General features: G+C 41.6%; 7 protein-coding genes and 4 long non-coding RNA genes across 19 annotated transcripts in view; 5 read left to right on the top strand and 6 right to left on the bottom strand.

Annotated features, from left to right (window-relative positions):
• LOC311257286 overlaps positions 1-18,579 on the bottom strand; it is an 18,701-nt gene extending 122 nt beyond the window's left edge. Inside the window, exons 1-3 of the long non-coding RNA XR_014622605.1 lie at positions 18,139-18,579; positions 13,468-13,560; positions 1-679 (exon numbers count right to left, since the gene is read on the bottom strand). The exon at positions 1-679 is cut by the window's left edge and continues 122 nt beyond it. This is a non-coding gene — a long non-coding RNA (uncharacterized lncRNA). The remainder of the gene's footprint in view (positions 680-13,467; positions 13,561-18,138) is intronic.
• A 4,052-nt stretch (positions 18,580-22,631) lies between these two features.
• efl1 (elongation factor like GTPase 1) lies at positions 22,632-212,537 on the bottom strand. Of its 3 annotated transcripts, none has more exons than XM_084353472.1 (24): positions 212,448-212,537; positions 211,906-212,005; positions 210,086-210,153; positions 209,908-209,992; positions 209,102-209,235; positions 191,817-191,954; positions 189,536-189,750; positions 187,893-188,016; positions 170,704-170,783; positions 170,217-170,353; positions 169,940-170,062; positions 165,085-165,184; positions 139,161-139,318; positions 137,768-137,931; positions 135,251-135,386; positions 125,469-125,504; positions 76,752-76,883; positions 75,499-75,646; positions 55,401-55,530; positions 54,980-55,106; positions 45,543-45,747; positions 43,317-43,840; positions 34,998-35,182; positions 22,632-23,122 (listed from the first exon to the last, which is right to left on the bottom strand). In XM_084353472.1, exons 2-24 carry the CDS (start codon positions 211,994-211,996, stop codon positions 22,934-22,936), a joined length of 3,429 nt encoding a protein of 1,142 aa, XP_084209598.1. In that variant the 5' UTR covers positions 211,997-212,005; positions 212,448-212,537; the 3' UTR covers positions 22,632-22,933. The 3 variants fall into 3 exon arrangements, with proteins under 3 accessions (XP_084209598.1, XP_084209597.1, XP_084209599.1); XM_084353471.1 differs by lacking the exon at positions 212,448-212,537 and adding an exon at positions 212,229-212,426; XM_084353473.1 differs by lacking the exons at positions 125,469-125,504; positions 212,448-212,537 and adding an exon at positions 212,229-212,426.
• Positions 122,390-123,680, top strand: LOC311260668. The gene is made up of 3 exons (XR_014623045.1): positions 122,390-122,496; positions 123,260-123,378; positions 123,479-123,680. It is a non-coding gene; the product is annotated as an uncharacterized lncRNA (long non-coding RNA).
• A 2,346-nt stretch (positions 212,538-214,883) lies between the features above and the next one.
• On the bottom strand, positions 214,884-646,957 carry adamtsl3 (ADAMTS-like 3). Of its 2 annotated transcripts, XM_084353770.1 has the most exons (32): positions 646,727-646,957; positions 643,888-643,997; positions 593,581-593,700; positions 426,136-426,263; positions 413,745-413,790; positions 404,325-404,561; positions 393,665-393,800; positions 362,793-362,867; positions 348,944-349,101; positions 338,404-338,515; positions 338,090-338,228; positions 334,056-334,106; positions 331,769-331,979; positions 326,426-326,573; positions 323,704-323,788; positions 305,851-306,146; positions 305,614-305,743; positions 294,090-294,300; positions 293,795-293,974; positions 291,642-291,795; positions 266,590-267,333; positions 265,190-265,430; positions 258,730-258,857; positions 257,193-257,330; positions 252,719-252,901; positions 252,382-252,507; positions 250,818-251,072; positions 243,874-244,057; positions 238,793-238,997; positions 238,608-238,711; positions 237,539-237,753; positions 214,884-218,278 (listed from the first exon to the last, which is right to left on the bottom strand). In XM_084353770.1, exons 2-32 carry the CDS (start codon positions 643,951-643,953, stop codon positions 218,160-218,162), a joined length of 5,325 nt encoding a protein of 1,774 aa, XP_084209896.1. In that variant the 5' UTR covers positions 643,954-643,997; positions 646,727-646,957; the 3' UTR covers positions 214,884-218,159. The 2 variants fall into 2 exon arrangements, with proteins under 2 accessions (XP_084209896.1, XP_084209897.1); XM_084353771.1 differs by lacking the exon at positions 593,581-593,700.
• On the top strand, positions 234,621-235,185 carry LOC311257914. Its single transcript, XR_014622676.1, has 2 exons — positions 234,621-234,700; positions 234,912-235,185. It is a non-coding gene; the product is annotated as an uncharacterized lncRNA (long non-coding RNA).
• LOC311257907 lies at positions 433,135-442,210 on the top strand. Its single transcript, XR_014622674.1, has 4 exons — positions 433,135-433,234; positions 433,312-433,373; positions 434,197-434,334; positions 442,126-442,210. It is a non-coding gene; the product is annotated as an uncharacterized lncRNA (long non-coding RNA).
• A 7,140-nt stretch (positions 646,958-654,097) lies between the features above and the next one.
• lmnl3 (lamin L3) lies at positions 654,098-665,149 on the top strand. Of its 2 annotated transcripts, XM_084353790.1 has the most exons (12): positions 654,098-654,799; positions 655,573-655,729; positions 656,631-656,756; positions 656,915-657,085; positions 657,184-657,309; positions 659,308-659,528; positions 659,700-659,919; positions 660,264-660,371; positions 660,533-660,649; positions 660,954-661,064; positions 661,212-661,277; positions 664,768-665,149. In XM_084353790.1, the coding sequence occupies exons 1-11, from the start codon at positions 654,408-654,410 to the stop codon at positions 661,245-661,247; spliced, it is 1,785 nt and encodes a 594-aa protein (XP_084209916.1). In that variant the 5' UTR covers positions 654,098-654,407; the 3' UTR covers positions 661,248-661,277; positions 664,768-665,149. The 2 variants fall into 2 exon arrangements, with proteins under 2 accessions (XP_084209916.1, XP_084209915.1); XM_084353789.1 differs by lacking the exon at positions 661,212-661,277 and having other exon boundaries at positions 654,099-654,799.
• A 2,676-nt stretch (positions 665,150-667,825) lies between these two features.
• On the bottom strand, positions 667,826-680,822 carry LOC311257899 (E3 ubiquitin-protein ligase MARCHF3). The gene is made up of 5 exons (XM_084353858.1): positions 680,780-680,822; positions 676,625-676,833; positions 675,395-675,590; positions 669,048-669,254; positions 667,826-668,260 (listed from the first exon to the last, which is right to left on the bottom strand). The coding sequence occupies exons 2-5, from the start codon at positions 676,807-676,809 to the stop codon at positions 668,102-668,104; spliced, it is 747 nt and encodes a 248-aa protein (XP_084209984.1). The 5' UTR covers positions 676,810-676,833; positions 680,780-680,822; the 3' UTR covers positions 667,826-668,101.
• A 4,761-nt stretch (positions 680,823-685,583) lies between these two features.
• gjd6 (gap junction protein delta 6) lies at positions 685,584-686,789 on the top strand (the record flags this gene model as incomplete). Its single annotated transcript, XM_084353809.1, has 1 exon — positions 685,584-686,789. The coding sequence occupies one exon, from the start codon at positions 685,584-685,586 to the stop codon at positions 686,787-686,789; it is 1,206 nt and encodes a 401-aa protein (XP_084209935.1).
• A 1,537-nt stretch (positions 686,790-688,326) lies between these two features.
• sh3gl3a (SH3-domain GRB2-like 3a) lies at positions 688,327-767,488 on the bottom strand. Of its 4 annotated transcripts, none has more exons than XM_084353818.1 (11): positions 767,274-767,488; positions 711,793-711,861; positions 711,531-711,603; positions 711,289-711,432; positions 710,998-711,131; positions 701,319-701,477; positions 700,655-700,758; positions 698,822-698,946; positions 698,676-698,708; positions 695,853-695,918; positions 688,327-694,481 (listed from the first exon to the last, which is right to left on the bottom strand). In XM_084353818.1, exons 1-11 carry the CDS (start codon positions 767,316-767,318, stop codon positions 694,279-694,281), a joined length of 1,155 nt encoding a protein of 384 aa, XP_084209944.1. In that variant the 5' UTR covers positions 767,319-767,488; the 3' UTR covers positions 688,327-694,278. The 4 variants fall into 4 exon arrangements, with proteins under 4 accessions (XP_084209944.1, XP_084209947.1, XP_084209945.1 ...); XM_084353821.1 differs by having other exon boundaries at positions 698,649-698,708; XM_084353819.1 differs by lacking the exon at positions 698,676-698,708.
• Positions 767,489-813,632: 46,144 nt separating this feature from the next.
• On the bottom strand, positions 813,633-832,592 carry bnc1 (basonuclin zinc finger protein 1). Of its 2 annotated transcripts, none has more exons than XM_084362425.1 (5): positions 832,250-832,592; positions 822,858-822,960; positions 821,274-821,509; positions 817,331-819,423; positions 813,633-816,025 (listed from the first exon to the last, which is right to left on the bottom strand). In XM_084362425.1, the coding sequence occupies exons 1-5, from the start codon at positions 832,262-832,264 to the stop codon at positions 815,239-815,241; spliced, it is 3,234 nt and encodes a 1,077-aa protein (XP_084218551.1). In that variant the 5' UTR covers positions 832,265-832,592; the 3' UTR covers positions 813,633-815,238. The 2 variants fall into 2 exon arrangements, with proteins under 2 accessions (XP_084218551.1, XP_084218552.1); XM_084362426.1 differs by lacking the exon at positions 832,250-832,592 and adding an exon at positions 829,248-829,298.
• Positions 832,593-990,872: the final 158,280 nt, after the last annotated feature.

A 990,872-nucleotide genomic window follows, 5' to 3' on the forward strand; every position in this document is an offset into this window, starting at 1 on the left:
AATTTAAAGTCACAGATGAAAATGCTTTTTGAATTTCTTTTCACTCCCACAAACATACTTCAAGGTTCAAGGTTAAGACGGTTAGACGTCTCCCTTCACTGATGTCACTGATGCTCTGTAGATGGTACCAGTGATGTTCTGGTGGTTTTAATCACCCGCTGTAGAGCCTTCCTGTCCTGGGCCATGATGAACCATGCCAGTCAGAATGCTTTCTATTGCCCCTCTATAAAATTGACAAGAATTTGGCTCCAAAATTCACCCTTCATAAGTCCCTGTAGGAAGTAGAGCCTTTTCTGTCTTTGGTTTTGCTGACATTGAGCAGTAGATTGTTCTCTGTGCACCACTCTGTTAGACTGTTCATTTCCTCCTGATGTGAACTCTCATCGTTGTTTATAATGCTGCTGATGATGGTGGTGTCATCCTCATACATCACAGTAGAGTTCTCCTGATGTCTGGGAGTGCAGTCATGGGTGTACAGTGTGAACAGGAGGGGCCCCAGTGCACAGCCCTGGGGGCTCCGGTGTTGAGCTTGCCAACCTTCTTTTTTGGTCACAATTTTCCTGTATTTGTGTTGATTTCTGACAAACCTTCACCTTTTCTCTTTTAGTTATTACAACCTGTTTCCGGCACTGTACAGTGTGTAGTCAACTGTCCTGTTGCGCCTTGTTCTCCTTAGAATCTAAGAGACAGTGAAATGGAGAAGAGAAATAAATACTCAAAATTGCAGACGTGATGGAGAGAAGAATTCCTGTTTCTTGAGGGAAGTTTTAAAGAAATGGGGCATGTACATAGTAAAATCTGCTGTTTAGATTTTTCTGTCAATCACAGGGTTGCATCAACATCAATCACCATCAAGAGGTTGACAAACATAGAGCAGTGGCGTGCACAGTCTCTGCAAGGGGCAGAGGCAAAAAATGAATGGATTAAAAGTGTTGTATAAGATGTATTTCAGAGGTACAAAATGTTCTGTATTCCTAGTATTAAACATAAAAATGCTGTTGTAGTGTAATCATTTTGTACTGTATGCTACCATAGGCTTAAACTGACGGCCATTAGCCATGCAGCTAGCAGTCTTATTAGCTAGCTGACTCTGCACTCTGGACTAGGGGCTTGGAGCGCTGGGTGGCAAAAAACTATTAATGACTCATTCATTACTAATTACAGAATTATTAGTCTCTAACTCCCCCCTCTCATTCCATCTAACTTAGCAAAAAAAAAGACCGTACCAGAGGGAAGTGAGAAAATTTTATATATTTAAAAAAATGGATTTAACTGACCTTTAAACTTTAAAAAGCGTTGTTTGTACTGAAGATGGGAGGGAGGGAGGGAGGGAGGGGGATAAATGAAATAATGGCAGAGATAGCCCAGTTCGGCTCACAAGAAACAAAGGCAATTAATTTGAGAGCGGCAGCCTCCAGCCGGGCCTCGCCTTACCTCACCTCTCTGAAGACATGAGAGACAGACAGCTCCCCTGTGTTTTCTACACATTTCTATAGTCTTTACAACCTGCGTGGATTAGGACAGGAGTATTTTTTCTTTACTGTCTATACTTGTGCTGCACAAAAAAAACTTTAGTATCCTACGCAAGAATAAACAAAGGATGTTTTATGTTTTTTATAGCAGTACTTTTTTTTTTTTTTTTTTTAAACACATTTTATTGTTTTTCAAACATAAACAATACAAAACACAGAAACAAACCCCCCATCCCAACCCATCAGACAGCACATGTAATACAAAATTAGACAAGAAGAGAGAGAGAAAGAAAAAAAGAAAAAAAAAAGAAAAAAGTAGTTACATTTACCAGGGCTGTGATATTCATGACATTAGAATAAGTAAGTAAAATAACTAAATAAAATGAAATATATAATTAAATGATCAGAATTTTAAAAAATAAATAAATAGTGGAAAATAAATAAATAAAATACATGTAAATTAAATTAAATGAAATTAAATTTAAATGAAAAATAATTACAGTTCTGGTTTGATTCCAGTCAGTATTTAACTACGAGTTAAGAGTAAACAATCATCAGTAGCCTATTGTCCCCGCACAGGGGGAGTCCTATTCCACTCAGAAAACTGTCTGCCCATCATTAGCAGATTTTTCAGATCTGCAGGTATATAATCTAAAAAGGGTGTCCAGACTTTTAAAAATAACTCATCTTTGCCCTTCACAACAGCTTCCAACCTTTCATGAGGGAGGGTATTAAAGATCTCTCTATACCAAAAGGTGACAGTAGGTGGAAGAGGTTTGATCCAGTTTTGCAGGATACATTTTCGGGCAGCAAGAAGGAGTTTTTCAAAAAGCTTATAATGTGATGCAGTGAGATGTAGGTCCCTAGAGGGCAGGCCTAGGAGGAAAACCCCTGGATCTTTTTTAATTTTTATCTTAAATATACCACTGAGTACCTTTGAGATAAGTGACCAGAATCTGGAGATCAGTTTACATTCCCAAAAATAATGAAAATATGTTCCCCTTTCCAAGTTGCACTTGGTACATAGAGGAGAAATGGAGTGGTCAATTTTGTTTAAAATAATAGGAGTAATATGCAGCCTGTGAAGTATCTTGTACTGAGTTTCTCTTAACCGGTTACAGGTAGATGTAGACTTAATCAGGCGTATAGCTGACAGCCAGTCATCCTCTAGATATTCGTTGTTCAAGTCTTTTTCCCAACTATGAGAGATGTCTGGTAAATGGTAAGTGACAGAAGAACCCAGAAGCGAACAAAATGATGCTATAAAATGTTTTCTATTTTTGCGCTCTAGGAGAAATCTCTCGACATCACTATAAGAGATGTTGGTAGAGAAAGAGGCGGTCTGTGAGGATACAAAATGTCTAATCTGTAGATACCCAAAAAAGTGCTGCTTGGGGATATTGAATGTTTCTTGTAACTGTTGGAAAGATAGAAAAGTATCATCCCTCATTAGATCGCCGATTACGTGGATTCCCTTGTCCCTCCAAGAAAGGAATGTAGGTGAGTTAACACCTGCAGGAAAGTCAGGGTTGTGGTTTATGGGAGACAGTAAGGATTTTGCACTTCTTCTTCCCAGGTATTTGGATATATCACGCCATATCCTGATACTGTTATAGATAATAGGATTACATTTTATTTCCGGATTTATCTCATTTGCGTCGCAAGTGATTAAACTCCATAGGGAATGAGGGTGGCAGGCCCAAGAATCAATACAGGTCTCTCTCTTAATATATGAATGTAACCACAGCCAGAGGAGGCGTGCATGGCAGGCCCAATTATAAAACAGCATATTAGGCATAGAGAGACCACCTGTGTCTGTAGGTAATTGTAATATCTTAAGCCTCTGCCTAGGTTTTTTGCCTTGCCAGATACATTTGGAAAACGCCTTCTCTAAATCTAGGTTAATTTTTTTGGACAGATATAATGGGAGCATTTGTAAAGGGTATAGGAGTCGAGGGAGCACATTCATCTTAATGAGACTGATTCGACCGAACAGGGATAGGGGTAAATTCTGCCATCGCTCCAGGTCTCTTTTGACTGAGGTACATATAGGGGTAAAGTTCAGTTTTTGCAGATCTCTCAGGTCCGAGGACACCTTTATCCCTAAATAGGTGAAGCCAGATCTTGACCACCTGAAAGGAAAGTTTTCCTGAACATCTGTAATATCTAGGGTTCCCAGTGGCATAGCTTCAGATTTATTAAAATTTATTTTATAGCCAGATATATTACTAAACCTATTGAAGATATCTATAATTGTGGAAGTTGAAAGCTGAGGAGAGGATAAAAACAAAAGGATATCGTCTGCGTATAAGGCAATTTTATGTTCCTCATGTCCTATTGTTATTCCCTTTACATCAGTATGGAGTCGAATAGTTTCAGCTAATGGTTCTAATGCTAAGGCAAAGAGGAGTGGGCTGAGGGGGCACCCTTGGCGTACAACCCTTGCTATTGGGAAGGGTTCGGAACGCCGCCCGTTAGTTATAACAACAGCTGTAGGTGAGTGATATATGGTTTGGATCTATAGCAGTACTTTGATTCAGAGCACAGTCCGGTGTGACAATATCCTGGAGAGGAGACAAGACATGTGGGAGGACCAACAACAAATCTCATTTATTACTTTTAACAGCTTGGTACATAGTATGACAGCAGATCTTTTAAAGCCAATAAAATAGGGGACACACCATAGATCCAAACAGTCAAGTCCAGAAACAGACCAATACTTTAGCTTAACTTATTATTTGAATCCTACAAACCACATCTCCTGCTTTATGTAAACTGTGGCTTGTCAGACAGGACAAATTGAGTGTTGGTTGGAAGAATGCTTTTATTCAAGTATCGTTTTGTGCTCCTTGCTGTCTTTCCCATTTTCACTGGAGAATGGTGTTCGCAAAGAATGATGTGTTTTTTTAGTACGCATACTGTATTTTTGTTGATTGTCGACAATACTATTGTGGGTGTAATTTTTTTAGGATTATCTCTACAGTGTAGTTGTCTAGTTCAGACCAGAGACATTTAAATGCATAATCTAACATTTCACAACTACACCTACTTCTCAAACTATCAAAGAAACTAAGTGTGTGCTGTAGATCTAGCTGAGTGTTGCTGTGGTCCTGACAGTGTAGTAGAAGATACTGTCTGAGAGGCAACACATTAGGGCTGGATGACATCATCAAGTATCTATATAATGATGTGCTGTAATCTGCTTTTATACGGTGGCCCAGAGGTGTCAGGCCAAATACAAAAGCCACAACACAAATACAAAAGCCACAACGGAAGTGAACTACAATTACCGACTTTTGTCCTCTGGAAACTCTGCAATAAAAGGTAATATTTTGTTAGGTTTAAAAACAGATGTCTTACATAAAGACTGCATGAAGAAAATATATGGCCGAGGTTCATCTTTCCTCTTTATTTTGATGGTGTCAAAGGTACATCCACAGATGAACAGTGTATTAATTGTAGCTTTAGTTTTTACTCACTAATTATAGGGATACATGACATTAATTATATTATTTAGAATATTTCTTTACTTTGCAGTCTGTCTGCAATAGGGGTGGAGCCGAACCCGAATACGGTATTCGGAAAGGCACAAATAACGTGTTTTTTACAAATACTTATTTTGAACAAATACTTTAAAAAATATTTGTATTCGGGAACAAGAAAAACATCATATCAAAAAGCTAAGTTTCCTCATGAGTGAGTGACGTTCAGGACTCGGGGGTGGGGGCGTCAAAACACCGTTGTTCCGACTCCCCCCCCCCCCCAGCTGTCCATGGTGCTGCTGAACCAGGTGACGTTGTTTACACTCTGCGTTGTGGCTTGTCTGTGAAACGCGCGCTGCTCAGGGACTGGGCAGATCTGTCCCACTTGCTTTGTCCCTCACTCCGTTGGGAGATCTTCCACAGAGTAAAAGAAATACACATTGTTTCTCTCCCCCGCTCCGCTCGAGCGCGGCTGAACGCGGCTTGAGCCCACTTCACGGGCGCGAGGCTGCTGCAGCCGGCGACCCTGCTGACAGCAGACCGGGGGAGAAAAAAAATTCTTTGCTCGGTGCTTTGGTTGGGTTTTAGGCAATGAAGAAAGGAGTTGGTTAAGTTTAGTTAAAAGACCAGGTAGAGGCCAGAAGCATCATGACCGTTAGCTATAGGCTACTATGTCATATTATTTACAGATCAAGTTTAGTTCTTGGAATTCTGTGCATTAGAAAGAACAGTTCTTTTAAGTATTATTTGTTTTTATTCTGTCTGTTCAACGTCCTCCAACAAGGACGGGTGGTGGTGGGGTTCATAATGTTCACAATGATATTTTATTAGTTGTTGGTTTAACCATGGATGAGGTAATGGCTGTTATGTTATTTTCTTTTCAATGACATTCCTTGTTACATGTTCATTGCTGGATTTATGGAAAAACATCAACCAATATTGCATATCCATAATTATTATAATGGATAATTAAAGAATACTTACACTATAACGAAAATTAGAAGTGTAACTCAAAAAAAAAATTTTTTTTACACCTATTTTGAATTTTACTCGAATACAAATACAAATACAAATACAATTTTAAGTCCAGTATGTTTTGCATCAGGGTCCCGTGGTCAATTCGGTCGAACACCTTTGACATATCTGCCAACAGTACTCTCACCATTGTTGGTTTGGAGTCGGTTTCAGTGAGCCAGGTGTGCATTGCTCTAACTAAGGCTGTTGTGGTACTGTGCTTGGGCAGATATGCATACTGATTTTTACACACATCGAGCACTGTGGGCATAAGCTTTTTCAAAACAAACCGTTCTACTGTTTTCCCTACACAAGAGGTTAGAGAGATGGGACGCCAATCTGAGATTGAGCCGGGGTCTTGGCCTTTGGGTATGGGACAGACATTTGACTCTTTCCATATGTCTGGAACACGCCCTTGTTGGTAGGAACAGTTGGCCAGATGTGTGATGACAGGGGCCAGGTCCTCTGCCTGTTCTTTAAGCAGCCATGTTGGAATGCCGTCCGGCCCACTTGCTTTCCGGGGGTCCAGGCAAGTTAGAGCTAGCTTCATCTCATTTCGCAGTTCGCAGTGCGAACAAGAAATTACATTGGTGATAACCAAATGTGAACAAGCTAGTATTCAGCATTGTTGTTATTTCAGGCGCATGCTGATTACTCAACAACAATGGGCATGTATGAATTCAGATGATGATGATGTCATTGTTGTAGAGACGGATACACAGAAACTTTAGTACTGAAATCTGCATTTTAGAAGGTGTTTTAAAAATCTCTTCAATCTCTTGAATGACACACACATGCGCACACACATCTCGGGGCATCTTCTTTTGTGTTTCGCTTAGCTCCTCCCTACAGTGTAAAACCAACCCCAACACCTGGACTAAACTGTGACACACAAGGCCTCCATCAATACACAACACACTCCCTGTGTGTGTGTGTGTGTCTTTTGTGTTCTCATGTTACTTTTCTGCTCACATCCATACACACACTGATACTGATCTTGAGCTTTGCTTTTTTTAAGACTCAAATTGGGGAGGAATGACAAGAGGAAGAGAGTGTATATCAGAGGCAGCCTGATGTCCAGGGAAGTCCCACTGTCCTCAGGAAACTTCTGACACAGCCTGTTAAAACTGTTCCTTCTGTATTTCTGGGGGACGTTGGTCAGGTGCGAGGAAAATAACCCTGGTGCCATCTCAGTTTTGGCTTGCAGATAACAAGTTCATAATAGAAAGGTGGCATTACAAACTGGAGGTATGAGGTGTGGAGGACATTGCGTCAGTGGAAGACTGCTTTCAATACACTCAGTGGACACTAGGAGTACCTAGTAATGCCTTTGGGCCTGACTAATGCTCCCGCTGTTTTCCAGAGACTCATCAATGATGTGCTTCGAACCTGCTCAATAACTGTGTTTTTGTATCTGGATGGTATACTTATTTTCTCCAGATCCAAGTGGGAGCATGTTCAGCACATCCGCTGTGTTCTTCAAAGGCTACAGGAGAAGTCAAGGCAGAGGAGTTGCCATTCCTGAGGTTCGTGGTCAGTGCTGGGAGAATCCAGACTGACCCTGCCAAGGTCAGAGCAGTAACGGACTGGTCCGCACCTCGCATTGCAAGGACCTTTTGGGCGATTCCTGGGCTTCTCTAACTTCTACACCGGGAGCTACTAGAGGTAAACATAGCCTTGAAGGAGTGGAGATGCTGGCTGGAGGGAGCAGAGCAGCATTCGTGCTCTGGACTGATCAAAAACCTGGAGTACATCCATTCAACCAAACAACTGAACTCTGGACAAGCCAGATGGGCTCTATTTTTTTATTTCTCCCTCTCCTATCGCTCATGCTCACATAACATTAAGTCTCACGAACTTTCCCACCACTTCCAAGCTGGGAGCCCATCCCCATCTACCAAAGCTATTCTCCCTCCTCCTGTCTCACTGGGGCAGCCACCTAGGGAATTAGAGACAAGGTAAAGAGGTACCATGCTAATAATACTGCACCTCGTGCCTGTCCAGAAAACCGCTTGTTTTTCCTTTCTAACCTCCACACTCAGGTTCTCCAGTGGGTTATCCACTCAGAGGGTCAGATAGGTGTCACGTCAAGCGACAGACAGGTTATGTTTTTTTTATTTTGCGAGATGAAACCGCTGTCAAAGGCCTCGTGTGCGCGATACCAAACGAGAAGAAAAGAGGAGAAGTCCCAATATTAAGGTAACATTATGTCTTCTTTTTTTAAATGCCGTTTTGTGTGAAGACGTTTCATTTGTATTAGCTTGCTAGCTAGGTTGAAATAAAGCAACGCTGGCTTAACACGCTAGACAATGACACTGATAGCTACTAAGAAGGATAAATGAATCATGAATCAAAGTAGAGGCCAACCCGTCCGGATGGGCAATTATGCCCATGTGTCATGTGAGGATGAACTGAGGACAGGGAGGATGAACTCAGGACAGCAGCTGCTCTGTCGCCTTTTGGTGCGGCTGGAAGACAGTGTTTGTTTAACCATCATTATATTACAGTTATTACACCACAGAGAAGCAAAGCAGCTTGTGGGTTTCAAAACACCGATTTTGGAAACGGACTGAGCTAGTTGCCGACTAGTAACTAGCTGCTGAGCTAGCAGCTGAGTGAGCTAACAGCTGACTTGGCTAACGTTGACAGCGCTAAAAAATAACTAGCGCAACCGGACAATAAATGGGTCCGAAGAAGGTACCAGAGGTCAATGAAATAAAAAAAGTTGCTTGACTTCCTATCCGCTGTCAGGCTGCAGCAGAAGGGCATTTTGACGCTGGTGGAGGAGGTGAAAGCCCTTCGCATCCAGAATGAGGAGAAGGATAGGAAAATCACCTTCCTTGAGAACAGAGTTGCCGACCTGGAGTAATACACCAGGATGAAGACCAGACCCAGCAGGACTGTGCAACTCTGATAGATAAAATATTCACAAATGACATTGATGAGTAGCCCGCTTATTGTATTGTGAACAGTGACATCAGTGACCATCTGCCAGTTTTTACAGTGTAGTACAATGACTACAAGACTAATCTACCTGACAAAAAAAACTGTATACAGGAGAGTGAGAACAGAAGTATCAATAACAGCATTCAAAAATGACCTAATGGCGCAAAACTGGGATATTGTATACAATAGCAATAATAAAGTGCATATGATGAATTCTTAAAAACATTTAAAATACTATATGATAAAAACTGTCCTGTAGAAAAAATGAATGGGAAACTAAAATATGCTGATCATCCTTGGATCACAAAAGGGTTTGTAGAATGCCTGCAAAAAGAAAAATACACTGTACAGAGAATATATGAGACAGAGAACCAAGGAGGCAGAAAAAAAATATAAAAACAAGTTAACTAATATTATAAGAATAGCTAGGAAAGAATACTATAACAAACTATTAGATGATAACAAGAATAACATTAAAAGGTATATGGAACATACTGAACACTGTAATAAAAAATAGCTCTAAACAATTAAGTTGTAAAAGTTCTAAATATTTATTATCATTAACACTGAAAAGTACGATATGAATGAAGTAGTTAACAGCTTTAATAAATTCTTTGTTAGTGTTGGACCTGACCTAGCAGAACAAATCCCAGATCCAGTAACATCTGAGGAGCAGAGTGACAGTTTAATAGACCAGAATCTGAGTTCAATGTTCCTCACAGCAGTGGATGAGAAAGAAATTATAAATACTGTTACCAAATGTGCAAATAAGACATCTAAGGACTGTGATGATATTGATATGACTGTTGTGAAAAGAGTGACTGAGGGGATTTCAAAACCATTAACATACATCTGTAACCTATCATTTCAAACGGGTACATTTCCAGACAAAATGAAAATAGCAAAGATCATATCTCTGTACAAAACTGGGAACAAACACCAATTCACAAACTACAGGCCTGTGTCATTACTATCTCAATTCTCTAAAATTCTAGAAAAACTTTTCAATAACTGACTGAACAGTTTCATAAATAAACACAAATTACTCACTGAAAGTCAATATGGATTAAGATCCAACAGAGCAACATCACTGGCATTAATCGATTCAGTTGAGGAAATTACAAATTCAGTAGACCAAAAATAGTATACAGTTGGGATATTCATTGACCTAAAAAAAAGCTTTTGACACAAAAAAAACATGATATATTATTCAAGAAACTAGACCGGTATGGCATCAGGGGCAAAGCATTAGAGTGGATCAAGAGCTACTTGCAGTTTGTGAAATTGGGTGATGCTTGTTCAAAGTGTTTGGACATTACCTGTGGCGTCCCTCAGGGGTCAGTGTTGGGCCCAAAACTCTTCATACTTTATATCAATGACATATGCAAGGTATCAAAAGTTTTGAAGTTGGTTTTGTTTGCGGATGACACAAATATTTTTTGTTCTGGCAGTGATCTACAAATTTTAACACAAGTGATTAATACTGAATTGAATAAATTATAAGCATGGTTGGACAAAAATAAACTATCATTAAACCTGAGCAAAACAAGAATAATACTTTTTGGCAATCACAGAACTAATGTACAACTAGAGATGCAATTAGATGGGGTTAGTATTGAAAGAGCAAATGAAATCAAATTTTTAGGGGTGATCATAGATGACAGGATAGTTGGAAATGACAAATTAAACATGTACAAACCAAAATGTCAAGATGCATCGCAGCATTAAATAAAGCAAAACAGGCACTGAATTAAAAATCACTCCATATTCTATATAGTACATTAGTTCTTCCATACCTCATTTACTGTGTAGAAGTCTGGGGCAATAACTACATGACTACAATACATCCACTTCTAATTTTACAAAAGAAAATAATATGGATCATTCATGGGGCAGGATACAGGGATCACACAAACTCACTATTCTTACAGTCAAAACTCATAAAATTCAAAGATATTGTGGATTTTCATACAGCACTAATATTATTCAAAGCAAAAAATAATCTGCTACCAGAAAATATTCAGAAACTATTCACTGGAAGGGAAGGGGGTTATAATTTAAGGGGAAAATTTTAATTCAAAATACTGAAGGCACGCACAACAGTGTGTAGTATTTCAATTTGTGGGGTTAAATTATGGAACAGTCTGGAGGGGAAGCTCAGGGAATGTCAAAACATAAACCTGTTTTAAAAAAAACATAAGGAGATGATTTTTACAAGGTACAGAAATGAGGAGGGTGTTTGATTATCAATGGGTGTATATTGATTATATATATATACACCCATTGATAATCAAACACCCTCCTCATTTCTGTATGTATGTATGTATAGGTCTGTGTGTATGTATGTAAGTAGGTGTATGTATGTTTATATATGTATATATTGTACTCTGTGTCATCTTCAGTATGTGTGTATGTTATATATTATAATAATATAAAGAATAATATATTAACATTTTATATTTTATTAGGATAAATATTTTTGTAATAGATTTATGTTTGTTAGCTATAGAACAAAGGAAATTGACAAATGACAAATGGAAGTTATTATTACTGTTATTATTATATTGATAGAAGTCAAAGTATTTCAGTGGTATTATTTATTAAAAGGGGGTGGAATAAAATAAGTTTATACTTCTTCCCACTCCTTTTTGGATATGTAAACAGACTTTATAGTTTTCAGTTTATGTTTACTTTGTACATAATAATTTTGTTTTTTTACATGTTCGAAATAAACTATCTATCTATCTTGCATGAAGGATCTAATGAAGTTCCTTGGGAAGTGCAAGATGCAGTGTTTTGGAGCTTTGGCTGGTATACCTTGTCTGGTCACAACAGAATGTAGACCTTTTTTGACCATCTAAATGAAAAATGCTTATTAACTAAGTAGATAATATCACAATTGATTTTAAATTAAATGATGATCAGACATGGATATTTACCGTATACAAGCAGTCAAAATGATGATAGTGAATTGAATGAGGAGAATGAGAATAGTGGAGGAAATAACCTGTTCACTACAGATTCTAGTGCTAATACTGAAGGACAATGCGAAATTATTATAAATATTATTTTAATTTTTGTCATCAGCCAACTCATGAGCAGTTGAGAGGGTGGTTTATCCTACTTTAAGATGTGACCACTCAAGAGTTAAAAACTCAGAACCAAAAGCCGGAATCCTTTCACGGCGAACTCTGGGCATTATGGTCCCAGAGACGAAGTGTGGTTTGGTTAAAAGGCTCTGCGAAGTCTCTTCTTGATGGTTTGGCGTTGGAAGCAGATTAGTGTTTGAAGGCTTAGTACAGACGGGCTGTCTGTTTGGGTCTCAGCTGGTTGATGGCAAAGTATTACTTCGTTTCTACTGGCTTTATTTAAAAAAAAACCCATAAGGTTGTAAAAAATGGTAGCAAGGTTATAAAAAAACAAAGTCAGTTTGTGTTGAAACTTGGTTATCAAATAAAAAAAAATCAAAACTAGCACGCAAAACAAAAAGGAGCAAAAAAGTAACCAAGTAACAAGAGGAAAAAGAGCATAATGACGAATGAATAAAACAGTCACTCTATACTGATTTTAAAAGGTTGCTGCAAAGGAAGAAGCATTTAACGTTGAAGCGTTAAATACAATTCATTTGATGTTTATAGCCATTAGATAAACAGTTAAGGGTCTGATGAGGTCTGATTCATTCAACTGGAGAACAGACCTCAACTCCATCATGTGGTGTCAATTGTCCTTTTGGTCCTGGTGTCCCACCAGGCCCCTATTGTAAATCTGTCTGAAATGTTAAAAGCTCTTCTTCTTTAGAAGTGAGAAAACTCTCCCTTCTGGATTGCATCATACTGATAGGTTTGTGGCTGCAAAGTGGGGGGAAAAAATTGTGTTCGTTTGAATGTACCCCAGATGACCTTCCTGTGGGATGCAACAGTGCTGAGGTGGGTCTGCTACAGATGTGCCAACAATCACTACTCTGGTTTTGTCAACGAGAGTGAGGTGTGAAAAAAAAAAACTATTCAAGGAGGTCCAAAGTATATACTGCAAAAATATACCCATATATTTCTGAAGTGACAGAATGACGCTCTGAGTCTTGGTGGTATTTGACTCCACCTTACTCTGGCTAATCAAAAAATGGGCCAAAAGGTGGAGCCAGTGTGGAGCTGGCGGAATGAAGCCTGGTTACCTAAATACGCAAACTAAGCTAGCTAAGGCTAAGAAACTAGATGTGTTCACAAAGAAAAAAAGAAATGAATTTGGTTTACATCCATGGTCGTACATGAACAGACTAGCACGCAGCATCTTAGCTGTTGTGAATTAGCTTATCTCAAAACATACAATGAACCTCTAATGTCACCCAGAAGCCATTGCTGATGTAACAAATATACTGCTCACGTTCTGCAGGTACCTCTACTGACGTAAATAAAGCTACATCCAAATCACAGATCTATCTGCCCAAACAGCCAGAATACCTTACTCTAAATAAGCTGTAAACATGAGCAACACCAAGGGTGTTTGTGTCTGTGTGTTTGCGTTCAGTTTAGCCTCAGAGAAAAGTCAGCACTCACCAGAGCCTACTCATCTGTTATCCACTGGTGTCTTCTTTTTCCCATCCCATGTCCATGAGGTTGCTGCTTATTGCATGTTAGGAGTGCTGAGAGCTGGAGGTGACAACAGAATCCTCATTGTTTTGTGCTGAGTTCAGTGAGACTATGAGAACCATAAGTCATTTTTCAGGAAAACATCAGTACATATAGATACAAAAGTCAGCTTGACATTATTTTATTACTGTGTGAACAGACCTTGTTGCTAGCAGAGAGCTGATTGTGGTGGCCTTACCTCCCTGAAATGAAATTAGTAATTTCACAGTTTTCCCCATATTTGTATTTTCCAAACTAAAATGCCCTCTCCAGGGGTCTACTTAATTAAATTGAAAAAGCAGCAGTAGGGTGGTGAGGGAGGGGCTGTGGGATTCACTGGAGCCACTTGACTGAAGCAAAACCTCTTTTTGAGAAAAAAAAAAAAAAAAAAGAGCTCTTCAATTATGCATGGCTGTAGCTGACTCTGTGATGCGAAACGAGCCTGTGCCTTGCGCTGCATTAGCCAGGGTCTCACAGGAGGAGTCAGCCATTAGCAGTCAGTGGACATGCAGGGCTGGGGCTATAAACTGGCAGCAGAGGAGCATGGGCCTGACAACAGGACAAGGCTATTTGCAGGCCTTTCAAAGGCCTAACACGTGAATATATCAGACAGTGATGTGATGTTTGATTGCATTAGAAGAAAAAAAAAAAGGGAGCACTGAAAAGCACACTGTGGCCATGAAAACCATTTACCTCCCCTGAGATTTCAGCACATAGGCTATGCTGTTGCTAGAGTATCAGTCAGTATCAATATCACTCCAAAATACATTTATTTGGGTATTTACATCGTTTGAAATCCACATGAAGTTCTCATTTTCTTTTACACTCGTATTTTCAGTTCATTTGATGAAGCAATTCAGTACAAATGAGAAATGACATCAGCATCTTCTATGGTACATTACAGTGATGTGTCAAATCAGACACTTTTGATAGATACTCAACACATTACACTGAAAACCTGAATACTCAACACATTACACTGAAAACCTGAAAGTATGGATTTTTTAAAATCCATAATTACATTTTCTTTTGCTATATTCTAAATATTTTGAGGGTACAACTATTGAGAAAACTGATGTATTGTTTTTAAAATAAAGCCATGATGTGAGAAAATGTCATAATATTAATGATTTATAGGTTTTATTTTGGGAAAAGGGTATTTTAATAAAAAAATGTATTTTTACATGAAAAAGTCGCAACAAACGTGTGTTAAAATTCCATTTAGAGCCGTCTGTCAGCTTGCATGTGTAAAAGAAGTTAAAGGTTATACTCATAAGCTTCTTGTTATCACTGATCTTATGAAACTGAACAAAAATGCAAGCAAAACCCTGATTTGAGTGGTGGCTGTGGTCAAGGAGGTAAAGTGGTCTTCCACCAATTGGAGGGTTGATCCATGGCCCCTACAGTCTATATGTTGAAGTTTCCTTGGGCCCAAATTTGCTCCCAGTAGCTCCTCCATCTGTGAAAGTGTGTTTGTATGAGTTGTTAATGCTCCTGATGAGCAGGTGGCACCTTGTATGGTGTTTTGAAACATCTGCAGAGGCACAGGGGAGACTGGTTCCTCTAAACAGCAACCATTTTATTTATGGGTCAGAACAAACTTATGTCATTTGGTAAAAGTCAAAATAGGAATAATTTCTTTATCACTGTAAACTTAATTTTTTTTATTTTTCATAATTTTTTAAAAACTTTTATAAATCTTATGTTAGATTTTATACTTGCCTAGACACATTTTACATTACTACATGTTTAGCTGACCTGCTGATTAAAAAACAATATTAAGAGAAGGGCACTCACTGTTGCGTTTAGGGTTTGAAGATCCGTGTGGTCAGGACCAGCTGATCCCTGGCACGGACCAGTGGTCACAACCACCAGGGGCGCTAAAGATACTGGTCCTGACCAGCTCCTCAGTGATCTGCCCTGTGGTCCCTGTGGTCTGTGAAGCGGCTTTAGTATTTTCTCTCCTTTCCGGTCATTTTGGCAGCACTGTTAGCTGGATAAATGTCAGAGATCATAATCTTTTGTCTATAAAATACACTATCAGAATTATTATGATTAATATTGTTATTATTAATAATAATGAAGATCCGTGTGGTCAGGACCAGCTGGTCTCTGGCACAGACCAGTGGTCACTACCACTAGGGGCGCTAAAGACACTGGTCGCGACCAGTGGCACAGTGGTCATGACCAGCTGCTCTGTGATCTGTTCTGTTGTTTGGACCAGTTGAGTGATCTGTGGAGTGTTTGTATTTATTTTTAATACAACTTTTCCTTTTTCTCACTGTGTTAGCAGAATAGCCTAAATGTGAGAAGCCATAATCGTTTGTCTATCCAATGTTATTGATCACTATTATTAATAGAAATCATAATAACAATGAGTAAATTATTATCATATATATATATAGTCGTAGTTGTATGAGTAGTACATTCAATTATGCAGGTCCGTGTCTTCAATCATCAATCGATCAGGACCACTTAGCCTAACTCCTTTTTGAAGAGAATTGAAGAATTATTTTCAGTTGGTTTTTCGATCATGCATGGCTGCATGACCACTGCCTTTAAACCAATGAAATGAAGGAAACAGTTGGTGATTCGGTTCCTGGCCAATCAGGAGCAATTTCCAATTATGATGCCAGGTATGATCATATTGATCATATGCCATACGCTCATTCTAAATCCACGAAGAGCAAATATGGTCTAGGATATGTTTGGACATATGTTTTTCCAGATTTTATGCAGAGAAATATCCTTGGAACGATCATCGAGTGATTAGGTGCTGGATCAATCTTTACTTTAACTTTATTTTTATTTGTATGGCACTTTTCATACATATAGCAACACAAAGTGCCTCACAGACGATAAAAACATAAAAGAAAAACTGAGAACAACAAAGAATAACCTTAAAAACCCAAACCTCCCACCCCCACAAATAAACACATAGAAATACATAAATACATACACACAGACACACACACACTCACACCCACACTGGCTATGACTGAGGAGACATGGCTGGCAATCAAGAAAATTCGACTGTTACTTTTGTTACTGTACTGTAGGCTACTTAAGTTGAATTTTTAATTAAACCTTTACATTTTTGTATTTCCATTTGATGTTGCTTTGTCACTCAACTCTACATTTTTTCCTCTATTACATTTATTTGACATTAGTTTCTAGATCAAGATTTGATACAAAGGGTAATGTGACAAGCTTTTAAAATCCAACACGTTGGTAAAGTTTAAACCAGTCAGGAAGACATGGACCTGCATGATTGATAGTACTACTCATACAACTACGACTAATAATAATTTAATCATTGTTACTCTGCCATCAGGAGGAAGACTCCGTGTGCCAAAGTGCAAATCAAACAGACTGAAGTTATCGTTCGTCCCGATTTCTATCAAGCTGTTGAACAACAAAACTAAAATTAAGCTGCCACATTGTCAGTGTTAAAATGTATAGTGTCTTCCATATTTTGAGATGTTTTTATGTTGATTTTATAATTGTTTTTTTATGTGTGTCTGTTGTTGAGGTATGCTTGTTTCTGTGAAGCAACAAATTGTAGCACTGTGCCCAAGGCACATTTCCCCTCGGGACAATAAAGTTATTTCTGTTCTATTCTATTATGATTTCTATTAAAGCAACACTAGGTAGTTTGGACTCATTACTCCCCCCGGCTGGTTGAGAAGCGCAATTATCTGTTACTAGGGTCGTAAATACTGTCGCTGTATGAGCATCCCTGGGGAAAATGAACACACGTGAATTTGTTGACGGAGCCGGCGAATCACGAAATCGTCTGAAAAAAACACAATCGAGTGCCAACAACAAGCTAGATTCAGAGATAGCGCTTGGTAGTTTGTTAGCATGCTATAATTATTCTCATACCGAGTTGGTTGTAGTGATTGCACCGACTAAGTTACTTCCAAAACACGACGCTTGGGTGTGAATGTGTTTAGTAACGTCTGAAAATATAACTATGTTTTCGGGAGTTATTAAATACAATCGCAAGTTGTGACGTTGTGTTCGGCGTAATAACTACAACCAACTCGGTATGACAACAGTAAGTAGCATGCTAACGTTACCTCCCGATCACACTGTTCAACAATTACGTTGATTATCTGCATAAACTAAGGAATCCGCAACTTTTCAAGACATAGTGTTTTAGTAAGTTAGTCATCGTTTACAGTCGCTACATGAAAACGTGCAAGCTGACGTTGTGTTTGGTGCAATAACTACAACCAACTCGGTACGACAACAGTAGCTAAGTAGCATGCTAACGTTACCGATAACAACAATAGCCTGACGTTACCTCCCGACCACACTGTTCAACAATTATGTTGATTATCTGCATGAACTAAGGAATCTGCAACTTTACAAGACAAGACGTTCATATTGTTTTAGTAAGTTAGTCATCGTTTACAGTCACTACATGAAAACGAGCAAGCTATCGAAACGGACAGCATTAGCTTATCTCCCGGCTTTATTACGGTTATAAACTGTGGACAAATAGAGCCCCAATGAACACCACATAACAACAAATCAACTCAAAGTAAAAGTCGGTAAGATAATAAATATGTATATATGTAATATATGACTTACAAATCCAGTAGCATCAAGGGTAGGTCGCCATCAGTTCTTTCAGCTCTCACCACCGAGCGTAAGCTGGTCCAATATTTATCCCTGTCCGGCTCATGTTATATCACTTTCTCTTTTTCTTTTCTTCGCCTCCTCAGACAATACCTTCTCCGCTTTTTTAGCTGGCTTGGCCATGGCGTTGGTTTACAAAAAATACAAGTAGCTGCTGGCTAAATCCACCGATAAACGTGTCGTAAAGCAGGTCGCACTAGACTTCTTTACGTTTGGTATGTCGCTACCCGCTCTGAGAAGTTACACAGTGCGGTTTCTGCCGGCGCGACCCCCCTCAGGCTGCAGAGGCGTCACCGTTCATCCTATTAACCGTTATTCTACCACTTAACTGAGTTTAGAAATATTATTTTAAAGTTATAGTGGTAGTGACCACTGGTCTGTGCCAGAGACCATGGTCCCTGGACAGACCATGGAATCGGCTACAACTAAAGACAAACGATTATGGCTTCTCACATTTAGGCTATTCTGCTAGCACAGTGAGAAAAAGGAAAAGTTGTATTAAAAATAAATACTAACACTCCACAGATCACTCAGCTGGTCCAAACAACAGAACAGATCACAGAGCAGCTGGTCATGACCACTGTGCCACTGGTCACGACCAGTGTCTTTAGTGCCCCTAGTGGTAGTGACCACTGGTCCATGCCAGAGACCAGCTGGTCCTGACCACACGGATCTTCATTATTATTAATAATAACAATATTAATCATAATAATTCTGATAGTGTATTTCATAGACAAAAGACTATAATCTCTGACATTTATCCAGCTAACAGTGCTGCCAAAATGACCGGAAAGGGGAGAAAATACTAAAACTGCTTCACAGACCACAGGGACCACAGGGCAGATCACTGAGGAGCTGGTCAGGACCAGTATCTTTAGCGCCCCTAGTGGTTGTGACCACTGGTCCCTGCCAGAGACCAGCTGGTCGGTGCCACAGAGCACTGGTCGTGACCACTGGTCGTGACCACTGATGAGCTGGTCGCGACCAGTGTCTCTAGCACCCCTAGTGGCAGTAACCACTGGTCCGTGCCAGAGACCATGGTCCCTGGACAGACCACGGAATCGGCTACAACCCCTGCTGTGGAAAAACTAACATGAGACACACAGACAAACACAAAGTAACGACTAAAAGCTAAAACAAAGTGCAAACAAACGCAAAGTACAAATCAAAAGAGAAACCAAAAACCAAAACTAGAAACATACCAGACTGGAGACATGAGGAGACACTGGGGAGGAAGCTGGTGGAGAACACAGGGTGATCACGGGGAAACACGGACGAACACAGAGGACGACAGACCAAGACGGACACAGGCTAACTCAGGGCTACAAGCAGGGACGGACTGGCCATTGGGCAATGTGGGCAAATGCCACTGCGGCCGCCCAGTGATGCGTCCGCGAGGCGCATAATAATAAAAACTAAAGCGGAGCTGAAGGCGGCCACAAAAAAGAGGGAAAAAAGCAAACAAACAAACAAAACGGCCTGTTGACTCTGACAAATAATAGGCATACTAAACTAAATAAAAATAATGACGTTTTTTATTTTTCCTGTAAAGGACAACTCGGCGAACCGAGCCGGCGGCGCGGAGCGAGGGTGTGTCGGTCTGATGGTGTTGGTGTCTGATAACTGTACAGATCCTTCACTCAACACAATAAAGATAAATGTCCCACAAAGCAACGTTACATTACCATACAACAGTAACGTAGTAACTGGTCGTGTCTTTGGCAACTTATATGAGGAAAATAATGCCGCAGTTATTCGTGGAGAAGTGTCCGTCAGCCTGTCGGTCCGGCCGACTCTTCATCACATCTCTGCCCGAAAAACAGCGTCTGTCCCCGGCAGAAAACTTTAACTCACCAAGTGTTTGTTGTTGGCTGACGGTCAGCCCTCCCAACTGAGACTTAATGAACTTCGTGAACTCCCCGAGTGAAATGGTCAGACAGCGTCCTGTTTACTGATGGCGATTATGTAATTATGTAAATTATAGAAAAACGTAACTTTGTCACTTTCCACGATGTTTGGTGGGTCAGGAACTCAATCACAACACATTATAACAGCATCATAAGATTATAAACAGACAGCTGTTACATGTTTAGATTAATAGGAGGACACGGGGAAACACCTTGGAAAAAACACATACGTCATCATTATCACGTGTACCGTCACGCCTCCGCATCACTACAGACAATGGTGCTAACATTGTTGCTGCAATAAGGAATCTTGGCTGGCCACAACCTCCATCTTTATTTACTTTGGATATTTAAAATGTCTTCTTCACGTTCCAATGTTAAATATTCTTTAGAAATTAAGGTTTATTGATCTTTGAAAGGGTGTACTTGCATTATTATGCCATTATCATTATATTAGTTGAAAAATGGTCTCAAAGCGACAATATTATCGTTTATCGCAATAATTTCTAGGACAATTTATCGTCCAGCAAAATGTGTTATCGTGACAGGCCTAGTTGCTACTTCCTCCTCCAGCAGCTGAAGTTTTTTTCACATGCGTACCACAAAATACAGTTGGCCTACAAATTTTTGTTGACCTTGTCCTGCTCACAAGTGGCATGTGAAAGAAGCTTCTCGACACTTAAGTTCATTAAGAGTCGTCTCAGGAGCAGAATGCGAGAGGAAAATTTGGAAGCCTTCATGTTGATGGCAACAGAGAAGGAGATCCTCATGAGACTGGACTCGGATGATGTGATTGATAGAGTTGCAGAGAAAAGCAAATTATTGCGCAACCTGCTAATGTAACTACATAAAGGTAAAACATTTATTTTTCATGTTCTGGTTAAGCTATACTATTATGTTCTGTGGCAGTGTAATGTTTATGTTTCTGTTGGTTGCAGATGACCTGAGAAGACAAACGTGGCCTCTCTCTGTCAAAATTGCCAGGGCCTCATTTTGGTGCCAGTCCGCCACTGGCTACAAGTTAACACGAAGAAGGTCGGGAAGGCACGGAAACAGGAACGCGAAACAACACGGAGGGAAACAAAACGATCTGACAAAGACATGAGGGAGAACAGAGGCTACATACAAAGACACTAATGACAGGACGAGGTACAGGTGGAGTGAGGACGGACACGGACAGGTGAGGGGATTAGCGGAAAAACACAGGAGGAAGTGACAAGCAGGACGCGACACACAAGGGCACAATTTCAAAGTAAAACAGGAAACAAACCAAACAGACACTGAACCGTGACACTCGCACTCAAATGTAGTTTCTTGGAAGTCCGTTTTCCCTATGATTAGTACCAAATTACATTCCCGAAAACACTTACTAATTAATTAATTGATAATTACTAAAAATTATTTACAAATTATAGACACATAAAATAAAAAAGGCACCCAAAAGAGCACAGAGCTCAAACCACAACGGCCCAAAGTGCTTCATGTCTCTGTTGAAATGATAGTAGTCTTCGAGTCTTCAGCTCACAATATCATGACTTAGTTCTTGTAAAATGATTTCATTCTTATAACAACCCTATTCTTTCCTCAAAACAACAACTTCAAAATCTCAATTCCTCTTCCCCACAGTGGCCATAACACGTTAGGAGGAACTTGCGCACTGTGTTTGGGATTTGATGTTTCCGTCAATGAAAAATATTTTGACCTGATTGTCTTAAAAAAAAATATAGATAACATATCAATCAGTTAACACTGTAATATGTAAAGTAATGTACCTTAATTGTGATGATAATTTCAGCCATGTCCTATAAATATCTTGGGCTGTGGCTGGACAACAAGCTGGACTGGGTGAGCAACACAAAGCAGCTGTACAAGAAGGCTCAGAGCAGGATGTACTTCCTGAGGAGGCTACGATCCTTCAACATCTGCAGGAAGCTCTTGTGTATGTTCTACCAGTCCGTGGTAGCCAGTGTTCTCTCCTATGCTGTGGTGTGCTGGGGCGGCAGCACATCAAAGGCGGACCTTTCCAGGTTGGAAAAGTTGGTCAGACAGATGTATATATATATATACACAAGTGTGTGTATATAATATATATATATATATATATATATATATATATATATATATATATATACATACATATATTTATATATACAAGTGTGTGTATATAATATATATATATATATTTTTTACTTTATTCTTAGTGTTTTTTATACTTATTTATTTATATGTATACTTTATTTATATGTATACTTTTATACTGTATGTGTAACAGTGCTGTGAGTGACATGGAGCTTCAATTTCCCTGAGGGAACCTCCCAAAAGGATTAATAAAGTTTTCTGAGTCTGAGTCATGTGAGCAATAGTATATCAGTAAATCAATGACATATAATGCCCATATCCAAATTGCAACGCATTCATTTATTTTTCATTTACTATTAAATATGGCCATTTGATTGGCTAGTATTTACTGCACATTGTATCTTTATATGAGAATATATACTTGCATTAAAAACAATATGATCTATAAAAAAGACAGCAGACTTTATGATACTTTATTCTCAAAATGCATGTGTCATTTTACTAAACAAGAATCCAAATTGGTGCATTATGAAATCTATTTTGTTGCACAAGCTAATAAGCAAAGAAGTAAAGACTGTTGAATGAAAAGCCAGACTGTAGTTCTATCTATCACTCTGCAAATAATCATGAATGTCACTGATGGAAGAGCACAGTCATGGTATTCAGTATATGTCTGCAGTCCTGGATAAAGGACGTCAGCTGTGTCTCACAGCCTGACAGGAGGAGCTGCTAAAGGAGGTATCTTCTGTGTGTTTCCTTTTCTACTTGTTCTTGCTGAGTGTTCTTTGCTTCTCTGCATGCTCCACAATCTTCTCCTCCACATAGAGGCCTTTGCGGCGGCGGACAGCATTCATGTATTTGAGGGCCTGATTGGCGGAGTCAGATTTCTCCCCGAAGTGCAGGTATTCTTCCTCAGTGGTGGGAACCCAGTATGGATCACTGCTGATCACCTGGGACACAGAGAGGAGGAAAGGGATAGAAATGTGATTGTATGTAATGTTATAAGACAACATTTAACATGTATGCATGGTCCTTTTGGTTGATTGTACTAAGTTTAACCACATGTGACCCACATATTTATTTTCCCTTCTAGAGCTATAATGCAAAGCTACTATCTGTTTATATATACTGTATACACATTTTTTTTTTTGTATCATACCAAAAGTGAGCCTGGCTGACCAGAAGTTGTAAGACATTGTCTAGGCTTGTTCATTTACTGCATTATTTTATTTCATCTTTTACTGCCATTTATATTTATCTGAAAATGTAGCTGTCAACATAATTACGGCTGTCAAAATAACACATTAATTTTGATTAATTAATCATAGGAAGCTGCTCTGTAGTCTGATGGTATGGCAGCAGATACTTCTGTATTTTTGCCAGATAGCAGCAGGGTGAACGGACTGGCTGGGGTGGGTGTTGTCTTTTTGTGTCCATGCATAAAATAATATTTTATGTACCTGAGTTAATCAAATAATCAAACATGATTTGTATTTGAACGCCACCTTCAAAAAATGTCTGAGTCGAAATAAAAGCCTTGATTGACAGTCCTGGTAGAAATCAATAGTGAAAACAGAATATGCAGTGAGGGTTGAGGGATATTCTGTTGATCAACTTATTGATTAATTAATTAGTTTCATCAGCACTACTAGATACTAAACAAATGCACACACACGCCGAAAAAACACACGCACGCATGCACGTGCGCGCGCACGCACACACACACACACACACACACACACACACACACACACACACACACACACACACACACACACCAGCAAGTCGAAGAAGTCCACACATTCACACACATTAAGAACAGTTACAGTTGAGAACAGGCAGCACAGTCCTGCACCTGGCTATGGTTACACTGGGACAGATGGCAGAGAGCGAGCTCCAACAATAAGCGGATTACAGGAGACAACACACACCAACCAAACACATACACCCACCACATGTGAGCAGCATATGCTGGAGCACAATGGGATCCAGTGGGGGGTTAGGAGGGATGGGGCATCCTGCAACAGTCAAATGTTTGACTGACTGGCTGACTGAATTAATGTTGGTGGATGGCAGACACCAGTTGAATAAGTAGTTATGTAACAACCAGTGTCAGAAAGAGATGTCTAATACAAAAATGTGCAAAAATCAAAATGAGAATTACAGTGTAGTGTAGGTGATTGGTAAATGGCATATGGACTTGAATTTACAGTATATAGCCCTCGTCTGGTCTACCAGCCACTCAAAACACTTGTCACATTCACCCATTTACACACACAGTCATACACTGATTGCAAAGGCTGCCATGCAAGATGCCACCTGCTCATCAGGAGCAAAACTGTACAACACTTCCTAACTAATGTGCCCCACAATATTTCAATGCTCAGCCATTTACACACACACTGATGGAACAGCCACCTGGGTCCATTTGTTGTTCAATATCTTGCCGAAGGATACTTTGACATGCAGCTGGAGCCTGGGATTGTCCACCAACCTTCCTGATTGGCAGACGACCGGCTCTTCCTCCTGAGAAAATACTGTCCATGCTGATTTATTGCTCAGGCTCTACAAATAAGCAGGCCTACAAAATCAACAATACACAACTCACACAACATTTCTACACACACACAGACACATGGTAGCTTAACTGTCAGACAGATGCTTTGGCTGATAAATACAAGACTTATTCACATAATTCTCAGTCTGCAGCAGAACAAAAGCTCCATTCTGATGGAAATCTAGTGTAAAAGTCCCAACAGGAGCCACTAGCTCTCCAATTACACAACAATACAGCGCTCAAAATCTGCTTTCTCTGCCTCTGTGCTCATTCATATGTTAATCCAATATCCTGGCCATATCAAATCGCTGTCAGTAGGAACGTTGACATCAGCACTAAGCAGCAGGCGAGTCTTGAAGCTGAGAGGGCTTGTGGACCGTGGGGGGTTAAGGACAAACTCTTTGTGAGGAAGCGTCTGCACATAAATGGAATCAGACGGACAACTTTTAATGAGGCAATGACAATGGCTGCAAGACAATGTGAAATGGACTAAGGGTGGGGTTGGGGTGGGGGTGGGGTGTTGTGATGGTTAAAATTATGAAAAAGAAGGTGGTCATGGTACACATGCAAAGGACTGGTGCTCAACAGGCTCTATGGCAGCTACATGTTGTTTTATTGTGTTTTTGTTTTCAGTTTTAGACCAAGAACTCATTCGGAGTATGTTAAGAGTGATGATACTGATAGTCTCTCATAATTGTATTGTTACAGTGAGATTTAATAAGAAATATTGAGAAAATTCCCTGTTCAGTTTACACAAAAGGAGCCCCTAACAAATATTCTGTCATTGTGTTCCAAAAGCTGTTAACACTAAAATGTGAAGGCAACATTTTTAGACTTATATTCTCTGGACAATGTTCTCAAAATGCATTTATCTAACTATACCTGTCATCTTTAAAAATATCATGTTAAACACAAGTCATTCAGGCATTACACTAAACTTAATCCTTTGAACCCACGGCAAGGTTGTTGATGTATAGTCACTATGACTTGAAAAGTATTGCTTAAGAGGTTAAAAATAAACTTTCACGATGAACTCTATTTTATACAATATATTTTCACACCAAACAAGGACTGTGGACTCTGTCTCCTATCTCAACAAAGAAATAAAGTGAATTACAACACAGCAATACGCATTGTGATGTATTTCCATTTTATGCATGCATTCGGTAATGTAAATAGTTAAGTGTATGCATGTGCGTGTGAATGGGTGAGATGACGAAGAGGTGTATTGAATTTCCATGTTGTCAAGCGGCATTGTCATTACCTCTCACAAACGGGACAAACCGTGTTGGCCGGAGTTGTCAGTTTAAGGAGAGCGAAATTAAATAAATACAACCTAACAACAAATAGCCTAAATAATGTTATACAGTGATATTTCCGCCACTTTCCCACAACTGAAAGAGATAATCACCGGGATTTTCAAAGTAAACACACCGTGTTTGAGACAGAGACTGAGCCGCTGCTGCTGCAGTCGTAATGAAGTAAGTCGAACTTTTTTTTGTTGACCTTATCCACCAAACATCTTCAACCAAACACTGTTTAAATCTGTTGACCTGCCAGGAATGTAGTTAGCTGTTAACTTCAGAACATAGCCAATGCTAACAATGCTATTTTGCTTGCAGGTAAAGTTGCTAGCTGTAATAGCTAAACAGCTGTTGTAACGTTATATGCTAACGTTACTTGTTTGTTATTATCAGCTGTTTTGCACGTCATTTTAATATTTGTCCATCTAAGTCGTGTGAAATGCCTTCAATTATGCTAGAAGTGAGTTAACTGGACCCTGCTCAGTCATATAAGTAAGGCTTAGGGGTGTTTTGATATTAATTTTGATGTATTAAAGTGTGGTGTAGTGTTGTCTGTGTTCACAAATGAATGATCCACTACACAGAAAACTGACTGACAAACTACAAACACTGGGTCTGGGAGACCTTCTCTGCAGGTGGATTAAGGACTTCCTCACCAACAGAACCCAGTGCATCAGTATCAGCCACCACACCTCCTCCAGCATCACTTAGCATGCACCTGCCTCCCCAGGGCTGCGTCCTTAGTCCAGCAGGACACCTCGCACCCCGGACACTCCCTGTTCCACATCCTCCCCTCAGGCAATAACTATGTGCAATAACTGCTGTGTTTTTAGTCGTTTATTACTGAGTAATCTATCTATCTATCTATCTATCTATCTATCTATGTGGAAGGAGTGTCACTCACCTCAGGAGGAGTGAAGGAGTTTCAACACTGATTGATTTCTGTATTTAAACACTGTCTTTTAATTAGAAGAGATGGTTAATCGTTGTACAGTACCCACATGAAACATGTAGTATTAGTACATGAAACATTTATATAATAAATCACTGTGGTATTGTATTTGTTGTTTGTATTCATCAATGAAGGTATACACATGGTCTAATTATGTCAGTCAAAAATGCAACAATTCATGAAATAAAGTTATTTTTACTGGTGTATTGTATCCTCTCTTGCCATAGTTATAAGCCTATTAAAATGCAAAATGTCTTAAAGAAGTGGAGGGAGTTGTAAAATACCCACTAAAGGAAATGGTGTGTTGTAGGATGTGTAGATTGAGAAAATGTCAGAACAGTGCAGTTAACAAACACATCAGAGTCAGGTTCTGAGTTCTAACTTCACATTTAATTGCTGAACACAATGTGTCACAACAATATAACTTAACACATTTATAAAAACAACAACAACAACATGTTTAGAAAGTGCCTCTAATTACTTGCATGGCCTCGGACAGGCCAGCCACAGCCACCATACTCTCCTGAGATATTGGTGCCCTGCACTTAGGGCAGACATCACCCCTGGCCATGAGCAGTGTCAGGCAGCTGCCACAGCCAATAAGATGCCCCCAATGCTAACAATGCTATAAAATAGCATTGTTAGCATTGGCTATGTTCTGAAGTTAACAGCTAACTACGTTCCTGGCAGATCAACAGATTTAAACAGTGTTTGGTTGAAGATGTTTGGTGACTAAAGTCAACAAAAAAAAGTTTGACTTACTTCATTACGACTGCAGCAGCAGAGGCTCAGTCTTCGTCTCAAACACGGTGTGTTTACTTTGAAAATCCCGGTGATTATCTCTTTAAATTGTGGGAAAGTGGTGGGCATATCACTGTATAACAGTTGTCACAGTTATCACAATTGTCACAGTTATGAATCATCTAAATTATTTAGGCTATTTGTTGTTAGGTTGTATTTACTTAATTTCGCTCTCCTTAAACTGACAGCTCCGGCCAACACGCTGTAGTTTGTCCCGTTTGTCCTAGTGGTGTTGCCGTACCTTGCTGTCCAATGGCGAATTCGCTCAACCAATTATATTCGTGATACAATGGTGATTGGCATGCCCCCTAGGCCCGCCCCCTTGCTGACAAAAAACGGCTACTAAAAAAATCACTCGAGCGAGAGCAGGGGAAACTTTTCCGAGCGAGCAGAGGAGAGATTCGCGAGCGCGCAGTCTGCACTCGCGCAAGCAGGGGAAAGTATTGCGAGCGGACTCCGTGCATGCTCCAGCTGTTTTTCTCCTCGCAGGCTACAATTTTGCTCGAGGGGGCAGAGATGCAGGATACAAAATAGCTCGCGAGTGCTTTGAAAGCGCTCGGGAAAAAAAATGCGCGCGCGGATGTTTGATTTGCGCGCGCGCAAGTCTCATTGCTCGCGCGCGATTTATGTCAGTATTCTATCCCCATAAACTTGTGCTAATGACAGACTGTGTAATGAGTTGTAGCTAAATTGTTAAATGTTGGCTTGTTTACAACTTGTCTGCATTCGTTGCTCGTGTTTTTTACCCTGTCCCACCTGTTCAGTGCTCCAAATTCTCATCAGTTTGGAGTTTTGTGAGAGAATGTTATCATTACCAATTAAAACAATGGCATTATATATTTCGATAATCTGGCCCACACCAGACACGTTCATCCGGCCCACATCCTGGGTAGAATGATGGCACTTGGGTCCAGTCCACTCCTGTTTTCCAGATCTGAGCCACAAGCAGGCCATACCATGAACACATGTTAGCCAACAGCAAAGTGAATAAACCAGAACTGTCCCAACTGGCAAGATCCAGCGCACCAGAATAGAAATGAACTGTAGTCAGATTTGGCAAACAGGAGTGGACTGCCCAAGTGCCATCATTCCACGCGGTATGTGGGCCAGATGAACATGTCTGGTACAATTTTGCTCTCTGGGTGGGAGCAGAAAACACACCCTGAATGGCTTTCAGTCATAAATGCAGCAGAAGAACAACTAGTGCAACACTTGTGTGCTTATTTATGTAAATATGTGTGGTCAAACATTAGTCCAAAACAACTGATAAAAGAGATCTGTTAAATGTTTTTACAAAGGCAGAATCTACTGCAAGGCTGTTCAGACTGTACAGAGACAGTATCCTGTCATGGTGGTTTTCTCATTTCACCATCATCATTGCTGTATCAGCTTGTCTCTTTAACTATAAAGCACAAGCAGGATTTAAAATGAGAACTTAAGACATTCAAATCACAGTGAAAATATACTTGCATGTGGCTGTACAACAGTGGAGAATCTGAGAGAGGGGTTAACGTCTTGTCTGATATCTGTGATGGTGGGGGTCTGAGGCTGTTTACTGATCTGCAAGCTACTTATGATATACCAGGTACATCTTTTTTCCTCTATTTGCGCCTAAGATCTGCGATGCGAGCGTACGGTGTGCCCTGGGGTACTCCCCTACCCACTCACAAGTTACACACGTTGTTAGATGTAGGAGTAAGGTCGAGAGGCCTGGTTTCTGCTCTTTACTCTTTTTTACTAGCATCCTCTTGTGGACCTCTGGCTGTTCATCAAGTGTGGACCGGTGACCTTGATCTACCCAGTGGCGAAATATGTTGGTTGACTGTCTGGAACAATTTAGATGAAACATCAAAGAACCTTAATCATAAACTTACACACTTCAAACTCATACATGTGTGTATCTAACGCCAAGAAAGAGATACTTCATGAAGCTCATACATTCGCCTGTTTGTAATCTATGCTCTCTGGGTCGTGTGGGATCATTCTTACATATGTACTGGGAATATCCTGATGTTGCATCCTTTTGGAAATTAGTATCTTCCACTTTATCAGATCTATTGGAGGTAGACATACCGTGTTCTCCTAAAATACTGCTTCTAAATGACACCTCATCATTGAACCTGTCCTCTACTCGGACCCGCACTCTATTAGCGGGGTTGACTGCAGCTAAGAGAATGCTGGCCTTGCGCTGGAAGCCCCCCCCCATGCACTCACATGCACTCAGTGGCTACAATCATTTTTGAACATACTCTACATGGAGTTGTCTGTAGCAAGAATGCATGGAGCTAGTCAGAAAACAATCCGAACCTGGACCTCTGCGGTGGCAGTGGTTAAAGATTTACTGAGTTGAGAAAAATGTCTTTATTTGTAATTTTTGTAATTTCCTGTTTATTTCTGTGCACTTACTTTGGCCTATAGGACATTGATATGACCGATGTACTATGTGCTGTATCAGTATTTGTACTGTATGTAATGTAGAAGATTGTGTTGGGACACTGAGGGAGGGGGGTTGTCGCTATTCTGGGGGGGTATCTGGAGGGGTGGGTAGAGGGAAGTGGATACTACTTTTCGTATTACTGTCTATGAATTGTGTCATGCTCTTTTCTTTTGAAAATAAAAAATAATTGATCACAAAAAAATCAGTGAAGAATCATCTCTCTCTTTACAGACAACTTGACCCATTACCCCAACTGACACTGTCCATATGGCCCGCAGAACATTCAGAAGCGCGTGTGACTGTGTGACTGTGTGCTGCGGCTCGAGCCAGACAAGCGGCAGGTGTAACGGTCTAACGCACATATTGTCTATCACAGCTTTGATCCCTACTCCCTTGAGGGAACCATCTCATTAACCAGACAGCCCCATTGACCCACAGACCTATATATAAGTTCAGCTGTGTGTTCAATTTGTGTTCATTTAAAATAGATATAGTTATATATCTCTGAGCAAACGTTAAATAAGAAAGTAGTCCTCAATAAAAGAAACAGAAAGATTAGCAACAAAATCTCTCAGATTTATATATATAATTTCTTTCACCAATGGCTACTTTCTTATATTCTGATTTAACTGCTCAGAGGTATGTGTGTGTGTGTGTGTGTGTGTGTGTGTATATATATACATATATATATATATATATATATAAAATACATGTAATTATAATTACATTAATTACAAAGCTTGTAATTGATTACAAGCTTTGTAATTAATTATTCGAAATTAATCGCAATATTTATACGTAATATGCATAAATTATATATATTATATATATATTTATAATATAATATACAAATATTAGCTGTAAGCATTTACAAAAATCTCAATGCAAATGTATTTTCTTAAATGAGTGAATAAATGAATAAATGGACATTCTAAACTTTAAAAGGAGGTGATATTTTAAGCTTGAAGTACTACGATGGTATGAAAATTCCCTGCTGCATAAATTGCAAAACCGGTGGTCCTGTCAACAGTTCAATCTGGGCGTTTTTGAAGCCCCACTCCAATGTGTTTTGGTATATATTTATTTTCTTTGCTGACCTTTGCTCACATGACCGATTTAAGATGACGAAGAAGCCTCGCTGAGTCTCCGTTCCAACTTGTGTCGAAAGTGCAGACCTCAAACTATATACCAGTTTTTAAATGTTGTTGATAGGCCAAGTAAAAACCAAACTTATGATAAATAATTCACGGCATGCTTTTTCCTGAATATTGTCATCATGTTTGGTGCGCGTTTGGTGCAGGAAGAAACGGTAAGAAACGGGCTATTCTCAGGAAAGTGCTCGCAAGCGAAAGAGCTTGCAAGCAAAAAAAACATGGCTAAGCCTCTTTTTCCTATTGGTGGAAACATGCACCACATCAACCAATCAAAAAATGGCATTTGGTTGCTTAGGAACAGGGTAAAGTTGTTGGAGGGACGGCAGCGAAAGAGAGACAGCGATATCAAGCTGCTAGCGATAGCAAGTTTTGAGATTTTAGAGATGTGTGACATTTAGCATGTTTGGAGTGTATAGTTAGTTTGTAGTGTATTTGTTTTTTTGTTTTGCGACGACTGAAAGTGGAGCAGGCAGTGCAGCTCTTCTCTGAGCTGAGGGAGACACGGAGCCAGTCTGAGCCAGAGAGTGAGGACTTTGACGATGAAGTGGGTGATCCATCTTTTGTTTCGGTGACACCATGGAAGTGTCAGGCCTGTGATGTGCCTCTCTGTCTTGTGGTGGACAGGAACTGTTTTTTGGAGTGGCAACAATAATTTGTGGCATTTTATTGTGACACCTGGTTGTTTTGTAAATGGTTGTAAATAGTTGCACAAAAAACGCCTGAGGCATTGCCTGCATTTTAATGTAAATAGTTGTATATAACTTTGTAAATTTCAAAAACTTATGTACACATTTAGCAAACAACAATTTATATTTGCATTCTAAGTTATAAAAATGGTTTGTTAAACATGTTTGTGGTTTTCACAGTAAAAAATCAAACTTTTTCCTACTCGGATTTTATGTTTTTTGTGTGATTTTAGGTCCAGTGTGTTAATACAGTATGTCAAAATGAAAAAATAACTGAAGTCACACATGTGAGGTTGTGCTGCAAAAAATGACATCAAACAAGGCAAAGTAAACAGTGTTTAAGGTGAAATATAAAGGTAAAATCAAAAGTAGTCAAAAACGGCCAATTATACCCTGGACCTCAGAGGGTTAAACTTAAAAACAATTAAGCTGTGGCTTAAAATGGAATGGACTAGAGTAGAATGTGGGACTTTTATGTCATCCACCAACAAAGCATGGTTTCTGGTGTTATAATAAAGACTGATTTATGGATGCACATAGGCTCACAGAGCATTTATACATGCTCTTGTGTCTGCATTGCTGGCGGTGGTGAGCAGATTGCCAGCTGACTTTCCCCTTTAAACACACCAACTCCTATGGCTAACGGCTGTGTCTCTGGGCAAGAGAGAGCGGACAGGCAGAGGACAGTCTGCGGGAGGGCTGCTGCTCCATGCAATCCTGCTTGAACGACTTGGTTTTGGCAAGCTGGCGTTTCCTCCCGGGCTGCTCATTGAAGGGCAGCCTGCCCTTCAGACATTCCACCTGTCCGCTCTTTCTCACCCAGAGACACTCTGGCAGCATACAGAGGTTTCAGAGGAGGAGTATAATCCAAGTGGAGCATCAGTGGGCTGGTCAGAAGGGATTGCAACAGCCAAAGGAATCTGTGTATTTATCAGGGAAACTAAAGGTCACTATCTCCGTTTATACATATATATATATATATATATATATATATATGTGTGTGTGTGTGTGTGTGTGTGTGTGTGTGTGTAAATATATATAAATATATATGTACAGTACAGACCAAAAGTTTGGACACACCTTCTCATTCAATGAGTTTCCTTTCTTTTCATGACTATTGACATTGTAGATTCACACTGAAGGCATCAAAACTATGAATTAACACGTGGAAATATGTACTTAACAAAAAAGTGTAAAACAACTGAAAATACGCCTTATATTCTAGTTTCTTCAAAGTAGCCACCTTTTGCTCTGATTACTGCTTTGCACACACTCTGCATTCTCTTGATGAGCTTCAAGAGGTAGTCACCTGAAATGGTTTTCACTTCACAGGTGTGCCCTGTCAGGTTTAATAAGTGGGATTTCTTGCCTTATAAATGGGGTTGGGACCATCAGTTGTGTTGTGCAGAAGTCAGGTGGATACACAGCTGATAGTCCTACTGAATAGACTGTTAGAATTTGTATTATGGCAAGAAAAAAGCAGCTAAGTAAAGAAAAACGAGTGGCCATCATTACTTTAAGAAATGAAGGTCAGTCAGTCCGAAAAATTGGGAAAACTTTGAAAGTGTCCCCAAGTGCAGTCGCAAAAACCATCAAGCGCTACAAAGAAACTGGCTCACATGAGGACCGCCCCAGGAAAGGAAGACCAAGAGTCACCTCTGCTGCGGAGGATAAGTTCATCCGAGTCACCAGCCTCAGAAATCGCAGGTTAACAGCAGCTCAGATTAGAGACCAGGTCAATGCCACACAGAGTTCTAGCAGCAGACACATCTCTAGAACAACTGTTAAGAGGAGACTGTGTGAATCAGGCCTTCATGGTAGAATAGCTGCTAGGAAACCACTGCTAAGGACAGGCAACAAGCAGAAGAGACTTGTTTGGGCTAAAGAACACAAGGAATGGACATTAGACCAGTGGAAATCTGTGCTTTGGTCTGATGAGTCCAAATTTGAGATCTTTGGTTCCAACCACCGTGTCTTTGTGCGACGCAGAAAAGGTGAATGGATGGACTCTACATGCCTGGTTCCCACCGTGAAGCATGGAGGAGGAGGTGTGATGCTGTGGGGGTGCTTTGCTGGTGACACTGTTGGGGATTTATTCAAAATTGAAGGCATACTGAACCAGCATGGCTACCACAGCATCTTGCAGCGGCATGCTATTCCATCCGGTTTGCGTTTAGTTGGACCATCATTTATTTTTCAACAGGACAATGACCCCAAACACACCTCCAGGCTGTGTAAGGGCTATTTGACCAAGAAGGAGAGTGATGGGGTGCTGCGCCAGATGACCTGGCCTCCACAGTCACCGGACCTGAACCCAATCGAGATGGTTTGGGGTGAGCTGGACCGCAGAGTGAAGGCAAAAGGGCCAACAAGTGCTAAGCATCTCTGGGAACTCCTTCAAGACTGTTGGAAGACCATTTCAGGTGACTACCTCTTGAAGCTCATCAAGAGAATGCCAAGAGTGTGCGAAGCAGTAATCAAAGCAAAAGGTGGCTACTTTGAAGAACCTAGAATATAAGACATATTTTCAGTTGTTTCACACTTTTTTGTTAAGTATATAATTCCACATGTGTTAATTCATAGTTTTGATTCCTTCAGTGTGAATCTACAATTTTCATAGTCATGAAAATAAAGAAAACTCTTTGAATGAGAAGGTGTGTCCAAACTTTTGGTCTGTACTGTACATATATACATATATATGTACATACACACACACACACACACACACACACACATATATATGTATGTATATATGTATATACATATATAAAATTACATCACATTTGCAGCTTTTAAAACCAGAAAAGACAACACTTCTGTTATATCATAACAATATACAAAATATATTGTCAAGTATTTTGACGTGTGTGTACATGTGTGTTTGTGTTTGTATGTGTTTATATCCATGATTATATACATATATAAGATAATTACCTCCCAGTGGCTGAAGACCAACTGTGGACTGGCCAATCCGCTGGTCCTCTTGCGGATCTCGTCGGCAAATCCGAAGCTCTCAGCCACAGGCAGAATGGCCTTGATAATGAACATATCTGTCCCTTCCTTCATCTCTTCATGTAGGACGCGACCCTCTCGCTTCCCAATTACACCATATACACGGCCTGGTGCAGGAAGAGACACAGGGTCAGAACACACCCAGGATAATAATAATAATAATAATAACAACAATAATTTTCTTTATGTTTGAGGTTATGATATAAAAACAGGTAATGTGTTTCATTGTCTAATCTGATTTTAGATATTCCCAGAGTTTAGGGGCTCTGAAGGCAAAAGCCCAGTAGCCCTTCATCACCAGCCTTGACCTAAGAGCAACTAGCAAGGGTAGGTTGGAGGATCTTAGGTATCGATTTGGAACACTGTGAGTCAGTAGCTCCATAATATAACTAGGGGCCAGACTATGCTGGGCTTCTAAAGTTTTTATATGCAGCAGAACACACAACAGATTCCCTGGAAGACGTTTTCAAGTAATCATTTTCAAGGTGAGGACATTTTATCAAACTGGAGACTAAGTTTCAAACTATAGCCTGACTGATACTGATTCAATAAAGATTTATACGCTGACAGCGTGCTGTCTAAAATCATAAAAACATGAAATAGCTTGAAAAGAACATGGACATGGACAGCAGAGTGGACCGTAGACACAGTTCTGTACATACTACATCGGGTTTCTTCGTAAGGTTTCGTGTGCATGTGTGACTAACGCAATGTAAATCACACAAAACCTCAGCTATGGAATTGCCCTTCAATAATACTTAAGGCAACACTAGGTAGTTCTTCAACCTTAAAATAATGTTTCTAAACTCAGTTAAGTGATAGAATAACGTTTAATAGGATGAACGGTGACGCCTCTGCAGCCTGGGGGGGGTCGCGCCGGCAGAAACCGCACTGCATAACTTCCCAGAGCGGGTAGCTACATACCTCATGTAAAGAAGTCTAGTGCGACCTGCTTCACGACACGTTTATTCATCGGTGGATTTAGCCAGCAGCTACTTGGATTTTTTGTAAACCAACGCCATGGCCAAGCCAGCTAAAAAAGCCAAGAAGGTATTGTCTGAGGAGGCGAAGAAAAGAAAAAGAGAAAGTGATATAATATGAGCCGGACATGGATAAATATTAGACCAGTTTGTGGCGGTACTGACTGTAACTCCCTACAGGCCAGCCCAGCCTACATAAAAATAAACAAATATACAACTAGGGGAATAAACCCGTAAACAACAAATGCCTCTCTTTGGGGGTAAACAACAAATGCCTCTTCTAGGGATAAACAACAAATGCCTCTTCTTGGGATAAAAAAACAAATGCCTCCTTTTCAGGCTCCCCGGGAAAAGAAATAATAAAACAAGGCGCTAAGGGGCCGGGGTTTTAAAGGTTCCCGCTAAACAAAATGTTCCCTCCTAAACCTGTGGGCAGCTCAGAAACACAGTGGGGCCCTAAACGGACCAGAGATCCGGCTGGGAGTTTTAAGGACTTGGGGGTCGGTTAAATGTGAGGAGAGCTCAGTCATGGGCCAGGGGCAGATTTGGAATGAGAGGGAGAGCCGTCGGTGAGCCACTTTCCACCTCTTTTATGCCTTTGCAACAGGGTGTCGTCACACCCTGATTGGCTGGGCAGGAAAGACCTCAAGCTGCCTCCACTTCTCCAATTAGGAGTCAGTCTCCCCACCTGTGCACAGGTGCTCCAAATCCCCTGTGATTACCCATGGAGGGCAAATCAGCCCAAACAAAGAACAAAAATAGCCAGTCAAACAAATTGGACTGCTACAAGTTTACACTTGGTGGAGCGAGCTGAAAGAACTGATGGCGACCAGGCCTAGATGCTACTGGATTTGTAAGTCATATATTACATACATATTACATATTTATTATCTTACCAACTTTTACTTTGAGTTGATTTGTTGTTATGTGGTGTTCATTGGGGCTCTATGTGGCCACAGTTTATAAACGTAATAAAGCCGGGAGATAAGCTAATGCTGTCCGTTTCGATAGCTTGCACGTTTTCATGTAGTGACTGTAAACGATGACTAACTTACTAAAACACTATGAACGTCTTGTCTTGAAAAGTTGCAGATTCCTTAGTTCATGCAGATAATCAACGTAATTGTTGAACAATGTGATCGGGAGGTAACGTTAGCATGCTACTTAGCTACTGTTGTACCAAGTTGGTTGTAGTTATTACACCAAACACAACGTCAGCTTGCACGTTTTCATGTAGTGACTGTAAACGATGACTAACTTACTAAAAAATTATGAACGTCTTGTCTTGAAAAGTTGCGGATTCCTTAGTTCATGCAGATAATCAACATAATTGTTGAACAATGTGATTGGGAGGTAACGTTAGCATGCTACTTACTGTTGTCATACCGAGTTGGTTGTAGTTATTACGCCGAACACAACATCAACTTGCGATTGTATTCAGTAACTCCCGAAAAACGTAGTTATATTTTCAGACGTTACTAAACACATTCACACCTAAGCGTTGTGTTTTGGAAGTAACTTAGTCGGTGCAATCACTATAACCAACTCGGTATGAGAATAATTATAGCATGCTAATGTGCTGTGCAGCCTATATGCTAACAAACTACCAACTGCTATCTCTGAATCTAGCTTGTTGTTGGCACTCCATTGAGGTTTCATGTTTTTGATGTTTCCAAACGAGACTGCGTGATTCGTCAGCTCCGTCAACAAATTCACTTTGTATTCATTTTCCCCAGGGATGCTCATACAGCGACAGTATTTACGACACTAGTAACAGATAACTGCACTTCTCAACCAGCCGGGGGTAGTAATGAGTCCAAACTACCTAGTGTTGCTTTAACACAAGGTTTGAGAATGGGGAGAGACATAGAATTAACACATGGACATTCATTAAAAGGTCCAGTGTGTACGATTTAGTGGCTCTAGTGGTGAGGTTGTAGAATGCAACCAACTGAATACCCTTTGTTTCACCTTCCCCTATGGTGGTGGCAAAAAACGTGAAAGCCCCTCTCTACAGCCAGTGTTAATTTTGTCCATTCTGGGCTACTGTAGAAACATGGTGGTGCAACATGGCGGACTCAGTAAATGAGGACCCCCTCCCTCTGTTGATATAAAAGTCTCATTCAGAAACAAAAACACAACGATTATACATTAATGCAAACATAGATCCCCTTAAATCCTACAGGGCAAGTGTGTAACACAACACTGTAAACAGTCCGTGTGGCCAAGCAACATATAATACTACAAGACTATTTTCTGCATGAAACTACTCACATGTGATTAAAGGACCTATATTGGTAGAGTTAGAGAAATGTCTAATTACGCATCTGCAATCACATAACAATAGTTACAATAGTATCAGGTATTGTAAATAAATGCACTCAGTTGCCTCTGATGTGTGCGACTAGAGGTAAATTGATACTGATTATTGGCAAACATTAGCAGTGGCACCTGATAATTTTCCTAAAATTGAAACTTGCTCCCATGAGACATGAGGGACTTAAATCCAAAAGATCTGTGTTGGATGGACCATTTGAACAAGGATTGTCCATGAATGCAAACTAATGGCAGAAATCTACACAGCCCAGTAAAGTACTAATATAATTAGACACGGTTTAGAATCACCATTAGCAGAGGTATTGGTGCGTCTCAAACAGCCAGATAAAACCAAAAATCAGGAGATTTATTTTCCATTAACACTTCACTTAATCAGCCTGCTCTGACTTGGCTGACAAAGCAATTGTTTGTGTAGCGAGCTGCAAGTGCTACTAACAAGTCTGGAGTTATTGTTTACCAACACGTTAAATGGCATTTCAAGCCTCATTTTCATCTTAATGACTTTCAGAGGACAACAATTTAGGGAGTGTTGTGGAGCAACACTTAATGCCCCTGGTAGGGTCTCCCAAGGCAAACAGGTCCTAGGTGACAGGTCAGACTAAGAGCGGTTCAAAAGCCCCTTAAGATAGAAATTACATCGAGGAAGTGCACGTCGCCCGGAATGGCGTCACCGGGGCCCCACCCTGGAGCCAGGCCCGGGGCTGGGGCTCGCAGGCGAGCACCTGGTGGCCAGGTCTTTGCCCACGGGACCCGGCCGGGCACAGCCCGAAAGAGCGATGTGGGCCCGCCCTCCCGTAGGCCCACCACCTGCAGGAGGGATCAGAAGGGGCAGGTGCGGTGTGTTTTGGGTGGCTGTCCTGGGCGGGTGCCCCGGCGACCCAATCCCCGGACGGTGACTCTAGCCATGGGGACATGGAATGTCACCTCGCTGGGGGGGAAAGAGCCTGAGCTGGTGCGGGAGGTTGAGCGCTACCGACTAGAGATAGTCAGGCTCACCGCCACGCACAGTCTGGGCTCTGGAACCCAACTCCTTGAGAGGGGCTGGACTCTCTTCTACTCTGGAGTTGCTCGCGGTGAGAGGCGGCGAGCTGGTGTGGGCTTGCTCATAGCTCCCCAGCTCAGCCGCCATGTGTTGGAGTTTTCCCCGGTGAACGAGAGGGTCGTTTCCCTGCGGCTTCGGGTCGGGGATAGGTCTCTCACTGTTGTTTCGGCCTTCTTGGAGTCCCTGGGAGGAGTACTGGAGAGTGCTCCAACCGGGGACTCCATCGTTCTGCTAGGGGACAACGCTCACATGGGCGACAACAGTGTTACCTGGAGGGGTGTGATTGGGAGGAATGGCCTCCCGACCTGAACCTGAGCGGTGTTCTGTTGTTGGACTTCTGTGCTAGTCATAGTTTGTCCACAACGAACACCATGTTCAAGCATAAGGGTGTCCATCAGTGCACGTGGCACCAGGACACCCTAGGCCGGAGGTCAATGATCTACTTTGTGGTCGTGTCATCTGGCCTCAGGCCGTATGTCTTGGACACTCGGGTGAAGAGAGGGGCTGAGCTGTCAACTGATCACCACCTGGTGGTGAGTTGGATCCGCTGGCAGGGGAGGAAGCTTGATAGACTTGGCAGACCTAAACGTACTGTGAGGGTCTGCTGGGAACGTCTGGTGGAACCCTCTGTCGGGGAGGTCTTCAACTCCCACCTCCGGGAGAGCTTTGACCAGATCCCAAGGGAGGCTGGGGACATTGAGTCCGAATGGACCTTATTCTCCGCTTTCATTGTTGACGCGGCTGTCCGAAGCTGTGGCCGTAAGATCTCCGGTGCCTGTCGTTGCGGCAATCCCTGAACTCGGTGGTGGACACCGAAAGTAAGGGATGCTGTCAAGCTGAAGAAGGAGTCCTATTGAGCCTGGTTGGCTCAGGGGACTCCTGAGGCAGCTGACGGGTATCGGCAGGTCAGGCGTGCTGCAGCGTGGGCGGTCGCGGAAGCAAAGGTTCGGGCCTGGGAAAGGGTCAGGGAGGCCATGGAGGAGGACTACCGGTCGGCCTCGAGGAAATTCTGGCAAACCATCCAGCGCCTCAGGAAGGGGAAGCAGCCCTCCACCAACACTGTTTATGGTGGAGGTGGGGAGCTGTTGACCTCAACTGGGGATATCGTTGGGCGGTGGAAGGAATACTTCAAGGATCTCCTCAATCCCACTGACATGCCTTCCTTAGAGGAAGCAGAGGCTGGGGACTCGGAGGTTGATTCATGCATCACCCAAGCTGAAGTCACTGAGGTAGTTCGGAAGCTGCCCAGTGGCAAAGCACCGGGGGTGGATGAGATCCACCTTGCGTACCTCAAGTCTCTGGATGTTGTGGGGCTGTCTTGGCTGACACGTCTCTGCAACATCGCGTGGCAGTCGGGGACGGTGCCTCTGGACTGGCAGACCGGGGTGGTGGTCCCTCTATTCAAAAAGGGGGACCGGAGGGTGTATTCCAACTATCGGGGGATCACACTCCTCAGCCTCCTTGGTAAAGTCTATTCAAGGGTACTGGAGAGGAGAATTCGGCCGATAGTCGAACCTCGGATTCAGGAGGAACAATGCGGTTTTCGTCCTGGCCGCGGAACACTGGACCAGCTCTATACCCTCCGCAGGGTGCTCGAGGGTTCATGGGAGTTTGCCCAACCAGTCCACATGTGTTTTGTGGACTTGGAGTAGGCATTCGACCGTGTCCCCCGTGGCATTCTGTGGGAGGTGCTTCGGGAGTACGGGGTCGGCGGTCCTCTGCTAGGGGCTGTACGGTCCCTGTACGACCGGAGCAGGAGTCTGGTTCGCATTGCCGGCAGTAAGTCAGACCTGTTTCCAGTGCATGTTGGACTCCGGCAGGGCTGCCCTTTGTCACCGGTTCTGTTCATTATTTTTATGGACAGAATTTCTAGGCGCAGTCATGGGCTGGAGGGGATCTGGTTCGGGAGCCACAGGATTTCATCCCTGCTTTTTGCGGACGATGCTGTCTTGTTGGCTCCTTCGGGCCAGGACCTCCAGCATGTTCTGGGGCGGTTTGCAGCCGAGTGTGAAGCGGCTGGGATGAGAATCAGCAACTCCAAGTCTGAGGCCATGGTTCTCGACCAGAAAAAGGTGGCTTGCTCCCTCCGGGTTGGGGGAGAGATCCTGCCTCAAGTGGAGGAGTTCAAGTATCTTGGGGTCTTGTTCATGAGTGAGGGAAGGATGGAACGTGAGATTGATAGGCGGATCGGTGCGGCGGCCGCAGTAATGCGGTCGTTGTATCGGTCCGTCGTGGTGAAGAGAGAGCTGAGCTGCAAGGCGAGGCTCTCGATTTACCGGTCAATCTATGTTCCTACCCTCACCTATGGTCACGAACTTTGGGTTGTGACCGAAAGAATAAGATCCCGGATACAAGCGGCCGAAATGAGTTTCCTTCGCAGGGGAGGGGCTCGGAGTAGAGCTGCTGCTCCTCCACATCGAGAGGAGCCAGCTGAGGTGGCTCGGGCATCTGTATCGGATGCCCCCTGGACGCCTCCCTCGGGAGGTGTTCCAGGCATGCCCCACCGGGGGGAGGAGACCCCGAGGAAGAACGCCTTGGGTTCCTGTGTCCGGGGAGAGGGAAGTCTGGGTGTCCCTGCTCACGCAGCTGCCCCCGCGACCCGGCCCCGGATAAGCGGAAGAAATTGGATGGATGGATGGATAATTAAGGTTAATCGGTGGGATTCTTTCCTCAGATACAAACCGTGTCTGGATATCTTAGCTGGATAGGCAAAAAAAAAACAAGAAAAAAACTTGTTTACACAGGTATGAATGCATTTAGAACATTACTGAATTCCCATCATATCTTAGATCACATCTAGAGGTAGTCTGGCTCTCATTGCGATCAGATTTCAGTCAAGTGTGAATGACATCTGTACAGTGGGGCCACGGTCTTCAGAAAAGAAAACCCACCCGACATGTTGAAAGGTCTAAACTGCCTCTTTGGGTGCCCTGGTGCCTAGTTGGTAAGAGGCAATCCAAGTAACTGTAATTGTCCTCGGTTTGATCTCAAGCTGCCTGTCGAAAGCAAATTAAGTAGGGCCCATACAGCAGCAATGCTTTAGGAGACTCAGCAGGGACTGATCAGATGCTAGAACATGCAGTACCCGGGTTAACTGACCTAAAAATGCGAGCTTCACATTCAAAACCAAGAGATCCACAGAGGATGCCATCCCCACTGCTCTCCACTCAGTCTTCACACAACTTGAAAATAACAATGCCTATATCAACGTATTGTTTGTTGATTTCAGTTCAGCATTCAATACCAGCTCCTCACACCTTACATCTCCTCTACTTTAGTGCTTATCACCAGAGACCCCCAGGGTCTTGTGCCTGTTCATGTTGTACACCCATGACTGAACTGGGTTGTAAAGTGTATGACTTTACAACAGAGTTCTGGGAGTTCATATTTGGAGGAAATATGTTTGCAGAGTGGTGAACAGAGAACAATCTACTGCTCAATGCCAACAAAACCAAGGAGGAGGAGAAATTCAGTGGAGCTGAGGTGGAGCAAATGAACAATTTTTGGGTTCCTGGGAATCAACATCACAGATCACGCATCTCCACCCTGGTAAAGAAAGCTCAGAAACACTTTCTTTCTGTAGGACACTTAAGAAGGCTAAATTCTGGAAACAATTTCTCATCAACAGCGCCAACCCACCAGACTACGGAGCAGCTTTTTTCCTCAGACTGTGAGACTCCCTAACTCCTCAAAAAGTTTGTTTTTCTACAAGTGGAGCCTTATTATACAATCTTGTGTTGTACAAAGCCAATTAAATTAAACTTTTATTTTATTTACTTTTATTTTGATATTTTGAAGGAAACTTCTTGATAAACCAGACTATACCTGTCAATTGTCAAAGAGTTTATCTGTCTGCTTAGCTGTAGAACAATGCTCACTTACCCAGGACCTCAGCAGTGGCCATGATCTCGCAGGTATACATTGCAGCCATGAGTCTCTGGGGCTGAGCCTGGAATGCGTGACGGCAGGCCTCCTTCATGGCAGCGATCAGCTGGCCCGAGACTGGCCCGTAGCAGTCTGTAGAGGCAGCCTCTGGCCTGCGCCTGGCCTGGCTCAGCCCTGCTGCCATTCCCTCCATCTGTGCAGATGTCTTTATGCTTCTTTCCATGTTGCTGTCTACTAAAGCCTCACTGGATATGGAGTCTTCCTCCAAGGAGTCCTGATGTTGTGACAAGGCTGAGGACTGAATGTGCCACCTCTCAACAGCAAAGCCAACTCCCATCAATGGCTCCTCACACATGGGCCCTGACAGAGTTGCTAGCTGGAAACCACTGACAATGCTGTTATCAAAGTCCCGTATAGTCTGAACTCCAGACTCACCAGCTTTGTCTCCCCTAGCCAGACACTGCCACACTGAGGGCCGCTGGTAGCCCTCAACACCGTTCAGCAAAATGTTGGGACCATATCTGGAAACAAGGACAGTGACATGGTGACAACCATTTAACAAGGTACTCGAATCATTTGTGTTCATACAAAGGATAAAGGATTTTCTAAACACGACCCATAATTTTAAGTGAAAATTGGTGCGAATAATTATGTGTTTTGAGATGGGAAGAAATAATATACTTCTGCCTATACTTAAAAGTTGCATTAATTAAGAATATTTGGCCACTTGGCCAACACTTGACCTTTCTTATTTAAAGGTATAGTTGGTAATCCTGTTCAGAAACACTTTTTGTTATACTGGGTGAAATGGTCTTTCCACCCTGAGAGTAGTCCATACATAATGTGTTCAGAAAAAGGAACGAAATAAATCAGACCTCTGTGGCAGCTGCAGGCCTGTAAAAACTCTGACCAATCCCTCCCTCTCGGTCCGAGTTGAAGGAACCAATCAGATGCCTTCATGTCTCGTCCTGCCTGCACCCCCCTCTGTCCGTCCGTCCCCCCCCCCCCCCTCCTCCCTGCGCGCACTCATCACGTGTCACGTGTTGCCGGATATATTCAGCACACTCCATATGGAGTTAGCAGGAGATACACACTCCAGGTCAGAAGGTGGCGGTAATGCACACCTAACAGTTGTTTGCCAACAGCCATAAACAGCAGAAGAAGAAGAGTTAGCACAGTTAGCAAGAGACAACAATGGCAGAGGAAATGCAGCCAAAAGTAGCACTTCCAGAAGTGATGCAGAGGTTGCTGTCTTTCTGTTGGACAGGTAATTATTTGTTTTGCTTCGGGGGGATTTGTTATTTTCATGAAATATGTAACGTTAGCCAACTTAGCTACTTTTGTAGCTTGTATTAGCCCAATGCTAACGGCTCTCCTCTGCCCTGCTGACGGACTGTCTGATGCGCGTTCAAGTTTGTGGGGGCGGGGCTTTGGACGGAGCACTGACGGGAGGGGGAGAAGGGGGTGGAGCTTAGACGAGGTGCCACTTTCAAATCTTGCTAGCTCTCCAACATTACCAACTATACCTTTAAAGGTCAAGCAGACACAGAGCGATGTTAGCATTAATTCGGAGTCATGTTTGTTTCACTAGCTGCTAAATGCTCCATTTAGTTTACCAGCTAGTTTGTACTTTCTGTTTGGTGCTAGGCAGTCTGTTTATAGTGGGTGTATCGAGCCTTTTTTTTTTTTTTTTGATTGAATGCAGCTGCCTGCTGCTGGAAATTAGGTTGATGAGAGACTGAATCAAAACAGTTAACTTGTGGTCCATAAAATGGAAGCACTGAGCTGAAAGAGGCTAAAATGAGGGGAACTACAGAATTCGTGATATATCTGTGTGTGTGTGTGTGTTTGTGTTCAACGCCATGGGCAACAGCCTGCATATTAACCTTTACAATAGATCCAAGCTAATTTCTCATTTACAACCTATATATTGAGGCAGAGAACTGAATAATCATGCTTTGTTTTTTTCAGCTACTTGTTTGATTACCTACAGGGACTGTTACGATCTTACAATTGCTGAAATGGAAAACTCAGTATAATATACAAAAGTCAATCAGCAAAGGGTGGAATTACACCCCTGCAGGCTCTGGTGGGATTTATTTAATGTAGCTAAAAAAGGTCAATGTACACTGTTCTTCTTATTGTCCATATAATGTTTATTCTGAACCATGTCGATGTTACTATAAATCTATCTTAGAGGGGTATTTTCCATGTGAACCAGACCTGCGAGGCCCAAAGGACCAGATACGCTCCACAGTGTTCCTCCACTTCCTCCCTGGCAGCAGACTCTCCAGCTGGGCCTTGAGTCCAGTGATAGCTTCCAGGGTCCTAAGGCTGATGTCCAGACTCTTACCCTCCCTCAAAGACATGTTAAGCTGCTCCAGAGTCCTTATCAGCTCTGTGCTACTCTCCAACAGATCGGTCACTTCTGACAGGATAGAAACAACATTGATATGTTTTCATGGAACAGTGACATTAGGATAAAGACCCTCCACAACTCTGTACTTTCAGTGTTCATTCATTGCTCATGTAAAGAAATGTGGTTTCTCAAATCATATCTAGTATTCTGTGGATAGTTTTATTTCAGTGGTCCTGAACCTGCTCTCCCGACACAGCAAACAGGTTCTACTTCAACCTTTCTGAACCCCCGACCAGGTATAACTACTGCCGTCATCCGGGCGATCAGCCCCCTTATCACCTTGACCCAGGTCAACTGCAGTAGTACCAATTTAAATCACTTGACATTAGGTTTACTGACAGCTTGTTGCGTGTAGTCTAGTGATCACATCGGTAGGAGTTTTTTTGGAATGCTCACCTTCCAAAGGCTGCAACAAGCTGTCCCTTGGAGTGGTGGATTCGCCTTTCAGGCTTCGCCTTGGACAAGTGGACTCTTCTTCAACCTGAAGACGAACATGACCTTTGCCCCTCTTGTCTTGGCCTCAAGCATTTGAGGAAGGGCCTTTCAGAGGACCTGTTCATGAATCGCCGCTCCATGTGGAGCGTCTACTGGGTGATGCAGGCCTCCCCTTCTCAGAGCAATTGATTTCAGCCCAACATTACCAACCCAGGCATCGTGCAGTGGAGGCTACAGTTTGACAAACTGTCTTCTAAAGTGGATTGGCTAACTGCTGAGCTGGCCCAGATGAAGTCTGTCCTTGCATCCTGGTGCTGGTGCGGAGGGTGCTGGCTCGTCCTCTCCACCCATGCCTGAGCTGGTGCCAGAGGAAGACATTGTGTCATTAGCAGTGTCACCTGCTTTCTTCAATGACTGTGGTGAGGAGCGGCCCTCCCATGCCGCCGAGCCTGGTTCCCACTCCTCCTGGGTAATAAAGCCCAATTCACATTGCCTTTTCAAGGCTGGAATATTGCGCTGATATTCTGCATAGCCGTCTGTACGAAAGTTACAGAGGTGGAATGGGGGACATTTTTGTTAGGCCTGTGATCTGCCAGCGGAGGTAGTAGCAGAGCTGTGACAGAGGTGAATTGACCCCATCCCAACTAGGTTGCTGAAAGAAACTTTACCTTTAATTAGCACATCTTTACTAGAAATGATCAACCTGTCTCTATTAACAGGATACGTACCACAATCCTTTAAACTAGCTGTAATTAGACCGCTCCTTAAAAAGCCTAATCTTGATCCAGAAACTTTAGCCAACTATAGACCTATATCCAACCTCCCTTTCCTCTCCAAGATCCTTGAGAAAGCAGTCGCCAACCAGCTATGTGACTTTCTTCATAAAAATAGTTTATATGAGGATTTTCAATCAGGTTTTAGAGCACATCATAGCACAGAGACGGCACTGGTGAAAGTTACAAATGACCTCCTAATCGCTTCTGACAAAGGACTTGTCTCTGTCCTGGTCTTACTAGATCTTAGTGCTGCATTTGATACCATTGATCATCATATTCTACTACAGAGACTGGAACACTTAATTGGCATTAAAGGACCCGCATTAAACTGGTTTAAGTCCTATTTATCGGATCGATTTCAGTTTGTACATGTTAATGATGAGTCATCCCTGTATACCAAGGTTAATCATGGTGTTCCTCAAGGCTCCGTGCTTGGACCCATACTATTCACCTTATATATGCTCCCTCTAGGAAATATAATTCGGAAACACTCCATAAACTTTCATTGTTATGCAGATGATACACAGTTATACCTATCAATAAAGCCAAATGAAACTAATCAGCTTACTAAACTCCATGCATGTCTCAAGGACATTAAGACCTGGATGACCTGCAATTTTCTGCTGTTAAACTCAGATAAAACCGAAGTTATAGTACTTGGTCCTAAACACCTTAGAGATGCATTATCTAATGATATAGCGAGTTTGGATGGCATTAACTTGGCCTCCAGCACCACCGTCAGGAATCTGGGAGTTATCTTTGATCAAGATATGTCCTTCAACTCCCACATAAAACAAATTTCAAGGTCTGCATTTTTTCATCTACGTAACATTGCAAAAATCAGGCCCATCCTGTCTCAAAAAGACGCAGAAAAGCTTGTCCATGCATTTGTTACTTCCAGACTGGACTATTGTAATTCTCTATTATCAGGCTGCCCTAACAAGTCTCTAAAGAGTCTCCAGCTGGTCCAGAATGCTGCAGCACGTGTACTGACAGGAACTAAGAAAAGAGATCATATTACTCCTGTACTGGCCTCTCTGCACTGGCTCCCTGTAAAATCAAGAATAGAGTTTAAAATCCTTCTCCTCACTTACAAAGCTGTTAATGGTCAGGCACCATCATATCTCCAGGAGCTCATATTACCCTATCACCCAACTAGAGCATTACGCTCCCAGAACGCAGGATTACTTGTAGTTCCTAAAGTCTCCAAAAGTAGAATGGGAGCCAGAGCCTTCAGTTATCAAGCTCCTCTTCTGTGGAACCATCTTCCTGTTTGGGTCCGGGAGGCGGACACCCTCTCTACCTTTAAGAGTAGACTTAAGACCTTCCTCTTCGATAGAGCTTATAGTTAGGGCTGGTCCAGGACAGGCCCAGGCCTGTCCTGGACGAGCTCTTAGTTATGCTGCTATAGGCCTAGTCCGGGGGACAATGACACACTGAGCTTCTCTCTCCTCCCCTCTCCTCTCCTCTCCATCTGTATACATTATGCCTGTATACATGCCCCATCTCTGCATGTCACTGACTTGCTTCTTCCCCGGAGTCCTTGTGCTTTCTAGTCCTACAGGCTCCCTTGGATCCTGGCCGCGCCCGGGTCGTGGATCGTGGATGCGCCCACTGCTATGGCCCTGCCTGATCGTGGATGCGCCCACTGCTATGGCCCTGCCTGATCGTGGATGCGCCTACTGCTATGGCCCTGCCTGATCGTGGATGCACCTACTGCCATGACCCTGCCTGACACCCACCACTACTGTCGCTAATATTAGTCACATCTCTGTTACATACGTTCCACTACTATTATCGTACTGCATTGCTACATACCATCCTTGCCATTGATCATTACTACTGTTATCACTAGTAATCACATTTCCATGTGCATTTCATCATTATTGCTGTAATACATCTTTGTGTACTTTCACTCCTGTCAACCATCGCTTATAATTGAATACATTGTGATCTCGTTGATCTGCTCTGTACATGCGACATCTATTGCACGTCTGTCCGTCCTGGGAGAGGGATCCCTCCTCTGTGGCTCTCCCTGAGGTTTCTTCCGCATTTTTTCCCTGTTAAAAGGGCCTTTTTTGGGGCAAGTTTTTCCTCACTCGAATCGAGGGTCGAAGGACAGAGGGTGTCGTCTCTGTACAGATTGTAAAGCCCTCTGAGGCAAACTGTGATTTGTGAATTTGGGCTATACAAATAAAATTTGATTTGATTTGATTTGACATTCACTCAAAATGAAAGATGTTAAAAATAAAGGAAACCCAGTAAAGCAACATTACTAGACCAAACAACAGTAATGTGATAGCAGGCAGTGTCTTTGGCATCTTATATGAGGAAAAAATGCTGAATTTATATGTGGAAAAGTCACTGTCTGCCCAGAAAAGAACAATAAACTTTAACTCGGATGTCTTTGTCACCTTCCATTATTGTGTTGTTGTACTTACTGTCTTTTTTTGTATAGAAAATAAAATCATAAAATTTAATGTGGAAAATTCACTGCTACCCAGTCAGCCCTCCCAAACGAATCTTCACTGAACTCTCTCATGGAAAACAGCATACCTCTCCATGAGTGAAAGCCAAATAGGGTCCGCAAAAAAAACGTATCTTTTTCACTTTCCACGATGCATGATGGGTCAGAATCTCAATCACAACAATCCACATAATTATTAACAGTTTGCTGAGACATTTGTAGATGCTAAAAAAAACCCCACCGATCTCAACGTTATGATGTGTACTGTCAAGCCACTTTTGGTTCCACAATTCCAGTATGATGAATAAAATGTAGCTGATTTATGCGATTGCTGCTTAGTTCAGTGTGAACAAAAAAAGGCGGTCTAGAGGCAAACTTTCATTGCAGTGCTATAGTGGGATCTCTGTCTTTGAAGGGCTTAAGGCTCTCTCTTGCCCAGCATCCGATGCCTGAACTCTGGCGGCCATGCAGGATGTGGCAAAATTTGGCCTTGGCCGCATGCCAGCGATTGAGCCTACCATCGCTTCCCTTATCAATCAATCAATCAATCAAACTTTATTTATATAGCACTTTTCATACACGGCTGTGCAGCACAACACACACACACATGCACACACACAGACACACACACACATACATACAAACACAAACACACACACACACACACACACACACACACACACACCTGCACACTCTCACTACTGACAATAGGGAGACATGGCATGGCACTGAGGATTGAGGAAACGCCACCTTTGGGGTCGTCCACACTGGGAGGAGTCACAGGCTGTGCTACAGGGGGCACCAGTGCCCAGGCCCCCCGACCCCGACAGACAGCAACCGGCCGGGCCGAAGGGACCCAAGGACAGCACCCCCAGAAGCAGCCCAGGCACTACTCCCAGTGTGGAGGACCCCCCTGGGGAAAACACTGGAGTTAAACCTAAAAACTTAAAACATAAGATAGGATAAAAACCCTGACAAAAGATGAATAAAAAGAGTGAACAGTTAAAAAGATTAAAATATGTAAGATAATAAATAAAATAGTACCGAAGGATAAATCAAACAAATAAAATTATTTAAGATTAATATTGTCTTAAAAAACAAGATAGAAGAAACAACGTTAAATAAGATGAAACCACATAAGAACGTAAGAAGAATTTAAAATATTAGTTAAAAGCCTGATTAAAAAGGTGTGTCTTTAACCTTCCCTTAAAAATATCCACAGTCTCTGCAGACCTGAGGTTCTCCGGCAGGCTGTTCCACAGGTGGGGGCCGTAGTGGCTAAATGCCGCCTCACCGTGGGTTTTAGTTCTTGGTTTTGTTATGGATAAAAGGCCGGTGCCGGAGGACCTCAGGGTCTGTGAGGGTTGATATGGTAAAAGCAGGTCAGATAAGTAAGAGGGCGCAAGGCTATTAAGACATTTAAAAACCAGTAAAAGAACCTTAAAATCGATCCTGAAGCGGACGGGGAGCCAATGCAGGATCAGACTGATGTTTCTCTAAGATGTTATTTCTGTTTAAAAAGTCATTAACTTGGTTAAAAACCAGTTTTTCTAAAATTTTACTTAAAAACGGTAAGTTGGATACAGGGCGGTAGTTATTAAAAACGTTGGGGTCTAAATTGCTCTTCTTCAGAAGGGGCTTCACCACCGCCGTTTTGAAGGCGGTGGGAAAGACACCCGTCTGAAGAGAGCAATTCATGATGTTTCAAAACTGTTCCTCAAAGAATCCATAAAACGATTTTAAGAGTGATGTGGGAATTGGATCTAAAAGGCAGGTTGTTGGGTTTACTTGGGAGAAAACTCGACCAAGTGTCCTTGCATCAACCAGGGCAAAACTCTCCAGTGTTTCCTCAGGCAAGGACAACAGTTCAGGTGTGTTAACAGATAAAACTTGATGGGATAAGAGGCAGGATCTGATGTCCTTGATTTTGGTTCTGAAGTGGTCTGCAAAGTTCTCGCAGAGATCATCTGTGGGTGTCATAAAAACTTTATTGGATTTAGAGCCTGTTAAAATATCAAAAGTGGAGAAGAGGAACCGGGGGTTGTTTTTATGGTTGGTGATGAGTTGTGAGAAATGGGAAATTCGTGCCTTTTTGACTGCATTATTGTAGGTTTTGAGTTGTTGACGTAAAATCTCGTAATGAACTGTCAATTTACTTTTTCTCCATCTTCTCTCAGCACTCCTGCATTTTCTTTTCATTTCATTGATTTCATCGTTTTTTCTCCTTGGGGGTGTAGGTTTTCTTTTTATTGTTTTTGTTAAAAGTGGAGCTACTGAGTCCAGAGTTGACTTCAGTCTACTGTTAAAATTATCAACGATAAATTCACAGGGTGCAGGTAAAATTTCTGCAGGAGTGCTCTGTAAAATCTCCATAAAATTTGCAGCCACTTCAGAAGTTAGATAGTGCCTCCTCATTGTTCTCACTGGGGCCTCCTCTTGGTTAAAACTGGTGATGTTAAAAAATACACAGTAGTGGTCAGACACAGCCAGGTCGACAACAGAGGACACACCGATTGACAGGCCATGGGTTATGACCAGGTCCAGGGTGTGTCCTCTGTAATGAGTTGGCTGCGTGACGTGCTGCTTAAAATCAAGACAATTTAAAAGATTTAAAAACTCTCTGGATATCGGATCCGAGGTAACATCAACATGTAGATTAAAATCACCAGTTATTAAAATCCTGCTATAAGAGGTGTGAATAATTGATAAAAGTTCAGAAAATTCACTGATAAAAGAACTAGAGTGATGGGGTGGTCTATATACAGTAATGCAGAGAATCGGAGCCATGTCTCAGTTAAAAGAAGACAGTCTAACTTATTATCCAAAATCACATCATACATTAAAAAAGCTCTATTTAAAAGAGAGCGAACATTAAAAAGTGCCATGTTGATGGTGACAGGTGGCTTGTTGACTGGGGAGGTGGATTGTTCTGTGAGCAGACTAAGGTTATTAAAGTTCACAGAGTGGGTAGTGTGGCAGTGTCTGATGTGGTGATGGAGTGTAATGATTACGGGAATGGGTGAAATGTTGGTGTGAATATGAGGTCCAAGTCCGGTGTTGCGTATATGATGGTCAGAGGTGGAACTGAATGATTATGGGGGCATGGACCTGGGGACATCAATCTGTGGTGGACAGAGCAGCTGGTGCGGGTTTGGGGAGATTTGCATGCTGAACGCGGTGTGCCAGGTTGGTTGACAGCATGTGGGCACCTGCTCTGTTCAGGTGAAGCCCGTCTGACCCAAAAAGATGTTGCCTCTCCCAGAACACGTCAAAGTTATTGATGAAGCCGACATGGTGTGAGTTGCAGGCAGAGGAGAGCCAGGTGTTGAGGCTGAGCAGCCTGCTGAAGCTGCCTATCCCTTTGCCGCAGGTGGGGGTGGGGCCGGAGATAAAAACAGCCACCTGGGACTGTGAGACAGTGTTAAAAAGGTGGGAGAAGTCTCGCTTTAAAAGTTTGGACTGTTGCCTGGTGATGTCGTTTGCGCCTGCGTGGATGATAATCCTTTTTGTCTGCAGATGCGAGCTCAGGATGTCGGGTATTTTCCACGTTATGTGCGAAACGGTGGCTCCGGGGAACGACATGGTGAACGCCCCCCTCATGCGGACGTGCCTCACAATTGAGTCCCCGATGACCAGGGTTGTGGGAGCGCCCGCTCGGTCTTCAGGGGTGCAAGCCAGCTTAGCCACCCCGCCACCCACACCAGGGCCCCGGGTGTGATCCCTCGCCTGGTGGGGAGAACGGGAGGAGTGCCAGTGCACCACGTCCCTGACGAGCCGCTTGCGCTGGGATGAGGAGCAGGACGGCGGAGGCGGACGGCCCCGTGTTGGACATCCACCTGCTGGAGGGCAGCTAGCCATGAGTGGAGGGAAGGCTGTGGTGTCCGTCAACGGGGGCATGGTGTCTGTGGCCGCAGGAACAGGTGGTGTCTCCTGGTGCGGGTCCCGGCCCACCGGCTTCTCGCTCACGGACAGAGCCGTGTACTTGTTGGAGAGCTGTAGGCTCGGGGGAGAAAGAGCCCCGCCATGAATCCCGCTCGAAGCCCTCTTCCGCCCGCGGACGACCACTTCGGTCCAGGGGGTCCCCCTATTTGGAGTGGAGCAGGTGGGCCGCCGACCGGAGGAGGACGGCTCACAGAGAACTGTGTGCCCGAGTGCAGAGGTGGTGTTTTGTGGTGCTAACTCACCGACCCGTGAGGTCTCCAGCCAGCTGGTTAACGCCGGGAAACGGGACCTGAGGGTGGTCAGCAGGTAATACTTCCTCTGCAGCTCGTTCGACATCCGTTCAATGTCCTCGAGAAGGTCAGCGATCTTTTTGAATGCTTTATTCAGTGTTTGTTCCATTTCTCCAGGTGAGCCAGCAACGTCCAGTGTTGACATGGCGGCTCACCGGGCCTTTCTTAAAAAACTTAAAAACTTAAAATCCAAATGTCCGATGACTAAAAAACTTTCACCCAGTAGAAGACAAGCGTTAAAAGCAAACATTAGCCAGAGGCATAATGCTTAGAGTGATTAAAACGTTTTAAAACTGGGTAAAAAAAGTAGGCTTACGGAGCTCTGTTGTGAAGCAGCGAACACTTGCTGCTCCTGCTTCCTGCTACAGTTTCCCCAGATGAGAATCTGAGGCCTGAGGGGGGACAGCAGTTTTCAGGTTTGCGCAGGGACACGCCACCCCCTACTAGGCCTAGGGGTTCTTCATCTATGCTCCCAGCCCCCAGAGCACCCAGTCAGCCATCAGAGGCATCAGTGGTTCACAGAGAGCCTTTGAGCTTAACTGTTGCCCCCTTCAGGGCCCCCAAAGGCTGGGGGGCCAGGGACTGAGGCCTCCAGGCCAGCTGTTGTTTATTTCTCCCAGCAGCAGCTGTGTGTCCATCTTAACTCAGGGTTACAAGCTTCAATTCCAATGTCGGTCTCCAGCCTCCAGTTGGGTCAAAATGACCATCAGTAACAATCAGGAAAAAATCCTAGCCCTGACCAAGCAGTTATCTGCCCTCCTGGCCATGGGTGCAATTGAACCGGTGGGCCCACTGTCACAACCCAGATGGTTCAATTCCACCTACTTTTTTGTCAAAAAGAAAGGCAGCAGACTTCGCCCAATACTGGACCTAAGGGAACTCAATAATTTCCTGAAGGTCTTACCATTCCACATGCTGAGGACAGTAGATGTCATGCCCTGTAGCTGAGAGGGGATGGTTTCTCAGTACAGAGGGTTTCTTCGAATGGTGAAAAAACAGATGTAACCACGGTTCTATGAGCCCTGGATGACTGCCAGAGTTCTCAGTCACTTGGAATCTTGTGAGCTTCAAGAAGACTTTGTGGGAATGATAGCGTGGATGACACTGGTAGTTATACTTGGTCAGGAGTCATCTAAGGTCATTGACTGCCTGTGACTGTTCGTGTGACTCATTGTGTATTGCCCTTCGCTATGATGGCAGGACCTAGTGGTGTGGTTAGTTGGAACAGCATGCAAACGTTTACCTTTAGACATGGATGACACAACAAACAACCTTGTTTGTCTAAAGCATTCTGAGACCTTTAGCCTTTTTGATGTGTATCCACATCTTACCCTTTGGTAGCGGGATTGCCCGGACGCTCACGGTGGCCAATCTGTTAGGAGTGGTGAGGGTGACCAGACCGCTTGGGTCCACATGTAGAGTGTCAGACAAACGGCCCTGAGAGGCCTCTTCTTTCACCTTTTAAGACATACATACATAAACACAGGCTATTTTTGAGTTCATCAGTAATCCAATAAATTTTCTCCTTGCTCCACTGCTCCTTGTTAATGCCCAATTCTCCAAATGATTCTTCTCTTGCAATGTAAAACGCGTTACTTCAAAACAAAACTGTAAAGACATCATCTCCTGTCTACCATCTCTGGGCAAAGACCTAGAAGACACAAAATGCTTGCTACAGAAAACACAGAAGCTTTCAAGAACTGCTTATACATTGACATGGACTTCAGTTAAGTTACTGTGGGGTTGACTCACCTGGTGAATGATGGCTACTTTCTGCTGCTTGCCCAGGTCTTCATTCACCATGTCCACTTTTGGAGGACGTATAACTGTTTCTCTGAATGGAATGATGGGCTTGGATGCGCTGATCTCAATTTTAGCAAACCTTTAAAAAGTGAAAATCCTGTTACTTATATCAATGACAGATGATCATGTCTGCATTATTCACAATCAGCTTCATGGCATCTTTATTGTTAAGAAAATGAAACTTTGATAACTAAATCAAGCCATTTAAGGCACATAACAGCATTATTTGTACCCTTGAATGAAAAAAAGAAAAGTCTGTGCTCCTGACTCAGGGCTTTCATGCATTTCCAAAAGTGGACCTTCTCTCAGTTGACCTAATGATGAAGATTTTAAGCATCGCTTTCATCCATAAGGTCACTGTGAACGTTCATAACGGTCAAATGTGTAAGTCTCTCCTGTTTCATGGTGTTGCGCAGCCAGGTTTTCAGCCTGCGCAAGGCTGAGAAAGAGCGCTCGGATGCTGCGACAGATATTGGCAGGGCCAGACACAGCTTAATGAGCTTCTCCACCTCGGACAGCATGGAGCGGGTTTGGGGCTGCAAGGTATGCAGGATGGACACAACATCCTGGATGGTGCTAACTTCTCTTCCCCTACACACATCCCTCAGTATGTCCAGCTCAAGGCTTAGCCGCTCTCGTAGAAAGGGGGTCAGTTCCGGTGAACCCACATCCACTCGTTTCCCCTGAGCCACCTCAAGAACTGCCTGCTCTCGCCCTGCAGCTATGCGGAGTCCTGATCAAAACACTGCTCCACCTCGGAGCGCACCAGGTCCATATGCAGCCTGACTCCTATGCCAGATGCCTAGGCTACTGTATGTAGTCAGGCAGGCTGCATGTCACATCAAAAGCATAGATCTATGCATTAATTATATGAAAGAGATAAATGTAAGTCAGATTCTTTATTTTTTGAAAGCGTAATGCAGTGGGTAGGGAGGCTGATGGGGTGCGGAGGGGTGGGGGGGTGGGCGGATGGGAGGGGATGCGGCCGTTCCCCCCGCACCCCTAGTTCCGACGTCTATGTCCCTGGAAGTAAAAGCTGGAAGCTTGATATTTGGCGCAGAGAAGACAGCTGGCGAAATTCACAAGTTCACGAAAGGTTGGTATCTCGTGAACACCTGTACACAATCACACATTAAAGTTCCGTGTTCCAATCAAATGTGCAACAACAACAACAACACGACATCTTGGTGAGCCAGTGTTGAAGACTCAGTAGAATCAACAGGCAGGGTAGAGATGTTAGAAAGTACTGACAGACAAACATTCTTGGTTTTGGACTTTTCATAGGATTTCTTGACAATCATGTAATTTTAGAACATCCAACCAGCCGTATCCTCTAAATCCAAACATATTATCAACAGATATGTATTCCCCTAACAGCATTTTTACATTTTAATTGATAATAACTTGTAGAAGGAGGAACTACAAGCAAAACAACTCAGTTGTTTGTAGTCAGTGTGACTTAAGTTTATATAAAAAAGCATGTTGGCTTTCCACACAGGATGGAACAACCACAGCGATTAAGCTGTCTATCTGCATTATAGGCTTACTGAATAACACAGACACTTCGGGGCTGACCCAAGGGTCATTAGGTCATTCCAAAAAAGATGTCTGTGTTTATATTTGTGTTGGTGCAGACACAGGGCTGAGATGATGTAACTGACAAACATAGGCACAAAGACAGATAGACAGATACATGCTCAACTAATCTAGCAAGCAGAAAACAGACCAGAAGACAGGTAATCCCAGTCACTCACCACCCTTGCCACCCATATGTTTTCACCCTTTCTCAGTCAGTAAATGATGTTTTAAAATGAGTCCACGTTCCATGAAGATGCATGTAGCCCACTTTCCCTTAAAATGTGCCCTTCTATCTATACAAATGGGTCATTTCATGCCAACCCACCCAAAATCCAGAACTTTCCCCAATTCACGATATGGATTTTCTTGACAAAATTCACATTGAAACTTCTATAAAAATACTCCAAATACGTTTTAAATCATTAATTTTTAAAGTTTGTCCCTCAGAGCTAAATTTCAGCATTTTGTGGTTCTCTGTATGTGTATTCTAAACCTCACCAATCACTCATTTTTCACTGGATTGGGTTGAAATTTGTCTTGAACATCTAACACACCCTAAAGAAACTTGGCAACATGTATTCATTTAAATAGTTGTTGCTTAATGGTAATCAAATTAATACAAGTAAATCATTTTTTATCCCCCCAAAAATTGACATTTTCATAAATGTATATCTCCACTAGTATCTTACTGTCTTGCAACCACATTTTGGTTCTGTGTAGTATTAATGTAGTTCTGTCACATCCAGAAGTTATTTGGTCCTGCATAAAAAAATGAGTGCCCCAGACCTTGTTAAATATAGCTTCAGAGCTGAAAAACACACTTTTGGGGTTGTTTTAGGGCTGGTGCGACGCGTCAAGTTAATCAATTACGTAAATACATCGATTTAGGTAATGTGCGTCGAGAGGATGTAAGTTTATTTGTATCAGGGACAATGTACAAAATAACATTAGTCTCAAGATGAGAGAAGATGCTTTGTACCGGATTTAGCTTACTAGCTACTTTCCATCCATAAGCAGTAATACCGCCATGTTCGAGCACTTGAAGCGGAAGCATTCCGTGGCGGCTGGATTCACACTGGATCTGGCGGTGAGGTGAAACGCCACAGGTTGGTGCAGCGATGTGGGAGTGTCAATACACCGTCTGTCTGTGTGACGTGTTGGGGACCCCCACTGATCAGGTCGCCGAAAGACGAAGCTGCTATGTTGTTATGCTACTGGCATGCTGGTCCTACTAGTTTGTCCTCATCAACGGATTAAAAGTAACAGTAAACAACCAGGATGAGGCAGATCATTGCTGTGTTTTAAACTGGGGGACAAAACAATTTCACCAAAGTGAAAGTGAAACTTGATGCTATACAGAGAAATTCCCTCTGTAGTAACATGGCCTCCTGATCGCCAGCTTCTCTGAAATGAAGTCCTGTCTATTTTTTGTCCCCACCCAAATGTAATATATGTGTTTACAAAGATTACTAGTTAAAACTTGGTTATGTTGGGGAATAATGGCCTGCAGTGCTTACTTTGTCATATTTGTCTGTTGATGATTGAAGATGATTGAATAAAATATTGAAATATAAATTACGTATATATATATACATACACACACACTGTATTTATAATTATATATTACCAATTACACATTTTTTCCAATGGCTGTGGTCTTATCTGATCTTTCATTGGGTTCTGGAAATTTGCAAGTTACAGCTTGTAATGGCTTGATTTGTTGCACAATAGATGATGCCATCTTGTCTTGTGTGTCTGGACAAAATATTAATTTTAGTTCCTTGGCTTAACACATATACTCTTCCACAATTTCAAACTGTCTGAACTAATTTCTGACATTAACAACTCAGAAAGCAACTTCTCCATATGCTGTCTTGTGACAGTTGGCTTCTTCTTCTAGGATTTTCCAATGGAGCAGGATTCCATGATTTCACAAACTGCTTAATAATGAAATAAATTATGATAGCACATTTTAAATAATTCTGGTTATATTGCAATCCATTTTGCAGTAATCCACCTAAACCTGTTTCAGGTGGGATTTTCCAAGACTGGCTGAATGGTTCAATGCAGCTTGATTATGTCAGAAATTAGTTCAGAGAAGTTTGACATTGTGAAATAATACTGAACTAATGAACTCAGATTAATATTTGTGCAGACATGCAGAACAGGAAGACATCTAGTATGCAACAGATCAAGCTATTACAAGCTATAGAGAACCGAAGTCACGCCCATTCCAATGAGCCAACATGGGTCCTTATTTTGGAAAAAAAAAGTACTTTATGGTAGTGAATGGAGAATGATTAATCATCTTTTTGGATCCCGTTAGAGTTGTGCCATGAATTACACAAAAGATGTTTGTCAATTTCAACTTGAGAAAGTCGCAGCCAATATTCATGTTAGTGACGTGTCCAAAACCCATAACTCAAACATTATAGAGCTGGGCCTGTATATTAGCTTGCTCGCAGAACTGACAAACCACCATTTCACATAACTGCAACTGTCACTGTAGGAGCATGACCAGAAGATCAGAGGCAGTAGAAAGGGTCAGTGGCGGGGCATGCTATAAACACAGCTAAATGCTATAGGGGAAACACAATGGACATTTCTTTGTGTAGCGTTATTATTAGGGCCCGAGCAGGGAACCTGCGAGGTCCCTATTGTTTTTGTAAGGATTATTAGGGCCCGAGCAGGGAACCTGCGAGGTCCCTATTGTAATTAGGGCCCGAGCAGGGAACCTGCAAGGACCCTATTGTAATTGTAATGATTATTAGGGCCCGAGCAGAGAACCTGCAAGGACCCTATTGTTTTTGTAGTGATTATTATTTATTAGGGCCCGAGCAGGGAACCTGCAAGGACCCTATTGTAATTGTAATGATTATTATTAGGGCCGAGCACGAATCTCGTGCAAGGACCTATTGTATCTGTAAGGATTATTTATTATTATTATTAGGGCCCGAGCACGAATCTCGTGCGAGGACCTATTGTATCTGTAAGGATTATTTATTAGGGCCCGAGCACGAATCTCGTGCGAGGACCTATTGTATCTGTAAGGACTATTTATTAGGGCCCGAGCACGAATCTCGTGCGAGGACCTATTGTATCTGCTAGGATTATTTATTATTATTTATTTATTTATTTTTTCCTTCCCCGAGATCGCATATTTGGCGGCCTGAACATACCCCAAAACTCGCCACTACTGTGCCCACACCATAACACTTATGGATACGAAATTGATAGGGGTGGTATAGACCGGCCCCTGTAACTCACACACCAAAAACTTTAAGCCCCGCCTCCTACACGCACGTACATGATCAGAATTCGGTACGCTTATGTATCATGACCAGACGCACAAAAAACCCTCTTGGACCCATAACCTCAGTCCAACAGGAAGTCTGCCATATTGGTTCAAAGTTGAGATTTCGCCGCCATTGTCACCCATTTCTATGCCTCGTACATTATTTAACTTGGCCTACAGATTTAACGCCACAGGCTTCACATTCACTAAGTATTATCCTCATGCCCTGATGATGACAAGTTGTGAAAAGCTTTTGCCTACGTTATTCCTGGTGGGCGTGGCAGTGCGGTGGCCCCTTATGGCTTTTCCCATTCTGTAGGAACCCATTTCTAAGCCTCGTACATTGTTTAACTTCATGTATCTTCATGAAATACAGTCCCATTAACACTGAAGTTTTTTAATTGTGTTCCATGGCCCGATGACGGTTTGTGAAAAATTTAGTGCTAATCAGCCAATGGGTGGCGCTTTAATTGCTAAATGTCGAAAGAGCCGCTTCACTGCCTTCCCTTTTGATTGTAAATTCAGGCTTTCTTCAACAGATGGCAGTGCTGCCTTGCTAATGGATACAAACCTGTGTTTAAGAGTCTGTAACGTCACGCAGTGTTGTTGTCTCATTATTTGTTCTTCATGCGGATTGCAGGGAGTTCTTCGAACTTCAGCATACATTATTTACTACAGGCAGGAGCAGCCCACCCTAACACGGACAGTTAAGACATGTGTACACAATAATTGTACTTTAACTAACTCATCCTACAGATTTAACGCCACAGACTTCACATTCACTCAGTAGCATCCTTTTACCTTCAACAGCCTGCGTTGTGCTTGGTGGGCGTGTTGGTGCGGTCAATTTAGATCCTTCGCCATCACGCAGGAAGTCCTTATAACTTCAACATACAATTTCCCATCTGCATCAATTTGGTCACACATGTAGAGGAGCTCACCCAAAATATGCCTCTGCATCAATACTGCGTCATATCTATAGTGCCACCCACTGGACACAGGAAGTCACTGAAGGTGTCACTGTTGTGTTTTGTGTGACACAAATCCCATTTTGGTAGAACATTTACACAGGCAAGGGGCAAGCACAACATCTGGGCGCACAGGCCTCCGACAGCGCCACAGCCCAACGTACGTGGGGGGGCGAGGGCCCGTTCATCACTGCTTGCAGTTTTAATAATTTTTCCTTCCCTAAGATCGCATATTTGGCGGCCTGAACATACCCCAAAACTCACCAAACTTGGAATATAGATCAGACCTGGCGAATTTTTTTTTAATCTGTTGTCCTTGTGAATTTTCACCACTAGGTGGCGCTGTAATCAAGCAAAGTGCGTTTTGGCTCATAACTCCCACATACTTTGTTGCACATTCAAAAACCTTATATCCACGTGTTCACTGAATTGTGCTGAATCTCCTGATATAGGCCACGCCCATTTCCGGTTACCAAATTTTTTCACAAATTAGCAAAATGTCGCAAACATACTTTTGCTAACTCCTCACCGCCAATTTCTCCGATTTGCACCAAACTTTGCACACGGCATCTGTGGACCCTCCTGACAAAAACTAATTAAAAGAATTTTGTTATTCCAAAGAATACTCAAGTTATTAAATCACAACTTCCTGCACATTTCGTACCAAACAGGAAGTGTGGCATATCTCCACATTGGTCTGTCTGAATGACATGAAACTCAGGATACTCCTTCCACATGAGCCCCTGAGGCTCTGTGCAAAATTTTGGCTGATGACCACTAGGTGGCGCTCTTTAAATTAAAGTAATTTATATCTCAACATCCGTTGGTCGGATTATCATAAAATTTGGTACACTCATTGCCACTGCCCTTCTGACGATAGCTGAAAAAGGGGTTACCGATCTGCCACTAGGTGGCGCTCTGGTGGCAGTTTAATTTTATATTTGGTACTGTGCCCATACCATAACACTTATGGATATGAAATTGATAGGGGTGGTATAGACTGGCCCCTGGAACTCACACACCAAAAGTGACCAGTAGGGGGCGCTAAATGGCTCCATAACGCCCCCTGGAAAATGTCAAACTTTAAGCCCCGCCTCCTACATGCACATACATGAACAGAATTCGGTACACTCATGTATCATGACCAGACGCACAAAAAACCCTCTTGGACCCATAACCTCAGTCCAACAGGAAGTCTGCCATATTGGTTCAAAGTTGAGATTTCGCCGCCATTGTCACCCATTTCTATGCCTCGTACATTATTTAACTTGGCCTACAGATTTAACGCCACAGGCTTCACATTCACTATATATCATCTTCAGACCTTGATAATGAAAAGTTGTTAAAAGCTTTCACCTACGTTATTCCTAGTGGGCGTGGCAGTGCGTTCAATTGCGATGACCCCCTTATGGCTTTTTCCATTTTGTAGGTACCCATTTCTATGCCTCGTACTTTAATTAACTCGTCCTACAGATTTAACGCCACAGACTTCACACTCACTATATATCATCTTCAGACTTTGATAATGAAAAGTTGTAAAAAGCTTTCACCTACGTTATTTCTAGTGGACGTGGCAGTGTGTTCAACTTCGCGACCCCCCTTATGGCTGTTCCCATTCTGTAGGAACCCATGTCTAAGCCTCGTACATTGTTTAACTTGGCCTACAGATTTAACACCACAGACTTCCCAGTCACTAAGTATCATCCTCATGCCTTGATGATGAAAAGTTGTGAAAAACTTTTACCTACGTTATTCCTGGTGGGTGTGGCAGTGTGTTCAACTTCGATGACCCCCTTATGGCTGTTCCCATTCTGTAGGAATCCTTTTCTAAGCCTTGTACATTAACTAACTCATCCTACAGATTTAACACCACAGACTTCACATTCACTCAGTAGCATCCTCAGACCTTCAACAGCCTGTGTTGTGCTTGGTGGGCGTGGCGATGCGGTCAATTTCAATCCTTCGCCATCGTGCAGGAAGTCCTTATAACTTCAACATACAATTTCCCATCTACACCAAATTGGTCACAATTGTAGAGAGGTTGTCCCTGAATAGGTCTTTGCATTAATACTGTGATAAGTGAACAAATGGCTCCATAGCGCCCCCTGGAATATTTCAAACTTGAAGCCCCACCTCCTACATGCACACATATTAACGAAAGTCGCATATGTATCATGACCAGACGCACAAAAATCCCTCTTGGACACATGCCCTCAGTCCAACTGGAAGTCCGCCATTTTCCTTCAAAATCAATCCTTCGCCATCAAGCAGGAAGTCCTGATAACTTCAACATACAATTTCCCATCTGCATCACATTGCTCACACGTGTAGAGGGGCTCACCGTGAATACGTCTCAGCATCAATACTGCGTCATATCCATAGTGCCACCCACTGGACACAGGAAGTCACTGAAGATGTCACTGTTGTGTTTTGTGTGACACGTATCCCATTTACAGTAGGTAGATTTCCACAGGCAATGGGCAAGCACACATCTGTTTTTCACTGCCTGAACATACCCCAAAACTCACCAAACTTGGAATATAGATCAGACCTGGTGAAAAATTTTATAATCTGTTGTCGTTGTGAATTTTCACCACTAGGTGGCGCTATTATCAACAAAAGTGCGTTTTGCCTAATAACTCCCACGTACTTTGTCGCACATTCAAAAACCTTATATCCATGCGTTCAGTGAACCCTCCTGAATCTCTGGGTATAGGCCACGCCCATATCCCTTCTGTGATGTCCGTTTTTTTTCGCTAGGTCGCGAAATGTTGCAAACCTACTTTTTCGAACTCCTCCCAGGCAATTTCACCAATTTGCACAAAACTTTGCACACAGCATCTGTGGACCCTCCTGACAAAAAGTTATTAAAAGAATTTTGATATACCAAAAAATACTCAAGTTATTAAATTACAAATTCCTGCAGATTTCGCTCAAAACAGGAAGTTTTGCATATCTCCGCATTGGTGTGTCCGAATGACTTCAAACTCAGGATCCTACTTCCCTATGAGGCCCTAAGGCTCTGTTCAAAATTTGGGATGATGACCACCAGGTGGCGCTCTTTAAATTAAAGTAATTTATATCTCAACATCAGTTGGTCGGATTAACACAAAATTTGGTACACTCATTGCCACTGCCCTCCTAAGGATAGCTGACAAATGTGTTCCAGATCCGACACTAGGTGGCGCTCTGGTGGCCGTCTTATTTTATATTTGGCACTGTGCCCACACCATAACACTTATGGATATGAAATTGATAGGGGTGGTATACACTGGCCCCTGTAACTCACACACCAAAAATGACCAGCAGGTGGCGCTACTTCCGACACAACCGTTTTTGCCTAGTAACTCCCACATAATATGGAGCACATTGTTAAACCTTATATCTATGTGTTCCCTGCATTCAGCTGAAGTGTGTGATGTAGGCCATGCCCACTTTCGAGGTACATTTCCATTTGCACATTCCGCAATGTCACAAACCTACTTTATCGAACTCCTCCCAGGCAATTTCTCCAATTTGCGCAAAACTTTGCACACAGCATCTGTGGACCCTCCTGTGGACAAAAACTTATTCAAAGATTTATGATAGTCCAAATAACAGCCAAAATATGAAACAACAACTTCCTGCACATTGTGGTAACACAGACAATCTTCCATATCTTCATGAAATACAGTCCCATTAACACTAAAGTTTATTTACTTGTGTTCCATGGCCTGATGACGCTTTGTGAAAAATTTGGTGCAAATTGCACAATAGGGGGCGCTTTTGTTGCTAAATGATGAAACAACAGCTTGACTGCCTTCACTTTTGATTCCTCAATGGAAGTTCTTGCATGAACAAGTCCCAACAGCAGCATGTAGCGACAGAAGCACGCCGCGACAGAAGCACGCCCCGACGCGCGTGGACTGCGAAGGCCTGTTCATCGCTGCTTGCAGCTTTAATTATTATTATTTAGGGCCAGATCAGGGAACCTGCAAGGACCCTATTGTTTTTGTAGTGAGCATTTTTTCTCCCAAATGATCGCATTTTTCACTGCCCGAACATACCCCAAAACTCACCAAACTTAAAATATAGGATACTACTTCCCCATGAGCCCCTAAGGCCCTGTGCAAAATCTGTGCCAATGACCACTAGGTGCCACTCTTTAAATTGAAGTATTTTATATCTCCACATCAATTGCTCAGATTAACACCAAACTTGGTAGAATTATTGTTAATGCACCCCTGAGGATACCTGTTAATGGTTTTACTGATCCGCCACCAGGTGGCGCTCTGGTGGCAGTCTAATTTTATATTTTCCACTGTGCCCACACCATAACACTTATGGATATGAAACTGATTGGGGTGGTATAGACTGGCCACTGTAACGCACACACCAAAAATGACCAGCAGGTGGCGCTATTATCAACACAAAACCATTTTTGCCTTATAACTCCCACATAACATGGTGCACATTGTTAAACCTTATATCTCTGTGTTCCCTGCATTCAGCTGAATTTTCTGATGTAGGCCACACCCATTTTTGCGCCAGAATTCCATTCACAAATTCGCTAAATGTCGCAAACCTACTTTTTCGAACTCCTCCCACCCAATTTCTCCGATTTGCACCAAACTTTTCACACGGCATCTGTGGACCCTCCTGACAAAACCTTACTAAAATAATTGTGATTGTCCAAAGAACGGCCAATATATGAAACAACAATTTCCTGCACATTGTGGTCAGGCAGACAGTCATATCTTGATGAAATACAGTCCCATTAACACTAAAGTTATTTTTAATGTGTTCCATGGCCCTATGACGGTTTGTGAAAAATTTGGTGCAAATCAACTAATAGGGAGCGCTTTTATTGCTAAATGACAAAACAATAGCTTGACTGCCTTGATTTTTGATTCCTCAATGGAAGTTGTTGCATGAACAAGCCCCGACAGCAGCATGCCCCGACAGCAGCATGTAGGGACAGCAGCACGCCGCGACAGCAGCATGCCCCGACGCGCGTGGACTGCGAGGGCCCGTTCATCGTTGCTTGCAGCTTTAATTATTGTTGCTGTTCTAACAATGGAAGTTAGGCTTCTAGAGGAAAGGCTAGGGATGCCAGTGGAAATATGGCTCTGAGTAGAGAGTGGTGTTTCTATATAAGCAAAATAATTTTCAATATTGGTTCCTTTAGCAGTATTATCAACTTCAAGAAATGATAGAAACAACTGAACCAAATGCATATAACAGAGTGCACCATAGAGAGCACCAACAAATAAACAACAGTCTTTAGTTAATCAGAAACACAATGACTACAAAGGTTAGGAAACTAGGTCAGTAGAGCTGCTTTGGACTAAGAATCGGCACATTATATCAGTCAATTACATTACATTACTCAACATGACAGCCTCTAAGTACTTGGCACCTGACCCAGTTCTAATGACAGGGAGAGAGAGAGAGAGATAGAGAGAGAGAGAGAGATAGAGAGAGAGAGAGAGAGAGAGAGCGAGAGGGAGAGATAGATAATCTCTTCAGAGTGTGGAGCTGTGATGTCACAGTCTTGTGCTCACTCGAGAGCTGAGCAGTGCTGACCTCATTCTGAGCGTGACACACTGCAGGTCAGGCTGCTTGCCAGCGAAATCACAAAGAGCTCAGACTGCCATCAGCCAGCGAGCATCCCAACCAGACACATAACCAGCCAATGAGCCAGCCAACCAAGCTAGTCAGTCAGGCAGCCAATCAGCCAGTTTATAAACTAGTCTACAGCTAAAAACACGTCTGATAGGACATCAAGTTGTATCACAAGCAAACACGCCAACTAACCAAGCAACAAGCCAAAGTCATTCACCTGGCCACTCAGGAAGCCACTGTGTGATCTAAGTAGCCGGCAAGCAGGCCAACCCCTGTCCTCCTTTGACGTCTCTGTCCAGAGCTGTCTGGCCTGGCTCTTAACATAGTGGCTGCATTACACATGGCCTCCTTTCTGTATCTGTGGAAGCCCACAAATACAGTGCAACAGGCAGCAGAGTGGAATCCTCATCCATTTAACTAACACAGACATGACAGCCAGGGGCTTAGACAGCAAAAAGAACCAATTAATTAAAGTAAACACTGCTCATCCAATTATTAATACATTATTTTTATTGATATGCTATTTTTATCACTTATACAGTATGACCAGAAAAACAAAAAAAACAACAACTCTGGGAACCATAAGGCAATCCAATACAGCCGTCAAATTCATGGCATGGTGTCAGAGAGGTGTTGATTCAACACTATGGCCATTTTGGAGAGTGCAGTGTGTGCAGTTGTATTTGACTGCATTATTTAAGTAATTTGTCAAGATTTTGGCCCTCCTCATGTAAAAGGAAGTCAAAATATTGAAAGCATCTTTCGATTAAATTCATACGAACACAGTGTCCAGCCTCCAAATATGCAACAGAGCAGAGTGAACTGCTCCTACTCAACTAATAGCCTCATCAATTACATTATATATAATTAAATATTTGACAAAAAAGGACAAATTCATCAATAATGAAATGCTTTAAAGTCACTTATCAAGTTATTAACTAAAATGATCATGGCCAAAGACTAAGCATCCAAAAAGAGTTATTAAAACGCTCATGTTTTATATTTTTCCTTGTCATTCAGAATCAGAATCAGAATCAGAATTTCTTTATTTGTCCCGCAAATAGGGACATTTCTTAGTCACAGCAGCCAAAGGACAGTATCACACTTAAACAATAATAAAAAGTAAAAAATATACTACAATAAGATAAGCCTTTATTGTCTCCCTTAAGAGAAATCTGTCTTGGGCATTCGAGAGAACACAGGTGACACAGCAGCACACAATCTCTCCACATACACACAATGTGCATGTATACATAAACAATCAAACTCCAGTCAACTCCAGTCAACACATAGATCCATATACACACGAAAAATATTGCATGGTGCCCTGCACAGACATAATACGCAGCCAAAATATTGCACATTACACCCCCCCCGTCAGCTGTAAACAGTTCAATTTACTCATAAAGCTAACATTAGCGTAATTAGCTAGCTAGCTACTGATGATATAATCTGCTCGCAACAGCAGTCATTTCAGCAGAGAAAGTGGGCAGTCATCAGCTAGAAATGAAAAACAGCTTTTGTCTACCTCTGTCTTTGTTAAGCTTTAATTTGAAACGTTATAGGTTTAAATGTCAGTATGAGAGCACAGCCTCATAGAGTCTAACAGCAGACTTTATATAAACATGTTTATCTGTATGTGCAAAAGAACACAAACACCAGCCATATAGAGAGATGCGTTTGGCCTTTATCTGCCCACACCTGTAGGATGCAGGAACACCTTCCACAGACAAAAAATGTTTCATTGCTCTTTAGCTTTATAGGTACGTGTGCGTGTACAGTGAGGTGGGTGGTGGCTTGTGGTAAGGCGAATCACCAAATACCAGGCAGGCACATACAGTTGTGGTGAAAAGTTTACATCCACTTGTAAAGAACATGTATATCATGGCAGTCTTCAGTTCCATTGATTTCTACAGCTCTCATTTTTCTGTGATTGAATAAGAGGAACACATACTACTACATACTACATAACACAAAAATCATTCATGAAGTTTGGTTCAGTAATGAATTTATTATAGGTCTTCTGAAAATGTGATCAAATCTGCTGGAACATACATACATACAGTAATTCTAATATTTGGTTAAATGTCTTCTTGGCCATTTTCACCTCAGTTAGGTCCTTTTGATAGCCATCCACAAGCTTCTGGTCATCCTCTGGCTGAATTTTTAACCACTCCTGTTGACAGAATCAGTGAAGTTCAACTACATTTGTTAGCTTCCTGGCACAGACTTGTTTCTTCAGCACAGTCCACATGTTCTCAATGGGGTTCACAGGGTTTCCCCCAGAAAACTTGTTAAGCCCGGTGGTAGGGTGGCCCACCAGCGGCCCACCAGTGCCCAAGCGCGTTTTTTTGTGTCAGGGACCTGACCCTGTCCATTGACTGATGGCAGGGCCCTATAGGTAACAGATTCATTAATGGAGTAGTAGAATTTAGAAGGAGTGATTCCAATAAGGCTTTCAGATCAATGTTAAAAGTTGACTGGAAATTTGAAAATATTATCAGTATCATGTGTTATTATAAGACATTTATGTAACACCAGGTCTTACAGATTGCACTCTTGAAATGCTGTTCAACCAACCACAAAAATAAATAAATAATAAAAATACTATTTAGATAAATAATATCAACTGTCTGCACTAAAAACTAAAAACAACTGCCTGGTGTCTCCAGAGATTTTTACAATCTGGAGTCACGTAAACATGACCACGCGTCTTTTTCTGGTCAGTCGTCATGGAAACGTGACAATCACGGATCTACCAAAGATACTCTGTAATCTACTGTTTGGACCAGAGAAAACAAACGTGTGTAAACGCTAACCGTACGAGCTGAAAAATGAAACACTGGGTCATTTTCACATCTGGTGAAAGCACCTCGGCTCACAGAAGTCCGGAGCTCTGACGCTGCAGGGGACGACGTGCTAACAGCTAACAGCTACTAGCCGCTGCAGCAGCTGGCTGAGCCTCTATAGCTGCGGCTCGGCTCACGTTAATGGCTACGAGGTCGACGTCGACTTGGTGCGTTCCTCTCGGTCAGCTGGTGAAGCAGCGGTCTGATGAGCATGATGTCCGTGACATGTCCTGTTATGCGCGACGAAGTTGTGATGTTGTCAGGTGATGAAAAAGACACCTGATCACGTGTTGATGGAGCGCAAAAACTGATTTTAAAAAAATAAATAAACGATACTTAGCCTGGCGGGGGGGCAAGTAAGACCTGGCGGCCCGCCAGGCTTATAATACACTGGGGGAAACCCTGGGTTCAAGTCAGGACTTTGGAAGACCATTCCAAAACCTCAATTCTAGCCTGATTGATCCATTCCTTTACTACTTCTGATGTGTGTTTGGATCATTGTCCCGTTGGAACACCCAACTGCACCCAAGACCCAATCTTGTGCTGATGATTTTAGGTTTTCCTGAAGAATTTGCAGATAATCCTCCTTCTTCATTATTCCATTTACTTTCTTTAGAAAACAGCCCACAGCATAATCCTACCAGCACCATGCTTGACAGTAGGTATGGTGTTCTTGGGGTGAAAGGCCTCACCTTCTCTCCTCCAGACAGATTGTTGCTCATTGTGGTCAAACAACTCAGTTTTTGTTTCATGTGACCACAGAGTTTTCCTCCAGAAGGTTTTTTTTCTGTCCATGTGATCAGCAGCAAACTTCAGTCGAACTTTAAGGTGCCATGTGTTGAAATTCAATGGGAATATTAATTGATTATTGATTATTAATAAAGTTATTAATGTTAATTAATGAAATGTGTGTTATCACTCTTCATTAATAATCAACGGAGCACCACCCTGGAATCAGGGATCAATAATCAATTGATATGCTTTTAGTCTCAATGCCTGAATATTTATCACAAATTGTTAATATCACAGGAATATCAATAATGAGGGAAATAGAAGGCGTAAATCCGAACACTGGGCTTCTCAACCAGCTGTTATTACAATATAAAATTGTGCACAATAATCACAGGATAATGCTCAATTATAATCAACAGTATTTATTAAAGCTTGTACTCAATCCACCAACCACTCGCTTTAACAAACAATCGCTTGCTACAACTAGCACATCTATAAAGCAAAAATAAGCAAGCACAGATATAGGAAGGGATGTAGACCTGTATGTGTGTGTGCGCGTGTGTGTATGTGTGTGTGTGAGAACAATGGCCAACAGTGGGTCTTTGGAAAACTACAAAAATGGCCGAACCGGACGTCGGACTACAAATTTACGGACGTGACGTAGGTGAAGTCACGTTCGTAGGACTACAAAATGGCCGGAACGTGATTTGGGTAAATCGCGTTCATAAAACTACCAAAATGGCCGGAACGTGGTTTGGTGAAACCACGCGCGGACATGAATTCACAGGGTGATATTGATTTTGCTGAATCATATACCTGGAATTCAAAAATGGCGGACTGAAACGTCAGCTGAAGGTAGTCGCTCCAACAAGAGCGCGGGATTTTGAAACAATGGCGATGGTTACACCACCACTGGCCTTATATGCACTTTGATTGCACACGAGATGAATTTAGAGGGAAAATGACCCACTGTCCCCAGAGAGGTAGCCGCGCTACCAAGAGGCGTCCGCCTCTAAAATTATGAATGGGAATACTACGAGACACGCGTCTCTTATGCTATAGCGAGGTTACTACCCGTAGGTTTACACCACGTTATTCATGAGATCACGACACTCGGACATGTGTGTAGGTGTAGATATGTGTGTGTGTGGAGGTTAGTAAGAGGGAAAGAAGATAAGTCGGCGCTTATCAGACAACAACGAATAACAGGACAACCGTGAAATACCTATAAGGTTCGCAACCGTGAAATACCTATAAGGTTCGCTTATCGTCCACTGATCAGAGAGAAAATACGACGTACAGTGATCACACGGCGGCAAGATTACGCAGCTATCCAGCGAGTGGATCAGCGCACATAAGCTCCTTCGGGAGCGCAATAACACATACAATCAGCACAGTTATAACACAGGTAGGACTCGGCGGTCCCTTCACACAAATGTAAGCACACGCTATACTATCTGTCTCTGCCCAAACAATAGCCTCTTACTTGGGTCGCTCGTTGCGACAAGCGTGCGTCCCGTCCGACTCGAAACTCCAACTCGTTTGGATGCGAGCACGGGACCAGCTGCAGCGTCCTGGCAGCGAGTGATGGCAGCGCCGTTCTTCTGTTAGTGAAAGTGAAACAGCGGGATCGATCAAATGGAAGGACCGGACCTCGGTGGTTCCGTCTCCTTCTGAAGAAAAACGTTCTTCCTTCTGCAGGTGATGAGGAATGGCTGGGTTGCGCAGCGTTCCTCTTTGGATCCAAAAAGTAATAAAGAATATTCTAACAAAAAAAAAAAAAGAAACAGTCTCTGTCTCGTCCAGCGAGTTAAGAACTGTAGCCTAGGTCAAGCAAATTGAAACGTCTCACCAAATTTACCCTTTTGGCAACTACTGAATAAAGCCAGAGCTTCTTCACAGCATCACGTTACCTGGGAAATGGGACGGGTAGCGGGGCTCCCTGACCTTTATGCCCTGAGTGACGTCAGGGTCATCTGGCCGTACTTTTATGGCCTGCGGCAACTTTGGCCCAATCAGGAGCGGATTAAAGTTTTGGGGACGGACTGTACCTCGACGTACAGTTTGCCAGACCTTTGGGCGTTGGCGCAGTTCCTTTGTTCTTGAAAACTCATGCTGGTTTAGGAGTGCCTTGTAGTAAGGCTTCTGGGTTCCTTACAGGCCTCTCCTTTGTCTGCAATATCTGATGAAGGCCCAACACATGTCTGGAGCAAGGGCTTCTTTCTTCCACAGCAGCCTCTCAGCCCGTGTTGATGCAAAACACAATGAACACTCACACTGTCTTCTAGCAGCTTCTAATCCATTGCAGACTTGCCTTTGATGGTTTTTGATTGACTTTTGACCATCCTGACCAATTTTCCCTCAGCAGCAGGTGATAGTTTGCATTTTCTTCCTTATCGTGGCAGTGGTCATAATATACAGGTGCTACTTGAAATTCTGCAACAAACACACACAAAATAATTTGGCACACGAATTTTGACTTCTTACGTTGCAGCTGTTTCTGAATGTCGATGTAATTTAGCAATTTTTTGTTTTAGAACAACAAATTTGGAACCACACACAGATAAAGTGTTAAGATCAAGATGTACGTCGTTTTTCACTGTGTGGGCAAAACCGCAATATCCAGCAAGTGATGCAACAGTGCCCTGAAAAGTTGGGTGTAATGGTGATTAAAACATTTCTGATGCATTGCAGAGGGCATGTCAATGCCTGGTTCACAATATTGTTGAATAAAAAAGATAAAAAGATCAATTGCCTGTTGGTACGTGATTTAACAAGCAAGTCCTCATACGTAAATGACAAAATAGGTTGTTTGTCTGTGCCTTACAACACAACCCATGACTGCTACAAAAACAACTGATCCGTTTGTGGGCAACAGGATGACTACCACAGTCTCTTGTGTCAATGTCAGACACTTCTGAAGCATTATAATGACACCATTGCTCCTGAGAAAGAACTGATTTATTTTTTGTATGCTAATAAAATGTTGAACCCACCAGATTTTCAAAATGTACAAGAACATGAATTTAAATTAAAAATCTTTGGTTGCCACTTGTTGCACAGCTACATCTCTACACAAGGTGTGTGACAATCTTCCTCCTGATTAATCTACTAAATTACCAAATTGACAGTATGTCATGGTGGCATAAAGTGGATAAAAGCTATGGATATGATTGACCACGACAGTCAACAGATTAACAAACCTTTCCATCGTCCTAACTGACACAGGACAAGGGGCTTGATGCCTAGTGAATATCACTAGTACAAAAACAAGATATCTTTAAGTGTCTCTTATGCCTTTCATGAAATAAAACCAATAAGGGATCAAAGCTTCCAGTTGGCTTCCCGTGCACCGTCCTCCGTCATGTTTCATATTTCTAATTCATGCAACACAACAGGTTTCAGTTGGAATACACACACACAAGTAGAAACATACATAAATCCACAGTGCTAATGACTGGGGAGTGGCTGCTCTGATTTGCCTGATTTCTATTGACAGCTGAGATGAATGAAGACAGAGGCACATCTCCCAAAGAGACTGTCTTCATGAATAAATAGATGGCATCAATAAACTGATGAATACATGCTTTTCACATGCCAAAATCTAGCTGTCTGGGACATTAAAGAAAAGCTGATGATTCAATGTACAAGCAATCAGTGGGATAATAAGGATACTGGTTGACAACTACAAAAACATGTTAACCTCAAAGTCACTAAAGAGAGTCACGATAGTTCCATAAAAGATGGGGCATAGTACTTTGATGGATTACATAAATGACAGATGCATTGTCCTTTAATCAATACTCTGGGTTTTACAATGCTTACATATGCAGAAGAGGTTTGGATGAAGGTCAGGCTGAAAGGCAGGGGAGGTCATTGATCTCTAAGGGGAATTTACAACCACCACTCCAGCCTTTAATAGGAGAACATAGCAATGAAAGAAAAGGTAATTATTTGTCTCCAACATTGCACTGTATGCAGTAGGTACTGTTTGAATATTGGTGAAATGAAGAAGCATATATGTATATTTGGTGTATTCTGTATTCTTTGGCGTTTGGTTGATTTATCCAGGTAGCTGCAGTTTAAGGAGAAAACAAGGTGGTATAGTTGCCATCTGTCTGCATGCCTTTGTCTGGCTGATTTGTGTTGTGAACAGAACCATGGTCCAGGCTTAAAACAAAGGGGATCATGCATGTAAAAAGCTTTTTTAAAATACACAGACAAATTTGTGGTAATGTCTATTAACAGGTTTTAATAATGCTCCACAAAAGCATATTTCTTAAACTCTCAGCTGTTTTTTTAACTACTTCAAATGCAAAATTGTTCCTCTATACCAAACTTTAATTTGCAATTACTGGGTGATCTATTCTAAGTTACAGGAAGGGCTGGAGTTTTACAAAAGAAACAAGAAACGTGTCTCAAGACTTGGCCTAAGCGGAATCTCTATGGTCACATGAGAACACAGCCGTCACATGAGGATGAAACCAAATTTTACTTCGTGGAAATTTTCTGACCATCTATCTGCCTGTCAGTGAGCCTGGGATGTTCTTCTGAGGAGGCTGGCAGCACCCAGACAGAGAGAGGCAGCAGTCAATATGTAATGATAGTCAGATAATGATGGTGCTGAAATTGGAAACAGATCTGCTTCTCTCTCTCAGATCTGAGTCACTCAGTATATGAACACACACTATATTCATCCTGCACTACATAACCAGATACATGTACAGAAACATTACACAGAACCCCAGAAAAAGACAAATACAGAGAGACAATCAATCTGACTTGGACAGAAACACATATGGAGAAGTATGAATTGAAGAGTGAAAATGGACTTCAAAGAAGGCAGAAACCACATAATGCGCACAATCATTAATATTGATGCACTAAGTGAGACTTTAAAAATGAACCAGACAGGTCACAGGGCTTTACATTTTGATGACTATGCCACAGTGATAAAAGAATGCAGGCAGACACACACACACACACACAGGTGTTTGGAGACATCACACACACACACTGACCTATCTCGGAGGTCATCCAGGCAGCGCTGAAGGTGAACTTCACCAGCCGTGACCAGAACATGTTCTCCTGTTTCCTGGATCAGAACTTCGGCACAGGGATCTGCCTGATTCAACAGACGCATCCCATGCACCAGCTTTGGCATCTCACCTAAAACACAAACATATAGGGTGGAAACCACTTTATTGATTTGTCTGCACTGGCAGTTCAATGGCCATATCCACGGTGAGGAAAACTGGAACCAGTGCAACTATAATACATTGGATGGTGGCTTTTTGTGGGAAACCCTTAAAATGAACTGATCCTAATTGCCTCTGACAAAGAGGTTACGTTTTCACCCGTGTCTGTGTGTTTGTTGGTTGTTTTGACAGTTGGATCAAACAAAAGCTACTACACTGATCTTCACGAAACGTGGATGGAGGATGCATCTTGTCCCAGAATAGAACTCATCATCTTGTGTGGATCCAGATAAGGGGACGGATCCAGGAATAGTTTCTCACTTTCTTTAACATTGCGAGATGAATTAGAAATGCATGGAATAGACTTAGCAGGGAAGCCAAGTGGATGCTCTGTCCCCCCGATTGTTTCACTTTTCTAACAGACTTCATGAATGGGAGAAGGCAGCTTCAAGCAGCTTCAGGATATATTTTGTAAGCAAAAGGGTGTGACACATAAGCGAGCGAGGCTTGTCCTACTCTTTGGCACAGTCAGTTGTACTCTTACTAGCCAATTGTGCTTCCGGTTATGTTCTTGCTCATGTCAATTTGTTTTTTGTTGTCTGTTTGTTTGTTGGTTGGCTGGTTGGTTTGTCAGTCAGCAGGATTACACAAAAACTACTGAACAGATTTCCATGACACTCTCAGTGAATAATGAATGGATCTTGATTAAAAAAATCAGGCATATTTGGGTGAGTCGTATCTATAAGTGAGTATGATTTGATGCAGATCCTAAATTACAGCTAAAACAGCTCTAAATCAGCCCCATGTGTCTTATTCTTATGAAGACAATTAGTGATCATCAGATTGTCAGTATCACTGGAGTCAGCCAATGTCTACTCTCTGAGTTGCTGCTTAAAGACTTTAAGGTTGTAAATCTTCCTTCTGAAAATGCTGCAGATTTTTAGCTGCTACCACATTTGAACAGGGGTAATATTTCATATTTTCCATTAAAACAAAAAAAAAAAACGTTTGGATACAATGATTGTTAAAATGAATATTCATGAACTAACGAAGTGAGTGTGTCTTCCAAGACCTACTTGGATGTTTAGGTTCTATGGCAACCCGTACGATGGGCGTGGCCTCAAAGTTGAGCGGGGTGAAGGGTGAGCAGGCAGGGGAGGTCGACAGGGTGGCCGACTTCAAGATGTACTCCTCCAGACCTCCGATACCTTATGGAAGAGGGGAGGATAGAGACATCAACACACAACATTAAACAACCAGTGCTGGAGAGAAATTAATGAAACCAGAGGCTCAAAAAAAACTCAGATCAAACTGTAAAGCAAGGCAGTGCCGATCAAATATGAACCATAATCTTGTTCATCGTCTATTTCACCCCAAAAATGTTCAAAAACATATTTGAGTTACTGTTTAGCTGTAATACCATATTGTTTACCAGCTGGCTGCCTTACTGCTTCCTGTTTCAAAATGGACTCAGAGCCACAGCCAAGCACCGCCCAACTCGCAGTACAGCACCAATCAGTGGGGGCGTTTATTGGTCTGATGCAATTTTCCACCTTTTGAGTAAAATCATATAATAATAATAATGATAAGACCACAGACATTTTTCTCTGTTTTCTCTCGTCATGTAGCACCAATTTTGGTAGTATTTGTCTGACAGCCCAGTTTTATGCCAGGGCCATCTTTCCAGCAGTAAAATACTTCTTTAAGTGGACAATTTGAGGCAAGTGTTTTTACAAATACATGCAAATAATTCACACATAAAAACTAGCCAAAAATATAAAATAAGGCAATACAAGTAAATAGTATAAATACATATGGGGTTAGGCAGTCAAGGCTGTCAAAGAATATCCTACAATGACTTTGCAGTTGATTCTTGCAGCCAAGAGAATTTATGTATGTTTCTACTTGTGTGTGTATTAGAAACTTCTTCTTTTCATAAAATAAGTTTTGTGGGCAGTAGATACACTGCTGAGCCCTTTTTCACTTGACATGGGATCTAAAATCATTATTTTTTTTTGGCATTAAGTCATATGGTATATGGCTGAAGTCCAAAGAGGGACCTGCTCTGACTCAGTGTCACTCCCATATAGATGGACAATTTTTTTTCAAACCACAGATTGTCAGAAATGTCTTGTCTTTCAATCATTGTTTGTTTTGATTTATATAGCTAATCACTTCTGATTTTGCAACTGATGAAAAATGATGACTGTTGTTACTGAAGGATAAGCGTATGTAGTTCATATCTCTCTTGCTATAATATTCTCAGTCTAATCTTACTGCTGTACCCTTCCTTCTTTCCTGGCTTTTTGTGTTATCCAGTCTATAGTTCTTTCTTGTGTTGTGGCTTACTTTTACACTAAAGCTGGAATTTACAAGCTTAAGTAGAAAAGTCAAACTATCAATCCATCACATTGTTGAGTGTAACAACACTGATGATCTTTTGGCAATATTTGATTCCCACTAATAAGATCCTGGTTACTAGGCAGCTGCTGGGTAACAGTTATGCCAATTTTATAATTTTTTTTTTCATTTTTTTTTTTTGAGTGACCTTTCACACATTACACCCATATATATGTAGATAACAGTAAGATATAGACAGAACTAAAAAAGGGATGAAAGCCATCAACAAGACCGGGACTGAGACTTCTGTTCACAGATTTCTCTCCAGCCTTTAACACTATCCAGCGCCACACTAGTGCACATTTGCTCCTCTCACATGTCAAGCCAAATCTGAATGTTGTAGGCTGGATACTGGACTTCACCTGCTATAATCACTTTGATACAGGATCTATCCCAATTAAAAAAATAACTGGATGCGGTATAAGATGTGTAAGTGATCTTATATACCAGGGGTCGGCAACCTTTGGCACCCGTGCCACGGGTGGCACGCCGCAGCATAAACGCTGGCACGCTGGCACTTCACAGTGTTCCTCACTTTATGTGTGTCCTGATTTCATGGGTTTGAGTGACAGCTCCCGCCGAAGCGCTGTAGCTAAGGTCCCGCCCACGTTCCCAGAGACCCGCGCACATGATGTTGTCAACAATGGCAACGCCGGCTGCTAAAAAGGCCAAAACTAGTCAGCTGCTTTGATGCTATGAAGGCCTTTCTGGCTGAAAAGGGCCAAAAGTATCCAGAACTGGAGGATGAGAAGTGGATTGTGAAACTTATGTTTCTGGCGGACATTATGGGACACCTGAACGGGCTCAATCTCAGACTGCAAGGTGCAGGACAAACTGATTTGGACACGTTTGAGACATGGACGGCTTTTGTCGGTAAGCTGGCAGTATTCTCAGGTGACATTTCCCCCTCCGCTTTCCGCTACTTCCAACACCTGAGAGAGCTGTCCTCAACATCAGCACTGCTGAACTAACCAGGTAGCCTACATGCGTGAGGTGGAGGCTTCACAACTCGATTTGTGGATTTTAAAAGGTACGGACTTATGTTCTCTTTCTTGATCGACTGGATGGATACAGAGAACATGGAAATGCAGCTGATTGAGCTGAAGAGCTCAACACTAGGGGTGGGCAAAAATATCGATATGGCAATATATCGCAATACTTTGTCTTCCGATTCAATATCGATATTCAAAGTGTGAATATCAATTTTTTTCAAATAATAAATCATGTTTCAGACGGACTGTAAATCCAGTGTGACTTCCGCACCTCCACTCTGCAAGGTGTCGCTGTACCGCTACCTCACTGCAAGGCGTTTGCAGGCTTCTTCTTCTCTTTTTTTTCCCCGGCGGTTGCAGTGAGAAAGTGGAGCCGAAAGAAAAAACAAGTATGCATGGCAGGTAACGTCAAACTAGAGACGCCCTCGAACTTTAAGGCATTTGTTTGGAGGTACTTTGGATTCCAAAGGAAAGGAGAAACTAACACAAATGAGATGGACAAAGAGTACGCACTTTGTTTCGCTCCCATTAGATATTCGGGTAACACAACAAACTTGCGAACTCATTTAGCACGACACCACCCCGACATATTAGCAGAGCCATAGCCGCCGAAACCTGCCGATCCGAAGCAGACTACAGTACTGGACAGTGCCAAAGTCCTCCCATCTACTTCAACTCGAGCTCAGAGGATCACGGAGGCGATGGTGCATTTCCTTTGTAAGGATTTGCATCCCTACAACGTTGTGGAGAACATCGGCTTTAGGTGGATGGTGCATACTTTAGAGCCGCGCTATGTGATGCCGCAACGTAAGTACATGGCTATTTTAGTGTTAATAACTGTACATTAATTATTGTACATTGATCTGTTGCTCTTTTTCCCCTACTATTTTCTCTTAGACTCTGGAAGACCAGGCAGCAGAGGAGATGGAGAGGTTCAAGGAGGTTGCTCCAATGCCAATCAAAAAGGGTGCCAATCCACTGAACTGGTGGAAGGAGCATGAGACTGAATATCCTTCTTGTCAACGCTTGCAAAGAGGTATCTGTGCATCCCGGGGACGAGTGTCTCTGCTGAGAGAATCTTCTCAACCGCAGGTGACATTATAACTGCACAGAGGAGTGCACTCACCCCAGAACATGTGGATCATATTATCTTTCTTCACAAAAATCTAAAACAAAAGAAGTCAAGTAAAAGTAGACCTATTCATGTATGAGTATCTTGGTTATAAATTTTGTTTTGTTTAAATACAAATACTATGCACACTTTTTATTTTTCTCACACATTTCAGCTCAGTGTGTTCAGTAACATATAGTACTTTTGCAATATGTATGCATAGGCATATTTATTTTTACATACATTCAGTGAAGTGTTCAAACAGTGACACACAGTTCTTGTCCAGGGAGACAAGTGTGAACTTAATTTTGTCATTTAAGGTCAAAGGGAAGAAGCTGCACTTTATTTTGCATTTTCAATTTCAGTGCGTGTGACACACTGCATTTTATTTTGAGTATTTAATCTAAGTTCAGAAGAAACATGATGCGCTGAGGTTTCATTTCGGTTTCAGTGTGTGGACACTGACCCACACTGCACTTTGTGTCATTGTGCTCAGGGAGACTAAGAATAATGCACACTGCACTTTTCAATGTGTTTCAGACAGTGTGTTGTTCATGCAAATATGTTGTAACCTGCGCTTGTATAGTTACAATAAAATGGCATGGATAATTTGAATTACATAGTTTTGACTCAGTTTGTCCTGTGAATTATCCCTATCATCTGATGTATATACAACTCGGATTTTAAGATGCATAATGAATTTTACATTTTTCAGTGAACTATGTAGAATATCGCAATGTATCGCAAAATTTGGATATCGCAATATCGTATAGTATCGTGACTCAAGTATCGTGATGCGTATCGTATCGTGAGGTCCTTGGCAATACCCACCCCTATTGAGCAGATGCAGGCTTTAAGACAAGGCACTGTGGTCTCAGTTTTGGTTTGGCCTCTCTTCCCAGAGCACTATGTTTATGAAATGTTTATGTGTTTTGAGATGTGCTCTATGGATGGAATAAAATTCCAGGTATATTGGAAATGTTTTTGTATTTTGTGTCATAATTTAACTTTGCATTATTGTTGATAATGGCACACTAGATGAGAAGAAAATTGGCACTCCTGTCACAAAGGTTGCAGACCCCTGTTATATACTATAGCAAAAAAAAAGGAAAGTGCAATTAAAAAACACAAACATTACCTCAGCTCTATAGTTTACATAAACAAATAATAAAAAGACTAATCGCACCTTTACAGACATTTGCAAATTAGTTACATATTAGCTTGTTAGCTGCAACAACAATCTTAGATATACTTACAAACCCAAACTGAAAAAAGTTCAGGACGCTGTGTAAAACGTATATTAAAACAGATTGCAATGATTTCCAAAACCTTTTGTGACATGTATTTAATGTAATAAAGTACAAAGAAAACATGTTTAATGATCAAGATGATGAAATGTATTGTTTATTGTAAAAATGCATTCATTCTGGCTGCAACATAGTCAAAAAAAGTTGGAATTAAACAAATTACTGTATATGTATGTATGTATGTATGTATGTATGTGTGTGTATATATATATACATATATTAGGGCTGTCAAAGACAACGCATTAATAACACATTAACGCAAATTCCTCTTACCGCCATTAATTTTTTTGACACGCAATTAACGCATGCATGTTATGACCCTCGGCTCCATAGTTTGGGAAATCAGGAAGCGATGCAGCAGTAACGTTGTGGATGGCAAGCAAAAAAAACCTCTTCGAGCAGAAATGGATAAAGAAAAGCATCTTTTGAATGGCAAGTTCAGCTTGAAAGCTCTGCCAGATGGTTCTCTCCACAAGAACAAAGTTATTTACATTTACTGTCGATGTGAATTGAGTTACCACTGGAGTATATCAAGTCTCAGATACCACTTGCTGGCCAAGCACACAGCTGATGCAGAGAGTCCTCCTTCCCCACGCCAAAGGCAGACCACTCTGCATAGTTTGCAACAGAGACCCCTGAACAACTCTACATGAGAGAAACTTTCAACAGCGATAGCTAAATGGGTGGCTGCAGCTTGCAGGCCGGTAACATTGTTTAGTTAACCTTTACAAGTGTAAAGTTGAACACTTTAATCACACATCAGATACAAGTAAATTCTATAAAATCGTATGTGTGAAAAAGCTCTCAGGTTAATGCTGCCCTATATTCAGCACTGTTAGAGAACAGACTTTTCTACTGATTTAAAGGGGCCTGCTCTTTCACTTGCAGGTAATGAAATAATCATTGGAGTTGGTGGTGGCGTACATTAGGTCAGGCAGGATAGTAGCAGGAAGAGCCATTCCCTCAGACACAAGCAATAATGAAGTTTATGCCACTTTACAGATCAATTTGTGTGAGAGGCTAACATTGTTACACTCCTCTTTGCTCTGTGGATGACTCGGGATGCGCAACAATAAACAAAACAGGCTTCATATAAGGAAAGAGATCAAGAGAGAGGACCAAATGCATGAAGAGTGACACGAATGAAGGCAAAGCACATATAAAGGCATGCAGAGATTCCATTGCAATTGATGACAAATTCATGTGTACATGGGTAGTGTTTACAAACTAAGTCAACTAACTTCGTCAAAGAAACTGTCAAATTGTGCATTAAACTGTTTTTTGTTTTCTTATGTCTTGTTTCCGAATGAAAATATGAGAATTGAGTATTAACACAAATAAAAGCACCTTCTGGAGAAACATTGAATTAAACACAACATTATATCTCTCAGACACAGACAGACACTTAAGACAAACAGTCCCAGTTTACAGAAGAAAATTGCCTGCACACTGACAAAAAAAATAGAGGAAGTTCTTAGGAGGAAGATGAGGAGTTACAGCATAGGCAAAACCTACATTAATTAGAATAAGTATGAAGACAGTGTCTTAGCTGCCTATCTGGTGGAGTGATTTACCTTCTTTCATGTCCATGCGGGATTCAATATATTGATAAAACAAGCAGACCTGTTAAAACCAGAGTTTTGGAACACAATAGTGTCATACTTTGAAATTATATGAAGTCATCTCTTGCTAGACATTTTAGAGAAGCTGCGCACCACTCTCAACGCATGCGTTTTGTGGCATCCAGCAACTCAAAAACACACAAAGAAATGGTGACATTGATTTAAAAAACATAAAACAAAAAAAATACTTTGATTGAAATGCAGATGGTTTTTCTGGAACTTGTTGTCTGTAACGGTTGTCTATCTATTGATTTATACAGCTGTCTTCAGTTTTATGTTGCTTGATTATATACACACAAGATGTTTTTTTTTAATATTGGTTAATAATATCTTGGCTAGGTCGTGTTGCCCTTTTGAAAACATCCTCCCTAGGTTGCTGTATTCTATTCCGTTGGTCCCAGTTATCTTCCCACTTAAGGCTATCAAAACCTTAACGGCTGGTTTAGCTTGGGCTGCGTATTATATCTGACTGGGTGCAACAGAGTGAAAGCAATTCAACTCAAAATTCTACACAGGGCTCACATATCCCCTTCCCAACACCATATGTTTAATCTTGATTTTTCTCCACTATGTCATAAGTGCAAAATAGAAACAAGCAGTCTCACCTCCTGCCTGTGGTCTTGCAGGAAAATACATTGCTGTATGTTATAAGACGGGATATTGATAAGATCCTATCTGTTACCACAGAGTTTGACCAACTGTGCATGTTACTTGGGATATCAAATGCCTCTATCACTGACAAATATAAAGGGAAACTCTATAAAATGGACCTTTGGGCCAGAAAATGCATTCTTTTGAACTCGATAACTGACAGTGAAGTTCCATCCAAATCATATTGGCATAAAGATTATACTTGAATATATATCATTGGACTATTTGACATGCATGTTACATGACAGAGACAATATATTTCACAAAATATGGGAGCCTTTTTTGTCACGTATTGGTTAATATATCTCTCCTATTTTTACAAGAGGGTTTATGTAGTGTGGATCTGTGTGAATCCTGCCTTATAGGTATTTGTTACTGTTCCTTGTTGGTTGTGCAAATCCTGAGTCTCCTGCCTGCCTGTGTGAGCCGAGAGGGTCTGTTATGTTTGGTTTTGTCCTATTTTTTGTATTTATTTTTTTTAGCTTTTATTTCTATTGAATCGATTGCTTTGATGAAATCACAATGTCTTTTGTTAAATCAAAATAAATAAATAAATATATATTGGGGAAAAAATGTTGGATAATAACATGATGATGATGAAATGATAAAGGTGAAACTCAGCTATGAGGGTGTGCAGCATTGGACAATCTACAGCACACACACTGGAGTTATCTTGTAGTTCATCTTTAAAATGGTAAATAGAAAATAAATAGAAAAAATAAGATATTTACAAAAAACAAACAAGTGAGTGGAAAGTGGTTGTTCAGGTAGTGTTTGAGTTGCAAGCACGTTTTAATTTAATGATTCAATAATTAATTAATTCGTCTTTGCGAGACGAACAAGTGTATTGTGAACTTTCTATGTCATCGCTCGGATACTTTATGTTATCTGCCAGTTATGTTTCATATTGGATTTCAGAAGAGTAAGGACATCACTGAATGTTGGCACAAAGTGTACTGGAAGAAAAGGCTGAAAAGAGTGCCTCCTTTTCTAATAATTCCATCGAGACTTGGTTATGAATTAGGATTCTGAATCGAATTGTGACAGTATCAAATCGGTAGATCATCCCAGGCCTCATTTCTACGATGTCTGATAAACTACAGTAACCGTGGAGCAGCTCAGGTGGAAACATATCTGTTCGTTAAAAAGCTCATCAGCAACATCTGTTGATTAAGCCCCCATCAAAAGATATATGCCACCTTGCCGAACAATCTTTTAGGTCGAGGTGATGAAGGTCCTCAGTCATCCAGGTCATGGTAATTCTAAGTGCTGTATCGTAGGCAACTGGACTTGTTTCAGTTTCTTGAAGACATTTCACCTCTCATCCAAGAGGCCTACTCAGTTCTAACTAACTGGAGGGGAGGTGCAGGCCTTTGCAGTGGCAGCTGCTGGTCTTTCAAGGAGGGGAAGCTCATTTTTAGGCTACTGTGAAGTGTGACCGCCTGTGAGTGTGAGTAAGGATCGTGACAGGGGGAGAAGCTCCGCAGCTGCCGCTGCTCGTTGGGGAAAGAAACCGCAGAGTGACAGAACAGAGTCGCCAAACACAACGCTAGTCGTTTTTAACAAAGACACAATTGCTGGGGATCAGTGAAGTCTCCGGATCAGTTCAGAACAACAGAATGAAAAACTTGGAAAATGCTCCGGTGGATGTTTATTCTTCAGGATCGCTGATTTGCTCATTTAGCTGTCAATCAAAAAAGGATTCCGCCTCAGACAGCTCATCCAATCATCATGCAGAAGCCGAGCGTCCGGGCCAGCCCACTGCCCCATAGACCCCCAGAGACGCTGAGCGTCCGATGGGCGGGACAAAGTCCAGCATTTATCCAATGAGCGTCTAGTTTCGCTGCAGTGGAACAACCCGCTCTACGCTTCCCCATTGAAGTCAGTAGAAGCTGAGCGTCCGACTGTGTAAAGCGCTGTGGGGATGAATGGGAAGGAAGTTGCGCCGGTTACCTGTGATAAGCAGCTGATTCTGAACAAAAGATGAAGGCTTTCTAGCGCGTATTTAGTCAATGAAATGTACACACAGCAGTACATATTTCACCACTTTTTTTTTTTTTTTTTTGGGTGACATTTTAGGGGAAGCTGAGCTTCCCTTGCAGTCTTAGAGCAATCGCCTCTGGGCCTTTGTTCTTACAGAGTCGTTAGGGCCACTTGTGAGTCATTGACCCAACCGGCCTTCATGTGGGACATTAGGGCTAGGTGAGCCCAGGTGTGAATGGCTGTTAAGCTGTCTGGGGAGGGAACTCAGTACTGCATTGTAAGTGGGTGATAAGTAATGTCTTAGGCCACCTCCTCTGTACAAAGATGGTTGTTCCAATTTGACATAGATTAGATTAGATTGCTTTATTTGTACCCGCAGTTAAATTTGGCTCGCAGTGAGAGACATTCATACAAAAACAATACAATAAATAAGAAACAGTAAAAATACCTACACAGTTCGTCATTATACCCATCATCATTCTATGCTGCCTCATAAAGTGCATGAAAAGTGGCTAACCTCAAAGTGCACAGCACAGGTGCATAAGTGGCACACAACAACAAATCATCATCATCATCATCATCATCATCATCAACAACAACAACAACAACAACAACAACAACAACAACAACAACAACAACAACAACAACAACATATAGTCATCAACAACAACATATAGTTATCAACATCATCAACATCATCAACATCATCAACATCGTCATCATCATCATCATCATCAACATCACAGGATATCAACTCTTATTAAGATGTATGATGGCTGCAGGGACAAAACTAGCCCTGTGCCTTTTAGTTTTGGTCTTAGGTACAGTGTACCTGCGGCCAGATGGGAGGAGCTGGAAATCACTGTACAGGGGGTGAGACCTGTCCCCTAAGATAGAACCAGTGAGCCGCTGCAGCTGTCTAATGTACAGGGCTTCTGGGCTTGTCTGAGTCTCACCGATGGTCCTGCTAGCCCATTTGACGACCTGGCCCAGTGAGTTCCTGCTCTTTAAAGACAGGTTGCCAAACCATGCCACCATACAAAAAGAAAGGACAGACTCAATAAAAGCACAGTAGAACAGCTTCATCAATGATCTGTCAACATGGAAGTGAGACAGTTTCCAGAAAAGACGCTGGTGTCCCTTCTTACACACAGCTTCACAATTTTCATCAAAGGTGAGTTTAGTGTCTATGATTGTACCCAGATACTTGTAAGATTTTACAAGTTCTACAGTCTGACCCTTGATGTATGTTACTTCATGTGGCAGGGCTTGCTTTCTAAAGTCGATGATCATATCTTTGGTCTTTTTAGTGTTTATCTCTAGATGAGACTCCTCACACCACTCTATGAAGTGGTCCACAACCGGACCATGACCTGTCTCGTCTGCCTGTAACAGGCTGATGATGACTGTGTCGTCTGCATATTTCATAATGGTTCTCCTATCAAACCCACTCTGACACATGTTGGTATAAAGAATAAAAAATACAGGGGACAAAACACAACCCTTTGGGGAACCTGTGGAGGAGCAGACCTGGTCAGATAGGGATCCATTAACCCTCACTTTCTGTGTTCTTTTAGTCAGGAAATCAAGGGACCAACCCACAATGTTCTTACTCAGGCCAAACTGTTCTAGGAGCCTCTTTGCTAAGATGTGGGGCTGCATTGTGTTGAAGGCCGATGAAAAATCAATAAATAACAGTCTGGCGTGTGACCCAACTTGCTCCACATGTTTGACAATCAGGTTGATCAGGGTGACTGTAGCATCTTCTACCCCTCTATTTGGTCTATACGCAAACTGCATTGGATCAAGTGCCTGCCCTGCTACTTTAAGGATCTCGGTTTTGACAAGTCTCTCGAAGGATTTCATAACCACTGATGAGACAGCCACTGGTCTTAGGTCGTTTAGAACCTTGGGGCAGCTGACCTTTGGGACAGGAACTACTACCGTATCCTTCCAGATTGCAGGGACATGTTGTGACTGTAAAGACTTGTTGAAAATAAAGTGAAAAATAGGGCTCAGTTCTCTGGCACAAGATTTAAGTAAGCGTCCACATATGTCGTCTGGACCATGACTCTTATTTACTTTAAGTGAGGAAAAGGCCTTTTCCACATCTCTGTGGTCTATATTAAAATGCTGGTCCTCCATGAGTTCATGCCTCAGCTCCTGGACCTCTCTATTAAAATCATGCTTGTCATCAAAACGATTGTAAAACCCCTTAAGAGCATTTGCAAGCTCAGTGTCTGAGTTAAAGCCATCCATACTGATCTGACTACTCTTTGAGCTTTGGAGGCCTGCTATCGTTTTCATACTTGACCAAGCAGAGCCAAGGTTATTTGTAACCATCTTATTCTCTAGCTCAGATTTGTATTTCTGTTTGGCCTTTGAGATTTCTGTCCTCAGCTCTCTGTTAATCGTGTGCAAGTCAGAGGAGGATGCTCCCTCTTTAAAGGCAGTTCTTTTTTTCTGTAGACTGGCCATCACAGATTTATTAACCCATGTTTTTTTATTCGGATAGGTTTTCACCCTCTTACGAGGAATAATCATATCTCTACAGAAAACAATATAAGAGCATACAACATGAACCAAGACATCTAGGTTATCGCCACTCAACTGTTTAAACATGTCCCAGTCCGTGCAGTCGAAGCACGCTTGCAGGCGTTCCTCAGCTTCCCGTGTCCAGACCTTAATGTCCTTTGTCTGGACCTTCTCTCTCTTTAAGACAGTTTTATATATGGGCAGCAAATGCACGCAGTTATGGTCCGCTCTGCCCAGCGGGGCCAAAGGTCAAGATTTGTAGGCGTCCTTCACTGACCCATAGCATAGGTCAAATGTCCTGTCCCGCCTGGTTGGGCAGGATACATATTGATGAAAGTTCCTACGTGTCTTTTTAAGAGAAACATGGTTAAAATCACCCAAAATAAAATTGGGAGCGTCGGGCGAGATTGAGAGCAGTTTTTGCACCACCTCAAAAATAGAACCACAGGCAGAATCAGCGTTTGCTTTAGGGTGGATATACACCGTTGTGATAAATTGTTGCGGAAATTCCCGGGGGAGGTGAAAAGGACCTAACGATACAGAAAGGATTTCAACGTCTTTAGTGCAAATATGTTCTCTGACAGTCACAGAGCTGCTGCTGCAGTATCGTTTGTTAACGTAAAGACACACACCTCCCCCCTGACATTTCCCCGTCACCTCAGCCTGTCTGTCCATCCGGAATGGTGCTCCAAAGCCATCCAGGGCCAGGTCATTGTCCCGGTCGCTCTCAGTAAGCCACGATTCAGTAAATGCCAGAACCCCGCAGTCTTTGAAGTCTTTCTGATAGCGCACGTTTCCCTGGAGTTCGTCCAGTTTTCCCTTCAGAGACTGAACGTTCGCCAGCATCATGGAAGGCAGGGGAATTCGGTCGAGCCGTTGTTTCTTTAGCCGCAGCCTGACACCCGCTCGTTTGCCCCGCTTCCTCACCTTCACAGCTGTCGCTCCGCAGGTACGCTTGAAAACGTCCTCCCGGATAAAGTCTGGTAGCTCTGTGATACCTGTCACGCGAGCTGCGTGTGGCAAGTTTAGCTGCATTAGCTCATCCCTGGTGTACTGCAACCTGCTCTGGTCTGTAGCCTCGGTGAGCAGCAGCAACAGGTGAAAAAATTTTCACAAAACGACAGGGTAGAGGGTATCCATTTCCAGCACCAAGGACACTCTAAAGCGGTCGCAGCATAAAATGATGAATTAAAAACGACGGCTTAAAAGTATAAAAACATAAAACACTGACACGAGGACGCCAACTTCTCAATCAAACTCACTGCCGGTCGCTGCGTGCGCATGCGCCCTCATCAGATGGATTCTTTTACTCCTCTTTCAAACCATCTGTCTTCTCTGGCCACGATGTTTACATTGGTTTCCTCAAAGGAATGATTTTCTCCTTCAGATGTTAGTGGACAGCAGAGTCTTGACCTGAGGAGTTGGCCCTCCTGTGTTGTGCCATTCGTTTATGGAGAGGTTCTTTTGTCTCCCCAATATACAAATATGAGCAGTCCTGGCTGCATTGAACAGCATAAACTACATTACTCTGTTTATGCCTGGGTGTTTTGTGACTTAGGATGGACAGGTTTCTGCCTCAGCTTGTTGCAGGGTTGTGTGCTTCTGTTCCTTCTCTTTCCCCTCTGTCTTGGTGGGCATGGTCTCAGCCTGATGGTTTAAGGTTCTGATGACCCCCAGCTTGTACTCCAGTGGGTGATGAGAGTCGAACAGCAAGTATTGATCTGTGTGTGCAGGTTTTCTGTACACCTAAATGTTGAGGCTTCTGTCTTCTTCAATGTGTACTGCACAGTCCAGGAAGGGCAGACTGTCTCCTCTGACATCTTCCTGCGTGAACTTGATGTTATTGTCCACAGCATTTATGTTATGTGATGGCTTCCAGTTCCCTTGCTCTGATTTTGACCCAGGTGTATTCAAGAAACTGAAACAAGTCCAGTTGCCTACGATATAGCACTTTCAGGTCGCATGACCACACCCTGGTCTCTTATCTCCCTTCTCCAGATTGGTTATTGCTAGTAGTTTGATAACCTACCTCTCTAGAATAACCCAGTCTGTAAATTATGCTGACATACTTTGCGTGCAGGTATTTAACAAAGGCAGTTGTTGGCAGAGCCTAATTCCAAACTACAGCCTTTACCCAAACCAGGGACACAAATCAAAGTCTGGTCCACTGGGCCATCTGCTTTGGCACCCCCTCCTGTCTTTCCGAGGCAGAAGACAGCAAAGTGTTAATGTCATCTCTTTTGTGGACATTTAGTTTCAATTGAAACAGACACACACCCACTTTTGTGACTTTCACACAGGGTAGACAAGGAGAGGAGAAATCAATGTAATGACTTGTAATGGCTGACTTCAGATATTTCTTAATGATAAAAAAAATCAAAGTACATTTTACTCAAGGTAAATCTGACTTTTATTTCCACAACTCTTTCTTTATCTCTCCCTCATTTTAACTCACCTTTCTTCTTTTTCATCTCAGCTTCACTAATCCCTCCCTTCCTTTGCTCTCGCTGCCTCTCTGTGCTAAACTCTTAATACACAAGGGGCTGAAGGATTGATCATTATTCAACACCTGACGTACTACTTACTTCCATTTTTGTTTCACAGCTCATAGGCACACATTACCTCACACATGTGCAGAGTCTTGGTTTTGAACACAAAATCTTTGGCTTTGTGTACACAGTACGAACACACAGACACGCAAGGCTGAGAGCTGGCTGACTGCTAGAGCAGATGCAGATGCAGGACATTGTCGGCCACCTCCCATGTAACTTGACACTGTAATTACCCTAAGGTGACTGGATACCCACAGACCCTTTAAGCCAACAAAGAACAATAAAAAGGAAAGAGAAAAAACATGAACTCAGAGGACCTCAACCAGCCCAGCAACCTGCTGCAGAAAACCAGCAAGGTCAACTTGAAGGGATATGCACAGTTGCAGAGATGCAGATATGACCACTCTCAGCAGGTGATAACAAAGCATTCTCTGAATGTGTGTAATGCGAAAATAAGCATGGACACTGACCAACTTTAATCTGGCTGAAAAATCTGGCTGAAAAAATTTGTCAGAGGCATATGTGCCATAACTTTTGCATTAAAGAGATATTTCAATGAATTATTCACAAACAAAACAGGTTTGTCATGGATCAGCTCAACTTTGTTGACATCAGCAGTGACTGGCTGATTTCTAAATCTCAAGTCCAAAACACGACTGCATATTATGGGCCTCATTCACAAATGTTTTCTTATTTTTCTCTTTGTTCTGAAAAACTTTCAGCGGTATTAATAACTTATATCACTTGTATCAGTGATAATGGGTACAATCTTCTAACTATAAAGTAAGCAGTCTCTGTCTATCTGTATGTCTTCCGCATATCTCGAGAACTGAGTGACAACGAGATCGAATAGTGGCTCATGGTATGCCACTAGTGGCCCAGGAGTATGCCACTCTTGTTCCAATGACACATGCCGCTTGAAAGTGGTCACTGTCTCGATGTATATTTTGAACGGGCACTGCTCTAGTTATAGATCAAATCTGACAGCTGTCATGTCCCACACTGTGCCACTGCTAGGGTTGTCAAAAGTATCGAAATTCAAAAAAGTATCGATACTAAAATGTTGTATCCGGATACGATACTCATTTTCAAAAATATCGATACCACCCCCCCCCACCCCGGCACCCCTCCCCTCCCCGACGCCGAGCCACCGACGCTGCGTCCTTCTCCCTCTCTGCCTTCACACACAGCAGCAGGCACCCTCCCCCTCACCGTGACGTGCATAATAACAACAGAGCATGGCCAGTGCTGCTGCAGGAGGGCCAAATCAACCAGTTTTGGTTGAAAATGAAAGAGGGAAAAGTGTTGTTTGGAGCTATTTTGCCTTCGAGTCTAACGAGCACGGAAAGCCGAAGGATGTAGATAAGCCTGTGTGCAAACACTGCTACAAGGCGGTGGCGACCAAGTCAAGTAATACTTCCAACTTCGCGAAACATCTTAAGGACCGACACCCTGCCCTTTACAGTGAATTTCGACAAGTTAGTGTCTTTCTTTTCAAACGTATTACTGATGTTATCGTGGCCGGTGGCCCGCATTAATGTTGTCCGTGTTATTATTAGCCATTAGCCGCAGCTAGCGATTAAAGGCTGGCGTCACGTTAATGATTATAAACAACGTAAAAAAAAAAAAATGAATCGGGCATGCCCATATTACGTTAATAGACACAGTGTCAGTATACTAAGTTTACATAGATGTTGGTGACTGAAAAGTGTTATTTTCTCTGTTAAAGTCCCAGAATGAAGCAGAGAAAAGTCGACCTGCAACCAAACAGCAACACACACAGCCGACTCTACCATCTGTGTTTGACCAACAACGAAAATATGATGCCAAGTCCCCAGAATATTTAACGTGTGCTTCTGTTAATTGTTACATGTTGTAACAGAGGTTATTTTTGCATTTTTCTCGTTAATAAAAGTATTTCTTTTAAATTTTGGGGTCTTTTTTTTTATCCTTGTGGTATCAAAAATGGTATCGAGTATCGAATATTTTCCTGAGTATCGGTATCGAGTTGAAAATTTTAGTATCGTGACAACCCTAGCCACTGCAACACTAAAATAATATCTATTATATGATAGTATAGCTATGTGTGCATTAATAAGAGAATTGAAAAAGACAATTAAAAGTGATGCAGGTGAGATACAAGTTACTTTCTCTAGTTACTAATTACTTTTAGATGCAGTAACTGCTAAAGTAATTTAATACCATTTTAGAGAATTAATAGTACCTGAAATAATAAGTAATTGTCAATAACTCGCAATAACAGTTCTTGGTATAAGAAGTCAAAGCCTCCGGTACAGTAAGAGCAGCTGTCCTTGGAAGACACTGGACCACTGTATATCATATTTCTTCAGATTGATTTAGTCCATGTTTTTAATAGACTTTTGAAGGAACCTGGACTTTAACTGGTATCCAACTGGAAAGGCAGATAAGACTGACCCAACTTGAACAAGACTGACACACAGTGTGTCACACACACACACACGCACGCACGCACGCACGCACACTATGGCAGTAGAATCGTGTCATAATGTGTGCGCACCTATCAACTGAACGTGTCACACGCGCGTGCTTTGACGCCTGCGCAGCAAGCAGCGCCTGACGTGTAATGTAGTTTCCCCATTGACTTATAATGGTCCCCCGTTCACACGCACGTTCACGCGTATGACTGCTGCACGCCGGTAATCACACTACGCGTAGTGACTACGTGTAACATTCATGCGTTTTTATGCGAACGCACGCATTAACGCTCGCATGAAGATAATTGAACATTTTTGTCACACGCTCACATGTAGGCGGAAATGACGTGCGCAAACTATGTCACGCGTAACAAGATGCTGCGTGCGTACATGCAGCGTGCGCACGTCTGTCTGTCACTATTTGACAAATGTTGTCACGCGTTCACACACGCGTGCAGTCGCAGTTTCTGATGTGCGACCGGAAGTTGATCTGCACCGTGCGCAACACACCGCGTACGTGAACGCCTCGCGTAGTTGGCCTTTTCATTTTATTGAAGTGTCGTCAACCAGGGGAGGCAGCAGTGAGCCAGACACTGCTGCCAGAATTATAAAAGAAGAATGAGAAGGAGGAGAAGTGTTTTTTTTGTTATATATATATGTATGTATAAAAAACGCTGCTGCTCGAGTCCTCAGTGGGACCAGGACGGTGGATCATTGATAAAAGTGCGTGCTTCCCCCGCCCCTCCCAACAAAAGTCCTGGGAGTGTGTTGCAGCTGTTCAGGTGCACAAACCTAACGCACCTCTCCAGCGGTCCCAGCAGTTCTCAATGAAGTGATTACCTGCGGGGGGCGTGGTTAACTTACAAATGTTTGTCATTGATTTTGTGTCTTATGTGAGAAACAAAGTAAAAGAAACAGCAACAGAACTCTTTCTCTGTCTTCATGGAACAAATGAATCATGTCATGTAAAAGCCTGTATGTCTGTATCTCGTATTGGATCGATTGCGCCATCTACTGGATGAACATGGAACACAGAACAACTACGCGAGGCGTTCACGTACGCGGTGTGTTGCGCACGTTGCAGATCAACTTCCGGTCGCACATCAGAAACTGCGACCGCACGCGTGTGTGAACGCGTGACAACATTTGTCAAACAGTGACAGACAGACGTGCGCACGCTGCTTCGTACGCACGCAGCTTCTTGTTACGCGTGAAATACAGTCTGCACGTAACAATGCACGCACGCACGCACGCATAACAAAATTCTCATGCGTGCACACACCCGTTGCTGCGCATCTCTCTGGTTGTTTTGACATTGATATACCTTCATACACACACACACACACACACACACACACACACACACACACACTCTGGGGACCAAGCCTAGTTATGTCCAACTGCAGAGCTCAGGCTGACTCAAGCCTGAAGATATTTCCTCCAACCACAAGCACAATTGGCTGTGGCTCCGGTTATATAAAGATGATATTTTTTCCCATCCTCTTTATTCCCCTCATGCTCGTCATGCTGTCAGAGCTGCTAGCGCTTTGACAACAAACATAAACTAAGAGCAAGGTGTCACAATCTTAATTTAACTTGGAAGTGAAGGATCATCCTATCAGACCCACTATTCTTAAATAAAAGTCTGCGTTATTTTTATCCATCAGATGGAGACAAAGAGCAGTATATGCTGTATGTCTTATCTCGAAAACTAAATGCGTTGATACTACTACTTGTATTTAAGCGGTTATGGCAGAGTAATTTCGAAAAGTATTTTTAGCTGTATATCAAAGTGGCCGTGCTAGCTTTGTTATTTCCCATATATATATATTAGGGCCGGGACTCGATTAAAAAAATTAATCTAATTAATTAGAGGCTTTGTAATTTATTAATCGAAATTAATCGCATTTTTAATCGCATATAAATATTTGACCTGGAGCAGTGAGAAGCAATTTTTTTCATATAGGTTTTAGTAATCCATGGAATAATGACTGAATTAAAAAAAAGAAAGAAAAAAAAAAAGTTCCTTTGTAATATTTACATTTTTGGGGATACTGAATTTTAGGTCTTCATTGAATGTTAGCCATAATTATTACTATTAAAATAAACTGAATAAATAAAGACATGGGATGTTTCATTCGGTGTGTAATGGACACATATATAATGTATTAGTTTCACTTTTTGAATTGAATTAGTGACATAGGCCTTAATAAACTCTCCCATGACATTATAATGCACCTGTACATCAGAAACAATAGGAGTGATAGGTACAGTAGGATATGCAATAATTAACTCCTGCATACATCTTGACAGCTCTACTTTACACTGTTGATTTGTATAATCCCAACAGACATGTCCAGTGATTTTCAGTGTCTGTTTTGATGATACAAGTCAGCGGTCCTGAAATGTGTGTTTCTCTTCTATAAAACACATTCTACATTGCGGAGGCAACGTCTTTCCACTTAGGGCTTCCTTCACCTTTGAAACGGGGCAGAGCTCCGTGGGAAACACCTGCCTGACACAGCAATGTAGGGAAAAGTGCACGGGGGGGGAAAAAACGGCGTTGCCGTTGCACCGAATGCACGCGGCTACGCGCCGCTTTGGGTTGTGAACGCGCATGTCGCGTGTCTACATTGGAAGCTAATAGGTAGGCTATAATCAGTATAATCAGAGGCAACCATGAATGAGTTCGCCTCAGTTTCACGTGACTGTCACTGTCAGCCTGTTAATTTTACTGACCCGAGCTGAGACGCACCCCAAGTGTCGGCGGCTTTTTAACTCGTTAAATAATTGTGCTCCAGTATAATCCGTACGTCTGAAACTCATCCAGTGAGAAACGTTCCGCGGTGCAAATATAAGTGCGATTAAAATGCGTAAATTTTTTTAACACGTTAATTTTTGTGTAATTAATTAATCTTAATTAACGCGTTAAAGTCCCGGCCCTAATATATGTGTATGTATGTATATATATAATATATATATATATATATATATTAGGGGTGTAACAATACACAAAAATCACGGTTCGATACGTACCTCGGTTTTGAGGTCACGGTTCGGTCCATTTTCGGTACAGTACGGGAACAAAATGCAAAACATAAATTTGCTTGTTGTTTATTCGGAACTTTTGTAAACCAACAATTTATTGTAACATTATTCAAAATATGAAAATAAAATTAAAAAATAGAATACTGTTGTAAAGTGCTGCCTGGTAATAAGTTAAATAAATAATTGTCACTGTCTCTTTAAGTCCCTCTGCCAGGTTTGCACTGGTGTGTTGTTCATACGGGCTGAGTTGCTAGAGAGAGGCTGCTTGATTGCCAAAGTCAGCTGCGTTTGCACTAAGGTCATTTTTTTTTCTTGTAGCAGTGATATTCACACTTGGGTGGTGCCGTTTCAAGTGCCGCGGCACAGCGGAGAAATTCCGCCGAATTTAGCACAGAGCAGACAGGAAGTCTGACACGAAACAACAACAATACATCCGGTTGATTTTCAAAATAAAACACTCCGTGTTGATACAAGCACAAAAAACCCTAAAAAAGAGACAAATACGCTCTCTTCCTCTAATCCTTCAGTCAGGAACACTTTGTGTTATGTTTATAACACGTATAACTGCAGTCGTGTGTGATTATGTAATTATCACTGGAATTGTTTCAGTTGTGTTTCTCCAGCTGTTCGGCGGAACTGCGCCGTGCCTAACTCGTCTTTCTCCGTTGCAATATTTAACCAGGAAGCCGAAGTGTTCCCAAGCAGGAGAAGCGACAAGGGAGGGTCTTCAAGCTCTGGTTTCGCGCTAGCGTTAGCCATGATGTAAACGGGCTGCACGTGTAGCTTCAGGCAGAAAATAAACACAGCAACTTCTGTTCTGGAAATCACCCGTGCACAGCCCTGTATCGAACAGAACGTCCTGTACCGAAACAATTCAATAAGAATACATGTATTGTTACACCCCTAATATATATATATATATATATGTATATATACATACTGTGTGTATATATATACACATATATATATATATATATATATACACACACACACAGTATATGTATATATATATATATATACTGTATATATATGTATAGGTATATAACGTGAAGATTTGTTGCTTTTCTTTGTGATGAGTATTTAGGTAAATCATCAAAAAATATTGGGGTGTTTCTTTGCACTCCACAGTATCATAGCTCAGCGCATGTTTGGTAGGGAGTGCTATTACTCATATAATCTGTCTACGACTGCATTATTTTATTTCTTCATTAGTGCTTGACAGAGATTCAGGTTGGGACTGGGATAAATGAGGAAGTGGGACTGACTCTGTGCCTTCTACATGGATGTAACAGAGCAAGTAAGACCATTCTCAGGAAGCATCACAGAGCCAGTCGTATGGCATGAATTAGGTTAAACTTTTTTTTGTCATCTCACAAAAAACCTTTTTCGAGAGGCTGCAGCAGTGGAAAAACAGCAGACTGGAAAGCAATAAATACAATGTGGGGCTGGAGATTGTTAAATGTTCTGCATGGATCGTGTTTTATTAAGTACAGGGCCAGAGCCTCGGAAATCTGCTCACTTAACATCCTATGGAATTTCCCTTGCGCTGGAAAGTCCCACTTAAGCTTCAGTGAGCCATGTCTGTGTCTGTGTGCTTGTGTGTGTGTGTGTGTGTGTGTGTGTAGCCTAGATGTGAGATGTGAGATGAATGCAATGGCAGTGGAGGGGAAGCAGCACTGCTGTTCAAATGACACAGTACAGGGCGACATGGCTGCAAAACGATACCAAAATAAATTTGAATACATCATGCAAAATGTGTTTTTATCACTTCATTAATTCTCAACAATTAGTTTAACACACATTTTCACAAGAAATAACTAGTTCTGCCACATGAAATAACTTTATTAGGCCATTCATCATAAGCCCTATCATGGTCAGCACCCACCACCATCCTGGACTAAAAGAAAAGCACAGAAAAGGCTCAACTTATTAAGGAAACTTAAGAAAGTTAAGTTCTGGAGCCAGGTTATTGTCAACTTTTACAGAGAAGCAATAGAAAGCATCCTGAATGGAAACACCACAAACTGGCATGGTTCATCATGGCCCAGGACAGGAAGGCTCTACAGAGGATGATTCAAACCACCAGAACATCACTGGTACCATCTACAGAGCATCAGTGACATCAGTGAAGTGAGATGTCTGCACAGAGCCCAAAGGAGTTGGGGGAAGGACCATAGTCCACAAAACATTTCTGGAGCTTCGCAGGAAAACTGCATTGCAGCATTCTCCTAAAAAACCAGCCAGGGGGGAAAAAAAGTGGCTCCATACATCTTGTCCAGCATAATCAAAGTCCCCAAAAACCCCAAGAATCCAAACTGAATCTGAAGTTGGTGCACGAGTTCGACTGCGCACGGACGGTGTAAAACATTTTGTTTACAAATCAATTTGGGATCTTGTGGCTTCTTAGCTCTGCACTACGAAAATAAAACCTGTAGCAAAGCTTTCCTTTGATGGCCTTTTATACCTCTTTGTTTAACGCCCTATTGAGTTTTGTATCATTTCCAAAGAGAGGACTACAGAATTTTAAGAGCTGCATTATCTTAAGTGTTAAAAAAAACAAAAATGCAGCTTTGAACTACAACAGCAAAAAAGAGGTGTAATTCACCTGCACAATGACACTGAAATATCAGCACAACATTAATATATTAAATGTAGCTCAGCTTGCATCACCCAGTTTAAACTGCTGCTGGCTGTGAGGCCACCGAGGCCAGGACTGGATCAGGACTAGTTCTACTGCATGCATGTGGACTGTGTTTTCCTGACTGCATATTGTCCATACCTGCTTTTCCAATAATCAAAACTGTGTGTGTGCAGACTAGATTAAAGCTCCATGACGGCACTGTGACAGGCTCCCCCCTAACTCTCTCTGTCTGTACACCTTCCTAATGACTAAGCCAAGGCCTGCTTACATTCACTGAACATGTGTCTGTTTATGACTGTGCTGTGTGTGTGTGCAGGTGTGTGTGTCTGTGTGACAGAGTGAGATGGTAAGGAGGCTGGTGGCCCGACGAACATCAACAAAATGTGATGCATGTATGAACAATGAACAAAGCAGCCCATACATTCAAACTGCAGTAACCTTTGCTTTTTAAAAGCCGGGGATCTGATGCATGAAAACACAGACAAATAAAATGTCCCCCAATCCCCCACATTCCAGGCTCCAAATAGGCCTAATTACTGAGAGCCCTGCTTTGTAACTTGCACGCTGACAAATGACTCACCTGTAAACTAGCTGCAGTTGAGGGTAATTTCATTGTCACACTCTGAACAGAAGCCACAACCTTCTGCTCGAAGAACGACCAAGACCGTTTGTTGTGTGTAGGCGTTTTAATTTCTGCATCAACTGAGAGGCCCTTTTTTCACCTTCATTAATCTGCATCCTGGATATGACAACTAATATCACATATATCTCAGATCCAGGTGTAAATTCATACACTGAGCAATCCAGTCACTTGTACCATTTTAACACCAAAATTTGTCTGTATATGTGGGTTTTTTAAACTATAGTAAAGCTGCAAAAAAAAGGTGATTGGCTGTTTCCACTGCCAGTAGAAGATTTTACCTTTGTTTATTTTCTAGCATGTCACATAGGCGATCACAATCGCTTTTTTCTCATCTCTGTTGAGTAGGGGTGTAACAATACACAAAAATCACGGTTCGATACGTACCTCGGTTTTGAGGTCACGGTTCGGTTCATTTTCGGTACAGTACGGGAATAAAATGCAAAACATAAATTTGCTTGTTGTTTATTCGGAACTTTTGTAAACCAACAATTTATTGTAACATTATACAAAATATGAAAAATAAAATTAAAAAATAGAATACTGATGTAAAGTGCTGCCTGGTAATAAGTTAAATAAATAATTGTCACTGTCTCTTTAAGTCCCTCTGCCAGGTTTGCACTGGTGTGTTGTTCATACGGGCTGAGTTGCTAGAGAGAGGCTGCTTGATTGCCAAAGTCAGCTGCGTTTGCACTAAGGTCATTTTTTTTCTTGTAGCAGTGATATTCACACTTGGGTGGTGCCGTTTCAAGTGCCACGGCACAACGCAGAAATTCAGCCGAATTTAGCACAGAGCAGACAGGAAGTCTGACACGAAACAACAACAATACATCCGGTTGATTTTCAAAATAAAACACTCCGTGTTGATACAAGCACAAAAACCTTAAAAAAGAGACAAATACGCGCTCTTCCTCTAATCCTTCAGTCGGGAACACTTCGTGTTATGTTTATAACACGTATAACTGCAGTCGTGTGTGATTATGTAATCATCACGGGAATTGTTTCGGTTTCGTTTCTCCAGCTGTTCGGCGGAACTGCGCCGTGCCGGACTCGTCTTTCTCCGTTGCAATATTTAACCAGGAAGCTGAAGTGTTCCCAAGCAGGAGACTTAAAACCTCCTGAGACCCGAGCTTTTGTCTGGTGTGCATTTTTTATTTCTCTTTGCTATTTGGGATAAGTAGGACCTAATAAGTATAATAACTAAACTTTGTTTTTGTACAGGAAGTAGTTTTTGCAAAAAACGATGTCCTCGTATGAGGACAGTGGGCTTATCATAACCATAAGAAACATTATTTGCTGCGTGGGACCAGAAGGGCCCAATTAGTATAAATTCAAAATTTTAGCTTTATAGCATAAGTAGTTCTCTCAAAAATCAATGTCCTCATATGAGTACAATGGGTCGATCTTACTGACACAAATAGACACCATTGGTCAAAAAAAGTATACAAAAGTTTATTTTAAAATGTAAACATTAACATGTATACATAAAGTGCAAACAGCTGATTATTTAAAGCCCTAAACATGGCTATACAAAAATAAAACTACAAAGTACTGTGTAAACGGTTTATTTCAAGCCCTAAACATGGCTCACAACAGTGCAAATAATGTCAAATATTACCAAATATTATGTGCTCTTTCTTTTTGGTAACAGTCCAAAAAACAGTAGAATTCATTTTAATGCCTGAACACATCTTCAAAAAAACAGAATAAATAGCTTTTTTCTAACTAGCCTCTATCTTTCCAGAAAGCAGTCTGTCTGCCTGTCTAGGACAGCCCTACTGGCCATTATGAAATGCTGCAAAGTAGGGCTGGGCGATATGGCCTCAAATCAATATCACGATATATTGAGCAACTCACCTCGATAACAATAAATGAACGATAAGTCAAAAAAAAAAAAAAAAAAAAAAGGTACTGTTACTGTATGAACAAGAATGTCAATAAAACACTGAAAAAAACTATTGCAAATAACACTGCCATGTGACAACTTTAAACTTTTTTAAACAAATACGTTAAATAATGCCATGTGCAAAATTTCAATAGAACACTGAAGGAGCAGCAGACTTGGTATCCTGACCTGTTTACTCAGACTAGCGTTGTAGATGTGAATCTGACTCATGGCTGCATGTGATCACTCTACTCTACACACTAGTGTTTACTCCAGGTTCTTGCTAAGAAACACTAGCATGTTTACCATTTCAGGTTTCAGGCAGGATCTGAGGCATGTAACAATGTTTCCTCCAGAACTGAAAAAGCCACTTCTAAGATTCACCGTACTTTCGTTTCCAGGTCAAACTCATTTACAATGGAGGTACACAGGGCAACTTTTCTGTAGCATCAAAATCGCTATTTTTAAAACACTAAGAAGACTCGACACAACATGAAACTTTGCTCGTAGCATCACCAGGGTCTCTACACATGAACACGAGCATTGAGAACATCGTTGTGTACACAAAGTTTGCTAAAAAGAAGGTTTGGTGCTACAGAAAAGTTGCCCTGTGCACCTCCATTGTAAATGAGTTTGACCTGGAAACGAAACTACGGTGAATCTTAGAAGTGGCTTTTTCAGTTCTGGAGGAAACATTGTTCCATTACCCAGTTGCCTCCACTTTGCAAGCAGAGGTGCACATTGCATGTCATGCATCGCACACGGGATTTCCCAGTGCAAGCCTAACCCTAACCCTAACCCTGTAATGATAACATGACAAAATAAACTCCAAATCAAAATCTATACTAGAGACAGATGGCTAAAATATGATGTAGGCTAAGCTAGCTAGTATTCTAGCTAGCTTGCTGGATAGTTATCTTGCTAGCTAGTTATCTAGCTAGCTTGCTACCTACATTATTCTAAGGTTAAAATGAAAGGCTAAAGGTGTAAAGTGTTTACACCGGTAAAATAACTATTTACAACTGTAAACTCATCTAAATATTACCAAGTTTAGCTAACCACATGGTACAATCAATAAGGTAACATAGTCCCAATGTCCTCAAACGAGTACTTGACATTTACTGATGTTCTACTTTGCTACTATTACTAAAATTTGTCAAATTTTAATGTCATATGAAGCTAGAGACATTAATGTACATAAATACACTGGTTTCATTCATAAAATTTGGATATAATTATAACCTTGCTCTTTTTTCTTTCGGGAGCTGCTGTAGAAGACTTTCGCTGATATTCCCGCCATTTTGTTTTCGCTGAAATTGGTGTAATGTTGTGATATCACCACAAGATGGCGCGGGCAGTGTCCCTAAATGTGGCTAATAGGTCAAAGTTTTAAAAAATGGAGTATCATGGTGCTAAGAGGCAAAAATATAATGTCCTCATATGAGGACGCAGGGTCTCAGGAGGTTAAGCGACAAGGGAGGGTCTTCAAGCTCTGGTTTCGCGCTAGCGTTAGCCATGATGTAAACGGGCTGCACGTGTAGCTGCAGGCAGAATATAAACACAGCAACTTCTGTTCTGGAAACTCACCCGTGCACAGCCCTGTATCGAACCGAACGTCCTGTACTGAAACAATTCAATATGAATACATGTATTGTTACACCCCTACTGTTGAGTGTTTTACATGTGCAGTACTGATCAGGAAACTGACCAGGTTTGGTAACTGACATGGAGGCCAGTGACAATATAATGGTGATAACTTGGTAGATATCTTTTACTTCAGTCTATTTTTCAAACTCTGCATCGATGGAATGATGTTCGAACACTGCCTAACAGAGATGGACAAAAAAGTATTAACAAGTATCCTTAACTTTAACTCGTGTCATAGCTTAGTGCCTCACATGCATAGATATATTCTGTTGCTTGTTGTAATACGGTGGCCATGTGGTCACAACAAATTAGAGATACGCAAATGTCTGCACAGAGCAAATGTGTACAGCCTCTGATGATGAAATTTACATGAACCCAAAGAGAGTATAATTTTGGCTTCAACCAGTCTCCAACCATTTACCAGACTTAATGGCAATTTGTTAGCTAGCTACAGCTAATGAAATCTGGCTTAATAATAGCTTTAAATAAGCATCCTGGTTTTGTCTACCTCCATCTATAATCAAGGATGTCATAATTTTTGCTTTCAAATATTATTATGAATATCACCCGGCAAATCTGCAAAAGTTATCATTGTGAGTGACATATGTGCTGTGCTAGTGAGAAATGATAACAGAAGCCATTAGTTGAGTGGGACTTCAGAAAAGATGCTGTTAATGTATAAAGCACATACAGGTACAGACTGTCACCAATATATTCTCAATTATTAGTTTATGCTTATTGTGTCTACTGTCAAATAACATGAAAATGTAGAACAGAAAATACTAAAACATTATTTGTCCACTGCAGAGCACTGAAAGGTTTATTTGTACTGTAAAATATCCTGCTCAGTACATGTCTTGATCAGTATCATTTAGACCGTATTTTATCATAAATCCTTCATACTGATCATATTTTGTGTTCATGCTGAAAGACCCTGTTACCAATCAAGCTACTTTGTGGAATAAAGCATGGATCTTGATGAAGAGTATTAGGTGTATTTAGGTGGCTGGTATCTATGAGAGTACAATTTGAAGTGGATCCTAATTAAAAAAATGGATTGATTGAGTTGATTTAAATATCGGTCAGATATTGGATTAGGTTTGATTGAATTACAGGGGAATGTTGGGTCTTGCCAGAGTTTTGCGCTCTACCGGTTGCCATTTTAGTTACTTATTTTTCTGTTATCATGCTACATGGTTAACTCTCCTATTGTTTCATAACCTGACACTCCTGCAATCACCCCATTCCTCTCACCTTTTTTTCCCACCCATCTGCTCACCTGCAGCTAATTTAATCATTAGTCCCTCAGAACATCTACCAGCCTAGTTTCATTCCTTCCCCAGATTGTCTTGTGTGTTTGCCTAGGTTTGCAGCGTTGTGTATTCTGTGTTGCATGACCTGCCTGTTTGGACCTTTGCCTGCTTCCCTGGACTTATAATTCCCCGTGCCTGCTTATTGTTTGCCTGTTGGACTGATTTCCTAGTTTTGACCCTTGCCTGCCTGAGTTTAAGTAAACTGAACTTTCTTGCATCTTTCAGTGTCATGCTTCTGGGTTCAAATCTGCTTCACAGAATTACATTTCTTTGTGAATCAAGCTCTCAGTTTCCCAACTGACCAAAGCCTTTACCAACACAAAGAATACAAATAAACAATTTAAATAACAAGGATGAGCTGAATGTCATAATTAGTATAGTGGAGTATTTTCCAAATTTTGGTAAGATGGTAAGACTACGTCCATCATTGAATATGTGTGTTTAAAGGTATAGTGATTGATTCTGGGGAAAGAAACAAACAAACGCTGCAATCACATTAGAGCTCATTCAGAAACTCCGCCCCCAATTCGTGGACGGTTCTGTGAAACATAGCAACACTAAAATTACCCACCAGTCAAACACAAACACAGCAACTTCTGCATCCATTTTCAGCCCTTTCAATTCTCGAAGGTCTCTCCACCTTTGAAAAGCCCTCCTGATGTTGATACGGGTCATACGCTGATTGGCTGGAATGACCGGAATGGCTCACTCCGCGCTGTTTGACTAAGCCATATTGGTGTAAACATGGCCCAAAATGCTGAAATGGTGCCAAATAATGGCTAATTGTACAGGAAAACTTTGTAGATACAACACTTCTGTAAGTACAGCAAGTCCAACAGATTCATCATGCAAAACCCAGCATATTAATGTAGTTTGTCTGAAATATGGCAGCCACAGAATATTGATGGTATTTTGTACATTATTCCAATAGTCTTGTCTTCCTGCCAAGAATTCAGGTTTAAAAGAACACAACACAGTAAGTAGTACTCCTGAGCAAGATGACTCAATACATCAGAAATGACCAACAACAGTTTTCATTACATCTTTGAGTAAACACTCTTATTAACTGCTTTAACATGTGTGGGTCTACGAATGCAAGGTAAAGGATGGAGGTGGAGAGCCTACTGGAGAACCTCCTGTTTTCCTTATGAAGGATACATGGAGCCAGTACCTTTAATCCCGATGCTATTAAAATGGCTGTATTTTCCACTTCAGCAGAACTACAGTATCAGACTCTTGTTGATTTCCTTGCTATTATACCAAAGGGATTTGAGGCCCTGGCTATTTTAAGGCTAAGGAAAAAAAGGCACTTCACAGTGATCTTAGCTTTGTCTCATTTTACAGCCAGACTACATATTTCTTTTTCAGTCTTGGCAGGATAGATGTATGACTCACAGAATGTATTCTTAAAAGAGGACATTGAAATGTTAGGGCAGCTGCTGGCTTCAGAAAGTAAAATTCACACAAAATATTTATACCTATGTATATTTTCTCATGTACCATAGCGGTATCTGTCCAGTTAGTTTCTATTCTATGCACAGTGGTTTTGAGATATCCAATGCTGAGACTTATGCTTGCAATGGACTACAGAAGTATAGAGCTGTCACCCCATATAGAGGGCAGAAGTTATGTAATGATAACATCTGTAGGCAGGAGAATGTGCAAAAAAAGTACAACTTAAAAACAAAATGTAATAACATAAAAACATAATGAAACAGAGGTGTTTATGAACCCTCGGAAATGCATCAAACATCAAATTGGAGAAGCTAAATCAAACTGAACTCTATGGGGGTGGGTCAAATCATTGGCAGAATTTGTCTCATGCCATTCCACATGCTGTAGAAATGAATGGGAGGCAAATCTTGGTCCGACCTCTACCACTGGAGAATCTAATGATGCACATCTGTTTTTACTATCACTGATTAAGCAGATGATCAACCACATAAAATAATACATGTCAAAGTAGGGATAAAGTTCCACAACAGAATAATACATTACAAAACTACTTCACTCAGACTTCTCTTATTTGTGTAACCCAACTGATAAATTAATAGATAAATGAAAACACTGGGCTGAAATTGATGATATCTTGGATCTCTTGGATCTCTCAGACAGAGATATCTCTCTGATATCTCTGTCTGAGAGAACAATGTCATCCATCATCGATGAACTAGTGGATAATCTCCCCTCACTCCACTGCTTCTGTCACCTGACAATTGCATAGAAAAACAGGTATTGCATCTGGTAGATGCACTGTGTGTGGTACCTCTTTTGTTGGAGAATTATGCCATTGTTTTAAGCTTGTAAGTGCACCTGGTTGGTGCCATTCGGTACCACATTGGTTTTGATCGTTTTGATTTCATTAGAACACGCCTCCTTCAGATACGGCTCACCTGCTGTTTTGAAAAAGTGAATCAGGGCTGAAAAAATCCAAAACACTAGTTGTGTTTTAGGCAACTATAAAATATACTGCTGCTATGAAAAAATCAACAGATCACACACAGGGAGAGAAAAACTGTACTGTAACTGTATACAGATTTATACTATTTTTTTTATTTATGTAAACACTAGTGTTGGGCCTTCATCAGATATTGCAGACAAAGGAGAGGCCTGTAAGGAAACCCAGAAGCCTTACTACGAGGCACTCCTAAACCAGCATGAGTTTTCAAGAACAAAGGAACTGGGCCAACGCCCAAAGGTATGGCAAACTGTACTTCGAGGTACAGTCCGTCCCCAAATTTTAATCCGCTCCTGACTGGGCCAAAGTTGTTGCAGGCCATAAAAGTCCGGCCAGATGACCCTGACGTCACTCAGGGCATAAAGGTCAGGGAGCCCCGCTTCCCATGGCATTTCCCAGGTAACGTGATGCTGTGAAGAAGTACTGGCTTTATTCAGTAGCTGCCAAAAGTGTGCAAATGTGGTGAGACGTTTCAATTTGCTTGACCTGGGCTACAGTTCTTAACTCGCTGGACAAGACAGAGACTGTGTTTCTTTTTCTTTTTGTTAGAATATTCTTTATTACTTTTTTTTTGGATCCAAAGAGGAACGCTGCGCAACCCAGCCCTTCCTCACCGCCTGCAGAAGGAAGAACGTTTTTCTTCAGAAGGAGACAGAACCACCGAGGTCCAGTCCTTCCATTTGATCGATCCCGCTGTTTCACTTCCACTAACGGGAGAACGGCGCTGCCATCAGGACGCTGCAGCTGATCCCGCGCTCGCATCCAAACAACTTGGAGTTTCGAGTCGGACGAGACGCACGCTAGTCGCAACGAGTGACCCAAGTAAGAGGCTTTTGTTTGGGCAGAGAGAGATAGTATAGCGTGTGCTTACATTTTGTGTGAAGGGACCGCCAATCCTACCTATGTTATAACTGTGCTGATTGTATGTGTTATTGCGCTCTCGAAGGAGCTTATTTGCGCTGATCCACTCACTGGACAGCTGTGTAATCTTGCCGCCGTGTGATCACTGTACGTCGTACTTTCTGTCTGATCAGTGGATGATAAGTGAACCTTGGTCCGCTTGCCGACCTCCGATTTAGGGAGAAACGACTGTGTGTATTTCACGACTGTTGTGTTATTCGTTGTTGTCTGATAAGCGCCGACTTATCTTCTTTCCCTTTTACTAACCTCCACACACAGACACACACACACACACACACACACACACACACACACACACACACACACACACACACCCATATACATGTCTGAGTGTCCTGATCTTATGAGTAACGTGGTGTAAACTTACGGGTAATAACCTCGCTATAGCATAAGAGACGCGTGTCTCGTAGTATTCCCATTCATAATTTTAGAGGCGGACGCCTCTTGGTAGCACGGCTACCTTTCTTGGGACAGTGGGTCATTTTCCCAACACACACACGCACACACACAGGTCTACATCCATTCCTATATCTGTGCCTGCTTATTTTTGCTTTATAGATGTGCTAGTTGTAGTTAGTGACTGTTGTTTGTTAAAGTGAGTGGTTGGTGGATTGAGTACAAGCTTTAATAAATACTGTTGATTAGAATTGAGCATTTTCCTGTGATTATTTTGCACAATTTGATATTGTAATAACAGCTGGTTGAGAAGTCCAGTGTTCGGATTTACGCCTTCTATTTCCCTCATTATGGATATTCCTGTGATATTAACAATTTGTGATAAATTTCAGGTATTGAGACTAAAAGCATATCCATTGATTATTGATCCCTGATTCCAGGGTGGTGCTCCGGTGATTATTAATGAATAACATACATTTCATTGATTAACATTAATAACTTTATTAATAATCGATAATCGATTAATATTCCCATTGAATTTCAACACTAGAATAATCACACTAACATGTAAATGTTAAATTATGAGTGAAATGTAAGTTTTAACACTGAACAGTTCATGCAAGGCAAAAATGTAAATCAATCTAAAAAATTGGGACAGACTTATGACCAAAATTTTACTCTGAGCTTTCTACATGACAGCCCTCTAGTGGCCAAACAACAATATCACAACTCTTTTCTGAAATAGCCCTGCTATGTTTGAACATGGCTATTATGAAACATTTAAAGACCAATACTTGAATGCCGTGAAAGCATTACTTGGTATAGACATTACCGAACTAATGATTGACGCAGCCCAGAAGACGTTGCTATTACTACAGCAGCCCTACATTTCTGATATATTTTTCTATTTTTTCAACTCAATGCCCCCTTCTACTGAGGCACAATTTACCTACGATAGAGATGCAGTTATCAACATTGAAAGAGGAAGTGTGGAGTTTGGACTGAGTGCAGGAGACTTCGACGGGATCTTCACCAGCGGCATCTGGCGAGCAGCCAGCCGGATCAGCGGGACACAACGTCACCAAAAGCGCTGTGACTGCACCAGGAAGAGATTAAAGAGAAGTGGCATCAGAGCAAAGCTGACCCGAATTGGACCAAGTACTGTTCCTCTACCAAGCCTTCTGCTGGCTAATGTCCAGTCACACATGAATAAAGTGGATGAGGTGCGACTCAGGCTCACTCAGCAATGGGAAATCAGAGACTGCTGTGCGCACATCTTCACAGAGACATGGTTAACCCCTAACATCCTGGATCAAGCTATTGCACTTGATGGGGGGACCTTGTTCAGAGCCAACAGGACACAGGACTCCGGTAAGAGGAGAGGAAGAGGGTTCTGTGTCTATAAGCCTTGGTGCTCAAACGCAGTTAAAATGGATGGACAGAGTTCAACAGATGTCGAATTTCTGTTACTAAAATGCCGACCATATCATCTGCCCAGAGAATTCACCAGTGTTTTTATTGTTGCTATTTACATTTCCACAGATGCAAACTCAAAGAATGCACTGCAGGAGTTGTATGATGTCATCAGCATCAACATGATAAAACGACTGGATGTTTTTTTTTCATTGTAGCTGGTGATTTTAATCAAACAAATCTCAGAACCGTTTTACTTTAACTCTAGCAGCATGTTCAGACCATACACCATGTGTATACAAATATTCCTGGCAGCTGCAAAGCCCTCCCACGTCCTCACTTTGGCCTATCAGATCATACACTGCCCGGCCAGGAAAAAGCCACACACTATTTCGTTGGACCGCCTTTAGCTTTGATTGCGGCACGTATACGCAGTGGCATCGTTTTGATAAGCTTATGCAGTATCTCGAAATGTATTTCCATCCAGAGTTTCATACAGTTTTCGCTAAGATCTTGTATTGATGATGGGAGAGTCGGGCTGCTGCATAAAGTCTTCTCCAGCACATCCTGAAAATACTCAATGGGGTTAAGGTCTGGACTCTGTGGTTGCCAATCCATGTGTGAAAATGATGTATCATGCTTCCCGGACCACTCTTTCACAATTTGAGCCCGATGAATCGTGGCATTGACATCTTGGAATATGCTGTGCCATCATGGAAGAAAAAATCTATTGATGGAAAAAACTGGTCGTTCAGTATATTCAGGTAATCAGCTGAACTCATTTTTTTGGGCACATAACATTGCTGAACCAAGGCCTGACCAACTTAAGCAACCCCAGATCATAACACTACTCTCACAGGCTTGTATGGTAGGCACTAAGCATGATGGGTGCATCACTTCATCCGCCTCTCTTCTTACCCTGATGCGCCCATCACTCTGGTACAGGGTAAATCTGGACTCATCAGTCCACATGATCTTTTTCCATGGCTCAAGTCCAATCTTTATGCTCCCTAGCAAATTGAAGGCTTTTCAATTTGCCCCACTGATAAGTGGTTTTCTTAAGGCTACACAGCTGTTTGGTCCCAACCCCGTGAGTTCTCTTCACATTGTGTGTGTGGAAATGCTCTTACTTTAACTATTAAACATAGCCGTGAGTTCTACTGTTGATTGTTTACCATTTGATTTCACCAAACATTGAAGTGATCTCCGATCACAATCATTCAAGACATTTTGCCAACCAGAAGATGATGGTGGACAGTGTGTGGACAGATGAAGCTAAAGCAGCCCTTCACTGGCCTCATGATTCGATTACAATTCTGCTGTCATTGATCTAAATGCAAAACGATTCTCGATGCATCGCAACGAATCTCAGTGTATGGTATCATCAATGATCTATATTACTGCACATGCATACTTTTTCATTATTTAAATTCCCCTTTTATTCAAAAAGGCCTTCCAATAATCAGACTACAGTAGTCTACAAAATAAGTGCTGCATATTTTCAATACATAAAAATTACAAAAATAAAACATTGCAGTGCCTTACACGTTTGTTGTAATCTACAATAATATTGTTTTCACATGGCAGCTTTAAGATAAGGCATTTATTGACTCTACTGCACACACTGGAGATGGGTACTCGAGTTTGGGATATGGACTCGAGTTGCACTTAAGTCTCACTCTCAGTGACTTGAGACTTGACTTGAGACTTGCCTTCAAAAGACTTAAGTCTCGACTCGGACTCGAGATTTGGGACTTGTGAACAATTCTATTAATTATTTTATGGTGCATTTAGAAAATCTCTATATATAGCTATAGTGTTCTGCATTAGCTGTGTTTTTATATTGCAAACCAAAATACAGTTACCATTTTTAAAGGAAAGCTTTTATTGTGGTTTTTTTTAATATTGCATTGCAATGGCAGATGATTCAAAATGTCACGTCACCCTCTGCAAGGCCACAATGCCGGATGAGTTGAACACATTTTATGCTCACTTTGATCTCCTCAACAAAGACAGCAAAGCTGTGAAGTCTACTCCACCTCCAGAGGACCGGCCACTCTCATTAACCACAGCGGATGTGAGAAAAATCCTGCCAAGAGTGAATATAAATAAGGCTGCTGGTCCAGATAATATACCTGGCAGTGTACTAAAAACATGTCAGCTAGCTGACGTTATTACTGACATTTTTAACATCTCACTCTCACAGGAGACTGTTCCCTCCTGCCTCAAGACATCCATCATTGTCCCTGTACCTAAAATTTCTGCTGTGTTTAGTCTTAATGACTACCACCCTGTGGCTCTCACCCCCAGGGTTTCCCCCAGAAAACTTGTTAAGCCCGGTGGTAGAGTGGCCCACCAGCAGCCCCACGGTGCCCAAGCGTGTTTTTTTGTGTCAGGGGCCTGACCCTGACCATTGACTGATGGCAGGGCCCTATAGGTAACAGATTCATTAATGGAGTAGTAGAATTTAGAAGGAGTGATTCCATCAGGCCATCAGACTTTATAACACATATGTAGCCTCCAGACCTGTGCATTCTAGCTGACCATATTTTTAATGAATGATTGTTGTGTGTGTGTGAGTATTTATCTGTCTATTTTTATATTGTGTATTTTCTTTTTATTGTTGTGTGCTGCTGGGACAAACAAATTTCCCTCCTTCGGGATTAATAAAGTTAATTCAATTCAATTTAATTCAATTCAATTCAATAAGGCTTTAAGATCACTGTTAAAAGTTGACTGGAAATTTGAAAATATTATCATTATCATGTGTTATTATAAGACATTTATGTAACACCAGGTCTTACAGATTGCACTCTTGAAATGCTGTTCAACCAACCACAAAAATAAATAAATAATAAAAATACTATTTAGATAAATAATATCAACTGTCTGCACTAAAAACTAAAAACAACTGCCTGGTGTCTCCAGAGATTTTTATTTTTTTCCTCAGAGATTTTTACAATCTGGAGTCACATAAACATGACCACGCGTCTTTTTCCGGTCAGTCGTCATGGAAACATGACAATCACGGATCTACCAAAGATACTCTGTAATCTACTGTTTGGACCAGAGAAAACAAACGTGTGTAAACGCTAACCGTACGAGCTGAAAAATGAAACACTGGGTCATTTTCACATCTGGTGAAAGCACCTCGGCTCACAGAAGTCCGGAGCTCTGACGCTGCAGGGGACGACGTGCTAACAGTTAACAGCGGGGTCATCCCTATGTTCCCCGGGTCCTATGTTCCCCGCTTTGTATGGAACCGGGCAACATAGGACCCTTTTTTAAAAAAAAGGTCCTATGTTCCCCGCTGTGTATGTGACCGGGTTAGGTGAAGGGTTAGGGTTAGGGTTAGGGTTCCCGACTGGGGAACATAGGACCCGGGGAACATAGGTACGCTCCCTTAACAGCTACTAGCTGCTGCAGCAGCTGGCTGAGCCTCTAGAGCCGCGGCTCGGCTCACGTTAATGGCTACGAGGTCGACGTCGACTTGGTGCATTCCTCTCGGTCAGCTGGTGAAGCAGCGGTCTGATGAGCATGATGTCCGTGACATGTCACGTTATGCGCAACGAAGTTGTGACGTTGTCAGGTGATGAAAAAGACACCTATCACGTGTTGATGGAGCACAAAAACTGATTTAAAAAGAATAAATAAATGATGCTTAGCCTGGCGGGGGGGCAAGTAAGAAATGCCGGCCCGCCAGGCCTATAATACACTGGGGGAAACCCTGCACCCCCATCCTGTAGAAGTGCTTTGAGAAACTGGTTTTCCAGCACATCAAGGACAACATCCCTTCCAGCCTGGACCCTCACCAGTATGCTTTCAGAACCAACTGATCCACAGGGGATGTCATATCCACTGCCCTTCACTCAATCTTAACACACCTTGAGAAACAGCTACATCAGAATGCTGTTTGTTGCTTTTAGCTCAGCATTCAACACATCACCCATGAAACTGATTGGTAAAACATAACACTCTGGGCTTGAGTTCAACACTCTGCAACTGGATATTGGACTTCCTCACAAGCACACCCCAGAGAGTTCTGATTGGCAGTAACATCTCCTCTACGTTAGTGTTCAACGCCGGAGCCCCCCAGGGCTGTGTGCTCAGCCCCCTCCTGTTCACACTGCACACCCATGACTGCACTCCCAGACACCAGAACTCTATTGCGAAGTACGAGGATAACACCACCATCATCGGCCACATTATAAAGGTGCACAGAGAACAATCTACTGCTCGTCATCAACACCTTTTGTTGGTCATTAATTTCAGAAAAAAGGAGGCAAAGACACACCCACCAGTCAACATCAGTGGTGCGGAGGTGGAGCAGGTTAACAGTTATAGGTTCCTTGGAATTACCATCACTGAGAACCTATCTTGGTCACACATCACTAGTTATGGGCCGGTTACCGGTTTCAAGGTATACCACGGTATGAAAAAGTCAAGGTTTCAAAACCACTAAAATTTTCCGTCATACTGTTCCTGCGGTATGACCTTTTTTTTTTTTTAATGTGACGTCTCGTCAGAGAGAAAGTAGAGGTCCCTCACGCCGCGTGCAGCTGCAGCGTAAAGTGCCCTCCCCCCGAGCACCTGCGGTTGCTGCGAGTGACAAACAGCATGATGGCTGAAGGAGGCGAGCCCCCCGAACTTTTCCCCCGTCTAAAAGGACCAAGTCGGCTGTATGGGAATACTTCGGCTACCGTAAAAAGCCAGACGGCCACGGCTCGGAGGAAGAAGGTCGCCCGTGCAAAACGTGCTTGCGGACAGTGGCAGCCCAGGGAGGCAATACATCGAATATGATAGCGCATCTACGGGAGCAACACCCGTCGCTGTATGCTAAATTCAAGGTAAAGTGACATTAGTGAAATGAGCTTGTTACTGAGGCAAATGGTAGTTACCATATCTTATCTTTTCTATATCTCTGATAGTAACTTTTTTTTTTTTCTTACTGAGGCAGATATGCTAACTAGCATGCTAAGATAGATCCATCTTAGCATGCTAGTTACCATATCTGCCTCAGTAAAAAAAGGTTATCCATAACTTTTTTTCTTTCATCAATCTTTATTGCTAAGATGGATAACACCAGCTAGTTTCTCTAACATGAGGTGAAGAAGAGAGGCACGCGTAATGTTTTTTCCTTTTTTTGTTTTTAAATACAGACATTCAAAATACACATTTTAGAGCTGTAATCATAATACCATGAAACCTAAGGTTATCATACCGTCAGAATCTCATACCGGCCCATGCCTACACATTACCACCCTGGTTAAAAATAAATGTACAGAAAAGGCTCTTCTTCCGATGGAAACTGAGGAAGACTAAATTCCGGAGCAACATTCTGGTCAACTTTTACAGAGGATCAATTGAAAGCATCCTCACTGGAAACATCACAAACTGGTACCCATCTACAGAGCATCAGTGACCTCGGTGAAGTGAGATGTCTGCACAGAGCCCAAAGGATACTAAAAGAAGACACTCACCCCAGCCACAGACTATTCACCCTGCTGCCATCTGGCAAAAGATACAGAAGTATCCACTGCCATACCACATACTACAGAGCAGCTTCACTCCCCAGGCTGTGAGACCCCTGAACTCATCCTCAACAGCACTCAACACTCCATAAAATAGATGTAGCAAGACTCAAGCACATTATTTCGTTTTTTAAACCCTTGTTTAAAAATAAATGTACCTTATACCTTTAAATCACAACTCTGATCAACACACAAATAAAATTTAAAAAAATTTCATAAACAGAACAATTCAATGTGAATGTGGGTTTAATGCAAGTTAATAATCTAATCACATATACATAACAATTTGAAAACTTGCATATCTTACAAAACACGAAAATGTATGCAGTTACAATTTCCCTTCATTAATGTGATATAAAATATTTTCCAATGTTGTGTTGAAGTTTGTTCCCCAGTCAAATAAAGTTGCACTCCTGTTAAAAATTGTTTCCTGCAAAACAATTTTAACACAACACCAGATAAAAATAGGTCAGATAAACTCCTTTGTCTTATCAGTTCTCATTACTTTTCTGATTGTAAATATTTAATCACGATCAGTGATCAGTCTCAGCCTTTTGTGGCTCTCCTCTCATTATTGACAGTTTCAGAGGCAGACAAGTGGAGCAGCCATTCACTTCCACTCCTCACTCATGCCATCTATTGGCTGTGTTTATGCTGCCAGCATGCCTGTACCACATGGCTCAGACAAAGAATGAGGGCAGGTAGCCAGCAGTTCTCGTACTGAACAACAGAGGTTCACAAAGATGGTTATTATGGCTGACCGCTCTGAGATGTCTGTGAGATGAGGTCGACAAGGTCCTGGATCAGTGCCTCAGACCAGGTCACAGCTGTACAGAGGTGTAACAATAAAGGTGAGTAGGGAATGTAGGTGAGCTGCCAAGGAACCCCACCACCACCACACACACACACACACTCCTGGATGTTTATTTAGGCCAGTAACTTCCTAACTTTACACTGCTCAGAGCTGACCCACCTACAGCCTGCCTCTGGAGTTTTCTCCCACTGAGCAGCAGAGGGTCAACAGAGGAGCACTTTGTGACAGACAAGACTGGAGACATCTGACTCAATCCCTACCACTGCCATTATCATGTAAATGTGGCGGGGTGGGTGGGGTGTAGGGTTGGTTAAATCGGACCCGAGCCACCAACACAAAGTGTTGGTATTAGACTACCTGAGAATGACACAGAAAAATCCAAATACACAAATCTATCTTCATAATCACTTAAAACGTTTTCTTTCATTGTGTTGCTTTAATTGTCCACCTTAATGCACACACTTGGAATTAAACAGTTTGATAGCCACAGGCAGGAATGATTTCCTGTGGTGCTCTGTGGTGCATCTTGGTGGGATCAGTCTAGTGCTGAATGACTGAATTGAATAACAACAAATTTACCCCAAATAACATTTTAAAACTTGTCATTTATATTTCAATGATTTCTTTTTATTTATAACAACTTCAATCATCAACAAACAAATATGACAAACTATGCACTGCAGGGCATTATTCCCCAATAAAAAATAACCCAGTTTTAACTGGTAATCGGAGTAATCCTAATATATATTACATTTGGCTGGGGACAAAAAGTAAACAGGACTTATATTCACATTGGATCCGGCTTTGCAGTGAAAAAGGACATTTTCCCATTTACTTTATTGAGGGTAGTCCGTTTTTGCTGCGGTGGTGTGTGCTGCAGGGGGTTCTGCAAAAAAACACAGCCAGCTGTGGTGGAAAAGTTGAAGCCCACTCAACTTTTGGTAATTGCAGCCAGACGTCACATTGCAGTAGCCAATCACATAAGTGATCAGGAGGGCATGTTATTTAGCATAGATAAATACTACAGAGGGAACACAACAGACATTTCTCTATGTAGCATTAAGTTTCACTTTCACTTCGGTGAATTGTTTTGTCCCCCAGCTTTAAACACAGCAATGATCTGCTTCATCCTGGATGTTTACTGCTATTTTTAATCTGTCGATGAGGACAAATAGTCACTTGTAAGACCAGCATGCCAGTAGCATAACAACATAGCAGCTTCGTCTTTTGGCAAACTGATCAGCGGGGGTCCCCAACACGTCACACAGACGGACCGTGAAGTGACACTTCCATAACGCTTCACCAACCTGCAGCGTTTTGCTGCACAACCTGATCCAATTTCAATTCAGCCGCCCCGGATGCTTACATCCTCCATGCACATTATGTAAATTGATTACGTTGAGGCGTTGCACCAGCCCTAGCCCTGAGCCACGAAAATGTCTGTCAGCATAACTGACACATTTATGCAGTGAACAGTGAGCTGTAGTTTCCCCGTCGGTAAAAACACTTTTGTATGGCTGTCGTAGCTGCAGTGTCCTGAGCTCGTTAGGTAAAACAGACAGGGCAGGTGTCGGAGCAGCGACAACCATGCCGAAGCCAACCTGTTTGCGCCACCTAACGAGCCTAGAGACATTTTTGAGGCGAAGAGCAGCTCCGGAGGATGAGTGACCCCGACAGGAGCAGCAGAAGGCCAGGAGAGAGGCTGAAGATGTCAGTGTGTTGTTGTGAAAAGGTCGGAATGTTATACAGCTCAAACACCGCTGACCATTACCTGAGCTACTGTGTGAGTTAACGGTTTAGTGAAGCATAGTCAATGCAAACAACGAAGCCAACCGATCAGAGACGGAGTTGGGCAGTTCTTATTAGAATTTCATTTTTCATCATGATATTGCGAAATTTGGTATGTGGTTACATCCCTAAAGGTTGTCAAAGTTTTTCATGTCACACACCATTCAAAAGACAGACATACTGTAAACATTATGCCAAACTATGGGAATCATATGGGAGGAAGTACAGAGAGTTGGAACTCTGTAGGTGAAGAAATGATGTTGAGTGGCTGTAAAGGTTTTAAATGAAGCGGAATCCCTTTTCTTTTCTTTTCCTTTCCTCTCTCCACCTCCTTTTTCCTAGCTAAATTGTTGCTCAAATAGACTGGTAAATGTGAGTTTCAAAGACCTGACACTCAAATCTACGTTGGCCAGAATGAGGGAAACAGTGGAAAGGAGTTTGAGACAGAGTGAGAGGGACAGTGAAGAATAGAGTACTGAAAGAGAAAAAAGGACAGAGTAAGAGGGGACGTGAGGGAGGAGGTGGTCAATACATGTCCGAGTGGAGAGTGGAGGACTGATGAGGTGGAGAATGTTTCATGTCTGTGGGATCCCAGCAGAGCTCGGCTGGGACTGGAAACTGTGTCAAGGACAACTGAGGAAGAGACGGATGAGTCAGGAGCATCAGAAAACTACAACACACACACACACACACACACACACACACACACACACACACACACACACACACACACACACACCATGTAGCAATGGTGCAATAATTCAATATTGGTTCACATGAAAATCAATTCATCACCTCACTACAAATACACCGTTAAAAAAAATTAAGGGAACACTTAAATCATACATCAGATCTTGATGAACGAATTATTCAAGTTGAAAATCTTTACTGATGTACATTACATCTTAGACTTGAAGGCGAGAGAGAGAAACAATATATATATTTTTTTAAACAGACCTGCTGTTGTTGTAAGGAAAATGTAACAGCTGGTTTTAAATAACACAGGACGTACTTAAATAAGTACTGAAATTAAGGTTGTTTAAATATGCAGTATTCTGATTCAAAACATCCACACTGATGGAACAGCCATCAGGAGCAATTTGGGGTTCAGTACCTTGCCAAAGGACACTTAAGACAAGCAGCCAGAGTCAGGACGCGAACCACCTACCCTGCGTTTGGTGGGCGACCCACTCTACCTCCAGAGCCACAGCCACCCAGAGTGTTTATAGAACTTTACAAACACTTTTGGCAATGTGTATCTTCTTTTATTTGAAGACTGGTCAATGAAATCAAATCATCAGGACCACATCTACACACATGACATCAATATCACTTGCTTAACCTTTTAATACGAGCCAGTATGCACATCCATACACACACAGACACATCCTCACCCCGGTAACATCTTCTGTCAACTGCGGGGACATCAGTGCACCACTTCCACGTTTAACTTAGTTTTAGTTCATGGGAAGATACAGGTTCCAGGTCATTAAAATCCTGTAGCAGAAATGAGCCAAATGTATGTAAGAATGTACTCTCAAGCTCAACTTTAAGCCAACAAAGTGATCAGAATGACAGAAAGCTTGAATATCTCCAGTTACCAACAACTGACTATCACAATCAGTACTCTTTTGATGAAGTCCCTGTGACAGGGCCAACAACTGTCCAATGAGTGGACATGGGGTTGAGACTGTTTTGATTACTGCTCTTTTCAAGGTCATCAGTAGACTTTCAAGCTCAAAGTACATTTTGCTATGTCTGCAGGTGTGAGATTCAATATATAAATAATAGTTTGTTGAAGCCTGAATGTATAATGTAGAGTAGCAGTTTACCCCTGCTACAGTCTTTATGCTAAGCTAGGCTGAACATATTCGATTTCGATGGAAAAAATATTAAATTTACACTGATCTGATTGTTGGTTTGTCCATTGGTTTTTATCATGCTTATAAAATAAATAGAAATGTCTGAGTCTGAATATAAGTGAGACAGCTAAACAATTTCAAAGTTTTGTGCAACCAGGCTAAAAATGCCCCAAAGATAAACATAATGTTTTATCTTTGAATGCCACAATTCAATTTAAAGATTTAAAGCAAAACTACCATTCGCAGCGATGGAATACAGGGATGTGCTCTACAGAGACATTCTCCTGTCTTAAGTAGAACTACAAGAAATAGTGTCATTATTCATGATCTGATCTGTGCTGCACTGAGATGAACCCAGCTGGCCTCTGCCCTCACCCCTATGTGGTTGACATCAGTGTAAGCATTCAATTGGTGTGTTCTGCTAAAGATCTGGGTCGCTAGTCACCACTGGCACGCAGAAAGAGAAGCCTAATGCAAAACAAATGTTTTCATAAAGTCGTCCAGTGTTGAATCAGCATCATTCATTTCACTCAGACTCCTTTTTTCCTCCCCTGCCTCTGACTTGGATGACTCTGACTGTAGCTGCGTCTCCTCAGACAGCTGCTTCCTATTAGGCCCTGATGATGAGAGTTTGATGTTGCCCATGTCTTTAACCCCTTTGACGAACTGCTGGCCTTACTAAGCTCACCATCAAACACCACTGAGCTGGTTGTGTACTCTCCCTCAGCTGCAATCACAGATAAATCCCAATGCTGGCTGAGTGTATAGTACTAAACGAACACACTGAAGAGAATTAAACAAAGGACTTTTGTGAACGTAGTCTCGGAGTTTCCACGGTGTGTACGTCCCAATAGCCATTCTGACTTTTAGGGGGAAATATTAAACCAAACTAGATATTATATTAAAAAAAAAACTCTGGTATCTACGTACTGCTCTACTGCCCTCTATAGTGCAGTTTAAGGTGGGTTTTTACATAACAGATTGGTAATAATATGGAAATAGTGAGGTAATTGTTTGACAATTCAGCTTTACCATGTAATTACCAAAGTAATAACCAGGTGATAGCTTGGTATCAACAGTGGGTATATCTAGGTAATATTACACTGAATGATTTTTAGTAATAGTGTAGTAATACGTTGGTAACAATGTGGTAACATGCTAACAATAAAATGGTTATATCAGTGCAGTATTTGCAGTGTTTCCCACACATAGACTTTACTTGGGCAGGCCGTACAGGTATATTAACAGCCGCCAAAATACATCTGGCTTTTATTTTTTTATCCATCTGAGAGAGCAACTCTGTCTGTGATCGATTAACTAGTGGACAATCTGCCGTGCTCTACCCCTCCCATCTACTGACATTTGTACATGCTCTGCAGAGAGAGAGAGAGAGATTCTTGCTGGTAGTACACCCCTCCTGTAAACACACTGACTGTGTATGACCTCTCTGGAATATAATAGGCCTACTTATGCCGTTGTTTCCCACAAGTTTATAAGTGCACCTGGTTGTTGCAAAGTCATTCAGTACAACGTTGGCTTTGATAGGCTACACAGTTAATGACAAGTGTCCTCCACACAGCTCACCTGCTGCTCTGAAAGTGGTTTAGGGGGTGGAAAAATCAAAAATACAAGGTATGTTTTTTTGGGCAACTTTACAAAACATACTGCTGACAAAGAAAGTCAACATAGCAGACTCATACTGGGGGAGAGAAACAGAAAGACGAGACAAGCCAGTGTGAGCGCATTAAGGTGGGCAACTGAAGCACCATCTATCTTGTAGACTTTTCGAGCCATTCTCAGAAGGATAGTTGATTTTTGAGTCTCATGCAGGTCGTCAAATATGACTGTATACTTTAGCATTACACTGTTATGAGACCAGACAAACTAGTCAACTTCCAATGATCATCTAAAAGACTAGATGAATCAGTCGTAACCATATGATCATTTATGAGAGATTAAAATGAAAATTAGTGCTGGAGGCATCTCAACATGAAGACTGACCTGATGTGGTGAAGCTTTTAGAAACAAAGTCTCTCAGTCAGTCTCCTTCTGGAGCCGTTATTGTGTGATGTGATGAGAGATAGAGAAAGACAGAGATCCTTGGAGATATGAGTGAGCAGGGTCACTGAGGTAATGAGTCAGCCATGGTAAATAAGAACAGTGACAAACAGCTCAGCTGTCCAACTTAATAACATGATTACTTTGTTATGCTTATTATTCTGCATCTGTAGAGTTGTAATTCCTCTTTAACAAGTTCCTGAAGGTCAATAAAGTTTTTTTCTTTATTTCTTATTTTTTATGATGACTAGCTAACTTTTTCTCACGATATATGGAGTTGTTAAATTTCCCCAGGCTTATGCCTGAAAACCTGGCATGAGCATGTAATGATTTGAATATATTCATTACAGCAACACTTATTGGAAAATACCTTACTTTGGGACCATGTAGTATTAGTATCCATTTGTTGTTTCAAAGCTTGAGTAGTTGATTTGAGCAGCACAACAAGCTAAGAGCACAATTGTCATACATATTATCACCTTATGAGTGTCACGCTCCGGCCGAGGACCCGCCCCCCTTAGATGGTGACCTGGCGGGCCTGCATGATCCATGCCAGGTTTTTCCCTCTGCCTTTGCCTTCTGGCTGACTGACAGCTGAGGCATCTAATCACCATTGCCTGCTGCTCCACACCTGAGCCCACTCTCCTCATCAGCCTTGGCCTTAAAGCCACACCAGGACTGACAGGCTTCACCAGAGTATCTCGTCTGTGTTCCTGGAGACCCGCTCATGTGTTGCCTTTTTGGATTTCCTTACTCTGACTGCCAAGCAGTTGCCAACCCTGCTTCTGAACAATTACGTGAGTCTTGCCAAGCCCTTTTGTACTGCTGCCTGTTTTTTGACTACCGGATTTTTGCCTAAGCCCTGCCTGTGCTTTTTCCAGAGATTTTTTGGGATTTTTCTAAGTTTAACCTTTTCCTCTGTTTGAACTACCTTTGTTTGATGAACTGAAAATAAACATCCTGAACATTATTCTGCTCCTGAGTCTGCTTCTGGGTCCACAAACTTTTCCGGCCTCACCGGCCCTGACAATGAGGGTATTTTGTAAGAGTGATGTGCCTATTTACATATCCAGCAGAGGTCTGTACTACAAAGCAGGTTTTTGTGGCAAGCAAGGTAACTTCAGGGTTTAATCTGGGGTTTCAGCACTACAACAGTGGTTCACTTCTTATTGGGGTACATCACTATGGTAACTCATGCTGCACACCTAACCTGCTCTAGAGCTGTCAAAGTCTGAGATAACAGATCAACGCGTAATAAAGCACCGCATTCTGACTAATCAGTTTTCTGGAAAATAGCATTACGGTTCATAGACAGTCCCGTGGACCTAGGTACGCAGATCGTGAGAAATGTTCCTCAAGCAATGTCAAAGACATTTCATTGTTCTTTCTTAGACCGATATCATCTTACAACAGAGAAAGCCTTGTACTTGTTATAAGGTATGAAAGTACCACTTTAAATGATGTTTTAATAGCCTATTTGTTTTTTATTTGCTCCTAAGCCCATGTGATATTACTGAGGATGCAGCTGAAATTGTTACATTCTGTCACTGTCTGTGTCAGTGTTGCAGAGGTGCATGGAGAAGCTGGGCAGAGCGAGCCATTCACCGGAGCAGCTGAGACCCACACACCTGCAGCAGGTTGGAGAATCCCGCTGCCAGATGATTTCGTCTCCCGACGTGGTATATCGCTCTGGCTAGATCGAGACTGCTTAGATCGTCTAGTGTGTTTTCTTATTCTTCAGTGGAATTTAAACTGTCTTGTGTTTTTTCTCGTGTCCAGCTGTTACCGGCATCCCGACCACCTGTATTCCTGCTCCAGCCGCCCAGCTCTCTGCACCTCTCCAGCCCGCTCCACTGCTCTGTGTTCCCCGGAAGATTCAGCCCTCGTCCTCGTATACTCAGCTCCGCGACGGGGATTCAGCCCCGGACCCCCCATCACCTGCATCTGTCCTTGCCTCCTCAATAAAGCACATGATACCCCACTCCCTGCCTCCGTCAACGCTTCTGGGTTCTCCCACCTAAGACTCAGCCTAACAGAAATAATAAGACTGAAATTGTCACACACACACCGTAAGAATATATCTAAGCAACACATTAATTTAACAGAATACACAAATGTAATTGTACATTGTAAATCTACTGATGCCCCAATGATTGGCCTGTATTATTATGAGCCCATTAATTTACACATTTATGATTTTGTCAGCTGACCTTCCTGCATTTGACATCTAAAACTGTGTTGCTTTTAGCCTGGATTATGTGTTTAACTTCCTCCTATTTGTATAATATTATATTTTGCTCTTAGTTAATGAAACATACCAATCTGCTGCCAGTAGACTCCTATGTGTGTGACTGGTTACATGCTGCAAACATCCCCCCTTCTATGTGAATGAGCTCATAATTAGATGTGGAAAACCTGGGCAGACTTATAAACAAGCTGATAACCACCTGAATGTGACCGCTTGGCATGATTGTGATTGTAAGAGTGAGTGAAGCCAGATAACAGAAACATATCCTGAGTATGTTAATCTGGCTTCATAGTACAGGCCTCTGATGCCGCCAGATGGGTTGTTACACAGAATCATCTGAGAAGGCACTGCTATAAACTGTTTGCATTTTCAAAAACTACTTGGCAGGTGATTGAAGGAACCATCTGTATACCACCATGGGCTAACTTCAACCAATCAGATCAATAGTAGAGGAGTGCTACCAACAACGGAGCCAGAACATCCTTCGGTGCCGTTCTTTCTCTTCTTTCAATTAAATATATGCTGCAGCTTTGACATAACTGATGCTATAGCAGCTACGCTAACCCCATGAGAAGCCATAAGTGTTGTTTTCAAATGAACAACAATGGCTTCTCTCCCTGGTTGTCATACCTAAACCACGCCCACAGCAGCTAGGAGTGGCTCATAGAATGCTGATTGGTTCAACCAAGACATGTTCAGCCACAGGCACATAGATTGAACCCTGGCAGGATGGATGTGATCTCGTGAATCCAGCAGCCATGCAAGGTAAGACACAGAACACATTTGGTGTTGTGTTTCTAGCCTGATGAATGTAAATTCAATATTCACTCTCCTTTAAGCTCCATGTTGGTCTCCACCAACTCTTCAGCTGCTAAATTCTCCACTATGCTCACCAGGTACTGTCTTGATTTGTCTGACAGCTGTTTGGTGTTAGGCAGTAAGTGTACATGTACAGTGGCTTTAACAGAGTCTTACTGAAAACTGAATCTGCCTGCTCCTGCAGTAAACAAGGTTGATGAGAGCAGAATTGCACGCCGGGAAAACCAAAGCGACTTGCTAAAAGACGTAAAAAAGCTCAGCATCAATGTCTGGTAATCATATTGTGTGGGTTTGTCTTCATGAGTGATTCCTTTAACATTATAAAGTCATTTTATCCATTGATCCATAAAAAAAAAATTAAAATAAAAATAAAACCACTGTTTAATACTTTGGTGCTATCTGGTGGCAGTATCAATAATAACACAGTGGACTGTAGTAATGGATGTCACTATCTCAAAGATCCTTTGTGGAGCTGAAACATCATGTTTTTCATTTTCTAAAATTTAAAGCTACAGAAAGGAGTTTTGAGTCACTTATGTATATGAATACATATGCGTGAAACTCAGCTTCAACAATAACAACAACAACAAAAAAAACATCCTCACCCTTGCTGCATTAAAGATCAGTGAAGATCCTTTATTAAGTCCACCCTTACCAAACAACCAACCTGATTCCTAATGTTCATTGACACCTGGCACTCACCAGGGGTTGAAAACCTTCTCCAGTTAATGACTGAGGCTGCAGAGACACACACACAAAGACAAACATAGTGCTTTGTCATGCAGTTTGCACAGTGTGTCATCATGTGGTTAACTCAAAAATGATGTTTCCTACATCAAACGCTGCTTTGTGTGAGAAAGTTGTGTGTAGTTCTTTTCCTCTCTGATTACTTGCTCCAACCATCAGATAATAATGGGGATCTAATCAAGGCCAAGCCTGGTGGGGTTTACACACTGGTGCTCCAACTCCTTCCCTGCCCGCAGTCCACTAACAGGACAGGACTGATGGCTCCCACATGGCCCAGCAGACACACAGAGAAAGACTGGATGTGCAGAAATTGTTTACACAATGCCTGCCACTAGCTCAACTTTCTCCGTAATCATCAAACTTCTTAGTGAAATGCACTGAGGGTCCTGAGGAAACAAGCTGTGTCTTACATCATCATTACTTGCCATCACAGTTAGAAAGAGAGAAAATGAGAAATTCATTCATTCAGCAAGTGTTTCACAGAATCATTTTTTCCCATTCCAGGAATTTCTGGTAAGTTTGTGATGTATGCTGTGTAGACTGTAAAGTCCCTTGAGGCAAATGTACTATTAGTGTTACTGGGCTTTAAAAATAAAACCGACTTGACTTGAGATAATGTCAGAAATGTTAATCTTCAGCCACACTACAAGATCTGCAAGACTGAATGCTAACGTCAGCATGCTAACCTGATCACAATGAGAATGTTAAAATACAAAATACTTATGTACGAAAACACAAAGCTGGGGCTGATGGGTAATTAGTTAATTGCAGGTATTTGGTCGTAAATGAGAGACTGGACAACATCAAATTTGACCTGATGATGGTGCTTGAAGAAATCTCAGAAGATCACCAGCATTATAAGGATACATCACCTGGATATCATGAATATCTGAATATCAGATTTTGTGCCAATCTATTTAGTAGATGTTGAGATGCAGTATTCCAGTTAAAAAGGCCATATTATGCGTTTCAAGTTTTCCTTGTGTAGAGGCTCTCCATGCCTTTGTCGGAATATACGTGTGTGTGTGTGTGTATATATACATATATATATATCTACCGTATATATATATAGTATAGTATATATATCTATATCTATCTATCTATATATATATATATACTATACTATATAGCCTGTGTATGCAGACCAATTAGCGCACAAGGGGCCCTAAGTAGGAAGAAATAGTACTGAAGAAAAAGAACTGGAAGAGCACATTTTTGGTATTTAAAACTGTCACAGAGTCTGAGCATGTTATACTTAAGTCATTGATGAAGTCTATCTCTGTGCATCCAGCCAAAGAAGTCTGGGCTCCAGGCTCTGTACTGTGTGGGCCACTCCCAAAATCCATTTACAGCCCATCTGTGAGCTGACAGTCCAAACTAAATAAGAAGCAGAGGGATCCATGATGCCCACTCAAGGGCGGATCGTCTTATTGATAACTTGTGTGCTGTGCATTCTGCCCCACGCCCTTACCAAATGATGGCTGTACATCAATATCCTAATGCACTTCTCCTTTATAATTCATGACAGTCACTCTGGAGGACATCACACAGTCAGACTTTCATTCAGTGTTTGCAGCACTCTGCACAAAGTGTCCAGGTCATTAATGCAAGGTCATATCAATACTGCACAAAATAACAATTACCTCATGCCACATTTTACATATACCATGCACAATTTGCTATGTGTACACATAGCAAATTTTGGAGGTGGTGCTGGCTAATACTGGAATATTATCTGGCTAATACTGGAATATTATCATTATCGTAACTTGAGTTACTTAGAGATGAAAAAAGACACACAATTATATTTGATAAAGGATTTGAAAAGATTCAGATTTGGTTCAAGGTAATGAAGGAACAGTGTGTCATCATTGATGTGTTTTAAATGGTTTTTGATAAGGGTGCTCCGATCAGGATTTTTGGAGCCAATCACCAATTGCTGAAGCAGTATCGGCCGATACCAATCACTGATCACCAATCAAAAGGATGTTTCCTCACTTTATTGTGATCTATAGTTGTTACTAGTGGCATGGTTAAGTCTAAAATAATTATTTGAATTTTACATTGATTTAAAGAAATCAATTTAAAACAAAAATGAAATGTTTATTTTAAACTGTAAAAATAAACTTTAAAAGAAAAGTGAATAGGACACAGAATTCAGTAACACTGAGTGGATAATTCTGTGTCTCAGTCTTTGTAGTGACGTATAAAGCCAGTAATCCACCACCTGGCCACTGTTTGTATCTGGTTACTTTCATCTCTGACACAAGATGAAGATTTTTCACAAGATGAAATTTACACTGATGTCAAGTTGTCTGTAACTCAATCAATCCATCCATCGATCCATCCATCCATCCATCCATGGGTCGCAGAGGCAACAGGCTGAGACGGTTATTCCAGACATCCTGCCCCCCAGCAAAGCTTTCCTGGGTCTGCCCCAGGGTCTCCTCTCAGTTGCAAATCAGAAGCTCGAACCACCTCAGCTGGCTCCTTCCGAAGCGAAAGGGGCAGTGGCTTTACGCCGAGCTCCCCGCAGATGTCTGAACTCCTCAACCTATCTCTAAGAGTGTTCCCAGCCCCCCTATGGAGGAAACTAATTTCAGTCACTTGTGCGATCACATTCTTTCGATCAGTACTAGGGCTGGGCGAAACACTGATTTTATCGGTGTATTCAAATTTGTGGTTTAGGACAATTTTTTTTACATGAAAATTTGTTTTCTCTTTTACTTCCTCCGCCGCTGTTCCCCTTGGGCTCCCGTAGTTCATAGTAGGCTCAGTGGGCTCTGCCCTCCCCTGCATTTACTTTCCACACACAACAAGATGGCAGCAAGCAGAGAAGTGTACATTCCTCAGTGTTCGTCAGTAGTTTGGAACTGGTTCAGTTTTGCGGAGTCAGACCTTGAACAAACCACGGTCCACTGCAAAGTTTGTTTCAAGGCTGTTGCAACTAAAGGCAGCAGCACAACCAATTTATTTCAGCATCTCAATCAGAGGCATGCAGCCAAATGGTAATGTTATTCACTACAAGATGCATAAGACAAGGTGGAAAGCTATTACGGATGCAGTCGCATTGTGGCATTGCTACATTGCTACATTGCTACATGCAACAGGGCATTCCTCAAGCTAGAAGTAGTAGACAGGCTCGTCTTCCTTGCCAAAAATGTGTAAAAAGAAAAAATTTTTGATACTAAAGACAGCAAGCATGCACCTCTAGTCCTGTATATCTACCGACATGTGATGTTTACTATGCAATGCAATGCATGCAGATGCTTAATTTTGTTTACATATCTTCAGGGATACAAAATACTTTTTGTTTACAAGAGGCATCTTTTATTTATCCTTTATTTATTTCATTGACTTCAGTCAAAGTTAGGTTTGCACTATATCAATCCAAATGGGGAAATGTATCTATTTTGTAACAGCATGCAATCTGAAAAGGGACACATGTATTTTTTTACAAGGGGAGGTTCTTTTATCTATTTCTGAAGTGAGTTTGAAGGTGCACTGCATTACTGTCAGAGAAGTGAGCATTTTCTAAGGCATGTTTACATAAGAAAAACTAACTTTCCTAAAAAGAAAATTAGGTCCCTGGAAGTTGGGACATGCTACTAGAAAGTTAGTGGAAAAGTTACATTTTCACTGTTGTTTACAATGGCAGGGCCTGTCGTTTTGTTTACAAGCCTATTTCTAGCCTTGTGTTTGGTTGCACTTTAACCCCAAAAGGGAAATTCAGTTCAATTTATTAATCCCAGAAGGGAAAATCAGTTTGCCTTTGTTAATTTTATTGTTAAAATATAAGCAATATAAGCAATTTACTTAATTTCTCTGTCATTTGTAGTTTGTTTTTCAGAAGGAAAAAAAATCGATTAAAATCATAAATCGAGTTTGGTGTGAAAAAATGGGAGATTTTATTTTTAGGCCATATCGCCCAGCCCTAGTCACTACCCACCACTCGTGGCCATAGGTGAGGGTCAGAACATAGCTGGAATGGTAAATCCAGAACTTCACCTTCTGGCCCAGCTCTCTCTTCAGCGCGACAGTTTTCGCTCCTTTTCTTGGGTATTGATATTGGCAGGAGGATAGTTAGTTAGCTGTTAGCTGCCAGTGAGTAGCAGAGGTCTGTGGTGTGTGTGGCAGTGACATTTTAGCAGTGCGTAGAGAAACCGAACAATGTTAATTATCATCAATAATGATTGGTGCCCGATCAATTGGAGCACCCTTAGTTTTTAACAATGGAGCTGTAATATGATATGCAAGGTTTTACATTAGGGCTGTGCGGTATTGTACACATTTTCATCAGATAACAGCCCTGTGTTGTATGATGACAAATAAATCACCTTGAACCTTGACTCTAACATAAGACAAAAACATGAGCAAATCTACACATATGGGAAGCTAGAACCCAAAAATGTATGACATTTTAACTTTAACTCAAATACTCAGTTGTTGTTGTTTTCCTTGTTTGGGTAATTTGGGTAAATATACCCTTTAACACATACAATCCATTATCAACCAAATGAAACTGGCAAACAATGACTTATCAATCATAGTCAATAGTCAAAGACATCCCTAAAGCTTAAATCCAGTCATGACACAGTTACAACAGCCTTCAAATGGAGGGTTAACAAAAATGTAAATGTAAATTTTACTGGCACAGTAAAGTAGGAGGCCAGCAACAGAATATGTTTTACACCATATCTAGTGTGGGATTTGTGCTGAGCAGCCATAACATTTGGACTACTTTGCCAGACGATGACTCAAAGAATATATGCACATCAAATAATGTGTGTGATAGGGATGTGCACGGTTACTCGGATACTCGGGTACCCGAGTAGACAATCTGCTAATCGGTTACGAATTATTAACCGGTTAACCTAGGATTATTTCATTGTCGGCGATGCCGGGTGTATAGTCGCTCTGTTTCTCGTCTATTTCATACGGTGGCCCTGAAGTGCAAATCACAACGGCAAATCAGAAAACACAACAGCAAAACAGAAAACACAACAACAAATCAGAAAGCACAACAGCAAAACAGAAAACACAACGGCAAATCAGAAAACACAACAACAAATCAGAAAACAACGGCAAATCAGAAAACACAACAACAAATCAGAAAACACAACAGCAAATCAGAAAACACAACAGCAAAACAGAAAACACAACAACAAATCAGAAAACACAACGGCAAATCAGAAAACACAACAGCAAAACAGAAAACACAACAACAAATCAGAAAGCACAACAGCAAAACAGAAAACACAACGGCAAATCAGAAAACACAACAACAAATCAGAAAACAACGGCAAATCAGAAAACACAACAACAAATCAGAAAACACAACAGCAAATCAGAAAACACAACAGCAAAACAGAAAACACAACAACAAATCAGAAAACACAACGGCAAATCAGAAAACACAACAGCAAAACAGAAAACACAACAGCAAATCAGAAAACACAACAGCAAAACAGAAAACACAACAACAAATCAGAAAACACAACAACAAAACAGAAAACACAACGGCAAATCAGAAAACACAACAACAAAACAGAAAACACAACGGCAAATCAGAAAACACAACAAAACAGAAAACACAACAACAAATCAGAAAACACAACGGCAAATCAGAAAACACAACAACAAAACAGAAAACACAACAACAAATCAGAAAACACAACGGCAAATCAGAAAACACAACAACAAAACAGAAAACACAACGGCAAATCAGAAAACACAACAACATTAACCAAACCGGAAAAGGTAGGTACCCTCGGGCGACATGAATCGTCGCTGATTGGTCCGTCCTTTGAACCTGAAGGACAGGGTTTACATGTTTTCAAAACAAGAGCGCTGCCAGTGACGACATACACGCTGCTATTAAAGAATATTTTGATGCAGGACATGTATATGGGTCCGTGTATCATCTGATCATGCAATTATATTTAATGTGGCAAACGAAAAACGAAAATACGAGTCAATATTCCGTTTTTCTGTGTTTCTGTATGCACCAAACATTGAAAACTGGTGTTTGTTTTCCTATTTTCAGCCCAAAATGGAAAATATAATCAACAAGGAAACCGAAACGAAATAATAAATCTAATTTACATTTTCCGTTATTGTTATACCATTTCCCACGGTACATTTCTGCTGTGTGGCCACGCTTTGCACATGCGCAATGTGTAGGGACTCGCTCGGTATCCATGGTGAGGAACAACACACCGGTCTGAGCGTCCCACGGTCCAGTCCATTGACTGTGTACAGTCTATGGTCCAGTCCCAGTAGACCACTGGAGTCCCACGTTCTAATGGCCTCACTCGAGCCAACCATGTCTCTAATTAATGACATGTTTATGAATGGAGTGATGTATCATGAGATCTTAGAAAAGCTGCGAGAAATGGGTGTCCTGCTGGGAAGCTCTGAAATCACACAGAGACGCCGCATTATCGCCGCAGCGGTTCGCCAATTCTCCGCCGTTGGTTGCTCACACAGAACCAAGCAGCTCCGGCGTAGAAGACGAACCAGAGTATAGGCTGATTCACACAGAAAGCCGGCGCTGCGGCTCCAAAGGAGGCGTGACGTACACGTCATGATGATGACGTATGTGTTTTTTTCAAGGTGTTTCCCGGTGTCCTCCTGTTAATCTGAACATACCCGCTGACTGTTTATAATCATATGGATGCTGTTATAATGTGTTGTGATTGAGATCCCGACCCACCAAACATCCTGGAAAGTGACAAAGTTACGTTTTTCAGTCTAAATTACATATTACATAATCAGCATCAGTCAACAGGACGCTGTCTGACTATTTCACTAGCAGGGAGAGAAGCTGTTTTCTGGGGGGAAAGTTCACTGAGTCTCGGCCAGGAGGGCTGACCGTTGCGGTGATTTGGTCTCGTCATCAAAGCCACACTAAATAGAATTGCATGATCAGATGATACACGGACCCATATACATGTCCTGCATCAAAGTATTCATTAATAGCAGCGTGTATGTCGTCACTGGCAGCGCTCTTGTTTTGAAAACATGTAAACCCTGTCCTTCCGGTTCAAACGACGGACCAATCAGCGACGATTCATGTCGCCTGAGGGTACCTACCTTTTCCGGTTTGGTTAATGTCGTTGTGTTTTCTGTTTTGTTGTTGTGTTTTCTGATTTGTTGTTGTGTTTTCTGATTTGCTGTTGTGCTTTCTGTTTTGTTGTTGTGTTTTCTGTTTTGTTGTTGTGTTTTTTGATTTGTTGTTGTGTTTTCTGATTTGTTGTTGTGCTTTCTGTTTTGTTGTTGTGTTTTCTGATTTGTTGTTGTGTTTTCTGATTTGTTGTTGTGTTTTCTGTTTTGTAGTTGTGTTTTCTGTTTTGTTGTTGTGTTTTTTGATTTGCCGTTGTGTTTTCTGTTTTGTTGTTGTGTTTTCTGATTTGCCGTTGTGTTTTCTGATTTGTTGTTGTGTTTTCTGTTTTGTTGTTGTGTTTTCTGTTTTGCCGTTGTGTTTTCTGTTTTGTTGTTGTGTTTTCTGATTTGCCGTTGTGTTTTCTGATTTGTTGTTGTGTTTTCTGTTTTGTTGTTGTGTTTTCTGATTTGCCGTTGTGTTTTCTGTTTTGTTGTTGTGTTTTTCTGATTTGCCGTTGTGTTTTCTGTTTTGCTGTTGTGTTTTCTGATTTGCTGTTGTGTTTTTTTATTTGTTGTTGTATTTTCTGATTTGCCGTTGTGTTTTCTGTTTTGTTGTTGTGTTTTCTGATTTGCCGTTGTGTTTTCTGATTTGTTGTTGTGTTTTCTGTTTTGCTGTTGTGTTTTCTGATTTGCTGTTGTGTTTTCTGATTTGCTGTTGTGCTTTCTGATTTGCCGTTGTGTTTTGCACTTCAGGGCCACCGTAATTTCAGCCTTTACACCGACCCCACCGGTGTGTTTGTAACGTTAGCTTACCCAGAAGCCGAGCAGTCAAGCCTGTCCAATAGGGACCCGTGTGCCGTCACATGACGGGCTAAAATCCAATGGGAAAACATGATCTGCCAAAGATCGTTATTTACATCAAGATGGTTGCTCTGTTGCCGTGTGTGATTACTACTATCAGGAAATCTCCCGTAAATCCTAATAAATAATGCGTAAATTAACATGTATGCAATATTTCGGGGTCGCCTGCTATTCCGACATGTCTCTCTTTAGACATGCCGCTATTCCGACAAGTCTCCGACAATGGCAAAAAACAATGTCGAAATAGTGGGACGCTTGAAAAATAACTTTAATGCCGCTATTCCGACAATTACAGGTCACTGTCTAAATAGCGGCATGTCGGAATAGCAGCATGTAACCGCATTTGTAACCTTAAACTGGCTTACAACCACTCAACGAGTTCGATGCGAAACCACTTAAGGTTCAAGAAACACGAAAGCATAAGCACCGCTAATTACTGAAAAAGAAAAAAAAAAAAATATCCCGGGGTATAAATGCGCTCCGTCCAGAGGGGAAACTTTTTTTTTTCCAGTCATAAACTCATATGTGCATCTTAAACTCCAATCTACTCTTATTAACCACCTGATATTTTGTCTGACGACGCTGTGTGTCAGCAATGCGCTGTCTGATGGACAGAGCGCATTTATGAGTCATATATTTTATTACTCGGTTACTCGATTAGGACCAGGTTCGGGTACTCGGTTAGAAAATTACTCGAAATGCCCATCCCTAGTGTGTGACTGTCAGAGAAAGACTTCAAACGTGTATAATCATTTAGCCTGTACACATATCTGTTCAGCTGGATCAAAGGAAGAAGGTGTGGGACAAGAGACATGAGCTTTCACAGAAACTTAGAGAATAAAGATTTAGGGTCTGACTCAATTTGTAGTTCACAAGTTGTAAAAGTGAGGTATACAGAGCAGAAACTCATGTTGGACAGTGGTGGTAGTAGAAATCACTATGGGCATTAGTGTGAGACACAGTATTCACACCAAAAGCCAACAAGTAGGTCAAACTATTTTAAACAAATAAAACCTGACACCAAAAAGCAGATCGTGTTGGTCGACAGCGAAGCAGCAGAGGTCAACATATCCTGATTTAAAGCTCCAACAATGCTATTGCTATTCAAACAATGAATCCTACATTTCCTGTGATACACCTCCAGTTTGAAAATCTGATTTTATGTCATAAATCTGGAGCCCAGGTTGAGATAATCCTGGTGACATCAGCAGGGCTATTTTCCAAGACATAACACTGACTCAAGATTAGGTCATCCTTTAATACTTACTATGGACAGATGCCGATTTGTCAGTGGGCAGTGGACGCTCACATGCTTCTATACATACTACAATACAGAATGTAGTATGTAGTACAAGCACAAGTATTACCTGCTAAAGAAATACATAAATTAGCACTGGAAAAGCAAATGCAGGTTTTGTTATCTTTCGACTGTCCAAACTGAGCATCTAACACCACTGGGAGAAGAGGGGAGCGTATCGGAATAAGAGTCATTTTAATTCAGCTTGGATTTAAGGCTGCTCCTGGCTAATGTCTGCACCACATGATGTATACCTGATAAAGCCAATCATGTCAAAGACCACAGAATCGTTTGTCACACTTTGCTGAAGTTACAAGGATGCAATCAAATGTTTTCCAAGCATCCAAACTCAACCATTTTTTTTTTTCAGAAAGAGTTTCTTAAATCTCTAAACTGAGATTATGAAATCTCTCCAAAAAGCGAAAAAACAGCCACAGTAATGCAATAACCAGAAAGAATATAGAGACATATTTACCCAAGACATTTCCTGCAGGCACCTCCTCCAGCTCCTCTAGCTCTCTGCCCATCAGCAGGTATAGGCTTTCCAAGTAACAGCAGGATAGATGAGGCACCTCAGGCACATAGTGTGAAGCACTGCAATCCTCTGGCAGCTGGCAGGGATGAGAGAAGGAATGAGCTTGAGGAGCAAAGTGGCTGACAAATGTAGTATTTGCAATAATGTATTTGGGATAACAATGCATGGACAGCTACAGTCATTTTCAAAAGTTTACATCCACTTGTAAACTTACATATTACAAACCAGCCCCAACCTGCATAAAAATATATAACAAAAAATATGTACATCTACAGGGAATGCCTTACTTGAATAATCTTCAGGGTATAATGAGGAAATACAGGCTATCAAAAGCACCTTATTAGAGTGAAAATGGCCAAAATAACCAAACATTAGAATTACTGTATGTATATTTTCACATTTTCAGAAGACCTATAATAAATTCATTATTGAACTAAACTTCATGAATGTTTTTGTGACAAAGTAGTATGTGTTCCACTTATTCATCACAGAAAAATGAGAGTTGTAGAAATCATTTGAACTGAAGACTGCCATGATATACATGTTCTTCATCAGTGGATGTCAACTTTTGACCACGACTGTAAGTTTTCACTTCCCATTTAGTCGGGATGTGAAGGATGTGTCAGGTTTCCATTCACATGGAAACCTGACATTTAATGACTGGTCTAATGTCAGTGCCATAGCCAAATGATGGTTTATTGCCTTTTGACACTGAACTAAAGACCCACTAACATCTGGCTTTTGTTTTTAATGCGAATGGGTACAATCAACATTCACTCCAGTGTCAAAGACACAGTCATGGGTGTTCATCAGCTCCAGCCCCAGTCGGCTCGGCTGGAAACACCCAGGTGGACATGCTCATTTTTGCCACTTGTCACGCGTGATGCTATAACAAGCATCTAGGCCGCTGGCTCATTATTATATTTCCATCCATCTCCGTTCAAGCAAAAATGAACCACTATATTGCAACTGGCTTCCAACTCACTACCTGAGCCTTGCCAGCTGCCTGGTCGAAACTGCGCATGTGCAACAGAGATGAGAAAGAAGCACAATGTCTCACTCTTTAGCAACTTTCATCATCAGCTCCGGAAAAAACGATGTGACTAATTCAGAATATTATTGATTAAACCAAGTTTTAATGTGTTCTTGGAGTAGTCTGATGAGGTATATGATCTACCACTTTCTAGTGTTTGCTGTTTTTTCCAGCGTGTTCGTGATGACGTACATGACACACAAGCGCAAAAAAAAAAAAAGAAGCAAACTCCTGGCAATGGGAGAGGAGTTAATCGCCTATTTTTAGCATCTTAAAACACTGATTTTGGTGTAAAATGGTACATGATGATCTGCAGTGTCTGTATTATATTATATTCTGGTTGACATCTTCGATGTTTGCTGAAAATCCAAACAGTACAAGGGAAATGGAGATGTAATTGGCAGTGTGGCAGCTGCTTTGTTGGTTTTCTGTGTGAGCTTTGATGTAGCTACATTTATACTTAGTATTTTGCATCCTGAGAACATGGGTTGATTCACAAGGCTTTGAGTTTCTATTTTACTGTTTTGTCTTTCTTATTTTTGGTGGTAATCCTGAGTGGGGGCACGCTTCAGTTTATTGCAGTTGGCTATATTCCTGGTCTTCGATGATTCACAGAGTTCGGCGTTTAAAGTCGCCTCAAGCAAGACACTGTCGACTAGCTAGGTTAGCTAACCATCTGGGTAAGTAATAAGGAGGTAGGGTGTCTCGGAAACTTGTTTTGATAGTTTTGCACTTTGCACAGCAACTATTGTGAGAGGACTACTTTTTGGTAGGTTACTATGGGATTAGCTGTAGTAAATACTTTTGTGCGCATTCACTCGTGGTTTGTGACCTTTGTGTTGTGGTTACTGCACCCAACTTTTGTTGGCTCACTTGTTGGTTGCAGCTTAGGAATAAGCTGGCAACATGATCTAGCAGTTCAAATAATGTTCATAACAAAATATTTTGTGACCTCTTTGTGATACCTAAGAAGATAAATAAACACATTGGGTTCACAAAGACTGTTATAGAACGTGCTGATTTGCCTGTGGGTCCACGTAGCTGTCAGTTACAGTACTTGATAGTCTATGTGACATCATCTTTACAGCTCTTGGCTTGTTTGTAATGAGTCAGTATAAACAGGAAACACAGCAGAACTAAAATTAAACAATGGTTCGGTCCTTGGTCTTGATCAACTGAACTGAACTACAGGTATGCAACAGATCAAAGGAAATCATTAGAGACCTGCCAGATTCTGTAAAACAAGGTATTTTGGGGTAACAGGCCTCCAAATGAATACAATTTCTGGTAAACACTGGTTCATCCAACATATTAACATTTCAATGACAAAAACTTGCAGATTTAATACGAAGTTGTACATCATGCAGACAACAGAGAAGTGTGGAACAGGTACTGCAGAGGGAGATTGATAACAGGGAGTTTACCATGCTCAGGCCCTGGGCGGGGTCATACTTTGGTCCCAGTACAAATACTCTCTGTCCTTTCTTTACCACCCCGCTGTAGACTCGCGCAAACGCTATGAAGGTCTCCTTCTGGTCCTCCTCCTCATCTGGCTTTGAGTCTTTCAATGTCCAATTCTCCATCTTAGCTGGCAAAGAGAAATAAGACACACAAAAAGTGTTCCTGTGTGAGTGTGTTCTCTTTATTTGAATCTAAAACATTTAATAACTTTAGCTGTATCAACAGAATTATGAACACCTCTACCTGCTTTTTTTTTTACGCCCATGTAAATATAAGCAATCACTTTAATCTCTCTCAAAAAAAATCTGACTGTGTTCCTACTGGTTGGTTTGGACTGAGAAGTTTAATATCCCATTCACTCTTTTGAGCATGTAATAGTGTTGTCAAATATATTGACTTTATATTGATTCCATTTTTTTTTAATTTTTTTTTTACAGTTGATTGATACACAGATACCAGCTGTGCTTTCTGTCTCTCTCTTCTCTGACAGTGAGTTGACGGACACACATCATCTGTCGGTTCACACATCAATGTTTATGTGTATTGCAAGACTAGCAGCCCACAGGGCTAAAAGTGTTTCTGAAACAACTCCTTCAAACTCCTTTCAGGAATAACTCAGTACATTGTTTGAGTGCATAACGCCAGCACTCTTGGTGCTCTCAAGAGAGACAGAGAAAAAGAGATTGTGTGTGTGACAGTGAGCATGGAGTTTAGTCTTGCCATTCTATAGTCATCTTTGCAATGTCCCTGGGCATTTATTTTGGGCTAACAAGACCAGACCCCTATCTAACCAGACCCAATAACTTTTCTGGCAGAAACCCCGCACATTATTTTTTAATTCCTGATCTAAAGGGGAAAGTTTATTACAATCATTCTACTGTGTCAGTTTTTCCCTGTGGTATTGAATATCAAGATTTTTCAAGGTATTGTATTGAAGTAAGAAATTCAAATATTGTGACACTAACATGCAATACTTGCACCTCCACCCTTTTTCCACAGTTTCCTTTCAAATGTAATAATTTCACAAACTGTCACCTATTTGCAAAACCCATCAAAATACTGGCTATTCTGTGTTTTGTGTTAAAGACATATTATGCATGATTTGTTTGGCGGTGTTTGTTAACACATCATTCAAAAGAGGAGTAAGTCATTCTGGACAAGGATAGCTGGTGTTAAGTCTTAGTCACACATCATAGAATACCAAATCTATGGGTTGGCAAAAGTGTTGTTATGTGACAACCTTGGAATGAGACTGAACAATCAACTATATTTTCCAGAATCGCTAACGCCCAGAAACATCCCGAACACAACAAAAAATAAGAAAATACAGGCTGAAAAGTGGAGAGTTCAGCTTACCTGTACTCTGTTTTGCAGGTTGGGCTTCCTGTGGAGCACTCCCTGAGTGGGTGAGGTCTTCATGGCTCTCTGCTGCTTTCTGATCAGCTGCTACCCTGTCAGCATGTCTCTGTCTAGCCAGCTCCCTACGCTGGGCAATTTCTTCTTGAGTCAATGGCCTAAACACAAACACAAACACACATACACACACACACACACACACACACACACACAGAGGTCAGAATTCGATCAGACACAAAGAGGCTGTCATCTGAAACCATACAAAGAGTTGTGAAACATGTAGTGAAGTCTGTGGTTGTAACAATGAACTTGTGTCACTCCAGGTACCAGTGAGAAGATGACTGGAGCCCAAGGTGTCAGGCTAGTTAACTTTGCTAAATCCAGTATCATACTTTTAAGGTTCTGTATATGTGATTTTGAATATTGAACATACAAGGAACCTTTAACTCAGAACAAATCAGCTGTGTCCGAATGTGGCCTACTAACAACTTCATTCTGGCCCATTGATCTTTTTTTTTTTTTTTTACAACTTTATTTATCATTTTTCAATATCAAAGACATTGACATCATTGGTTACGCATTTCTTACAAAAGTTGTGAACCCCCAACCCTCATCCAGGTGGCATCCCCACAAACACACCCACACAGATACATGTATCAAACAGGCAACAGAACACCAAAAGAAGAAAACAAATAAACACAAATACAACAACAGACACAGACCAAATACAAAGAGCCAAACCAATCTATCTTGACCATTATGCTCATAACACCAACACTCTGGACCACTGGCATAAGAAAGAAAAAAAAAAAAAAAAAAGAGTCACAACAATCACACTCTAGGCATTGAGAAGACCAGGATGGCAGTTAAAGAGAAAATATAGTAGATAAAGATGGGTAAGGCAAAAGGCAAGCTCCTGATATGAGTTATGAACTGTGACCAGGTTTTGTCATATTTATCCTCCAAGCCGTGTACTGTATACCTATTTTTTTCTACAGCTAATCCCAACATCACCTCTCTAATCATAGGCAGGAGGGTTCTTCCCCTTCCAGTTTAGCAGTATCAGACGTTGGGCATGCAACGATGCATAGGCGATTACATTTTTGTGGAGGCGGGACAAGTTTAGCTCATCCCTAACTACAACGAAGATAGCTATCAAAGGGTCAGGTTGCAGTGTTTTGCAAGGTATCGCTCAGAGTGATTGGAAAATTGAAGACCACTGGCCGTTTTTTTTCCCGCAAACTCGCGAATTGTCGCAAACCTACTTTTTCAAACTCCTCCCAGGCGATTTCACCGATTTGCACAAAACTTGCACACAGCATATGTGGACACTCCTGACAAAAACTTATTAAATTGTGAAAGTCCAAAGAACACCCAAAATATAGAACAACAATTTCCTGCACATTGTGTTCAAACAGACAGTTTGAACACAATGTGCGAATGGAAATCTAGTGTAAAAGTGGCCGTTGCCTACATCACACAATTCAGCTGAATTCAGGGAACACGTAGATATAAGGTTTAAAAATGTGCGACATATTATGTGGGAGTTAACGGCCAAAAACGCTTTTGTCTCGATAACAGCGCCACCTGCTGGTCATTTTTGGTTTGTGAGTTGCAGGGGCCAGTCTATACCAGCCCAATGAATTTTGTTGACGTAATTGTTATGGTGTGGGCACAGTGCCAAATATAAAATTAGACTGCCACCAGAGCGCCACCTAGTGTCGGATCGGTAACACCTTCGTCAGCTATCCTCAGGATGGCATTGGCAATGAGTGTAAGTATGTGGGAGTTATAAAGTATGTGGGAGTTATAAGTCAAAACGCACTTTCCTTGATTATAGCTGCACCTAGTGGTGGAAATTCACAGCGACAACAGATTATAACATTTTTCACCAGGTGTGATGTATATTCCAAGTTTGGTGCCACCAGAGCGCCACCTAGTGTTGGATCGGTAACACCTTCGTCAGCTATCCTCAGGATGGCACTGGCAATGAGTGTACCAAGTTTGGAGTTAATCCGACCAAGCGATGTTGAGATATAAAATAGTTGAATTTAAAGAGCGCCACCTAGTTGTCATCTGTCAAAATTTTGTAAAGAGCCTTAGGGGCTCATGGGGAAGTAGTAACCTGAGTTTCATGTCATTGGGACACACCAATGTGGAGATATGCAACACTTCCTGTTTGGAACAAAATCTGCAGGAAGTTGTTATTTAATAACTTGAGTATTCTTTGGAATATCAAAATTCTTTTAATAACTTTTTGTCAGGAGTGTCCACAGATGCTGTGTGCAAAGTTTGGTGCAAATAGATGAAATTGCCTGGGAGGAGTTCGAAAAAGTAGGTTTGTGACATTTGGCGAATTTGCGGAAAAAAACATTAGGTGGAAATGGGCGTGGCCTATATGAGGAGATTCAGCACAATTCACTGAACGTGTGGATATCAGGTTTTTGAAGTTATAGAGTTAGAGTTATAAGCCAAAACGCACTTTCTTTGATTATAGCGCCACCTAGTGGTGGAAATTCACAACAACAACAGATTTAAAAAAAATTCGCCAGGTGTGATGTATATTCCAAGTTTGGTGAGTTTTGGGGTATGTTCAGGCAGAGAAAAATGCGATAATTTTGGCAGAAGGAAAAAAATAATCATTCGAAAAACAATAGGGACCTCGCAGGTTTCCTGCTCGGGCCCTAATACAACATCCATGCCAGCCTGGACCCTCACCAGTATGCTTTCAGAATCAACAGATCCACAGAGGATGTCATATCTACTGCCATCAACTCAGTCTTCAGACACCTGGTTTGTTGACTTCAGCTCTGCATTCAACACAATATCACCCATGAAACTGATTGGAAAACTAAACACTCTGGGCTTGAGTACAACACTGAATATTGAACTTCCTCACAAGCAGACACCAGAGAGTTTGGATTAGCAGTCACACCTCCTCTACATTAGTGTTCATCACCGGAGCCCCCAAGGGCTGTGTGCTCGGCCCCCTCCTGTTCACACTGTACACCCATGACTGCACTCCCAGACATCAGGAGAACTCTACTGTGAAGTATGAGGATGACACCACCATCGCCGGCCGCAATACAAACAATGATGACAGTTCATATCGGTAGTCAGCAACCTTGCAAAGTGATAGACAGAGACCAATCTACTGCTCAATGTCAGCAGATTGTTGATTGAAGAAGGAGGCAAAGACACACACCCCTGTGTACATCAGTGGAGCTGAGGTGGAGCAGGTGAACAGTTTTAAGTTCCTGGGAATCACCATGTCAGAGAACCTATCCTGGTCATCGCACATCGCCACCCTGGTAAGAATACTCCTACAAAAAAGGGTTTTCCTTCTTAAAGAAATTGCTTGCATAACAACTTTTACAGAGGAGCAATAGAAAGCCTCCTGATGGCCCAGGACAGGATGGCTCTACAGCTGGTGATTAAAGCCACCCAGAACATCATTGGTACCCATCCACAGAGAATCTATGATATTGACTCCTGAACTCATCCTCAATAGTACAACTGATTAAGTTGTTTTTTTCTTATGTTACATAAAAGGGGCTACAACTTTTATATCACTGGTGTAGTAAAATGACTATTAAATGTTCCTTTGAACCTTTGTATGTGACTTGATGGCTACATAATCTTGTATGCTAAAGTAGACATGATAGCTAACCAGCTCATACATTATGAATTTGTTCTTCAGTCAAACCCAGGACCTTCAAGCTCTGAGACGACAGTGCTAATCACTGAGGCTGCTGAATGTCTCATGTAACACCTTTAAAGTATGCTGTACGGCAGACCTGCTCTGGAGCAAGTTCAGATAAAAGAATCAGATTTAAACATGAATACAACCTGTTGCTTATTGTGTTTTCAAGTTCATTCCCATCTTTTTGATCACCTAGTTTTGGTTGACTGGAGTCAGATAGCTCAGACAGCCTACGTTCTACTCACTTTGTAATAAAGGCTATTAAAAACATGATTTTTTTTCTTCTCTTCTATTGTTGCACCAACAGTTACCATCTTCTGCAAATGGCTGGTTATTCATTAAAGAAACAGTGATTTCAATCATCTATCAAATATCAAAAAGGTTAACCAACTAAAATTCTAAATTGCCCTGTATGACCGAACTGATATCGGAACATATATGAACACGTTTGACATGCTTTGCAACTGCGTCAATGTATAGTACAACTGAAGTGTGGCACTTCTGTCAACACCTGAAACATTTTGCCTGCCTCTCTGACCAGAAACCATTTCTGAAACATGGACTGTTCAGTAAAGTCTTCTTGAAGTAGAAAACTTTAAATTCAACTAGATATGTATCTCGGCCAGAGCTGTAAAAACACAACACAATTATCCCCACATTAGTTTTGCTACATGACCTGTGTGCTTTTGTGCATACAGTGCTGTCTGTGTGTGGATGGGCAGCGTGGTAGGAGCATTAGCTTATGCGTGTGTGTATGTATTGCCTCTTCAAAAAGACCACAATGACTGTAGCAGCACAGCTGCTCACAATAGGCCTGAGTGACGGCAGCCGACACAGAGTTCAGCTCCATGATGACAAACCACTTAAAACAGCCCACAATTTGCCCCTGACAACAGCAGCAGCCCTGCCAACTTACTGAGACTGATTGCACCTCTCTTTGCATAAATTGGTTATAAATGGGGCCACAGCCTGAATTCAGGATTCTAACAGGAAACCACAAAAGAGCAAATGCCAGTGGATGATGGCCTGGCCTTCAGAACAAATAACTTCTGACTTATAGCTTTAAACTGCACGAGTCATCTCACTCAGTAAAGCTCACTCCTCTCACATTATTTCCTCCAAAACCAGAAAGACAAACAAACCAAAAGCAGACAGCTGTTTCAGTCAAAGTTATCAGTGTACTTATTAAAGCCTAGAACTGCTTGAACATCTAAATAAAACACAGCACTATGGGATACATACGAGGCTGTATGTTTAATGTGTGTATGTTCACTGTTATTTCCCCTAAAGAGGTCAAATCAGTTGCTCATTGGTAATAATGGGAATGCCAGGACTTGGTTTCTGGCCTCGCCTGCTGCGGTTATGAGGTAATGGCTTCCAAACAGTGGAGCCGGATGATCACAACCACAAACAGACCTTTTCACATTGTGAAAAGGGAGGAAAAAGGGTGCTGGAAAATTAAACAATATGTTGATATTAAAGCTGTCTGCAAAACACACTTCATCTCTTTTTACTGCTGAAGAATTTTGCTTGAACATGTTTTCCATTCTGGATTGAGTGTTTGAGAATGTAACTGAGCAGTGAGTGAGATGATATTCTCTCTGGCATTTGCATGTGCAGTGCATGTTGAGAAACAGTAAGTTGAAATCTAAAAATATAAAGCTCTGTGCCAGCTTTCTAACTGTCAAGATGGAAAATACTCTTCTTATAGGAGTTTTCCCGAAAAATATGCCAACACTGGATTGTCCTGCAGGTCTAGATAACAAACACCACATGTACCGTGCAATGCTTTGCAAGATATGGTGTCAATAATCTGCATCCTCAAAAAGGTCCCTACTTTCACTTTTTAATCATCATCACACTATAATGCATAATGAGGCAGAGTGAAGACAATGAGCTCTTTCTGGCTCATTATTAGCTCACAGGTGCTCCACAGGCCAGGCCATTAAACCAACACTGGGTCCAATACTTTAATGGCTCCACAACACCAATCATTACAGTCTCATGTAAGCATCTGCTTTCTATGAAAAATGACAACACTCTGCTTACTCTTACTTCACTGTAACATGTCTCCCTGACCTTTTAAAGTGAGGACTACTTTGCTATTTATCTCATTGGAGGAAGTAGCAGACCCTGTCTCCCAGCTTCAATAAAGGGTTGGAAGACAGGATCTGTGACACACAGCAGGCTTAGATTGGGCCAGACACTGACAAATGGAGCTGTGTGATGTTTAAGTGCATTCAGGCAGACCAGGCCAGGCCGACTCCATCTTTTACTGACTGTGGAGGACTTGTGGTCGACCCCTCAAATCACCTCCAAGAAGGACACACAGATGACACACAGCTACATATCCCTATTCAGGGATACAAATTAATAAAAGGCATTATTATTAGGGATTTTTTTTTGCCTCCTTTTACTTTTAAGTATCCTACTGTGATTTTAACAATCACCTCCATTAAAACAGTGTATTCCTTCCTTGTTTGTTGTTAATAGACATTGACGTTTAGTAAAACCTTAGAAATAAAACCAGGGGGTCAGGGAACCTTGTTTAGGATGCTTATTTTTTGTAATATTTAAAAAAAAAAGGAGTCAATTATATATCTGTCATTGTTGTTCACCCAAATCACAAGAAATCATATTGTTTTGTTGTGTGTTGTTTTTTATTTGTTCAGCTTGTCTCTGAGATTTCTGCCTATACTATGCAATGGAGATAAATGTTTGGGGATGTTTTGGATGCCCACAGTGATGACAAAACATCAGCAACAAGAAATTGTCCTTGAATAATTCACAGAACACACTGTTTTCATAGGAACTACACTGCCGTCCGTAAGATTGGGGCTACTTAGAAATGTTCTTATTTTGTTAACAAAAGCAGCATCGGTTTCTTTGCTTAATAGTCATCTTAAGTTGTTTACACGTTCCAGACCAATTGTGGTCAAAACACAAAACTGATGTTGGACTAGTAAAATCAGCTAACCCAATTAAAATAGGACTAAAACCAAACGTGAAATTACCATGCTGTGCACAATATCCATTAAAACCTGAAGCAGAACAAGGCATGAATAAAACCAGGGCTGAACAATTAATCGAATTTTAATCACGATCACGATTTTGTCTGCCACAATTAAATTAACCTAACCCTTTCTCAACCCAATAGTCAGCCAACCACCAGGGGGCGAACAAAAGGTTAGGGCCTCATAAAGCTGCCTAAATAGCGAGCGCACCCTGCAGCAGCCTCAAATTATATTCAACGAAGGCTGTGTCCAAATTCAGGGGCTGCAGCCATCAATGACCTAGCCTTTGCGGTCCACGAGGGCCGGGTCCTTCGGACAGGTCTTTGAAAGCCTCATCCACCGTTGTTAAATGGGACGGTCTAGCCTTCGGAGTATTTCCTGGTTCCCTCACCAGATGTTCCCGCCCCTTACCCTTACGCCACGATTGTGAATGAAGAGATGCATTAATGTCTGTTTTGGTTCAAATCTATCAAACGTGTACATTTATTTGTGTGTGTACAAAAATTAATGACAAAATGTGTCAAATCTAAATTGAATTATCAACATTACAAAATAAACATTAACCCATTGGTGAATAACAACTATATTTACCATAGCATTACCAGCGTCACGTATTTTAACTGAAAGTTAACATCTGGAAGTTTTATAGTCCCTTGAAGTTTAACCTATCTGGCGTTGGATGTTCAAATGACTAAAAACCGAGTATAAACCCATTACTTAAATTTGTCATGTCATGTCTGCGCCACTTGATGTCGCCATTTTCTCTTGCTTCCTCTTCTGTTTCGGGACTTAGCAGCGGCGCGTAAAGGATCTTGGGATATGGGAGGCCGCGAAGGATAATAGCGGTGTGTCCTCCGAAAAGAGGGAAGGCCAGGCCCGATGCATGGGTCCAAATGCATGTGGGCTGCATTTGGAGGAGCCTTTGAATTTGGACAGCCTTCCTGCAGCGTTGTGACGTAATTGGCCTTCAAATGCGCACTTCGTGGGCTGCAGCCCCTGAATTTGGACACAGCCAGTGTGAGAGTGAGAGTGAGACGCAATGTCGGAAGCAGACAGTATCAGCTGATCACAGCAATCAGTCCTTCACTTCATCCGCAGATGTCAAGATGAGCAACTGGAAAGCCGCTGAGATCCGGGAGATGCTAGCGTCTCCTCGGTCTCTGTAGCTGACAGCTAGCGGACACAACCAGACAGCTAGTAGCTGCTGTCAGCTTGTTGTGTAGCGGCAAGCTACGAACGGTCGCTACTTTTAAATTAAAAGCCCCCCGCTAAGAAACCAGTTTATAAAATCCAATGGGGTGCAATGTAAAGCTCTTATTTTGAAGACAAATTCGTTGTCACTGTTCACTGCCCAACTTCGTGCTTCACGTCACGTCACATGTTTACGCCTACCCCAGTGGCGGCTCTGACGCCAGAACATGTTGACAGGCTGGTGTTTCTCTCCAAAAATATGTAGGCATGTAGTATGTTCCTGTTCCTTGTAGTATGTGCCTTTTCTGCATAGGCTTCATTTTTTTCATTTGTTTGCACTTTATGATTGCACTCTGCAATGGCATATTTATTTTTTGCCCTTTGTCTTGGGTACATTTTATCTTATTATTTATGATTTATTATTATTTTAAGTTTCAATTTGAAGTCTTGTTCACATACGGTTTGTTTAAAAAAGAAAGTGCAATAAAAAGATATGTTTTACCTAACATAATGAATAATTGTGATTAATAATAGTGATTTCAATATTGATAAAAATAATCGTGATTATCATTTTGGCCATAATCGTGCAGCCCTAGTTGGTAGAAACACAGAGTCCATGTAGCACCCCAATATTACCAGTGCTAAAGGCAGACAAATCCAAGTATGGTCTAGTAGTGCATGACTTGCGAGATGTATTAGGGCTGCCACTAACGACTAGTCGACTAGTCGTTATAGTAGTCGATGACTAGTCGACTATCAGAATAGTCAGATTATGAATTGCACAAAAAACAATGGCTCTTATTTAGTTGGGGAAAGTGAGATGTCTCACTCTGAGCTATTTCAATTGGCTATGGTGAAACATTGTTTAGCGTGGCATTGCATGCCGTGGGATACACACACGATGACGTCACTAACGACTAGTCGACTACTAAATTAGTCATTGACTAATTTAGTAGTCGACTATTTGTCGACTAGTCGTTGCACCCCTATATTTCATTAAAGGTTTAATGAACTATCATCTTAATTGTCTTCATTTTTAGTAAGTAACACTTCAAGCTGAAAGCTAATGATTGTTATATAAGAGCAGCTGCATGCTGGTGCGATTAAACTGTATGTTATACATTCAATTTACGTATGATCCGATTAGTCGACTAATCGAAAAAAATAGTCGGTGATTAGTCGACTGTCAAAATAATCGTTTGTGGCAGCCCTAAATGAGATATTAGAAGACTGGCCAGCAGAGGTGCCAAACCCACACACATTGCTTACCAACATACCAGATAATGCTAAATTCTTCACAGCAATTGATCTGTGCTCAGCATTTTTTAGCATTCCGCTAGCTGAAGAATCCAGACATCTTTGGCATTCACTTACAGGGGACAGCAATATTACTACACGAGAATGCCCCAGGGGCTCAAACACAGTCCACATTCAATCAGATATTGAGACAAGACCTGGATGGCAATATAATGAACAGTACAGTAGGTACTACTTCAAAGTGGCCATTTCACTCGCGGGGAGCGAGATTCAAGCAACAAGTGAAATGTAAGTGACAACTGTAGCCACTAGGTGGAAGCATAGTACTGAATTGCAGCTCAAACGATTTTGGGACAATTCCACATTTGACCACAATGTAGCTGCAATGGAGAGTGGCGCTGTTTTAGGCTACAGGTAGAGTGAATGGAGAGGGGGACTGCTAAACCGTATGAGATTGATTCAGACTGATTGTTTCACAGCGGTGGGACACCTCAATTATCTGGGTGACCTTGGATAATCACTTGTGCTTTCTTTGTTTTACAGTAGAGCTAAAATATGGACATTAGTTGTTTTTTAAGGAACATTTGTTTACTGGTAAAATTGCCGGCCTGAATTATTGTCCCAGTCTGCCCCCGTGAGCCTATATCAGTTTACTGGTAAAATTGCCGACCTGAATTATTGTCCCAGTCCGCCCCTGTGAGCCTATATCACGGCCTGACTGGACTTTGCTTGAATATAAGAATAGCCAATAATAATATCTGATACCTTAAAGACATCTGAGGTTGTGATTTTGCTCGCTCGCTGCAGCCACGGCTAAGCGGAGGCAGAAACAATTACGCACAGCCTACAGAAATTCAACGTCCATACAAGCATTTAAGAAATGATTCTTATCAGTTCCATAATTCAGAGAGGATTTTTACTCAACGAAAAAATGTATAAAGATCAGTTTTTAGGTTGAAGACACGACAGCAGCAAGTATGTCCAGACGCTGATGTGTGTCAGCTGGGGCAGCGGGTCGGTGATCAATAAGACACATGAGAGCATTATGACTGATGTATAGCTCCCCTGGTAGAGCAGCTCCCTCAGTAAGCAGAATCATCCGCTAGTATGGGTTCGAATCTCAGTATAGGTTGTACCTTTAGTTAATGTGTTTTCTTTTCTCATCATCATTATGATCACATATGGCTCCAAGTTTGAGCAAATAAATGAGCAAATGAGCATTAATTCTCCGCCGGGCCGCGGCACCAGCTTTCCTGCTTGTGTACATAAAATACATTAAATTCTGACACCACAACTGTAGTGTACTGAATATCAATAGATGATAACCAGAAAAAAAAATGTTCTATTGATCTGATTCACCGGCTTCATGGACGTCGGAACTATTTTCTGAGAGGGGGGGCGGGATTTTTGTTGGGAGGGGCGGGGGAAGCACGCACTTTTATCAATGATTAAGGATTTGATTTGAAGTTATTTTATAATGGCGTGCAGTTATAAGAGAACTAGAATGGATGAACACAGCATCTTTATTGTTAAGAAAATGAAACTTTGATAACTAAATCAAGCCATTTAAGGAACATAACAGCATTATTTGTACCCTTGAATGAAAAAAAGAAAAGTCTGCGCTCCTGACTCAGGGCTTTCATGCATATCCAAAAGTGGACCTTCTCTCAGTTGACCTACTGATGAAGATTTTAAGCAGGGTCGAGACATCGCTTTCATCCATAAGGTCACTGTGAGCGTTCATAACAGTCAAATGTGTTAGTCTCTCCTGCGTCATGGTGCGCAGCCAGGTTTTCAGCCTGCGCAAGGCTGAGAAAGAGCGCTCGGATGCCGCGACAGATATTGGCAGGGCCAGACACAGCTTAATGAGCTTCTCCACCTCCAACAGCATGGTGCGGTTTTGGGGCGGCAAGGTATGCAGGATGGACACATCCTGGATGGTGCTTACTTCTCGTCCCCTACACACATTCCTCAGTATGTCCAGCTCAAGGCTTAGCCGCTCTCGTGGAAAGGGGGTCAGTTCCGAGGAACCCACATCCACTCATTTCCCCTGAGCCGCCTCAAGAACTGCCTGCTCTCGCCCTGCAGCTATGCGGAGTCCTCCCTGATCAAAACGCTGCTCCGCCTCAGAGCGCACCAGGTCCAGATGCAGCCTGACTCCTATGCCAGATGCCTAGGCTACTGTATGTAGTCAGGCAGGCTGCATGTCACATCAAAAGCATAGATCTATGCATTAATTATATGTAAGAGATAAATGTATGTCAGATTCTTTATTTTTTTAAAGCGTAATGCCGTGGGTAGGGAGGCTGATGGGGTGCGTGGGGGGGGGGGATGGGACCCCCTAGTTCCGACGTCTATGACCGGCTTTCTTTCATTCAGTTGTGGTGTCAGAATTTAACACAAATATTTATGCTTTCTATTCCTTATGTGTGATGTCTGTGGGAATAAAAAGCACTGATAATTACATTATTACATTATGTCATTTTTAGTAGTTAGTGTCACTGTTTATATAAACGATTCATCAAAATCAGTTCAATGTAAAATGTATTGTAGGCTAATTATCAGTGCTTTTTATTCCCACAGACATCACATTTACATGTCAGGATCTGGTTATTATAGATTCAATATTTATCATCACAGTAACAGAGTTACATACATTGGCAGCTGTAAACACTCAAAAACATTAGAAAAATAGGCTACATACGTGGGTTTGTTGCCTACCTGTTTACTAAACATATAAGGAGTAGTTAAAGTTTATAATCATCAGAGAACGTTACAGACATTGTTTTTGGTACGTCTGTTTACCAGATATATTCGTACGTGTGTGAATGTGTAAATGAGAGGCTTTAACTTAAAGCACTTTGTAGAAGGAGCTTTATAAGGTTCACTCCATGACTTCGACGTACGATTCAGCGCTCAGTGAAGCGTCTATGTATATAAATATGTATATCTATGGCTAGTTCCCGATATATCTAACACAGCAAGAGGGGCGGGACTTGAGGCAGAACAGCCAATCATCAGCCGGTCACACTGAAAGCCAGTGTCATGTTTGAAGCAACAACAGGAGAGGGAGGGGGAGAGGAGGCATCCACAGCGCAGACAGAGAGCGGCCAGAGAAACTGAGCGACTGTAGTAAGATTTGAGCAGGAGGGAATGCAAATGTTAAGGCATCTGGAACAAGTTCGCTTAACCCATTTAGGCGTAAAACGCCTAAAAAAAATGCCTGTAAAACCTATGGGCGATTTTGGAAAGAACCCCTAAAACCTGAGGTTTTCTGGAAAACAGCACCCTGGTGTCAACGTCTACTAAAAAGCTGATATCTCAGCCTCTGTAGGAGATAGAAACAAAATTCAAAATGTATTTGAGAGCTTACATCTGTGGCTTTGACAAGAACAATGTTTATTTTGTGCAAATCTTTATCAAAATATTTAACACATTGCACAAACTATTACAAAGTTGAAAATACAATAAAACCAATAAAATAAATGATAAATCTCTCTAGTTATTATTTCTTACCAATAAACTTTTTATTTACAAAGCACTTTCCAAGTCAAACAGATGCAAAGTGTGTAACAACAAATAAAAAAATAGAAAAAAGTTCCATTTACACCTAGGATGTAATATATGTATACTGTCATCATCAAAATTTCCTATAATTATCATAGATCATAGTAATAAAACATATATTGCACTTTACATTTTACCAGTTTCAAAGTGCAGTCAGAAAAAACATTATTATTTCAATTATTATGATTATGATTATGATTATTATTATTATTATTATTATTATTATTACCTCCAGATTGCCACGAATCTGTCCCGGGACATGTGTTTAGAGAGGCTGGTCTTGAACAGATCCTTATTTCTCCTCTAGTAGTCTCGTCTAACAGGCAGCACCATTAGCCCCATCGCTACGCAAAGTCCGATGAAACTTTTCATCTCAGTGAGTCACCGGATCCCACTTTGCCGACTTTCACAAGACGTGACCAGAGCTCCTCTGTAAAAATCTTTTCAAATACCTGCAATGGATTTGCGTCTGCACGTATGTTTATCTTCACGCCTGGTGTCCGGGTAAACAGTGGTGCGGTGACACGGTGATAGTTGTCCGTCTTCCACTCAGACACGAAGCCTTCAAAATCTTCTTCTTCGTCATCTTCTAAGAACATCTCCCTCATCCATACATCTTTCTCAATTGGCCCAGGAATTTCAAAATCTGGGTCGGCAATGCCATCATCGCCACTGCCACCGGCAATATCACTGCCCTTGCTGACATCTTTTTCTCCTCTGGTAAAGCTCTCTGTCTCCGCCATTGTTTACAATCTGCCTGAAGCACATGTAAGAATCACCCTCCTTATTATGAGATGAAATCCTTAGATGAAATGTACTGAGAACTACAACATGACGTATCCGCTTTCCCGGCCTCAAAGGTAGAAATGCGCAACAGCGCCCCCGGCTTCAAAGGTAGAAATGCGCACATGCTCTCCCGGTCTAAATGGGTTAACTGGAAAGATCACATCCATCCCCCACACTTTTGAAAAGCTTGCTACGCCAGTGCCCCCACCCCCACCCCCGCGCGCTGAGGACAGCAAAGAGGTCTGCAACAAATACATTGATCACTTGGGCAAAGTCATCAAGCAAGTGATAGCATTAACCCATTTAGACCGGGAGAGCATGTGCGCATTTCTACCTTTGAAGCCGGGGGCGCTGTTGCGCATTTTACCTGTAGGAGCCTAAATGCTATTTTAGTTGATTAGTATTTGGATAATAATTTAAGTTTACATTTAAGAAGAGGTTGTTGTTAATTATGATAAAAATGGGTTATTTACATTATTTACAGGTCAACAGTTAATATTAATAAGTTACTATTTAATTCATTTCACTTAAATGTGTGGATGTTTAGAGGTTAAAAAATCACGTATGTAACCTTTAATGCGGATTGATACGTGTGCGTGATTCACGTGAAGAAGTCAGTCAGGTCAGTCGTCATGGAGTGGAGCCACACAGTTTTTTGACCTCTGCGTTTACCTCTGCCTTTACTCAGCATTTTCTAGATATTTTGCTCTGGCCTTTTTTATTTTCATCATGCTTGATTGTATCTTGCTTTATTTTTGGAGTAAACTATGAAAAGGAACGAAAGAACGTGTGGAGTTTTTTTTTTTTACCTTTAAAGTGGACGTTACGAGGGAGGAGAGCGTCAAGCTCATGGCTTCATTGATTAGGAACCTACATTACCTTTGAGGCCAGGAAAGCAGATACGTCATGTTGTAGTTCTCAGTACAGTTCATCTAAGGATTTCATCTCATAATAAGTAGGGTGATTCTTACATGTGCTTCAGACAGATTGTAAACAATGGCGGAGACAGAGAGCTTTACCGGGAGCTGCACCTCCGGGCTGAGGCCAAAATTGCAGCGGGTTGCTCTCTGGATGTGTGGAGACACAGAGTGATCAGCCGTTGGATCTCCGCACGGGACAGCCGGTACTTTGCCTGGACAGCCCGGTCTGACAGCACGTCCAGTGGGGAGAAGTGCTGACGCACGTATGCATTTATGTAAACAGTCTGGCTTCGCGCACGGCGACGCTGTTGGTTCGCAGCGAGAGTGTGCTGTATTGCAGCCATGGTTTCTCACACGCGCGGACTTTGGCAACGCATTTATATAGAGTAGCAGGTGAAGCCTCTCTGGATGAGGTTCAGCTGAGTTCAATTAAATCTGTTCCCTTGATATCTGTGAAATGCCACAGGGTTGTTGTTTTTTATGTGTAGTACTATAAACTCATATATGCAGATGTGTGTGGAAAACTTAAACGTGTAATTCAATAAAACGTTTTTTTTCTTCTATTAACCTATGTTTCTTGCGCCTGTGGTCCGCAGCTATGAGCGCATTTCAACATTGAGCATTGTTTTATTATTTCGAAAAGTGGAGGATATAAATTCCCCTTCGGGCGCTAAGAAGGCTGTTAAGAGTGGGTCAGCTCGATCTTACATTTCCTTCTTAGTGAAAGGTCTTCTTAAGCTAAGAGCGACTCTGGGAAACACATCCTTCTTTCACAGCGTTCTTAAGAGCGCTCCTAAGAAGATCTTAGCACTTAAGAGCTTCTTAACGAATCTGGGAAACGCGGCCAATGTTTTTTCTGACTGCACTTTGAAACTGGTAAAATGTAAAGTGCAATATATGTTTTATTACTATGATCTATGATAATTATAGGAAATTTTGATGATGACAGTATACTTATTCTACATCCTAGGTGTAAATGGAACTTTTTTTTCAATTTTTTTATTTGTTGTTACACACTTTGCATCTGTTTGACTTGGAAAGTGCTTTGTAAATAAAAAAGTTTATTGATAAGAAATAATAACTAGATTTGTCATTTATTTTATTGGTTTTATTGTATTTTCAACTTTGTAATAGTTTGTGCAATGTTTTAAATATTTTGATAAAGATTTGCACAAATAAAACATTGTTCTTGTAAAAGCCACAGGTGTAAGCTCTCAAATACATTTTGAATTTTGTTTCTATCTCCTACAGAGGCTGAGATATCAGCTTTTTAGTAGACGTTGACACCAGGGTGCTGTTTTCCAGAAAACCTCAGGTTTTAGGGGTTCTTTCCAAAATCGCCCATAGGTTTTACAGGCATTTTTTTTAGGCGTTTTAGGCCTTAATGGGTTAAAGGGAGCACCAACTGGCATGTGACTGGCAGACAGTGAACATTACGGCCAAGGGATCTCCTCCTACAGGGAGACTGCTTCAGGGACTCACTCCGCTTTAAATAACCTTCTGTATATCCGACTACTGTGAAGCTGCTGATTATGTATTTTAATAAAGCTAGAGAAAACTGTCTGACATGACGTGGCGTCGTTCTTCTTTCTATAAACCTGTTGTAGAAAATATAAGGAAAAGAAAGCACAAATATCTGTGTTAAATTCTGACACCACAACTGAAAGAAAGAAAGCCGGTGAATCAGATCAATAGAACATTTTTTTTTTCTGGTTATCATCTATTGATATTCGGTACGCTACAGTTGTGGTGTCAGAATTTAACACAAATATTTGCGCTTTCTATTCTACACAAGCAGGAAAGCCGCGGCCCGGCAGAGAATTAATGCTCATTTGCTCATTTATTTGCTCAAACTTGGAGCCATATGTGATCATTATGATGATGAGAAAAGAAAACACATTAACTAAAGATACAACCTATACTGAGATTCGAACCCATACTAGCGGATGATTCTGCTTACTGAGGGAGCTGCTCTACCAGGGGAGCTATACATCAGTCATAATGCTCTCATGTGTCTTATTGATCACCGACCCGCTGCCCCAGCTGACACACATCAGCGTCTGGACATACGTGCTGCTGTCGTGTCTTCAACCTAAAAACTGATCTTTATACATTTTTTCGTTGAGTAAAAATCCTCTCTGAATTATGGAACTGATAAGAATCATTTCTTAAATGCTTGTATGGACGTTGAAACTTCTGTAGGCTGTGCGTAATTGTTTCTGCCTCCGCTCAGCCGTGGCTGCAGCGAGCGAGCAAAATCACAACCTCAGATGTCTTTAGGGTCTTTGATGTGTGCACAAAAAAAGACCACAGTTAAACATAAAAGCAAAACGAAAACAGATAAACATAAAATGGGAATATCACAGATAAATACAAAATACAAAGAATAAGACCTTAAAAGACATTTAATCACGCGTGAACTCGGCCACAACGAAGTAGTACCTACTGTACATTGTTACAATATGTTGATGACTTGTTGATCTGCGCACTAACGTTAGACGACTGCCACCGAGACTCAGTGAAACTACTTCAAAAGTTAGCTGAGGGGGGACACAAAGCTTCACAAGCTAAATTGCAGTATTGTCAACCCCAAGTTAAAGAATCTCTTGTGGAGCTATATCTGTAGCACCAGCACAACTAGAGGGGGTGGGGAAAACACCACAACCACAGACAGTTGGACAGATGATGACATTTCTAGGGATGACTGGGTTCAGTTCAGACTGGATAGAAGACTATGCAGTAAAAACAGCAGCACTGAGAGAACTCATAAAAGAGGCAGGGTCAGTGACTTTAAATGCTCGATTGCGATGGACAAACGAAGCAGTAGTAGCATTTGAAACTAACAAACAGGAAAAGCAAACAGCGCCCACATTAGCAGTACCTGACTATGCGAAGAACACGTGCAGCGGACGGAAAAAACAACCAATCGCATATTACAGCACGAAACTAGATAATGTGGTCCAAGGATGGCCACCATGTTATCAGGGGTTGGCTGCTGTACAATATGCATATGACAAAGCACCATTTACACTCATCACAAAATCACTGAGCTGGTTGATCGGGGTAAATTTGTATTGACTCAAGCAAGATGTCTGCAGTACATGTCTTTGCTAACATATCCAGACATCACGATAAAGAAATGTCCAACAATGAATCCTGCAGACTCAATTCCTTTCCGTTTTGAAGGAAAACCACACGAGTGTGTAGCAGAAGCAACAAGGTACACTAAACTAAGACCGGACTTTGAGTCTACTCCACTACTAAACGCAGATTTAACATACTTTGTAGATGGATCCTGTTTCAGGGATCATCTAGTCTAGTAAAAGCAGAAAGCTGTGCACAACCATGTTCAGGGCAACTAGCAGAGTTGAAAGCATTAACGGAAGCATGTAAACTAGCTAAAAATAAAACTGCAAATGTTTTCACTGACTCAGCGTACGCCCACGGCATGTGTCATATGTACGGGGCAATTTGGAGACAACGAGGGTTTAAGAAAACTGACGGTACTCCAATCCAACACCAAGAAAAAAATCATTGACCTAATTTCAGCAATGATGCAGCCAACAAAACTTGCCATTATCAAATGTCAAGCACACAGAAAAGGTAATGATAATGTCATACAAGGTCACAATGCAGCAGACGAGGCAGCAAAACTCGTCACAAAGAGCCAAGTGGCCGTTTTAACACCTGTTGTGTCACTAGAGCCAGTTACTACCCCAGAAGACATTATTCTAATACAGCAGAAAGCAGGATCTAGCGAACACACTATGTGGCAGCAGAGAGGGGCATCTCAGGATGAGAAGGGACTATAGCGGTCTGACAAAGGTTTGTTGGTTGCACTGGTGTCATTGTTGACTTTGTTGATATCTGACTCGCACAGTGTGGATCACTGTGCGAGGGGGGATGTGATAAAGAAAATAAAGCAACAAGGTTATTGGTCGCTATACCTGCAGTCAATGGTTGATGAGGTATTGGGACAGTGTGAAATTTGTGCTTAAAGCAATGTGAAAAAAGGAATAACCACACCAGTAGGTCATATTCCAGTACCAGAAGGACCTTTTAAACATCTTGTGATGGATTATGTTGACATGATAAAATCCGTGCAAAGGGAAAAGATACATGTTGGTAATAATCGACCGATTCAGCCGTTGGGTTGAAGCAACACCATCAAAAGACCTTGGGTCAGAAACTGTTGTGAAATTCCTAATACGAGAGATAATTCCACGTTTTGGCATACCATGTTTTCCCCCAGTGTATTATATTTTAAGCATTGTTTATTTATTCATTCAAAATAGGTTTGTATACATCAGTAACAAAGTTGAAAGCGCAATGGCGACATCTTATGGTAAACACGTGAACACATGGCGGGTCTGAGGTCAGGTGTCTTTTTCATCACCTAACACCCCACACCCCACAAACCACTGCTACTGTCACTACACGCAAACTAGGCTACTTGTGATTGAACATAACGGGATGTCACAAAGAAAAGGCCAAAAAACGCTGGACTTTTTCTTCCGAAGTCGGACGAACAAAGGCGGAGACGTTGAACCCGCTAGTTCACCTGTTAACCATGAGTGCAGCGGCACGACGTTGGCTGAGAAGGCTGCTCTGCCTCGATGAGGCAGCTAACGACGAGCTAACATCCATACGAGGCAGCTAGCTAACATACTAGCTGCATCATCGAGGCAGTGTATGCTAGCTAGCTGCCTCGTATGGATTTTAGCTTGTTGACTCGTCCGCTGCAGTGGCAGAGCAGCCTTCTCCGTGCCGTGATGGGAAACATAGAACCAGCAGATTTAATCCGGTTGGTGGACCAGAAATTCAGTGGGTGGCTGTACCTGACCTAATTTCACAGTGGATTAGTAGTAAAACGCCGCTATTAAATTCAGCGTTAGATGCTTTTATTGAAGCTCCTTGCACTACTTATAGGCAAGATGTGCTAAACGCTCATGTTGGGTCCCCACCATCTCACCAGCATCAATATGGCAGCAAGCAGAAGCAAATGTAAACAATGCCACTGCCATTCTGTCAAGTATAAATATGTCACTGAGTTGCAGTTGGAGTTAAAATATTGTCAATAAATGTCTTATAATAACATGATTACATTGATTATTACAGTCATTTTTTAAAATTTCCATTCAACTTTTAACATTGATTTAATTCAAGGCAGTATGGAACCACTCTAAATTCTACTACGTCATGAATCTGTTACCTACAGAGCACTGCAATCAGTCATTTACTGGCCCAAGTCACAAAAAAAAAAAAACATGCTTCGCTGCCGGTAGGCCGCCCTTCCAACCTACCACCAGGCTTAGCAAGTTTTCTGGGGGAAACCCTAATCAGAAATAAGCTCAAACAATGGGTCAGCCTTTGTCCAAAAAGTAGCCAAAGGAGTCTTACAACAACCAAGAATCGAACAGAGACTAGGGTGCGTCTACCATCCTCAATCGCAGGGGATGGTGAAGAGAGTAAACGGAATGTTGAATGCAAAGCTTAGCAAAATCTGTGCGAGCACAAAACTAAACTGGGTAGATGCTCTACCACTTGCACTAATGAGCTATCGCATGCAAACTAACAGAATCACACATCTAACACCGAAATGCTCACGGGTCGACCCATGCCTGCACCTCATTTGAGGGGGCCCTGCAAGGGACCCCTGCTTGAACAATTGCAAATGGAGTTAAAAGAGTACATAAAGCAATTAACTACCATACACAAAGCTATCTACCTACAGGAAAAAAACAGAGTTCCCGAGTCCAGTTCGGTGACAGAGGAGACAGTGGTGCCTGGGGACAAGGTCTACGTCAAGGTCTTCCGAAGAACGTGGCATCAACCAAGGCGAGAGGGTCCCTACACTCACTGTGGTACGGGCAATGCCAACAGCCGTGCAGGTGGAGGGAAATACAACATGGTATCATCTGAATCACTGTACTAAGGCACAATCCACAACAAAGAAAGAATCTGACCAAAATGTAAGTGTACCAGAGAAAAAAGACAAACAGGAGACTACTGGTTAATCTGCTGATGGCAGCAAGCTGCCTGACATGGGTGATGTCAGGGAGCCAACCGCAGGAGCAACATCCGATGGAGGGCAAGCCGCCTAAGGGTCAACCGCAGGAGCAACATCCGACGGAGGGCAAGCCGCCCGAGGGTCAACCACAGAAGGAACATCCAACGGAGGGCAAGCTGCCCGAGGGACAACCACAGGAGCAGTAAAGGACGGAGGGCAAGTCGCCCAAGAATCACTCACGAGAGGGCCAACCACGAGAGGAGTGGCCGCCAGAGAGTCACATGAATCAGATGAAGACGATGCAACCACAAACCGTGTTAACAGAGAAATGAGCCAAATGTCAAGTTATGGTGTAGCAGAGATAGGGGAGATAGGAAAAGTATTGAATAACGATATAAAAACCTATCTGACACCCAAAGTTAAACAAAGAAAGAGGGCAAGGGGAGAATTCTGGAAAGCCACCATGCCGAGAAATAGGATAAAAGATTTTGGGACTATAGAATACATCAATGTAATGAGATCAAACAAGGGGTTATGTGGGATTGTTTTAAAGGGAGCCCAAAGCGGGAAGGAAATATGGGGAACAGACCAATTCACAATTACAATCCACAAAAAATCGGATGCATGGAGAAGCCCAAAGATGTGACAGTTCTAGAAGTTGTTGATATCATGTTAATGCCAACAATGCCAAATACCAATGTGGATGAGAGGGTCGGGAAGGTGAGAAAATACATGCCTGGCCAAAACCTAACATGGTTTGATTCATAATGTCATTCTTCTTTAAGATGTTACAGAAACCAACGCGTGGGACAATTTGGTGTGTGACTGGAGGGAACATTATTTAGATGGAGTCTTTACAACATGGGGTACTGTTGTGATGTAAAAGTGTATGACGGAGCAGGAAAATGGATCTTTGAGGTAAACAAACTAGTTATAGATCCAAGTAAGTAATATATTCTGGAGTTTATCCACACAAGGAAAACAGGTGGAAGTAGAACAGTTGTGATGAATTGGAATTCTTTAGACAATGTGACTGATATTGACTTTGAACTTGCATTAAATACAAAAAATCTAAACAAACGTTGTTTCGTTGTCCCCCCACTCGGGAATGACATAATATGTACTTACAAACAGTCCCAAATGATAAACTAAACTGACTACTTCACTGGCTACAATGGAGCATATCGTCTTGTGTTGTTACCATAGTTAGCTCACTCCACAGTGCTGTGTCAGCGCTCGTTACAAGCACTGGCTGGCTCCTCAGCGTGAGACATGAGAAGTGTTCCGTGGTAGCCGTCCATCCATCCCCTCAGTCACATACGGCTTGCTAGCAGGACCATGCAAATATATTGTGCTGGTTAAAGCAAGAGGGCACTGGAAATCAGTATTGATATTGGTCGGAGGAGAGCTAGTAAGCTGTTGGTAGCAACTGAGCCTGGAGTATGTCAGTTTTGCTTTGGTTTATCTGACCAGCTCTTCTGATTGGGCCTTACAGAGACCACCGATTAGGCTTTTTACAATGAATGTCTGCCGATAACAATCAGTAGTACTTGTCAGTCTATTCTTCTGTTCAAACTGGCTCTAACCAGAAAAGAAAGTGAAGTGGAAGGCCCCAGTGCACAACTGAGCAAGACAAGCACATCAGAGTCTCTAGTTTGAGAAATAAACACCTCACAGGTCTTCAACTGGCAGCTTCAGTAAATGGATCCTTTTCTTATTGAGTACTTGTTTTAGTTCTTTAGTGACCCAGGGTTTATTGTTGGGGAATATTGTAATGGTTTTGGTTGGGATTATACTGTCCACACAAAAGGAGATGTATGATGTCACTGTATCCACCTGCTCATCAATGTTGCTAGAGGACAGTAAACAATTCCAGTCAGTGGTTTCAAAACAGCCCTGTAGTCTGTCAATACTGTCTGGAGTCCATCGTTTGATGTTTTTAGTTATTTTGTCTGACCTCCTGACTACGGGTAGATAAGCTGGAGCAAGCAAAATGCTATTATGGTCTGCAGAGCCTAGGGGGGGAGGGGAATACAGCTCTGTATGCATTAGGAATAGAGCCATTTGTCTAGTGTCTTCCCAAATCATGTGGTACAGTCAATATACTGATCAAACCCTTTAAGGGATTTGTCAAGTGAACAGTGGTTAAGATCACCCATAAGGAATTTGGGAGCATCTGGAGAAACTGATTCTAACCTGTTCAGAGTGTTCTTGACATGCTCAGTGGCAACAGAAGCTTTCGCTTTGGGGTGGATGTAAACCAGTATTATAAAAATGTGTGGAAATTCCCATAGTAGGTGGAATGGGCGAAGGGAAATAGCCAGTAGTTCAATATCGGAGTTACACAACTCTTCCCTAACCACGACAGCTGAGCACCAGTTTGTCATTAACATAGATGCAGACCCCCCCTCCATGATGCTTTCCAGTGAGTGCAGAGTCTCTGTCAAGCCTTATGGGAGAGCCAAAGCCATCTATGTACAGGGCGTCATTACTGTCGTTTTCATTTAACCATGTCTCAGTAAATGCTAGAATTGATGCCGTCCAATATTCATAACATGTACTTGACGTTGGCTTGCAGTTCGTCAGTCTTATTGCGAAGTGAGCGTACGTTAGCTAAAATAACTGAAGGAAGAGTCCGGAGTTTCACTTTCCCACGCTTCAGTCTAGCTCTGACTCCTGCCTTTTCTTCCCCCTCCGTGTTACCTTCTTTTTGTGTTGTGACGTGTCTGAATGTCCAGGCGTGTGTTTACGTTGTAACACCTCCAGCAGCTTCTTGGTGAAAACAACTTGGTAGGACAGCAACCACAGCTGCAGAAGCAGGTCCCTGGAATATGTGATCCACTGTGTGTCCGGAAGACTGTATCCGCTTGATAGACAGAGACAGTAGTCCATAAAGTGCAGCAGGAACACCGTAATCCACAGGATTTTAGTGTAATCCATCCTCTAGTGCTAACTAGCACTAGCCACGATAGCTTCTGTGCTTCACACAGCCTCCAACAGCACACGACAAACTTCTCACAGTCACTTACACAGGCGCAAGTTGTCCAAGATTTAAGTGACAAAAAGCCATTGACAGTACGCCAGAATAGTCTTTAGAAACAACATAAAACACATAAAAAAATTGTTTTAAAAATGCCACCGGTCACCACACAAGCAGTGCCCCAGAAGGATGTACAAAAGAACACAGACACTGGACAGAAGAAGACATGAAAAGTCTTATGGAGACACAAATCGGATTTTGAGGTGTTTTGATCACATCTGTGAGATACAGAACAAAAGAAAAGATGCTGGAGTAGTGCTTGACACATTCTGTCAGCATGGTGGATGAAATGTGATGGTCGGGGGTGCTTTGGTGCTGGTAAAGTGGGAGATTTGTTCAGGGTTAAAGGGATCTTAAAGCTCTGGTCTACGATCTGAGAAAGGTTTGAAAAAAGCATCACCCCCCACACGCACCCCTCCCCTCTGTGCTCCTTAACCCCTCCCCTCCGAGCTTGTATCGCTCTCCCCTCGGAGTCCTGCGACACACCCCCTCCGGCTACAAGCTTTTTTTTCTCTTCAACGAACTTTATACGTCCCGCAACAAGCTTTTTTTTTTTTTTCTCTTCAACGAACTTTATACGTCCCGCAACAAGCACCAAGAGCAACAAGCCGGCAGAAACCAAATACAGCCCAGCTTTGAATGCGGAGTAACGATGTCGGATTCACAGATAAAGTTATTACAATGCACGTTGAAACTCACGTAAATCTTGTAAGTCATTACAATGTCCACAGCTAACTTCCACAGCCAAGCTAGCGTAACGTCATTAGCATGCTACAGCTACGTTACCTTACAGCTACGTAATAAGTTACAACAGCTAAGTTAGCCACTTCTAAAAGTTATTGAGGGCCAAGAGACTAACAGATGCTGCCGTCAGCTTTCATCACAACGATCGCTTCCACATTGTGGCTGAAAAACAAACCTGCTTGAGTCTCAGAGCAACTGTGTGTGTCCCAGCTGCTGTCTGAGTAGCACCAGACAGCAGCTAGGACACACACAGCTGCTCCGAGACTCACACAGACCGCGACACAAACGTGTCCGTAAACCGTAATCTCTTGTTTATGACAGATAAGACACACAAATACACACATCGTAACGCGTTTATGATAATCCATCATATTGATTTAGCAAAGGCTTCGTTGAAAACAAACGGACAAGACCGGGAGGAGGGTTTGCAAAACAGTTGAGTAGTGACCGGCGAGAGGTTGTTATGGAGAAATAAATCCGGACAAATAAGATAAAAATCCGGAAATAAATCCGAAATCCCTCCGCTTCGCGTTGGGATTTCATCCATCCCTTCATTCATCTTACTTGCTGCTTCATTTAGCTGCCACGAGCAAATAAATAGGCTGATTTGGTGTAAACATGTTAGCAATGTTAGCTTGTTGTTAGCTTACAATGCTAGCATAGAGGCTAATGTCTCCGTCGAACAAGTAAACAAGTGTTGACAACACTGCAGAGACAGACACCGTCTAATAACACAGAAACAAACTAACAGCAGCTTTCACAGTCATAAGCAGCATCGGCATGAAAGTTATCTGTGTCACAACATCCACAATAGAGACGAAGATTACCTGCTCAACAGAAACGCCGCTGTATCAGCACCGGGTCCATATCTTCACGGACCTTTCGCCACCGTTCAAATGATGACCCGATGTTTATTCGGTTTGAGCCCTCTTTGTTTCACATCTCCGGTGTGTGTCTTTTCAGTGACAGACTTTATTTCTTTGACTCTTTGTCGGTGGGGCGAGCAGAGGCAGCTGAACTGCTCAGGGCAAAACAAACCTCTTGTCCGCTTGTAGTTTCAAATGCGGAAGTGGGTCGGGACCAGGCGTGAGCAGGAGCAGGAGAGTGAGCGAGGATTGGATCGGAAAATTGATCCAATAGGAGCCATCCGGGCCGGATGGTTCCTATTGGTCAATTTCTTTTCAGTTTTACAGACACTAGAGAGAATGGATTTTTTTGGTTCCTTTTACTCTCCACATTGTGTGGGTGGTACTATTGGGTCATAACCACCATCTAAATGATGTTAATAATAATAACAAATCTTTCAAATCGTAGACCATAGCTTTAAATAAGGAAGGCTATCACTCCATTTTACAACACCATGCCATACCCTGTAGACAGCATTTGATTGGAGCCAACTTAAGCCTACAACAGGATAATGACCCAAGACACAGCTCCAAACTATGCAACAAATAATTAGGGAAGAAGCAGTCAGCTGGTACTTCTGTCTATAATGGAGTCAGCATAGTCATCAGATCTCAACCTTAATGAGCTGTTGTGAGAGCAGCTTAACCGTAAGGTAGATAATAAGTGCCCATCAAGTCTGGCACAACTGAAAGTAGAGCCAGACTGATATGCACAACACACACACACACACACACACACACACACACACACACACACACACACACACAAACACAAACACCCAGTTACCTCTGTCTGTTTTGAGGCAGGGCCTTGGTGTCCACGGCAAACATCTTCGACACAAAGACAATGGCCGGAGCATCATCCTTGCTCGAACACTGGAGGAACGCTGGAAAACAGTTGAAAGAAGGAAAAAGGTCAGGTCCCAGCACTGGACAAAATTAGGCAATTAAAAAAGTTATCCAAACATTGCATTCATTTGAGATGGCATACAACACACACTCTGCCAACTTATTCAAAGTGGACAGTACAAAAATATTTTGATTTTGACATTTCACACTGGGGACAAACAGTGTTGTGTAAAATATCTTTCAACAATCCGGTTTGTCATGACACCAAAAATAAGTAAGTAAACAATAAAAAACAATACTCAATACCTCTTTCGATACCACAGCAAAAAGAAAAGAAAAGTTCTCTGCACACAAATTCGGATACGATTTTTCCCCTCTTTTTTTATATTACCAATCCGCACACAGTGTTGGTACTGAAAAACTGAACACATCAACACAATAAATGTACTATCTCTGCAGCCTTGAGTTGAAAATCTGATTGTAGGTCTGGTATTTTCTTCTAGCTTTGATACTACTATTGAATTATACAGAAATTATATAATTTTAAACATGTGGTACCTTAGAAATAGATCCAAGTAGCAACACAACTTTTTTTCTCTTTTTGCACATGAATCGGTTGTCTTGGATTATTTTCATAAATAAGGAGAAGGAGCAGGCGAGCAGAGTTCAAGCATAATAATTAGCCTATATATTTACTATGTACATATTTGGCTCTCTACTGTTCTTGAAACTTCATTATGCATCTGAGACCATTTAATACTGTGGGTCTGCACTAATATAGTCTCTTATTATTGTTTTTTCATGAGCAAGACTATCATGATTGTTTATTCAATAAATAGAGTTTAAAGAAAGCAAAAACAAAAACAAACAAAAGCCATTACAATACCTCCCTGTAGACAATCATTTATTTTTATTCTGAATTGTGAAGCACTTAATATAGTCTCTTATCAAAATTAAAGGATAACTACCGTTTTTTACAACCTGGACCTTATTTCTAGCAAAATATATGATCATTTACTCACCCAGATAACTGTGGTGTCATTTGAAGTCGTTCGGACGAAATTACATCTGCTGTAGCGCCGGTATATCCATATAATGCGAGTGACGGGGCATCGACACACAGCCTCTATATAACGCATTATCTGCCACGAAACTAGTTCATTTCACCAATATTTTGTTACGATATGCTAGTGCTATTCCCCTCTGAGTCCGGGCTCGTCTGTTATCAACATCCGGGGTCAAACTAGCAGTAGCAGCTACAGGTAAACAAGCCGGGCTGTCGCAGGTGCGCGCGCAGCTCAAAGACGACATCTTCCAGGTCAGAGGTAGTAGGTCAACCTACAGACCCCGGATGTTGATAACAGACGAGCCCGGACTCAGAGGGGAATAGCACTAGCATATCGTAACAAAATATTGGTGAAATGAACTAGTTTCGTGGCAGATAATGTGTTATATAGAGGCTGTGTGTCGATGCCCCGTCACTCGCATTATATGGATATATCGGCGCTACACTGGATCTAATTTCGTCGGAACGACGCCAAATGACACCAAAGTTATCTGGGTGAGTAAATTATCATATATTTTGCTAGAAATAAGGTCCAGGTTGTAAAAAACGGTAGTTATCCTTTAATGCTATACACATTAGTTATTTATCAGCCATCTGATGATGATTAAGATGTAAAATGCAATGATGGTTTACAGGTGCAAAGAATGTATGTTGTGGTCACTATAAAAGCCACAGCTGTGTGTAGTGGTCATGCACTAACAGCTGTTTGAATGCTAATTGAGAACCTGGCTGATGCAATGGATGCTAATAATCTACTAATAATCAGAATATTGGCCCAATCAGATTGAAAATTCTTCATGTTAACACCTCAATCAGAAGAGAATGAACTGATCCTGACCAATTTGATTGAATTTTTAAATCAGACTGAAAGCGCTGGTGAAAGTCGCATAACCATGTAAATGCTTAATCTGCGCATGGTCACCTCACGTGACACTAATGTAAGGTGATGTTGCTTCTGGGAGGACCAGAAACATTGCAGTTTTGTTGGATATCTTAAAAGATTTAAGGATTGTTAAACATCTTGATTATTGTAAGGCTCAAAACAACAGGTGGTTCAAACAAGTGTTTGAAAAGACAAAAAAATAATCCATCTGCATACAGGGGTAGACAATAAGGGAAATTTGGGAAGATCACTGGCGCAGGAATCGCTCCCCATAATAACGAAAAAGAACAATTTGATTTAATAACATTTATTTTAATACTGCAGTACTGAGGTCAAAAAGTGCAAATACATAAATCAAAAGTTGGTTGATTTTTGCGCCCCCCTCCATGTTACAGGGCATTTTACTTGACACATGCTAAAAAAATAAGATTTACAGCCTCACCCCACACCATGTTCTCTAATGCAGACATCAAGTTTACATATTTGACCAACAGTGTTTTACAGGAGGATGATCTGAACAGCTGTTCTATTCACACTTAAAATGTTTTTTGTCTTTTCAATGTAATTTTTAATCTATGAAATCAAACTGTCTTTATTTTTGCCAAGCTTCTCTCAAGTTTTACTCTTTCAAATAATCAACCATCTACAGAACTTTTCAGTACGCTATTTTTCTACTTCTTCTCATCATTATCATTCATTATTATTATTAATAATATTGTTTAAAGTGAGCCTCTTATCGTTTAACAGAAAAATACATCATATAAACAGCAACTTTTGCAGCCTTGTCAGTCTGATGGCGAGTTATCACCTTTCTGTCATCACTAACATACTGTTAATAATCAAAGAAGCTCTGAGGCTTTGTTCCATATGTTATAATAATACAAGATTTAAGCATTGAGCTACAATCAGGCAACATTCATGATTTTGTTCAGTCAAACTAACCAAAAAACTTGATCATCATTATAAAGTTTCAGGGCGTTCCTGTAACCATGGTAACTCACGGTGCCAGAGGGGAGGGAGAGACGCTGAATGAAGCCGTTTACACAGATACACTGCAGACAAAGTCCAGACTATAGTTGTTATTTCACACATGTAGCACACAACAGGAGACTCTCTGTGTCAGACGAGTTCTCACGTGCTGACTAAACTCAGTTGATAACGTAGCAGCGCAACGACTCCTTGCTAGCTAAGCAGCTAAACTTTAGCGCCGCTCCGTGTTGAGATCCCGCCCTGTGTGGGTCACTACACTGTCATTGGTCAGGCGCGCACACGCTGTTAACGATACCATTGGCTGTAGAGTGTGACAATCTGTCAATAAAAATCAGCCAACAGTTCTCCTCAGATCTACATTGATCTCACAAGTCGCCTCTGTTACTTTTGAATGACAGAAATCCGTCGTAGCGACGGAGAACTTTAATCCATGCTGGCCCCACCGGGCCAGTGCTTGGAGCGTTCTGGTGGCCCTGACGGTTTTAAAAGTACGTCCGGGCCACCGGGCCATTTATATTGTCGACCCCTGTGCATATTTCTGTCTTTGAGTGTACAAAACTCTCTACTTGTGAACTTCCCCTCTAAACTTCAGAGATTACGCTTGCTAGCTGGCTGGCCAGGAACAGTAAACTGATGCGTCAAGCATCAAGTTTTGTAAATAAGGAAAAATGCCTCCATAAAAGCTGACATGTGACATACTGTGACCAACAGAAACATATTGTGTGAAGACCTGCAGATGGTTAGAGTCTGATAGATCAGAACAGTTGGTGGGTGAGATCTGATCAATCTTCTCATAATCAGGGACCACATGAAGGATGGGGGGACCGGAGGATGCAAAGCCAGTGCAGAAGCCTGCAACTCCCCTCCAGTTCGTAAGAACTGAAGAAGCCTCTTGGATGAGAGGTGAAACGTAAATCAAATATTGGCTTATATTTAATTTTACATGCTAAATCAGAATTGCTCCAAGAAAGTCATAGCTACCACATCAACAGTAAAAATCGTGAGCAGAGATAACTTTGTATAACTGGATACGTTTTTGGCCATTCCCTAAGTTGGATAAATTAAATGCTGCTGATGGGCTGTTCCTGGATCAGTATCATCCTTCCATTTTTAACAAGGCTATGGGATCATATCCTTGTAAATAAAACAGCTTGTGGTTCCAGTAAAAGTTGATGACTGTCAACCAGTCGTGCACAGTCATGCCTCTTTTTTCAGTTAGCTCATTCATCTAATTCCACCTGGCAGTTAGAAGAGCTGCAATGATAAACTAATGAGTACTATGAATTAACTGATGAAAACCAATAAATGAATCACAAACTATTTTGTTAATTGAAAACTCGGTTTGAGGAAGATTCCACCTTCTTAAATGTGAAATATTTTCTGGTTTCTTTACTCCTCCATGACAGTAAACTGAAATATCCTTCAGTTGTGGACAATAGAGTATGTCATCTTGAGCTTTTGGAGACACTGATTAACATTTTTCACCCTTTTCTGACATTTTATAGACCAAACAATTTATCCATTAATCGAGAAAATAATTAACAAAAATCAACAATGACAACAATTGTTAATTGCAGCCCTAGCAGTTAGTAGGTTTAAATACTTACTGGTTACTTCACATTATTGCTATTTTCATGGGTGACTAGTTTAATTTTATGATGCGTAAAATGTTAGTTTGAATTTAACAAGAGCTGATGCAACCAACTCATATTGTGATTGTTAATAAAAATGTTGTTATTAAAGGGATACTCTGAAAAGCAGACTAATATTCTTCATACATAGTCAACTGACATTTATGTGTAAAAATGTTGGAGTTCTCCTTTAATTCATTACAGTATGAATGTGTATGTATACCTTTTTTAAGCTCCTGAGTCTGTTCAGGTAACGAGTCAAACTGTCGCGCTCCAACACTCATCAGTTTCTCCACCCTCTCTGCCGACATGTCTAACGGACTGGGAAGCTTCTCACACACCATCGCTACAGTCTGTGTTAAAGAAAACCAAACACTAAACGCACAATCATCCCCAGAAAATGCTCATCTGAGGAAGTCAAACAAACAAATGAAAGCAGAGCACATTCTGTTCCACAGACTTTTAGTCGATAACAGATAAGGACGCAAGACAAAGGATACAGAGGACAGCCTGGGATACAGGTAACCACTGGCTGCAGATGGCAGAAAGGAGGACTTTGGGGTCGGAGTGACGAGAGTCTCTTGCCATCACCTTTACCCCCAGTGACGTCACCACCTTCTCCACCTTCTCCTTGTCTCTAGTCACAGAAACACAGTAGACATCTTTGCAGAAAGACTGCAGAGGATGGATAGCAACACATTCTAACCTGTACCTATTCAATTACAGCTATGTCTCATGACTATACATGTGTTATCAAGGCATGATATTATCTTAGCTCAGGCACTTGTGTAGGTTTGAGAAGCTGAGGCTTAAAGGAAAATTCCAGTTTGTTTCAACCTGGCGTATTTCTTATAAAAATATGCCATGTGATTCTATGCATCATAGTAACTTAGTACTCTCCACCTCAGGTATATCTTCAAACTTAAACAACATATTACAATAGAGAATTCACTAAGAAAGTGTTTTAGGGTATTATCTTTCACCCACCTTCTAGTGACAACTGCATCATATAAACTCCAGATGTTATCCAGCACAAGCTGCACGAACAGTTGCTTCTTTCCTTTGGCCTGCAGCAAAGAGGGAAACAAAGAGACGCATCAGAATGACTGTAAAACATACAGAAAGACACAAAAGTAACTGAGCATTTGTTTTTAGTTGATCATGTAGCTAAGATTTCAGGGCCACTCCAATGCACAACTTCAGACCTAAAGAGATAACATGGTCATCCTCTTATCTCCTTTTGCTGAGACATTTTGCTCATGTTGTTGTTCATTAAAAAACATGTAATTGTAATAACATGTCGTTAGGGGTCAATGTGGGTCAATGATCCACAAAGTTGCCCTAACGACTCTGAAACTCTTGAAGCCTCTTGGATGAGAGGTGAAACGTCTTCAAGAAACTGAAACACGTCCAGTTGCCTACGATACAGCACTTTGAATGGGATATATTATTTTTCCCATATTGCCCACCAATATTGGATGACAGGATGTTTGCTCTTTTGGATGTTACTTTGTGCCTGTCTATGTTCTGCCACGTATTTTTGGCCAAGGGTTCTACCTCGAAGCTGCCAGATAACACATTGCTGTTTATTTTTTTAAATTCCATGTCTAAAATATGTGTGAAGTGTTTTCTCACACACTTTTATTCTTGGCTTGGATGGAAACAGGATTGACAAACGTTTAGATCAATGACCCACACTAAAGTGCCCAACTGAATCCCCACAAATGTAATGTACTTGAGCTTGCATTCCTTAAAGCAGCATTACAGTATGTAGAAATTGCCGTTTTGTGCAACAAAAGTGCAACACGACTGTGGTAAATACAAATGCCAGGTCTGTAACAATTTGTTATGCGTAATGTAGGTGCTAACCACAAACAAAACTCTTTACATCATAACATTGTTGTGTTGAAGTAAACATGTATGTAACACTGTGATCCGCCCCTCTCACTGAAGTTACATAGAGCAGAAACAAGTGACAGAGACACATTTCACCCTGTTACAAGACACTGTACCATCAACATGACTCTGAAGCTGTTAGTTTGGTCAAGACAGTGACTGAACCTTTCTATCAGTCAATGAAAGGGGAAACTTTGGGTGAAATTTGTGTTTGTAAGCAAATAAATAATTCACTAGCAAAAAAAAAAATGGAATGAGGGAATAAAATGTGAAAATACAATACATTTACATGGCTACTTTGGCAGACTGGACTTTTTTTGAGCTAGAAATGCAGATAACACAAGGGACTAGACATATTGGACAATATGAAATACCTAAATGTATTTCCTGTACTATGATGGCTCATATAGTAAATTCAGTATAATACACATTTCCAAAGCATTAATTCCATCCGTGCAACAACAGTCACACCATGCCACTCAGCTGCTTTGATATTCTCTTTTTAACAAAAGGGAATCAATAAATATACAAATACTGCTTTAATTCACTTATTCCAATTGCTTAAACTGTGCTGTTTTTTTTACCATTGCCAAATAACTATCTATGAAACCCAACACTTTCTGCACAGATGTTTCACATGAAGTGCCTTCAGGGAAAGAGAGGAATTATGCGCTTTGAACTAGTGGGAGGTTTCTAATGTGAAATATCTTTGCAGGAAAGAGCTGAGTCAACTGCAAAAGTGATTGAAAAAACAGCAGAGCTGTCTGGAATTAATCAGTTAGTGTTTCTTTGAAAAAAAAAAAAAGAGAATCTCAGAGGAGCAGAGTGGTGAGCATGACATGACTCAGTTGTTGTACCTGAGGAAAATAATGCTGAAGAATAGATCTTGAACTTGTCAGGGGTAAACATGGAGGAAGTGATGAGATCGCGTCAAGAGCTGATCAGAAAACTGAATGTAAAACAATATGCATTTTCTGCGACCAGGGGTCCGTAAATAAAAACAAAAGACATTTTCCCAAGTGTTGAATTTGGAGGGCTTGGTGGAACAAGGGGGGAGAGCTGCTGCTCAGCTGCTAAGAGCCAGCCTGCTCTGGAGCTGGGTGCATAGCCAAACATTCTGGAGGAATAAACATCCAGAGTCACATCGGATTCTTTACTGACAGGAGGTGAGCTCAGAGATTACTTTTTAACTTTTGGGATTAAAAAGTGGATTTATCTTCCCTCCTGTTTATCGACCTGACTTCAGCAGTGATCCAGAGGTGACCTACATTGTCAGGTGTTTATGTTCTGTAATGTTGACTGCTGACTGGAGCTGGAGGGGAAATTTACTTTACTTCATGAACATAACGTTACAGAGAGGAGAGGGGAAAAAGAAGAGAACTGGAGTCTCTGCTGAGTGCTGAGTTCAGAGAGATTAACCTGAAATCAAACACACAGACACACATACACTTGGTGCATGCCATTGCTTGCTAGTGTAATCTGGCTGTTTGGGGCAGTAAATACTCTCATAACTTTAATGTGAATAAACACAATTGATCACACTCTCAAACTCACTTTGTTGGTGGTGAACACACCATTCAACAACCACCATTGCTGATGAAAATGTATCTGATGTGACTCAGGCACGAATGTTCACAGACGAGGTAATATTTTTGCTTTATTCACATAATGTTAAGTCTCGTTCGCTGACTCCCTTCCTGACTCAGACTCTCTCCTGGAAGTTATAGTGACAGGTGACAAAATAAAACTCAACGGTACCTCGAGTAAACTTGGATTTCTTTGGGTTTCAACATTATTGGAAACATTTGGGATGAGTATACAACTCAACATATAATATATGACAAAGGACTAGTTGTTTTAATACATTTTAATGCAGAATTCTTTAATTATATATCTCTATATAAAGGTGTGGTTCTCTTTCCATCCAGTAATTCTTAAATCCTTGATGACCACCAATACTAGCAACCAAAATGACAGACGCACATACTGTATATTCTCCATACTAAGAGAACACTTTTTTTTTTCTCTGCACCAACCATGCAAACACAGTTTTAAAGGGCAAACCTGCACAGCCTTTTCCCATCCTGTGAGTGAGCTGCTCTCTAAAAAGCCTCTCCATTTCTTTCATGACCCCAAATGCGAGTGAATGGGCGAGTGAGACTGAATAAAAGGTCAATCTCTCCATCGCTCTGCTCAACAGGCATTGTTGCCTCCCCTGACAGCTACAGTGCTGGCCAGACAGAAAAGCAACAACACATTCATCATTCAATGTATGGGAGATGAGCAACAGCTGAATGAAGAGTCCAACTGATATACACACAGAGGGAGCACAGTTCATTACTTGGTCTGGTCAGTATTCGTTTAAAATCAAATAGCTTGTGAACAATCCCATGTGAAAGTAGGTATGACTGGACACCGGTCGCTGGCTAGTACCAGCCATGGGTTATCCAATAATGGATTGCAGGAAATCGTAAGATAAAGGATTTGGGTTAGTCATCATATTTCAGATTTGGTTTGAGCTTTTTTGTTCCATCAAGCTCCAGGCTTGTGTTTGTCATGTTGCTAGTGGGACATGCAGTGTAAAGCAGGTGAAGACGAAGCAAAACCTGAGTTCAACATTAGTCTGAGTAGACAAAGGCAGGAATGCATGAAATAAAGAAAAACACTTGCTAAAGGGGACTTCCTCAAAATCCCAAATGGTTGTGGGATGGTTTTCTTAATTGTAGGATCATTATAATCTTTAGGATCAGAGATTGTGTACATTATATTAGTTATGTTCTAGAATCAGTCTCAACTGTCAAGCTGAAGTTGTGAAAATAAGTTGACCTAGATATGTATTTGGGTGTGTGACGTGACATGGCAGTTTTGCCGTCTTCAGTGTCAAACATGTAGAAATAAAAAATACATTTGTCAAAAACCTCCTCAATATTGTGCAGAAAACTATGCTTTATGTGAACATACTCAACATTAAACCAGTTCATCACTCATTTTTTCAGAATTTTCAACCAAACATAGCAAAACTCATATGGTGCGACTGTCCGACACTTGTTTCTCAAAGTAAGAACTTGAATAAAGCTAAGAAAAATAAATGCAAAAATTCTCAAAACAATACAGAAAAATAATACAGATGTCTATTTGTGGGCCTACTCTTTTCAAAGTCCAAGCATAATGTTTTGAGTCAGTTCTGATCAAAAAGATTTTGTCCCACAAATCAAAATCATATGGTGTGACACTATTTTGGGATATTTCAACGGGCAACTGTTTTGACACCCTTGGGAATGAGAGGTCCTTCTTCAGCAAGGTTGTTCAGTACTATCAATACCAGACCATGACAGGTTTCTGAGGTGAGTTATCATTTTTATGTTTTCAATAAATCAGATTTTGTTGGCACTCTGACAAAAGTCCCACTTCCGGATGTCTTTTGGTGTGACACATTTTTCATAGAAATGCAAAAGAAATTTGATATTTTTTGTCAAAATTACATGTAAATCTATGTTGCTTTGTTATAGCTAGCATCTTGTCAGCAAGTTAATGTGTAGCTACAAGGCTCAAGGTTGTGCTAAGTGCAGAAAACATAATATGGTGTGACACTTCATCATATGGTGTGACATGTCTGCCTGTCACGCCATATGATTTTGATTGTCACACCATATGATACGAATTGTAATTTCCTGCAGATATAACAATAAATAACAAGTCCAATGTATGTTTTGTCCTTTTAAACATTTGTTTGCATCCATCATCACATAAAAGCTGTAATTATCCACAATAGATCGTGTTTAGTTTAGTTTAGTTTTATTCAGTGATACAGATTTCTAGTTTATCAGACAGACACAGCAGACCCCTTCACAGAAACCTTAGAATGCTGTTTAAGTCTAAACAATGTTTTGTCTTGGTCTTAAACCATACATTCCCTTTTCTTTTGTCAGCTTGAGGCAAATAATGACACCCTGCGAGGAGAGAGGAGTTGCTGAGGCAAAGAAAAGTAAACGACAACTGTGTTTCCATTCGCTGACCAATAGGAAGGTCTGAGGGAGGGTTTTAGAGGGTGCCTTCATTGTTGATTCAAAAGGCCTTGGGGCAGATTTCTTGAAGCCTGGCAATACATCATATCTAAAACATCATTGGACTAGAACACTGTAGGCAGTGCAACTAAGAGGAACGCAGTTATGAAATGCAGAGAATATGAGTGATCAGTACTCACCAATAGGTAGGTTAATACATGTTTTGCATTGACACATGGCGACATGATCATATGGTGTGACACTATATCATGTGGTGTGACATTCCAAATTGTGAAAATAACATACCTTTATTAATTATAAAACGTGAAAATGTTCATGGAATACATAGAAAATAGTATGAGCAAGAGTCACAAATATTTTTTATAATTTTATAGCAAGGTTTGTCACAATAAATAGAAAATACGTTGAAAGACTGACGACATAGGTCTCACCTTGAGCAATGATTTAGAAAATAATACACAAATTTAATTAATTTTCACAAAACTATAATGGATCACAGTTTAGTTATGATAAAGGACTTTGATAAAGTGAGTAACTTAAGAAAGGTATAATCTATTTTCATTTTATATACAATTATTTTCATGTCACACCATATGAGGATTTTAGGCACTAATACAACAAATTGTCACATAAATTCTGATTCCAATTGAAAATCTAAAAACAACATATGTTTCTATAAAGATGAGAGTTAGTAGAACAAAACTCAATCAGTTTTATGCCTGTTATTTGAAGTTTTTGAAAAAACACTTTTTTCTGGTGCATATGTCACTGACCCATTTACAGGTACATTACTTTTAGCAACTGCAGTGTTTATTCTGGTAGTTAAGGTATAGTTGGTAATGTTGGAGAGCTAGCAAGATTTGAAAGTGGCACCTCGTCTAAGCTCCACCCCCTTCTCCCCCTCCCGTCAGTGCTCCGACCAAAGCCCCGCCCCCACAAACTTAAAGGCGCATCAGACAGTCCGTCAGCAGGGCAGAGGAGAGCTGTTAGCATGGGGCTAATACAAGCTACAAAAGTAGCTAAGTTGGCTAACATTACATATTTCATGAAAATAACAAATCTCCCCTAAGCAAAACAACTAATTACCTGTCCAACAGAAAGACAGCAACCTCTGCATCACTTCTGGAAGTGCTACTTTTGGCTGCATTTTCTCTGCCATTGTTGTCTCCTGCTAACTGTGTTAACTCTTCTTCTGCTGCTGTTTTATGGCTGTTGGCAAACAACTTTTAGGCGTGCATTACCGCCACCTTCTGACCTGGAGTGTGTATCTCCTGCTAACTCCATATGCAGTGTGCTGAATATATCCGGCAACGGTGACACGTGATGAGTGCGCGCAGGGAGGAGGGGGGGACAGAGGGGGGTGCAGGCAGGACGAGACATGAAGGCATCTGATTGGTTCTTTCAACTCGGACCAAGAGGGAGGGATTGGTCAGAGTTTTTACAGGCCTGCAGCTGCCACAGAGGTCTGATTTATTTCAGTCCTTTTTCTGAACACATTATGTATGGACTACTCTCAGGGTGGAAAGACCATTTCACCCAGTATAACAAAAAGTGTTTCTGAACAGGATTACCAACTATACCTTTAAAAAGCAATGTGTATAGTGTTGTTGCCACTGAACACATAACTTAAGATATGTAGCAATGAACTTTCATAAAGTTGTGAAACTAATAAGTGACAGATAGAAAAAGAGAATGATTAAAGTTAAAGAAGTAGAGGTTGAGATATGCTGACATTTAGTCTCAGTATGGAACTAAGCTTCAGAAACACAGGATACAACAGGATACGAGAAAAAAGTCAAATATAAAAATAGGTTAGGTTTGGGTTTCAAATTTGGCACATCAAGATGAGCTCAGTGGGGTCAGTTTGAGGCAAGTACAGACCGGGTTCAACTCTTCTCTGGTGATGAGTACATCTCACGTTAGTTCTACTGAGAGGCTCGCAGTATGTTAGTATGCAGCCAGAGTCCATTAGCATCTCACAGAACTATACTCTATATTCATAGCAATTGGAAAAGAGCGACACTTAGGAGAGATACAGATTGAACATTAAAACTGCAAGCAGTGATGGACGGGCTGCTTACCCGGCCCCATTGCCCGATTATTGTGTATGAATGTCTTAACTGTCCGTGTGTTAATGGGACTGTGTTTCGTGAAGATACGCAAGCCTATCTGTTTGACCACAATGTGCAGGAAATAGTTTGTCTATATTTTGGGCGTTTTTTGGACTATCAAAATTCTTTTAATAAGTTTTTGTCATGAGTGTCCACAGATGCCACATGCAAAGTTTCATAAAGTTTAGCGCAAAAGTGGGCGTGGCCTACATCACAATTCAGCTGAATTCAGGGAACACGTAGATATAAGGTTTAAAACTGTGCGACATATTATGTGGGAGTTATTGGGCAAAAACGTTTTTGTCTTGATAATAGCGCCACCTGCTGGTCATTTTTGGTGTGTGAGTTACAAGGGCCAGTCTATACCACCCCTATGAATTTCGTTGACATAGTTGTTATGGTGTGGGCACAGTGCCAAATATAAAATTAAAACTGCAAGCAGTGATGAACGGGCCCTTGAGGTCCACGCACGTCGGGGGGTGCTGCTGTCGGGGCCTGCCACTTACCCGGCCCCATTGCCCGATTACTGTGTCTTAACTGTCCGTGTGTTAATGGGACTGTATTTTGTCAAGATATGCAAGACATTGATCAGAATGTGCAGGAAATTGTTATCTTATATTTTGGCCATTTTTTGGAGTATCACAGTTTTTGTCAGGAGGGTCCACAGATGCCACATGCAAAGTTTGGTGCAAATTGGTGACTTTGCCTGGGAGGATTTGGAAAAAGTACGTTTTTCCATTTTCCGCAATTTTGCGAATGGAAATTTACCGCGAAAATGGGCGTGGCCTACATCAAATAATTCAGCTGTATTCAGGGAACACATAGATATAAGGTTTAACAATGTGCGCCATATTATGTGGGAGTTATTAGCCAAAAGCAGATTTGTGTTGATAATAGTGCCACCTGCTGGTCATTTTTGGTGTGTGAGTCACAGGGGCCAATGTATACCACTCCTATCAATTTCGGTGTTATGGTGTGGGCACAGTGCCAAATATTAAATAAATTAGACTGCCACCAGACCGCCACTAGATCGACAAAATCTTCAACAGATATCCTCAGGAGAGCATTGACAATAGCCGTTTCTCAATACCCAGTACGCCAAGTTCGAACTTGGGAACTCCGGGAGTCTGGACTTGCGGAGTTCAGTTGGAAGAACGAACTCCCGGGGGACGGGAGGACGGGAGGACGGGAGAACGGGAGAACGGGAGGATGGTCCGCTCCGCTCCTCGGCCATTGCTATCACGAAATGCATTCTGGGATACGTAACTTCCCAAAGTCCACACAAGTCTCCACCGATGCATCCTCGATGAAATGGGCGGGGCAAGAACACATCCGGGGTATTCGACCGTACTTGGCCAAGCGCAAACTTTGAATTGGAACAGTACTTGGTCCGGCGCTGATGACGTTTCTCAAGTCCACAAGAACAGAAGTACAGAGAAGAACGCATATTGAGAAATGGCTAATAATTCTACCAAATTTCGTGTTAATCCGAGCAACCGATGTGGAGATATAAAATACTTCAATTTAAAGAGCGCCACCTAGTGGTCATCGGCTAACATTTTGCACAGAGCCTTAGAGGCTTATGGGGAAGTAGTATCCTGAGTTTCATGTCATTCGGACAAACCACTGTGGAGATATGCAACACTTCCTGTTTGGAATGAAATCTGCATTCTTTCAATAACTTTTTGTCAGGAGGGTCCACAAATGCTGTGTGCAAAGTTTGGTGCAAATTGGTGAAATTGGCTTGGAGGAGTTCGAAAAAGTAGGTTTGCGTCATTTTGCGAATTTGCGGAAAAAAAACGGTAGTTGCAAATGGGCATGGCCTATATCAGGAGATTCAGCACAATTCACTGAACGCATGGATAAAAGGTTTTTGAATGTGCGAGAAAGTATATGGGGAGTTATAACCCAAAACGCACTTTCCTTGATTATAGTGCCATGGTGGAAATTCACAACAACAGATTATAACATTTTTCAGCAGGTGTGACGTATATTCCAAGTTTGGTGAGTTTTGGGGTATGTTCAGGCAGTCAAAAATGCGATCATTTGGGCAGAAGAAAAATAACAAAAAAATAAAATAAATAATAAATAATAATCATTTGAAAAACAATAGGGACCTTGCAGGTTCCCTGCTTGGGCCATAACTAATAATAATAATTAGACTGCCGCCAGAGCGCCACCTAGTGTTGGATCGGTAACACCTTCGTCAGCTATCCTCAGGAGGGCATTGGCAATGAGTGTACCGAGTTTTGTGTTAATTCGACTAACCGATGTTGAGATATAAAATACTTGAATTTAAAGAGCGCCACCTAGTGGTCATCTGTCAAAATGTTGCACAGAGCCTAAGGGTGTCATGCGTAAGTAGTAACCTGAGTTTCATGTCATTCGGACACACCAATGTGGAGATATGCAACACGTTATTTAATAACTTGAGTATTCTTTGGAATATCAAAATCCTTTTAATAACTTTTTGTAAGGAGTGTCTTCAGATGCTGTGTGCAAAGTTGGGTGCAAATTGGTGAAATTGCCTGGAGGAGTTCGAAAAAGTAGGTTTGCGACATTTTGTGAGTTTGCGGGGAAAAAAAACGGCAGGCGGAAATGGGCGTGGCCTATATCACAAGATTCACCACAATTAAGGGAACGCATGGATGTAAGGTTTTTGAATGTGCAACAAAGTATATGGGAGTTACACTGAACAAAAATATAAACAACACTTTTGTTTTTGCTCCCGTTTTTCATGAGCTGAACTCAAAGATCTAAAATATTTTCTATATACACAAAAGACCATTTCTCTCAAATATTGTTCACAAATCTGTCTAAATCTGTGTTAGTGAGCACTTCTCCTTTGCCGAGATAATCCATCCCACCTCACAGGTGTGGCATATCAAGATGCTGATTAGACAGCATGAATATTGCACAGGTGTGCCTCAGGCTGCCCACATTAAAAGGCCACTCTGAAATGTGCAATTCTGCTTTATTGGGGAGGGGGGGTCAGAAAACCAGTCAGTATCTGGTGTTGATTTGCCTCACGCAGTGCAACACATCTCCTTCGCATAGAGTTGATCAGGTTGTTGATTGTGGCATGTGGAATGTTGATCCACTCCTCTTCAGTGGCTGTGCGAAGTTGCTGGATATTGGCAGGAACTGGAACACGCTGTCATATACGCCGATCCAGAGCATCCCAAACATGCTCAGTGGGTGACATGTCCAATGAGTATGCTGGCCATGCAAGAACTGGGATGTTTTCAGCTTCCAGGAATTGTGTACAGATCCTTGCAACACGGGGCCGTGCATTATCATGCTGCAACATGAGGTGATGGTTGTGGATGAATGGCACAACAATGGGCCTCAGGATCTCGTCACGGTATCTATGCATTCAAAATGCCTTCAATAAAATGCACCTGTGTTCGTTCTCCATAACATACGCCTGCCCATACCATAACCCCACTGCCACCATAGGCCACTCGATCCACAACGTTCACCCACACGACGCTACACATGCTGTCTGCCATCTGCCCTGAACAGTGAAAACCAGGATTCATCCGTGAAGAGAACACCTCTCCAACGTGACAGACGCCATTGAATGTGAGCATTTGCCCACTCAAGACGGTTACGACGACGAACTGCAGTCAGGTCGAGACCCCGATGAGGACGACGAGCATGCAGATGAGCTTCCCTGAGATGGTTTCTGACAGCTTGTGCAGAAAATCTTTGGTTATGCAAACCGATTGTTGCAGCAGCTGGCCGGGTGGCTGGTCTCAAACGATCTCGGAGGTGAACATGCTGGATGTGGAGGTCGTGGGCTGGTGTGGTTACACGTTGTCTGCGGTTGTGAGGCCGGTTGGATGTACTGCCAAATTGTCTGAAACGCCTTTGGAGACGGCTTATGGTAGAGAAATGAACATTCAATTTACGGGCAACAGCTCTGGTGGACATTCCTGCAGTCAGCATGCCAATTGCACACTCCCTCAAAACTTGCGACATCTGTGGCATTTTAGAGTGGCCTTTTATTGTGGCCAGCCTAAGGCACACCTGTGCAATAATCATGCTGTCTAATCAGCATCTTGATATGCCACACCTGTAAGGTGGGATGGATTATCTCGGCAAAGGAGAAGTATTCACTAACACAGATTTAGACAGATTTGTGAACAATATTTGAGAGAAATGGTCTTTTGTGTATATAGAAAATGTTTTAGATATTTGAGTTCAGCTCATGAAAAATGGGAGCAAAAACAAAAGTGTTGCATTTATATTTTTGTTCAGTGTATAAGCCAAAACGCACTTTCCTTGATTATAGTGCCACCTAGTGGTGGACGTTCACGATGACCATAGATTATAAAAATTTTCGGCAAGCCTAATGTGTTTGCCAAATAAAAATTGCATGTTGTTCAGGCAGTGAAAAATGCGATCATTTGGGAGGAAGGAAAAAAATAATAATCCTTGCAAAAACAATAGGGACCTCGCAGGTTTCCTGCTCAGGCCCTAATTACACTGCACTGAGTGGAGGATGGGAGCACAGACATAGATGTACACTGAGATTAGTTTTTGTAATGACAATGCAGCTCTGTGAGGCTGTTCATAGAAATTCACTACTGCTCTAAATAAAATGTCACATTTTCCATGAAAACTCACACTTAAATTCATCAAATGACCTGCCAGATGAATAGAAAACATAGTCAAGACATTAACTAGGTTGTAAAAATTGATTTTTACTTGAAATAATAATTTTGTCCTTCAAAATTTGCTCTCATTAAATAATCTTCCATTTTCATTAATTACAGTCTTCAATTTGTTGAGGTTATCTGAATAAATGTCACTCGTACGATCAAGCTGCTAGGGTTAAGATCTGCTGACTATGCTGGCGACTCTGTTATAGACAGAATACCAGCTGACTGCTTCCCTAAATAGTTGTTGCATAGTTTGGAGCTGTGCTTTGACTCATTGTCCTGTTGTAGGATGACAGCCTTCCTTATTCAAGATCCCTTTAACCCTGTACAAATCTCCCACTTTACCAGCACCAAAGCACCCCTGACCATCAAATTTCCTCCACCATGCTGACACAGGGTATGAACCTCCAGCATCTTTTCTTTTGTTCTACGTCTCACAAATGTTCTTCTATGAGATCCACACCTCAAAATTGGATTTGCCTCTCCATAACACTTTTTCCAGTCTTCCTCTGTCCAGTGTCTGTGTTCTTTTGTCCATGTAAATCTTTTCCTTTTATTTGCCAGTCTCAGACATGCCTTTTTCTTTTTCTACTCGGCCTAGAAAGGCCAGCATCCTGGAGTCGCCTCTTCATTGCTGACGTTGAGAGTGGTGTTGTGCGGGTAATGAAGCTGCCAGATGAGGACCTGTGAGACTGATGTACTCGTCCTCAGTGCTCAGTTTTGCAACAAGGCCTTCCACTTCTCTTTCTCTTCTGGTTATGGTCAGTGTGTGCTGTTCTTTGAAGGGAGTAGCACACATCATTGTATGAGATCTTTAGTTTCTTGGATATTATTCTTATGGTATAGCCTTTATTTCTCGTAACAAGAATAGACTGACAAGTTTCAGAGGAAAGTTTGCTTTTTCTAACACAGGGGTTTACTAATGATCAATTAGCCTTTTAACACGATATTGAATTTCAGTGTCAGTTGTCATGTAAAACATGACATTTTTTGTGTGACTGAAAAACTTTCAAGCCCAAGTGTAATATTTATTGTGTTCACCACCTTAATTGAACAAGTTAGAATGCTAAAATGGGCCTTAGCAAATTAGCACCCTTCACAAAGTACAACTGAAGCTGACGGTAATGCCAAATTCCATGGTTATCCATCTAATATTGATCAAGATACTTAGGGTGGATCAAAGTGGGAGAGTGGCTAACCATCCCAAGAGCAATGCTGCCAACATGTTCAGAGTCTGTGCGCAATATTCAGGGACAAACTGCCAATATTAAACATTTTCTGTAGTTTTTGAAATTTCAGCAGCAAAAAAACCCCCCAAAAAACAGAAACGGGCAAGTCCAGTGCAAAAGCTTTGTTATGTTTGCATCAGCCTTGAAAGCACAACATTAAAATAAAATAAAAATCGACCAACCCTACTGAGCAGGCAACGTCTGTGGACGTCCAAAACAGGTTGATATCATGTCCGTCGGGCCAGGCTATGATCTGGACGTCCATTGACAGCCAGAATTAGTCGATAAATGACGTTGAGAGAAGATGTTCAGTCAGGCCATAATCTAGATGTCCACTGACATCCAGAATTAGTTGAGAATAGACGTTCATACTGGCTATGATCTGGACGTCCACTGACATCCAGAATTAGTCGATAACGACATATAATCGTCTATACAACGTCCAGAAAAGATGTATAAAAAAACTTTCATTCTGGCTCCCCAGAGGACGTCTTTTAGAGGTCTTAGATGTCCATATACAATTTCCCATCTGAATCAAACTGCTCACACATGTAGAGGGGCTTGCCCTGAATATGTCTCAGCATCATTACTGTGTCATATCTATAGCGCCACCCACTGGACACAGGAAGTCACTGAATATGTCACTGTTGTGTTTTCAGTGACACGTATCCCATTTAGGTAGGAACCTTTCCACAGACAACGGGCGAGCAGACATCTGGGGCGCGCGGCCTCCGACGGCGCCACAGCCAGACGTACGTGGGGCGAGGGCCCGTTCATCACTGCTTGCAGTTTTAATTAGGGCCCGAGCAGGAAACCTGTGAAGGCCCTATTGTATCTGCAAGGATCATTTATTATTCTTTTTTATCATCCCAAACGATCGCATATTTGGCGGCCTGAACATACCCCAAAACTCACCAAACGCGGAACATACGTCACATTGGTGTGCCGCTATCTGAATTCAAAATGATTGGGGGTGGGTGTGGCCAGGGGACTCCATAGCGCCACCTAACGTCGTTTTGTCCCCTGCGACATTTTTCTCGAATCGTCATGAAATTCGCAGGACTCATGGGTCTCAATGATTTAGCCAGGAATTATTTTTGTGGGAATTTTTGACGTAACAGGAAGTCAGCCATCTTGAATTGTGTGCAGCGATTTTAATTATTCCGACGCTGTTTTTCAGGACTTTAGGATGATCGCAGACTCACCAAATTTGGCCCGTAGCTTCTTACCCATGAGTATGTTAATTTGATACCACAACTGCCCTTATGCGCGGCATGACAGCTCAGTAGTGCCACCTAATGCCACAGACTTCACATTCACTAAGTATCATCCTCAGACCTTGATGATGACACCGTGTCAAAAGCTTTCGTCTCTGATATACCTGGTGGGCGTGGTGGTGCGGTCAATTTCAATGCCCCCCTTATGGCTTTTCCCATTCTGTACGAACCCAATTTCTAAGCCTCGTACTTTAAAGCAACACTAGGTAGTTTTTCGACCTTAAAATAATATTTCTAAACTCAGTTAAGTGGTAGAATAACGGTTAATAGGATGAACAGTGACGCCTCTGCAGCCTGAGGGGGGTCGCGCCGGCAGAAACCGCACTGTGTAACTTCCCAGAGCGGGTAGGTACATACCTGACGTAAAGAAGTCTAGTGGGACCTGCTTTACGACATGTTTATTCATCGCCGGATTTAGCCAGCAGCTACTTGGATTTTTTGTAAACCAACGCCATGGCCAAGCCAGCTAAAAAAGCCAAGAAGGTATTGTCTGAGGAGGCGAAGAAAAGAAAAAGAGAAAGTGATATAATATGAGCCGGACAGGGATAAATATTAGGCCAGCTTACACTCGGTGGAGTGAGCTGAAAGAACTGATGGCGACCTAGCCTTGATGCTACTGGATTTGTAAGTCATATGTTACATATATACATATTTATTATCTTACCGACTTTTACTTTGAGTTGATTTGTTGTTATGTGGTGTTCATTGGGGCTCTATTTGTCCACAGTTTATAACCGTAATAAAGCCGGGAGATAATCTAATGCTGTCCGTTTCGATAGCTTGCACGTTTTCATGTAGTGACTGTAAACGATGACTAACTTACTAAAACACTATGAACGTCTTGTCTTGAAAAGTTGAAGATTCCTTAGTTCATGCAGATAATCAACATAACTGTTGAACAGTGTGGTCGGGAGGTAGCGTTAGCATGCTACTTAGCTACTGTTGTACCGAGTTGGTTGTAGTTATTACGCCAAACACAACGTCAGCTTGCACGTTTTCATGTAGTGACTGTAAACGATGACTAACTTACTAAAACACTATGAACGTCTTGTCTTGAAAAGTTGCAGATTCCTTAGTTCATGCAGATAATCAACGTAATTGTTGAACAGTGTGATCGGGAGGTAACGTTAGCATGCTCCCGAAAACATAGTTATATTTTCAGACGTTACTAAACACATTCACTCCCAAGCATCGTGTTTTGGAAGTAACTTAGTCGGTGCAATCACTATAACCAACTCGGTATGAGAATAATTCTAGCATGCTAATGTGCTGTGCAGCCTATATGCTAACAAACTACCAACTGCTATCTCTGAATCTACCTTGTTGTTGGCACTCCATTGAGGTTTCATGTTTTTGATGTTTCCAAACGAGGCTTCATGATTTGCCGGCTCCGTCAACAAATTCACGTGTATTTATTTTCCCCAGGGATGCTCATACAGTGACAGTATTTACGACACTAGTAACAGATAATTGCGCTTCTCAACCAGCCGGGGGTAGTAATGAGTCCAAATTACCTAGTGTTGTTTTAACTAACTCGTCCTACAGATTTTACACCACAGACTTCATATTTACTCAGGATCATCTTCAGAAATTGAAGATGATATGTTGTCAACAGCTTTCGCCTCCGTTACACCTGATGGGCGTGGCCAATTTCGATCCCTGCCATAAGCAGGAAGTCCTTACAACTTCAACATACAAGTTCCCATCTACACCAAATTGCTCACACATGTAGAGGATTTAACCCTCAATCCTTCTATGCCTCAATACTGCGTCATATCCATAGCGCCACCCACTGGACACAGGAAGTCACTGAAGATGTGACTGTTGTGTTTTGTGTGACACGTATCCCATTTAGGTAGGACATTTCCAAAGGCAACGGGCGCGCACACATCTGGGCGCGCGGCCTCTGATGGTGCCACAGCCCAATGTACGTGGGGGGGCAAGGGCCTGTTCATCGCTGCTTGCAGTTTTAATTACTATAATAATTACTTGTGAAGACATCTTGCAGAAAACTAAAGCAAACAAATGAAATGTTCAAGTTTGATAAACAAAAAACACAACATCCACAGCTGTCATACAGGGGTCCCGTAAAATAATTAACATGTATGCAGTGACCTGAGGCAGCTGGACTAAAATAGGCAGAATTCGGTAAAGTTCAGTTAAAATGAGTGTTCATAAAAAGGAAGAATGGTAATCATCATCATATTGTCATTAATATCATATTTAAACTCCAAACTAACTCGGATTAAAAAAAGCCTGCCAACTCCTCTCCAGTTAGTTAGAACTGAGAGGAGAAACGTCCTCAACAAACTAAAACAAATCCAGTTGCCTACAATACAGCACCTAGATTTACCATGACCTGGATGACTGAGAACCTTCATTAACTCAGATTAAGCTTTTATAGTTGTTGTGCATAGGTAATGTGGACTTATCTTATAAGTTTGCCAACATTAGTTAACTTTGGCCATTATAAGCTACTGGTTATACTGGAACGTTTGACCCGCAACTGATGGACAGGCCTGCTGCCAGAGCTGGCAATGAGACGGATGTTGGAGAGAGAACTGATTACACATTTACATTTAATTCCATTCATTTATGTTACACAAAAAGAATGTTTTTGTTGGGGTAGGTACCGAAAACACACACACACACACACACACACACACACACACACACACACACACACACATCAACAAAATAAAAAAATCATGGGAAGGAAGGTTGGATACTGTAAAAGGTTGATTGATGAATTTGTGCTCAGTCAAGGAAAGTATAATGAAGATGATTTCTTTGTTCTTTGATACAAAAGGGAAATATTAAAGATTTTAAAATATCAATATCTGTATGGGCCCAGAATTTTCAATATTGGTGCATCCTTAGTTGTAGCCTTTGGTAAACCTCAGATTTATTTCTTTAAATCTTTCTTTAACAGTTTAGGAGAAAAGAACATGTAAGTTCATGGTTACATTACCTGAGCTCCTTTGATGATCTTCTTTGCTTTTGCATTGAGGTAGAAATCTCCCCACAGGGTTTTCAGCAGCACCTCTGCCTTAATACCCATTCTCTGGCTGTAGATGTGCGCAAACTGTTGGATGCTACAAAACACAAAATCAAGCTCTTGACCTTTCACTTTTCATGCAGGTTCACTAACAACAACAAAACATGTATCCTTATTGTAAACGATGCTACAGTGTTTTGAGTTCTTTTTAAATTGAGCTTATCATCAGCTTAGAGTAAATTGGAGAAGTTGAAACTGCTTTAACTGAATCAGGATAAACATGATAGTAGTTGTCTGGATTGCAGCTTCCTCCTCCTTTGCTACAGACAGTCAGCATGAGTCCTGGGTTCAGAGGCGAAGAAGCTGTCTCTGTTGGGACTTAATTTGTTTATTTATAGCAGAGAGTTATCACAAGGACAAAGCTACACTCAGAACTAGGTCTTTATGTCCTCATCATGAACTGTCATACACCAAATTACCAGTGCAGCATGGAGACGTTATATCACTGTGTTTGAATACGGACAGAATTTTTTTTTTTAAATGAAAGCTGAAGAGCAACTATTTTACTTCATGTCCTGAACTGAACAAAAAAGCGAGGCCTTTTAAAAGGTAACAAACAGGTTGGAGGTTGTTCTGTAATCATTTTCAGGGTCATATAGTATCAAATGAACTAAATCTAAGTTGATAGCACCATCTAGAGGACACTTTGAAATGTATTTAATGATACTGAATTAGTATACAGTGAAATTTATTTTGGTATTGATTAGGTTACAGGGTTGTGACAGGACTAAGCAATTACGAGGCACTGGAGAAACAATAAACTGGGTGCCCTTATGGACCCGTTTCAGGTCAAACATTTTGACTTGTCAAAGCAAGAAAAGCACAGGTGGGACATCAATGACGGCTGCATTCCATTTAGATAAGCAGGTTCCAGGGCTCTGGTATTTTGCATGCTCATTCACTGACAGGGCTTACTGGGACACTTCATAGAACAGAGCTATTGTTCACATTATTGGTTCCACCTGTGCTTTTCCTGCTTTGAAAAGTCAAATTGTCTGCCGTGAAAAGGGATCTCCGACAAGTTTTTGTTGATTCTGGCTGACTGTTTGCACAAAAAATGGTGAAACAAATTAAACTTAAAAGCAGCTTCTTTCCCCAGGCTGTAAGACTCCTAAAGTCATCCTCAGCACCCCACCATAAAAATACTTTTCATCTGATGACTAATCCAACCCTGACATGGGTTTCTTGTTGTACATTTACAGTATACACTATTTAAGCAGCTATCATCTGAAATAATAAAGTTGTTAAAAATAAGGCAAAAGGCTCCTCTACAAGACGGCGCCACAAGATGCATGAGCCCTGTTAACGCCACTTATAAAATTTGGTGCTTATGATCAAATAAATCAGAATTTAATCAAATCAACACAAATTGACTTGCTGAGAAATGATCATGGAGCATTTAGTCATTCAGCACTTTTTTGATATCAGTGCCATCAGCCTCCAGTGAAATTGCTGTCTGTGGTTTTGAAGCCAATCTCTACAGGACCTTTTTTCCCCACTCCACACTGTGCGTACCACTGATGTCATCTTGCAGCTTAAGAAGGGACCAATCTCACCTGAAACCCCATCCATCTATGGCGCTGGCGAAGACCACATTTCCTTGGTCAGGAGAAAAGTAGAGGTGGGAGTCGTCGGTGTCCTCAAGCCCGGCGCTCCAGTCGTAAACCTGATCTCCACTCAACGTCTCACTTTCTTTCTCCTCCTCCTTCTCTTTCTCTGCTCGCTCCTCTAGCACTTTAGATGTGAACAAACTCCCTGTCACTGCGTTCACCTACAAGGAAGAACAAACACAAACACTGAGTTACGATGGTCTACAAAACATTACAAACCTTTTTCATTCTATGAGTTTATAGAAAATACACAGTCGTTACGACCCCAGAGGTCGTATATATGTTTCTTTTGTCACTGCTTAAATAACCCTCTCTGTCACCTGAGTGTGTGTGTGTGATTGGTTGCAGGTGTGTTTGAGTGATTGTAGGTTGTCCAGGGAGCTGATTGGTTCCTGCCTCGAAGCCAGGAGTTTAAAGGCCGGCTCTTCCCTGTTCCTGGGGGCTCTCCTCTCTCAGCCAGACTGCCAGCATGTCTGTTTGTGTGTGAGATGTGTTTTTACATAAAACCTTTAAAAATGCTTCTCTGCTGGTGGTGCTTGAGGGATGGGAAGAGGGGAGTCTCATTTTCATGTTGCGCCAGGGTTTTCCCTAGGCCCTGGTCGTAACAATTGATGGCTCGTCCGGGATTTGAATGCCCATGTGGTGAGGTTAATGTGGTTCAGGTTTTTTTTTGTATTAGTGGCCTTTGGTTAAGTGTAGTGGTCATCTCGTTTGTTAGATATTTTGTCATTGTTGCTGCATGTCAAGTTGTGTTTTTGACTGAGCACCCTGACTAGATAGCTGCCGGGCAAGTTCAAGGATTTGCCACTTTATTATTTTGCCTTTCTTATTTTTGGTGGTAATCCCTGAGTGGGGGCACGCTTCAGTGTGTTACAGTTGACTAGATTCCTGGTCTTCGGTGATGTACTGAGTTCAGCGTTTAAAGATGCCTCGAGCTCGGCAAGCCACTGAAGACTAGCTAGGTGAGTTAGCCATCTTGCTAGGCAGGTAAAGTTTGGGTGTCATTGCAGTTTGTTTTCCTTCGTTCTATACTTTGTACAGCAACTTGTTTTTTTGTGAGATGGCTGCTTTTGTTTTGGTTACTTTATTCACGTTGTGATGTGTGGCTGTAATTAATACTTTTGTGCAGTAACTGGTGGTTTGTGACCTTTGTGGTGGCTGTGCGCCACTTTTGTTGGGTCACTTGTGGTTGCAGCTTAGGTGTAAGCTGGCAACATTTGCGTGTAGTGGTGACTACACAGTGACGCCTTCTTGTGTGGTGGTTGTTGCAGTCCACTTTTGGTGTGGTCATGTAGGTGTTACTGCTTTAGTTTATTTAATTACAGTTGGTGTGTTTGGGATGGAGGCACTCCACAGATCAGTGGATCTTGAGTGGTGGGTGTGGCTTCCCAATTCGTCTGGTCACTTTGTTTCTTATGTTACGATCTCCATTACAGTAACATTTTGTGTCGTGGTGGTGGCAGTTCGCTTTTGGTGCGTCACTTGTGGTTGCAGCTTAGGTGTAGGCTGGCAACATTTGTGTGTGGTGGTGACTACACAGTGACCCTTTCATTTTGTGGCTGTTGCACTCCTGTGTGTCCACAGTAATTGTGTTTAGTTTTGTGTTCTCTCCTCATGGTGGTAGCCATTTTGTTAGTGGGAGTGGCACCCACTGAAGTATTGCTTTTATGAAGACTGTGGTTCAGCTCGACAGAGTGACAGACTTGTGATAGCTGAACACCCTATTGCATCTCTGAAATTGAACATTTCTTTGGGGGAGAAATGTTCAGTTTTAAGGGGGGAGGTGTTACGACCCCAGAGGTCGTATATATGTTTCTTTTGTCACTGCTTAAATAACCCTCTCTGTTACCTACGTGTGTGTGATTGATTGCAGGTGTGTTTGAGTGATTGTAGGTTGTCCAGGGAGTTGATTGGTTCCTGCCTCGAAGCCAGGAGTTTAAAGGCCGGCTCTTCCCTGTTCCTGGGGGCTCTCCTCTCTCAGCCAGACTGCCAGCATGTCTGTTTGTGTGTGAGATGTGTTGAGGTGTGTGTGTGTGTGTAAAAATGCTTCTCTGTTGGTGGTGCTTGAGGGATGGGAAGAGGGGAGTCTCATTTTCATGTTGCGCCAGGGTTTGCCCTAGGCCGTGGTTCTAACAACAGTCACTTCAGACAGTGTCTTGTATGACAGATGCCTTATAATGAAGTATGCTGAATGTGGCCAGTGTCATATGAGAGCTGGGCCTCTCACCTGCTCCAGGATCTTCTGCAGGTGGGTGTAAGCTTCCTGAGAGGTGAGCTTCAGCTCCATGATGAGTCGGTCCATCTTATTGATGACCAGAACAGGCCTGATGTTCTCCAGCCACGCCTGACGCAGCACAGCTTGTGTCTACAAACAGTAGACAAATGCAAAACAGGAAAAACCATGAAGCAACATGTAAGCCTGCATTTCCATCCACAAGGACATACATAAAACAAAATAAATACCATATTATACAGTTTTCAGAATTTATAGAATTCAAATATTGTGTGAAAAAAATAGGTAATGGTAAAATAATATAATAAAAGTATATAATAAAAGTAAATACATTTTATTAAATATTTTTTATGAAAGCATCTAAACAAAACAAATAAACATCAACAAAAGTTAAAACACCTTAAAGGAATAGTTCGCTCTAGAACGAAACTCAGTCATTATCGACTCAAAATCCATATAATGGGCGTGAATTGTGTCCGAGACGAAAAGGTCCATAAAACTACACAAAAACTCCGTAATATTCCTCCATACTGCTCGTCCGCTGCAATCCAAGTGTCCTGAATTGGCGACATCCAGAGTTTACTCGAAACGACGTCATTTAGTACATTTTTCTAGCCTAAACAGTCACTATGCTACATCTGCCAGGAGGCACGCTCCCGCGCAAGGTTTCAAATCACTAGTGCAGGCAGATCCCTCTTGTGTTTGTGTGTCGCTCAGTCGCTCACAGCTGGATGTAAATACCGGTGTGTATCTATCGCGAGTCTCGTTGATCTTGTCTGGCGCGGCTTCCGTAGTGCAAACACTGTGAGGGAGACTGTTGAGATTTAATAGTTTTCACCTTTTTAGTCATATGCTACTTCACATGTTCACTTAATGATGTCCCCATATAGAGCTGTACTTATCCTGTTGATAGATGAGGTTGACAGAAGCATTGACCCCATGTTATGAAGGGTTAAGACATTGGAGAAACAAGCCAGGATAAGAGAGAGAACACAGCTGCCTTTGTCTCTGTAACAAAGTTGCCTGCACATGATGACCTTGTAGTGAGCAGTATCTGTCTGTGGAATGATAGCAAAGTGAGCCTTAGAGGAACTCAAAGTAGTGCAGAAGCAGTGCAGGAAGAGAACAGGAAGAGGGAGGTTCTTTCCACAGGGCGATGTCTTCGCGGATTGGAGAAATCGTGTTGCCAAGAGGCTGGGACCAGCCTGTGCACCAACGAAAGGAGAGCCAAAGTCTAGACCACGGCCTCCTCACCTTTTTGACCAATGAGAAGTTATAACACCTCAACAGCAAAAATATAACTGTTATTGTAATGTGAATATCTGCATCCTTTTTCTGGGCGACGGGTTACAGAGTAACAGCAAGTCGCTGACTGTGATTTGTTTAACAGAGAAAGGTCCATGATCATGCTTGCTTAATGATACAATTCTAAATAAATAGTTAAACGGAACGTCATTGTATGTCTTCACTCAAACAAACGAACACGCTGACAAGACTCACGTGAACGCAGGAGAGTACCCCCGCGGGTCTCCAGCTGCACTTTGAGGAATAAGAAACTACACTGGACTTCTCATCAGCATGAGGGTAAGTCGATAGCTATTCCTTTAATCGAGGGTCAAAAAAATAATTATTTGAAATATAACAGTCCACTTTTGGTTTGTCATAAGAGTTAAAATATTTAGGCTTGGGAAGGACTTACAGAATCTTTCCTTAAGTATGTGAAATTCATCAACTGAAGGTGTATGATTTGTCCTGTAATTCAGAGGTTTACTATCACATTTGAATTTAGAAATAATTTATTTAGGCATAATTGTTATACAATGCCCAATTTTGTTATAAACAAAATTCTGCATGTACCAGGTGCATTGGATGTATTAAGGAAAATCCAGGTACAGTGTCAGAGGTTCAACTTCCTGAGTATAAAATTACCCAGAACTTTCGTGCAGCCCATAAAGCATGCTCGGTGGAGACTTCTCAAGGCCAAGCCGGCTAATGTCCAGTTTAGCCCTAAGCTACCTTGAATGGAGATAAAATTATATAATTGTGTAGTTCTACACTTGCAAAATGTTATCAACCGAATGGCTCAAGTTCCGATGGTGGGACAAGTCATTTGGCAGAGATTATCCACTACGGGAGTGACGAGACACTCAGCTCACAAGACCATACATGATACTGAACACAGAACAAGAAGAGATGATATTTTAACACTATTTTTAAGAAAACTTCTTAAAAGTTTCATTCGATTGAAAGTCACAAAATGCAAAACAATGCAGGCTGAAATGTTTTAACTAGTAATCATCTTGTAATGAATATCTTCAGTTCTACTTTGAATTATCATATGCAGTAAAAGACACAAACAACTCAACGGACTGGCTTCTCTCCTGTATGATTTTTCATGGGTCTCTTCAGCCTTATACAGCACCGTGCATGAACTATGCGTGAGCTTCTAACTTCGAATTGAAGCTGTGTGTGACTGTCAAACTGAACTTCTTTCCATTAATTGAAAATAAAAAATGAAAAAGTTTTTCTTTGTCTTATTTTTTCAATGCAAACAATATTCAAAGTAGGACTCTCTCTTACTTATGGACTTATTATACTTATGGAGAGACTGACCAAATATCTCTTGGCTGGCTACAACTACACTGCCCAACCTACGGTATGTAGGGTGACCAAACGTCCTGTTTTCCCAGGACATGTCCTGTTTTCACGTCCTGTCCTGGCCGTCCCGGGAGTTTTTTATAAAGTGGTGAAATGTCCTGGTTTTCATTGTTTTTCATTGGGCGATTAAAATGACACTGCATGCGATGCAATCCCCGAGAGGCTGCTACATTTACACTTAAAGCGAGCAGACAGCCACAGCACTCGTGCCTGCATCATGCCGAAACGTAAATGTACGTTTAACGATGAGCTGCAGAAGAAATTCCCCACTTACCGTCCCGGTCGGGACAAGTGGGAGGCTTCGTGCACCGTGTGCAAACCCGGTACTTATGTTTCGGTGTCCAATGGGGGTGCCAGGGACCTCAAAGCCCACATGGACACCGAAAAACATAAAAAAAGTGTCCGAGGTGAGTGTAGTTCATCAAAGTTGACAGAGTTCTTTGTGAGACCCGGGAAATCGGAGGATGCTGTGAATGCAGCGGAGGGTGCATTCTCATTTCACACAGTGAAACACCACAACAGCTACAGGTCCATCGATTGCACTAGTGCATTGTTAAAAAAGGCATTCCCAGATTCTGACACCGCCAAAAAGTTTAATAGTGCCCGCACTAAGACCGAAGCCATTGTGAATGGTGTTTTAGCGCCCCACTCTGTTGAAGTCACAAATGAAGCTCTGAAAGAAATCCAGTATTGTGGTATTTGTACAGATGGGAGTAACCACGGAGCAGTGAAAATATTCCCGATCATAATCCAGTATTTTGATTGGAAGAAGGGTGGTGTGCAAACAAAATTAATTGAGGTGAAAGACACACCTAATGAGAAAGCAGAAACCATTGCAAATTATCTCACTGAAACACTGGCAAAAAACAATTTGTCTGAAAAATGCATTGCATTTACTGGAGATAATTGCAACACCAATTTTGGTGGAATCCGGCGTGATGAAGGGGGAAACAATGTGTTTGCAAATTTGAAGAGGTTGCTGCAGAACAAGACCCTGATTGGTGTGGGTTGCCCAGCACACATATTGAATAATTGTGTTCATCATGGGGCAGACACAATAGATGTTGACCTTGAGAATATCATGTTCAAAATCTACCAGTACTTCCACATTTACACAGTGCGTACTGAGAACCTAAAAGAGTACTGTGATTTTGTTGACATTGAGTACAGGAGGATGCTTTCTCACAGCAAGACAAGGTGGCTGTCATTGTTCCCAGGCATTGAGAGGATGCTACAGATGTTCCCAGCTTTAAAGGCATTTTTTCTGTCACAGCAAAAGCCACCTATAGTGATAAAGAAGTTTCTTGAAAACAACTTCAGTGAGATCTACCTGTGGCACATGCACTCACTGATGTCTGTGTTCCACACCCACATTCAACAAATGGAAAAGGAGAACAACTCCATCATGGAGGTGAAGAAAATATTGAACAGCATTCACAACGTTCTTTTTGAACGTAAGAGCAACAATTTCATGTCCCTTAAAGTTAAGGGACTACTGGCAGAAAATCGCAGAGATGGACTGGGTGAGGGCTGTGACAAGTTCTGTGCTGATGTGCAAGGCCTGTACAGTGCATGTCTGGAGTATCTGGAGAAGTGGATGACTCCCATGGAAGAGTTCTCAACATTCATGTGGATGGATATGAGTGAGCCACCAGATTGGGATGATGTGGAGGTCTGCATCAAGCACCTTAGAGAGAAGGGGGTGCCAATTGATGATGTCAAGTGTTTTGACCAGGTTGCCAATCTGAAGAGATTCATAGAAAGGTGCAACAGTGATGAAGAGTTCATTGGCCTGCAGGTGCACCAGAAGTGGACCAAATACTTTGAGAAGGCCAAAAGCATTGAATGCTACTCAGAACTACTGAAGATTGCACAGTTTGTCTTTGCACTTCCCTCTCATAATGCAAATGTTGAGAGGGTTTTCTCATTGATGCAGAGCCAGTGGACGAAGGAGAGGAACCAGCTCTCTGTTGAGTCATTGAAAGGGATTCTCTTTGTGCAATACAACTACAAAGACATGTCTTGCAAAGACTTTCATGCTTATTTGTTAAGCAACAAAAAACTGCTGGGAAAGATCAGCTCTACAGCAAAATATAAATGGGCAAACAAGGAGGATGAGGAAGAAAAACAGGATGAAGATGAAAACAAGGATGCAGAAGAAAACTGAAGATAGATATTTTTTGTAAGTTTGTGAGAGCTATTTTGTTTAAGTTGGATTGCTAATATACAGTAGCAGAGGTATTTTTCAGTTATTTATTATTTATTTATTTTCTAATACAGAAGAGACATTATTTCTATCATTATTTCATTTGTTGTTTTTGAAACTTATATAATAAAACATGTTGAGTAACCTCTGAGAAGCAAGTCTGAATGTGTGTCTTTGGTTATAGATAGTATTTTGTTTGTAATATATCAATATTCTGTCCATACAGAGGAGGCATACTTTAAATGTCTGTTAATTTTAAGGCATCTTTGAGTAAATTTTGAGTATCGTATCTCATTGCTGGGCCGAGTGTCCTGGTTTTTGGTAATCAAAATATGGTCACCCTAACGGTATGGTCATGTTCTTTTAACAATATGAGCATGTCTATGTTTTCTGGCAGCAGTCGAGTCCTTTGGGCACTGACTATGTCTCCTGCAGTTGAAAAGACACGCTCACTTGGAACGGAGGTAGCAGGGATGCAAAGGTATGCTATCTTTGTAGAGGTTCAGGATCACTGTGTGAGTAATATGCGTGGGTGACGGGATGGTGTACTTCGGTTCCAATGTGTGGAGGAGTCACTGATTTTCCACCACGGGTGTGACGAGATCTTGTGGCACGAGATCTCGTCACACCCTTATTATCCACCGTTGTACAGCTGCTTCTTTCACAATGTAAGCTTATGGGAAAAAGTCATTTTGTGCCTGCCCGTGTACAACGTGATGTTGTAATTACTCCGTTTGGCCACTCTATCAAATTGGCTTCAGAGTACTGGACACTTCCTCAGGGGTTGTACAGTTGTCATCCTGTAACCTAAGCATGAAACTTCTGTCACTGGACAATAGGTGGTTATATACTGTATGGAGACAGACGGTAACCCCTGTCTCTATTCAAAGCTGGTCTTTGGAATCAGTGAAAGACCTCCTTGATCAGAGAGAGGAGTTGCTCACTTGGCCGATGCTACACAGTTAGGTCATGTGACAACACTAAAGACAAGGGGAAAACCAATTATCGGCCCTGGCCAAGTATGGGGCTGATATTCAGCATTTCCGAGTATCAGTATGGTGATTTTTCTGTCAGAGTGCAGATAAAATAAACTGATTTAAACATGTGCTAATATGGCTCTGATAAATCATCCTCTCATACAATGTCCTGCCCACAACACTATCTGATTGGTAAAACATTTAAAAGCCTATAAACACTGAACAATAAGGGTGCTCCGATCAGGATTGTTGGTGCCGATCACTAATCATCGAGTGCTGGAAGCAGTATGAGCCAATACCAATCGCCGATCACCAATCAAAATCTTTATTTTATTGTCACCTAAAGTTGTTACTTATTAGTGGCATAATTTAGTGGCATCAAAATGTTGAGGAAATAAATAATTATATTTAATATATTTATATATAAAGAAAAAAGTGAATATGACAAGGAATTCAGTAACACTGAGGGGATAACTCTGTGTCTCAGTCTTTGTAGTGATGTATTTGTCCCCCGAAGCCAGTACTCCACCACCTGGCCACTACCTGTATCTGGTTACTTTCATCTCTGACACAAGACTGATGAAATTTACACTGATGTCAAGTGTCTGTAACTCCAAACTCAAAGTCAACTGTTCTCAGCAAACGTAGTCTACTTCAGTATACTTAGTGAAAGTGAAAACTTGTTGTGTTGTCACATTAAACTGCAGTTCACTGTTTAACACTTAATGTTTCTCTGAACAGAAGCTCTCAGTCCTGCTGTGAGTCTTTAGCTCACTAAGCTATAAGCTGTTAGCTCAGTCAGCTGTTAGCCCTGGTTGCTGTTGGCTCAGTCAGCTGATAGCTCTGGTTGCTGTTAGCTCAATCAGCTGTTAGCTCTGGTTGCTGTTAGCTCAGTCAGTTGTTAGCTCTTGCTGCTGCTAGCTCAGTCAGCTGTTAGCTTTTGCTGCTGCTAGCTCAGTCAACTGTTATCTTTGGTTGCTGTTAGCTCAGTCAGCTGTTAGCTCAGTTAGCTGTTAGCTCAGGATGCTGTGAATTCAGTCAACTGTTAGCTCAGTCTGCTGTTAGCTCTGGTTGCTGTTATCTCAGTCTGCTGTTAGCTCTGGTTGCTGTTATCTCAGTCGGCTGTTAGCTCTGGTTTCTGTTATCTCAGTTGGCTGTTAGCTCTGGTTTCTGTTATCTCAGTCGGCTGTTAGCTCTGGTTTCTGTTAGCTCTGGTTGCTGTTAGCTCAGTCAGCTGTTAGCTCTGGTTTCTGTTAGCTCTGGTTACTGTTAGCTCAGTCAGTTGTTAGCTCTGGCTGCTGTTAGCTCAGTCAGCTGTTATCTCTGGTTGCTGTTAGCTCAGTTAGCTGTTAGCTCAGTCGGCTGTTAGCTCTGGTTGCCGTAAGGCTCGAAACAAACAGCGTTGCCTCCACGCAGGACAACAGAAAATATATTTATCACAAACAGACAATCCCAAATGATAAATTCAATGGACTACTTCTGACTCCAATGGAGCATGTCTTCTCCTGCTGTTACCATAGTTATCTAGTGCTAGTTATAATCACTGGCTGGCCACTCATTGCGAGTATGGAGGACTAAACATGACTTTAGTATAAATAAATAAATAAATAAATGCATAAATAAATGTATAAATAAATGCTGAAAAAAAAGAAATAAATACATAAATAAATAAATGTAACAAATTAATAAAGGAATAAATACATAAATGCATAAATAAATAAATGCTGAAATAAATAAATAAATACTGAAATAAATGAATAAATAAATGCTGAAATAAATGTATAAATGTATAAATAAATAAATGCTGAAAAAAAAGAAATAAATACATAAATAAATAAATAAATGTAACAAATTAATAAAGGAATAAATACATAAATGCATAAATAAATAAATGCTGAAATAAATGAATAAATAAATAAATAAATACTGAAATAAATGAATAAATAAATGCTGAAATAAATGTATAAATAAATAAATGCTGAAATAAATGTATAAATACATAAATAAAAGAATAAATAAATATATAAATGCTTTATATTTATTTCTACATTTCTGTTCACCTACATTTATTTATTTCTGTATTTCTGTGTCCATATGTTAATGAGGTAGGCGGTCCTAACCTCAGTCAACAGCATGATTGGTTACAGGAGTGTGCTCGATTCGGGTCGACTACTTCTGCCTTACTAGCGGCGCTGATGTTGTTGGCTACCAGCCCGCCCGCTCAGCTAACCCTTAGCTGCAGTTCTGGTTTAGCAATGGCATTTTTTGTACGATCATTAGCGAACGATTTAGAGAACCATGCAACCAACGACTATGTTCAGTTTCGTCTGGATAGATTGATGGATGACTTGGCTCAGCTAAACGCCGATATCGATGTGCAAACTGAGCTAGCAGTGTTAGATGGTCTGGAAGAAGTCGGCCGCCAACTTTACATCCTGTCAGAGACAGAAGAAGGGACCCTTGGACGTCCTCTATCCCACCGTGATAGCATAGACTGCGAGCTACAAGGACCAAAACCCCGGTTTTTACAAAAATAAGCCGTCCTCCAAGCTGGACGGAGAATATTGATCGCTATGCACAACCGGCAGCCGGGCGAGTGCGCAGGGACCGTCTGCAAATTGCAATACAAGAGCAAGATGCTGCAAACAAAAATCAATAACTCCACTGTTATACAGTATTGAGACTCCAAAATCACTACACACACCGAGAGTCTCCTCATGGTCATACTACAACAGCTGTTTTGGATAAATGTGCCTTTTGCATAATTTTGGTGATTTTTTATTGGTATTAATCATTAATATCTACCAATATTAATCAATAGCTTCACTGTTATACAGTATTGAGACTCCAAAATCACCACACACATCAAGGGTCTCCTCATGGTCATACTACAACAGCTGTTTTGGATAGATAGGCTTTTGCATATTTTTGGTGATTTTTTATTGGTATTAATCAGTTGCTCAGGTCATGCTCTGCTCGTGATCACTTCGTAGGTGCATGAGAACTCCCGCTCGATTCTAATCGAATTACCACAATTAATAATCAATTAATATATTATAAATAAACAAAAAAAAAAAAAAAAAAAAAAACGTATATAACCAGATCACCTGACCCTCAAGAGGACATTATGACGTGTCTTGGACATGTAGCCTATTGGTTTTGTTATTTTCATTTCTGTCTTTCTCTCTTCATTTCTCTCTAATCTTTCTCTCTCTAACATTCGCTTCTAATAATAATAATAACAACAATAATTATAATAATAATAATAATAATAATAAAAACATATGTTATCCGATTTGGACCATGGAGATATATATTTTTCCAAAACAGCTGTTGTAGTATGACCATGAGGAGACTCTTGGTGTGTGTAGTGATTTTGGAGTCTCAATACTGTATAACAGTGGAGTTATTGATTTTTGTTTGCAGCGTCTTGCTCTTGTATTGCAATTTGCAGACGGTCCCTGCGCACTCGCCCGGCTGCCGGCTGTGCATAGCGATCAATATTCTCCGTCCAGCTTGGAGGACGGCTTATTTTTGTAAAAACCGGGGTTTTGGTCCTTGTAGCTCGCAGTCTATGCTATCACGGTGGGATAGAGGACGTCCAAGGGTCCCTTCTTCTGTCTCTGACAGGATGTAAAGTTGGCGGCCGACTTCTTCCAGACTGTCTAAGACTGCTAGCTCAGTTTGCACATCCATATCGGCGTTTAGCTGAGCCAAGTCATCCATCAATCTATCCAGACGAAACTGAACATAGTCGTTGGTTGCATGGTTCTCTAAATCATTCGCTAATGATCGTACAAAAAATGCCATTACTAAACCAGAGGGGGTTAGCTGAGCGGGCGGGCTGGTAGCCAACAACATCAGCGCCGCTAGTAAGGCAGAAGTAGTCGACCCGAATCGAGCACACTCCTGTAACCAATCATGCTGTTGACTGAGGTTAGGACCGCCTAACTCATTAACATATGGACACAGAAATACAGAAATAAATAAATGTAGGTGAACAGAAATGTAGAAATAAATATAAAGCATTTATATATTTATTTATTCTTTTATTTATGTATTTATACATTTTTTCAGCATTTATTTATTTATTCATTTATTTCAGCATTTATTTATTCATGCATTTATTTATTTATACATTTATTTATTTATTTATTTATTTATGCATTTATTTATTTATTCCTGTATTTATTTATACATTTATTTATTTATTTATGTATTTATTTATTTATTTCAGCATTTATTATACATTTATTTATGCATTTATTTATCTATGTATTTATTTATACTTAAGTCATGTTTAGTCCTCCATATGCGAGACCTAACATCGCGAGAATTGTTCTGCGGTACCGGTCCATCTATCTACTCAGTCACAAACAGGTTGCAGGACCTTGCTGATATGCTGGTTAAACCAAGAGCCAACCACTGAAAATCCATATTGATTTTGGCAGGAGGGAAGTGAGCAGCAGAGTCCCGAGGTGTGTGTGGCTGTGACATTTTAGCAGCACATAGATAAACTGTGTCCTGTGTTTATCGACCGGCTCTTCTGATCGGGTTCTATAGAGACCACAGATAACATTTTTTACAACCTATATCAGCTGATAACGATCGGTGCCCAATCAATCGGAGCAGACTGAAAAGTCTGAATCTGCAAAGTAACTAGTGTGGAGAGTGGAGAGGAAGTATAAAGTAGCAGAAAATGGAAATACTCAAGTAAACTACCTGAAAATTGTACTTGAGAACAGTACTTGAGTAAATTGTACTTAATTCATCACTGGTTGTTAGTTTATTTTTTAATGCAAATCAATGTCAGTCCCAAATATCTGTTTTCAGTCTCCTTCATTTTTAATAATCAGTATCAGCTCTGAAAAGGTCATATCGGTCGACCCCTACTTGAAACAGCTTGTAGCACCACATTATGTAATAACGCCCCATTATGTAATAATGTAATACATTTACACTTCATTATGTAATAACGCCGCATTTTGTAATAATCTGCCACATTTTGTAAAAAAATTATTGAACACAATTTGTAATAAACTTTGCTGCATTATGTAATAAGTTCATACATATTGCATCAGTAATTACAAAATGCAGGTGTTGCACTTTTTTTTATCAAGAAAATTTGGTGCAATATGTAATAAACCACCAAAATGGATGGCTTAATTAGAAAAAAAACATTATACCATCAGAACGACATTGACTTTAAGCATACCAGCATGAATCATTAATATGAATTAATTTTAAAAACTAGTAGGATGTTTCATTGGTCAAATCTAAATCAAATATAACTGAATTCATAGAGAATGTGTTTGAAAGCTCATAGAGACAAAAACTGCACTAAATGAGTGTTACTGGCACAAACATTATCGGTGCACTGAAATGTTGGAAGACATACACACATGCAATCTGGATTATGTTATGCAAATATTATATGTGACAGAAAGCAGACAAAACACGAAAACAAATATGGAACAGAAAATGTAACAAATTTTGTCCTTTATCTGTAGTTATAGGATATGTAAAACACAGGCATGCAAACAGGTCAGGGCTGAAAAAGGTGAGAAGGATATTGGGGTGGGGGGGGGGGGCGACAGTGTGCGGTCCACCTCCCCGTACTGCACATCCTCCCTTTTGAAGAACTACACAGCTCAACTGTCTTCTCCCTGGACTGGAGGGTGTACTTGACCGTTTGTATGGCATTGAATGTTTAAATGTTCACGTTTCCACTTCTATGGTCAATGACCTCATTCATCAAGCTAAAAGAAGACTCGACTCTGGGTCCATGAAAGATGCTGTATACATACTGTATCCAACGTCACCATTTTAGTCGACGAAAAGTCTTGGCATTTTAGTCTAGTTTTAGTCAAAGAAAATCCAAAGTATTTTAGTAGTAGTAGTAGTAATAGTTTTAGTCAATAGTCTTTTTTTAGTCTTTGAAAGCAGATTGACAGTAATGTTAATCACAATTAATCTAGTCAAACCACTAGATTCATTTTAGTCTTTTTCTCACTCATCTCAGTTTTATCAGGCAGGAATACATTTATTGAAACACGTGAAATTACTCTGTAGCACGTTTCACCAGAGAAGCTCTGTTTGTACTCGCCGCACTTAGCACAGAGCACCGGTGTGTGTGTGCTCACTCAGGCACACGCACACGCGCGCGCGCACACACACACACCCCTGGCAGCAGCGCAGGATGAGAAAAAAACTGACGCGCATCCAGTGAAGGCTTTTTGGATTGTAATTTAAAAGTCTGTGACGAAAAAAGAGACATTGTATTAAGTTTTTATTTGATTAAGTAGATTTCGTCTCGTCTTTTTTCGTCAACAAAAAATGCATGTTAATTTCGTCACAGTCAGTGTTTAAGGGCGTCTCGTTTTCGTCATGAAAAAAACCATCGTTGACGAATATTTTTCGTCTCGTCTGACGAAATTAACACGCGTGGTGAATCGATAAGACTGAAAGAGTGCCGGGCAGGCACTCTTTCAGTCTTAGGCTATCGATTCACCACGCGAAAAGCTCCTTCTACTTCTTCTTCTTCTTCTTCTTCTTCCTCGTGTTTAACGGCGGTTGTCGTCCAGCCAAATATACTACTGATTACTACTATCCAGCCGTTTTGCCACACACACGCCTCTAGCGTTATGGCGGTGAATTGCAAGTCCGCTGCTCTACGCTCCCAGGTATAGAAATCCATATCCGCTCCCGCTCCGCTCCGCAACACCCCCCCCCCCCCCCAAAAAAAAAAAACATTTTCTCATCGGTTCTACACGATTCACGTGGATGACCTATTTTGGATTCAAAACGGCGAATTTCGCCAAAAGGTGAGAGATTTGCATGCCTGAAAACAAACCCTCATAATATATATGAGTGAAAAGTAGTCTACTGACAAGAGCTGACAACTTTTTCTCAAAATTCTAGCAAAGAAAAAAGTAACTCGCTCAATACATGTGAAATTTTTTACTGTAGTAGACTTATAAACGGAAGTACCAAAGGGTATTGCTGCCATTCCAGAAAAAAATAAATAAAAATCATATAACGTTATAATCATTATAACGTGATCAGCTGGAGGGACACCTAGGGCTCCACAGGCCCGATGTCACGCTGCGGCCTCCAATCAGACACTCGGATCGGACAAACCTCCACGGTCAGCATGAAATGTCAATGACAGTATAAATAAGTCAATGAAACTGAGACTATCCAGGTGGATTCATGGATTCACTTCCGCCCCCTCCACCCGAGACCAACTTATCACGTTATAACGTGAATCTGACGTATATTAGGGGTGGAGCCGAACCCGAATACGGTATTCGGAAAAGCACAATTAACGTCTTTTTACGAATACTTATTTTGAACAAACACTTTATATAATATTTGTATTCGGGAACAAGAAAAACATCATATCAAAAAGCTACGTTTCCTCATGAGACCGCAGTACATGCCCGGATGAGTGAGTGAGTGACGTTCAGGAGTCGGGGGTGGGGGCAGGGGGGTCGAAACACCGCTGTTCCAACCCCCCTGCCCCCGCAGCTGTCCATGGTGCTGCTGAACCAGGTGACGTTGTTTACACTCTGCGTTGTGGCTTGTCTGTGAAACGCGCGCTGCTCAGGGACTGGGCAGATCTGTCCCACTTGCTTTGTCCCTCACTCCGTTGGGAGATCTTCCACAGAGTAAAAGAAATACACATTGTTTCTCTCCCCTGCTCCGCTCGAGCGCGGCTGAAGCCCACTTCACGGGCGCGAGGCTGCTGCAGCCAGCGACCCTGCTGACAGCAGACCGGGGGAGAAAAAAAAAATCTTTGCTTGGTGCTTTGGTTGGGTTTTAGGCAATGAAGAAAGGAGTTGGTTAAGTTTAGTAAAAAGACCAGGTAGAGGCCAGAAGCATAATGACCGTTAGCTATAGGCTACTATGTCATATTATTTACAGACCAAGTTTAGTTCTTGGAGCTCTGTGCATTAGAAAGAACAGTTCTTTTAAGTATTATTTGTTTTTATTCTGTCTGCTCATCGTCCTCCAACAAGGACGGGTGGTGGTGGGGTTCATAATGTTCACAATGATATTTTATTAGTTGTTGGTTTAACCATGAATGAGGTAATGGCTGTTATGTTATTTTCTTTTCAATGACATTTCTTGTTACATGTTCATTGCTGGATTTATGGAAAACCATCAACCAATATTGCATATCCATAATTATTATAATGGATAATTAAAGAATACTTACAATATAACGACAATTAGAATTGTAACTCAAAAAGATATATATTTTTACGCCTATTTTGAATTTTACTCGAATACAAATACAAATACAAATAATTTCCCCCCCTCAACAAATACAAATACAGATACAAATATCGGCTGCTCTGCACACCCCTAATATATATATATATATTTTCTGGTATGGTAGCAATACGCTTCCGTAAATGTGTATCTATGTACCGTAAAGATTCATAATGCCACACATTCGGCGGGTGTTAGCCTACTGTAATTTAGAGCACTGGTAGAATGTATGCATGTGCTACTGCCAGCCACAAGGGGGAGATACAAACATTTTGGCTTCAGTTTAGGGGAGCAATTTCGTCCTCTATAGCTTACACTTCAGCTGGAAAATAAACAAGAGGCAACATGATGAAAGGTATTAGAGCCCGACTGATATATCGACTGGCCGATATTAGGCATTTTCCAAACTATCGGTATCGGCATTTATAATGGCCGATAAATGAATATTTAAAAAATAAAATAAAACAAAACACCCTTCAATCATGTTATGAGTGTTGGCGGTGCATAGTTTGTCCACCAGAGGACACTCTACAACGTCCCTGTTGGCAACACTCGTGTTTAGAACGCCACAAACCCTACAACCAGCTGATCCAGCCAGAGTCGGGCAGAGTGAACCAGTTATCCATGACTGAGATCATCGGTGAAGTGTGCTAATGGTAAGTTGGCAACTGTCACGAGAAATACATTGCTTGAATAACAATTAAAAGAACATCCTCATCAGTTCTCTTAACTCAAATAAGCGTGACAAAATTTGTGACTACCATGCCCAGTTTTGCTGCTGTTGTAAGCCGAGAGTGAAACTGAATTAGGTAGTAATTTTGATGTTCCTCTGTTTGGTTGTGACAATAAAACAAACAAGTTTAATTTTAAACTGCATTATCATATTATTTCAGTGAGGACTCATAAATAACTACAAATAACTAATGTTACGGAAATCTGTTTATGTTTTGTTATGCGTTTCTGGATTTCTTTTTTTTTTATATATATATATATATATATATATATATATATATATATATATATATCGGCCGATATATCGGAATATCGGATTTTTAAACCACCAAATATTTGTATCGGTATCGGCCTTAAAAATCCTTTAGCGGTTGGGCTCTAAAAGGTATGAACAAAGAACAGATTTCAGACTCTCTTTCAGAATATGTCTTTTAGAATTTTGTGTTGATTGATTTGCAACTAATATGAAATGCTAACAGATAAAAGAACAATCTTTTAAGTTAACGATCTGATTAGCAATGATAAGTTAAACTAGCAGACGCATGACGATTCACGCTGGTATGCTTAAAGTCAATGTCGTTCTGATGGTATAATGTTTTTTTCTAATTAAGAAATCCATTTTGGTGGTTTATTACATAATGCACCAAATTGTTACATTTTCTTGATAAAAAAAAGTGCAACACCTGCATTTTGTAATTACTGATGCAATATGTAAGAACTTATTACATAATGCAGCAAAGTTTATTACATATTGCGTTCAAGAATTGTATTACAAAATGTCACAGATTATTACAAAATGCGGCGTTATTACATAATGAAGTGAAAATGTATTACATTATTACATAATGGGGCGTTATTACATAATGTGGTGCTACAAGCTTCATTCACTAATGAAGGCCATGAGATGAGTAAGCTCTGACATACTAGTAAGTGGACCTTTATGCTTGGATCCTAATCTTTCATATAGTTTTGTTGCAAGTTCAGAACTAAACTACAAGGTCTATTTGAAAACTCAAGGTATCATAATAAAGGGAGCACTTTAAATATTTGTTCAGGTGTATAAGTAAAAATATATATATCACTGAGTCTGAGTAAATGAAATTGGCACACAGCATAAATGAAAGATTTTTTTTAAAATAACAATTTTAGAATGAATATCCCTAAGGAATGACGCAGCTACAGCTCCAAATCTCTAGCAAACCATAGCAAAACATCTGAACATTACCTCTTGCCTCATGCAAACTTTAATGCTAATAAAGTGAATCAGAACAAAATTAGAGAGGGTTTAGTACAGAGAACTCAGGTGGAATTTTGGAAAATTTTATAAAATTTTGGCAGCAACTAGAGCTGAGCGATATTACGATATATATCGTAGTGCGATATAAAAATGTCTACCGTAGTTTATAACCCTCTGTTGTTTATATCGTAATTTTAACGTGTAGGCTACTTGTTTAGCACTGCTGCTACACTAACGTTAACGTACACTACGGTTGTGATTTAATACGCCGTGTAAAGCACAACTCAACGTCGGAATGACCGTTGAATATCCAAAATTTGAGTTCAAAACAAGTTCATTGTATGAAGGTGATGTAACTGCAGCAACGCTACTGCTTTGTGGTAGCATTTTTACGTCACCCGCAAGGACTCGTTTACGGCACTGGTCGCTCGGGAGTAAACAGAGGCAAAGCAGTATGGCGGAGACAGAGGAGAGCGCAATGGAAGACGAAAATAACGTTAATAGTAGCGTTACATCAGACGCGAATACACAAGCAGAACCCCAAGAAGATTTGGTGCCAAAAAGGGTTTTTATAGGTCCAGCCGCGAGGCCTACTGGCTGTCCTACCCGGTAAAAGATCTTTATTTTTTTATATTTACATAAAAGCTTGGAATAGTTTTTGTTTACAAATTCTTATTTGTTGTGACAGTCCTGCAAAAAGTCACGAATAAAAGGAGAAAGTGCCATTCATTTGCCTTTCATTCACATGGTTATCAAAAATAGTGCTGAGATGTGATTGATTTGAACATATATATATATATATATAATTCTAAGAAAAAATACTATATCGGGATATATATCGTTATCGGGATATAAAATTAGCTATATCAAGATATAAAATTGTGTCCATATCGCACAGCACTAGCAGCAACTGTGCCATTTAAAATTTCTCAGGTACTAAACTATATATTTAACAAATCCAACCCAGTCGGGCTCCGCTCGTGCTTAACAGGTTAACCTTATAGTCATTGTTTAATTTCAAATATCAAATCAAATCCAATGTACTGGATTAGACACACAAAAATCCAAATAAATACTTACAGACTGCAAACTAAGACCATTCTGAGGAAAGAATGTGAATCTACAGTAAACATGATTAATCTTTATATTTATCTTTAACAGAATGAGACATTAAGTCAACAGTGATATTTACCTGTGGACACACTCCCTCCACAGCATCAACAACTACAATGGCTCCATCACACAGCCTGACAGCAGTGGAAACTTCAGAGGAGAAGTCGACGTGACCAGGAGAGTCAATCAGGTTTAGTAAATACTCCTGATCTCCTGAGGACACCAGAGACACGTGAACACTATTTAGTGTGAGTCTTCTCCTCAAAAAATCTTGTTTAGATTGCAGAGAATTCAACAGCTTTTGATTTAAAGTAATGTAAAACTCTAAAACTATTTTTATTGATTATTATTTTCTTATATAAAATTTCAATGCTATAGACAGAGTCATCAACCAAGGATCATATTGAGAGCTAGTACTGTATATACTACTATTCTTTACATAGTATTTGCTTAATTCACCATCAAACAATTGAATGTACTTGTTTGTTTGTGGTATATTATATCTCTTTTCCCCATGCATAGATGGCCTAATGAATAAGACTTGCCATCATGTTTTTTTTTCACTATTTTCGACTGAAGTTACAATAGTAAAAAAAAATGTAATACTGACATCTTGCGCTTACTGAGATGCCATGATTGCCATGTCTCTCTCCACCAAATACAGTGCACAATACAATACTGAATACACAAGACCCTGGTCCACTCTGTTCAGTCGTGATTAAATGGTGTACATTTAAAGTAAAAAAAAGGCCAAAAAACAGGAAGTTGCAGAAAATCATCATCAATTAATACTAGAATGTAATGAACAGCATGGAGTGATAGCCTCCCACAGTAAGAAATCTTTAAATGAGAATTTTACTTCAGGGCTAACCAAAATGGCCTTACCGTGTCTGTAATGCAGAGAGATGGCACTGGACTTCATGGTGATTCCTCTGATCTGTTCATCCTCCCTGCTGTCCAGGTACCTCAGCTGCTCAATTAATACATCAGAGTAACACAAATGATGACTAAACAACTGAACAACATGTACAGGTCATAGAGCTTTAAAGATAAAGTCACTTACCTTCCCAGCCAGTCGACTTGATATGATACCATTACTTGCCACTAAGCAATCAGCCAGAGTAGTTTTACCTGCAAAGATGTAGATCATTCCAAATGATTTAACTATTTTACAGCATACACCTTTACCTGAGCATTATGACTAACACCAAATCTGTTTAATTCCTTCACAAGAAAGAACAGGTCATTAATCTTCACATGTGAAAACTTGATGCTTTTCTCTGATTTATACAATTTCACACTGACTCCTTCAAGTTCTGGACTGCTGCTCGAACAAATAAGCAGAAGATGTTACCTTGAGCTATGGGAAATGATTGTCTATTTATTTTATTATTTTTATTATTTATTAAAATGATTTAGCTTCACTTTGCCCTATGCACTAAATAAGCTCTCAAAACAATAGAACCAACATACTCAGTAAGAGATAACACTGTCCAATATCTGAATGGATAAAACAAAATACAATTTTTACCAAAATATGTCACAGTTAAACCATTTTAATACTCAAGAATATACACAGTAGTTAATGTTGAGTAGAATATTTGATCAGTGGCTTCCACTCTTGGTCCAGACCAGGAGGAATTTCCCCACAATGATTAATGCCTTTTTTTCCAAAGTTCTTAAATCTTGAAGAAATTTAAAGTCAATTTTTTTGTTCCACCACAACAGTAAAAACACATTGGACTCAATGTGACAGCAATGAAATTCACTTTTTAGGCTATTGTTTATGGTAAAGTTTTAACTGATATTTTTAAACCGTTACAATTGTGTAACAAATGGCTTATAAAGCATTTCATTATTAACAGTCAAATAATTATTGACTACAGTTTAATTAACAATAAATTTGCCATTCAAAAATGATGGCTATTATAAAGTGTTACCTGATGCTGTGATTATTATATTCATATGCCACCAACCCTACATCAAATCTAATCTAATCAAATTTATTTGAGTAATAACAACTACATGTGTTGGTTTTTTGTCATACCACAGGTTTTAAAGATTTTACAGTGAACAGTAGAGGTGGGGCAAAATATGGATACAGCAATATAACATATTGCTTCCTCTTGCAATATGAATATCAATACACTAGGGATGCAACAATATTCAATATTTTATCGAACCGTTCAATACGCCCAGTTAGGTTCAATACACAAAGGCAAACAATACAATACAATACTACAATAATGTTTGCTGTTTAACTTGATTGGATACTGCATATGTTTTTTATGGAAGGCAATTAAGATAAGTGTTACATTTTTATAATAAGGTTTGTGGTTTGACTATATCTGCTTTTAATTATTTTTACATGCAATATTGCCTTTGCTAGTGTGAGTAGTTTTATATTAAGATATCGAAACCGTACCGTTACCGTGGCCCAAAAACCGTGATGCATACTGAACTGTGGGAAAACTGTACTGTTGCATCCCTACAATACACTGACGCCAAATATCAGTGTTTTTATGAAAACATGCAGGCACTCCCCTGACATTTTGACTTACCAGTGTCACTACTTCAGAACTGTTTGTGGCATTAACTTTTGTAAACTTCATTCACTCAGATTGAAAAGAATTTAGTGAGCCCTAGTTGTATCCTCTCTGATTGTATCTCCAGAACTGTTCTGCTCTCTGACAGTTTATGGCTATTTTTTAAAGTGGGATGATGACACACATGGGCAGGGACAAGTTGCAGTCAGTGTGTGTGTGTGTGTGTGTGTGTGTGTGTGTGTGTTATGTTCTTGTGCTCAGTACTTCTAAACAGGTAAATATTCAGTCGACTGCGCACAAGCAGGGCTCCAGAAGGATAAATAATGTTTCAACTCACCATGATCAACGTGGGCCAGGATGCACAGGTTTCTGGTGTTGGCAGGGCTCCTCTGCAGGGCAATAATCTTATCCAGGCTGGTGAGTCCCATGGCAAGCTCCTAAGACACATGACCACACTGAACATACAGCTGGTAGCTAGCCTAACCTGCTTTAAACAGCTCATGTATTACTCGTGATGATGTAGCACAGTGATAGATTCGTTACACAGCTAGCGTCGGCTGTGGACAACACAGTCTGAAAAGTGAGTGATTTCAAAACCTGGACTTTGTTTATTACAGTACAATGAACACAAGCAATCAAACTACAGTGGGCAAGACCTACTGTCACTGATATGACTGTGAACTGTAACAGGTGATACCCGCTAACACTGTGGCTAGCTCCATCCAAAGTACTGTCAGGAAGAGGAATGAGAACCCATCCTGTCCCTTAAGTCTCCACACAACACCACTACCACATGCTGCCCTGCTGTGTCCACTTAAATACAGCACAAATGTGAGAACAAACGCATAATTTACAGACATGTGGACACTCTCGACTCACGTTGTTGTCCCGGAAGTTGATATGGCACGTTAGCCACGCCCGTTCGCTAACATTGGTGCTGCATTCAGGCACGCGTTAAAAACGAGCGTTATCCCGGACCTTCATTTATTTGAGCTAAGATACGACTAGACAGCACCGATTCATGATTCATTCATTAAAAAGAAATAAACCAGCTATGAGGTTGTACATTTTGCTGGGATACAGCATCAATTCGATACAATATCTAAAACAACAACTGAGACTTCCTGCTAATAATACAGTATGCATTCACTGACAACCACAGAGCGTCACGTCACGCAGAAACATGCTGCATTCAGAACCACATGTTAAAATAAGCTTTTCTCAGAATCAGAAAATCAGAATCTGATTTTCTGATTCTGAGAAAAGCTTATTTTTATATGTGGTTCTGAATGCAGCATGTTTCTGCTTGACGTGACGCTCTGTGGTTGTCAGTTAACCAACGCATAGTTTTTTAAAAGATAAACAGATAGTTTAAAATCTGTGTGATGTTTGACACCGTTGTAAACATATTAATAAGTTCCATTCTCAACAGAATAGATGAGGCAGAGGTGACAGAGCCATGCTGCAAGAAAGCTGCTGCTGTTTCAGGGCCTACCTTGTGTTTTATCTATTTTATTTTATGTTAATTTATTTTATCTCCTGTAATCAATAACAACATTTTGCTGTATCAAATATAACAGGTATAGGCTAATTACAAAACGTATGGTTTCTCCAATACTAAAAGTACATTGGTACATTTTTATTTCCATTAATTTCTGTTTCACACCATAGTTCAGTTGTGAGACTCTGTAAGTCGGGTGTGTAAACCATTTAACCAATACTCCTCTCCCTTTTCATCCTTGAATTGAATTGAATTGTTATGAAGAACCTCATACTGTTCTTCTAGCAAAAGTTTCTTCAACTTGATGAGTTTGTAGTAATCACTTGATTAGGATGGGGGGGAGTGCCTTTTTATGTAGTCTGAGTATTTCTTCAGTTTACCATTTATTTATTGTTTATGACAATATGTTACCAAAAGATATTCCAGAAAATCACACCATGATTCAACTGCCAAATCCCCATACAATGACTGACAAGGGATCGCAAGTAAATGTAGTTTCTTTTAAAAAGAGTCAAAAAAAAAAAGAAGAAAAAGAAGAAAAAGAAGTTTGGATCTACTGTACTACTTCATTGTGTCCAAAAAGTGCAGCTCCACTTTTTCACCAGAGAAGTAGTAAATAGTATAATATAAAAATCCTGTGATACAGTAAAACTGCTCTGTCATTTACTTTCTACCGTCTATATTAACTTTTTCTTTCATTGTTCAGTTATCTTGGAGTGCCCGTACTGTAATATAATTACAACTGCAATAGTGATGAGCAGGCCCTCACACACAAATTAAATAATGATTGTCAGACAAGGCTTCCTTCCTGTTGGTGCAATTATTATACCTCCTAATTGGCATGTCGAAGTGTTTTTGGGCAGGACACTGATCAAAATTTAAGAATGATTGGATCATCAAGGCCTTGAGGATTTTCTGACCAAATGTGAGGTGGATTTGATCAGGAGTACATAGAAGTGATTAACCATGTTATTTCTTGTTGCCAATGGGTGGTGCTACGACTCTGAGCGAAATTTGAGATATTAATGTGTTCAGGCCTGAACTGAGTTCCAGCAGCTCCCTGAAATGTGACATTGGCAGTGATGAAGACTGTACCATAACAAACTGTTCATCATGATAAGAAAAGCATACAGTATAGCTGTTTCATAGCCTATTTTCATTTTGGTTGGTTGATATGACATGAATAAAAATGGTTTGTGTATTGTAAATGTATGTTTCGCTTCTGTGGGAGCTAGCCAAGCAGTTTCCACCTGCTTCAGTCTGTGCTCAGATATGCTTAAAATGTCCTGGACCCATCTCTCTGCTGGACACACACATTAAACTAGGCTAATAATCATCAGCTCTGAAAGGAAACAAGAAGCTTCCCCAAAATGTCAGAATTGACCCAAAAAGATCCGTCCCTGGCACATTTTAGATATGTAAAATCCCTGAAGTCATAATTTGTCAAGCATTGTTTTTCCACAAAAAAAAGTTTGAAAGCACAACTGCTCAATCTCCCTCTCTGAAAAATTGAAAATATAAAAGTTTATTGTTCTACATGACAGCAGTAGTTTGACAAAACAAATCCTAACTCAACCCACTTACTAGCTACGGTTTGAGTCCATCTGTTGAGGAAGACTATGAGATGTGGATGAAAGCTCAGGGGGAAAAAGCTAGCAAGTGGACCCTCAGTTAAGATTTTCTTTCAGAAGTTCATCCACTGGACACAAGCTATAAATTTCACTCAATGTGCACTCTGCATTTCAGCCTTTCTCATCATGCTGGAACAAAGTTTAGTTTGTCAAAATAAATACAAGCAAAAACCAGAACATTTATGAAGTGATCAAACTGTCTTTATTCCTTTGCATTGTAATCTAAAGCATGTTAATGATTTGTTGAACTATCTCATATTCCCAGTCAAACTGCAAGTCCACCAGCATTGAAATGTCACCACATCAGATATACTGTAGAGTCATCAGTAGCCAGGAAGGAACACTAAAGAATGCATGTTGCTGAGTGGCATTTCACAATGAAGCTATAAAACATTGGAGAATCCTCCTCAACACATGCAAATAAAACCAAATGAGTGGTAGCAACATACCACCCAGACAACACACATGCTTTAAAAGATCTTAAACAGGGGTTTAAAAGACACCTCAACCATGAATAAGTCAGAAAATAAAGGCTCACACAATCTACATACATTCAATATACGATATTGCACTTAGAACACAATATATACAAGCAATATGCAGCACATTGGTATGATAACCAAAGGTAATATGAATAGACCCATAAGTCAAAATGTGTGTTGTGCTGGTGCCTCTCATTTCAGAGTCAGTTTTACCTTAATGAGCCAACTGTTCTTCACTTCACTGTAATATCAAAATGATTTTACAAAAACCTCTGCACTGTCATTGGGAATCACAGAGTGGTGTTGATGAATATCTGTATATGATTTCATGCTTCCACAGATGAAGCCACTAACAGCAGCAGCTCTTTTTTCATCAGTGACATGTGACTACAATCACAACCCAGTACCTTCACACAAGTTAATGGTCTTAATGATTTTTATCCTAAATTCTGTTTTCTATAGATACATGACCTGACATTGCTATTATAAATTAAACACTAGACTCCTGTTACTTGTTTCCGTGTGAATAAGGGTTTCACCATCCCAGAATCCCGCAGGAATTCTGTTCATACTGGGTGATTCTGCGCCACACGATTTGTGTTAGTGTTCAGTTCAGGAATCATTCTGTCCTTTAATGTAGAAAAGTAAGGGTCAGGAGGTTGGGTGGTGGTTGAACATCAGGCACATCTGACTTTCATATCTATGAATCAGCCACAATGTTGAAAGGACTAAGGAAACATAATTAACATTAATCATGTAGTTACAATGCAACACTCTGCCTTGGTTGCTGGCATTTATGTTAATGCCACTTGACAGGCACCACAACCCCACACACCATTGCAGACCAAATACAAGCCCTCATGGCAATGGTACTCCTGGACGGCAGTGGCCCCCTCAGGAACATGAGTAAGAGAATCTCAAGGTGTCAACCTGGCCTCCAACTTCCTCGGACCTCAATATGATAAAGCATCCAACCAGAACAAGTCTGATCCACAGAAGCCCCACTGTGGATTGGCTTTGATCCTTTCAGGCATAGAATTTGGAACCCCAATCGATGCCTCGAGCTCTTTGTCACTTTCCTCTATCCATTCCTGAGATTTTTTTGTGGGGCCCATTGTCCTGCTGTACAAGCACTGGCATCATGGAGTGCCCCCGCCATGAGGTGCTTACTTGGCCTGCAACGTTGTTTGGGTCAGTGATTTGCGTTACCTACATGAATGCCAAGACCCAAGGTTTCCCATCAGAACATTGCGATGTAACGGCATGATCTATGTTATTCACTTCGCCCCTAACCCTAAACAACACATTGCCCCATCTTTACCATCTTTGCCTCAATGGCTAATCCTACTCTGATTATATCCCCTGACCACTGGTTTGTTCTAATATTGGACTGATATTGAATCTTTCTGGCCCCGGCTTTCAATTCCTTTACCACTTATTTGGCTGAACCCCAACAATCTGGGCTTGGATGCTCAACTTCACCCAGGCTTGCCTTTGATGCCCCACTGTCTCCTGGATTCTCATTCACTCATCTTTACTTCCCTGTCACTTTGTGGTTGAGCTTTTCCTGGATGAATGAGGGTCCACACATGGTATGCGGTCTCTTGAGTGACATGTAACAGACTTTGCCTTTGCTCTCTATTTCAAACTTTCAAGTGGATGAAGACTCTCTAACCTAACACTAACCATAACCCTGAAGTAACCCAAACTTAATTAAGTCTTTTAGCTGCCTATTCTTTAACCATACATTAACCATTGCTAATTGGCCACAAGCACTACTTTTCCCTAAAGTTGGGAAAGTTCCCATGTTGGGACTGAACATAATCCGGAGTTTTTCTGAATCACCCAACATCAGCATTCCATCTGGAAATAGGATTGGTTTTACAGATATGGAGTGATGTGTCAAGCTCTGTCAAGATCTAAAGATAGAATGAAAATTCAGTGTGTCTACCAAATCTTTAAACTCATCATAATGGAAAATCCTTCGAAATATCATCATGGGACACTTAAACACATGGAACACTGGAACCCACATTAAAGAAATTATCTTAGGGTTAGCAGCTCTTTAAAACAAGGTGACATACTGTAACTATTTGATGGAAGGACAGTGAGGGATAGATAGAGGGATAGTTTTGGTTTATTACACTTTGGGTCCTATTATTGCAGTTCTGGCCATAGTTTCTATCACTAAATATATATTAGGAACATTTTTGTGTACTTTCAGTTTTACATCCAAATAAAGTGGTTTGGACAGTGTAGCTAAACTGTTATGTCTGACTTGATCATTGACTGACTTGATCATTTATCAATGTTGCGAGATCTCAGAAATTACAACAGTGAGTAGAAATGATGGTCATAACTATGACAATTAGACCCAAGTCGTTCTAAAGCAGAATTCCCCTCTAATCATTTTAGATTAATTATTTTATAATCACACTTTGGAATAATTACACAAATAAATAAAGAAAAGTTAAAAGATAGAAAAGTACAACTGTTCTTATGTAGCTGCTGATATAATGAACCTCAATTACAGAATCCAGTGACATGATATGTCATATCTAATAAAGGCCAATACTTGCAAACCAATATCTTAATCTTGTTTACAGGAGTGCAGTGCAGTATGCCTTCTACATAAACAACATTCTTATATTCACTTCTGGCCAGGCCACCTTTCTCAAAAGTCACTGAAACTAAATGTTTAGTGTTTAAATGAAAGTCCAAAAACTCCATTTCCACATAGTGAACACTTCATTTTAGGAGGTTAGGTCCAAATCAGTAAAATAAAGCCCCTTCCATCCATTAGAGGCTCAAGTGAGTTTCTTTTTAGGAAGAGAAATTGCTTGACTGAACCTTGTCCAGTTTACTAATACACAGTTTTTGAAGTCCACACACAGATGAAGCCCTTTCAGTCGTTGTTCAGTCTCATGTGGCCCATCTGTTACAAAAACTATAGTGTGGTTATTACTGCTCATTGCCACTAGGTGGAGTCAGCGTCCTGTGAACACGACCCACAGCATCTCTGTTTGTACATATCCATGTGGCACAGGTTCAGTCTCTTCACCACGCTGCAGTAGAGGGTGGTGTCCTTGCATTCACCTGCATGGAAAAAAAACACACTATGCAATCACAAAAGAATGAAGACTACTGGTGACAGGCAGGGGTAGATTTAGGGGTTCATCCATTACCAGTCCATTGACAGTGCTATTGATATTAAGGAGGTCATTTACATATTCATTATTTTATATTATTTGTTTTTCGCTCTGCTTCCCTGACTTGACTTTCTGCTGCCTCGAGATAGCAATGTGCCAGACAACACCTCACTTTTAGACCTTCATGCAGCAGGGGTTGTAGCCGATTCCGTGGTCTGTCCAGGGACCACGGTCTCTGGCAGACTGGCACGGACCAATGGTTACTGGCACTAGGGGCGCTAGAGACACTGGTCGCGACCAGCTCATCAGTGGTCGCAACCAGTTGCTCTGTGGCACAGACCAGCTGGTCTCTGGCACGGACCAGTGGTCACAACCACTAGGGGCGCTAAAGACACTGGTCCTGACCAGCTCCTCAGTGATCTGCCCTGTGGTCCCTGTGGTCTGTGAAGCGGCTTTAGTATTTTCTCCCCTTTCCGGTCGTTTTGGCAGCACTGTTAGCTGGATAAATGTCAGAGATCATAATCTTTTGTCTATAAAATACACTATATCAGAATTATTATGATTAATATTGTTATTATTATTGATTATGAAGATCCGTGTGGTCTGGACCAGCTGGTCTCTGGCACAGACCAGTGGTCACTACCACTAGGGGCGCTAAAGATACTGGTCCTGACCAGCTCCTCAGTGATCTGCCCTGTGGTCCCTGTGGTCTGTGAAGCGGCTTTAGTATTTTCTCCCCTTTCCGGTCGTTTTGGCAGCACTGTTAGCTGGATAAATGTCAGAGATCATAATCTTTTGTCTATAAAATACACTATATATCAGAATTATTATGATTAATATTGTTATTATTATTGATTATGAAGATCCGTGTGGTCCGGACCAGCTGGTCTCTGGCACAGACCAGTGGTCACTACCACTAGGGGCGCTAAAGATACTGGTCCTGACCAGCTCCTCAGTGATCTGCCCTGTGGTCCCTGTGGTCTGTGAAGCGGCTTTAGTATTTTCTCCCCTTTCCGGTCGTTTTGGCAGCACTGTTAGCTGGATAAATGTCAGAGATCATAATCTTTTGTCTATAAAATACACTATCAGAATTATTATGATTAATATTGTTATTATTATTGATTATGAAGATCTGTGTGGTCAGGACCAGCTGGTCTCTGGCACAGACCAGTGGTCACTACCACTAGGGGAGCTAAAGACACTGGTCGCGACCAGTGGCACAGTGGTCATGACCAGCTGCTCTGTGATCTGTTCTGTTGTTTGGACCAGCTGAGTGATCTGTGGAGTGTTAGTATTTATTTTTAATACAACTTTTCCCTTTTCTCACTGTGTTAGCAGAATAGCCTAAATGTGAGAAGCCATAATCGTTTGTCTATCCAATGTTATTGATCACTATTATTAATAGAAATCATAATAACAATGATTAAGTTATTATTATTAGTTGTAGTTGTATGAGTAGTACTTTCGATTATGCAGGTCCGTGTCTTTCATCATCAATCGATCAGGACCACTCCTTTTTGAAGAGAATTGAAGATTAATTTTCAGTTTGTTTTTTTCTGATCATGCCATTGCTGCATGACCACTGCCTTTAAACCAGTGAAATGAAGGAAACGGTTGGTGATTCAGTTCCTGGCCAATCAGGAGTAATTTCCAATTTTGATGCCAGGTGTGATCATATTGATCATATGCCATATGCTCATTCTAAATCCACAAAGAGCAAATATGGTCTAGGATATATATTCGCTTGGATTCTTTGGATTCCCAGGCCCATTCCAACGATCTGTGTAAGTAATATTTGACTTTTATTGTTTTCATTGTTATTCGTCGAGATATGCTTACTTGATTAGACTCTTTTTAGATTTGAGCCATCTTGTGTGTCTTTGACTATAGCCTAACTGAAATGTCATTGAATATAAGCCCCAAATGTATAACAATAATAATAATAATAATAATAATAATATTAATAATAATATTAATAAGAAATAAATATTGTAGTAATAGTAATAGTAATGAATAGCTTATAAAGCCACGAGAGGACCTATTGCCAATCAGAAAATAGCATTTCTTTATGTATATATATATATATATATATATATATATATATATATATATATATATATAAAGAGAGAGAGAGAGCGAGAGAGAATAATGGTTTCTTTAAAGCACTTTCAGTGCCCTGAAAAGTGCCATATAATTCCAACCCATTATTTTATGTTTATATTAAGGGCACAAAATCAAGATTGTAATATGTGCAGTGCTTAATTTGTCCACGAGGAGGTCCTGTTCTGGCCAGGTCTGAGCCTATAGGTCCGGGGTCAGGATGGAGCGCAGGGCGTGGGACATAGTGCATCCATGGAGCGTGCTGGAAAACGCCTATGTGCTATAGCTGTCTGTCTTATGTGAATGACACTATATAGAAATAATGATAATTTTTTGCTTTGTAGTCGACAGGCTACTTGACAAATATGGCTGCAGGTAAACTATTTGATTTCATGTGATATACATTTTATTTAGTTTGAGCTATTCGTTATATTTTTTAAGTCAATATCAGTATACCAATAATACCAATTTGTTATTTAGTGCTCAATACAGCCTTCACAACAACAGAGGACTTTTACCATAATGAGGACAACAATTGCCCTTACTGCAATGTTGCCACAGTGGCAACCAGAGACCATCTAAGGTCCATTTGAATCCCAATGTTCACCCTACTCACTACCACTAGCCCTCACTCACTACCACTAGCCCTCACCCACTACCACTACACCCTGGAAATGAAGCAACAAGGGGTAGAGCTTTGTAATATTCCCTAGGAATTGGGACACCACTTGCTACTGTTATGTTCTAATAACGTGGTCACACCGTGATACATGGGGTTTGCTATATGTTGCTAAATAGTGGTTAAGGTACCTTTAAGAGACTGTGTGATTATTATGGGATGCTACGTTACACGGGAAGCGCACGAAAAGTAAAACAAGGAAGTGTTGATCTACACATGAGACTGAAGTAAAAGGCAGTGTTTTGTTCTGAAGTAAAACGTGTGTGCGTGTCAGTCTTTCACACACAACATTTGGCGACAAGGATGGCTGGATTTAGCCTTCCCCCACCCGAAGTGTTTCTCGCGGTGCCCGGGGAACCCGCAGTGCCATGGACACGGTGGCTGACAGGTTTTAATGCCTATGTTGATGCGCTTGGATTCTCTAACGACGAGCTTCCCGACAAGCGAAAGACCGCTATCCTCGTCCACTGTCTCGGTACCGAGGGCCAGCGTGTTCTTGGAGCGCTCGGCTCCGCAACAACTTTCGAGGCTACAGTCAAGCTGCTGACAGACCATTTCTCTGGGAAACAACGTGTCCTGATACGGCGGTACAGACTCAGAAAGCGCCACCAACGACCCGGCGAGTCTACACAGGCTTTTGTGGCTGATCTACGCGAGCTGGCACGAGCCTGTGAGTACGGAGCGTTGAATGACCAAATGATCCGAGACCAACTGATAGAAGGCACGTCGTGTGACAAGACACGAGAAAAACTGCTTATGGAACCTGATGATTTGACGCTGTCTGATGCAATCAAAATAGCGTTGCAAGTGGAATGTGCTCTGCAATGCTCTGCTCTACTGTCCAGCCCTGCTCAACACACAGCGTTAGCACAACAGCTGCAGCGCGCAGAAATGTCACAGTTTTCCCCGCCCACTGATAGCGATGACAGCCTACCTGTGCAACAAATGAATAGACAGCGCCCTACTGTGGGCCCCAGACGCAATTGCGGCAACTGTGGATCCAATTCCCATGCAACAAGAGCATCACAGTGCCCTGCCCGTGGACAGGTTTGCAGAAACTGTTCTAAATTAAACCATTTTGCTAAAGTCTGTCGTTCAGCTCCAACCAATGAGGCACAGCGGCACAGGCTTCCCCAGTCCACTTCTGGATACACAGAAATTAGTAATATCCGTTCTACACGAGTGTCATTCAAAACTTGCACAGTGCAGCTGGGGGAGGTAAGCGTGCCACTCATCCTGGATTCCGCGGCTGCAGCGTCACTCCTCAATTTGGCCACATACAAGAAATTCTTTTCCCGCATGCCACTGGGACCCCCATCCACAAGCTTGCGGGGGTATGCAAATTCTGCCATTGAGATAGTGGGCACCCTTGACCTGTCTGTCCGCTATGGTACGACGCACCTTCCCTCCTTCCCTTTTCATGTGGCACAGCGGGGAACCAACCTTCTGGGCCTGGATCTCTTCATTGCGCTGGGCTTCTCTCTGATGGACAATAGTGGAAGGGCTATAATGCAGGTCTCCCCAACAATGCACCAGCAGTGGCCAGCACTGTTCGACGGCCTGGGCCGCTTGACAGCATTCACTCATCGACCCCTGGTTGACTCTGCCGTGACACCAGTTATTCAGCCCCTCAGGCGCCTGCCACTCACCTTCCGGGAGGGCGTCACTGCAGAGCTCACCTCTCTGCTAGAAGAGGGCATCATCGAGCCAATAAATGCAGCACCTTGGATCTCAAACCTGGTGGTCGCACAGAAAAAGTCAGGGGGTCTCCGGGTCTGTGTGGATCTGCGACAGGTCAACAAAGCTGTCATTCCAGACAAATACCCTCTACCTACAGCTGAGGAGCTCACCTCTCTTTTCCATGGATCAACGGTTTTCTCAAAGTTGGATTTACGCCAGGGCTACCTGCAAGTTCCCCTTCACCCAGCCAGCCGGGACCTGACAGCATTTGTGACACACGCTGGGGTGTTCAGGTACACGCGCATGCCGTTTGGTCTTAGCTCTGCCCCCAGCTGCTTCCAAAAGGTCATGTCCACAATTCTCGCTGGGGTCCCTGGGACGGCAGTTTACCTGGATGACATTGTGGTGCATGGGCCAGACCAAGCCACCCACGATGCCCGCTTACACAGAGTGTTTGTGGTCCTCACCAAACATCACCTGACCCTGAACGGCGAGAAATGTCTCTTCTCAGTACCGACTGTGGACTTAATCGGATTTCGCCTCTCAGCCAATGGCATCGCACCTCTCTCTTCCAACGTCGATGCAATACAGCGCATTCCCGAACCAACCTCCACCACACAGGTTGCATCGTTCCTGGGAATGACGGCTTATTATTTGCGTTTCCTGCCCAACTACTCACAAACGACGGCACCCCTCCGCCAGCTCCTGAAGAAGGAGGAGCCCTGGGACTGGTCACCACAGTGCGCTGAGTCCTTTTCCATGCTGAAAACACAATTAACTTCACCTCCTGTCCTCGCCCATTTCAGCCTCTCCAGCCCAACCTTCATCACCTGCGATGCCTCCACGGAGAGGCCGATCGCCTTCGCATCTCGGGCCCTGACACCCACTGAGCAGCGGTACTCCGTGGGTGAACGTGAGGCATTGGCCTGTGTGTGGGCATGCGAACGGTGGCACATGTATGTCTATGGCCGTCATTTCACCATCAGGACGGACCACCAGGCCCTCACAACAGTGCTCTCCACGTCAGGTTCGGGACACAAGCCTCTCCGACTCCATCGTTGGGCGGAACGCCTCCGCCAGTACCATTATGACCTCATCTTCACACCAGGCAGAGAAAACGTGGTGGCAGACCTCCTTTCTCGCTCCATCACAGCCCCAAACCCTTCTGTACCATCATACGATGAAGAACCGGCTCTCATCCAAGCACTCTATACACCGTTACAGCCAGTAGTCACACTGGAGGAACTGAACACTGAATCAGGAAGAGACCCGATACTATCCAAGCTGTGCACTTACATCAGAAACGGCTGGCCATCCCACATCCCGGAAGAGCTGAAACCGTTTGCTCGGGTGAAAGATGAGCTCTCCTGCTGGGCAGACACGTGTGTCTCGAGGGGGCTCTGCACCGTCATCCCAAACACCTTGCGTGCACGTGTCCTGTCAATGGCACATGAGGGTCACCTGGGAATCGTGAAACTCAAGCAGCGGTGCCGTGAGCTGGTGTGGTGGCCGGCCATCGACCGCGATATAGAGCATCTGGTCCAGGACTGCTCAGCGTGCCTCCTCAGTGGGAAAACCGGACCCCCATCAACCCCTCCCCTACAACCGCTCCCCTGGCCTTCCCGCCCCTGGGAACATGTACAGCTGGACATCTGTGGGGAAATCCATGGCCGTGGTGTTCCCCACCACAAGCGCTTCCTGGTGGTCGTTTATGACCTCCACTCTAAGTGGCCGGAAGTTGTACCAGTGGGGACGGTGACGTCGCACGTCTTGGTCCGGATATTGGATGGCCTCTTTGCCCGCTGGGGCGTCTGCGGAGTTCTCTGACTTTCTTGCCAGCAGGGGTGTCAAACACATCGGAACCGCTTATTACCACCCACAGGCCAATGGTGGTGTAGAGCGTTTCAATGCAACACTGAAGAACGGAGTTCGTGCACACCTGGCCCAAAGCTTTGCATTCGAGGAGGCACTCAACCAGACCTTGCTGCACTACAGAGCAAGCCACCACTCCACCACTCTGGTGTCACCAGCGTTTCTGATGCTCGGACGAGAATTGGGACTGCCATTGCACAGGCTCCGAGCGCCAAATGGTGACTTCCCCACACCCTCCCTGACCCAAATCCGAGAGACTGTTGCTGCACGGCAGCGGGAGACGAGGGAAAGGGTGGACAAGAAGCGCAGGGCGAGGCCACCGTCCCTTCAGGTTTCCGACTGGGTCAGGGCTCGGTGGCCACACCGACACAACAAGATGGCCTCGTTCTGGTCCCAACCCAGACAGGTCAGTCGCCTTCTGGGCCCCGCCACATTTCTGCTCGACAACGGATCGCGGTGGCATGCTAGTAGGCTGAGGAAGGTCCCAGCACCCCTCTCTGAGCACACGGCCACGGCACGAGCCCCGTCACCTTTCCCCTACAACATGGCCACTGATCCAGGCCCAACCCCGGCCCCAGTTGCACCCTCCGCCCCTGTCCCAACCCCTGCAGCGCCATGCCAGGAGGCTGTGGTGTCGGACCTGAGGCCGGTGCGGGCCAGAGCTCGGCCTGTTGCCTTGCAGGACTATGTCACCATTTACCATGCTTAGTCCAGCAGTTTTCTTCACAGTCTTTTGCCTAGTGCATTTTGCCATCTTGATTAGACGTTCAGTTTTCTTATGAAATGTTTTGGTTGGTTGTCAGTCGGGGGGGGGTATGCTGTTTGTTCTTTTTGTGGGGGGAGGAGAAATGTTATGTTCTAATAACGTGGTCACACCGTGATACATGGGGTTTGCTATATGTTGCTAAATAGTGGTTAAGGTACCTTTAAGAGACTGTGTGATTATTATGGGATGCTACGTTACACGGGAAGCGCACGAAAAGTAAAACAAGGAAGTGTTGATCTACACATGAGACTGAAGTAAAAGGCAGTGTTTTGTTCTGAAGTAAAACGTGTGTGCGTGTCAGTCTTTCACACACAACAGCTACGTCACTGCATAGTTTACATTCGGGCACGTAAGCGACTACGTAGTCACGTTTGCACATACGTCCCACCATAACAACAAACCCGGCAGCAATGGAGTTAACGGTTGCGATCGGTGTGTGATTACTGGAAGTCATAAACGCCCTTTGCTTGCTACCATAGCGCTGTGCAACTGTTAACGACTGGGACTTTGGGAGCAGCCGGGGGGCTTCTGCTAGCTAATGTTAGCTAGCTAACGTTCGTAACAGTCGCAGTCGTAACGATCGGTACGCAGTAACATAGATAACCTTACTTGCTGCTTATTATCATACTAATGTGAAATATCCGACAAATTTGCAGGAAATATAAGAAGTAGCGAGTAACGTTAACAGGACATAAAGCATTCTGGGAAATTTCCTCTGGCCCTCCCTGGGCGAGTCAGCATCTGAAATCCCTCGTTTTGAAGGGCTAGATTCATATCCCCTACCCCTCGTTATGCCCACTACCCCTATATGCAAAGAGTAATTGGGACACCACTACCCTCACGGGAACGCACAAAATTTAGGGATAGGGCTAAAAAGTAGGGCGAGGGGGTGTATTGGGACTGACCCTTAGTCTACCATGGCTGTTCAATTTTGTTAAAGATTTTTACCAAATTCCAGTGTCATATCAATCGGTGTTCTTGGCCTAATGTGTTCATTTTCACATTTGTTTTCATCTTTCCACAGACACTTTTAATATACCATGTCACTATGAGGTGAAGCTGGCACAAAGGAGCCATTGGCACTGTCCCAAGTGCCAATCCATCATACAAAGAAAACATTCTTTTGAAAATCATCTGAAAACACATGGTAAGATCACTCAAAAAAACAGAAAAAACAGATATTGTACTCTCCGTCATCAGCATTTTCCATGAACACAGTTATTTACACAGACTGGTGTATGTAAAAGTAATTAATCACATCTATTGGCCGTACATTTTTGTGTTCCATTAATTTAAGGCTATCCTTGAATAAGTGTACCTTGGCACGATGAAGCAATGTTACTTAGTCTAATAGTGATGGCTGACTCACTGAAAACAGCTCAAGTTTGTATATCTATCCCAACATATGGTTAGGAACCTCAAGTTCTAATAATAATATTATCAAATAACTGGACAGGGTTGATTCTTCAGAGTAAGACACTCCTCCCAGGTATGTATTAACATAAGAAAAAACCTATATTTGAATTAATACAGTTGCCTCAAAGGCCCAGCGACTTTGTTTTGTATAAGTCTTAGACAACACTGCCCACTGAAGCTTATTTTATGGTAATCAATGCTATAATGACAACAATGCAGTAGATATATATTTTTTATATTTCCAGTCATCAAAGCACCTAACCAAGTATTGCAAGCAAGTGTCTGCACAGTGGATTTTATTTATATTGTTTTACTGTACTACAGTATGCCATGACATAACATGCTTAGTATTTGAGAAAAAATAATGCCACATACAGCCTGTATTATGTTTCTTCTCCTTTTCTCCAGATTTGTTATCTGTGAAAGAGAAGCCAGCGGAGTCTGACAAACAGAACTGTAAATCCTTTCAGTGTCCTGCATGTGATGCATGTTTTTCTAGTGCACCTACATTAAGAAGACACGAGTTGGACAAACACAACAAAGAAATGGAACCCATCTTCCTTGTGGATGAAGAGAGAGGGATTTTTGTTACAGCACAGGACAAGTCTGGACCACGAACCATAATTCATGTGTCCAAGTCCTTTACTAGGCAGGTCCTTGACTGCGAAGTGTCAAGCTGCAGGGAGTTTATGGCCATGGCCATGGCCATGGGCAGAGAATGCATACATTTGGACAGAGTAAAGCATTTCAAGTACCACCAGCCACCTCCTCTGCTGCAGACTACCGTAATTGAGGAGATGTTCGAAAAGGGGCTGATTTCCAGCACTACTAAACAGGAATTCACAAACCTAAATGAGACAACCACACAGGATGGGACTCCATGTGTATATCCTGTGTTTTTTGATGAACACGGATATTCAGGCAGTAAAGTAAACCTTTCCGTGTACACATCAAAACAGTTGGTGTCGCTTTAGCAGAACAAAAGTGACACTGGACACTGGAAGTAGAAAGTAGACATGTTGCTGCAAAGGCACAAAGAGAAGAATGTGTGTCCACATGTCTCGATGTGTTGGACCTTCCAGGTAAGACGACACCTCCTATGTGACAGTGACAAGGACAGGGACGTGGACTTCTACAGTGAAGATATGGAGCCAGGTCATTTTGAAAGTGAAAATCAAATTAGTTCAGAACAGATTCAAAAAATTGTAGAATACTTGTGTAACTGCAAAAGAATTTCTCCCTAACTACCAGGGGAGTTGCAAAATAACGCAGCAAACATCCCACAGAAGTTCTCACCCGAGGAAACCAAGTGTCAGTACTGTCCAGGTCCTACACCACCAGACTTGTCCGAGGAGAAATGTGTCACCAAAAACGCAACAGTTTATGGCATTCTTACTGTTCAAAAAGGTTTGTCTGCTGAAATGACTGTTTTTATATTTTTTTGAACTGACTCATAGTATACTTTTGGTCTCTGCAGGCACCCCAGTCGATAGAAGTAGGGTTCATATACACAAACAAATCCACTATATCCTGTAACAATTTATGTTTCCCTTTTAGGTGTCCATGTCTACATCTAAACGTGCCCTGTCTGCAGAACACCTGTCCGATTTCAGAATTACTTGACAGGCTTCCACAATTACAATAACAAAGTGTTTCTGACCCTTCAGTTATGCTCTTTCATGGCAAATTTACTGAGGGTAATATGGTCCTTTTTTCATTAAATTAGAAACATAAAATAGCACTAATTTGTACAGTAAGTATAGAAAAACTAATTGCTTGATCTTTTAACAGACCCACACAGCTATTGGAAGATTCATTAGTGCTATGGAGCATCAACTGAATTTGACAATCCACCACAACACCGTCCGGAGGGCATTTTTTCACTACTCTGCACTTACTGCTTATGAGTATGATTTCTTTTGCTACAAATGTGACCACCATCCCCAAATGGTAATAGCAGATGCCAACTAGAAGCTGCCTTTTGATGTGCCAGGTATGTGAGTACTTAGTAATACACACAGAGGGCTAAAAAATACATAATTTATATAAGATTTTTGAGGCTTGTAGAAATGTATTTTCTACTCATAGCTGTTACTATGGAACTCAGAGAGAGTGAGAATATCAATCTGTTTGATACTCTAAATATCAACAGAGTGGTTTCTATACATGTGTATTGTTGGGTGAAGGGTTAAACACTATAATGACCTCTTTCTTTAAAAGTAATTAGGCTAAAAATCAGTTTAGACAATTCAGCTAATTTCAAAAGTATTCCTGGAAAATTGTATGACCTGACTTTTTCATTTATTTTTAACTACTACTCTTCTTCTATAACTAGTGAGTACACTGAAGAGGCCAGCTACCAAAGATGTCAAGGATGAAGATCTTTCAGTCAACATCACCTCAAAGTGGGACCGGCTGGAAAAAGAAATTATAGCCAGTGGCATCTTCGAAGGTTTGTTATTGTACTACATTTCAAATGGCGACCTAGCAATAAAAAACAACATGACATTGAAAAAAATGGAAGTAATGACATTATTACATTATGAAACATATCTTTCCCTCTGCTTAAGAGTTGAAAACCCACAACCCGTATTCAGCGGAGTTGACACACTCCTCTTTTGTGCCGTGGATGGGACCAGCTACTAGAGTTAGGGATGTGCTACCTAAGACTGAGATCCTGAAAGGTTTCAATAGTAAGCCAACAACAGACCCCAAAACGCAGAAAGATCGACGCCTCAATGAGGATGAGCTTCTGCGGTTGATTGAATCAAAGAAGGTGATTTATATTTTTAAATCAGTGGTAATTTATTCTGCTTATTTTCTCTGTTACACATTGCTTTGTGCTGCTGCAGGTAGCATTCATATTCACCTCTGAAATTCTGTTGTGCTTCTCTTTCTGTATTATGCCACCTACAGGCAAGCAAGAGTGAGCTAATTAAAGCTTGCTCTGATTTGGGTGTTCCCACTGAGGGATCTGAGACTGATTTGATCAACCGACTTGAGGAAATGCTCCTCTACAAGGATATTTATCCAAAAATGTTCACTAAGCTACAGAAAACAGGGGGTAAGGACATAAATATATACTCATTTTTTACATCCACCAGTGTTACTTTATTTAATGGAAATGTGGTTATCACTATAACAGATTTTGATAGATATTGCATCTTTATGTACTGTCTTTTTGTGCTTTTCCTTTGACTTCACCTGAGAGTATACAGTTTAGGAACAACTGAATATGACTATGACAATGTTTTGCAAATTCAAATACTTGTTCTTCTATTGGTAACATCAGTTATCGTCATTTGCCTTCATCTAGGTGGTGTATTGCACATGGGCTGCTGTCACTCAGTTGTTTATTACAGCTCCCCACTTCTGTGGCAGGAAAGTGCGAGGGACCACGCAGATGGTCTGTTAAGCTTTGCAAAGCTACCAACCATTTACATTTCTGACATTGCTGGTCATGTTGCAAGACACACCAACAACAGGACAAAGCGGAGATTTTTTTATCCAAATGATGGAAGACTTTGCTCGCCTACAAGAGAAAACATACAGGCAGCACAAGATAAATGTCTAAAAGTAAATCTTCCTTGGATATATATATATCCATTGAGTTGCTGAGCATTTGCCTGTAATTGGCATGTGACGAATGCAAACCTACAAATGAAAACAATGTCAATAAACCCATAAATTCATTCCTTACAATGAACATAAATTATTCTTATCTTGTAGAACAAGATAATTTATCACTGCCAATCGCTGTCTATTTTCTCAGACTTTAAATATGGCTGGCTGTCCAACAGGCCTTGTTAATTTATACATCAAATGTAATGCATTTGTAATCTTAATGTGTAACAGTGATTTCTGTTTTAATCTTTGCCCCCCTCCCTCAAAAAAGGCAAAACTGCTTGAGCTGTACAAGGCACCAGCAACGGACTATGCCATTGTTCAGTTGGACCGGGCATTAGTTTATCTGGCTGACCTTTTAAGTATTTGCCCACAACCTCTCCTAGAAGATGACCTCCACACCTCATATCCATGGCTTACAGATGATGTAAGTAGACACCAAAGTTTTACATAGTGACAGCTTTACTTGTTCCTTTACAGGCAGTGAATGCGAGAGTTCTCCAGCTGGCAAGACCTCTGGAGAATGTAAGTTTTATTGTAATTTGTCTTTGTTATGGATAGTGCATACAGAAACAGTGTGCAGCTACCCAAAAGCCATTGCTCTTTTTACAGGTGTTTACTTTGCAAACATTTCATTTCACGGCTTGGTGGAGGAACTGGATCAATGGGGAATCAATCAGGTCCCGCCATTTGCATTGCATCCAGGTATGCATGTGTTTTATTTGCATATTCTTTTGCTTTATCTTAGAGAAAAAAAATATTGTCACAACTACTAATACCTTTATAATTGTGACAGTGTAACAGAAGAAAACATCATTCCTTAGTGTCGCAGCTGTAATTTGGTATTAAATATTATTTATTCAAGGGCTTAAAGCAAGACACAAAGGTTCTGTTTCCACAGGTTGTTGGCCATCAAACTCCAGAGACTGGTAATCATTTCATTCTGTGGGTGAGTACTGCTGTGAAATTGAGAGGGTTTTTTCTTAAGACTTTTCGGGGACATTGCTATCTTTTTTAAATTTTTTTTAGAGAGACAGGAAAGAAGGTGGGAAGGTCCAGGGCCAGATTAAAACCTGACATCACAATTATGCTATGCCCGTAGCCCACTGAGCCACCATGGATAACCATAAAAAGGCTTTAGTAATTTCTATTTGCCTGTAGTGGACTGCACGATACTTATACTGGGCATTGTGTTGACAGGTATCTGATTTCAAAAACAGAAATCAGAGTCTACGATTCCCTTGAAAAGTACACCTTGATTTCTCCACCTGATATGGACATTCTAAGGTATGTAAACACATTTATTCTAATAAACTGTGACATTATATGAAAAACATAACACAGAATGATACATCTGTTGTTTTTAGCCTTGCATTTCAGAACATATGGAGGCTGAAGGAATGGTCCATTTCATATTCAGACCAGTGGAGACAGAAAGATGGCGTCAACTGTGGTGTCTTTGTCTGCACGATAAGTACTGTTTTGTAAAAGGAAAAAAAAAATAATTTAGCCTACCCCTTCTTAGTATTGTCAAATTATTTAAGGAATTGCTATTGTTTTAATAGATAGTATACTTAGGTTATTACATAGATTAACTTCATGTTGTACAAACATTGGTTGTTTTTTATGTCACTCACTTCAGGCAGCTGAGCTTGATATCAAAGGGACAGACATGACGAATGAACCCTTGAACCAAGTCCAGTTGGGGCATCTCAGGATGTATCATCTGACCTTGTGCACCTGCACATAGTTTATTGGCTATATTAGACCAGGAAGAGAAATATCTTCAAATCTTAAGCTTTGTACAGTTCAACTAAATGTTGGTAGTGTAGGATCAATATAGCATCTGGATCTCAGCTGTCATGTCTTTTGAAATTGTAGGCCGTTGTATCCACATGTGCAGAAGGAGGACTGGGTGAAATGCGACACATGCGATGGCTGGCTGCACAAAGACTGTGCCTGTTATGAGCCCAGTCAGTCAGGCATTTTCACATGTGGGTGTGACCTGCCTAAACCATACGCCTTCACCAGGTTTGACCAATCTTCACCCTTCTCCTACTAATTTAATCAATTAAACACCTGAATATGCATGACAGTAACTGCTGTGGGAATTTAGCTGCAGCTTATATAAAAACTGAAGCAGGACATCATGGGGTCTTTTGTGTTTTTTTTATACTGTCAAACGGCAGTACATAAACATTCTCCTCATCTTCCTCTATCACTTAGCAATTCACAATAACATTCAAACAACATGAAATCATGTGTTTGAATTTAACCTAACGTTGCTTTTAACTGCATTTTTTAACCATCTGAACAATTCAACCATCATGAAATGTAACTTATAAATTAATAATAATGAACAGAGAATACAACAACCATTCTTTGACAAATGTGACATATTGTACTGTGCTGTATTGCTGCTTATTTGTTTTTATGTACTTTGCAGTACTTTGACCTGCCTCAAGAACAAAGGGGTTGAAGGCCTCATTTCCAAAAAAAAACATAAAGGTTTGTATTAGGGCTGCTCGATAAATTGAATTTTCATTGTCATCGCGATATGAACATGTGCGATAAACACATCGCAAAAGACTGCCTGACACGCCATGAATAAGAAAAATCATTTTGTTTACATGCAGCATGCATGCACCGTGAGCATGCTAACATTTAGCCTATCAGACGGAGCCCTGGATACAAGGGCCAATCAGATGAAGCCCCAGCTAGCCGTTAGCTACCCTGACAAAATGAATCGGCATCAGTTTGGTGGTGATTGCCGGGTTATGATGGCTGAGGGAGGAGAGAAAAGCGATGAACATGGTCGACGAAGAACAGCACTTCTGCTACATGGAGTTATTTTGGATTCAGGAGAGACGACGTTGTAACGTGGGCTGGTGAAGGGGAAGGTGATGGTCCACATTAGTGCGGCAAAGCCGGGTAGCTCCGGCTACTCAAGAGACGGCAGGCAACATTGGGGGTTTCCGCACTGCACTTTTATTCATAACACTGACCGTGCCATGCCAGGTCTCTAAGGCACTAATGTTACAGGTATCCGTGCAAACGAACACACCGAGGTTCTTCTACCGACAGTTTACAAAATAAAAACACATTAAAAGGGAAGTCTTCGCTCTGTTAGCGGTATCCTTTCTCATGAGGAGCGGAAGTACACCTGCTCTTCTTCATCGTACAGGTTACATTACCCATTAAACAAAAGGAGGCGCCATTAAATAACTCTGACTGTTACAACGTGTTACAAAGACAGGTACTGTGTGAGCACATCAGCACATCTTCAGCACATCAGGGAATGTGGTACATGTCTGAAACCTAACAAAGTTAACATGCTGGTTTTCTTGGCCAAGAACTTGTGTTAAGGGAATAACTAATAACTTGATTTAGTGGGCTGGCCTTACTCTATTTCAGTTAATTTATTTAATTATGTAAGTTGTTTCCCCCTGGATTTTTATTTATTTATTTCAACTCTGCATGGTAAGAGATGTTTTGGTTGAGTTTACAAGAAAATAGTTTAAAGGGAGCAGGGGAAATTAAACTTTAATTTCATATAATTATAATGTCTTATTTAAATTAATGTTCTGCTTAATTGGTTGGGTATTCATGCGCAGTTTGTTCGATAAAAGCATGTTCAAAATAATTTATTTCATTCTTTATTCAGTGGGCATTGGCTATTCAATGTTTCCGGTCTATGTTAGCTGTCTACATATTAACGCGGAAACACTATTATTAACTGTATAGTTTATAATATGCAAACTTCAATATTTGTTTATTTATCGCAAGTTATATCGTCATCGCAATATGGAACAGTGTTATCGCACATCGCAGATTTTCCTCATATTGTGCAGGCCTAGTTTGTATTGTTTATTCTAGTTATTCATAAACAGTAAATGTTGAACCAGTGTTCTTAACAGATGTCATTCTTAAAGGAACTGAAAGAAATGCTGGACAGTGGGGAGAGGAAATCCAACAGGATGTTCCTTTGGCAAAACCTTGGGGGAAACAGTGCCCTGAAAACAATCCTTAACAGAAAGCCAACATGTTTCAATGAGAAACAAGTAAGTAATTTTTTAAAAGTGGTAATTTTGTCAATGACCGTATGAATAAATGTTTGACCTAACTATGTCCAACAGATGAATGACCTCATTGATTTGATAAAGCCAACGTTGTCGTTGGATTACAGCCTCCTCGCAAACATTGACTTTATCATTGATGTCATGGTGCCAGAGGTATGTTCCAATTTTAGTTGAACAAAGACATAAAGGTATCCATTAATGTCACAGTTCTACCATCCTAACATAATTTAGCTTACTGTTACTTGATCATCCATAAATATAATTACATCTGTTAATTTAACATTAATAAAGCTGGTAATGTGTCCTCTTCCTTGTTTATTTTTTTCCTATGTTGTCTTGAACTAAAATGTTCTCTTTTATGCAGACCACAATTGACATCGTGGTGAGATTAGAGGGTTTTTCCAGATTTTATGCAGAGAAAATCCATGGAACGATCATCGAGCAGGACATCATGGGGTCTTTTATGTTTTTTTTTATACTGTCAAACAGCAGTACATAAACATTCTCTTCATCTTCCTTTATCACTTAGCAGTTCACACAGCTGGATCAATCAAGAAAATTCGACTGTTACTTTTGTTACTGTACTGTAGGCTACTTAAGTTGAATTTTAATTAAACTTTTACATTTTTGTATTTCCATTTGATGTTGCTTTGTCACTCAACTCTACATTTTTTCCTCCTCTACATTTATTTGACAGAAAAAAGATAATTATTTTTATTTATTTATTTTTACATTTATTCTGCACAGTGTTGCCAACACAATGAGAAAAGGGAGAAGGTGTATTAAATGTACAATAACTACTCCAAAGACCACTCAGTAAGACAACAGGCAGATGACAAGGACCACAAGACAGACCAGTGTCTTTAGCGCCCCTAGTGGTAGTGATCACTGGTCCGTGCCAGAGACCATGGTCCCTGGACAGACCACGGAATGGGCTACAACGAAAGTACTACTCATACAACTACGACTAATAATAATAATTTAATCATTTTTATTATGATTTCTATTAATAATAGTGATCAATAACATTGGATAGATTGACAAACGATTATGGCTTCTCACATTTAGGCTATTGTGCTAACACAGTGAGAAAAGGGAAAAGTGGTATTAAAAATAAATACAAACAAACAAACACTCCACAGATCACTCAACTGGTCCAAACAACAGAACAGATCACAGAGCAGCTGGTCATGACCACTGTGCCTCTGGTCGCGACCAGTGTCTTTAGCTCCCCTAGTGGTAGTGACCACTGGTCCGTGCCAGAGACCAGCTGGTCTTGACCACACGGATCTTCATAATCAATAATAATGACAAATATTAATCATAATAATTCTGATATAGTGTATTTTATAGACAAAAGATTATGATCTCTGACATTTATCCAGCTAACAGTGCTGCCAAAACGACCGGAAAGGGGAGAAAATACTAAAGCCGCTTCACAGACCACAGGGACCACAGGGCAGATCACTGAGGAGCTGGTCAGGACCAGTGTCTTTAGCGCCCCTAGTGGTAGTGACCACTGGTCTGTGCCAGAGACCAGCTGGTCCTGACCACACGGATCTTCATAATCAATAATAATAACAATATTAATCATAATAATTCTGATAGTGTATTTTATAGACAAAAGATTATGAGCTCTGACATTTATCCAGCTAACAGTGCTGCCAAAACGACCGGAAAGGGGAGAAAATACTAAAGCGTATGGAGAGAATTTTGTTCCTTTATTATTCAATCAAATAAAATGGATTTGAAACCAAAAAAGAGATTTGAGAGCAAAAGAGAGTAAGTGCAGTTGAATTCGCAAGCAAAACTTTAGAATTTGCAAGCAAAGAGGACTGATTTGCAAGCAAAGGTTTTTAACTTGAAAGCAAAGAGGACTGATTTATAAGCAAAATGGTTTTGAGTTTTGATTGAAGTTGAAGAAATATGCTCTCTCATGTTTTTTTTTCAATTGCAACCTGTTCTGTTTCGATCTCAAAAAAAAAAATTTGATTGCCACTTACTCTCTTTTGCTCTCAAATCTATTCTATTTGATTGAATAATAAAGGAACAAAATTCTCTCCATAAAAGCCGCTTCACAGACCACAGGGACCACAGGGCAGATCACTGAGGAGCTGGTCAGGACCAGTGTCTTTAGCGCCCCTAGTGGTAGTGACCACTGGTCTGTGCCAGAGACCAGCTGGTCCTGACCACACGGATCTTCATGATCAATAATAATAACAATATTAATCATAATAATTCTGATATAGTGTATTTTATAGACAAAAGATTATGATCTCTGACATTTATCCAGCTAACGGTGCTGCCAAAACGACCGGAAAGGGGAGAAAATACTAAAGCCGCTTCACAGACCACAGGGACCACAGGGCAGATCACTGAGGAGCTGGTCAGGACCAGTGTCTTTAGCGCCCCTAGTGGTTGTGACCACTGGTCCGTGCCACAGAGCAACTGGTCGTGACCACCGATGAGCTGGTTGCGACCAGTGTCTCTAGTGTCTCTCCCTAGTGCCAGTAACCACTGGTCCATGCCAGAGACCATGGTCCCTGGACAGACCACGGAATCGGCAACAAACCCCTCTCCCTTCATGCCCATGGGGGCACAGATGAGCGGAAGTACATTCGCTACCTACACACATGGTCACTGGGCGTAAATGTTACAACTGATCCGTATTCTTTTCAGTGGATGGTCAGCTGAACAAAAAACATTTTTACATTTTTTGTATATTTGTAATTATAGGCAATTAGGGGCAAGCATGCAGTTACATAAAATGGAAAATAAGCTTCCAATAATAAACTAATATTTACTTGGATTTAAATGGAGTTCAGAGATAAATCAACTATTGGTTATAAACTGGACACTATTTAGCTGCTATATAATTTCTTTAACAATAAAATAAAAGTTTCTTGATCACAAAATGTCAAATTTTAAAATTGTGGAGCCTCCAAAGGTTTCTTGATGTAGTGTCACATATACACGCGCTCAAAGACTTACTCCCACACGTGGAGGTGTTGCAGTGCTGCCAGGTGGAGGGTCGCAGGAGCCAGGCACAGTGCTGGTCAGCCAGAGTCCTGCCACTCTTGCGGTGAACACAGTCCACCTTACGGGACTGAAATCCACTCCCACAGACGACCGTGCATCCCCGCCACGCACCAGGTCGCCACTGGACATCACACAAGTCTGAGGAACAGTTGCGAACTGCTGCAGGCCTGAAAGAGAGTAGTTTTAGCTTTGTCTTTAGTGTCATGCATTCATTGCATTGGCACTTTACTTTTCACAGATCTACTTGGACATGTTTCACAAAGAAGGTTTATACTGTTATCTGGAAAACCTGGCAGAGAGCAGCCTGGAACCCCCATAAATCTGGAACATGGACTGAGTTTTACAAAAGAAGAATAGTAGGTTAACTTCGGGTTTCACTCAGGCATTCTTAAAGGATCTTAAAGATCCTAAAGCTGAAACCTTCCAGTGTTTCTCCTACCATTATATTGGGTAGGGGAAACACAACCCCGCCTATTGGACCCCACGGCCCTTTCCAAGATGAACACCATCAGTGTGACAGCTAAGGGGATGCAGAAACATCATACGCTGCCTCTGACACACAGGATTTGACCCAGCTTGACTTACTGAGAAAAAAAGACTGGCTCTATATGACTGACATTGGTAAGTTCAAGACAGGAAAGGAGGAGCAATCATTGCATACATTGAAACAAAAGCTGTAGTGACAAAATCTGATCCTTTAATAACTGGACTTTAGAGGTGCTGTTAGGTATATTTTTAACTTGAACAGAGCCAGGCTAGCTGCTTTCAGTCTTTAAGCTAATCAAAGCACTGATGTCAATCTTCTCGTCACACTCTTGGAGATAGCCATATGTTAAAGCATTCCATTAAATGAGCTAAAAAAATCACATCCAACCAGAATGCTGTCAGTGATCCACATATATATGCATGGTATTACTACCACTAGGGCAAACAGATTCAGTTAACAACCAGCACTGTGAGAATTTAGACCTGATATCCGGTAATAATATTTTCTGTGTTTGTGTTGTGAGAGTTTGTGTACCTGTCCCTGAGTGCACAGTCTGTGTACAAGGAGCCATTGGCATGTTGGCAGATGACAGATCTCTTCTGTACAGTGGTGGTGGGGCCTAAACACCTCCCTGAACACTGAAATTGAGTAACACAAAGTTCACACGTAACAATCCATTTCTACGGTGTACATATGTTCAATTCAGTGTTTGAATGTACCTTTCCCCATGGACTGGTTACCCAGGTTGGACAGTTATTGGCGGTGCACTGCTCTGTGTCTGCTGGCTGGCTCATCCTCTCACAGGCAGCTGCTGTCAGAATCCTCACTGCACCTCTGGCATCCAGCTGCTGACAGGAGACCTGCCTCTGTTTCCAGCCGCCGCCACATGAGGCTGAGCACTTTGACCACTCTGATACCACCCATCTGAAATGATGATATGAAACAAGACATATGCATACACAAGTTTCAAAATGGGATATAGCTCGATTTGTGATTTGCTTTATAAGAAAACAACAATGCCTGCTTCACATCAGACAAGTAGTTAACAAATCTCAAGGTGAGCCAAAGGCAAATGAAAGGTATACAATGAATATGACTGAATGTGTCATGCTTTAGGGTTTAGTTTAGTTATTTCCTGTTTTATTTTGTAGGAGTCACTACTTGTGTCTTGGTTGTTGTTTTCTCCATATCTTCTGTATTTTTAATGCCAGTTTTCTTTGTTACCTCTTGTTCATCCGTTAATTAGCCATTGGTTTGCGCACAGTATAGCCTTGTCTTCCCCATTTTAGTTGCCGGGACATTATTTTCATTGAGTGTATGCTTCATGCCCTGCTTCCTTGTGTTTTCAACCTTTTGCCTGTTTGCCTGGATTTTGGACTTTTGCCGTGTTTGGACTACTTGCCTTTTTGGATTTGTTTGCCATTGTGGACTGCAACTATTTTGTTACTCTGATTGCAAAATATGACTGAATGGCAAAGTTGGGACTACCCAACTTAACGTAGACATAGTCTATGTCTGTCTGTCAACTGGTACTGGGCAGGTAGGATAAAGTGAGTGGATCAGAGCTTTTTGTTGGTGGAAACAGCTGGCTGCGCCTGCAGGAAAAACCACTAGTGGAGAGGTGAGACGTGAACAATAAATTTACATGGTAAAACCAAAACTAAGTACTACACACTATACAGCCGAGCCTATAAATTAGGGTGACCATATTTTGATTACCAAAAACCAGGACACTCGGCCCAGCAATGAGATACGATACTCAAAATTTACTCAAAGATGCCTTAAAATTAACAGACATTTAAAGTATGCCTCCTCTGTATGGACAGAATATTGATATATTACAAACAAAATACTATCTATAACCAAAGACACACATTCAGACATGCTTCTCAGAGGTTACTCAACATGTTTTATTATATAAGTTTCAAAAACAACAAATGAAATAATGATAGAAATAATGTCTCTTCTGTATTAGAAAATAAATAAATAATAAATAACTGAAAAATACCTCTGCTACTGTATATTAGCAATCCAACTTAAACAAAATAGCTCTCACAAACTTACAAAAAATATCTATCTTCAGTTTTCTTCTGCATCCTTGTTTTCCTCTTCATCCTGTTTTTCTTCCTCATCCTCCTTGTTTGCCCATTTATATTTTGCTGTAGAGCTGATCTTTCCCAGCAGTTTTTTGTTGCTTAACAAATAAGCATGAAAGTCTTTGCAAGACATGTCTTTGTAGTTGTATTGCACAAAGAGAATCCCTTTCAATGACTCAACAGAGAGCTGGTTCCTCTCCTTCGTCCACTGGCTCTGCATCAATGAGAAAACCCTCTCAACATTTGCATTATGAGAGGGAAGTGCAAAGACAAACTGTGCAATCTTCAGTAGTTCTGAGTAGCATTCAATGCTTTTGGCCTTCTCAAAGTATTTGGTCCACTTCTGGTGCACCTGCAGGCCAATGAACTCTTCATCACTGTTGCACCTTTCTATGAATCTCTTCAGATTGGCAACCTGGTCAAAACACTTGACATCATCAATTGGCACCCCCTTCTCTCTAAGGTGCTTGATGCAGACCTCCACATCATCCCAATCTGGTGGCTCACTCATATCCATCCACATGAATGTTGAGAACTCTTCCATGGGAGTCATCCACTTCTCCAGATACTCCAGACATGCACTGTACAGGCCTTGCACATCAGCACAGAACTTGTCACAGCCCTCACCCAGTCCATCTCTGCGATTTTCTGCCAGTAGTCCCTTAACTTTAAGGGACATGAAATTGTTGCTCTTACGTTCAAAAAGAACGTTGTGAATGCTGTTCAATATATTCTTCACCTCCATGATGGAGTTGTTCTCCTTTTCCATTTGTTGAATGTGGGTGTGGAACACAGACATCAGTGAGTGCATGTGCCACAGGTAGATCTCACTGAAGTTGTTTTCAAGAAACTTCTTTATCACTATAGGTGGCTTTTGCTGTGACAGAAAAAATGCCTTTAAAGCTGGGAACATCTGTAGCATCCTCTCAATGCCTGGGAACAATGACAGCCACCTTGTCTTGCTGTGAGAAAGCATCCTCCTGTACTCAATGTCAACAAAATCACAGTACTCTTTTAGGTTCTCAGTACGCACTGTGTAAATGTGGAAGTACTGGTAGATTTTGAACATGATATTCTCAAGGTCAACATCTATTGTGTCTGCCCCATGATGAACACAATTATTCAATATGTGTGCTGGGCAACCCACACCAATCAGGGTCTTGTTCTGCAGCAACCTCTTCAAATTTGCAAACACATTGTTTCCCCCTTCATCACGCCGGATTCCACCAAAATTGGTGTTGCAATTATCTCCAGTAAATGCAATGCATTTTTCAGACAAATTGTTTTTTGCCAGTGTTTCAGTGAGATAATTTGCAATGGTTTCTGCTTTCTCATTAGGTGTGTCTTTCACCTCAATTAATTTTGTTTGCACACCACCCTTCTTCCAATCAAAATACTGGATTATGATCGGGAATATTTTCACTGCTCCGTGGTTACTCCCATCTGTACAAATACCACAATACTGGATTTCTTTCAGAGCTTCATTTGTGACTTCAACAGAGTGGGGCGCTAAAACACCATTCACAATGGCTTCGGTCTTAGTGCGGGCACTATTAAACTTTTTGGCGGTGTCAGAATCTGGGAATGCCTTTTTTAACAATGCACTAGTGCAATCGATGGACCTGTAGCTGTTGTGGTGTTTCACTGTGTGAAATGAGAATGCACCCTCCGCTGCATTCACAGCATCCTCCGATTTCCCGGGTCTCACAAAGAACTCTGTCAACTTTGATGAACTACACTCACCTCGGACACTTTTTTTATGTTTTTCGGTGTCCATGTGGGCTTTGAGGTCCCTGGCACCCCCATTGGACACCGAAACATAAGTACCGGGTTTGCACACGGTGCACGAAGCCTCCCACTTGTCCCGACCGGGACGGTAAGTGGGGAATTTCTTCTGCAGCTCATCGTTAAACGTACATTTACGTTTCGGCATGATGCAGGCACGAGTGCTGTGGCTGTCTGCTCGCTTTAAGTGTAAATGTAGCAGCCTCTCGGGGATTGCATCACATGCAGCGTCATTTTAATCGCCCAATGAAAAACAATGAAAACCAGGACATTTCACCACTTTATAAAAAACTCCCGGGACGGCCAGGACAGGACGTGAAAACAGGACATGTCCTGGGAAAACAGGACGTTTGGTCACCCTACTATAAATTCTTTGTTCAGTCTCTGTGTGACTGAAATGTGCCTAATGATGAAGCCTAATCCTCAGAGCGTACTTTAACTTACATTCTTGAATCACATATGAACATGCATTCCTTGTTCTGTGGTCTAAAATAAAAAGGCATGGATAAAGACATTTTTGTCTTGTCATGTCATTATAGGTCACATTATAGAAGGTATAGGTCTACTGTGTTTTATATGACTGAGCAAATTAAAAATATTTATTCCTATTTCATAATATATCAGGCTGTGATCCTTTGTCTGCCTGCTCATCCCTGTGTCTAAGACCATTCCTTTATTTAAAAAGGTCTTGGCTACTTCATTGTTCTATAGAGGTTAATTGGGCATTTTGAGAGTAACTAAAAAATAGTGTAGTAAGTAATATATTACTCTATGCACACGGTAATATTGTAACCTTATATACTACTTTAAAATAAAGGGAAATTAGTACTTGCACTTTGAAAGTAACTTGCCAAACACTGGTGCTAAATGACACTAAAAAGCTTCATAGAGCTGAGGGTGATAGTTCTCTGTACTGTAGGTTTTCCACTACAAGACTTTCTCATTACACATTTGATCTGATGGTAATTTTAAAATATGGATTAGCTTTAAAACATAGAGTATGTATAAGACTCAATAATTGCTATTAAAGGTTGGTGACTGATTCCCCATCTTATTCTTTCTCAGAGGCCAGAAATGCACCTGTTTCTGCTATAAAAAAAATTGTCACCAATAATTATGGGAGAAATCGCTATTGTACTGTGTCTTTTCTCTTGGTGGATCTGCAGAAATACTTTGGAGACAGAGGAGACCAAACCTAAGTAACTTATTACGAGTGCAAGAACATATACTATATTTACAAATGCACAAATCTAAATACATAATAAATATAACAACAAACCATTGAACTTGTGGTGGACTACTGCTGTATGTCTATTAGTGTCTAAGATCATTGAGGGAACAAAACAGTCAAATTCCTTGTATGTGTTCACATGCCTGATCAATAATGCTTATTCTGATAGAACACAAAGGAGCTACAAGTGTAAAGCTTCACATACTCACGCGACTTTCTCTGGTGCAGAGGCATAAAAATTGGTGCAATGTGACAAGAAACACGAGCAGTCAGATGAACAAACCCATGAAGTCACGAATGATTCCTTATCGTAGGGCCGGAATGAACGGCAAAAGTTGTGTATTTAACAGTAAACCAAAGATGTAATAAATTATGCTTTTCCTTTAAATATATAAAAGTCGAAGGTGTTATTTCGGAGAACCATGCAAAACACCAACAAACCACAGAAACTGCTCACTGTGCTTGTATGTATGATAACAGTTTGTCTGAACAATTGGTAACATAAGGTAGCATATAACCCACTGAGAACATGGAAGAATATTCTGCCTCCTCTTTTAAATTTTTTTTTATTGTCCTCATTTCTTACTCTCCCATACTCCCCGTGCCAGAAGCTGTCTCTGTGTCTGACCTTATATGCGGATTTGTTTGTAGACATTTGTGACATCCTGATGTCCACGTGTAAGTGTACCTGGGAGGGCACTCCTGTCTGTTGCAGGGGACTGGGGAAGTGATGGGTTTTGGCATGTGCTGACACATGGTGGACTGAATGTCATTTCCATCCAGAGAGACACACCGAATCCTCCGCAGCCAAGTCCCTCTGTTCCCACAGGAAGCACTGCAGGCGGTCCAGTCTCCAAAACGCCAGCCAAACTCTGTGGACCCAAATGTAAACCAATCACATTAATGGGATAAGGAAACAACTAACAAAAGAAGAGCAAAGAGCTTTAACCACCATACAAGGATTTATTGAACTATGTGAGTGTTCTGTATGAATTGTACAAAGGTCTGAAAATCGCTCTGAGGATTTCATTCCTGTACCTAAAAGCAGTCAGGGTACACTTGGCTATGACATGGAGGTCTGTGAAACCCTCCAAGGATATGCCTCCCCAGACCATCAATGACCCACCCATGCTGGATGATGTTACAGGCAGCACAATGTCTCCACGGCATCTCCAAACTCTTTCATGCCTGTGACAAATGCTCAGTGTGGACCTGCTCTCATCTGTGAAGAGAATGGGGTGCCAATGGCGGACCTGCCAATTCTGGTGTTCCCTCACTAATACCAATCGAGCTTCACGGTGCTGGGCTGTGAGCACAGGTCCCACTACAGGACGTCAGGACCTCATGCCACCCTCATGGAGTCTGCTTTGACAGTTTGGTCAGAAACATGCCCACCAGCAGCCTGCTGTAATTTTGTAGGGATCTGGCAGTGCTCTTCAGGGTTCCTCCTTGCACAAAGGAGCAGACACCAGTCCTGCTGCTTTGTTGATGCCCTTCTACGGCCCTGTCCAGCTCTCCATGTGTAACAGCCGGCCTCCTGTTATCTCCTCCATGCTCTTGAAACTGTTGGGAGACACAGCAAACTTTCTTGCGACCGCACATATGGATATGCCGTACTGGAGGAGCTGGACTACCTGTGTAACCTGATTGGGCTTTAGGTACCACCTCCTGCTACCAGTAGTGACAGGGGCACTAGCAGAACACAAAACTAGACAAGAATCAGTCAGGAAGTATAAGGATGTTCTGATATAATTTTTCCTCCCTGATACCAATTCTATGTCATGAATGTGTCTGAAGTTACACAAATCACTTGATCAAAACATATGTTAAGTTGTAGACAGGTGTACAGGGTCCAGTTTCTAATAAATAAACTATGTGGTATCAGATCAGTGCATAGACTCGTGTACTTGATACCGATTCCAGCATTTCCAGTACTGGTATCTGAATAACCCTACAATTTTTTTTATTTTACCATGTATGGTTAAGGTATGGAACTTGGATTCAAGATGCCAAAATGAGTACTATGAGTTGTATAACTACATGTTTAACTACCAAACTATAAGAGTATTCAACTCAAATAACTACAAGTCTTCTTTGTTCTTTATGCAATAAGATAATAAGAATGGTAATTACGTCCAAATGATGAGGGTATGCCCTGGGGGAGGTTAAACCCTGTGGGGTGCAGGTGGCAAGCATGACTTCAGATTGTGTAGGGTTTATCATACAGTACCTCGGCTCCTGAAATACAATACTGTCACAAACTGATTTCATTAATTTTAAATGGTAATCAGAAGGAATTTTGAATCTGTGGATTGACATCCCCAAATGAATTTTGCAGCAATGGTACTGATTATATTACAATGTTCTCTCTGTAGAACTGTCGATCTCTCAACCATGGGAGCTGTAGAGGTTTTCGCTATTACCCTTGATAAAGTACAGTTTACTATAGGACATGAAAACCACAAGTATTTAGGCAAGTATACACCGATCAGCCACAACATTAAAAGGACTAACAAGTGAAGTGAATTATACTGATCATCTTACAATGCAATAATCTGCTGGGAAACCCTGGGTCCTGGCTTTCATGTGGATCGACTTAACATGCACCACCCACCCAAACATTGCATGCTAGAATTAAGGACTCTTTAGCATTTTTATTGATAAATTGCATAAATGTATAAATGAACATAATATTTTGACCTGGTAATTGCACTAGAAGAATAGTAAGGGGATCACAGAAGTTATTCCAAGAATTTTATGGAAAGAATGAGTATTTGCACCAAATCTTATAGCAATCCATCCACCAGAAGTCAAGATATTTCAGTCAGCACCTAAGTGAGGGACTTACTGACCACTACTACCTGACATCCTGCTGTCCCTAAAATATGTAAAGTTCTTAAAAAACAAAACCCCAGATTGGGTAAAAAGGGCATACTGGCCCTTTTCCAAACACTGAACTTTCTAAGGAACCTTTCGTTTTGATTAGTAAATCCATGATCTAAATTTAGCTTTACATACTGTATGGAGTATGTTAAAACCAGTGGCACATTAGATGATGTATATGTGCGGTGTCTGTGTTGTTTGTATGTGTGGCTATGAGCACAGCAGGGACATGATACACATTTCTGTTCCTGTTCATTCTTCTCAAGTTTCAGATTTCACACACAGGACTCAGGCTTTAGTGTCTCAGGGAGTGCCAAACTATAAAATAAATAAAAAGTGCTTTGTTCAGTGATAAAATGCCAATGCAATGTGGATCACCCATCAAAACTTTGGTCGCTGTGCTCGTGATAGTCCTGTCTGCTGAGTTACACTAGCATACAGTAGAGGAGCCAGTAGCAGAATATTTCAATGTGTTGTTCAGTTGTTGCTGTTCAGTGACCTTGTTCTGTACTAAAGCTGGAAAAAGCAAATAGAAAAAATATGTGAAAATATAGAAATATAGCTAGATTCAAAAAGTTAAATTTTTCTGCTCCCATTCAAAGTCCAGAAAATATGCATAATAATAAAAATAATAATAATAACTATATATAAGCCAGAACAACAAAAACAGAACAAAAATACAAGAAATGTACATTCTACTAGAATATATCCATATATAGTGTAATAAATAATGCTACAGTTGAAAATATATGGGTTATTGTACATTGTTTGTCTTAATTATTGCACATTAGAAAGAAACAAAGCGTCCAGAGTCCTCCAATTGATTCAGAGTGTCTGACACTCAGAGCGAGGAGTTGAACAGTTTGATGGCCACAGGCAGGAATTATTTCCTGTGGCGCTCTGTGGTGCATCTTGGTGGGATCAGTCTATTACTGAATGTACTTCTGTTACTGACCAACACATCATGGAGTGGATGGGAGCCATTGTCCAAGATGACATGTAACTTGGACAGCGTTTACTAGGTCAAAGCACAGAGAGCAATAACAACCTATTTGGACGAATTCTTATATAACTCTGTAGCAAGTTACAACACATCCTACATTATAAAATAAAAGTGACACCTTTTACACCCTTTTGTAAGGCGAAAGCCTTCACAAGCTAAAAAATGTTAGCATGCACCCCGTCTGAAGTGGGCACAAGCTTGACCACATGTCGGGGGTGTAAATAACCTAATTTCAAATGAAATCATTTGGGATCTTGAGCCTTCCAGAGACTTGGATTACGCTGGATGAGCTGTATGGAGACATTGTGTGTACTTTTTAGGGCCCGAGCAGGGAACCTGCGAGGTCCCTATTGTAATTGTAATGATTATTATTAGTTAGGGCCCGAGCAGGGAACCTGCAAGGACCCTATTGTAATTGTAATGATTTTTTTTTTGATTTTTTTTTTTCTTTGTCCCAAATGATCGCATTTTTCACTGCCTGAACATACCCCAAAACTCATCAAACTTGGAATATATATCACACCTGGCGAAAAATGTTATAATCTGTTGTCATTGTGAATTTTCGCCACTAGGTGGCGCTATTATCAAGGAAAGTGCGTTTTGCCTAATAACTCCCCCATACTTTGTCACACATTCAAAAACCTTATATCCACGTGTTCAGTGAATTGTGCTGAATCTATTGATATAGGCCACGCCCATATCCGCCTACCGTTTTTCGCAAACCTACTTTTTCGAACTCCTCCCTGGGAATTTAACCGATTTGCACCAAAATTTGCACACAGCATCTGTGGACTCTTCTGACAAAAAGTTATTAAAAGAATTGTGATATTCCAAAGAATACTCAAGTTATTAAATTACAACTTCCTGCAGATTTCGCTACAAACAGGAAGTGTTGCATATCTCCACATTGGTTCCGCCCAGTGACATGAAACTCAGGATACTACTTCCCCATAAGCCCCTAAGGCTCTGTACAAAATTTGGGATGATGACCACTAGGTGGCGCTCTTTAAATTGGAGTAATTTATATCTCCACATCCGTTTGGCAGATTAACATTAAACTTGGCACACTCATTGCCAATACCCACCTGAGGATACCTGATGAAGGTCTGACCAATCCGACACTAGGTGGCGCTCTGGTGGCAGTTTCATTTTATATTTGGCACTGTGCCCACACCATAATACTTATGGATATGAAATTCATAGTGGTGGTATAGACTGGTGCCTGTAACTCACACACCAAAAATGACCAGCAGGTGGCGCTATTTTCAACAAAAAAAACTGTTTTTGCCTAATAACTCCCACATAATATGGAGCACATTGTTAAACCTTATATCTATGTGTTCCCTGCATTCAGCTAAATTGTGTGATGTAGGCCACGCCCACTTTCGAGGTACATTTCCATTTGCACATTCCGGAATGTCACAAACCTACCCAGGCAATTTCTCCAATTTGCACAAAACTCTGCACACAGCATCTGTGGACCCTCCTGATATAAAACATATTAAAAGACTTATGACAGTCCAAATAACGGCCAAAATATGAAACAACAACTTCCTGCACATTGTGGTAACACAGACAATCTTCCATATCTTGATGAAATACAGTCCCATTCACATTAAAGTTTTTTTTATTGTGTTCCATGGCCCGATGACGGTTTGTGCAAAATTTGGTGCAAATCGGCCAATAGGGGGCGCTTTTATTGCTAAATGACGAAATAACAGCTTGACTGCCTTGACTTTTGATTCCTCAATGGAAGGTGTTGCATGAACAAGCCCCAACAGCAGCATGGCACCGACAGCAGCATGACACCACAGCAGCAGGCAGCGACAGCAGCACGCCCCGACGCGCGTGGACTGTGAGGGCCCGTTCATCGCTGCTTGCAGCTTTAATTTAAATTATTTTTCAAGTTTTTAAAATTTTCATTGTTTTAGTGAACCATAAGTGTCAATTCCAGGCGGATAGCCTCAGCAGAATGAACACTAAATGAAGCATTGAAACACACCAATATGATATTCACATACATTATGCTGTAGATAATTTACATTGGCTGGCATTCCCTTATTCACAGTCGTTTACTATCAGTGCAACAGAAGAACTAAGAACTATAATTATTGGAAATAGTTTACACGACTCCGCCAACCAGTCAAGTTGCAGTTTACATCCATGTCTGTCCAGACTACACAATATACTGTATGTAGTGAAGAATGTATTAAAAGGTACTAAAAGCAGTTCTTGGTTAAATGGAAGTTATCACTCTATTGTCACGTAACAACATGTTTTCTCCACTTAAAGACTATTTCTACAGAGTACAGTGGACTGAAGAGAGCTTCATTACATGGTGTGACAACAATCAGCTGAAGATCAATATCAGCAAAACCAATGAGCACACACACTCACACACACACAAGATTTCCTTGAGGCGTTACTGAGATATTGCATTCACGAGAATTGGATAGACAGGTGGTAAACCTGGCAACATAATCGCTCGAGCCATGGTTGTTGCCTGCACAAAGGCACAAAAGGCTTCCAACTAAAATGCTGCAGTCAAAAGTCACCAAAAACCAAAGTAATTTTAAAATTACTTTATGCCCTTTCACAGGCTTTGTGCTTGTCTCAATACCTATCCTACTAACATGTTCACAGCTGTGAAGTTAAAATTGGCAGGCTTACTTCAAACATGGAGGAAGTTGAGGTAAAGTTGTCAAAATATTGAAATGAAAAAGCTAATTCTCCTACGATGAGCCCAGATCCCTGCGAATGAGCCACTCACTTCCGTTTTTAATGGTCGTTATAGGCACAAGCAAGCAAAACATTTTCCCTTCAAATCCTGTGTAATCTTACCCTCAGTTCAGTTCAATTCATCCTCTCTATAAATCAGATCATCAAATGTAATATTTAAAAAAAACCTATGCATAAAAAAAATTCATAAAACAGGAAATGTGATCTTATGTTCTAAATTGGTGACTAAAATCAGCATGAACTAAACTATGACACTCAGAAACCACCTAGTATTCTTTTGGAGCTGCCAGAAAATCAACCTTGGAACTTAAATATTACACTTTTATTTATTTAACTTGTTAACAATATACCATTGTGACTATGCAGGAACTATTTATTGTACTCTTTGTCATGGTGCCTGCCGTTGCAGTTGGGGTTTTTGTTTGTTTTGTTTACTCCCCTCCTTTCTCCTTCACCTGCGCTTTCCCTGTGTGTCGTCTGTGTCCATGGGTGTGGTAACTGGTTCCCGCTGCAGTAGAGAGACACACCTCAACATCCTCTGGCTATATTACCCTGATCTCTCCACTACTACGGGGCCAGATTGTTCCGTCACGTATGGTGAATATGATCGAGCTCAAGTTACTTCCTCTGTGAACTTTCTCGCTACGTGCTTCTAGTGTTTTTTTGCTATGTGTTTTTGCTACTGTGCCTTTTTGTCTGAGACTGGATCTCAAGTCATGCTTGTGCTTTTTTCCTCCTCCGTGTTCAGACTCTCCAGCGTCACTCTGCTCAGCTCTCAGTGTCTCTGGCTTGCCTGAAAACTCTCACCGTCATATCCAGACCACGCCACCCAACCTGCCTGCCCTCACGTTTCATTGTTTAACATTCGTTTGTTGGACCCTTGGACTGTTTCTCTACCTCCAGTCTCTGCATTTTGGGTCCACACAAAAACTCCAACCCTCACACTCTTGGTTCCAAATAATTCATATGCAGGTCCACACATGCATGCAGATCAACTTAATGCTCACCTTCAGTGTGAATGTATATCCAGGCAGACAGTATTTGTCTGGTACTGTTGACGAGGGTCTGGCATCGGTACCTGCCTGAGAACTTCACCTGGAGTGTGTTGACCTCAAGGACACAGCCTCCCACCAGCATTCTGTACTGTAGACCCTGACCCAGACCAGGACGCTGGGTCTGGGCTGGACCTGAAACCTCCCTCAGGCTCTGGTTGTTGTAGTCCCAGCGCACTGGTAGTTTGTGGTCAGGAACAACTGGACAACCTGTTGAAAGACCCACACTGAATGTAAAATAAAATATCTGACATTTTAATGGAGTGTTGAAAATGTTGCAGAGTACTGCTGCATGAGTGAAAAAAGTTGGAGACTTTTGTGACTCTAGATGAAGGAGTGCTAAATGTTCTATAATGATGTCACTTAAGCCATAGTCAGCTGAAGATACAAATTTGAAAAGGAACAAAATCTATGGGTGTGGAGAGAAAGAAGTTTACCAGACCTCTGTGGCCTTAGCTCGCGGTCAGCTTACATTAGCAACTATTAGCATAACACACTTGAATCTTCAACTGAACTGTTGGCGGTTGAGCCAATCAAATCAACACTATACATCTGCTCTTCTGAGCTGATTTAAATTATATTAAGGCAGCTAGCTGCAAGCTGTCTGCCAGGCTTCACCTAAGCCAATTAGATTAACAAGCGAGCTCTGGAGGAGACAGCTGTTAGCAGAGCTCAGTGCCTCTGGAGGAATAAACACCTGGAGGTGAGGAAAGCGCAGTTTAGGTACTAAACTTTTGTGATTAAAGAGTGGATCTTCACTCTCTCTTCTCAACCTGTCTGCAGCAAAAAGCTGTGCAAGTGCTAAAATCCTTTGAAATTTACTGTAATTCTCTCTTATTTGACTACTGCATGGAGGGAAATGCACTTTGCTTTATGAACATACAGAGCAGAGATGGGGGAAAAAGATAAGAAACTGCAGATTAACAGAACGATCAGAACTCTCTGATGACTGCTTCCTTGGTCAGAGACACATTGAACACAAACACAGACACACACACTCTCAGTGCCAGTTGTTGCTTGCTATGTTGTGGCTTATGTAGGTACAGAACAGAATTCTGAATATTTGGGGTCAATAAACTTGGTAGCTTCCAGCTAGATGGGTTTGTTTAACTAACTACGCTCAATTCAGCTCCACCCATACTACACCCCATTTTTGATTAGCCAATAGCTAGGTGGAGTCAGGTACTGCCAAGATGGCCCACTTTGAGCTTCATCTTGGCTTCACAAACCCATGGTTCACAGTGGTTCTGTATTTTTTTTTACAGTCAGTGTTTTAATCCCATTGTGCTTTCCATGTTAAAACATCTTGATGTTTGCCATCAAATTTATTTTGTTATTTATTGTCTTGTTCAGGTGTTTTCAAGTGTCAATCCCCCAAATCCCAAAATATATTTTCTTACTACCCTTTGGTGGGATCTCTCCATGCAAATAGTTTGAGATAAATATATTTTAGTTTCTCTGCTACTGTGTGAACAAGATGACATACAAGCTGTGTACCAATGTATGCTTGTGTGTGTACCTATACGTAGATTGTCTCCAGGTTTGATAAAGACACTTGTTCCATGGCGTGACGCCATGAGAACCCTTCTCCTGTTCAGCTCTTGTGAGACTGGAGCAACCCTGCTTCTTCCAGCAGGGTTTGGACCTGTATGTATTCAAACACACACACACACACACACACACACACACACACACACACACACACACACACACACACACACATTCACAAAAAAATAGAATACCAACCATGATCAAAATTAACAGTTTTTTGTATTATCTGAGCAGGTGTGATGATATTTGCAGTGTACGATTGTACGAGTGTACGGAAGTTATGTAGAATTTGTGTGTGAACCTACCAAGGACTTGCAGGACAGTAGAGGCAGTCGACTTTCCGATGATGTTATTTGCAGTGCAGAAGTAGATGCCTTGGTTTTTCAGAGAAACGTTTCTGATCCACAGTGAACCAGATGGTAAAAAAACAGCACCAGAATCTAATGGTCCATTTTTCCTGTACCATATCACTGTGGGCTGAGGAACACCTGACAGACAGAGAACACAGAGGGACCAATAAGAAGTCTCCTCTGACTGAGGCAGTTGTGCCTAGTGCCTTGGTCCTGACCACATTACTGTCATGTGGGTTAGGGTTATGGTTAGGGTTAAATGGTGATGGTAAAGCACACCCTTGAGTGTAATAAAGCTTAAATATGAAAGTATACAAGATGGAATGATAACTACAGCCTGCAACACTTCACTGAAGTAAATCTTATATTCTAAGGTGGCAGTGCATGCAGATGCAATGGCCAGAAGCTCCCTGTGAGTGTCATTCAAGTTCACAACAAAATATCTATGTATATATATATCTATGTATATATATATATATATATATATATATATATATATATATATATGTATACATGTAACATGTTGTATTGTATTCTGAGTTAAGTCTACGTCTTTATGATGCCTGCGGAGAAGTCCTGCCATATTTGTCGTGTTTTTTTTTTTTTAATTCTTTTATTTGGGAGGGACAATGCATGCTAATGAACATTTATTCACCAGGAATATAATGTAAGCAAGCCGGAATGTAGCCAAAGGCTAGTTTCCATCCGTTGTCCCCAAGTACATTTAAAAACAAACAAAAGAGACAGCATCGCCGCACAATAATCAAACAAACAGTAATGAGAAACAAACAAACAAGCAAACAGCAACAACAAACAGCTGGACAGCTCAGTACAAAATGTGGGACTGTGGGTGATGTGGAGGTGGACTGGAGGGTTGCAGTAATGCAGAGACCGGGTCATGACTCTTATTGGGGTATATGAGAGTGAGTATATGGGAAGTAAGACGGGGTAGAATTTATAACTCACATTACTGATGCTCACAGGTCTGGTTTTCCCTTAACCATGATTTCAACGAGGATTTGAAGGTTACCAGGCTTGGGCATTCCCTCATTGAGGGTGGGATACTATTCCATATCACACATCCTTTAACAGACAAGACATTTTGGGCAAAAGATGTCCGTCTGAAAGCGAGTTCACAGTCGCCTCTATCAGTGGCTCAGGTCATATGAGAGGTAGAGCCACGGATAGACTTTTGTGTGATAAAGGTGTTTAGTGGAGGGGGTGCCAGGCCATGCAGGACTTTGTAGATGAGACAGGCAGATTTGAAGTTCCTGTGATTGATAAAGCTTAGAAAATTATATTTGTCTAGGATATTGCAATGATGATAGGAGAGGGTTTTTTTGTCCAGGACCTTCAGGGCTTTTTTATAACAAGCTTCAATAAGTCTGATGGTGGATGCACTAGTATAGGACCAGGTGGTGATACAGTAATCAATGTGAGAAAAAATCATGGAATGTAGGAACGTGAGCGCTGCACTATCTGTCAAGGAGGATCTGATTTGTTTAAAGTTATATAGATTAAAGTTAATGGTTTTCACAGTATTTTTAACATGGCTTTTAAATGATAGTGAAGAGTCCAGGGTGACACCAAGGTATTTAAATTCCTTCACCATCAAAAGCTCCTCACCTTGGCAAACATCATGCAGACAGTTTTTTTAGTGTTCAGAGATAGGCATGAGATAGTTAACCATTCCTGTATTTTGTTTAAGGCAGTTGATAGCATTTGGGTAGCTTCTTGTGAGGTTTTAGCATAGGTTAGGATTACTGTATCATCAGCGTACATCAGGGTGTCGATGTTATTGCAGACATTGGGTAGATCGTTAACATAAAGAGAGAAAAGTAATGGACCAAGGATTGACCCTTGGGTGACCCCTACTGGGCAGAGCAGGTATGAGGATTTTTCACCTGTCACGTGGACACACTGTGTCCTGCTTGACAGGTAGGATTTAACCCAAGCAGTAGCTTGACCAGAAAAGTTAAAGGCAGAAAGTCTGGATAGCAGAATATTATGGTCAACAGTGTCGAAAGCCCTTTTAAAATCAATAAAAATAGCACCAACACATGCATACTTGTCGAGATAGAGTTTGACCTTTTCAGTGAAGACACAGACAGCTGTTTCAGTGGAATGGTGAGGGTGGAAACCAAACTGTATGGGGTGTAAAGAAGGGCCAATCTTGGTTAGGTGTTTGGTGATAGAGTTAGCAACCCATTTTTCAATTATCTTGGAGGTTATAGGGAGGATGCTTATTGGCCTATAGTTGGCAGGGTCAGTTTTGTCCCCAGATTTAAACACAGGGGTTACCGTTGCCACCTTCCAAGCTGAGGGCACAGCTGCCTTGTTGATGGATAGATTCATTAGATGAGTGATAGGCTGAGCTAAGGAGGTTTTATTGAGTTTCAGAAAGCTAGTGTCAAGACCAAAGTCATCTCTGGTTTTGGATGATTTCAGAAGTGAGATGATATTTAAAACGTCATACATTGATATTTCCTTTATCTCAAATAATCAGTCAGCAGGCAGAGGGGACAATTCACCTGCCGTGCCAGGGGCCATGGGCACGACCCTGGTGGGGCTACTGCTCAGATGCTTAATGACAGCAACTGCTGATCCAGTGGTCACAGGCGTAACAGTGTTGAAACTGTCACTAGTAAGCTGAGCAGTGTTAGAATGTAGAAAATACTGGGAAATTTCTAATATAGAGTTTAGGAAATATTCATTTAGTTTAATGGTAAGGGTGGTAGGTTCAGACACCATTATATCACCAAATTTAAGTTCCAGGCCTTTGTTAAAGTTCTGTTTCTGTAGACCCAGTAATTTGTTGACGTTTTCCCAGAGCAGTTTACTATTACCTTTTGCGTTTTCTATAGTGGTCATAAAGAGTTTGGCCTTGGCTATGCGTAGGGTCTGAATGACCTTATTTCTCGTGGAGGTAAAGTTTTGTCGATCTGTGGTTAGTCCGGACTTCAAGGATTTTTTTAAAAGCCGGTCTCTGTGTGCCATGAGATGTTTACAGTTGTCATTTATCCATGGAAGGTGGTGCCTTCTTTTCTTATGGCCTCCCTTCCTCAGGAATGGAGACATGGTGGCTTTAACAGAAGAATGGAACAGATCACAGCTTGTATTGAGGTCCTGACAGGATAAGATATTGGCCCAGTCCTGATTGTTTAAAACTATTGTTAAATTGTGCTCTTGATTTTTGGGGATGTAACTGTGACCAGCAGGTACTTTGACGTCAGAAAGTGCACGACTAGACCTATTTCTATTAGGTTTTCTGGAGAGAAAGATCGCATTATGGTCAGATAGACCAGTCAGCAGGTTATGGGTTTTGGATATTCTTTCAGGTCTATTGGAGAATACCAGATCTATTTTAGTTTTAGATCGTTGCGTTATCCTAGTTGGGTCATTTATCAGTTGAGTGAGGTTATAGTAATTGGTGATTTGTTTAAGGTTTTTTCTGTCCTTTTTGTTGTCCCAGTTTACATTTAAATCGCCTAGGATGAGTACTTATTTGTTAAAGTTGCATTGGTTAAGGAGGGCTTTAAGTTGGTCGTAAAAATCCACTTTGGCTGAAGGTTGACGGTACAGGCAGATTACAATAAAAGACATTTGCCTGTGGACGCTTATGCTACACGCGCATAGCAAGCAGATGGTGGTGCGGTGAAATGCTGCAGTCTCTCCATGGTCCGTGTGTGTGACATGTTGGGAACCCCCGCTGATCAGTTTGCCGAAGGGGGAAGCTGCTATGTTGTTCTGCTACTAGCATGCTGCACCCATACTAGTGAACGCAGGATCCAATGCGAATCCACTTGCCGCACTACGACATACTGTGTGTGTTTTTCCCTCTTGGCACACCTGTCGGACGTGACACTGGGGGCATGGCTAAATCCTCGATTCCACCTTTGATTGTTGAAGGTCGAGATTGTGACGTCATTTTGATCAATATCCGACTTACAATCAAGATTTTGACACCCCTATTTATTACTGAAGCATAGATTATTTATGACAGAAAGACAGTCATCAACTTTGGAAAAGAAGGCTCAGGGAGGGATTATGTGTAGCTGATTATTAGATGATTGCTGCCCACAACATCTTCTGACCACTGAGCAAGACCACCTGGTACAAATGTTATCAAAAGCAATGTTACCACCCCAGGAAGATGGGGAAGAGTTAACCCAGCTTGGACCTAAGGCTAATGTCAGGTAGCAGGAGATCAAATGGATGAAATAAGACTAAGGCTCACCTAGCAACGGGAAATCAGAGACTACTGTGCCCTGTGCAAATTGAATATTTGCAACTTCATTTTACTCACTAAGGCTTGACTGAAAATATGAGTGATGCCATTACACCTGATTTCATTGCTGCCAAATGCAGTCCATTCCAGTATATCAAGTAAGGAAATACGCTTTTTAGATGCTAATTATTTTTGACCTACCAGTTACGGGGCAGTCCAGCGTGAGGTTGGTGCCCGTGCCAATGCTGACTCGTCCACCAACTGTGACCCTCAAGCTGTGGCCCAACACCGTCCCATGGTCTGAAACATTCCTCCATGACACTGTAATGGCCGGTGACTCTGAAGTTTCATACACAGAGTTTATGTCACTCAGCAGTAATGAATGTGAAAATTTCATCACTTTTGCTGTGCTATTGTCATTTGTGTGAAATCTTGCTTTTGCATATATTTTAGAAAGTCACTGATGCAAATCCTCCATATATAACAGAGAACATACTTACCTGTGTACATGTTAGAAATCAGTGGAAGATATATAATGATGTGTTGTCTCATTAAATTATCTTTAGTGGTAACATTCACTCATGAGTTCAAATGTCTTTAATTGCAATGAACAGCTTTGACCTGACTGAAATATATAGAAACTTCTTGATGAACTGATATGAAATTTGGAATTGACATACATGATCACTTGAATGAATCCTAAAAACTTTGGTGATCTTCCGACTTTTCATCCAGCATAATTAACTATGTCAAAGGGTTTTTTTGTTCAATACTTTGGCCCCAGAACAAATATCTGATAAACTAATGACATTTATCAGCCACAGCTGTACTTTGTGTTTAGTACTATGATGGTGAACATGGTAAACATAAAACCTGCTTAAAATCTTAAATGTTAATCTTATGCAGTAGATGCTATTTTATATTTATTGCATATTTTTCGATACATCGCTTATGGCCAATGTTTTTATTATTATTGGTTCATTAATTTATTTCCCCATCTGCCCTCTTTACATACTCAAGGCAAGTGAAGGTGGGGGGTCGTTACTGATAACTACAGATACTATCCGGTAGATTTGTGTAATTTTGATTGTTGATGGAGACTGCCCTCACCAAGCCTAAATGATAGAATAAAATAAACTCAAAGCATTAAAAGAAAGGGTGTTCATAGTGCACAGTAGGGATGCAACAATATTCAATATTTTATCGAACAGTTCAATATGCCCTGTTAGGTTCAATACACAAAGGCAAACAATACAATACAATACAATACTACAATGATGTTTGCTGTTTAACTTGATTGGATACTGCATATGTTTTTTATGGAAGGCAATTAAGATAAGTGTTACATTTTTATAATAAGGTTTGTGGTTTGACTATATCTGCTTTTAATTATTTTTACATGCAATATTGCCTTTGCTAGTGTGAGTAGTTTTATATTAAGATATCGAAACCGTACTGTTATCGTGGCCCAAAAACCGTGATGCATACCGAACCGTGGGAAAACTGTACCGTTTCATCCCTAGTGTACAGCGACTCTCATCACACCAACATCTCCTGGAATCCGTGTGGACTAATATATGGAAGCATTTGTTTTGTTATTTGTAGTATGAATTGCTGCTATATGACTACACTAAACCTTAATATTATGTTAACTGTTTTATGTTATGTTTTATGAAATTATAGATAATGTGAATGATAATGACACTTGAGACTAGTGTATTTAAAACAAAGGACACACCTGCCACCAGTAACTCAGATGTCTCTGAGTCTGATCTGTGTGCGTTGGCAGCTGTGCATCTGTACTGGCCTCTATCAACTGCTCTGGGCTGAAGGATGTGGAGTCGTCCAGAGCTGTCCCAGGACACCCTGCACACAGACAGAGTAAACATGTTGTTGTTTGTTTTCTATGTTTTTGTCAGCTTTTCCTGACCAAATAAAGGAGAACTCTCGAGAACCACAAAGCATTAAGACACTAAGTAAGATTCTCTTTTATCCACAAAAAGTCTTGTTGGCACAGTGTGTGTCATGTGACCTGCAATTTCAACTACACCAAGCTCCCCCCACAGCACTTTTGCTGGGCAAACTGTGATGAATGTCTACATGGGACATTTTGGAATAATTTTTATTGTTAGCCTTTGTTTAATCTTCTAATTAAAGTTGGCTAATGGGTTTTGTCAACCGTTTAGAATGTCTGTTCATGTTTCTTATCCTGGAACTTTTAAGTGATGTTGCCACATCAACAGATATGAGTAATTGCATTGCTGTCCTCTAGACAGTATAGACCAAAAGACACAGAAACAATTGCGAAGAACCGACCCCATTAAGTCTTACTTCAGCTGTTGTCATGCTCAGTTCACTCTCCAGCTCGCCTTGTGGAATGTAGGAGAAATGGCGCCGCTGTGTGTTGCTGGCCGCCTGCTGCTCCTACAATGGTTAATGTTTCTGTTGTTTTTAACCCTCGGCACTACTCAGATAGAGTCTCTGCTGGTGTATGATCGCCAGTCCCTCTTGGATCTTCGACTTAATGTCGGGGATCTAGGTGCTTTTAAGCATAATGGGCAGAAAACTGTGCCCCCGCTACTGACTGGGATCCCGACTCACCTGTACCGGGCCTTGGCTGCACCTGCTCGGCGGAAGCGTCCCCGTCACCGCGGCAAACGCGGCGGCCGGCTGGTGAAACTGAAAGTCTGGCTGGCACGATCTTCGTCCATTTCCCGGACAGGACATGGATTAATCGATCCCTTCGTTGTGCCCCGGCGTTTCCTGGATCCCATCAACGCCTGCCTGGTACCCGTCGCCGGCTCGTTCGAGGGACTCCGGCCCCGCCGCCCCTGCCCTCCTCGGCTCTCTCAGCGCGGCGTGAACCCCCGGCTCCTGAAATCGCTGCCACGGGCTCCCCGATCCGCCGCACCGAAGCCCCCGGCTCCCGCCAGTTTTGGCCTGGTGAACGCCAGATCGCTGGCGAACAAAACGTTTATCCTGAGGGATTTGTTCAACTCCCGTGACCTGGATTTCCTCTGTGTGACAGAGACCTGGATCGGTGCCGGTGAGTGCAGCCCTCTGATCGAACTTCTACCTTCTGGCTGTTCTTATTTTAACTCCCCGCGGTCGTCGGGTCGTGGAGGAGGAACTGCGACTGTTTATAAAAATGATTTTAAATGTAAGCAGTACGCTGTCTCATCCTCATTTCCCAGCTTTGAAGCACATTTATTTGAGGTGCGTCGCTCCGAACCGGTGCTGTGTGCCGTCATCTACCGACCGCCCAAATACAATAAAGACTTTGTAAATGACTTCTCTGATCTTCTGGCTGAAATTATGCCTAAGTATGATCATGTTCTCATTGTTGGGGATTTTAACATTCACGTGTGTTGTCCTGATAAACCGCTGGTGAAGGACTTTTTAAGCCTTATTGACTCTTTTAATCTGGAGCAGTGCGTGTCTGGTCCCACACACGAACATGGACACACATTAGACCTCGTCCTCTGTCATGGTCTGCCTGTATCAAACATCGAAATCTGTGACAATGTGTTTTCCGATCATTTGTCTGTGTTGTTCGAAGCTACTTTCTCTAGTGCTGCAGTTAAATCTGGCGCTCCTGCTCGCAGCCGTAGGATTATTAACCCTGTCACTGCTGGTCAGTTCTCTGCTGCCTTCAACCAGCTCTGTGTTCCCTCTGACTTAACATCCGCAAACACGGAGGTGCTCAGTACTTGGTTTCACTCCTCCTGTCAAACCATACTGGACTCTGTGGCGCCATTAAAAACTGTGCAGCCTAAAGCTAAACCTGAGCCCTGGTTCAATGCGAGAACTCGCTTAGCTAGACAGGAGTGCCGCAAAGCTGAACGCAGGTGGAAGAAGGACAAGCTGCAGGTTTCTCACCAAATCCTAAAAGACTGCTGGCGCTGCTACCAGAGCACTGTTAAAGAGGCCAGAAGAGAGCACCTGTCAAACCTTATTGAGGCAAATTGTCACAACCCACGTGTGTTATTTAAAACCATTGAATCTGTTCTTGATCCCCCTCAGCCTGCGTGCACAGAGGAATCCCCTGAAATGTGCAATAGCTTCCTGCATTTCTTCATTGATAAGGTTGCTACTGCAAGGGCTCTCATCACCACTCCTGCATCTGACCCCTCTGATCCTGTTCCCTGCTCAGCTGTGTTTGAGCTGTTTGAGCATGTGTCTCTGATGGCTTTAGAAGATGTGGTTGGCCAGATTAAGCCATCAGGCTCTCCCTGTGACACTGTCCCGCCTCACTTTTTTAAAGAGGTTTTCCCTAGTATCGGGCAGTCGGTTCTGGCTATTATCAACAGCAGTCTGTCTTCTGGTGCTGTTCCCCAAAGTTTTAAACATGCTGTGGTGCAACCCTTGCTTAAGAAACCTGGCCTTGATCGTAATATTTTAGCCAATTATAGACCTGTCTCCAAGCTTCCTTTTATTTCAAAAATCCTGGAAAAAGTTGTTCATGCTCAGTTGAAGTCCTTCCTGGATGAGCATGATGTCCTGGAGGTTTTCCAGTCTGGTTTTAAAACATGGCATAGTACGGAGTCAGCTTTATTAAGAGTTTTCAATGACATCCTCCTGGCGAATGACTCTGGAGACTATGTGATCCTTGTCCTGCTAGACCTAACTGCGGCGTTTGATACTGTGGACCACAATATTTTAGTGTCTCGGTTGCAGCACCTAGTGGGCATTTGTGGTAGTGCCCTAGATTGGTTCAGATCCTATCTTGCAGGAAGAACTATGTGTGTAAGCCTCGGTGGTTCTGAATCCCGCTCTGCTCCGCTGTCATACGGGGTTCCACAGGGTTCAATTTTAGGGCCCCTGCTTTTCTCAGTATATCTGCTTCCCCTGGGTTCCATCCTGAGAAAGCATGGTATCTCCTTTCATTGTTACGCGGACGACAGTCAGATTTATGTGCCGCTGAAAAAGAAAGACGCCTTCTCCCTGAAACCACTTCTGTTATGTCTCGAAGACATTAAAGCCTGGATGTCACTGAACTTTTTAAATTTTAATGAAAAGAAAACAGAAGTGATGGTGTTTGGCCCAAGTGGCTCTTGTGAACCCCCCCCTGTTGATCTGGGCCCTTTGGCACACTATATGCAGCCAACAGTCTCAAACTTGGGTTTTAAGATGGACAGTGATTTTAAATTAGATCGGCAAATTGGCGCAGTTGTTAAGTCCAGCTTCTTTCACCTTAGGCGGCTGGCAAAGGTGAAGCCCTTTATTGCACAAAAGCACTTTGAATCAGTAATCCACGCCTTCATTACATCTCGGCTGGATTACTGCAATGCACTTTTCTTTGGAGTCAGCCAGTCCTCCCTCTCACGTCTCCAGTTAGTCCAGAACGCTGCTGCTCGCCTCTTAACCGGAGTACGTAAGAGGGAGCACATTACTCCCATTCTGGCTTCCCTCCACTGGCTGCCTGTGCATTTTAGAGTTCATTTTAAGATTCTTTTATTTGTTTTTAAATCTTTAAATGGTCTTGCCCCACCTTACCTCTCTGAGCTGCTCCATCCCTACGCTCCTGCCCGGTGCCTCAGGTCAGCTGACCAGCTGCTCCTGGAGGTACCGAGGTCTAAGCGGAAGCTCAGAGGGGATAGAGCTTTCTCTACCGCCGGTCCCAAACTTTGGAATGACCTCCCACTGCACGTACGACAAGCCCCCTCACTGTCCATTTTTAAAACTCATCTTAAAACCCATTTTTATTCTTTGGCTTTCAACCCAGCATGAGATTCTGCTCTGTTTTAGTGTTTTATCGTTTTAACTTGGTTACTGTTTTCTTGTTTTTCTTGTTTTTATATTGTTTTATGTTTTTATGTTTTACGTTCTATTTCTCATTTATGTACAGCACTTTGTCCCAGCTGTTGCTGTTTAAAGTGCTTTATAAATAAAGTTGAGTTGAGAGAGTTGAGTAGTGCAAATGTAAAACACTGTTTTTCACTTCACAGCTCATATGTCCTGTGAATGTCAATCAAGGGTCTGTCTCAATTTGGCTTTGAATTTATAGTCTGTCCGTCTCTCTAGTGGTCAGATTAAAAGAGCACTCTGACATTTTGTGAATCATGTTTGTTTTTCGTCTTACCCAGCATCAAATTAGAAGATCAATGTCAATTTCCTCTCAGTGCATCCAGAACAAATAGGTCCAGGGCTTGATTAAACGAACTGAGTGTTAAAGCAGGTGAAACTGAGGTTTGCTCCATCAATAGTGAAAAAGGACATGAACTCCAAAGATGTCTGACACACATGTGTCAGACATGACACACAATATATTAAACCCATGTAAAAATAGAAAATTAAACATTGTAGTTTAATTAGTTAGCAGTGTGGCTGTTTTTTAGGAGGCTAAGATCAATGGCTGCATACAGCATCAATAGTAAAGTCCTCTGTTAATACCGGAAGTGCCAGTGTCAAAAATCTGAACAAAACCCAGGCGAATCTTGTATTGGATATACTTTTAATTAACTTGCAAGCTAACAATATGCAGTCTTTAAATGAGAGCGTTTTTTTACTTGGCTAGAGCAAGGCTAGCAGTTTCCTTCTGCTTCCAGTCTTTGCAAAACTGCAGCTCATGAACCACATAAAACAGACATTACCAAGGTACTGTGTGAGTTAACAGTTGGAGTCAAGCATAGAGAACACAACCACCACACACACACACACACACACACACAAAACCTTGGGCCAAGTAGTGTTATTCAAGAACAGGAACACTGGGAACACTGGTTGGTCTCTGGGCCTCTGGGCCTCCAAGCGTATGATTAAGCTGTCATACATGCTGTTCTTATTGTATTTAATGTAAACTTTGAGGCTACAGGGTACATGCACAATGCACAGAGGGTGGGGGGTGGGAGCATCAATATGCAAACTTTTGCCCTCGGGGATTGAAACCGTTAAACCAAAAAATGGTTAAAGACTTTTCTCAGTTGTCAAAATGATAAAAATGTTCAAGTCCCATGTTTGATGACAAATTGAACAAAAATCTTAATTGACACTTAATTGACATAATTGACTTAGGCAAGTCAATAATTTTGGACTACTTTGAGTACTCTACAAGAAAAAATTACATTGGATTTATCTGACTTTGAAAACTGAATGGAGAGTAAGACTGTATTCCCTGTCACTGACTGATGATTGGTACACTTTAGAGTAGATCCTACACTGGCCCAGCCCCATAGCAGCGATGTGACAAACCAGGTTTGAACTTGTAACACAATGACAGAGAGTGAAATTGCCTCTTAGGGAGGGAAGACTGGAGAAATCAAGAACAGGGCTTGTTGTTAGTTGTATCAGAGCTGAAAAGCACCCTCTCTAAAGCAGCCAATCATGTGTAACTGACAGGGCCTTGTGGTGATGGCTTTTATATGTAGCTGCATGTTCTGTAATTTCCTACCTCGGAGTTGAAAAAATAAAATGTGGACATTTATTTGAACGATGGACTATGACTTTTAATTGACACGTTCCCAAAAGTGGAGTGTGTGGTCTGCTTCCTTCTCACATTAAACTCACATTAAATGTTTTTTCAAAAGGTCATCAATATTCATTGGCCCAGAGCTGCCTAATGAGACAGAAACTCAGTTCACTTGTATGCCACTGGAAATACCATACTATATATTAGATTATATCCACAGGCTGTTAAAAATGTGCATTACACCTCTGTAATATGGTGCCAGTTTATCATCTGATCTGAACAATCGTGGACAAATTCAAGGAAATTAAGCTGATGACACAGGGTACTCTATTAAAACTGGCTGTTTCACCCTGGTTTTTAATATAAACAAGTTGCACTGTTGAATGTTCTGTAAATATAAAGCTTGGTGTGTACACTTTATGCAGTGTGAATGACTCACCATTTTTTCTGATTTTACTGTGCTCAACTTGTCAGAAGAGAGAGGAATCAGTCAGGCCAAAAAGATGCTGATCTGTGAAACTGTCTACTACAGTTAGACCAATACACTGCTCTGCTGCTATATGCTGATAGCCTATATTCTCCTTTCATCAAATTTAGTCCATATGTGATTTAATGGAATCTCTCCCTGACCTCAGCAATGTGAAGTTCTCAGAACTAAAAATACCTTATTCACTTTGTTATTATATCATATTGTATTACATTCCATTTGCATTTAGGGCATGTCCCGAAAGCAATGCACAAGGTGCAAGGGGGTTGTATTTAGTCTCTTAATTAATCATAGGTAACATACCTTTCTGTTTGCTGCAACAGAGTGCCATCTTTGGACCAGCTGATTTTGGGAGGTGGGAAGCCCTCTGCAGGACAGTGTATGGTCAGTGATCGGGTGGTGTTGGTGACAAGGGCACTATTTCCAATGCTGACATTGATGTTCCTCTGAAATGTCAGTGGTGGGGTCTGCTGCTGTCTGATGATCACTGGTCTCTTCACAGCTATCTCCAAAGACACGCGCTCTGACCAGTTGGGAAGTCTGTCTGTGGGACAAATCAGATACAAACACAACAACAGGGAACAAAAGTTTTACCCTTAGAACAGAGACTTAAGGCAGATTTATGGTTGCATGTAGGCTCTACGCAAAGCCAACACTGTAACTGTAACTAACTCCAGAATGCAATGACATGTAAAATCAATTTAGTGTAGCTTGGAGCATTGGCGTTTGCTTTAGCGTACTTGTGTTGACCATTTTTGTAGCCTTACACATGTGCACTGGCATGTCTGTTGCTGGCAGCAGTGGGGGGATTGCCAGTTCTACTTTCCCCATTAAGCACACCGACTCCTTCGGCTCACAGCTGTGTATCTGGGCTAGAGACAGCAGACAGGCAGAGTGTCTGTAGGGAGGGCTGATTTTCAAAATGAACACAGAACTACTTGGTTTCGGCAAGCTGGTGTTTGTTACCAAGCTGCTTGTAATGAAAATATACTAAACACATTATATTGCTTATTGTCAGAAAATGTCTGGTCATGGTCTGGCCCCATGCAGTATCTCTGTATCTCAGTATACTGTGCCATTGTCAACCTACAGACAGTTGAGGTCATTAGACAGGACCATACTGGCTGTCAAAGATGTTTTTTTTTCTTTTAGGGGCATTGGTTCTTGGATGACCTGCCTAAAGATCTCATATTTGCAAAATCAGTTTTCTTTAAAGCACTTCTGAAAACACATTTTTTATCAATGGGCTTTTTTAAAATCGTATTGTTTATGTGTTAATGCATGGTCAGTATATATACAGTACATTATCTATTTATAAATTGTTCAAAATTGTTGGGGTCTCACGCTCATTCCTTGTGTGAATTTGTATGTGTTTTTACTTGAAATGACCTTGTGATCTGTATATCTATAGTATAGTAGAGTTTATCTAAAAATATGTGAAACGTTCTCCATCCATATTAGCCAAGCCTTTTCCAGCAAATCATGAAGCAGTAGTTTAACACTTGTTACTATCAGCCCATATAAAAAAATGCAACTGATTCAAGGTTCAAGGTTCCTTGATTACATAAACACTAATCATTCTAGAGGGTGGTGGAAGAAAGAGTATGTGTGAAGGAGAATAAGAAGAACTTCTCAAGGTATTTCATAAAGGTTTCAAAGCTAAACACGCACTTAACAGCATAGGCGGCTGAGTGTTTAATTACCTTTAGCCTGTCCTCCTCTCTCTGTTGTCCTGGTCCAGAGCTGGGCAGCAGACATGTGGGTCAACAGTGCAGAGATAAGTTCTGAGGCCTGCTGCTGCTGGATCTCTCCTTTGTCAGCCTGCAGGGTGATATTAATCAGCCTCTCCTCCACCTGAGGCTGCAATGAGGCCTCTTGGACACCAGGGGGCAGCAAAGATACACTAACTCCAGGCCAGAGCAGCCCCAGGACTGAGTAGTGCCTACTGCAACTTACCAGCATCCCCTCCCAGTTGGTACTAGGACTGGCACTAGATGGTCTATCTGATGACCTGCTGTCGGTACCTATCAGCTGGAGGGTGAAGATGTCAGAGGCAGGTCCAGCAACACACTTGTAGACCCCGATGTCCTCCACCCCCAAAAAGTGGATCTTCAAAGAGCCAGATTTAGTGACACCAAGACGTTTGGAGCTTGGCACGGGGTGTCCATCCTTGAGCCAGCGGATGTAGGCTTTAGGGAACCTTCTGACAGGACATTTGATGACTAGGGAGGTGTTGGGTAGGAGGTAGGCATGGCCGCCAACAGTCAGGTGGAGGCGTTTCTCCTTGTGGGTCTGGATGTAGATATGGTGCATACCTATGAGCAGCGGACACTGTTTAGCTCCCGCCTGATAGCCTTTGACCTTTGCTGGACGTCGCATGGACTGCTTGACTTGGTTCTTCACAAGAACCTTCTCTCTGTCTTTGGGTCTCATCTCTTTTTTGTGCTCTGTTGGAGTGAATAAACAAAGAGAGAGGGTGCTCTATCATCAATTTCTCAAGCTAATATATTTGTCTATATTTTCAATTGAGGGATAAGAAAGTCCACAAAAATGCTAATATAAAAAGACATTGTTGTTTTAACATAAAAATGTTACGCGTCCTTGACCAGTACTTGTACTTTGTTTACTTTGTTAATTATTTGTTTTAAAGTAAAACTTTTGAGTCAACTTAAGTGAGATGAAAAGTTTCAAAATTAACCAAGTAGTGCTGCCTTTCTCAAACTATGGTATGCATACCACTGGTGGTACACGGGCTACCTCTAGTAGTACGCGGAGGAATTTCCGAAATAGCCTGCTTTTTAAAAAATTAAATAAAATAAAATATAATTTAAAAACTTAACAAAATATGACAAATGGACTTCCGGTTTGCACCCAACATGGAGTAGCCGCAGGTCCAACACGCTCTGTATATTTTAACTTATTACTTTGAGTAGGACATGATATTTTCACTTTTTGGTGGCATAACTCTGCTGCGCATATATTGTAGAACCACTTGTGTGTGTTATGGCGAGTAAAACTCAGAAGAAGTCGTCAAAGGCAGCAGCGCAAAGTTTAGCTAGCCCATCACTCAAGCAAACGCTCATGGCTAATCAAATCAAATCAAATCAAATTTTATTTGTATAGCCCAAATTCACAAATCACAGTTTGCCTCAGAGGGCTTTACAATCTGTACAGAGACGACACCCTCTGTCCTTCGACCCTCGATTCGAGTGAGGAAAAACTTGCCCCCAAAAAAAGGCCCTTTTAACAGGGAAAAAAAATGCGGAAGAAACCTCAGGGAGAGCCACAGAGGAGGGATCCCTCTCCCAGGACGGACAGACGTGCAATAGATGTCGCATGTACAGAGCAGATCAACGAGATCACAATGTATTCGATTATAAGCGATGGTTGACAGGAGTGAAAGTACATAAAGATGTATTACAGCAATAATGATGAAATGCACATGGAAATGTGATTACTAGTGATAACAGTAGTAGTGATTAATGGTAAGGATGGTATGTAGTAATGCAGTACGATAATAGTAGTGTAACGTATGTAACAGAGATGTGACTAATATTAGCGACAGTAGTGGTGGGTGTTAGGCAGGGTCATGGCAGTAGGCGCATCCACGATCAGGCAGGGCCATAGCAGTAGGCGCATCCACGATCAGGCAGGGCCATAGCAGTGGGCGCATCCACGATCAGGCAGGGCCATAGCAGTGGGCGCATCCACGATCCACGACCCGGGCGCGGCCAGGATCCAAGGGAGCCTGTAGGACTAGAAAGCACAAGGACTCCGGGGAAGAAGTAAGTCAGTGACATGCAGAGATGGGGCATGTATACAGGCATAATGTATACAGATGGAGAGGAGAGGAGAGGAGAGGGGAGGAGAGAGAAGCTCAGTGTGTCATTGTCCCCCGGATTAGGCCTATAGCAGCATAACTAAGACCAGCCCTAACTATAAGCTCTATCGAAGAGGAAGGTCTTAAGTCTACTCTTAAAGGTAGAGAGGGTGTCCGCCTCCCGGACCAAAACAGGAAGATGGTTCCACAGAAGAGGAGCTTGATAGCTGAAGGCTCTGGCTCCCATTCTACTTTTGGAGACTTTAGGAACTACAAGTAATCGTGCGTTCTGGGAGCTTAGCCGCCGCAGATGGGACCTCCCATCTTCGCCACAGCAACCCGAGGAGAATGGAGAGCGTCATTTTGGAGCTAAAATGGGAGATCACGAAATTAAAGGACTGAAATGATGACCTAGAGAACAGAATCTGAAGATTATCGGGATCCCTGAGAACGCAGAAAATGGCAAACCCACTACATTCATGGCCTCATTTTTTACCGAGGTGTTGGGCGAGGATATACTGAGCCCTTTGGTGCTCGACCATGCTCACAGGACTCTGGCTGCGAAACCCAAACCTGGCAACCGCCCCAGACCCATGATTGTGTGACTACACTACTACTCGGATAAGGAAAAGATCCTGCAGTTATCCAGAAACAAGGGCGAACTAAAATTCAGAGAGGCAAGGATCCACATATTCCCGGATATGAGCGCAGAGCTTAGCCGCCGCAGAGCAGCTTTTAACCCGGTCAAGGCGAAGCTCAGACAGGCGGGCATAAAGTATGGCATGTTTCATCCAGCCGACCTGCGTCTCACCTGTGACGGCATCTCACACTCCTTCAAGGATCCCGCAGACGTGGAAGATTTCCTCGCCAGACGGAGTCATCCCTCACCGAAGACGTAAGAAAACAGTACCGGTATTTCATGTTATATGCAGATGTCTCCTACTAGAACTGTAACCTGTAATTATGTAGCTATATTTTTGCAACCTCGAACTGAATTAAGTTTTAAGTTTTTTGCTTCCCAATTACCATCATCATTATTATTATCCTTATTATTTATCTATTTCATGTCTTCTTGGACTCGAGTTATGATCAGTCCCTCATTTATTTTCTATAGACCTATTAATAACGAGGAAGGAAGAGAGACTTTTTTTTTTTTGTTTTCTTTTCTTTTTTTCTGGTATGGGACATATTTGGATAAACAATTACGTGTATCAAGAGACTGACTCCATATATTTTTCATGAGTCTTTTTGATCCTAGGCTCAGCTGAGGTACAGTACTGGTAGGTTCATATGTTTACATTTTGATACGCAGCTCACAAGCTCATATCCTCGTTGCTAGCAGACCACAATATTTTATTTGTGTGTGTATATATTTAGTTTCCTTTATTATCATAAGTGGTTCTCCATGTTTATATCTGGATATTGAAGGCAGGGATTTTAGTTTTTCTTTAATTGTGACTACTGAAACATATAACGCTCTAAGGAGCAGTGTGGTTTTTTTTTTGGTGTGTTTTTTTTTTCTCTTTGCGTATGAAAGCGCAATGGAAGAGTACCAAGTGTGTATGGGGCTTCTTACCTCTCGTTTGGGGAGAAGTAATTCCGGGAAGGGGGCTTGATGTTTTTTTTGTCTGTATGTTTATCTTATTATTTTGTATTAATGGGTCCGTGGTAGTGTCAGCGATATTCTGTGGATGCTTTAACAGCAATCAATTCCCTGTTTACCTCTGACTATGGTCAATCAGTGCTGACCAGGAGTAATGATGATATTACAGTGAACTGTATTCGTTGGAACACAAAGGGAGTTAATCACATTATCAAATGTAATAGAGTTTTATCCCAGTTGAGAAGTTTTTATATTAATATCGCTTTCCTTCAAGAAACCCATCTCACGACCTCCGACCATAACAGATTATGCAAAGGGTGGGTGGGGCAATTATATCACTCCAATTATCAATGCAAGTCTAGGGGAGCTGCAATTCTTGTTAATAAGAATACTCCTTTCATAATGTAAACTATCACTGCAGACCACCGAGGGAGATGTGTTGTGGTCACAGGTACCCTGTATAATATACCTATAATTTTGGCTAATGTATATGCGCCGAACGGGATGATGCACAATTTTGGAAGACTTTTTTGTCCTCATTACCCAATTTAAAAACACAGGCTTATTCTAGGGGGTGACTTTAATTGTGTATTACAGCCGGTATTAGACCGCTCCTCTAGCACCCCCTACAATATAACAAGATCAGCGAAGATTATTCATTCCTTCCTTCAAGTATATAATATGACTGATCCCTGGCGTTTCCTGTACCCTGATTTAAGACATTGTTACAACCCAGCTCGTAAAGGGAAAGCAGTAACATAAAACCAGATATTAACGTTGGGTTTTAAATAGTTTATTCGCCACAATTCGTAAAAGGAGGAAACACAACTGAGGACGCCCGAGCGGGGGAAAAGGCCGGTGGATGCTGTTCAAACCAACGAAATAAATATAACCAAAAGAGACTCTGACTCCAGAGTTATGTCAATATAAGCGGACAAAGAAAAGGCGATCTTTGGCAGATCAAAGAGAAAAATAAAACCCACGCTGACTTCGTCAGGCAACGGCGATACAATTGAAAATACAAAACGAACAGCACCCCTGAATCCTAGTGAAACTAACAGAAGGTACGTCTTACATACGGTCTCGATAATGAGAAGTCTAGCCCTGGCCCCGTACCCCGACACAAGCCACAGTCCACAAAACACAGAACACCATAGTTTACAAAGCGAGGCGAGCTGGCCACCGGGATCAGTCGCCACGACTGACAAGCTGACGGACCATTTGAAAACTCCCAGTCCATGATTGTCGCCCTCGGATTGGCGCACCTGCACCAGGCGGAGCCGCACCAATCCGGAGCGACACCGGCAGCAGAGACGAGGGAGGAGTCTGATCCAGGGCCGGAGAATGACTGTGGAGGAGAGGAAGAACAAGACGAGAGACAAGGCACACACACACCCACACACGCACACATGCAGGGCCATAACACTCCTCCCCTTAAGACAAAAACTAAAAGGCTTTTGGCAAAACCAGATAACCAGAGTGTGCGCTTTTATGCCCTGGACAGTGCATCAGCCAAGGCATTTTCTGACCCCTTTTTGTGTCTAATTTCTAGGTGGTAATCCTGCACAATCAGCGCCCACCGCATGAGTCGCTGATTGTGATTGTACATACGGGACAAAAAGACGAGTGGGTTATGGTCGGTGTAAACTAGGACAGGCAAAGGGCTTGATCCAACATATACCTCGAAATGCTGGAGTGATAACAACAGCGCAAGGGTCTCCTTCTCTATTGTAGAGTAGTTTAATTGGTGCTTATTGAACTTGCGCGAGAAATAACACACCGGATGATCAACTCCTTCAGCATCTTCCTGCAGCAGGACCGCCCCTGCTCCGACAGCGCTGGCATCCACCTCCAGCTTAAACGGTCTGGAGAGGTCAGGAGCAGCGAGCACAGGAGCATGGCTTAATAGGGACTTCACGCTATCGAAAGCATGTTGGCATTCTGGGGACCACCTGAACTCTGACTTGGGGCTTAACAGGCTAGTGAGCGGTTGGACGATCGTGGAAAAGTTTCTGCAAAAGCTCCTGTAGTACCCAGCCATGCCGAGGAAGCTGCGCAGGGGTTTTCTGGAGACTGGGACGGGACAGTTTGTTATGGCAACTATTTTGGCGTCCACGGGACGCACCTGACATTGGCCAACCTGTCTCCCTAAATAGGTGACGGTGGCCTTTCCAAAATCACATTTCGCCAAATTCAACGTGAGGGATGCTTCTGCGAGGCGCGTGAATACTTGCTCAAGTATTGTTCCTCCCACGTGACGGTATACACAATTAGGTCATCCAAATAGGCGTTGCAATTTGTCAGCCCCGCTAAAACGGTGTTTACCAGCCTTTGGAAAGTGGCCGGCGCGTTGCACATACCGAATGCCATGACCGTGTATTGCAAAAAGTAGTCTGGAGTCACGAAAGCTGAAATTTTGGAGGCGTGGTCGGTTAGAGGCACCTGCCAGTACCCTTTGAGTAGGTCTAGTTTGCTGACGTATACGGCTGAGCCCAAATTATCAATACAGTCCTCCATTCTAGGCAGCGGATATGAATCAGGGACTGTAACGCGTTCACCTTACGATAGTCGGTTATAAAACGGGGAGAACCATCCGACTTATTCTCTACCAGACAGGGAGAGCTCCAGGAACTGGAACTGGGCGTGGCTAAGCCGTGTTTTAACAAATACTCAGCCTCCCTTTTCATCACCTCCCGCTTCACTGGATTTACCCGGTAAGGGTGCTGCTTGATGGGCTTGGCATCCTTTACATCTATATCGTGTTTGAGGACGGTGGTTCGGGTGGGAACATCACTAAGGATGCCCGGAAAACGGTCTACCAACTCGAGTATGTCACACTGCTGCACCTCTGACAGATGTCCTAATTGGGCCGGCAGAACTTTTATCATCTCGGAGTTTGGTAAACGAGCACTATGATGAGTGGAATGACGTGACATTAACTCGTCGTCGGACGACTCAGCAGTGCTGTCTGGTACAATCAATGCACAACTGCTGGGGACTACGCGTAACGAAGCTGTTTCCGGCAGTCCCTTGGGATAATATGCTTTCAACATATTAATGTGGCATACGCGAGTTTTCCGCCTTCTCTCAGGCGTGCCAATAACATAGTCGGTGTCGCTGAGACGCTCCCGGATGTCATAAGGACCGGAGAATTTGACTGAGAGCGCCGAGCCGGGGATAGGCAGTAAAACCAAAACTTTATCACCAACTTGGAATTGACGGGGGACAGCACAGCGGTCATAATGACGCTTCATCAGCGACTGCGACGCGGACAGGGACTCCTTGGCAAGCGTGTTAGCACGATGTAAGCGCTCACAAAACTGACTGACATAATCCAGCACATTTTTCTTAACGGCGGACTCCGTCACGAGGAATTTTTCTTTCAGGGCTTTTAGCGGACCACGGGGCGTGTGCGCAAAAACGAGCTCTGCCGGACTGAATCCTAATGATTTTTTGAGTGGCCTCACGGGCCGCAAACAACACGAACGGAATTCCTTCATCCCAACTTTTCCCAGTTTCTAGGCAATACTTTCGTAGCATAGACTTTAACGTCTGGTGCCACCGCTCCAGCGCGCCTTGGGACTCCGGATGATATGCACTGGAGACTGCATGTCGCACGTCAAGAGTTTTGAGAACTTCTTTAAAGAGTTTTGACTGGAAATTAGTTCCTTGATCGGTTTGGATGGTGCGTGGGAGACCGAAGGTGGAGAAGAATTTGGTCAGGGCTTTTACAACGGAGCTGGCTGTTATTTTGCGCAGCGGGACGGCTTCCGGAAAACGGGTGGCAGTGCACATGAGGGTAAGAAGATATTCATTTCCACTTTTGGTTCTAGGCAAAGGCCCCACACAATCTACTAACACTCGCTCAAACGGTTCTCCTAACGCAGGTATCGGGTGCAGCGGGGCTGGGGATATAACCTGATTGGGCTTACCTGCCAGCTGACAAACGTGGCAACACCGACAGTATTTAACCACATCAGCTTTTAGGCCAGGCCAGAAGAAGTGTCTGAGGATGAGTTGATACGTTTTATTTACGCCTAGATGTCCTGCCCATTGACTTTCGTGAGCCACACACAGAACATGGGTACGGTACTCAGCGGGCACTACTATCTGGTAGACTGCACTCCAGTCTTTGTTAACAGTGGCAGAAGGGGACCATTTACGCACCAAAATGTTATCGTTTAGTAAATAAACCACTTTCTCACCCTTGGCTTTGTCAGCACTCACCACATTTGAAAAACACCTCTTTAATGTTGGATCCGCCCCTTGAGCAACACCCAAACATTCCCGTGTCACCGGTAAAGATACGCTCTCAGGAAGCGGCATCCCTGGGCTGGTGATTTGCACCTGCTCGGCGCCGTTTTCATGCTCTCTGAGAGTCGGAGCATTACTTTCCGTCTTGTTTTCCGCGTCAGCTTCTCCTGAAAAAACTGGCATAAGTATACTGTCAGATAGCGAAACATCATTATTCCTGCGTGCTTGTGCACGAGTGACAGCACAAGAGGGAAACAAATCAGTGTGCTTTTGTGTTACTTCGCCTGTCTCCATGCTCTGGGGAATGTCTAACACTTCCAGCTCAGGAGTCACTTTTCCGCCGGCTATGTCATTGCCCATTAAAAGTGTTATTCCTGAGATTGGCAGCGCAGGGCAAACAGCTACAGGGAAGAATCCCGTGACCAGTTTGGACTGTATGTGTACGCGATGTACTGGCCGAGGGGTATAACCCATCTCGATGCCACGCAGCACAATACCATAACCGCATGCGGACCGCTCTGAAGAGGACAACGCGCTGGAGAGTATGACCGACTGGGAGCCGCCAGTGTCGCGCAAAACACGCACCGGACTCTGGTCACCAGGCTCACCTGTCAGCGATACCATCCCGTTAAATATTAACGGTTTAAAACAGCCATCGGGGTGATTACAGTCACTGGTGGGAATGCGCGGCTCTGATTTAATTAACCCAATACCTTTTGGTTGCGACGCACTCGGCGCGGGCTGCGGCTGCTCTTTTCTTTTAAGAGTCAGACAGTTGGCGATGACATGTCCAGTTCTGTGGCAATAAAAGCACTCTCTCTCCTCTTTCTTTTGGTTGCTTGACTTAGGGGAGTTGGTCTGCACAGCCGGTGCGTAACGAGGCTTATCAGCCGAGACAGATGGAAAGATAGCCTTGTGGGTTAGCGCATATTCATCGGCTAATACAGCTGCTGAAGACAACACATTTACCTTCTGCTCGTTTAGATAGATCACCACACGGTCAGGCAAACATTTTTTAAACTCTTCCAATAAGATCAACTCCTGTAATGATGCAAAATCGTTAGCTTTGCACGTGTTACTCCACTTATCAAAAAGAATTCCTTTTTCCCTGGCGAACTCAACATAAGTTTGATTTGGGCCTTTTCTGTGATTTCTAAATTTTTGTCTGTACGCTTCAGGGACCAATTCATAAGCGCGCAGAATAGCAGATTTTACCGCATCATATTTTAAACTCTCCTCCACAGGAAGAGCGGCCACAACCTCTTGTGCTTTCCCGTGGATTTTGCACTGCAGCAAAAGAGGCCAAATTTCTGGCGGCCACTGTAACGCCGCAGCAATGCGCTCGAAAGCACCAAAATAAGAATCCACTTCAGATTCACGAAATATCGGCACCAAAGCCACATGCTTACTGACATCAAATGCACTATGGGATACAGTGGGGGCAAATGAAGCTCTCACACCGGCATCAGTAGGTGCAAGCAACACCTGCGTCTCCTTTTGAGACTCGAGCTCTAACTGACACAGCCTGATAGCTTTGTCAGCTTCAATTTCCAGCTTCCTTATTTCTAGCTGGTAATGCAACTCTGCCTGCCGGTTTTGCGCTTTCTCTTGGGCTTCCATTTGGAGACGGGCTATGCGCACTTTCAGCCGCGCCCCGTCTCTGGACCTAGAGCTGGCAGGAGAGAGAGGATCATAGCTAGGCAGGGTGAACGGCGTTTTCGACCGATCACCTATCTCACCCTCCAATCCCGAGACTGCTTGCGCACCAGGAGGTTCGTGCATTTGACTACCAGCCATTTCAAGCTGGGTGTAGTCCTTCCACGCAGCGGACTCTGACTGCGCCGGCAATGTGAGAAGCTCCATCTCCACCAATGCATCCACAACTAGAGCCTTAAGCTCTCTCTTAAGTATCGGTTTTGGATATTTCATACTGAAGTGACTTGCTATTTCGGCCAAATCATCTTTGCGGCATCTATCAATTTGGATGAGGGAAGGATTGGCTAAGAAAACCTCCAAATCAAACAGCGACATAATCACCAGTGTAGCTGACCCTTCCTCCTCCGACAAATCTTGGCTATGAACAATTTATTTAATTATTTTATAGTTATTTGTTTTATAAGGGATAAATTATCTCCCGGACGAGCCCCCATTTATGTTACAACCCAGCTCATAAAGGGAAAGCAGTAACATAAAACCAGATATTAACGTTGGGTTTTAAATAGTTTATTCGCCACAATTCGTAAAAGGAGGAAACACAACTGAGGACGCCCGAGCGGGGGAAAAGGCCGGTGGATGCTGTTCAAACCAACGAAATAAATATAACCAAAAGAGACTCTGACTCCAGAGTTATGTCAATATAAGCGGACAAAGAAAAGGCGATCTTTGGCAGATCAAAGAGAAAAATAAAACCCACGCTGACTTCGTCAGGCAACGGCGATACAACTGAAAATACAAAACGAACAGCACCCCTGAATCCTAGTGAAACTAACAGAAGGTACGTCTTACATACGGTCTCGATAATGAGAAGTCTAGCCCTGGCCCCGTACCCCGACACAAGCCACAGTCCACAAAACACAGAACACCATAGTTTACAAAGCGAGGCGAGCTGGCCACCGGGATCAGTCGCCACGACTGACAAGCTGACAGACCATTTGAAAACTCCCAGTCCATGATTGTCGCCCTCGGATTGGCGCACCTGCACCAGGCGGAGCCGCACCAATCCGGAGCGACACCGGCAGCAGAGACGAGGGAGGAGTCTGATCCAGGGCCGGAGAATGACTGTGGAGGAGAGGAAGAACAAGACGAGAGACAAGGCACACACACACCCACACACGCACACATGCAGGGCCGTAACAACATTGTTCATTTTTCTCCCCTGTGCATCATTCCTACTCGCGCATTGATTATTTTTGAATTGATAGCCAGTTGTTGACCTCAGTCAGAGATTGCAGGTACGAAGGCATTGTCATTTCTGATCATGGGCCTGTAGTTTTGCAAATATCCTTCCTTAAGAAAGTTGCTCGACGCCTGTGGCGCTTTAACAATGCTTCACTCAGTGTTGAAGGGTTCGTTAACCACATAAACACACAAATAGATTTTTTCTTGTCCACGAATGATACGCCAGATGTTAGCAAATCTATTCTTTGGGAATCGCTTAAAGCTTTTCCAAGGGGAGTAATTATTTCATACACCACCTGGGAGGGCAGGAGTAGAAAACAGCGCTTTAAAGATCTCACAGACCAAATTCATCAGCTGGACTGTAAATATTCGACTGCTCCCACCCCTGAACTTTTAAAGGAGAGGTCAGCTCTGCAAACAGAGTTCGACTTGTTGACCACTCATTATACAGAGCAGCTACTGCTTCAGTCTCGCTCTAATCTGTATGAACACTCAGATAAGGCAGGCAATTCGGTTGAATTCTTTAAGAGATTTGGAGGTTGCTGCCAATTTTACTCACTGTTTTTGAGGAATCCTTTGCCAAGGGCCAACTTCCATCCACGGTCTCTCAGGCTTCTATCTCAGTTATATTGAAAAAGGGTAGGGATCCCCTTAGTTGTGGGTCTTACCATCCGATATCACTCCAGAATGTGGACTGCAAATTGTTAGCTAAGATCTTAGCTCACCGCCTAGAAGCTACCCTACCTTCGATTATTTCTCCAGATCAAACTGGTTTTATAAAAAATTGCCCCTCTTTTTTAAAATATTTGTTGGCTTTTAAATATTATGCAGAACGCGGATTCCAATCAGCCACTACCCGAAATAATTATCTCTCTGGATGCTGAAAAAGCGTTTGATAGGGTCAAGTGTAGCTACCTTTTTCAGTGTCTAGAGAGATTTAAATTTGGTCCAAAATTCATATCATGGTTATTGTTATATAAATCCCCAATGTCGTCAGTAGGCACTAATAATATGGACTCCCAATATTTCCTGTTGCAACGTGGCACGAGGCAAGGATGCCCGATCTCACCCCTTTTATTTGCAATAGCTATTGAGCCTCTCGCAGCATCACTGCGCTCTTCACCTGAGATTCGCGGCATATTAAGGAGTGGAAAGGAACATAAGTTATCGTTATATGCTGATGATTTATTGTTATATATCACTGACCCCCAGAATACTTTACCGCATATTATGACTACATTAGATCGTTTTACCAAGCTTTCTGGGTATAAGATTAATGTCTCGAAAAGTGAACTTTTTCCTGTCAACTCTGCTGAACAATCACTCTCTTTTAACTCCTACCCTTTTAAGGTGTCTACTGATAAATTCGCGTACCTGGGTATAGTTGTAACTCGGAAAATTTCAGACCTCTTTAAACTTAATTTTGCTACTCTTTTAGAGTGCACCAAGATGGCCCTTGACAAATAGTCTACACTTCCTATCTCATTAGCTGGCAGAATTAACCTAATAAAAATGAACATATTAAATTCTTATACCTGTTCCAAACTACACCAATCTTTATCAACAAATCTCAATAAGATTATCTCTGACTTCATTTGGAATAAGAAACCACCTCGTATCCATAAAGAATTTTTACAAAGACCCAAATCTGTGGGTGGGATGACTTTACCCCATTTCCAATTATACTATTGGGCGAGTAACCTGAGAGCCTTGGCTTACTGGCTACAAACCCATGCTAACAATGAGGCCCCCGCCTGGGTCCAAATGGAGGCTGATGCAAGCCTCTCATTATCCCTCCCAGCCTTGTTGTATTCGGCAATGCCTATCACACCACGCCATGCTTCTACTGCCCCCCTAGTCTATCAATCTCTGCGTATATGGGCTCAGGTGTGAAAACACTTCGGCTGGCAGGCTGGCTCGCTTTGTGCCCCAATCGTGGCAAACCATCAGTTTCCCCCCTCACTTGAACATGACTCTTTCTTAGTCTGGCGTGAGAAAGGTATTGTCTCATTTAAAGATCTGTACATAGCAGATACTTTTGCCTCATTTGACCAGCTCAAAGCTAAATTTGATTTACCAAAATCAAATTTTTTAAGATTTCTACAGGTCCGGGATTGGATTCGTAACCAAACATGATCATATCCTGCAATCCCTGAACAACAGCCCATGGATACTTTGTTTCCAACAGCTCCATCTAACAAAGGCATAATATGCGCTATATATATGAAACTCTCATCTTTACAGTTGGCATCTCTTGATGAATTGAGAGAAGCATGGCAGGCTGATCTGAATTTACAAATTACAGATACTGAATTGTCAGACATATTTTCAACAATACACTCCCCATCAATTTGTGCCAGACATGGCCTACTTCAATTCAAAGTTGCACACAGACTGCACTTGTCTAAAGCCAGAATCGCAAAGATGTATCCAGCAATGGATAATTTGTGTAATAGATGCAATTTTTCACCTGCAGCATTAGCTCATACATTCTGGTTTTGTCCGAGACTCTCAGGTTACTGGTCCTCTATATTTGATGCCCTATCCAAGATAATTAAAAGACCAATAAACCCAAACCCTCTCACGGCCATATTTGGCATTCAATGTGAGGATGATCATCTTCCTAGGGCACAATCTGATCGCATTGCTTTTGTCACCCTCTTAGCGAGAAGAATAATTCTACTTAATTGGAAGCAGGCTGCCCAACCTCCTAACATTGGGTTAGAGATACACTACAACTCCTGAGGCTAGAAAAGATTAGACTGGCTCTACGACTTCCTAATTATAATATATAATATTACATATCTGCTCGAACAAACATGAGGTATTGTCCTATAGGTCATATTGTCTTTTACTATTACTGAGCCACATGTTTATTCTCTCACACACACCGTATGTTTTGTCTTTTTTTTTTGTTTTGTTTGTTTTGATCGCTCTTGTCATTGATACAATGTCCATTCATTTCCTCTTTTTTTTCTGCTTGTCCCCTGGGGTGGGGGGTGGGGGTGGAAAAAAGTTTGTTCTTGCATTTCTGTATATATGCTGTTACATTTTCAATTGAAAATATCTCCCTTGAGATATTGTCTAAAATTGTCTCATCCTCAAAACCAACTACCTGCATCCTGGACCCCCTCTCGGCAAAACTGTTTAAGGATCTATGGCCAGCACTGGGACATACAATGTTAAATATTGTAAACTTATCACTCATGAGAGGTGTTGTCCCTGCTAGTTTTAAGTCTGCTGTGGTTAAGCCTCTACTTAAGAAACCACACCTTGACCTAGGATCTCTGAATAATTATAGGCCAGTATCCAACCTTCCCTTCTTCTCTAAAATCTTAGAAAGAGTTGTGTCCCAGCAACTCTCAGGCTACCTACTAATAATCTCCTGGAACCTTTTCCATCAGCCTTCAGAGCCTGTCACTCCACCGAAACTGCCCTTACTAAAGTGGTAAATGACATCCTACTTACTTTAGACTCAAACTCTACCTAAGTGCTTCTGTTACTAGATCTCAGCGCTGCATTTGATACCATAGATCATGGCATATTGTTAGACCGACTTGAAAGTCAATCTGGCATCTCTGGCCTGGCTCTAGCCTGGCTGGGGGGCGACCCCCATTCCGAAGGACCACCATTCCGATGGTCCGCCGTTCCGACCGGGTTAGGGTTAGGGTTTCAGGTTTGGAATGGCGCCCTTCTTTCAAAAATAATTAAGGGCCAGCATTCCGAAACATGAAAGTGAATGTTCGGAATGGCGGCCCTTCGGAATGCCGCCCTGGAACCAGCCTGGCTAAAATCTTACCTGTCCGAAAGAACACAGTGTGTTTCTTATAATAGCACTACATCAATATTTACTGATGTGAAGTATGGAGTTCCCCAGGGCTCTGTTCTGGGCCCTTTGCTCTTCTCTTTATATATTTCACCTCTCGGCCAAATTGTTCAGAGTTATGGACTACATTTCCACTGCTATGCGGACGACACTCAGCTGTATGTGCCCATGAAAGCTGATGATAAATCTCAAATCACGAAACTGGAGCCCTGCCTCTGTGCAATGAAGAACTGGATGTCAGAAAACTTCCTGCTCCTAAATTCGGATAAAAATGAGATGCTGGTCATTACTCCCCCTCGACAGAGACACCACTTTGATCACGTGACAGTAACTCTCGACAATTGTGTTATTTCTCAAAGTTAAACTGTTAAGAATTTAGGTGTTACTTTTGACTCTAGCCTCTCTTTCGATCAGCACATAAAAGAAATTACCAAGATCGCTTTTTACCACCTGCACAATATAGCTAAAATTAGGTCCTTCCTGTCCACGGCTGACGCAGAGATCCTGATTCATGCCTTTGTTTCGTCTAGGCTGTATTACTGCAATGCCTTATTTTCGGGTCTTTCACATGGGAACACTAAAAGTCTTCAAAATGCTGCAGCTAGAGTCTTAACACGTACAAGAAAATTTGATCATATTACACCAATCCTAGCCTCATTGCATCGGCTCCCAATACATATAAGATCAGACTTTAAGGTGCTGCTGATGACATGCAAAACTGCACACGGTCTTTTGCTTCGTCGTACATGTCAGATCTTATTATACCGTATACTCCAACTTGTGCATTACGTTTTCAAAATTCAGGGCTCCTGATGGTTCCCAGGGTTAAGAAGAAGTCAGCTGGCTGCAGGGCTTTCTCCTATCGGCCCCCTTTCTCTGGAATAACCTCCCCGCTGATATCAGACAATCTGGCTCTATTGACTCCTTTAAATCTAAACTCAAAACTCACTTTTTTGACTTAGCCTTTAATTAGTCCTTGACATCGACTGCTAGCTTCCTCAGTGGGTCGGTCTCAGTCTCAATGAGTAAACTATAGTATTAGACTCCACATTGTCCTGCAGACGAGTAATAATCTGCTTATTCTGATTAACATTGCATTTCTATAACCTTGTTTTGCTTTCTGTTCCCACAAGCTGCAAGCTGTGTCACTTTCACTCTCTATAGCTTCCTCCTCCTCTTTCTCCTCCTCCTCCTCCTACTCTCTTTTCATTCAGGCTCACTTCTGATGACCTCGGGCCCCTGGGACCATCTACCTCTCCTGGCTCCTACAGCCCCACATACTGTCGGATCTGGATTGTCACACCCAGGCTCCGTTGGATCATTCCTCTCCTTGTTTCGCTACCTCCTTATAACTGTATACCTGTCAATTTTGAGGCCTCCTCACTCTGATCTCTCTATCTATAGCTAATTATCCTGTGTGGCCTGCCCTCTTCCAGGTCACCATGGTGGACAGGAGGTCGTGTGGCTCGGGCACCACCTGGCGATGCCTTGTCCTGCTCAGTCGTCTCCTGGATCCACATACTTTACATATTTAATTTGTATCAGCTTTTCTGTCAATCTAACCCGTAAACCCTGTTAAAAGGGTCTTTTTTCCATCAAGATGGCAAGTTTTTCCTCACTCGAATCGAAGGTCTAAGGACAGAGGATGTTGTTCACTGTACAGACTGTAAAGCCCATTGAGGCAATGTGATTGTGATTTTGGGCTATATAAATAAAATTTGATTTGATTTGATTTGATTTGATTTGGTTGCGAGAAGTTGTGATCAGAAGGTCGCTTGTGCTTGTCTTGGCAGCAACATAAGAGCTGACATGATGATAACACTGGCCATTCATGACAAAATGTAGGTGAAATGAGTGAGTTTCGCGGCAGATAATTCCTATGTAGAAGCTCCATTGCCGTGGCCCCCGTGCGCTGCGGTCATGATCGGCTGGATCTAAATAACGTCCGAAGGACTCCGAGCTGCACTACAATTGTCTGTGTGAGTATACGAGCATAATTACAACTATAAATAAGGTCCAGGTGTCAAATAACCGGAGTTGACGAAATACAGTCAAATTACCATAAAACTTTTGCTAATTGTGTTCCATGGCCCGATGGCGGTTTGTGCAAAATTCGGTGCAAATCGGCCAATAGCTGGCGCTTTTATTGCTAAATGACAAAATAACAGCTTGACTGCCTTCACTTTTAGATAGATAGATAGATAGATAGATAGATAGATAGATACATTTTATTACAGACTCTAAGTCCAGTTAAGAAAAGATACAAAAAGACAGAGAAGGAAAAAACAAAACAAAACAAAACAAAACAAAACAATACAAACAGCGACAAGAACAACAACAATGACAACAACAACAACAACATACAGGGTTGTCTAGCAACCCCTTATTAAAAGACACTTGTACCAGTATTTCCAGAGCAGTGACGTGTAACGTGTGGCACTAAATGCAATGGTTGTCAGTTCCAAAACAATCAGATTTTCAGACGGCTGATGAACTTAAACATGATGTTTCTTAAGACAGATTGGAGAGTGTTGACTCGAGCAGTCACAAACATTTCAGTGGCGCTGGTCCATCTGGGCCGTTTTAACAAAATTCTCTGAGAGTCATTGTATGCCATTTGCAGTCTCCGAAGGCTCGCTTTTTTATAATTTGACCACAGATGTGAAGTGTATAGCAGTGTGCAATAAGCTTTAAACAGAGTCAGCTTCACGTCATCAGAGCAACAGCCAAATTTCCGTATCAGTACATTTGCTTGCACATATAACATGCGAGACTGACGCAGAATGTCCTCATCATCAGTCAGTGTGTCTGTGATCACATGACCAAGATATTTCACCTGACTACAGGTTTTTAAAACATGACCTGACAGCTTAAAGTCAGGGAAAAACATATGTTTATCCTCATTTGTTCTGGAGATCATAATAACACTCTTTACATCATTATATTTTATGTCATGTTGCTCTCCATACAAGGAACACACATTAAGGAGCTGCTGCAGACCAGCTGAGCTCGGACTAAGTAGCACACAGTCATCCGCGTACATGAGATGGTTCACCACTGCCAAACATACAGCCAGTTTTACACATTTTTAACTCTTTTGACTATTCATATAAAAATGTAATAAAATAGGAGATAAAATGCTCCCCTGTCTGACTCCATTACTGACTTGAAAGGGAGCAGATACACAATTATCCCAATTCACCTGCATTGTTTGGTGAGCATACCAATAAGACAGGATTCTCACTATGTATTTTGGGACGCCTGCTTTGCTCAATTTTTTATATAACTTTTCATGGTTCACGCAGTCAAATGCCTTGGAAGCATCTAAAAAACACATAAACATGGATGAGTTTTTTCTTTTGTAGTTACTCAACAATTCTTTTAAAACATAGATACACATATCCGTACTGTGCTTAGGCTTGAAGCCAAATTGATTTTCTGCAGAGATAATTAATGCATTGACTCTTTCAAGAAGAATTTGTTCAACAACTTTAGACAATACACTAGCAAGAGCAATGGGTCTGTAATTGTCTGAGCTGCATACTTTTCCTGATATATCCTTGACAACAGGGACCAGCAGCACTGTCATCATAGAGTCTGGAAGACAGCCATGGACCATGAAGGCAGTGAAGCATAGAGCAAGCAGAGGAGCTAACCTTGAGCTGGCAAATTTGAGATTTTCAGCAGAGATAGAATCCATACCTGTAGATTTATTGACTGATAGGTTTCTGATCACTTGATACACCTCATGGGTCTTAATTGTACTCACACCTTCAACATTATCTACTTGATAGCTTTCAGTCGGGACACAATTAAATAGTTTAGTATAATGCTGTTGCCAAAGTGCAGCAATTGCATTTGTACCAGAGACTCCATCTACTGTACATGGTAAGGATGGCTTGCAATTATTAACACGCTTTACCTCTTTCCAGAAAGCTTTGCTGTTTTTATCTAAACGTTTCTTGGCCATGGAGTCAGCCCTCAAAGTTTGCTCGTTTTTACTGATGTAACGTATAGCATATTTATATTTTGCGTTTGTATGCTTCTTGTATTCAAAGATAGGTCCCTGTCTTGGTTTACCAGCCATTGCCCAAGATTTAGTAGTTTCACGGGCTTCCGTATAGAATTTTGCCACATACGTGTTCCAGCCAGGTCTAGCTTTCCCCTTCTTTTTTGTTTTAAGAAGAGGCTCACTGGCTTTAAGTAGAGCTGTTACAATATCAATGTACACTGCAGAGATATCCGTTTTATGTTTAATGTTAGAACAGTTAGTATTTTTACAGATGAGTGCCTCTCTTGGCAGATATATGTTGCTCAACAGTTTATCAGTGTGAGTAAAATAGGAAGCAATGTCTTCCTCTAAAAGAGAGGGCCAGTCCACATGATCTGGAATAAAACTGTTTGCACATTTTACAGTGTCAGGTATGTTATCCCGTCTAATAACCATCTTTACAGGAATGTGATCTGAGGTAGATGCGTTATATAAAATTTCCATATGTGTCAAAGAAGTGTGAGCATCAGCTGTTGAGAGACAATGATCTAACCAGGATGTGGTGTGCCATGCCTCACTTATAAATGTGCAGCTTTCAGATGGCAACAGCTCCCTGCTGGACAGTATTAGATTATTGTCTCTACAGAGATGATTCAGGTGGTTAGCAAATACTGATCTACTGTCTGAAATATCTGCATTCATGTCCCCGACAATAAAGACACTAGTAAATTGCTCATTTATTAAGAAAGAACTAATGAACGCCAGCTTATTCATATAGTCTTCTTCATTATTCTGGCATTCATATGTGGTATAGACATTTAAAATTACAAATTCCTTATCAAGCTGTGTCAAGTGTATGGCAATACACCAGTCCACACCAAGCCTAATGACATTCACCACTGAGTCCAGTGTCTTATTCCACAGAATTGCCACACCTCCTGGTACTCTGCCCCTTTTTATACCCACACTCAGTGGTGGACTCACCAGCACCATGGAAATTGTCATTAATTGAGTTTAGCCCTTTTAGATCCTGCTTAGCTAGAAAAGATTCCTGTAAGCACAGAATGTCACAGTGCTCCAACAACTGATCCACAACAATGTGGCACGCTTTATCCTCTGTGCTCTGACCCAAGCGCAGGCCACGGCAGTTGTAAGAATAATCCCTGTTTAGCATCGGCCGACTCTGTGCGCTCCTGTTGCCCTCGTTTCACTACTTGGCTCCACTTTGGAGACCCAGGTGAAGGCATCGTTACACCCGAGGCAGCTGCTGATGTAGCCCTCTCCACAGTTAGAAGCGGCAGTCCCTGTGGATCCCCTTCTTGGTGTTCATCTCTTGGTGCTTCGGTCCCCCCTGCCGAGCCGTCAGCACCGCTGGCAGCCGCTGCGCTAGTGGGTCCTGCGGCGCTAGCATTCACCGCGTCCAGACGCCTCACCGATGCAATGTGGCCGGCACAGCCGTGGTCAGCGTAGGTCTCCAGGGCACCGACCCGGCGGCTCACATCAACTGTGACAGCGCGCAGCCCTTCGCTGATTTCAGTCTGCAGGTGTAGTGCATGTTTCACGGATGAGACCTCGGTGTGTAGCTGCTCCACTTTCCGGAGTAGGCCGCATACATCCATGTTTGTGAAAGTCACTGGTGGCAACTCATCCAAATAGTGAGATACAAATCTTGGAACATTGTCCCCACACTCGTTCAGCACCTTGAGGCAGCTGTTATTGTTATTGACATCTTTCTGTGCACCTTTATGCGAGATGTTCCGCTGCGTTGTAGGACAGAGCTCAAACAGCGTTTTCTTTGAGGTTTCAATCCACTCTGAGTGGAAGCTGTTGGCAGCTAGCGCGACAATCTCGTCCTGACTTAATGTACTTATTTTCATAGCAAGGAAGTGTTATAGCACCGCTATAGCACCTGAGGAGCACGCTGCTGTGATGTCCGCCATCACGTGATATAGCTTTTGATTCCTCAATGGAAGTTGTTGCATGAACAAGCCCCGACAGCAGCATACCGCGACAGCAGCATGCCCCGACACGCGTGGACTGCGAGGGCCCGTTCATCACTGCTTGCAGTTTCAATATTTATATTATTTTTTAAGCATGATGCTGCAAGCAGATACATAATTAAGTTTCTTCCTACATTAATTAAGTAAAATTAAATACATTCTGTATACATACATTAACTAGTACATATATTAGTTTGTAATTACAGAAAAATAATGAAATTTGTCTTTTTTGTTTCTTTAAAGGTTATCAACCACTCTTACTCTTCTACATAACTCTACTAAGTAACTGTAAATACTGTAAACTGTTTTGAAGAAATCAGCAAAGTGGATGTAGATTGATGATTGAAATAAATAGAAAAAAGAAGAGTGAGCTGTTCCCGGCGTCCTTTTAGGTTGATCAGGCTGTTTTCATGTTTGGGTAGAAGCTGTAAATGTAGGCCATTATCTCTCTTGAGGTTGGGACACTTGTTTTGCACATGGTCAACAAGAGCTATGCTAGTGGCTTTGTAAAGCAGTACTTAGGCAAAGCTATTTTTTAAGTGCATGTCAGTGTCAGCATGCTAACACACTCACAACTAAAAGGCTAATGTGCTGATGCAAAGCTAAGCCACCTTGGGTGTTTACAAATCCTATCCTGTTACTTTGATATTGGTATTGCTCTAGCTAACAGGAGCTAACTGGCTAAATCTAGAAGCTGTTGCTTATGCTTCCTTGCTTAAGTGAGAGTATGAAATAAAAAGTGCATCTATGAAAAAAAAAAGACTTCTGAAAATGGTCAATTTGAAATATTGATTTCTTTAATGATACACAACTGAAATCATCCAAAACTTTTTTTTAATTTAAGGTTAAAAACCCCACAGCTGAACCACCTCCCATGTGTTCCTTATGGATTTAAACAAAGCAATAAGGTTTACAGTGAGCATTTTATTTTCTCCAATTCCAAATATGTTTAGAAATCTTTCACCTCGTACTATAACTAAAACACATGGTGCAGTATTCTGTATTTGGTGATTGGGCAGAGCAATATATTATGTCAGCATCGACATTGCAATGTGATCATGCGCAAAAGTAACTTTGAAGGCCATGCAAGAGAAATTATCTGAAGCTCTTACAGGAAGCTGCAAAAACTGTCACAGTGCCTGATCCAACATCAGAAATGTGTGGGGTAAGGAGGTTTCCAAAGATATTTGACCCTCTGACAAGCACTTTCAATAAAGGATACTAGCATCTACCTTAATCCTAATTAACTAATTATCGCATGTATGAGAATAAACAGGGAGCAGCAGATGGAGAGAACCTTTCATGAAACATATCTGGAGTCACATTTGGAGTCAGACTGAATGCTTTGCTGCGCTGTTCTACAGGGTTCCAGCCGAGGTGAGTCATAGAAACTAACGAAATTATAGAATCCAATTAATTGCTGGCTGTCTGAATGTTGGACCAACACTGTGTGCAGTAAAAAACGAATTTGTGAACAGTGGAAGAGTTTTCCCTCCTGCAGCTTGGCCAAAGACTTCATGTGAACTCATCAGCTCTCAATCTGCAGCCACTTCCTAGCTGCTTGTGTACATACTGTACAGCACGGTATGTTAGCATGAGGACTGACGATAAGCCCTGCTGGGTTTTCAAAGTAAAAGTTTTCCTTCAAATATTCATGTTCAAAGAGAGAACATGATCTGTTGATAGCTTGATAAAGTGCTGGGAAGTGTATATGTTGCTCACAGCCCCATGGGTTAGCGCTCTCCAGCTGTATACACATACTAACACTGTGTTCATGAGAATGTTAAATGGCTGTAATCTGGCCTGTCACAGCTACAGTTTTTATTATTAAGAGTTGATATCAGAAAGTACATGCAGACAACTTGCCTTTAGTTCAATCTGGGACTGGATATTGAAAATGATGTGATCTGGCACTATAAAAATCTGACATTAACTGCAACCCTATCCTCTGACAAGATATTCTGCAAAACCTATTACCTGACCACGCTCACAGACTGTATTTAACTATCAATCATAACTACAAGAATGCCTTCCTCACTGTAGCCTTACTAGAATGAACCAGAAAAGAAGACAGATCCCAGACAATTTAACAAAAGAGAACTTTCTTAAGCCACATAAATTATCCTTCCACTTCTTACAACAGCAGCAACACAGCATCTGCAGCCTACAAACACACACGTTGAAGCGAGCCTACAACATTTTTGCATACACATGTACAACACACACACGTCAAACCTCCTCCCTATTTTACCAGGGTATATGGTATTACCGTGACTAATTAAAAATTATGACTAAGGCTCAGACGCGTCACCAAACTGTTGGCTTGTGCCTACACTGTTCAGAAACTGAATACCAAACACTAATACTGAAACAATAACAACATAACATGCACAATATTATAAACTTTTACAAATAGCAGCTTATAAAAAAGTGCAAATACAACAGTCAAACAGAATTAAATTAACATAAACATCCAGAACAGTTTTCGCGCACACAAATCAATTAAATTAAATCACAGCCCAAACAACTTTTAATAACAACAAAAAGCAGCACCTTTTCCGGCTTTAACAGGGCGCGTTGTGGACTGACAACTTTGCCTGCGGTGCTGAAAACCCGCTGCGATGATGACCTTGTGGCACAGACTCACAGGTACTTTCGGGCCACTCGCCTCTGATGCACCTCCAGAGGTATCAGAGGCGCAGTATTGGCGACCTGAACCAGTGTGAACAGATAAGCTGGCGGCGCAGAGAAACTAAGCTAAACAGATCCTTCACTCAACAAAATATAGAGAAATGTCCCACAAAGCAAGCAACGTAGTAACTGATCGTGTCTTTGGTAACTTATATGAGGAAAAAAATGTGTCAGTCAGCCTGTCGGTCCGACCGACTCTTCGTCACATTTCTGGCCGAAAAACAGCGTCTGTCCCCGGCAAAAAACTTTAACTCACCAACTGTTTGTCGCGGTGATTTTTCAGTTTCCCTCTCTCCCCACGAGTGAAATAGTCAGACAGGGTCCAGTTTACTGATGGCGATTATGTAATTATGTAATTTAGAGAAAAACATAACTTTGTCACTTTCCAGGATGTTTGGTGGGTCAGGATCTCAATCACAACACATTATAACAGCATCCATATGATTATAAACTGTCAGTGTGTAGGCTACATGTTTAGATTAACAGGTAAACACCGGGGAAGCACCTTGAAAAAAAAAACACGTCACCATCAGGACGTGTACCGTCACGCCTCTGTTGGAGCCGCGGCGCCGGATTTCTGTGTGAATTATACTCCGGTTCGTCTTTTACTCCGGAGCTGCTCGGCTCTGTGTAAACAACCAACGGCGGAGAATTGGCGAACCGTGCTGCGGTGATAATGCGGCGACTCTGTGTGAAAAGGGCTTGCTGTGTTGTTGTTTCGGATATGCGTCCTTATTGCACAATTTACAAATTGCCTTGTCAGTATTTACCGCCTCTCCCTTCTCGTTAGCATTTTTTTAATGACGGTATTGAAACTGATACCGTTGCTATTTTTAAGACCCCGTGGTATACCTTATTACCCTATTACCGCCCAACCCTAAATGGTTACCTCTAAGAGTTTTCTATCACTGAAACAGAGATTTTTTAAAAATGCCTAATGTGCGGAATGTTCCAAATTCGGTTTGTGTTTTGGTGTGTACATGTAAAATGAAGCATTTGGGAAATGTGTGCATGCTCACTGGTTCTCTTTACCTTTGGTTAGGGCTGTTAGGCCATGTGCCAGAAAGATGTTCAAGGTCCAGTGTGCAGGACTTAGTGGCATCTAGTTGGAGACTACAGATTGCTACCAACTGATCACCATTTGTCTCACCCTACTCTTCCTACAGTGGCTGATAAAAACACTCTCCAGAGTCAGTGTTTAGTTCGTCCATTCCGTGCTACAGTAGAAACATGTCAGTCCAACATGACGCACTCTGTGGAGAAAAAGAGGACCTGCTCCCTCTTTAGATATAAAGGCTCATTCTATGGTAACAAAAGTGGAAGAGGGGGAAAATACCTCTTTTCTAAAATGTCTGTATACATCTAGAAAATACCTTACTGTCCTGTACCTGCCAGTTTCATCTGCCTGACCTATTCCATCCACTCACTTGCCTGCCTGACGTTCCCTCTGATTACCTCAGTAGTATTTATACAGACTGCTTCCTTGTCCACTGCCAGATTGTCTTTTGGATTCCAGCATTCATTGTTTTTTATTTTCCTGCCTCCCTGAATATGTGCCAGATCACTAGACTTTGATTCATCACCTGCACCTTAGCTGTTTAAGTGTGCCTGTTTTTTCAAATGTGAACATAAATGCATAAAGGTGTGTTTGTGCGTGTGTGTGTGTTCTTACTGGGACAGGCCATCATGCGGCAGGTTCTCACGAGTGGTGGGGAGGGCAGCCCTGAGCACAGCTCCCTCGCCAGCGTCACCTGGTGGCCCATGGCTGTCAACTGGAGACAGTGTGGCTCCCTACGCTGGATTCCCAAACCACAGGACACTGAGCACTGCAGGGGAAAACAGAAGAGGAATGTTTAATATTACAGGATTTTCATGTTGTTAATCTTTGTAGCAAAAAAGTTTTAGAAGCAACAGCTGAGCATAAGATTGAGTATGTAATGGATGTGCCACTTCTGTTAAGCTAACAACTTTAACACTTTTTGTTGTTGACACTAATCAATGAATAGTAGATAAGGCACATTTGTCAAATAAATCATCAAAGTTTAAAATTTATTTGAAACGTATTTTATCCAGAGTCATTCTGTAAAATATCTTGTCACTTCATCCTCTCAGCATATAATCCTACCATGTCTTCATTAGCTATTAGCTGACATTCTCCTTTGTTTTCATGAAATGCAATGGTATCAATATTGAAATTTAACAACGAGCCAGCACTGCAAAGCGCTCTTTCCAAGTTTTTGTATTTATGTTTGTATGTTTTGGTCATACCAGAGAGTGGCAGGGCTAGTTGGTGAACTTATCTAGTGGGAATGCTAGCTGCTAACATATCAGCAAAGAACATGCTGGAGCTAGTCGAACACAGTAGCTCTCCAATTTGGCAAGACATGTGGAATGTGGATAGTGCAAAACAGCCTGGAATGTCTGGCTCGCCTTACCTAACGTAAGCTCTTTCAAGATGATGTGCTTCTGGTTGATGCCACAGTTTTGTGGGCCAAAGTTCCTAAAGGTCTTTTTACTAAGATTTGAGTGGATTTACTTCACTCCTGCAAGGAAATCCATATTTTACTGCAATTTGAATTTTGAAGATAACTAATTTAACTTAAAAATAAGGCCGTTCAGAGGCTGCAGTACACTTCCTTGTTGTCTGTGATTTTGATTGATGGACAGGGTTGTAAAATTTCCCCATAATCTATTTTTTATGATAATGAGACATTGCCTATTTAATAGCATTTTAATTTTCAAAAACAAATCGATCACAATCACATTTAATATACAGAACAAACTACAATTATACATTTATAAGGGCATGGAGAGAAAAGATGAACAGAGACACCCACAGTGCAGTCACGTCAACACAAGCCGATAAAATGACTGCCCCCCCCCACCCACACACATAGGGAAAGCAGAAGGCTTTATTTTTATTTATTTTTATTGATTAAAACCCTTTAATGGTACAATAATGGCATAATGACATACTTGTGGAATATTAATGCTATTTACCATTTTTGCTATTAGTTTATTATTATTATTAGGCCGTTGTAGTTTAATATGACTACTGTCAACAGCACAGTCATTGTAGTTATTATCAATATTATAACATTATTCCCTCATCCCAATCTGGGAATGAGCCCTGAGGACTGGACTGGTTTGAGACAGCTTGAATTCAGAACACTGGGGGACCTAACAACAGACAAACAAAAGGGGAAAAGAGGAATTGAAGAGGGAAAAAGACGTATGTGCGTATGTTGGTCACACATGGTTGCTGGTTCAAATCCCCGCCTGCCCTAGCTTGAGTAAGATGCTGAACCCCAAATTGCTCCTGATGAGCAGTTGGCACCTTGCACGGCAACCTCTGCCATCAGTATATGAATGGGTGAAAGTGACAAGTGTTGTAAAGCACTATAGAATTGCACGTCCGACACTATTATTATGCTTAAACAGAGGAATATTAAGGTTGTAATTCAGCAGAATTAGACAACTGGAATTAAAAACCATGAACAAATTACTATTTACATGAAACTAAATTGAATTGAATTGACCCGCTGTAACCTAAACTCAAACCTTCTTCCTGGTCTGCATGGACTTAAACTGGGTGCTTTCTTAAAAGTAATCAAATGCATCAAGGCAGATTGCTGCAGAGGCGATGTTCATTTGATTTTGTGTCTTTGCCTCAGACATCACGTGGCCATTTTTATTTTATTCTAAACCCCACTCAGCTGCCTCACTGGAGACTTGTTTTATCAGCGTCACTTCAGCTAAAGTTTACATGTTAATCCTTCCAGCACTCACTTCACTGGGAGGAAATCTTTGTGTGCTTCTGCTCACCTTTCCCCATTCCCCTCCTGCCATGTAGGGCAGACAGTCAGTGCTGCTGCAGCCTCTGTTAGTGGCAGGTTTGCCATCCCAGCAGGCCTTGTCTCCCAGCCTTCTATAGGCCCCTGTGGAAAGGAGCTGCTTACAGTAGACCTTCCGTAACTCGACACCCCCACCACAGGACTGGGAGCACTGGAGGGGATAAGCAGAAGACAGAGATAGAGGTAGGAAGGGACTATTTTAGTCAGTTTTTCTTACACACAAACTATCACAGACTTAGACACACACATGCAAACAGAGTCCATACCTGCTGCCAAGGCTCAGTCTCCCAAGCTGGAGGACAGTCCACCTGGTTGCAGGGTTGCAGGATGGCAGGTTTAAATTCCCTGCACTCATCCTCTGAAACAGTCAGTATATCCTGCTGTTCTATGGACAACAGACGCATGCAAAACACACTCCTGGTCTGTATGCCGATGCCGCAGGATGCAGAGCAGCTGGTCCATGCTGTCACCTCCCATCTGCAGAGAGAGATAATGGAGCAGGTCAGATACAAAATACTGCAAGATTATTATGGTGCTAACTCTAGGAGATGGACTGCAGAAGTGCTGCTAATTTCCCATTTTCAGTATTAAATGACCCCTTTGTGGCACATTATAAATATATTGTATCATTTTTTAAATGAATAATAATATCCTTATAAAGTACAAAGGGAAAATGTTGAAAGTAAATCCTCAAATTATTCATAAACCCTGTTGCATCTCTCCCTTCTGTTTTGTCTCTTGCCACCCACACTGTGTGGGAGAGATAAAAGGATCAGAACTGATGATGGAGGAATCAGGGCAATGAAAAAACTGCTCAGTCCAGTGTCCTTTTAAGTAGCAGTTATCACTTGTAATACACAACTGTAACTGCTTGATATTCTGGGTTGTTTCATGTTTAAGAACCTGGTTTTGTAACAAAGGCCTGGTGTCATATTTACAGCATTTCTATGTGAAGTTTTAGCTTTTTAGTTATTTCCTCCAACAAAACATACATGTATGAAATTAGGAGGTAATAAATCCAACTATATAATGATAACAACTTCAAGCAAATCAACACAATCCAGTGGAATGTTGTTTAAAATGCAATAACAGTACATGTCACACATGCTTATTGGTGCTGCTTTTCATGAATTGTGACACATGGGCAGCACAGGCTATCAGCCAAACAGCTCATGGTTATCACCATGTATCTTGATACAGATCCAGGTGTAGATTGATGCATTTTTCTACATCAAAATATACATATAAAGAAATTGTGCACACTGTAGTAGCTTGATAAATTAGCCTTTACATAGATTATCTAGTTTTCCTTTCTGCTTAGGCAGCCGGGGGAACTTACTTTTCTTTCAGCTGTTTCTTAGTGGTTTGTTCAGGACTTCTGCCTATCTCATATGAATCCACTTAGGGCTGGAGTTGAAGCCCAGAGTTAACAAAGCCAGTTGACAACTAGCTTCATTACACCAGTTACCCAGGATTGCTAATGTTAAGACTAATCAAGCTAAGACAATCAAGAAAAGTAAGACAGCTGCATGGCACTGGCCATAGGGTATCAGTAAAACAAGACATTCAATGATAAACAAAACAGTGATGAATTCACACCAAATGAAAGTGACTAGAGACTCGCCCACTGCACAGTATGTTTGAACTTTTACCCTCAGATAGACTTTATAGACTAGTAATGTCTAACAGAAATACCTAAGAGAAATCTTTTCTCCCATGTGCTGGTGTTTATTTCCCCAGAAGGTCTGGTTCTGAACCTGTCTCTCTCCTTCAGAGCTGACTGACATCTTTTCTTATGTTTTCACAGAGAGACCCCAATTGGTGGATATTACATAATGTGCATTTAAGGTAATAAATGAAACTAAGACTGGATACAAGCCTTGATACACTGTGGTGCTACTGACATTTTGCTGCACAGTAAGGTAATTTTCCTAAACACTTTGGTGTTGTGAGTTGTATGAAGGCAAGTTTTTATATTACTAGAAAATAAAGATTCATTAATAGTAAAATCTGACACCAGTTAAGTCAACAGCAAGTTTCTATGCAACATTTGTGTACTCTGATGTGGCTGGTGATGGCACTGGCCCTCATACAGAGCCCTGTTTTTTTTATTGCTTTCATAAGTAGATGTAGCCAGACAAAATACAAGGCAATACAACTCCCTCAGATGAAGAATGATGTATAGCAGTTACTTTCAGAGGAGAAACATGGAGAGAGTTATAGACAGACAGAGCAGAAGAGGGAATAGGGGAGTTTATACACATCACTGTGTTCTCACTGTTGGTCTCCCAAACTCCCAGCCAACACACACACACACACACACACATGCAGAACACACCCTGTGTGTGTGTATCTGCACTCTGCAGCTGCTTCCTGTAAATGTCCATTAGAGGAGGAGAGAGTGGTAAATCACTGTGTGAATCAGACATGCTTCCAGTTTGCATGACTACTAGATGGGCAAATAGCCATCTGCTGCGTGGAAATGCAGCGACTTATAGCATACACACACACAAAAACACACAAGCACCAGCATCAGTGGGATGGTTAAATTAAGTAAAGAAAATATTTCGACAATCTTGTGACTGTTGAGTAACGGTCACTTTTGCAGAATGCTTCTACTGCGCGCCCCGACTGAATCTCAGTCGTCCTCACCTTTACTGAATGAACTTAGCACACAGTACACATCATCAGTATCAAAGTGATATGAGTAACATGAGGGCAGGATATCTAAAAGAAATGGCTAGACTGCACAGAAGAATACATTGATCTGTAAGTCAAAAATGACATGTTGTAACTACAGTAGGGTCAAAGGGTCTCACAACTAGTCAGATACTTCTCTTTCGCGTTTGCTTCAAATGTAACGCTGTTTTTTTCCCATTATAAATGGTAATAACAGCTTACAAATTTGAGTGAGAACTTTGAATCTTTGAAAAATGTCCATGAATGTCAAAATACGGGTGGCTGTGGCTCAGAGCCAGTGTCTTGTACACAAACCTATTTGTGATGTCACAGATGTCACTTGGCTTTCCCAGTCTTTAAGTGCCCCTATGAATGTTCAGTGGGGTTGACGTTCGGTGACTGTGGTGCCAACCAGCACATCAGGGGCAGTTTGGGGTTCAGTATCTTGCCCAAGGACACTTCAGCATGCAGACCAGGGGAATTGAACCAGCGACCTTCCGATAACAAGATGCTGGCTCTACCCATGAGCCACAGCCGCCCCAGTAGTTGGGTTGTCAGCCATCGCCGATGGACGATGGCGTCATTCATCAACCAACCCTACTCACAAGAAATGAATTAAATTGAAACAAATCAAATGATGATGTTCTAGCCAGGGTCAATCTCAAAATGACTGCAGTTATGTTACATTAAGCCATTCACTTGTGTGTGTTGCTTAATGTAAGAGCTGTGTATTATTAGTTGCATGGTAATCCTTTAACCATAGCAAGAGGAAAATCCAGCCCGTGTCTCCAGTAAAGCCAGAAGGAAAAGATGCCAAAATAAGTAAGTCTGCTCTCTGCTGGCTTCAAGTACGACTAGAGTGGTTTCAGGACAAATGGGGGTAAATCCAACTAAACTTAGACTTGTCATCTGTCCAAGTAATTATTTAATCATTAGGATGGTTCAGCAACTAGACTGGTACAGTGAACCCATTTCTACTCCCCCTTTAACAGTAACCATATTTTTGAATATAAGTAATTGTAGAGCTTGGGGATATATCAATTCAACGCATGTGTAAAATGTCTGACGTGAAAAGTTTATTTTCAGTCTAAAATACATTAACATAATTGATAGCTGCATGGTCTTAAGTCATGACAGTCCCATAAACTGTCACATGACTAGTTACACTATATGAACATATCTTTTATACTGTCTTTTCTCTGTTTAGTTGAAGCAACTGGTACTGACAGTCCATGCTAAGCTGTGAGTCAGCTGTAGTTTTTGAATATGCATAACATGGAGTCCTAAGAAATATTTTGAAATCATGTTTAGTCTTATTAGATTTAGTTAGTTAGATTTTTTTTTTGTACATTATGAAGGACTGTGTGATTGTTTGCCTCATAATGGCAAGGTTAATCAACTATCAAACTATCTAACTCAAAGGTGGGCAACCTTTGTTGCAAAGGAAATAATAATTTTATATGCCAAAACCTTATTATTTCTTATGCAACAACTTGAATGCATTTATACACACATTACACAGTCCAGCACTCAAATGATACAATACAGTTAAATTGCATAGGCAAACTTGTGTGTGTTTGTAGTGAAAGTTAAGTTAGCCTCAGTTACAGAAGTAAATAGGACTAGAAATCTTAAGTCTACTTTTTGAGCTCCAGTATGTGAGTGATAGTCTCTGGTAGTGAGAGGACGGCCAGCTCACGGGAACGTCAATGACATACTGTTCGAATGACATAAAACCAATTTTATTAGTAATACCTTTGAAAAGAAAACAATTGCAATTTTTTCAGTAGCTTCCACTTCATGTGATTATCACACTGGACAAATAAGACACATGCACTTTTATGGGATTTTAGTGTTTCTTCTATTTTATTTTATTCACATTTTTATTCAGCTTTTTTTCTTTAACTTCCATGTCATGTGACCCAACTGGTATCTGCTCACTGGTCACATTGGAACAATTCCCTTTATTCATCAGGCTTTCTGTGTCTGCCCTCAAGTTGTTAATCAACAGTCAATGCACAAACTATGTATTCTGTGCATGCCATGCACATTTGCAGGCCTTTACCACATTTGTCTACACACAAATCCAGGGAAAACCCTATTTGGTCACCACTTATCACCCATTAAGCATCCATCTCTTTGTTTACCACTACACCACTGGGCCTGAATTTTAAAGTCCCCCTCCAGTCAAAAACTGCAATTTTCTGTCTTGTTGCTTCAGTTGAATGTTGGAGCTTCACTGTGTATAATGACTTATGTGCAGAGTTTGACATTAGAAGGCTGTTTTCACATTCACCTCCTGAGAGTGGAAAGTTTCTTTGTGCTAATTTAAAATCAGACTTTAGGAGGCGGGCCTTTGAGCATGATTTGTGACATCACAAATAGTTTAGAAGTCAATCCTCGTCCAATATTCAATGTGCACAAGCATGATGTGGAAACTTGAAGCCTCCAGTAAACACACACTAAGAATGGACTCCAGCAGTTTAACCTGAAATTAAAAATATTTACACGACCATTACAAAAATAGTTTATGTGACTGCTTTCTAATCTGCCATTTAATGTTAAGGCAAAAAATAAAAGAAAAAACACCATTTGGTTGGGGTAAACAATGGCTCGAGCTAAACATACTACTTCGTCAAAGATTGTGTTTATGATTACAAAACAATAAAATGAGAAATGGTCTCCCTTGTCATAGTCACATGCTTTGTTAACCCATCAGTCCACCCAAACCTCCTCCTTTTATACCTTATTCCTAACCCATGAGACCATTTGCAAATTATGGGCATGCGGCTCTAGGTTAGCAACTTTATCAACTGAATACTACTAATGCTATTATTATTGCATAGCCCACTTAGTTAACGCTTCTGAAGCCTTAAAATTATGATACTTTGGTTTGGTTTATGTCGGCCTTTTTTCCAACTTATAAAACGCAAATACACTGGTAGATAGACAATAAATTAACTTAATGCTTTTCTAGCTTCAGAAAACAAATCAAATCAAACAAACAAATAAAAAATAAAACACACAAACAAATAAACAAAACAGCACCGGCAGGGTGAAGGCTGAAGCCTTAGCTTATTACACCTACCCTTTTAACATTAATTATATTTTGTCAGCTGCCTTTAAATTATACAGTGCAATAAAAGAAAATAACAGCAACTAAGAATATATACATTTTATATACAAAAATCCCAAAGTAATTTTATGTACACTCTGGTGTTCATAATTCTGTTCTATATTTGTTAATCATCTTGTGTTTAAATCATTTGTTTAATCTATTATCAGTAATCCAGGAGATCCATGTGTCGTCAACACCCACCACCTGCAGCTTCTCACCCAGTAGCAGAGGTTGAATGGTGTTGAAAGCACTGGAGAAATCAAAGGATGTGATCCTCACAGTGCCTCCTCCACCATCCAGATGCATATGGGCTTGTTGCAGCAGGTAGATGACCGTATCATCGACTCCTAAATGGGGCTGATAGGCAAATTGCAGGGGGTCCAAATACGTCCTCACCTGTGGCCTCAGCTGGGCTAAAACCAGTCTCTCCAGGGTGTGGGTGTGTGGGGGGCAGGGGGTGTCGGAGGGGTGGCAGGAGGTGAGCTAAACCTGTTAAAAAACTGGTTCAGCTGGTTTGCTCTGTCCCAGCTCCCTGATGTCTGCCTGTCTTTCCCCTTCATCCCTGTGATGTGCTTCATTCCTGTCCACACATCCCTCACACTGTTCTGTTGGAGTTTGGCCTCCAGCTTCCTCCTGTAGTTGTCCTTGCACGTCCTCAGCATCTCTCGGAGTTCATGCTGCACTCTCCTCTGCTCCTCTCTGTCTCCAGACATGAAAGCCCCCTTCTTCTTGTTCAGAAGGGCCTTCAGGTCACTGGTGATCCAGGGCTTGTTGTTGGAGAAGCAGTGCACGGTGCGGGCTGGTATGGTGGTGTCCTCACAGAATCTGATGTAATCTGTGATGCAGTCAGTCATATTGTCAATGTCTTCACCATGTGGCTCACAGAGTACATCCCAGTCTGTTGACCCGAAGCAGTCCTGCAGTGTCTCAGCGGCCTCCTTGGTCCACCTCCTCACCGTCCTGGTGTGCACGGGCTGCCGTCTAACAAGAGGGACATACCTGGGAGTCATCATGACCAAGTTGTGGTCTGATCTGCCAAGGGGGGGAAGGGCTGTGGCATCATAAGCATTCATGGCATTAGCATACAGGAGATCCAGCGTTTTACTGCCTCTGGTGGGGCATTCAACATATTGGTGGTAGTTATTTAGAGTTTTGTCCAGTGAGGCATGATTAAAATCACCTGTAATTACCATGAATGCATCTGGGTGTTCAGTCTGTAGTTCAGCAGCGGCGGAGCTGATGACGTCACAGGCCACCACTGCATCAGCTGACGGAGGGATGTAAACAGCCATAACAATGGTCGACGTGAATTCCCTCGGTAAATAATACGGACGCATTCCCACAGCCAGCAGCTCAATGTCCGGGGTACAGAGCCGTTCCTTCACAGTCACATGTCCGGGATTGCACCACCTCTCACTCACATAAAGTGCAAGCCCGCCACCCTTCTTCTTCCCACTCTTGGAACAGTCTCTGTCTCCTTGTACCAAACTGTAGCCTGGAACCTCAACGCTTTTGTACGGGATGTGCGAGTGCAGCCAAGTTTCACTGAAGCACACTCACGGTATTCCCTCTGGGTCTTCACCAGCGCTGCAAGTTCGTCCGTCTTATTCCCCAAAGACCTCACGTTTCCCATTATAATCGCCGGGACCGCTGGCTTATGTCTTCAGCCGTATTTTGCCTTGTGTTGTGTTTTTAATTTGTATTTAGGTTCTAAGCTGAGTGAGAGCTCCTGTCTCCCTGCCAAGATGATCTCCACGCAGCAGATTTCGCACCACATTGGCCTAGAGCCAGTGACGTGGCAGCTGGGGATTGGCTGGTACTAGAGCGCAGAGAGATTTAAACTGGCTCCGCCCAGAAGATGCTGAGGATCACTACCAGCGTACCTAATTCAAAATTGTGTTTGATAAATTAGTATCTTGTTGAGACCCAGAGTGTTTAGTTTAGTGAAAGAGTTCTGTGCTTGTTTTCAGAGCAAGCCTGTCTTAGTTTAGACAAGAAGCAGTAGGGGTGAGCTGCCTTTCCTTTACTCCCTGTTTTCTCCTGTTTTTGGTTAGGGAGGTAGGTTTAGTAAATGTCTTTTTGTTCCTTTTCGTTCATAGGGTTTAGGTAGATTACCAGTCAGAAGTTTAGATTGGGTTTTTGTTTGTTATTTTGGCTTGAGCTCACCCTGAACAGAGGCTTCACCACTATATATTTTCACTCACATGCTGCATAGTTGCACTTTGTTTTGTAAATAAATTATACACTTTTTTGGTCATTTGTTTAATGTCACGCTTTGGCAACCCTAAACCGAGTGTAACACTACCAATGGACATGTTTTGCTTTTCAGAAAACTGAATGAGTTGTTGTTCCAGAGAGTGTGACTCCTGCACAGGCACATCCTCACCTTTGTCTGTGTCTGACGGCAATCTTGCAGAAGTTTGGTGTTTGTTCTCCAGTCCGGTTATGATAGCATCATCCATTCTTGTGTATTGTTCCAAATCTTCTATCCTTTTTTCCAAGTCATCAATTTTCTTGTCCTTTTCCCTGATAAGCATTTTAAGATGTTTCATCTCATCCATTAGCTCCACCAGTTTTGTTTGTTTGTCAAGTGTGCTTATCTCCTCTGACATAAAGCTCAGGGATTTTCTGATCTCCTCCATTTCCTCTTCCATCACTGTTGCCAATTTGTTGCGTCTTTGGTGGCATTTTCCCCCTGTTTTTCTCCAAAGCGGCTGACACAGACACCTTGACACTTATGCGAGTTCTACCAAGCACAAGAAGTAGTACACATAATTGTGAGGGACCTCCCAAAACTTTGTAATGTCAATGTTAAATGTAAACGTAGGTCATTCTTGTGAATATGAACAAAAGACTGATGCTCTCGTCCTTCTTGGGATGCTAGTATTGGAACATCAAACCCATGACCCATTCCATCTTCATGTAGAAATAAAAATGGTATTGAACTTCCCCGGTGCATTGTCAAGGACTCGTAACATCTCTGACAAAGACATAATAATTGACTATTTCAGCGAGCGTTCAGTGAACCCATTGCCTCTCGTTCCCTGTCTGACACTCTCAACCATCCACATGAGAAATACTCTGTTTGTGCTGATGCTTAGGTAACTGTAAGAGGTACACAAAGCCCTTAAACTTTAGGACATTGAAAAAACCAGCAGGCCCAGATTGGCTGCTGATTTCACTGCACCATCTTTGACACATCGTTTTATCCTCAAACACCAAGTTGGCCTAACTAAGGGATTTGACACTGCTTTCTTATTTCCATTGCTTATTAATCTGTCAATTATCATTTTTTATTCAAATGTCAACCAGTGTTTTGCAAAGCCCAAGATGAGGACGTCTTGTTTTGTCTGCAACCCAGAGATATTCAGTTAACTGTCCACCAGAAAATATTCACATTTAAGGGTTAGTGTGGAATCAAAAGATTTTGACTTGTTTTTCTTTATTCAAACTGATTAACTGATTATCAGAGGAGCTGGCAATTATCGAGTGATCAATTAATTGTTGCAGCTTTATGTGGCAACGTCTTTATCTGCAGAGACCCTGTCCTCTGCACCCAGCCCCCTGCATTCAAGGTTTGGTTGGTCTGCGTTGCCCATCTGTACAATTAATCATTGACATGTCCTTATGTATAATTAAGTTCTTAACTTGATTCCTTCATACCTATGCAAATTTATGCACCTGGAAAATGCTAGAAGTCAACATCACCACTGTGAGACATATTCGAAGGACCTTCTCTTGCGATCTGTCCCCAACATCCATCTTGAAATGGGAATAAAGGCTTTTAGGTATGCTTCTCCAGCAGCTGGGAATTTCTTCCAGAATTATTTAATTCTGGGGGAGTTGGTCAGTCTAGGCGTTTTAAAAAATATGTAAATATCATCTTTTAAACTATTAAATCATGTACGAATTAATATCTTAGTTAACATGAATGAAATTAGGAAAGGACTACTGGACAGTTAACCATTAACAGCTAATGCTTATTAATGCTAATTAATTTACCCTCATTGTAAAGTCTAACCATGTCTTTATTTTCAGTCACAAAGTCTACTTGTGTTTCTTCCCTAGCAAATCCATAACACTTGGGCCGGTCTGACTGTCGTATTGTGTTTATTCAGTAAGGTATCTGTGTTGAATGGCCAAATACGGTTTATAAATCAGTGTACAACGAAACAGCTCTCTAACCTTCTGACTGCACTCCCAGCTATAATCCTTGTGTTTATTCAAACTAAGAAAGGCAGCGCTGTTTAGTTTACTTCACTCCATTTATGAACTTCCTTTCCAAGTTATTCTAACATGGTAAGAAAGATGATTCAAGGTTCATTCTGAGCACAACATCATCGGTCTCTGCGCATGTTGGCACATGAAGGCATGATGGTTCCATCTGAAGGAGAAAATGATAGAAAAGCTTGCTGGTAATATTGGAACCATCTGCTTAGTATGTTTCAAATTACTGGGTCTAATTCTAAAGACTGTAATAGTAATTTAGGGACTGGTGGCTGATCTTTATCTGTGGGTTTCTTGGTCTACACTTTGGACAACTGCTTTGATGGTTTGAGGCCTTTTTCCTCCATTCTCGTCTCAGATCTCATTAGAATAGAACAGAATAAAATAGAATTTAATAGATTATAAGTCTAATTGGTAATTCAAAGGATGGCCGCAGTCCTCTAAAACTGTACTGCCCAGTTTAACTATTTTGGAAAGCTTTGTCTTGCTGCACAATTGCAGCCACGGGTCACTGACAATGTCATGCCCTGGAAGCAAAAAAAAATCCGAGCCCCTGCTCCCTGCAGTGTTTGACATACACTCCCTGATTGTGACGTAGATTTCTACCCAGTTGTAGAATTGGGTTGATGTTTTGAAATTTAAAGGGCCCTAGTTGTAACATATAAAGGGAGGCACACCACGCCAAATATTAACGCCTTAATATATTGGCAATTCATATGCCGTCTCAAATGATCATTAGCAAATGCCATAATAATTAAACTTGACTTCATTATTACTGCCAGCTGTAATGCGGGTCTGCATGTGGTTTGTCCAAGTGGTATTTCCATACCCAGCAGAGGAGGTTGCTTGACTTTTGTGGGTAGGTACAATCAATGTCAAACACTGTACTGTGTCTCATTTCCATTTCATTACTTTCAAATGTATGAAAAATTGCAAAACTAATGTCATATGAGCGTTACATAGGTTATATCACTGTCGATTGTGACAGTTTTTCTGAAGTGTTATAAATATGATACCTTTATTAATGGGTCATCTCGCAATGTTATACTAAATTACTAGTAAGGATCTATTAATATTCCCATCAGGTGTGAATGGGACACTTATTTTTGTATCATAGTACCAATAATAACACTTCTTTACAGCCAGGATATGTTTGAAAAGGTAACAATCAATACATCAATACATAATTTTAAATTTTGAATTAGCCACACATTCACCTAGTGACCAACAATGATGCCTATGTGTGTTTTCAAATGACGTTATTGTTTGTGTCAGAAAGCCCACGTGAAGTCTTCCCATGTGTTAGTGACTGAGTCTTCAAAGTATGGGAAGATTTCATTTAGAAAACAAAGCAACATGGTACTCATTGTATTTATTTATGTACCTATGTTTTAAAAAGATGTCCTCCACTATCAAAATGTGCAACAGCAGCTGTGACCACCACAGGTCAAACTCTGGTTATTTATTCTGCTTTATTATTATTGCTACACACGGATGAAAAATATTAAATAATTGTGCAAAACCTCAGCATGATGAAATTAAATGGCTGATACTCAGTGGTCCTTGTGACTCACTTGAAAGCTTTGCACAATTTATCCTCTATTGCCAAATAGTAATATTCATGTGTGTTTATATGTGATCAAGCTAAACACTGTACAAGCACAAAGAGACGACAGGTGTCGAGCTGGAGGCCTCCCTGACATCAGTGTGCTTGTCCCAGCTCTGTGACTTTTCTACTTGACTTCAGTGACCTTGTGGTCTCTTACCTTGGGGGGCACGGCTCAGGGTCACAGATGCGGATCATTACTGGTGGCCTGCTGGATGATTTGCATAGAGAGTCCTCCACTTCCTCACCCTGCTTCTTGTTAACACACCTCACAATTGCTTTCTGCTTTCCTGGGCATCGGACATGGACAAGAAACAGTTGGACATGAGAGGACAATGGGTATAGACAAACGAGTCCAGAGCATTTCAACTGCCACCATCCATTTCAGAAACCTCACCAGCAGCACATGTGGCTGAGCAGGCAGTGAAGCCCCTGTAGCTCCAGCTGTACAGTTCCTCTGTCTGAATGGAAGGGGCCCCATGGTTCTCAAGGCCTAAAGAGATGCCTGGAACTTTGGCACATGGCCCCTGGTTGCAGCGTCTCTCAAGCTGGGGGCTGTCCTGGTCACACTCCTCCTCTGGCAGGTCCACCTCCGTCTTGGTGAATGAGAGCAGCACCTGGCACCTCACTTCACGAGTTTGCCAGCCAGGCCCACAGGTGGCGCTGCAGGGAGACCAGGGCCCAGGAACGAATCTGAGCACAGGTGTGGAGAACAAATATAGAAAGTGCCAAAGCATAAAAAGGGCATAGTCTGCTTTTTGGGTTTTTGCCTTTCCTTTATTGTGATATATAGCATTTTTGTTCATGTCCACACCAAAAGAGGTTACTCTCTCCCACAGAAAACACTGCTCCTGCACTGCCTGAAACACCTGGTTAGGAGTCGAGCCTTTACTTCCGTAACTTATGTGCGTCACTTTGTAACATGTTTCATATAAATATATATATTTACTATAAAATATATACACTCAGTCATCAGACATACAGTTGCTACTCCTGTAGCAGCGTTAAGATAAGATGTTCCTTTATTGATCTCCCTTGGGAAAAATTTGCAGGTAACACAGCAGTACAGAGGGAAATAATAGCAGCACAAGAGTAAGTCTTAAAAAATAGAGACAATAATGAAGAGAATATTTGAAAAATAAAATAACAATTTGAATAGAAAATATAATAAAAACTCTTAGAATAAAGATAAACATACTATACACAGTAACTGTCATTGTATGTACATAACTTCTGAATTATATGATAAGTGTGCCTGTGCACACTTATGTAGTGGAGATTACAATATTTGCCTCTGGGACGCAGTGGAGTAGAAGTATAAAGTTGGATAAAATAAAAATACTCAAATAAAGTACAAGTTCCTCATATTCGTACTTAAGTACAGTGCATTCCAGCACTGGTTACAACTCTGGAATACTTCAGTAAATGACTTGTTAACTAACCCTCAGTCTTCCAGCAGAGTCACAGCTCACTTTTATATTTTATTATTTTTTACATTCATTATTTTCAAAAATGTCTTATTTGTGTTAACATTGATATTCATTGATCTTAAGATTTAATAAAAAAAATATTCAATTTTTATTTTTTTTGCTCGTTTATACCTCATTCTCTTTCATATAGGTCTGGTTACTTGTATTCGCATGTGCGGGGCATTGTAGCACGTGGGAGAAAGTTGCCAACAAGCTCAAAGAAAAAGAGTAAATATATCAACTTAATATAGAACAGGATTATGTTAAAACGCGTCTAACTTTTGTATACAGTATGGTGGATTAAGCAGGGCACTCTATAGGGCAAAGGAAAGAAAAAAGTTGAAAACAGCTATATGAACACTATCTTGGTGGAACTCAGATCGCACCATCAGGAGTTTAAGACACTTCAATCACAGAGAGCCTCACACAAATCACACATTAATAAGGTGCACAACGCCCTCAAAAAACTTTTGGATTGTAAACTGGAGCGTCTCAAGCGACTAACCAAGCTGAAAATTGCATTAGCAGAGCCAGTCCTGGTCTTCCTGGGGCCCTAAGCAAAACTGTCTGTAACTTATAAATGCACAACTGTTCAACACTTTGGAATCATCTGACACAAAAGCCTGTACAGTCAAATAGCTGAAAGCATTATATTTTTGAATGGTCTGTCATGCTTTTAGATTGCAAAAAGAAAAAAAAATACATGGAAAACAAAATGCAGTACAACAGTGCAACCAGACTGATAAGTGCAGAAATAGACAACGTTACCTCTGAGCAACAGTTAAATGAGACCATAAGAAATCAGCAGTCACTGGTAAAAGAGAGCAAAGGCTTAGCATCAACATCTGTGCAGATTTAAATAGGAACAGGTTCCTGTTTCAGTGTCGAGTGCACAGTAATGTCTGTAAGAAGCCAGAATGAACATTCTAAATACAAATAGAAGGTTAGTCTATAGGGTTCGCACTGGAATTGGATCACAGAATATCAGATGGACATAATATGTACCATCAGATCACAGTTTAAACCTGTTCTAACCACTTACAGTAATCCTACCTGCCCAGGGACGATATGTGGAACCTGATACATTACATCTCCCCACTTTATATAAGGTTATAATGTTTTTTGTGCATCGTCCCTGTTCAGATAAAGAAATGTGAAAGTTCGTGCATAGCAGGTTTCCTGCTGGGATAAGCCATTTCCAATTTGCATTTCCCGAGAGGAACCAACCAGGCACAGCATTCTTTTTGACTTGCTGTTGTTGTTATAGATGACATAGATAAGGTTGATAAGTCACCACAGGCCTAATGTAGTCGCAGGGGTAATGTTTCTCTTTTTATGTTTCTCGAGAACCACTCATTCAAACTAATTCACACCGGACGCTCCTGTGTTCTCAGCAATACAACCACAATTGTAAGTTGGATCAGCTCAACGGTTCTCGAGACAATCGAAGGACAGACTGGCAGACAGAGATTCCTTCCTTCAGAGTTATAGACTGCATTTGATGTACATTTGGTGGGGTCTGGCGTAGGTGTGTGTGTGTATAGGTTATCTAAGGTGTGTGTGCAGGAAGTGTTTGAGAAGCATGTTCGCAAAGAGTTTGACAAGCATATGTGTGTCTGCCAAGTGTTTGAGGTGTGTGTAAGCTCCGAGAGCTGATGGATCCCGGAGAGGCTATCAGAGCTGACTGGGTTCAGAGCAGCAGCCAACAATCACATTCTTATCATCAGCAGTGGACAGAGAGGAAAAAGAGCCGGACACTGGGTGCAGGCTGCATGTGTGTGCGTATCTGTGTTTGTTTGTTTGTGTGTGTGTGTGTGTGTGTGTGTGTGTGTGTGTGTGTGTGTATGCGCACGTGCGTGTGTGTGTGTGTGTAGAGTGTAGAGCTACATGCCAGGAACAATCTTCATTAATCATGATTAAATGCTGCATAATACTTTTTAAAGTGCCAACATATAACCTCTTTGAGACATGCACGTGCATAGGTGTTACATATCAGTCTCAGGTGTGTCCCAGGTCACAGTCTTACCAGTTCAGAACTTGCAATGTTTCTGTATGACCATCAGACTAACGTAAAGGCTGCAGAAGCACAAGGTAGGTAGGTTAAACATAGGTTTAATTAATGCAATTAATCAAATGGTTATGTTCCATTTAGTGAAGTGGAGACTTTCTAGTGAGCCAACATGCACAATAGCAGCTGCTGTGAAAAAGATCCATAAATTGAATTTCCAACTACTGTAGTTTCTGAAAGGGAGGCTAATGGGCTTACTTCAGGCACACTCCCACCGAGTAGTTTCTGTCCAACTTCCCCTCAGCAGGCCACTAAATTGAATTGATTCGTTGCAGCTTAATTTCCAACTGGTTGCTGCCCAACTTCTGCAAGTGAATTCAATAACATTTTTTAACCACTGACATTTTCCCAATTTCTATCACTGCAGCAGATCAGTCCAACTTGGAAACAGTTTTCCTAAATGTATTTTTTAAAAATAGTTCGCTGCCATTAAATTACTGACATACAATCAGTGGTGGACAGTAACGAAGTAAATTTACTTAAGTACTGTACTTAAGTACAGTTTTTGAGTATCTGTACTTTACTTGAGTATTATTTTGGGGGGATACTTTTACTTTCACTCCACTACATTTGAAGGACAAATATTGTACTTTTTACTCCGCTACATTTCTATTGATGCTCTCGTTACTCGCTACTTTTGATCTTACGTCAGCTGATGATTTTTTTTTGCAAAATTCAGAGAAAATAAACTGTTTCTACTGAGTCGCGTATGGTTTGTCTTAGTCGTATTGCCGTACCTGTACTACGTCATGAGCACCCGTGGCCTTATCTCAAACCCATGTTTGAGATTTTTGTCACAAAAACTGATTCGTTTCAGTTTAAATGTTTGTTGTGCTTACCGCGGACCAATTATATCACGGACTACAAAGACTCGTCTTCCAACCGGAAAAAGCACGTCGCGGTATGTGAAGTAGCTACTAACGTTAGCTAGCTTAATGTTTGTGAAAGAGAGAGAGAGAGAGAGTGTGTGTGTGTGTGTGTGTGTGTGTGTGTGTTCGCACGCGCGTGTGTCTGTGTGTGTGTGTGTGTGAGAGAGAGAGAGTGGGTGTGCACGCGTTAGTGAGGTGCGGCTGTCTTTGATGTGGGTTATCCGGCTCATTTTTGGCTATGATGTATGATATAAGTAAAGTAAACTAGCCAATAAGTTGTTTATCTGTAAATGTCAATATAAGTTCTTGTAGTGCCTACATCTACATCTTTTTTTATGTAGAGAAAACATGGATGTCAGATGCAAAAATATACTGAACTGACCACAGCTGTCTGCAATATATTTCATGTGTTGATGAATGCAGCTGAGTCTGTGTTCTGAGGCTTCTTGCCTTTATTTGCTTATTTTTGAGCTATAAACACGTCTGTAGCAGAATCGCATCAGTGTATTGTATAATGACATTAAGCTACTTTCCTTTCCTGTATTTCCTGAGATATTTTTAAAATACTTTTACTTAAGTAATTTTTTAAACAAATACTTTAGTACTTTTACTTAAGTAATATTTTGACTAAGCTACTTTTACTTGTATTGGAGTAATATTTGACAAGGAGTATCTGTACTTTTACTCAAGTAGTGAAGTTGTGTACTCTGTCCACCTCTGCATACAATCATCACGATCAAGAATCAAGTGACTAATTTCCTACTTTTTAAGTTTAATTCCCTATTTAGGGAATAATATAATAATGTCTTTTTTTTCCTCTTTTTTATATTTTGAGTCAAAAATACATTTAAATTTGATAACAAGGAGAAAGGTTCATATTCACAATAATTTAATACCTGTGCATAATAAAAGAGAAAGAGTGAGCACCTGATTGTTGACTGATTAAGAGGCGAAAATGTATATGGTTTGAAAAATAACCAGCAGAAGTCGGGCAGAAACTAGTTGGAAATGAAGCTGCAACAACTCTCTTCAGTTTAGTGGAAGAAGTTAAGCAGAAACCACTTAAACGTTTGTAAATGTATTTAAGAAATGATCAGTTCATTATAGATAGACTTTTATTATTAGACTCCAGGTCCATTCAAAAAACACAAACAAACACATACATAAACATTTTAAAGGAGACAGTCATACCAGTGTTTCCACATGGCTGACTGGTACCTCACAGCACTGAGACCATGATTGGACAACAGCAAGACAGAATTTTGTGTGCCATTCAATCGACAGATGAATTCATACATCAATTTCCGCAACAGAGCATGAAATGTATATACTCGCACTTGACAAAATAACTCACTCGCACTGCACCACCTAGGTTTTCCCATCAAAATTTGTAGGCAATAATTATAGGCAACCTGAAGTTTGCTAATACTTGCCTTTTTGAACTTAACCCACAAGGGGGCAGTATAGAGAGGGGTACAGTAAGCCGTGAAGAGATTAATTTTAACATCATCTGAACACCAGAAGAATTTGCGTTTTAGCACATTGGCTTGTGTATATAAAATACGCCGTTGCCTATACATGTCCTCATCATCAGACAAATCATCAGTGATGATGTGTCCCAAATACTTAACATTATGACAAAAAGGTAACACTGTCCCTGACAAATTAAATAATGGGAACATCAGGTCCTTAACACCTTTAGGTCGAAAAACCATAACAGAGCTCTTTTTGGCATTATAACTAACATTAAATTCTACCCCATATTCTGAACATATGTTGAGCAGCTCCTGAAACCCAGCACTAGAAGGAGAAATGATTGCCAAATCATCAGCATACATAAGATGATTAACAATAGTATTTCCTACCACACATCCTGTTTTACATCTTCTCAGCTGGTCTGATAGATCATCCATATAAACATTAAATAGGCAAGGTGACAGTAAACCCACCCTGACGGACTCCATTACCCACCCCAAGTGGAGCAGAGACTACATTCCCCCATTTTATTTGCATGCACTGATTACCATACAGATAAACCAGAATCCTTAGGACACTGTCAGGCACACCCCTCTGACTTAATTTTAAAAACAATTTATTATGGTTTATACGATCAAATGCCTTAGATGCATCTATAAAATCAATTAAAACTGAAGAATTCTGTCTTCTATATCTATCAACAATTTCCTTTAAAGCATAAATACACAAATCAGTACCATGTTTAGCCTTAAAGCCAAACTGGTTATCAGAGGTACGTACATAAGCAGACACTCTATTTAATAAGATGCTCTCTAGCACTTTGGACAGCACACTGGCTAAAGCAATTGGTCGATAGTTGTCCATGCAGCCCACCTTGCCTGCTTTGTCCTTAATGACAGGCACCAGAGTTCCAGATAACATAGAGTCTGGTAACACTCCATGAGTCAGAAAACTAGTAAAACAGATGGCTAGAAGAGTTGCTGCTCTTGGGCTAGCATATTTAAGATGTTCTGCTGATATTTTATCTGAGCCACATGCCTTGTTATCAGCTAACTGTGCAATAGCTTGTAGTACTTCTTTGGCTGTGATTTGCACAGTATCACTGCCTCCACAGTTCAGCCATATTGTCACCACCAGAAACCCCCTCTATGGTACAAGGTAATGATGTATTGTCCTTGTTTAGAGCTTTCACCTCTTTCCAAAAAACATTTATAAACTGCTTCTCAAAAAAAAGCAGAATAGTATTATGAAATCATGTCAAGGTCATTTTTAATACATTTTGAGGTAATAATTGTGGCAACTGAAGGATAATTTCAAAGAAATTTCAAATATGTAACTTTGTAATTAACACCTACTTGCCATGAAATGTACAAACCTGTAAAATTAAGTGTTACCATTTAATACCTCAACCTTCATTTCTTATTAACCAAAAAGATAAAAATCATTCGAAAAAACCAAGGAACACTGTGAAAGAGACAGTTTTAAGCTGGTGAAGAGATTCTTTTCAAATCAGATCAATCTATGAAAAACATTTTCACTCGCAAAACTGCAAACCACCTTTATCAATCTTTTCAAGGACACTTTCAGCCGCGTACAGATACAGTGAAAATCGAAGAAAGCCATCACTTGAAATGTTGCTACATAATCTTGATGCCTTTGTTGGATTTCCCTCACTTGTGTCTTTCTTGCATCTTAGTCTCTGTTAGAAAAGATGTGAGGAAACGAAAATTTGTGTTTAGAGAAATGAGCGAAATCATCTGAAGCATCGGTCAGATTTTACAGCTCTATGGTGACTTTTGTGGGAGTTCTATTCTCTTCTGGATGTGATCGGAATAGGATCAGTTTGTGGAACTATTCTGTAAATGTAGATCTGCAGATCTATATCTACAGTGATATCATACTTGAGTGGGTTGTGCTTTGTGTCTGTTCTCTCAGCTATAAAACTGCAGTGATGCTGTTGCAGATCAGTCCGATGAGCTGCAGCATCCAGTCACTCGCCGATTTCCAACAAAGCTATATGTCAGACCAGCAAGACTTCTGGGGGTTCATGTTTTGCTGTCTTTGTGAGGGGAAACTTCAGAGTTTAAACTATTGTAACAAGGACATTTTTTGCATTGTGAGGACATTTCAAAGGACTACTTCAAAGTGTCATGGTAATTTAAAGTGCTGTATCGTAGGCAACTGGACGTGTTTCAGTTTCTTGAAGACGTTTCACCTCTCATCCAAGAGGCTTCCTCAGTTCTAACTAACTGGGGGGAGGCAGGCTTTTAAACTATGTGTGGGAGTGTCCTTACAGAGTCGTTAAGGACACATGTGAGCTCTGAGTTTCAGAGTCGTTAGGGCCACTTGTGGATCATTGACCCGACCGGCCTTCATGTGGGTTGCTAGGGCTAGGTGAGCCCAGATGTGAATGGTTGTTAAGCTGTCTGGGGAGGGAACTCAGTACTGCATTGTAGGTAACATCTTCTTTTAAAAATTAATTGTAAAATATTTACAAGATACCGGTTAGGCCTTAGGGGTGTGTTAACAAAACAACATTGCAGCCCTTACCATACCCAATATACATCTTTCTCAAGCAGTCAACCCCCAAGAATATGATCAGGTTGAACCCTGCCTAACTTTTCAGGTCTGCTTATATTGTTTGTGAGCTACTGGTTCCATGGGATAGGAAAAGAGGGCTGGGGTCAGGAAATGGGATAAGGGTGGGGTAAGTGTATGGTATAGAGGCAGAGGTGTTGTTGTGACAATGCACTGTTAAGGGGTGTGTGTATGGTTAGGAAAATTGATAGGGTATATTTTAAAGTTTAAATTTATAGTTTAAAAATGACAAGTGACCAGCAGCAGCTCAGCAACACAGCTTCCACGCAGTACACAGGCATCCTGTGTGTCCCTCCTGTAAGGCCCTGTCCACATGTACACAGATATGTCTCATTGTGTTTTGGTCTTTTGTACACACGTGAGCGGTGTTGAAGATGGACCTTTTAGAAAACTCCTTCTAGGATGAAGATATTCAGACACTCTGAACTGAGATCTTTGGGAACAATGACACGGACACACATTTATCAGTATGTGTGGCATTGTGAATTGTGAGTAAGTGTGATGATATTGGAGTATTTGAGTTTGTATGGTGATGAAATAGATGTTTTATTGTTTCTTTTTCATACACTCACACAGAAACTACATGTATGTAATCAAAATTGTATTTCTTTTAAGTCAAAAATATCAAATCAAATAAAAACTGAAGAAAGAAACAAGTGATAAATTAAAAATATAATATAAATAAGGTATTGCACAAACATATTAAAGAATATTCTATTTACATACAAAATAAAAACAGTCTGTATTCTTTGGGAGGAAACCTTTTGCAGCAGAAGCAGTGCAAGCTATCTTTTTTTTTTTGAGTACATCAGCCAGCTTCTTTTGATTTCTTCCCCACTGACTAAGACTCTGGTAAAAAAAAGTCATGTGGACACTTTCTCCCATTTTTGTTTTTGGGAAATGTGTAACTGTTCTTTATTTGAAATGGTCCTCTGTGAACTAACTCCTTTCTTACTTGGTCAGTTAAAAGAGATGGCCAGTCAACAGGGTCTATTGGTGCAGCCTTTAGTCCTGATGCTGTGTCACTCTGCTGTGCTGAGGTAGAGGACAGGAGCACCTGATGATGTGTCACTGGGGGTGGTGGTGAAATATTTTGAAAGTACATCTGAAGAGAGAAGAGAAGTATTTGTGACCACTGGATGTTACATTTTAATAAAAAACAGATGCTTGGTGTGTGCTATACATAAGACTAATATAATGAAAATACCATGAGATTCATTCAACTATATCGTCATTGCAATGCAATTCAGTCTACCAGAGTGCAAAAAGCAGTAAAGAGCAGTGAAATTTATATATATATAACAGGTTAAAATAACACCTGAACAGGCCTTACGTTAACTTTCCAAATGTCCCTGATGAATTTAAGGTGGAGTAACATTAACTTACGTCGACTCAGCTATTTACTGATTATTAAACAACGCTACTATCGTCCGAAGTAAGCTAGCAAGTTAACACTCTGCTCCAACAACGGCAACTATGATGCATTAAGCTATTAGTTTCATTCACTTCATCACATTGACGTTACTGTACCTCTTTCTTTTTCACGTGTTTCTTTCTCTTCTTTCCTTCTTTTTCTCCCTGGGCGCCGGATAGTTTCAGCCTTTTGGACATTGTGGTTCCGCTACAGTATCAATAAACCTCTCTCTTGGTCTTTGGGTCATGGTCCGGTCAGATTCAGGCAGCTCGCCTCTCGACCCCGGTCCCCCCCTCACAGAGGGCAGGTACAGTGCAATGAGCCAGCCAGGAACCCAGAAAAAGGCCTCTCCATGATTTAATAGGCTTTGCAATAAGATTATGTTGCTGTGGGCTTATATAATATTTCGAAATAATATTAGTAATAGCGCTGGTAAAAAATTTACCAGCGGCGCCCCCCATGGATGACGGCACCCTTAGCATTTGCCTATACTGCCTATGCCCTACCCCCGATCCACACTCAACCAAGTAGCCCAGGAAACCTCTCAGTCCAGCACTTCTCAGTCCAGTTCTGGGGTCACATTTATAAACCGTGCGTAGAGGAGAACGTGGTAAAACGAGCCACTGGGTAAGATGAGCCACCCCCTATATCTAGGTAACCGTAAAAAAAAAGTCATCATGTGACCACCAATTAAGGAAGTGTAGTTCACATTAGTGAAGCAATGTTGGATTCAAGCACATGGAGAGAGTGGTAAGCAAACTAGAGCAAAAAAAAAAAAATTGTGTATTTGTCATTCACTATGTCTTTAAAGTTATGAGTCTGGTATCTTAATCAAAACAGATATGTTATATTATATAAAGACGGCAAGGACTATCGAAGAAAGACAAATAGGGCCTCAGCTTCCTTGGATGATCTAAAGAGAGCAGCAAGGCAAGTGTCAGCGGGGAGGTCCATTCGGTCTGTGGCAAAGGGCTACAACATCGACAGAATGACACAGAAGAGATTTATTTATAAAACAGCTAAAAGAGAAGTTCCCAGAATAGGTTATGCCACACAAGCAAAGGCTCATCAGATTTTTTATGATAAAATGGGGTCAGGGTTAGAACTGGAACTTGCCAGCCACATCAAGAAACTTGCAGACCAGTTTCATGGACTAACTGCCTTGAAATGCAGAGAATTTGCATTTGAGTTAGCAAGCAAGAATGGCATTTTTATTCCAGAAAACTGGACAGGGCAAAAGACAGCAGGTTAGTTCTCAGTTTAATTTCTTTTTATGTTAATCAAATCAAATCAAATCAACTTTATTTATATGGCACTTTTCATACATTACTGTAACACAAAGTGCCTCACAGAGGTTAAAAACAAAACAATACAAAACACCATGAAGACCCCAAACCTCCCACCCCCACAAACATACACACAGATACACATTTACATACACACTCACGCACATACACAGACATACGGACAGACATACACACCCACACACACAAACATACACACACCCACACACATACACTAGCTGTTGCTAAGTTAAACAATTACAACCCTAGGTTATGTCTTGCAAAATCATTTCTTTGATGGGTTTTCACCTAGGTCCTGATTGGGTTGAGCTCTTCAAAAAGCGACACCATCTATCATGCCAAACCCCAGAGGCTACATCACTGGCAAGAGCCTTGCTGTAGGTGATTTTGTTGTGGTCAAATTTGCTGGTAAGGCTAAAGTATACCACTACATTGGGTTACTTGAGAACTAACAGAGGATGAGCTCGAGGCAAAATTCTTGAAGAGAGGCAGAGTGTGCCTAGTGCGCAACAAGCCAACTTTCACATTCAAATCAATGGATGAAGGAACCTTTCCAAGAGAGGATGCCATGTAGAAGTTGCCTAAACCAATTACAGTTGGTGAAACAGCTAGACAGGAAAAACTACTCGTCTTTCCATGCAGTCTTGAAAAGTGGATGGTGGAATAAGACACAGAGGCCCTAAATCTGAGCCACACCAAAAGTGGTCAGAAATCGTTCAATGCATACAGACACTGCACGAAAAACACACATTTTCTGCTTGTCATTGTTACAAGTTAATGTTGATGTTTAATTACTGTTACAAGCAGTGACGCCACCAGGATTCAATTTCAAAGTACGCAAAGTATGGCTGCTGGCACCGAGTAAGTCCCATGGTCTGCAGGGTTGTGTTCTGTGCTAACAAAGTGCCATTGTTCAGGGCTTGTGGACTTCCTGATGCGAGCCACTCTGTTGGCTACATATACATAAAATCTTCTGCTTGTGTTGTGGATGTAGCCCAATACGATCTGGCTGTCTGTGTAGAATGTGACTTTGTGGATGTCTGTGTCAAGTTCTTCTGTAATTAGGTCTGCCATTTCAACAGCCAAGACAGCAGCACAAAGTTCGAGCCGTGGAATGGTGTGTGGGGGATGAGGAGCCAGCTTCGACTTGCCCATGACGAATCCGATGTGAGTGTGTCCCTCTTTGTCTGTTGCTTTGAGATAGGCCACTGCTGATATAGCCATGTTGGAGGCGTCAGAGAAGATGCAGAGTTCCCTGCATTTTGTGGAGCACAGAGAAACGGGCACATAGGGTCTTTCAATCTGAAGATGCTCAAGCTCACAGAGTGAGTCCGTCCACATTCTCCACTGTTCCTCCTTCAGCGCTGGCAGGGGAGCATCCCATTCAGCTTGTTCGGCACACAGCTCCCTGACTAAGGCCTTTCCTTGAATTGTTACTGGTGCCACATAGCTCAGGGGGTCGTAAAGGCCATTGACTGTTGACAAGATTCCCCTTCTAGTAAATGGTTTCGTCTCTCTGGATACACGGAGGGTGAACGTGTCAGACTGCAAGTTCCAGGTGAGTCCCAAACTGCGCTGCAGTGGAAAGGGATCAGCAGTTAGCTCTAGATCCACCAGGTTTTTGGCCCTCTCTTCAGGGGGAAAGGAATCCATCACAGCACAACTGTTAGGGGCTATTTTGTGCAGGTTGATGCTTGACTCTGCTAGCATTTCCCTTGTGCTTTTCAGGATGGCGATGGCCTATTCGTTGGTGGGGAATGAGGTAAGCCCATCATCAACATAGAAGTTTCTCATGACAAGCTGTTTAGTTTCACTGCCATGTTCCTTTTCTCCGTGCAGGGCCGCTCTTCTCAGTCCATAGATGGCTACTGCGGGGGAAGGAGAGTTGCCAAAAACATGCACTTTCATGCGGTACTCAGTGATCTGTTTGTTTGGGTTGTTATCTTCAAACCACAAAAATCTCAGAAAATCACGATGCTCTTCCTGGACAATGAAGCAATAGAACATTTGCTGCACATCCTCAGTTATTGCTACAGGCTCTATGCGGAAGCGCATGAGGACCCCTAGTAGGGTATTGTTCATGTCAGGCCCATCCAAGGTCGAGTCGCTGGGCAAACGGCGCGTTGTGCGACCCATTACATTGTTCCCGTACTTTGTGCACCTGGATTAAGTCTCGCCCAAGGAGAAGACGGATGGACACGTCTGGGTCCAAGGCTTGGATTTTGTCTGCCAAGTGCTTGAGGTGAGGATGATGTTGGCTACATCTGGTGATGGTATTTCAGACCTGTCGTCTGTCAATCAGAGTAGGCAAGTGAATGTGGCCGTTGCCGTCTAATGATTCCACCATGAAGTTGCTGGCACGTCGTCCATCGGTCTCCACCACTCCTGAGCATGTCTTCAGAGTGTATCTCAATCCTGCGTCTTTAATTCCGAAATATTCAAAGAATTCTGTTCTGCCCAGGGACCTGTTTCAGTCTCTTTGCCCTGCAGGATACCCTAAGGCAAGACAGATTTTGGAGCATGATTTTGATGTGTTCTCACTCCCACAGATTTCTGTGCATTTGGATGTCACAGACGGAATGGTCTACAGCAGCTGCTGCGCCATGATCCACAGTACTCACATGGGCATCAACTTTCCAGGGGGCGGGCCCTGGATGTAGCGCTGATGGGTGTTTGTCGCTGTTACACTCCTGGCACAGCACAGGCCTGTCACAGTCCTTGGCAACATGAGTAGATGAAGCACAGCACTTGAAACAGATGTGTTTTTCTCTCAGATACGCTTTTCTTTCATCCAGCATTTTGCTTCTGAAGCTGCAGCATTTTCTCAATGGGTGAGGCTTGTTATGTAGTGGGCACTGCTTGTCAGGATCATCATGTTTCCTGACTGCTGTAGTGCTGTCACCGCCACTTGTTGAGATTTCAGTTTTTCTCACAGCAACTGATGTTCTCGTCTGATGGCTTGTCTGTCTTCGTGGCCCACCATGCTCCTGTTATGCTGGCAAAGCTGGGATTGTTGCATGTTTTTGCTTGTTCACAGACAAAGCTGACTGCAAAAGGAGGATATGGCACTCTGGGTTGTTCTTTGTAACGTGATCCTACGGTAATCTACTTTTCTTGTAGGCTGGGTGGGAGTTTCTAGACTATTGGGCTTACTCCTCGGGAGGTGCTGAGGTATGAGAGACCAGGTGAATATTCATCTGCTCTGGCTGCTTCAAGTTCCATGAGAATGTCTCCCAGTTCTCTTAGCTTGTGGTTTTCTTTGGCTGAGATTTTGGGACTGCGGGTGTATTGTGAATGTGTACTGCTCTGATCATTTTAGCTTGTTCAGATGACGAAGGCCCAAGCCATTTACATAGCAGATCAAGCTCCTCTCTGGTAGAGAGTGTTAAGTCATCAGTAGAGCTGAGAAAAGATGCCTTCCAGGCCCAGTAGTTCTCCGGCTTGTTATCAAACTTCAGCAGGCCCGAACTCACCAGCTCACGTCGCATCAGGTACTTCCCTAAGTCTGCTGTAGCCACTGCACTGGATTGGCTTGTGTTGTACATAGGGGATGACTGTGCCTGGTAAGGCTGGGGAGGCTGGAAATCATCGCTGGTTGGTTTCAGGTTGTGGGGGAGCTCTCTGTAGCTGTATGGTTTTCTCTGTGAATTTATAGTGCTGATTTCCTGATTTGGGGTCCAGGCGGCTTCTCCTCTGTGTGAGTGGTGTTGAGTCAGCTTAACAAACTCATAAACACTGATTTCACTGGACGATGCATTGCTTTCCGCTGTCCATGGTAGGCTGGCACACTGGTGATGGTGGGGTCCTCTGTGGCTTTGCATCTGATGGGGAGACTGTGACTGAATTTGCTATGTTAGCTATGTTACACTCTGATAGGACTGGTGACCTGGATGTGTAACAGGAGTCTGCATTGCATCACTTTCACTATGAATTTCGACTGGAGTCAGAGGCACTGTTCGGTTTAATTGACTGAAGTGGGTTTGACAGTTCATATTCTTCTTCAGCAGCTGCTTCTAGTATTTCAGCTTCTGCGTTTGCGGCTGCTGCAGCCCTTGCTAATTTCAGTTTGTGCAAACTGGTGTTTAGGATGGCTTGTTGTTTTATTAGCTCTGCCTCTTGTCTAGCAAATGCCAGCTCCACACGTGCGGCTTCTGCTTTAGCCCGTGCTTTCATTGCAAGGGAGCTAGCTACAGACTGTTTGCTAGTTCTTGAGTAGTTGGATATTTGTGATCTTGTCTCTAGTTCATCAAAATCCTCTTCTTTTCCCCTTTGTGTCATGGTGATTGCTTTATGTTGTTTTTCATTTACAGGTGAGATGATCATTGGCTGTTGGAAGACATGCCTTTTTACTATTCTGCCACCGCTTCTGTGTGTGTGACGTGGGCTAGCCTGCTACATTAGCTCGACAGAGAGACAACAGTTTCCCAAGAGATGAATGAAGCTTGAATTCCTTTCCAAAACTTTACTCAGGAAGTACTGTAAAACTAGACAAAGGAATACATCTCAGTATTACATTCAGTTACGGACATCTTTCAAGAGCAATACTGTTACATTGCCAGTTAAAACATATAGCGACAAATGTGCTAGCTTAATGCTAACTCATATGGTAAATTACATTACGATGCTAGCGGTTAGCATATACGATCGAAATACACATTTCAACGAACCTGGGTTCATTAACAAAGGTTTTCATCACCAGTAACTTTAGTATTAAATGACAATACAACTGTATCTACGGAGCCCCGTAAGGGACATTGGGGGGGGGGAGAGATTGATTGACAAATACAGAAATGGAGCACGCACACCCATGGAAGAGGTTTATAGAGTTTTGTTTTGAGATTGGGCTCAAATATAAAGACATTAAATCAGTGCTTGGCAGTAGACACGGTTTTCTCATAAGTGAGAGACATCTGAAGAGACTAGTTAAGGCAAGGGGACTCTTTCGTCGCAAAGCATACTCTGACCTTGTATTAGTCACGATCCCAGGCTCTGTGTTGTTACGTCAATTTATTGAATGAATTTTATGCCCACCTTGTATCTTTGCGTATGCATAGTGTCCTCTTTTGGGACCTCTCTTTGTAATATTCCATGATGTTCCATGTATGCTTTTATTCTGAAACTCCAGTACCGGAGTAGAATGTAACAAATATATCTATGGTTACTGTTGCCCAAGGAACGGAAATAAAAAGTTGCAAGATCTCGCAAAAATCTTTGCGAGATCTCGCAAAAAGGACATCTTTTTTTTTTTTTCACCCATCAATTTTTTCCCCCCCATGTCCCTTACGGGGCTCCATATGTATCAAATCATACTTACAGGCAAACATATTTTCTAGCCAAACAATATCATGTGAGATAACTTCATCATAATTCTTTCATCAACTACTGAAACACTGATGGTACAAACAAACATTTCGATGGAGTTACCACTAGATGTCGCTCCAGATAACAACACGACGTCACATCACCATCATCAGCTGGATAATATATAGAATTATGATGATAAACAATTCATATTGGGAGAAAATCGATGATCTTGTAGAGTGGTGCACAGAGAACAATCTATTGCTCAACGTCAGCAAGACTAAGGAGCTGATTGTTGATTTTAGTCAAAAGAAGGTAAAAAAAATCAATGAAGCTGACGATGTAAAACATATCAGGCCCTATTTAAGCAGTACATGGCATTTCGCCTAAAGTGCATAGGGCGTGACAAAATCAATTTTGCTAGTTAAATGGTGGATAATCTGGGTGTACAGCACAAAGGGGTTGTGTTGAGACCCTGCATTAGTCATGCGTGTGTTTTGGGCGGAACGTAAATTAAACCAATCAGGGTGTCGTCTCCTCTTCCCTTTTAAAATCCAGGTGCGCCAGGACTTGGCACATTACTATTGAACAGTTTCAGTCATTTTCGCTGAGGGACAAGGGGGTAGTCCTCAGCTGCTGGACCCTCTGCCTCTGCCATTTCACAATAATTTGTCCCATCAACATCTCTGTATGACTGCATATGAAAAAAATACACTGATATTAAACTGAGGAGGAGGAGCGCTGCTGTCCCTCTGTGTATGTGCGATTCTCAGTCCGTGGATCAGGAGGGACGGGTCATAACAATGATCATCCTGATCAATAACGGTGGGATGAGGGGGGAGTAATATGTCTTTAATGAGGAAAATAATAATGACATTACCTGCAGTGATCCTCCAGCAGCAGAAACCATATGTGTATCTCTACAACAGCTATTAAACTTGATTATTTAAAAAACTCCTGACTCGCCAACAGGTTTGGTTAGTATTTCATGTTAACTAATGTTCTGTGTTCTTCTACACATCAAAAGCTCACACACTGGACTGTGTGTGAGCTTTTGATGTGTAGAAGAACACAGAACATTAACATACAGATTCATACAGTTTGGAGTGAAGCAGCTGTCCTGATAAATCCTGAGATCCTGTCTTAACATATTTATTTAAGAAGCTAAAGGTTTAATTCTGTTTCCTCTGGAGAGTTTCCTCTTCAGCTTTTAGTTTTGCTGATCCAATGTGTCATGATACTTGTTGCAGTGACCTTACTGCGTTCATGGAAATGTTTAAAATAACTGAAAGCAGCTTTTCTCATGAAAGAAGCAGAGTGTGAGCGTGTCGTGAACCCGCCTGTGTAGGAGCATCATACTGTTTGAATAATGTGTCCTTTAAATAGCAGGAAACAGACTGCGCCTTTGACTTCAGACCAGCTTTTTGTTGGTCTATTGTGCTGTCGCTTTCTGCTGCCTCAAGATAGCAATCTACCATCAGTGCGCCTGACCACACCTCACTTAAAGACCAACATGGCCAAGGGTGCACAGGTGGGCGCAGGTACATTTACTATTTACACAACGTGGGTGCTGGGCGTGAAAATGACAACTGCGTCGGTCTGAAACAGGAAATGAGTATATTTTAAAATGGATTAGCAAATTATGATATTCTGTTTCATTGTTACACAGCATCCCAACTTTTTGGGAATCGGGTTGTAGATTGATAAATAACTGAAGCTTGTACCTTGTGAATGTGAGTTTGTGTACTCACGTGGGTTCCTCTGTAGCAGTTTGGTGTTCCTCCAGTTTGTGGGCTTGTTTTAACCAGGGCACCTTGGCCTCCACTGGAAGAGATTCTGACAGAGTGACGGAAATGTTATTTAACCCAAGTCATGCCAGTGATCAGGGCCCGAATTCATCGAGCATCTCAGAGTAGGATACTGGTTGTAACTGGACCAAAGGCATGCATATCATTCAAAATGTTTAGGTATGAAAAAGTCTAAGCATTTTATCAACTTTATTTTATAATACTTATAACCTGGGAAAGTCATTGTTTCAGGATTAAGAGACACAGGAAAAATCAGGAAAAATCTGATGTAATATGAAAGTAATGCATTTTATGGATTAAAACCTCTTGAGAACATTTTTTGTATACGTATTTGCTCCATCTACTCCAAGAACTGTAAATTCACTAACGTTTGATCCATTCACAATGATGGTGCTTATTGTTAAACCTCCGGTACCAAGCAAATAGAATTAACAGAATAGAATTGTGTGATGACACAGTATCAACATACAGTTTCTAGGTAGTTCAGGATGGATGGTCCTTGACATTGTGGGACAAATCGCATTAGTATGCACTAGGGGTGGAGCCGAACCCGAATACGGTATATGGAAAGGCACAAATAACGTGTTTTTTACAATTACTTATTTCGAACAAATACTTTAAAAAATATTTGTATTCGGGAACAAGAAAAACATCATATCAAAAAGCTACGTTTCCTCATGAGACCGCAGTACATGCCCGGCTGAGTGAGTGAGTGACGTTCAGGAGTCGGGGCCGGGGGGTCGAAACACCGCTGTTCCGGCCCCCCCGCCCCCGCAGCTGTCCATGGTGCTGCTGAACCAGGTGACGTTGTTTACACTCTGCGTTGTGGCTTGTCTGTGAAACGCGCCTTGCTCAGGGACTGGGCAGATCTGTCCCACTTGCTTTGTCCCTCACTCCGTTGGGAGATCTTCCACAGAGTAAAAGAAATACACATTGTTTCTCTCCCCCGCTCCGCTCGAGCGCGGCTGAACGCGGCTTGAGCCCACTTCACGGGCACGAGGCTGCTGCAGCCGGCGACCCTGCTGACAGCAGACCGGGGGAGAAAAAAATTCTTTGCTCGGTGCTTTGGTTGGGTTTTAGGCAATGAAGAAGCATGATGACCGTTAGCTATAGGCTACTATGTCATATTATTCACAGATCAAGTTTAGTTCTTGGAGCTCTGTGCATTAGAAAGAACAGTTCTTTTAAGTATTATTTGTTTTTATTCTGTCTGTTCAACGTCCTCCAACAAGGACGGGTGGTGGTGGGGTTCATAATGTTCACAATGATATTTTATTAGTTGTTGGTTTAACCATGGATGAGGTAATGGCTGTTATGTTATTTTCTTTTCAATGACATTCCTTGTTACATGTTCATTGCTGGATTTATGGAAAAACATCAACCAATATTGCATATCTATAATTATTATAATGGATAATTAAAGAATACTTACACTATAACTAAAATTAGAAGTGTAACTCAAAAAAATATATATTTTTACGCCTATTTTGAATTTTACTCGAATACAAATACAAATACAAATACTTTTCCACCCTCAACAAATACAAATACAGATACAAATATTGGCTGCTCTGCACACCCCTAGTATGCACGATGAACTGGAATTGCAATGTCTCAGTGAACACTGGCACTAAGTGAAAACTGTGCCTCTATAAATACGGGTGATACACAAGATTGTCAAGTCAATCACAATTAGGAACTATATGAAAATGATGAAGGTTTGGAGGGGGCTTAAGATTTAATTCGATGGTAGTAGTGGCTGTGGTATAACAGGGATAACACCCTCCAAGTCTGTACATTTCATGATTGTATAAGGTGAGGTGGAGTAGAAGTAATCATCATATTTCCTTTAATTTAACTGCAAAAAGTTGGCAGCATGTGTTGCTGAAGTTAATATTGATATAATATGTACACTTTACGTGTATTTTATCAAACTTGAATTATTAGTTCTATTAGTTGATAATGATGAGGAAGATAAAGAGACATCATCTGAGTTTGGTTTGAGTCTAACACTATGAGCTCACTTTATTATGGATTAAGCTATTTAGTGGCATTTAGAGACATACAGGTCATATGCATGCAAAGCCATGAGCTTCTTTGGAAGAGAATTAATAGCCTTTCAAAACCCAGCAGTTAAATGAGCAGGGATGCTTGTTTATGGTGATAGGCGTACCGTAAATTAAGACCACTTGATGGAAACTGATGCAAATGAAGCCTGTTGTTTTATAATGAAGATGGTGACTGTGGGTATTAAGGACTGCACACACACACAACCACAGCTAATGCGCTCAGTGTGTCTGGCAAAGAGCCCTGAGTCACAACTGCAGTGCCTTTCAGCCTGCCATATCACATACTTGAACACACATGCACACAGAACCAATGAAAAAAAGAAACATATATATATATATATACACATATATAACATAACATAAATACACATATACTAAAATTGCAGCAAAACCAGTGTGTTGCAATTATATTTTGTTGAGTGCAGTTATACAATAGTAGGACTGATGAAAGTGTATGACTATAGTGAATTAATGGCTTAAACAATAAAATATACCAAAAATAAAGACATGATACATTTGTGAGCTTTGAACGCTTGTGACTCATAGTGTTATCTTCCTTACAACCAACACAAAGCTTTCTGTAATTACTGTCCTACCTCTGGGCTTGTGGCAGGCAATAGGAACCAGACAGTCCTCTTTAACGTGAGGTTTGAGTGACGCTTCACAGCCTCCAATGTGCTGCCCACGATGGTCGATGCACAGAACCACCCGGTAACGCAGGCCGCGCCCACACGTCACTGTGCACTGAGGGGAAGGCACATAACCTCACATATTATTAATTTTACAAATGGCATCAATCAATTCAAGTGATTTCGACTGCAACCACATTAACAGTTATTTTCATTGTTGATTAATCTAGTGGTTCTCAACCTTTTTGGCTTGTGACTCTTTATGTCTGCTAAAATTTCACTTATTGTGAAAGTCTACTGGTTGTGACCTGTTAAACCACTGAGTAAATTGCTTTATTTACATTTATTTATACATTGTGTGTATATGGGGAGACTGCGTCACCTGTGTTCTCTCCAATGCCCAAGACACATTTCTCCTAAGGGAGACAATAAAGGCTTATCTTATCTTATCTTTATTTGAATACTTTTAAGAATAGCGAAGGGGTGAAATTATTCAGTAATATTCAAGAAATGGGGAGAAGGGCTGTAAAAAATAGATATAATTTTGTGACGCAGAGATATTTTATCTGCTTTGTGCACCTATTCATTTCATGACCCCTTAAATTAATTTTGTGCCCCCCTTTGAAGGTCCTGACCTCCAGGTTGCGAACCACTGGATTAACTGATTATGATTAAGTGATTAATGGATCAGTCTGAAAATGTGAGAAGTGATGTGAGAAGATAGTAGAAATTCTTATCACAGTTTCCTATAGCTCAAGGTTAATGTGCCAGTTCAGTGAAGTGAATTTTCTTTTTTTACTTTTTTTTAAGTCCACAAAACATTTCTGGAACTTCACAGTAAAACAGCATTGCAGCATTCTCCAAAACAGCTGAAGTAGCTGGAGACTTGTTCTAAAACATAACAAAAACAACCAATAAAGAAACATCAAATGGCTCCATACAGCTTGCCTGGTGTGATCTAAGTCCCCAGAAGCCCCAAGATCCCAAACTGATTTGAACAGACACTGGCCGCGTTTCCCAGATTCGATCGTTCTTAAGGACTTAAGAAGGCTCTTAAGAAGGGTTCGGCTAAGAAGGAGCGCTAAGATACGGGTGTTTCCCAGATGCGTTCTTAACTGCCTTCTTAGGAGAACCTTAAGATCAAGCCAAAGAATCTTCTGAAGAAGCTCTTAGTGGGAGCTGTCCACCGCGCTGCTGCTGTGCTGAATCAATCGATGCCAGGCAAATCGATCACCCACCTCTTTATCAGCGCATAAGTGTGTGTGTGTGTGTGTGTGTGCGCTGTCAGACCGGGCTGTCCAGGCAAAGAGATCCAACGGCCGTTGGATCTCCGCACGGGGCAGCCGGTACTTTGCCTGGACAGCCCGGTCTGACAGCACGTCCAGTGGGGAGAAGTGCTGACGCACGTATGCATTTATGTAAACCGTCTGGCTTCGCGCACGGCGACGCTGTTGGTTCGCAGGGAGGATGTGCTGTATTGCAGCCGTGGTTTCTCACACGCGCGGACTTTGGCAACGCAGAGTAGCAGGTGAAGCCTCTCTGGATGAGGTTCAGCTGAGTTTAATACATCTGTTCCCTTGATATCTGTGAAATGCCACAGGGTTGTTTTTTTTTTTATGTGTAGTAGGCTACTATAAATTCATATATGCAGATGTTGCGGAAAACTTAAACGTGTAATTCAATAAAAAGGTTTTTTTTCATCTACCATTTTCTTTTTTTTTTTTCTTGCGCCAGTGGTCCGCAGCTATGAGCGCATTTCAACACTGAGCATTGTTTTATTATTTCGCAAAGTGGAGGATATACATTTCCCTGACGCGGCTTGATCACTGAGCATTTGGTCGCTAAGAAGGCTGTTAAGAGTGGGTCAGCTCGATCTTACATTTCCTTCTTAGCGAAAGATCTTCTTAAGCTAAGAGCGACTCTGGGAAACGCATCCTTCTTTCACAGCGTTCTTAAGAGCGCTCCTAAGAAGATCTTAGCACTTAAGAGCTTCTTAACGAATCTGGGAAACGCGGCCATTATCTACACCCTTTATGAGCTGAAGTCTTTACTGTAGTTGCTAAGCTAAAAACTGCCTGAAATGGGTGAAAAAACACGACCATGCTATGAGGGTGTAAACATAGTGCAAATTAGGGGGTCATTATGTGAATGTTAGCTTACATGTTATTAAATGTTAGCGCTGTGCCCTGTGCATGTCACTCTGGTTAGCGGAGCTGTAGTAACCTGCAGGCGTGCACTGCGGTCAAGTTGTAAACAAAGCCTAAAGCGTGCTGCGTTGCCAGGTTTGACAGTTGCCCCCTTTTGGAAACAACATTAATTTGAATCGACAGGAGAAAGATAATACAGATGTTTGTGTGTTTGTAGTGTTATTTGTGTATTTATTTGTGTATTAGCGTAGCACATCATATTATATTAAACTATTATATGATATTGTTTCATTTTAATAGTCTTTCGAGTGGTGTTTTAGATAGGCTTTTGCCTTTTTGATATTAGCTTTTAAAATTGGCAACCCCTTGTAGTAGTTTTCACTCAGGTATGCAGGAGTTTAATCTACTTGGGTTGTTGAACAATTAAAATCCATGTGTACTGAAAGCTGATTAATTGTAGTAGTTATATTAGTTCAAATGTATGACTACTTTATTGAACTCAGATTAGATTTCATTTACAGAGCCAACATGAGCAAGAGGAAAGGAGGAGATATCAGGCACTATTTTGGTGCCAAAAAAAAAGTAAGTTGAAACTTAATAATGCAGCCTGTATTGTCTGTAGTTGTTATGTAGGCTTAATATTGAGCATTATAGCATGAATAATGGTGAATTTAACATGTATGTGCTGTTGTATTAAGGAGACAGAGGAAGATATTGTGAGTGAGCAGGCAGAAGGAGGACAGGAGGACAGTAAGCAAGTAGAAAGAGGACAGGAGGACAGAGAGCAGGAACTTTGTGAGCTGTTTTCTGACCTTGAAAATAGTCTAATAGAAAAATAAATCCTTATTCTACAGGATCCATATGTTTATCACTTCTGAATTAGTTGAAAAGATAAGAATCACTGAGCCTATAGATTATTGTCTCATCACTGTCATATTCTCACCAAATATAGTATTTTAAATCTTGAAAATCTAATAATGCACACAAATGTATGCCTGCTGTTTAAAATCATTCATAATGCTGCTGCTCCTCCTTTGAAAAAAATGGTTACACTCTGCTCAGAAAAAACAACAAGAGCTACACGATCAGTTACTAGGGGAGAGTGCAGTATTCCTAAACGCAGGACTTCATTTGGTAAATCATCTTTTTCTTTTGTTGCCACAAATCAATGGAACACACTTCCAACAGAGCTGATCACATGTGCAGATTTTAAAACGTTGTCATGTCACACAAAACGCTGGATGCTGTCACAGCAAACTTGTAGACATTTGTGAGCGTGTGTGTGTGTGTGTGTGTGGGTACTTGACAAATTACCCCCCTCCCCCCAACTTTTATAAACAAATATACCCCCCCGTATATTTGTTTATAAAAGTTGGGGGGAGGGGGGTAATTTGTTTTGAATTGTTTTAATTTTAGTGTTATGGGAATGTGTGTAATCATAACTTTGTAAATTCAGTAACTGTTTTTAATTTATTGTATGTTCCATCTACCTGCCCAGGGACTACGGGTGGAAAATAGCAACTTGCTAAAACCCGGTGCAATGCATCTCTCCTTGTTATATGCAGGGTTAATGTTTTATTGTGCACTGTCCCTGTTCAAATGAAAGAAATAACAATAACAATTGGGTCAGGTACAGGTCCAGACTAGCGTGTATGGTAACACATTTGCCTTCATCTTTGGCATGTTAATAGTGTGTTTGGTTCTGGTTCAGCATTGTGTGGATCTGCATTTGAGCAGTGTGTGTGTGTGTGTGTGTGTGTGTGTCTGACTTGCTGGCAGTTTGGATCTACAATACTTTGTTGGTGACTGCTGACTGCAAAAGTTGTTTGTGTGGTACATTATGTGCCCCATGAACTGTAAAATGGTGTAAAATTTGGTTTATCATCATCTACAGACTGCAGACATTTAGTTGAACAACCAATATACTGTAAGGATTGTAAGACCTCTGTTAACTGAAGCACGCGCCTGCACTGCACTGGGTTCCCTTTACACCCTGGAGAAAATGTTGACCCCCCCAATTCTCATTGTATAATTCGCACTCTGGGTGTAAATAATACCTTTTTATATCAATTTGGGATCTCTGGGGTTTGGGACACTTACTTCAGTTTTTTCGGAGAATGCTGCAACACTGTTTTGCTGTGAACTTACAGAAATGTTTTGTGGACCATGAAACTTCACCTGACTTTCCATCAGCATGGGGGTAGGAGATAATGACGTCAACTGTTCCTTTCAAGCTACTGTAAGTAATTGTAATTTTAGCTAACTTCCTGTCCATTTTGCAGAAAGCAATCCCCTTCCTCCTCTCTACATCAACACATGAACACGCAGCAGTAACCATCAGATGCACCAGCAACAGGAAGGTCCTGCTCTCTGCGCTTTCATGAGCAGACAGGACCACCTCTTTATGGAGTTCTCTTTATGGACCACCTCTTTATGGAGTTCTCTTTATGGACCACCTCTTTATGGAGGACTTGATTAGATAAAGTGGGCAGGGACACTAGAAAGTTTATTTTCTATTTTACTGCATGAGCAGGAAGAGGAGAGACATGGGTTGTTGACCAAACACTCTATAACAGTGATTACTGTTGGAATACAGAGCTATTTCACACGTATTTTAACATATCACTTACAGCAGCTTAAAGTGTACAAATTGCTTGTCCAAGATCCGAGGGAATTTAAATTTGCAATTGAATAAAATGCAGCATCCTCACATCTGAAATACCAAAACCAAACAATGTTTGGTGTTTCTGTTTGATAATTGACAGAAATGATTAGTAAATAGTGAATAACTTTATTTATATTGCATCTTTCAAGCGTATAACGTCACACAGTTGTTTCTCTTTTGTTTCTAATGTAGCATCAAGGGACTAAACATGGTTTCATTTTACCATCCTGGTGTTGTAAATTGACCGTAAAAGAACCTTTACCTTCACTTATTAGGAATAAAAAAAGATTTTTTTCAGACTCATTTTCTGTCAACTGATTGATTAATCTAATAATTTCAGCTCTACAAGTGATTATTATTTCAATTTTCATTTTTTACAGGTGATAGAGGACCTAAGAAAGATAGAAGACTATTGAAAAAATGCAAACAGAGTCCTTTGATGCTGGTAGAGTAGGGTTCAGGTGAGTAGATGTCTAATGCAACCTGACATTTACTGACCTGAGACCACTCCATGGCCACCCACTGGGGGCAGGCGAAGGTGTTGCAAATCTGCCGGGTAATAGGCCGAGGAGAGTGGGTACACTTCCACTCCTCCACCTGGGAGAACTGTCCGTGGGTGTCCTCCTCCACACACAGCACACTGCGATCCTGCCAACCGCCACCTTCACCACAGGACACTGAGCACTGGGTCCAGGGGCCCTGCTCCCAGCTGCACACACATAACAGGGTCCAAGCTCACTGAATGCTTTCTCAGCTCATGGAAATTTAAAATCTAATTTATATTTAAAATCTAATTTAAAAAAGAATGTTTTTTCATACAGCAAAACAACAAATATGGTAATATCTGTGGATACTACAGTAATAGGTTTAATTCAGTTTGGCTCCTGATTTTGCCTGCTTAACAACAAGGTCAGCGTTGGTTGCAGCAGTGACTGTAGCTCACAGCTCACAGAGACCCTTGATGTCAAAAGTCATGACACAGTCAAATCTGAACACAAAGACATGATACACATACAGTATTGAAAGATTCAGTGTGACTTTGATATTGAGGAGGTTTAATTCTTAGATGTCCATCGTGAATAAACATCCATAAATCAATTTAGAAATCAGAGAAAAAAGACACTTCTTATGTCTTCAGGACTTTCCTGAGAATAATGTTTTTAATATTTCTTCACATAATTCATGATAGTTATTTTGAATCCATAGTTGTTTGTACATTGATGGGTACATTGCAAACAGTAGCTGCTAATAGCCAATTCAGCACACCTCTAATGGTGCCAATTTGCCAGATATAATAAGGTAAAGATCTGGTGTGATAGTTTAATATAATCCGTCTGGCAGCACATCCAGCAGACACAGAGCAACATTAGTATTTAGAGTGATGTTTGTGTCCAAATAATGACTGTAAGTTCAATAGCCCCCTGCTCTACTCCCTGTACACCCATGATTGTACAGCCACACACAGCACCAACTCAATCGTGAAATTCCCGGATGACACAGTGGTTATTGGCCTGATCTCCAACAACATGGAGACGCCTTACTTGGAAGAGGTGGAGTTGGTGACATCATGGTGCAAGACCAACAACCTGGACCTGAACGTCACCAAGACCAAGGAGATGGTGGTCGATTTCAGCAGGGAGAAGCAGAGGACCCATTACGCACCACTACAGATCTACGGGACCCCAGTGGAGAAGGTGTCCAGCTATAGGTACCTTGGAGTTCATATCTCTGAGGACCTAACATGGACAACCCACATCATCTCACCGGTGACGAAGGCTACAACAAACATAAACTAACATAACACACACTCAGCACACACCATATATCACACACATGCATACACACCCTGCTACTTTGCACACAGTTCTTTCTGTATATATATTTTATTTTTATTTTTTTCTATTTAAATTCAAGTCTTTTATTTTATTTTATTTTCAGTTTTATTTTCTTATTTAAATTTAATTTTTTGGTTGCACTTTTTTTGCACAGTAAACAGAGCGGTTGCAATTTCATTTCACTGCTGCTGTACTTGTACAATTGCATGTGATGAATAAATCTTTGAATCTTGAATCTTTGATCTTGAATATTCACTCTCCTTTCAGCTCTGCTTTGGTCTCCAAACTCCTGAGAAAACATTTGGCTCTTTAGCTGCTCAACCCTCTATGTTCACCAGCTAGTTGCTCACTGTGTATACAGTTTGGTGCTGGGCAGGTAGAACATAGTGGCTTTATCAGAGCTTTTTCACTGAAACAGTCTGCTGCTGCTGAAAAAAAGGTTGATGAGATCTGAGACCAAACCAAATCAGCAAAGTTGTGGGCCGTAAAATCAAACCAAACGACTGAAAAAGTCCTGTAGAGCTGATGAGAACTGCAGAGCTGGTGGTAATTTTCTGTGGGAGCGAAATTAACTAATTAACTACATGAAAAAAATAGATGAACAGATAAAATGTTTTTTCTTCCTCTACCAAGAATAGGGAACTTTAAGGCTACGGATCTGGCAGGCTGCCATATCACTTTTTCATGAGATAAATTTCTCTTGACAAATGTCTTGTGTGGAGGATTTACAGCATGTCCTGAGAGGGATTCTCATAATTTTTGCTGTTAGTTCAGGGTACGTCAATGGATGTATTCCCACCAGTAATTGTGTCAGATTTCTGAACATTTCTTCCCACTCACTTCCTGTTACATCCCACTCAACAACCTGTCCAAACTGGAAATATGACAAACGATAGGAGAAAGACAGCAATGAACTACTATTTCTTATAATGACTGTAAAGATTACTCACCGAGGCAGAGGTTGGAAGTGATCATATGGCATCACCTCTTTAAATCCATCACTGGAGGAGACACAATATAAAACAGGAAACACTATGAATTTCTGAGACTATGATATCCAGATAGCAGCCCTAGAGGTCAACAATCCTGGGAAAGATGTAGGTGTAAGCCCACAGAGTGCTCACTAACAACAGTTTGGCCTTAAAAGGTTATAACAAAGCAGTGTGAAAGTATCAATAGAAACTGCATAGCCACTTTAGCATTTCTGCTCTTTAGCCTATTGATCAAATCCTCCATCGATCCAGCCCCTCATAAAAGAAGTACTGAGATGTGATAAGAAGTAGGGCTGACAAAGTTAATACGATAATAATGCATTAACGCAAAGACAGAGATATGACTGAGCAGTGTGCAGATCTTAGAAATGGGAGCAGATGTAGTGTTGGTAAGCTCCAATCATGTGTTCTCGGACCCTTCAGCTGGAGGCTGTTGAGACTGCTCCAATAAGGAAGGAGTGGCCGAGAAGAAACTAGGGGAAGTCCTGGACAAGGTTACAACCTGCCTAAACTAAGAGACTAGGATCGGGTAGCCACTTCGCCAGGTTATGTGATAACAGATGGGTTGGAAGAAGCATTTTGAGATTTTCTGAATTGCATATGATGTGTGAGCGACTCGTATGGGCTTAGGTGTGTGTCTAGTTTGAAGTACATTACGAGAATTTGATTGCCGGTTTAGTTGGTTTTGCTAGGTTGAGTGTATAGACCAGGCAGTCTTCTAAGATGCAGTGAAGGTCAGACACGGAGGAATGGAGATGAGGATTGAATTTAGCAGATGGTGTGGTGAACTCTGAGCACCGAAGGGAATGTCGATTCCGGAGTATGGGCTAGAGGTAGGAGGCTAGCATGTAGGGTACTGAAGCGGCGGGACGAGAAGTCGACATTGCTGAAGTGAACGGGAATGCATTTTCTTGACCATTTGTGTCTGCACAGGTGAGCAGTGATTACGATGAGGATGGATTTCTAAAACTGACGAAGATGGTTGAAGAGGTTGTTAAAAGAACTCGAGAACTTAGGTGCCCATGTGGTTTAGAACCAGACAGTTGGTTTTCATAGAAGAAGGTGATGCCGTTCCAGTTTGCAAGAAGGCGTTTCCAGTAGGGGTGTGCATCTCTCCCTTATAAGGTGATTTGATACGTATCTAGATACATGGACTACGATATGATTCAGGGAGGATTCTTTTTATTATGGAGCGATTCAATATGATTAGATTCTGATTGATTCGATTCTATCAGGTTTGGGTATGATAAGATACAATTCTATACAATTCTTTGTTTCATGTAGACATTCATTTTCTATTATATGAGGAAAAGATGTTAATGGGAAGATTTATGTGATCGGATTTCCCGGTCCTGGGATGTTGACAAGCATTGAAGTTGGATGTGGTTAATTAGTGGTAGGTTCGGTTGTGGAGACGGGCAGGTTTGAGAGTGGCCACAACCACAATAGGAGCACACATGCAGGAATCTGCACTGAGGCATGCTTCAGCCAGATCTGTTGACGTTATTGCAGATGGATCGACCTCCTAACTGCAGAACAGGTCTACCTTTTTGTCCATGGCATTACCCCTTGGGGTAAGGGTATGGAGGCGCAAAGCTTGCGGCTTTTGGAATAACGTCTGGTGATGGAATAGAGGAGGAGAGGCGAGTGAAGGTACACGTTCGGCTTGAGTTTTTTGGGGTTTTTTTTTTAGGCCGATGGTTCATGCAGTGGTGACATACAGGTGATCAACATTGCAGATGAAACTTGAAGCAGCGAAGGTGCGACAGTGCAACTGTAGTCAAGGCACCCCAAGTAATTGTCCTAAATTGTTGAAGCTGTGCTGCGTTGGAGGTGAACTGAACGTAACAGAAATGGAGGACCAGGAGGAGTCAGGTTATCATCAAACTCCTGTCCCATGCTGGGTAAGCTGGACAGAAAAAATCTCTATTTAGAGAGAAACCTCTAAGACTCTGAGCTCTTTAAAACGAGTTGGGACTACAGTGTGCCTTCATGACTGTCAATCAGTCGATGTATTTACTGGTACAGGATTTGTTGTCAAAGGTATGCCAAGACGGGAGAGAGTTGAGGAGGAGGTTTCTAGATGGATCCCTGAAGCCAAGGAAAACCAAATGATTCCTGTTGGTAATGGTATAAAAAAAAGTATGTGATTTGGAAAAAAAATGGGAAAATTTGGAAAAAAAATTGTATGCATACTGCATGCAACAGTATGTAATTTGCAAGGGCGGCTGCAGTACATACTAGAGTAATTACGAACAGTATGGTACAGGAGGTCCATGTTGGAGTGATTCATGGGTGAGTCCAAGTTTTTTATTGGCTTGAGGCTGCGATGTGGTTTTCTTACGAGTGATAGGGTTCGATGTCCCATGCACGAGAAATGAGAAAGACAGGCATGAAGTGCGGTGAGGTCTATATAGGCACATGACAGAAAGGGGAGTGATTGAGCTGTGGTCCTGCTCCCAAACTTTAGCTAAAACTTTTATCTCCATCAAGTGAAACGTTGGATAATACAATGTGTTAGCATTACTAAGGAAAGTTACATTCAGGTCATTATGCCGTCAGTATCTGTTGTTGCTCGTTGGGCTTGAATTTACCATGTAATGGTTTCAGCATTTATCATTGCCATTGACAGTATTTATCATTTTTTTGGATTGTTGCAGTAATTATAAACATACATTTGCATAAAGCAAGCATATTTGTCCACTCCCATGTTGATATATTATTATATTATTATATATTATTATATTTGAGTATTAAAAATATCCCTTTAAGGTACATTTAGAACAGATAAAAAAATTATAATTATTTTGAGATCAATAGCGAGTTAACTATGGACAATCATATGATTCATCGCAATTAAATATTTGAATCCATTGACAGCCCGACTAAGAAGATAATCAGCTATTCTATTTATGTTTTCTTACAGTTGTGAAAGTTGTATTGATTTGGCTTCGCCTAAATATTTGAGCTGCACCTGGTCAGATCCAAAGCAAAGTCCTTCCAGGAGTGCCAAAAAAGGCCTGCTGAGGTAACAACACCTGGTTTGAGCCTGATTCTAATCAGTCATGCTGTATATGCATATAGTTCTGAATTGCAGAAAACCTCTCCGATGCAAGTCCTGTCAAGGGGTCCTTGTGAAAAAAAAATGCTTTGGACTGGGAGACAGTTCAGGAGTAGCTCAACATTTTAGGAACAAGCTAATGTCTGCATGGGAGTCAGGACATAGTTAGCCTCGATTAGCCAAATGACTGGATGCGCAGGTAGACAGCTAGCCTAGCTCTGTCCTTAGCAAAAAAAATACACCTACCAACCCGCCTGAACTTCTATCAAATCTAATACATAACTTTTACTGTTTTGTTTTTTTGTCTGTGCGTTTTGCTCTTAGTATTTGCTGTCCATGCAAAGGAACAGTTGCAACATCCAGACAGATGAAAATAAAAACTTTCTTGCCAACTCTGGCACAGTTCTGGTAATGTTTATAATCATTGTCTCTTTCAAGTAACAAGAACGAAATGAAGCACTTAGTGGAGTGGAGCGCTTCAACAAAGTATCATTATGTCTGCAGATAGCCATTACTTCACACACAATCACAGTTAACATAGTACAGGATGGCTGACATGGAAAACATCATGCAATGGCTACTGCTTGGCTTGATGATGGTGCTCGGGAACGTTCAGAGTGTCACCAAATCTGTAGATTTCTTACATAATTTGTCTTTAAAGGGCGGGGGAGAAGTGCTCATACTGTTAAAATCGTTGAACAATGAAGTGACTGATGTTAGAACTGGAGAAAAGTCTCCAGTAAGCTATATCGCACCTCTTAACCAGTGCATGGTGCAATAGGCCCCAGCATCACAACAGCCTAATTTAGAGAATAGATGAATGGGCTATTAGGTAATGGTATGAAAGTGTTTCTGAAAAGTTGTTTTTTGTGACATCAACATTCATCATTCATCACCATTGTAAAATACAACTTGTATTTGTGTCCCCTACCTCTCTGGACAGGGGTCCATGTTGCACTCCTTGAGTTTTGGTGTGGGTTTGGTGTTTTCAGGATAGTTGTAACAATGGTGATCAGGCAGGGTCTGGTTGGATCGAATATCTGTGCAGTCCGCAGAGTTCAGCTGGTATCCTGGGGAGGAATGCAGACACACAGGCTGATAACAGTATGTTAACAGGTATCAACAGATGAACCTGGATATACAGTAGAACATATATTCGGATCAATTAATCTAAAACAATATCAGCTTATTATTAAAACATGGAGACTCAGGTTTACAGTTACTGTGGACTGACTGTTACCTCACCTCCTCCACAGGTGACTGAGCAGGGGAAGAAGTCAGTCTCTTTCCACTGGTACCTAATTGGCTGGTAGAAGAGAAACTGGATCACTGTGTCCTTGGAGCCTCCATACTTCATCTGTACACAAGTAGGATGAATGAATAGAGAGAAGGTTAAAACAGCATTATATCCAGCGGTATATGGTAGAGGATAAATAGAGAGCCCATAAGCGAGAGAGCAGAGCAAAGCAGAACAAAGTAAAGTGGAGGACCCAACCAAGGAAAGCAAGAAGAAGAAATGAAGATAAAGTTTTAGCTGAGGTTCAGGAGCAGGACCACACTTCAATCACTCCCCTTCCTCTCATGTGCCTATATAAGCCTCATGCCTGGCTTCCTCATTTCTTGTGCCCCACCCACCCTCCCTTCCCTTCTTCTGTCTTTCTCTCTCTCTATCTCTCTCTTTCTTATAGGGGGTCTGCCAGCCCGGGAGCTGCCATTGATCCCTAATGAAGCCTTTGTCACACCACAGCCGCTCAACACTTCATCAACATGGCACTCATACTCAGTTGCCCTTTTAAACATCATACATATTCCACCTCAATAAACTAACATGTACATATCATTGGTGGTGTGGTCCCTGCTCATGAATGATGTTATGGGGCACTGCAGAGAATCTGTCAAAGTCAATTTACAAGTTTTATTTGGCTACTACTACTACTACTATTAATAATAATAATAATAATAATAATAATAATAATAATAATAATAATAATAATACCACTACTATTGCTACTGTTTCACCTGTGAGAACAGCTGTATAATGGGATTATAGAGGGGTTTTTGTCAAATTTGAGAACAACTGGAGTGAAATCACAGAAGTAATCTCAATTTGGGATATAGTATTTATGAGGTATTTATAACAAAACACCTGAAACTGAGGGACTGGCATTTTGGGAACGTGGGTGTGTTTGGAGCTTGACCTGTACTTGTGAATCAAAATCAGGGTTTGTCTTCTGGACCACTTTGGACTGTTCTTTCTAAATCAGTCTTCTTGCAATTCATCCAACTTTTCTAAATTGCAGTACCAAATCATGGCATTTATTTGTAAAGAAATCTTTCAACATTTTGGGAAATATTCACTTTCCTGTACAAAACTGAGACAAGAAGATATCTGTGAGATGAAAAATGTCTGTGTCAAACACAGAGCTGCTGTCAAGATGTTTGTAGCCGGATTAGCTAGACTGAAGCAGGGGAAACAATTAGCCTTGCACTGTCCAAAGTGAGAAAAGTCCCAAAAATACCTCTAAATATCACCAAGTAACGATGTATTTCACATTCATTCAATGCATACAAAGAACAGAACAGAAATGCAAAAACTGCAGTTAGTAGTTTTGCTGGAACTATTTATTTGCTGCACATTTGCAGCATGTCCTGTCCTGTCTGGACCCACATATTAAGTGAAATTCAAAATGTTGCCCACTCACTATTGTAAGACTGTGTGAAGGTGGGCAAACGTTTTCACTGCGGAATGTTGAAAAGTAGGCATTGTATATATATATATATAAACATTTAAGACAATGAAGATTCTATGGGGACAGAACACTGACATAAATCGCGCGCGAGCAATGAGACTTGCGCATGCCCAAATCAAACATCCGCAAACGCATTTTTTCCCCCCCCGAGCGCTTTCAAAGCACTCGCGAGCTATTTTGTATCCTGCATCTCTGCCCCCTCGAGCAATATTGTAGCCTGCGAGGAGAAAAACAGCTTGAGCATGCGCGGAGTCCGCTCGCAATACTTTCCAAGTGTACCCGTCTGCAGCCTGCAGAAAGATTTGTGATTGGCAGGACTTCAATTGTGGGCGTGGCTAAATGTCGCCAGTGATTGACTGAAATTCGAATGTGGACGTGGCTAAAGGTCGCTTGTGATTATTCACGCCAGCCGTCAATCAAATTCAAAAGAAGAAGAAGGAGGTTTTCCGCCCGCCGTGAAAGAGAAAGAAGAAGAAATTGAAGAGATTTGCTGCTGTTGAAGTGTGTTTTGTTCATATATTTTATCTTAGTTAAATTATGGCGGTTGGACGTGCAGGCTATATCACGGTCAGTCCCTAAATGTAAACAAGCTGGTGGATGCTAATGTGCTAACATCTAGGTGACCAACGTCCCTCTTTTGTCCACTTTTTACATCCTGTCCGAGGCTCAGTCATATAAGTAAGGCTTAGGGGTGTTTTGATATTAATTTTGATGTATTAAAGTGTGGTGTAGTGTGGTCTGTGTTCACAAATGAATGTACCAGCAGAAATATTATATGACTATAATATAGTCATGTATCCCTATAGTTAGTGAGTAAAAACTAAAGCTACAATTAATACACTGTTCATCTGTGGATGTACAGTTGACACCATCAAAATAAAGAGGAAAGATGAACCTCGGCCATATATTTTCTTTATGCAGTCTTTATGTAAGACATCTGTTTTTAAACCTAACAAAATATTACCTTTTATTGCAGAGTTTCCAGAGGACCAGAGTAGAGAGCTTATGAGACCCTTGGAGAGGCAGATGTCTGAAAACTGCCACCATAACCCCTGTACCCAAAACCTCAGCCATCACAAGCCTGAATGATTACCCTCACGTCGGTGATTATGAAAATGCTTCGAGAGACTACTGCCCCACATTAAGGCATGCATCCCCCTCCTGACCTCGACCAACACCAATTTTCATACAGGACCAATAGATCCACTACACAGAAAACTGACTGACTAACTACAAACACTGGATCTGGGAGACCTTCTCTGCAGGTGGATCAAGGACTTCCTCACCAACAGAACCTAGTGCATCAGTATCAGCCACCACACCTCCTCCAGCATCACTTAACATGCACCTGCTTCCCCAGGGCTGCGTCCTTAGTCCAGCAGGACACCTCGCACCCCGGACACTCCCTGTTCCCCATCCTCCCCTCAGGCAATAACTATGTGCAATAACTGCTGTGTTTTTAGTCATTTATTACTGAGTAATATATCTATCCATCTATCTATCTATCTATCTATCTATCTATCCATCCATCCATCCATGGGGAAGGAGTGTCGCTCACCTCAGGAGGAGTGAAGGAATTTCAACACTGATTCAGTTTTGTATTTAAACACTGTCTTTTAATTAGAAGAGATGGTTAATCTTTGTACAGTACCCACATGAAACATGTAGTATTAGTACATGAAACATTTATATTATAAATCACTGTGGTATTGTATTTGTTGTTTGTATTCATCAATGAAGGTATACACATGGTCCAATTATGTCAGTAAAAAATGCAACAATTCATGAAATAAAGTTATTTTTACTGGTGTATTGTATCCTCTCTTGCCATAGTTATAAGCCTATTAAAATGCAAAATGTCTTAAAGAACTGGAGGGAGTTATAAAATACCCACTAAAGGAAATGGTGTGTTGTAGGATGTGTAGATTGAGAAAATGTCAGAACAGTGCAGTTAACAAACACATCAGAGTCAGGTTCTGAGTTCCAACTTCACATTTAATTGCTGAACACAATGTGTCACAACAATATAACTTAACACAATTATAAAAACAACAACAACAACATGTTTAGAAAGTGCGTCTAATTATTTGCATGGCCTCGGACAGGCCAGCCACAGCCACCGTACTCTCCTGAGATATTGATGCCCTGGACTTAGGGCAGACGTCATCCCTGGCCATGAGCAGTGTCAGGCAGCTGCCACAGCCAATAAGGCTGCGGCAGCACAGGGCCAACACAGGACCTTCCATTTCAGTTGTAATAACAATAACAACAAAGATGTCAAGTTTATTTCAAATTGATGAAAGAAACCATACACTAGAGCAGGGGTCTTCAACGTTTTCCAGGCCAAGGACCCCCAAACTGATGGAGAGATGGAGCGGGGACCCCCTACTTATATATATATTGTATAAAATTGTGTTTTATATTAAACCGGTCCTATAGTGCCTTGTAGAAATGTACCTTGTTGTTGTGCATTCAATACTAAGATATTCAAATAATAAACAGGTTCATATATTCATGTTTTTATTTTGAACATGCAAGGTACAGTGGTATGGGTGGCCGTGCCACTGCCATTTATAAACATACCTCAAACTGATACCTGCCAAGATTATGTCTGTCAATTGCATGTAACCATGCACAAACACTATTGAAATTGACATTTTTAAAACATGTGCATATGCATACAATACTTAACTATTAGCCTAACATTGACAGATCCATGTCTTAATTTTAAACATACATGTAGTATGGGCAGTGAATCCTGTGAAAAGTGAATCATTGAATACATACTCCCACATTAGTGAGATGTCTGACCCTGATGAGTAGCACACAACTTGTCTAACCTTGGATGGATGGAGGTTGTCAGGCAGAGAGTCATATCAGCCTCAGGCTGCAGTCTTGACCTGTATTTGTTTTTCAGGTAGGTGAGTGAGGAGAATCCACTTTCACAAAGATAGGTTGTAGCAAAGGGCAACAGGCTCATCATTGCTTTTGCTGCCAGTTGTGGAAACTCTTTCTGGCATGATTCCCAAATTTACCGTGGAGCGCCTCCAGATGGGCAAGAATCACGTGTGTTACGGGAGGCGAGAGCACAGCAGAACCTCCCAGCTCATCCACTGATGGAAACATAGAAAAGATTCCCTCCCCGACGCGCTCCCTCCATCTTCTGATTTTTTTGATGAAGCCTTCCATCCTGTCATACAGCTGAAAGGCATGTGTGTTGCGACCTTGCATGGAACTGTTAAGTTTGTTCAGCTCCGCAAAAATGTCAGCAAGATATGCAAGTTTGGTGAGCCAGACATTGTCGCTGAAAAGTGCAGCCAGCTCTGTGCGCTTTTGGAGAAGTAAAAACTCCCGAATAGACGTGCGTAATTCCAATACACGTGCCAACACTGTTCCGCGTGAAAGCCAGCGGACCTCAGAATGATACAGTAGCGCAGTGTGCTCTTCTCCTTCAGCAGCACAGAGATTAGAGAACAGTCGCGTTTGCAAAGCACTCTTCTTCACTATATTTACAACTTTCACGACCGAGTCCATGACATCAGACAGATCAGCGCTCATGTCCTTAGCAACAAGTGACTCTCTGTGCAACATGCAGTGCGTCCAAATCACCTCTGGAGCCACATCCCTGACCAGCGCGATTAGGCCACTTTTTAATCCAGCCATGGCTCTTGCGCCGTCGGTGCACAGTGCAACACATTTTGCCCATGAAACGTCATTTTCTCTGAAGAAAGCGTCAATCACTTTGAAGATTTCAGCACTTGTTGTGCGTTCAGGAAGGCGCTTACAAAACAAAAATTCCTCCTGCATTTCATTTTGATCCACAAAGCGCACAAACGCCAGAAGCTGCGCGTCTTTCGAAACATCAGTTGATTCATCCAGCTGTAAAGCAAATGCATCTGCCGATCTCAGCTTCTCTATCAGTTGCACCCTCACATCCGATGCCATCTCATCAATGCGGCGAGCAATGGTTGTGTCCGACAGTGGAATTGTTTTCAGTTTATTGATGTCAATATCATTCCCATACATTGTTTTACACATGTCAGTTGCTGAAGGCAATATTAAATCCTCTGCAAGTGTATATGGCTGTTTCTTCTGGGCAATCCGAAGAGCAACTTGATAAGAGCATTTTAAAGCTAGCTCACCAACTCCGGCTGATTTTTTCATTAATGTCTGTTGGCCTTGGAGGGATTTGAGACAAGTTTGGAAGTATTCAACAGGTTTGTCTTTTAAGTGGCTGTGGGTTGTCTCCAAGTGACGCTGCAGCTTTGACGGCTTCATAGACTCGTTTGACAGCACAGTAGAACAAATGACACACAGTGGAAATGCAATGCCATCTGTCTCTTTGAAGCTAAACCCGAACTTGAGATAATTGTCTGTATATTTTCGGGTCTTCTCTCTTTTACGCTTACCCTTTACAGCTGCGGGGCCTACAGCATCACTTTCATTTTCAACTGCGGTTTCTGAGGTGGAGGCTGTTGCTGTGCTTGTGATATCTTTTTTTTGGCGTGTTAAAAATCGATCCATTTTTTCATTTTTCTCTTCAAAACAGCTGCTAGCTACTAGCATGAATGAGCTCACGGGGAACCTGACAGAGTGTGTCACATACGGCCTCGTGAGTGGCACAGCAGCATAGATCGTTTATTTACATCAAGATGATTGACTCTGTTGCCGTTTATGATCACTACTATCAGGAAATCGCCCATAAATATATTTTATATAATAGTTAGAGCCTTGATTCTTTTCCCCATAATCCCCAAGACCTTAAAAACAGCTGTATAACATTTAAAAAGAACTTCATATAATTTTCTGTGTGTTTAAAAAAAATTGTGGAGGTGAATATAAAAAAATGTCTAATCAACCAAAATTTTCGCGACCCCCCTGCAGTACCTCCCCGGACCCCCTAGGGGTCGCGGACCCCCTGTTGAAGACCTCTGCACTAGAGAGTGTAGTGCTATGACACTCATTTAACAGTGGTATGCCTGTATGATTGAACTACCACTACAGGAGAAGATGTGAAATTAACATTAACAAATATAAACAAAGTTCAGACTTCTTATTAGTTATAAATTATCATGTAGAATAAGTGTAGCTGCTGCATCACTCTCATTTCAGAAAAAAGGATGTGTGAGGATTGTGTTTTTTAGCTATAGTTGAGCAGGCTGGTGTTGAAGAAGCTTTGTAGAGTGGTGTGCAGACTGGAAATGATTCTTGTCCAATGCTGCCTTCATGTGCTATGGTACAGATGGTATTTTCCACTTGTGATCTGGTATTTACCAGTGCGTTGTGTTCATGTGCTTTTGTTGTTGTACAGAGAAAATAAGCTCCTATTGACATCTGCTAGCATCTGCTCTGGGGAGGTAAAACCAAACCATAACGGTATTTTAAAAACTGACACCGAGTGTTAACGCATCATATTACAATTGTCAATGGAGCAACACTTTATAGGCTCCAAAAACTATCCACTAACAGTAGCAAAACACATTTAGTAGTGTACATTGCGAACCATTCACAAATCTTTCGTTGCTCGCCGCCATGTTGAAAAGGTGACAGGTTATCTCGGCAACTCGGGCATCAAAAAATTCTACGAGTTGCCCAGTGGAAAATACCACATGAGAGGGTGTTCATGTGCACTTTTCACGTCGTCTTTTGGTATTTACCATAAATACCATAGCACATGAAGGCAGCACAAGTTTAGATATAAAGTTTGAAAGAGAAATTCACTTTCTCCAAATAAACTCCAACAATCAATGTGATTACTTCATGTCATAATGCAAACTAACATGGGCTAATAGATTACAAGAGCATAATTGTAGGCATTTCACACAGACTTAGATGAACACATATTAGAATGACGTGCAAAACAGCTGATAATAACAAACAAGTAACGTTAGCTTAACGTTACAACAGCTGTTTAGCTACAACAGCTAGCAACTTTACCTGCAAACAAAATAGCATTGTTAGCATTGGCTATGTTCTGAAGTTAACAGCTAACTACGTTCCTGGCAGGTCAACAGATTTAAACAGTGTTTGGTTGAAGACGTTTGGTGGATAAGATCAACAAAAAAAAGTTCGACTTACTTCATTACGACTGCAGCAGCAGAGGCTCAGTCTTCGTCTCAAACACGGTGTGTTTACTTTGAAAATCCCGGTAATTATCTCTCTCAGTTGTGGGAAAGTGGTGGGCATATCACTGTATAACAGCTGTCACAGTTATCACAATTGTCACAGTTATGAATCATCTAAAGTATTTAGGCTATTTGTTGTTAGGTTGTATTTATTTAATTTTGCTCTCCTTAAACTGACAGCTCCGGCCAACACGCTGTGGTTTGTCCCGTTTGTCCTAGTGCTGTTGGCGTACCTTGCTGTCCAATGGCGAATTTGCTCAACCAATTATATTCGGGGATACAATGGTGATTGGCATGCCCCCCAGGCCCGCCCCCTTGCTGACAAAAACCGCCCACTAAAAGAAATCACTCGAGCGAGAGCAGGGGAAACTTTTCCGAGCGGTCTGCACTTGCGCAAGCAGGGGAAAGTATTGCGAGCGGATTCTGCGCACACTCGAGCTGTTTTTCTCCTCGCAGGCTACAATATTGCTCGAGGGGGCATAATGCAGGATACAAAATAGCTTGCGAGTCCTTTTAAAGCGCTCGGGGGGAAAAAAATGCGTGCTTGGATGTTTGATTTGCGCGCGCGGATCCAATTTGCAAGTCTCATTGCTCACGCGCGATTTATGTCAGTATTCTATCCCCATAAGATTCACATTAGTGTCAACTGCTTCTGCTCCAATATGAATGCAACAGTAGAACAGACATTGGCTCTGTCAGTATACAATACAAGCAACAAAAACACAAAGTGGTAACGGGAAATGGCACCCTGTCTTAACATAATCAATATGGGACACATTTAGTTAATTTATGTTTTCCTTCAAAAGGCAAGGAGCTGCCTTAGATACTAAAATGTGTAATTTCTTACATCCTCTCCTTTTCTTTTGATGGTGTGTAGTTGATGTGAAAATCATGCAACTTTTGCCTTGTGAACCAAACTACTGAGTGTCTTCTACACATTGACCTTTCAAATACAGAATGTAATTATCATATTGATCACCAATTAGAAATATAATATGTATGATTAGACCTTTGTGATATATTTTGTTGAGTTGTGAGTGTTAAACAACATTCAAACCCAAAGAAATCCACAACTTGTTGAGTTTCATTTGGTTACCTGTCACTCTAACTTCCAGCAGAGAGTCAGAGAGTGAGGAAGGAAGTCAGAGAACGAGACTAAACACAAAGGTTGTCCATGATCATTGTGCCTTTCATCAGCAATGGTGGTTGTTTAACGATGTGTCCTTGCGTAACTCGTGTGAATTTGACCATGGGATCATCTGTGTTTATTCACGTTACTTGTGTGTTTACTCATCCCAAACAGTCAGAATACTTTGCTGGAGATTAGCATATTAGCAATGGTGCACTTCGAGGATGTCTGTGTGTGAGGATGTTCATGAAGTAAAGTACATTCCCCTCCAGCTCCAGTCAGCATGACTGTTGCAGTCAGGTTGATAAACAGGAGTGAAGATAAATCCACTTTTCAGTCTCAAAAGTTAAGAAGTAACGTCTGAGCTCTCCTCCTGCCAGTGACCTGCTCTGGATCAGAGTAGAATCTAATGCAACTTTGGGTGTTTAGTCCACCAGAAGCTGTCCGACTCTGAACAGCTGAGCAGTGACTCTGGCACCCTGCTCCAACTGCCTCTCTCCATACAAAATTCTGCAAACAATTTTCGTTTTGTTTTGATAGAGATCCCTAGTGGAAGAAGTTACATATTGGCATTTAATATATAATACCACAATGTAACGAAAAGCACCTGATGTTGTTGAGTGACAATTACTGTTATCAACAGGATGACAGCACAGGAAAAAATAGAGTGCAAGTGAAGTCTGAATTAGCCTTAACTAGCCTCTTATGGGATCAAATTAAAAATGATAGTAAACATCCAGCCCAACAGCACAGCAGCTAGACTTTAATGTGCAGAATTTTTCCCTCCAGCATGCATAGCATAACCAGAAACTGATGTTACATATAAAATATATCCGTATCAGTCCCAAACCACGGTGGCAGCTGTGACATTAGTTTCAGCTACTTTCTTTTTGTCAATCATGTGCAGAGACAAGCTGTGTTTGAATTGTATCCAGAAGGGATGTCTGAATGTTAAATGTTTCTCTTGAGATTTGTAATCACCACTAGACAAGGGTGAAGCTGTAGCCTGAGTGGATAGTGGGAGGCAATGCTCTGCTTCCAGCAGAAACTGGATACAGTAACATCAGATAAAACTGGCGGGGAACAAGGATTTGGATCAGGCTCCTTCCTCTGTGCAGTGTCTATTACATTTTTACTCCACTAAATTTAACATACAACTTTAGCTACTAGTTACCGCTAAGATAATTTTCACACCCTTCCTGTCCAGAGATAGTTCGTGATTTTGAATATTTGTGATAAACTGGAGGGATGAAGGATGTTTCTTTATGTGCTGAAAAAATGATCCTACTTCATAAACAAAATAAGCCCTTTAAAAACAATTTTGGAAAATGCATCATTGCAAAGCTGAAAACAGGGCTGCTGACAGCATGAACATTTGATTTAGACATACGTGGTTCTCTATATTCAACATAAAAATCAACTTTGCCAAAAATAAATTATAGAATAGCATTAGACTTAGTCTTGGTTTTAGAATGTGGTCACAATGGTGAAGTGATTGCAAGACATCTGACTGTGTGGAGGCCCTGCTAAACTGAAGCAATTGTCTTGATTAGAAATGCAAGAAAAACGGTTTTGAAACAATAGAGTCTCTGTAGGAAGTGTCACTGGCAACAACCTTATAGTCTCTTCAGAAAAAATCCCGTCATTGCTAAATATTATGCAACAGACTAACTTATCTATGTTGTATCTCTAGTATCTGTAATAAAATATCGTATGTCAGAAGCTAAAAAGTCCTAAGGCTTTGCTATAAACCTGTGCCTGTCCTCCTTTCTTTGTTTCACCTTGATGATGTAATCAGCATTGAGTGGGCCATGTGTCCTGAGTGTCTGCCTGTCCATCCCTCTTTGGAAGTCCAGTGAAGTGTTTCCTATCATGTAGGAGCCTGTAGACACCAGACTGCTCTCCTCCTTCCAACCCTCAAGAGAGACCGCTTCGATAACTGAGGGAGAAACAGAGCCAGGCAGACATTTATTAATGGACAAAATGAACTTCATGTTTTAACTTAATAGTTACAAATCATTTTATCAATATGCAAGAAAAATGCATAAACCATGATGAAAACATCTGAAGATGATGTGTGTGAAATGTGTTGTACGTTCCCAAAAAAGGAAAAAGGATTTTAATTTTTTTTAAAAAAGTCAATAACCCTGGTGGAATTCGATGGCAACAACACGTTTCAAATATGTTGGAACAAGGGCAACTAAAGGAACTGTTGTGGAATGCTCTAAAGACACCTGTGTGGAACATTCCACAGGTAAACAGGCTCATTGGTAACAGGTGATAGTGTCATGCTTGCATATGAAAGAGGAATCCTCAAAAGTCGTTCATAGGCAAGGATGGGTGTGAACACTTTGAGAAACACAAGATTGTATAAAGGAGATTACTACATGGGCTCAGGAACACTTAAAGCAAGCAGTTTCCAGTAACATTTTACAAATGATTCCATTCTGTTTTCATTTTCAATTCACAATATTTTTAACCTCTATAACCTCTAACAGTAAATGCAGAAAACACTAATTCTCAAACAGAGATTCTATCAGACAAGGTACGGCAAAGCAGATAATACAGTTTTGCAAGAGCACAACTGAAGTCAAGAATCAATAAATCAAGACAAGGATGTAGACGGGAAAAAAGGCAAAGAGTAGGATGGAAAAGGGAATGTACAGTACCTGTTTTGCAAGAATATTGCATAAGTGCAGAAAAATAGCATTGTGTGTTTGAGCCACTCCATTCATCGTACTATGATCAGGTCTGTGTCATGGTGGCGTCAGGTTTAGCGATGTGCCCTGGATGTCCTTACCCCCACCGTAAAAACTCCAAAGAGAGGCTTCCAGGAAATGCATTTAGCCAGATACCCAAACCAACAGAAGTGACTCATTATGATAGGCTGGACCATTAGTTCTCTTCTGAGCTCCTTCCGAATTTCCTCTCCCTATCTCTGAAGATAAGCCAAACCACCCTGGAAATCATACTCATGTGTCTGCATGGCTGTCTGCATGTATGTATGTATGTATGAAAATGTGTATGAATAAATGTCTGTCTGTCTGTCTGTATTTATGAATGTATGTCTGTATGTACGTATGTTTGTATGTAATGGAGATAAGGTTTTAGCTGAAGTTAAGGAGCAGGACCACAGCTCAATCACTCCCCTTCCTGTCATGTGCCTACAGATGTTTCTCTTTTCATATGACCTGTATTATCGCGGCAGTAAAAGGGGGGCTGCACTTGATAACTGTAGATGCTAGGTGGCAGCAGAGTGCCTCAATCCTGATGATGACAGGATTTTACCTTCTGCCCTGTTTGACAACAATGTCCTCAGCAATGGCAGATTGGCGCTGTCCGTATTTCGGCTGGTTGACTCCATAGCAAGCGGATGTATGTAGTCTAGCGGTATGTTAAAGGTACCATATTATACTGCTTTTCATCAATTTCACACAGCTGTCAGAGGTCCAACAACACTGTATTTGAAATGTATTGCCCCAAACCCATCCGTGGTCCTGAATTTCAGCTGTCTAAAAGTCGCTCTACTGAGCTCTACTAAGAGCAGGCTGTTTCTGTGTCTGCGCCTTTAATGCTAATGAGCTCCGTCCTGCTACACGCCCCTCTCAGGGAGAGGATGCCGTTCACGCTAGCGGTAGCATGCGCTAATGTTTACGGTGGATGTATCACTATGGCTCGCGAGATGCTGTCGTTCAACCACCCCAGTTTGACCCAGAATCGGACCCAGAAGGAGAGGCTCAGAAAAATACAGACTCTGCGGCTGCAGCAGGACTCCCCAACACAACCACCCGGCTCCCATCCCCCACTGACCTGCAACAGGTAACATCTAAAAACAGCTAGCTAGTGTTCGTCTTCAACACAGTCTCCAAACTCTTGGACACTGTTCGCATAGTCTCTGTCTCCAGTCTGCACGTTTCCAGACTTTTCACTGTGACAACCAAGCTCCCTCGTAATATTATTATTATTAAACTCGCTTCAAATGCCGTTGCATAGCGGACCGAAGCGGAGCTACCTAGTTAGCCAATTTCAAGCTGACTTCACCATACTCGTGGGCAACTGTAAATACTATCAAAACATGGCGACACTTACCCGTGGCTCGGGTGCAGTTGCTGGGTCCCGTATGGTTGGGACTGATCCTTTTACGAGGGTCAGTGTCAAGCCAAAGCCAGCTTTGTACAGACCCTTGTTACTGAAGCAGTCCGATGTGAAGTGGTTAGCACACACAAACAGACTCACAAGAACCGTAGCCGGCACGTTGTCGTTAAAAATGAAACGCAACTACTGTCTCTTCTGTTCTTCTGTAGCTGGGACAGAATATAGGCACTTATGTTGATTTTTACAACCAACAACAGAGCACTTCTTGATCTTGGTGTGGACAGCCCTGTACAGTCGCTCCTCCGCAGATCCCAATCTCAGAGTTTTGATCTGCAGTTCTTCCAAATGTAGTCTACCTTATTCAGTGTCTTGTTAGAGTAGTCAGCCGTGCACACAGTTATTATTACTGTTTTTGTCTGTATTTTCACATCTCTACTGCACCTGCTCTTCAAGCTCACTACTGTAATATAATATTGAGGATGCCATACACTGAGTTGCATTGCGATGCATCGAGAATCACTTTGCATTCGAATCGTTGACAGCGAAATCGTAATCAAATTGTGAGGTCAGTGAAGATTCACACCTCTAGTTGTTGAGCAATAAAGGACAGTGACATGTTGCAACAGTTTACATTGTAAGAAATGCTCTATTTAGCTGGAGGAGGAGCATTGCGGTACGTTTCTGTGTGCGTAATGTGGTGCGTGGATCTCAGTCCTCTGATCGGACCAGACAGATTATAAGAACTATCATTCTGAATAATAGGGGATGGGGTGTGGGTGGGTGAAATAATTCATCTTTGGCATTAAGCCTCTCCCCCTTAAGAGAGACGATGCACGCATTTACACACAAGACAGAATATAGTTTAACATAATTGAAAGTTGAAATCTATCACTATTGTTTACTCTTGAGTGTATCCTCTGTACTGTCCTGTTTATAACTACAGATTTAGTTTTGCTGCTTAAATGAGCCATGATGTTTGCTACAGTGACATTTCTACGTGCATGGAAAGGAAACCTTTAAATGACTGAAAGCAGCCTCTCATGTGTTGTGAACCTGCCTATGAAGGTGCATCTTACTATATGAATACTGAGCCCTCTATAAAGCAGGTAAAACATTGCAACATTGACTTTAGATCAAGGGTCCATCTTATTACTGCAAACGCTTTCTGCTGCTCCGAGATGAGCCAGCAAAGCACCTGATCACACCTCATTTTAAGATCGTTGGTCTAAAACTAGTAACGACACTTGCGCTGCGCTGTGCGCCACTTTAGCCGGCAGAAAGATGGGCCCTGATGCTGGAGGATTGCTGCACGTTATGTTTTTTAATATTTCACCCACCCATACCCCACCCCCTATTAATCAGAATGATAGTTCTGTCCGGTCCGATCAGAGGACTGGGTTGCTCGTATCAACGGTGTCTCCAGCTGATCTATGAGAAGAGGGCAAAATCCATGTGCACAGACTGTGAATCAGAGAGCACGAATTTCTAAATCTGTTCGCACAGATTTCCACATCCAGTTTTTTTTCTACAATGTGACCCTAGAGGGACTCCGTGGATATGGACTAGGTCCATGAGGAAATAAAACAGCGTATCTGGTTCGAGAGGGAGGAGGGAGAAACTCAGGGTCCTGGTGTGTTCACTGTAGTCTGGACTGCTCACATGTGCCACCTGGTGCTTGTTGATGCACACTGCAGCTAATGCAAAATCAGCTGGATAAAATAAACCCTAACCCTAACCCCCCAGCACCTTTAACACAGCGGCAATGGCTTCCTATGAAAGTAGAAACATCTGTATATAAACCTCTAGGCTCTTCATGCCTGCCTTTCTCGTTTCTCGTGCACAAAAAATCGAACCTTATCCCTCATAAGAAAACCACATCGCAGTCTCAAGTCATTAAAAAATTTGGACTGACCCATGGATCGCTCCAACATGGACCTCCTATCCCTCAGCCCCTCCAACGAGGACCCTTTCTGCTCGGCTCCTCAATCTCAGCATGCAGCAAGGCCCGGAAGACTCCAGAAACCCAGCTCACCACATCTTCCAGCCCAGAAAACAGGACTCTCGAATACCAGCATCCAACCATACTTTCCACTCGTGGAAGACCAGCAGCCACCAGAAGAGTGAACAACAAGGCAATTCCTCCCTTTGCAACTCCTACTCACTCCCTTGCTCACATCCTGAGGCAGCTGACCCACCAGGGACATGGATGCATCTCCACACCGCACTCAGGGCAGCCAGTCACGCTCACATGCTCCAATCAGATCTCCCGATGATTCACTTCTGTCTGACTGAACGGTGGTGGGCTCCGAGAGAGGATTAAAAGAAGGATCATCCATCACCGCTCTGATAGCAAATTAAAACTCTTCCAACTCCTCCCACACTCTTCCACACAACAAAAGTCATAAATCACAGCAACCCTCACTCAGGTAGACGCTGCAGGAGTGAGCTCACATGTGACGCCATCACACTCTCCGTAGTGCCTCCCGGATTGCCAGCTCTGTTCCATACTATTCCCCATTCCCTCCAATAACTTATTCCGAGTCACACCACATCAAATGTTTGGTGTGACACATCACAGCAAAATCAATGGCACCAGTAGCCAGGTTCACACAACACGTCTAATCCTTCCAACAACCTCTCCCTCACTCTACTGGCACCGGGTTGCCAGTTCCTCTCCCCAGTACATCCTCTTTGCAACAACCTCTATCTCTCACTATTGGCACCGGGTTGCCAGTTCCTCTCCCCACTAAATCCTCTTTGCAACAACCTCTGTCTCTCACTATTGGCACTGGTTCCTCTTCCCACCTTTCTTTTTCACAATAACCTTCATGGGGGCATTCCGAATCGCATGCCTTTTGTTTTTACTCTAGTATGTACTGAAGCCACCCTTACAAGTACATACTGTTGCATGCAGTATGCATACAATTGAGACATAGGGTGTTTTCCAAGTCACATAGTTTTCTTTTAACTATCAATACATAATGCAGCAGCCGCTACAATGTACATACTGTTGCATGCAGCATGCATATAACTGGGACATACCACTTCGTCATGACATCAGTGTGCCTTGAACTTTGACCTCTTGCTCCTATATATGTCGCAGCCTTAGCATGAAATTTAGTACAAAGTACAAAGAACGTCGTAATAACACTTAATCATGCTTTCAACTGTTGTTTCAGTGTGCGTCATTCTGTCAAATGAACTATCATCCGTCAGGGAGCCGTCAAATGTTTGTGCTCTCTCAGCTTTGTTTATATTTGCATGACACACCGTGATGTATGTGACATATCTTCGGCCGTGCAGAGGAATGTGGGTCGGAATAGCTAGAAAAGCACTCTGGCTTGCATACAGCAAAATGCGACCGGATGTAGTACAACATCATAGTACTACCTCTTCGCAACAACCTCTACTAACGTCTACTGGCACCAGGTTGTCAGGTCTTCTCACCACCACCTCCTCCATAACAGCCTCTAACACCCTCTACTGGTACTGAGTTGTCAGTTCCCTTCCCCTTTATCTCTCCTCTACAGCAACCTCTTCCACTTCTGTGTGGTTCTCACACCTAGCAGCCCAGGGCTGTATCTCTCCGCAGCCCGACAGCCATCCTTGCTGCACCAGCTACAATTCCTCCATACGCACCTATACCGCCGACAAGAAACATTCAGTTTTCCTTGGCGTCAGAGATCCCTCCATCTAGCCTCCTCCTCAACCCTCTCCCATCTCGGCGTACCTTTGACAATAAATCTTCACCAGTAAATACATTGACCTAGCTGAACTACTCCTTCCCTCCCTCTACCAAACTTCTCAAACAAGACTGATTGACAGCCACAAAGGCATACTCATCATCCCAACTCATTCTAAAGAGCTCACAGTCGTAGAAGTTTCTCTCTATATAAAGATATTTTCTGTCTGGTTTACCCAGCTCGTGGACAAGAGTTTGATGATTACCTGACTCTGGTCCTTGAACTGGTCCTCCGTTTTGGAGGCACAGGTTTCTATCACATTCAGTTCACCTCCAGCTCAGCAGCACGGCTTCAACAATTTAGACACCTACTCAGGGTGCCTCAACTACAGTTGCACTGTCGCACCTTTACTGCTTTAAGTTTCATCTGCCACACATGGATCATCTGCATGTCACAACTGCACAAACCATCCCCCTCAAAAATCATGGACAAAAAGGTAGACCAGTTCTGCAGTTAGGAGGTCGATCCATCTGCAATAATGGATAATAACGGATCAGGCTGCATCATGCCTCAGTGCAGATTCCTGCATGTCTGCTCCTTCTGTGGCTGTGGCCACTCTCGACCTGCCTGTCTCCACAACCCAACCAACCACCGTGATCCCTAAAGAAGCCCTTCCCACAACACAGTCGTTGAACATCGCACTCGTTCTCCTGTCTCATATTCCACCTCAATAAACTATCATATACATCTCATAGAGGTGAAAGCTCTAAACAGGGACAATACATCATTACCTTGTACCATAGAGGGGGTTTCTGGTGGTGACAATATAGCTGAACTGTGGAGGCAGCACTACTCCTTTTTTAAACATAATATTAAAAAATCATTAAAAAAAAAAAAAAACCTTCAATAGGCCTACATGCTTGAGCATGCATACAGGAAAAATATAAGCTATTGCCTACATTAACACAATACAGACAGAATATAAATTTAAGCTGGTTATAGTTTTCTCATTTAACCTTTAACTTCAAGGTAACTGAAGCCACTGGATGTGAGAAAACAAATATTAGACAGATTGTTCAAAGCATTTATTTTCCATAAAAAAGAAAAAGCCAGGGAATTTCAACAAATCCACTTAATTTTACATTAATTTGAGTTTTCTCCCCAAAGCGTTCACAACCTGAAAAGATGAAGTATCCTATAGTCTTGCCATATCATGAAACAAGGGCCTTGTGTTACCAATGTTGTAAATATATTTAGACTTCTGGACTTGTTTCAGTTTCTTGAAGACGTTTCACCTCTCATCCAAGGGGCTTCTTCAGTTCTAACGAACTGGAGGGGAGTTGCAGGCTTTTAAACTCTGTGTGGGTGTGTCCTTACAGAGTCATTAAGGACAGGTGTGAGCTCTGAGTTTCAGAGTCGTTAGGGCCACTTGTGTGTTGTTGATCAAACCGGCCTTTATGTGGGGTGCTAGGGCTAGGTGAGCCCAGGTATGAATGGTTGTTAAGCTGTCTGGGGAGAGAACTCAGTGCAGCATTGTAGGTGGGTGAGAAGTAATGTCTTAGGCCACCTACTCTGTACAAAGACGGTCATTCCAGTTTGACATAGATGGATTCTTTTACTCCTCTTTCAAACCTCAAAGGAATGATTTTCTCCTTCAGATGTTAGTGGACAGCAGGGTCTTGACCTGAGGAGTTGGCCCTCCTGTGTTGTGCCATTCATTTATGGAGAGGTTGTTTTGTCTCCCCAATGTACAAATCTGTGCAGTCCTGGCTGCATTGAACAGCATAAACTACATTACTCTGTTTATGCCTGGGTGTTTTGTCCTTAGGATGGGCTCAACTAGCCTTAGAAACCCACATGAAGACTTCTAGTTCATGAACTTGGGAGCTGGGTTAGCTGACCTGTAAATGTATGTGTCTTTGAGTTTCTTTCTTTTATAGTGGTCTCTCTCTACCTTTAGCCCCTCTATTTAGTGTTCCCCATCCACCACACTAATCTCCTGGTAGTTGATGAATGATCTACAAAAGTAATTCTTATGTTACTACTCGATTCCGAGACATCTGAAAAGTAAATCCTACAGCTCTTCGGGGTATTACACTGTCGGAACTTGAGTAAATTAGCAGGATAAGGCTTGTGACCATGTGCTGGGTTTATCTGCATTCACTGTGTGCTCTCGCACTCCTTTAAACTGACAATGAAATAGGTCAGGAAAACCCAAATGACACAAACAAACTGAAAATGCTCTGAGGATGTAAATCACAGGGTTCATGCTGTGTAGGATGTTTCTATTTATTTACATTTTTCAGAAAGTAGAGGCTTTTTGGGAAACGTGTCCATTCTTTCTTGCTCCATTTTCTAATCCATATTATTAAGGAATATACAATCAGCCACAACATCAAAAGGATTAAGTAGATGCCTTAAACTCTTGATGATGCTCTCACTTCACCGATCAGTCCTTTCATGTTTTGGCTGATATCAGTATCATGTAATCAGTATTCCTCAATATACTCAGGTCACATTCACACCTACAGTTTTGGTACAGACCAAAGAAAAAACAATATCCAGAGTTGCCAGGTAGCTCTGGTTCATTTCATGTTCGCACTGACTTTCTACAAACAAACCAAGGGGCGTGAACAGACTGACAAACAACACATTCATTAGACATTAGACAGGAAGTAAACTTTATGCAGTTATTTCACTTCACAAGAAGTACCAAGAGCTCACAGTAGAATAATTCAGATTTGACTGTAACTTGACATTAACAGTGAGACAAGATGAGACATCTGAACTGTCATCCACTCATCACATGCTCTTCACATGAACAGACAGTGCCAGAAACCGTCAACCCCCTGCATTAATCAGAAGTTCTGTTCACCTGTCAATCACAATCAACCCATGTTTCAGTGAAAAAAATATTATGGGTCCAAGATGAGGGGGAAAACTCATCACACATCACTGCATTATTCTGGACTTTATATTATTACTCTAACTAATAATTGTCTGTTCATCTGGTTTACTCCTTTCCCCGCTTTGTTTAATTCATTAATCCAGGGAGACTGCACTGCATACAATATCGTTTCATGTGACAAGGCCCGAGTGCCTGTGATAGTTTGACGGATATATTACACCAGATAACTGTTGTTAATGCTCTTTCATGGCTGTCCCTGTAATGCCAATAAGCTCTGATACTCGTAATTATGTATATTAGTGCTGCATCGCTGTGCCGACTGTGTTATTTCTCCTTCTCCTCACCCCTGGGGTTTCTCTGCTAGCATGAAAAGATGTGAGCCTTCATAAACTGAGGGAATGCTCTTTGTGAATGTTCCCTTATGGTTATAGAGGTATATAGTACTAGAATGTATTTTCCTAATTTCTTATCTTTGCTGTGATTATTCTTGTGTAAGTGTTACATTGCTTCTCTTTTTTCTCTTATATTGGCAATGTTGATTACTCCTTCATATATACATGACTACTCTTGCATTGTGTAATTTGTGTAATTTATGCCCTATGGTTTGTTTATTATCATTGCATAATCATTATCATAAATGAGTGGCATATTAAGGAGAGTGTGTGTGTTTTTGGACTGACGTTATGAAGCCATCACATCATTCTTGTTCTAATCGGACAACCTTTGGAGAGTGCAGTCTACAGTCATAGAGCCAGCACCTAAGGGTTCATTCATTCATAATCACTTAGGACACAAATTTGGGTTTCAGTAAACCAGTACCTCTGTTACACTAACATAATACTATTATGATCAGTTCAAATGAACAGCATGGCTCAACATGGCTAACATTGCTGTTCAGGATGACGGATTTTCTCTCATACTCAACTGTGGCTCAGGTTCGATTCTCTGGGTCCCCTGGCTGCATGCATAAGTATCCCTGAGCAACATACTGAACCCCAAATTGCTCCTGATGAGGGCGCTATAGAAATGCAAGTCCCTATACCAATGTCTTTCTCGAAGAAATTCTGACACTTCTGACACAGAGTAGTTAGGGATGAAACCACCAACTAGTGGTCTGCATAGTACCATTTGGTTCAGAGGAACCAAGACCCTAGCCGGGATTCCAGTTGGACCTAGCCCCAGTCACGTAAGGTCTTGTTGTTATGCCAAGCATCTATGGATCTATCTATGCCAATATTTCTAATAACCTATATGAATAGATATGACCATACACTGTGCACATGTTACATGGGTAGCAGAGTATGTGGAGTGCATGCATAGTGCCTGGGTGCTGTGGTCAGAGCGAGAGAAACAGTGTGGCTTTGCTTAGAGCATGCAGGTGCTAACAATCGAAGCACATTAGCAGTATAACTGTAAATGCAGCAGTGGATGTACACTGTGAGTCAGTTAATAAATTCTCCAGCTACTTAAGAACCAAGATATGTTCCTGTATTTTGCTTGCCAACTGCTGAGTACAACAACTTTGGCCCAGGAGCATAAAACACAGTCTCTCCTGAAGCAGGACCTGTAAACATATGGTGGTCCATTATCATCACAGGAGAAACTATTCTAAGAAATCAATATCCTTTAATTAAAAATGTATGTTATTGAATGACAATTACTTATTACTTGTAAAAAATGAATTCACAGGCAGTAATGTTGATGTGATAGGTACGCTTCCTGTGTCTCTTAAAATTAAAAAGTAGGCAGTGAACTCACTATCCATGCATCCAGACAACGGATCACATTTTATCGCTGATAATGCTACATTGTGAACAACAACAACAAATCTGTTGGTCACCGTTTCCTACCATCTGCGCAGTGTGTCCATAGTCTGAATCATCGTGACATGATACTTTCTGCTGCTATAAGACAAATCCTGACACACATATTTCAACAATCAAAGCTACAAACTTGGTACTGGTGAATAAACTAACTGGGTCACTGTCAACAATAATCAGCTCTGATCGATTCTATATTCTCTTGTATCGATGATGACGGATGATGCTTTGCTGTTCAGGTGTTGAAACCATAGAAATCAACCACTATTTAGATTATTTGTTTATCAGGATGATGTGATAGGGTTGTACCCGTCTCAGGATTTTATCCATAGAATCATGTTGGGACCCACAGATGAAGTCATTCATTGTGGATTTCAAAATGGACTCTGAACTTTACTCAATGTCCCAGAATTCCCCATTGTTCACACCTAGGTGCAAAATTAAGCTTTGAGCTACTATTGGTCAGGGTGACAGACCCCCCTCTGATCAGATAGTCAAAACTCCAGCGCCTTCCTTGTTCTCGATCTCTTCTCCTCAAGCCTCTCGTCTCCTCAAGCCTCTCTTACTCTAACGCCTTCCACTCCTCAAGGGCTCCTCTCCATCTCCCCCCACGGGGCTGCCTGCCCTAAAGATCTCTTCTTCTGGGCCTAACAGCTGCGGAGAGGTGCAAGCTGCATTTGCAGCAGGCCCAAAGAACTTCTCCTCACTGCAGCGACACGAGGTCCTGCCAGTATTCCTGATCAGTTAGCACCAGCAGCTGCGACACAAAGCTTGCCAGCTAACTTCACAATCTGAGGAACACCAAGCAAGTTAGCACTGAGCTGCTATCCCTGCAAAGGACAGGAGCGAACCGTTTCCTCCTCTGCCAACTTTCGTCAGTCCTTGCACAGCAAGAACAGCATTCAACATTGGAATCCCAACGTTCTCCTGCAACCATCAGCACCTTTTCTTCAAAGACTGATAACGTTGAACTGGGCTTAGATAGCATAGCATAGCACGGCTAAGCACAGGACTTTAAACTCTGGTTGATGTGATGCATATGTGTTCAATTTATGTGTCCACTGTTTGAGTGTTATTGTGATCTCAGGTCAGGTTATTGGTAGTTTGCTTTCCTAGATGGCTAATTCGACATTAGTCGAATGATGCTTCACACAGACTCAGGGTCTTTGCATGCAACTAACCATCTTCTATAACCTGGCATCACGCCACACACACACACACACACACATGCACACACACATCTTTATATAGTACATGTTAGTTAGTGTGTTTTCATCTTTGTGTAAATAAAGGACTTTGAACCTTCAAGCTGTCTATTTAATATTGTACAAGAGTGAATGTTACCAACCTCTACTCTGTCAAGAGCTCCAAAATCCTTCAACCATTACTAGCTGTTATGGTAATATTGGTTGTAGTTATTAAATTAATTATTAATCAGAGTTACAAACAGTTTAGCACCTTTTCTGAGACTGATTTAGTGAATTGGCTATCTTTTCCCTTCTTCAAGGGTGGTGCCCTGAGATGAATGTAAATTGGATCTTATTATTAATCATAATTAATAATTATCCCTGATAATAATTAATTATTATTGATAGCCAAATTTAACCCAAAACTCCCTATTACTGTTGCATTAAGCACTACATAATGGTGTCTCCTGTGATGTGAGTACAACAATGAGATTTTGTTGTTCAATAAAAAGATTGAACTATTCGTCTTTTTTTCAGTTCAGACCACACTAAACATCAGTATGTTTTACCTGCAGCCGCAGATTCGTCATTTTTATAAGCTTCTATGTTTTATCCTGTCTTTGTAATGTACTCTAACTGACAACATCAGTCTCTGACTGACTGACTCATCAACTTTCAGGGGGCAGCTGTAGATGTGCCAGTGTTTTGTTTTTCAGATTTTGGGGATTTTATTTGTTTTATTTTCAGATACATACATGAACATAAGCATGATTACAACCATGTAACATCGAACACGAGTTAAACACTACACTTTGTCAGAAATCACACATTTTCTACAGAATATGTTATTGTTAGTACAGGAAGTGAAAACAGGACTTTAAGTTAGTCTTTGAGGCATTTATATTATTCACTTTTAGAATTAGTGACTATGACTTTTTGTAGGGCAATATTATTAGGCCTACTGCTCTTTTTTCACCACAGCTACTTGTAAAGTGATGATTGCAATGCTAGTGCTGGTACTGGTGTGCTTTCTCCATTTAGGCCTTTTCAGCTCAAATACATTTTGGATCGGATCTACAGGAATGTATTTAGGTCGTGTTTTGGGCAAACCTTTTGTTTGCATAGCTTTATCACAGGTCAGTTTCAGATTGTAAAGACTGCCAAAATTGAAAAAAAATAATGCTTGCTACACTCTGCCCACTTAGCTTCATAGAATATATAGCCTATAATATTGTTCCAGTGGTCCAGTTATTTAATTTGATTAACAACTTTCAGAACAAACGCACTGAACCAATCGGGCATACACACAGGATTTCTCTTAAATTGCACCAATCAGTTAAGCCGTATGTGAAAACAAACCTTTAAAAATTCATGTCTACCCTTTGTACAATGTGCTTTAGCAAAACTGACATTTCATTGCAATATTTCTCATTTGAATGTATCCAATATTAAACATATTTTTAAATATTAAAATGCCACACCTGTATACAGAATGCATCTGTCTAAAAAACACTGTGAGATGACTGCTATCTTCTAAAACAATTATAAATCGCTGTCTCTCTCTTGTGCTTGCCCTTTATGTAAAATTGAATACAAAACCAAAAAGATACATGTACATCACAAACACATAAAGACAAACACACTGATCCACTAGACCAAGAAAGAAAAGTAAATACATTAATATTTAACAAAAACTAAATAAATAAAAATAAAAATTATATTGCTGTTGAGAAGTAGCATAAATTAATTCTATAATTTTATAATGATATCTTTATTTTATGATAATACTAAAATCTTGTTGGTTATAATAGCCTCACATTAGCCCATTATATGGTTGAGGTTTTCTCATTAAGCCATTAATAGATGTGAGAGTGTGAATACTGTCTTTCAAATGCAGTGTGTGTCACATGCACTGAATCAGATACTTGTTGACTCACCTATCATATCAGGTCCTCTGGCATTGAGACGGAGAAATCGGCTTCCCGCTGGCACCTCCAGCACTGTTTTCAGAGCTGCAGGAAGACACGAAGTTGGAAAGGTTAAGTGTCAACTAAGGTACAGTACAGAGGGGAGGCAAATTAAATGAAAAAACCTGTATAACCGAGTGAAGAATTGATCTACCTACATCATCAAAACATAAAAAAAAAGTAATCAGAATTTTGACATAGCCATGTAGGTGTTGTTCCTGGAATATCATAAATAAAGTTGCTCCAGGACCACAATAGAAACCAATCAACTTCTGTAAAGTCATAGCTTAGCAACTTAAATACACACATGGGAAAAGTTAACATTGTGATAGGATCAATTTGAACCCAAACAAGTATTTTAGTTCCCTCAACCTAACCACACAAAAAACTGAAAAATAGTGATGCAGAGGAGGAGATGGATGTGAGTATGTGGCTCAAGTCCCATGACTACAACGCACGCCCAGAGCCATCAGCGCTGGGTGTGGCATGTGAGAAAATCGAAGCACAACAAAAACAGATAAACAAGCTGCAAAGGAGGCTGGAGGAGGTGTCACTGAAGCAGTCAAGCAGTTTAGAGAGATATAAGGCTTCAGATGACGACATACAATTTTACACCTGGTATGTGTCCAGCAATAAATCTGATAAAGATTCTTTCTATGAGCCTGAGTGTTGCATACACTGCAAGGGGATGGGGCATAAGACCCATTAAGATAGACACAATCATGTAAATGATTTTAGTTATTTATTTAATTTATTATTAATTTGCACAATATTATAACGAAGCTAGCAAAATAATTCAAATACATTAAACATGATCTGCAGGTGAGATTAAAACACCTGGAGAGTTTTATAGAGGAAATTTCACCTCAGTAATATTAAAACACAACATGAGACCACAGCAGTAAACATAACAGGCAAACATAGAAACATAAAATCAAGAAGCAAGAGTAATTCAAAACACAACAGCTTTTGGATTGTTCTTTTTATCAATTGTACTGAAGTCACGTATAGGCTACTGGATTATCCTTTGATAAATTACAAAGTAATAGGCCTAATTTCTATTGATGTTTCAGGTTTGCCAGCTATCGTCACCTGCTTGCTTTCTGGACTCAAATAGAACCAACCACGAGGAGACTTGTGTGTGCACAGCCAACCTCCAGCCCAACTGCAGCTTCTGCGAAGGCGGCTGATCCACACCGTCGACCGGTAGGTTCAATTTATAAATCAATTTTGTTATTATGTTATTTTGTTATTAAAAACTGCTTGCTATACTAATGCTTCTATACTGAAGATTTTTTACGTGTTATCACAGTCTTGAAAATGTCAAGGATTAGTAAAAGAAATACATTTTGAAGCATTAGTTTTTGTGTAGTATCAGATTTGAACTTTTTCACCTTAATTTTACTCTAATTACTCTTTGTGGACGTTTTTGCTACATTGACTGCCATTATAACCGTATGTTTTGATTGCACAGCCATAGCAGGATATATTGTGCATCGGTTATAATGGCAGTCAATGGGGTAAAAATGTCCATGAAGAGTAAATTAAGGTGAAAAAGTTGAAATCTGATACCTCACAAAAAGTAATGCATCAAAATTAATTTTGTTTTTACTACTCTTTGAAATATCCATTTCATGTGACACAGTGAAAGTTATGGCCAAATTATAAGTGAAAAATGCCCCCTACTAGACGAAAATGTCCCCAAGGGTACCAGAGGGTTAAAAAACCTTCTCTTGATCCAGATGTGTTAGTTAACTATAGAACTACATCCAACCTTCCCTACATCTCTAAAATCCTTGAGAAAGTTGTCCTAGAGCAGCTACATGAACATCTGCACAGTAACAATCTTTTTGAAGCTTTCCAATCTGGATTTAGGGAACACCATAGCACTGAAACAGCACTGGTCAAAGTCTCTAACGATCTTCTTATAGCTTCAGACAGAGGTCTTGTCTCTGTACTTGTACTTCTGGATCTCAGTGCTGCATTTGATACCATCGGTCACAGAATTTTGCTGCAGAGACTTTGTAGTTTGGCCTTGGTGTCTCGCACTCTCCCTGTGTTTCCACAGATCTCTCTAGAGCTCCATCCCTCTGCACCAACCGCCGTCTGCATCACCTCTTTTCCCCTGCTGTTAAACCGGCCTGCAATCCCTGTTCATGAACCAGTCTGCCAACCAGTACTCCCATTAAGCTGGTCTGCTTTTCCTGCCGTTCCTGTATATGGCCCAGCCTGCCCACCAGAAGCGGCCTTCATCAACTCTTGTTTACTGACTGATTCCATTTCCATGTTTTCCCATATCCTGTGCTGTAAACTGTTTTCTTGTCTGTACACAACATAACATCTGCCCCTCGTGGGTGAGGGATCCCTCCTCTGTGCTCACCCTGAGGTTTCTCCTGTTTTTCCTTGGGAGTTTTTCCTCAGTCGATGTGAGGCAGCCATGTCCAAACTATTCCACAAAGGGCCAATGTGGCTGCAGGTTTTCTTTTCAACCAAGCAGCAGCACACCAGACCTGACTCATTTAATCAACTGATCTCAGTCTTCAGAAAGTTGATTGGTCAAACTGTGAGCTCTTGATTGGTTGGAACAAAAACCTGCAGCCACACGGCCCTTTGTGGAATAGTTTGGACATGCCTGAAGGGCAGAGGATGTTGTAATGATGCTATGTAAAGCCCTTTGAGACAAATTGTTTGTAAAAATGGGCTATACCAATATAATTGACGCATACCCTATATTTATAATGACCAGATTTCGATTAACGCTATGAAACAAGAAGTGTATACTCTTTACTTCCTGTTTGATTGCACTTTTATTGCACTTTGTCATCTATTTCTGTTCTTGCACTTTGTGATTAAATTGTAATCATTTGTTGTAATTGCATTTTAATTATCTTTTGTAAAGAGCACTGAGTTTGCTTATGCATGTGCTTTATAAATGAAGTTTTGATTTTTTTTTGCCAATAAAACTTGTCCATTTGCCTCCTCCACCAGAGCTGATGCCTTCCTTTGATTGACGAGCTCTTCCTGTTCCTTGTGTATCTGTCTCTGGGCCTGAAGGAGAAGGATCTAGGTGATCGCTTCAACATACATCAGTCAACAGTGAGCAGAATCTTGAAAACATGGGCAAATTTCCTGTACACTCTGCTGGGTGCTGTGGGCATATGGATGTCCCCTGACACTGTTAAAGCAATGATGCCCAATGTGTTTGGGAAGTACAGTGACACACAAGTCATAATTGACTGCACTGAATTGAGATGCCAGACACCTTCATCTTTGGTGTTGCAAAGTGAACTCTTCTCGCAGTACAAATCACACACTACCCTGAAAGGTTTACTAGGTGTGTCACCACATGGTGCGGTCACATTTGTGTCATCCCTGTACTCCGGTTCAGTCAGTGACAAAGAGCTGTTTAGGCAGTCTGGCAGGATCCCTCTTCTGGACAAGGACATGGCAGTGATGGTGGACAAGGGTTTCAGGATTGATGACATTGTGCCCTGCAAAGTTTATAGGCCACCTTTCCTGAGCAAAAAATCACAGCTGTCCCATGATGAAGTGATGGAAACCCAGGAAATAGCCAGGTTAAGGGTACATGTGGAGAGAGCAATCAGAAGAATCAAAGAGAATAAGCTGTTTGAAACAGTTATTCCTCTAACAATTTCTGGCAGCATTAACCAGCTTTTTGCAGTAGCCTGCCTCTTCGCAAATTATCAGAACAAGCCGCTGGTAAAGGCTTAGGCCAAAGATCTAGTGCAGTGTTAATAAGAGTTTCTCTTCAAGTGCTGCACTAGCTGTGGAGTGAACATGGTGCATCAGTCCATGACACATGACCTCTGACACATGTTGATCTCTGAACTCCCTATATGTGACTCTGCAGCTGAAGATTGTTGAGCCCTTTTGACAGATGTGTTTGAGGTCTTTTGAGATAACCGTTCCACAGTTTCAGAAATTTTACAAACAGTTCAAAGAGGTGGCAGCTGTTATTGAGACGGTGTGATGGACTGATCCACTGATCCAGGACTCCTGAGTTTACATGTGACCACTGGAGGAGCAGATTGTTGTTGCCTGGTGTTTGTCTCTCAGCTGTTGCACAATGTTAATACAAATTACTGCAAATGTCATTTGTCAGTTTTCCACTTAGATTTTTTACTGCAGCTGTTAAAACTCCTGTTGTCGCTTTGAGTGCCAAGGTTTCAGTGTATGTTCTCATTTAACTGAAGTTTATGGATATATATGTTGGGCTGAACAATTAATCACATTATTATCAAAATCCTAATATTCATAAGTGCTATAACCAAATTGCAGGAGCTGCAAATTCAGTCGAATATCTGCAAAATTAACTGCACTCTGATTTTCCCTTTAATGTTTTGCATATTGTTCTGTCCTGGCTAATGTTCTTACTGTGCTGCATTTGTTCATTTGTTACAAACATTTGCACGGTTTACATTATATGCATTTTGTTCTGTAAATTTTGCACTGTAAATGTCCAGTGAATAGAATAGACAATAGAATAGATAAATGTTTTGATGGATAAGCCAAAAGTGTTTTTTAATGCCAAGTTTTTCTTTTACAGCTCATTCAAATCAAATCAAATCAAATCAAATCAATCTTAATTTGTATGGCACTTTTCACACAATGAGTAGCACAAAGTGCCTCACAGAGGGTAAAAACAACAAAGAAAATCAAGAAAACCCGACCCTCCCAACTCCACATAAATGCACACAGAGATACACAAATACATACACACACGTGTGCTCACATACCCACACGCACAGACCCACACACTCACACCCACACATACACTAGCTGTCACTAAAGCGACATGGCCGGGCACCGAGACCTGAGGCGAGGAAGAAGCTACCTTTGGGGGGCAATCACACTGAGAGAGGTCACGGTCCATGACCGCAGGGAGCGCTGCCACAGAGACCACCCCGACCCGGGCAGACAGGAGGCTCCACACCAAGATGCAGAGCCCCTAGCCACCCAGGCCAGAGCCGTCAATGGGACAGCACCGCCAACGGTAGACCAGAGACAACTCCCAGTCTGGCAGGCCCCCATGAGGAAACACTGGAGCTAAAAACTCAGGGACTAAAACAGTAAAATAAGATAAAGGATATAAATGCTAAGAGCTGAGGGACTAAAACAGTAGAATAAGATAAAAGGTATCAAAGCTAAGAACTGAGGGACTAAAACAGTAAATTAAGATAAAATGTATAAAATGAGGATAAAAACTTAAAGAAGGGTCAGAGCATAAAAGCATTCAAAGACAATGACAGTGCATTAACAACAAATACAATCCTATTGCACACTGTAAAACATGAACATGAACACAGTTAACATAACCTATAAGAGACTTTTTATTTACAATTATTAGGAGCAGACATGTCAGATGTAACAACTAATTTTGCAACAGGTACTTCTGCACGTAGACATGGAAGTAGTACTGGTCCACCTTCTCTCTAATGACTGCTGTCATATTCTCATCAACATGGATGCCCTGCACCAGCATATCCTCCTGTGCAAAAACCATGAAGTCACACCATTCCAGGCCAGTGATCAACAGTTGACCCTGCAGCTGCCAATAGTATGCATGGCTTTCCCGCAAAGACAAAGAGCCATATTTCATTTGCAAGTACTTGCAATCCACATAGTTCTTGCTGTTTGGACACTTAAACTCTACCAGTCCAAATGGTGGTTGGGCCGATGGGTGAAAAACCAGTCCATCTCCTATTCGGAGAACATTTTAATGAGGCTTCATGAAATGCATAATCAATACCTATTTTCCAGTTAAGACACTACTACTACTCTAACATAAGTTAAAAGTGTTAACTGTAACTGTGTTTATTTGTAAAACTGAACAGAAGGGTTAGGGTTATTTAACACACCTCTCCTCATCCTGCCGTCTGTCTCGTTCCTTTAAGGATTCTCTCTGCCAGAGACTCCGCGGAGCTCACTCCCCTCACAAAGCAGACCTCCCAAAAACATGAGGAGCTGATCCTCGGTCTGCGAAGGAGAGGCCACTCCTGGCTGCCTGCCTGATCTCTTGTGGCTGCCTCAATTTTGAGGGCCATTTCTTGTGTGACAATAATACTCTTGATGTGCAGGTCCTCCTTCTCATTACACACATGAACACACTGTCTTGGAGAGAGTCTGTAGTCCTCCCATGGCATTGCTGGATAAGGTGGCGCAGCCTTGTGAATGGTGATTATTTTGGAGGGTACCACAGGTTGCTGGTATGACAGCACACTCCCTTTCTGTGCCAGCCCAAACGCTGTTTCAACCAAGGTTTTCTCCACTGTGATGCCCATTGTTACTGCAAGAGGTTTTTCCATGACATCGAAATCTTGGTAAGTATCACCAATGTTGAGCAGAGACATCTCCAGCAGGTCACCTACCACACCCTTGTAGAGTGTGCTCCTGTGAAAGACAATAATACTGTTAGGCATCCAGTCACGTAGGAATACATAAATGCGATAGAAAACACTGCTTGCTGGCATTACTGGCTACTTTTTAAAAATTTTTATCTACCTTTATTTAACTAGGTAAATCCATTAAGATCAAATTCTTATTTACAATGGCGACCTGGCAAAAGGCAACTTTAAACTCAACATGTTTGTTTTCACTGCCAATTTCATTGTCTTCATTGTCTAAGTATGTATGTCTTACACATGGTTATGTTTTCGTTCAAAACCCGGTAAAACCATATTAGTGATAGCTATATAAAAATGACATATCGCTAAGTTACTCACCTGATCCCTCCTTCTGTCTGTCTGTTTTGCTTTTGTCTTGTTATGACCACTTTTTCTATTGGCCCTGGTTTCAGTCCCTTACAAAAGACACACAAAAGGAAGAAATCAAAAGAAATCAAAAGACACACAAACATAAAAAAAACATCTCAACAATAAGAGAAAAGACAAGAAAATTGAAATATAAAGGGAACATTAAACAAATTATCTAGAATAAATAATCACTCTTTCTAATATTCTAATTATTCTTTTTAGAGTTCATAACTCCATCCTATCACTTGTACCAAGATCACTAGGACTACAATGAGTAGTAATAATAAAACCTACTACAAGTTGAATGTGACTGACTGTTGTCCCATTGTCTACACTTAAATATCTCACATAGCAAGAATATTACACTGATTACATGTCTTAACCCTTACTGCTGTTCTGGGCTTGTGCCACTGCTGTTCTGCCTTTTACAAACATACATACTGATCTTGGTATCCAACTTTATTGGTTGTCCAAACAGATACCACCGTTTTAAGTCTAGTTAGGACACTGGGTGAAGTTCATCTATGAAGAAGTAACACTACAATATAGCATAACAGAGGGATTATCTGGGGAGGCCAGGTGTTGAATAACATGGATTTCCTGGTGGAAACATTCTACAATAAACTTAGAATTAACTACACCTAATGACCTTAATATCCTCTTCTTTTAACAAAACAGAGGAAATTCTTGCTTTTATCAGTCTTGTCTTCAGAAAAATAAGTAGGCTCTTACTTAATTTAATTATAAATTGATGTATCCCTGATATAATATCTCCCTAAATTTTTAAAAGGACAAAATGGGCAAGACATCTTACTTTGCATTTTCCTGTCCTCTGACAATAGACAAACAACAGTGAAACTGGCACAACTGTGCATGCATTTACCAAGCCTCTCAGAACTCTCGCTTTTCTGATCAAGGTGATGTCAAGGACCTGGTCATAATTACTGACTACATTACTTTTGCTCATACTCTGGCAGGCTTGATAGATAATGTCCCTAAACTGGAACAAACAGTAACTTGAACACATAGAACAGAACACCCAAACCACCCCTCTCATTACTTCCAGGGAATGTGACTTCTCACCATTCCTCATGGATCTGTGACAGGCTGCCCTAACACTAACAGCACCAGTTAGCCTGTCTTTGTTTGATACTGGTGAAAAGTGAATGACAGCATAGGCATTAAAAGTCAAAACAAATAATAAAAAAAACAATGCTATTTAAAATAAGTCTTTGACAGCTGACTTAAGCTAACTTGTTGAGGTCACTAGTAAGTTATAGTCACATCAAATGGAAATGTACGGAAAGAAAAACGTCTGTCAGCTAGGATTAGTTAACATTTTTTAACATTTGTTTGCTTTATAGTGACTTACTAAAATATTCTCTTAAATCAAAACTACACAAAAGGAGAGAGACATATTTTCGTCCCGTTTTTCAGCCGTATATTAGCTAAGCTAGCAACTTACCCTCATAGTTGGTGATAAATGACGAGGCGTACAGTTTAAATCCTTTGTCATGCCTGCTGCTGGTGGTTCTGGAGGTCTCGCAGATCCTGTGAACATCTGAAATGCTCAACCTTGGGAGCTCTTGCAACGATCGCATGTAAAATGACATGTTTGTGCCAAAATAAAACTTAAAAAACCAACACCGCTAACTTCCGCTGCTACAATGAATGGACGTGACGTCGACCGGAAATGGAGAAACCTGTTTTGCAGAACCCGGAACTTCGTTCGGCTTAACGCCTATAGTCTCAGCTAAAGGGAAGTCACTGAACGCAACTACATGATGGATTTATTAACTTGTATGTGTTGCTGCTGTATCAAATTATGGTGAACACTTCTTGCAGTGTTTTTTTTGCAGTACATTCATCTTTAACCCTGACAAGCCTGCAAAAGCCATCATCAACAAAATGCAGCTTCTCAAAATAATTGCTTGGCAAATCAAAGTCTAAAATCATACTCCTACATTTGCATTTGGATTTGTTATTGTTGATGGCTTGTAGCTGGCAGGTTGATGTCCATCACAATCTAATCTAGGTGACCTGCTTGTTGCCCACACTCCATGTAGAACATCACGGTCAGCCGACCAATTCCTCCTCAGCATACCAAAATCTAGGCTTAAAACCAGAGGTGATCGAGCCTTCGCGGCGCTGCTCCAAAACTTTGGAACAACTTGCCATTCTGCATTAGAACAGCTCCAAATTTAGAAAATTTTAAATCCCTGCTCAAAACCCACCTCTTCTCCCTGGCTTTTAACACTCCTAACTGACTGATTGTTTTATTATGACAGTTCTTATTGTTTCTTATATTTTATTTTATATTTTATTTTATTGTTTTATTGTGTTTTATTGTGCTTTTATCTGATGTATTTAATTGTAATTGTATTTGTTTTTTAATTGTAAAGCGCCTTGGCTAAAGGTGCTATTTAAACAAAGCTTGACTTGACTTGACAATGCTATTATTTTCTGCTATCATAATTAAATGAGTAAGTATGCAGATATGCCAATATATTGTGTGCAAAATTAGATGGAAAAGGAAAAATGTAAGTCATTTTAAGAAAGATAAAAGAACTGAAGATATCCAAGGACCAGAAGCATATCATTGTTCTACAGTATGCACAGTGTACAGGCCTCGGAGAGTCAACTGTTAAAGACAGCGAAGAAAGTACAGTACAGTTGATTGTATTATTGTGAAAGCAGAGTAGTCGAAACATTTAAGATTTCAGTGTGTTTTCTTTTAGTTTGCATGTATGTGTGTTTATTCTCATTAATGTATGTCTATGAGCACCATATGTTCCAACAATGACAGTTTACGACAAAGAGTGAACATTTTTTGATGTTCACCCTTTGAAAAAATGTACACATCAAATTCTGTTTCATCATCACGGAGTCTACTGAAACATGCAAACAGTTTTAAATGGCATTTAATGACTGTAGAAGGAACTGGATAGTGACTGTAACTTACCTAGTGGATGTCAATTCATTAATATAACTAATCATATCGCTTGAGAAGAGAAACCACGCCAAACTTTGACTTTAAAGTAGTGTTCATTGACTGGCTGAAATTTCAGCATTCTTTTAATGACTCAGTACATTTGGAATTTGTTTAACATTTCAGAGCACAACCAGACTAATTAGAACTATTTAGACTATTTGTCAACAATTTCACTGTCAGTATTTTGTAACAATGGCTGCTGTTCATCAAGGCCCAGTAACAAACCAAACCACTGACAGTACAGAGCTATACAGAACATATTTACTGCTATGGAAGGATTTCTGTGTTTCAGCCTGCTAAATTACTTCCTGACTTTCACACTTCAAGTGATTCTCCCTCTGTGGTGAAACAAGGAAATGTAGTAAAGAGGCAGTTCCTTAATAGACAAATGGAGTGTTAATTCTGTTTTCCACATTTTATGAGAGCTACTTTTCCTTAAAGCTATGGTCTACGATTTGAAAGATTTGTTATTATTATTAACATCATTTAGATGGTGGTTATAACCCAATAGTACCACCTACACAATGTGAAGAGTAAAAGGAACCAAATAAATCCATTCTCTTTCGCGCCTGTAAAACTGAAAAGAAATTGACCGATTTTCCGATCCAATCCACGCTCACTCTCCTGCTCCTGCTCACGTCTGGTCCCGACCCACTTTCGCATTTGAAACTACAAGCGGACAAGAGGTTTGTTTTGCCCTGAGCAGTTCAGCTGCCTCTGCTCGCCCCACCAACAAAGAGTCAAAGAAAGAAAGTCTGTCACTGAAAAGACACAAAGCAGAGATGTGAAACAAAGAGGGCTCAAACCGAATAAACATCGGGTCATCATTTGAACGGTGGCGAAAGGTCCGTGAAGATATGGACCCGATGCTGATACAGCGGCGTTTCTGTTGAGCAGGTAATCTTTCGTCCTTATTGTGGATGTTGTGACACAGATAACTTTCATGCCGATGCTGGCTTATGACTGTGAAAGCTGCCGTTAGTTTATTCTGTGTTACTTGTTCGACGGAGACGTTAGCCTCTGTGCTAGCATTGTAAGCTAACAACAAGCTAACATTGCTATCATGTTTACACCAAATCAGCCTATTTATTTGCTCGTGGCAGCTAAATGAAGCAGCAAGTAAGATGAATGAAGGGATGAATGAAACCCCAACGCGAAGCGGAGGGGTTTCGGATTTATTTCCGGATTTTTATTTTATTTGTCCGGATTTATTTCTCCATAACAACCTCTCGCCCGGTCACTACTCAGCTGTTTTGCTTACCCTCCTCCTGGTCTTGTCCATTTGTTTTCAACGAAGCCTTTGCTAAATCAATATGATGGATTATCATATAGGCGTTACGATGTGTGTATTTGTGTGTCTTATCTGTCATAAACAAGAGATTACGGTTTACGGGCACGTTTGTGTCGTGGTCTGGTGCTACTCAGACAGCAGCTGGGACACACACAGCTGGTCCGAGACTCACACAGGTTTATTTTTCAGCCACAATGTGGAAGCGATCGTTGTGATGAAAGCTGACGGCAGCATCTGTTAGTCTCTTGGCCCTCAATAACTTTTAGAAGTGGCTAACTTAGCTGTTGATAAATAGTAACTTATTACGTAGCTGTAACGTAACATAGCTGTAACATGCTAATGACGTTACGCTAGCTTGGCTGTGGAGCTTAGCTGTGGACATTGTAATGACCTACAAGATTTACGTGAGTTTCAACATGCCTTGTAATAACTTTACCTGTGAATCTGACATCGTTACTCCGCATTCAAAGCTGGGCTGTATTTGGTTTCTGCCGGCTTGTTGCTCTTGGTGCTTGTTGGAGGGGGTGTGTCGCAGGACTCCGAGGGGAGAGCGATACGAGCTCGGAGGGGAGGGGTTAAGGAGCACAGAGGGGAGGGGTGTGTGTGTGTGTGTGTGGGGGGGGGTGCTTTTTTCAAACCTTTTTCAGATCGTAGACCAGAGCTTTAAGGCAACAAATGAACGCACAGCTCAAACAACTACATCAGCTGCTCTGGCTGTGAGCCAAAGGGCTTTGCCCCACAACATAATTATGCTGCATCTGCAAAATCCTAAATGCATGGGAGCAATGGAATAAATTCAGCTGCAGCCATTTGCATTCTTGCTGAATTCTAAAATGGAGATTGAATGTAAAGACAAGTAGGGGAGACTGGGGACAGTTGCAAAAAGCCTTATTTCTCCAATCAGAAACATGCTAGAGTGATGACACTCACACTGCACATGCTCAGTTAGACCCTCTGCCCACCAAGCAGAGAGAGGCCATATTGAGCATCTGGTCCTGCTTCTATCAAGACAAAGTTGTTTTGGAGGTATGAAAGTAGCTTTTTTCATGAGCTGTATTTTTGTCATACTGTCCTGATCTTTTGTATGAATTAATCCAAACCTACCTAGTTTGAATCACTGTTTTGTTGACTATTAAATTACATGGTTTACATGTGTCAATGTCAATGTGGCTAGCTAGCACATGGTGTTTTGTCATGACTGATACCATGGGGACGGTTGCAACTATTGCAACTGTTGCAACTGTCCCCATGCTAATTAGGCTAGTCATGTCAAAACAGACCACACAACTGTATTTTTGAAGATTTCTAGTTCAAAATAGGCCGATTAATATCTTCATTGCTCATGATGAACAGAACAGGCAATCATAATGAGAAACTAATGCTAATGATAAACAAAATAATTCCCCAAATAACTTGTTGAGCAAAAATGAGCAATTAGTTATTGTTGTATGTTGTATGTGTCATATAAACTTGTCATATAGTGAATAAATCATCTAAATATAGAAATTGTATTCTGTTTGTTTTCAGTTTGCTAAGAGTGAAGAAGAGAGTCACTAACGGAGGGGTTCCCCTCAGTATTTTGGATGTTTAATAAATGTAACATGTTGAATAAATGTTTTTTGTATTGCAAATTATTCCATTCTTTTTGTCCCAAAATTAAATACTGAGTTTTTATAGCTTCGGTAACATCTGCTCATTGACTCAAGGTAGGCCTATGTTTTACACAAAACAAAACTTATTAAATACCTTGATATTGTATACTGTGCTTATTTAGACAAAAAGCAGAAGATAATTAGTGAAATGTAATGTTTTTTTGATATGTTGCAACCGTCCCTGATCCGTGTTGCAAATGTCCCCAGGTTTGGGGTCAGTTGCAACGTCTGAATTTCTCTATTCAAATAAATATTGTGATTGATATGTTATATGTAGCCATCTTTAAATGGTATGGGCATTTAGCAGACAGATGTAGGTTTAATATGTAAAGATTTGGTGAGCCTAGTCCAAATAGTCTCTGAGTAACTGAGAGTAATGTAAAAAGTGTTGCAACTGTCCCCAGTCTCTCCTATGTAAAAAAAGTTACCTTCAAAATAAATAAGGGAAATGAAACACAGATAAGCAGTTATGAACTAATTTCATGTGAGTCTGCTGGAGCCGTAGACTGAAGCTCTAGGGAATACTACTGTAGCAAATTCATTTTCCAAATGCAATGACTGATAAATAAATGGTAGAGTCATGAATAATGGATGCAGAGGAATAAAGGTGATACCCTGTGTGTCTGTGATGGTAAATAAACTCACGATCCAAGGTCAGCCTAAATAGTTATGATTGATTTACTGTATCAACTGTCCTCTATAGGGATGTTAAATCTGAGAGCAACAGAGGACACGCAAGACTGAAACTTTAAAACTGTGTGGAAAATGTACAAGTGAGTCTGAGTGGAGTCTCTCTGGACAAGGCAAAATTTGACACAGCAGGTTCCCCACTGGCAGTGTGCGAAATACCCGTCAATATTCAGGGGGGTCCCCATCTCCCGATTGTTGCGCAATACCAAAATACATTTTCTCAATATGCAGTAGGCCTATAATATTACAATATTTTATGGATGCAAGCCAAGACAATCAGTCTATAGCCTACATGACAACCAGGGGCGCCGCCAGGGATTTTGGGCCCCATGAAAAGAAATCTAATTGGGCCCTTGTATAGGCCGGCGAAAAAATTTGATGCTGTTTTATGTAGAACTATGCATTTTAATTATATTTTTGACTATCATTCCTATATTTGTGAAAAGAACAACATGACAGTTACTTGGTTACTGCTCACTGTCTCCCTTGTAGTTCCACATGCAGGTCTAATTTATCTCCACAACTGTTGATTCACAGGTGGTGGCGTTGGATTTGGGGTGAAAAAATACTAGGGCTGGGACTGTAACGTGTTAAAAAAATTTACGTATTTTAATCACACGTATTTTTGCACCGCGGAACGTTTCTCACTGGATGAGTTTCAGGCGTACCGATTATACTGGAGCACAATTATTTAATGAGTTAAAAAGCCGCCGACACTGATCACTGCCCATGGATCTATAAAGTTTTAATGTAGCCTGAACGCAGCTCAAACCGACCCGGTGCCTCAGCACTGCGACCAAGCTTTGATAAACACACCGGATCTGCGCCGGTTTACAGTATCCTCCCGTAGTTTAGCCGGTCGCTACTGGAGCTTAATTTTAAAAAAAAAAAAAAATTTAAAAAGCGCTCGTCGCAGTGGAGCTGAGAACAGCGGAGTTTCCTCTGCTGCAGCTGAACAGCTGACATGTGGTCAAGACGTAGGTAGCCTGCAGACCTGTCACTGTCTCACGGTACATAAGACTTCAACCTCAGAGCTCTCTGACTGTCCTGACCTGTCCCTGAACATCACACAGGGAAAACATAGAGCTGCCTGTGTTTTATTAATGTTTACATCAGGCTGAGTTCAACAAATCAGTTAATGCTACTGTGATTTAAGTAGTTAAATACAGTAATCATCATAGTGTAGTGGCAGGAAAGACCATTTACCAAATAACATGTTACTTAAACATTTTTCATTGTGCTGTGCTCTAAAAATAAACTAACAAACTAGTGTAGAGTCCTGTATAAGGAATGTTCAGCTTAAATTTTCCCCTTAAATTTAGGTTCTCAGGAAAATCGCATCTTATCAGGTAATCGTTAATCGATCGATAAGGTCCATCAACTAACAATTAATGAATTAATCGATAATCCCTAGTCTGTTGGTCTTGGTTAAGTACCACCTTGAAAAAAAATAAACAATGTTTTGTTGCTTAAGCTTATGTATTCAGTCTATATTCAATGGTATACTAAAACCCATATGAAAAAAATTGCTTCTCACTGTTCTCAGTTCAAATATTTATATGCGATTAAAAATGCGATTAATTTCGATTAATTAATTACAAAGCCTCTAATTAATTAGATACATTTTTTTAATCGAGTCCCGGCCCTAAAAAATACATATATGGGGCTATATGGTCGTTGCGATTTAATCTTGTGATTTCCAGAAAATATAAACATTTCTCTGATTGTATTGAGAGTTGTATTGAGTCACACAGTCTGCATGTGCATGTCTATCTCCCTGGCTGTCTCTGAAACTGAGGGTCATGTAGTTCATGATGTTAAGCTTTGCTAGGTAATATTGATAATGTTGCATGACATTGTTGCTATGATGCTGATTAATTCATGTTATGCAAAAATACATGCTCCAAGCTATCCTGGTTGACTGCCTCCAAAGCAACATACCAATATTAGTTTAAATCAGTCTTAAACAGTGTTAGCAAGCTGTGATACAGGATTGGCATAACCTCTTAGCCTGCTTATAATATAACATATATACCTTGATTATGAGACAACCCCCCTTTTTCTCTTTTTGAAACATTTTTTTGAAGACTAAATCTTATTTTTATAAAGAAAATAATTAAATCTGACTAGAATGCACCAGTAATAGTAACACACTGAAAAAAACAAGGTAACGTGATATCTTTAAATGAAATTGTCCTGTTTGAATAGGCCAGAAATTAAACTGCAGCCTAATGGTAGGGCTATTTTCCAACATAATTTAACCATCTAAATGTGAAAAACAGAACAACATGTTTATTTTAATTATACTATGCCTCATTGATCACCACGATCTTAAAGTTGGAATTAATCTCCACCTCAGTTCTTGGCTTTCTTGGCCTACTTTTAACCCTCTGAAAATGATGGTGGATCATCTGGCATTACCATTACTGTCTTCTGAAGGCTGTCGCAGGCTTAGTTTTTAAGATTTTTTTAAGCCATGAGCGTCATAAAAATCTTGAAATTGAAATGAATCCGCTGATACCAAACATGTCATGCTAGCTTACTGGGAAAGGAGCTAAATATCAATATATAATTTGAACTGTTTTTACCGCGAGGTCCACGACCTCAATGTGAAACGATTACTTGTAATAATAACTTTCAGTCACCACTTAATGAGGGATGAGATGAGGATGAGGAACCTGCTGCTGCTGAAACTGAGCTAGATACAACAAGCCAAACATCACCACAGCGGGTGCTCTCTCTAAGACCACAACCAACCACAAGGCCTACACAACCTGCGGTCTTTCCATTCGCCCACCTGCTTCGTTGTCCAACCAGCCGGGTTAATTCCTCGGGATACCAGGCTGATCTACACATGAGCAGATATTAACAACATTAAGTTTTCCTTTAAAGCCCCTAGCCTCTGTTTTCTTAGAGACCTGCAGCCAGCATAACAGCTGAGCAGCAGCTATCTGATTATAGTCAAGTGGCCCTTCCTCTGCCAGAGGACCTGGCAGGAAGTAACATGTCATCAAAGCCTCAGTGACTTCTTGGAGAGCTCCTCATTTCCAGGTTGTTTGGACTGAATTCCTCTTTCTAGATCTGAGTGTCATTGTTCAGTGTCTGTTTGTTTCTGTTTCCTGTTTTACTTAGTTTTACTTAGTTTTACCCTTGTGTGTCTCTTCTTGCTTTTCAGTTCCTCCTGTGTGTTTTTCCCTCCCAGTGCTTTTCCACTCGTTTCCTCACCTGTTCCTCTTCCCTCCTCACTCCACCTGTTCCTGATGTCCTGGTTAGTGTCTGTGTATAGAGTCTTTGGCTGTATCCCAAACCGCATACTATACTACCAGTACGTACTGATTTGGCCAAAATGTAGTATGTAGTATGCAGTATGCAAACAAAAGCAAAATCTGCAGTATGAGAAAAGTTCCCGGATGTTGTACTGATTCGGAAAATATTTCCAGTATGCATCCGACCAGACTTCTCTGCCTACTGTTTCCCACAATGCAATGCGCTGGAGCTGGGATCATGACGTCCTCGTCACGTACTCCGGAGCAGTACAGCGTTTATGTTTGTTCACACAACATAAGTACAATGCATAGGCTACTGACTATTGTGACGAAAGCTATAGGTACAATAGAAATCCAGGCTGTTATACATATGAAATGAAAAAAAGTACTCTGTTAATTAAAACTTTTTTTATTATTAATATTTGGTGATTTCGGTACATACAGAGCTCCCGAGACAGCGCTATACTGTATACTGTCCACCACAAACATGAAGCTTTCCTCTAGCGTTTAATCTTCAAAGAGCAGTGGTTAAGATAACTGGCCTGCTGTCTCCCCCGGGACGACGACGCATGTTGGCCGGCGGAACGACTCTGGAGACGGGCTGCTGCCTCTGAGACGAGCTGCTCCTTCCGGAGCTTCACTTCTCCGAAAACATCGAGGCAAGTTACTAAACAGCCGTCATTTGAGTAAACTAACCGCACATTGGGGATCTAAACGGTTACTTTCTCGCATGAAAACATATTAAAACTTAATAAAGTGACATAATAACAGCGCTACAGCAGAAAATAAAACAGCTTCGGCCTGTTTTACAACTACCGCTGCCGGTCGCCACGAAATGCATTCTGGGAAACTTGCTACTGCATACTGCGGTGTGAACGGCGTCGGTCTGCTGAAATAGCATGCTGAATCCCACATTCAGTATGCAGTATACAGTGTATCTAACACAGTATGTAGTAGGCAGTACGGTAGTATGCGGTTTCGAAAACGGCCTTTGTTCTCCCTCATGTGTTGGTCAGTTCGTTTGTCATTCCTCTACAATGTTCCCTGTTGTCTCCTGTCACTCCGTGGCTGTGTTCTTAATCGCCCCCTATCACGGATGTTGTGCACTATATAGTGTGTTCGCCATTTTGTAGTGTTGTTCGAATTCTCCGTGGCTGATTTCATCCACTATGTAGTGGATGACAAAATACCCACAATGCACCGCAAAATTGAGTGAACAAGTGATGTAAACTACATTGTGGTCCGTATCCCACAATGCAATGCTGTCGTGGTTTGTCAGAGGAGAAGAAGGAGACGAGATGGCCGCTGCACCTAACGCCGCTTTTGTCTACAAATGCAAGTAACGTTAGAATGTACACATTTCATGCGTGTAATACTTTAGTGGCGTAGTTTTTATGCCTCTTAACGGTTGCGAATTGTCAAAACGAGCCGATTTCTTGGTGGAAAAGCATCCTGTTTGTTGTTTGTATCTGCTAGCTAACGTTAACGCTAAAGCTAACGCTATGGGCAGACACCCGCTCACATCTGATCATAACGTTTGTTCTCTTTTCTCAATTGGCGGTGTGTTAGAAAAATATATGCTTTTCTGTTTCTTGTTTCAAGGGACTGATGAGGATGTGGAGAAACTGATTAAAATGCGTATGACCCACAACGAGCTGTTCTCAGGCCGACGAAACGCGGCTCTGCATGGATGGGAGTAAGCAAACAAATTTGAGTGATAGCGTCATTTTGTTCCTTACTGAATTTTACACTTTTGTGAACTTATTATAGTCTTAAACTCTGATTACCTGTATAAATCTGTGCTATATAATCTGACAAGCCTAGGCAAAATAGCAATTACGAGGCTAGACGTATTGTATAATGTAATGATAAATAATATCACATTGCACAATATTATTGTACATATTTAACAGTGTATTTGATTAGTACTGATGTAAGTCACACTTTGCTTTTATTCTGTTGGGTTGTCTTGAAGGAAATGGGCCTGGAGGGGGTCTTATCCCCAGCTAGGGTGGGGAAGAAGTGGGAAAATTAAAAAAAAACCTACAAGGTATGATTTGTCTTGGCTCTTTGTGAGAAATGTCCTGTAGTGACAATATATTTGCCTAAATGAACGCCTATAATTCAAAGGAACTCAAGAAGCCACCAACTGGCCAGGGGACTGAGTCAGGGGAGGACACTGCAGCGTCCTGGAAGTGGTACCCCCTGATGGACGATGCACTTGGCGGGAGGCCATCCATCCGGCCTCCTGTCCTTATTGCCTCGGCCTGGGGGGGAAGTTCCAGGGCTACTGCAGTGTGTTAGTCCTCCCCTGACACCCAAAGAGCACCCCCATCCCCAGCTGACAGCAGCCCAGAAGAGGCAGGGCCAGCAGAGGCAGGGCCAGCAGAAGCAGGGCCAGCAGAGGCAGGGCCAGCACAGGCTAAAAAGAGGCAGAGGGGCAGACCCTGTCCTCGAATTCCTTCAGGCAGAGACAGTGGCGGACTGGCACCAAAAAGAGGCCCTGGCAATTTTGACAGAGAGAGGCCACGTTTGTCTTCTCAGGTCATCTGCAACCAACAGAAACATAAACATTACACTGCCCCAGAACATGAAAAATAAATGTTTTACCTTTATGTAGTTACATTAGCAGGTTGCGCAATAATTTGCTTTTCTCTGCCACTCTATCAATCACATCATCCGAGTCCAGTCTCATGAGGAGACTCTTAATGAACTTAAGTGAAAAAAACTTCAGCTGCTGGAGGAGGAAGTAGCAACTAGGCCTGTCACGATAACACATTTTGCTGGACGATAAATTGTCCTAGAAATTATTGCGATAAACGATAATATTGTCGCTTTGAGACCATTTTTCAACTAATATAATGATAATGGCATAATAATGCAAGTACACCCTTTCAAAGATCAATAAACCTTAATTTCTAAAGAATATTTAACATTGGAACGTGAAGAAGACATTTTAAATATCCAAAGTAAATAAAGATGGAGCTTGTGGCCAGCCAAGATTCATAATTTGCAGCAACAATGTTAGCACCATTGTCTGTAGTGATGCGGAGGCGTGACGGTACACGTGATGATGATGACGTATGTGTTTTTTCCAAGGTGTTTCCCCGTGTCCTCCTGTTAATCTAAACATGTACCAGCTGTCTGTTTATAATCTTATGATGCTGTTATAATGTGCTGTGATTGAGATCCTGACCCACCAAACATCGTGGAAAGTGACAAAGTTTTCTATAATTTACATAATTACATAATCGCCATCAGTAAACAGGACGCTGTCTGACCATTTCACTCGGGGAGTTCACGAAGTTCATTAAGTCTCAGTCGGGAGGGCTGACCGTCAGCCAACAACAAACACTTGGTGAGTTAAAGTTTTCTGCCGGGGACAGACGCCGTTTTTCGGGCAGAGATGTGATGAAGAGTCGGCCGGACCGACAGGCTGACAGACATTTCTCCACGAATAACTGCGGTATTATTTTCCTCATATAAGTTGCCAAAGACACGACCAGTTACTACGTTACTGTTGTATGGTAATGTAACGTCGCTTTGTGGGACATTTATCTTTATTTTGTTGGGTGAAGGATCTGTACAGTTATCAGACACCAACACCATCAGACCGACACACCCTCGCTCCGCGCCGCCGGCTCGGTTCGCCGAGTTGTCCTTTACAGGAAAAATAAAAAACGTCATTATTTTTATTTAGTTTAGTATGCCTATTATTTGTCAGAGTTAACAGGCCGTTTTGTTAGTTTGTTTGCTTTTTTCCGTCTTTTTTGTGGCCGCCTTCAGCTCCGCTTTAGTTTTTATTGTAATGCGCCTCGCGGCCGCATCAACCAGGCGGCCACAGTGGCATTTGCCCACATTGCCCAATGGCCAGTCCGTCCCTGGGCAGAGAGTGCTAGGGCGGAGGAGAGGGCCAGGAGAAAAGAAGAGAGGGAGGAGAGGCTGCTGTCTCTACTTGAAAAAATAGTTGAAAGAATGTGAATGGTTAAATAAATGTAAATAAAATTTCCAGAGTAGGTGAGGTGTTTCATTGTATATTTCAAAGAAAAAGTGTCAAGGTGACTAACAAAAAACAACAATTTGACGTTATAATACATTAGATAAAAAAACAAGTGAATAAATATACAAATCAGAATAACAACAACAATAATGATTAATTAAACAACTTAACAAACTCCCCCAACAACAATTATGTCAATTTATATACTACAATGAATGAATAAATAACAAATATACAAACTTAATCATTATAATAACAACAATATGATAAATTAAACAACTTTACATACTCCTCCACAAGAATTATGTTAACTATATATTATTATGAATAAATAAATAAATGTACAAACTTAATCATTTATAATAACAATATGATTCATTAAACAATTTTCAACAATTATGTCAACTATATACCATTATGAATGAATAAATAAATAAATAAACCCTAACCCACTGCATCTAATCTTATGCTTTTAAATTTGCATATAGTTGTGGTCCTCCAGAGCCGCAACTTGACAATCGGGAGCAGAGATGGCTGCGGTCAAAAGCTCCCGAATGCGCTCCCCACTGCGCTGATCCTGGTGTTGAGGATCTCCGCCGTCATCGTCTGGCCTGATGACTTCCTCCGCTGGCTCCACAATGCGCTGATCCTGGCAAATATTGGTGTATATTGGTGAGGCAAATATTGTGGAGGATGGCACAACAGGCTATGACATCGGGTGCAAAGGTTGGCTTCACCTCCAGTGCCTTAAAAAATATTGCCCTCCATCGGGTCTTCATGCTCCCAAAGGACCTCTCAATTATCGATCTTGCCTTGGCGTGGTGGTGGTCAAAGCGCCTAGCTGTGGCAAGGTGGACTGGCTCTTTGTAAGGCGTGATAAGGGCAATGGGGGCAGACAGGCAAGGATACCCACCATCCCCAAGGATATATAAACCTTGGGGTGGATATCGCTGGGTTGTGTATATTGGGCTGTTTTTCAGGACCCTTGAATCATGGACAGAGCCTGGGTAGCCTGTGAAAATGTCCAGGTACTTGCCTTTATGGTCACAGATTGCTTGTAGCTGGATGGAGGGAAACAGCTTCCTATTAACGTAACACTGGGCATCGACAGACGGGGGTTTTACGCGAATGTGGCACCCATCAATGCTGCCTGCTGCCCTGGAGAATGCAGGGGAACCTGCAAGGTGGGCAAATCCATTGCCTATATCCTCCAGCTCAGCAGCAGATGGCAGATGGATAACCTTGTTCAAGATCTTCAGGAGCTTCCTGGACATCTTGTGGACCATATCATGGACAGTTGTGCGAGGGATGTCAAAGCTCCTTGACACGACACGATATGAGGTGGCACTCGCAAGCCAAAACACAAACACCAGCACCTCAAGGTAGTGGCCCCATCCATGGTCCTGCTGGCTACTGGTGACTGCCATCAGGTTACCGAGAGAAGCCCTGGTGAGACGGTAGTCAGGCTTCAGGTCTGCCTCTTCATCCAGGTAAAGCCTAAGGACTGGCATGGTCACATTGAGGTGGCAGTAGGTCTGGGGTTCCAGCTAAAATGAACATTATTTTAATATTTAATATGTAATCTTCACAGATTATATATCACGAACTGTAGTGTGTTGGAAGGTTAAAGGGTCTTCTTTAATCATGACCCCACTATTCAATTTATACATTTGGTTTTGATACTTTTTCATCCTCAAGCTTTATTGCACAATTTGTGAAAATTGTAACTGAATCTTATTGAACTAATGTGAGATTTTTCTCTGCCACATCAAAGTTTTCCTTACACTTGACTCATTAGTGATATACACTTAGTATAAACCATAAGTACACACATATGATATTCTGTTTCTGTTCTTCTTTAGTCTGTTTAGTGTTTCCTCCCCTCTCTCCCTTAATTTGTTTTCTCTAACCCCACCCCTGAACCCCCACTCATGCTCATGTAAAGCACCTTGGGTATTTTGAAAGGCGCTATAAAAATAAGTTATTATTGTTATTCTCACAATGGTTTTTTTGTATTTTGTTTTACAGTTACTGACATCTCCAGCTCCTTCAAGGATTCCCTTGGGCGGGGAGGACTGTTCACCTGATTCATATTTGTCATTCCTGATTGAAACATTAAATTTATCATTTTTAGTGTTTAAGGGTATAGAAATAAGGGCTGCTACAGGTATTTCCAGTTGATTAACCAGATGATTACCTATTTCATTGTTTTATGTTGTTGTTGTTGCTGCAATTACTTGAACTGATTTATCAAAAAATGACAACCTTGGTGAGTTATGTAATAACTGGTTGCACAGTAAGTCATTGAAATTAAGTTAATGTGTAAAAGTTTAATGTAAGTTTAAAGAAAACTGTTACATTTTTGCCATGATTGTCTTTCACATTGGGGTCCTCAGCAAAGCAGTGAAAAGCTCTGTTTTTTATGTGTTAATTATAATGGCAATATAAAGTTATATTACTATAATTGAGTTAAGGTAAGTGGTGTTTTTAAATGAATATCAAAGACATTTTAATTTCATTTGGTGGTCATTCACTAAATCATGGGTTAAATCATAGGGTTTCCCCATATCAGTTAGCATGTTAGCTAAGATTTCCTTTGGTAATTTACCGGTTGATGTCGGCGAATCAACAAATAGCACCGTAAACGCCTAAGACGCCGTTCCCTTCGCCTCCGTCGGTGCCTGAAAACCAGGAGTTGGGCGAGCAGCATCCAAACAATAACGTGTACCATTTTTTTTTTCTTAAGAAAGTAGCCGATACACAAGTAGCCGATAGCTACTTAGCTACGAGCTAAATAGCTACTGACCACTAACGTTAATTCGCACGCGCTAGGTATGTTACAGCTTGTGCACAACCCCGAGCATTTACAGCTCATGACGAGGATACAAAACAATAGCTGACAAAACCAAACTCACACACCATTGATATTTCAACAGTTTATTGACCAAGAAACACAACCGCCATGAAGAATCACATCTTTATACCGTCAGGTTTGTTTACATGATGCCCGGCGCGCCCACTCACGTCACATGAGTATCTGGCGCATCTGCTGACGTAACCACGTTCAGAAAATCACCCGTGTAGTGTCTGAATTCTCCTCCCATCGTACCCTACATCGTGTACATGATGTAGTGCACTATATCATATACACGATGTAGGGGATAGGGAGTGAGTGAATGAGTGGATGATTTCGAACACAGCCCGTTTTCTGTCTCTTCCTGTGTCTCCCCATTTGGTATGTTTGGATTTTGGTTCCTTGTTTTTTCATTTGATTTGTACTTTACTTTTGGTTCAACTTTGTTTAAGCTTTGTTGCAACCTTGTTTTCGTCCTGTCTCGTTTTGGGTTTGTCTACAGTAGGTACTACTTCATTGTGGCCGAGTTCACCTTTTTAGTGGAGGATCAATTGTGTTTTCATGAGAAGCGGCAATGTGCCCAAACAACCACCAGGTGGCATCTGTGAGCAGGAGGATGACAACATGCAGCAGCAGGGAGCAGTGACCACCGGGGAATGGACAGAGTTGCCTGATTTATGTTTCTGTTCGTTGTTGCTTAAATACAAGAATGTAGCTAATAATACCTCACCCACTCCACACCTCATTCCAACTCCTTCCTTCAGCCTGTCGCTACAGGGTCCCTCTAGCAAGGACAAACTTAGTGAAAAAAATCATTCATCTCATCCGCCATCAACATCATCAACAACTCATTATGAAGCCTTTTAAATGTCTTTTAAGGTCTTATTCTTTGTATTTTGTATTTATCTGTGATATTCCCATTTTATGTTTATCTGTTTTCGTTTTGCTTTTATGTTTAACTGTGGTCTTTTTTTGTGCACACGTCAAAGACCCTAAAGACATCTGAGGTTGTGATTTCGCTCGCTCGCTCGCTCGCTGCAGCCACGGCTAAGCGGAGGCGGAAACAATTACGCACAGCCTACAGAAGTTTCAACGTCCATACAAGCATTTAAGAAATATCCTTATCAGTTCCATAATTCAGAGAGGATTTTTACTCAACGAAAAAATGTATAAAGATCAGTTTTTAGGTTGAAGACACGACAGCAGCACGTATGTCCAGACGCTGATGTGTGTCAGCTGGGGCAGCGGGTCGGTGGTCAATAAGACACATGAGAGCATTATGACTGATGTATAGCTCCCCTGGTAGAGCAGCTCCCTCAGTAAGCAGAATCATCGCTAGTATGGGTTCGAATCTCAGTATAGGTTGTACCTTTAGTTAATGTGTTTTCTTTTCTCATCATCATTATGATCACATATGGCTCCAAGTTTGAGCAAATAAATGAGCAAATGAGCATTAATTCTCTGCCGGGCCGCGGCTTTCCTGCTTGTGTAGAATAGAAAGCGCAAATATTTGTGTTAAATTCTGACACCACAACTGTAGCGTACCGAATATCAATAGATGATAACCAGAAAAAAACTGGCGTAGCAAGCTTTTCAAAAGTGTGGGGGATGGATGTGGTCTTTCCAGTTAAGCGAACTTGTTCCAGATGCCTTAACATTTGCATTCCCTCCTGCTCAAATCTTACTACAGTCGCTCAGTTTCTCTGGCCGCTCTCTGTCTGCGCTGTGGATGCCTCCTCTCCCCCTCCCTCTCCCCCTCCCTCTCCTGTTGTTGCTTCAAACATGACACCGGCTTTCAGTGTGACCGGCTGATGATTGGCTGTTCTGCCTCAAGTCCCGCCTCTCTTGCTGTGTTAGATATATCGGGAACTAGCCATAGATATACATATTTATATACATAGACGCTTCACTGAGCGCTGAATCGTACGTCGAAGTCATGGAGTGAACCTTATAAAGCTCCTTCTACAAAGTGCTTTAAGTTAAAGCCTCTCATTTACACATTCACACACGTACGAATATATCTGGTAAACAGACGTACCAAAAACAATGTCTGTAACGTTCTCTGATGATTATAAACTTTAACTACTCCTTATATGTTTAGTAAACAGGTAGGCAACAAACCCACGTATGTAGCCTATTTTTCTAATGTTTTTATGAGTGTTTACAGCTGCCAATGTATGTAACTCTGTTACTGTGATGATAAATATTGAATCTATAATAACCAGATCCTGACATGTAAATGTGATGTCTGTGGGAATAAAAAGCACTGATAATTAGCCTACAATACATTTTACATTGAACTGATTTTGATTAATCGTTTTTATATCCAGTGACTTTAACTACTAAAAATGACATAATGTAATAATGTAATTATCAGTGCTTTTTATTCCCACAGACATCACATATAAGGAATAGAAAGCACAAATATTTGTGTTAAATTCTGACACCACAACTGAATGAAAGAAAGCCGGTCATAGACGTCGGAACTAGGGGTGCGGGGGTCCCATCCCCCCCCCACGCACCCCATCAGCCTCCCTACCCACGGCATTACGCTTTAAAAAAATAAAGAATCTGACATACATTTATCTCTGACATATAATTAATGCATAGATCTATGCTTTTGATGTGACATGCAGCCTGCCTGACTACATACAGTAGCCTAGGCATCTGGCATAGGAGTCAGGCTACATCTGGACCTGGTGCGCTCTGAGGCGGAGCAGCGTTTTGATCAGGAAGGACTCTGCATAGCTGCAGGGCGAGAGCAGGCAGTTCTTGAGGCGGCTCAGGGGAAACGAGTGGATGTGGGTTCCTCGGAACTGACCCCCTTTCCACGAGAGCGGCTAAGCCTTGAGCTGGACATACTGAGGAATGTGTGTAGGGGACGAGAAGTAAGCACCATCCAGGATGTGTCCATCCTGCATACCTTGCCGCCCCAAACCTGCTCCATGCTGTCGGAGGTGGAGAAGCTCATTAAGCTGTGTCTGCAGCTGCCCTGCCAATATCTGTCGCAGCATCCAAGCGCTCTTTCTCAGCCTTGCGCAGGCTGAAAACCTGGCTGCGCACCATGACGCAGGAGAGACTAACACATTTGACCGTTATGAACGTTCGCAGTGACCTTATGGATGAAAGCGATGTCTCGACCCTGCTTAAAATCTTCATCAGTAGGTCAACTGAGAGAAGGTCCACTTTTGGATATGCATGAAAGCCCTGAGTCAGGAGCGCAGACTTTTCTTTTTTTCATTCAAGGGTACAAATAATGCTGTTGTGTTCCTTAAATGGCTTGATTTAGTGATCAAAGTTTCATTTTCTTAACAATAAAGATGCCGTGTTCATCCATTCTAGTTCTCTTATAACTGCACGCCATTATAAAATAACTTCAAATCAAATCCTTAATCATTGATAAAAGTGCGTGCTTCCCCCGCCCCTCCCAACAAAAATCCCGCCCCCCCTCTCAGAAAATAGTTCCGACGTCCATGAAGCCGGTGAATCAGATCAATACAACGTTTTTTTTTCTGGTTATCATCTATTGATATTCAGTACGCTACAGTTGTGGTGTCAGAATTTAATGTATTTTATGTACACAAGCAGGAAAGCTGGTGCCGCGGCCCGGCGGAGAATTAATGCTCATTTGCTCATTTATTAGGTACAACCTATACTGAGATTCGAACCCATACTAGCGATGATTCTGCTTACTGAGGGAGCTGCTCTACCAGGGGAGCTATACATCAGTCATAATGCTCTCATGTGTCTTATTGATCACCGACCCGCTGCCCCAGCTGACACACATCAGCGTCTGGACATACGTGCTGCTGTCGTGTCTTCAACCTAAAAACTGATCTTTATACATTTTTTCATTGAGTAAAAATCCTCTCTGAATTATGGAACTGATAAGAATCATTTCTTAAATGCTTATATGGACGTTGAAACTTCTGTAGGCTGTGCGTAATTGTTTCTGCCTCCGCTTAGCCGTGGCTGCAGCGAGCGAGCAAAATCACAACCTCAGATGTCTTTAGGGTATCAGATATTATTATAGGTTATTCTTATATTTAAGCAACATCCAGTCAGGCCGTGATAAAGGCTCACGGGGCGGACTGGGACAATAATTCAGGTCGGCAATTTTACCAGTAAACAGTGATATAGGCTCACGGGGGCGGACTGGGACAATAATTCAGGTCGGCAATTTTACCAGTAAACAAATGTTCCTTAAAAAACAACTAATGTCCATATTTTAGCTCTACTGTAAAACAAAGAAAGCACAAGTGATTATCCAAGGTCACCCAGATAATTGAGGTGTCCCACCGCTGTGAAACAATCAGTCTGAATCAATCTGATACGGTTTAGCAGTCCCCCTCTCCATTCACTCTACCTGTAGCCTAAAACAGCGCCACTCTCCATTGCAGCTACATTGTGGTCAAATGTGGAATTGTCCCAAAATCGTTTGAGCTGCAATTCAGTACTATGCTTCCACCTAGTGGCTACAGTTGTCACTTACATTTCACGCGTTGCGTGAATCTCGCTCCCCACGAGTGAAATGGCCACTTTGAAGTAGTACCTACCGTATATGTCTTGTTTGGTACTTTTAGCTTCATTTAAATTAAGCTCACTTTTCGTTCCCCTTATCCTGCCTCCTGTGTGTGTGCTTGTGTGTCTGCACTTGGGTCCTCCATTTCGTTCTCCCTCTGTCTTGGTCCATGTAGCGCCATGTCCTGTCCTTTGATGTCCCGCTCCTGTTTCCGTGTCTTCCCGACCTTCTTTGTGTTAGCCTTCTTGTTAGCTCGTAGCCTGCGTTAGCCTGTATCCGTTTTCGTCCGTCATCCTCCGTCTTGGTTTGTCTTTCCCCGTGTTTGCCTCCCAGCTTCGTCCTCAGTGTTTCCTCGTGTCTCCAGTTTGGTATGTTTCTAGTTTTGGTTTTTGTTTCTTTTGATTTGTACTTCGCTTTTGTTTGTACTTCGTGTTAGCCTTTAGTTGTTACTGTGTTTGTCTTTGTGTCTCATTTAAGTTTGTCTGTATTCCTCGTTTGTTTGTAATTCAGCCTTTATTAATAAAAGCTCGCCTTTGTTTCCCCCTATACTGCCTCTTGTGTGTGCCTATGTGTGTCTGCGTTTGGGTCCTCCATTTAGTATCCCTTAAAACGTAACACCGAGCTCTCAAAAGGCTGAGCACGGTGCAGTAAAAATGCCTTCTCCTGCATACTGCAACAAGTTCCAGTGCGTCTTTATTTTCACACTTCTGAGGACTATTTTTAGACTTCGGAGCAGGGGAAATGGATTCTTGGATGAGAAAAGATGACTTAGGTGCAACTGGCAGTCACAGACAAACCCAGTGCTACAGACCAGAGCTCTCCAGCAACAATACAGAGACTCTTTCCACTGTGTAGGGCCCAAGTCTATCATATTACTTAAGTGGTACAAAGGCAGCCTTATACCAGCCATTAGGGGACATTTGTTATTAGGCTTGGGGAACTGAACAACTTATTACCTGCAGTGATATGTTTTACAGTCTGTCTTGAAGTTGTTGAAAATGGTACAACAATAAAATATAAATAAAATGATAAAGTTAACAAAAGCTTTATACTAAATTCATTGAATTTTTGTCCTATTGAGTGTGCCATTAACCGTGTGCATGCTCATAATACCACGTTGTACCGCAAGAGACAATATCTGATTGCGCCAGTTCTGTTTCAGCTGGGAGATGTAAAACCCGCGAGTCTAATAAGTAAATTAAATAAACTCAAAATGTCAAGAGAAATATTTTTAAACCTGATGAGTTTAATTTGCCTTGTTAATTCATTGTAAAAAAAAACACCTCACTCAAACTCGACATAAACAAAGTAAGACTCAAAACAGTCTTGGTTTGTCTTTCTATCACCTGGTTTTGTGAAAATAAAAATTTCCTGGCTCTACACCATTTCCTTTTTTAAAACATGTCTAAAATTTTGTTTCCGCTTTGTCATTATGGTGTACTGAGTGCAGATTAGGGGAAAAAAATAGTTTTAAATGATTTTAGCATAAAGCTGTAACATAACAAATATGAAAAAAGTGAAGGGGTCTGAATACTTTCTGAATGCACTTTAGATTTATTTGTAGGTTTATTTTTGGGTTTGTTTATTTAACAATATGCCAGTTAACTACAACAAGTAATGAATACTGATTTTATTTTATATATTTTCATACAACCTACTGAAACAGACTGAATGATCAATGCTGAACAGTTTTCAGGTTTGTTATATATGTAAGAGTCTGATTGAAGGTGTCATTTGTAAGAAATGGCCATAGTTTGGAGGTAGCACTAAAACTATAGGGGGTAGCATAAAAACTAACTGCTGCTCAATACACTTTTTACTGTAGCTATCTTTGGCTGTAGTGAATAGCTGCCATTAGCAAATAGCCTAGTTGGCCCTTGAGCTACGTAGCTGAAAGGAGTCTGCCTGGACCGAGGCCTCGGATGACAGGGGGAGTAACGGCGGGTAATGGCGGGTAACGGCGCTCAGCTTGACCGAGCTGAACATTGCTGGTCACTAGACCGGTTTAGAGTCGGCTAGCTGGTTAGTATGCTAACTTCAGTAGACATTTCTGCAGCACAGTACATAGACATCTTTGATATAACATCAACACTGTTGTTTCTTCACACTCAGTAGATAATGTTAGTTCATTTTTTTATGTTTTAAACTAAAATTCTGGTCACGTTTTACCAACCCCAACTCATGAAAAGATGATGATTGGCCAAAACACAGTTGTGAATTTAATCTCTGGGTGTTACATTTATAAATCTGTGAGAAAACAAAGCATTGATGTGTAAATGCTGTAGCTCCATCTGCTAGTGGGTGGGTTGCTGTGGCCAGATGGCATTTTAATAGTCCAGTTTTGTCACTGGAGGCAATGAGAAAAGAGCCGGCCAAAGCTGAGATAGTTCCTGGAGGTCTGCGGCCAACTCAACAAAGACTGACATGCAGCCAAGACAGGTGACAGCCCCAAATCCCAGCAGACACATCTCCAGCTTTGTTCTGTACCTCCCCATAGAGCCCGACTCAGAAGAAGGCTGCTGATGTTTTGTCTACAGTTATGAAACCAACAGAGAGATACTAGGCCTGAGCAGAGGGTGAATGCCCGACAATGACCTAGAAAGCTCATGGGATGGGTTATTTGTAGAGGGTGACAAACTTAGTAACATTTGGAGTGTTATTCAGATTTAAAGCCCAGTGTGTTAAGTAATAAGGATTAGCTTGGAGAACATGAAGCTTAGAAGTGGAACCAAAGTGAATGAAGACCTATACTGGACACAAGCGGGGACAGAAGCAATGCAAAGATGGCAGTCAGATACCTACATTGTTCCGGTGTAAGGTGGGGTAAGGCCTGCCCTCGTACCAGCCGGCATGTGGAGCCATCACCGCCACAGACGCCGCAGTTATCTTCTCTGGCACCACTGGCACCACTGGCCAGCTGGCGATCACAGCCCACCTCCTGCACACACATCATAAATATACACTCAGAAAGAGACATGGGGCTGACCAATGGATGAAGAGACGGAAATACGAGAGGGCTGAATATGCAGTACAGAAAGTAAAGTAGGATCATATGTTGCACTGGTCACAGCGAGGTCATTCATTGATTGATTAGCTGACACAAAAAAGTCGTTTTAGATAAAGTTATTTAGTTCAGCAAATCATTTATCAACATTTATCAAATAACAATAGGGTTGCAACTTACAATTATTTTCATCGTCAATAAATCTGTCTATTATTTTCTCGATTAAATGTCAAAAAACTGAAAAAAGGGGGAAATGGTGAAAGCCCAAAATGACATGCTCAAATATCTGGTTTTATCCACAACCCAAAGTTATTCAAAGCCAAAGATCACATTTAAGAAGCTGGAATCAGGGAAGTTTGACTTTTCTTTCTTAAATAATTACTCAAATCGATTAATGGATTATCAAAACAGTTGTTCAATTTAATAGTTGACAAGTAATTAATAAATTGATTAATTGTTGCAGCTCTAAATGCAGCTCATATAATTATGAAATACTGTGAATTGTTTTGGAGATATTGGCCAACAAGGCACATGTGGTGGAGGATGAAATGTTAGATTGAGTTTCTTTTCTTCAACAATTCATGGTCCACATAGGATTCCACATAGGACTTTGGCACCTGTTGACATTTCTGGTTCACAATGACATATCTAAATAAAATATTGATATAGACTGCCATGACATTTGGGACATTAACATTCTCCTCTGGAAACTGGAAGCTCACAACCATGGCCACATTAGGTTGAGAACCCAGAACTTTGTCTTTAAACTTTAAGGTTGTAATGTTAACATTCACATAAGCATTTACTATTTCCTGCCCTCCGTTTGAGTGTACGATACACCATTTAACGCAATTTTGTGGAATGAAGTGCCTCTGTTTATTCAACAGCAGTAGTGTGAGAGCATTGTGACAGCTTCTCCTGCTGAAATTTTCCTTCTTACATTGTTGCCTATGGCACTATTTGAACAGGAATATTTTATTTTATCACTTTTTGGATGTTAAAAGTAAAATATAGTTGCTGTATGTTTGTTTTGATGTGAGTTGGTGGCTTGCAGTGCTAGCACTATGACTAGCACTTTCTCTTTCTGGCAGTTGTGGCCTAACATTTGTCATTTGTTTTGTTTGTCATTTGTGCTGTTTCCTTTAACTTACTTTCGTTAACTTACCGCATGTTTTTATTGGACGACTTTACATTTTTAGCTGTCTAGTTTTTAATAGGGGCATGGCATAAACTGATCATCTTTCTCCCACAGCAGCCCTATGTTAAAATTCAACTTGCATATAAAATTAAAAAAAACACAAACAACAAAATAAAGAATGTAAATAATGTATAAACAGTTTATCGTGTATTTTTTTCATTTTAGGTTACAGGATGCTTGTACACAGTCCTGAGCGATACAAAGTAGCATCCCATCATCATTGTGTTGGCAGTGTTTCCAAAATCCCCATGAGATGAAATTGATCAATGGCAAGCTTTGTGAATGTTTCTCTTGTTGTTGCATCAACGATTATACTGACAGATCCATATGGTCATAGTTACAGTAATATTGTATGACTATGCAAAACTCTGAATTACATTCAACGACAAAATGTTTACATAATGCCAATGTTGTAACGCCCTGATAATCAAAACTTTTGCTGAGCTCCAGTGGTTAAAGGGGAATTGCCGTTTTTTACAACCTGGACCTTATTTCTAGCATAAAATACGATCATTTACTCACCCAGATAACTTTGGTGTCATTTGGAGTTGTTCGGATGAAATTAGATCCAGTGGAGTGAAACAACAAACGGCTGCGGCTAGGCTAAACGGCTAGGTCAACCTACAGACCCCGGATGTTGATAACAGGCAACCCGGACTTGCACTAGCGTATCATAACAAAATATTGGTGAAATGAACTAGTTTCGCGGCAGATAATGCGTTATATAGAGGCAGCGCTTCAGTGCCCCGATCACTCGCATTATATGGATATACGCGGCGCTCCACTGGATCTAATTTCGTCCGAACGACTCCAAATGATGATCAGTGAGTAAATGATCGTATTTTTGCTAGAAATAAGGTCCAGGTTGTAAAAAACGGCAATTCCCCTTTAACCTTCTCACCTTGCTGCAGTGATGTACACAAACTGCAGTACCCCATGACATCTCCATAAGCTGTGGTTACAGGTGCAATAAAATGTCTGCCTACACTGTGATGCTGGGGTGGTGAAACGGACAACATCTGCACATCTGGCATGAACCAGTGGTCCAGTATGGACATATAGTACAATTATACTATATACTGTATATACAATTATGAATAATGACACAATATAAAATGTAAAATAAAAATATTTGCTTCCCAGTATTGTCTCCTCTAAATTATTGTGTTGGTTAACTAATGTTGAATTGGTGGAACAATGTAGGTGTGCTACAGAAAGGACCTCAAATCTTAGGCTTTCTTTTTATATTGAATCCTTTGAATATGTTTTTAGCATTTTGTTGTACTTAAGAAATAATAATGATTAAAACTTTTCCACAAAACAATAAAGTTATTAGTTATTCATTAGTACTATGATTTCTTGTGACTGAATAGTTTCTTTGCCAAAAATAAAGTATTTTTGTAAGAAAAGGTGGCTGACCAGCGATTGATTTAATTTACCACTGCTGTCACACGCACACATACAGACACACAGCCTGATGTAGATATGCTAAGGTTTGTCATGCTGAGTTACTGTGACAGGCTAACAAACAAGGTGACATACACACATAGACATACACAACACTGGTCTCGTCTTCTTTACTCCTAGGAATTGTATGTGCTTCTCTTCTCCTTGTATACAGCTGGATTTCGTGCTGCTTTGTGCTGTTATATTAATACATACACATGCACTAGCAGAGGAATTGGCCTCATTTCGTCACTGACAAAGTTCCTGCTACACAATCACAGCAACAGCACCCCTTTCTGCACTGTTACATCCTGGACTACACCATTTCTTCCATACCATGCCCAGTGCCATCATCCATCTCCCACTGATGATGTGAAGGACCTGTGTGGGTCTGGACTGATTGTTTGTAGGGTATCAGTTTCATGATGCACCAAAAACTAAAATCTTTACTCAGGCAGATTCTGACACATTATTCAAACACTCAATCTAAGTTCAAATCAAGGGGCAGAGTGCGAGCCAAACAACCCTAGCCAAAATGGAGGGGAGTAACCTGAATAATGGATATGTGGGCACTGGCCCACAAAAAGGTTGAGAACCACTGCCCTATCAAAAGCAAGTGATGTACTCGTTCCACCCCTGCCATTTTTCAATTGACACAGACTCTGAATTATGAGTTTCTGGAAGCAGTTAGGTCATGATTTATCACAATGATCCAAGAAATATGTCATTCTTAGAGTTGTTTTTTCTATAAGTCAGTTTATAAAACTCATGTTGCTACTTTACACCAGTTGCCATTTTGGTGGCCTTTTTTCTGTCACTATTTTTTACAGATGTTGGTGGCTCTACAGCTGAATAGGACACTGGTTATCCTATTCTTAATCCTGTTTAAACAGCTTTGGTTGGTCAGTTGTTTCTTCAACTGGTGGGAACAGATGTCAATTGGCATAATACCAGATTCATATAAATCACTGAACAGATGGTCTGTAACCACCAAAAAAGCTCTGGACTAATGTTCTTGCAACACTTCTGAATATCCAAATCTGCAAGGTAATGTAGCAATAACTTTAAAGTTCTTTACACTATTAGACAAACAGGATAAACTATGCCATACTTGATCTTAAATAGTATTGCTTGATTGCTTTACTGGATTTATACTTTCCTCTTTGTTGCCTTTTCATCCTGTGCTCCTATGAAGTGAACTCTCCAGTACAGTACATGCTTCAATGATGCCACCAACTCTCTTGCTGTATCTGCATCTGCTCACCTGTCATAGCTGTTTACTCATACATTAGTGGATCATCTCAGCAGAGAACAGCGAAGTCAAACACTCTGACGCCTTAGGGTAAACAAGGCTTCATGCTTTAAGAAAACAAGCCCCAGACACACAACGAAGCAAGGAAATAGACAGTGTTACATGGTGGTGTGACATTAATACATGGGGTCAGTTTTGGTGGTTACTTAAGGAACAGCCTAGCCTAGCTTCACAGAAAGACTGTGAGGAGAAGGAAACTGCTAGCGTAAATTAGTCAAAAAGTCTTAAAATACAATTCTTAACAACTTTGTCAATGTGTCAGTAGGCTACTGTTCTCTAACCTATTTTATTTGGGTAGCCTTTGGCAAAATACATGCAGGTCAATAACATAATGAAGATGACTCAAACTCAAACATAACCAATTTCACATTTTTATAGAAACTCATAGCCAGGGGTTATCTATGCAACGTCATGTTAAAAGCATACTAGCTCATACAACGAATGGTGATCGTCGGAGAGTAAACATACTAGCAGACATGGATATATGAGGCGTCAGTCACCGACTGAGCTGACGGCTTTCTCTTTTTCTCTCTTTTTTTTCAAATGCATAGACTACAATAGACTAGTCGCTTGTTTGCTAGACTAGAATATTATCGCCTCAGTAATGTCACTGCAGCAAATCTCATGGCACATTCTGAAATAAACATGTTTAGACACCTCTGGAGTTTAGGATTTATCAGGATGATGGCTATTTTATTAACCTGGACTGTGTGTGTGACGTTTTGGATGTTTAGAGGAACATTAATTAACATTAGATTCTGACTGATCCTGTCAGCCTGTCGAGAGATTTAAAATCACTGAAGTTAAGCAGATGTACCTCATGCGTAAAAGTGCACAGCACTTACAGTTTGTGCTGCTGGAGGATTGCTGCTGGTAATGTAGGCTAATTCATATTTTTGTCATTAAAGATGTATTATTTCACCCACCAGTATCTTATCTGCTATTAATCATGTTAATTTCATGATCAAGCCATCTGCTGATTATCCTATGAATACAAGTATGAAACCCTTAAGTTATTTAACCCTGATGTAGTGAGAAGCTACTTATTTCTTAAATAACCATGTCAGAAGACACATATTGTGGTTGTGCAAAAGATGTTACTCTGTTACAGAAGGGTCAAATTATTGGCCTGCATCAAGTAAAGAAAACAACTAAAGAGATTGCTGAAACTACTCAAATTGGGTTAAGAACTGTCCAACGCATTATTAAAACCTGGAAGGATAGTGGTGAACCATCATCTTCCAGGAAGAAATATGTTCTTAAAAAAATCTTGAACGATCCTGATCGCAGATCACTTAACATTTGGTGAAATCAATGGTAAAAAAATCAACAATAGAACTCACAACTATGTGTAATAGTGAAAGTAAGAGCATTTCCACACACACAATGTGAAGAGAACTCACGGGGTTGGGACTGAACAGCTGTGTAGCCTTAAGAAAACCACTTATCAGTGGGGCTTATCGGGAAAAAAAGGCTTCAATTTGCTAGGGAGCATAAAGATTGGACTGGAGCCATGGAAAAAGATCATGTGGACTGATGAGTCCAGATTTACCCTGTACCAGAGTCAGTGGCGCAAAAAGTGGGTATGCACTATATGCGGCGCATAGGGGCGCCGCGCTAGAGGGGGCGCCAAAGCGATGGGGGGAAAAAAAATTTGAGTCGGCATTTTATGTATTTAACAGCTGTTTGTGCATGTGTAAATCAATGATATGATCAGTAACAGAGAGGCATGTCATTAGGCGCCCCTCCGCTCCCTCACCTCCCCTCCTCACGCCCCCTCCCACACACAACACACTATAGCCGTTCCAGTGCGCGCCCCCTCGAGCACGCGCTGGAGCGCGTTTTTTTTTTTTTTTTTTTCCCATTTTGAATCGTGTTGTTTACATGACAGACGGGGGGCAGAGATGGAGAGGCAGAAGAGAAAGCTCTCGGGGGCACAAAACAGAAAGAGGGAGAAGGATAAAGATTTTGAGGGAATGAAAAAAAGTTTTTCTAAGTGGTTGAAAGACAGTGGGTAAGTTATGTCAGTGTATCAAGAGGAGGCTTGTAAATATTCAGGTTAGCTAAAGCTACTACTAGTAAAACGACAGGTTACTGTTGTCTTGTTGCAACTGTGTACTGATTACAGATCATGTCAAGAAAAATAAAGGAACATGTTTGTAGTGATGCTCCTGTCAATGCTCCTATTTAGTAAAGTGTAATAAAACCTTTACCAAAACTTTATCAGTACACCTGTTCAACATGCATTAACGTGAACATGTAGAGCACGATATTTTAATCTGCTCCGTCTCCGCATTCACAGTCGCAGCACGGGGCAGAGCAGCTAACGTTAAACAAGCTAAAAAGAAAGCTGTCTGTGTGTCATCTAATCGTTAATCCTATAGTTTGTCACAAATCTAATACCTTGCAAACTCTCGTATACCGCTGCTGACTGAGACAAGCAGCCCCTCCCTCTAACGTGCAGGCTCACAGCAGGAGGACAGCAGCACGGAGACAGGAGAGGAGGAAGGATCTGATACTGAAACACGTTCTTTATTCTTTCAAAACGTTACTTAGTATTTAGATGCCAGGAATATGATTTCATTTAGTGACAGATAGAGATTTGTTTCTTATGAGATATTATTGAGTTAATTTAAAAACATTTGGAAATGTATGAAAGGTATGAATAATGATGGGAAGGAGGAGGAAGAGGAGGAGGAGGACGAGGAGGAGGAGCAGGCATCTGATTGCAAAAAAAAAATTCAGGCGAGAATAAAAACATTCTACTTCAGTGTGTTCCAACTTAGATTACTCAATGGTAGTAGCACTTACAGTGATTATTTCAGTTTGGGGAAAAACTTCAGAGTGTTACCTTTCAAAAGAGTAAGCTGAAGCTTATCAAAACATACCTTCGTTCGAGTATGAGCAATGATCGCCTGACCCAATTAGCAGTGATCTCAATTGAAAACAGTGTGGCACGGTCTATTTCATTTGATGCCATTCTTGATAAATGGGCGAGTGCAAGGGCACGCCATGTAACAATGTAGTGGTAACACTGAAACATATAAAAACTGTTGTTTAGATGCCATAATGTCATATTTGCAATACAGACCCACTGCTACATGTTATTACATTGTTTTTTGTTGTTGCTGATCACCTGCTGAAATATGAAAAATAAAAGTGTGTGAAACATTGAAGAAAATAGAAAAAAAAGGGTGGTGGGGGGGGGGGGGGGGGGGCGCCTATAATATGTCTGCATACCCCTCAGAAAGTAGGTAGTTGCGCCCCTGACCAGAGTGATGGGCGCATCAGGGTAGGAAGAGAGGCGGGTGAAGTGATGCACCCATCATGCTTAGTGCCTACCATACAAGCCTGTGAGAGTAGTGTTATGATCTGGGGTTGCTTCAGTTGGTCCGGTTTTGGTTCAGCAACATTACGTGCCTAGAAAATGAGGTCAGCTGATTATCTGAATATACTGAACGACCAGGGGTCCGTTTCACAAAGCAGGTTTAGTGAAAACTCTGAGTCTGTTAACCCTGAAATGAGGGAAACTCTGAGTTTTCCGTTTCACAAAGGGAGGTAACTCAAACCAGAGAAAGGGGGTAACTCTAGCCTGTTTCACAGAGAGAGGTAACTTAAGCTCTCGGTCAGTTACCATGGTAACATACTCTATGACTCTAACCTGGTCGGGACCAGGTTTTTCTCAACAAACCTCGAGTTTCTCTCTGTCTCCGCACTCTTTCAGCCACACACTGTATTTGATTTCCTCATTCATTCAGTCAGCAGGCGAGTTTCGGCGTAATATAGTTCTGCCGTCTGTTTTTTGAGAAAATCATTGCAAAAATCAGTCAGTAGGCCGACATTAGACGTTATATTAGGTGGCGACTATTTTCATTACCATGGCATGTCCTTTTGATAATGATCCCGTGGATGAAGGTGCAGCATTACTGCGCAGAGAATTAAATATTCGTCGGAAGATGATTATCTGACCGCGCATAGATGTTCTTGCATTTCCGATGCAGAGCACTTGAGCAAGGCAACTGTATGCAGAGCGGTCAGAAAAGTGTGCCTCGCCCTGAAACGCCCAGTGGGGTGAAAAACGTAGCCCTCCTCTTCCCCGTTGCCATGGTGACTCGTCGAATCGAGGCTCCATTGATGCTGTCTTTTTATACTTGTGGCGCACGCGCTTAACTCCAGGTGAAACTACTCCGAGTTGATCAAACTAACTCAAATCAGCTGTTCTGGATCCGAAAACTCAGAGTTTCCTATCTCAGAGTAGATCAACTCAGAGTTCAAGGTTAGACTCAGAGTTTGTTGAACCTGCTTTGTGAAACGGACCCCAGGTTTTTCCATCAATGGACTTTTTTCTGCCTTGATGGCACGGGCATATTCCAAGATGTCAATGCCACAATTCATTGGGCTCAAATTGTGAAACAGTGAGTCCTGTAGACTCGTCACAGTGTTAGCACCACTGTCATTCATCAAAATTGCGTCTACAGAACAAAACTGTGGCATTTCAGCGTTTGTTGACTGCGAATCCATTTTAAATTTGTCAGGGAGTAGTTTTATACAGTCAGTGGGAGTAATGACCAAGAAGGTGCACACAGGCTGCACAACCTCCAACTTCTCAAAGAGGTAACAACTCAACTTAACTCTACTTCCCTCATTATCAGGTTCTCTATCATGACTGGGTTTAAATCCGACATATTGCCAACAGGCGCTTTTGCTTTTCGCTTTGCAACAAATCCTTTCAAATCAAATCAAATCAAATTTTATTTGTATAGCCCAAATTCACAAATCACAGTTTGCCTCAGAGGGCTTTACAATCTGTACAGAGACGACACCCTCAACCTTCGACCCTTTGCCACCGTCTTGTCAGTCAGCTGTCTCAACTCTCTCAATGCTATAAGTTCAATGTGACTCCTGTTGTGCTGCAGCTCTGCTGCTGGCCCCACTGGTGCACGGAGCAAACACCTCCAGCAGTCTGAATTGAATAACATAAACAACATTGTAGGATTACAGGTAATGTTGGTAATGGCACATGTACAGTGGTACTGTGAGGGTGGAACCACGGAGGGATTTAAACACTGATAATTGATAATTGTATTCTTAAAATAATTTACAGTGTTGAGAAGAAACAAGCAGAGAAAAGCTTTGTGGCTTTATCATTTTACCATACCATTGTAGTCTGATACTTCAGGATGATGGAGAGGTGTAAGCCGCTTGCAACTTCTGTATTAAGATATCATTAAAGGATATTTTGCCATTTCAAGTGTCAGATTGTAAGCTGTGTTGTGAGCTGGTGCTGTGTGTTGTGCAGAGCATGTTGTTAATCGATGTGGTGAGGAGGAAACCTCATTATCTTGGCTGCTGTTGAGGAAGCAGAGAGGATATGCCCATTTCTTTGCGCACAGTCATCTCTGTTGTTTACTTCTCTACTCCCTTTTTTCAGCCAGAATTGTTCATCTTTTTTGCTCTTTTCCCATTCAATTTTTTCTGATAAATTATTTTGTTTATGTTTCCTACAAGAGTTAAACCAACTGTTTCCTCTGTGTGCAAGTCAGGGTAGTTTGGCTGTTAGCTGGAGAACTCAAAATTTGCCAAGTGTGGGTTGTTATTTTGATCTTCATACAGCATTAAATATGGTCGAACTGACAGTAACAACAAAATGAAAAACAACAAGCCGTCCAAAACTCATCAATTCTTGTTTTCCATTTTAACAAAGCTGATGATGGAAATACGTTCAAATTCACTTGACAGTTGCACGAGAACACTCAGTAGCTCATAACAGGTTTCTACTACATTGATGCTTTCTGCTGCATCACCCATGCAACAAAGTAGAGTATATACTGTATAAATAATTGTTTGGGAAATTGATCTGTCAAGTGTGATACGTGTGCTCCTCCTCCTGTCATGCAGTCACAAACAGCCTCTAATACCACAGCTAGCCCAGGAGTGGAAGCCATCCACAGTAAATCCCTCTCCCAAAACACAGCTCGACTAAATAGAGAGCCTCTGACATGATTATGACACTGCAGGGACCAAAGTTTCCACGTTCCATATCCTTTTAGTCAGGGGCGGAGTGGGGCACCCACCCCCCTACATTTCTGTAAATCAGTGGCGAACCGTGCCTATCAGAACTGGGCCTTCTGTAATTCCCCTATCCTAGATATAATTTCAAAATCCATTTTGAAATTTTAAAGATGGTACAGGTTCACCTGCAGTTAAGTTAATTTAGTCCCAAAGAAAAAATAGTCATTGTTGCTTTTTAGTTCTGGTTAAATTTCATATATGAACAGTGTTCCGCATTCCTCACAAGCACACAATATCCAATTATGAATAAAATATAAATAAAACCACATGTAAAATATGAGCTTCTGCTCCTGGAAACGGGATGTCACAGAAGTACCCCAATTTTTGCACCATTGCACCCCTTTTCACTCACACAGGTGATGGGATAAGTGATGCAGGTTTCTCATCATATCAAACGTAGATGACACTGATTTATAATACAGTCCCTTACCTGACACACTCCACTGATGCACATGTCAAAGTCATCTGCCCGGCATCGTGTCCCATCCAGCACCTTTGGGGCCAGTTCAACAGTGAGACTTCTCCCTTTAGCCTGGCACCGCAGTGCACAGGGTGCTGAGGGGTCATAAGGCACAGGGACCCACTCATAGGTGACACCCTGGTACTTGATGTCATTGTGGGCTGAACACTGCTGGGCCCGGAAATCACCTGACCCTGCTGGGCAGTCCTGAGAAGAGGAACAAGGGCAGAGCATTACACAACAATAATTCACTCTGAATCCTTTCCTTCATTTGCAATTTGACGGATGTTATGGAAGAGTATTGCTGCCACACTAGACAAAAAAAACAAAAGAGTATAATGTTATAACATGAACATTTTATTGTGGTAACGTGAAACGAATCACGTTAAAACGTGATCATTTGTGTTGTCATAACATAACAGCCTTATCGTATCATTACACAATTTGATTGAGTTCTTCTTCATGCTTGGATTGAGACATATTAAAGATGAATTATTTCACCCACCCACACCCCATCCCCTATTAATGAGAATGATAGTTCTTATGGCCTCGGACTGAGATTTGTGCATCACATCACGCACACAGAGACGCACCACAGCCAACTCCTCCAGTTAAACTAGGGAAGGTTTTTTGCTATGGGCAATGTGGGCGACCGCCCAGGGCGCAATCTATGTGAGGGCGCACGAGCGACTACCGCTAGACTACCGCTCATTTCCATGTCAAGTTAGTGGAGTGGGCGCTGGGGCGGCCTCATTGTCACGTCAACTTGCTGCTGAGAGTCATACAGGTTGTGTGTGTCAGAAGAGGCGGGGGGAGGGGGGCGGGGGATAGACTGATGATCCCAGGCCACACAACACAAACTGCCTCCAACGGGCATCTACGTGAATTTGTTTACATCACGTGACTCCGGTTGTTTGACAGGCGAACGGACAGTGTTGGCAAAAGGTAGTGATGGAACAAAGTAAAAGACCAAAGAAGCCATCAGGTGCCCAGTTCAGAAAGAGAAGAAAAGAAGAAGAGGAGAAACGGGCAACAGATAAAGGTATACAGATTTCTATGAGTGCCGTGAGTGACAGTAGCCTATAGGCTATTTATTAGCCTCTTGCTAATATGTTGCTACTTAGCCACAGAAGACGACTGTATTTGGTTTGTAGTTTTGCTGAACTAGCAACTATTAGAATTGAGGCATCATGTCATGCAACTCATTTCACCCATAGGCAACCTAGGCTACTTTGTGTTTGCAACACAACAAGTGCAAATTCACAGAGTCCTGACTGGAATTTTTAATGCTATACACTGTATGCTAACTTAAATAACATAATATACATTGACATTGACATTGACATAGGATGTTAACAAATGTTAATAAAATGTGCATTATGGTCATTTTAATTGGGTAACTGATGCATGTGTGATGTAAGTGTGACCTAACTTACATATTGTATCTTAATTGTAAATTCAGAGGCACTTCTGAAATATTTTGGAGCTGGAGCACCCACTGGCCAAAATGAGGAGTCAGATACTTCCACAGCAGCCACAGACATGGTCCTGGAGTCTGATGAGGAGCCATCTACCTCTGCAGCCACATGTTCCTTGCAGGACTCCTCAGGTGTGTGTGTGTGTGTCTGTATGTACAAAACTGGTGTGTTATCATAACTGGAACCGTTCAGATGGTATTAATAGGATGATGCAAAACAAAGGGTCAAGGGATGGTTCGCCCAGGGCGTAAATCTAGCCAGGACCGCCCCTGAGTTAAACAGAGCAATTTGCTCACATACAATGAAACAGGGTGGCTGTCATCTTTATTGATTATTAATCACTATCAAAGTCAAACTCCACGTAGAAAGATAGGACTGTCAGTAGCTCTGCTGGGTAGTTTGTATCCACAGTGCCTCCAGCTGATCAATGAGAAATGATGCTATCTCCAGAGGGAGGAGGACTGATTCTCTCCTCTGGGCAGCCCCATGCATTTCAATCAGGAGAGACTCGTCATTTTTTGAGTATACATGAAGATTTATTGCCATGTGTACAAAAGAAAATGACAGTCTTTGGCGGTTAGACTCCATCAGGATGAAGTAATATTTGGGGAGGTGATGAAGCTGTGCGTAGAATAGGAAACCTCCAAAGAATAGAAAAGAATGACGGGACAGAATTTTAGTTGATTGATGTTTTGAATATCAATAGTTTCCTTACCGCAGGGACATAAGAAGCATAACAGTATTAGGTAGAGAAATGCATTGTTGTATGTATTGCTGGGAAGAAAGATGTAAATATTATGATCTGCCTTCCCGAATAGATTGCATAGAACTTAATGCTTATGACATGAACAGCATGATTAAAAGTTGGCGAGGACCCAACTGAATAAGAGGTCATATGACCAAACAACAAAAAAGGACAATTCATGACAGGACAAGGAAAGTGGCCAGCGACTTCAACCACTGCCCTTGAAAGAACCCCCCCAAACCCCATGGATTCAGCAGAGCAGAGAGGCTTTGTGATATCATGTATGCGCTGAAGTTTTCCAGCTGGAAGGGAAGCTCTCATTTCAATGGAGTCCAGCGTGATGCAGAGAAACTCCAGGCAAGTGTCGGGATCTTTTTTTTTTTTTTGTCTGACAGGGAGACGCAGAGAGCCTGAAAACAGTGTTTCAATTAGCCAGGGACAAGCCTGAGCTGTCATGAGGGGGATCTATGAGTAGGAAATTGTCCAGCAGTTGAAGCAAGGAAGGGATCCTAACTTTGTTTAACAGAATCCAGCATATGGACGGGCTGCTCCTGACCCGAAAAGTCTGGTGCGCCGCGAAATAGTATTTTGAATCCCACTTAATGGGATGGGTTGATGTAAACGATTTGATAGCATCGGTGATGTCTGTTTTGGAAAGCCGCACAACCTGACCTGTTGGCTTTATTAATTTAATGATATTATCAACGGTGACATAGTGAGAAAGAGAAGGGCTCACATGAAATAAGGTTGTTAACGCTTGAGAAGGCCAGAGTGTGGTGTGGACATATAGAAAATTAATCTTTCTTCCCCAAGCTTTTATTTCTGGCTACACCAGTTGGGCTTGTGGGAAATACCGGGAAGGAGAAGACTGAATGAACCGATACGTACCCTTTTGGTGACCTCTTTCTCTAACAACTGACAACAGTATTGGGATCTTTCACTGCGGACTGTAGAGTTATGCTGTGTATGTAGCTGCAGGGGAGGACCATGACCCGAAATCCTTGAAAAAGGCCAGTGAGGAGATGATCAAGAAACACGGAATCAGGTGAGAAGATGCTTCTGCTGCTAGGCAGTTAACATTCATTGGTTTAGAGGGATGATTGTTTAGAATGTTTTTTGAACTGCGACAGCTCTCCTCTCGGGGGTTCTGGGGTGTAATGGTGCACCGGGGGCAGACTGACCGGGATGGGCATTTTGCAGTGGCTGCAGATGTGGAGAAAATGCAGTTGTGGTATGTGCAAACGTTACATTATAAAATTATATTACCACACAGGTTTTGGTCCAGCAACTTCTTTTTCAGTTGGACTTCCACCTTCAGACTGATTCAGCTCTCTCTTGAGGCCAGTGGTGGCCACAGGCTTATATATGCTCAGCCCCTCCCTCCAGACCAACCAACTGTTCTCAGTCAATTAACCCACATTTTAACACCAGAATTCACCATTCCTGTAATTCATGTACATTAATTTAATCCATGCCAATATACTTTACCATCACACTGAAATCTCGTGAATAAACTATGTAGTTTTAACAATAAACAATTTACCTCTCACTCAATCAAACATGGTATCTCCCACAATCATCACACCTGAGTGTGCTCCCCCCTCCCTCCTATAAAGGAAGCACTCAGCTTCAGCTCTGGTTCACACCCTGAAGCTGTGAAAGGACAAACTCAAAGATTGGTGAGATCCAAACAAACAAATTAAACAAACAAAATAATTAACTAATGTGTCAATTATTGAAATATTGTGAAATTGTAAATGGGGATTGAAACTAATTTATTGCAGTGCGTGCACTCACTACAAATACAGAGGGAAGAATGGGTGTGTGTGTGTGTGTGTGTGTGTGTTGATAACCAGGTGTGAGTGTTTTACCAGGTGCTGTCCGTTAGTGACAACATCTTTGTCACAGTTGCGTAGGCGAAAGCTGATGATTCCAGCAACACGTAGCTCTGGGACTGCATTGAAATGGGCCTGCCGCAGTATTAATCTCCTCCGGCCATGGCGGAAACTAACGTTCAGGTGCGCTCACAGACAATAGGAGATGGGAGTTTCAAACCTGGGGAGTCTGTGACAAGCAGGTGCCACCTACTGGACATTAGGGTCGGTGCACTTTCCTTTGTTTAGCAGGCTTTGTTAGTGCAAGGAGGCCACATTTAAGCATTGAGCTACACGTGGGCCAATCTGACGTCAGAACCATGAGGACGGTCCCAACATTGCATATGGCATGTTGTTGAAAAGATGCACCTGCGCCTTGCTTGTCAGAGGTAAGGTGAGGGCAGGAAAGGAGTCCTGGCAATTGTAGGCTGGATTTCGCAGGTGTTGCAGGAAATTGTAGGGTTGCTTCCAGCTATCATCACCAACAGTTTGGTGTCCAGTACGGACCAGTTTAGGCGGATGTTGGAAAGTGCGGCTTTGCTGGAGAAGGCTTTATGTACAGGTAGAATATGTTACTGGCGTGTTAAGGTTAAGGTCGCCGATGAGGGTAAAAAATGGACATCTAGTTCTTGCCTTCTGTAAAGGAAAGTGGAGCAGATGACGTCACGGTAAATGCCGGAAACAACAAGTAACTGCCCAATAGATAAGTCTCTGGATATCTGGGGAATGCAGACAAATTGCTGTGATATTTTCCCCGGTGGCAATAGCTTTATCGCACTCGGAGGAAGGCAAGATGAGACTGACTAGATTCATGTCTTTACCTTGAATTATTTATTTATTTATTTTTACCTTAGCCGGGGGAGATATGTGTTACCGGCTCACCTTCCTCTTTAAGGCGGTGGCCTGGTCAAGAGGGAAACCTGGGGCTGCGGAGATGCCGTGGTCTTGGAGTTGAGATGGGAGGAAATAGATCTGGTTTATTGGAGTGCCTCTATGCTGCCTGCTTGAGGAAATGAGTGCAATTCCCAGCAGCAATCGGTGCAGGAATCCAGATCCTCCAGAAGAGGATCATGATTGGAGTCGGACATCAGCTTTGAGGTAAAAAACGAGATGCAACACGGGGTAAGTAGAGCGTATGCCATTCCCACGAATGCCTGAAATGCTGACAGCAGACAGGAGAGCTGATTTAAGTTTGACAGCATTGATGTGATTGGCTGCTAGTGTTTGTGGCAGAGTGTGGAAACACCCATGTCGGGTGAATGGAGTGAGCATGGAAAGAGGTGAATGAAATGATAGTCTTCCTGATTGAACTTATGCTGAGCTTCATGTTATACTCCTCATTACTGTACACATACTTACAAAGCCATCCACCATGCGCAATAACTGCAATATCTCACAGTCTCAAATCAAGCATGAAGAAGAACTTAATCAAACAGTGTACATGAGATATTCTAACAATATGGTACATATTGTTATAACAATATAAATGATCACATTTTAACATGATTTTTCTCATGTTATTACAATAATGGTTTCACATGATAGTGTTTTTTGTGTGTATGTATGTAGCAGCAATATGCTTCCGTAGGATTTAATCAAGCCATATGTAAGAATATTTTTAAAAGCCTTTCATATTTAACTGTTGTCTATTTCCAAACTTTTTTCATATTCCGTTTTACTGTCAATTTGTCTCCTTCTTAAAAGTTTACATTTTCTGTTTTGTTGTCAGTGTTCAGTTTTTAACTACCAAGCATGAAATAAACAATGCAGGTTTCAGAACATTTAAAGCATCAACTTTGCAAATGTTTAAAGAATAAGGAAAATACATAGGGCACCTCTTTAATGCCTGTTGACATCAGAGGCTTTTCCAAATTTAAATGACATTTAAAACTCAGAGGACACGATTTAAAGGGATAGTTCACTCTAGAACGATATTCAGTCATTATCGACTCACCCTCATGCTGATGAGAAGTCCGGTGTTTTTTTTTAACTATTCCTTTAACAGTAAACAAGCAAATTTATCACGTCTGTAAGAGCTTTTTTCATTTAACAGCATAGTTTTTTCATGATTTTGTTTCATGATACATTTTTTTCAGGTGAGCTTATCTTTTTCAGGAAGCATTTAGTCTATATTATCATTTTCCAGGACCTCTCCATGACTGGAACTTAGAGCCTGACCCATACTGGATTTTTGAGAATGACACCGATATTGATATTTAAAATCCATTTTGAAATTTACCAATATTGATGTTTACATGGTTTGCTGATAGTTTATAAAACATAAGTTTTCAAAATAAACAATACTATAAAATAAAACAGAACTATTTAATAGATTCTATAAACCAAGGTGTGTACTTGAACAGGGATTCATCTGTGATTTTGCTTTTAAAGAATCATCTGTACCTTGTGAAAAGAAGCCTGGAGGGCCGAAACTTGTTTGGTAGTTTATTTTGACATTTCTGTACCTCTATCTGCTTACATATAAGCTGATTCTAATATAATACCACAAGCTATGATACTTTACTGTATGTATAAACCTGATTTTTCCTACTGGGTCCTACTAGAAATCTGAAAAAGATTATGCAGAATTTCCGGGATATGTGGGAAACCTGAATATGAGTGGTCAAGGTCTGCAGTCAGATATGTGACTGCCATGACGATTCAAACCACACATCTTGGTGGTTAATAAAATATCAGCTACAACACGTGTTTGTGTGATTAAGACTGGACAAAATCCAGGCTATGTGACTGTGGCAGAGGAGGTAATGCTACAGAAAAGCTGTCAACAACCAAACATCTGCTGCTTCTTTGGATTAAAACCTGTCTCAGATCAATAAGACACACTTGTTCCACTGGTGACAGACTTGTGGCAGCCAATAACTGTGTGGTCTTCTCTCTGACGGAGATCTGGACACATCTAGTCTGACACACTGAGCTTCACTCATTCACACTCACCAGGCTAGATCCTTCTGATGCCTGTATGGAGCCAAGTAAACAGAGCCCTCAGTTCAGACTGAGTTAGCCCCCATGTGTGAATGGGGGAGATGGGATAAATATTATTTTGGGAACACTTCCCACTGCATGTGATTGAAGCTCTACATTAAATCCAGATTAGTGGGTAGAGGCGAAATACGACTTGTCTTCCTCTGATTAAAAATGGTGTGGTTGTTTCAACAGGCTGGCTGTGTGTTTGTGGATTGGGAAAGTCCCATTGTAGAACTACCATCATGGGATAGCTGTGGTTGTTTGTCTTTCGTGGATCAACAACTGTTGATATGACAGGATGGACTGTCAAGGACTGGTGAAGAGACTATTCATATATAAAATTCAACTTTGTTAAAGCAAAATAATGAAGGTGTCCTTTATTCCCCAACTTTGGTCACATGCATTGCATAAAATATTTGTGATATGACCTGAATTAATCTCAATAGTTGTAGAGGGCTGAGAGCACATTTCATACCTGCTGTGTCCTCAGTTTCATATTCTTTCCTCTTTTGACCAAATCAACAGGACATAGCTTAATTATTCAGTCCCTGGAAGTTTTATAGCACACAAAAGTCTCTACAGATCACCCATAGCTCCCTGCTGAGCTCTGAATCTTTCGCAGTGAGCGGGGAGCTAAACTGAGGAATTAGGGGAGCTGTGGTCATGTCTCATAGTAACTGCTGTTTTAGGTATGAAAATCTTGGAATGATTACAGCAAGAAAAGGCTGCTGTTCATCACAACTACTTGTTTTAAGACGGATTTGAAAATTGTGAACCTAACCTTTACCGTTCAGGTATCAATCACAGCCATGGAAGAAATCACCTTGGCTCACTATAGGAAACAGGAAACAAAGCAATCTCCCATGATAAACCACCCATCCACACCAACCTTCTCCCTGTGTAGACTTGTGGACTGTAGCTCTATAATAATGTCACCCGACTCCCTCTTCTGCTCACAGTGCACTAGAGCCCTAGATTCCTACGGCAGCTAGAGGGTGTTCTCCATCAGATGCAAACACATGTTGTTTTTTGGCTACTTGCTGAAACAAGAGATCCTGTCATTTTTATTTAAATACACATCACCTTCAAAAAGGTTTAAATGTGCAAACTAGGGCCCGATTATAGCCCGTTTGAGACTAATCGGTAATCGGCCAAAACTTGCCGATTGTCTCCGATATTTTCAGAAATAAACTGCAGGGAATAAGACTTGGTTTTACTTTGAAAATGTTCCCCCATTTGAAAAGATCCCCCGACATTAGGCTATTTATCCTGTAGAGGGCGCACCGACCTCATGACAAACTCCATCCACTATCCACTAACCACTAACCACCTCACAACACAGCAGAGTGACTGATCTGGAGCAGGCAGCGGCAGGGACGCACGGAGGAGAGTGGTCCGCCTCAACGGTAAATAAACAAGTTTGTGAAATAAACAATAAGTCAACAAGTTTCAATTCAACCCACTTCACGATGTTCCCCGCTGTGTTGGTCTTGATCATGTCGAGTTAACGTTTAAGCACTATGTAATATGCAAGCTAAAGTTAGAATTAGCCATCTGCTATTAGCCTTGCTACACATATTAGCCGTGCCAGTAACGGTAGAATAAACATAACAGTACACATTACGTAATCGACTAGCTACTTCTCTCACTGAGGCAGCTGCATGTCTCCAGATAAGACCGGAGCAAAATGAGTAACGCGAGTTAAGACGGGGAGGCACCGACCGGCGGAGGGGAGGGAGGGTCGGGAGGGGGCGAGTAGTTGAAAACGCTTATCCGGTCCGAGTTTGATTCATGATAAATCCGTGGTATATTACTGAGATGATCAGTCGGTCTTCCTGTCGGCGTGAAGAGCAGTAGCTAATGGTGCCTTGTTGTAGGCCTAATGTTGGATGGTTGTCATGTTAATATGCTGCTTGACTCAGCAATAAAAAGGATTTGAAATTATTTTTCTGCCTTTAATTCTTTGTAGAAGTGCCTGAAAGGCTCAAAAGCAGCCATTTGTTAAAACAAAAAAAAAGTAAATATGTAGATATATTACTTTAATTAATAACATTTTAAAACTTTATATAAAAAAAAAAAGTAAATATGTAGATATATTACTTAAATTAATAAAATTTTAAAACTTTATAAAAAAAAAAAAAATCGGCCGATTAATCGATTATCGGATTTTTTCCCCCTGATAATCGGTATCGGCATCAGCCCCAAAAAATCCATATCGGTCGGGCCCTAGTGCAAACCCTCTCAGATGTATAAATATAAATGAATGTAACAACTAATATTAGCCATGAGTAATAAATATTCCACTCACCATGTTGCTGCAGGTTCTGTATCGGATGTTTTTGCCATCACAGCTCCTGAAAAACAAGGTAAAAGAAAATTCTAAGCACTAATGCCAACTAACGTGATGTATTAAAGGATAAGTACCGTTTTTTACAACCTGGACCTTATTTCTGGCAAAACATATGGTCATTTACTCACCCAGATAACTTTGGTGTCATTCGGCGTCGTTCGGACGAAATTAGATCCAGTGTAGCGGCGATATATCCATATAATGGGAGAGACGGGGCAGCGACACACAGCCTCTATATAACGCATTATCTGCCACGAAACTAGTTCATTTCATCAATATTTTGTTATGAAATGCTAGCGCTATTAGCCTCTGAGTCCGGGCTCGTCTATTGTCAACATCCGGGGTCTGTAGGCTGAGCTACTACCTCTGACCTGGAAGATGTCGTCTCTGAGCTGCGCGCGCACCCGCGACAGCGCGGCTTGTTTACCTGTAGCTGCTACTGCTAGTTTGACCCCGGATGTTGATAACGGACGAGCCCGGACTCAGAGGGGAATAGCGCTAGCATTTCATAACAAAATATTGATGAAATGAACTAGTTTCGTGGCAGATAATGCGTTATATAGAGGCTGTGTGTCGCTGCCCCGTCTCTCCCATTATATGGATATATCGCCGCTACACTGGATCTAATTTCGTCCGAACGACGCCGAATGACACCAAAGTTATCTGGGTGAGTAAATGACCATATGTTTTGCCAGAAATAAGGTCCAGGTTGTAAAAAACGGTACTTATCCTTTAAATAATCAAAAGCTCTGAAAACATTTAATGCAATAGATTAAGAAAGATTTTCTCATCTAACATCTGACAGAGATTATTTTTATGAATGAAAGAATTATCTAGGTGTAGTAGAGATTTTCTAAATTAAAATGTAATCATTGCATTGCACAGTTATAGAGATTTTGTCAAAGCACTAACAAATAAGATAAGAGATAACAGAAGACTTTATAGATCCCTCATTGGGGGGCACTGCCATCGGGAGTGCCCCCCTGTTATCCCCGTGTGTGTGTGTGTGTGTGTGTGCGTGTGTGTGTGTGTGTGTGTGTGTGTGTGTGTGTATGTGTGTGTATATATACATATATATATATATATATATATATATGGCAGCAAGGCAATTTTGCTGCGTGTAATGAAGACAGAGAGATGGCCGAAAAACAGCCAGAGATGAGAAGGTCAGAAGAACACTTTTTTTTTTTAAAAGGACAACGATAAGGCCTGGGCGAAGACCCATATCAACATGGGCAGGGCTTTTCAAAGGTGTAAAGACTTCCAAGAATTGAAAGGGCTGAAAATGTATGCAGAAGTTACTGTGTTTCTGCTTGACTGTCTTGACCTGTGCTGTTTGTCATGCTGCTCTCCATCTTCTAGGCCTGAATATTTCTCCTACTTTTTCACCTTGAACTTTGTTGAGCTTCTCTCTCTTTGCTCTGAAAAGGACCTGTAGGTACATTCCTAAAATGTGAAAAAACATGTTGTATGACTACACACATACACAAACTCATATTAACCCAGTGAAATACTGATGCATGTGTGCAATGTGCCATAGCAGTACGTTCTTTTCCCCATGACAGCATGGACACACTGTTAAATCTGTTCCCCCTTGTTAGTAACAATAACAACAACCCAATCTCTTGGTGTGTGTTAACTACTAAAAAGTTCTCCTGCTGGCTTACAATAACATTAGACTAAACTGGTAGCAGCTCATTTATCCCAGTGTAAAGCAAGCCTGGTCTAATTGACCATTTAGGTCAGATAGAGCGGCGAGAACAACACAACAGCCATTCAGCAGCCGGCTCCATGCTAAACCAGACACAGGAAGACATGGCTCCATAATAACGAACCAAATAATAGATTTCGCCAATTGAAATGTATCAACTCCTCAACATGGTTGGACAAACTGGTAGTGCGCGCACGCGCATTTGTGTGTGTGTGTGTGTGTGTGTGCATATGTATGTAGTATGAGTTTTCGGGGTGTGAGAATGTCTGCAGCTATGGCCATTAGTCTTCTTCTAAACTCACAGCTCTGAGATGGCCACAGAGCAGGTCTGCTGATGGCTTATTCAGGATGTGACACAACTATGCCAACCAGCACACTGTAGAAAGGAGCAACGTTGAAGAAATACTGTAAAGGCTTGTTTTGTTAATAATTGCTACAACAATATGTTAAACCTGAACTTTTTATTTCAGCGTTTCCAGACCTTTTTCGTGGACACCACCACACAACACTATTGTCAGATGAGCTCAAGTGTAGTTTAAACTGTGTTATTTAACACTGTTGATTAGGGGTGAGTATTGGCAAGAACCTCACGATACGATACGTATCACGATACTTTGGTCACGATACGATACGTATCACGATATCACGATATTGCGATATAAATAAAGATGAAAACACAAGTACCTGTATATGTACATCAGATGATATTGATCAGAGGACAAATTGAGTCAAAACTATTTCATTCAAAACAGCCTCTCCATTTTATTAATTCCCATGAAATTCACTGAAATAAATATTGAAAATAAAATGAAAAAGGATAAAGTACCCTGAGTGACAATGCACAAAATAATAAATAATAAAATAATAATAATAAATAAATAATGTTTCTCCTTTTGTGTCACTGTTTGAACACTGAACTGAAGAGGTCATATGAAAATAATGTAGAGGTATATGTGTAAACAAAATATACAATAGGAAAATAAAGTGCACATAGTCCTCTTGTAAACAAAATAAATAGTCAACCTAAACATTTGGACACATGGATAGGCCTAAAACTTGTTCCTCACTTCATTTGTTTTTAGGTTTTTGTTTAAGAAGAGAATCTGATCAAGGTGCTCTGGAGTGAGTGCACTCCTCTGTGCGGTGATAATGTCCCCCGCAGTAGAGAAAACTCTCTCAGAGGAGACACTTGTTCCAGGGATGCACAAATACCTCTTTGCCAGTTTTGACAGGAGAGGATACTCGCACTCGTGCTCCCTCCACCAGTTCAGTGGATTGGCCCCTTTTGTAATTGGCATCGGAGCAGTCTCTTTGAATCTTCCCATCTCCTCTTCTGCCTGGTTCTCTGGCGTCTTCAGCTTCTGTGCAGCCCCTGAAACAGTGATCACAAAAATTAGCGATTTCTTTAAGACCACCGAAAGTCCTTTTTTCGCTACAGTTTAATGTTAGAGATTCATGGTGCAGAATAAAGTATGTGCAGTTTGGTTACAGATCAAATCCAGACTCCTTAGAAGATTATTTGAGCATGTGTAACTTGAATATTGGACAAATATCAAACTAACACAAGTGCAATATGAAACTTTAACCACCGAGTAATGTACATTACACTTGCTCTGAGGAATCTGTTTTTTTAAATGAGAGGAAATTATATTTTGAGTGGAAAAATCTGAATAAGTCTTTTAGTGTCAAACTCTGAACAAACATTCAGCACAGTAAGGCTCAAATATTCAACTGCAGGGATAAGAACTAAAACTAACTGTTGACATTAGGGGGTCTTTCCTATACTGACCTGAAGCGTATGTTTGACCAAGAAGGTCCGCAAGGCCACAAGAATCCCTGGATCTCTTCTTAGACGTGGACAGTGGTGCGAAGCTCTCCTCTTCCTCAGGACCTTGGCTGCTCCCTTTGTCCTCCTCACCTAGAACCTCCAGCCCTGCATCCTCATCTTCCTCCTCTTCTCCATCAGCCTGAGTCTCTGGCTCACCTGTCACATCCTCTCCAGCTCCTCCATGCTGAAAAAAAGCATCACATGAAATTGAGTAAATTAAATAAGCTCAAATGAAATAAATTACAATTAAATGCTGACATAATCTGTTCATGTAATATAAATGTTTACTAACATTCACCAGTGTTTATGTATTTTAAACTTTTAGTATTTATGCAATATTTGTATTGACTCTCTATGAAAAATATTGAAAGAATATTTGAAAGCAGTCTAATAGTCTAGCTCACCTGGATCCTTGCAGCCTCTGTGGTGACTCGATCATAGATGGTCTGGCGTTCATCCTCATCCAAGAACGGCAAGGTCTTAAATCGGGGATCCAGAGCTGCACACACATGAAGAGTCTCCCTCTGCTCATCTAAGTACCTCTTCTTGAGGTCCTGGCATATGGCAGTTTTGATCTCTTTTATCATGTTAGAGTCACTTGGGCTCTCCTGGAGTTCTTGGATCAGGTGGGCATGGACTGGTGCAACTGCTGACAGTGTGGGAGTTTTCTCTTCTTCCATGACCACAGTGGCAATCTTCATGGGCTTCATAGCAGCGACTATTTGTTCTGCAGCTGTAATGTCAGCCTCACTGACAGTGCTGATATCTTTTTCATTCTTCCTCACCTCAGGTGACAGCAGGGCAGCAGTGACTGCCGGCTGCTGCTCCAGGAAGCGCTGGAGCATATCATGTGCGCTATTCCATCTGGTGACCACATCGGTCTTGAGTTTGTGCTGTTCCAGATTCAGCAACTTCTGTTTTTCTTTCAAGACTTGACTGGCAATGGCGCTGCGTCTGAAAAAGTTGGTAATCCGCCTCACTCTTCCCAGCAAGCGCTGGACGGCTGGCAACTTTAGTGCACGCTGAGAAGCCAAATTAAGAGTGTGCGCAAAGCATTTAAAATGCAGCATACCGGCTAGCTCTGCTGCGCTGGTCATGTTTTTAGCGTTGTCTGTGACAATGGCTGGGTCCTTGTCCTGTATGCCCCATTCCTCCATTGCCCTTTTCAGCAAATCAGCAATGTTACTGCCGGTGTGGCTCTCGTGCATGGCCCTCGTCTGCAAAACATGTGTAACCATTTCCCAGTCGTCGGATATGTAGTGGGATGTTATGGTCACATACGACTGGGTGGCTCTGGACGTCCATCCGTCACACGTCAAGGCAACTCTTTGTGCAGCGCTAAGAGATGTTTTCACGACTTTCTTCACCTCCTCATACTTCCTGGGCACCGCTGTGTTCACCATGTAGCCGCGTTGCGGTATCTTGTAATGCGGCTCCAAACAATGTAGCATCCACCTGAAGCCAGCATTGTCTACGACGCTGTAAGGGCGCAAATCTTTACAGATGAAATGCACCATCGACTCTGTGATACACTGAGCACGAGGTGAGGTAGAGGGTAGGAAGTTGTCCAACAGCGTAGTCTGGTTTGGCTCAGTCCGCTTTGGCGGCTGCTTCTCGGCCAATATCTCGGCGTGGTGTCTTGCCAAGTGAACTCGCAAGTTCGTTGTGTTCCCACAATATTTCACAGCGACGAGACATAGCTTACAAACGGCATTCTCTTTGTCCAGCTCGTTGTTCTTGCCATCTCTCTTAACTTTGAAGCCAAAGTGCTTCCAAACGTCAGCTTTAAATTGCGGAGGCGTTATTATTTTGACATCCATTTTGCAAAGACCTCAGCCACTCTCTCTAATACAGAAATACGCCCGCCGCACAGCAGAGTCGCTCTTCGGCGCCACCTACCGGAGTGGAGGTACGGAAGTCGTACTGCATTCACAACGCGTCTAAACATGAATCTTTTTTTTTTTTTTTTAAATCGATCTTTGGAGTTGAAAAATCGATATTGTATTGGGCGGCAAAGTATCGCGATATATTGCCGTATCGATATTTTTACCCACCCCTACTGTTGATACACATAGCAAGGTTAGTGAGAGTGATCCTGTCTATTTGTCTTTTATCTAGTTTTTCTCTTTTTTTTGTTTGATGCATTTTTAATCCCATGTGTACCGTGGCCCTGAAGTGCAAATCACAATAATTAATAGAAAAGCAAAACAAAACAACTCAACAAAACACAACAGCAAATACATTTTGTATTGTTTTTTGTTAATTTTATTTCCACACAGTTGTTGTGTTGTCCTATTTGTCATTGTGTTTTGTGATTTGTTGTTTTGTTTTCTTACTTGCCGCTGTGATATGCACTTTCGGCCACTAAACTACTAACTATATTATAAACTAACTATACCACCTGTCAAGGCATGGTCATAAGACCTCTGCAGGTTTCCTGTGTTGTCTGGCATCAAGACTTTGTAGTGGATCCTCTAGGGTTGGGGGGTGGGGGCTCCATGCATTGGACTTGTTCTAGCACATCCCATAAATGCTCGATCGGATTGGAATAGAGCATCTATGGGACGTACTAGATGCTAGGGTTGTTGTGTTCCTCAAGCCGTTCCTAAGCAGTTTTTGTGGTGTGGCAGGGTGCATTGTCCTGCAGGGGGGACACTGTCATCTGGAGTTTCTCCAATTGTGTTGCCAACTCCATAATTTGTTTTTTTCTTTTTCTTCATGGTTTTATATAGGTTCTTGGGCAAGTAAAAGGTCTTAAAAATTAAAAAGCCCTAAGTCGCCCACCGGAAACACTGCCCCTGAAGTGCCTGAAACGCCTCAGTAGTCCTGCCTTTAATTCTGTGAGATCACACTACGCAACCATGTCATACATTTGCGTAATTTATGCCGCCGCTCACTGTAGATACTACCATGAATGTGAAATGATACTAACTTGCTGATAACACAGACAAGGTGAACGGTACTGGCTCAGGCAGACCAATCAGAACAAAGTGAGTATTCCATAGGCGGGTCTCAATGAGACAGTAGCTAAAACACAATATCTCAGGGGGAGTAAACAGGCCTGTTGCACAGGCCAATACAAGAAAACTGATGTGTTTTTTTTTTTTGAGCATTGAAGCATATAAACCTTTTCTGGAAGTAACCCAAAATAAAATTATGAACTTGAAAATGAGCAGAATATGTCTCCTTCAACTCGTTATCCATGCCTACATTATAAAATCATATAACCTTATAACATTATCTAGTGGTAGCTTAGCTTAGATTAGCTATCTAGCTAATAATGATCAGATATATCCAGAAAATGCTCTTAGCCTATGCTAATCAGCTTGTTGATATATATATACAAGAAATGTTAGCTAAGCCATAGGGGTGTAACAATACATGTATTTGTATTGAATTGTTTCGGTACAGGATGTTCGGTTCGGTACAGGGCTGTGCACGGGTGAGTTTCCAGAACAGAAGTTGCTGTGTTTATTTTCTGCCTGAAGCTACACGTGCAGCCCGTTTACATCATGGCTAACGCTAGCGCGTAACCAGAGCTTGAAGACCCTCCCTTGTCGCTTAAGTCTCCTGCTTGGGAACACTTCGGCTTCCTGGTTAAATATTGCAACTGAGAAAGACGAGTCCGGCACGGCGCAGTTCCGCCGAACAGCTAGAGAAACGAAACCGAGGAATTCCTGTGATAATTACATAATCACACACGACTGCAGTTATACGTGTTATAAACATATCACGGAGTGTTCCCGACTGAAGGATTAGAAGAAGAGCGCGTATTTGTCTCTTTTTTGAGGTTTTTGTGCTTGTATCAACGCAGAGTGTTTTATTTTGAAAATCAACCGGATGTGTTGTTGTTGTTTCGTGTCAGACTTCCTGTCTGCTCTGTGCTAAATTCGGCTGAATTTCTCCGTTGTGCCGCGGCACTTGAAACGGCACCACCCGAGTGTGAATATCACTGCTACAAGAAAAAAAATGACCTTAGTGCAAACGCAGCTGACTTTGGCAATCAAGCAGCCTCTCTCTAGCAACTCAGCCCGTATGAACAACACACCAGTGCAAACCTGGCAGAGGGACTTAAAGAGACAGTGACAATTATTTATTTAACTTATTACCAGGCAGCACTTTACAACAGTATTCTATTTTTTTAATTTTATTTTCATATTTTGTATAATGTTACAATAAATTGTTGGTTTACAAAAGTTCCGAATAAACAACAAGCAAATTTATGTTTTGCATTTTGTTCCCGTACTGTACCGAAAATGAACCGAACCGTGACCTCAAAACCAAGGTACGTATCGAACCGTGATTTTTGTGTATTGTTACACCCTTACTAAGCCATGATCTCCAGAAAAAATTGTTAGGGTGCACCACTAGCAGGTATCACAGATACCTAGATAGAGTTTGCCTAGCTACATTAGTCAATAAGCCAGTGCTTCTCAAGGTCAGAGGCAAGTACGGTCCTTAGTTTTCATTATTTATAGTTAAAATTTTACATATAAATAATGGAAACAATTAATGCAATGAGTACTACCAATTTCCCCTTGGGGATCAATAAAGTATTTCTCATTCTGACCCTGATATATGTGATTTGCACTTTTTTCCACTGTGAATAGAAAATGAAACCAAAAAAAAAAGTTAAGCACAAGTTTTCACTCTCTCCATACTGGAACAAAGCATGTTCCACTGAAGACATGAATGCTACTGCTAGCTGCCAGGTCGCATACAAGTGGTAATGGCTAAAGTCAGCAGAGCAACACTTAATCATTAGCTTAATCATTAGGACATGCTGTCCTGACTTAATTAATGTCAGGACAGCAGAGTCACTCGCCATCTGTCGCAAAAGACTCAAGACTCACTTGTTCAGACTTCACCTCGACCCCGCAAAGCATCCCCCCCCCCCCCCAAAAAATAAATAAAAAATCATGTTCCTACCTTTAGCACTTACATCATGGCACTTATGAAAAGTACCCTTGATAAATGGCAGCTACTTTGCTCGCAAGAGGCCTTTAATATTGTTTCTATCTTTTCTACTTTATCAACGCTGATATGTTGTGGTTTCTTCCTTGTGACAAATGTACTTATTGTAAGTCGCTTTGGACAAAAGCATCTGCTAAATGCCCTAAATGTAAATGTAATCATGAATGGCAGGAGATATTGGACAGAAAGTTCAGTTCTTCAGATTACAGCAGCTGTAAAATCAGCACAAACTCTTGGACACCTTGATGACCTGGAGAACCCGTGTAAAAGTTGATACGCTCTGCACATCTTTTTCACAATTTCTATGTGTCACTTTGTTTGGGTGTGTGGGTGTCACTCAGGGGTGTAAACATAGATAGTTCCCCTGCCTATTGGAGAGCAGACCTCTGGTAAAAACATGTCTGTGTATCATCACATTTCACAGATATATATATATCCCTTAAAAGGGCAAACCCATCTCTGTCATGTTGTTAAAAAAAAAAAGTCAGTTGCAAGCAAACCCTTACAAGATTATAGGCTTATTCTGCATAAAACTATAAACACTATTAAAAAACTATTCAATTAAATGAATATTTTCAGATTATTTTTGTCATATACAGATGCAATGATGATTGCTGGGTAATGTTTGTGCGTTATTGTCCAATGTTAGGTCTTGATTTGATCATGTGAGCCCGGCTAGTTGAAGCACAAAATCTGTCAAGACTGATGAGCTGAGCAATCCTGCAAGGCAAGCCAAGCAAGCATTCAAACATAAAAGACAGTTTTTGGGACATGGTGCAAATGTTGTAAGTATTGCAGCTCTCTTCTCTCTTCTTTCCTATAATATCTTGCCTCTATTTAGAATTGCACTTGTAAGGTTATTGTACTAAAAATGCCTTTTGTTAAAATCTGTGGTAATTTCAGCGCCTCAGTCAAATAGACTGCTCTCCATGGTTCTGACAGCTTTGTCTTTGACCTCTGTAGCATGGCTGGGGCAATATATACAGTATACTGTATGCCTAATAGTGTGTGCATATCTAAGTGTGTGCCTATGTGTGTGTGTTTGTGCTTCGTAACTAAGGAGTAAATGATGAGCTTTTTTTGAGCACATCACTAAAAAATGACACAGTATCTAGGCAGAGTACAGAGAACAGAGTTCAAATTAACTTTTTTTCAGATTCATCTTTCCTGATTCTGATTGGATGCATGGATTTGGACTGGGAGGCACGGCAGTGGCTGGGGAGCTGATGGAGAGCTCCACTCAGCTATCTGTACGACGATAGTGAGGCTGTAATCACCGCTCAGTGCTCAAGAGGAGTGTGTATCAACGTTATAGACTGGCTGAATTAGCCTACTTGGTGGCTACCTTGACGTACGATTCTGCGGCAAATGAGACACCTATGATTTAACATAAAAACGTGTTAAAAATGTTAATGTGACATAAGATGTAGAATATAGCAGCAATTGGCGGCCCCCTTCAATGTGATTTGTAATCATCTGGTGGTAATACTGTGTACCATAGGAAAATCTGGGGAAGGTCTAACAGTATCAAACATTGGATACTGTCCAGCCCCAGTGTGGAGGAAGTCTGAACAAATCAGGATCCCCAATCACTTCCAGACGCTGGGAAATGTGATCAGGGTTTACAGCCACGCTCAGCTTGTCTCACTCGACCACTGCCAGTCTTCAGATGTCTGAGGACACAGAACCTCATCAGACTTCAGATAGTCCAGAGGGACACACATGTTGAAGAAGACTGATAGGTGTCAGCTTTGACATATTACCATAAGGGACTTTGCAGGGCCCTTAATGAGAACAGTTGAGAACAGGAAATGAATGTAGATGGCATTTAGTGAGAGCTTTAACTGAAATGACTGTGTATGCTTCAGATGTTTCCAGTTAGATTAATAATATCTGCTACAGAAGCCCAGAGTGCTGTGGTTGTGATAAATAGGGAAACCAGTGATCTAAAGATCACAAGTCAATTATCCTGTTGTCCTAGGATAAGGTTTTTTTTTTGTGATAATGAAAAAGATATTGAACAATTCATTTCAGTTCATTTTCACAAAATAATGATGTTATTACAAAAGAACAAGACAGGTTATTTACAAGAAAACTGGCTATCCGGGTGGTAATTGCTCCCTCATATGAAAACAATTCCAAATACATTATTCGGATATGAATAGATAATGCACTCTAAACTGGGACAAACTGCAGCTAAATTTTTCAGTAAATCAAACTGCAAAATAATACTGTTTTCGTACCATCAGTAAACTGATCATTTTAAGTGTCAAGCACTTTCACAGATGTATTTTTATTACACTGATCATGACTGACTATTGCACATGAAAGATTTTATGGTTTTGTGTTTATGTCTGTTGTCTTCACGCTGGTTTCAAGTGGGTGGGACTCAGTGTGCAAATAGTGATGCATATTTGTGTGCCAGTCAGTATTTAGCAACATGTGAATAAAATGATTAGATCTGATGACATGTGTGGGCTCTTTTTTTGATGTGACCAGGCAACTGTTGATCAAATTGGAAAAAATTACAACTACACAGTCATGATGGAGACGTTTTGGAATGGTAAACTCAATTAATAACTTAAATTAAAAATTGCTTTATAATAAAAGAGGTACAGCAATATCATACATTCAACTCATCCTGTAAAAACAGTTCTATAATATCATGACGTGTCTCCCTCCACACTCTGGAGGGAGAATTCCAAAGTTGATAGTCATAATAATAATAATAATAATAAAAAATAATAAATTAATGAATAAATAATAAAAAATATTATAAGAAGTAAAATAATAATTAAAAAGAAGAAGAAGAAGAAGAAGAAGAATTAATAATAACAAGAAAGTTTAATCAAATGTTATCACAATGATCTCATCTTGGACGTAAAGATGTAAGATGTAGAACATTCAAAAAGGAGCCTCCACTGTACAACCAGCACAACACAAGCATAAAACCACCTCCAGAAAACACCCAGAGGCCAGTTTGCGTGTGTTACTCCTCCCTTAGCTCTCTTGTAGTACTACTTATTTCCACTCATAACCACAAGGTGCCATTAACCAGCTTTAGCATTGCTCTCTTCACTTACTGTATGATAGTAACAAATGTGTACATTATAATGTTCTTACTTAGAACTTGATGCCCAGTGGGAGAAATTTCAGCAGTATTGTGAGTGAGAAAGTACAGCTGAGCTTCAGTCAGATTAAATGGAGACAAATGTGGTGCCAGGAGGCTATAGCATGATGCCACAGGACACAGGCTGTGATGACTTCCTGAACAAGCAACCCTGCACAACTGACTGTGAGAGCAGACAGCCTGATTGTGGGTTTTAAAACAGCAAACCCACACATTGATTCATTTATCTGTGTGAGGACCCAGACATCGTCTCCTTCACTTCCCAGCATCCCATCCACAACGCTCCATGGAGATAGTCTGGAGTCTGTCAAAGTCGTCACACCCACATGCTTTGATAAACTGGAATTGTTCTCAAAGATCTGTCGATTTGTTATGGGGCAGGTAAACAATTCACTGAACATGTGAATTGACACAGTATGTGACCATGTTTCTCAATACACCTTCTGATATCGCTTACTGCACTGACTATTAACATGTGCTTATTTTACATATACAGGATATTTATGACCACCAGCCCTGATCAGTTGACAGTTTTAGTTATTAAACAGTCCCATCAACCCCAGCAACAAAGAGCAGCTCTCTGCAGGGACCACATGGATGCTGGATTTTTTATTTCCCTTTTAATTGATCAGATTTCTGCCACGATATTTCCCTATTTCAAAGATGCAGTCTGATTGTGTCCTGTCAGATGTTAAATGAGGCTTACCCTCCATTGAGACAGCGTCGTAGAGAGTAGGAGGCTCCTCCCCCGCAGGTTCGAGAGCAGTCACTCCAGGGGCCCCAGGCATCCCAGCCAATGTCCCTGTCTTCATCTGAGCGGGTCATCCTGGACGCCTACAGCAGGACAAACACCACTTCATTTACTTCAAGTAGGTTAGATATTCACATGCTTTCCCACCAAACATGTTCTGGCTAATGTACATGAAGTCTGACATGAAGTCTGACACATTTCTTCCAGTGAAACCTGCACAGTAGCACAACCCTTTCAACATGAACTAACTTGTGTCAGAAGTTGATCTATTCCGTAGAAGAGCTGCACGATTAAATCATTTTATCCCCATTCAAGTTAGCGTGGGGCTAAACTGGAAGTAAGCTGGCTGGTGAAGGTGCTCATGCTTTATACAGCACGGGGGCATATGAATTTGTTGAGTAATTAAAGTAATGCAATAAATATACTTTTTAGAGGAACTTCCCCAACACTGATAAACTGTCTCCAAAGCAAATGAGTATTACTGAGTGGGGGTCAATCCCTGCATACTGTCTCTTCTCTCTACTTTTAGTGTGTCACACAAATAAAGCGCTTCAAACATCGACAGAGAAGAGCAGCAGACTAAATGTACTGTAAGTGTCACGTAGTGCCCCCTGGTGATGCAGTTTTTCTTAGGACCATTATGAATTGCCCAGAGAACTTGATATGGAGAGGGAGGAAAAGAGACCTGGCACTGACCTGATAGGTCACTCATAAAGGGTCAAAATTGCAATAATAATAATATTAAGTAATCAATAATAGTTATGATAATTATTATATGATTATTAATGATATTCTTTTTTTTAAACTTGTGTTTTAATTATTTTCATGAGTACAACAGAGCAGAACACAGAATACAAAGCTTGGTGCCGGTAAACATTAACCCACTTATTCTCCTTTTTATAGTCCAATCACTTCAGTCTGTGATGGGTTTCATAGACAGTCCACTTTTCCCATTTTTCATAGCATGTAGATTGTTGCAGTCTTAGAGTATGTTTACATTTCAATTCTTCCATGTCCAACGAGTTTCCCTGGGTGGGAGGTTCCTCTTCACACCATTTCCTTGTAATAGCTTTTTTTGATGCCACTAAAAGTATTTTAACCTGGTAAGTGTATTTGCTTTTAATGTGTTCCTGTGTTAAATTTCCCAAGTATAACACATCCCAAGTCTAAGGTAGTTCATATCCTAGAATTGCTTTCAACCCTTCCCATACATCATCCCAGTACTTCATTTTCACACAATGCCAGAAAGTACGAAAGTGATCATCATTATGCTCTCCACACAGCCTCCAGCAGAGCTGTGGAACATGTGGAAGTCCTCTTTTCGATTTGGGTGTGATGAAAAATCTGTTTTTCCTACAAAATTCTTTCCAGGTTCTTGAGCTGGTAGTAGTTTGTTGTGTCTTACATATATTATACCATTCTTCCTTGGTTATTTTTCTCTTTAGTTCTTTCTTTTCCATTTATCTCTTATATACAGAGTTGAAGTATTTCTACTTCTCACCATATCTTACTACAATACTGCTTTAGTCTTTTCGTCATGTTTTTGCATGCATTACACAGAGTTGCGGTGATTCCATTCAATTCACGTGGTAAATCTGGCTTGATTTTTTTTTATAAAATGTTCTCTCACTTGCAAATACATACAACATTCTTGATTCTCAAATTATATTCTCTCTTTTTTGCTAAAACTTTTGGTTTCTCCTTTTTCAATTATTGTGCCAATTATTGTTATACCTCTATTTGCCAATTGTTTAAATTTTCAATTCGGAATCACTGGTTTGAAATATGGTATCATAAGCCATCCAGCTAAGAATCCTGATATCCTCTTTAAACCAGATGTCTAAGGTAAATTTGATGATCGAGTCCAGCATTTTTTCTTTTTCCTAAAACTTGTTTCTATTTGCAATCATACTCTGTACATGACATCCTTCCATATTTAGCTCAATCTCCTTCTACCTAGTAACATAGCTTGTGTCACACCAGTGTACCATGGGCTGGAGCTATGCAGCAGAGTAATACTATGAGGTTTGGTAGTGCCATGCCTCCCCTCTCTTTGGGTATTTGAAGAGTTGAATATTTAATTCTTGGTTGTGTCCTTTCCAAATAAATCTAGAGATATTTTTGTCCCACTCTAGGACTTGCGTGGGGGGGAACTGGCACTGGCGAAGACTGAAATGAATACAAAATTCTTGGTGATATATTCAATCTTAATGTTTCTATCCTTGAGCTGAAATCTAACATCAATACCGACCATCGTTCCTGTATCCTTGAAAATGTCCTGATTTAAAGATTTGTAGTTTGCTTCATACAGTTTGGATGATTGTTTGGTAATGTTAATTCCCAAATAGTGGGTTGAATTGTATGTTTGTTGAATTCTTACAGAGGGTGAGTAATTAATGGACAAAATCTGTGTTTTTGTACCTTTAGTTTGTAACCTGAAAAGTTTCTGGTTGTTTTAGGTGAATAAGAACGTCATCAGCGAACAGCCCAATTTTGTGTCCTGCGCCTCTCACCTCCACCCCCCTTATTTTCTTGTTCTTGGTCTTATTGCTTGAGCGAGGGGCTCGATGAAGATCACAAAGAGGGTGGGGAAGGGACAACAGCCTTGTCTGGTTGAACTCTCAAACTTAAACCATTTGGTTAGACTTCCATTTATTTTAATTATTGCCCTTGGGTCTTGATATATTGTGCTGACACAGTTAACTGACTCTTGGTTGAACCCAAATTTCTCCCAGCAAATGTATAAATACTTAGAGCAAATGCTGTCAAAAGCTTTTTCTGCGTCTAGACTAATTCATATTGTGCTTTCTCCTTTCCTTTGTATTTCTTCTATTATATGTAATGTCCTTCTTATATTATCTTGTGTCGGTCTTCTCTTGATAAAACCCAATCTACATTAATTAGTTCCAGCATGAAGGATGCAATGTTGGATAAGATGGATGTGTATTTCTTCAACAATAATATACTTGAACTACTTCTGGTGCAAATCCTGGTCCTCTGCACCCCCAGTGAATCTACCCACACAGAAAGAATCTATATGAGGATATATGCGCATATATGAAACCTATATGCAGCTTATCTGCGCATATATACAGCATATATGCGCATATATGAAACCTATATGCAGCTTATCTGCGCATGTATGAAACCTATATGCAGCTTATCTACGCATATATGAAACCTATATGCAGCTTACCTGCGCATATATGCCGCATATATACAGCATATCAGGGACGTGCACATGATTATAGAGGGGCAGGGGCTCAAAGTCAGAAAAGGAAAGTATGTTCGCGCACCAACATTTTTTTCAGGCCTTAGTAACACAATATGTAGATTAATGTAAAATTAATAAACAAAGTACTTATAGAAAGCTAACTACTTAGCTGTGTATCCTGTGTAGCTGTGAGTGATATGCAATTGCAATTTATTTTATTAGCCTACAGTAGTAGTTGTAGTTGCATGAATGCAGAAGTATTCATGCAACTACAACTACTACTAGTACTAGTACTACTACTACTACTACTAAAGCAACCCTACAGTAAGCCAGCATATAAAATGGTACAGTATCATTACTGCTTGGTCACACACACACACACACACACACATAGCTAACATAACCTGAGACCTATATTAGCTAGACAATAAGCTAGACCAATTTCCCGACTTCCCCATCCGAGTCATGAGTCCAAACTGCTAGGCTAGACTAATATGATATTTTTTCCAACGTTGCACATTAACACAGCTTGCATAACAAAAAGAAAATCATGGGAGGGCAAGTGCAAACTAGAAATACAGGCTACACATCTAAATATGTGACAAAACCAAGAAGTTACTACTGTGACTGCTACTGTAAACGTTAGCAGGAACAGCAATGTTTACAACAGCAAAGTCACAATAAACTCAATATCTGGAAGAAGTTTAAGATTTGTGGCAACATAAACAGCCTACACAGACAGCTGTCATATTAGATTATTCTTAACTCTCATTAACAAGCAGTTAGTTTAACAAGCACAAATGGGCACTTTTTCTGAAATATGACTCATATTTAAGCATGTTGAATAAGTGGAAGGAAGTTATGTGAATGGATTTATAACTCACAAAGGTTCAAGTCACTCCACTGTCACGTCTCATCTATGTGCGTGGTGTAGTTCTCTATGAGGCAGCAGCTTCTCTCTCTCTCTCTCTCTCTCTCTCCCTCTCTCCCTCTTAGACGGAGCGGAGCCGCAGCGGACAGAGAAGCGGCTTTAGGCTCAACACACTAACAGCACCATAGTACAAGGAAATGTGTACAGTAGATAACCGTGGCGTTTTTATACCGCCGTTTTTTTACATCCCTATGCACAACACACAAAAAGGGCACTTTTTAATACGAGGCAAAAAGGGCAGGGGCTCAAGCACCCCTTGGGTCCTATGTGTGCACGTGCCTGCAGCATATATGCGCATATATGAAACCTATATGCAGCTTATCTGCACATATATGAAACCTATATGCAGCTTATCTACGCATATATGAAACCTATATGCAGCATATCTGTGCATATATGCCGCATATATACAGCATATATGCGCATATATGATAATATATATGCTGTATATATATAGCATATATGCGTATATATGCCACAGATATGCCGCATGTAGGCCGCATATAGGCCAAATTCAGGTGCATATATGTGCATATACAGGGCATATATAGGTCTCCTATATCGCTTCTTTATATCCACATATAAGCCCTATATGTACATACAAGGTATGTCTCCTATATAGCTCATATACCCAGTGGCAGGTTCTGTTTGTCATACCTATTGTATAGCTCATATCTCACTTTTGCAACTGTCATTCATGAAAAAAAAATTCACGCAATAACTTATTAATCGCATTTGAAAACGTAAAATTGGCATCACATTTGATCCTAAATACATGTTGACATGACAACAGCATGTGATGTGGAAACCAGTCATTATTAACTATGGCAAGTGAGAGGAGACAAAAAGCTATGATGTCAACACAAATATCTAATACTATTTGCTATATTTTATTCCTGAAACATTAACAAGGTCAATTCTTTCTTGTATGAAGATTGTGGTAGAGAAGGAAATGTATAACAAAATGGTTTGATGATGTTTATTTCATCAATTAAGCCTTTTTTCCAAGTTTAAGTCACTGCCAGATTCACATCATTACAGCTCATACATATCCACACATACCAAATGCAATGTTTTCTATCTTGTCTTAATGCAGTTTCTAGATGAATATGGCTCAGGTGTCATTACAGTCTAAATGTAGCAAAATAAAACAAAAATAACTGATCCAGCAACTGATCCGAAAGTCACGGTCGGAATAAATGTTTACATGGACGCGATTCGGAATAATGATCGGCATAAACCACCCCTCTCGATCCAAACAGAATTTCTTTCGGATTGAGCCGAATCCGATCAGAATCTTCCAATTGACGTGTTTACATGACGCATTTTTATTATGTTCAGCCCTTTATTCTGAATATTTGTGTCCATGTAAACACAGCTACTGTAAGCACTTTGGGTTCCTGATGAAGCGCTATATTATTATTAGGGGTGTGCAGAGCAGCCGATATTTGTATCTGTATTTGTATTTGTTGAGGGTGGAAAAGTATTTGTATTTGTATTTGTATCTGAGTAAAATTCAAAACAGGCGTAAAAAAAAATATATTTTCTGAGTTACACTTCTAATTTTTGTTATAGTGTAAGTATTCTTTAATTATCCATTATAATAATTATGGATATGCAATATTGGTTGATGTTTTTCCATAAATCCAGCAATGAACATGTAACAAGGAATGTCATTGAAAAGAAAATAACATAACAGCCATTACCTCATCCATGGTTAAACCAACAACTAATAAAATATCATTGTGAACATTATGAACCCCACCACCACCCGTCCTTGTTGGAGGACGTTGAACAGATAGAATAAAAACAAATAATACTTAAAAGAACTGTTCTTTGTAATGCACAGAATTCCAAGAACTAAACTTGGTCTGTAAATAATATGACATAGTAGCCTATAGCTTACGGTCATTATGCTTCTGGCCTCTACCTGGTCATTTTACTAAACTTAACCAACTCCTTTCTTCATTGCCTAAAACCCAACCAAAGCACCGAGCAAAGAATTTTTTTTTCTCCCCCGGTCTGCTGTCAGCAGGGTCGCCGGCTGCAGCAGCCTCGCGCCTGTGAAGTGGGCTCAAGCCGCGTTCAGCCGCGCTCAAGCGGAGCGGGGGAGAGAAACAATGTGTATTTCTTTTACTCTGTGGAAGATCTCCCAACGGAGTGAGGGACAAAGCAAGTGGGACAGATCTGCCCAGTCCCTGAGCAGCGCGCGTTTCACAGACAAGCCACAACGCAGAGAGTAAACAACATCACCTGGTTCAGCAGCACCATGGACAGCTGCGGGGGCAGGGGGGTTGGAACAGCGGTGTTTCGACCCCCCGCCCCCACCCCCGACTCCTGAACATCACTCACTCACTAACCCGGGCATGTACTGCGGTCTCATGAGGAAACGTAGCTTTTTGATATGATGTTTTTCTTGTTCCCGAATACAAATATTTTTTAAAAGTATTTTTTCGAAATAAGTATTCGGAAAAAACACGTTATTTGTGCCTTTCCGAATACCGTATTCGGGTTCGGCTCCACCCCTAATTATTATTATTATTATTATTATTAATATTATTGTTTTGCCCTCTGGTAAAAGTTGTGATTTGCCCTTTAATTCATTTCATTAAAAAAGGGAGTTCATAATTCATGTAATGTTAAAAAAATACTATTTACAGCTAAAAAAGTGATAATATTACATTGCTTTGCATTATTTCATGATGTACTTGTAACCCACATGGATTTTAAGGCTACAAACTCCATATATGTGATTTAGAGGTGTAATTACATGTTGTTCCCTCAAGGGGGCGTATATACACTGGTCACCTATGTGTTGAGGGGACTATGCGACCTCTTCCTTCTCGCCGCAGCAGCTCTCCCAACACCGCAGATGTACGAGCATGCAAACATCAAACAAGCAATTCCTGGTATGAAACCCCCTAAAATAGTCATAAAGTCAGATTAATGTCCATGTAACAACACTAATAAGTTTCTCTTTTAATAGAGGTCCAACTGTGAGCAAGAGGGAAGCAGCTACTGTCGAGCTATTAATGTTGAGAAACTCCGGTGAGTTACCATAGTGTATGCTAGTCTGTTGTTAGCCATTGTGTAGGAAGCTGCATTAAACTTGCAGTTGAGTCAAGATATTGGTCATAAAAACCAACCGGTGATTATGAAATGTGGTTTAATGTTTATTAAATGCTTTGGTGCAACTGTATCATTGTGTAGTCTGAGAAAATCGCTAACGGCTAAGTGTTAGCTGCGAACAGCTACACGCTAATCGCTAATGGATAAGCTAACCGCTAGCTATGGCTAATGGAGCGACTGACACGGTGTCAAAACTTTAAAGGACAATTGTGCTGTTTTCTACCATTACACTCAGTATGTTTTAATTTGATTTGTGCACTTTAATGCTTTGTAATGCCATTGAATGGTAATCTAACTGATTTTGGTTGATAAGAAGTACATGTTAAGAGGATCATAAAAGATAATTTAGTTCATTTTCATGATTAAGTTAACAGTACATTGAAGTCGTGCATAAAATTGTAATAATACAGCAAATAATTGAGGTTAATGTTAAAATAGTAATTGTTTTGACATAAGAAATACAGAATAAGCAATCTGTTACTGTAAGAATACAGATGTTGATATGATAGAGGGAAAATTCTTTGTAAATAATTTATTGTTAAGGTTAAAAAAGACAATTCATGGTAAATGGTTCATGTTAAAACTACCAGTTGTTAAAATAAGGTAATTGTAGTACAAGTATATTCTTAAGTTGTTGGTTATATGATGTATGATATTCTGAGAGAGAAAAGAATTTAGTGAGATCTCATCTAAGACACATAAAGAGAACGAAATAACTTATTATCCTGCACTATCTGTGTAGGTTGGTTTTTTTGTGACCAGATAGAATCAAGGATGGCGAGCCCAGCCCGTGACCCTGTGGACGGTTGGAGAAACGGTGTTGGCCAACCGTAGGAACTGCCCACAGAGGACACCTGATTTAAAGTGATACCCAGTTTCAGTGGGTTACAGATAAGACACAAACACTCATTATCCTACCCGGGTAGTAGTAGTAACAGAAGTGAGCACTTTGAACAGATACAACACAAACAACTTTGAACTGAACTCTTGAGCTCTTTAACCATAAACAGTACCTGTGGATTAAAGGAACGATTAGGAAACTGAAGGACATTTCATTGGAAGTTTTCCACTTCCATAACGGACTATTCTGTTGATTCTTTCATTTTGATTAATTTACTTTATTTGTTATTTCCCATTCGTTTTTTCCAAAAAAGAATTACAGTGTTGTGTATTGTTGTGTATACTGTTTGAGGCAATAAATTGTCACTGTTCAGCCATACATTAAGTCACTCCCTGAATTATTCAAGACAACTGCTCATCGGACCTAGATGGATGTTAGTGTCTTAATGCTACTTGATTGACACTGAGGACGCTACATACTCTTATTTTGAAGGCTTGTAAGAGATACGCTATGCATTATGGGATAGAGACGAGTTGTTGTAAACAAGTGAAGCTCTGATGAACATGATGGAGGTTTTCCATGTGTCTTAAACTTCATCTAGACACTTTCAAATGCAATGGCTGTAAGTTTGGGTTGTTTGGCACCTTAAAGCACAAGTTTAAGTGTCTTAGATGTATTTTCTGTACAGAGTATAAGTTCGTTTTTTTGCATATCTGTTTTGATAGTAGCTAACTGACTTTGCTAGCATTAACGCTAATCTAGAAGCGTTTTAGCATATCAATGACGTTTACCTTTCATGTTTGCATATCAGAATCAGAATCAGAATACTTTATTAATGCCCGGGGGGAAATTGTTTTTGTTACAGATGCTCCATGCAAAGTAGAAATAGAAATATAGCCTAAATGGAAACAAGAGATAAAGATATAGATAACATAGTAAAGTAGACAATAAAATAAAGTAATAAAATAAAATTAATGAAATAAAAATAAAATAAAATAGACAATCTTAACTGTTCAATGACCACTCCAAGTATTTACAAATATACAGTGCAATATAAATATATATATATGGTATGGCAAATGTACATATGTATACATATATGAATATATATAGCCATTTGAGTCCAAACATCAGAGGGAGGAGTTGTAAAGTTTAATGGCCACAGGTAGGAATGACTTCCTGTGGCGCTCAGTGGTGCATTTTGGAGCAATTAGTCTCTCGCTGAAGGTGCTCCTCTGTTTGACCAGAGCGTTGTGGAGAGGGTGAGAGCCATACTGCAGTATCGCCCGCAACTTCGACAGCATCCTCTTGTCTGACACTGCTGTCAAAGTGTCCAGCTCCACCCCCACAATGTCACTGGCCTTCCTGATCAGCTTGTTGAGTCTGTTTGCGTCTGCTACTCTCAGTCTGCTGCCCCAGTACACAACAGCAAACAGAATAGCACTGGCCACCACAGACTCATAAAACATCCTCAGCATAGTCCGGCAGATGTTAAAGGAGCGGAGCCTCCTCAGAAAATAGAGGCGGCTCTGTCCCTTCTTGTAGAGGACTTCAGTGTTCTTAGTCCAGTCCAGTTTATTGTCGATGAACACCCCCAGATATTTGTAGTGTTCAACAATGTCTACGTTATGCCCAAGGATGGAAACTGGGGTCACCGGTGTCCTGGTTCTCCTCAGATCCACCACCAGCTCTTTGGTCTTTGTTGTGTTGAGCTGCAGGTGATTCAGCTCACACCATGTGACAAAGTTGTCCATCACAGCCCTGTATTCAGCCCCATCACCCCTGCTGATACATCCAACGACAGCAGAGTCATCAGAAAACTTCTGAAGATGGCAAGACTCTGTCTGGTTGCTGAAGTCCGTGGTGTAAAGGGTGAAGAGAAAAGGAGAGAGGACAGTCCCTTGTGGGGCCCCGGTGTTGCTGACCACTGCATCTGACACACAGTGCCGCAAGCGCACGTACTGTGGTCGGCCGGTCAATCCAGGACACAAGGGGGGGATCCACCAGCATTGCCGTCAGCTTGTCACCCAGTAGAGCAGGCCTGATGGTATTGAAAGCACTGGAGAAGTCAAAGAACGTGACCCTCACAGTGCTCCCCAGCTTGTCCAGGTGGGCGTAGACACGGTTCAGCATGTAGATGATGTCATCCTCAACTCCAATCCGGGGCTGGTAGGTGAACTGGAGGGGATCCAGGTGTGGCCTGACCATAGGCCTGAGCTGCTCCAGGACGAGTCTCTCCCGGGTCTTCCACTGCATGAAAAGTGGGATTTTCGTCAGTATGCGGCACTGTAAATTGACGTGGAAGTTCAGGTTTATGGCTGCACATGGCAATTTACAGGCAACACCGAAAACTGCCGTGAATTGTCAGAAATTGACGGAGGCCTTGCTTGGCAGTTGTCCCCCCATGACCCCCCTCCCCCTAATTCTAGGGGAGGCTTTAACATGTAAATGAAAATGCTGTGAGCTATACACATGCAAATCAGGGTAGCAGGGGGAGTTTTACTCCAGGTGACATTTTTTTAAAAGGTATTAACTTCATTAGAAAATCTCTGGTATAAATAGATCAGGATCAGTATAGCCTAATTATAGACTCTTAAATTTTAGCTTGAATTGATTTATTTAATGAAAGTATTGCAGATTAATTACTGTGTATGTCATTAGCAATGGCCAATGTTATGTAAAAAAGACCCACAATTTGTTTCAACAATTCGTTTTAATCAGGCTTTGCCACAAAGGTTTACTGAATGCAGCATTTAAAATGTTAATTATTGGTTGTGTAATAATATTTGTTAAATGCCTGTAAGAATAGGAAAGAGAGTTGCACAAATGTTTTGTGGTTTTGTTATCCTTGGACCTTTTGTGACTTTGTTACTTTCGGACCTTTCTGATTCCTGGATCACCTTTGAGGTCAAAGGACAGGGGGTGGAGGAACTGAGGTGAAGGGGAAGTGGGTGGAGATGCGTGAGAGTGACGAGCGGAGGAAGACCACAGATGCAGGTTGTCTACTGTAAAGTGGAAACACAAACTTTTTAGTTAATATCTACGCCAGTTTGAGTGAAAGTGTTCGACCAGGACTCTAAAAACGTTATTGGTGATGGGTTCTGTCCGTTTGAGTTGACTACTCGGCACAAGACGACAGAGAGGAGTTTAAGTTAGCTTCTGACCTAGCAGCTAGCAGTGCTTTTGCATGGACTTTGCTAACAAGCTAGCGACAAGCTAACCTGACGAGTAAAGCCTGTGGAGCTGTGAGACCGACGGCAAACACAAAGACCCCGACGGGGCCGTTTAGCACTGCGTGAGTTTCTCTTCAGCCCGGACAGCGCTACGAACCGGAGCAAGGGTAAGATTTAAAGAATATGCTTTCATTCTGCTGTATAAGGAAACAGATACATTAATAGATACCGATCTTAACCGTTCATTTTGTTTTCACAGACTAATCTCGTCTCATAACGAGGCCGTGACGACCTATTTGCTCGGAGCTATGTCCGCAAGTCCAGATTTACATGACACTGATAGTGACGCCATTAAGTAACTTTTACTGTTTTGTTCCTGTTCCTTCCTTGTTTAATTTTACTGAGACTTACGTTTTTTTGTTAAGGGGGAAAAATTATGCAAAACTGACTTTTTCCTTGCTTTAGTATGTATATTTGCGTACCTGAGTGAGTGCCTCCCCACCCCTTAAGCATGAGTTTTGACAACTAAGTCAATATTTTGTACCTGGCAGAGTCAGGAATTGAGTCTCTAAATGAGCCGTTTGGATTTCACCCGGATTGTTACGTAACAGTCCGGGTGATTTGAATAATCCAGCCCTCGCACTGGCTATCTCCTCCCACATTACGCCAGCTACCTGAACGAGGATCCGCCATTTTCTCGTCCTCGCTAACTTGTACGCGACAGCCTGACCGCTACCATGTACAACCCGAAAGCCAAGCACTGCTGCTCTGTCGTCGGATGCACAGATCCTCCTGTTTCGCTACATCGCCTCCCTACTAAAGAGGATATCAGAGCGAAGTGGCTACTTTTTATTTATCAGGGTCCCAGCTTCAGTGAGCAGAAGCGTTATGGTCTGTGCCAGTCACTTCACGTCGGACTGTTTCAGAAACCAGGGTCAGTACAATTCTGGACTGGCAACGAGATTGTCCCTTAAAAGATGGATCCATACCCACTGTCAATGATGGAACTGTAAGTATTTAAAAAACAGTCTAGTTTGTGTTACTTTGGCCGTTTAGCACATGCGCTAACGCTAACCGTGGGTGTAAATATGAGGCTGAACTAACATTACATGTGAAGTTATCAACGTTGGGCTTACTGGCCGTAGGATTCACGATAATGTTAATGATATGAAACGTTAATTTGTCATATCAGCACTCTTTTAAAACATGACGGTGAATTGAGAAAATGAATTAGGATATTGAGATTTTATCGCTTCTAACCGGCCGGTGAACCACTGCTCGGACTTCTAGAAGCGTGTCTTGTCTGAATGCACTGCTGACTGTGTGACAGCCCGAGGAGCTGCTGTAGTTTGGCAGATGTCATGGCTCTGGGAGACTGTCCTCTGACCCTTTTCCTGTGTGTTGGTATACATGTAATTCGTGTGTAGCATTAGCCGTAGCGTTAGCCGTAGCGTTAGCTGTAAGCTACAGCTAACGGTATAGCTAATGCTACAGCCTGTAGCGTTAGCTGCTGGCATGAGAGACCAGACCTCAGGGTACCAAAACGTTATCTGCAGTAAAGCAATCACTACTTTGTTTTGGAGCCGGAGACAGGCGCTACCTGCTACATGTCTGCTGTGCTACTATCAGTTATATGCAGGCACGGACACAGAAAAGCTGCGTCGCGCTGTGTATTGCTCGTTGTTGTGCTCAATCCTTGGTTTTTTTCGACCAAAGCATGTTACTATCATTCCATTTAGACATCAAGGACCCATGTCAACAAGCAGAAATGAGCATAATATGTCACCTTTAATACCACTCTCCTTTAATTGTATTCCAGCTGCCTGTAAGACAGTCTGTGCCTCGCTGCATATACACCCCACTCCTAGGGGTGGGGTTTACATTTATAATGACCCAGGGTGACCAATAGTGACAGATCTGCCAACCAATCACGAGTGATTTTTCGTGTTTAAAAGTAGTGATTTCATCCAATACTGAGTGAGGAAGTTCAAGCCAGGCCACACATCCTCTGGCCAGGCGTGGTTTCGCTGCTATTCATATGCTAATTAGAGCCGTTCGCACCTCCGCGAGCTCCACATACGTCATGGTTTGTTTCCGACAATTTTCGGCACAGACAAACGCCACCTTCACAGCCTGTAAATTGTCGTTAACTGCTGAAAATTAGGGAGATTTCCGGGCGTTTACGGGGCCGAATATCCCACTTTTCATGCAGTGTTCATGATATGTGACGTCAGTGCCACCGGTTGGTAGTCCGAGAAACTATTGGGCAGGAGCGTCTTTGGCACTGGAACGAGGCAGGACGTCTTCCATATCACAGGGACCTTCTAGAGGCTAAGGCTCATGTTGAAGACACGATGAAGCACTCCACAGAGCTGTTCGGCGCAGGCTCTGAGAACCCGTGGCCTGACACCGTCAGGGCCTGCAGCCTTACCGGCGGGGAGTTTGCTCAGCTGTCTCCTAACATGAAGCGGTGTAAACAGTGCAGGTTGAGGAGGGGGAGGTTGGAGTCCATAGTGAGAGGAGGGCAGGTAGCATGGGAGCCAGAGGAGGTGTGAGGAGTGGGGATGGGTGTGAGGGGCTCATAAAGTTGGATGGGGTGCTATCAGGAGGAGGAGGGGGGGGGGTCAGAAGCTGTGGTGGCTGGAGACAGTCAACAGGAGAGCAAGCAGGGGCCAGGGCTGCAGTATCAAACCTATTGAAGAACAGATCTAACTCATTGGCCCTAGCCACACTACCATCAGCTCCACTGCTAGTTGGTCTGAAACCGGTGATGGTCCTCATACCACTCCAGACCTCCATCATGTTATTCTGCTGGAGTTTCCTCTCCAGCTTCCTTCTGTAGCCGTCCTTAGCCTCTTTGATCTTGGCATTCAGGTCCCTCTGAATGTCCCTCAGCTCCTCCCTGTTGCCACCTCTGAAAGCCCTCTTCTTTTGATTGAGTATAACTTTGATGTCTTTTGTTACCCAAGGCTTGTTGTTTGGGTAACAGCGCACAGTCCTTGTTGGGACAATGCCGTCCACACAGAAATTGATGTAGTCAGTAAGCCCATCAATGTCCTCTCCGTGTGGCTCACAGAGTACATTCCAGTCAGTCACCTCAAAACAGCCCTGCAGTTCCTCATAGCAGTCCTCTGACCATGTCCTCACTGTCTTTGTGGTCACAGGCAGCCTCTTCACTAGAGGCACATAGCAGGGGGTGAGAAGCACCAAGTTGTGATCTGATCTTCAGAGGGGGGAGAGACGTGGAGGTGTATGCATCCTTTACATTAGCATACAGCAGGTCTGGGGTCTTCTCCTCTCTGGTTTTACAGGTCACATACTGGGTGAATTTCAGGAGTGTTTTTTTAATGAGACATGGTTGAAGTCACCCGAGATTATAATGAGAGCACTCGGGTGAGCAGTCTGTAGTCCGGCTATTGTATAGTGGATGACGTCACATGCCGACGTCGGGTTAGCGGACAGGGGAATATACACAGCCACTACAATAGCATGTGAGAATTCACGGGGTAAATAGTAAGGACGGAGAGCCACAGCTAACAGTTCAATATCCGGGCTGCAGATGCGGTCTTTGATTGTAATGTGACCAGGATTGCACCACCTGTTGTTCACATAAACAGCAAGCCCCCCTCCTTTGCGCTTACCGCTCTTAGTGCAGTCCCTGTCAGCCCGGACAGTGTGGAAACCCTCGATGGAAACATTGTGGTCAGGAACATCCATGTGTAGCCATGACTCAAAATCATCAAACTACACTCCCGGTATTCCTGATGACTCCGGGTTAGCGCTGTAAGCTTGTCCATCTTATTCCCCAGTGATCTCACGTTGCCCGTGATGAGAGATGGGAGACACGGCTTGTATGTCTTCCTCTCCATAAGTCTCAGATGTTTCGCTCCTTTCCTCCGCCGTAGCGATCCTTTCCCTCTGCATCCCCGGTGTGTTTTCCTCCAAAGTTCAGCCGGGATATCCTCCATCACCGTAGCCAAGCCGGCCGGCTTCAGCTCTATCAGCTGATCCCTGGAGTAAACAGTGTGGTGTTGCTGAGCGACGGTTGAGTGGCAGAGTAAAAGGAGCGATTCCACCAAAAACGAAACAACAAAAACTCTCCACAGAGCATGTTTAGAGAGGACGTAGCTTAATAAATAGCTAAAGTAAAAACAGAACAAGTGAGATAAAGAAAAAAAGGAAAAAAGTTGAAAACAAAGTTAAAGTAAGCAGTAGCGACTGGAACAGGCTGCATACACCGCGGCGCATGCGCACACACATATGATATATGATATGACATATTGCATATGACATTAGCGCCTGTTGTTATCTTAATGGCTAACATTAGCGCCTGTTGTTATCTTAATGGCTAACATTAGCACCTATCGCTACCTGTGTTCTAGTCACTCAGTAACAGGTTTTATGCTAATAAAAGTTGTTTTCTCTCTCTTTTTGTTTCTATAACAGTTTTACTCAAAGTCTTTCACCTGTCATAAATGGAAACTATAAATAAAGGAGCAAGGCGCTCGCTTCCTGGCTCGTGAAAACTGAGTTTGGCTGGCTGTTTATCTACGTTAACATATTGGATGTATATAATACGTAGTGGGAACAGTACAATTATTATTATTATTATTATTATTATTATACTGTCTTCTCATTATTTTTGTCTTCTCTGTAGATGCTACACTGAAGAAGTGGCCGGCAGCCACGCGAGGGCAGATCGGCACATCCATTAATGCCAAGCTCACTGAGCTTAGAAGAGCACAGAGAGAAAAATATTTTTTGTTTTTTCTATTCATTTTTTGATTTTTTATTTATTATTTTTGTTCTTGTTCTTGTTTTATTTGATTGTTTTAATGTGAATAAATTATGTAAAGTTCTACATTTTGGGTTTTTATTTGTTTGTGTAGGCTATGTAGCTATGGATTTTAATAATTTTAAAATCTTTAATTTTTAATATATTTCAGTTTTTCTTTTTTAATAAATTTGCAAAAAAATCTACATTTGTTTTTTTCTGTCAAGATGGGGTGCTGAGTGTACATTAATGAGAAATATTTTTTATTTCTCATTAATAAAAAATATGAGTGTTAAGAGTTTTCTCAGGATCATCTTATAATGAACAACACTTATTTTTTGAATAGCACCAATTGTCCTTCTCATTTCATATGTCAAAGCTTGGACAAGGATTTCCCCTCAATTTACGCTTGGTTTGATTTCTGTCAGTGAAGCTGACAGAAACTCAGAATTACTAAAGAAAACTTAAAATTGTGATGATTCTCAGGCAAGTGCTGAATGTCTCTTCTATGATTTCTAAGTGGATTTATGGATGTTAATCTCAGCCACAGGAGGTGCAAGTCACACAGAATGATACCAATATGTTTTCATATGTGTGTGTGTGTTAAGTTATGGCTCTGATATAGACTTAAATAGTCTTCACACAGTGTCTTCACTCCCCCTTGACCCCTTGGCTTTTGTGAAGATGCAATTGTTAAGACACCATTTGGAAAATAGCAACTTTGATGATGATCAATGATCAATAATGATCTGGCTTCAAAGCCGGTCCTAAATCATGACGTATTTATATCATTTAGTTTGTGGTCTGCACATCAGTTACCATTGCTGTAGATGTTTATAATACATTTCTATCATCAGAGAAGGCTGTTAGGTTAAATGATTATTCTGAGACAGATTAGTTTTGCTCTTTGTATGTATGAATGGGATATCAATGGTTCCTCGCACCCGCAAGGTATATTTTGACCTGTGACTGTCATGATCCTGGTTTTTGTGGCTCTGCTTTCCTGTTTTATTTTGAAATTGTGCCCTCATGTGTCTTGTGTTGCTTTTCAGTTCCTCCCACTGTGTGATTTTCCCTCCTTCCATTGTTTTTCCATTCCTTTCCCCCACCTGACCTTTCCCTGCCTCACTCCACCTGCACCTCATCCCCTCGATAGTGTGTGTGTATTTGTGTTCCCTCTTGTCTTTGTTCGGATCATTCTGTTTTCTGCTGTTTCCCTCCTGTGTTCCCCTGTGTTTCAGCCCAGCCTCCTCCGATGTTACTCTAGTGTTTCTCCGTTTGACCTCATGGTATGTACTAGTTTTTTGTTCCTTGTGTTTTCATTGATTTATACTTTGCTTTTGTTTACACTTTGTTTAAGCTCTATTGTTGCTACTTTGTGTTTTTGTCTTTTGGACTCATTTTGGTTTTCCTGGATTCTTGTTTTTATTTTTTTTTAATCATTCAGCTTTTGTTTAATAAAGTTCGCCCTTAGTTCCTAAATCGTGTCTGCCTCCAGATTGTTTCTGCATTTGTGTCCTACCCTTCCCTCATAATTGTAACAGTGACATCTCAGTATTGCATACACTTATGACATTGCAAGTACTTTTTACTGATTACAGAAAGTAATGATAGTACACTCTTGATATGATAGATACGGTTTTTAACAAACATTACCTCAATACTCCTCTTTTTGTTTATTTTTATTTGTTTTCCCCCCTTTTAAACAAGAAAAACATGGAGAGACGGCAGAAATGACACACTTTGCTTTGAAATCTAAACACTGAACAATCAAACTTTGCTTTGCTTTTTTCCACAGTATACTGATTGTCAAACTGTTGTCTCCCATCAGGGGTGTTTTCCAAAGAATGAAAGAGTCCTAGAGTAAGCTGGTGCAGGCCCCAGATCTCACTCTGCTGAATAATGGCTGCTAAAACATTAAAGGGAACCACTATTTCACCCTCTGTGGTCACTGAACAGCAGCATTACCTCACAGTTCTGTGATACACTCATCTGTTTTAGGCATGTAGCCCCACCAAGCTGCCTCCATGAATCTCACCCCAACCTTTCCCTTATCTTATCTGCTGTGTTAAAAGCTCAGATGAAAGAGTGGGAGTGACGGAAAGAGAGACTTCGATAGAGAGTGGGAGAAATGGAAAGAGAGAGGGTTTTCCTGGCTGTGTGTCACCAAAAATAGGAAAATTGGCTCCCCATGGGTCAGTGATGTCACCTCAGACTCTGTGTGTGTGTGGAAAATAAGTCAGAGAACCAAAGAGCTGAGCCTTCTAAAGTGCTTTTAAATTGTGCCCTTCAACCCTTGTGTCACCAGACCAATAGTCAAAATGCGTATTTATACAGTTCAGACAACTGTTTTTCCTGGAGAACTGGTAGTGCGGGCCTCCACCAAAACCTTTCTTGCCGTGTCAGTGAAACTCAGAGCACAGGAACAAACTCTAATTCCTCTGACAATGTTATTTATGCCTGGTCAACCAGAATTAACATTTCTGACATGCCTCTGCAGGTTTCATTTCACCCTGCCTCCCAGGCCCGGATCACTGGCTGACCCTGGAGCAAAACGCTTTGCTAGTCAACCTTGTTACATTGTTCCCACATAGATGGGATCAATCCATGTGTCTTGGACTGTTACACTGCGGTGTATTCTCTTGTTCTTCTCTGCCAGCTGCATCCAAAGAGACAGACTGATCGGCTAGAGAGGAATTAGACACGTTAGCCCTCCGCTAACAGAATAAAACCACCTTTTGTTGTCGGGCTCAATCAGCTAACTGCCATCACAGACCTCCGACAGTAATAACATCGGCCTGAGGAGAATCTGTCCAGCCAAGGCTTTATTGGCCCGGATGGCCTGCCCTGCCTATTGTGTTAGCTCTGCATAGTTCAGTATCAGCAATCTGTCCTCTGACAGACTAGATGACCAGGACATTTATATTATATGTCTCCATGTACCATGAGACTTGACATGGTATTAACATAATTTCAGAGAGTAGGTTCCACCGGTACCACTTTTTAATGTGGTACCAGTAGCTCTGGAAAAAATTAAGAGACCACTGTAAAATTATCAGTTTCTCTGATGTTGCTATTTATAGGTATGTGTTTGAGTAAATGGAACAGTTTTGTGTTATTCTATCAACTACTGACAACATTTCTCCCCAATTCCAAATAACAATATTGTCATTTAGAGCGTTTATTTGGTGAAAATGACAAATGGTCAAAATAACAAAAAAGATGCTGTGTTTTCAGACCTCAAATGAAACAAAGAAAACAAGTTCATATTCATTTATAATCAACACAATACTAATGTTTGAACTTGGGAAGAGTTCAGAAATCAATATTTGGTGGAATAACCCTGATTGTCAATCACAGCTTTCATGTGTCTTGGCATGCTCTCCATCAGTTGTTCACATTGCTGTTGGGTGACTTAATGCCAATCCTGGCGGAAAAATTCAAGCAGCTCAGCTTTGTTAGATGGCTTGTGACCATCCATCTTCCTCTTTATCACATTCCAGAGGTTTTCAATGGGGTTCAGGTCTGGAGATTGGGCTGGCCATGACAGGGTCTTGATCTAGTGGTCCTCCGAGTTGGGGAACATTGTCAGAGCAGAAGAAAGCAAGTTTTCTTCCAGGATAACCTTGTACGTGGCTTGATTCATGTGTTCTTCGCAAACAAGAATCTGCCCGATTCCAGCCTTGCTGAAGCTGAAGCACCCCCAGATCATCACCGATCCTCCACCAAATTTCACAGTGGGTGCTAGACACTGTGGCTTGTAGGCATCCACAGGTCTCCATCTAACCATTAGACAACCAGGTGTTGGGCAAAGCTGAAAATTGGACTAATCAGAGAAGATGACCTTACTCAGTCCTCTGTGGTCCAATCCTTATGGTCTTCTGCAAACCTCAGCCTGGCTCTTCTTTGCTTCTCATTGCTGAAGGGCTTTTTTCTAGCTTTACACGACTTGAGCCCTGCCTCTAAGAGCCTGTTTCGAATTGTTCACCCCTTCACCCCAGCTGCCATTTGCCATTCTTTTTGTAGGTCACTCGATGTCATCCTACGGTTGCTGAGTGACATTCAAATGAGTTGATGGTCATCCCGGTCAGTGGAGAGTCATTTTCGCCCTCTGCCGGTCTGTAGCTTTGTTTTCCCGAATGTCTGCTGTTTGACCTTGTTCTTATGAACTGCCGTCTTAAGGTGCGTTCACACCGGACCTTTTATTTTTGTCGGTGTCGCTCCAAAAAAATCGCTCTGTTGCTCAGCTGCAGTCGCTCGTCGGCACAATTCAACAGGTCGCTCTGATAACATCTTTCAAGCGATTCCAGTGAATTTCACGTCGCACGGAGGCGCTCATTTCTTCCCGTTTTCAACTGTATACGCGGCTGACAACAGCCCAGTTTGACGAGCTGTTGGCGAGAATTGGAGGCAGGATTGCCCGGTTGGACACCAACTACAGGCGCTCCATCCCAGCTGAGGAGCGCCTGGCCATTTGTCTCCGGTGTGTGTGTGTGTGTGTGTCAACGTAAAGCCGGCTTTGCTCTTCCGGACCAGTGGAGTTGTATTACGTTTCCATGGTTTCAGTAGTTGTCATAGTTACACATAGATTACGGCAGCCAGTCAGCGCTGAGCGACAAGCGACTGACGGCCAGGGACTTGGGGTTTCTCATCTCGAGCGACAGAGTGATTGAGCGTTTTTTCGCTCCGTCGCTCGGACGCTGTCGCTCAGAGCCCCAGCGACATTTCGCCTGAACGATTAACTGCTCAGTCGCTCGTTTGCATTGACTTAATATGTAACCTTGTTGCCAGCGACAAAAATAAAAGGTCCGGTGTGAACGCACCTTTAGCAATTTTAAGGATGGAAGCAACCATCAACTCTTTTGGCATGGTCAATTATTTTTTGATTCCAATTACTTTTGAGGTACTACTAGCACTGCTTTTGCCTTCCAGCTGGTCCTATTGCAAGAGGATAGTGATGACCACAGCAGTGGTTTTTATACTTTTCCTCATTAAATAAGATTTGGGTACAAGTGATCATCTAATCAGTACCTCATTAAGTAGAATGAGGTGTGCTTGTGTTGGAATTCAACAGACACTGGAATGGAATGGCTGTCATACATGTAGAGATGCTGATTTCAGAAAAATTTGCAGTGTTCTTTAAATTTTTTCCAGAGCTATATACATGTAGAAACTTGACTGTTGTTGGTAGCTGGATTACGCATATACCTTCTACATTGGCATATCAGAGACACCCGTCTGAAGAGAGCAATTCATGATGTTTAAAAACTGTTTCTCAAAGAATCCATAAAACGATTTTAAGAGTGATGTGGGAATTGGATCTAAAAGGCAGGTTGTTGGGTTTACTTGGGTGAAAACTCGACCAAGTGTCCTTGCATCAACCAGGGCAAAACTCTCCAGTGTTTCCTCAGGCAAGGACAACAGTTCAGGTGTGTTAACAGATAAAACTTGATGGGATAAGAGGCAGGATCTAATGTCCTTGATTTTGGTTCTGAAGTGGTCTGCAAAGTTTTCGCAGAGATCATCTGTGGGTGTCATAAAAACTTTATTAGATTTAGAGCCTGTTAAAATATCAAAGGTGGAGAAGAGGAACCGGGGGTTGTCTTTATGGTTGGTGATGAGTTGTGAGAAATGGGAAATTCGTGCCTTTTTGACTGCATTATTGTAGGTTTTGAGTTGTTGACGTAAAATCTTGTAATGAACTGTCAATTTACTTTTTCTCTATCTTCTCTCAGCATTCTTTTCAGTTAATTGATTTCATCGTTTTTTCTCCATGGGGGTGTAGGTTTTCTTTTTATTGTTTTTGTTAAAAGTGGAGCTACTGAGTCCAGAGTTGACTTAAGTGTACTGTTAAAATTATCAACGATAAAATCACAAGGTGCAGGTAAAATTTCAGCAGGAGTGCTCTGTAAAATCTCCATAAAATTTGCAGCCACTTCAGAAGTTAGATAGCGCCTCCTTACTGTTCTCACTGGGGCCTCTTCTTGGTTAAAACTGGTGATGTTAATATATATTAATATGGAGGCAGTGAGTTGTAAGACATTTGAACAGTAACCCCCATCTTTTATCTGTTTTGCGACCCACTTTCATGAGCAATGGACCAAAACAGTCCATACCTGTGGACCAAAATGGAGGCTGGGTTAAACGGACTCTGGAAGGGGGCAGGTCTGCCATTTTGGAAATAATAGGTTTAGCTCTCCATTTCCTGCATTCGATACAAGTCCACTGATGTTTCTTAATGGCTTGTCGGCCTCTGAGAATCCAGTATGAACATCTGATCTCTGCATAGACCCTCCCAGGACCAGGATGCAGAAGGCGGGTGTCATAATCCTTTATGATCAGATGGGTTACTGTATGTCTGGGGTCTAAGACAATGGGGTACATTGCTTCTGGTTCAAGTTCCTCTGCCAATCGCAGTCTGCCTCCTACTCTGGTAAGGTTTAGCTTGTGCTCAAATTGTGGAGCAAGGGAAGAGAGGCGACTATTAGTGGGAAGTTCTTAACTTGACTATCTTGAAGGCGTTGACGGGTAGCCTCAACAAGGTCTTGCCAGGTACTGAACTGACTGGGGTCTGGTAGATCTGAGTGCCGTTGGATCCATGTAAGGCCACAATACAAAGGCTTCCTTTGGTCTGGGACTGGGCCCTGAATGTTTGGTAGGTGAACAGGCCATTGATCGGAAGGCACAGCTAGAAATTCTGGGCCTCTATTCAATCTAGACAGTTCTGTCAACTCCATTAGTCTCTTGCCTCTGGTAATATTGTCAGCAGGATTGTGACGTGTTTCAACATAACGCCACTGGTCAGGAGAGGTTAGATCTAGGATTTCTGTGATGCGGTTTGCAACAAATACTTTATACCTACATCACTCTGACTGTAGCCAGGTTAAGACTATAGTGGAATCTGACCAGAGCACAGTTTTGTCAATAGGGATTGTTAACTCACGCTTAAGCAATTGAGACAGTTGCGCTCCTGTCAGAGCAGCCGACAGCTCAAAGCAAGGGATGGTGAGCTGTTTTTTGGGGGCTACCTGTGATCTGGCCATGACAAATGAAACATGAGTTCCTCCCTGCTCATCCTCCATCCTCGAATAGGCAACAGAACCAATCGCTCTCAGATGCATCACAGAAAATATGTAACTGTCTTTGTCTCACAGGAAAAGGTACTTTAGATTCATACCATCTTGGATACTGGATTCTGGCCAGGTCAGAGAGTTCATTTTCCCAATTCATCCATTCTTGCTGCAGGTCGCCTGGGGGTCATCCCACTCTCATCTTTTCATCCAGAGCTGTTGGAGAAGGACTTTAGCTCTGGTGGTGTAGGGTATTATCCGGTGGGGTCTTACTGAGTGGCAAGTACTCTGTATACATTCCTCATGGTTAGGGTATTATACACTACTGGCCTATGCTTATAACCTAGGGTGTCAGTTGTAAAGTGCCAACTTAGCCCCAAGGTGCCCTCTGTTGGTTCAATCCCGTCATGGCTCAGCCAACCTTCTGTGCTATCGGACTGGGCCTCTAGGGGTAAATGGTCTACTACAGACTGGATGTTGCTGACCCACTGCCTGATGTTGAAGCCTACAGAGGATAACACATCCCTCAGCTTGATAACCAGTTGCTTTGCCTCTTGAGGGCAAGGGAGGGAATGCAAACAGTTGTCTACATAGAAGGACTGAAGGACTATGTCTGCTACATTTGGGTTGTGCTCTTGATGTTCCTGTACATGTCTTTGAACAGCATAAATGGCACAGCAGGGGCTGCAGGTGGTGCCAAAAGGTAGTACTTGCCAATCATATTCATCAGGAGGACCCCCTTTTTTTGGGTCATGCCACAGAAATCTTAACAGTGGTCTGTCTTCAGGGCGGAGTCTTATTTGGTGGAACATGGATTTAATATCCCCACTGATTGCTACTTTGTGTTGTCGGAAGCGAAGCAGCACACCTAGTAATGAAGGGCCTAGAATTGGTCCAGGGAGGAGTTAGTTATTCAAAGCTTGGCCTTGGTAGGGAAAAGAACAATTAAAGACAATGCACAGTTTTCCATTGTGCTCAACTATGTGATGGGGGATGTACCAGGACTCTAATGATTTGGATATTTGCTCAGTAGTTAGTTTGGATACATAGCCTGCTAGCACCAACTTGTCAATCTCTTTAGTGTAGGTTTGGGCCAACTCAGGGTTTTTTACTAGGCGGCATTCAGTCTGGCACAAGAGGGGCATGACTGACTCCCTGGGTGCTTGTAGGGTTGGAGCATTGCGCATACGGAGTAACCGGGTTGCATAGTGTTCTGGGCCATCCACATTGACCCTGATGGTTTTGACCTCCAACAGTTTCATAGCCTCCTTGTCTTGTTTGGATCTGGTGATTAACTTCTCATTTTTAAAGGGGAGAACATCTATTTGCCATAATCACTTCACATGTCGGCTGAGGTCTGCATAGGGGGTGCCAATTGAGGTGGTAAAGAGAGCTTGGGTGGTATCTGATTGCTCGTGCAGGAAGGTTGGCCCCTGCAGTGTCCAACCTAATTGGGTATGGATGGCTGCTGGTGCCCCTGGTGGACCTAAGCAGACTCTCTTTGTTGGGGTTATGAGATGACAATTATCTGCTCCTACCAAAAGAAGAGGCTGCACCTTAGGGAAGGAGTGGAGGGAAAAATGTTTCCTGTTACAAAGGGGACATGGCTTTTTCAGATTACAGTTTATTGCCATATGTGGGCCAGCACACCTCCAACATCTCTTTTCCCGCTTAATCCAGGCTATTATGTCCTCCATCTTCTGGTCCTTCAATCCTTTACATTTGATTATTGAATGATCAGTGGATTTGCAGTATTTGCATATTCGTGTTCTGGTGCCGGGTTCTGCTGATGAGGAGGAGAGATGGGGGTTGGTGTTGGTGCTGTGTAGTATGGTAGCAGTTGTAGGGGCAGATTTTAGCATAGGTCTCCGAATTTGAATGGGTTCTCTGGAGTCAGCTGTCTGACTTGGGCTGCTACAGACTGACACTCTGCTTCGCCGTGGAGCCATGTAGCAAAATCCATCGAGGTAAAGTGAGAGCCTGGCCTGGCTGAACGGTTATAGCGGATGAAGTTAGCAACTAAATCAGCTGGCAGCTTACTGAGGTGTTGCACATGTGACAAACAGGCTAGCTCAGCTGCTCCCTCATTCTGCCCCATAGCCTGCAACATTCCAACCAAGGACTGGACTCTGACTGCAAAGTTATAAAATGCTTTAGCGTCACCAGGTTGGACTTTAGGAAGATTTAGTATTGTGGTTATTTCTTGCAGTGCTAGATGGTGGGGTTGCCCATATTGCTGGTCTAGAGCGGCTAGGGACTTGGTATAGGGCTGGGGGTCATGGGCGTAGGCCAATGCGATGTACCATGCTGAGGGTAACTTAAGGTGATCTAACAAAATGTGATATTTATACATTTGTGTCTCATATGGAGGTAAGAGATTTGTGAGGGCCATCTTAAGCATTGTGTATTCGTGAGGATCTTCTTTATTAAAACTGGGGAAGGTGGTTTCCTCAACATGTGACTTGTATCCAGGTGGGGGGGCTGCGTAAAGTTGTTGACTATGCATTGGGGCCAGAGGCCATGATGAGTGGGGAATATTACTGTGATATCGATATGCTTGGGTAGGGTACAGGGGCTGCATATCAGGGGCTGGTCAGCTTGGAGGAGCAAGAGGCACCTGAGGGGGTTGATGTGCTAAGGAATCTTGAGGTGTTGGAAATGGGGGGAGGGCACTGGGAACCACTGGAGATAGGGAGGAACTTGCGGAGGGGTCGCCGGAGGCCCCTGGAATGGTGGAGGTGCTTGAGGAGGGGGAGGCGCTGGAGGCCACTGGAGTGGGAGAGGCGCTTGAGGAGGGGGAGGCGCGGGGGGCACCTGAAGTGGAGGAGACACTTGTTGGGGGGGAGGCGCAGGGGGCACCTAGAGTAGGAGAGGCACTTGTTGACGGGGGGGGGCATAGAAGACCCCTGCAGTGCAGGTTCTGAACCTGCTTTGTTAGAGAGATTGAACTTGTATTCATCACGTTGGTGTATCGGTAACAATGTGGAGGGATGGGCTCACAAGCACAGTCCGTCTTAGACTCACCACCGGAATAGCCTGAGCGATGGGATCTGTATGAGTCTTGCTTCCTCTTGAGTGCATCCTGCCTGCTGAGAAGCTGCATGACCATATCTCTAATTTGCTCAACTTGGTCATGTATGGGGGGTGTCTTGACTTCGGCAGCATGAGAATGTGCTTCGTTTGAAGAGGGAGGGGGAGAATATATATACAAACATATGTATATATATTCTCTATATACTGAGGCTCAAACCATCAGTTAAAATTGTTAAAGTGTGGACAGATGAAGCTACAGCAGCCCTACAGGACTGTTTTGACTGCACTGGCAAATGTTCAGAGATGCTGCCACTCAAGATATCAACGTCAGTCTTGAGGAATATACATCTTCAGTGACATCATATATCTGCAAATGTGTTGACATCATGATCACAAAGACAGTAAGATCATTCCTCAACCAGAAGGCCTGGATGAATGGAGAGGTGAGGGCTCTATCCAATACCAAAAAAGCTGCCTTTGGTAGGGTTACAAGGAAGCATACATCACTGCCAGAGCAAGACTGAAAGACTGGAGAGGGACCTCAACACCAACAGCACTAAAGATATGTGGCAGGTGATTCAAAATGTCACAGGCTACAAAAGCAGGAGCCGCCCCATCATGCATCGGGCCAGGTGAGCTGAATACATTTTATGCTTGCGTTGATCTTCTCAACAAAGACTCAGCTGTGAAGTGTACTCCAGAGGACCAGCCACTGTCAGTGACCACAGTGGATGTGAGAAAAATCCTGCTGAGAGTGCATATAAATAAGGCTGCTGGTTCAGATAATAGCCTGCCTTGTGGCTCTGATACCCATCCTGATGTTTTGAGAAACTGGTTTTCCAGCACATCAAAGACAACATCCTGCCTGGACCCTCACCGGTATGCTTTTAGAACCAACAGATCCACAAAGGATGCCATATCTACTGCCCATGTCTACTCAGTCTTGACACACCCAGAGAATAAGGACAGCTACATCAGGATGCTGTTTGTTGCCTTCAGCTCAGCATTCAACAAAATCTCACCCATGAAGCCGATTGGAAAACTAAATACTCTGGGCTTGAGTACAACACTCAATTACTCAAAAGGAGACACCAGAGTGTTTGGATTAGCAGTAACACCTCCTCTACGTTAGTGTTGAACACTGGAGCCCCCCAGGGCTGTGTGCTCAGTCCCCTCCTGTTCACACTGTACACCCATGACTGCACTCCCAGACATCAGGAGATCTCTACTGTGAAGTATGAGGAGGACACCACCATCATCGGCCGCATTACAAACAATGATGAGAGTTCATACCGGGAGGAAATCAACAATCTTGCAGAGTGGTGCACAGAGAACATCTACTGCTCAATGTCAGCAAAACCAAGAAGCAGATTGTTGATTTTAGAAAAAAGGACCTGACAAATCTGACAAAAGATACACAAGTATTCACTGCAATACCACCAGACAACAGAGCAGCTTCACTCCCCACGCTGTGATACTCCTCAATTCATCATCAACACTCCACGATGTAGCACAAATGACTCAAATACAGTTTCGTTTTTTAAAACCCTTTTGTTTTAGAAATGACAGTAAATTGACCTTGTAACCTTGTAATAATGAACCCAAACACACCTTAAAGCTTTGACAGAAATACTTGAAGACCAAAGAAGACCATGGAGTCCTGACTGTTTTCCTCCACAGTCACCTGTCCTCAACACCACTGAACACTTTTGGGGGCACTTGAGAAAGCCACACATTCTGTGACATCACATGTCAAATCATGCTGGGATAACAGGAGTCATCAGGGTTTGCACAAACTTGTGGAGACCATGCAGCTCGGGCGCATGCCAGCCATGTAAGATATTCTGTAATTCATGGACATTTCTTTCCCTGTCAGTCAGGGTATCCAACTATGCACACACCTGGCAAAGTCTTATAGAGCTTATTTTGTAAAAATGACCTTAAACCAGCAGCTACATGTTGTTGTGTGTTGTGAAACAGCAAGCACTGTAAACTTTGTTCACAGTGCACCTTCTGAATGCCTTTTGACCAACAACACATTGATAACCTCGGCAGTTAAAAACTTTAGTGACAGATTATCTTCAGACTGAGTACAAACTGGGATCATCCCATAGCCTGTTACGCTGAAAAACACCAAATCTGTGCGTAGGGCCCCACGATCCGTGGGGGGCCCCGTTTTGCGTAAGGGGACGCATTCTCTGCAAATGCGCAAAGTATGCGCATCGCTGCCGTGAGGCGCGCGTAGAGCACCAAGTCGGCCCGAGGCAGGAGAGAGAGAAAAAAAGAGACGAGTAATCTGACACCGCACACGTTGCCGCAATGATTGACAGCACGCAGCATCTGACCAATCAGCTGTCAGATGCGCGACAGGCAGTTGGATGCAGGTGGAGAGATGGCGTCCAAACGGCAATATGAATCGGGAGCAAGCAAAAGAAAGACAAAGTCAAAACAAGAGGAGGCTCGTGCTTCACTTGAAGGTGGGTATGTTGTTGAAATAAAAAAGAAAACTTTGTGGCATAAACAGCCCAGCTGCTAGCATGCTAATCATGAGACAGAAGAGAGGATAATTCTGTCTAGATGTGGACTGGAGATAAAATTTTCCAGCGGCCCTGATTATCATTTATTGAATGTCCTGTTAACTGCATCTACATTCACCTCTGTTGAAAAAGGAGTGGTTAACTGACCAGTTGGTGGTCTTATGTTGGCTCAGGTTTATAGCATATCAATCTAGCTATCAATAGAAGTTTTGGGCTATTTTTATAGAGGTAAAATGTCGCCATCTCTTGGTGAATTTAATTCATAACAGTCATATAAGATTAGATAAGAAAAATTAAGATAATCCTTTATTTGACCCACAATGGAGAAATTTAAAGCGTTGCAGCAGCAAACAGCAGTGTAGGAATATAGAACCTAAGTACAAAATGTAAAAATAAGTATAGAAAAATATTCAAATATAGAAATATCATCAAATCAAATCATAATGAATATTATTATTAGTTGCATTAATTACATTTTAATCTTTGTGAGGCTAGTATTTACATTAATTTCATTGTGTAATTTACCATTAAGACCAAAACAAATCTTAATAATCTGTTTGTGTGATGGATTTCTTGTCATAACAGGGTCCATGCTGAAGTTTGTTACCAAGGGTGACACGGAGCCAGCGTCCAGTACCTCACAAGGGCCATCAAGCACCATGTCTATTGAAGCAGCCTGCATCTGTAAAAGGCTTGTTCCATTGTTGAAAGAGGCTGTTCATTTGATTTGTTCCTACTAATAAAGGTTGTAAACCTAAATGGCATTTCGTGATACAGTCATTTTGTAAAGGGGGGGGGCCTCAAAATAAAATTCTGCTTAGGGCCTCAATTTGGCCAGGGGCGGCCCTGGCATCAGTGATGGTGGAACCCAAGTACACTGTATTGTACTTGCGTTGACATGTGAGTATTCAACTCGTGCTCCTGAGCCGTGCACAGCAGCTGTTCTGTTCACTGTTGCTTGTTGAGATGAACACCAACATGAATCAGGAGGTGGTCAGTGAACCCTCCACATTCAGTGAGATTTGGAGTTTAAAGCAACGCAATACTGAGGAAAACAAATAGGTTATTTTAAACTTTTGCAGGATCTGATAGTGAGTGTGGTCATTACAGTTGTTGGGGTGGACAAATACCCATATGTCTTATATTGCAGGGGACGTTACCTTCTGTCCTGTGTGGTGATTATGTGCTTGGTGATTAAACACTGATGAAAACAGTTATCCTACACACTGGACCTTCAATATAAAGTCTGCACTTTGACGCAGTGTTGTTTATCCTGAGATCTGTGTTGACAAATGTCCTGGATTGATTTGTTGAGCATGACAAAGCTCTTAATAATGAAACACTTTTTCATTTTTTCCTTCCCGCCACAGGTTAGTCACTGTCGGTTGAGTCCTTCATTTATTGTGTCATTCAGTCATCCTTTCATTCATTAACTGATTTATTCAGTGATTTATTTATTGATTCATTTATTGCTTCTTTTCCCAAATTGCATCATAGATTTTCCTCTTTGTTTGAGAATCATGAAACATGTATAAGTGCAAATCCTATTAGGTTGCTGCACACTTGAGCTCCTGCAGAGTTTCAAAGCTGGTAAACAGACTTGCATCACTTTGTTTGGTTGTAGGAGCTCATGGAGGGAGAAAATAGCCAGCAGCATTAATCTCATCTTGTGTACTGATATGAGAGTGTGTCTGATGGGATTGATTAGAAAAAAAAACATCCTGCTTACATATATGTATGAGATAGTTGAATGCAGGATACTACCTACTACTTATGAAGAGTGTTTAATGAAATGGCTTACTTCACTGTCAGTGTCTGCATTCTATGCCTATGGATTTAATCTCGATCCATATTGTCGGTGCAAACAACTCTAAAACCTGTGTACAAGGAAGGATTATTTACCCAATGCCTTTGGCAAGGGTCTGTAATTCAACCATGTCTGCTAGAGAGTTTATATGAAATTAATCTGCATCATGAAGGGATGTTCCGTGGAGGAGTATCATACAGTGCAAAGCAAAATGAGAATGTGGAGGTTTGTGGATGGGTAAAAAGAGATCTGATTCCAAAACTTTTTGAATCCAATCCTGTACTTGTAGTCAGTGTCATTCCAGTCTCAAATCAAAATTTATCATAGATACATTGGTCCAAATCACACATTTTAGGAGTTTCACAGCAATAGGTGTGCAGGGTTCTTGAGAAATGAAGAAGTGTTCTTGTGTGGAAGTGTAAACGACCACAAACTCCTGAAGAGACAGACAGCTCTGCTGTCCCCTACAATGTGGTGCTTATTTGGATACTAAAAGACCCGTTCTGTATTGAACTGATACAGAGTGTGCTTTTTTTCCCATATTTTTGAGAATCGATTCAATGCTAATCCATGGCAGAAAAGGAGGACACAAGGAGAGGGAGCACTCGAATAGGTCCTTGTCCGCCAGTGTCTCCAGAGGCTGATAGCTTATATAGACTATAATAATAATCATTATTTTTTGGGAAAAAATATAAATATAAAATTATAAATTTGGTAAATTTATAATAAGGGTACTAATCATAGATTTAATGCCTGATGACTGATGACTGCATGACTGATGGTGATTTAGCCTATGAATTCTTATGGTCTTTGTGTTTTATTGTGTTGTTCTTCTTTTGCTATTTCTGACTGTTCAGCACTTTAGCCAACCTTTGTTTACAGGTGACTGCTGCTGAGCTAGTACAATACAGTATATATCATACTATAACTGCACAACTGTTGAGATGATGTAAACTCTTTTGAGATTCGGGAGGTTGATAATTCATCTGTTTTACAAGCTATTAACAGTTTAAACACCACCTTCTCTTAAGATATACTGTATATAATCTGTATTTCTAAAAAAAAAATAATACAGAAACATTCTGGTTCAGCCACTTACCCATCTTAATAATGTCTCTACCAAAACTGGGCAAATTCCCAAAAGGATGGAAAAAAGCACTTGCAATGCCTATTTTTAAATCTGGGGATGCTAAACAGATCAGTAACTACAGACCAATTAGTCTTCTTCTGGTCCCATCTAAAGTGTTGGAGAAGGTTGTCTCAGAACAACTGCTGCATTTTTTTGGAGACAAAATTATCTGCACCGCTTACGGTTTGGTTTGATAATAACCATTCATAATCACTCTACAGAGTCTGCTAAATAATGGAAATACAGAGGGTGCAGTGTTCCTGGATTTAGAAAAGCCATTCGACACTGTTAATCTCTAATGCTAAATAATCACTAATAAATCTGTCAATCTAAAATCTTAATTTCAAAACTGTTAATGTAGTATTTGTCTAAGGTTTAGACAAATATTACATTAACAGTCACTTTCATGGTTTGACTCATTTAGAGGGTAACAAACAATGTGTTGTACTTAAAAACATCAAATCTGTCTTCCACAAAATTCAAACTGACGTCAGGACTCGGGTGATCCCTCCCACTTCTTGGCCGGCACCTGGAGGATCCTGATTGGAGCGGCACCAGGAGCCACCCACCAATAGGATGAAGCAATTTGTGGAGGGAGAGATAAATCTCCAGATTGTTTGTTAGTCGGAGCGGCTGTGATTTCCATTGAGCAGTTCGCCACCTGTGTCTCTCGTAGTTGTGTAGTAAGGTTGTGAAAACGATACTGATTTGATTGTGTGTAAAACTGAGGCACTAGGAACATTGTCTGGGTACTGGGCCAGATATAGTGGTTGTTAGATCCTGATCACACACACACACCTGCAGTATTCCTTTGTTAGTCCCATTTAGACCCTTTTGCGGGTCCTCTTTCGGTTTTATTTGTTTATTTGAGTTAAACAGCACTCCCAGGCCCTTTATCCTTTTAGAGTTGCCTTTGTTGTTTGTATTTTGTTTTCATGTATTCTCTTTGCTGAATAAATAACCTTAAATTACCAAGTACACCTGGTTTTATGTTACTTCTCCTCCCCTTGACGACCTGGGTCGTAACAATAATAATATTCACTTAATCATTTAATATATAATGTTAAATGAGTGTAATAGCACTACACGCTCTAGTGTATGGTTTCTTTCATCAATTTGAAATAAACTTGATATCTTTGTTGTTATTGTCATTACAGCTGAAATGGAAGGTCCTGTGTTGGCCCTGTGCTGCCGCAGCCTTATTGGCTGTGGCAGCTGCCTGACACTGCTCACAGCCAGGGATGATGTCTGCCTTAAAGGATAGCTACCGTTTTTTACAACCTGGACCTTATTTCTAGCAAAATATATGATCATTTACTCACCCAGATAACTTTGGTGTCATTTGGCATCGTTCGGACGAGATTAGATCCAGTGTAGCGCCGATATATCCATATAATGCGAGTGACGGGGCACCGAAGCGCAGCCTCTATGAGCATTATCTGCCACGAAACTAGTTAATTTCACCAATATTTTGTTATGATACGCTAGTGCTATTCCCCTCTGAGTCCGAGCTCATCTGTTATCAACATCCGGGGTCTGTAGGTTGACCTACTACCTCTGACCTGGAAGATGTCGTCTCTGAGCTGCGCGCGCACCCGCGACAGCCGGCTTGTTTACCTGTAGCTGCTACTGCTAGTTTGACCCCGGATGTTGATAACAGACGAGCCCGGACTCAGAGGGGAATAGCACTAGCGTATCATGACAAAATATTGGTGAAATGAACTAGTTTCGTGGCAGATAATGCATTTTATAGAGGCTGTGAGTCGATGCCTCGTCACTCGCATTATATGGATATATCGGCGCTACGCTGGATCTAATTTCGTCCGAACGACTTCAAATGACACCAAAGTTATCTGGGTGAGTAAATGATCATATATTTTGCTAGAAATAAGGTCCAGGTTATAAAAAACGGTAGTTATCCTTTAAGTGCAGGGCACCAATATCTCAGGAGAGTATGGTGGCTGTGGCTGGCCTGTCCGAGGCCATGCAAGTAATTAGACGCACTTTCTAAAAATGTTGTCGTTGTTGTTGTTTTTATAAATGTGTTAAGTTATATTGTTGTGACACATTGTGTTCAGCAATTAAATGTGAAGTTGGAACTCAGAACCTGACTCTGATGTGTTTGTTAACTGCACTGTTCTGACATTTTCTCAATCTACACATCCTACAACACACCATTTCCTTTAGTGGGTATTTTATAACTCCCTCCACTTCTTTAAGACATTTTGCATTTTAATAGGCTTATAACTATGGCAAAAGAGGATACAATACACCAGTAAAAATAACTTTATTTCATGAATTGTTGCATTTTTTACTGACATAATTAGACCATGTGTATACCTTCATTGATGAATACAAACAACAAATTCAATACCGCAGTGATTTATAATATATATGTTTCATGTACTAATACTACATGTTTCATGTGGGTACTGTTAATCGATGAGAATACAAACTTTTACTGTAGAGCAACTACTTCTTTATTAGCGAACATCGCCAGACCCACAACCTCGCCCGCCAACCAACATTGTTATTGTATGTTTAACCAAGTTCCCATTGTCCATCATTAAGTGCCTTAAGTAGCTGTAGAGCCGAAGCCCCCTTCTTTGTGAGGCAGTCCGCAAGTTGTTCTTTTGTGCTGTACCAAAGGACTCGCTCAACCTTTTGGGTTTGAATAATTTCTTTGATGCTGCTTATCTCCAGACGCAGTCTTTTTTCAGTGACTGACTTTGTAGACTGCAGAGCGTCTACCAGTGAATGATTGTCTGTGACACAGGTTATTGTTGTGGGATGTTCAACACTACCAACAGTCAGTTCAGAGAAGAGTGTGGACAGAAAGATGGCATTGTCAATTCCATCCGACATTGCCAATGTTTCACCTGCTAGTGTACTGCGAACAACCCTCTTGACTCTCTTTGACTGCCAAGCAAGAGGTGAGAACTTTCCATTTTCCCCCATTAGGATGATAAGGTGTCCTCCCTGAGTGCCTCCATCTGAGAGATTTCCAAATGAGGCATCACTGAACACGATCATCCTTAGGGTATTATCACTACCCAAGTGTTGGAAGTTCAGAACTACCTTCTTGGACTTTAATTTACACACTATTCTGTTTGCTTCATGAATAGTCTGTACAGTAGCCTTTTTTAGTCCTGATGCCAAATTGCTAGCATCAAACATTACATCTGGCCTGCTCTGTCTTGCAACCCAAAGAATTTGGCCAATCTTGGATCTGAGCTGATCCTTTTCTTTCTCGCTGAGGGGTGAGTCTTGTTCCACAGCTCGTGAATGATCCATATGTATGGGCTGCAAATGCTGAATGTAGTTGTCCTGGTGTATTTGCACTCCTTTGTTAACAGTCCCAAAGTCCATCCCCGCATAACAGAAGTTCCCATGCTCCTCACGTCCCACTTGGAATGCAGATTTGAGCTGAGGTATCACTGTTGAGGAGAAACTTTGTGTGCCTCCCCATATGAAGTCATCCACATGGCAGGCCAGAACCCCAGTAACAGTACAGTCCTGATCTAACCAATAGAAAACAGCTGGATCAACTTGAGAGACTTTTCCTCCTGCTGTGAGTACTATTTCTTTTACTCTGTTGTACCAGTATAGGGAGGCATCAGCCAGACCATACACACACTTGTTGAGTTTCCATAATGTCCCTTTGCTCTCAGCTTCAGGTGGTGGCCTGATAAATGTCACGCGATAGCTGCATTCCCTGTAGAAATGCTGACTTTATGTCCATAGAGTTAAGGGTCCACTGTCTTTGACAGATCACTGCCACAAGCAGCCGAAGAGACTCTGTGGCACATGTGGGAGAGTCCTTTTGTAGCTCTGACGCTTCTAACTCCTCAAAACCCCGAGCCACAAGTCGTGCTTTGGGTACTGGCCCAGTGGGTGACTCTTTGAGGGTACACACCCATCTGTCGGAAATGCACTTCTGTCCCTCATCTCTAACTTCCTCAAACACATTGTTATCATGCCAGTTTTTTATCTCCTTGCATTTTGCTGAGTCAAATGATACATCTTTAATTACAAATATGTCCTCAAACAAATCTGGGGTAGTGGTCTCAGTAACATGGGTTTCTACCTGAAGATCCTCTACTCTCGACATATCGGCTGACTCGGTAGTCCCTGCAACATCAGTAGGTTCAATATACTTTAAGTTGTACCAGTGTTTGTATTTACCTGTAGCTTTTCCTGCACGCCCTAAAACTCTAGCGGTGTGTAAAATACCACTGTCTTTGTATTTTACAATTTGTCCTGCCTTCAGACTGAAATCTGTCCCTTGCTCTATGTCATTTGTGAGATTTTCTAGTTCACTCTGCTCCCTTGTGGTCATTTCTGTGGGGTCTATTTGCATGAACCTTTGCTGCACCTGAGAAACAGTGTGTTCTGTGTTCTCCGTATTATTATCAGCAATTTCCTGTCCTTGTTCAAAGTCTGTGTCATTTTCAGCATCATCCTCTGTGACATGTTGCTCCACCTTTGCTGCATTCACTTTTCTCAGTCTGAGGTGATGTACCCGAATGCAGGTTCCTCCATGTCTGACAAAGACCACAGCACCATCCTGACCGATCCTTTCCACTCAGGGCAGTCCACTCGCTTATAGTATACTTTGTCTGCAGCTTCATATTTCTCATCTGTAGGACGTGTTTGTTTCCTCAGTGCTCTACGTATTCTTTCTGAACACTCTGCTTCTGTGAAAGCCTTTCTTGACGCATGTAAAGCAGAGATGTGTTTTGCTACCCATTCACTTTTTGTTGTGCCCTCTAAAGCTGGGGGTTTATCAGTGAGCACAGAGGGCAGGTTGGGATTTTGTCCAAAAACCAACTGATGAGGACTGTAGCCATGGACATTTTGCATGGTATTCTTTGCCATGAGGGCCCAGTCCATAGCAGTGCTCCAGTCACAACCATTACTTGCCTTCACTTTCATTATGGTCTCAGTAAGCGTTTGATTGTGTCGCTCCAGAAGTCCATTACTCCATGGACTGTAGGCAGCTGTTGTCTTAACTTCTATGTTAAAGTTCTCTGCCATATCTCTCACTTCATCATTGTTGAACTCTCCTCCGTTGTCGCTGAACAGCTTCTGAGGTGGGCCGTGCACACTTATCCAGTCATGGACAAAGTGTTTCACTATTTCGGAAGACTTCTTTGTGGTCAGGATGCTGCCTGCACTAAACCGTGTGAACTGATCAATGACGTGGAGATACCACACACCTGGTACAAGTTCATGCAGATCTACAGCCACGGTCTCATTGTATTGAGATGCCAGTGGTAGGCCGACAGCAGGCTTAGGTGCAGTCTTACTGTATCTTTGACATACTTCACATTCACTTACAATTTTTTGCAGGATGTTGTGGCAGTCTGTATCGTTGTTTCCTGAGCTCTTTAACAGCCGCTGTAACCTGTCAGCAGAAGCATGACCAAACTGTTTGTGCAGTTTCAGCAAGATTCTTTGTTTTGTCGCTGAGCTCATTTGCTCTGAGATTGTCAGGATTTCATCCTCACAGCTCTTATTTTTATACTCATCTTTCTTTTCTGATGAAGTGTCATTTTCTGCAGTTGTCAACACCTGTTCATCACATTGAATGCTCCTGTTTTTGTTGTTCATAATGTTCACACAGTAATGGCCAGAGCTTGTAAAGTCAAGTTTTACAGGTTTGTTGAACATCACTGCTCTGTCATTTTCCATATCTAGTACTGTCCCTGCTCTTTTCATTGAGGCTTTACTTAAAAGTAATGGAATGTCAGCTGGGACGACATCAGTTTCAATGTGACATTCAGTCTCTCCGATTTTTGCAGGAATTTTCAATTTTTTGTGTGGAATGTATCACTTTTCCATCTCCAAACCTGAAGGGTCTGTGGCTGTGTGTTTCTGTTTTCTTTACCTCATTTAACTCTCTCTCACTTAGCTCAGTGATGTAGCTATCCAGCCACTGTTGTCCACACACAGTCCGTGTGCATGCAGTGTCGATAATAGCTGAACCAAAACACTCTGTCACAAAGATTTCTGCTGCAGTGGGTGACTCTTTTGTGTACAGAGTGATATTGCACTCCTCGACTTGATCATTTGCACGGTCTTCAGTCAACTTGACTTGCTCACTTTTGTGTGGACAGTCCTTGGCCCAGTGAAATGTGGACTGACACACGGCACACTTTGATCTCCTGCCATACCTGTCCAGTGGGTTTGTGCCAGGCACCGGCGTTCTCTGTTGATCCTTTTGTGGCCATGACTTGCCTCTCTGTCGTCTCTGCTCTGTGATATACACCGTTTCTTGGTTAATTCCCATGCCGGATGCAGCGGCCGGATTTCCTCCAAATATCCTCTTCAGTGCTGACTTCCTTGATGCAAAAGTAAGATTTGTGCATGCTGTGAGAGCTAACTGTCGGTCTTTCGTGTCCAAACATGCAGTATCCAACAGTTTAAAAGCCAAAACAGCATCAGGAAGTTCCATCTTGTACTTGCGCATCCGAGAGTAACATTGTTCAAAGTCTATGATGTAGTCCGCCATAGATATACTGCCGTCTCTCGTAACCCGGTCGAAGCTTGAATAAGCGTCATATGCTCGGTCTTTTTCTTCTTTAAGAAACAAATTGTCAAATTTGGCTAGTAAAGTGTCCATACCGGTATCTTTATTCAAGTCATCTGCCGATATTTCCATCCCCGTTTCTCTCGCTCTCCCGGACAGCGCCAAAACGACTGCAAGCGCTTGCTTGTCTTTGTCGAGCTCCGTGACTCTGGTCCAAATAGCAACTTCATTCTTCCAGCTTTCATACGGCTTTCCCTCGTCAAAGCCTGGAGGCACTCTGTAGTTGCTAACCATCCTCTGCTACCAATGTTAATCGATGAGAATACAAACTTTTACTGTAGAGCAACTACTTCTTTATTAGCGAACATCGCCAGACCCACAACCTCCCCCGCCAACCACAACATCCGGTCCCTTCACAATAAAAGATATCTTTTCAATACAGGCTGATATTTGGCTAACTGAATATATTGGAACAGTACAACAATAAACTGTAAGCTAACAGGTACTGTACAAAGATTAACCATCTCTTCTGATTAAAAGACAGTGTTTAAATACAAAACTGAATCAGTGTTGAAACTCCTTCACTCCTCCTGAGGTGAGCGACACTCCTTCCACATAGATAGATAGACAGATGACTCAGTAATAACTGACTAAAAACAGATAAAAACACAGCAGTTATTGCACATAGTTATTGCCTGAGGGGAGGATGGGGAACAGGGAGTGTCCAGGGTGCAAGGTGTCCTGCTGGACTAAGGACGCAGCCCTGGGGGAGGCCGGTGCATGCTGAGTGATGCTGGAAGTCCTTAATCCGCCTGCAGAGAAGGTCTCCCAGACCCAGTGTTTGTAGTTTGTCAGTCAGTTTTCTGTGTAGTGGATCTATTGGTCCTGTATGCAAATTGGTGTTGGTCGAGGTCAGGAGGGGGATGCATGCCTTATTGTGGGGCAGTAGTCTCTCGAAGCATTTTCATAATCACCGACGTGAGGGTAATCATTCAGGCTTGTGATGGCTGAGGTTTTGGGTACAGGGATTATAGTGGCAGTTTTCAGACATCTGCCTCTCCAAGGGTCTCATAAGCTCTCTACTCTGGTCCTCTGGAAACTCTGCAATAAAAGGTAATATTTTGTTAGGTTTAAAAACAGATGTCTTACATAAAGACTGCATAAAGAAAATATATGGTCGAGGTTCATCTTTCCTCTGTATTTTGATGGTGTCAACTGTACATCCACAGACGAACAGTGTATTAATTGTAGCTTTAGTTTTTACTCACTAATTATAGGGATACATGACATTAATTACATTATTTAGAATATTTCTTTACTTTGCAGTCTGTCTTCATGCACAAACACTGCTGGTAACATACATTTGTGAACACAGACCACACTACAGTTTAATATATCAAAATTAATATCAAAACACCCCTAAGCGCTACTTATATGACTGAGCAGGGCCCAGTTAACTCACTTCTAGCATAATTGAAGGCATTTCACACAGACTTAGATGGACAAATATTAAAATGATGTGCAAAACAGCTGATAATAACAAACGAGTAACGTTAGCATAACATTACAACAGCTGTTTAGCTACAACAGCTAGCAACTTTACCTGCAAACACAATAGCATTGTTAGCATTGGCTATGTTCTGAAGTTAACAGCTAACTATGTTCCTGGCAGGTCAACAGATTTAAACAGTGTATGGTTGGAGACGTTTGGTGGATAAGGTCAACAACAAAAAGATTTGACTTACCTCATGACGACTGCAGTCCAGCAGCTCAGTCTCCGTCTCAAACACAGTGTGTTTACTTGAAAATCCCGGTGATTATCTCTCTCAGTTGTGGGAAAGTGGCGAAAATATCACTGTATAACAGTTATGAATTATCTAAATCATTTAGGCTATTTATTGTTAGGTTGTATTTATTTATGACAGCTGTGGCCAACACGCTTCAAAACGCCCAACTTTTACTTTGACTTTTTTCCGACACTCAACTTCCTTTTTCAATGTTCATTGTACAAGTTGGATAAAGGAACAAGTGGACGCTTTGTGGCGCTGAATTGCATTACACGTCTAACGACAATGAAATAGGAAATACCCCCCAAAATGGGATTTTTCATTATACAACGTAAACAATGCATTCATTATACTTCATGCACGAACCGTTTTGGGTCCTATCCTTTTTAGCTTGTATATTAATGACCTCCAACAAACATGCCCTGATATAGGTCTTCAGATGTACACTGATGACACAGTCGTCCATGCATCTGAAAAAAATGTGATGCTGTGCAGATTAGCTAAGGAAAAAAGGTAACCCTTTCTTTTACAGTCCCCTAATTACGAGGTATTTACCTGGTTAATTCATGGTAACACAAAAGTGTTACTAGGTAATTACCAATGGTAATAAGAAAGTAAATACAATGCAACTATGGCCAAAATACTGGGCATTTACCTGGTAACTATATGGTAAATTATAGTGTATTATTGGGTTATAAACTGGTAATAAGCTGGTAGCTACAGTCCCCTAATTACTAGCTATTTACCCAGTAAATATATGGTAACACAAATGTGTTACTAGGTATTAACCACTGTAATAAGAAGGTAAGTACAATGAAACTATGGCCAAAATGCTGGGTATTTATTTACCCAGTAAATTATAAAGCGTTATTGGTAATAATATATTATATATTGGTTTGGGTAATTCCCACTGTAAAAACTAGGTAAGTACATAGAAAGTATACCTGAAATTCTAGGTATTTATCTGGTAAATTATATTTTGTTATTGGGAAATTACCACTGGTAATAAGCAGGTAAGTATTTTCCTGTTATATGTATGGTAAATTAAGATTGTTTGTAGCTACTTTCCCTTTGCCATTGAATAAGCACAAACTTGCACCATGTAGGTTCAGATATATTACTATGCAATACATGATAATTTTCTCTGTAAGTAAACTAAAACTGTACTGTAAAAGAAAGCCTTGTTTGTTTCCATGTAATTACCATGTTCTTACATATATAATTTGTAATAGATAACGCACCTACATGGTACAAGTTTGTGCTTATTCAATGGCAAACAATCTTAATTTACCATACATATAACAGTAGTTATTACCAATAACGCTTTATAATTTACTGGGTAAATACCCAGTATTTTGGCCATGGTTTCATTGTACTTACCTGCTTGCTTGTAATTACCTAATAGCACTTCTGTGTTACCATGAATTTACCAGGTAAATACCTGGTAATTAGGAGACTGTAAAAGAAAGGGTTACCAGAAAAAAAATAGATAAAGTATCAGCTTGGCTTGATGTTTCCTTTGATTGAAGAGCTACCTGCAACAGAATGTTAGAATTAAAGGTGAACTCATTATGGCATCCACAGTTAATGTCCAACAGTGAGCTCCTTCAAGGCAACTGCCATGCACTTATGGTCCACAACACTATAAAACGTGCCCTTGATCAGCTCTGTTACTGACGACTGTCCACCTACAAACTGAAATTGTTGAGTTTCTGTACTTAGCTAGCCAGCAGCTCTAATTTTCTCTTGTGGGGTTTTAGCTAATTGAATCCCAAGTTTCTCCCAACACTATTTTTGCAGACACGAGCATCGTAGCTGCATCCTGGGTTTAGCACTGCCCAAGACGATTGTGATTGGTCAGAAGACATACAAACCAGTCATAGAGTTTGAATGAATGAAAGATGATGCAGCAAGACCCTTCTGCAGCACTGACAGAGGTTGGAGATAGGTGTGCCAGACAGTCTATGCCAGACTAGAGCTGTGCTGCTGACAGTCATACCTGAGAGCCTACTCATTGTCTGTATGTTGTGTATGTGTTCTGTAAATGTGTTTTGTACTGTTTAGATGCAATTCTTGAATGAGTATGCCACTGCCATTGCAATGTGAAGATGGATAATATCAAAAATATTTGCACTACTAAAGGACATTGTTACATGATGTTTTTGTATGTTTATAGAACAGTTGTGAATCTACAGAGCTGTACATTACTCAAAATTAATTAGGGATATTGGGATATGGGTTGATATATGCATGTGCATGGTTATGCAATAAAAGTCAAATTAAAATGTGTCGCATTATCTTTGGGGACCAAAAATATTCACAATAAACATAAAAAAAACTCTGATTTGTTGCAGAATAAACAATCAAGTGAAACGCTAAAATATCCCAATATCCCTAACTAATTCTAATTAGTGACCCCTGGCCCTGAGTCTGTAGGAAAAGGAAGGAAAACTGGAAGGGCAACGTCTCCCCAAAAATAGTTTAGGCTTATAGTAGGCTGGTTAATTTAATTGGATATAAGGTTGCAGCAGTGACTTATCAAGATATTTTGCAACATTATTGCACAGCCTGTTATCTTACCATAGACAAGTCCATGCTGATCAACAACAAAGCATTCATAACAGAGGGGTTCTTCAGGCCACTGCCACCATCCACATATATCAGGTAAGATATGAGGGAGGAAGATTCTCCTACTGTGAAAAAGGTACCTTCAAGTTGCAAATCATTATAAACTAAATATGGAAAATGTATTTAAATTAAAAAACAAGCTGGCTGAAGTTGTCTCTCATTTTAACGACACCAACGTTTAAAGTTGGCTTTAATTTTTCTGTAACTCACTATGAAATTGTCCTTTCCTTCCTAAATTTTTTTAACTATCATGCCTCTCTGCTGCAATTGTCCTACCATCCATTCCTTCGAATTCAATTTTTTTTTTAAGCCGTCTTTTAATTGCTTGTGTGCTGGAGTAATTCTTTTCACTTAAATTTCAGGATGATACATTCTGTCCCTTCCAAGTATGAGCTGCTCCTGTGGAAAAACTTAGTCAGTGGGCATAAGTGATCTGGTTGAGACGGCTACAGGCCAGCCGCAGACAATTTTGAGACCTTGTACGCAGTGAATTTGTTCAATACGAGAAACTCAAGATCATTGGCCCGGGAATGTCACGTCAAGCTTTTGTTAGCATTCCAAAAAACTCTTCGGCTAGGAGAGTACAAGATGGAAGTGACTGCCAACTTCTTAGACGTTCCAGATATATTTATAAGATTTTATGATCTATTCTTATTCCCACACACCCTTCATGTTGGCTTTTGCAGTAAACAGGAATCATAAACTATATCAAATCAATCAAATTTCAAATCAAATCAAATCAAATCAAATATCACTTTAAAGGGGCACTATGTAGTTTTGGGGAAGACATTTTAATCAGAAAATCACCGTTCTTTGATTTTCCCAACAGAATGAAATGAATAAACAAACTTTCATCAAAGGACAACACATAGTGTGAGTCATAGTTAGTGCATTTCTAAGTTTAATCCACAGTGTCTTCCTTTGTCAGCTACATCCATAAGACAATAAGTATTTGCATTTTCATTTGTTTTGAAATTCTGCTAAAGGGAGATGTGGTTTAGTGGCTGGCAGCATGTGAGTCTGTGATCACATCTACAAGCAAAGCAGACGTGGAAGAAGTTGAGGTTGCTGTCTGCCATCATGGGGTTTTGCTCAAGGGATTGAATATGTCCATTGTGTCTTAATTTTGCAAGACATAAGAAGCAGACCACAGCCGTATCAGTCTTAACGGATAGATCGAGCCAGACAGGAAATCGAACAGCAGAACGGTATAGTGCATCCGGTCAATGTTCAAAATAAAACACTGTGTGCCGTCTTGGCCTCTACAACCCAACAAAGTCTGAAATATTAACAACTAGCACCCTTAAAACAATAATAACAAAACAATTTAACTAAATAGCCTACTCAAACAATGTAGAAGTACAAAAAACAAGGAGAAATGATTAATTAAAAACAGTCTGAGCAAGTCAACAACATCAGGCAGGCATGATGCTCCACTTCTGAAACGCTCCCGGTGGGATATGAAGTAATGTAGAGGACAGAACAAAACAGTGGTGCACAAGCCAGGTAACAGAGACGTGCCCAGTGGAACCAAGGTGTTAGTAGCCATTTTTATACTGGACAGCAGGTATATTGGGGGCCTGTTCTGGTCTGCCAATATGACGCCTCGGAGGGTACACTTTTTGCCACCTACATTTCTATGTAAATCCAAGGCGTCGATGTGCCGGCAATTGCGTGACATGGGCAGAGGTGTCGATGACGTGCACTGTTGTGTGACCCACAGCCGGGAGTTTTAAAAACAGGAAACAGCTGATCACAGCAGTCAGTTCATCACTTCATCTGCGGACGCCAAGATGAGCAATTGGGAAGCTGCTGAGATCCAGGAGACGCTAACCATCACAGCCGAGAGAATCGTCAATAACCAGACCACTCCTCACTGTTCACGCCCAACTTCGTGCTTCACGTCACTCACATGTTTACGCCTACCTCAGTGGCGGCCTTTTTTGCAAAGGAGGAATATTTACACCTCTGTTTCACATAGACAAGGTGGCAGATTGCAGCCTTTACCTGGCTGCAAATGTGGCGCATTTTCTTTTATTAAGAAAGACACAAACAGGCATAAATAATACAAATACAATGCAACGGCTGCTTACAATGTTTTGCTAACAAGTTATCCAGTAAGATTCTGTGGAGCAGTCAAGTTTCTCTGCCTTGTTCATAGTATTTTCTGTAACAAAGCAACAGACCAGAGTATACAATCTGCTTCCTGTTTACGATGGCACATGCATGCCCAGTGTATGTGAATGGCCATGGGATATACAGGTGTGTTGTGTGGACAGAGATTATGTCTGAAACGGTGCTAAAATTCTCCTCTGGACATAGATATTTTTATTTCAAAATACCCGTGTACGTGTGGACTAGGTCTAAATGGGAAGAATAAACCAACCTGAAGAGACAGTTGACCTCGAACCACCCTGCTATTAATGCCTCGGTGAGTCAGCTAAATTAACTGTAACTCCTCGAGCCTTATTTAGATGGTCTAAAGTGCAAAGCGCTAGTTCGTTTTGGGCATGTCCAAGTCCATTTTGCTAGTTAAACGGTGGATGATCTGGGAACAGAGCATGGTGCAAAGGGGTTGTATTTAGACTCTGAATTAATCATGGGTGTGTTTTGGGGTGGAACTTAAATTAAACCAATCCGAGTGTCATCTCCCATTCCAGGTGTGCCAGGATCTGGCACATATGAAACAGTAGCACTCATCTTTAGTGAATACACTGATATTTATAGGGCTGTCCCGATTAATCGACCTAATCGATTATGTCGATGACGTAAATACGTCGACACGTGCAACATACCGTCGGGTTGTTTTCGATTACGTCGATGGCGTAAATACATCGACACGTACAACACACCATCAAGTTGTGAACACGTGCAGCTGCAGCAGAAGAACAGAAATGGGCGGAGGCTCCAGGTCCCAGCGCTTCTGGCGAAGAAGAAGGCAGTGGCACTACAAAGCAGCTAAAAAAACGCTCAAAGAAGTCTAAAGTATGGACTTATTTTAAAGAGAAAACAAACGACTTGGTCATCTGTAGCCTTTGCAAAGCTGAGTTGGCGTACCACAGCAGCACCACGGCCATGAATGAAAACCTGAAGCGGCGACACCCGGGTGTGCTGCTGGAGGATGACAGAAAGCAAAAAGCTGGAGGATCGTAAGTCCAACTAATTAATTAGGGGGGGTGGTCGGTGGTCGGATTATCCGGCGGGGGACGGGGGATTTCAACACTGTACAATTAGCGCGATATAGCGCATTACCGTTTATGTACCTGTCCATGCGCCCGTGTCTGTGTGTGTGCGTATACGTGTGTGTGTGTGTGCGCGAGAGAGACGGCACTCTGCTTTATCAGTCTATTTTCCAGGTTGAAGCAAACTGATGTGGCTCAGTTTTTCCCCTCTAATATTTTTTTTTAATGTTGTGTATTTTTATTTTTATTAAAGGGACTTAGTTTCCTGTCACCCAATGAGATCCAAAAAGTGAAAGCTGAACTTCAGGTTCTTGCACGTGAAGCAAGAAGAAGGAAGAGCGAACGGCTTCAAGCAGGTATGGAGCAGGGTGCCTCAGCCAGTGACCAACCAGGAGGAAAGCTGCCCATCAAGGGTAAGAAGTCTCTGCTGGACACACTGATGGACTCAGACTCAGATGACAGCAACAATGACGATGACCAGGAACTTGAGGGTGAAATGTTGAGAAAGGAGGTACAAATGTACTTTGAACAACAGTTACTTAAAAAGGACAAGAGCCTCTGCCCACTGCAGTGGTGGAGGAATAATGAAGAAAAGTTCCCCAACCTGGCTCTGCTGGCCAGATCATACCTGGCTGTCCCCGCAACATCAACACCATCAGAGTGTCTCTTCTCAGCTGCTGGGAACATTGTTACAAAAAAAAGAGCAAGCCTGACACCGGACCATGTGGACATGCTCACATTCCTTCACTTCAATGCTAGACAGACAGACAGACAGACAGGTAGAGAGAGAGGCAGACAGACAGACAGGTAGAGAGACAGACAGACAGACAGACAGACAGACAGGTAGAGAGACAGACAGACAGGTAGACACTAGACAGATCTATCTATCTAGCATTGAAGTGAAGGAATAACACATCCTGTTGGGGAAAAAAAGTTCAATTTTGCACTCAGGAGGAGAAGGACGTTAGTGTCTTTAAGGAGTTATTTATTTTTTTGTTATTTATTCTTGTTAAATTTTATTCTTGTTAATTATTTTGAGTTATATATATTCTTGTTAATTCTTTGAGTGTTCTTTTCAATACTTGAAGCTTGAAGTTCAAAACTTTTTTGGGTTTGAAAAAATAAATGAATAAATGAAGAATTTAAATAAGAGAAGTGTTCAGAAGTGTTTTTTTTGTAAATGACTAATCGTCAACCAAAAAATAATCGTTAGATTAGTCAAAAATTAATCGTTAGACTAATCAACTAATCGAAAAAATAGTCGATAGATTAATCGGAAGAAAAATAATCGTTTGGGACAGCCCTAGATATTAAACTGAGGAGGAGGAGGAGCACTGCTGTCCCTCAGCGTTTGTGTAATTCTCAGTCCGTGGATCAGACGGGACGGGTCATAACAATGATCATTCTGATCACTAACGGGTGAGATGAGAGGGGAGTAATACTCCAGCAGCAGAAACAATATGTGTATCTCTACATGAAAATGTGCATTTGCGCACAACGACCAGCTGATAAACTTCATTGATTATTTAAACTCCTGACTCGCCCACAGGATCAGTTAGTATTTTGTGTTAATTTTCTGTGTTCTTCTACATATGGAAAGTTCACACACAGTCCTGATTTATACAGTAAAATATTTTAGAGGGAAGCCGCTGTCCTGATAAATCATGAGATCCTGTCTTAACATATTTATTTAAGAAGCTAAACGATTAATGCTGTTTTCTCTGGAGTTTCAGCTTTTAGTTTTGTTGCTTAAATGTGTCATGACATTTTTTACAGTGACATTACTGCATGCATGGAAATGTTTAAAATAACTGTAAGCAGCCTCTCTAATCATGCATGTGTATGCATGGTGTGAACCCGCCTGTGTAGGTGCATCTTACTGTCTGAATAATGCGCACGTTCAATAGCCTTTGACTTTTGACCAGCTTTATGTTGGTCTATGGCGCTGTCACTTTCTGCTGCCTCAAGATAGCAATCTGCCATCCGTGCGCCTGACCACACCTCATTGTAAGACCAACACACCCAGGGGCACACAGGTGGGTGCAGGTACATTTGCTATTTACACAACGTGAGCGTGTTGTCCTCATGTCCTCATGTCAAGACAAATCATTCCTTTCAGGACAACAATGTAAACATCTTGGCCAGAGAAGACAGATGGTTTGAAAGAGAAGTAAAAGAATCCATCTATGTTAAACTGGGACAACAGTCTTTGAACAGAGGAGGTGGCCTACAACATTACTTATCACCCACCTACAATGCAGTACTGAGTTCCCTCCCCAGACAGCTTAACAGCCATTGAGTTTTTGTGACATGGGATGTGGAAGGCTCGGCTGATTTCAGTGACACCCCTTTTGTTGGAGTAGATGCTATGGTCTTTTTGGACCATTCATGCCCCCAAACCATTCATGGCTGCAATGGTGACTAGATACATTTAACTAACATTGGAGGAAGGAGTGTATGATGCAAATTCTGGTGGCCATTCAGCTGAGAACCATCTGCCGCCATAGTAGCCACCGAAATTGATTGACAGGGCTGTGAACAGCTGGAGGTCCTTAGGCTTGGTGATGTGGTTGTCATAAAAGAAGGAGATGCAGTTCCAGGAGGAGAGGAACTGATGCCAAAGTTTAAGTTCCACCTTACACGCTTTATCAAGTGTGACATGGTCATGGAGAGATGGGATGGAGGAAGCAATGGTTGTAAATTATGGCATGTATGGGAGGTATCTGGCATAACTTGCAAACCTGGGTGGAAGCCACATGGGAAACCTTGTATAAGAAAGTTAACAAACTGGCAGTCTTTGTGTTTTTTTAAGGCAGTGGCTAGTGCAACAAAGTCAATTGGGGTGCTGAGATACTTACACAAGGTAAGCTTGGTTGTGTTGTGAGGACAGGTTTATCTGCCATGGGCCCTGCCACAGAATGAGCAGGTGTGGAGGAAACGACAGCTTGAAACATTGCATTCAAGGTCATTGAAGTTGTTACAAACCATCCTCCTCCCCTGGCAGAGGACTGGTCTTCCTCTTTTATCGATGCGTCTAGGAAGAGGGCCAAGAGGGGCTGGCTGTATGTTGGCGAGTTTAGGCGTGATGGGGGTGCTGTAGGAGGCAGACTGCAGAAAATGGCGGGGGCTTTTTTGTTTGGGGCTGAGGTGCGAGGCAGGGAAGTGCATGCTGAGGCCAGATGAGATGGTGCGTCACACAGTTCGCAGCTCAATGAGGCACGGGCTGCGAAAATGCAGCAATACAGCTCAGGATCGAGTGTTGTCCAGTAAGTTCCCTGGCTGAACTGCTGCAGGTGTCCGGCCGCTTGGGAGGCAAAGAGGATGAGGTAAATATAAAAAACATTGCACCTGACTTGCAAGGCCAGGACGACTGCTGTAAGTTTGAGGGATTTTATCTTGTAAATACTACCTACATAACAGCGTGCTCAAACCGTTTGGCATGTTTGAAAAACATTAAGTTAGTGATTATGCATTAGTTTCAAGAAAAAAACATTTCAACTAAAAGTTGACTAAAGCCCTGCTTGCACAGGACTAGTTTTATCAGGGGACCTCATGAGATTTAGAAATTACTACCCGACGTTTGGCATAAGTGAAATCTGTATTTTACTTATATTTAATGATATCTCTGACTGACTGACTGATATCTCCTTGATATGTTGTAAACTCTGGTCAAGTTGGAATGGTATTTGCAGATTTGAACTTACAGGATCAATCTAAAACACCTGCCAAAATGAACACTGGAATCAAGTCCACACCTCTGGAAAACGATTGACTGACAGGTCATCATCTATGACAATAAACAATTAAAAAATAAAACAAGAAAGGAAAATACACTTCAAATGCACAGCTGATTTTTTTTCCTTTCTTGCAGTGCAGATATAAAGTGAGGATCTGCTGGACTGCTTTGACCTGTTAAGTCTGTCTCATTCATAAGGCTGGCAGGTTGGACTCTGGACTCATTATAAACGATTAAGCTCATTCCTTGGCTGATTGCAGTAGAGTCCTCGCACTAGGAGACCTGGCCTCAAAATGCCACCGACAACTGTAAAAAGCTGCTGTACCAGCCCTGATCAACAGCACACTGCACTCTTCACACACAAACCTCAGCTGTTTATCAAGCTTGGGAGAGCTGTGTTTACTGAGCACAGTCAATATGGTGAGCTGTTCACATGCCTCTTTACCAGACTTCACATAGGACTTGTCAATGACATCATGTATAGCAACAGGACAAATAATAACAACCTATAAAAGATGTAATGGTTCTGGAGAGAAGCTGTATTGAATCACAGTGATGGAAGTGTCAAATGATCGCTTTAAGCTGGCCAAGAAGTGGAAAAGCACCTCCATCTTGCTCCTTAGCTCTTATCCTGTGTTTGCACTTGGACAAAAAGACATCCACTGGAAATTGAAACTCATTATGGATCACAGAGTCACGCAGTTGTCTAAAACTGCTCTTTATGAGCACATTTAGCAAATAATGATTTTTATGAAGGGTTGAAATCATAATGTTACCGGCAGATTCCACTGGGCACGCCTGCATTGCATTCCGGCCACAACACAGCCACCGGAGCCATTTTAGACACTGTTTCAGCAGCGTCCCAGATGCGGCTCTCCGCTCTGCCTAGCAGAGAAGACGCATAGACTTTTTTTGATGTACGCGGACTGAGCAGATCTACTAATGCAGGAGGTCAGATAGCAGAACAACATAGAGCATCTAGTAAGTTTTCTAAATAAAACAACCTATGCAGACAAAGCTGGAAATATTAACAATTAACACACTTAAAACAGACAAACAATGAAACAATTTAATCATGTAGCCTACTCACCCATGGTAGAAAAGGCTTTCCTGTCAAATAATGTATGCAAATGACTCTTGTCTCTTACTGCAGAAGAGAAGTTGGATGTAGTGTGATGATTAAAGGCCCCTTTCATTTGAGGAACTTAACAACTTGTCACATAGGGTGTAGTCATTGTCACAGATCTATGAGGGTGTGAGTTCCTGCACCTAAAATTCAGCTCCTCAGGAGGTGGTACTACAGCTGGTTTGCAACACAACAAACACAATGAAACTTGTGAGAGGAAGTTTCAATTCACATGAAACAATATAACATTTTCTGATTCAAAATATCCAACATTTGTTTTGCTATTTTGTTTTTAGTGCCACTTAATTCAATGTTCTCTGTATCCCAAAGGAACTGCAGAACTGTGCATAAAAGTGACATTTGTCAAGGTGTTTCCCTTTTCAATGACATATCTAAAATGTTCTATTTTGTAATTTTTTGTTTATGGAATAACAAGGCAGAAGCTTTGACTGTAAAAATAGTGGACAGAATGAAGCTCAAAGGTACTGGCATGGTACTGGCTGTCACCATCTTGGCAGGGCCAGACTCCTCCTAACTCTGGGCTTGTCAGAAATGGGCAAAGAGGTGGAGCATAGGTGGAGCTGAAGCGACCCTAGTTAGTTAAACAAGCCAACCTAGCTGAAAGCTACCAAGCTAGCTCAGGCTAACAAGGTATCTGTGTTCCCAAACAGGGCCGAAAGGTCAAGATCAGTGACTGGAATTAGCTGAGCCGAAACCAAGTAAGTCTCAAGTGGCCATTTGAGCAGTTTTTGGTACTTTTGCTTTGGGTTGATTTTTGAACCCCAGAGGTTGCCGCTTAGGCAGAAGCTACAACTTAGGCCTTAAGTATTAGTTCAGGTTTTTGTGTTTGTTTTTACTCAAAGGGTAACTCCACCAATTTTCCAAGTTAAAGTGTGTTTACAGGTCTTGGGGAGCACTACTGTATATGTGGAAAAAAGTAGAAAAGCCTTTGTGGCTCCAGAGCAAGCCGAATGTAATCCGATAAACTGCCTCCAGTGATGTCACTCAGTGGTTAAGTTGCATTGTGGGTAGTGTAGAATTTCTTTTTCTGAACAATATTTATTTTGGAGGCGTCCTGGTGGCCTAGGGATTTATAAAGCAGACCATGTGATTGCAACTCTCATTTCCTGTTACCTCTATACTTTGCCAAGACGGGGCAATATCCCCTAAAATATAGAACAAAAGATTCTTCTTTCAGTATGTACCAACCTAGCCTTCTTCAGGTTGGCTTGGTGTTCTGCACCAGCTTGTAGCAAATAGAATCTCCTTACCAGAAAAATAACAGCACTGGCCGTTCGTTCAAATGCCAAAAATTCCCTGGCTCAACTCAATTTGCTGCATTTGTGATTCAGTTTCATCTGGCATTGCACTGCATTGGCTAATTAACATGTAATGGTAGAATGCGGCCAAAGTATTCAAATTCCAGTATCAGTACAAGTACTGATTAGCCTTGAACTCAATAGATATGACTGAACCTTGTTTATGAACACGCCCACACCAACACGGCCCCCTCTATTTTTCTACAGTGGTATTTTGGCCTGTGTAAATAAACACAGTGGCAATGACAAAAACAACCAATTTGTTGTACTGTTGTTATGTACGATATATTAGCATGTAGTCCCCATCCTCTCGTCACCTCGACTAGAGGCTTGATGTTGTTAATTAGTAATATCATTAATCAGCGGTGAAAGTGGAATGAGTATTCAGATCCTTTACTTTCGTGAAAGGACTAACACCACACTGTGGAAATACTCCACTACAAGTAAAAGTCTTGCAACTAAAACCTTACTTAAGTAAAATTATGTAAGTATCATCAATAAAATGTACTCAAAGTAAAAGTAGCCATTGTGTCGTAAAAAGGTCCCTGTCAGTGTTTTACTAGTAGGAGTGTAGTGGTAAAGGTATGGAATAATAACAGAATTATAATAACAATTATTTCTACAGACTGTTCCACTCTCTATTCTAGCACATAGTGTGAGAGTCAGATGTAATCTTTGTAATACTGCACGCAGTAAACTGTGACGTCCATACCATGACAGTTCAGGATGATTAGTTGTGCCTTTCTTACCCTATTAACATGATGTTTTTAGATTAATATTACTGCTGCATTAATATGCATGTTGCATTTTTAACTGCAGTTTTAAAGTAACTGGTTCTTTTAGTGGATTTATCACAGCCTCCAGAGCAGAATCTAAATCGTCTATCATGGTACCATAGTTGTGATATTGTTACCTTGTCATTGTTACCTAAATGTTACTCCACTACATTGCTACATTGGTTCCGGTGCACAACTTAACAATGCATGACAACAGCATGACTACATTGTTAGTCCAACCATGTTTTTCAGTGGCTAATCATCACCCTGTTGGATCATCTGCTTTTTCACATGAAAATCTGCTGTTTCATTTGGGGATTAACCCTTAATTCCTGGTTTCCCCCTTTCTTAAAACTAAGATTTTCTCTACACTATCTATCTATCTATCTATCTATCTATCTATCTATCTATCTATCTATCTATCTGTAGTCATGGTCAAAAGTTTACATCCACTTGTTAAGAACATAAAGAAAGTACAGTATATCATGGCAGTTTTCAGTTCCAATGATTTCTACAGCTCTCATTTTTCTGTGATGGAATGAGTGGAACACAAACTATTTTGTCACAAGTTTGGTTCAATGATTAATTTATTTTAGGTCTTACCAAATCTCAAAAATATACATACATTAATTCTAATTTTGGTTAAATGTCTCTTGGCCATTTTCACCTCAATTAGGTGCTTTGGATAGGCATCCCCAAGCTTCTGGTAGTCATCTGGCTGAATGTTTAACCACTCTTGACAGAATCATTGAAGTTCAACCAATTAATTGGCTTCCTGGTACTGACTTGTTTCTTCAGCACAGTCCACATGTTCTCAATGGGGATCAAGTCGGGACTTTGGGACGGACATTCCAAAACCTCAATTCTAGCCTGATTTAGCTATTCCTTTACCACTTCTGATGTGTGACTGTAGACAGGTCAGCAGCAGGTGGTAGTTTGTGTTTTCTTCCTGATCGTGGCAGTGACACAACTGTGCCATGCATGTTATACTTACAAACAGTTTTTTTGTACAGTTGATCTTGGGACCTGTAACTGCTTTGAAATAGCTCCAAGTGACTTTCCTGACTTGTTCAAATCAATAATGTGCTCTTTCAGATCAATGCTGAGCTCTTTAGACTTTCCCACTGTAGTGTTTGTGGCTGAGTCTAATGGCTGTATCAAACAACCTCTTTTCTTGGCTCATTAAACTGAGCCCAGAAAAGTCACCAGCTGTTATCAATCAGAATCACTCAGAAGAAGTTAAGAGGCCATGCTACAAAGAACATTTGATTCACACAAATTGCTTTAATCACCAATACTGATGGTTAATGTATGTTATGTATAATTTTGATCCAGCTGATTTAGTCACATTTTCAGAAGATCTATAATAAATTAATTATTGAACCAAATTCAGGAATGTTTTTTTGTGACAAAGTAGTTTGTGTTCCACTCATTCCATCACAAAAAATGAACTACAACTTTTCATCTATCTATCTATCTATCTATCTATCTATCTATCTATCTATCTGTCCATCCATCCATCCATCCATCCATCTGTGCACAGAACACACAGCAACATGTATACTAATACAATGTATTAGTGTTTAGGCACATACTAGGTCAGCTAAAATAGGCTGGAGATTAGGGAATGTGAGAAGACAACTCAGAGTCTCACCACAGATATTCAGCTAGGGCCAAAGACTTGACTTATTATTTTGTTTCAACATCCATCAATCTGTTTAGCTTGAAGCATTGACTGTAAGGTGTAAAGATGTCCTAGATGATGCATATTAAATGAAAAAAAATAGACACAGAGCTAAAAGCTAATCTACCACTCAGAGCATCCCGTCAATTTTCAACATTAAACACACTTTAAACAGACTAAAAAGAAACCATTTAACTATGTACCCTACTACCTACCCATGGTAGAAGCACGGAAATCAAGGGAAAATGATTAAATCAACACAATCTAAAACAATAAATAACTAACAGGGAGTGAAAACATTGAATTTCCCCATGGGGATTAATAAAGTAGACTATGCCTTCTTTTTCCTTCTTATTCTTCAATCTGAACAAGTCAACAATATCAGGCAGGAATGATGGTCAGCCTCTAAAACATTCCCAGTGGGGTATGAAGCCGTGTGTAGGACAGAACAAAGCTGCATTGCATCTGCAAGGTCATAGAGACGTACCATAACCACTACCAGTTTTGCTTGGGAGATTAAGATTTGGGATCAGGCTTTTGCTATGTTAGAAAGACAGCTTCAGAAGCTAGAAAAAGTTCTGGGACAAAAGTTAGATAAGCCAGAGCCAGAGGCAATTGTTCTGGGGTAATTGTTATTTTATACAATATCTGCGCATGGCATCTATGGTGCCAGTGGTATACTTCCAAGGTGTAATTAGTAAAAAAATTACAACATTTTAAGGTAGCTCCAAGACTACAGGGAGCAGCAAAACCTCTTTTTGCTTTTTACTATACTAGACTTACTACTCTTTGCTGTCGACTAGGTGACTAGGTGCTGTTAGCCAGCAGCCCAGTTAGCTGTGGAGCTAAGTGGCCCTATTCTACTTGACTGGAGTCTTCCCATGCAGAAACCTTGGATGATGGGGGGAGACACCACTGAGACTGACTGAGGTCAGTTTGAAGACAGCGGAAACGGTATGGAGATGATTAACAGTAGCTCTGACCAGGACTATGACCTCAGGGATAGCTTTGATTGTTAAAATCTGTGTGTCAAGGATTGGTCTTGTTGCAACAGAAAGTATCAGGATGATTGAGATACGCACACAGTGCGCAGACGGTTGGAAATGGTGACCTGCAGATTTTTTTTTTTTGTCTTGATGGCAAGTTTCCTTTTATAATTATTTCAATACAGGCTGGGTTCATGGGACTTTTAGATTTGTAAAGCCTCTCTTTATGTGTCAATGCTCTGCTAGTTATTGTGCAGTATGTGAAGCAGCAGCAACAGCAGACTGTATCTCATAAAATCCATTCAATCCACTTTTCACTGCCACTATTCCACTAATTCCTCATTTCATTTCTCATTCCGCTCTCCCTCAAAAAATACCCTCTCTTCTTCTCGCACACACATAAAACCCAATAGAGCTCTTAAAAGCCTGACAGCTATTGTCTGTATCACAAAGCTGCAACCAGCTCCCCATATCTGTACCTACAGTAAGAGCATGTTCGTCCCACCCACACTGCTGCTGACACATCTCCTTTTTCTACAATGTTTCAGCTCCTCATCATCATCATCATTGGAGACATTTTCATTTAAAGAGGTCATATTATGCAAATTTTCAGGTTCATACTTTTATTTGGGGGTCCTAGTAAAATAGGTCTACATACTTTTTAAAAAACACATGATTTTTCTCATATGTTGCATTGCTGCAGCAACTGTTTTCACACTGTGTCTCGAACGCTCTGTTTTAGCTACAGAGTAAGACATCTCGCCTCTGTTCAATCTTTGGTGAGAGTTGCACGTGCATTAGTTAACAGGCAGGATGTAACCAATCAGAGGCAGAGTAGGGTGGGTAATGCTGAGCAAGGTAGTGTGATGTAAAAATGTATAAGTGCAAATGACGCCTGTTACATAGTGATGCACATAAGTTACTGAAGTAGAGGCCCGACTCCAAACTAGGCATTTCAGGCAGTGTAGGAGAGAGTAACTACTTTTGGTGTGGACATGCACAAAAATGCTACATAACACAATAAAGAAAAGGCAAAGCCCAAAAAGCTGAGTATGACCTTTTTAATTACATTTTTAGGCACTTAAATTGGCATCACACAGGAGATCTTTCTTCTCACCGAACCATTTCTTTATTTCCTTTTGCGAGGCACTGTTCAGTTAACAACAACCTGTGAAATAGCAATTTTGCTCTTCATTGACTTTTAATTAAATTTTAGCTCCTAAACAGCAAACAATCTGTTCATACCTGCCTGAGGAAATTAGCATGGGGCTCTTGACTGTGTGTGTGTGTGTGTGTGTGTGTTTGTGAGGGAGAGACAGGCAGAGTGTGTGAAACTGGTAAGAGGAGCCTCTCGTCAAGACGTAACAATATTTGTCCATTAAGATGATCTTAAACTTGATACATAAAAGGTGCAAAACAGTGTAGCAGAACACACTGACACTGAGCCTCGACACTGTGAGCATCTGAATCAGCAAGTCACCACACCAGAGTCCATTGTTGTCCTGCGGATTAAAGCAACAAACAGTTGGTGATGTGTCGATGGTCAAGTAATCAGCTGATTGTCATCTAGAGCTGATCCTATCAAGAGTTTAGTTTAGTTTAGTTTTTAGTTTATTTCGAACATGTGCGAGTAACACAACAAAGTAAACTGAAAAAAACAAACAAATCCAATAAGAATAGTCAAAACAACAATAGCAATAGTCAAAACAAAAATAATAATGTAAACCCAACATGTCCGAAAAGTAGTAGGTTGAAGCATATGCTTATTTAATCCTACCCCTTCTCCACTACTCAATTACACTCTTTCTCCCCAACATATATATATTACATAAAAAAAAGAAAAGAAATAGAAAATAAATAGATTAAATAAACAAATACATTAATCATTTATCATTTATGAAAACACCCGATTGTTAAAGCCCTTCTTCTTCCCTGTACCTCGTGAAAACCATGTGTTTGTACCGCTTTTTAAACTTGACCATGCTTGGACATTGCTTGAGTCCCACACCCAGTCTGTTCCACAGCCTCACTCCACAAACTGAAAGACAAAAACTTTTTAATGTTGTTCGTGCCCGCTGATGTTTTAAATTGAACTCACCCCTCAGATTATAAAAAAAACAGTTTTTGAATATTTCCAGGAAGTAGATTGTTTATTGCTTTGTACTTTGTACTGCTACGTACTACGGTAAGCGTGTTGCGTCATTTCCTGTTGTTGTGTTACTGATAGTGATAGCATACCTGTGCTGCTCCGGCTCGTCCGAGCAGATTATTGTTATATTCCTTACTGCAGCGGCCGAATTCCCGCTTACAATTAAGCACGTACTAGTCCACTAAAGCATTCAACAGTACTCTGTGTTTAAAGCTTAGTCGCTAAACTTACTGCTGTTTGTAGCTCTCTTAGCTCTGCTAGCTAATCTATCGTATCCTAGCTTAGCCGCTATCAGCTAGCGATGGCTTCTCTCTCTCCCTCTCGCTCTCCTCTTTTCTCTTGCTCGGTGTGCCAGATGTTTAGCTACACCTCTGCCTCCCTTAGTGATACTGGTACATGTACTAAGTGTAGTTTATTTGTAGTGTTGGAGGCGAGGCTCAGTGAGTTTGAGGCTCGGCTCCGCAGCATGGAAACTCCGACTGTACCTGCTGCAGTTAGCCAGGCCCCCTTAGCTAGTGCGGACCGAGCAACCGTAGCTTCAGTTAGCATAGCTTCAGCTAGCCATCCCTCGGCAACTCCCGAGCAGCCGGGAGAGCAGGGCGGCTGGGTGACTGGTCGAAAGAAGCATAGTACCAAGGCAAAGCCCACGGTACACCATCTGCCGCTTCACGTTTCTAACAGATTTTCTCCACTCAGCGACACACCTGCTGAGAAACCTACTCTGGTCATTGGCAGCTCCATAGTACGAAACGTGAAGTTAGCGGCACCAGCGACCATAGTGAAATGCATCCCAGGGGCCAGAGCGGGCGACATCGAATCAAATTTGAAACTGCTGGCTAAAGCTAAACGTAAATATAGTAAGATCATAATACATGTCGGCGGTAATGACTCCCGGCAACGCCAGTCGGAAGCCACTAAGATTAATGTTGAGTCGGTGTGTACCTATGCCAAAACAATGTCGGACTCCGTAGTTTTCTCTGGGCCCCTGCCAAATCTAACCAGTGATGACATGTTTAGCCGCATGTCATCATTCAACCGCTGGCTGTCGAGGTGGTGTCCGGGAAACGATGTGGGCTTTGTTGATAATTGGCGGACTTTCTGGGGAAAACCTGGTCTGATTAGGAGAGACGGCATCCATCCCACTTTGGACGGAGCGGCTCTCATCTCTAGAAATCTGACCCATTTCATTAGCCAACCACCAGCCTGACAACCCAGAGTTGAGACCAGGAGGCAGAGCTGCAGTCTTACACGCTTCTCTGAGCTTCCATTAGATCAGTTGCACACCCAAAACTTTGAGACTGTGTCTGCCCCCCAACCACCTAAATTAATCAAATCAAAAGTCCACAGAAGAGGTGTTGCATGAAAATCTAATAAAAATTAACAGCAACTCTGCAATTTCAAAACAAGACAAGATAATTAAATGTGGACTCCTAAACATCAGATCCCTGTCATCGAAAGCTGTATTAGTAAATGACTTAATTTCAGATTGTAATATTGATTTATTCTGTCTTACTGAAACCTGGCTGCATCCTGAAGAATATGTCAGCCTGAATGAATCCACTCCCCCTAGTCATATTAATACTCACATTCCTTGAGGCTCCGGCCGAGGAGGTGGTGTTGTAGCTATTTATGGCTTAAGTCTGTCAATCAATCCTAAACCTAAATTAAATTATAACTCATTTGAAAGCCTTGTTCTTAGTCTTTCACATCCAATGTGGAAAACTTTACAGCCAGTTCTATTTGTTGTAGTGTATCGAGCACCTGGTCCTTACTCAGAATTTTTATCTGAATTCTCTGAGTTTTTATCAAGTCTAGTCCTCAAATCAGATAAAGTAATTATTGTAGGTGATTTTAATATTCATGTGGATGTCGTTAATGATAGCCTTAGTACTGCATATATCTCATTATTAGACTCTATTGGCTTCTCTCAGTGTGTACATAAACCAACTCACTGTTTTGACCACACCCTTGACCTTGTTCTAGCTTATGGTATCGAGATTGAAAATCTAACAGTTTCTCCACAGAATCCTCTTTTATCAGACCATCACTTAATAACTTTTGAAGTTCTATTACTGGACTACACACCATTAGGCAAAAACTCCTTCACTAGATGTCTATCTGATAGTACTGTAGCTAAATTTAAGGAAATTATACCGCTGGCACTTAATTCAGTGCCATGTCTTAATATAATAGGGGACTCCTCCGCTAACCTCAGTTCCTCACAAATTGATCATCTTGTTGATAGCACTGCAGGCTCATTGCGAACAACACTGGACTCTATTGCCCCTCTGAAAAAGAAACCTATAAAACACAGGAGGTTAGCACCTTGGTATAACTCGGATACCCGCAAATTGAAGCAAACTTCACGGAAATTTGAAAGGAAATGGCGTTCCACCAATTTGGAAGAATCTCGCTTAGCCTGGAAAGATAGCCTTAAAATATATAGGAAGGCCCTCCGCAATGCCAGAGCAAGCTATTACTCGTCATAAATTGAGGAAAATAAAAACAACACCAGGTTTCTTTTCAGCACTGTAGCCAGGCTGACAGAAAGTCACAGCTCTACTGAACCATGTATTCCTACAACGCTCAGTAGTAATGACTTCATGAGCTTCTTTAATGATAAAATTTAACTATTAGAGACAAAATCCATCATCGCTTGCCCTCAACTGGCACTATTGTATCTTTAAACACAGGAACCTCAGAAAACAGTTGCAAATTCTGACTTATATTTAGACTGCTTCTCTCCCATTGAGTTCCACCAACTAACTTCGATGATTTCTTCATCTAGACCAACAACTTGTCTCCTAGACCCCATCCCAACTAGGTTGCTGAAAGAAACTTTACCTTTAATTAGCTCATCTCTACTAGAAATGATCAACCTGTCTCTATTAACAGGATACGTACCACAGTCATTTAAACTAGCTGTAATTAGACAGCTTCTTAAAAAGCCTAATCTTGATCCAGAAGCTTTAGCCAACTATAGACCTATATCCAACCTCCCTTTCCTCTCCAAGATCCTTGAGAAAGCAGTCGCCAACCACCTATGTGACTTTCTTCATAACAATAGTTTATATGAGGATTTTCAATCAGGTTTTAGAGCACATCATAGCACATAGACGGCACTGGTGAAAGTTACAAATGAGCTCCTAATCGCTTCTGACAAAGGACTTGTCTCTGTCCTGGTCTTGTTAGATCTTAGTGCTGCATTTGATACCATTGATCATCACATTCTACTACAGAGGCTGGAACACTTAATTGGCATTAAAGGACCCGCATTAAACTGGTTTAAGTCCTATTTATCAGATCGATTTCAGTTTGTGTATGTTAATGATGAGTCATCCCTGTATACCAAGGTTAGTCATGGTGTTCCTCAAGGCTCCGTGCTTGCTTGGACCCATACTATTCACCTTATATATGCTCCCTCTAGGAAATATAATTCGGAAACACTCCATAAACTTTCACTGTTACGTAGATGATACCCAGTTATACTTATCAATAAAGCCAGATGAAACTAATCAGCTAACTAAATTCCATGCATGTCTCAAGGACATTAAGACCTGGATGACCTGCAATTTTCTGCTGTTAAATTCAGATAAAACCGAAGTTATAGTACTTGGTCCTAAACACCTTAGAGATGCATTATCTAATGATATAGCTAGTTTGGACGGCATTAACTTGGCCTCCAGCACCACCGTCAGGAATCTGGGAGTTATCTTTGATCAAGATATGTCCTTCAACTCCCACATAAAACAAATTTCAAGGTCTGCATTTTTTCATCTACGTAACATTGCAAAAATCAGGCCCATCCTGTCTCAAAAAGACGCAGAAAAGCTAGTCCATGCATTTGTTACTTCCAGGCTGGACTATTGTAATTCTCTATTATCAGGCTGCCCTAACAAGTCTCTAAAGAGTCTCCAGCTGGTCCAGAATGCTGCAGCACGTGTACTGACAGGAACTAAGAAAAGAGATCATATTACTCCTGTATTGGCCTCTCTGCACTGGCTCCCTGTAAAATCAAGAATAGAGTTTAAAATCCTTCTCCTCACCTACAAAGCTGTTAATGGTCAGGCACCATCATATCTCCAGGAGCTCATACTACCCTATTACCCAACTAGAGCATTACGCTCCCAGAACGCAGGATTACTTGTAGTTCCTAAAGTCTCCAAAAGCAGAATGGGAGCCAGAGCCTTCAGTTATCAAACTCCTTTCTGTGGAACCGTCTTCCTGTTTTGGTCCGGGAGGCGGACACCCTCTCTACCTTTAAGAGTAGACTTAAGACCTTCCTTTTTGATATAGCTTATCGTTAGGGCTGGCCCAGGCCTGTCTTGGACCAGCTCTTAGTTATGCTGCTATAGGCCCAGTCCGGGGGACAAATGACACACTGAGCTTCTCTCTCCTCCTCTCCTCTCCATCTGTATACATTATGCCTGTATACATGCCCCATCTCTGCATGTCACTGACTTCACTTCTTCCCCGGAGTCCTTGTGCTTTCTAGTCCTACAGGCTCTCATGGATCCTGGCCGCACCCGGGTCGTGGATCGTGGATGCGCCTACTGCCATGGCCCTGCCTGACACCCACCACTACTGTTGCAAATATTAGTCATATCTCTGTTACATACGTTTCACTACTATTATTGTAATGCATTACTACATACTATCCTTACCGTTAACCACTACTACTGTTATTACTAGTAGTCACATTTCCATTATGTGCATTTCATTATTATTGCTGTAATACCTCTTTATGTACTTTCATTCCTGTCAACCATCTATTATAATTGTATACATTGTGATCTCGTTGATCTGCTCTGTACATGCGACATCTATTGCACGTCTGTCCATCCTGGGAGAGGGATCCCTCCTCTGTGGCTCTTCCTGAGGTTTCTTCCGCATTTTTTTTCCCTGTTAAAAGGGCTTTTTTTGGGGCAAGTTTTTCCTCACTCGAATCGAGGGTCGAAGGACAGAGGGTGTCGTCTCTGTACAGATTGTAAAGCCCTCTGAGGCAAACTGTGATTTGTGAATTTGGGCTATACAAATAAAATTTGATTTGATTTGATTTGATTTACATGATTTGTGCTGTTTGGAAATGAACCAGGTCAGTGAATTTTAATGTTTTTGATTTTAAGAACAATGAATTTGTGTGGTCTCTATAACCGGTATTATGAATTATTCTTATGGCTCTTTTCTGCAGTATGGATAGAGATTGTATTGTACATTTATAAGTATTGCCCCAAACCTCTGCACAGTATTGTAAATATGGTAAAATCAGTGAACAGTAAAGAATGTGGAGTGATTTGTGGTCCAGAATGTGTTTTGCTTTGATCAGAACTGAAATGCTTCTTGACAGTTTGCTTTGAACATGTTTTATATGAGACTTCCAGTTTATTTTATCATCAATTGTTATCCCAAGAAACTTGTTTTCATATACTCTTTCAACGTCCACCCCATCTACTTGTAACTGTATTTGTGTATTCTTATTGCAATTGCCGAATAACATGAATTTGGTTTTACTTAAGTTTAACGATAATTTGTTTCTATCGAACCACATTTTCAGTTGGCACATTTCAGTGGTGATCCTCCCCATTAGTTCATGTAAATCCCCCCCAGAACAAAAAATACTAGTGTCATCTGCAAATAACACTAATTTTAATGTTCTTGAAACTTTGCATATGTCATTTATGTAAAGTATAAATAGTTTTGGACCTAATACTGACCCCTGTGGGACGCCACAAGCAATGTCCAAGCATGACGATGAATGTTCCCCCAACTTCACAAATTGTTTTCTGTTACTTAAATAACTTCTCACCCAGTGCAATACTAAATCCCTGATCCCGTACTGTTCAAGTTTATTGATTAATATGTTATGATTAATTGTATCAAAAGCTTTTTTGAGATCTATGAATACTCCGTTTGTGATCTTCTCAATTGATTCTGTTAATGCCATTGATGTTGAGCTGTTTGCTCTAAATCCGTATTGACTGTCGGAAAGTAATTTATGTTTGTTTATGAATTTGTCTAACCTGTTATTGAATAGTTTTTCTAGAATTTTTGAGAATTGTGGAAGTAAAGAAACTGGCCTGTAATTTGTGAAGTGATGTCTATCCCCAGTTTTATACAGCGGCACAACTTTAGCTATTTTCATGTTGTTAGGAAATTTTCCGGTTTGGAATGATAAGTTACAGATGTATGTAAGTGGTTCAGAAATCCCCTCAATGACATTTTTTACAACTTTCATATCAATTTTATTTGAATCAGTAGATGTTTTGTATTTACATTTATTTACCATATCTATTATTTCTTTTTCTTCCACTGCTGTAAGGAACATTGAACTGGGATTTCTCACTATAAGGTTATCATTCCAATCCTCAGATAACAATGGATCTGGAATTTTACTTGCCAGGTTTGGTCCAACATTTACAAAAAAATGATTAAAGCTGTTGACCACATCATCCATATTGTCCTTTTTAATGTTATTATCAATAAAATATTGAGGGTAGCTCTGTTGTTTAGCACTATTTTTAATAATACTATTTAATATGTCCCATATTCCTTTAATATTGCTTTTGTTATAATATAATTTTACTATAGTATTCTTTCCTACATACCCTTATAATATTGGTTAACTTGTTTTTATAGTTTTTATATTTCTTTTCTGCTTCTTTAGTCCTTTGTTTTATGAATTCTCTATATAGTGTATTTTTCTTTTTACAGGCATTTTCTAATCCCTTCGTGAACCATGGTCGATCTTTGTATTTTTGTTTTCTGTAGTATCGTTTTATTGGACAATTTTTATCATATAATGATGTGAATATTCTTAAAAAGGTTTCATATGCACTATCAATATCACTTTCATTATATACCTTTTCCCAATTTTGTGCCAGTAAATCATTCTTAAATATACTCATAGTTTCCTCTGTCCTCACATGTCTGTATTTTAGTTTTTCCTCTGGCTGATTTCTCTGGCAATTGCTGTTATAAACTGTAAACACTGGTAGGTGGCCACTGATGTCATTAATTAATAGTCCGCTCATTGTAATATTTTCAACATCATTGGTAAATATGTTATCGATTAAAGTGGCACAATGGGATGTGATTCTACTACTGTAGGTCTGGTGATTTTTGGATATAAACTCATGCTGTACATTGTATTGATAAAGTCGTCGGTCATTTTGTGCTTATTTGGATTGAGCAAATCAATATTGAAGTCACCACAAATAAAAACAACTTTTTGATTAGTTTTTGAAAACGTTTCCCCTATCCAGTCCTTGAATGCTTCAATACTAGAGCCCAGTGCTCTGTATATACAGCTGATTATTACATTTTTGTTTTTTTCTTCACATTTTCAATTGTTATACATTATAATAAGTTATCATTGACAGTTGTCATATTTTCTGCTACTTTATAATTCAAGTTATTATCCACATACACAGCCACTCCTCCTCCACTCTTGTTCTTTCTGTTTACACAGTTAAATTCATATCCCTCCAGTTCAAAATCCATTCCTTTATCTGCATTGATCCACGTTTCTGATATCGCAATTATTTTAAATGTTTTTTTAACTTGACCTAAATATTCTTTGATGTTATTGAAGTTTGCATACAGACTTCTGCTATTGAAATGAATTATAGACAAGTTTCTGTCCGTTTTAATGGTCTGATTGTACTGTTCAACTGTGTAATAGCAGCAGTTGTCGTTGATGTTAGAGAAGAAGCTATTGTCCGGGTCTATATTGTGCTCCAAGTCCAGTAAGTTATGGTCAGTGTATTGAAATGTTCTCAGTTCCAGCTTTTCATGATCAGCAATCCTTTGAATTATATCCTCATTATCTCCAGTTGTAGATGAATGAGTTCTTTCAGACTGTACCATGGTGATGTGTTGTGTATGAGTCATCATACCTTAGTCCGGATTGTGATAATCATTCGTGTTTGTCCATTTCCTCGATGTTCCTGATGACCAGCACTTTGGCTTGCTCCGGTGTCCCGTTTAGTTTAATGAATATTTTACAATTTAATGTCCATGTGTGTTGAATTTTTCCTTGTTTTTTCATGAGGCGTGCTTTTCTGGCAATATCAGCGTTTCGTTTGGTCAGATGCTCATTGATAAATACGTTTGATCCTTTCAGTTTCCTTCCTTGTTTTAACAGTGCGGTTTTGAGGGCGGCATGCCTCAACGTTGTTCCAGTCCATTTCAATCCCTTTGGATTGTGGGAAGGCAGCCACCTGTTGCTCTACAGAGCTGACATCCTGCTCACCGGGATCCCCACCGCCCGGGCGTATGACCAGGGTTTGATGCGGAGCCCGGTCACAATCACATCATTGACCCTGGTGTACTGCTCCAGCTTCGCCACTCAACTCTCCAGGTGCACCAGACGCCGGTCCTACTCGGCGTTCTGGATCCGGAGAGCCTTCACTTCCTCCACCAGGTCCAGGATGGATTTCTGCTGCAGTTTCACAACTGAAATCTCCTCAGACAAGAAGTCCAGAGACTTCTTAATGTCATCGCCCTCTTCGGCTGTCAGAGCCTTCTTAGGACCCATATTGCTAGGTAACGCGAGGTAGCGTCTGCTGTTACCCTAGCCGCCCGCTAGCTAGTTTGTCAACTAGCCGCCTAGCTCAGTTTTTTCCGTCCGTGTTCCGAAAATCAGCGTCGTTAAACCAGGCAGTATTCAAGCCAAGGGTGTCCGCAGATAGTCCGATGTCCGTAATCAAAAATCAGTAGCCAATAAACACAGAATAGTCCAAAACCGAGCACCAAAACACACAAACTCTCTCCAAACTTTTCTCCAACACCAAGAGGAGAAGAGCTGAGTGTCCTTTGATGATTGATTGATTGATTGAGTTTTCTAAGAGTTTGACTTGAATATTTAGAATGGGTGCCCATTGTTTGGTCAATGTTAAGATCAAAATGTATTGTTTTTCCTGGTTATATTTAGTTCTTGTAAACAAATGTGACTTTATAATCAGTGTCAATTCTTGCTTTTTCTTTGGTAGAATGCAGACTTTGTATTTGATTTGACATGGCTGTTAAATAGGGGTGTAACAATCGATCAGTGTCATCGCTTTTGACAAACACCTTTATTTTGAAATTCCCGTGTCACCTTGTTGGTGGAGGCACACCTCTTACCCAAACATTCAAATAGTGCTAGGGCTGGACAGGCAGGTATTGGTAAGTACAAGACAATGACTATATTTAGTCTTCTGTCAGGAAAAAATCAACAGCGTGGAAATATATTTTATACAGTGAGTTAAACCAGTAAGAAAAGGTTTAAATCATACATATCATTTGTTAAGCTATGAGTAGAGGTAAGTCTGCTAGCCGCTATGCATTGTAAAATATTATAGGCTTCAGCTAATAATGCTGACTACCAAAAAACAACTGTTTCATCTCCTTGACAGTTACTATTGAGTAGAATTTTAGACTTTTGTTGTTAATTTGTGTTTTAAGTGTGAAATGAATTCCATTATGGCCAACAGCAGAAAAGAAAGGGCTGGCAGCTTCATCTGTAACTGAAATACATATATAAATAAATATCATTGAATCAAATTAAAATAGTATCACGACAGACTTTGTGATCGGCAATTATCGAATTGTTATCCAAAGAATCTATATGATAGTGTATGGTTTACATCCATACTGTTAAATTTTAACTGACTGCTGCCTGAGAGTTGAGATGAGCGCTAACTTTTAGCCTTCTTTCTTTTGTGCCAGAACTGCTTGTTTGAACCATTTCAGACAATCAAATAGGACTGTAGTGGCTCGGTCACACGCAACATAAATGTGTGTGGCCCTGCCTGATCGTGGATGCACCTACTGCCATGACCCTGCCTGACACCCACCACTACTGTCGCTAATATTAGTCACATCTCTGTTACATACGTTCCACTACTATTATCGTACTGCATTGCTACATACCATCCTTGCCATTGATCATTACTACTGTTATCACTAGTAATCACATTTCCATGTGCATTTCATCATTATTGCTGTAATACATCTTTGTGTACTTTCACTCCTGTCAACCATCGCTTATAATTGAATACATTGTGATCTCGTTGATCTGCTCTGTACATGCGACATCTATTGCACGTCTGTCCGTCCTGGGAGAGGGATCCCTCCTCTGTGGCTCTCCCTGAGGTTTCTTCCGCATTTTTTCCCTGTTAAAAGGGCCTTTTTTGGGGCAAGTTTTTCCTCACTCGAATCGAGGGTCGAAGGACAGAGGGTGTCGTCTCTGTACAGATTGTAAAGCCCTCTGAGGCAAACTGTGATTTGTGAATTTGGGCTATACAAATGAAATTTGATTTGATTTGATTTGTGTGTCTTCTACATAATGTTGAGTCATGATGTTATTGTTTTGTACAATGTGGACTCATGGAAAGATGTAAATGTTATATAAAAAAAGCCCCAGACAAAATTTGGTATTGTACATAAAAATGTGTTCAAGAAAACCCAGGGTTACACAAAACTGACCAATGCTGACACTCGTGTCTGGTGATGCATTTGGATGAATGGTGAAATGAATGGATGAAAGTTGTTGTGCGCACATAAAAAATGTAATATAAAAAATGGATTCACTAAATGTATGTGTCCATTTCACACAGACAGATATATGAAAGCCGTAAAAGGGCCAATGGTCAATATATTATTTCCTCTGTTTTTCCATAACAATCAATCAATCAATCAATCAATCAATCAATCAATCAAAGCTTTATTGTCATTTAGCTGTAACAACAAAAGAAGTGCAGCAAAAATGAGATTGTGTTTCTCTGGGATCCCACAACACGAACACAATAAATACACACAATACATTACTATAATACTCTAAAACTAAAACTATGACTAAGGCTCATGAAGTTCAGTAGTGTGCATGCTCCAGATCAGCAGTTCAGCAATCTAACAGCTTGTGGAAGGAAGCTGTTGATTAGTCTGTTTGTTCGGCCTTTTAGACTCTGGAACCGTTTTCCTGATGGGAGCAGTTCAAAGAATGTGTGGAGAGGGTGGGAGGGGTCCCTGATGATGTTCAGTGCCCTGCTCCTGCAGCGGCTTAGGAAGAGTTCTTGGACAGAGGGGAGGGAAACTCCGATGACCCTCTCGGCTCCTCTAACTATTCTCTGCAGGGCTTTTTTGTTGATGATCTGGCTCCCCTCGTGTCTGGATGCAAAGTTGTGTGTTAGCAGTGTAAACAACAATGGACTGAGTACACAGCCTTGAGGTGATCCAGTGCTTAGCGTGATGGAGTGGGAGATGTTATTTCCGACACCGACAGACTGAGATCTCTCCGTCAGAAAGTCCCGGATCCAGAGACATGTGTCGGTGTTCAGGCCGAGTACGAGGATTTTCTCCATTAGTCTCTGGGGGAAGATGGTATTAAATGCCGAGCTGAAATCAATGTACAGGATTCTGGCGTAGGTGTCTTTCTGGTCCAGATGGGTGATGACTGAGTGCAAAGTGGTGGATATTGCATCCTCTGTGGAGTGGTTGGGATGATAAGCAAACTGGTGTGGGTCATGTGATGCAGGGAGGCTGGCTGTGATGTGTGGTTTGACAAGCCGCTCAAAACACTTCATCCCAATTGGTGTCAGTGCGACGGGGCAGTAGTCGTTCAGACTAGGGATGGGCATTTCGAGTAATTTTCTAACCGAGTACCCGAACCTGGTCCTAATCGAGTAACCGAGTAATAAAATATATGACTCATAAATGCGCTCTGTCCATCAGACAGCGCATTGCTGACACACAGCGTCGTCAGACAAAATATCAGGTGGTTAATAAGAGTAGATTGGAGTTTAAGATGCACATATGAGTTTATGACTGGGAAAAAAAAAAGTTTCCCCTCTGGACGGAGCGCATTTATACCCCGGGATTTTTTTTTTTTTTTTTTCCAGTAATTAGCGGTGCTTATGCTTTCATGTTTCTTGAACCTTAAGTGGTTTCGCATCGAACTCGTTGAGTGGTTGTAAGCCAGTTTAAGGTTACAAATGCGGTTACATGCTGCTATTCCGACATGCCGCTATTTAGACAGTGACCTGTAATTGTCGGAATAGCGGCATTAAAGTTATTTTTCAAGCGTCCCACTATTTCGACATTGTTTTTTGCCATTGTCGGAGACTTGTCGGAATAGCGGCATGTCTAAAGAGAGACATCCCGAAATATTGCATACATGTTAATTTACGCATTATTTATTAGGATTTACGGGAGATTTCCTGATAGTAGTGATCACACACGGCAACAGAGCAACCATCTTGATGTAAATAAACGATCTTTGGCAGATCATGTTTTCCCATTGGATTTTAGCCCGTCATGTGACGGCACACGGGTCCCTGTTGGACAGGCTTGACTGCTCGGCTTCTGGGTAAGCTAACGTTACAAACACACCGGTGGGGTCGGTGTAAAGGCTGAAATAGACGAGAAACAGAGCGACTATACACCCGGCATCCCCGACAATGAAATAATCCTAGGTTAACCGGTTAATAATTCGTAACCGATTAGTAGATTGTCTACTCGGGTACCCGAGTATCCGAGTAACCGTGCACATCCCTAGTTCAGACAGGATACAACTGATTTCTTTGCTACTGGTATTATAGTGGATGTTTTGAAGCATCTGGGAACGATAGCCTGACTGAGGGAGATGTTGAAGATGTCAGTCAGGACATCTGGTAGCTCACCAGCGCAGGTTATGAGCACACGTCCCGGGATGTTATCCGGGCCTTCCGTGGGTTGACCCTGGTTAGGGCCCTGCACATGTCTGCTGCGTTGATGGTGAGGGCTGGCCCGATAGATGGTAGAGAAGGACCAGCCCACCCTCTGGTTGTCGGGTTTGGTGCCTGTCTGGAAGAGAAGCATCATCGTCGTTGACCCCCTGCCTGGACTTGTAATCCGTCAGTGCTTGTATTCCCTGCCACATCTGCCTGGTGTTTCCTGTGTCGCAGAGTTGTCCCTGGATTTTCTCTGCGTAGGTGCCTTCACAGCCTTGATTCCCTTTGAGAGAGCAGACCTGGCTGAGCAGAGAGCAGTCATATCCCCCGCCCTGAAGGCTGCATCTCGGGCTGTCAGCAGCGAGCGTACCTCTGTAGTCATCCAGGGTTTTTGGTTACCACGTGCAGTGAAGGTCTGAATTACAGTGACATCCTCTGTGCACTTTGCAATGTAACTGGTTACTGCCTCAGCATACTCTTCAATGTCTATCTGATCTCCCTGCGAGGCTGCTGTCTTAAACATCCCAGTCGGTGTGCATGAAACAGTCCTGAAGTGCTGAGTCTCCCCCCTCAGGCCAGGTCCTGATTTGTTTTTTCACTGGCCTGCTGCACTTCAGTAGTGGTTTGTAAGCAGGCACCAGCACAACAGATAGATACAGACCATCCAGCCTTTATGTCTATTTGTGTTCATTGCATTTGAAATGAACAAAGAAGTCATTTTAAAAAAATGACTTCAGTAGAGTATCAAACAAAGCAAGCACAGATTCATATTTATTTGGAAGAAAATGAAAGCTACTGTTGGTAAGATGGTTGACTTTTGAGTCTCATTCCTAACTCTAACTTTGGGATTGCAGGTCAGGTCGGCCGCCATCGCGTCAGTAATTTCTTGTTACCAACAGGAGCTCAAACCACCATGTAGTGAAAAGTAAGAGCTTTATCCTGCTCTCTTTTCTATTGCAGGATGTCCTCTTTACTGGTTAATTCTAAGGCTACACTCATTACTGATGACATTGTTGTAACCCACAGAACTTGACTTCAAATTATAGTGGAGATCTAGATAAATGTACAAGATGGTCTTGAGTCTGAATATTTAACTGGAGGGCAGGCAGTAGCAGCACTGCAGCAGAAACACCGTGTGGACACCACATGCTTGTGAGTTGCTGCAGTTCACAAGGTGTTTGGTGGAGCTTCCTGGGTGTTGGTAAATGTCCTTGCATCATTTGTCTGCATTATGTCCTCTTTTGTTGTTGAAACTCACAGATTGTGTCACAATGGGTGAAGTTCATATAATGGAACCATGTTGGTTCACAACTATCTGCATGTGACATCTACAGTATGGTTGAGGTGGCAAAAACCTTGTGATCATGGCAAATAAACTATAGTTGGTGTATGGTTACTTTGTTTAGGCAAGGGACAGATCATGGTTATGGTTCTTATAAGGCTAATATTCATGGCAGGTCTGTGATGCATTACTTTTATTCTGTATTCAACATGATTGAATACAATGGATGTTCATTTGCTCTTTTATCTGTGATAGCTGTTGATAGTTTGACCTCTCTGTGGTCTAAATGATCCCGGGTATTAGCTAACATTACTATGTAGGATAACATAGTGTACATCACTTTGGCTGTGAATGGCTTCTTGGCAAACAAAATTAATATATGCTTGTGCATGGTGCACAAACTGTTCAGATTTGGTGTTGTGGGCCACAAGGAGATCCCAAAAAAAAAGTTGAAACAGACCCAACTTCTGGAGAAAATGCAGCCCAACGTCATATTGTGGTAGGCACTCACATAAACTTGAGATCCGACTGGCAGCATGAATGCATGAAACCACAGTGGAGTAAAATGAAATATGTCAGCACCACTTTTCTTCTCATCTGTGGATACCGATGATCACTGTAGGATCGGCATGTTTAACCTACTGTGGCAGAGGCATGACCGCAGATCAGAAGCAGAGCAGAGCGGGTCAGTAGCGGGGCATGTTATTTACCATGGCTAGATGCGACATACACTTCTCTGTGTAGCATTGTGTTTCATCCATCGATGTGGACAGACAATCAATAGTAGGACTAGCATGCTATTAGCCTAAGAACATAGCAGCTTCTTTTGGTAAACTGATTGGCAGGGGGCTCACAACATGTCACCCACACAGACCATGGAGTAACACTCCCACTCCCACAAGGAGCAATATGTAGTTTTGGAGAAGAAACTCAAACTCAGAATTTTAGGGGAACAAAAATAAGGTCCAAGAACACTGTTTGAAGCTAGAAAGGTAGCATGGTCTGCCACATATAAACAAAGTATAACAGTATAAATTGTGTTGTCCTTTAAGGTCAGTTTGTTTGTTCAGTTTATTCAGTCATGAAAACAAAGAGAGTTTGTTTATTTAGTTTGTTTCGGCAGAAAAAAAATCAGCCAATGAAGATCTTTCTCTTCTCATTAGAATATCTTTTCCCAAAATGACATAGTACACCTTTAAGAGGAAAACCAAACATTTAAAAAAATATTACTTTGTGATCTTATAATTCATGTATAAAATGTAAATGCTTCCCACATTAGAAGTCGTTTGATATAATTAATCAGTTGTACTGAAGATGTGAGATTATTATGTCAGCTGGAATCTGAGCTCTTCAAAAAACCATCAGCACTGCCACACTTCTGTTACCTTTCCATCATTTGGAATCTCTCCGATCCTAAAAGACCCCTGATAAGTCTATACCAGGCTGTAGCACTCTACCTGGCAGCTGAGGTCACAAACAGCAATAGCCAACTGTTTTTGTTTTTTTACTTCTAAACACAGAAAACCAGTGAGATGATGTCAGTAAACTGCACAGACTGAGTCATATTTACCAGCCTGGCCAGAAAGTGTGAGGATACCAAAGAGATGAGACAGAGAAAAAGTCCTGATGAGGGTGGATGTTAATGTATGAGCGGACGCTCGGCTCCATGGAGGCTGATGTATGGAAGCTTCATACATTAGAATCTTTTCAGCTGCACAGAATGTATACCACACGTAAACACTGACTCAGACAAGCACAGATGCCTGTGAACACTAAAGAGGCTCAACAGTTTGAGAGGCCCGATAGGCCACCCACTCATCAGCAGTCATTGGTCAGGACCAAACATTTACTGAGAATCCTGTTCTCTGAGTGCTGCTCTGGGTATGCGGAGCTCATCCGGTCAAATCCCTGGCCACTCATTTGTTCCACAATAATTCCAAGGCCAGGAAGGAAATGTAAATTGTATTTGTGAGAAATAGGAGTCTCTCACTGTAAATCACTTGTCTGTGTGTGACGGAGCAGCTGCTCTCAAGTTGCCTTGGGGCAATCATATGACTCAACTTCACTTGGAGCAACTGGTGCATAGCTGTTTTGATATTAAATGCAGCACATGGATGCAGATCATATTTAACTTGTAGATCATCATTTTCATTCATTCATTCAACCTTTATTTAATTCTCAAAAAATCATTGAGGGCAAGCCCTCATTTTCAATGATGTCGAGAGCACAAATAAAAAACAGAATAGGTGCAAAAATGTGATAACAAACAGAAACAATGAACATAATCACAGGGCAAATAAACAGAATGGGTACATAGTAATGATAACAGATAAGAAGAAATATGACAGAATACAAATAAAATGTAAAAAAGTGCTTGAAAATGATACGAAACTGCAGCAAACGAACATGACACAACACAAATAAAACACAGGTGCATAAAAGATAAATGGCAGACAATCATACAGGACGACAGTTACATTCAAATGCTGAGTAGTTTGAAATCAAAGTCTTAAACTGACCTATAGGTATATCTGTATCAAGTTTAAATGTACATTGTAAAATGTTCCAATTGTATGGAGCACTGAAACTGAGAGCGGTTTCCCAAATTTAGTGCATTATACGATCACTAGAGCGTGCTGAGTAGTGACTCTGTGACCAGTTTAATAAAGAGCTGATATATGGTGGCATGTTGCCCTTCAAGGCTTTAAAAAGAAACAGAAACTAATGGCTGTCATGGCCTACTGTTACAGGTGCCCAGGGTGGGCAGAGTGATAAACCAAGTCTAGTGGAGTAAGACTGGAGACAGAGGCGTGTCTATAGATAACATCACCATAATCTATGACAGATAAAAAGACAGCTTTAATGATCCGTTTCCTCCAGAACATTTTTCTTTTTTCACTTTTTTTATTTATTGAGTTGGGACAATGCACATTCATCAACATTGATGCGTTAAGCAGAACTGCTAAATTTCAGCCGTAGTCCCAAGGCAGGTTCCTAGACAACATAGACACAGAAGACTCGCAACGACAATTCATACAATGGACAGTTACAAAACAGAACACAGACAGACAATATCAAGGCAAAGCAGACGCAGACAGACAAGATAAAACAGACAATTTTAACCCACAGTTAAAATTGCGGGGAAAACATGGGTAAAGTAATTCTGTTTCTGTATAAATAACCAATTTTTTGTCTTAGCTTGCTAACAAGTGTGTTATTATGAAATTTAAATGTGAGTTACTGATCCAACCAGATACTTTGGTGTGACCAGGCCTTACATGATGTCAGGCTGAATGCATTAAGTAAAATGGTTTCCAGTCAGGTTAGATCAGGGTAGATCAACACCATATCAAGTGTGAAAGATATGGTAGAACATGTATACTAAGCGGCAATATTTTTATGTTTTGCTGGCAAAAATCTTCAGAACTGTGTACCACATGCCACAAATCCTGCTGTTGTATCCTGTTGTTCATTGTTATTTCTTTAGAAATCATTATTTATTTATGGATTCTATTTCATGATTTACATTCAGATAGCTTAAATATATCAGATAGATAATATTAAAATACAGAGTAAAAGTAAAGTTATTTCCATACATGATTTCATTTATCACTGGTATGGGATGTTACACATTTAGACCACAAGGGGGCGTTCTGTTTGTTTTACATGTCAGTTGAGAGGAGGTCAAAGTTCGAACCGAAGAAGAAAAAAAGAGCAGTTGGAAAACGTTGGATGTAGAGATTGTTTTATGTTCTGTTAGTTGTTTTATTGTACTGTGATAGTCTTTTCATCAGTAAAAACCCGAAAAGACATCGAGAAGTCCTGCTTCGTTTTTTTCATAGAAGCTGCAGCTAGTTCCCACACCTGCTTCATTTATTTGGAAAATACAGTTTACTATATCTACCTGCAGACCCGGCTGCAGAAAACAATTTAAGGGGGGGCATTACATTTTTTCATGGGGCCAAACTTTTTCAACCTACATTTTATTTGCTTCAGGCTGAACAATGGCTCTGTGACCACTCCTACAGTGCGGAGAAATTATTTTCCTCTTACTAAAAAGGGGCAGTTCATCCCAAAATCTAAAAAACAAACAAACAAAATAGTGTAGTGCTGTGTCCATTTATTCAACTCAAGCATTTATTCAAGAAGACCAGCAACAAGGGTTGTGGCATGCAGATAGCACCATACAGCTTCACTTCTACCGGAAACAAAAGCACTGATGTCAACCTGAACACTGAAGTAAACATTCATACTAAGAGAGGTAGCTACAGCAACTAGGGAGCACAAGGAGCAGCACCGTGCTGTTGTGTTTACTCCAGTGTTACTGTTGACTTCAGTGCTTACGTTTCCAGTAGAAGTGAATGGCGCTGCTTCCTGCTCGCTCCCGTTCGCATCGTCACTTCTTGTCCGCGTATTTTTTGGGAAAAAATTACGGATATCCATATGTAACGCATGGATTAAAACAAAAAAAAAATCTTTTGACTGAAATGTTTTTTCGAGCTGTAGCCAAGTCATATTCCCAATTTGTAATTTGTGAAATATGTTACAGGGTATTTTACTTGACACATGCTAAAAAAACAAGATAAGATTTACAGCCTCACCCCACACCATGTTCTCTAATGCAGACATCAAGTTTAAATATTTGACCAACAGTGTTTTACAGGAGGGTGATCTGAACAGCTGTTCTATTCACACTTAATACACACTTCTATACACACTTATCTATGAAATCAATCTGTGCCTTTTTTGCCAAGCTTCTATCAAGTTTTACTCTTTCAAATAATCAACCATCTACAGAACTTTTCAGTACGCTATTTTTCTACTTCTTCTCATCATCATTATCATTAATTATTATTATTAATAATATTGTTTAAAGTGAGCCTCTTATCGTTTAACAGAAAAATACATCATACAAGCAGCAACTTTTGCAGCCTTGTCAGTCTGATGGCGAGTTATCACCTTTCTGACATCACTAACATAGTGTTAGTAATCAAAGAAGCTCTGAGGCTTTGTTCTATATGTTATAATACAAGATTTAAGCATTGAGCTACAATCAGGCAACATTCATGACTCTGTACAGTCAAACTAACCAAAAGCTTATTATTGATCATCAGTATAAAGTTTCAGGGCTGTAACCATGGTAACTCACGGTGCCAGAGAGACGCTGAATGAAGCCGTTTACACAGATACACTGCAGACAAAGTCCAGACTATAGTTGTTATTTCACACATGTAGCACACAACAGGAGACTCTCCGTGTCAGACGAGTTCTCACGTGCTGACTAAACTCAGTTGATAACTTAGCAGCGCGACGAGTCCTTGCTAGCTAAGCAGCTAAACTTTAGCGCCGCTCCGTGTTGAGATCCCGCCCTGTGTGGGTCACTGCACTGTCATTGGTCAGGCGAGCACACTGTTAACGATACCATTGGCTGTAGAGTGTGACAATCTGTCAATAAACATCAGCCAACAGTTCTCCTCCGATCTACATTGATCTCACAAGTCGCCTCTGTTAAGTTTGAATGACGGAAGTCCGTCGTAGCGACGGAGAACTTTAATCCATGCGAACGCCACAGCTAACTAGCGACTCTATGCAACTGCGACCATGAACGTCAAGTACTAACAGCGTTACCCTCTCATGAGGATGACTCAGTGACCCGCCCCCCCACCACCTGTAATTGGCCGGCACATTTCCTTCGTTCGTTGGTTGAATTGTATGATCGACAAACCGAGATAGGAATAATAGAGCGTTGGCCACTCCGAGGTAAAAACAAAACCCAAATAAAATAAACAGCTTCCAGCCCAGGGCGGGCACGGCTGACTCTGTGGGCGGGCACGGCCCGCCAATGCCCGCCCATGCCGCCGGGACTGTCTACCTGTATAGTTGAAATACCACATTGACTCTAGTTACTAGCCACCTTATAATACTCAGCTACCTTTGAAAGAGTGCCAACAGTGCGGGACACACTGCAACAACTGAAACCAGACGCTCACCGACAGTCCTGACACTGTCTGACAGCTGACTGACGGCCTGGTGAGTCAGGGCCTTTACAGCCATGCTCTTCCAACTGCTGTGTATACTGTCTTGTATTAAAGCTAATTTCTGATCACTGGTAGCAGCCATAGCCAATAAGAAAACAAGGAAATCAAATCACCAGCAGAAAATATTTGTGCCATTCCTCTACAATCAATCCACTGTTTCACTGTTCCCAATTTAATCAGTAAGCACTGAACGATTTATTGTTTTCTGATCGAAATTGCGATTTCAGACAACGTGATCATGTGATCGCCAAAGCTGCGGTTTTTGCAGCGCTCCTGACTGACCCAGGATCTGTTGTGTCAACTATTTTACACATACATGCCGTCTCTCTACCATCCTGCCAAGCTCCCCAATCAGAAGCGGCATGCTTCTCGTGGACAGGTCACGCTCACCAATCAGTATTAACCTCCTCCTTAACGTGTTCTGAAATGGCTTCAGCTGGACCAGAAGCGGAGTTTAGGGGATTTAATCCCCAAGAAAAAAAGCACGTCGGTCATTTGGGAGTATTTCGGGTTTCTGTCGCGCTAAAGTTGCAACATCCAGCGGAAACACAACCAATTTATACCGGCACTTCACCACAGGCATTTGCATGATGAGTGCATGAAGAAAAAGTCTGGTGAAAAGTCTGTTGAAAATGATACTCAGGCCCACTGTAGCAAACAGACTACAATTACAGCATCTTTTGCCAGTGTAACTCCGTATATAAATATCTAATATATAATATCCGTTAATAGATACATTTGGAAGCAATTTTTAACTTTAGTTTTCATCCTTGCATTAGAGTAATAACATTTAATGTTTTAATGTTACTGTACATTGTGAATATTGCACTGATGCTTGATTTGAAGGAAATCGTGAATCAAATCGAAATCGCAATATCTGCCAGAAAAATCGCAATTAGATCTTTTCCTAAAATCATTCAGCCCTAGTAAGCACCCACTTCTAATTCCAGCTTCATGTGTTTCAGGCACTCCATACTCCTCTCAGTCTGTTTTTCATCACTAATGGTTATATGTAGATCTTATATACAGGCCACAATAAAACATCTTCTCAATTGATTTGCTTTTAATGCATTGCAGTTCATACTAAATTTCTGTTGATGTTTGCCTTCCTGAGTGAAGCTTGGACACTGTAAAACACTGTTAATGTGCAGAATCTCTGCAATCACAAACTGTTAAGACTATGCTAAAACACAGCATCCACCAAGGGCACACTGAGGTGCAAAACTAAAAAAACTGGAGGACTCATTGGCTTTGATCTGAATGAATTCCTAGCGAGTCTCATACATCCTTTTCAAAAACCCAGCTTCTGTCTGCCGTGTTTGGCCTTTGCACCTTCCTCTTCAGTGAATGATTGGAGTCATGACCGCGTAAGCAATAAGAATAAATTGCATACTTGATATGGGAACTGCGCTGGCCTTTTTGCCATAACTCTTTTTCGCTCCACTTTAGAAATTGCTTTGTTTTACAATGACAACTACACAGACATGCAGAGTTTCAACATGAACTAAACCCATTTGGCATAAATGTCTCACCTTCAAGCTTACATTTTTGAAACTGATTACTGTTTTTATATCAAAATGAAGTGAGATCTGTGAATTTCATGAAATACCATACTGAGAATGTCAGCATATGCAAACTGAAACAAAGCATATCTTTAGTAAATCTGGATTCATGTTTTCTAACACCAACACTGCTTGCTACTGCAGCTCCATCCACCACCCCAACCTCCTCCCGATGTCATTCACGGTCTTTGTGAACAACAGGTTCTCACTCCCAACTCTTCTAATACAGCAGCTTGGTCAGCAGCCTTAAGCTTCTAACTATGCCCTACCTATCCCTCTATTGTCAGTTTTGCATATGAAGGGCTCTGTGGTCAAATTAGCAACATGCAAAATGAGACATCTGGTTAGACTGACAAACAGTTCACCTATTAGATACATTACTCGTAATATAGACATACCCACCCATCTCCACCCTGACTCAGACTTTTCTCACTCTTTATACTACTGCCCTACTGGGACACTTCAAGAAGTGACACTAGAGGGCTAACTACAGCGTGAAAATGAGAAGCTTATTAACCAGGGACAGGGACTGGCTCTGGACAAGATGGGGCATCAGCCAACCCAGGAAGAGGCTCTGGACCAGGTGCTGCGCCGGGCCAAGCCCAGAACCAACAAATCCCTGGTGTCCTGGGGTAAAGTTGTTCATAGGGCCACTGACCAGGCTGCTGTATTTAACTGCGCTGTACTGAAAAACGGGCTGGAGGTATATATCACTGGGACTATGTAGCAAAGTAAAATTTAGCTTCTGATACCAAAAAAACACATTCTTCATAGACACATCACAAATCTCCTAAACACAGTGGTTGAAATGTGCAAAATAGCTACACATATGACAGTAACACCAGAATAAAGACTTTCTGAGTCAAACTGAGATGACTGTGACACAGTAACCTGTTTGGTCTTCAGCTCCCGTCTGCACATGACAGATTTGCTTGTATTGCTGCTCCTCCACAATTACAGACAACAGAAATGAGGAGGCTCCATTCAAAGCCTTTGCTGGTCTCACTGCAGCCATCCAAATCTATTAGCTAAACGACTAATCAGTTTCTAGTTCCAGTCTGTACTTGTGCATCTTTACTCCCCTCCCAAACCCGAAGATTAAACACACCAAGTGGCTGTACACTGGCCAAAAAAAAAAAAAAAAAAACATACACAAGAAGTAAAAATGATTCCTTTCAACAGCAGAATTATCATTCTGTATTTCAATTCTGTGTATATGGAACAGTTTAATATAGATGTAGGTGAATTTCAGCATTACAATTAGTTAAAAATAGTACTCTTTCTCATCAGACTGAGGAACTTTTTAAGCCTTCTGCTGTTTCCTGTAAAACCTTATGGAGCTGACAGACATTTTTAAGAGCCCCACACACTCTGTCTGCAAAACAAGAGGGAGAAGGTCCTGCGGGGGGCCCAAACATTCATTGCAATTGTGCAGAGTCTTGCTGATGATTGCCAGGTATAGAATATACATCAACAGACTGCAGACAGAAAGGGAAACGGAGGAGAAGGTGTGAAGGACAGACGCAGAGAGAAAAGATAAAACAAAGGACGGGAATAAAAGGTGAGAGAAGGAAAGAGAGAGAAGTGAGTGATGGAAATCCTTGGGAAGGGACAACAATGATATGAATTTAGGAAATTAGTCTTGAGGCCTGCTGGGCTAATGATGCTGAAGCTGAGGAACCCTGTGAAGTCCTGCTCTCTCTGATGAAGCTCAAAATAAACACATACACAAACTTGTTTGTTACTATACTTGTGAGGACCCTCCTGGACTAGTCCAACCTCTAATCATTTACATGTCATACCAGAGAAAAGGTCTGCTTCACTCTCTGCATTTAATTTCTTCTTTCTTTCTGCTTCCTCTACTCCTCATACATGTATCTATAATTTCAGCTGCCAAAAAGATGATATCATATTTTAAAATATGATTTGTAGTTGAACCCGAACCTTCAAAAAAGAAAGAAAACTGTATAATGGCGTCGCAAGGCTGCTCAGAGCCAGACAGCTGAGAAGGACAGAAAGGAGGCAGAGCCAGACCTTCTGGAGGAATAAACACCTGAAGTCAGATCAGATTCTGCTCTGATCAGGAGTAGGGGGGAGAGCTTAGAGATTCCTTTTACAGATACAACAAACAGAGTGAAGAAAAAAAAAAAGCTACTGCAGCTCCATCCACCACCCCAACCTCCTCCTGATGTCATTCAAGCTTTGGTATTTTTGTTTGCAAACCCTAACCATAAAATATGCTTACTTTTATCGCTTATCCTGTGCCATTATACAACCCTGATTCAAAAAACTTAGGATTCTGTGTAAAATATAACTAAAACAAAATGTGATCATGTGATAATCATTTTCGATTTTGTGTTTCCCATAGGATGAACCCTCCTCTCTTTGGTGCCAGCCTGACTTTTCCCTCTAGCACCACGATGAGGTTGACGTTCAGTTCATAATGTAAATGTTTCAACAGCTGTTTACTGATTAACATTCAGCTCAGTACAGCAGTTACTGTCTTTGTGAACAAAGACTAGGAGGAGAGCTTAGAGATTTCTAACAGGCTAATAAACTTTGCACTTTGATATCACACCAAGCTATAATTCAACATCCTTTCTCCAGGCTAGTTTTGTCAGTGCAGACCTGATACTTAGAGAGCAGCACCCAGGTACCCAAGGAATGGGTCCTATGTCTGGTAAAATGAAAAAGATTAATCCTGGGTCAAAACCCCTTAGATGCATAAGTGGGTCAAAAATGACCCGGTGAGGTCGTTTTCTTGCAATATCTTTAAGATGAAAAGTTGTTATCATTTCATATTCCAGCTATTTCAGCAAAAATATGTTTTTGGTGTCATGTCATTTACATGTTTAACTGATCTTTTATACATCTTAAGACATTTTAGTTTTTGTATTACTACACCAACATTCCATAAGTGGGTCAAAAATGACATAAGGATCTTTAATTCTTATCAACTGTGGCTATCAGGAATATATTTTTTGTGGACCACATACTTTACAAGTAAGTATTATCTTCATCTTTGACTTCAGAAAATATTTGATTCAATCATCAAAATGTTAAAAATGTTAACATGTTTTCAAAATTTTCAAAAGTGAAATATAAAAATAACTCAAAAATGCCATTCTTGTATGGACCAAAATACAAAACAAAATCTGGACATGAGGGCAGCTCCACAAACAATGAAAAAATGAACCGACAGCAGGTCAGATTCCCATTTGATTTAACTTTGTCAGAATTGTCCACCTTGAGACTGCAGAGTATCTTATAAAGCCTTTTGGTGAAAAATTTAAGCTGCATATTATTTACCAATACACACTATATGAAAGATACTGAATCCACAAGTGAACACTTAGACTGAATAAAATAAAACCTGTAGATATTCAAAGGTTCATCATTGGTGTCACCATACTTTCTTTTGACTTAATGGAATGTGAGGATTGAGCCTTCCTGAACCATGACTCCGATTACTTTGATGCCCCAGTTGGTCCTACCAGCGAGACCAGCTTGACGGCCAGGTCTAAAGTCTGCATTTTCATGAAGAGGAGTTGACAAAGAAAATCAATTACTGTATCCTTCTAAATTTCTGACCTTACGCCATATATTCAGCATATTATTTAAAACCACCCTGTCTTTTATTTGTGTCGAAGCTTTCACAGCAGAAATAGGAATCCTACACAAAGAAGCCGATTCACAACTGGGCCAGCTGGAATTAGGGTCATCTATGAACCATTCCAAAAGAAATTTGAACTCTGCAGCCAAATGGTAAAATGAAAATGACCACCATGCTTTATATGTTTTTTTTTGCACCAAATATAATATACCAAATGATATTATAGAGCTATTTAGCTGTGCAAGATTTTTCTTTGACAACATAATTGGTAGCATTTGAAAGAAGTAGAGGAGCAGGGGAGAATGTTCATTTTAATCAGATGGATACGACCCAGTAAGGATAGTCGTAGGCCACACCACCTATCAAGGTCACGTTTTATGGTTTGTAAAAGGACTGCAAAGTTAAGTCTATAAAGATCTTTTAACCATGGGGACACTTTCATACCTAGAGATGAGGTTCCTGCCGGGGACCAGTGAAATGCTTGGGAGATGTTTGGGTATAATGTTTGAGGCAAGTGTCTTCAGAACACCCCCCTTGTTTTCACTATTTTGGATTAGCCCAACCCACTACAGACAGCAGATTGAAGAACGTACTAGAAGGCCTAGGTCCGGTGGTTTGTTAAACATTTATTTATTTTTAAGCGTTTCATTTACAGTCATTCCTATTCTACCATGTCAGACATCAGCAGTGTGGCAGCATTTTATAAAAATAGAAAATGGAAAAAATGTCGAATGCAAAGTTTGCAAACAACAGTTTGTATATCACAGCTCGACTACAAACATGGCATATCACCTAAAAACGGTAAGCTGACTTATCTGCGTTAGGTTGCTCCGTCCGTTTTAAGTATATGAACATATCAGAATTGGCATATTTCAATGTTTTAGTCTAATAAACGTTTTATAACTGCAGGCGCACCCGCTCGCAACGGCAGCATCCCCTAGTTCGTGTCTTAGCCACGAAGCTGAGCTCCTGTGTTCAGTCTCGCGAGGACACACACAGAGCGAAATCATAGCGCCTATTATAACATGACAAACACAATTGTCTAAATATTCCTCAACAGTTCTTGTGCTGATATCACTAGTTGACATAGTATATTTTCGGAAATCATGGGCTATGATATTGCGCAGATGCACATGATGCAAAACACTGTGTACCAAGAGCCCCCCACCCACCACCCACCCCACCCCGATTAGTCGATTTTTCGTTGAAATGTCACGGCTTCGGTCGACCAAGTATTTCTTTGGTTTATTACAGCCCTATTGGCTTCCTTACTCCCTCCCTGACTCTACGAGACAGGTGACCAAATTTAATACACCATTAGTAAACTTGTGGTTTTCTCTGGTTTGAACATTGTTGGAAACATTTGATAAAATGCTCAACTCAACTAAATATATAACAAAGATTTATTGTTTAGTTTAGTTGTTTTTCACATTCTAACGCAGTATTCTATATCTTTAAATGCATAGTTCAAGAGTTTGGGAAATATGCTCTTCCTTTTTAAGGAATTTTGCTTTTATTTCCAGGATTTATTTCTGTATCAATCTCATGTCTGTGAGCTGGAATTAGAATATGGTTAGCCTAGCTCAGTGGTTCCCAAACACACATATACGTACGTCTTTTGCTTGCAGTCTCCTGTAGGATTTATGTTAAACATTGTCTGTAATAAATACAGAACTACAACTACAGTGTGACATTTCACTGAAACAAACTGAATAAGGAACAAGTTACTGCACCTTGAATCTACTGTGTAACAGTTAGGAAAGAGACTCTTGTCCACAACAGTTTTTTTTTCTGAAGATATCAACAGTGTGGATGTGGATCTCATTGGTAGTCTCCAGGTGGCATCTTATCGTCTTTGGCTTAATATCGTCTGACAAGCTAATATTTTGAGCCACAGCCACAAACAGTAGTCTCTCTTCATTACCCACCAGTGTACAACTGAAGCTGAGGGTGGGATATACATCGTCATTTTCTCTTGTCTTTATTTTGGCTTTCTGGTTGCCATTCTGCCCCCCACTTTGGGAACCACTGGCCTAGCTTAACAGGCTTGAAGCAGGCGGAAAGAGGCTGCTACTTCTCGTTTATTTGATTTACACACAAACATGTTGGTGTTGGTGTTGATTTGGGGCCCCCCTCCCACCACCACGGAGTCACCTGTGCTTGACAATTATTGACACAAATGTCACACTACATTATACTGTTACATTAGAAATTGTATTAATACAGTGACGGATTATGAACTACTGTCCTCCTTGGCACAGATGCATAAGGACCCCCCCTACCTTATTTGTAATTTGGTAGATGTGATTTCCTGTATTCTGGTGCTTTTTTGGGATGGCCAGCTGGAGAAGGGCAATACCTAAATTCGTTTAGATTCATAGCCTTTTGCTTTTTAACTTATTGAGGTAGTTACTTCACGCAACAACTTGGGCTTTAGGGCCCCTTGACCTCTTGGGCCCGGTAGGCTCATTCAGTAATCCATCCTTGCTCACATGCCACAAATGTTTTGGGGCTCCTGGCCCCTCTAGACCTCTGGCCCACTGGGCTTGGTAGACCCCTGTATTCATATAGTTGTTATTTACACCAAATCAGTCACCTTTTAACCTTAGAGGGTACTAAAATCACAAATGTATTTTAAACTTTCATATTCAAAGTGAAGCACTAAGTGTGGTTTACTGAACTTGAATTGAAAAATAACAAAATACAACAGCAGAGATTGCATTTGTTGTAAACAAGTGTGGCCAGGTCATAAATGAGGAGACCGGACACAGTAGAATAATTATTGTGGGTCTTTTATTCCCCGACTGCAATTTATAAAAGAAACAGCATTAACACAAGCAATTTTAGCAATTTTGAGGATTTGAGGTCATTAGTATCAAACAAACAAAATATTTTTCCGCACTGTACGTCACACTGACGGTAAACTTCAGTTAGCTTATGAACTTCAAAAACTTATCTCTGTGTCCTAGACATTTGCTCTAGTTAAACGTGACTCTAGACTTGACTAGACAACAGTAGTGGCTCTTTCTGAATAAATAAAATAAAAAACAGAAAAATTTTCCCAGCCACATAACTCATAGTCACATTGCAGCATATTCTTTAGTTCACAGAAAACATACTGTAAATTACACTAATGAACAAAATACATTTTCAAGTAAACATTCTTGCATGAGATTAAAACACATTTTGTGAGTAGTCTTAAATTCACTCTCACTCCTGTGTGCAGCTCGTGCGCCAAGTCACACACCTTGACCTCAATGCACTCTATCTCCCCTCTAAATTCATCAAACACATAAAAATGGACACAGTTTATGCAAACAGTTATTCTTGTTATACCCCTACTGATGAGGAACGCAATTCAGTCCAACATGTACAAACACTTAATGCTAAACCTCTCCTTTCTTTTGAGCTCAACACCTCCTATACAGTATATTTCAAAAATATGAAAACAGTCATCGACACAATGCGAGCTGATCCGATTTCATATTTCATTATATTTTCATATGCACTGATTTAGCAAATAATAAGGTTCAACTGCTCCGGAAGCTGAAATGAAACAACCTGGAGAGCTGAAGGTGGACAGCCTCCAACAACTTGAATCACCACAAGAATGTTCCAGCTATTAGCTATTATGGGATCTGAAGGCGGAGGACAGATGTGTGTGTGTGTGTGTGTGTGTGTGTGTGTGTGTGTGAGAGAGAGAGAGAGAGAGAGAGAAGGTTGAAAGAGGAAAGCAAATATTTGGTTGCTAACAGTGAGCAGACGCACATCTCGGGTCATCATCAACCAGGGTAAGTGAGCAGAGCAGATAAAAGCAGAGGATGAAGAATCAGGTCGGCTCACAGAGGCTATAAGACTAGGCTGATAAGACTAACAAGCACAGAAGTCACATCGTAGTCATCAGGGTGATGATTTGTGTAATAGATGTCCAGCTTCAATCTGATGCATTAGCAGAGCATCTGCTACTGACATGGCCATCAACTACTGTGCAGCATTGATCAGACCACATAATAGGCTACATATGTAGCCACGCCAACTTGAGCCAATCTCTTGGACTTAAAGCATTAGACCAAGTGCTCACAGTGTATGGATATTTGAGTCTGAATACATCAAGGCAGTAAACATAAACAGATAGACAGTGAGAAAAGTGCATTGCCTTAGCATTGCATTAGCAAAAAGCATTTGGTACAGATTATAAACAAACATCCTTTTTTTCCATGAAGCACTCCACACGCATGGACAGAAGGAACAACAAACTGCTGAAATGCCCTCTTTGATCACACTTGTTTGATTTTACAGGCACATCAATTGTATTTGCCTCGTTGAAATCCAGCCAAAAAATCTAGGTATCTTGGTTGGAGAATAATATTGACTTTCCTGTGTTGCAAAACTCGTCAGTCAGTGCATTGCAATTTTCATGTCACGGCTCTGCGGTGGGTGCTGTATCTCTGTGTTGTCACTCACCACTTAATAATGAAAAGCAGAGAAAGAGGGGAAAACATTTACTCTCCAACATAACTACCACAGTTACATAGCACTGTCTCTCACTGTGCACATTAGCAATGCTGTGACCGAGACAAAGGGCAGTAACTGGACGTGAACTGTTTACTGCTTTACAGGGCTGCTTTTGTGTGAGAAGAACTAACACTATCAGTCTCACTGTTAAAGAAAGGTGGTGCTGCTTTCTCAGCCCAGTGCGTTTAGAATTAAAGTTCAGCGTTTGTGTTGTTAAAGTTAATCTTGAATTATCCAGAGGTAGTGAATGTGTCAATCTTGAGAATCTGTTGTCGATAATTCCATGCCTTTGTTGCACAAAAACTAAAGGCAGATTTAGAATAAAGTTCAGAATAAACCTGCGGTACTTGGAGTGTAAGACAGTTAGAGTGAGTCAATTAGGGTCCTGTGGATCAGCCCTGTATACAGTTGATGTTATATCAGGTGGTGAAGGTTCAGCAAGGGATTTATGGATGAAAAGATACAGGTGTTTATCATACCTCTGTGCCAGAGATCACCAACCAAGTTTGTTGAACAGATTTGCATATGTGAGTGTCATGAGATCTCCAGTAATGAATGAGAGGGCTGATAAACTACAGGTCCTACAGTGGAAGCAGCAGCATGTCTGTAGATTATATCTAGAGTTGTTCCGATTCCGATGCCAGTATCGGAAATGCCTCCGATACTGCCGAAAATGCCAGCATCGGTATCGGCGAGTACTGGAGTCCAGGCACCGATCCGATACCACGTAATTTATTAGCCTAGCTCCGTTAGCTCTGAGATTCTACCGGATACGTGTCCGCTGCGTTACGGCTCCGGTACGGTTTGGCTCCGTCGTCCTCGTCCGGCAACCCCCACCAGCTGTGTTTTGAGTCCGCCACAGCGCAGCTCCGCCGATCAGCTGGAGTTACGAAACGGAGGAATTCCCGCGATGATTACATAATCACGCACGACCGCAGTTATATGTATGTGTTATAAACACAACAACACGAAGTGTTCCCGACTTAAGGATTAGAAGAAGAGCGCGTATTTGTCTCTTATTTGAGGTTTTTGTGCTTGTATCAACACGGAGTGTTTTATTTTGAAAATTAACCGGATGTCATGTTATTATTTTGTGTCTGACTTCCTGTCTGCTCTGTGCTGAATTCGGCTTTATACTATTCTTTTTAAAAATAAATGGCTTTCATTTGCTGTATTCATTCATGTTTTACAAAGGGTTTAACCTGAGCCAGGCCTTACCACATGATAATCATATCACAGTCATGCAGGCGTAGTATGATATATATAATTTTTTATAACACACTGGTATCGGTATCGGTACTCGTATCGGCCGATACCCACAGCATAAGTATCGGAAACGGTATCGGGAGGGAAAAAATGGTATTGGAACATCTCTAATTATATCCCCATAATCTAGGACTGTCTCAACTACACTTTTTCTGTAGTTCACTGGAAAGTCAGTGTAAGTAAGGGTGCTGAGTGTGGGTTGGTAGACGGGCATGTAGTGACCCTGATATTCAGGCAGGAAACTGGAGTTCAAAATCTGTCACAAATCTGCAATTAATGTAAACTTTTGAATTAATCATAACCATTATCTTATCCTCAACCCCACTAAGTGTTTAGGTAACCTAGCCCAATCCATCTTTAAAACTGGCAATAGACATTTTTTTTTTTGCTTTAACATATCATTATTAAGTAAATGTTGATTGCAAAAAGTAATGGATATAGAATAATGAAACCACTGATGTTTACACTGCTTTTCTATAAACATTGCTATCAACAGGCAATTAGGTCTGCCACCGGGCACAGAAGGAAAATTATGACTGGCTGACAATCCAAATGGCTGGCACCATGTCTGTCTGTTTTAACATCTCCATTATAACTAAATGAATGATGTTTAATCCTGTGTTGTTGGTAGTTGTGGCTCCAAGGAAAAACAGAAAGGGTTCCGGCCAACAATACCACTTAACCATAGTTTATTCACCATAACCACGATCTTTTCCTATCCTTAACCATACAGTAGTTGCCATGTGCAGATACTGTAGAAAGTGAGAACATTGGAGTTGAAGGTTTAAAAAAAAAAGTAAAATGAAATCTGGGGTTTTATGAGAATTGTTCAATATGAAAAACTAATGGATGCATTAATTATAATAAAATATTCATATTATTCACAAGCATTATAAATCAGGAATAAACAATTGAAACTGTATCATGTCATGTTGGGAAAAACCCTTTTGCTGTTCCTCATTAATGAGCTTGTGAGCCTGTTCATGCAGTCACTACAAGTCCCACACTAACATAGCATAGACTGCAACATACTGTTTGTCCCTCACACCCTTTTAATCACAGCATTGGACCATGTATGACACCATGATTAAAAGGGTGCATGTCTGCACCATTTAGCTTCATTATTCCTGCCTAGTGCAGCTGTTGTGAGACATCTGGTCCGGCCGCCTGTACGAGGGAAACTCAGAGAGGATAATGGCTGAAGCCAGTGCTCAGAGTCAACAGACCACACCAGGTTCATAACCACAGCTCCACAAAGCACTGCAGAGAGCCGACAGGGACCTACTTTACAGAGCAGAGGACAGTATAAGGATCGAGCCAGAAGTGAAGGGTGCAGGGAAGTGAAGGAGCTACTGTTAAGGTGCTTCTGAGAAAGATATAAACCACAACCAAATTGTGGCCAGGCACTACAATATCTTCTGAATGTCATCATATAAACACTAGTTTCTCCATTATGACCTCATTTTTGGAGTATCCTATTCATGTAGGGTATTTGCACATATAAACATCAGATCCTGAATAATCTCTTAGCTCGGTTTAAATTAATTTGGAAGAAAAAACACACAACCAAATTCTTCTCAAGAAACTAAACTTAAACTAAAAGTTTGGACCCTACTCTTAATATAAAGAATATCAACATACAACAATACAACTACAATATACACAGTTACATACAGGTCTGTAAGAAGTAATATAAGTGTATTTAGGATACATGAATGTATGTACAGGTATAGGAGATATTGGACAGCAGTAACAAAAGCAGTTACAATTACTTACTGTCCACATGCAATTTAAGCTTTCTTGTTAGAACAGATGAACATTAATGGATGATCAAAATGAATGTGAATTAATAAATAATTGGTTGAATATCAGGAATCCCTCTCTAAATGTAAATAGCAAATGCACCTGCGACCACCTGTGCACCCCCGAGCGTGTTGATCTTAAAGTGAGGTGTGGTCAGACGCACTGATGGCAGATTGCTATCTTGAGGCAGCAGAAAGCGACAGCGCCATAGACCAACAAAAAGCTGGTTTGAAGTCAAGGCGCAGCCTGTTTCCTGCTATGTAAAGGACACATTATACAGACAGTATGATGCTCCTACACACAACACAACACGCATAAACTGATTTTATGATTTAAGAGGCTGCTTTCAGTTATTTAAATGTTTCCATGCGCACAGCAATGTCACTGTAACAAATACCGTGGCACATTTAATCAGTGAAACTAAAAGCTGAAGAGGAAACTCTACAGAGGGAACAGAATTAAACCTTTAGCTTCTTAAATAAATATGTTAAGACAGGATCTCAGGATTTATCAGGACAGCTGCTTCACTCCAAACTGTTTTACTGTATGAATCTGGACTGTTGTGAGCTTTTGATGTGTAGAAGAACACAGAACATTAATTAACATGAAATATTAACCAAACCTGTTGGCGAGTCAGGAGTTTTAAATAATCAATGAAGTTTAATAGCTGTTGTAGAGATACATGTAGCCCAGGTGGAAAACCACACCATTAAATGAGACCAATAGAAGAGGAGAGAGAGTATTCATTTCTTTAATTTATTTATTTACATTGGCGAAGTTTAAATATTCTATTGCACTTGAATGCACCCCTCAGCCCATTTGACCCCACTTGGGGGGGACCTAACCCTCAACAGCCAATCAGAGGTTACGCAGACCACGTTCAACCTGTCACCTCGAAGGTGAAGTCCAGACGTGTTTTTTTCCCTCGGTGCACTCTGATCTCAGCCACGGGAGTGAGCAGCAGCTATGTGCTAAGACGACAGGAAAAAAAGAGGAAAATCACGAATTAAACTCTGATAACTGGAAGATAAAGCCAGCGTCGGCTAGTTACCTGCCATGTGGTGAGCTGTTGCCAGTTTCGACAACGCTGTGCTTGCTTTGAACACAGAGCAACGGTCAGGTTTTTTGAGAGGACGGGAAAATTCGAGGACCAGGACGAGATCCCGGTTGTAACAGATGGCGAGCTACCTGTAGGAACTTTGAAGGAGAGACACAGACAAGGAGATACACACGTACCCCCTCACACACACATACATTCACATCACACTTCCCTGCAATTCCCTGAAACAATTCCCAGTTCATAAGGGCCCCAACGGACAATCTTATTTCATTTTTGTGTGCACACTTTTTGTTTATATTCATTCATTTGTGTATATTTTTTGTATAAATTGGCTAATTTTCTTTATTCACTGTAACAATATAAGAGTGGCTACTCAACAGTTATTCCTGTGTTGACTCATTATTGGTGTTAATTTACATGGCTCCCTACGAATTTGGGTTCTTCTGATTCTAACCTTTGTATTATTACTAATCTAAGTTGGTATTTTACTATAATTCATTTTTCTCATTGCTAAATTGGTTACAGAAGTGGCGAGCTAGCCAGGAGCTATTTTATTTGAGCACCAACATCGAATTAATGACCGGTATGGATTTCATACAAAAGTCTGGTGTCAAAATTCCAAACGCAGTTATTGTCAGTGGGATAACTCCGGTAACTGAACAAGATGAACAGGTGATTGATTTTCTAAAAGAGTATGGTAAAATTGAGAGAATCCTTTCCGTTGATGATTCACTGTCTGAGTTCTACCAAAACCTGATCGTTGAATACTCAAGTGGTTTAGCCGTAGAAGGTTTAGAACCTCACTTACCGTACACGTGCAAAGCACAAGGTGACTCCACCGTTGTCTATGAAGTTAAGACACTCAGTAGCGTATACGCTACCAAGGTTGGAAGTAATGTCACTAAGACATATTTAACTGAGCTTAAGGAACTAGCCAAGCTGAGTGGCAAAGACTATGGTGAGGTGTTGAAAGAGATGATGTCTCAGATTGGGGAAGATGTTGAAGCCATGCAACCCACAGCGGAAGAATCCTCCCCCACACATGTCGAGACCACTGTCTTATCTCCTCCTGCTCCTAAAGAACAACAGTCTCATACCTCATTCTTAGATGTCACACCAAGATACAATGGTGCCACTGACCATATCCTCCTCACTAATGGAAAGAGAGCATCGTCCCTTTCAGTAAGTGACATAAACCCACCTGACATTCAGAAGGTCATGGTTGAGCATATAGTACGGAAGCAAGATGTTGTCCCACACATGCAATCCCAGGTGAGACTTCGTTCCTTCTCCGGAAAGAATCCCAGACCTAATAACGAAACCGATTATGACACATGGCGCACGCACATTGAGCTGCTCCAGAATGATCCTAGCATGCCCCCCCTGCAAATATCCAGGAAGATCCTTGAGAGCTTGCTCCCACCAGCAGCTGATGTAGTCAAGGGCTTACGGCCTGAGTCACTGCCTGCAGCCTACCTACAGCTCCTAGACTCGGCCTTTGGTACTGTGGAAGATGGGGAAGAACTTTTCGCTCAATTCCTGAACACCCTCCAGGACCCAGGTGAGAAACCATCCACTTACCTTCATAGGCTCCAAATAGCCTTAAACCGAGCCATGAAAAGGGGGGGAGTTACATGTGAAGAGGCAGACAAACATCTACTTAAGCAGTTCTGCAGGGGATGTTGGGATAACGCCCTGCTTAGTGTCCTGCAACTTGATCAAAAGAAGAGCAGCCCACCCCAATTCTCAGACCTCTTGCTAATAATTCACTCTGAAGAAGATCGACAGCAAGCAAAAAGCAGTCGTATGAGAAAACATATTGGCACCACGAAGCAAAGAGCTCAGTTTCAGTTCCATGGTGCATATGTTTGTGAACCAGAGGAGAAACATGAGAGTAGTAGCAGTGCTATTGAGGATCTGAGAAAGCAGGTGGCAAGTCTGCAAAGTCAACTAACCACATTCATGTCACAGAAAAACACAAAAGGAATCAGCAAGGGATCTGCAGGGAAGCCGCAGAGCAGAATGTCAAAGCCAGATGACGCAGATACAGTCGGTCAAAGACAGACAAAACAGACATACAAACCCAAGCCCTGGTACTGTTTTAACTGCGGCAAAGATGGACACATTGCCCCATGCTGCACCGATCCTGCAAACCCCAACCTAGTTGGGGAAAAGAAGAAAAAAAGAAGCAGTTGGCGGAAAAACAGCACAAGTGGGAAGCACAAAATGGTTCAAACTTGCCTTTAAACGGCTAACAGTTCCTGTTGTGGGACAAACAGGGGCTGAGGAGAGTCAACAACGTCCCTCAGACGTAAACAATGAAGACAAAACCCCCGTTGAGATTAACAAAGTCAGTACACCTGCAGAGGATGTCAAAGCTCAAACATGTTCCGGCCTACAGCATTCAAAGCAGAACCAACCTTTCCGACTCCCCGAATGGTTGATTGGCATCAAGAGTACAGCTCAAGTGACTATGGGAGATGAAGAAGTCAACTGCCTTCTTGACTCAGGCTCACAAGTTACAACCGTACCTGAGTCATTTTACAAGCAGCACCTTTCAGAGCAGAAGATTAATCCCCTGCATGACCTCTTAGAAGTAGAAGGTGCAAATGGCCAGCTAATGCCTTACTTTGGCTATATAGAAATGACCATAACCTTTCCAAGGGACTTTATTGGGTTCCAATAGATGTAAACACACTTGCCTTGGTTGTTCCTGACACTTCACAGTCCCGTGTGCTCATAGGTACGAACACCCTAGATGTACTGTTTGATATCTACTCCAAGACTGACTTGACCAATCGTCAGCCCCTCCCACATGGCTACAAAGTAGTCTTCAAAATTATTGAGCTAAGACGGAAGCAAGCAAACAACAATCATCAGGGGGTAGTGAAGATGCAAGGCAAGATGCCTCAAGTCATTCCAGCCAGTGAAACAGTAGTGGTGGAGGGAGTTGCACTTGTCAGTGGCCTTCAAGATGTGAAATTAGTTGTCGTTGAGTATCCATCATCATCCCCCTTGACAGGCGGCCTGCTAGTAAAAGCTGGTCTAGTTGATTTCCCTCAGCTAAGGCCCCATAAGCTGCCAGTCGTCATAAGCAACGAGTCTGACCATGACATTGTCTTCCCTGCCAAGTGCACTATTGCAGAAGTTAGTGTTTATCAGACCATATTATTAAAAGAACATAGCATAGCAAAGCAATCTGAACCTGTTCAGAGACCTCCAGAGACCCAATCACCCCAAGAGCCCTGTTTAAATTTCAACTTTGGTGATTCCCCAATTCCACCCGAATGGAAGCAACGCATCATTCAGCAGCTCAACAACATGCCTGATGTGTTTGCACGTCATGACCTGGACTTTGGTCGGACGGATAAAGTAAGACACCATATAAAACTCTCAGATGAAACTCCCTTCAAACTGCGTGCCCGACCAATACATCCACAGGACATTGAAGCTGTCCGAAGGCACATTCAAGAGCTCCTTGAAGCAGGAGTTATCAGGGAGTCAGAGTCGCCATTTGCTTCACCCATAGTGGTGGTCCGGAAAAAGAACGGCCAAGTCCGGTTGTGCATTGATTATAGACATCTAAACCTCCAGACTATAAAAGATGCATGCAACCTTCCGAAGCTGGAGGACACATTCTCAGCCCTAAATGGTTCTCAGTGGTTCTCTGTTCTCGACCTAAAGTCAGGGTACTACCAGATTGAGGTTGAAGAAGCAGACAGACCGAAGACGGCTTTTGTGTGCCCTCTTGGGTTCTGCCTCAAGGTGTAACTAATGCTCCCAGCACATTCCAAAGATTAATGGAAAGGTGCATGGGGGATGTGCATTTGAAAGATGCATTGGTCTTCCTTGATGACGTGATAGTATTCTCCAGAACTCTTGAGGAGCACGAAGAAAGACTTATGAAAGTGCTCACTTGTCTCAAAGAGTTTGGATTGAAGTTATCCCCAGAAAAATGTGTCTTCTTCCAGGCATCAGTTCGTTATCTGGGTCATACAGTCTCCAGAAATGGCGTTGAGACTGATCCCAAAAGATTGCAGCTCTTAAAACATGGCCTGTCCCCCAGACCCTACGAGAGTTAAGATCGTTCCTCGGTTTTGCTGGATACTATAGGAGGTTTGTTAAAGGCTACTCCAGCATTGTAAAGCCTCTCCGCAACTTAACCTCCGGCTACCCACCTCTCCACAAGGAATCAAAAGCAAAACCAGCAAACATAGGACAGAAAACAAGTCAATACCATGACCCAAAAGAGCCCTTCGGAGGTCGCTGGACGCCAGCTTGCCAGCAAGCCTTTGAGACAGTCATCAAAAGCCTCACTACAGCCCCTGTATTAGCCTTTGCTGACCCCCAGAAACCCTATATACTGCACACCGACGCCAGTACCACTGGGCTCGGTGCTGTGTTGTATCAGGAGCAAGAGGGCCAACTTAGAGTCATAGGCTATGCAAGTAGAGGTCTGTCACGAAGCGAGAGCCGCTATCCAGCACACAAGTTAGAGTTTTTGGCACTCAAGTGGTCAGTAACAGAAAAGTTCAGCAACTATCTTTACGGCAACCACTTCACTGTCGTAACGGATAGCAATCCACTGACTTATATTCTGACCACAGCAAAACTTGACGCGACCAGCTATAGGTGGCTAGCAGCACTGTCCAAATTCTCTTTCAAACTCCTCTATCGTCCAGGAAGCCAGAACGGAGATGCGGATGGATTATCCCGCAGACCACATGGGATGCTAGCAGATGAGCAGAAGTCACAAAAAGAGAGAACGCATACAACAGTTCACTCAAGATCACCTATCTGATCCAAAGAACATCGATGCAGTAGATCAGTCTGTTGTGAAAACGATTTGTGAGAGACAGCTTACCTACAGCGTCAGTCCTGATGTTGAGAGAGAGGGAGGTACAGATTGTGTTGCCGTAGTGGAGGTTCTTGCCATGTCTCCTAGTGCTGTGCCTGACTGCTATGGACAAGAAGAACAGTTTGGAGGCCTACCAACCATCCCTCATCAAACTGAAGCAGAGCTAGCAGATAAGAGTCGATCAATGTATAAGGCATGTTATCTCCCAGATCGAACATGGGGACACACCACCCCCCACGTTGCGCACCCAACTTCCGGACCTTCCACTCCTCCTCCGAGAAATAAATTGTCTCGAGCTCCTTAACAACATCCTGTACAGGCGACGCCAAGTGGGGTCCCAGACAACTTACCAGCTTGTACTTGTAGCTGAGCTTCGCAACACAGTCCTTACCAGCTTGCATGACCATATGGGTCACATGGGAGTCGACCGTACACTGGACCTTGTAAGGACCAGATTCTATTGGCCAAAGATGGCTATGGACGTGGAAAGGAAAGTGAGGACATGTGGCAGGTGCGCGCGGAGGAAAGCACGACCTGAAAGAGCTGCCCCCTTAGTCAACATTAATACTACTCGACCCCTTGAACTTCTCTGCATGGACTTCCTGTCCCTTGAAGCTGATAAAAGTGGGACCAAGGATATACTGGTGATCACAGATCACTTCACTAAATTTGCGGTTGCCATCCCAACACCCAATCAAAAGGCCCACACAGTAGCAAAGTGTCTGTGGGAGAACTTTATGGTGCATTATGGTATCCCAGAAAAGCTACACAGTGACCAGGGTCCAGATTTCGAGTCCCGCACAATCAAGGAACTCTGTCAGGTAGCTGGTATCCACAAGGTTAGGACGACCCCATACCATCCTAGGGGCAATCCTGTGGAGCGATTTAATCGCACCCTGCTTGACATGTTGGGCACTCTCCAAGATCAAGATAAGTCCTGTTGGCGTGAGCATGTAAGACCCTTGGTCCAGGCCTATAATTGCACCAGGAATGAGGTGACTGGTTTCACCCCGTACGAACTGATGTTCGGGCACCAACCTCGCCTGCCAGTTGATCTTGCATTCAAGTTGCCAGTACCAGAGGGTCAACATTCATCTCACTCTGAGTATGTGCAAAACCTCAAGTCATGTCTCAAAGAAAGCTACAAGATAGCTATGGAGAAGGCTGCAAAGATAGCTCACAAAAACAAGACGAGGTATTATAGACATGTAACTGCCTCAGACTTGGAAGCTGGAGATCGAGTACTGGTCAGAAATGTTCCATCCGGGGAAAACACAAGACTTCAGACAAATGGGAATCTACTGTCCATGTAGTGGTGAGAAGAGCAGGCACCCTCCCAGTATACACAGTTAAACCTGAACACAGGGATGGTCCCCTAAGAACACTACATAGGGACCTGTTACTCCCATGTGGGTACCTACCTGCGGAGGAAAGCAGTGAGCCTGTACAAAAACCAGCATAACGCAGGCCAGGAACCCGTGCAAACCCTGTGGTAGAGGAAGAGCATTCTTCAGATGAAGGAGATGATGTACTCATTCCAGTTTATCTAAGCCCCCCTGCCCCCACGGCCGGTGAGAATCCTGTGCAGCCTGATCTACCTATGACCAATGTTCAAGATACTCAGCATACTTAGCCCCCAGGTATTCGTCCTGTGGAGAGTCCTGTAAGTGCTCAAAATGTTGATAGTACACCTGATATTGACAATTCACCCGATCTTGACAACCAAACTGATTTTGACAACCTACCTGATATGTCCAATAGTACTTCAGATGGTCCTTTGATGCTCATTGAGTCTAACTTTCATCAGAGTGACACTGAGTACTTACCCACCGATAGAGTCACGCCAACCGAACAAGCAGATCAAACGGCTTTGGTTCAAAATGACCCACCTGATGCTCATACAGGCATCCGAGGAGAGCAATCTCCAGTTCCATCAGATATGTCAGACAATGATGAGGAAGAGGATGGCATTAGAGGTGCGGAACCTGATGAAAGGAAGGAGGAAACAGGTGCAATGGAAGAAAAGGATGGAACAGTCCCAATGGATGCAGATGATTCTGTCAGGAGATCTGAGAGAAACCGTCAGCCACCACGACGGCTTGATTATACTGAGTTAGGAAATCCCTTGATCACAGCAGTGAAATCATTCTTTCAAGGACTGTCCACGGCCTGGGCTGATGTCATAAGTGATGGTGAGGAGCCTGTTCAACCCCCTGCCTTGTTGCCTCGATTAATTACCATTAGCTGTCTACCATGCACAGGGACGTGCATGAGTTCAGGAGAGGAGGGTGTAGCCCAGGTGGAAAACCACACCATTAAATGAGACCAATAGAAGAGGAGAGAGAGTATTCATTTCTTTAATTTATTTATTTACATTGGCAAAGTTTAAATATTCTATTGCACTCGAATGCACCCCTCAGCCCACTTGACCCCACGTGGGGGTGACCTAACCCTCAACAGCCAATCAGAGGTTACGCAGACCACGTTCAACCTGTCACCTCGAAGGTGAAGTGCAGACGTGTTTTTTTCCCTTGGTGCACTCTGATCTCAGCCACGGGAGTGAGCAGCAGCTACGTGCTAAGACGACAGGAAAAAAAGAGGAAAATCACGAATTAAACTCTGATAACTGGAAGATAAAGCCAGCGAGCCCACTTACTGGAAGACCGGAGCCGAGTGACCGAATGAAGGAGAAGAGTTACGTTGGCTAGTTACCTGCCATGTGGTGAGCTGCTGCCAGTTTCGACAACGCTGTGCTTGGCTTTGAACACAGAGCAACGGTCAGGTTTTTTGAGAGGACGGGAAAATCCGAGGACCAGGACGAGATCCCGGTTGTGACAGATGGCGAGCTACCTGTAGGAACTTTGAAGGAGAGACACAGACAAGGAGATACACACGTACCCCCTCACACACACATACATTCACATCACACTTCCCTGCAATTCCCTGAAACAATTCCCAGTTCATAAGGGCCCCAACGGACAATCTTATTTCATTTTTGTGTGCACACTTTTTGTTTCTATTCATTTGGGTCATTTGTGTATATTTTTGTATAAACTGGCTAATTTTCTTTATTCACTGTAACAATATAAGAGTGGCTACTCAACAGTTATTCCTGTGTTAACTCATTATTGGTGTTCATTTACATGGCTCCCTACAAATTTGGGTTCTTCTGATTCTAGCCTTTGTATTATTACTAATCTAAGTTGGTATTTTACTGTAATTCATTTTTCTCATTGCTAAATTGGTTACATACACATATGGTTTCTGCTGCTGGAGGATCGCTGCAGGTCATTATTATTTTCCTCATTAAAGACATATTACTCCCCCCTCATCGCACCGTTATTGATCAGGATGATCATTGTTATGACCCGTCCCTCCTGATCCACGGACTGAGATCCACACACACACAGAGGGACAGCAGCGCTCCTCCTCCTCCTCAGCTTAATATTAGTGTATTGTATCATATGCAGTCATACAGAGTTGTTGATGGGACAGATGATTGTGAAACAGTAGAGGCAGACGGTCCAGCAGCTGAGGACTATATCCCTGTCCCTCACTGAAGAAGAGCGTATGTGTCAGGTCCTGGCGTACCTGGCTCTTAAAGGGAAGGGGAGACGACACTTGGATTGGTTTAATTTATGTTCTGCCCAAAACACACCCATGATTAATGAAGGATCTAAATACGCTGCACTTTGTGCCCAGGTTGTCTGCCTTATAACTAGCAAAATGGACTTGGACATGCCCTAAAGCACCACTTTAAATAAGGCCCTTAATAACAACAGTCATAAACATTCATAGACTTCTGTTCATGACAGATGTCATGTCACAGTTGTGACGGTGTCATGTCAGTTATGCAAACCCCTTTAAATAAAGTGTTGTAAAACATCTGCATGTGGATTTGGCCTCAGTTGGACCGGGTGACCTGGCCACCTCTAAAACCCACACAAACACTGGGAGAACTGGGAGAACATATAAAGTCCACACAGAATCTAGAACCTTTTTGCTGTGAGGTGACAGTTCTAACCTGTGCGCCATCAAGCTGTCCATATTGTGATCTGGAGTTCATAGACACAAGCACCAGGTGACACAATGCACCATATAAACTCCATTTATGATACAAATTCAGCTAAAATCTGGGAAACTGGTGTTTAAGTAGTTGGTGATAATTATTTTAATATGACCAAAAGCTGTAAGCAGGCAGCAGACAGAGCCAAAATACAAATTCTGGCAAAAAAACAAGGAAGGACCAATCTATTTATGTAATACACCACTGTTGACTTTAGCCTGTATTTTCAGTAGTATCGGAGGCCAAGACACACTGTGATGGAGGACCATGGTGTTGTTGTAATGAGGTTACTGCGGTGACTGCAGTGTAGCCCAGGTACAGCAGCATTGAATAAATAGGAGCCTGCAGACAGTTCATGTAAATGTTGAGTCCTCAGGTCACCGGAATTTTGAAATTGTAACATGAATCAACACACTGTAAACATTTTTGTACAGTATTTGTCTAGATGTGAAACTTCTTTTTTTTTTTTTTAATTAACAGACATAAATCAGAGTTGGAGACCTGAGTTCAGGTGTCTTATAAACACAGCACAATAAGTCTACAGAGTAGAGTAGAGTAGAGAAGGTCAATTAGAGTAGCGTAAATCTTGAATGTCCTTGTGAGGAAATATGCTCTACAGATAGTAGTCAAACACAAATACATACACGAATACTTCTGTTGGTAGCAATCAGTGCAGCACTCAGTGGGTTTAATGCCATGAATTTACTTGAACTTGCTCTTTAGAGACTTGAGACTTATCTCAGACTTGGTTCAAAGGACTGAAAAACAGCTTGGACATAAGTCGATAATACACAGATCTTCTTTTTGAATCCATAGATAATCCCCTCAGATGGAAATACAGTGCTCCACTTGAACCCCAGCACACTCTGTGACCTCCTGAGAGCGGCATGTCTTTTTTGGTCTTTGTTGGCTTATATGGACTACGCATTCAGAGCTACAGTAATTAAATTCTAAAGAAAATACACTAGGAGAAACAAGCGAAGAGGAAATCAAGGGAAAAGAGGAAGGTAAAAATAACTACATAAAAATAGTCTTTCAGAGGAAGCAATCAGTTGTTATCATGGGGCATGCTGTGAGGCAGGGTGGCAGAGAATTGAACAGCAAATCTGAGGAAGGCTCAAAAAGATGTAGCTCAGTGATATTTGGTAAAGGGCAGCAAAAGTTAAAGTTACCATATGTGTTACTTTGAACACATATGGTTAACTGTAACTTTAACTTTTGCTTCTATCATTCTTGGCTGAACAGCAGCAAAGTGGTGGTCAGCCCTATGAATGAGAAACTCTTGTTTGAAACATGTTGCAGAAATCAGTGGGGTTGATAACATAAATTATATTGTCTTTATACTGTTTGCTTTATACTGTCAATTGTCAATTTAAAATTGATTTCAGATCATTACATTCTGTTGAGTGAATTTTTTTTCCAATGATTGTGTAAAAGAAATAAAATAAAGTAAAATAAAAATGTAAGACTCCAGCAAACCAAACCAAAAAAAAAGATATAAGTACAAGTATCCTGGAACGAATGCCCTGTGTGTCTGTGCTACAGCTACTAACAAAATTCAAACAACAGTATGATACTCTTCCCGGAACAGAATGAAGCCCTGGGAAGATGTAACTGATGACTTGCTAGGTTAGAAAGTATTGATCAGAAGTGTTTTACCATACTACAGAAACAGTTACAACCTAAACTCATCAACATTGAAAAATAAATCACACCTAACTATATGGTCTAGCCTAACAAACCTACATCATCTTTAATATGTCATTGAGCTACTCTTTATCATTATTTATCATCCTGCTATGTAAAAAAATATTGTTACACATCAATTACATGATGTAATCTTTTGTGTATACTACTAGACCGACTGGAAACCTGGGTGGAACTCTGGTACGGCACTAAATTGGTTTAATCTAAACATTTACAATCTGCAACATTTACATGCTTCCTCTAGCTCAGAAAATGGAAAACAACAGCATATGATTTATGTTGTTGTGTCGCCTGCATAGTTATGCAGGCGACATACAAATTGACATAACCATATCAGCAGGGGACAATAATCCCATACAAACGCTGAGTAGATGCATTGAACAAATCAATGATTGGATGTGTCCGAGTTTTCTTGAGTTAAACAAAGATAAGACTGAAATCATTGTTTTACGAGCCAAGAAAGAACGACTAACAGTTTCTGCACAGCTTAAATCTGTAATGTTGAAAACTACAAACCGAGCCAGAAATCTTGGTCTAATCATGGTCTCAGACCTGAATTTCAGCAGCCACACTAAGACAATTACAAAAAGATTTGGAAAAACTCTTAATTTATCTTCAGCAGACTCGACTTCTGTAACAGTGTCTGTACAGGACAAAAAATAAAAAATCAGACAGCTGTAGCTGATTCAGAATGCTGCTGCTCGAGTCCTAACAAGGACCAAAAAAGTAGATCACATCACTCCAGTTCTCAGATATTTACACTGGCTTCCTATCTGTCAAGGAATAGATTTCAAAATCCTGCTGTTGGTTTATAAATCACTGAATGGTTTAGGGCCAAAATACATTTCTGATCTGCTGCTACGTTATGAACCATCCAGACTTCTAAGGTGGTCAGGTAAAGGTCTGCTTTCAGTCCCTAGAGTCAAAACTAAACATGGAGAAGCAGCGTTCAGTTATTATGCACCACATATCTGGAACAAACTCCCAAAAAACTGCAGGTCCACTCCAACTCTCAACTCTGTTAAATCAAGGCTAAAGACCATTTTGTTTGCCACTGCCTTTCATTGAAGCAATTTTAAGGCTTTCTAAGGCACTGTGACAGTTATTCTTTAGTCTTGTCTCTTTTAAACCTATTCTATTTTAGCTTATTTTCCTATTTCTTAACTTGTTTTAATGTTTGTGACGTCTTCCTACTTGTTTTTTTAATGTATTTTAAATGCAATGTTATGCCCATGTAAAGCACTTTGAGTTGCCTTGTGTCTGAATTGTGCTATACAAATAAACCTGCCTTGCCTATTCATTTAATACCCATGCTCCAATAACAGAAAATACTGTCATCTGTACAGATTATACGTCATGCTGATTCTGTCATTATGCTTCATATCAATCATCTTAAAGGTATAGTTGGTAATCCTGTTCAGAAACACTTTTTGTTATACTGGGTGAAATGGTCTTTCCACCCTGAGAGTAGTCCATACATAATGTGTTCAGAAAAAGGACTGAAATAAATCAGACCTCTGTGGCAGCTGCAGGCCTGTAAAAACTCTGACCAATCCCTCCCTCTCGGTCCGAGTTGAAAGAACCAATCAGATGCCTTCACGTCTCATCCTGCCTGCACCCCCCTCTGTCCCTCCCTTCTCCCTGCGTGCACTCATCACGTGTCACCGTTGCCTGAAATATTCAGCACACTCCATATGGAGTTAGCAGGAGAGAACAATGGCAGAGAAAATGCAGCCAAAAGTAGCACTTCCAGCGGTACTTGTAACGGCTCGCCCCGCTAAACAGGCTAAGAAAAGAAAGCCGGAGGCAGAAAAGGCTGCAACGAAGAAGGCTTTGGATAAAACCAGAGGGAAAACCAGGGTCAACATCCGTTCAGCAACGGTGGAGACAACTGAGGGAGTTGAAGGGCCTCAGAAGTGATGCAGAGGTTGCTGTCTTTCTGTTGGACAGGTAATTATTTGTTTTGCTTCAGGGGGATTTGTTATTTTCATGAAATATGTAACGTTAGCCAACTTAGCTACTTTTGTAGCTCGTATTAGCCCAATACTAACATTAGCTTCTCTGTCGGTGTGAGCCAGTAACATTACAGGTTGTCGGTACATACTGCTTATCTAACTTATAGGATCTGTGCTTCCTGCACGAAGCATTGAGCGTTTGTGCTCGACGCATCTCATGCTGGCCCCTGATTAGGGGGCACTCGTATTGAAGAGGTTATAGGATATGACACTCGGCTCTCCTCTGCCCTGCTGACTCCTACTGTCAGATGCGCGTTCAAGTTTGTGGGGGCGGGGCTTTGGACGGAGCACTGACAGGAGGGGGAGAAGGGGGTGGAGCTTAGAGGAGGTGCCACTTTCAAATCTTGCTAGCTCTCCAACATTATCAACTATAGCTTTAAGATATGAGTGGAAGTACTGCATTTATAACACTTTTGGACTCAAACATAGCTTTACCACATCATGTGATCTGCTACTTCAGTACACTTAGTACACACAAATATTATTGCGACCAATACAGAAAATTGGAGATAAACATTTCATATCTAAGAATTCATATTATGGACACTACCACTGACTATCTGTGTTAGCAGTACACTATTCAGCTGTATACTAGGTGTCAACTAGTCTTGTCAGAGTACTTTCTGTTGCAAATGATCTGTCATGCATGGCAAAATCTAATTTGTGAAAGTAAAAGGTTAGTTAATTGAGTGGGGGAGAGTTTACCATGCCACTAAATCACAGAATATGTGGAGAAGACAAATGATGCGACTAACCATTGCACGATGGAAGTCTGTAGTTCAGAGTTGGTATTCTCTACTTTCAAACTAGCTGCATCCCAGTGCGTCTATTCAGGAAAACATGGACATCCACAGCAAACAGATGTTTGTGTGGCATGTCTGTGAACTTCATAAGCAACTACAGCATCTGATTTAAAGCAACATTGCATTTTGCGCAATTTGGTGCCCCACAGAGTTTCTGACTGGAAAACCACTATCGTAAATATAAATCACAGGTCTGTAACAATTTGTCAGATAAAATGTACCCGCTAACTACAAACAAAAGTCATTACACCATGACAATGTTTTGTCTTAAAAACTTGTATGTTGAAACTAATCAGCTTACTAAACTCGATGCATGTCTCAAGGACATTAAGACCTGGATGACCTGCAATTTTCTGCTGTTAAACTCAGATAAAACCGAAGTTATAGTACTTGGTCTTAAACACCTTAGAGATGCATTATCTAATGATATAGCTAGTTTGGATGGCATTAACTTGGCCTCCAGCACCACCGTCAGGAATCTGGGAGTTATCTTTGATCAAGATATGTCCTTCAACTCCCACATAAAACAAATTTCAAGGTCTGCATTTTTTCATCTACGTAACATTGCAAAAATCAGGCCCATCCTGTCCCAAAAAGACGCAGAAAAGCTAGTCCATGCATTTGTTACTTCCAGGCTGGACTATTGTAATTCTCTATTATCAGGCTGCCCTAACAAGTCTCTAAAGAGTCTCCAGCTGGTCCAGAATGCTGCAGCACATGTACTGACAGGAACTAAGAAAAGAGATCATATTACTCCTGTATTGGCCTCTCTGCACTGGCTCCCTGTAAAATCAAGAATAGAGTTTAAAATCCTTCTCCTCACTTACAAAGCTGTTAATGGTCAGGCACCATCATATCTCCAGGAGCTCATACTACCCTATCACCCAACTAGAGCATTACGCTCCCAGAACGCAGGATTACTTGTAGTTCCTAAGTCTCTAAAAGCAGAATGGGAGCCAGAGCCTTCAGTTATCAAGCTCCTCTTCTGTGGAACCATCTTCCTGTTTTGGTCCGGGAGGCGGACACCCTCTCTACCTTTAAGAGTAGACTTAAGACCTTCCTTTTTGATATAGCTTATCGTTAGGGCTGGCCCAGGCCTGTCTTGGACCAGCTCTTAGCTATGCTGCTATAGGCCCAGTCCGGGGGACAATGACACACTGAGCTTCTCTCTCCTCCCCTCTCCTCTCCATCTGTATACATTATGCCTGTATACATGCCCCATCTCTGCATGTCACTGACTTCACTTCTTCCCTGGAGTCCTTGTGCTTTCTAGTCCTACAGGCTCCCATGGATCCTGGCCGCGCCCGGGTCGTGGATCGTGGATGCGCCTACTGCTATGGCCCTGCCTGACACCCACCACTACTGTTGCTAATATTAGCCATATCTCTGTTACATACGTTTCACTACTATTATTGTAATGCATTACTACATACTATCCATACTGTTAACCACTACTACTGTTATTACTAGTAGTCACATTTCCATTATGTGCATTTCATTATTATTGCTGTAATACCTCTTTATGTACTTTCATTCCTGTCAACGATCTATTATAATTGTATACATTGTGATCTCGTTGATCTGCTCTGTACATGCGACATCTATTGCACGTCTGTCCGTCCTGGGAGAGGGATCCCTCCTCTGTGGCTCTTCCTGAGGTTTCTTCCGCATTTTTTTCCCTGTTAAAAGGGCTTTTTTTGGGGCAAGTTTTTCCTCACTCGAATCGAGGGTCGAAGGACAGAGGGTGTCGTCTCTGTACAGATTGTAAAGCCCTCTGAGGCAAACTGTGATTTGTGAATTTGGGCTATACAAATAAAATTTGATTTGATTTGATTTGAAGTAAACATGTATGTGATCCATGTTTCCATGGGTTGGGCTGGTTGTGATCCTACCCTCTCACTGAAGTTACATAGTGCAGAAACAAGTGATGGGGGGACTGAGTAGCTGCGAAAAAAGACATTCACCCATTCACCCTATTACAACACACTGTACCATCAAAATGATTGAAATGATTGATGATGAATAAGTAACATTGTGTTGCTATATCAGATTAGCACATGTAAAAAGAGAGGTGAGGAGTAGGCTTGTACTGCATGATTGCAAAGACTCCCATTAAGCACGTCACCTGATTCAAAATAGAAATGGGGACTACAGAGTTGTTTCAGATTGTGCCACAACACAAACACTACATAAAATAATGTGTGTTAATGTCCGTGATGTCGGTTTGGTGGATCTCATCCGAGTTTTACGACTTGGAATTCCAACTCAGATGACCATTCTGTTGCACTTTTCCACGCCGGAGGTCATTTTTTTCCAAGGTCCGAGCACAATGGAATGCAGCATTAATAAATGCCACTAAATACACTCTCTCAACAATTAATGGCCTGATTTGGAAAAATTCCAACCTATCCTTTAAAACTTAACGATTTATATTACTAAAAATGGTACTTTCCACTTATTTCGTATTATAAATCGTATATAAAAGGCAAGAACAGCACAACACAAGACAGCTTACATAAACGCATGCAAAGTTGATCTGCAATGTTTTAACGTAGTGCCACTTTTGATCTGAATGCCACTGAGGCAGGAGGTTTGCAAGGATAGCTGGGGATACAAATTGTCTCACTTTGTCTCCACAGGTTGTGATTTGCTTCCTGTCTTGGGCCGACAGTCAACATTGGTTTCTTTGTAACATGACTGCAACAAAACCCTTATCCTAACCAAGTGGTTTTAATAGCCTAAACTTTACTAACTGTTAACCAGATGGCAAAACAGAAAAAACTCTTATGAATCATCAGTGCAGGGTTTTTGGAAGTCAGCAGTAGCAGAAGTTGCAGACTTTACAACAATTTTCCAAATACCTTTGGCAAGATAGTTCCAAGTCAGTGTTGACAAAACTTCCTGGTCTCTCAGTCTGAGATGTGTGCTGTGTGTGAGCAGCTGTGAGCTGTGGAGCTGAGGCCTCTCAGCCATGCAGAGCTGTGGAGTAGGTCTCACCCTGACAGAAGGATTTTAGAGGGTCAAGTGGAAGGCAGATAATTGGTCTTGTCTGGCACAGTGACCAGCATTCCTCATCACCACACAGACACACACATACACACAAGTGTAATTGGGGAGAGGGGGGAGCAAGTCCCCTGCAATGCTGAAAGAAAGAAAAATGGTCCTGCTCAGTTTTATTATATTAGTGTGAGTGTTATATAAGTAGCGTTGCACAAAGTTTTGGTATCTGGTCTATTTTAGACATTAAAGTGTGTCTACAGGTCTTGGAGAGTACTACTGCAGATATGGAAAAAAAAAGTAGTATAAAGACTTGTGTGGCTCCAGAGGAAGTTGCATGTAATCTGATAAATGTACTCCAGTGATGTCACTTAGTGGTACGTTGCATTGTGAGTAGGGTAGGCACTGGGTTTTGAAAAGGAAGAAAAATGTATGGAATAAAAAGAGGTAATATCTGTATCAAATCTGATCATTTGTTTTTATAATCAGTCCAACAGTGTTATAGCAGAGCAATGCTAGACCAGAGGACTGCTTTCAAAACCCTTTGCCTTTATACTTGTATATGCTGGTGCCAAATATCTATATTTTCAGTGGTGGACTCACAAGCATGCAAAAAGTCCTGATATATTTACTGTATAGTGAAAATAGAGGGCACTTCACCACGTTTTTTTCACCGGAAGGGCCCCCTAGGGCACATTCTCTCCTTATTTGGAACATGGGGGCACCAGGGGGGGCAATCACCCTTTCCCCTGCACCCCCGGGCCACTATTCAGTGAATAAATAACCTACATAATTCCTGCACTTTGGCTTTTTAAGGGTATTTTGTATTCGTCGGGTAGACGGATATCGTGATCTATCATTAGATGACTGTCTTGCAATATATTGATTATCAATGAATCACTGTATTGTGATACTAAATCGTGGGCAAAGTAGTATGAATCGTATCATATTGTGAGTTAAACTGGGATTCCTACCCCTAGTCCGCAATGTCATCTTCCCTATTTTCTGTATTACTTTTTCGTTTTTCTGGAAAGTTGAAGGAGTTATACAATTTGAGAAGAAGGTACTGTATTTCAAAGGCTTTCTTATGGTAGTGGTTTGTTTATGGCAATGTGGAGAAGGCTACATATAAGTGAAGAGTTAACTGAATAAAACATTTAAGATATTTCTGTATTTATTTATTCAACACCTCAGCATTTCATCAACCCCTGTTAAACAAACCAACTTGGGTGTACAATTCTTTGTGAGGCCCACCACACTAAAAATATATGCACTAAAGCCTCCTTCACATACTGTACAGTACTGTATGTTATTAAGTTCTTTCATCATACTTATTATTATCACTGAAGGAACAGCAAGCAAGCAGGGTCGGCCTCAGTCTGAGTGATCTTGTGGTTATTTTAAGAGAGTAAGCTACTGGAAAGAATGTTTCAAATACATAAAAAAAACCAAAAAAAACCCAGAAGCTCTATTTTGCAGTAGCTCAGGTCCTTCTGACAGGTGAAGCACATTTAGTTTGTATTTAAAATGTAATTATAACTCCCACAGGGTGAAGAGAAATGACAAAAGCAAATTAATATCAGTTTTTCCCATATGTAAAGCTTGTATTTGTCGGAGTTATTAAATTCCCCCGGCATTATGAATTAATTAAAGTAATTTGAAGAAAATTCATGTGTTGGCCATCTGGGAACAGTCACAAACCAAACCCCCAAACAAGTCTTTCGACCTCACGCAGCCACAACAGATATTTTACAGAGGAGTCTATATTTAATGAGTTCATTTCCACTTAACACTGTTGAATGATTCTTCTTAAATGGAACTGGGTACCTCAGTTCATCACTGCTGTGCTGAACGTGTCAGTGCCAAAGGTCTTCTTCTGAGAAAGTCACTTTGATGATGGAGTGCATAGACAGATGGAGCAGCTTCTGAATGATTTTTGGGTTGTTAAGAGGTCGTGTAAAGTTGATGTAAGACACTGGGGTTATAGTAAACCTTTCCTGAATTACCCTTGTAAATGCAACCCATTCTACATTGTTGGGCATTGTAGATTTTACTATGGCCAGGTATAGGCCACTGCTTGGGACCACCGACTGTGAGAGGCCCTAATAGCGACAAATACTAAACTTTACGATGTTCGTTTTAGTTCAGTCATGCCAAATATTTGACCCATCCAACATGGACACAATCACAAGATACATATGGTTATATCAAACTTCAGAAATGAATCAGGACATTTTTCAGTAACATACAAAACCAAGGAAATGATTATGCAAAAATTCTAATAAATTGTGAACTGAGTGGCAGAAGATAAAAATGGTATAAGCCTAAAGTTTATCCTGATAAAGGACTGAAAAATGTGAAATGTCAAGCTTTCTTCAAGTAATGCCTAACTTAGATATTTTGCATTTGAACAACCAACTCAGTCTTTGTAAATCGCTGCGATGAAACTTGTTTTTAGAGAAGAGAGAAGGGGAACAATGTGAGACGACGATTTCCTGGTGGATACATCCCAGGGAGTTTGCAGTACTGCATATGTCTAAGCCAGAGCCGGTTCAGACGTCCATGAGGCCCTAGGCAAAATTCTGCTAAGGGGCCCTCCTAACTGAACTCCAAAAATTTTCGGCAGTCGCACCTGACACCCAGTGCTTCCACTCATCCCCCCTTTAAACATATTGCACTGTCGCCACCTGTTGGTCTAACTAAGAATAAATTCAGACCAAATCAGAACAAATCAAATCAAACTAAATGTGTAAACAAACAATCATACAGTCTTAAATGTTGGGCATGTAAGCACTGCTTAATGTTAATGTGCTGGTGAGAAACTTAAGCATAGCACCTGTAAAATACAGATAAGGCTACTTTTAATTCAGCTCCGTCAAATTGGCTGCACTTGTTTTACTTTCATATACTTCAAATGTAGGTAATTATTTATATTATTATTTATTATATAATTATTATTTATTTAGCACCATTGTCATAATATTTCACAAGTTTTATTTATTCACTAAGATATCTGCATCTATATTTGCCTGTGGGCTATCCAAGCAAACACAATTCAATCTTAGTCAATATTTATCCATTACTTTCCATTTTGTATAAGTGCAGTTGTAACTACACTACAACTAAAACTGTAGAAGCCAGCAAGACGCACATGGAGACCGGGGTTCACCCAGGGCTCACCGCCCTGTTAATGTAGGTCAAACACGGACTAGTCCCTCCCACTCTCCCACCCAGAGAGGAGAGTTACCTGACTGCTGTTCCCGCAGTTCATTGTCATGCTGTTTCTTCCTTCTTTTTTCATTCCCCGAGGGATACAGTAACTCCGCTTCATCGTGGCGTGCTAAATGCTGTCTTGCTAGGCTGATGCGCTGGGAATCTGGGACACGTGCGCGACGGACAGTCACGTCGTCACGTTTTTTTGGGTTTTTTTCAAGGGGCCTCTATTAGTTTGTGGGGCCCTACGCAACGTACGTAGTGTGCGTATTGGGTGAACCGGTACTGGTCTAACCTCTAATAAACCAAGATGCCCTGCTCATTTTCTAAATCACGAGGAGGCACACTGAACAAATCCAAATCCACTTTTCTTCGTCCATACTGTCCAGCTTCAACATGAAACACCACAACTGAAATGGGCACATAAAGGTAAAGATAAATGGTTTTTATCTCCATTTCTATGCAAATACATGGGGCACATGGAAACAATAAGTCACATCAGTAGACTCCTCTGTAATGAAACCTTGTTTATTACTGCAGCAAGTAGCCTGGCCCTTAGTAACAACATAGCAACAGAGAGGATTTCTAGTGTATGTTGAGTTAGATGTGAGCTGACGTTAATGCTTTCTAGAGATGGTGGGGTTTCCCAAACTGAAGGAATACCACACATACACACACAAAACTGCTTAGCTTGCTCAGTCTTATTATATATGATATCTGCTACAAAAAATAATCTTTCCTTGTACAGATTTAGCTACTATACGATGTCTGCTCAGGGACTCTACTTCTACTTCGACCCATATTTGTTGGCAACAAAACTATTTGATCTCTTGCTGCACACAAGGGAGACAGGCACCTGTATTAACAGGGTCGTCTACCAGCAAGATAACATTATATTCATCTAAGAAAGTTAATTTAATTAAAAGTTAGGAATTTGATGACTTTATAAATTAACTTATTAAAGTTCAAAATTATCCTATAAATGTAACTTTAACTGCTGATAGAAACAGCCTAACAGGAGCTCAAATCTGTGTAGGGCCCCTGTGGTTCTGGATTCAATTTCAGGAGTAAAAAAGTTTCAGAAACATCCCACTCCCACAAACCACACCCTGTCTCTAACAATTTACTGTATATACTGGCTTTTGCTCCACCTCTGGCAATAACATGGAAATGGCGCAGAAATGTTTTTAGTGGTGAGCGCTGTCATGCTGATTTGAGCAAATTCTTAATGTGAAGTTGAGATAGCAACCCTCTACCCTGACCCCTGGGACAACAGTGACAAAGATGATAACACAAGAAACCAAACTGCATTTAAGAGAGAGAAAGAAAAATTATCCTGTAATTTGTGAGTATAATTAATTACTATTATTATGGCACACATGGAGATCCATAACTGTGATACCATAGGGAATAGGTGATGTTTATGGTTTAGCTAGGACCCCTAAACCATAAAATCTACCCCTGGGTTTTGGGCAAGTTGCACAGTGTGCGTGCTCATCACTCAAAAAATTTACCAAAAAGTACAAATAAATGAAACAATAACAACTCAATATGACCATTAGAAAGTTAATCTGTTGATTCACTGATGAAGCTGTTGTTTCGAAAAAAGTCAGCAGAATTAAAACCATTAAAACCTCTGGGCTGGAGTTAATATTGCTCCCTGTCCCCCACTGTATATTACATTTCTTTCTTGAAAGGTGCCAACATTTGATGGTCACCATATGAACCGCAGTGAAAGCAGACAACAAATAAACTTAACAGATGGGTGAGAGGGAGGGCTTTGCTGACAGAGCCAACCAAACTCCTTCTGCTAAAACACTCAATGGATCGTTGTGTCGCAGAGCTGGTCACTAAGCCAGGTTCTCTTGTCCTCACAGCATCCAGTGGTAAACATAACAGCGTGTAACCATGGTTTCTGGAAAAGGTGGCGGAGTGGCCAGATCAGGTGGATGTGTTACGGGGAAAGTAATGGGGAGATGGAAAAAGATCCAGGTGGAGCTCCCAGGTGTAAAGACTACTGCAGCCCAGCTCTGGGTCACTAATGAAGTGGCCTGGATCCACTCCATGCTGCAGCTCTGCTCACAACACTTTTGGTACTGTAAAATGACCTAAAACCACCGTTATTCATATAAAGACAGTTCATCTATAGTTGCTGCTGTTCCCACAGATATACTCAATTACTAGTTTATTAGGTAGAGGAAGTTAATAGCTAATATTTTGTCTACCTAAAATGACCATTGTTTTAGTTCTGAGTCTTTTATAAGAATTAGGCATTGTTAATGCTCTTACTTCTAACTTACTTGGGAAAAACAGTTATGAGGAACGTTTGGTACCAGCCTCATTGTGGGTTTCACACTGACAACAAAAGGCTACTTTTGCATTACAAACTGCCCAATGCAGCTGTAAAGTGATCCTTGGACAGTTCCAGCAGAATTGCAGCTATGAGCCAGAGAACAGACAGTCAGGGGACACATCCTCAGAGAAGACAGACAGCGTTTGTGTTTGTGTATTAGGCCTCATTAATTTATCTTTGAATCAGTGAAGCACCTCTAGAGAGAACAGCTACAGTGTAATTTGCACCAACATGGCATTCAAATATGCAACTGTTTACAGCAGGGGACTCAAACTCAAAGTAGCTTGGGGCCACTGCTGGGGCAGAAATGGACCAGGGGATGGCAGTTTGAGACCCCTGGTTTACAGCTAACGTGCAACAGCAGATAATTTTGAAGGAAATGTTGAAAAGTCAGGGGATCACAAAACACCTTAGGACTCATCTTCTTGGAACAATGACTGTCAGCATTGAGCTGTCCCATAAATGTTAAGATATTTCAATCAACAAGTGATTTTTTTTTTTTTTTTACAACAAACCAATTGGTTTCATCACAAATAACTGACAAAGATGAAGACAACATTGCTAAATTCAAATGGAATACATAACTTGTTTCTCAAGAGAAAAATTATATAAATTTTTTGAAAATGGAAAATGAAACTATAAATGAAACCTAAAGCCTTAAAACTGAACTGTGCGTGTGTTGACGTGGACAGGAAAGACAGCCCACATTACAGCAACTTTAAAATCCTTGCACTAGCAACCTGTGCACTTCAGAATTGGTTTTAAGATCCTTTATTATTGGTTTATAAAGCTCTTAATGGTTTTGGTCCTAACTTCTTATCAGATTGGCTTTTAGCCTAGGAACCCATGACCCTCAGGTCTTCCAGTAGTGGCCTTTTAATCATCCCTAAAGTCAGAACACAAAGCCCTGGAGAGGCATCCTTTTATTACTATGGCCCACATCTGTGGAACAGCCTTCCTGAAGACCTGAAGGCAGCAGAGGACAATGATATTTTTAGAAAAGACTTACATTTTTAATCTGGCTTTTCATTGAACTTCATCTATTTGTCTATTTAGTTTTGTATTTAATTGCGTTTTGTTTTAATTTCTGTATCTTCTTTTGTTGCTTCCTGCTTTTTACTGATTGCTTTGTGGTAAATGTATACTGTACTTCATTAAACTTTAGTTAATTATTATTTCAATATTAACAAACAATGAAATGCTTTATTAACCATTTATAATTATTTATTTCTGTTGGTTTATAAACATCAGCGTTTTATATGAACTACACAGCATTTATTAAACATTTACAAAGTATTATAAAGTTGCAACTTTTTGATAAACATTGCTTAATGCATGGTTTTTCAAGCACGTCACTGTTTGTTAACTCTGAGGTAACTATTAACTAAAGTTAATATATACATTTATATATACATTATATACATTTATTGTAATGTATTAAGTATTACACTTTGTTAGTGTAAAAGTACTGATTGATTGATGGATGGATAGATAGTTGATTGATTGATTGATTGATTGATTGATTGATTGATTGATTGATAAGAGCAGACAAAGTACTTTGGGTCAACATGCAGAAAAGACTCAATAATACTAAAAACATTAATAAAAGTAATTAATTAAGCACTCCCCTGACAGTAGATGTTAATATATCAGCATACAAAATTGCTTTTAATGTGTCGGGTCAGGTCAAGTCAACTTTATTTAAATAGCCCAAAATCACAATCACACTGCCCCAGTGGGCTTTACAAACGACATCCTCTGTCTTCAGACCCTCGATTCTACTGAAAAACTCCCCAGACAAAAAAAACCCTTGTAGCAGGAAAAAAAATGGAAAAAACCTCAGGAAGAGCCACAGAGGAGGGATCCCTGAACAAACACTTCTTTATAATTTCTTAAAAGATTAAGTCCAGATGGAAATAAAAATGGATATAAACTTGAACTATAAATATACTTTAATATCACAATTCAATACCATAGAAAAGTAAATGTACATGGTACATAACCTTCGATTTTCAATTACACCATACTTTAAAACCAGTATACTGCTGCAACCCTAGTTTGCACGGGATTAAATGTATCTGTATTTTTTTTTATGTTATTTTGATTGACTAAAGAGTAAAAAATAAAATATATATCAATATATCAAACAACCATGAATTACCAGATATTATTTTCATAAATAAAATCTGAGAATAATAATCCCTACACTGTTGACTGTTGAGTGCATGTGTGTGAGTGTGTGTATTGGCGGTGTAGCTGAATGGATAGCAGTGTTTATTAAAAGCAGCCAGAGGAACCCCGGAGTGGTCCTGAAGGACCAGAAGGGAAGCAGCTGTGTCCCCTGGTTCTTTCATCTAAAAGCATCCAGCAAATGAAGTTATTTCACACACACACACACACACACACACACACGCACGCACGTGCACGAATGCGCGCGCACGCACACACACACACACACACACACACACACACACACACACACACACACACACACACCACTTAGAGTGACATTTAGCCATGGTAAGGGTTATTCTTATCCCCACGGACTCCCTATGGGGTTGAATAACCTCTTCACAAACAGCCTGTAGCCTCTGCTCTGTTTGCATGTAGATTAGATACAAGTCATTGTGAGTGAGAGTGACTGAGGGTTTAGAAATACCACCAAAACAACCCCACAAACACTCACAAGTCAATTTGTCACTTGGGTAAAAGGCCAAGTGGGTATTCAATGAGGACTCATCATCCACATGAAACACTGTAAAAGAAGAAAGCAACAAACCGAGAGGGATGTTGCCAATACGAAGAGTGTGACAGTGTATTAGGCTTTCCACGGAGGGTAGATGACACAGAGAAGACAAAGAGGACAGCAGCTCTGAGCACATTTCTCTCTGTACTGCCAAAAGAATCCAAACCAACTCAGAGGAGACAACAAACAAAAGAGCAGGGAAACTTCATTGCAGAGACTCTGGTACTTTGGCAAAGTTTGCTGCAGTGCAGCTTAAAATTCAACTGAAGCTGTCCTACATTGTAAATATGTATGTGATTCAAATATAATGCTGTTCATATCAGTGAATTCTGGGCCAAACAAAAAGTTGGGGCAATTAGATGGCATAAGTAAAGAGAAACATCATTAATATGTTCCAGCGTGCATCACCGTGTGTCCTAGAAGAAAGATGGGAATAATCTCCCAGCGGTCTGAGCTGCCTCTGACCTGCATTCTGTGGTCGGGACAAACAATTTCAGTCGCTACGCTGTTTTCTAATAGCTCAGGCTTGACATGATAGATGAAGGCCACGTTATGTGTGTTCTCAGCTTTCAATATGTTGTTTGAGTTTCCACGCTTTCCTCTAAGGAGAGTGCTGTCATACATTAGTAAGCTTTATTTATACATTTCTCAAAGCTTCACTCGGAGGACAACACAGTGTTGAGCTCATATCTAACTCCTATGAGACAGTGCTGACAGTTCTGACACTCCACTGTGTCCATCAGGGAAAAAACAAAATCACGTTTTTATAATAAGCAATCCTACACAGTGGAAAATAATAAGTAATAGGAGTACATGTATTCCAATCAGAAAGTAAAGATAATTGTTTATTACAGCAGATGATATGTGATAATTCAGTGTGACAGAAAGTCTTTGATTCTACTGGCAGATTTTGTTCGGTCCTGAGCAGCAGTAAGATAAATCCCCCCATGGAGTCCAGACACTGGTGGTGGTGGCTCAGACCCGGCTGCAGAAAACAATTTAAGGGGGGGCATTACATTTTTTCAGGGGGGCAAACTTTTTCAACCTACATTTTATTTGCTTCAGGCTGAACAATGGCTCTGTGACCACTCCTACAGTGCGGAGAAATTATTTTCCTCTTACTAAAAAGGGGCAGTTCATCCCAAAATCTAAAAAACAAACAAACAAAATAGTGTAGTGCTGTGTTCAACTCAAGCATTTATTCAAGAAGACCAGCAACAAGGGTTGTGGCATGCAGATAGCACCATACAGCTTCACTTCTACTGGAAACAGAAGCACTGATGTCAACCTGAACACTGAAGTACACATTCATACTAAGAGAGGTAGCTACAGCAACTAGGGAGCACAAGGAGCAGCACCGTGCTGTTGTGTTTACTCCAGTGTTACTGTTGACTTCAGTGCTTACGTTTCCAGTAGAAGTGAATGGCGCTGCTTCCTGCTCGCTCCCGTTCGCATCGTCACTTCTTGTCCGCGTATTTTTTGGGAAAAAATTACGGATATCCATATGTAACGCATGGATTAAAACAAAAAAAAAATCTTTTGACTGAAATGTTTTTTCGAGCTGTAGCCAAGTCATATTCCCAATTTGTAATTTGTGATATATGTTACAGGGTATTTTACTTGACACATGCTAAAAAAACAAGATAAGATTTACAGCCTCACCCCACACCATGTTCTCTAATGCAGACATCAAGTTTAAATATTTGACCAACAGTGTTTTACAGGAGGGTGATCTGAACAGCTGTTCTATTCACACTTAATACACACTTCTATACACACTTATCTATGAAATCAATCTGTGCCTTTTTTGCCAAGCTTCTATCAAGTTTTACTCTTTCAAATAATCAACCATCTACAGAACTTTTCAGTACGCTATTTTTCTACTTCTTCTCATCATCATCATTATCATTAATTATTATTATTAATAATATTGTTTAAAGTGAGCCTCTTATCGTTTAACAGAAAAATACATCATACAAGCAGCAACTTTTGCAGCCTTGTCAGTCTGATGGCGAGTTATCACCTTTCTGACATCACTAACATAGTGTTAATAATCAAAGAAGCTCTGAGGCTTTGTTCCATATGTTATAATAATACAAGATTTAAGCATTGAGCTACAATCAGGCAACATTCATGACTCTGTACAGTCAAACTAACCAAAAGCTTATTATTGATCATCAGTATAAAGTTTCAGGGCTGTAACCATGGTAACTCACGGTGCCAGAGAGACGCTGAATGAAGCCGTTTACACAGATACACTGCAGACAAAGTCCAGACTATAGTTGTTATTTCACACATGTAGCACACAACAGGAGACTCTCCGTGTCAGACGAGTTCTCACGTGCTGACTAAACTCAGTTGATAACTTAGCAGCGCGACGAGTCCTTGCTAGCTAAGCAGCTAAACTTTAGCGCCGCTCCGTGTTGAGATCCCGCCCTGTGTGGGTCACTGCACTGTCATTGGTCAGGCGAGCACACTGTTAACGATACCATTGGCTGTAGAGTGTGACAATCTGTCAATAAACATCAGCCAACAGTTCTCCTCCGATCTACATTGATCTCACAAGTCGCCTCTGTTAAGTTTGAATGACGGAAGTCCGTCGTAGCGACGGAGAACTTTAAAGGAGCAATAAGCGGAAATGCATTATTTAAGACTGAAGGAATTAAAAAATCGCTACATGGAGAACGAGAGGTGTAATTTCATCTGGAGTATAGGATGACGTCACACACCCGCTCTCTGTGTTGATCTCCAGCCTCATGTTTACAAGCCGGTCCGGCCGCGCGTTCATGTGCGTTCATGTGAAACTCCGCCTCCTCCCTCCCTGTAAAACGCGACAGCCAGTGAGTAGTGACAGCGGCAGCGGCAGCATTTTCGAACTGCAATGGCAGACAGCGGAACAAAACCTTCCAATGAAGACGAGCAGGAGCAGACTAAAAAAAGAAACGGTCATTGGCAAAGAAATTGTCCGATAAAGAAAGGGATAAAACCAGAATTAACATTAGCCTGGCGTTTCCGAGGTGGAGGGAGCTACGAGAGCTAAAGGGGCTACAGTCGGACTCGTAGCTGGCTCTTCTTCTTCTTGACAGGCAAGTAACACCATAAAGTCAAATGTCTGTTTAATTGTCTGTGTTACAGTAACTTTACACACTTGCCGCTATATTGCATGAGTATGTAGCATGGGTTAATGTCCGGAGCTGGAGTTGTTACCAGCTCGGTCCTCAGCAATGGGTCAGGCGTTACGGTTGTGTTTGGTGAGTAGCCCGACAGGCAGCTAACATTTCAATTAGCATTGTAAAATTTAGCCTGGCGGACAACCTGGGGGGCTCACGGGCTGTCACACCAGGCTGAAACATCGGTCTCACTCACGGAGAAGAGTAGGAACGTTAGCATTAGCTCCCGGTGCTAGCACTAGCCAGGATCCGGCCATGGCTCTAGCCCAATCAGCCGATAGCAGTCAGCTGCGATCGGCAACTGGAGCAACTCACAGCTATGCAGTGCTTCTACCAGCTCTAACAGCTTGATCACTGAACCTCCAATCCAGCTGGGGGTTTGCTAAAAAGTCGTTGCTAAGAAGGAAATATTGTCATTGTCATTTGTCATTGTCGAGCAGAGGCAGAGGGAGGTGTGGCTAATGGCACACTTTGTTTTGGTCTACAGGCAGTGCTCAACAGCAAACCTAGCGGTGAAATGATTTCGCTTTTTGCTCCTTTAATCCATGCGAACGCCACAGCTAACTAGCGACTCTATGAGCAACTGCGACCATGAACGTCAAGTACTAACAGCGTTACCCTCTCATGAGGATGACTCAGTGACCCGCCCCCCCCACCACCTGTAATTGGCCAGCACGTTTCCTTCGTTCGTTGGTTGAATTGTATGATCGACAAACCGAGATAGGAATAATAGAGCGTTGGCCACTCCGAGGTAAAAACAAAACCCAAATAAAATAAACAGCTTCCAGCCCAGGGCGGGCACGGCTGACTCTGTGAGCGCCAATGCCCGCCCATGCCGCCGGGACTGTGGTGGCTGATGACTCTACTGAGACTGATAGACTGATAAAGCTGGTAAATGTGAAAAGACTGGGTGATGATGGGGAGGTGGAGGGGCATCCCTCCCCACACACATCAGAGACTGTACAGACCTCACTACCTTCAAAACACTCATCAAAACTCACCTTTTTTAGAACTGTTTTTAACGTTTAACTTGTCTCTTTTTAAATTTTTATTGTGTTGTTTTTATTATTCTGCTTTTTAACCTGTAAAGTGTCTTTGTGTAACATGAAAAGCGCTATGCAAAATAAATGTATTATTATTATTATTATTATTATGCATAACAGCAGCATTAACACACTAAAGGCAGAGAGATGTAGGCCTGCCACAATAAAGGAGTTTTTATTGGATGATACATTATCCAGGAAATTGAATTGGAATGTGAAAAAAATATTATCCTAAATAAATCAAACAGAAATGAAATACAACCACACAACCGAAACAATAAATAAAAGGGACTGTTGGGTTCTGTTAACGAAAACTGAACTTAAATAAATGTTACGCATTTGGTACAGGAGTGTCATTCATTCTTTCGCAAAATACCACTTTGTCACTGCCATTGTCAGTCAACAGTCAACATACGTTCACATTAATGGGCTCCGCTTTCTGATTCTACTGAAACCCCAAAATATTTCCACACCAGAGCTGAGGACTCTGGCTTTCAAGCCATGTCCATTAGGACTTTCTGGTGTAGTTTTTGCTGTTCAGTCAGTTTTGGAAGAAATGACGATCAGGCGCTCCGGCTTGCTGTTTATTCAAGCATGATGTTGGTGACACTCTTATGTAAACATGTAAATATAACAGGAAGTATCAGGGCTAGCAAAATTGTCCATATATTGTACTTTAAGACAATAATGTAATCATCGTGACAGGCTTAAGAGAGCAGGGGTGTAACAGTACACCGAAGTCATGGTTCAGTACGTACCTCGGTACAAGGGAGGGTCTGGTACGATTTTTGGTACAAAGGGTAAGGGTAAGATGAGAGAAATGTTCTTTTAAAAGACCATAACAAAATCAAGCAAATAAATAATTGCATATCAATAAGAGGTTATGTATCTGACTTATTGTAAAGCTTAAGTAAACAGTACTGTTCGAAGCCCTGATTTAAATGAGCAGACAGTTTTAACAGACCTCAGGTATTCAGGAAGCTTGTTCCTCAGGTAGAGAAGCATAGAAACTAAAAGCTGTGTCACCCTGCTTGGTAGTGCAGTGAGCAGTGAACATAGACTGTAACCTAAGTCATATTTTTATGCAGGGCTGATATAAAACAACTGTAAACGTGATGTATATGCTAATTACTTTGGTGCTGTCTTTAAGCTTGTCTGCTTCCACATCTAGAGGCTCCTTTAAAACAGCGGGGGCATTGTGGGACTTTTTTCATGTTTTTCTTGATTTAATTATTTTTTAATAATGATTGACACTGTAACTCCCTTCAGTCAAATCACGAACAAGGCGCTCTTTGTTTACTGGCATTTATTGCATCTTCATGACATAAGAACTAAATAAAACAAAATAAACAATTCATATAGTAAACAGTCCATATAGTACAGTGCATTCTCATAGAGAATAACAATTAAACATTATTTATTATAAGTCTTCTCTTCATCCAAATGTTTGCGCATCAGCACACAACAACAAAACCTTGAGTCTCAAAATCGTTTCTCCTGTCCTCCATCAACCTGCCAGGTGCTCTACCTATAAAGAACCGGCTGCAACACACCCTGAACATTGGTTCCGCTTTGAATATATTACAAATCCTATGTCTATATTCTTTCTACACAACACAAAATATTCCCTTTATTACAAACAGAAACTATTCTTGGATTAAATCAAATAATTAAATAAACTTAAAGTGGATAACTGCATGATGGCAGCTACATACATATCTCAGTGATGGTGTCTTATATGCCTTAGTGGGTTCAACATCCATATACAACTGTTGAACACCACACAGCTGATTTGAAAGCAGCGGGCAGGTCCTCTAGCTCTGCTGTCTCTTGTGAATTAGCCATAGTGCATCAGTGCCTTCTTCCTCTTCTACTCTGTTGTTTAATGGTGGTTGTAAAACAGCTTTTAGGCACTTTAGCACCGCGTACATGATGGATTTTTGTTAAGAAGGGTTACAATCTCACCCTTTGACATATGCTCTCTTCATATGACAGTCACATGTATTCGTCGAATGACTGCATCAACCGAACTGTGACGTCCATACCGAGTCCACCCATCTGCCTCCCATCTGCTATCTGATCTTTTATGACCTGACCTGTCTGAAGAACAGACCTGTAAATCACTATTACGCGCGGCGGTGCTTTTCCTCCTCAATTAAATATTGGTCTGTTTGATCAAATATAGTCAAACAGTTGTGGATGGGACTGGGGATTAGGAGACATCAGAGGCAGAGGACCACATACCTGTCCCCTAGAGAAGATGATTGCTGCTTTTTAATTTGCGCATTTATATTTATATAGCGCTTTTCCAGTCCTCTCGGACAGCTCAAAGCGCTTTACAATACATGCCACATTCACACACACATTCATACACTGATGCCGGAGGCTGCCATGCAAGCTGCTCATCAGGAGCAATTTGGGGTTCAGTATCTTGCTCAAGGATACGTCGACATGTAACTAGGGGGAGCCAGGATTTGAACCAGTGACCTTCCGATTACTAGACGACCCGCTCTACCTCCTGAGCTACAGCCGCCTCCTCCACTTACTGTCCTCCTGTCCTCCTGTCCTCCTTCTGCCTGCTCACTCACAATATCTCCCTCTGTCTCCTTAATACAACAGCACATACATGTTAAATTCACCATTATTCATGCTATAATGCTCAATATTAAGCCTACATAACAACTACAGAAAATACAGGCTGCATTATTAAGTCCTAAGTTTCAACTTACTCTTTTTTTGGCACCAAAATAGTGCCTGATATCTCCTCCTTTCCTCTTGCTCATGTTGGCTCTGTAAATGAAATCTAATCTGAGTTCAATAAAGTAGTCATACATTTGAACTAATACAACTACTACAATTAATCAGCTTTCAGTACACATGGATTTTTGTCAGGAAAGGGGGGGGGGGACCCAGGGGTGTCTCAAAGTTATCCCAGAGGAATAACCACAAAATCACAGTAGCGATTGATTGGAAAGGGGAGAAAAACCAACGAAACTGTATAGAGCCACTACACTTAAGCTGACTCAAAACCAAAATTGTCCAGGAGGATTTTAATTTCAATTTTAAAAGCTAATATCAAAAAGGCAAAAGCCTATCTAAAACACCACTCAAAAGACTATTAAAATGAAACAATATCATATAATAGTTTAATATAATATGATGTGCTGCGCTAATACACAAATAAATACACAAATAACACTACAAACACACAAACATCTGTATTATCTTTCTCCTGTCAATTCAAATGAATGTTGTTTCCAAAAGGGGGCAACTGTCAAACCTGGCAACGCAGCACGCTTTAGGCTTTGTTTACAACTTGACCGCAGTGCACGCCTGCAGGTTACTACAGCTCCGCTAACCAGAGTGACATGCACAGGGCACAGCGCTAACATTTAATAACATGTAAGCTAACATTTACATAATGACATTTAAATGGAAAGCCATAGACGCACGTTAGCGTTTGTCTGTAGACACCTGACGCAATATAATTCTGAAACTCTGAAAGTGAGAAACTTAAAGGGGAACTACCGTCTTTTACAACCTGGACCTTATTTCTAACATAAAATACGATCATTTACTCACCCAGATAACTTTGGTGTCATTTGGAGTCGTTCGGACGAAATTAGATCCAGTGGAGCAACGCGTATATCCATATAATGCGAGTGATCGGGGCACTGAAGTGCAGCCTCTATATAACACATTATCTGCCACGAAACTAGTTCATTTCACCAATATTTTGTTATGATACGCTAGTATTTTCACGGCTCACATAGTGTCGGTATAGTGTCCTACAGCAGCAGGCAGTAGTTTTTTAGAGAAAAAGCTATCTGCACACTACCTGCTCAGCAACAAACAACAGGCAAACAGTTAGAGACTAGCTGGTGAACATAGTGGAGCTTTGGTAACCCTTGTGACCCAATACCTGCAAAATGACATTGTCTTAATGTCAGCATGCCGTCAGTCTAAACTTAAGCCCAATTTGGAAAGAATTACCATTACAAAGTGAGGTTTTAACCACAAGAGGAATGCTAGCTGTAACAGACATGGACATTCCACAGGACAAATTTTAAAAAAAGAGGCAGCATGAGGTACACTTGAGTCAAAAATTGGAACTTGGAATTATTGTTTTTTACTAAACTTTAAAAGCAATTATCATCACTATTACAGTCTCATTTCCTTACAGAAATCAATACAGTTTCATCTCATCTTATGACTACAATAACAGTAAAATGTAAATCTCCCTTTTGAGGCAGTAATCATCCTGATTTCATAGCTGTAACCTTTTTTTCGATCAGTGAATATTTCATTTGTCTCGATGCCCTGGCCTGCTCTGTCCTGCTAAAATTGTATTTACTGCTTTAATCAATCTAATTCACTGGAAAGCAGACTCTCAGGAGAAGATGACATACAGCCACATGAGCAAATCAGCATAGCTGCTTTGCCAATTCCAAATCAGGAGGGCTAGACATAGAAGATAAACTACAGATTTTTGACTTCCCCCACACAAATCAGGCACAAATCAAAAGAAGAGCCTTTCCTTTTCTCTTTTGTTTCTTATTCAAACAACTTTTGCAACTAATTGTGATTCTAATCGTGTTTTGTGTGACTTGTTGAAAGTGACGGCTTGAACAGATATTTGGGAGCAGGGCGTCGTGTTGAGACAAAGAAGGTGTACAATGAGCTCTTCGGAACACAAAAGGCCCAAGTGTCTTTTCCCAGGAGGGTGTAATAGAGCGTAAAATCTATGAATGGCTCTTTTTTGTTACAAACACCATGCTAATCCATTTTACCCCCTCTCCTCCCACCCTCTGATAAAGGTTACTGACTGATTAATGGGGTGTATATGTGTTTCTGTGTGTGTGTGTGTGTGTGTGTGTGTAAAGCATCAAATCGCATCACAACTCGCCTCTCGACAGGCAGGTTTCCTCAGGGAACGGGGGGGGGTTTCTGTGGTTACAACAACGGAGCCCTCGTCCAAACATGGCCAGAAGGAGATGGGTGGGGGGGGCATTTTGCATTCATTGGCCTGTTTAATTCGATCTGCACAAAACTGGCGAGAAGGTGCCTGGGGTCAAGAAGGAACGGAGGAGAGAAAAGAAGGAGAAAAGAGGATAACTCTGTGGACACTGTGGAGGGTCTAAACTTGATATATGATAGAAGTATAACATGTACCAATGAGGGAGAGACTTGTGACAGTGCTTTCCTGCCGCAGAACAGAGCCCATATGCTCAGTTTTAACAGACGAAGATATATTACAGCTGCTGATTGCTGATATCCACCTTTAGATGTGTGTGTTTAAAAGTCTTCCCCTTGCTGTGCGTGGCTGTGGTTTAAAAGTCGTAGCTAAGACCAAGTCTTTAGCCTGCTTCAGCCAATGTCCTGCACTCTCTTCACCAACAGGACTCAGGAAAAACTGGACTGGGGAATAAGCTGGAGTGTTCTGACAGCAGGATCTTATATCTGATCTTGACTCTGACAGCCCTCCAGTTGACAGCTGTCATTTTTCCAGACTATGCCTGACTGACTAGGAATGCTAACTGGCAACCTACTGGCCACTAGTCTTCTTCTCCAAGCTTTGGGCTACCTACCACCCAGATTTCCCACCTGCTATTTCTACCAGCCCACCTTAATATAGCAAGATAACTACAGCCCTTCTAATTGCTTCATTATTTGTATAGATATAAGTCATCTAAAATATCACCGTAGATATTGACACTTTGGTTAAAGAAAGAAAAAAATCACAATTGTGGTTGTCATACCATCATCTTGCAGAAAGAAAATAAGAGCTGTCTTTAAACAAGCAAACTGTGACTACACACAGTAGGTATGATCTCACAACTAGCAGAACTGCTGACAGCGTTTTCACAAAAGCGCCAAAAAAAAGACAAGAAAAGAGACCAAATTGCTGTTTGAGACAGACATTTTTCATTTATTTGCAGGCCATGATTTCAATGAGGAGAGGCGTTTCAGTGTTTCTGCTCATGTCAGATCTTTTTGTTAGGCTTCCTGGCAGGCAATTTATGCCCCTTTTGTTTAAGGAATGAAGTGCCGAAGCAGACATTACTGGATCTAGTTTTAAAAACACCCCTATTTATAGGGATCTCAGCAGAGTCATAAAGTTTTTACAAGAAAGTTTCTATTCTCCTTCGGCATATGTCAATCACTAGCCCCATTCACACTGCCGTTTGCATGTGGGGATCCTACGCCAATTCTCTGCATCCTGCTCTGTGTGAAAGTTTCAGATGCGGCGAGGGGTGAAATTTTGCTGCGCCTCTGATGCGCCTCTGGAGGTAGTATCAGAGGTGCAGTATTGGCGAACCGAACCTGTGTGAATGGATAAGCCGGCGGCGCGGAGCGCGGGCGTGTCGGTCTGATGGTGTTCACAGTCTGATAACTATACAGGTCCTTCAGTCAACAAAATATAGAGAAATGTTCCACAAAGCAACGTTACAGGACCAAACAACAGTAACTTAGTAACTGGTCGTGTCTTTGGCAACTTATATGAGGAAAAAAATACCGCAGTTATACGTGGAATAATCTGTCCGACCGACTCTTCGTCACATTTCTGCCTGAAAAACAGCGTCTGTCCCCGGCAAAAAACTTAAACTCACCAAGTGTTTGTCACGGTGAAAAAAATCACTGCGACGGTCAGCCCTCCCGACCGACCAACCAAGACTCAGTGAACTTAGTGAACCCCCCGAGTGAGAGAGTCAGACAGTGTCCTGTTGACTGATGGCAATTATGTAATTATGTACACATGGTTTTCACGAGGTACAGGGAAGAAGAAGGGCTTTAACAATAGGGTGGTTTCATAAATGGTAAATGATTTATGTATTTGTTTATTTAATCTATTTATTTTCTATTTCTTTTCTTCTTTTTTTTTATGTAATATATATATGTTGGGGAGAAAGATTGTAATTGAGTAGTGGAGAAGGGGTAGGATTAAATAAGCATATGCTTCATCCTACTCCTTTTCGGACATGTTGGGTTTACATTATTATTTTTGTTTTGACTATTGTTATTGTTGTTTTGACTATTCTTATTGGATTTGTTTGGTTTTTTTTTTGGTTTTTTTTCAGTTTACTTTGTTGTGTTACTCGCACATGTTCGAAATAAACTAAACTAAATTAGAGAAAAACGTCACTTTGTCACTTTCCAGGATGTTTGGTGGGTCTCAATCACAACACATTATAACAGCATCCATATGATTATAAACAGTCAGCGGTAAATTTTTAGATTAACTGGAGGACACCGGGGGAAACACCTTGAAAAAAAAACACATACATCATCATGATGGCGTGTACCGTTATGATGAGTGATAACTTCACACAGACACACACACATACACACACTCCCAGTGAGTACCCCAGGCGTACCCCGATGCTGTGTGGACTACTGCTGTGGCAGAAGGTAAATGCAGCCAGATGGCGTCAGACTCAGAACTGGCCTTCTTCTTTTACCATCCTGTGTGCTTCATTGTGGTTGTCTAACCTCGTCAACCCACACATGCACAACACTCCACTGTTCCCTGAGAAAGGCTGGAGTCCAAGGATAAGTGACACACGCTAACTGCTGCACAGAAATGAAGAATCACTGAAAAAACAGGTGAAGTAAGGTCAGCAAGTTTGCGAGCAGATTGCTCAGCTGTTGAATTCTCACAGCCCTGCATGAGATATACACTCTTTAATTCTTGACATCATGAAAACTTCTGAGGCTGTGCAGACACTCGCTGCAAATACGCACAACACAAACAAACATGCTGTAAATAAACACAACACAATTCAGTAATCAGTAATTTTATAGATTTCTAAGGAGTTCAGTGTTTAAGGCAGATAATAACCTTTACTGATCTACCACCAGAGACAGCATGACGCCTGCATGATCATCATTTAGACCAGAGGTGTAGGCTACAGAAGGCCAAGCATTGTAATGATTGTTATGATAGCGAGACAACCTCAGCTTCAATGTTTAAAAAGTTTCACATCACACAGTGTCACATTTTGTAGGGAGGGAGGAGATTTTTTACTTGCATGTTGTCCCCCACCACCACTGATGAAGCTGTAGGTGGTTTTGGTGGTGATGAGGGACTCATCCGTGGTTGGTCACTAAACTCTCTCACCAAGTCATGCAGTAATTATATTGCGATTATCAAACGCACAATATGTCACTTCCACCGCTGGGGGTCTCTCCATCAACACAAAAGACATTTTCAGGGCCAGGCAGAGCCACTGATCAGCTGCACAGAGCTGCCAGCTCTAGAGGAGAGAGTCATCTGCAGATCCAGACTTTCTGGAGGAATAAACGCCTGCAGTGACATCAGATTCTTCTCCGATCTGGAGCCGTTTACCAATGGAAGGAGAGCTCAGAGATGACTTTTTAACTTTTGGGATTAAAAAGTGGATTTATCTTCACTCCTGTTTATCAACCTGACTGTAGCAGTGATCTGCAGAAGTGACCTACATTGTCGGGTGTTTATGTAAATGTGCTTTACTTCATGAACCTTTACAGTGGGGAGAGGGGGAAAAGTAGGGAGAGACTCTGGTGAGTGCTGAGTTCAAAGAAAGTTGACCTGAATTCAAACACACAGACACACACATGCCCTTGGTGCGTGCTGATTTGGGTAGAACGAATGAACAATAACTAATACTTGTTAACACGTAACATGAATAAACACTCCTCTGGTGGTAAATGCACAGTTACACAACCACCTGTACTGAAGAAAATCTATTGGACATGACTCAGGCACAAATGTTCACCGAGAAGGTCATGTTTTCGTTTTATGAACATGAAGTTTAGTCTTATTATTAATTTCTCTCCCGGAAGTAACAACGGTCAACCAAATAAAACACACCTTCAGTAAACATTGTGGATTTCTCTTGGTTTGAGCATTGTCAGAAACATTTGGGTTAATGTAAGTACACAACTCAAAACAAAATATTAACCAGTAGTCATTTTAATGCAGAATTTTTACATATTATATCTTTAAATTACTAATAAAGCTGCTTTGATGAGCCCACAGGATCGACCTGAGAATGTCAAATCAAAGCTTTATTGTCTCCTCTAATGCAATTAATAGCTCATCTCAGGATAGCTCTCTAAACAGCCATGTTTAAAAACTTGTAACAACCAAACCACAGCCTTTAAATTTATCGTAATTTTCAATTTGAAAAGCTTTGCAAATTTTCTCTTTCTATGTGCATGCTTTCTTTGGAGAACAGAATCAGAAATTCACTGCAGTCCTGATATTGTCTCCTAAACTGTGCTTGAAAGAAGAATGATCTACTTTCAAGAACCTATATCTTGAGTTTCACTGCTTATACCTCCTCTTTTTACAAGTTCTGAGGTTATAAATACAGAAATATTATCTTACATGGAATAGATTTTTTGCTGTTGTTGTTGTTTGTTGAAGGGGAGCTTGTGTCTTTCTCGAGTAAAAAGGAACAGAGCAGATATCTGTTAAAATGGATGCTTCAGCAAAAGTCATCTGCTTGATGTCTCTCCTGGTGGCCAACTGTGAGACCTTTAACTGATATATGCACACAGATGGGTCAGATTACAGTTTTTTACAGTGCTCCTTGTATTCAGTCCACTGCTTTTCCTGCTTCAATTTCTCACCAACAGTCTGTGCCTTCTGGCTACAGCCTCCATCACCTCCAGATAATGACTGGATGTTATAGCGGGGGCCTAAGTGCGCCCGCTATAACATCCAGTCATTATCCGTTGGCTTAATGCTACAATAACACTCTGTGTGATTAATGGGCACAGAGAAAAGATCTGACATAATGTGCATTCATTTCTTCAAATAGTACACCCCCTTCATATGCAGGGCCTTGTGGTTGACTGGGAAAAGTTAACAGTTAAGGACCTTCAACTTATCATGCCTAGCATGAAATGTAAGGTAATGTGAGCAAGTGCACGTGTGTGTGTGTGTGTAGTGAGTGTTCTTGGATGTATGTGTCGGGACCATGAAATTGACTTGGCTACATGATTGGCTTCATGCTATACCTTACTGCGTATTCCAGATGTTCCATACAGTGGCTGGTATAGAATCCCCCGTGCTTCCATAGCAGTTCTGTGTGTGTGTGTGTGTGTGTGTGTGTGTGTGTGTGTGTGTGTGTGTGTGTGTGTGCGCGTGTGTGAGTGTGTTTCTGGTAGGTAAAGCAGCAGCTCTGGGCGATGCCGTGCTTCCCTTTCAGCAGCTTTAAAGCCAATGCAGGCTAGATTCCAAGGCAACCACAAGGGAAAGTGTTAAAACCAGATGTTACAGCTGATCACCCTGCTGCTTGTTGGGTGACTTTTACCGTCTGCTTTTTGTCAGGAAAGCGTGCGTAGTGATTAAACAATGGACCCAGACAGACAAGTACAAACTGGAATTTGGAAACTGTCAGTTCACATTTGTTAACAGTCATGTACAATAGGGAATACATTGGGTTTTGATGTGAACTTTAAAAGATGCACAGCCTTTGTGGTGTTTTAAAGGTCCCATATTATGAAAAACTCACTTATTCTGGGATTTGGAGTGTTATTTTGGGTCTATGGTGCTGCCACATGCATAAAAACTTTGAAAAAAGACCATCCGTGCTTTTTTGAGTGAGATACAGATTTCTGACGGTGTCTTGCCTGCAGTTTCCAGATGAGCGAGTCAAATTCGGCATCGGTCACAAACGTCATTGACCGATCATTTGAATATTCCCACCCAATGAGAAGTGTTCTGTTGTTGGTTGTAAAAATCAACATAAGCGCCTATACTCTGTCCCAGCTACAGAAGAACAGAAGAGACAGTGGTTGCGTTTCATTTTTAACGACAACGTGCCGGCTACGGTTCCTGTAAGTCTGTTTGTGTGTGCTAACCACTTCACATCGGACTGCTTCAGTAACAAGGGTCTGTACAAAGCTGGCTTTGCCTCGACACTGACCCTCGTAAAAGGATCAGTCCCAACCATACGGGACCCAGCAACTGCACCCCAGCCACAGGTAAGTGTCACCACGTTTTGATAGTATTTACAGTTGCCTACGAGTATGGTGAAGTCAGCTTGAAATTGGCTAACTAGTTAGCTCCGCTTCGGTCTGCTATGCTATGGCGTTTGAAGCGAGTTTAATGTTAATAACATTACGAGGGAGCTTGGTTGTCACAGTGAAAAGTCTGGACTGGAGACAGAGACTATACGAACAGTGTCCAATAGGGGTGTGCAAAAAAATCGATTCACATAAGAATCGCGATTCTCATTTACTACGATTCAGAATTGATATAAAATGTCCCAAAATTGAGTTTAAAAAATAAAAAAATAAAACAAATCCGCTGGCTGTCGGCCTTCATTTTGTAACTACGCGGGACGTCCTGACGTCACCACGCAGCCGGTTCTGGAACATACGCATGCGCGGAAAGCACCAAAACAAGGAGGAAACTACAATCATGGAGGAAAGAGAGATTCAACCGGCCCCGTCCTTGTTGAAGGCAAAGATTTGGACTCATTTTGGTTTTTACCGAATGCCCGGGAAGACCGAGCTTGACATGAGCTTCACAGTGTGCAAGGTTTGCAAAAGTAAGATTAAGCACTTCGGGAACACCACAAATGTGCGGGCTCACATCACCAGGCATCACCCAGAGTTAAAGGACACGGTGCAGAGTCAGCCACCAGCGGCAGGCCAACGCACACTGCAGTGCTTCACCAAACTCTCTGCCAACTCCGAGCGGGCAAAAAAAAAAACCAGGTCTATCGCCTGCTTCATCGGCAAAGACTTAGCCTATGGCCTTACAGTGTGGTGGAGAACGAGGGGTTTATCTGCATGTTGCAGACAGCGGAGCCAAGGTACGCCATACCATCCCATAAGTTTTTCACTGAGACAGCTGTGCCACAGCTTTACCAAGAGACTAAAAGAAAGGTCGCCAGTGCCTTGACCAAAACGGCCAGAGTGGCACTAACATGTGATGCATGGACATTGAGAGCAACTCAGTCTTTTGTGACTTTCACCGCTCACTATATAACTGATACGTGGCTGCTCGAATCCCATGTTTTGCAAACTTGTGTGATTTCATGATTTGTTGAAAATCATACAATGAGTTGCACAGTTGTGGACAGTTCTATTGTTGCAAGAGGCACTTTAATGAAAAATTCAGAGGCAGCTAACTTAGGGGTACTATTTTTTATTTTTTTTTAAAAAGCACTTTTATTTTCATAACTCGCTTTTCTTAAAGCTACTGAGAAATATTAATGTTTTTCATTTGTGCAACAGTTGTGTTCCACATGATATTTTTGGTGCTGCAACTTACCTGCGAAATGAAAATGCATCTTGTTCAACTGCACCATTTTTATTATGCAGAAGCACTTTATTTTTGTTCCAACTTTTTTTATAGCTAGCTACTTAGAGTAGCAGTTGTGGTCCACACACTGTTTTTGGAAAAGGCACTTTCCTTAGAATTTAAAAGGCAGCATGTTTAACTGCACTATTTTTTTTATAAAGAGGCACTTTTATTTTTGTTACTTAAAGGTATAGTTGGTAATGTTGGAGAGCTAGCAAGATTTGAAAGTGGCACCTCGTCTAAGCTCCACCCCCTTCTCCCCCTCCCGTCAGTGCTCCGTCCAAAGCCCCGCCCCCACAAACTTGAACGCGCATCAGACAGTCCGTCAGCAGGGCAGAGGAGAGCCGTTAGCATTGGGCTAATACAAGCTACAAAAGTAGCTAAGTTGGCTAACGTTACATATTTCATGAAAATAACAAATCCCCCCAAAGCAAAACAACTAATTACCTGTCCAACAGAAAGACAGCAACCTCTGCATCACTTCTGGAAGTGCTACTTTTGGCTGCATGTCCTCTGCCATTGTTGTCTCTTGCTAACTGTGCTAACTCTTCTTCTTCTACTGCTGTTTTATGGCTGTTGGCAAACAACTTTTAGGTGTGCATTACCGCCACCTTCTGACCTGGAGTGTGTATCTCCTGCTAACTCCATATGGAGTGTGCTGAATATATCCGGCAACGGTGACACGTGATGAGTGCGTGCAGGGAGGAGGGGGGGACAGAGGGGGGTGCAGGCAGGACGAGACATGAAGGCATCTGATTGGTTCTTTCAACTCGGACCGAGAGGGAGGGATTGGTCAGAGTTTTTACAGGCCTGCAGCTGCCACAGAGGTCTGATTTATTTCGTTCCTTTTTCTGAACACATTATGTATGGACTACTCTCAGGGTGGAAAGACCATTTCACCCATTATAACAAAAAGTGTTTCTGAACAGGATTACCAACTATACCTTTAATCAATATGTGATATTGCTTTTATGCAACCGTTGCAACAATTCCATCTAAGCATGGACACATGTTTAAAACTTAATAAATGTGAAAAAGACAGTTTAATGTCTCCATTTGTCATTCTCTCTTGCAAAGCAGACTGGAGTAGGTCATGAGGATCCTTTGCACACCTATAAATTGAAGCAGAAATCATTATGAATCAAATCGTTTTGAATCGAAAATCGATTTTGAATCGAATCGTAGCCCCAAAAATCAGAATCGAATCGAATCGTGAGATAGTATAAGATTCCCACCCCTAGTGTCCAAGAGTTTGGAGACAGCTTTCGCTAGCTGTATTTAGATGTTACCTGTTGCAGGTCAGTGGGGGATGGGAGCCAGGTGGTTGTGTTGGGGAGTCCTGCTGCAGCCGCAGAGTCTGTATTTTTCTGAGCCTCTCCTTCTGGGTCCGATTCTGGGTCAAACTGGTATGCAGTGGCGGCTGGTGAAAAATATTCTAGGTGGGGCTGTATGTGCCAGAAGCTTTCGGTAACTATCCCAATAAAAAAAACCCAAACCAAAAGATACCATTGTTTTAGGGATAAACAATAATTATTTAATTGCCCTCTAGAAATCAACAGTTTGACAGATAATGACAATGATATGAGATGTATATTAGTGAATACTCTTAATACAAAATTAAAGTTCTTGAGAGACATTTACAGGTGGATGATGATTAAAAATAACTAAGAAAAACTGTCATAGGAACATAAAATGTAGCAATTGGATTAAATATATTAGTGAATACTCTTAATAAAAAAATACAATATTATTGCATATTATTGTAATATTTACAAATGGGTGATGATTAAAGTTCACTATACATAGAAAAACTGGTATAGGAACATAAAATGTACCAATTGTAGTGTGCAAATACTGACTTGTATATGTGTGTGTTTTTTTGTGTGATAGAGTGAGTGAGTGAGTGAGTGTGTTGGTGAGTGAGTGAGCGAGTGTGTGTGAGTGTGTTGGTGTGTGTGTTTGTGAGTGAGTGAGTGAGTGAGTCGACCTAGGTGGTGTGGGATGTTGCCTGCTGCATTATCAGGTTCAGCTGATGAGCATAACAGTGTACGTAGTGGGCACTCCCGTAAACGTCTTGAACCTCGCGCTGCACGCCATCTGTGGCTCCTCTCATCACAGCAGCTCCGTCATAGACCTGGGCGATTAGTTTTCCCCGCTGTCCATCAGGAAGAAAAGTCTTCAGCCTTTCCAACACCGCAGTGGCGACTGTCAGCGGTCGCGTTTGGAAGCTGGATAAACTCGTTAATCAGGCTGTCAGTGTAGCGTAGTACAAGCAACAGCTGACAATGAGTGGCAATGTCTGTTGTTTCATCTGCCTGGATAGTGAGATAATCTGCCCTTTTTACATCCTCAGGAATGCAGTCTTGAAGAACCAACAGCATGTAGTCCAAGAGTTCGTTTTGAACTGTCTTTGAGGTACCTTGAGGTAAACAGTGACGGTCTTTGGGTGCTCCACTACACCGTCCAGCGACACCGCAAGATCGACTAATCCCCGAAAAATGCTGGGGTTGTCGGAGGATGTTGTCTCATCGCAGCCTCGCAATGCCAGCTCACAAGCTCCACTGAATTTCACACAATCAATGATCTTCGATAAAATATGTCTGTTCATGTCCACCTCTTCATTGTGTTTTCTCACCGCAATCCTGTGTCATTCATCCAGCTACGCAGCTATGCTAGTCCTGCCTAGCATGGCTAGCTTGACAGCGTTGTTCATGTGTACTTTCGAGCATTCATGTTTTTTAATCCACCTAAAGTTGTCCTTTCGAAAGGGTTTAGCAAGAGAGATTTTACAGAATTTATGGGTAGCTGAAGCCCTGTGTGTTCTTGTTCTTGTCGCCGCCATCTCGATTTCAGACACTTGTTTATTGTTGCCAGGATACTTAAACGATAAGCTTGGGGCGATATTTTCAGTGCCCCAAGCTCATCAAATTTGACGACTAAAATTGGCTAAATTACCCGTTGCTATGTGTTTTTTTGTCTCAGCAACAGTCTACCATTGGCTGAGCTGCTGCAGTGCTGGGGCGACTTTTCTAGAGCCCCTTGAGAGAGTGGAAATGACCATGGATGCAAATGACACATATATATGGCTCGTTCTTGATAATTAAAAATACATTTATTTGTAGAATGAGCAGTAATTATTTATTTTATAAACACTATTTTGGAAGGAAAAAAAAAATAAAAAAACAATTTCCATCAGGGAGGGCGGCGCCCTAGCGCCCCCTATTGGCCAGCCGCCACTGCTGGTATGGTTGAACGACAGCATCTCGGCGAGCCATAGCCATGCTCACATCCACTGTAAACATTAGCGCATGCTACCGCTAGCATAAGCGGCATCCTCTCCCTGAGAGGGGCGTGTAGCAGGATGGAGCTCATTAGCATTTAAAGGTGTAGGCACAGCAACAGCCTGCTCTCAGTAGAGCTCACTTGAGCAACTTTCAGACAGCTGAATTTCAGGACCACGGATGGGTTTGGGGCAATACATTTCGAATACAGTGTTGTTGGACCTCTGACAGCTGTGTGAAATTGATGAAAATCAGTATAATATGGGACCTTTAAAGATGCACTCAATCAAACATCGACCTCTTCAAGCCTTGACGGGTGGTCTGATCCGTTTGTAGGGTTCTTAGAGTCAGCTTGGAGTCATCACATTTATAATGTCCAATGATGACCCAGAATCAAGGCGGTAACATTTCTTTTATGTTTTTGTCAAAACATTTCAAAACGTGCTGTATTAAAATATCCATGGAACTAGCTCAGTTCACACTGAACAAAAAGTGAATTTGTGTGAATGCACTTCTGACCCCTTTTAAAATTTGTTGAGGGCAACCAGTTCAGGGTTAAAGTTCCCATGAAATGACTTGTGGAGTACCATTCTGGCTGTGTTCCCAGTGAACACAGCCAGAATGGGACAGATTGATACGGCTTTGGACAAGACCAGTTTTTACTGGGTTTGGCTCCTGTCAACCCTGGGCTGAGTCAGCAAAAAGACAGATAGCGGCACGGCTACGAGCTAACTGCATAACGGCAGCTACATTAGCAGCAGTTACCGGTTACTTTAGCAACAAAGATACAGGTATCTGTCCATCAAGAAATTCAATAAGTCACCTTGGCACTCGTCAATGCAACAAAGGTGGATTACTGGATCAGAATAAAGTAAGGCTTGCAACAGGCTTTTGTTAACCAACATCAGACACTCATAAGAGTTTATACCTCTACCTTCTGATAAAACACAGCTGACCACAATCAGAGAATATAACAACAGAAGCTGATTAAATAATCATAACTTCTGACTATTTTACTATTGCCGAATACCGCCGTCGGAGTCCGAGTCCTCACGAGTAGGGTGAAGAAGAGTATCAGTGACCTCATGTCACATTCACCTGTAAGTAAACACCTAATATTATCATATTGAACGTAAACAACCAACATAGCCATTGCTAGCACTGATAGCTGTCATACTAGCTTCGTTATTCGGAAAAATTTTTGAACATGTATTTAAATGTTGTAACTTATTGCTGGTTAGCTAGCAGCAGGTGGTAAAATTAGATATGGCAAAGCTAAAACATTAAGATTAGTGGTGGACCTGCTACATGTTTTATTTTGTTTCCCTCAGTGATTCACAGAAGAATGTGAATATCATATTGGACTCATGATGATACGATGTTTTGCATGTTAGAGCTTCCACCATGAGAGCATCGCTGACTCTGATGACGAAGACACGCCAGAGCAAAGCACATCATCCCGTCAGAGGACGACGGGAGGACAACCGGCAGTGTACGAGGCAGTGGCGGCAGAGGCGGTGGACGTGTGAGGGCGACAGGTCAAGGAGCAGCTGTTCATACGTCGAGTAGAAGATCTTCAAGCTCAAAGGATTGCACATGAGCAGGTATCTAAAGTAGGACATTACTGGTGCTGTACTAAAGGTAATCAAACTCCCCGACAGCAATGGTACATTCCGGGGGATGGGCCATTGTCACCTGCAGTGCACCTAATTAGTCCACCTGTTATCGCCCTATAAAGTTGATCCTCTCCCACACAGCCAGTCCTTTGTCCCACAGCACGGTGTGTGTACATACTTATGTGAGTAGTGTCATGACTTGGTGTTCTTGATGAATGTTTACTATAGGTTGTAGGCCTACACATTATGGGAGCTGGTGTTGGGTTTGTTGATCACATATGTTGGGATGTTGGTTCACTGGGTGCTCGACTGGTTTAATAATTTATGGTTGACTGTCACTTATGATGCACTTATGGTGGTTCTAAAGAGCACTTTGTTTAAAGTAAAAAGTATATTTTACAATTATGAAGTTTCTGACCATCATTTTATAATCATTCATCAGCCTGAATTTGGTAATCATTGTTTGTTTATTTCCTTTTATAGGAAAGCACACCTTATCACGCTTTCAATCATGCACTAGCATCAATAAAGAATTGAATTAAACCTGAACTACTGGCCTATGATTCTGATCGATCATCTACGGTGGGTTCGTTTCCCCACACCGGCAACAGTCAAGTCAGGATAGCCACAGTCAGCTAATCCTTTATTTCAGGTGCTTTGTTCTGATAAACACTACCTACAACTAAACTATTTGTTTGTAAAGTATGTTGACCAGGCATGTAACTTGGATATACAAGTGCCCTAATCAGAATCAAATTTTTTGTTAAGTAGTTTTTCACCATTTGTGTTTTGGTGCATAACAAACACAGTAAGTGTAAGTAAGAAACATGTAAAGAAAGATAAAGGGCTGGTACTTCAATTCAAAAGCATGAACAGTCGTTCAGATCAAATCAACTTTATTTATATGGCACTTTTCATACATTTCAGTAGCACAAAGTGCCTCACAGAGGTTCAAAACAAAACAAAACAATACAAAACACCATGAAAACCCCAAACCTCCCACCCCCACAAACATACACAGATACACATTTACATACACACTCACGCACATACATAGATATACGGACAGACATACACACCCACACACACAAACATACGCACACCCACACACATACACTAGCTGTTGCTAAGGAGACATGGCTGGGCACCGAAATCAGAGGTGAGGAAGAAGCTACCTTTGGGGGCCGCGCACACAGAGAGAAATCATGGTCCATGACTGCAGGGGCGCCACCACAAAGACCCCCCCAGCCCAGGCAGACAGGAGTATGGACACAAAGGTGTAGAGCTCTCTAGCCACCCGGGCCAGGGCCGTCCACGGGACAGCACCCCCATCGGTGGACCAGAAGCAACTCCGGTGTGGTAGGCCCCCAGGAGGAAACACTGGAAGATCGAGGGGCTAAAACAGTAAAATAAGATAAAAGGTATAGAAGCTAAAACTGAGGGAATAAAACAATAGAATGTATAAAATAGACCATAAATAATGACTAAAACATTGAAATAAAACATTGAAAAAAAATAATAAAACAGGATAAACTAAACTAAAAATGAATATAAAATAGAATAATAATAAAAAATAAATAAATAAAATAATAAATGTAAGAACTTGGAGTTAAATGAGTTCAGTTAAAAGCCTGATTAAAAAGATGGGTCTTGAGCCTCTTTTTAAAAACATCAACATTCTCTGCAGCCCTGAGGTTCTCTGGGAGGCTGTTCCACAATCGGGGGCCATAATAACTGAATGCCGCCTCCCTGTGTGTTCTAGTTCTAACTTGTGGTATCGTTAAAAGGCCAGCACCGGAGGACCTCAGGGTCTGCGAGGGTTGATAGGATAAAAGTAATGCAGATAGATAAGAAGGCCCAAGACCGTTAAAACACTTAAAAACTAGTAAAAGAACCTTAAAATCAATCCTGAAGCGCACGGGGAGCCAATGCAGCGATTTTAAAACAGGTGTAATATGCTCCCGCCCTCTGGTCCTCGTCAGCACTCGTGCAGCGGAGTTTTGTAATAATTGTAAGTTATGCATGCTCTTTTTGGGAAGACCAGAGAGCAGGGCATTACAATAATCTAAACGACAAGAGATGAAAGCATGCATCAGCACCTCCGTGCTGGTCTGAGAGAGAAACGGGCGGACTCTGGCTATATTCTTAAGATGGTAAAAACCTATCTTTGTTATGTTTTTGATGTGTGGAATAAAAGTGACCTCAGAGTCAAAAATCACGTCCAGATTTTTTACTGATTTTGAGGGTTTAAAATCCTGTAACTTTGGTAAAAGTTTCTCTCTCTGGCCTTCAGGACCAATGACTAAAACCTCTGTTTTGTCCTGGTTGAGCTGTAGGAAGTTTGCTGCCATCCATGACTTAATGTCTAAAATACAGTTAAAAAGGGCATCAATTGGCCCTGTGTCATCAGGAGACACGGCGATGTACAGTTGCGTATCATCAGCGTAACTATGGAAGCTGATGCCATTCCTCCTGATGACGTCCCCAAGGGGCAGCATGTAAAGATTAAAAAGAGTTGGACCTAAAATTGACCCTTGGGGAACCCCACACTTTATCTTATGGGTTCCTGAGGAACATGTATCCATACTTACAAAGAAACTTCGATCAGTGAGGTAGGATGTGAACCAGTTAAAAACAGTACCAGAGAGGCCGACCAGGTTCCTCAGTCTATTTAATAAAATGTGATGGTCTACTGTATCGAAGGCGGCGGTTAGATCCAGTAGTACCAAGACTGTGAGTTTGTTATCTAAATTACACCTGATGTCATTTAAAATCTTTAAAAGTGCTGTCTCTGTACTGTGGTTCATCCTAAAACCAGACTGATGAGTCTCTAAAATATGTTTTGAGTTTAAAAATTTGTTTACTTGATTAAAAACAAGTTTTTCTAAAATTTTACTTAAAAATGGTAAGTTGGATACAGGCCGGTAGTTATTTAAAACATTGGGGTCTAAATCACTCTTCTTCAGAAGGGGCTTCGCCACCGCCGTTTTTAAAGGAGGTGGGGAAGACACCCGTCTGAAGAGAGCAATTCACCAAATACAGCAGCTGTTCCTCAAAGACTCCATAGAGTGTTTTAAAAAATGGTGTGGGAATGGGATCTAAAAGGCAGGTTGTGGGCTTTACCTGGGAGAAAACTCGATCAAGTGTCCTCACATCAACCAGGGCCAAACTCTCCAGTGTTTACTCAGGTAAAAGCAATGATCCAGGTGTTAAAAGCTGTTGGGATAAAAGACTGGATCTGATGTCATTGATTTTTCTTCTGAAGTGGTCTGCAAAATCCTAGCAAAGGGCGTTATCTGGTGTGTTGGAGGATCTTTTAAAATTTTTGTTTGTTAAAAGGTCGATTGTGGAGAATAAGAATTTGGGGTTATTTTTATGGTCATGGATTAGGTTTTGGAAGTGGGAGATTCTTGCTTGTTTGACTGTGTTATTGTAAATTTTGAGGTGTTGACGTAGTATTTCATAGTGAACTGTCAACTTTGATTTCCTCCATCTCCTTTCAGCACTCCTGCATTCCCTTTTGATTTTTTTAGTTTCCTCAGTTCTCCACGGGGGTGTAGGACTTGTTTTAATTGTTTTGATAAAAAGTGTAGCCACTGAGTCCAGTGTTGACTTTATTTTATTGTTCAAGTTGTCAGTAATAAAATCGCAGGGTGCTGGTAGAATTTCGGCAGGAGTGCTCTGTAAGATCTGGATAAAATTTGCAGCCACTTCAGAAGTTAGGTAGCGTTTCCTCACTGTTCTCACAGGGGCCTCCCGCTGATTAAAACTGGTGATTGTAAAAAACACACAAAAGTGGTCAGACACAGCCAGGTCCACAACAGAGGGCGCACCAACGGACAGACCATAAGATATAACCAGGTCCAAGGTGCGCCCCCTGCTGTGGGTCGGCTGCGTGACATGTTGCTTATAATCGAGGCAGTGTAAAAGGTTTAAAAATTCTCCGGACATTAAGTCTGAGGAGATGTCGACGTGTAAATTAAAATCACCGGTTATTAAAATTCTGTTAAAAGAGGTATGAATAATTGATAAAAGCTCTGAAAATTCACTAATAAAAGAAGTGGAATACTGGGATTGGTAGACAGTTATACGAAGGCATGGTATTCAAAAGATGAGTAGTTGTTAAAATTGACTTCGTTTGTGTGTATGTTGGTCTTTGTAATTGAAGCAGTACCGCCCCCTCTTCTGCACCCCCTAGTAGAAAATAAAAAGTTAAAATTTGGTGGGGAAGCCTCGGTGAGAACAACAGGTGCGTCAGTGCCAAGCCATGTCTCTGTAAGGAGAATGCTGTCCAGGTTATTATCTAAAATTATATCATTTATAATAAAAGATTAGTTTAAAAGAGAGCGCACGTTCAGCACAGCCATTTTAACATCTGTGCTGAACGTATGTTCATCACTTTTTTCCAATGGAATGTTAAAAACACAGTTTGATCTAAAAACAGTCCTGGGTCTCATTTGTCTGTGTGATATTATGGTTTCTATTGTGTTAATATTGTCCTGTGCCAATGGGGTCACTGAGGGAGGGGCGTGTATGATGTAGGTAGGGGGGGGTTGAGGTGGCAGAAGGTCCGGCCGCCATGCACCGTCACGTGCCTGACCATCGAGGTCCCGACGACCAGCACAGAGGGGATGCGCTGCTCCGCGGGCTGCCTGGAGGTGTGCCGCTGGCGGGATGGGACCCGGGGTTGGTGGCACCGGCCCGCGGTTGCTCCTGGCCGAGATGGAGAGGAGGGGCCAGGCTGGACGCGCGGACCCCGGCCCCTGGGCTGGCGAGAGCCACGACCAGCTGGGTGGACAGGTCCCGGAGGCGAGCTGGAGCACGCTCCCATGGGAGGGAAATCCTGCAGGCTTAGGATGTCGTACCTGTTCTCCAGCGGAAGATCCGGAGGCGGAGCAGGGGGAGATGGACGAGCCCCGGCGCCTCTGGTCACCACTGACCAGGATTCCCTCGGCTTGAGTGGCGTTGAGCTCACCGGTGCTGGAGCCGCTGCTCCATCCTCCCTGATGGAGCACTGCCACTCCGCGGGGCGAAGGCAGGAGGTGGAGGGTGCCGATCACTTGGGCTTGGCTCCCTGGTGGTGCCAGCGGAGCTCGGCGAGTGCTGGTGCCGGAGATCCGGTGGTGATGGAGCCGGTCCACGGCAGGGTGGTGTTGTCCGCGGCCGTCATGCTCCGGTCACCAGCACCGGATGCCTTCAGGTGGGCGATGAGCTTTGACTGGGTCGTGGCGACGGTGGAGAAATCCATGAGGATCTTGTCCCTCTCCTTGAGGTCAGCCTTCAGACCAGAGACGCTCTCCCTCAGTTTTGAGAGGGTGGGGAGAGAAGACTCACAGACCGCCATCATGCTGCAGCCTGTGCTGGGGATCTGTCACCCCGGGACACAGTACCACCACAGGGAGGTGAGTTGGATCCCGGCCCTGGTGCCGAAATGTCCAGGGAGACCTTCCTCACTCCAGGACAGACAGTCCACTTGTTGGTTACGGATCCCACTGAGTTAAAAGGTTTTTTAAAAACTGGTTTTTAAAAACTGGCGCCTCGCTAATGCGATTTCGGCGTCACTACTTCCGTGTTCGCTTTCGCTTCTCCGGTGAGGCAAACACAAGCCCGATGGTTAAAAGCTTTAGGCCATGTTTTAAAAAATAAATACAATAAAAGCTGGGCATAGGTGATCCGACATATAAAAATTAAAAAGAGGAACTCTTGTTCTGTATTTACTCCTTGTTCTGTATTATCTCTAAATTCTTTGAATAAAGTCTTAAATGATAAAGGCCTTTTCTTTACACTTCCAGCATAAACAACCAACCCATAACAGTTCTTTCACTTTACATGATCAGTGTTGGCCAACAGGTTAGGCTGTTGATGTCGCTGCTGTCTCAATCCTCTACTGTTTTGGCAGTGAATGTCCTGTAGAAAGAATAGCACAGTTACTTATCTGACAGTAAATACAGTTTTGAAATATCATATTACTTTACAACTTTACTTGTCCAACTCCTGTGACTGAAAAGTCATCACCTCTGCAAAAATTATAATTACAGAAAACTGTTTAAGGATGGAGAACTAAATGTATTTGCAGGACATGAAGGTACATTTCAATGAGTTAATGGGGCATAAAAATCTTATGTTAAAAAAAAAAGTAATAAACAAATGGGGTTAGGTGGGTGATGGGAAGCTTATGTGATGGGTGGCAAGCAATTATTTGAAGGGACTGGTAGGTGCATTGTGTTTCCCACATTCTACTGAGGTCAGCTGACAGTCAGATCATGAATTGAAAAGTCTATTTTCTTAAAAAAATGTCTTACTAATATGCAATAGTCTCAAGCAGTAGGCTAACATGTGCCTGTTAGGACCAGTACTTGAAGCATTTTCCTGGTGCAGCTAATGAAATGATGCCATTCAGGACACATGTATATATAGAATGTATCCATCAAACACACATATTACATGAATAACAGTGGTCTGATCCATGTTGCTATCAGCATCAAGTTACACTCACCTGTCTGAGAGAGACTCTACAGAAATAGTGGAAACATTAGGGCATGGTTGAAATATGTTTCATTCAGCAGTAGTCTATCATAGCTAGCTAGCTAACGTTAGCTACAAGCTGACGATGCTAACACTGTTAGCGTTGGGCTAATACATGCGACAGCAACATAAGGAGCTAACGGGAGCAACGTTGACTACATAATGCAGAGTAATAATACATTTCCCCCAACCAAAACAAACCAGCTCATTACCTGTCCGACAGAAACACAGCTACCATGGAGTCCGTTTTCAGGCCTTCGACTCCATCAGTTGTCTCCATCTTTCCACAGCCACTCCAATGTTGACTCTCGTTTCACCTCTTGAGCTCTCCAACTTCTTTTTGTTTGTAGCCTTCTCAAGTTCGGTCTTTCTTTTCTTGCTCTGTCTGGCAGTGCAAGCTGCTGTAGGTACAGCTGCTAATGAAAAGTGTGTCTGTACTTTCTCACCATTCTTGTCCATAAACAACTAGCTCACGCCACCACAGCTGCAGCAGTGCGCTGGGTAGACTGCGGTCGCGCAATGAGTGATGGGCGGAGTCAGTGCAGGGTGGGCAGCGAAGGACAGGTTGATTGACAGCTGTCCATACAATATCTTTGGACTGCTAAAATTGATTAGATGAAGTTATTACAGCCCTGTCGCTGTCAGAGATCATGGATTTTTTTCCTTTTTTGCCCAAATCATTTTATATTTTGATTTCTGTCTGGATGTTAATTGATTTTATACAAATATAATTTTAAAAAAATACTTCTGAACAGAATTACCAACCCCAGCTTTAAAATACATCAAAATCTCTGTCCTGATTACTGTGAAAGAACATCGTCATCCACCAGCCTATTGCAACTTAGTTTTGGGTGATTTTGTTGGTGATGAGTAGCAGCAGAAATGAACTGAACTTGCAGTATAGTTTTAGTAGTAGCTACATAGAGCCTCAAGCAGAAGTTGGAATATACTGTGGCAGAATTAAGTACATGGCAACTTTGACTCTCTGATTAAAGGCATTTAAATATTTACACATCCCAGAAAGTTATAATAAGTAAAAAATTAATAGCTTTATAGCTGCACTAGCAGATTAGCTCTAGGGATGGCACAGACCGGCTGTTGGTTGGTGGTTATTATGAATTCCAGGCTGTAAAGTATACCAAGTGTATGCACCTCTTTTGAATGATGCATGGTAATACATATAGCCCTGGATGACTTATATGAAGCACAATGAGAATCCATCTGCAGCTACTGTAGCAGAGCAGCTATGCCCCACAGAGAGATACAGACCTGCTGTTCGCTCACAGGCCTCACAGTCCAAACACTACATGCTTTGTGAATACTGTACACCTAGAGGAACCTCATAGTAGGAAATAACACACACATACGTACACATACAAACATACACCCCCTTCTAATGCAGGGCCTTGTGGTTGACTGGGAAAAGTTGAACAATTAAGGACCTTCAACTCATCATGCCTAACATGAAATGTAAGGTAATGTGAGCTAGTGTGCGCATTTCGCGCTCTTTCAGTGGGGTAAAGAAAAATCGCAACATCATATTTATTGATAATTATCAAAGGCAAACTCCATGTGAACAGACAGGGCATGCAGGAGATGCGCTGCAGCAGCAACACTGCCTGTATTCACACAAACACGCGAGTGAGCAACAGCAGCTCAGCAACACAAGTACACAAGCATCCTGTGTGTCCAGCCTGTAAGTTGAAGGACGTTTTTTAGACTCAACTTTATTTGGCAATGCACACAGCACACACTGAGATTCAGTCATATTGTGACGCCACAGCTTTCCCTATTGTTTGTTCTTTGAAGAGGTGCAGTCATGAATGTTGGATGAGGGATTCAGGGTTTGCCTGGTCGAGGAACAGTGTGAGGCTGCTGATGCAGGAAAACAAACACTGAACCTAAACCACACACAAGCCACTACAAAGTTAACGAGGTGGAGAAATGTGTTTACCATCAGCCGAGCTGCTACTTCTTTTTTAGGGGACCAGGACAGAAACAGTGACAGTGAGAGATGGGCGAAGGATAATTTCACATCTATGCCACATATAAAAGCAAATCATGTTGGTGCTTTAGAATTAATTAAGTGTGTGAACTGTTAAGAATCAGTTACTTGGAATTTTAATTACAAATTATGATGTTTTGGGATACAAAAGGATTCAGATTTGATTGACCAGATTAGATGCTGTCAAAAAAACCATTAAACCTCATCCCCTGGCAAGAAATCAGCTGAGCACATTCATGATCCCAAACAACTAAACCCTTTTAAATAATAATGATAATAATGAAGTTTTCACCTGGTGCCATCCACAGGAGAAAACTGATAGTTCATTGTAGGTCAAATACTTCTAAACATGTAAGTAAATAACATCTTTTAGTAAGTAAGTTGACGACAGGGTTGAGATTTTTGTCTTGCAAACAAATTACCACTATGGATGCATATTGGTCTGAATCCATCCCACACAGCCTGTCTGCAACTGTGTTCTTATTACACAGTTATTCCCAAGACAATGCCATTATGCGTGAGGGGTGGTGAGAAAAATGAGCAAAGCTTGAGCTGATGATCAAGTACCCTGCACAGTCCAAACATGGAGCAGAGAAGGTGCTGATGCCTAATGAGATGCAATCAGACAATAGCAGCTCTTAATGGGCCTTCAGTGAATGTCTCCTGTTGTCAATATGGGTGTTGTAGAGATGTCCTCATCCCACAGACACCGCATTAGATTGGACACGTCAGTTAGATAACACGTCACCACTCACTCAGCTTATGGCCAGTTGCTATGACAGCACAACAAAAATCTCCAGCACTTCTACTGAGACCTGAAAATACCTTCACTTCTGGTGTGTGTGTGTGTGTGTGTGTGTGTGTGTGTGTGTGTGTGTGTGGTGAATCATTATTAAGACCCGGGCGGAAAACCTTTTAAGAATCTGTTAGTGACGAGCCTGAATGGAGAGAAAAAAATAATCCAATATAGGCCTGCAACTTCACACACATACTCATCCTCGCTATGAGGGCATGTTATAACCTTTCATTCAGCCTTTTGACTATATTGTAACCTTTACATCTTCCAACCCATAAATACAATAAATAGTTTGCACCTGCTTGGAGCTAACAAACTGGTTGTATAGTTATTAGCACAACTGGACCGGCGAAACAAAGACAGCTCAGGTAAGCTAGCTCTTTTCTATAACGCAGGATGAACACAGGACTAAGCATGCAGGAGCTTCTCTGCTGGAGTTGAAATAACATGCATTAGTAGATGATTTAGACTTGGTACAAGTACACAGCGCAGAGTACAGTAATGAAGTTACAGTTACGGTTTAAATTCTTTCATTAACATGGTAATTTGGAGTGAAGTGGGGAAGGTTCACCATGTCTCAATGCTGAATAGTAGCTCACTGCTGCTTAGAGTCACCTCTTTACAATATGTCATGCATTCTGACAGAAGGCAGAGATTTTGCAGATGGTCTGCTGTGATGCCTTTGCTTAATGGCATTATTTGCAAAAATATGGTGACAAATATGGCGATTTACAGCAGCTCTGATCAGGACTATGACTTCAGGGTTGAGAAAACACAGCAGGTGGGGACAGGAAAGGTGTGTGCCGTGGTGGAGCAGAGAGAGAATTAGACATCAGCAGTGGGTGAAGACGGCCTGTAGAGCCGGAATATTTTCACATCTTACTCTGTGAACATAGGATGAATGATGATGGCAGAAAGACAAACCAAAACTGTTTTGGTGTGTTTATTTCATTTATGTTGAGTTTGAATGATGTGTGTTTTACGATGAGTTAACAAGGCGATTAGGCTTGCTTTATTTCGGTAAAAGAAAAAACTTGAGGTCAGAAGGAGTCAGTTGCATTTTTCTGTTTGGTAAGGAAAATAGATGTAAGAATATTTCCTTTCTTGACATTTTGTGAGTTTATTTTGTTCATTAATTTCACTAAAAGCTGAGAGAGTGAAACCTAAAATATGCCACTCACATATACTGTATCTCCCTCTTGCGGTACAAAGTGATAAGAGGTGGGCTGGGGCTAGCTGGTTAGCATGCTAACTTCAGTATACATGATATTGTTGATATAACACAACATATTCACTGTTGATAATGTGAGTTCAGATTACTAAGACTTTCTTTGATTTCCTTTATATTTTCTTTACTATCAACAGGGCCGTATGCAGGATTTTAGAAATACCGAGTTCCAAAATTCAAATTTGCTATGTAGTAGAGGGTACTAGAAATGTTGGGCCCCCTCAATGCTAGGGGGGTCCGGGGGCACAGGTTATTATATTCAACTCATTTATAGAATAGCAAAGTAGTCTATATACGCAAGACTGAACCATATAGTGGTGAAATATAAAGGCCATCATGATCCCTCTGTATTCGCTGCCTGTGACTCCTCACTTGTCTCTCCTGGTAAAATTCATTAAAATTATTAACGGTAATTCTACACCATCAGTATCTTTGTTTTGGAGTTTGCATAATTTGGATTATAGAAATGTGTCTCAGACAGCGCACTTGAATACAATAAGATATTATATTTTAACTGTTGTGTCTTACACTTCCATTCTAACATATATTTTTTAAATGTGAAATGTATACCACCAAATATATAACGTGCTTTTTTTAATCACTCAGAAACATTTGTAGGCCTATTTAGTAATTAGGTCTATAAATGGAAATGAATATGATACAATTACACCTCGCTTTCTCTTTCTGTCACCTCCATCACCTCTCTTTCTCTTTTCATTTCCATCTGTCAGTGAATAAAGTAAACACATGGTCAACTGATAGGCTACTTACATGCTACCAAAGTCTGCTAGAATTAAGTCATGACAATACCAAGGCTAGCTACCCGGCAGAGTTTACACAGAGGATGTAATCCAAGGATGAAAAAGCACCAACGTTTTCATAACAACACATTTTTACACCACTCGTTGTAACAGTCAGTAAATTTGCATTTGTTTTGGTAACTTTATTACCATACCTGTTTTAAGTGATGCTGTACAGATACTGGTCTTCTTCCAAACTGAGTTAATAAGTACGTCTCTGCCTCTCCTTTGGCAAACACACTGACCTGACGCCAGCTGGACTAACTGATTAAAATATACATTTACGAAAATACTTGATCAAACCAGGGCTGTCAACATGTTTTTTAGATTTAATACTTATTTCATATCATACATACATACAAAACACGTTTGGCCCACCGCCTGTTATTGGTGACGGGATTTTAAGAAACTTTGTTTGAGTCCAACGTTACACCAGCCATTTCTGAAGTATTTACGGACATTTGGACATTTTCATAGTTTATCAGTCTATGGTTGGGAGGGATGACTTACAAATACTCTGGTGTCTCTGTCCGTATTGAAAACATCACTGGTATTGATCTGTTATTTTTTTTTCTCTTTCGTTCTTGCCTTTAGGTAGGTTCATGGTTGGTTTGCTTTTGCAGCGCCCCCCATTGTCAGTTGATAAAGGTAACAAAGTAATACTTTGGTTCACTGACCGCAGCATTTAATTGGGAGGCTACTAAAATGATTCTCTCCGTGTATGTAGGCTGATAAACCACCGTTATCCCGGTGCCACTGGTCAGATGATAAAATCGGTTATTTTAGCGCGGTACAATATTTTTGCATCTTTCAAGTAGAGTTATGTTTAGGTAATTATTGGACAACTTTTACGACGGTGACCTCAATGCTGGGTACGGCCATGACTATCAACAATCTCTACCTGCATCAGAAACTAAGGAAAAAAACAAACAGCTAAAGCTGACCAATCAGTGATCTTCTGGTCTCTGGACAACTCTCAATGGACCACTGACCTGCAAGGTACTGGTAACATGATAAATGGTGGCACACTGGCAGACAGACAGACAGACAGACAGACAGCTTAGACTGATAATGGTTGATAACAATGTGGACATACGTATGTCCAAATAATGTTTGTATATATTTTCCCTTACACAAATAGTGTGGAGAATTAAAGTTTTGTCTGTAAGGATTTACCCCCATAACTAACTATTTCTCTGGGGTTTCTATCCTCAGAAAGACCCCAGAGGATATTAAAACATACATCACACAGACACAGAGCACTCAAAGCTTTCAAGACCAATGAATATTAAAGTGTGTGTAGAGTTATAATCTCATCATCATAAATCAATATGCCAACCAAGGAGCAGCATTTATGAGCAGCCCAGGGCAAGAAGATGAAACACAACCACACGCACGTTTACACCACAGACCACAGTGTGGCCTCAGGGGATTTCATCTGCAGCATGTGTCACCTCAAAAATAAGCATTGGAGCTGAGAGCCATCAGACCACAACCACAGTTTCCCTTTTAACTGCCGTTAGAAGGCCAGTTATAGCACGTCCACTCAATAGCCTGTCTGTCTGTGTGCCTCAGCTGGCTGTGGACACATCCACTCATGCCAAGCCAACCTCCGCCAGGCAATCCCTGTCATATTTTTTTTTAGCAGTTATTTATACGTAAATGACATTTTAAAGGGCATTCTGTCTCTGCTACTGATTGGTTTGTCTGTGTATTTATTATTGATCATAGTCTGATTGGCTTTCAAAATATGATGACTTGATGGACTTAATTGGTCAAAATGGCAGTCTGGGTGAGGTACAGAGATTCAGTCCACTTGAAACTCTTTGATTATCTCCATATGACCACTAATGACATCACATGACATTAGCACAAAATGTGTTTTAAAACTAGGTTCCCCACACAAGACAGTGGTGCTGCTGTCAAAACTGGAGTAAAAAATTTAAAAGAGCGAGTGAAGAGAAACTGAAATACTGAGATAATGATCACCTGACCTACACTAGAAAAAGGCCAAAATCTAATAATCATAACTAATTAACTTGCTTTTTGCGGTGGCATCTAAAGTGCTTTCAGGTTAGCATGGCAAAGATTTTTCAAACATATAGTCAAACTCAGTAGTATCACGTTCAATCGTAAGATTAAGGTAAAACTTACATTTACAGTGGTGCAAAGGCTTAACACAAAAAAACACACAGGAGACAATTCTTCCAGTAGCATGTGTAAACATTATTACAGCTGACTTGTGTTGTTGGCATAGACATTACAGTAGTAAATCTACATAGTTTTTGAAAACACTGAACAATTGAATTGGAGAGTTTATTCCAAGTAGTGTCACAATATTAAAGATAAGATCTGGTTTATTTCAACTTTGGTCTTTGATAGTTTAGACAGTGGCTCTCAACCTTTTTTGTCTCTGTCTGACAACAGAAAGGAACTGTCATTGGAGCTGCAAGAGCTTAGTTATATAACCTGGGCCCAATCATAGCTTTTTTTAATACTTGGTCCCTTTCAGCCCTCTAAAGTAAATATTTTTTGTGCACACGTATATGAACACTCGGACCCCTCTGAAGCAAACCGTTCTCAGAAATCCTTGGGAAGTGGTCGAAGCATGGCTCGCCACATTGTGGTTAACTTAACCTGTGCATTGTGAACATCGTGCTCAAGCTTTGCTTTACCCTTTCCCATTGTATTTTAGCCCTCTAGGCTTGCTATAGACAACACTGGGACGCTTGAAAAAACAAACACAAAACCATCTCCGCCAATGCTAGCAAGGCATGTGTACGAAAAGTAGTTTGGTCTCAGGAAGAAATCACTGCTCTTCGTCAGATATGGAGCAAAAAATACATTAACTGGCAATTGTCGGTTCATATGAAAGTGAGAGGCTTCAATAGAACTGCACTGTAGGGCCATGTCAAGACAAACCAAAAACTACCTGATAGATGCAGTAACATGAGAAAAAAAAGAGGAACTTCAGCCATCTTGTTCCAAGTAAAAATACCAACATTCTATGGAAGAATTATCCTATCTTTATTCAAGAGCGTAGATTTTCAGTTTGAGAGCATGATTTCATTCCTTTTCAGTGACATAGCTCCTTCTCGCGCTCAGATTTATTCTCCTCGCACTCATATTTTCTGCTCGCACTTGGATGTCTGCTGCTTTCTTTCAAAATGTGTGCTTGAACTCAAAAATCACATGCTCGTGCTCACATTTCTTCTGCTTGCACTCAAAAATTTCGCTCGCATTCAAATATGTCCTGCGCTCGCTCAGATCTAAAGTCTGCGCGCTCAAAACTAATGTGCACGCACTCAGAACAAGCACCTCCTCTCAGGTTGAGGAGTCTGCTCAGACTCAAGGCTGTCCCTCCTTGCGCTCAAACTATTGTGTTTCACCAGCCAATAGGGGACAGCTAGAGTGTGGACCAATCAAATGACGGATGCCGCCTTGGGTGCGTTCCTTTGCACTTTTTTGAGTGCTCCGTAGGGGCGGGTATATGGTCTGTTTGTAAAACTGCTTCTCTCAAAATACACCAGTTTACCATATTAGCCAGCTATTTGAATCGTCACTTATTTAAGACGCCAGCATATTTATGTATAATTATTCTTAAGTAATTGTAAAACGAGTTATCGTAGTTTAGATTCCCCTTTTTATTCAATATTAGCGGAAATATGTTATATAGTATGAATACTCACGAAACAGTGTACGTATTACGATGGCCGAGACGTCAGTTCGCATCCCGGTTGCCCCACTCTTGCTGTCTGTTATATTATTATTTTAAATTTGAATTTATAAATTACTGTTACAGTAATAGAATACGTGTACCCGGCTGATTCTCTTATTGAAACGTTTAACAAGAGATGGTCGGTAAATAGGCTAAGCTACGTGATTAAAAAGGTTTATTACACGGCTCTATTGAATGCTGCTCTCTGATTGGTCCATCGCTGCGTCGTCGTCAAGTATAACAGACCAAACAAACTTTACCGAGCAATCATTGTCGCTGCTGAATCATTGTGGGTGATTATTTATTATTTATTTCACTCGTAAGGCCGTGTAATAAGCGGGATAATGTATAGTTAGTCAGTTGTTATGGAGAAATGGAGTTATGGAGTTCCATACAACCTGTCGGGGTTTATTTCTCCATAACAACCTCCGAACTATACATTATCCCTTACATAATGAAAAATACGCTATGATGATAATGATTTGACGATAACATTGGTGCGTTTAGGGGGGTCAAAGCCAGGGGACGCATTACATTAAGTTAGTGTTGGTTATGCTTTCACAAGAAGAAGAGTTAGAGCGGGACTCGGAGCGAGGTACTGAGCGGGAGACGAGATGGACCAGCGCGGTCAAATACCTCAAGTTTATGGCTTAATGTTGCTACAACTCAAAATACATCGTTCATATAGTTTCAATAATAATATGACAGACTTATGAATATGATGACTCAAAATTTGCCATTGGCCTTGACCACACCGCCATCGTAACACTTACAGGGTGGTGTGAGTATTCATACTACAGTATATAACATATGTCCGCTAATATTGAATAAAAAAGAGAATCTAAACTACGATAACTCGTTTTACGATTACTTAAGAATAATTATACATAAATATGCTGGCGTCTTAAATAAGTGACGATTCAAATAGCTGGCTAATATGGTAAACTGGTGTATTTTGAGAGAAGCAGTTTTACAAACAGACCATATACCCGCCCCTACGGAGCACTCAAAAAAGTGCAAAGGAACGCACCCAAGGCGGCATCCGTCATTTGATTGGTCCACACTCTAGCTGTCCCCCGTTGGCTGGTGAAACACAATAGTTTGAGCGCAAGGAGGGACAGCCTCGAGTCTGAGCAGACTCCTCAACCTGAGAGGAGGTGCTTGTTCTGAGTGCGTGCACATTAGTTTTGAGCGCGCAGACTTTAGATCTGAGCGAGCGCAGGACATATTTGAATGCGAGCGAAATTTTTGAGTGCAAGCAGAAGAAATGTGAGCACGAGCATGTGATTTTTGAGTTCAAGCACACATTTTGAAAGAAAGCAGCAGACATCCAAGTGCGAGCAGAAAATATGAGTGCGAGGAGAATAAATCTGAGCGCGAGAAGGAGCTATGTCACTGAAAAGGAATGAAATCATGCTCTCAAACTGAAAATCTACGCTCTTGAATAAAGATAGGATAATTCTTCCATAACATTCCAAATTGGTAAAGGTCTAAGCTCCAGAGGAAATAAAGTGTGAACAGAACAGAACAGAGCAGAACAGAACAGTCTTTTTCTATTGGTCCACCTCAAGAGGCTTCAGAGAGTTTGGTTCATTTTAAAGGACTATGTGAAAACACCTTTAGAAACAATCAAGTGAGCCCACAGAGATGCAGTCAACTCTCAGAGAGCAGACAGAGTCAACTCTCTCTGCTCTCTGTGACAGTAGGCACCCTGAGTGCGACTTGTTGTCATGTGCTAACAGACTTTATACGAATCATTAACTGAGGCTGCTTTGCCAGAGGCAGCTGATAAAAGGGATTCAGGAACTTTCACATTAAAGGCACAACACACACACACACACACACACACACACACACACACACACACACACACACACTGTGATGAAGCAATCTTTCCACTTTCCACCTTGGTTTTATTCTGAATGAGACTTTGATTGTGTCTTTTTGCTGTCCGCAGCTACAAGGTTTGAGAAAAAAGCAGGTCCCTTTCACTACTTTGATACTGTCTTTCTCAATGTTACATCATTCTGAGGGGTGAACGTCGTATTTAGCAGAAACTAATTAGGTTGGCTTAATCAAAAAAAATTAACATAAAAAAACACCCCAACATTTCCTAACACTTGCTGTTCTGTCCTATAAATATGGTGTTTTCAGACATTAAAAGCCCATTTATTCCTGACTATTATATCTGGATATAATCATGGACCTTTGCATTTACACGTGGTAATAATTAAGATTCTCTTCATCTTCATTCTTTTGTGATTGGATCTCAATATGCACATTAGGAAAACATAGCTGGCAGACTTGTTAAACAAAAATGGTACATCTCATGCACCAGACTTGAGGGACCACTACCAGTACGACAAGCTAAGTATTACTTGTTTAATCAATTAGTCGACAGAAACTGATTGACTGTTCAATTTTCCACTGTATTTACTTGTTTTTTTTTTCATATAATTCTTTAGTCAAAGCCCTACCTGCTAACTAGGTGTCACATTACTGACACTAACAAGATAATCAAAGCCAGTCAGGACCAGTTGAAACCACTATGGCGCCCGAGGCAAAAGTGACTAGAGACATTTGCACAATGACCTAATACTGCAACAACATGTGGTTTTCTGTATCTCGAAAAGATACAAAGGTACACATACCGTTTTGTATGTTTTGTTCTTATAGTTTTTGAAGTAAAAACTGGAAATTATTACACTCTCTGTTGGCTGTTGTTGGGCCTTGTGGCCTGAAAAATTATAAACTTGTCCAACTGGGCCCTGCCTGACATATTTGCTTTAACTACAGATTCCAGTCAAAGGAATCAACTAGGTCTCCTACAAAACACTTTGTGTGTGTGTGTGTGTATGTGTGTGTGTGCGCATGTGTGTGTGTGTGTGTGTGTGTGTGTGTGTGTGTGTGTGTGTGTGTGCATCTGTGTGTGTGCATCTGTGTGTGTTTAATAAGGAAGTGATGACAAAGTTGGTCTGACATTTCAGTCTTCTATTAATGTTTTCATATGTGAGTTATCACAGCTTTGTGATGTGCCAGAAAGAGAACTGTCTGATCTGTAACAAACAAACAGCCTGGATGAAAATATCAATAAAGCTCAACACTTCCTGTGAAAGCATTTCACATTAACAATCTATAAGTAGCTCAGTAGGCAGGTCCCGTTCCTTGTCATGAAGTCTTTTATACGGTGGCCCTGAAGTGCAAATCACAACGGCAAATCAGAAAACACAACAGCAAAACAGAAAACACAACAACAAATCAGAAAGCACAACAGCAAAACAGAAAACACGACGGCAAATCAGAAAACACAACAACAAATCAGAAAACACAACAGCAAAACAGAAAACACAACAGCAAAACAGAAAACACAACGGCAAATCAGAAAACAAAACAACAAATCAGAAAACACAACAGCAAAACAGAAAACACAACAGCAAATCAGAAAACACAACAACAAATCAGAAAACACAACAGCAAAACAGAAAACACAACAGCAAATCAGAAAACAAAACAACAAATCAGAAAACACAACAGCAAATCAGAAAACACAACAGCAAAACAGAAAACACAACAACAAATCAGAAAACACAACAGCAAATCAGAAAACACAACAGCAAAACAGAAAACACAACAGCAAATCAGAAAACACAACGGCAAAACAGAAAACACAACAACAAATCAGAAAACATAACAAAACAGAAAACACAACAACAAATCAGAAAACATAACAACAAAACAGAAAGCACAACAACAAATCAGAAAACACAACAACAAATCAGAAAACATAACAACAAATCAGAAAACATAACAACAAAACAGAAAACACAACGGCAAATCAGAAAACACAACAACATTAACAAAACCGGAAAAGGTAGGTACCCTCGGGCGACATGAATCGTCGCTGATTGGTCCGTCCTTTGAACCGGAAGGACAGGGTTTACATGTTTTCAAAACAAGAGCGCTGCCAGTGACGACATACACGCTGCTATTAAAGAATATTTTGATGCAGGACATGTATATGGGTCCGTGTATCATCTGATCATGCAATTATATTTAATGTGGCAAACGAAAACGAAAATACGAGTCAATATTCCGTTTTTCTGTGTTTCTGTATGCACCAAACATTGAAAACTGGTGTTTGTTTTCCTATTTTCAGCCCAAAATGGAAAATATAATCAACAAGGAAACCGAAACGAAATAATAAATGTAATTTACATTTTCCGTTATTGTTATACCATTTCCCACGGTACATTTCTGCTGTGTGGCCACGCTTTGCACATGCGCAATGTGTAGGGACTCGCTCGGTATCCATGGTGAGCAACAACACACCGGTCTGAGCGTCCCACGGTCCAGTCCATTGGCTGTGTACAGTCTATGGTCCAGTCCCAGTAGACCACTGGAGTCCCACGTTCTAATGGCCTCACTCGAGCCAACCATGTCTCTAATTAATGACATGTTTATGAATGGAGTGATGTATCATGAGATCTTAGAAAAGCTGCGAGAAATGGGTGTCCTGCTGGGAAGCTCTGAAATCACACAGAGACGCCGCATTATCGCCGCAGCGGTTCGCCAATTCTCCGCCGTTGGTTGCTCACACAGAACCAAGCAGCTCCGGCGTAGAAGATGAACCAGAGTATAGGCTGATTCACACAGAAAGCCGGCGCTGCGGCCTCCAAAGGAGGCGTGACATACACGTCATGATGATGACGTATGTGTTTTTTTCAAGGTGTTTCCCGGTGTCCTCCTGTTAATCTGAACATACCCGCTGACTGTTTATAATCATATGGATGCTGTTATAATGTGTTGTGATTGAGATCCCGACCCACCAAACATCCTGGAAAGTGACAAAGTTACGTTTTTCAGTCTAAATTACATATTACATAATCAGCATCAGTCAACAGGACGCTGTCTGACTATTTCACTAGCGGGGAGAGAGGCTGTTTTCTTGGTTTTTCTTGTTTTCTTGAGTCTCGGCCAGGAGGGCTGACCGTTGCGGTGATTTGGTCTCGTCATCAAAGCCACACTAAATAGAATTGCATGATCAGATGATACACGGACCCATATACATGTCCTGCATCAAAGTATTCATTAATAGCAGCGTGTATGTCGTCACTGGCAGCGCTCTTGTTTTGAAAACATGTAAACCCTGTCCTTCCGGTTCAATGGACGGACCAATCAGCGACGATTCATGTCGCCCGAGGGTACCTACCTTTTCCGGTTTGGTTAATGTCGTTGTGTTTTCTGTTTTGTTGTTGTGTTTTCTGATTTGTTGTTGTGTTTTCTGATTTGCTGTTGTGCTTTCTGTTTTGTTGTTGTGTTTTCTGTTTTGTTGTTGTGTTTTTTGATTTGTTGTTGTGTTTTCTGATTTGTTGTTGTGCTTTCTGTTTTTTTGTTGTGTTTTCTGATTTGTTGTTGTGTTTTTTGATTTGTTGTTGTGTTTTCTGTTTTGTTGTTGTGTTTTTTGATTTGTTGTTGTGTTTTCTGATTTGTTGTTGTGTTTTCTGTTTTGTTGTTGTGTTTTGATTTTTTGTTGTGTTTTCTGTTTTGTTGTTGTGTTTTTTGATTTGTTGTTGTGTTTTCTGATTTGTTGTTGTGTTTTCTGTTTTGTTGTTGTGTTTTTTGATTTGCCGTTGTGTTTTCTGTTTTGTTGTTGTGTTTTCTGATTTGTTGTTGTGTTTTTGGATTTGTTGTTGTGTTTTCTGTTTTGTTGTTGTGTTTTTTTATTTGTTGTTGTGTTTTCTGATTTGTTGTTGTGTTTTCTGTTTTGTTGTTGTGTTTTTTGATTTGTTGTTGTGTTTTCTGATTTGTTGTTGTGTTTTCTGTTTTGTTGTTGTGTTTTCTGTTTTGTTGTTGTGTTTTTTGATTTGCCGTTGTGTTTTCTGTTTTGTTGTTGTGTTTTCTGTTTTGTTGTTGTTTTTTGATTTGTTGTTGTGTTTTCTGATTTGTTGTTGTGTTTTCTGTTTTGTTGTTGTGTTTTCTGATTTGTTGTTGTGTTTTCTGTTTTGTTGTTGTGTTTTCTGATTTGCCGTTGTGTTTTCTGTTTTGTTGTTGTGTTTTCTGATTTGCCGTTGTGTTTTCTGATTTGTTGTTGTGTTTTCTGTTTTGCTGTTGTGTTTTCTGATTTGCTGTTGTGCTTTCTGATTTGCCGTTGTGTTTTGCACTTCAGGGCCACCGTACTTTTAATGTGAAATATTTGCAGGAAGTTTTGTGGTAAGCAACTTAACATCAAACAAGAGAAGTGAAGAATAAAAACTTTTAGAACAGTCAGTGTATGACTCTGCTGTTGTACAGTACAAGTTCCTTCCATTACAAAAAATACATATCCTCCTGATGTTGATGACAACGAATCTGCAGGAATGAGTTGTCTCAATGATGTTGGCAGCAAAGGACAGCTGGACATCTGGCGTCACATCGTCGCACTTCTTCATTTCTCACCATGAGAATGTTCAAGGTGTTCACATGCCACAGTGTCATGGTTTCTGTCAAAATAAAGAGATCTCCTGTATGTGCCTGTTAAGGACACTCTTACACTCCAGTGACACACTTGGAGGATTTAGGCTACATAAAATGACTGTAAGAGCCCTGTTAAATGTTTCAGAGTCCATCTCCTCTGGAAAGCAAAGCAGCAAGAGACATTCATTTATAGAAAGAAGGTAATTCCTTTCACAATGTTAAAGCCCTATAGAAAGAGTGCTTCATGCATTGGGCACTGTTCAGCTAGTGCACACACAATGTCATCCTCAACCTCTGTGCAGCCTCAGTGCGAGGCTATGGCATACAGCAGAACAACAACAGGCCTCAGCAGTGCAGACAGCATGAGGACTCCAGGCGACTCATCCAAGCAGAATGTCTCCAAACAAGGTTTCTGCATTTTGGTAGGGAGCATTTGTATGATATTTGTCAGCCGAGAGGCTTTCAAAACACAATGTACTCTAAAGTTCTTAACCTGACTTATGTGGATGTGTCCAAGGCTGTGCAGAGACGTCGCCTTATTAACCATACAGCAATGCCAGATGGATCTCTTTACTGCTCTGTGCTGCTTTATTGAATCAAACAGAAGAAAAAAAAAACTCCATATTACGGAAATTGTAGGGAGAAGAATGGGTGCATTCAATGTGTGTGTGTGTGTGTGTGTGTGTGTGCGTGCGTGCGTGTGTGTGTGTGTGACTAAACCCAATAACCCTTCGACACAACATACAGAGGCTTAATTTTCAGTGTTGCATAGAAAATGCTCTGAGAGCAATTTGCATTTGTCAAGCCTTTTTTTCAGATAGTGAAGAGTAGAAAATTACCTCGAACTCTACTGGAATGCAATATGAGACGAAAACTACTCTCAGTGCCAACGCCTACTAACAGCACTTTTATAATACAAGCACTAAACTCCCACCCATTTTTTCTTCTTTTTAACGTGCCCATTAGAGAATAAAGGTAATAGCTCTAACTGCGAAATCTAAACCACCTATTGAGTTAATACAGAAGCCCTAAACACTCATGGGTCCAACATATTATTTCCTCCATTTTCCTGTGATAACAACTTAAATTCTATTTGTTTTCTTGAGATCACAAGTTGTTTATGTAATTATCACGACATAACAATTGTGGTTTTCCCACAGATAATAAAGAGATCATGAATCATGAGAAAACTACTTCATAAGCTTCTTAAGAGTGGAGCATTAAATACATACTGCTCTGTGGGGTGGGTTTTGGGAGTTTTAAAGCAAACCACATGAACTTGCTACATTTGTTAAGATGCCCTGTATGGATGCTGGCATGGCACTGCTGATCTGATAGACAATAAGCTTTAACAAATAAGAGGGAAGAATCTTTTCTTGTGATAATGGATTAATTTATCTCATTATCTCGGGATAACAAAGCTCGTTTTCAAAGTGTAGCAACTGATTTGAGTATCCATTATTAATGGCAAAAATTCATTAAAAGCTCATGTGATTTGCTTTAAAATTCCCAAAACCCACCCCATAGAGTAGTGTGTATTACCAATCTTACAAAATAATTATCTCATGATTAATATTCTTATTATCTTTCATTGAAGCAAACATCACGGAAATTTGAAAGGAAATGGCGTTCCATCAATTTGGAAGAATCTCGCTTAGTCTGGAAAGATAGCCTTAAAATATATAGGAAGGCCCTCCGCAATGCCAGAGCAAGCTATTACTCGTCATTAATAGAGGAAAATAAAAACAACACCAGGTTTCTTTTCAGCACTGTAGCCAGGCTGACAGAAAGTCACAGCTCTACTGAACCATGTATTCCTACAACGCTCAGTAGTAATGACTTCATGAGCTTCTTTAATGATAAAATTTTAACTATTAGAGACAAAATCCATCATCGCTTGCCCTCAACTGGCACTATTGTATCTTTAAACACAGGAACCTCAGAAACAGTTACAAATTCGGACTTATATTTAGACTGCTTCTCTCCCATTGACCTCCACCAACTAACTTTGATGATTTCTTCATCTAGACCAACAACTTGTCTCCTAGACCCCATCCCAACTAGGTTGCTGAAAGAAACTTGACCTTTAATTAGCTCATCTCTACTAGAAATGATCAACCTGTCTCTATTAAGGGGGTTTACGTACCACAGTCCTCTAAACTAGCTGTAATTAGACCGCTTCTTAAAAAGCCTAATCTTGATCCAGAAGCTTTAGCCAACTATAGACCTATATCCAACCTCCCTTTCCTCTCCAAGATCCTTGAGAAAGCAGTCGCCAACCAGCTATGTGACTTTCTTCATAACAATAGTTTATATGAGGATTTTCAATCAGGTTTTAGAGCACATCATAGCACAGAGACGGCACTGGTGAAAGTTACAAATGACCTCCTAATCGCTTCTGACAAAGGACTTGTCTCTGTCCTGGTCTTGCTAGATCTTAGTGCTGCATTTGATACCATTGATCATCACATTCTACTACAGAGACTAGAACACTTAATTGGCATTAAAGGACCCGCATTAAACTGGTTTAAGTCCTATTTATCATTTCGATTTCAGTTTGTACATGTTAATGATGAGTCATCCCTGTATACCAAGGTTAGTCATGGTGTTCCTCAAGGCTCCGTGCTTGGACCCATACTATTCAACTTATATATGCTCCCTCTAGGAAATATAATTCGGAAACACTCCATAAACTTTCATTGCTACGCAGATGATACCCAGTTATACTTATCAATAAAGCCAGATGAAACTAATCAGCTAACTAAACTCCACGCATGTCTCAAGGACATTAAGACCTGGATGACCTGCAATTTTCTGCTGTTAAATTCAGATAAAACCGAAGTTATAGTACTTGGTCCTAAACACCTTAGAGATGCATTATCTAATGATATAGCTAGTTTGGATGGCATTAACTTGGCCTCCAGCACCGTCGTCAGGAATCTGGGAGTTATCTTTGATCAAGATACGTCCTTCAACTCCCACATAAAACAAATTTCAAGGTCTGCATTTTTTCATCTACGTAACATTGCAAAAATCAGGCCCATCCTGTCTCAAAAAGACGCAGAAAAGCTAGTCCATGCATTTGTTACTTCCAGGCTGGACTATTGTAATTCTCTATTATCAGGCTGCCCTAACAAGTCTCTAAAGAGTCTCCAGCTGGTCCAGAATGCTGCAGCACGTGTACTGACAGGAACTAAGAAAAGAGATCATATTACTCCTGTATTGGCCTCTCTGCACTGGCTCCCTGTAAAATCAAGAATAGAGTTTAAAATCCTTCTCCTCACCTACAAAGCTGTTAATGGTCAGGCACCATCATATCTCCAGGAGCTCATACTACCCTATTACCCAACTAGAGCATTACGCTCCCAGAACGCAGGATAACTTGTAGTTCCTAAAGTCTCCAAAAGCAGAATGGGAGCCAGAGCCTTCAGTTATCAAGCTCCTCTTCTGTGGAACCATCTTCCTGTTTTGGTCCGGGAGGCGGACACCCTCTCTACCTTTAAGAGTAGACTTAAGACCTTCCTTTTTGATATTGCTTATAGTTAGGGCTGGCCCAGGCCTGTCTTGGACCAGCTCTTAGTTATGCTGCTATAGGCCCAGTCCGGGGGACAAATGATACACTGAGCTTCTCTCTCCTCCTCTCCTCTCCATCTGTATACATTATGCCTGTATACATGCCCCATCTCTGCATGTCGCTGACTTCACTTCTTCCCCGGAGTCCTTGTGCTTTCTAGTCCTACAGGCTCTCATGAATCCTGGCTGCGCCCGGGTCGTGGATCGTGGATGCGCCTACTGCCATGGCCCTGCCTGACACCCACCACTACTGTCGCTAATATTAGTCATATCTCTGTTACATACGTTTCACTGCTATTATTGTAATGCATTACTACATACTATCCTTACCGTTAACCACTACTACTGTTATTACTAGTAGTCACATTTCCATTATGTGCATTTCATTATTATTGCTGTAATACCTCTTTATGTACTTTCATTCCTGTCAACCATCCATTATAATTGTATACATTGTGATCTCGTTGATCTGCTCTGTACATGCGACATCTATTGCACGTCTGTCCGTCCTGGGAGAGGGATCCCTCCTCTGTGGCTCTTCCTGAGGTTTCTTCCACATTTTTTTTTCCCTGTTAAAAGGGTTTTTTTGGGGGCAAGTTTTTCCTCACTCGAATCGAGGGTCGAAGGACAGAGGGTGTCGTCTCTGTACAGATTGTAAAGCCCTCTGAGGCAAACTGTGATTTGTGAATTTGGGCTATACAAATAAAATTTGATTTGATTTGATTTGATATTGGGAAAACCACAATTTTGTGATAATGACATAAACAAAGAAAATTAACTTGTGATCTCGAGAAAACCAAAAAAATTTAACTTGTTACCTCCTTATCAAAACAGAGGAAATCTTATGTTTGACCCATGACCATTAAGGGCTTCTGTACGTTAAAGCAATTCTAGTCTCCTCCTTTTTTTTTAACCACTGTTAAAATCTTGATTGTTTGAGTCTTGATTTAGAAAGATCTATATATATATTTTTTTTTTATGTAGCAAAATATACAAAAACAAAAAGAAGAACAGTAGCGGATCACCGGTCCTGCTTTTGATTTCGAAACTGAAAGCTCACTGCGATCAATTTTTTTTTCTAAATCCAAATTGTGACACCCTTTGTACACACTGATTTAGAACACTTGTGGCCAACACACATTTAGCAACTTATAATCTGTCTGCACCTTGAAAGTCTGGAAAAGTGAGGTCTAAGGAATAAATAAATAAGTTACATGGTAGGAAGACTTTATTTAGCTCATTGTTCTAGTCAGGTGTATCTGCACAGTCTGTGACATTTCAGATATTATAGTCATCAGTGCAGAAAAAGTCCCCTCTGCTGTGGGTCGGACAGTTCTGGCCTCCAGGTTGTCCATTAATTCCTGATAACGGCAAGAACCCCTCATGTCCTCTTTGAATTCTGTTGCACTGAAATTAAACCGTATTCCTCCTTAGCCACCGTGGTGGGAAAAACACAGGAAGCAGAACTGCTGACACTTAATTTCTGCTACCTGCAGTACACTGCTAAGGAGTAACTGGAGCATGCATCAGTTAGCACATACAGCCTGCTGTGGGGAAGACAATGTAGGTAACAGAGCCTATGGCCCTCCACCTGTTACTCAACCTGTAGCTTCTCAACCACTCTGTTGCACTAAGGCAACACCATCTGCCGTCCACACCAACAATAAACACCTACATGGTGCCGCAAGCATGTGTGTCCGTGTACAAACTATATTGTGTTTTCTTTAAATACATCGACCGTCTCTGACATATCTCTGTTCCTTTAAAACCTTAAAGGGACAGTTGTAAAATAGTAAAGAAAAGGCTCTCCCACCATCAAAAGTCTAAACAAAACCTGCAAGCAATACTGAAAATAGGTTTAAACACCATGGACAGTGGACAGCAATAGACATTGAGGTTCTTGGGAAGTGCTCCAAAAAGAAGGCTTAGAAAAGCTTTATTTATTTTGAAAGGAGGTAATCCAACAAAAAGAATCAGGATTCAACATTAAAGAATACAACATCATAATGTTAAGAAGACACTGATGTTCACAGCACATTAATCACAAACAATGAAGAATTAAATACTTTGGCCTATACACAAAATAACAAGTGAGCTAAGTAAGTATGAACTCAGTACCACGACCTCGTCTGTGAGCTAAACATCTGTAATCATGTCTTTGTGCAGCCCAGTGTACCACTAAAGTGTGTCATTGACCCACCTATCCACTAGAGGACAGCGTGTGAGTTTGCCTTACCTAGGCGTGAAATGTACACACATGTATGAAGGTGCAGTACCAGAGTGGGGGCCAGAGTGACAAGATCCAAGGACAAACATAGTAGACAGAAACAGTTAGTCCAGAGAAGAGGGTGGGGCTAGTCATAGGTAGGGATGTATACCGAGGACCGGTACTTTTTGGTACCGGTTCCTAATTGGGTCGGTGGGTTTTTGAACATCTACCCAACTGTCACGTAATTATGACACTGCCGCCGTCGACAGGTGATGACGCAGCGCCTCGTTGGCTCACTCTAATCAATCATCATGTTGGCGAGGGCCAAGCACTCGAAGGTTTGGGATCACTTTATCAAAGTGAATGGAAACTCGGCTCGATGCAATCTTTTCCAAAGCGAGTAAAGTTAGCAGCCTGGCTAATGCTAAAGACTGCAGCGCCGTGGCAGCGGCACCTGGTTTCGTTTCTGCGACGTCAAGTCATGGTAAGTTTGTTGTTAAGTTTGTAGTCATTACAGCATCGATTTTAGCACCACTGATATGTTACGTTAATCCTGTAGGCGGCATGAACCAAGCAGCAGCTACCACAGCTCTGCCGACATTGCAGACGACCCCATTCACAATCGCCAGACAAATGAAGATGACAGCAGCTCAGTCAGCAGCAGCAGAGTACACCAACAATTCGAGAAAGACTGAAAAAAGAACTTGCAGTTTACAGAGATCTTCCTCCTATTCCTACTGAACATGACCCTGTCCACTGGTGGTGGGGTAAGACAGACACACTTCCATTACTCTCACAGCTGTCTTTCACCTACCTCTGTGTCCAGGACTCTTCAACGCCGTCTGAACAAGTGTTCTCAACCACTGGAGACACACTCTGTCCAGAGAGGTCTCGGCTGCTGCCAGAGAAAGTAAATATGTGGCTTTTCCTTTACAAAAACTGTTGGGGCCAAATGCGGCAGGAGAAGTGCCTCCTCTACACTGTTCTGTTTGATGTATGGGTCTGTCTGTACTTACAGTCTGTTGGGTTGAACATGAAGGGGTTTTTGCCATCTCCCTAGTTTTCTTTTTGCTTCTGAGAAGCATTTGTAATTGCATGGCGTCTGTTCTGTTGAAGCTTTATTATGACCTTGTGGTAATAAAAAAAAGGTTGAATCTTTTAACATCTTGTAACCCTTTTTATTTTTTACACAAAATTACAAGATATATATAAGAGTATCGATAAGTATCGGTACCGATAAGGAGTATCGGTATCGGTATCAGTATCGATAAAATCCTAACGATATACATCCCTAGTCATAGGACTTTAAACCAGGATGCCATGGTCCAAATCCATTGTGAAGACAACAGGCATTGGTGATTGTTTTAAAGCGAGCGATTATTTTAAGTTAAACTATGAGCTTTTTCTAAACCTTACCAAGTAAGGTTTTGGTGCCTTTATTTTGAACGTGTAATGAAACATTTCAGTTGTTACCTCCACCAAGGAGGTTATGGTTTTACCCAAGTCCGATTGTTGGTCGGTTGGTTTGTCAGCAGGATTACTCAAAAACTACCGAACAGATTTCCAGGAAACCTAGATAGAGGATGGGTCTCAGCCCAGAGTAGACCTAATTAACAGGTCCAGATGAAGAGACTTTATCTGAGAGAGGAATTTTTTCTCACTTTCTTTAACATTGCAAGACAGGGCGTGTCCCTTGATTTCTCTGGGAATAATGCATGGATCATGCTAAACAAAAAATAAAAAAATATTTAGGTGAAGCAATGATACAGGGCTATAGAGTTTGATTTTGGATGAGGCTGACTGAATTAAAGGGGAATGTGGGGCTCTACTGAGTGCCATTCTAGTTAATTCATTTATTATTGCTAACTTGAACAAGAATGACAACGACAATTGAATAAGAATGTGTTGTTTTACCAGGTAGGCGACCTGTGGGTTTATCACATGGTTTGGTGTGATAGTGGATAGATTACAGTTAGGGTTTGAGTCCTGTGTCAACAATGCCAATTTTCTTTGTACCATAAGTGCTGAAAAACGCAAGAAATAAAGTTCACATAAGAATTTAATTCTGACACCAATCAAATCTGATTGATAGATTGCCAAAGATTCCCACCTCTGCAACATTACATCAAACAAAAACATAACTTTGTAACAACAGAAAGAAATCACTTTTTCATACTTTTTGGACCTGATGCCCCAAGCTCTGATAAAACAAAGAGTGATGTTGAGTGTTTGTGATGCTCAGGGAAATTTGTTCATCATGTCTTTATTTTTTTCAGTTACTGAGTTACTGTCAGAGAAGCAACATGCGTATGTGTTTACAGCACTGTGTGATGACATGATTCATTGCCTTTCACATTATGTAAAATGTGTACATACACTTGATTAGTGACAGCTGACATCAGTGTTCCCATTTGGACTGTTTTCTTTATGTCAAAACAAATATGTAGGTTAATAAACCACATAGAGGCAGTGAGTGATGCCATTTCACTTAAAAATATCATACATTTCACAAATGCATACTGATCCAGCAACAGCAGAGAGCGTGGGACTGACCTGGTCGTCGTATCTGTAGGTTAGAAACTGATCTTCTGTGGCATCCTCCATGAAGCTGCCCTGAGGTGAGAGGGCAAACTCTGGCAGAAACACTGCACTCTGGGGCTGACTCTCTGCACACTGACAACACAAAAACATACGCGCACGCACGCACGCACACACACACACACGCACACACAATTTCAATGAATCAGATGAATCAGTATCCAGGCAAAGTGCATGGGCATGACATTAAATTCAGATCATTATCATGCAACACATCTGTAACACACACAAACACAAGCACACATGGGTAATAAATGTGATCTCAGGCACTCCCAGGTTAATTTAGGAAGCTAAAACCTGGACCTAGCTGGTGTTTTCTAAACAGAGGCTATGAAATCATCTCCCCAAACAGGCCAGGCACCCCACCCTTCTTCACCCCTCCTCCTACTCAGCTCGCAGAGAGGAAAAGCTGTGCTCCGACATGACAAAGCCCTCTGCTGATCCTTTATACATTCTGCCCCATTTGAATATATTCAATTCATTTCAGGTCATTTTTACACAGCAGTCAGAATGTGCAATGCTGGATTTTGGGATGATCAGCATAATCCAAAGGCAGGGAGGGGAAGACTGACTATTAGACTGACAGGGATTCAGACTGTGCTGGACACTGAGACTGGATAGGAATAACTGGCATCTGGCATTTCAAGGGATCCCCAGAGAAAGACACAATGTGTGTGTGTGTGTGTGTGTGTGTGTGTGTGTGTGTGTGTGTGTGTGTGTGTGTGTGTGTGTGTGTATGAAGGTATATCAATGTCAAAACAACCAGAGAGATGCGCAGCAACGGGTGTGTGCACGCATGAGAATTTTGTTATGCGTGCGTGCGTGCGTGCGTTGTTACGTGCAGACTGTATTTCACGCGTAACAAGAAGCTGCGTGCGTACGAAGCAGCGTGCGCACGTCTGTCTGTCACTGTTTGACAAATGTTGTCACGCGTTCACACACGCGTGCGGTCGCAGTTTCTGATGTGCGACCGGAAGTTGATCTGCACCGTGCGCAACACACCGCGTACTTGGACGCCTCGCGTGGTTGTTCTGTGTTCCATGTTCATCCAGTAGATGGAGCCATCGATCCAATACGAGATACAGACATACAGGCTTTTACATGACATGATTAATTTGTTCCATGAAGACAGAGAAAGTGTTCTGTTGCTGTTTCTTTTACTTTGTTTCTCACATAAGACACAAAATCAATGACAAACATTTGTAAGTTAACCACGCCCCCCGCAGGTGATCAGTTCATTGAGAACTGCTGGGACCGCAGGAGAGGTGCGTTAGGTTTGTGCACCTCAATAGCTGCAACACACTCCCAGGACTTTTGTTGGGAGGGGCGGGGGAAGCATGCACTTTTATCAATGATCCACCGTCCTGGTCCCACTGAGGACTCGAGCAGCAGCGTTTTTTATACATACATATATATATAACAAAAAAAACACTTCTCCTCCTTCTCATTCTTCTTTTGAGATGCTGGCAGCAGTGTCTGACTCACTGCTGCCTCCCCTGGTTGACGACACTTCAATAAAATGAAAAGGCCAACTACGCGAGGCGTTCACGTACGCGGTGTGTTGCGCACGGTGCAGATCAACTTCCGGTCGCACATCAGAAACTGCGACCGCACGCGTGTGTGAACGCGTGACAACATTTGTCAAACAGTGACAGACAGACGTGCGCACGCTGCTTCATACGCACGCAGCATCTTGTTACGCGTGACATAGTTTGCGCACGTCATTTCCGCCTACATGTGAGCGTGTGACAAAAATGTTCAATTATCTTCATGCGTGCGCGCGTGCGTGCGTTCGCATAAAAACGCATGAATGTTACGCGTAGTCACTACGCGTAGTATGGCGGTAGAATCGTGTCATAATGCGTGCGCACCTATCAACTGAACGTGTCACACGCGCGTGCTTTGACGCCTGTGCAGCAAGCAGCGCCTGACGTGTAATGTAGTTTCCCCATTGACTTATAATGGTCCCCCGTTCACACGCACGTTCACGCGTATGACTGCTGCACGCCGGTAATCACACTACGCGTAGTGACTACGTGTAACATTCATGCGTTTTTATGCGAACGCACGCATTAACGCTCGCATGAAGATAATTGAACATTTTTGTCACACGCTCACATGTAGGCGGAAATGACGTGCGCAAACTATGTCACGCGTAACAAGATGCTGCGTGCGTATGAAGCAGCGTGTGCACGTCTGTCTGTCACTGTTTGACAAATGTTGTCACGCGTATAAAAAACCCTGCTGCTCGAGTCCTCAGTGGGACCAGGACGGTGGATCATTGATAAACCACTCATGACTCTACTGCTCCCAAGAGGAACATAATGAGAAACATTTATGACTGCAGAATTACAGTCCATTATGTCAACTGTGACACGTTGTGTTTCTATTTCTCACAACAGTTCATCTTAACTTTTCTTATTCTGAAGTTTAGCATCAAAATAAATAAAATAAGACTTCAGCTGAGTGGAACTAGAGAAAAGATGACAGTAGTGACAGCTAGCCAATGTAAATTAATCTTGCAAGACAATGAGTTTTCCTGCAAATGTTTCAAAATAAAAGACTTATAAAGCAATGAAGTGCCTTTGTCCACTTAAAGGATAGAGGGCTTTTAATTCGCAACAGGTACAGGAAGTGTTGAGTTTGTATTAACAGTATAATGCAGTAACTTTAACAGGGCAAACAGGAGCAGCGGATCAAAAGGAGGCTTTGTGCTACAGGCTACAAAAGCAGTTTGTAACGCCAGTGAGCTGCAGCTACACCAACTCATTACTGATGAGAGCACTGTGTTCACAACTCTCAACTCAAGACATAAACACCGCATCACCTGTGGAGCTGAGCTAATCGGCTATCCCACAGCTGCTGCTAGTTCTCTCCACCTAATGTTAAACCTGACAAATGCCGGTTCAGTTGGTTGGCACAAAATCCAATGGTTGAAGCACACACACTGGACACTTGGAGCTTTGTTTTGAAAAGTGCTGTATAAATAATAATATATAAATAATTTATGATTGTATTATTTGATTATATCTTCCAAAGTTACAGTCACGTATCTAAAGCGGAACCTCAGTTACTCCTTGGCTCAATCATAAATCTATCATAAAAGTGATCCCTGCAGACTAGTTTTTCCATTCCATATGAATATCAAAATTATTACTTTATATGTATATTTAAAGAAAACAGCTGTGGCTTTTTGCTGTCTCTTTGATTCAGTAAACAGAAGATAGCACATTTATGTAAGCCTACAAATGTGTTTGTTTGACAGCTGTTTGTTCTGATACACAGCTTTAATCAAGGTCAGTATTAAAAGTATGAGTGGGTTGACACTGAAAATACAAAGTCATGTCATATAGGGGCAGGATTTTTCATCCCAATAGAGGACTATGTCCAGACCAGGCCACTCACACACACACACACACACAGACACACACACACACACACACACACACACACACACACATGCACACACACACACACACACACTGACAGAAGGTCAGGTTGTCCTGTAGTGAAGTTACTGAGTCGTAACCATGCAGTGTGGCATAGAGCAGTTCCCCTAATTGAGTTTACACACCAGTGGAAGGACAGTGTCTGAACACCCTTTAACGTGCCAGCTCCTTGCAGCGGCTGGTTCACGCTGGATCACTGGCTTACTTCAGAGGAGCCAATAGTGGGATAATAATATGAGGAGGGCGAACCCCATCCCACGGGACAACATACTGTACCAGAATAGGCCGCTGTTACAGAGTGTGTGAAGGATTACTTGTTAAAGCTATTGGTGACGCTTCGGTGCAATAGGTTAGAAATCAGAACTTGAGGTTGTTAACATCAAGAGGTATGGAAGATATTGTCAGCTCCAGTGGCTGACCAATATATTGTAGGTCTTATACAGTATATATGCCACCAATATCAGAGCTGCTGCTGATATAGTCCATCCTCACTCGAAATCAACTCGCTGTTTTTTGGGTGTTTTTGTTACCTTGATCTTTGATCATACAATATGTGGCCTTGTGGAGGGCTCAGAGGGAGGCTCAGTCATACTCACCAACCTTGAAATACAGACCATTTCAAAACAAAATCGCTGGGCCTGGGGGTCTCCCCCAGAAAGATTTAAGTTCAGTAGAATTTGTTTCCTGCATTCTGATGACTTTTAAAGTATGAATAAACTAAATAATGAGTGCACTGCAACAGCAATTTGACATTAAATGGTTTTAATTTTACTTTAATTCTCAGGAAAGAACAGGCTTGCATTCATTTTTTGCCCCTGCTCCTTAGAGAGTCTGTGCATGCCACTGCCCACTGTGACCATTTAAAAATGCTTATTGTAGCCTGTAGCACCATCCTTAAGGAAGCATAGGTGTGGTCTTTCTCTTAGTATTCTCCATTTCTCTGTCCATACCTCACTAACTGAGAAAGAGGTGTGAGCGTGGATATATTTGGAGAATCTGGGCGTGAGCAGTTCTCTTCCTCGTCACTTACATGCCAGAAATCAACATTAGGTTTAGCGGCATTGTTGAGTTGTTGTGGGGATTATACAGAGTGAACAGTGCCAGAAACAAAAGGTGTGTAAAAAAAATAAAAAAAATTCTCCTGGGAAAATCAGGAGGGCTTTTAAGTATACTCAATAGATGTTTGGAGAAAGATTGCTTTTAAATCAGGTTTTTTTAAGGCGCATTCAGAGCCTAAACACACTGTAGCGCTCCTTCTCTTCCTCAATCTGTGCTGTTTCTCTGTCCTATTTGTATTTCAAGTAGGAAACAGGTATGCTATCCTGCCATCATAATCAGACTAAACTGCCATTTCTGTTCACTTCATTAAGTCAGCCTGACATTGATTTCCTGTTGGTACAAGGGTTTTTTTTTGTTTTGTTTCACACTAACCAATCAGTTGTGAGTGATGTCTCTGTATCACCAGTTTGAAATTAGACAATTCAGTCCTTTTTTGGTTGTTCACTGTCAATAGACATGTATTACCAAGTTGTTTTTATTTGTATTCTCCTACACCGAGTGGAGACTGATTTGTAATATGCTGCCCTTGGCTTTTTTGTCTGCCACCATTTCTTTAGAACAAGAGCTGATCTGAGTGGTTGAAAGTTATTTTTGATGGCAACAGTTTAGCAACAAGGTTTATGTGTGTTTACAGCTGTTAGCCTTTGTCAAACTGATTAAAGACATGCTGATTTCAAAAAGTTGCTATTTCTGTGAGTCAACTAAACTAGCAGTGCACTTCTATAACATTGCTGGCCTTTTTTATTCCATGCATTCTTCTTCCTTTTCAGAACTTGGCGGCTACATTACCCAAAATGCAACGTTGCCACTGAGTGACATCACTGGAGGGAATTGTCATATTACATCCAGCTTCCTTTTGGAGCCACAAAAGGCTTTATACTACTTTTTACACATATGCAGTAGTACTCCATAAGACCTGTGAACACACTTAAATGTGTAAAATCGGTGGAGTTACCCTTTAATGGAGGTGCAATACCTTTTAAAATTAATTATGTGTACAATACACACTTACTTACTTTAGGAACCTTTAAAAAGTGGTTTCTGCAGTTCTCTCCTGTAAACAAACCTCAGTGTACAAGGCTGATTCCTGTAAGATCATCTTTTTTTATTGTAGAGGTTGAGAGAGTGGGATGAAAGGCTTTGCTCTCATCATGTCTAAATATATAGGATCTATTTTGACCCACAACACCCTGTCCACCACTGGAGTTTACAGGCCCACTTCTGTCTATACAGAGGGCTTATGTGATATAAAATGTTTTCTACTGACCGATAGTGCTGAAATTTGCAGTGTGAGAATATTTTCAGTCACATACTATGTTTTTCCACCCATATTAACTCAGAGAGTCAAGTGCTGGGATCTACAATTTAGACTTAATACTCCCACCAGTGGTTTGATAAGGTAGATATACAAAGTGAAATAAACAGTAACATACATTTATTCTCTCCATGTTCAGGTCTGCTGCTTTGCTTGAATTAGTGTGTGTCTGTGACTACGGGCAGTTTTTCGTCTGTTTATGTTGAGGAAATGAAGAGTGGAAAGTCATTCTTAATGAGGGATGTTAATATCCATGAATGGGCTTTTGTTAACAGGTGATGATCTTAGTGTGAAACCCAGACTCTGGAGTGATACAACCATGAATGGTTAAGTCCAGATTCTGCTGATTGGGTGTGTAGTTACACAAGCAGGAGAAAGAGCTGTTCTCAACAGATAGAAACTGACAGATGTAAGTGGGGCAAATGACCTCAATTGTTTGAGCTAAGAAACATAATGTCTAGTCAAAAAGTTAAAAGAAATTGTAGTAAAAAGGTCGAGTACAAAAGGCAAGCATCAAGAGGGGATGTTGGGGGTTGTAAGCTGGTTAAGGTTGGGTAACCTTTGTCCCCATGGTTAAATAACTTCAAGAACTACTTGGTTAGGGGATAGGAAATGTCCCAGACATGAAACCAAAAGTTTACTGGGGAAACAAACAGCAGGTTGCTGTGTTCAACCTGCATGCACCTCCCAATGACGAATGTAAACACCTTGTTAACCTACAATCTCCCTGGACCAAAGGGGAAAACTTTCAATGGGGTAGCCCAGATTAACTGGCGTGGTAAAGACTTCACAAGTTCACCATTTGCACCAGGGCCGGACTGGGAGACTTTTTCAGGCCAGGAGTCAGTCATGTAACCAGGCCACCCTGGCCTTGCCCACACACACACACACACACGCACACACACACACACACACACACACACACATACACACACACACACACACACACACACACACACACACACACACACACACGGTGCATTCCAAATAGAAGTCCACACATGGGACCTATTGTACAATCTAAGGTTGGAATATACAGTAACTTTTATGTTTGGGCTGGTAAATACAGTAACACAACAATCCTCAGCAAAATCCACTAACACACTTAATAGAAAAGAATAAAGGTTTTACATAATAAGTAGTGCCAAGGTTACAGCTATACATAAAAAGTCATGTCATGTAGAATATCAACTGCCTCACTGGCACATATTTTTTATGTGTAGCCTACAATATAACCTAATAAACAAAGACAACTAAGTCCAAATCAAACAATTAATCAGCTATGAAGGGACAGCCTTCGAACACATGTTCACAGAACTCATGCACGCACGCACTGACAGACACATATATGCAATGTATAATACAGTCCGAGAGCATAGTTCCTAATAAGCAATCACATAATATTGACTAATATCTTATATAGGCTCTAATTATCATACCGGGGAATACTAATGAACCCCAACCTAAATCTAATGTTGGAATACATAGCTTTCATGTTTGGGCTGGGATACATAACAGCAAGTCAGCAACAGACAGAAAAATTCAACAACACTAGCGCTTAATAGAATAATGCTGTAGTGCCAAGACAGCTATTATTACAAATGAGAGCCATTTATGTCAAATGGCAGCGCCTGGTGGTGTTCATATGTCTGCAACTTGTTGCATGTTGTTGCTCTACTGTAGAAATGACTCTGTACCTACTAATGAACCACAACCTACAATATAACCTAATAAACAAAGACAACTAAGTAAGATTATATCCAGTTTGTTGCACAAATAAATAATTTCAAACGCAGTAAATAAAATAAAAAAGTGGCTTGTAAATCTGTGATTTTAAAATCCCAAGCCTTATTTTAATTTCAAAGGCAGGGCCTAGTAGGCTACATATTTACACTGTGTAAAAGTGTACAGCCTCAAGGACCCTGACAAGAACCAGTGTTTTTTTTAGATAACTTAGCTTTTTTGGGGGGGGGGTAAATTAGTAAATTTTAGGCATTTGGCCGCGTCATCCTCCAGCGCCTTTCTTTTTCTTCTCTCTCTCCCTCTCGGCACCGCCTTTCCTCTTTTTTTTACCCGGGTTAGGGTCCATCATCGACGAAGCCTCATCTCCTCTCCCGGTCCGCTCGCTACACACACACACACACCGCAGCAGGTACCAGACACACGCCACACACCCCTTCCTCCACACGCTGTGAGTGTGGTTGATACGGACTGTTGGGGCGGGTGTTAATCGAAACAAACTAATCGTCTTGTCCTCCTCACATGCTACTGGCCTGAGTGGCCTCTGATTGGCCTGGCCTGCCTCTCTGACTTAGAAAAAAAAGTCAGATAGCCGCGACGCCGGCTGACCAGCAGCCTGTTAAAAAAAAAAAAAAAAGAGAGAAAGAGAGAGAGACGCAGGCCAGCAGGCCAATCATAGGCCGGCGCTTCGGGAATACTCCCGGTTCTCCCTATGGCCAGTCCGGGCCTGATTTGCACTTACAGAAAGTCTTGGATGTTATTTGGCAGCAAATGACCTCTTGACTTTACCTGTCAAAACTCTGTCATTTCAGATCTTGCCCTGCCCCTTTTCCAAACCATACGTGACACCTGTTTCCACTTTTCCCATGAGCCCTGCAGTATATATACCAGACCATTACCATTCACTTTTTGCCAGACAAGCTATTGTGCTTCTGTTTAAAGCCTTGGACACAGGATACAACTTTCAAAGTCTGCAGATCTATACTGCTGTTCTGTTCACACTAGTCTTGTTATCGTGAGTCTTGCAGTCGTTGTGCTGTGCACACCACATGACTGATCAGTGACAGGGGGTCACACATTACAAGATCACAGACACAAGACATTACATGGGAATGTCGCAGTCCGGGTAGTCCTGTTGTTTGTGCGCTAATTTGGAGCTATGAAACAAGGAAGAAAAAGAAAAGAATATGTGCGAGAGGATGGATTAGGATGTGCTAACAAAGCGCTGTTTAGAGGAGTGTGACACTAGCCCCATTCACACTGCCCTTTGAGTGCGGGGATCCTGCGCCAATTCTCCGCATCCTCCTCTGTGTGAAAGTCTCAGATGCGGTAGGGGGTGAAATTTTGCTGCACCTCTGATGCGCCTCTGGAGGTAGTATCAGAGGCGCAGTATTGGCGAACCAAACCTGTGTGAATGGATAAGCCAGCGGCGCGGAGTGGGATGTGTCGATCTGACAGTCTGATAACTAAACAGATCCTTCACTCAACAAAATATAGAGAAATGTCGCACAAAGCAACGTTACAGGACCAAACAACAGTAACTTAGTAACTGGTCGTGTCTTTGGCAACTTATGTGAGGAAAAAAATACGTGGAGAAGTATCTGTCCGACCGACTCTTCATCACATTTCTGCCCGAAAAACAGCGTCTGTCCCCGGCAAAAAACTTTAACTCACCAAGTGTTTGATCACCGCGACGGTCAGCCCTCCCGACCAAGACTTCAGTGAACTTTCTGCCAGAAAACAGTATCTCTCCCCGCAAGTGAAAGAGTCAGACAGCGTCCTGTTTACTGATGGCGATTATGTAATTATGTAATTTAGAGTGAAAAACATAACTTTGTCACTTTCCAGGATGCATGGTGGTGGGTCAGGATCTCAGTCACAACACATTATAACAGCATCCATATGATTATAAACAGTCAGCAGGTACATGTTTAAATTCACAGGAGGACACCGGGGGAAACACGTTGAAAAAAACACACCAACGTCATCATCATGACACGTACCGTCACACCTCTTTTGGAGCTGCAGCGCCGGCTTTCTGTGTGAATTACACGCTGGTTCTTCTTTACACCGGAGCTGCTTGGTTCTGTGTGAACAAATAGCGGCAGAGAATTGGCGAACCTCCACTGTGCCGATAATTTTTTTTATTTTTATCTTATTTTATTATACTATTTTCATCCCACAAGGGGAAATTCTTTAAATGTGGCAACTCTGTGTGAAAAGGGCTACTGAGAGGAGCAGCATGAGATGGGACACATGGGTCATTGTGTTTGCTGGCACAGCTGCTGCTCGCAGGCCGCCATATCAGACCAAAAGAGAAGCTACTACCGAAAACTATCGAACTTAAACTAACTATGAAACTATCGAACATTTTATCAAATGTGTGTGTGTGTGTGGGTGTGTGTGTGTGTGTGTGTCAGTCACTCACTGTCCCTCAGGTTGTGGCATGTTGACACATATTGGGCAGCAAGGTATGCCCTGTCTCCTTCTCCCAGGAGTATTTTTAATTTTGATATGTCGTTCAGTATGGAAAGCCGTTTTAGTCATAATGAAATAAATTAATAAATTACTAAATTAATAAATAATGCCATGAAATGAGTCCCAAATTAAATAAATAGGTTGATAAATAGACATAAATTAAATATAAATACATAGATTAATTTATATTTTTATTTTTAAAACAAATTTTAAATTTTTTTCAGGAGACTTTTATTTCCTAACGCCTCATTTATTTATTTCCTGATACTTTTATTTCCCAACGTCACATTTATTTATTTATTGGGACTTTTATTTCATAACGTCACATTTATTTATTTCCGGGGAATGTATTTTATAACGTCACATTTATTTATTTGTGGGGAATTTACTTCATAACGTCACATTTATTTATTTGTGGGGAATTTATTTCATAACGTCACATTTATTTCACTGCTCTTTTATTTCATGCTGCAATATTCAAATGAGGGGGCGGGGTTATCTGTACCCTTTCAGAATAAAACAACTGTCAGATTTGGAGACCGGGAGCCGGTGCTCACGGTGGAGGACATGGAGGACATAGATGAGCTCCGGGGTGCTATGCCCTTCTTGAGTGACAGCATAGAACAAAACATAGTATCAGCAGATAATATTTTAGCTAATGTTGCTGACTTTGCGGAGATTCTTGGGAGGATAAGTGCTCTTCATGATATAGAGGTGGATGGGGATATTATGAACATTTTGCACAACATTGAGCACCGTGTTCATGTTGGAGATGCCCAGGGGCAGGCAGTCACACCAGGTGCTGGACGACCGCCTTTGGACATCCCAAGCGGAATGCTGACAACCTTTGTGTTGTCTGGACTGTCAGCCCGAAGAATTGCGGAGATTTTTGGTGTGTCAAAAAATTCACAATAAACGTAAAAGCGAATGAGCAGCATGTAGTAGTCCTTAGTAGTCCTTAACTGGCCGTCGTAAAAATCACTTTGTGGAGAGTTTAAGGCCGCTGTAGGTACCAAATGTGTCTGGGCTGCCAGATTTGTCCGGGGCGATGATTTGGCGACGATTTGTGATGACGTGGCACATCGTGATTGGTCGTGGTGGCATAATGCATTACATTTACGTGGCTAGGATGCTACAGCGGATGCTAGCGAAGTTAGTCACTTCGCCCCATAGTAAATATTGGACTCATTTGTCACAAGACACATCTCTTCTGAACAGTTTGACACGAAAATGGCAATTTTCAGACGGACAATTCAGAAGATAATGAACTTTGTCTCTGTCTCAACAACACACTCTCGCGAGATTTGACATAGATCTCCTTGGCAACGTCAAACAAACGTTCGTGAATGCCCGCGCTAATTACAGTATTTTAATCATTTTCGTCACTGTTAGCTGTGTAAATGTTTAATGTTATCATAAGAAAATATAAATAGCTCACTTTTGTCTACCTACAACTTTTATAGCGGCCTTAAACTCTCCACGAAGTGATTTTTACGACGGCCAGTTAAGGACTACTAAGGACTACTATATGCTGCTCATTCGCTTTTACGTTTATCGTGAATTTTATAAGTAGTAGCCTATCTATGTGTAGTTGTTTTCCAAGTTTGCTTACCTTAGGCCTCCATCAGCCAGTCTCCTCTGAATGGTGCTGGACGACACACCAAAAAGCTCCGCAATTCTTCGGGCTGACAGTCCAGACAACACAAAGGTTGTCAGCATTCCGCTTGGGATGTCCAAAGGCGGTCGTCCAGCACCTGGTGTGACTGCCTGCCCCTGGGCATCTCCAACATTTTGCTCAATGTTGTGCAAAATGTTCATAATATCCCCATCCACCTCTATATCATGAAGAGCACTTATCCTCCAAAGAATCTCTGCGAAGTCAGCAACATTAGCTAAAATATTATCTGCTGATACTATGTTTTGTTCTATGCTGTCACTCAAGGAGAGCATAGCTCCGGGGTGACAGTTGTTTTATTCTGAAAGGGTACAGATAACCCCGCCCCCTCATTTGAATATTGCAGCATGAAATAAAAGAGCAGTGAAATAAATGTGACGTTATGAAATAAATTCCCCACAAATAAATAAATGTGATGTTATAAAATAAATTCCCCGGAAATAAATAAATGTGACGTTATGAAATAAAAGTCCCAATAAATAAATAAATGTGACGTTATAAAATAAATTCCCCGGAAATAAATAAATGTGACGTTATGAAATAAAAGTCCCAATAAATAAATAAATGTGACGTTATAAAATAAATTCCCCGGAAATAATTATATGTGACGTTATGAAATAAAAGTCCCCATAAATAAATAAATGTGACATTAGGAAATAAAAGTATCAGGAAATAAATAAATGAGGCGTTAGGAAATAAAAGTCTCCTGAAAAAAATAAAAAAAATGTTTTAAAAATAAAAATATAAATTAATCTATGTATTTATATTTAATTTATGTCTATTTATCAACCTATTTATTTAATTTGGGACTCATTTCATGGCATTATTTATTTATTTATTAATTTATTAATTTATTTCATTATGACTAAAACGGCTTTCCATAGTTCAGCTCTTTGAAGTCTGAGATTACCGAATTTAACTTATTAAAATAAATGTTCCTCGTTTCGTTGAATGTTTTACATTGTAGGAGAAAGCGCATCTCTGTCTCAACCTCACCTGTCGAGCAGTGACCACATGTTCTGTTTTCTTTTGGTTGCCATGATTGTTTGTGTCTTCCTGCTTGGATTGTCAGGTTGTGGTCACTGAGCCTGTACTTGGTGAGGATCTGTCTCTGCTTTCTATCTCTGACAGTAGGGAGATATTCTGCTCATTCATAATCTCTTTTTAGGGCTAGATAACATTCTGATCTACTTTGGCTTTTAGTTTCTTCTTTCAATGTTCCAGGTAGGTTTCTTTACATTGTGTTATAATTTGCTTTACTCTGATTGGTGTTTGGAGAGCAGTGTTGTTGTGAGGCTGGTCAGACTGTGTCTGAGAGGGGGCAGTTAGCCTCAATGATTCAATTAGCTATCAATGACGTGTCTATCGCTGATACATATTGCTATTATTTTATCGCCCAGGCCTAGTCTGCAACATCTATTGCACTTTAAATGTAACATGACACAGCTCGCCTCTTCAGCTAATTAAGACATACGTGAAGATATCAGAACCTAGGAGAGCACTATAAATAAAACACAGTGGATAGTGGGTGCTGGAGAAATTTCAGATTAATGGAGGCCAAGTTGGCCCTAACTCCCTTATTGTGATCCACTTTAAGCTCTAAGCAAACCTTCCAGAAAATCTTATCAGAGCGACACTGCAGGTCACAGGAATACTGAGTGGTTAAAGTGAATACAGAGCAGTCTGATGCAGCCTTACTCTCATGTGGGACTAACAGTCACAGCCATGAGACGAATGAAAGCAACAACTTGTTCAACTGCTCTGAAGTTATCAAGATGCCATGACTAAGGGTTTCTGTAGTATTTTGCCACTACTGATCAGCATTTCACACTTAACAGACATACACTTCTCAGTCATAAATGGTGTGGCATCACAGCATAAGGCACCAACAAAAATGGACATGAAATACTGTATAGTGTCCAGCAATGAATCGTATCATTGAATTAATGTTTATTAATTAATTAATCAGCTACATCCTTGACATACTGTACATCAAATTTGTATTAAATATGAGTATCTAGCTATCCACACTTATTTGATCGATGCTACATTTGTTTGGATGGACTGGAATATCATTAAAATACCCCCAGTCTAACAGCCAGTTAACCAAGTAGGAGTCTGAATTTTTTAACTATTGGTTAGCCCTGGTGTGAGCACTCCCTACATTTCTCCTTGTCGAGATTTGACTTATGGGGTAAAGAATGGAGTGCTGAAGTCACACGACTATCTGCCTATCTGACAGTCTGGTCATGTGCCATCATCACACCTGGACCAGTTAAGTTAATGCTACAGCTATCAGGAGCAGTTTGGGGTTCAGTATTTTTCCCAGGTATAATTCACAATCCTCAGGTTCACAGAAAACTATTAAAATCATGCTGATGTGACCTTTGTCCTTTGTAGGCCACATCATCTCTCCTGCACTACAGTACTTCACTGTAATGCTGTTTTATCACACATTTTTACATTTATCAATAGGGATGCACCGATTGATCGGCTGGTGACCGGAACTGGCCGATTTTCACGTAATTGGCCATGACCGGCGACCGGCAGATCAGTCAGAGATATGCCAATTTTATGCCGGTCTTAATGCACTCGCGCGCCGCATGATCACATCGCGCAGCATCAGCACCACACGTGCACGCACATGTCATAGAGTAGACCTCGCGGATTACAACATGTCAGCTGTATGGAAATTCTTCAGCGTGAGTGAAGAAGACAATAAGTATAAAATATGCAACACCTGCAAGGACAAAGTTGGGCGTGGAGGGACAACACCAAAAACTTTTGGCACAACCAATCTCATCCGACACTTGAAACAACATCACCCAGCGGAGTTTGCAAAGTTTGACGAAGCTAGCAAAGGCCAACACTCAGGGGCTAAAGGTAAACGCCAAGCTACAGCTAGCACTGAGACAAGTCATCCTCCTCTGCTAGCTTATATGAACCAGGAAAAAAATAAAGGCTTAACTAGAAAAATAATGGAGTTTATTGCACTTGATGACCAACCGTTTTCCAAAGTTGAAAATATGTGATTCAGAAATCTCATTAACTATCTGAGCCCAAAATATGTCATACCGAGTCGACGGTATTTCTCAGATGTTGCACTTAAAGAACTGTTCAACAATGTGTCAAGCCACACTCGCAGCATCTTACATGCCAATCCCAACTCAGCGATCAGTTTTACAACTGACATTTGGACGTCAACTGTGAGCCTGATGTCCATGCTCAGCCTAACTGCACAGTGGGTGGATGATGATTTCCAACTACATCAAGTCATGCTACAATGTCAAGAGATTTTCGGGTCCCACACTGCTGCCAATCTGGCCATTACCTTCGAAAGAATGTTACAACATTGGACTATCAACAGGAGCAGGGTTCATGTGGTGTAGCGAGACAATGCGAGGAACATGGTCAAAGCACTGAAGGACGCCAGCTTGGCAAGTTTGCCTTGCATGGCGCACACATTACAGTTAGCAGTGAACGAGGGTCTGCTGTCCCAACGAGGCATCATTGACACGGTGAGAACTGTGAGGAAAATGATCAGGCATTTTAAACACTCACCACAGGCTTACTCCCTACTTCATGGTATCCAGGATCAGCTCGGCCAACCGAGGAAATGCCTGCAGCAAGATGTCACCACAAGATGGAACAGCACTTTCTATATGCTGGAATCGCTGATTGAGCAGAGACGTGCGTTAGGGGCTTTCACTATGGAGCATGAGCTATCTGTCACTCTCACTACGCACCAGTGGGGGTTAATTGAGAACGTGATCACTCTCCTCGCTCCTTTCGAAGAACTTACAAAGGAAATAAGTTCATTGACAGCAACAGCTGCAGACGTCATTCCAGCCATCACCGCGCTGAAACGTTTTTTGGAGAAAAGAGCCGACACAGACTTCAGAGTGGGCACTACAAAAGCCACCTTGTTGGAGGCAGTACGGAGAAGGTTTAGTGACATCGAGAAGGAGCCCCTTTACACACTGGCAACAGTTCTTGACCCCAGGTTGGTTTTTTATTCATTTATACTTTTATTTATGTATTTATTAAGCATATTTTATTGACAAATGAATTAATGAATTTACATAGGCCTAGCATATAGCCTGTTAATATCTGATTCTGAAACAAAAAATATTATTTTTATTTTGTGTGTTAAAGGTACAAGAATCGCTACTTCTCCAGTGAAGTAAAGGATTAAGTGAAACAGGAGCTTCTGACTGTACTGCAGAGGGAGACCAGACACACAACAGAGGAACCTGCTGCTGAAGCATCCATGGTCCAAGATCCTGGATCTGACCCAGAGGAAGCATCTGCCAAAAAGCCACGTAGCTTACTGGTTTCAGTTCATGAAGAGATCCTCAAAGAGAATACGGAGTTGGATTAACAACTGGCCAGCCCCGTGTCTGTGCAAGTACAGAGCTACCTGTCAGAAGCGCCCATTGGCAGAAGTGACAATGCGTTGAACTACTGGAGGAACAACAAGGATCGTTTCCCTGCGCTTGCTCCACTTGCCCGGGCTTACCTCTCTGCAGCATGTACAAGCGTTGACAGTGAGCGCTTGTTTAGCCTGGCTGGAAATGTGGCAGATGAGAAAAGAAACAGACTAACTGGTGACAAGGCAGAAATGCTTCTGTTTTCGAAGAAAAACTTGCCATTGATGTACAAGTGATTGCAATAGGCCTTTGTGTGTGTTTTGAGAAATATCTTTATGCTGCCAGGCTATATTTATTTTATTTTTATTTGTGATTTATATATATTCTTTTATTGCCATTACCTCTTACATCTGTTTTCATACAGAAGTTTAGTTTTCCAAATATGCCTTTTGAGTAAGATGTGAAAAGAAGTTTTATAGCGATCACAGTGCATTTAGTAGTGTGTGAATGTCCCACACTGCAGACTTGAAGAATTTGTCTGTTCACCTGTTCCATTTCTTTTAACAGACATTACATTACTGAAAAGTTGATTGTATTTCTATGTTGAAATGTTCTATTAAAGAAAAGATAGAAAATAAATTTGTGTGCTGTAAAGTGGTTTGAAAAAATGAAATCAGAATCGGCTAAAATCGGTATCGGCAGGTCAAACTCCATGAAAAAATGGAAATCCGAATCGGCCCAAAAAATGGCAATCGGTGCATCCCTATTTATCAAGCATCTTGTGATTTGATTATTGCACTTAGCCATATTGCAATTTTGCAATAAATATAACAATTTAAATATCTTCTTATTGTAAATTTGACGGCAGCACACGTTGGGACAGGAGCAACTAGACAACAGACAACAAGACAGTGAAAGTTGTGTAATGCTCTAAAAACACCTGTTTGAAACATTCCAACAGGTTCATTTGTAACAGGTGAGCGAATCATTATTAGGTATCAAAGGGGCATCCTCGAAAGGCTCAGTCATTCACAAGCAAGGATAGGGCGAGGTTTAACACTTTGTGAGACACAAGAATGTATAAAGGAGATTACTACATGGGCTTTTTATTTACATTCAAGACAGCGTCCCACCATTTTTGGAAAAGGGGATCTATTTCCTTTGTCAGACCCTGTATGGTGGAGTCCATGTTATGTGTTCTTTGTATTTGGAAATTACATTTAATAAAATACATAGAGAAACATATAGTGATATGATACATTTTCTGTAGATCTTGTGGAGAGATTGTTATCAGATAACCAGACAGAGGCTCTAGGTTAATCCATAACAATTAAAAACCATTAACACTGACCCAAAAAGTCACATAAAAATCAATACTACCATCTACAAGTCCTGTTCATTGATTTGTAACCACAACTGTCTAATACACCCAAACATACTAAAGAGATAGATACTACTGTGTCACTGGGATGGCAAAATATCTGCGTAGTCTATATCATGGTATTGACACCATATTACCCACCCTTAATGCAGGGGCTTGTTCTCTGAAGTTTTGTCTTTTGTGTCAAAGCAATTGTGAGAACCCATTTTTGAATTACAATTACTGCTACATTATAAATGAAATTGTGTGTGATCCACACCCAGGAGTCAAAGCAGAATAAATGTCAGTGATGCAGATTTAAGAAGACATATCAGATAAATCAAACTATGTCTCTTGCCACCATCAAAGTACTGATGGATGTCATTTGAGGCTCCCCACGAACAGCAGGCTGTAACGAGATGTGCGGCCATCAGGGGACAGAGCAGGTTTAATGGTGCGTCACCCATAATATGTAGTTATAGAGAGGTCTGAGGAGGTTAGGCCTCAATAAAGGAGGCCTGGAGAGCTTTTACTGCTCATCAGACAACAAACACAGCTCAGGCAAGAGGGGAATTAAGTTTCCAAAGAAAATAGCAAGACAGAAGAAAAGAGAGAAGGGAGGAATAAATAGAAAAATTAGAGGATGAGGAATCAAGCCAGCTGATTGGCAGAGCCCCACAGCAGAGGAGAAACAGAGCTGACAGCCTGAAGTGAATGGCCATACTGTCCATGTGTATGAAAGAGCTTTTCAGCCGACTCTCTATCTGCAGACACATACACACACACACACAAACACACACACACATGAAGCATGTATGCAGTAAATGTGAGGGGTGCAGAGGCTAGCTCACTGCAGTTTATGTGGTGTGTGGAGACATACATACAGTGATCTTTTCACTCCTCACCTTTAGCTGAAATACCAGAGCTGGCACTGACCCTGAGCTTGGAGGTGTGTGCACTGTATGTGTGTGTGTGAATGAGAGATAAACAGGTCTCTCTGAGAGAGTGGTCTTCAGTCCAAAAGGAACAAAGTTGCAGAGCTGGAGAGCTACAAACTAGATGTTGGAGAAAACTGAAAATCTGGGTTACCTGAGCATTATGGTACTGGATATAGATAAATAACAGGGTGTCTAAAATGCCAAAAGACTCATAGAGGATGAAAGAAAAACAATACAAGAAGAAGGAATTATTCATGGGTGAGGGTCTCATTGTATACCGACACTCTATTGATGGTCTATATTGTCATATTGCCCACAAAGGTCTTCCTCAAAATAGAGACACATTTTTTTTTTATTATCAACTGAAAATATTAATAGCTGATCAGATTACGGAACTTTATTGGCCAAGTATGTTTAAACACACAAGCAATGGTTCCCTTTCAGTCGATTCACTCGGTACAACACATATAGTATGGGATATCACGCCCCCGCGTGGCCTGACTGAAGACACCTCTATTCATGCCTTTACAGCAGATGATCTGTGGTGACGTATGTGAGGCTCCGCCTGCACATATATACGTGCACCGCCACAGTCATCCTTCAGTTCTTATGCTCTTCACCTCACTAAGAACACCTCTACCGAGTCAGGCTAACTAGCTGTTGCTAGTTAGCTTGGTCTTGTTGTGGCTACTGCCGGCTCGAAATTAGCTCAATTGCCCCTGTTGATGTTTTTGTGTCTCGATATGAGCGCGGAGCCCAAGCGAGCAAAGCGAAAGTCTTCTGTTCGCCCCTGTCCTCAGGGGTGCGGCTTCTCCCTGCACAAAAAGGACTTCCACAAAGCATGTCCCGTCTGCCTGGGGATTGTTCATGCCAGGAGAGCATTGACTGAGCCCGAGTCCTGTGAGTCCTGTCTCCAGCTCTGGAGCTCAACCCTGGAAAGACGGGTCAAGTTTGTGGAGAGAGTGCTGGGAAAGACAGCCATTGCACGGCACAACCCCCTCCTCTTCGAGTCGAGGGACCCAGCTTCGTCCGTGTCCGGCGGCGAGGAGCTCTTGGTCGAAGACCCCGTGGGAAGCTGGGCAGACCACATAGAGTGTGCTGATGGGCTAGCTGGGTTTGAGCCGGCCCCCTCCAAGGGTGCTTGCCAGCCACTACCCGGACTAGCTTCTTACCATGAGGATGATGACGTGTCGGACGTTTGCCTGGACGTGCATGGCTTATCGGAGGATGAACAGGAGCCGCTGTTGTCGGGTCAGTACGCCGCCGCCGCTGCGCCGGTTGACCAGGTCGACACATTCTTCCTCTCACTGTACTGCCGTGCAGCTGAGAAACTGGAAGTGGACTGTCCCTTTCCTCCACCAGTTCAGAAGCCGTCGCGGTTCTTGGGGTTTTTCCTTCCTCCCGAACCGACAACTGTCAGGAACAACCTGCCCATGTACCCTGATTTTGTCACGGAGCTCACCACGACATGGAACAAGCCGCTGTCTACCCGCGCCACGGTGCCCGGCTACGAACAGTTTTTGGACCTGGATGGAGCTGAAAAAGCTGGTTTGGTCAACCCTCCGCCTATTGAGGCGTCCCTGGCAGCATATCTGGCCCCAGCCCAGAACCATGGTGTCGGCGGCCCCACCCTCGGCTGATGGTTTGTTTGGACAGTCCCTCGACACCATCCAGGCTAAGTTTGAGCTGAGGAAGAAACAAACCAAGGCACTGAGCAGCATCATCCCCAGACGTGATGCTAAGCCCAAACAGCCAGCTAATCTGCACAAACCGGCACCGCCGCCTCCTCCCAAGAGGACTGTGACTCCCGCGAGCTCGGGACCCCAGCCGGTGAAGCAGCAAACACCCGGTCAGAACCCACGCCCCTCGGCTTGGAGCAAGGGTCCGCCACCAGGCCTCTAGAGGGGCTCAGCGCCCAGGAGGAAGAAGCAGCAGTCATACTAGCTTCAGGATTGGCTCGAGAGGGGCTCCAGCAGCAGGGAGACACTGCTGCCCTTCGGTTGTTGCAACTATGAAGGCTGCGTTTATGTTTTGTTCAGGGGTCCAGTCCCGAGAGGCGCTGCACTCCCCTAACACAGTCTCCCAAGCACAACCCCCTCTCACACACAAATGCCCCAAAGATGGTGCCTGTTCACTGTGTGAATGTTGTAAATGTGCATTTATTGGATTCAATAAAGATTTTGTTTTGTTCTCAAAACACTGCAAATCAAATAAGCCGGAGCAGACCAGTGTCGCTGTTCCCCCCCGGCACGCCAGAGAGCAACAGCCCCTCCCCCACAGTGCTGCAGGTCAGTCAGCTAGATGTTCTAATAAACACAGTTGTAGGAGACGAAGCAGCAGCAGTTCTGAGGGAAGAAATAAACAACTTGTTGAACAAGAGAGCAATACGAGTTGTTCCTGCTTCGGAAACGAACAAAGGTCGGTACAGCCATTATTTCGTTGTTCCGAAGAAAGGAGGAGGGCTCTGTCCTATTCTAGACTTGCGAGTCCTTTTCAGTAAATCTACAGAAAAGTTGACTGACCCCGAGTCAACAGTTTTCTTTCCTCGGGTTGGAAATATGCTCCGTTTCGAGCCGAGCACGTCTGTCTGAGCACCGAGTGGCTGCATTTCACCGCTGCCTTGCTCAATTTCAGTTGGGACGCAAACTGCGTTTCCGGACGATTTTACAGCTGATAGGCATGATGGCATCTATGATCACTGTAGTGCCGCTCAGGCTGTTAAAGATGTGAGCGTTTCAACACTGGACTCACTCTCAACGGCTGTGCGCGCCACATCATCTCCAGAGGAGGCTGACAATAACTCCATCTTGCATGTCGGCTCTTCTCCCGTGGCGGGAACCCAGTTTACTACAACAAGGGTCCCTTATAGGGAGGGTGTCTTTTCGCAAGGTGTCCACAGACGCATCCCTGAGGGGTTGGGGGGCTCTGTGCGAGGGCGCAGCAGTGAGAGGGGTTTGGACGCCAGCACAATGCAGGGTCCACATCAACCACCTGGAGCTATTAGCGACCCTTTTAGCTCTGAAGCATTTTCGTCCTGTTCTGACAGGCCATCATGTTCTGATCAGGATGGACAACATGACGGTGGTTTCCTACATAAACAAGCAGGGAGGGACACGCTCCCTTCCCATGTTAAAACTGTCTCACTCTCTGTAACTGTGGTGCAGTGCTCATTTTCTGTCTCTCAGAGCCACACATGTTCCAGGTCACTTGAACCTGGGGCCGGACCTTCTCTCCAGGGAAGGTCCTCTTGTGAGGGAGTGGAGATTGCACCCATTGGTGGTGGCTCAGATATGGGACCGCTTCGGCAGGGCGGAAGTGGATCTTTTTGCCTCCAGAGCAAATACCTACTGCCCCCTGTTCTTTTCCATAACAGACCGCAACGCCCCCCTGGGAATGGATGCGCTAGCGCACACATGGCCCAACATGCTGCTGTATGCATTTCACCTGGTGGAAATGATTTTGTCTGTTCTGGAGAGGGTGCGCCAGCAGGGGCTCTCCCTGATCCTGGTGGCTCCTTGCTGGCCGGCGAAGTCGTGGTACGCCGAGATAATCAGTCTGCTGGTGGCAAGGCCTTGGCAGCTCCCTCTTTACAGGGACCTCCTCTCCCAGGCGGGAGGAGAGGTGATTCACCCATGCCCAGAGCTGTGGCGACTACATGCCTACCTGTTGAGAGGTCCAATTTGATAGCTCAGGGTCTGCCCCCAAATGTAGTGGCAATGATCCAGAGTGCAAGGGCATCATCTACTAGGGGCCTATATGCCTACAAATGGCGGGTGTTTGAGCAGTGGTGTCAGGACCGAAATGTACTCTCATTTCAGTGCTCTATTGTGGATGTTTTGACATTCCTTCAGGAGCTGCTGGATAAGGCTCTCTCTTTCTCAACAATCAAGGTCTATTTGGCGGCTATATCTGCATGCCACGTTGGTTTTGATGGAGTGACGCCTGGCGCTCACCCTCTTGCTATGCGCTTCCTGAAGGGAGCCCACAGGCTGAGGCCTGTGTTTAAACCCAGCATTCCCTCATGGGATTTAGCGTTGGTGCTTGAGGCTTTTTGAGGACCCCCATTTGAGCCTATTGAGTCTGCAGATATGAAATTTCTTTCATACCAGACTGCACTGCTACTTGCTTTGACTTCTGCAAAGCGAGTAGGCGACCTTCATGCTTTGTCTTTGCATCCCTCTTGTACCCAGTTCACTCCGGATGTATCTAAGGTTACATTGCACCCGAATGCTGCGTATTTGCCTAAGATTATTCCCACAGCCTATAGCTCTATGACTTTTGAGCTCTTGAGCTACTGCCCCCCTCCGTTTGCATCTGAGGAGCAGAGGAGGTTACATTCCTTGTGCCCTGTGCGTGTACTACGCACTTACATAGACTGCACCCAGGGTGTGCGTTTATGTGACCAATTGTTTGTATGTTTTGCTAATCCAGCAGGGCAAGGCGCTGTCTAAACAGCAGCTTTCCCACTGGATTGTGGAGGCTATCTCCATAGCATACAGCAGCAGGGGTATTCCGTTGCCCCAAGGTGTGAGGGCACATTCAACCAGGGGCATGGCGGCCTCATGGGCCTTGTTTAAAGGGGTTTCTGTGAATGATATCTGCGCTGCAGCCAGTTGGTTATCACCGCACACTTTTGTTCGGTTTTATCGTTTGGACGTGACAGCCCCTTCAGTGGCTCACTCTGTCCTTTCTGCTGGGTCTACGATGCACTAGAGTGTTGGAGGTTTGACTCCGGTTCGGTGGCTGCTCTGTGGGGCGTGTATGCATGTCCCATACTATATGTGTTGTACCGAGTTAATTGACTGAAAGGGAACGAAATGTTATGAATATAACTTCTGTTTCCTGAAGGAGAGGAACGAGGTACAATGAGCCCCGCTGCGCAGCTGGGCTCGGTGAAGAACGACTATCGAACTGAAGAATGACTGTGGCGGTGCACGTATATATGTGCAGGCCTCACATACGTCACCACAGATCATCTGCCATAAAGGCGTGAATAGAGGTGTCTTCAGTCAGGCGGGGGCGTGATATCTCATACTATATATGTTGTATCTCGTTCCTCTCCTTCAGGGAACAGAAGTTATATTCATAACATTTCATTTTCAGTAACTCGCAATATACTTACTGGAGCCTGACTGATATATTTGTTAGCTGATATTATTGGCCTATCACAGATTTATCAGTGTCAGCATATACAGATTGCTGTCCAAATGCACTGATATGAAAAAGGATTATTTAATAGAACACAATGAAGAAAACGATTCTTGGGATGATTTATAATCATTAATAATAACACCCACCCTTTCTGAAGGAATTTCTGTCTATTTCTGTCGAATGGAAAAGCTTATAACAGAGGAACTGTTAGGTCATAATGCAAGTGTGATACTTCATTTGAAAGAAATTGTGCTTGTTGAGCATATGGCGACAACGCAACCCAAACTACATCAGTTCAAACATAGCTTTTTTTTTAAACACATAGACTATAGTTAAACCTATCAGCTCCGCCATGGAACATGGAACATGGAATTACCATGGTCTGGATGACTGAGAACCTTCATCAACATAAGCTAACATTGTGAAAGAAGCGTCTGTACAATGGTGGATACATTTTTTTGATCATTACAACCCCCAGCGAAATGAGACGTTCGGCTGTCAGAACTTCAGCCATCAGGTCCAATGAAACTTGGAAGATCTGGAAGAGCCGCACGATTAAATTATTTCAGCCCCATTCAAATTAGCTGGGTGCTAAACCGGAAGTTAGCCAGCACGGTCAGCAGAAGTCTGTAGTGTGCACGCTTGATGGGTCCCACCACATGGAAGATCCAGGTATTTTTATCGAGCCATTTTAGTTTCATGCGCCACTGAGCAGCTTTCGTAGGAATGAATGGGTTCTGTCTCCATGGCTGTGTCACTTTGTTTCTAATTTACTCCCTAATGATTGGTGATTGAATATTGTCTTGTATTTTTTTTTCTTTTTACAGTCACTGCATGTGTGAGGTTTTATTGGTTTATATGATCACAGATGCCCTTGGTGATGTATCTTGTATGTGGTCTCAAGTGGTGTCTTCATTGCACCTCATGCCCTGAAGAAGACACTTTGAGTTGAAAAGCGTTGATATTTTAATGATTAAATAATTATAGAAATATCAATTAATTTAAATTTTTATAATTTAAATTATCAGAGTGACTTGAATTCCTTGTCAGACTGTCAACCAATGCCATGGACTTCCTATATAAGTTAACCCTCTGGAGTCGACGAACGCGCCGGCGGGTCCAAAAAAAAAAAAAGATGAGGTAGCAGCAAGAGGCAGCCTCGCTGAGTCTCCGTTCGACTTGTGTCGAAAGTGCGGACTTCAAACTATATACCAGTTTTTAAATTTTGTTTATAGGCCAAGTAAAAACCAGACTTGTGATAAATAATTCACGCCATGCTTTTTCCTGAATATTGTCGTCATGTTTGGTGCACGTTTGGTGCAGGAAGAAACGGTAAAAACGGGCTATTCTCAGGAAAGTGTAGTACTTGCAAGCAAAAAAACATGGCTAAGCCTATTTTTCCTATTGGTGGAAACATGCACCACATCAACCAATCAAAATATGGCATTTGGTTGCTTAGGAACAGGGTAAAGTTGTTGGAGGGACGGCAGCGAAAGAGAGACAGCGATATCACGCTGCTAGCAATAGCGAGTTATGAGATTTGTGACATGTAGCGTGTTTGGAGTGTATAGTTAGTGTGTAGTGTGGTCGTTTTTTTTGTTTTGCGACTACTGAAAGTGGAGCAGGCAGTGCAGCTCTTCTCTGAGCTGGAAGGAGCTAAGGGGGACACGGAGCCAGTCTGAGCCAGAGAGTGAGGACTTTGACGATGAAGTGGGTGATCCATCTTTTGTTTCGGTGACACCATGGAAGTGTCAGGCCTGTGATGTGCCTCTCTGTCTTGTGGTGGACAGGAACTGTTTTTTGGAGTGGCATCAATAATTTGTGTGGCATCTTATTGTGACACCTGGTTGTTTTGTAAATGGTTGTAAATACAAAAAACACCTGAGGCATTGCCTGCATTTTAATGTAAATAGTTGTATATAACTTTGTAAATTTCAAAAACGTATGTACAAATTTCGCAAACAACAATTTATATTCGCATTCTAAGTTATAAAAATGGTTTGTTAAACATGTTTGTGGTTTTCACAGTAAACAATCAAACTTTTTCCTACTTGGATTTAGTTTTTTGTGTGATTTTAGGTCCAGAGTGTTAATACAGTATGTAAAAATGAAAAAATAACTGTGAAGTCACACGTGAGGTTGTGCTGAAAAAAATGACATCAAACAAGGCAAGGTAAACAGTTTTAAGGTGAAATATAAAGATAAAATCAAAAGTAGTCAAAAACGGCCAATTATACCCTGGACCTCAGAGGGTTAACTAGACAATCTGTCATGGTTCAGTGTCTGTTTGTTTTCGGTTTCCTGTTTCACTTTGAAATTGTACCCTTGCGTGTTGCGTCGTGCTAGTCAGTTCCTCCTGTGTGTTTTTCCGTTAATTCCCTGACCTGTCCATGTTCCTCCTCACTCCACCTGTACCTCGTCCTGTCATTAGTGTGTCTGTATATAGCCTTTGTTCTCCCTCATGTCTTGGTCAGATCGTTTTCTTTTCCCTCCGTCTTGGTCCGTATACTGTGTTACTCCGTCTTTCGTCCTTTGATGTCCCGTTCCTGGTTCCGTGCCCTCCCTATTTCACCCGACCTAGCCTCCGTCTTGGTCTGTCTTTCCCTGTGTTGCCTCCCAGCCTCTTCCCCAGTGTTTCCTCCAGGGACTCCTGGTGTCTCCCGTTTTGGTATGTTCCTAGTTTTGGTTTCTGGTTTCTCTTTTGATTTGTCCATTGCTTTTCTTTGCACTTTGTTTTAGCCTTAATTTGTTACTTTGTTTTTGTCTACTTGACTCCTTTTAGTTTTTCTGTATTTCCTCATTTTCTTGTAATTCAGCTTTGTTTATTAAAAGCTCACCTTTTGTTTCCCCCCAATCCCTGCTCCTGTGTGTGTCTGCACTTGGGTTCTCATTTAATATACCGTAAAACATAACACAATCATTGTTTACTCTTTTTCTCATCACTATAACACGGGCCTAGCTCTGCCTCTTCCACGTCTGCCTCTTCCACCTTATTTCACAGCTCCTATTCTTACTTAAACACATTTATGTGTACCGATGATTTAAACCTTTATCTGTTACACTGCAATTACAGTACAAGCAGCTGCTTACTAGTTGGTCCTTTAGGAGATATAAATCCAAGTCAGTTGAGTAGAGTGTGGTCAGGACACATTAAAGGTCAACAAGCAAATGAACCAGCTCTCGTGTCCAGCCAGGAACAAAGGAGAGAAAAGGGAGAGGAAGGAAGTGATGAGCATTCCAGCACATTCCAGTCGTCATTAATCCACAACTGAATAATAAACATGAACTAAGCTGTGACTAAATTATGACAATGCTGATAATAGCAGCAGATTGAGCTTACTCAGCAGGCCACATGGTCAAAATTACATTATTCCAGATGGATATCTTGTCTGGGTTCGGGTTTCCTTTGAACAGAGCTTCCTCTGAGGTGGTGGAGGACCAGGGGGTGGGATGATTGACAGTGAAAGCCTGTTCCTGGTGTTGGCACTGTTGCTGGTAAGGATTTAATGGACTAAAATGTTGTCCAAAGTTCGCTGAAACATCAACCAGAGCAGAAGCTGTGGTGTCTACCGCTTCATTTTCCACACGAGAGGGGAATGAAAGATCCCCAACAACAGTATATAAAAATACATTCTATGCAGACCCACAGTTGTTCAAGGGGCCTCACTCATGCAGTGCTATGACCCTGTCTCTGATGTATACACATGATAAGAGCCATCTCAACAGGCTGGGATCACAGACAGTTTTGTTCTCATTAGTCTTTTCTAAACAGGATTTCTGGCACACCAGCAGATGGAGGATTTTCTTAAAAGGAACCCCGGCTATGAAGACTTGTAGGCCCTAATACGCCACAATTGTTCTCTTGTACTAAAATATGTTGTTAGAAGCACATAAAATATTGCCATTGCTTTAAAAATATATAATATTTAGTACATATTTTGACCTACGTAGGACGCCATGCTTTCCGCGCGCAATGCACTCTGGGGGCGATGACGTAGAATGGTTGCACTTGGTAGAATAGCTATTGACGCTAGTGTTTGTTTACGTGCCCAAAGTTAAAATTTCAAGTAAAATGCCACATTGTGCTGCCTTTGGATGCGATTACCAGTCAAAAGGCCACAAGGGGAGTGATGTGAGTTTACACTGCTTTCCTACTGACAAGAAGAGGAGAAAGGAGTGGGAAGATGCCTGTGGACGGACACAACTTCCCAAAGATCCGCGGCTGTGTTCTCGACATTTTTCTCCAGATGCATTTGAGGCTTTTATTCGACCACAACTGCTGAAAGAGCTCACCGGAGCGGCTGGGTATAAACGGAGACTAAAATCAAATGCTTGTCCGACAATTTTCCCACATAAGGAGCCCAAACGCCCTCGGGGAGCGAGTGAAATGCGCGTTAAAAAGCGCCAAAGACAAGAGACGCTGGATGCTCTCCTGAGCAGACAACCCGCTACTGCAGTTGCCGCTTCTGTAACATTAGGCGAACCATCGGACACGCCACTGGTCACAGAGGAAGCTGATAATTCACCTCTTCAGTCAGTTAAGCAATCAGTAAGTAAGTAATCAAACTCAGTTTAATACATGATACTGTTTATTCAACACATCTTTAATATAAGGCGGGACCACTAAGCAATCTGGACAGCTCCGTAGCTGCTCCTAGTTGACCGGCAGGAGGATCAGCAACCTGGACAGCGCCGCGGCAGAGTCCCGACAGTTTTACATTACAGTGATGTTTAGAGGCTACCTATTGGTGACCCGGTTCCGATTGGGTAGGGCAGCACTCTCCCGGTCGTGGAGGCTGACGAGGGCAGCCCATAAGACGTCTCGGTTGAGGCAAACTGCATCAAAGTTTTCGTGTGCTGTGATGCACGGGATATCTGCAAAAATGACCAAAGTCGTGCGTTTCACCTGTATATCCTAATTATCTATGAAGCACACGACAGCTCTGGATACAGCTCTCTCAATCTCCAAAATTATTGATATTGGAATAAGTTTGATCACACAATAGCTTACCGTGAACATCTGCTAACAAAAACTGGAGCTCTTGACAACAAACACTCTCCCTCTCAGTTACCATGGAGACACAGTTGCCGCACATACACCACCGGTTTTGTCCCACTCTCGCCTCATCCCGTCTTTCTTGCTCTTCATTTTGATGCTCGTTTTGTGAAACATTGTCAGTGCTGTCCTCCTCATTAATGTTTCGCTCGGGTTCAAATTGAAAAGGCTGAACTGATGACATGTTTATGTCGCTGAACAGTCACAACAGGGTCCCAAAGCCGGTCAGTGCAACCATATGACGTCACTACCCAGAGTGCATTGCGACGTTAACAACAATGGCGACCTACGAGTTAAACTATTTTTACAAATTTTATAAAAACGAAGTAATCAAGAAGGTTTTTTATATCACTTTATTATAACTGATACTAACATTTATCTTTTAAGAACTACAAGTCTTCATAGCCGGGGTTCCTTTTAAGGTCAGCTGGGTGTAATCAACAAATCAAATATAACTCCAACTTGACTTATTTAGCTCTATTAAACAGTGAATCCTCATTCTTTTTTTCTTGTCTCTCACTGTATTCACAGTGGGCTGTCAAGTGTAGTAGATGACAAGAGGCTTTCATACGTTTTGATAAAAAAAATAATGACCAAATTGACAGTGGATACTGTAGGTCTGTGTTTAAAGTTCAAACCCTTCAACTTCTATCCTCCATTGCAGAAATCGCCTTGTTAAGCTCAAGAATAATTCCATTTCATTGGAACTTGGGTCTTATTTTTGACAAGTTTTGGCCACAATTTGGTCAATTATGATAACATTGTACTCCAAGTAATTGTTGAGATCTGGGAACACCACAACATTTCTACAACAAAGTCTGACGGGACAAAGTAAAATTATCTGACAGGCTCTAAACAGTTAACAGTTTATCCCAATTATCTAAATTACATCATTTAAAGCTACACTGACTTAGTTGGTATGTTGGTAATTATCCTTCATTTCACAGGAAAACAGTGTGTGCCGCAAGACTCTGCAGCAGCACAGGGCTGTTGGAATTAAAACATATTTGAATGTGTATTACTTTTTTATAAATGCATTGGCTAATGTGAGTGCTTTGTTTCTGGCAGAACAGCACTGGCAGGGCACAGAGTAGGGTTGGGATGAAAAGCCTGCCCTGAAAAAAATGCCGAACTTACATTAACTTGACATTAGCTAGGTAGCTAACTTAATGCTACGATAACAAAAGGTTGACAGAGCTAACAGCAAGCATACAGGGTGATAAAAGCACAACTCACATCAGCAACAGTCAGTGTCTGGCCAATCTCCTTCAACAAATCCTTCCAGCTTTTCCGTCTCTGTTATGATATCTCCTTGCCGTCCCACATGTGAAGTCGAAATGCTATTGTCAGTTCTGATAATAGTTTTCTTTGCTATCCTGAACCTCAGATTGACGCATGTAATGCAAAACCAAAGTTCAATTCAGTTTTTCAGAGAAACTTTTAGTCATTCGCTATTTGCAAGCTGACTGGTGTGTGAGTCAGTGACACTATGGCAAGCACAAATGAAATGCCAGAGTTGAAAGACGTGTCTGTGTTCTTTAAATCAGTTGCTTGCAGCGGACATAGAACACGCTAAATTTATTTCTTAACCTATTTCCCGCCATGCGAAGAGACAACGCTTTATCAACATCCGGTGGTGGTGCGTAAATAAAGAAGGAATTTGGGATGCGGTCTATTGTTGTTTTCTCTTTTGTTACAACTGTTTCCAGCGCATTTGTGATGTGAAATGTGACTTCAGTGATGTACAACGTCACACTTCAGATAAAAATCACAGGCAGGCTGCCTTGCCTGCGGGAAGTTGGAATGGTGTCAATAGGCGATTTTTAACGGGTTGACCCGGATTAAAAAAACCTGTGTAAACCCGCTAATTTTGGTGGAAAAGCAGCAGTAGATGAATAAGAAATATACCGTTAAGCATTTGTTTTTGTTTTTTACCGCTGTGTCGTACTTACACTGAACTTTAGCTAAATAGAAGTGTAACTTATGATAAAAATAAGTTACGACTTATGAAAAGCTACAATCAGTGGATTATAAAGGCCAGCCACATTTATCCATCAGGCTTATGTCGGCTTGTTTGCTGTTTAACCAACAGTTGGATTACAGGGTCGATATACATTTTGTCAATGACCATTCATTGTAGAGACGGAATGTGTCAGCTCGTTAGCTTTGAAATGGAGCTGAATGCCAGGCTAGGCAGCTAGCCTCTGCCAAAAGACGAAAACAATAGTAACTTCAAATTTTTTTTATTCACATGTTGTGTCATCTTAACTGGCTCACTAGCCACTTGCCTTCAGAATTGAAAAAAGTGTTGCTGCTATGGCATCACTCTGAAGATGGGACTTAGTATGTGGATAAGCTAGGTGTTGATGGTCAACAAATAATAAGTGTATGCTGGTTGCTTGTTAAACTACAATGTCTCATTTTCTATTTTTTTCAATAGAAAATAGCAACTTTTCACCTTTCCCCCTCCTAGTGCTTCCCTGTGGTATTACTGTTGGTGCTACTGTTAAACAGAAAGCATTAGCAGCATGGCTACCACTAGCAGTCTGGCAACTGACCAAAACAAAAAACAACTAAGTAAGATCAGATCATAAGAAGAATCTCAGTGCTATGAAAAGGCAGTATAAAACATGTGGTTGCATTAATAAGTAGGCAGGTTTTGTTACTTACTGATCTGAAAAGTTCGGTTTGAACCCAGTCCCAGTGGTAAGGTGGAACGCATATCAACCAGGGAACGGACCTTGACACAACAACGGCTATCTCCACCGAGTGAATGCCCGTCCTTTCACTCTTGTTTTACCTACCTTCTCTTCCTCTTCATCTTCTTTGCCTCCTCCATCACCGGGGTTCCACCGTTACCTGGGGATTGTGACCAGGGAAAATAATGCCTCTTCCTGTTTTGGTTTCGCAATGACAGACACGCTTCTTTTGTGCCATAATGTGAGCTTCATTTTCTTTCTACAGCCAATACACTGTGCAACCAGTATTTACTAAATTAAAGCAAAGAAGTTGTCGATTGCCAATTATTACAATTTATTTTGTCTGCTGTTGAGCAATTAGTAGTTATAAATTAGGTAAGTTATACTGTAAATTATGAGTAAGGGCTGCATTGAAGGGCCTACCAGTACCAGAAAAGGACTCATTCATAGAATGTTGTGTTGGGAGACAACTATGGAAGGCAGAAGTGGATAAATATTCATGATGTTGCACTCATTCTATTATGATGTGACGTTGACTGTGCAACTGTCAGATTGTCAAAAGGTTAACAAACACAAGAAATCGTGTTCCGGTCTTTGCATTGTTGCACTTCATCCCATTTACACACCTCTGACAGCTGATTCAAACCCCACCAACTCTTATGAGCACTGCAACACTTTACTTGAGCACTGTAGCACTTTATTATATTGTATGTCCTTGGTTTCGTTGTGTTTCTCAATTCATTGTAGCACAACTCCAACAAGAGTTGTGCTATGTTTTATTCGTTTTTTGTTTTTTTTTGTTTGTTTTTGTTTGTTTGTTTGTTAGTTTTTTTGCTGTTCGACTTCTTTGTTTGTTTCTTTGTGTGTATTACTGTCTATCTGTTGTTTTTGTTCTCAGTAGTGTTTTCATGTCCCTTGTGTCATTGTATATTTAAATGGCTTTTAAACATCTTGCCAGAGGACTACAGTTGGAAATTAGCCTCTGGCTAACACTGGCACTTTTACGGTTACGTTCATTGATGTGCACTGTCCTCTTTAAATAAAGGTATAAAAAATAAAAAATAAAAAAAATAAAAATGTATGAAATGTGTATTAGAAGGGGGGTTTCCAAAACTATTCAGGCATCCAACAAGCAATTCTGATGAAGCTTACTTGCAGCTTAAATGATTACATTTTTTAAATAACTTGCCCAAAATGGTTAGAAGAGGAGTGGATTTAGATGTGTTTCACTGAATTTAAAGAACACAATATAAGCATATTACTTAAAAGTGCATGATGCCAGAAAATAGCTTTTCTTGGTCTGGTGGTATGCTCTTTATGCCTCTGTCTTTCTCTCTGTGCCCTTTTCCTTCTAGTCCCTGGCTGTTCTCTGCAGTTTCTCCCCCTCTGTCATAATTTCTACACACAATGGCACCAGCAAACTGCATTCCTCAAAGCCATACCTCATAGCTCGTTGGCATCACAGACAATGTTGTTTTCAGAGGAGGGTGAGAGGAAAAGCTTGTCCGGTTGTTGTTTGTGAGTATGGAGGAATAGGAAGCTGGTGCTGGATGGTGAATCAGCATGGGGGCAGGATGGGTGAGACGGGAAAAGGCAGAGCTAGTACTGTAGATGTGTTGTGTTTGAACAACTGTCCCTGCAGCAAGGCAGAAGGATGACAGGAAGAGGCTGGCACAAGGAAGGCCAGGAGACAATTAGGCAGAGGTCAAGGACTGTAGGTCTCACTTTGTCACTACTCCTTTCTTCTTTCTTTATTTTACTCTTACCTCTGTCATTCTCCTATCCCTCATTGCTTTGCCCCACTCTGTTTTGGGTGATACTGCCAATTAAACAATGCCTTCTTTTCAGGCATTTACCTACTATATATATATATATATTGTTACAAAACAAAAGCCTGTAGAATGTCAATGACAAAAAGATGGGGTATGTTAGTTCAAATCCAGGAAAAGAAACTGTTTGGGAAGGAAGAGACAATTAGCTGAGGTCAAGGAAACAAAGCTCTAAATCTTGCATGCCTGGAAAAATACCCGGACAATAAAAGGCAATCAAGCGTGATTCTGATCCCACATCTGCTTGTGATAATCCACGCAACTAGCGTACAGCCAATCACAACCCCTTTTTTCTGCTGTACAGATAACATTCTTTCACCTTTGACTTTACCACACAGAAGTTGGTCAATAAATAAGTTGTAGATATAAATATAATCATTATTTTATATTCACCAAACCAGACGTAGGAGATGCACCCACAGATTTAAACAGCTACCTGCCCAGCACCAAACATTGCTACTGACAGACCTCTGTCACCATTAATTCAATGATATATTATTAAATACACCTGTGCACACCACTCTCTGTGTTTACAGTAGAGCTCTGAGTATTCATTAGTCTTTCACAAATTTAATAGTTGCGGCTTCAGCCACCACACAGATTTCATGAAGCATAGCTTAGCGAAGATGTTGTTACCTTCAGGGCTTACCACTGTCAGTTTACTCAGCTGCTAGGCTAAACTGTGTAGAGTGTGTGTGTTTGAGTGTTGAGTGTTTTCTTACTTCTAGACATATTAACTAGACTTAGTTTAAACTAAATAAGACACATGCTTACAGACATATCAGGGAAAATCTCCTCACTCATACAGACAAGTATACATGTGACCATGGTTACCAAATAATCTTGCATGATTATGTGTAACTTGGGTCACTGACTCCTCAACATTACCAATGATCAGGAGGTGGATTCAAAAGTTTTTTAGTTTTTCAATTCATGCTAAAATCATATATAACAGGATCGTGTGGTTGGATTTTATGCTTTCACACAACAAACAAACTGCATAAGAGTTCACTTTCAAGGGGAACAACATGCTCCTTTTAAAGTGGTCTTGTTGCGTTTGATTGACCGCTTTAACACAAGCCAACAACCCAAACCGAGTGGGAAACACACCAGTTTGTTTCAACCCCATCAAACATGTCAAGTGTGAAGGCCCTGCTCGTGATTGTGATTGATCACAGGATGAGCATTACCTTCAAATAACTGCATGGCTGTGTGACTGCAGCCTCATCAAAATTCAAAGTGCCAACTCATAACAAGTTAATTCATTTGTGCATCCTTGTAAAGCACATGGTGCAGGACCCTTGATGGCATTGTGACTAATTCCACTTTCAGTCAGTAACAAGACAAACACTTTAACCTCCACAAATATTTTTGAATAAAAATGGAATATGTCATGTGAATATGGTCTCTTGGTCGCAAACCCAAAGAAAATGATCAGCCCAATTCAGCTCAGTTCCTCTCAGCTCTCATGAACAATGTGGTATCTTACAGCTCATTGTTTTGGTTTTAACTTTACTGCTCACTCTTACTGCTTTACTCAACTTTGTTTGCAGCAGCACTTTATTAGATATTAATATGACTATGCTGTAGCTACAGTTGACAAATCAATTACCGCAAGTTACGCTGTCACAAAGACAACTAGGTCACTGCCGTATTCCTCAAAGTAACAACTACCAACAACACAGGACAAGAACACATGGGTTTCTTCATTTATTTTGTCTATATTGGAAAAAAATGAGAGTAGATAGAAATGGTACCAGACCGCCAGACAGACTGGATCACCAGTGAAACTTAATTTTCCCATTATTCTATAGCCATTACACCATGCAATCAACATTTACTTCATAATGATATGTTAAAGAAAAAAAACTTATCTATTGCTAGTTTAATGTAAGGGAATATGATTGAATCATCCATTCATGTCAACTGGACAGCAAGCCATGGCACATCTCTCTTGTGGGATTAGGTTATACTGCTACATGCTATACTAGGTTATATAAAATTTAATGGTGTAACATAGGTAACATGGTAGCTTCCTTCATTTAAAACTTTCCAACCACTGCATGGGCCGCTGTGACTCAGGAGATAGAGCAGGTCATTTTCTAATTGGAAGGTCGGTGGGTCCATGCCTGGATCCCCCAGCTGCATGCGGAAGTATCCTTTGGCAAAATACTGAAACCCCAAATTACTCCTGATGAGCAGGTCAACACCTTGCATGGCAGCCTCTGCCATCAGTGTATGAATGAGTGTGTGAATGGGTGAATGTGACAAGTGTTGTATAATGCTATGATGGTCAGTAGACTGGAAAAGTTCTGTATTAATTCATTTACCAAGTCCATGTCGTGTGGATTACCTTTTACTAAATGCAACTTTAATAGAAAACCATCATCTGTGGACCTCATGCATCAGTAAAACTTTATCATTCACAATTAGCAACACTGCAGCTGTGAGCAGCAGGGTTTACGCTATCATATCAACTCTCACTGTGAAACCTTTTTATAAGACTTGCAGATTCCAGTGTGTCAGTATTTCTCTCTTCATTCACAATGAAAATGAGATAAAGAAGCAGATGGTGCAAGAGCTACACAGTAATAATCAGTGGGATTGGGGACATAGTCAGCAAGGGAACAAATTAATTAGGATATGTGCTGACACAGTCATCAGGCAGAAATGATCCTACATGAGAACACAATCTCTCACCACCATCCACCTCAGCTCCACTGATGTACACAGAGGTGTGTGTATTTGCCTCCTTCTTTATAAAATCAACAATCAGCTCTTTGGTTTTGCTGACATTGAGCAGTAGATTGTTCTCTGTGCACCACTGCAAGATGGTTGATTTCCTCCTGATATGAACTCTCATTGTTGTTTATAACGCTGCTGCTGATGGTGGTGTCCTCCTCATACTTCACAATAGAGTTCTCCTGATGTCTGGGAGTGCATTCATGAGTGTACAGTGTGAACAGCAGGGGGTTGAGCACACAGTCCTGGGGGGCTCCAGTGTTGAACACTAACGTAGAGGAGGTGGGCCAATTCGAACTCTCTGGGGTCTGCTTGCGAGGACGTCCAATATCAAGTTGCAGAGTGTTGTACTCAAGCCAAGAGTGTTTAGTTTTCAGTTTCATGGTAAGATTGTGTTTAACGTTGAGCTGAAGTGACATACATACATGCATAAAAATGCAGTGGGGGCATACTCAACCTGTTCAGTTAAAAGGTTAGTGTGTGACAATGATAATATTTAGAATCGTTTGAGCAACTTGGACCACAAGTTTCAGGTTAGGATGCCACCTTGTATTCCTTCACATCTCCCACAGCAACAGCATTGAGCCTCTAACAGCAGCATGTCTGCCCAAAGCAGCATTGATGGATCCACCAACACATGGTTTCTAGCTCGGATATTATGGTCACAGTGAGGATTATATCTTTGATATCCAAAGCCAGCCTTGTTATGAAGCTTGTCACTACTTCCATCGTTTCAACGATGTTTTCAGAGCTGGACTGGAAATCATCCTGGTACATCACTCAGTGCCTCCTGTAGCGTAGCCTTGATATGGCATTCCAGAGCCTGCCTGTCTTGACACCACAAGATCCCATTCGTTTTTTGATGTAATAGTATTTAATATGAGGAAGATTTCAGCAGTGATTTTACTCGCCAAATGGCGGGGGAGAATTAACCATGTAACCCACCTTGAATGGAGAATAACAATGGTCCAGAGTCCTATTCTTCTGGTAGGACACATGATGTTGGTGATACCAGTTTGGCAGAGCTCTTTAAATGGTCTGCCATGCCAAATCCTCAGTCACAACAGCAGCAGGATCTAGTTACGTGTTCAAGTGCCAGCACAGAACACCATGCAGCTCGAGCAGTGGTGTATGTGCATCTGCCTGTGGTGATACCTAGATCGGAGATGACAACAAAAATGAATTCCCGGGGAAGGCAGAAGGGGATGGCTTGAGACAGTCGGATGCTCAAAGCCAACCGAGCAAGAGCAAGAGACAGTTGTCATTACACCAATTGTTGTTTGGCAACTCCTCTGCTCCATGACAGAGAAGAACTGCAATGGTGGCACCACTTGGACCTACATATACTAGCTACTATTGGTACTTTCACAAAATACTGAAAGAATGAGATGTTGGTAAATAATCATCAATAGTGTGGATATAATGACTAAGTGGGTTAATGCAAGTATTAGAACAAGTAGAACAGTCTGGTAAATTCAAAAAATGACAAAATTCAGTGGGAAATCCCCCTACTACTACCACCATAACTAATCAAAAAAGGAAAATAAACATATCATATACATAACCCAATAGGCTCTATCCACCTTATTATGTTAAATGCTAAAAACATGATTCAGATACAATGCACATAAAGCAGCCATCCTTCTGATAAATCCTGAGCTCCATCAGAGTTATTTCAGTTATTTCAGAAACTAAAAGTTGAATTCTGTTGCCTCTGAAGATTTTCCTCTGTCCTGTCACCTTTATAACTACAGTTTTTAGTTTCGCTGCTCAAATGTGCCAGTGAGATACAGATACAGCCCCCTAAAACTTCTTCCCTGACGGGGCCCTAACCGATCCGTGACAGATCTGTGCTCGCACCTGGTTAAGTCCTTGACTGGAATGACATCCTTCAAGATGACGTGGTGAATGCGGGGTCAAATTGTAATGCCCCTAAGCACCATGTGTGGACACCAGTTGCAATGGTTTATCTTTCCACTGGGAGGAGCAGTGATGATGGAAGCTGAAGCACTACTTCAGTGTAAAAGCATAAAATTAGCTGTATTACTGTATGTATCATAGGCATACAGTATTTGATGTGTATGAGAGAGTGTGATTCCCACATAGAGCATATTTAATGATTATTAATCTACCATATCATAAAGTCATCAATATTATGATTCAGCTTTTTGTTTTTCAACAGTACTGCATGAAAGTGAAAGTAATATGGCTGGGGAATTAATAATTTAACAGGAAGGAAAAAACTGTGTGTGCGGCACTCGTCTGGGTGGCTGACTTTATCTGCAGTGGTACCAGGACAAACTATTAAAGTGTAAGGTTTTTTCTTGTCTGGTATTGAAGTTCTATAAATGTTTTTTTTTGCCATAGTGAAAATGTTGTTTTTGAAAGGCTAAATGCCAACAAATATGGATTGAAGCTGAGGTTATTATATCAATCTTTTTTCAATATACTTTTACTTTTGGACTAGGTGACAGGTGTATTACAGTCATTTTAAACACATTTTCAGCAGAAACGATTGAATTAAACGCTGTATAATTTTAAAGATATTTTTATCAGAAATTCCCCCCTCAGTGGCAGCTGATGAAAGAGATGCAATCAGTCCATAAAAGTGTGTTCACAAAAATCCTCTGCTTATCTTGAGAGGTGAGAGCCCCAAACCTCCCCCTTTTATGTCGGTAAAAGTCCACCAGAGTGTGTCATCTGGTCACTGTAGGGGGCACACGAGGGGCGTCTTGGAAAACTCTGATCAAACTGTCTAAACGTGCTGATAAAATATAAACCAAGAATATATTACTACACTGTTTATTCATCCAATAAAATGTCTTATTTGTATTCTGGTATTTTTGCACTAATTGGATTTTGGATTCTATGTTTTTTAGATTTCAGCTTATTATCAAAAGCTTGCTTTTTGTTCTTAACCCTGCCTGCCTCCTGAGTGTCTTGCATTTGGGTCCTCACTTTTTTGTTACACGTCACAGAACGAACTGACCAAAAAGATGGACTATAATCCCTGGTTACAGGAAGCTCCAGGCGCAGCTGAACTCTTATCCAGAGTGGCTGTTCTTAGAGAGACTTGTTTTGCCATACCAAACTCCAGTGGCTCCCATACTGGACTTAGCATGGAGCTTGCTAAGCCTCAGCCCTGTGCACCCAGCTCTCAACCCCAGGTTACCAGCTACCAGCCCAAGCTGCAGCCTCTAGCCAAACCTGCTGCAAACAACCTGCAATCCCAACTGTAGGGCTCGGTTTAATCAGCTTCCAGCCAGCACCTCTGTCTGCTAATCACCCATCAGTTCCAGCTCCACTATTGGCTAGCCACCAGCCTGCTAGCCTCCCATCAGCTCCAGCTCCAGTGTCAGTTAGCCACCAGCCTGCCAGCCACCCATCAGCTCCAGTTTCTCCACTCCAGCCACTGTCCTGTCAGTTCCAGCGTCTGGGGTCCCGGCCAACGTCACTCCAGTTCCAGTGTCGGGTGTCCAGGCCAACATCACTCCAGTTCCAACGTCAGGGTCCCAGCTGACATCTATGCTGACTCTGGGTTGGCCAACACCCTGTCTGGTCCAGAGCCTCATTCTGGGTTGATCAATGCATCTCCAGCTCCTGAGTTGGCAAAGTTCTCATCTGTTTCTGGGTTGGTCAATGCAACTCCTGCTCCCGAGCCTCTTCCTGGATTGGGCGACTCCCCATCAGACTCTGGTTCCCAGTGGGTGGCCTGGCTGACATCCATCAGTGGTTCCCCCGAAGCTCCTGTTCCTCTGTCGGTGCCCCGGCCGACAAAAGCCCCTGTTGACAGCCTCCTACTTGGCCTCCAAAGGGCTTCCACCTTCACCGCTGGCCTCCTGCCAGACCTCCTGGAGCTTCTGCCCTTAGTCACGACCTGCTGGCCGCCCCCCAGCTGGCTCTGTCCCTCGTCCTCTCCTCCTGGTTGCCCCCCCAGACTTGATCTGTCCCTGGTCCCCACATCCTGGACGCCCCCTGGACTTGCCCGATGGCCAAATCACTTGAGTATGTTTTCAGAAGCATAGTGTAGTGGCCTGTTTAGCTGTAATACCATGTTGTTTGACACCAGCTGGGGAATATCAGAGCCCCCTCTCTCTGTTTTCTCTGGTATTGTAGCAACAATTGAAAAAATATTTGTGTCTTTCTACTGAATAGACAGCCCACTTTTATGCAAGGGCCATCTCTGCAGCAGTTAAGTACTTCTTTAAGTAAAAGTACCACAAAAGTAAAAGTATACCTACTCATTGAAGGTGCGCTATGTAGCCTTGGGGAAGAAATTTTAATCAGAAGATAAAGATATTCATTAACTGATTTTATATGCCTTAACAAACTAAATAAACCCACTGTCTCTGTTTGCATGACTGAATAAACAAATGGTCAGAATAATAAATATCATATTCTTGAATTATAACTATTGATGCATGGGTGTTCATAACTTTAGGGCTGCAGCAAGTAAAGGAAAACTAATTGTAATACCTTTATATACTGCTGGGTGGCTTAACCTATAGCCTGATAATATAACCTAGCTACAACTTTAGATTATTGATATAAAATATAAACTAAGTAAAGTAACCAGTAGGCCTAATGCGAACTAAACTAACTAAAGCTTTGAAATAAATGTCGTGGAATAAATGTGTAATATTTGCCTCTGAGATGTAATGAAGTAGAAGAACACATTTTAGGTTTGTGAGGGAAGCGCCATTTCATGGGTTTAACACCCTGCAATTGAATGAATGGGTGCATTTACAGTGGAATTTAGGCACACCCTCAGGAAGAGGAGGGACTCCCAGTGGCTGGGAATCGACTGGGAACCGGCTGGCAGTCGGCTGGCAGCTGAAAGGCCTTTGGTTGGGATGGGAAAATTGAGGTGGCTGCAACCGTAAATACATGCATGGAAATGTTTTAAATGACTGAAAGCAGCCTCTCTAATCATAAAAAAGCAGAGTGTACATGACCCCCCATCCCAGAAAAATATGATTTGCCACTCCAGTATATCACTGTAAACACAACTACCAGTGTTTGCAGTTTTGATGTAGTTATTCTTATCTGGCAGGGTGTTGGAGTGTTTGAGCTACATCAACACATTTGGGGTCCTCTTCAAGTTGCCTTTGAGAAAATTTCATGTAGTTGTCCGTGATATTTGATTTTTGCCCTTGCAGAATTACATTTTTAGTTGAGGTTAAAAGACTGGCTCATTACACCTCATATATACTTTATGTACTTAGGGCCGGATCTACTAAGATCCCAAATTGCTTGTACTAATCTGCGTGCGCAATCTAGAAATTTGCGTGTGGGGTTGAACTGCAGTTTGCGGGCGATTTACTAAGAGTGATTGCGTTAATGACAACACAACAGGTGCAAACGTGTTGGAGACACACCTATTTAAATGAGGGTTTAGCGTGTTTCATGGTTTTCAGCATGGCGAGTTTGAGAGAGCGAAAGCGCAAAGTGAAATTCGACCCTTCAATCATTTCAATGAGCTGCAGCAAAGGGATCTGACGGTCGCGCAAAGGAATGCCGTGTGGGAGAAAATTGGTGAAAAAGTTAATGCTGTTGGAAAAAACTGGCGAACAGTGAAAAGGAGATACCAAGATATCAGAGGAAGAACAAAAGAAAAAATGGCGTATAATAATATAAATATAATAATAATAGTAAACTTGCAAGGAGTTTTGTTATTGCAGGTATTGCGTGACTCCTTCTCGTAGCTGGCTCCAAATCCGCTCTGAGTTCCTCCAACAGCTCCAAAATGGCAAGGCTGGATAGGTGATATGTTCTAATAATAGTTTCCTCTAGGCATGGGCCGGTATGAGATTCTGACGGTATAACCTTAGTCAAAAATATCACGGTTTCACAATTTCACGGTATTATGATTACAGCTCTAAAATGTGTATTTTGAATGTCTGTGTTCAAAAACAAAAAAAGGAAAAAACTTTTAAAAAAAAAAAACGTTACACATGTGCTTCTCTTTTTCACCTCATGTTAAAGATTGATGAAAAAAAAGTTATGGATAACTTTTTTTTTTTTACTGAGTCAGATATGGTAACTAGCATGCTAAGATGGATCTATCTTAGCATGCTAGTTAGCATATATTCAATTCAATTCAGCTTTATTTATAAAGCGCATTTCATGCACAAGGCAGACTCAATGTGCTTTACAACAGGTATACATAGTTATATAAAAATCATTTAGAAATCGAATAGAAAACAAGAAGAGTGCAAGTGCAAGTAAACAATCATATATGTCATCTTCAGCACATACACACTTAGACTCACACATGCGCACCCACTCACACAATCACATATGGACACATGCACACACACATATACACACACAGTTCAACAGAATGCTGTTGAGAAAAGATATGTTTTTAATCTGTTTTTAAAGATGGCTACTGATGTGGCATGTCTAACTGTGTCAGGCAAGGTGTTCCATTTTCGTGGGGCATATACACTAAATGCTGCCTCCCCTTCTTTGGATCTGGTGCGAGAAATGAGTAAGTTGCCACTGCCTGTTGACCGAAGTGTTCTTGTTGGGGTGTAGGTGATGAGCATGTCTGTGATGTACTGAGGTGCAAGGCCATGTAGTGCTTTGTAAACCAGGAGTAGTATTTTGAAATCGATTCTTGTACTAACAGGTAGCCAGTGCAAAGATTTAAGAACAGGTGTTATGTGTTGATATTTCTTGGTACCAGTGAGAATACGTGCAGCTGCATTTTGAATTAGTTGTAACCTCTGAATACTTGATTTTGGGAGTCCAGTGAATAAACCATCACAGTAATCTAGTCTACTTGTTATAAATGCGTCGATTAATTTTTCTGAGTCTGATTTTGACAGAAAGCCCCTCAATTTGGAAATATTTTTGAGATGATAGAAAGATGATCTTGTAATGTGGTTGATATGACTTCTGAAATTTAGATTGCTGTCGATGATTACACCCAGATTCCTTGCTTCAGTTTTGCTGTCAAGAGAGAGAGAGTTGAGATGTGCTGCTATTTTCTGTCTTCGTGCACCAAAGATGAGTATTTCTGCTTTGTCCTTGTTTAGTTGTAAAAAAAATTCTGACATCCATTGATTAATGTCTTTGATACACTGAGTGAGGGATATTATGGGTGATAGGTCATCTGGATGTAGTGAAATGTAAAGTTGCGAATCATCTGCATAATTATGGTAACTAAGATTATGTTTGCGTATGACGTGAGAGTGGAAGCATGTAGAGATTGAACAGCAGTGGTCCAAGAATTGGCCCTTGTGGTACCCCACATGTAATGTTCATATTGTTGGAGTTGAATTCACCAATGGAGACATAAAACTGCCTATCATGAAGGTAGGTTCTGAACCAATTTAGAACTGGACCAGACAAGCCAACCCACCTGTCAAGCCTTTCCAGTAAGATTTTGTGGTCAACAGTATCAAACGCAGAACTAAGATCAAGTAGAACAACAATGGAGATTTTTTTGGAGTCTGTGTTTATATGTAGATCATTTAAAACTTTGATAAGTGCCGTTTCTGTGCTATGGTGGGGCCGAAAACCAGACTGATAAGTATCTAAAAGGCTATTTGATGCAAGATAATTCTTGAGCTGAATGTAGACAGTTTTTTCAAGTATTTTGCTGAGGAATGGTAAGTTGGAGATAGGCCTATAATTTGCAATGACACTTTGATCCAGATTGTTTTTCTTCAGAAGTGGTTTGATGACAGCTGTTTTTAGTGATGTGGGAAATACACCTGACTGGAGAGACCAGTTAATGATATGTAGAACCTCTGATGCTAAGCAGTTAAAGACATTTTTGAAAAAAGCAGTTGGGAGAGGATCCAGGCAGCAGGTGGAGGACCTGAGCTGACCAACAATATTGTCAAGCTCTGTCAGATTTAAACATTTAAAGTGAGACATGACACAGGTGGAATTCCTGGAGAGAGGAAGGGCAAGTTCAGTTATAGATTTTAGAGCAGTAATGTTTTGTCTAATAGTAATGATTTTGTTATTAAAGAAAGAAGCAAATTGATCACATTTTTCTTAGGACAACATTTCTGAAGGAATGGTGGATGGTGGGTTAACAAGTCTGTCAACAGTGGAGAAAAGCACTTTGCTATTATAAATATTTTCATTGATGATTTTAGAAAAGAATGATTGTCTAGCTTGTTTTATTGCTTTGTTATATTCATTCAGTTTATCCTTATAGATGTCATTGTGAACCTGAAGTCTTGTTTTTCTCCACTGTCGCTCTGCCTGACGACACTTTCTCTTTAAGTATCTGATGTCCACTTCATTTCTCCAGGGAGCCTTTTGTTTATTTACATATTTAGTTTTGAGTGGTGCAATTTTGTCAAATACACTCTGTATCTTTGAGCTGAAGTTGTCCACAAGGTCCCCAGTTGAAGATATCATGGACAATGACATCTCATTTACAATTTTTTGAAAGCTTTCAATAGTATTGTCATTAATTATGCGTCTTTTGAGTAATCGGGAACTGTTATGTTGTACAGGGAAAGCAGAAACATCAAAATAAATGCGACAGTGATCAGAAAAGGCTACATCCACAACAAGAGGCGTTGTAATGTTAAGTCCTTTTGAGATGACAAGGTCAAGAGTATGTCCTTTATTGTGGGTGGTTCCACGGACATGTTGAGAGAGGTCAAATGCCTCCAGCAGACTAATAAAGGATCTGGATCAGTTTTAATGTCAATGTGAATATTAAAGTCACCAGATATAATAAGACAGTCATTATCAGTTGAAACCTGAGATAATAGCTGAGAAAGTTCTTCCAGAAATCCACATTCGGATTTTGGTGGACGGTAAACAGTTATTATTAAGACTGTAGTTTTGCAATCAAATCAAATCAAATCAAATCAAATCAATTTTATTTGTATAGCCCAAATTCACAAATCACAGTTTGCCTCAGAGGGCTTTACAATCTGTACAAAGACCACACCCTCTGTCCTTCGACCCTCGATTCGAGTGAGGAAAAACTTGCCCCAAAATGTAATGCAATGTACTGACAAAGCAAGGTATTCAAATGATATGAATTCACCAAGATGGACTTCCTTACAGCCATAAATATCAGAGAAGACAGCAGCAATCCCACCACCTCTCCTATCAGTCCTAGTGGTATGGAAGAAATTGAAGTTTGGAGGCGCAGTCTCAATGAGTCTAGCGGCTCCATTTTTATCCAGCCAGGTTGCAGTTAGTAAAGTTAAATCTAAACTGTGGGTGCTAATGAGTTCATTTATTAAAAATGATTTATTTGTAAGTGACCTGACATTTAATAGAGCCATTTTAATTTTTTGAGGTGCATTGCTGTGTGAGGGGCTGATAACTGGAGGGATATGGATAAGATTACTGAGGTTAGCTGAACTGGTGAGATCAGAAGTGCATTTCTTAGGCCTAAAGTTTGTGATAACAGGGATAGATGTGATTGTCACTGGACTGCTATAATGTTTGGAGTGTGGAGTTGCTGACCGTCAACCAGAGTAAGCCATGCAAGAGCGCAGGGTGAGTTCAATGTTCAGGGATAGGAGGCGAGATCCGATGAGATTTGGGTGGAGCCGGTCATTTTTGAAGAGGTCAGTTCTATTGAGAAAACAGGTGAAGTTGTCCACATATGGGATGTCACGGCTGCGGCAGTATCCTTTGAGCCAGATGTGGAGTTGTCTGAGTCAGCTAAATTTTACATCATCGAAACAGGGGGGAGCAAAGGGGCCAGAAACTACACACTGTTTGTTGGAGTCTAGAATGGTGCTTATGAGGGAGATGTAGTCGTCCTTAAGCTTCTCCGATTGCTGCAGTTTAAGGTCGCACGTACCAACGTGAGCAACCACAGTGGAGACTGACGGACGTTGAGAGAGCAGCTGCGGGATGACGTCATTGATGTCCTGAACGAGCGCACCTGGGTGGCAGGAAGTGCTGCATCTGCTGATTTCCACATGTCGGACCATGGAGGTTCCAACAACAAGAACAGGGGAGCGGTCATCAGGAATATCCTTAGCAGCCTGTTGCCTCCCAAACCAACCGACGATGGAGTTGCCGACGATCGGGGCAGTGGGGGGGAAGAGAGGAGTGGGTTCCTGATCCACAGCAGTGAGAGATGGGACAGGAGCAGCAGCGGCGGCGGCGGCGGCGGTGGAGGAGGAGGAGGCGGAGGAGGAGGAGGATGGGAGAACCACAGCGGCTGCCAGAGCTCCAGATGCGGGGCTGTGATCCAGTTTTGGAGACAGCTCTTCAGGTAGCTGAGGGCAGGGAAGACCACCAGAGCGCCTGTTGACAGCCTACCTCAGCAACTTGCGGCGGAAGGAGGAGGACTTCCCCAGCTGTTTGTTCTGCTGAGAGGAGGCCGAGTGTTCGCCACGGACCACATCCGTCCAGAGCGGCAGGTGTGTAGACTGGTTAGGTGGGAAACTGGCTGAGTCCTTAGGTCTGGCTCCAGACCTAAACCATGAAGCGGTCGGAGATGGGAGCGCCGCCGCTGCGTCTGGGGGAGAAGTTTCCACCGCCGCCACAGCTGGGAAGGAGTCCGGTTCCATATGAAGAGAAGGAGGAGAACCAGCTCCTGCAGCAGCATCGGCCGTTGGGACATCAGCAGGGACATCAGGTGGTAGCATGGCAAAGCGGTTACTGAGGTTGAGGGACGGAGGCGAGGCAGTGCGAGGGCGCCCACTCTTTCCTGCTTTGCCCACTACCACTGACCAGGGGGCCTGTGAGCTGGGGGTTGAGCAGGAACAGGGCCGGTGACATGGTGATGAAGAAGGGTCCCAGAGGATGGTGTCAGCGAATATATGCCTCAGTAAAAAAAAAAAAAGTTACTATCAGAGATATAGAAAAGATAAGATATGGTAACTACCATCTGCCTCAGTAACAAGCTCATTTCACTAATGTCAGACGCTAATACGCTCATTTCAAGACAATATTAACTTTACCTTGAATTTAGCATACAGCGACGGGTGGTGCTCCCGTAGATGCGCTATCATATTCGATGTATTGCCTCCTCGGGCTGCCACTGTCCGCAAGCACGTTTTGCACGGGCGACCTTCGTCCTCCGAGCCATGGCCGTCTGGCTTTTTACGGTAGCCGAAGTATTCCCATACAGCCGACTTGGGCTCGCCTCCTTCAGCCATCATACTGCCTGCAGAGCTACCTGTTTGTCACTCACAGCAGCCGCAGGTGCTCGGGGGGGAGGGCACTTTACGCTGCAGCTGCATGCGGCGTGAGGGACCTCTACTTTCTCTCTGACAAGACGTCACATTACAAAAAAAAAAAAAAACGCTCATACCGCAGGAACGGTATGACGGAAAATTTTAGTGGTTTTGAAACCTTGACTTTTTCATACCGTGTTATACCTTGAAACCGGTAACCGGCCCATGCCTAGTTTCCTCACTCATCCCAAAAATGTTCACACGAGGGTGAAAAATGCGTTCTCGGCGTCTCCTTCCATTGTTTCGGCGTCTCCTTCTTGCAACAATAATGGCAGCCATGTGTGCGCAATTACGCATTCAAACCGTTTGCACCTCCCTTTGAGACGTGTTAAATATAGACGCAGTTTCTATTGGCAAAATTGCTTTCAGGTTTGATAAATAACTTTGCGTGTGCTAAATTAATATATTTACATTTTCTCCACCCACAACACGCACAATTGCGTGTAAACGCCCCATGTTGCATATTCATTGCTGCAAACGTACTAACTGAATGCAGACGCACCATTTTGCACCTTTGACAGACGCAACCCTTTTTGCGCACTGTTAGTAAATCAGTTTGTAAATTTTTTTGCGTGTGCAAGCAGTTTGCACACGTTTTAATACACGCAAACCTTTAGTAGATCCGGCCCTTAGAGCACCTTTGCTGCCAGTAGTTACATAGAAACCTCCCAGATGGCACACTTTGCAGGCGCACAAAAAAAAAATAAAAAATTTAAAAAAGCGGTGTCACCTCCGCTGCTACAACTTCATCCTAGGGGAAACACTGATTAGCCACTCCTTGTCTACTGGAGAGCGTCAAAGTCATATATTTTTAAATTTTACACAGAAAACATTTAAAATGAGAAATGAGAAGTAGTATAAAAAGAAAACAATCACAGCAGTAATTAAGCAGTAAGTTATGCAATGTAAAACTCTGCTTAGAAAACTCTGCAATGCTTCCAATTCATGTGTTTAATATTAACATTAGATTAAGATGAGTTTTAACCTAACCCTTGGTTATTTTACCTTTCCACCTCATGCACATTTACTCTCAACTGTCTTTGCATGTGTATTGCTTTATCTGCTGCTAATGGTACAGAGTACTTGAAATAATGGCTTGATCAACATTGGCTTTTGCAGATCAATTTCAGTGTTTAACACTGTCAGCATACAACTTTTACATCATGATTTTTTTCAGATAGTGAATTAACTTTAAAAAAAATTTGAATTTGAAAAAAAAAGAAGAAAAGCACAGATTCCATGTCGCTGTGTGTGCGCCTCATGAGCAGTGAACAGCCTGTCCAAACCTTCAAACTTAAAGGTCCCATATTAAACTGTTTTTTATCAATTTCACACAGCTGTCAGAGGTCCTGTTTATGGTGGATGTATCGCTATGGCTCGCTGAGATGCTGTCGTTCAACTGGTTGTATAAGCTTAATAAGCCAACACTCAGGAATTTGTGTGTTGTCCACCATTACATTACTCCCCAACACAACCACCAGGCTCTCATCCCCCAATGACCTGCAACAGGTAACATCTAAAACGAGCTAGCGAAAGCTGTGTTTGTCTCCAACACAGTCTCCAAACTCTTGGACACTGTTCGCATAGTCAATTCAATTCAATTCAATTCAATTCAAAGGGGGCTTTATTGGCATGAAAGTTTAACAGCAATGTTGCCAAAGCATCTGTCCAAACACTCGGACAGAACACAACAAATAACAACACAAACACAACACCAAGATTGTCTAGATAAAGATAGTCTCTGTCTCCAGTCTGTACATGTTTCCATGCTTTTCACTGTGACAACCAAGCTCCCTCATAATATTATTAATATTAAACTCGCTTCAAACGCCATAGCATAGTGGACCGAAGCGGAGCTAACCAGTTAGCCAATTTCAAGCTAACTTCACCATACTCGTAGGCAACTGTATATACTATCAAAACGTGGCGACACTTACCTGTGGCTCGGGTGCAGTTGCTGGGTCCCGTATGGTTGGGACTGATCCTTTTACGTGGGTCAGTGTCAAGGCAAAGCCAGCTTTGTACTGACCCTCGTTACTGAAGCAGTCCGATGTGAAGTGGTTAGCACACACAAACAGACTTACAGGAACCGTAGCCGGCACGTTGTCGTTAAAAATGAAACGCAACCACTGTCTCTTCTGTAGCTGGGACAGAGTATAGGCACTTATGTTGATTTGTACAACCAACAACAGAGCAATTTGCATGTCTAGCTCTGAGCGACGACATTGCAAGACACTGCTATCTTACCGCTGGACACCTTCTGTCGTTACGTAATGACAGGAGCTGGATCTGAACAGCCTGTAGGAGCCCCGTTTTACCAGTGGGTGGGCTGCAGAGACCATGCAGGACTTGTTTGCTTTCCTCATTCTGGGAGTTGGTAGGCTCAGGGAGGACCAGTTTATATATGTAGAGACCAGAGAAAATGTGTTTTTCATAATATGGGACCTTTAAATTCCAAGTTCACCAGAATAGCAAGTGATCAATAGTAAACACTGCAAGGTTTGAAGTCCCAGTCCACTGAAAATATTTGGAACAAATATTCCTGCTTCTCTAGGGTTCAGGCTCAAGATGGAACTGAGTAACAAAATAAAACCCTGCCACAAACATATCAATGTGTTTTTTACTCTCACTAACGCTCATAGAAACAGACATGGTCCAAATAAAGATCCCTTTGCTGAGTTGATCAAGGAGAACACCAGGTCCACAGCAGCCTGTTGTCAGCGATTAAGTAGTTGCTATATTTGCCCGAGAAAATCCTGCACTAAGTATTGCTTCATATAAAGAGGTGACATTCACCCCAGCTCACACACATGTACAAAGACTCCAGCAGGCTCTCCACACTGCCCTGAGGCCTTTTGACTTGTACAAACAATTTGATTTAGAAGGGTCAGATCAAATTAAGCAAACCGAGCTGACAGCAGCTGGCGGATGTGTAGTGTGTGAACCCTGACAAGGTTCTCTAATTGGGTCCATGTTCATTTTATTCACCAGTGAATGCGATGATCCATCGTGACTCTGAGCCAGGTGGTAAAAGCAAAAATCTGCACTGAATGTACTAAAATATAGTAGTATTTCTGTTTGAAGAACACTGGGGGGCTATAAGAGGGTGTTTCCAATATTCTCTGTAGTCAGTTCAAAGAAGAAGTCTAGAGTCTGTCCATTACTATCTAAATTTACTCCATCCATCCATCCATCCATCCATCCATCATCAGTACCTGGACATACGGCCGTGTGAGGAAGATGAGGACAGCCCTCCAGAGGATAAATGTCTTCATCTTCATCTTTCTCCAGGTCAGGGTCTCTCTACAGCTGGCTGAGCCCTAACCTGTGCACATGAACATGTCAGGTTAAAATATTTCTGCAGTTTCTACAGTTGTTAAGTGTAAGATCCAAAATATTTTATCACATGCATTTAGCCACGCTGAAATGACAAGTTAAGTCAGGTCAAGCCACTACCGCCCCCCAGGGGAAAACTGAGACGTGGGCTGCTGTTGACCCTCCACACCCCCACAACATAAATCCCCTAGCCGTACATTGTGTATTAACAACAACAATAAAAATATATTTCAAGATTCAATTTAAAGGCATACTATACAGGATTGGTTGAGACAGAAGCCCTTTTCTCACAGAGACGCCGCATTATCTCCGCAGCGGAGGTTCGCCAATTCTCCGCCGTTGTTTGTTCACACAAACCGAGCAGCTCCGGCGTAAAGACGAACCAGTGTGTAGTTCACACAGAAAGCCGGCGCTGCGACTCCAAAAGAGGCTTGACGGTACATGTCATGATGATGACGTCTGTGTGTTTTTTTCAACGTGTTTCCCCCGGTGTCCTCCAGTTAATGTACCCGCTTAATTACATAATTACGAAATCGGCATCAGTAAACAGGACGCTGTCTGACTCTCTCACTCGTGGGGAGGGCTTTTTTTTTTTTGAAGACAGTAACTACAACAACACAATATAATAGTGGAGGGAGACAAACACATGGTGAGTTAAAGTTTTTTGCCGGGGACAGAAATGTGATGAAGAGTCGGTCGGACAGACACTTCTCCACGTATAACTGCGGTATTTAATTCCTCATATAAGTTGCCAAAGACACGACCAGTTACTACGTTACTGTTGTTTGGTCCTGTAACGTTGCTTTGTGGGTAATTTCTCTTTATTTTGTTGAGTTATCCATTCACACAGGTTCGGTTCGCCAATACTGCACCTCTGATACTACTTCCGGAGGTGCATCAGAGGCGCAGCGAAATTTCACCCCTTGCCACATCTGAGACTTGGCGCAGGATCCCCGCACTCAAAGGGCAGTGTGAATGGGGCTAGTGATAGGAGCGGTGGTCGATCGAGCTAAAGAGTGAGTTAAGAGAGGGAGTGGTACTAGCGAAAACAAAGTGAATGAGAGAAATAAAAGTTTATTTTCTGATTGTTTCACAGCGGTTATGTTCTAAAGCTTAAATAAATACACCCACACCTCTGCACCAACCCTTCACATTTTGTGTGAATGCAGCCAAAGTCCTAATCCTAACCCTTGCTGTTTGCCCCTCTACTCAGCCTGTGTGTGTGTGTGTGTGTGTGTGTGTGTGTGTGTGTGTGTGTGTGTGTGTGTGTGTGTGTGGCTGACCCCACCTTGCCCAACACAAATACAGACCTGCAGCTCTTTATGACAGACTGAGAGCAGGGTCCCAAACTCGTACTGTTAAGAAAATATAGAGGGCAGCATCTCTGCCACACACTTCTTGTGGGTCAGATGTGATAAATGAGAGAGATTACTTGTATTATCTTTTTTATAATCCTGCATAGTATACCTTTAATTATCATTTTACAACTAGAATTGTACAAATGAATGATAGCTGCAGTCCCTTTACGCTACTAACAAAAAACAAAAATATATAAATGAAGGGATACATAATGAAACATAAAAATAAAAACAAAAAAAACACAAGACTGGTGTTCAAAGACTGACAGCAGTAATTTATATCAGCTGCAGGTTTACCTGCTGATACCAGAATAAAGTGTGTTGCAATAGTCACGTCTGGAGGAAATAAGGCATGGATGACCTTTTTTTCTGCAGAGGAAAAAAATGCCCTGATCTTGGTTAAATGTCAGATAAAGCAGTACTGCACTCAGAGGCCCTCTACAAGATTATAATGACAAGGACAGGACTTTTGTTTCATTATTATTATCATTTGAGTTTAGAATTTGCTTTGAACACAGCATTACCAACAATCTGCAATTAACTAAGCTACCACAAACTAATTACCTCATGGTTAACCCGTATCTGAACACCCTGAGCATGTGTATATATATTGCAAGATTTAAAAAAATTATTGATATATTGATATTCAAACGTAACATTAAAATAACCATGTAAATCATCCATGAGTAGAAAAATACCAAACATCACGTAGGGTTACAGCAAAAATAGTGATGATATATTCTGTTCTCTTTGGGTTTTTTGACTGTTTTTTTTTTTTTTTTTTTAAGAAAGAAAGAAAGAACTATTATCTACTATCTAAACTAAACTTAATATAAATTGAAAAATGTCACCAAAGTTCCATTTTTTAAAATGTCTTTGACATTTTATAGATTCAATTAATCAATGATTAATAAATGGGGTAAATCAACAATGAAAATAACTGATAGTTAGAGGTTTGGTGAAATGCATTGTAGCCAACAAAGTCACACAGCCCTTGGGAAATATTATAGGAGTGCTACAGATAGTTTTAAGGCACTGAAAGGGGGATTTCACCTTGATCCAGGACCACTGCACAGTGCCACAGCGGCGGCAGGTACTGTAGCTAATGTGCCTGCTCCCGTCTCATTTTATCAAAGTATGCAAGTAAAGCGTGTGCACACATCACCGTGAGTTTACAAGTTTCTGAACGACTGTGACGCTTCCAAACATCAGCTGTTTATGGCATCATGCGCATCAGCAGCATCGAGACCCGAATGGGTGAATTCTGCATTAACCGGCCCTACATGACGGCAGCAGGCGCAGGTTAATGGCGCTGCTGTCAGCCTGATGTGAGGCTGGGTTTGGGATATAAGCACCTTACCTTCTGAGGGGGACGATTATGCGTTCATATGGAGATGCAGCATCAGTTAGCCTATTCTCCAAAACCAGTCCGGTAATCCACTGAGCCCCGATCCCCCCAGTGTCCACACCCCAAGCCTAACACAGAAATGTCCTGAAAGTGACGAGACAGACCGCTGAGCTGTCACTGAGATCACCGGCCGGTACTCTGTCTCCGCTCAAGTGTCTCCAGGCTGCGAGCGGCGCACAGCCTGTCTGCTGCCTGACACACAACTTGGGACCAAAGTCAAGTTACATACAGACACTCTGCTTCCGCTCATCACTTTCAAAGTAAAACACATGCAGGCAAACGTCTTCTCAATAATTGTATGTGATTAAGTTGTTGTTGCTCTCTTTATTTAGGTATCATTTATTTCAGTTAATAATTCATCAGTAATACTCTAACCACAGAGCTCAACCTTTTTGTCGATTATTTTCTTTGTCCCTCATAAAATAAACGTATTGGGTGAGAAAATGCCCGCTCAATGTTAGCCCCATGGTATGCTAAGGTAAGTGCCCTCTATGGTGGTCCAGGATGTAAAGATACATGATAATCTGAACTCCAGGGTGCCCTTCCAGTAGAAAAAAATGCTCTACATGCCAGAGAAGAGTTTGGAACCGGTCAACCTAAAATGCATCTTGACTTTCTGTGTGCTGGTGCCCCAAAATATGGCAAATCCATGTGTGCTGACTATGCTGAGTCCATAAGGGTCAAACGTGAGCTAACAGGCTACGTTCTATGTAGTCCTTTACAGGGGACACAGGGAGTCAGCCAAGACCAAACTTTTGTTGACGCCTCTGTTTCTATTAAATTCATTTATAAAGCTAACTATTATATATGTTTCGTTATGTTTTTTGTAATGTCAAACTGCCTAATTATATTAATATGCTTGCTGACAAAAATGAGGGTAACTCTGGAACAAAGCCTACATTTTATGTGTAATGCATTGGAAAATGTGTCCATATCGGCTACCTTACTGATTCCACTGAGAAAGCAGCTGTTACATTTTTACTGTACACATCTTAATCACATGTAACTACCATAGGTGACTAAAAAGTGCTTTCATTCTGAAGGATAAATCAGCTCATTTCCAGCAGCTCCCTGCTTGGCTCCGGCAGCTTGATGCAGCACAGCTGAGCCTGATGACCAAGCCCTGTGTCCCATGCGGTGTGGAGGAGCAGAAAGCATATGGAGGCACAGTCATCTCCATCAGTTTAATATTCCTGTAGTCAGTGTCTGTACTAGTCAGTGTTGGAGAGCTATACATCTACAAGCCCTATCTAGCTTTCTATGTTTTACTACTAATTACATAGATTAATTTAATAATAATAATACATTTTAAAAACCATGTTCCACACTATAGGGGCCTATGCATCACCGGTACCCTTGACATAATAGTGGCACATGCACTTCATGGTATGTTCTTCGTGATATGATACATAGGATATTTTTTGTTACATGTTTTCAGTGAAATTATATGAACATTGTGATCATCACTGGTCAACCAAGGCCGAATTAACAGCTTGGAAAGTGGACAGCAGTGGTCTGTGGTAATATTAATTATTGTAACTTTGTTTGGAATTATACTTAGGCAAAATACCAACCAATATGATAAGTGCCTTCAGGTGGGCCCTGCTTCATTATCCAAATCTAGCTTGAAAACATCTGAGTAATTTCTGCCTCTAGGAGGTATCTCATTCAAAATGATAACAAAAGACAGAGTTTGATGACAGCATGAAGTAGTGTGGGATCATGACTGTTGCTGTCTTCATTCTTAAACAACCACCATTGCTGATAGAAATGGATAATTGTGCTCCATCACGACTGAGCAATACACACAATAGTAAACAAATAATTGCTAGCTAGTTAGTTTGCTGACTTCCTTACTCACTCTCTGACGGTGGTGCAAAGTAACCAATTACATGTACTCTGTACTTGAGTACAAATTCGAGGTACTAGTACCTCACCTGAGTTTTATTTGTATTCATTTTTTTCCATTTTTCTTGCCACTTTACACCTCTGCTCCACTACATCTCAGAAACAAACATTGTACTTTTCACTCCACCACATTTGTCTGACAGGTTTTTCCAGTTGTGTTGATTTTGAATCTTTGTAATAAACTGAAGGAAGAATATGTTGTGGAAATTCTCCTTTTAAGCTAAATGAACGATTTAAAAACCCTCTTGGAAAATGCGTTGTCACAAAGCTGACATCCACATGTTGGTGGGAAGTCTGAGGCTGTTTTGATGCCACCCTGACCAAGTAGTAGTACCACTCCATTCTTTAGAGAGGTTCTACACCCTCTGGTTTGATCTTTGTGGAGAAGGACTCTAATGCAGCAGGATACTGAGACTGAACACCTGACCTCAACCCCATTCAACATTTCAAATCAAATCAAATCAATTTTACCTTTAAAGCCCAAAATCACAGAGTACAGTGAACAACATCCTCTGTTCTTAGACCCTTGATTCGAGTGAGTAAATCTTGCCATGTTGAGGAAAAAAACCCTTTTAACAGAGGGAAAACAAAAGAAGATGCAAGAAACCTCAGGAAGAACCACAGAGGAGGATCCCTCTGCCAGGACGGACAGACATGCAATAGATGTCGCATGTACAGAAAAGAACAACAAAATCACAGTTTACAAGTTGCATTGACAGAATATCTGATACAAATATATCAAATATATGTAAAGTGTGTGGATCCAGAAAGCGACTGAGCAGGCCGAGGCATCACCAAGTGGTGCCTGAGCCACACAACCTCCTCTCCATTGCGGTGACCTGGAAGAGGGCAGGCCACACAGGATAATTAGCAGTAAAACAGAGAAGGTCAGAGTAAGGAGGGATCAAATTTTACAGAAATACAGATATAAGGAGATAGTAAAACAGAGGAGAGCAATGATCCAGCAGAGCCCAGGGTATGACGGTCGATATGCATCAATATGTGAGGCAGCAGGAGCCAGGAGAGGGAGATGGTCCCAGGGGTCCGTGGTCCATCAGAAGGGAGCCTGAAAGAAAAGAGAGGAGGAGGAAGAGGAGGAGGAGGAGGAAGCTATAGAGAGTGGACAGTGAGAGAGTGACACAGCTTGCAGCTTGTGGGGACAGAAAACTAAAACAAAAGTTAGAGAAATGCAATGTTAATCAGAATAAACAGACTGTTTCTCGTCGGCAGGACAATGTGAATTCTAATACTATAGGTAACTCATTGAGACTGAAACCGACCCACTGAAGAAGCTAGCAATCGAATACATGTATGGGGGCACTTGAAGACTGAGAAAGCCAAACATTCTGTGACATCACAGGAAGCTTTGTGGAACACTGTCAAATCGTGCTGGGATAACAGGAGTCATCAGGTTTCGCACTAACTTGTAGAGTCCATGCAGCTCGAGTGCATGCTGTCATTAAAGCAAAAGGGGGACAAACCAGATACTAAGATATTCTGAAATTCATGGACATTTTTCAAAGATTCAACTTTTCACTCAAATTGTTGAGCATATGTTATTGTTTGTAATAAAAAATATTATTACGTTAATCACAATAATACTATCACAATAATATTTGAGTGCACAGACTGGCAAATGTTCAGAGATGCTGCCACTCAGGATAACAACTTCAGTCTTGAGAAATATACATCTTCAGTGACATCATATATCTGCAAATGTGTTTGTGATCAGAAGAGACAGTAAGATCATTCCCCAACCAGAAGGCCTGGATGAATGGAGCGGTGAGGGCTCTATCCAGAGCCAAAAGAGCTGTCTTTCAGCCAGATGACAAGGAGGCATACAACACCACCAGTGCAAGAGACTGTTCCATCCTGCCTTAAGACAGCCATCATAAGTCCTGTACCTGTGTCTAGTCTTACTGACTACCGCCCTGTGGCTTTGACCCCCCTCCTGATTAAGAGAAAACTGGTTCTCCAGGGCTCCAGAATTACCATCACTTATAACCTATCCTAGTCTTCACACATCACCTCCGTGGCTATAAAACCACAGAAAAGGCTAAATTCCGGAGCCAGACTCTGGTCAACTTTTACAGAGGAGCATTAGAAAACCTCCTGACTGGAAACATTACAAACCAGCATCGCCCATCATGGCCCAGGTCAGGGAGGCTCTACAGCAGATGATTCAAACCACCAGAACATCACTGGTACCTTCTACAGAGCATCAGTGACATCAGTGAAGTGAGATGTCAGCACAGAGCCCAAAGATGCTAAAAGACAACACCCACCCAGCCACAGTCTGTTCACCCTGCTGCCACCTGACAACAGATACAGGAGTATCTGCTGCTGTACCACCAGACTACAGAGCAGCTTCACTCCTCATGCTGTGAGACTCCTCAATTCATCATCTGTGTTTAGAAGGTTAGCCCTTCATTGACAATTTCTAACATAGTATCCCTCATCAGCACATTCACAGTTCACATGCACAGTCCTAGAGCCTGTTACCTTGCGCATGGTGTTCACATGAACGCGCATGCAGCGCACATGAATAGTTAATGTCAGGATGCGCTGAACCAATCAGAGACCTCTGCTGCACTGAGAGAAGTGTCTGGCGCGAGTCGATGAGGAGAGTTTTGTTCACCGCAGCAGTTCTGGATTTTATTCGTTCATCCCAGCAGTTTGGACTCTATTTATCCTGCAGCTGTGTTTTCTGGACTCTTGCTTCTCCTTTTTTGTTGATTTGCTCCATCTTGTGTGTCCATGAGAGTTAACCACACAGACAGAATCAACAGAAGAGTTCAGCAATAAATGAGGGGTATCTCAATGAGAGCGTGTGTGAATTGGATTCATTAACCCATCAACATCGTTCCTGTTCTTACCGGACAACCTGTGGGGAGTGCAGATACCTAATTGAAATTAGTGCCTTCTGATTTATTCATCTAAGATTAATAGGTCTCAAGTTTGGTATTCAGTAAGCCAACTCCTATTTTATAATCTGTTTTATTAAATACATGTAGTACAGGACTCTAGATAGATTAGATTTAGATGTATTATCTTAGAGGGACATTTGTTTGTAGGTACATTAAGACATAGAAACATACAGATATACTGTACACACAGCAACATACAAATATAGACAATGAATAAAATGTAAGTAAAAGTTCTGGTGAATTGGCAGAGTCTTCCAGTGCTCCAATCTGACCAGTTTCACATCCAACAGCCTGGTTTCTGTCAGCATCAATCATTCACCTGAGTGTATTAAACACACCCTGATTATTCTCATAGTTCACAAACAGAGCACCCACACACACACTCACATACAGCTCAGCACACACCACTACCCCCAGGCTTTTATTATGAGGTGAAGAATAGAAACTGGCAGTGTATGAAGGGACTGGTTTTGACTTTGACTAATGAGAACATCAAAAAGCTTCAGTCAGCGAGTGACCTCAAGGTCCTCAACTGTGCACAACTCTGGTCTATGGAAACATACTGTATTTATGCAGGGCTGGATGGATGATTAGACTGTGAGGAGATTTAGGGATGCTTTTGTTCTCGGATATGGTAGGCTGTAGTTGAATTGGCTACATTATAATATAATTTACTGTAGTATATAACTTGTCGATTCAGTAACGCAGTCAATCAATGTCAGTATGACAATTAGGAATCATTAGAGGCAGCCAATAAATATATCATATTGTATTGAATAGAAGGATGCCACAGTGTATAAAATGAATTATTCTATCAACAAAACTGTGTGTGATGGAGGTGTGGCGCCCCCTTTCATCCACAGATGTGCAACAACATCTACTCTAATAACTGATGACAGCTATAGTCTTAATAATCATGACTTCCTACATTTCACTTACCATATGTTTTATTAAATTCAATTAAATTAATGTGTTTTAGAATGTGTGGTTTTTGCTCCTATATGACCAGATGGCGATCCCTTTTTTTTCATTGAACTCATTTGGTTTTACAGTCACTTTAATGCTGCGGAGCTAAACGGAACGTGTACACCTATATGTTTGATATATGGGGTCAAGAACAGCGTTTAAAACGCTGTGAAATAAAACTTTTCCTTTAAGTGTTGTCTTGTGATAAGTGACATCAGCCCCCTGCTTTCGGCAAGTCATCAGCTGATGTCCTGCAGCAATCTCTGTCAAATCACAGAGTTATGCTAAGAAACCCGGAAGTTGTCCGGTTTGGCCTTCAAAGTAAAGTAGTAAGAGCTCATCATTCAGGAAAAAGCATATCCTGTAGTATCATCATTCATGTTTTGGTGTGATTGAATTTTTCCACACAAATTCAGTGGTTCACACGATAACACCAGACATTGCAAGAAATGTATACTTGATGTAAATACATCTTGTATTTTTATATGTACTTGCTTTTCTGTGTGCTACAAGTCCTCTATCACCTGTTTTTGTAATTTATCACTTAATGTGTTCTATTTTTTAAAGACATCTTTTTCTTTATTCAATTACCTAAAGTAGTATTACTGTTCACTATGACATACCTCATTAAACATGGACTCAACAGTATTAAACCCACTCAGTTTATCCCTTATTTGTGAAATACAATTCATCTTTCTTACCCAGACCCAAGCCAGTTGATAAAGATTGTCTGAAAGTAATCCAGTATAATATGGGAAATGTAGTTATTTTGGTGTGTGCTTGTATTTATACATGATGATGATCTCCTACCAGGCCTTGCTATTTCTTATCAAAGAAGATAACTGAAACTGTGCAATTTAACCTGAAAAGATTGCCTTTTTTTATGCATGGAATTTTGCAGGTAATACAGCCAGCAGATTTAAATTCCAACGATTGATTGATTATGTAGCCCACACGCATGGTTCATGGGTGATTAAAACCACCCAGAACATCACTGGTACCATCTACAGAGCATCAGTGACATCAGTGAAGCGAGACGTCTGCACAGAGCCCAAAGATACTAAAAGACAACACCCACCCAGCCACAGTCTGTTCACCCTGCTGCCACCTGACAACAGATACAGAAGTATCTGCTGCTGTACCACCAGACTACAGAGCAGCTTCACTTTCCACGCTGTGAGACTCCTCAATTCAACTCAACACTCCACCATATAAAATAGTTGTTCTAGTGTAGCATTAAGAGACTACAACTTGCATATTGTTGTACAACCCTGTGTTGTAGATGGACAAATTAATGAACCTTGTAAGATAAAAAGCCCTTAGTGGCAGCTAAGCTCTATGTTAAAATGAGGAAATTAGCAAACTAAATTAGATTTTAAATGAATTTAAATGTAAATGAATTTAAATTTAAATGTAACATTCATTTACTACGCCTTATTTGAATTACACAAAAAAACATCCGTCAACGCTGTAGACTATTATTTTGAAAACCCCACCCGGAAACGTACTCAGTAGCCTATGTAGGATCAATTCACTTGTTATCAGTACGTCAACTCGTCAATCTTGATTCAGTTCAGCTGCGTAAATCTTTAATTCAGGGGAAAGGCCGTTAAACAGGTGGAGAGCGGCAGGCGCAGGTGTCCATGTGCTGCGATGATCGCTGAACTTCACAGACGTGCTGCTGTGTGACTTCATTTTAAACAGCACCACAGCAGCTTCGGGTGGGTGTAAATCACTGCGGCCCATAGTTTTATAAATGTCTTTTTGAATCGACTACATTTTCTGGATCACTTGAGGACCCGGACTACAGCAGTGTCCAGCACACCACCGTCATGGCCTCTGCCACCTCCACCCCTGCCGGCCCGGGCGGCCGCTCCAGCCGCTCCGCCAGCCGCCGTAGCGTAGCCGCCGGCCTGCCCACATCTAGCACCAGCCCGACCTGCCAGTCCCGCATCCAGGAGAAGGATGAGCTCCGACACCTCAACGACCGCCTCGCCAACTACATTGAGCGGGTCCAGGAGTTGGAAAGCGAAAGGTCCTCCATACTGATTCAGCTGGAAGAAAAGGATGAGTCGAAAAGCCGGGAGATGGGCAACGTGCGGCGTCTGTACGAGGAGGAGTTGGCCGATGTCAGAAAGTCCCTGGACGAGCTGGCTGGAGAGAGGGCCCGTCTGCAAATCGACTATGGAAACCTCTGCGAGGAGTACAGAAAACTTCAAGTCAGGTAGAGGCGATGGAATCAAACATGAGCCATTTATTACTATGCAGGTATACAGAAAGCTCTTACGCCAGACTACGCTCAAAATTCGTCTCATTTAATGCAGTCTTGCTCGCCGTTAGACGCGCACACATCTGCAGAATGATAGATGTTGAGGCGGAATTAAATGCACCAAGCCGCAGGTGTATCGGTAATTTTCCTACTCTTATAAATGTTCACACAGCTCCCCACTGATACCAGAGGATTTTGAGATGGTACAAAATGTCATTAAAAAAACTCACTGAAGCCTTCACTTGCACAATAGTAATAGTTACACAATATAATGACTGACTGACATTTCACGATGAATATCCTCGTTGGAAGGCAAGGCAGCATTCACTCAAGTGTCCATAAACCTGAGTTGTTTTTTAAAATGTACCACTTCTATCAGATGTTTTGTTTGTCATTGTTTTCAAATTTGTTAGGCCTACTCTTGTTTGCAAATGTGATGCATTATTTCCTTTTTATTTTACATGGAAGTAATATGGATTTGCAAAATCAATACAGATGATGCATATGCAAGATTCTGCAGTCTGTTCCTTTCACAAACCTGACTTTAACTACAGGAATTCTGTAAGAGTGGATTTCTTGAAAGATGGTTCAGGTGGTGCCATTTATTTGTTAGTGAGCCGGGCAGCATTAAACACGCATTCATTTGAATGGAGTTTGGCATGATATGAGAGAAGACTAGCTAGGTTGCCTTCTATGGTGCACATGTTAAGATTGTTCTCCCTCCTCAGGAACCAGAAGAAGGAGAGTGATCTGGCAAATGCCTTGGCCCAGTGGAGGAAAGCTGAGGCGACTCTGAGCGCCAAGGATGTCGAGTACAGAAAGCTGCTGTCTGACAACAGGAGACTCGATGATGACTTTACTGAGCTCCAGGGCCAGCTGCAAAATGTATGCATTGAAGCCTAGTTTACACATACTTGAGCATGCACAGAGCTACTGGGAAAAGTGACAGTTCATCAAGTTACCATTTTTGAGGTCCTCAAAGCCCCTATTTGTAAGATTTGAACATTTGTCACTTTTTACCACTCCTAGTACAGAAACGGCTTCAACTTTTCATCTGAACTGGGATCAGGATGTGGTTGGCCAGCTTAACTGTTCAAGGATTGCCATCAAGTTTTGTACAGATGTACGCGTTTCCCAGATGATAAATTTTACTGACATTGGTGATTCTGTAACTTTTCCCCTTGTGCTGTCATCAGACCAACATTATAATTTCTACAGTTCTTTGGTTTGATTCAAGACCTGCAAGTCCAATGGCATTCCCAGACTTGGCTGTACTTTGTGTTCAGTGCCAATTAGCAATTAAGATGATGAAAATGGTGAACATGATATCTGCTAAACATCAGCTTGTTAGTGTTTTTGACATAGCATTTAGTTAAAAGCATAGTATAGCCTCACTACCATGGCTGTAGACTTTCACTCTCCACACATGTTCCACATTATCGAGGAAAAAAACTAGAAGATTCAGTTTTTCCTTTTTATGGTGTCACAATCACCAGACCCTCAGTTGAGCAGATGAGTTACTTTTACTTCCCAACCTTAATTTATGTCAACTGTATGAAGAATCAAAGTCAACTAAAATGCTCCACACACAGCATGTGAGCAAATAAAGAAAATAAATGTGTCACCGTCTAACAAACATTTTTCTAGAGGGGGCCTGTGTTTGAAAGCTCAGCAGCCACAACTTTTACAGAGCAACGATGGAACAGATTCAGTATTTGAAGTGGGCAAATATATTCAGATTGTGGTGGGTGTTACTTTGTTTTAACGGTGTGTGTATGGTCACCAGGTGGAGGGCGTACTGGCGGACACAAAGAACCAACTGACCTCTGAGATCCTGAGAAGGGTGGAAATGGAGAACCAGGTGCAAACGCTCAAAGAACAGCTTGAACTCCAGAGGAACATCAGTGAGCAGGTAAAACACACAAAGTGGGATACCCCCAAGCTGGCAATATTGGCTATAAATGATTCACCTTCACCCCTTTTTTTAAATTTAGCACATTCTTGGCGTTCTCTGATTTTCTGTATCTCCTCAGGCTAATGCTGGCACACTCAGTCATTTATGTTTTGTAGGAGATCTTTGAGATCCGAAACCGACACGAGAGCCGTCTAGTGGAGGTGGACTCAGGACGAAGGAGAGAGTTTGAGAGTAAACTGACTGAGTCGATGCAGCAACTGCGCCATGATAGTGAGTCTCAGCTGCAGCAGTACAAAGAGGAGATGGACCGGACCTTCAGTTCAAAGGTATACACACCATAAGGTGGTGTGTTAAAGGTGTCCAGATGTAATTTTTTATATATCTTTTTCTTTTAATATCTTTTAATATTCTTTTTGCGCTCTAGATACAGACTGCCCAGCAGGCTGCACTAGAGAAAAACAACGTTGCATCGGCCACCAAAGAGGAACTGGAAACCACAAAGCTAAAAGTAGAGTCCCTCAGCTCCCAGCTCCAACAGCACCAGAAAGATGTGAGTGTCACCTGTTGCAAAAACCTCAAGACATCTGTTAACAGAACAAGGTCAGCTGTGTATAAAATAGACTCAAGCAGCCATGACCTGGGTCACCATCCACATCTCGATTTGTTAAGTGGATGCTGTTTCTGCCTGTTGGAGAAACAGACCAATGACAAACAGGGATGGGATTGATGCAGCTGTACTAGTTGGTAGGGCTGTACCCATTGACCATATATAATGATGCTCCCTCCACATTGTTGAATCGACATCCTCAAGTGAAATCTCGAACAAGATCTTTCAGTCTAGAAGTGAAACTAAACTCTAAACTGCAGAAATTCAGGTAGAAGTGTTAAAAATGCTGAGAGGTTAACACACTATCTGCAAATCACTGAATGTCACTGCCACCTGACCTTTGTGATTTTCAGATAACATTTCACATAGTGTGTATTAAAATTCTGACAGGTTCTGTGAAGAGGTGAAAAAACAGAGTAAATTAAAATCACTGGTTAATAATTTGTCTTTAAATCAACATGATGTAACTTCGACCTTTTTTAAAATAACAGCTTCAGAGTCATGTTGATGGTACAGTGTCTTGTAACAGAGAAGAAACAAGTGACACACCATTCACCCTATGTAACTTCAGTGAGAGGGGAGGATCACAGCATTACAGACATGTTTACTTCAACATACAAGTTTTCAACACATAACTTTGTTACGATGGAAGGAGTTCTTGGCCTAACCTAAAAGAGATGCTCAGATTTAAAGAAAAGTTTTGATTTTGGACAGAAATGTGGATACTTTTTCCCGCAAAACAATGTTGTGTAATTGACACATAATCTGTCCAAAAAAAAAAATGTTGAACTAATTCTTTGAAGTATTTCTTGGGCATTGACTTCTGAAGTCCTACCTGGTTTGCTGATAGAAAAGACTCTAGGAAGTGATTCTGCCCACTTAATTGTTGGTTAATTAAAGAGCTTCAGAGGTATCGGTGGAGAAATTATGTTAACTTTGGACAGAGCCGGGTTAGCAGTTTCCCCTGTTTCCAGTGTTTGGGCGAAGCTAATCGGCTGCTGGTGGTGGCTTTATTTGGACAGTTATTGTATTAACTTGCGTCTTACTCTGGGCAAGAAAGCATATAAAAATACAACCCTGACTCCAAAAGAGTTAGGATGCTGTGTAAAACATAAATTAAACAGATTGTACCCTTTCTAATTGAGTAAATGTCTCAAAAGGATTAGCAAATTTTCACAAAGACAATATCTCTAATGTATTGCCTCCACAAAGTGTTGAGCCATTCCTTTCAACACATGTTAAAATGTCCACAGTATTGCTAAATGGTGTTCTATTATGTTGTGTTTGTATACATGTTGTGAGGTTTATCTTTACTCCAGGACAGCTGGCAGGCTCGTTTTCATACATTTTCTCGTATTTAATGTCAGTTCTCTTCCCCTCATTCTGCTTTTGATTATTAATAAAAACCTCCTCCTGTAAAATAATAGCAATAGAAATCTTCTGTCTGTGTCATAAACCAGTATCTATGTGAAACGTGTTCCCCTGGTCTCCGTATTCGGAGTACTGTCATTTGAATGAGGGTTTTTTTGTATAAACTGGCATGCACAGTCAACACTGCATCAGTGAGTTGAACCTACAGTCGAGGTGTGTGTGACTCCTCTCGGCCTCTAGAGCCAGCTTTTTCTTGGTTGCTCTCCCTGTTTATAGTTTTTGTCTTTGGTAATCTTGATGCACATACATCGGTTTAGTTTCTAATGTTTTCCAACACTGTAGTCAGCTGGCTCTTTCTGAAGTTTGTCCTGCTAAAGCTGCTTTCTGTTGAACTAATTCCTGTTTGTCTACAGCCTGAAGATTCTCCCATTCTTTGATAATCTTTAAATTGCAAGTATTTGTTTAGTTTGGGCCTAGAGTTGTCGCTTCATGGTGCCTTGGTAATGGCGTTGGCAGTAGGTTCTCTCTCATGTTAACATTTGTCTTCATATTACTCTTCCACTCTGTCAGAAAATGGTGCTGGAGGGCCGCTTCCAGGAGCTGGAGAGGACTCTGGACAGGGAGCGAGAGGTTTGGAAGCACAAACTCTGTCAGAAGGAGCAGGAGCTGCAGAGCATGAGAAGCCAGATGTACGGCCAACTGGAAGACTATGAGAACCTCCTGGACGTCAAGTTGGCTCTTGACATGGAGATCAACGCCTACAGGAAGATGCTGGAGGTGGAGGAACAGAGGTATGACTGTGATCCATCTATATCATGCAAAAGTTGAATAAGACATTAAAGTTACTGTCTGCTTGTATAAATAAAAAACACAGCATGGTAACTGGCTGTCTGGCATCTGGCTTACTATCTGGTGCTTTTGCTTCCAGTTTGTGGTTTTCATCCAAAAGTATTTTTTCTCAGATTGCAGCTGTCACCGAGCCCCTCCCAGCGTACAGCCATACCTCGAACACACGAACACAGCAGCCGCAAAGTCAGAGGGAAGAAACGGAAACATGAGGGATCCTCCGGCAGCTCGCCCGCCTATAAAATGACCACTCGCTCAGCAGAGCGCGGTGCTGTGAGCGTGGCAGAGGTTGACATGGATGGAAAATATGTTAGACTGAAGAACAACTCTGAAATGGTGAGGCGATAATGAGTTTAGTTTGGACTCGTCTAAATTTGTACTTTTTAGTGTCAAGAATATTCCAATATCTGGTTTCACTTCATTGTGGCATGGCTGTGTGCGAAGACACTGATCATTTCATGTCTTCTAGGGACACAAGTGCCCCTTTCCTGGTCATTGAGCAGTTTTCTGCATTATGACTCCAGCAAATCTAAAATCAAATTTAATGTCCTAATCTTAAGCAAAAACTTAACACATCTGTGCTTCTTTCTACAGAGCAGCATTACATGCAGCATTTTAACTGATAATAATAATAATAATAATAATAATAATAATAATAATAATAATTTCTGCATTTCCAGGAGCAGCCACTGGGTGGCTGGGTGGTTCAGAGGTTGTACCCGGACTCTGGGGATATCTCCTTCCACATCCCCTCCTCCTGTGTCCTGGCTGGTGGGCAGACACTCACAGTGAGTAGATACTGTTCTTCTTGTTTAACCGTTTCCCTCAGATCCCCTGCAGAAAGAACATGCTCATGAAAGCATCACGAGGTGGGAAAATAAGCTAGTGAGCAGTTTGATGGGGCCTGCCCAAGTAGGTGAAATGGAATTAACTAAAATGTGTGTGTCAGATTTGGGCAGCAGGTGCAGAGGCAGAGGCTGATTCTGGGGACCTGATTCTGCAGGGCCACAGGAGCTGGGGCCCCGTCACAGATGTAAGGGTGATCCTTCTGAACACTGACCATGAGGTAAGTGAAGCAAGCTGTGTCCCAAGAAGGCACCTGTATACACTGCTTTAATCACTGCAGTCAAAATCTGTTTTAATTAAAATACCTTTTGGACTCATTTTGTTGCATTAAACCACCAAAAATAGTAAAGTCTCCTGGTCAAACCCTCATAAACCAGAGTTCTATAGAGCTTGTCACAGGTGACATTTTTTAAGGATGCGGTGGTGTTTCTTCACAGTATCTAAAGTGCATAATTTTTTTCCCCAGGTATGTCACATTGTTGATGGATGTAACTCACCATAGGACTCTTTAAATCCCTTTTCAGGAAATAGCTGAGCGCAGGGTGTATATGCAGGGCAGAGGCGACGAGGAAACTGAACTGGAGTTTGAGGAAGACCTTGTTGCAGGCAGTGACATCCAGCACTTTCGGAGACAGGTGACCGCACTGACTCATAAAACCAGCAAAAAAACAAGTTCCATAACCTCGATATGAAGTGTAAAGTGATTTTTTTTTTAGAGATAGAAACACAAACGCTGTAGTTTATGAAACATGATGTCACTTTTTTTCCCGCCTACACTGAAGCCAAAGAGAAAGAAGAAGTGCTGTTCTGTCTCATGAGTGCAGAGCAGACGGCGTGCTGTACAGTAGGTGAGGAGGGTGGTGCTGCTCTGCTTGCCGCTTGTACCTGCTGTGTGCTGGTCATAAGATGCATGGCTTGTTTAATACACGTGGGATTTTCTACTGCCATTTGAGTTTGATTCAGCAGCATGCCAAACATTTTGAGTTGAAGACTGGGGGCCTGAGACTTAGAAGCTGGCTATCAGCTGGCATGGTTAACTCTGGGTTTACCTCGGTGTTCTTTTTATTACATTGTCAGAACCGTAAGAGGAGTTAAGAGACACCCTGTGGAAAATTTGAGCATTGCAGCAACAGAAACCCTTTTCAGCATAGTAAAATCTATACAACATGATCACAAGAAAAATAATCTAACGGTAGGAAAAATGTCCAAATATGAAACCATTAAGAATAAGGCGGCTGTAGCTCAGGAGGTAGAGCGGGTCGTCTAGTGATCGGAAGGTCACTGGTTCGAATCCTGGCTCCCCCCGGTTCATGACGAAGTATCCTTGAGCAAGATACTGAACCCCAAATTGCTCCTGATGAGCAGTTGGCGCCTTGCATGGCAGCCTCTGGCATCAGTGTATGAATGTGTGTGTGTGAATGGGTGAATGTGGCATGTATTGTAAAGTGCTTTGAGCTGTCCGAGAGGACTGGAAAAGCGCTATAGAAATGCAGACCATTTAACATTTAAATACGTTTTGGAATTATAACATTTTGAATACTGTAGCTTGGAATGGGACAATAAATTATTTTTCTAAAATCTGTTGCAATATAGTGCATTAATTTCAATTATAAACTTAAGAATAATGCATTAAAAAAATTAAAGCAGATTGTTCGTGCTGTATTGAGGCATTCAGACCAAATGGGAGGCAAATTATTTGTGCGTCTAGTTTACAAAGTCAATGTTTTCACTAGTGTATTTGTGCCGGCCGGTGTGAATACATAATTCTCAGCATTCGCGTGGGTTGAAAATGGTGATGCTGTGCCGATCGCCGTCGACATTCACACTGAGGTCATGATATTAATGTCACTGGTGTCCGAACTTTCATAATCAGCAAAGGAGGAGAGATGATAATCAGTAATCGCAGCCATTTGCGGACACCAAGAGCTGTACGATAATTAATCTACTCGTATGGAGACGGGGACAAAAAAGGAGTTGGCATGAAGGAAAGTGAGCGAGGAAGTCAGACTACCTGGTCAGTCATGGAAATATGTCTCAGCACAGCATAGCCCTGATCGATCCAAACTCCATTCCGGGAACAAGCATTTTAAAAGTTGTTTGCTTGTCATCTAGCTGACAGACCTGACGAAGCATGCATTCAGGCTTTTTAAAAGGTGCAGTATGTTGTTACTTCCTTGTGATCCATGTATTGCCGTCTGCCCCAGTGGCTAACAGCTGTCTGCTCTGAGCTCAGCCACCAACCGTCGCTCTCCACTCACTACAAACTGCCCTGATCTTAAAGGAGCCATGCCACTCATTAACACCAGAAGCCAAGCTTGGTGGATGACATAAGTCTCATATTCTACTGTAGAATTGTCAGGAAAGATTATAAAAATACCAAAACACACTGGAGTGGGGCTTCAAAAAAAACACCCAGGTGGAACTGTTGACGGGAGCACAATTTGTGCAATTCATGCAAGGAATTTTTTTGTAACATCAGAGTCCTTCAAGCTGGAAATGCCACCTCCTTTTTAAAGTTTATTCTTACAATAAATCACAAAGCTTCTAATAAATAAGATTAATTTTTGTAGTCTCATGACAGCCCTTCTAAAAATATATTTTTCCTAACAAATTGTAAGGTTAACATGATTCCAGTATGTTAAGTGCAGTTTTGGTTTAATTATAACGTTTTAAGAATAATATAATTTATTGGGATAATATGGGCAGGGTAATGGTGACTGTCGCATTTTCAACATGGTCAGTAGTGTAGAGTGTATGGTGGGGGGGAAAAATTGATCTTTTTTTGTAGTGACATTTTGGTGCTTTGTTGTCACATGAGTGTGTTATGAATTGAAACAAGAAGGTGCATAAGGCTGTTGCCAAAGCAGAGAGAAAAACAGAGAAATGTTGCATTTATGACTTACTGAGCTAACCGTGTGTGTGATTGTCTTTTCTAATTGAAGAGGGCAGTTACACTTTTTATTTCCAATTATTTTCTTGAAGAGAGCACATGGTATCCTGAATAGAATAAGAGTGTAAAGGCAATCTACACTACAGGGAATAATGCTGGTAATAAAACAAACAATATTAACGTTTATAAATCTGTCAGTGTGGTAAACTGTTGGAATCTGTTTGAAACCACCTTTCTAAATTATTTAAAGAGATATTTTCTCATGTAAAAATGTTGCTTTGTTTCTCATTTTTATTGTGAACTTTCTTCCCTGTCAGAATCCTGTTTGAGTACTGGTTCAACTTTCCTAGTGATCTGTTAGCCATGCAGCATAGGTTACCATGGTCTTTTGATTTTTTTAAAAGTGAGCCACCTTTGAGCTCTGAGGTGTGAGCTTTGAGCCCGAGTTAAACCCAAAGATACAGTACATGTCTTGCTTCATGGTACATCACCCCAGAGTCTGCATTTAAAGATGTTCTGTACTGACCAATTTAAAAACCAACGCAGTGTTAATGAAGTGTTGTTCCACCATGAGCCTCCAGAACAACTTCAGTGCTTCTTGTCATAGTTTCTCAGGTGTGTGGACTGTATTCTGATAATACCCTGTGATGGTTTCATAGATCCTTTAATATTTCACCTGTCTGTATATGCAAAGTAGGGCTTGTGTGTGCTTCCTCTGGCTATGGAGCTGTAACCCAGCCAACTATTAAATTGCATTCCCATCAATCAGATCTCCCATACGTTCACTTTAATTTGTTACTTTGATGTTGGAGTTTTCTGCCCTGTATTACATGAGGGAATTATTCTGCAAAAATGCATGTCAATGCTAACATAGGTTAAAAGCTGACAATGTGAGGATGGTCAGGCTTATTGAATACATCTGGTACAGTTCGCCTCTCATGCCATGTGATCCAATGCACCATATACAGACCTGGCTTTGTAGCTGGTGTGATCCATCACAAGATGCTCTCTGTAGTTGTAAATGTGTAGATTATGGAATCCATAATATTTACACACTTTCATTCATTTTTATTGGTACAAGTAGAAAGGCTGCCAAAAGAAAATGCAATACAAAACACGGTGATATAAAAAACCATAATAAATCCAGCTAATAAACATAAACTACCATACATTTTCCCAAGTGAAAAGCTGTAGAATATTAATTTCTCAGGGGAAAAAAAAGCTACGGTGCACTTGTTTGAGTTTGCGTTAAGCCCCAGGATCTCCCATCTGAAGGAAAACCTCCAGATCTACAGATGTGAACTTGACAGTGTAGGCTATTGTTGCCTATTGTTGCCCCAATTGCATGTTCTGTGCTAACCAGACTGCCTTTATGGGACCAGCATGTGTCCCATGATAGTAATTGATTAAATGTGATAACACTACCGTTTTTTTTTTGTTTTGTTCAGGATCTATCTAAGGAGGGGAGCTGTAGCATCATGTGATTTCTTGTCCATCTCCCGAGTCTTTCATATCTACCTGGAAAAACATGGACCAGCTCCCGCCTCTGGGGTACAAACATCTGCTGCTGTCTGGTTCTAGTGTTGTCTCATTCAACAAAGTGCACTCGGACTAACTACAATAGGGCATCGACATGTTAGTCTGACTGTGAAGTGCTCACATGCCTTAGAGCAACAGTATCAACCTCAGTATTCCTCAATAGTTTCATTGCTCTAATTGCACAAGACGAGAGATGAGCTTTGCCTTGATTTGTTCTAATTTAAGTGTGTGTGTGTGTGTGTGTGAGAGAGAAAACTGGCATAATAAAGTTCTAAATACATTTCAGTCAGACACTTGGCTCAAAGTATTATTGACTGTTTATTACAACAAATGCAATTACAGTAGAGTTTGGCAGAAAAGACTTTGTGCTCCCAGTTCACAGTGGCTCATTATGTAACACTTGTGTGTCAAATATAATGGCAGGAGGAAGTTGGGAAGCCGAATCAAATTTTTAGCAGCACAAGTTAAAAGGATCAGTTCACCAAAATTCACACTTCAGAGTCATTGTTTTTCTTTCCTCTGGTACTAACTTTCCAATGCTGATAGTTTAGTTTTATTTGTCCAGGTTTTGAAATTTCTGCGTGTGACTCTGCAATGTAAATGAATTGAATTTGTCATGTGGTTCTAGCATCATTGAAGGCAAAACATTTTGGAAAATCATCTTTGAACACGGCACCCTTCCCACCCCCAAAAGAGGATAAAATTCCTGAATGTTTTTATGTGTATTGTGGAATTGCCCTTAAGCTCCAGTTGGGACGCAAGAAAATCTAAAGAAAAGCTTAAGTATTGCAAAAATAATTTGCGTACTGCTCCAGTGTAAAATTGGCATATTGGGGGGGGGGGGGTGATAAAGGCCAGTGGAAATGGCCCTGATCCTGCGTGTCTCCAGAAAACGGGACATCTCAGTCATTGAGCAGCTCACTTTTTTTTTTTTTACCCAAAGCGTTGAGAGAGAAAAAGGGGAACTCAAAAATGGTAGGTAATCTTCCCATCATATCTACAGTAAGTTTTAGGGAAAAGGCAAAGTCATGTAGGGGTAAAACAAAAAGGTTTTTGTCTCAACCACTATGAAATTCGTAATAGTTAGAGATTTGGTAAAGAGATTCTGTTCCCTTCAGCAGGAATTATAATAACTTTGGTGAAACCTGACTTTTCATTAAGCACCATCATCAGTTCAACGTTGTAATTAGGCGAGTATTTTTGTTTAGAAACAAATAGCTGAAAAACTGACATTCCCATGGCCTCAGCTGCTAAATAGCTTGCATAAGCCTGCTTACATGTTAAACTAAGAATTATGAGCATGTTAGCATTTAGCTCAAGGCTCAGCAAGGTACAGCCTCACAGAGCTGCTAGAGTGGCTATACATTGATCACAGTATAACTTGAGTGTTGCATTAGCTGCTTCTACTGTAGACAAAGCATTCATGTCCTGCTGCCACTCAATATTACATGACTCAGTAGACTGCTGCAGGTGTGAGTCCTAACCAGGAGACAAGTTAGCATTTCTGCACTTCCAATTATCTTGGAGTTGATAGTTTATTTTGAATGGGTTTTTGATCTGACTAAGAATTGCATGTGTTCTGACATAAAATACACTCGTGAAGTCTTGACATTTCATAAAAAGCAGTTGGCAACAAGTGTCTAATGTCCCTGACAACCTCTGTAATCTCATTTAAACATCACACAGAACATAGAAAGTCCTCTACTCACTAGTTCGTCTCTACAGGCCGACTTTAGTTGTAAACTTCTTACTCAAACCTTCCAACTTGTAGATTGATGAATTTATATTTAAGTGTGTATAGAACAGTGTAGTGAGGAGCCTAGTGGTGGTAGTGTTGTGCTACCACTGTTGTTCTTGTATAGCCTAACATTAGCTTTTTACCTTTATGCTTCAAAAATCATAAAAGTTGTGTTCTTCTATGAAGATTATCTTACTGAACACAACATGTCAGTATCATAAACTTATTTGCCAAAGAGTTTATTTTCTGACATAATCCAAAATCCAAAGGTAACAAAATCCCATAGGCTTTTTGTCAAGGGAACCAGGGTAATGCTACCTGACTTAAAATATGTCAACCCTGCTAAAAAAAATAGTGAGGCGGTTGTTTGTATTTAACAGTATCCTTGGTTTTATTCCAGATGGGAGGCCTTTGTTATGGGTCAGCCCCCTCTCTTTCACCATAATTACAAAAGGAATACATGTGGATGAAATGAATTAAATGCCACGATGTGTCAGTTGCAGATGCTCAAATAATTGTCATCTTGTCATGCCATCTTGAATTCATTTAAACCACTTTCCAAAGACATGGTTCCTGTGAAAGTTTGTTACCATCAGTTACCTTGATGTGAACACAAACTGTCATGGATAAGGAGAACCTTCATTCTATAGCTGAATGGTTACAGAGCTTGTCATGTGGCTGCACATTCGCGATTGTTGCTGGTTTGATTACAGCTGGCGAGCTTTGTTGCATTTGATAACCCTTTTTCTCCTCCACCACAGTTCATTTAATTTGTAATGTAACATGTCATTTTTCAGTATTTGAACACCACAAACAAAATTCCCTACACCTCCACTGTGTTAGGGTGTAGCTATAAATCTCAGAGACAGTCATGTCAAAACCTGCACAAACACAACCCAATCTGTTTGCATGGACGATTATCAGTGTTCCCTTTAAAAGATCAGACCTGAATGATGAGCAGAGCTTCATTGAGCTTCATTGAATTGTGTGTGAAAGAATGATTGAGTAAACAGCTGATGAGTTGTCAGATGCCTGAGCTAAAGCGTTGTTGGCGTCATAAGTCTAACACAATTTGCATCGCAGATATTATGACTGCAAAGTTGCAACAGATTGTCATCAGTGGTAGTCTTGATCGTATTCCATGAGGAGGAAAAATAACATGACCATCAGAATAGTCCAGAACACTTCATTGTCTTCGGGTAATGATGATTCTGATTGTCACTGTGATCTAGAATGACCCGTCTGACTTGATGAATCCGTTACATGATGTCAGTGTTCATCACCGAAAGACAGATTCAAAGGTTGTGAGAAGTAAGAGATTAACTCCTCTGTTTCCACAAGAGGTTTGGAAGGAAAGAGATTACAGAGGCTGCTGTGTCAGTCCTCCAGCTCTGGAAGTAGTCATCCAATGTTGGCTTCATCTCTGCTGTTGTGTCAGGATTGGGGTGAGCTTTGTTCCCCTCCTCCCTCATATTTGAGGTATGTTGATTACTGCAGACTGTAATCTACACCATCGTCTCTTTGTTGGGGGCTTTGCTGAGGGTGTTTATGGACAGGGTCTGTTGGTTATGTGTGATGTGGGAAGGAAACGGAATCTGCAGTCTCACCTGCTGGTCAGTCATCTTCCACCTCTTGAACAGATGCATGTGGTAGCGTACAGATACCTGAGAAACAAATAAACATATTTCAGCACAACCGGCAAAGGTCAACTACAATTTAGTGTTTCAGATCAGGCCTGATAATGTATGGATGAGGGCAGAGTGACCTCTTGATCTGTGAGAGCAGTGGATATAATCTGAACAGTGGGAAGGGTCGGGAGGAATTGACTTGGCATTACACTGTGTACACAGTTGTATTGTTATGTTGTTCCTCCAGGGCCATGTTATATAAACTACTTCATCATAAGTCATCGTGTCTCCCAAGTTTTCTTTATCTCTCCTGAATGGTCAAGCTAGCCGAAATTCCACAACACTCATCACATGTCCTATCTACTTGTCAACAACCATCCACCTAGAGATGTGGTTGAAAGCCTGAGAAAAGCAAGTGAGCTTTAGCACCTTGAGCTTAGACTTTTTTGAACTACTATTTGTTTTTTATGTTTACTGTTCCCAAAGTTAGGAGTGAACTGTCACTCTCGAAAGATCCAGTTGTAATTTTTTTGCTGATTTTTTATTTTATTTAAAGCTTACAAATTATCTCAAGGATTGATTTAAAAGAAATTAGTTGAAGCTGCTAACCAATATTTTAATGTGACTGTAATGTGAAAAGGGTTGCTCATAGAGATGAACCCACAGATAATTATTACCAACGCTGCAGTCCCCCTCCGCTCGACAGTGTATTTTAACACTTTGCAGCTCATTGGTCGGCTTTGCACTTGGCTGGATTACACTTAACATACAATAAACATAGCACATCCTGTCTGAATGAGCAGGTAGACCCTGAACAACATACCGCCGTCCAGAAGACGTATATGGTAAAGAGGGCCAGTGTGAGGGCCAGGAGCCCCAGGGCCTCCATGCCGTTGGTGTTGTAAAGGTCCATGGCTCCTTGAACACAGAGCCACCCCGACAGGCTGGCCAGTGGTGTGATGAACAGGAAACACACTGTGTCTCCACACAGTGTCCGCCTCTGCTGCTGCACGGATGGAGAAGACAACCACTAGGGAGGAAGAAGGAGGAGGGTGAGGGCTGCTTAACAGTCGCTACCTCATAAATAACAAGTTCAACCCAAGATGATGGTGGTGGGCAGGGTGTGGGTGGGGCTATTTGACCGAAATATGGACACGTGAAGATAGGACACCTGGGGGGCTGAGTATTCCATTTGGCCAGCAGGTGGTGCTAAATGCTTGGATCCAGTGAACCTTTGCATGCAGTTGGTAGTGATATATGTGAGTGATAGCAGAAATCGTATTAAAACCCCTAAAAATCCAGTACAGAAGTTCTATAAATCTGCTAGGAACTTGAATTTACAGTATGTGTATGTATAATATATAGCTGATACTCAGTAGGGCTGCAAAAAGATTTTTTTAAAATGATAATAAGATATGATCATATCATCCATAACCAGGAAATAACACAGAAATACTGAGGTATGGGTCCAGTAATTACAGTATTACAACAAACTTGCTATCACTCCAAAACTGGTTGACAGCTCTGTTGAAAAGTGATGTTATTAATGTTCTCTGGTGCTTTTGAAGATTGTAAACACTAATAATCCTTGTAAACATAGAAATACACCTATTATATGATTTTGTTACTTCAAAATACAACATTCCTTTTCCTCTTCAACACCCTGGCAGACCTATTAAACAGGCAACCAAATGGGCCAAATGCAGCCCTTTAACTACAACATTTCAGCCCTTTGATCATTTTATTAGCAGGCTTACTAGCTCATGCATTACTTATGTCTGTTACTAAGCACAGAAATACACCTAATTCAACAAAAGGTTTTAACTCAGGCTTTTAATTAGAGGGAATTTACAAGAATCAAGTGGCAACTTGCTTTTAAGATTCAAAAATGAATGTTTTAAAGAAAACAAAAATGGCCTTGTTTTAACATGTACAGTAAATGTGAATGTGCAGTTCCTTGGCACTTCCCTTTTTTTCCAAATCTGGCCCTTCTTAAAAAGTAGTTGAATGGACCTGGACATGTTAAACTTGATTTGTTAAAAAGGATGAGAGAGGTCCCACCCAACTAACAGGACGCAGGGATGTTTAGTCAGAATGACTGAAATCACCTGTGTGAGTGTACCATGTGTGTGTCTCCAGAATAAACACAATCAACTGTGCACTACATCACTAATGCAAACTCTTGCACCTGTGTTTCTGTGCATGTGTCCAGCTTTGCCTGACAGCAGGCTTATGCTGTTCACTGTGTAACTCTGTTTAACCTGGCGGAAGACATGCTGCTTAATCAGCAGATTACTGGTCGTGACCACACATGCTGCAGGACGAGTAGGAAGAAGAGCAGGCCATTAATACACTCTCCTGTGCTGTCCTCTACAGAGCAGCAGGGGAAGGAAACACCTTCTAATCTGGCTCTGAAGCTAAGTGGCTTTAGGGGCAAAGGCAGTCCAGCCAACAGCAGCAGGTCCTCCAACTGAAGGCAGCAACTGCCAAGAGGCTCCACCCACTGACTGTGATATCAGGAGCCAGATGTACAAACCATAGATACACATAAAAAATTATGCAAATGCCACGCACATCTTCATACCTCATCTAGGAAAGAAAGGAGACTATGTTGTCTCCCAAAATGTTAAACTATTGCTTTAACTGATGAAAAGGAAGACATACAGTAGGTCCATACAAACCTTAAAGTGGTAATATGAGACTCGGCAACCAAACTGCTCTATGGAGACAAAGGTTACAGGCATGTGCTAGTAAAAAGGGAATTCTAAGGCTCAGATCTCCTGTACAGTATAGTTTAAAAGGCCTTTAAGAATAGCTGAAACTTCAGAATTCTGGCCATGAATTTATGAACTTTGAGCCGAGACATTATAAGCAACAGCAAACCTACAGATCAATAAAAGCCTGAGAACTCTACCTCTGTACAGTTGGAGACACTATCTCACATTCAATCTATTTAGGTGGACCATCCAATGTAGATTTTTCTCATGAAGTATTACTATTTTTTCAGCCATTTTCATGGTGGTAAAAAAAGCCTTCTTAACATCTAGCCATTAGATTTCTATGCACTTAGTAAGACTATGAAGTCAACATCATTTAGAGGACTGAATGTTATGATCCCAGTTTTATGTTCTCCTGTTCCCTGTTTTATTTTGAAAGCGTTGCCCTCATGTGTCGCATCTTGCCTTTCAGTTCCTCCTTCCAGTGTTTTTCCATTCCTTTCCCTCACCTGTCCTTTTCCCGCCTCACTCCACCTGTATCTGATCCCCTCGTTAGTGTGTCTGTAGTCTTTGTTCTCCCTCATGTCTTTGTCAGTTTGTTCTGTCTTCCCCCGTGATGCCACCCTGTGTTCTTCTCCAGTGTCTCCCGTTGGTATGTTTCTGATTTTCGTTCCTTGAGTTTTCATTAATTTGTACTTGGCTTCTCTTGTTTTTTGTATTTCAGCTTTGTTTAATACAGCTTGCTTTTTGTTCCCCAATCCAACCTCCCGTGTGTTGTCTTCATTTGGGTCCTCACCTTGTTTAACCATTAATCATAACACTGAATCACTGTTTTGCATTGTCCTAGTGCTGGTTTTTACTGACAAGAATTCCTTTTCAAACCAGACTAAATCATGGTTTCATCAAACTTTTAAACTAGCATAATTTTAAGAAACTGAAACCTTTCTTTAAACCTCACTTTGGTTTTTATTTTAAACCTAAACTAAATTTAATTCCATTGCACCAATGGTTTAAAGTTTTAATTTATGTTGTGATCCAGTATAGACTTTAAAGTCTCTGAGGCTACAGGCTCCCATGGATCCTGGCCGCGCCCGGGTTGTGGATCGTGGATGCGCCCACTGCCATGGCCCTGCCTGACACCCACCACTACTGTCGCTCATATTAGTCACATCTCTGTTACATACGTTCCACTACTATTATTGTAATGCATTACTACATACCATCCTTACCATTAATCACTACTACTGTTATTACTAGTAATCACATTTCCATGTGCTTTTCATTATTATTGCTGTAATACCTCTTTATGTACTTTCACTCCTGTCAACCATCGCTTATAATCGTATACATTGTGATCTCGTTGATCTGCTCTGTACATGCGACATCTATTGCACGTCTGTCCGTCCTGGGAGAGGGATCCCTCCTCTGTGGCTCTCCCTGAGGTTTCTTCCGCATTTTTTTTTTCCCTGTTAAAAGGCTTTTTTTGGGGGCAAGTTTTTCCTCACTCGAATCGAGGGTCGAAGGACAGAGGGTGTCGTCTCTGTACAGATTGTAAAGCCCTCTGAGGCAAACTGTGATTTGTGAATTTGGGCTATACAAATAAAATTTGATTTGATTTGATTTTGATTTGAGGAGGTCTAGCCTTTACACAAGGTCACAATGTAGATTTATTGTAATTTTTTAAATCGGAAGGGTTTAAAAAATGAAACAATGTTACAGTCCTTTATGGTACATCTATTTTAGAAAATGGAGAGTTGAGGATGAGTTAAAGAGTCTCACAGCGTGGAAAGTGAAGCTGCTCTGTAGTCTGGTGGTACAGCAGCAGATACTTCTGTATCTGTTGTCAGGTGGCAGCAGGGTGAACAGACTGTGGCTGGGTGGGTGTTGTCTTTTAGTATCTTTGGGCTCTGTGCAGACGTCTCACTTCACTGATGCTCTGTAGATGGTACCAGTGATGTTCTGGTGGTTTTAATCACCCTCTGTAGAGCCTTCCTGTCCCGGGCCGTGATGAACCATGCCAGTCTGTGATGTTTCCTGTCAGGATGATTTCTATTGCTCCTCTGTAACAGTTGACCAGAATTTGGCTCCAGAATTCAGCCTTCTTGAGTTTCCATAGTAAGTAGAGCCTTTTCTGTGCTATTTTAGCCAGGGTGTTGTTGTGTTGTGAAAATGATCAGTGATGAAATCCAAGGTACCTGAAACTGTTCACTTTCTCCACCTCAACTCCAATGATGTAGACAGGTGTGTGTCTATGGCAGAATTTTTGAGATGGATTTAACATGATGATAAAGTTCCACGAAGAAAGTAGGAGGGGACAGCCCAACTGAGTTTCACGATGCGACTCCATTTCTGTCGATCAGCAAGGAAACTGTCATGGAGCTGAACGGGCAGATTGGACAGTCAAACATGGCAGTGAAAGAAATGTACCTGTACTACCAATACTCCAACTCCTGGTGAGCCTGAGATTTTATGCCCCTGGATGCTTCCAGAGGGTGGATGGGGATCTGTTTTCCCTAACTGTCACTACACTGTCTTTCAGCAGATTGATAAATTACAGCTCACTACATTTTTAGCTAGCAAGCAGTCTAACATTTTGTTAAAGAAAAGCTACATAGCAGTTGAAAGTAGGTTAAAACGTTTTTCTCTCTTTTATAATTATTAGGTCTCGGCAGCATGCAAATCTATTTTTTATATATTGTATGTATCTCAATACTGATGAACCCAGGTTCATTTTGGTTTAATCAATACTTTGGCTTTACTAAATGGAGACTAGTTCTTAATCAATACTTTGGATTTACTAAATGGAGACTAGTTCTTAATTGAAATCAATTCTAAATCTCTATTTAGTCATTTTTAAACCTGGTTTAGATCAACTCTGATCAGAACTAATCTTAGATAAAACTAGAGACCATCTTGCAATATAGTCACAGCAGCCGCGACGGCCGTCAACATGTTCACATTCTGACCTGTGAATACTCAGTGGTCATTACTACATTATTACATGAGTAGGCCTACTCAGTACTCCATAGCAGCTCATGCTTCAGCAGATATCTCCAGGACCACGTTTTGCCATGATGACACACGCAAACACACTCACAAGGTGAAAACATTATAAGCCAGAGCTGTCGTGGCTCTTAGTGCTCTATCTTATGTACCATGGAGACTGCTTAAAAAGTTGGTTAACCTAAATAACATATACATTTTCTCATTTACCCCAAGTGATATCAAGCCATACTGATAGTTCTGCTTTATTTGTCGTGGTTTTTAGTTATTTGTCCGTACTCTCTGTACAGGGCTGAAGGTAAAGGTCTCAAAGACCTCACAGACTGATATGTCAAATCATGGACAAATATAACCCTTTAAGACTTGAATTCTGAGAAGCAGTGTGTTGATGAGCTACACTAGCCCTTTTCACACAGAGACTCTGCATTATCTCGGCAGTGAAGGTTCGCCAATTCTCTGCATTTGTTTGTTCACACAGAATCAAGCAGCTCCGGCGTAAAGCCGCACCAGTGTTAGTTCATACAGCACACTGGTGCTGCGGATCCAAAAGAGGGGTGACAGTACACACAGTGATGTTGATGTCTGTGTTTTTTTCTCAACGAGTTTCCCCCAGTGTCCACCTGTTAATCTGAACATGTACCCGCCGACTGTTTATAATCATATGGATACTGGTATAATGCTTGCATCCTGGTAAGTGACAAAGCTATATTTTTCGCTTTAAATGACATAATAATAATAATAACATAATCACCATCAATAAACAGGACGCTGTCTGACTCTCTCGTGGGGAGGGAGGCTGTTTTCTGGCGGAGGTCGGGAGGGCTGACCGTCGCGGTGATTTTTTTCAAGACAGTAGCCTAACTACAACAACACAATAGTGGAAGGAGACAAACACTTGGTGAGTTAAAGGTTTTTGCCGGGGACAGACGCTGTTTTTCAGGCAGAAATGTGGAAATGAGGACAGACACTTCTCCACTATAACGGCGGTATTGTTTTCCTCATATAAGTTGCCAAAGACACGACCAGTTACTAAGTTACTGTTGTTTGGTCCTGTAACGTTGCTTTGCGCGACATTTCTCTATATTTTGTTGAGTGAAGGACATGTTTAGTTATCAGACTGTGAACACCATCAGACCGACACGCTCCGCACCTCTGGCTCATCCATTCACACAGACTCCGGCTCGCCTCTGCTGCGGCTCTGATACTACCTCTGATACTACCTCTGATACTACCTCTGATACTACCTCTGATACTACCTCTGATACTACCTCTGATACTACCTCTGATACTACCTCCGGAGGCGCATCAGAGCTGCAGCGAAATTTCATCCCTCGCCGCATCTGAAACTTTCACACAGAGCAGGATATGGCGCATGATCCCCGTACTCAAAGGGCAGTGTGAATGGGGTTACTGACACAACATGACAATGCAGTGTATTTTGAGGGCCTACCTCAGTGAGAGGTTTCGGCAGGCGCTCCAGTGCAAACTGGTGGTGGCAGAGTTCACAGTGGCTGCTGTTGGAGGCGGTGAGCCAGTGCTCAAGGCAGGCTCGGTGAACCATGGCCAGGCTGCCAGAGCACTCGCAGGGGGATAGCAGCTCCCCTGAGGTCCTGCCTTCATGGCAGATCCTACAGAACGGCTCCTCGCTGCAAAGATTGACACACAAGAGACAAGAGGACAGCAAAGTGTATGTGAGTGTGTGAGGGTAAACATTTATCTTACTAGAGCTGTGCTGGTAGTTCTATGAAAAGGCTTCTCGCATATTTTCATGTCATAACCCCACACAGAAAGACTCAAGGTCTCGAATTTCGGGGGGCATACAACAAAATGAATTTGACCTACCCTCGTTGCACTTTCGCTGAATATTGCGAGGTCGAGCTTGTGCACCCACTTTAGAAGTTGTGCACACTAACACTTTGAGCTCAGCAGCCGCAGTGAAGATTTCAGCTGCAAAAAGGGCATAGATGTCTTTTTCAAATTAATTTGTGGGCTTCTGAAATCTTGGATTACACTGGACGAGCTGTCTGGAGCCATTTCATGTTTTTTTCCAGCTGTTTTTTACAAGTCCCCAGTTACTTCAGCTGTTTAAGAGAATGCTGCAACGCTGCTTGCTGCGAAGCTCCAGAAATGTTTTGTGGACTTCAAAATTTCACCTGACTTTCCATCAAAGAAGAGGAGGAGGGGAGGAGATTGTGACTGAATTATATTTTTTTTGGGTGAACTCATCCTTTAAGGCAGTGCTTGATTCATCCATACCTAGAGGATGGCTTGTTTTTTTACAGCTCTGCTTTAGGCTCTAGGAAAAAAATGGGATAGGATTTAAGCCCTCTTTAGGTTTCTGTGCAGGACCACAGTAAATTAATATATGTTTCTGTGTTGTTTACATGTACCATCATTGGCGGGAGAATGTTAGGATTGTTTGCTTGGGGGCATCAACTATATAAACATGATCTATTTTTACCGCTTAAATAACTGAAACATTTTTGCCTTCAGATAAGGTTGAATGACACATTAAACAACCTTCATGCTGTTGTTGAAGTTGTTGATGGTATTATTATTTATTTCATCCGTGACATGCTTTCCCATGCTTTTTTTATAGAGATGCAGTAACTCTCCCCATCAAACAGCTCTACAGAAGAGATGAGTCTGTGTGTTGTTGCCCCTCTGATGAAACTGTTACCTGTCTGTGATGGCTGCACGTTCTTCACTGGGCATGTCTGTGTGATAATGTGTTCCTTCTTGGTTGCAACCTTTGAGTTCCTCCTTCAGCCCGTGTTCAGGCATTAACTTGACCTCCCCCACAGGGCTGCACACCCTTTGGCCCAGGGGTTCCTCTGCTGTCATATCTGCTATATCAGGGGCCATTCACTCATGTCATGAGTATCACATCTGTGAGCAGACACAAAGGAACAGATATGCACAAACATGTAAAAATTCAGTAGCAACTAAATGTATTTTAAGATCAAAATGATCAACTTGCAATTAACAAGTAAGCTCAAGTGATGGAGGTACAGTTCATGATCCAACTGCACCAACACAAACAGTTTTGACACAGTGTCGAACACTAGACAGTTATTAAGATTTTCTGATGCTATGAATGAGTTGTTTCCATCAATTATATTTGACACTTTAGACCCATTTTCCACCGATATTTTCACTTGTGTTTAGACTCAGTGATGTTATGTATGAATACACCTGCAATGTTATAGTGAAATGTGTGGCAAATATAACTATAAAATGAATATTACAGATGACTCTTTTGATAAAGTTTATATTGTTAAAGTACACCTTTAAGGCCATAATCATGTCTTTGTGGCATAAAAAAATGTTATCAGACGTAATGTAGGTGCTAACTACAAACAGAACTCATGACATCATAACAATGTTATGTGTTGAAAACTTGTATGTTGAAGTAAACATGTATGTAACTCCTGATCTACCCTCTCACTGAAGTTACATAGAGCAGAAACCAGTGACACCACTGTACCATCAACATGACTCTGAAGCTGTTAGTTTAAGGTAAAAAAGTTAGATAATGTTGCTTTAACTTTCACCTCATGTCTGTGTGTTAAGTTTGTAGCTGGAGTGAAGACTTAGTTAGCCTAGCTTAGCATGATGACTAGAGGCAGAAGAAAACAGGATCTGGAAAAATCCATGTATTAACACCTTGTTTGTTTAATCTGTACACAAATAGATATGTAGAAATGAAACTGGGGGAGTTTCGTGCATATCAAGTGCTACTTGACAAACAACAGTTCATACGTCCATCCAGCATAGTGCTGCGTCTCTGGACAGGTGTCCAGATACAATCTGTGAGCCCCCTTACAGTATACAAAGAAACAGTCATACTGTACATCTGATGCCATGAGTTGGCGCAGCTATACCTATTCAAATCAGGAAATATGTGTTCAATTATAACTGAGCAGTACCATAGCATCTGGTGCCAAATGAATTGTGTAATTGAGTCTGCTCCACTCAGAGTATTTTGACAATGTATTAAATGACTGTGTTATGTAAAAGGTGACACTTGTGGTGATGAACCCACAGAGAATAGTCGCCAATACTGCAGTTCCCCTCACCTGTACGGAGCTTTTTAGACTCAATATTTTGACCTACAACTTTCTCCTCTTTTGGTTCAGTGTGACTGCTTGTATGCTACAGGGAGCAAACTGCAGACAGCCAACACAACCAATTAATTTTTCTTGTTTTTCCTATAACTTTACTAATTGTTTCCCTCTGACCGCTCTTGTCGAAAACATCATTTCCAGCAGCTGTTTTCAGTGAAAAAGCTTTGATTCACCCACTGTACAATACCTGCCCAGCAACAAACAACAGACACACACAGCAACTTTCTAGTCAACACAGACGGAGGATTTAGCAGCTAAAGATTCTCAGGATTCGGTGGAGGCCAAACTGAAGCTCAAAGAAGAGTGAATATCCGACTTCAAATGGTATGGGGATAGAACAGTGACATAATTAACACTGAAAAACAAAACATGAAGAAAATAACACAGACAGATCTTTCTTGTATTTGTGTGATGATGATGTGTTTTTCAATAACAAGTTTATAATTTTTTCAGTTCAGGTTTTGTTTTCAACACCAAATTCTAATGTCACTGTTCAGCTTTACAGGCAGATACTGTGTCAGTGTTGGTTATTTTCTGAAAACAGGTGAAAATCTGTCAGTGCAGAGAGAAATTTCCCACTTGTTTCCAATAAAATTAACTTGCTCTCTGTTTAATCTTTTCCGTTACAGGAGGGCAGTGTTATATTATTCTTGTTTGTTTCACATTTTTATTGCATTGGCAGATTTTTTCGCTTTCACATTATGTGAACTTTTTTTTTCTTTGTTTTTCAGTGTAGATTTGAAGTGTAAATGTCTGATGCAACAGAGTCAACAGTGAGGTGACGTCCACTCATAACATTTGTTCTTGAGCTTCTTTGTAACTGGCTTGATTGTCACCTCTCTCTATTCACTTTCACATTATTGTTAAGAAAAAGGCAGGCCTATTGCAAAGAGCTGGCTCAGGTCAACATATGGTGCTGTTCACAAACACATATACAGTGACGCATGAAACACAACACTGAACTGCTGCAGAGCAGAGCCAGTCACATATAATAGAGCTAATGACGGCTAGCCAAAAGCAACAAGTTAACTTATAATTAGTATATAGTAATATCATTTATAACAGTAGTCTTACCATCAACTTGATATCCACAGACACCGATGGTGTGTGCTCCCAGTGAAAACCAGCCCTTCCCTTCTGTGTATATCAGATAGTGTGTGTGTAAGGAAGCCTCTCCTCCTAATGCCTGCCAGCAGATTAACGTGGCTCATGGACGGCGATGAGAATAGTGAAGGATTAGACAGAGGGGAAAGTAAGGGCCAGGCCAGACAAATGAAAATCACATCAGAGTGAGTTACACCAAGCGGGAGCACCACCTCACCATTTCCCCCCTTAATCCTGTTAGGGGGCTACCAGGCAGGCAGCAGAGCGAGCCTTTCACTGGCCTCCCAGCTCCTATGGTAATACAGGCTGCTTGTATCCATAGCTTCTACCACAGGTGAGGAAGGACATGAGACTGTGTCGTTGTTGTTTTGGTTATGTCTGGTTTAAGATGAGGATGCTGCATGTCTATGGTGGGGAAAGTTCCTTATTCTTTGATTTAGAGCCCACTCCAGTGTTGCAGACATGGAACTCTGGACAAACAAACAGTATAAAAACAATCATGACTTGATTTTAATGTCCTCTGGCTTGTTGGTAAAGCTTTAAAAGGCCACCTACAGAGCATTCTCTCTTCACTTTCAATCACATCATCCAATGCAAATGTATAAGATCTTCAGAAATATGGTCATAAGAATGCAACCAAATGCTTTCCTGTTAATACTGTATATTTTTTACAATAGCTCATGTGTATCAATTTCTGATATATTTTAGTTTTTGTTCTGCTCAATTTATTTATTCACAGCTGATGTTGCTGATATTGATAATGTTTTATCTTACATCTTCTAATCATGCCCAAGCCATTTCCTTTAAAAAAAATCATAGAAACTGGCAGTAATTACTGGGAAAATAATGTTTGATTAGTATACTGTACTTCCAAGTGATGGATTCCAGTTGCCGAAAAAAAAAAGCACAATAAATAAATACATTTTTACATCTCGGGTGTCTCAAAAGATGTTTGTGGAGCATTGTGTGGGCAGAGAGAGTTGGGTGCAGAGCCAGACCAGAGTCACATCAGATTCTACTCTGATCCTGAGCTGTTTACTTTTTTAATCTTTATCTTTTATCAACCTGACTGCAGCAATGATCTGCAGAGGTGACCTCCATTGTCAGGTGTTTCTGTAATGTTGACTGCTGACTGGAGCTGGAGGGGAAATGTATTTACTTCATGAATGTAACATTACAGAGAGGAAAGATTCAAACACACTGACATGTGTCTGTGTCCTGTGTACAAACTCGCTCCGCTGGTGGTGAATCACCATCAAACAACCACCACGGCTGATGAACATTTATCCGACCTGACTGAGGCACAAATGTTTAAGTTTTATTATCGCCATTTTTGGTTTTGTTCACTGACCTCCCTCCTCACTCGCTGACTCCTCCAGAAGTTTATAGCGACAGAGGACAAAATGAAATAACCAAACTGAATATGTAATAAAATTAAAAGTTACACTTCTGATGCACTCATGCACTGATTCACTCGTCTTCCTCCTTCTACTGATGAAAGATAATAGAACACTCTTGGTTTAGGATACACATGTGAATCATGCAAGTAACATTACAGTTGTAAAAAAAATGGTCTTTACATGTCAATCAAACTTTTGACTTACACAGTTTGTTGTCTTTGTTCTTTTTGAGAGGATCAGAGATGGCAGCATATCATTGCCTGGTAATGACACTGTCTGGAAGTTATTGAAGCCTCGGTCTGGTCTTGATGTCAAAAAAGGGTCTGGAGCAAACAGAGACACGTTCAGTACACCTCTGACAGAGCAGTGCCTCTGAAGCTCATTTTGTTTTTGTCCCAGCCTCTCTGCCTTCCAAAATCCTGAGGACAACACAGAACCAGGTGATAGGCATTATCTCACCTCTCTTATGATGCTGAACTGCAAACTAGTATACATTAAGGACCTCTTCATCTGTCAGAAGCTTTTCCACCGTGATAAAAATAAAACTTGTTGATCATAATGACAGAGAGGAGGAATTACAGAGCAGCAATAGAAATCATCCTGACAGGACAGTCAAAAACTGGCGTGGGATGAGCACAGCCCAGGACAGGAAGGCTCTGCAGCGGGTGATTTAAACCAAACCAAAGGATATTAAAAGCTCTTACCTACCGCAACAAGAGTCAGTTCACCCTGCTGCTGTCAGGCAAAAGATACAGTATCTGCTGCCATACCACCAGACTACAGAGCAGCTTCTTTCCTCAGGCTTTGAGACTCATCCTCCACACAAAGTTTATTATTATGACTTAGTATTCAGTCATCCATTTACATATATATATAATTTTTGTTTTGCAAGCAGCAAAAAGGGAACAGCAACCTGTTCATTGTGTTGTAATATATAAATGAACCTTGTACCTTGTGTGAAGTAGTAGCAGATTCAGGGCCAAGCCTGTGTTCTAAAGGACGCCCTTTCATTCATATTTATAGTCTGTTCTCTCTTTCCACACGTAAGCTCAGATGAAAGTCCTGCTGAAAAATAACTCCTAAGTATAGAGGAGAAAGAGAAGGACTTTATGTAAGTGACAGAGCAGTCTTTTTCTTTCTCTCTCTTTGCTCTCTAATCCTGTCTGTTATTCATTCCCAGGCTGCTCCTGACAAAGCCCAGAGGGAACGCACATCACTGGGAATTCCTTCATGAGCAGACTGAGGGGGTGGATAATTCCTTTGACAGCGGCAGGACAGCAGCGTCCCAGACATGCTGGATAAAAACATGTACACAGGGCCCCGTCACGTTGCTCTGAAGAAAAGCTACTTCCTGTCCTCTCTGTGGCTGGTGGTGGGTGCTGGCCTGTTTGACGCTGCCTCTGGTCTGGGTCTGCTGATGTTGTGTCTGGGCTTTAGTCAAGGTCTATTTGTGATCAGCGGAACCTTCAACCCCCTCCTCCATTTACATTGTGTTAGATGAGAGTGGGGCCCTCTCTAATCCTGCTCAGGGCAGGAGCGAGGGGCCACTCTCCAGTCTATCGATCCTTCGCTTCATCAGGTCCCATAACAGCCATTAAAAGATGTTAATCCAGCATGTGCCTCAGTCTGGATCGATAGTAGACAAAAGCACTGTAGGAGGCTGTCTGGACATTAACTCACACATGTGCTTTATGCTTTACCTGTCCTGTACGCCATCAAGATCATGATAAAGATACAAGGAACACCTGCTCCTAAGAGATACAAGTATTATTATTATTATAGCAGTAAAAATTAGAAGGGGTTGAAGGGGTTGACTTCAATGGAAGCAGTTTGTACAATGTTATGTCCCATCATTTGTAAAGTCAATGTGTTGATGGCTGTTCTGCAAGTCAAAACTAAAAGGTGTAAAGCCTGCCATCGTAGCTGCATCCCGCTGCCTCCCGGATCTCATTCCAAAACCCTAAAGTGAAGATTTCAGACATGATTTTTAACTCTACTGACAACTGTAGGTAAAAGAGACAAAAGGGAAAGATGGAGGACATCAGGTTCTTTTAAAGCAGAACCAGTGTCAACAGCTTTGTGAATAAGAAAGATCTGTAATCAAACAATGATCCTTTCTGACGTCAGTAAAGACAAAGACAGCTCAATGCTTCAGGAGACACAATCTCAGGTTATGTCTTTAATGGCATAGCAGCAGGGCCGCCCCTGACCTAATTGGGGCCCTAAGCAGAATTTTATTTTGAGGCCCCCCACAATTACAAAATGACTCTTTCAACAATGGAAGAAGCCTTTTACAGATGCACACGTCTGCATTTTCTGGATGCAAAGTCATCAATGAGGTCATCATATGACAGCTGCTGTGCCACTTCTGAGTTGATGCTTATGATAGCCAGGCCACTCAAGCGTTCTTGTGCCATTGATGAGCTTCAGTTTTTGCTCAGCAAAGGCAACTGTAACAGGGAGAGTTACTGCAATGGGACTAGCCTCCTCACAAAGATTAACAAAAATTATCCTCTCTTCTGTCTCATGATTAGCATGCTAGCAGCTGAGGTGTTCATGTCACAACATACCCACCTTCAAGTGAAGCACGAGCCTCCTCTTGTATTGACTTTGTCTTTCTTTTGCTTGCTCCCGATTCATATTGCCGTTTGGACGCCATCTCTCCACCTGCATCCAACTGCCTGTCGGCGCATCTGACCGCTGATTGGTCAGATGCTGCGTGCTGTCAATCATTGCGGCAACATGTGCGGTGTCAGATTACTCGTCTCTTTTTTTTCTCTCCTGCCTCGGGCCGACTTGGTGCTCTAAGCGCGCCTCACGGCAGCGATGCGCATCCTTTGCGCATTTGCAGAGAATGCGTCCCCTTGCGCAAAATGGGGCCCCCCACGGATCGTGGGGCCCTACGCACAGTGCGTGTTCTGCGTCTAGGGAGGGGCGGCGCTGCAAATACGACTACAACTAATAATAATATTCATTATGATTTGATGATATTTCTATATTTAAATATTTTTATATACTTATTTATACATTCAGTACTTAGGTTCTATATTCCTACACTGCTGTTTGCTGCTGCAACACTTAAAATTTCTCCATTGTGGGTCAAATAAAGGATTATCTTAATTTTTCTTATCTAATCTTATACTGTTATGAATTAAATTCACCAAGAGATGGCGACATTTTACCTCTATAAAAACAGCCCAAAACTTCTATTGATAGCATAGATTGATAGGCTATAAACCTGAGCCAACATACGACCACCAACTGGTCAGTTAACCACTCCTTTTTCAACAGAGGTGAATGTATAGCAGTTAACAAGACATTCAATAAATGATAATCGTCAGTGTATTCTGGTTAAAACGGTAAGGACACCCATCATACTCAAAGTCATTGTCCGACACCTCTACATCAGATAAATATTCTGCCATGTTGCACAGAAATAGCCGACGAAAACAAAATGAAACAGCTGAGTTTTTGCAGCGCATGTCTATGACGTCATCAAAAGTTTGTTTGAAAAAATCACAGTGTGACGACGACAACAAGGTAGCTGAGCTGACATGATGATAACACTGGCCATTCATGACAAAATGTAGGTGAAATGAGCGAGTTTCGCGGCAGATAATTCGTATGTAGAAGGTCCATTGCCGTGGCCCCCGTGCGCTGCGGTCATGATCGGTTGGATCTAACTAACGTCCGAAGGACTCCGAGCTGCACTACAATTGTCTGTGTGAGTATACGAGCATAATTACACCTATAAATAAGGTCCAGGTGTCAAAAAAACGGAGTTCCCCTTTAATGCTGTTTCTTTTATAAATTGCAGTCGGGGAATAAAAGACCCACAATAATTATTCTACTGTGTCCAGTCTCCTCATTCATGACCTGGCCACATATATAGAAACCTCCAATCACTGTGTACGATTGTCAAATTGTCTGCTTCAAAAGTTTAAAAACCTGCTGATTCAGCCATCAGAAATGGGGTTTCGCACATTGTTAGATGATCCAACATGCGCTTTATTTGAAGCATATGAAGGCTTTAAGAATATAAAGTTGAATTACATTTTATAAAACAAAAAATGAGCTGGTCATGTCATAAATAGAAAGTGGGCTGAGCTCTGAGCCAGGGACTCAGACAGGGCTTGCCAGGACTGTTTGAAGTAAGGAAAGGGATCACTGAGTGTTTTATCTGGGGGACACAACGATTTGATGCTAGCAGACCTTTCAAGGGTCTTTTTTTAAAACACAGATAAGAGAATAGGCAAGTGGCTGAAGAGGAGCCGTCAAAACAAGCCCTAGAACAGAAAAGCTCACGGACTGAACACTCAAGCCTTTTTTCACCAGTCCAAAACTTATTTGCTAATTATTTTGCTCCGTTGTGTATTGTGACACAAGCCTCTGGATGTATTTTTGTATTTAACATCACTGAGTGTGCATCCAGAATCTGACAGTAAATGTGTTCTGCTGTACCTTTCCCATTAAAGGAAGAATCCATTAGCTTTCAGAGGACTAATCTATGGAGAATGTTCTATCAGTCGGCACTATCAGCAGCTCCTCCAGTTGAGGAAGGGTGATGTCTCTGTTTAAAATGGATCCTAAAGACAAGAGAGAAGTGAGCGCGCCAAGTGACTCATGTCAAGTGGACATCCTTATCTATGAAGGATGGGGTGGCTCTCTCTTTCAGTGGCTCCATGGCTCCCAAGGCAGGCAGAGCTGGTGAATACTCAGGCAGAGAGGAAGTGTACTGCAGGCTTCAGCCAGGGAGGATAGGTGCTCTGATTTTAGAAGAATCTTCTGATTAAGAAGTAAGACGTTCTAGAATTTGGAAAGAACAGAAGGTAGTGCAGGTCAGCTGGGATAGTGTGGCCCGCTCAGGTCTTCTTCACAGTGGTGTAAGATGTCACAAAGTCCAACAAGGTAGGACTTGAGGAGGAGGAGAGGTTGATCAGTCCAGAGCAGACAGCACTACTCCAGGCGACTTGTCCGACCTGCAGATAGCCGGAAGCCACAGGCCACCATGACGGAGTGGACCCTGCTTAAACGTCTCCTGGATGCTGTCCACCAGCACTCCACCATGATCGGTCGCCTGTGGCTCACAGTCATGGTTATCTTCCGGCTGCTCATTGTCGCCGTGGCAACTGAGGATGTGTACACTGACGAGCAGGAGATGTTTGTCTGCAACACGCTGCAGCCAGGATGCTCCACCGTCTGCTACGACGCTTTCGCACCCATTTCTCAACCTCGCTTCTGGGTTTTCCATATCATCAGTGTCTCCACACCGTCCCTCTGTTTCATCATCTACACATGGCACAACCTGTCCAAGCTGCCCCACAGCACCACCCAGAGGCAGGGGCAAGGTCCAGGGGATATCTCAGGGAAGGAAGGCCTAGATGTAGGCCAAGGCGGTGGAAGGGAGGTGTATGATCAGAGCTGCGACTCAGATAGCTGCTCCATCCCCTCTCATAAGCATCTAGGTCACAGCCTGGCAGACGTGCTGGAGGGCATCCCTGCCCGCAACCTCCAGAGGGGAGGTCCTAACAACATGGTGTCCTTGGGTCACACCCGAGCTTGTACCTTCAGGGAGGGCAGTGCAGAGGGCCATATAGTGTCTGGTGGGGTTCTGTCTAAGTGTTATGTCTTCCATGTGTGTTTACGGGCTGTTCTGGAGCTAGGCTTTGTCCTGGCCCAGTGGAAGCTGTTTGGCTTCCAGGTACCTGTCCATTTCCTGTGTACCTCGGCCCCCTGCAGCCAGCCAGTGGACTGCTATGTCTCCAGGCCCACGGAGAAGACCATCTTCCTGCTGTTCATGTTCTGCGTGGGTGTTTTCTGTATCCTGCTCAATCTGCTGGAGCTCAACCACCTGGGTTGGAAGAAGATCCGGCAGGTGGTGAGGCTGAGGGAGAAGGCATCCTGGGGAGGCTGCCCAGGTATGAGGGGAGGATATGAAACCTTCCCTCCAGACAGCCCTTCTCTCACATCCTCTTTAGGCTTCAGAGACTTGACCAGCACCACCTCTCTGCCAATTTTGGACGTGGTGGTGGGTCACCAGCCTACCTGGACCTGTGCTGTCAACTGTGACAGGATGAGGGGGTCTGAGGAGGTCAGAGGAATTAGACTGGAGCAACCAAAGAGACAGGACTCCCATAAAGGAGAGAGGCAGCCTCTGAAGACTAAGAGAGAGTTCAGAGGTTCAAAGCAGAGGAGTGCTGAGGTCTGGATCTAGTCTGCAACCAAAGGGGGGGAAGCATGCTGCCACCTTTATTTGTCTACACCCATGGAGCTCACTTTGGAATACAAAGGGTTCCCAGCAAACTTCATGATTTAAATGATGGGTCAACCCAAATAACAAAAAATCGTATTTTCTTACTTCCATTATACATAGCCACGCAGATAGATTTTTATTTGGGAGACTTTTTACTGCCACCAAAATACAATGGAAGGGAATGAGATTTTATCTTTCATGTTCAACTTCACAGCATGGACAAATTACATTAATCAACATATGTTTCAAAAAATAGCTCCAATTATTATTAATCAGGATAACCCACAGTCCAGGCTTTCAGCAGTTTCAGCGATTCTTCTCAGCACAAAATATGTCGGATGAGAACTTTTCACAGGCTGTGTAACCCAGAACCAGGTGACTGTTTTATTGAAATATACACTTTAATTTTTTAACATGCACCACAAACTGATTTCCCCCCCAATTTACTGGCTTGGAGGCAGAAACCCGAGAGACAGATATCTAAAAACCAGGATACATAAAACCAAAACTATCTGCATCGCTCGACACAGCAAGAGGTCCATCTAAACCGCTTAAAAGCTAAACCAACGCAGAACTGCCTTGCACTGAATCATCTTTTTATGAAGGTTAAAAAAATATCATATTAAAATATAAATGGTAAATGCTATATGGTTTGATTTTAATAGGGGGCGTCTTTCTACAGTTCCAGGCCTCTCACTCCCCACTGCATTTCCTATTATAACTACTGATATTATCAAAAGTCAAAATAACAACAGAATTATAAAAACAATAAGATGGTCTAAATATTGTAAAGACCTCTCAGTATATTGCAAACATTTCAGGCAAAACAGAAACTACAGCAGCTAATGACCAGCAAGTTTTCTCTCCAACAGTTTCAACAAAATCTGACCAAGCAGAGCCTTCATGAAGGAGGATTTACTGCAGGACTAGTTACCTAATAAATGGCAACTGAGTTTATGTTTCTTGTTATTTGGGTGAACTAACCCATCCTTTCATCAGAAACTAGGCGACTAGAAATCAGCCTGGTTGTATAACTTATATCCACCATGATAATCATGAGAAAACTCCAAGCAGTGATGTTTAAAGCAACCTGCTCTTCACTTAAACGTCACTACTTTGGTGCATTAAATAATTTGGACATTAGAGCCCTGCAGTGTGTTTTTGTTTTTAGGCTCTTTGTTTTGAGACACTTTTAGAGAAAATTATAATTAAATAAATTAAAATTATACAGTTTTAAATGATCCAGGATTAAACTGGCAAAGGTTAGATAAAAGTACAATAAATAAATAAATGAAGTCCTTTGTAGCAGACTTGTTTGTTTTGTGTTTCCTTCACCAGCAATAGTCTTGAGTAATGATGTCACAATAGTGGAAAAAAATATATAAATAAATCCTTTCATTGGAACTAAAAGCAGCCACGATACAAGAGTAGACATCATTTTTAGCATGTAGTGTAATTCACAGATCAAGATACAAACAAAGCACACGTGAACGGTAGCTCCATATTTGCTTGTCATTTATTTACGCAATATATTTATTAATATATTCATTTACAACATCTATAAAACACATTTTGCATAAATTATGCTACTGAAAAAATAAAACACAGAACTGCGCAGCCAGTTTCCTTTGCCTGGAAGTTGGTTGTAAAATGAGTACTGAGAGACTTTTGTGGACTGCAAAGGCAAACAGAGGTACAGTGTTGACAGAGATTTTGTTTTAGTGTATCAAAGAGTCATTCATTCATTCTGTGGGGCTAGCTGAAAAAAAGTTACGGTCTAATCTTGCATTCAGTCTTAAATCTGTAAACAGAGTCAAACATTTTGAAAATGGATAATTATTATGGCTGCTTCCACTTGTTTCACATGTTTTTATTCCTGAAGACTGAATGCAGGAATAAACCTCCTGATGGATAATCCATTCTGTAATTTATTGTGACTTTGTTGCAAATAGCACCCTGTGCTAAGAGCCACCAAGTATTCACAATCCATAATAACCATAATCATCATGCAACATCTTGAACATCTAAGCAATTGCAAGCTAACAGTAAGAATCCAATACATTTTATTTCTATTGTATACAAAGTAGAGTCATTGGTCCACATACAATAAAAGATGAAATGTAGATAATTAATGTAGTCCATCGAGTGTGACAAACTGGGGTTGTGTATGTTCACATTATTAGTCATTCTTTGTGGAAAAACTAAAGAAATTAACAGATTTCAGAAATGGAAAATGCTTGATTTGCCATATCTATGAGTATCGTAAATTCTCTAATAAAACAAATAAATAAAGGCTAGTCAGTGACTAGACATTGAGGAATTGCATGTACTCTTACAGCTCACATGGTAAATTCAGTCTAATGTTCATTTCCAGACCACTTATTCCATCAGTGCAACATCAGAGCCAAGTCATACTCACCACACTTTTTTCATTAACCAAATAATCCAAATCACTTCTCTTTGCCATTTTTTTAGTGCTGATAACTAGCTAGTGCTAGTTCAACTAAGTTCAACTAAGTTGAAATGATGTTCCAGGTACAACATTAACATGCGTCACAAAGCTATGACATCACAAAAGCATGAATGGTTAGTTGCAGTGATGGTTCTGGAACAATGGAAAACAACACCAAGTGTTATCAGATATACAACAATGCTATAATTGCTGATAGTATTCAAAATTGCCCCAGAATTGAGAAGTAAACTGATTTAAGATGCAGATTTTAAAATCAATTTTCTCTAAAACATAATCTAAAGCTATCGGCTGGGATTAGCTCCAGCCCCCCGTGACCCTGCAAATGATAAGCGGTTTCAGACAATGGATGGATAATCTAAAGCTTGTGTCCACCGATAGCAGCACATATTGCAGATATTTTAAATCTGATTGGATGGTTCTTGCAAAAATGCTTTGACTCTTGAACCTGATATTTTGAATCGCAACTGTTAATCCGATGTATCAATAAGACAACTTAATACATTTCATACCCATTTCAGTCAGTCAAGCCCTCTAACTGTTAGCCAACACACATTGTTTATGGAGAAAATCAGCTGGACATTTTTTAAAGAGTTGCTCTCATCTTGATGCCCTATGCCCTTTGAGCAACAGGAGTTTGACATGACTCTGTTGTTGTGCAGATGGAATTTGTGCTGTTGAAATTATCCAGACTGGAAAACATGGAGCAAGCTTTGAGTTTGCATGAACCACAAAATAAAACAGGAGCAGATGAGAAAAGGGTAATAAAATGGAAATAAAGTTTTACGTTAAAGGGGAACCACCGTTTTTTACAACCTGGACCTTATTTCTAGCATAAAATACAATGATTTACTCACCCAGATAACTTTGGCGTCATTCGGACGAAATTAGATCCAGTGGAGCGCCGCGTATATCCATATAATGCGAGTGATCCGGGCACCGAAGCGCAGCCTCTATGAGCATTATCTGCCACGAAACTAGTTAATTTCACCAATATTTTGTTATGATATGCTAGTGCTATTCCCCTCTGAGTCCGGCCTTGTCTGTTATCAACATCCAGGGTCTTTTACAATTTATGCTAATTTATCTTTTGCCCCCTCTTGTTTGGTGGCATTTAACTGAATAATTTACATCAATTATCAGGAGTAATGACTGCTGGTTACTGGGCTACCAACTCGCGCTGTGATGAGACTCCCTAAATGAACAGGTCTATCAGCACAGCACAGCTTATCACAAGCTAATAAGAGAGCTGGAATGAGTTTCACAAGGTGACAGGATAATCTACTTCCACAGACGCCGTCTACATCTGATTAAAGACGTGATACAACCATTATTTTCAATCGACATTACAGTAATTGTGATAGTGGATTCATTATAGTAAAGTACAAAGAACATCTGTGGTTATATAAATCTAAGTATCATTTTGACTCCACAGATATTGTATATCTGATATGGTAGTGATTCTAACCCCATTATGAATAACACAAAAAGCAACAGTGAAGAAAAGGAAAAACAAAACATTAACAAATAAAAAGGTGCCTGTCCAAATACATAAGTGGAAGGTAGTTTCTAAAGCTTCAGTGCATTACAGACAACATTTCAAATAGCACTTTTATATAATTTCAGTGCGACAACGCAGTTGTCCCTATATGACACAGAGCAGGTGGAAGAGTTCTTCATAAGTCAGAGCATGTAAACAGAGAGAGAAGGACATTCAGAAAGATGGAGTTCCTCACAGTTGTAACGACGTGTGTTCTGGGCGACACTTAAGAGCACAGCAGGCAAACAGGCAAACTCTGTTTGAGGAGGACAAATGAGCAGAAAGGACAGAGTAACAACACAAGACAGGCTGACCTGAGCACAGTCACATACTGTCTACATGATCCAAGTGGAATGTGAGGCTTTTAAACACTGATTACCGACTGACGACTCTGTGAGTTAGGTATGAAAATAAAAGCATGTACAAAATAAATTGCAATGGAATGTTGGTGTGAAAAAGGACGAGTGTCGGCGAGCTAAAGACTACAGTAGATTTAATCAAATGATTGACTTCATATTAAGAAGAATAACTCTGGTTAAAAACAACTTGGGTGTTATTTTCATGACTTTGGCCATCATTTCTATCAGTTATGATAACACTGTACTCACCAAAGTAACTGCTGAAATCTGGGAACATGGCAAGATCACTACAACAAAGTCCAACAGACAAGGAAACACAAGAAGTTAGACATTATCCAGAATTCCTGAACAACTTATTTTAGAAGTAAAACTGAAAGTGAGCACACCTGAAACCTTGCTTGTAATCCTAGAAAGCACCATGAAAACAGTGCACACACAGCTCTGCCTAGTAAGGCAAGTCAAAGTTAAATCAGGAAGTTGTGAACTGTGATGGATGTTTACAGTTTGAGTTATAGAGCATGGTTACCCGATTCTGAACCTGTCGGGACCCAACCGGCTAGGCCAGGTTTGGACGAAAACTCTGTGCTTTCAAGTTCTTTAAGTGGAAACATAGTGAAAAAATAAATATATATAGTGTAAAAATAAGATATATTACGTAATAAGTGATGATGATAAGCGATGGACCTACTGTCTGTGTTGGGACTAAATGTTCTGATATTTACATGACAATGCTTTTAACACAACATGGAAGCTATTTGTTTCTTTCCAAGCGGCAAACATTCATGTTGGTTTAGTTAGCTGAGGATGGAGGATCCAAAGCTAAACATGTCATTGGGGAAGTTCAAAACTACCAAAAAGTAGGGTAAAAAAAGCAAGCTGTAGCCATGGTAACAACTCTGCACAAACCTCTGCACTTCAGCTTACATTAACTGCAGTCTGGTTTGGATGTAAAAAACAGAACACCTGTTAAGAATGGTGTCATGATCCTGGTTTTTGTGTTCTCTTATTTCCTGTTTTATTTTGAAATTGTGCCCTCGTGTGTTGCATTTCACTTCCTCCCTCTGTATGATTTTCCCTCCTTCCAGTGCTCCTTTTCTGTTCCTTCCCCTCCCCTGTCCTTTCCCTGCCTCACTCCACCTGTACCTCATCCCCTCGTTAGTGTGTGTGTGGATATAGGCTGTGTCTCAATTCAGGGGCTGCATCCTTCGAAGGGCGCATTTGAAGGCCAATTACGTCACAACGCCACGCGAAGGCCGTCCCAATTCGAAGGCCCCTAAATGCACCCCACAAATACAGCCTTCTGTTCCCTCTTTTTGGAGGATGCACCTCTACTATCTTCGCGGCCTCCCATATCCCAAGATTCTTTGTGCGCCCGAAAAAGAAGATGAAAAAAGAAAATGGCGACATCAAGTGGTGTAGATCATCACTCTCGCGGGCCTGGGCGGCAGAAATCGTGACGTAAGGGTAAGGGGCGGGAACATCTGGTGACGCAACCAGGAAATGCTCCGAAGGCTAGACCGTCCCATTTAACAACGGTGGACGCGGCTTTCAAAGGTACCTCCGCAAAGGCCACATCCTTCGAAGGATGCAGCCCCTGAATTGAGACACAGCTATAGTCTTTGTGCTCCCTCTTTGTGCTCCCTCATCTCACCCGACATCTCCAGTGTCTCCTAGTGTCTCCCACGTGGTTTCTGGTTTTTGTTCCTGGCTTTATGTTCCTACTTTGCTTTCGTGATTACTGGTTTGAACTTTGCTTTTGATTTGTACTTTACTCTTGGTTTGTACTTTGTGGACGTTTTTTGTTTGCTACTTTGTATTTAGGCATTTTGCACTTCTTGGATTTTGGTTTATCCTCAGCTTTAGTTATGAACATCACACACGTGTCGCAACATATTATAACTTTCTTTCTTCTAAATGTGTCTATCTGCTACTTGGTGCAGGTACTGTCAGCCCTGCTGCTGCTGCTGGAAATAAATTGATGAGAGCAGTGAGACTGAACCAATCACAATGTAATCATTACTGATAGAAATAATGGCCAAAACTATAAAAACAAGACTGATGCTGTAATAAGGCTCCCCAAAGCATTAAGAGAAAAGTGAGGCTTGTGTATCAATAACGACACAAAACATTCAATGCAAAAATCAGTGGAGGACAGGACAGTGGTGGCCATATTGAAGGTCCTGTAGGGCAGCTAAGAAAAATATGGGAGTTCTTCTTCAACATACAGGCTGATAATCAACTCACCAAGTCTTCATCTCTTTTTTTAAAGGGTCAGTTAACCTACATTCGAACATTTTTTTTACTTGTCTTTGTTCAATCCTGTTAGCAGCACAAATTAAATTCCATTCACCCCTTTGTGTTGGGGTGGAGACAAAAAACTCAGAGACAAAGATGACTTGGACAGATAAAAAAAAACTATCTGCATGGTTTGATACTAGAGATGATTTGTCTTAAACATCAAGCTGATCATTTAACCATGGTATCCTGTGACAACATTTATTCTTGGATTATTTTTTGGGGGCGGGTAGCTGTATGAAAATATCATAAGATAAAAATTTTCATTACATTACATTAAAAGTGTATGTAATGTTCCCATTGTGACTATAACGCCAATAAAAGCATACAAGTTGTTTGTAGTGACTAACAATGCAGTCATGATGTCCAGCGGTACACTTCAGAGCTGAGGAGCCTCAGCTTGTGGTCTCAATATGATAAGCTTCCACTAGCATTAACAGAGAGCAGCGTCATCTGAACGACTGACAGGATGAATTACACAGTTTGACTGCTAAAAACTTTCACCTTGGAAAGACCAACCAGGAAGGAGTGTCCACATAATGGCTTGGGTTTAAGTTGGCTTTAGGGTCATAAATATCAACAGAAGAACACAATGTAATCAGCAACATTTGATCTTAAGTTGGCTGGAGACTACTACCTCTCTGACTCAGTTTGAAAGAAAGAAGACAGACATTTTTTCAGCTTCGGGCTGAGCCCTGTGCATTTTCAGACCCAAGTCGAGCTGAGGACAGAGGCTGAGTGTGATGAGGCAGGAGGGAGTCTGCAGAGGACTCCAAGTGCAGGTCTTCACTGTGGCAGGGGGACGATTACCTCCACGTAGTTGATGGGGAAAAAGCCAGACTCTCCGTTGATCATGCCCTCGTACCAGTTCTCATCTATCTGGTTGGTAAGGATGATGATGTCACCCTCCTTGAAGCCTAGCTCACCCTCGTTCTCTGGCTCAAAGTCATAGAGGGAGCGACAGCTTGGCTGGTCCATCACCTCGGACTCTGCAAGGAAGATATGATATAATTATTGAGGAATCATTTAATTCCCGCATATTAACGATTTCAATTAATTGTAGGATCAATAAAATGTCTGAAAAGAACGTGACATGATTTTTTAAAATTGTTTGACAAAAAAAGAGCAACTTCCATCTACTGATGATGACTGTGAGATGTGGTTGAAACAGGGTTTCTGCAGGTTTGAACAAGTCAAATTTAAGACTTTAAGACCGTTTTAAGACCTTTTTGAACTAAATTTAAGACCTACATAAAGTACGAAACAGCAAGGAAAAATAAAGTCCCAGAATTACTTTCGAAAATAACTACATTTATTGCCATTCACAGAGCAACTCAAACAATGAAGAATGGACTCGATGTGTGTCAAGGTTATTATAGTTTTTAAATTTCATTAGTTTTTATTTTAATTTGTTTTTTCTGTTTGCTTTTTATTTCAGTTGAGTTTTAATTCATTTAAGAAGTGATTATAGTTTTAGTTTAGTTTTTATCTAGGAATTTAACCTAATTTAGTTCACTCTAATAACCCACACTTTTTTAAAAAACTGTACACAAACACACACACACACACACACACACACACACACAGTGTTCAAAATCCAAAGCACCTCCGCTTTCAACATCGGAGTTGAAACGAAGATGGTTTGAATGTTGCTCGACTGCTCGGCAATGGCGGTGCAGAGTTCGGGTCGAGCAGAACTGGACGAACTTGGACCTGGAACTGGTGACAAAGGCGTACAAAAGCGTGTGATAGCGTGACTTCGCTGGAGACTTTTAATAGCTAACTGGTGTTTATCCAATTTTGTGTGTGACACCAGCACTTTCACACCAAATGTGCCCAATTTGAGGGTCCTCTTGCAGAGCGTACACTGCGCTTCAGACTCATTATTATGCGGCTTTTAACCAACTGAATTCTGGTTGTTCAAGCCAACACACTAAATCTACACTTTCCCATAGTGTAGCAGATTCCGCAGTCGAAGTCTTTCCGGAACTGGCGAAGTGTACGGCGATAAATTCCGACCGGGCTGTTGGCAAAATGCCACTTACGTTCCTGGATACTTCAGAAAAAAGTACAACACACGGAGCTAACTGTGAATCTCAACAACACATTTCCCAAAAACGAAAAACAAAAAAGGTGATGACAGAAGCGGTAAATGAACGTTCATATTTAAGACCTAACTAAATGTAATTGAAGACCTTTATGCAAAATATGGACATATTTAAGACTTTTTAAGGCCTAAAATGGAGATTGTCAAATTTTAGACTTTTGAACACCCCGCGGAAACCCTGTTGAAAACTGTCAATTCATCTGTTCAGACTTGTTAAACAGTCTTGAATGCAGAGTCAGTGTGTGTTACTCACGTTGAATATTGCCATTGGTAGTAGGGCTCTCAGGCCATGACAGTGGAACAGTGGTTATATGATCAGCTGGGTGAGATGTAAAAACAAATGGAGATGGTGTTGAGCACAAAACAACATGAAACAATGCACACAATCAGCGTATGATGAAGAAATCATTCCAAATTAAACTATACACTACCACTCCATACTGCAAGTACACTAGTTGTGTCAGACTTTTAATAGAAGAGGACTACGTTACATCAACACATTTTGCTTATATACAGTCAAACGGAGTTGTTTTCATCATCTTTATTGGTTATTGATCACCATCAAGGGCAAACTCCATGTAGAAAGACAGGACTGTCAGTCGCTGTGCTGGGTTGCTTGTATCCATGGTGCTTCCAGCTGATCATTGAGAAGAGGGCAAAATCTGTGCGCACGGACAGTGAAACCGAGAGCACGGTTTACACATGCAGTTTTTTCCCGTTGATACGGACTGAGTCAAATGAGCCAAACTGAGGTGTCTGGTAAAACAGAGTGTCTGGTTCCAGAGGGGGGAGAGAGAAACTCTGATGTGTACACTATAGTCTGGACTGCTCACATGCCACATGGTGATTGCTGGTGCGCACTGAAGCTAATGGAATGGAAACACATTCATACACTGATGACAAAGGCTGCCATGCAAGATGCCAACTGCTCATCAGGAGCAATTTGGACTTCAGTATCTTGCTCAACAGGGCTCGAAATTAATGATGTCCCGATGTCCCGGGGACCATAAAAATTCCTAATGGGACACAAATATATTTTGTCCGGGACAGTTACAGGACAGTGAAAAAAAAATGTCAAACTAAACTTCGAAATGGGTGTTATTTGCAAAGTCATTAAATATGAGTACCTAGACGTTACTTTGTCGTTTGAATAATTTATAAAAAAGTGTGAGCGGCGAAACTATAGAAGGCTTGCGTTCTCGCGGCACCTCACGATAGCCTGTTCGTGCAAATGCATTCTACGTCATCTCTGCTGCTGGCTGCTGCTTGACTCACGCCAATGCAGCATTCATAGAGCCAGAGCGATAGACCATCATTAACGACAGGTGGTTGAATAAACATCCCCCTGATGCAAGCCCCAATACTGCCGACTCCCGAAACGAGGACATCCCAAGTCCTGGTCATGATTCATCGCCTTCCCCTGTGGTAAGTTAGTTGTCTTAACTGTCAATGCTAGCTAGTGCTCAGCGATAGCTAACGCTCACTCTCAAACAAAATGCTCAATTCCCTCCTCCGCATTTCCCTGAGGTTGAGGACTATAATGCAGAGCAGGCAGTTGAGCAGTGGTGGCAAAGTCGTCAGAACATGCCGACCCATGTTCAATGAGTCTCTGCGAGACAAGAAAAAAAAATCTCCGCTGCGGTCAGCCGTCCTGACTGAGACTTCAGTGAACTTTCCCCCCAGAAAACAGCATCCCTCCCCTCGAGTGAAATAGTCAGACAGCGTCCTGTTTACTGATGGTGTTTATGTAATTTTGTACGTAAAACGTAACTTTGTCACTTTCCAGGATGTTTGGTGGGTCAGGATCTCAATCACAACACATTATAACAGCATCCATATGATTATAAACAGTCAGCGGGTACATGTTTAGATATAGGAGGACGCCGGGAAACACATTGTTAAAAACACACGTCATCATCATGACGTGTACCGTCATGGCTCCTTTGCAGCCGCAGCGTGTCAATTATACTCTGGTTCGTGTCAATTATACTCTGGTTCGTCTTTTACGCCGGAGCTGCTCGGCTCTGTGTGAACAACCAACGGCGGAGAATTGGCGAACCGCCGCTGTGGCGATAATGCGGCGTCTCTGTGTGAAAAGGGCTAGCAACTCATAGGTTGAAGGGAGCATCTGAACAATGTTTTGTGTTTTTGGGTCTTGAGGAGTATGTGTGAGAGAGTGACACATCAAGACAGAGAGAGGAGTGTTGTGTAGGAGGGCAGGAGTAAGCAGAGTAAATGTGAAGGGGGAGATCTGGTGGGGTGGGTGAATGAGTGAGAGCAAGATGATTGACATTCATAAATGATAACAGAAGATAAAATGATATTCCTATAGTACTACTGACTTGTAATGATAACTTGTAATTACAACTGAAAACAGATACATTTATTAAACTGTATTATGGAACTTCTGTTTTTTGATTATCATTCATACCACTTTTAATGAGGGTTCCAATCATAAAACACAGAGACCATACAGCCATAACATATTGAATTGAAAAATAAAACTATCAGAATTCTTTAATGTTGACATAATGATAAATTAGTCTGGATATTTAGAAACAATAGAAAACATGTCTTAAAACAACTCTTTTCCCTTCTACTCTAGGAGAGGCAACAGATCAGACTAATATTCATATGTTTAATAAAATAATAAGTATTTTAAACTTATATGGTGGACCAGAGTCCATGAAGGGGTTGACTAAGTGACAAAAAAGGATCAAATTATATGTATTCTGCATAATTGGGGGGGCGACGACAATAATTTAAATTTGGGACACTGTTGGTTATATCTGGGACAATACAAAGTAGAATTCGGGACAGTTGTGGGACACTGAGGAAAAAAGTTTATTTCGTTCATTAAAATGTCAATAGATGGAAATATTCTAAAACACTGCACATGGTGGGCTGCAAGTATAATCAGTGCATTTGATGTTATGTTAGCATGTGGTCCAGCTTCATTATATCTGACATGACAGAAATTAATGCAAAATGGAGGGGAGCACACACAATATAAGAAGGAGCCAATAAGTTAATTGTGAGTGCCTTACACCTAAACACTGTATAACAGAATACCTACTTTTCCCATTGACTGGGTGGTTGATCTGGATATCTGTGAGGGACAACAGAAAAAAGTATAGACTAGAACTCAAAACAAACAATGAAGATGGGGCTGAAGAAAAACAAAGCACAGATAAAATACAGACTGATATGTGGCAGCTGTACCAGTGGACTTTAGTGAGGAACTGTAGGAGAGGCCGTTGTGCTGACTGTTGTCCAGGGTCTCCATGCTGCTCCTGATGGACTTTGGTTTGAACTCTCTCTTGGGCCGGCTGCTAGCTGCAGATATCCTGGAAAGCACAGTGTAAAAAACACTTATTCAACAAGGCAAAACAAAACAAAAAAGTGATATTTCGACCAAACAAGAGGTGATTGTGGAAAGGCAAACCAAGACTAGCTAGCTAGGCTATACTGTCCAACTATTGCCTCTTGTTGTACAAAGTGGTATTATGAGACAGGACGGGCAAGCATGTTAGCATGCTAACTATACAGTCTTTCCTATAAAGACTAATATATTTGCGTCGTTGAGGCGGCGATGAGGGAGAACTCTTTGTTCGGACGCGTGTTCTTGAAAAACAATAAACCAATGTCCAATTGGGCTGTAACTTTCGGTGCAAAGACCCGTTTATTCATTTACATTCATGCCATTAACTCAAAACGCTAATACTTAGGCCTACTTAGTAACACACTTTCTCTAACACGGTCAAAAAACTATATGCAGGTTCCCCCTCACACACCTGCCACTCATTACCTGGCGCATACAGTACCTATATGCCTTCTCTGGCGCTTGTGACACCTTGTGTTGGGACCAAAAAACTACAAGTAAAATAAAAATAGAACAAACCAAAATATTGTTATATGGCTCCAACACTAACTTTAGTAGACATCTCTGCAACACAATACATAGATGACATAGCATCAACACTGCTGTTTCTTCACACTCTGGAGATAACAACATTTAATTTTTGGAATGTTTAAAGTAGATTTTGTCTATTTTACATAATATCCCTTTAATTGAACTATAACCCCAAGTTTTTTTTGTTTTGGTTTCAGTATATGTTGATATACTAGCCATGACAGGTGATCCATGGTTCAGTCCACACTGACTGCTGTTGTGCTGACTGTGTGAAGAGTTTTGAACAAGTTAGCTCATATGGCCCAGGGTTTGAGTCTGTCCTGGGCCCTTTGCTGTGTGTTACCTCCCCTCTCTCTCATCCTGTTTCCTGTCATCTCTGAAGCTGTCCTATCAATAAAGCCATAAAAAGGCCAAAAAAACCAAACACACGGAGGTCTGACCCATCTGATGTTCCTGCTGTGATTATTTCATGAACTGTGTTGCTTTGCTAGAGTCTCTGAATACTCAGACTATCAAATGGTTTGGGGTAAATTTACCTGTTGGGCCACGGACTAAAGAAAATGACTGCATCATTTTCTTTAGTCTGTGGCCCAACAGGTAAATTAGGTCTCCAATATTTTAATGAGACATGACAGCATCAAACATGCATTTTACATGAATAAGATGTATACACAAAAACACAATGAAATTGTATGTAAGCTGGTGCGCAATGCAGGGCTTTCTCAGGGTTTACTCTAGTAGTGAGTCTACTAGTGAGTCATGTCTGGAGTATATTTTTGAGAAGCGCAGGTATCCCATTTGCCATCATACCAAGACATTAAGTATGATACCAAGCATTAGTACTAGCTGCTTTCAGGCTAATCCCATGTGTTGAAAAAGAAAAGAAGAAAACAACAACAACCAATAACACACTGTCAGTGTGGATGTCAGTGAGCCTCCATTGCATGCTCAGAGCCAGTACATCCAGTACATAGTTTCTAAATTTGCTGCTCAAAGACCTTCTGTAACGGCATTCACGCTGAAATGAGAAATGACTTTCTAAACAGTAGAACCAGAATGAGATTGTTAAGAGGGTGAACACTTAATTAAAGACAGTAGAGTGAAGGTGGCCTCAAATACAACAGAAAGAGCACGTCTCTTACGTCTTCTGCAGCTTTCTGCTGAGCTCCTCTAGGATTTCACTCGACTGCTGGTGGTACTCTACAGCTGCCTCAATCAGTGCTGAGAGCTGGCTCACCTGCTCCACCTATTGGCCATAACCATGTGTGCAGACACAAGCAAATACACACAGACACATACATACATCAACTCACCCTCCTGCAAAGTGACTCAACTTCTTAGTAAAAAGTCTGGAACATTACACTTCGTAATATATTATTTTTATAATGGTCACAAATTCAAATATTAACAAAAAACAGAACTTAAGTACTAACTAATGATATGGCTTTGTCTACTGTACACTGGATGTCAGTACATTGTAAAATCTTGTCCCAGCCTGTCTCTTCACAATGTATGTATCAAACCTGATCTTTTCTCATGTCTACGTCTAAAAATGCAAAAATCTGAAGGAACTGTTATTTTGTTCCAACCACTGAGAAAGAAATATAGTAAAACTTGCATGCAAATCTAATCTAATCTAATCTCCATGTTGAACAGTTTGATGACATTGCCTCCTATTGGGCAGTATTTTGAAACTTGGTAATTCATACTATTCATTACTATACATGTTTTGATTGTTAACTGCCTTATGTTTAATACTGGCTATATGTCATTTTTTTCTTATTTAGAAGTTCCATATTTGCTTACATCATTCTCCAGGAAGTTAAACATGCTCCTCTCAGCCAGCTCTTTGCTCTCCTCAAACTTCTCCACAGCCTGTCTGATCTCCTCTTCTGGAATCTTCCCCTGACGCTTCTTCTTATAGTCGAAGTCTAACCGACGGCCCTCCAGCTTCTTCAGGTGGTGCTGCAAGCACAAACAGGAACATGTCAATATCATGTATCTTCTTTTTTGTCGTCACATGTCTAAACACTTCTTCTGCAAACATATTGTATGGCCAGTACTGGCATTACCTTAGAGACTGACATAATAGTAATAGAAACAATGCAAAGGCACACATCCTGTACACACAGTATGCAGGTAGATAATATTTTTGTTTTAGGGTTCCTACACATTTTTCATTTTCAAATTCCATACTTTTCCAGACTCGTATATAATCTCTGTAGATTTTTCATACAACATTTAAAATGTAAGTACAAATAGCGAGAAGTAAATACATGGTTTGAAAATCCAAGTGGGAACATGCATGTTACATTCTTAGTACAGTATTTATGCTAACCCTAACCAGACTTTATATTTGAGATTATGAGGTCAGCCCTCAGAAATCTTACATTTACCCACTGTGGCTGTTTAGTCTACACTCCAACACAGAAAGTTGGATGATGTTTCACTGTCAATCATACGCCCCAAAGAGGAAGTACACTAACTGGAGTTACCTATACTCTATACTTATTTTCAACATATTGAGTGATTATGTTATATTATTGTTCCCTCCATATTTTTCATTCTCTTTTATAAAGACCTGAATATAAAGTAAAAAAAATCACATTTTCACTGCCTTGTTTAATCACCGTATCAAGGGGGACAACGATAAGTGCAGCCATTTCCTTATGCAGAAAAGATAGTCTGTTTATATTTCTAAAATTACAGAACCACAACTCCAAATTTCAGACAAGCTTAACATTTGCTTATTTGTGAAGTATGTAATTTGAAGCTATTGCTGCATTTTGTTTCAAACAAATTTTGCTATCCATATCTAGGCCTGGACATTAGTAATATTCTATACTTTTCTATACTGCGTAGGACCTCTGTTGTTTTTTACTCTTATTTGCTCTAAAATGTATAATTTTATGTAATCTTAAACATAATGATATACACTTTTTATTTATTTATTCTTTTTTTTTTGTCAAATTAATATTACCTCTGCCTACAAAATTGATTACATTGCACTGATTGCATTTTCATCACAAAAATACAAAATCCAAGTTCATATCACATGAACTTGGATTTTGTAACGGAAATGGAGAAAAATTTTGTTTTGTGAATTCATGGACTGAACTGTAACCCCCACCTTTCTGGTGTAGTTCGAACAAACTGTGGGGTGTTTGCCAGTTTAGTTCAGTTAATTAGGGCTGCTGTGAAAGCTGTCAATCAACTGGTGTAGACTAAACAATAAGATTGAGACCGTCTTTAAAAAGGCATCTTGGTCCAGTTGGGTCCAGGTGTATTGTGCGGTTTGTCCGCAGTGTGAAGGCAAAGTAGACCCACAACAAGATTCTGTTACTATTAAATTAATCTGCTAATCATGAGCGGTTGAGAAAGCATTCTCCTAAGTATCTGTATAGGCAATGTATACAATAATGCAAGATAATTTGGTACCCATTGTGGATGCACTGATCTGATACACGAAATCAGTGATGAAATTAATACTGGCCTTAAGCAAATCTGTTCAAGCCGGGACATGACCAATCCATGTGCAGTGTCTCAATTTTGCTTCTTTGTCTGTCATTATAAAATGTTCTTTTCTGGCTGTGAGTTATATTCACTCTTGTGTTCATTTACATAAAAATAACCCAAATGAGTTTCACACAGTGCCACAGATTTTAGCACTGGTATCACATCAGCACTATTTTGGAGAGAATTTTGTTCCTTTATTATTCAATCAAATAGAATAGATTTGAAACCAAAAAAAAGATTTGAGAGCAAAAGAGAGTAAGTGGCAATCAATTTTTTTTTTTTTTTTGAGATCGAAACAGAACAGGTTGCAATTGAAAAAAAATATGAGAGAGCATATTTCTTCAACTTCAATCAAAACTAATGTTTGTAAGTAAAAACATACGAGCATTTTGCTTTAATATCAGTCCTCTTTGCTTTCAAGTTAAAAACCTTTGCTTGCAGATCAGTCCTCTTCGGTTGCAAGTTCTAAAGTTTTGCTTGCGAATTCAACTGCACTTGATGGGCGGGGCCTACGCTGGTGGATGAGAGAAGAGTTTCTATTGGCTGGTTTGACCTGGCTCCAGCGCCAGCTACGCCTTCCGTATTACGCCCTTTGAGCTGTCAGTAGTATGGAGGACTAAACATGACTTAAGTATATATAAATAAATAAATAAATGCATAAATAAATGTATAAATAAATGCTGAAATAAATAAATAAATACATAAATAAATAAATAAATACATAAATAAATAAATGTATAAATAAATACAGGAATAAATAAATAAATACAGGAATAAATAAATGCATAAATAAATGTATTAATAAATGCTGAAATAAATAAATAAATACATATATAAATAAATAAATAAATAAATGTATAAATAAATACAGGAATAAATAAATAAATGTATAAATAAATACAGGAATAAATAAATGCATAAATAAATAAATGCTGAAATAAATGTATAAATAAATACATTTATTTATTTCTGTATTTCTGTGTCCATATGTTAATGAGGTAGGAGGTCCTAACCTCAGTCAACAGCATGATTGGTTACAGGAGTGTGCTTGATTCGGGTCGACTACTTCTGCCTTACTAGCGGCGCTGATGTTGTTGGCTACCAGCCCGTCCGCTCAGCTAACCCTTAGCTGCAGTTCTGGTTTAGTAATGGCAGTTTTTGTACGATCATTAGCGAACGATTTAGAGAACCATGCAATCAACGACTATGTTCAGTTTCGTCTGGATAGATTGATGGATGACTTGGCTCAGCTAAACGCCAATATCGATGTGCAAACTGAGCTAGCAGTGTTAGACGGTCTGGAAGAAGTCGGCCGCCAACTTTACATCCTGTCAGAGACAGAAGAAGGGACCCTTGGACGTCCTCTATCCCACCGTGATAGCATAGACTACGAGCTACAAGGACCAAAACCCCAGTTTTTAAAAAAATAAGCCGTCCTCCGAGCTGGACGGACAACATTGATCGCTATGCACAACCGGCAGCCGGGCGAGTGCGCAGGGACCGTCTGCAAATTGCAATACAAGAGCACGACGCTGCAAACAAAAGTCAATAACTCCACTGTTATACAGTATTGAGACTCCAAAATCACTACACACACCGAGAGTCTCCTCATGGTCATACTACAACAGCTGTTTTGGATAAATGTGCCTTTTGCATAATTTTGGTGATTTTTTATTGGTATTAATCATTAATATCTACCAATATTAATCAATAGCTTCACTGTTATACAGTATTGAGACTCCAAAATCACCACACACATCAAGGGTCTCCTCATGGTCATACTACAACAGCTGTTTACTAAACCAGAACTGCAGCTAAGGGTTAGCTGAGTGGGCGGGCTGGTAGCGAACAACATCAGCGCCACTATTAAGGCAGAAGTAGTCGACCCGAATCGAGCACACTCCTGTAACCAATCATGCTGTTGACTGAGGTTAGGACCTCCTACCTCATTAACATATGGACACAGAAATACAGAAATAAATAAATGCAGGTGAACAGAAATGTAGAAATAAATATAAAGCATTTATTTATTTATTTATTTATACATTTATTTCAGCATTTATTTATTTATGCATTTATTTATTTATTCCTGTATTTATTTATACATTTATTTATTTATTTATGCATTTATTTATTTATTCCTGTATTCATTTATACATTTATTTATTTATTTATTTATGCATTTATTTATTTATTTAGTTATACTTAAGTCATGTTTAGTCCTCCATACAGTAGACTGGAAAAGCGCTATAGGAATGCAAGACCATTTACCATTTACACCCACTTCTCCCTTTTGCTGTGCTGCTTGGAGGTAAGTTGATAGCCTGTTGCTCTTGAAACGTTTCCCATAAGTAATGAATTGCGCTATATATCGTTAGCTACAGCCTGCCGTACATTCACAACAACAACAACAACAACAACAACAACAACAAGTAATGAATTATAATGCCCTGCTGCTGCAAGCACACTGATTAGCAGCATCATGGTTGTCTCTGCTAGTCACGGCCTGAGCAGAGTAGCCTAATGAGTGAGTGAATTACAGGGAGGCGTATACAACGTAGGGCTGTGATTTAAACATTTAGTGTTGCATGGTACTCGCGGTGCCAAAACGTCACGGTTCCTACACAACAGTACTAACGTGGATTACTAAACTACCGCTGAACGCGGTGCCAGTGGACTGTGTAGCAGGCTGCTGCTACTCCTCCTGGCTCCGTTCTCACTACAGCTGTTTAATGTCAACAAACAGATCAGTGGTGCTGAAATTTGCGTTTCTCTACCATAGCCTACACATTCTACATCTGGGAGGTCAAAAGCATCATTCAGTCGGACCGTCTGATGCAGCTGCTCCTGTATAGACCAGTAATGCTGGCTGGTTAGAAATATGTGCGTGAATTTGTTAAATTATTCGCCACGTGTGTTTGTTGACATTAGAACAGCTGTAGTGAGAACGGTGCCGGGAGGAGTTGCAGCAGCCTGCTACACAGCGGTAGTTTAGTAATCCACGTTAGTACTGTTGTGTAGGAACCGTGACGTTTTGGGGGGGGGCAACCGCCATTCCGACATGTCACCATTCCGACATGAGGCCCTAATTGTCGGAATGGCAACACTTATACCTTTAATTAAACGTCCCACCATTCCGACAAATTTTTCCTCCTAAGGTCGGAATGGCGGTATTTTTTCGTTTTTTAAACGTGTTGCCATTCCGACACATCTTTTAAAAGGGTTAAGGTTAGGGTAAGGGTTATGGGTTGGGTTAGTATTAGTCTTGTCGGAATGCGGGGACGAAACTTTGTCGGAATGGCGGAACGTTCGCATGTTGGAATAGCGGTATGTCTGGATGGTGACATGTCGGAATGGCGGTATGTCGGAATTTTGGGATGTCGGAATTTTGGGATGTCGGAATGCCAGCATGTAACCACGTTTTGGCACCGCGAGTACCATGCAACACTAAATGTTTAAATCACAGCCCTACGTTGTATATGCCTCCCTGTAATTCACTCACTCATTAGGCTACTCTGCTCAGGCCGTGACTAGCAGAGACAACCGTGATGCTGCTAATCAGTGTGCTTGCAGCAGCAGGGCATTATAATTCATTACTTGTTGTTGTTGTTGTTGTTGTTGTTGTTGTGAATGTACGGCAGGCTGTAGCCAACGATATATAGCGCAATTCATTACTTGTTGTTGTTGTTGTTGTTGTAAATGTACGGCAGCACTCCCCATTTTATTTTGTCTTTATTTAGTGTTGGTGCAAGAACCTCGGCCTGGATCGTTTGCGTATGCCTGTAACATTAGTGCCGTAGAGACCTGGCATGGTGTGGTCAGTGTTATGAATAAAAGTGCCATGTAGAAACCCCCACATGTTGCCTGCCGTCTCTTGAGTAACCGCACTAAAGTGGACCATCACCTTCCCCTTCACTAGCCCACGTTACTGTTACCACGTTACTGGGCTGTTATAAGTGACGATCTTGAACTACAGAAGTCTGCTAACAATTATCTTAATGAATAATGCAACAAGGACGAAGCATGTACACTGCATTGTGTGTTTATTCAGAACGGAATGGATCGCAAATGAATAAAGTAATGATTAAAAAAAAAACATAGCCTACACAAATGCTTGATCAAGTGCCCGGCCCGGCCCAGGATAGTGGTGGGAAATAAGTCCGGGCTCGGGCTTTGGCAGACAATCTAAGCAGCACAGCACAAGAGGGAAATGGGTGTAATGCGGAAGGCGTAGCTGGCCCTGAGCCAGGTCAAACCAGCCAATAGAAACTCTTCTCTCATCCACCAGCGTAGGCCCCGCCCATCAAGTGCAGTTGAATTCGCAAGCAAAACTTTAGAACTTGCAACCAAAGAGGACTGATTTGCTAGCAAAGGTTTTTAACTTGAAAGCAAAGAGGACTGATTTATAAGCAAAATGGTTTTGAGTTTTGATTGAAGTTGAAGAAATATGCTCTCTCATATTTTTTTTCAATTGCAACCTGTTCTGTTTCGATCTCAAAAAAATAAATAAATTGATTGCCACTTACTCTCTTTTGCTCTCAAATCTTTTTTTTGGTTTCAAATCTATTCTATTTGATTGAATAATAAAGGAACAACATTCTCTCCATACACACTCTGTATCAGTTGATATCTTGATTTAAGGTGCCAGAATATGTGTCAACAGAGAAATAGTTGAATAGGTGCATCCCTAGCAACTATGTTAACGTTAGTAATGCAAGTATGGGAGTGCAGGAATTTTACCTGATGTACCAGAATATAAAAATGAATAAGGCTTCAGCAGTTTCTCATTAAAAAGTGAGTGAAACGTATCAAATACACACTTACTGTTCTTTCTCCGCCTTTAACAGTAAAAAAATACATGATGTCTGGACTAATAATACTTATTTGTTCATTAGTTCTTGGTGAAACCAGCGGAGATAAATAAACACATCAGTTTTAGTAAAGAGCAGCTGCTGGCAGTCAGGGTTGGACTTCAACTTTAGATAAGGTGAATAGAAGGGTTCCCTCGTAGCTATAAATGTATTATGATGGTTAGATATGATGTGGTTCTGTGAGTACTTCATGTCATCAATACTAGTGGTAGAAAGTGAGCAAGAACAAGTTCATTAAGTTGTGAAGTACATTTGCTCACATGACTATTTGCATTTAATGCAACTTCATACTTGTACTCTGTCTCTACAAGGAGGGATTCAGTCCCTTCTATTTCAGAGGCAAAGTGCACATTATTCTACTACATTTTTCCGACAGAAGCTTTTTTTATTTTTATGGTGTGGTATTTATAGTTGGATCACTTTAACTGAAATATAGTTGTGGCAGAACCTTTAACATTGAATGCGTTCATGCAAATTAAATATAGGCAACATAATAATCATGCAGGTTTACAATGGTCCAACAGCAGTTACATATGTGCTGCTGAAATATTGGCACACCCTGGAGGTGTTACCACATTTCCCCCTGTGTGCAAAAGCTATCAGTATTACGAGAACTTGAGGGCCTGGTTTTGAACTATGGAACAAAGGCAATACTATAATATTACATCCCCCTACATTTCAACTCATGTACGAAGAAGTACTTTATTAGTCCCTTTACAGAGTTTTTTCTTTTTTTAAGTTTAGTTTCAGGTACAGGCAGTAGATGATTTGAGGGGGGATGAGGGGGGATGCCGTCCCCCTTGTTAGCAAAATTACCAAAAAGCATCCCCCTTGTTAACCTGCCATCACTCTCCATCACCTAGTAGCAGAAAGTGTTTTACAAATCACAAGCGGCTGCGATCAGCTCCGGCGCACAGTGGGGTCAAGCCGTGCACGGCTGCTTTGCGTTCCGGCTGCTTTGCGTTCGGGCTGCCTGGTCGATTTTTGACGGAAGCCGCAACAAGCTGCACAGAGCAGATCGCGCCGGCAGGAAGTCAGAGACAGGAACAACATAGAGCATCGGGTCAATTTTCAAAATAAAACACCCTGTGCAGACTCCCGATTGTATAAAAACGAAAAATGACCAGATCAACAAAATCTGAGCAAGTCAACAAAATCGGGCAGGCCAAAGGCTCAGCTTCTGAAACGTTCCCGCTGGGTTCTCTTTATACATTCATGGTATGATGCCGTGAGGGCGGAACAAAACCTAGAGCAGACGTAACGTCATAGAGCAGCATCCGGTGGATTCCCAGCGCGTCGCTCGTGTAGAGGCAGTGGCGAACTTAGCCATTTGGGGGCTCCAGGCGAACAGTCATTTGGGGGCCCCTGCATCTACCGGTCTCATGTACCTTATATTGCATAATGAGATACTCCATACAAGGCATGAACAAAGGTCACTATCCTTCCTTTCTTCCATCACACTCGGCCAGTGTAATCCATATTGGATTAAACATCCTTTTCTATGGATATTGCAAACTCTCATATTGTCCTAAGGCATGGATGTGTGCAAATAGATCTGAATTTGTTTCAACTTTAGTTTTCCTGATCTTCTTCAGCCCCTGACTAATGCATGTTCTCACTGACAAGATAATCTTGACTCTTCAACTCTTAACAAAGATTCATATGACCTTGGTTATACAATATTAATTAAGACTTGACATTTGTTATTCCAGGGTTAAATAAAGATTTATTTAAAAAAAGAAAAAAAGATTGAAAGACGCAAGGACTGTCTCATTACTTGCAGTTTATACCTTGCAGACTGATTTATCTGGTGGTATAGAGCTATATACTGGGAGCAAACGGTGTAGACGGCTGCTCTTGTTCCGCCGACGGTTCCGCTGCCACCGCGATTCTTGTAAAAAAGCCTGATAGTTTTGGCAGCTTTGAAATAAACTCCTGCCTTTGGTCCCTCTTCTTCTTTTTCTGTGACCCGCTTTCGTATATTTGCTTCATTTCTCTTGATTTATCTCTTCTCTCTCTCTTACCGCTATTTACTGTTTTGGATTTTACGCCGTAATCATTTCCGCATACGTGCAGCGTGATGAGTGTGATGCGTAACATGGAATAGTCCATGTAGTGCAGACTGAAGGGGGGTGCACAGTTGGCAGAAAGACCATCAAAACATGAGTAATTGATCAAATTAGACATCCCGATGCTACTATTGTGAAGAGATTTTTATAAAAACAATAAATATGGGGACAAAATATAAAGAGGGCATTTTGGGGGCCCCAAAGGGCCTTGTATGGGGCCCGGGGCTCCAGGCAAATGCCTGGTTTGGGTAGTAGTAGTAGTACGGCCAGCCTCTGTGTAGAGGAGGAGCACAACAAGTTTGCTTGTTTTAAAACTAAAAGTTACTTTTTGTAAGTGTTTTTAGTGTGCCTGTTCAGAACATGGTGGCTTATGTTATGTTGGTATTTGTCATTTTTGTGCTGGTTTATAGTTTAACCATTAGTGAGGTAGCTGTCACATTTCCTGACACCAGCTGTTTTATCCCCCATTGAAGCGCACTCTGCTGGACAAACTATGTCATTACACCAATTTTATATTACCCCAAGCATGTTTTTCTCCATTATAGTTTTTAAATATAAGGTTTCATATTGGTGCATATCGGACAATATTACACTGATACCGATATATCTGTGAGAGGCTCATATTGGCCGATAACTCGGTCAGGCTCTACTATTTTGCACAATGTTCATTGTGTGTCCTTCAAGGAATTTAGATGGTAAAAAATTCCAAGGGGTCATGTAACTTAAAATGACCCTGCATGAGAAAACCCTGCCTGAATAAACTCAGTCCACTGCATACAATTTAAAGTTGTATTTACTCATTACCTTAATACAGTTATAAAAAGACAATTGTAATAGGAGGAAGGAAGATAACTGGATAAAATGGAATTGGAGAATTAGAAATGTCACAGTTATGGTTAAGGCGTCCTGCAACGATGTCCTTTGGGAGGTGTACATAGGTGTGTCGGGGCAGGGTGGTGCTCCGATTGTGCCATCCCCCCTGTTAAAAATTAACAAATCACCTACTGGGTACAGGCTGCTGTAATGTACCGTAATCTCTTTCAGGTCCTTATCCTGTAGATTCTGCAGAGGGTCAATAAAGTTTTGTTTGACGCTTATGTCCAGGGAGTCCTTCACATCTGCCATCTGCCTCATGGCCTCACCCATATCCACCAGAGCACAGCCTAGAGGACAGAGACAGACATCATCGTTTTATTTGTGTGTGTGTTTGTAGTTTCCAGCAATATTTCTACATACTGAAGGTCAATATATGACCCCCCCTGCATCTTTGATTGTTTGCAAATGAGAAATGCCAATTTTCTTAAATATGAGAATAGGTACCAAAGATGGAGTCCTCTCCCAGTTCATGGCCATAGCGCAGCATGCAGTCACCCAGCAGTCCTTCAGTCTGAGGGTAACCAGTGGTCTTCACTTGTCCTCGGATCTTTGACATTGTGTTAAGCATGTTCAGTTTGGCTCGAGAAGCTAAGGAGGAAAAAAAATATTTTGTAAGACAGTGTTGTAATGGAAGATAAAATTGTATTACATTCTTTAACAAAATAACATAAGAGATTTTTCTTTACCTGGGTTAGGTTGAAGGTATTCTGTTGTTTTGGACAAGAGGTCAAACACTGATTTGTTGGTCACCTCAATTTTCTGATAGGAGAAAAGATGATAAAAAAAAGAGATATTACAGTTATGTGTATTTATATTTTTCTGTCCTATGGCATATAAGAAACGCTCAATTCAGTCAGTTATTGATTCAGTTGTCCAAGTTGGGCTAATGGATAACTATTACAATATTGTAAATGAATATAATTATAAGTGATAAAACACATCCATCACCCTCTCCATCTCCATGAAGTCTTCATCCAGCTTCGTCCCCTCGGCCCCACTGATCTTTTCACTGAGTAGCTGTATAGGGAGAGCAGAGACAGGCTTATAGAGGACTGAAAAATACACTTCATAAACAACAATAGGAGGGTAGAAGAACAATTCATTAACCAAAAGCTCATGAGATGTCTAAGTGTGTGGTTGCTTTGTTAACACTCAGTGAGCAGTGTGTCTACATTATTTTGCTGTACGCAACTCACTTTCTTACAACCTGAGTGTTATTTTCCACATTAAGTTGATTTCACAGAATTGCAGAACATTTTATATGATAACACGATCAGACATATTTACAATTTAATGATTAACTGACTGCATTTGTATAAGTTCTTTACTAGTCTTACCGAACACTAAAAGCACTTTACAACACAAGCCAGCACTCACCCATTTGCACACATATTCATAAACAGGTCGCAGAAGGTGTAAAATGGCACCTGCTCATCAGGAGGAATAAAACTGCATGAGGCTTATAATAAATGTAGTTAAGACTCGGAAGGAATTTAATAAAAGGTCAAAAGTGAAATTGAAGGTGAAATAGAAGTGCTGTCTTCACTTAGAGACTATTTGTACAGAGAAGTACAGAGGACTGATAGAGAGCTTCATCACATGGTGCAACAACAATCAGCTGAAGATCAATATCAGCAAAACCAGAGCACACACACTGCTCTGTGCTCTGATTAGTGTGTAAGTTCATGAGAGAAACAAAAAGCAAAAAGCTGATTCTAACACAACACAGAGAGGCTACAAAATCTAAAACATGGAGGCTTCACACACATGTTAAACCAGCAGCACAGATGATCTCTACCTTCAGCACAGAGTGAAGGTGGACATCCAAGATTAGTGTCACTAATTCCGTGTCTGACCAAATGTGAAATATGGTCACGATTTCCCCTTCTGTTCCTGAGTTATGGTGTTGAATAATGGCCAGAAAAGTGTTTTTGCAGAACATTGTGATGTCACAGTAAAGTTGACCTTTGACCCTTTGGATATAAATCGTCATCACATCAATCTTTTTATTCTATTAGACATTTGTGTGGAATCTTGTCACAGGTACCATATGAATTATTGAGTTGTGGCCAAAAACATGTTTTGCAAGGTCACAGTGACCTTTGACCTTTGACCACCAACATGTAATCTATCTTACTTGAATCTGAGTGGCTGTTTTATGCCGAATTAAGAGAATATCCCTCTGTTTGTTTATCTTACAGAGACCACTCATTATTCATTTCCAAGAACTATGCATGGTCTTGAAACATACATAGTGAATGTATGATCAAGGTAGTTCATAGATCATAATATATAATGAACAATATAACAATAAAGATATAAAAATTAAAATAAAAAATTAACACAATTTTAAAGATTCTGTCCAAAGGCCCATTGTTCTGGGAATACAAATTCTCCCTGGAGTTTTTTTGCCCTTGATATCTTAGTGTACAACACTAGTGCCTTAACAGTGACCGGGTATGGTTTGTAAATGTGTGTCAGACAAAGGAATGGGACTTTGACACAATTCCCTGGCAGATTTAAAGAGGATTAAAATTCTGTGTGCACAAATAGTGGACTAATACTGAAAGATTTAGGGCAGTTGGCCAGTTGGGACGAAAACTTCAGTCAGTTCGGTCACTACAGTTCATGTCCTACAACTGAAAAATGATCTCTTTCCTGTTTCAGGAGTTATTGTAACTGTGTGTGGCATTTTACTTTCTGATGAACCCACTTTCCTTTCATGTCATGGGCTAATTAGCATACCTGGCAAAAAAAGTGTAAGTAGAGACCCTTCAAGATACATTGCAACTTTTTATGCATCCCTGAAAATATTTTTTTACATTGACATGCATACATGAACCACTCATGAAGCTAACCCTTAAAGTAGCATGTCATCATTTTTATCAATTTTAGGGACATACCAAGAAAGAGGATTTTAAGCTTTCAGATGGCAATGATTTAATGCAGCCCTCCAATAAGGCAGTCCAGCTCACTCTCTCATTACATAAAAACTATAGGGCCTTTCTTTTACAGGAGGAGCAGTTTAGTAAACTAGCTACAGGATGATTCTAAAGCAGACTGTGATGACACGCAGCCCAGCTAAACGTGGTCTAATTAGCAGCTGCTACGTTCACACCGCTGTTACAAGTGACCTGAATCTGATTTTTTCGCTCATATGTGACCCATATCTGATTTGCTTTTGAGAGTGTGAACAGCACAAGTCGCATTGAATCTGACATTTTCTAATCAGATTCAGGCCACATTTAAATGTGGTACTGAATCGGATACGTATCGGATTTTTTTGAATGCGACCGCAATCTGAACAGCCAGGTCACATTTAATGCGACTTTGACGTCATTCTGACCCGCGCTGCACTGTTTTGTAAATGAATGACAAATAAAGTTGATTGAAAAGCGGGCGGGAGCCACGAACATAATCAAAACAAACATGGAGGACAGCAGTGAATGCTCCGTCTATGCTCTAGTCTATGCTCCGCATAGAGCCATCATTAAAATATGAATTTTCTTTCTCCTCTTCCTCGTCGTGATATCACCCGCTCACAAATTTGCCGGCTGCCGCCACACTGTTTTTAGCATTAAGCTATACAGTCCCACGTTACCGGTTGCCGTTGCCATGTTCGCTTCTGTAAACACCGCTGTGGCGTGATGTCATCAATGATCAACTGCGCATGCGGGTCACTTCAGGAGCGTGAGCTGTTCACACAGCAATCCGTAGACAGGCCGCATTTAAAGAGGTAATGTGAACAGCCAAACAAAAAATCGGATTTGAGCCATAAATCGGAATTGTGCATTAAGACCTGCAGTGTGAACGTAGCTTTAACAGTGGGAAAATTGGGAGAACCTGGATATCGACCCAGAATAGAAACAAGAATTGAGTCATCTATGTGTATGGCAGAGAGTTAACAGGGACATCAGATGTTATATATGGACTACAGAAGCAGCATCTCCGTATTGGCAAACAACAAAGTTCATGTGTATGCATTAAATGCAAACCAACTTGAAAGCACAAAGTGAGTACGCCCTGGCTTATAAACAACCTATCCATTGATAATGGAGTGTGCTACGAGTGACATGCAAGCAGCCAATCATTTAACAGGTGTAAAGTTCAGTTGCACCATCGCCATGTGACTGACAACAATAGAAGAGCATGCTGCTCTGCCACTCGACCTGTTTGCTTTACTCACGAGCCCAGAGACAGTGCACCTGCCACAGCCAAAGTGGTTGACGCAACCACGGGGGCAACTACGGCTCATAATCCACCAAACAAGCTCTGCCACTAAACGAGCCAGCAAACAACTGCAAGAAAACCACAAGCACAACCTATTAACACCAGATTGAGAAAATGAGTCCTGATAATAAATTTGTTATAAAATTTGGGGTAACTTATTACTGCACCATAGGTAAATGGGGACTGTATTTCTGTCTTTTATCCAGTTTGTTTTTATCAAATGTTATGCTATTTGCCTTTTTCAGTTTAAATGTTTTTATTTGAATAGAATTACTTTATTGATAGACTGGGAAATTATTTAATTAATTTATTTGCCCTATAATTTAAAAGTTCTAGTGCATTTCTCTCCATTACGCAAATCACTATAAATTTTTTTTATTTTTTTTAAAAAAGCTCTAAAGCTAAAGCTCCTTGACACCTCTGACAATCTGAAGCCATGTGATTCAATGTGACACAACAGCTATAAAAACATGTTCCTAGTTCATAAACTGATGCTGAATAAAGATGCTGAGGCTGATGACCAGTGAGTGTGAGACGATCACCTTCAGCATGCTGCATTCTCTGGTGTCAGTGAATGACGACAGCTCTGCACATAATGTTGCTGGTGCCAGGCTTTATGTAAGCAACAAGACTGGATCAGCAAACAATGTACAGTGCCACTGAGGCTTTGGGAAGACATGGGCGTTTTGTATGCTTTAAGCGTGTTCATTGTTAATATTTCCAACTTTGTTATGCTGTAGATCCCAAGTCAGCACCGGATGTTTTATTTTGAGAATTGACTGGATGCACAATGCCATTCTGCCAGTCTGACTTCCTGTCTGGCTCGATCTGCTCTGTAATGCAGAGTGAAGAGCTGCTTTTGGGAAGCTGCTGAAACGTGCCATGGCGCAGCCGGTGGAAACACGAGCATTGTATAGAGATTGTATATCAGCTGGCTACCATATCGCGGCCGTGACGGGCCAGTGGAATTACTTACTTTCTTATCATTAACTATTTTCTATAATTTTATTCAAACCAGTTATAAGCTATACTATATCATATTTTCTAGACAATGCTTGTCATCCCACCAGACCAAACAGTATGTTTCAAAGGTGTTCTGGAAGCAACTTTTCTGCTCTCCTCTGCTTAAAGTATGTGCTTAGTCCATTCAACTACATAGCCTACTTATTCATAGTAGTTGCATAAAATCAAGAAAAAATGACCACATCAAGTCACAACAAACTGCTGCATTAAAATGCAATATTTCATGATTGACAGGCCACTTTGACCAGTGGCACCACTGCTACTGGCACTACCACAAGCTACAAGTTAATCTGAATCCCAACCCAAATTTTACTTTCTGGTATGGTTTGTTCAGACAACTAATCTAAACAGAGCGCCCTACTGCACCTATCCATGTACTGTGTGTGTGTCTGTCTGTCTGTCTGTCCAAGTAGCTGCTGCCAGCATTAGATAGTTGAAGGCATCAAGTGGGTCAGAGCCTGGGTAAAATTAGCGAGGGAAATGCATTTGCGGGGGAAATTGTAGAAATGAGCCCAATCTGCCTGCCAGAGCCTTTCTAGGACAGAGGAGGGTCCACAGTGTGCTGAATGAAATTAGCAGGAAGGTACTATTGTACAACTTTAGAGGTTTACTTCAACAACTGTCTGGACCATGAAAGTAATTCGCTGTCACACATTTAAGGTCATGTTTTACGCCAAAAAGCTGGCAAATACTTTTACATTGTGGGAAAACAATTTACCTTGTTCTCTCACCCCTTTTACACAGCCTGTTCAAGGTGGGACTGTTATTCCACCTCGATGCTTTATATAAAATATACAAAGATGGAATGGGGGGGGTCATTGTTGGTCCACCTCTGAGCTGGGAGCAGAGGTAGAAATAGCGACGAATCAGCATCTGTGTAAAAAGAGTGAGGCAGTATGATAGGATTGATGTGACGTTTTTTTTAGAACAGAAAGCTAAAACATCAGCAAACTGGGGAGATAATGGGAGCTAACCGCTGTATAACAGGGATGGTAAATGGTTGTTATTGCCATGTTATACTATTGTTATTGTTTAGAGAGCTCTAGCCAATGTGTATGTCAAATGTTACACTAGACATCAACGCTGTTGTGTTAAATATCCTGATGGTCACGTCTCTTTTGCTTGCAGAATGCCGGCATGAAAAAGCTTATTGTGCCTGGACAAGTGAAGGGTAAATTTGCTTGTCCAAATGACAACCATCTGAAAAGGTAATGTCGGGCCATGCATTAAAGAGAGAATGGAAAGGGGTTGCAGCAGTGCTCACCAGGACAATGGCATGCCCCAGTGCCAGATAAATCAGTACAAGCTGCAGCGGCAGGTGGCAGCTGGGGCAGCAAATGACTGCTTTAAATCCACACTGATGTCATTTAATCTACACATTAGACATGCAATTATCCTGAGCAGTGAACTGAGACAGAATACAGGCTCAGCTGAGAGTAAAACTGTTGCAATGGACATGAAGAGACTCCAGTGAACTTCGATCTTTACCTTCAGGATGTTAGTTTTTTCTTTTAGGTCACAGATCAAAGAAAGCACAAGCACTGTACATTCATTTACAGTCATTGCTTTGATTGTGTTGCTGTGTTGATAGATACTGTATGTGTGTTCCTGTACTCCGAACACACATCTTTACAAAAAGGCCTGTGAGAGCAGAGGGCAGGCACACACTCTGTTTGTTCCTTCCTTTGTAAAGAGCACACAAACAAAGCAGCACAATTACAGTAAGAATGCATTCTGTTTTTATTTATGTTTTACACAGTGTCCAATCCTGGCAGTGAGGACACAACTTCTGTACATGGGCTGCAATCTCTACCAAGTGAGCTTCTAGGCATCCCAGTCTCATATTTTTTGCACATTTATAACATTTATGTGTTTATGACTGCTCTGTTTTATACCACTGTTGGCTGACTCATCACTCCTCTAAATGGCTGGTAGGGGCCACAAGTGATCCACAACTACAACAACTACAAGTTACATGCTGGACATGCAGCCTGCCCTGCACTCCCTGTTCCCAGACACAGCGGGCAGACATCTGTACTGAGTGCACTCATCTAGTATAGCACAAATTATTGTCTTGTGAAATTTTATTCTGTAGGCATGTTTTGTGTCCTGTTTTGTAAACATCTGAGTAAGAAAAAAGTAGATAACTGTGGGTTACTGTAAAAAAAAAAAAATGACTTCAACGTAGGTTTATCTATATGATATGCTGTTTCTTTTACTATAGTTTAAGTCTGAGGGAAGATGAATGCGGCTGCATGCAAAGGAGTCCAAGGAGTCACTGAACAAAACAAATGTCTTTAACAAAGATACAACCCTACAACGAAAGAGGAAATGTACTTTCCTCATTTCTTTATTCACATCAGTTAAAACCATGTACAACATACACTTTTAAATCTGTAATAATCTTATGTGAAATGGGACACCCTAGGAAGCTTAAAAAGCTTATTAAGAGGGGCCCAGGCACAACGTAGATACAAGTACGATATACATACATAAACGTATACATACATACAAGACAAAAATAAAACAAAATAACATAAAAAACAAACATAAAAATAAAATAGAAAACATATTCACATGTATACACATACATGTAGACATAACACTCTCAACTATACAAACCAAACAAGAGATACCCTAACCTAAGGCTAAACCTAACCTAAGCCCTACTCCTAACCAGATCCAAGTGGTCACGTCACCAACAGTCCAAGAAGAATTATGCTACAGTGTAGAAAAGAGAAATTGCCATATAAGGATCATGACTGAGAATATTTCAGCAACAGGTGCCTCCTTAGTCGATATTTAAAAACAGGTATAGATGGGGACATTTGCATGTCTCTATCCAGATTGTTCCACACCTGTGGATCTCTACAAACAATACTGAGGCTAGTACATCTGAGTTTCCGATTTTTTCCCTTAATAAGATGCTTCTTCCTAGTCTGATATGAGTGCATAGGAAAAGAAATTGGAATCAGGTCACAAAATCTTTCATTGAGCTTATTAACAACACAAAACATAGTAGTAGAAGCATTACGAAAAGTATTAAGTTCGGTAATTTTCAGGAGGCCATAGCGATGAAAGATGAAAGATTTAGCCCAGGACATAGCTCGAATAATTTTCTTCTGCAGAATTGTCAAATTCCCTAAGTGGCTGGAGAATGTATTGCACCAAATAATATTACAGTAATTAAGATGTGGCTCAAATAATGACCGATATAATGTTACAAGTGCTTCACCAGGTAAGAAATGCCTCAACTTAAAGAATAGTCCAACATATTTTGATAATTTTTTGGTTAATACATCAATATGCCCCCTGAAATTTATGAACTCGTCCATTTGAACTCCCAGGAATCTAGTGGTCTTTACTCTCTCAATAGGGCTGTCATTTATTTTGATATCAATAAGTTCGAGGTTGCTTCGATTTCTGTTTGAACGGAAAATTATAAAGTTTGTCTTATTTAGATTTAGTGACAATTTATTGCATTTTAACCATGTATCAACCCTGATCAATTCATCATTTAGATTCTTTTGCAGATCATGTATGTTCTTGTTATATAAGAATAAATTAGTATCATTTGCAAACAGAACTTTGTGTAGAATGTCATTTATATATAAAATAAAGAGGAGCGGTCCAAGAATAGATCCCTGGGGGACACCGTACTCTACTGTTCAGCATTCAGATTTGTGATTGAATATGGAGACATATTTTCCCCCCCCAACATCTAGCTACGAAACCAACTGAGAGCAGTACCTCTGACACCATAATATTGGAGTTTATTCAAAAGAATTTCAAAATCAATCGTGTCAAAAGCCTTTGACAAATCAAGGAAAACTCCAATGCCTAATTCCCGTTTATCAATACAATCATGAATTTTTTCCAAAAGATTCAACATCGCCATAGAGGTGGAACTCTCTTTCCTAAAGCCATACTGTTGCGGAGATAGGATTTTAAATTTTTCTAAAAAAATCACTCAGTCTACTATAGACAACTCTCTCCAGAACTTTGGAGAAGACAGGTAGAATAGATATGGGTCTATAATTATGTAAGTCATTTTTATCCCCTGACTTAAACACTGGTACAATTCTTGCAATTTTCGACATATCAGGCACAACTATGCAGAATAAGGAGAGATTGATAGAGTAGACCAGCGGTTCCAGAATTTCACTTATAATGGCTTTAAGAATTTTACTGCAAATGTTATCAGCACCTGCTGTGTAAGAGCTCTTCATTTTCAACACTTTATCTCTATCAGTAGGCCTAAGGAAAAGAGAGTTCAGATAATTGCCTTTAAGGTATTGTCTAAATGTGGCATTGTGTGGTTGATTAATCTTTTGAGAGAGGTTTTTTCCAATAGCAACAAAGTGATCGTTAAATTTATTTGCGAGTTCATCATTGTTGGTGTCATTTCCATTGGTATTTTCAGCATTTTTGGAGTTTCCCTTGAGAGTAGTATTTTTATGTTTACGACAGAGGATTTCATTCAAAACCTGCCAGGATTTCTTTTGATCACCCCGATAAACTGTAATGCAATCAGTGTAGTACCTTCGCTTACTCATGCGAATGACTTGTGTGAGCTTATTTCTATATATTTGCACCACAAGGGTTTTTAACAATTCGTTTATATAATTTATTCTTTTTATTGATAGATTTTAAAATACCCTTTGTGAGCCAGGATTTCTGTCTAATGGCACTTTGCTTGACAAGTCTCTCAGGTATAGAACGATCCATAGAGTCGGTGATTTCATTAACTAATACTTTATACACGGTATTCGGATCATTGCAATTATAGACAGAATCCCAAGTTTTAATTCGCAGATTTGCACATAGTTTTACAGAGATTTTTCATTTAAGACCTTCACTTTAGTTTTAGTAGGGGAATCATCAACTTTCTTAACAAGATCAGTGAATAAAACAATAGGATAATGATCTGTTAGATCTGAGAATATTATACCAGAATCTATACAAGCTTCTTGAGAATTTGTAAGAATATTGTCGATTATTGTCCTACTGGACTCTGTAACTCTAGTGAAAGTATTTATTGTAGGAAAAAATGAAAAGGAATGTAAAATATTAGTAAAGTCGTTTGTCACAGTATCATCCTTAGCGAGGTCTATGTTAAAGTCCCCAAGAATGAAACATGTTTTATTTGTTTTGTTTATACAGTAAAGGAGTTTTTCTAAATTAATTTTGAAGATGTCAATATCAGAGTCTGGTGGCCTGTAAATTACTCCAACTATAATGTTTTTACTAGTTTTTACATCTATCTCTATGAATAGAGAATCAGAGTGACCATCGGCAATAGAAAATTCATCACAAATGCTAACTGATAGTTCAGAGGCAGCATATAGACAGACTCCTCCTCCTGATCTACCAGATCTATTTTTGTTGTATAATTTATATCCATCAAGATTTAGGGTGTCCATATAAGATCCTTCATTTAGCCAGGTTTCACTGCAGCCAATGACATTAAAGCTCTGGCCTGTGCTTGTTAAGAGGGAAACAAGATCATCATGATGCTTGTTTAGACTCCTAATGTTAAGGTGCAACAATGAAAAGTTATTATTATAATTTATATGTTTCAACTGATCTGGCAAAAATTGCCTACTATTTAGCTTCCCATCATTACCAAGACAAAACTGTTCAAACTCATCATAATCTTCAGTACAATCTAAATCATTGCAAACTTGAGACAATAATTCAATGTTGGGTGACAGATGAAAGGACTTAAGACCAAAATACTACTAATACAACTAAAAACAAATTTAAGTTCCATTTCCTAACTACTTCTTACAGAAAATAAAGATAAAAACAGACGTTTAAGAATCAATTCGATGAACGTTACAAGTGCAAGGGCCAGAGAAATCTCCCAAATACTGCTTTAAATCCAGCAAACAGCAGCATATTACTGTAGTCTATGTGTGATCAGGTAGTCCAAAGACATTTGTGTGTATAGTTCAGACGATGCACAACTTACTAGCGTCAGAGAGTCTACTGATAACGTGCAATTTCTTCCTGTGTGTCAGTAGGTGAATGCACCCATCTTTAGTCCAACTGGAAGCCAAGTTATTCCTGTGTTTTTCCCGGAGATCTGCCAACAGTTTCACTCTCTTGGTTGTTAAGTTCTCCAAAATATGCATTTTAGTGTCCTTCAATGCTTTCTTCGCCTTGAAAAAACTGTCCCAAACATAATATTTGGTGAACTTGACAATAATGCCCCTCGGTTTGGCCTTCGGGTTTTCAGGCTTTGGACCAAGGCGGTGACTCCTGTCAATCTCCGTATGCTGCACGTCTATTTTGAGATTGGTCTTAAAAATGTCACAAACGACTTTGGTTATATCCTCATCTCTCTTTTCAGGTACACCAAAGACAATAAGGCAGTTCCGTCGGGAGTACTGTTCTTGTCAAGATTGTCAATCAAATCATCATACTTGTGTTGCAGTTCACATAGTTTATCAGCCATGTCTTTTAATTCATACTGTATGGTTTCCTTTACCGTCTCCATGATAGACTCTGTGATGGCCTTCTTAACAGGTTCGATGAGGGAATCCATCAATATTTTGCTGATTTTGTTGACAAAATTGGTGTCCAGAAGTAGGATGTCCATCTGCTTGCTTATTATATCTTTAATATCCACTCTTGATAACTGATTGTCCACAATGTTTGTAGTGGTGTCGCCTTCCTTTGTCGGCATGATGGTAGTTTTACTGCCGACTGTGACATGGTGAGAGTCCCGTTTCTATCCGGTTTCCGTCACTTTAATGGTTAGTTTTGGTGATGACAGATGTTCCAGTCACCAAAAACACCAGAATTAGTACGCAAGCAGTGAATTAGTACGCACTGATGACATCATCACACTTTACAGGCAGAAACACAAGACAGGTTGAATAAAAAACAAAGAAAGAAAAAGAAAACAAAGGCAACTACTAAAACAATTACCCAAACCGTACAGTATGCCCATCCATTGCAGTTTGAAGACCCACTTACTGGTCCAACTCTGACATGACATATTTACCGTAATTTTGCACAGAACGTTTTCTAGTATCATGAAGGATTATTAGCAACCTTCACTAAAAACAAAGTGGTTTAGATGACTGTGTGGATAAACTGATGGTTTGGTTGCAACCTGGTGACTGCTCATGTTTTTTGGCTAGTTTGAGTTTGTGGTAGTAATGGCATTGATACATGATAAGACAATCAGTGGCAAGAGAGGGACTAAGGTGCTATCAAACAAAGACTCATTGCTAGAGGCACGACTGCTTCAAATATAGAAACCCTGTTTTGGGCAAAACAGTATGGTGTGCCTGTGGAGCAGGGCTGCGTGCACAGCCAGCCATCATATGTAATGAGAAAACTGGGAAAAATGGGAAAACTTGTCAACTTTGTGACTTGCACTGCAAAGTTGAAGATATTTCAACACTTTAAAAACGTCTTGAAAACTATAAGAATAGGAAAACATTGGTTTTGCTTTGATCGGCCACTAAGGATGTTGTCACCCAAAAACACAATAATAACACAGCTAGTTTGCAGCCTTGCAGTACTATATTTATTGTCACAAATTGACTCAGGGAATGTGACAAGTAGGGGAATGTTTCATCAACATTTTGGTCTGCTTGGATGAACATTTCATCCAAGCAGACTTTCTGCAGACTTCCAGGGAGTCCTCTTGGGCTGCAGACTTCACTGATTTAATTACCCAGGATTCAATGCAATACGGACGTGACATTGTAGAACTTAATATAAATGTGTAAAACAGTTACTTTGTTAAAATGTTACTTGAATCGTGTTTGCTGGAAATGATACTCAGCCACATTATGATACAAAAAAGTATAGACTGTAGAGGTAATCAAAATGCATTTTATTATTGTAGTCTTTAGGCCTGTCTATCAGTGGCTTATGTTTGCCTTGCAGTCTCACACACTCGCCAACTTGATGTGGTGATCATTGTACATCAGACCGAAGCCCGAAAGGGTTCAGTCTCCAGTCCAAGTCCAGAGGGTGGAAATTTGGATTCAGCCTTGGTGAGGTTGGCCAAGAAGGCCTACAAGACAGTCGGAGGAGCTTCACAATGCAATGACTATGATTTATATTTTACTATGTATATATACACCAATCAGGCATAACATTATGACCACCTGCCTAATATTGTGAAGGTTCCCCTTGTACAGCCAAAACAGCTCTGACCTGTCAAGACATGGACTTAAAGGATATCTACCGTTTTTTTACAACCTGGACCTTATTTCTAGCATAAAATATGATGATTTACTCACCCAGATAACTTTGGTGTCATTTGGCGTCGTTCGGACGAAATTAGATCCAGTGGAGCGCAGCGTATATCCATATAATGCGAGTGATCCGGGCACCGAAGCGCAGCCTCTATGAGCATTATCTGCCACAAAACTAGTTCATTTCACCAATATTTTGTTGCGATACGCTAGTGTTATTCCCCTCTGAGTCCGGGCTTGTCTGTTATCAACATCCGGGGTCTGTAGGTTGACCTACTACCTCTGACCTGGAAGATGTCATCCCTGAGCTGCGTGCGCACCCGCGACAGCCAGCTTGTTTACCTGTAGCTGCTACTGCTAGTTTGACCCCGATGTTGATAACAGACAAGCCCGGACTCATAGGGGAATAGCACTAGCGTATCATGACAAAATATTGGTGAAATGAACTAGTTTCGTGGCAGATAATGCATTTTATAGAGGCTGTGTTTCAGTGCCCCGTCACTCGCATTATATGGCTCTACCGGCGCTACACTGGATCTAATTTCGTCCGAACGACTTCAAATGACACCAAAGTTATCTGGGTGAGTAAATGATAATATTTTATGCTAGAAATAAGGTCCAGGTTGTAAAAAATGGTAGTTATCCTTTAAAGACCTCTGAGGGTGTCCTGTGGTGTCTGGCACCAGGGTGTTTTATAGTAGTGTTGTACCGATACCGATACTAGTATCGGAAGGGGCCCCCGATACGGCACTAAAATGCTGGCATCGGTATCGGCGAGTACTAACAAATAACGCGCCGATGCCATTTACCGATACTAGTGTGTAACTTTGAACGCAGCGCCTTGTGTCTTCTCTCGCCCGACACTCACTGCTGTGTGATCACACGTGTTCAGTGCATGCTGTGCCAAGCAGCTATTGCTATTGGCCCGCTCCGGGCCGCTCTGGGCCAATGGGAGCGGGCCTCTAGCAAGCCCTCTACCAGAAAGGTGTCAATTTTAGGCTTCTGTTTCCTGCATGCCTGCAAGCTTCATATGGGGGATGAAACTTTCACTTTTGAGACACCGGAGGACACACACGCATTTTACAACAAGAGAGTGATGAACAAAGAGTAAGGTGTAGTATGGTGTTCCCTGCTGCCACCCAAGCCTTGGGTTATCCTCCCCGTTTAATCAGATGAGGCTGTCTGCTCCTTCTACTGTATGCTACCCTAGGGTCTTATTGTTCTGCGGACATCTTTAATGAGCGTTATGGTAATCATGGTAACAGGTAAGCACATGACCTGTGTTTACTCTTATCATGCTTCAGGAGAGATGTACATGGACTTCTTGAAGACTGATTTTGCTTTTCTGTAATCAGATGTTGTTTTTGAAGGAGTGGTGTATGTTTTCATTAGGGATGTCCCAATCAGGTTTTTTTTACCCCGAGCCCGATCCGAGTCATTTAATATTTAGCATCTGCCGATAAAGAGTCCCGATCCGATCCTTAGCCCTAACTAATATTTTCCTAGATAATACAGCTGCATTAAGAAAAAATTACCTACATCCAAGCTGTTCCTTAATTTTTAGGTTTTTTTATTTTGTTGGAACAAAGTAAATACTTTCATAAGGCTCTTTCTTATTCTGCATATCCTATTGCAACATTGCTTGTTGTTGTGCTTGTTGGCCTGTCACCCCTTGCTGGGGTATAGGCCATCGACAAGGGACCTCCTGAGCACTCGGTCACTGGCTTTCTTTTGGATCTGCAACCAGTTGTATCCCATCTTTTTGGTGTCAGCCTGGAGATCTCTCCGCCAGGTATTTTTGGGCCGGCCTCTATTTCTCCTCCCTTGTGGGTTCCAAGTTAGAGCCTGTCTGGTGATGTTAGATGCTGGTTTCCGAAGTGTGTGTCCTATCCAGTTCCATCTCGTCCATAGCTGGTGTTTGGTTCGTCCTTGCCCACATATCCTGGTTCGTAATCTTGTCTGGCCAGTAGATCTTCAGAATTTTTCTTAAGCAGCTGTTGATGAAGGTTTGCACTTTACTGATTGTGGTTTTCAACATTCTCCAGGTCTCGGCTCCATAGAACAGGACAGATTTTACGTTGGAGTTGAAGATTCTTACTTTAGTTACTTCTTTTATCTCTCTGGCTCTGGCCTTACCTATTCTTGCTTTTACATCGGCCTCTGTTCCTCCCTTGTTATCGATCACACTCCCCAGATGGGTGAAGGACTCTACTTCCTCCAGCGCGTCATCTTTGATCTTGATTTGTTCAGTACTCGTGGTGTTCATCCTCATGTACTGTGTTTTTCCTTTATGGATATGGAGTCCGACCTGTGCTGACATGTCTGCAAGTATGTTGGTCTTTTCTTGCATCTGCTGGTGGCTGTGTGACAGAAGCGCCAGGTCATCTGCAAAATCCAGGTCCTCTAGCTGGGTCCACAGGGTCCACTGGATTCCGTTTTTCCTTTGATGCGTTGTATTTCTCATTATCCAGTCGATGGCTATTAGAAAAAGGAATGGCGATAGTAAGCAGCCTTGCCTGACCCCAGTCTTGATCTTCACTGGGTTGGTGGTCTGACCTTCATGTATCACCCTGCAGGTCATCCCAGCGTAGCTATTCTTAATGATGTTCACCAGCTTGGTGGGAACTCCATGATGTCTCAACAGTTTCCAGATACTCTCCCTGTGCATGCTATCAAACGCTTTTTCATAGTCAACAAAGTTGACATACAGTGGTGAGTTCCAAGGATTGCTTGATGATAATACGGAGGGTAGCAATCTGGTCCACACATGATCGATTTTTCCTGAATCCTGCTTGTTCGTCTCTAATTTGTTGGTCTACGGCATCTTGCATTCTATCTAGGATGACTCTATTCAGTACTTTCCCCGGCACTGAGAGTAGGGTGATGCCTCTGTAATTGGAACAGTTTCCCAGGTCTCCTTTCTTCGGAAGCTTGTTGATTAGGCCCTCCTTCCAATCTGATGGTAGTTCCTCTCCCTGCCATATCTTCCTGAAGAGTGGGTATAGAAGCTCCACAGTGGTACCCAGATCCGCTTTTAATGCTTCAGCTGGTATGTTGTCTGGCCCTGCTGCTTTGCCATTCTTCAACTTCTGTACAGCTTTCCGGATCTCCTCTCTACTTGGAGTGTCACATTTTATAGGGAGGTCAGTTTCTGCTGGTTCAATATTAGGGGGGTTTGTTGGTGGGGGCCTATTCAGCAGTTCTTCAAAGTGTTCTGCCCAGCGTTTAAGTTGGTCTTCTTTTGTTTTAATGGTTTTACCTTCCTTATCCTTAACTGGTCTTTGTGGCTTGCTGCATTTGCCAGACAGCTTTCTAGTGGTATCATATAGCTGCTTCAGGTTCCCATTCCTTGCTGCCTCCACTGCCTCATCCGCTAGGCTGCTGATGTATGTCCGCTTATCCATCTTAATGCTCTACTTCACGATTTTGTTCATCCTGGTGTACTCTTCCTGTGCCTTTGCTTTTGAAGACCTTGTACGGGTGTTATTCACTGCTGCTTTCTTCTCTTTCCTTACTTTGATGTTTAGCAAGGTAACTGGAGATATCCATTCCTTTTGTTGTGGCCTCTTGTATCCGACCACCTCTTCACATGTTGATGTTATTGCACATTTAATATGTTGCCACTGGCTGTCAATGTTGGTTTCGTCCTCTAGTATGTCCTGTAGAGCTTCAAACCTATTGGAGAGTTTCTCTCTGTATTGCTCCTGGATTCCTGTCTCTCTCAGTAGGTTCACGTTGTATTTCTTCCTGTTTCCCGTTTCTTCCATCCTGTTCTTCTTGAGTTTGAGTTTGAGTTTAGCAGTTAGCAGGTGATGGTCTGATGCTACATCTGCGCCTCTTTTTACTCTCACATTGTATAGTGATCTTCTGAACTGTTTGCTTACACAGATGTGGTCTATTTGGTTCTCCGTTGTGTGGTCTGGTGATACCCATGTTGCTTTGTGAATATTCTTGTGGGGGAAGATGCTGCCTCCGATTACTTGTTGAATGCACAGATGTTAACAAACTTCTCTCCATTTTCATTTATTTCCCCCAGTCCTTGTGTTCCCATCACATCTTCATATCCGGTATTATCATGTCCTATCTTCACATTGAAATCTCCCATAAGGATGTTGACATCTTTCTCTGGGTATGTATTTACGATGGTCTGTAGTCTTTCATAGAACTCTTCTTTTACTTCTTCCTCGCTGTCATTTGTTGGTGCATAGCACTGAATTATGTTCATCTTCTTCTTCTGATGTGTTGTCCTGAATGATGCTGTGATGATTCTTGGACCGTGAGCCTCCCATCCTATAAGTGCTCTCTGTGCTGGTCTTGATAGCATGAGTGCGACCCCTTCAGTGTGTGGGGCGTCATCCTCTTCATGGCCAGAATAGAGCAGCATCTCTCCACTCATCAGCCATTTCTGCCCTGCTTGTGTCCACCTTGCCTCGCTGATTCCTAATAGTGCTAGGTTGTAGTTTTTCATCTCTGCTGCTATTTGGGTAGTTTTCCCCGCTTGGAACATAGTCCTTACATACCATGTTCCAATTATGGTGCTCCTCCTGGGTGAGAGAAGGGTAGTCGGTCCTGAAGCTTCCAGGAACTCCTGGCTTTCACCACACAACGTCGTATGTCTTCTGGCTGAAGAACCTCCCTCTCCCCGGACTAGACTCTGTTTTGGTTCCCTTTTTGATGTTTCCGTAGCAATACTTTTTTACGTGACCGGGCCGCTGACCCTGTGCACAACCCTCAGGCCATTGCTGGCTTTTTGGGAAGGTGGAGTTGGTTTGTTAGTCCTCTCCTCTAAACCTTTAGTCTTCCAGGCAATAGATTACAGACTCACACCACATGAGACCAGACAGTTTTTGAGTTGTGTACAAGCTGCCCCGGCACGTCAAGCCCAACCAACCCCTGTTACCATGTAGGTGGTATTTTGCTTGGGTGCAATGCAAAATCCTGATCCTCTACCACAAAGATGGGCTGGTTATCCAGAGCGAATAATTCAGTTACCTTCTCTGTAATATTTTTGGCCATGTAGCTGTCTCGAGGATATTTCTCTTTCCTTTTGAAAGTATCCGTGAGTGTTTGAGGCTTTGGTGCCTTTGTCTGTATTGTGAGTGAACTCGTTGTATCATATATGTGCCATATCAAATGTGTAGTATTACATGCAGCTCTTTTGTTACCAGCTCTCGAAACGGTCGTATTGCAGATGTTACATGTCGACGTTGGACTGCTTTCGTTTTCTAATTTAAAATATTTCCACACTGCAGACATTTTATCCACAGGGTTGCCAGACTAACGTTACGTGCGCGTCTGCGTTCTTCCACAAATTTTGCTCCGTTTACAGCGGACGTAAAAATAATCGGGCTTGGGTCCACGTTCAAAATTGCCAGTCCCGATCAGTGAAACAATGCCCATATCGGCCCCGATCCCGATCCCGCAGATCGGCTCAGGACATCCCTAGTTTTCATATTGTTGAACTGAATGACCTCTTGAACAAGAGAAGGCAATGGAAGCATAAAGTGTTATCCTGTTTGGATTGAAGATGTGGATGGGTTTGGGTTATGTATGGGAATGGGGGGTGGGAGAGATGTGGATTGTTTTGATGTCCCCCTTTCTGTATGATTTTGTTCTTGTCTTGTCTTGTTCTTGTTATTTGTTTTTGTTTTGTTTTCTCCCCTTTTCCTTTGGCTCAGGAATCATGTCAGAACTGAGAGGGTTTTTACTCCTTGGGTCTTTTTGATATGACAACCATGGGTAAGAATCTTCGCTTTATCTCCTGGAACCTGAAGGGCGCCAACCAGCTTATTAAACGTAATAAGGTAATGACTAATTTAAAGCAACTCAGGGACGATATTTTCTTTTTACAAGAAACTCACCTCCGCTCCTCAGAGGTTAACCGGATCAAGTATTTCACTCTAAATTCCCAGTAAGGGCAAGGGGCACGGCTATCCTCATACATAAAAGTGTTCCATTTGAATTATCAAACTCCATTGAAGACCCTAATAGTCGATTTGTAATTATTTCTGGTAGACTATGTTGCATGCCTATGGTATTGGCCTGTGTTTATGTACCTACATGGGATGACGATAAATTCATTTCAAGCTTTTTCCCCTCTCTTCCTAAAGTTGACGACCACTACTTAATTATTGGCGGCGATTTCAATTTAATTCAAAACCCATCCCTAGACAGGTCTTCATCTAATCCTCAGGCGTTATCCAAGTCAGCTAAAGTCCTTGATGCATATAAAATCAGTTTAGGTCTATTTGACCGGTGGAGAGTTAAATCCCATTCAGACAAAGCTTTTTCCTTTTTTTCACACGTCCACCATTCATACTCTCGGATAGATTTTCTAGTCCTGGATAATTATTTTTTATCAGGGGTTTACTCATGCGAGTACCATAGCATTGTTATCTCGGACCACACCCCTGAGTTTTCCTAGTTGTGTCATACCCTCCAGACAATGGAGACTTAACTCCTCTTTGAATTCCTTCATGCGCAGATTTCTTTGTTCTTTGATACGAATGATTCTCCAGAGACCTCTAGACGCACTCTATGGGAACTTTTAAGGCGTTTATGCGCGGGCAAATAATATTATACGTCTCAACCTTAAGGAAGGCAGAAAAGGCAGAGTCGGAGGCAATCACTAAGGAGATACTTAGAGTTGACAATTTGTACGCTTTAACCCCTACCCCTGCTCTTTATAAAGAACGCCTTCAGCTTCAGTCCAAATTTGATTTGATATCCACAAGTAAAACACGGAAGCAGTTATTGCTGGCTAAACAACATTTTTTTGAAACCGGGGATAAGGCGGAAAGGCTACTAGTACATCAGGCGCGTGCAGCTACACTATCCAGATTGATCCCAAGGATCAAATCTGCGACCGGGGAGGTTACGTCAGATCTTACAGAGATTAATAAGGTACTTTTTACTCTGACCTCTACTCCTCGCAATGCCCCGCAGATGTTTGGGATGGGGATAACCCTCTCGATAGGATTGTTTTCCCTAAAATAAACAAGGATTTGTGTAGAGAGCTGGGCAGTCCAATCGCTATCAAGGAGGTACAGGAGGCAATTATGTCACCTCAGAACGGTAAAACTCCAGGCCCTGATGGGTTCACTGTTGAGTTTTTTGAGCTATTTTCTGCCATGAATGTAAAAATAAATGTATAAGCATGAGACGCTTGCAGTAGCAGGGCAGGGACTAACTGTGATTCAGTGTGCATTGTAACATGCTCTAAAAGAATGTGTGCCATGGTGTGGTGCAAAGGCGTATTACAGTGCAAGGCTAAAGCCTAAAAACCAGCATTAAATATGGACAATAGAAAATAAAAGAGAATAATGTAAACAGTAGGAGAGACACAAATCAACAGCAAATATTAGAGTATTAAGTATTAAAGTTACAGCCAGTATTCAAGTATTAAGTTAGGACACAGTCCAGGTTGGGGGAAGGAGGGAGGGGGTGTGCATATAGGCTAATATAGCCAGTAGACAGTCAGAAAAACAAACATTGTTATAAGTGGTAGTGGAAGTGGAAGTGGTGGAGAGGGAGACAGACTTATGCAGAGAAGTCAATCTCTCCTCTTTTAGTGACTCATAGAGATGCATGGCCCTGGGGACAAATGACTTCCCCAGCCTGTCCATTGAGCATGACAGTGTGCGTAGTCTTGAACTGATTATGCTCCTCTGCTTTGTGAAAGTGCTGTGCAGTGGATGACAATCATTGTCCAAGATGGTAAGCAGTCTGTTCAGTGTCCTTTTCTGTGCAATAGCTGTGATACCCTCTAGTTCAAGGCCAGCAACAGAGCCAGCTTTCTTTACCAGCCCATGGTTGTTTTAACCAAGTTTTTTTAATCTCTTTTCGCATATCCCCATCCTTATTAAGAAGTCTTTTTTTTTAAGTTCTTTCCTCTGGAGCAACAAAAATCCAAGCATCGGGAGATCAGTGCTACAGCTCCCCAAAGCTCTCGGTGGCTTAGCATTGCCCAATTTCTTACACTATTACTGGTCCTGTAATATTCATAAACTCTTATACTGGATTAACAACAGAGCAGACGACATTCGCCCCGCATGGGTGGATATGGAACTTGCATCCTCTAAACTCTCTCTTCATTCCCTGGTTTGTTCTCAACTTCCTTTGACTGCCTCTAACTTTACCTCAAACCCAGTGGTAATTAACTCTGTTAGAATCTGGATTCAAATTAGGAAAAGTCTAGGCCTTCATAGGGCCTCTCCCCCACTGTAAACAATCACCTGTTTCTGCCCTCTTGCTCTGATTTAACCTTTCGGACCTGGTTTGACAAAGGGATAACTACATTTAATGACCTTTACAACCAAGGGATTTTTATGTCCTTTTCTGAGCTCTCAAAGAAATTCGACCTACCTAACTCCCACCTATTTGTTTTTTTTCAGATTTCAGGCATTTTATTCGGAATCAGAACCCCAAATTCCCTAGCCGTCCCCCAGAAACTCTGGTAGACTCTTTACTGGCTGTTGGTCCTGAACAAAGGCGGCTACTTTCTAGCATTTACAGTCTTATCAGTTCTACTATTGATAGCCCAGCGTCCGGCCCCGAGGATTCTTGGGAGCAAGAGCTGGGAACCACGCTACCTGATGATTATTGGCAACAAGTCTTATGGTTGGTTCACTCCTCTTCAATCTGTGCAAGGCACGGTCTCCTGCAGTGTAAAGTTGTGCACAAGGTTCACTACACTAATTTGAGGCTATCTCGGATTTACCCCAATGTAACTGACTCATGTAATCGGTGCAAATGTAGGAACACATGTGCCTCGCCTCTGCTTTTAATTGAGGATTTGTTTTTGAAAGGCAAACATTCCTTTAAAGATATGAGCTCTCCTCTTCACCTGGCAAGGAGGACATGTTCTCTTTACAATAAAGCCGTCAAATAGACGATTCTCAGAGATCCTCCCTGGTATCTACACCCATCTCTAGGGGGCCGTTAAACGGGATCTAACACCGTCCCCCCCCCCCACAAAAAAAAAAGGAACACTCCATTCCTTCAGGTCAGTCGAGGTCAACATGGAGGAATCCACTCTCTGTACATCAAGAGGAACAGAAAACTGTTTTGTGACAAAGATGTGTTATAATCGAATGTCTTTGCAAGTGTAAATAAGATTAACAATGGCTGATTTGTTATGTTCTCTCCTGATCTAAATTAACATACACACACACATTCCCAGAGCGAAGGTCTGGTAAACCCCCTTCTTCGTTACTGATCTTGGTCGACAGCTCAGAAATTTACGATCATGCTGGTTCTTATCTGCCACATTCCAATCTATAATGGTTTCTGCACTCATCCAGATCTCAATCAAGTTCTAAATAACCATCAAACCAGGATCTCATCCTCTTAATTTTAACAAATTGGGAAACAGTGAAAGAAGTTCATAAAACTGATTTTTCCCACGTTTCTCTGCGATGAAGTTTGGCTGAGATCAAGTTTTAATGTTTAATGTGTCCTGTGTTCGGTGGAACCACAGCACCTCCTGATGGGAATTGAGCCAAGATCGTCACCGGCTCGGTACTGGATGAGTTGCGCTCTTCCTACGACATCGGACTGAGGTCGCCAACCGGCGGATACCGGACGAGCAGCGTCACTCATTGGACCGGGACTTCCAGCTAGAGTCGCAAATTACCAGAGAGAAACCCGCCGCCGCTGACTCCACAACTCTGCTAAGTAAGTAGGCTCTCCATCACTCATAACAGCTGGATTCACACATGAAACAAGAGTTGGTGTCTATGGCTCTGATTCATATCTTTTTAGCTTAAGAGAAATTCGGTTAGGGTCTCGATAGTATTAAAATTACTCTCGTAATATTTAAATGCTTTTACCCAACCCATGACTTCACCATCGACACATATTCCACTAATAACCCATTACTTAGTCATTACAGTATCCAACATTTTCTGTTATCTTTTTTTATTCGTTTAAATTGCCATTTCATTTATTTACTCTGAATTATTTAGTCAATAAACATATTTAACCGTATGTCGTTGTCTGTGCAGGTTTGTTTTTAATGTGGAGAACCGATGGAAACTGTGTAGAAGTCACTATTTCAGCTATGAGATTGAATGAATTGATCTGAAATTGATTAGAATTGTTACAAGTTAACCTTGTCCAGTCGAATTTGATTAATTACCCCTGGATTATTCAAATAGATAAAAAAACGGAGGTGGTGCCCCACTTAAGAGTGCTTTAGTGATCGCCAGTGATTAATAAATTACATTTATTATTAGTGTATCTCCTACACAAACAATCTCCAGCCTACCATTCCCATATGTTCTGGTTCTGTCCCAGGCTTGCCACATTCTGGTCCGAAATCTTCAAAACCATTAGTACAGCATATAATACTACTAGGGTTGTCACGATACCAGAATTTCAGTAGTCGATACCAATACCTGTGAATTTCCAGGATTCTCGATACTAATTCGATACCACATTTTTTTTTAAAAACAACAGAACCCATGTACTTTTAAATTCACTAATTAATTGAAAACTGCTTCAAACTGTCAAGTATTTAACACCACTGTGCTTCAACATCTTTTTGCACAGAATTTAAATTGCAGTACCAGCTGCCAACTGCCCTAAGGTACTTTCAGTTTAAATAACATAAGGTAAGAGACTGTCAGACAGTATCTCATCATGTCACCTTACGTAAAATGACGCAGACCGTACCGTTACATTACGTAAACATCTACATGAGGGAGCGACTGAGCGAGAGAGTAGAAGCCTGCGCCCCAGCTGACTCTCATGCCCAAATGACGGAACGTAGGCATATTCGGGTTAACGTATGACGTGACACAACAGTGATAGTAAACGGAAACTCACTCGAAACTCACTTGAATTCTCTAAACAAGTCGGGGTGCCTGTCTTTGAGGTGTTTGGCCAGGTTTGACGTGCTTCCTCCTTTCGTTTGAAAACTTCTGAGGCACTGTTTGCATGTCGGCTTGTTTGAGTCTAGAATTGCTCCGTATTCATCCGCCTCGAATGCAAAATATTTCCACACGCAACTCTTAGTACCCGTCTTGTTGACGAGCCGACGTGTTGTGCTTTCACTCTCACTTGCTGAAGCCATTTTTTTCTAAGACGGCAGGTTTCCTTCTTCAGCGCCGCTGACTGCTCTGTGCTGCTCACACGCGTATACTGCCCCCGTCAGTTCCACCAAGAATCGACACGGCTCGCCGAGTGAAAAGTTGTATATTCGGTTCTGACGTTACCAGAAAAAAGCAAGTATCGAATTATTTTTTTCGTGTCGGCATCGAATTGGTACCGAAGTATCGGTTCTTGTGACAACCCTAAATACTACTATCACTCCTGAACCTCTCTTGGCCTTATTTGGTGCTCCCTCACAGCCTATTACCACTAAAGTCATGCAGACTTGCCTTTACCACCCTGTTGGCCAGGTGACTCATACTCCTTAATTGGAAACACGCTCAACCTCCATCTCACAACAGGTGGGTGAAAGAGCTAAGAGTTATTGTCCATTACACTTGAAAAGCTTAGATTTTCCCTCAATGGCTCCTTGAACTCATTTGAAGGGACTTGGAGACCTCTCCGAATCATATTGAATCTTTGACATCTCTGCCTGAATATGATGACTGAGCCGATACCAAAAACTCAGGGTACATGACTTAAACAGTGTCCTTTAATAATAAATGTGACGTGTGATGTGTGATGTGTACAGCAGTTATTTTTATAGTTTGTTTTTACTGTTTTTATATTTGAGGTACTTCTGCCTTCCTTCTATGCAAAATAAGAGTAGCCAGCCATGACCTACACATCTGTAAAAAGAAGCCATGAATTGTCTTTGGCAATGAATGATTGATGAATGACCCTCCCTCTGGTTGTACAGTGGGTCTACCAGGGCACCCAGGGGGGTGTGACACGAGGACAGCCGAGAACAGGCACTCAACAGTGGGTCCCACCAATCTCCCTCCCTCTTGTTGTCCAGTGGACTACCAGAACCACAAATAACTTTGTCAGCATAACTGGCACGTTATTATTCCCTAACTGTATTTTGCCTGGTTATAATGGGTTAATGTGTTTTCTTGCGGTTGGTTTGTAAAAACAAACAGCCAGCAGTAGAGCTGATGCAGGGGATTGTGAGGCGTAGTTTCCCTGCTGGTACACTGCCAGGCTGTCTCTTGTAGCGAAGAGCGGCTCCAGAGAATGTGTAAAGAGGTCGGTGTGTTGGAGTGAAGAGGTCCGAGTGTTACTCCAGCTCCAGCACCCTAGAAAACAGACATTAATAGAGTGTCTATGTGAGCTAACAGTTTGATTCGAGCATCGAGATCGAAACCATCGAAGCCAATCATCAGAGGTGAGGTAGGGCGGGTCTTATGAGAACAGGTTGTCTTCTTGAGAAGTTCAAACTGTTCAAATCACAATCACATTGCCTCAGTGGACTTCACAATATGTACAGTCAACAACAACCTCTGTCCTTAGACCATCGATTAGTGAGGAAAAACAACAACAACAAAAAAGAACAGAACAATACAATGAGAAGGAGAGATAGTAGAATGCATTCATACTAATTTCCCTTGTTAGATCCATGAATCAACAGTTCTTTCTCCAGCCTAGGGAAATGCCCATAAATAACCCAGTGGCCTGCAGTTGTCCAACCACCATCACTATTTAACTATACAAATAGTCACAATTGGTAACCTCTGTTATGTCAAACTTATCAATGCATGGATCATGCCTTGACCCATTTTGCCAAAGAAAAAATTAACTGCCTCTGTGCACCAGTCAAATTGTTGTTTCCATCCATGTCTATCTAGACTCACATAGGCTACTATATGTAGCGAGGAAGAAGCCTAAATAACCAGCAGGCGGTGCTTCTGGCATGTTAGAGTCCAACACAACAGGCCACTATCTATTATCCATATATATCCAACATAGCTTTTGGACATGAAATAACTATTATGTTCTGAATGAAGTTATTATAATTTAAATTCACGATAATCCACCGACCTCGACCTCTACCATCCAATGACCTCTACCCCATCCTCCACCGAACAAGACCCCCTCCAATCCAAATAAAACAATCTTTATGCTAGACAATGACGTGATGTTTGTTGGTGAACATTTGCCTGCCTTTAAACGATTCACACCCAGAAGGTAACACATGATATAATGTTCTTGCAAAACCCTGGAAACCATAATCATCAGCCCATTGAGGGCTGGATTAAAAATCACACTGAAAATCAAAGTAATCAATTTAAATCACAGGCTGATCCAACTTGTGTGAATTTTATCACAGCAACTCATAATGTGACTCAGTAGTGTGTATGGCCCCCGCTTGCCTGTATGCACTCCCGAAAAACGTCTGGGCATGCTCCTGACGAGTCAGCAAATGGTGGATCCCTGGGGGATCTCCTACCAGACCTGGATCAGGGCATCAGTGAGCTCCTGGAAAGTCTGTGGTGGTGCTCAGTTGGATTTAGGTCAGGGGACCGAGAGGGCCAGTCAGTGGCATCAATGCCTTCGTCATCCAGGAACTGCCTACACACTCTGAACACATGAGGTCGGGCATTGGCCTGCGCAAGGTGGAAGAACCCCCCCCCTTCACAGACCAACGGACCTTTATTGGGGTGTTGACTGATTCATGACCTCAACTCATGCACTGAGCAACAGGCAAGAAAACAGTCCAGCTTAAAGGTTCCAGTAGCTGCCAGTGTTACTCTGTAATAAGCTGCATCCACAGGAAATGAAAGCTAGCTTAGCTACGTTTTCATAGCCTAGCCTATTAGATTAGCTTTACTTCTGCTTGTACTGCAACCTTACTTTAGAATGAAGGTTTCCAATACTGCTTCATTTGCACGGCAGAAGTAAATTAAGTCATTCAAAACACAAACTCGTGCATTCATCCACTGAAATGGCTTTATGGCACTAATAACAACACTAACATGCTACAGTGTTTCCCACACATATCAGGGTTTCCTCTACATGTAATTGATTGTGGCGCACCCCCACAGCAAAATAAAAGCCGCCACACCTTCAGAATAATGTTTTTGGGTTGTTTTTCTTTTTGTTTAGTTTTTTTACCTTGTTTTTATGTTGTTTTATGTCAATGTAAATTATTGTATGAAATGTGAATTTTGGCACAAAGCATGGTGTTTTTTGCTACGCTGCACATACCCTTATTTTGAAAAACCAGCACCGGAGTCACCACCTGCCTGTCTGGCTGCAGCGCGCGAAAGACGAAGAGCGTAGAGACGACAGTCCGACGTGGAGGGAGAGAAAAGGGTGAAAGAAAGGTACCTAAGCTGGCCCGTAGGCAAGGGGGATCGGAGACATCACAAAGCCATTGAGCAGCTGTTTACTAGTTAGCTCCGTTAGCGCCGTTAGCTACGTTAGCTCGGCTACAGTCGAACTAGAGTGGTCCGTTTATAAACCTAATGAGCAGCGTTACAAATAACCTGTGTACGTGTGTCTCTGTCATTAAAGTTTAGTGAAAGTTTACTTTAGAAACTCATTTTTACAATCAAGAGTCATGTAAACATGACGTGCCGCACGTCATTTCCAGGTCAGTCGTCATGGAAACATGACGCTCTGTCAGTGGTGCTGCATTTGGACCAGAGTGAAAACAAACGTGTGTACCAGCTGTAAAATGAAACTGCAGGGCTGGATAAAATAATAATAATAATAATAATAAAAATAATAATTTTATACACACAATTTATACAAATGAATTACATGGTGAAAAAAATTTGTAATGGGCTGTGTTTGGAATTTTAAAATTAATCTAAAAATAATCAACTGTACCAAATGTGATGAGTACCAGCTCATCCACTTCCACATTAGAAGAGAAAGTATGCCTACAGTGGCTAAAAATGGTCACATCACAACTTAAATTTAATTCAATTAATGGATTCATGTTAATGGAAAGTTTGGATGGTGGTACACTTCAATTTAATTAGTTCATGTTCATTCATGTCAACAGAGGAGAGCAACAGAGACGAATAGTGGAGAACAGAGAGAAGACTAACGAGAGAAACATGTCATGTAAAAGTGAAGGTATAATGAATAAAAAATATAAATTAAAACGTCTCAAGTTTGCTCGTGTATTTGGGGGGGGGGGGGGGGGGGGGTGTTGAAGCCCACTTTTTGGGAAAAAAGATCCCCCCCTCCACAAGGCTGGCTACGGCCTGCTAAGCTAGGTTATATTTGATACAGTTTTGTTCAAACCCGTGAAAACGACCCTAATGTTATAGATTCTATGCAGGAAGAGATGTTTATTTGACTGTATTCAGTATAGACTAGTTTAGTTATTTAACTTTGAAATATATCTTTAATTTTTTGTTTTGTTTGTTGTTTTGGCCTAGTGATACTGCAAGATCCTATTTTCAATTATTATTTTCAATTCATGTACCCTATAGTAAATAATGTATTTAGAAAAACATTCAGTGTGAAATAGTCATAATTTCACATTTCAAAATTCATGTTGTCGTCGTCACCCCCCCTCTTCCACCCGGGCAGACCTCCCCACGGTTTAAAAAAATCCTGGAGGAAACCCTGCATATATTTTACTTGGGTGGTCCCCCCTTGTATATTTACGTCTGCCCAAGTATATTTGGCGACCCATTTAGCATTTTACTTTTTATCTGTCCCAGAGAACAACACCATCCGATCGGCCCTAGCTGTTCTGTCTAATCAATCAAGGAAAACAGCTAAACCCAACTGTGCAATGTGCAGACACATGACAAAAAGCATAACTGTACAACTCTGCAGTTCAGGTGTGCTGATCTCTTGAATACATTTTGAAAATGTGAAATGTATTTTATTATGTAAATTCTCATTTATTAGGTCTGGTTTTGTATTTTATACATTTTTAATTGGAAAATGTATTTTACCTTGTAAATATGTATTTCTTATTATTTATTTATGTTGACATAGTATTTGAATATGTATTTCTTTTCAATAAATACACTTGTGAACCTTTGTTTGACTAGTCAAATTAAAAGTGAAGTCAGCAGATTACAGGCTTGTAAACATGTATGGAGCTACTTGGAGCATATAAATTAAGTATTAATTAAATCCTTCTAACAAGAAATCAAATTATTCACTAGGTCCTAAACTTTGATGTGACTAATATTGAGATAAAGTCATTTTCTTGCTAAATTCATTAAGCAATTTCACATGCACTGGGCGAAGTCAAATTATCTCAACCTCTTAGATGAGATTTGACTTTAGATTTCAAGGTTAATAAGAGAGGTAGGATTTAAAGACATCACGGTTAATTAAATTATTCAGATTATGCAGGGTGTTAATTTTGGTTCACACTAATTAATGCAATGCAGAGATAATGTTAAGCACTGTCTTCTCTCTCAGGCTCCCGGCGTGGTGGCTCTTGTGGGAAATTAGTCTGGGCTGGACTGTGTGTCTGCTGGGTAGGACGGAGGAAAAAGAATGGAGAGGGTCATAAGAAAGTGAAAAACAAAGTGTGATGCTCTGCCTGTTCGATGCTCTGTGACTCATTGTCAGTCTGTCGCAGATCACACTTTCTCCTCAGCTAATATATGCTAAGTGACACTAAGTGAAACCACAAGGCCTAATGAAGAAAAGGCAGTTTCCCTTTAAAACAATGTGGAATCTCTCAAGGAGCTGAATCACTGGCCTTCACACACGTACACAGGAATTTTGTTGTTGTGGATCTGTGTGTGTTTGTAGAATCACATTGTTTTACTGTGTCTCCCAAAGGAGCCGTATTGCAGTTGCAAAGTGGAGGGGACTGGACACCAATAACTAATGCTGTTAGAAAAAGGTCTGTGTTGTGGATATCCAAACTGTACCCACCTTTTAGAATTCTTGATTATTTTTTTACTCTAAGAGAGTCAGATATTTACAGAATTAAATTCTCCAGAGAACAAAAGTAAAAAAACATGTACATAATATTGGATTGAGTTATGACCTTCCTGCTGTTTTGAGCTAAAGTCTGTTTGTTCAGTGGTGGGAGGAATGATTTGGAAATTGGAGCCACCCAATGATTTCCAGCTGAGATAAGCAAATAACACAATATTGTGAAGCGGTATTACAGTAGGTCTGTACAGTGATTCAATGAACTGAAATTTGATTTGTCCTTACTCTTTGTGTCCGTAAAAATGAATGACAATGATACCGCAGTAGGGCTGGGCAATACATATGACATATATCATTATCGTGATGTGAGACTACATGCTGTATCGCTTAGTTTGGAGTTTGAATGTCATGATATGACATAAGCGTGTCTTTTCCTGCATTACATTAAAGTGATGTCATTTTCTGAACATTTCCGATGTTATACTTGTTCTAATACTTGTCTTTACCCACACTATATCCACAGTACTGATGAGTATGCAGCCTATTTTTTAAAAAATATTGTGATATTTGATTTTGTCGTCTCGTCCTAACATTCATGAAGTACTTTTGAGAAGATTTCAAGATATGGCGGTATCTATTGTATATCATGATATAGCCAAAAAATATTGTGATATTATTTTAAGGCTGCCCAGCCTTATACTGCAGCAAATGTATGTGTTCTTCTTTTTTTCACAAGAAAATAAAACAATTTGTGGACAAACAGTATTTGTGAACACATCTTAACTAAAACCTGGGCATTTACCAAGGCAGTGGTAGAGTGACAACTAAGAGCAGGGCTGCAGTCATACACCCTGTCTATTTTCCTAAACATTATGCCTTGACCTTGATGTAAAAAGGTATGACGTCAAGGAAAGATGTGAAGGAGACTTCATTAGGACTTAGGAGAAGACATGGTGTCTTTGTGACGTTTTCCTTTCAAATAAAACAGAACACTGTTATTTCTGTAAACTCTCTATTTACTACCAAAGGTTTTATCAGTTACACAGTTAAGACGGAAAAAATATGAATGTATTGTGCTGCATGATAATTTAAATCCTCCTAAAATATTACAAAGGGAGAACAGTTAGCCTGGAGCACTGATCAGAGTGGCTGGTGGTAGAGGACAACAACACAGAACAGTTTGTAGATGGATGCTGAACAAGTTGTGTGCTCCTTCTTTCTTGTGAGTGTGCGTGATGATCCTGTAATTTGTGTAGAATGAAGGAGTTTACACACTTTCATTTCGTTATCAACGCTGTGATTTGTAATAAAGAATAAATTACCTTGTACCTTGTATCTCAGAAAAGTTCAGATCTCCACTACAATTTCAGATGGAATTCTGTGTTTCAAACAATGCTTGGTCAAAAAACACAAACAGGAAACCAGGTTGGTGAGTGATGGGCCTGAACCATAAGAGTTAAAGTGAAACTCTCGCCAAAATGCAACCTAGGCTTTTTTTGTGAAGGAACCCGAGTCAAACCTTTGTGTAAAAGCATAATTATGACGAAAAAGCCACTTTTAAGATTTACCGTATTTTTGTTTTCGGGTCAAAATCATTTTCAATGGCGTGCTAGGGGCAGCATTACGGTAGCATCAAAATCGCTATTTTTAAAACACTAAGAAGACTTGACACAACATTAAACTTTGCTCGTAGTATCACCAGGGTCTCTACACATAAACCCTTCACAAAAAATGCCTAGGTTGCATTTTGGCAAGAGTTTCACTTTAATGTGCTAAAAAAAAAAAAAAGACAAACAATGAAGCCAAAAAGTTCAGAAGAGCTGCAGCGTTGGATGATAATTCTGTTTGTCGCTTGCAGCCTCACCTTTCATATGACACAAAGCCTGGTGGAGCTTTAACTATCATTTGTTTAAAGTACGTGTAAAGCAAATTCAGCCATTTTCTTCTAAACACATTAAATAGGTTATAAATGTATTTCCTTAAAACATGTAAAAAGCCATTCAGCCATTTATAATTTAGTTATGGAGCTAGGCTGCCAAACTGTATTTCAACATTTCTGTGTTCAGGATTTAATGGGCGGGTCAGAAATCATAGCCGCGTTGATTAGCATAAACCCTGCCCTGCTGCGGAAGCAGTATAAATACGTTCAGTGCATTAGCTTCGGTGGTTTTCCGCTAGCTCTCGAGTCTCGGATAGCATCGCTTATGATAGTTTGCAGCTAGCTAACCAGTCATGTCTCCTCCACGTAGCTCATGCATCTTTCCTGGATGCCACAGTGTGCAGGCCAGGGGAACGGCTCAGTTAGCCTATTTAAGTCTCCTACCGAGACAACGTAAGGAAATGGTGGATCGATGTTGTCAAGAGGAGCTACTGTGGAGAGTTCAAAATCACCACCAACACCAGTCTCTGCAGTGTCCACTTTACCCCCGATAGTTACAGCACGGCCACCGGCATTACGTGCCCGCCACCAAGCCTCTCCGTCCGCCGACAGCGGCTGCTACCATCACGGCCACCGGAGAGAGAGCACCTGCTGTCGGTGGCGGGCACGTAATGCCGGTGGCCGTGATGGTAGCAGCCGCTGTCGGCGGACGGAGAGGCTCGGTGGCGGGCACGTAATGCCGGTGGCCGTGATGGTAGCAGCCGCTGTCGGCGGACGGAGAGGATGTGCCCGCCACCGATCCTCTCTGTCCCGCTGACAGCAGGTGCTCTCATCTCCGCCACCAACATTACGTGCCCGCCACGATCTTCTCCGTCCCCGGCTTGCAGCCTCCCGTCCTGCCGACAGCGGCTGCTACCATCACGGCCACCGGCACTATGTGCCCGCCATCGACGGCAGGTGCTCTCATCTCCGGTGGCGGGCACATAATGCCGGTGGCCGTGATGGTAGCAGCCGCTTTCGGCGGGACGGGAGGATGCAAGCCGGGGATGGAGAAGATCGATGGCGGGCACATCATGGTGCCCGCCACCGATCCTCTCTGTCCCGCCGACAGTAGGTGCTCTCATCTCCGCCACCGGCATTACGTGCCCGCCAGTGTAAGTGTGTGCTTATGTTATAAATATTGTATTCGTTTAATTAAATGCATTTTGCTGAAGGTGCAAATCCTGGAAGTGATTTTACATCGTGCCCATGTAATGTTAGCAAATGTTATTGCATTTAATCATGACATGATTTGGCCTGATTCCCTGAGCGAGTCCATCTGACAGCACAATGATAATCCACAGGTAATATTTTATGTGCACCAATATAGCTATGACAAGGAATTATATGTAGACTGGGGTTTAAATTACTGGGAAATAAATTACCATTCTGATGGAGACTGTGAGGAACGAGGCTGAGCACTATCAGTGTCGGACTCAAACAGGTAGTGCTGGGTCCTTCAGACGATGCTGCTAGCACTAGCTTCCATTGTTGCTAGGCTACGTCCTTGTGCAGTACACAGAGGGCTCCCCTCCCGCGCGTGGGCGTGGTTCCAGCGCCTCTAACTGACACGCCCCCAGCGTTTCACAGCAGAGAGAAGTGCTTGTTTTTCCATGATTTTGAGACCTAATTTTATATACTTAGCAATTTTTTTAATCTTTCAAATTTGGCTCAGTGGTCAATGATACATGTTACTGTGGTGTGACAAACTCATAACACAATTTTTTTGCTGCTTTACACGCACTTTAAGGGAAGATTCCACAGAGACCACATCACATCACTACGATCACTGATGGTAGGCACACATTCCACAGCGGCTAAATTCCTTCTCTTTAAGCAAATAGAAAATCCTCTGTTACATAGGTTTTCACTGTGTGTCTTTGTGTCATTGATTTGATGGAGTCAATGAATGCCAGCTAGCCGCTTGTACACCCAGCTAAATAACAGATAGTACAGTGTTGACAAAGAGATCAGGATCCTTGAAATGGCTATTATGGCTTCCCCAGCTGAGTGATGAATAGTTAAGTTTGTTACTATCATTTATTTCATGCCAGCCAGTGAAGGATGAATATATTCAATATAATCTCATAATATATGTGATACAGTGATTCAATACTACATAAACAAAAGCAAAACTTTTCCCTCCCATATACGTCATTGATACAAAATCCTCAGTGCCTCACATGTGTCCATCTAAAAGATCTAGCCTATAAGTTGAAAAGCTTGAGATGTCCTTGGCTCAGAAACACTATGAAAAGGGCCTTTCATTCAGCATTTACAGCACACACAGTTATCTACCCAACAACACTGTCAGTGTGTGTGTGTTGCACTGTGATTATAGAGAACCACAGCTTTCACTTGTCTGGTGTGTGTGTGTGTGTGTGTGTGTGTGTGTGTGTGTGTGTGTGTGTGTGTGTGGAGGGGGGTACTCAGGGTTGTTGAGCCGTGGGTGGAACTTTTTTCATGTGTTCGAGTTTCATTGTGTGCAGGAAGGAAGAGGCAGCAGGCAGTCTAGCAGACTTTGTATTGTTCAAGTTTCCCTTCAAGGCAGTCAGGCAGATGTATCTAACCCAACCTGCAAAGCAATTCACCACTGCTGTTTCAGGAAATCTGAGACACCGCCAGTTGCTGCAGGAGAATCATCTCCTGATTAACTGTAAGTAAGTTAACAAGATTGTCTACTGGAAACAGACAATCAAATGACTTACAAGAAATTATTGGATTAATTGTCCTTCATCATGCCTGGGTTAAACCTGCCATTCCAGGTAATTTCCTCATTAGAGGCCTGTCCAGAGCAGGGACACACTTGTCCATTACTATCAGTAGTGATGAGCACTGGCCAGATCTAATGTAATTATTATTCCTTCAGTCAGGCCACATGGTGTGAGTGGAACACAGAATCATAATGACAGCTGATAAACTAGCGAGCAGGATACCACTCATATTTAATATATTTTCCCTATTAAGTTTCTCTGTTATTAATTTGGACAGTTTAACTGGAAAACTGCCAATGTAAGAGAATGGAAACCTCTTTACACCACTGATATATTGTCAATGCTGTCTACAGCATAACTAACTGATACTAGATTTCCAACAATACTGATAATTGAATAGCAAAAAATCAAATAATTTTTTTTGTTTGTTTGTGTGTTTGTTTTACATTAACACAAAATAAACGTCTTCGTGCTCTATTGCTGAAATTACATTTCTTGGTATTTATCAGCAAAAATATAAAAACTAATTGGAAGCTTTGCATCACTATCTAGGCAGATTTAAATCAAAACTTGCTTATATTACCCACAGTGCAACTCAGCCTCTTAGTGACATCCCTGGGAGTAATTTATTAGATTACAGTACATGCAGCTCCTTTTTCTCATGTGCAGTAGCACTCACTCAGATATTGAATGTGTAAAATTGGTGGCTATAGAGTGCTGTAGTTTGTAGTCCTAAAAACCGGAAATCAGTTAGCATTTTTGTTCTTCCTGTTCCCTTGTCTCAAAGTCTATGAGTTTTAATTGGTTTTTCGGTTGAGTTCCTGAAATATGGTGTGTGGTTACCACAGGCTGAAGATATTTTTGTTCTACCACATAAAATACATAATTAAATGTCCCACAATTTAATTATAAAGCTCTTACGTGTGTTAAAAATGGCGGTTGCTAACAAGTGTCTAAATGAGACTACAGAGGTTGTCGGAGACATTAAACATCATCTCAGCGAACACGTAGTCTCATCTACTCACTAGTCCGTCTTTACAGGCGACTTTAGTTACAAACTATTCTAACTCTGACTTTAGAACTTATACATTGATCAGTTTATAGAAAACATGTACAGTAATTGTGTAGTAAGATGCTTAGTGGTGGTGACGTTTTAAGTCATGTGACCGTGATGTAGTCTGTTTACAAGCCAACAAAGCTTATATCAAGTATCACAAACTTGTTATCGCCACAGAGCTTATTTTCGGTGATTTTCCAAAATCCAATTCAAAAATCCCATAGGCTTTGTGTCGAGGGAACCAGGGTGATGCTAACTTCCAGTTTAGCCAACAGAAATATGTCATCCCTACAGCACTCTTAAAAGACAATTACAAACTGATCCTAAAACTCAAATTGAACTGAGATCTATAATACTAAGAAGGCAGATACACAACCTGTAATAATCTGCACAACACAAGATATTAATTTATAAATTCTGACACACTCAATGGATGCTGCCTGTTCAATTTTGTATACTTTATATTTGAGGTAGTTTGGAAATGTCATTCAAAGACTTCCAGAAGTGTAACAGAAAAACATGAGTGTGAAATGAATATGAAAAACCTCATTGGGACTGCTGAGGCTAGCTCTCTATTTAACATTAGGTCCCTGTGTAACAAATCACTTTTAATCAATGATTTTATAACTTCTTACAAGCTTGATTTTATGTTTTTAACCAAGAATTAGTTAGACATCATGATTAAACAAACAAGGAGGGGTTGATTGTTTTTTTAAGAATAAGTTGCTTTGCAAGACCATATCATTTGACGATTTTTTATCCTTTTAATATCTGTCATTTAAAATGGAAATAAAATTATCTGCAGTAAGTAATTTATTTATAGCGATATGCAGGCAACCAAAATACTTACTTATTTCCTTGATGATTTTACTGAGATGCTCTCAATTATTTGCACTGAATTTGACTTTTGTCATTGTAGATGATTTTAATGTACACATAGATAATGCTATTGACAAAAATGCCAATGAATTCTCTGCCATATCCAGCACATTTGATCTGACTCAACGTGTAAAAGAGCCAACTCATAACAGAGGACACACTCTTGATCTATTTATTACTAAGGGTGTCAGCACGTCACTGTGCTTGATGTTGCCCTGTCAGATTAATTGTGTGTATTTTTTTATTTAGAAGGGATACTTTTTGTGGAAGTCACCAAATGATCACGATCAGCTCAATATCTTCATTCATACAATTGCAAACGTAATTGTCAAACTAAAGTCAAAACTGACTGTTCATATTCAAAAGGCATCATGGAGAAATTCTCACTCTGTAAGAGCCCAGAAAAGGAAGTGCCATAAAACAGAGCGAAAATGGCGTAAATCAAACCTCCAGATTCACTTTGAATATATAAAGAAAAACTTACAGCTTGACCTTGAAAAATGCAAGGCAATCATTGTTTTCTGAAATTATCAACAAGAACAGTAACACCTCACACATCTTATTTGCTTCAGCTGACAGATTATCCAATCCTCCAGCTCAAATCCCTGATACTAGTTTCTAATATGCAAATGCAGAGTTTGCATCTTTTTTTAATGACAAAATTAAAGGCATCAGACAAACTAAGAACCCCCTGGATGCCAAACAAAGAAGTACCTCCACAACAATCTTCTAGAAGCAGCTTAGTTGACATGACACAATTCAATTCCATTAATAAAAAATCCTTGATTTGACTGAAAAGCCTTGATGTGTTACCCACCAACTTCCTTAAAACAGTGTTGAACAGTCTCATAAAAGACCTAACAGTCAGAGGTAACAACTCTCTCCAATGAGGCATTTTCCCTACTGCAAGGCTTTACAAATTGCTGTCTTTAAGCTCTTCTAAAGAAGACCAGCCTTGATGCTACCATGCTATCAACTATTGGCCGATTTTAAACCTACCATTCTTGGATAAAATATATTCAAAAGGTTGTTTACCACCACCTTAGTAATTTTCTAATGATAAATAATGTTTGTATAATCTTTTAATCAGGATTTCGGCCCCATCACAGAGACTGTACTCATAAAGGTGCTGAATGACATCACAGACTCAGATTTACACTTCAATAGTCACATCAAATCAGTACAGGTGTGGAAATTACTCGATTATTAAATGCATCGTGATGCGGATGTGGAAGATTTTGCATCGATGCAGAGACAGAGCATAATCGAGAGTCTGCAGCTTTTGCTGAGCATTTTTTTTAAACGGACATCTCAGGGCACATATTGGATCTTGCTGGGAAGCACTAACTGGACGAGACCCACACAGAGTGTGACTTCTGCCTCACAGCAATTACTAATCATGTTAGCCATTTTTGCAAGCTATAAATCATAAGGAGGAGGAGGCGCTGTCAACTCTGCCGTCCAACTCTGAGAGAGGTGTGTGCAGCAGAGTCAATAAATGCCTTATCTTAAAGCTCTTATTGTACAATATATGTATTATATATTACAACAAACGTGTAAGGCACTGCAGATGGATAAATGTTTTTGTGATGTTTATGTACTGAGATACAAATAATAAAATAAAAAAAGAATAAAAGGGGAATTTAAATGATTAAAAAGTAGCCATGTGCTGTAATATAGATCATTGGGGATGCCATACTCGAGAATCATTGACTGAATCGTAATCTAATCAAATCATGAGGCCAGTGAAGATTCACACCTCTACAAATCAGTCATCTCATCTGCGTACTACAATTTAAAAAAAACATAGCAAGAATTAGAGCAGGGGTGGGGAACCTTTTTCCTATCGAGGGCCATTTCAATTTTCATACCATCCCTCAGGGGCCATGAAATTTTTTTTTAAGGTAAGCAGCTCACAGCATATTTTTATGGCCTTTTTAACTTAATTGCAATAACATAAATATCACGACCATTAATTAATGTTTTAGCCAATTTTATCCATCTCGGTGTATCTTATTGTTTTAATCCAATTTATTTTTTTAATAATCTGTTCCTGTTGGTTTTATATTCACTGATGTTTAGTAGTTTAAGCAGTAAATAACCTTATAATGTACCTCAAATCATGAAATTAAAAAAATTCAGCCCTCTAAAATGTCATATATCAGCTTTAAATCACTCGAAAATGAAAGCTCTGAGTTATATTCCCCTTGAATTCAGTCTGCTATTGAAAGAAAACTCCGTTTCCACTGAACAAACTTCAGCTCAGATTGATAGTAGACAACCCTATAATGTACCTCAAATCATTTCAGAGCATTCTGATGTGATATTAAAAAATACAGCCATCTGAAAAGTCCAACATTAACGTCTTGTTAATTGTACTACTCTTCATGAGTCTGCAATTGCCCCTCTGGGACAAATAAGCTTTAAATCAGTCGAAAATGACAGATCTGAGTTGTCTCATAAGGTTATTACAAAATTAGCTACTGACCACGAAGCTAGCCTGCGTCACGTTGTCCTGGTCCCTCAAACTCCGTCGGAGAGCGGCAACTTTATCCTTTCCTTTCAAGGCATCCAGTTTAGCATGTTTCGCGCTGTAACGACGCTCAATGTTTGCCTTTTTCATTATGGCCAGCGCGTCCCCACACACCAGGCACGTGGGCTTGCCTCTCACGTCCACAAAGAAGAATTCATACGTCCATTTGTCCTGGAAAGAGCGAGACTCCGCATCAACTTCTCTTTTTTTAGTAGCCATGTTTTGTGTTAGACAACGCTAGTCTCCTCTCGTTGTTGTCACCTGTCAACCACTGACTCGATGATACGCGATGACAGTTACGCTGATGTTGTATTCAATGACCTTGATCATGGCCCGGAAAGACAGACACCAGCATTTAATTGCACATTTGAAATCATTTTTACTGAATTAATTGTTTGTGGGTGCAGTTATGGATTGCCTTGCAGGCTGGACCGAACAGTCTCACGGGCCGTATACGGCCCGGAGGCTGGAGGTTCCCCATCCCTGAATTAGAGGAATAATGTCCAAGCATGATGTAGAAAAACTACAGTAATCTAAACGATTAGATTACTGTAATGGTCTATTCCAAGGGCTCCCAAGAAAGCACTTTGTCAACTCCAACTAATTCAGAATGCCACTGCCAGGGTCCTGACAATCAATTTTGTCAATCATCAAATTTGACCATATAACACCTATTCTACAATCCTTACACTGGCTACTGGTTCCTCAGAGATTTTTTTTCAAAATTCTGTTACTTGTCTACAGATCACTCCATGGCTCTGGGCAGAAACTAATCACTGACATGCTCTTGCCTTATGAACCATCCAGAACCCTTAGGAAATCTGGGACCAGTTTTTTGGTTGTTTCAAAAGTCAAAACAAACATGTTATCATGCAACCCAGGCCTGGAATAATCTCTCTGTTCACATTGGACTAGCTACACTTTTACAGTGCCTATAAAAAATAGGACGAAATACCAAAAAAACTCTTTAATGTCAAAGCGAAAACACATTTTTACAAAGTAATGTCAATTAATCAAAAATATATAATGTAAAATAAGTGGTTGCATAAGTATTCACCCCCTTCAAGTCAGTATTGAGTAGATGCACCTTTGGCCACAATCACAGCACTGAGTCTGTGTGGCTAGGTCTCAATAAGGCTGCACATCTGGACGCAATTTTACTCTAATCTTCTTTGCAAAACTGCTCAAGCTCTGTCAGGTTGCACGGGGATCTGGCGTGAACAGCCCTTTTCAAGTCCAGCCATTCTCTGTTGGACTGAGGTCTGGGCTTTGACTCGGCCAGTCCAGGACATTCACCTTGTCTTGTCTTTAAACTATTATTTCTGTGTATTTTTCGCAGTATGCTTCAGGTCATTGTCTTGCTGGAAAATAAACCTTCTCTCAAATTGTAGTTCTCTTGCAGACTGAATCAGGTTGTCCTCCAGGATTTCCCTATATTTTGCTGAATTCATTTTACCCTCTACCTTTACAAGCCTTCCAGGGCCTGCTGTCAAGAAGCATCCCCACAGCATGATGCTGCCACCACCATGCTTCACGATAGGGATGGTGTGTTTGTGGTGATGTGCAGTGTTTGGTGTCCGCCAAACATAGCGTCTAGTCTGATGGTCAAAAAGCTCCACTTTGGTCTCATCAGACCAAAGAACCATCTTCCAGTTGACCTTGAAGTCTCCCACATGCCTTTGGCTAAACTTTAGTGGAAATTTAATGAGCTTTCTTCAACAGTGGCTTTCTCTTTGCCACTCTCCTACAAAGCTTTGACTGGTGAAGAACCCAGGCGACAGTTGTTGTAGAGTCTCTCCCATCTCAGCTGCTGAAGCTTTTAAAGGTATAGTTGGTAATCCTGTTCAGAAACACTTTTTGTTACACTGGGTGAAATGGTCCTTCCATCCTGAGAGTAGTCAATACATGATGTGTTCAGAAAAAGTAACAAATAAATCAGACCTCTGTGGCAGCTGCAGGCCTGTAAAAACTCTGACCAATCCCTGCCTCTCGGTGTGAGTGGAAAGAACCAATCAGATGCCCCCTCTGTCCCTCCCTTCTCCCTGCGTGCACTCATCACGTGTCACCATTGCCTGAAATATTCAGCACACTCCATAGTTTAGCAAGAGTTAGCAAGAAAGAACAATGGCAGAGAAAATGCAGCCAAAAGTAGCACTTCCAGCGTTACTTGTAACGGCTCGCCCAGCTAAACGGGCTAAGAAAAGTGGGTGGGAAGACTGCGTGTCAACCCCCCCCCCCCCACACACACACACACACACACACACTCACTTTATCTCCGCGTACCCATCTCTCTCTAGCTGTCCTTTCAAAATAAAAGCCGAGGGAAAAAAACCCGACTCCTGAGCTCCTGTACTACGAAGGAGACTCAACAGATCCAGGCTTTGTGTTCATGCTGCAGCTCAACTAAGTCCCGGTCCGAGTTAACACGGTACTACGAAGCTGGTTATCAACTTGGTTTGTTAAGTCCGGCTTTCAGCTTCATGCTCTGTGCGCGTTCACATCAATTAAGGTGTTTGGCGTCATATTATTCTACTTCCTCACTAAATGGAGTGACAACGGGCGGATTTCAGCCAAGAGCAGCAGGTTGTTTTGATGGAGAGAGAGTATGAGCGATACAAAAAGCTTGATCGCAGCCTGAAGCAACAGTGTTGCTGCAAATATGACGAGAGAGGAGGCTGCTTTTAATTGCTGACAACTCTACATTGCGCTACTTTTAAATATGCTAAAAATGCTAACGGACTTCGGGGTTTACTGACAGACATTTCACTGCACAAATCGTAGGAAAATAGACATCATACATTTAGACAAAATAAAAATCCTTAGGTCAATATAGAATATTTCTGGATAAAATACTACCAGCCGACTTTGATAAGATTTTATTGATTTATTTATTATATCCTGAGCTGTTGTCCGTCTGCACTGTTTCTATCTGTCCTCCTCATCCTCTCTTGCTCTTTTCTTATTAAAAAAGTCGCTGATTTTCCGCGACATTATGAGGTCTGTGAAGCATAAAATATGGGTGAAACATGGGTTTTTTGTATGAAACTTTGTGTTTTTTATGCGAAATAATTCACCTCACCTGTTTCAAACGTGCCGCGGAGTCCTCCTGTCGCCAAGCAGCAAATGAAACCACTGCGTCGCTCTGCGCCAGTGAGGTGCGTTCGCGCTCAGCACAAGGTTTGACCGGAGCGGAGCCCCAATGAGCCCCGCGGGAACACAAGCAGCGCGTCAACGTCATTTTGCCGCCCGGAGCTGAAATCAAACGCACCCTTCTGCTGCGGTCGAGTTGAACCGATTTGAAAACAGCGCCACTGAGCTTCCATAGAACTACATTGATTTTCAATCAAGATTCCAGCGCGGCGGCGGACAATTTCAGCGAGGCGGCCGCCTCAAAATTTATAATGCAGAAAAAACCCTGGGTACATACTGCTTATCTAACTTATAGGATCTGTGCTTCCTGCACGGAGCATTGAGTGTTTGTACTCGACACATCTCATGCTGGCCCCTGATTAGGGGGCACTCGTATTGAAGAGGTTATAGGATATGACATTTTGATCATATTACACAGCCATAGTCGGGGCGTGGCTTTGGACGGAGCACTGATGGGAGGGGGAGGAGGGGGTGGAGCTTAGAGGAGGTGCCACTTTCAAATCTTGCTAGCTTTCCAACATTACCAACTATAGCTTTAACTCCTTCAGAATAATCATAGGTGTCTTGGTGGCCTCCCTCACAAGTCTCCTCCTTGCACGGTCACTCAGTTTGTGAGGACAGCCTGCTCTAGGCAGATTTACACGTGCCATATTCCTTCCATTTCTTAATGATGGTTTTAACTGAACTCCGGGGGATGTTCAGTGACTTGGAAATGTTTTTGTATCCATCCCCTGACTTAAACTTTTCAATAACCTTTTCACAGGGTTGCTTGGAGTGTTCTTTTGTCTGATGTAATTGTATGTTGGTGTAATTGTAGCCATGGATACTGATTAAACAGTGATTGGACCTTCAGACACAGGTGTTTTTATACTACAGTTGCTTGAGACACATTCACTGCACTCAGGTGATCTCCATTTCACTAATTGTAAGACTACTAGCACCAATTGGCTGGACCTCTGTTGAATTAGAAATCACTTTAAAGGGGGTGAATACTTATGCAATCACTTATTTTAGATTATATGTTTTTAATTAATTGACATTACTTTGTAGAAATCTGTTTTCACTTAGACATTAAAAGAGTGTTTTGTAATTTTTTGGTTATGAATTTTTTTTGTATGTTTGCTATGATTCCATTTATAAAAGTAATAAAACGGGAAACAATTAAGGGGTGAGGACTTTTTATAGGCACTGTACATTCTCAATAGAAAAGAGAAGGTACCAATATCCTAAGGCACTCATTTTGTACAACCAACGTAGGTTGGCTGATCCACGTCACAGTGAAGCAGCACACAATGATGATGAGCTGCTGAAATGTTAATGAGCTGAAAGGCTGTCGGCGAGACCACCAGGCGACTGTGGCTCAGTCTCTGCATCACTAAAGACATCATTCATACATCATTAAAGATGGATGGATGCTTTCCACTGAGGTGTCAGCTGTACCTAGTAGCATTTTGTTTCTGTTGCAGGCTGCAGGCATACATATGTCACTGTGAAAACACGTTGCTATGGCAGAGAAAAGATAATTCATGTTGCAGGCATGCATGCACATGACAGCACATCAGTTGTTTGAGGTGAAGACATATGGCAGCTCATCCCATGAGATACTTAAGCCTAGATCATTTCACTGATTTGGAGCTTGGTTTTAAATGTCTGGTTCAGTAGAATTCAGGGTTTTCGTAAATTTCTGAAGCAGACATTTTCATAAATCACACTCACTTTACGAAAGGATTAACAAGGTGTGTTAGGTGTGAAAGAAGAAAAGGTTGTGATCATCTCTGTTTTTATTCTTTGCACAACTGCCTCTGTCCCTTTTTGTGGACAAGCAAGTGCAATCCCATAAATGCTCTTAAGGAGAAACTGTCTAATCATAAAATAGGTTTGAAATTATTAATTCTAAAAATAGAAATAGTGGTAAAAATAGAAATAATAGTAATATTTGTTTGATAATATGGACTGAAACAGTCAGTATTGTAAAGAGTTGTGATATAAAATCACTATGACACCAAGCACAGCGATTTTGAATAGCAGTATCCACAGAACACAGAGGTGAGGACACTTACATTTACACTGAATGTATGTTACTTATACGTTATAAGTGATCTGATGTTATTTTGTCAGCACCAGCCTTTCCTGACGCCTGACCTTGAATATAAATAAGATGCAGACCTTTGAGCAGTAAGTTTGATAACCCAGCTTTATACAATTATGTTGCTTGTCAATGGCTGAGCCTTTTCGAGGATGCCCTTTTCGTACCCAATTTAATATCACCTTCTACCAATGAAAAGAGGTGGGTGCAATTCATCGATGTGGCGATGCATCGCGATGCGTCACGTGACGATTCGGCATCGATTAATTAACGTCGATGCTTTGCTAGGTCCGCGCATTTAGACAGAAGGCGGCAAATTGGCGGTCTGTTTTGGTCCGCCAATTTGACGCCTCTGAGGGTACTGCCGCCTCCATTGCTATCTAAATCCGAGGCGTCAATGTGCCGGCAATTGCGGGACATGGGCGGAGGTGTCGATAACGTGCACTGTTGTGCGACCCGCAGCCGGGAGTTTTAAAACCAGGAAACAGCTGATCACAGCAATCAGTTCATCACTTCATCCGCGGATGTCAAGATGAGCAACTGGAAAGCCGCTGAGATCCGGGAGATGCTACCGTCTCCTCGGTCTCTGTAGCTGACAGCTAGCGGACACAACCAAACAGCTAGTAGCTGCTGACTGTCAGCTGTTGTGTAGCGGCAAGCTACGAACGGTTGCTACTTTCAAATTAAAAGCCCCCCGCTAAGAACCCAGTTCTAAAATCCAATGGGGTGCAATGTAAAGCTCTTATTTTGAAGACAACTTTGTTGTCACTGATCACTGCCCAACTTCGTGCTTCACGCCACGTCACGTCACATGTTTACGCCTCATTAAATCCAGGGCTTGACTGTTTTCAGTGTTTTCCGCCAATAGAGGGGGCTCTCCTGCAAGTGGAGCTTTCCCTGGTCAAAGTTAAGTAGGTCAAAGTGCAAATGTTTACATGGTCATAAAATAAAATATTTTGTCTTTGAAAAATACAAGTCAAATGTTAAAAAAACCTTGTTATTTACTTTATGAGTGTAGTTTTAGAGGAACTGAGTTAAATGATGTGTTAATGATGATGAGTTAAGTGAGCCACAGATGAAGACAAAATCAATCTTGTATGGAAAAAAGCATTAAAAATTACAATAATCGAAGAATCGTGGCCAATAATCGAATCGACGCTCCCATAATCGAAATCGAATCGAATCGTGAGGTACCCTGGCTGGAACACCCCTACCAATGAACCAGTTTACCTGTGGAATGTTCTGTGGAGGTGTTTCTGAGCTTTCCACACATTGACTGTAAAAACAGTGGACAGAGCCACTGTGTCGTCGGCCATAGGGTTATCAAAAGCCAGAGTGACGCTCAAAGTGGGTTGTACTGGCTGCCATCTTGGCAAGTCCCGGCTAATCAAAAATGAACACTCAAAAATCAGTAAAAACTGTGAAAATCCAAATCTAAGGATGAGTTCTGTCTTGGTGTCAGACCACTAAATCACCACCCACATGTCAAATTATTTCAGGGATTCAAATAGGTTGAGTTTTCTCCTCTGAACCATTAAAGTCAGTGTTTCTTCCTGTATAAGGGTCAACGTCTTTTCTCAAACAGAGAATGGTTTAATAGTCATACATAATTATTAGCATTGCAACCAGACTGCCCTCCTAGCAGGATCAGTAGATTATACTATGGATTTATGTCATTATTCCATATTAGCAACAGCTTCAATTTAGTGACTTTGAGCACAAAATTAAGTTATTTGTCATCAACATTGTACAGAGAGAACTCAAAAATATGTAATATCATAAAAATACCAAAAAACACTGGAGGGGGGTTTTAAAGATCCCCAGCTAGCTGGAAGCTACCGAGCTAGCTAAGGTTTACCAGGTGTCCATGTTCAAATTTAAAGAGAAGCGGATTTCGCCTCATGTGACCATCAGATAATTTGTTTTTATTCGAGTTACTTGCAGCAGGTTTATTTGCACTAAACCACCAGAATGCCGTACTGTAAGTTGGCTGTAAGATAGAGAGCAACGGTAGGCATGGGAGTGTCCTCCATCCCGCCCAGGTTGGTGCCCTAGTTTTTCTCAACGCTAACCAAAAAGACAGCTGGGTGGATGTTATAAGTGAGCTGGCAATGACGGCGGTTAAAGTGTTATTACTGACCAACACACCAGATGCATTGTTCTTTTAAGTAACCATTACACAGTTTGGTTGTCATTTTGGTGAGCCCAGTTTCTGTTCTTATTTCATCAGCTAAAAAAAAGAATGTAATGTAATGTAAAAAGCTGTTGTTCATTGTCACAGTGTCTAATGTAGCTTTATATATTTTGCCAAACATAGATATAATATATATGATATATATGCCAAAATATGCGGTGCATTGTCATGGCAACCTAGCTGCCAGCCTTCTGTTGTTTAAAATATCCAAATTGCTATTTAATTTCTTGTTATGTTTAGAAAATGCGATCCCACATAGTGTGACATGTAACAGTGCAATGATTGAACTTTCTGCATTACAAAATACAATTTTTACTGTTTGCTAGAACTCCTCTCTCTGCATCTTTCTTAAATAACAAATAGTCGACTAGTCGACTGCTGTTATGAAAAACGAGTAAAAATAAGTAGTCGTGAAACCCCTAATAGACAGTAAAACTGTTGTGAATTACTGAATGGTGAGGAGCCCATCAGCCACTAAACAAGTGTATCCCACTAAGATGAAGTGGCAATCAGTGAAAGACAGAGAAATTGAGTAACTGCAGGTTTTTATGACACCGCCTCCCATCTGTGTAAATGAGACGTCAGGAGTATTAGTCATAAAACTTCAGTGACAGTAGGTTCCACCTGTACTGTAGACTTTGAACAGTAAACTGAACATTACATCGGAAACAACAACACTGCCATTATCAAGTCATATACTGTAAAGGCAGGACAGACTGGGCCCTCGGCTAGTATCTAGGGCTTCGTGTCACTACAGCATCACATAACAGAACAACAGAAACTAATGTCCTTACACCTTCTCACATACAGAGACACACTCAATTCATATTTGTTCCTTTATTTATCTATTTTTATTGATTTATTCATTCACTTGCCTTTTAAGGCCATTCTGTTTGTAGCCTGTTGTCATATATCTCACGCAATTAACGGATGATTGGCTGAAACAAATTGACAACAAATTATTAGTTGGAACAGTGATGCTGGATTTTAGCGCAGCTTTTGATCTTATCGACCACGAATTGCTAATTATAAAAATAGCTGCTTATGGTTTTAAACTTCCAGCCATTAACTGGATGAAAAGCTACCTGTTTAACAGACAGCAATGTGTCTCGTTTAATGGATCTCTTTCAAGTTGCAAAATATTAAATTGTGGCCTCCCTCAGGGAGGCTGCCTTGGACCTTTATTATACTTAGTATTTGTAAATGATATTCCACATGTCTTAAAAAACGCTCGTAGTATAATTTATGCAGATGACACTACAATATATGCCTCGGCAGAGAATGAGTTAATGCAGATCTCTCAATGGGTCACTGAAAATAAGTTGAAACTGAATATATCAAAAACCAAATGTCTTGTTATTAGCTCAAATAATGCTCATAGAAAGGAACAAAGATTATGTGTTTCTTTGCTTGGAGCTAATATTGAGCAAGTTAAGGAGGCCAGAATGCTGGGGATTACAGTCGATGAAACACTTTCTTGGGCTACTCACATTAACAACATTGTAGCAAAAATGAGCAGAAGTATTTCAGTCATTAGAAGAAGTGCCTACTTTTTAACCAAAACAACTACTAAGCAAGTAATAGAATCACTTGTGCTTACACATCTTGACTATTGCCCAGCAATTTGGTCAAATGCATCGAAACTACAACTAAATAAAATTTAGCTCACTCAAAATAGGGCCGCAACACTTGCTCTACGTTGCTCATTTAGACACAGTGTCGAAAAAATACACAATGAATTGTCATGGATGAGAGTTGGTGAGAGACTTGCTTGTAGCCTAATTTTATTTTTAAAAAACATTTATACATCAACTAAGCCTTCTTGTCTCTACTCTCAGCTGGTGCGTGCTAGTGACAGTCACAACCATGGAACTAGACGAGCCTTAAGAGGTGTTTTTACCCTGCCTATACCTAGATCAGATGCCTTAAAAAGAACAGTTATGTACAGGGCAATTACATGCTGGAATAGACTCCCACAGCATTTAGTCTCAATCACGAGTAGAGCTGGTTTCCGGAAAAGATTAAAAGAAAATGTTTGCACAGAAAGAGATTTTTTTGGACTGCATTTAATATTTAGACATACATTTGCCTAGTTTATTTTCTCTATTTTCTTTTTTTTTTCAATTTTCGTTTATTTTATTTTGTTTTTTGTGGTGGTTGTTTGTTACAGGACAAGTGCTACAGGATAAGTGTCATTTGTACTTGCTTGCTACAGAATAGGTTTGGAGAATTGTCTTGAATGTCTTAAATATTTTAACATGTATGTAATATTTGTATACATGTATGTAATATTTGTATATGTATATGTGTATATATGTTTTCTGATTGAGCGTGTGTATATGTATGTACTGTATGTATGTGTGTATGTGTATATGTATGTGTATATGTATGTAAGTGTATGTATGTGTATGTGTATATATGTGTATATATATATGTATGTATGTATGTATATGTATATATGTATGTGTGTATATATGTATATATATACATATATATATATATATATTTTTTTTTTGTATTGTGATGTAGGACCCCAGGAAGAATAGTCGCTGCTGAGGCAGTGACTAATGGGGATCCATAATAATAAACAATAAACAATATACACTCAAAAATCAGTAAAAACTGAAAAACTAAATCACAACCCACGTGTCAGATTTTTTCATGGATTCAAATAGGTTGGTTTTCTTCTCTGAACCTTTAAAGCCCCCCTCCAGACAGTGTTTCTTTCTGTCTACTCAAACAGAAGTTCTTCTTGTGTATTAAGGAGCTGCAGAGTTTATTTATGGTCAAACTGTCGAACTGTGCTGTACATTTACTGCCACTAGACAACAGCTAAATGTTCCTTCTGCTCTGGGCGCTGACAGCGGTCTGCTCTAAACACAGTCACTGTATCATTGAGAACATTTACACTAATAAACCAATCATTATCTGATTTATGGAGTAAAATATTATTAATTAATAATTATTATTAAATATTGAATAATTACCAGATGATTATGAAAAATCCAATAACACACCTAGTTTTTGCGTGTATACTGTTAACCCGGATGTTCGGAAAACTCGAGTCGATGCATTTTCTGCTCATATGCATAATACGAAGAACGAGAGCATTATTTTGCCTGTTTTGCAAACCTCACAAATCCCACATACAGTTTGACAATAGGAGATACAGTACAGAGGTGATACAGCGGCTCTGACCAGGACTCTGACCCCAGGGACGTGAAGACACAACAGGCTGGGACGGGAGAAGCATGCAGCAGGAGACAAGTGGCAGTTTATTTCTATGTTGGCAGGACAGAAGCAGGTTTTTCTGCTTCATAAAAATACTAAGACCCATCTTGACACTGTGTACATGGACCAGAGATTATATTCCACTACATTACCCTTACCCCTTTTCCAATAATAGTGGAAAGAGATTCAGATATGGAAAATAAACAGGAAGTGACAGCGTTTTTGTTATCTTCTCCATGTGAAGAGAGATTTATACACCTTGGTCTCGGCCCTGGTCACTTCCCTATTTCTACTATAGGAAGCAGGTGAAATAACAAACAATAGTTTTGACATATACTTTGTTCTAAAGATCTTTTCTGTGCTTTTTAGCGGGAATGATACATCTGATTGATACAGTCTGGCTGTTGTTGTCAAATATTTTCTCACTACGTTTCCAGTAGCAGGAATCTGCTGCGGGTGCTATAAATGTTAGAAAAGCTTCACAGCCTCATCTTTGACTGCTCATTACTGCAGGACTGAGAGCAACATCAGTGAGTTCAAACAGGTACCAGGGAACAAACAGTTAGAACATACTGTACACAGTATATTCACATGTGAAATCACTTTAAGAGCCTTCATTTAAATAAAAAAAGTGAGAGTGGATAACACCCCTATGTTAGAGACGTGACCTCCTGTTTATCTCATCTAACAGGCTGTGACAGAGAAACATCATGTTGAGATCAATGCACACTGATCAAAGTGTAGAGGGGCTCACACACCACTGCAACAATGAGGAGTTGAGACACACACAAACAGGAAGTAAACGGTTGACATTAAGCTTGCGCACATGGGAATAACTTCCCAAGTAATCAGATAAATACTGGCATCGAGCCTTCATAAGCCTCAATGCCCAATATGAGACATCTTTTCAAGCTGTGAGGGGACAAGATAATGACGCTCTAAATTAGACAGTAAATCTCACTTGTGGCCTGATCTATGATTCACCCAGCTGCTGTCATCACCTACGTCATTCTATCATTCTCTATCCAGTTAGATAACTGATGTAATTTGGTGCGGGAATTTCAATGACACATGAGACATTATGACAGTTATAACCTGTGGCAAGAGGAAGGAATTTCGTCAAGGGATGAGGTCAGGTTTTTTTATTTAACTTTAAAGCACAAAGACACATCAATAAAGACATATCAAATACCAGACTTGCCTGTAAGATAGGCCTTTGTTTCTGATATAGTTTTAGTATATTTAGGAGTACCGATTCTGAAAGCAAGATCGAAGCTGTGATATAATTGTCCATGGTCTCGAGTTGCTATCTGGAAATGCAACTCCCCGCCAACCCACTGCCACCACTGTGTCACAACTTCACCTCTTTTACTTTCACTATATATGTATGTGTATGTATATATATATATATATATATATATATATATATATATATATATATATATATATATATTTCAAAACAGACTCCTCTCTCATCTCTAAAAATTGAGTTTTGTCGTACTATCAGACTATGACCATGAAGTACAAAAAGAGTGTTGTATTCCATTCACATCCAATTTTTCAATTACTTTTTGCTGCACTTAACAGTATGCTCATCTTCACTAACTGATCCATCTTGAGGTTGGTTAGTGCCTTCATTGCAGCTGTATCCTCCAGGGCTGATTTAACTAAAGCTTGACTACTTAAGCACTGTTTTGTTGTAAGATTGTATGTGCCTATGAGGAATGCAATCACGCCCACAATATTTTGTGCATGCGTCATGGGCGAGTGGTCATAATAAGCTATAAATGTAGTGCATGCCCAAGCCCTTCAATAAAAATAATTGAAAATATTAATCTGGCAGTGTGTTCAATTATACAATACCTTAGTTCTACTGTTTTGGTCTTAAATCCGTGCCTAATCTGTCCCGTTTTGCTTGCAAAAAGCTGGAAAGCTGACAGCTTGTTTCGCGCATGTGCACTGTGACACCGAGTAGTACAGTTACTGCTAGAGGCTGTGTTTACTGTAGATGAGCATTTTGAATGGCAAAAAAAGCTGTCAGTGAAGCAGCTTATCTGCCAATGCGCATGCGCAAAACTGACTTGTTTAAATTGTTCAGCGGGAAACTGTCAGTGGTTCATTTCATCGTGTAGCCTGGTCAAAATGAGTGAAAATATTAATTCTATTCAGTCTTTGCGTTCAGTGCCGTTTTCGCAGAGAACTTTTGAGGAAAAGAAAACTATAATTTCAAGTGGACGGCCTACTCCTGAAGTAAATATCACAAAAACTGCCCGACCCCCCCTCCCGTCAAACGATCCGGTCTGACAGTGACATATTGCCTGTTCATTCATGAAAACCATCTCGAAACACTCTGTCAAACAAGGTGGGGAATGAGAAATCTGCGGCGCTACTAGCCTAGTTCGCTCATTTTAAAAACACACCGGCAGCAGCAGAGGATCGCGCTGACGACCGTTTCGTTACATTTTTCTCATTGAAAAACTATACAACTGGCATTTAGATGATGTTCTGCATAAAAAAATAAGTGAAATAATAACAATTCGGTTTTAGCAATCAACCGCTTATAGTGATCAAATGTACTCTGGACCAACGTGATCACTATAAGCGGTTTCCACTGTAGTAGTTAAAAACCATATTATATTTTTTATTAATAAATAAATACCCCCCTTACGGGCGCGCATGGTATTGACACTTCAGCATGACCACAGTAAAAGGTCACCGCTCGCCACTGGCATGCGTATATGATCGTATATGTCTTTGTCGCGCTGCAGCTTATAAACATTGTTGTGGCGGTTGGGCAATGTAACAAATAGTTGAATTTCACTCTTACTTTTGCACAAAGTCAAAGAACACAGCCCTGGAAGCAGCTGGCAGGCAAGCAAGCCACAGATAGACGAAAAGATGCACTGTCCAGTTTCGCAAGCAATGCAGACAGACTACAGAGGGATGTCATGCAAGCTAGCACATCAACTAAATGTAACTGCTATTTTCTGACATCAAACTCTGAGAAAACACTTGTTTACCTGACTGCCGTTCCCGCAAATTATTCTCAGTGTTTTTTTTCTCTTTTCAGAACCAGATGGATAGCTCCGCTTTATCCTCCTTATCAAGGTTGTAAACATTGGCTGTATTTAGAACCACATACTACATATAATTGCCATAGTAGTATGCAGTATGAAACCATTAAATCAGTTTATTTTGTAGTATGCCAGGCCAGGCTTGCCGGTTTCCGGTTTTGGAAGGCAGAAGTAAACAATAACACACCTAATGGCCAACCGCCACTAATGTGTAGCATCCCATTAAGCCCTTGAAAAAAAAAAATCTGATAACTGGAAGGGTTCAGATTCACCAGCCTTTTGTCAAATGATTTAACTGCAAATGTAATGAGAGTTGGAGGTTGTTCACAGGCAAAGTTATTTCTGTTGCTTTGGAAGCGTAACATTATTCTTGTTATTCTTGCTTCACAATGGGAACATATTCCTAAAACTTGCTGACTGATGCTATTTTTGTTTGTGTTAATTAATTAATTCGTAATCAATTTTTGGAAAAACTGACAATATTTGAAATTTTCAAAGTTGATTTTTCGCCCCAAAAAAATCTTAGAAGTAAAAGTCGTCATGGAATAGCATCTGTTAAGCTGCTTTTATTTACCCGCCAACCTGGCTGGTCGAGCAAATTCACAGCCACGACTCAAAACAATCTGCATTTGGCAGGTAGTAGGTGTTAATGTCGAGCCCTGATGCCAAAATGCATATATACTGGCCAGCATCACATGGACGTGGCGCGCTAAACAGCACCGCTGCTGAGAAATATTCTAGGGGAAATACTGTTTGGAGAAGATTATTAACAAGGTTCGAATTAATCTCAAGACATTTCGGAATCATTAAGAGCCACTGCTTGTTTAGACAATCAGATGATCCAGCAGGCAGCATTTGTTTCCAAAGACATGTTATCTAAATGTTGTGTGGCTTTCATGAAAAGAGTAACTTTAAATTGAATTTAAAGCAACACTAGGTAGTTTTTCAACCTTAAAATAATGTTTCTACACTCAGTTAATTGGTAGAAAAATGGTTAATAGGATGAATGGTGACGTCTCTGCAGCCTGAGGGGGGTTGCGCTGGCAGAAACCGCACTGTGTAACTTCTCAGAGCGGGTAGGAAACCTAGGACGTAAAGAAGTCTAGTGCGACCTGCTGTACGGCATACGTCACACATTTATTCGTCAGTTGATTTAGCCAGCAGCTACTGGGATTTTTTGTAAACCAACGCCATGGCCGAGCCACTTAAAAAAGCCAAGAAGGTATTGTATGAGGAGGCAAAGAAAAGAAAAAGAGAAAGTGATAAAACAGAGCCCGGACACGGATAGATATTAGACCAGCTTACACTCGGTGGCGCGAGCTGAAAGAACTGATGGCGACCTAGCCTTGATGCTACTGGATTTGTAAGTCATATATTACATATTTATTATCTTACCGACTTTTACTTTGAGTTGATTTGTTGTTATGTGGTGTTCATTGGGGCTCTATTTGTCCACAGTTAATAACCGTAATAAAGCCGGGAGATAAGCTAATGCTGTCCGTTTCGATAGCTTGCTCGTTTTCATGTAGTGACTGTAAACGATGACTAACTTACTAAAACACTATGAACGTCTTGTCTTGTAAAGTTGCAGATTCCTTAGTTCATGCAGATAATCAACATAATTGTTGAACAGTGTGATTGGGAGGTAACGTTAGCATGCTACTTACTGTTGTCATACCGAGTTGGTTGTAGTTATTACACCAAACACAACGTCAGCTTGCGATTGTATTTGGTAACTCCAGAAAACATAGTTATATTTTCAGACGTTACTCAACACATTCACGCCCAAGCGTTGTGTTTTGGAAGTAACTTAGTTGGTGCAATCACTATAACCAACTCGGTATGAGAATAATTCTAGCATGCTAATGTGCTGTGCAGCCTATATGCTAACAAACTACCAGCTGCTATCTCTGAATCTAGCTTGTTGTTGGCACTCGAGTGAGGTTTTTTCAGACGATTGTGACCCACTGCCAGTCGAAGTTTTCCCCTCATGTTGTACAATGTAGGTTCTGAGGCTTCGTGATTCGCCGTCAGCGACAGTATACGACACTGGTAACAGACCAGCTCTCAACCAGCTGGGGGTAGTAATGAGTCCAAACTACCTAGTGTTGCTTTAAGAACAGTGGACGCATTCACAGACTAAACAATATAGGGTATGCAACTTCTGTGTGTGTGTGTAGTTGTTGTTATAAAAGTGCCTGTTGGGTGAATGATTCTAATGGCTCAAAGTAATTCTACCTGCATTTAAATTACTGTGTGCTGCCAGCGTGACAACTTTGAAACACAGTGCTGGTCTGCACCAGAGGTTCTTAAAGTGGGGTCCAGGGACCCCTAGGGATCCTTAAGAGCGTTCCAGGGGGTCCCCAGCAGAAATTATTTTATTTTACTGTAATTCCATCCATAAGTAACACCATGACAGAATGTATGAACCTTTTGGTAATCATGAGTTTCAGTCACTTTGTGTAATATGCAATAAAAGCAAAATCTTATCAGATGAGGGGCCTCCAGACAGAATTTATCAAATGGGGGTCTATAATCTAATTTGTGTCATTTTAGGGGTTCATGACATGAAAGGGTTTGAGAACCATTGGCTTAGCTGCAGAAGACAGCTCTGCTACCGTCAATTGTTGTTCCTCAGAAGGAGCAAACAGACAGCGTTTCAACATACAGAAGACCTGTGCCGCATCTGTACTGAACATTATCAGCTGTGCTCACTAGCACAATATAATAGCTGCTGTAATACAGCCATTCTGTATCAACGACAGGCTCAGGCTCATGATATTGGGTTGAGCTTAGCTCGGTAAACATATTGGGATATTGATTATGCTTTATATATAAGGATTTTCATCAGTATTTTCACTCTTCTTATAGACTTACCTAACATTATCATATTAATTGTTTAACCCACTGATAACTTATCGTTAATCTATATGTCAGTAACAATGCCGAGCTGTCCCACTGGATTCAAGTGTTTCGCAAACGCCCTTAAATTAAGTCGGACAACGGATTTCAGTTCGCACACATGCGAGGAAACCTCTAATTTGATGATTTTTCAACGGAGTTCAGTGTGGCGTTGTCTCCGAACAAAACGAACTTCTCTGGATGGAAAAGTAACGTTACACAGATAGCATACAGTGTTTCGCAACAGTGTGTCAATGTGCACCACAGCCCAGCACGGGTACATGTCAGAACTTAAAGTAGGTCACTGTGCGTGTTTTTGAGTCACCTGGAGTCTGACTCCCTTCACCGCTAACTGCAAACACTGTCCACATCTAAACAAGTGTTGTTATGAACGAGCAGTAACAGGCGTCTCCATACCTGACTGGCTTTGTGGAACTGTTTCTTCAGCCCGGCCACAGACATCTTCGACCAACGGGCAACGCTTCACCTCTGGTCTAATGTCCCTTTAAACACTGAATTAAACTAGTAAAAAAAAAATCTACGTTAAGGAAGCTGACAGGAGAATCCACAGCACCGCAACCATCAGTCAGCACCGTTCAAGACTGCAGCAAGAGCTGAGCGGAATCAAGCTCGGGCAGCGCAACACTACGCAACCGGAAATTATTTTATTTCCGTCACAATAAAAGCATAATTTCAACACAGCAAATTACCCGTTTTATTTCTGTTGCTTCTCATGCAAAACGAACAACATAGTGAATGAGGTAGAAAATTTACTATCTCTGCAGTCAGGAAATGAGGCACAGATAGAGAGTTGTGTGCTCAGTGATTATTACCAAAATGTTACAGTGACCTCATTATAACATGGAACATGATGTAATTGTTTTTCAAAGAAATACGTTTAAATCAAACTGTCCAAGGCTTTGATTGTTTAGCTTAATTGTGGTCACAATTAAACTGTTTCCAGCCCTTTATACATTTTATTTAGTTATTTTACTGCAGAGTACAGACTCCTTTCAATTTTACTGGACTATTTGATGTGACAACATTGCGGTTTTATCTTGAAAGTACAAACCGGACGTGATATTTACGTGCTGTTGCCTAATTGAATGAGTGGCGGAGGAGCAGAGGGTTTCCTGAATGGCAGGGATGTCGCCACTTCTCAAACCCCATTGGCTGACAGCTGCTCGTGCGGAGGAAACCGCGGCGCAGAGAATTGATGACTTCAAAGACAAAACTGCAGCTTGCTCTTCAGTGCAGTCCTCAAAACTTTTCAGATTTCCGTGCAGACCTTTGCTGCATGTCACCCCCTCGTAGTTTCTCTTCACCGTCAACTAGTTTATCACATGAAGGCACAACATTCATAGGCCTATCGTCAGCCCCTTGTGTCTTTCCCAGCTCCTACTGCTAAACTCTCATATACTCTTCTGCTATCCAATTCACTACATCATTTGCTCGCTTGACGGCCATGGAGCCTTCTGTGGAGGCCCCCAAGTGTCACGGAAATAGTAAATTAGTGCATTCAACTAATTGTACAGTAAAAACAGGCATTAAAAAATTAGTTTACAAATTAATGTATTAATCGATCAATAAATAGACTAAAATACAAAGTAATTTATATTTTGAGATTTTAATGGTAATAAAAAGAGGAATTATAAATAGAATTTACAAATGAAATATTAATCCATCAATAAATAGTTCAAACAACATTTAACAGACAATAAGTACATCATTTAAAAATGCATTAACTAATTCATAAATAAATAATGGAATTCAAAAGTCTTATTTGAAAATGCAGTTTAAAAAGACAAATAAATAGATGGATTCACAAATTAAATTAAGAATACAGATTTTAATCAGGCACTTAAAAGGGCAATTTCCTTTTCTATCTGCATTTCCGTGTAGCCGCTGCTTTTCCCTTTCCTTTTAGCTATTCCATTTGCTTATTCATTTAGCTTCTCCCGTTAGCCTCTCCATTTAGCGTTTCTGTGACACTTTGGTCCTCAAACTGGTTAAACTCTTTCTCTCGTTCTCTGATTGGTTATTGAAGTGAGCGCACTAGAGACTTCCGCCAATCTAGCCGGCTAACTTCCAGTTTACAAGATACATTTGTTGTTACAGATACTTCTGTGTTGTCAGATGGCAGCAGGGTGAACAGACTGTGGCTGGGTGGGTGTTTCAGTATCTTTGGGCTCTGTGCAGACATCTCACTTCACTGATGCTCTGTAGATGGTACCAGTGATGTTCTGGGTGGTTTTAATCACCCTCTGTAGAGCCTTGCTGTCCTGGGCCATGATGAACCATGCCAGTCTGTGATGTTTCCAGTCAGGATGCTTTCTATTGCTCCTCTGTAAAAGTAACATTCTGGCTCCAGATTTCAGCCTTCCTATGTTTCCGTAGGAAGTCAAGCATTTTCTGATGACCAAGGTAGGTTTTCAGTGGTGGTAATTCCAAGGAACCTAAAACTGTTCACCTGCTCCACCTCAGCTCCAATGATGGAGATGTAACTGCCACTTATTAATCGTGTCATACCAGAAGTGAAATAGTGGATTTGCCCAGCAAACAGGTGACCTGCCCCTCACCATCAGTGGCAAAAAAAAAAAAAAAAAAAGGCATATCATTCATTTAATATTATTATTTTGTTGGTAATGCTTTATGTTAAGGTCCTTGTAATAAGCCCCTTATAGGAAAGGTAAGTTATAAGATGCCCATTATTAATATGACTGTCACAACCTGGCTCTTTGGCCATGACAAGATGGGAGACACACTGAATTAAGGAAGTTTTAACAAAGTATATTTATTTAACAGATGTGCAACAAAGGAAAATAATGATCAAATGGAATGTGAACATCAGTACTATCAGTAGTGCAGGATGTGCATGTGTGTAAAATGTAATGAATGTATGTTGTAAAGTGCATAAACTGAGAATAATAGAACTTAGAAGAACTGCAGCATCACATCACCCCATGGGACATCTGCTGGAGAGGAGAGAGAATGAATGAATCATGGGTTTTATAATCTCAGGAACACTGGGCCCAGGTGCTAATGATTGACCAAAACTCCTCCCACAAACCCAAGTCACATCAGGAGGCTGCTGCCTCAACAGCAGGGGTCATCACACCCTCCCCCTTAAGACGGGTCCCGACAGGGATCACCGCAAACCCAAACACAACAACTAAGCTACTACCTTACACACACCCCACTGCAACCAGGTACCTGACAAGGGAGCATTTTAAAAGGGAGATGAGAACAGTAGGAAGCATAACAGGAATATCAACAACTTATCTCAGACTACTATTTAGCCCACACCACATCACGGGGTCATCAGGTGCTCGAACATCCCCCTCCGTGTTTACCATACCTGGAGCCAACAAAGCTGAGGACACAGAACCCACAGTGAGTACAGGACTGACATCTAAACTCTGCGCACTGGACCAAGGTGCAACAGTTGCTTCACGTGAATAATACAGCTTCAACAGGTTAACATGACAGAGGCGAGAAGACTTCCTACGCTTCGGAGTGGATATGAAATAATTTTGCTCTGAAACTTGTCGCTCCACAGTGTACGGGCCTGAGAACTTTGCCTGGAACGGTGAACTTACAACCGGAGTGAGAGCCAAAACCTGATCTCCCGGTCTAAACTGGCGACGCTCTGCCCGGCGGTCATACACAGTTTTCATTTTAGACTGAGCCACTTCCAGATTTTCACGCGCTTGTTCAACAACTGTATACAAACGATGACGGAAACCCTTCACATAATCGGTCAGATTTTTTGGTGGATCAGTATCACCCAAGCCATCCTGCAGGACTGCCAAGGGACCAAGCACTGTATGGCCAAAAAAAAGGTCATTAGGACTAAACCTAATGCCCTCCTGCACAACCTCTCGGGCTGACAACATTAACCAAGGTAGGCCTTCCTCCCAATCTCCCCCCATCTCCGTGCAATAAGCACGCAACAGGGACTTTAATGTCTGGGGAAAACGCTCCAACGCTCCCCGACTCTGGCCACGATACGCAGACGCACGGTTGTGCTTCACCTTCAACTGCTTCAACACGTGTGAAAACAAGTGAGATGTAAAGTTAGAGCCTTGGTCACTCTGAATCACACGCGGAATGCCAAAAATGGAGATAAACTGTGTCAACGCCTTGACTATTGATCTTGCAGAAATAGAACACACAGGATATGCTACAGGGTATCTTGTCGCCTGGCACATCACAGTTAGCAGGTAAGAGCAACCAGACTTTGAGGTTGGTAAAGGCCCCACACAATCTATAATCAGATGTTCAAATGGTTGACTGATCGCTGGAATGGAAAAGGTGCTGGCTTGATTGACTGACTCGGCTTACCTGTAAGTTGACATGTATGACATGATTTTATAAAAATGAAACATCATGCTTTAACTTCGGCCAAAAAAAATATCGCAACACTCGGTCATAAGTTTTCCTCACACCCAAATCACCCGATTCATCATGTGCAGTCTTTAACACTGTGTCGCGAAATTTTTCAGGCACAACAACTTGAAACACTGGCTCACCGACAAAGTCACCTTCACAGGGCACCCATTTCCTCACAAGCAACTCATCCTGGAAAAAAATAGCCACGAGCCACATTTCCCATTTCACTCTCAGGCAAAGCACTGGTCACCAAACTGGACAGAGACTGATCAACCTGCTGACCTTTAACCCACTCTGCCCGAGGGATGGACGGGGGAAGATCAGGTAGAGGAATCATAACTTTCGTCTCTTTTCGCTCTCCACTAACAACCAAGTCTGAAGCAGCCATAGCACGCTGTGCACGGGTCACAGCGCAGGCTGGAAACACATCTGGATATTTCCGACCACACTCATCTGGCCCAACCGGCCCAGTCAGCTTAGATGTAATGCCGCGTTCCAGTTACATGTGAGACCACTCGCCCGAGTTGCTCTTACGCGAGAATGTGACGTCATTTCTGGGCTTGTCGCACTTTTAGCATTCCCGTTTGTCATCGCTACACGACAAGTCGGAAGAACATGGACGCCATCAGGGCAGTAGCAAAGCTAGTCATTGTTTTGTTATTGTTAGCTACATTAGCCTATTTAGCAAACCAGCTCGAAAACACTTTACATTGTATTGCAGGCACCGTGCAATGCATAAATTGGTGACCGGATTAAAGCAGCAATGTAATCAAGTGTGTAAGAGCATTTAAAATCGACATTAAAACGACCAACGTGGTACAATTACAAAGAAAATACATCAATTATGGGCGCAGCCATCTTTGTTTGTCAAGTCGTTTGTCTATCCTCGCTCAACTCGGTGTACTCTCATGAAGACCGAGTCGGACAGTGGATATTCCGACCAAAAGGGGGCGTGCCTCGGTGAAATGTCGCGAGACAGCTGCGAGATTTCCCACTTTCCAACTCGGGCGAGTGGTCTCCCATGTAACTGGAACGCGGCATAACTACAGGAGACGACGGCACACTAGCCCACACCGCGCTACCAGCCAGATCATTTCCCAGAATCAACTCCACCCCATCAACTGGCAATGCTGGACGCACACCAACGGTAACAACACCTTGCACCCTGAGCCGGTCTTACCATTAGGCAAAGGTAGGCAATTGCTATGGGCCCCCCAACCTGCAGGGGCCCCCAACCAGCTGCCCCCTCCCCAACCAGTAGGGGCCCGGGGCCTCCGGCCAGTAGCCCCCCACCATTGTCTTTGTAAAAAGAGGAACACGCGAGAAGAAACTAAAAAGAAAAACGCCAAGTGTTTTTACTGTTCCACCACCGGTTGACACAAATAATAACGTTAATGTTGGGGAACACGTCGTTGCGTTGTTGAGGAGCCACAATCAGCTGTTCCCGAGTCCGATAGTGAGTTTGTGGAGGAGCTACCAATGAGTGATGAAGACGAAGATGTGGTGGTGAGTAGGCCAAATAGCCCCTTCTTCTGACCACGAAAGTGATGTTGACCTACTCCCTCTCAAGCTCTCTAGCATTAGTTGCTTTACACAATGTCCGTTAATAATTACCATTTCATTATTACAACCTCACTACCAGGGGCGTAGCAAGATTTTCAAAAGTGTGGGGGATGGACGTGGTCTTTCCAGTTAAGAGAACTTGTTCCAGATGCCTTAACATTTGCATTCCCTCCTGCTCATATCTCTAAGCTGCATGTCAACAACATCCAGAACTTTGTAGAATTCAGTCCTGTAGTAGTCAGAAGGGGACGCATGCACTGTACATGTGCAGGAGCACTACCTGTGAAGCGCTGAGGTGGGATACGGACAGGAGGAGAGGCAATAGGAGTGCAATGGAGTGTCTCACACATCGTTGTTGCCTCTCATTGACCCATTCACACACGTACAAATATATCTGGGAAACAGACAGGTACCAAAAACAATGTCTGTAACGTTCTCTGATGATTATAAACGTTAACTACTCCTTATATGTTCAGTAAACAGGTAGGCACCAAACCCACGTATGTGTTTTTCTAATGTTTTTATGAGTGTTTACAGCCATAGACATATATAATAATAATAATAATAAATTTTATTTGTAAGCGCTTTTACAGATGCTCAAAGACACTTTACACTTTAAAAAAAAAAAATCATGAAATATACAGTTAAAAACAGTAAGATACAGTAAAAACACAGAGAACAGTATAAAACAAGCACATCAAGATTATAAATTAAAAGCTAATTTAAAAAGGTGCGTTTTGAGCATGGTTTTGAATGTTGGGAGGTGTGTGCAGGTACGGATGGGTATGGGGAGTGAGTTCCAGAGGGAGGGGGCAGCGATGGAGAAGGCTCTGTCTCCCCAGGTTCGGTGCTTGGTCCGTGTAGGTGGGGAGAGGATGTTTCCTTCGGATGAGCGGAGGTCGCGGGAGGGGGTGTGGTTATGAAGTAGGTCTGTGAGGTAAGGGGGGGCTAGGTTTAAGTGCTTTGTGAGTGAGGAGGATGATTTTGAACTGTATGCGGTGAGTGATGGGCAGCCAGTGTAGGTCACGGAGGACGGGGGTGATGTGGTCTCTGGAGCGGGTATGGGTGAGCAGGCGTGCGGCTGAGTTCTGGATGTATTGCAGTTTCTTGAGAAGTTTAGATGGTGAGCCATGGAGGATGCTGTTACAGTAGTCCAGTCTGGATGTGACAAATGCATGTATGAGGGTTTCTGCAGCAGAGAAGGTGAGTGAGGGGCGGAGACGGGCGATGTTTTTCAGGTGGAAGAAGGCGGTCCTGGTAATATGATTGATGTGGAGGTCAAACCGTAGTTTACTGTCAAAGATGATTCCTAGGTTGCGGGTGTGTGATGAGGGTGATAGAGTGCAGTTATCGAAGGTGAGGGAGAAGTTGTGACTGGCTTTGGTGCGGGAGGCAGGGTCAATGATGATTATATCCGATTTGTCACTGTTTAGTTGAAGATAGTTTGTTTGCATCCATGATTTAATTTCGGTGAGACAGTTGCTGAGTGTGGAGTGGGTGGTGTTGGTGATGGCTTTGGTGGATATGTACAGTTGGATGTCATCGGCATAACAGTGAAACTGAAGGTCGTGTTGACGGATGATCTGGCCAAGGGGGAGGATGTAGAGAATGAAGAGGAGGGGACCAAGCACCGACCCCTGGGGGACACCTTGTGACAGGGGAGCAGTGGGGGAGGTGCAGTTGTTTATGCTGATGAACTGTTGTCGGTTTGTGAGGTAGGAGCGAAACCAGGAGAGTGCTGTGCCGGTGATGTGGAGAGAGGATTCCAGACGGGAGAGCAGGATGGAGTGGTTTATGGTATCAAATGCAGCTGTGAGGTCGAGGAGGATGAGGATGGTGAGGTGTCCGGAGTCTGATGAGAGGAGGAGGTCATTGGTGACTTTCAGGAGGGCTGTCTCGGTGCTGTGCTTTGAACGGAAACCAGATTGGAAGGATTCAAACAGGTTATTGGAGGTGAGGTGGGTTCTGAGTCGTGACGCGACAGCACGTTCCAGAATTTTTGACAGGAAGGGGAGATTGGAGATGGGGCGGAAGTTATTTGGGTTGTCAGGGTCAAGACTGGGTTTTTTAATGATGGGTGTGATGGCAGCCAGTTTAAGGGTTTGGGGGACAGAACCAGAGGAGAGGGAGGCGTTAATGAAGTCAATGATGAGTGGGGAGATAACTGGGAGGCAGTCCTTGATGAGTTTTGAGGGTATGGGGTCCAGGGCGCAGGTAGAGGTTTTTATTCCGGTCATGATGGTTGTGAGTTGTTCTGGTGATACAGGATAGAAATGGGTCAAGCGCTGGAAAGTGGTGGGTGGGGAGGCAGGTGGTGAAGCAGGGGGGGAGGCAGGTGGGGAGATGGGAGGGGTCCTGGAGGTGTTGAGGTTACTGTAGATGGTGTTGATTTTTGATTGGAAGAATGATAGGAATGATTGGCATTTTTCAGTGGTGAATGATGAGGAGATGTTGTCTTGAGGTTTGAGGAGGGAGTTTATGGTGGAGAACAGAGCCTTGGGGTTGTTGGAGCCAGAGTGGATGAGGTGGGAGAAGGGGGTGGACCGGGCAGCATTGAGTGCTTCTTTGTACTGTTGTAGGTGGTCGGTGTATGCTAAAAGGTGAACTGATAATCCGGTTTTCTTGTAGAGTCTTTCGAGTTGTCTTTTCCGGGTCTTCATTTGGCGGAGTGTTGGGGTGAACCAGGGGGCAGAGTGAGTGAAAGAGACAATTTTTGTTTTTACGGGGGCAAGCTGTTCCAAGCAGGAGGAGAGTGTGTTATTGTAGTAGTTTACCAGGTCAGTGGGGTCGTCAGATGGTGGGGGAGGGGAGGCAGACAGACAATGGGTGAGTGAGGCTGAGAGTGTGTTGGGAAGTTGATATGTTGGGTAAAGTTGAGACATTTTAACAGTTCCAGAAATTCTGTGGCTGGTTTATTGTCTGTGCTGTCGATATGTAGATTGAAATCACCCAGGAGGAGAATAGATGGTGAGATGGCAGACAACTGAGTTAGAAGGTCGGCAAGATCAGAAAGGAAGGAGGGATGTGGTTTGGGAGGGCGATAAATGATGGCTGTGACCAGAGGACAGGGACCGGAGAGTTTGTAGGTGAGGTGTTCAAATGAGGGGGCAGGAGGAATGGAGATGGTGGTTGTCTTGATGTTATTTCTGTAGATGGCAGCAATGCCACCTCCCCGGCCCTCTGTGCGGGGTTTGGCCATGTAGGTGTATCCTGTGGGAGTGACTTGATTTAATGAAAAATAATCCAGAGGTTTTTGCCAGGTTTCAGTGAGACAGAGAAAATCCAGGTTATTGTCCGTTATAAATTCACTGAGAATAAGGCTTTTGTTGTTGAGGGAGCGGGTGTTGAATATGGCCAGTTTCAGGTGATGTTGGTTTGTGAGAGGGTGTGAGGACCGGGGAAGTGGACGGAGATTGGCCGGATTAACATGTCTTGTACTGAGTGGACAGAGGCGTCTGTGACTGATGATGGTGTGGATATGAATAACAGGTTGTAGTTGTAATGACTGATGTGGCCGAGGAGGGGAGCTAGAGAGCGGGACCGAGTGTAGTTGAGCCAGTGGGGCTTTGGGAGGAGAAGAAGAGTGAGTGGAGGGGGTGTGGCAAGTAAACAGTCATGCGAGTTCACGTGTTCCAGTGTGGACAGCGTGTTGGAGATTAGCTGCTAGCATGCGGCTTCCGTGCCTGTTTGGGTGGAGGCCATCAGTTTTGAAGAGGGTGGAGCGGTTCCAGAAGAGATTAAAATTGTCTATGAACTTGATATTGCGAGTGGTGCAGGTGGACTGTAACCAGGTGTGGAGGCAGCTGTAAATATACATATGTTCTTCAATGTGTCTCCTTGTACATACAGCTGTATAGATATAAGTATGTATATATGTTCTTCAGTGACCTGCTCTATGTAAAAGCCAGACAGCCAATTGCAGTGTCTTATTTTTTTATTTTTGATTTGCAGATTTTTTTTTAAAAAAAATTTGTCTCCATGATTGTCATTTTTAGTAGTTAACATCACTGGATATAAAAACGATTCATCAAAATAAGTTAAATGTAAAATGTAATGTAAACATCAGTGCTTTTTATTCCCACAGACATCACATTTACATGTCAGGATCTGGTTATTATAGACACAGATTCAATATTTATCATCACAGTAACAGAGTTACATACATTGGCAGCTGTAAACAAATTGGCATTGGCAGCTGTAAACTAATGAAAACATTAGAAAAATACATACGTGGGTTTGGTGCCTACCTGTTTACTAAACATATCAGGAGTAGGCTATGTAACATTTATAATCATCAGAGAACGTTACACGCGTTGTTTTTGGTTCCTGTCTGTTTCCCAGGTATATTCGTACGTGTGTGAATGGGTCAACGAGAGGCATGAACTTATAGCACTTTGTAGAAGGAGCTTTATAAAGTTCACTCCACTGACTTCGACGTCAGTTCAGCGCTCAGTGAAGCGTTTATGTATATGTATATCTATGGCTAGTTCCCGCCTCCTCAGCATGAGCTGAACGATAAATCTAACACAGCAGAGGCGGGACTTAAGGCAGAACAGCCAATCATCAGCCGGTCACACTGAAAGCCGGTGTCATGTTTGAAGCAACAACAGGAGAGGGAGGAGGAGAGGGAGGGGGAGAGGAGGCATCCGCAGCGCAGACAGAGCGGCCAGAGAAACTGAGCGACTGTAGTGAGGTGTTTGTGCAAAACTGTGGAAAAACTGCAGAAAAAGTGTGGGTGTTGAATCCTCTGACCGGGAAAAGTGTGGGTGTTAAAACACCCACATCCCCCACGGGTGCGACGCCCCTGCTCACTACCATACACTCACTCTCTACTAGTCCAACTTAGCTCTTTCTCTCCGTCTCTCCCTCTCTCTCTCTCTCTCAATTCAATTCAAATTTGCTTCATTGGCATGAATGTTACAAGAACTATGTTGCCAAAGCATCAAGAGTCAATGAAAACAAAACAAATGCAACTTACAGAATCAAATATGTACAAATATAATAAAATAAAAAATAAAAAAAGTATATATACATTTATACTGTATACCCTATGTGTGTGTGTTGATGAAGTGCTGTCTCTCTCTTATACACAGATTGGGTGTCATTAGACAGTTCCAAGTTCTTATATATAATTAAAAAATATATATACAGTTCATATTAATTATATATTATAATGATGATAATAATAATAATAATAATAATAATAATATATAAAATAAAGAAATGAAAAACAACAACAACAACATTATACCATAGCAATAATGGTTGTGGTTAGCATTTGTGTCTTTCACTAGTTTCATGGCAGAGTGTTACATATTGTGCAGCTAACTTTACAAATTGTGGATCTTCCCCCAGACAGACTTTTAACAGTTCATTGCATGCATCTCTCTCTCTCTCTCTCTCTCTCTCTCTCTCTCTCTCTCTCTCAATTTAATTTGCTTTATTTGCATGAATGTCACATAGACGATGTTGCTAAAGCATAAAGGGTCAATTAAACAGGACAAAAATACACTTCATAAGTTAATATATACATATATAAATAGAGTAAAATTTAAGAAAAATAAAATAAGAAAAATAATTGTGAGTGTTTGTGTGCATGTTTCTGTGTGTGTAAAATAATAAACAATAATAAAATAATAAGTGATAATGAGAATAAGGATAGTATCAACAAACAGAAATAAATGAGTCTTACAGTCTTTACATTGAAACATTTCTTAATGTGTGACATGCAGTGACATATTCTCCTGCTAGTTCTACAGCAGAGCTGTCTTCTCCCAGAAGGATTGGGATTAACTTGTCTTGTTGGAGGGTGAGGAAGTCAGGGATTTTTTCTTTAAATTTGGGAAATAATTCTTCTCTAATTTCTTTGTATTTGGGACAACTTGTGAGAAAGTGAGTCTCTGTCTCTACTTCTCCAGTGTCACAGTGGATACAGGTTCTTTTTTATCTTTCCAGCCATTCTCTTTTATGGCGACCAGTTTCACCAGTTTCACCAGTTTATGGTGACCAGTTTATGGTCACTGAGTCTATATTTCGTAAGGGTTTGTCTTTTTTGGGATTTTTTTATTTGGGTTAAATATTGGGCCAATTGGAATTCTCTGTCCAGTAAATTATAACATTCTAATTTATTGATTGTTTGAGTTTCTGTTTTCCATTGTTGGCAATATTTTTGTTTATTATCTTTGTCGATTTGTTTTATTTGTGAGTATGGAATTATTTTTGTAGTGTCATTTTAACTTGTCAATCTGATTTCCTCATTTGTCCCATTCCAGGTATTATTTTCTGGGTTCAGACAGCCCTGCTGCTCCAAGTATGCTCTGTGCTGGTATGAGTCGACATCAGACTCCATCAAGTGCTTCCAAAATTTAATAGTTCTCTTTTTGATTTTGATTAAGAGGGGGAACTGGCCCAGCTCTGCTCTGCAGCCGTGGTTTGGGCAATTTCTGTGGACTCTGAGTATGTTTTTGCAGAATTCAAGATGCACTTTTTCAACAGGGTTTGAGTCCCAGTGCTCTTGTTTAATTAAGGGGCCCCAAACTTCACTTCCATATAGGAGGATTAGTTCAATAACACTTTTAAGCCAGATCTTAATTGGGGGGTTTAATTTGAATAGAACTTTTCGTATACTGTAATATGCTCTGCGGGCTTTATCTGCTAGTGAACTCACAGCTTTAACGAAACTACCCGAAGCAGTGATAGTTAGGCCAAGGTAAGTGTACTCCATTGTGTGGCTCAGTGTTGTCTCTCCCAAAGTAAGCTGATTATTTCTAGATAGTGATCTTGCTTTCTTTTGAAATATTATAATTTTAGTTTTATCTAGGTTTACTCTGATTGCCCAATTTACACAATAATCATGGAGTATGTCCAGATAGTCTTGCATTCCTTGTTCTGTTTGTGATAACAGTAGGAGGTCATCTGCATAAAACAGACACTTGACTTCTTTCCCCTCCAAGTCAAGTCCTGGGGCTGGGGAGTTTTCAAGTAGTTTTGCTAATTGGTCAATATATATATTAAAAAGTGTTGGGGACATATTACAACCTTGATGGACCCCGCGACACTGTTTGAAGAAATCAGTTCTTTTCTTTCCAATTTTTATAGCACACTCATTTTCTGAGTATTTCCATTTAATTAGATCATAAACTTTGCCTCCAATACCATTTCTGAGTAACTGATAGAAAAGACCATTGTGCCAAATTGAATCAAATGCTTTCCTGAAATCAACAAAGCAAGCATATATTTTCCCTTTATTTTTTTGATGTACATGTTTTTGGATTAGAGTATGGAGAGTAAATATGTGATCTGTTGTTCTATGTTTGGGTATAAAGCCAATTTGTGATTTACTTAATACATTACTATCAGTGAGGTAGGACAATATTCTTGAATTTAGTATGCTACAAAATAGTTTCCCTAAATTAGAATTTACACAAATGCCTCTATAATTATTAGGATTTAGATTGTCTCCACTTTTAAAGATAGGAGTAATCAGTCCTTTGTTCCAAATTGTAGGGTAAATTCCACTTTTTAACACTAAGTTGAATAATTTTAGTATAGCCAGTTCAAGTTTATTACTACTGTATTTCAGCATTTCTGTCCTGATACCATCGATGCCACAAGCTTTTCCATTTTTAAGATCAGCAAGTTTTTCTTGTAGCTCCTCAATTGTAATTAGCCCGTCCAAAGCATTTTGGTTGTCTTTTATTGGATTTTCTAATGATTTTAATTTGTCAATTACGGACATCTGCTGTGTGTTTAAACCATCGTTTTCTGGGTTTAGATATAAATTTGAGAAATAGTATTTCCAAACATTGCCATCTTTAATTTTAATTCTATCTTCATTTTTGGTTGAATTAATTTTTTTCCACAGGTTCCAAAAAGAATTTTGGTCTATTGCCTTTTCAATTTTGATTAATTCATCTTCAGTATATTTGGTCTTTTTTTGGTTGATAATTTTCTTATATTGCTTAAGGGCTGTGTGGTATTCATGGCGTAGGTCTTGTATGGGGATAGAATACTGACATAAATCGCGCGCGAGCAATGAGACTTGCGCGCGCGCAAATCAAACATTCGCGCGCGCATTTTTTTCCCCCGAGCACTTTCAAAGCACTCGCGAGCATCTCTGCCCCCTCGAGCAATATTGTAGCCTGCGAGGAGAAAAACAGCTTGCGCGTGCGCAGAGTCCGCTCGCAATACTTTCCCCTGCTCGCGCGAGTGCAGACTGCGCGCGAGCGAGTCTCTCCTCTGCTCGCTCGGAAAAGTTTCCCCTGCTCTCGCTCGAGTGAGTTTTTTTTGTGGGCGGTTTTTGTCAGCAAGGGGGCGGGCCTGGGGGGCATGCCAATCACCATTGTATCCCGAATATAATTGGTTGAGCGAATTCGCCATTGGACAGCAAGGTACGGCAACACCAGTAGGACAGTGTCAGCTGTCAGTTTAAGGAGAGCGAAATTAAATAAATACAACCTAACAACAAATAGCCTAAATACTTTAGATGATTCATAACTGTGACAATTGTGATAACTGTGACAGCTGTTATACAGTGATATGCCCACCACTTTCCCACAACTGAGAGAGATAATTACCGGGATTTTCAAAGTAAACACACCGTGTTTGAGACGAAGACTGAGCCGCTGCTGCTGCAGTCCTTTTTTGTTGACTTTAGTCACCAAACATCTTCAACCAAACACTGTTTAAATCTGTTGACCTTCCAGGAACGTAGTTAGCTGTTAACTTCAGAACATAGCCAATGCTAACAATGCTACTTTGTTTGCAGGTAAAGTTGCTAGCTGTTGTAGCTAAACAGCTGTTGTAACGTTAAGCTAACGTTACTCGTTTGTTATTATCAGCTGTTTTGCATGTCATTCTAATATTTGTTCATCTAAGTCTGTGTGAAATGCCTACAATTATGCTAGAAGTGAGTTAACTGGACCCTGCTCAGTCATATAAGTAAGGCTTAGGGGTGTTTTCATATTCATTTTGATGTATTAAAGTGTAGTGTAGTTTGGTCTGTGTTCACAAATGAATGTACCAGCAGAAATATTCTAAACCATATAATTAATGTCATGTATCCCTATAGTTAGTGAGTAAAAACTAAAGCTACAATTAATACACTGTTCATCTGTGGATGTACAGTTGACACCATCAAAATAAAGAGGAAAGATGAACCTCGACCATATATTTTCTTTATGCAGTCTTTATGTAAGACATCTGTTTTTAAACCTAACAAAATATTACCTTTTATTGCAGAGTTTCCAGAGGACCAGAGTAGAGAGCTTATGAGACCCTTGGAGAGGCAGATGTCTGAAAACTGCCACCATAACCCCTGTACCCAAAACCTCAGCCATCACAAGCCTGAATGATTACCCTCACGTCGGTGATTATGAAAATGCTTCGAGAGACTACTGCCCCACATTAAGGCATGCATCCCCCTCCTGACCTCGACCAACACCAATTTTCATACAGGACCAATAGATCCACTACACAGAAAACTGACTGACTAACTACAAACACTGGATCTGGGAGACCTTCTCTGCAGGTGGATCAAGGACTTCCTCACCAACAGAACCTAGTGCATCAGTATCAGCCACCACACCTCCTCCAGCATCACTCAGCATACACCGGCCTCACCAAGGGCTGCGTCCTTAGTCCAGCAGGACACCTCGCACCCCGGACACTCCCTATTCCCCATCCTCCCCTCAGGCAATAACTATGTGCAATAACTGCTGTGTTTTTAGTCATTTATTACTGAGTAATCTATCTATCTATCTATCTATCTATCTATCTATCTATCTATCCATCCATCCATCCATGGGGAAGGAGTGTCGCTCACCTCAGGAGGAGTGAAGGAATTTCAACACTGATTCAGTTTTGTATTTAAACACTGTCTTTTAATTAGAAGAGATGGTTAATCTTTGTACAGTACCCACATGAAACATGTAGTATTAGTACATGAAACATTTATATTATAAATCACTGCGGTATTGTATTTGTTGTTTGTATTCATCAATGAAGGTATACACATGGTCTAATTATGTCAGTAAAAAATGCAACAATTCATGAAATAAAGTTATTTTTACTGGTGTATTGTATCCTCTCTTGCCATAGTTATAAGCCTATTAAAATGCAAAATGTCTTAAAGAAGTGGAGGGAGTTATAAAATACCCACTAAAGGAAATGGTGTGTTGTAGGATGTGTAGATTGAGAAAATGTCAGAACAGTGCAGTTAACAAACACATCAGAGTCAGGTTCTGAGTTCCAACTTCACATTTAATTGCTGAACACAATGTGTCACAACAATATAACTTAACACAATTATAAAAACAACAACAACAACATGTTTAGAAAGTGCGTCTAATTATTTGCATGGCCTCGGACAGGCCAGCCACAGCCACCGTACTCTCCTGAGATATTGATGCCCTGGACTTAGGGCAGACGTCATCCCTGGCCATGAGCAGTGTCAGGCAGCTGCCACAGCCAATAAGGCTGCGGCAGCACAGGGCCAACACAGGACCTTCCATTTCAGTTGTAATAACAATAACAACAAAGATGTCAAGTTTATTTCAAATTGATGAAAGAAACCATACACTAGAGAGTGTAGTGCTATGACACTCATTTAACAGTGGTATGCCTGTATGATTGAACTACCACTACAGGAGAAGATGTGAAATTAACATTAACAAATATAAACAAAGTTCAGACTTCTTATTAGTTATAAATTATCATGTAGAATAAGTGTAGCTGCTGCATCACTCTCATTTCAGAAAAAAGGATGTGTGAGGATTGTGTTTTTTAGCTATAGTTGAGCAGGCTGGTGTTGAAGAAGCTTTGTAGAGTGGTGTGCAGACTGGAAATGATTCTTGTCCAAGTTTAGAAATAAAGTTTGAAAGAGAAATTCACTTTCTCCAAATAAACTCCAACAATCAATGTGATTACTTCATGTCATAATGCAAACTAACATGGGCTAATAGATTACAAGAGCATAATTGTAGGCATTTCAAACAGACTTAGATGAACACATATTAGAATGACGTGCAAAACAGCTGATAATAACAAACAAGTAACGTTAGCTTAACGTTACAACAGCTGTTTAGCTACAACAGCTAGCAACTTTACCTGCAAACAAAGTAGCATTGTTAGCATTGGCTATGTTCTGAAGTTAACAGCTAACTACGTTCCTGGCAGGTCAACAGATTTAAACAGTGTTTGGTTGAAGACGTTTGGTGACTAAAGTCAACAAAAAAGGTTTGACTTACTTCATTACGACTGCAGCAGCAGCGGCTCAGTCTTCGTCTCAAACACGGTGTGTTTACTTTGAAAATCCCGGTAATTATCTCTCTCAGTTGTGGGAAAGTGGTGGGCATATCACTGTATAACAGCTGTCACAGTTATCACAATTGTCACAGTTATGAATCACCTAAATTATTTAGGCTATTTGTTGTTAGGTTGTATTTATTTAATTTCGCTCTCCTTAAACTGACAGCTCCGGCCAACACGCTGTGGTTTGTCCCGTTTGTCCTACTGGTGTTGCCGTACCTTGCTGTCCAATGGCGAATTCGCTCAACCAATTATATTCGGGATACAATGGTGATTGGCATGCCCCCCAGGCCCGCCCCCTTGCTGACAAAAACCGCCCACTAAAAAAACTCACTCAAGCGAGAGCAGGGGAAACTTTTCCGAGCGAGCAGAGGAGAGACTCGCTCGCGCGCAGTCTGCACTCGCGCGAGCAGGGGAAAGTTGTTGCTGTTGCTGTTTTTCTTCCTCGCAGGCTACAATATTGCTCGAGGGGGCAGAGATGCAGGATACAAAATAGCTCGTGAGTGCTTTGAAAGCGCCCGGGGGGGAAAAAATGCGCGCGCGGATGTTTGATTTGCGCGCATGCAAGTCTCATTGCTCGCGCGCGATTTATGTCAGTATTCTATCCCCATAGTCTTGGTTTTCAGGATCGTTATGTTTCTTGTTTGACAGGTTTCTGAGATGCTTTCTGAAAAGGGAGCATTCATTGTCAAACCATTGTTCTTTTGCTTGCTTTTTGTTTGATTTGGCATTTGGTCTTATCATTTTAGACTCTTTTGCTAGTTTCATAAATATCTGATTTAAATCTTTAGTGGCTAAATTTATGCTATCTTTGTTTAGGAGGTATTGGTTACATAGGAAATTATCTAGCATAGTTTGTATATTAGTGTTGTTAAATGAATTGGTGTAATCAGTGAGACTTTTCTCTGTCCACTTGTAATGTTTTGGGAGAGGTAACAGGTTGTCAGCAGGGGCATGTTTCTGGGTATGGGTCTCTGCTTTTTTCAGATAGAGTGTGATCTGATTGTGGTCTGATATGGGGCGTTGTGATAAAACTGTGAATGCACTTATACTTTCTGGACAAATATCTGTGATTGCATAATCAATGACACTGTTTCCCAATACAGAGCAGTAGCCCAGGGAGTCTCCTCGTGTTCTACCATTAACCATGTACAATCCCAGGGCTTTGCAGAATTTGTAAAACTTCTTTTCCACTCTTGTTCACTATATTATCATAACTATGTCTATGTGTTGTAACGAAGGGTTGGTATAGAGGGGATACATCAAAATGATTATTGCCATCTATATTAATGAAATCTATTTCTCTGCCAGTTCTGGCATTGAAGTCTCCGTATAACAATGTGGAGCCGAGTGATTGGAAGTAAAGAATTTCTTTCTGAATTTCATGGAGATATCCTTCTGAGTGGTATGGTGAGCTTGAAGGTGGTAAATAAATAGCACATAGATAAACATCTTTAGAGTTTTCAAGAAGTCTTCTGCTGATTTTCAGCCAGATATGTGTTTTCCCTTTTTTGACTGGTAATATATAATTGTGATGTTCCTGTTTATACCAAATAATTATTCCCCCAGAGTGTCGTCCATTTTTTATGTGGGGATATTTTAAGGAGGGCAGACTCAGTTTGTTATAGTTACTTGGGCAATTTGAAGGAGTGTTATCATGTCTCCATGTTTCATGTAAGATAATCAAATCAATGTTATTTATACTGTCTATAAATTCAGGATTTGAAGTCTTCAATCCAAAGGTTGAAGAGAACAATCCCTGAATATTCCAACTGCTAAGTGAAAAAGATGCTATTCTCTCATTTAAAAAATGTAGTGATTCACAACAAAGTATTCAATATGTAACCAAATCTAAATTAATTAAAGTTTGTACTGTACTAGAGCAGATTTAAAATGTACCAAATGGTCGGTTTAACCTATTAACGTTGTAACAAAGGAATAGATAATGTCTCTTAATTGATTTTGCTCTAAAGGAACCTTTGTTCCGGAAGCAACGGCAGCGTAGGAGTCTCTCTGTGTGGGTGTATGCAGCTGTGGTCTAGGGAGCTGCTGCTGGGTCTGGTTTCGCTGCTGATAGTGGGGATGCTGCTGCTTCTGCAGGAGATGTCTCTGGTGCTGTTGGGGAAGATCTCGCTGCTGCATTGGGGACTGCTGGTCACTGTGGTTCTTCTGGTTTGGGGGAGGGGACCTTTGATGCAACTGGGAAAGGTGAGGGAGAGGCTGCGGGTCTCTTTGGTGTTCCTGGAGGATGTGAGGGTACTTCTGCTGCTCCTGGAGAGGGTGAAAGTCTCTCTGGTACTGCTGGTGGATGTGAGGGTACCTCTGCTGCTCCTGGAGTGGGTGAAAGTCTCTCTGGTGCTGCTGGTGGGTGTGAGGGTACCTCTGCTGCTCCTGGAGAGGGTGAAAGTCTCTCTGGTGCTGCTGGTGGATGTGAGGGTACCTCTGCTGCTCCTGGAGAGGGTGAAAGTCTCTCTGGTACTGCTGGTGGATGTGAGGGTACCTCTGCTGCTCCTGGAGAGGGTTAAAGTCTCTCTGGTGCTGCTGGTGGTTGTGAGGGTACCTCTGCTGCTCCTGGAGAGGGTGAAAGTCTCTCTGGTGCTGCTGGTGGGTGTGAGGGTACCTCTGTTGTTCTTTGGGGGGTTGCCTCTCTCTCTGGTGCTCCTGGAGTTGATGGAGGTCTCTCTGGTGCTGCTGGTGACTTTGAGGGTACCTGTGGTGCTGTTGGTGGTTCTGGGGGTAGCGTTCTCTGTTCAGAGCTGTCTCTTTAATCTTTTTGGCAAAAAGTTTTACTCCTTCGTTGTTAAGATGGGTGTGATCATGCAGATGTTGGTAACTTATTCTGCTGTGTTGTGCTATACTCACATTAGGGAGATGAGTACAGCTCCTGGTGATCTCTGAGTTAATAGTGTCAATAATGATTTGGGGAATGTCTGAGCGAGGAAGTAATGTGGATATAGTTACTTTTGAAGTTGGGAAGTTCTCGATCGCTCTTTTTGTCAGCTGCCATAGTGCTGTGGGAATATCACCGTTTCTTCTGGTAAGATTGTTTGAGCTGGTGTGGATGAGGATATGTTCTACACCTGTAAACCCTCCACTGGACAGGTGTTCCATGGCCTTCTCTGTGGTGGGGCTCCAAAGTTTCACAGATTTCTTCTCTGGGAATAGACGTGCCATATTGATGTGTTTCCCATTGGAGTCACAGAGGAACAATACTTCTTTGTGTGTAGCTTTGCTGGGTCTGCTGTTAGGCTTGTGATCAGCAGAGAGGTCTGGGGACTTTGGAGGGGTAAGTGGGCTGGGAGAGTGAGGGGTAGGGGGTATTGAGGAGGCTGGGGGTTTGGGAGCTTTCGGAGGATTGATTTCAGATGGAGGGGAGATGGCATCTGAATAGCAGGATGTAGGAGGAGCAGTAGAGCTTAAGGGTTGGTGGTGGACCTCGTCTTCTAGTGCAGGTCTGGTGCTGCTTTGTTTGATGTTGGTGATGTCCTCTCTTGTTGTCCGAAGCATCATTCTCAGTGATTGGTTATCCTCCTCCAGCTCTCTGATGGCCTGTTGTAGTTCTCTGATTTGGTCTCGTTGCTGAAGAATCAGAGTGTGGGTCTCGTTGTTTGGTTGATTATTGAAGATTTTCTGATTCAGGCTGGCCATAGTTTTCTCTCTGAACTCCATGAATTCCCTCTCCAACACTGAGAGTCCTTCTTTGATAGTTTTTATATTGTTGGTGAATCTAGGAGTGGACTCAGGAGAGAGAGTAACTGGAGGGTTGCTGGATATGATTAAGCTCTCTGTCTTGTTTGTGCTGTCTGCCACTGAATATGTTGAGCTTTCCTTTGCTTCCTTTTCAGTCTCCTCTTTCATTTTCTGGAAATTATTTTGAAAATTGTCCAGACAGTTTTCAGATCCTTGAACCATGACTGTACCATTGTTGTAGATATTAATGGTAAACATTGGGCAGGTTTTGTCTTCATCTTCATAAACCGTAATCTGTCTTCCTTTGCTGATACCATTCTTCTTTATATGCATGAAGGCTTCGGTGAAAGTTGAATGCCATGCTTTTGGGCTGTGTGTGAAGAAAAGAAGGTTGGACTTTACCTTGCCCTTTTCTGTTATTGTAAAGTCTGCTATAACTGTCTCAGGTGACTCCTGTAGGACTTTCAGTTTGAAGGTCTTTTTGGCCTTAACAGTTGTGATGTGGCTTGGATACAGTATCTGACAGCCTTGTATCATTGTGTCTGGCTGACTGTATTCTTCTTAGAGGTAAAAAAAGAAAAAAAAAGAAAAAATCTTCTTGGTGCTGCTTTCCTTGTTTTTCTTGGTTATTAACTTCAGTTATCTTCAGTTAGTAGGTTAGCTTACTTGGACTGGTCCTCTCAGGCTGAACAGTGTTCCGTGGCAGTTATTGTTGGTTGCTAATTGCTAGCTAACTGGCACTTAGCTGACAGATGCAGTTGTATCTTGGTCCTTTTTCTTTGCTTGGAGTTGATGGAAATTCTTCGTACTTTCGCTCAAATGTATCTTGGACAATTCATCTTCATTGTTATCGTTGGTTACTTTGTATTGTCATTGACTTCATCGTGAAAAACACTACATATTAAAGATAAATCAAGAGAGCATTGTTTTTTGCTGCCAACACTCCGGTTGCCGTGACAACGGTCTCTCTCTCTCTCTCTCTGGGCTTTATTGGCATGAAAGTTTAACAACATGTTGCCAAAGCATCTGTCCAAACATTCGGACATAACATAGCAAATAACAATACCAACAGTTCAGTTTTCGATTAATCTAGCAATTTTTTTTTCGATGCATCGATTAATCTAACAATTAATTTTTCAATTCGATTCTATTCCGATTCGATTTGATTAGCGATTATTTCCCCATAATTTGACCTATATAGCAATTTACATATGCTAATTTATGTATCTCAATGAAAAAACACAAATTTCTTCATTCCAATACATTTTTATTGCTCTTAATTACCAAATTCCAAAATACAATTCAAGTAATGAAAAGCAAGCGGCTTCATGTCTTTCAGCACTTTGAGGTGCTGGTGCATAGCCATCGTGCTTTTATGATAGGCCATTTCCATTTTAAGCTGACAAACAACAGAGTTGCTCCCTTTTACTGTAAAATAGTCCCATACCTTCGAAATACGTGTTCTTTTTTTGCTGAGTTCAGCGTCAGCTGACTCAGTAGCCCCATTCACACTGCCATTTGCATGCAGGGATCCTGCGCCAATTCTCGGCATCCGCCTCCGTGTGAAAGTTTCAGTTTATTCATGGATAAGTGTCTGTCAGCCTGTCGGTCCGACCGACTCTTCGTCACATTTCTGGCCGAAAAACAGCATCTGTCCCCGGCAAAAAAACTTTAACTCACCAAGTGTTTGTCACGGTGAAAAAAAATCACCAGGACGGTCAGCCCTCCACCGAGACTTCAGTGAACTTTCCCCCAGAAAACAGCCTCCCTCCCCGCGAGTGAAAGACTCAGACAGCGTCCAGTTTACTGATGGTGATTATTTAATTATGTAATTTAGGTAAAAACGTAACTTTGTCACTTTCCAGGATGTTTGGTGGGTCAGGATCTCATCACAGCACATTATAACAGCATCCATATGATTATAAACAGTCAGCAGGTACATGTTTAGATTAACAGGAGGACACCGGGGAACACCTTGAAAGAAACACACGTCATCACCATGATGCGTACCGTCACGCCTCTTTTGGAGCCGCGGCGCCGGCTTTCTGTGTGAATTACACTCTGGTTCGTCTTTTACGCCGGAGCTGCTCGGCTCTGTGTGAACAACCAATGGCGGAGAATTGGCGAACCGGTGCTGCGGCGATAATGCGGCGTCTGTGTGAAAAGGGCTACTGCCGTTGCTGCTGCTGCTACTCGCTGCCGCCATTTTTTGTTTTGGTCGGTTGACATGTCGACGAACAGTTTTTGCGTCAACGTATTTTTTGCGTCGACGTAATCGATGACGTCGACGCGTCGCCCCAGCCCTAGTCTCAAAATCATGGAAAAACAAGCACTTCTCTCTGCTGTGAAACGCTGGGGGCGTGTCAGTTAGAGGCGCTGAAACCACACCCACGTGCGGGAGGGGAGCCCTCTGTGTACTGCACAAGGACGTAGCCTAGCAACAATGGAAGCTAGTGCTAGCAGCATCATCTGAAGGACCCAGCACTACCTGTTTGAGCCATCAGAGCCAGAAACTGACTCTGAGTCCGACACTGATAGTGCTCAGCCTAGTTCCTCACAGTCTCCATCAGAATGGTAATTTATTTCCCATTAATTTAACCCCCAGTCTACATATAATTCCTTGTCATAGCTATATTGGTGCACATAAAATATTACCTGTGGATTATCATTGTGCTGTCAGATGGACTCTGTTGGGACCAGTCACATGGTTCTGACGTCAGATCGGCCCGCGTGCAGCTCAATGCTTTGATGCGGCTTCCTTGCACTATAAAAGCCTGATAAACAAAGGAAAGTGCAACGACTCTTAGGTCCAGTAGGTGGCGCCTGCTTGTCACAGCCCCCAGGTTGACTCCGTTCTCCCATTGTCTGCGTGCGCACCTGAACGCGTCACATCCGCCGACACCGGAGGAGATAAATACAGCGGCAGACCCTTTTCAACTCAGTGTTTTTATGAGGTTTTTACGTGTTTTTACAGACTAAGCAGTCCCAGAGTTACAAGTTGCGGGAAGCATCGGCTTCCATATGCAACTACTACTCAGAAGGGGGCCTACAGATGTCTGGACTTATTTTTCCTGCCTAGGCCGCAGTCTTTCATCTCGTCGGATGAGCCAAAACTGCGCCGTGTTCACCGAATACGCTCGGGATCCGGAAAAAGATGCTGTGTAACCAGCCTCTCTTTACCTGCCTGCAGAAGGAGGATACTTTAATTTTTCCTCAGAAAACGGCCGCTCTTGCCCGTTTTCTTATTGCCCGTCGAACACGCTGTCTCAACAGCCAACGCAGAAACTGCAACTCGCCTTTAATCCGCACCGAGGAAACGAGCTGGATTAAGGAAGACACGACTACAAGTGAGGCTTAATTAGTGTCTGGGCAGATACTATAAGTTAGCGTCTATTGTGTGCTTGTGAGCTACATTATTGTTTGTGGACCGCCGTGTCCCTCTTTTTATTGCTGTTTGTTTTACGTGGCAGTTTTCTGTGATTATTTTGTGCATATGTTTTGTAACATTTATTGGTTGTGATGGTCAGTGCTCGGATTCATTTCCTTCACTGTTCCTTTAATTGTAAATATTTTACAAATATTTACATTTAAAGTGAACCCTTCTTTGAGACTAATTTTGGTCTGGTTATTGGTCCCTGATTTCAGGGTGGTGCCCCGTTCTTAACGATTTGAAGATTAATTTTATTAATTTTTATTTTATTAATTGTAATAATTATTTTCAATAATTATTAATTCCTGATAACCACACCTGCCCTACCATCCATTCCCAACACTCCGCTCAGGGAATGAGGCCAAATCATGTCATGATTAAATGCAATAACATTTGCTAACATTACATGGGCATGACAGGATGCACGATGTAAAATCACTTTCAGGATTTGCACCTTCAGCAAAATGCATTTAATTAAACAAATACAATATTTATAACATAAGCACACACTTAAACTGCCGGGCACGTAATGACAGTGGCGGAGATGAGAGCACCTGCTGTCAGCGGATGGAGAGGATCGGTGGCGGGCACATGATGCCGGTGGCCGTGATCGTGGCAGCCGCTGTCGGCAGGACGGAGAGGATCGGTGGCGGGCACATGATGCCGGTGGCCGTGATGGTGGCAGCCGCTGTCGGCGGGACGGGAGGATGCAAGCCGGGGACGGAGAGGATCGGTGGCGGGCAAATAATGCCGGTGGCCGTGATGGTGGCAGCCGCTGTCGGCAGGACGGAGAGGATCAGTGGCGGGCACGTAATGCCGGTGGCCGTGATGGTGGCAGCCGCTGTCGGCGGGACGGGAGGATGCAAGCCGGGGACGGAGAGGATCGGTGGCGGGCACATAATGCTGGTGGCCGTGATGGTGGCAGCCGCTGTCGGCGGGACGGAGAGGATCGGTGGCGGGCACATGATGCCGGTGGCCGTGATGGTGGCAGCCGCTGTCGGCGGGACGGGAGGATGCAAGCCGGGGACGAAGAGGATCGGTGGCGGGCACATAATGCCGGTGGCCGTGATGGTGGCAGCCGCTGTCGGCGGGACGGGAGGATGCAAGCTGGGGACGGAGAGGATCGGTGGCGGGCACATAATGCCGATGGCCGTGATGGTGGCAGCCGCTGTCGGCGGGACGGAGAGGATCGGTGGCGGGCACATGATGCCGGTGGCCGTGATGGTGGCAGCCGCTGTCGGCGGGACGGGAGGATGCAAGCCGGGGACGAAGAGGATCGGTGGCGGGCACATAATGCCGGTGGCCGTGATGGTGGCAGCCGCTGTCGGCGGGACGGGAGGATGCAAGCCGGGGACGGAGAGGATCGGTGGCGGGCACATAATGCCGATGGCCGTGATGGTGGCAGCCGCTGTCGGCGGGACGGACAAGATCGGTGGCGGGCACATAATGCCGGTGGCCGTGATGCTGGCAGCCACTGTCGGCGCTGAACATATTTATACCGCTTCCGCAGCAGGGCGGGGTTTATGCTAATCATAGCTGCGTTACGTAACGCGGCTATGATTTCTGACCCGCCCATTAAATCCTGAACACAGTAATTTTGAAACACAGTTTGGCAGCCTCGCTCCATAATTAAATTATAAATGGTTGAATGGCTTTTACATGTTTTAAGGAAATACATTTATAACCTATTTAATGTGTTTAGAAGAAAATGGCTGAATTTGCTTTACACGGACTTTAAATTTGCTAAATACTTGCTTGGCTTGTTGCCAAATTCATACATCTTATGCTTACTGAACAGTAAGGATTTCTGAGCCTCTTTAGATAGAAGAGTGTCCAGAGCTGCATCAGTTTGGTGCCTCAGGTCTTCTGAAAGCTTAAAGTGTAACTAAACCCCTAGGTTTTGGCTGAGGTGCATCTAGGCTGGAAATTAAAAAAATGCCTTGATTGTGGGCGGGGCTCCAGGAGCAGTTAAGACACGCCCAGTCACTCTGTGCAGCCTCCAACAGAGCCCCCATGCCCCCTAGTGCTTTGAACCCTGCCGGACATGACCAAAAACACTGGTGAGTGTTCACTAATAATGATATTGCCAATGGAGCAAGAAAGTACCCTCTGGAGGGCATATTTAGAAGTAAAGAAATAGTCAATTCTGGAGGATGATTTATGCACTCTTTTTTTTTTTTTTCGATTATCTTTTTATTTATTTTTAACATTTCAGTGACATAACAAACAATCAAGGAAATAAGGAAAAAACAAACAAACAGAACAAAACAAAACAACAACAAATAAATAAATAAATACAGTTCCCAGTTCATCCTTTGTGAATGTTATGTAAACATGCCAAACCCTATTATGACATGGTAGTGTCAGAGGTCCATAAGCGGTTCCTTCCCATATGCTTCAAAAGGCATCCCCCTTATTCTTTAGGACGTATGTGCATTGTTCCAGTCTTAAAGTTTCATTTAAGATTTGTTTAAACAGATTAAATGATGGGGGTCTTTGTTGATTCCAATTGAGCAAGATGCATTTCTTTGCTGTATAGGACAGTATGATAATCCTCTTCCTGCGTGTGGCATCCAATGTTTTGTCCAATTCCGTACCAAAGAGATACCGTGTTGGTGTAATGTCCAGCGGGGTTTCCACAACCTTAACAGTTAGATCATGTACCGCCTTCCAGAAATGTTTTAATTTCCTGCATTCCCAAAAAACATGCATAATTGACCCTTTACATGTTTTACAACGATGACATCTGGGGGATGAGTTAGGAAACGTTTTACTCAAGTGGAGTGGAGTAAGGTACATTCTGTGCATGAATTTATAATTTTGTTCGATTATTTTATTGCAGGACAGTGAGGAAAAAACATTCTGACATATAGTATCCCACTAATCTTCATCAAAAGCACGTCCCATATCCTTCTGCCATATGTTCCTAAGTGGGGTCAAGGAAGAGCTGTAATGGTCCAACAAAGCACTATAAATTACAGAGATTTTCCCTTTTAATGATGTGGATTTCACCAAAATCTCCTCGAGATTTGTCAGTCCCAAAGACAGAAGTTTTTCCCCTTTTAGAGTGTTTATTAGATGGCGAATTTGTAGGTATTTATAAAAGTCCTGTTTCGGAATTTTATATTCTGACATTAAGTCTGCAAAGGACTTGAGTTTATCCTCGGCAAACAAATGTTGGAATTGATGTATACCATTTTCCCTCCACTTTGCAAACAAGGAACTACCGATAGATGGTGGCAGATCTGGGTTTAAGGATAGGGGGGAATGCCTGGAGATCTTGCCAAAATTCCCACAAAACTTTTTCATATCTTGCCAAGCCCGAAGAGTGTTGTAAACTACATATGTTTTTGTACTTTGATATAGTGCATTTATATTGTTAATGAATGGTAGCAAGGTTGTAGAAATAGGAGTACAAAGTTCTTCTTCTATGTCTATCCAGTGTGCATTGTTACGTCTTTGCACCCAGCTAATCAAGCCCTTTGTCTGAGCGGCCCAATAGTACATCTGTAAGTCTGGTAATGCCAGTCCCCCCTTCTCTCTAGATTTTGTTTTAAAAGCTATTCTTGGTAAGGAATTTTTCCAGATAAAAGAGGTTAACATTTTGTTTATAGAATTAAAGAATGCTTTATCCAAGTAACAGGGCAGTGACTGAAATAAATAACTAAAACGGGGCAGAACATTCATTTTAACTACATTAATTTGTCCGAGAAATGAGATGGGGAGCATTTTCCAATGTTCTAATTCTTCCTTAACCTTTTTAAGCAATGGAATGTAATTTATGTGGTAAAGATCTTTAAGTTTTAGAGCCACATTCACTCCAAGATATTTAAAGCTGTTTTGAGCCCAGGTGAACGGTGAGATGGCCCTGAGTCTATTAGAAACTGATGAATTAATTAATAAAGCATTGGATTTTGTCAGATTGATTTAATAGCCTGATATTGTTCCAAATTTAGTGATAAGGTCTAATACGGATAGGATTATATCATCAGCATAGAGTGAAATTTTGTTCTTTGTTTTCCCAATATTGATACCAGAAATCTCTTCATTAGCCTGTATGGCTTCTGCGAGTGGTTCAATTGCCAAGTTTAATAAAAATGGAGATAAAGAATAAAACAAATCAAATTTTTCAGTGAGGGTACCATTTATACATATTTGGGCTTGTGGATTGCTATACATAGTTCTGACCCATCCAATACATTTTTCACCAAAATTAAATTTCTCCAGAACGGCAAACAAATATGACCACTCGACCCTATCAATGTCTTTTTTTGCGTCAAGCGAAAGTAGTAGGGCTGTTCTGTCGTGTAGGGCCGAGTGGTCAATTATATTTAATAGCCTCCGGATATTGTCAGATGCATAGCGTGCCTTCACAAAGCCGGTCTGGTCGGGATTAATAATCTGGGGCAACAGGTCTTTCAGCCTGCGTGCAGTTAATTTTGATAATATCTTAAAGTCAACTGGAAGTAGTGATATTGGGCGAAATGATGCGCATTCAGCAGCATCTTTGTCCTTCTTGTGTATTAATGATATTATTGCTGTCCTCATAGTGTCAGGAAGAACGCCATTTTCAAAAAAATCTCTAACCATGGGCATAAAAAGTGGCTCAATTTGCACCCAGAAAGCCTTATAGAATTCTACAGAATATCCGTCCAAACCTGGAGTTTTTCAGGAGGGCATTGACTTGATTGCTTGTAGCACCTCTTCTGGGGTGAATGGGGCATTCAGCTGCTCCTTTTTATCCTCCGAGATAGAGGGTAGGGATACTCTTTCCAAAAATCTATGGATTTCTGTCTCGGAGGGATTTTCTGACGCGTAAAGCTGTGTATAAAAATCAAGAAATGGGGACTTAATTGATTGTATATCATATTTCAACTGGCCCGCCGCATCACGTGAACACTTTATTGTATTTTCTGCACGTTCTTTTTTGAGCTGATAGGCTAGAAGTCTATTTGGCTTGTTACCATATTCATGATATCGCTGTCTGGTGAAGAATAGGAGTTTTTTGATATGTTCTGTTTGAATGAGATTGAGATTAGTTCTGGCTGCATTTAGTTTTCTCAGGTTTTCCTCTGTAGGAGATTGTTTATGGCATTGTTCCAAATTAATTAACTCTTTCTTAAGTAGTTCTGTTTGTTTAATAATAGACTTTTTTTCCGCAGATGTATAAGAGATCAACTGGCCCCTAATTACCGCTTTAGCCACGTCCCACATCACTGCCGGAGTAACAGGGGAGGACGCATTATTCTGTCTGTACTGCTCTAACCATTTTCTAACATCATTACAAGCTTCAAAGTCCGTGAGGAGTGAGGCATTAAATCTCCATCGTTTGATTTGATTTGTCTGTTGGGTAAGGGATAACTGCAGATAAACGGGTGAGTGGTCTGATATAAGAATGGGCCCTATATCACATGAAACTATGGATGAGAGATGATCCTGAGGTAAGAAGAATAAGTCTAATCGAGAGTATGATTTGTGTCTAGCCGAATAGAAAGTGTAGTCTTTCCTTGTAGGATTAAGTTCTCTCCAGACATCGACCAGGCCTACATCAGCTGAGGCTAACCTCAGAGTCTTAGAAGCATTGAGGTTAGACAGTGTGGTTGAGGATTTGTCTAAGTTACTACAGTGTATCCATACAACAATTGAAATCTCCTGCAACTATTCCAAAGTCTGTATTATATTGATTAAATAGAGTGGTCATATCCATCATGAATTTAGGGTTATCCTCGTTTGGTGCATATACGTTCAGCAATGTCAGTTCTTGTCCATATAGCATCCCCCTAATTAGTATGTGTCTGCCCTCATTCCCCTTTTATTGCTGGTAAAGCTAGAGAAATAAGCCTGCCCGACCCAATCTCTCTTGAGTTTTTTGTGCTCCTCATTGGACAAATGAGTTTCCTGAAGGAAAGCTATGTCAACTTTTTCCTTTTTCAAGAATGTAAGAACTCTCTTCCGCTTAATAGGGTGGCCAAGGCCTCTGACATTATAAGTTATTACATTAAGTGTACTAGTCGTACCGAGTTTTGCATCTTATATTGGTTTCGTGTGACCATGATACAGTTAAAGTAAAGGGAAAAATAATATAAGACTAACACTAATAAAAACAAATGTAACATAGGTAGAGCATGAGGGATCCTTCTTGGTCAAATAGCCCTTACACAGCCTGGAGGTGTGTTTGGGGTCATTGTCCTGTTGAAAAATAAATGAAGGTCCAACTAAACGCAAACCGGATGGAATAGCATGCCGCTGCAAGATGCTGGTTCAGTATGCCTTCAATTTTGAATAAATCCCCAACAGTGTCACCAGCAAAGCACCCCCACACCATCACACCTCCTCCTCCATGCTTCACGGTGGGAACCAGGCATGTAGAGTCCATCCGTTCACCTTTTCTGCGTCGCACAAAGACACGGTGGTTGGAACCAAAGATCTCATATTTGGACTCATCAGACCAAAGCACAGATTTCCACTGGTCTAATGTCCATTCCTTGTGTTCTTTAGCCCAAACAAGTCTCTTCTGCTTGTTGCCTGTCCTTAGCAGTGGTTTCCTAGCAGCTATTCTACCATGAAGGCCTGATTCACACAGTCTCCTCTTAACAGTTGTTCTAGAGATGTGTCTGCTGCTAGAACTCTGTGTGGCATTGACCTGGTCTCTAATCTGAGCTGCTGTTAACCTGCGATTTCTGAGGCTGGTGACTCAGATGAACTTATCCTCCGCAGCAGAGGTGACTCTTGGTCTTCCTTTCCTGGGGCGGTCCTCATGTGAGCCAGTTTCTTTGTAGCGCTTGATGGTTTTTGCGACTGCACTTGGGGACACTTTCAAAGTTTTCCCAATTTTTCGGACTGACTGACCTTCATTTCTTAAGGTAATGATGGCCACTCGTTTTTCTTTACTTAGCTGCTTTTTTCTTGCCATAATACAAATTCTAACAGTCTATTCAGTAGGACTATCAGCTGTGTATTCACCTGACTTCTGCACAACACAACTGATGGTCCCAACCCCATTTATAAGGCAAGAAATCCCACTTATTAAAGCTGACAGGGCACACCTGTGAAGTGAAAACCATTTCAGGTGACTACCTCTTGAAGCTCATCAAGAGAATGCAGAGTGTGTGCAAAGCAGTAATCAGAGCAAAAGGTGGCTACTTTGAAGAAACTAGAATATAAGGCGTATTTTCAGTTGTTTTGCACTTTTTTGTTAAGTACATATTTCCACATATATATATATATACACATACATACAGTATATTTATGAAAAGAGGCCAGGATGGGCATCGAATTACTAGTTGATGGTTGACTCCTCTATTATCCTAATCATAAGGACTAGTTTAACTCAGATACCACGATTGAGGAGGAAATAAAAGTTATAATAATTTGTCCTCCATAAAACATAAACATACTGTTTTCAAGTATATAAAAACCAAAGTGTCCAGCCATTAGAATTATTTAAAACGCAACTTAAAACAGATTTTGATTAATAACAAGTTTCGTAGAACCTATACACCTGCTGCTCGCATCCCATCTTAATACCATTGCTCTCTTCTATTTACCGTGCTTAAAGAATATCACGTCCAAAATAAAGTGACAGTCATATACAGAGACTGCAAGCGTTCACGGAAAATAAATAAATAAAATAGAATAAAATGAAGATAAAACAGAAGTTTTGCACTGTATGTTTGATACTGTAGTAACATGCATGCTCCTGCTGTTAATTGTTCATACTTCCCACTGTTGTAGAGCACATTGGCTTAAGTGGCCACCACCAAGCCCGGTGACGAGCCTATTTCCCTGCACATAAGTTAGTACACTCACCCCTCTCCTTGTATGAGAAGCGATTCAAACCTGGTCATGTGTAGGCTATTTGGCGGAGATTTTGCGGTAGAATTCCTCAGCCTCTTGTGGGGAGGAAAACATCTGGATCTTCCCGTTGTGTAGCACTCTCAGCCTGCACGGTTGGAGGTGAAATCCTCGAAAGGTCCCCATGTCAACAAACAGCTGCTTTACAGCGTTGAACTCCCGTCTTCGTCAGATCGTCTCCGCTGAGAAATCCTGGACGAATGTGAGTTTGGATCCGTCGTGTGTAATGTCCCGCTGTCTTGTGGAGCATAGGACGAATTCTTTGTCTTGGTAGTTGAGAAAGCGAAGGAGGATGGCTCGGTTCTGGTTGGGAACTGCTGGAGCCAGGGTACGGTGGGCTCTTTCCAGTGTGAATACTCTGTCGGGTTCGGTGCCCAGCCACTGAGGTAGCATATCGTTTATAAAGTCCAGAAGAGGACACTTACCCTCAGCTCCCTCCTTAAGACCAAACAGCCGGGTATTTTTCCTCCTCCCGCGGTTTTCCAAGTCCTTGGTCTTTTCTTCCAGGTATGTGAGCCGCTTTGCTGCTTTAGCCAGAGCCCTCTCGGTCTTGTCCAACACGTCCTCTGTAGCGGCTATGCGGGCTTCGGCCTCCTCGATTCGTTGTTCATTAGCTGTTACATCTCGCTTAATTTCACCTAAATTATTCTCCATCACCGAGATAGAGTTCGTCAGCTCCCCCAGTTGGTTGTTTATTCCGTCCAGCTTCGAGCCGAACTCGGAGCGGAGTGATTTTAGCTCAGTTAGCACGTCGGCTACATTAGCCATGTTACTAGCTTCGATATCCTTGACCGGCGATGCTGTCTTCGTGCTTCGTGTGCTAGTTTTGCGAGCGTTCAAGAAGATGACACACTCCTTCGCTGCTGGGGGTTTTGGCATAGTTTGTATTGTCTAGTTGACCAGGTTTGCAGAGGTCTGAGGCTGTTTTATGTGCGAGGTTGTCAGGAGCTGTCACGCTATGCTGCCATCTTGTTCGGGCTCTCTAGCACCCCCGATTTATGCACTTTTGAGTAAAATGTATACTGCCGATTGGTGGGGTGAAGGGTCCTCCAAGTATCAATAAAGTGCACATCCATGCAGCAGCCAATCATTACATACCTGCCCTGCCCCATGTATCAGCCCACATCGAAGTATAACTTCCACCTCTGTCAGAGGTAGAGATTTGTGAACTCGGATGGCTACCCCTCTGCTGTTAGTAGTGAAAGAGGATAGGGTTGTCACGATACTAAAATTTTCAACTCGATACCGATACTCAGGAAAATATTCGATACTTGATACCATTTTCGATACCACAAGGATAAAAAAAAAAGACCCCAAAATTTAAAAGAAATACTTTTATTAACGAGAAAAATGCAAAAATAACCTCTGTTACATCATGTAACAATTAACAGAACCACACGTTAAATATTCTGGGGACTTGGCATCATATTTTCGTTGTTGGTCAAACACAGATAGGTCACACACAGGTAGAGTCGTTGAGTGTGTGTTGCTGTTTGGTTGCAGGTCGACTTTTCTCTGCTTCATTCTGGGACTTTAACAGAGAAAATAACACTTTTCAGTCACCAACATCTATGTAAACTTAGTATACTGACACTGTGTCTATTAACGTAATATGGGCATGCCCGATAATTTTTTTTTTTTTTTACGTTGTTTATAATCATTAACGTGACGTCAGCCTTTAATCGCTAGCTGCGGCTAATGGCTAATAATAACACGGACAACATTAATGCGGGCCACCGGCCACGATAACATCAGTAATAAGTTTGAAACGAAAGACACTAACTTGTCGAAATTCACTGTAAAGGGCAGGGTGTCGGTCCTTAAGATGTTTCGCGAAGTTGGAAGTATTAGCCTACTTGACTTGGTCGCCACCGCCTTGTAGCAGTGTTTGCAAACAGGCTTATCCACGTCCTTCGGCTTCCGTGCTCGTTAGACTCGAAGGCAAAATACCTCCAAACACTTTTCCCTCTTTCATTTTCAACCAAAACTGGTTGATTTGGCCCTCCTGCAGCAGCACTGGCCATGCTCTGTTGTTATTATGCACGTCACGGTGAGGGGGAGGGTGCCTGCTGCTGTGTGTGAAGGCAGAGAGGGAGAAGGACGCAGCGTCGGCGGCTCGGCGTCGGGGAGGGGAGGGGTGCCGGGGGGATATCGGGTATCGATACTTTTGAAAATGAGTATCGTATCCGGATACAACATTTTAGTATCGATACTTTTTTGAATTTCGATACTTTTGACAACCCTAAAAGAGGAATAGTAGACCTGGCCCACCCATTCCCTTTTTAACTTTGAATGCTCATTGTCATCTAGATGGGTCATTTGGAGCATTGCAATCTGTACTTTCTCTTTTTTTAAGTAATTAAGAATCTTTTTACGTTTAATAGGGCACTGAATCCCATGGACATTCCAGGAGCACAATTTAATTTCTGCAATATCAGTCATAATCCCAAATTGTGCGAGCAATAAATTTAGATCCCTCACTTAGATCCCTGAGTAGTATGAGACTCTGTATACAAGACCTTCTGACAAACATACTAATACAACTCAAACACAGTGTGGAGAAAAGGGGAGAAAAAAAGGAAAAGCAGACTTACCCAACCCTTGCTCTCAAAACGCTTCCCTGAACTAAGGGTTTATACCCTACGTTGTGCATCCTAACTGTGCACTAAACCAGTACTCCACATGTAACCACGTATAGTTGTAAACGGTTTAAAAAACAACAAATTATAAACAGAACAAAGCATAATTTTATTTGGACTCTCCACATTCAGTCGCATACAGTGAAGCGGCTTATAATATAAATCCGATAAGTGTCTGAGAAAAAAAGTCCTTCATCATCCAAACTGGTCAGCCTGTGTGCGGCTGTAGAGAGACTGTCATCAAAAGTCCCGTGAAGTTATTCATTAGTGTCGTTCACTCGATCCGACCGGAGAGTAGGGGCTATGGTCTCCGCATAAAAACTCTCTGCCTCCTCCGCTGTAACGAAGCTATATCTGCTGCCATTGAATGAGATCTGGAGCTGGGCAGGGAACAGCAGGCCGTATCTGATGTCTGCAGCCAGGAGCTTCTGCCTGATGTTGATAAAAGACGACCTCCAGCAACCTCAGCAGTAAAATCAGGGAAGATGAGCACCACGTGCCTGCATAAGGTAAGCGGGCCCTTCTCCCTGGCCAGCTGAAGGATGCGCTGCTTCACTCTGAAGTGGTGCACCTTTACAATCACGGGTCTCCGAGGAGCATTTTGACCCAAGGCTTGCCGGGAAGCTAGGCGATGTGCCCGGTCTAACATCTCTGTACTGAGTTCCCTCCACAGACAGCTTAACCACCATTCACACCTGGGCTCACCTAGCCTTAGCAACCCACATGAAGGCCGGTTGAGTCAACGACCCACAAGTGGCCCTAACAACTCTGAAACTCAGAGCTCACACGTGTCCTTAACGACTCTGTAAGGACACTCCCACACATAGTTTAAAAGCCTGCAACTCCCCCCCCGTTAGTTAGAACTGAAGAAGCCTCTTGGATGAGAGGTGAAACGTCTTCAAGAAACTGAAACAAGTCCAGTTAAGTACCAGTCAAGTACAGCTCCCTAAATTTGTAACCTTTCCAACTATCTATCACAGAAGGGGTTTTTCCATACCACACCTTCACCTTAATTCCTCTCCCTGTGATATACTTCCTCTTACCTGCCCCAGCACCCATCTTACCCCCATCCTCACCTCAGTCTCCCACCTTAAACTTTAAATTCTCTCTGTCCTTCTGCCTGTTCTCCATCCTCAATGTGGCACCCTGGACATTTTATTAGTTCATATTATGTACAGAATTAGTATTTTATTAGTTCTTGTAATTAACTTGGTCCCCCTACTATTATTTTTCTGATTAATCTAATTTAAAATGCCTTGTGTCACTACCAAAAACAGGGGAAACTCACCTGCTTCACGTTAAGTACCTGTAGGGCAATACCCGTTTTCGCCAGTAGGTGTCAGTATAGGCTTTGCAGTGTGAGTGACTGGCGCTGTAATCCGGGCAAACAAGGAAGTAAACCCAGCTGTAACACGTAGGACAGTCAAGATAGCAGCACAGAGAGCCTATACTCACTCAAGACTGTCTTCATGTTGTATCTGCAGTATTGTTCTGTGCAATAAAGTCACTGGCACCTGGATGGACACTCATCATTGTGCAAGTGTGTAACATCAGCACCATGTTCACTTGTATATACTACTCTACTTTTTGGTTTTCTTAAACCATTCTTTTGTTAAGCTACAGTTACTGTAATAATTACATTGTATTTTAGATAAGTAGCTCTCAGGGGAAGGCCCTAGAACTCTACACATGTAGAAAAGGATGGGTAGATGGTGCAAGAAATACAATCTTGTTGAGGCTTTATTTCAAAGTCATCATGACTCTGCTGACCCCTTGTGCGGCAGCATGTCTTCACAACTCATCAAAGCAGGATACAGATAAAATAAGCAGAATTTAGCAGGTTTTTATCCTTATAATATATCCTTTATCCAGTTTTAGGGGTAAGAAAACAAAACTCTGCAGTATAGGATGCTGCTGCAGGTCTCTAGAGGAGCCCAGTGAGTTGTGTTGCGGCATTACAGCTGTGGTTTCCTGTCAACTACTTCTGTCCCAAGACCTGGTGATTCTTAAGCCCTGTTCCCACCTGGTATTATCATCCGTTCTGAGTGATCCGATCATAAGTGGACATACTTAAGTACAGATGAGAACGCACATTTGAGGACACATTTGAGATCTGATCACCAAACCACACTCAGAGGTGTTCTGAGCCACATGTGGCCACAGTCTTTTAGAAGTGGGAACAGCAATGCGTCCTGGACAGATGGGGGAGAACGGTTCCGCTCATTCACAGCAGCAGTGCCAACGCAAAATAATAAATTTTAAAAAATGCATACATGAAGGCAAAGGACGCGAACAACGAGTCTGGTCAGGACAGGATTACATGTCTGTTTTATGAGGAGTAGGAGAGGGTGCTGGGAGACTGACCTTCACTCTTTCCCGGTGAACAAGACGTGTTGGACTCTTGTGAGTTGGAAGAGCCCCTTCTCAATTCCACAAAGACTGCTGATGCTGCAGTCCCCCCGGGTGACAATCCACCAGTTGAAAGCCAGGGCGAGGGTGACAATAGTACCTAGTTTGATAAACCAACTTAATTGTACTAAAATGCATTGGACAATCTGACCCCCATTCCTATATAAATGTGATTGTTTTCAAGCTGCCCTTTATGTTAGCTGAGGATGCCTTCGTCTGAGACCACTATATAATGTGCTTTTCGGTTAAGTCTGCTTTTGTCGATTTCACTGAGTAGTAGGTTGAAAACCATAGCATTGTGCTGCATTGTCTTTTTACACTAAATGAGAGCTGGATCTAATGTCCATCCAACAGCAAGGAGGATGAAGTTCTTCTGCAGCTACAGAGAGCACAACATGCACACGACACACACCAATGCACTAAACCGCGTCTAGTCGACCGGAAAAACAAAGAAGAAGAAGAAGGCCCTTCCTGTCTGTCGGAAATTAAAAGAAGAAGAACACTGGGTAAACCAAAACAATGCAGGCCAGCAAACCATGTTAATGAAGATGTTTGAGGCACTCGTAATATATCTCCATGGGCTCTTCGAAATGCTCTGACGCCGTGGACAAAACCAGCTTACACAATTTGAGAGACAACTTGAGATGAGAAAAAGGAGCAATGGCCAACAAACTTTCATATGTGACGTCACACATTTGATTTTTTTATGTGGGAAACTGAGACTGCTGCTCCACAAAAGATGAACACATTTATTCCCCCAATGCTGAGGAGCAATAGATGGCTCTCATATCCACATCACTGCCCCCTCCAACAATGCAAAGGATTAGCATTTTAGCATTTTCAGTACACTGATGGTATTTGAATAGAGAACCAGTCTGCACAGACACTCCCCATCATTAGCATCACACCGAGCATTCTTTTCGCCACTTATGGGCCATGGGTGTTTTATTCTAACAAATCTTTGCTATCTGTTGCACACAGAGCTTGACTCATTTTTAGAATAAGATTTTCCATTTCTAAATAGATTACAGATAAAGCTCATTGCTCCCCCATGTGTACTTATCAAAGACAGGTTACACCCCAAACCTTTTGTATCATGGTATTTATTGATACTACTACAACGCAAACAGGTGATTTTTTGACTAGCGCTCAGCTCTCTGTGAAAAATGTAGTGAGTGCCTGTCTAACATTCTGTGGCTCCTCTGTTCTCTCATGAGGCACCAAAATGTCTGGGTTAGTCTGCTGGCTCCTTCACTTCTTCCCTCAAGTCCTCCAAAAACTAATCTCCTTGCGCCTCACACAAGTTGTGCAAGACACAGCAGCTGCTGACAATGGTAGGGACCTTCGAGATGCTCACATCCATCTTCTTCAACAGACACTGCCATCTCCCCTTAAGCCTTCCAAAAGCACATTCCACAGTCATGCGTGCACAACTCAGTCTGTAATTGAAAAGCCTCTGCTCTCTAGTGAGATGTCCATTGCCAGGGTATCCCTTCATCAGCCAGCACAAGAGAGGGTATGCAGGGTCCCCCAAGAGCATGATGGGTAGCTGTACATCTCCAGTTTCTTCCTAAATGGAATAATGGACAGGACGTGTACAAACATATACATACAAGTATGTCTCAAGTTCATATAAATGCCTGCTTCTTGTAACTGAAAGTATATTAAGTTCATGCTATCATGAAATAGTATAGTTGTACCATACTATAACATACTAAGGAGTTCCGTAGCACTCTTGCATCGTGCACACTGCAAGGCCATCCAACGTTGATGTCGGTGAATCTGTGGATGGAAACATAAAAAGGAAACAGACAGCTTTAGTGAACAACTTTGATTCCATCAGACAAGCAAACAGGCTACTATCACAGTTGAAAAAACAGAACTGTTTACACAGTAGTTTGACATATTATAGACACTATAGATGTACAGTACTTGGCCTTCTCCCACTGTGTGTGTGTGTGTGTGTGTGTGTGTGTGTGTGTGTGTGTTACTCACCAAGAGAGGTGATCCACAACAGCTTGTAAAATGATGGAATGACTTCCTTTACGATCGTAGTAATCCTTTGCGTTGTTGGAGGGGGCAGTGATGTGGATATGAGAGCCATCTATTGCTCCTCAGCATTGGGGGAATAAATGTGTTCATCTTTTGTGGAGCAGCAGTCTCAGTTTCCCACATAAAAAAATCAAATGCGTGACGTCACATATGAAAGTTTGTTAGCCATTGCTCCTTTTTCTCATCTCCAGTTGTCTCTCAAATCGAGCATTTCAAGAGCCCATGGAGATATATTATGAGTGCCTCAAACATCTTCATTAACATGGTTTGCTGGTTTGCATTGTTTTGGTTTACACAGTGTTCTTCTTCTTTTAATTTCCGACAGACAGGAAGGGCCTTCTTCTTCTTTGTTTTTCAGGTCGACTAGACGTGGTTTAGTGCATTGGTGCCTCCCGCAGGTAAAAAAAACAACAACGCATTTGGTCTTTACGAGCAGAAATGATGTACATGTTTATTTGCATATAGAGTGGGGGAGTGAGATCCAATCACAAATGGTCACTGGAGACACATGTTAATGCCAGGTGGGAACAGGACCTTACACTTTGGTTGTTGTCATCACCCTGGTTTCCTCAACAAAAAGCCAAAATAATCTCTGTTTATGATACTTACAGGTTTTGTTCATCAAGATAATCTTCACACATGAACACCACTTTGTGATTTTTGAAGTGTAAATTAAATCTCTAGCAGTAAAAAGCTAATGTTAGGCCATAAACAGACTATATCACGGTCAAATGACTTAAACGTCACCACCACTAAGCGTCTTACTACACAGTTACTACATAGGTTTTCTATAAACTGATCAATGTACAAGTTGTAAAGTTAGAGTTAGAATAGTTTGTAACTTAAGTCGGCCTGTTAAGACGGACTAGTGAGTAGATGAGTCTCCGTGTTCACTGTGATGACATTTAATGTCCCCAACAACCTCTGTAGTCTCATTTAGACACTTGTTAGCAACCACTAACCGTTTTTAACACACCTAAGAGCTTTATAATTAAACATTTAATGATGTATTTTATGTCATAGAACAAAACCTATAAAATATCTTCAGCCAGGTATCTAAAGGAACTCACCTGATACATGACCTGACCCTTTAAGTTAAATGAAGCAATGTACAAAAACTGCATAAGGTCTCAGCTTAGTGCCTCTTTATCACTATGACTGCAGCTTGTCCATGTCCATGTGTCCCATCATTCCAATGTAAAATAGCCATAAACTGGCCAAAGGCTGAACTGCCAGAAAGTAGAACAGTTCTGGAGTTAAAATATTTAAAGGAAGGATACAACTATGACACACTATATTCTCTTCAATACATGTTAATTTAGTTTACAGAAGTTTACACAGCGAGGACTTACTAAGTAGGGACTCTGTTAATCCAAATCAGGGGAATCTGTTTTGAGGGCCCATGTGTTTTCATAAAAATATTGATATTACGCGGCAGTGTATCAATAATCTTATCAGAAGAGAAAGAGGTATGATTTACTGCGATACCGATAGTTTGTCCCACCCCTATTCTGTGCCACTCATAGCATTTCTGTATTTGGTTGTGCTTTCCCACCTTCCAGTGTTTTTGTCTAAATACAGCACATGTGTCAACTTGATGAAAATATTTTCCACATTTGAATTTGTTTTGTCCAGTCACATGTGTATTTAAGGTTGTGGTGCATTCAGCTCTCAGAGCCAACATACAAAAGCATTGGTAGGTGAATGTTCTTCCTCCTTGCAGCATCACTAATGAAAGTTAGTTAACGAAACTAAAGAGTGACTGAATGTTGTTCAGGATTGTTTGCATTGTTTTGCATATGATGTCATTAAATGTTACACTAAATACTTTAATTGCATGGGTAGTTAAGCAGGATCAATATTTCATCTGACAAGCATTTTTAACGGTTTGTTGGGGGGATTGTTGAAATGAAAATGTCATAGAAGCCTGTGACTGTTTTTGTACACCACTAGGGGGAGGTATAAGTCTGCAGAAGAGCAGACATCAGACTGGGTAGAGATCTGATTTCCAGCAGCAGGGGGCAGACGGGCAGCAGCTCCTGCTCCTGTGCTGGGACGCCTGCTGTGGTGAAGTTGGCCCATAATTACATTTTAATTTGTGTTCACAGTTGAATTAAGATTGCAGGATATTAGAATGATTAGAATGGATACTGGGACTTTCACTCACTGGAAACTGTATCAATGATATTCATATTTTCTTGTGTCTTTCTTAATTGCATCAATCTTCACAGTTTTAATAATGATGGATGTAATAACTACACAGCGGATGTGATTTTCCTTTTGGACATGTTGGGGCAAAAAAGTCTTTGATGAACATGTTTCGGTCCAGCGAAAGAAAAAACTGCCTTGTAAAAGCAGAAACTTTCACTTAAGCCTGTCTCCACTGTCCTCCTGCCCCCTCCCTCTTTTTACCCCTCTCCACCTCTTCCTACCTCTGAGTATTTGGAAGAACAAAAGTCATCTGCTGTCCATCTGGCTGCTGTGCCGGGCAGTAATACCCCCTCATATTCCTCAGCTTCCCAAGCACCCGTGGACAATCCATTTTCTCCACCCTGCTCTGCCTTATCCTCCAGTTCCACTCCCCCAACGCCCCCCCGCCGGCCCTGATCCCCATCCCAGGACTGCGAGGTGGGATCCGGTGTCAGTGCCCGAGAAAGACTCTTCTCTCTGGAACATGTGGGGGATCATCCGCAATGTTGTTCAGAGGGCTCAGTTTCAGTGTTCGGGATTCTCACAGTAGCGCACGTATACATTGCTTCCCAGGTGCTGGCTCATAGCTGATCTAAGTTTCAAGATACCAATCAGCTGATGTAATCTCACAAAAAGCAAAAGAATTGTTAAGTTAACATATTTTCTGGGTATGTCGTAGAGACGAAAACTCTGAACAGTGTCACGTGGATTTGAAGGATACTTACAGTTCCTTACTGATGTTGTCTTTTCATAGATGTGAACATTGTTTCTATCAGTTGTGATAATATCATACACACTAAAGGAGGAGCTGGAATCTTGGAACACAGTTAAATTGTTTTGTTATTAAAGCTGCACAAATGATTACCACAGAAGCAGTGTGTGATTCCATTGCTCTGTAGTTCATTTATATTAACAATGGATCCATTGACTAATTGTGAAAGGTGTTGCTTATGCAGACAAACCCGAAGAGAATGGTCATCACCCGGTGTAGTTCCCCTTGGCTCCACACAGACTTTTGACCTCCTTCAATTCATTATTCATTTTAACAGCCTGCAATCACTTTCCTGTTTGGTTGAGTCTCATCGTTCTCATCAACCATGTTTCAGGCAGCAACGAGCAGCTGTTTTTTGTGAGGTGTCTTTGTTTGTTTGGGTTTTTTTGGAGAAAAGCTTTGATAAAGCCACTGTACACTATCTGCTTGGCACCAAACCACAGTTAGAGCTGGTGACCATAGTTAGGAGCTAAAGAGACAGATATTTCTATGAGGAGTAGGTGGAGACCAAAACTGACCAAAGGAGAATGAGTATTGGATAGAAGCATGGCTCTCAATGAATGCTAATGTTGCTCCATGTCTGCTGGATGTGAAGCAGATGTTTGCAACTACAACAATGCACATGACGGATGATATGATAATCTTGGGTTTACCACCTGTTCCACTGCCCCCAGGTAAACAAAAATAAGAAACCAATCCCAATTTTTGTTTACAGTAACTTCCGGGTACAAAATCCTTGCATCGTGTACTAGCTTGCATAAATTCCACAATGCAAATCAACTTCCAACTTGTCTACCTGGAAGTAACAGTTGTTAGTGCAACGTCACAGTGATTCTGTCTATAACAGGATAATTCCAACCTGTTTCCAAGGTTACATCTTGTTTCTTGAATCAATTCTGCTCATAGACTGAATCACTCTGATGTTGCAGTAACAACAACAGTTAAGAAAACTGTCTGTTGATCTGCATTGTGAAGACGTGTTATCATTTTTAGCCATAACTGTAACATTTAAAGATATATAGTTAAACGTGGTGGTCCATCCTATCTGACATTTCTGCTGTGATTAATTAATGTACTGTGTTGCTTTGCTAGGGCCTTTGATATCTTTCAAACAGTGCACCTTGAACTAACTATTGAGATTCCGTCTCCTTATTCAATACACTGACACTAATTTCTACACAATTCCAACAAGCTGATTTAGAAACAGATTAAAAAATCTTACTGCGCAGTTAAAAGCTTTCATATGTTTAGGATTTGGAGGTTTTGTTTCTTTAGGGTGCTTCTATGTAGAATGTCTTCAGTGTGATAATAATTCATGAGAAAACATAAAAATATCTGTGCTGACATTTGGCAGGTACAGCAGCTGACGAAGTAAGCTGGTCTGTACACTGTGCAGGATATTTAAAAGAGACAGTTGTTTAATATTTTCACAGGTCACCTTTGTTTTCTCTTTCATATAAGTTTTGCTAACCCAAGAGTTTGTTTACAATCCGTTTGTTCCTCTGACTACTTGAATTTCTAGTTTCTGACTTCTTTTTTGAGATGTTGCAGTGTTCAAAGATCTCAGCAATGAACCCACAGATAATAGATATACTGATTCAAACTGTGGCCCGAAGAAGGTTGTCCACCATTTTATTTTTCTGCTGTAATTGTGCCTTGTAGTGTTCCAAGGGTGTAGTCAGGACAGATCATAATTTCCCCTTGCATTATTTGTGCGACTTTAACCACTGAATGGTTTGCTCAGTTTGTGTTTAGTGAGGTCACTTTGAACGCATCCAATCCGAACTCATGCAAACACACACACACACACACACACACACACACACACACACACACACACACACACACACACACACACACACAGGAAGATGGTAGGATCAATTCCTGATGGATAGATTCAGGCTTTAACGTTTAACGATTTAAAATCAGTCTGTCTGAAAGGCTTCAGGTGTATTTCAGTAAACTGTTGGAGGAATGGCTTCTCACTTTCCTCAATCTGTTCCATATTTACCACTGAACAGTAACTGAAAGTGGTCCACTGCTTCACAAAAATAGCCGTAACGATGCAAGTTGTTCCAGATACAGATATGGCTCTGTGGAGGAAGCTGAGCAAGTGCTCCACCTCTACAGATCAACCAGGTTCTCTGCTGAATATTGTCGCCTACATGCAGCACACAGGAGGGACTGAAATAACCCATTGTGCCCTCTCTGAGTGGTACTAGATTTCTGCAACGTGCCAGAGAAAAAGGATAGGGGCCACTTGTCAGAACTGGGTTTTTTAGCTCCTAAGTAATGAGAAACAGCTCTGCAAGCTCACTAATGTACAGTAAATGTGATGGGTGGGTTGGATTGTTGAGTTATGCAAGGCTTTCAGCCCTCTGTAATAGTGCAATACTTTGGCATGTTGCGTAACTGATTTGTCCTCCTCGCTTTTTCAATGTGGGCCCAACGATACTTCCACTGTCCCTCGTCCATTTCCATCCATGCCCTTTAACTTTGCATTGCAGTATTACATCTATTAATTCACCTCTTCAATAACTGTGAGAGCTTTTTCCAGCCAGTGTAGTGCATGCCATTTTGCTGCAATGCAAATTTTTAATCACTGCTGAATGTGACGACCATTTGTGTGGCTTCTCCATTTTATTATGCTGAAAGAAAGGATCACAAAAATCAAATATAATCAAAATCAAAACACCATTAAACAAAAATCCTTTACCTGAATGCTTTTGTCAACTGCTTGTATGCATTTGGACATTGGTGTTGCTGTACCTGTGTGTCTATAAGTCGCTTTCTGTGTCTCTAGCTGGTGGTGTATCAGTGAAGGAGTCAAACCGAGGTTGACTCGACTGCACACATCTCTCTTGAGGCCTGATTGCAAGATAACCTCTGAAAACAAGTCCTGCTCAAAGAGCCATTTACCCTTTTATTAAGATATAAATCTTTATTTTTCTTTGAATCTGGTAAAAAAAAATTCCTGATTTTTTTTTTAGAAAATTCCTTGTGTTTTTAATGCAGTTTGACTATTGGGACAGATAATGGCACCTTAAAATTTGATAAAAATCAGGCAGGTTGCTCCTTTAGTACCAAACAATGGCTCATGGATTTCTCCCAACAATTACACTAGAACCAGCTCATTAGGAAGATTTTCTTATGCACTTTAAAGGATTGCTTCACTGTAGAAAGAATATTTTCTTACTTACCTCAATCAACACAATTGTAACTAGTTTTCATCGGGACTAGCTCCCTTACCTTAAGTGAGGCCTGGGGATTATCCAGATGCTGCTTCGGGAAAGAGATTCACATTTTCTTTTTCAGTGTTGCAAGAAGCAAAAAAATTTAATTTCATTCATCTCCATTGTAGAAATGTTAGAGACAAATATCGAGACCAGGCCAAACTATCGGATGGCTCAATAACACAAGCGGTAAGTGAGAACATTTGTTGTTTTTGGCAAACTCATCAATTAAGAAAAAGTTGATTTTTTTGGTTCATTTCAATTTTGAACGACTTGTTAAGAGGGATTTCTTCTGCAGGGAAGCCTGCATGTTATCTTCCCATCATCCCATTGCTTTATGTGTCTGTTAGAGGCTCATCAGTGTTGCTCCGCCTTACACTGAGTATTACTCAGAGTATTATTAAGGCCTCCAGGGAGACAGTCTGGATCAGATGGCACCGCTGCTGTGGAGATGAGCACAGCAACAAGAATACTTGTAAATCATCCCCTCAACCCCTTAACATCCGCGAGTGTGTGTGTGTGTGTGTGTGTGTGTGTGTGTGTGTGTGTATTCTTACAGAATATGCTTGTAATCAAGATTTAATAAAAGTCATCTATTGATATGTCTTTTCTCTTGTCTTTACTTGCATTTGTTTGGTATTGAGGTAATATAAAAGTAATGTAATTGAGTTACATTACTTTTATATTGTGACACTTGATTACATTACTGACAAAAACATTTAACAGGTAATTGATAACTGTATTGGAATAAATTTTTAAAGTAGCCTTCCCAACCCTTCATATGTTGGGAAGGCTAAGGTGTGTGTGTGTGTGTAAAAATGTATACATCTATATATATGTGTGTGTGTGTGTGTGTGTGTGTGTGTGTGTGTGTACATACATATGCCTTTTCTAATTAGGTATCATTGTTCTTTTTTTTGGCTTTTGTATTATTATGATTACAGACTCTCTGCACCTCCCTCCACTTCTACCTCCTATAATTTGAGTGTAATTTATTCGCCAAAGAGACACAGTGAACAAAGTTAAGATGAATGTGACTGACAGCTTTATTTTTTTTTTCAAATTGTCTATAGATATCGTTTTAATGTTGTGTTGGTGAAATCATTTGCTATAATAAATTCGCGATAATTGTGTAGGGAAAATCTGATATGTTGTGATGCCCTAACATGTGCTGAGCTGAAGCTTTGCTGATATTATACACATCATTAACATCATTTTTTTTAATTGACAAAAAATTGGATGGAATGAGGCTTGCAAACATATGGCTTTTTATTTAATTGGAATGAATATTGTAACATTAATCCAAAGGAAACATGAAAACCTATCAACATATGGTGGCTTTTGCTCCTTTTTGTTTTTTGTTTTTTTTTAACAAATCCAAGCAACAAACAAATGGGATCTTAAATTTGGCCCATTGCATTTAAATACAGTATGAAAAAATACACAGAATATAGAGCAAAACCAGAACTGTAAACCATGGGGAAATAATCAGACATGTACAACACAATGTTTTTATTTATTCATTTTTGAGGAAAAAAAAAAAGATTGATGTAATCTTAGTGGTGAAGGTAACTTATTTTATACAGTATATTTTTTGGTTTCTTTCAGATAACAAATTACTCTATTCACAGAATATACAGTTTAATAAACATTTTGTTTACCAGTTCTTTTTTTAGGGTGAGCTCATGTGTGGGGTCATTATCATAAATTGCATTTGTTTAAATTATTATTTCTCAGTGTTTGACTCATTCACAGTACATGTTTCTAGCCTCCAGACACAGCATATGTTCCTGCTGTTTGTCCGGTCAGTCAGGATACTGCTAGTAACCACACAAATACAAGAGCAATGCCTTAATCAAGTCTAGTCCCATAAGCACATCATGTCTTTATAAAAACACCACCGGAATCAGAATATTTTTTTCACCCCATCAGTCATAAGTTTTTGTTTCGTTTTTGTCTTTTATTTCTGGGTAATTTTTATTTTTATTTCTATTTTTTTTTTTACAACAGAGCCCACATCTGAATACTGCTGTTAATCACAAAGGATGGCTGAAGACTGGGTGGGCCCCTTTAATACTGCATACCCCTCGTACAGTGTGAAGGGGTTTCTATACACACCTGTGGACTGAAAAAATCTTTGGTCAATATTAGCAGTATGCGACAACCAGAACAGTAAAGACAGATCATATAACACCACACAGTAACTTATTGATCAAGCTCACAACACTACAGCTTTTCAACAAAGACTCTTTTTAAAGACCATTGTCCAAATGAATGAAATGACACATGTAGAGCTTACTTTACTACTGCTTCTGATCAATACATTGTGCACGGCTTCACAGGGAAGAGATGGACATTTGACAGCAAAAACACTGGAAAAACATTACGCACATGATACTGTTTCATGGCTCAACTCTCACGTGGAAAAAAATAAAAAAACGTATTTCACATAAATGAAAATGTTTAAGATCTAAACTAATACACAGAAATCAGTACTGCATTACTGCAAAAGAGATCAATGCTGAAAACAAATGTACTGACACGTGTATGTTTTGGTTGTTCTTTACATGTTGATGTGGAAACAGACAGATCAATTACATTTTTGTCTTGCAGTAAAAGTCATTTATGACAAAAGCAAGTTGTATTCGCAACAAGAACTTAACTCATGATTGTACTTTCTTATTTTTTCTCTCTTTTGTCCTAAAATATGACAACAGGATGAACTACAGTATGGAATGTTAAAAGTGCTAATTGGTGAGCCTTCTTTAGATGCCCGAAAATATAAAACAACAAGAACAAAAGACATTTGGAACAAAGGAAATCAGTCACATTGGCATATAAGTTCAAATCCCTACTCCTGGTCCATTGCAGTACCTGAGCTAACAGCTAGGTTCCTGTGGAGGTTAGGGTTCTGGCTGTGCCTGTTTCTGCTTCGCACTGAGGAGAAGGATGTGTCGCAGCCAGGAACTTTACACTTGTGAAGCAGTCTTAGATGGACAGTCTTGTAATGGGCTCTGAATGTGCCCTTGTTGCTGTAGACCTTTTGGCATACATGGCAAGTTATCGGAGATCCACCCCCACCTCCCTGAAGCCCGCCTTGTCCTCCCCCAATGCAGCCCAGGGTCCTCTCTCCCCCAATTGCCAACTCCTCACCCCCGGGCCTCCCCCCACCGATCCCATCGCAGCTTTCATCACTGTCCTCCATTGGGAGGGCCTCCTCATCCTCTTCAACCCCTTCCCCTTCCTCACTACCGGCTCCATCAGAGTCCCAGGAGGATCGAGCACTGCCGTTGCCACAGGGTGGGGCAGAAGAGGAGGTGCTCAAGTCCAGGACTGCCCCGTCCTCCCCACTTGTACCATCTTCTCCTCCTCTTCCTAATCCCTCCATCTCTCCTAAGGTAGATGCCTCAGTACTGTATGGTGCAGTAGACATTTTGCTCATGGGGAAGACCAGGCCCATGCGGTTTTGACCTCGGAAGATGACGGAGGTCTGGCTGGTTGGATCTCGATGGGGCAGATCTCTGTCCCGCTGGTCTTGGCAGTAGTCCAGGCCAACAGAGGGCGAGTAGCGGGTGTTGGCTGGGCTGAATGAGTCTTTGGTCAGCAGCTTGTGGTGCAGGTTCAGATTTGCACTGTGTCTAAAGATAAAAAAGCACAGCATTAAAATCCAATTAAATGTATTATACGCGACACAGTAAATGCTTATGGTCCAATATACTATAAAGAACCAGGGAGATACATTGTTGCTTCATGTTCTAGCCAGCAGTTTTTTCCATTATTGCCAACTGCTTAATGTTTTTTTTTAATCCCCATTAATACTGGTGTAAAGAATACATTAACAAACCAGAAGTATCAAATCCCGTCACTAAATATGGCCTTCACTTTAAATCATGTAAATCAGTATGTATGTGCTATAACTACCCAGCTAGACTCCAGCAGCTAGTAGTTATGTTTATACTGATTTTATAGTCATATGTGGACGTGTTTACGCATGTGCAGACTGCTCATATCCTCTGTGTGTAGTCTTAATACATTTTTGACAGCATGCAGACCTCTGCAAAGTGTCTGAGCTTAAAGGAACAGTTTACCTAAAAAGTAAAAAGTATTATTATCATTATCTCCTCACCCTCATGCTGATGAAAAGTCAGGGAAAGTTTCGTAGTACACAAAACATTTCTGGAGCTTCACAGTAAAACAACGTGCAGCATTCTCCTAAAAACTGAAGTATATGTGGACTTATAAAAAATATAAAAATAACAAAACAAAACATACAATGGCTCCATACAGCTCCACCAGCTTCATCAAAATCTTCCAGAAGCCCTGAGATTCCAAATAGAATTTAAAAAGATGTAATTTGCATCACAAGCTCAGCCACTTGTTGAGGGTGTAAATAAGGTTTCAAATCAATTTGAAATCTCTGGGATTATGGAGACTTGGATGACAGCAGAAAAGCTGTATGGAACCATTTAAATGTTTTTATATTCTGTTGTTTTTTAACGTTTTAAAACAAGTCCCCAGCTACTTCAGTTGTTTAGGAGAATGCTGCAACTCTGTTTTACTGTGAACCTACAGAAATGTTATGTGGACTGGACTACGAAACTTCACCTGACTTTATATCAGCATGGGGGGAGCAGATCATGACTCTATTTTCATCTATGAGTGAACTCTTCCTTGAATGCTCTGTTCTTTCTATACTGACCAAATTAGAGCAGCTGATTTCAGTTCCTCCTCCCTGCCAGGACATTCAAATGTTTCAATGTCACATCCATTCATCATGTTACTGATGAACAGGGTCTCTGCTTAATGGAACTATAAGGAAACTGCCAACGGAATGAGCTAAACAGCAACACCTTAGAGTCCTGCCTATTCTGACAACAGTAAAATGTACTGGCTTTCATATGATACCTGCGCTAGAACAATATCAAAATATGTCTATCTCTCACCTGTCTCGGCTCCTGCGGGAGGGGAAGGCAGCATTGCAGCCATCCACTGTGCACATGTGCATCTCCTTCAGGTGGACATTTTGGTAGTGCATCTTGACGCTGTAGGGGTTCTTAAAGGTCTTACTGCAGATCTCACAGTGGTGTGGCAGATCAGCGGTAGGGTCGAGGTGAGACAAACCTGAGTCACCATAGTCGTCTATGTAGCCGTCTGATCCATCCCTGTCATGCTGTATGAGCTGGGGAGTGCCCCCGTTAGTCAGCCTGTGCTCACCCTCATCCCATCTGAGCTCTGAAATTTTGTCAGCTGCATGCAAGGTGTTTGCATGCTCCCTGTCCTCCCTTTCTTCATTGCCATTGGGTTCCGGGCAGAGTAAGTTGTTGTCACAGTGGTTCTCCATCAGTCTGTTTTCGAAGGGTGGGGGTGCACAGGTGATGACCCCTTTTTCCGTTTGCCATGGCCCATCATCTTTGTCCTCCCTCTCCATCATTTCTCCCCCTAAAGTTTGGTCCAACAGATACTTGGCACCCTCCCTTTTCTTCTCATCACCAACGTATGCCCCTTTCGCCTCCGTCTCCTCCCCAGCTTGTCTTGCGCACATGTGCCCCTCTGCTCGGCTACCATCACACGCTTCTTTGTCCCTGCCCTGTACTGGAGCCTCATCTTCAGAGCTGCTGTCCTTATCCATCTGTTCCTCTCGCTCCACCGCCTCCTTTTCTATCTTTATTGGCATGCTTGACTTCCGAGACTTTTTCTTTGGTATAGGGTCTGTCATGTAGGGTTCAGGGGCAGTGATGGGTTTGATGGGTACAGAGGAGGACAACAGAGGGAGGGAGGGTAATGTTCCTGGAGTGTTCGCGAGCTCAGCTGGGGTTACCAAGCTGCGGTAGAAAGGTAGAACTGGCTGTACTGTTTTTAAATTAGGGAAGAGGATGCCACTCTGGCCCATGCTGGGGAATGAGCTGTTGTGGAGTTTAGAGCTGGTGTCCACGTGGCTCACCATGTAGCTGGGCACTGATTTATGGCTTTCTGCAGAACAGACAGGGATGGGGGTTCCATATTCAGGCCTCTTCTCTCCTTGAGAGCTCTCATCACCAGACAAGCTGCCACGCAAGTCTTTGTCCCTGTTGTTACGATTCATTGGCATGTGTAACCGTGGGTTTGGGTTGGCACTATGGCGATTGCGACTTCGCAATGAGCTGAACACCATGTTGCAGCCCTCGATGGTACACTTGTGCTTAATCTTCAGGTGAACTGCATTGTAATGGATTTTCAGTGTGCCTTTGTCGTAGAACGTCTTCTCACAAGCGTTGCAAAATACGCGGCCCTTCTTCAAAGAGCCACCTCCCCCTCCTGAGACTCCTCCACTGCCACTCCCGTTCCTGTCCAGGGAGCGCAGCTTGCCGTCAGGTGACATCTGTGTTACATCAGAGCTCATGGAGGGTGTGCATGGCGTGGAGGGTCCATCCGAGTAGTTGTCACTAGTGGAGAAGTCCTCTGCCTCGATCTTTGTGGTGGTGGAGAGGCTGTCCATTGGCTTGTCTCCACTTCTTTCTAGATCAGCAGTGAATAAGACAGAGGTGGAACCTAGCAGGCTGTTCTCTGGAGGGTGTGAAAGAGAGATAAGGTTGTCCCTCCCTCGGCCCTCCTGCCCTTGATCATCTAGTCTCTGATTCTGCTGCTCCACTGATCCCCGGCATGATGGCTGCTGGTGCTGCTGGTGCTGCTGCTGCAGTGTCCCTGTTGGTGAGCCCAGAAACGGTGCAGGAACAGAGCCTAACAGCTGGAATGGCAGCATGAAGGCCATGCTGTTGATAAAGTTTTCAAAATGGTGCATGCTGTTGCCGCTCAGCTTATCAACTTTTGATGTAGAGAGATTGGCCGCAGTGCGTGGGGTGTTGCGCTCAATGAAAGTGCGGATATCTGAGTTGGTGCGGGTGCTGGGAACTAATACTGCCTGGCCCTCCTTGTCCTGCAGAGCCATCAGTTCAACTATGGACTTGGTCTCGCCAAAACGCAGGAACTGCTGCAGTGTGGCAATCTCCTCCTCAAATGTCATGATGGCCCACCGGTCCAGCACCTTCCCCGCTACATCCTTCAGGCAGGGTAGGAAGACAGGGATAGCAACATGGTGCAGGGAAGAAGAGAGGGCAAGGGTATGAAATAGATTGAGAAGGAGAGTAAAAGTGAAAAAAAAAGAGGAAGGAGAAAGCAATTTCATCATTAGCATTATAATCGTCTTTTGGGTTGCTCATACATATTCATGGAGTGGGTTAGATGACACACCCTATAAAGCAGACTGGCATGGCGGCTAAATAAAGGAATCAGATGGAGTGTTAATACAAGCGAGCAGCACAGAACCCTGAGAACCCTCATTACCAAGACTCACTGTGTTTCATCTTGCAGGTCATTTCTCTTCATTTAAATCATGTGGACTTACTCGCTCTGCATCAGCAGAAGCAGACATAGAACACACACACACACCTACACATCATGCAAGCATTCTAGCAGACACATACACTCATATACACAAACACACATATTTATATATATATATATATATATATATATATGTATAGGTATATGTATATGTGTATATATATATATATATATATATATATATATATATATATATATGGACACACAAGTAAGGGTGGGGTGATCAGAGGGCGGCTCACATTGATCAAGCGGGTCCTCTCTCCCTTCGCCTAGCAGTAATCACATGTGAGTTTGGGCATCTTTGAAAGTGAGGAGCTGCTTCATGCCGTAACCGTGATTAATATTTCATCACAGAGCATTCATTGGGCGCCTGTCGAGGATTCTGACTCTACGTTCGCCATTAGATGAGCTAACATGAATTAAACGCAGCCCAACTTGAATACTTGATGATGTACTAATCGAAGTGAGAGCTCGTGCTGACACAGTGCCTGCAGCCCAGCCCAGACCTAGGCTTGCTTGGCTCCAGTTTAAGAGGAAATCTGAAGCAAAAGACAATATTTGCAAATCTACCCGGCACAGTTTGGAGACCTCCCCAAGCTGGTTGTGCCACAGCAACAAGCCGACCTCATCAGCGGGATACCCAGAGAGTTCATAGCATTGGTCAGACATCACATCCCTACTTTGTCCTTTCTTCAGCTGTGCTTTCCTCACTCCTCCTTTTGATCCTCTCCCCTCGTCTTCCCTGACATTCCTTCTGTTTCTACCTTCATGCCATCTCGCTCATCATACTGGGAGTTTTAGGGTCTAAGCCTCCAGGCTGTTTTTAGAGGATTCAGACCCTAAATAACATTAAACAACATGTTGGAATCGCTGGATAGTTAAAGTAATAGTTCAACATTCCAAGATTCCAAGATCCAAGATTCAGATGAGGAGAGTGATTGATTTTTGTGTCTGGCTATGTCCACAGTTAAAAAAACAGGCTTACCAAAGCTCCTACATGATATACCTTCCATCCATTCATTAACAGAAAATTAAAATTGTGTAAAATCTGTGATTTTCAGGGGATCTATATTTTGAACTTTTTCTTGATGAACAACACTTTCACAGGCTCATAACACTTCTTTGCAGCGTCAACCTCACCAGCGTCAAGATGCATTGCTGACTTTTGTTTCCCAAAAAATTCTTCCAGCACATAGTCTTAGAGTTGTTCATAGGTGGGTTACTACATTTTGAACAGAGCCAGATGAGCTGTTTTCCCTTACTTCCTGTCTCTATACTAAGCTTGTCTAACCACGTACTGACTCCAGCTCTATACTTGAAAACACGGACCAGACATTGATATTTATCTTCTCATCTTACTCAAATAAGATGAAAACAAATAAGCATTTCCAAACATTTTGAACAATTTCTTTGCATTCAGCGACTAGTTTTGTACTGGTATTCAGAAATACACTGGTCATGGTATAAACATTAAGAACCAAACACACATACACACAAACTGCTCACCTGGAGCACATATCCTCGTATGTAGTCCTGCAGTGTCCAGTCGAGTGCGTTGAGGATCTGGATAACCTCCTCCTGCTTGAGGACAGAGAAAAGGCGGTCCAGGAGGATCTTAAGGCGGATGGGGATGGCTTGGGTGCCATACAGCATCAAGCTGCAGATATCGAACACCACGTTGGAGTGCACAATCTCCACCTGGCTGCTCTGGTACATGTGATGCACCTTCAGCTTACTCAGGGCTAGAATACAAACATCAGAATTTACTGGATTTAATTTCATGAAACTACTACTACTGGACTGACAGAGAGAGAGAAGACACATGGGTTTTGAAAAAGTATGTGAGGAAGAGTATAAAAATGTAAGGAACGTAGAAAACTACATTCTTTTTTCATTTAATATGGGACAATTATTAGAAAAACCTGTGGTTTGTGTATGTATATATGTTTCAAATTCCCTTTCTGTCATCAAAAACAAGACAGTCTTTGTAAGCTGCTTGAAAGCTTACAAGTTAGAGATGTTTTTTATGCCAAAATTATTTTAAATATTGGAATACTGAAAATAATAAATGAGATAATATCATCTGAAAAAATGAAATATACTGTAGCTGTGTTGACATTATAAAATACCTATGCCACATAGATTCAGTGGTTCTCTGGATTAGTTGCAGAATCTCGTTAGTAGATAAGACTATCTGTACAGGCATATTCTATATCAATGAATAATGTCATTCGAATACAGCAGTTATCATGAAAAAAATAATGCATGATTTAACATTTGAGATGCTTAATTTTCATGGTATTCAAGTTTTCTTTTATGCAGCTGAACTCTTAAAAATCGTGTGTTCATAATCCACAGATAATTCTGGCGATGACGACATTAAATCTACATTTATTAAGGAGAATATTTACACAAATTTAGGAGACGTTAGCTGATTACTGTAATCAAACCTGTTGCCAACAGAGTTTCCATGAAAACACACCAGCATCAGCATCCCATCAAAACACCAGCAGTAACAATACCACAGCATGAAAAACTTTTTTTTTTTCAAATGAGGTAAGCTAGTAGGTAAGATATGCATCAGAACAGATGTGACAGTGGACGAATAATTTTAGCAATAAAACACAAATTTAAACAGCATTCATGAGCTACTGCCGTCAAAAATCTCCATGCATTTGGAAAAGGATGCATAATGACTTGTTTAAGGCTTAAGGCTAGACACAAAGTAGGACCTGGGTTGTGACTTTATAGCCATGACATGAGATGTGATTGTGTCTCATAAAATATTGGCCTTTAGCCAACTGGTTTTCTAAAGATAGGGTGCAGCTGAAAGTCTCTTCTCCATGCTGTAGTCAACACAAATGAAATCAGTTCGACTCCATGTACTGGGCTGCAGGCAGAGATCTCAGAGACAGACCCAAACTGTGCATGGCTACATAATATTGGTGGTGAGTGAGAAAGTATTTTTTCTTAAAATAAGAACACATAATATGTTGTCCCCATCCACACGTACTATTCATATCATTCCTGAAAAGAGCCTTAGTTGGATGTCTTTGCATTACCAATGGTCAGTTAGCTGTGAGCTCTTACCGTGTGCTACCCAGCCATGCTTGCAGTTTTCACACTGCCTCCTCTTCAGCTTCCCAGGCTTGAAGCTGTCACAGTTACAGTTCACCAAAGTGCAGCAGATAGCCTGTTAATAAAAAAAAAAACTCAGTTTATCTTTGTTTAATGAGCAAACAAGAAAATAATTTCCTGTTTTTACAACATGCAGTACCAATGTAGCATATATGTGGACTGGCTAAACTCTTCATTGTTTGATTATCATCTGACATTTCCCCATATTTCTTGATTAAATTAAATGTTTTGTTATGGCTGCAACATTTCAATAAAAAAAATCCTGCAGATGTCTTATAATAATATTCAGCCAGAGATATTCTTGAGTAGAATCGGAGCTGCTAGTGGACCTGGCAAGTGTAAAAGGGTTGTTCCATTGGGGCAGAGCATATTTCTTAATTCTTCATATTAAAGATTTGACCTTATTGAAGGAATACCCTTTTAATAGTTTGCATAATTCCAAATGTATAATTTTTTCAAGTGGTCATATTTTTATATGTCCAGGAATGTAATAGCAGTAATATAAATATCTAAATATATGTCATCTCAACCTTCTGTGACTGTGCAGTCAAGAAAAACTGCTAGAATGTGTGCACGGCTGTAGCTGTACTTGTCTTACAAAGCTACATGAAAAATGCACAACTGTCAAGTTGCCTACGGAAACTGAAAGAAATAGCATGATTGCCTTGAGTAATTTTGCACTCCTGTTGTGCATCACTCATTGCCTGGTTTGCCCTGTGAGAGCAGTGTTAGCACGGCTGTGTGTGTGTGTGTGTGTGTGTGTGTGTGTGCCAGTAGTGCTGCAGGGCAGGTCCTCCCTACAATAACGAAAGGTCTCAGACACACCTGGACAACGAAAACCATCTCAATCAATCCATGCCTAGGGCACACACGTACAAGCACACACAAACACACACACACACACACACACACACACACACACACACACACACACACACACAGGTCAGAGGACTGTATATTAGCTCACGTGTTAATGGGTTTTATCTTTTCAGGACAAACAGAGAAAAGCAGAGGAAGTGAATCGACTCACAGATTCAGAGCGAGGGGTAAAAGACAGTAATGAGTCAAGTTTTGTGGGAAGCTGCTGACTTGGCAGCGACCCTGCTGAGAGGACTCCAGCACACTGATACACTAAAAATGACTCTGCCTCCCTGTCTCTCCCCCTTGGACAAAAAAAAAAATCATTTACACACCAGGAACTGAGGGAAAAGCATCATCAGATTTATGATCAAAGCCAGTGTTGTTAGTGCTACATGCTGAAAACCTCAGAGTGGCTGCGCTACGCCACCTCTCTCCCCATACATCTATAATGCATGATCAGTGGGGTTTTAGTATACATGAGCAGCGTGCTTAGCTCCTCGCTGGAGCTCTACGAGTGCAGAAGCAGGGAAAGTGTGGGTGGGTGGGAGTGTAGGGGGGGGCATCTCCTCCTCCTCATTTAGTCAGTCGCTTGGTTCTGCGCTCGAGGCTGGGCTTGTCCTTGAAATCTGGGATCATATTATTTCACCTTACAACAACCTCTCATCATTAGGACGGATAAACTGACCCCAGATGAAGGTGGCAGCAGCTACCAGGCCTTGAAACACAGCGTGCTAGCTCCGGCCTTCAGTCCCGTGACATCCGCTTGCTTTGCTTTTCTCTCTATCGCCCTCTCTGTCTGGTTTTATCTCCGGCCAGCCAGCTCAGCCTCCTCCGGACAGTATTGAGGTGTAAAAACCCCTTTGCTCATCTCTCAGCAACATAATCCCATCATTACAGAGCACCAAGAACCAACACGGCCCAATTAAGATAATCCCATCCCACTGTGGGTGCACACACACCTCCTGCTGCTGCTCCTCCTAATATACATCTCAATCAGGTGCCCCTGCTTGCTCACCAGCCTGTAACACACTCACACACACACATTCCGACGAACAGTGTGCTCCAGGTCGTTTATCTTAATTAGCAATTCATTTCATGAGTTCCTGAGAAGAAGAAGAAGAAGAAGAAGAAGAAGAAGAAGAAGAAGAAGAAGAAGAGGAGGAGGAGGAAATATGGCAGCGCAGGGCGGACCATCACAACTGTGGCTCTTGGTGACCGAGACACCTCTCCCCCCCACCCCCCCACCCCCCCTCCAAACCATCTCTTTCTCTTTCTGTTGTCACAACAAAGTCACGGCTGTTCGTACGCATCAATGAAGTCGATGACAAGAAGACTAATTGCACCAAATGATGCACTTGGGTCAGTGTTTTAAATCAAAGCTAACATAATGTCACTTTCTTTATATCCCTGATGTATGACAGTGTAGCCACACATCAACCCCACCACCCCCACCACCGCTAGCACACCTTGAATACTTTACACATGCCTCTCATTTGCATTTTGGTAGCGTATGTTGTTGAATAAATTACAAATGGTGGGGGTTAGATTAATTTGAGTCTGCATAATTTTTAGGGATGGATTCTTTTCAGCAGATACCAATAACCAATAATTACCTGCTTCTCATGGCAAATACCCCTGAGATAACTATTAATGTCGCATGTTTGTATTTTAAAAAGAAGTTCACAACCTGTAGTTTATTCAGACCTGAGGGTAAGAAATGCTAGGATGTGAAGAAAGATGGATTATATAATATTCTATATCTCTAGGCATCCCTAATAATTGTTTTCTTGGTATACCTTTTCTTTTATTACCATAACATATTTTGTCACTTTTCTGGTGTGTGCACAAGAAATACTCAAGTGAACGGTATATGAGGAATGTTATTCCAAAAGAGTCCGCACAGCTTGCATTTAGCCCAAAGGGCAAAAAACTGCTGTAGAAAAGTCTCCTCATCTCCTCACTGCTGCTTGTTAAGTTTTTCCTGCGAGTGTGCGGGAACATCTGAAGGCAACCAGCTGAGTGTATCAACATTTTTATTTACTCAGAGTTCTCTCATCGGTAAGTTCATTCTTGAAAAATCTTATCTTCACAGATAAGATTTTTGAATAGTGAGGAAAAATTAAATGCTATCAAAACAATCACAGAATATAACCATAGATTAACACATAATCTTGTAAGCGATGGTTTTGCTCCTGATGCTGTAAACCTACACAGCCTTCATCTCTCTGGATCTCTTTATCTCAACAGTGTCTCTATGTGTATGAATTTGTATAAAATGACAGCACTGCTTCAGCAACTCTTCATCATTTTTTATTTGATATTCAGTCTCCTTGTGTATGTCTTCACTCAGCCACCAGTCCTCAGTGTCTATTTGTTGCAGCTAAAGGCATCTTGGTTGAGAGACTGTACACTCAGAGGTCAGGCTGTGTAGGATGGATAGATGGAGGCCATGAATGGAGGTTAAAGAGGGAGAAGGTTTGGTTAAGAAAAGAGAAAAGAGTGAGGTGAAAATAGGGCAGGGACAACATAAAAATGAATCTGCATGCCATGATGACCAAACGTGAGTGACAACAGACACTCTGAGGGGCCGGCATGTGTGGAGGAAATATTTGGCTATGTTAAATGAAAACACAATAAAAACAGACACCGGTGATATTTGAACTGGATTTGATTGGCATCAGGTAAAGGTTAACTTTAGACCATATATCATATATTATATTGTTGCCTAACTTTTATATCGACTTTATTTCAATATGATTGACACGTTTATTAGAATCAGTAAAAATTCAAATCCAGCTCTTTTTTGGGGTTCGTGAAATGAAATACATTTTGCTGTCTCAGTCCACTTTAGATATGTATTGATGTCACTTATCAAAACTGCACTGTATTATGCCTTCGAAGTCAGAAACAGAAAACATCAACTTCATCCCACCGCTGGAATACAGCCATAACATCCTACACACACACACACACACACACACACACACACACACACAATAAAATGAAATAGTCCTTTCTGGCTCTTAAAATCAAATCCTGCCATATGTCCGGAATAGCCACGGTGCTTTAGAGACTCAGCAGAAGTGAACAGCTGCTTGGACAGAGGCAGATCGGGGATGGACGGGGACTTGTTGGCCTAATGCGGTGGAAAACTAATCAATTAGCAGCAGCCAGGCACTAACTGACACTCAATGGGGAAACAAGCAGTGCTGGTGCCAAAGAATGAATAACAACAGGGCTATCAGCGGCTCTGAGGAAGAGGGAGACTGACGGCCAAGAGAGAGCGGATCAGATTTTACTATCAGCCATTAATCAGTTAACAAGACAATTATGGCACAGGGGAGATAAAGGAAGCAAAAGTTTTCCTGATGGGAAATATACATGATCACTAATGTGCATGGCACAGATTTTATTTATGTAAGGCTCAAATAAAACAGGCACCCACAGGCTGGCAGCTGTGCTGTAAATCATTTTGCTGCTCATGTGGAAAAAGAGCAATGAGATCAGATTTTGATTATTACTGTCATAATAATCATCATCTATATATTTTTTCTTGTAAGCAAAAACATTATGATCCCTGGTGATCAAAAGGCAACAGATTGCTGACAGGATATCACTTTCCTAAATAAATTTAAACTTAGTGGTTACAACTTTCCACTATATACAGTTTAATAAGTTGTAACTAATTGATTTATTAAAGATCTATAAAGCATTCATTAATGCTTTATAGATCAATTATAAAACATTTCAAAAGAAAAGTTTGTAATAAATCTCGGTTGATGTTTATCTTTCTCCCCACCTGGCAACCTATGAGTCATTCATAGCAATGGTTTATAATGGACTGATAATGAATTAACAAAGTGATTAATAACCGTCATTGAAGTAATTAGTTCTTAGTAATTATAACACTTTATAAAGAGTGCTTTATTAGACAGTTAGTGCACTCTGTTAATTAGTTGTTAGTCAAACAGTTAATCGCTGAAGTTATTCATCCATCCAAGACAAAAATGTAGGCTTTTTCTGTTCTATACCATTTTAAAGATATATGAGGATATATATCATAGTATAATTTTTTGAATGAATATCTTTTTCAAAAGCAATCACCTCTGGATCTGGGAATGAGACATTTGAGACATCGTCTCTATTTTCTGACTTCTTAATGACAAAACAATAAATTAACTGTAAAAACAATCAACAGATTAATCAAGTAAATACAATGTAACTGCTTTTACATTTGCAGGAAATATGCATTAAAGTAATTTTTCATTCAGTCCATAGTTTACCTCGCCTCTCACTAAATGTCAGCAGGGAAAGGCTCCAGTTCACCGCGACCCTCCAAAGGATCGGGTCAACGATCGTTTTATATGGTTGGAAATTGCATTCATTGAACTAATTTAAAGGAAGGAAATTATATATTATAGTAGTTTACACTGAGCATTTAGAGCCAAACTGACACTGATTTGGGGATTTAAGTCAAATTAAAAAACAACCACTGAACATTTTAGCATCTTTCTAATACAGTTTAGTTTTTACAATTAAAGGGCAACATTTATTTAAATGGCCAAATTTGACTAAAAAGCAAACAAATCGCTTCACAGCTTAAAGCTAAACATTCACACACACACACACACACACACACACACACACACACACACACACACACACACATACTGAAGAAATAAATATCTTATCCCAGCCAGAACACACAGAAAATGCTCAGGAATTTAGTAGGAGGACAGTGTTCCTGGTACCACTCAGACATCCTGCTAATAACACCGACTTCCACCAATAAAACCTCCTCAGCACCAGAACTTGACTGTGTGTAGTGTGTGTGCGGTACAAGCAAAGAATACCGTCTCATGAATAAATCACGCCTTGGACCAAGTTGTGTATGTGACAGCAAGGTAGTAAAATGTTAATTGATGACAAGTGTTAGTTAAAGAGAGGTTACGATACATGAGCCGCTCAGCAGGCAACATGATCCTGCCTCAGCTTATGATTTAATGTCACTCTGCTGAGAGAGAGGAAGCACTCAAACACAAAGCAGCAGAAGAAAATCACTCGTAGTATTCTCTCAAATGATTACATTCAGTTTTACATTAAATATTTAACTTTTTATACACAAACCCTCTGCCGCATCCAGCCTGTGTTTCATTTACAGCTTCCTTTAAAGTAAACTCCATGTGAATAATAGCTTTTAAAATAGACATAAAAAAACAAAAAAATAAAAACCACGAGTGTTCCTTTAACACTACACTGGACCTGAAAAGGAGAAGACAAACCCAGGAAAAGCCCGGGCGAGTGCAAGTAGTGACAGGCTGTGTTTGAGCCTATTAAGAGTCCATACAGCCCAAAGACAGCGTGAAAAACTCATTATTTCAAACTCATCCAGCAGTCAATCACAAGCAAGCACACACACACACACACAAACACACAACATGTTTCAACACTACAGCAGACAAAAAGGTTGTAAATCTTTACCTGAATATCCATGAGAAAATGGTGGCTTCTTTAAAGAAAAAAAAAAATCTTAAAGACAATGAGCTGATGGGAGGGAGGGAGGGAGGGAGGGTGAGCCAAAGTTTGGTTGTCTTCCTGGTGTATGTGGCTCCCCGTTAGGAACTCGGAGGGAGTGTTTGGCTCAGAGAGGGAGTAAATGAGGGGAACATGTTAGTACACTGAGTCTGAGAGAGTTTGGCTCCCAGCTACGCTCTGATTAATATCAGATCTCCCTCTCTCCTCGCCTGCCTCTTGACAATCTTGTCACATCTGGCTGACAAATCCTCACAAGCCTTTTGGTGGCAGCGCAGAGCAGACGCAAGGGGTGGCTGCTGTGTGTGTGTGTGTGTGTGTGTGTGTGTGTTGGGGGGGTTTGGGGGTGTTAAGGGGGTAGGTTGGGGCCGGGAGGGGCGCGTCACAGCTTGAGGAGACGCTCAAGGGGGTAAAGGGCTTGAGCAGATACCCCCCCAATCCTCTCACGGATGGACCATCATGAACCTAATGAAGCTGACGAGGTTGGTAGCTAGAGTCTGACACACACTCACAAACACACACAAAGAGAAGTGCAACTCTGTAAGGACGAGCAGGGGCACTGTGTGTGTGTGTGTGTGTGTGTGTGTGTGTGTGTGTGTGTGTGTGTGTGTGTGTGTGTGTGTGTGTGTGTCCGTGCACACGCGTTTATGTTGTGCCCCGGGGCCCTGCAGAAGAACAGAGAGACACCCACAGTAAGAGATGGAGGTGGAAAGAGGAAACAAAAGATGGAAAGAGTGATAGAACAGCAGGAATAAAGAGATAGGACATGAGTGTGTTAAAGGAAAGCCACAGAGGGACATTCTACTCACAGACACACACACACACAAACACACACACATAATAATAATAATAATAATAATTTTAAATCATTTTCATGGATTGCTGGAGTAATGGCCTCATCAGAAAAGGGAAAAGGCAACCTGTTAGAGGAACATAAAAACCTCACATGGCAGAGCTAACAGAGCTTGATCATATTCAATAAATGCATTTAAAAGATTCAATTTACTTGATCATGAAGATTCTTCTTCTTCTTCTTCTTCTTCTTCTTCTCATTATTATTATTATCATTATTGTTATTATTATTAGTAGTAGTAGTATGTTGAATTTTGTAAAATAAGGGCTGATTGAACAAGTAATACCAAACTGAAATTCACTCTGCACTCAGAAATACTTAAGGTTTAATTTCACTTCTTTAACATAGTGCTTTTTAATCTATGTTACGTACCTTTAACTCCTAATAAGATGTTCTACATTATTAGAAGCATAGCAATACATAGGGTGGAAATTATTATGTTATACTATTATCATGATTATGTTAGAGTTGATAAATGACTAAAATAAAAGTCTGAAAAATAAATGTCCAAGATTGTTTAGGTAAAACAAAGTAATGAGTAAGTAGGTGATTGCAATTGTTTATTTTAAGTAGCTCAAATATAAAAAAAAACAAAAATCATATTATGACTTTAACTTGGATGATCTATCAGTATCTGTTTCACATGGACTTTTCTTTAATTAAGTGTATTTTCATGAGCTCTGCTCAGCTCTGACAAGCTGTAATCTAACAGGGAATAAACCACAACTGTTTCTCCTCCAACTGTTTAGCTCTGTTTACACACACACACACACACACACACACACACACACAAATAGTGTAGACATGGTAAGAGCGTTTTGCCGCTACCGACACCACCACCACACAGACAGCTCAGCTAATTGTTACATTATGGCTGCAACAAAACATTAGGCTGCTCTTAAATTACATTCCAATGGGCTGTGGCCAGCGGGAAGCAGGCTACAGGAGGCCAGGCTGCTCCATTTCCCCAACTGCACACAGACAGACGGAGAGAGGGGTGGATGGACAACAGGTCCAGGTAAGAACTGGAGACTGGTTCTCTCCTCTGATGGTTTGAAAAACTTTTTTTTTTTCTCACAGGAGCTGTTTTGTCTTTAGGACAAAGGTGAAAGGGCATGATGTTGAGAAAAGAATAAAACTGAACATCATAAAGTCAAATAAAAGTGATAAATGTAAAGTTCATAGAATTAATGAGAGTGACTCAAAAGGCAGAAGGCAAGAGAAAAATACAAAATATCGTTGAATATAAGAGGATGAAGTGGTGGAGAAAAACAGAACAGAATCACATACGACTGAGCGGGAAGCCTAACTTGTCTGTGGTGAAGTTGCTGTTATTGTTCATTGGGAGTTGTCTCCGGATTCTTGGTAGGCATGTAGAGACGATCTCTGTCCACACTCTCATTTTGTTTTCTCCATCAGTCACAGAAAAATCTGACAGCGACTAAAAGTTCAAGAAATGTCTGTGGGTTTTAGTGAGCTCTGACAACTTTCAAGAAAACTAACAACTTGGCAAAAACTTTAAATTACCAAAAACTGGCATTAAATATGTGGTCAGATGTGGAATTGTGCCTTTTCAGGTTGTTCCTGATCTGAATTAAAATTTTGCCTATTCCAGACAATTTTATTTAGACAGTTTTTGTCGTGCTGCTTGTGTTCAATGACAATTTTATGAACTTGGCCTTTTTCTTTTGTGAAATGAAAATTATTGTGTGTAGAATTGTTTTTATTTGTTTTTGTCCAAAGTAAGGTATCCAAAGGAGTATCACTTTCATGAAGCACTGAAACTCAGTTTTGGCACTATTATCAAAACATTTCAAATGATACAGCAATATATCGATCCCTACGTGACAACTTGTAACACCCATACCAGCATGTTTCTACTCATGTCCTGTCACATAAAGTAGTGAATGCACGTGTATACAATAGTAAAATATAAAACATCTATATTTCCATACCTCTGAACACACTCCCGACTGTCACTCCTATCTACATAAACTCCTTCCAGTTTGTCTTTGTTAAACATATCCTGATTATGTGTGCGGGTGGTGTGTGTGTGAGAAGAGCAGACAGAATAGTAGTGAAAAGCCGTCTCTCTTACCTCAGCCATTGTCATTTAGTCGGATGTTTCCAAGGATACCGTGGAGTTTGCCATTCCCTGCGAGTCCCACAAAACAACTGGCTCCAACTCTCCTGTCCGCTCAAGTACTAATGCAAAAGAGCCATCACACCCAGCAGCATCTCCTTCAACAACACAGACACACATGTACTCTGCTTCTGTCTTCTCACACACACACACACACTGAGCCACCAACACTCATTCCACAAAAAGAGAAGAAGAAGTAGTCACTGTGCTTTTACTCTCACTGCACAGATGCACACACACACGCACACACACGCCTCCTCTGCTTTCTCTCCTCTAATGTTGCCGTGGACTGGCTCTAAACTACTCAAGATGTTCAGTGTGTGTGTATGTGTGTGTGTGTGTTGAAACTGGGCACAGGGGATTGGAATGAGATCCTCCCACTCTGCATTCTCACCTCAGGAGCTGCCTGCTCCCTCCGTAGCCTGCGCACACAACACACACACACACACACACGTGCACACATAGAGGTGTGCATGCTCGTTCACGCGCGCAGACACACACACACATACGTCTACCCCCTCAGAGTCACAGGGCAGTCCCCTCACAGCTGGCTGGAAGAGGGCATGACACTCATCTTTCACAGAGATTTGATCAAAAGGAATCACAAAAGCTGGAGGCTCTCCTAATGCAGTCAGGGGAGACTCTCCCTCTTTTCCCCTCTCTCTCTCTCTGTCTGAGTAATGCCCTAAATCAACGCTGCCCCTCTCGGTGCACACAGCCCAGTGTGTGTGTCTGGATTCACCTTAACACAGCCCTGTGAACAGCCTCCATAACAAGTTATGCCTTGTGCCGTCAGGAATGTGTCAGTGTCTGTGTTGAGTGTTTCTCGGGAGGAGGGGGACTTCACACATGACAAAAACTAAATCTGTGTTATCTTTAGGAATACGTGTACCTAGGGTCAGATATCAAACCTCAACACTCTTTTGGTACTCATCAAAATGTGTCCTGAGCATTGAAAACTTTAAGTGTTAAAGGCTGGACTGGAATGTTTGGTCGCTGTTGTAAAGTGATTTACTTCTTTTATTGGATGTTCCAGATGTACATTCCAAGTCTGCCCGTTTTAGGCACAATTAATTCAGGTTTTGAAAAATTAAATTAGAACTTGGGTTACATTTGAAATCTCAAGCTCATTTGATTTTCAAGGAAAATGTTTATATTTCTCAAAGTATTATTTCAAAAAGACGGTATCCGCAAAAGCATCTTTTTTTTTATTGCTGCTTGAATAAAAAATAAAATATAAATAACAGTACCTCAGGTAACATATGAGGCGGTGTTTGGTGGGCAGTGAAGAGCTTCACATAAATCTAAAGTAAATTTCGAGGGCAAATGCTTTTTTCATGAGATTTTGCCTCCTATTTAATCTATATTAAAACACAGAATTATGGCACACTTATGTCAGGGGGTGGAGGGTAGACATGAATATGTCTTAAAAGATCAAATTGATTATTAAACTAGAACCTGCTCATTTTTATATCAATCATTTAATAAACTAATCATTTCATTTCCTAAAGATATAATGTGGAACATTTCTGCATTAAAATGTCTAAAAACAACTAGACCTAGAGATATATTTTGTTGAGCTTACATTAATCCAAATGTTCCTAAAAATGTTCAAACCAGAGAAATCCACAATTTTGTTCAAGGTAACGGTGTGTTTCATTTGGTCACCTGTTGCTGAATGAGACTAAACATAGCGTGTAAAAAACTTGTGAACATTTGTACCTGAGTCACATCACATAGATCTTCATCTACAATGGTGGTATTTTACCAGCTTATTCTCACTCCCAACATGTCAAAGACCACAGTCTAAAAAGTGAGAGAAGTTCATGTCCAGAGTGTGGCCACTTTAGACATGAAACTTGTTTTCAAGTTATTTAACGCGAGTAAGTTAACGTATGTGACATACACCATTCAGCCACAACATTAAAACCACTGACGAGTGACAATGATCATCTTATTACAATGCAGTGTTCTGCTGGCAAACCTTGGGTCCACACCACACACACCGCACCAACCCAAACACCTTTGCAGATCAAGTACCCCCCCTTATGACAGCAGCACTCCATGATGGTAGTGACAGCCCCTGCAGGAAGATGCGCCCTGTGGCACCAGAAAGACTGCTTGAGGAACGTGACAAAGAGCTAAAGGCGTTGACCTGGCCTTCAGATCTCCAGACCCCAAGCTGATTAAGTATCTGTGGGATGTCCAGGAACAAGTCCGATCCACGGAGGCACCAACTGTGGATTTGGACTTGATCTGACTTGGCTCTGACCCATGAAGTCATGGAAACAGGACCTCTGGGGGAGCTCAATCAAATCATTTGGCAGCCAGGTTGATGCCTTGAGCTCTTTGTCACGTTCCTAGAGCAGTTTTTCTGGCCCAACTAAACCACAACCATTTGACAACATTAATAACAGTGCAAAAGTCATATTATTTCATAATTTGTGAATTGTTTGTCAGCAAGCTTTATTTTGAAAGTCATGATCACTAGAAGGGTAGGTAGAGCGTCATTTTTTGAAGCTCAAGGCCACTGACCAAGCTCTGAGTTGGGAGTGAGAACGTGTTGTGTTTACAATGCAGACAACAACTTGCATGATCCCAGCCTACCTACATCTTTTGTTTTGATTAAGAGACCCCTAGTGGCAGAAATTACACACTGTGCGAATGATTTTAAGTTTCCCATACATAACCATGAGTTGAATGTTGAAGTTTTTTCTCAAAACATTCAAAAAGGAACTAACATTATCAACAGTGTGAAGAAACAACAATATATCAAAAATGTCTATATTCTGTTTTGCAGAAATGTTTATTGAAGTTAGCATTCTAACCAGCTAGCTCCGGCCCATCCTGTCTGCTAATAACACTTTGTACTGCAAGAGGATATAGTCTGATAGCCCTATAGTTTCAGCTGGGAGATATATGCCAGCTGAAGCGTAATAAATGAACAACATAAACTCACAAAATATGTAGAAATTATATAGCCTACCCTGACCTCTATTTTCCTCTCTAAACAGAAAAAATACAACTTTAAACCCCCTGAATTCTATTTTTTCTCTTTTACCTGACTTGGACGAGCTTAATTGCCTTGTTAACTCATCGTAAAAAACACTTCATTCAAACTGGACATAAACTAGATAAAACTCACCACAACAGTCTTGGTTTGTCTTTGCACAATCACCTATGGTTTGGCCATAACAAATCCTCTATTCACAGAGTACAAAAATATTCCAGCTCTACACACTGTTCGAGTCAGCTGCTAAAAAGCTAGCTAGCTATAGCCAAAGATAGCTAGCAGAGAGCAGCAGTTGTCCGTTACTCTGGTGATATGCTGCCTCCTATGTTTTTGGAGCTACCTTTGAATTGTGGCCATAATTTACAAATTACACCTTTAAGAGGTTACCACAAAACTGGTAATTGTAGAATGAAACAAACACATTTGCAAAAAGCTTTTAAAGCGCTGACTGAAATGTTGATAGGGTGAATAAGGGCTGCCACTGAACAGGAAGAAAAAGTTCCTCATGTTTTCTATAAAACATGTGTGTGTGGAAAGTTCATATTTATGAAAGCTCCGCTGCCCCTTTGATCCCCCTTCATCAAATAAGGGTCATGGTTTCCTTCACTTGCCCTTTACTCTTCCTTTTCGCTTCTGTGTGTTTTCTTTCCTTCATCAGTTGCTGTAGTAGAAGGTAAGCTCTGATGATTTTAGCCATTAGGGGCATCTGCTAATCCACAAATTACACAGCAAGTTTAAACAGGTAAACTGTTCTGCTCTACCTGTGGCAACTTAAGGGAGGAAGGGGGAGTGGGACTGGGGGGACGCCACCAAGCTAAGACACTCTTTAAAGGTTCAGTAAACACAGGGCAAAATGGACTTTCCTTCCTTTTTTAAAAAGCTTTAATTCAGCCAGAGAATACCAATGCTGCACTCTGAAGCAGTGTGTGTGTGTGTGTGTGTGTGTGTGTGTGTGTGTGTGTGTGTTTGGGGGGGGGGGGGGGGGGGGGGGGGGGGGGGCTGGGGTTCAGTGCCTAGCTCAAAGGTAACTCAGCTGAAGTGCTGTAGGGAGGGAACGGTATTATTTATCCACTTACCCCACCCACATTCTCCCAGCAAGGAACTCAACCTGAAAACCCTCCAATCACAAACCCGCTTCTCTAACCTCTAGGCTAGCAACACCCCTTGACTTGACATTCAGAAATTTGCCAAGCAGCTTCGCTAACTGATAAAAATGCAGCTAATGGCCCTTGAAGTTGGACATTAAAACTGCATCACTTTCCACAGGAGATCAAAGCTGTTCTTATTCGTGAAAAGCCCAAAATGTTATGAGGTTACATATATGGATAAGAGAGGCATGTAACGCAAGGTTGGAAAGCCTTACACTCCCCTGCGGCCGTCCAGGCAGGCAGACCTGCTTACTGGCCTTGTATTTATTCCATACCTAGGGGATGCATACCAAACACAGCCCCAGACCTGGCCTGGATTAGGTCTGCACTGCTTGTCAGATTGGTGCTCCCTGGGCTGGAGCACCGCAGACGTATTTGCGCCCTGGGGGCAGAGCATAGAAGCTGCAACTAAAACCACAGCAAATAAACTCCATGTGCAGCAGAACAGGTCACGCTGCCTACTTACATGTCTGTCATTAGCCTTCCTGCAGGGGAGAGCGAAAAGGATTTGAGTACTTGAGCAGATGAGCAGCTTTGGTAGAGCATTACACTCTCCTTTACACTTTCTTTATTTGATGAAGCTGGGGAAAATACTGCCAGAGTGTACACTTGCACAGTCATTATTTGGTAAATGATACATTTGGCTGACTGGGCCTTTATGTGTCACTGACATGTGAATGGTTTCAGGAGTCAGTTCGGAGGCTTCCATTTGAATGTTTTACCTTCCCATGATGATCAAAATGCTGTTGTACCTAATATAAACACAGTCACAAGGAGTTCTTTGAAATGTTATTTTATTAGACTGACAGTCATTTTCTTGACAGAGAAATGGTTAAGTCATTTGGTTTTTTAAATGTAAAGAAAAAAGAATAGTCATCTCAGCTACTTCTGTCCCAAGATGATACCTTGAATGTCTCGTTTAGTCCAACCGACAATATTCAATTTACAAAGCAGCCAGTCCTAACACTGGAGAAGCTGGAACCAGAAATGACACTGTCCTAAACTTTTATTGGATTAACAAAAGCATTACAGATTAATGCTTTGTAACACTAATACTAATAATACTAATTGAATAATCAACTGATTGTTTCATTAAATAAGTAATTTCAGAACAAACATCTGTGACTTTTAAAACACCTTTTTAACACTTTTTAATAATGTGAACTAGGAGTACTGACTATCAGCCTGACTGATTTTCAGGGTGATTTTCAGCATTTTCGGTATCAGAGATTGGTGATGAAATAAACTGATTTTAAAATGTGCTACTTTGGCTCTGATGCAGCATCCTCTCTCACAATGTCCCACCTACAACAATGTCTGATTGGTAACACGTCACAATTAATAGTCCATAAACACTGAATAAAGTTATCAAATAAATGTAGTGGTCTATGAAACAGTCCTGTGATTCCTCTGATGATTATAAATGACCTGTAACAGCAGACGAGACAATCAGCGAAAAGACTGCTATTCTTATATGTGCGCGTGCAAAGGTCTTTACAACAGCAGGCGCTGGTGTTGTACCGCTTTCATCCAAAGGGGCCGCTAGAATCAAGAAAAAGTGAAAGTTCCTCGTAGTCACTCTAAGTAAATTGTATTCAGGTTTATTTCATCACTGTTTGTTTGTTTTTTTGACTTAAAGAGTGTGTTTTTTTCTGCAAGTGAATATCGGCCCCAAATATTGGTTTTCAGTCTCCTAATAATTACAGTCAAAGCTTTAACTGTCAAAAAAGTACTATATGAACCATGCTATTACTTTTATTTACCTGTTAGTACTAGTACTAGTTATATCCAAACAATCACTTCTTCTATCCATCTAAAGTTCAGCCTTGTTTGGAATTATTTTAAGTAGTACTGGTTTTTATGTCTCCTCACTGCCTACCGTATCATGCAGAACCTGCCCCAACACAGCCACACTACTCTGTGTGTGCGTGTGTGTACATGCCACGTGTGTCGTCAAAGTGTTGGCCTGCCTTTCCTCACTTTAGTTGACAAAAAAGGCCAAGAAGGGATCTATTACCTACCCAGTCCCTGTAAACTGCCCGTACCAGCCCCAGCCACCACACCAAATGGCCAGAGGTTTACCTGTCATTCCACGACATTATTCAATACAGACACTCTCACCGGGTGTAAATCACACAGAGAGCATGGACCAAGATATCTACAATAAAATGAGAGGACAGGGGTCTAAGCTGGTGAACGATATTGGTGTGTGACAGGACTTCTGACTGCCTAGAAATCACAATTGTGTACTACAACATTATAGGACTCATTTGTTTTTCCTGACCCATGTTGTGATACAGGCATATAATAGTGTGTATCTGATTATGTTTAAAGGAGATGGAAAATAATGTGACAAGAAAAAAGTGAGTAGAGCGCTTTCACTGTGCAGCATGAGGCGAGGTCAGGACAGCTCATGTGTGTGGGAGGTGCAGGGCTTTCATAGAGATTGGTTTTATATAAAACAGCATTAGTGAAAGCAGAGCTGGCCACTGAGTGCCCTTCAAATGTTAAAAGACGACCACAGGATATTAGTGCTTACTACCAGTATATTCTACTCTCTTTAGTTAGGGAGTAAAGTGTAGAAGACATGGAAGTAAAAATAAATCGGGGCGATACTGATGGTACCAAGCTCAGTGCACACACAGCAAGTGGTGCACAAAGACATACAAAGCAAGGTTTGTGGATGTTAGCTTTAAAGCATTTACTCATTCCATGTAAAATGCAAAATCCTTATTACCAGTCATGACAGTGTCGATGGTCTGTCTGTTTGTCTGTGGACTTCTGTCAGCTTGATAATGTGACAACAGTGCAAGATGCTGTCTTGAACAATGAAGGCCAAGTAGTTGTGGTCTGAGCGAGGGACCCTCAACTAGGGAGTTAAGCAGACAAGGGGTGATTGGCCCTCATTTTATGCACCCCCAGATCACTGTATCCAAGTTCAAACCATTTTCATCCACTCTGGTGTTGCTGTTACGGTTGTCACCTTGTCCGTCTGTCTGTTTGTCACCGGAATAGAATCACAACTGCGCATGATGGATTAATGAAGCTTTGGAGGTGTGTAGTTGAGATCAAAACAAAGGCAAGGTTCAAAGATGGGTGTGGTCCTACCCATGAGTACTGAGTACTCATGTAATAGTGACAACTGAGTAGTCATTGGTCGGGCGTCACAGCTAGTGTGATCCCATCACAAGATGGTCTCTAGTTTGTCTCTATCTTTGTTGTTGGCATTTACTGCTGTGGTGTTTCTGCACTTCACTTCCCAGATATCACTTGATAGTAAACATGTTCTGTATAAGCCCCCAGCAATACAGCTGAGCTGTAGAGCGATTTTGGCATTGGCAACATATTAAAACTTCTGATCTCATAATGTGACACTCAATGGTCAAAAAAGCATTTTCCCATCCACAATTATCATAAAGATGCAGCCGCAAGACTGTAAATACATTTTCTTATTGCCACAAATCCATTCTCGCCAATAACATTTGAAAAGTGTAGAAAGACCGTATGTTTTAACTATATTTTCTATTAGCCGACAGGCTAACAGCCAGCATGACCAGCAGAGGTCTCAGATGAGCATGCTATCAACCCGCTCAGCTGGAAAGACACTCGCACACATGTTCATGTGCCCCAAAACTGTCCTGTGCATTGGTCACTTAGTGAATGACCACTGTGAAAAGATGTATTTGTATTTGAATACCCACTTGAAAATGAAATCATGAAAACACACTTGGGTCACAATTTTGTCTGGTGTGGGTAACACCAGACAAAATTGTGACCCGTGTCTCTGTTTTTCATTTGCCAGACTGAATGGACTAATTGAATGAAGGGATGATACACAGACTGCTACGTAAGGTCATACCCGAAGGCTAGACTTTAAGTAATTTGTTTCAGCAAGCTTTACTTGTGTGAAACCTAAATAGTGAGCAAGCTAACTCACTAGTAGGCAGTTGTCAGCTGCTCAGTGCACAATAAATATGAACAACACTTAACACAATTAAAGTAGTGGTAGTAAGAACAAATGCACTCAATCCGGGATTGAGGAACTTCAATAGGAATGTAAACATGCAATTTTCCACCCAGTGGTGAGAACCACCTCTGGGATTGTCTGTGATGGGGGACATTCTCAAACATGGCTCATCTCAGTTTTGAGCTCTGGAAAAATGTGTGGCCCATATGATGAATGGACACACCTGCAGGTAGAGTCATTGGCAGGGACAAAAACTGCTCAGCAGCTCTGCTCCTTGACACATACTGCACACACACACACACACACACACTCACACAGTCTGCATCAATGCTCTTGTAAACTGATGACAAGCAGCCTTTCTCTGAAGAAATGTATCTCATTCAGTGGGAGTAATTGAAGGTAAAAGTAATCGTAATTTCACAGGAGGCATCTGCACTACACGATATACAAATCTAACAAAAGAAGACATGATAGCAACTACAACTAGCTATTGTATTAACATATTATTTTTCATCATGGATTAGTTTGTCAAGTTTTTTTCATTCATGACCAGTTTACTGATTCATTGACTCAAGTAGGGAGCACATCATTTATATTGATCATCTTATTTTGTTGCTTCACTGATACAAAAAGAATGAATTTCTTTGCTTTGGCGATTCAGTGGGTGTTCGTAAAATGTGACACAAATGTCACATAACTTGGATTCTGCATCAGATAACAGAAATATTGTCATTCTGACCTCTCCTCATGTTTTGTAGCTTTTCTCCGCCTTTCGCTGCCATCCTGTGGTGTGGCGACAGAGCATTCTGCCAGTAGATGGATTAATAAATCTGCTCCCTTTCCTCTCATCCTTCATCCGTCCATCCTTCCATCCCCTCCCAGGAGTCTGGTATTGATCAGACATGTCCACATTAGAGGGAGGGGAGATGCTTTTATGATAATCCACCCACCCTCCCCGCCACTCATAATGGCTGCATTAGACGCTCATCCCCTCCGCACCCGACACCTGGCCCTCACTCTCTTCGGACTTACTGTTTGCATTACAACACTGTTTAATGGGCTCTTTAGAGGGGCTGAGGGGGCTGGGGGCAGGGGAGGGCAGGAAACTTTCCAAGAGTTTCCAGTAGATGAGGACCCAGCAAGGAGCCACTGGGAAGGTCCGGTGCGAGAGTGATAGATGGCACCATGTTGAAGTGGAGGGCGGAGGGAGGTGGAAGTGGGGGTCCATTACCTATTACTGAATGCCCTCTCTGTCTAGCCACGCTGCTCGGCTGACTGTCTGATGGCTAACAAACTCTGGGAAGTGGAGCTTTGGATGAGCGTGTTCTCTGACCGGACCCAGACAGAGGGCTAATCAATAGCTCTCTCTCTCATCACTTTCCAGTCAAAACAATTCAGATACTCTCTGACACAAATGTGAAGAGTCTGTCCACAAACGTGCCAAAGCTGAAACTAAAGACACTTTTCTTGGGAGGCACTGGTACTAACAGGTATTAGCACACCAACAGCATGATGGGCTTATACTCTCACTCTACCTCTGCATTATTCACCAGGCTGGTTGGCTGGCTGCAGCAAAGCGGTGGGGCTCTCAAGATGTCTGGCTCAGTAAAAACACACAAGATTGAAAAAAAAGTAAGGAAAAAAAGAAAGAGAGAGAAAGAGCCACCTGGACACCATCAGTCTCAGCGAAGGTAAACATCTCCGACATTCCTCCCGGCACACTGGCCTACAGAGGTCAAAGGTCATGATGACAAACGAGTGACCTAGGAGCCCTGAGAGGCCAGGAGAGGAGCCTCTGGAATCTCTCAGCAGGGGGGCGGGGGACACAGAGATATTCACTGGCCCAGGAGCCACAAATAAATGGCTAGTGAACTACAAGGTCTCTATGCAAGACCCAAACTGTGGCTCTTCAAGGAAAAAAACAAAACAAGATGAATACACATGGACAAACAGAACAGCAAATATGTGTTGGATTGATCCACAGACTCCCTCTCAGCCGAGCAGTCCCCTTTTTGGAAGTTAACTATCATATTCATTAAGGACCCCACTTACCAGATTCAGATTGTCAGCCTGGTTTTCAGGCTGAAGTTAAATCACCTCAGATGAGAAGAAAGGATAGGAAGTAGGTGTCAGCTGCAACTTTTAAACCAAGCTTCTAGTTGTAGTAGGAAGTCAGTTGTAAGTAAGGAATGTGCAATGACAATATTTCATGTGTAGGGAATGGCAGAATTTTGGGATGGGGGGGTGAGAGCAATCTGTCCAAAAAAATCTGGAAAGTCTAGAAGAGCCACAACATTAAATTATTTTATCCACATCCAAGTTAGCCAGGCGCTAAACCGGTCAGTGGAAGTCTCTAGTGCGCACGCTATATGGGCCACACAAAATGGAATATCTGGGTATATTCACACCCGCGAAGTCAAGCGCTTCGGGCTTCAAAACGCCTCTGAGCAGCTTTCAAAGGAATATACAGGGCTCCATCGCCAAAACTGTATCCTTTAGGCGGTGAATTTCTGGCGATTTTGATTTTTTTGGTGTCCAAGCCAATTCAGAGGCAATTTTTGATTCAAAATGATTCTCTATTCAAAATGGATTATTGGTTGAATGAATAGAAAAGGGGACAGTATTTTCAGTCTTTTGCTCCAGTCCTACATCACTAACTGGGGTCCATAATCTGCTGAAATACAATATGAGATAACTGGAAATTAAAATAAAAGATCTGCAGCCTTTTGATTTTAAAAAGTTAACAGCAATAATTAAATCATTAATTTGAAAGCATGTATGTGGATAAGGGCTGTGCTCTGCTGTTATGAGTCCAGCAGTGAGAGCAGCCTCTCTGCTGCACTGTTAGCTCTGGGGGGTCCATTGCCGTACAAGACACTGAGCAGAAGCACAGTTTTTGAGCAGAGTTATTTTCTTCACCACAGAGTTTGTTTAACACGTTGAATGCTGTGGTGCGTGTTGTTAGCCTGTTAGCAGTTGTCAGCTGGTCTTGTTTGTCACTGCTGACTGCTGCTCGGCTCCGTTAACATAACATCGTAACTACTCGTGACGGCATAAAAAGTCATCACAAACATGTGGCCTGCTTAATGCTCGTCTCTAAAAGGTAACTATCCAGTCATTACGTAAAAGAAACACTAGCAACCACAGCATTGTTTGAAGATGAACTTCAAGATAACTCCGGAACCTCAGGACGAGCTCCAGACTTTGAAGCTTTAGTTTTCGTAGTGGCCAAACCATGTAATTACATCATCACGTGATGCAAAAACAGTGGATCCATTTTTTTGAGGCATTAAGTCCAATAAAATGTGGAGAGTCTGGAATCCCCATTCAAGTTAACCGGGCGCATAACTGGAAGTTAGCTGGCTCAGTCAGCAGAGGCCTCTAGTGCACACGCTCTATGGGTCGCACAATGCGGAAGATCCGGGTATTTTTGTTAAGCCATTTTGGCTTCATGGGCCACTGAGCAGCTTTCATAGGAATGGTTGTGTCCAGATATAATTAAATGTCCTTGCATAACTCTAGCGTGTAAGCGCTGTAAATTGTCCAGGTGCTGCACTACCCTTGCAGTTTAGTTCCCTCTTTTTCATTCCATCAACATCACGCTACTACTTAATGTTTAGAAAATACATTTTTGACATTTGTGAATAGATGCTGACTCATGGGTGATAAGAATCACGATTCTTATGTGAATCAATTTTTTTACCCATTCCTAGTATCCTCTGTACTATAAGCATTACTGTTCGTATTAAGCTTGGTCACTGCAAGCTATTTAAAGACACTTGCTGTATAAAGTTGCAGAATTCACTCGATGAAGAGTGCTCCGGTGTGTCAAATTCTGTTCTCCCGTTGATATGTGTTTCCCCTGAGCAGTGGGACTTGAAATGGTTAAAAACCAGCATTCTTGCTGCTACATGTAGATCAGTAAAATAACTGGATTTTAACAGTTGTTTGTTGCTTTGGACAGTAGCCAGGCTGCTGTACCCATGTACCGCTAGCAGCTCATGTCCTGTAGTACACTTAAAAACACAGAAGGAGAGTAGTTTTGTGAAACAACTTTCTCTCCAGCACTTTCTTTTCGCAAATACAGGTAGAGATGTTCTGATACCATTTTTTCCTTCCCGATACCGATTCCAATACATGGGCTTTGGGTATCGGCCAATATTGAATACCAATTTGATACCAGTGCGTTTAAAAAAAATAAAAAAAAAGAAGATTTTCTTGTCTTTTAACAGCTGTATATACTAGCCTATATACTAAATAATTCCCTTAAAACTTACTCACGGGACTCGTTTGCTTGCAGCACCGCACTTTGAGGGGCAAATGTTGACGCCGATACTGTGTCCACCCAGTGTGCACACTCAGTAAAGACATGGGGCACACATTGTAGGTCAAGATGTCAACAGTAAAGCTGATTGCCTGCACGTTTTTCAGCCTACATGAAATGTGTTCCCTCACTGTCTCATAAAGTTTGGGGAGAGCAGTTTCATCGTGCTCTTTCGCGTGAGTAGCTTCAAATGCTTTGGTTACATGCTGTTATTCCGACATGCCACTATTTAGACAGTGACCTGTAATTGTCGGAATAGCGGCATTACAGTTATTTTTCAAGCGTCCCACTATTTCGACATTGTTTTTTGTCATTGTTGGAGACATGTCAGAAAAGCGGGATGTCGGAATAGCGGGCGGACCCCAAATGCTTTATAAAGGTTGCTGGTGTTGAAACACTTGTGCCACCCCTCCAAATTACATCCTTGCATACTGAATATGGGGCCGTTTTACTGGTGGGGTTATCCAGGGTCAAATATTGCCAAATTAGCTGGCATGTCTGACTCACATGAAATCAACTTCTTCTTCGCCGTTTTAAAAACAGTAGTTTCTAGGGGCAGCACAATACTGGTATCGGAATTGAAACAACTCTAAATACAGGGTTGAGAGATGTGCCAGTTAACTGAACAAACACTGCTGAACATGCAGCAACACTCATCCTCTTTCCTCGCCATCACGTTTAATAATAATATCCACCACTGTAACCACAGATGGTGCACACTACAACTACTACTACTACAACCATGTTCATGGGTCATATGCACCCCTCTATGCTAATCATGTCAGACCACTGAACTGCCATCGCAGTCACTAGCAGTGCAAAATATAGATTTGATCAAAGTTCACAAATCGTGGATGCCCTAAAAAGTTAAATAAGTTGACAAACAAGTTGTAAATTAGCAGAAAAGGAGTCAGTTGATTCTTTTGCCAAGCATAACCACAATAAAATAAGTTGCAAGGTGAGAAGGCATATTCTCCAGTCACCCTGTGCACTCATTGTGAGAATCATTGTCATTGTTGGAATAAAAAGAGTATTTTTATTCCTTAAAAGTTTTGCATACCTTATTTATTTATATCATTATTATATGTCAGCAATAAACTGTATATCTTTTTATTTAGAGCAGTATTGTAGGTATAATTAAATTTGTGTCAGTTTTTGCATTCATTCATATGATTTACAATATCAGTCTCTGATATGACTGTCATCGCAAGAACTTAATCTATCCAAGTAACAATGGAGCTCAGTGGTGCAGAGGAATAAGATAGGTCTTTGGATACACACAGACCTTAGTTGGATACAATCATTGATGTTTGCCTCAACATGTGAGATTTGTTGATAATAAAAATACCTACAGTTAGAAGCCTTAAAAACTACCTGTGACAGTTTGGCAGATTGCGGTCCATTGGTGAATGTACTGCATAATTTTCTGAACAAAATAATACATATCAGTATTATTTTCTTGCGTACGATCTGAAAAAAGACACCATTACAATTAATATGTAGTACTTTCTGTATACAATTTGACTGCACATGATAGTAGGACACAACTACAATGTCTGTGGCAGGCCTCACAGAGAGTGAGGTAATATCACCCCGATTACACATTATAGTATTTGTTTTATCTTCTAACAGGCTGTGTGGCCTATTGCTTAAAGAAAATGCAATTCAACCACAGGATCTAAGTTCATGTGAGGATCCATCTTGAGCAAAGACCAAGCGCCAACCTGAGGCTCTTAGAATTGAGGCCAATGTGGAATCATTAAAAACTGGAGTTCCTTGAATGGCCACTTGAGGCTGTCTTGAGAAGTGACTAAATCCCTAGAAGAGCCCAACTTTACAGCAGAAATACAGCCTGGTACAAAAAACAGTTTTGACCTCTGTATCTAATGTATCACTTCATGGCGACCATACGGAGGGGTGCATTTTTATATAACTCACCATTTGAATTACATTAAAGCGTATGCATAGTTAGGGGTGTGGCAACTTTGAGTGACAGCTAGCCACGAGCTGTCGGTTCGGTTTCACCTCAGCTAATTGCAGTCACTGAACTTGATCTCCTGGCCGTATTCGTGGTGTTGATGCCTTTGGGAAAATTCAATTCAGATATCAGACGCATAAAATGTCTTTCTGTGCTGTTAATTGGACGAAAAGACTGGAGTGGAGGGACACATGCCGGTGTTTTGGATTAACGAGTGACTCTGTTAGTAATAACCGGCAGACAGCAGCTGTAGCTGGCAAGCTCTGGAGGAGACAGCAGAAGTCGAGGACAAGTACAAAGTTATTTTTTATTTTTTTAACTTTTGGGATTAAAAACTGAATTTATCTTCACGAGCCATGGAGGTGCTGAAATACACTGTAATGTACTATAACTCTCATTTGACTGCTGAATAGAAAAATGTAACGTCAATAAGACGTTACTTCATGAACGTACAGAGAGAAGATGGGAAATGAAAAGACACTGCAGGATAACAGAGAGATATCAAGTATCTGGTGAGTGTAACTTCGCACGAACGACCTCAGATCGAACAGAAACACACCCTTGGTGCCATTTATTGCTCGCACGAGAGTTACATGACAGTGAACTATAGCATCAAAAATGAAATTTGTCTTTGAAAACAAAGCCTGAACCTACACAAGAAACATTATATTAAAAAAATGCAGACATTAAAAGTAATTTGCTACAACACTCTTACTAATGAGGAAATGTCACTCGTGGACCAAAGGTCCACTCTGAACCTAGCATACGGCAGTCGCTTTCAGGAGCTCACTTGAAACTTCCAAACAACAAGTCTGTTTCTCTCTGCTGTCGCTTTGTCACATAAAACTGGGCTGGATAAAAATGAATTTTTAAGTCAAGTTATTCTGGTCTGCCAGAGGTCTGCTGGAACATGGTTTGACATTAGGAAATGCCAGTAATCTATGAGCTTTCAGAGCTAATGTTAGCTAGTATCAACTTTAGATGAGAGCCGCCAGGAAACCCTGGGTGAAAACAAACCATGTGAAAGTGCTGGTGCCAGATTGAAAACAGCGAGTGTTGCATTTTTCCCATTTAACAAAAAAAAGGTTATGATTTCATTCACTTAAAATGAAGTATTTTTTCTGCTTTGCCACAGTGATGTAATTAGTTTCCAATAAAGTCACATTGATCAAATTATAAAACTATACACAAAATAAAGTGTGCTTATGACAGAAAAGACGACAGATGACAGAAAAATTACCTGGACATTTCACAAGGTTATTGTGTATGTCAGGTTCGTCCACTTTGATGGAGACTGGCACTGAAAGGACACTCATCCACTGTTTCTTTCATTTTTCCATATAATGACGCTGAACGTAAATTGACTACAACATAACATGATTGTTTGCCTGTCTGGCCATCAGATTTGGGCTCCTAATAGCTAAAAATCCATCCCACTTATGTTCTCTCTGCCTCTCTCCCAGTCTTCTGCCCCTGTTGGGGTCACTTATCCTCTAGAACCACTCTTCAGAGTGTCACTGCACTCAGACAGGCGGGCTGTCACCGGGCTGCAATGCCACTGCTCCACCACCTGGCCTGTTCACTCTACCAGCCCAGAGACACTGCAACTGTGTCAGCCAAAGTGTCAGTGTGCTCACCATCGGCCAGATCAGCTCTGCCGCTGGCTGACAGTTAGGAAATAATAATGTGTCAATTAAGCTGAGTTTTTTGTCCCCTGGACAAGAGGGAGGAAGATTGGTAGGACCCATGCCCACGGCCTTGCGCCAGTTCTTGGTTGTCCTCCTATGTCCACACCCCCCTGGATGACCTGGCATTCTGATGCACAACCAGAGAGAGAGGAGAGGGGAGCTCAGTGGGCCACAATGAATTTAAAGCTGGAGTGTGTAAGTTATTTCTGGCGTCATTTGGTCAAAAATCAATGATAACCTTTCAGTATATTGTAATTCATAGTGTTATGACAGAACACTGGACTTCTGTGTCTCCACTTGGCTCTGTATTCAGGCTTTAAAAAATCAGTGCCGTGACGACAGTGTTCAGCCAATCACAGTTCATTTTACCGAGCAAGCTGTTTTGGGCGTTCCTATTGGTTGCTCGACCAAAGTCGATGTGCATTCACGTTCCGTGAAGGTGCAACGTCGGACGTCCAGGCAGGAAAAGCCGCTATCCCGGCATTACCAACAAAGGCGTACACGGCTAAGCAAGCCAAAAAAAGAAGGACCGATGTAGAGAAACGAGAGTCTAAGAGGGAGAGTGACAATAGACGGAATAAATCGTATGTAAACATTGGACAAGCATATCGAGGTGGAGAGAGCTTAGCGATAGCATCGGGCTGAAGTTGGATACTGAGCTTGCTGTTCTTCTCCTGGACAGGTGAGCCTCCAATGCAAGTTTTACATAGCTGATAATCTAAATGTGTGGCAGTAATTGGCTGTGTAGTTGAAATGACCGTGAATCTAATAAAGCAGGCGGTTTGTGGCCACACTTGACGAGTAATGTTGTGAGTTGATTAGCTTTATGCTAACCGTAGCCAAAGGCTCACGACAGCAAGCAAGTCAGAGCCAAAGTCAACGTCAAATGTATTGTCAATACCATTATATATACACGACATACAGAGGACGTGAAAGCGTAAATGTTGGCAGCTATGTGACAGAAAAGTGCTGACGCGAATATTCCAAGCGCTACAGTCGCGCGCGTCCACGAGAGTGGAAAGTGAAAGTGTGGAACTACGGAGTCGAGACAGGGAGGGGAGGGGGGAGCGCAGTTGTTTCCATCCCAGTCTCATGCGTTTTTCACATATTCTAAAAACTCCAGCTTTAATGTTCAATCAACTACTACTTTTTCAGTGCCAAATATTTCTTTTAGTGCCAATACAACTTTTTCAAATACAAATGTTTCAATGCCAGTGCTTCCTTTGTTAGTTCAGGTTTTGTTTACATTGATACATTTTTTTTTCCATGGTCCACTTGTTAGCCGGAAGTTAGGCGGAGTAAGGCACTGCCAAGATGGCAATGGCAGGTACCACCTACTTTGAGCTGCATTCTGGCTCTTCAGAAACCTGTGGGTGACATCATGGTGGCTCTGTCTACTTTTTTATATTAGGGGTGTGAATCTTTGGCAATCTCGCGATTCAATTCGATCAGTGTCCAATACGATTCAGAATAAATGTTTCAATACAAAATGATTATCGATTTAAAATGGATTATGAATGAAGAGAAAAGTGGGCACTATATTCAGTCATTTACTGTGTGCTAAAAAGTTGACAGCATCAATTAATGAATACAATTATTTGAAAGCATGCATTTGTGTATGTGGATAACAAAATAAGGGGGTGTGCCCTGTTATTAACATGATAGTCCAGCAGTGAGAGCAGGAGTATACACACTCCTGTGTATTTCATACTGAATGTGTGCAGAATGTTAACCAAGTGTTGCACAGCTTTAAATTGTGAATGAAACTTCTTCATTATTTTCCTGCATTAGGCTAGCTGTCTGTACAGAGACTGGATATGGGGGATATAAAAGGTAGCAGATGTCTCTGTATGAGTCATTGTGCCCATGAGTTGCCACGAGCCTTCTCAGGAAGGATTTTGCTAATGTTGATGGGAATATGAGTGTGTTTGTCAGGTTGTGTAAGAAAGCTGGGATGGAGATCACAGGTCAAGCAGGGATGAGGGCCTGTAGTCCCAGCACTCACACACTCCCCTGTTCTCAGTCTGATTCACATTTCCACTCGTTGTGCCTAGCTTCTATCATCTGCCTACACAACAAGCTGATGGCGAAAGCAAAGAGCATTATAACTGGTCTAAATAGTACTGAAAGGACCTGTGAAACTGCTCAGAGGCCAGTGATGTCAGAGAGGTCAGTGTCAGGCAGCTATACGGCAGCAGGCCTGGAGCTTGTTGTCTTTGCCATTAACTGTATAAAATAGGTGGGTAAAAAAAAATCGATTGACATAAAAATTCAGATTTGTGTCCCCCACGATTCTTAATCTATTAAAAAATGTCAAAAATCAATTTTGTAAATGTCAATAGTAGTGTGTGTGTGAACAAAAAAAGGCAGAACAAAACTGCAAGGGTAGTGCAGAATTTACAGCACACTCATGCTAGATCTATCTTGAAGTTCATCTTCAAGCAAGGCATTGGTTGCAAGCTTTTCTTTTTTGTAATGACTGGATAATTACCTTTGCAAGATGAACCTTAAGCAGGCCACATGTTTGTGAACACTTACACTGTCATCAGGTGTTACAACGTGGCGATAACAGAGCGGAGCAGTGGTCAGCTGTAACAAACAAGACCAGCTGACAACTGCTAACAAGCTAAACACACATGGGTCAGAGTTTGCTTACAGGTGGGCACATTTTCCAGTCAAGTTTTTTTTAATAGATCACAACTTTTTCTTTCAGGCCTCATTTTGTGCACACGCAATGTTTATAAATGAGACCCCAGGGCATTATATGGGGAACCTTTACGTTCATCTCTGTCCCCACTTCTGACAAGCATGTGATCTCAGTGAAAACTATATTAACAGACCCACACACACTGTAGCAGGCAGCTGGCTAGAGAGCCTGTCACAAAGCAACTCACAAAGAGAATTATTTAAACAGTGAGCAGCACCTTTCATAAGCTTTTCGCCATTGTCATTACATCAAACTGGAGCATAGATGTGAGAAGAAGCGACAGACATTGAGCGACTTCAACCACATGCACACAGATGTTAGATGGGTCCTCGTTCATTGTCATTTACTTCTGATATGATGCTGCTTAATTACATGTTTTGCAGGACTAATCCCCCATCCATTATCTAAACTGCTCATACTGTGCTGGGCTGGGGGGGATACAGCCTATCCCAGCTGAAACTGGGCACAGGGTTGTAGGATTATTTGATCAAACTCCAGACAGTTGGCCATACATCTGCCAAGGGAAAGTAAGGAAGAATAAGAGTGGATGTACAATGAAGGGTTAAAAAACCAGCCATGCAACATTCAGGCCTTGGAAAAAGGCTTACGGCTTTGCACATGAAGCACAGGTAAGTAGGGCACGAGGCCATTGGACTGCTGTACTGATTTTAAAATTAAGTGTTTCAATCTGCATTAGAGGTTGACCGTCAATTGGCCTGGCCGATTATCGGCCCCGATACCCGTCATTCTGTATCTCCGTTTTATTTTTCCGATTGCCAATAAGAATTAATTAATGTAAAAGTTGGCTACTTTGGCTCTGCAGCACCCTTTGCCTCTGTCTGTATTTAGCTCTGTGGTCCTAGTTTATGTCCCGCAACGCTATCTGATAAGTCACACGTAACAAGAGTAATAACCAATCAACACTGAAGGCTTGGTGCGTTTGACAGGCACGGAGACACGGCAGAGTGTCAAAGAGGAGAAGCTCTGGTGAGCTGGCAGAGCTGCATTAGGAGGGTAAAGCTGCAGGTATTTCCAAAGTTACAAACATCACAATCCTCTCCACTGACATGTAACGTTTGCTGATAATGACGTATGGTAATGTCCAGTCTCTTCAAGCTAATTTGACTGCGTTAGTGAACATCAACAAGTGCATGTGCAGGTCCACAAGTTTAGTGTAGCAATGTACCGAAGTGTGTCCTGAAGCTTCAACATTAGAGAGGCGCAATTCTGCAGAATATTGTTGTTAGAGACTTTAGACATAATTAAACTGTATCTACGGTCTCTGTTATTCCCAGTGATGACATCATTAAATACATTTACTCAAGTAGGCTACTGGATAAGCACAATTTTGAGGTACTAGACTTGTACTTTCGTTGAGTATTTGCATTTTCTGATATTTTATACTTATACTCTGCTGCATTATGGAGGCAAATATTATACTTATTACTTCACTAAATTTATTTGATGACTTTAGTTAGTAGTTACTTTGCTAGTGATTCAGATCATTAATATGAAATAAAAATCAATAGATATATAGATGAATATAGATTAAGCTATCCAGCAGTATAAAATCAGTTAATATGAGCTCTCCCTTAACCAGTTGATGAACAGAGATGAACACATTCATGCATATTCCAGTAGTAAATTATTCTAAAGTGCACGTTCATATTTTGGAAAACTAAATTATAAACTCTATGCTTTAATGCGTTTCAACTAAGCTTTGTGTTGAAGTTTGTGGTATATGAAATTCTAAATTTCGACACCAAGATTTTAACTTTTACTTTAAATGCATATTGGTTCCAAATATGTTATCGGTCTCCTTGATTACTAATAATTGGTATTGACCCTGAACAAAACATATCAGACGCCCCCTTGTCTGCATGACACAGGCGACCACAAAATGAGGTTGAAATTAGTTAGATGGACACATGGTGTAAGGCTTACAGTCCTGTGATATCTGTTATGTTACACGTGGATTTCACACAAAAACAAAATGAAAACACATTGTGAGTGTTTCAATCATACTACAAGAGAAGCACATGTATCCAGTGACTTTATTATTGCAGCAAGACAGCAAGAAAGAGAAACTTTTGCTTCTCTTGCTAGAGAAAAAAATGCATTATGTGTACTGAGTATTGACGGTGTTTGATGTTAGGAAGCTGCTGGATGTGTATTGTAAAGTCCCTTTTTGTCTAAACAGCCCAATTATGAGGCACTGAATCCCATTTTTTTGTCTAGGTCGAACATGGCCCAAGGCCCTCCCGTAGACTGTAGTCCACAAATAACATTGTATCTGTGATAACAGAGGTGGAGGATGCTGGCTGGACCACAGATGGGATTTTTATTTTACAAATCAGCCTAACATTTTGGCAACCCCTCTCAGCAGAACAACCTTAGTTTGAGGCAGAATAATACAAGACAGAGATAAAAATGCACAGTCATGCGTAGGCAGTGATGCTTCAGCCAGCAGACCAGCCGGACATCAGGGACAGCTTTGTGTTCAGCTGGTTTATCGATACAGAATTAAAGAAGCATAAGGATAAACTCAAAGGTTTTGAAAAAGTTTTGAGGGAAAAAAAAAATCTTCATTTCATGATCATCTCTGCTCCTGCTTGATCTTGAAGACCTCAGGTCATACAGCCTCCAGGGTATTTTCAGAGGTAGGAGGTGGTGCTGAGAGGTGGGGGGCGGGGGGGCTTACCAACATGTTCATCTGGAAGCCTTTGCTGCTGTGACACATTGTGACCTCCCCTGGGCTTTGGGCACAGCGAGAGCTCGGAGAGGGGGGAGGGGGGCCAGGGAAGAGGAGAGAGTCAGTGAGAAAAAGAAGAAGAAAGGGTCTGTGCGTGTCTTCATAGTGTTTAGTTGTGATTAGATTTAGCAGCATCTCTGTGGTGGCTGTATATCCATCTGCCGCTCAGGGCTGAGCGGTGTGTTCCTGTTGCCACCCTCATGACCTCAGACCTAAACACACCAATTAACCACCACTGGACTTTCCACTTTTCCTCAAACTCTGGTCCAAACAAACACACCACTACATCTAACCCCCCTGCCTCTGTTCATCTTTGATCTGCTGCCTCTCGCTCTGACCTGAACAGAGAACATCGCCCTCTTTTAGCCAAAAGCAGATGCTAGCCAGGAAACACATTCAGTTGTAAGAACTGTTTCTACGATACAGAACAAGTGAAACAAATTGGCTGGCGATGTCAGTTGATCCACCACTTTAGTCCAGACTGAAATATCTCAACAACTACGTGGTGAACTGTCATGAACGCTTGTACAGACATTCGTGTCCCCAGAGGATGAGGCCTACTGACTTAAATGTATCCTCCTCATTAGGTTGACAGTTTAGATTTTGTCAATTAAGGAATGGATCGTGCCAAGAGGATATGTTTTAAGGACTTCAATGATCTGTTGACTCCCATAGTGTCACAAGCAGGTCAAAGTCTTCATTATCTCAACAACTATTAAAGAGATCAGTAACCAAGAATGTTAGCTTCAGACAGTTTGTCATAAAATTCCAATTTCCATCTAGTCTGTCAATATCAGCTCAATATATTGATTTGTCCATTGCCTTGGTTAATGACCAAAAATCTACAAAACTAATGACTATAACCCTAACCCTAATGACTATCAGCCTCAACTGTACTTTGCATTTAGTGCTAATTGCCACATGTAAGCATTCTTCCACACTAAACTAAAGGTGAACATGGTAAATGTTAGCGTTTTAACATTGGTCATTCAACAAATGGAAAAAATAACAAGATTAAAAACCGATCCTGAATTGGCCCTCTTCTTAGACAAAAAAAAGAAAAATAGTTTTAAATGTTGCATATTTCTTCCACTTCCAAAACAGATGGATGTGCTAATTCATTGTATTTGCTTTAAATATACATTATTGCGAAACTGATTAACTTTCATAGAGGCCCCTAGTCTAGAAAGGGAGTACTGTCAAGTCACTGAGAAGATTTTTTGCAATTTCAGCCATTGTGAAGCTCTCAGCCAACGACAGGAGGGAGCTTGTGGATATGAAAACCTGCCACTGAAACAACTTGTGGTTTGGAGGGATAGACAGAAGAATGAATTACAATAAATACAAACTATGTTCTACCAATTAAAGATCATACATCGACTTTAGAGTTGGTTCAGATACTTTTGATCATATAAATTGGAGTCAGAGTTGCTGAATTTGCACTTAAAGAGTGTTTTATTTCTCCTCTTTATAATCCATCTCTTGTCTACCTTGCTGCCAGGGGGATGATGATTCAAGTTAAAGCTTTAGAAGTCTGTGTGCATGTGGAAGCACAGAGACAGAGAGACAGATCACCTTAGGGCCTGTGTTGTGGCATGGCTGTGTCAGGGCTGTGTTGGGACTTGTAGCAGCTGAGTCTTGACACTGAGCACAGCAGCACCCGAGGGCCCCAAAGCATGCTATGGTGGCCTGTGTCAGGGTCGGTACAATGAGCTGACAGTGCCATTCGTCACTCCATTGCACTCTTGGGGCTGGTAAAAGATGGGTGGGGACAAAGGCAAGTATTGAATTAAGAATTGAGGCAGGAAAAAAATACACTCAGTTTAGCTGTTGACATACCCACTTCTGAGATGTTTGCCTCAACCCTGACAAAATGGAGATGAGTGAAGATTTGTTTGTAGTGCTCGCTGCAATAAAATCCACAAAACATACCGTTAACTTGTTCTATAGCTAAGAGTTTAGTTTAAGTGAACAAATAATAATCAGAGGAGGTTTATAGATGTTTCATTTGAATATGTATAGCATGAGCTATTATTAGCCTTGTCAGTCATTATGGAGCAGCCTCCTGGTCAAATAAAATGAAAAGAAGGAATGGAAAAGACAGATTTTGTTAACAATATTTGTCTATCCTAAACTCAATATTTTTACTGGACACGTCACTTTCAACTTTTTTTTTTTATTTGACTCGCTTTGAGCCTTGTAAAGTCTGAGAGATGTAAGTTTCACACAGGTAGATTTTATGGCAGGTTATTTTTATGGTTGTTAGTTATATTTAGTTTGGCTGTTATCATTACATTTTCTTTGTGCTCTCAAACAGTTCTATACAAAGCTTTGGATACTGCCAAAGCTTTGTATAGAACCTGAAGGGGACCTGAAGCCGTGGAGACCAGCTGCCTGTACTGGACTGCAGCTTCCACTCTGATGGAGATCCATGTTCAGAACATCCAATACTGGAACCAGGTACAAAATACATTATTTAGCTGAAAATTATTTTTGGTCCCATCTTTAGTGGTAGAGGTTGGTGTTTTTTTATTTTATAACGGAGATGCAACACACTCAAATTGTACTGAAGTAAATCGCAGGTTATTCTGTATTTGAAACATGTTTTACATTCTCAGCTCATTAATTTTTTTAATACTCGCCATTTAATAGATCAAATCACATGATCAATATCACATGAAGAGAGCATTACACAAATCCCCCAAAAAACCTTCATGAAAATAGAGTTTGTACTGGATTGCTTTATTTTGATCTTGGTGCACCTGATTAACTGGGGTTGAAGTATTTATTGTATTTGAATATTCTGTCCTGTCAGTGGAAGAAAAACTAGGTTTTATACATTTCTTATACGTTGTCTCTTCTTCTGGAGTCATTCACATATATATTTACAACTTGTGTGCTGCATGATCGGCCTTCACTACAGGCTTCTCTTGGCAGTCCTGCATTTCAACCATGATGGCAGCTGAGAGGTTGCCATGATGGTGAGGTCTGTTACATCTTTCCCCAGCATATGATAGAGGGACACTGCAGGTCATCAAAGAACTGTCCTGCCCTCACTGCTCCTACCTCCCTTTCCAGAAGCAGTGGAAATCTGTCTCACACCACATTCACAGTTTAACACAGAATATTAGTGTAAAACCAGCACACATGATTGTTGTTTCCAGGTTTCAAGTTGAGATTGTTATAAATAATCAGTCGCGCAATTAATTTTCATATTATCCTCAGCCAAAGATGAACACAGTCATATTTGTTTATTTGTGAGATATTTCAGAAACGTGGTAAGAGAGGTTTTGATGAGGTTTGGTAATCAGCCGGGCCACAGGCCAAAGAGCAATTAACTAGATCTGTTGTTTTGCTTTTAAAAGGTTTTCTCCTTTCTACGGTTTACTTGTGCATATTGTATCCAGTTAAAATGTATGGTCTGTGTGTATTTTTATGTAGAGCCAGATGAATATTAAATCTTTTCTATTAATAAAATAATGAAGATTGTACAGCTTTAATAGAAAGTATGCTGATTTCTAGTTTTTAATTGGTCTTTTTTTTTTTTACCACATACATACATACATTTGGTAAATCCACATATACGTATATATTTTAAAAAAAGTTCCAATGTCATGTTTTGGTGGTTGAGTTAGTTTAAGTTTGTACTGAATGTACCTTACTGACTTAACTGAAATGAATTACTTTAAGAATGCTAATTTATTCCTATAATTAATAGCTTTCATGTATATGACATGTTTGCTATCAGTCTAGCTGCTGCAGCATGCAGGCCTGCCAATTAATTCAGTATTTACAGTATACAGTATATAGGCCTATGTGATCTTTACTTCATTAATGTTAAACAGTATGACACTTAGTGATTGTGAATAATTTTACAGTGTCCCCAAATGAGGCCATATAAAGCTTATTCTGGGCACACAACACAGGATTTAAGGGCTTCCTGATGCCATACGCCCACCAGACAATCTGCCTGTAAGATGTGTAATCTTATTATCAAGAGATACTGCTGCTGAACGCAGCTACAGTTTGTGCTTTATTACCTTGCTCCTAAAGTTTATTCTAAATGTAGAGAAAATCAGACATTTCAACAGATGAATAGATTCTCTCCCTCATGGTAACATAACAACACATCAAACATAGTGTGGAGTTTTCATCTGCTGTGCGACTTACAACTGAAACAAGCTAATACTTGCACATTGGTTAATGTTCTGGGTAAGTGACAATACTTCTGTGTAGAGAAGTTCTCTAGTGCTAGAGAACCGATACTAGTTTTGTTATAGCCTGAAACGTTATAGCAAACTTTACAAGTAATGTTAATACAGCATTAGCCGTTACAGTCTCTTCACACTATTACTCAATTTCTGTTATTATTAAGTGATTATATTGGTTCTTGGTCTCTTGGACACCTACAGAATCATGAAATCTAAGTTTCTGGTCCATTATATGCGTGTGAAAATACATTTACAACCTCCAAAATGTTATAACAAGCATTTAGATCCATTTATGTCTTACTGTTAATCTTGGCCGGACACCCTCACGCTATGTCACCACTGGTTTGTATTTTTAGACCCAGAAGGAACCTTTCTTATAAAAATGACTCCAGAAGTCACTGTCATTGGGTGTAGAAATGTATATTTTCTATAAAATCTCATTTCTACATAATTTTTCTACATTATTGATTTACTGGGGTCTCCAACCTGCAACTTCCACTTTAAGGGCTGTAAAGCTCATGTTCATGGTTAAATAAAACCAACACTGACTGTTAGGAAATTACATCAAAACTGGTTGCTTGAATCAAATACCCCTTTCACACAGGCCCAAAAACCCACTAATGCCCGCTAACCTCTGGCTCTTGTGTGCAATGTGAATGTATATTATTGGGATTTACTCCCAGGGCAATAAATCTTGCAGTAGTCACAGGTTTTTATCACCTCCGGCTCAGCTTTGCTGTGGTGTGAACACAACATCCAGGTGCACATGCTAATTTTACTCTCCATGTCAGGCGCAATGCTACCATGTGTGTTGAAGTTAAGGCCGTTGGTTGATTAATATTTTTTTATCCGTCTCTGTCAAGCAGCGCTTGAACATCATTCAGTCAGCTGAACTTAAAGATATTAAAAAAGTAACTGTTGTTTGTAGTTTCTGTGTTGTCTGAGCCTAGTCAGCTGCCTGATCGGATCGGGCTCTTACAGACTGAAAGAACAGCATTGACTCTATATCATAAAAGCAAACCAACACTGTTGCTAGCAGATTCTGGTTGGCTTTAAAAGTCCAAGTTACAGAGCAGTGCTTTTCACATCTACTTTGCATGAGCAGTGAAAGCCATAACAGACAAAAATACTTAAACATCAAATCCAGAGAAACTCCAAGATACAGGATGTTTGATTAAGTGAGTGTACAGCTTTGATTCAGAGATGCTTGTTTTTCTTCCAACCAAGCCTGATCTAAAATGGCACCAGTGAGGCAATTTGAAATGAATAGAGCAAGGTAGAAATTGGATTGTGGAAGCTGTTTTACAAGTCTGGGCTGATCGATGCTCACATGGCGCACACACAGAAAATCTTCTCTGAGGCTATCATTTCAACATAAGAGAGGAGAGGTGCCTCATTAGGAAGGCTAGCGGTGCAGAACTGAAGACTTCAGATAAACTTATCAGTATACAAGACCCATTTCAGCAGGCATTTGCAGGACTCAACGCAGCCAATTTTGACTTTGTTTTTCTTGCTTAAAGTCAGGGCAGATGTGTTCAGGCCCTCTACACGAGCAGACAAAGAGACAGTTTCCCAGGAGTGTGTGCTGGATTGTTTACTACATGACCAGTCTCTCTATTTGACACTGACACTCTCTCACAGGGCCCAGAAACAGGGTCGCCTCTCCAAGACAATGAAGAAGAAAGACGTCTCTCTAGCACACACACAGACACATGCACACACACAATGTGACATACCCTCTGCCAATCAAGACTCAGTGAATCAAAGAGCTGACTTCATTAGTCCCCCAGATGCTTGGCCTGTAATGACATTCAGCATCACATGCACTTGGGTAGTTAAATTTTTAAAACAAGGCTTAAATGACACATGTTCACACAAACACATGCAGGCACACCACAACTCACGGACCAAAATGTGCCTCCATTTGATCTTTTTTTCCCTTTTACCTCAATTTCGATGTCGCTCACTCTCTCCCTCTTTTTCTGCTTCTTTAGTGAAATGTGAGACTCCGGGAGCATTCCTTTCTAAATAGCCTCTGAGAGAGTGAGCCTCTGTGTGTTTGCGTGTGTGTGTGTGTGTGTGTGTGTGTGTGTGTGTGTGTGTGTGTGTGTGTGTGTGTGCATGCACGCACGTGTGTGTGTTCATGTGTGCAGTGGTGTTTTAGAAGGAGAGAGTGCGAAAGATAGAGATGCTGTTCAGGGAGAATATGGTTGCAATGAGAGAATTTTTTTTTAATGAAAAATAAAACACATTTTCTGTTGTACTAGATCTCCATTTGTACATCTACAAAAAAGCAAACAACAAATACAGGTTACAGCTGCTGCTTGGCTCACCAGTGTCTACACAGGAACTAATTTATGTAAAAGTGAAATCTGTACACACATATGTACGGCCTCAGCGTGGTGTGGCACAGCACGGCTGACAAGCCCGCTGGGACGGCCGCCGTTAATCAGAGCAAGATGTTTATTTTCATCTCTTTAATGATCAGGATAGACCCGTTCCACACGGACACCGATATGTTTTCCACCAACATACATCTGTTTGTGTCATGATCAATCCACTCTGACACATGCAACTCCCATCAGTCGCTCCCCCCCCCACACACACCCAACTAACACACACTCACACACAGCTGGGCCTCCCCAACAGCCATCAGGCCAAGGGACATAATTACCCAGGCTGCTTGTGACATTCCTGTTTAAGGGTCAGGGGGAAAGCTGTCCCCCCTCTACCTCTTCTTCCCTCTTCTTTGCATGTACACACACACACACACACACACACACACACACACTTCTTCATGCATGGTTGGCTTATATAAGCGTGTGTGTGTGTGTGTGTGTGTGTGTGTGTGTGTGTGTGTGTGTGTGTGTGTGTGTGTAAACTCCTGGCTGACTTATTTACTTTTATGGAAATACTGTTATTACTGTTATGAAAAACCTTATAATTCTGGCACACCCTAAAGCAGAAAAAAGTTCACAACATAAAAAGTGATGGTAATGTTAAGTGATCCTTACACACGATCCCCACTGCATTAAAAATTACAGTACCATGCAACTTAATTGTGACAATGTCATATAAACAACATCAAGTCGTATCAGACATATCTTTGGAAAGCTACAGTATATGTTTTTTACCCGTACCATTGTGCTAATGAGGCCTCCAGTGTAATTGTATACCTTCCCAACACCACCCTATCTTAAAGCTGCATTCATCAATACTTTTATACTTTTAATTTTCTACAACAATCCTAAAGAGTTTTAGTGAGGTCTGGAGTTGGTTTTACGCCCCACATAGAGTTTCAAAATGACCACATCAACTTGTTCCAAGCAGTAGGAGGCAGTTGTTTTCAGTGAAAAAGCTGTGATAAACCTGCCACCACCAGCCCAGCACCAAACTGCAGACAGGCTAATCTAGCAACTAGCTGGCGAACATAATGGAGCATTTAGCTGCTAAAAAGTCTGAGATATCCCTCAGGTGTTGGTGGAGACCAAAACAGAGCTAAAAAGAGAGTGACTATTGATCCTAATACCCTTTGAACTTGTATGTTACCCATGGTAACTTGTGTTCTGCTGCTCTCACTTTTTTGCAGGACCACACAATTGCTACACGCAGCACACACGGTTGCTTATTATAAATAGAAAACAAACTTTGGTTAAGAAATGCAAGAAAAAAGACTGTCCCCAAAAATTCTACATCAAAACACAGATGAGACGACTCTGGTTGTTCTGACTGACCAATCAGTCTGCAGTGTTTTAACTCCACCCTTTAGTATCAGATCAGTGTCTGGACAGCCTCAAGATAAGCCATGTTAAAAGTAAATGCACCAGGAAGTCAGTCTGTAAACTGCTAATTTTACTGTTCATCTTAGTTTCTCTTCCAAATAAATTTGACTGCCATCTGCTTGTTTCCTGCCATGCCAAACATCATTTTGGTGATGTTGCCAGCAATTAACACAGTGACTACAATATCATCATAACCAGTAGGAACAATGGTAAAAACTATGAAAATAAGAGTATAAGAAATAAGTTGGAACAAACCAGAATTGTCCTATAATGTTCCCAACTTAAACACAAATTCATGCAAAAGTTATCCTGTACAATTTATCAGTGTCATTGTCCTGTCTGGTCATCTCTCTTGCTAGACCATGTCACCTGGAGAGTGGAGGTGTGGGTAATCGGTGCAATGCAGGGGTCAGTGAGTGGCTACGGGTGGCAGAGATGGAGATGGTGGTGGGGTTGATGAAATTGGAAAAGCATGTGGAGATAGATGTGACTGCAAGACAGATCAAGACACTTCCAGATGCCCAGGCGCTGAGCGGCCGAGGGCCGCAGCAGAGCCACCCTCCCGGGGGATGTGACTCACCTGGAAGAAGGGGCCAAGCGCTGCCAGATGTGGAGGAAGCCGCCTGGGTCCCTCACGCCAAGCCCATCTAACACTGTCTCGATTGTGCTACAGCATATGCTTCCAGTCAAGGGTGAAAAATGCAGGCACCAGCACATGCCAGAAGTCTTTCAAGCATAGCCCAGCAGTCAGCCTCCAGCCTTACACCCACTCTGATCCACACACACGCACACAAGGAGCAGATCCTCCCAGTGAGTGCAGTGCAGACATGTCACCACACAGCAAGTCAAGGCTGGTTAAACTGTAAAGCAGCTAGAAGGGACCCAGTCCAGACACCCAACCCTGGGGATAGCACTACACTCAGACATCACACACAAACGCACTGAACATGGTCCACCTATCTCACTTCACCAAAACTGGCAACCTTTGTCCAGAATGAAATCAGAAAAAATGCAAACATGTGGAGGGGGGAGGAAAAAAGGAATAAGGAGTGAGATTATATGTATTGTGTCTCAGTGTTAGGACACAGGGGCTGAAGTGTCAGCCAGGATCCAAACAAACACAGATGCCACTGAATGAGCTGTCTGAGTCAGACCAAATGACTTCATCGCTGTAGTAACATCCATATTGTAATAATGGTCTTCAATGGAACCAGCGCAGCCCTGACTGTATCAGAGACAACAGTGACACTGTCGGAAAAAACCCAGCCAGCCCCACTTAACCCAACGCCCACTCTCACACACACACAAGACGCTGATTTTGCAACTCTGGAGAATCGTCCCTTAGCCTGTCTGTGTGTCTTTGTGTGTGTGTCTGAGCCTTGGAGGTGTTTCTGAGTGTGTGTAGGGACACGCAGCTGGTGAGCACACATCTCTTTCATACAGCAAATCTCATCCAAATCCCCCTCACCTGGAGCAACACACACACACACAGATGGCTACCTCCAGCCTGTAAAAGTCCGAGGGCCCTGTGCAGGAATGTTTGTGTTGCACAATGACCTCATTGTGCCGTGATATGGCTTGTCTGAGCCACGCTCTGTGGCAGAGTCACACCTGTTCCACCTATGCCAAAGGGCTGACAAAGCCAGAGATACATCAATCAGCATTTAGAGCACATAGACACACACAGATGAACACACACAGATGAGAGACGCATGCACACACATGCAGAGACACACACACAGTGCTGATGTGGCACTGTCTCTGTCTGCAGCAGGGTGGCTCCCTCAACACTATTACTGTATATTAAATGAGCAGGGATATGATACAAGGGTTTGCCATATTTCTAAATGCTTTATTTGCTTTGACTTGTAGACTGTTGGAATAGGTTCAAATAAGAGAACACATCAGACAGAAACAGGACTATCGGTTACTTTATATATGTGTTAAATGTCAGTCTTGCAGCTTCCAACCAAGAACTTGAGTTGTTCACATCCTCAGTCTGTAGGGTTTCCTGTTCTGCTGAGACACAGGAAATTATGCTATCCAGGTTTCAATTTGCTCAAATACTGTATATAACAGGAATGACAGTTACTACTTCATGTAGCTAACTGATTAATCTAGTCGATCAATAGAAAATTGTAAAAAAAAATTGTGACAATTTTTTGGCAGCATGATAGCATTACAGCCATGCAAATAACTGTCATGCAACTTTAAGGGTGTGTAGTCAAGATCAAAGTTCAAAATTGTGTTTGGTTTAACCCATGGGTACTAGTGCTCATATAATAATGTAATAATCATTACTAAGTATCTTGTTGATGGATGTCACCCTGGTGTGATCCCATTGCAAGATGGTTTCTGGTTACCATTTTATGACATTTTATATACTCAATAATTAATTCCTAATAAAAAAAAATCATTAGTCGCAGCCCTGTGTGAAACAATAACCACCATTCTAAACAAAGAATGCACCAGCAACACAATCTTAAATTTTTAAGAGCAAATAAGAATTTAAATTTGTCACACTAATGTACAGGTGATCTCTGGGAACAATACAACAGTCATGGGCTGACCTAGAGGTGTGGCCACAGCTGAAATCTGATGGGTATCAGAAGTGACCCTGTTTGCTTCAAAGCACTTTGTAGCTGTTAACATTGGCTTGATAACCGCACCGCCTCAGTACAAACTCATCGTGAAAGCAATACGTTAGGAGCGCAGCAGCTTCAGTCCCCCGTCTGTGTCTACACAGGATGAGCTCAGGCATAGTAGGTGTAGACCACCCACATTTGGTACGCAATTATCAAATGGAGGAAAATAGAAACTTCATAATAAGATACAGGTCAAGGCTATGCACATACAGTGAGATTTGAGTGAGAGCATTATGCTGCCTGTGTAGACCGCTACAGTGATTGAAAGAAGCATATCGGTTTCATAGGACCCACTAGATATGGATTGAGAATAATTGGTAAAAACACTTCCTGTGTACACAATATGCTTTAAATGAACTACTTAGTACGGCATTGTCATTTGTTTTTATACCTGTTCCCAGGTGAAGGTGGGGTTACCACCCCAGCTTGTTTTACATTTTCCATGTCTTTGTAGTTTTGGCCCAATTAATTGTAAAAATAATCTCTTAAGCGTTAAAGGGTTTAGATTCTGCCACTCTGACACCTTCACATGTGTGAAGATGAGCTAGCTGATTCTGAAAGTTACATCCTGTTTGTATCACACTGAGGCCCCAGGTGGCACTTAAATTAATTAATTAAAACCTGAAAGAGCTGACATTGTTGTCTGGTCAGTATGACAGCAAATATATAATACATAACAACATTGGATGCCAATGCCAAAGGTATGAGAGTGTTATAGTGTCATACATTTTATTGGCTCTATTTTTATATATTTTAGTCTATCTTTCTTACCCCAGCTTTAATTACTTTTGCGGTATTTGTGTGGTTGCTTGCAGTTTTTGATACTTATTTAATCACCAGTCGGGTTTGCTGTTTAGAATTCACTGTTATATTTACCTTTAGTGTTACGTTATTGAAAAGGTTTTAGTCCAACCTCAAAATCAGTTTCAGTGCATACATCCTAAATGACCACAATGACGGGATTCTAAAAGACAAGTCAGAATTGTTATTGTCTACGATAACATAAGACATGTTATCTCTTGTGTTTCTTTTGGAAATTATCTAAAAAATATCATTATCAGAAATATGAGGCTGTAGATATAATGAGTGATTGAGTCAATATTTTCACCGACAAGTGAGCAATTTGTAAATGTTATAATTCCTTCAGAATTGTACAGTCCATGTGAAAATGACAGCCAGAAGCACATTATGAATCACAGTCTGCACTACTTTTCTCTGCTGTTACTTACCGAAACTTGTCACAGACACTTTCTGGAGCCATGACACAGAGTCATTAAGACAGTTGTCAAAGTGTCATTTGATCCACTGGCTCATTGGTCTGACGGGTCTCCAGTGCCGGAAGAGCACTTCCAGGAAGGCTCCGATACTCTTGTGATAAAGGCTTCGCTAGTGGGCCAAAGTGATGTTTCAGTGGGAAATGACTGCTGTTTGTCACATTATCACCACCACTCTGAGAAGAATCAATCAATACTCATCTTGTGAAGGTCCATCTGGGAGAGCTGCTGCTGTTGATGCACATGAACACTGATGAGAGAGCTCACTTGGCCCACCTTTTCATGTCAAAACGAACTAATCAAGGACTCAACTGATGAATTTAGCCATTTAAAGAATAAAAAGCAGCAGTTTGAACCAGAGCTAAGCACAGTGTTTACCTTTTTACGAACAAAAGAGCGTATGGGTGTCACATAACAGTCGCGGCAAATTGATATTCAATAGCTTTTCAACATTTTTCTTTCATCTTTACTGTAATCTTTTACGTGCAAAAGCTTCAAGAGATATTGATATTGCCCTAAAAAGATTACATGAATACTCAACATTTTTGGTACAAGTAGTCTTCATTAACAAAGACTGTGACAAAACATTCATCAGCAGCCTTTATTTTAAGACAAGACACTGATAAGAAGAAACAGATGTTAGGAAACACAAACAATGACTAAATTTCTATACCTCTCTATCTTCATTACTTCCTGCAGTTTTTTTCTGTCTAAACAAACTAAACCAACAAACTGTCTTTGTTATAATGACTGAATAAACTGAATAAACAAACTGACCTTAAAGGACAACACAATTTCAGACTGTTTTATTTTGTTTATATGTGGCGGACCCTGCCACCTTTCTAGCTTCAAACTGTTTTCTGGGACCTTATTTTCCTCTGAGAACAGCTTGTTTATTCACTTATGGAATAAATAAATATTTCTGAGTTTGGATTATTACCTCATTAATACAGTATATATTAAAATTCTACGTTTGAATTTATTCTCCAAAACTTCATAGCTCTGCTTTAATGGGGATCATCCCACTTGGCCAGGATATTTCAGTAAGTGTGGCTATAAAAACAGACATACTGTATACTGTGTAGGCTCCTTCCACCAAAATGTCAGTACAATGAGTTTGTTGGAGCACCACTGTAGACGCTGACAGCGGTCAGATCCTGGTGTGCTTAAATAGTGATCTGGGTGGGTTAGCGCTGGTGCTGTGGAGGCTGCAGCTGAGAGCTCAGAGCTGTGGGATTGTGGGATTGTGTCAGGCTGAAAGGGGATCCAGCACAGGGCAGAGAAACACAGCAGCTCCCCCTCACTGCTGGAGTACACCGCTGACACGCTGCCAAGTTCTCAGGGCTCCACAGCACACTCACTCACACACACACACACACACACACACACACACACACACACACGCGAAAATGCACAAGAGCAAAACGTAAATATTCATACAGAGGTACACATACACAGTCATATAGCAAAGACACAAACACAATATTACACACAGATCCATAGTCACACATTTGCACAAAAACACATGCAAGTATTGTATCCACACAAATACACACAGGCACACAGATGCAACCTCAAATGCATGCACACTCACAAATGAGCATGTGAACGTAAGATGACATGCACACATATTCAAAGCTACACACAAAGAAGAGACTCACACTTCAAACCAAGCTTAGGGGAGTTACAAAAAGCACTCATAATATCCTTTAACATGCTCCTCTGTGACATACCCTTCTGTCTTTTTTCCAAGTACGGAGAGATGATGGAGAGGGAAGAGAGCACAACATTTTTTAGCTGTAAAATGGATTACTTTTGTTTCTGATTCATCTCATCTCTGCAGCAGTTATCCAATACACAGTCTGATTTTCTCCAGCAAGAACAGTATTTAAGATGTAAAAGTCACAGTCTTGTGAAATAAAGTTCCTCATAAAATTTACCAACAATACATAGAGACCTGCTTGTATGAAAAAAACAAGTTTCTTTGGACAGTTTTAAGCAAAGTTGAGATGAAGCTGCATGAGGTTTCTGCATTGAAAAGAATTGAAGGAACAGCTTGAAGATTCAGGACATACACTAACTCACTTTCTTGGTGATAGAGGAGAGAAGCTCAATACCATGTGCAGTACAGCATTAAGCTACTGCCAGCAGCTGGTAAGCTTAGCTTTGCATGAAGACTGGCTTTACTGGAGGTTCTGTCATTTTGACACCACATTTTTATCATTGAATCTGAGTTGAAAATAAATGTATGTACATTCATCTAGGTCACAATTGACACGCTGACACCCAGTTCACAGATCTCAGCATTACTTTACACCATTATTATCAATGCTATTTAGATAAAACCCATTTCTGTTGTAAATCATAGTTATCCCTTAAATCCTTGCCTCAGTCACCAATCACTTGAGAGGGAACAACAAACACAATGTATATTTGTATCATCATTCATGTTTTCTAGGGCTACTCAAAACACTTGGTTAAGGTTGAGGAATGATTGCAGCCTTGGTTGAACATTTAAAAGTTTAGCATTGACTGATAAGCAGGAGTCTGTCCTCCCAAGAAAAACAACAGCATCGGTCTTTTCAGCGAATGCCCCCAAAATTACATATTTCACATTCATACATACATTTACATTCAAGTGACAAAGCCAACTAGCAGCCGTAGTTATTATGACTCTTGTCTGTCAGGAGCGAAGCAGGAAGTTGTGTAATGTTATTATAGAGTGACAATTTCCACAAAGGAAGGAGATCGGATAGGATGGATGGGTCAACAAAACGCCACAGTTTAACACAGGAGATCACTCTTCATTTCCTACTGATAGTCAACATTTGCTTCTTTTAGCAATGATCATTCACTAACCTTAAAGGATAACTACCGTATTTTACAACCTGGACCTTATTTCTAGCATAAAATACGATCATTTACTCACCCAGATAACTTTGGTGTCATTTGGCGTTGTTCGGACGAAATTAGATCCAGTGGAGCGCCGCGTATATCCATATAATGCGAGTGATCCGGGCACCGAAGTGCAGCCTCTATGAGCATTATCTGCCACGAAACTAGTTCATTTCACCAATATTTTGTTACGATATGCTAGTGCTATTCCCCTCTGAGTCCGGGCTCGTCTGTTGTCAACATCCGGGGTCTGTAGGTTGACCTACTACCTCTGACCTGGAAGATGTCGTCTCTGAGCTGCGCGCGCACCCGCGACAGCCGGCTTGTTTACCTGTAGCTGCTACTGCTAGTTTGACCCCGGATGTTGATAACAGACGAGCCCGGACTCAGAGGGGAATAGCACTAGCATATCGTAACAAAATATTAGTGAAATTAACTAGTTTCGTGGCAGATAATGTGTTATATAGAGGCTGTGTGTCGCTGCCCCGTCACTCGCATTATATGGATATACCGGCGCTGCACTGGATCTAATTTCGTCCGAACGACTTCAGATGACACCAAAGTTATCTGGGTGAGTAAATGATAATATTTTATGCTAGAAAAAAGGTCCAGGTTGTAAAAAACGGTAGTTATCCTTTAAAGGCTTAACTTGTAAACTATAGGGGGGTAGCATAAACGCTAACAACTGCTCACTATACTCTTTGGCTGTAGCAACTTGCTGCCATTAGCCAGTAGCTCAGTTAGCTGTGGTGCTAAGTAGCCCTGTAAGCTGATGGGAGTCAACACCATAAGCTCACATTATCAGGGGAGTCACCGCAGTAAACTGGGCTCAACTGGACTGGGCTCAGCCACCTTCTAGTGAACATGAATGGACACCAGACTGGGACTGAACAGTCTGTGAGACAGACAGAAGTCCATTTGACCAGGACTATGACTCAATGAGAAGACACAGCAGGCAGGGACAGGAGAAGCGTTTAGCAGCAGAGAACAGCGAATCAGACATCAGCAGCATTCAAAAACAGCGTGTATTTTCACGTCTAACCCCTTGATTCCACTGAGCACATCTCTGTTACATGGTTTTGTTCTGTCTTCCACGCGACTTCATATCCCACTGGGAGCGTTTCATGCTGCCTGACTTTCGGTCTGACTCTACTGCTCTGTGTTGACGCTTCCATCAAAAATAGACTCGGCGTGTATTCTCTGCAGAGCAGAACGGAGAGCCACTTCTGGGATGCTGCCGAGAAGTGCCGCGGCACAGCCAGTGGAAACACAAGCATTGTCTAGAATGGCTGCGATCAGCTCCAGCAACCATGTTGCAGCCGTAACGCTGCCATGACAGTCCCAGTGAAATCAGGGGGTTACTCTGTGAATCGAGGATTTGTTTCATCCCAAAAAACGTTATCGGGTGAATTTTATTTCACATATGCCAAGTATGAATGAGTGTGCTTTACGACGAGCTAACGAGGCAGTTAAGCTCATCTCAGTTTGGTAAGAGATTTTTTTGGTTAGTAAGGAAAATAAATGAAAAAATATTCCTTTCTTGACATTTCGTGACATTTTGTTTACTAAAAGTGGCATTAGTGGTATTATGAGACAGGACAGGCTGGGGATAGCTGGTTAGCATGCTAACTTCACTAACCATCTCTACAACACCATACCTAAATGTCTTTGACAGAACGTCAACATTGTTGTTTCTTCACACTCTGTTGACAGTATTAGTTAATTTATTGAATGTTTTAAATTAAAATTGTGGCCATCTTACAGATTGCCCCTTTGACAAACTGTATGTTGCTGTAAAGGATAACGAAGGTCCACTTTTGGTGAAGCAGTCATTTAAACACATATCACAATGTTTCCCTTAACCAAAGGGTTTTAGTATCTCTAAATCTAACCACACATTACTCCAAATATGAATCCTGTTCTCTGTTGTCAGTGAAGTCCAGTGATTTGTACAGCATCAACCATCCTTCCCAACCACCTACCTATGACTTTATGATTTATGTGCAGTACAACAATGTTGCCCTTTTTTGGAGTGAAAATAATAGTATCAAGTGAACACAGTCAATGCTACATTTCCTCCAATAACATGGATGTGTATTCTTGATACCAATCTATCTTTACAAGACAAAAAGAGTCAAACAGGCAGACAGAGTAAAAAAACATGGTGGGATGTCTGTCTGGGGTCAGGTCTGAGGGTGACCTGTTGGGACCCATCGGAGTGAGCAAGCAGCCAGCCGACCAGTCACTCTAGTTCATGTGATGCGTTCCAGACTGGCTTTTGCTCCTTGACAACCTCCCCCCACCTTAAGCCTGCCTCTGGACTCCCTTCATCCCCTCCCTCTTGCTTTTCTCCCTTATGTCCCAATGCCACACATCATCAATACCCATCACCCCTCAACTCCTCTGCCCACCATCCCCCCCACAGCACCCCTCTGGAACCCCTCACTTCAAAAGCCTGCCAGCTTAACATGTCATTGATTAGAGAGGGAGGGGCCTGCAGCCGAAGGGTGGAGGGAGGCTTTTCTACAGCTATCTATCACTACTGGGGAATCACACACACTATCAGACAATCAAAGAAAGCACTCAGATCTTGCACGCATATCCATTGTTGCCTGCTATGGACTTCTGTCTTCTCTAATGCACAGCACATCCTGCTTTTATTCAATGATCAGTCCTAGAAACAGATGGAATGCAAACACTGATAACACCTAAATTTGCAGCGAGTCATCATGTTCTGCCAAGCATCATCAATCATCAGATCATTTTCAAGTGCGATGAAAGCTGTTGCTCCTTTCTGCCAGTGTGTGTAGGTGTTAGTAGCGGGGTGGCTAAGGGGGTTTAAGGGGAGGAGGTGATTGTGGTGAGTAGCACCCTGGGGTGGTCCACTAAACATCAGAGCGTCCCTGTACACCTGCACACACATAGACACAGTCATGGACAAAGATATGATTACACACGCTCATGCACACCAACCAACATGAACACACGCGCACAAACACACACATACACATTCCCAGGTTAGACATGTGGCAGGCCACCCAGTGCTCGTGCTCTGCTTCCTCTAAAACACATCTGGTAGCTCCATTAACACTGCACAGGAGAGAGTTACTCCCTCCATCTCTGCTGAATCGTCACTTACACTCCTCATGTAGCCACACCACCTCAGAGAAGAGGATAATTGGCCAAATGAGATGTTTGCACACAGCTGACTGTGTATGTCAACAACCTATTTAACAGCGATTATGCCTTGAGCAATAATGTTTTAGCAAAGGTTTTCCCTGGCTGCCCTCCTTCCTGCCCTACTCTTTCCCTTACTCACATACAGAACCATTTCCCCAAACAGTCTCATCTCTTATCAGGCCCTTGATCAGTCTTAATGTTTTCAGCATCAACTCTGGAACAGAAATAAGGGAATGGAGGTCATTTCTACCAGGTAGTACTGTTCTAGTCATGTCGAGCTCTTTGCAGAGCATGTATCATGTTCATGAGGCAAGTAACAGCTACTTTAACACGCCTACACACAGACTGTTTATGCATGAGACAATACTAACCAGACAAATCCACAGCACTTTCCCCCAGTTATCTGGTTTAGTCATTGTCACACACACATCTATGGAGCACAAACACACAAATTCAGGTGGCTCATCTTGTGGCAGCTTTACCCTGTTCTATACAGGAAAAGATGCTTGGAATGACTAAAAATGCTCTCCTAGTAGTCGTTTGATTCTGGTGCCATTTAAAGTACGCTGACACTGTGAGTTTTGGGTCACATCCACTTTTGTTTCATTCCTTTTTTGTTTTTATCTGAAGATGCAGCAGTGCAGTTTGGAAGCACAAAGGGAAGTATAAGGCCAAGCATTGGGCTGGTTGAGAGAACCTAAAGCAGAGGCGGTAACTCCTACATGATTTCATCTGGGTAGGAACAAAATCAAAATACCAAGAGGATATTTTGCACCGCAGGGTATGATTGTCTTCAACAATACCAAATTATACTAAACAGAGTAATTTCAATATTTCCAAAGGTGCTGGTGTCCCTTGCCACAGTATGACCAAGTATTGATTTTAAGTAGCACAAAAGTTATGTCTAGGAGCATATCTGCTTACAGCCGTGATATCATGTGTAAAAGCAGAATACATTTTCATCAAAACTGATGAGAGCGCTAGAGAGTGGTAAATCAGAACTTCCAGGTTCTAAAGTAAGAGAGGCTCATTCAACATCAAATTGAAATGTGCAATATGGCATATGGCTAAAAATTCAGCCCTACAACTGGCTTACAGCATATCATGCAATTTACTCCATTCCTCCGGACACTGATCATAAACATTATATAATATTTAATATATTTAAGTTATGTAATATCTTTATTTAAAGCAGTCCTAATCAGTTGTGGGCGGGTTTGACCACTTTGGCACCGACCTCTACAACAGGCAGAACATCACATATTGGACATATAAAGTCAATATGGCTAATGTGTTAGTGTGGTAGAAATGCAACCTCGAAGTATGTGAGTGCATTATATGTGTTGGGTCCCCCTACAGTATGTGAACAGTGTTGTGTAGTGTTTTGTGAACACAGCCCCAGGCCTGACTCATCCTTTACCAACCCCCTAATAAAAGCCAGATTATAAAAGGCACCTGTTGGCCTTTGTCAAGTCCTCTATGCTCTGGCCTCTGCTTGCTGCTGGTTGTATTTGCTGTTGCTTAGGCTTTATCCCGTATGGCATATTGGCGGCCCCTGGTGTATCAAGGCCCATGGTTCCCCTGCTCACCTTGTTCTGACTGATGTCTTGCAATATCCCCGTACCAGAGGTGGTTGACCTACACTGAAACTGCTGATGTTTTGCCCTTCCTTTATTGTTGGTTTGAGTAATCCCCTTATGGTTGATTTAAAGATTTGGTTTGCTCTCATTTTGCCTATTTTGTTAATTTGAATCATGGTTTTCTCCTTTAATTAAGAGATTGTTTGCCCATACTGTTTATTAGTTGGTTTATTTGAGTAGTTGTTTTTTGTGTTAACCAACTGGGTTGTTAATTTTGTTTATTGGTTTATTTGTTTGTAATTCTTGTTGTATTAGTTTCTTTCTTTCAGAGAAGCTGAGAGCCATATTGATGGGAAACTAGGTGAGGTTCTTCCACCTAATGCACGTCAGCTAAGGGCACTGGGACACAAACACAGACAGCACCACTTTTGCTGTGAGGATTGAGGTGAGGTTTGCTGTGGGTGAGTAGTGGTAGCACCCTTAGACAGACTCAGTGTAGTCTGCCTTTCCACAATTGGCCTCGGCCAAGTTCTGTTAATTTACGTTGGACCAGCAGCTTACATTTTTTTCAAGGGTCATACCATATTATGTGCTTTTTTGTTTATTTGTGATAACATATTTGATTTCTTTTGAAAACACGTCCCTGCCTTGTCAGTAATGAACCTGTGTCTTCTTATCCATTTTTAATATGGTACTCAAAGTTTGGTCTAGTATTTTCTGGGGTGAAATTCCCCAGGTGGCACTGTGAGCTCTTTACCCATTTGTAACCCTACAGTTAGCGTTGTTTCTTTGTCGGCAGGATCCTGTGAAGGCAGAGACGGTTCAGACATAATTTGTACTGTAGAGACATGTTGTATTAATCTCTTTTGCTCTGCTTTCTCATAGAGGAAATCAGCCAGCTAAAAGACTTGGTTGCACAGCTGCAAGCTGAGAATCAACTGATGTGTCGGGAAAGGGAAGGCAACTAGCCACAGACCAGCACTGCATCTACTAGCTCCTCTGCCCCTGGACATCCTTCAGTCATCATGTTGGTAAGTGAGAGCCTTGTTTACCTTCCTAGAGAAAGGAAGTGCCCCATGTTCTGGGGTTGGACTGGTCTGAACATTGTTGAGTGGGTTGAAGAGGTTAAATATTGTATATGTGCACAGCGTCTGTCACCAGCTGAGCAGGCACTTTTCACTTATGACCATTTACAGTGAGAGGCTAGAGAAAAGGTCAAATACCAATCCCAGGAGGAGTGGAAAGATTCAAACTATACTACAGGAACTATATGGGTGTACGGGGTCATATGTGCCACCCTACTGCCACCTTGATAGATGTCTGCAGCGAGGCCAAAACGCGGAAACAAGACGAGATGCGTGGGGGTGGGAGGGGTAGAAGTCACTATGTCGCCTCTGCATTTAGTTTTTTAGCATACTGTTCAGGGAGGTCATTCCAGCTTCAGCAAGGCAGATAACACTTTTAGTTTGTCTTGCAGCCTAGAAGCTAGCCAAATCGTTGCAAGAGAACAGTCATTTGTTGTGTTCAGTAGACAACCCTGAAAATTTTGTGTCAGCTTGCCCTTACATAATTATATTAATAGGTGGGATTTGGGCTCCGTGTCTGGTTGACACAGGGCCAAGAAAAACTCCTGTTCTTGTAACTGGTTGAGGCTGAGCACTGCTTGGGGGCAAGCAATGCCATATGTAGGCTACTTTGAATTGGATATATAGCTTTGTGGTAAAGTTATTGCAAAGCTAGGCGTGCCGGTGGTCAAGGATCCCCCACATGGAGGAGCCTCAGTTCCTGATGTGCTAGGCATGAACATTATCAAGGAATGTTACTGGGAGTTGTTTGCACAGCATGGCTCTGCTCTCTATAACTTACCCTCTGTGTTGCAGGCTGCCACCCAAATACAAAAATGTCCCAGGCCTGAGCCAATGCTCCTCCTGACCACTCAAGCCATGCAAAGGTTAAGGGAGGGAGGGTCTGCAGAGTCCCAGGGGGTACCATGAAAATTGTGGAAGCAAAGTTGGAGTGCTCCTTCAGGCCAGAGGTGAGCTACTTTGGCCATGTTATATCCAGGGATGACAAGTCCACAGACCCTAGGAAAATTGAAGTGGTGTCCTTGACTGGTGTGAACGAATCATGTGTCAGAGTTGTGCTTTTTCCTAGGATTTGCCAGCTACAACCGGCACTTCATCGAGGGGTTAACCAAGTTGGTCGTCCCTTTGTATCACCTGGTTGTTGAATTGACTGCCACAAAATCCAAGAAGCCCACAGGAAGGAGTTTGCATGCTGCCTGGACAGAGGAGTGTGAGCAGAGCTTCGAGAGCCTTAAAAGTTAAGTTGATGTCTGCTCCACTCTTGGCCTATGCCAACTTCTCCTTACTCTTCATCCTAGAGGTTGATGCCAGCTACATTGGACTTTGTGCTGTGTTCTCACAAGAACTGGACGGAAAGGTCAGACCTACAGCTCATAATAGCCGTGGCCTCAAGCCTACAGACTGTAACATGAGCAACTACAGCTCTATGAAACTGGAGTTTCTGGCCCTCAAAATGGCCAATGACTGAAAAATGACCTGTTGGGACAGAGGTGTGTGCTGTACACAGACGATAACCCTTTCAGTAATTTATCCACAGCCAAGCTGGGTGCCACAGAACAACCATGGGCAGCACAACTTGCCGAAACTTGCCGTACTTGATTTTATCATCAAGTACAGGTCTAGTTGAAGTAATCAGAAGGTAGACGCCCTTTCATGGCAGCACCCACTGCAAATGCATGAGAATATGTAGCCTCTGGCATTCCTAGTTTCTTTCTTACTTTCTTTTTTGCACCTAGGGTGAGTGATGGTAGCATCCCTGGATACTGCTCAGTGGTGCCTGTCACACCACAAGTGGCCAGTTTTGTTTAATTTATGTTGGACAGGCAGCATTATTATTTTAAAGACTCACATCATATCTTAGATCTTGTAATCAGGCCGTTGTAACAGAGCTATTGTAATTCCCCCTTGTCAGTTTTTGAGTAGTTTCTAATGTTTATTAATGATTCTTTCTTCCCAACAGCTCCAGTCTCATCACACTTAGTAATATTAGTACTCTATTAGTACTCTTTCTTATTTATACGTACAGCAGATACAGAGCAAGATAGGAATTCATTTGGAGATGTGTCTCAGACCACACGATGTCCAGTATTCATTCTCGAGAAAAATATTTGGCTAATTAATTGCTAAATGCTCCACTATGTTGGCCAGCTATTATCTAACTGTGCCTGTCTGCTGTTTAATGCTGGGAGTACTATGGGTTTATCAAAAATGTTTCACTGCATACAACTGCCTGGTGCTGGAAACTGATGAGAAAAGAGAGTGAACCAACCTAGTAAAGCTTTGGACCCTAAAACCAAAACAATGAGCTAAAAGAGGCAAAACACCTCCTTAGAACTACAGATTTGATAATAATTGTCTGTGGGATCAACACTTCAAGCAATACCTTCCACGTTACACAGCACAGTCATTTGAAACATTGTGTATTTGAACTTGAAACGGTGGAGGGGTTTGCGTGTCCCTGTGATTCTAGGAGCTGTGTTTTCGGGGGCAATAGCCTGTGGTCAGGTCCCCCAACGCAAATTGGTCCCAGGTGAGGGTCCAGACTAAGAACAGATTTACAGACCCCAGTTAATTGGTCGAAAAGGAAATGCAGCACCTAGCCTGGAAAGGAGGAACCAGGGTCAAATTGAGCCAAAGAATGGGAGAGAAGGGAGCTCGCCAGCAAATGTCTGGTGGCATGGTTGTGATGCATGGGGTTCAGCGGGGCAACGCTGTAAAAAACAAGTTTTAGCTGCTGCCCTGTGGGCCCACCGTCCCCAAAGATAGGCAGCTATGCATTGGGGTAAGGTCAAGCTAAACTTTGTCAGCTGGGTGGCAGGCAAAGACATGGACATAGGCATGTTGACTCCTGACATCGCAGACTGGTGCAGACTTTTTCGCGGAGTCCATTGATATACCTGTGATCCGTCACATCACTGCTATGTGAAAAGAAAATATTTGTCTTTGTTTGCAGTTTATAGTGTAATCAGTTCAGACATTTACATGATTAAAGTTATAGGGAATATAATTTAGGCCTGCACTTGAAAATTAGACTGATTAATTTGATGTACTGGTTACAATAAAGATATTATTTCTTTTGCAATTATCCTGACTCTGCTTTATTTTGCCTGCTGTCTGTGCCCTACATCATAACCAACCCTGTCCTTTTTACCTGTTTAAATATCTTCTAATCTTCTATATATATCTAAAGCGGACGGCAAACAGTTTTAGTGCATGATCACTTTTTTTCATAGCTCATCTCTGGAGAAGCTCTAACAGCTGGATCTGCATCTGCTTTGCTGTCTAGTTTTGCGGTTTGTGCAAGTTCAGTTCCTGTTTCATTCTCGCAGTTTTATCACTCATTGGACATGTCATAATTATTAATTTTCGTGCAAACAAAGCTTCTTTTATACACATTAAACTTCTTCTGGATTTTTTTTGTGAACCTAGAACCTTAAAGTTCAAACTGTGTCTGTGATTTTCTGTCTGTTACCTGATTAACAAACAGCTACACATGAAGAACAAGCTGCAGTCTGTATTTACACTGTGTACTGTGTCTGCTCTAAGGCACAGGAACCATTTCTACTGACATAATGCCTTTATATTATTTATTCATCATTTGCCTCTGTTATCATTGATATTCTGGTTGTGAAATAATCATTTGATAACCGAAAATGTAATTAAGCCAAATGTTTTAGGGAAATGTAAATAATGTAACATATCAAACCCGAGGCGCGTCCCATGTGTGTAAAACAGGTCATGAAAAGAAAGATGTTTGCAATAAATGAAGAAAGTGGTTTGTGGTCCTTTTGTTCTCCTACAGTCAGGCTGACACATTTTAATTTGATGGTGAATCAGAAAACAAACAAAATATAAAACTTGATGGTGACACACTCAAGTTTGTCTGTTACCTGTCTTCACTTTGGTATGAATCTCCAGTGATGTTGTATTGTATCTGATCAATCAGTAACTTATATCCACTAAGGGGGCATGTCAGCCGGTAAAAAAACTTCTGCTATTAGTGGAACTTGATTAATGCGATTTTCCACAAGCCCAAGATTTTTATGGGATGATATTCACATAGGTAGCTATGAGAATGCACACAGAGGGTTTAGATAGCAGAATTATACAGCTAAAAACTAAAAATATCATTGATAAGGGTAAAACGTTACCATTATGTATGCTGTACACAATAAAAATTGTTGGGGATTTTTATTTTTATTTTGTTAAAAGTGCAAAGTGCTGTAGTAGATGTATTTCACAAAATGGATAGTAAACTCCAATAACACCCCACACTTTTTCAAAGAGGAAGATTACAAAAAAAACACCAATGAAAGATTACACTGAGTCACAGAAGCTACTGAAACAGCAGCTACCCAGCTATTCAAAATTTTGACAAGCTCTGATGTCATTCATTCAAGTTAGGCCACACCTATGTATGCTCAGCTGGAAAAAGTTAAGTTTTACCCTGTAGTTACTTTTCTCCAAAAATATTTTGAGGGCTACTAGTTTACATTCTCAACGCACTTTATTTGCCAGGGAACTTCAGCCAAGTCCCCTGATCAACAGTGTGGAGCTAGACAACCGTATGGATAGTCCATGTCTCTGGGCTAAGCCAGCAGAGATGTTCATCTCTCCCTTCAGTGAAAGCGCTCCAGGTCAGTGAAACCAGAGGGGAGAGGGAGAGTCAAGCTGACCAGACCCTGAACAACTTTCATCTCTGATTACACAGCTTCTCTCTCTAGAGTGCACACTTCTCCACCTCAGCATACTGATCAGCCCTCCATGATCACTACAGCTCACAGACTGACTGACTCGACGCCCACTCCAACCCCCCTACCCCCCATCTCTATCCTCCATCCCCCAGCCCTCTCCTTCAGCACCTAGGGTTATCGTCAGAAGTCTATAGCCCCTCCGAAGTCTCAGTAGAAATCAGCGGGGCTGGATCGGTGAGAAGGCCCGGGCCAGAGGAGGCCTGGGAGAGGAGAAGAGGTGCTCTGGCTCTTAAGAGACTTCCCTCCCGGCTTTTTGAAGGGGGAGGGCGAACGGAAGGAAAATCAATAGGCAAGGAACAGGAGGCCTGTGATGGCATGGCTAATCGGGTTTCTGCATTAATGTTTCAGATGCTGGGAGAACACGTTGCCTGGCTTGCTGTACTCAGGGCCTCAGCGCAGCCTTGCACAATAAGCAGCAAACACATTCACACAAAAGGCAGCTGTGTTGCTTGTAGGTTCACACATTTCACTCACTCAAGCAAAGGGTATCATTCAGAAGCTCCACTTTGTGTTTCTTCATCCATTTTTGACACTCAACCAAGTACACATTGTCATGAACACAGCCACAAAACACACTAATTTTGGGTTGTGACAACAAACTGGTTTTGCATGATATATGCAACCTTTAATTCAAAGAGCAGAACAAGAGCTGATAACACAAGAGGCAGAAAAAGGGAAGGGAGCAGTAAAAGAGATTGCCCTGAAAAATGCAAGCCGTAGGTCACTGTTGAGATAAGCCCCAAGAACTGGAGAATGCTGGTGTGTGTCAGCATGTGTGCGTCTCCACATGTGTGTATGAGCCAGAGAGAGGCAGCAGGCATAGCTGTGTTGGAGGAGCAGTCCTCCCAGACACTGAATCATAATCTCTAAACTCTGCCGGTATTTGGTGTTTATGCCACAGTTTCCACATTGCTTTCCTCTGACATTAGCCGTGTATAAATCAGGGTGCGACAGACGGGCAGCTCCCTTGTAGAGGCTGGTACGGGAAGGGGAGCTGCCACGGGCTGCACCTTGGGCCTCCACCCACCACCACCACCACCACCTCCCTGCCTCACCACCAGATGTGCTCCACTATCTACTACCGCCACCCCTAACCCCCCACCCACCACAAACACACACACACACACTTGAACTTCTATATGAGTGAGGTCACTCATTGACATAATGCATTCCACGGCCCCTCAGCCTTACCTTAACCATCACAACTAAATGTCTAACCCTTCAAACCAAGTCTTAACTCTCAAACAGCCCTTTGAAGGTCTGTCCCAAAACCAGCCAAAATGCCCTCACTTTCCAAAAATTTCCTCACTCCCAAAGTCTTAAATTCAAATTGGTTCTCACAAAGATAGATGTACGAGCACATAAACAATACACACACACACACACACACACACACACAAGCACCTTCATCCCACCACTCACGCTGACACCACTAATGCCTCCAACCATGCTGAAATATTCACTCTCTGCTCTCCTACGCTCTGGCTGGTCTGCAGCTTTGACTGTAACAACAACAATGATAGTTTAAGGCCAGCAAATGTGATGTAGCTCTGCTGCTGTCTTCAAATAGGCTTCAGCCAACCCTGGAACATATCTACAAAACATTCACTCACAATGCATATTATTTGTTTTCTCTAAAATGTCCAATGAAAGCACGATTAACATTCGGAGAGTTATGCTTAGGCAGCTCAAAGCACCGGAAAGATCACTATTGTTGCCTAGAGTCTGGAGTACTCCTAGAGTCGTAAGGCAATTATTTTATTGTAAGTAAGTATTGTTAGGTCACTGAATCACAATTAAAAACTGAAACAGTAAGGGGAACAATGGTGGCATTTTTACCCAGTTTTGAGGTCCAATGCAATCATACCTTCAGTGTGTCAGGTGTATTAAAAGGTACACTCCACCCAGTTTATCACTTCATTTGTTACTTTTTTTAATCTTATTTCCCCCCAACTTAATGGAAGTCCTGTACTGAATTTCTTTAGTTCCCCATTATTCCTTTAAGTGTTTCCTTTAATTTGTGTTCAAATCAAGTTATCACAAATTTAGGGTAGTAGTTCAGCATTTACAGTAAATGTGGTTGCTGTATGGGACTCTAGGCAAGATGCATCAGGGGGACATGTGAGTGTTACCAGGATGCATTTTGGGGAACCTTCACACAAGGGCATGTACTTGCAACTGAAGAATGTGTGGTAAGTAATACCCCAATCTACATACGCCCCTGCCTACCAGCCTACAAATTCTGTGTGTAAATGAGGATCAGGATCAGCATGTCCTAATTATTAATCTCTGACTAAATAATATTAGTCACTGGGTCATTCTGTGCCCACTCACCCAGAATTCAGAACTTTACCCAGTTTGTGTCATGTCAAATTAGTATGAAAGATTGGCCCTTGGAAGCCAAATTTCATGACTTTGTTCACAATTAGTTCAGAAAAGTTTGAAATTCTGAAATAATAAATAAATATTAATACAAAATAAATTATGTGGGTTGAGCTAAGAGAATAAGATTGATAGTGTGTCCACAGAGAACAAGATGAAATCATCTAGTATGCAACAAATTAAGCCATTACAAGCTGTAACGAAAGATTGCCGAAAGCAAATGAAAAACAGGATCAATCACACAGAAAACCTTAGTGTCAACACAGCACAAATCTTCCTATAAAAAAATAAGAACACTAAATGTAATATCACAGTATTTATTTTACATATTGTAATGAACTATTTAAAAATATTAATTTATTTAGAAGTAATATATCATTGTATATTTGTTATATGTCTGCAATGAATAATAACATTTTCACATAAAAATGATTAAAAGAATCCTTTGGGAAAACAAAAAGGTGAGTCTTTCACCTCCAAAGCAATATTTAGCAAGATCTGTGAAACTCAATATTTTGTGTAGGATAAAATAACTTTCGAGGTGGGACAAAACTACATTAATACTACACAGAAAGAAGATTGGCTTGCCACAAAATGAAAAAGATTTTTTTTTAATTACTCTTTGTTTGAGTAAATAAAATTATATTGTTGTGGATTACTGTAAACATTGTGCATCAACTATTTAAATGAATACTTGTTGCCAAGTTTCCTTTCTTGGATATTCAGGACAAGTTTTGACCCAATCCGGCAAAAAAGCTTAGAATGTACAGAGAACGTCATTCATAACTAAAAAAATATTTGGACTATCAGCCATAGGATTTTGCCAGGTCCCATTCATTCAATTAAAGTTTTGGCATGAGTTTTAAAAATGTATATTATATTAACAGAAACATGACAATCACACAGAAAGTTATTATTATAGACATTTCATGTTGGACAGGCCAATACCAATTTATCCTTTTAGCCCAGAAAAGGTATTGAATTTTAAAGAGCAGGGTATATATTTTTGATGAATGAAAACATATAAACAAAACATTAGACTCACCAATGACATTTCTCATTGAGGATATGAACTTCTGGCACTTCCACAGCTGTTTTCAGAACAGCAGCTTGTGTTGTTTGGAGGACCAGCCAGGACAGCAGAGCTCACCATGTAAAAGCCAGCCAAAGCTTTGCAGGAGGCAGCCCTGGTATGCAGCACCTGCAGCTCGTCACCAACTCAGTTGATTGGCAAAGTGACAATTCAGGCCCCACCTTTACTATTGAGGTGACACTGGGCCAGATATTGCATTCATGTCACATGGAAAAGTATCAAGTATCAAGCTTCCTGTCAGAAAGTAGTGTTCCAACTAGAAAATACATGGCAGCATAGATCTGCCACTGTTGTTAAAAAGGCAATACTGTTTCAAGTGCCACAGCATCGTACTATAACCAAAATGAAAAATACCTTTTTATATTGTGATATAAAAATCAGGTAATGATTCAAAACCTCTCTAAACATGTCTCTCTTTCTCAGTCTTATCTTATGTCTTCCGTGCCTTGTTCATCAAATCTCATTTAATCTACTCATCTTCTCTTTTTCTTTCTGCCTTATTTTTAGGTACGCTTGCAGTATGGCTCTATGGAGGTCACTGTCAGTGGGCCACTCCATCACGGTGGTCCAAGCTGAAATATTTAATATATATAACATTTAGTTTCATAGAGATTAATGGTCCTAGAGCAGGGCCAAAATTATGTCAAGCTTGTCAAGTCAAGGGACGAAACGTCCAGGCTTTTTTTCCCCCACTGGACCAGTAAAAGTTGTTTAATGTGCAGGTGTTGTTGTTGCTCCTTTTATTATTATTAGTAGTAGTAGTATTAACAAACAATATAATTTGCATTTATTTTTATGTTATTTGAATCCTTTTTATATAATTTGAATTTAGTTTCATGTTATTCAATTGTATTATTTAATTATTAGCACTTGCTAATTAGCTTGGTAAACAGATGGTTAACATGGTATTGTAACACACGCGGACAAACGGGACTGCATCGGTACAGCATGAAATATGACTTGCTCGTTTACTAAATTATGCCTGACCCGCTTGCTCCTGTGGTTATCTCTCTCTCAAGTGTATGCACAGACGTGAGTTTGTATACCTGTCTGTATGTGTGTGTATCTACCTGAGCATGGGAGTTGCTTCACTTACCCGCTCCGTAGCTACCGCTTCAAGGCCCGGTACGACCCGGCGCGACCGGTTTCGGCGAGGCCGTAGCTCAGGGCGTCCCCGTCGCTACACGGCCACAGCAGCTCCACAGCCGGCCAGCTCGCTCGACTCGGCACTTGGTTCTTAGTTCATTTGGTGTGTGACTGCGGTGCAGTGTGTGAGTGTGTGTGTCGCCAGCGTGGTCTCTCCTCGTGGAGACCTGCCGCTCTTCGTCTCCAATCCCCCGGAAGTTGCACCACCTCCGCCTCCAGACCAGGTAATATAGGTTCCTCAGCTCCACCCACTTACGGGTTTAGGTGAGCTACCTCCCATCTTGTCATGTGTTTCTGTGTTGTGTATGTGAATCAGTCTACCTTGACCTCACCTGGCCCTTACACTTCACCTGCTTCACATCTCCCAGGGGAGTTCATAACAGTATACATTCGCAGGTAACAACATTTTTTATACTTAATTTTATTAGAAATATAATTTTAAAATTTACTTTAAAAAAGTACACTTCAAAATAGCATCAGGGGAGATAGGACCCAGCCTTTAACATGAGAGTATCAGGAGGTGACAACGTGCAAAATATGAAATTATCAGTATTATCAATGTACTTAACAATTTAATGTGTATTTTGCAGGTTTAGTTCAGATGCACAGCCCATTGTCACAAGGGTTATGCTGAATTTGTATGAATTAGATCAATGTAATGGGTCAGTATGTGGATAAGGAACAAATAACTGTCTAGTGGTGTTTTATTTCCTGTTGGGTGGGTTCGTTAAATAATGTTTTCTTTGGGCCGATATGTTAGGGTTAAACGATCATCACAGTCCTCACATTTTTATTGTGTTAATACTTTTTCACTGTTTTCAGTTTTTTTTATTTTTGAAGAAAAAAATTCTCTTTTCACCAGAAAAAATTAACAACTTACGGTGTATTCAGAACAAATCCAGTCCTGCAGCTAAATGCTGCAGGGTGGTGCAGCAGTGTGGGAGTGTCACTCCAACACCCTTGTGTTGATGTCATGTGAACTTTTAACCTGTGCCAATCAGTTTGCCGGAAGAAGCTGCTATGTTGTTATGCTACTAGCATGCTGGACCTACTCGTGATTGTTTGTCCACATCAATGCATTAAAAATAATAGTAAACAAACAGTATGTGAAGCAAATCTTTACTGTGTCTTTTAAACTGGGGCACAAGACCAAATTGAATGATAACAAGTGAAACATAGTGCTACCAAAGAAATGTCAGTTGTGTTCGCTCTGTAGCATTTAGCCATGCTTAATAACATGCCTCGCTACTGACCTGTTCTACTTTGCTTCTGGTCAGCGGGTCATGCCTCTGCTAGAGTAGGTTACGCATGCCAGTCCTACAGATCCATTTAGCCATTTAGAATTTAATTATGGAGCTAGGGTGCCAAACTGTGTTTCAAAATTTCTGTGTTCAGGATTTAATGGGCGGGTCAGAAATCAAAGCCGCGTTACGTAACGCGGCTATGATTAGCATAAACCCCACCCTGCTGCGGAAGCGGTATACGTTCAGTGCATTAGCTTCAGTGGTTTTCCCGCTAGCTCTCGAGTCTCGGATAGCATCGCTTATGATAGTTTGCAGCTAGCTAACCAGTCATGTCTCCTCCACGTAGCTCATGCATCTTTCCTGGATGCCACAGTGTGCAGGCCAGGGTAACGGCTCAGTTAGCCTATTTAAGTCTCCTACCGAGACAACTTAAGGAAATGGTGGATCGATGTTGTCAAGAGGAGCTACTGTGGAGAGTTCAAAATCACCACCAACACCCATCTCTGCAGTGTCCACTTTATCGTCCCGCCGACAGCTGCTGCTACCATCACGGCCACCGGCATTACGTACCCGCCACCGATCCTCTCCGTTCCGCCGAAAGCGGCTGTTACCATCACGGCCACCGGCATTATGTGCCCGCCACTGGAGATGAGAGCACCTGCTGTCGGTGGCGGGCACATAATGCCGGTGGCACTAGCTTCCATTGTTGCTGTAGGCTATGTCCTTGTGCAGTACACAGAGGGCTCCCCTCCCGCGCCTCTAACTGACACGCCCCCAGCGTTTCACAGCAGAGAGAAGTGCTTGTGTCATGGTCTGACCAGGGCAGTCGGGGTTATTTGTGTGTTCTTTCGTTTTCTTCCCCCCCTTGTCTGTCTTCCCCCTCCTTTTTCTCCTCTTCTGCTCCTGTGCGTCTGGACAGGTGGGTGTGGCAGCAGTGTCGGCAGGCAGCGGAGAGGCGCACCTGCAGATCAATTCATTCATCACCTCCTGCTATATATCCCCGGTCTCATCTCCACCCCGGCGCCAGATTGTTCCACCAGTTACGGTGATTCACATTGACGGCCGCTTTACCAAGTGTTAAGCTATTCTATTGTCTGCGTATTTACGAACCTCCTTGTGTGTTTTCGGACAAATCCTAATAGTTTGTTTCTTTCTCGTGGCAGAATACTCCAACGCCTCTTCGCCCCGGCTACCTACCCACCTGCCTGCCTGACTGCCTGCCTGCCTGCCGACCTATCAGACCCGGTTCACTGTGCTTCCCTCAAAAGAACCCCCTGAGGTCTAATAAACTGTTGTTGGTCACAACTCCTGCCTCCGCTCTCCCTCTCTCTGCATCTTGGGTCCAAGACACAGCCCACACATAACAGAACAATCTGGCCACAAATGGACCCAGCAGAGACCGAGCACCTCCGTCATGCCCTCGCTTCTCAAGGAATCATGATCGGTAGCCACGAGCAAGCCCTCTGGGAGGTGATGGAGGCCCTCCAGGGCCTAACCACCAGCGTGACACAGCTAGGAGCCCGAATGGACCAGCTCAGCTCCCAGCTGCTGCTTGCCACTGCGGGTGCGCCCCCCGCAGCTCCCCCAGCTGCACCCCCCTCTGCCCCAGAGGCTGTCCCCGCTCAATCACAGGAGCCATATATCCCTGTCCCAGCTAGATACTCTGGTGAGTTAGGTGGGTGTGAGGGTTTTTTACACCAGTGCTCTCTAGTATTTGATCAGCAACCCAATACGTATAACACCGACAGAGCTAAGATAGCGTTTACAAAGAGTCTGCTGTGTGACAGGGCCGCGCAGTGGGCAGTAGCAGCGTCTAAGTCACAGGCTGGCTTCCTCCAGTCTTATTCTTTATTTTCAGCTGAGCTGCTCAAGATATTTGATTTTCCGGTGCAGGGCCGGGAGGTGTCTAACCGCCTGCTCTCCCTCAGACAGGGCAGAAGCTCAGTGGCAGATTTTTCAGTCGATTTTAGGATCGTAGCAGCGGAAAGTGGGTGGGATGAGACAGCCTTAAGGGGAATCTTTTTACGCAGCTTTGCAGATAACATTCAGGACGAGTTAGCGGCCCGCGACAAGACCTCCTCCCTTGAGGAGCTGATCTCTCTAGCTGTTAGGTTGGATAATAGGCTAAGAGGGAGCCGATGCAGCTTGGCCGGATGCGCCTCACCCCGGCGGAGCGTCAGCGCAGATTCCAGGAGGGTCTGTGTCTCTACTGCGGGCTGACCGGCCACTTCATTTCCCTCTGCCCTCGGCAGCCAAAAGAGCAGGCTCACCATGTCAAGGAGGGGCGTTGGTGAGTCGGACAATCACCACCCACACCGCCTCCTCTCGTATCCTGCTTCAGGGGACACTCACATGGCCTGAGGAGTCTCTTTCCTTGCAAGTGCTCATTGATTCAGGCGCAGACGACAGCTTCATCGATTCAGGCCTTATAGCCCAGGCCCGCATACCCACACGCACCCTCTCATCTCCTAAGGATGTCTTAACTCTGGACGGCAGGCTCTTAGCGCAGGTAACCCATCAAACTACCCCTATGACCCTGCTCCTGTCTGGCAATCACCGTGAGTCCATCCAATTGTTTGTTCTCCCTTCGCCTCAATCTCCCCTGGTACTGGGCCTTCCTTTGTTAAAGCGCCATAATCCACACATTGACTGGGCCAGCTCCCATGTAGTGAATTGGAGCGTTCACTGTCATTCTCATTGCCTGCACTCTGCCACCCCCTCCTGTAACCCCCCGACACCTGCAGTTCCACCACCCAGTGACCTCGCTTCAGTTCCCCCCGCCTATCACAACCTCAGCGAGGTGTTCAGCAAGGATCGAGCCCTCTCATTACCTCTCATCACCGACCATATGACTGCGCGATCAACCTGCTACCTGGTGCCACTCTGCCTTCAAGTCGTCTATATAACATCACACGCCCTGAACGAGCAGCCATGGAAGCTTACATCGCCGACTCCCTCGCCTCCGGACTCATCCGCCCGTCCTCCTCGCCAGTAGGGGCGGGGTTCTTCTTCGTGTCTAAAAAGGATGGCTCTCTCCATCCCTGCATAGACTATCAGGGGCTAAATAACATTACGATTAAGAACAAGTATTCTCTGCCCCTCATAGACTCTGCTTTCGGACCTCTCCATCGAGCCGCTGTCTTCTCCAAACTAGACCTCCGGAACGCATATCACCTGGTGCGAATTCGTGAGGGGGACGAGTGGAAGACTGCCTTCAAGACACCTCTAGGCCACTTCGAGTACCTGGTTATGCCCTTCGGCCTTACCAATGCACCAGCTGTTTTCCAGAACCTGGTCACCGACATCCTCCGTGACATGTTGGACCGGTTCATGTTCATTTACATTGATGACATTCTTATTTTTTCCCAGAACCAAGAGGAGCACGTTCAACATGTCCAGTTGGTGCTCCAGTGTTTACTTGAAAACAGACTATACGTCAAGGCCGAGAAGTGTGTTTTTCATTCTACATCGGTGGATTTTCTGGGATTCATTATTGAGCGAGGACAAGTGAGAGCGGACCCTGCGAAGGTGTGGGCGGTGACTGACTGGCCTGCGCCGGAGAGCCGTAAACACCTGCAACGCTTCCTGGGGTTTGCCAATTTCTATAGACGCTTCATCCGCGATTTCAGCCGAGTGGTTGCCCCCCTCACCCAGCTCACTTCCACCAAGCTGCCTTACCTGTGGTCACCCGAGGCTGACGTGGCTTTTGGTCGGCTTAAGCCTTTATTCTCCACCGCCCCAGTCCTCCTCCACCCGGACCCAAGCCTCCAGTTCGTGGTGGAGGTGGACGCCTCCAACACCGGGGTGGGGGCTGTGTTGTCACAGCGTTCACCAGTCGATCAGAAGCTACACCCCTGTGCCTTCTTCTCTCATCGTCTCTCCCCGGCCGAGAGGAATTATGACGTGGGCAATCGGGAGCTGCTAGCCGTCGTCCTTGCTTTCCAGGAATGGAGACACTGGCTGGAAGGAGCAGCGCATCCTTTTCTGGTTTGGACCGATCACAAAAATCTAGCATATCTGCACTCAGCCAGACGACTGAACTCCCGCCAGGCCCGGTGGGCTTTGTTCCTGGGGCGATTTGATTATTCCCTCACTTACCGCCCCGGGTCCAGGAACACTAAGCCCGAGCCCATTCTCTCCCCCAGATGTGTGGTGGCAGCAGCTAGGTGGGATGTGGAGCGCTTGGTCCTGGCAGCACAGCGCTCTCATCCTCCCCCCAGTAACTGTCCCCCCGACCGTGTGTTTGTCCCAGATCACACTAGGTCTCAAGTGCTCCAGTGGGGGCATTCCTCGAAGCTGGCATGCCATCCGGGTTTTCAGAGGACCTTGTCCTTCATCAGGCGGCGTTTCTGGTGGCCCACGATCTACGCAGACACCAGAGAGTTCGTCTCCGCCTGCTCCGTCTGCGCCCGCAGAAAGGCTTCTCATCGCGCCCCCGCCGGCCTGTTACGACCGCTGCCAGTCTTTCATCGACCCTGGTCCCACATCGCCCTGGACTTCGTGACTGGACTGCCACCCTCCGAAGGTAAAACTGTCATTCTCACCATTATTGACAGATTCTCTAAGGCCGTGCATTTTGTCCCTCTATCCAAGCTCCTGTCCGCCCTGGAGACTGCCAACCTCCTCATCCTGCATGTCTTCAGGCTTCACGGGACTCCTGTGGACATAGTATCCGACAGAGGGCCACAGTTCATATCTCAGGTCTGGAAGGCGTTCTGTCGGGCAGTCGGGGCGTCAGTCAGCCTTTCTTCTGGATACCACCCACAGTCCAATGGGCAGACGGAGCGGGCTAACCAAGATTTGGAGTTGGCGCTGCGCTGCGTCTCCGCCCAGCATCCTGTTTCCTGGGCCACTCATCTCCCCTGGGTGGAATACACACGCAACACCCTCGTCAGCACTGCCACAGGTATGTCACCTTTTATGGCTGCTAATGGCTTCCAGCCCCCTTTATTCCCCGAGCAGGAGGTCGAGGTGGCGGTCCCCTCCGTCCGGGACCATATGCTGAGGTGCTGTGGGATTTGGCAGACTGCCCACACTGCCCTCCTCCGTTCCGCGGTGCAGAACCAGCGCCTGGCGGACAGGCATTGCTCGCCGGCCCCTGCATATGTCCCGGGTCAGAAGGTGTGGCTTTCCACCAGGGATCTTCCTCTACAGACGGACTCTCGGAAATTGGCACCAAGGTACATTGGCCCGTTTGACATTGTAAGGATGATTAATCCTGCGGTGGCCCAGCTCAAGCTCCCGGAGGCGCTCAAAGTGCATCCCTCGTTCCATGTGTCGCTTCTCAAGCCTGTGTCTTCCAGCCCATTGACTGACACTGCACACCCGAGTGCTCTCATTATAATCTCAGGTGACTTCAACCATGTCTCCATTAAAAAAACACTCCCGAAATTCACCCAGTATGTGACCTGTAAAACCAGAGAGGAGAAGACCCTGGACCTGCTGTATGCTAATGTAAAGGATGCATACACCTCCATGTCTCTCCCCCCGCTGGGAAGATCAGATCACAGCTTGGTGCTTCTCACCCCCTGCTATGTGCCTCTAGTGAAGAGGCTGCCTGTGACCACAAAGACAGTGAGGGCATGGTCAGAGGACTGCTATGAGGCACTGCAGGGCTGTTTTGAGGCGACTGACTGGAATACTCTGTGAGCCACATTGAGAGGACATTGATGGGCTTACTGAGTGCATTACGAACTACATCAATTTCTGTGTGGACGGCATTGTCCCAGCAAGGACTGTGCGTTGTTACCCAAACAACAAGCCTTGGATAACAAAAGACATGAAAGCCATACTCAACCAGAAGAAGAGGGCTTTCATAGGTGGCAACAGGGAGGAGCTGAGGGACATTCAGAGGGACCTGAATGCCAAGATCAAAGAGGCTAAGGACGGCTACAGAAGGAAGCTGGAGAGGAAACTCCAGCAGAATAACATGATGGAGGTCTGGAGTGGTATGAGGACCATCACCGGTTTCAGACCAACTAGCAGTGGAGCTGATGGTAGTGTGGCTAGGGCCAATGAGTTAAATCTGTTCTTCAATAGGTTTGATACCGCAGCCCTGGCCCCTGCTTGCTCTCCTGTTGACTGTCTCCAACCACCACCGCTTCTGAACCCCCCCTCCTCCTCCCGATAGCACCCCATCCAACTTTATGAGCCCCTCACACCCATCCCCACTCCTCACACCTCCTCTGGCTCCCATGCTACCTGCCCGCCTCTCACTATGGACTCCAACTCTCCCCCTCCTCAACCTGCACTGTTTACACTGCTTCATGTTAGGAGACAACTGAGCAAACTCCCTGCCTGTAAGGCTGCAGGCCCTGACGGTGTCAACCCATGGGTTCTCAGAGCCTGCGCCGAACAGCTCTGTGGAGTGCTTCATCGTGTCTTCAACATGAGCCTGAGCCTCCAGAGGGTCCCTGTGATATGGAAGACGTCCTGCCTCGTTCCAGTGCCAAAGACGCCGCAGCCCAATGGTTTCTCAGACTACCGACTGGTGGCACTGACGTCACATATCATGAAGACCCTGGAGAGACTCATCCTGGAGCAGCTCAGGCCTATGGTCAGGCTGCACCTGGATCCCCAGTTCGCCTACCAGCACCGGATTGGAGTTGAGGATGACATCATCTACCTGCTGAACTGTGTCTACGCCCACCTGGACAAGTTGGGGAGCACTGTGAGGGTCACGTTCTTTGACTTCTCCAGTGCTTTCAATACCATCAGGCCTGCTCTACTGGGTGACAAGCTGACGGCAATGCTGGTGGATCCCCCCCTTGTGTCCTGGATTGACCGGCCGACCACAGTACGTGCGCTTGCGGCACTGTGTGTCAGATGCAGTGGTCAGCAACACCGGGGCCCCACAAGGGACTGTCCTCTCTCCTTTTCTCTTCACCCTTTACACCACGAACTTCAGCTACCAGACAGAGTCTTGCCATCTTCAGAAGTTTTCTGATGACTCTGCTGTCATTGGATGTATCAGCAAGGGTGATGGGGCTGAATACAGGGCTGTGATGGACAACTTTGTCACATGGTGTGAGCTGAATCACCTGCAGCTCAACACAACAAAGACCAAAGAGCTGGTGGTGGATCTGAGGAGAACCAGGACACCAGTGACCCCAGTTTCCATCCTGGGGCATAACGTGGACATCATTGAACACTACAAATATCTGGGGGTGTTCATTGACAATAAACTGGACTGGACTAAGAACACTGAAGTCCTTTACAAGAAGGGACAGAGCCGCCTTTATTTTCTGAGGAGACTCCGCTCCTTTAACATCTGCCAGACTATGCTGAGGATGTTTTATGAGTCTGTGGTGGCCAGTGCTATTCTGTTTGCTGTTCTGTGCTGGGGCAGCAGACTGAGAGTAGCAGATGCCAACAGACTGAACAAGCTGATCAGGAAGGCCAGTGACGTTGTGGGGGTGGAGCTGGACACTTTGACAGCAGACAGGAGGATGCTGTCGAAGTTGCGGGCAATACTGCAGTATGGCTCTCACCCTCTCCACAACGCCCTGGTCAAACAGAGGAGCACCTTCAGCGAGAGACTAATTGCTCCCAAATGCATCACTGAGCGCCACAGGAAGTCATTCCTACCTGTGGCCATTAAACTTTACAACTCCTCCCTCTGATGATCGGACTCAAATGGCTATATATATTTACATATGTATATATATATATGTGTGTGTGTATCTATGTATATTTCCCATACCATACATACATTGCACTGTATATCTGTAAATACTTGGAGTGGTCATTGAACACTTGAGATTGTCTACTTTATTATTTTATTTTATTGTCTACTTTACTATTTTATTTATATCTTTATCTTTATCTCTTGTTTCCATTCATGCCATATTTCTATTTCTACTTTGCACGGAGCATCTGGAACAAAAACAATTTCCCCCTGGGGATTAATAAAGTATTCTGATTCTGAATACTAATATATATATATGTATGTATATATACTGTGTATATATATATATATACACACACACATTAGTAGTAATGTAGGGGTAATGCTGCATTCCAGTTACATGGGAGACCACTCGCCCGAGTTGCAAAGTGGGAAATCTCGCAGCTGTCTCGCGACATTTCACTGAGGCACGCCCCCTTTTGGTGGGGATATCCACTGTCCGACTCGGTGCTCCTGAGAGTACACCGAGTAGAGCGAGGATAGACAAACGACTAGACAAACAAAGATGGCTGCGCCCGTAATTGATGTATTTTCTTTGTATTTGTACCACGTTGGTCGATTTTAAATGCTCTTACACACTTGATTGCATTGCTGCTTTAATCCAGTCACCAATTTATGCATTGCACGGTCTTGCAGTGCGTGCAATACAATGTAAAGTTTTGTTTTCGAGCTGGTTTGCTAAAGAGGCTAATGTAGCTAACAATAACAATAACAATGACTAGCCTGCTACTGCCCTGATGGCGTCCATGTTCTTCCGACTCGTCATGTAGAGATGACAAACGGGAACGCTTTTTGTGCTACAAGCCAGGAAATGACGTCACGTTCTGGCTTAAAAGCAACTCGGGCGAGTGGGCTCCCATGTAACTGGAATGCAGCATAAGAGCCTGCTACTACTAAACTGATATCCTACTAGAAGTTGATATGAATTGATTTGAAATTTAGGATATATTTACTTTATAGTAAATATACTTTATATGTTTTGTATGTTTTATGTTTTTTATATGTACTTTATATGTATTATATATGACAAAAATGGTATTTTAAATGTAATTTAAAGTAATGCATTTAAATGTTCTTAAAGTTGTTTCATTTTAACACAGCTAAGTACAATAAAAGACGTTGCAATTACCTTACAATTTAACTTAAGCATTTCTTAAAGAGCACTTGGGTAGGTAATTCTTTTCAAAAGCATTTTCTATCATATTTGTATAACATTCCTTAACATCCTGACAGCATTCAAAATATTAAATGATTTGGAAAAAAAACAAAATAAATCCATGGTCTCTGGCAGTGACAGGGCTGTAAAAACGTCATCCAGTCAATTTAACCGGTCCAACAATTTTGTATGGATGGACTACCTGTCAATCAATCTGCCCTTACCTGACCACCCTCCCCACCCTGTGCTGACTCTGTGCATCACTCATTGCGCGTGACCGGGTCTATTAAACACACTGCTGGAGCTGTGGCGGACTGTTTACGTCAAGAATGGCAGAGAAGCTACAGCCACACTTCTCATCACCAGCAGTGCCTACAGCAGCTTACACTGCTGAACAAAGACAGAAAGGAAAGACTGAACTCGAGAAGGCTACCAAAAAAAGAAGTTAGATAGCGCAAGAAGTAAAACGAGAGTCAACATCGGAGTGGCTTTTCAGATGGCGACAACTGAAGCAGTCGAAGACCTGAAGATGGACTCCATGGTAGCTGTGTCTCTGTTGGACAGGTAATGAGCTGGTTTGTTTTGTTGGGGAAATGAATTATTACTCTGCATTATGTAGTCAACGTAGCTAACATTAGCTCCTTATGTTGCTGTCATACGTATTCACCCAACACTAACATTAGCAGGTTGTAGCTGACATTAGCTAGCTGGCTGGCTAGCTAGCTAGCTAAAATAGCAGCCTACTGCCTTATGAGACATATTTACATGTAACGTCATCGTTTACACGCAGGCCATCATTTACACGTACTGTGGATCTAATCCATATAGCAGTGTTCACACATGCACTGCTACCCTGGGCTGTATGGACATTAGCCAGACGAGCTGTATGTGAGGGGCAGACTAATTCTTGTGTGCTACAAAAAATGTACTTCACCCCCAGACTCCCTGCCAGGTTTGACCCCTTCCAGTTTGCCTACTGGCCAAACCGCTCCACTGAGGATGCCATCTCCACCGCTCTCCACTTGAGCCTTGCACACCTGGAGGAGAAAAACACTCATGTTCAGATGCTGTTCCTGGACTTCAGTTCAGCGTTTAATACCATCATTTCACAGCATCTGGTAGACAAACTGGGACCCCTGGGCTTCAGCACCCCCCTGTGCAACTGGCTGATAGACTTCCTCACTGAAAGACCAAAGTCAGTGCAGGTCGGTCAGAACACCTCCAGTGTCATCACCCTCAGCACAGGCTCCCCTCAAGGCTGTGTCCTGAGCCCCCTGCTGTTCACTCTGATGACTCACGACTGTGTCCCAAGGGCTACCACCAACCACATTTTGAAGTTTATGGATGACACAACAGTGGTGGGCCTCATCAGGAATGACCACGACTTGGCTTACAGGGAGGAGGTGGAGCAGCTGGTGGGCTGGTGTAGCAAAAACAACGTGATCCTGAACGTGGACAAAACCAAAGAGATCATTGTCGACTTCAGGAAGAAGCAGCCCAGCCACGCTCCACTTGTCATCAGCAACACGGCTGTGGAGGTGGTCAGCAGCACCAAGTTCCTGGGGGTGCACATCACAGACAACCTCACCTGGTCTGTGAACACTGCAGCACTGGACAAGAAGGCACAGCAGCGTCTGCACTTCCTGCGAAGGATGAGGAGAGCCCTCCTGCCCATGGCCATCCTCACTACATTCTACAGGAGCACCACAGAGAGCATCCTGACCAGTTGCATCTCCATGTGGTGTGGAAGCTGCAAAGCCTCTGACTGGAGGAATGTGAGGAGAGTGGTGAGGACAGCGGAGAAGATCATTGGGACTTCTCTCCCCTCCATTCAGGACATTGCTCCCAAGTGCTGCATGTCCCGAGCTGGGAATATTATCAGAGACTCCTCCCACCCTCACCATGGACTGTTTTCCGTGCTGGCCTCTGGAAAGAGGTTCTGCAGCATTCAGTGCAGGACCACAAGGCTCTGTAACAGCTTTTTCCCCCATGTCATCAGACTGCTGAACTCTAAGTGACAGTTGTCGTTTATTCTGGATACCTTGTTTCCTCAAAATATTTGCACTACCTAACTCAACAATGTCACTTTCAATAATTTGCACTTTCAGTATGTTTCTGCTTTTGATATTTATCATTCGTATTGTGGTATTTTTTTGATATACTTTCATATTTTAATTCTATGCTGAGCCTCTGAAACGAAATTTCGTTGTGTGTTCACTTGTTGCACACTGAATGACAATAAAGTCTGTCTAAGTCTAAGTCTACACGTGTGAAAGGCCAAGTCCACTGTTCAGAGGTCCTGGGAAGATTACATATATCTGTGAATATAGTTTGCATTGAATTTGTGAGCCGATGTTGTTAGGTGGTAATCATGTGACGTCATTCACATAGACTTTGAACTAGATGTTTTACAAATGTGCTGATGTTGCCTATTTCTGTGTTGTATAGTTATGCGAGGGACACATCAACTTCCAGCCTTGAAGCATCAGTTCACAGCAGAACTGTGTCCTGATGTTTCCACTATTTCTGTAGAGTCTCTCTCAGACAGGTGAGTGTAACTTGATGCTGATCGCAACATGGACCAGACCACTGTTATTCATGTAATATGTGTCTTGATGGATACATTTCATATATGCTTGTGTCCTTTCATATCAAGTTGGTTTAGTTTGCTTTATGTGCATGAATGTGCTCCTTAGCAGGGACACAATACGAAAAGGAATGGCATCATCTCATTAACTGCACCAGGAAAATGCTTCAAGTACTGGTCCTAGCAGTCACATGTTAGCCTACTGCTTGAGACTATTGCATATTAGTAAGACATTTTTTAAAAGAAAATAGACTTTGCATTTCAGTTCATGATCTGACTGTCAGCTGACCACAGTAGAATGTGGGAAACAGAATGCACCTGACAATTCCTATAAATAATCGCTTGCAACCCATCCCATAAGCTTCCCATCACCCACCTAACCCCAGACTTCATTTTATTTACATAGCAACAGTGTTGTCTTTGGCAGAATCAATTACATGTTTATGCCCCATAAACACATTTAGATGTAACTTTATGTCCTGTAAACACACTTAGTTCTCCATCCTTATCCAATTTTCTGTGATTATTATAATTTTTGCAGACATGATGGAACTCCTTTCTCTTAGGCCAAGTACTCCGAGGTGTACAACAAAAAGTCCAGCAAGTAGAGCTTGTACACACTACTGTCAATATGCATAGAAAAATTAATGAGAATGTGAAACTATGTAAATTACTCTGAAAATGACATTTTGCTAACCCCCCAAAAAGTAGAATTGGTAAATATGAAATGACTGTAAATCGCACAATTCAGATGTAACAGAGGCTATTTCTGGTTGTTTTCAGGAATATTTGTCACTGCATAAAATGCAACTGAAGTTGTGGTGTTATAATAAATTGAAAGTAATTTCAAGGTCCTTGGAAAGCTGTATTTACTGTCAGATAAGTAACTGTGCTATTCTTTCTGCAGGACATTCACTGCTAAAACAGTAGAGGATTGAGACAGCAGCGACATCAACAGCCTAACCTGTTGGCCAACACTGACCTGTGTTTATAATCAGTCAAGAAACCTCTGGACGTCCTTCCGGTATATAGTTGTTTATGCTAATTGTACTGTATATTGTCCAAACGATAAAAGGTACACTATATTTGTAGTGTTATTTATTTACAAGTGTTCCAAGAAATGAAATAAACAAGGGTCTTACCTAATTCACTTGTAATTATTAGTGCATCACGTAAAGTGAAAGAACTGTAATAGGTTGGTTGTTTATGCTGGAAGTGTAAAGAAAAGGCATTCATAATTTTCAAGACTTCTTCAAAACAATTTAGAGAAAATACAAAACAAGGAGTAAATACAGAACGAGAGTTCCAGCACTTGATGTGATTGCTCCAAATGTAGTCCTTGAATTCTGGCCTGTAGAGCAAGAGATGAGCAACATGATTAGATATTTTTATGGAACAGAGCTCGGCTGTCCTCAGCATACTGTGAACATATACACTTTCAATGGTCAATACTTAAGACATTCCTGGATAAAACTGTACAGGTGTCCCAGTTTATATAACTTGTTTTGAGGGCCCTTTATCTTTCGTCACGTTTCTACTTACTGTGTTTATTGTCATGCACCAAAACACAAATTCAAATGGTGAAAAACTACTTGGCAAAAAATGTGATTCTGATTAGGGCACTTGTGTGACCAAGTTACATGACTGGTCAATATACTGTACAACCACAAATAGTTGTAGGTAGGGTTTATCAGGAAAAAAAAGCACCAGTAATGTTCTACTTTAGATGCTGACCTGCTCAAGGTTCAAGGTTCAAGAGTCTTTATTATCCCCTAGGGGCAATTTGTTTCACAGCAAGTAGCAAACAGGGACAAATTAATCTATCTATTGGTCTTACATCTCGGAAGCAGGTATCTGCATCTGGAAGGAAGCAACCTGAACTCTCTGTGCAGTGGCGGATTTAGCAATTTGGGAGCCCAAGGCGAACTTAGCTAGGGGGCCCTCCACATCCATTCTTTTAACACAAAAAAAGTAGGAAGGGCCACCCCAAAGGCACCTGTCAGTACTTGCTCTAAATAAAGAGTGAATGGGATGCAAGAATTAAGTTTCAGATATAACACCAGTGTATGTCAAAATGCCAAATATTTAATTTTTCTAAAAATCTCACCAGACACGCGCGTGTGTGCGTGTGTGTGTGAGTGAATGAATGAGTGAGTGATACTGTGCGTGAAGTGTGAGTGAGATTGCAATTACAAAATTAACAATACAATATAACAACAGCAAAACAATGTATGCAAACAGTCATACAACAGTAGTATACAAAGTGTGTATGAGAGGAAGGGATTGAGATGGGGATAAAGTGAGGGTTTGCAAAGATTATGTTTTTGCGTGTATGTTTGTATGTGTGTGTGTGTGTGTGTGTCTGTGTCTGTGTGAGAGAGTGTGTGAGTGAGAGAAAAAAGGAGAGAGTGAATGCAATTATGAAATTACAATATAACAATAACTACAAATTACTGTGCAATGTATTACAAATAAATTACAAAGCAATGTATGCTCAACTATAGTAGTAGTATGGTGTGTGAGAGGAGGGGGATGGAGATGGGGAGAGAGTGAGGGTTTGCAAAGATGAATTATTTGTGTGTGTGTGAGTGAGTGAGTGAGTCAGTGAGTCAGTGAGTGAGTCAGTGAGTGTGAGAGAGAGAGAGAGAGAGAGAGAGAGAGAGTATCGGGGAAAAACATGTGATGAACTGTTAAAAGTCTGTCTGGGAGAAGATCCACAATTTGTAAAGTTAGCTGCACAATATGTAACACTCTGCCATGAAACTAGAGAAACACACGAATGCTAACCACAACCATTATTGCTATGGTATAATATTGTTGTTGTTGTTTTTCATTTCTTTATTTTATATATTATTATTATTATTATTATTATTATTATTATTATTATTATCATCATTTAATATGAACTGTATATATATTTTTTAATTATATATAAGAACTTGCAACTGTCTAATGACACCCAATCTGTGTATAAGAGAGAGACAGCACTTCATCAACACACACACATAGGGTATACAGTATAAATGTATATATACTTTTTTTATTTTTTATTTTATTATATTTGTACATATTTGATTCTGTGAGTTGTATTTATTTTGTTTTCATTGACTCTTGATGCTTTGGCAACATAGTTCTTGTAACATTCATGCCAATGAGGCAAATTTGAATTGAATTGAATTGAGAGAGAGAGGGAGAGAGAGAGAGAGAGAGAGAGCTTAGTTGGACTAGTAGAGAGTGAGTGTATGGTAGTGAGGTTGTAATAATGAAATGGTAATTATAACGGACATTGTGTAAAGCAACTAATGCTAGAGAGCTTGAGAGGGAGTAGGTCAACATCACTTTCATGATCAGAAGAAGGGGGGCTATTTGGCCTACTCACCACCACATCTTCGTCTTCATCACTCATTGGTAGCTCCTTTTTTTATTTTTTTTTATTTGTATAGCCCAAATTCACAAATCACAGTTTGCCTCATAGGGCTTTACAATCTGTACAGAGACGACACCCTCTGTCCTTCGACCCTCGATTCGAGTGAGGAAAAACTTGCCCCAAAAAAAAAGCCCTTTTAACAGGGAAAAAATATGCGGAAGAAACCTCAGGAAGAGCCACAGAGGAGGGATCCCTCTCCCAGGACGGACAGACGTGCAATAGATGTCGCATGTACAGAGCAGATCAACGAGATCACAATGTATACAATTATAATAGATGGTTGACAGGAATGAAAGTACATAAAGAGGTATTACAGCAATAATAATGAAATGCACATAATGGAAATGTGACTACTAGTAATAACAGTAGTAGTGGTTAACGGTAAGGATAGTATGTAGTAATGCATTACAATAATAGTAGTGGAACGTATGTAACAGAGATATGACTAATATTAGCGACAGTAGTGGTGGGTGTCAGGCAGGGCCATGGCAGTAGGCGCATCCACGATCCACGACCCGGGTGCGGCCAGGATCCATGAGAGCCTGTAGGACTAGAAAGCACAAGGACATGTCATTTGTCCCCCGGACTGGGCCTATAGCAGCATAACTAAGAGCTGGTCCAAGACAGGCCTGGGCCAGCCCTAACTATAAGCTATATCAAAAAGGAAGGTCTTAAGTCTACTCTTAAAGGTAGAGAGGGTGTCCGCCTCCCGGACCAAAACAGGAAGATGGTTCCACAGAAGAGGAGCTTGATAACTGAAGGCTCTGGCTCCCATTCTGCTTTTAGAGACTTAGGAACTACAAGTAATCCTGCGTTCTGGGAGCGTAATGCTCTAGTTGGGTAATAGGGTAGTATGAGCTCCTGGAGATATGATGGTGCCTGACCATTAACAGCTTTGTAGGTGAGGAGAAGGATTTGAAACTCTATTCTTGATTTTACAGGGAGCCAGTGCAGAGAGGCCAATACAGGAGTAATATGATCTCTTTTCTTAGTTCCTGTCAGTACACGTGCTGCAGCATTCTGGACCAGCTGGAGACTCTTTAGAGACTTGTTAGGGCAGCCTGATAATAGAGAATTACAATAGTCCAGCCTGGAAGTAACAAATGCATGGACTAGCTTTTCTGCGTCTTTTTGGGACAGGATGGGCCTGATTTTTGCAATGTTACGTAGATGAAAAAATGCAGACCTTGAAATGTGTTTTATGTGGGAGTTGAAGGACATATCTTGATCAAAGATAACTCCCAGATTCCTGACGGTGGTGCTGGAGGCCAAGTTAATGCCATCCAGACTAGCTATATCATTAGATAATGCATCTCTAAGGTGTTTAGGACCAAGTATTATAACTTCGGTTTTATCTGAATTTAACAGCAGAAAATTGCAGGTCATCCAGGTCTTAATGTCCTTGAGACATGCATGGAGTTTAGTTAGCTGATTAGTTTCATCTGGCTTTATTGATAAGTATAACTGGGTATCATCTGCGTAACAATGAAAGTTTATGGAGTGTTTCCGAATTATATTACCTAGAGGCAATCAATTTTGCTGCAGAGTGACTGGACATTTCCCAATATGACAGTGGGAAGCGGCATCCGACGTGGCCATGCTGCTTCAGCCTCTGGCGTACACCACCGCGTCTCCCCTGCTTCCTTGTACCCGGCTGCTTGTGCCCTCAGCACCGATTCTCCATGTAGGTCCCTATCTGGAGAATATCCGCGGGGAAGGCTGCAGTAGGTTCTATGGAGCCCACACTGGAGTCCCGCAGGAGGAGGAGGAATTCCCGACCATACTGCAGACGCGCACAGTACTCACAGAGTCTGCCCAAAAAGGGCCAGAAAAGCGTCAGAAAAACCAAAAAGTATGCCACAAGAGAGCGAGGCATAGTTGTTGCTTCCTACCATACACACACAGGTCGGTAAGGTGGTTGATAGTGACAGTAAAACAGTTTTAAGGACAGAAGCACGGAACACACATACAGACACCACTACTGCTGCCTGTCGCCATTACAGCGCCAATCCTTTTGCTCATGTGCAATCCTTTGAGCTTGAAGATCTTCTACTCGACCTATGACCACCCGCTTCTTGACCTGTCGCCCTCACATGTCCACGGCCTCTGCCTCCACTCATGTCGTCCTCTGACGGGATGATGTGCTTCACTCTGGCGTGTCTTCGTCATCGGAGTCAACTATGCTCTCATCGTGGAAGCTCTAATTTGCAAAACATCGTATCATCATGAGTCCAATACAATATTCACGTTCGTCTGTGAATCACTGAAGAAAACAAAAAATAAAACATGCAGCAGGCCCACCACTAATCTTGATGTTTTAGCTTTTCCATATCTAATGTTACCATAGCCAGCTGCTGCTAGCTAACCAGCAATGAGTTACAACATGAAAATACACTTTCAAAACAATACACTTTTAAATGCTAAAAAAGCTAGCTTGACAGCTATCAGTGCTAGCAATGGCAATGTTGGTTGTTGACATTCAATTTGATAATATTAGGTGTTTACTCACAGGTGAATGTTACATGAGGTAGCTACTTGGTGTTAGATGTTGTGATTAAAATGATGCACTGGTACTCTTCTTCACACCACCCGTGAGGACTTGGACTTCGACGTCGGTATTCAGCAGTTGTCGGACGGTGCGCATTCATGGTTTGGGGGGAGCGGCTTTGGAGAGAGGCCTGAGTGCAGGGGGTGGAGTTTACTGACTGGAAACTTTCAAAATCTAACCTGGACTTGACGGTTTTTCCAACTTACCGACCCCAGCTTTAATGTACTTAAAGTTGTTCCACAATAACACATTTAATATGCACTTATTATAGTACAATTAAAATGTGATAAATACATCGAAAAGAAATACAACTTCGGTATATTTCTTTTTCACCTTAGTTATTCTATTATGTTATGTTGCTTGTTAGCATTGTCAATGTTAGCAAGCTGATATTGGCATTTAGCTGAAACAACCGCTGTGCCTTTATATAGCCTCACAAAGCTGCTTTAGCTCTCTGGTATTTTGTTGCCTATACAATGCGTGCATTGCATTACCATCTCAGAACAATGCCTGTTTCACTTCAAATCACTTACTAAACAGAAGTGCTGCAACAAAGAATATACAGCAGAAGAAAATAAACATTTCAATGAATCACTCTCCAACCTGCAGATGTGTTTAAATCAGCACCAAAAATGAATGTTTGATGTAGTTAAAGCAGGAACACTGTAGTTCGCATTTAACATGGTTATACGTGTGATTCCTACAGTTTCTGTTGTCCACACCTTTGCACTGTGTGAAAAGCTTCTATAGGCAATAGGACAGATATGGTAATACATTTGCAACCTGTGGTTCGAGAAGACCCGTGCCAAGGCCATCATGCAGTCGCCCACTGTCTGTATTAAAGAGACCATACTACGCTTTTTGGGTTCTTCCCTTTCCTTTGATGTGTTGTATAGCTTTTTTGTTATTGTAAAATGTCTACAAAGTTACAAAGCCCAAAATCCACGTTAAAGGGGTCCTGCTGAAGACATTGCTCCTGACCTGACTCCTGAACACCTCGTCAGTCCAGCCTTTACTTCCGTAACTTATCTACATCACTATGTAGACGCAGCAGTGTCTCCAACTCAGGGAACGACCTCCACCTTGGTGAAAGTCCTGCCCACCACGCTGTCCGCCATCGTTATACAAAGATGTAGAACATTCAAACAAAGCAGCCAGTTCTCTCATCGACTGGCAAAATAGTGCATGGAGCCACAGTAACGTTACTCACAGGTTTCCGAAAGAGCCAAAATGAAGCTCAAAGTGGATGGTACCGACCGTTGTCATCTTGCTGTGCCTTACTCCACTGACACTCGGCTGGTTGTGGAGGGCTTTGTGAGTGAGGAAGAGTATTTTGAATTGAATCCGTTGTGGGACAGGGAGCCAGTGGAGGTTCTGGAGGACGGGGATGATGTGGTCACGGGTGCGGTTGTGGGTGAGCAGGCGAGCAGCAGAGTTCTTGACGTATTGGAGTTTATTTAGGAATTTGGATGGTGTGCCATAGAGGATGAAGTTGCAGTAGTCAATTCTGGAGGTGATGAAGGCGTAGATCAGGGTTTCTGCAGCAGAGAAGGAGAGTGATTGGCGGAGACGGGCTATGTTTTTGAGGTGGAAGAAGGCAGTTATGGTGATTTGATTTATGTGTTGTTGAAAGGAGAGGTTGTTGTCAAAGATGACTCCAGGGTTGCGACTGTGTGGGGAGGGAGAGAGAGTGGAGTTGTCTATGGTGAGGCAGAAGTTGTGAGCGGTTTTGATGAGGGGTTTGGGGCCGATGATGACCATGTCCGATTTGTCGCAGTTCAGTTGGAGGAAGTTAGTTTGCATCCAGGATTTGATTTCAGTGAGGCGGTTGGTGAGTGTGGAGTGAGTGGTAGTGGTGATGGATTTAGTGGAGATGTAGATTTGGACGTCGTCAGCGTAGCAGTGGAAACGGAGACCATGACGGCGTATGATGTTGCCAAAGAGAAGCATGTATAGGATGAAGAGGAGTGGACCAAGCACCGAACCCTGGGGGACGCCGTGGGACAGAGGAGCAGTGGAGGAGGTGCAGTTATTGATGTGGATAAACTGTTGTCTGTTTGTGAGATATAATTTTAACCAGGAGAGGGCAGTGCTGGTGGTATTGAGGGAGGATTAATGGCGGGAGAGAAGAATGGAGTGGTTGATGATGTCGAAAGCTGCAGTGAGGTCCAGGAGGATGAAGATGCTGAGGTGGCCAGAGTCTGCAGAGAGGAGGAGGTCATTAGTGACTTTAAGGAGGGCTGTTTCTGTGCTGTGTTGAGAATGGAAGCCGAATTGAAAAGGTTCAAAGAGGTTGGTGGAGATGAGTTGGGTTTTGAGTTGAGTGGCAACGGTGCATTCAGGTATTTTTGATGAAAAAGGGAGGTTGGAGATGGGCTGGAAATTTGTCATAATGTCAGGGTTGAGTCCAAGTTTTTTGAAAATGGGAGGAAACAGTGGCCAGTTTGAGTGATTGAGGGACTGAGCCAGAACCGAGGGAGGAGTTGATTATTTTTGTGATGAGGGAGGAGATGGCTGGAAGACAGTTCTTGACCAGGTGGGATGGGATGGGGTCCAGGACACAGGTGGGGCTTTTAATTTCTGCCATGATGGTGGAAAGGTCCCTTGGAGACACAATGGAGAACTTATCCAGACCTTAACCTCCAACGTTTCCCAGATTGGTCATCAAGTCAACCTGCTCACCTCCCAACCACCTGCCTCTTCCTCATCTACACCTGCAGCTGTGAGTAATCCTCCTACTACGAGCTCAGCCCGGCCCTCTTCTCCCCCAGCCAAAGAACCTCTTGTTCCCCAACCAGAACATTCCTCCAAAGATCTAGGGTCATGTGGTAGTTTTATGCTTCAGTGCTCACGTTTTCAATTTACAACCTACCAGTTATACTTCAGATAAAGCTAAGATTGCTTACGCGATGAATTTATTGAGAGGGAAGGCAGCACAGCGGGGAACAGCTTTGTGGGATGTGGGTTCAGGGGCTCTTGAGTCTCACGTTATGTTTGTGACTGAGATGAGGAGAGTTTTTGATCACATGGTACAGGGGTCTGAGGCAGCCACTAGGTTATTCTCTTTATGCCAGGGTTCACAGTCAGCAGCAAACTATTCTATTGATTTCTGTATTTTGGCATCTGAGACGGGTTGGAACGAGCCTGCGCTCGTGAGTTTATTTAAGAGGGGTCTATCTGAGAGCTTACAGGATGAGCTAGCGTCTAGGGAAGAACCAGCGTCTCTCAAGCAGCTTATATCCCTAGTTATCCAGTTATCTAGATAATCAGCTGAGGGAGAGAGAGAGTGAGAAGGCATCCACCAGCCGCAGAGCAGCTAGCTCCACCCAGTTTTCTCACTCCCAGCCCATACCTCAGAGCTCCCCACATTCCACCTGGATTCCAAGCACTCCCCCTGCTGTCCCGGAGGAACCTATGCAGGTGGGGAAGACCAGTTAGACCCTCGAGGCCAAGAGGTCCAGCTCACCAGTGAACAAGAGCCTGAACCAGACAACCTCCATTCCCAGCACTTTAGCACATATCAACCTCCCAGCATCTCTCCAGTGGTCACGTGAGTCGCAACCCATTCATCACAACCACATCATCATGGATACAGCACTTCCCAACTTCACACAGTATGTGAGCTGTCCTACCAGAGAGGAGAGGACCTTGGACTTGCTGTGTGCTAACGTGAAGGATGCATACAGCTCCTCTCCCCTACCCCCACTGGGTAGGTCAGACCACAACCTGGTGCACCTCAACCGCTGTTAAGTGCCTCTGGTGAAGAGCCAGCCTGTGACCACAAGGACAGTGAGGAGATGGTCAGAGGAAGCTTATGAGACACTTCAGGGATGTTTTGAGGTCACGGACTGGCAGTCACTTTGTGAGCCACATGGAGAGGACATTGATGGGCTCACAGAGTGCATCACGGACTATATCAACTTTTGTGTAGACTCCACTGTCCCAGCTGAGACTGTGCATTGTTACCCAAATAACAAGCCATGGGTAACAAAGGACATCAAAGAAATCCTCAATGAAAAGAAGAGGGCTTTCAGAGCTGGCAACAGGGAGGAGGCGAGAACAATACAGGGACACCTAAAGGTGAAGATCAGGGAGGGTCAAGAAAACTACAGGAGGAAGCTGGAGTGGAAACTTCAGCAGAAGTGAGAGAGGTCTGGAGAGCGTGGACTGGGCCAATGACTGCAATCTGTTTTTTAACAGATTTGATACCTAGGCCCCTGCTCCCCCTGCTAACACTGCCATCAATCCTACTGCTGTCTGCCAACTACCACCTTCTCCACCCCCTCCCCCTCCTTACAGCCTTTCATCCTCCTGAGAACCCTCCCCACACCTCCTCCCCTGGTCTCCACACTCACTACACACTACAACCCAATGACTCTACACCTCCCCCTCCCCTACCTGTTACCTCTACAGTGAGCATCACAGCTGACCATGGTAGGAGACAGCTGGTGAGACTCCACTTGGGCAAAGTTGCAGGTCCTGATGGTGTCAGCCCCAGGGTGCTCAAAGCTTGTGCCCCCCAGCTATGTGGAGTACTTCACCATGTCTTCAGCATGAGCCTGAGTCTACAGAGGGTCCCTGTGATGTGGAAGACGTCCTGCCTTGTCCCTGTGCAAAAGATGCCTGTGGTTTCAAGGACTACAGACCTGTGGCACTGACCTCCCACGTCATGAAGACCCTGGAGAGACTCTTGGACCAGCTCTGGCCCTGGGTCAAACCACTCTTGGACCCCCTACAGTTCGCCTAACCGCCCCAACTTGGAGTTCTCCAGTGCATTCAACACCATCCGTCTGGCTCTACTGGGTGACAAGCTGACAGCAATGCAGGTGGATTCCCCCCTTGTGACCTGGATTATTGACTATCTGACTGGCAGACCACAGTATGTGCGCTTACAACACTGTGTGTCAGACAGAGTGGTCGGCAACACTGGGGCCCCACAGGGGACTGTCGTCTTTCCTTTCCTCTTCACCCTCTACACCATGGACTTCAACTACTGCACAGAGATCTGTCATCTCCAGAAGCTCTCGGATGACTCAGCAATAGTTGGATGTATCAGTGAGGGTACTGAGGATGAGTACAGGACTACTGTCAGGCCCGTAGCCAGCCTTGTGGAGGGGGGGGATTTTTTTCCCAAAAAGTGGGCTTCAGCACCCCCCGCCCCCGAAATACACGAACACACTTTTAAACACTTTTTATGAAAAAAAAATCAGATTATGGCCACTTTTCAAATGTAATATTTTACCACTTTTTAACCCTTGCGGTGTTTCTATGGCTTTCTCCTTGTCTGTCGATCACCCGCAGACCCCAAGGGTTAACTTTATTTTATTGTCTAGTTTGACAGACACAACTGGAAAATAACAAATATAAATCTAGGAATAAATAATTGATTTAAAACTGCAGCCACAGTGGGTGTTTTCACACATACTGTGTAGCCTGCAGTTTCATTTTACAGCTGGTGCACACGTTTGTTTCATAGCTGTCAAGTATCCCTTTTTGGCTGGGAAAACACCTTATTTTACCCTTCTTTCCCACCGTCCTCCCGTATTAGTATTTTCCCGTAAATCTCCCGTATTTTAACCTGCGTTATTAAAAAATAATAATACAGTGGCGTTATCCCCGGGCGTAGTATTAAAAAGCATTCCCAATCTGAGCTCTGTCACTAGCCTTGTGATAACTGCCACCTGCAGTAGCCTACTACAGTACTGTAGGTGGCAGTTGTTGCGAGGTTAGTGTGACACTGTCAGAAGAGTGACAGCGTGAGACGAGAGAGATGGATGATGTGTGACAAATGTGTACAACAAGTCACATCAGGAGGAGTAAACCAGTCCCCCACCCCACTATCCTTTTATTAGGTAAATAATATAAAGTAGAAAACAGTAAAGAAAAGTTAAGTGAAATGAAAAGAAAAACTGTAAAAGAAAAGCAATATAAAATGAAAAGAATGTGTGGAATGAAAATAACAGAAAATATGCAAATTATCATTAAATAAATGCTCTTCATATAACCTTTTGTGTTTTCATTTAGGCTATAATGTCCAGGTGTGCCTGACCTCAGTAGTCACAACAACAATGATCAGACAAACCTGGATTAATGAATTTGTCCAATAATGAAAGACAGGAATTAAAGGAGCTGGCTGAAGTTCAGGAAGTAGTGGAGCTGTGCATAAAGCCAATTGTAGTTTGTAAGTGGTTGACAAGTAGTGATTTTAGCTTTCTTGCACACCTGTCTTAAAATGTAAGGGATACTGGAGATTGGTTGGGGTGGTGGGACGAAAATTTCCCTTATTTTCAAATCCAAAACTTGACAGGTATGGTTTGTTTTCACTCTGGTCCAAATGCAGCGCCACTGACAGAGCGTCATGTTTCCATGACGACTGACCAGGAAGTGACGTGCAGTCATCATGTTTACATGACTCTCGATTGTAAAAATTATCGAACGAACCCTCCGATCCCCCTTGCCTACGGGCCAGACTGTGGAACCATCTACAGGTCAATGTGACAAAGACCAAGGAACTTTTTGTGGATCTGAGGAGGACCAAGGTGCTGTTGACCCCTGTTTCCATCCAGGGGGTCAGTGTGGACATTGTGGAGGATTATAATTATTAATATATATATATATATATATATATATATATATATATATATATATATATGTATTATTTTTGTCATAAATTTTGTAGAAAAAAACAAGACAACCTATTTTATTACATAAATTTAAAAAGGAGTACAAATTGAGTCAAGCTGATTTTGTTTTTAATTTTATTAGTGCTTATGATTTAATTGATCTTAAGGTGACATATTAACAAATTGAGAGTTGTAGCCTTCACTTGAAAGTTACAGAGCAAAGTTGACCTTATGTGTATAGGGTACAGGGTCATGATCAGGTCACAGTGCTGGCACATCCCCATGCAGAGTAAGGGTGTGTTAATCCTCCTCAGGCCCAGGAATGCCACCACTGGCCCAGCCACGGTTAGGTCCTGCAGCCGGCAGCAGGGCCTCCGATGCTAATTGGAGGCTCTGAAGCGTTGGGAGGCATGCAAATATCTCCGGCTTTACTCAGATACCCTTCTGTTCCACTTCCAGTCCTCTTCAATCCCCTCATTCCACCTGACTGGAGGAGAGGAGGGAGAGGAGGCGAACACAGCTGCTGGTTTGTTGCCTCCTTCCCGTGGGCCCATGCTGTGTCAAGGGAAGGGGGGAAGGGCGGGGGGCACTGGGGCCGCTGTTGCCTTGATTAGGGGCTGGGCTTCCAGGCCCATGTCATGTACTGTACATCAGAGGAGATCAGCAAGCCAGCCTGAAAGTCAGATGACACCAAGCACATGCATAGCCCTCCTTAACCCCCCTATTTGCCCTCTCATGCTCCCCCTTTATCCCCCAACTCCTCAACATCTCTTACTGCCACTTCTCCTCACTCTTACCTGCAGTTCCTGCTCACTCACTACACTCCGTCATCCCCTCCATATAGTTTCATCTCACCTGTCTGTCTAATCCCTCAACATATATAACCCCCACTCTCCTGTGAAATGGAGCAAGCTGCAGAATGCTAGTGGTGATCAAGAGAAAATGGTAGAAAGACTGAAAAAAGGTGAGCAGCTGTCTGGCTAAAGGACCAGAACAGAGCAGGCACGAGGAAGATGTTTAGACTTTGGCCGGGAGCTTGTCAAAACCATCAGGCTTTAGCCTTTGATTAAGACCTTTTGTTTCAGGACTTGAGAGTCACTTGACATTAAAAGGGTGTTAGCCGAATAATTGTCAAGAATCTGTCTTCATTATTTATCTGAAGCAATATCTTTGGTTTCATACAGAGCAATTCTGTCAGGGAAAGACAAATAACCAGTGTCATGAAATGTAAAATGTGCTCAGTGTCTGATAAAGCAAACAATAACCTCTGTGTGCACATGTGAAAGACATTTCCCTACCATTATGGATTGCATTGAGCGAATACAACTAGAACAAGCTGCAACTACTTTTTCAAAATATTAAACATTGAAACATGAAGTATATAGTCACATAATTCTGTCATGGCAGAGGTAGAGGAATCCTCACATTATTTGTGTTCATTTTCTATATTTTCATTTGGAATTCATCTTTTTCATTTAGGTCTGAGTGATGTGAGGGCTGGAGTGCACTGACTAATTTTATGGTCCTTAATAGTGCCATTATATTTGACACTATTAAAGGAAACATTTTATTAAAAGAAACATTTTGGGAAATGTTGAACCAAAAATTTTTCTGTGAAGTGCTGTTTGGGCTGGCTTTCACTAACTTTCAAGTTGGCTTTGTGGTATTACATTTTTAAAGAGCAAAGTTCTTGTGTATGCCTTCCTTGTCAGCACAGGGCTGATACGTTGACATATGTGGGTTTTAACCTTATATTTTTAACAGGTAAATCTGTAACAATGCATCTCAGGCAACATTTCAAAGTAACACTAATGTAACAACTCAAGTAGTGCAATGGCTTTCTACTATTTATATTACTTTTTTTGAGAAACTTCCCCAACACTGGATACAACAAGTGAGCATAAGTTTAGTGTCTGTACAGAACAAAGTTTTGCCAACTAGTGTCATAAATGTTTATTGTCCCAGACTTTGTAATCAAACTTAAAGGTTGATGTTGCACCGAAACTGTGCTGTTGGACTGTTTATTGAACTGTTGGTAAAGAGGTGAATATTTGTATATTTCACTTTTGCCATGCTAAAGTGACCAACCAGTCTAAGATCTCAGGCAGGAACCTGCTGACTGTTCCCAGCTCACACCTTAAGACAAAAGGGGACTGAGCGTTTACTGTTATGGCTCCTCAGCTGTGGAATGACCTGCCTGAGGAACTTCGACTAGCTTCATCGGTGTCCCCTTTTAAATCACGTTAATAGACTTATATTTATAGAAAGGCCATTTGTCACGGGGATGCCCTGTGACCTCTAAGCATAGCACACATCACACATCATCGCACAACACTCAGTCGCTTTAATTCTACCATCTAGCCGGCAGGTGGCTGAGGTATTTGGTGATTAATGAACATGAAGCTGTGAAACCTTAACTGTAGTGTTATGTTGCGTCTTTTTGGCATTACTGCCAGAGTCACACAATCACATGATATTAAAAAGAAACATCTGACTAAATTAAGTCTTTTAACATTTTTATTTTTGGTCAAAATGTATTGATGTTTCAAACTGTTAACTTGTAGATGTTTTCTGACAGATGATAGTTTCTGCTTATATAAGCAGGAGGTTGGAGTGGCTTGAGGGAGTCAGTTAATACAGGTGGCTGCAGGGGCCCCAACTTAAAGGGGACATAGCCCGGTAAAGAGGTTTTTCCTCATTTTAGTTTTTCTCTTTTTCTATTTGAAGGTTTCCTATTTATGTATTTTATTTATTTTCTTCAGTTTTTGATTTTTTGTTCCATCGGTTTGAGCCAAACTGATCACCACTGTAAATATGCTGCATGCTTCCACTGTTTGAAAGGAAAATAAAATAAACTGTTGAACAGTTACAATAATTCATACATAGTAATATTATGTAAACTTTATTAACACTATTTACGGTGATGTTTTTTCATTATTTGTAAAAAAACAAAAAACAAAATCCGAGCTGATTCAGGTCACATCTCTTCACGGGGAAGAGGATTGGACAGTTACAAAAACAAAATTGGCACTGTTAAAATTAGGATCCTGTCACGTTTTCATGAAAACATGCTCGCTTTACAGTGTACACTTTATATAGACATGTACACTGGTACTCCACTCCCATCCAGTGAGGATATCACCCACAGCCGTTACCTGTCCAAAGCCATCAGAATCATAAAAGACCCCAACCATCCCAACCACAGACTGCATCACCCTTCTGCTCTCAGGGAGAAAGTACCGGTCCATACGCAGCAGAACATCCAGGTTCTGCAAAAGCTTCTTTCGCACTGCAATAAGGCTTTTGAACTCTCAGTAACATATATATATAGTATGTGCAAATATATATATTTTTTTTTTATCTTGAGCCAGATGCATCATAATTTCGTTCACTGTATACCTGTCTGGTATAGAGTTTTGAATGACAATAAAAGGAATCTTGAATCTTGTATCTTGAATCTACACTGCTGCTCAAAGGTTTGGGGTCACTTAGGCCCTGTACACATCTACACGTACACGTTCATTTGAAACGTGTCAGTGTATTTTTGGTCTGAGAAAGAAGAAACTAAAGATCTCATACAACAGTGTATACTACTCCCATCAAAGAACAGTAAAAACTGGCTCTAAGAGAAAGAGAAGTGGGAGGCCCTGGTGCCCAACTTAGCAAGAGGACAAGTGCATCAGAGTCTCTAGTTTGAGAAACAGACGCCTAACTAGTGATGTGTTGGTTGTGAAGGAGTTGGCTCTATGAGTGGGTCCTTATTATGAACAATGGGAGCCAGCTCGCATCTGAGAGTAGTTTTATTTTTTTATTCTTTTTTTTTTTTGTTAAATTAATACAACTAGTGCAGTGCCCATGTCTGTTGGATTGTTTGGCCTCTGGTATTGCTGCTTGCAGCTTTCTTGAGAACTGCTCATCCAAAACAATAAATGTATATGTTATCAAAACATAACCATTAAAACTAAAATTGACTAACATCTTGTTAGGTATAACCAGCTCTGACATGGCTGTGGGTATAAAGTAGTTTAGGGCAGCACCTAATGATTATTTTTCTATCAATTAATCTAATGACTCTTTTATCGATTAATTGATTAATCTATCAATTCAGTTTTCAATTACTGTAAAGATGATTTTTGAAATCTTAATAACAATTTCACTAACAAGACCACGCCACATTTTAATGTTAAAGGATAACTACCGTTTTTTACAACCTGGACCTTATTTCTAGCAAACTATATGGTCATTTACTCACCCAGATAACTTTGGTGTCATTTGAAGTCGTTCGGACGAAATTAGATCCAGCGTAGCGCCGATGTATCAATATAATGCGAGTAACGGGGCATCAACACACAGCCTCTATAACGCATTATCTGCCACGAAACTAGTTCATTTCACCAATATTTTGTTACGATATGCTAGTGCTATTCCCCTCTGAGTCCGGGCCCGTCCGTTATCAACATCCGGGGTCAAACTAGCAGTAGCAGCTACAGGTAAACAAGCTGGGCTGTCGCGGGTGCGCGCGCAGCTCAGAGACGACATCTTCCAGGTCAGAGGTAGTAGGTCAACCTACAGACCCCGGATGTTGACAACAGACGAGCCCGGACTTGCATATATAGATTTCGCAGGTGATTGAATCAGGGCGACGTAGGTGGTTGGGTTAATGCGGCACAGGTGGTTAGGTTGATGAGACGCAGGTGGTTGGATTGATGAGATGCAGGTGGTTTGATTGGCTGGGCCTGGGTGGCAGATCAGCGAGTGGCGTGGTCCAGTTCCTGAACTTTAGTTATAATAACTCCATTTCACTAGGAATAGGAAAAGGGGATCGGGGTTGTTGGATGAAGAAAGGGGGGTACAAGGTTGTTGGATGAAGGAAGGGGGGTTTGAGGCTGTTGGATGAAGGAAAAGAGGATGGGAGTACGTCTCGATGGGTGCACGTCTTGGTCGGCGTGGCTTCATTGTCCCCCAAAAGGTATTACTGGGTTATGCGGAAATGTGCTTGATGGATATTGCTGAGGTGGCTGTGGATGTAGCTGTCGTAGGGTTGGGAGGACCAGCAGAGGACTTTGGTGGTGCCTGAGACTGAGGTGAGGCATCGGATGAATTTCCTGATGTCCAGTGATTCTGAGCAGCCTTGTAGATGATGTCGACGGCAGGGAGGTTGTCTGAGTGGATGAGGATGACTTTTCTGGACCATTCGAGTCCCCAAAAAAGTTCGTTGATTATGACAGGATAAAGTTCATAGCGGGCAGAGGAAGGGGAGAGTGGGGACAGTTCTGGGGGCCAGACGGAGGCGAACTATCTGCCACTGTAATAGGCGCCGAAACCCACTGAGGGTGCAGCATCTGTGTACAGCTGGATGTCCTCTGGTTGAGTGATTCGGTCATCGTAAAAGAAAGAAATGCCATTTCACAAAGACAGAAAATAACACCACATTCTCAGTTCCATTTTGCAGGAGTCATCCAGGGTGATGTAGTCGTGGAGGGATGGAATGGCAGAAGACAGGGAGAAGGTGGGAGATGAAGGATCAGCCCTGGGAGATAATGCAGATGGCGTAATTGAGTTGCCTCAGCAGAGAGAGAAGCTGGTGATTGGTGCAGTGGTGGGCAAGGAAGTAGTTGGATATGAACAAGGAGGTACATAGTAGCTTTTCAGCTGGCAGTTGAGGAGGTGTGCGGTTAAGGGTAAGTGTTTCGGTGCAAGCTGGGGTTCTGCCTTACGTAGGCCGTTAATCAGCATGGTGACGTGGGGATGAGAAACGAAGGGGGCTGGAGCTCCGGAGAGCAGTTTGATGAAGAATTTGATGCCGCTGAAATATATTTGGATGGTGGAAGTTCTGACTTTTAGAACCATGTGGGCGTATGTGATGAAACTGATTATTCTTACGATGTCGATGGAGGGGAAAGGGAGGTTGTGAAGGGTATGGAATGACTTGAAATTGCACTATCTCGTGTAGTAAGATGAAAGGGTTTGGTTTAGTGTCAAGGTAATTTTATTTGAATTGACAGAAGGCTTGATGAGGGTAGGAGAGAGGGGTCGAGGTAGTTGGATGTGGGAGAGATGGGTCGAGGTAGTTGGATGTGGGAGAGAGGGGTTGAGGTAGTTGGATGTCGGAGAGAGGGGTCGAGGTAGTTGGATGTGGGAGAGAGCGGTCGAGGTGGTGGGATGAGGGAGAGAGCAGTTGAGGTGGTTGGATGAGAGAGCGTGGTCGAGATGGTTGGATGAAGGAGAGAGCAGTTGAGGTGGTTGGATGAGGAGGAGAGCGGTCAAGGTAGATGGATGTGGGAGACAGCAGTCACAGTGGTGGGATGAGGGAGAGAGCAGTCGAGGTGGTGGGATGAGGGAGAGAGCGGTCAAGTTGGTGGGATGAGGGAGAGAGCGGTCGAGGTGGTTGGATGAGGGAGAGAGCGGTCGAGGTAGATGTATGAGGGAGAGAGGGGTCGAGGTAGATGGATGAGGGGGAGAGGGGTCGAGGTAGGTGGATGTAGGAGAGGGCGAATGGAAAGGGGGGTCAAGTGCATTGGACGACCTGAAAGGGGGTCAAGTGCGTTGGACGAAACGGAAAGGGGGTCAAGTGCTTTGGACGAAACGGAAAGGGGGTCAAGTGCTTTGGATGAAGCGGAAAGGGGGTCGTGTGGAAAGGGGTCGAGGTAGGTTGATGAAAGGAAAAGAGGTGGATGTGGGAGAGGGGTCGAGTGTGTAGGATGAAGGAAAGAGGGGTCGAGTGCACTGCGAAAGGAAAGGGGGTTCGAGATTGTAGCGCAAAAACGGAAGAGGTTTCAAGAGCGTCGGACGGTGAAAGAAGGGGGTTCGAGAGTGTTGCGCAAATGGAAAGGGGGTTTGAGGGGGGTGCACGGCTGGGTGAGTTGGTGATCGTACGGGAGTGGTTGAAGGTGATGTAGACGCGGAGGGAGGGAATGGGGGGTGGCAGGGATATAAGTGGGAGATGGAGGATAGGCATAAGCTGGTGTGAACAGCGAAGTCGAGGGTGTCCGGGCAGGGGGAGGAGCTGGTGCTTAGTGTAGCGGAGGAGATAAGGTGTAGCTTCCCGGTTGGGAGGAAGGCTTGGGAGGTAGGTGTGTCGGGGATGGTGCCGAGGAATTAGGGGGATGTGCTGGATCCTACACTAGATTTCACTGTGTACTTAATGTGCTGACTGTTTGTGTCTGTGTACAACTACGCCACGTGCCTTTAATTGCCTCCCCTGGGGACAAATGGTTTTAGTCAGAGTGGGTGGTCAGTAGGGTTGTGAGGGTGAGTGGATCCGGCATGGGCTCCGCCGCAATAGGAGCAGGTGTGGAGAAAGCAGCAGCTAGATGCGTTATGGGTGGAGTGACCGGGCTGCTGGTAAAGGGTGTTGTGGGAACAGAAACAACAGTCGGGTGTTGGGGAAGGGGGGGGAGGGAGAGGGAGAAGGATAGAAAAGGAGGAAGTCGGGAAGACCTGCAGTGGATGAGCCCTGGCCTGCGGTGACAGAGGCTGTGTGTGTGTGGTTGGCAGTGGTTGCCGGAAATGGGTAACTGGATGTAGCTGCGGGAGCTACATTAGCAGGAGTGAAGGTAGAAGGAAGAGCGGAGGAAAGGATGCTGGGATGAAGGGATATATGTGCGAGGGATGATTGTGCAGCCTGCAGGTACAGGGAAGAGAGGAATAAGGAAAACAGGTGAGACAGGTGAGACGTGGGGAGCAGGCAAAGGGGAATTATGACCTACCCTCTGCGGGGGGTGGAGGAGATTGCAGGCCTGCTGCAGCAGGCTGCGCTGTGACGTCATCGGCACGACTGGCGTCATTGGTGCGCCGCAAGCGTGCAACCGCTGGAGTGGAGGTGGAAGTGCAGGCTACGAGCAGCGGGAAAAGCTGGGGTTTGTCGTCGGTCCGGTGGAACGGATTGTGGAAGGAAAACGAGACAGATCCAGGGTCTTGGGTTGGCAGCTGTGCGGCTGCAGGTCAGGCGCCAGGAGGCTGGCCGGTTGGACATGCGGTGTCCGGGAGACCGGCTTTCACCTGGAGTACGGTGGGGAAGACTGCGACCTCTGCGTGGGTGAAGTTGCGTTCGTGGTGTCTGGCTGGAGCCGCTGGATGCAGAGTAGTGGACGATGCCCTGACGGGGTACGTAGGCGTGGAGCGCGGGCGTGGTGGCTGCCTGGCTGGCCGTGCCGGAGTGGAGGTGATCACAGGTGGAGGAGATTCAGAGATGACGGAATGGTCGTCAGAAAGAGCGTCGCCAGAAGGATTAAGAAACAGCTCTAGGGAGAGAAATGGTTAGGCTTGCATATGATTTCGCAGGTGATTGAATCAGGGAGATGTAGGTGGTTGGGTTAATGCGGCACAGGTGGTTAGGTTGATGAGACGCAGGTGGTTGGATTGATGAGATGCAGGTGGTTTGATTGGCTGGGCCCGGGTGGCAGATCAGCGAGGAGTGGTGTGGTCCATTTCCTGAACCTTAGTTATAATAACTCCATTAATCCACCCAAAATAAATATGAAAAACTTTTCTAATCAATATTTCAATATTCTTTATCTATCTAATCATCATCATCATCTAATCACTAATCACTGCTGTGTTATGATATTAATAACAACACTGTGTGTCAGACATCTGATCAGAAAAATACTGGACCTCAAATTCAAAAGGATTGCTGCGACTCAAAAATTAATTTAATCACTGAATGTCAGAAACCCTTTCCCTGAACTGGAGAATCAGTGTTTTTGCTACAATACTTGACTTGGTTATGACATGGATCTATTTCAACACTGGATGAATATGCATTTAAGATTAAATCTGACAAATGTATCTGTGCACTCTGTGCATCAGTGTGGGTCAAGGAGATAAGTGAAACCATTTACAGACCCTAATAACTACAGTGCTGCTGCTGTAGCATTAGTTAAGACATTTTCTCAGTCATACATGGCCTTTAAAGTGAACATAAAACAGTCAAATAACTGGTGCAAGGTGTAACATTAATGTTATGTTACCAACAGCAGCGGTGCAGAAATGACTTTAAGATGAGACAACGGTGCCATCTTGGGTTAATAGTGCAGGGACAAAACGTAACTAATATTTGACATCCTATCATGAGTAACTTCATGCTTCAGTGGAGTTCGGACTCTTTCAGGTAGTTATCATTATAACTGCCTGCAGGTGCAGGGAAGGTTCCAGTGTTTCAGCTAGTTACATTTTGCACCGCAAGCAAAATAAAATCACAATAGTAAACAAAACATTTGGTGATCAATTATCCGATCCACTGATTAACGTGATACAAGCGATACAGGCAAAGGCACCGAAGCAACAAACACTCGCGGATACTTTCAAAAGGAAAGAGAAATATCCTCGAGTCAGCGACATGGCCAAAAATATTACAGAGGAGGTCATTGAATTCATCGCTCTGGATAACCAGCCCATCTCCGTGGTAGAGGATCAGGGTTTAGTTACTGACTTTGTTTACTTGGTGTTTTTGTTGGAAAAAAACAAATGAAAACCAATGTTGCAATAGGATATGCAGAATAAGAAAGAGCCATATGAAAGTATTTACTTTGTTTCAACAAAATAAAAAAAGCAATTAAAAACAGCTTGGATGCAAGTGATTTTTTCTTAATGCAGCTGTATTATCTAGGAAAATATTAGTTAGGGATAAGTATCGGATCGGGACTCAGTATCGGCAGATACTAAATATTAAATGACTCGGATCGGGATCGGGGTAAAAAAAACCTGATCGGGACATCCCTACCCAAAACACCAGTGTCAACGTCAACAGTGAAGGGGTGACTGAAGGATGCTGGCCTGCTAGGCAGAGTACAAAACAAAAAGCCACACCTGAGACTGGCCAATTAAAGGAAATGATTAAGATGGACCCAAGAACACAGACATTGGACAGAGGAAGACTGGAAAAAATTATTATGGACAGAAAAATCTAAGTTTGAGGTGTTTAGATCACCTCCAGATTCCACGATACAGTCTCCGGAATAGTGGCCGTTCTAGACAATGCTTGTGTTTCCACCAGCTGTTCCACAGCATGTTTCAGCAGCGTCCCAGAGGCTGCTCTCCACTCTGCTCCACTGAGAATACGCACTGAGTGTATTTTTAATTGAAGTGGACAGCAGAAGTCAGACAGCCGAACGAAGTGCATCAATTTTCAAAATAATACACCCCGTGCAGACTTGGGATCTACAGCACAACTAAGTCGGAAATATTAAGAATGAACACACTTAAAAGTGTTGCACAGCCCAGGTAAGAGAGATGTGGCAAGTAGAATCAAAGGGCAACACTGAAGAACAGATATAGAACAAAAGAAAAGATGCTGGAGGAGTACTTAACACCATCTGTCAGCATGGTAGGGGAATTGTGACGGTCTGGGGTGCTTTGGTGCTGGTAAAGTGGAAGATTTGTACAGGGTTAAAGGGATCTTAAATAAGGAAGGTTATCACTCCATTTTACAACACCATGCCATACCCTGTAGACAACATTTGATTGGAGCCAACTTAAGCCTACAACAGGATAATGACCCAAGACACAGCTCAAAACTATGCAACAAATATTTAGGGAAAAAGCAGTCAGCTGGTACTTCTGTCTATAATGGAGTGGCCAGCATAGTCTTTTCATATATATGTATTACACCTATTTTTTTCCTCATACCTGTGAACATAACAGTCTATTATTTACCTTGATTTGTTCAGTTTTGCTGTCCTGGTTCTTACCGTGTCTATGTCTAGGCTATGTGAGAATATGGAAAACAATTTGTTTGACTGCATTGTAAACAGATATACCAGCTGCTCCACTGCTGCACTCAAAGTAGGGACTAAACAAGTGTTTGCTATAGAATTAAACCGCATTGCTGTCACCATGGTAATTGTGACTCCAAAACAACCAGGACTGAAATCTTAAGTATTATATCTTTACAAATAGTGGACAGAGCCACCACGATGTCACCCATAGGTTTTGCTAAGTGCTGTATCGTAGGCAACTGGACTTGTTTCAGTTTCTTGAAGATGTTTCACCTCTCATCCAAGAGGCTTCTTCAGTTCTAACTAACTGGAGGGGAGATACAGACTTTAAACCCTGTGTGGGTGTGTCCTTACCAGTGTTGTGCTAGTTACTTAAAAATAGTAACTAGTTACAGTTACTAGTTACTTTGTAAAAAAGTAACTCAGTTACTAACCCAGTTACTTAAACCAAAAAGTAATGCGTTACTGAGAAAGTAACTTTTTAGTTACTTTAAAACATTTTTCCAATGCTCCCATTAAGTAAAGGTTGATTGATTGAATTCCCCTCTAGCCGTCATTTCAGTTGATTAAAACAACCGTTTCAATTAATTTGCATCCACATCACTGAATCTAATCAGCCAAGCAATATGATCCGTTGTGCACCAACACAAACCTTAGCCTGATAGTGCTAAAAGAGATCCAAATAAACAATTAAACATACCATGCTATGGTTTTATCCAGTTGTGCCTGGCTATAGGTCCGTCTGTCGAACTCCAACCGCTGCTGCTTGGGTGGAGTGGGTGTGTGCTCGCTGTGACTCTCGGTCTCGGATGCTGCGTTAGCTAACGTTACCTTAGCTACTAATTTGGTCGAAGCATGCCGCTTCTCTAGGTGCTTCAATAAATTGCTGTTGCTGTTTTTCGCCGTAGACAGGATTTTTGACCCCGACACAGTTTACATGTTACCGAAATGTTGGTTTTCCCTTTGCTCTCGAGTTGAAAATAATGTGAGTATCTCCACGAGGAGAAACTTGTCTTTCCCTTGTCGCTTGCCATCATGCCCTGCCCTGACCTGTCCAGTCCTCTTCATGGAGCGTGTTTGATTATGTTTGAGACGCTAGGGGGCGCCACGTGCTTTGTTTTTCACAGTGTCTTTCTTTCAATTCAATGATACTTTATTGATCGCTAAAATGTCATGGGAACTGTAACACACGCGTAACATTATTAGTTACTGATTAGTTAGTAACTGTTAACAGCGTTAGTAATAACGCGTTACTACCCAACGCTGATCCTTACAGAGTCGTTTCACTTGTGAGTCATTGACCCAACTGGCCCTCGTGGGATGTTTCGGCTAGGTGCAGCATTGTAGGTGGGTGATAAGTAATGTCTTAGGCCACCTCCTCTGTACAAAGATGGTCATTCCAGTTTGACATAGATGGATTATTTTACTCCTCTTTCAAACCATCTGCTTCTCTGGCCACGATGTTTACATTGTTGTCCTCAAAGGAATGATTTTCTCCTTCAGATGTAAGTGGACAGCAGAGTCTTGACCTGAGGAGTTGGCCCTCCTGTGTTGTGCCATTCGTTTATAAAGAGGTTGTTTTGTCTCCCCAATGTACAAATCTGTGCAGTACTGGCTGCATTAAAACAGCATAAACTACATTACTCTGTTTATGCCTGGGTGTTTTGTCCTTAGGATGGACAAGTTTCTGCCTCAGTGTGTTGGTAGGTTTGAAGTGAACCGGGAAATTATGTTTGTTGAAAATCCTCCTGAGTTTCTAAGATATTCCCGCGACATAAGAAATTACAATGTTATAACTATGTTTTTCTGTCCCCTTCTCTCTGTCTGCTCTGGATCTTTTAGAGGTTTTGACAAAGGTCCGGTTTGGGTAGCCACAGGTTTGAAGTGCTCCCCTGATGTGCTTCTGTTCCTTCTCTTTCCCCTCTGTCTTTGTGGGCACGGTCTCAGCGTGATGGTTTAAGGTTCTGATGACCCCCAGCTTGTACTCCAGTGGATGATGAGAGTCAAACAGCAAGTATTGATCTGTGTGTGCAGGTTTTCTGTACACCTAAATGTTGAGGCTTCTGTCTTCTTCAATGTGTACTGCACAGTCCAGGAAGGGTAGACTGTCTCCTCTGACATCTTCCTGCGTGAACTTGATGTTATTGTCCACAGCATTTATATGTTCTATGAAGGCTTCCACTTCCCTTGTTCTGATTTTGACCCAAGTGTCATCCACATACCTGAACCAGTGGCAAGGAGCAGTTCCTGTGAAGGTGATCAAGGCTCTGCTCTCAACTTCCTCCATGTAGAGGTTGGCCACTATTGGGGACACCGGTGAGCCTGAGTGGAGTTGGTTCCTGTAGCAGGCATTTCTTCACAATCTTTACCACTTCCTAGGTGGGAATGCATGTAAAAAGTGAGTTGAGATCATAGGAAACCATTGTTTCATCTGAGTCCAACGTTATTTCTCTCACCTTAAAAGTGTTTATTCCTCCAGAAGCTCTGGGTTCTGCCCACAGCTGTCTCCTCCAGAGCTTGTTATCTGATACTTATCTGATACTCCAGCACCTGTTAATACAACTAACCACATAGCAAGCCATATTATTTGACCGATGTTTGCATTAAAAATTCTCCTAAAAGTACCAAAACCACAAACACGGCGGATGGGTCAAGTGCAGTGACTCCTGCCTGGCAAACAGCTCGTGGCTAGCTGTCACCACTTTAATATTCATAACTTTAAGCATTAATATAATTTAAACAAGTGAGTTATATAAAAATTCACTACCCGAACAGTTGTCAAGAGTGGGGGAAATTAGCTATAGAGACCAAAACTTTAGAGATTATGAAATCTGCCCCTGTCCAACCTCTCCCACCTCATATTTTCTCCCCCAACCCCCAACTTCTGCTCAACTGTGTCCTCTCTGAACTCTCACCAATGCACATGTGACAACCATAAGGGGAATGCAATGAGTCCTTTGCGGCAACTTTTTAGCATACCATAACATAAATTAGCCTTTTCTCCTGTGCGTCTCCATCTTCCCTTGGGTTTGTCTCTCTTCTCCCTCAGGTCCCCTTTGAGATCAAGCAGCACATGCACATGGCCACTACGTGATACAAGTGTTGGACAGGACCACACCACACACTACGCTTCCTGCTCAACTAATACCTTTCTACCACCCCTCTGTTTCCCTCTATTCTCAGAGGAAGTCCTCCTTTCCTGAAGCCATCACTCGTGGCACCCTTAGGTCAGGACTGAAATGTAACTTATGGGCTCAGACAGGGATAGGCTGGGCAGTGTGTTTGTGCAGCAGCTAAGAGCAACATATATGGCTGAGCAGTGTGAAGTACTGGTTTCTAGTGTATGGAGTTGTGGGCAGAAAGCACCATGTTTTTTCTGCCTCCCCTTTGATTGAAAGAAGCATTTACATTTTTTTCCAAAACTAGATTCAGCCACTTGTCCTCTCTTCAAACGTGGTTCTTGGCCTTACACTTGTGGTCTATCTGGAACAACTACAACTGCTGCTCACTGCCAGTTGTTTGTTATATGATAATACTTTCTTATCACATCTTTGTACGGCTGTGAAACAGCGTTAATTCGACTCAGTGTACAAGTGAATGTATAGCCTGTGAACTGACGATTCACATCACTTCTGAATAAAAGCAGTAAAGCAGTAACTTTGCAGATTTTCAAGTAAAGATAGGAACTGCTAAACAGTTTTGCATGGCAGTAATGTTTTGCTTAATTTTTCAACTTGGTGGATATTGTCGCTCAGTTAAGTCAGGATTTAAGAGTCTGCATGTATTTCTACTTTGTATTTCTATTCTGTGGCTGCCAATATCACAATAATCTAATTTAAATGATATTTTCATTTGTGTGCACACACCATACAACAAAACTTTTCAATAGAATTTTAATGTCAATGTTTCAAAATGCATAAATCGATGAGCTGACCCCCCAGACAATCTTTAAAATTTAATTTCAGAATTTTCCACCAATTTCCTTCCTAATTGAAACACAAAAGAAATTTTGATCATTCTGACACAGACCAAAAGAGAGAAAGTGGTTTCATATCTTAGTGCACAACACTCCATGCCCTTGAAGAATCTCTCCTGTCCTTAAAGCTCTGGTCTGCGATCTGAGAAAGGTTTGAAAAAAGCACCCCCCCCACACACACCCCCCTCCCCTCTGTGCTCCTTAATCCCTCCCCTCTGAGCTCGTATCGCTCTCCCCTCGGAGTCCTGCGACACACCCCCTCCAACAAGCAACAAGAGCAACAAGCCGGCAGAAACCAAATACAGCCCAGCTTTGAATGCGGAGTAACGATGTCGGATTCACAGGTAAAGTTATTACAATGCACGTTGAAACTCACATAAAAGTCATTACAATGACCACAGCTAAGCTCCACAGCCAAGCTAGCGTAACGTCATTAGCATGTTACAGCTACGTTACATTACAGCTAGGTAATAAGTTACAACAGCTAAGTTAGCCACTTCTAAAAGTTATTGAGGGCCAAGAGACTAACAGATGCTGCCGTCAGCTTTCATCACAACGATCGCTTCCACATTGTGGCTGAAAAATAAACCTTCATGAGCCTCGGACCAGCTGTGTCCCAGCTGCTGTCTGAGTAGCACCAGACCGCGACACAAACGTGCCCGCAAACCGTAATCTCTTGTGTATGACAGATAAGACACACAAATACACACATCGTAACGCGTATTTGATAATCCATCATATTGATTTAGCAAAGGCTTCGTTGCAAACAAACGGACAAGACCGGGAAGAGGGTTAGCAAAACAGCTGAGTAGTGACCGGGCGAGAGGTTGTTATGGAGAAATAAATCCGGACAAATAAAATAAAAATCCAGAAATAAATCCGAAACCCCTCCGCTTCGCGTTGGGGTTTCATTCATTCATCTTACTTGCTGCTTCATTTAGCTGCCACGAGCAAATAAATAGGCTGATTTTGTGTAAACATGATAGCCGGTGTAGTTTGTTATTCCTCAAAGTGCAGCTGGAGACCCGCGGGGCTACCCTCCGGCAACGATAATCCATATAACGAGTGTAAATGTTGTCCGAGAAGAAAAGGTCCATAAAACTACACAAAAACTTTGTAATATTCCTCCATACTGCTCGTCCGCTGCAATCCAAGTATCCTGAAGTGGCAACATCCAGAGTTTACTCGAAACGACGTCATTTAGTACATTTTTACAGCCTAAACAGTCACTATGCTACATCTGCCTGGAGGCACGCTCCGCGTTCACGTGAGTCTCCCTCACAGCCGATTGCACTACGATGCGCCGGACGATGAACGAGGCTCGAGATAGATACACACCGGTATTTACTTCCTGCTTTGAGCAACCGAGCGACACACAAACACAAGAGGGATCTGCTTGCACTCATGATTTGAAGGTTTGACACTCACGGCAGCATGTAAATACCGGTGTGTATCTATCGCGAGTCTCGTTCATCTTGTCCGGCGCGGCTTCCGTAGTGCAAACGCTGTGAGGGAGACTCACGTGAACTCCGTGTAAACATAGCATAGTGACTGTTTAGGCTGTAAAATGGAACTAAATGATGTCGTTTCGAGTAAACTCTGGATGTCGCCACTTCAGGACACTTGGATTGCAGCGGACGAGCAGTATGGAGGAATATTACGGAGTTTTTGTGTAGTTTTATGGACCTTTTCTTCTCGGACACCATTTACACTCGTTATATGGATTATCGTTGCCGGAGGGTAGCCCCGCAGGTCTCCAGCTGCACTTTGAGGAATAACAAACTACACCGGACTTATCATCAGCATGAGGGTGAGTCGATAATGACTGAATTTTGTTTTAGAGTGAACTATTCCTTTAATACTAAAAAAGAAAAAAAAAGAAAAAAACCTGTCAGGGTCACACCATTTCTCTCGCAGCACATGCTCTTGTTTGCTCTTAATCATCATAATGCTCCTCAAAACCTTATAAATCATCTGCTTTAACTGGTTTAAAACATTGCAGTCAAGATCCTCACTAAAACTAAATGGAGTGTGTTCCTATTGCCAGGTTCAGACTACATGATATCAGCCCATCAACAGCCTAATCATACAGACATAGGGTGTTGGGGAAAAAAATGTGCTTGGGGCACAGCAAGTGATCCTGTTTGTTCTATCCATTCTGCAACATTCTCGCTCCCATCAAATACAGCAGCTTGGTCAGTAGCCACAGCAGCCAAAAGCTTCTGTTTGACGTTGTAGTAACCCCTCCAGCGTCACTTCTTGAAGCAAACCTAGTATAAAGAACAAGAAAAAGTCCAAGTCAGAGTTGGTCTGGGTGGTTGGATGGGTCATATGCAGGACCTTTGTCCGTGTGACTGAGTTTCACGTCCTGTGTGACCATGTGGCAATATTGAGTGTAGTGTTATGTGACGTTATGTGTGAAGTTAACATACATACTATGTGATGTATAAGTGACATGACTGAACGTAGTTATTTTATTTTGACCTAAAAAAAACAAGTAGTTTTTGTGCCTCAGTTTTTAATTTTAATTTTAATTTGATTGTAATCATGTTTTTTTGATTGAAAACTAGAGGATGAAATTTCAATCGGATTAAATTATGGCTTGATTTATTGATTTATTGGGGCAATCACTGCACTGTCCTGTCATGCACCTCTAACCACAAATATTGATAGATACAATTTCTGACACAATCATGTACAAAAAAATGTAATGACTTTGGACAGATTGTGCCGTTTCTCACCTCCCTTTGTAAAGTCAGTCAAATATGTCAATCTGCCACCTGTAGAGAGCCCTGTCAGTACATTGATTTCACACAACACAGCTCTCACTCCAGCCGCCAGTGTGCAGATAGTGTGGATATTTAAAGGTCACATAGGTGGAGCAAGACTTTTAATTATTTCATCCTCATTTTTAAAGTCTAATAGCTTTTTATCCATAAAGCATCTCAGTAACACAAGGATGTATTGTTGATTTCCTGTCAGTTATGAATCAGTTGCTACAGCTCAAAGTTTACAGTCCACAAAATGTCTATCAATAGTGCACATTGCTATTTATTTTGTATGAATTTTTAATTGTGGACTGGTCATACTCTACATGATGTAATGTTACACCAGACCAACAGATACATCTATATGTATGATGATTTTTGCAGGTATTACATGTTGTTGCCCGGAAGATGAAAATATCATTGGCCAAAATGTCCCGTAGGAAATATTCCAAATATATAAATTTAACAGTAAATAATCTAGAGAACTTAAACATTAACTTTAGTTTGGTTTGCCCTTTGCCAATCAGACATTGACTGTTTAGTCAAGTGCAGACCTGTTTTTCTCTCTTCGCACAAGCGCTTCATCCAATCTAAAAAATAAATATGGCTGCATATTTTAACAAAAGTGCTGTGCTTTTGCCTAACAGCAGTTAACACAAGCCTGAGAAGTCAAAGGTGAAGCAGACAATGATGGACCAGTTTTTAATTTAATTTTGTTTAAGTGATGCAACAAAAGCCGTGGCCAGCAAGACCACAGAAAAGCATTAATCTGTTTCTTTAGAAATGGAAGATGTGACAAAGAAGTTATAAAGATGTTTCAATGGCAGTTGTGTCAGGAGAAGCCCAACTGGGCAGCCTAACACACCAAGATGCATCGCTAGAAACACGTCGCCAGAAAAAACATTGTTTTCTTTTGGTACAGCACACATGGGGGGCACTCCTCTCTTGCGTCATGTTTTCACCACGCACACCATCGGGGCATGAAAAGGTGAACAGAATAGCCAAAGTGTTCTGCAACATTTGTAAGAGGGCAGGTAGGACGGATCATGGCAGATCATAGCGTTTGTGTTTTTTGTGTTTAATTGCCGTTTAAATTTTGGTTATAAGTGGCTATTTAAATCATATGCTGTTAGTAGTTTTTCTATATGGCTGGAATTCTGTCTGGCTGAAAAAATTAAAATCTCTAATATTAACTGCCATGTTGGCAATGTGATCACCACACAGGCTTTAAACAATGACACAGGAATATGAGTTACATGATATAGATATACATGTAAAGAATTGGTAGAGGGTCTAGTTTTGGTTTGTTGGTTAGTTGGCTGGTTGGCTGGTTGGTCCCCCCCCCCTATCATTTTCTCACTATCTTTATCATTATGAGATAGGTGGTGGTGATATGTGGCTGGTATCTATGAGTGAGTACAAAAGGGGACTGTCTGGCCTGGCGGAGGTATGCACAGTGCCATTCTAGTTTTCAAATAAAGTTTAGCTTAGCCAGTAACAGTCAGTAACGCTGGGGTGTCTCAAAGTTGAGTATCAGTCAGATTCGGTCAGTTCAGGTCTAAAACTTGGGAATATGGGCAGGGTTCAGGTCCTATGCAGAACTTCAAAATGAGAGTAGAACATGAGGAAGTATGTGCTTACAACATGTATACATTTGCAAATGCTGTATATCAGTGGATTACAATAATGAACAAAGGCATTCATGCCCAAGTATTGATGATTTCCATCAGAATCCTAAATTGATTGTTTTCTTGATAAACAACTTGATGCAGGTGAAATCTCCAGTGCAACTTTGACACATTCAGAGACAGTGGAAAGCCTTGAGCTGCTATAAGTGCTGTGATTAGATAGAGGGACCCAGAAAGCCACAGAGCTCCATTGTACTATTTGTTCTGTCAAAGCAGACCAGCCACCCAAGGCCAGTTTCTCTAGGCGCAGAAAGGAAAAGAATCAGAGGAGTGAATCAGGTGGAGGAGGGATGGGCTGATAAGAGCAAGAGCTGGAGGAAGGAAGAGGAGATGGAGGAGTGGAATATAAACAGAGAGGTGGTGCCTGTCTGCTCTGGTAACCGGCGGTAATGGCTGTGCCCTCTTTCATGTTGCATCGTCGGGAGAGGGGGCTTAGAGATTTATTTGGACGTCAGTAACAGGGGAGGGGGACCTGCAGGACATGGCCTGACAGAATGACCCCTGACCCCTCCTCTTGCCAGAGCTGCTTGGGGTCCCATGAAATACTCAAGGGGCCCCAAGACTAGGCAGTGTGTGTCAGGGCCCTCAGCGGTGTCAGATAGCTTAAGGCCTTTTTCAAATGTATTTTTCAAAAGGGGGGAAATCAATAAGTTGGGTCAGAGCGATGCGGCTGCAGAAACATGAGCCTGTGATATTTACTTTGCTGTAAGGCACAGCATGTTCAGAGCACTTGTCAAAGATGTGCCTCCAAGAGCATGTTTGGTTGTGAGACAAGTCGATAAATGGAGCCCATGTCACTTTTTTGTGGCACACAGTTTGTACACTCACTAGCTTATATTTAATATTTTGCCTGTACCATTCTGAGTGACTGATTTTTATTGTAACTTAACTATATACTGTATTATGCATCTAGAAGAGTGTTAAGGTGGAATCATGTTTTTCTATTGAGGTGACTGGTCCAACCTCACTGTATATGCATACAACTTGTAGCCCTCAAGCCTTTGTATATTGCTTCTGCATATTAAAGGATATAGCTGTCCTCATCCTGTGCTCTTCTAACTTTGTGTTAGTCTGTCTCTCAGTATTTTCTGACTTCTTTACCCCAAGCCTGCTGGTTCCTGTCCTTGTCCCATTGATCCCACTGGACACTTTAGGGAAATATGTTCAGTAGTAGCAAATCAACATTTGCTGCTTTAGTAAATCTTTTTTAGTCAGAGATCACACAGTACTGCTCTAACAAAGACCCTTCTTTGTGCCACTTTGCACAGGTGTTCCACAATTAAGAGGTGTGACGCACAACACAACAGTTTTGGCATCTAATATGATGCTTTACATATGCGTCAGGCAGTGCTTTTTATCAATGGTAAACATGGCAATCATTTACCTTCCCTGATATTATCTGTTTGGAGGGTGAGGAGATCCCAGACATCGCTGTCTCCCCGATTTGCAGACATTTTTTAGTTTCTGTTCTTCTTCTTTGAGTTTGCTTCTAACTGCTGGTAGCTGCCTTTTAAATCTTTCAGCTGTAGCACACATAGCACACCGTCAAAATGTCACACCCTTCGCTGCTGGCTCAGAGGCATAAAAACATTATTCTGCCTTTGTACCTAGCATACAGAACCATGAAGCTGCAACAGTCCCACCTTGAACAGGCTGTGATAAAGGCGCTTCTGATTGTATATAAAGATTAGGTGCTCTTCACCCTGGTTCATATTGTGTACATTATCAACAAACAATAGGTGTAGAAGAAAACGCACAACAACCCAAGCTGACCTTGCTGACTCCATGTAGCCCTGACATGAAGTTACTATTTTGAGGAGAAGCAGTTATATTGGGACCTTTACATAACTTCACAGAATCTTTGTACCAGTGCTCTTCAACTCAAAGCTTGTGACATAACTGCTTTTAACTACGTGTCTGTGAGCGGTTGATGGCTACCATGCATATTCTGCTTACCTGCGGAGCTTTGGTTACTAGCATCCTTACACTGAAATACCTAAAATGCAACTAAGGTCAGCAGCAATACCCATACTAATATTGATATCTGAGAGTCTTTTAAAACATTAACTCACGTAATATTTAGCATGAACAAGCATTGTTGATAAGGGTCCGGTAAATTTGGTTATTAAAGAATTGTGATCAAGATAGTAGTGAGCAGAACATATTGTGGAAAAATGATGGACAAACTGTGTAGTTGCAGGACTGAAAATGAGTTCAAACTTAAGATTACCATTTTTGTTCTTGGCTGACATACAGCAATACCAATAAATCACAATAAAATATATAATATTGCTTGATCACATTAACAGTATTGTAACCTCTTTGAGTCTCACCATGTTTAGTTGTGTAAAAGTACTTGTAAGTACTTGTCTGCCAGAGATGATTAGGCAAGTAAATAAACAATGCTGCTCACATCACAGCCACTTTTCACAAATACCGAGTTTAAAAAGCAACAGACTAATATGATAAAAATCAAATCTCCTCTCCATGTATTCACACGGAAGATAGAAAACAGTTTAGGATGAGTTGTGAAATTGCAGTGACAGCAGTGTTATTTTTCCTCAGCCAGGGTTTCCCCACCATGCATCTTGGATTGCACTCTGGCCAGAGACAAAGCGGGTAATTGTATTCACATTTTGTCTGTGAGGGGAAGCAGGGAACAAACCCTACCTCTCCCCAGGCTGGCCCATGGCGGTCAGTGTGATGGTGATATTGTACTGACCCGGCCTATCAGGGGTCACAATGGAGAATTATAGTGTCAGCTGTCAAGCTGACCCATATTCTGCCCAGAGGTAAGGCACATACACAACTTCAGAGGACTAAACTGAACGCTGTATTACACACAGACGGAAACACAGAAAAACATGCACACATGCAGGTCATATCTCTCTCATTTTCAGCGCTCATTCTCTCACAGCCCTGCTCTCATTGGGTTTAGGAGCCTATTGTTGCCCTCCAGGGGTGAGAGAGGGTAGAGAATTTGCCGGCTACAGCATAGTTTAGCAACTGAGCCAGAGTGACAGACTGAGGGCCGATGGCTGCTGGTACATCAGTTCACACCCTACAGAACAGGCACAACACTGGTAAAAGGCAAAGACTGGTCCTTAGAACGACAGTGGTAGATATTGTGAGTGTAAAACTGATCATTTTCCAAGCCACCACAAGACCGGTGGTACCCGAGTTAACAGATGGCAGCTGAAACAATAAATATATGGAATTTGCTGTTTTTCATTAACTCTATGATGTCAGCACACATTGTCTTTATTTCAGGCCTGCCTCCACTGGACAACGGGAGAGAAGGAAACAAGTTCATGATAAATGCTAAAATATAGTAGTAGCACAAGTAGAATAATGTCATAATACACAGAAAAATCAACATCATCATCACATTAGCTAACATTAGCCACTGTGTTTTTGTCTTTCACAGGGTGCGTGTCCTTAGTCATTTTTAAATTGTGGTAGGAAGAACGTAACACGTGTCAATAGGTAGCACATGACAGAACAACTTATCTTTAATATCAGTTTAATGTGCTTCCATTTTTTTTTCATGCTAATCCGCTAGTCTCGACCATAACACTTAAAAAGATGCTCCAACAGAGGACGTTTTCTCTAACCAACCAGTGTACAACTAGCATTGTGTTGAACCTACGGCCGGACTACATGATCGTTGGACTGCTGCGCTGGCTGCATGGCATGAAGGATGTTCTCTTTACTTTTCTCCTTCAAAGCAGTGGACACTAAACTAACTCTGGAGGAAGCTGTTGCCTTAAATCAACACATCTTGAAGAACTACCCCTTTTGAAAGCAAGCATTAGACTGTATTAGCTTATAAACTAATATACACAAACTAAATGTATATTATTGTAATTTGTGTTGTAGTTTGATGTAAACTACATTATAGCCTGCATATCTACACCACTGATAAATACTCTGCATCTTCTGCATTTGGTCTGTTTGGTTAATCTGGAAACAACATGACTGGATAAAATGATTCTGCTTCAAAGAAATCTCGTAAAACATTGTATTACTGCTTCATTGTTCATCAAACAAAAGAAAGTAGAGATAAGTAGCCAACTAGTGTAGGGGGGGGGGGGGATTTGCAATAGTCTTCCCTCCACCATAAGGGAATGCCCCACATATTCTTCTTTTAAAGGAAAACTAAAACAATGGCTCAAATCAAACCAAAAATGCGACCACTAAATGGACTTGTGACTGCTTGTACACTACTTTTTATTGCTATATCCTGTCTGGGTCTGGTATCCTTCTGACTATGTAATATATTGTGTTGTGTGTATTGTCTCTTCTACTTGTATTTTATCTATTTATTTGCTGTCTCTTCTATTTGTATCTTTTCTATTTATTTATTAGGGACTACGGATGCAAATTAGCAGCTTTGCTATAATCCGGCATGATTACATAGATATTTAATATCGATGTTCATCAATGTGCACTGTCCCTATCCAAAAAATCAAGCATTATCTATCTATCTATCTATCTATCTTATAAAAAATATTGTAATTTCATTAATTCTTATTGTTTTTGTAGATAAAGAAACCTCAGGGAAAATTTGAACAGTCTAACAATGAAAAATACTATATATATATATATATATATATATATATATACACACATACATATATACATATACATACATACATACATACATACATATATATAGTGATAATTGTATCATAATATTAATTGTATATATTATTTTTTGGTTACATTTGTAAATAGTCTGTTTTGTGAAATATTGGAAAGCAAATTGTGTTGCTCTTTGTTATTTGAGTTTCTCTTCACTGCATCCACAAACATGCATACTCAGACACACACTGCTATGGGGTAGTTGACCTCTCCTAGCAGCCAGCCATGTGTTTAAGAAGAACCTGTCTCCTGTCCAGTTTTTTCTATCAGCTCTCCCATCACACGCTGACACCACAGCAGCACTTCAAAGAGGCCTGCTTTTGATGCTAACCATCAATATGCATTTCATCCTGCACCACTTTCTCCCCAGCATTCCTCCTCTGTGTCTTCTCTCCACAGTAATTGCCTTCAAAGCCAATTAGCGCAAATTATTTGCGACCGTGCTGGTGGTAAAAAACCAGTGCTTGACGGCGGAGGTGTCCTGGAGGTCAGATGTATTAGCTCTCATTTTCTGTAAGCTCTTTCCGGTCTCTACTTGTACAAATATGCTATCAGCATAACCCGTGTCAACCTTCCTACATTAATCTCCAAATGTGGTTGTGGTGGTGGGGCTGCTGTTGGTTGGGGGGGGGGGGGGGGTAAATGCATTATTAGAAGAGCAGCAGCTCACAATTTTTCAAGGCTCACAGGGCATGCTGCCCTAAACATGTGAGACTAGTAAGTATGTTTAGTTAATTTGTTGAGTTGTGTGTTGGCGGTTTGCATCCCCAGCCTAAGCCGCTGTTTGGCTAATGCTGCCAGGGCCATTTCACTGCGGTGCCTGCCTGTATTCCCCCTCGGAAAATACATGTTTTAGTCTGTGAACCAGATCAAAGCGGAGACGCCGGGATCAAAGACATGCATCACGCCGCTTTGGTCACATCTGTGTTGTTTACATGAATGCTAAAGGCATTTCTATCAAATATTACCAACTTTGAAAGATATATGTGTTGAATCACACTATTTTGATGTCACTTTTGAAGTACATCAGTGCGTTTGGGGATAATTTTCAAAATCTCCCCACAATTTCACAACAATTTTGTAAGCCTTAAACAAGATGGGAGGACTGAACCCTGGAAGAGTATGCATCTGTTTGCATTCCCCCCCCAAAAAATAAATAAAAAATCCACCACATCCTTGCTATCAACAGCACGGCCCCCTGTAGGTATGTCTCTGAAGAGCTTAGCCAGGCTCCCAGTGTCCATGCAATGGACTTAACTCCACGGGATCAAACACTTCCCATCAGTCCTTGCCTTATAAGATATAAAAATAATGAAACAGAGGAAAGCAAAAGATGGATATTGTACCTCTCTCAGACTCTTGTTTATCTGTTGACCTCAGATATGCTCTGCTCGGTAATCTTCCCCGACGGGAGGCAGATGAGGAGGTGAGGCAGCTGAGGGGGAGTGATGGGTGGAGGTGGGGGGTGGCTAAGGAGCAAGGAGGGATGAGGAGAAGAAGGGGGTTCAATGACCTGTGAGCCAGCCTGCTGTTGAGCTGGGGGCTAAACACCCACCCGACCAACGACTCCCCCTTTACCTCTAACTGGATTATAGGCCTTGCCATTCGCCTTGCAAAGCAGCAGGCCAGATCTGACACCCCGAACACACACACACGCACACACACACATAATTAGGGGTTCGTCTATGAAGCAACATCCATCTCTTGTTTTGCTGCAGGTCGCCTCACTTTTTCTCCAAGCTCCCCTCCATCCCCTCCAGGTAGACTGAGAGGGCACTGGGGTATGTGCCCCCTCACTCTACCTCTGCTCTACACCTACTCCTCTCAAACCCTCACTCCCAACCCTTCCTCTGTCTTTCTCTCTGTCTCTCTGCCAGCAGCTGACCCCTGACAAAGTGGCATGTGTTGGGTATAAGTATGTCAGGAGGAATGTAAGGTTCAGTGGTTCGGGGTGATCTGCTGCGTCTGGCTCTGTTTCACCACCGGGATTCACTGGCGGAACAAGACAGCTTCATATCAATGTATATACATCAATGCACACACATACACACAATCATCACCACCTCTTGATTCCATAGTAAGAGACAACACCAACAGAGACAGCTTCTTTGGGCAGTTTGGATAACTGAAGAACTTTTCATTGGGACTTTGGTGAAAAGAACTGGCAATGAAAACTGTTCACAGTGTGTTTTGTGGATTATCCAGATGAAACAAAATAAACCAAAAAAATTAGCAACAACAACAACAATACAAAAAAACCATTCACTTCCGTTGTATTGAGAAAGATATCTCCATCCCTGGACAAATTAAACCAAAACTATCTTCAGGGATAGATCTAAGGGAGAGAATATGCATGCAGTTTTTTTCTGTAATTTTTTTGGTTAACTCTACGGTTAATTCCAACATTCTAATGTAAGCAAAGTAAATCAGGGCTAAAAACAAATTCAGCCAACTGCAGTACTCTTGCTGCTGCCGTTTTCTTTTTCTCACTCTCAAAAAACTAGGAGGAGAAATAAAACTGCATTCCCAAACGCAGAGAGAGAAGGGATAAAAGACACGCCTGTATGTGATATACTCTTACTCCCACTCCCAGTGCAGGAGAGGTGTGCAGCACAACTCAGTTAAGCAAGCAGGTCAGTGCTTCAAGGTCCTACGCTGGCTGACTGACAGTTTGCTCTCACAGGGCTGAGTGGCCTGAGCATTTCATGTGTAAACCAGCGCTGGTCTGGCTAGTTTCAGATGTCATGAAGAGGAGCTGGCAGGCAGAGAGCAGCCACAGCAGATGCAGTCCGACACTCCCAGGCCCTGAAGCAAATGCACCAGCACAAATGCCTGCTCAGGCAGCCAGAAGAAGTGACAAAACACATCAGGTAACTTTGCCTTTCCGGATGGTTCCCACCCTCTACTGTCACAGATGCAAGATGCCTTCACGTCAGATTTTAATGGTCATTGAAAATGACATGTTCCTTTCTGCGGTAGGACGTGTGCAGTGTAGGCATTTAACTGGTTGTTAACTGGTGCAGCAGATACCAACTGGTAGCAACCAGCCAGAGAAAAGAGAGCTGTAAATATTGATATTGTAACAAGGCTCTCTCATCATCCTCAGAGGTCGTTAAAGCAATTAGGTGTTCCTGTGCACGAAGGACAGATGTCAGGAGTAAAGGAGAGGATAATTAAGAAAACAAAGCTCATTAGTGACCATGCTGGTGTAGAAAAGGACAACAGCTTTGAGTCTGACCACTTCTCATTCTACTCAATTGCAAGCATTGAAAGGCAAGACTATTACCAAGTGGCAATGGTAAATGAAACAATATCTTTTTTGATACACCTGTGCACAAGATTTTACAATGCTGCTGATATTAAAGGAAATCAGTCACACAATTGTGATAACACTGTACTCATTAAATAATGGCAGACAACGTGGTAATATTGCCTAAAGGTCCAGTGGTGCAAAAATCCTGTGCTTGGCAGAGGATTCTAGTGGAGTCTGCACGTCTAATGTATCAGAGACAGTACATACTAAGTGTTAGTTTCTAACTATTTGCAAGTTTTATTACCAATTATCTTTTCTGGTTGCCAAGAGAAATGATTTGTAAAGTCCTAAGGGCTTCTATGAAGACTTTCAACAGTAGATTGATTACTACAGAGCCTCAAGCCGTATTTTTGCAATTAACCCATGAAACTGATACTTTTCTACACAAAAGTTTTGAGTTTGGTCTCAATATAATTATGACTTTTTCTTTATCATGCAGCTACACTCAACAACTTCTAAATAACACTGAGTAACAGTGCACTCACAAAGGTCAGTAAAGACCAGTTAAAGTTCAACAACTTTTAGCAGAGTGCAGCTCTGTACCACATACATCAGCACACGTTTGTCACAACACAGTTCTTTACACAGTTCACAGTTATTTCCACAAAATAATGGAGGAGTGTGCACAACCAATTACTTAACAATAATATGAATGTGCTTAAGAATCCCCAAGTAATTTAAAAGAGTGTGTTTATTTTGATGTTTACACATCAAAGTCTGTTTATGTGCTGGGGAACACCACTACTTATGTGACAAAAAGGTGAATAAAGCCTTTTTGTGGCCAGAGGGAGCTGCGCTAAGTCTAAAAAATAAATAATAAAAAATCTTGGGGAGTGGATTTAGAAAGAAGTGAGCTCACCAGAGATGCTCCAGGTATGGTGGCCATGAAAGCTCACTGCACTGCTGCCTAAGAATTCACATGCAAATAGACAAAACATGTGCAAATTAAGAAAACATCTTCATTAATTTGATGACACATGCGCAGCAATAATATTATTATATATTATATATTATTATTATTTCAAAAGATCAGATGAGCAAGCAGAAACACAAATTTTATAAACTAACATTTCAAAAGTCTATTAATAAAGGAAACTAGAGTTAATTATGCCCAACAAGCAAAAATGATCAAAATATTTAAACAATTAGAAGTTATCATGGCTCATATTGCAAATTTGATTCCTGAAGAGGGTCCATGACTGAAATACTGAATCTCCAATAGCCTCAGACCAAACCTCTTGACCAGCCCTATCTCAGAGTAGAACTGACAAAAAGCTAGACCAGCAATAAACACTTTTCATACTGCAGCAAAATTCAAGGGAAGGCTTTGTTTAAAAAAATAGATTCAGTCATCTGTCATTTAGATCACATAATTAAAACAGCAGTGGGCACATGTAGTAAAAAATCAAGAAAAGGGGCTTATTAGATGATAATTAGCCACAGTTTTGTTCTCTCAGCAGATGTCCTAGAGTTTTCTACAGGGGGATTTCATGCTGGAGCAGCGTGGGGGGATGACAGGGTGGCATACCAAGTCCAGTCATTAATCCTGCAGGGTTATCGAAATTTCACATCACAGCCAGGGCCACGGCCGTCAGCGAATCCCCTCCACTGTTGCAATTGGTGACATTACACTGAAATATTAAACACTTGTTCGCATCATGCTTTTTATGCACTGAAGCATATTTTGTGTAGTGTTTAGGAATATTAAAGCATAATTTATATTTCAGGAGTTTGACACCTTGACATTTTGGCACCTCTGTTTTGAATTTCAGCATGCGGTTTGACATGTTTGTATTAATAACATTGTGATCTCGGAGGGCCATGGCCTCAGGCTACTTGAACAAGACTACTAAAGAAAGGGATTTCAAAAGGAATTGTAGAGCAGCCTAGGGACTCGTCAAAATCAGCCCTGATACTGTTGCCCTGATAAAAATCCATTACCCGCAAACGTGAGGGGGGATGGTGGTTAGTGGTGTGTGTGTGTGTGTGTGTGTGTGTGTGTGTGTGTGTGTGTGTGTGTGTGTGTGTGTGCACATATGTGTGTGTGTGTGTGCACATATGTGTGTGTGTGCATATGTCAGAGAGAGACTGAGGTTTGTGAGTTTTCTCAGGCAGTGCAGTATGTTAGAAAAGCATTCAGTGTTTTATCGGGCCTTACTTGACTGTGCTGAATCGTGGCCTGATGTGATGTCTGATCTCCTTAACCAAACATCTATTTTTTTTCATACCAGTCTCTCTCCGCTCCATTCTAGTCACAGCCTCTGTATTTTTTTTTATACACAACAGTCATGAAGAAATCATTTTCTGCAAAAAAAACATATTATCAAAAATAATAATCATATTATTCTCTCGATATGTTGTCTACTTCAGCTTCAGATTTTGGCCTGTTTTATAGAATTGTACAATTAAGAGATTAATAGTTTTACTTCAACAAATATATCTAATTACATAATGTTCGGATAAAAATCAAGTTGGCCAGCATGATGCTGAGTGAATAAGAGAAGAAAAAGTCAGAGAAGAGAAATGTTTTTCTCCAGAATTGTACATTTTTCACACCTTTCCAATGTAAAAAATTTCCATCCACCATCCATTTTCATCCGCTCATCTGGGGCTGGGTTGCTGTGGCAGCAGGCTTAGGAAGATAGTCCAGACGTCCCTCTCCCCAACAATGTTTTCCACCCCCTCTTTGGGGATCCCAGCGTAGTCCCAGGCAAGGTAAAATATATAATCCCTCCAGCGTGTACTGGATCTACCCTGGGTCTCCTACCAGTTGGACATGCCCAGTAAACCTCCAAGGAGACATGCCCACCAGGCATCCTGATCAGATTCCCAAACCACCTCAACTGGCTCCTTTTGTAGTGGCTCCACTCCAAGCTTCATCAGAATGTCTAAGCTCCTCACCCTATCTCTAAGGGTTGGTGCGTAGATTGACTGTTAAATTGAAAGCTTTGCTTTACCTGTCCATCTCATGCACTATTTAGCACGTGTTGATGAACAAGTCCCTGGGATATTTGAACTCCTTTTCTAATCCAATCACTTCACACTCAGCTGCTAATTGCCCCGGTACGTGCTCAAGCTCAGTCTGATAAACCAACAAACCAACAGAACCATATCATCTGCAAAAAAAGCATAGACTGTGTGCCTTGGTAACATACACTGCATGAAAAGTGGGATTTTCGTCCCGTAAACGCCTGGAAATCTCCCTAATTTTCGGCAGTTAACGACAATTTACAGCCTGTGAACGTCGCGTTCGTCTGTGCCACATGTTGACGGAAACGAACCATGATGTATGTGGAGCTCGCGGAGGTGTGAATGGCTCTAATTAGCATATAATTACCCCACCCCAATAATAATATATATATATATATATATATATGTATTTATTCATTCATATTCATATGATATGCTATGGACTACACTATTATTACCATCAAGGACATGAAGGAATTTATTGAGGAAAGGAACATTTGCCAGGATTGTGCTTATTCAAAGAGCTTTATTAGCACAAACACAAACACACAACTATGTACAAATCTGCCCACACAATAAACGGGAAGCTCAGGAGAAGGCCAAAATCCTACAGCACCGTGAAGTGTCTGTCTGCTGCCTCGGAACTGTAGGTAACTGGCGGCATTCTGTCCGAATTTGGTCCATTTTGCAGACGTCTGTGGTGCGTTGCCCTGTACTTCGGAATTGCCTCTTATCTCGACTGCAGCGAGGCACAGAGCTCGGTGAGCTCCTGGCTACGAAAGAACGGAGGTCGCACAATCCATACAGGTGGTCCTATGGTGGCACACTTCCAAAGCTCCACCTTATCGTCGGCAAGCACACTCTGTCACGCTTCCAGCAGCTGTAAAAACAATCAATAAAGACAATCAGTACTGCGCGATGCACTGCGTATGGACACAATGCACCTGAAAAATAGTCACACTGACCAAAAACGGATCTAATCTAATAAATCTTACCCTCTTTCTTCTCGATTGACTCCGAGCTGAACTCTTCACAGCTTCCGCCTGCGATACGAGATCTGGCTGTCTGTACCTGAAGCTCCTGCGTACTGTCTCATAGTACGTCTTACAGGCAGCTGGAAAAAAATTAAATGAGAGTGGTATTAATAAAAAAATGTAAGTCACAGTAAAATTAAACAAGGAAGGAACAGGAACAAAACAGTAAAAGTTACTTACAAACAATGGTGTCACTATCAGCATCATGTAAATCTGGACTTGCGGTCCACCACTCAGCAACGCTATCCGGCTCCGTCGGGGTCTTTGGGTTTGCTGTCGGTCTCACAGCTCCACACAGGCTTTACTCGTGAAGTTCGCTGGACGCTAGCTTGTTAGCAAAGTCCATGCACTGCTAGCCTCTAGTTCAGATGCTAACTTAAACTCCTCTCTGTCTTCTTGTGCTGAGTAGTCACTCAAACAGACAGATCTCTATCACCAATAAAGAGTCCTGGTTGAACACTTTCCCTCAAACTGGCGTAGATATTAACTAAAAAGTTTGTGGTTTTACTTTACAGCAGACAACCCGCATCTCTCGTCTTCCTCCGCTCGTCACTCTCTCGCATCTCCACGCACTTCCCCTTCACCTCAGTACATCCACCCCCTCGTCCTTTGACCTCGAAGGTGATTAGTCCAGGCATAAGAAAGGTCGCAAAAAATCATGAAGTCACAAAAGGTCCAAGGATAACAAATTCACAAAACATTTGTGCAGCTCTTTCTTTCCTTTTCTCACAGGCATATTCCAAGCATTTTAACATTATTAGACAACCAATAATTAACATTTTAAATGCTGCATCCAGTAAACCTTGAACATTACTCAGTATTCATTGTTCTCATTGAGCAATATTATAACTTCCCTGCTGGTCATTGAATCTTAACATTTTAACCTTAAATGCTATTTATTAACCTATGAACTTATTTATTCAATTATATTGTTATTATCTGGAATAAATTTCAACAGGGTTACACACAGTGGTTGAGCTCTAGGAGACTGTGATGTTGTTTGAATGGAATGCACATTTTACCTTTGTGGCAAAGCCTGATTAAAACTAATTGTTGAAACAAATTGTTTTGTGTATCTTTTTTACATAACATTGGCCATTGCTAACGACATACACAGTAATTAATCTAGCATACTTTCATTAAATAAATCAATTCAAGCTAAAATTTAAGAGTCTATAATTAGGCTATACTGAGCCTGATCTATATATACCAGAGATTTTCTAATGAAGTTAATACCTTTTAGAAAAATGTCACCTGGAGTAAAACTCCCCCTGCTACCCTGATTTGCATGTGTATAGCTCACAGCATTTTCATTTACATGTTAAAGCCTCCCCTAGAATTAGGGGGAGGGGGGTCATGGGGGGACAACTGCCAAGAAAGGCCCACGTCAATTTCCGACAATTCACTGCAGTTTTCAGTGTTGCCTGCAAATTGCCGTGTGCAGCCATAAACCTGAACTTCCACGACAATCTACAGTGCCGCTTACTGACCAAAATCCCACTTTTCATGCAGTGATATCATAAACAGAATCATGAAAAGGGGCAACCTGGCAGAGGCCACCATCCCCTGGAAACGTGTGCCTAGGATATGGACACAGGTCTCGTTTTAGTTAAATGGGGACCTGACCGCTCGTAGCAACGGCCCTGGTACCCCATATTCTTGCATTTTTTGCGACAACAAAAGCTGGCTTTTGGCACCTATTTGCTGCTTCAGTTGACCCTTGGGTCAATCAAGCCCAAAAGGCCTCTGTCTACAGTTTAACGGCTTTCTTCCCCACAGGTGTCGATCAGCGGTTTCCATGTTGCTGGCAGAACAGTAACCGATTACCTTCTCCTACCAGCCAACACTTTAATGGGGGCTCTGAACATGGCTCACTAGGATTATATGTCCCAAAACTGGGGAGTTGAAGACCTCGCAGACAGGGGCCAGACATTACCAGTTTGCCTTCACTACAATTCTGAGTTTACCAGGTCTGTCCAGCAGCCTACAACACCATTTGTTGAAGTTGATAGCTGTCTCCTATTTTCACATATAGACATACAGTTGCAGATCTGATAATTCGGCCACAAAGTCATTGATCCTTGGCCTAGGTGTTCAGGTACCAAGTATACTTATGGCCAATTCATAACTAGCACATAAATCCAATAATAAAGCACCGCCCAGGTTCAGGTCAGGCAGGGCATTCCTCCCAATCACCTCACCCTAGGTTTTCTCCATTGTTGCTATAGAGTCCCTACATGGTATTCAGTCCAGGATGCCAACCAGTGACTCTAAGAAGGCAGAAGGCAGGGCACTCTGCAACGCTGTTCAGTGCATGGGTACAAACAACAGTCAGCCTTCCTCTCAGCGACTTGCATTTGTATAGAGTTGACCCTGTGTAAATCTCTGTGATTTATGGAGTTTCGACGACTGCAGTAATTAATTACACAGCTATTACAGGAGCTTTGGATTGGTAGCAGGAGGAGGTTTCTCAGATCTGGGCCAGAATGGGCACCAGAACCATAGCTGGATGAGTGGACAACAGAAACCGGTTCAGCAGCTTCTGTGGAAATCATGAAGAGAAAAGAGAGTGTGACAAAGCAAGAGGCAAGAGAATAGTATATCTCAGACTGGCTTTTAGTTGTTGGTGACAGCTTTGCTAAATAAAAGGTTGCAGATAGGCACAGAGCTGGACTTTTTGCTGTTGATTTGTAAGATTTTGTGGCTGACTTGCTAAGTTGTATGGCTTGTGTTGTTGCACTTGCATGATGTTTAGCTGTGTTCGCAAAGTTGTCAATTTGCTATTTTTTGAATATAAACTATCCACCCATTTCCACAGAGATTTAGCCTGAAGCATGTTATAGCCAGGTGTTATTGCACCTAGTTCAGGTTAGGTTAGCTTGGTATGCTGTTACTGTTCTGACTTCTGTGCAGTGCTTGTATACTGACTGCCTCATGGCAAAAATGCCTGAGCGACATGTTTATTTACGTACATACGTTTTCAAGACAACATAGTTAAGACCTGCTGAGTTTTGTTTGTCGTTAGCACATAAAAATAACAAAACATAAATTACATTAAAACTGACAAACTGTAAGAGAAACATTAGATTTGTATTTACAAACATTGTGTTGCACTCGGTGAGGGGGTACCAAATTGCACAAATGAACAATTCCTACATAATGTTGCTTTAAAGTTTTGTCTTTAAAGACAAAACTTTGAGACACTTTTTCTGCCTCCCCTACAAAGCAGCTCTGCCTCAGACAGACAGACCTCAGTCTTTATTAAGTTATTAACCTAAATATTCTCTTTCTTTACAATATCTGTCTATTATCCATTTACTGGCAGTGGGTATGTATTTAGACAGAACAGGTTCTGTAAAACTGATTTGATCTGAAAGGTGAAACATAAGAATTAATATGCAGTTAGTACTTGACAGAGTGTAACACAACACATACGAGCAGAGGGGAGTGCCAGTCAAAGATTATTGGGTTATCGCCCTGCAGTTGTGGAGACATGCACTCTATATGTCAATTAACTATTATCAAATTTGCCTCTGCTAGACACCTCTGGGGTGATGTTTATCATCCAGACATGTGATACTTCCTCAGTCCAATATTGCACATTTATTGTGTGTGTAAAGCAAACCAAACAAGTGATTTGATGAGCATTTCCTCAAGAAAATGTGAATTGATATGATTTTTGGATTACTTTATTATCATAGGAAAGCTTATTGACCTTGTAGTTCTAGTTATAACTCAAAAGTTGTCCTTCATTAAACTTTACCTTATTTACAGTTAATCAGTGTGCAATACTGACCATTTTCAAATTAAAATCTTTGTATTGTATATAAGTGAAGAGTTATAGATACATGGAACTCAGTGGCCAAACTATTTTCTATTGATCAAAATTTTAGTGCCATTGAATACACATTACAGTTCAAGATCATTTACAGCAATTCTGTCCATTGACCACAGCATACATTTTTAAATATAAAATGTAATTGAATTCTGACCAAGTCATGTCAGATGGAATTGTGGATTTGGAGAATCATGACAACCCTAATGTCATTATTTAAAGGTTATGTACAATCAGAGTGTAGTTATGAGCATTTTGAGATTTGAATGGAGTTTGTGCCGCCATTGCCTCCCCTGTTCCCCTCCCTGGTTTTTGCTCATGTCTGTTTGCTGTTTGGTTTGTCAGCAGGATTACACAAAAACTACTGAACTGATTTCCACATGATGGAGGATGGGTCTCTGCCGGGAATAGACCCCATTAACTTTTAAAATATCTGACAAAAGGGACAGATCCAGGAATCTTTTCATACTTTCTTTTAGATTTTCTCACTGTGACTGTGGTGTTTTTCGACATTTTGGTTAATGTCTCAGGGGATAATGCATGGATCTTAATGAAAAAATCAGGCATATTTAGGTGGCTGGTATCTATCAGTGAGATTTGATGTGGATCAAAATAAAAGTCTGGATCAAGCTAATTTAAGTATGTTTTATTAAGTATTGGATTAGGCTTGATTGAATGAAAGGGAACTGTTGAGCCTTGACGGAGGTATGCACTCTAGTCTAATCTAGAGTGCATACCTCAGCATTCACAGTTCCAATTTTTTTTCAAGTAGGTCATTGTTATTAAAAATACTCATAAACTCATATGCACATTTGTGACAGTGTTGGTTGCTTTAATTATTCTTTCAGTCAATACACAATTAAAGCAACCAACACTGTCACAAATGTGCATATGAGTTTATGAGTATTTTTAATAACAATGACCTACTTGAAAAAAAATTGGAACTGTGAATTTTATCAATAAAATAGATGTTAATTTATGAAAAATAATTCAGGAAAACTCCATAAAACTATGCACATGTTAAAATATTAATGGTATATGTAGCATAAACAATTTTCAAGTAACAGGTGAGCAACATTAAAGCCCTGAAGAATATTAAGAAGTGTACGTAAGCATATTGTTGTCAGTATGATAAAAAAATATATCATGATATACATAATATACATACATAAACTCACTTTAAGATGATCCTTTTAATTTTATAGAAATGTGTATTTCATGTTAAAATGAAATCTTTTCATATATATATATAGACACACAAAATGCTGCTGCTGCACAGCTATCACACAAGAGTTTCTGTATGAATAAAAGCTTTGAATTGTGTCAAACTTTGTATTATAATACAGAATAAAGACAGAGGACTTGAAATGTGAAGGGAGAATTAAAGGGGAACTACCGTTTTTACAACCTGGACCTTATTTCTAGCATAAAATATGATCCTTTACTCACCCAGATAACTTTGGTGTCATTTGGAGTTGTTCGGACGAAATTAGATCCAGTGCAGCGCCGGTATATCCATATAATGCGAGTAATGGGGCAGCGACACACAGCCTCTATATAACACATTATCTGCCGCGAAACTAGTTCATTTCACCAATATTTTGTCATGATATGCTAGTGCTATTCCCCTCTGAGTCCGGGCTCGTCCGTTATCAACATCCGGGGTCAAACTAGCAGTAGCAGCTACAGGTAAACAAGCCGGCTGTCGCGGGTGCGCGCGCAGCTCAGAGACGACATCTTCCAGGTCAGAGGTAGTAGGTCAACCTACAGACCCCGGATGTTGATGACAGGCAACAGGCGGACTCAGAGGGGAATAGCACTAGCGTATCATAACAAAATATTGGTGAAATGAACTAGTTTCGCGGCAGATAATGCTCATAGAGGCTGCGCTTCGGTGCCCTGTCACTCGCATTATATGGATATACGCGGCGCTCCACTGGATCTAATTTCGTCCGAATGACGGCAAATGACACCAAAGTTATCTGGGTAAATGATCGTATTTTATGCTAGAAATAAGGTCCAGGTTGTAAAAAACGGTAGTTATCCTTGACACATGGAGCAAATATGTCCTTTCAGCTGAAGCTTGTTGATTCTGTCTTTCAAAGTGAAAAATTTACCTTCATGTTCCAGTTTTTTTAAACACAATGACAGAAACTCACTCTCATTCTTAATCACAGTATTATATTAAATCTCAACCTCACTAGAGCAGTAATTATGTTTTTATCACATTTTACTGATATTCTTGTTGGCATTTTGATTATGTGTATCTGTCCTTCTAGACATCTCCTTTACCCTGCTGACTACCCTCTGAATGTAAAACCACAGCGATCTCAGACAGTCATGATCATCTGCCCTGTTCTCCATCAGTGCACACAGCAGCCAGCTCCACCTGATTGTCTCGTGGCTATCTTGGTCTCAGTGCAGCATTGGATTGTTATTGCTCTACCCAGTCTCCCACACGACAATAAGTGATTTTACCGTGTTTAAATAGATATCAACTAACCACACTTTTCTCCCACAGGGTGAGTCACAATGCTGGCCCTTAGGTCGCTACTGTTTGAAATGCTTAATAAGATGGTAATGTGTTCTAATGAAGTGCAGCTTTAATTCTGACACAAAATAACCCATCAACTTACAACAAACCTGAAGTTTCTCCTGAAAAAGATTCACTTTCTCTTTTCTTGATGGAGCACCTTTTTGGCAACCTTTGACCCACTCAGGCTGCCGTAGATGTCAAAATTCAGTCTTACAGTCAGGACACAGGCTGTGGATATTGAGAACATAGATTGGTTTAATTGAATTTCCAGTGTCCTCCAGTCCAAGTCACCAGAGTAGAGATAATTCCCTTATCCACATCAATGCAGGCTCTCTGCTGGGCTCAGTGAAAGGGGCCATGGACCTGCTGTTTGCTGGCAGGATCTGCCACAATCAATTACACAAGCCTTGTTAAATACCCCCGCGATTTCCTGACTCCACTCACCCCACACTGACGGTGAACTAAGTTAAAAGAACCAAACAACAGCCGCTGAGACAAATAACCCCAGATCATTGTCCAGCTAGACTGCAATTTGGTGTCTTAAGATGGCTTAAGCTGGCTGAAGTAATGCCACGAGATGCTGGACTTGTGCTCGTTGATGTGGGCTATCCTGCAGCTAGCCAGCATTCTGATGAGGAGGGCTGAGCATGGCCCCAACAGTAACCACCACATAGCTGTGTTGCCTCACCAGCTGGCTCCTGGGCTCCTTTCATCCTGCACGCTCACCCAAGTGTCCATTCTGGGCCCAGGCTGACGCCAAGGCACATTCACACACACAAATACAGGCTTACACGTGCAAGACATTTTTGCAGTTCAGTCAAAAATATGGTACTATGACTATGATTATTGAAACAAAAAATGGTGTTAAAAATGTGTTATCTATCATATATCTGTAATGCTGTTGTTACATTTTCATAGCGCCACCACCTCCTGGAAAAAAGATCTTGATCATGCTAGCGCATGCATCTCTTTTGGAAGTGAGTGAAAGAAAGATTCAACATTAAATACTATTTTTTCTTTTCTAAACACAGCTGTTTGCAGAATGCTTTGTGAAGAGGTTATGTATGTATTTGTGATGATGTAAAAAAACTGACGATAGTGAAACAAGCTAACGTTGTTTTAGTACTGTTCATACCACTAGGTTACATGTAAGCCTACAGCTACCAGATTTGGTTGCTCAGTAATAGTAATTTTGTTGACATTGCTAAAATTATCAAGATTCTCTAATAATGTTATGTCTTCATAAGTCAACAGCAAGTATAGATCAGTGGCAAGACCAACATACATTTTTACGTTAAAAGCCAGTTGTGTCCATTGTGACCTATACAGTACCAGTGTAAATTCATATATTGATAACCACATATTACATATTACAGATATGTCTAAGAGGAAGAGGGCCAATTCAGCTTTGTATCCTTTCAAATCATTTTATTCTCTGCTGAGTCACTGACCAAAGGTTGACTCAGGTTTTTGTCTTACTTGCTTGCTTTCTTAGGTCCAAGCTGGGTTAGTTTAGCTCACAGCCAAGCACATCAACAGAATCCCTGCACTTCTTTATCCGACATTGATAAGTGCATTTCTGATATGTACTGTTGGGGTTGTCTGGACTCCCCAGCCCAATGCTTTCCCAGTATCAGCCATAATTGCAAATTATAATGTCAAAAATAAAATTCCCTAAAGAAAAATCTCCCCCTGGCTCTGCCTCCCTTTAACTGGCTAATGTTATACTGTAAAGTCAAAAGTTCCTAGTAGTACATTTAAGAAAAAAAGTTGGTGAAGAAATGCAGATTTTCTTAATACCTCTGCACCTGAACCTACTTCCCAGCCAGCTAGCTTATTCAGTGGTGGTTCCAGCTTGAATGATGCCCTGGGCGATTCTATTTCTATTTCTTAACTTTTTATTATATTGTTTATTTTTTTACTATTACTATTGTTTATTGTTATATTAAACTGTCCTTTAGCTGCTGTGGCACACAAATTTCCCCGTTTGCGGGACTAATAAAGGAATTGTGATTCTGATTCTGAATCCCCCTGCTTCACTTCCTTTTTTTCCACAAATGCCACCCTGGGCGTCTGCCCATATTGCCCATATGAGGAACCGCCACTGAGCTTATTGCAACCTCACACCCATCCTACATCACAGGCAACAAGATTCCATGTCGACCTGCTATCATCCAGCCTGCCACCTTCCAGTCTGATTTCCGGCTTGCTAACATCTAACTTGTTTGCCTGTGGTCTTCAAGTTTCCAGTCTGCTAGTCTCCCACCTGCTAGCCACTAGCATGCCAGCCTTCAACATCTCTGTATCTCAGCCTGCTCTCAAGCTGATTAGCCTCGGGTTCTAGAGCCTGCAGCATTCCAGTCCTGAGCTGGGTAGTCCCTTATCTGTCAGTCCTGACCCACCTACCTCAGTACCTGCAGGTCCTGACCCTGAATTCCTTTAATCCTGGGAGCTCTCCATGTAACTTGATGTTATCCTTTGAGGGGACTCCCTCGCCATTTTCATGGAGTCCCGTGGAGGCCGCAGAAGATGATTTTGCAGAAGATTGATCTGATGTGAAAAGTTGTTCTCTATCACATTGACTGATAGTGTCATGGTTTGAGCTGTGGTTCAGTTTTTTTCCTGTTTTATTTTTGAAGTTCTCTCCTTGTGTGTTGTGTTTTGCTTTTCATTTCTGCCTTTTTTCTGTGTTCACCTGTGTCCCGTCTGTTAATACCCCCCTGTGTATTTAAGTCCTTGTCTCCCCCTCCCTCTCTCTAGCCATTTTTATACTGGACAGCAACCCGCCAATTTGGCTGTCCTTTTTGCGACTAGGTCCGTGAATTTAGACAGAGCGTGGTATATTGGGGGTCTGTTCTGGTCTGCCAATATGACGCCTCGGAGGGTACACTTTTAGCCATCTCCATTTCTATGTAAATCCAAGGTGTCGATGTGCCGGCAACTGTGTGACATGGGCAGAGGTGTCGATGACGTGCACTGTTGTGTGACCCACAGCCGGGAGTTTAAAAAACAGGAAACAGCTGATCACAGCAGTCAGTTCATCACTTCATCCACGGACGTCAAGATGAGCAACTGGAAAGCCGCTGAGATCCAGGAGATGCTAACCATCACAGCCGAGAGAATCGTCAATAACCAGACCACTCCTCACTGTTCACGCCCAACTTCGTGCTTCACGTCACTCACATGTTTACGCCTACCCCAGTGGCGGCTTTTTTGAAAAGGAGGAATGCTACACCTCCGTTTCACATAGACAAGACGGCAGATTGCAGCCTTTACCTGGCTGCAAATGTGGCGCATTTTCTAACTAAAAGGGGCTTCTGTCAGTTCATCTGTTCTGTTTTGTCCTGTGTCTCAGTCTCGTGTCTCCTGTGTCCTTCGCGGTACCTGCCTGTTATTCCAGTGCTTCCTTGGTTCGTATTTTTATTTAGTTTTTGTATTTTCTTGTTCTTTGTTCTTGGTTTTTGCCTTGCCTGCTCCTTCTGTTTTGTTGTCTTTTGTTGCCAGCTTTTGTGCTTGGACTTTGTTTTCTGTATTTGATGGACTTTGGTTTACAGCTTCATTTAATAAAGCTTACCTTCTGTTTGTTTATCTGCCTGCCTTTTTGTATCTAGCATTTTGGTCCCTTTTTGTTCAACCCCGCCAGATAGGGCTTGCTTTGGCGACGCCCATGTTGTAAAAACAACAAAAGTAAATAACCAAATCAAACAAGTTGAAGAAGGAGTTCAAGACATTTGCACCCTCTTCTCAGTGCAAGTAATACTTGTAGTAATGAAAAGCTAGCAGAGGAAAAAGATCAAACAACACTTGTTAGCAGGATCAGAATATTATTGTTTATGGTTTTCTCATGGAATTTATAGACAAAAAAACAAACATCAGATAACCTAGTTAAGCCACAATACATTCTTAAATCATACTGTTGTATCATTTTACTAAATACTGTATATAAAGGATTGAAACATTTTTGATTATTTTAGAATCATTTCCTCCATGTACTGTATTGTTTAGGTTATCTAAAATGACTTGGTTGAAAATGTATTTTCCTTGACCCTTAAAAAGAGATAACTTTTAAATTATTTGGTATTTAGTTAATAAGAGAGTTTGTGGTTTTCTACACTTCGTTTCAAGCTGCTTTTGATTCTAACTTTTCCTTAAATAGACCTTTAAAAATAAATGTCAGTAATCGAATTCTTTGAGCTGTGGCTGTCTGATATTATAAATGAAAGTTTTTTGAAGTTTTCTAAGAGTTCACTGTTGAAAGTCAACTGTTCTGTGGTTATTTTACTGAATTTCAGTCAGTTCTTTCATGCAGTCCAATACAGCTCTTTGTGTGTCCAACATTTTAAAAAGTGTCATTTTGAAAAAGTTTCTATGAAGCAGCGGCTCTCATTGGATATGCTATCGTCTCTGATGTGTAAGATGATTTTACCTCTTTTGTTGGCTGCTGTATAGAGACAGGTTTAAGTGCCTTGGTGGAACTCCTATTCACCCCCATGTTCAGCACTCTCCCATGGCCTCTTCTCCATTTCCAGTGCCTTGAAAAAAACATGTCATTGTGAACCCTGACCCCACCCTGATCCACATCCACTCTCCATCAGGAAGCCAAACACATGCCTGAACAATTAACTCCTGCACTGCCATCAATTTAGCCCAGAGGGAAGAAAAGATTGAGTCACCCAGGTTCAGGCAAAAAAGAAATGGGTAAAAAACACGAGGATAAAAGGGTTTTCTTGAGAAAGAGAGAGAAAAAACATGTTTTTCAGTCGCTCCAGAGTAACTGTCACTGGAGTGACAAGGAGACACTATTGAGAGCCTCCGTTCATTCAGCCGGTTTGTCTGAACTGTTCAACAAACAATTACAGGGAGTCATGAGGGTTATGTTTATCTTGAGACCAGGCCTGTGAGGAGCTGCCTTAAAAGCCATGGTGAATTTAAGAGGCAAGTACATCTGCTTCATAAACTTGTGATGTTGGGTCTCAGTATTGATTCTTGTTCATCGCAGCAGGTGATGGTCAGCATGAGGCTGATAGCAGCGTGACCCACTGTCTGTTCAAGTTACACTGAAGCAGCTCCTGCTCTTTGCTGGCATTAGACTGATACATTCAGCTCATATTGGCCTTGTAATCAAAATAGATATTAGCCATTCATAACCACCCACCTGGTGTGAAAAATCTATGTAATGCAAGTAAATTGATCTCATTTTTATTGTGAAATTGATCAATACTCAACAGTCAGAGTAGACAGAGGTTTTTTGCTCATCTCCAAGATTCAGCTTTCTCTCATCTTGCCAGACTAGTAGGAGTCACACAGTGGAGCACTAAGGGTAAGACCACTCACAGGCCTACGACCACCAAACATACACCGTGTTAGCTGGACTTGGGCCACTTCATACCGTTAGAAAATGTACCCATTCTCATTATTGTGTACTTCTAATCCTGATGTATTTAGATTCAGACTTACCTAAGCCAAACCATTGTTGAAATTAATTGTAAGTGCCAAAAGATTTGATTTGCTTGCTTTAGCTATATGTGTAAATCCCACTGAAACCACAGGTTGTACTTGTGGTGGTAACATGACATTTCTTGAATTAAAGCTTTGCATCTTTGCAATGTATATGGTTCAGCAATATGAACAACAACTTGGTACAGTGTGAAGAATAACTAGCAGACAAGTCAAACATGATTTAGATCCACTATTGTCTGTGGTTTGCATACCCCTTTAGTGGTAGACAGAGGAATCCCAGAAATGTTTTTTGAAAATGAAGTAAGTTCATTTAAAAACATATGATGCAATCAAAATTTGAAGATTTTTTAGTCATAATACTAACTCATAAAACTAAATTTGAATTTAAAATAAGTTATGCCTTTCCCGTACTATTTTTGTTTTAGCCTGCTACAGTCACATTCATGAGCATTGTGCACGCATCCGTCAGCAGAGATTAATTACAAGCTAAACTCAAACTGTGATAGCAAGACAGGATGCAGAGGTTTAATAAAAGTTTCAAAAACACTACAAACAGCTCTAAACTGGAACTATCAGGAAAAGATTCGTAGAGCTGAAGGTGCACGTCAGGCTACAGCAGAGGGCATGCATCTCTGCATGCAGAAGGATAAATCAAGCTTGTATATAAAGAATAATAAAGCATGATTTACATCTTTGCGATTATCAAACTAATCATATAACGCTAACAGCCTACATGACGAAGCCACACTGCATGCATGCAAAAAAATATGTACGCCGTCTTAAAGTTTTATTCAATGCATCAAGTAGGCTAAGGCTGCATATTTGAAATTTGAGGAAAAACTGAACGAAAGTTTTGAAGTGAGCACGCTTGCTGTTCTTCAGGACTGAGACCCAGTGGCAGCGTAGAGCTGAACCTGACCAGATAAATCTCCTAAATACCAATTGTATGCACTCACATTGGGTTCAGGTAACAACAGAACGAACTTGACTTAAAGTATACTCTTTATTTTTCAGCTATTCAACAATGTGTTTAGTGGTGGCTGATTAGCATTACAGTTAATAGCATCACTCATGTAGACTTTTTGATACCCATCACATTGGTCCTGCTGATACAGGCTGTACGGTTAACAGCTTCTCCAGCTCCTCTGTCTGTCTCACTTTCATTTGCTGTCTCTGTTTCTTCTCCGTGAGCTCAAACATCCCCCACCCCCACCCATCCCCCATCCTCATCCTCTGTCCCCCCATGACCCTCGCCCCCACCACCTGCCAATTAATGCCAATCAGGCCAGCGGTGGGCTGATGTGGTGGGAGGGTTTGGGACTGGGACCACCTGGCTATCGCTCACAGCTGGCCTCTCCTCCCTACCTGTCAGGACCAGGCCTCTCACAACACCCTGCTTTTACACCACAGAGGAGCAAGAAGGTTGCAAACCTGTGTCTGCTATGATTTATTAATGCGACACAATCTTTCACTCAATGTGTGTGTGTTAACTTTTTATTCCGGCCTGCAAACCATTCTTAGATTGTAATGCATTTTTTCAGAAATGCCTGATCATCAGTACAAGTTATCTGATAATTCATTTGTCACATGACTGTTAATGTGACAATCACATGCACCTCTGTCAGAGTCTTTTCACTCCTACCAGTTTCAGTTATACAACAATCTATTAGTTGCAACCAAAGGCCTGGAGTCACTGGAACTGTTGCAGTGTCTCGATTAAACCCCTTACCCTGTGTTGACTTGACAGGGAATTGGATGATTTCTCAAATATCTAACCCGATTTACCATATTGATTCCACCAACATAGGCCAGTATCCACCATAGTTCTCCACAAGATTGCAATGACTTATTCACCCAATTAAAAACATTCCTATGATTTGTATTTTGTCTGGATAGTGCTGATGCTCTATGATAAAGAAGAGAGACTTTCCTTAACATAGTCTTTATTTTAAATTTTATGTAATTCCCGATGCAAGCAAGAATTTGCCCAAATCCAACACTGGCACAAGGCAGGCAAAGGCAAAAACAAATCCAGAAATCCAGGAAACAAAAGTAAACAAAGTACAAGTCAAAAATAAATTACAAACCAGGAAGCCACGAGGACACAGGCAGACTTAAATACACAAGGGGTAATTAACTGAGAACACAGGTGAGGAGCAAAAAGGGTGCGGAAATGGGATAGAGGGAGGAAGTGGAAAGTCTTACATAACACAGGAGGATTTTACTTCAAAATAAAACAGGAAATAACAATAACATAAACACAAACTGTGACAGCTGCATTAAAATGTATAAAACAATGAGAAATGTGTTATATATTTTGTTGAGTTGTGTACTTACATTATCCCAAACGTCTCCAACAATGTTCAAACCAGAGAAATCCACGAGTTTACTCAGGGTAACGGTGAGTTTCATTTGGTCGCCTGTCACTATAACTTCCAGGAGAGAGTCAGAGTGAGGAAGAAAGTTGGGCGAACGAGTCTTAAACTAAAACATTACCTTGTCTGTGCCATAGTCACATCCGATAGATTTTCATCAGAAATGGCAGTTGTTTAATTTTGTGTTCACCAGCGAAGCTAATTTTTGCCTGGCATGTTGAAGACTAGCACATTAATGCCAGTTTTGGTCACAAGAAAGAACTTTTATTAGGGTTTTATTTCTGTGATTAATATCAAAGTGTCTATCAGTTTTCTTTTGGAAGTTACAGTTATTGATATGTACTCACATGACATTTTTTGAGCATTACTTATTAAAACAAAAAAACAAAAATAAATCATTCTGATCAGAGTGAGCCATCCTAAATCCAAGATGTTTATTTACTAGATTGAAATAGTGGTTTATGAGAGTGATAGTTTTGAACTGATGATCTCAAGTTTGGTGTATTTGCATAATATTAATTGTACTGGTACTGGTGCCACATGCACAATGGACAGTTGAAGAGAAGTAGCCCATAACATTTCATAATAACCATCAATAATCAATAAAATACAAACTTTAAATACAAAGTTAAATACATTTTAGTTAATAGTTATTTTACTGTTAACAAACAATAAAATACTTCATGAACCATTTATTAAGCAATTGTGAAGGTTTATAAAGTAACTAGCTTTGCATTAAAGCGTCAGTTAATTAAATGTAGTGTAATGTAACAGTAGAACAGATTAGGTGGTTAACATTAGGCATATTGAGGACCACAGTTAGGGTTAAGGGTTTGAACATAGTCATTTGGAGGTTTTCTTGAAGAAAGAAGAGTGTGATTTGTACGTAGGTGTGTGTGTATGTATGTGTGAGGTAAAAAGAAAGAATCTCGTCACAGTGCCTTCTGCCTCACCATCACCCAGGAGTCTTGGCTGCATGCCTCCATTTTAGAACTCATGATCCTTCTAGAAATCGCGCCTGATCTCTGTGTTAAATTATGCATCAACAATTTTTTTTTATAATGTTAAAAAGCTGGCTTTTAGCAGCGTTAGTGGGACAGTAATGCCACCTGACAATCGCTCCCCGAAGTCTTGACTGTGGCCTGCAGGAAAGGCGCCAGACTCCTTGTGATTGACAAGGACAAAAAGATTAGTCCCTCTTCTGTTTTTGAATTGTCAACCGCAGCCATGGGATTTGAGAGTGGAGGATGAAACCGTGACTTTGACTACAAGAAGTAAAGGACTTACACATGACAAGTGTGATTACAATATTGAAGAAAGTCATTTAGGGCGCCAAGGTAAGAGACGGTCTCAACAGGACACTCAATTATTTATAACATTGGGGAGAGTGGGTACTTTCAAGGCCAAACAGCTTACAGCCACTTCAAGGAAGGTATATTCTCAGTTACCTCAGCTACACCAACTCCATCATTTACAGTTACAATAAAATAATTTCATGTAAATGGTATGCCACCCAAATCCACTTTATCAAAACCCCAGCTGTTTGAAGTTGGCCAGTCATGTCACTGATAGATCACCATATTGATGTAGCTTTTGTCATAGAGGTAACCAATCAATTAAAACGAAGCTGTGATGAAGGCTTAATGGGAAACCTGTGAACACTAATCAATAACAAGGAGATGTATTTTTGTATTAGCTTTGAAATCCACCACATCTTATGCATGTGGGTTTAATTCGATAGCTGCTGGAGAGGTGAGCACATACCGTGCTGCTTCCATTCTTAGCTCTATGATTAAGTCCCATGATCATTATGCCTCACTTAAACTGGAAGTGTGAGCTGACAAACAAAATGAAAGTTGTGAAGAAAAGAAAATTCACATCTGTCCTATTATAAATAGTGTTTTTTATGTCTTAATATTCCCTGATGGTCTGTTTTTCTTTTAATTTTACCCAACTTACATCTGCCGAGAGGTGCAGCATGTAGATCGTTTGCTCTAACACACAGAAATCAAGTCAACACAGAGCATTCCTGTGTAGATTTTTGCAATGCTATAGCCCATATTGTAGATTAGGTACCAGATCAGGTACCAGAACACTGCAAAAACCCAGAAGCCATAGTCTGACCCTGGAGAACATCGATCCTTCACCTATCATAATGCAGTTTAACGGCAAACACTTCAGCGTGGCTCTTTGTTGGTCTGTCTACCTTTTCAGTCCAGAAGAGTGAAATATCTCAGCAACTATTCTATATACTGTATACTAAGTCTCCAAAGTACTGACTGTCACCTATCCAGTTATCATCAACAGAGGGACTGCCACAAAAGTGATTCACATCCCCATAAACTTCTTCAACCCAGTCACCAGAAAAAAATGTTGGCAGTGTACATTTCTGCAAATTACACATATATTGAAACTTCACATTTCTTTATGCTGCAACTTTAGGTTTCTTCAGGTTCTATATTCAATGTAATGTTGTGACAACACTGTGCCTACGCTCTGGTTAGGTTTAGTCACCCAAAAACATTTTGCTAGGGTTCAGAAAAGATTCAAATACTTGTTTTCTAGCCAATAACACAGCTGGACATATCCAGACTTCCCATCAAAATGTGTTTTTTGTCACCACAAACACTACCGGAAATTGTACTGAGGTCTCCTTAAAAATATCCAGTGGTTTCACACTTACAAATGTTGAAACACAGTCTCAAACTAAAGTCGCAGGCACCTGAGACTCCTCCACCATCCCCTTCACCTCTGAATATGACAGGCAGATCAATCAGATCATAAACATGTAATGTGAACATGATATGACATGCATTGTGTCAATATGGTATACCTATGACATACAAATGTGAACATATCAAACAATTTGAAAAAAAACCTCCAAGATTGATTTTTCTAAGCTCATTCAATTTAACTCATATTTTGCTCATTCAGACTTTATTGTGGAATCAAATACATGCTTGCAGTTTCAAGTGTCTCCTCTTTAACCAATATTCAAGTTCAGCAGCAGAAAACACACATTGATGGAAAGTTAATTTACTCAACTACTGTAATCAAGTAACATTTTGAGGTATTTTTACTTTAAAGAAGTATTTGTGATACTTTATACTTAAATAATCAAATATTGTGCTTTTTTACCTGAAACAACTAATGCGCTTGTTGTCTCAATCGCTATGAGCCCCTTTTACACAGCCTGTTCAAGGCAGTAATGTTGCACCATTATTCAAACTCTGACTGAGCCAAATCAACACCTGCATAGTAAGGGTGCAACGGCAGGACAGGACACACATTGTTACACACACTGTTGTGTTACACACAAGTGCGCATGTTTGCATATGGATAGTGGGGACATGTCCCCACCAATATTTTGGGAGGACAGAATTATTCCTACCAATAATTGAGCAAACTGGTTTGCATTACTTTTGAGGTGAAGTCATATTTTCCCAATGTACCTTCCTAGAGGCTACGTCTTCAAGATGAACAATTTAGTCATGCTGTGCTAGCATTTGATTGGCTTTGATTGACATTTTTATTGAACAAGTTTTGCAAAGCACATAAAAGACAAAAACGGACAGGTACACCACCGAAACAATACAAGGTGAAAACACCCCATCCAGGTCAAATCCATCAGTCCTGATTTCATCCTCTGGGCTTTAGCAGCTCCCAAGTAGTCAAAGAAAGAGTCCCAAATCCTGTAGAATGTGAAGGGCTTGTCCTTTAAGGCCGTGGAAAAGGCTTCAAAAGGGATGATGTTGTCACAGTACACAACCACTGATTTAGGGTTGGGGCTTTATCAGTGATCCACATGAGTAGAATACACTTCCAGGCACAGTGCAGCAGAATATGCAATAGTTTTGTGTTACGAAGATCAGCAGGTAACTCATCAATCAGACCCAACAAGCAAGTCCTGGTGCCCAGATGTAAAGGGCGCTTAAAGATCTTATCAAGCTGTAGAGCAATTGTGATCCAAAACTGCTGGACATGGGGGGAGCTCCACAAACAATGAAAAATGAAGCTCTGATATGGCAGGATTCATTCTGTGTCTGACCTCAGGAGTAATATATAGTCGATGTAAAATCTTGAATTGCCTCTCCCAGGCTGAATTAGATGCTAAGACATTGGTTGGTTGGTTACACAGGGCATCCCAGTCCTCTGGTTCGATTATAGCACCTAGGTCAGATTCCTATTAGCCTTATAACTTTATATAACTTGAGTTGTCCTCCTTGAAGCCGCACAGTATCCTATAAAGCCGTTTGGTAAAGAATTTAAGCTGTAAGTTATCCACCAACAGAGTCTCTATAGGAGAGATGGCAATTCCCCTAGAGAGCACTTTTAACCTGGACAGGTTAAAATTCCAAATCTGCGGATATTTAAGAAAGTCACCATTGGTGACACCAAACTTGTTTTTAACTTGTCCCTAACAACTTTGATGCCTCTGCGGCTCCAATCAGCGAGACCAGCCCGAAGGCCAGGTGGGAAGTCTGGGACAAGTAGAGTCCTGTATGAACCATTCCAAAAGATATTTAAACTGTGCGGCCAATTGGTACAATGAAAATGACGGAGCTGCTAAGCCACCACATTTGGCAGGCAGACTAAGAAAACTGTATCTTAGCCTAGGTGATATGATAGAACTGTTTAGCTGTGCAAGAATTTTCCATGACAATATAACTGGGAGCATTTGAAAGAAATACAAGAGACGCGGGAGAATGTTCATTTTGATCGGATGGATACGGCCTAGCAGAGATAGGGGTAGGCCACACCACCTATCAAGGTCATGTTTTATGGTACGTAGGAGGGGATTAAAATTAAGCATATAAAAAGTTATTTTAAGCATGGAGAGACTTTAATACCCAAATAGGAAAAGCCAGCTGGGGACCAGCGAAATGGTTGTGAGATGACGCTGCCGGTACGCTGCTGACACAGGCGGTCCGCCAGAAGCTCTCTTAGCCGATTGCACTACGGAAGCCACACCGGACAAGATGAATGAGACTCGCGATAGATACACACCGGTATTTGAAGTAAATACAGGTGTGTATATATCGCGAGTCTCGTTCATCTTGTCCGGCGCGGCTTCCGTAGTGCAAACGCTGTGAGGGAGACTCGCGTGAACGCAGAGCGTGCCTCCAGGCTAATATAGTATAGTGAGGCTGTAAAAATGTTCTAAATGACGTCGTTTCGTGTAAACTCTGGATGTCGCCACTTCAGGACACTTGGATTGCAGCGGACGAGCAGTATGGAGGAATATTACAAACTTTTTGTGTAGTTTTATGGACCTTTTCGTCTTGGACGCCATTAAAGCTCGTTATATGGATGTTTACTGCCGGAGGGAACCCCCGCGGGTCTCCAACTGCATTTTGAGGAATAAGAAACTACACCGGACTTCTGATCAGCATGAGGGTGAGTCGATAAAGACTGAATTTCATTCTAGAGTGAACTATTCCTTTAAAGCAACACTAGGTATTTTTTCGACCTTAAAATATTGTTTCTAAACTCAGTTAAGTGGTAGAATAACGATTAATAGGATGAACGGTGACGCCTCTGCAGCCTGAGGAGGGTCGCGCCGGCAGAAATCACAACTTCCCAGAGCGGGTAGGTACCTACCTGACGTAAAGAAGTCTAGTGCGACCTGCTTTACGACACGTTTATTCATCGGTGGATTTAGCCAGCAGCTACTTGGATTTTTTTTATAAACCAACGCCATGGCTGAGCCAGCTAAAAAAGCCAAGAAGGTATTGTCTGAGGAGGCGAAGAAAAGAAAAAGAGAAAGTGATATAACATGAACCGGACACGGATAAATATTAGACTAGCTTACACTCGGTGGAGCGAGCTGAGAGAAGAAATGGTTCTCAAGACTGATGGCAACCTAGCCTTGATGCTACTGTAAGTCATATATTACATATATACATATTTATTATCTTACCGACTTTTACTTTGAGTTGATTTGTTGTTATGTGGTGTTCATTGGGGCTCTATTTGTCCACAGTTTATAACCGTAATAAAGCCGGGAGATAATCTAATGCTGTCCGTTTCTATAGCTTGCTCATTTTCATGTAGTGACTGTAAACGATGACTAACTTACTAAAACACTATGAACGTCTTGTCTTGAAAAGTTGCAGATTCCTTAGTTCATGCAGATAATCAACGTAATTGTTGAACAGTGTGGTCGGGAGGTAACGTTAGCATGCTACTTACTGTTGTCATACCGAGTTGGTTGTAGTTATTACGCCGAACACAATGTCACAACTTGCGACTGTATTTAGTAACTCCCGAAAACATATTTTCAGACGTTACTAAACACATTCACTCCCAAGCATCGTGTTTTGGAAGTAACTTAGTCGGTGCAATCACTATAACCAACTCGGTATGAGAATAATTCTAGTATGCTAATGTGCTGTGCAGCCTATATGCTAACAAACTACCAGCTGCTATCTCTAAATCTAGCTTTTTGTTGGCACTCGATTGAGGTTTCATGTTTTTGATGTTTCCAAACAACAGAAACAACAGAACTTGTTTCCGTCAACAAGTTCACATGTATTCATTTTCGCAAGGGATGCTCATACAGTGACAGTATTTACGACGCTGGTAACAGATAATTGCGCTTCTCAACCAGCCGGGGGTAGTAATGAGTCCAAACTACTTAGTGTTGCTTTAACACAATTAATTGACCAACCAACCAGGATAACAAACCACTCTAAAACTAGAATTGACCTGTTGTTCTCAAATAAGCCGGAAAGAATCACTAAGATTCACAACCTTCTCACAGGACTATCAGATCATAATGTGTTTTTCTTTTCCCGTAAACTCAATAAAAAAAGTCTTCTAAATTCTGTCACCTTGGCTACAGAATTTAATTCTTTCTTTATTAATTCTGTCCAAGAACTATCAAATCTGTTTACTGCACCTGACAGTGTTTATCATCCTGTCAATTGCGAACAGCCTGTTTTTAACATAACTAAAATCTCTGAAAGTGAGGTAATGAAAATGACTTGCTCACTTAACAAATCTAATGCCAAGGATGACTATGGATTTGACACAAAGTTTTTAAAACTTCACATAGTCTCTCGTTTGCCCCATCATGCAGCTGGTAAATCTGTCGATCAGGCATTCTGTTGTCCCGACTAACTGGAAGGTGAGCACGGTGAATCTAATCTTCAAATCTGGAAGTAAATCTGAAATCAACAACTATAGACCAATCAGCATTCTTCCTGTCATCTCCAAAATAGTAGAAAAATGGGTGGCTAAACAGTTAGTAGAACATCTTATTACGGTTATACAGCATTACATCCGATGCAGTTTGGCTTCCGGGCTCACCATTCCACAGAGTCGGCCATAAGTATGTTTGTCGAAAAAACCAAGTGTCTCTTGGATAGGAACAACTGTGTGGGAGCTGTTTTCTTGGACCTTAAAAGGGCATTTGACACTATTGACCACCAAATACTGTTAACTTAGCTGTCGAAATTTAATTTCTCTGCACAGACCCTCAATTGGTTCAGATCTTATCTTGCAGATAGAGAGCAGTGTGTGGTGGTCGACGGTGTCAAATCCCCTTACCTGGAATGTCCAGTAGGGGTCCCCCAGGGATCCATACTTGGACCTATTCTGTTTTCCATGTACATTAACATTTATATCCAGAAAATGAGCAATATTTATTCATTAACTCTAGCATAACTCTATCTCTCTTAGACATTGGACTTTGCACTGGTGGAAGTCAATCCATAGCAGAAGAAAAATAACAGTTAAAGTCCCCAGCTATTACAGTGTTGAAACCAATCCAGTCAGAAAATTTACAAAAAAACCTGAGAGATTAAGTCATTGGACTGTACAGAGGGGAAGTATATATTCATCAATGACACAGCCTGGCCGTGGAGGCAGCCCCTTAGCATTACATATCTACCAGATTTGTCATAAATTGTTTCAATGTCAGACAGGGGCAGGTGTTTGCTGATCAAAATAGCAACCCCTCTGCTTTTGCTAGTAAATGAAGAGCCAACCACCTGTCCTACCCAGTCATGCTTTAACTTGGAATGTTCATTGATAGACATGAGTTTCTTGCAACATTGCTATGTGAACATGCTCCTTTTTTAGGAAACTCAAAACATTTTTCCTCTTAATAGGGTTGTGTATCCCTCTCACATTCCAGCTGCAGATCTTTAGCGTGGCTTTGTCACTCGCCATTTTATAATGAAAAAAGTATCTTTGCAAACAATGATCAAGACTATAGATGGCATCCAGGGCTCCCAGAAACTAACAAAGGACATATAATATAGACATAAAATAAAAAAACAATGCTTTGCTCACTTCAAAACCATGACTACATACAACAGTCATCAAACAGAAATAACAGGTACACATAGGGTCCAGACTTTGGCCTAATACACCCAGTAGGGGTGTGAGCTACTCTCCCTTACCAAGGGGAAGGTGCTAGGCCAGCCTTTAGTTTTTAGCTTCTATTTTTTTTTTTCCTCAGACAAAAGAAGATTAATCGGGAACACATCTGAAGTACAGCCCGCAGCTCTATTCATAAAAATGACATAGTTTACGCCAAATACAGTAAGAGATCTTAAACTCAAAACATTTGAAAAAGAAAGTAACAATATATCATTTGGGTCAGCAGGAAACCCAGACACATTTTTCTACATTGAGCAGAGCTCAGAGTCCCGAACATCTCCTCAAAAGTGTGTTAGCAAAATAAACATTATACCCCATCCAAAAACACATTAGCAGTGATCCAGCAACGAACATCTAAACCTTATGCTCACCAGTTACAGTCCAGGTCTCACATTGTCACTTAAGGCTAAACAGGAAACGGTATCCTCAGTCCTCAGAGCCGGGTAGGAGTCCCGGGGGCTGCGCGACTCCCTCCAGGAAAGTCGTAACATCCTCAGGTTGTTTGAAGAATCTCTCCTGCCCGTCGTATCTAATCCTGAGTATGGCTGGATACAGCATGGCGAAGACGATTCCTCTCTCCTTAAGCTGCTGTTTAACTGAGTAGTTGTCTTGCCGCTTCTTTACAAGAGCTGCGGAGAAATCCTCGAATATCATGATTGAAGCTCCGTTGTACGATAGAGCCTGCGCTTTCCTGGCTGCTTGCATGATCAGGACTTTGTCTTGGGAGTTGTGGACCTTGATGATGACAGCGCGGGGCCTGGTGGCAGCGGTCTAGTTTAACAGCTCCGCCTTTGAAGCTAACTTGCAGCAGCTCCGGCAGCCAGGTTTTAAAAAAGGAGACATGGTTGCTGCCCTCACTGCCTTCAGGTAGTCCGATGATGCGAATATTACATCGTTGTCCCCTGTTTTCTAGCTCATCGATTTTATCTAGCGCTGTCTCTAGCTTCTTCCCGACTTCGGCTAGCTTAGCAGTGTGGTTCGCCATAGCATCTTCAGAGTCGGAGATGCGTTGCTCAGCTTCGGTAAGCCAAGTATTTGGCGGATTTAGCCATTTGGGTGATCTTCCTCCAGGTGTCCCGCTTTCGACCAGTGTTTTTAATATGTCTATGTCTGAAGTTACATCGAAAAACTGTATCGAGCTGCGGGAGCCGAGGTGGCGAGCTGTTACTCCAACATTTGCATCACGTGACCCCCGCTAATTTGATATTTGATATATCAGGTACCAGACACAGAGGAGACGAGCTGATCAGTGTGCTGACAACCATACGTTATTAGGGCTGTCAGCCTGTACCTCAAAAATGGGCGAACATTTTATCCTTCAAATGATTTGAGAGAGATTTGATGAGATTTAGTCCTCAGCACACTTAACGTAATTTTGTCCATACCAACATGTTTTGTACTTTGCACCTTTTAGTTAGTAAACTAAGGGCCGGATCTACTAAGATCCCAAATTGCTTGTACTAATCTGCGTGCGCAATCTAGAAATTTGCGTGTGGGGTTGAACCTCGGTTTGCTGGCGATTTACTAAGAGTGATTGCGTAAATGACAACAGGTGCAAACGTGTTGGAGACACACCTATTTAAATGAGGGTTTAGCGTGTTTCATGGTTTTCAGCATGGCGAGTTTGAGAGAGCGAAAGCGCAAAGTGAAATTCGACCCTTTAGAATTAGAAGTGTTGGTAGAGGAAGCGAATAAACATTTCAATGAGCTGCAGCAAAGAAATCTGACGGTCGCACAAAGGAACGCCATGTGGGAGAAAATCGGTGAAAAAGTTAATGCTGTTGGAAAAAAACAGGCGAACAGTGGACGAAGTGAAAAGGAAAAATTGGCGTATAGTAATATAAATTTAATAATAATAGTAAACTTGCAAGGAGTTTTGTTATTGCAGGTATTGCGTGACTCCTTCTCCCGCTCTGAGTTCCTCCAACAGCTCCAAAATGGCAAGGCTGGCTAGGCGATATGTTCTAATGATAGTTTCCTCATTCATCCCAAAAATGTTCACACGAGGGTGAAAAATGGGTTCTCGGCGTCTCCTTCCATTGTTTCGGCGTCTCCTTCTTGCAACATTAACGGCAGCCATGTGTGCGCAATTACGCATACAAACCGTTTGCACCTCCCTTTGAGATGTGTTAAATATAGATGCAGTTTCTATTGGCAAAATTGCTTTCAGGTTTGATAAATCACTTTGCGTGTGCTAAATTAATATATTTACATTTTCTCCACCCACAACACGCACAATTGCGTGTAAACGCCCCATGTTGCATATTCATTGCTGCAAATGTACTAACTGGATGCGCTATTTTGCACCTTTGACTGACGCAACCCTTTTTGCGCACTGTTAGTAAATCAGTTTGTACATTTTTTTGCGTGTGCAAGGAGTTTGCACACGTTTTAATACATGCAAACCTTTAGTAGATCCGGCCCTATATATCCAGTAGCTACATTGATTTAAAAAGAGTCCACATTTGAGTCATAGTGCACTGAACAACTATCAAGGAAAGGGTCTGCATGCATGTAATAGTAAGGACCTGTATATTCTTTACTACAGCGCCTTCAAAAGGTCATAGTAGAAGTTTTTCTGAAACTCTTTTGCATCAGAAAACTCATGACTCAAAACACATGATTCTGGCATGAACGGTAAACAGTAAAAAAAAAAATCAATAAAAGAGGTGCAGTGTTTGTGGTCTGTTGTAAATGTGGACTCATAGATTAGATACCCAGGCTGAATTATTTTCCCAGTCTGGCTCTGGACGCATGACTCCTCTGTCCCTCCACATATATACATGAACACACGCGCGCGCACACACACACACACACACACACACACACACACACACACATACACTGAAGCCATGCTCAGTGGGCTGCAAATGCAGTGTGAGCGGATGTGAAAAGTATCACTGGTGTAGTCACATACTTTTACAGAGTAGCATCGTGGACAGACATCCATACCAGATGCCGTGTGTGCCCTGGGCTCAGAGGCATCACTGCAAGGGGAAAAAGCCAGTGCGGGGAAATAAGCACCTGTCATGTGCCAACTGAAGTGTTAAGTGCACAAATTGTGGAGGCGAGGGTGATGTTTCCGCAGGGGTGACAGCTCTGGGTCTGGGTGCCATGTCAGGCCCTGGCATATCATGGGGAGCCTCCCCCTCCCCTCCAGCCCACCCCCGGCCCCGCCGCTTGCTGAGGGGCACAATGGCAACTATTATTTACTGGATGTCTGCCTCATTTCCTCATATTCATCCTGGCTGGCCATCACAGGGCCACAGGGGGTGTGTTGCCCCCCCCCCATGTGTCGTCGCTGAGGGGCAGCAGTGGCAAAATAATCTCTGTGAGCATTTAGATCATTTATTCAGAGCACCGGGTGTCAGCCGCAAACCAAATTGCCCACATTTGTGTGCCGTGGTCCTCTCCTTGCGCCTCTCCCTTCAGGTTGGGCATGAATGCGAGCCATGGAAGGTGCATCAGGCTGGGTGTCAGAGGGCCTCTTCACAAACTAACACTAATGCCACATGAAGGTCTTTCTGTGAACAGTGTGAAAGTGCAAAATGTATGATAAATTGAGCACGCCAGGGGGGCTTTATGGCTGTGAAGTGCTGTGGCTGGTCGCAGGCATTGTTATGACTATGGCTATTTAGGATCATGGGAGTTGACAGTGTACTACTGGCAGCCATAGAAGCCAGATTTATCTGGGTTTTGTGCACCAATAAACAGCAGTCATAGAGTGAAAGAAAAACATAAAGTTTTAGAACATTTCTCAGTTTAACAGAACTTCAAGGACATGATAAACACCAGTGACCCAGGCTAATGCTATCAGCTAAAAAACCTCATCCAACAAGATGAAAGCAAGGTTGAAATGCCTCTTTTCATCTGACCACTTGTTGTCAACTTGTAAGCACCTGAGAGGTATGAATAAAGGAATAAGTGGGTGGATTCTGAGATGAATAGCTGGAGCGATAGATAGAAGGCAGGTAATCATTTTGGGCTAATAGTCTCCTGATGTTGAAATAGCGGTGCATGACATTGGCTCAGCAGTCCACAAACATCTGCAGGAGACAGATGAGAACCATGTGAGTCAGTGCAGGACAAGCAGTCGTGCAGTTGTCCTTGCCTCTGCTGCCACCCACAGTACAAAGTCCACCTGGGCTCAGAGCTGCCACGGCACACACACACCACGAGACATGAAATGTAATCATGTCATGTCATTAGATCTTCCTGAATAATCTGAAAGAACACATTACATAGATATTTCTTAATTTTAAGTGTTTTTTCATACCCAATACTTGAGTATTGAGTATTGCTTAAACATAGCATAAATTATACCTTATACCTTGACCTCACATGTGAGACAGATGGTTGGTTTTTGCTGCCATCTGCTGGAGGACATGTGAAACACCATAATCTGACACATTGACAAAAAAGTGCAGCCATGATTTGAAAAATAACAAATTAATAAACAGAAATAAAGTAAATTGATTAATGAATCAATCAATTGAATGAATAAAAGAAAAATACCAAATAATTGAACAAATAAAACATTTAAGAAATAAAAACAACATAATTAAGTAAATGAAAAGTTCAATTGATGAAACACAAATTAATCAAATTAAAAAAAAACATAAATTGACTTATTAATGAAATAAAATAAATACAGACATCACTGCCAAATTGATAGCCAATTATTTGAGCAGACTGACTAACACCACACAGTGCTTATGTTTTTAAAGGTAAAACCTGTAAGGATTCCCAGCTCGCAAGCCAACTTGACCTCTGAAAAATCACATTTCTAACAAATTGGACATTTAAATGATTGCTTGCTTATGTTGTTAACTGGCTGTTTATGTCAATCATTTTGTCAACACAGCAGTAAAATTGTCACATCAGTTGTGAAACTAACAAATCACCTTTTAAAATTATAAGAATCCATCGTTTTTAACACAATTGTAATTTTTTTTTACATTTTCAAGTGTTCATTTCATCTTTATCACATTCTTCACTGTTAAAAAAAATGGTTATTACTGTACACAGCCAAAGAAGGTCCACTTTTCCCATGTTTTAAGTTTATCTGATTTATATAACACTTTAAAAACAAAGTGCTTCATAAAAACAGACATAAGTATATGAATACAGGCATAAAGACACATATGTGTATAGTAAGACATGAATAAAGTAGAATCAGGTTGAATAGCAAATTTTGAGGAAATACATCAAGATAAAAAAATCAAAAAGTCACCATAATATAAAACCCAATGAATCTGAAAAAATGCAAAACAAATTGAATACAATATCAAGCCAGAGAATAAAAGTGGGTCTTGAACTGCATCTTAAAAGCATCACCAGTCTTAGACTGTCTAATGGCCTCTGGTAGGCTATTCCAGAGCCGGGGAGCTGTTACAGAAAAGGCCCTGTCCTTGGCCTTCAAACAGGGCACAGCCAGCATGCCATGGTGGGAGGATCTTTGGGGTCAGTTGGTGCTGTAAGGTGTGAGAAGTTCTGAGATATATGTGGGCGAAAAAAGCTACAAACATTAACTGACAAGTTGCCTCTGTTGACATTTTTTGACAAGTTTTAAAAAAAAAAATTAAGTGTTTTTTAAGATAGCTTAGCTAAAAAATGTTCTTAGACAGGTGCGTGTTGTTGACTGAAAATTCTATTCTATACAAGATATAATACTTTTTAAAGGGGCACTATGTAGTTTTGGAGAAGAACAATATTACAATTACAATATTAATGAGGTAATAATACAAACTCAGAAATATTAATTTTTTCCATAAGTGAATAAACAAGCTGTTCTCAGAGGAAAGTAAGTCCCCAGAACACTGTTTGAAGCTGGAAAGGTGGCAGGGTCTGCCACATATAAACAAAGTAAAACAGTATGATATTGTGTTGTCCTTTAAGGTCAGTTTGTTTGTTCAGTTTTTTCAGTCATGAAAGTCAGTCAAAGAAAGTTGTTTGTTTAGTTTGTTTAGGCAGAATAAAATCAGCCAATGAAGAGCTTTCTCTTCTGATTGACACTTTTCCCCACTACGACCGTGCACCTTTAAAATTTCAAAGATGGCAAGCTTCAAATCGTAGACTTTAAATGTTTTTATGCAATGAAAATTGGCAATTCTACTAAAATTCGACAGTGAAAGTACAAAGCATATATACAGGGAAAAGCTGTAATTGTACAGTCATTTAGTGTTGAATTATATTTAGTATTTTAAAGTAATTTAAAGGGAACCGAGGCACGTTTTACCGTTTCGTTTTTTCTGTCTCTGTGTTTTTTACAGTGCATGGTGAATCCTCAGAATACAGACACCATTTATTAGGACACGTTTCAATCCTTATAACCATTACAATCATTTCAGCACAGTAACACATGTCAGAAACACATTGACAATATTACCCTGAGTGAGCAACATTTTCAACACAACTTCTGATGCCTTCAAAGGACGGATAAATGTACCTTCTCTTCTTTTGATTACTGTCAAAACGTGGAATGTATTCAGTGTCTGTTTGGGTGCATTGTTAGAAACAAAAGCACAATTTAGTACGGAAGCCCTAAAGGGCCATGCATTCATACATTTTATTTCCTCAGTTTTCCCGTGATAACGAGTTATTATCTCGAAATAACAACTGCCGTTTTCCCAAGATAACAGGATAATTTTCTCGAGATCTCGAGATAACGAAACTTTGTTTTCCCGAGATAACGATATAATTATAATGAGATCTCGAGATAATGACCGTGATATGATAGGCCTGAGATTATGGAGACGCCCGGGGCCTCATAGCTGGTCAGCTACGTAGTTAACGAGGACATCAGGCTCACTTAGATTGCGCCGCTGATATAGCTAAAGCCTTGCTAACCGTCTTTTTAGATTACGCGCGCTATTGTGTAAATTATTAGGGTTGGGTATCGGTTGGGTTTTTTCCGATACCGGTTACTACTCGGTATTTTTTAAACGGTTCCGGTGCTTAAACGGTACTTGAACTGGTACTTAAAAACGTAAAAATGCACACACTTCGTCAAAAAAACAATGCCCTTTTATTTCCAGAGCCAAATTGAAAACAATTAACTTAAAACATTATAAATACAACATAAGAATAAACTATTATTAAATAAAAGTCACACAATTTACATAATATCAGATACAACAATACTGTATCGAAAAATATAATAATGGAGATTAATGAGGAGCTCCATCTTAAAACTTCGTCGGTATTAAATTAACGTTACTTAGGCTACCCGAAGAAGAAAGGCTGCTGTCATCGTCATCTGTGATGTCTATCACACTGGCAGCAGGACTGGGGCTTTCTTCACGAAGTCCAGGTCCGGGAGGCGCAACCCTGGCGGGAGCAGCGACAGCCGTCGATGTGCTTGGCACTGGGTCGCGGAGTTTGTCAAACACGGTGCACAGTTCGGCTTTTAAGTACACGCCGTGTGTTGCCAGATGTTTCATCAAATTTGATGTGTTACATTGTTAGTATTCGAAGAGTCTTTAGTCACCAATTGTTTGCCCCCAACCATGCGTCAAGCAGTAGTCTCTTTATTACTTAAGAAGGATAAAACCCCCCTTAATTGCAGTTCATATCGCCCTGTTTCGTTGCTGAACACAGATGCAAAGATTCTTGCCAAGATTTTGGCACGTTGCCTTGAAAACATTATCCCCTCTATTATCTCGTCTGACCAGACAGGATTTATAAAAAATCGTTATTCATTTTTCAATATCAGGCGTCTATTTAATATCCTTTATTGTCCCACTCCGCCCGATCCTGGGAATATTGAGGTGATGCTGTCACTCGACGCTGAAAAAGCGTTTGATCGGGTGGAGTGGGACTATCTTTTCAAGACCACTTTTATTTGCTGTTGCACTTGAGCCACTTGCATTAGCCCTGAAGCAGTGCCCCACCATCAAGGGGATACACTGGGCGGGTTCAGAACATAAGGTTTCACTTTATGCGGATGATATGTTGTTATTTATGTCGGACCCCCTCTCAAGCCTTCCTGAATTATTGACTCTACTCACAAAGTTCGGAAGAATATCTGGTTATAAAGTTAACCTTCAGAAAAGCGAACTTATGCCTATCTCCTCTGTAGAAAGATCATACTTTGGGTCAATCCCTTTTAAATTCAGTCCTAAAAAAATAAAATATTTAGGTATATGGGTCACACGTAACCACAAGGATCTTTTTAAGGCAAATTATCATCCCCTCTTAAGTAAACTTAAACAAGACCTGGAACGTTGGGACCCTCTGCCTCTCTCCTTAGGAGGGAGGATCAATACGATTAAGATGAATGTTCTCCCTAAGTTTTTATATTTATTTCAATGCCTACCTATTTATCTAACAAAATCTTTTTTTTCCAATTTAGATAGTCAGATTTCATCCTTTATATGGCATAAAAGGCAGCCAAGGATTAATAAAAATATATTACAGAGACCTCGCGCATTGGGAGGTATGGCACTTCCAAATTTTATGTATTACCATTGGGCCGCTAATATAAGAGCACTGCTGTATTGGTTGAGAAATGACTGCACAGATGTCAATAGTACTGAATGGACGGTGTTGGAGAGGGCATCCATTGGATCTACCTCCCCAGCAGCTTTATTATGTTCCAAATTACCTTTCAAACAGCCTATTTCAGCCTTCTCCACCAATCCAGTTGTTATCCATTCAATTAAAACCTGGAATCAGTTTAGAAGGACCTTTAATCTCACTGATCTTTCACCTGTTACACCATTGATTAAGAATCATATGTTTGTTCCATCAATGATGGATGATGCTTTTAATATCTGGGCAAGAAATGGAATAGGTACATTATCTGACCTCTACATTGAAAATAGGTTTGCCACTTTTATACAACTGCAACAGAAATATGGTCTTCATAAATCACATTTCTACAGGTATTTACAGCTTAGAGGTTTTGTGGCTTCTAACTCTGACTGTTTCCCATTGAGTCCTCCTGAATCGCTGCTTGAAACAATTTTAAAAATGTAAAGTTAATATAAAACAAGTAATAGGCAGAATTTATACAATACTCAATACACATAACATGAACAGTCTTGATAGCCTTAGAATCAAATGGGAAACAGACCTAGGTGAAACGATTACAGAAGAAATATGGCAAAAAATCATACAACGAATCTACTCTTCCTCTATATGCCTCAGACACACTGTGGTTCAGTATAAAATAGTGCACCGTCTTCATTGGACCAAGGATAGATTGTCCAAGATTAAGACGGGTATTGACCCTACGTGTGATCGGTGCAGGCAGGCTCCTGCCACACTCCTGGCACATGTTTTGGTTGTGCCCCAAGCTACACAATTTTTGGCAGTCCATCTTTGAGGCATTCTCTGGAATATGTGGAAAAACAGTACACCCATCTCCTCTGATTTCATTGTTTGGTGTGGCTCCGATTGATGCCACTTTTTCTGGGTGCCACCTGAGCATGATGGCCTTCTGCTCTTTGTTGGCTAGGAGGCTTATTCTGTTTAAATGGAAAGATGCTCTCCCCCCAACATATGGCCAATGGATTAGGGAGGTCATGAGTTATGTTCATTTAGAAAAGATTAGATACACTGTAAGAGGGTCCACTAAAAAATTTTATGACATTTGGCAGCCATTTATTTCCTTTGTAGAAGACACAGCAGCTACTAACATATCTATGTAACCCAATTGTGTGTGCGTAATTTTTTATTTATTTTATTTACTTATGTATTTATTTTCTAACTATTATTATTTTTCCTTTATTATTATTTATTTATGTTGTCTTTTTCTTTTACTTGCCTAGATATTTTAAATATATACTGTATATGTATGAATCTGCAAACTCATATTTGAATGTGTCAGGATGTATGGAAATTTGCTGAGGGTCCAGTATTTGTGGGTGGGGGGGTACAGGGAAGTTGGTTGGTTTGTTCGTATGGACAGGAACTAGATTCAATTATTTCATGTGTGAATTGTATATCTTTTGTTTGTTATATCTGAAAAATAAAAAAGACCTTGATCAAAAAAAATTTGATGTGTTACCCCTCTTGCACGCAATTGTTTTGCGGCATTTATTACAGTCTCCATTCTTAGGTGTGTAATGAAGCCAGACTTTTGACTGTTTTCCTTGCGGCATCTTGTTGATCCTCTCACCTTCTCATCAGCGGCACCGACGTCGCACGTGTTGCGCATGACGTCAGTGACGCTGCTCGGTGCGTTTTCAGCCTGTGTCAGGCCTGGATTGAAAAGATATGTGGTGCGGTGATCAATATGCTCCTGCTCCTCTGACATTGCTACACTGAATGATGTTTCCTGCAATGATTTAATATACTACACTATCATTTTGTTTTCTCAAGATCTCAAATTAATTATATCGTTATCTCGGGAAAACAAAGTTTCGTTATCTCGAGATCTCGGGAAAATTATCCCGTTATCTCAGGAAAACAAAGTTTCGTTATCTCAAGATAATAACTCGAGATCTTGAGAAGACAAATGAAATTAACTTGTTATCACGGGAAAACGGAGGAAATAAAATGTATGAATGCATGGCCCTTTAGGGCTTCCATAATTTAGAGAATAAGTGATCCAAAAAAAAAAAAAAAAAAAATAGCACGCAATCCAACTGTTACATCACATACTGGTGTCTAAACAGAAAAGATTACAACTTAAATCGAGAAGAAAAACAGTCTTGTTCAACATAGAGCACAGCCAGCCGGCTAGGCATCTGCCGAATTTTTCGAAAGTGGAAAGTTTTATGAATATTAATGGAGAATCGTAAATATTCTCTAATGTTTTTCGGAGTTGAGAAGCTCCACAGAAATTGTGGGGGGCAAGCTCAAAGGTTAAGATTCTCCGTTAATATCCATGAAATTGTGATTTCTCGCATACAAAAATCTCAGATGGGAATTTCATGATGAAATAACATACAAAAACTGTTAAAAAGCTCTGTCAGCTCAGTCCTCCACTCTGCCTGTCAACATTCTGTCCCATACACACCAATGTAAAAATCTAAAAATGGCTAAAAAATATGCATTTTTGAACTGTGACTGTTATGAAGGTTATGAAAAACTTGAAATGATGTGAGAAAGTCCAAACCTTTGTGAACATTATAAAGTTCAAACAAAGTTCCTATGTGAATGTATGAAAGACTGGGAAGCGTTTGAAAATGAGTGGGTTTGAAATGATTTCTAATTGACTTCCATTATAACTAAGATTCAACTAAGCTTCAAAGAAAGTTGAATACTTTTAAAAGTTTTAATGGGATTTGAAAGATGAATAACACCTTGAATATAGAGTTTCTAGCTGAAAGAGTGAATGAATAGTTAAGTATTGAAAACTTAAAAACTCAAAAACATTTAATGTCTCTGAAATGATGAATGATATGAATGAGAAAAGTAATAGCAATAATGTCCCAACTGAAATGAATATTTTAGAGTTAATATGTAAAAACAAAATGAGGAAGTTCTGCGGCAAAAAAAAACATGATGGAAGAATATTAAACTATTTTGTAGAAGAAAGATGCCTTCAGCATTCACAACCAATTAAAATACTTGCATAATACTTGTTTTTAGGCATAATTATTGAAATCATAGAACAGTTTTATCGTTGTTGTTGTTGTTGTTGTTGTTGTTGTTGTTGTTGTTGTTATTTTTTGCAATTGAATTCTGAACTCCTTCGGTAAAATAATTCTGTTAAAGTGCCATAGGATTACTATCATAACATTGTCAACTGCTGTATGAGGCCAATATGAAACAGTTTGGGTATGTAAATCCACACAAGTCTGAAAACATCAAGGTAGGGGCTTTTTTCTACGCATGGATTTCAAAGTATTGCTATGATTTATGTTCAAGCTTATGTAGATTCAAGAGGGGTCCCCCCCTTCTTTCTTTATTGTGACTTTGGGCTCTATTGGAGAGAGTTTTCATGGTGGGAGATGGGCCTCTCCAGATGGCATCCAAACAGTTTCAGGGGAGACAGGTTTGGTAACCTCTCTGTACGTCTAAAAAACAAACTGTCTCGGCTAATTCATGCTGCTAGGAAAATTATTGGTGTTAGAGAGCACTTCTCCAGTCAGAGTATTTATGATCAGGCCACTTTGCAACAAGCAAATAAGATTGTCTGCGACCCATCACACATCCTGCATGGCGAGTATGAGCTGCTACCGTCTAGTAGAAGGTTTAGAGTTCCTCACTGCAGACTGAACAGATTCAAAAACTTGTTTGTTCCCGTGTCAATCAAGCTGTTAAATAAGGTCAGATAAGACCAGAGTTCAGGTGACTTGCGTTTGCTTGTTCTGTATAGGTTAGTAATTTTGCTACTACAATTTTAGCACTTTTTTCTTGGTGCTATTTATTCATTTTTTCAATACACCGTGTTTTTTGGGTTTTTTTTTTTTTTTTTTTTTTTTGCACTCTCCGGCACTTTGTACGATATAGATGTGCATATCTATTGTATGTGATTGTGTGTAATTGCATGTTCTGTGTTACTTGTGGCTGCAGCATGTGCAAATGGCCCAGAACAAATTTCCCACATTGTGGGACAATAAAGTTAATCTTAAATCTTAATCTTATGGAACACAACCAGAAGATTGCTCAGTTATGGTGAGCTCTGGAGCACAGGAGAAAGTGAAGTCTCGTAAAGCGCCTTACATCATGAACGGAAGAGTGACAAAGATCCATCAGCTGCGACAAGAGCTCCGGGCCCTCTCAAGGCAGTACAAGAGCGCAGAAGAGGAGGAGAAACCACCACTTGCTGAGCTCCATAACATCTTCATTACACTGCAGAGGGCAGAGTGGCACAGGAGACGGGGCAGGGAGAGAGCCAGGAAGAGAGCCGCTTTCACAGCTAACCCCTTCAGTTTCACAAGGGAGTTACTTGGCAGCAAGCGAAGTGGACATCTCATGTGCTCCAAAGAGATGGTATACCAATTTCTCCATGCCGCCCTGCATGAGAGATCAGGAACTGGAACATCAGGGAGCCCTTCTTGACCAACCAGTACCAAAAGTCGACTTCAACATGACGGAGCCAAGCTTGAAAGAGATCCAAGAGGTGGTTGTTGGCAAGCAATGGAGATTTGCTGAAGGAGTGTGGATACCTTATGAAGAAATTCCACAAACCTTGAGCAGTTCAGATCTATCTCAGCATAATTGCTCAGTGTCGAAGGCAAGATTTTTTTTTGCATCCTGTCCCCGCGGCTGATGGACTTCCTGCTAAAAAACACTACATTGATACCTCTGTGCAGTAGGGAGGGACTCCAGGTATGTCAGGCTGCCTGGAACACACAGGAGCAGTCACTCAGCTGATCAGAGAGGCATGTGAGATGAAAGGTGATCTAGTTGTGCTGTGGCTAGACCTGGCCAATGCCTACAGTTCAATACCACACAAGTTGGTAGAGACTACGCTAAACCACCACCATGTTCCCAGTAAAATCAAGGCATTTGAAAGGAAGAATGCCAAGTACCAGGGACTAGAGCGGCGAGCACACTGCCATCCAGCAGAAGTAGGTTGCAGAGGCTTTGCTGGCCACTCTCTCTACAGAGCCTAGACCCGGTTGGGCATGAGTGGGCTGATGAAGAAAACAGCCATCAGGGCTGCAACAGAAACAGTGAAGAGAGCCTCCAGGTGGATGTGGATAAAGAGGGGTGATCCGTGGACTAATGCTGCTGGGACGCAAGTCGGGGCCTGATCAACCCGGGTTGGGTCGCCTGGGCAAGGGTGTAAGATGTTGCGAGACCCAAAACACCTAATGAACCCAGGAAACATCACTGATGATGTATCCCAGCGCATCCGTGGGATGTATGATTCACCAGCTGAAGAAATAAAAGGTGGGTGAAGATCACTCCACGACTGAACAAAGGACGCATTTACAGAAGATTACACAGCACTTTTAACGAGAAGAGTAACTAGACAAAAGTGTGACTGTTCTATACAAACACCCTTACCATTATTCATGAAAAATGTGCTGTTGTTTCTTGTAGACAGCTCAGCTGATGGAGGTATGTGCTGAGAAAAAGTTGCAGAATGAAAAAAAAAAGAGAGACTTGGTATTGAAAGTGGCAGAAGGCCACAAGAACACAAGGATGGTTCAAAAGAAGCTGCAGAGATTCAAGCAAACTACAGATACACCTTCTCATTTGTGATTCAATGATCATTCTTTCCTGATTTCCTCTTCAATGAGTGTTTACATGTGCTCTAACATCCTGGTTGTGATCAGGTCTTTGGAGTATCCAGCTTATGTTTTGCACATGTAAATGCTTGTCCTGGATTTTGAGAAACCTGAAATATGCTACCCGAAGAACTCTGAACAAATATTACTGATATTGTGGCATGTTAATAGTGTCAACGGGATTCTGAAGTCACAGAATAGTGGTTGAGATGGTGAAAGATCAAGACACACACCTGCAGGCAATCGGAAACTCATTTACTGTTATGATCACGTACACAGAAATATTAATAGCCAGGTTTTTAATGCTCAAATGTCATCAATTGTTGTAAATATTTTTCTCTGACATAGGTTACAATAACAAATGCTTTTATTTTGAAATAGGAATGTGTTGTTTTGTCTTCCGCCAGTGTAGCGTTTAGACGTTAGTCGCTACAAAAGAATCTTTTTGTTGCTAAGTAACGGATCAGCTTTTTCCTCCTCGTAATTTTATGTCGCCGTTGTTGTTTTACCTTCCTTGTAACAGTGTTTCCGTGTTCAAAATCAGTAAATATGATCGGCTTGAATGAGAAGCGGCAGTGATCGTCATTTTTTAAGAAGCTCCAACACTTTTGAAACAACATTTTTTGGTGCCAAAACCCAGGATTTCAAGACTGAAAGACTGTGAACGTTGTCGAAGTTGGAGCTACCGTTAAAACTGCCGTTAGCAGCGGAGATGGCCAAGCACTACGAGCGGATGAAACGGAAACGAAAGACGATCCGCACCTCCACAACGAAACTTTTGACTCGTATGGAAGAGGAGGTGAGGAAGGATGGACCCGACTGTGACAAACTCCATGAAATGCTGTCGGTTTTGGCGATCAAGGAGGAAACTTTAACAGACTTAGACAACAGCATCAAGGATGAAACGCCGACGGACTAACTGGAGGCAGAGATCGCGACCACTCAGGACTACCAGGACCGCATCATCACACTGAAAGCCCGGGTCGATAGGCTCATTAGGACGACACGGGACCCCGTGAGTGAGTGGATGAGTGACACAAGCTCTGGCAGAGTAAGGTCAGAAAGCAGACAGACTGTTAAACTGCCAAAGCTGGTGATAGAAAAATATGACGGAGAAGTAAGCCAGTGGCAAGAATTCTGGTCCCAGTATGAAACGGCTATTCATGAGAATGACGCACTGTGTAAGAGGGAGAAGTTCACCTACCTGAGATCCTATCTGACTGAAACAGCAGCAAGAGCTGTAGCAGGACTAAGCATGACTGATAGGAATTATGATGCAGCCGTGGAACTACTTCAGAACCGTTTTGGAAGAAAAGACATTGTAATAAGTGCACATATGTCCAAACTGTTGAACCTTGCCGCTGTTAAAAGATCATCAGATGTTGCAGCACTCAGACAACTTTATGATGAATGTGAAATTCAGATCCGGAGCCTGAAATCCATGGGGGTTCACAGTGACACATATGGCTGCCTGCTATGCCCAGTACTATTACAGCTGATACCAGAGGACATGCAACTTTAACAGTGAAAGAAGTTGCAGAACAAACTTGAGACCTCCTCCATCAAGCACAAGAGGAAGCACAGGCTGAACAGCAGCAGAAATCGGAGCACATCCTGAAAGGAGAGGCTGGAGAAGAAGTGGTTGCAGCTGCAGCCTCTGGACAAGATCAATGTCTGCAGGAGAGTGCTGGCAAATACTGCTGCCATCGGGTCAGGGAAAATGTTTGGTAGTAGGAAAATGTCGGCTAAAGCAGATATCACAGACAATCATAATAGTTTTGGTTTGTGGCAGGAAAGAAGAGAGGAAAGCCAGGCTGAGTTCTTTTGTGAAGGTGACTCACCAAACAACAAAAGCGCTAAACAGGCCCAACCAACATATGAATGTTTTCTTAAATAAAAATGTTGTGCCACTATGATTTATTTACTGCTGATTGTTGTTTAATTTGTTACTTATGGATTCCCATGAGTGAGAGTATCCAGGATTGTTTACTTGACTTACAAAGCTCCAATAATTAGTCAATGAATTGAGTAGATTGACAGAAAATTTCAATTGCAGAGACAGAAAAACGTAAAAATCGTCATTCCTTTTGTCGCAGGAATATCTGAGAAACTAAGGAGGGTCTTCCATAAACATCATATCCCTGGTTCACCTCAAATATATATATACATATATATACAGTATATACAGTGTGTGCGTGTGTGTGTGTGCCTGTGTTTGAGTGTGTGTGTGTGTGTGTGTGTGTGCCTGCGTGTGTGTGTGTGTGTGCCTGTGTGTGCCTGTGTTTGAGTGTGTGTGTGTGTGTGTGTGTGTGTGTGTGTGTGTGTGTGTGTGTGTGTGCGTGTATGAAGGTATATCAATGTCAAAACAACCAGAGAGATGTGCACGCATGAGAATTTTGTTATGCGTGCGTGCGTGCGTGCGTTGTTACGTGCAGACTGTATTTCACGCGTAACAAGAAGCTGCGTGCGTACGAAGCAGCGTGCGCACGTCTGTCTGTCACTGTTTGACAAATGTTGTCACGCGTTCACACATGCGTGCGGTCGCAGTTTCTGATGTGCGACCGGAAGTTGATCTGCACCGTGCGCAACACACCGCGTACTTAGACGCCTCGCGTAGTTGTTCTGTGTTCCATGTTCATCCAGTAGATGGAGCCATCGATCCAATACGAGATACAGACATACAGGCTTTTACATGACATGATTCATTTGTTCCATGAAGACAGAGAAAGAGTTCTGTTGCTGTTTCTTTTACTTTGTTTCTCACATAAGACACAAAATCAATGACAAACATTTTTAAGTTAACCACGCCCCCCGCAGGTGATCAGTTCATTGAGAACTGCTGGGACCGCTGGAGAGGTGCGTTAGGTTTGTGCACCTGAACAGCTGCAACACACTCCCAGGACTTTTGTTGGGAGGGGCGGGGGAAGCACGCACTTTTATCAATGATCCACCGTCCTGGTCCCACTGAGGACTCGAGCAGCAGCGTTTTTTATACATACATATATATATATATATATATATATATATATAACAAAAAAAACACTTCTCCTCCTTCTCATTCTTCTTTTATAATTCTGGCAGCAGTGTCTGGCTCACTGCTGCCTCCCCTGGTTGACGACACTTCAATAAAATGAAAAGGCCAACTACGTGAGGCGTCTAAGTACGCGGTGTGTTGCGCACGGTGCAGATCAACTTCCGGTCGCACATCAGAAACTGCGACCGCACGCGTGTGTGAACGCGTGACAACATTTGTCAAACAGTGACAGACAGACGTGCGCACGCTGCTTCATACGCACGCAGCATCTTGTTACGCGTGACATAGTTTGCGCACGTCATTTCCGCCTACATGTGAGCGTGTGACAAAAATGTTCAATTATCTTCATGCGAGCGTTAATGCGTGCGTTCGCATAAAAACGCATGAATGTTACACGTAGTCACTACGCGTCGTGTGATTACCGGCGTGCAGCAGTCATACGCGTGAACGTGCGTGTGAACGGGGGACCATTATAAGTCAATGGGGAAACTACATTACACGTCAGCCGCTGCTTGCTGCACAGGCGTCAAAGCACGCGCGTGTGACACGTTCAGTTGATAGGTGCGCACGCATTATGACACGATTCTACCGCCATAGTGCGTGTGCGTGTGCGTGTGTGTGTGTGTGTCAGTCACTCACTGTCCCTCAGGTTGTGGCATGTTGACACATATTGGGCAGCAAGATATGCCCTGTCTCCTTCTCCCAGGAGTATTTTTAATGTTGATATGTCGTTCAGCTCTTTGAAGTCTGAGATTACCAAATTAAACTTATTAAAATAAATGTTCCTCGTTTCGTTGAATGTTTTACATTGTAGGAGAAAGTGCATCTCTGTCTCAACCTCACCTGTCGAGCAGTGACCACATGTTCTGTTTTCTTTTGGTTGCCATGATTGTTTGTGTCTTCCTGCTTGGATTGTCAGGTTGTGGTCACTGAGCCTGTACTTGGTGAGGATCTGTCTCTGCTTTCTATCTCTGACAGTAGGGAGATATTCTGCTCATTCATAATCTCTTTTTAGGGCTAGATAACATTCTGATCTACTTTGGCTTTTAGTTTCTTCTTTCCAATGTTCCAGGTAGGTTTCTTTACATTGTGTTATAGTTTGCTTTACTCTGATTGGTGTTTGGAGAACAGTGTTGTGGTGAGGCTGGTCAGACTGTGTCTGAAAGGGGGCAGTTATGCTGCATTCCAGTTACATGGGAGACAACTCGCCCGAGTTGCTCTTACGCGAGAACGTGACGTCATTTCCTGGCTTGTAGCACTTTTAGCGTTCCCGTTTGTCATAGCTACACGACAAGTCGGAAGAACATGGACGCCATCAGGGCAGTAGCAAGCTAGTCATTGTTTTGTAATCAATTATGGGCGCAGCCATCTTTGTTTGTCAAGTCGTTTGTCTATCCTTGCTCAACTCGGTGTACTCTCAGGAGGACAGAGTCGGACAGTGGATATTCCGACCAAAAGGGGGCGTGCCTCGGTGAAATGTCGCGAGACAGCTGCGAGATTTCCCACTTTCCAACTCGGGCAAGTGGTCTCCCATGTAACTGGAATGCAGCATTAGCCTCAGTACCAACTGACATAGGGGACTCTCTTCTGGGCTCAGCTCTTGAGTTTGGAGGGCTTTGGAGTGGAGGGTGTCTCGGGGGCTGGATTTCAGGTGGTTAAAAAGTTGAGCGTTCTCTTTTGAATGTTAATTATCAGTGGGTATCTGCCTAATTCTGCTCTACATGCATTTTTTGGTGTGTACGTGTAAAATGTACCTGCAGAATTCTGCATGTAAAGATTCTGTTGGATGTTTGTCCCAGAGGGTATAGCTCTGATGACTGAGCGGACCCTATACTTCACTACCGTACAGCACAATGGGCTGGATGACACTGTCAAATATTTTAAACCAGATTTTGACAGGAATTTGGAAATTATAAAATGTTCTCTTAATTGAATGTAGGGCTCTTCGAGCTTTTTCTTTTAGTGCATTCACTGCCATGTTGAAACTCCCTGATGCTGTAATGGTTATACCAAGGTTGGTATAACTCATGCTATGTTCAATGATATGATTATTTATGGTAAATTGGTGTTTGTTCTCCTGACATCTGGGGCGTTTTTGAAAGATCATGACATTAGTTTTCTTCATATTTACTGCCAGGGCCCAGTTCTGACGGTACTTTTCTACTATGTCCAGCTGCTGCTGTAGTCCTTGTTCAGTAGGAGACAGTAGAACAAGGTCATCAGCATAAAACAGAGACTTCACCTCTCTATCTAGGAGGGAGAGGCCAGGAACAGCACATTGATCCAACTCAACAGCAAGTTAATTTATATACACATTAAATAAAGTCGGACTTAAATTGCAACCCTGGCATACACCTCTTCTCTGGGTGAAGAATTCAGTTTGTTTGTCTCCAATTTTAATAGCACACATATTTTCCAAATACATTGATTTCAAATCAAATCAAATCAAATTTTATTTGTATAGCCCAAATTCACAAATCACAGTTTGCCTCAGAGGGCTTTACAATCTGTACAGAGACGACACCCCCTGTCCTTCGACCCTCGATTCGAGTGAGGAAAAACTTGCCCCCAAAAAAAACCCTTTTAACAGGGGAAAAAAAATGCGGAAGAAACCTCAGGAAGAGCCACAGCAGATCAACGAGATCACAATGTATACAATTATAATAGATGGTTGACAGGAATGAAAGTACATAAAGAGGTATTACAGCAATAATAATGAAATGCACATAATGGAAATGTGACTACTAGTAATAACAGTAGTAGTGGTTAACGGTAAGGATAGTATGTAGTAATGCATTACAATAATAGTAGTGGAACGTATGCAACAGAGATATGACTAATATTAGCGACAGTAGTGGTGGGTGTCAGGCAGGGCCATGGCAGTAGGCGCATCCACGATCCACGACCCGGGTGCGGCCATGATCCATGGGAGTCTGTAGGACTAGAAAGCACAAGGACTCCGGGGAAGAAGTGAAGTCAGTGACATGCAGAGATGGGGCATGTATACAGGCATAATGTATACAGATGGAGAGGAGAGGAGGAGAGAGAAGCTCAGTGTGTCATTTGTCCCCCGGACTAGGCCTATAGCAGCATAACTAAGAGCTGGTCCAAGACAGGCCTGGGCCAGCCCTAACTATAAGCTCTATCGAAAAGGAAGGTCTTAAGTCTACTCTTAAAGGTAGAGAGGGTGTCCGCCTCCCGGACCAAAACAGGAAGATGGTTCCACAGAAGAGGAGCTTGATAACTGAAGGCTCTGGCTCCCATTCTGCTTTTAGAGACTTAGGAACTACAAGTAATCCTGCGTTCTGGGAGCGTAATGCTCTAGTTGGGTAATAGGGTAGTATGAGCTCCTGGAGATATGATGGTGCCTGACCATTGACAGCTTTGTAAGTGAGGAGAAGGATTTTAAACTCTATTCTTGATTTTACAGGGAGCCAGTGCAGAGAGGCCAATACAGGAGTAATATGATCTCTTTTCTTAGTTCCTATCAGTACACATGCTGCAGCATTCTGGACCAGCTGGAGACTCTTTAGAGACTTGTTAGGGCAGCCTGATAATAGAGAATTACAATAGTCCAGCCTGGAAGTAACAAATGCATGGACTAGCTTTTCTGCGTCTTTTTGAGACAGGATGGGCCTGATTTTTGCAATGTTACGTAGATGAAAAAATGCAGACCAGATCGTACATTTTGCCCCCTATACCACAGTGTAGAAGCCTGTAATAGAGCCCTTCATGCCAAATAGAGTCGAAAGCTTTCTTGAAATCAATGAAACAAGTGCATATTTTACCATGTTTTGTTTGGAGTACATGTTTGTTAATTAAAGTGTGAAGGGTATATACATGGTCGGTGGTGCGGTGTTTTGGGAGGAAGCCAATTTGACTTTTACTCAATGAAATCTGGTATTCTTTTATTCAGAATACTACAGAATAATTTACCTAGACAGCTGCTGACACAGATGCCACAGTAGTTATTAGGGTCTGATTTGTCCCCACTCTTATGAATGGGGGAAATGAGCACCCTTTGCACCAGATGTCAGGAAAACATCCTGACTGTAATACAATATTGAACATTTTTAACATTGCACCCTGCATCTCTGGGGTGCTGCATTTGAGCAATTCGTTTTTAATGCTGTGTGGACCACAAGCTTTCCTCGGCTGGAGAGATTTTGTCTGTGTGATCAATTCTTCCCAAGTAATTGGGAAATCAAGGGGGTTTTGGTTGTCTTTAATTGTTTCTTCTAATGTTTGGAGTTTTTCTTGTATAATACATTGATCTGAATTGATTTGATTTGTTGGTATGTCTTTGTACAGATTTTTTCAAATCTGCTCTCCAAATGTCACCATTTTGGATGGGTAGTGTCTGATGCTTTGTGTTGAACTTGTTCCACATATCCAAGAATTGATTTTGATTAATGGCCTTCTCAATATCTTCAAGTTTCATGTGGGTATAATTTTGTTTTTTGTTCCTAATTGTACATTTATATTTCTTTAAAATTCCATTGTATCTAATGCGTAGGGCTGGGTTGTTTGGTTGGCGATGTTTTTCATTTGCTATTTTTCTCAGGTCTTTTCTGATGGTTTTGCATTCTCGATCGAACCATTTGTCAGCGTTTAGCCTTTTAACAGGCTTCTGTTTTTGTTTGATGAGATCAGCTTTAATAGCTGCCTTTTGAAATATCATATTGATATCATCAATGGCCTTGTTTACACCATCTCTGGTAGAGACATATTGGTTTTGGTCATATATTGATATGTCATTCATCAGATCAGGTGAGTTCAAGGCCATGATGATTTTGTCTCCACTGTCTGGGGCCCATCTGTAAGTAGGATTTAGTTGAAACAGCTTGCTGGGTTCCCTTTTTGTGTCACTCATTTGATTTCAGAGTTTAAAGAACACATTTATTTGGTCGTGGTCTGAAAGGGGGGATTGCTGTCTGACAGTGACTACACTGAGGGGTCCATGTCAGTGATTGCATAGTCTACTACACTAGACCCAAGAGCTGAGGAGTATGTGAATCTCCCTAAAGAGTCCACTCTGAACCTACCATTAACTATGTACAGGCCTAAGGCCCGACAGAGATGCACTATCTCCCTGCCACTTTGATTTATTTCAGAGTCAAGGTTGTTCCGATGGGTGATTGTTGGTGTGGTAAACAGGAGGGCCTGACCAAATACATGGTTGTTGCCCTGTGGGTCCATGATATCAGGTTATCCCTGTTTGTCCATTCAGATCTCAAGTTAGATACATTTCCCTGGGCCTGGAAGAAGGTCATTTCTGAATGGAGAGTGTCAAAAATGTCTTCTTCAAAATAAGCAGAATCTACTGGGGGTATATAAATTTTACAGAGATATAGATCCCTATCAGTTATGCCTAGGGTTTGATCTCTCTCTCACTCTCTCTCTCTCGCCCCTCTGTGAGAGACAGAGCAAAGCCGCAGCGGACAGAGAAGCGGCTTTAGGCTCAACACACACACACAACACCGTATTACAAGGAAATGTATACGGTAGATAACTGTGGCATTTTTATACCGCCATTTTTTTTACATCCCTACGCACAACAGGAATTTATTCATTAATTAAAAAAACACAAAAAGGCACACAACGAGGCAAAAAGGGCAGGGGCTCAAGCACCCCTTGGGCCCTATGTGTGCACGTGCCTGCTCCAAACACATGGTGATCATAGAAATTGAAAATGTATCTTTTCAAATATGTCAGCTGATTGCAGTGTCTCCTCTCTGGAGCTCTGCTCTCCTGCAGCTGCATACGGAGCAGCTGCTTTTTCCCTGCTACAGCTGCTGATTTTGCTCCTTTCTTCTGTTCCATTCTCACACAGTTTATCAGGACTTTTCATGTGACTTTTGTTTTAACTCCATAACGAATGCCACTTGTAGTGTAGTGTAGTACCATTCTTAGGCAGAAAAATTCTTAGGCATTCTTTAGGCAGAAAAAAAATCAGTCAGTCTCTTTTGATTAAAATGTCTTCCCTACAACTACATAGTGCACTTTTAAGAAAAGATAACATATACTTTATTGTCTGGGTAATAGTGCTGCATACAGCTACAATTAAATGACAAACAATATGTAACTGGCAGACAGTACAGTGGTATCCAAGACACAATAATAATGTACATAGACTAAAATAAACAGATGTATCACTTTTATTGCAGTTTTCACTTAATTCCTGTTATGCACTGGAATGTGAGGACACCTGTTCCATGAAACCACACCAGATCTAATGACACTTTCTGATACAGTATTGTTGAAAATAAACATGATCTTATTTTGTAACAGTCTGAGTCTGCAGAGGAAATGCAGTCTCTGAGGCAGCATGGCACACTGGTACTCAACATGGGCACTCCATTCTCATTTATTTTCCATTTGTATGCCCAGATACCCTAATTTGCTCAACTGATCGGTCACACTGTCATCTATAATTAGAGGGTCATGGACTCTCACCTCCCTGGGGGTCAAATATTATTCTATTAGTTGTGTTCACATTAAGAATGAGGGGGTGGCTGTCACACCAGTTCTTAAAGGTGGCTATCTCTGTGTGATACACCCAACAACGTTACATTAAAGGTCCCATATTATGAAAAACGCGTTTTCTCTGGTCTCTACCTATACAAACTGGTCCTCCCTGAGCCTTCCAACTCCCAGAATGAGGAAAGCAAACGAGTCCTGCATGGTCTCTGCAGCCCACCCACTGGTTAAACAGGGCTCCTACAGTCTGTTCAGATTCAGCTCCTGTCATTACATAACGACAGGAGCGATTTGCATAGGCTGGGCTCCTCTGTGCGAAAACACTCCCCCCTCTCCATGATAGATAGATAGATATCCAAGATATATAGATATCCGAGAGGGGGGCGTTCATCCCCGACGTGAAGTTCGGTGTGTCCAGCGGTAAGATAGCAGTGTCTTGCAATGTCGTCGCTCAGAGCTAGACATGCAAATTGCTCTGTTGTTGGTTGTACAAAGTTGCGTTTCATTTTTAACGACAACGTGCCGGCTACGGTTCCTGTAAGTCTGTTTGTGTGTGCTAACCACTTCACATCGGACTGCTTCAGTAACGAGGGTCAGTACAAAGCTGGCTTTGGCTCGACACTGACCCTCGTAAAAGGATCAGTCCCAACCATACGGGACCCAGCAGCTGCACCCGAGCCACAGGTAAGTGTTGCCACGTTTTGATAGTATTTACAGTTGCCTACGAGTATGGTGAAGTCAGCTTGAAATTGGCTAACTAGTTAGCTCCGCTTCGGTCTGCTATGCTATGGCGTTTGAAGCGAGTTTAATGTTAGTAATATTTCGAGGGAGCTTGGTTGTCACAGTGAAAAGTCTGGAAACATGTGCAGACTGGAGACAGAGACTATACGAACAGTGTCCAAGAGTTTGGAGACTGTGTTGGAGACAAACACAGCTTTCGCTTTCTATAAGTTACCTTTACCGTTAGCAGGAGCTAGCATTAGCTACATGGTAGTAACTGTAACAACACATACGAACAAACTAAGTAACATATTCGGACACAAGTGCATATTTAACCCTTCTGAAATGTCCTGCTGCAGCCGCAGAGTCTGTATTACTTCAGGAGCTTCTCCTTCTGGGTCCGATTCTGGGTCAAACTGGTATGGTTGAACGACAGCATCTCGGCGAGCCATAGCCATGTTCACATCCACTGTAAACATTAGCGCATGCTACCGCTAGCATAAGCAGCGTGTAGCAGGCAAGGCAGGCGTTGATAGACGGAGCTCATTAGCAGTGGCATCCCTAGGCTAAAACATTCTGGGCTAAAGCCCCGGATGTTTTTTAATTAGCCCCGAATATTAATTTTTCAAAAAAAAAATTATTATTATTATTTATTTTTTTTAAGATCACATCCTCAAACTACGGTTATCTTATGTTGATGCTTCAATAAAACAGTGTTTTTGGACAGGTTTGAGTAACAATTAATTTTTTATTTTTTTTAAAAAGCCACTACTTTGGCTTTGGCACACAAGATGCATGGTTCATTAAACATCTCAATGTTTACTGTTGCTGAATGGTTGCTGTTGGTATGTTCAACATGATGAATGGGGCATTTCTGTGCCTGGGCTATTGAGGGAAGTTTGTGAAAATTGCTAGCCTATTTGGTATTAACTGGTAACCATGAAATGCCTTAATTCAATTCAGTCCAGAAGAGCAGGTACCTGTAGGGTATGTGGAGAATGTCTCTATGTCTAACAATGTCGGCGTGCACAGCGCGCACATCGGCTTAACTCTTCTGGGCTAAGCCCCAGATGTGTCAAAATCCTAGAGACGCCCCTGCTCATTGGCATTAAAGGTGCAGGCACAGAAACAGCCTGCTCTCAGTAGAGCTCACTTGAGCGACTTTCAGACAGCTGAATTTCAGGACCACGGATGGGTTTGGGGCAATACATTTCGAATACAGTGTTGTTGGACCTCTGACAGCTGTGTGAAATTGATGAAAAACAGTAGGGGAGAGTGGGGTAATTTGTGCCAAGGGGCAAGTAGTGGTCATGTGACCACATATATTTGAAGAGGCATCCATTTCGCCCATCCTGCAAAGAAGGGAGACACATCGCTTGAGAGGTAAGCACATTTAAGTTCAAAGTAAAAGTACAATTTCTATGATCAAGGTTTTTTGATTGCTGTGTTTGAACAATTATAGACAACTTTGAAAACAGTTCACACATGTTTTAGTGCTTTAGTAAGCTACACCATGAGTCTATACAGTTAACATGATGCTAGCTCAAAACAGCTGGGGGATGCATTTTATTCAAAATGGGGGGCTTGGGGTGATTTGTGCCAAAGGGCCTGGGTTAAGTTGTGCCAGTGGTACAACTTACCCCAACTTATGATTATTTACTATATATTACTTTATTGTATTTTATTGTTATTGTAAATTGTATTCTTACATTTGAACTGTACTAAAACTATGTGACATTCTTAATTTTAGACCAAAATCCATCATGCCATGCAAATACAAACAGAAGACAGACAGGGTTAGACAGGGTAAACTATCTTTAAGTAAACCACCCACACCACAAAACTTGGAAGTTTTCATATTTCCCTGCAGCATTGACAAGTAGGATGTAAAGTTGTAGGCCTAGTAGGCTGGATCTGTGAAGAGTAAGAGTCAGTTAGGTGTTCATGTGATGGTATCAGCCTTGTTATAGAAAAGTTGCCTTTGATGTTGTTAAAACTTTAAATAAACGTTAAATAAGTAATTTTGTATTGAATTTGTCTTGCTTTTATAAAGCATTATCGTTTGTGAGATTAAAATGATCTGTTTTACTTCAATTATCAATGGCACAATTTACCCCGGTGTATTCTCTCTAATGGCACAACTTACCCCGCACTGGGGGCAAGTTGTGCCACGAAACCACTTTTTTTTCTAAAGCTATATTTCTCAAACAGTTTATTTAAGATCCAAAGTGATTGTTCCCAGGGATGCACAACATCCTAAACTATATGTACATATTTTAGTTGGAGGCATTACTGTAATCCCCTTGCTTTAAAGGCACTTTAAGTAAAAATTGGCACTACTTACCCCACTCTCCCCTATAATATGGGACCTTTAAGTCTGGAAACAGTGTTGGAGGTGGAGCCCCGTGTATTCCTATGAAAGCTGCTCAGTGGCGCTGTGAAGCCAAAAACGCTCGACTTCCCGGGTATCAAAATACCCAGATCTTCTGTATTGTGTGGCCCATAGAGCATGCGCACTACAGATTTCCTCCGACAGATTTCTTCGTCCGGCTGCCTAACTTCCAGTTTAGCACCTGGGTAAACTGAACTTTCAAAATTTTATAGGACTTAATGGCTCAAATTACGATAGTGAAAAGAGTCAGGTTGTGATGTATCCAGTCTTTTACAGATGCTCTTTCACTGGCTTTAAAGCCTGGCACTCTTGGATACGCCAAGGGGAAGTCTTCACCATGCAGTAGACGTAAAAGTGTCATCAGAGAATTTGATGATGTAATTTTATGGCTGTTTGCTTCTTTATTTGTGTACAGTATGAAGAGGATGGGTGAGCTCACACAGCCCTGTGGTACACCTGTACTCTATCGTTAGATCTCAGAGAGGCAGCAATTAACCTTTACCTGTTGAGCTCTTTTTGTAAAAAAAAAAATATATATAAATACTAAAACCATTTTATTCAAAAAGGCAACAATGTGTGTGGACAGATCGTCCAGACTGTTTTTTTTTTGTTTTGTTTTTTTAATGGAGCCTAACTATAAAAGGTAACCTTAGAAACAGGTCTGTGCTCTGGGGCAAAGAAGGGTCAAGATTGTTGAAGGGGCTGAACAGCAGCTTGTTTTAAATACGCAGAAAATCAACCTGTTGTCAACGAGTCATTGATTATAGAGAGCAATAAGCAACCAATAACATAACAAAGGGGGCTAGAAGAATCAAATCAAATCAGGTTTTATTGTCACATACAATCATACACAGCCCACTGTAGTGAAATTTGTTCTCTGCATTAACACATCACTGAAGAGCAAGGGGCAGAGGGACCCAGGGACCAGCTGTGGCTCTAAGCCAGTGCCTGGGACAAGGGCACTGACATTAGAACTGACACTGAACTGAAATCAGACCTAATTTATTTGTTTTTGATGGTGGGGAAAACCAGAGCCCCGAAGAAAACCCATGAGAGCATGGGGAGAACATGCAGACTCCACACAGAAAGTCCCTGCCCCATCTGGAAAAGGGGATGAGTTTTTACATGACCAACCAAATTGGTTTGCAATGCACTAAGGGTAAAATGAAGAAGCAATATGTAGTTGATCTTATAGCAACAAAGTAAAGGAGAGATAGTTTTTGCATTCACCAACTG

Source organism: Pagrus pagrus, assembly GCF_965226575.1.
Source record: "Pagrus pagrus genome assembly, chromosome: 1".
NCBI classification, from domain to species: Eukaryota; Metazoa; Chordata; class Actinopteri; order Spariformes; family Sparidae; genus Pagrus; species Pagrus pagrus.

What these genes read in the sequence shown, in the direction of transcription:
- efl1 (XM_084353472.1), bottom strand. Translation starts at nt 211,996, where the DNA reads ATGGGACTCACCAGCCTGGATAAGATTATTGCCCTGCAGAGGAGCCCT. An exon ending in CAAGTCGACTGGCTGGGAAG is followed by an intron (nt 209,993 to 210,085) that starts GTAAGTGACTTT and finishes TTAATTGAGCAG; the next exon opens with CTGAGGTACCTGGACAGCAG. An exon ending in ACCTGCAAAACAGAGTACAG is followed by an intron (nt 137,932 to 139,160) that starts GTAAGCTGAACT and finishes TCTCTTTGCCAG; the next exon opens with CTAAGATGGAGAATTGGACA.
- adamtsl3 (XM_084353770.1), bottom strand. Translation starts at nt 643,953, where the DNA reads ATGAAGATGAAGACATTTATCCTCTGGAGGGCTGTCCTCATCTTCCTC. An exon ending in CGACGCTGTCTCAATGGAGG is followed by an intron (nt 413,791 to 426,135) that starts GTAAGCCTCATT and finishes CTTGTTTTTCAG; the next exon opens with GAGCTGTGATGGCAAAAACA. An exon ending in CCTGAGCCGTGCCCCCCAAG is followed by an intron (nt 294,301 to 305,613) that starts GTAAGAGACCAC and finishes CTCTCTCTGCAG; the next exon opens with ATGGGAGGTGACAGCATGGA.
- lmnl3 (XM_084353790.1), top strand. Translation starts at nt 654,408, where the DNA reads ATGGCCTCTGCCACCTCCACCCCTGCCGGCCCGGGCGGCCGCTCCAGC. An exon ending in TACAGAAAACTTCAAGTCAG is followed by an intron (nt 654,800 to 655,572) that starts GTAGAGGCGATG and finishes CTCCCTCCTCAG; the next exon opens with GAACCAGAAGAAGGAGAGTG. An exon ending in ACCGGACCTTCAGTTCAAAG is followed by an intron (nt 657,086 to 657,183) that starts GTATACACACCA and finishes TTTGCGCTCTAG; the next exon opens with ATACAGACTGCCCAGCAGGC.
- LOC311257899 (XM_084353858.1), bottom strand. Translation starts at nt 676,809, where the DNA reads ATGGCCCCTGATATAGCAGATATGACAGCAGAGGAACCCCTGGGCCAA. An exon ending in CGTGCAGCCATCACAGACAG is followed by an intron (nt 675,591 to 676,624) that starts GTAACAGTTTCA and finishes CAATCTTTGCAG; the next exon opens with CGAGGAGCCGTTCTGTAGGA. An exon ending in TGCCGAAACCTCTCACTGAG is followed by an intron (nt 669,255 to 675,394) that starts GTAGGCCCTCAA and finishes CTTCCTCCCTAG; the next exon opens with TGGTTGTCTTCTCCATCCGT.
- sh3gl3a (XM_084353821.1), bottom strand. Translation starts at nt 767,318, where the DNA reads ATGTCTGTGGCCGGGCTGAAGAAACAGTTCCACAAAGCCAGTCAG. An exon ending in ATACCTTCAACCTAACCCAG is followed by an intron (nt 711,433 to 711,530) that starts GTAAAGAAAAAT and finishes TTTCCTCCTTAG; the next exon opens with CTTCTCGAGCCAAACTGAAC. An exon ending in TTCCTCACTAAAGTCCACTG is followed by an intron (nt 698,709 to 698,821) that starts GTACAGCTGCCA and finishes TGTCCCTCACAG; the next exon opens with ATATCCAGATCAACCACCCA.
- bnc1 (XM_084362425.1), bottom strand. An exon ending in TACGAGGATATGTGCTCCAG is followed by an intron (nt 819,424 to 821,273) that starts GTGAGCAGTTTG and finishes CCCTGCCTGAAG; the next exon opens with GATGTAGCGGGGAAGGTGCT. An exon ending in TCCCGCAGGAGCCGAGACAG is followed by an intron (nt 816,026 to 817,330) that starts GTGAGAGATAGA and finishes TTTTATCTTTAG; the next exon opens with ACACAGTGCAAATCTGAACC.